General features: G+C 39.5%; 9 protein-coding genes across 13 annotated transcripts; 4 read left to right on the forward strand and 5 right to left on the reverse strand.

Moving 5' to 3' along the window:
* The first annotated feature begins 6548 nt into the window (after positions 1-6548).
* On the forward strand, positions 6549-8258 carry TMEM121B (transmembrane protein 121B). The gene has a single exon (XM_063308961.1). The coding sequence runs from the start codon at positions 6549-6551 to the stop codon at positions 8172-8174; it is 1626 nt and encodes a 541-aa protein (XP_063165031.1). The 3' UTR covers positions 8175-8258.
* Positions 8259-13864: 5606 nt separating this feature from the next.
* IL17RA (interleukin 17 receptor A) lies at positions 13865-38807 on the reverse strand. Its single transcript, XM_063308240.1, has 12 exons — positions 38639-38807; positions 29934-29958; positions 27534-27680; positions 26672-26799; positions 25118-25244; positions 21854-21901; positions 21617-21777; positions 20880-20957; positions 18904-18972; positions 18050-18200; positions 17286-17327; positions 13865-16762 (listed from the first exon to the last, which is right to left on the reverse strand). The coding sequence occupies exons 1-12, from the start codon at positions 38747-38749 to the stop codon at positions 15324-15326; spliced, it is 2526 nt and encodes an 841-aa protein (XP_063164310.1). The 5' UTR covers positions 38750-38807; the 3' UTR covers positions 13865-15323.
* A 23429-nt stretch (positions 38808-62236) lies between these two features.
* Positions 62237-569120, reverse strand: CACNA1C (calcium voltage-gated channel subunit alpha1 C). Its single transcript, XM_063309210.1, has 48 exons — positions 568453-569120; positions 518718-519054; positions 514577-514682; positions 278510-278649; positions 275482-275621; positions 252032-252190; positions 245839-246035; positions 229351-229454; positions 225230-225402; positions 205652-205742; positions 197417-197443; positions 194153-194313; positions 192243-192468; positions 183934-184141; positions 181573-181693; positions 176362-176476; positions 175500-175620; positions 175331-175400; positions 162400-162532; positions 159771-159900; positions 155341-155400; positions 150438-150544; positions 147838-147925; positions 146890-146997; positions 145003-145055; positions 144768-144914; positions 144186-144387; positions 142703-142861; positions 141191-141301; positions 120788-120871; positions 120139-120222; positions 97420-97548; positions 95206-95271; positions 89498-89589; positions 88635-88803; positions 88242-88369; positions 86424-86520; positions 84015-84117; positions 80807-80908; positions 80467-80594; positions 79097-79231; positions 75552-75904; positions 72709-72735; positions 70246-70377; positions 69325-69428; positions 68168-68271; positions 64796-65110; positions 62237-63543 (listed from the first exon to the last, which is right to left on the reverse strand). Exons 1-48 carry the CDS (start codon positions 568499-568501, stop codon positions 63247-63249), a joined length of 6492 nt encoding a protein of 2163 aa, XP_063165280.1. The 5' UTR covers positions 568502-569120; the 3' UTR covers positions 62237-63246.
* Positions 569121-614923: 45803 nt separating this feature from the next.
* DCP1B (decapping mRNA 1B) lies at positions 614924-661755 on the forward strand. 2 transcript variants are annotated; one of them, XR_010068351.1, is made up of 9 exons: positions 614924-615082; positions 618865-618905; positions 626576-626703; positions 640404-640470; positions 643997-644132; positions 649672-649782; positions 650374-651216; positions 654390-654496; positions 658498-658622. XR_010068351.1 is itself a non-coding variant. In XM_063309200.1 (9 exons), exons 1-9 carry the CDS (start codon positions 614930-614932, stop codon positions 659613-659615), a joined length of 1809 nt encoding a protein of 602 aa, XP_063165270.1. In that variant the 5' UTR covers positions 614924-614929; the 3' UTR covers positions 659616-661755. The 2 variants fall into 2 exon arrangements, 1 of the variants encoding a protein (XP_063165270.1); XM_063309200.1 differs by lacking the exon at positions 654390-654496 and adding an exon at positions 659535-661755 and having other exon boundaries at positions 658498-658746.
* A 21677-nt stretch (positions 661756-683432) lies between these two features.
* CACNA2D4 (calcium voltage-gated channel auxiliary subunit alpha2delta 4) lies at positions 683433-831687 on the forward strand. Its single transcript, XM_063308827.1, has 39 exons — positions 683433-683461; positions 685928-686009; positions 692837-692953; positions 694431-694490; positions 696686-696848; positions 698148-698279; positions 700422-700482; positions 702015-702165; positions 706888-706962; positions 707692-707781; positions 709057-709170; positions 710116-710194; positions 712202-712335; positions 713080-713097; positions 714700-714777; positions 716093-716173; positions 717146-717220; positions 718435-718521; positions 718986-719057; positions 723727-723788; positions 724552-724619; positions 726165-726210; positions 727514-727611; positions 730768-730861; positions 732945-733040; positions 748317-748444; positions 756034-756047; positions 758581-758641; positions 801281-801342; positions 809521-809565; positions 810733-810795; positions 812515-812585; positions 813536-813611; positions 815447-815499; positions 816505-816560; positions 824208-824325; positions 829063-829175; positions 831130-831212; positions 831386-831687. The coding sequence occupies exons 1-39, from the start codon at positions 683433-683435 to the stop codon at positions 831479-831481; spliced, it is 3201 nt and encodes a 1066-aa protein (XP_063164897.1). The 3' UTR covers positions 831482-831687.
* LRTM2 (leucine rich repeats and transmembrane domains 2) lies at positions 772385-782153 on the reverse strand. Its single transcript, XM_063308691.1, has 4 exons — positions 782079-782153; positions 780972-781125; positions 775795-776385; positions 772385-772839 (listed from the first exon to the last, which is right to left on the reverse strand). Exons 1-4 carry the CDS (start codon positions 782151-782153, stop codon positions 772385-772387), a joined length of 1275 nt encoding a protein of 424 aa, XP_063164761.1.
* Positions 831688-834998: 3311 nt separating the features above from the next.
* ADIPOR2 (adiponectin receptor 2) lies at positions 834999-868172 on the reverse strand. Of its 4 annotated transcripts, none has more exons than XM_063309135.1 (10): positions 868043-868148; positions 860248-860327; positions 857083-857185; positions 853107-853338; positions 842758-842874; positions 841158-841329; positions 839728-839914; positions 838954-839141; positions 838094-838287; positions 834999-837547 (listed from the first exon to the last, which is right to left on the reverse strand). In XM_063309135.1, exons 4-10 carry the CDS (start codon positions 853266-853268, stop codon positions 837419-837421), a joined length of 1149 nt encoding a protein of 382 aa, XP_063165205.1. In that variant the 5' UTR covers positions 853269-853338; positions 857083-857185; positions 860248-860327; positions 868043-868148; the 3' UTR covers positions 834999-837418. The 4 variants fall into 4 exon arrangements, with proteins under 4 accessions (XP_063165205.1, XP_063165206.1, XP_063165202.1 ...); XM_063309136.1 differs by lacking the exon at positions 857083-857185 and adding an exon at positions 858659-858731; XM_063309132.1 differs by lacking the exon at positions 857083-857185.
* A 9248-nt stretch (positions 868173-877420) lies between these two features.
* Positions 877421-896666, reverse strand: WNT5B (Wnt family member 5B). Its single transcript, XM_063308592.1, has 4 exons — positions 896533-896666; positions 895350-895597; positions 885679-885971; positions 877421-878942 (listed from the first exon to the last, which is right to left on the reverse strand). The coding sequence occupies exons 1-4, from the start codon at positions 896610-896612 to the stop codon at positions 878484-878486; spliced, it is 1080 nt and encodes a 359-aa protein (XP_063164662.1). The 5' UTR covers positions 896613-896666; the 3' UTR covers positions 877421-878483.
* A 33169-nt stretch (positions 896667-929835) lies between these two features.
* FBXL14 (F-box and leucine rich repeat protein 14) lies at positions 929836-933283 on the forward strand. The gene has a single exon (XM_063308243.1). The coding sequence runs from the start codon at positions 929836-929838 to the stop codon at positions 931036-931038; it is 1203 nt and encodes a 400-aa protein (XP_063164313.1). The 3' UTR covers positions 931039-933283.
* Positions 933284-1014163: the final 80880 nt, after the last annotated feature.

The raw sequence follows: 1014163 nt of genomic DNA on the forward strand, positions 1-1014163 counted from the left end.
CGCAAGACTCTACCTCAAAGCAAGTGAGGGACGGAAAGATCACGAAGTCTCTTTTAAAGAAAGTTGAAATGATGGGGGATAGAGGAAAACAGCTTAAGAGACAGATGCCTTTACCAAACATTAAGTGCTAGCCTATAATTTATGTGGGGTTAACTGTACCAAAATAGAACTTCCTTTTCTGAGCCAGTGGTATTTGTAGATAGTGCCAAGTAAATCAGGACTGTGCATGTACCTCAACCTTTCCATCTAGGCCTGTTTCCTGTTAGAAATCTTCCTTCTAGAGCAGGGTTTTTCAACCAGGGTTCCATGGGACCCTAGGGTTCCATGAGAGGTCACTAGGGGTTCCCTGGGAGATCACAATGTATTTAAAATATTATTTCAAGTTTGGGCAACTTCACATTAAAGAGGTAAGTTTCATTCTTTAGTTTACAAACACTTAATGCATGTAGACAGGCCTACCCATGAAACGAATATAATAATTTTGTAACTTCTGGCCTATATCTGAGCCTGAATGTGCAGGGGTTCCCTGAGGCCTGAAAAATATTTTAAAGGTTCCTCCAGGGTCAAAAGGTTGAGAAAGGCTGGTCTAGAGACATACCTAGGTGCCTTACAAAGAAGGGTGTACTCTCTTGTTTCAGAGTACAGAACCGGGAATTACGGGTTTAAATCACAGGACAGTAGATTCCAATTAAACGTTCCCAGATGCAGTCCACGGTGTTTCTGGACAAGGGGGCAAAGACCTCTCTGGCCCTGCAATTCTGGGGAGCTGCAGCAAGTCTTTTGAGCATGGACAGGAGCTCAGCAAAACATGTCTTCCTGTGTTCGGGGGCTGAACAAGAAGAAACCAGTGAAGAGGCAGAAGAGGGGAAATGAGATGCAAGCTAAACCAAATGGAAAATAGGAATTAGCCACTGGAGACCAGTGCCTGGAAGATCAGGATGAGAGCCATTGAGGCGCGAGAGAGTTTTCAGCGCCATCTTGGCATATTAATTCTGGCTTGTGGAGCCGCTTAATGTCTCAGGGGTGTCATCCATCCTCTCCCCCTCAAACAGCTATTTGCCCTTTTTAAAGAGCAATCCAATTGTCTTATTCTCTCTTTGTCTTTCCCTTCTGCAGCTGCTACCTCCTGACAGTTTTTGTAAGACATAATTATGGGCTTTGGCTTCTTTATTTAAAACACTCCCTCACATTCAGACTCTCTGTGGTCTAAAGAAAGATGGCTCTTGACGGTCTGGAGAATAAATCTTTCACCCCCTGCTCTTTCAAGCAATGTTCAGAGAGAGTGAGGTCAGTTTTTTCTAAATCTTTTTTTGTTTTTACAACATTTTGGCATAGGTTTTCTACTCTGTTCTCCCAACAGTCTCCGTTTATCTTTTAAGGTATGACTGGTATGTATTTATTTATTTAATTTTTATCCCACCTTTATTATTTGTATAAATAACTCAAAGCGGTGAACATTCCTAATACTCTTTCCTCCTCCTATTTTCCTCACAACAGCAACCCTGTGAGGTGAGTTGGGCTGAGAGAGAGGGACTGGCCCAAGGTCACCCAGCCAGCTTTAATACTAATTCTTCTAATTAATTGTACCAAATAATTTAGTCATAAGAGAAGTTACTGTCTTACATCATTTGACTCATTATCGATGGACCAAAAGGTAAGAATTTAGGCCAGTCACCTTCATTATGAACCATGCTTCATCCCTGAAGATTGCAATACTGTATGGTAAGCATGCATGATGTTCCTCCACACAACTGCAGAGGAATCCTTGTTTTCCTAAGAGAACAAGAGAACTGATGCACACTCATTTGCAAATAGTCTTCTAGAGAAGAGACAATATGTTTTCCTGGTAGATATGAGTACCGGCAAAAATATAATCTATTTTTGTATTTTTCATCTCCCTGTTTTATTTATTTACATAATTTTATTATACTGATAGATTTCATTACTGTTATAAATGGTAAGTGCCCTCAAGTTACAGGTAAGCTGTCATGACCTCGTTGCAAGGCACAAAGAGCCTCACAACGTGGATCATGATCATTAAGAAATAGAGGAAGGAGATAATCAAACTAGGGATTAACACAAGCACCCAAAAGCACCCACACCCATGGACCCATAGGCAGCTGAAAAGAAGGACGTCAGAGGAACGGAGATAAGCCGCACCTGGTACCCCGGAGGACACAACCGACGCTGGGAGACAAAGGAAGGCACCGGGAAAACGCCCAGGCGGCCATCAAGGGTCCCATCAAGAGGGATCGGGACAATGTGGGGTGGGGAGCCCGGGGCAATACAAGAGGGTATAAAAGGGGCACCTCCACACCACCAACCCCGTTCCCGTTTTTCGTTCTGTCAGCTATCATTCCAATAAACCAGAAATCCTTAATACCCATTAAGTGAGTCTGTGTCTTATTGCGAAGCGAGGCTGGCCCTGACATAAGCCTTGTGCTGAGCTTCTTTCTATGCTTGTGGACACATTCACAGATCTAACTCTTGCATGTTTAGCTGAGGACAGGGTACATTAGTGACTGATTTACTAAAAATCCACAGCCCAAAAATCCACCTTTGCTGAAGACCAGTCTATACTGAACCCTCTCTCACCCTCTGTTGTTGGCCAGGTTAACTAGGGCTACAGTAGTAGGACTTGGAGATCAATAATATCTAGAGATGCTTATGTTGCTCATGGCTGCATTTAAAAGAAATGGAATGATTGGAAGAACCAGCTGTCTTCATTGTGTTCTTATGGAATAGAAAAGCCAAAAGGCCAGTGGCACAGAAAGCCCTGTAGATAAGTTCCACTATACTTTAGTGATTGACCAAGCTTAGAAGTCTCCTCTCTAGGAAATTCCCTAATGAAGGGCTTGATAGATGGCTGAAAGCTGTATAGGTTCATGTTTATTGAACTGGACAACTGAGCACAGACTCTGGTTTAGAAGAGTTTTAGTAATCTAATGCCAAAGGTGTCTGAAGGGAAGGTAACAAGATGTGCATCGTGACATCTTGACACAGACCCTGTGACTTACAGATTTATATCTCACATCAAGATACCAGTACAGGGGACTTCCGGTGAAGAAATGGTAAACTGAAGGCGCCAACAACCATGTCAGAATGAAGAGCTGGCAAGTAGACTGGCTCTACATAATTCCTCTCCGGACAAGGAGAGGACTTGAAATTGCCCACAAGTGCTCCAGACAGTTGCTCCTCATGAGGAGACCTCAAGACAGTGGTTTCTGCTGGGTTTAGAGCCCAGGGAGATGAGGGAATAGCCATCTTGCTCAAACCACAGTTGGCGCCTTTAAAAGGACAATACGTTCAAATATTTCCTTTTCTAATCATTTCTGGAAATTGCTTGTTAACGCTTTTCAGTCACTAGGAACCTTTGGATTGACAGGTTTTACAGCATCGGGTGAGTTTCCTTTAATCCTTAATGAAATATTCAAGTTTAAGGACTTAATTTTTTTTCCTGGAATAAACAGCAAAAGGGTGATTAAACTTTGATTTTAGAAAGTTACAAATAGACTAAGAGTCCAGATAAATTTGAAATAAGATTTTGGAATTAATTACAAAAAATTATTCCCATGGGAAAATGCTTTTGTTTTGAATTCTTTAAAATAATAATAATATAAGACTTTAAAAATTGGACACTAAAGGGAACTAGAAGGAACTAAAGATTACAGTTAAAGGAGAACACTCAAACTCAACTTACATTACAGAATAAAGCAAAATATTTTAACATTGGACATATTGAAGGATATTTTTGAACAATGGACCCAGAAGTTAATTTTAAGAGTGTCTGTCTCTGTAGATAAACTGTATTTAAAAGATGGTGTGGAAGAGGTACAAGTATTACCTAACATGATTGAGACTGATTGAAAGTGGATTTAAAAATGACAGGCTACAAGAATGACATGTTACACTGGACACACAAAAGAAACTGGCTGATGTCTTAATAATTAAAAAGGATATACAAATAACAAACTGAGAGAGTGACCTGGATAATTTTCCTATATTGAATTTACAAAAGAGGCTTGTTAAAGCTTTGAAGAATTTTGTGAGAAGGGACAAAGAAAAAATGAAAAGAAATCCAGTTCTAGGACAGTAGTTGAAAGGACTAAAGATCAAGATTATTAAAAGTAAAAGGAAGGAATACAAAGTTGTTTATTTGATCAAGGTTAAAATAGGTATGTTGTTATATCTGGTAATCCTTAATGGACTTTTGCTGACATCAAAATGATGTGGTTTTATAGATTTGTTTACAGGTAAGAGATGGCATATGAGAAGAAGAGATAATTTGTTGTCTTTTAAGAGAAGATGGTAAGTTACTAAACTTGTTTATACTTGTGATGAAGGGGGGAGTCACTTCTTTATATATTTCTTTTCTTTTTCTTTACTATATTATTGTTTTTTCTTTTCTATTTTCTTTCTTTTCTTCTTTTTTTTCTTTTCTGCACCTTCTATTTTTTCCTTTTTTCCTTGTTTTTAGTTTGTATTAGTTTTGATTGTTGTAAATTGTAATCTTTAATAAAATTACTATTAAAAAAAACACTAGTATGAAAGCCCATGTATGGGCCATGACATTGTGATGTAGGTTTTGTTTTGTTTTTTCATCTTGGTTTGTGGCAGATGGCCCTGCCTGGTGTCACTTTGCAGCACATCCTTTTACTGTGGATGTTTTCCAGGTTTGCCTTTTGTACTGAGGCATTTGAACACATTCCATTTTGGGGTTTAAGCCTAGCAATGCAAGCTTCTAGAGAAGTGTTTCTCAACCTTAGCCATGTTAAGATGTGTGGACTTCAACTCCCAGAATTCATACTGGCTGGGGAATTCTGGGAGTTGAAGTCCACACTTCTTAAAATGGCCAAGGTTGAGAAACAGAGTTCTAGAGACTCCTGTAAGATCCAAATACATCCACGGTTGATCTGTAGACTTTTTCTTTCTGCTTCTATTAAGGTACGTTCATGGGGGTCATCTGGCCAAATCCCTGAACAAGAAAAACGCTCCTCCTTTAGAGGCTAAATAGTGAGGGAGGAGTTTGCTGGAAGTTCTTTTGGAGAGTATTGGCTGCTTGTGGGGAAGGAAAGAGGAGCCCCACCCCAGATTGTGGGATAAGATCTTCCAGGATGCCAGACTTCTAAGTACAGAGAGTAGCTAACTATATAGCCTGGTGCTAAGGTTTTATTCTGTCATGCTCAATATAAGTTCTCAGTTTCCTTTAAAGCTTGTCTCTGTTTGGAGGGAGCTATCTGTCGGTCCTTCATCCATACTTCAAAAGCCAAGTTCTTCTCTTTAATCCTAATACCCATCCATGTTTTTCTTTACCATTATATGTTCTTAACACCCTCTAATTCTATTTTAAACAGCTATTTTGGATGCCTGTTTGTATCTTGCAGAGTTGTACTCTGGTAACATACCATAGAAGGACTAGGTTTCTCCAGCCTGACTTCCAGATGCTGGGCTTAAGTTTTCTCAAGTAGCCAAAAGGAAAAGGAAGATGCTGGCAAGGAATACCGGCTCAGGACAATCAATACTGCATCACACCAGACTGTCCTGGTTGGGTGGGGATGGCAGGGTGATAAAGAGCCCTGCCCAAAGCCATGGACAGAAGTAAGTGTCCTTCACTGAGAAGGTGGAAGAAGCCCCTTTTGGGGCCTTGGGTTTAGAGGGTGCAAAGCAGAAGGCATCTAATGAAAAAGTCACCTTTCTCCACCTGGCAACCCCTAGACTTTCTCTGGAGACGACACAGGAACTCATGGAAAGCCAGCTTGGTGTCATGGTTAAGGCATTAGGCTAGAAACCGGGAGATCATGAGTTCTAGTCCTGCCTTAAGCAGGAAGCCAGCTGGGGGACCTTGGACTGGTCACTCTCTCTCAGCCCTAGGAAGGAGACAATGGCAAGCCATTTCTGAAAAACCTTGCCAAGAAAACTGCAGGGACTTGTCCAGGCAGCTGCCAGGAGTCAAAAACTGACTTGAAGGCACAAAAAAAAAGCTGGGGGGCAACTCATGGGGGAGGGGGGTCCATCTGGGACAAGGTCTCTTCCGACAAAACCTCTCCTCAGAGCCCCGGACTTCTCAGCCGCCTTCCTTTCCAGGCAACGGTTTCCTGCCCCCTCCAGCAAGTGACTCATTTGCTGCTGTCGCAGGCCGCCCACCCAGTTGCCAAGAAGACGCTGGAAGGGGGCGCTGCTCCCAGGTGTCCGCCTGCCTCGCGCGCGCCCCTGCCCGCTTCCCTCCGCGGCTCGGCAGCAGCTTCCTCAGAGCGGAGCAGCCCTCGCCGCGCGCGCTCAGGACCCCCGAAGGCCGCCGCCCGCCGCCGGCTCTCCCCTCCCGCCTCCGCCTCCTCTTCCGCCTCCGCTCGGATCCGCTCCGGGTTTCCCCGGATCCCGACGATCCAGGCCGGGTCTCTGCGTTCGCCCGGCCTCGCCCGCCCCGCGCTCGTGCTCCCCGCGGCTCGGCTGCGCCGGGCAGGCAGGATCGCCGGTTTTCTGGTCGCCCGGGGGGGAGGGCTGTGGCCCGCCGGCCCGCCCGTCGCCTTGGGCAGCGGGGCAGGCTGACCATGCACCGAGTGGTCTCCAACCAGCGCTCGGTCTCCTCCTCCTCCGGCTCCTTCCAGGCTCCCCCGCCGCCTCCCCCCGCCGCTGCCGGGGATCTGCAGCCCCTCTTTCTGGGCAGCGGCGGCGGCGGCGGCGGCGGCGTCAGCAGCACCAGCAGCTCCAGCGGCGGCACCCGGAGGGGCAGGCGGGGCTCGGTCTCCAACTCGGCCTCGACCCGGACCCGCAGCAGCGACCGCAGCAGCAGCGACCGCAGCAGCAGCAGCAGCGACCGCAGCAGCGAGGAGGACGAGGACGAGGAAGGCGAAGCGGAAGAAGTCAAGCCGCTGGTGCCGGCGCAGGAGCCCGCCTCGGCGGCGGCCGCCGTTGCCATTCCCGCCGAGGCCGCCTGTGCCTCGTCGGGCTTCAGCAGCTCCTCGTCATCGGGCTGCACCATGACCGCCGGCGAACTGTACGGGGCTCCGCTCGCCGGGCCGGGGGCGGCGCCGGGCCCGGCGGCCGGACTGCTGTGGGCAGGGGGCTCCGGCGGCGGCGGCGGCGCGGCGGGGCCGCGTTGGGGCTACCAGGCGCTGTCCCTGGTGCTGCTGCTGGGCCAGGGGGCGCTGCTGGACATCTACCTGATCGCCGTCACCGACCTGTACTGGTGCAGCTGGATCGCCACCGACCTGGTGCTGGCCGCCGGCTGGAGCATCTTCTTCTGCCGCAACAGCCGCGCGCGTCGGCGGGAGCGCCCGCTGGGGGCCGGAGGGGGCCACCCGGCGCCCCCGCCCTTGCACCCGCTGCTGGGTCACGGCCCCTACGGCGGCAGAGGCGGCGGCGGGGGGGCCTCGGGGGGCAAGGCGGGGGCCGCTCCTCGCGGCGGGGACTTCGCCTACGCCCACCTGGCCTGGCTGATCTACGCCATCGCCTTCACGCCCAAGGCGGCGCTCATCCTGGGCACGTCCATCCTGGAGCTGGTCGAGCTGCGCCTGCCGCTGGGCGCCACTGGCTTCCGCATCACGCTGGCGCTCTCGGCCCCGCTGCTCTACTGCTTGCTGCGCGCCATCAGCACGGAAGCAGGCGGCGGCCAGCTGCTCCTGCCGCCCCAGCCGCCACCCCAGCACCGCGCCTCCGCTGCCTTCCTGGCCACCTGCCTGGACCTGCTGGACAGCTTCACCCTCCTGGAGCTGCTGCTCCTGCAGCCGGGCCGGCCCGCCTTGCCCTTGCCGCCGCCCGTCCGGTACGTGCTCATCGCCGTCTATTTCCTGTGCCTGGCCTCGCCCGTGCTCTGGCTGTACGAGCTGAGCGCCCCGCGGGCCCCCGGCGCCGGCCGCCTGGCCCTGCACTGGCTGCTTCCCGCCGGACTCCTGGATGCGCCCCTGCTGGCCCTGCGCTGCCTCCTGCTGGTGCGCTACCAGCAGCCGCTCTCCATCTTCATGCTCAAGAACCTCTTCTTCCTGGCCTGCCGTGGCTTGGAGGCCATGGAGACCTGCTACCTTGTCCACTCTGCCAGCAGGCAGGGGGGCAAGGGCAAGAACGTGCCCGTCCTCTCCACAGGCGTCGGGGCCAGCCAGCTCAGCCACTGCATCTCAGAGAACGACATGGGGCCCCACGGCTATGTCAACACGCTGGCTGTCGCTGCCCAGAGCTGAGGACGAAAGGGAGGGGGCTCCAAAGTCAGGCTGGGCGCCCATCTACTCCTTGTAACTTTATTTCTTATCAATCCAGTGTAGCTGCCCAACCCGTTTATAGTTGTCCATTGTTTAGGCCTCTTTCAGTAGATAGCATTGATTCAGTTGTCCCACCTCCTTGACCCCTTCCCCATAACTCTGTTGGTCACTTATTGAATGCAACTGGAAAAGGGCAAGCTGGGGGTTCCAATCTGTATTTACTTTGTAGTTTTTATGCCTTTCTTCCAATACTTGTGAAGTCTCCTTTTGGTCAAGTCTTACTTAAACCAATTACAGGCTGTCCCATATTGTTGTCATTGTTCACAAATCCACTCCGAATCTCAGCCCAATTAAACCCACCTGATGCATTTTTTCTGAGGACCCTGCCACACCATGAGCACTTTCCTGTAGATACTCTCTTGGCTGATGATGTGGACACTGACTTGTCCTGATTCCACCATGCAAGGATGTCCATGCAGTAGTAGTTAAGATGGGTAGGGTCTTCATTGAAGTGGATCCCTGTGCAGAGATTTACCCATATAATTTGGATCCCTTGTTGCATTCTTCATGCTCTTCTTGCTTCAGTCTCTTTCCTACTCAGCAGTTTGTGAATCATGGATATCTCTATCTCTATCTCTATCTCTATCTCTATCTCTATCTCTATCTATCTATCTATCTATCTATCTATCTATCTATCTATCTATCTATCTATCTTTTGGAAAAGTATCCAGATATCTCCTCTCTAAGGGAGTAGGGACTTTCACCTCCCATCTATAATTTATCTCAGTAATACATCCACTGGACCTAACAAGGGCAGCAATAAGTCTTTTAAACAAAAACAAAAACGTTCCCCCATTGAGATTCCTGAATCTCTCCTCCCATAATTCTAAATATTTTCTTTCCACACAATTTCCTTAATCCTCAAACCAGTGTTTCTCAACCTTGGGAACTTTAAGATGTGTGGACTTCAACTTCCAGAGTTCCCCAGCCAGCCATGCATTCTGGACAGTGGCTGGGGAATTTTGGGAGTTGAAGTCCACACATCTTAAGGTTCCCAAGGTTGAGAAACACTGCCTCTGATTGATCCTATTTATTTTATAGATTATGTCATGGCTAAAGACTCCTTTTTGCTCATCACCTATGATTTTAGGAAAAAGGAAGCAGCTTCTTAGTCTTATCCCCCAAAGGGAGAGGAAATGTACATTCTTCCCATTTCTTCATCTTGGTCAGGTTTCCCACTCACCTGTCCTTGCTGAGGTGCCTCCTGCCATCAATGCCTACAACAAAGAGAACTGGGGACAGGCCAATCATCCCGTGGCATGCTGTGGGAATTTTATGAAGCTATGATTTGCCTGATACATTCTTCTAAACTGTTCAAATTGTTCATACTTACCTTAGGGTGTCACCCCTGCAGCAGAGGGTAAAAATCTATTTTGAGTTGAGCCAGACTCTTGGTAACATCATGAATATAAGTATGTAGTTCTCCTGGCAACAAAACAAATACAGCTTCTGCATTGCCTTCTTCCTGGATCTTTTTTTTAACTTCCCAATCTAGCCTACCTTTCTGGATTTCCCGATGGGCTCCCATCCAAGTACTAAGCAGGCCTGACTCTGCTCAGCTTTTTGAGATTGACCTAGGTCATCACTAATGGCAATGCAGACTAATGAGAGAAGAGCCTTTTTTACTGATGCTATGTTGGGAATAATTCTGTGGATAAGGATATGGAGGGGCTTTTCCACTTGCAAAATGGAAGATCAGATGGTCCTCTGATACAAACATTACTTCTATTTCAAAATGACATGTCAGACACATGAATTTTAGCCTTTTCCTTGATGTGCCAACTTTCTACACATGGATTCTTGTTTCCAGGGTTTGTCTATGGGGGCATCTATAGATGCAAGTTATCACCTGCAGGCTGAGGTGGAACAACTTGGGCACAAAATACCATCTCCTTGAGAGTTAAGCCATTAAAAAAAGTGTGCCTCTCCGTAGCACTGCTGCTCCAAGGTGCTACAGTTGTACCAGCCGCTTTGACCAAGGGCAAATCAAGGACACATTATTTTCTTAACAATTGTTTTATTTTCTACGTTCCTTCAGCTAACTGCTTGGAGGAAATTTCAGCATGAAAGATCCAAAACATCTGTAAGAACAGATAAATCAGCAAGACTCACCTCTCAGGAATCCACTTCAGGTTCCTTTTCTTTTCATGGTGTCAAAAGTGGACTTTTTTTTTTTTTTTGCACAATCAGTAGTGCCCTTTATTGGCTTCCTTTTGTCCTTACCTCTTGTATGCCAAGGCTACAAAGTGTTTCAGACTGTATGATACTCTCAATCGTTGTGACCTAGGAACTGGCTGTGCTGGACCTTGCCTCAGCATGCCTGTCTTTTGAACCCATGGCTCTCCCCCTCTTGTACCTTCTTTTTGAACAGTTTTAAAGATCACCCACACCTGCTGTTCTCCTTTCTCACAGAGATAGCTTCCTTTCGGGGGAGGTTTCTGGAATTAGGATGGTGCCTAGACTTTTGTAAGAAGGCAGGCACCACTCTTTTCTTTGCTGATGTCTACCTCTGTGCTTGAACCTTATTGCATCTGGAGAGCGGGCCTGAATGTCCCTCTCTGATTAACAGCTAACTCAATGGTGGTAACAGGGTCTCTTAACAACCTCTGCCTGCCAAGGCTTTCATTTCTCTTGGGATAAGCCTTGTATGATTTCAATAAATTGGTGCTCTGTTTTGAGGACAGTCTTCGTTCAGATAGATGAAGTTCTACATGCTAAAATGCCCACTAAGGCACGTGACAGAAGTTGGGATTAGCCTTTTTATACTTGATAATTCATTAGTGTGGCATATCTTGATCATATGTTAAAACCAATTTGATAAGGAATTAAATGTGGCAGGTCACACTAACGAAGATTACTGGTGAGAACTTGGATGTCTTGGCAAGACTCCCTAATGTTTCATAATGCAGCCATGCTTCAACATGGCTAGATAGGGCTCCAACTTTGCATGAAGCACCAATGTGGTTTTAGAGTAACCTGTCTTAGTGGACTTCAGCCACCCATGTTTTTTAAACTTTACAAGCAGACCAAAGGCTCATAAGTGGAGGTAGGTGCAGTGATTAGCAAGTAAGAAAATATTCACCTACTTTTTCTTAACACAAATTTTCAGAGGATCAAATTATTGGACATAATACAGAAGAAATGCAAAGTTATTTCTCTCCCCCCACCCTATAAGCTGGCTAGATAGAGAAGACTATCCCACAAAAATGTTAAAAATGTATGGTATGATTGAGTGTGGGGGAAGCACAGCTTTATTCTTGAATAAAGAATGGAAGAATAACAATCTTCTTTTCAATTAAGGTATTGCATTATTAGAGAACGATAAAGAACCTGATCCTCCAGTGCTGTTTTAAGACTACACATTACTTTGCTTTTCCTCTATATTTATGGAATTAAGATTTCCACGGGGTGCTTCACTATGTAATTCCATGCAACAACTCTTGAGATGTCTGCTAAGCCTGTTAATTGTTACAGGACTGAGGATGATGGTTTAACTTTCTCACTAGTGCTTTATTCTGGTCCCAAAGCAGAGCTTTTGAAGGATAATTGTGTAAAATTTTGGCCAGAGGCCATCCCTTTAGTAATTCCTTTCTATTTGTCTGGACAATCTTGGTGCTGTGATTGTGATTGTGAAACTTAAGTACTATGGACTCTCCCCCCTCCCCCCAGCTCTGAGATATTTTAAATGGGGATGCTAGTTGCCTAGAAATGCCATGCTTCATTCCCCCCCCCCCAAAAAAAAATAATGTCACAGTACATGCAACCATTGCCTTCTGAAACAGCTGGGCTAATATTCTGTAGCATCAGTATCTTCATTTTTCATACTGCTGGAAATAAGTATTAAACACTGAACCATATTGTACCTTTTAAAATCATGCTACACATCTATTAATAACAATGACTGCAATTAGTTACACAATTGAATTAGTTAATTGCATAATTAAGCATTATTGAAATGGTATCTGACTGCAAACTAGCATACAAATTTGAACTACAGCTACCTAAGCTATGTCCCACACCCCTTATTTTTAAGCAGGAAACCTCCAGTGTATGAAAAGAGCAGCTATACAAGCAACAATGCCATGGAAAATAAAACAGGCATATAGTCCAGGAAACGTAGCATCCCCATATATTTAACAGAGCTAATATTTAAAAAATAAATAAAGATTTTGTTCTTAAAATAAAAAAGAACAGATTTTTGGTTGATGTCTGATTAAATATTTGCAATTCAGGTATGATAAAAACGTGTCATCCCTCCCCTCAATTTTAAATTAGCAAAACTCAGAATTAAGGCAACCCCAACTCTCCTTGCATCAAAATACAATATGAAGACAAGACAACTTATAGTTGGCAATAGGCCGGCCATTTGTTGGCTCTACTGCTTTCCTTTTTGCTGGGGGATTTAAAAACATCTCTGTGCGCTGGATACTTATCAAAACATGCATTAGAAGTTTTCAGTTCTTCAAGATTTGATGAAGTAGCTGGTATGCAGTTATCCTGTTCCATATATATCCGTTTCTTTACTATCCACCTGCCATGACGACTTTGGGTTATAAGTAACCACATGCATTACTTCCACACTTTGACAAGGGGAAATCCTTCCTTTGTGGCATAAGATTACTTAGGTAATCCAAGCCACTTTATGTAGATCTAGCTATTTCCATTGCAATGGATGCATACCAGTTAAAGTCAATCATTTTTAAATGGTACAAATATTAATTAGAGCTCGTGCTAATCTTCACTTCAGTCAGTAGAGCTTAATGCTTTAGTTGAATCATGACTCTAGATGGAAGGCCACGAACATGCTTCAGGTTCTTAACTTTTTATTTAGCAATAGAAAAGGTAAAAATGTACCAGGGATGTATGCAGTTAGAAAACTCCAAGAAAGGTAATTTTAGCTGTTGCAAGAGTAGAAAATATACAAGATATTAGTACGACTTTCCACTGGATGTTTTAGATTTTAGCCACCCGTAATTGGTTTCTGGGAAATGCTCATAGAAGATTAGTTTAAATATATAACAAGATAAAAGATAAAGTTTGCATCTTTTAACAGCTATTTAAATCTGATATGAAAGTTACTAACAGCTACAACTGTATAAAAACTGGTTATGAAATTCTGCCATAACAAAGGTTTTAAAATGAAGAATGCTCATCTTCCATCATCGCAGGACCACTGTAGGAAAAAATGTTATGTAAAGTACTTAAGCATTTATTAGAATAACATTATGTTATTGTGAACTATCCATTTATACAGTATATCTCTGAAATGCAAAGTACTTGGGGTGTTAGGTAAAGGTAAAGGTTTCCCTCGACGTAAAGTCCAGTCGAGTCCGACTCTAGGGGGCGGTGCTCATCTCCGTTTCTAAGCCTTGGAGCCGGCGTTGTCATAGACACTTCCGGGTCATGTGGCCAGCATGACTCACGGAACGCCGTTACCTTCCCGCCGAAGCGGTACCAATTAATCTACTCACATTTGCATGTTTTCGAACTGCTTGGTGAGCAGGAGCTGGGACGAGCAACGGGAGCTCACCCCGCCGCGCGGTTTCGAACCGCCGACCTTCCGATCGGCAGCTCAGCGGTTTAACCCGCAGCGCCACCGCGTCCCTCTTGGGGTGTTAATCATCCCATTAATCCTTCCTATTTCTGACTAATATACAGATAATTCAGCCACAGTGCCAACAGGGGTCTTCTATTAACTCATATTTACTCGTTCTACATAAATAACTAGGTAAAACAATGAAACCGTTTTAGCACCTGTTCAGCATTCTCTAATCCACTCATTTCTAAGAACTCTCCTTGGCCAAAACTATTATATATACAAATGCAAAACAAAACAAAACAATTTGATTAATACATTACTAAAAATATGGTTTTCTTTCATCACATAATTTAAGAGTCAGCAAAGTTTACAAATTTGGTACACAGGACTTCGTATCAATAAAGTGTTTTACCTTATTAAATTTCCCTTTAAAAATGCTTAGAGAGCACTGCCTTACAAAATCTCTGAGTTGGACAACAAAACGACAAATGCACTTCAGACTAAGCAAGTGAAAAGGCAACTATGCTGAGACAAGATGTTCTAGTTTGGCAAACATTAACGGTGTCTGAACCGGTGGAAGCCATTGAGAAAAGATTCTGAAGCTGATCAATGTGTGTCACTGGCATCCCATGCCTATGAAACAGGGATAGTTCATACAAGGGAACAGTTAGCTATATGATGAAAGGAACTGACAATCAAGCAGCCCATATTTGTCTATGGTTGAATAGACTGGAATACTGTGTACAACTCCAGCCATGTTAGCTTAACATGGACATCCTAGCACAGGAAACTGCAGAAAAAAGTTATCCAAATGATCAAAGTAGCAGCTGTGATAAAGTGTTTTGGACATTATAGTTCAGAAAACAAGCAAACAGTGACAAAAGGAGGTATGTAAGAGAGAAAGGTGTAAGTCATAAGGTAAATAGAGAAGTTTTTCTTCCTTGCTAGTAATAACATAAATGCAGATACTACTACGGAATTAAATGGCAGAAGATCCAGGGTGTATGGCAGAAAGCACTTCTTTGTATAGGCCACCATTCTGGGTGAATTTATTGCTACAAACTATGAATATAGTTACAAAAGTGGATACTTGTAAAAGGAGACCAGACAAGCTCCTGCTGGTTAGCCTACAGAACTACTAAGTTCACAGACAATCTGCAACTGGCCACTATGAAGAAAATGATGCTGGAACAGACAAGACTTTCCATCTCACCTAGAATGTTTCTTCTACCTTAATACCATTGCATCTTGCTTATTGCAATCAGCTGTTTATGATAAATGTCAATATTTTGTGTCCTGGCACTTAATAATAATAATAGACAGCCTGTTACTTTCAGAGAAGCCTTCTGGAATATTAGGAGAATTCTCCTGATCTTCTGTGGCTATCCCTATGCTTTTAAGGGGCAGTTTATATCATCAATTAATCAGCAGACTGCTATTTAGTTCAGGTTGGATGCTGTACAACCCAACCAACAGTCACTAATTGTTTCATGAACATAGAGCAAATTCTCCCTTCCCTCTCCCAAGTGACCTCAGCTACAGTTTTTCTGAATATCTTGGAAAAGCAACTGCTGCTGAAGACGTTTTAGACTACTTAAGACATCTGTAGTGAGATGCCCACCAGACCAATATCCTTCCTGTTCTTGGTTCTCTTCCTCCTCCTGTTCAGCAGGGCTATCAGAAGGTGAAGAAGAACATCTGGAGATATAACCCTGATCTGATTGTACCGACTGTCTCTGAACTTTGCAAGACTCATCAAACACCAGCTGTTGCTGCTCATTAACACCTTCTTGGCATAGGGGCATATCAGAGGGGATGATACTTTGTTGATAGAGGGAATACATCAATCCCTCCAGTTGTTGCTTTACATCAGCTGGCAGGGGCTGGAGATCTGAGGATAAATCCTCTTGAAAAATGACATGATTTCTTCTTGGGATGCTAGCTTCTACCATGGGTCCTCTTTCTAGCCAATCTTCATTGGTCAACAGTTTATGACTGAGTATCTCTTTTTCTTCTGTAAGGGCATCTGGCTTAACCACCTGAACAGAAGGTGTCTCAGCAGGAGTGACCACAGTCTGGAATGCTACATCTGCTTGTGGTAGAAGCTGAGGTTTCAATTTATATGCTCCCAAGTCATCTTCATTAACCTGGAGATTGACCAAGCAACAGCTATTGGGGTCAGGTTCCTTTGGAAGCAGTTGTTTTTTGAGAATACATTCCCTCGGGAATATTAATTCTTCAGTGAGTTCCCCACTCAGAGACTGCAGATCATCTTCACCCTCATAGCAGGCACATTCACTTTTAAACCAATCTGGATGCTCAGCCTGCCATTTCTGGAATTTTTGTAATGCCTCCTTCAGCTGTTTGCCACAGGGGCTTTCAGTATACTTTTCAGGTGAGATTGCTGGGATCTGATGCATTCGCCCTGGCTCAAATTTTTCAAGATCCTGGATTAGGAAGTAAATTTCCTCAAACCTGTCCATCAGCTGGTATTTGGAGGTGACATGGAATGGGTCTGGAATGTCACTCTCACTGCTTATGCCCTCAAAATAGCAGATTAAGTACAGTCCAAAGCAAGCTGGCTGTTTAAAGTCTGGTAAAATCAGATTCAGTGCTGGAGTGAACATGTCCCCTGCTGGCAGCAGGTTTTCCTGCTTAAGACGTACAGCTGCTTCCTCATGCCCAAGCATAGCCTGCCACTTTGCTCGAGTACCCTGGGAGCACAAGATGATGATCTTTGAAGAGAGTGCTTCCATTTTCTGTTTCTGCCGAGTAAGCCAGCATACTGCCCCCATCTCGGATATCTGATGCTCATCCAGCAGGTCTAGGATAACCTCCGTACCACACACTGTGATCATGAATTGAGCAAATTTCAATACAATGTCTACATAGAGCTTATGATCAGCAGAATACACAATCCAAACTGTACGTGGCTTCAGGGGCGGAGGAGATGGTAACATAGGGATGACATCTGGAAAATCAAAAAGTGAAATATGTAAAAAGTATTATGGTTACTGCCCTCTGTACATGGAAAACAAAGGGTACAAGAAACAGCACTGTTACATGAATAATATACTGCACTTAATATTAAAACAGTGTTCAAGTTCATTATCTTCAGGTTAGTCATGCCTCTAACCAAACTTTGTCTCCAGTACCCAATGATACAGATTTTAAGAGGAAGGATTTTATTTCAGAAAATAACAATTCTTGATGCAGACACAGTTCTCTCCTGAAAGAAGGGTTTTGTGTCAGAAAGTAATAGTCCTTGATAATAATATAAAGATTGCCCCACTGGTGTTCAGCCACAGAAATGGATAAACAATTAATAACTCTAAAAGAATTGTATGTGTGTGTGTGTGAATGAGTGAAAGAGAACACACACATGACTTTTAAGGAAGCAAAAAGGCAATACTGTCCCCTCTAACAGCTGAACCTAATCCAGGTACCTAGATTACAAATCAGTGCTGAGCCATATGAAGCAAAAGTTCTCTTACCATGGTGTTCAGCATCACAAATTTTTGCCCCAGAATTTAATTCTAGGAGAGAAAGAAGAACATATATCTTAGAAAAAGTGGAAGAATATAACCTTGATTTAAATCTTCAAATACTTTTGGAAAAGAAGGGGTAAGTATTCAATGTCCTTCGCCTTGAGGCTCAAGGGCAAGCAAAGAGAAGCAGGATCTTGAATAGGAATTTAAGATTCCCCTCAACACAACTGGGGAATCTTAAATGAGATGCTGAAATAATGGTGTCAGACTGACCGTGAAATTAAGATGATGGGTTATAATTAACAATGGGTTGGATAAGCATTCCAGCTGAATCACTTTATATCTAAATTTCCCCAAAAAGGGCTGAAATTGAGCTTGGATTTAAGTTAACATATATGTAACAGAGCTGCTAATCTCCTCTCTCCCCTTCTTCCTTGGCAGTTCTCCCAGTCTCTATCCTGCTCCTCCAGGGTTAGATAGCCCTGGTGAATGGCATGGGAGACAATGAGCAAAGAAGAGTATGTCTGAAAATTAAGCAGAGGCAACTCTGACCTGATTTTTCAGAGATTAGTCTCTCTCCCAGCCTGCTGTGCTCTGCAACATTCAGCCTGTCTGACAGACCTTGGAGGAGTGTTTCTGGGAAGCTTCCGAGGTGAGAAGATTCATGTCTGCTACCCCCCTGCACAAATTTGGTCCAAATCTAGGGCATTCCAAGAAGGCACAACTGAAGACAAAACACCACCAAGCCCCATTTCTGGAACCTGACTTACCTTTTTGTCTTCGAGTAAGACAGATTGCCGAAGCAACAGCTGAACCAACTAACAAAATGCAGATGATAGTGTGGGTCCAAGGCAGCCCCGCTGAAAATAATAATAATAATAATAATAATGATGATGATGATGATGATGATGATGATAGCAGCTAGGGTCATCAAACCATATAACACTGCAGAATCTCTTGATATATAGGACAGGCCACATTTTTAACAGTAATGGACCAGGAAATAGTAGAACAACTTCATTGGCTCTGCACAGAAGCAATTATATTATTTTTTAAATTCCAATTTTCAGCTTAGTACACTCTCTAACACAGTGTGGTCATACAGAAGGCACATGTAAGTGTGGTCAGGCATCACACTACTGGTTACTGTATCCACGAAAACATTAATTTTCAACAGAAAGCTCCTTTTAACAGAGCTAAAGGAGGGCAAGCTCCTGCATAATTTTTTTCCTGATTCTGTTTGAGGGACTCAGACCCAAATTCCACTCTCTGTATACAAAAGCAATAGTAATGTTTACTCTTCCTGGGAGAAAAGATCTACCTCACTTCAGTTGTTACCCTGAAACTATGCTCATGCGGTTCCTAAACTGAAGCAAAAACTTTTAGGTGGAAAAAAAAGGGGGAGGGGAGATTTGCTTAATCATCTAGATATTATGCTTCTTTCACCCTCAGAAGCTTAATTTACATTTCTGTACATTAAAAGATGTGAATTAGTGGAGTGAATCTCCAGTTCTAAGCTTCTGGCCTGTACAAAAATTGACTGTTTTCTAACTATATCAAATCACTTTAAGAATATATATGCACCAGTGATTCCGGGAGGAACAGTAAAATCTAAGGGATCAGCAGGAGGACACGGGATTGAAAATGAGTGCCTCATACAGTCTATGGCACAGGCAGGAAACAGTGGTTGGATCTGGTGAAAAAAGAAGAGAGAGGGCATTATAGCAACTAGTTCAATGCTCCATCAGCCACCAAGTTTCAAAACTTAAAAAAAAAAAGCAGCTTACTTAGGACTACTTTTTTCTCTTGGATACATTATATAAATAAAATGTAATACATTATACTTTATTATACAATACAATTCAATGTAATGTAATATGTTAATATAAATAATCTATTTTTGTCCCTTTGAGCCAGTTTTGATTCTTGGTGATTGTCTGGACAAGTCCCTGAAGTTTTCTTGGCAAGATTTCAGAAGTGGTTTGCCATTGCCACCTTCTTAGGGCTGAGAGAGGGGGACTGGCCCAAAGTCACCCAGCTGGCTTTGTGCCTTAGGTGGGACTAGAACTCATAGTGTCCTGGTTTCTATCCTGGTGCCTTAACCACTACAGCAAACAGGTTCTCAATATGAATAATAATAATAATAATAATAATAATAATAATAATAATAATAATATAATGTATTATTATTATTAAAGATATTCAGACAGACAGCCAAAATCCATAGCAAGGTTGTTAGATATATTCAAGATGAAACTGTTAAGTTACCAGCATTCTTAAACTTACTATGTTCACACCTTATCTTCATAATAATCAGAGTTTTAAAAAAGGAAGGCAACATTTTTTGCCAATTGGCATGTTTGGAATTCTAAGAACATGAAGGTTATGCTATCCCAAAATAGCTGGAATGACATGCATGGATGATCATAAAACATATATTTATCAGAAGGCAAATAGATGAGATGGTTCCCCATATCTCCTCTGGCTGGCTAGGAGCCAGTCAATTATTCTGACTGACATCTGTCTTTTTACTGGGCAGGTGGGCAACTGTCAAATGAAGCACTGGAGTGCAAACAACCCCCCTTTTTATTTTCTAAATATGCTTATGGGACTATAAGGTCCTGGAGGTAAAGGTGAAGATGCCTTTAAGCTAAGCTGGCTTCCTAATGCCTATGTGGGCACATTCATACTGATTTCTTGGCAACAATACAGAAATGGCTTTAAAAAATCCTTTCAAAAATCATTCTTATTTTTTTAAAATTTCCCAGACTAGGCTACAGTACTCAAATTCCCTGATGGTCTCCCATCCAAGTACTACCTAGGTGTGACCCTGCTTAGCATCTGAATGCAGACAAAGTTAATGCTAGATTAGAGACTGCCTATTTGCTTTTAATTAAAAAAAAAACTAAAAAAAGTTAAAATTGAGTGGGACAGTGACCTGGCAGTTGCCAAGAGAAATATCCACAGGAATACTGATGCTCATGAGCTTTATATTGCTACTTCTGGCTAAGAGCGACGCATGTGTTGTCTGAAGCAGAGGGGAGCGTGGAACTGATTTCCTTTAATGAACTTCTGAGATTCAAGGATACTTTCTCCTTTTGATAGTTCTTAATCAGTTTCTAGCACTTTAAAGGAGCATTTCTTACTTTAAAAGGCTAGAGATGCCTAAAGAGCTAAAAGGGGAGAGATCTCTAAGGTAAGTGAATCAACACTGTCATCTTTGTTGCCACATGTTAATAGCTCAGGATTCTGTGGACTAATTTGTGGCTACCCAGGATTCTGAAGTTTCAGCAAGTGGTAGTGACCTAGCTTGGGTTCAAAAGCTAAGCAGGGCAGGCCCTAATCAGTATTTGGATGGGAGATTATCAGGGAATCCCAGGACTGTAGACTACAGTGGGAAGTCAAGAAGATCCCAGAAGAAAGCAAACCAGTTTTGTACTGTAGTTTCATGGATATGTCCATCTGGTCACCAGGAGCTGAGCGTGACTTCTGAGGAACATCCTTATTTCTAGTTTTCTCCTTCCCCCGGAAAAAAATCACTGAATGTGACTATTAACATGGAAGAAATTATTTTCTGTCAGAAGGCAATTGATGCCCTACCTGCACTTTGTATTTGCAACAAATCTTCAAGTTCTTTTCCAGCTTGACTGTCACATTCAGGCGCTGCTGCAGACCCTTCTGCAGAAACCAAGAGGCACATTTGAGAGAGGACGCGCAACAGCAGGCTGGTTCATCTCAAGTACATTGTCCCTTTGGGGCAACTAGGTGGGCTCACAAATAGAAATCAAGGGGCCATTACATTCTATCATAAAGCAGTGAATGGACTCAGAACAGCTCCTCCATGGATGGGTTGTGAGGGCTGTTGTAGCTGTGATGCATCTGTGCATTTTCAATAGCTATGCCAACATGAAATCAAGTAGTTTAGCATGATCTTGACTGGACGATCAAACTTCATGTACAAGCATGCAACTACTTGCTGCTTCTTTCACATATATTCCCTTAAACTTATTCCTGTAGCACAAAATTTCAGATTCTGCCATAGTGGAAATGCAAAAGCTGTATCAATCTTGTAAGTAAGTAGGCGTCAAACTCACATAACTTAATATTCATGTAGGATTCACATTTTGTAGTAAATGATGTTTTTTTTTTAAAAGACTCAAATTCTGGACATGCTAACTGTTGAGTTTTTGTTATCGGGAAGAGAAGGGTTCTGATGGACTGGCAAGTGTTAAAGGGTTAGGGTTAGGGTTAATCCTAAGAGGCACTGGCAATAAGGAATTGCTGAAGTAGAATTAAATTACTCAGGGAAAAAAATATAGTGGAGAAAAACTGATTACCTCTGTGATTCTTTCTGTGGCCTTCTTACACTCCTTTTCATCCTCCTGAAGACTGATTACATGGATAAAATAGCTGGCGGGCATCACTGCTGGGTCAAAGGTCACCAAGACAGAATGATCGCCTAGGGTTGTTCCATTAATTCTGGGTTCCCACAAACTCCCTAAATGCAGAAAACTCATCAGTAACTTCAAATTGCACTGCTTATGGATGCACCCAAATGCCCGAAAAAAGCATACCTATTTGCAGACATGGTTCTGTTTTTCTCATGGTAGGATTTGTGCAATCTGCAGTGAAAAGACCAGAAAGATTGCGTCTGTATTCAGAACGACAATACTGGCTAAAACTGACTACTTCAATTTGCAAGTAACCTAAAAAGAAGTATGCTGAAATATAAACCAATTGTGAAAAGATTACCAGGCAAAAACTATTGGTCTTACATCATTAGAAAAAAGAATATGCATAGGGTTACAGAAGACTTAATGTGATTTTTTTAGAAGCACATTTCAGATAGCTTCTAAAAAGTTCATGCCACAGGCTCACATTGCATCATCTAGCAACCCCCATAACATCCAATGTAGCAGAGAGGCATTTTTATTCCTGCTTGGCATCCCCACCGCCACTGTGGGATCCAGAAAAGTCAGTGCTTTAGCTTTGGAACAGCCTTGCTGCAGCTGGAGGAAGTTTAAGAGCTATGGATGTGCAGAGACAAAATGGCAACCTCTTTCACAGGCTTCCCAGCTGGGTGGCTTTAAAAGCCATGTGTTGGAGGTGCACTGAAAGAAGTGGCAGGTTTCTTGCATCTGGATCCACCTTGCTCAGAACTAGTTCATTTTCTACTCTGCTATTTTTATTTTCTGAGTAGCATCCTTTTCCTCAACGCATTTACTTTAAGCACTACAAACTAACGTGCAACTTTCACTCTCTGTAGCCTTTGTTTATTGGTAAACTCTTCTTCATATCCTGCTATCAACTTAACTTCATAGGTGTATGTCAATTGGCACATCTAAGGTTTCTTCATCTCTCTCTCTTTTGGTTCCATTTTTTTTTGGAATTTTCTCCTGGCATTTGGATGGTCCTCTGATTGCCTGCATTTGTTTTTCCCTAGCCTATTGGCTTCCAAGAGGCCACGATTCTTCTGAAACATTTTCTCTTTGCTAATTTGCTTTGGCTGGTGAGCTAATTACAGGTAGTCCTCAGTTAACAATGGTAATTGGGTCTGGAATTTCCATTGCAAAGCGATGCAAATGTAAAGCACATCATGTGACTGCATTAGTGTGGAAAATCCTGGCACTCCCCATTGCTGTTGTTAACCAAATCCCAGTGGTCCTGATCCAAGCCGTTCCTGGCTCGGTCCCTCCCGGCCCTGAGCCTCAGTAAGGTAAGGGACTGCCTCTTGAACTCCCCCCACCTGCCTCCCCTCTCCCCATCTCTGCCCTCCTTACCCTGCACGGCAGCACTGTCATGGCCCAGGCTCAGGACTCAGATTCTGAATCTGAATCTGAATCTGAGGAAGCTGCTCCAGCTGAGTCTGTGGAAGGTCAGCTCCAGGAAAGACCCAGTCAGGAATCACACGAGGCTGACCAAACGCAGGCAACACCTGAGCAACTGGAAGAGTCAGATGAGGATGAGGTAAGGCCTTCCAGCCCCTGCACCTGACAAGTAAAGAAGGGAGCAGAGCAGCAAAAGTCTGCTCAGCTCCTGGCCAAGCAAGGGAGTAAAGCTCCTGATTAGTTAGCTGCTGCAGCCTCCTGTAAAATGTAGCTCTGACCCATGCTCTCTTTGCTGGAAACAACGCCTGACCTCTGGCTCTTGTGTGACATCCCTGTTCTGAAGAAACCTTGAACCTCTGGCTTCTGGACTGGCTGACAACTCTGACCTGCCTTTCAGAATCCTGGACTGGCTTTGGACGATACTTCTGGGCACTCCTATTTCAAGGCAAACCCTGCAGGCAGGCCTCTGCTTTGTTTACCCTCCTTTGTCTGTGGCTAACTCTTCAGCCTTGAAGTAAAACTGATAATCTCCAGAGAAGCTGTGTTTACGTATGTGACTGAAACCTGAGGCAGGACAGGCACTCCTCAGGGGTGGTGCCAGCAGCGCTGAGACTGATGTAGAAGCCCGGGGCCCTCAGCAGTCTCAGCTGGCCACTGCCGCCCCGGGCCTCTGCTTCAGCCCCAGCGCTGCCACTGCCAAATGCCGCCTCAAGCCCACGCCACAGCCAGCCCCCCCAGTGCAAAGCCCCAGCTGACCCTGTCACCCTGTGCTCTGCAGGCCCTGCCACCCCCAGCTGGCAACACCTGAGCAACTGGAAGAGTCAGATGGCCTTTGCCATCTTCTTCCTTCTACTGCTGATGTGGCATAGCTGACCTGGCCCTGTGCGAGGCAGCTGCTGGCCATGCCAGGCCTTCTTCCCCAGGCAGCGTGCAGCCTTCTCACAAGGCTTTGGAGGGCTTCTGAGGCCTTCTGAAACATCGCAAGAAGGGTGTGTGCAACGTAGAGAAGGGCATGTGTGGCTTTGGGAAGAAGGCCTGGTGTGGCCAGCAGCTGCCTCACACAGGACCAGGCTGGGCGCACCTCGTCAGCAGGAGGAGGAAGAAGACGGCAAAGGTCAGCTGGGGGGATGAGGCGAGCAGAGGCAGTGGAGTGCAGGTTGGCCAAAAGGGCAGACCTGGGGGGGGATAGGCAGGTGTGGGGAGCTGAAGCACCCCTGCAGTCATAAGAGTAGGCGGGCTGCCAAGCACCCAAATTTTGATCATGTGGCCACAGGGGTGCTGCGACAGCTGTAACTTTGGGGACTGGGCATAAGTACCATTTGTTCAGTGCTGCTGTAACTTTGAATGGCTGCTGGACAAATGGTCATTAACTGAGGACTACCTGTATAGACATGAGGGCCATGTGATGGTTACCCATTGCTTTCCACCTCCAGGATCAAGTACTGCAACGTACTGTATTTATAGCTACCTTTAAAGATTGTACAGAAGATGCAGCTGCCACTGAATGCAGCAACCTGCTTCTTAGCGGGTTGGCCATATAATGCTGGCTCTGTGGGCTAGCTTCCATTAAGCTTCCTGGTACTATTCAAAGTGCTGTTTTTGACATATAAAACCCATTATGGCTTAAAACCCAGATATCTGCATGAGTGCCTCCTTCAGGTAGAATCAAGCTATCTGGTGCTTTCACCCTGAGTCAGGGTGTTGAGAGTTATCTCCCCATCTTACACTGGAGCAAGAGCATGATGTTTTTCAATTTATGCTCCATCCTTTTGGAATAGCTCATCCCTGGATATCTTGATGGCGTTCAGGAAAGCAGTCAAGCGTATGCTTTAATGAATTTTTGGTGTGGTCACTGCATTCTGGATACTGGGCTTCCTGCTGTTATTATGAGTTTACTGATCTTAAATGGGTTTATGGATTTCGTATTCAGATTTTTAAAGATCTAGGAATGTTGTGGATTTGTCAGTACAAAAATAATGTAAATAAATACATCATAAAAGTGTCCTTTACCTGGTACTGTGAATGACACTGATTTCCTGTTATGGTCCCCTGGAGTACTTAATTGGGGCAAATGACGGACAGTTACGTGGTACATTTGGCCTGGCTGTACCTCAAAACGGTTGAAAGAGAAATTCCACTGAAACAATACGATAAGGAGAAATCTTTTAACAAACATACAGTGAATCAGTGCAGTGACTTACAAGACTGATCTTGTATGAAATTCTGTACTAGGAGAAAGAAAAGAAAATTCACGAGCTAGATGCCGTATGGGCACTTAGGTAGAGCAATTCATTTCGTTCAGATCTAGTTATTCAGTCTTGAATGATCCCTGCTTCATCACAGGCATTTTATTTATTTATTTATTTATTCATTCATTCAACTTTCTATTACCGCCCATCTCTCCCAAAAGGGGGACTCTGGGCGGTTTACAATAAAATCAAAATTAAAAGCATATAAATTACAATACAACAAATAAAGATAAAATAGATAAAAAATCCAAGAGGTGAAGATCTTATTCGTTGGGGAGAGATCTATGGTACTAGCCACCCGCAAGAGGAACTGGTGCCCCTCCCTGAATTGGGGGAAATTTGGGGAGAAAAGAGTAAGGAGTTATTTCTCCATATCCTCATAGAAATGCATTCCTTTCACCAAATGTTGGAATATAACATAGGTGCTTTTTTCCTGCTTTCCTCTAATGAAAGAGAAAAGAGGATTCTCTCTACAATGTGAAATCTTGTGAGCATGGATCACTAATTTTATTTTATGTACAAGGTATCTAATACAGCTCTACCCTAAACAAACGCTAGCATTTTTAAAATAGCCTAGGAAGTAAATTCAGGTATCACTCTCTCTTTCCCATATTTCTGATAAAACACTATGGACAGTGAGAAAATTGTGGTGCTAAAAACAGGTGCTAAACAGTGAAATAGAAGACGCTATAGGCTGGAAACAGGAGTCAGAGGAGAGAAAAGCATTCCAGGGTAATCAAGCGTATTTGCTTCCTGTGAATGTGTCTCAGTCTGTGGCCCCTTGTTCCAGAACAGCCAGCAATATTCACAGCCAATGTTGTGACCCTGTTAAAACAGAAGTAGCAGCATTCTGTTCTAATACCTCCTTAAGCTGCGGGACACAACGTAGTTGGTACTTTTACAACAAACAGAACCGGAAGCAGCAATATCCATATGCAAATGTTTAGCTGTCTCCCCGCCTGTACCCTAGATTCTCCTCATCCCTTCTGCTGGGACAGGTCATGGTCATTTTAATGCACTGCAGCAATAAATCATGCAGCTCTTGTTCCAACACTAGCAATTCACACACAGTAGAGGCCATATCAAGTCATCTATACTTGCTGTAAACAACAGACCAGATTCTTAACGACAAGGCTTTTCTTAAGCACCAGGTTATTCTTTTGCTTGCAAATGTCACACTTTCTCCAGCCAATATACTGTTATTTATTTATTTATTTACTTTACTAAATGTACCAGGCTGCCCAACTCCATTACAATTCTGTTGGATTCTGGGAAGGCAAAGTATAAAATTTGTAAAACGTTCACGATGGCTTACCCGGCCCCCGCCGTCTGGACGGACTTGGAATGACAAGTTATTTTGAAAGTCAAATTGAGCGCAAATCTTCCGGTTACTGCTTACTTGGAGTACAGCCAATTCCACTCCTCTGAGGTATATGATGCTTGCTATTGTTGAAGGGAAGAGGAGAAGGAAACCATTTGTAAAGATATCTCTCTTGGTACCTCTGGCTATGCTGCAGTCTAAACCATGAGAAGATTTATAGTTCAGAAGCAGCATGAAGGAGGTCAGGACAAGGTTAAAAAAAAAAAAGTACTCCCTTCTTCCTCCCAACTGTGCAAAATGAAGTTACAGTGTTCACTCCAGGATACGGAGAATCCTGGGCTAGACACACCAATGATCACAGTCGGCATAAAGCAGTTCATACAAAGTCTTGTTCACACATTTTGATTTTATAGCATGAAAAGAAAATACATACTGAAATGATATCCTGTCATTTTAGTATTCATCCCCAAATTGCTCTAGATTGTTTACATTTTTATTTTGAACTGCTGTTATCTCAAAGGAAAACTAGTTTCCCCGCCAAATAATTTACCTTTAAAATTGGAGGGTGTCTTGGATTCATTACAAATATGGTAATAGAGGCAGATGAATTTTTTCTTCATTTTTTAAGGGAGTGTCTTAAAATCAGGGTTATTTGCCTTTTGAGTAACTATCATTTATTTAATAAAGTTTTAGAAGCATCACCAGTTCACATTATTACTAAATCCCCAGACCAGCCCCTAAGACACGTTGGAGTTAGCTCTGGCTACTATAACTGGTCTAATAGATAATGCTACATTTTCTACATCCAGCACTGTCATAAGTAGCGCAATTCTATATTAATTTCTTCCTCACTTACCATCGGTAGCCACTTTCCACTCTATCTTCAGCACAGGGACCAATTTCCCATTTTCACCAAAGAAGGTATCAATAAACACTTCGACAGAACTTGGGGCTGAAGGAGTCCATTTCGAAGAACGGAACCAGCTCTCATCCAGGCAGGTACCTACAAGTTTGATGGAAATTAATTCACTTCCATTTTTGACATAGCAACTGATTTTCCTTTGGACTATAACATTCTAGCTGTTGTTCCTCCTCCCAAATTTCAGTGCAGCATAAACTATCAAATACTATCTGCTGTATTACAATGCTCTTCAGAAAAGCTAAGAAAAATAGAATTAAAAGATGAGCCAAAGAGAACTTACTCATTATTAGTGTCCACACTGAATAGTCAACACTCCAGGTAAACTTCTATGTTTCTTAGCAAAATGTACCCTCTAATATTGACTAAACCTCTAACCTTCTACCAGGCTTCCCTAAATTAGCATCCTTCAGAAGTGCATTTCCTAGAATTTCTAGCCAGTTCTGATACCTCTGGAGAACAGCAGGTTGAGAAAGACTGTTCTAAAAGATACAGAAAAAAGGGTATATATGATGAGATGTGCATTAAAAGATGCAGCTGGACACATGCTATTCAGAGTAAGAGTTCCCTACTAGAGTATAGATATGGATCATTTACAATATCTTTAAATTTCAGTTCAGATCTTAGACACATACTAAGCAAGGACATATGCTTGCTGCCTCGCCGCCCTTGCTCGTCTCTACATATTTATTTCTCTTAAATATGAGTTTTCCATACTTCCACTTTCTCTGTAGCACTAATCCAGGGTTCAAATATACATAAGTTAGATCAGAGGTAGGCAATCTTTGGCACTCCAGATGTTGCTAAATTACAACTCCTACAATCCCTAGGAACCATGGCCAACAGGGAAGGATGTTGGGAGTGACAGTTTAGCAACATCTAAAGTGCTACAAGCTGTCTTCCCCTGAGCTACATCTATTTTACATATACAGCAAGGTGGAACTGAGATTGTCCTAACAGCCAGGAACCACGCTGAGACAAGGAACAGGTCTCTAGTACTTTATTACTGCTACATTAGACAGAAAATCCTAACAAACTGAAGAAGCGTGGGAAAAACCCAGACAGATAAACCCCAAAGGTTAAGGCGGGTCTGATCTGTGTCTCTTTGAATGGCTGCTTAACTCCTCAGTACTACACATGCGTTTTCCCCCCTGGATAGAGGCCCCCTCCTGCTCACCATCAGTACTCACGACAGAGATGGAGGCATCTGGAAATGAAGGAATGATGCACACCAATAAATTACAACTGCATGTCCAATATCACAATGATTTACCCATTCCCTTTCTATACAAATGCAATAGGTTCTAATAAGTCCAAAATTATTTTTGTTGAATAAGTTGTAGTCTTAAGATTTTTGACATTAAGACAGGCTCTCATTGTTTAGACAAAATAGGATCTCCAGTACCTCATTCCATTCACCCTTTAATATTTCCATATCAAATTGATGTATTGACCACAAATATTTACAGACTAATTGTTTTTTTTTAGTATCCTAAGATTTGGTGTTAATGCACATGCATAGAATTAGAAGAAAACAGTTTTTCCTTGCTTCATAGTGGAACACTCTCTAAGGGAAAAAAAATCACATAAATGACTAATAACAGCTGTGATCCTACACTTACACTATAAGAAGTATCATATATAAAATATCCACATAAATATTTTTCTTTTTTTCTTTCTGTCCAACAAAATCACTGAATTCAAATTTGTTACTTATTTGATATCTAAGCCATTCTTTCCTTCAAATGCAGGGCAGAAAAGAACATTTGAAAACTACTCCCATCACCTAACCTACAACTCTTAGGCTGAACTTTATCTGTTTCTCACTGTATTACTTTCAGAGTTATTAGGGAATTTATTTTTATTACTAAACTTACATCCCATTTTTCTGTTTACATAAACATTCAAGAATACTTGCTTTTGAGAATTTAAATAAATGGAGAAAAATGGAACTAAAAGCACAATCTTAGTAGACAAAAAAAGTGCACTTTGGCCTAATTTTAGGAAAAACAAGTTTATTGTATATTTCTTGATTTAGAGAAACCATATGATAAACTGGATTACACTGGAATGTTTTGTGTGAATAAGGAGTTGGGATTTTTATAGCTCAATGCAATAAATGTAATATACTGTATGAGAGAAGTAAAGCATGCATGAAAATAAGTAGAATGCTCAGTGAATGGTTTAACGTTAAGCAGGAGGACACAAATGTGAGATATTCCCTTCTTTGTTTAATATATTTGTAGATATATGTATAACAAATGCTTGTGGTGACATTAGAGGTGTGCTGGTTGGGGATTTGAATGTAAATCCAAAAACCAAAAAAAGTGCACTTACTGTTTAGTACACGACAACGTAAACCCTACAGGAGAGAACATAAATATATTACTTACAAAAAAAGGTTTTCTTCTCACATAAAGTATAAGTTAACACAGAGGGAGAAAGAAAGGTAAAGCCTGGGCAAGGACTTCACATTGTTGTAAGATAGAAAGTAAATATCTAATTAAAGTTTATTACTAAAGCATTTTATTGCTTAAGTAAAGCAGACCTACTACATTTTAGTTAGCTAGACAGATTTAGATAGATATAAATATTTATACTCACCTGCATTTTTAATTCAGATACAGACTCAGATCCATAAAATACAGTACTTAGAATGTCATCCTTAACTACATCCTAACAAAGATCTCCAGGATTTTAGATTAATCTATTTGGATAAAGGAATAATATCTTAACTGAAAAGCTACATTCCATAATTGTGTAGCATCTTTTTGCAAAGTAACACAGAACTATACTTTGAACATTGATTGCGGAATGCAATTCTTTGAATAGTAAGTAAAAATATATAGGATTAGGTACCAAATATCTTGTCTTTCTGCAAGGATTGTTAATGATGGGAGTGGAATAAAATTATAAACTGGAAAAGCAATGTCTTAAACTTATTTTTATTTTAAATATTTTAAATTTGCTTTTGTGTAAAAACTATCTAAGTTGTACACAACAAGGAAAAAACAATACAATATTAATCAACAATATAATCTAATAAAGGACCATAGTTGAAAGCCTATAATTTTTATCCCATATTAGCCAATAGGGTAGAAAACTAATTTCTTTAAAACCCAGTCTGGAAAAAAAACAGTTAGACAGTGTGCAAGTAATAAAATCTCATTTCTCACAAAGTGTTGAGTTTAAAAGATATATCAACGAACATAAGGCAAAGGTGTGATCTGTGCCTCAAAACACAAAACCCAGTTTGATCTGTGCCTCAAAACACAAAACCCAGTTTGATCTGTGCCTCAAAACACAAAACCTGGTTTGAACCCTCCTTAGGACCTCCCAAAACATTCACATTCATTCAAAATCCACTCACTTTAGTTACTATTTTTTTTTCTTCCAAAATATTCACCAAACTCCCTCTTTTCATACAACCAAAATGACACAGCAGGCACCCTTTTTTGCTTTGTCTCCACCCTCACCCCCATCTTAGGTTGACTTGAAGACTTCCTTAAAATTTATTTATAATCTCTATTTCAATGGAGTATTTTTCCCCAGGCAACTGAGAACTCTTCAAAAGCAACACTGCCTTTCAATTGTATATATTTTTGCTTCACAAAGATGTCCCTGTATCCTTATGGACACATAGGAGTTCAGGGGAATAAAGATGGAAAGCAATGAATGCCAATGCTTTGTTATGAAAAGTTCCTGACCACCTGATCTTTATTTACTCTGACTAAACACTATTTCATTCCACTTGTATAGTACAAGAAATTCTTGATGTAATAGACGTTAATTTAGCAGATTTCAAATTCACTGGAAAAAATCTGCTGGATCCCAGTTTTTCCAGAATTCAGGTAATAACTGACTAGTGAATCAGTCCAGCTAATGTTTGTTGCTTCCCCTCAAAACGGGTATTAAATTTTATCAGTAAAGTCATTTTTCTCATGTATGTTTTTCAACTCAAAAACTCCCATCCCTCATTTAACAGACACTAAGCTTTAACAGACATCCCTCCCCATATTAGTTGACTAAACTGAGTATTTATTAAATGAATGTTACTTTAGCAGATTTCTCACCTGCAAACCCTTTAATATGCTTAAAAAAGAGAGACTGCTTTTTTCTTCTGCCATACATGTGTAAGGCAATAAATATATTATAATCCAGTATTATTAGAAACAAATGTAATATGCTATGTTGCTGAATCATTTTATTCAAGGAAATATAGTATCTCTTCTATATGCAAATACGCCTACAAAAACAGGCCGAATACGTAACATAGACCACAAAGATAAAAATGGTTGATACAACACATTTATTTTTCTGTTAATTCTAATTCAAGCTATGTAATTTGACTGTATGTTGAAAGCCATTTTTTACAAACAACACATTTACTAGAGTGACTTTTTCCTCTTTTAAATGTTAAGGGTTCAACTATGCAGCAGAAAAGTAAGCAGAGTGTCTTATCATAGGAACAAGGAATGACAAATTCTTTGAAATTTGATTTTGATATTGTTGATCCCCCTCCCCTTTATGGATGCTGAAGCTCATAAGGTAATCTTATGTAAAACGCTCAAATCTTTAGCCTTTCTATCCTTAAGAAATATTGGCCCATCTGACAGAACGGCTGAAAGAATTATTTAGACGACCTATGCATAGCCCTCTAAACATTTCAAAAAACCAAGGTTACCGGGACACGTCACTGGCAAATCCTTTCAATACAGAAGTGCCTTGGTAGGTGCTTCTGACATGAAAAACAAAATGAAACAAAACAAAACTGGGACACCATATTTTAACAGTCAGCAATATCCTATTTTGATCCTATTACACGTGGACAATGTTTGCTTTGCTTGCCAAAATTTCCCACATCTAGGAAAACCCTATTCTGGTGCACAAACTTTCACAAATACATGGAGGGGGAACTTAAAATGCCATATAATGTATCCAATAACGTTCTGTCACTACTTCTACCACAGTGTGTATACTGAATTCAAAATAAACACCATTCAGTTACCATGAATGGTGATTTTGCAGAGGTTATAAAAGAGGTCCTGTTCAAATGTTACTGTTCCCTGTTGATACATACTTCCTGCATGTTGCCCCAACTCTTCAAAACTGCGGTTAAGGATGTTTTCATAGCTGGCTTTAGCCAGTCACATCATTGCTCTCTGGTTTGAGCAAGAGAAAGAAAGAAAGAAAGAAAGAAAGAAAGAAAGAAAGAAAGAAAGAAAGAAAGAAAGAAAGAAAGAAAGAAAGAAAGAAAGAAAGAAAGAAAGGAGGGAGGGATTCTGCAATTACTGTCATGATTGTATAAGCTTCTGTATGTGGTTGGGAAAAGTGTCTATTGTTTGTCTGCAGGCTTGGCAGACAAACAATAACAAAGCAACAGAAGTTACATTTATATGTATACCTTTTGGTTTTTGCTTAGGTGTTCGCTTTTATCTATATTTTGAAGTTCCCAGTGACTTATGCTTCTGTTAGATTCCTGCAAGAATTCTCACACTGTATAAAAAGCTCAAAGTGTAGAATCAAATTGTAGAACTTCAGAATCAAATATTTTAGGGCTATCATTTCAGGGCCGAAAAACTTGGATGGCAGTGAAGTCTATAGTTTGTACCTCTCTGCATTCGTGTAACCTGGATAAAGTAGCTCTGAAATAATACATTTTTATAAAAAAAGGAATGCAGAACAATTATACTTGTTACATGTAAGTTTTGCAAATCATTTACACTGAATGCAATTTATTTTGTGCAGCTTGATTTGTTCATTTGTAGGGAACAGCTTTGACAACAAATGTAATACTGACTCATGCATGTGAAGCTTATCTTTTGGCTTAGTGTTACAGTTCTTATTAAGCAATGCAAAAACACAGGGAGAAGCCACATGCTCACATGGCAGTTAAATCTGTTGCTTTTTGGAGGGGTCACTTCCCTCAGACCCTCTTATCGCCATCACCAGCAGCACAAGAACTCAGAGAACTATTATCACAGCGCATATCAGCTGTAGATGATCTTGTTAAATATTTAAAGATGGATTAAAAACATTTTTTAAAAGATCAAATAAAACATGATCAGTGCCAGCTCTGACTTATTCACATAACAACAAATGAATGTACTGTACTGCTTTAGATCGAGTCACATAAGACAAGCTTTAAATCTTCCTGAACTTTCTCAAACCTTTAAAAATTACTTAAAGAAATCAAAGATGTTATTCTAGGCAGGAGTCCCTTAAGGGGAAAAAAAACGCCACATGTTTTATGGCTTATCTTTATTTTTAAAGATGTGTAGATCATGCTATTATTTTAAAAGGAGAGTTATTTACTAGATTTATATCCTGTCAGATTTTAAGGCAGAATACTAAAAATAAATTAAAGACTTGCTATTCTAAAGACAGTCAATTCAGTCTGTACTGAATCAAGAATTCTTAAACGTAATATGGGAATAATGTAATTTAGCAAAGTAATTAACAATTTTCATCCAAAAATTGATGGAAGGGAGTCATCATTATTAAAACTATTATTTTTTTATTCTCCCTCCCAAATGGTTCATTGGTTATGATACTCTGAGGCTTAGTTTGGTTAAAAGGTGGTACAAGTAGGCCACTCACATGAGTAAGAATACTGTTGGGAGGAACTTGTAGTCTCACAGATGAACATTTACAACCTAGGATTCACACTGCTTCATGGGAACCCATGGAAGCAATGTAAATGTGAATGCTGAAGCCATATTCACTAAAATATTAAAGCAGTTCCATTTATTTTCTTCTATTTAAGATTAAACAAAATATATTTAAATTAATTAATTATATACATTAATTTAAATGAAACTAAGTGTAAATAGACATATGTGTCATGAAATAACTGTGGAGGAAACATGACATTCCACCATTAAACCATGAAGCAATGTTACTCTACCTAGTTCACTTATTCTATATACTGAGGCTACAAAAGAAATGTTCCCGCAACTACCAATTTATGCCTTTAAAGAGTAACTTTAAAAGTAAAGATGACCTGTTACATGCCATCCCTCCTTATGCAAATTCATCTTTTTGCTAATTCTGATTATAGACAAGCCATACAGTAGTTGCATTCACAAATCTATAGCAAGCTGATTTACTGATGCGACACCAAGCAGAAAAAAATCATGTTAACTCAAGAAAGCAGGATAATGTACCAATGCAATGTTGACAGTACTTGCATGACTAAATACCAAGGATGAAACTTAAAAATTTTGCAGGGTTAATGTAATTGTTTTGTGCAAGGCTTCACAATAATTAGATGGGGAAAGAGAAAGGCAAATTAAATAAGATGGGGAATGAATTAACACTGTTATTTACCCACACCAACAATAATAGGAAACTTTTGCCCTGGTATCATACACATGAGCAGGAGTCTCCAATTTTGATCAGACAAAAATTGTGCTTGCCAGACCCCTTCCACCCCATTTGGACAAACAATGCCATTAGCCTTTGCAGTTGGAATGGGTAGTGAAAGATGCATATAGTAAACACCTCTGCTTGAAGAAGTTTCAGATTTGATATCCTATCTCTACCTCACAGCCCCACATCTTTCTTATTCTTGAGCCAAATATGCCAATGGGACTTTTCTGAACTGACCTTCATGACCAAGGTTCCTAGTCTTTGCCCCAACTGTGAAGTTGGGAAGCTGGTAGGTAGAATTTATTGTGCCACTTATTGTGACTATCTCTACCTACGTCTACAGATTTAAAACTGGGAGGAAGTGAGCTACTTGTTACATTCACCAGAAGACAAGCCATCTTTGTTATATACAGCTTGAAAGGCATACGAATGCAATGATCACCAAATATTATTGTGGAATATTTTACATATAGCCATATGGGGTTTGATAAAAATAATTGGAAAGGAATTTTTTCATTTGAATTACCACTGTTAATGAAAGAACATGTCAGCCATCATTCAAAAGTCACTTGCAGAAAAAAATTAAATACTACTTCAGTTACTACATCAGGAAGAAAGCATTTTTATTAATAAAAATGTATTAGAAATTTCAGTATTGAATATTCTGATTAAAGTTTATAGATTCTTTTATTGTCCTAGAAACAAATATAGTTATTTTAAATTAATAACTTATGGCCCTCTCTAAACATGGATTTTCCCCCCATGGGGCACTATCCAGAGAATAAAGTACGTTAGTCTGTTGCAGCAAAAATTAAACTTTTGTGACACCATAAAATAGTGCCAAATGTATTATTTTACCAGCTTTGTGGATTATAGTCTGCTTCATTTGATGCATGAAATGTTATTCTTAGATCAAATTGGGGGGTTGAAACAGTGATGTTAAAGGAAAATAAAATGCAGAAAGCACAAAAACTGATGGGTGACTTTCTCTGAATTAAAGATGTTTAATATACTTTGTTAATTAATGTATTAATGCCAGGATAAACCTTCCAAAAATTGAGTTTTTGTGAAAGATCACGATTAATCACACAATCACTATCTCTTTCTATATTCATTTTCTCTTGACATCACTTCTCACCATGTATATTCAACACAGATAGCCATGCAAGAAAAACATGGACAAATTGCACTATCATCATTTGTTAAGAAATATGTTTTACTGTGTCCTCATCCGGAAGTCAGTATTCTTGGTTTCCTACTATTGTACAATGTATAACAGACATGTTTACTGCTGTTTTGCAGAATGCCTTTAACAGCTTGAATGAATTAGTCTTGTCTCATTTTAGAAATAAGACTTATTTTTTGTGCGTGCACTGCACTATCAATATTCTTGGTATCTTTTTATATTTCCTTCCTGTTATTAAGTCTACAGCTGGGGCTGCAAAAATCCAGGTCGCCATAGCACAAACATCTCTTTTTGCTACCAACCAATGGTAATCTGGATTTTTACAACCCAGACCTGATAGCTCAACTAAGCCAATTATTTTCTTCTTCTAACTATCTTTCCTTCTTTCAACCTGACCCAGGTTTTGCAAGGTCTCTCCCCCTGCCCCATAGCTCCCCACTTCTTCTTTAAAACTCTTTTAGACTGAGAACTTGTGGAAAACAGACTTTGTTTTTAAAAAATGTAATTGCCTGGCACCCATTAAAGAATTAAGTAATAGTCGACGGCAATGTTTTGTACACGCGAATGGGTGCAGATTTTTCTTTTAAATAAAAAAGAAGCAAACATGCTGAATGCTTTACTTGGGAGTATCGTCACATTTTCAACATTCAAAATATTCCAAGCATGCTGTAAAAATATGGTCTTATAACTAATGCGTTCTGTGAATTGGTAAAGAGCTGGCTTTTCCCTGGGGCATAGGGACAATAAAGTTGAAGCCCAGGGACTGAAGAGATGAAGGGGTATAGTTATGGACTGGGCACCTGTTTTTTCTTGATTTTTTTCCCTTTTCTTTTTGTATTAGTTCTATTATCTGTGTTTTTATCACTGTTGTTAGCAGCTCAGAGTTGTGTGGATAGGCGGTCATATAAATCATTTATATAAATAAGTAATGCAGTGTTGAGTGAAAACATGAGAATTATGCAAAGCAAGAAACTGAACACAACACATGAGGTACATTTCAGTTGAAACATTAGAGCTTATTCTGTTCAGGACATGGCTACGTGATGATCCCCCATCAAAACAAAAAGATACATGGTTTGTTTTTTGTGACTTTTACATAAGCTGTGTTTTATCTGACTGCTGATTAATTTTAATTGCATTTACTGAACACACACACACACACACATAGATGGATAGATAGAAAGACAGATGCTGGATGCTATTACTTATGTTTTTATACTAGAAGTTACTGTGAGATAAAAAAATTAGATATAAAATTTAGAAAAAATCCACTTTCAGTCAAACTGATTTGTTTTACATGAAAGCGATGGAGAATTAGGAGAATAAATAATTCTAATACATTTCTTCACTTAGGGAACACATAATATGTTGTGTTGTGATACAGCTGCTAAAAAGGCAAATGCTACTGTGGGGTGCAATTAAGAGCAGCACAAAGTCCAGGTAATGAGAAGTAATTGTTCTCTGATCAGACCTAATTTGGACTACAGGACACCAGTTCTGGACACCATAGTTAAAAAAAGACAGTGACAAATTGGAGCAAGTTCAGAGGATTGCAACTAAGGATGAGGAGGGTTCTGAAAACTGTGCACAATGAGGAACAATGAAAGAACCTGTGTATTTAGCTGGCAGAAGAGATGACTGAGGGGACATCAGATAGCAGTCTTCAAATATCTGAAAGGTTTCCTTATTCTCTATTGCTCCAGAACAGAACTAATGGGTTATCAAATCAAATCCTTATTACGGTCATAGACCAGCATAAAACTAATGGGTTAAAATTGCAAGGAAGCAGGTTCAGGCTAGACATTACGGAGTGCATAAGCTGGGAGCCAGTGCAACAGGCTACCACTGGTGGCGAGTTCTCCTTGTGGTGTGTTTCCTTCACTGGAGGTCTTCAGCACCTGGATGGTCATCTGTCACAGCCCTTCACTGAGCAAAGGGTTGGACTAGATGACCTGTACCATCTTTTCCAACTCTATGATTCAAACAATGTGTATGGAGAAACCAGAGGAATAATAGTAGCTTCTATGGTGTTATACTAGGGGAAAATAGACTGAAAAGCAAAATGCAAAGACCAAAATCGCAGGATCAGAACCTTTTGGGACGCCTGGAAAGATCAAAGGCACCCTGACCCATAAAAGCTTCAAAAAACAAAACAAAACCAAACTCGTAACTTGCGTATTAACCCAGGAGGCGGTGACGGGGACCGGGAGAGCCTTGCCTAAAGTTTCTCAAGGGAGTTCAAGGCAGAAGCGGGACCCGACTTCCGGAACCGCCGCTCCGCACGTTCAACGTCACCAACCGGGTGCCTTCCAGATGTCCGCATCTGGCAGGCACAAGGTGGGAAAAGCTGCTTAACACACGCGTCTCTCCCGAACACAGCGAGCTCCGCTCGGGAGAAAAGCCGCGCGACCTTCTGTCCTTTTTTCAGCGCGCCTCCGGCGGCCCGCGCACTACCAAGCTCTGCGCCCGCCCGGGCCCGACTTACCGGCTGCGAACAGTTGAAAAGCGGCGGGGCGCTGAGGAGAAGCTTCAGCCCCGACAGCGCCGGGAGCAGCCCCGCGAGGAGCACGAGGGACCACGAAGCGACTCCCCTCATCCTCGCCGCCGCCCTGCTCCCGAAGCGAGGCCACCAGCCGCATCGGCCTGGCTCCGCCCGCCTCTGGTTTCCGGGACACGGGGGCGGAGTCGGAGGCAGCTCACCTGAGGCGGGGCACAGGCGGGTGGGCGTGGCCGCCAGGGAAGGCGAGCGCGCGCCGCCCAGTCTTGGTGGAAGGCGAGGATGTGCGCGCGTTACCTTGAGGCGAGGCGGCGTGGGGGCGGGGCTTGGAGGAGAAGTCTCTCTCTCTACTGTACCGGCGGTGAGGAGACGAGCGGAGGAAAAGGGGGCGTGGCCGGGCGCGGGTGGCGGCCGTTACTTAGCCCCGAAGCTGGATTGCGGGCTATCCTTCCGGGTGTCGGTGCGAATGCCTATTCCGGGGGTCGGCAGGGATATTATTACCCACTGGTTTCTGAGGGTTGTTGTTTTGCTATTGATATTTTTGCTGTGGACGCTTACGCCTCCCCTTCTTCCCGCCCGGACCCCACCGTCTCCTTCGGGGGACTCCCCCGCTGTCACCACCTGCCTTCCAGGCAGCACCTCCTCTGGGCTCCTCTCGCGAACCCTGTTTCCTGGCAGAGAAAGGGCCCTCCCAAGCCCGGGGGCCTTTCTGGAGATCAAAAGCTAACTAGCTAGCTACATACATACATACGTACATACATACTGTCAGCGGGAAAAATGTCCCTGAAGAATTCCAATCACCCAGGTTCGATGATACAAAGAAAGGAGTTTATTTGGTAACGCGTTTGCAAAGGCGGGTCCCTCCGTGCAAGAAGGAACCCTGAATGAAGTTAACCCTATACCTTTATACCCTCCTTGCCTGTCATCCCCCTCCTTGGAGGGTTCAGCTCACATTCTTCCTGTTACCTTGAAGTACCCACTTTGATTTACAAATTCACAATGCCAGCAGGATGTCAGGATGTTCTTACAATCCTTATCGTTGTTTTTGACTCTGATGGCTCACCAGATCCTAGTTTAATTTACATAAGGTCAAGATAACCGTGATTGCCTTTTTGTCAGGAAGAGGAAGAACAGACATGTGATGAAAGTAATCAACACATCCTTGAGACACTTATGGATATCGATCACATCCTCAGGAATGTATTTAACTTCATCCTAATTCTAATGTTTGTATACATATATCAGGGCCTGCATTTCCCCCTTCACACAAAAGTTTACACAATCCTAATAATCCCTCCCCCTTGCGTGACCTTGCTGGCACCGGCTATTACCCACTATCTCAGCTACAAATTCTAAACCTAATGACTGTTTTAGCACCCATTTTCCTCCCCCCCTTGCCTCCTTTCAGGCAGTCCTTTTTTCTTCTAGATGAGTTTAAGGCACATCCAGGGGTTCTGTGAACCCCTCATTTTTCCCCGCTCACAATCCCCCCTTCTTCTACTGACTTATATTTCCTGCCTTAAACTCAAAATGTTTAAAATGTGTTTTTCTTCTATGTATTTTTTTTTTTTTGGATCAATTTCCTCTAATCTTTGGTACATAATCTTTTGGGGGGCCATACTTTCAATTGTGCTTTGAACAATATTTTTGATCAGTGGGATGAGACATGGGATACACAATAATCCTACCAGGATCAAAATTCCCATCATGAGAGCTTGCTTCCAGCTCGTGAACAGCCCACCAACAGCACATCCAATGCCATTTCACTCTTCCAGGCCACCCCACTAGTGGCATCCAACCATTCTGCAATTCCCTTCACAGCATCTCCGGTACAGTTCATGAACCCCTGTTGGCCACAATAGATGATCCAATCCATATCCCCGTCAACCGTCACCTACCAAAACAGAAAGGATTCAAATCCCACCAAGATTTGGCCTCTTGCCACTGTCCTCATCCGGCACTCCCCTAGGCACTTCCACCCCGTCTACACATACTTCACTGTCAAATGATCCTCCCGGTGCATCTCTTTTATTCCTTCTGGGTTTTAAAGCACCCCCTCTTTTGAAAGTTGTTTATCAGTCCACTCGTGACTCAGGCACCAGCCTATAAGGCTAACAGGTAGGCTGGATTTCAGAATTGTATTCTAATCCCTTTTCATATGGAAATATAAATTCCCTATTGTTCTAAATTGAGTGCATCTTCAAAGCTTCCCTTGAACCCTGTGACTCTCTTTTCCAGGTTCAGGGACCCGTATGGTCATCAAAACTGCAAGGTATTAGACAAAAAAAGTTCAGGCGCATTTTTTCTTTTTCTGCACAGTCCAGTGTCCAGCAGTATTTGGCAACACCAGTGTCTTCTTTGGGGTTTCTCCCAACTCAGTTGCCGACTCCCCTCCATCTGGTTTAACTTGATTTCCAGACTTAAAAGGATGCCTGCTTGTTCCAACAGTAGGGCTCTGTGTTCCTGTAGATAGGGAGACAAGGACAAGACTTGCGCAGATAACTTGTTTCAAATGCTGCAGACAAATTTCTTCCCCATGGCATGCATGTCTCCTACTTCTCCATTAAGAATTCCAAGATAGAGTCACCCATCTCAAATGAACTGACTCTAAGTCTTTTCTTAGGAGCAATCCAGAGACTTAGTATTGTCACTAAAAAGGCTGTGTCCATGTTAATCCTGCCTTTGGTCCTAGCCTCTCCAAGTGTCCTTTTAGCCTATAAAACAATCACCACAAAAAGAAAGCATTGACATAAGAGCCCATCTAGTGTTTGGACTGTTTCCATAACCAAAATTGTCAAAACAAAAACAAAAACAAAAATTCAGATAGATCATACCAGTCCATGGAGGCTCTACTATTGTCCAAATTTTTTTCCCCTCTCCTGTTTTTATCATCATGTGCTGTGTTGAGGAGTGATTACAATTTAATCCATATAAAATTTATAAAAACACACACTCACTTTCCTAAAACTGGAATGCCAGGGGCAGAGCAGAGTGGAGCTGTGAGAGCAAAGGGGTGCCCCCCCCTTTCTCTGAGTCATTGCCTCTCTGAAACTGCCCACCTCCCCCCTTTTCACAAGAGGAGTAATCATTTCCTTCTTGGAAATGAGAAGGAAAGAGACATCTCTGAAACTTAAAAGATTGCCCCCGGTGTGTGTAAAGGCACTGCAAAAGGAAGGATCCTAAAAAGATGGGGGAGTAAAGGATCCTCTGTAAAAGCATTGCCCCTCCCCTCTGTCACCCTTCTCTCCCCTCATCTGGATCCTCAAGCTTGTAACAAGCAGGCAAGAGGCAGACTGAAGGGAGGAGTTTGGGTGAGACTGGGCAAATAATGAAACACACATACACCTCAAACAATTAAAAAAGTGGGAAAGGATTGACAAAAACCTTTCAACTTTCCCATCATATGCATTCAAATTACACAAATCACAACACACACACAAAACCAGAATAAATGGTGGATGCAGGCATGGCCAGAACCTGCAGCCTCCTAAGGAATAGACTCACACAATCTCTCAACTCTCTTTTCACAACTCAAAACAGTTTCTCAACCTTACGTGTACACGCACATTCAGACAGACAAATGCTCTCAAAAAGAAAACCGCACACCAATGCCTCAACAGGCTGTTGCCACATGCAATCCATCACAGCCCTGCAGGAACACAGAAGCTCTTCCTCCCTGCCTCTCAGCCAGGAGAAAGGAATGCTTTATTAAAAGGGCGATAGCTCCCATCAAGATGAATCTAGCTGCTCCCAGGCCTATTGGAGACAATCCACACTCAACTGCCCTATTGTGATTTAACTCAACTCCCCTCCCCAGAGAGCCTGCGTCTCTCCAGGGCCTTTCCGCGCCTGTCTGTTTCCCGAGCTCTCCATTCCATGGAATACCTCCTCGACCCGATCTTCCGAGAACTCCCCCTGCCTCCCCCTCTTTGGGGCCGCAAACCTTGAGCTAAAAACGAGGCATTTCATCTTTCTTTTTCTTTCTTTCTTTCTTTTTCTCTCTCTTCCTGGGGTTGCCCTGCAAACACCCTGTTCATTTATGGGCTCTGCCAGCACCCCCCTTTTTCTGGCAGCTCAGTATAGTCTACCTGTGCCCTTTGAAACGGCCAAAAGGCTAACGGTCGCCCCCCTTTTTCTTTCTTGCTGCCTTCTTGTTGACTTTTAAGCAAATGAAGCGTTTCTAACACACACTATGGGCTATGGTCCACATAGTTAAGCACCAAAACTTTCCTTTCACTGCATCTACCAAAGCATCGGTCCCCCAATGCCCTCCTTCATGCACTTATTCCAGGATTCCCTTCATAACCTCGGGAGATACTACTTCTCCCCCTCCTTCCATTTGCCATCCTTTCTCCGTCTCTCTGCAACCCTCCTCTCCTAACTTTTTCTTTCCTTGCTCAGTGGGTTTCCAGATTGGGCTCTCTGGAGGGTCCAAAATTGGCACCGCCACCATCTGTAATTCCAATTGGCCAGCGGCCTCCTTTGCCCATTATCTGCCCACCGATTTCCCACCACCTCTGAGCTATGGCCTCTCTGATGAGCTGGTATATAAACTACGGCAATTTTATGGGGTCTCATCAGCATCTCCAAAGTTCTTCCACCTGCTGGACATGCTCCACCTGTTTCCCATCAGCTTTTATAAGACCCCTTTCTTGCCAGATTTTCCCAAAAGTGTGTACCACCCCATAGGCATTCTTTCTCTCAAGTCATCTCACCATCACAAGTTCATTCTTATTTCTTCTTCACTTTATTTAATTCACTTTTTCCCAATTCCCTTCCACACAAATTAAATTGGTCACCTACTCACAGTACTGAACACATGGCACAATCAAATCCCATGTCCCTCCATCCACAGCAAATAACAGAAGGGATGGCATAGCCAAAAATTTGGAAGACCCGCAGCCTGGCCAGGGCTATGGATTTCCAAAAACCTGAAGCGTTCCCCTTCTACTGTGGAGGAGTTCAGTTCCCTAAAGGGACAGGCTCACGTTTAACTCCTTAAGGGACAAGCTCACATAGCTTCTCTCTCCCTTCCTTCCCTCTTCAGACTTTCTCTCCTCAGCTCAGGACAGATGCCCATGCCACACACACACACATGAGCACACACACACTCTGCACCATTTCCCTCAACAAATATACATACCAATACACAGACAAAGACCTACAAACAGGAAACTTTTTTTTTTTTACATACTCATACAAATTCTGACAGTCCTGAAGGACTCCCAGGATTGATTTCTACCGGTTCTCTTCTTCCCCGCCATTTCCACACCTATCCTTTCCTCATCTCTGAGTGGCGGCGTCCTGCTGTGTTCCCTTTATTCCATAACCTCCCTTACTGTTGCTACCATGATCCTGCCCTCCTGCTTATGTTTTTCTGTTTCTTTTGAGAGATCCTCTATACTCTCCTCAGCCCATCTTGCTTACTGCCTTCTCTCACCCTGATCCTTGATCAGCACTAGCCCCTCTCGACCTTCTGATTGTTTTACACCCAAGGTAGAGTCCTCCAGCCCACGCTGGATCTGCTTTCCAGCAATTTTAAGCCTCTGACTGTTGGGGGCAAAACCGGGCCGGCCTCCCAGCAAGCGCTGGCTAGTTTTAAAGTCCGACCTCAACCTATGGCATCGAGACGAGTTTAAAAAGGCATTTCTCATTACTGCTGTCCTCTTTACTTACAAAAATGCCTGTGGGCGGGTCTGGCCCTTCCCAAGACACATGTTACCAAACTTCTACATAAGGGACCTGGTCCGTGAGACCATTTCCTTCAACTGAGTGATCCAATACCCATCGGACATCCCATTTGGATCCCAAAAGTAAGGGCGGTCGGGATCGACCAATGGGTATTTTGGCCACTGTTTTGTGCACAACCTAATCATTCTCACTTTCTCTAATTCTCTGGTATACCTTTTCAGCCATGGCATGCTCCACTGGTTTATAACCTGTCCTAAGGGCACATCCGGATCTGGCCCTCTGCTCGGGGCTCCAACCCCGGCCTCCAGTCTCCTAGGTGGTTTGCTCTGTGCCTTCCCCATGACTGACCGTTTTCTCACTGATCTCGCCCCGAGGACTCCAGCCCGCGCTGGATGCGAATTTTTAAGCCCTCTCTTTCACGGCAAAATCTTATCAGACTCCCAGCAGACGCTGGCTATTTTTAAAGTCTGACTCCTTCTACACCCGTCCTCGATGGAGCACTACAGCCGACCTGAGGCACCGGACTCTCACGGCTACCTGCAGGAACTGCGACTGTTTAACCACCCACACCAAAGAGTCCCTTGGTCAGTCACGTCCTCCCGCAAGCCTTACAACTCACCTATTCCAGCTCTCGTCAGAGCCCACGACTGGCTTCCCACCAACTGCTTACCTCGCAGCTGGACTTTCCACCAACTGCGCAGCTGGCCTTCCTTCCGCGGGCCGACTGATCACACAGCAGCCGGACTTCCTCTCCTTTCTTTGAACCGTCTCGTTTAATCGGGGCCCTGGGAGTCGCTCCAGGAGGATCGGGCAGAGTCACCTCAGCAATGGGAAGCGGTGGCCACTTACCCCTCCCTGATCCTTCCAGACCGACATCTCCTCAAGGGCTCCTGGCTGGCTAGCCAAATTGTCAGCGGGAAAAATGTCCCTGAAGAATTCCAATCACCCAGGTTCGATGATACAAAGAAAGGAGTTTATTTGGTAACGCGTTTGCAAAGGCGGGTCCCTCCGTGCAAGAAGGAACCCTGAATGAAGTTAACCCTATACCTTTATACCCTCCTTGCCTGTCATCCCCCTCCTTGGAGGGTTCAGCTCACATTCTTCCTGTTACCTTGAAGTACCCACTTTGATTTACAAATTCACAATGCCAGCAGGATGTCAGGATGTTCTTACAATCCTTATCGTTGTTTTTGACTCTGATGGCTCACCAGATCCTAGTTTAATTTACATAAGGTCAAGATAACCGTGATTGCCTTTTTGTCAGGAAGAGGAAGAACAGACATGTGATGAAAGTAATCAACACATCCTTGAGACACTTATGGATATCGATCACATCCTCAGGAATGTATTTAACTTCATCCTAATTCTAATGTTTGTATACATATATCAGGGCCTGCATTTCCCCCTTCACACAAAAGTTTACACAATCCTAATAATCCCTCCCCCTTGCGTGACCTTGCTGGCACCGGCTATTACCCACTATCTCAGCTACAAATTCTAAACCTAATGACTGTTTTAGCACCCATTTTCCTCCCCCCCTTGCCTCCTTTCAGGCAGTCCTTTTTTCTTCTAGATGAGTTTAAGGCACATCCAGGGGTTCTGTGAACCCCTCATTTTTCCCCGCTCACAATACGGAGAGTTAAAAACGGAAACAATTGCAATAATGCTGTCTCCTGGCTGCATGAAGCCCTTTTCCTGTCTTTGAGAGACAGACCAATCTCATCAGAAAGAAATAATACTTTAAGAAGAAAAAGAAATAATGGATAAAAGCCCCGAGAATTACAAAAGGAAATGCTGTATTCCAGACAGACCTTAAGGTTGGTGGGCTACAAAGGAATGCCTTGTCCTGTTAGAGGCGACGTTGTGATTTAATGTATAAGTTAGCAAAAACATTGTCCTGATCAGCCTGAAGAATGGCTGAAGTTGCACAACATACGCTATCTGGTACAGAGAGAGAATAAAATAGTAACAACAGAGGTGCCTTAGCACAGCAAGGTATAAAAAGAAAGAAAACAGTCTGAAGCAAATTCTGGCTAGAATATATACCCTTTTCTACAGAAATAGCGTTTTTTCTTGAAGCAGACACCCTGCTTTATTTGATTTGGACTTATCTTTTGGAAATTCCAATTCTGAGGCTGGGGGGAACAATGTTTCCCCCCCCCCCTTTTTTCAGGCTCAGTCCATTCTCCTTAAGTTCCCTCTTCCAGTTCTGCCTTAAGATCTTAACTTTTTCTGTAAAAAAATCAGAAGCAATCTGGTAACTATTTTATTAAAAGGCATAAGCTTTCATGAGCTGCAGCTCACATCATTAGCTGCATTTCATGGAGGATGTAGCTATTGGTGTCTAGCATTCAGGATTATGTGTTATCTTCAGCATCAGACATCTAGGTATGATGGTTACATGCCACTTCAGGTATCAAGATAAATTACACAGAACAAACATGGGGGTGCTGTTGCTCTGGTGTATTTGCAAAGCTTTTTATCGTCAGCTAATTGGCTACACAGTACTAGTGTCTCTTACATATTTATGTGTTCATAACACAAGGCTTTTTAAGTAAGAAAAATATTATTAAGACAAGGCATAATAGAAATATATAAAATTATGCATGGTACAAAGAAAATGGAAAGGAAGTTCCCCCCCCCCCCCCTTGTATAAAGGTACAGTCCAGGATTATCCAATGAAGCAGAATTCTAAGACCTTGGGCAAATAAGGAATTACTTTTTTTATAACACATAAACTATGGTTTTCATTTCCGTAAGTTGTATTGATCCTTGCCAACTTGGATGGCTTCAGAAAGGATTGCATATATTCATGGAACTTATGTTTATCAGTAACTACTGTATGTATCTTCAGTGTCAGGCAGTGTTTCTCAGTACAAATTGCTGGGCAATCTAAGAAGGAGGACCCTGTTGTACTTATATCCTAGTGCTTATGATCTTCATAGACATCTGATTGGTCAATATGGAAACAGAATGCTATCCTAGGTAGCCTTTGGTCTGATTGAGCTAGGTTCTTCTTATGTTCTTTGGTAGAATTGAAAGGATTCCCCTACTGATTTATACCTTACTTACCTCAGCAATCAACATAGAATATGCACATCAGTTATTTTAAATGATGATTAAATATATTTGGAAACAGAACCAAAGCAGATAGAACCTGGTTTCTTACAATGCTACAGATAAGAATGTGAAGTCCACACATTTAACTAATCTAGAGCAAGAGCTGATGTAGATTCACTATATAAGGTTTAAGTCTGCTTCTGCTGGGTTCTCAAATTATTAATAGAGCATTCAAAATACTTCATGCATTTCTGGAGTCTGAAGATATAGGAACACATAGGAGGGACTGTTTCTTATGGAGTGATTCAATCAGATGAATAGCAAATTTCATATTCTTTACAAATATAGAGCTAGAAGGGGGCATTTTCTGTATTATGCCCAACCCCCTGCCCAGTGCAGAAATCCAGATTAAAAAAAATTGAGAGTTGGCTCTCCTTTGCTCAAACATATGTTGTGAAGGAAGTCTCTCCTTAACTCTGCATAATTGGTTCCATTATTTGATTTTTCTTGCTCTTAGGATTTCTTTTTTTTTGAAATAATCAACTGGAGTCTGGCTTCTTGTAACTTAATTCATTACAGCTCTCTTCAAATTATGGGTATATGGTTCATCTACTTAAAGATAAATGCTACTGGATTTTTTTGTTTTTTTCCCCTGCCCCTTTCATTTTATATTCATATAGTATTATCTGTATCTTTCACATACTTTCCTCTTAATGCAGTGAATAGTATTTACAATTGTAGGCATCTTGATGAGCAAATGATACTGTCCATGTAGAAAATTCTCTTAAGTGTTTATATATACAGGCATGTGTAACTGAGCATATTTTCCTGCAGCATAGCTATTTCTAAAGTGTATATTCTGTACAACAGGGAAGGTTGTTGCTTAGTAGAGATTTTAGATTTAGTTTATAAATTTAGCCCTTAGCATTTTAATAGAAAAATATGGGAAATATTTTGTTAAATCTTGAAGAGTTCTCATAAATCAAGATCCTTGATATTGTCATACTGTACCAGATGGATTTCTGATTTATCTCAGTAGACTGTTCACTGTTTGTAATATATTTAAAACTGATTAGATAATGTAGTTTTATGATAGAAAGTATTATACAGCTGTTACTATTCTCCATTGTGAGTGTTGAACTGTCCTTTACCTGCAGTACCTACTTTTTTTTTGTGGTGGCAAATTAAGGCTCAGATTCTGTTTGCAGTTTGCATTCATGGGGCTATAATAGTTAGACACTGGGATGAGTACATTTATAAATATATGACAGTATCAGGCAAATTGGTCTGTTTGCAATAGATGCCAAGAGGAAGGGTTATATTTAGAAAGAGTTAGGATAAACCAATAATGACATAGTTAAAAAATTTATTAGTATTTTTTAAAATAACATAATTCCTCAGATAAAAATGCGATCTTACAGGTATATACATTTGTCTCACACCAAGGCAATTCTCTAGCTCACTTTTGAGCAATTACTTCTGTTTATTTAAAATATTTGAAAAGAGGGTGAGACTTTCTGTTTTTAATCTATGGCAGGATTACATTATGGTTACAAAGTATACAGCTTTACTTTACAAGGGCAGCACAGCCTTCTTGATTTCAGTTAAGTTCTTTAAAATTGTACCTAAAATTGTAGGTGTGGTAAACAGTTATACCTGGGCATACCTCTAAAACAGTATGAGTATTTCAGGTTAGAGAAAAGGGAAAGGTGGAGTAGAAATTTACCTCTTGATTGACTTACATTTTGAAAATCCATTTCATTCATAAATCCAGACAATTAGAAAGAAAATTACATGCAAAAGGTTGTATCATATAAATAAATATTTATAGCTGATGGTCAAAAAGGCAGACCTTCAAATTTATTCTCTGGTCCACCTTACAGTGAAATTAATCAGAAAGTGTGGCTAATATTTTTTTTCCAGAATCAACACTCTTGGTTTAATGGGATAAGGATAAATATGGCTCTTCCTGTACTGCGTTAAGCTGAAATCAGAGATAGTGGTCTATAGGTATCATACCCTACATTATGTAGCTTTTAAAGTAAAATTACAGTAATTGTTATTTCAAAAGTTCTTCTTGTCTTTCTAAATTACATTCATTTAGGAATAAATCTTCTCCCTCTTTATATATACATATTGAAGGAAGGCACAAGGTAGCCTCATCATGCAGACTCTTTGAGATAATCAAACCTATCTGCAATAGAGGCATCTTTGACATAGAGACAGTATTGTAAATATTAAAATATCTATTGGTAGAGACATGCAGCATGTTTATTTTATGGAAGAATGTTGATGTGGAAGCTCTGGGTACGTGAGGTTGTAATATGCTTTGTTTAGGTATGAATCTCAGAGAGATTCATAATCATAATATCTGGAAAATATTATGTGCAGGGCTGTAAGATACCTTTTATTCAGTAATGCTATAAGAACTAATTGGAAGAATCCAAATATTCTAATTCTAATGTATTTGTAGTGTAGAAGACTAATAAAACAATGTAGCAAATGTTATTTAATCAACTTGCCTCTATTAACAGAAATTTACAAAATGATAGCTTATTGATAATAACAATGGGCCAAGAACTTCAAATTGTCTTTAATATAAGACCATATTATTAGTCTAATTATTTAATGTGACATGAGGTTTTGCTTGGAACAGATCCATAATATATACACTGAAAAGAAAGCTGAGATCAATTTTGTATTGTGCTTGTTGTTTTTAAGCCTTTGACTTTGGCTAAGCCAGTGCAGAGATAGTAAGTCTTGAACATTTTAAACTGCCCCAGGTATTTATGTATGCAGGTATGTCCAGAGAGGAGACGGGGAATTGAGACAAATAAGGGAAATGAGAGCAACCTAATTACGTTTAAGGATAAGGGGCCAAATGATCATGCACAGCTTCTTGAGTTCCTTGGAGGAACATAGTTAAAATGTAATGAATAAAATAAATAAAGTCAGAAAATATTATATGTTAATTCGGTGTGCACAAGGGGAGCAGAAGCAGTTCATCATCAGGTTTGAGAGAACATGATCAAACTGCTGTTTGGGCTCCTCCTAATCATTCAGAGAAGTCCACCACTGTGCTGTTTTCTGCACTGTCCTCCAGAGCCTGCTTGCCCCCAGCCCACTGCCCCCTTTTAGGGATCTAGAAGACAACAAACAGATCCTTTTTCTGTCCTCTTCCAAAATCTTCTAAAATGGTTATTGTCTTTGACTGCCAAGTATGCCTAACAAAGTTATGGGAAGAGAAAGAGGACCTATTTGTGTATCTTGGTCAACCACACACATTCAGTGCCACATACACAGGAAACGAACAACCTTGTTCTTTGTCTTTCCACCTGCATCTTTTACGGAAGTTATTGCTAGCTGCAGTACAACACTAGTAGTTGTGGCCAACCAGTTTGTCTGGAAACAATTTATGTAAAAGTTCTTGGAAAAAGTAACGGGAGGATTTTTTCCCCTCTTCATTTTGGAATGAGTTGGTCTCCCCTCTGTCTACCAGTTAGCAATGATGTAAGGTGATGAATCTTCTCTGGTCATTAAAAAATAAAAATGTGAGATTTGCTCATCTGCAGCCTTGGTCCGTAGCACACATGACCCCACTATAATTATTAATAAATAGGTAAACAAACAAACAAACAAATATCCTAGACAGTTCTTCAATAGGTTTTCTAAGTTGCAGGGCTCTATATTTAGCCCCTGCAACTGTGAAATGCCTGACTGAAATAAATTGTCATGAGAAGTAGAGAAATAATAGGGTTGTGACCAGGAGGAAGTAGGTGGAAAAGGGAAAATCAGTACCAGAAAACACATGCCAGGGACTCAAGGGGACAGAGGTTGCTTTGCCTATAGTTCAGATATTTACAGGCTTATTTCTATTTTTGCCAGCTGTGTCTTTTTACTTTTATCTCATCATTAAGATCTGTGAGAATCTTAAAGCTCAATAGGTGTTTTGTTTAATCAGCTGGAATGGCTTGTCTGCACTGAAGGTATGGATTACTGATCAGTTTTCTGACAAGCATTCTTGTTAAGTAACTGGTGATACATGTAAAAAGCAGCTTCATTATTTATTTTACTACCCTCAAAAACATAATCATTCTCATTTTGAAATAGGGATGTAACTTTGTAAGCCATTTGGGAGGATTGTTTTTGAATAATTAAATTAAATGCATTTCGGGAATAATAAATAATTTGTTTTATCTAGATTTGCATGCTTCATTCAAAGTAGGAAGGGGGGTTGTATAAATGTACAATAAATTAGTACATTCATACCAATAGCATGTTTTGAATGGTATTCTTTCTTGAGTATTGGGTAGTACAAGATGCAACGAAGAATGTGCATGCCAATAGCCCAAGGTAGTGGAGCAGCCTGTTAAAATCTATGCTGTCAGAAGGTAAGGTGAAATAACATTTGATTTCATTTTCTAATACTATTAAATGGAGCAACCAGGATATCTATCTCACATATGTACAGTTACTGGGCTCTTTTTCTGTACTAATCTCCACATTCAATTTGATTTTGGCAGAAGATTATGATAGGGTGTGCCTGATGTCCTCAAAAGTCATCAGTCAGAGTTTTGGACAGAAAGTTTTCTGATAGATCTAGGCTGCAGAAATCTGGATGACTGCTAGATGTGAGCAAAGAGTTTGAAAATTCTTCATCTGCTGAATCTGGTGGTTGCCCTATTCTCTGAAAATAAAGCCATTCCAGAATGGCATTAGTGATTATTCCCCCTACCCCTTTCTAATAGCAAACGCTTTCTAATAGTTACTGCTCAGAGGGTTGATAACAATGCCACTGAGAAACAGGAGCATCAGCAACCATGAGAAACCTCAAGATACGTACTTTAAATATTAAGGGAGCAATTTCACTGCCCTCAAGAGCAGCCCATTGAGAAATGGCAGGTTTAGGAGCCATGGATTTTAGAATGACGGAACATTGACAGAATTCTGAAGAAAAACAACATTGGAAATGGAAACTTGAATGTTCGTCTTGGAGGAATTGCTTAGCTAGAATCCTGAATTAGAGCACCTTGGAAGGATGGAGCATACATAGCTATGCTTTATTTTAGTTCATAGTTGCTTATTTAAAAAGAAACTTAGTGTCCCCTTGCTCATAAACAGGGCATTGAAATGTTTAATTAGAAGTATTCCAGCTATGGAGAGAACTGCTATTTTTGTAAGAAGAAAAAGGGACCAAAACCTTCCCAACAACAGCTGATTAAATGCTAAGTATTTGTATGTGTATATATATATATATATATATATATATATATATATATATATATATATATATATATAAAAACAAATTTAGAAATAGTAAAAAAACAACAACAGACAATGATAAAAGTAGGGAGAGGGAGCAGCCTTAATAGTGAGCATAAGAAAATAATAGAGTTTGGGGTTTTTAAAGAAATTCTCCACTGCTCTGGTGTTCATGTTGGGGATGTGCTCTTGCAACTGTTCTCCACATCTTGTCAGTCTTACTGCACTCAGGATCAGGGCTGATTTTTCAGGATTGGTTATACATCAACCTGCACTATTTGATACAGGACAGAATAAGCTGCATGTAAAGACGTACTGTGTGCTGCAGTCCCTGTAGCGTATGCTGAACTCTGGATCCAGTTTCTCTGAAAAAATTCCTTCCTTTTTGGGCTACACTATTATTTTCCCTCCAACATTTCTCTGTCTGCAACAATCATTTCAGAGGAAGAAGGGAAGCTGACCCAGCCTCATACATTTCCATGAACTCTTGATTTTGTGGTATTTCCTACTTGTAATGCATATGAAATTGCACTGAATGTGTATCATTACATAAAATGTGTTTGGAATTCTTTTCCATTGCAAGATAAGGGTTACTATACCCAGTCAGTTTTGATCTAGGAAATTGTAAGATATTCAGCAACCTTACTTATTAGATTTTGAAACCCTAATTTAACCCAGGACATTGTTTCATTGTGTAGCCACAATAGTAGGGCCAATATACTTTTGATCCCATACCCCTCCGCACCATTTTCATTTCTTGATTTCTGTTGAACAGATAATATTAGAGATAACTTCCAGAAAGATAATTCTAATTATAATGTTATATCTCTTCATGTAATATCTATCTATCTATCATCTATATAAATAAATAAATAAATAAATAAATATTTATTAGTTTTGGTTACCTTGACTTGCCATGCCTGATATATCAATCGTTAATATTCTCTATATACATTTCTGTTAGCACCTCATCTTTTTCTGCAGAGGATTTTGAAGGCCTAGAAAAATATTAATTATAATAATCTAATTTCTAGACATTGTAAAATATGAAAATATATTTTAATTGTGAAATGTATATTCAATTAATGATTGTTTTAATTACTTAATTTGCAATCATCTGCTTAACCTTACTGTTCCACAATTTTTCTTTCATGACATATATTTATTAGTAATGTTTTGATACAAGTAGATGTAAAGCAATGTGGAACATGGTTCATATATAAGGGCTTTCTCTATAGGAATAGTTTTATGTTTTTTAAATAAGATTTTAAGAAAAAGCTTCAACTTATATCAGCAGCTCTGATCAGCTAATGGATTATGTATTGCCTAAAAGTTTCTCCTGGGTTGTCAAATTATATTTGTATATAAGTATGAATGTTTCACAGAAAGATCTCAAACTCTTAAGTCAGAAAAAGACACAGGAGGCTGGCTGAGACCCATACAACTGTTATATTGGCATCAGTTTAAAGAAAGCAATGATACATTGCTTTGAAAATTATCAAGAAATGTAAAAAAATGCATTTGCCCTTTTTTGTTGTTGTTGTCTTCATAGTCATCAGTGATATGGGGCCAGGGGTAGAAAACAAAGCAGAATAGATGCAATCCTGTACATAGTGCTCCTTTGGCTGCTTCCTCAGACAGTGGGAGTTTGGATAATAAAGCAGACTGGATCCCTTGCAGTAGCAGCAGTATCTGCATCATCATAATCATCAACTTCTTCATCATGTGTGTTCACCAGAAGAGGTAGACGATGCAGAGAAATTCTGGGGCTAAGGGAACTCCTGCTCTGGATCATTAATCCCTGTTCCCTCCCATCATTTAAATCATACAGCAGAAGGAAGGAAAAAAAAATACATCCAAAATAATTGATCTGGTGGAATTACCAAGCTGGTTGGGGAAGATGGAAATCTTGGTATTTGCAATCAATGTCTTTAGTGTAGTTAGTTGTTGAATTGCACAGTAGACAAACTTAAGAGCGATGGTTGATTTTTCCCTTCTAAGAAACAGCCCAGTCTTTAGCTTCTGTAAAGCTTCCAGCTGCAGTGCAGTGATTGTATCCAGCATATACGCTCAATACAAAGGGAAAAGAGAACATTTTATGAAGTCAAATATTTTCTCTGTTGTGCCCCAAACTCTTCCCCGCTTAAAGGAGGCAGTAGCTCTTTGCTCATACCTATTTGAAGTCTCTCTCTTTCTAGGCTACAGCCAGGTGAGCTGAAATAGCAACTACCCACCAGCAAAATGTGCTGGCACCAGCAAACTCTTCCCTTTTTCCTCCAATTTCTCATTTAGACCCTTACAGGATATATTTTGCTCTTACTGACCAATATCAGAAAGGGTGAAAATTGGGAATAATATGTTAGTGCTCATACATGATTGCTGATAATTTTCAGAAGTGAAGCAAGTGTTGCTACCAAGCTGAGTATTGAATTTTTCTTTTTTAATCAGAGATGTATCTAATATCCCAAATGCACAATCGTGGCAGAATAACTTACCCTAAACACATTATCCCTTTTCAGAGCTTTGAGCACTCATAGTTCTTTTAAACTATTTTCATAAGCACAAAATAAGCACCATACCTTGTGTAAAGCGTTTATTAATGCTCCTCCCTTGGCCTTTGGTATGTTACCACTTATTTTGACTGTAACTTGCATAAAAAGATAATTAGGCATATTCATATGAGGCATAGAGTTTGAATAGTTTGGACAGGAGCCTTTTAGAAACCTGCTCAATGTATATAGTCTCAAAATATGTCAGCAAATATGCAGAAATTGGCAATATAACTAGACTAGCTCATATACTACTTGATCAGTATGGAGACTTCCTTTTGATCAAGCCATAAATGACATATCCATCAATATCACCTGGAGAGCATGCTTCTTGCATGCTTCTTTTCCTATAGATCTGGCACTGTCCAATAGTCATTACTTATGCCATCACTTAGTGTAGGTATATTTTACCTGAATGTGCAATGTCACAATTTAATTCTTATACCAATTAAATAAATAACGAAGCAGTTTGGCATTTGCAAAGACTGGGCAAAAGGTGCTTACATACCACAGGAGACAAGGAAATAGCACCATATATGACCAGTTACACTGGTATTATGCTACCTGTGGATTTAGCTCTTGTAAATAAAAAATCCTGGCAGCACCTAGCTGACCTTGGCTGATCTAGGATGCTAAGGAGGGAGACCACCTTGGAAGTCCAAGGCTATAGGCTAAACTAGGAAGTAAAAAAAAAAATCTTGAAAGAAGGTATTGGCAAACCACTTCTGTATCATACCAAAAATATGTGTGTATCCATGTAAGCCACCAGGAGCTGAGCTTGACCTGAAAACAACTTGACTTTTATAGAAAGATAAAGTTATCACAAGTAATCAATTTGTAATTCCATATTATTTTAATCCTTCAAAATATTTTCACAATTGGTGTAAAATATTGTAACTAGCTGTTTTCAGTCTTATTCCCTGTTCACCAGAATTTGTAATATATATTTGTATAGGTACTGAGGGTTAGCATACACTTTAGGACTGGTGTGTATGTGTGTTTATGTATGTATGTGTATGTATATATTACGATTTCTTGCCAATTGAGTGCTTATACAACTGATTGTGTGAACTAATTCTGGTGAAAAACTTTGAGCCGATTCTGAGTTATTTGAGTAACATTAGACTTCTTTTTATATGCTATCAGTGCAATATTGGAAGCCCCAGAAAATTTGGGAAAAGTTTGTGATAATCTGAAATAAATTTGTACATGAACATCCATCTTCTTTGGACTTATGCTTGCATGGGAAGGAACCATATTGTAGCTTCATAGCATGTGGTCTTGAGGTTCACATTGTTCATATTCAGCACTATGTAAATGTATCTTTGAGCTTTAGGGAATGTGAAGTTTTAGGAACATTTTTACTTTCTGATATTTCAGCTTCTGTGGTTGAATGAATGAATGAATGAATGAATCATCTCAATTAGTGGGAGTGTGGGGAATTCTTTGTTATGGCCAAAAGTCAACAATTCACATTAGCCCACAAGAACATGTATACTATGGTTCATATGCGTTTGCAATTTCTTTACCTAATGTCAGAATCACAACCAGCACAATTGTACTTAGACAGAAGTACATCTCATCAAGTTTGAGTTTACTCCAAGGTACTGCAACCTAGTGATCAAGATGCTGATATGAACTAACCCCCTGTGATGATATCAAGGGGAAGACTGGTTCTAGATAAATACAATTGGTATAAAAACCCATGGTATAATATGCTTTTAATATATGTAGACATTCATAGAAAATGAAGTTAATGAAGGAAGGAAGGAAAGAAGGAAGTTAGTTCTCAGGTAGATTTTGGATCTTTGTCCTAAAGGCAGTAAATTATTGACTGACAGCCAATTTCTGATTACAGGGAAACTGTGGGGATTAATACGCATAAAGACCTTGTTGAGCAAGATTTGTTTATCAATAATTATAGATATTTTGGATATTTTAAAAAAATTTTGCAGGACATTTGAAACTTTCAGTAGGTGAATGACAGTAAAATCTGAAAAGTGATGGCTATAATCAAACAAATTTATTATATTCATTGTAAAAGTTTTTTTTGCTTTGAAGAATGAAATATAAGTACCTAAAGAAAAAGAATAGTTACATTGCAGAACAGAAAAAAGAATGTTCAAAACCTTTGATTTCAATGTGCTTTGTTCTGTGTCAGATACTGACCAATAAGGTAGTGCTTGTTTTAAAAAATAAAAGATCAGTGGGGACTTTATTTGCCGATAAACATACGGCTTTCATAACAGCAGAAGAAATTCAATTTTGTGCTGCTAAGATAAAAGCAGATGTGTAGTTTGACAAACAATGATGCTAAGCACCCAAATTATTTATTGTAGGATATTTATGAAAGACTGACATTTATAAGAAATCTCAGCTAAACTGATGTGCTTTCACACTTCTGAATATCTAGAGAGCTTCTAGAAACAAAAGGTAAAATAAATTTGTCATAGATTTTTATAGAAGCAGATTTGTGAAATCCATCAAAACGTACTCAACTATGGCATACGTGGATGACTAAGTGGAATGCAAAAAAAGGCAAACCAAACTAAAACACACTGGCAGGTTGCATTTAAAATATATATTAGTGATTATGTCAAAGTTAACTTTTATTGGGGAAATGTAATTTTTAAATTTGTACAGCACAGAATTTACATAAAAAAATTAAAAAGCATTAAAATATGACTGGGACATTTATATTTTTTTAAAATGGGAAAATGTTTATAAAAATTCTGAATGAATAATAAATGGATGAACATTCTTTTCAAGTGTCTTTTTAATAATAAAGCATCTGATGGTCTAGGAATACAGTCTTATTAACATAGGCAGCAAAATGGACTAGATTTATACTGATATGCACATCTCTACTTCCATAATGAGGCTTTCATTGTGTAGTCAACCTGTTTTGTTCATGGAATTACCACGAGGATCAGACAACAGCACCTTCCATTTGTAATCATCCTCTATTTTTCTATTTTTACTTTTTTAATAATTGAAAAATTGATAAGGATGAAAATCCAGAAAACTACGCCATGTTTTTTCATAGTCAGGAACTCCAAGAATGCTGAACTATTTGATTTAATTAATAACTAAAACCGAATGTAATCACCTAACTTAGACTCCCCCCCCCCAAAAAAAAAGATGTTAATAAACTCAGAGCAATAATTAGTAGGATCCCATGGCAGAAGAAATGGGAGAACAAGCTCAAGGCGTGTGGGAGTTCCTAAATAGAAGATGCTAAAAGCACAATTGCAAACCCAATTAGGAAAAGCATGGAGGAGAACAGAAACCAATGTAGCTACACTATATGTTTAGTGAAGATCAGAAAACAGAAATGGACACATACAGAATGGAAAGAGTATAGACAAATAGTCTTGGACTATAGAACTGATGTCAGGAAATCAAATGCTCAGGATTCTTTAGATATGTTAAAAATAAAAGGAAAAGCCGGTTTGACGGTTCATCATGGAGAATGCTATCTGTAACAAAGGAAAGGCAGAGCCACTATCTTCTATTTTAGTTTAGTGTTTTCCCACAAAAAACATACGTTTCACAAGGAAATCTTTAAGATCAGGATGAAAGTGCAGAATTCAGGGAATACATCTTAACTTTGAATGAGTTTAAATGAAAGAGAATATTTGTAGCTCAGGGTTGAACTGGGGAGTCCTCGGTGCTCTCTGAGCCTGGTGGTTTTCTTGCAGACATCTTCCAGACTAGGCAATGTCTTCAGTGCGAAGAGGGAGTGGGCCTTGCTCTCGATTTATATACCATGGTTTGTCCTGCCTGTGTTGGTGGGGGTGTTGTACCTAAAATACTGAGGAAAAGAGGTAATGGTCTGACTGAACCCTTATATAACATCTTTGGGAAATCCTACAGAACTGGTAAACTGCCAGATGGTTGGAGATGAGCAATTGACCCTATTTTCAAAAATCAGAAAAAGATCCAGCAAATTACAGACCAGTTGCCCTGATAGTGGTATCTGGGAAGATTTTAGAACACATAAGAAAAAGATCGATCTGTAAGCACTTCGAAAATAAAGAGGTCATCATGGTTTTGTCAAGAACAAATCTTGCCAAGTAATCTTATCGCATGTTTCTGATTGGTTTACTTACTTAATATATTGTGAGAATAATATATTTTGATTTCAGCAAACATTTGTCAAGAGTACCCCATGACATGCTGATTAGTGAGCTAATTAAGGATAGGCTGGATGGTACGACATGTAAATGGATACAGAGCTGCCTTGAAAATGATACTCTTCGGTGGTTCCTCTTCAGACTGGAGAAAAATATTGTACAGGGTGCCTCAAAAAAAGATTGGTGGAGGACTATGGGTAGCCTTAGGAAAAGACAGCTAAGTAGGGATATAATGGCACTCTTCAAATACCTGAAAAGACGTCACATAGAAAAAAGTCAGGATCTGTTCTCTCATTCCAGAGTGCAACAGATGATATAATAGATTTAAGCTACAGGAAGACAGATTCAAAATGGATTTTAGCAAAAGTTTCCTAACAGTTAAGAGCTGTTTGATGGTGAAACCAACTACCCAAAGAGATTGTTGTTTCTTCTTCTTTGGATGTGTTCCAGTGGACATTAGAAATAATTTTTCGGAAACAGTTTAATTTGGATTTCTACACTATAGAAATCCAAATTAAACTGTTATAACCCCACTATAACTAAGGGGTTATAAATAATGGTTTCAATGTTCAATTTTATAATTCTGAAGGGGGGTCTTTATGATATATAAACAGTACTCTAGAGCAGAATTTTCTTGATTCGGAAGAACTCTGAATAAGCGATTTCACTATTCAAAGAATCAAAGGTTATTAAAGGTGGGGTTCCTACATGTAGGATAGCTGCTGACCTTCATTTCTTGAAAGAAGATGTTAACACATCTCCAGAAACTACTAATCTATCTTCTGTGAAGAAAGTTGCTTCATTAGAAACTATCTGAAGTGCTTATATCAAATTCCCTTTGGCCTGTGATTTATATACATTTTCCCCATCATTGATAATACAACATGATACATGCATCCCCTCCTATTTTGAGACATGTGTATTATAAAGGATTATATTATTGTATTGAGCATGTGGGCCTGCACAACAGTTATGTGGGCCTGCACAACAGTTTCCAACTGTTGAATTGCAAACTATGTGTACAGTTCTAATCCTGAGCAGCATATTATTACAATATTAATCATCTACTGAAATTATTCCAATCACACTCAAACAAGTGGTTGGTGTTGAATTATGCCAAAATGCTTTCCTTAGGATCAGGAGATAGGTGGTAATAGGTATGTTCAAAGATTTCTGAATACTACATTGTTGCATGTATGTATCCCTGCACTGGGGCTACAGAAGCAATTGCCACCTGTTTTCAAAAATGTGAAAGTGGTCAACATTTTTTTCTGTTTTCTTTTTAGTATGCTACCCTTAACACATCCTTCCATATTCTTTATTTATAGTTTTATGAATGCTCCTAGTTCATTATGGTCTTGTAAAGTAGTTCTGCAAACTGATAACTATTTTCTATATGTTTTAATCAGTTAATACAATGTAAAAATGATTCTTGCCTTATTCATTATGAGATTTCTGACTTGTATCAGACTTTTAATCATAATCTCTAAATGCTTCTCAGCAATGCTACTGTTATTATGTTATTCTTCATCTTATAGATATGCATCTTATTCCTCTTTCCTGTGGGCCATGTGTTACATTCTTGTTTAATTTCTTTTATCAGACTTCCTTTCCCTTTTACTTTACTGGTGACAAATATTTTAACTAGTCTTCTGAAGTACTTGTAGCTTCTCTACATATACAAATTTGGTTAAAGGTACAACATACCCTATTGAATTTATAGAAATTATTAAACCAACTCCTGATGATCATTATTTGATGTCATAACAATAATCACGGCAATATTTGCGGTATATAATAAAAAGAAGATATTCCCCTTTCCCAGGTTGCTGATGCCAGCTCAGTTTACAGGAATGGATATACCTGATTACCCTAGCATATGGAATTATCCACCTTTTAGTGAGGAGAATCACTGAGAGAAACTACGCAAAAGAAGAAACCTGGATAAGAATCCATAGCTTCAAAATGCAAGATAGTCTTCCCAATTCATTATCATGCATGTTTAAGAAAGTGCAGAATAAGGAAAGTGAACACAAGATATGCAAAATCAGTTAATGTTCAACCTGTCAGTGGGTTGCAGGATAATTACTTAGCACTAGTACACTTTGTTCATTATACAAATTAAAAAATAAAAAAAAATAGTATACCCTTTCCCCCAACCACATGTAGAAAAGCACTTAAAGTTCAAAGGTAAAGCTTGGCACACTCCAAATACGAAATGATTTACTTTACATGCAGCAAAATATACAAGAATTGTTATCTTTTCCCTTAAACAAACTTAATTCATTATATTTGCTTGGCACAATTGCAATTCAGTTTAAAAAAATAGTTGAAAAATACTGAAACTGACCTGAATTCAAGTATTACGGTTTCTTCAACAGAAACATTATCAATGCAATAAAACATCACACGGAATATATTGAAATATAACTCCTTCTCACTTGGTTGTTTTTGTTTGTTTTTAATCCCCTTGTTTTGTTTTTCTATACAGTTTTAATGCCAGCACAATTCACACATTTTATTCAAAATTAATATTATTGCATTGTTTTTGCATATCTTGTGGAACAGAAAATGCAAAGAGTTACTGATTCCCCTTTCAAAAGCAGAGACAGTGATTTATTTTTGCACTCAAATCACCCCAGATAAAGCTCTCCTTCAGTTATAACCAGGAAGTGGAGAACTGTATCAAGTTGCACACTTTCAGGTGTGTATTCACTTGCTCACTCATTCACCCAGTCCTGCTCATTCGTTCACACATCTGCAAATATACCTAGTACTATAAAGAATCCAAATCAATCATTCATATGTGCAAGATTATATCAAGTGCATTGCCTACTATCTTTAAATTATAAAACAACAACAAAAAAGGAAATTCTCATTACTTCAAATAAAATTACAAAGTCTGGTGTACATTATGGTTGGCAAAACTCCTAATATCATTAGCTTCTACCAAATGTCAGTGGAGGAAAACAAAAACAAAAAAATAAATCAATGTTAAACATTTGTGAAGGTGAAAAACAAAAAGACATGTGATTACAAAACTTTTGTAAACACTCCATCCCTCTCCCTTAAAAAATAAAATACAATAAAATAAAGTATCCAAAAATAAAAATTGGAACATGCTTTCAAGAAAATATTAAATAGCAAGAACAAGGAGAGATCTACATAAGCCCATCGCCACCTCTCTTAGAAATGGGCGGGTTGCCTGAACTCCTTTTGACAGAACTGGCTTCGTGCTCTTTGAGCCATTGGCACAGCTAGCTGTCTTGAACTCTGTTTGGCAGAGAAGACTGCCTGAGCTCTGATTGGTTGGCAGAGAATACTGCCTGGGAGTCTCTGCATTTCCATCAAGAAACATCTGCAATATTGCCACCTGCATCTCCTATCTTGCAACTTCTGCTTCCTCCTCCTCAGCAGTGTGTGGGACCTGTTGCAGAAGTCTATTCCACTTGTAGATCAGAAGGGTCTTGGCTTTATGGAGACAGTGAGGCTCATACAGAACATGTGCAAAATGATTCCTTTTTGTACAAGCAGAATTGAAAGACACCTGCTTGATACAGTGTCCTTTTGGCTACGGCCATCCACAGGAAGCTGAGGTTTTCCTTCACATTCAGGAAGCAGCTGTTGTTCCTTGTGCAGGGACTGAAAAAAGAAGGGAGCTGACACACTGCCTTTTCCTTCTCCTGATTTTTCCTTCATGGACACATGCTGGGGTTGTATATTCACTCCTGAAAAGCTCTTTTACACCACCCAACTCTGCGATTCTTCCCGACAGAAATAAATGAAGAATGCTGTTCTGGTTACTCCAGGTCACGAGAACAGTGAGGCACTTCTGAAACAAACCCATTAGGAACATTGAAACAAATTAAAAAACCAGCATCACTTTCAGCCTCAGCAACTACAGGCTGCTGATATAAATCCTGGTATCCTTAGGCTCCTCTTGACTTTTCCTACAATCTGGGTTTTGGGCTGCTTCTGCTTCTTCGCCCATACAGTCCTGCCCTGGGTCCCTGCAGTTAACAAAAGGCAAGAGGTTGCCATTGGGGCTTGGTTTGCTGTTACCATTGAGAATGTTGTCTGCAGCATTCTCCATCTCTTCTATTGTCAAGTCACAGGCATCAGCTAGCTCTTGGGTGGTAACCTCAATGAACTTTGGATCTTGCGCAAACTGCATCAGTCCTTCCGAAATCAAGACCTTTGATAATCCAGGACATCAAAGACAAGGAACAAAAGTGGATATCAGTATTAATATCACTATTATAGCAAAGATCAAAATAATCAGTGAAAGACCTTGGCAGTAATACACCCTTTATTCTGAAGCCTACTCCTCTTCCCCAGATTCTGCTTTTAAGAGTGGGGATCCCTGGGAATGAGGTAGGAAATGGCTCATTGAGGGAAGAGATGGTAAAAACAAAGAAACCACTTGGGATCTTTATTCCACTTGCTAGATTAAAAAACCCCAACTCATTTTGGTTAGAAGTTACATGTTTTGTTTTTCTTCCAGTTTTTACAACAGGAACTGAGGAGAATCCATTTTCTTTCCCAGAGTCATCAGTGCAAGCTAACATAACACCTAGAAACCTTCTGGCTCCTGTAAAAGTGCAGTTGTTAATTGACTAGTTCTAAGTCATCAAACCAGACTGCTGTATATTGGGGATATAGTTGTTTTAACTGTCAAAGTTAAAGTATATTAATCAAATCTAATTATTTACCTTGGACTAACTTTCCCATTTCTATCAGACAAGCATCTTCTCTGTACTGAATTATTTCCTTCTATACATTTATTCTTAATTGTTATTAGGAAAAAATATATATCACATAAAAATTGGAGGTTTTATCTGAGGAATGAGACTAAGAATCTTGCCTTCCTGAAACAAATTTCCTCCAGATGCATTGGAAGTATGACTCCCAGCTATGGCTGTATCCTATCTGTCTGGCCACTTTGATCTTAACAGGGTTGGCACGCTGTGTTCCTTTGACTAAACAATTCCTGCCCTCTGGCCGTGTGCCTCCTCTGTAGCAGCACCGCTCTGCTGTTGTTCAGAACAGCAGTACAGACCTGGCTCTTCACCCAGGCCCTTGGTGAGGAAGAGTGAGACCTCTCGCTTCATTTCATCTGGTCTGTCAGGTTTGCCAACTTTTATCTTTTACTGATCTTACTGTAATTTCTTTGGTTGATTATTATGAGCTGCTCAGAGTCATTGGGAGTTGGGCAGCATGCAAGTATAATAATAATAATGTTAACAAGAACTATTATTAAACTGACCTACTTAAGCAATCATTAGTTGAGTACATCTTACCGTTTGTCTGTATTTGTGCCATATATACTGTATGTTTGTGTGTGTGTGTACACACATGCACAGAATATTATTAATCAGACGCTGATCTAGTGGTTCCCATGCAGGCGCTTACTCTCACTTTCACAGCTATAACTGACATCAACTTACCGCTTCAACAAGGCTGTTGGCACTACCGTGAAATTGCCTGCCACACTCTCTTGTCTGACTGGGAGCTGTAAGGGAGACTGGCCTGGCTTTTCGGGTGCTGCTAGAGCTGGTGCCATCACAATATGAGGAGCTGCAGTATATTGATGGGAAGCTATTATTGAGTTTCTTGTTGGACTCCTCTTCATCAGGCCACAAGCCTTTAACCTGTGGCCAGTCCTGTGTACAATGTCTTGCAGAGGATGCGCCACAGGATCGAGAAGATCTTACTGGTAAATGACCACTTCGAAGAGGACTCCGACCTGCAACTGCTAGTGCCTATAGACAGAACAAAGAAAACATGATACATTAGCATGTCAGCAACTTGATTCAGAACATGGGGGTAAATGAACAATATATATATATATATATATAAATATAAAAAGTTTGGCTTAACTTGAGGTTGGCTGTAGTTCAGTGATGAATGAACAATATATATATATATATATATATATATATATAAAGTTCGGCTTAACTTGAGGTTGGCTGTAGTTCAGTGATGAATGAACTATATATATATATATATATATATATAAATATAAAAAGTTTGGCTTAACTTGAGGTTGGCTGTAGTTCAGTGATGAATGAACAATATATATATATATATATATATATATATAAAGTTCGGCTTAACTTGAGGTTGGCTGTAGTTCAGTGATGAATGAACTATATATATATATATATATATATATATATATATATATATATATATATATATAAAGTTCGGCTTAACTTGAGGTTGGCTGTAGTTCAGTGATGATATTCCTTTAACCTGCTGTCTTGTATTTCATACTGACAGGGTCCTCAATCTTACAGAAAACTAGAACATGGATCAAAAAGTAACTTTAACTCAAACTGAACGAATGTCTGCTCTTCACCTACTTGTAACTTGAAACTTGCTATCTGAACAAGGATCGTGCATGGCTCTGATCAGTTCTTGTGTATATTTTAATGCCATTTAGAAATTGATGGATCAGGTTAATGGATTTCAAGATAACTAATGTATAGTTTATACATGGGGGCGATTCTATCATCGTTCGGGGAATAGAGAAGAGTGCTATACTGTGGCTGTACTGTGCTTGCTGAGAAGATGTGCTTGTGTAAACCAGCACCTCTACACAATATGTAGGTAGTCACCATGATTTTTGTGACAGATTATTATAACAGCGATTTCTCACTGTACTGTCTTAAGACTTTGTAACAGGATGCCCTGTCTCAGTTGTTCAGTTCCATGTTATTACATTCTTTGGCCAGTATAAAATTAAAGCATGTCAGAGTGAAAACACAATAAAGCAGAAATAATAGTGTCTTGACCAAATAAAACTCAACCCACTTAGTTCATTGTTATCTTGAAATTGGGCTAAAGGATAATTTGGCAGACTTTATAAGTTGCAGCACAAAATTTCCATATGTAAGATGACAGCTGAATTGTTATCTGCCAGGAGAAAAAAAAAATCTAAAATATATCAGTTCCACCTGATCTATTAGTCAAGAGCAGAGCAATGCTGATGGCATGAATGTCTGAATAAAATTAACAGTACAGGAAAACATGTATTGAAGTCTCAGTTTATCTTATGCCACAGAGACACACCTGGTCTTCCATAAGAATATTACATCTTACATCTTACCTTGTAAGACTGTGACGGTAAAACATTACTCTGACCTGAAATAATACCTACACTGCCTGAGACTGGTTGAATAGATTAGTTATTTGATTGGGTGGGAAAGATTCAAAAATCTACCAGGATACGTGATTTTTTTGGTGCCTTCAAGCCAGTGTTGACTCCTAGCAACTGCCTAGAGAAGTCCCTGCAGTTTTCTTGGCAAGATTTTCAGAAGTGGTTGCCATTGCCTTCTCCAAGGGGTGAGAGAGAGTAACTGACCCAGGGCCACCCAGCTGGCTTTGTGGCTAAGGTGAGAGTAGAACTCATGGTGTCCCAGTTTCTAGATTAGTGCCTTAACCAATACACCAAACTGGTTCAATATTTTTTAGTTCAGCTAAATTGTATTGCTGCACACAGTTGAATATTCTTTATCTAATACTTCCTTTAGTTTTTTTTTCAAATTCCCAGAGGTAATAAAGCATTGAGTGAAGATTAATATGCAGCCACATTAGATGTTGCATTTCTTTGTCAGTAATTATTATCTAGCAAGGCGAGAAATGCAAAACTCATTGGAAAACAGTTTAGTTTAAGCCAATAGTTGACTAATGAAAACCAACTTTGGCTTCCACTCTGATCAGACCTGCCTGGAATCATAGTGCTGTGTTACTGAGAGCTACAGCAGTTGGGCTGGAGCTTTAGCCTCAGAAAAACTTTGATGGCTGCTAGGATGCAATGTCTGTCTTTAGTTCAGAAAAAAATGAGAATAGCCAAAGTGCTTCCTTGGACACTGTCAATGACATCCCTTCTTATGCCACTCATGAGTCTGTTGCAGCGAAAGTCAGTCTGTAAAATCTGGGAAAGATTGTACTAAGGTGTTAAAATACTATGTCATCAGGTTTGATAGCTTGAAGAGAAAATTATCACTTCAACAGTGGGCATTTTCTTTTTTTCTCTTCACTGTGCAACCCCCCACCCTTGTGACATTTGACTTCCATGAGATAAACACCCTTCATATTTTTCTTCATGAGTTATAGTAAACTTTGTCCCCGAAAACCTCTTAGAATTCCAGGTGGGTAACATTTTTCAGAGAAGTGATTGAGTTAAGCTGTTGTTTTAAGAAACAAGAACAACACCCTTTAAGATTCTTGTAGTACTTTATCAAGGAACAAATATATTATGTCATGGGTGTTTGTGACTAAATTTATTTATCAAATTTTATTACCGCCCATCTCCCCCCTAAGTTGATGTACATGCAGTTGATACCATAATGATTTGTTAACCATAAAGTACCACAAGCCTTTTGTTTTCAATTTTTCATATCTGTTGTGCTGTTGGTCTCATGACCAGGGAATTTGCTTTAGGAGAGTCAATAAGTCATCAAATATAAAAGAAGTTCTTAACCTCTAAACAAAATCTTCAGTTACTCTTCCACTTCTTTAGAACAACCAAAATATTTTTTTTCTTTCTAAGCCCATCTGCACAGTACTGAGAGTGATATTTTCAGCAAATAGCTTATTATTTGTAATATTAATTTAGTTACTTTCACTAATAACATTCTTATTATATGTATACATTGGACATTAGATTCATATACTGTATCTTATTAAATATATACATTTGGGTCCAGAAAATTTACCATATCATTTATGATCAGAAGCATCCAGGTTGTGTACTTTATTGTTTTAAGTGTACATGATTCAATGGATAGCTGTTTCCAGATGCAGATACTCACCTGACGATGTACTAGATGCAAAGGTAATATTGTTTTCTGTGGGACACCTGCACTCTGATTTTTCTGTCTCTTTAGACACTCCAGATGAAAGGATGCTCTTCGACCTAGAAAGCCAATTACACAGAAGTATGATGATAGAGTAATCCATCTGCAAAATCCTGTTGAAAAGGGAACTATATGCTATGAAGCACACTCAAGAACCAAATACCACATTTCCCTTGTATCACAGATAGGACTCTGTTACTTGTAGTAGGAAGTTGTCTATTAGAAGACTATTTCCATATTCTGCAATTATGGCTCCTGCTTATATTTTTTTTAACTCAGATCTGTTAAATAAGTGTGACTGGAGGCAAAATGGTTCTATGTATATGTGTGGGTATGGGTGGAGATATGATATTTGTAGGAGAAAATTGCAGGCACAGAAAAGATTAAGAATCCCCCCTCAGCTAATGGGTTTTTATGGTAAACTGACAAACCCACAATTTGGAATTAAACAATTCTTAATTGAACACTGTGTATGTTTATATGGTCTATTTCTCATTGAGATAATAAATCTGGACTATAAATAGGAACTTACATTGCAGAATAGTTTGCAACCTCTTTTTAAAAATTGTCTATATATGCAAAAAAAAAAAAAAGCATTCCGTGACTGTCATGCTGGCCATGTGACCGTGGAAGTGTCTTCCGACAACGCTGGCTCTTCGGCCATGAAACGGAGATGGGCACCGCCCCCTAGTGTCAGACACGACTAAATGGGAACCTTTACCTTTTTTATATATGCAAAAGTTGCATGTCAACAATAATGCTAGACTGGAATTCTCTTCTTACAGGGTTTCTCCCTAACATACAATATATGCCTCCAGTTATAGTTTGAAGGCATATGGTGAAGACACAAGATTTGCTTATTTGTTATTTGTCAGAACAAGGCTTATCCTATTTTAATTACAAGTTTAAATTCAATAGCAATTCTCAAGTAGTTGAAAAATGTTCATGCTGCTTGTCAAATTGGCAGAATCTTAGTATATTCCAACATTCCTGCAGCTAAAAGCTAAAAGCCATGAAAATATGTATCAGCTGTACAGTTTTTATTTCATGTTTGTAACAAAAGATAAATTTCTTAATAGATTTCACCATTTTTTTAATGTCAACATTATTACTTAGTGATGAGGAATGCAGAAATCCAATCTTTGGAGACTGCTGGATGCCTTCTTTGTTTTCAGGGGGAGTTAGCTGTCTGTGTTCATCATCTTGGTATGATAACCTGTAATTGAAAATGTCACATTTTTCCAAAATATCTCAATTAGCCAATGTGTTATACAATTCTTTAAGAGACTACTTCCTCTAGCAGATTGAATTAGGTCAATGTCAAACCTATACAATGTACGGATAGTGGTCTAATCCCCAAATCTGCAGATTTTGCCCCCTCTCAATTCTGTCTCACATAGCAAGCTGTTTACTTGTTCCATAATGGGATGATGAAATATTTGAGAACTATGTTTTAGAATGAGTTTCTTTATGCCTTAATTTTCAACCATATTTCTTCCTTAAACAGCTTACCATACTAACTATACTCACAACAGTAAAATTTAATTAGGAATACTTTAGTATGTGGGAACAGGTTTTTATGGCCTTCAGCAATTGACAATGTAATCCAAGTACCAGATTCATCTCACTAGGGAGATCTATAGAAGAACTTGGGAGCTAGCTAGTGGTGAAACCCAGAAATAGTTCCTTTGTTGGGTATGATAAACATATACTGTACGTACACCTAGATTTAAAACCTACCTACTTATTTTCATACTACATCACTAACTTGTTGGGTTAGTTTGGATGCAATGCTAAATTATGATTTGGCTACAAATACTTTACTTGTTTGTTCCCTCCTCTTTTTTCTGTCCTTGTATATTCCATTATCTGAAAGAGCAAATTACCATTTAAACTATGGTATAAATGTATGGAAAAAGTTATTAGTGTAATATGTATTTCTAATCTGGAAGTATTGGGGAGGCAAGATTGAATTTTGTGAGTCAATTTCTAAAAACCCCAAAGCAACTCGTATGCCGCAATAAAATACTCACATTTCAGTGGATAACAGATTTGGTTCACTACAATATTCAGCTTCTTCATTTAGTTGCTCATTGTATGTTTCTTCCTCCTGAGAAGCTTCCTCTTCACTAACAATTGCCACCTGGCTGTCTCTGGAATAGGATCTAATGAGCAAGAAAATCAGAATGATTTATGGGTACTGAAGAAAATGTAAAGATGCTGCAATGGAAATACTGCATTATTTTTAAACAGCTCCTTGCAAAGAAATCTAGCCAGGCAGATGAGATATAGATCTTGAGTATGGAAATTAATTTGGAAATGGGGAGGCAGAATACAAAGCATCTGCCTTAGATTTCCTGTTCACCATGCATGTCCATACTTCTGAAATAGAATTTCATATCTTTTCCTGAAAATAAAAGTTGTTTGAACCCAAACTCCAAGGTATACTGTAGTACTGTGAGCTCAAAAAAACCCAATTTTTTTTGGCGAAACAAGTCTGAGACATACTGTATATTGATGATCAAACAGTCTGTTAGCATTGCTCAGGGCTGATGTGCTTACTGCATTTTATCTTGTTGGCAGTGGAGTAAGATGTAGCTCATCTTACAGCACTTATTTTACAGTTACTGTCCAGTCATCAGTATTTGGTGATTCACATACATTATTGCGAATTAACTAAAATAGAACCCCTGCTTTATTCTGAGCTTAGGAGTAAATCAGAGGACATCAGAGGGGTTTGTTGTTGTTTATTCATTTAGTTGCTTCCGACTCTTTGTGACTTCATGGACCAGCCCACACCAGAGCTTCCTGTCGGTCGTCAACACCCCCAGCTCTCCCAGGGACGAGTCCGTCACCTCTAGAATATCATCCATCCATCCTTGGTCGGCCCCTCTCCCTTTTGCCTTCTACTTTCCCTAGCATCAGCATCTTCTCCAGGGTGTCCTGTCTTCTCATTATGTGGCCAAAGTATTTCAGTTTTGCCTTTAATATCATTCCCTCAAGTGAGCAGTCTGGCTTTATTTCCTGGAGTACGGACTGGTTTGATCTTCTTGCAGTCCAAGGCACTCTCAGAATTTTCCTCCAACACCACAGTTCCAAAGCATCGATCTTCCTTCTCTCAGCCTTCCTTATGGTCCAGCTCTCGCAGCCATATGTTACTACGGGGAACACCATTGCTTTAACAATGCGGACCTTTGTTGTCAGTGTGATGTCTCTGCTCTTAACTATTTTATCGAGATTTGTCATTGCTCTTCTCCCAAGGATTAAGCATCTTCTGATTTCCTGACTGCAGTCAGCATCTGCAGTAATCTTCGCACCTAGAAATACAAAGTCTTTCACTGCTTCTACATTTTCTCCCTCTATTTGCCAGTTATCAATCAAGCTGGTTGCCATAATCTTGGTTTTTTTGAGGTTTAGCTGCAAGGTGCAGCTTTTGCACTTTCTTCTTTCACCTTCATCATAAGGCTCCTCAGTTCCTCTTCACTTTCAGCCATCAAAGTGGTATCATCTGCATATCTGAGATTGTTAATGTTTCTTCCAGCGATTTTAACTCCAGCCTTGGATTCCTCAAGCCCAGCATGTCACATGATGTGTTCTGCGTACAAGTTGAATAGGTAGGGTGAGAGTATACAGCCCTATCAGAGGGGTAGGTGACTATTTTAATGTTTTCCATGTACCTAATTTTGTTGTGCCAGATAAAAAAGAATAGAAGCTGGTTGTGCATGCAACTTTGATCTGGAAAACGGCACAGGGAGAAAAAATTGACCCTTGCCACTGCTCCAAACAGACTGCCAATTCACATAACAGCATTTCATTAACATTTATTTATTTAATTTTTATTAAATTTATCTAGCTGGTCAACTTGTGTAATCATGACTCTAGGTGGCAGCATATCAAATAAAAACCAAGCAAAAAACAATGAGTACAGGTAAGAGAGGATACAAAATAAGAAGTAATGCAATCCATAGGCAACATGTCAATAACAGACAGGGTCAATCAAACACCCATTTCGCCTCCCAGATCATCTATCATCCTGGCCCAGGGCCTAAGGGGAAAAGGGTTTTTTTTTAAAGCTTTCTGGAAGGTGAAGAGGACTGAGGCTATCTGAACCCTGAGTGGGAATTGTTCCAAAGGGCAGACATTGCCATAGAAAAGGCATGCTGCTTAGGAGGACATTGCCTCAGGGAGGACACCTGTGAGGACAAGTGGGATGGGCCAAAAGGCTACGGACAAGTGGTCCTGCAAATAAGTTGTTAAGATCTGATATAACATGTAGTTTGACCATAACATCAGCATTGATTCAAAGTAATTGAAATGCATCTTGGATAAGTAATCCACAAAATATTCTAAGTTTTATTAGAGTACAAATCTCTTATTTATCTGTGCTATAGCAGTATTATCCCCCTCCCTCACTAGACCTGAGAACTAAAATTTAACATGATTTGATAAATGAACATTTATATGAAATACAGAAGAACAGGAAGATTATTACCTACCTCCCTAGTGTTTCATAATAATGCGTCCTAATTCATCAGGAAAGCATGGGAAGAAAAAAAAGACAATCAGGAATATAGTTGGAAAGAAGAAAAGAAAGTGGTGATTTTGGATTTATTGTAGTTTTGCAGAGTAAGGTAAAAACCTGGGGCAGAGACCTATTTGCCTAGTTTTTAAAATTGTGTTTTAGAAAACGGTAAAGATTAGTCAAGTTGCCTTGCTATAAATTGATGCAATGTCATCAAAAATAAAATATTAACACCAATTAGCATTTATTTATCAATCACAGTAATCAAGTATTTCCTACTAAACCATATGATTTTAAAAAGAATTAAACCACAGAGGATCTGTGAAGTAATTCCAATTTCATCTCAATATGATAAGCATTAATCCCCTTTAATCTTCTTTTCAATGCCTATTCTCTCAGGATTGAAAGAGGGCAATCTTATCTATGAGATCTTTTCCAAGAATGGGGACTGTTCGGCTCTATTCACTCACAACTTGAATTCACTGTAACTAATAATTTTTGTTTTATCTATAACAAAGATACTGGTCTGCATCAACTCCCAGGATGCACTGTTTATTCATTACCAATTATTCTTTTGCTCTTACATGGCTTAAGCCTATACATTTTGAAGAAGCACAGGAATGAGGGTTGAAGAACACACAGAAAGAAAAATAAAACAAAGCTTTTGTGTAGATGCAAATGTACCTTGGTTGTATTTTTCAAACTTCATTATATCACACACATCCTCAGTATTTGCCTCTTTATATTGAATATTAAAAAAGGACTTATGGGCCGATGACCTCTCAATGGATGGTTAATAAATTTAGAACAGATAAAAGAAAGACTTTTTTTTGCCTATGTTTAATTAACTCACAGAATTAACTATTAGGAAATACTGGAATGACTAGGACCCCAGGGTACAATCTCTTCTCTCAGAAGCATTCTGGATCTTCATACCCTGGTCCTACCTTCTGCTTTGGGATGGTAGGTTGATAGCTCCTGCAGCCATCACCAAAATAATACCAAAATAGAAATAATTTCAGTGGTCTGAACTCATGGCTGTGTAGCGTAGAGATGAAGAAGTTTCACTCCTTCCTCCCCCAGGAAGTTTCACTCCTTCCTCCCCCAACTCTCCTGCCTGTAGGAGATAACCAATCTTCCGGAGAAAAACAAAATTAAACTTTCTCAGAAAAAGAAAAAAAAAACTGTAAAAAATTTTTTTTAGCATCCAAAATGTAATATGGCTTGAGTTTAAAAAGCAAAGGAAAGGCTAGCAGCTGATCACAAGATGATGCTTGTCTGCTGTAAACAGAAACAAAATTTTTCTTGCTAAATTTTGATGCTGCAGAGATTTCAAATTGAATTATAAATACAAACAATATCTTCATGCTTACCCTGATGAATAGATAATAGGACAGAATTCACTAGGTTGCACAAAGAAAATAATAAAAAAAGACTTTTAACATCACACAGAAAAAATAATCTGAGAGAATTCCTGGCTGGAACATCTAGTTATTTCTCAGATGCACCTTCTGTTTCAATCTTCCTGGATTTCCTATTTTCCTGGAAGTTCCCAACTTTAACCTGTTAGTCCCATGCTTTTCACAGCTTCAGTTTCGAGCTTCTTCCCCAGCAGTGGGAGGACCTGGGATAATCTAACTCTGCACATGGCACCTCATTTGTGGATGTGGATTCTATGTCTGCACCTGCCTGGTATGCGGACTTGTAGCCTGCCGTTCACAACAGGTATCTTAAAATAATTTTTAGGAAAATTTGTGGTAACTTTTATTCATAAATGTTTAATAGTCAGAGGCAATATATCTCTGAATAATCAATTCTGCTGATAAACAGTGAGTGAGAGCGAATGCATTCTTTCATATGCTTCTGAGGCTTTGGGGAGCCATCTGGTCAGACTTTATCGGAAACATAATGCTATATTTAAGTTTGACATCCATCAAAGCTCTTCATATATTAGTGAGCCATGATATTTGTTACATTACAGGCATTAACTTCCTGGCCCAATATGTAGCAGAACCAATATAAGTTTGAGCCTTGAAATTCCCCAGTGCAGACAGTGCACTCAGAGTAGTTTTTGCAATTGGACTAACTGGAACCCTAATAAGTGAGTAAGTAAATTAAGTAAGTAAGTAAGTAAGTAAATACTGAGAAACCATTAGGATAGTTTCCTTGAGTACCTCAACTTACATACTTGGGTTCTATTACAGGAACTCTTATCTGATGGTTTTGCTTAAGGTTTTCTCAAATAATGATGATAATAAATAAAAAAACACGTTTTGTAATGTATTTGGAGTACTCAGAGAACTTATAAAGCTCTCAGATAAGCCAACAGCCTTATTTACAAATGAGCAGATGGAAAGGAGATAGGGCTGAACCTTGATGGGTTAGGACTAAACACTATCTTAATTCAAGAAAGCCGGCTGGGTGACTTTGGGCCAGTTGCTCTCTCTCAGCCCAAATCACCTCACAGGGTTGTTGTTGTGGGGAAACTAGGAGGAGGAAGGAGCATTAGGTATGTTCCCTGCCTTGAGTTATTTATAAAAATAATAAAGGCGGGATAAAAAAATCTAAAAAATGAAAAAAATATTTATTTTAAAATATATAACCATTTTTAATATTAATATGACTGTAATATATTTTGAAATGTATGGAACAGCCACTGTCATCAACTTCTGGGGGGTTGTATGTATGTATACATAAAGGCTCAAATTTCTGATATTTATATTACTATATATTTCCTCTGTAAAGTTCCATGTACAATTACAATGATCTATTAAACTGGCAAATGATAGAAATACTGCTGCTGTCAATAATCTTTACCTTCTGCAGCTGAGCTTCCAAGGAACTTCCTGGATCCGTACAGTGGTGGATGAAGGGGTGCTGTGGCCATCCACGGTGCTGACGGTGTTGGGATAGCTTGGTGGACTGGAAAAGCGGCTCAAGGCAGTATTATTGGCATTATTGATGTTAGCATTGGAACCTGATGAGGAGTAACTACTTGGAGTGAAGGTGGAATCTACAAGCTTCTCATGGGATGGGGATTCAGTGTCTCCCTGGTTGTTGCTAGATTTGTTGATGTGCAAAGGGCGCTGAGTGGTGAATGTCTGAGGGAATGAGCTTCTGCCATCACTTTGGTAATAGCTGACATGATTTCCAAACAAGCCACCAGCTCTCTGGAAGCAAAACAGAAGCATATTAATGAATGAATAAAAACACCACTTCAGATGTAGTTATGTCCTGTAGGAAGTGCAGTACTGTTTGATGAGGTATAGACTTGTTATTTCCAATAATATTTTTATTGCCTTTGGTTTAAAGAAAAATATGGAATACGATATGACAACTCTTATCAGAAAGATGAAGAAAAAGTTGTAAGAAAAAGTGGGCATAAGAAAAAAAAAGATGAGAATTTAGAAATTAATTAAGATCAAATATCTACATGGACATCTCTGTGATCTTAGCTCTGCCACTTGTGCACTTGAACTTTAATTAATCCTCCTGATTAATTAAAGCAGGCAGGGAGGTGATCCAAGTTAGAATCTATACCTCTTTCTGGGAGGGGGAAGTGCCAGCTGTCTTGAAAGAGGTAATGGTTCACCCCTTAAGTGGTCTGCCTTGGATATATTATCACCAGGCAACTATCATCTCATATTCAATCTCTCCTTTGTGGAAAGTTTTGGAGAGATGATAATTATACCCTGGGGTAAGCAGATTATTTGGACTCTTGGCAGTCAGGCCTGGATAGGGGGTTGAAACCATACAGGTTAGCCTCAAAGGTGACTTGTGGCATGAACTGGAGAGAGGAAGGAGCATGACCATTTTCATCCTGCTGGACCTCTTCATAGCTTTTGATACTGTCATGTACTTCTCTCCCCCTATCCTGCTTAACATCTATATGTGGATGATACCCAGTTATTTGGGGGATGTAGTAGAAGTTCTGACCATGTGTCTGGAGGCTATGAGGGCCTGGTTGGAGAGAAATCAGCTCAGACTCAACCTGAGCAAGACTAAGTATCTATTCATTCTGAAGTCTTCTGATTCTGGAACTCTATTTTTGATCCCACTGTAGAGGCTTGCAGTTGGGGGGGGGAACTCACAGTTCCTGCTTGAAACCACATGGTAACTTTGAACAGGAGAGACTTTCCTAGTGTAGGCGGATGCTTGAACTGCAGTCATATCTAGAACAAAGGGCACTAAAGATACTCACGTCCTTTTCATTTCCCATTTGGATTATTGTAATTCATTTTACACCAGGTTGCCCTTGAAGACCACCTGAAAATTTCAAGTGATGCAAAATATAGTGGCCTGTATGCTTTGTAGTGGACAGTCTCATTACTGTCATGTAACACCTTTGTGGCAGAAGTGGGTTTGTTTCCAAGTGCAATTCAAGATACTTGTTATTACCTAAAAAGCCCTGTCTGGCTTGAGGGCTTAGTGTTTCTTAGACCAGCTATCTGGACAGCTTCTGCCTGCCTAGTCTGAGTGAACAGTGAGTGCCTGCTGAATGTCCCCACCTACTGAGAAGTACAATCAAAGAACCCTGATACCTGGTCATTCTATGAGGGTGGTCACTGTGGTGGAACAGCTTTCCCCCCAGGGCCAGGATAATTCTCACTCCAAGGTCTTCCAGAAACTAGTAAAAACATGTCTGTTTTGGAAGGCCTTGGGTCAGAAGAGCTGGTAGATAATTGTTAATATAAAACTTAATGTAATTTTATATTATTGCATTATTATACATTTATGCATTTATTACTACACTGGTTTGTTACTGTTGCTCTTTGTGCACCACCTAGAGTCTTTTAGGATTGAGGCAGTTTAAATTCTTTATAAAGAAATAAAATAATAAAATGAATGTCTACTATGGCGTCTACAGTATATCCAGGTAGGATAAGAAAAAGTAGTTATACTGAAAAGAAAGCCAATCCTCATGTAAGTATCCAGTGTTCCCATCCATGAACGCTAAGAGAAAAAGGCTCTCATTCCTTTGTTGCCCTTCTTTTCAAGCTAAGTAATCACATAAGCATTATACAAGCAATACAATACTCGCTTAGCAATGGTAATTGGGATCAGCAACTCTGTTGCTAAGTGACGCGGTTGTAAAGCAAAAAAAAAATCACATGACCATGCCAACTCATGATGGCAGTTGCGGCAGTTCCAGTTGCCGTCATTAGGTGAATCCCACACAGTCGTTAGGTGCAATGTGTTGTGATTGTCGTTTGAGACCTCCTGCCGGCTTCCCCATTTGCTTGTTGGAAGCTGGTAGTGAAGGCCACAAATGGCAATCACGTGACCGTGAGATGCTGCGACCATCGTAATTGCAAGCCAGTTGCCAAGCACCCAAATTGCAATCATGGGACTGCAGGGATTTGCAATGGCCACAACTATGAGGACCAATTGTAAGTCTCGTTCATTGCTGTCATAACTTTGAACGGTCACTGAACGAGTGGTTGCTGAATATGCTGTAATAGCATATGAATCCCTGTTGTGTGCAACCAGCAAGCCATTTAATTTAACAGGACTTCTTTTTGCAGAAGCAAATAAATATTTGGCTCTTAAAATTCCAGTGTACCTGGTACAATGTCCTAGTTTCCCTACTGCACAGCAATCTACTGGTCATGTAGTCTGGAATTCCCTCAGGACAGTCTGTCTATCAGGAATGGAATGGAAATCTTTCTCATCCTCCACCTTTGGCAGCCACACTCCTAAACTATTAGCAGTGGGTACTCTGCAACCCTGAGCTGAATTATGTGACAATCTGAGCTGAATCATTATACCTATGTCTGTGTATTCTTTAATGTATGTGTGCATCCATACTTGTAATGCCACAACACAGTAAACAATGTGGTCCTTGGGGCTGAAAAGATTGTCCATCTCTGCTCTAACATATTGGGAATGTAGAAACAGTTGCATGACATTAAGAGTAATGATGGAAAGAAATGTTAATTTTGTGCCATATTAATCACATTCAGCTGGGGGGGGCATAAGTCTGTTAAATTGGGGGTCTGCTGCATCACTTCTGTCAATCCTCTCCCTTGACTCTTCTATATTTGATTTCCCATGAGAAGTAGATACCGACCAAAAACCACAGGTGATCCTTGCTACTTATAAATAAGTTTGAAATGCCTTTTTAAGATTGGTAGATAATTTAAAGAGTAAACTATCTGGTTTTTATTATTCTTAGTTACTTATGGTTTTCTCTCTTCATCCTATGCTGTATCTACTTCAGTCCATGAATCTCTGTGAAGGTGCAGCCTGGTGCGCAGTACAATGATCCTTAAGTAGCCAAAAGTATTCAGTCAAATGTTTTTGGCTACTTAAGGATCATTGTACTGCACACCAGATCGCACCTTCACAGAGAAAGCACTTACCCTGAAAATGTCATCTTCAGAAGCAGCAGAAACAGCTTCTTTCATGGCCTTGTCTAATTCCTCTTCTGCTGTTAAGTCTCCAGATATTGCCCTTCGAATCTCTGGTCCAATGTCATGTAATGTGCGCAGACCAGCCTAGAAAATATTATGGTTTAGCATACTGGTAGATAAAATAAATAAAACTGACCTTAAAATACAGTATTTATTGACACTGGCTCGTAACAGCCACTAAATCTCAATGTAATTGGATGTGCTGGCTATTTTGGGCACAAGTAATCACTTTGCTCAGATATATATTGGTGCTGAATGCTATTCCCCAGTTAACTGATTCATTCTGAAATTCTGAATTGACAAAAGACCTTTTGCAGAGCTTTGCAGCAATAGTTTCCCTGTATCTGAAATATGAAAAAAGCAATTAAGAAAAAATAGCACCATTTTCAATCCATCACTGACAATGGGACTCAAAGGATATAACTTATAACTTATTCCCATGCAGTGAAGTTACTTGGTCCATTCTGAGTTTGTGTTCAAATATCCCAGTCATGATCCTAGGTTGTTTGGATACAGTACAAAAATATCCTTTATGTAATGTATTGTACAGCAAGGGTAATTTTATCTTCACTGAAGTTTAAGGAAAATTTTGTAGGATATTTATGATGGATCCTTGAGATGCTATATGATAATAGAATACAGTATGTCTTCATAACCTCATTTGCTTATAATTCTCCTGTACATATTTGGTCCAAATTCATTAATTTAGAAGTAAATATGTTTGTTATCAAGATATCTTATTTCCAACCAGTTGTTCTTACATATGAAAATACCATTTTAACCAAATAGCCCCGTTTATAATTAATTCTAGTAACTAAGAAAAATACTCAGTATTCCAATTAGTTATAAAACAAGGATGTCACTTTGTTTTATAGCTAATTGTCACAGCATGATAATTCTAAAATAAACAGCTAAACGGAAGAATGCATCAAGATTTCAGAAAAACACAAAAACTCATGAAAAATTAAATCTGCTGGATCTCTACGTAATAAAAAAGGTATGTTAATGACAGCTGGTATAGCCATACTCTGATTATTCTCAAGATGGTGATTTGATTTGATTAGATCAAATAAGAACACTTTTAAAACTGGGGCTGGGAATCATCACCTTAAGTTTGTAACATCAAAACTAACTAAATTCATATGTTATAAGGGAGGTTTCTCATGGTCAGAAAGTATCTGGTGTAGATCTTTGGTAGGAAGGATGATAAAATTGCTGGCCAGATAGTTTGTGTCAGTGTCATAATGCTAAGCAACATACAGAAGATCCACTTTTGGCTTTTGTTTCTGTAAACCTCATGCTGTGTATCCATTACTTACCTGTAGAGAAAGAGCATTACGTTGTGAAGGTTTGCCCACAAGACCCTGTTCTTTGCGTTTTTTGAATTTCCGGAAATACTCCTGAATCAGGAATGTGGCATAGAATTTTCCAACTGTGACTTCATCATCTAGAGGGCAGACATTTTGAAAAAACAAGTAAGAAGCTAAAAACAAGTGACAGTTATTTTGCTTTTATAATTTACTAACAAAATATTATTTAATGATGGTAGCGTCCACCCATTTTAAAATATTAGTCTCCCACCCTTTATTCAGGGATTGCAGGGTGTGTTACGGGTTGGAATTGGTATTAAATAGAGTATTGAAAGAAAGGTGGACTCACCACCTGCTGGGGGTACAACCTGATCCAACAGCTTCATGCTAGTGCGCTTCCAGATTTTCTTAATGATTGCACGCAGCTCTTCATTGGCTTGTTCCAAGTTACCTATAAGAAGAAATGTTAGTACAAAAAAATTATGCCAGTTCTTGTATGGAACAGTAATTTATCTAGTCCACAGAGCCATTTAAAAATATGAGGATATCTTAAAATAGTTTTCTCAGTAACTCTGATCCTATTAAAGCCAATTAAATGGAAAAAAAAGAGTCTGTCTTTTGGTCTGTTATGACCTGTGAAGCATAGTGATAGATGGGCTTTTGAGGATGAAGGATGAAGCCAGGCTTAACTTAATAATACTGCATAGGTAGAATGGTGTCCAAGGAAGTAAGAATGTAAAGATTCCATTGAACAGAAGGAAGTTTCATGAATAGCAAAAATGTTTTAGGAACTAGTTAAATGTGTTTTTTAAAAGGTTTCTCTATAGCTCTGGTTCATAACATAACTGTGTTATGAACAGAAATTGATTTGGATACAAACATACATCTGTTCCTTTTGAGAAGCAATTGTATGTTGTCTGCTGCTGATTGTATGGGTGATATATTTTGTTTATTGTTGTATAGTATTTTTTTTTAACTATTTTACTGTTCTGAAGTTGTAAATTGCTCAGAGTTGCTTTGGATTGGAGCAGCATATAACCCTCAGTAAATACATAAGATTTTGTGTGATTGACTCTAGGCTATTTTAGTTTTGTATGTTTTGTGTAGGTAACAATTAACATAGCAAACACAAATGCCAGTAAAACTAACTGTTTAAAATATAAATATTTTAAAATATTGGCAGCCCTTAGGCTTTTTTTATGCAGATCTTGAAGTTCCTCAGGATCACAAACCACCAAATAATGGTGGTGGAATTTTCTGCCATTTTGGTGAGAAATCAAGTTAAGCTTTCAACAGGTTTAAAATACCTAGAACAAATTGAAAAAAACCATAGGGGGAAAAGCCTATACTTATCCCTTTGGTCATTATATCACTCATATGCCATTTGCTCTTGGCTTCTCAAATGAATTGATGAAAGACAGGAAAGGAGCCAGCTACTGGTGGCAAACAGACTGTTTATCCATCTATTATAGACTGAAAAGTCTACATAGACTTTATTTATTCTATCACTAGATTATTAAACATAAAAGATATTCTGGATAGTATTCAGATCCAGGCTGTAAGTGATTTAGAGAAAAATAAGAATTGGATAGTGAGAATCCAAATTTACTTATTGTTATATATTAGAACAGAATTTAAGGTATGAATGGATTCAGTATTTCTGGCCTGAATACTAAAATATATTTAGGCTGAATATTAAAAAAAATATATAGAATCCTACATTTTAAATTTAAAATGCAAACTGAATTCTTTAAAATCAGACTTTTCAACTCTATGTTCCACCTTGATTTGATTTACCAAGTAAAGTTTTAAAATTTAGTTCTAGTTTGCAAATAATTTTAAAAAAATACATTTTATATCAAACTAAAAAAAGAAAAAATATGTAGAAAAGTATACCATTATATTAATCATTATAATTGAAAGAAAAATGGAATGAGAAATTATGTTGTAAGCAGAATAACTCCCTGAAAATTACCATATTATTTAAACATCTTTTTTCTTGCCTTTTCATTGAAAACCCTTACAGGTGGTCCTTGGTTAATGACCACTTGTTCAGTGACTGTTCGAACTTAACAACAGCACTGAACAAGTGGAACTTATGACTGGTCCTCAAAGTTCTGGCTGTTGCAGTGCCCTCACAGTCAAGTGATCGTGATCCAGGCACTCAGCAACCAGTCCGGATTTCCAACTGTCACAGCATCCCATGGTCATGTGATCACTATTTGCAACTTTCCCAGCTGGCTTCCACAAGCAAAGTCCATGGGGAAACTGGCAGGAAGTTGGAATTTGGAAGTCGCAGTCATATGAGATCCTTGCATAATGACCCACAGTGATTTGCTTAAGGACAGTAACCGGGAACTGTCAGAACTGCCATTGTTAAGCTGCGTGGTCATGTGACATCTTGACTTAAGAGACAAAAATAACTTGCACTGGATTTGGATGAAGAATATCTAGCTTGATCATGGTAGTTGTGGAAAAAAAATTGGAATACTATGTAGTTTATTGCAGACTGAATACAGCAGAATCTCCGTTAACTGGAACTCAAGCAACTGGCACTCTCAAGCAACTGGCAAAAAATGAAGAAATAATATGTTAAATAAAAATTTAGATAAAATCAATTTTTAGCGGAAGGGTAAGTTTAAACTTGGTGCGCTGTGCTGTGCAAATCCAATTCCCTTCCAGCAGAAAGGCAAGCCCAAACCTGGCATGCCACAGCGACCCCCCCCAGCAGAAAGGCAAGTCCAAATCCACCTTTTTAAAGGTAAGCCCAAACCCACACCTCCTCCAGAAAGGACTGGACTGGCACGGTGCACCAAGCCCAAACCCATCCCTCTGCCAGAAAGGGATAGGCCAATCCCTCTCTAGCAGAAAGGCAAGTCCAAACTCGGCATGCCTATTTTTAATAGTAACCCTCAAGCAACTGGAAACTACGTTTATCCAGCATCTACCAATCCCCATGGGTGCTGGTTAACCGAGATTCTACTGTATAAGCTGGCAGTGATGTGGCTGTAAAAAAAGGCAAATGAAGTTTTGGGCTGCAATTAACAGAGCTAAATCTAATATCTAAATCACTGGGAGTAATAATTCCACTTTATTCTGCTTTGGTCAGACTTCACTTGAAGTATGATGTTGAGTTTTGGGCACCCACGCTTTAAGAAGGATTTCGAGAAATTGGAAGAGGTTCATAGAGCAGCAGTGAGGATAATCAAGGGACTAGAAGTCTGATAAAGAGAATGGAAGAAGGTGAATATGTTTGGCCTTGAGAAAACTCAGCTGAATGGGAATATGATAACGTTCTTCAAATAACTGAAAGGAAGTCTGACAGAAGGGCATACAATAAGGGATATATGTTATAGGAAGGCAAATTCTGTTGGTTTTCCTAAGAATAAAAGCTATCCAAATTTTCAGGGATTCTTTAATTTGGATTTGTTGCTGAGCGGGTAGTTGGTCCCTCCCAAATCTATGCTTCTAGGATTTTATGGCGTGATAACACATATGCTCTAAGAAACTTATCAAGAATCCCATATGTTTCTGCTACATATTAAGTGTCTTCTTACCTTCTGTTTTGATTCTCAGTGCTGTTCTAACCAGTGCAAATAAGGTTGCATTAAACATAACAGTTCCATCGCTATTCAATGGCATATTCATAGAGACAAGGCGCTAAGGGGGAAGAAAAAGACAGAAACATAACATTGAATTATACGGCATGTACCACATCAATTTATATGCTGTTTTCTCAGTTTCATTTTTATAGTACTTTTATTAAGAATTATAATTACAATAGTAAAAACTAATACAAACTGAAAAAAACTAAAAGAATAAAAAGAAAAAGGTGCAGAAAAGAAAGAAAAAAAGAAAAAAAGGAAAAAAGAGAAAGAGAAAAGAAAGAAAAAATAAGAATATATTAAGAGAAAGAAAAGAAATATATAAAGAAGTGACTTCCCACCTTCATCAAATCAAGTATAAACAATTTTAGTAACTTACCACCTTCTCTTAAAATACAACAAATGATCTCTTCTTTCCATATCCTATCTCTTACCTATAAACAAATCCTTAAAGCCTCATCATTTCAGTCCTGATGTCAGCAAAAGTCCATTAAGGGTTATCAGAGATAACAACATATCTATTTTAGCCTTCATCAAATAAACCAACTTTATATTCCTTCCTTTTACTTCTAACGATCTTGATCTTTAGGCCATTCAAATAATGTTGTGGAACTTGATTTCTTTTCATTATTTTCTTTGTCCCTTCCAAGCTTCTTTTGTAAATTGAATATAGGAAAATTATCCAGGTCACTCTCTTGGTTTGTCGTTTGTATATCCCTTTTAATTATTTAGACATCAGCTGATTTCTTTTGTATGTCCAGCATAACATCTTTTTCCATGTCATTCTTGAAGCCTGTCATTTTTAAATTCACTGTCAACTCAGTCTCGATCTTGTCAGGTAGAATTTGTCCCTCTTCCATAACATGAAGACTTTTAGACACAGTCTATATATAGAGGCAGACACTATTAAAATTAGTGGGTCCATTGTTTAAAAATATCCTTCAATATGTCAGTGTTAAAATATTTTGCTTCATTCTGTATTTGTAAGTTGAGTTTAAGTGTTCTTCTCCTTTAATTGTAATCTTTAGTTCCTTCTAGTTCCTTCTAGTTCCATCTAGTGTCCAATTTTTAAAGTCTTATCTTATTTTTTTTAAATAATTCAAAACAAAAGCATTTTCCCATGGAGAGGATTCTTTATAATTAATTCCAAAATCTTATTTCAAATTTATCTGGATCCTTAGTCCATTTGTAACTTTCTAAAATCAAACTTCTAATCAACTTTTGGTGTTTATCCCACCCCCCCATTTTTTTTAAAGTTCTTAAACTTGTAGTTAAAACTTCTTTAGCTAAGGATTGAAGGGAACTCACCCAGTGCTGTAAAATCTGTTGATCCAAATCAGTATGCAATGTACTTCAAAATGTATGTTGTGTGAGATTAATTTGAATGGCAAATCATAAATAATATTTTAAATAAAATTTGAAATGCTAATAAAATAGAGTCAATGGGGCACAAGTTTGCTATCTAAGAAACCAGCACACATTTCATAATAGTAAAATCTATTAATTGCATAATAGAAAACCTAGAAATCACAAGCTAATCTTTCTCTGCACCAGGACAGCAACCAGACTGAATCCAAATGCTGGGCCAGATCAAGTTCTCATCTTTATTTTTCTGGAGTCACAGATCCTTGGAAGTCTCATTTTTGGTATAAACCTCTCAATTTGTCATCAATTATTGAGAACAATTTTCCAAGATGAGATGTGTGAACACTTTTTGACTCTTTATAAGGACTTTAAAACTGTTCTTTCTAGCTGTCTTATCTGTCTGTCTGTACTATAAGACTATGGTGGTTGACAGTTAAACATTACTACCACTACTGATGATGGTAATAATAATAATAATAATAATAATAATAATAATAATAATAATAATAATCCTACCCCAATGACACAGGTTTAGATTGCACAATTGGATTTGTTAAAAGTCTGTTATTATAGCCAATCTCAATAAAGATAGTTCTGTTTTTCCTATGGAGTGATTTCTTGGTCTGGTCTACCTAGTGGGGCTGACATCAAACTTGCAACTCTGATTGTGTTGTACTCCCCTAGGAAATGAATCAGGAAGGCATAAAATATTCCACATATTATCTTGTTTCTCAGGGCTTAAGTGATGTTTCAGCCCCCTTTCCTAGGATTTCCATCAAGGTCATCTTTCTTACTCTCTACACCTCTTCTAGGGAACAGCTCTGTTCAGGGCACAACATAAAGGAATGTGCTCTGAAGTTTCTATTATATTGGATGACTGTTCTTATTCCCAGTTGATATGGCCAATGGTCAGGGAGGATGTGGATTATCATCCATCAGTATATAAGGAAAAGTTATGCAAAACAGAAACAGGAAGGGAACAGAAACCTGTCATACCTTGCAAGCTACCCTGTGAGGACAAAGTTTTCCAAAACCCAGTGGAGGTTGTATCCGACGCAGGAGTGTTACAACATCTAGGTGTTTGATACGTCCCCTATAAGAAAAAGTTTTAAAAAAAGGGCTTGTCAGGCAACATTCAAGGGCATTGGTGGCTTCTTTGAAGTTAGGTGACTGATTATACCAGTGGTCTGGACAATCCCCAGCAGTTTCATGTCCATCAGGGGAGATAATAAGTAACCTCACAGGAACCATACAACATCTGCTTTGGTGTCAAACAATGTGTTTCAGCACCTCCTTTTGGACAGGGAAGACCAGAAGCACTGCTAAACAGCAGTCCCATGAGGGAATGAAGCTGGGGTTGCTGTCTGCATTTGGGAAAAGCAGCTGCAGCCAGGAAGAAATGCTTCCCACTCCTGCTTCCCCAAGGGTAGGCTCAGCTTATCCCTTCTCCCAAAGGGCAATAAAAGTTTACAGTCCTGGAAACTTGAGAGGAGATGGGCTCTCTCTTTCTCTTTCTCTCTCTCCCTTTCTCTTTCTTTCCCCCACTCACAGTTTACTCACAGGCATCCATGCTGGTGTTCCAGGAGTCTGGCTAATTGAGCCACACCCTGGTGTTTTCAGGAATCTGCTGAAGTACATAGGCAGCCTCACCCCACCTAGGCCCTTAGCCTATAAAAGTGTGGGTGTGTAGGAGAAAAGGAAAAGAAGACAACAAGCAGACGAGGAAGCAGGAAGCAATGTCTCGAATGTACGACTATTACAGGCAAGCAAGAGAGCTATCAGTCAACTGCCAGGACCACAAGCTATGGTAAACAGCCTGTTGTGGTGTGATTCCTGCCTGGAGCTTGGCTTAGAGCTTGGCCTGCTTCTTGGTAGCAACCAGAAACAACAACAAGTGCAGGAACAAGGGTTGGATACCACTTTACAAACTTTTAGGCTTTTACTTGTTATAAGGACTAATCATTGAAGACTTATTTATGTGGCTACATCAACTTGCAAAGCCTAGGAGGGCGGAGTTTACCCAAGGCAATAGGAAAGGTGTGTGTGTTACTATAAAGTATTTTGTTCAGTTATCTTCTAAGCTGTGGGGTGTCTAGTCTTTGGAAAACAAAGAACTCACACAAATCCCAAGGCCTGATTCCACCAGAAGGTCCATAGTTGGTGATACTGAAACCCACTGAAAATCTAAGACAAGTAGCAGGGCTGCATTTTCCTCATCCAGTTTCTGGCACAGGCAATTTACCAAGGAGACCAAAGGACCAGTAGCCCCTCCCAGCCAAAAGCTCAACTGAAATTAATCCACAAAATTAGTATAATTTAAATGCATGCAGAGCTGTGAGGCCACCACCTTTTCAATTGCCTAGGTGATCAACAAAGTGATTGACATAAGGGTGAGTGTGCTTAGGAAGCATAATATTAACGACCTTGACTATTTCTATATCCATATGTAATATTTCTGAAATATAAGGTTAGAAACTCCACAAGGGCACTCAGGTGCCTGGACTCAGTCATTTTAACTGGATCAGATATCCACCTTTGTAGTGGTTTGTACCAGCCATTAGCCTGAATCTAATCAGAAAATGATCTGTCCATGAAAAAAGTGACATAGAGGTCCTCCACTTTCAGATCATCAGTTCCACCTAAACAGAATCCAGAATCCAGCATATGCCTTGCTACATGTATAAGGTCAGATACCAGTTATCATGGCTGCCATAGAAGACATGAAATCCTGAATGGAAACCTGAGTAGATGCTAAACTTGGTAAATAGAGTTATACAGAGTTCTTCTCTTTAAAGTGTGTGACTGGGAACTTACTTGGCTTCAGGATCATATTCTGCCCAAATCCGTTTAAACTCATCCAGATGATGAGGACCCAGAATTGACCAATCACGTGTTAGGTAATCAAAATTATCCATGATAACAGCAACAAAAAGGTTAATGATCTGTAAACAAGCACAAAAACATTAATTCTACGAAGAAAGTATTTCATGCTAGAATTATTTATATTTCAAGTTCTTTTTCAAGCAAAGCAGTGCTTCTCTTGGAAAACACAAGTGAAGTGTAATATGTAGACTTAAGATCAAAGGCTGCTAAAAGGGGTTTCAGAATTTGCATATGGTTCAGGGATCACCCCAACATAAGAACACTTTTTTGTTAAAAAAATGCATATCACTATGCAACTTTCATAGATAGCCAACAGCTACTTACTAGGAAGGCACAAAGCATGTAGAAACTGATGAAATAAAATACAGCAAAGCTGCTCCCACAGGGATGTTCACCTTCAATAAAATTGTTTGGGTCCAAGGAATCAGGATCGCACTTCTTATCAGGCAGGCATGCCAGCATGATTTCCTGCCAAGCTTCACCAGTAGCACATCTGTTGAAAAGAGGGTGGGGTGAGGAAGAAGGTGGTTTATCATTATGGGTGGGTAGTTCAAAAGTTAAGCACTCAACACATAACTCACCAGCTAGTTGCATCTAGCCACATCACAGGTCTACAACATAGAACAAGTCATACTTCATAAGCAGCCACAGACTTCTGAGAAAACATCTACCTGATATTTTGGGGCAGCTAGTCTACACAAAGCATTTTGAGATTTGGGAAGTATCAGATCTTACATCTTGTAAAACAGGTATTAAATTCAGTTAAAAATCAATGGGCAAGTACAATTTGGCTTCTGTTAGAAAAGATTAAATCATTCTTCTAAGGTATGATTAAATCAAGTATGCATTGGGCTGAGCAACTTTTTGTGACTGGGGGATTTTTAGTTTTTAGTTTTTCAGTTTTCCAGTGGCTATGGCATAGCATTGTTGTCTTGCCATCATGAAAGTGGGCAGGGCCAATGTTTAGGCCTTACTGGAAGAAATAAAAAAAAAGGAGTTTTTAGGGTGAGTCTGCCGGTTTAGGCTTAGTAAGCCATTCTGAAGACTTAGTACACTTGATTTCTTGAGTTCCTATTGAAAGTTAGTAGGAAGCTGCAATACCATTTTTCAATGAGATGATGCCATCCAGGGGACTTTGGGGGTTATATGTGGATTGCCTGCCCTGGCATACCTTGTGGGAGACCTACCTGAAAAGCAGGAGCACAGCCTGAGGAAATGTTTGAAAGTTGTTGTTCCTGTTGATTTCTGTAGTATCATTTAGTGCAATTTTACCAAACACCTAATAAAAAAAAGTTGATTCAAGGTAATGTTTCATGCCACAAGATATTCTTATATCTGATAGTCTTAACATTCTTATTCTAATAACCTTAGAATATAGTATTAATATACTAATAAATATAGTAATATCCTACATATTTGCATGGTTCTGATATCAAAATTCAGTGTTTGTCATCTTCCCACCGCACTGGGTGTAGTGTATTAAATCTCCAGTACCTTATTTTTAAAATAATTCACTATTTTTATTAATATCTTTTGCACATATAAAGAAGAGCACCCATTGTATAGATGAAGCAAAATTTAATACAGGGCACAAGTTTGTTTATTTATCATATAAAATAATGGGGCTAATCTGTCTGTCTTCAGCAAAGGATCGTTACCTTGTCATGGTGCTGGAGCTTGAGCACCTCAGTGATGCCATGAGCTAAACTGTGAAGGGCCACCCAAGACGGGAAGGTCATGACAGAGAGGTCAGACTAAATGCTATCCCTGGGGAAGGTAATAGCAACCACCCCAGTATTCTTGCCGTGAAGACTAAATGGATCAGTACAACCAGAGATATGTCGGTATACCATGAGACCCCCAGGTCGGAAGATGGTCAAAATGGTACTGGGGAGGAACAGAGGATGAGTTCAACTAGCCCCAGATGTGATGCTGCAGCTAGCTCAAAGCCGAAAGGACGGCTAGCGGCCGACGGTGCTGGTGGTGAACGGCGAATCCGATGTTCTAAGGATCAACACACCATTGGAACCTGGAATGTAAGATCTATGAGCCAGGGCAAATTGGATGTGGTTATTGGTGAGATGTCAAGATTAAAGATAGACATTTTGGGTGTCAGTGAACTGAAATGGACTGGAATGGGCCACTTCACATCAAATGACCATCAGATCTACTACTGTGGACAAGAGGACCACAGAAGAAATGGAGTAGCCTTCATAATTAATAGTAAAGTGGCTAAGCAGTGCTTGGATACAATCCAAAAAACGATAGAATGATCTCAATTCGAATTCAGGGCAAGCCATCTAACATCACAGTGATCCAAATATACGCCCCAACCACAGATGCTGAAGAAGCTGAAGTAGAGCAGTTCTATGAGGATCTGCAGCACCTACTGGACAACACGCCTAAAAGAGATGTTATTTTCATCACGGGAGACTGGAATGCTAAGGTGGGCAGTCAAATGACACCTGGAATTACAGGTAAGCATGGCCTGGGAGAACAAAATGAAGCAGGACATAGGCTGATAGAATTTTGCCAAGACAACTCACTCTGCATAACAAACACTCTCTTCCAACAACCTAAGAGATGGCTTTATACATCACCAGATGGACAACACCGAAATCAGATTGACTGCATCCTTTGCAGCCAAAAGTGGTGGACATCTATACAGTCGGTAAAAACAAGACCTGGAGCTGACTGTAGTTCAGATCACGAACTTCTTCTTGCACAATTTAGGATCAGACTAAAGAGATTAGGGAAGACCCACAGATCAGCTAGATATGAGCTCACTAATATTCCTAAGGAATATGCAGTGGAGGTGAAGAATAGATTTAAGGGACTGGACTTAGTAGATAGGGTCCCGGAAGAAAATCTTGCAAGATGATGCTGTCAAGGTAATGCATGCTATATGTCAGCAAATTTGGAAAACACAAGAATGGCCATCAGACTGGAAAAAATCAACTTATATCCCCATACCAAAAAAGGGAAACACTAAAGAATGTTCAAACTATCGAACAGTGGCACTCATTTCACATGCCAGTAAGGTAATGCTCAAGATCCTGCAAGGTAGACTTCAGCAATTCATGGAGCGAGAATTGCCAGATGTACAAGCTGGGTTTAGAAAAGGCAGAGGACCAAATTGCCAATATCCGATGGATAATGGAAAAGGCCAGGGAGTTTCAGAAAAACATCTATTTCTGTTTTATTGACTATTCTAAAGCCTTTGACTGTGTGGACCATAACAAATTGTGGCAAGTTCTTAGTGGTATGGGGATACCAAGTCATCTTGTATGCCTCCTGAAGAATCTGTATAACGACCAAGTAGCAACAGTAAGAACAGACCACGGAACAACGGACTGGTTTAAGATTGGGAAAGGAGTACAGCAGGGCTGTGTACTCTCACCCTACCTATTCAACTTGTATGCAGAACACATCATGCAACATGCTGGGCTTGAGGAATCCAAGGCTGGAGTTAAAATCGCTGGAAGAAACATTAATCTCAGATATGCAGATGATACCACTTTGATGGCTGAAAGCGAAGAGGAACTGAGGAGCCTTATGATGGTGAAAGAAGAAAGTGCAAAAGCTGGCTTGCAGCTAAACCTCAAAAAAACCAAGATTAAGGCAACCAGCTTGATTGATAACTGGCAAATAGAGGGAGAAAATGTAGAAGCAGTGAAAGACTTTGTATTTCTAGGTGCGAAGATTACTGCAGATGCTGACTGCAGTCAGGAAATCAGAAGACGCTTAATCCTTGGGAGAAGAGCAATGACAAATCTCGATAAAATAGTTAAGAGCAGAGACATCACACTGACAACAAAGGTCCGCATAGTTAAAGCAATGGTGTTCCCCGTAGTAACATATGGCTGCGAGAGCTGGACCATAAGGAAGGCTGAGAGAAGGAAGATTGATGCTTTTGAACTGTGGTGTTGGAGGAAAATTCTGAGAGTGCCTTGGACTGCAAGAAGATCAAACCAGTCCATCCTCCAGGAAATAAAGCCAGACTGCTCACTTGAGGGAATGATATTAAAGGCAAAACTGAAATACGTTGGCCACATAATGAGAAGACAGGACACCCTGGAGAAGATGCTGATGCTAGGGAGAGTGGAGGGCAAAAGGAAGAGGGGCCGACCAAGGGCAAGGTGGATGGATGATATTCTAGAGGTGATGGACTCGTCCTTGGGGGAGCTGGGGGTGTCGACGACTGACAGGAAGCTCTAGCGTGGGCTGGTCCATGAAGTCACGAAGAGTTGGAAGCGACTAAATGAATAAACAACAAAATCTGTCTGTCACATCATAAACCATCCTTAACCTTTTTAGACAGGCTAAAAAGCTGTGCTAAGAAATCCTCTTTTTTCCCTTAAATTAGCTGTAAGTACCGCATTCTTTAAGACATTTGTAAGGAAGGTGTTATATGAAGATTAATTATCTCTATATTACCTTAAAGAAGTATTCTCAAGATTTTCAAAAACTAGTACCTCTGTAATTTTGTCATGAAATTCATGAAACTTAAAATTCTTATTTCTGTTCCAAATGAATTATTTCAATAAAATATTACAGTCACTCTTATTATACTTCTTTTGCTTTCCTTTACACCATCCTATTACAGAAATCCCTTCAGCCCCTTATTTAATCCTTTTTCAATCATCAAATCCATAAATCATCACTTCACTTTTTTATATTTTCAGCAAAAATTCCATAAAAAATTTCCAGTCTTTTTAAAAAGTACTTATTGTTTTGTCCCTGACCAGACGGGTCAGTTGTGCCATTTCTGACATCTTCACAATCTATTCTTCCATTGTGGGAATTTCAGTATTCCTCCATCATTGTGTATATGGTATTCTTGCTGCGGTTACCATATATAAAATAAATCTTCCATGAGTCTTTCCTACTTGGCTGTCTGTAAGTCCCAATAAAAAGAGTTCTGCCTTTTTTTCAATATTAATCTTTAAAATTCTTTGTATCACTGTATCTATTTGTATGCAAAATTTTCTGGCTTTTTCACAAGTGCACCAGGCATGGTAAGAAATATCAAAGATGTATAAAGTACTTCAAGCCAATGCTGGAAATGTGAAAAACATGAAGGGACATTTTAGCATCTTGGGGGACTTGCATTTGTATGAGAACTTGATATATTCATGTTGTTTTTGTGGACTGTTTTAAAACTGCAAGCTTACCCAACTCGGCCAAATAGCCTGACCCTCCACTAATAGTTGGCCTATTGTTGATTATCTTTCTTTAGTTTTCATCCTCTGCTTACTTCATTTGGGCAACAGTAAGTGCAGGAAATGTTGCGCCGAGGGTAAAATAGGAAATCGTTTTACAAATAACTAAAACAGCCTGGATCTGTTATGCTCTTCTCAGTATCTGAGAAAAAGTTGGATGGTTTGGAAAACACTGCACGTTTAGAACATCTGCACATCCTTCCATTTCCTGAAAGAGTTTTGTGTTCCTAATGATCTCAGGGATAAACTGTCTTAAAAGTCTCAAAAGGGTCTTAAAAGTGGAAGTATTTGGTTCTGGAGATTTATGTAACCTAATCCATTAAAAAAACTCTGGTCTGGTAAGTCTTTGTGAGAATTTTGGGCTCAACTGTCCAGAGCTATACTGGAATCAAAAATATTGGGAAAGGGACAAGTGAGTCATATGGAAATGCCTTGAACAGTACATCAGCACCTCCAATGTGCTGCTGCAAATCCTTGAGATCTCCATGTTTGCATACTGATAGACTATGCATCTAATACAGTCTATGCATCCATACTGCATAAACTATGAATATCTGCAGCCTTACAGGGCATGAGCAATAGAGCAAATTAGTGATGCTGGAGAAGAGCAGAAAACTAGTCACTCAATCTCTCATGCTGATCTTAAACAAACAAACAAAAGCAGATAACTTGCTTCCCTGTCCAAGATCAGTCACTGATTATCACTAATTGTGAGAATAGGAGACAATGCACAGAGAATAAACTAGAATCTCAGATCATGGGTGTCCATCTGGCAATCTGGTACCTCATGTAAATATTTCCTTTTGGGGTTCATGTGCAAAACCTTTGTGGAAACTGGCTGAGCTCTGCACATATGCAGATTGTTCTGGCAGTTTTAAGTGTTGACAGCAACCAGCTTTTTAAAAGTAGAGAAGTGCAAAACAGTTGTGCAAATTGAATTCCAAACAAGACATAGCTTTGAAAGGGAGGTTCTTCAGAGTCAGTTGCCTGAGGAGCCCTGGAACTATCTGGGCTCAGATTCTCCAACTCACTAGTTAGGAATGACAGTTGCAGCTGTTCTGAGGGGGCGCTGGGAGTTACCACTGCAAGAGGCAAATTAAATGCTCTGAGGCAGGCCATATTTTTCATTTCAGGAAACGAGACGGTGAGGCAGAGTTTCCACATGGAGAGATATCTTTTGTCTTTTAGACTCTGCACATAATCATGGGTAACACTTTGGCTAAAATCTGCTTTTTATTTTACTTATCTGCCATATGAAGAAATGGTTGCAGTGCTGGGAAAAAAAAAGCACAAAAGCAGATTCTTTTTCTGGGTGTGTTTATTGAGTCTTTAGATGAGGGTTGGGCTGAGAGGGAAGGACTGGCCCAAAGTCACCCAGCCAGGTTTCATGCCTGAGGGAGGACGAGAACTCAGTTCCTAGTTCTGCACCTTTAGCCATTACACCAAACTGGCATTACTATTTTTAATTTACATTTAAAATTAATTTAATTTAAAAATTTAATTTAGCTAGAATTAATTGGTATTTTAATTTTTTACCACCTGACTTCATTTTTAGGTAATGTGCCTCCATTTGAAGTCTTTGACTTGCCTTGAAGATTCTTTTCCTACTAGTTTCTATAATTCCCTCTCCATGTGCTTGCATTAGAAAATATTAACCTTGGAAAATCACCTACCTGCATCCCAATCACCGCATAGATGAAAAACAGCATCACTATTAACAGAGCCACATAGGGGAGAGCCTGAAGAAAAACCAAAAGTAGGTAACAATGAATCATTTATTAAGAAAGCTAGCTTTTTGGAACTTGGGATATTCCCAGAAAGTATTGAAAGCACCTGAGAGAAAAAGACCAGAGGCAAATATTGCTTTGACTGTACAATCTGCAGCAGAATACATATGGATGCATTTGCCTATGGCAATGTATCAGAAAGTAAAAACCTAGGTGATCGAGGGCACCTCCCTTTTCAAAAGTTTTGTGCATTATATTGTCATTAATGTAATGTATTTATTTCTCCACTAGAGGACTCTATTGATCCATTGTTGTTTTTGCCATAACTGTCCCTTCTAACAAAACCATTCTACCTCACTTAAGTCATTACTATTTCTTTTTGTATTCTTATTTTTCTTAGAAAAAACAGTGTGTGATACCTATAGTCTATCAGATCTGTAAAACTACTTTTCTTAACATTTATATACAGTATTTGTCTCTCTAGATAATGATTTCAGCATTTTCAGTTGTAGTAAGAACTTATGTCACAGCTTTAATCACCATCAACCACTCTTCCCTATTTAAAAACCGTATGTGCCAACTGTTACATTGACTAATAATTAAAAAAGCAAGCTAATTATTAAAGAAAGATATAGCCAATAATGTTAAAATGAGGGACACACAATAATTGCAAAAACTATCCTATATAGAAATATGGATCCAATATTTTGGAATGCATACATATGGGGAAAGTGATATTGTAATTCCCTCATTAAGAAATTATTTGAGCTCCACTAATTTTATTTCCATCAACGGGCATGGAGTTTTATAAAGAGAAACTGTGCTGACTGAAGTAGTCCAGTGGCTGTTGGACTCTGGTCATCATATTTTAGAGATAATGGAGAAATACTGCTTCCTGAAATTACAGTGAAAGTGAACTTACTATCATTTTGTTCCAGTTAGACAATCATATTTCATTTAGCTATGATTGTCTGAGTTACTTCTAAGAGGTAATAATCTTACTCAAGAGTTGAATCCCTCTTGCAGCCACCATACTTCTTCATTACATGGGCACATGTAAATGTTATAAAGAATTATGTAGGATGGAACTGGGAATCTAGAAACTTCAGGAAGAAGTGCATAGAGAATAAGTCTGGAAGAAACACCCTACATATGGAGACTTGGTATATTTCAGGAAGGGCTCAGTAGGTTTGATTTGCACTGGGGACTGCTAAATATGTCTTTGCATGGGACCTTTTCTGAAGACTGGTGTCTGTCTTCTGATCAGCTGTATTCTTTTTATTTCACATATATATGTTATTTTCTTTTAAAAATTTAAATTATAGGCCCCCTCCAGTGTTGCTGTGGAGTCAGGCAGCCTTGAAATTGAAATAATAAACAAACAAATAAATAAAAGTATGAAAATCTTAAAGCAGCAATGTTACTAAAAGAGAGTAGTTGAACCTCTGGGAATTTCTGCTCCAGCCACAATGAGATCTTGTTTAGTTTCATGGCCACCTGCATAGATTTCATGCTGGCGTCCATAATTTTATCATGTCAGCTGGAAAACAGGACCAAGGTATGCATAAGGGTTAGGGTCTGTTGCCATTTTTGGACTGAGTCCAGTTGCCAGTAATGGCCATAGATCAGCCTTCCCATACCTGGTGCTCTTAAGATGTGTTGGGACTACCACTCCCATCATCCCCAGCCAGCATGTGGTCCAACACATCTGGAGGGTGCTATATTGGGGAATGTTGCATAGGTGAATGATTCCCCAATGCATCAGCAAGCTGACCTGATGGACGGAAAGTGCATCACCTTTATTTTAATATAAAAACAATTTTACTATAAATTGTTGTATTCACTTTTTGTCTTAACATTTTTATTGACAGGAATCAACCTCTCTTAGTTTAGAGTCCAATTAATTGTGCATTTGGAGAAGTGCATGAATCTTACAAATTAATTCTATTTTTAAAGATAACTGTTTACTTGCTTATGTTTGAGTTTCAAAATCCTCTGCCCCACCATCCTAATCCTGAGATACCTGTATATGGAAACTAATTTTCCTGGGCAGAAGCCATTCAGAGATCGTTGCTGGATCCTATAATAAGTATGTAGGTAATGCAAGACCGAAATGTCACTGCTGTCCAGAGATAAAGCCACATAAAGCAGAAGGAATACCTGGAAAGACTTGATGAAGGTCCAGAGCAGCGTGCGGATGCCCTCCCCTCGACTCAAGAGCTTCACCAGACGCATCACACGGAAGAGTCGGAAAAAGGTGATTGAGATGCGAGAGTTGTCCTCTGTGTTCTGGAACCCATTGGCACAGAGGGCAGTAGTTACAACAGCAGATGAAGAAAACCCACCCTGGGCCACAGAAAATGCGACTTCACAGGAAGAGCTCACTGCACTGTTCCCCTTCCCCTGCCTTACAGTCCCCCCTCTTTTGCTACCCTAACCTGTTTTCTAGGTCCCTAAGGTTAGTCTACATTCCCCACATCCTTCTTCTCAATTCTCTGTGGTTCTTCAGGGGCATTTTAATAATTACTCTCCTAATTTTAACAAGAATAAGTTGCCAGGGGTCTCGCTAGTAGCATGAAGCCACGTTTCGCCTACCCCATTGGTTGAAGGGTCATAACAAATAGCGAGGCAGAGCATTTGGATGTGAAATTATTTAGTCTGCAAAAATGTAGGCATGCAGTTACGTTTTTCTCCACAATGTAATGAAATTATATTTCACAATATAATGAAATCATAGGAGCGTAGCTGCAGTTTATACTGTATCGGGGATTTAAGAAGGAATATCCCAGATACTTGGCTTGCTTTTTAAAAACAGTGCACAGACAAATATACTTTGTTGTTTGGTCAGGAGAAACAACAATGGCTACCTGTATCCAAGATACTGTAATCAGATGCTGTTAGGCTGGTGTAAAAATACTACATATGCCAAATAGGATTCTTCCTCCCTTGTACTGAAAAAAAGTGACAGCCCACATTTGGGGAGTTTGGAGGGAATGTACAGTTAAATGAAATCCTGATGCTGACGTGCAGCATCAGCAGTCTATAGAGAATGTGTTTCACTTTGTTGCCCCACTGAGTATGAATACTCCTGATCCAAAAGGAGGTATGGAGCAACAACACAGCAAGAAGCATGCAATCTAAACTTGGATAAGGGACCTAATGATGAATAATAGCCACATTTCTCTTCCCTGCAGAAACCCCACAAGAGTTGATGCATAAGTCGTACGTGGAAGCAATATAATGCCTCAAGCATGTTTTTATGGGGTTTCTTCCTGCAAGGGGAAGTTCTAACTTTAAAATATGTTCACTTTGTCTCTGGCATACTTAAGCTCAGCAACCTGAAGAACAATAGCTGTTTCAGAGTTTGCTTCCAAAAGAAATTCTTTCCAATGTGTACTGTGTTATAAAAAATAAATCCAGTTAGAAGGATCCAAGATGAGGTAGTACTAGTGCTTCTTGTATTTTTCTGTAGTTTCATACTACATCCTTGTTTTCCTTGTCCCCAGTTTTATTTCTCATGACCCCTGGGTATTTCCCATAGCTTGTCCACTGCCCTGATAATACAGTTATTTTGGCCTGCTGCTACTGTTTAATAGTTCCTGGAGTTTAAAATAGCCCTTTTTCCCTTCCCAAGTGGCTTCTGATATTCTCACAGCCTAGTCCCTTAGCACAGGACTCCGCCATCCTATTCCCTTTGGGGCCTGTGACTAATATAAACATTCCTTTCATTGCAGTAAGCCAGGATAAGCCTGAATCGAGTGGGGTCAGCTAGTTTCCTGTGGCTTTTGTGAGAAGGCTCCCTACCAAGCAAACTGCGGGTAGGGAATTGGGAAATGATATTCCCAAACCATACTAAGGTAGACTAGTGATGGATCCAGAGTTTTAGTACCCTAAAATATGACTAGTTTTCCTACATATGCTGTAGAACACTGACAGGTTTCAGAGGAAGTAATAGCACATTCTTCCTTCTTATTATGCTCTTCAGTCTTCCATGGCTGCAAAACCAACAGTTTGATGCTACATAATCTAACTACCATCTATCTATCTACAGTGTCTATCTAATCTAATCTAATCTATCTGGAAACAGTGCAGATCACCCACCACCCGACAAACACATCTCCCAATTTGAGCTACTCACCACTTGTAGCGACCATGAGAGAACAGGTCCTTTGATTTCCTGTTAAGGGTTTAACACTAGCTCTTCTACCTTGTATGTATATATGTGCTTGTGTGTACGTATACAGAATTCAAATCACCGAACAGTTTGTGATTTTCTGTTTTTTTCTGTATAGTTTATTTTATGTAAAATGCATCATTTCGCTTTTTTAAAATGAGGCATAATTAAGATGCTGTGATTCAAATCTGTTTTGACTTCATTTAAAACCCATCTAGGCCTTTATTTTTGTAGGGGTTTTTTTCCAGCAGGCTTGTAGAACTCAATGACTAGTTTTGATACTTAGAAATATTTTCTGAAATATGCATGAAAATAATCCTGTTCTAGAATGAATGAATGAATGCTTGCTGTTGAAGGTAGGCTATTCAGCTGAGAAAGAAAGGAAATGCTATGATATATGCAGTTCCCAAGTCTGACAGCCAACTTTGCTCAGGATATAGAATTTGCTGAATTAAGAAATGTAGTCAAGAAAAAGGACATTGACTTATTTTTAAAGTGAACCAACGTGGAACTGGGGCTGAGGGAGAAATACAATGTTCTTTAGACTCAATCCTTTGTCTCACAAACTATTCCATTACTTTCACTTCTACTGAGTAGGGGACTCTTTATGCCACTGTAACATCATTGAATTTGGTTAAGTGATTACCATCATTCCCTACCTTCATTTCAGAACTAAAGCCATAGAGTATTACAACATGTCCTATCCAGTCATGAGGAATACCCCAGGCGTCCAGTGGGAAATTATAGTAAGATGAAATAAAATAATGTTTGCATGTCCAGGTAATATTCATCTCAGCCCACCAATAATGGTATCATAGAATTGTTACATCCTAAAGCATAATACGTGCTTAATAGGCTCCCATCTGACTGTTAACAAATGAAACATATGCATTTTCCTGGATGGCAGGAATGGGTGCTTCAGGCATTTTGTCCACAATGGAAATGTGAACAAAGACAAGGGGAAATCAGTGGCCAGGCATACAGTAAGTCAACCCACAGTCAGAAGTACTTTTCTTTCTCTCTTCCCCAACCTCCAATTCTGGATGCTTCAACAGGGTGAATTAATCGGGGTGTGTGAATGAACACTGTCTTGGTCAGATTAGCTGGAAGTATCTGTCCAGCAAAGGAGCTTGGCTGAAGAGCCTGCTTACAGAACTAGGATTGCCTGAGCATTACCGTTTCTCATGTTCTATTTGTGCCTATGGGTCTTCATTGTCTGATTATATTTTTGTATGAAAATATGAATATTAGCTCTGTTCTCAGTTTGAATTTATTTTGCAAGCCAATCCAGTTGCCATTATTTAACAAACAAGAAATCTGAAAAGGGTCCCGGTTCTCTCTTGGTAATAATTCATTAGATGGTAGGACAACAGTTAACTTGATTGAAGAAAAACTCAAAGGTGCACAAGAAATACAAATCGTGTGCAGAATAATCAATGACTCATGTCAACATCAGACTCTACAAATGGATACACAACATGGAGGTTACATGCAGAGATAACTAGGCTATGTTTGGAGACAGAAACCTAAGTAGTCAGGGTGGCAAGAGAATAAGGAATGTATTAGGAGATTAAGGAGTGTCACAGAAGAAGATGGTTAGGTTTTTGTCTAGGATACACAGGGAAAACAAAACATCACAACAAGGGAGGAAGGGAATAGAGAAAAAAACAGGACCATACATAGTAAAGACACTACTGACTCTCTCGAATGTAATGGATCAAATTCAACCATGGTTAAAGAGCGTCCTGTTACTGAATTCAGCAGATTGCACACTCATTCACCAATTTGTATTCATAGTGGTTATGAATTTTAATCCATTGTCTTACAGATATATAGATAACTGAATCTACCAAAAAGAAATTGTATAGCCGCCAGATTGATTTTATATTTATTTTCACAAACATGCATTTCTTCAGACTGCAAACCGATAGTTATTTCCTTGGAATAATGAATCATTGACTCCAACTGTTTTAGGAGTACAACTGCACTAATTGAAGTGATAGAAATTTCCCTTGTCTAATCTATTTTCTTCCTCAGTATTTCAATATTAAGAGCACAACTGTTAAAATACAGTAAAACTTTAGTTCTCTGGACCTTCACTCAGCAGACTAAGGATGCAAGAGACAAAATTTTACTTCAGACTTAACCTCCACAACGAACACATTCCACTGTTTCCAAAGCAGTCCAGACAATTGATATCATCTATGTCATTTGTGTGATTACCTAATTGACATTTTTATGTCATTTGCATCAATTAACATTAGTTACATAATGATGCAACGGGCATAAATGTCACTATGTAAATTCAGATTTAATGGACATTCCCTTCAATGGTCCATTAAATTGAGGTTTTACTGTATTTTTTAAAAAATAACATCAGGGTCTCCATTTTCAATGCTGGGTTTTTCAATATTAAAATAAAGTTAAGATGCTGTTCTATATACAAGAAGTAAACAACTTCCACATGTTCTGGACTACAACTTCCACAATTCCTTGCCAGGGGCCATGCTAGCTGGGGATGATGGGCCTTGACATTTAAACTATGTGGAGGATGCTACTAATTCAGTGATTTGTGGAGTATTTGACAATAGTTAAGAGGACTTGATATAACAGTCCTTTTCTTATCTTTCCACCATGTAATGTTTCTGATGTCTTTAATATGCTTGATTTCTATTACTAATGTATAGCATTCAATTTTGGTTACAATCCTATAAACACTGGAGACAGTTCCTATTGAACTCAATGAAATTTATTCATGACTAGAAATATACAGGATTAAATGTTTATTGTTAAAAACTTTGGAGGCATATTGTATAGCCACATTTCAGATATTATTTCTAATATTAAAGCATACATTTATATAGCACTCTTCAGGTGTAGCATCTGTCTCTGCTACCAACACTTCACCGTAGTCATCTGCCATATACTTAAGTGGCTTAATTTCTGTTATACTTTATCATTCATGAATTTGGCTTATCCTTTTAAAAACCATACTTTTAAAAATATTGGCCATTTCCCCTTTCTGTGTAATTGTTTTTGGAGATAAACTGATAATCTTAGATGATATGAAGTATTTGAACTGAGTTTGAGTTCAAATTTGAGTTACTGAACATTAAAAAGAGAATAAACCTGCCCATTCATCACATTTTCATAAATGGAGAATTTTATGTATAGTCTGAAAAATGTATGTTCTGGATTTTTTATTATTGAGAATATAAACATGTGTTCTGTGTTGTTGTTTTTTTCACACAAGGTAATATTTCTTATAGTGAATGTATTAAACGTAGGTAGTCCTCATTTAGCAACTGCCTTGTTTAGTGGCCATTCATAGTTATGACGGTGAAGAAAAAGTAACTTTTCTACCAATCCTCGCATTTATGACCTTTGCAGGTCTGTAAAGCAAAGAGAAGTTGAAGTACGATCATAAGCACAATTGTAGTTTCACTTAGCAACTGCTTCGCTTAGCAACCCAGTTGCCGGTCCCAATTGTGGTTGCTAAACGAGGACTACCTGTACATTCTTAACTGTCTGCTAAATGTGACTGAGCTGTACTTTTCAGATGCAGGATTTGTAAATACTGTTAGATTATTTTTAACACTAATAAACAATAAAATGAAGTACTTCTTACGTTCGTGAAGTGTCTATGAGAGAAGTAGTTGCTAAAATGTTTGAGAGCCTTAGAATATCAATCATTGTCAAGGATTTCAGCTTTTATGAGGATCTGATCCATTTGTCAAGCACTGTAATCACCAGTGGATTAGTGTTACATTTTCTCCTGGTAAGCAGAAGCTACGTATAATCGCAAAATTCAATTTTTATAAAAATAAACACAATGCTTGGTTATGTTTCAGCATTCTAAACCACTACTGTGTCTGAAATCGCTGATGGAAATATATTACGGAGTGTGGAATCTGTGTGTGGAGATGAGTTCACATAATCCCTGTGCATTAGAAAGGGTAAGGTTCCCACGTTGTCCCAAATGGAGCAGAAAGTGAATATATCAACATGTTTGTACGAATGGAATGATATACTTTCTGTCTTCAAATGATATGCCTCGTACCTGCAGCCAAGCCTTACAGAATAGCAGTTGTATAATCTTGCTGGAGAAGCTTTAGCCTTGCTATCTTAGTAAAACTATCAGGGATACGGACAGTAAATTGATATTGTGTCAAAATCTAAAATATAAATTCCATACAAATGGGCTTTCCTTCAAAATAAAGTAAAATACGGATCTTATATAATGTCAGTACTTGGTAGCTCCAGTTAAAGTAGCAGATCTGCAAATTTAGCAAACTCTATTATCCATTTTTTGTTGGAATTTAATGCAAGTCAGGCTTCAGTTCAGAAATAAAGAATGTATCACTACATTCCAGGCACCAGCCTTAGGCAGGTATCCTGGTTGCTCTTAATTTAAGATTGTCTGGAACTTGGCTGCTGAAAATTGCTGTGTATCTTTCTATTGTATTAATTATTTCACAGCAGAAATCTTGCTAAGAGATGACAGTTTTCTTATATAATGTGCAACTGCTCTTAGATCTAGGTGCCCTTTTCCTTGCTTCTAAGAATTAGGTTACAAAGACAGAAATATAGAAAGTAGATTCTTGGAATCCTCCTTTGTGCAGATCTCCAGTATGTCTTGTCTTATAAAATCTGATCCTAAAACTCTATGAGAATCCATAGCTAACAGAAACTTTGAGTCCTTGTCAAACTAATATGCTATCTATGTATTGATCCTTTTCAATTTTCTTCGCTATATTTGGAGTTCTGGTTGTGAATTTAAACTGTCACTTGCTGTTTAACTGGACAGAGATTACTCATGAAAAGTCATGTTTTCCTATTATCAAAAAATGAGATTTTTCTAATTGCAGAAGAGGACACACATCCTTTTATGACTCTATTATTCTCATGGAAGGCAGCCCTTATCATGTATTAGTCTACCCATGTATTTCCTACATGGGTAGACTAATTATAGTAAGAATTAATTTATAACCTGAGTTCTAAGTACTAAGTCAGATTTTGTTTCATGTGTTTGTGTAGAGTTTGAAATTGTGATATTTTAACAACTACAATTTATCCTTTATTGCATAATGATTTCTCAAGCTGGGAATAGTCGTGAATACTTAAGTATCTAAAATGGTATTGCTATCACATAAGAGGCACAGGCAGGCTTGGAAAAATCCCAAGGATTGCTGAATAATTAGAGAAAGGAAATACTTTTAAGGGGGAGTGTACAACACACTGTGACCTTATATTATATTATATACAGTGGCCACAGAAAACTGACCAACTGTCCTGAGGAATGGGAAATAAACAGCAAATTATGTCAGAAGAATTGACTTGAATTGAATGGCATGGCTGATTTAATTAGAAAAATTAAGAATAGGGACAGCTTCCACACTTTATGCTTACACCAGAAGAAACCAATAAATACAAATCTGACAATCACAGGTATTGTGTAGTAGTGATTTTCAACATTAAGAGGAATGTACAGTATGTCACTAGCATAATAGTTTTCACCAAAGTGTTCTGTGTAAACAGTACATAAAATGAGATCTCTGGACTTATGGAGTAAATGGGTATTCATGAGAATGAAGCACAGGAATGCTGGAATTAAACCAAAGCCTCCCCAACTCCAAAAGCGCAAGCTCTAAGGTGAATGAAAACAAAATACCTTGGTGAGATTGCTCAGAGGATCTTAAGTGTGCATATGACTATATTATATAATCTGTTTTAAAGACTGTCCATGGGACACAATGATTCCATAATATCACCTATATCTACACTAATATAATCTTATTTTTGTCAAACAGCCTGCGTTGCCCCAAATATGCATATTTTAGGGTATTAAAGGGAGGGTTATAACCCACCTGGGCATATGGCTGTAGAATCATTACTAGTGATCAAAGTAATATATAGAAAAAATACTGAATCTGGTTTCTCACTTTTTCTTTCTATCCTGTGATTGATATTGATGATTTCAATTGATGGACAGTATTCCTCAGACGTCAGGAATGCTGAGCATCCATTTGCATATGCAACCTTTACTTGGGCACAATGCGTGCATTCCACATAGATTCCTGGACCAGGACATAGACCAATTCTCACAAGGGAAATTAAAATTTTAATATGTATACAATCCCATGCCATTTTAGGTAAGTTAATCATGTGTATAAAATATTTTAATATACTCCATTGTGCTTATTCCACCAATTCAATATTAATTTGTATTCATTTAAATTATAAATAATAATTTGTTCCCAAGTATGTAAAGAATGTTCTAGGATATGCTTTGCTATTTTTTTTTGATAGCATATATTTACAGACTATTTATCTTACAATTCCAAATTCTGAATACTTACAAAATAAAGTCATAGACTTTTCATTTGCTTATCCACATAACATCTCACTATTAATATTGATTATAGAATGATAGATTCACATTCATATATAGCTGAAAGCTCTATTTTTAACTGAATTTCAGATAGCTAAATATATGTTTCTTAATTTTTAGAATGTATTCCTAACTCTGCTCATTAGAGACAATAAAATGGAAATGTGATAGCACAGCTGAGTTCACAGTGATCTACAAAGGTTTGAAACATATTAATTGGCAATGCTTTCTGATACACTGTGCTCCTGCTTATAGCAAACTGATGGTGTGTTTGGGTTTTTGTTTTAACAGGTCTTTTCTAAAGAAGTGGCATTTGAAATCCTATAGCTGTGAAATAACTTGAGTGTCAAACTGACCTGTCATATTAAATTCAAAATCTGAATTTTGATGAGATGGAAATATTATTGGGGCCATTATGAAAAGCTCACTTAAAGAAAAATCAGTATTAGAAACAATTGGGAAAGGAATTGAAACAAAACAGTAAGTATGAAAATGCCATTACAGTATATAGTATAATCTGTATTATACTCAGAATACTGTCTGATTTTTTAAACTGCTGTGTTTAAATTAATGTATATAAGTGGAATTAGGCAGAAAAATATGATAGATATTTCCTAAACGCTGAACGATCTAAAGTAAATGATGAGAAATCATTTTTTCATGTTAAATTTTTATGTTATTCCAGTTATTCAACTGACTGGAATAGGTTAAAAATAGATAAAAGGTTTTATCTTATCAGACAGCACATATTTAAGCTATGGCTACTTTTTTAGCCATGAGATGGTAACTACTAGTTTATACTGCTTCAATAGAGGATTGGATGGATCCATGGAAGTAGATTTATCCATACCTGTTGTTATTACTTTTTAAATAGCATTATATGCATCTGAAAAGTCCCTAGCCCAAAGAGCTTGTTTTATAAAAACAAGACAAGACATAGAGAAATAACAGAAGAACAGGAGAGAAACACGAAAGCAAATGGGAAGAACATGCCATTATATCAATTACGCTTAGAACCCCAGAGGATATTGAGATGGGTGATGCCTCAAAAAACTTCAGGAAAAGTATGCTTGAGAAGTATATAGAGGAAGAAAGAGAAATGAACTTGGGGATGTATTCTGGGAGCCAATTTCAATTCAAGAGAGAATGAAGAGAGAAAGTTATTTTAGGGAACAAGGGTTTTTGATTGATGAAGGTAATATAGCTGAATGGATGATGGACACAGGTCAAAATAGGACTTAAGAGCAGAAAAATGGTGGGGGAGGAAGAGCCATAAGTGATTTGGAAGGTAAGATAAATATTGATTGGGTGGGTGGGTGAATCTGTAAGTGGATAGAAAAACAACATAGCGGTTTAAATGAGAGGTATCAAATGAACAGAACAAATATCAAGATAACATAATGCACAATTAGAGATATAATTGCAGTAATGAACATAAGAGAAGGCCCCAGAGATTTGTAGATGGCAATTAGGCATAAAAATGGATCAAACTATTGCTTGGAAAAATAGGCTCCCCACCCCAATAATGCCTTTCATATACACTGCATAAAAGTATGTAAATGACTATTGTTAGAGCATGCTGTTTGGGCATGGCAATTTACATGCTTAGAAAAAGATATTTTTATGTAGATAAATTGATTCATTGCATGATTGTTTTCCCTAAGTGTAACTAAACACTGTTTTTGAGAGCATATTACAATGCTTTTTCCATACAGTGAGGATCTGTGTCATGTACATCAAGTGCATACCTTAATACTGAACTAGGAACTTTGTAACATGATTTCCTAGTTTATGGAACTCTGTAATGTATGGTCGTGCATCAGCTCTTTATATGCAAATATCAAATTGTGGTGCTTCATAGGGCCATATTGCCATCCTCATTAAAAGATCCATTCAAGTAGTGAAGCAGGGTCCAAATTAGTATCACAGTTGGGATGCCACCAAATCTATTTCAACAGCAGCCATGCAAAGTCTATGTGAGGAAAATGAGTTTAAGAATCTATAGTGTACATATTGTATATGGATTGGAAACAGGTTCTATAAGTACAAGTGAATTATTTGTCTAAGAGAAAGTAGCACTGTATTACCTTTGGTCTTCCCTTATGTGTTTGTGTATGTCTCTGTGTGTGCATTCATGTATAAGTGCATGCTTATAAATTACCAGTATAATTGATATTGTGATGCATTTTCAAATAACTTTTTACCCACAGAGAATTGATTTCCTATGTTTTAGGATCAGGCAAGATTGGTCAACAAGCCAGTAATAAGTAGGACTTAATATGGTTGATAGCACAATCCGAAATACTCAAAAATAAATTCCATTGAATTTATTTATTTGTTTATCTAATTTGTCCCCACCCATCTCCTCCCATTGGGGGACTCTGGGCAGTTTACAACCCAGAGTCTGAGGCTGACTTCAATCATATGGAGGAAATACTGCATGGAAACTGCTAGAGGACCCAACCTAATGTTTGCATGGTGTCTCCTGCAATCCAGCAGTTATGCATTGTGAAAAGCAAACAAACTAATATTTGGGCAGTTATGAAGAATTAATGTCTATTTTTGATCCTCTGCCTTATAGCCAGAAGGAATAGGTCTGCTTCTGCATTGGGCTTTTTCTGTAGACTGTGCCTCATCTCCCCAAATGCTTCAAACATACCTTGGAACATATGCAGTGAGGACAATGCAAGTGAAAGACACAGTGGCATAAAGGGGCATTTGAGATGATTTGACCTCACAACAGTGTGCCAGAAATCATAGACAGATCATAGCCAAATATGAGACTGTAGCTTTAGATAGATTTTAGATTAATTGTTCCAATATTCTGAATACAAAAGGACATACTGTATTTACTGCTGACCAAAGCTAAAATGATATAGTGATGAAAATTCTGAATTTTGAGTTTAAAATAGAAATTACATTAAATCACAACTTAACCATATCAGAAATTGTAGTGTTTTACAGTAGGAAATCTGAAGGTAAGTTATGCATAACCATTACAATGGGTAGATTTATACTTCTGAAACATATTTTAGATCTTTTAAAAGTATTAAGTATGAAATTGTTTAATGATATCTAGTCCTTAGAAGTTTTCCTCATGTGTCATTCCTAAATAGCTACTGTATACCATAAATATTTTTCCACAGAAGTGAAATATCAGATTGTGAAATACATTGAAATGAAGGCTAGGTGTACTGCTGCCACCTCTCCAATGAAATAGTTTTTGAACTTGATCGTATACACCAGATGTAATGAACCTGCACTTATTTCTGAAAAACATAGTTCAACATCTTTGAATGTCTTAGGATCCTTGTAAATGTTTTAGAAATAAATGTGTAAACCTTGAATGACATGGAGTTTTGTTGACATACAGTGTCACTAATCTTCTATAACAGCTTAATAGATATGGCATATATGAACAACATTTGGCTCTGGAGAACAGGTATATAATCTGCTACACTTTCATCTTTTTACAACAAGGACCTAGATATAAAATGATAACGTATGTGAGCTAGTTTATCTGTCCCCCAAAGCTAAGTTAATTTATAGTTGTAATGCTACATTTCACTTTAGAACATGTACAATTTCCATTAATTTTAATGGGAAGAATATTTTTTAAAGGCTGCAAACAAAATGCACGCTCAACTAATAAAATGAAATTGCTTTGGACAGTCTTCCACGCCCTGACATCCTCCACAAGTGTTGGGATTACAACTTGTTGACCATACTGGCTGGTAATTCTGGAAGTAACAGACCTCAAATATCTGGAGAGTACCAGTTTGAAGAAGCCTGCTATAGAGATATGATATAGCCCAATTTTTGTTACGTGCTACAAGGAAAAGCTGAATAGATTCTCTTGTCAGGTTTTCCCCACTCTACTTATTAAAATATAAAAACTGAATTGTTAATATTTAAAACACGAATTAAATTCTCTCTCTCTCTCTCTCTCTCTCTCTGTGTGTCTGTGTATGTATAAAAATTCTTCACCCACAAAAAACTTAATTTTTATCATCAAATTAACTCCATATGAAAATTGTGATAAGACATTGTTTAACTATTCCCATAATGACCTTTTGAAAGAAAAGAATGCACCTATTTCTTAAGTTGAAAATCTGATTTCAAAAGTCTGAAATTCTCTAAGGTTCTATTTTATATTTTTTTTCAGAAAACGTAGTTGGATTCCTCAAACTGCTATCTGTTTCTTGTGATTCTTGAAAATGAAATGTTAGATGGCACTGCTGCAAAAACATTTCATATAGGGTTAAACTCTAGAAGCAACTATAAGTTGGCTCATGAAGAAAGATTAGTAAACTTATACTTCATTTTAATACATGCTTTACAATTTTAAGAGTTAAAGTTTTATTGTAATACATTCTGAGATTTTAAATCAGAAGCAGTGTGCAATTATTTTAAAAAAGTAAACGATTCTATTACTTTTTTAAACAAATATTTATATATTTATGGCTTCTGAAAAATAATCTTACATTATTAACACAACACACTCAGAATAAATGTTTCTTCCATACAGGAAACATGAACACCCAATCCTGAGACCAGCCTTTCTCAACCTAAGTGCCTTCCAGATGTGTGAATTGGTTTGGATCCAATCTTATCTTCCACAAATATTGCTAGAACTACATGCATTCTTTCTTGAAAAAAAATCAACTTTTGTTTTCCACACAAAAAATAAAAAATAAAATTGGTGATTTCCATAAATTATGCAAGAAGCAAGTTTACATTTAGTTGCTTCTTTTGCATATTTGAATCTGTTTCTAACAAGTATGGAAGGAGGCACACAGGACACTGCCTAAAGTCTCACTTCTAGTTCCCTCAGATATTGGCAGTGTTCATACATCTGTAAGCCCTTGTAGGTTAGAAACTTCCAATTCTGCACCTAATATAAATGCCTTTGCTTGAGTGTTCTTTGTAGAATAATCTATCTGATACAAAAACAAATACAAAACATAACTATTTCTCCAAATAAATAACTCATTAAAACTCCAAAACAATATCAAACTTGAACATGCACATAAACACAAAATATAGTTAGATATCAGAAGTAACAGAATTATTAAGATGACAACACAGTGGGAGGAATAATATAGAATGTCAAAAGAAGCTGTTGGGCTGCTCCTGTCCTTTGCTTGCTATATACTGGAGGACTTTGCTCTCCTTACGCCAGCTTTGCAAGAAGTATTTTTTAAAAAATAATGTTCTCATAGAACAATGTATTCACACATATGTAGAAAGCAAAGATTTGTTTCCAATATCAGCTGTTCAGCAAAGGACTGGAAAAGTTAGAGGATAAGACACAGAGCAACAGAGGGATGAACAGACAGACAGAGCAACAGAGATGAGTGCAGAATCTGAAAAAAAAGGCCAAGGGTTAGATGCATGCCGTCCTTCCACCAATCTTTGTTCCATTGCAAGAGTGGGGCTGTTTTAGGCCACAATCCTCAAGCTGCTTACTCAAGACTAGTAAGAGAAGCTCCAAGTCAGCTAATGAACCAACCAGCTGGCTCTAGTAATTACTGCCATATTTCAAACCAGCCTACATTATATAGAAATCTGTCATTTCAATCTTAAAAGCCATTTTTAGGGAAACGTGTCCCATTGATTTCTGTAGAATCTACAGACAAAACGGATTGTAGCCAGAATGCCACCCAGGTCTTCAGACTCACTGAGAAGATTTTGATACAAAGAGGTCTAACCTCTTGTCCCCAGCTGACATTTGACCTAAGCGTCGGTTTCAAGATTGAACCCATAGCTCTCTGCTTTCAGACACGTTTGACTGTTGCTGAAAATTGGTTGACAGACATTTGGCCTGACTTGAATGACAAAGGCAAGGAGGGCATAAAAGATAGTAATGGAGAAAGGGAGGAGGGAAAGGTGTACCACTGGGAATAAATGGAAAAACGAATTACCAAAGACATTTGTGTTGAGAATTCTGGATTTATAGTATATAGAGAGATAGATCTCTTATTTGCCCGGTTAGAGAATGGGGAACCTACAGTCCACAGATATTTTGGGTTCAACTTTCGTAACGGCCATCATTGACCAAGCTTGCTGGGACCAAGTGGAGTTGCAGTCTAATAATACCATATGGGCACCAGATTCCCCATTCCTAGCCTAGTCTGAAAGAAACCAGTACCAAGTGAGGAAAAAAAAATTGCAGTGGTTTGACAAAGGTTTTTAAAAATTGTGTTTGCTTCTGACTAGAATCTTTTCAGAAACCCCTCAAAAACTGTTGGTAATATACCTCAATCGTTTCTACGGACGTTTTTTGAAAGCTACTTGGAATGTTTATATAGCTGCTTCTTGGCGTGTTCAAGCTCATAGCAATAATCTGTTTTGCATTCTGCCATTACAGGAATCACAGGTAGAAATCTGCAGCTGTACCCGTGAATGGGCTAGGTAACATTATCTTCTCCATTGGAATGGGTTCTCAGGGATGAGACCAATCAGAACACAGGGCATGGAGAAGATTCTGATTTTCTGATGTGGCAGCAAATCACAGCCACCAAATTAATTTGCTGACGCTTTAAAATAATTCAGAAAGCAACTTTATTTTTTGGCAGTATATCAATTTGATTTCCCCAGGAACAGAAAATGAGCATTTAAAAAAAAAAAATGGCTTCAGTAAAGCATTAATAGGCTTGTTAGAAAGCAATGTGAGAATGCCTAAAAATCTAGGGACAGCTACATCCTCATCTCTTGCTGTCATTCCCTTATAATCATTTCAGTACAGTCATTCCATTCAAGCAAGGGATAAACTTCTTTTACACTACTAGTGGCTAGGATCAGGCCCTAAAAATAATCCATGAAACACTGAAATTTAGGATTAGGAATAACACATTGTATACCTTCTGTTACTCCTTTCAGCATACAAGCACACTTATTACATGCAAACACTTGAAGGTAAAACATGGCATGAGATTAGGACTGATACGCTCAAAGCTTGTATATCCTTCTTAAATGCAATCATATATGTGAAATATATTTTTCAAGCTAAGGAAAGCTACACAGATGCATTGACAAACATTGCTAGCCATGCAGGAGTAGAAAAACCTTACTCGCCTTTCACAGAACGTCCATACTTTTGCAAATATAAGGATATACAATCTCAGCACATATAAACAGCTCTTTTATATGTGCCTGATGGAGAACATCTGCTCTATTCAATTAAGATAAGGGCACCTGTTTTGCTATAGATATTCAAGCATGTAAGTATACAGTGCTCTAAAAATAACATAATGGAAAATAAGGAAGAAGAATAACAAAATATTAGAGTTCATTGAATAGGTTCTTAAATTTGAATTCTGGGGGTGTTATGTGTTTTTTTTTTTTTTCTATTCTCTTAGTTCTGTTTTCCTATTTCATAATGGTAGAAAAGATATATAAAAGATCCCCATATAGATTAACAAGCCTCTTCTATTACTCAGAGGGAGGAGTTATTAAGTTATGAACTAAGAATCCATAAATACTATCAATTATGTATCAATAGAGAAAGCTGTTCTCAGTACCTGCAATCAAACCCCTTTCAATATTCCAAGTTACATCTTTCAAATTTTACATTATTGTTACTTGGAGGTTGCATTTCAAAGAATAAAAATCTTTGTTCCTAAGTTCATGAAACATAATAGTCAGTTCTCCCAAATAAGGTAGCTTCCCAGAAAAAAATAGAGAAACTCCCATTCACCATCATTTCTCACAAAGTAGGAGACTGAAGTGAAATAAGTTAAAGATTTCAGTCAGTTTATTGTTTTGGATATATTATTCATTGTTACACTTAGCAAGTCCTTTTTATCAGTGATTGCATTTGGATGACACAGCATGGTCATGAATGCAGCATGAGAGCTTCTACTGAATAGAAGTAAGCCATCATACTGCCTTCAGATGACAGTTAAAAGCAAATTACTGGTCAGTGGTTTTCAACCACTCCTGTTGTGGGGAAGAAGCCCATTGGATAACTTCATGGCTAGGTCAGAGTTGGTTCTGCCCTCTCACTCAAATGCATGCTTCCATTCAATGGGTTGTACATTTGTGCAACTAAAGAAGCATCATTGTTAACAAGCAAAGAGCATAACACAATTTAGACAGCATGGAAGCTAGTCTTTTACTGCTCAATTCTCAGAAGAGGAGGACAACAACCTATAACAAAGCACATTCTGGGCATTATCCAGCAATGAATGCATAGCCAGGCAGCCAGGCAGACATATATCCCTCTAATTTTTCAAAAATGGCAATGCCTAGTTACATGTTTATTTTGTTTTGTATTTTCTCATACAAAGGTCCCACGTATCTGAGGACATTTTTTCTGTACTAGCTGTTCTTATGCATCCTGTCTTTCAGTCAGTGAAATCATAATTACAAGCATTCAGCAACAATGAATAGGAATGAAGAGATTTAGCTGATTCTGGATACAGTCAGGTGCAAGAAAATAAAATGAAACCAATAAATCAAAGACTAAAAAAAATCAAGGAGTATCTAAACATTAGGAATCTAAGCATGTGAATTTGTGCACCCTTTTTGAGAAGTAACATCAGCACTACCTACTTTCAAGCAAAGCTGCATAGGCTGTGATTTAAATCTTGTATTCAGGACCTTGGAAGGAAGGCAACAAGCCTGTAAACATCTCAACTTACTAGAAACTACCATGGCTTCTTATTTGGTAAAATTTGGTTTCTGTTACTGTTGAAACGTGTAACTGAGAAGATGCATCCTGTAGTGATTGCTACCCTACACAAAGACCTACACCTAAAAAATGGCAGATAACTAATACTGGATTTGTTCTTGTGACAATGCAGTGATTTCAGTGGAAGTTTGCAACAATACAGTCCATTCGAAATGAATGTAGCCTAAAGAGTAGTTTCATGTGTTCATAACTTAGATTCATGCTAGTAAACATGCACATGCAGAACATGCATGCCCACTCCAATGCAAGAGAATTACACATGCCAAGAACGTTAGGCACTTAGGCAATTACAATTGCATCCACATACAAGCTCACTTATGCTTTTAAGGCTTGTGCACACATTGTCTACCCAAAGTGGATGTCACCTGTCCTGTGGAAACTAGCTTCCCCAAGGAAGTCTCACTTACCTCTAGTGAATTAGCTCTTAGCTCAGCTTAGAGCTAGCATGCTGCTCTCTAAAGGTAAGCAAAGCAGTTTAACAAGGAGTAAATTTAATGTGTGCACAAGTCCTAAGGGATACACCTGCACTCAGATATACAGACAAATGTGTGACTGTTAAATGATTTGACTACGGAAATATCCTGAAAAGTAAAACAAATAAACAGGAACTAAACAGATAAAGAAATACAGACATTCTCATTTCACACACATACATACACTAAATTAAATTCTAACCCTATCGAATTGCGATAAAATATATTTGCAGAATCACTCACACATACAAGTACTGTACATAATCTGTTATATACTATAGACTGAAATCTTCTCAGTACATCACAAATACAGATTGTCAAGTTCTTTTAATAATTAGGAAATTCTGCGTTTCATGAAGAAAATTCTGGGGTTTCTCAAATCTCTTCTAAACTTTTTTTTTTTCAATGCTGTATTTTTAATGGCCTAATTTTTACCTAAACGAGCAGCAGTGCCACAGGCTGATTTCACATAAGATTCGGGTGGATTAATTTATATTTGTTCTTTTTCAGTTTTGCAAATTTATAAGTTTGTTTTGTCCTATATTCATTTTAATCTATATTCAAAGAAATCTGAATAAACATTCATACTGAAGTCCATACTGAAAAGTGTGATTTCACACAATATGAATTTAAAAGACTATTTATTTCAAATTATGCATTCTAAAGATATTTTAACCTAAAATACACAAATGAATTTTAGTCCTGTTTTGAGCCAAAATCTATGTTGCATAATTTAGGACACTGAAAATCTGAAATACAAGTATTGCAATCTGCATGTTAGTTTGGGAGATGCAGACTGGAGCATGTTATAGCAGAATTTGCAAAGAATACTAATTCAAACATTCCTAGCTATAAGTACCTTTTTTGCTAAGCATAGTCAATTAATAGGTTTTACTTGGGGGAAGATGTGCAATGCAGCTGTTGAAGGATAACAAAGAAAAGTGCACATTTTCCAAGAACACTCTGTTAGAAAGGTTTCCAAAAGGCATTGCTCCAGATGCAGGTCTGAATGGAGTATTAATGGCTTCATTAGCATGCCTTGCAGATCCAACAGTGGAACTATAGCACAGTCAAGGATATGTCTGTGTGTTGTGGTGGGGGTGGGGCAGATATACTTCCAATTATTAAAAATGGAGATTACAACACTGGGAAATTTTTCACAGTGGATGTATTTACAGGAGGAAAATGATCAAGACTGCATGCCATAACAGCTAGAAATTATAGTCCAACAGTTAGAGGGCAACAGGTTGGGGAAGGCTGGTATATGAAAAGGTATTTATGAATTATATAGAAAGTTTCCTTAAAAGTGAACTGAGTACTTTCAGGAATTGATCTATTATTTCTATGGAAAAATAGAGCACGTTAGTATTGTAAGCAACTTTCTAATGCTGGAAAATCCTTATCTGTTGCACGTGTCTCCCATTTTCCATCAGGGAGATCCTAGGCATTCTCACATCTGGATCTTAATTCAATCCAATCCATTTTTTGGAACATTGATGCTCTGGACAGCTGTTTCGTTCATTTGTCTGCTTATTCCCAGTCTCATCAAAATCTTTCTACTAGATCACTTGGTAGCAAACTGTCATTAGTGTACAATAATTCCTTGTCATCAGTTTTTATAATTTTCTGTGGTTTTGATCTGCAATGTTTCAAAGGTCCTACAACTGTCTTGATATATTCTAGTTTTAGATTTCATGTTGAAGGTTCTGAAAGATATAATTATTTTAGAACTATCTTTACATGTTTTGTTCATGTTTTTTTACTGGTGCCATTGGAAGTTAATTGGGAATCAATGGGAAATCAGAGAAACATATACAAACTGGAACCGTGAAGCAGATGGAAAGCTGCATTCCTTACCTGGCTTTGTTTTCGTATTTTTATATTCTATGAATCAAGTATAGTTCTGCACTTATATGGCAAAAATAAGAAAAGCTATGGCCAGATCTCCATATAAGATTCAGTGAATAACTCAGTTTGAGATGAGAGAAATAATCTAAGTTTTATGATGAATTGAAGGCTAACCGTGGGCTTATTCCTCTGTTTCTGGACATTCTTTCCACTATTTCAGGACCAGATATTCATAAATATTCCCTCTTTATACTCTTCCTGAAAGCACTGTTTTTAACTTTCTCAGATTTACTGTAGCTTTTCTGATCTTCATACAGCAATATTTCTTAAAATACATTAGATGGAACACCAGTGTATCCCGAATAACTTGAAGGTGTTCCATAACTAGTCCCCAAATCCAAGCGAAGTATTTTATGGCGTTTGGATCCATTCAGTTTCACTAGTCATAAAAGTTCTCTGTTCATGAATAAAGAAGAAAAGTTGACAGTTTTCTTCTCAGGCATCACACTGAAACTATTTGGAAAGAAATGACTAATGACTTAATAAGTTACCATAGAATATAAGATTTAAAAGACTCTGACAACCATTTTCCTTCAATATATATTTTTTGAAAGATAATTTTCAGTACTTTAAATATGTCCAAATATTGAAATAGGCTGAAGGTGACACTGATTTTACAATTCTTTAAAAAATGTCACTTTATCACTTGATATAATATGCTGTGAAATATAAGCTCATATATCCCATTAAGATTTGTAATTGCTGTAAAGGAATTTTTTAAAAATAGATTTTGAAGCATGTTTATTCATTCCCTCTTTTTTAAAGATAAAATGTCAAAGATGCAGCTTATTTAAAAATGTTTTTCTATGGTCCTGAAAACTTTAAGAAACACTATCTTCCGCTATAGTGAAATTTATGTTTGGCTGAAAAATGCTTTAATGCATGCACACGTGCACACACATGCACATACACACGTGTGCACACACACCGTCACATACATTCACTGATCACATAACTGACTCTTCTACCCTTGCCTTCCACTTCTCTGGTGATTAAATGCTTCCCAATCCAATTGGAGCTGCATGGCAAAGTCCCAGATGGACTTCACGTAGCGTTCCTATCTAATGCATCCATCACCTTTCATGACAAAGTAATTAATGCCAAGAAAGGCTCATTTTATAAAAATCTGTTACTCTTTGCAACAATTTTTGGAGATCTGTCACAGACTAATTTATTCTGTTAGTATAGGCTATATGCTATCATATGATATCTGACTTTGGAATCAAGTTAAAATCTAGTATTGTGTAGGCCATATAGAAATTTTCCTTTTCTTCTTCCCTCCACCCACCATTCCAGTTTGTGCAGAGCAAGCCAGCATACAGGCACACAAGACAGATTTGTTCAGGCTCACAAACCATGAGCAAAGCAAACTTTCATGGTAGGAAGAACAAAGGAATGATGCAATTGATATGTGAGGAGGGAAACTTTTCAATTTGATCTGCAAAAAACAGTGCCTATTTGTTGGGTGGCTGGGTGGGTTGCCACAGAGCAAGGTTATTTCTGAAGGTACAAATTGATATAAAGGACCATCCATTCTCTTATTCTATAGGATTATGTGCAATATGATTTCAAACATTTCAGAACAAACTCCATCTTTAATTGATGGCAAATTATCGGTGCATCAGATATTGTGCAAAAAAAAAATAAAAGAAATTCAAAATGAATTACTTAATAACAAATGTTAGAATTAAAGCAAAGATTAAAAGAGAAACTTCAAACATGCCAGGTAATAAAAAGACATATGCAAAATTCTTAGGGCCTGTATAGTAGAAGGGTATTCTTTAGAGGTAAAGTGGAACCAATATCAATGTCATCTGTAACACTTCAAAGATACTTGGTGAGGGGAAGAAGGATAGCCCTAGTCAGCTTTTCGGCTCTATAAATGACTGTTTAACTTGATCAATCTCTGCTGTCCTATATTTAACCAACATTAATTAAATATCAGTATTAGTGTACTGTACTAATATTTAGAAAACACACTCAATACTCCCAGAGATCCATAAACTCCTTCCCTCATTTTTTTTAGAAGTTCTTTAAAGACACTTTTATTTTACTGGGCCTTCAAACCTAGTTAGGATTACTGGAGTCTATCTTGGGGGAGGATCCATTTATTATTTGTTTCATTGTATATTGTATTGCTACTTTTTAAAAATAATTCAATTTATTCTTATGGTTGCTTTTTTATATATTAACATGTAACCTGCCCAGAGTCTGTTGATTTGGGTGGGCTGTCAATACCTGCACAACCAATCAATCTCCCATTTCACATATCTTCCCTGCTAAATAATGTGGCTGTCCTATGGGGAATGGAACATATGTGTGATGAATCTAATTTATTTGATCTTAGTTCCACATCAGAATTTTATGTAGAATGGAAATTGTAAATATTATTGGTGTGTTATAATAAAATAATGGATTCTGCCAAACATAATTCCTTCTGTTTATGATGATGAATTATATCCATTTCATCACTATAGCTGAAGTTTCTCAGGATCTCTATAGGTATCCATATTGAAGCAATGCCAAATAATGAACAAGTCACATGGATAACTTTTGCAAATATTACCTTAGCCAGAATTAAACTGGATCTAATGGTCTTTGTAAGATTTGGAGTAATTCCTCCTCCCATGAAATTTTTTTTTTCATATATAATTGGATGACAAATAATATGATTGTATTTAGTGCATAAAATGTATTATAGAAAGTTAGCTTAGTTGTGAGGTTTTGTGGATTTAAGATTGAAGAAAAGAACTTGAGAAAATAAAAGTCTTGGTAATTTTTTTTTCCATATCTGGTTCCCACTATTCCACCTCGAAAGAGTTGCCCTATAATTCTCTGTGAAGTGGCAAGTATTTCAGTGCCCTGGGAAATTTAACATAGTTTTGGAAAATCAGTGGTGACTATTTCTACAACTTCCTAGGACAGAAACTTGCTCATTGCGCATTCACTCCACAAACTTTTCATTGATTTTTCTACTATACAGTTTTTATTCATGCCAGGCTGATTATGGGGGAAAGAAAACAATGCAACAGTCAGAAAATCCTCAAAGTTGTTCTAAAACATAAAGAAACAAGCATAAAAAAAATAGAACAAAATAAGCAATCCTTAAAAAAAAACTTTAAATAAAAAGGGAGGGAGAAAGAAGGGAAGAGAATAAAAAAGAAGAGATTAAAAAACCCAGAAGAGACAAATGAATATTAAGAGCAGGCACATTCATGGACAGACGCCAGCTACTTACGGTCACCTCGGTGATTGCTATATCAACAATGCTACCCACAACAATCAAGGCGTCAAATGTATTCCATGCATCACAGAAATAGTGCTGCATGTGTCAGGGAAACCAAAAAGAAGAAGAAGAGAAAGAAAGAAAGAAAGAAAAAAAGAAAACAAAGAGGAGAGAGAAGGAAAAAGGGTATAAAAAACCCAAAGAAAAATCAAAATAAATAAAGCATGAAAGAGGGAGAGAAGAGAAAAAATAAGGAAAGAAAGAGGTTATGTGGGCATAGTAAAAACTCTCTTACCACTCTACAGTACTGGTTGCTCATACCTCTGTAACATGATGGAGGGTAGCAATAAAAAGCCTGGTTAGTTAGAAAGTTACACTCAAACATGTCTGGTTTTGTTTTGTTTCATCTTTTGGGGAGGGAAAAAAGCACAGACACCCCAATCTCTGTGCACTTTCACCGGTCACGGTTGTGACCGGTGAAAAGAGAGGAGGTCTTCAAACCTCCTCCTTTTTCCCCCCTGGGAGAAGGACGACGGCAAGGTCAATAAAAGCATGACTACAGGGAAGAAAACATAAACCAGAAAAAAAAGAGAAGGTAACAAGTAAAGAAGAAGAGGAGGAGGATTTGGTGGCATCCTAGGGAGGGTAGAGTTATACTCACATTAGTTTCACTGAGAATGACGTCTATAATGCTGCCAATTACGATGAGGAAGTCAAAAATATTCCAAGGATCACTAAAGTAACCCTACATAAGGGAGGGGCAGGCAGGATGGGGATTAAAAAGGAATGTTAGACAGACAGAAACAGTTCAGAATTGGCATTAGAATCACTGCCCTGATAACGCCAGGGGCTGTAGAAGAGCAGCTAGGACCAGGTGTTTCCCTATATGTACAAAAGTTGGCATTACTCAAACATGTAATCCCATTGGAACCAAAGGGATCAAGTGTTTATGTAAGCACGACCTGTGGGAATGCAAGTTGGGGTTAGACTGGTGTTTCTCAACCTTGGCAACTTTAAGATGTGTGGACTTCAACTCCCAGAATTCCCCAGCCAGCATATTGGGAGTTGAAGTCCACACATCTTAAAGTTGCCAAGGTTGAGAAACACTGGGTTAGGCTAATTCTGACTAATAAGAAGGAGTCCTTCCTTTAGTTTAGTTTTGTTTTTTGCTCTTTTTAAGTGTTACAAGATTGATTTGTGGGCAGTTCATTGGAGAGTAGCATTTGCAGGAAACAAATTGTTCCCACAGCTGTAAACTCTAAAACGATGTCTAGCTTTAAAGCAGAGCGTTCTTTATTCTGAGGATAGGAACCTCATAATGACTGCTGGTGGCACTATGCTTAGATTCAATTAAACTATAACTGACATAAATCAGTTGTCTCTGGAATATCCTGAAGACAGAGGAGGATTGAGTAGAAAAGGACCTATATGATTATGAAGAAGGGGATCTTCGTTGACAGCTTACATGGTTTAAAGGCCTACTGAACTCAGGTTTCCCCTTTTATACAGACAATAACAACTGCCGTCTTTCAACCAAATACTATAGTGTGTATTTAACTTATCCATTACTGTAGCATTAGGTCAGCTCTAATATTAAAAATAAATTGGTGTAAGGTAGGACTTAAATGAAAGATTGGAATCTTATGGGTCCTGGGGTGGGATTTGCTCTGTCTTTAAATTAAATACTTGGGTACATTTCTAAGTATTTCAGATATTTTTGCAAGATTTGCAAAAATTCTTTCTTACACATCCATATTCTAAAATCATCTTCCCATTTTTATCGCACTGATGAATGTATATGTCGGTTTCTGGTTGTTTACCATTTTGTGCTAATTTCCCTGTTTCTCCAGCTGTGATCAGTTTTCAAAGAAACCAAACTCAAGTGGCACTGGAGATGTTGTTCTTAGTACAGGAAACTACAGGTCATGGGTGAAATGTGAACCTGAATTCCCAGGATTTTTTAAAGAAAAAAGTTGGGGGGGGGGGAATGGGAAAAGTAATTAGTTCTACACTGGCAAAAGACCAGGTTTAGAAATGTTAGAGGAAAGCAGTTACAATTCACAACTAGGCTAGATCATGATCAAGATTCTGTTTTTGGATGTCCAATCTAACTAAATCTCTCTGGACTGAAAACCTTTCTAAATTTTACTTAACAACAGTTGAAGGAACTGTTAAGAGTCTTGTGGGGAGAAAGTAAAAGAGAGTGTGAAGTTAGAAGGAAGTAAAAAGCATTTCTGAAAAATACGCAAGGGAAATTTCCAGGCAAACCTTGAAACATAGGCTAGTTTGAACCCAACACTTAAAGTATGGAGGGCTAATTTTCCATTTGTTATCCCACAATCAGACAGTTGAGTGCATTGGGAAGGGAAGAAAGCATCAGTTGTGGAGGATATATCATTCAATATTCTGCCTATAAATTTAGAGTAAAATGTTAAAATTAGTGCCACAATGGTCTCCAGCATCTCTAGGAACTAGATCAACCTGGAATAAATGTGTAATTAAACATTTACATCAAGGGCAAGGAAAAAAATGGAGATTAAAAGGCACAGAGATTTTGATTAATAACATAGTACAAACATTGAATGCAAACAAGATATTCATGCCCTCTGAACAGATGAAAGTTTGGGAAACTCAACAGAACCTGTTTCAGTGAAATCCGAGTGGCTAGTCACATTACCAGACGCTAAACCATGAGTGTAATACATTCTTTTCAGTCTTTCTAGTATATTTCAAATGATTCTTAAGGGCTTAATTACATGTGATTTAAAACAAATGTCTTGTTTTATTTTAAAAACAAATATCCATTGGGTGTCAGGAATCCAGATTGAGATCAGGACAGTTACAGTAATTCTATGCCCCTATTCACACTATTCCAGTAAGTAAAAAGCTCCCATTGTGAAAAGCAGATTCAATGGACATGAAATTTCAGATGGGACTGCAACAAAAGATGAAAGTTTAACTACCACTTCCCTTGTGTCTTTGTCTCAGTCTGGATTCCCTGATCCTTCTCTCTCAATTCTAGCACTTTGTGATTAAATGCAGCAGCAATATGCATGACAGATGTATCTAGTTTGTCTCCCAAGCTATACATCAACTGCATTTTTTTACAGTCAGGAAAAAAATAAAGCACACCAGAATGGTCATTGTTTCTGGTACACATTCAGTTTGTGGCCCACCATGATCTCCTGTCAAAACAGTTTTGTAATATTTTACAACTTTATATGCTGTATCCAGTAAAATACGAAATAGTTTGCCATGGCTACAATCGTTATTGTGTACATTTTGGTGTGACTTATGAAAAACACAAATTTATTACATATATAATATAATTATATATATTCTTATTTCTGCCCCAAAACAAAACTTGAAATTAATATTGCCACACATGCACCAATGTGACCGATAAACCACAATGTTCCTCATAGGAATAAAATTTACTGGCCTTGGAACTGATTGTAATCCGGTCTAATTAATTTATTGATTTACTGGTTTTTAAGAAATTAGAAAATTAATCTGCTGCTAGGAAAAATATTTGTATACTTATCAAGCTATTGATGCTGGATCAGGGTTATCATACAGTGATGGCAAGAAAGAAGTCGGTGTTGTTGTACCAAATAAATAACTATTTATACTTAGATAAAGGAAGAAGGATTTCTAAAATAGCTTTAATATGGTGTTAGATGGTGCTTCTGTTCCCACTGAATGCTTTAAAATTCATGGCCATCCATATTATGCCTTTTAATCTTCTCAGTCCTTGGCAGTTGGCTAGGGAGAGATGCTTTGTTTGCCTCCAATCATTATTGGAATATTATTATTTTACAAAACAAAGCTTTATAATAAAAAAGTATAATTAAAAACTAACTAAATTTAGAATTTAGAATAGAGCAGATCTTGTGATTCAAAGGGGATTTGCTAGATTTTCTTTGCATTACCAACTAAGATTGCCAACAGTATTTTGGCTCAATCATTAACTGAAGTAAATGCATGAAGTTTTAAATGAATCCACTATAGTAAAATTCTGCTCCATTAAAATATAGGCTTAAAACTCAGGGCAGAACATGGTTTACATAGCAGAACTTAAGCTCTTTTCTCAAACCAGCATCTCCCATGCTAGTTACTTCACAGAGCTACAATATTCTATGCTTACACAGGAATAACCAAATAATAGTTCAGTGTTGTGAAGCTTTCTCTCTTTTAGCTTCAGCTTTACTATAGTACCATTGTATAGTCTGAGAGAAATCATTAAATATGAATAAACTGAAATAATTAAAAATATTCTAATTTACTTTTGACTGAAAATAGGAATATTTAGGAATAGGGGCAGGCAAACCTTTAATGACAGGGGTTGTATAATGTTTTTGGCTGGCTGGGTTAAGGGGAGTCAGGGTTTTCAACTGAATTTTCTTTGGGTTTGGGGAGGTTTTTTGTTTTGCTTTTTTAAGTTTACTAAGGTTATTTTAGGACTTACAGTACACTTTATTTTGTTTTAATGTTTTTTACTTCAAAGTGGCTAGAAACTATGTTAGTTTTAGCAACTATGTTGAATGGTAGTTCTGAAAACTCCCCAAATAGGATTTGAAGCCCAAATGGAGCCCTGGGACCTCAGGTTGCCAAACCCTGGTTTACTCAGTCCTGAACTCAGCTCTCCACCTAAATTTCCAGAATGTCTGGATTAAAAAAAATAAAAATAAAAATCTCTAAGCCTGTCTTGGGATGGTGTTTTTATAATCACTATAGGTCAAATAAATAACATAGCCCTCTAGATTTTGCAACACTCTACTATTCTATTTCTTTCTTTACTATCTTACCTGTAGAAAAATAAGTTCTTTAAAAGAAATTTCTTTTTAAGTATGTCTGGTTTGTTTTGTAGATGACAAATTGCCATCAACAGTCACCAAGACAGACTGAAAGGCAAGTGCCTGGAAACTGTTTCCTAAGCCATGTGATTTGTTGCTGCATGCGAGCTTTAGAAAGGGAAAAACTTATTGAAGGAAGGGTTCTTCAGTTTAGGAAGAAGGAGGCATTTTCCCATCAGAAAATTTGTTGCGAGTTCTTCTCCCAAGAGGAAAACTAGGGAGGGTTTAAACCAAAAGCAAATTGATGGCATTGTTTATTTTTGCAACTGAAATGGTTAGAGTGCAACAGTTAATCTCCTGCCCAATGGGAGTCCTCTTGCTTTCTTGTCAGAGGTACAGCTAGGTTATCGTTCTGTTTAAAAGTCCAGAAGAGTTCCCAGACCTCAAGTGGGAATTTCTTTATGTCACAGAATACCCTGAAATCTTTTAAGGGAGGAGGACAGGAGGCTAGATATTTTTTTCTCACAAATAATAGTTTTGCTTCACTGTTAAATATAGTACTTAGTACTGACTTTAATTGATTATGAAAAATCAATTCATAATCAGTTAATTAATGAAAGCAGCCATCATACATATGCAGTAGGTGGGTGGGATGGAATCTCACTTGTGCAAGGAAAAAAGCAGAGGGCATTCAGAGGGCACCCGTCAAACCAGCTCTTGGTTTCCTTGCCTACTGTCAGGTTATCTTTCATATACTAAACTTTTCCTTGGTCTTTCATGCCAGATAGAGAGAATGGAGTAGGGAGGAGGGCAAATTACCTCATTTTGTTCTAGTCCTATATGTTTTCATGAAGTATTTCATGAACCTGTCTGTATAGCCACAGGGTTATACAGCCATGTCTGTTTGTTGCTTATGTCAGCAGGCAACAAAACTTGTTAAACAAAGAAGCTCCCATCTAGCATCCTTCAGCATCCCTTTGTTGGCTCAGTACCAAGGAATTCTTTGTATACTCTACAGCACATTTTAGAATCAATAGTACCAACCACCTGTGACTTTTGGCTGCAGCTTGCAGTACCCCAATAAAGCCCTGATTACTCCTTCCTCACATCCAGTTCATCAGTGTCCACAGGGTGGGGTAGAATCAAAACAGCAGTTGACCTATGTAAAAATGGGGTGGTGCTTTGATCACGATGCCACAACATCTTTCCTGTTTTGATCCTCCTCTCACCAGTCCCACTGATCCAGGTGATCAGCAGTCAACTAATATGAACAAACTGCAGTGCAATTAGCAGTTGGAAATGACTATTGGCATTAGGACTATTTCAGTAGGAACTGAATTAAAGTTTTTCTTCTCAACCCCAGCAATCTTGATCAAGATGGTTTTTCTCTCCTACCATGAGTAAGAGAAAACTGCTGTCTTGTATGCATCAGGATGATGGGGAGAGTGAACAGGTTGTAGTATCTGGTTGGCCACTGTGACAAACAAAACACTGGACTAAGATGGGCCTTGATATGATCCAGCAAGGCTATTCTTCTAGTCTTAAAGCTGATCTTTCTCAATCAAACCTTGCTGCCTATTTTTATAGCCCCAGGCAGACTAAAGTTTGGTCTAGTGGTTAAGGCAATGAGCTAGAAACCAGGAGACGGTGAGTTCTAGTCCTGCCTTAGGCATGGGTGCCTAAGCCAGCTGGGTGACCTTGGGCCAGTCACTCTCTCTCAGCCCAGCTCACCTCATAGGGTTGTTGTTGTGGGGAAAATAGGAGGAGGAAAGAGTATTAGGTATGTTTGCTGCCTTGAGTTGTTTATAAAAATAATAAAGGCAGGATAGAAAATAAAATAAATAAATAAATAAATAAAATAATCAAAAGTCTGAGATGCCTGTCAGTCAATTTCCTTACTCTAGCCAAGCCACAGTTCTAAAAAATACACTATCTTTTTTGTTTATATTCTGTGGTGTTAACACTTAAATTTGTATTTTACTTCATTTGCATTTTATTTAACATTTTAATTTTGGAATGTAAAACACCCCAACTAAAAAATATTAGAATTTGGTACATTTTTGTTATTCCCCAAATAAGTTATCTGAATATCTTGATCCTATGCATTTTATGCTTATGTCAGAAAAAGTTTTAATTGGAAGCAATAGTTGTATGTGTGGCAACTAGATTTAATTCTAGCCACTGTGTATCTTGGGCCCCACTTATCAGTGAAAATGTAAAGGTGAAGCCTCCCTGTCATCTTTAATCTTCTTAAAGATTAATACAGGCTTAAATTAATGGGGAGAGTGCCAGTCACTTAATAAAAAAAATCTCTTTGTTCTTGTTCTGTAATATTTTGGAAACATCCATTTTTATTCCTGGGGTCAGAGAATTCTATCACTTTATAGAAATATATTTGATTATTGGTGCAAAAGTTTCATCATAATCCTTGGCATACTTGGTGTGCATTGTTTACACACCAGTTGGGCCTTATGGTGCTGGACATCCCCTTCTGTTTTGCATTGGCTTTGAAGACCCATCTGTTTTCTTTCCTGTGGGTGTCTTGACAAGTTTTCATGTGTTATTATTGTGAAGAGATTCAATTTCTTGTTCTGTAGCCTTTCCCTTTTTCTTTGACTCAGTGGCTGACATTTCCTTGATGTCTTTCAATGTGCAGGGCTCTGTTACATGCTTCTTCTGAGAAACATAGAAAAGCCTTTAGGGTGGAGTGCCTTTGTTGGATCTCTCTGTGCATCTGACCGTGGCACCTCATTTTCCCCTACCTGCTCTGCCATGAGCTTTTAAAGACTTTCTTTGAGGCCTGTAGTCTTGGCTCACTGCTTAACTAGATATGGGGAACAAGTTCTGACACCTCTAAATTATATTTTTCTCCTCATCAAAATCAATAACACTATACATCTTGACAGGTTGTATAGCAGATTCTAGGATTCTGTATACCTTGCAGTATTTTGAGTATCCAACCATGATTTCTCTCTTACATCTGCAATTCAGTTTGATCCTCTTGTCTTTTGACATACAAGCTTAAACCTTAAACTAACACTGTCTTGTGCCCTAGGCTGGGCTTCCTTCCATGTCATAGCACATAGGATCGGGGGTTGCATTTGTGACCCTACTTGGGAACCTCTTTTGCAATGGTGGAAGTGCTGATTGCTTCTCCCCAGTATGGCATACTGCAGCATGCATCTCATCTCAGTCAGAAAACATGTTTTTCTTCTTTGTCATATCATTCTATGTTGTCTGGTGTATAATCCCTTGTCACTGCTTTATATTCATCCCACATTATCTGTGCACAGTACCTGAGGCTTTCTCCTAAGCCACATTTCTTTGAATTTCTCTAATTCTTGGCTCCTCTCACTTGCTCAGTAAATCTTGAATAGTCATCTCTAGAAGTTGATATATATATATAAAATAAATAAAATAAAATAAAATAAATAAAATTTTCTACCTAGTATATTTGTACTGGTCCACAAGTATTGCTGTGAATAAACCCCAGTCTCTTTTTCTCTTCTTTTGGAGAAACATGGTCTTGTATCTTCTCATCAAACAGCAGGGTTGCTGTGATTGATTTACACATGGTCATATTATCAGGCATTTGGCTAAATTCTCCCATTTATGTTCCAAGCTTCTGTGCCAGAGATTTAAATAGTTGTTGTGCTTACTCTCTGTTGCTGCTCTAGGTTCATTGTCTTCAAAATCCATGTCAAAAAATTCATATTGTTAAAGAATATAGTTCAAAGTAATTCATCATATTGAATTATATAGCTATAGTTTCTTTTAAACTTTATTTGATATCCTTTCTGAGTCATATACTTCACTGACAAGAGGCTAGACTGGTCTAAGATGTAGTAGCATCTTCTATTGTTAAATTTATGTCCTTTTTGCTTCACATGCATGAGAATCTCATTGGGCTTCTTCCTGTTCAGAATGTCCTTTTTTCCATATATTATACAAGTCTAATCTCTCCTCCTGCATTTTATTAGTTTGCATCCTATCTCTTGCCTTCCTTTTGCTGTTCTGGAATGATTCCATTCTCTTTGGAATGTATGTGGGCTGGTCTTTTTGGTCTGTCTTTCTTGGGGCACTTGATATACAAATGAGCCAGACTATGCTCTCTCTGCACTCAGCCTTATGGACAGTCTTCAGAGATACCTAACTCTCTCTTTCAGAATTATAGAATTCAAAGTTAATTATTAATAAAGATCTGCCCCATATTTCTCATTTCTAGTAAACGAACTACCATTTCATAGGCTAAGAATTAGAAGTAAAGCAATTAGCATTTCACCTTGGATTCTCAGGCCTTGCCTCTCAAATTGCCTGGCCATTTCAAGCATTTCATTTACATGCAAATGCAGGTTTCCATCTCTTGGCCCCTTGTTACAGTACAAAACTTCCTCAAAAGATGCACCTTTGAAATGGTGAATTTTTCATCATATAGGTCTCAGAGAGATTCCCAGATAACTCTTGGCTATTTCTAAATTTCACTGATATATAAAAGTAGAATCACTCACTACCAAGCATATCATTTTTGATGCATCCTATGTTCTCTGATATTTTCCTCTATCCATGGGTCTTTCCTTTTCTAGCATATATACAAACCCTGGGTCATTTTGAAAGACCAGAGAAATCTGGTCCTTTCAGCTTTTCTACAGATTGAGATCTTCCTGTCTCCATAATGAAAATTGCTACTTTCCTTTCTAGTCTTTCTTTAATGCACAGGATGGTTCACAATTTTTCTGTCTTTTATGGGAATTTTTACTTTTTCTGTGCTGGCCCTATAATTCTGTCTGGAGGAAGTGCTTTGTGTTCCTGGAAAATGAGATCCACTAATGTCATGCGCTGCCTACCTCTGAATAATGCTCAGACACTGGTTCTGTGGAACAGGCTCTGATTTATTCACAGTGTAGGTACAGTATAGGAAAAAAGCTGAGAGTGACAGGAGCGCGCCGGTGCGGGGTTTAAATACCCCGCGCCGGTCAGCGCCCCCTCACTCGCGGTTACGTCACCCCCCCTTTGTCCAACACGTTGTCTTGCCGGTAGGTGAGGGGTTGCGAGGCCCCGCTGGCGTTCCGGGATCGCCCATCATCGGTTTCTCTATTCCTCCGGTGATTGCTGTCAGCTGGGCGATCTCCGTTGCGTTAGCGCTAACAGCTTGGGTGTGCCTCGCGATCCGTTTAGCCATTGTTTCTTGTCCTTCAGTCTTTGTGAGTTGATGGCTACTTATCTTGAGCCCCTTCCCCTGTTTCCTTGCTATTGTCATGTGTGCCATTGCGCTGATGTCTTCAGCTCAATGGCACTCATGACATACTGCCCCCTGTCCGAATAGTGCCCCCCCCGGTTTTCTGGTTTTTTTTTTTTTTTTTCCCTCAGGAGAACTGTCAAAAGAAACTTTTTGAAATTCCCGCCGGAGTATTTTTCGCCCCTCCCTTTGTTCCGCCCTCTACCACGTGCCTTCCTAGGGTGTGTCCTTAGTGCGCATGCCCAGGTCACGCCCTGGCGTGCGCATGCTCCGGCCACACCCTGTTTGTTTGGCTCAGTTCGACGAGGAGAGAGGCGTGGCTGGTCGGGTGCTTATCAGCTCCAGGTAGGGCCCTTCTTTTTTATTCAAGTGCGTCGCCTTTGTTATGTGTGCTCCTGGGCGTTGCCCCCAGGATGCCCTGTTGACTTGCTTGCCACTCCCCCGTGGGCCCGGGGCGGGGGGAGGGTGCTGGCGAACGCTTGTTACTGCCTCGTGGGCCCGGGGCGGGGGGAGTGAGTCCCGGGGGGGGAGGTCCACCCAAGTCGCGGGCTTGGGGGGGCCCTTTCCCTTGGGGCACGGTAGGCGGGGGGGGCCCGCGGGGGAGGGGTTTTGCAGGTGACGGCTTGCTAGCCTTGGTTTTGGCTTGTCGGGGTATGCCCGGTGAAAAGCCCGGGTCAGGTCAGGCGCGTTAACGTTGTGCGCCGCCACCCATTCTGGGTGGGGGAAGTGTTTCCACCTGACCAAATAGTGTAAAGTTCCCCGTTGCCTGTGAGAGTCGAGTATGTCCCTTACGTCAAAGTGATGTTGCCCGTCGATCATCACCGGTGAGGGCTGTGGCGTGCTTGGGTGCCATCGAGAGGTGGTTGCCGGTTTCAGGAGGCTGGTGTGGAACACCGGGTGGAGTCTCCGTAGGTTGTGTGGCAGGTCCAAGCGTATTGCCACCGGGTTCACTATTTGCGTGACTCGGAACGGCCCGATGTACTTAGGCCCCAGTTTTTTCGAGGGTTGGGGTGACTTTAGAAATTTGGTGGATAGGTAGACCATATCCCCCGCCTGGAACGTCGGTTGTTGGCGCCGGTGCTTGTTGGCCTGCTCTTTGTAGGCCGCCTGTGCATCCTTCAGCGCTGCCGTGATTATTGGCCACAATTCCGCAATCTTCCGTCCCCAGTCGCTAGCGTCCACCTGGGGTTCCGGGGGTTGTGGTAGCTCCGGTATGGGGACGAAGTCGCGTCCCGAGACTACTTCGAACGGAGTTTTCCCCGTGCTCGTGTGGACGGCGTTGTTGTATGCGACTTCGGCGAACGGGAGTAGTTCAGCCCAGTCGTCTTGATGATAGTTGGTATATGAGCGTATGAATTGCTCTAGGGTGGCATTGAGGACCTCTGTGGCTCCGTCCGTCTGGGGGTGCCAGGCAGTGGATAGGGCCTGTTGGGTCCCCGTCAGCTTTAGGAAGGCCCGCCAGAATTTAGAGGTGAACTGTGTGCCCCTGTCGGTCACCACACGTGCGGGACATCTGTGTAACCTGTACACGTGGATGAGGAAGAGTTTGGCTAGTTGTTGTGCGGACGGGACCGACGTGCAGGGGATGAAGTGGGCCTGTTTCGAGAAGTAATCCTTCACCACCCAAATGGCCGTTTTCTTCTGGCTGGGTGGGAGGTCCACTATAAAATCCATAGAGATTTCCTCCCATGGGCGGGAGGGTTCTGCCACCTGTTGTAATAGCCCCGCGGGTTTGCCTGGTGCCCGTTTGGCCCTAGCGCACGTTGGGCAGGACGCTACGTATGCTTTCACGTCTCGTCTGAGCGCGGGCCACCAGAATTGACGCCTTGTTAGGTGTAGGGTCTTGAGGAACCCAAAGTGTCCTGCTTGCTTGGCGTCGTGTGACCTATGCAAGATCGCTTGGCGTTGCGAGTCCGGGACATAGATTCTGCCTTCCCCCCATGCCAGGTCCTGTGCCATCGTTACCTTGTCGGGGTTTGCCAGGAACCAGGGGTCGGTTTTGAGGGCGGCGGCGAGGTCCGTGCGTATTCCCCCTGGTAGTTGCGGTTGGCTTCATCTGGTCGCAGGTTGTCCCGCCGTCGGCTGCGCCGTAGAGTCGAGCTGCCTCCGAGCGCCGCTTCGGGTGGTCACGGCCATCCCCAGTTGCGAGGCGGATAGGACCGTCCCAATGGTGTCTGGGGCGGGTTCTTCGTCCTGGGGCAGTCGAGAGAGGGCGTCGGCCAGGAAGTTCTTTTTTCCCGGCATGAACTTCAGCTGGAAATTAAAGCGGCTGAAGAATTGGGCCCATCGGACCTGTTTTGGGCTAAGGCGTCTGGGTGTTCGGAGGGCCTCGAGGTTCCGGTGGTCGGTCCAGACCTCGAATGGTTGGGTGGCTCCCTCGAGTAGGTGTCGCCATGTTTCTAGCGCCGATTTTACCGCGAAGGCTTCTTTCTCCCAGACGTGCCATCGCCTTTCTGTCTCGGAAAATTTCCTCGACAGGTAGGCGCATGGTTTCAGGAGTCCCGTGGGGTCCTTTTGGAGTAGGATGGCCCCCAGGGAGAAGTCTGAGGCATCGGCTTGGACCACGAACGGCCGTTCTGGGTCCGGGTGCGCGAGGATTGGCTCCGTGGTGAACAGCGCTTTCAGCTTGTTGAATGCGGTCTGGCACGCGGGAGTCCAATTCAATACTGTGCCCGGGTTCTTGGCGCGCCGGGTGTCCCCCACCCCTTTGGTTTTGAGGAGGTCCGTTAGGGGGAGGGCTATCTCTGCGAACCCCCGGGCGAATGACCTGTAAAAATTCGCGAAGCCGAGGAAGCTCTGGAGTTGGCGTCTGTTGCGGGGGCGTTCCCAGTTCAGCACCGCCTTGACTTTTGTGGGGTCCATTTCTATGCCGTCTCCGGAGATTCGGTACCCCAGGTAGTCTAGGCGCGCTTTATGAAATTCGCACTTTGTAGGTTTGGCATAGAGCTGTGCCCTTCTGAGCTTGTCGAGGACTTGCCTGACTAGGGTCACATGTTCCTTGTGCGTTTTAGTGTAGATAAGGACGTTGTCTATGTAGACAAGGACCCCTTTGAACAGGTGTTCATGCAGTACCTCATTGATGAGCTGCATAAACACCCCGGGGGCCCCCGCGAGTCCGAACGGCAGCACTTTGTACTGGAAGGCGCCTAGGGGGCAGTTGAACGCAGTCTTCCATTCGTCCCCCTCCCTGATTCGGATGCGGTAGTACGCCTCGCGAAGGTCCAATTTGGAAAAGACTTTGCCCGTGGACAGGTGGGCGAGCATGTCTTTCACCAGGGGTAAGGGGTATTTGTTGGACAGGGAAGCCGCGTTTAGGCCCCGGTAGTCGGTGCAGAGCCGTAGGGTGCCGTCTTTCTTCTCCCGGAATAAGACGGGGGCTCCGACTGGTGAGCATGCTGGCTCTATGAATCCCCTCTCTAGGTTTTTATCGATGAACTCCCGGAGGGTTGCCATCTCCTTCAGGGTCATCGAGTAGATCTTCGGTCTAGGTAAGGGGACGTCGGGCAGCAGGTCGATCCGGCAATCCGTCTTGCGGTGGGGGGGGTAGTTGGTCAGCTTCCGCCTCTCCGAAGACCTCGGAGAAGTCGGCGTATTGTTCTGGTAGGTCTGCTGTGGTAGCGGCGTTGTCCTGTGTAGTCGCTTCTGCTCGTCCCACAGTGGGGTTGGTTCTGCCCGCTGGAACTGGTGCCCGATACTTGCCGTCGCCAAATGTGAAGGTGCGGGTCTCCCAGTTGATGCGCGGGTTGTTTGTCGCGAGCCATGGCATTCCCAGGACTGCAATGGGCCGTCCGATGTGGGTGACGATGAACGATGTGCATTTGGTGTGAGTGCCCATTTGCAGGGTGACCGGCTCGGTTTGCATCGTAGCTGGTTTCCCTCCCGCTGTAGAGCCGTCCAGCTGGTGGAATGCCAGCGGCGTGGGGAGGGGGAAGCAGCGGAGGTCGAGTTTGGCGACTAAGTCGGGGTGGATGAGGTTTTTTGAGCACCCCGAGTCCACTAGTGCCGCGGCCGTGGTGGCTCCGTTGCCGGCAGAGAGTTTAATTGCCGCCATTATCATGGAGCTTTCGTCGTTCCGTCGAGGTGGTCCGCGCTGCTGTCCCACCGCCTGCCTCGCAACGCGTTTCAGGGCAGGCGGGGAGCTTTTCCCGCCGGCTGGTCTGGGTCTACGTTGTCCTCTTCCCCCCAGTAGGCGTCCCAGCCTTCCTCTGGTGTCGCTGTGGCTACGGTCATTCGGCGGTGAGGGGGCGGCACCAGGTTAGGTGGTTTGGGGCTAGCTTTCGGGGTGGGTTTAGGCGCACTGGTCGGCAGTCGGTTGGCGAAGCAATCCGCCGTCTTGTGCCCAAGTTTTCCACACCTCCCGCAGGGCTCCCGATTAAATTTCTTCTTTGGGTATGTGGGGCCGGCCGTCCCCACGTGTGGTGCGGATACCTTTTTGCAGGTGTAGTTCATGTCTTCCGTAGTTGTCATGAGGAAGGTGCGGTGCGCGTGTTCGGCTTTCCCCGCGAGGTGGATCCACCCGTGTAGAGTTTCTGGGTTGTCGCGGTAGAGGGCCCATTGCAGTACGTCGCAGTTGAGCCCCCTTTTGAACATTTCCAGCAGGGTGGTCTCGGACCAGTCGCTGACCTTCCCCGCGAGGGCTTTGAACTCGAGGGCGTAGTCTGGGACAGTGCGTGTGCCCTGTTTAAGTCTTTGGAGTGCGCTCTTCGCCCTCACTTTGGCTAGTGGGTCTTCGAAGTAGCTTCTCATCTCCTTGATGAAGGCGGGGAAGTTGGCGAGGGCGGGGGAGCTGGACTCGTACAGTTGGACGTACCAGTCCGCCGCCCGGTCTTGTAATTTGATCGCCACGGCAGCGATTTTGTCCGCTTCGGAGTCATAGGAGTGTCCGTGACTCCCCATGAACTCCCTGGCGTTCGTGATAAAGAACGACAGTTTCGCGGGGTTCCCATCAAAGAAGATGGGGAAGTCCTTTGGGGCCCGGGCGTTTTGTGCGGCCCTTCCTCTCGCTTCCCGGCCTGTGGTGTCGTCCGCCTGGGCCGTCTGTTGACCTTCATTTGGCCCGTGGGGGTTCGGCGCTTCGCTCGGGGTGCGGACCTGTGCAGGGACGTCGTTGGGCGGCGCGGGGGGCATGAGCGACTGAAGCATGGTCCGGAGTTCCTTCAGTTGGGTCTGCATGGCCGCGAGACCAGCTCGTGCTTCCTCGTCCACGATCCGCGCCGCCGCTGGGGCCGGTTCTGTCGGTGTGTCGGCGGGGGTGGGTTGCCGGTGGGGTTCAGTCTCTCTCGGCCGTTGGTCCGCTTCCTCCGCCGTCTGCTGGGTGTCTCCATCGTCCTCCTCCGTGCTTACCGCCGTTGGGCTGTCGCTCCACGGCCGTTGCTGGGGTGCGATGTGGGGCGCGGGGTTCTCCGCTGGTTTCGGAAGGTATGTTGCTCCCTCCCGTGGTCGGGTTGCCTCCGTCGCCATCTCCCCTTGGGGTTGGAGCCGAGGCTCGGGTTGGGTCGGGTGGGCGTCCATGGCTCCGGGAGTCCGCGGTGCCTCTGGCCTCGATCGGTCCTCCTCTGCTTCTTGCCGTGCGGCTCGCCCTCCTTGTCCGCGTCGCGCCGGCCTCATCTTCCTGGTCTTCTCGCTGTCTACTCCTCCCGCGGCTCTTTGTCGTCCGGTGGGGCTCGGCGAGGCTGAGTTTATGACTCTCAGCTTTATGTCATGCGCTGCCTACCTCTGAATAATGCTCAGACACTGGTTCTGTGGAACAGGCTCTGATTTATTCACAGTGTAGGTACAGTATAGGAAAAAAGCTGAGAGTGACAGGAGCGCGCCGGTGCGGGGTTTAAATACCCCGCGCCGGTCAGCGCCCCCTCACTCACGGTTACGTCACCCCCCCTTTGTCCAACACGTTGTCTTGCCGGTAGGTGAGGGGTTGCGAGGCCCCGCTGGCGTTCCGGGATCGCCCATCATCGGTTTCTCTATTCCTCCGGTGATTGCTGTCAGCTGGGCGATCTCCGTTGCGTTAGCGCTAACAGCTTGGGTGTGCCTCGCGATCCGTTTAGCCATTGTTTCTTGTCCTTCAGTCTTTGTGAGTTGATGGCTACTTATCTTGAGCCCCTTCCCCTGTTTCCTTGCTATTGTCATGTGTGCCATTGCGCTGATGTCTTCAGCTCAACGGCACTCATGACAACTAAGTTCAAAGACTATTGAAGCAGGTTGCATAGCTTCAACTAGAAGGAGATTTATTTGCATGAAATACACAACCAAAGCAGAACAGCCTAGCACCTGGCTAGCTACATCCTACCAGGAGGAGAATCAAGAGGAGAACACGCCATGTGTGAATAACTAGGGGACTAAGGTAGAAAAAACCCCCCTGAGATTAGCAACCTCATGAACAAAGAGCAAGTAGAATAAGAAACAAATGGGGACACCGAGAGAATTCCTAACTCTATGCATACTTCCCTGCCCCTTATGGTCAGCAGGTTATGAGGTGCTGAGAAACACTGCATTTGAAGTCACATTGTCAAGAGAATAAACACTATTACTAGATTTGAAGCAGATTTGAAACCTTTGGATCCTGGTTAAAAAACAGCATGTAATCATTTCTTTGCTGTCATTTCACACATTCTGACTCATAAGCCTAAATCATATACATGAGTTGTATGGAATATTACTAAGTATCAACAGATATCAAGCAGAGATAATGCATGCTTTATTAAAGTTACAACACAATTTAGCCATAGCAATAGACATGAAATTAACATTACCAAATGGAAGAAAGGAGGAAAAAAAAAACCTTGAAAGCTAAAGCTGCCTGGGGATCGTAGCCAATTGCTAGAAAAGCACAATCTCTATACACAATATTTATTAGTTTCCATCACTGATTTTTTTTAAAAAAGGCAACTACTGCAATCTGACTACCTTATGTTTTTCTGAGGGGATGACTCGGGAAATGAAATATGTTCTACAGTATCCCATCTTTGAAATTTGTCTCAAAGCACGTTTTCCCCTTCTCCCAAAGATGTTTCTTTTTACTTTTCCAGGAAGAAATCAGCCCCATTTTTTCACCATGATACAGAAGTACAATTCCATATAGAACAGTTTATTCATTCCTATCCAGTTCTTTAGTTCCGACAGTATTTTCTTGGGTCTCTTATTTTAAAATTATTATAATAAAAACAAGAGAATTGGTATGGCTGAGTATATTGAAGAAACCTCAGTCCAGATCCCTGCATAACTTTTCAACAATTTCTTGTAAAAATTATTTGGGAGAAAATATAGATTCAGTCCTAAGAGCATTAGTGCCAGGAGGACAGCAGATGATGGAGAAGGAGCCTTTATTCATCACCAAACAGAAGCATCCAGCGAGGTACCACAAGGTCTGGTACTCTTCAATAATAAAAAATAATTTTAAAAATGGCCAGGGGGACAAGGGGAGGGTTACTCTTAAACATTTTTATTAGTGACCTGGATGGTGAGACAGTGGGATGGTTACCACATGTGCCGATGTCACAAGATACATTGATTTAATTTATAATTTCAACCTCTATTGTCTCTTCTACTTTTAAGGTACAGTATTTATATATTATAGATGAAACAATTATTTCAAAATTATATTGATAGATTAGAAAAACTGGGTTCAAAAACAATATTATTTATCACATTTCTCCACTGCCTAACTCCCAGATGACTTTGGTGGCTTCACAGACTAAAAACAGAATAAAATATAAAACAATGTGGAATGAAGCATAAAACATAACTAGAGGGAAACCATTAAAAGACACAACCTAACTCCATTACATCTAATACTAAAAGAGGACCTGCCCAGCCATCTAGCCCCAGGTTTTCAAGGGTCACCTTAAGGCAGGCAAAGTGGAGGCCCTGCAGAACTCCAGGAGGATGCTGTTCCTAAGGGCAGGTGCTGTGACAGAGAAGGCCTCCTTTCTGGGTCCTCCCAGATGGCACTCTTTATCTGATGGGTCTCAGAGCAGGCTGACCCTACTGGAATGAATAGAATGGCCAGATACTACAGAAGGCAGTATCTGTAATATTGTAAGAATCTAAGAATAGATTTCTTGGATCGGGCCAAGGTACATCTTAGTCTGGCATTTTGTTTCACTATGGCCAACCAGATGTCTTTCTGAGCTTCTAAGCAGGAGATGGAGACAATATCCCATTCCTGCCATTCTTTCCTGCAAGTGATATTTGGAGGCATGCTAGCTCCAGTCTTGAGGAACTTGCCCTTGCAAAACTTGTTCTCCATGAATTTATCCAATCCACTTTTAAAGCCATCCAAGTTGGTAGCTGTCACAATGTCTTCCCATAATAATTCCATAGGTTACTTATGTGCTGTGTGAAAAAATGCCTTCCTTTATTCTAAATCTCTTTCCAGCTAGTTTCATGGACTTATGTGTGTCCTAGTGTTTTGACAAAGGAAGGCAAATTCCCCCCTGTCCTCTTTGTCCATGCCATCCACAGTTTTATACTGTATGTTTTAATCATGTCTCTCCTCAATTACCATTTTTCCAAGCTAGAGAATTCCAAATGTTCTGGATTTTGCTTGTAGGTTAGGTTTTCAAGCCTCGTGGTAATTCTGCTTGAAGCCTCCTGGTAATTCTCTTCTGCACTTTTTCCAGTTTTATGGTATTTTTTTAATGGTGATCAGAACTGTATATAGTATTCTGGATATGAACATACTATACCCTGGTATAAGGACATTACAGTGGCAGTTTTATTTTCAATAGCTTTCCAATTTAAACCTTTACCTTTTCCAAAACTGCTGCAAACTGAGTTTACTGCTTCACTGATCTGTCTTGAAGCCCTCAAGATCTTTTTTGGAGTTAGTTACAGAGAGCTCAGACACATACACATATTTATATGGTAATTTTCTTAGGTTCCATAATTTAAAAATACTATTTATGCAATGAATTATTTTCCAAAGACCATGTTATCTAAAAAGACCATTCCTGGCATAACAAAGCTAAAATAACTATTAGTACAAACTTAGTGGGACTCAAACTAGCTTCTACTTACAAGCACAAAGGATTTTATTTTATGCTGCAAATGTAAAATAGACTAAGAAATGATTCACAGAAATGTTTTGGAAGTGGAGAAATCACCATGGCATAGCACCTTCTTCTAACATTTCTGTGATAAAAAGCACTTAATATATAAATAACCTGAAGAGAATTCACTTTTTAGACTTTGCAATGTTTCATATTATAGGCAGTCCTCATTTAGTGACCGCCTAGTTTAGCAACTGTTTTTGGTTACAACAGTGATGAAGAAGAAACTTTGCAACCAATCCTCACATTTATGACCTTCACAGGTCTATAAAACAAAGGAAAGCTGAAGTAAGATCGTAAGCACAGTCGTGGTTTCACTTAGCGACTGCTTCACTTAACAACCTAGTTGCCGATCCTAATTGTGATCACTAAACGAGGACTACCTGTACTAGCATTCTTAGAAGACCATTTAAATCATGTGAGTTTGTACTCACCTTATACTAGCCACTGTCTCATGAATTAAGAACAGTGAAGGATATACAGGGTGTACCAACACTCAGGCCCCATAAGCCAATCACCATTTGCTTTATTAATTACTTTTTCCAGAGAAAATGTTATTATATTTAGGAGTGTTCAAAGGTCATGCGTCAAATGACTAAGGAAGTGTTTAGAAGACAATGGCAACCAATTCAAACAATTAACGTAATGTATACAATAAATTGCCTATAGGGCCTGATTCTTGGTACACCTTGTACATTAGGGGCTGCTTTCCAATCTTGGGGAATTATTGTGGCTGCAATTCACAAAATGGTTACCACAATGTTTTATTTATTTCTGCAATACACCTTAAAAAATTTTTTTTTAAGGCCTGGTGAATATGCCCTTCTAGGGGTGTGGGATGGAGAACCATGTCTCACCTACTCAGGTATGCTGCTTTGTCTGCTCTGTGTTTCTGGAGGAGGAGGAGGATACAGGGAGCAGACAAAGCAAGAATATTTTCCTCATTCTGTTGCAGCCCTCGAGCCAGGCATTTCCTGTGCAAGTTTAGAAATGGAGGAGTGTCCTGGGGGCACTTCAATTCTGCTGGACTTTTGGGAAATGCTCCTAACTCTGCCAACCCACTTCCCATCACTTCTTGTCGATTTCCCAGGATTGTACAGAACCAGAGCCGGCCTGGAGGCTGGGCATCACAGCCACCGAGCAAAGGGATCTTTCCCTCCGTTTCTCCAGGCAACCTTCTCAATGCCTTAATATTGAGGGGTAAGTGGCGAATGCTCTTGCATTCTGTTCATGCCTCCCATCTCCACTGTTGAGCAAGCAGGGTGGGTGAAATTCCTTCACCTGGAAGCCAGACATTGCTGAGCAAATGAGAAACATTTCCTCACTTTCCCTTCCCAACCTCATCAATGCTTGATGAGCACTCTCTCTTTTTTCCTGTCTCCTCTTTCTGGAGAAGTTGCCATTTTTCTTCCTCCCGTCCCAGCACTGCTGTTCTTCCTTTACCTTTTTCTTCCAATCCTCTTTTTTGAATCATACAAGCCTTCCTGATGGAACTTTCTACCACTATCTCTTTGGTAAAGTGCTCTGCTTACATCTGAGGGATCTGGGGATGTTCCTTCTTTAACTTTGCTTTTAAAAAGGAGAGGAAAAGGGTGTGTCAGAGAGCACTTTTCAGGCCCAGGAGCAAATATCTTGATTCTGGCTTCATGTTAGCCGTTACAACTGGCACTGAGAAAATCCTTATGTTCCCATGGGGGTCCATTGGGGTGCATGACACTCTACAGCTTCTGTTTTCTGAAGAATCACAGAACTGCTGTATGATTCATAAAGGCATGATTCTGTCCATATACACAATTTAAAAATGGAGAGGCTATTCCAAGCAGAGATTGAGATTCCAGCCTAGACAACAACTGCTCAAGGCCATTTCCTAGGTAGATTATGGAGGAGTATGGGAGATTAAAAAGGAGATACTACCTTTTTCATCTCCTCCAGTCTGCTTTTTGACCCCATACATGCACAGAGAGAAACTTTGATCGATAACATACCTTGGGTTTGAAGGCAATTAACTTCAGAACCATCTCAATGGTGAAAAGGCCAGTGAACAGCATGTTGAGGATGTTCATTGCTTCTTTGAAGATAGGACTTTGACCATAGTGCTGAAAATAAATCCCCAACAACTAATCATTCCATTTTGCATTGTGAAAAGTGGACTGTTTTCCCTTTTTACCAGTTCTCTCTCCCCACCCCCCTCCACTCCCATTTCCTTCTGATTTCTTCATAATTTCATGAATTAACTATTAAAAATTTATTTCACCTCAAAGCCAGGTATGGTACGGAGAACATGGCTTTCTGTCTAACACAATATGGTGCTATCCTGGGGATAACCAATTGCAATATGATAATAAAATGTACACTTGCACACACACAGATGGATTGTGATTTTAACCCATATCTGATTAACTAAAAAGAAAGGCCCTACTCTCAGTGTTATGAACTAGAAAATAACGGAAGGGACATTGAAGGAACAGGGAGAAAAGGGAGGGTAGATCTTCAAGATCAAAATGAAACAGTGAGCTATAAACCAGAAATTATACATAGTTTGGGCTGGGTTTATATTCTACTGCTGCTTTTGTCTGAATACCAATTAATGGAGCTTGGTCCCCTGGCTGAAGTATTAGTCAGAATGTACTACTTTATATGGGAGCTTCATGTAGCTCCTTACAAGTGTACAAAACACTTCACTACCTTAGTCAACTCTGAAACAGCCCTATATACTAAGGCAAAGTATTATTAACTAAATATTTTAGAGGCAGTGGGAAGATGGAAAGCAGTGGCAGAAGGAATATTAACTTGCTGAAGGCTACCTACTGAATTGGTGGCTTCAATAACATTCAGAGTAGGGGTTCCCTAGTTTCCAGTTTAAGCCATTAGACAACATTCATTTGGGTAATTCCACTATCACTATGGGTGTCTGAACACTTTTGAGGATATACATGTTTACAGAATTTAAATTAAAAAAGGCTTTTAAAAACCACTGTTTCTGCATATGAAAACATGTAGACTTGCACTTAGGAAATACACTTGCTTTAAAAAACGGTATGCAGTTGACACACCTTAATCTGCTTTCACAGAATGGGACAAATTAATACTTTCAGATAATTTTGGTTCTCTCACAGTAGAAAATTCTTCCTGGTTTTAATAACATACTTCTTTTTTTCCTGATAATTAAACAAACTACAGTACGTTAAAGAAACTATGTGGTTTCTAGCTCATGAATATTGTTGTGAATTCAATATTAGCTATGATATTGTAAGGCTTCCTAGGGCTGTATACTGCTTTGGGTTCTATTCCAAAAAAGTGTTTCAGAATGCATGGGGCAAGGACGCTGCATCTGTCCTCAACTGTTTAAAGCGAACAATACCATTTCCTGAGATAATGGGGAAGCTGCCTCAGGCAGTCATAGAATCCCAGGGGAAGATGCAGCTGCTTTGAAGTATCTTTTCCAAATTATTTCTGAAACTCTGCACAGCCCTGGTATTTTCTAACTTCCCACCTACCTGCATGGCCAGGCAGATGGTGTTCAGCAAGATGAGGACGAACATCAGGTATTCAAAATAGGTGGAGTTCACCACATACCATACTTTATATTGGTACTGGTTTTTGGGGATATACCTCCGCAGGGGCCGGGCCTTCAGGGCATATTCTACACATTGGCGCTGTTAAGAGAAAGTAGTGGGTTAGATGGTTCATCTATAACAATAAAAATAAATTCTACAAGTAAATGATTGTTTAGCTTGGTCAGAAATATTCAGCATAAAAGCCCTTCTTCCTTTAGGAGAAATTATTAGTTTCTAATAATGAGTCTTTGTGGTGCCTTAAAGACTAACACATTGTTTTGGGCCCAAACGTTTGTGTAGTACAGACCATTTTGTGAGAAACAACTGGTAGAGCGATCGTACCTCATGTAAGTTCATGTAGTTTTGAGAATTCCATCTAGTATGACCTTAAGGTAAAGGTAAAGGTTTCCCTTGACATTAAGTCCAGTTTGTGTCTGACTCTAGGGGACGGTGCTCATCTCCATTTCAAAGCCGAAGAGCCGGCGTTTGTCCGAAGACACTTCCGTGGTCATGTGGCCGGCATGACTACATGGAACGCCGTTACCTGCCCGCCGAAGCAGTACCTATTAATCTACTCACATTTGCATGTTTTCAAACTGCTAGGTTGGCAGGAGCTGGGACTAGCAACGGGAGCTCACCCCGTCACGCGGTTTCGAACTGCCGACCTTCCGATCGGCAAGCTCAGCAGCTCAGCGGTTTAACCCGCAGCACCTTAGATGACTGGAAATTCTAGGAGTTGCAGTCCTAAAACATCTGTATTAAATCTGAGATTCTTTCATATTGCAATCTTGTAACTATTTATTTTGGAATAAACCCCACTGATACATTCCTCTTACTTTTCAGTGGTTTGGGTTCTAAATGGCACTCACTCTCTGACTTTGGCACTCACTAGTGGCACTCACTCTCTGACTTTGGCACTCACTAGTGGCACTCGCTCTCTGACTTTGGCACTCACTAGTGGCACTCGCTCTCTGACTTTCCTAGAAGAAAGATATTTGCAAACGTTCTTGTCAGCCACATGAATCCTACTGTCTCCCAACAAGATATCAGTTGAAAGGAACCTTCAGAGCAAGAAGAAATATCTCATTTTTTTCTTATTCACCTAATATTCAGCTATAACGTCCACATGAAATGTTTTGCTGGCATCAATACTGTAGTATCATCAACTTGTTTTTGCAGATACATGGCAATAAAATTTAGGCTTCCATGTTAGCCTCAAAAAAAGAAATCATTTTATCCATTCAACAAATTATTCTAACAGCCATTATACCACTAGATATAATAGGTTTCTTCAACTGCATCATGGAGCTTGATGTTATCTCTGCCTCAAAAAATAAATTATTTTATCAGTTAAAAAATTAAGCTGTAATAGTTTCTGCACTGCTAGACGTAATTAATTTCTTCAGTCACATCATGGAATTACCTGGTTCTTGTCAAGCTCACAGTTCTTATATTCCTGTTCTCCTTGCTCTTGAAATGTGACGATGACAAAACCAACAAAGATGTTCATCATGAAGAAAGCAATGATGATGATATAAATAATGAAGAAAATTGAGATCTCCACCCTGTGGTTATAGATTGGCCCCACATCCTCCATATGGGAATCTATGGATTGATACAGCAGTCTGGAAGAAAAGCGGGGGGGAGGAAATAGACACTAAACACTTTCAGACAACCCTAATTGGCAGGCCTTTTTCTAAGATCCTTCCTGAGCTGCTAATTGCATACTCTAGGGCTCAGCTGAAAGGACAAGCAGCCTTCTGAATGTGCCATTTGGAAGTTTTCAGATTTCCAGACATTGGCTTAATCTTGTGACTGTACCAGTGGTTGTCAGAAATGAAATGGTATTTTCTAAAGAACTTTTGAAACAGGCATTGAATTAGCACATGATAACACCCTGAAGTATTGATTGACAAGCCTAGTTTGACATGTCAGTTTAAATGCTGAAAAAGGCAAGTTATTTGGGGCCCATGAAATGTAAAGAAACATTGCCTTATATACTCACTCTGGCCAGCCTTCAAAGGTTGAAACAGTGAAAAGGGCCATCATAGCTGTGAGGACATTGTCAAAATCAAATTTGCTATTCTCCCAGCTTCGGGCCTGAATCATCGGTTGAGACACCTCTCCATCCTTGTAAGTGATAAAATTGCCCCTGTGAGAAGAAGGAAATAGATGCAAAAGAAAGTTCCTTGACAGCAGTTGACAGGGAAGAGTGGTCAGGCAAACCATCATGAACTCACTTGCACTCTGCTTCTGTTTGCTTGGAGCTATCGGTGCAGCTGTACAGTTTGCCCTGGATGAGGATGAAAGAGAAGAATAATTTAATTACAGAGCAGAACACAGAGCTATGCTTTAATTACTGCCTCATGAAGAAAAAATGTGTGTTGTCCTTTCTTCATCTATTGCCATTTAAAGTTTTTAATAGCTTGAATTGTATTGCCGGTACTACAGCATTCTGTTTCGATCTTGGCCTGTGTTGCCAAAAATTGTACTTCTGAACTAAGTTATAAGGTTTGATTCAGGACAACACACATACAGCAGGGTTAAGAGTCAGATTGAGATAGGAATAATTATTTATCAGATATTTACTTTGTACTGTAACTCAGAATACCTTTTATTAAAACGGTTGTTTTTAATCTTTAAGTATATAATTTTAAAAGGAGTCTGAAGCAAAAGTCATCAATAAAACAGGTTTCCAGCCATTTTCCAAACTATTTCAAACGTGCAAATCCACCAAAATGTCCAACTTGATCTGGCAGGTGCATTACATAAATATACTGAGAATTTGCCCTTTATTTGAATGGGTATGAAGGAAGAGTGAATGGGCTGAGAGGGAAGGGAAAGCCTAAGAAAATTGTGATTTGAAGGAGTTGCAGCAACCTTCAAAAAGAACAGGATGAAAAGCTTACATAACAAAAGACAGTGTTTGCAATGATAAAAAAGTGAGAAAAGATGCAGATACATCAATGATTTTGATGTAAACTAAATTTAGCTGAATTTCCTTTGCTTTTTCTTATTTTATATGCTTAATTTCTTTGGCTTATAACTTCTAACTCCTTTCCTGTACTTTGCTTAACTTTCCTTAGCCCAAATGGGAATAGTGTATATGTACTTATGATTATAGTAAGGATAAAAATCATACAGTGATTTATTGGCATCCTAAGGGACAATTCTATCAACTTAGTATAAAATGATATATTTGTATTAGAACATTAAACAAAGGAGACTTTGGAAGAAACAGAGAAGACATGGAAATGTTTAAGATTATGTTAGGGAAAGTTTTTAGTTTACTCTGAAAACTGGACTGTAGTAAAATGATGAATTCTTAATCTATGGTCTTATGAAGCAAACTGAAATGTCCTGAGTTTTCACACTTCATATGTACCATCATTGCTGACATTGCAAAAGTACTTTTTAGATAAAAAATGCATTGTAGGCAGCTCATTGCTGGCAAAAACTCCCATATAATATGGCCTGTCATCCACTTTTTGCAAACCCATATTTGGAATTCAAACTACTTTCAATAATGGCCACAATATTAATATCAGCCCTACGTGTACATCTGATTAAATATGTAGGTTTATGTGATCCATATGGTGGACTTTCCAGCTTCTAGAATCATCCCTAGCTTTAGGGAGTGTTCATTCACGTGCTTACTAAATTCCTTGAGAGAACAGCTGGGCTGATTCTGTTGGATGCACCCTCACCCCCAATATTCAACAAAATTTAGAGAGGGTTCCCACATTCATCCACCTGCATACATAAAATCTTTCCTTGAATTATCATTAAATGTGGCACAAGGCCCCAAATCACATTCAAGTAATGTTTGGGGTTACTTTTGCAGAGCATTACAGTGACATTGAACACATTAGTACAAAAGTTGAATGCCATTAGTTAATCCCTGAGTATATATTATGAACTAAAGTGCCCAGTAGCTTTCTCAAGTTTAAACAAGTCAGTTACTTTAATATTTCTGTGTTAATTCTTATGATAATTCTAGAAAAATGTAGAGCCCAGGCAGTTTTTCTTTTCCTTTTCCCCCAAACTCTTCCAAACTTTTCTATTGGAGTGTCAATTTTTCACAATTGACAATCAGTGAAGTGAAGAACAGATCCCGTGGCATTTACCTTGAACAACTGAACTCCAATGCAGGCAAACATGAACTGCAGCAAGGTGGTCACGATCACGATATTCCCTATGGTCCGGATAGCTACAAATACGCATTGAACCACATGCTGCAAATAAAAATCAGAAATAAAAATGAGTTGAATGGTTCAAGTACTAATGTTCTTGTCACTTAACCATCTAATACATCTATGCAGTGCCTCTTAGAAGGGAAAAATCCACAGGCCATATAGACTGTGCTCTTGAAAAGAGAAAGGAGTAACAGCATCATTGGGACACAAATATTGCACAATAGATAAGACTGTCCACTTTTCTTAAATCTATCAGCTTTTTACTATTTGTATCCACAGTGAAAAGGCTAAACAAGGTATTGATTTTTTTGGGAAGAGGATCTATACCCTAAATGGGTATGCTGCCTTTGTTTAGGTGACAAATGGCCACCCATAAACTGCACTGGGCCCCATAATGATTTTGGAATGGGCTAGCATTAGAGAAAATACGTTTCTCCCATCTTGTAGCGTGGACAGGCCCACTCTATACTTTTCTCAGAATTGCCTTCCACATGGATATATAGATCACTGTAACAGAGAGAAATTTCCTGCCCTAGATCGTATTGTTGGGCACTTGCAAGTCAAACAATGTAATAGCCAATTCACAAGGCTCTGCGCAGTCCAGCATTATCACAGAAAAAAAAAATTGACCTTACTTTTTGCCATAAAAGGAATGGTAATCATTTATATATATGGAGAGAAGTAAAATAGTGCATTTGTGGAAAAAAATCACCCACCGTTAACCAGGAATCCTGCCTATCTGAGCAAAGCAGATGCATTGAATTACTGCCTTTACACTCCTTGCCCAGCATGGAAGAAGAACCCAAGCGGATTCATTCAGAGGAGTAGCATAAAGCAAGTCAGCAACTAATCTTTAATGGGCTGGTAACAGTTTACTACCTTTAGACCCTTTGCTCTGTTGATTGCCCGCAATGGTCTGAGGACTCTCAAAACTCGTAAAATCTTCACTACGTTGATTGCGCTAGACCTAGAGAAGGACAACAGTGGGAGATCAGGATTTAGTATCATTCTAGGTGTTAACCAGGAGCGGAAAATTATGTAGTTAAATAGACATTGTGACCAAGCACAGAAAGCCAGCATTATACTGTGAGTTTTCCAGTTCTTATGCTTTCAGTTAAAGTTTGCAAGGCCTGTGAAAGATTTGTAAGAGATCTATATATCTTTCCCTCGAACATTTCTACTGAGTTGTCTGAAACTGTAATATAAAGCTGGCAACATGTGTTGGCATCTTTAAATCAGTTAAACTGTATTTGATTTTTCATAGGAAAATTTTGCACTCATCTAGAATTTCTTCAACTTAATCATTTATATATAATTTTATTGTAATACCTTATTAGTAAAAAGTGTATTGGCCTGGCAGCAGAGACTTTATTCCTTTTACCACTGCATGCCCATGTTAGCCACTGAGTTTTTTTTTTAAAATATGTCTATTCTTTTAAATGTATATTTGAATTCTGTACATGGAGTCTTTCTACCACATTATATTACAGGTTAGATACCGCATACTAAGTCTATAAAGGGGAGGAAGCTGTTAGGGACAGCTGTATTAAGCTTTCTAAAAAATACCATACTGACCAAGAGGGAAGAATGACAAGTCAAGCTGCCAAACGCACAGCCGACACAATACAAAAACAGTGCCATGCAGCAGTCATCACAAGGCACTTTAAGATAAGGACTCTCAGAAGCATTTCACCAAATTGCTAATTTGGAGAAGGTCAATTCTCCAGTTATTATTCCCCGAAAGACATATTCAACCTACAAGGTGGCTCTGTCAAACACAAAATACTCTAAACTGCATTCTTGCTGCCCTGCTCCAAATAAGCTCAGAACAACCTGAAGAACTAGATTAATATGCTGAAGAAGCTTGCTTTGGGGGCCCTGCGTTCTCTGAAAAAGGTTGAGCTCCTCAGACCTTGCACAAGCAGGAGCACAGCCCCTTTCTGCCATTCACTACAGCAGCCTGACAGTTTTCAGGCTGTGTGAACTTGAAAAAAAGTGGTGCTAGCTTTATGAGTCACATTAGCTATGAGTCATTAACTGACATTTTTGGTTTCACTATAAGCCATACTACCTGCTCTTAATTAGGAATCCATGTTTCCCAAGCTGCTTATATTCTTTTCATCTTCCATGCTCATACTTCCATACCCTTTCTGCCTCCTTGGCAAAACACTCTAGTCCACACAATCTTCTCTGCGACATCCTCTTTTTTTCAGCTCCCTAATGTCTGCCTGGCACAATGCTGACCAACTAAGTCACTACTCTCAAAATTATGGTCATGTAATACCCTCTTTAAATTCCTACACTGACTTCCTACTCAAGACCACGCTCCTTGTTCTAGCCTTCCAAGTATTTCATAACTCAGTCTTGCATTTCTTACCTATCTACATCAATGTCCTGATATTGCCCTGCTTATAAATGATTCTCCTCAGCTTTATATCAATCTCAGCCATACAAAAATCTCCTATTTCACACTACTCAGTGATTTTGCATTGCTGCTCTGTGTGTTTGGAAATGTTTTACCGAATACCTGGGCAATACGTCTTTTGTTTCCTTCAAATCTATTCTTAAGCTCCATGATGCTTTAGGTCCAGCCTCCTAATCCTTACTGAGACCAAGTCTTCAATCTAAGCCAGATGCGTAATACTGAAACAAACAATAGTTTCTTTTTTTCTTTTTGCTTCTACTGCCATTCTCTCTCTCCTTTGTTTCTTCTATAATGTTATAAAGTAAATAATTCAGTGCACTTTGGCACTGAAGTTTTTCTTATGACAGCTTAGAATGACAATTTAAAATTTATGACAATTTAAAATCCAGTATCTGCACGTCTGAACTAAAAACAGCAGCTTGTGGCTTCTCAATTATCCTTCATACAAGTATGCAAAGACCCAACCATTTTCAAATGAGAATGAAAATCAGACATGTAAAAATAGTTATGTGGAAGATTCAGAAATTAAAAACCAGGCTTTAAAAACCCATCTGCTTACTTTAACTTCTTGCAGAAGTTTGTACCAAGAGAAAGGATCATCCAGGAAGAAGACAAATTGACTATAAATAAACAGTTCTTTGTTGAATGTAGCTCAGCATGAGCAAAGGATGATCTTATACAGAAAAAAAGGAAAGAAGAAAAAAAAAAGTAGATGCAATTTCAGTAGCATTTCTCAACCGTGGCAGCTTGAAGATAGGTGGACTTCAACTCCCAGAATTCCCCAGCTGGCAAAACTGCCAGTTCAGATGTGCAGATACTGGATTTTAAATTGTCATATTTTTTAAATTGTCATTCTAAGTTGTCATAAGAAGAATTTGTGTTTTGGAGGGAGATATACAATAGTCAAGTGGTTATGGCTCAACAGTCAAGGACAAAACCATGAGCCAAAGTACTGCAGTGTGTACTGCAGATGGGTCTGCCTTCCCTTGATCCATTGCTCTTCCTTACTCGCCATGTACATGGGATTCTTTCCAAGTGGAAATAGCTTACTCACTGGATCCCGAAGGAGATGAGAGAAACGCTAACCACCAGCAGGTCCAGGATGTTGAAGTAGTTCCTGCAGAAGGAGCCTTTGTGAAGAAAGGCTCCATAAGCAGTCATCTATAGGCAATCACATGAACATTTTACTGTTAGCAAATGCCAAGGATTTTCAGAGCAAGCAAAGGGAGGGTAGGGCAGAAAAGCTCTGCATATTTTAGCATAAAGTTTCACAGGAAGGAGGCAAAGAGGGGTAAATGTGTTTTTAGGAAAGGATATGCAAGAAAAACTTGCAAGCAGTGTCTGGTCCAGCTAAGGAATGGGTGTCATTTTACAGCGTACTATTTGGAATACATGTTTCTTTTTGGTAGCTTTCAGTGTGGCATTCGTTCTAGAATCTCATAAAATGTGCTTTATTTAAATGGAAACTTCTTTCATAAATCTCCTTTAATGAAAATTAGTCTGATGATCCCAATGTGAAGAAAGACCTTTTCATACTGCTACCAGATCCAGATTCTTTAAGTTTTTAGAAGGGTCATCATCATGTTTTTAAACCATTAATCTTTCAGACTGAATTGAGGATTATATTCCTGCTTTCTTACTAGCAGGCCTGGTTTTCATCAATACAATTTAGTCTACTGTTATAGTGGTTCTACAACAGGAGGGATCTAGTGTCTCCACAAGAAGAATCCCAAGTGTGATCTTTATTATCAGGGATAAGGTAGATTAGTCTGAATCAATATTTGCAATATCTTATAAAATCGGAGTTTAACATTAAGTAGATCATAGCAGTTTCTCCATCAATCTTTTACCAGCAATGTTTTCCTCCAGGAAGAAAAAAAGAAGCTTTTTGTATATGCGTGGACCCATTTGGAGGTCCAATTCAATTAAATCTTAAAATCTTGGGGGGCTGATTTTAAGTTTTTAATGGCTCTGAACCTCAAGGAATGCCTTCTCCCATATGAACTTTCATGGGTACTTCAATTGTTTTTGTGAAGAGAGGCTGTAAGTGCTTTGGGACTTGTGGAATGTGTTCCCCAGGGACACACACCTGGCACCTATGTTGCTGCTTTTTGGACATCAGGCTAAAACATTCCTTTTCCCAGGCATTTTATTATTTTTAGTCCCTTTGATCCTAAGTGCCCACATTACACAGGGACAGTGTTTTTCTGTTTTATATTTTTCCTGTGCCACGATAATAACTTACTTGACTTTTTTGTCTGTTTGCTTTGCATTTAGTTAACAGTCCAAGACAATCCAAATGTCTAGAAAATAAATTGCTGTGGCCAATCCGGTTAAGTTTCTTTTTGCTTATACACCTGGTTGCTACAAGGAAAGCATTACCTGCAAACAGAATTTTCGCATGACCCCTTATACGTTTCAGATCTAAAAATGTCTTAAAATAACAATACTTGTTGGAATATGAAGAACAACAACCATAGTTGCATGCTTCAGTTCTTGCAATCAATCCAGAATACATTGTGCATAAAACTTGTAATTTTCAGTCAGTCTTGATATGCTAAAGAGGATGGGATATTAAATATATGCATCATCCAAACCAAATTGTATTAGGAAACAGTAACTACTATTGGAAAGAAATCAGAAATGAAGTATAAACACTGCTCTTCAAGTAAAAATCAATACAAAATGATATAATTAATTGTAAAAGGAAGGGCATTTGCTGTAACAATTGGTCAAAGTGTCTGTCAGGACTTGTATTTTAAAGCAGGGTTTCTCAACCTTGGCGACTTTAAGATGTGTGGACTTCAACTTCCAGAATTCCCCAGTGGGCTTGCATTTTATGAAGTTATTCAGTGGCACAGTAAAACATTATGGTTACAGTTTTTGAATCAGAGCAATGACACCACTGGATAAAAAATCCACATAAACTTGGGCTATAGAAATTGACATGTAAGATAAATAAGTCAATCATAGCTGGGCAATGAAGGATCTTAAGGGCCTTGCAGTAGTTGTACAATAAATTCTGACATGAACATGCATTTGTGATGGACGAGAAGAGGATATTAAAAGAGTGCTGAATGCTAGGCATAAATTAGTAGAAAAACTAGAAGTATGATATTTTCTGCTATTTACAAATATGTTTAGAGATCATGGGAATTTACTTTCTAGATATAGTGCCTATATTTTTTACTGAGTCGAAAAAGTTATATAGTAAGCCCAGAAGTAATTGTGTAAAAACATACTAATTATATTTTCTCTAAGATTAGTTTTCAACCAGATGGTAGAAACAAATATCAAATTTATAAGAAAAAAGAGTCACTGCCTAAAACTTGGAGGATAGCCTGGTTCCTACACATCTGTTGAATGAGGGATCCCCCGAGTCAGAAGCAAACAAAACTTATTAAGCCTTAGTGTTGTACGTACCAGCCCATCTTCTAAAATAAATAAGGCAGAGCTGTTAGAGCCTGGATGCATTCTCAACTAGTATTACACATATCAACAAGTATTAATAGCTTCAAGTTATGTCCTATCTTTACAGGAGAAATCTGAAGCAAACTTTCGTTCCCAGGCAGGAAGATAGAGGTGGAAAGACAAGACCTATATTGCAAGGATTTTCTCTGTTTAGAGGGCATTTTAAAAAAGCATCAAACACAAATTATACTCAGCTCTGATTGAAGATTTCACTACCAGAGTAGCTTTTCTCAGGTAGAATATTGTCTAGTCAGGCCATTTCCTTTCTTGTATTTACCTGAAAGGAATATTAGACTTTCCACTCAAAACATTTACTTTTAAAATGGGAGAGTTTTCCTAGATGGCTCAGGAAGGTGGTAATGAAGGTAGATGATTTTTTTTTCTTGGCCAATCTTCCTTTTTTCTTTTTTGGCATGAAGGGAAGTTTGTCTTGAATTTTGGGTTGTCTTTTTAAAAAGTAAACACAGGTAATTGTACTTTTGACCTTAATCTAGATTTTCCATTACCTGTAAGGTGATGTCACTTGGACAATTTTATCAATTTTATAAAGGCTGGTGAAAAGCTTAACACTTCACTAAGTAGTGTTGGAAGGCATTCTTAGGTTCTCCAACATTAGGACTGACAACGAACGCTTTGGGGAATAATAAAATGCTGCTAATTACATTGATCTTGGCCAACAGTAACATTTTAGACCCAATCCCTAGGGCAGTGTTTCTCAACCTCAGCAGCTTTAAGATGTGTAGACTTCAACTCCCAGCAAGCTGGCTGGGGAATTCTGGGAGTTGAAGTCCACACGTCTTAAAGCTGCTGAGGTTGAGAAACACTGCCCTAGAGGATTCTCTCCAAGCATAATAATTTTGAAGAATGATTTAGGGAGAAAAACCCTTAGTGATATCCTAAACATAATGACAACCAATGGCTAGACAAATGATTGTAAAATGAGAGGGAGCTTATTTTTATTTTCTCTATTCTGCCTCTGAATGTTTTAATGCACTTCCACATAGTCTCCTGTACGTAAGTTTCTCTTGGGAAATCACACAGATACAATATTCACAGTTGGAAGTAGACCGACCAAGGGATACTATAGGCTTGGGCTAAGATGAGGTTGTCTCACCAATGGAGCGATCACCAGTTCTATTGTCTCTCAGGTTCAGTGTCCCAGGTCAGGACTAGTTTATTTCTAAGCTAAGGTTATTGGCAGAAATAAATACGGAACGAGGCAACATTGGAGACTTTTGTTTTGCAGCATTTGGGGCCCATTGTACTCCTATGAAAGCTAAAAGGGAATTACCCTTAGTGGATATACTATGTGGAATTCAGAGCTATACCACTTATTCTAGTGATCTGTGGTCTTCTATATACCAGGGCACAGTTACAAGATAGAAGGAAATATGACCCTTTAAACTCTGATGCTGCTAATATTATGGAAGAACAATACTGAAGGTGATGTCATCTTCAGTGGCTGTATTTACAGGATACCCACCTCAGTTTACCTAGCCACAGCTTATTTGATTAACCCAATTTTCTGGACATGCATGACCTGCTGGACTGTAAAAGACCCATCCAGGTTGGATTCAACAACATGCAAGGTTAAAATGTGATGGAGTAATTTTTGGTTCAGTATGCTAGAAGAAATCCAGTCAGGGGTTTCCTTTCTAGACTTTTTCCTAGTCCCTCTCCAACATCCTGAACAATCTGTAATTTACCAAGCTGACATAGCTTATCAAACCCCTTATCAGCTTGAGAGGGATTTAGTGATTTCCCCTGTCTTTTCATGTTTTACAGTTCCAGAGTAGCTAAAGTTTGCTCCTGTTTCAATAGTTCCGTGTAGTATAGGCTATTTCAGCAAGTGTAACTTATCATAGCAGGTTACATTTAATACAATTCCATTTTCTACATAAACATGGAATGAGTTTTGGCTTCATTTGTATTTGCCCACACTAGCAAACCCTCATGAAGCTTCACTTGATTGCTAGGAATTCCTGATCTGCTAGGTAGAAATTCTGCTTCCTAAAGGCAATTTAGCACTGCAAGACATACAAAACAGAAATTGCACTCTAGTCTGACTCATGTTGTGCTCATGTCAGACCTCATGTTGCCTGAGTTCATAATGACAGGTTATAATGTGCATTTTTGGTCTTAGGTTAAGAGTGATATAAGGATATTCGGAGAGCTTTTCACAAAGAGTCCCCTTCTGTGTGGTGTAGGGGTATTGCTGCCTGAAATGAACAAATGTTGTGTTCCAGGACATTTATTCTTCCCTGAGCTTACTGAACAATTTGGTTAATACATGCTAAGGACTAACAGATATACTAACAAACGAGACTGTAATATTTAAAATGGATCAGTTTCTAAAACATGCACAGTCACGACTGAGCTACTGTACAAAGGATGCCCTATCTACAGAGAAAACACTGGGGGTTTAAAGCAATACAAAATGACAAAGGAGAAAGCAAGAGGTAGCACATAATGCTCAGATTGGTTACCTTAAGAATAATTTCTAATGTAAAGATACTAGTGAAGACATAATCTGCATTGCCTAGGATCTGAAAAATAAGCACAGTTGGGTTAGTGATAACTGAGCATGGCCGAAACACAAACAGATGCGTGGGTTAGCAACAAAGAGCAGCAGATAATTAGTGGGCTTACAAGTGAGAAGATAATGGAAGAGGAGATGGGACTTTACCTTCAGAGCAATTTCAATGGTGAAAATGACAGTAAAAAATATATCAAAATAAAAGAGAACCTGTAAAACAAAAAAAGAATGGGTGCAGGGAGAAGGAAGGTATGTGAGTGAACACTGTAAAACTGAATCACAATATAAAATCAAAAAGAACAGCTATATTAAGGAGCTGTGATGGCGAGTGACTGCAACTTTTTAGTGGAGTTCAATGATCAAGCTATAAGCAGGACATTTAAATAACAATTTTCTTTGTTCACTATTTTGTCATGTGTGCTTTCATGACAAAGCAAAGTACTATTTCTGTCAAACAGCAGATATTTGAAATACTTCCTAAATTAAATTCCTGGCCAGAAAATTTTAATATACTTGATCTCTGGTGGAAAATGTATCCTACTTTCTTCCCTTCTTATGGAAGAAAAATGCTATTGTATGCATTTAAGTGTGTCTTATTATCAGTGTAAACAAAGCCATATTTTCAAAGCCAAGCTGCCTAAGATTTATTGAATGATCCATAAAGCCACACTCAAACTGAGATGGTTTAAAACAAGCTGTGGTCATAAGCATAGGTCCCATTCGAATCAGTGAGACTTACTTTGGGGTAAGCATAGTTAAGATTAGGCTGCAAAATGCAGTGTAGCTCTATCTGATCGTCAACTGGGGATAGATTCAATTATATGTAAACAAAATGTCAGAATAGCTCTTGGTTAGCTATTGAATGATCTGTTCCCCGAATGTTGTTAACTCCATTGTCAGATGTACAATTTGTGATCGTGTTCTTTTTAACTTTATAGTTAGTCTGATTAAACCTCACAGGTTTATTGTCTCTGAGGGAAGCACTGAAACTCATCACTTTACAAATAAAAAGTTGATTGGATGGAACATATGTAAAGATATGTGAAGGAATAATTGTTAAGCAAGGTAGGAAAAAAGGCTGTTTCACCCAACTGATCTTTCTTCCCAGCTTTTAAGCTTTATGGGCCAAATTCTATGCCAGCGCAATTAAACATGACCGGATTAAAACTCAGTTTAGCATAGCACAATGCAGTTTTGGAGCTATTTTGTTGAGTTCACAACAATAGTTCTTAATTACTCCATTTAAAAAAGATGGGAAGTGGCCCTATTTTTGTGCATTCACTAAATGTACAGAAAATAACAAATTAAATAGCTGGACAATATAAATAATTTACATCATTACAAAAGTTAAACAATGCAGGTCAATATACTGCAATTTGAATTACTCTTATGCAGTGCCTCTGAATTTAGAAATACTTCAAAACAATACCACAGTAAAAAAAACTAGGAAGCCTAGTATAATCCTCTGATCATACTGGATTTGCAGCTGCTTCTGTTCCCAGAGTGGCATGATATTGCTGCATAGGGTGGCAATCTTGAATTGAAAGCAATTTTTAGGATATGCCTAGTGCATAAAACAAAGTATATGCTGAATGGAACTTATTCTAAAACATCTGCAAACTGAATCTTGCTTACTTGCTTACTGGCTGACAACCAGATGTCATGTTTATTCTGTTTTAAATAGTATTTCGTGCAAAATAAAATCCCCGCTTGATTAAAAGAGAATGTTTGAAGAACTGCTACACTACTGAACAATTGTATATTGCATTGGAGTGTGGACTCAGGAAGAATATTAAAGTAATCTTATCCAAATTCTGTAATGCAGCCTACTTCATGTATATAGCAAGGCCATTGCAGTAAAGGCCTGCATAATTGAACACTCCTAAGCTTTCCCCTCATGTGCTCATTTTCCAGTATATCAATTTTAATTAATTAATTAATTTATTTATTAATTTTACATGTGTATATATGAACCACCACATAGACTTTTACCTGTTGATATCACCATTGTGACAACTACCCTGCAGAGACAGTATAATTCAATATTCTGGCAGTAGGTGAAAATATGAATGAAAAAAATATTATATATTGGAAAGTTAAGATATCTGATCCTCTCTCATTCCAAAGAGGATTTTTGAATAGAGCCAAATTCTGCATTTTGGTAATCTTTCTATGCTAATAATGAACACAGGTGTTCTGTTCTGAGCTCTGAATGCCTATTGATGTATGCACAAATCTTGCAAGTTTCCATTAATTTTAACATAGGGATCAGCTGCCTTACTAATACTTCTGGAAGCTTTTACATAGCATTAAAATATTGGTAGCCTTTTAATTTACAAACCTGGCTCAAATGACAAAGTAAATAGATAAATGTCATGTGCTACTTTTAAACTTCAAGACTCTGTAGAGCGGTGTTTCTCAATCTCAGCAACTTTAAGATGTGTGAACTTCAAGTCCCAGAATTCCCCAGACAGCATGAAGAAACACTGCTTTAGAGAGAGAGTATCTCTTCGCTGAAATAAATAGCAAATAATGCTTAAAAGTGGGAGAAATCTTGCACCTTGTTCTTATGCATATTTCTTCTGTAAATTCAGTCCCACTGAGTTCAATTATGTTTATTCTGAAGTAAATGGAAATAGAATTGCAGCCTTAAATGCTCATAATTATCAAGTTATTTTATGTACAATTACACCTGTAATTTCTGCTGTATAAATACTGGGACTTATTAGCCTATTGAATTATACTTTTGCTATGTGATTCAAAATACCTTACTAATGCAACATATGAAGTAACAGATACCAAAAGCTGTCATGTTTTGCTTTTTACAACCTACTCAGAAAACACTGAACACAGACTTCTTGTTACAGTGAATATAATTTTACAAACAGAATTAATCAACAGTAGGTTGCTTCTAATTTTCTTGGATTTTCCCTTCTGTAAACAATACAGACTGGATAAAGTTTGCCCTTTTCTCGATGGTGTGTTAAATTAGGTATTGGTTGTTTCTGAAAAGGGAACATTATAAAGATGATGGAGGGGGCTGGAAATATCTATGATTTCTTGTAATCTAAATAATACTATTGAAAATATTTCCACATATGTCTGTTCTTGCATTTTCAACACAGATCAGAATCTGAAACAGAGGTTTTGCTATAAACACCTCCCAGCAGAAACTGCCAGATATAGCAGATGTGAATCTTCTGCCAACTTGTGACTCTTTTATGGAATTTAATATCTAAAATAGAACATGATAATTAAGTAAAACCTCTCTTGAAGGGAGCTGGACTACTCTATAGTGGCTTGCCCTTGTCTTCTTCTGGGATGTATTTTTGACTAGTCTACAGCTCTGGGATTTCCTGGTTATCTCCCATCCAAGTCTGAACTTGGTCTAGCCGTACATAGATTTTGAGATCAGTCAAACTTGTTGCCATCTGCTGTGGCCCTAGAATGTTTTAGCTTCCTTTAAAAAACAAAACACGTTTTCGGGTTTCATGACTGCAGAGAATGGTTTAGATCAGTGTTTTTCAATCTTGGCAACTTTAAGATGTGTGGGCTTCAACTCCCAGAATTCCCCAGAAGACTGGGAGTTGAAGTCCACATTATCTTAAAGTTGCTAAGGTTGAGAAACACGATTTAGATTACACCTGGACCTACACTGTTCAAGGATATCTACATTAAATCACATCTGAATGCAGGATGACATGTTTAACATACAGGATGTCCCAGTTCAATCCTTGGCAATTCTAGATATGGCTGTAAAAACATCTGACTGAAAATCTACAAAGAGTGAAATATTGAGGTAAATGGACTGATGGCCTAACTCAGTACAAGGAAGCTTCCTATGTTCCTGTATGAGGACTCAAAAATAGTTTGCAGTGCAATCATATATAAGTCTACTTGAAGTAGATCTCACTGATTTCAGTGTGAGTCACTCCCGGTAGGTATGTTTAAGTGGCAGCTGTAATGGCCATTCTTCTTTCTAGGGATCCACTGCAAATACAATTCGGTCGGTAGGGTAAAGGATCTCTAGAAGCCTCTTGAGGTTGATTCCCTAGAATGCCCACCTTATTGCTGTCTCTTTGTCATTTCTTTTTTTACTTCTATACATTTGGCCAGGTAAACTTTGCTGAAGTAAAGTTCTGAGTTCCAGAAGCAAATAAAAATAGATCAGGCCAACTACTTAATTTAATATGAATTCTAGATTAATTTACACAAATTGCTTGTGTGGGGGGGCAGACTACCAACACTGACTGGTAGCTATTTCTGTTTCAGCAGGAATTGAGATCTGGCAGCATGGGGAACTTGGTAAGCATTGGTCGTCTGGCTTCTGAACCTCATTCTGAATAATCTGCAGAGGAGTGAGGAGGCTGGAAGGCATACTTGGTTTCTAACAGAGTAATGTTGAACTGGGTCCTCTGCTGCCAGAGAGATGCTGCTGAGCAAGATGAAAAAGAGGATCAGGTTGGTGAAAATGTTGTTATTAACGATGCGATGGCAGTGGACCCGAAACCTGAAAAGGAAGAGAGAGAGAAGGGAGGGAGGGAGACAGCCATACTTAATCAGATATGATAGAGAACAATGTTTTATCTCAACCCCTTGATTTCATAAGCTTATTTGTATGTCAGATGCCAACATCTGACCATGTGAATCTTTACCAGCAATCTGCAGTGAAATGGCCCAGTCACGGATCTGCCACCTCACTGAGAGAACCAGGACAAATAGATCATAAATGGATTCCTATTCATGACTTCCAACTTTCTATGGGGAATAAAAGATCAAATAATGACTGTGACTTATGACGTCTGTGATTTTAGACGTATTTTGGATGGGACTACCTTCCTTGCTAGATGAGATTTGTGAAGTCTCAAGGGTTGGGTGATAGGAGTAACATATTAACTATTTTTTCCTCCTAGGTATTCTTTCAGTTAGTAAGCTTACCCAGGACCGGACTTCATACACTGCTTTATTTATTTGATGCAAGCTATTATTGTGCGATATTTTAATTACTTATTGTTGTTTTATAGTAAGTCTTTTTTGTTTTCTCTTGTATTTATAAAATGTGGATTATAAAGTTATCCTTGCTACCAGTTATTGGTGAGCCATGTGTGGGACCCTTTTCAATATCAATCGGGCTTATTTGTCTATAATCAAACCACGGAGAAAAGATTTTGGGAAGGCCACAGATAAAGGCAATTATAGCTGATAACTTGAAATGTCTCTTTAGCAGCTAAACCGAGAACAGGAATAGAAAAGAACTCCCTTTCCCAGTAATGCCATATCACCCCACTCTGTATCTTCCTCTCCCGCTCCAGAGAAAGAATTCCAGGGGCGGAACCCAATAAATATAATAAGAATATTCAGTATTATTATTTTGTGAAGGAACTGATGCAGTTTTATCATTCTTATGTCATAACGATACACACATGGAAAGAGCTTTTAAGAACAGTTGTTTGATTTCAGGTTTTGTTGTTTTTGTTGTTCTGCCCTCTTTTCTCTCTCTTTCCTTTTGTGCTACATATCTTAGATTGTAAATCTGAGCAGAGGGACTTTGTTACTGAACTCACCTAAGCCATTTGGGAGCCTTTCTAACTGAAGATCCAAGTAAAATGCTTTAAATAAACTAATACAGTTCTTTTTTAAAAAAGAAAATAAAACTGTTACAGGGTTTTTTTTTGGGGGGGGTAGAATACTGTACTGCTTTTTCAATAGGATATGGAGTCTTGTAATTCACTAGGCTGAGTTAGCTGATTATGATAACGGCTGTAAGATTTTGTTGTGAATGGATGCAGAATGATAACTGGAAAAGCATTTAAATTTTGCTTCTGATTTTCCCAGTCTCTTATTTCTACTCAGTTACATTTCTCATATTTATGATCCTTTCGAAATGCCACTTTGGGGCAGAGGTAGACAATCTTTTGATGTCTAGGGAGCACATTTGTTTGTATGTGTATTTTTTTCTTAACTCTGTTGGTGGGTGATGCTGTCAGTTGTGCAACAATTTGTCAGGGTTATTAGCATTTCCCTCTTTTAATAGTGTTTAAAAGAATAGGAAATCTACTGCTTAAATTTAACATTTGCTATCAAATTTTCCAGCATAGTTGATGGTAGGGATATCTGGGGAGCAGAGAAAGGAGTTTGAGAGCTCAGCATGGCCTGTGTGGTCATGGAGTGCCCTTCTCTATTTTGGAGACTTTTATTTCTAGTTTTGGCTCCATCTTAAATAGCAATTAAACTATTGCATAGATTCTAACACAATGAATTGTATTTTTTAAAATAGTTAATGTCTCACCAAGAAAAGTCAAAAAGATTTTGCTGAGCCAAAATATTACTTCCTTTTCCCAAACCAGACAGGTACATGAAAACTGGGGAGAATCCATCCACTGGATCATCTACTGTTAGCCTGGCCTATCAGGTTTGTAGGGCAGCCTTCTCTTCCCTGACATAGACATTGCCCAAATGTGTCGACTCCATTCCCAAAATTCTCAGCAATATTCCTGTTAGTTGGGAATTATGGGAGTGGCTCCATGATACCTAAAGGACACACGAGTTGGGTAGACCTTAAGGCCTCTCCTTCATTACTATTAATCAAACCATTTCTGCTGAAGTAAAAGGAGGATTTTTAGGGATTGGAGCCAAGGCTTCCCTTCCTTAAAGCCCCAATCATTTATGTCATCAAGGTGTAAAGGTAGGGTTTTCATGGCAGCAAGCTGGCCCTTGGGCTAGATTGTGTTTCCCATCCATCCCTGATATAAACCAAGAATCTTTTTCTTCACAGAGTAACTCTATCTTGAGATAGTTTTTCTTTTCCATTTTCCAACTAGAAATTATTTGTCTGTTATAAAAGTGCTTGGAGATCAGTGATAATGGTATACACTTCCCTATATCATAGAGTTATCCATTGAGCAGACCTGCATGGAAGCAGACAGACATACACCTTCCCACACTTTCTTAGACGCATGTTATTGGAACTGTTTCATGGTTGCACAAGGTCATACAAGAAACAACACACCTGTTGCTGTGACCGAAGATGAAAAAAGCACTGGCTTCTGGCATTGGCACTGCTTTCTCCTTGAGGTGCAGTTCAGACATAGGGCGAGGACGAGGCCCAACAGGCATCTCTGGCTCTTCTTCTTCTTCCTCTCCTAAAAGGTAAGGTTCTTAGTTTTTAGAACTATTCATCATAAATAGTCTATTCATAAAGACATACGGTATCTGATTGTGTCTCAGGCTTAAAAGTAATGAAAAGTATTCCAACCTACCCCAAACTGGGGCCCACTAGTAACCCATCTACTTGTGTAACACAAGTACCATTCCCAGCATTCCAGCCAGTGTGATCCACGTTGGCTAAGAATACAGGAAGTTGAAGTCCCTACCCTTTTGCAGCATACAGTCTTCTACAGGGGAAGACTGATTTGTTCTCTGTATTAGGCTGATCTGAAATTCTCCTGCCAAAACTATTATGTATCTTTCCCTCATAACATGAGAGGTCAGCAAAGGCTGCGTTTCAGCCTTCACAGAATGAAAGATCCTATCTTCTATGTTCAAGACTGGAGTCTGAGGGAGTATGTACCTCTGTCTACGTATACTTGACCCTGCACAATTGTGTAACTCCTAGCAGAAGAGGAGACTTTTATGTATAGATCAAACAAACTGGAACTAAAAGCTTGGCAAATCTTTGTATCTGGAAATTAATGTCTTGGCAGGTCAGACCAAGAGAATAGTGACTGAGGCCAGTGCAGAGTGCTTATTTAAAAGGATGAGGACTTATGCTGGATGCTCCAAACAGCTGCAGGCCTAAGTAAATCATACTGGGCTATTTGGCTTACAGTCTCATATGCACCCACATAGCCCCAAATAAGGATACAAATATGTATATTAACCACAGAATTAAATACAACGTGTACACTGGTATTTATTTCTAAAATTCAATAAATCTACTCAACTGTTTCTCGTAACAGTGAACATATCTGTTACAGTAAACGGCAAACATTAAATAAAATCAATCACTAGTTGAAATATTTAATTCAGAATCAAACCTTTCTGATCAGCAGACTCATTTTTTTTTTATGTCAAACTTCATCAAGCGCAAGCAAAAGAACTTTTTAACATTCTGTGTAGTGGATGGGGAGAAAATACTCCAGAAGTTCAGAGACAAAGAATTAATAATTCAAAATTAAGGGGTTGGAGAAGTAGAAAGAATTAGGCCTCTAGGAAAATGCTAAGTAGATGTAAATTACAATCTTTTTTTAAAATTTATGCTATGGATTTGTTGGATACAGAAGTGTTCCTCTATATTCTTACTCCTATTTTGTCCTCCAAAAGATTTCCCTTTTTCTTTTTCTTTCTTTCGTTGTCTTCCTTTCTTAATTAGTTCCTTAAATTTAATTTGTATAACCAACCACCTGTATCTGCTTCTGAAATGTATAAACTTGTTCTCACAGGGAATTTAGCCCACCACTCTGTTAGCTACAGAAAGACAACAAGAAGAAAAATATTCTACTCTCCTTCTTTTGGACTTTCAGGCCCAGCCCAAGAACGACAAAAAAATGATCCAGCCAAACTCCAGTTCTTTATTTGCTCACACTGTACGGACAGAATCTTGCCAGACTAAAGCTACTCTACCTAACCTAAGGGGAAATAACCTGGGAGGCTCTAGGGTAAGGCTGCTCTGAACCTCTTAGTCTTCCCATGGTCCAGCTCCAGGCTGTGTCATCCCTTACCTTACTCCCCTCCTTGGAATGTGCTCCCTCCTTCCTGAGAACCAGCTGCATTACTGTAGTCCATCACATGGACAAATGTACAGAGAGGAAACTTCCCTGTCAAGAATGGTGTGGCAGAGACCAGATAGAACAACCCCTGCCCCCTGGGTTTTAGGAGGTTGCAAAAGTAGGGATTGTGAGGGAAGGACTTGGGAATGCCTGTTTGAATAAACCAGAGGGGCCAACCTGCAACACCGCTTTGTAAGTATCTGCAAGCATATGCTTCATTGCAACAAGTTTCTGGAATAATACTCTTGGCATCAGCTAACAGTTTCTCACTGAGAAAACCTTAGCCATGGTAATGTTTTCATATTACGAAGAACAAACAGCATTGGCTTCAAGGCATGAGGAGAAGAGACAGCACCTATGAAAAGACGTAGTGTTCGTGTGCTTAAAAGGTGCACATAAGGCACAGACACACCTACATTACACTACATGAATGAGAAGTAGATGTTCAAAAATTAACCTATACTGCAATGGGAAGTTCCAAATGCTGCATGGACTTTGTCTGCAAATGTGCAGGTGTCCCTGTAAATGGGCTTACTTTTTCTTCATCAATATTTTCAGTGCCCATCTGTATGCCTCTCCATCAGGATTCATTTCATCCCAGTCTCCCAAAAAGAAAAGGATGAGGTTAAGAGAAGTTACTTGTCTTTCTCCTTGCCTTTTTGCTTACAAATTTTGATCCCATAAAGCAATTCTGTTATGGGTCCTGGGAATTTTGTATTTTATACTTGTATAACTTAGTGCACGTACTCTCTGAGTACAGCATGTTGTGAATGGAGTTATCTAGAAACTTCTGGACACATTAGCCATGATTTCTCCCAACTCTTTAAAATCCATGCATACTAAATGGAGCAAACAACTGACCACTAAATACTGTACAGAATATCCTCATGGGAAGGATACTTTTTCCTACCAAAAAAACAAAAATCTTGGAATTATTGCTTGTTTTGAAGTCAGGCAAGAAAAATAAATTTGGATTAGAGCCCACCTGAACATGGGCAAAACATTTCATATAGAGGCAATGTAACTCAACAGCAAACCCAGAAATGGTTCATATATACCTTGGGTTAATTTCTGAAGTTCCCTGACAGTTTTACCTTTTGAGATTATAAAAAGTAAGCTTTTAGTAATGAAGCAACGTGGGAAAATACGCAAAAGATCTAAAGAACCAAAAATTAGGAGAGAGCTGCTTTGAGACAAAGGATATGACGAACTAAAGGAAACTGTAACGATGTCTATATTTGTTCCTATTAGTCCAGGTGGATTAATGTAGGTGGATTTCAAAATAATAGTTGCTATGAATTCCTGCTAATTTGTCCACTTTATCTTTTAAAAGTCATCCCTCTTTTTTAGATATAGCACAGATAGGCCCTTAGGGGCTACAGGCTTCTCCAATATAACTTTTGTGAGGCAACCCTTATAGCTGGTTTAGATCTGCATCCATACAAGATACTGCAGTTTTATCACTTTCTGATGCTTTTGATTATATTTCAACAGTTCTGCTGTCTTCTGTTTATTAATTAGTTCAAGGCATGGTTCTTAACTATAAACCACTACGTAGCTTATGGCTAGGTTGCCTGAAAACCATCATCTCCAATGTAAGTTTTCCCATTCCTCTCAATTTTTGTCTGAGGCCTTGGTGTCTGTCCCAACATCAAGAGATAGGCTTTTCTGTAGCAGCAACCCCATTACAGGATTCCTTCCTGAAGAAGGTCAAAATATCCCTTTTATTGTTTAGCTTCTAATGGGCAGTAGAAACATTTCTGCTTTGCTTCAGCAAATTGGTATGGGAATTATATTGGGATCAGGAATTTCCTAAGTCAGACATGTGGAATATTTTACCTCGTACTAACTGCAAGAAATGCAAATCAACGTGTCAATAAAGCCTTGGAAAAGGCAAGAGATAGAAGCTCTGGGTTTAAATTGCAAGGTATATAAGAAGGAACTGCATCCATATTTTGGCAGATGGCAATCAACTATAATTGTGGTTTCAGTCTACTTTGCAATGGAGAGTCTTAACTTTGGCATGCTCTGTTGAGTGTCTGGGACCAAGCCAGCTTTGAGCTAGCTAAAAGAGGGAGCCTGACAATTGTTTTAAGGACTGATAGCTGGTTATTTGGGAAAAGTTTACTGCTCTTGCTTTAATCTTTGCTATTTGATTTGTTTCAATGCTTGTTATATACTCACCCTTTCTTGTATGCTAACGAGCTGCAAATGTTATAACCCTTCCTCAGTTGAGAGTTATTCTAGTCTCTTAGTTAATTGATTGCAATTTTCTGAACCTTTTTCAATAACCAGATGTACACACTATTCCAACCTGGATTGCACAAAAGATCTGTATAAAACTTTCTTTTTTTCTTTCTTTCTTTCTTTCTTTCTTTCTTTTTCTTCCTTCCTTCCTTCCTTCCTTCCTTCCTTCCTTCCTTCCTTCCTTCCTTCCTTCCTTCCTTCCTTCCTTCCTTCCTTCCTTCCTTCCTTCAGCATTTATTATTTGCCTTTTCCATAATAGCTACACCCTGGATCAGCATTTTCATTAAACTATCTGTCAGAGTGCTAGAAAGCGTTTGGCCCAGAGAGATCAGAAAAATCACACACCAGGCATTTCTATAAAAATAAATTTATTTACAGAAAGCACAAAAACGTATTTTACAAGGCTTGTGCATTCACACATGCTCTCAGAGAGGACTGAGCTGAGAGGCTGCAAAACCAAAACTAAACAAGTAACAAGCAAGCTGCCCTCCCCCAGGCAATGCAGCTATCAACACCCAAACTGAGGACAATTAAATTCGACCTCTTCACCCTGCTGATACTTAAGGAAGTACTCAATTACCATGGTAACTAATGGCTTGTCCAGGCAAAAACAAAGAAATTCCAACACTCCCCTTTGTTTTGCTAAGGGCCAAGACACAAACCAATTTTGTCAACTCTGTATGTCTTGGTAGAGCAAGAGGTTTGGTTAAAATATCAGCCATCATATCTTTTGATTCACGATATTTTAACATTATTTCCCCTTTGGCTATCATGTCTTTGATATAGTGATATCTAATATCTATATGTTTTGTCCTATTCTTGCAGGCTGTAGATTTTGCCATTGCAATGCAAGCTTGATTATCCTCATAAACAGTTATAGGCTGGTTCACTTCCATGCCTATGTCTTTTAACAACTGTTTAAACCATACAACCTCATTACAGGTTTGTGCTAGAGAATAAAACTCTGCTTCTGCAGTGGAAAGAGCAACAAATGTTTGCTTTCTAGAATGCCAGCCTAAGCTTGACCCAGCAAATTGAATTAAAATCCCAGAAGTGGATTTCCTGTCACTGACATCTGCTCCCCAGTCAGAATCGGCAAAAGCCTGCAATTTCTCTGTTCCACAGGCATTTAGCTTCAGGCAATAATTCTTTGTTCCTTGCAAATCCCTCATTAACATCTTCAGTGCTGCTTTTCCACTAGATGTAGGCTTCTCTACCTGTCTACTTAAAATGGCCACAGAATTTGAGATATCTGGGTGAGAGTGATTTGTAATGTACAGTAAACTTCCAATTGCAGATCTATATTTCTCTGCCTCAGTTAATTGAGTTTCTCCTATGCCTTTCTGAAAATCTGCTATCATAGAAGTAGAGACTGGTTTACAGTCTTGCATGTTAAAATCCTCTAGGAGCTTTTGAATTTTACTACATTGGCTGAACAGAAAGCTACCATCTTTCTCCCTGTGTATTTCCAAGCCTAGGTAATTTGTTACTGTTACAAGGCTTTTTAATGTGAAGTGGCTTTTCATGCAGGCTTCAAAATCAAGCCTTTGTTTTTCCGTTGATGTGAACAGCAGCAAATCATCAACATAAATGCACAGATACATACAGTCTTGTCTTTCTTCATATATACACATGGATCTGTTTTTCCTTTTTCAAAACCAAAATTTTGCAGTTTTTCATCTAATTTTTGGTTCCAGGATCTAGCAGCCTGTTTTAATCCATAGATTGACTTTTGCAGTTCACAGACCAGATTCTCCTCTTTTCATAGACAGGGGTTGCTGCATGTATAATTTATGGTCTAAATCACCGTAGAGAAATGCAGTTTGAATGTCATAGTGATGAACTGACATTCCTTTGAGTGCAGCAATTTTTAACAGTAATCTAATTGATTCACCTTTAGTAACTGGTGCAAAAGTCTTATCAAAGTCTAAATCTTTCCTTTGAGTGAACCCTTTTGCAACCAACCTTGCTTTATATTTTTGGATTTTGCCATCAGCAACCCTTTTCAGTTTGAAAACCCACCTACAACCTAGACAGCGTTCATTGGGAGGTAGATTTACAAGTTTCATGTTTTATTTTCTTTCAAGGATGCTAACTCCTGTTGCATGGCAGAATGCCAATTTTGTGCAATCTCAGGTGGTAAAGCATTCACTTGTTCTAAGGACTCAGGTTCAGTAAAGATGTGAAAAGCCTTTACTGCTTCAGCCTGAAAACCTGATGGAGGAATGCCTTTATTACTCCTCTGAGATCTGCGAGGTAATACAGGGCTTAAATTTTGACTCCTATCACTTTCCTGAGAAGCATCTGTCTCATCAGACAGATCTTCAGTTTGCTTTTCTGGTTTAATGTCCTCATCAGGCAAAAGATCACCATCAGCAAGTCCTTGCTGTTCTCTTGCAGACAGATCAACTGGAGAGCTAGAATTTAATCTCCCCCAGTTTTGCTCAGCAAAAGAAGCGCTTTTGCTAATTATTAATTTCTCTCCCACTATGAACCTGTAGCTCCTCTGGCTTTGTTCATAGCCAACAAAGATGGCTTTCTTTGTTGTGGGGCCTCCTGTCCTTCTCTGCTGCTTTGGAATGTGAACCCATGCAGTGCTACCAAACAGTCTAAGATGGTTTACCTTTGGTTTCACACCATAAAACAAATGGAATAGAGTGTCCTGAATCACAGTTATACAATCTGTTTTGTACATAACAGGTAGTAGATATTGCCTCTCCCCAATACTTAAAATATAAATGTGAATCTTTAAGCATGCATTCCATCGCATTTTGCAAGGTTCTGCCCTTTCTTTCAGCAACACCATTTTGCTGAGGGGTGTAAGGGTTAGAGACAATTTGTTCTATCCCCTTTTCTGCTAGGAACCTTTTGAATTTGTGAGAAAGGTACTCTCTTCCTCTATCACATTGGAGTGTGCAGATACAGGCCTAGGGAATTTTCCATTTGCCCATGTCACAAAACTTTTAAATTTCTCAAATGCCTCATCTTTATGTTTTAAGATGTAGTTAAATGTGTATCTTGAGAAATCATCAATTATGGTCATTGCATACCTTGCTTGTCCAAGACTTGGAGCAAAAGGACCAATAATGTCTGAGTGTACAATTTCCAAAGGTCTAGTTGTAACTCTGTCACTGTGCTTACTCGCAGGAGCTTTTAGTGTTTTGCATTCTTTGCAAACTACAAAGTCTAAGTATTTATCACAGGGTTTTATCTTTAGGTCAGCACACAGCTGTGGCATTTGTGCTATATTCTTGAAATTAGCATGACCAAATCTTTTATGCATCAGGTGTGCACATTGGTCATGATATGGAGTGTTGCCAACTGCAGCCTTGTAGCTTGGCTTCCTTGCATTTTGCACAACGTACAAGGAGTCTTTTAACATACCAGTAGCACACAATTTCCCATTTTTACGTATCTCACAACCATTTTTCTTAAATGTTATGACATACCCTGTTGCAGCTAATTGTGCTACAGATAAAAGGTTTGACTGTAGATTTGGAACATACAAAACACCTTTTACAGTTTCTCCCAAGCAGGATAAATACAAGTCACCTTGTCCCATAATTGTGGTCACAGACCCATCAGCCAAAGACACACTTCGTCTGTTTGTTTTAGACAGTGACACAAAAGAGCTTTTACACTTACGTAAATGACAATTGGCCCCAGAATCTAACACCCATTCATCAGAATTACCCTTCTCAGCAACCTGTGCAATTTGGGTTGTCTGAAGAGCCTTCTTCTGTGTTGCCCTTGTGTTCTTCTTTTGTCTTTCTACTCTTGGGTCTCAAGGCACAGTCTTTCTGCAAATGTCCAGCTGAACCATAAGCGAAGCATCGCTGGCTGGCTAATGCTGTAGCCTCAGCTTCTTTTCCCTTGCTTTCTGATGCTGCAGCTTTCCAGAAGAGATGGGGGGGGGGGGAATCTTTCCTCTCTCTTCTCCCATTCAGCGAGTAAGCACTGTGTAACATACGATGGGGTGAGGTCTGCTTCAGGCATAGCCTCCAGGGTACAAATCAGCGTGTCCCACGTTTCATTCAGTGAGGGCAGGAGGATATAGGATTTTGTGAGAGGTGTAAATTCCATACCTCTCTCCTGCAACTCAACAAACAGCTGCTGAATATGATGCAGGTGCTCAGGAAGGCTATCTCCTTCTGCAAGGTAGGCTTTGTACAGCTTTTTTGTCAGGGTAACTTTACTTCCTGCTGTTGCCTTTACATACAAGTCTCTCAAAGCATCCCAAAGTTGCTTAGCAGACTAGCTGATTATCCTCAACTCCCAGGATAATGGTGGCTCTAGCCTGCTCATCCTGTCTAAGCCATTCAGCACTGGGATTTTGGGGGTTTTGCTCACCAATTGGCAGCCAAAGATTCTCTCTGCAAAGATACATTTCCATCTTCAGGGCCCAATTCAAATAATTGTTCTCTGATAGGCACTCCAGAGGCATTGCTGAGGGCTGGGAGGTAGACATGGCTTCTTCCTTCTTTTGCAAGTCATCTCAGCTGGCTTCTTTGTCCTGTAGACTGGCAGCAGCTGGAAAATCTCCAGGCGGCTCCAAAGAAAATCTTCACAGGTCTTTGCTACCTGCCTTTAAATTGTGCATGAGGTATGGAGCTCATCTCTCTGCTCTCTCTGGGGTTTCTCTGGGCTCCTTTACTGGGCCCATAACCTGTCAGAGTGCTAGAAAGCGTTTGGCCCAGAGAGATCAGAAAAATCACACACCAGGCATTTCTATAAAAATAAATTTATTTACAGAAAGCACAAAAACACATTTTACAAGGCTTGTGCATTCACACATGCTCTCAGAGAGGACTGAGCTGAGAGGCTGCAAAACCAAAACTAAACAAGTAACAAGCAAGCTGCAATGCAGCTATCAACACCCAAACTGAGGACAATTAAATTCGACCTCTTCACCCTGCTGATACTTAAGGAAGTACTCAATTATCATGGTAACTAATGGCTTCTCCGGGCAAAAACCAAGAAATTCCAACACTATTCACTACAACCCAAGATCCTTTTCTTGGCCATTAATTGCCTGTTCAAATCTCAGGAGCATCTATGCATACATGACCTATATCTGCCATCTCAGGGTCTGTCTCTTCAATTGAAGATTTATTATTAATTCATTAAATTTATTATAGCCATCCACTCTAACAGACTCAAGATAATTTAGGCAGATTATTTTGAAGATTTTTGCTGCCCTTTTTTGTTTGTTTGTTTTATTTTCACAATCCTAAACAATTTAGGATCATCAGTTAGATTGGTTAGATTCTCAGCCTTGGCAACTTTAAGATGTGTGGACTTCAACTCCCAGAAATCCTCAGCCCAGCCATCTGGTAAGAAAGCATTGGTCTCAGTTCTGGTCCTGGTTTGCCTTTCTATTTTTCTTCTTGTTTGTAAGATGATTTCTATCTTTCTCTCTCATCTGATCTGCTCAAACAGCAAACCTCTTTAAAGATCTAGATTGTAAATTCTAATTGTAGCCACTCTAACATCATCACAATGCTTCTCCTGACAAGAAGCTTACTTCCATGGCTGAGCTTTTTAGTGGCAGTTGCAAAAGGCAAAGGGGCAGCTTGAGGAGTTGCATCATAAGCACCCACAGGGCCTAACCAGCAGCAGAGCTTTAAGCAGCATTGCAGTTTACAGACAAGACAGCAAAAACAAAAACAAAAACAAGATTAGTAAGAAAAACCTGGGGGAATAGGCACCTATAAATGGCGCAGTGGAATGCAGTATGGGATTTAACTTCACAGACTTCATCACTATCTCTGAAGAAAAGAAATAGTAGATCTTACTAAGTTGCAAAAGGATATAGGTAAGCAGTAGTCCAGCAGCCACGGTGGAAAGGTGAGCTAAATACACTCAGAATTCCAACGTCCAAAAAAGAAAGCCTCTTCCTCTCTTTGGCTGTGATGACTGTGTCTAAAACACTTGCATTACATTCTCTATGGTGAAGCCAGATGCAGAGAGCTACAAACCTCTCTGTTAGAGTTAGCAGTCCAGATGTGACCAGGGTCTGATCAAAGAGAGAGATGAGCTTAAAAACAGGCAGGCAATAACTTATGTGGGTGTCAAAACAGATACAAGAATTTTCTGAGCATCAAAGAAGTGTTCAAACAGAGATAGAGTCCAAAACTTGATAAGACTAGATGGAAATCTTAAATATCCACGGAATTGCCAGATCTCTGGTAGATTACGATTCCACCGTCTAGTGGAATATTGGGCCTTTAACAATAAGCTTGCAGATACAAAAAGAGAAGCCATTATTATTCAGATAAAAACTAAAGTTACAAATGAATAGAGCTGAATAGTAAGATTTTTCAGGTTAAAAGTTTCCAGTTGTGGTTCTACTATGATGGTTCTACCAACACAACCTTCATCAAAGACAAGGCAGAGATCAAAGCCTCTGAAGCTTTAGTAAGATTTAGTTTTACATTATGAAAACAAGGCGCCCCACTGAATCATGGTGAGTGAACGGAGCAAGCACCTCTCTGCTGATGTTGAACTGAGAAGACAGTTGACCTTTTGGAATGACCAACACTTTCCTGAACCTAATTCATTTTTTCACTCCAAAAGTAGAGACTCTGTTTTCCTAAGTAGTTTCAGTGGGGAAAGGCTGCCAAAAAATCCAATGATTCTCTTTCCAGTTAGACTTAATGAACAAGATATTTGAAGAAAAGACCAAGAAGGAAACTGAGTCATAGATGAATAGATGTTCAACCCCTCCCCTCCAATGACTTTTAAGCTCAAAATTGTCCTTCCTCTAGATAAGCAGTTAAAGGAAGGGATGACCAGAGAAGAAAAGGTTAGGGTTAAATACTCTTGTGCATCAACAGCCTATGATATGTTAGTCAAATGAGGAATTGTCATTTTTGACATCCTCCCAGTTGTAGGAGAAAGGGATAGGAAGCTGTTGCTTCTTGTGGTTTTGAAAAATATATTGGGATTAAAAAAGAAGCGGATCAGAATCAGTGGTACTGCACTCAGAGGGAAGGGTCACCCATACCGATTCTTTTCTGCTCCTAATTTACTCTTCGGAAGGGCGCTGGAGAAATAAAAAATAAAACATGGAGTGCCTGGTGAAACCCTTTTCTGCGGAGCTGCACTAAGGCTTCACCTCTATTCTGGCAGACAGATAACAGGATTAACTCTCCATTCAACCTATTGTCCTTTTTCAGATAACATGGCTGACCAAAGGGTGGTTAGATCCAAATTTGCCACAGGGCTATTCGGAGTTCAAACTAATCCTTTCTAACCTCAGTGATTTAGCCATCTGCACAATACTTCCCCAACCTGGTTAAACACTTTGTATAAATATGGCCCTGTCACCACTGCCCAAAGCTTCAAAAGCAAATTGAACATGAGCCATGACCATTTCCACAGCTGCTGACCTGAACCAATAATTACTTTCTTGCAGTGATCCAATGGGAGGTTGAAGGACCAGCAGCTCAGTCAGTGCCTTGCCCCACCATCACATCATTTGTCTGTCTTCTATGCATTTGTCCAACGAGTTCCAAAAATTAAAAAACAGTTGTTATGAAAAGAGCTAGAAAGCCAACAAGGCACTATCCCTCAGTTGCAGCAAGCCCAGAGAAATTATAGTGAGTCAGGGTAATGCCCCAGCAACTGAACCTCTGGTGAGAAGAGAGTGACTTGAGCCCTGGAACCAGGATGAGGCAAATTCCCATCAACAGGAAAATGACCATAAGCTATGCAGAGCTTCAGCATCGCAAATGAGAAGAATGCACCACAGCTGAGAAGCAGTCCCTCATACCATCATCTGTGTTTGACTCAGCTACTTCTGAATTACTGTGAAGACCCTGTGTAGAAGTGCTCCAAGTCAATGATTGAGTAGGAATTAGCTTCCAAACTAAATCAGACTTTTTCACCCTTAACTTTTTGGGGGTCAAAATGTATCCATACATTAGATTACAATAAACTAATTAATCTGGGGATCAAATATACCTGTACATTAATTACACTACTAGATGTCCAACTCGAAAAAACACATCTTATGAGTTATACTAGAGACGTCTAGCCAGTTCGCAACAAACTGAAATTTTGAAACATGTTCAAATGTTTACCCTACAAATCAAATGTTAATATGAATACAAGCCCTCAATTGCCATTTGCCAAATTTCTTAAAATGGAATGAAAACTCTGGGCACAGTACAGCTCAAACAGGTAAGTATCAGTAGAGACAGTAATCTTGGTTCATGTCAGAGCTGTTGAAAAATAATAAATATCCTGTGACTCTTGATTTTATATGGAGGCAAAGAAGGAAACATTTTTATATCTTAAGCCTGCAAATATAATGACAATAGGGGCAACGCAGTAGGTTCCAATGCTCTCAGGAGCAACTTTATCCCTCTCCGTCTGGCTAGCAGAACAGAGAAATCTGTTCAGATCAGTTTAATTTCCACCTTATTCTGGTAGCAGAACCTGAGGCATCACTGTGATGCTTCCCACATGTGACGACCTGTAAAATACCACGCCGTGTGTATCTTGTGTAGGGGCGTGTACAAAACAAAAATACGTTTCCTTTTAAATATGAAACAAATATATTTCTGGCTGAACTGAAACCTGGCACAAATGGGCTATTCTGGGTTTCTGCCAAGAAGAAAATCTGTTGGCGTGGGTATAGTGAATGTGTGGGTGTCTTAGAGGGATAGAGGCAAGTGTGCCTTACCCCACTGTCCCTTCTAGAGCTTCCAGGGGTATTTGGGGGGGCGGGTTTGAAAAAGTTAAGAAGATGGCTACAACCTGCAATCGAAGCCCCATCACTGTTTTATCTGCCTGGCAATGTATGTAAAAAATGGCAGAGATTCAAGCACATAGTTGTGGCTGCCATCTTGTCTTTTTTGACCCCCTCCCTGAGGATGCCCCTGGGGCCTCCAGAAGTAAGTGGGCAAGGCAGTGAATTACCTGGTGTCTCTGCAGTAGGATAGGGATTTTTCTCTTCATTTTCATTAGGCTGATATTCATCTGTGTTGCTCTGGCAGAAAGAGAAAACAACCATTCTTTAGTTGTTCATACTCATTAATTTATAAAAGTAGTGATCTCAAAGCAAGCTAGATATTGGAAAACAGCAAACCTTATTAGAAGGTGGAGATTCTCCATCAGCTGTAATTGATTTCAGCTCAATTTTTTCCTCCTTTGCCTCTCCCTCCACAGCCGGCTTCTCAGGCTCCTGTTTTTTTTCAGGACTAGCAGTTCTACCAATTTAGCAGACCACAGAAAATCAAAGGGTTTATAAACGAATGAATTGGGTTTTCCAGCCCAACAGATAAGCCCAAGTGTCAAGTGTATTTTTCTATCTTCATTAACATTTGCTCTTCTCAGAAACAAATACTAATAATCATGGGCCTACTGAACTTTCATCAAATTTGCATCCTAAAGTAAACTAGCAAGTTAATGGAAGGAAAGTTTGTCATCCTCTTTCCAGCAATTGTCCTAATCAGTTCTACTTTGTTCAGGAGCTGCGTCTTTCCCAAATTATCTGCAGGGGATCTTCAGGCTGCAACGAAAATAACTCCCTGCCACACATTTTTCTTAATTTATTTTAGTTTCCAAGCCAATGCTCCAACCCCACTTCAAGCTGTGCAAAAGCTACCTGAACTTTCAAGAGGCACCCAGGGTATGTATATTTCCAGCTTTTCTGATCTTTATTGTTCAACCCCCAAAAAGCTCGCATTTTGATTGACATTGGTCTCTAGAGAGCCCAAGTGGTTGACTGTGAATTTTGCAATTTGTATGGCTGGCTTCCTAGAATAAATTGAAACCTGTTGGTGAAAGATACTTTTTCTGTAGAATACCTTCTATAAACTTAGCTAGGAAATAGAGTACCTAACAGGGTATAAGAAGCTCTTGTTCTGGACATATTTTTACCCTTATATTTTGCCCTTATATTTTAAAAAATACAAACATTTTTAATGCCAAAATAGACAAAAGTTTACCTCGCTAGTTTTTTCCTTTCTTTTTCCTCTTCCTCCTCCTTTTGAGCAGATGTCAAGCTTTCGGCATCAGCAAGATTGTCCACAGCAATGGCCAAAAAGACATTCAGCAAGATATCTATTTGTTTATTCTTTAAAGAAAATATCTTGGAATATCTGGGAAGCAGGAGCCAGTGACATGATACTCAACATGTACAAAATGTGCTATAAAGATACATATTCCAATTAATATTAATAATTAGGATGAGAGCATAAATTACCTCATATATTTCACCAAGAACAGCAGATGCAGCAATGTTGCTGAATTGATTGCGACCACATTAAAATGTTCATCAAGAGTCAATATTTAAGTAAAAGTATTCTTAAATCAAAACTATCACACATGATATCTACACAACTGGAGAGATAGCATTTGGCTAATTTTAGTTGGTCTGTACTTAGAATATACCTTTTCTATAGTTCTGAAATGCACTCTTTAAAAAAGTGCTCAAGACATGGTCCTTACATAATACTGTGAGCAGAATTAAGACACTTCCAGTCCTGTTTATAACTAGCTGTATTTGCTTTGATCCTGTAAGGCAGGACTGTCTGCCTCCCTTACTAAAAGCATAAAAGCCTCTCTCTGAGGAAGGGAAAGGCAGTTGTTAATGGTGGGAGCAGTTTTGCTAGGAATGGAGATTGGAGCTGGGAGTTTCAGGATCTCCAGCGGGAAAGTGAAGCAAGGTGCATTGTTAAAAAAGTAAATTCATCAAAGAACCTCATAGCCTTGTTCACAAAGCTTGCTTCACCTAGTCAGGCACTGACCTAGTCATAGCTCCTAGTATGGGGAAAATGGAATTATACCTCCATTCTAGTAGGAAGGAGCTATTAGCTGATAAGGTCAAATACATATGCACTTAAGATCCGTATTTTAGGATCATGTGTTTTTAAAAATGTATAGAACATCATATATACTTAGAGCCAGAGACTCCCAAGGTCCAGAAGTGGGGGCTAATGGATCAGGAGTCACTGGGGGCTGTAGGGTGGGGCACATCATTGAGGTGGTGACGGGTAGGGGATGTTATGGTGGGAGCCGGAGGGCGGGCCATCTTCGGGGAAGATGCCCCCGGTGTTTGCTACCGGTGGCATGTTCTGGCCCTCTGTGCTCAGACCCAGGCCCTGGTCAGCAGATCCATAGGGGCCCTGGTCCCTGGCTGCTGCTTTTTAATGCCAGGTCAGTTAATAACAAGGCCCCCCTCATATGTGACTTGATCACTGAGGAGGGGGCAGACCTAGCATGTATTGCCGAAACCTGGCTGGGCCCTGAATGGGGGGTACCCCTTTTGGAAATGTGCCCAGCTGGGTTTACGGTATGGCACCAGCCAAGATCCCAGGCAGGGGAGGAGGGGTGGCTGTTTTCATCTAGGAGTCTCCTGTGGCCTTCAGGGGCGCTGCTCCGTGAGTGGCCGGTTGTGAGTCCCTGTTTTTCAAGTTGGGTTCTCGAGAACAGTTGGGGGTGTTGCTGCTGTACCAGCCTCCCTGCTGCGTGGCAACCTCCCTGCCTGAGCTGCTCGAGGCCGTCTCGGGGCTGGCGGTGGAGTTCCCCAGGCTCATGGTTCTGGGGCACTTCAACCTGCCATCCCTGGGGCGTGCTGTGGAGGTGGCTCGGGAGTTCATGTGATATAAAGATATATATTCCAATTAATATTAATAATTAGAAGGACGAGAGCATAAATTACCTCATATATTTCACCAAGAACAGCAGATGCAGCAGTGTTGCTAAATGGTAGCCATGGGCCTGTCCCAGATAATTCAGGACCCGACTCGAGACAGTGGCCTCACCCTGGACTTGGTTTTCTTGTCAGAGCAGTGGCAATGTGATCTGAGGGGAGAGTTACAGCTATCCCCACTGTCATGGTCAGACCACGCCCTGGTGGCCCTGAGATTCTCTTATGCCACCCCCCTCCGCAGGGAGGCAGGACCTATTCGATTGGTCTGCCCTCGGTGACTGATGGATGTGGCAGGGTTTCAGAGGGAGCTGGGGGTTATACTCGGTGATCTGCTGCACGGTCCAGTGGAGGCCCTGGCTTCTGCTTGGAATAGAGAGGTGGCTGGGGCCTTGGACAGGATCGCGCCTGTGCGGCCTCTCTTGTCCCATCGAACCCGGCACTCCCCGTGGTTTATGGAGTTGCTCAGGGTTCTGAAGAGGATTAAGAGATGCCTAGAGTGCCACTGGAGGAAGACAAAGACTGAATTCGACCGAACACAGGTAAGAGCTGCTATTAAGGCCTACCTTGTGGCGATAAAAGCAGTGAAACATCAATACTTCTCTGCTCTTATTGCATCCGCAGAATGCCACCTGACGGCCCTGTTTAAGATCACTCGATCCCTTTTGGGGAAGGTGGGCTCAGTGACCCACCTACAGGGCTGTGCAGAGGAATTTGCTGAGCATCTGCAGGACAAAATTGCTCAGATCCACTCCAAGTTAGACTCTAGGTGTGAGGCTTGGTCTGGAAAGATACCAGGGGAATGGGCTTGCCCAGTTATCTGGGAGCAGTTTGATCCTGTTGGACCTGAGGAAGTGGACAGGATCCTATGGACAGTAAATGCTACCACATGCCAGCTAGACCCCTGCCCCTCCTGGCTAGTAAAAGCAGCCCAGGAGGTGACATGTGGTTGGGTCCATGAGATGGTTAATACATCCTTGGGAGAGGGTGTGTTCCCGGCTACCTTTAAAGAGGCGTTGGTGCACCCCCTCCTCAAGAAGCCATTGCTGGACCCTACTGTTCTGGACAATTTTCGTCCAGTCTCCCACCTTCCCTTTTTGGGGAAGGTGGTTGAGAAAGTAGTGGCTTTGCAGCTCCAGAGGGTCCTGGAGGAAACGGATTATCAGGCCTGGTTATGGGACAGAAACGGCATTGGTTGCACTTATGGATGATCTCTGGCGGGAGCGGGATGGTGGCAGTGCATCCATCCTTGCTCTCCTTGATCTCTCAGCGGCTTTCAATACCATCGACCATGGTATCCTTTTGGGGAGGCTCAGGGAGTTGGGGGTGGGTGGTGTAGTTTTACACTGGTTCACCTCCTTCCTCCAGGGCCGGTCCCAATCGGTATTGATAGGGGAGGAGAGATCGGCCTCACAGCTTCTTCTTTGTGGGGTGCCGCAGGGATCAGTACTCTCCCCTCTCCTATTCAACATCTATATGAAACCGCTGGGCAAGATCATCCGTCATCATGGGATGAGGTATCATCAGTACGCTTTTGTATATCTCCATCCCGGGTGAAGTAAGTGATGCCGTGACTACCCTCTCCAAGTGTCTGGGGGCTGTGGGGGCCTGGATGGGGAACAACAGGCTTCAACTGAACCCTGGTAAGACCGAGTGGCTGTGGGTTAATGGTTCTTCCATATCTGGGACATTAACATCTCTGGTTCTGGATGGGGTGGCACTGCCCCAGACAGACCTGGTGCATAACTTGGGGGTCCTCCTGGACTCATGGCTCCTGCTCAAAGAGCAAGTGGCAGCCATGGCCAGGAGAGCCTTTGTGCAGCTATGTGCTGTGCACCAGCTACGCCCCTTCCTGGATCGGGAGGCCCTTTGACTACTCATACCCTTGTTATCTCTCAAATAGATTATTGCAATGTGCTCTACATGGGGCTACCCTTGAAAAGTATCCGGAAGCTTCAGCTAGTCCAGAATGCAGCTGTGCGAGCTGTTTTTGGTGCCCCCAGAAGGCACATGTAACACCGCTGCTGTGCGAGCTGCATTGGGTACCAGTTTGCTTCTGGGTCCAATTCAAGGTGTTGGTTATTACCTTTAAAGCCCTACATGGCATGGGGCCAGGTTACCTGAGGGACCGCCTAGTCCCCATTACATCAGCCTGTCCCAACCGATCGTGCAGAGGGAGCATGCTGTGGACCCCGTCTCTAAGACAACTTCATTTGGCAGGGTCCAGGGCCTTCTCTGCAGTGGCGCCCACCCTGTGGAACATGCTGCCCCCAGAGGTGAGATTGGCCCCATCACTCCTGGCCTTTTGGAGGAGTCTGAAGACCTGGTTCTGCCACCTCACTTGGGGTGGAGAGGGGAATAGATCTACATGGAGATGGTTGCTATAGACCACTCCTCCCACACTTGGACTGTTTTAGATTCTTTCGCCACTTGGACTTTTTATCTTTACTTTTATTTATATTATTTATTATTGTATTTTGTATATTGTATACTGTATATTTTATGATTGTTGTTGTTAATCGATCGTTGTAAACTGCCCAGAGTCCCCCGATGGGAGGAGATGGGCGGGGACAAATTAGATAAATAAACAAATAAATATCCCAAAGCACATTTAAAAGCCATTAAAATATGGATTGTTCTGCATATTTTTTAAACTGCATATTCACAGGAACATGGGCTATCACAAACAAAACTGGCTCAAATCAGAATGAGGTTAATAAAGCATGTGCAAAAGGTCTCTGTTCCAGTTCCTACTGTCCCAAAGTAAGAATGGATATTCTCTTTCCTGAAATACTGGAGAAACAGTAAACTAGGATGGACCAATAGTCTGATTCAGTACAAGGTTCCTTCTTATGACCCTATGCATTTGATGGTGGGATGTGCCCCTTGAAAACCTATGTCCCAACTAATGTATGGGTCTGAGATTTTTCCAAGGGACTTTGTTCTCCTTGTGACTTTCTCTCTGTCCATTCTTCCTCTTGAAGAAGAGCAAACCAGCAAACCAACCCTCCCCACTCTGAGCTGGGGGATCAAGTTGAAAGCCAGCAGGTAGTGGCTGCTTTGCTTTCTTGCTTGTTAAGTGATGATGTTTTTAATTGATCCAGAAGGAGGAATGGCAGAGAGGAAGATGAATAGCAGGATTTATTTATTTTCTATCCTGCCTTTATTATTTTTATAAATAACTCAAGGCAGCAAACATACCTAATACTCCTTCCTCCTCCTTTTCTCCCCACAACAACAACCCTGTGAGGTGGGTTGGGCTGAGAGAATGACTAGCCCGAGGTCAACCAGCCGGCTTTCATGCCTAAGGTGGGACTAGAACTCTCAGTCTCCTGGTTTCTAGCCCAGCACCTTAACCACTAGACCAAACTGGCTCAGTTTGTAAGCTCAGTGAGTAAGGATCATTTTATCATATATGATCCCCAGCAGGCCCTTAACCATATCAATTGCTGATGCTGCCCTATAGTAATTGAAACGATCCTCACAACAGACAAACACCCAAGGATACAGTTTCCACAGATGAAGAGGATGATGAAGTAAATACAGACCAACATTCCTGGAAAAGAGGGGCCGCCATAAGCCATGATCCCATCATACATCACTGAATTCCAGTCTTCCCCAGTCAGGATCTAAATGACACATTCCCACCAATGGGGGGGGATACAGAGTTAGACAGCATGCAGAACACATGCATAAAAGCCCATTACAAGAAAAAATGCCATCCTGTTCTATCTTGAAGAAACCTACCTGATTAGGAAGCACCCAAGGCACTGACTCACATCTCCATTTGTACAATTCCAAGGTACAAATGGAAAGATGCCCTGCACAGGTGGCTAGGGATATCTATCCTTATCTGTAATCTGCTAGGACTACACAGTAGAATCATAGTGTGTACGCACTGGAAGGACCTTATAGGATATCTACTCCATCGCCCTTCTCGGTCCATAAATCTATTAAACTACTGATGATGGTCATCCAACCTCCACTGGAAAATCTCCAACAAGGCAGATCCAGCACAGTTCTAGACAGATTATTGTTTAGCATCTCTTATTGTCAGGAAATTATTTTAATTAATTAATTATTTATTTTACAAATTTATTCACTGCCCATCTCACCCCTACGGGGGGACTCTGGGTGGCTTACAATAAAACAGGATTAAAATATAAAACCATTACATTGCAAAATACCGTAAAAGTACAAATATAATAAAATCTACATGGCGAAAAGATCTTAATTACGTCTAATATTCAGCATGGATTTCCTTTCCTTTAATTTTAATCAGGGAAGAGTGCAATGGAACTATTTCCTCCCACGATTTAGATCCAATGCTTCTGTTATTTCAGCCCCCCAAAGCATTGACTTTTATGGGTTTTTTTTTTTTTGGCTGCTGCCTCATACCATGTGTTTATGTTCAGCTGGTGATCCGCTATAACTTCTAGATCTTTCTTATAAATAACTGCTGCCAGTCTAGGTCTCCCTAATCCTGTACTTATGCATTTGATGTTTCCTATTCAGAATTAGCACCTTACATCTGTCATGGTTAGTCATTTCATTTCAATTGGATTTCACCCAATGTTCAGGTTTGTTGAAGTAATTTTGAATTGTGTTTTTATCCTTTTAGGAATTAGCCAATCCCCTAGTCTTATGTCATCTGTACATTTAATATGCATCTCATCTGTTCCATCCTCTTGCAGGGCCAAAGATAGCTTTTGTTCATTCATATATTAAGCGGCATTAAAACTATTTTGTGATCTTTCTGGTGGCATTTTATAACATAGATATTGTAGTAGAAACTAATTTTAAATTTGATTTGGGACACAGCTGGAAAATAGCAGGAGAGAACACATTACTTTCTGGTTCATACCATTATTCCTTCTATTGGCTGCCAGGCATTCACAGCCATTTTCCAGCCAGCTACAGGAGGATATCTGCCCAGCAGAATCGTCTATTTTTCTTGGTAGGCTGCCAGTGTGTGTGTGTGTGTGTGTGTTTGTGAATATAATTTGGGTGGGCAAGGAGAAAACCTTTTCTCTAGGAAGAAATTTAAGGTTAATATGGAAAACAGTCTGATAGATGAGCCTTGGATGTGCATTGGAATCCAAGGACTCATCTTCAAAAATCAGTTCATTCTAGTTTACAGAAATATCCTATTGTCAGCCCTCTCAGGTAGGCCAGTCAGGAAACAGATTCCACAAGGACTTCTGGAACTCAGCATTATTGTTGCAAGATATAGTAACCAAATCTTGAAAGCCTGACAGAGTTTCTTTCTGCCCCACTTATTCTAAAGAGAATCAAGGTGGGACAATCTTGAGTTTCTTTCTTATTCTCTCCTCTCTTTCAGGGCTCAGCTTATGTTTACAGAACCACTCATGCATCCCTTCTTCAAAATTATCTCTGCACTCATCTACACCTATATACAGGCAAAAGAGGACTACCACCTCAAATTAAATACTTACACTCTAGGCCCTCTTCCTCGGGACGGTCTATTTGTCTTTAATACCATTTCCCTTGGTGAGAAGACTTCAACTCTTTAGTGGTGATTGGACAGCACACTGTCTACAAACATGACCTCCTCTTTGAATGTTAAATGCATAATTATTAAGAAAAGATCGGTCAGGGTCTAGAGCACTTACAAAATATGTTCCCTCCATTATGGGAATTTGCTCCTTAAGTGGGCCCACCTTGCCCTATTTTTTGCCTGCTTTAGGAAATGTTGCAAGGTTTTAAAAAATTGACATAGCTATTAATTAATTTTAATTATCTTTTTAAAAAGCAAGCTTTTAGCTTAGGATAGGTTGGATTCCGTTACAGTACACTGCTACTAAGTGTGCATTATTTTAAAAAATACTAAACTGCAATATAACTGTACCTGAAACACAGTGAGCAATGACTGAGGAAAGTTGTCAAAGGTGCTTCTCCTGGTCTGCATCTCATCAAAGTTAAACTTGCCCCCAAAGAGCTGCATCCCTAGGAGGGAGAAGATGATGATGAAGAGGAAGAGGAGCAGCAGCAGGGAGGCAATGGAGCGCACCGAGTTGAGCAAGGAAGCCACCAAATTACTCAAGGAATTCCAGTACCTGGGGAACCAAAGAAAAGAAAAGCAGGTGTTTCTTGTCTGTGCTAGGTATTGCTTTGGAGGAAGCTGCCTGACACCCATAAACATGTCTTTTCCAAAGAATGCATCAAGAAATGAAAAACTGAAATATTTATCTAAGAAAATGAGTCATACAGTAGAAAACAAGCATTTTTATGACCACAGAAATAAAACACAGAAGTTCTTCCCAATTTCTGCACCTTGAACACGTAGAAGATTACAGGACATATATCAATATGCAATAATCTGTAGGGACTTTCAGGGAAGAAATGGTGGACTGAATACAGTTCCGTGAAAAATGGAGACGATGACCACAGGAGAATGAAGAGCTGGCAAGTAGATTGGCTCTTTGATAATTCCTCTCCAGACAAGGAGAGGACTTGAGATTGCCCACAAGTGCTCCAGACAGCTGCTCCTTGTGAGGAGACCGCAAGATAGCAGTCTCTAGTGAGTTTAGAGCTCTGGGAGATGAGGGAATAGCCATCTTGCTCAAACTGTGGTTGGCGCCTTTGAAAGGACACTAAGTTCGCATTCTTCCTTTCTAATCATTTTGGAAATTGATTGTTAACTGTTTTTTTCAGCTACTAGAAACCTTTGGATTGACAGGTTTTAAAGCACCGGGTAAGTTTCCTTCCTTCAATCCTTAGCAAAAGAAGTTTTAACTACAAGTTTAAGAACTTAAAAAAAAAAGGAGGGGGGAATAAACAGCAAAAGGGTAATTAAAACTTTGATTTTAGAAAGTTATAAAATGGACTAAGGGTCCAGATAAATTTGAAATAAGATTTTGGAATTAATTATAAAGATTCCTTCCTGTATGAAAATGCTTTTGTTTTGAAAAATAATAAGATATGATTTTAAAAATTGGATGCTAGAGGGAACTAGAGGGAACTAAAGATTACAATTAAATGAGAAGAGCACTTAAACTCAATTTACAATTACAGAATGAAGCAAAATATCTTAACATTAGACATATTGAAGGATATTTTTGAACAGTGGACCCAGAAGTTAATTTTAATAGTGTCTGCTTCTATAGATAGACTGTATCTAAAGGATGTTATGGAAGAGGAACAAGCTCTGCTTGACAAGAGCAAGACTGAGTTGAAAGTGGATTTCTACAAGAATGACACTTCCGGTGGGGTCATGGGGGACTGAACAGCTGAGCCCACAGGCTCAGCAGGCAGAACTGACAATGTTGCAGTTTTTCGGGCTCAGGCAGGTTTTTCCTGAAGTCCAGGAGTGTTTTTCTGGAAAAAGGAAAACACCTGGAATCACCCCATCTGTTCTCTGGACAGCTGCTTGCAGCCAGAAGATCGCAAACAGCATTCACATTCGACTGGTAAGAGCTAGCCAGGAGGCTGGGATGTCACCATTTTCCAAGCTGTGCTGTAGCTGTAAAGGGACACAAAGACCGGCCACCCCATTTCTATATCACCGAATTATATTTCTTTTAAGTACGCATACCCTAAGAGAGGCATTTTACAGCAAGGAGAAGTGGGCTTTCTTGGTACTTATTGTTATTTTTGGGATCAATTTTTTTAAAAAAATCTTTTTAAGTTTTGGACGTTGTTTTCCCTCTAAATATTAAGGAGGATTGAGAGTAAATAATTGTCTCCCTGTTATTATTTTTATACTAAATTTAAAGATGTTAGCATTTTCCTACATGTTGAATTGGCGGTTTTGAACTTTTATTTATTAGCAACTATGTAGCTGAAGGGTGCAACTCAGGATGAGGAAGGGGAAAGTCTTCCCATCTGAGAGAAGCTTCCTGAAAAAATATTTATTTATTTATTTAATACAGCTGCAGATGTCAAACAAGTGACTCTGGGCAGCTAACAACAATAAAAAAATCCCAACCAAAACCCAAAAATAAATAGACAATTGGTAGCTGAGATTTAAAAAATCAACCATCAATACAAATACAATACAAAAATTCAATAAAATTAATTTGCAGGCTCCAACAGACAACTCAAGCCCAGAAACACAGCCATGTCTTCAGGGCCTTGCAAAAGCCAATGGTTCTCAGGGCCAATCTGAACTCCAAGAGGATGATGTTCCACAGGGGAGGTGCAGCAACAGAAAAGGCTTTCTTCCTGAGTCTCACCAGGTTGTACTCACTAATGGAGAGGAGCTACAGCATGCCTCTCCTGCCAGACCTGATTGGATGGGCAGACAAGATCAGGAGAATGGTCCTGCAAATAACTTTGTCCCATGCCATGGAGAGTTCTATAGGTAATCATCAGCAACTTGGATTGAATCTGGAAACCTACTGAGAAGGAATGCAGCATGCAGAGCAGAGGTGTAACATGCACAGATCAAGCAATGCCCATAGCGGCTCACGCTGCTGCACTTAGTACCAACTGGAGCTTCTAGTTGCTCTTCAAGGGCAGCCTCATACAGAGCACATTGCAATAGTCTATCTGACTAAAGTGTGAGTGACCATGGGCAAAGCCTTCCATTCCAGGAAAGGGTGCAATTGGCACACAATGCGAAGTTGTTCAAAGGCTCTCCTGGTCATGGATGCTATCTGTTTTTCGAACAGGAGTTGCAAGTCAAGGAGGAACCTCAAAGTGTGCACTGGTTTTGTTTGGGGCAGTGCAATCCCATCCAGAACAAGAGATGGAGAATCTCTAGACCCAGTGGCCCCTATATCCCAAAACGATTAAACCCCCATAACCTCCAGACATCAAGACAGAACCTTCATGGCATTATTTGATGGTCCAGGGTGAGATGTAAGGCTGGGTATTCAGCATACTGATGATACCTCACCTCGTGCTGTCGAATGACCTCAACCAGCAGCTTCATGTATATGTTAAGTAGGAGTGGGAAGAGTGTTGAACCCTGCATCACCCCACAAAGCAGGGACTGTGGGTAAGACCTCCCTCCCTCCCACCAACACTGCCTGGAACTGTCCCCAAAGGAAGGAAGAGAACCAGTGCAATAAAGAGCCACCCACTCCCAACCCCTGTAATGAGTCCAGACAGATACCATGATCAACACTGTTGAAAGCTGTCAGCTCTTCAAGGCAGATCAGACTAGGAAACCAAAGTCACACAGTCTAATACTACTTTTATTATAAGGTTATAGTAACAGAATCTGAAGTCCAAATGTGCTTCCCCCCTCCCTCCTTTTATCTTCATGAGAACTTGGTATGATCTTCTCTGAGATGCTTACTCAGGTTATAGTTCTGGCCTGGACTCAGATTTCCTTTATCTGACCCTTGTCTTGGTTGTGGCTCTTCCTCCTATTCTTCAAGGTTATTCCTTCTTCCCACTACAAAAGCTGCTGAAAGATCTAGGAGAGCAAGGATGGATATACCACCCCTATCCCACTCCTGTCAGAGGTCATATACAAGTGTGATCAATACTGTTTCAATCTCATGCCAAAATCTGAGGCCTGATTGGAAGGGGGTCCTGATAGTCTGCCTCATTTAGAGTTCTTTGGAGTTGCTGCACAACCACTTTCTCAACCACCTTCCCTAAAATCGAAAGAGCATGAGCTGGGAACTTTACTGTTAATCTGGCCAGACAATCAAGGAGATCAGGAAGGGAGGTTGACATTCAGTAGGGAGGCTGGTACAATAGCAACAGTCCCAACTGACTCCTAGAGCCCAAACTAACAAATAGGGTCTTGCAACCAGCTGTATGTGGAGCAATGCCTCTGGACGCCACCAGAGGAGCTTGGATGACCATAGCCATGCACACCCCACCTCTGACCTAGGTTCTTGGTTGATGCCACACCTGAAACCCAGGTGGGCACATCTCTGAGAGGGGAACACTCCCCTCCAGGCCCAATCAAGTCTTGGTGATACACACCAGGTCAGCCCTCTCATCTCTGATCAGATCACAGATGAGGGAAGCCTTATTACAGATTTTGCTTTGGGAGATTACCAAAACTATACACTTTTGCAAAGTGAATGCAATGAGGTAAAGTGGAATGTAAAAATTATGGTGTTCCCTTATATACACCCTATGCTGCCCATACTATAAAGCAAAACAGTGACTGAAAACACATATAACCTTTCTAATGCTAGAAACCAGATTTGCCCACCTAAATAGTTCCAAGTAGTCAGAGGGGGAATAATAATGAGAAGGAAAATTAATTGCATGTTTGATCGGAACCAAATCAAAAGAGCTTAGTCTATTATAGCTCTTTATAAAATCTCTAGTATTAAGACCTTTCTGCCCCTTTCCTTTTTATTGCGCTATTTGTTTTCTATAAGCCAAAAGCTCTCCTACTGAAATTATGTATCTGCCTTTTACCAGTTGTGATCATGAGCGAGAAATGTAGAAAATTACTTTATGATAACTAAGTCTGCACACTCTAAAACCATTTGTGATCATGTAATTCTCAATGGTTTTCTATTTTTACAGTCTGTGATTTACTGGGTTTTGGTTCTATTAGTATTATGATTTTATTTTCTGTTTTAATGTAGTTGTTTTGTGTGCCACCAGAGAACCAGTGTTATATGGCTGCAATATACACACAGTTAATAAATAACTAAGAATAACAACCTTCATTGTAGTTAAAGGCCTCTGGATGTGGAGGAGAGAGAATGAGCACTTGGAAGGAAGGAGAAACAGGAGACCAGACGATAAGGCTTCTTTTGATTTTTTTGTTTTTAGATGTATGATCTGAATTCAGCAACTCTCCGGGGCTATACAGGTAGTCCTTGACTTAACAACCATTCATTTAATGACCTTTCAAAGTTACGACAGCGCTGAAAAAAGTGACTTATGACTAGTCCTCGCACTTACAACCATTGCAACATCCCTGTGGTCACATAATCAAAATTCAGGCACTTGGCAAACAGCATGTATTTATGACTGTTGCAGCATCCCAGAGTCACGTGATCACCATTTGCGACCTTCCCAGCTGGCTTCCAACCAGCAAAATCAATAGGGAACCACGTGATTTGCTTAAGACAACCACAAAAAATGTTGTAAAATTGGGTGTGGTCATGTGATGCCTTGCTTAATGACTGTACTGCTTAACAGTGAATTTTCCAGTCCCTGTTGTGGTTGTGAGTCAAGGACTAGCTTTATCCAATCAAGTAGCTGTAGCAATGCCACTGAGTGACTACTTAGGTAGCTTGTTTGTTAGAGGTGACTCTGATGCTATGTCAGCCCATCATGGTCGACCAGATTAAGAAACCAATAGCATATAGGTCCAAAATTACTTTTATTGGGACAGCTATAGTAACAGAACCTTTGAAGTGTGAATGTGCTTCCAATTCCCTCATTTTATCTTCATGTGAAGTAGGGAAGGGCTTGTCTGAGGTACTTTCTTGGCCCAGGCTGAAGCCCCTGATTGTTGCCTTGGTGGATCTTCTGCCTGTCTTTCAAGGCCATGCCCTGTACCTTCTATATGCTAAGACGGCACGAATAACAAAAGGGTTACTGCTTATGTGACACATCAGAGTTATGTACATATCAATAAGACAACAGAGGATCATTTTTGGACTCCTCACTGGTTTTCAGTATCCTTGATTATGATTTACATCTGGGACTGTCAAAATATATTGCTTGGATGTTGTTTTCTAATGCTCCATTCATACTAAAAGGCTGAATTCAGGCAGAGCTGGGTTATTTCTCTTTGACTTATTTGTATTTATGCTTGAGATTTATGTAGAATTCCATTTTATCCCCATGGTTGAAATATCTAAATCGGTTAGGTGACATCATCTGGAGATTGGCATTAGATAATATCAATATGCAGATCATATCTAGCTCTACTTTTTTTTGTCTGATTCAATAAGTAAGTGGAAAGGTTAAGTGAACCTGAATATAGATGGTATTATTACGGTTGGTCTCAGTCAGCCAGATGTTTAGACTGGATTTGGCATTTTTTTCCATATATTGAGTCCTTCTCAAGGACCTGGGATAGGCAGAGGTTGTTGTTTAATAATATTAAAGGTATCGTCGCAGGATGTATTGTTGTTGTTGTTGTTGTTATTTTCATCGAGCAAATATCACCATCTTTAGACTGGGTGTTTTCTGATGATTTGGGTTCTTACCAACAGCCCAGGAGTCACGGAGGTACAGTACTGCTGTAATATGTAGAAAGTATTTATTTACTTAATTGATTTATATGGCTGCTCATCTTGCAGATGTGACTCCAGATGGTAACAACACATTAAAAACAATTTAAAAATATATTTTAAAAAGCATAAAAACCTGCAATGGTGGTTTTCCAAAGAAAGAAATCAACAAAAACCTCTCAACAGGCCATCTAACCTCTTGAGTCCCAGGCCCTGGAGCACATCCAGATCTTCAGCGCTTTACAAAAGGCCAGCAGGATCAATCTAATCTTGGTGTTCCAGAGGGCAGGCAGAAAAGGCATGCTTCCAAGGTCCCATTAGATGACATTCTTTAATCGAGGGGACCTGTAGCGTGCCCCTCCTGTTGGACTGAGTGGGACAGACAGAAACAACTGGCGACAGTAAGTTCCAAGTACCAAGCAAGGTGATTTTTTGCAAAGTCAGTGGTATCAAATCCAGAAAATTTAAAATTTTCAAAATATTTGACTAATCCCTTTTTGTATGCCTCTAGGAGTTCAGATTACTATAGGTATTATAGCTGAAATTTTCTTTCAAAGTCTTTTTAAAAATAAAAGGCATACAGCCAGCTTTACATAGGATAGAAGTCTTTTGAAGAGTAGGATTAGTTAGTTTAGAACAATAAATAGCATGTATATCTTAGAACTATTTATGTAGCTGAGCAGAAATGTCTTGCTTTACATGTCCTGAGAACTTTGTATTTGATCTATTACAACACATAGTAGATGAGATTGTTTTTGAAAATTATCTAGAAACTTCATTTTATTTTAGAAAAAGCTGTGGGTTGGCTAACTGGGAACGAACAAGTGAGATATACCATACCAGTGCCTGACCATCTTCACTAGATTCCAGGCTATTTCCAGGCCCAGATAATCTTTTAAGGGCTTTTCTAGCTTGGAACCAAAGTATCTGAACAGTTAGGGTTAGAGTTGGGACTGGCAACGCTGTCACTAAGAGATGTGGTTGTCAAGTGAGACATCATGTGATCACGACTTGTTATTTTACTGCTGGCTTCTCCATTGATTCTGCTTGTCTCAAGCTGGTTGGGAAGCACACAAATAATGATCATGTGACTGCGGGACGCTCTGACATTCGTAAATACCCACCAGTTGCAAAGTGCCCGAATCTCAATCATGTGACCACAGGAATGCTGCAGCAGTTGTAATGTGAGGATCGGTCATAAAGTTACTTTTTCAGTGCCATCGTAACTTCAAACAGTTGCTAAACAGGACAGTTGTTAAGTGAGAATTACCTGTACTCTTCAGAGGCCCTTGCACATGTGCCCTTACCAACTGAGGGGCTGAAACAAAGGGACTTTCAATCTGCTGCTCCCCTCCAAAGTCTCCTCCCAAAGAGGACTCCATTATTATTATTACTATTATTAATATAGCCACCCACCTCACAAATGTGACCCTGGGCGGTGTACAATAAAAGGGTTAAAAACAAGTCTAAACAACCTTAGAAACAATGAAACATAAATATAAATAAGACCATGGGAGAATGGATGAATGTCCTATACATGAAGTAACCGTCTCACAGGTTCCTTGTTTAGAAGGCTGGGATTTCCAGAAGGCTAATGGGGTCAGGACTAACCTCACCTTGGGCAGGGCGGGGACGATTATCCTTGCTTTGTCATGTCAATGCCTGGCAAAGTCTATTTTATTTTACCTTTTAATCTGTCTTAGTTTTATGAAGTTCTTACTGGTTTTATGCCACATTTATATTTTGACTGTGGTTTTATTTGTTAATGCATTTTAAATCCATTATTTCTTGTCTGCTGCCCTGAAAATTTATTTACACAGCACCCTACAAAATAGTGAAAAAATAATCAGCAAAAGAACATAAATAATAAAAAGCACCAGTCATAAAGCAAGAAATGAGTTTCAAGGAAAGAATGATTTATGGGAAGGAGTGGCAGATTTGTCATTTGCCTTATTTGTCTAGAAACATCCTGCACACAACATTTCCACATAGGAATGGGTGATCTTTCTCCCCGTCAATTCCACTGAACATTTAAAAAATCATATACCTTGTGATTTTAAAGATTCTCAGAAGTCGTACACATCTCAGCACGGAGATGCCAAGTGGGGACATGATCTTTGTTTCCACTAAGATGGTCTCCAGGATTCCACCGCACACGATGAAACAATCAAAGCGGTTGAAGAGGGACACAAAGTATGCCTGAAGACCCAGACTGTACATCTTTAGCAGCATCTCAGCCGTGAAAAGAGCCAGCAATACCTTATTCGCAGTGTCTCATAAAAAATAAACAAACAAATAATGATCATTATAGTGGTACTGAAAGACTAGTTCAACCAAAAGATGCTAAGAAAAAAAACATGGATCTTTACTTTAAAGGTTAAATGCCAAATTAGATTTTTATCATTTGGAATGGTTTCTTCAGCAATCTATAGGAAACTTTACCTGTGTTTTTACATTTTTGCAAGTCTTTAGGGAAGGAGGAATTTCCAGTATCAGGACAAATCTAGTGTCAAAACTGAATGTTCAACTTGGTATAAGTTCTCTGCTTTTATCTTGTTTCTATAATCCAGGGTGTAGCTAAATTCCATCTTGATCTAGATTCACTAAAGGCTGTTATAAATTAATTCAAAACTACACGTTCTTTGTCTCTTCCCCCCACCCCAATAAACTGTAAATATACATTAAGTCAACATTATAAGATATCTTGTTGGATTTCTCAAAAAAATAAAATAAATCAGTAATAATGGCTGCATTTCCCTGCAACAAACAGTTGCATCTGAATTTAATTGTCTGCGTACATGGATTTATATGGCCTTATAAATAAGGCAACCAAGAGACCCAAATGTTCTGGCTAAGCTGCACGTGAATAGCCTATATGCTCTAAAACATACCCCAAAGCCTGCTTTTTTTTTTTTTTTACAACTAGGGATTACATAGAAGAGATACTGCAATTATTTGGTATACTGGTCAATGTGAAAAGGCACAGGTCAAAACCAATAGGAATGGGAAATTAGTGGAACAAAGGCTCCATTTGGTTCCCTCTTTGAGCCCCCCTCTCTGGTAGATTAGAAGCATGTGGTGGATATTGCTTATCTTGAGGGACAACCCACAAGAGGTTCACTTCTAACTCTGAAAGGAAGGAAGATCTTTTAGGTATGAAGTTGAAGGACAATTCATACTTAGAGTAGCTAGCAATAAGCAGCAGCGGAAGAGGAAGGATTATACCCTGTTTTTGTCCTAGTTCCAAGAATTGTATCAGTTTAATTACAAACGTCTTTCCAAGATCAATTTCCTATATTTCAAACACCTCTGCTAATATCTTGAGCTAGGAGACAGGATGTTTTCTTCCTAGTCTATCTGCTGGGGAAAGAAACCAATGACATGATGGTGGGAAGGAAGATAGTTTCCTCAGTTCAAATGCAGCCCTCTCTGTTCTAGAACTTGGAGGCCCCAAGAAGCATATTAAATTCTGAAAGTTCCACAAGATTTCTTCGTTCTCAAATATTAATCAGCTGATCCTATTGCACTTAACTGCAAGAAGACTTTCCATTATTATGGTGTCTTAGCCTTATATATGTCCTTGTGGTTTATACTGTCATACAAGTAAGTCATAAGTTAAGCATTGCTTAAAGAAGCGGTTGTATGTACAGGACTTGGAATATGGGATTGAACCCATTGCTTTTTTATTACCTTAGTTTCTTCTTGATGCCCATTAAATAATTGCAAAAAAATAAAATAAAAAATAGAATGCCAAATGTTTTGAGAGGATATACGTTAATTTAATTAATTGTTGGAATGTTACAAAATACAGACCTATACTTTATGCACTTATAATTAGTTTTGACATTTTGTAATTAATTCTTTCTGGTGCTTAAGCAATCAAATGATTTTATGTCACGTAAACTTACTGCAGTTCAGTTTATGCTCGCACAGTGCTAACTCTCAGCCTCTTCTTACCTTGGACTTCAGTAAGCCAGTCTGGCTGGTTGTAATGCTCAGAGGCAATGGCAAGCGTGTTGAGGAACACAAGGAAGATCACAAGCCAGTAGAACACATTTGATTTGACAGCAGCTCGGCATTTTCGTCTGCAGAATCGATTCCATCTACGCCAGTAGCGGCTTGAAAAAGGGAAACAAAGGAGAAAGAATGCCCTGTAATCATGGTCAGATTGTCAGGAACCAGGCCAAGAACCAGGCTGAGCTGATATCTCCAACTCTAGTTCTTTATTGTTCTCACCATGTAGACTGTCATGAGTGCCGAGCGCATGACATAGACAGACTCTTGCCAGACTAAGGCTGCTCAACTAACCTAAGGGGAAATAACCCAGAAGGGCTCTAGGGCAGAGCTACCTTGAACCTCTTAACCTTCCCAGCAACAGTGTCCGGGCTGCAAAGCCTCTTATCTGTCTGGAATGCAGTCCCTCCCTGGGAACCAGCGGCAGCACCGGAATCCACCACGCATTCTGATATGGCTTATAACCTCAAAGACCTATTTTTCTCAGGAATGTCTGTTTTTCTAAATTTATAAGAAGAGGCAAAAAAGACACATTTGTAACATGATCTCTCTAGCTAAACAATCTTCACCTTCTTCTTTCCTGCAGCTTTTAATTTTAACTTCACTGTTTCTGAAGAGTAAAATGGTTGGGGGGACTACAAAAAAAATATGTTCAAATTGTCCTACACAATACTATCATTTATAGGCATGTATATTCATACAATATATTCATATTGAAGGAGAAATTATTGGTTTACTGAATAAGAATTTGGTAGAAACAGGTCTTTCAGCCTAGTAAAGATTGCCAAGCATAAATTTGCCTTTCTTAGCCACAGAGGCTTCAGCATCTTAGCATAAATAAGTTCAGGATTCAAGATGAACAGTTCATTAGATGACAAGCTGGATTCAGTTGGGAGCAGCTAGTAGGAAATGTGCATGAATTTGTCCTACAGGATGCACACTGTCTACTTTGTACCACTTTGCTGGTGAGATTTCTACAGAGTAGCTCCAACAAAAAACTGCTGCTGGAAATGGGAAGAAGAGACTGATTCTTGGTTTTCATTTTGTTTTCTTCTCATACAGAAGTCAAAAGTTACAAGGCTACTGATGTAAAAACACAGCTTCCACCTGTGTGGTTAATTAGAACTCAGTAGTTCTGTTTGTGTAAATCTGAGTACTTATCCTTAAAATGAGCATAATAGTTAGTAGGTTACATTCTAGTTATTGAATTCTTCTTGGCCTTTCCCACCCTGAAATAGTAATTTCTCAATTATTTAAAGTTTAGTTTTGATTGCAGAAGTTGACTCTTTCTTGTTCCTGTTAAATATAATTGTGACCATTTTGAATTTCATGATTAAGGTCTATAGTGACTCAGATCTCAACAACAATAACAAAAGAATTCTCTGGATCAAAATTGTTTTGAAGAATTCTATAGCAAGGTCACAATAATCTACTGTCTTGTACCCAGAGCATTAGCACTCATTGCTGGGATGGGCTATAAACACAATGCGATGTTACAGTTTGCTTTCCTGGAACACATATGCCTCACACGAGAGTCACAGTGACTTCAGACAGTAATTACTAATCACCCCCCCCCCAAAAAACCCACCTAATTATACATCTTCTATTCTTCAGAATTCAGCTTGCTTAGCAACCAGTTTCCAAGCAACTGGTGCCTAGTCTAGGCTGTTTATATGATGCACACATAAAGGATGCAGATCCTCTTTGCTCCTTTTTACCCTTCTGTCTCTGCCCAGTGATAAGCATAAGCAACATTCTAGATGAACTGTCAGTAAAATAACACTGTATGTGAATCTTCCAGCAATATTTTTTTCGGATGAACCGTCTTCTGTATTTCTGAGATAATACCCTACAGCATATGGTTCCTAAATTGGTGTCTGCCAGGTTTCTCACCTGTCTTTATATATTTTTTAAAAGTTTGTTTGTCTATTTATGGATGTTTCTATCTAAAAAGTAAAATGCTAGCCTGTAGTTATCATCTTGATTTATAGGGATGCTTCTGTCTCCGAAGGCATTCTTAGAAGATGCTTTGTTCTTAAGCACACCCAGCAGCCATGCTCTCTGAAAGAAAAGTAATATGGGGGTAGTGGTTGGCTGCTAGAGGTGCTTTTCTTCCATGTCCATTTTTGCCAGATTGTTTTTTTTTTAACGTTCCAGTCTAGCCCAAAGCTCTGGAAGTTCCTGGTGGTCTCTTATCCAAGTACTTATCAAGTCTGATCCTGCTTAGCTCTCTGAGGTGAGTCCAAGTTGGCTGGTGCTGCCACCTAGCTGGGTAATATCAGTAATTATAACAACTAATACCCATTCGTCAGGTTCAAAACTATCCAAATATTATAAATCTCTGTGTTTTAAAGGTACTGAATAACTATTACATAGAACAACTAAAGAAAATATAACAATATTCTTCAAAAATCCTCTTATCTGTTCCCCATTAAAAACAGATTCATTTAAATATTGATAAAGAGCACATGACAACAGTCCAGTGCTTCAGGTCATTTATAGATTTATCCTGTTAATGTTTACAATTGTTCTTTGGGCTATGCCCATGCATAAAGTAACCTTAACTTTTGGTAGCCTGAAAATATGGGTTTCAGAGGAGAAAATGTGGGCTTCAGCTGCTTTGTATGTAAGGTTCTTGGTCTATGATTTTTAAAAGTTTCTGGGAAACTTGTTTTTTGTGAATGAAGATGTTCCCACTGCTAAGACAGACTTTTGTAAGAGTGTTCATAACATATTTTCTAACTCATATAAAAGCAGTACAGCTTTCTTTATGAATATGCAGACAACATTATTTTTTGTTTAACAACAAGGGCTACCTATTCACGCAGAAATTGAGGTAACACAGAGACCAGTTCCTGACAACCCTCTTATTGTTGTGTTCTTGACTCTTCATCTATTCTAATAATTATTTTCCTTCTCACATTTACATGAAGTTTTAAATTACATTATGGTTAATAAGATCATATGGAGTTTGGTAATCAACAGCTTTATACCTTATTAGATTTTTCCTTCATTAGATTAATACAAAGAATAATTAATTGTTGATTAAATGGGAAGGTAGAGTAACCCTACTGGTCACAACTGTTAGTTAGCAGAATATTTATGATAAGCAATTACTATTTACAACAATAGGATAAATGAGAAGTATCTATTAATAAACTTCAGTAGAAGTGGAGAGCAAGCTTTTTGAAAAATTGAAATGCTTACCTAAACTTAGACTTAGAAATCCGGTGCCTGAAAGGGAAAACAAATTATTTTAATATATCATAAATATATGCTGTAACTTCTTAACTTCAACATAATTAAAAAAGAATGAGCTATAGAGCTATTAAAAATAAGCATTGCTAATATTTGGCCTAACCCTTAAATACTTCAGTGTAACTAGTTTCTGCTTATACATCATGTTTAAAAGGTTATCTGCTAGGGGAGGGGGAAGTGGTATTACATGTGTTATGTCATCATCACACAAATTACATTAATTCACATCATTAGGCATGTGACATCATCATGGTTTCTGTTGGACACCTATATATATTAACTACATTCAGCCATGTCAGACTGTTAGTATACATAATATGAAGCTCTTTTCTTGCAAGGCAAATGCCAACCCTCCAGATTTGGAAGCTACCTGTGACCAGCTGGTAGCAAAGAAAGAGGCAGAATGGGCAATTATGTAAGCCACTGCTATGGAACAAATATGATGAGCAATCAAGCTAAAGGTGGTCTTGAACATTCTTTAAAAATACTATAATACAAGCACTAGTGCAAATCTGACAAGCTCCTAGAAACTAGTTAACTGAATTCCAAGCCACTTACTGTCCCTATGTGGGTTAGAAAATGAATTAGCTGTTTCATAAGGAATTGATACTAAAGAAACATGAACATAACACCATCAGATGCAAAACTTTTAAAAATGACTACATCTCTCATGTGGTCTTACACACACTTGATAATACAAGGGCTAGTAAGTTTGCACCTTATTGTGAGGATTATGGAGGAATTCATCTGCTCTTTGGAGAAAACGTACAAATAAGTATACCAAATGATTCCAATGATGGGTCAAAGAGAGTAGTAGAAAGATAAACTCTTTAAAGAAAAATATCTATGTTTGCTAGGTTTTGAACATGATTTAATATACTGAAATTTTGGAGAATGAAATGTGATAATTTCAGAGTAGAGAGGGTAATTTCGGCATGTTATCTGATCAACAAATATTCAGATGGAGAAATATAAATCACAAATGGGGAGAAGAAATATGTCTTTAGTAGTTACAGTTTTTAAAAATATGTCAGATATCATGGGAAACAAAGTGTTTCTGTTCAAAAACAAACAAACAAGAAGCAAGTTCCCATTATTGCTTTGGCCTTTCAGTGTGAAATGTTCAAGATTCATTATAGTAGCTTTACAGACTGTTCACTGATTGATTATATGCCATCAAGTTGGTGTCAACTTTTAGAGACCACATAGATTTTCTCCAGGATGATCTGTCCCCGATCTGGTCCTTCAGGTCTTCCAGTGGTACAGCCCATTGCTGATATAATTGAGTCTATCCACCTTGCTGCTGGTTGTCCTCTTCCCTTTCCTTCCATCTTCCCAACACTATAGACCTCTAGAGACCTTGGTCTTTGCATAATGTTTCCAAAATATAGCCCATAATGTGTCCACAATATAGCCACCTGGACCGTGGCTTCCTCACATGAGGATAATTAGATGTCCCTGGATTTTCATTTTCCTAAGGACATTCCACAGCTTGACATGGTCAACACAATAAAAGATTTTTCTATAATCAATAAAACACACATGGACTTCTTTTTAATAATCTTTGGTTTTCTCAACTATGCAGTATGCATCCACAATAATGTTTCTTGTTCCTTGGCTTTTTCCAAAGCCATCTTGAACATCTGGCTTTTCTGAACATCTGGCATCTCCCTTTCCAGGTAGGCCTCTAATCTGCGCCAGATAATCCTAAACATTATTTTGCTACCATGGGAAATTAAGGATATTGTCCAATAGTTTGCACATACTGTTAAATCTCTTTTCTTTGGTATTCTTCCAGTCTGTTGGCCATTGTGTCATCCCCCTAATTTGCTGGTATAGTTTGGTTGGAACCATCACAGATTCTTTTCACATTTCTGTAGATATTCTATCAATTCCTGTAGCCTTCCAACTTGGTAATGACCAGAGTACTGTTCTAATTTCATTTTCTTGTAAGTTCTAGGGCTCTTTTAAGTAGGCAATATCTTCTAAGATATCTTGGGTGTTGACATCTTTACTGTACAGAATTTCAGTATACTCCTTTCATCTTTGATCTTCCTTGAATCAGTTACTACCTGTCCATTTGTGTTCTTTAGCATACCAAATTTGAGGATGGATTGGAATCTCCTGAGTTTGGAGATCTTTTGGAAGACTTTCCTTGCTTTTCCATGTCTGTTTCAGTATCTTTACAGATGTTGTGATATAGCTTCTTGTCTCTTCAGCTCTGTGAATTTCTTTGTTATGTCCCTTCCTGTGATATCTGTGTTTGTTGGCTTTGGCTTCTCTTCCCTTTCTGGCAATTTCCACCATAGCTTATGATATCCAGTTTGCTTTCTTCTGTTTCTTGGCCTTTGACAGTGTATTTCCACATTTATCCTTATCACTTTCTTTGATTTAATTCCATAGTTCCTCTGGTTTCTTATCAATGAGATTCACAACTTCAAATCAGTTCCTGATGTTCTCATTGAAAATAGTTGGTTGCTCAAGATCATGTGGAAACTGGAAGATTATCATAAGATTACTCTATTCACTGTATTCAGGAGTATATATAGGAGAATTCTGAAAAAGCATGGACAACAGGAGAATTTTACAGTCCCTATTCTGGAATGTCAATATAGTCCCTTTTTAAAAAAAAATTCAGGTTTATGAAAAAATCTCTACATAAGCATTAAACTATTGCTTTGTTAGAATGCAGTGAGAGAGGAAAGGAAGAGTAGATGGATCAAAGTTCAACAATATCCCACCATGATCTGCCAACTTGTGGAATGAATGTTGTGGGTGCTACATTGCTATCTTGGGGTATGAGGTAATAAAAAACAAGGGCCATATCCGCATACAGCAAAATCAAAGAAAGATGCAAGTAGGCAGTCAGGCAGAGATCTCAGGATTGTGATAATTATTAGATACTGTAAGTGGCAATAGAAGCGTTCAAAGAGAAAAAAAAGGGAGAAAATTGAGTAATCATCCATAAAAAAGATGGGGGGATACTGGGGGCATAAATAGAATTCGATTAACTGTTAAATTAATTTTCAGGGGCCTCTACTGACAGTTGTAAATAGCATTCTTTTAACCAAAAATAGCCTTAGAACTGTATTGTCATCTCTTTCTCCACCAGTTCAAGAAATAACTATATAATATATTTTGGAGCTCTTTGGTCATTAGTGATCCCTCTTCCAAACCTCTCGGCTTTAACCTGCTTCACTCTGTCTGGATGAAATCGACTAGAATCAGATGTGATACTGGAAGGAGTACCTCTGCTCTGTATCAATGGGGCTGGAAAGATTCTCCTTGTTGCGACTGTGGTGCCGATATGCAAACTATCAAACACATTGTGCAAGACTGCCCACGACGTGCATTCCCTGGCTCCTTAGATTTGCACGAAGCAACACCAGAAGCGATTGCCTGGATAGCTGAACTGGACATCCAGTTATGAGGCTACTACTGTATCCCCTCAGAAGTTTTGTATATAATTGTGTGGACTGTGTGTATATACTTGCCTTTCTCTCGTCATGTACTCATCATATGCTATATATAATTAATTCAGTTATACTCCAGCTAAAAAGAGAAGGTAGAATAGATATGATGATGACCCTGAAGAGGTGGAAAGAGGCTTTCACTATTGTACTTGTGCAGAAAATATATAAAAATAATCTGAAGCTGGCCTCCTTTAACAGGAGTAGGAATTCCTGTTTGTATTGTTGCATTGCAGGAAAGAATAGATCAGAGAACTCTAAAAAGATCCATCAAAATGATCAGGCCCTAGAGACACTATAAAATTTTAAACTGATCCTCATTAGAAAAATGAAATTAAAATCATTCACCGCCCCACTGGGTGAATGTAATGTGACTTTTTTTCTTTGTGTCAAAGCAGCTGAGTAGCACTTTGAAAATCTTTTTACCTAATTAAGCTAATAGATGTGACTGTTATTCCACTTTTCATGCATGTAATAATTTTATCTTGGGTGAATTAAAAGCTGCAGTTAACTCTCTCCACCATGCCAACAGGTTATTTAATAATCCCCCCTCCCCCCAGCTTTACATATGTAGCCCTGACAATTTCTGTTGGGTACAGCTAATTAACAGTCAATCAATCAAGTTTATCAATCAAATTTATTACAGACCTAAGGCCAAATACAATCAAGATATCTACTAATAACAGTATTAAAACAGAAAAACAATAACAATAATAGAGTCTAAAATTAATTAAGAATAAAAAATACTAAAATAAATCAAAATAAAATACTATTTTAAGAAATTCTAAACCTAAGTAATGGTGTGGCATATCATGCAGATGGTAGCACAAAACTGGGCAACATGGGACGATATTTTTGAGTCCTTATCTGAAAGAAGTAGCATTAAATAGAAATCACATTCCCTACCATTCAGTAAAACTGTAGCAGTCATATTTTTGGTTGGTTATCTAGTACCTTCAGGGACTGATGGTCCATCTCACACAATGTTTATGAATTATGGGAAGTAGGATGCTGGAGTAAATCAACTGTTAGTTCAATCAGAATGGTCTGTGCAGCCCTTCAGAAATAATTACTTTTGGAGTACTGTATGTGGTCACACCAGAAATATCTTTTTCTGGGACTGTGAGACTGCAGAATCCAAAGCTTTGTAGTTCCTAATCCTTTTTATCTGGTCATCTGTGGAGGGTCTTTATGTTTGATAAAAAGTAAGAAAACACTCACAGTATTGCTATGCTGTTTCCTAATAATTCTATACTTCTGAAAACAATCCATAATTTGTTTCCAACCACACATTTGTTTGGTGGCCCAACAGGGAAAATAGGTAGTGAAACGGGTGGGGGAGAGTGAGAGAGAATGATGTCTTGGGAAATCCAAAACAGTCCCAATACATTTCAAGGATTGTGGCATTCTTTAAAAATGTGCTTGTTCATTTGTGATGAGAGGACCATCTTTATACGGAACAGCAGGGTTCAGCAATCTTTTATGGCAATGGGCACCATTGCGCTATTTTGTTCAATGTCATCAATTAAAAAAAAACCTAGTTAAGAAAATAAATGCCTTTTTTAAGGCCAACATTTTGTAAAATCTCACACAAAACTGTAGAGATCTTGGTTATCTAGCAAGATGTTGGTCATTTTAATTACTTTTACTTAATTATTAAAATGATGTTGGGGGCTAATGAATACATCCTATGAATGTCGTGGATACCAGAGTTAAAATAGGCATCCTATTTCCAGGCCAAACCTATAGTGTAGTGAATATTTCATGTAAGCCATTTCTGTTGTCAATGAACCCAGGCCCACAACTAGGGTCTGTGTCACCCAGGGCAAACATGGATTCTGCGCCCATTTTGGCACCCCCCCAGTGCTCATTTTGGCACCCCCCAGTGCTCATTTTGGTGCCCCACCAGCACGGTGCCTGGGGCACATGCCCCGGTTGCCCCCCCTAGTTGCAGCCCTGAATGAACCTATAAGAGGATGAAATCTGAGAAAAAAATTCTCGTTAGTTTTCCTCCAAATCCAGCAAGTAGTACTTGGAGATTCATAAATTTAAATGCAATCAATCATGTTGAACAGCAATGTAGAATTAGTCAGGAGCACTTTTCACTCTAAAAAGTACATGCTTATCTATTTTAGAAGACCAGGATTTGCCCTCCATGAACATAATCTCTTTTAGTTTACAGTGATTATTTCTTGCTAAATAAAGGTATAATTCAGCCAATGTTAAGAACATTAATTTGAGAAAGTTAATTAAGTCCACCCCATATAAACAGATGTGACTTTCCTTAATTTTGGCTGCATTGTATTGGATCTTTTTACATACAAAATTGAGAAGGTTTATCTTAACATTGTCCGTATTTCCCCCAATTGGTTCAGTTTTCTAAAAGGAGTAGTGCTTTTAAATCCTTTTAGACTTTGTATCAAATAGTCTTAGAGAGATCTCCTTTCCAGAGCACAATGTGTATTGTTTTACTAATATCTAAGGGCAGTAAACATAGCCTTAGAGTTTTACTTCTCTAAACTGTGCTCTAACAGCATGACTTACAAATATAGAGTCCACTACTATCATTTTTCAGATCAGGTGCATGTGACAGAAGCAGGCTTTGATTTGGAAATCAAATGGGATCCAAAGGACCAGGGCCGCAACTAGGGGGGGCAACTGGGGCATGTGCCCTGGGCACCACGCTGGTGGGGTGCCAAAATGAGCACTGGGGGGGCGCCAAAATGGGCACGGTATCCATGTTTGCCCCGGGTGACACAGACCCTAGTTGCACCCCTGCAAAGGACCACAATATATTCTTTGAGCAAGGTGCTGTTAAGCTTGACAGTCCAAGCTGTCCTTTGAACAGTTATCCTTTTCCAGCTTCAGACTCTGGTATTCAAAGGGAGCCTCAGTAGGACTTCTTCCAACAGACAGAAAAACACCAAATAAACTGTCCAGGAAAATATGCTGAATGCTTGGTGATTGCTTCTGACAGAGGAGTTCCATTATTGATAAGATTTTCAAGACACAGCATTTATGTATTTTCCCCCAGATTTCCCAAACAGAAAGTCACTAGACTGTTCTCTTTGCAAACTAAGATTCCTGCCAAACCACTATTGCTGAAGAACTAGTCAAGCTGATCTTGCTAAGCTATTTTTAGTTCTGATACTGTGTTTACATATTACTCTTGAGCAAGATTTTGGCAAAAGATATTACTGAGCATCTATGTAAGAGAGTAGACTGCATATAATTTAAACTATGTAGAACAGTTGTATTAATTAGGTTGATTTTAATGTTATATCAACCTAATTCCAGGAATCTGAAAATAAACTTTCATGGTCCCCCACAACATAGCACTGCTCCAAAATTGTGGCCCAATTCATATATACTATAATAATCAAGCAATTGTATAAGGTTAATGCAGTTACCTCCCTAGACACTAGATCTGTGCATGGGAAAATCTTGCTTTCTTACTGACCTCTGGGCCACTGAAAAATCTGATTTTAAATCATGATGAAAAGCATTTCTGCAAACTAGTTTTTATCTTATTTGGAAAGAGATCACAGTCTTTTGGCTTGAAAATACAACTCTGTTCCCATGGTTCAAACTTTATATTTTTTGCATACAAATTCTTCCTTCCTAGTATTTCACAAAATGATGTTTGTCACCTTTTCCCCAATTATGATTTTTTTTTCCAAACAACTTTCTGCACTTATTCCAAGTTTCTAATTTGAAACCTGTTAAAAAGATGTATCCAAGGGAGTGTGGCAGATCTTTTTCAGGGTAACAAATTTTATTAAAAGATGTAAGCTTTTGTGAACTACATTCACTTCATCAGATGAAGCTATAGTTCATGAAAGGTTATGACTATTTGTCATTCTGAAAAGGTTGTCCCAGACTCCTCCTGGTTTTTGTCTGTCATAAACTACCATAGCTCCCCTCCTACAATGTTTTAAAAGATCTATGAAATTCTGGGGGGGAAAAAACCACAAAATAACAACTATGTTTGTTTTAAGGAGTTAATTCAATCCCTCATACTTTCCTCTTCTTAGCAACTAATTTTGATAGATGGGATTAAAAGTATAATAGGCCAAACAATGATACATATTTAATTAAAAAAATAATTTCAGATGGCCTTAAATGCTGATAGCCAGAAAAACCCAAGGTGTCCACACAGGGTATGTGTCACAAAGGTCAAGATGGCAGCCACACCCCTTTTTAATGTGTATCAAAACATTGAAAAAAGGAGCAGAGCTTTGATCATTTTTTAAAAATAATTCCCCAGGAGTCATCATTATTCTCAAGGGGGAAAAGTGGATTTAGTCTTCAGAGTCCCTTTAATTTGCTGCATGCAGTCTGAAATTTCTGAAGGGAGCCTTGTCCAGATGAAATGTCTGACTTGGCTAAGGAAACTGTCTGAGAAATTCTTCTTAGTATCCCTTTCTATAAATATGAATGTCAGTTTTTAAAAAATATTAAGGAATTGTGGACAGTGGATACTGGAATATTGCTTTCTGCAGAGTCACAGGAATAATTTTCTGATGCATTCATAATGTTATATGGAAAGGTCTGACACAAGATGAGAAACATGTTACTCCAAATGCACTTTCATTCTTTTCTGGAAGAAACACTTTCAGACAAAGATAGTTCTGATATATTTTTTCCCCCTTAATATCATCCAGGCTCCACCTTGGAATCAAGAGGACACCAGCATAAATATAGTCAAACTCACGCCAGCCGTGCACCACAGTTTTCTCCTTCAATATCACCTCCAGCCACATTGTCAGTGTTCACAGATTCTGTCTCACTTGTGGGCATGCTCACTGCAAGGGTCAGAAGAAAGAAAAAAGTAGATGGTTGGTAATTAGTCCATCCTGCATAAATGAGTTTTACTATAAGCAAAAGCACTGGCTTAGCAGAAAGGCACATATTAAGTATGAAAAGGAAGCATGACCGAGTTGATGGAGTTTTAAGACTTAGACCTACATGATCTAGATAAAAATCTCAGGTAAGGCATGTAACCTCAAGAAACCTAAGCAAATTTCAGTTGTCAGTTCATATGTATATATTGGCATAAATGCACCCACCCACCCACCCACCTGCACACACAGGTAGTCCTCACTTACTGACCACAATTGGGACAGCAACTTCATTGTTAAACAATGCAGCCATAAAGCGAAATGTCCCATGACTGCGCCCAACGTACAATATCAGTTCATCAGTTCTGGTTGCCGTCATTAAGAGAATCCAGAATGGTAGTTAGGCGTGATGTCACATGATTGCCATTTGCGACTTCCTGCTGGCTTCCCCATTGACTTTGCTTGTCGGAAGCCATCTGTGAAGTCACAAATGGTGATCACATGCCTATGGGATGCTGCAACTGTCATAAATGCGTGCCAGTTGTCAAGCGCCTGAATTGTGATCACATGATGGCCGAAACTTCGAGGACCAGTCACAGTCTCTTTTTTCAGTGCCATTGTAACTTCTAACGGTCACTGATGAGTGGTTGGTAAGCGAGGACTACCTATATATTCTGAGATCTGGATATGGAACAAACTCTGATTGTTCACTCTTCTGAGTTGTAAGGATAAAATCTTCCCAATGATAGATTTTTACTTCAACTATACCAGCACCTTATGACTATTCATTTGGCATCTTTTCTGCTGGATGTGATATAAAGGCCACCATCCATCCATCCATCCATCCATCCATCCAATCAATCACACATATAGTCATGCACAGCCTTGCTTTTAAGAATCTTATAAACTATCTTACAAATTACAGGCCAGATGTTATTAAATGAAAAATAGCTCACAAATCTGTGATAACAAGAAATAAGGTTCATGTTCTAATTCTGTGTTGTAAACCGCCCAGAGTCCCTCCGGAGGAGATGGGCGGTGACAAATTTGATAAATAAATAAATAAATTCTGTGCAATTAAAACAAGCCTCTTTCCAAATTTGTCTTATCAAATTATCTCTGCATTTGTTGCCTACTCCATGGTTTATGCCCGAATGTGCCTCATCTAGCTTGTACAGTCTAGACATAATCACGTGCCTCTGTGCTGTAGGTGAGTTATCTGACCAATAAAATCAGTGCTTCATGAAGCAGTCTTCATGCATTAATCTATTCTCATATTTTCCAGTGTATCCCTTGTTTTTTTTGCACTGTTCCCCCATAACAACCTTCCTCCCATGTTTGCCTGTTTTATTAAAACAATGTATCATAGATAAAGATGAACATCTGTGCACTTCATAAAACTTTCTGCTTGTGGCTGAAACAAATAGTGTATTGACCCTCAATATATTAGGGCATATATTTGCTTTTGTTCTACACTTGCTAATTCAGACAGGGCAGGCAATGCCCCAAGCATTTAATTCACACTGTAGGTATGAATCTTAACTGTGAAAAGAGAGATTAAAAGACAATTCATAAATCTTTATGAAGATGTGGGTATCCACAGCTACAACTGCAGATAAAACAAAGAATATGTTCATTATTCTGCGACCCTTAGCTTGTGATGAGCCTACGAGTTGAGCTTCTTTGCAGTTGAATTCCTCATGAGTAATCTATATGCCCACTAAAACAAAGTTGGCTATTTCCCATCAATATGGGAATCCCTACAAACCTTTCAGTAAGACCAAACCAACTCTGGTTTGGTCTTCTGAAAGGTTTGTAGGGATTTGTTCATTTAACAAAACAGTGTCTTTTCTTCTCTTAAACAAATAATGCCATTGTGTAGCTGATACTGTGTCAGAGAGCAACCTATTTCATGGGTCTTGACAAACAAGAGAAGTGCTCTATCTTTCCTAAATACTAGAGAGTTGAATAGGCCTGAAAAGTAACATCCTGTTAGCCACCAGCCATTTTTAATACTGCCAAAGATTTTAGTTAAGGAGCCAATCAGAAGCAATGGCTAGTTTCATCTATTCTTTGCCCAGCATATTATCACTCTGCAGCCTTATTTTATAAAGATTGGCAATATTTTAAAGAGAAAGTATTTATAAACATTATGAAAGGAAAAAAAAACCCCTCACATTCCCCAAATACATCTTGCATATAAGGCACTGTTTTTCTTCACAAAGTTTAGCATATGTTCCAATATCATGCATTTATCAAAAGTCTTAAACCCTAACATAAATTATGTGCCTATAGTAGTTCTCTTTTAAGTTGCACATTTAAATAATTTGGAAGCATGAAAACTTTAATATTATTTTCTCAGAATATACAACCACTAGCACCTTCTCAGGGGCTTTCATCTTTCTTTAACCCTCACTCTATGATGCACCTCAGCTACTTTTTTCCACAATAGTCACAGAATATTGGCAATGGGCTCTTTAACGAGAGAGAAATAATTTTTTTGCTAAGGTCTCAGCCTGAGTTTAATAAATGAAAGCAAATTTCATCAGCTCTTGCTCAGTTCAAACCCTTGTTAAAATTAATGGCTGACAGAGTTATATAGGAACTTCATGGTAGACATTAGATTGTGAACTGCTCAGTTTCTTATTATTGTTACTATGCATACTAGCTCGAAAATCCTAGGTGATTGCAGAGTTTTGCTGTGATAGTCAAAATGTTCACTAAAGGGTGGAGTGTATAGAGAAAGCAATACATTGTGCTTTTTCTTTTTAATCAGTTCAATTGTGTCTGATTCTCAGAGACTGCCTGCACAGGTCCCTGCAGTTTTCTTGGCAGGTTTTTTGGAAGTGGTTTGCCATTGCCTTCTTCCTAGGGCTGAGAGAGACTGAGTGGCTCAAGGTCCCCCAACTGTCTTTGTGCCTAAGGTGGGACTAGAACTCAAGGTCTCCCGGTTTCTAGCCTGATGCCTTAATCCCTACACCAAACTGGCTCTCTGCGTTGTGCTTGAAGGAGGCCAAAATCTAATCTCCAAAGAAAATCATGTGGTTTTAAATCAAGCCTGGACAGAGGCATAAAGAAAAGGAAAGAAAAAGAAAAAAACCCCTAAAACCTAAAAAGAAGGGGGCAGACAGGCAGGAAGGAAGCAAGGAAGGAAGCCCATGTCAATATAAATAAAACCCGTTGGCCAATCAGAGCTTTTCTGTTATGATCTGGTCAACACCAATGCTGAATTGGAGGAAGGAGACAAAAGGCCAAGCAAAAAGTAACAGTTGAAGGCTAAACTACCTGTAACTCCTAGCTGAAGAAGGGTTCTTAACCGTGTTATTTTTATTCTGAAGGATAAATGAAGAGAGGTGATTAATCAATAAACACACTCCCTTTCTTCCTCCTGCTTTGGAGCAGAAATGGAAAAGAGTAAGAGAATCTCTCATGAAGTTCTCATGCCTTCTCCTACATCTGCTCCAAAGTATTTTTCCCCTCCAAAACAGGGAAAAATACAAGGAACAAAAAGTAGAAGCTAATTCTACCTGCTCTTGCTTAGTCATTGTCTCCAAACAGTAAGGATTGGGTCCATAGTGTTGTACAGATGCAACACAGAGCAGTCACTTCTATTTGCCTCCTGTTTCTCTTCTGCACGGGCAGGCCACGTAGTCTGTCACTGAAGAGGCAATCAGCTCATCCCTCCATCCGTGCACACAGGATGGGTCCAACTATCCAATTTGCCATGGCACGCAGCAATAGAGGCCAAGTGAATAGGCAGAGGTGGAAGCTGCTGTTCTGAAGATCAGCCTTCTTGGCTGACTCACTTCTTGTTCACTCTCTTGTTCACCCCCACCAACCGAAAAAGGACAAGTAAGTGGAACCCTGCCTGCTTTTTCTTGGACCACAATAAAGTTATTTCTTCCCTTTTTCTCCCTCTCATCACTGAATGCAATTCTTCTTGCTACTTTTCCAAAGATGAGCAAGCAGAGACAGGGTGGCAAAGGACAGAGCAGTTGGCCTCTCAAAGGCCATCCTTACTGCTGTTTAATCCTCAGTGCTGAACAAATAGCCAACTGATCACTCTGTTGATGCTCCCTCTCTGGGTGGCAAAAGAGGAAAAGGCTGAGCAAAATCCCCACAATTGTGCTGTCCAGACAAAGAATTCAAAGAACAAATGGATGAGATAGTAACTGTTTTGATTACCTACCCTCTATGTGGTCGTACAGGCACAGGATATTATTTAAATTAGGCAACAACTGGTTCTGGCAATAATTTGTCACACTAGCCTTTCAAAATGAGAAATATCAGTGTGGTTACTCATCAGGATGTAGCAATGTAACTTAAGAAAAAGGTTGAATTATTTCAGCAACGATGGAAGAAACATGGTGAGAATAGCACCGATAAAACAGGGGTTCTCAAATTTTGCAGTGTCATGACCCTCTAAACTTTCAAATGGAATTGACCTTTCTCATCATGTCAATATCACAAACTCAGAAATCTGATTGAAATAATATACAATTTAACTAAAATGAAACCGATACCTGAGAATTGCAGTGATTTTGAAAAAAAAATCCACATAAGGAATTCCTTTTAAGCCAAGTGGTATTTTTTAATGATAAAAGGTTAGATAATTTGATGCTACTCAGAGAATTAAAGATATAAGGAGAAATAGCTTGAGATCCTTCTTGAGTGTACTGTAGATGGTGAAAGTCTGGTAACAGAGATAATAAAAAGAACGCTAACGTCTTTACTAGTTAAGGGACATCAGCAACAACTTTCAACAGTTTTGCTTTAAAGCTGATGTAATACAATTTTGTGCTGAGAGTTCTATTGCACTAAATTGGCCTATGTACATATAGACATTTAGGAGAAATTTTCATCCCTGAATGCACAATTATACACATTAAATTCTTTTAAGAAGGAATCAATAAAACTTATATTCTTCATTAAGTGCTTAAGTCCCAATATTTTCAATACAATTGGAGCTAGGCTATAGGCTCACATGTTTGCCACTCTGCCTGGATAAGTTCGTTGTCTGGAAAGCCTGGAGCATGGTCCTGTCATGACTTTGGCTTGCCCTGCATATGCAAAGTTCAAGCCCAGTCAGATGCCTTCTGAACATCCTTTTCTGTCCTAAGTGACCATTTAACAACTGGTTCTCAGGAATTGTATCAAACCAGCTAAAAACACCCCAGTTGTAGTACCCAGAGGAAGAAAGCAAATTAACTGCTAGAGGAGCCAGTTTTTGTTTCTCTCTAGCCAGCCTTCTTGTCTTCATTCTCTTTTTTGTGATAGATACATTCATAAACAAGAGAAAGGAGATGAGAGCACCACTACTTTCTCTTGCTTGCACATCTGAAGAAATGATAAAGCTTAGAGAAGGAGATGCTCATAAAGAAGAGAGAAGATTGCTTAAGGGAGAGAGAGAGAATATTATTCACTGAATGAACTGTTATTTCAAACACAAGTTTAACTTCACATTTAGTTTGCCCTTCTGTTGTAACACATTAAAACCCATATTTCTATGAGAGCAAGTACAACAGGATTTTCATGAGATACTGTTTTCAAATATGGATGGCTCATTATATTCAACTTATATAATAGGATAACTTACTTAGGTCTCATCAAGTTCTAGCTGATACCCATCCAGCCTCAACTTCATTGCTGGTAAGTGGTTAAGGCAATATGTTTCAGAAGGCTTCATGTTCAAAATTCATGAATCCTCACATTTGCTAACTATGAAATTTTCAGCATTAAACACTGTTCTGTTTCTTGAGCTGGGGCTAACAGGGTTGAACACGGTCACCTCGCTGCTTTAAACAGCAGTAGCTCCAGACTACAAAGGTCTTTAATAAACCATAATGAATCTAAATCTACAGTTCTGTGGCATTAAGTTCAGTGAATATTTTCCACATTTCTGCTCTCTGAATAAAGTATATAAAACAAGTCATAGCCAATGAACTGACTATGCAGAGGTGACACAATGAACATGCATATATGATCTAGCAGTTTTACAAAACCTTGAGAGTTCACAGCATTCACTGTGAAAAGATCTTAAACATGTCAGTAAACATGATTTGTTTTTATAAGTATTCACTCATTTAGGGTGGATTCATACAACTGTCCTTTTCCACAACAGAGATAAAAGTAGAACTAATGACTTTTTTTCCCTTGGACTTAGTTTTGGAACGCCTAATGCATATTCTGCTTCAAAATCTTCAACTTCTCATTCTTCAGCACAACCACACACATTTCTTGATTAGCTGGATTACAAATCTTCCCCAAATATGTTATGGGAGATGTCCTATGTACTATAGATGGAGGCTTCAAAGAGAGGAGGGCTGGATATACTAAAAAGCATTATTTTATACTTTGATCCAAAAAGCGTAGTAAAATGGCATAATACTGCCCTCCTCTCTTTCTCCATTTTGCTTGCTTGTTTCAGTGTTTAGAAGATGTCTACATACGCTATGCCATAGCTAGCAATGGCCTCTTCCTTGGGGTGGGTATACAATAGCTTCACATCTCCCCCCATTCGGTGTCCCATCCCTACAGCAGCGCTTTTCAACCTAGTGGTACACAGAAGTAGTCTAGTGGGACATGACCACGCTCCACCAATCAGGAAACAGCCCAAGAGACACAGTGAGAGAATGCAAGTATGTGTGAACTGAGTGTGCTGTCTCTAGTCAAGTGCGCAAAGGCAAAGGGAAATAAGCACTAAATGGTTTGTTTACAATGGTTTGTAGTCATTCAAGACTACACCAATCTCTGAAAGGTTTAAGCTAATAACATAATGTAACTAATGTAATGTAATATTATGCACTTATTAGCATTTCATTTTATTTTATTTCTAGGCAGCCCAACTCTAAACGACTCTGGGCAGCTTTACAAAGTTGAAAGAACAAGCATTTCATTAAAAAAAGAATAAAAAGCAACCATCCAAGAGAACAAAATCAAGCTTTCTTGTTATTACCTGGGTATGTATTTTGGTTTGAAGTTGGGGAAGACTGTCATCAGTGGCAAATAATGGTTTGGCCCTCACTGGTTCTTACTTACTATTTTACAGTTACAGCAGTAAAAATTATTGTCAACAATATTATGGAAAATGTTTGATGTCCTTAAAATTGATCATAACTGATATATGCAATAAAAAATTCCTGTAAACATATACATGTTCTTCTCAGAAAAAGCAGGTGTTTGCTTCTGTCTTAGTGAGAATGAGGTCTTTGGCAGAGTGATTAGTGAAAGAGGAGGAACCATATCCTAGAAGGCAAGTTACTCATATTGCTGCCTCTCCTTAGTCTCCCCCCTCTCCACAAACTTTGTTCTTATTCCTCTGGTAGTGGCTGGGCAGTTAATTAATGTGCATGTTTGTTCTCTTGTTCTTCGGTGTTTGTGCCCCAACTTCTCCATCCCCTAAGCAACAGTGGAGGCCATCTCGATGTCTTCAGTGTCTGTATTTTCAAGGCACAGGTGTCCAGGAGCATGGCTCTGTCAACTTTCCAGATGAGATCTTAATCAATTACCCAGAGCCAATCAGGACCCAGCTAATCAATACACAGAATGTCCATGGATGATGCCCACAACCTGCATTTGTACTGTACACACAAAATAAATAGGAATTCTAAGGACTATTTTTGCTTCCCAACTCTTACCTTTGCAATCATGGTATTGAAATGACTTGCCTCTTTAAATTTATTTGCTTATTTGAATGCCTAATTACATTGGCCATTGAAAGTACTGACTGTGATTCTGGCTGCTCCTATGATTTGCTCCAGCTGATGTTTATCCTGGTTCACATAAGTATGGATTTGTTTGTAGTTAGCTGCCCTGCCTTTTGCCCCACCAGCCTCAATAAGCACCAGCAATTACTGATCATAGCTGACTGTTACAATAATTATTGTTATATATTTGCACTCAGAAGCTATATAAAGTTAGTATAGCACATAATATACAAAATAGAATTATCTTGGGAAGTAATCGTCAGACAAAATGTCTTAGATGCTTAATTGACCTTGATAATCTTCAATACAATTCTGAAGACACCAACAAAATGTTGATCATAAATGAAAATTACCACTTCAAACACAAGAGCATGATGTTGCAAAAGCAATAGAAACAGACACATGCACCAAAAGACTTCACAGTTACTACACAGAGAAACATGCACATATACATAGAGGATGGACACAGAGAACATTGGAACGTTACCATGAGTTTCTGTGGAGTGACTAAACCAAGCAAACTTTCCTTTCTTCTTATCGGCTGGAGTGTTTCCTTTCACAGACAAGATGGTCAAGTACCAGGAACAAGACATCAACAGAGAACATGCAGCCAGGGACGGTCAAAAGAAAAAGAAATAAGGAACTCAGCTTACATGTAGGACAGCCACCTCTATCTTTCATTGTGGGAATTAAGAACGCAAAATGAAAAGAAAGGCATATGGAAAATAAAACATTATAACAGAGGGCACTGTCAGTATCCAACAATTTCTCCTTATAATTTTTCCTTATACCTGGACTGAGGAAACTCCAGAAATACCTGACTGTTAAGCTGGAATCACAGATAGTCACATGTTGAATTGCAGATTTCAACAGAGAAAGCTCTCCTCGTCTAATCCAACAACAGACTTTTTTTAGGCCAATTTAGGGCATTATCTATCAGAAACATAATTTATTTTCACAGCATTGATGATATAATGACTTCTCTAGGCCTACCATAATTGGGCTGCAAAAAGTCAGATGATGACTGGATGGCACCATTTTCACAAGGTAATCATTGATACAAGTTTCCTAAAGCAGTCTGACCTCAGTAAAGGCTTTCCCCATACATGCTTATTCCAGAAATTTAGACAGAAAACTAACTCTCCGTTGCCATCTACTCCAAGATCTGGTAGACTTAGACCTCCCCACATAGCCTTGTAACTGTAATTGTCTCTTAGAACTTCTTAGCCCTTGTCACAGAGCTATACTTCAATCTTCTTGTTACTACCACTACCACCATTATCTAAAAAGGCCAACGTATTTACTTTCTCCTCCATTTTATTCTTACAGCTTCTCCTCCATTTTATTCTGAAGACAAGATTGAGAAAGGATGTGACTTGTTGGCCCAAGGTCAGTTAGTAACTTCAATGGGGATTTGAAGCTGGATCGAACACTACACTGTATTGGCTTTCCAAGAATGTATTATCTCTAAACATTCATTGTCACAAGGTAATCATTGATAAAAGTTTCCTAAAGCAGCCTGACTTCAGTAAAGGCTTTCCCCATACATGCTTATTCCAGAAATTTAGACTAGCCAGTCTCCGTGGGTAAAGCTAGAACAAGGAACAGCATAGCGAAAAAAGAGACAAATGAAACAGGTTTACTTAGAAGCATTCAGAATCAAATAGATGAAATATTTGCTTGTGAATATATTGCTATTATTTTTATTACAGTTGTACAGTTCCTCATTTTTATGGTTTGATAAAAATATATGCATGGTTTTGAATAAAAAAAAAATTCCTGCTTTTATATTGTGAGATGCTGCAAACATTGGAAGAAACTGAATACAAGTAAATAAATAACCTTTCCTACTTGATAGCACTGTTTCATCATGAAAGGTACTTTTGAGAACAATGTGTTGGTGCTCCACTATGGCATCTACTTCCTTCCCAGAAAGTATAGTCAAAAGAAGAACACTGACTTTATTTATTTATTTATTTGTTAGATTTATATCCTACCTTTCATTCAGGAGCTCAAAGCAATGCATATAGCATAACTCGATTTTATCCAGTCAATAAAAGACATGCTTCTGCTCTAAAAATTTGTCCAGATTAAATGGATCTCTAGAACTTAGTTGAGGAATAGCTAGAGATATTTAAGGTCCTCTCCTATGTTCCCCCACCACAATTAACCAGTGAGGTACAGTAGGTTGGGCTGAGAGAGAATGAACTAAATAGTGAGTCGCAATAATTTCCTCCTTATTACAGAGAATCATGGAAAGCCTACAGCAGGCCATTGCATCCCCCTGGATACAACATTTACATTCATAGCGGTCCTAAACCCCGTTGCCTCTCTGCGAGAGCATTTAGTCTGCTGCTGTGTGTGGCTCTCTCACAATAGTACTGACAAATCAGAACCCCTTTCTTTCTTGTTGGCATACACGCTTTGTTGTTTCAGTCAGTGGTAGGGATCTTGTCAGGTCTCCAAAAATACACTTGCTCAGTGGGAAACAGTTATAAAAAGCTCAGGTACCTGAGAAAACATAGAGATAAGGAAAATGCTAGCCCTTTGCAAATGGATGAAACCACCTTTAAATGGGGATGAGAGTTGCACAGATAAGTACACCACTGTATTTCAGATAATATGCTATTACATATAAACATATTGCCCTGAATCCAAACCTTAATCTCTTTTTCTATAGCTCTTAAATTGGATGCAGAGTAAACCAAGTTATACTAAATCATTAAAGCTATTTATTACACCTATGAGCCAGTTTGGTGTAGTGGTTAAGGCCGTGAGTTCCAGTCCCGCCTTGGGCACAAAGCCAGGTGGGTGACCTTGGGCCAGTCATTTTCTCTCAGCCCTAGGAAGGAGGCAATGGCAAATCACTTCTGAAAAACCTTGCCAAGAAAACTACAGGCAGTAGTTGAGGCAGTCTCTGAGAACTGGACACAATTGATATGATTTAAAACAAAAATACACCTATATTTCACTCTTTCTTCAAAGGGCTCAAACCAGCTCCCATACAATTCTCAGAAAGTCTCCCAACCAAGAAATTTCATATGGTTGAGTCTATTTTAAATTTAATTGTAAGATTATATTAAATGGATCAGAGCATTCCCTAGAATCTGTAAAATTATCTGAAAGAATATGATCATTCCAGCCAATAGCATGCCAGACAATGGGTATCTCCTCAACTGCTGAATTTACATGCTATCCACTTATTTTTTTTACCCAGCGGAAAATTAAACTAAAACCTGCATAAAAGCTGCTGTCCCAATTGTTGATTCCTATCCTGTCCTTATAGCTTCTGTTCTGGGTTGTCACGATACTGATGTACAGGGCAGGTTAAACAAAATCATTGGTTAAATCCTCTAGATTTGCTGTCCTCCCATCTTCTGAATGTCACCAGCTGATGGTAAACCATCAAAAATCACAAGAATGCTCTGATTGGTGGATGCTTCTGACAGATGGCTAGATCTGAGAGTTTAAGTACATTTCAAAGCCCTGGAAAATTGATCAGTGGGGTGAAGTTGGGACCTGCTTGGTAAAGCAGGAGGAGCTTTAACCTTTGAAGCCCCAGACAATTCAGCTCCTAGATACCTTCAAGACTGCCATCACACAGAACTGACCCATCCTGTATGTTCATCCCAGTTGGATATGTTTTGTGTCTGCCGTACTTATGAGGTGAAGAAGGGTCAAGGTTCTGAAGTACCATTTCTTTGTTGCAGCCCACCTTGACAAATAGCTTCTCTTCAGAAGTCTGGTTGGCATTTTTATTTTACTTTTTATAATTCCTACAATTTATATGTTGCACAAATTTTTAAAAAGGCTCTAGTGACTTATACAGAAGCAAAATAAACAATTAATTAGCAGACTGCCCCAGTCTCCATGCTAAAACCAACAATTGCCTACTATGGCCAAGGGACCTGTTGTAGAATCTTCATGGAACAGCCAAGACTTGGTAATTTTCTGAATGCCAACAAGGTTGGTACTGACTTAACCTCAGGTGGAGTGCTATTCCAAAGAACAGGGCAGCTACAAAGGAGCTATATCCTTGGCATCATTTCACAAGGTAGCTAAGATGGAACTCTTCTGATTTTGGGAAATTATGACCGCTGGATTGTTCCTTTTTAAAATTTTACTTCTTATGCAGTCATTGTGATCCTGTTGACTATGTTACTCCACCATTTTTGTAAGTGATTTATTGTTGTGGATTTGCTATTTTATATTATTTTAATACCATGACTCATCCCTTGATTAAGGCAGTATGCAAACCTGATAAATAACTAAATTTACCAGGTAGAGAAATGGCTGTGCATGTCCGCGCATGAGATGACCACTTGCAGAAGGCTTTGAAGCAGCCAAAGCAAGCCTTCCAAAGGACTTGGCTGCCTCAGTGTTTTGCAAGAAGGGGCTTCCCTTGCACCAACATACTCTTTGAAGTGAAAGGCTCTTGGAATGCTCTGTACAGCCCTAGTGTTTTGTACCTTGGAATAAAGAGATTGAACAAGGATTTTTCTAATTAAATTGCTTTCCTCTTAAAGTAGGTTTTTCAAGAACATAATTCTGGCTTTTGTGCCTCTTTAGATAGATGGATAAACTGCATCAAATTAAATTTTATAATAGGCATGTTTAATGTTTTGGGAGTAATTGCTTTTTGAAATTTGGGAATATGTTTGGAAGCATTCATAGAGCTGGGGAACTGCTAATATTATCTTAGTTTAGGCCTTGTGTGGGCAAGTGTTATACAAGCTTCCCTCACACAGCTGTCAAACTTAAATATCTCTAGCTATTCGTCAACTAAGTTCTAGAGATCCATTTAATCTGGACAAATTCTTAGGGCAGAAGAAGCATGTCTTTTATTGACTGAATAAATTGAGTTATGCTATATGTCTGCGGCCCAAATTTTGCCTTGTTACTTAAAATCAAATACATAAACTTCTACTCTCTTCACACCTGCAGCTCCTGAACATGTCCACTCCTCCTTTCTGCTTATTTTGAATGTTCTTCTCCTCCCAGGCTTTTTCCCAAGTTCTTCTCTTCCCTTCTTTTCTCTAGAAGAAAAGAGAAATCTCTTTATGTAACCTTGCTTCCTACCCTCTGCTCTCTGTATCTTCTAATGCTATCTCCCAGACTTCTCTGTTTGATCAGAGGTGGTCATAGGTCTTTGTGGAGGCCTGCAGACAGGGAAAGAGTGTCCACCGCTCCACCACTTCTTTTTCTGCCATGCAGCCAAGAAATGGGTAGTATAAGGAAAAAAAACCTGAATGTATATATTCCAGCACTTCCTGTAAACTCATTGAAGCTAAATCTAGAATCCTGAAGCTGGACCCAAAGCTATTATTTAGAGACCTTTCTTTATTGTTAGTTTTGTATAGCAGTGTGATCACCAAGGTTTCTCAGGCTTTAACACCATAGAAATATAAACTATATAATGGTATGCTTAACAACCCATTAAAAATACTATAACCATAATTATAATCTCCTACAAACAACCTAACACATTCCTAAAAAGCTAGATTTTAACCAATTTCTAGAATGCTATTATTGTGGGTGCCACTCTGACTTCAGGAGGAGGCTATTCTGTAAGATAGAGGCCATCACCGTAACACTAGTATTTATTTATTGATTGATTATTCAAATTTCTATCACTGCCCATCTCCTCCCACAAAGGGGGACTAGTAGCTTCTCCTGGGAGGAACATACTGAACCATTACGAGGAGTCTGTCTGGCAATACTTGTCAACCAAACCATAAGGGGCCTCATCCCTTTTCCTAGCTGTTGAACTTCAGGTCCTGTAAGGGAAATGCTAGCTGGCTACTTTGATAGCTTTGCAGCTTCCCCTCCATAACCCAGAGAAAACAAGATCTTCAAGGAGGATCTGAAAAGTCTCTGCAAAGTTGCCAGGCTATTGTTTGATGTCTTTTTCTTGTTTTTTTTCAGACTCGTAAGGTTCTGTTACTGTAACCTTACAATAAAGGTAGTGTTAGTACTCATGGTTTTGGTTTCCTGTCTGGACTACCTTGAAGGGCTGACAGCCACAGGCTGAGATGATCCTTTAAGAGTTTTTAAAACTAAAAATACAATCAAATGATGGTTTATAAAGTAAAGATTGCTTCATTGCTTTTAAGGACGCATGTAGCAACAACTGTACTAGTTATTTTGGTTATAACAGCTACACTAGCTATTACAACTGTAAGAACAGCTATACTGGTTATTACAATTATTTTATTAGAGTAACATGAATTGTTTTAATCCATAATCTAGACAACAGAAGTAGGGGAGCAGTCATTATTGAGATGTTCTAGCGTTTGAGTATTCTGAGTAATTGGATTCCCTAGGGCAGTGTTTCTCAACCTTGGGAACTTTAAGATGTGTGGACTTCAACTTCCAGAATTCCCCAGCTAGTCATGCTTCTCCATGCTGGCTGGGGAATTCTGGGAGTTGAAGTCCACACATCTTAAGTTCCCAAGGCTGAGAAACACTGCCCTAGGCAGTAGCTCCTTCCTCTTTCTTGTTTTCTCTTCTGTGAAACTGCCATGACCATGTTTGGGAACTGTGAGGTTGGTTCTAGTTTCCATTTAGCTAAACACATTTAGCTTCCCTCAGTAGTAATCAACCAAGGGCTAGAAAGCAGCTTTAATTCTTCTTCTTTTTACAATGTTTTCCCTTTCATTTTATAACCAGACTGATAGGGAATCGGGAGGAAAGAAAAGTATGAAAAAATTAAGCAGAGTGATGACAGCCTGAGGGACATTCATTATACCACTAATTATACACAAATTTGTTGGTTCTTCCTTTCTGAAAGCTTGAGGAGTAAAAGTCACTCACATATTTTAGCAGCTACGAAACTATCCATTAAATGGTAACTCGAGGGATTGCTCTGATTTTAAGCCCAGTGACTTAAAATCTTCATCACTCATTGCTAATTCGTCTAAGGAAGTGGTAAGCCTTTGCTCTGAAAGACCAACTGTCGTATCCCCCCCCCCCCCCGTACAGAGCAATAACAGCTGTAGGATTTAGAGCTGAGGAAGCATTGATAGGACTGTGGCCTTCTTTTTTCTAAAAGCAAAACTACTTCTCTACAGACAATCTTAGGAACGTTGTGAATGTTACTAATGCAACCAGCTTGTTCATACACGAGATGAATTGCACCACTACTGTAACCATTGCTTCTGTTTTGCACAGTGAGGGCTCTGTTTCACAATGCCTGTTATTAGAATGTACAGATAATATTTTTATAATTATATACCGAATTTCCACAACACTGGGGGAAAAAGGAAAATAGACAATTTTGCATTCTAACCCTTCTTCCCTGGGTTTTTTGGTAGATAAGAAATCCTACAGGATGTAATAACATGGTTTATGTTCATGGAAAAATCATACATGTTGGTCCACATCCTAGTTCCTTTCCTTTGCTATTTTTTGTTTTCACAAGTGAATTCTGTGGCTGCTGAATATTATTGTTTATTTAATAAAACAGGGGAAAGATTTCCAAAATATTCTAACAATATTTGCCTTTTCATTAGTCTGGATGTGGGAGACTGAAATACAAGGGGTTTGCAAAAAAGATGGCTATATGACTGCCATCCCCCAAAGAAATAGATTATTCTAAGGATACTTGGCAGGTTCTTTTATATCTTCAATAAAGCTGGAAAACACAGTGACCTCACTATGTTATGGAACTGTGCTTCTTTTCCTTTTTTTTAATTGAAAAATTTGGATTTCTACTGAAGTCAAGATAATGCATTCTAGCAACTAAAATGAAATTTGAGATTGCACAAGGCTTTCCTCAGAAGTATGAACAATTTAGGGCACATCTACACCATGTCCTTCCCACTTCTTAAATACTCACAAATGAATTTGAGGTTTGCCAACAATGATAACTCTATGGAATAGGTCACAATTGAAAGCATGTTTATTTATTTAAGTAATTGAGCAGATCTTATTGATTTAGTGAAATTATTTATTTCTTAGATTTATATCCTGCTTTTTCTCCAGGAGCTCAAAGCAGCTTATATAAGGTTCTCCCTTTGTTTTATCCTTACAAAACACTGTGAGTAGGTTACTGTAAGAGAGGGACTGGTCCATAGTCACCCAGGTTGCCTCTGAGGTTGAGGGTGGACTAGAATACAATTTTTCAAACTGGGTTCTGCAGGACTAGGGAAAATAAAAACTCTTCACAAGGAACTAAAGAAAAAAAAACTCTGTTTGCAAGGGACTACACCTTAACCCCTATATAGCCTCGTGTGGCAAAGAGTGGTAGGCAGCAGTATTGCAGCTGAAACTCTCCCCATGGCCTAAGTTTGATCCCAGCGGAAGCTGGATTCTCAGGTAGCCGGCTCAGGTTGACTCAGCCTTCCATCCTTCTGAGGTCGGTAAAATGAGTAGCCAGCTTGCTGGGGAAGATGACAACTGGGGAAGACAATGGCAAACCACCCCACTATAGTCTGCCAAGAAAATGTCACGAAAGTGGCGTCCTCCCAAAGGGTCAGCCATGACTCAGTGCTTGCACAGGGGACCTTTCACCTTTCACCAAGCCTTAACCCTTTGTGGAAACCATTTTTCCCCTTAGTCCTTGACATGGCTCTTCAGGAGCATCCATAGCAATTTTTTGAAGTAAATAAGGAGAAAGAAAGGTACAGTGGAAAAGAAGTTCCTGTGGCCTGAAAAAATATGAAAACCCCAAGCCTAGAACTTGGGTCTTCTGATTCCCACTCCAAACCTTAATCACATCAGCACACTGCATATCAGTCTGTCTTAAAGTTTTATCTTCCACGTTCTTTGTTTTGTTTAATTCTGTACATACCATTTTGGAATCTGATATGATGAAAAGGATTTATAAATGTTGGGGAATAAATCAAATTATATTAACAATGATTAGTTCCTAAAGGTTATTGTCATATTATTGATATATTACACCAATGGTCCTATTACAAGGATTAATCTCACCCCCACCCCAAATTTATCCTCACGACAAATATCTTATTTAACTGTAAATTTAATGTAATAACAATTCTGTATTGTAGATTAAGCTGAGAGAGAATGATTGCCTTAAGGTTCTCCAGAGAACTTCATGGCTGTCAGAGATCTGAACCTGTGGCCCAATTTGCATAGAACCCTCTACCACTGGCTCCTTTAAATCGAGGCCTGATGCAGCTGAGAAAACTTGTGGAATAAAAATGAAACTTAAAAAAAAAAAGGTCACCTTTAGGTCAAGATGACTCAAACAGTCTATCAGACCACATAGTCTATTTAAGTCATTTTTGAATACATGTTCTGAATCCATAATATGACTATTTGAACTATTTTCTCTTGGCAGATGGCCATGCCAGTTTTCTAATTTCTCTCTCCCTGTTCTCAGATGGGTTTCTTGCATGATATTCATATTGTGACTTTTAAAGCAAGCCAGCATTCTTGTGCTTGCTACCAGCTCAGATAGTATTCTCGTTACTTTTTCAACACAGCTGTGATAAAAGCTACACAGATTTTGATTATTTTTTCCACTCCAGTGGAAGCATTGACTGATTTGGAGCATCCACTGCATTACAGTGTTTTTTGAAAAAGCTTTCTGAAAAATATATTTCTTCTGCATCCACACATATCCTAAAATATTGAAGTACACATATATTAGCAACTATCTGTGGTTGCTGGCCTCTACAGGCAAAGGTACCAACATACAAATGTATAACAGTGTGAAAGGTTCACATCCCAGTAATTCAAGTAAAAAATACTTTATACCTATACTAGCAAGTGTTAATAAAGAGGGGGAAGTCTTTCTGTCAATAAAAAAAGAATGCAAGGCAAGATCTCTGAAGTACTGTCAGATTCCAGAAGTCATTTCAAATCTCAGGACCAACAGAAACAGCTGTAGACAGATTTTCTATATTCCATTTGATACTTCCGTTTTCTATATTTCCATTTAATGCTATATAGATTTTTCTATATTGCGTTTGATTAGTGTCCCACACTTTAAAAGTGACAGAATTTCATCTGCTTGTCTTACGGTTGTGGATAAGGAAGCTATTGAGTCAGTTCTGAGGTTTGTGCATACAGTTCATTCTTGAAGAGCTTTTCATGTTTCCTATTCATCATACTCCTGTATCTTTTCAATTAAGCCATGTCTGGAGAGGATTCATTAAAGCATGATATTTTTAATATGAACCTTGATATTCCTGGACAGTTTTGATTTTATTGGGCCTCTCTCCTGGCTAACTTGTATGAGAACATCAAGTCCCCTATTTTAAGACCTTTCTAGTTCCCGAACTCTAGTTCCGTGTTCTAAGCCTTCTGCAAGCTGCTAGTGTTGTTAACCCCATTAACTGTTACCATTTCAGCAAATTATCCAAGTTCTCCCCCCATTTGGTAAAGCCTTTAAAAAGTCTTATAAAGACAAACCTATGCACATCCATACATAGCACTAGTTTGATAGCAAAAATGTATACATAAAACGAAACAACCCATGCTAATCTGTAAGAATTTCCAAAGCTCATGGCCAGACAACATCAGTGACCTCTGAACACTCTGGAAATACAAAAAAGGAGCCTGGGTGAAGGTAAAATCAGCCACTCTGGACTTGGACACGGTGAATCAGCACAGCAAACATTATTAATGGAGGAATTACAGCTCTAAAGATGCAAGACATTGATACCTAAGCAAGAAGGCAAGATTGCTAGAGGGTCTGAAGGGAATAATTATTTATTTAATAATTATATATTTAACTTGATCCTGGACTCATCTCAATGTGCAATATAGTGCCCTCTGAAAAAGTAGAGATCACCACACAGAGAAGGGCAAGGTAGCAAAGATCATTGCTGTTTGAATCAAGTTCTTCTAAGCACTGCAAGGGAAAAGAAGGACCATGTCTAATAGTTCCTTTCCCAATCACCATCAGCAGCATCATGGAGAAGAGCAGAAGAGTAGAAATTAAAATAGTGTTAGCTTCTGGCAACCAAACCATATCTTTCACTTAGATACAGAAAGAGGGCAGATAACCAATTAATCTCCCCAAAAAAGATAATCTGGCTAATTCTTGATATACTGTAGACAAAGTAAATTCAGAAGTACCTTGAGAAAATCTCCTACAGTTCAGCTCAGTTCTGACTGGAACAATAACATCATTCAAAGAAATATTACCTTTCCACCCTAGCAAAGCAAGGTTCATGATGTGGAGTTGATACTGCTCAAATAATGTGATGTCACAGATCACACAGATGATAATTTGATTCTGACCCTACAGAGGTACTATTGTCACAATGCAAACAGGATGTTAGATAATTAAAGTCCACAGGGCCTGTTTTGATATTGTATTTACTTTACAGATAGTATTGTTTTTATATTTTGCCTGAAACCTTTTGGCGAAAGGACATTTCAGAAATGTTACAAACACCAGCACAAGGCTGAGCCAGCTTGAAGTTTTCAAGATAATTATTTCAAGGTGAAAAGGATGAATTACAGTTCAGTAAACCAACAGAGCCTAAAGCACGTTTTAAAGCCCATCTGTCAGGAATCTTCTAATAAAAAGTATATGCCAGTTTTCATTTGTAATACAGATGCCAAGCAAATACATGACTTTTGTAATCAATAGTAATTCTACTGACTTACTTCTTCATCTTCCCCATTCTATTTTTTAAGAAAGCAATACTGATTCTAAAGGAAAGCAGCAAGTATCAGCTCATTACAGTATGTCTCTCAAATTGCTGAGCATCTTCAAAAGTCATCTCTGGCGAGGAGCAAAAAGGAAAACAGGAGAAAGTTTCTTACTGTTTCGGGGCTTCTCCTCATCCATGCCTTCATCCTCATTTTCTGGATCTATATCTTCTGCTTGGGTTATCCAGTCCAGATATCCCTTTAGGTCCTCCTCCAGTTGTTGTTTCTCTCTTAACTTCTGAAAGTCACCCCGAGCTTTTGCTTTCTCTCTCTCTTTAGAAAACTCCCTGGTGAGAAGGAGGGGATTAAAATTAAAAGGACAGGAGAAAGAGAAAGATAAGAGAATAACTTGAATTGCACTTGAAATATTAAATTTCTTGGTATGATAACTCAGCTGCTCATGTTAATTTAAGCCTTGTGGTTCCTCAGATACATTGCTAGGTCTTTAAACTGCTAATGCAGGCTCCCTGTGCTGCATCTCAAATCACTTTTGAAATTTGAGATATAGTAATTGTTGTTGCTGTTAAAATCTCCTACATCTGAAGCAAAATATTACATTCAATACACTACCTAGGAACATAAGGGCAGATCTGTTTCTCAAGTCAAGGCAAATACTCAGATCAATTTGCTGTCCCAAGGATTCTGTCCCATTGCTGGGTTTTTCCTTCATTGTCATGATTTTGATCAGGAAGATTTTAAAATAGAATATTACAAGATGCTCTAGTTAATTCTTAGGATAAAAAGCATCTCAGTGAATTAGTTAGATGAAAGAGCTTTGCTATAAAGTAGACCAGTTACAACCGTGGAAAAATCATAAGAGCTCTTCTACAAAAAGCCACCCTTTTGTGCCAAGAAACAGTAAACAAAAGGTGGACAATAGGAAAATCTAGTCAAGATTTGGTGCCTCTTTCCAGGCACCACTCCATATAAATGAGGTATAAACATAGAAACAGTATTAGAGATTTTTTTTTAATAAGTCAAGAAGATTAAATTTCATTTTTTACGTCCATGGAGTCCAATCTCTTGTAACATTATTTGAGGTTATTTGAAGGATCACCTCTCCCCGATTATATCTGCCAGTCCCATCAGATCTGGCAGAAGACGCATCTGTGGGTCCCATCTGTTAAGGAACTATACTTGGCGGGTCCCAGGAGGTGGGCCTTCTCTGCCATGGCACCTGCCTTATGGAACATCCTCCCCCCTGAAGTGAGGTTAGCACCATCCCTATTTATTTTCCAGAGGTCCCTCAAGAGCTGGCTATAACATTAGGCCTGGGGGGTCCCAGGGGACCGAAGAGATCTTGAGGTGGCTCCATTATTACTCTTAACTTCTCATCTCCTGTATGCCTTATGATTTTTAAAATCTTTTAACAAATGTTTTTTTAAACTTACATACATACATATATATATATATACACACATATATATATACACATACATACATACATATATATATTGTTTTATATTTTGTTGTAAGCTTCCCAGACTCACTTTTTGTGAGATGGGCAGTCACATAAATTTGATAAATAAATAAATATAAACATTGCCCTGTATTACCCACTAGAGAACACAATTACACTCTATCAGTCCTGCAATTTTAAACATTATTATCTAACAATCTCGTTTAATAATAATAGACTACCCAATAGAGGAAGATTTATACTCAGCATTAGAAAGAATATTGACATATAGCATTAGACTTCAGATTCCTTTATTACAGTATTATATATACTCCCTGGTAGTAATTTTCCTGGCCTTAAGGAATATATTTTCTCCATCTTGCAATCTTTTAAATTACAGATTCAAGGACTGAACCTGAGATTTTTTAAAATACAGATAATTTGGTTTACTTGGAGCTTCCACAAGAGTGATAGAAATTTATATCCAGCAAAGCAGACATTTGCCATTTACCATATAAGGGCTTGTGTATATTTCTCTGTGCATCAGAGCATTCTACATGGGAAAACCATTCTGTTTATAGTAGTACTGTTAATACTTGATATCAAATGGACATCTTTCTGGGATATCTAATTCAGTTTTAAAAAATGTTCTAATGATGGTAGTAAACAGGGGTATCAGTGTGTGAACAAGAAGCATCAGCACAGAATTCCCTTTTACTGTATTTGGCATTTTGTGAAGTAATTGCAATTTCCATTCCTTCCTACATCTTTGTGCATCACAGTAGGCCAAATTTTGTTTTACTTACTGCATATAGAACAGTTTAAAATAAAGCAATACAGCTTATTTGGTTAATTCTTGGTTTGTTTTATCTGCATCTCTTTTGCCAATATCCAAATCTCTAGCAGTGGTATAGAACAATTTTGCCAACCTGTTGGCAGGAGTGTTTCCTAGGAACTGAGGGAGATCTTTTTGCATGTTTTGATGTTTGTGCATTGCTGCTTTGTGCTTTGTGTTGCATCTGTTTTGTCTCTGTGTGAATGTCGCTTCTTATCATGGGGACTCTCATCAGGCACTCCGGGCAGGCATATGTATCCTACCTGGAACAAGCACTCCTGAAGACAGAGCGAGCCCAAGCCACAGAGGGCTTTATAGATCACAACTGGCTTCTTAAAGTATGCTTGGAAACAATCAGCAACCAGTACAGCTGCTACAGCAGTGGTGGTACATGGCACTAATGCATCTGTCCTGGAAGCCTATGTGCAGTTGCAGTATATTCCAGCTGAAGTTTCTGATAGTCTTTAAGGGCAGCCCCTATATGAAGTATATTACAATAATCCAATCAGGAGGTGATAAGGACATGAATGGAGATTATTTGGAGAGCTGTATTTCTATCTTGCCCCCAGTGAAGATTTGGCCACAGAAAGCAGAGTATTTCTAGGAAGACTGAGGATGAGTGAAGAGTTTGGAGAGAAAGCCGTTGGACCACAATTTAATCTAGGGATCAATCTATTATTATTTTCAACTACCATTACCTTGCAATTTCAGGATTGGTAAAAGAGAACAGAACACAAAAACAAACCAGAAATAATGTAGGATGCCAGGTTCAACTAGATTAATAAGGCAGGTTTCATAAACCAACTTTAAACCATGGCACCAAATTCATCTCTTGGCATCTATGTGTTCAAGTATTTCAACAAGCTACAGTTATACTAAACCCTAACTTAAGTGTTTGCATGGACCAAACTGATTTTACAATGATCATTAAGTATTTCTACTTGTTAGCTGTCATACTAAGAAAGCAAATTATAAATAGACTAATATATTCCAACTGGTAAAAGATAAACATGGAATACATAGAATTATAGTCTTAATTTGCAACATTGAGTCCAAATTCCTGCACAACGTAGGAATCTAAATTAAAGCAAAAGACGATGGTTGAGCCTTAGCTTTTGCTTGAACACATCTGACAAAGAGGAACATAACACCTCTCCTGTAACTAGTTCCACTATAATGAATGTTGTCATCTATTATCCCACAGCAGATTAGAGATTATAGAGAATAACTTGTCTTCCATGGTTAAAACAAGCTTCATCAGGAAAACTCTGAACTGAGGCTCTGAATCTAGTGTTTCACTAGATTGCAACTTCCTATATTTTTCCTTTCTTTATTTGTTACAGATTGTTCTATGTATGTATGTACTGTATGTAAGTAACATTCCTAAATAGAGTTGTATCTCTGTATGGCCAAAGCTTTGTTGAAAATCCCTATAGCCACTCCATTCATTTGCACAAACAAGGCAATTTTAAAAGAAATCTTTGGACTCTGGATAACACAATGTAATTTTATCTGAATGCTCAGTATGTATGGACCACAGATGCTCAGGTGCAAGGCTGTCAGTCTCTCTAGGGTATCAGAGAACCAGCCTCTGCCTTTCATTTGGAGTTCACATAAGCCACAAAGTTGAATAATACTTCTAAGTTTGTTAGCTGTGATCATACTAATTAGGATACCAGTTCTTTTCTTCTATGATAGCAGTTTATGTCAGGGTAAATTTCAATTTTTGGCAGTTCTAATACTGTTGATTTTTGAGGAGAACACTATACTACCCAATTTTCTGATGCCATTAGGCCAGAAAATGAATGAATTCAGTTTGTGTGTCTATTACTATGACTTTATAGGGTTTGGTCAAAGCCCATTGAAATTACTGAATGAAATGTAGATGCTGAATCAACACTTGTATCCACAACACCCCCCAAAAGAATAGAAATATCAATTTAGAAGCCAGGAAAATAAATAGCAAAAACAATTGAAACCTTTTTTCCTTGTATTGCTTACCCGCTAAGTACACCGAGAACCAAGTTAAGTACAAAAAATGAGCCTATGATGATTAGTGTAACAAAATAGATCCAGGGCCACTCCCTTCCTATGGCATCATTGACCTGGAAGAAGGGAATGATAAGTAGTGAGAAAAGTTAATTCCTGTGCATTGCAAGTCTCCAGTTGAAGGGAACTTCAGCCACCAGCACTGAACTGGAATGTTTAGTGAGTCAGTTATGAACACAAGGAGAGACAGGAGTCATCTGTTTAGGAATCCTCCTTTCTATGTCCTCCAGTCTGGATGGAGGTATTAGTCATGCTGTAATGTAACTGCCCTTAGGCATATTGTTGATATGCAAACTTTCATTAAACAGAATCTTTGCTTTTGTTTACAACAAGCTAACAATTTTGGTGACATGGAAGGATCCTGATCCTGGAGTCTTGCCCTGCAGCATGAGGAGAAGAAAGCACCAAAACCAACAGCTTACCCGCTCAACACACCAAGAACCAGATTAAGAACGAAAAAGGATCCAAAGATGACCAGACTCACAAAGTACACCCAGGGTAACTCATAGCCCATAGCGTCCTGCATCTGGAAAGATGGAGGATAGTTAGAAGACAGAGACAGGAAGCAGAAATGGTTAGGAAGAGAAGACAGAGTGTTTGCATCTCAGGCCTATCTATCTGACTAGGAGAGTTGGAAATGTTTCCGTTGTTCTTTAATTTTAGCTATTTAGGAAGATCCAGTGGCTCAAAACATTATGGGAAATCAGAAAGTGTTCATGAGTGCTCAGTCAAATTATAGAAGTGGAAGGGTTCTTATCTGTATATCCTTTATTTATTTAAACAGGAAAAACAGATGCCCCATACCAAATAAAAATTCATTTCTGGTAGTTTAAAAAATTAGACAGCAACTGATGAATAATGCACCACAAACCAATATTCAGTAGGTTAATCTACCTTAATGCAATAAATTAGAAAATAATAATAAGAAAGAAACAGGAGAAACCTTGACATTTGTTTTAAATTTTTAAAATTTATTTAAAAAAGAATCCATTTCCTGTAATGCCAAGTCAAATGGTGGTTCATTGGAGAGCTTTCTTTTATGCCATGATTGCTATTTTTACTGCAAATAATGTCCCTGAATAAGAGCCTCAGATTATGAAAATATGTTCAAAATAGCCACTCTCTTCATACTATAGCATATTCTGTAATTTTGTTATGTTTCCTTTTTCCAAAGGCTACATTTCCATACATTTTTAAGACGTTTCATTTTGGCCCTAGAGGGGCCAATCCAAAACATTCATTAACATTATCCAGGAATTCCTATAACATTTACTAGCTTATTACAGTATAAAGCACTGATCTTTTAATAATGCTTCACATCAGGTCCAGCATTACGAGGAAATTACAAGCAGCAATGGCTTCAGGCCACACATATCAAATAAAGTATATCTTTCCCCACTTTCAACCCCCATCTTGGTTATTAAAAGAAAAGCATAATTTGACTTTTTTTCTTGGGGTACAAATGTCTAATACTGGCTCTGTTTCATACAGTACAATGGAAACTAAGATCAATTTTTCCCTTCACTTTCCAATAATTTCATGGATTTAAAGACAAGAGTCTTAGGGGTAGCAGTTAAAACCATTATGAACCATGAACACTGATACCCTGTGAAAATGTTTATACCATTGGGAGTTCCTTGTGTAAAAGAAAGAAAAGGAATGAGAAAATCATAGTACTGTATGATTGATAAGTGAATACAGGGGTGTCTGCAGAATATGGTAAAAAAAGTCAAGATGGTGGCTGTGATAGTGCGATCGAATCTCCCCATTTTTTATGTGGGTCAACCAATCACAACCACCAACTTGACTTCCCTTGCACTGTCCCAGCCACAATCTTGACTTTTTTTTATCATACCCTGTGGATATCTCTGAGTGAACAAATGGGATCCTTTAGAGGATCCAGTAGATAAAGAAATCTACTGAATTAAACTAAGGACATTTGCATTCCTTTCCATTTTTAAAACATATACAGTATGTCCCATGAATCTCTAAGGGTCTGTAACTAGGATGTCCTGCTGGACAGTAGCCACATAAAACAACTTTTTCTTTGCCTAATGTTGCATTAATCGTAGCCCTAAGAGGCATTAACAAATCCTCATGCAACGTTACCCCCACTAGGTTGAGCAGACCAGAAAATCAACTGGAAAACTACAATTTATTGAGCTACAAATAACAGAATCTTGCAAGTCTTCTGTAGGAGAGCAGCACTATCAGAAAGAGGTTCTGCTATGGTGGGTGAGCCCAAAGTTCCCAGGTGAGAAAATAATGGTTGTTCTGGTTTAACCGAAAGGCCGCAAATAAATCGTTCCTAGGATGGAGCAGGGATGAGCAAATTTTATTTATTTATTTATCAAACTTTATCACCACCCAACTCCCCCACATGGGGGATGCTAGCTTTACATCCAAAATAGCTCTGATATGAACCCGTCACATAAGCCAGCCTTGAATCTCGTGCAGTGAACCCCCTGCCCTTAATTTCTGTTGTTAGGGAAAAATTATGGCTACAAATAATTACAGCATAAGCAGAAAAGTACAGAGAAAACAGTATCAGTATGCTTTTCATTCTTGCTAACATAATCCAGAAGTTTCAAAAGCAGAGGAAGACCTACCATTCTGCTACTTCCAGGCCTTGCTTGGGATTGCACTACTTGTGAATAAATGCTTGTTAATAATATAGAAAACCACTAGAGTATAATCAAGCAAAAGTGGTATAGTATTCCCTTCAAGGGTTTAATCTTTTTGTTTTCTGTCTTCAGTCACAGAACACATGAATTTAGTGCCTTCTGCTAATATATGCATAAATTCAGTATTTAAAAAATTGGCCAGGACACCAATATGAATGTTACATTAATTATTTTCCAACCAATAGAATCTTAAGGTGAGATATATAGTTGCAGACTTTACTTATTAGCAATGAATCTCAGTGGACTGTAGTATCTTTAATGGGATTGGTTGAAGCAAATTTTAAGTAATAGTAGTACTTTATTGTAGTCCAAACAAGAATGCAAACTGTGCAAGTGAATTTATTACTTTCACTTGCAGTTTGCATTCTTGTTTGGACTACAATAAAATACTACTATTACTTGAGAGATTTTGATTTGGCTTTTGTACTCGAGATTCATATGATCTACTGTAGTTTCTTTTTTAAAGTACGGGAAAAACCCACTTAAAGCATGTTAAAAAGAAGGAACATAACAATATCAAAAGAGACCAGAATGCAGCCACTTATTAAGTCACTTTTGGAACAACCTAGGGGGGAAAAAGAGATAGATGGATATCCTGGAGCAGAAAATCTCACATTCTGGGTGCTGCAATCAGGGTATTTACCCACATTTACAACAAATTCATGAGAAGATGGTTGTAGAGAGAAAAAGGCACCTCCTACTGACCTTATTGAACGGCCAGGATCATGCAAAAAACAGAGGCAAAAACCAAGTGGTCTATTAGGAGACTATGAAAAGCAACAAAAATGTTTTCTTCCAGCAGTAACACTCTTCTTTGCTCAGCATGTTTGTAGAGTTATCAGGATATTGAAGATGGATCAGAGCTACTGCCATAGTAGCAGAAATAGCAGGAAATCACTTTTGCTGTTCCACAAAAATAACTGTCCGTAAGAAGAGGTTGATCTCAAGCAGATACCTTTCAACTGGTCTTCTGTGTTTCACATATATGCTTCTATACCTACTAAGAGGAGAGCCAGTCTGATGTAGTGGTTAAGGCATCAGGCTAGAAACTGGGAGACTGCGAGTTCTAGTCCTGCCTGAGGCAAGAAGCCAGCTGGGTGACCTTGGGCCAGACACTCCCTCTCAGCTCTAGAAAAGAGGCAATGGCAAAACACTTCTGAAATCTTTCCAAGAAAACTGCAGGGACTTGTCCTGGTACTTGCCAGGAGTCAACACTGACTCAAAGGCACAAAACAAAACAAAACAAAATCTACTAAGAGCCTCCACTCCATTAAATACTTTTGTAGGAAAGTCAGACAGTTTGTGTGACTGCCCAGACAATCATTTGAAGAAAACCAATTGTAGGTCAAAATCTAAGTAGTAACCCATGAGCCTGATGAACCACAAACCATATCATCTCCCTGAAATTCCATGGAAAGGATGAATTTGTTCAAATCCCATTGTTCTTAAAATAGGACAAACCCACCATTTTCCTTTTCAATGCTGAAACAGCAGAAGTAGAATCAAGTGCCACAGACTCTTGTGGGAACTAAACCAATTGCCTTCTTTTGCAACCTGGTCTATGTTTAAGGTAGGAAGAGATCACCCGGATAAGGGTCCAGAAAGACCATGATAGACAATTGGAAAAATTCTATTACTTATCTGAAAATAATATTGAGGATTCCAGGGTCTCTTATAATCACCTCCAATATGTGTAAGTATTGAGCAAGACAACTGACAAAAGACAGGATCTTGATTGTCCAACTGGAGTAAAGAACACTACTCAGAGTTGCTGCCAGATTTCACTTGTAAAAAGATGAAAATCTAGCAAAGGAGCATTTAGTGGCCTGCTTGCCTATGCCTTTCAAAGGAAAACAGTGAGTCAGACAGTGGAAGCTAGAACATTGAAAACATAAATGGAAGTGAGAGGTAGAGCATGAAGGACTCTGTGACATTTCCTCTTTCTATGCTGTTGTCTTCATTTGTTGTATTTTGTTTGATTTTAGCATCATCAGATGGAAAGTTTTCCACTTCACTGAGGATCTCTTGCAATAGCCCAGCCACGTTATCAGACCCACTAAAAGCTGCTGCACATTTTGCAGTATTGATCTGCAGTTGAGGCAGGTGGTAACTTCAATCACACACATACATACATACATACATACATACTCACTCACACCTCCCTCTAGGAATTGAGAAAGAAACTTGTCTCCTCCCAGAAGAATGCTGGATTACCCCATATATGTCTAATGGTTGCAATTCTCAGGGATGACTATGCCCAGTATTGGGCCAGCTGCTTCTTGATGGAATTTGCTAAAGTGCATCTTATTCATTATACAGGATATTGAATGAACTGCATTCAACTGAGTTGCATTCATTTGATTTATGTGTAACTGCAATAGCTACTCAGGTACTGCAGGTCTTGTTAATATTCTATTTTCTTATATTTTTTATTATTTTAATCTCAAGGTGAAGCAGTTCCAAAAGCAGAAGCAGACTAATATAAAGAAAATATGATACTGTTTAAGCATCACAAATACACATTATTAGCTCTACCCAGATAAATTCCTTTTCACCTGTTTTTTTACAAACTGCCTGTTACAACCTAAAATATAACAAAATTTTGCATGGCAGCATGTCAAGTGTTGCAACAGATAATGAGGGGATGCCAGCAGGCTGGCCATTCATTTCTCTTTCCAGTTTTAGTATATAATTTCACTGTTATTATGATACTGTCTGTTTTATTAGGTATTGTATTGTTATCTGGACATTTTGTTCTTGGAAACTATTTTAAGCTGGTGGCCTTTGGCTGTAATAAAAATTCAGCCATTCATATAATGGGTGGATATTTTCTCCTACAATCTGCAATTGTATCTTGTGAAAGTCAAGATAGGGACAGCACCTTGCTCTTGATTTTGCCATTTGTAATCAAATTAGATATGTGGACTGTCTTTGTGGCTGAAATATTTTTATATTTCATATAGATATTTGATAGCTGAAATACGTTGCCTTTTCAATCTATTCAACAGTAGCATGAAGTGTTGAAAATCAGATGTCTGTTTCTTTAAGGGATGTTTTGAAAAGGGAAGAACTGTATATAGAAGTTGTGTGACCCCTCATTAAAATCTACAAAAATGCTACCATTTTTGTGAACCCCAATCTTTCTTCTTTGTTCCACTTTGCAGAAGGAGTTTGTACTTTTCCCAAGAAGGTTTGAACTCCATTAATAAAGAAGTCTGTTTCCTAAAGTCCAAAAGCAATAATTCATCTGAAGAAAATTTCAGTCCTTGTTGCAACATCATGTGAATTTGCCAAATGCATTGATGTTGGCTGTTTCCACTGTTACTGCAGCACAGCAAATACTGTGCTCCATCTTAAGTCCTTAGTGGTATAGCACATTGTAGCCCCAATTAATATCAATATCCTTACAATTCCAGACCTAAACATATTTACAAATGTGCAAGCCATAGTGAACATATTGGGACATTTCTAGAAATAGATAAAGAGAGAATTTTTGAAGTATAACTTTCCAAATAAATATGCTTGAGAGCCAGTTTAGTGTAGTGGTTAAGGCACTAGGCTAGAAACCGGGAGACTGAGTTCTAATCCTGCCTTAGGCACAAAGCCAGCTGGGTGACCTTGGGCCAGTCACTCTCTCTCAGCCCTAGGAAGAAGGCAATGGCAAACCACTTCCCAAAAACCTGCCAAGAAAACTGCTGGGACTAGTCCAGGCAGTTGCCAGGAGTTAACACTGACTCAAAGGCCCAAATTAAGAAATAAACATGCTTAGAATTAGAGTGACAGTGAAAACAAACCTAAAAAGAACCTGCTTTGCAGTTATAAATGCTGAAGACAGAAATGATTTACAGTTCAAGGTAAGAAAAAAATGAACCAGATTTTGCTTATAAAGTAGATAACAGCATCAGAGATTAAACTCCTATTTTTTGCAAGACTTGCTTTAATTGTTTAGGCCATTCCTTGGTTCCTTCATTATGTGGTAGTTTAACCTTTGCAGGATAACAGTCATTAGCAGGATAACAGTCATTACAAGAACAATGAGCAACTCAGTACAATTAAGTGCTATCCATTAAAGGGGAAGATGCTACTTTGCATAATATATTTCAAACCAATGATACCCACTGCTTGAATTCATAGGGAAAGAAATGGCATGTTTGTAAAAAAAATACTGGCACTGGGATGCTGTATATGTACAGTACTTACAATAATAATAATCAATGAACAGGATATCATCTTATGCAAGGGCAATTTATCTAGATAGATTAACCCAGGTAGAGATGGTCTGACACTCTTCTGTAAGGACAACAAATTAAAAGCAAAAAGTCAGCTTGTCAACAAGATAGTCTGGCACCATGCCATCTGCCAGCAATAGCTGCTGTAGAATTGGAGAGGAGCTATATTTTCAGCCACTACAACTACTTTCCAAAGTGCAACAAGGCAAGAGGGGGGAAACCCTGGTAAAATTGCAGAGAATTACCCAAAGAACATTCAACTGATCCATGGATTAACAATGATTCTTGATGGGCAGAAATAAAGCATTACCCCAGAGGTATCCAGCTATGTAGCCATCAGGCCTGAAAATATCTATGAAAAACACAGATTTACTGTCATCTTAGAACACAATATTCAGCAATTTGCCAAGCAGACAGGAACAGGTACTTGCATCAACATTTTCATCTCCAACAAGAGTGAATTTCCAACGTCAACATCTCAAAGCCATGCCTTTTCTATAAGATTACTAATGATTCTCTCCTTCCCCACCACCAAAACACACACCCATAGACAATTTTGTAAAAACAAAAGAAGACATAGCACTGATGTTTGAAGGAAGTTGGAGAATTTGAAAGTTTGAGGTTGGTTATACACTAAAATACAAGTTGGCTGATTTTTTTTTTCCCAAGAGACTGTCTCCTTCTTCCCAAACCTGAAAATGTCTCAAAGTATCAACAGGATATACATAAAGGTTTCCAGTCCATCCTACTGGCAGGATATTTTATACATTTTCTAGCAATAAATTCAAGACCAATTTTCATTTTTTCTGGGCAATTTCCTGTTGCAATTTTCTGTTCCAAGGGAACAAATTTTTGCTACTGAGTATTTTGTTTAGAGAAAGAGCTTTCCTTAATACGAAGCATATTAATAAGGAAACCATGGAAAATAGAAACTCTCCTTCCAGTTCTGCAACCCCCTTTCTCCAGAAGAACCTCAATGAAAGATTGTTAGTACCTACAAAAAGCATAGGCAACCTTGGGGGGCTTAAGAACCACATTTAATATTTCTTGGAGGTGAGGACCAGGGACATTTGTACATAAGACAAGGCCAGGTTCTTCTATCCTCTGAGTTTAAAAGGCATAGTTTTGTGGGTTCCCCTTTAACTATGTTATGTGGGTTCCTTTTTAACTATGTCCCTTAAGAATGTCCCAGTTGATAATGTATGTATTTTTGTATATTGTCTCTTTTTGTTTTCTTTTTCTGTCATTATTTTAAAAAGCAATAAAAATAAATAGAAATCTTAGATATATTGGACAACAGATCTACCCTTTGTAGTTTAAGCTCTTTTCTTCTGTGAGATTTTATACTTACATACATACATACATACCTCTGTGTGTGTGTGTGTGTGTGTCTATATTTGTATCCCTCTCTGTGTGTGTATATGACTAATCCAATGTCTATCATTATCTGTTGTTCCTCATTAAACATGATGAGTCATATATCCTTTAAATAATAACTATTTAAATGTAAAATGTTGTTTTTTATTGTTGCAAATATTAACAAAAATGCCCAGTATTCCATCATAAAATAAAGGCCATTTCTTTATCCCTTATTTCTCTGTGGAAGGACGTTCCTGTTTGTCATGGAGAAAGGAATGCCCTGCAATGTTTCCTTTTCCTTTCTTTTCAAATGACCCCACTACTGACTCTGGCAGTGCTGTCAAGATTAAAGGAGCAATCCCAGCTTGCAGCTTGGTAGGAAGCATGAAGCAAGGTTTTTCCCTTCATTTGGAGCTGTGGGGGCAAGACATTGTTCTTTTGTTTTGGAAGCCAGAGAGCATGGGAGTTTTCCCACTGAGCTGAAGAGCTGAAAGATGAGCAGCCAAAGAGCAAGGAAAACAGCAGCCCAGGTGATTTTACCTGCAGCTGCAGCAACTGAAACAACAGAGGAAAAGGGGGTAGCAAGGCCAGGAAGTAGCCCAACAACAGTGAAGCATTAAAACCTATGGTGGTCCAGCAGCAGGGCTCCCTGGAGGCCCATCATCAGATCTGATGGAAAGAACCAGAAGATGATCACTGAGAGAGCCCACCAAAGAGGGTTCCTGGTGGTTAGTTGTACAATGGCTGGGGTAGCCAAAGAGGCCCAGTGGCAAACCAGAATGGGGACTGTTTGTCCTATTGAAAAGACTTCAGTGGCAACAACCCAACAAACAGATCTGTCAGCAGAAAGTGAGAGCCTGTTGCAAGTTAGGCTAAGACTGGAAGTGGCAATGGCTTCTTAGGAGAGGATCATGTGAGGTGCTAGTTCACAGTGGGAAGAACTCCCATGGCAGAACTCTGGGTAGACCCAGAGAAGAGCTGGCTCAGAAAGCTCCAAAAGAGATGCCTGTATGTTCCATCATCCACAGCCAACTGACATAATTAAGTTGGCTGTGGATCTTCCAATCACTACTAGGAGGGAAAAAAGTTAGACTGGTTGAATCTAGATTCTAGGGAGACAGCTTGGAGAAGAAAACATACTACCTGTTCTATCCAACATTTTTCCAAATGCCCAGTTCTCAGGATTTGTCATCTGTGCTTGCTTTTATCCATAATGAACCAATTGGTGTTAGGGGTGGGATAGTGCCTTACTCGGAAAGATAATGATTGGACAAGACAGTGGAGAGTGAAGTCACCACCAAGAAGAGAAGGGAGTTTGGGCCCTGAGGGGCTCAAGCAATACAAGCCATTGCTAGTGTCTCTTCTCAGTTTCTTGCTCATGGACACAAGGGTACATTCAACAGTAGGACATAGACAAGGGTTGTGGACTGCAAAAAAATGCCACTTCCTCTCATTTCCCTGATAACTGAAGAAGGGCATCATCCAGGAGAAAAGGAAGCTATTCTCTTTAAAAAAGAGGACTACAGTTGCCTCAGTAGGGAGCTTATTCATTGGGGGAATGGGGCTGGATTTCAGAGTGTCAGAAGACAGAAGAAGAAAAGCTAAAGATTTGGTGAGAATGGAATTAAAAAAGCAGGATGAGTATGGCTGGAAGAAGAAAAGATAGAAAAAAGCAAGAAGTCCAAAGATACTGCTGGAGAAAGGAATCTGCAGCAGACAACGTAAGTGTGCTCTGCGTGCAATGCGCAAGGTGGCAGAAGAATTCCTCCATAGCGGAGGTGGGAAGGAAAGAAAGGCCTTGGCAGCCAGAAAGGAGATGCCAGAAGGACTTGGCAGTGCCAGGCCCTAACCCAAGGTAGGAGACAAAGAGCAGGGGTAACCCAGAGAGGTGCCTGTGAAGCAAGCCCCTGAAAGCTCAGTAGCAACTGGATGGGGTCCCTAGGCAGTAGTCCAAGCCAGGAGAAGCAAGAGAAGAGTAAAAGGTTAGGCTTTCCCCTCCCTACTTTTGGAATGCCAAGTACTCCAATTCCCCTCTGCCAGGTCAAACCCCATTTAGGATACTGTTTCCAGTTCTGGGCCACAGTTCAGAAAAACAGTGACAAATAGGAACAAATTCAGAGGAGGGATCCCAAGATTGTGAAGAGTCTGGAAATCAAGTCGTATGAGAAACAGTTAAATGATCGGGGTATATTTAGTCTACAGAAAAGATGACACTTTACATCATTATATGATTTGTCCTGTAGCCAGAGTCTATTACCCATAAATGAAGAAATATCCCATTCCAGGATGCCTCATTACTAGTGATGGTGTGAGATGGCAGTGTAGGCCAGAAACTGCAACCCTGTTCTAAATTATAAAATTCAGCCCAAGAGCAAGGGAATATCAAACACACGCACACACACACACACACACGGTATAAGCACTGTACCTGTGATTCCATGTATGACTCAAAATCAGAACCAGTTCTGGAGCAGGTGAATAATATCCTTTTCATAGGGCACCACCTTTGTGATGGCTATCATGAGACCACATAGCCTCTGTACAGTCACAGCCCTGACCCATATTTGAAGACTGATGTCATGGTCCATGATGGAAAGGACAAGAACTCGGGAAGAGGAAGGAATGCTGTTTCCTTGAATCCAGTTAGATTCCTCTGAACAAAAGGACTGTGAACATGTTGAAGAAGATTTTGTATTCTCTGCTTCTCAGGCTTTCTCTTGCTTCTATCCATTAGAAATATCCACTTGTATCTTACTTTTCATATGAGTGAACTCTCTTCTTGCCCTATTGTTTCCCATACCAAAGATGCTGCTCAGGATTAAAACTAGGATCAGGAGTTCAGGTCTCCAAAGGTGTCTGGATTAATAAAACAAGATTTTATTAATTAAGGCACATCTTTATCCCTGTGTAGTGTGAATCATTCTGGGGTATCAAGAAGTGCTGTTCCCAGTTACCTGAATTGTGATGAAGTTTTTAAACTTGTCTGTAAATGATCTAGAGTTTAGAGGCTAACCATGAGTTGACCAAGTTTCAGAATGATGGCAATGATTCAGTGTAATAAAACTAAAGAGATTTCAAATGGCATTTTTTCTCTTGAAAGAAATGTATGAAAGAGATGCCTGGTTGGTTTGTGGTTTTCTGGCTTACTGCTGGTTTATGTTTATGCTTTGCTCAGGTCTAATCCATTCACAAAGGTGCATGGTGAAGATAAGCTAACCAAAAAGGGAAACTAGGAATCGGCCAAACAAAATTACTTTGCTAGTCTGCAAGATAACTTTAGCTCATTCAGCAGAGTGATGTATAAATGCATGACTGCAGTACAGTATGTTTGAATGCTGTTGCCCTCATGTTGGTCTAGATTTTGATACTATGCTCAGATGGCAGAAATATGTAATTCCTTACATATAGCTTTGTTATACTATAAAATGTGATATTCTAAGATACTTATTGTTGTTTCAACTGAACTGTATTCTCAGTTTTCTTGTAAGCTGTGTTAACTTCCTGATCTAACGTTAATTCATGTGACCTGCCTGGAGTCTCAGAATAATCTTCAAAATGACTTTGATTATAGTATATTTGCTTAGTAGGTCACCTTGATTGGAAGAATAATAATTTTTTAATGCGAAAGGTTAGTTCCTTCTCTGCATCATCTTTTCAGAAGAGTGCTATCCATAAAGCTCAAAGGTTATTTACACAGAATATTTGATTATTCCTTCCTTACCTGTTCTACAAATTACTATGTTTATGTCTATGCTGCTTTCCAATCGTAGTTACTTAAAATCCTTTTCATTTTCCAAAGGCTTTTAGAATCCATTCCAAAAAATATAAAGTACAGCTACATGCTTGAAAATATTGTTTAGGATCCTGAATCTCCAAATAAGATTGATTAAAAATCCAAAAATATTTGCCTTCTACAAGGTTGATAATCGAGAAAGAGATTTGCTGGCTGTTCTATAACACTACTTCACCCCTCCAGTCCCAGTTTTCTGTTTCCCAAAACTGAAGGAGCTAAGATACCACTATGCATATATATACAATAGCACAAATATGCATATTCAGCAATGATTTACACAATCAATTAGAGCATTTGACAATAACAATAAGAAGAAGCAGTAATATAAGCTTTCAATTTTCCATCCTATTTAGTAATGATATTTTGACACTTCAAGCTATAACATAAAAGCTGCTGGGCCATCTATTAATTTCTCAAGCACTTTAGTGCATCCACTTCAAAACAGAACATACTAATCAAGACAGAAGTTAGGGGGAAGGTTCCAGGCTCCTCTTACTGTAGAGGAAATAAATGCACTTCTTTATACAAAGAGGCTCAAAATATAGCCTAATATCAATTCTGAACAGTAGAATGTAAAGTTTCCAAAGGATGTTGCTGTCCTAATCAGTAATGGAATAGTGTAATATTCCATCTTACCGTCTTGCACTCTTGCTGATAAAAAAGGAGATTCTGAACAGTAAATCTTATTTCAAGAATACTTTGGGGGGTATATATGATGGATAGTATATCTATTGTTGGCTACAGCTTGGGTTAACTTGGCTTGACTCCTAGTGACCGTACTGACATGTACATGTTGGTTCCTTGGCAATAATATAGTTGCAGTTTGTCATTTTTTCCCTGCAAGAGAATGTCTTTAAGTTTCAGAAACTTCCAAGTTTTTTTTCTCATTTTTCTTAGTAAAAGTTCATCAATCTATAGACTATCCTGCCTCATATAGATTGCCCCATACATTGTGGGGCAAGAGAAGAAAATTAAAACAGATGTGGATGTGCAAAATTCCCATCATGAATTCCATCATACATTTCCAATATTGGACCACAGATACTAGCAATTCCTCTTCTTATTCATAAGCTCTGAATTTTTTCCACAGATGTATTTGAATGAAATACACATATCACTAAAATATATTTGTCAAGTTTCTTCCTGTATAATCGAAATTAAGATGAAAATAGTAGGATTATAAAGTTATGTGCATACTTGGGGAGCATCATCAAGATATAGGAGAACTATGCTCTGCCTCTTTGTTTTCACCCATTCATCTTAAGGGTATGAGATATTTTTACTAGTACCTGGAAACGTGGAGTGGATAAAAAGTTTACAAACTAAAGCTTTATTCATATACATGGAGATGCTCTGAGAAATTGCCTGGTATAAGATGATGTGCAGCAGACTTGAATGAGGTTGTACCAATTTCATTTCTGAAATTAGTGATGTCTACCAAAGCAAATAAAAATGGACATGGACTTCAGCAAGGTTTTCTCCCTGCTTAAAAACTAAGACCCCTTCTGGAAAATGTGGATTGTCCATACACTATAACATCTATGATGGATTATGTACAGTAATTTACATGGGGGATGCCTTTGAAGATAGTGCAGAAAATTTAGCATAAATGTCTTTCCTATTTGTTTCATAGGAGCATAATATGTATGTCATCAGTGCAGTTTATATGAGCTATACTAATTACTGGTACATTTCCCAGCAGAAGATACTAGTAATAATCTGTACAGCTCTAAATGATCTGGGAGCAAGTTACTTGCATTCCTTCAACCAGCAGTCCCACACATTTTACAATGTGAGAATCATAATTTATTTTGTTTTTTTTATCAGCCATTCTTCTCATGTAATTGTCTTACTAAATCCTTCCTTTTAACATCTATTAATATCTCCATCTCACAGGAGAAGAGAAACTTTTCTTCCTTTACCCTGAGATTTTAAGGGATATCAAACCGAATTACTATAACAGTCTGGAGACATAACAGAACAAAATAGGTACCCTCCCAAAATGCATACACAAATATTCCCTGAACCGGGTAGGACTATTTGTCTCTATGTAATCCAGTGCTTAAAAGAGCTTCCCAAGATCTGGAACTAGGAATCCTTCCCATCACTTGCCAAATGATCCTCTTAGTGGAAGATACTGAAAATTAAATATGCATGCAACAAGCTATGATCTCAGGAGGATTCCCTAGGGCATGGTAAAAAAAAGTTAAGATGGAAGCCACAAAGGTGTGATTGAAACTCCACCCTTTTTATGTGTGTCTTCTTTGACCACTCCCTGCAGACACCTCCATATAATGTCTTAGCACCTTCACTGAATTATGACCTCACCATACACCATCGTTTGCTGTCTTTTGAAATAAATATCCACTATTGTTATCAACACTCAGTCTTTGACATTGGCACCAAAATTAATTTCAAGTAAGAGTGAAAGGATCAGTTAGGAAAAGAACTGGAAAGGAGTAAAATAATAAAGCATATAGTAAAGAGAAAGAGAAAAATATTGAAGACATCCTTCCCACACAGGACACTGGATAGGAATTTCCTGTTGTAGTTGTTGTCATTGTTAAACCAAGTCACAGAAATATCTTATTTTGTTACAACTGTGTTATGAAACCATGGTATAGATTAAGTAAACAAGCCTGGAATGAGCATGAAATACCATGCTCCTCATGAAGTTCACTGCAATCTTCCTTCTCATTTGGGGAAAACCAATTTCTTTTTATTTCATGCAGGAGCATCAAACCAGGGTTTATGATTCTGGTGTGCAGGGGAAGCATAAATAATGTTTTCTGAAATATTTCCCTTATGATACAGGTAGAATATTAACAGGTAAGGCTGTAAGAAGCCCATTCCTTTCCAATTAACTTCAAGAATACTTTTTTTCCAATATTCACCAATAAGTAATCCATTACATTTAGTTCCCTTTGAAGAAGATAAAAGATAATAAGCATTTCTGCTTATTATATCTTGTTGAAAATTATTCAACAAGAAAACCTCTTGTTGAATAATTTTGGCTGTTCTCAAAGAATTGTAGTCTCAATATGGCACTTGGAAATCTAAACACAATAAAATGCAATGGTATTTGCAAATGAGCAAGAGTTGGATTTTTTTTTATTGCCTCCCAGTATCAACATCAATTGTCTTAGCCTCATGACTTGTCACTAGCACAAAAGATGGGCACCAAGACCTTCATCTCTTTTTAACAGAGAGATGGTTGGAATTAATCAGAGTTGACTGCATGCAATTTTTCTTCTTTACTTGAATTATTTGATATATTTTACAATCCTGCCAAAATTTGCTGTGATTTATCTTTTCTTTTTTCTATTTAAACAAGCCAATCTCAAACAAAGAACCAGCTCTTTCTTTTCAAGAAAATGGAGAGGAAGCATGCAGAGAGGTGAGCTCTGCAAAGCAGACAGTTCCCTTGCGTGTGAAGACTGTGCTAATTCAAGCCTGTGTACTCTTAAGGGTGAGAAAACATAAACACAGCTGGCAAAAATTGTGGGGTGATGTTTCTGTGTGTAACTTTTTTCGGGGGAACTTTGTGACAATATCGCTGCATTCCTCGCTACATCTTGCTCAGTGGGTTTCAACAGGTTGCAGAGGGATGAGAGAAGCTCACAGTACACGTCAAGGCCATCAGGAAAGTAAATTATATCCATTGCCTGTTTTCTTCCCCAATTTGATTTCCTGACAGGAGTTTCCAGGGCAACTGTGGGCTTCAGCTTCAAGCTTTTCCAGTGAAACTCAAGAATGCAATTTCAAAGATGTTGGAGGATGGTGGAAATTTTACAGGTCAGCACGCCTAAACCTGCTGTATTGGATCTTCAAGCTTACTCCCTTACTTTTTAAGACTGTTATCTACTCAGCAACAGGGTGAGCAAAAATGTACATGCAACCAAGGCAGCTACTTAAGCAGCATCCCTTTTAGTGAAAGGACAATCTGAGCTGTACAGCCTGGGATCTTTTGCAATGTTACAAGGATATTGGGGCAAAACCTTTGTGTAAACTCTAAAGGAAAAATTCTCTATCCCTGGAGACTCATCAGGGATATGGCAGAACAGTGTTTTTCAATCTTGGCAACTTGACGATGTGTGGGCTTCAACTCCCAGAAGAATGCAGCAAAAATGCATAAAACAAACAAATAATATGTTAGTAGAAAATTAATATCAAAAGGAAAGTATGTAATAACAAAAGGCTATATAGTTCTACCTCTTTAATGCACTGTGTTAACTTGACTTAACAGTTTAGGAAGTGATTTGTGTGACACAGTCCAGTGAGCAGCACAACAGCATGGCAATGTCAGCCCCATGTCCTGAGCATGGCAGAAGAAGGGTGCATCCTTCTTGCCATAGACTTAATTTCACGTACATACCCAGTACAGCACATCTGTCCAGCCCTCCATGGTGATGCACTGAAACACAGTTAACATGGCAAAGGCAAAGTTGTCAAAGTTGGTAATGCCATGTTTGGGTCCCTCCCATATGGGCCTACAGTCAGTGCCATTCTGACACTGCCGTCCATGTTGAGATATAGGAGCACAGGGAGCAGGTTCCTCTTCTGCAAGTGTATCTTAAACAATGGAGAGAACAAGAGAAAGAGAAAAATCAAACAATTAAAATAGTGCAATGAAGTGGCAAGGGAAGAGTTATTGGCTTGCAAATGGAGACGAGCAATCTAAGTCACTGACAGTGTTGCATCATGTCTCCAAACAGAAGACATATTCAAAATCGAGGGCTGTCCCTTATGTGAATGCAAGGAAATTCTGCATTTGCAAACAGGGTTTTTTTTGTGTAGGAGGGCTCTTTAAAATTTTGGCACGATTAAAGAAAAATAATTCATCTTCCTTTTTTGTTTGATGGGGAATGCTGATGAAAACCACACAAAGCCGTAAAGGTACTCTCAGTAAGAATCCTGCCAAATCACAAAACAGGAACTGGAAATTCTTGTGTTCATTCTGGACAGAATTAAATGTCAATTGCTGAAAAGACTACATGTTAATAAAATACTTGCTTTGGGGATGATCCCAAAAGTCTCCTAATTATCTCTTCTGGCCACTTGGAATGAATTAATATTTTATAATGGGCATTTCGATACTCATCTTTTTTATTTTACTATGGCACCATCTGCTCTAGGTAAAGGACTTCTTCAAAACACTATGATTGGAAAGCCCTGAGGAGCCTTCTTCTATTATTAAAAGCTAAATGTATCAGTCACTTCAACTGTACTCTCCTTCTCCTTCTCCTTCCCCTTCTCCATCATCTCCATCTCCTTCTTCTCCCTCTCCTTCTTAAAATTTCTCCTGATATTGGTGTTTTACAGAGAAACAGCAGTATATTACCAGTGCCTGCTTTCATATTGCCCTTTGAAGCCACGTTCATGAAGCTCTCTGATTCAGTTTGAGTGGCTCAAAGTAATACTGCATTGTATCACACAGCCATGTGAATCCCACAAAGCCAACATGGTTTTCACTCCAACAATTAGGTCATTTGGGAATAGGGAAAGGTCAGAGTGGAAGGAAATAGAGATATATAAGTCTGTGTGTGGGGAAGGGGCTGTTAAAAAGAAGTAGAGCCAATTCATTTATTTTATATTTTTGTAATTCTAACACACACATATCGCTCAGTTGCAATCCTTTGCTTTGTGGAGAAAAAGGATCACAAAATACACAGAAGTTGGAGTTAAGCAAGGCAAGTGCATCTATGCCCCAAACCACAGAGTCAACCAAATTACAAACATCTCTTCCAGGCTACACACTTTATATATATCTTTGTTGTAAACCTCCCAGAGTCCCCCTTTGGGAGGAGATGGACAGTGGCTAAATTTGATAAATAAACAAACAAACAGGAAATGGTGACTGAAGGTGTCCCCACAGTATGATCAAAAAAGTTAAGAGGGCAGTCTGTGATGGTGGGATTGAGGTTCCACCTGTATTTTATGTGCTTTGCACATAAAAAAACAGGTGCAGCTTTAATCCCATCATCACAGCCATCATCTTGCCTTTTTTAAAACCACACCCTGTGGACACCCTTGGGTTATTCATGGTCCTACCACCACCCGCTTGGATTACTGCAATAAGGGGGGGCTTGGAAGACCACTTGGAAACTTCAATTGGTCCAAAATGCAGCAGCCCCCTTACTGCTGAAGGAGACTTGCCAAGTTGCATAACCCCTGTATTGGGGATGCTGCATTGGCTACTAGTAGGTTTCCTGGTGCAATTCAAAGTGCTGGTTTTAACCTATAAAGTTCTACATGGCTTGGATCCTGGGGACTGGCAGAACTGCCTTTTCCACATAGAAGCAAACCATCTGACCCACCAGTGGATGGACCCTGGCAAAATCTTTAGTGGTCCCCCAATTTCATGAAGTGAGGAAGGCAGGGCCCCACAGACAATGGTTTTGGCTAGCAGTCCTCTCTGCCTCAAGGCCAGATTAATGACCTCATCATAACAGAATGATTATGGAGGGTATTGGGGTACCAAGGAATAGTCATCATCTGTATTTTTATTTCTTGATAGTTATAGTGTTTTTGTGCTGCATTTTAATACTAGAATTATTTTACTGTTTGGTTTAAAGTGTTTCGTATGTCTGTATTTTATGGATGTAAACCATCAGGAGTCTGCAGAGTACTCCAGGGTATAAATATAAACAACAAACAAACAAACAAATATTGCTAACATTTTCAACAGTAACTGCAGTAATAGTAGAATATGACAGTTGTTGCTTTTAATGTTGCCAACTTGAATCCAGATCAATAAGCTAATGACAAAGTCAAAGACCTTTTGTTGTGGCCTATGATGAACTCCAGACCTTGACTGCCAATGGCAATAGTCCATCTCATGAAAAATACTTTTTTCCATGCAAAAGCTGAGAGTTTTGCCACTGTTTTGAACTATGTCTGAGCAGCCAAAGCAGACTCCTATGAGTATGAAAGTATCAGCCTTTCCAGGTAGACCAGAGAGGGAACATGACCAGATAAACTAATTCTACTTTATTGTAAGGCTACATTAACAGAATCTTGCAAGTCTGAAAGTACAGTTCTACCCCTGTCACCTTTACAGCCCAAGAACTTAGGGAGGGTCCCTTCTGAGCTTCTTGCTCCACCTACTATGCAGCTGTGGGCTATGCTGTCTCTTATCTGACCATTCCCTGGGCAGTATCTGTTCACCCCTTCTCCCAAGGTCATTCCCATATACCATTACAGAAAAACAGCAGATTCTGTTTTTGCTACTATTCTACTGTTTAAAAAGCACTAAAAAGGAAAACCTTTTCCTTCCTAAATGCTTAAAAATCAAGATTTCCCCATGCTTACATGATGTTAGGGTTTCTAACAGTAACAGCTTATGTGCTTCAAACTGTTATTATGAATCTGAGACATCTGTCTGTCTGCTTTAATCAAGAGACTGGCAAACATTCCCCCAATTTATCTTATATGCTTCCCTGACTCCTTATTGGCTGCTTCAAATAGGATGAAGGGTGGTATATTTTCGTGTTAAATAAACAAAGATATAAATATGCAATTTTCTCCAGACCATTAAGTCTTTTAATACTGTAAGAGTTACTCTGCATGGAAAAAAATACTTCTTAGCTGTATTATATGCTACCTGCGTACCTGTCTCATGTCAGACAGCATCTTTTATTCTGCTCTAATGGAATACGCCTGCTCCATCTTCCCCAGCCTCCAGATCAGTGTTTCTCAACCTTGACAACTTTAAGGTGTCTGAACTCCCAGAATTCTGGGAATGGAAGTCCAGACTTCTTAAAGTTGCCAAGGTTGAGAAACACTGCTCCAGATATTCATTCAGAGATTCTCTAAAAGGCACCTAAAACCTCCTGGAGAGCAATGTAAACCAGCTTATGTTCTGTATTATTACTTGGTTAATGTTACTCCTTGATTCATGACATTATGTTCCATTTAGCTGCTTTTCTTTCCTTTTATTCTACAAAAAGTGAAAGCTTAGAAAAGAAATTATGGCAGCCATAAAAAGGGCATGAATAAAGAAATGATTGTGTTGCAAACTAGAGAACAAAACACGCAAGTAAAATAAATATGGAACAGGCTACGGTGAAGAAGCTGTAAAGTGGCATCTTCAATGCCACTTATGTCATGCTCGGTCATTCTCCTTTAACTTTTCAATTTACACATTATGCTTATGATCTTGGACCAGGGCCGCAACTAGGGGGTGCAACCGGGGCATGTGCCCCGGGCGCTGCGCTGGTGGGGCACCAAAATGAGTGCTGGGGGGTGCCAAAATGAGTGCTGGGGGGTGCCAAAATAGGCGCAGAATCCATGTTTGCCCCAGGTGACAAAGACCCTAGTTGCGGCCCTGCCTTGGACCACCATCACATTGTTATACTGTAGGAGAGTACATGGAAGCATTTCAGCCTTCTGCAATACACTAGCCTCAACTATTGTTACACTGGCAAACAAAACCAAACACACATGGCCATTAGATACCTAAGACCCTTAAACTCAGTGGGACATGTATTCTTCTGGCAAAGCAAGTGTGAAAGCAGGCAACAGCCTATGAAACCAATACCTCAGAAGGAAATCCAGAAGGAAATAAATAATTGGCACTTTCTAAGATTCAGTAGTCTAAAATTGTATTTCTTTGGCCATTAGACTTATATCCTGCCTTCCCTTCAGGAACTCAAGATGGCATTCATAGCACTACCCCCTCCTGGTTTTCCCCACAACAACAACCTTGTGAGGAAGGTCAGGCTGCGGGATTGTGACTGGCCCAAAGCCACCCACTCAGTTTCCATGGCTGAGGGTGGACTAGAATTAGTCTGCTTGCAGCCATTCTTTTACTTGTGGCAAATGGGAAGTCTGAAACATTCCTCTCCCTCTTTCATGCTACTGTCAAGCTCACATTTAGTTTCTTCCTGTTAAAAGAATTTTAATTTTCCACATGGCAGATCGTTTACATGACAAGGTGAGCAGCTTCCATAAACAATGAGGACCTGACCTCACAACCCTCTGGAAACAAACTGGCCATTACTGCACATCTTGCATTTCTTTATTATACTAAATTATACTGTAGCTCAGGATTCATTTGTCTAGCAATGATCACCTTTATACAGCCAGGAATCTATGCTCCGGTAAAGCTTGCACACATTCCATTTTATTTAGAAACTTGTTTTTCTTGCCTTAACATTTATAACCAAAAGTCTTAAGGGGGTAACGATGGAATAGCTGAGCCTGTAGGGTGGAATGCTGGAGGTCTCAAACCTACTCTCTCAGAGTCTCTGGGTCTTCACTCCCTGGCCCTGACTTCTGCTTTTAGTCAATGGATTGATATTTCCTGCTGCCACTACCTATCTTCTAACAGGCATCTCACTTTGTGCCTTCTTCCTAAGTCCAGTGGGTCAAAAAATAATGTAACTAATTTCTATAATGCTACCTCCTGGCTATGCAGCATTGAGGCATGTGACCAGATGTTTCAATCGCTGTTTCCCTGCTTGGGAAATAGACTGCATCAGAGGTAAACAAAATCAAACTTCGTTTAAAAAAGAAAAGTTAAATTATAAAAACCCTCAAAATTACAAAAGAAAATGCATTGTTCCAGGTAGACCACAAGGTGATGGTGGTCAGCTATAAACTAATGCTTTTTCTATACAAGGAGATGATACAACCTAATATATAGACTATCAGAAGATCAAAAGTAAACTTAATATCTTCCTGCCCATGGAATGCAAAGGTAGAGACTACACATTCAACTTTCTAATTTGTATGAAGAAATAAGAACATGAGACTTCATAACACACAGAAAAATAAAAAAAATAAAAACTTGCCTCTATCCTCAAAAGAGGGTGGAGCTGGGATATTCTAATGGTGCATGTACTTGACAAAGAACATCTTTGTCTCTGGATATGCATTAGGGATGTCTGAATGTCTCTGAATTTCTAAGCCTGTCAGAAGGCAATATTCACAACAGTGGCTTACAAATAAACCTCCATTTAAAATATAAATAATAAGCTTTATAAATTAGGAAAGAACACCAGCAGAGAAACAGGAAGATAAACAAGGAAAACGTATTTGCTAAAAACTAGTGATATCCAGTCTGAACCTACAATCCGATCCAATTTCAATTTCCAATTTCAATTTCCAAATTGATTTGGGGGGTGGGTGGGGAAGCTTCTAAATGTGTTCGGAAGTAATCCAAATTCATTCAGAGGCCTCCAATTCATTAAAAATTTCAGCCTACTTGCCAATTCAGAAATCAGATTTGATTCAGAGATTCAATCAAATTCCCTTCAAACATCGACACACCCCTACTAAAAACCTTGTTTACTCTTTTAAAATATAACAGAAAAGGATAGTCCAACTTCGGTTTAAAAGGTGACTACAATACTATCTGGTAAATATTTGGGAGAAGGTTCCATAGCACTGCCACAGAAGATCCCTTCTTTCTAGGAAATTTCTCCCTGAGTTCAGAGAAGTCAAACTGCGGTAAGTAAAGTGTTAGCTGACCATCGTATTTGCAAGGAATTGTTTTACATTATACCTGTTTTCCACATATATTAAGTGCTACTACAAAATGCAGCCTAGTTCAGTACATTATTTACCTGTGGCAATCCCTGTTATGTAGCAGGTCTTGTGCATCTTTCCCATGAACAGCTCTAGCCCAATGATGGCATAGATAATTATGACAAACAGCACCAGCAGGGCAATGTGCAGCAATGGGACCATGGCCTTGATAATGGAATTTAACACCACCTGAAGGCCTGGAATGACAAAGATAGCACCGTAAGAACAAACCAGAATTGTTAATGGAAGAAAATACATGGAGGTCATTGCTTCCTCTGTGGATTTACAATCTGACTTGATATTTCCTTGACATTTGTTTATCTATTCTGTTTACAAAAGGGTGCATGCATGGTTTCAGCAGCAGAATCTGGCTTACAAATTAACCTGATTGTCAAACATTTATCATGTGCTTTGTTTTACCATCTAAAGGATTTTTTTTTTACTGAAATAAGGACAGAAGTATTACAAAGGATCCTGATTTATAGATGGACCAGGTAGGAATTTAATTTGTAAGCCACACGATTGCATTTCCTTAATTTACAAGGAAACTGTGGTGAAGTGATACTCCCTGATCCTGATAAAATTAAATGTAAGGTTTTCTTGCTTGCTGGTTTCAGAAATTAAGACTGGTTATCACTGTCTACTGCCTATATCTCCTTACCCCATATCTAAATTGAGAGAGCAAATCTGAATCAACAGATTGATACATTTCTGTAAGTTCAGTTTTGTTAGTTTAAAAATTACCTATGTAAGGATGCCACATCATTTGTTACTTGGAAACTTCAGAAGTACAACAAACAGAGATTCAGTTTTTGGTGGTTTTATAAATTAGCTCTAAAGCCCTTTGGGGAATAACTTTATGGGTTTTGTAATGGGACAGTAAATATGCTCATGTTTGCAACCTTTTAGAGAGTCACAGATAAAAAAGCTATTGTAATAAACATTACCATATTAGAGCATCATAGAACATTACCATTCTAAGAGAGCAACCTTCCTTAGATAGCTTTTGACCCACAGCTTGCCATTCCGTGATTCCCTATGAAACTGATCTCTTATCAGAAAACTCAAGATATAACATAAGCTCAGAAAGATGGCTTTCACAAAGCGGTGAGCATCAAAAGTCTGCACAGAGATTGGTTTTACAAAATTCATGAGATTTGTGTACAGGTAATGAACAGTGTGTGATCTTCCCCTTAGAACACTGATATTTCAATTTCCAGCCTAGCCTCTTTCTTGGAATTATTACCCTCTATTATGTGGTGCATTCTGACTAATATTCCAGTGAAGTTACAGTTGGATTTGTGGTGACTGATGGAAAAATGCAATGGGTGCAGAAAACTGTCCATGGTACACTGGCAACTTTCAGTACAACTGCAAACCACTATTGCCAAAAACAAACACACAAACAAAAAACAATCCATTTAATGTCTATGAAGTGAACAGGAGCAAAATTTGACTTATAGGAGACTTTACTTTTACGCACAAAGATGATTCATTTGTGGGTCACTTTTTATCATGTAGAAACTAGACAAGTCTAAAGAGAAGCTCTAATCCCTTAAGCCATCTAAAACACCAGTCTTTTTGTTCTAGGTTTTTTAAATTGGTGAACCCAGAACTGATGGTATGCAGATGCTTTGGTCATTAAAGTGACAGTTAGCTACTGCAACTTTGGAGTAATTTAAGCACATAAGAAGAGTCTTCTTTTTCTATTCAGGTATTCTTAACTTTTATCCAAACCTAATTTAGAGCTGATATAACTTCTGAGAGTGACAGTTGGTGTAGTAATTAAGACATCAGGCTAAAAATTGGGACACGGCAAGTACTAGTCCTGCTCTAGGCACGAAGCCAGCTGGGTGACCTTGCGTAAGTCATTCTCTCAGCTCTAGAAAGAAGGCAAGGGCAAACTACTTCTGAAGACCTTGCCAAGAAAACTGCATGGCTCTTGTCCAGGCAGTTAGCCAGGAGTCAAGAGTCACTTGAAGGTACCCCCCCCAAAACCCCCACAAAAAGCTCTTGATAGGTTTTGAACCTCTTGTCTCAAACCTTCCCTAATTTGTGCCCTAACACAGCCTCACCAGTCAATATTATTCAGTCCAAGATCTCCTGTTGCTGCTGGAAATGAAATTTAGCAATAGTTTTATCCCTCATCTTTTCTCTCTCACTTTCAAATCAATTTATCTACATCCATTAGTATATCTTCCTTTTACTATTTCACTTGTGATTTTAAACATTCTACTCCTGAACAGTTAAGTATGCAAAACTAACTCCTGCCTAAATACATTCATGGCATTTATGAGACTTTTCTCACTTTTTTTCTTGACTGTTTTTTTTTTAAAACAGTTATTAATAACTGGGCCATGGACCTCATACCCTAAGTATTATGAACAGCAATAACAATGAGCATGTATTGCTCAAAATATTGCCATATGGCATTTCAAGCTGATTGCTGTAATTTGGCCTGCTGTTAAATAAAAATCTAAATGAGATTGAGACACGCTTCATTCCTTACAGTATCAGCTTGTTTTGACATCACCTCTCCTTTTTAATGGCACTAGCATTATTATAGGCACAGGCCAACATTAGGTATCTAAATACTGGCATGTTAAAAATAGGAGTGATGTACTGCTGGTGTACTGACAAAAATATTAGTCTTTCTATATAATCACATAGATCTCAATGGCCCATTTGGAACAATCCACTTCCTTGACTTCCTTATTTCCTATCCAACTTTCACATTTATAGTTCATTGCTTACACAGACATGATGGACGATGTGTAAAGTCTTTAAAAACTCCAGAAATATTTCAGTGGCTTCATAATTTTGAGAGAAATTATACAAGTTCATGTAACTTAAGGTTATAAATAACTTTTAGTTATAATGGCAAATATACTGTCTGTACTGCTAGTTCGTGGGGAGCAAACATTTGATGGGGAATTACATGTTAAAGATCAGCATAATGCAGAAAGCAAGCATTCCAATCATTCCACGATTAATCAACATAGTCAAATCTTTTCACAGCATTTGAGACCATACAGAGAGGGGAAAAACACCTTTTGCCTTTCCAGATGCACAATTGACTTCATAATTAACTATTCTATTAAACTACTCAAGTGTATAGCAGAGGCAGAAGACAGACAATGGTTATGGTCCACTGCTTATATAACCACAATCCTGATTGCTTACAAACATATCACAGTACAAGACAAAGCTTTAATTGTCAACTGGAGATGTCACTGCAGACAACACAGCAAAGGACAACTGTACCAAGAGACTTATGGCTGCTTCTGATAGATTAATTAGAGAACCGTACATAACATAATGAACTAACTTTGAAGAGGAACATGGTTGCAAGATGGTACTATGCACTAAGGTGCATGCTTTACTAAAGTCCACCACCACAAATTGTTTTTTCTTTCAAATATCTGCATTAATTAGTGTTCTGATGTTCAATGTCTATCCAGACATTCAAAGACACATTTCAGCTTACAGATCTCTATAAATGCAACTCTGAAAGATTTGGGCTCATTCGACTTATGAAATAATTTGTTTCCCAGGAAGAGAAAACAGGTATCTTCTCACAATATTGCTTCTTGACTTCAGACAATCCACTGTGAAGTATTTATACTCAGGCAAGGCAGCTCTCTGTTTCTTGAAGGTATTGTCTATCTTACTTGGGTGGAAAAAATCAGAGAAAACAAGAAAGTGCAGACACTGAATAATAGAGAGAAGACAGAATAGGTAACTTGACCAGATATCTTTTAATCATAGAAACTAACAACATCCTTGGTAGCATTACCATCAATTATTGATATTACAGATATTCACTTTACCGATTTTGAATATGCATCAGTGAACAGTCAAAAACTCTACTTTTTACTTTTTATTACCTTTCCACCTTTCTTTAAAATATTCTTCTCTATATCTGTCTGGATATACTCCTGCCTTGCATTTACTGAATTTGTTTAAAAGACTTCAATCCCATCCTCTATAAAATCCCAGGCAGTTCAAAGCAACAAATATATTCCCAAACACAGGAAAATAAAAAAAAAAAAAGTAGCCAACACAACAGAACAATAAAATTTTGAAAGTAATGGAAGAGAAATTAATAAACATAGTTGAGAGTGACAGCTTACGTGTATGATAAAGTGGACTTTAGTCCATAAACACATGACACAAGATATTTGCTAGACTTCAAGGTGCCAGAAGACTCTTCTTTTGCTGCAAGTGATAAACATGCCTACTGCTCTTAACAGTGCCCAGCACTGCCATGTGAAATGCAGACACTCATCAAGTCCTCTAAAATTACTATCAAGGTCAGTCTGAAAGTCATATCTTAGTTCTTTGCATGATTTTGGACATTTTTAGCAACTCTCACAAGTCTGAAAGTTATTTGGATAAGCTGACTATACTACAGTATAGTATTTGATAAAGCAAACAGTAAAACATAAAGTCTATCTTTGATAGAGTATGGCAAAGTGAAGAAATAAGATGTTTGCCACTTGCACAGCGTATTTACCTAAAATAACCTTAAAAAAAACAAAACAAAAACAAATGGCTCCTAGTCCAATACCACAATTCAGCCTTTCTCAACTTTTTGACTCTGGAGGAACCCCGGAAATATTTTTCAGGCCTCAGGGAACTCCTGCACATCCCGGCTCAAATATAGGCTAGAAGTTACAAAGTTATTATATTCATAATCAATACACATATTTTGCCATTAATTATTAATATGTTGGGTGCTCTTTAACTAATTTCTCTGGCTAGTTTATGAAACTGAGCAGAAAAAAGTCATTTGACTTGAAGAACCATGTGAATTGAAATGAATTTCTCTTGCCCTTTCAGAGTAGAGTTCATATATTCAACTGCTCATCTGTTTCTTTTAGAACATACTATATGAAGGAACCTGAAATAAGGTAAAAAGAGATGCCAAAGATTTTGTTCTATAAATAACCTTGTGCCGTAATGTAGAAGGAATGTGCTTGGCTTGCAAACTGAAAGTAACATTTGAAAGTATTTTTCCAACATCTTGGGGATACAAGATGATCAACATACATTGTTGCTCAAATAAAAATGTCAAGAAGACTATCAGTAATATTAAAATCAGCATGCATCAGAGTAGCCTAAAGTTATTAGCCTCAAGTCCTTTTCAACAACCAGGTTATTCATTTTATTCTAATCTTTCCCCTGTTTAAACCATTCTCTTAGTTTTCATACTGTAGAAGTTTGCTTGAAGTACAGACCCCAAAATATGATGAGCTAAGGAACTTTCTTTCTAGTTTCCTAGAATATGCTTCCTTTGCATCATTAATTTTCAAACCACACAAAAAAGTATTATTGTAACATTGTAAAACGCAAGGCAGTGCTTCAAAACAGCAAGACATCTACTTTAAAACAAACTAATCCCTGCTGCATTCCAGTTCAGCACAACCTGCTTATCCTGACATCAGCCTACAATCAAGACTGTTTCCAGTCTGTGATTCAGAGGATCAAATAACAGTTTAAGTAAATTTATAAGATAAAGTTGTGTTACTTCTAGGTCTTCAGAATGAGGTTATCTATCTTTGTGATCACCACAGAGTTATCATTAATAAGCAGCTTAATGCCATATCATAAAGGCAAGGGCAATTCACCAGACACTTCCTGGAACAGAGAAAAGAAATCAAACAAGAAAACATGGTTTTGTAGCATATGGCAGAAATTAATGGAAAGTATTTCAGTTAACTTCCACTAACTTTAGTTATTTCAGCGAGTAAAAGAAAGTCTGAGATTTAGTTGTGTCGACAAAAATACTGTATATGGGATTATCCAGCATAAATCAGTTGTTTTTAGGAGTCACTGAAATCAAGGTGAAAAAATGATTACAGTGAAAACAGCAGAGGACACCCAAATCCTTAATTCAGACTGGCTGAGCTGGTTTAGTATGGGTTGGATCAGAGGAAATGGCACATTGTTTGCTTAAAGATTCTCCTAATCCATCTTAGTCTGTTAAAGAACTAACATCTGAATATAATACCGGTTTACTGAAAAAATATGATTCATTGAGTGATGATATATAATCCCACATTTCTACTTTTAAGTGTAAAAATGTTTGAAGGATTGTGAGTTTCTGTGTTCAAATTTCTGCATTCCAGATCTCTGCTTAACAATCAAGACCACATTCTTTCATTCCAAGCATAGATATATTGCACCTACCTTCAGCTGATGGATTTCAGAGTTAATATATAATAAATCTTGAAAAACACATCTGCCCTCTCCTGAGCTAAGCTATTACTCCAAATTCAACTACTGAGTACTATCCATATAAGGCCAGAATGTTTCTAGGAATGATAAAATGTGGCAATGTAGTTTTGTTCTCAGGAGCATTGTTTGGGGGGAAAAAAACACGGGGCAGCTATTTTGTAATATAATTCTTTGGAGAATCTAGCCCTATTTGCAAAATGCTTGGCAGCCAGATTTAGAGTGGTTAAAAGTTAAAGAAAATTGGAAAAGGGTACCTGCATCTGAACAGATCCCTCAAACAGAATGAATATATTCCCTGAACCTGAAGTTTTCTCATCTCACCTTCCACAATGCTATCAAAAAAACTATGACACAGACATTGTGAGTTACTCTGGACTATGTACATATAGATCTCTCATAAAGAAGAGAATTGAACATAAAGATTATACACAAAATCAGTCTCTTATGACTGGTGCACAGTAAACAGAACAACCTGAATTGTCCTTGAACAGAGGGAATCTAATCTGAACCAAGACTGGTGAAGGGCTTTGTAATTTTAACACAAAAAATTTTGATACAAAAATACTTGGTGGTGGGGGAGGATAGGTAAAGCCTAGCCCTTATCTAGTTCCAGATACAATTTCTTGGGAGTGGAAAAGTTGCAATCTACTTCCTCCTATGATCTGGAATATAATGAATAGAGAGTTTTATTTATTTCTGGTACAGGTAGTCCTCACTTACCAACCATTGGTTTAACGATGGCCCGAAGTTATGACGGCCTCAGGAAAAGTGCCTTATGACCTGTAGTCATGCTTAAGACCATCACAGACCTTTGCACTGCCTCTGCAGTCACGTGATCCCAATTTGGGCATTTGGCAGCCAGCTTGCCTTTATGACCAGTTGTAGCATCCTAGTCACATGATTGTGATTTGTGACCTTTTTTGCTGGTTGGAGAAGCTGGATTCTCTTAATGACCATTGTAAAAATGGTTGTAAAATTGGGTCTGGTCACATGGTGACTCACTTAATAACCATACTGCTTAACAACCAATTCTCCAGTCCCTATTGTGATCGCTAAGTGAGGACTACCTGTACTGCGTTTTCTATTACATTGTTATTTGTGGCTTAGACTCCATACATTTTAACCTTATTTATGTAAATAGGATATGTAAGCTGCTCACAGTTAGTTTCAATTAGAGCAGCATGTGAGCCTAGAAATAAATGTGTAATTTTTTATGCAGCTTTTCTTCATTCCTCAGATTCCTCATCTTTCTTTCTATGAGCAGGATTCTTCAGTCCATTCACTCTTAGCAATCTAAGACAGCTTTCAGTATGGAACCTCTTGCTGGGTCCTTGCCTGTCACGCCTCAGCTGCTGCTTCTGGCTCTGACTTGTTGTCAATTTCTGGGTGCATGACAGAGCACTCCTACAGATCTTGTGGATCTGACTCACCACTCATCTGGACAAGGGGACCAAGGCCTGATTCTTCAGTGTTATTCTCTTTTTCTTTCTCATGAAAAGAAGCAACACTTTGTGTTTTATTTGTATGGCAAAGTCCACATTTTGGTATCTCTTGCAGTACTGTGAGTATTCAAGCAGCATTCCTTCCCAGCATCTGCAACTGAGCCTGGCCCTTTATGGTTTTGGTACATAGGCACAGATTTCAGTATCCCAGCATTCACCTCCTTCTCTAATTCATATGATGCTCTATCCATGGCTTAGGTTGGTAGCGTGGTGAGTTTACTTGCCAGACCTGCATCTTAAAGCATGCACCTCCCCATTTTTTTTGTTAAAAAGTGATTTTCTTCTCTGTTATGACATTCTTTTCTGAGGTATAGAGCACTGTAATCTGATGCACAATCCTTGTTCTTTCAGGTACTTTCTCATGTTACCTGTCTTAAATTTACCCCCATTATCTGTGCTTAGAATTTCGCATGCCAAAGCCACATATTCCTTGAACTTCCCCAGTACCTGAATCTTTTCACTGAACAAATTGCGAACAGTAAATCTAGAGTAATCATTGATAAAAGTAGAAACATAGGCATCTGTTTCTACTTGCTGTAATTATTTGCAATTACTCTTGGGGCTGAAATATTTCTTTCTCAACTGGAAATGAGGGTTTGTTCCCTTTTGCACTAGGAGCACTTTGCAGTTAGGAGCACTTTGATTGAGTTCCACATGTCTGTATTCTCAATCCTTCTGCTAAAGTCTCGAATTTGCAAACATTATGTGAATTTCTATGTCCTATCCTTCTGTGCTTAACAAGCTTCAGTGGCTGTACTCTTCACTCCTATGCTGTGATTTTCTGCAGAATCCACTTCAAATAATCCATTCTCTTGAAGTAATTCTCTGTTTGGCTGGGGAATTCTGGGAGTTGAAGTCCACACATCTTAAAGTTGCCAAGGTTGAGAAACCCTCGTCTAGACCAGGGTTTCTAAACTAGGATTCTGTGGAACCCTAGGGTACCATGAAAGGTCACTAGGGGTTCCCCAGGAGATCACAATTTATTTAAAAAATTATTTCAAATTTGGGCAACTTCACATTAAAGAGGTAAGTTTCATTCTTTATTTTTAGTTTAAGAACGCTGTTAGTGCATATATACAGGCCTACACATGAAATGAACAGAATAATTTTGTAACTTCTGGCCTGTATTTGAGCCTGAACGTGCAGGGGTTCCCTGAGGCCTGGAAAATATTTCAAGGGTTCCTCCAGGGTCCAAAGTTTGAGAAACGCTGGTCTAGACCATACAATGCACCTTATATTCTGCTCAGGGCCTTTGCCTGCTGAAAGGAGTTTTTGCCCATCCAGTAAATAAATGGTTTAGAAGCATTTTCATTGACAGACCAAAGGGAAAATTCTGATCCTTCCAGTGTTTCCACAGGCTGAAATTTTCCTGGCTCCATTATGAATGTTGTCTGCTTTCTTCTTCCAGTCATTCCTTGAATTGCTCAAGATGACTCACCCTTTCTTTCTATGAGGGCTAATTCTGGCAGGACAGAAGCAAACAGCCTGAAACCAGACTAGTTCATTATTATAACAGGAGACACATAAAAACTGTTCCTCCCACCCCAAAGTGTGAGGTCTCGAGTCCATTGCAGCATGCAGATAAGACAGAATAATTGAATCAAAATTCTTTGTTGTTTATTCGTTTAGTCGCTTCCGACTCTTCGTGACTTCATGGACCAGCCCACGGCAGAGCTTCCTGTCGGTCGACAACACCCCCAGCTCCCCCAGGGACGAATCCGTCACCTCTAGAATATCATCCATCCACCTTGCCCTTGGTCGGCCCCTCTTCCTTTTGCCTTCCACTCTCCCTAGCATCAGCATCTTCTCCAGGGTGTCCTGCCTTCTCATTATGTGGCCAAAGTATTTCATTTTTGCCTTTAATACCATTCCCTCAAGTGAGCAGTCTGGCTTTATTTCCTGGAGGATGGACTGGTTTGATCTTCTGGCAGTCCAAGGCACTCTCAGAATTTTCCTCCAACACCACAGTTCCAAAGCATCGATCTTCCTTCGCTCAGCCTTCCTTATGGTCCAGCTCTCGCAGCCATATGTTACTACGGGGAAGACCATTCGCACCTAGAAATACAAAGTCTTTCACTGCTTCTACATTTTCTCCCTCTATTTGCCAGTTATCAATCAAGCTGGTTGCCATAATCTTGGTTTTTTTGAGGTTTAGCTGCAAGCCAGCTTTTGCACTTTCTTCTTTCATCTTCATCACAAGGGTCCTCAGTTCCTCTTTGCTTTCAGCCATCAAAGTGGTATCATCTGCATATCTGAGATTGTTAATGTTTCTTCCAGAGATTTTAACTCCAGCCTTGGATTCCTCAAGGCCAGCTTGTCGCATGATGTGTTCTGCATACAAGTTGAATGGGTAGGGTGAGAGTATACAGCCCTGCCGTACTCCTTTCCCAATCATAAACCAGTCCGTTGTTCCGTGGTCTGTTCTTACTGTTGCTACTTGGTCGTTATACAGATTCTTCAGGAGGCAGACAAGATGACTTGGTATCCCCATACCACTAAGAACTTGCCACAATTTGTTATGGTCCACACAGTCAAAGGCTTTAGAATAGTCAATAAAACAGAAATAGATGTTTTTCTGAAACTCCCTGGCTTTTTCCATTATCCAGTGGATATTGGCAATTTGGTCCCTAGTTCCTCTGCCTTTTCTAAACCCAGCTTGTACATCTGGCAATTCTCGCTCCATGAACTGCTGAAGTCTACCTTGCAGGATCTTGAGCATTACCTTACTGGCATGTGAAATGAGTGCCACTGTTCGATAGTTTGAACATTCTTTAGTGTTTCCCTTTTTTGGTATGGGGATATAAGTTGATTTTTTCCAATCTGATGGCCATTCTTGTGTTTTCCAAATTTGCTGGCATATAGCATGCATTACCTTGACAGCATCATCTTGCAAGATTTTGGACAGTTCAGCTGGGATGCCGTCGTCTCCTGCTGCCTTGTTATTAGCAATGCTTCTTAAGGCCCACTCAACCTCACTCTTCAGGATGTCTGGCTCTAGCTCACTGACCACACCGTCAAAGCTATCCCCGATATTGTTATCCTTCCTATACAGGTCTTCTGTATATTCTTGCCACATTTTCTTGATCTCTTCTTCTTTTAGGTCCTTGCCATGTTTGTTTTTGATCATACCCATTTTGGCCTGGAATTTACCTCCAATGTTTCTAATTTTCTGGAAGAGGTCTCTTGTCCTTCCTATTCTATTGTCTTCTTCCACTTCCATGCATTGCTTGTTTAAAAATAATTCCTTATCTCTTCTGGCTAACCTCTGGAATTTTGCATTTAATTGGGCATATCTCCCCCTATCACTGTTGCCTTTTGCTTTCCTTCTTCCTTGGGCTACTTCTAGTGTCTCGGCAGACAGCCATTTTGCCTTCTTGGTTTTCTCTTTCTTTGGGATGTATTTTGTTGCCACCTCCTGAACAATGTTGCAAACTTCTGTCCATAGTTCTTCTGGGACCCTATCTACTAAATCTAGTCCCTTAAATCTATTCTTCACCTCCACTGCATATTCCTTAGGAATATTAGTGAGCTCATATCTAGCTGATCTGTGGGTCTTCCCTAATCTCTTTAGTCTGATCCTAAATTGTGCAAGAAGAAGTTCATGATCTGAACTACAGTCAGCTCCAGGTCTTGTTTTTACCGACTGTATAGATGTCCGCCATCTTTGGCTGCAAAGGATGTAGTCAATCTGATTTCGGTGTTGTCCATCTGGGGAAGTCCATGTATAAAGCCGTCTCTTAGGTTGTTGGAAGAGAGTGTTTGTTATGCAGAGTGAGTTGTCTTGGCAAAATTCTATCAGCCTATGTCCTGCTTCGTTTTGTTCTCCCAGGCCATGCTTACCTGTAATTCCAGGTGTCATTTGACTGCCCACCTTAGCATTCCAGTCTCCTGTGATGAAAATAACATCTCTTTTAGGCGTGTTGTCCAGTAGGTGCTGCAGATCCTCGTAGAACTGCTCTACTTCAGCTTCTTCAGCATTTGTGGTTGGGGCGTATATTTGGATCACTGTGATGTTAGATGGCTTGCCCTGAATTCGAATTGAGATCATTCTGTTGTTTTTTGGATTGTATCCAAGCACTGCGTTAGCCACTTTACTATTAATTATGAAGGCTACTCCATTTCTTTTGTGGTCCTCTTGTCCACAGTAGTAGATCTGGTGGTCATTTGATGTGAAGTGGCCCATTCCAGTCCATTTCAGTTCACTGACGCCCAAAATGTCTATCTAATCTTGACATCTCACCAATAACCACATCCAATTTGCCCTGGCTCTTAGATCTTACATTCCAGGTTCCAATGGTGTGTTGATCCTTAGAACATCGGATTCGCCGTTCACCACCAGCACCGTCGGCTGCTAGCTGTCCTTTCGGCTTTGAGCTAGCTGCGTCATCACGTCTGGGGCTAGTTGAACTCATCCTCTGTTCCTCCCCAGTAGCATTTTGACCATCTTCCGACCTGGGGGTCTCATCTTCCGACGGTATACCGACATATCTCTGGTTGTACTGATCCATTTAGTTTTCACGGCAAGAATACTGGGGTGGGTTGCCATTACCTTCCCCAGGGATCGCATTTAGTCTGACCTCTCTGTCATGACCTTCCCATCTTGGGTGGCCCTTCACGGTTTAGCTCATGGCATCATTGAGGTGCTCAAGCTCCAGCACCATGACAAGGTAACGATATTATGAATAAAATTCTGCATTATAGACTTGATAGTTGCTGAAATTCTCTCTTAGCAGATTTCTTCATCCTGTAGTAAAATTATTTACCAGAGATCCATGCCTTTGAATTACTGGGAAACCTCCAGTTCTAGTATTTACCCAACAGAAGCCTGATTCTCTGTCTTGGAACTTTTCACTCACTATTCAGGGCCCATAGCTCTGCTGAAGGAAGCAATCTGAGTGTTTTGGGGGAGTGGGAATCCAGCCAGGACAAGGACTACTGAAGCAGCTACTTGTAACAACTTCTTGTAAGTACACAGAGTCGTGGGTAGGACAAGCATAGCTCATAGCTAGCTGCATCTTATGTTGCGTAATTATTGTTTTGGCTGCTAAAATTAAATATATAATACGTTCTTTATTTTTAAGCTTATGGTATGGTCCTGTAAATAAATGCAATAAGCCTAACTCAGGAGAGCAGTCAATTTTTTGTTTAGTGATAATACTTACCTCTCCAAAAAATTTTTTTGCCCAAAGGGTATAACTTTATCACATGATCACCACTAATGAAAAAAATGACCCATAGCTACATCCTATAAGATGCAGAGTCAGGAGGCAAGTAGGCTTGGGAAGACAATGGAAGATAGATAGATAGATAGATAGATAGATAGATAGATAGATAGATAGATAGATAATAGGTTATGAGGTGCTGAAGGGTTATACTTCCAATAGTAACTTCTGGATTGGGTAGGCCTAACCTGGAGACTGGTCCCCTGAATTTTCTACAACACAGTAATAGAGATACCTCCTGTACTTCATGCTCTACGTCCCAGCATAACTTCCCATTGCTGTAGCTCTGGCTGCTGATCTCAGAGACTGTACATTGGAGAGTCTACAAGTCCAAACTCTAGTAGAATTGCTTCTGGCTTCACTTCACTTCTGAAAGTTTTCTCCTTTTGATACAACATCAAGAATTAATTATGGCAGCATAATGGTGGCCAATTGGCAAGTCTTGTATGATTCTTTTGTGTGCTCTAAGTGATACTTCATATTATTATGAAGTATCAGATACTTAATGGTTCTTTAAAGGTGATATAGCTTCCAGACACCTATTACCAGAATGGCTTCTTCACCTTCTATCCATCAGGAACAAGGCTCTACCCCCACATACCATTGAAGCCCTTCAGTGTGTCACTTGTGAAGTTATTTATAACACATAAAAGTATATCAAATTCAGATAGGGATCTTGCAAATGTAAAATTGCATTGAGGGATCAGTATATTATGCCAATATTTATTTTTTGACAAAAGATTGTAAGATTTATTATTGACATGTTTTAGCAAAACACAGAAATATATCTCTCTAAGAGACTATTGAAATTATGGGTCTAAGATCAAAGGCAATGCCATCAGTTGCTGCTGTAGACTGCTTCCTTTCACAGATTTGTATAATGAAGTGCTGGCTATCTTCCAAAACATACAGTATAGTATTTGATAGGCAAGCAAGCCTTACAACATACCCAGAAAGCATGAATTCAAAGAAGATTATGCAATCCAAAAAGCAAAGTAAAAATGTGGTTTGCTACAAATGAGATAAAAAGAAAGAGATATGGCTCATTTTTTTCCCACAAATCTGTTTTCCTGTCCTTTTCATACATACGTCATATGCAAGATGGGTGGCAGAGAAATTTGATAGAAGAATAAATACATAAATATCTCATCTATGCTCATCAGTCAGTCAATCCTTTTCCTTAGCAACTAACGTAGAGCATAATCCAACCAAAGGTTACTGTAGTACCTTTAAATTCCATTGATCTCAATAACAGATATGCAGTGTAATTCTTTGGAAGTTTTTCCTTGGATGATCAATTATCCTCAGTGTAGAGGGCTAGAATCTCACATGCTGTACAAACTTAAGACTGCAATCCTAATTACATTTATCAGCCATAATGAACATACTGAGACCTGTGCCTGGGTAAATATGCCCAGTACTTTGCTGTAACTGTCTATTATTGAAAGAAGATGTCAGAGTGCTTATTAACCCATTTCCAAGTAACTGCTGGCATAATTTCTAATAAATGTCTGAACTATGTACTGTGGGAACAATCACATTTCTTAACTCTTGTTAAAAATATAACATATGAAGTGTGAATGCACTGCTGTATCTTTGGTTTGAACTGAATGCAGCATACTTTTAGTGCAGATCTGGAACTTCAAATCAATCTTGTATCAGTAATTCCAGATGTCAGAACAGACTCTAGGCCAGTGCTTCCTACTGGGGCAACTTCCAGATGCGCAGAATTCAACTCTTAGAATTTCAGGAATGGCCATGCTTGCTGAGGAATTCTGGGAGTTAAGTCTACACATTTGGAAATTCCCTGGCTGGGAAGCACAGCTCTACACCTAGACACTATGAACTTAGAGTAACTTTCTGACTGCTTTTTCATATACAAATCCACCTTTATTTTAACCTTACTCTAAGTTGCTACAGTGAGTTCTTCCATATAGAATTGGGTATTTTCTCCTAAATGAGAACTTCCATCTATACAAGAGCCCTCTATGCTCCCAGTTTAATGCTTCTACAAATATTAAAAATGCAGAGAATAAGTGGAATTATTTCCTTTCACAAAGAATCTGATACAAAAGGCAGAGGTTTGGATACCACAGCTGCAGAGTATTTGGGATAATAAACCCAGCATAGGCACGCTCCAATCTTAATTGGTTCTAATTGCAGTATCTCCCACTCATACAGCTACAGACTGGATTTGTTTAGGCTTATTCTCTAGAAACATCTACAATGGTCATATCATTGCCTTTCAGAAGCCAGTTTGTACTTCAATGCCATGTTTAATGCCCACTACATGTGATCAAACAGAACTGCTGATAACCTTCTGGAATGGCCAGCCATCTGGAATCCATACAGCTAGAAAGCAATATTTTAGAAATGCCCTTCTGGTGAACAAGCAAGGTGTTCTATTCTCTCAATCATCTTCCGGCACAAACTCTACTTATTATTCCCCAATAAACAATTGCCTATTTGTAAAGGGTGGCAGCCGTTCCTGCTATCCGTATACATTCCATGTAGTTTTATATCTACTTTGTGACCGAAAATGTTAACACGTACATTTTTATTTCCACTTCAGTTAGACTTTTTTTCTTCCTTGCTTATTATCCATGGAATGACAAGACAAAAAGATATTTCTACATATGAAATCTAGTGCCAAATTCCCCCAAATCACACTCATACTGTGCTATCTGGAACAGTTCCTGCCCAGTTCTATACTCGCAATCAAAGCTAATGAATCTTAGAATTACCGTACAAAAACATGCTGTGCTCAGCTGTTCAGAGTGAGGACAATGCAATAAAGTCTAGTCTTCCTCTGAATTAGTTTTATCTACCATTAGTTACTTTATATTATTTATCTGGCTACATGTCATCCGACATTAACTGTATTCACATGACCCCTGATTTGCTGGCATTACATGGGAAAGAAGAACATTGTTATCAGAGCAGCAAAAGATGGGCTGCAAACAGGTGCAAGATGAACATTGGGATAGGTGATGGTAGAACAATTCAGTCCATTCCAAAACACACTTGAACACTTGGCACAGCTCTCATGCTTATGTTCTTTATGAAGAAAAACAGGGGCTACCAGATGGAATGAAGAAAATAAGTAACATTAATATATATCCTTCCATCAGAACCAAGCTTTGAAAACTCTGTAGTCTTTTGAGCGATGAGTGAGGAAAAAATGAAAATGGCCTTTGTGGAAAATGTGGAAGAGTCTCTAATAGCTGTTAATGCAGGCAGTTGCATTAGAAAGTACAGAAGCAAAAATGTACCTATAATTTATTGGGAGAAGCACTGAGACAATATGGCAAGTGCCTGTTCAGTTTCTCTAGAAGATAAAAACCCTTTGGTTCTGCCAAAGCTATTTCATTCAGTCAAGAGAGACAGCAAGGATCTTTCAAATATTTAAGTAGTACAGAAATATCTCCAGCAGCCCATCCAGATTTGGGATGATTTCTCTCTGCTCTGCAATAATCTTCAGTTGCAAAGCTTCCATGGAAGCAGCTGTTCTATGGCTTCCCTCTCTACACTTACAGTTCTCTGGGTTTCTCTGGAACGTTCAGGAATGTGGGGAAAAGTACTTAGGATTCAGGGACATGTCCTTCTGATTGGCTAGGGAAGTTGGTTATCCAAACAGAGGGTTGGTGGATGAATTGCTGCTCCTGAGAGTCTGCAGTTATAGAAGTAGAAAGGAAGGAAGGAAAGGCTGGATAATGTTTTGAGTGGCCTTTAGCCAATCAAAGCCAATATAATCTTCCAAAACCAGCCCTGTAGCTGCCTTATCTCTAGTCCTGAGCCATTGACAGCAATTCCTCTACATAGGGACAAACATCCTGAGTAAGGGCAAAAGAGGGGTGATCTCTATGGGTGGTCCTCAAGATCAGCTGGATCAGTAGTCACTTGTATGATTTCAGGAGCTGAGGCAACAGAAGTGATCCAAAAATAATGAAAGCACTAAAGCGGAAGGAAGTGGATCTATGGCTATTACTGAAGGCAGCTGAGCTTTAGGCAAGCAGCTATTATTCTTTACGTCTTGAAGGATATGGACCTCTAATATCAAGCTCCACTTTTATGTTCTTGCAGTTTCTCAGTATCATCACTGGGGTGTTTACACAGAAGCTGAAATGCAGGGGACCCTCTCAGGACTCAGAATCCTGCCCATGGCATCCAAGGTTGCTGTCATACCTGTCCCCTCTACAGTACATGACAAGGCATCATCACATATCTGCTGAAGGGGTGCCATCTCTAAAGAGTAAGCTTTGCAGCATCTCCCTAGTGCCACATGGTGCTTGTGAGAAGAAAAGTAGTAGGTGTTGTCATCTGCAGAGAAGAATGATACCATGATACTAAAGTGGGTCAAAGAGTACTTTGACAGTGGGGAGACACTGCCCTCTCTGAGGGCTAGAAGACACAATGTGAATGACTGCCAAGTCTAATTTATTCACAAACCAGAATATCTGTGGAAGAAGAGTTGTGAGGATGTTTGTACCACATTGATGACTATGTAATCGCCCCCCCCCACTACTGAAAATGAAATGAACAAGAAATAGAAGTAAAAAGAAAAGAAAGAAGACAAACAATCTGCTTTTAAAAAAAAAATAGAAGACTTTCCTCACAGTGTTACTTCTACTGTGTTTGAAGTCAAACTGAGGAAATTATGGTTGAAAGCAGATACTTGTGTGTAGAGGTCCACCAAAAACGTCATGGAACGTTCCAGATGCAGATGCAACCCCAAATATATTATACACAGATCTTAGGAAATAACTAATTGAGGTAGAGAAACTGTTTTATATTTTACCCTTTTGAAATTACAACAGATTTACTCTCTGATTCAAACTGATTGAGAAAACATGGAATGGAAAGGTTTCAGAAAAAAAGAACCTATGAGATTTGGAATCAGTCCTAAGTGTTACAGACTCATGGAAAGTGCTGAATATCCACAGCTGTAATATGTCTGCCCACATGTTCATTTATATGTATTTCCATATGACAAATACTTTAATATGTGAAGTATAAAGTAACTTGCATGTAATAAATAAAAGCTAACCCTAATTTTTATTTTCTTATTTATGATATTTCTTTTGTTTCCCAAGAGCTAATTTCTTCCAGTGTTATCCTCATGTTAGTATTAGGTCTGGATGAGAAATGCATAGTTGACTCTCACCCAGAGAACTTTATGACTTACCTGGAGTTTCAATCAAAGTCCCTTCAACTTTCTAATCACTATACGTCACTGGCTTTGTCGTTTTGAAAAAGAAATCCATATTTAATGTTTTCCTTCCTATTCCCTTTTCAGAGTAACAGGTCTTAGAAAACAAACAAGTCCAGACCTGCCTATCAGCCCTTTTTAATTTTAATTTTCAATAATACCACCCATCCGAACATAATGACTCTGGATGGCTAACAACCATTAAAAACACAATTTCACCACCATAACACAATAAATATACTGTAAATCAGCAGCCAAGGTAAAAAAGACCACCACAACCATCAACACAACCATCCCATGGGCTCTGCTATGCGTCCTGACCCCCATGCCCAGTGACAGAACCAAGTCTTCAGTTTATCAGGGCTGGAGCTAATCTGATCTCTGGGAGGATGATGTTCCAAAGGGCGGGTGCCACAACCAAAAATACTCCCTGAGTCCTGCATGATGGCGCTTTTTAACAGAAGGTACCCATAGCATGTCTCTCCTACTGGATCTGATGGGATGGGTAGACACAGTCAGGGAGAGGCTGTTCCTCAGACAACCTGGCTCCATGCCACAAAGGACTTCACAGGTAGTCCTTGCTTAACGATGCTAATTGGGACTGGAAACTTTGTCATTAAGTGATAGAGTTGTAAGTTGAAAAACCACATGACTGCACTGCTTAGCAACAGCAGTTCTGACAGTGTTGGTTGCTGTCATTAAGTGAGGCCCTTACGTGACTGTGACTTGCAACTTTTTGCCAGCTTCCCTGTTGACTTTCCTTGTCGGAAGCTCACAGAGAAGGTCACAAATCGCAATCTTGTGACTGTGGGGACACTGTGACAGCCATAAGTTCGAGGACGGGTCATAACTATCATTTGTTCAGCAGCGTCATAGGTTCAAATGGTTGCTGAACAACTGGTTGTTAAATGAGGACCACCTGTATAGGTAACTGCCAGCACCTTGAATTGAACAGCAAAGATCACTGGCAGCCAATGCAACTTGTGGAGCAGAGGTGTAATATGTGCTGGTTGAGGAGTGCACATAACTGCCCATGCTACTGCATTTTGAACCAGCTGCAGCTTCTGGATGCTCTTCAAGGGCAGCCCCATGTAAAGTGCATTACAGTAGTCTATTTGGGAAGTGACTAAGGCATTAGAATCTCTCAGCCCAGAAATGGGTGCAACTTGTTAATATATTGTTTTCTACTACAGATTAAGGTTACTATGGTAACTAATCATTTTGGCCGGGTGAAGAGGTTGAATTTAATTGTCCCCTTTTCACGTGTTAATGGTTGCATTGCCTAAGGGAGGAACTTGCCTGAACTTGTTTTAGTTTCAGTTTCCCTTCTGTGTAGGCTTGCAGAGAATAAGCAGCTGAGAGAAATCTCTCCTCTCAGCAAACAGCCTTTAAATATGTTTTGCTTTCTGTAAATAAAATTATTTTTATAGAAATGCCTGGTGTGTGACTTTTCTGATCTCTCATGGGCCAAATGCTTTCTAGCACTCTGCCAACACAACTGATGCACAATATAAAGTTGTGTGAAAGCCCTCCCAGCCACAGTTGCCACCTGTTCCTTAAACAGGAGCCATGAGTCCAGGAGGACTCCAAAACCGCACACCAGTCTTCTCTGGGGTAGTGCAGCCCCATGCAGAACCAAATATGGAGAATCCCCAGAACCTGAAGGCCCTAGCACCAGAGGCACTCAGTCTTGCTAGAGTTGAGCTGAAGCCTGTTCTTCTTCATCCAAGCCCCCACAGCATCCAGACATTAAGACAGAACCTCCATGGCATCCCTTGGGTGGCCGTAGATGGAGATATAAAGCTGGGTATCCTCAGTCAGATGAGCTCAGCTAGTGGCTTCATATAGATGTTAAACAGGATGTTGAACACTGTAGCACCCCACAAAGCAGGACCTGTGGGCTTCATCTCTCTCCTCACTTCAGCACCTAAGGAAGGAAGACCAGCAAAGCACAGTGTTCCCCCTCCCAACTCTTGAAGCCAATCCAGAAGGATACTGTGATGGATGGAATCAAAGGCTCCTGAGAGGTCAAAAAGAACTGGGACGGACACCCCACCTCATCCCACTCCCACCAGAGGCCATCCACAAGTGCAATCAATGTCGCTTTGGTCCCATGTCCAGGCCTAAATCCTGACTGAAAAGGGTCCAGATAGTCTGCCTCCTTCAGCATCTTGAACAACCACTTTCTTTTTCAAGTTGAAAAAAACATGAGGAATGTGACAGAAGCTGCATGAAGAAAACAGACACGGCATGAAACTGGTCATGCACTTTTTCCATGTATTTTAGAAATCAAATGTATTCTGAGATAATGATTTCCACAAATCTTTCTGTAAAATAAACTGATTTTTTCCAACTTTCCTTTTAAATCAATTGATTTTCCATTTCCAAATCACATTTATTTATTTATTTATTAGAATTACATCCTGCTTTTCCTTCAGCAGCTCAAGATAGCATACACAGCATTCTGTCCTCCAATTTTTCCTCACAACAGCCCTATAAGGTAGGCTGGGCTGAGAAGTGGGTTTCAGGCCCAAAGCCACCAGTGACTTTCCACAACTGTGGGTTGACTTGAACCTGGGGGTCCCCCGTGGCATCCTCGATTTTAATCTTAACCACTACATCACAATATCTCTGTTTAAATAAAATATTTCCCTCCTGCAATCCACTTTTAAAACATGGATTTTCTCCAACCTTCCTTTAATAGCCATTATTTCCCCCTCCCCATCCACCTTTAAAAATCAACAGATTCCCCTTTAATTCACCTATTAAATAAACTGATTTTCCTGTACCCTTCTTTAAAATCTGTTGATTTCTCCCACCAATTGTTAAATCAGCTTCTAAGAATACCAATTTAAGTCTTTCAGTGACAAAAGATAACATGTAGTAGAGTAATGCGTATATTTGTTTGTTTTTTGATCCATTCAATCATGTCCGATTCTCAGAGACTGCTTGGACAAGTCCCTACAGTTTTCTTGGCAAGGTTTTTCTGAAGTGGTTTGTCATTGCCTTTTTCCTAGGGCTGAGAGAGAGGGACTGGCCCAAGGTCACCCAGCCGGCTTTCATGCCTAAGGCGGGACTAGAACTCTCAGTCTCCTGGTTTCTAGCCCAGCTCCTTAGGCATGAAAGCCGGCTGGGTTTCTAGCCCAGCTCCTACACCAAACTGGTGCGCTGTCTCTCTGTCTCTGTCTCTCACACTCTATCTATCTATCTATCTATCTATCTATCTATCTATCTATCTATCTATCTATCTATCTATTTGTCTGTGTGTATGTGTGTGTGTGTGTGTGTGTGTGTGTGTTTGTATGTGGAGAAAGAGATTGAGAGAGAGTGTAACTTTCTAGACTTCTGGTCTAATGGCTGCTTAAGCAGCTGCCTTCTTTTATCTCATTCCAACTCTGGAGGACATTACTTGCATTGGTAGCTTAATGGTGGGTGATTTATGTCTGGATTCTTACACTTTGCTTTGACAAGTGAGATAGAATGATATTTTAACAACTAAGGTGAGATATGCCTCATAGAATCAAGAAGATGGCTCTCTCATAGCCATCTTGAATGGAAAGCCCCACTTCCACTCAAAAGGGCATCTGGAGCTCAGAAATGCTGGAAAAATGTTTGGATTCCATCTTGATCTCCATCTCAGTCAATAACTCTACCTTACTTTATGCAGAGTCAACACTGACTGAAAGAAGCTAAGTCTTTCCTAAATACCAAAATGCAAACCAGAAGGGGGATAATGAAAGCTCTTTTAGGAAAGCATCACAGAGTTCAGCTGTCACAATACAGAAAAATCCTTTCTCTACTGTCCATTTGCCCCAGCTGAACAAAGGCAAGTGGGCAGCATACCTTATTGGTACCTTGTGGCGATATTACCCTTTGTTCGTTTCTGCACAATCTGAACCCAAAGGAAATCCTATCACAGGGCCATGTAACAGCCATATCAGTAGTAGCTCCCAGTACACATTGACAGCAACACAGTCAATGTCAGACAGCCCAGGTCATGGTGATACACAATCCACTGGAAGACCTTCAATACAAGAACCACCAAAATGAATGAGAGTTGAACAGCAGCATCATAATGGGTGGTGCACCCAGTAAATATTCATGAGTTGCCGGGGCTTCTTTCTGAAATAATTCCCAACATGACTTGGTTAAGGGGAAAGGAACCCCATAAATGCCATCCTGCTGCTCTACAAGATTTTTGTTAAGCTGAAAACCTTCATGGGTTTCCACATCTACTCTAAAGGGATTCTCTGGTAGTAAAAACTTTATCAATTGATGGATTTGCTCTTACCTTTGCCTCCATGGGTTTTAGGTGAGCCAAGTCTCTCTTCTAACATACAAATGACTATTTTGTCTACTTGTACCTAAGACTCAAGACTTCACTCCATATAACATTCTCTACACCAGTGTTTCTCATGTGGCTGGAGAATTCTGGGAGTTGAAGTCCAGCCATCCTAAAGTTGCCACAGTTGAGGAACACTGCTGTACACCATGCTACATTTCTCATGTTGCACAAGCTATAGCGGTTCTCCATTCCCAAGTACAAATTATTGTTTGTGTCCAAGATGCCAGGTCATTATTTCCCCACTGTATTATGGGCAACTCCAGCTCATGCTGTACCATCATCACATACTTTTTCTTAGAACCAGATGTGAGAGGTTAGCAATGCAGTATAACAAATAATGAATTTTTCAGCCAAGTAATAAATACAAAAATCCTAAACCATTTTAGTGGGGATGGAATAAATAAAAATAAAATAAAATTCCAGACAGGAAACAATGCTCCTATCACCCCACTGCATTAAAAATGATTGCTCACATGTCCAGACTTTTGAGAAAGAACAACGTAATGCATTAAAGAACAGGCATGCATCGCATGGGAAGATTTCTTCATCAGGCCAGCCATTTGTGAGACTATCAATAAACATCAAGTTCAGAGCCAGCATCTCACTTGTTGCCCTGATTTAATTTATGGTAGATTCATTATAATGATTATGTATTCATTTCATGTTGCTTTAAACTAATATTTCATATCATTTAGAAATAGCTCAGTCTCACATGATCCACATAGCAACTCTGCTCTTACAAAAATCTGTCTGTTTCTCTTACCTGACATTCAACCTTATTCCTTTTAATTATTTGATGGAAATTATAAGCTCAGCCATGAGCAACGTCTGCCTAGCCTGTTTTGTATTCCACCCTGAAATTAATTTTCACAGTATGAATAGAATATTTACCTAAATTATTTCTTTCTGGGTCTTTTCATGGTACAAGCTTTTGCGCCTAAAAGCAATAAAAAACCACTTCGTTACTTACTAGGAACTCCAGATACCAGCCGTAAAGGGCGCAGTACTCGGAAAGCCCGAAGTGCTTTAACATCAAATCCAGCCCCTTTGCCTCCTAGTGAATTTACCCCATCTGCTTTGGTTGCTTGTTCTAAAATTGCACTAAAAAGCCTGTGGTAAGGGAGAGGAATGAGAGAAAAAAAGGGAAAGAAATGATTAGTATACAGTATGGAGAAAGAAGCAGTCAAGCTGCTTTACATATTGTAGAAGATCCTACCCAAGGGAGATCAAATACAACAAATATTTGTATTTCGTTATGATAATGTAACTGATGGGTGCAACTAACTACAATGCCTATAACATGCTCTTCTTTACCTCTTTCCCATTTCAAACATGATTTGGCTTACAAAATGTAAAAATGATGATTGTAATCAAAATGCACATACTGTATGCCCTGTTAGAAACACTTTTTTTAATCTGTTCAATCGTGTCCAATTCTTGGAGACTGCCTGGAAAAGTCCCTGCAGTTTTCTTGGCAATGTTTTTTGGAAGTGGTTTGCCATTGCCTCCTTCTTAGGGCTCAGAGAGCGACTGGCCCAAGGCCACCCAGCTGGCTTTCATGCCTAAGGTGGGACTAGAACTCACGGTCTCCCGGTTTCTAGCCTGGTGCCTTAACTACTATACCAAACTGGCTCTCTAGCAAGATATTGGTTAATGGCAATAACATGATTTCCAGACATGTTTTGCAGTTTCTAAAAAGGCCTAGAGATTTGGAAGAATCAGTGCCAAATTTAACAGAATCTTCCTAATCTTACAAATGTATTAATAAATGCACATACTTTTGGCTGCAAACCTGCAGCCTCTCTATACTGTAAGGAATGTATGGGAAAAGAAGAAAAAAGTAACAGTTTTCAATGTTACAGCTATAAAGCCAGTGACATGCACTCCAGGAATGTACAGAGAGAAGAAAAAAATGGATTTACACATACAAGAGAAAGCCAGGTGTATCTGGGATACTACAGTCCCTGAAAATCATGGCCATGAAATAAAGGATTCAGAGATTCATCAGCTCTCAGAAAAATCAAGAGTACTTATATTTCTATATTTTCCTGATGAAGGAAAAATGTATGTCATTAAGCCCAGATTTTTGAACAGACTACTAATACCCTTTCTTCTGGAGAAGGTCTATCTATATGGTCACTAAGAGTTGACAGCAACTTGCTGGTATGTATGTATGTATGTATGTATGTATGTATGTATGTATGTATAAATAAATAAATAAATAAATAAATGAATGACTTGGATTTTCATAACTATAACCTTAAAGTGTGTAAGTTGAAGTAACTTCTCTGTGATTTGTCTCAGAAATTGATTTTGTGATGATGTCTGGTTTGCTCTGAAAATCAAAACTTGGTTGCACTTTTCATTCTAATGAAGTAAATTCACATATATAGAACTGTCACCAAATTTTTATTTTAGTCATTTAATATGAAATTATAAGTCAATTTGTGGGTTCCTTCTCATAGTGAGAACTGAAATTTATGGTGAAGAGGTTGTCAAAAATGCCATCTTCAATAAGACTAGTAAAATTCCTCAAGGGGGCTTTGGACCTTCTTTCTTACATGAAATATCTGCAGAAGTGGCCCAAGCCTGATGTTCCTATAGTGAACAGACAAAATGGAAATTCAGTCAAATTACATCTTCCAATATATAGATTAGGAGCTATTACTTTCTACTCTGATATCAACAGATTCACAAAGCTCCATTCTATATTACTGCTAGGTATCAAGAGTGATATTGGAAATCTCTTATATTTTGTCTAAAAGTAATTGGGAGGTGTTTAGCTAGGAAACAAATTTGAATTAGAGTGCCTGGGTTCAGAGAAGGGAGGTTAACTTTCATCCTGGCATTAGTCATTGTGGAGAGGCTGGAAACAGATCCACATTTTGGGGAGATTTCTTCCCTTAATGGTTATTGACATAGAAGGCATGGGAAATGGCCTTGAAGGACAGGAGGAAGAGCTGCTACAAAGTCAATGGTCGGGTAAGTGAGGCTTGAGCTAGGGCCAAGAAACTAATTTGAGAAAATGACTCAGACGAGCCCCTCCCTAGTTCTCCCAAAGATAAACGGGGGGGGGGGGGGAAGCACATACAGACTTGCACTATTCTGTTAATATAGTGGTTAGAATAAAAGTAGTCCTGACCTATATGGCATTGGTTTCTTAGTCTACTCTACTTTGTAACAATGGCTGACAATGACCTATTTCAAAGATGGCAATAAAAGGACAAAGTGTTGGACAAAACTTTCCCAGAACCAAAACAGAGATGTGATATTCTACTACTGGAGATGTTTTAAACAAAGAAAAATATATTATGGAAATCTATCTACTAATATCATATCTATCTATCTATCTATCTATCTATCTATCTATCTATCTATCTATTTATCTGCTAGCTAGATAGCTAGATAGCTAGATAGCTATCTGATTTATATAGCCACCCATCTTGGTGACTCTTGGTGGGTTACAATAAAAAAAATTATAAAATAGCAATATAAAAAGGCCATCAACAATTAAAACGATAATATATGATTTAAAAAGGCAAGGAGAAAACATAAGATCTTACAGACAATGGAGCCATCTCATTAACTCACCATTCCCCTGAGACGCCCAAGCCTGATGACACAACCAAGTCTTGAGGGACTTACAGGGATGAGGCCAACCTCACCTTGGGGGAGATGATGCTCCACAGATGTATCAACTCCAAATATGTTTACCTTTAATTATGATGATATGTGTGGGATTCTGATGCTGCATTCTGAATGCACCTCTGCATCTGAAATACTTCAAATACTAAATATCTATATGACAGATATATTTTAAAAGCATACAATCTCTTCCAAAAGGCAAGGGCCGGGCTGGGGGGCAGGAAGAAGCACTATCTTATCTATGTATTCTTCATAGTAATATAATATTTAATTTTCAAATATCTGTAGTATTTTCTTTAAAGAAAACACCACCCATGGTTCCCCAAAGATTTGAAATAGATATAGATACTTACCCTACTACCACAATTATAAAATCTAGTAAATTCCAGCCATTGCGGAGGTAAGCGTTAGGATGAAAGAGAAGTCCATATGCTATTACTTTTAAAAATGCTTCCACTGTAAAAATTATGAGAAAGAGATATTCCACTCGTTCCTGCAGAGAAAAGAGAAAGAAAACATGGAACATGGTGGTTAACTTTGGAAAATGACAGGCACATTATGTCATGAGGAGAAAAAAGGGACCATACTTCCAACTTAAAACAATTGTCTTCTTCACAGGATGGTCACATCATCTGGGGTTGTTTCCTAATGTTCCTTCCAAGCCCAAGTCAAATAATTTATACATAACCATGTATTCTGCAGGATTTTAGCTATCTGGAACATGGCAATATTTCCCAACCCAATGCCTTCCATACGTATTTGACTTCAACTCCTATAACCATGGAGATAGTTACATATAAGTCAATATACAGTTATTTTAATTTGGTTACTTTTGAAATTTAAATTTCCACAGTCAAGCAAAAGCATCATATACATATCAGGATCAAAATTCATGAAATAATATTCTGGAAATCTACTTTGAGGGAGAAATAAGGAGGGAGAAATAATTTACGAGCACACTGATAAACTGTTTCCTGGAATTCTTTACTTTCTATTTCCATACTTCCATTCCAAGTAGAACTGTATACTGTTGAATTATTTAGAGTTCTAAGTTTGTCATTGCAACTACTGACAAAAAAAAAAAAAAGGTTACTTTTTTTGGGGAGAAGGCAGTTGCTGATAGGAGTTATTGAGAAGTGTTGTGAAAAAGTGCAAAAGAAAACTTCATGATTAGAGTTATTCAAAAGGAAGGTAGGCATATCACTGCTATGGTCAGCTCCCAGCATTCTTTACTTCTGATCACACATTTTAGAAAAACTTCAGTTTCAGTTTATCGACATCTGGAATACTATAGTGCCCTTGGATTATAGTAATGGTGCAGTTTAATAGTTTGGAAAATACGTATTTAACCAGTTATTTGATCCTTGAAATTCACGGGTTTTTTTTTCCTTCCTAGCATCTTCCGGCAGGTGCAGGGTCATGCTGCTAAGATAAATTTTAGGTTTGAATTAGATCTTAATTATTTGTTTTTGAAGGCTAATTTGAGTATCTTGATAACCTTTAAACCTAATACAAATCACAATGTGAGAAATTGACATGAACACACATACATACACACACACACAACTGGGCTAGTGTGACATTGTGGTGAAGGGACTGGATGAGGAGCGGGGAGACCCAGGTTCAAGTCTTCCCATAGATACTGAAGCCTACTGGCTGACTTGGGCCAGTCACTCTCTCTCAGCTCTAGACTGGCAAGGCAAAAAACATCTATCTACCAACTCACACTGGGCTAGTGTGGTAGATTATGGTTCACAGCCTTCAGTGAAGAGGCCTTCATCATGCAGATGAAGATTCAGGATCATCATCATTGTTGTCATCATCATCCTACCACATTATCTTTCTCTCTCTATCACACACACAGACCCAGACACACACACTCATACAGACACAGAGAGAATGGCTCCTATTTCCTAATGCTGCTGCTTCTGCAATGTGCTTTCGCCTTGGGCGCAAAATGATTTCCAAGTGAAATCAGGTTAATGGGTGACTAAGATGCTATAAACTCCTTTATCAGTCAGGAAATGGAAAAAAACTCCCAGTTACCAGGAGATAGCCCCAAACTTGAATGAAAGCAAAGCCACGTACTAGCGAGACTGTTTGATTACATAATGCCATATCTATGACTTTTGCTTGCTGAGTCTACCTTAGTGCTCAAGTTAAGGCTAGAAAAATCTGGATGGCCATCAAATGGCTGTAACCTGTTAGAGATTTTGTATTGCTTTGCTGCCTTTAGCAGTCATTTGAGTTTTTGAAGCTACAATACAATTGCCCTATTCGAATATTCACATGGGACAATGACAAGTGATCAGTTGCTTCTGCTGACTGCCAGCCAGCAAGCCAGGACAGGATCCTGGAAACAGGGCAGCTTCCTCTTTGGGTGTGTGGGGACAGGAACATTCCCTCAAAATCAGCACTGCCATGGCAATTTTAGGATACCTGGTCATCTTATTTCAGAAAAAACAAAGAAGCCTTGGCAGAAATTTATAACATTAAGAATCAAACCTGGGTCTTTGCTGATAGCAGCAATGCAGATGTTTTCAAAGATCTCTGCTGTAGTCACTGAAGAAGGTGCCACTTAGATATGCTTTTAATTCTTTAGGCTTTAACTCCTTGGGGAGAAGTAGGACAGCTGCTTACAAGAGAACAGCTGGCTGCTTGCTGATCACGCTGTTGTCCATAACCCAAACCATCTGATATCAGCCTCAAAATATAGCAAAGTTTTGCTTGGATCAGATGTAGATCCAAGGACACGGCCCTAAATAAAAACTAAAAATTTAGCTCACAACTTTAGCTCATTACTGTCTGAGAGTTTTAGAGTTTGTAATAGCATTTTCAAATTATTTGGATTTTGTGATTGGCTATTAGTAACCAGCTATCCCCAGTTTACAGAAAGGTTAGGGAGAGTTGCATAAACTGTATGTTAGGCAATTGTGGTATAAAAGTCTGGGTATCGCAGATCAAAGCCTAAATTGAAATCCAGATCTTTAACTTATCTGTTTAAGGAATCACAATTATTTCAGGAAGCTCGGGATAGGTACATTGAGGTCCCAAGACCACAAGCAGTTCCCCAGACCCTTTTTCTTTTGTGTGTGTCTGTGTGCATGTGTGCGTCTTTCTCTGGAGCTTCCTCTGGCCACAAATGCAGAGATGCTACCTCACTATTTTGAGATGTGAGCTATACAAAAATTGCAGGGTAGGATCCAAAATAGGTTTCATCTAGTTAAAGCAAAGAACCATCCCTGCCAATGCCGAGGGGACAAAAAAGCCAAAGAGAAAATATTGGCTCTGTCAAATGCATGGACCAGGCTCAAATTATCCTACTTCAGACACATGATGTGAAGACCCAGCTCTCTGGAAAAGGCTGTAATGCTGGGAAAGGCAGAAAGAAAGAGGAGAAGAGGATGACCAGCAGCAAGGTGGATGGACTCAGTTACAGTGGTGATGAGGGCACAGTTGGGAGACCTGAAGGACCAGGTTAGGGACAGATTGTCCTGGAAAAAATCTATGTGGTAGCTAGGAATCAAAAATGACTTGATAACACATAATCAACCAACCAACCAATCAATCAAATGCATGACACTGCCATCCTGATGTGCATCACTGTTCCACCTCTGCAGCCCTTATCTTCCCCCCAAAATGTCATGGGGGCCACAGCCATCATAAAATGATCCATTCCTGCAGTAAATCTTGCAGTGCATCTTTCATCTCTTGGGGAGGCCACGAAAACTCACTGAAAAGTGTTAGAGATCAAAGCATCCTTTTCAGATTAGGAAGGTAATCTCTTGCCCGTGCCACACATTTTGCTTGACAAGGCTAAAAGTTGTGGTTTAGCATATTGTGTGAACTGGCCATTATGTTTGGCTTGCTTATTTGAGCACAGCAGCTTATATGAACAGAGCATTTGCATTTTGTTAATTTGGGTTTAATATTAGGCATGTTGTGTGAAGCCGGCCATTGTATTTGTTAATGTCAGAATATAAAGCTTCTTCTATGACCTACAAGATTACAGTGGAAAAACCTGAATGGCAGTTCCAATCTCAGGACTATGTTGTAATTAACACTATACAGGGTGTTTCAGGGAAAAGAGTTAAGACCTGTAAACACAGAGAAAATATGCTTATTCTCTGCACCAGCTCATTCGTACTTCATCTATCTTTGCAAGGAAGCAGGTGAAAACTGTTCTTCATCTCTTGCCCTGTCAAAGATGCACCCTGACCAGCAAACTACTTCCAGATGTTGTCACTGAAATATAATTGATTAAAGAAATGCTAACCATCCTGAGACATCCTTCAATTATGTTGGACAAATGCTTTACATTGCTTTTCATGTTAGGCTTTTTTCCTCCCACAAGCTTCTGTCATTCACTCCAGAATTATAGTTCTACTACTCCAAATATAGCAGAATATAAACGAAGTCTTCAAGATGACTTCCCTTCCATCTTTTCCATATTTGCAGGATTCCCCCATTCATCTTCAATATTTACCTTATTTTTCTCTTCCTGTTTTCAATAGCACTACATTATATATCCGAACACTCACTGCAGACAGTTTATTGGGTTCATTTGCTAACTTATTTCATGTGATAATTTTTCTTTGTTTTGTGGAGGACTCGAGAATGTGTTCTGTGCTAGGACACTGGCCAGGACTGGGGGCCTAGATGTCATTCTGCATGAACTGAAGACATGCACTGTAATACACACATTACATAATGCAGCATGTGAGTGTGCAGGAGAGAAAACAAGAACAGCCCAAATGGCAGATTAACTCATGAAATTAATTTTTAATATTCACACCTATCAATTTATCCTCTATAGTTAGAAACACACAATTAAATAGTAAATCTCTGGCTCTGTTAAATTCTCTGCTTGCCCAGTGGAGAAGCTGTCATATCACCATCTGTGTTCCAGGCTACAATTCTAAACTTATCTCTGATTGAGTATCCTTCTGTAGGCTTATAACAATAATTCCCTTAGCTGAAATAATAGGAGAACGAGGAGCATTGCCTCATCTACAGCTATACTTCTAAGATTAAGTTTCTTTCTTAGCAGCAAAATACAAACTAATGGAATGTCTTTAATATTTCAGAAAATAGGGCCCTGATCTGTCCAGATTGTTCACCCAATCATATTCATATTCTAAACTGTTAATGAAAAGTGGTTTTCACAATTTATATAAATGTTTGTACTTGAATCTCTGTAGTTACAATATACATGATGTATAATAGAACGTTTAAAGTATTTCTAGGGATGAGTACAAGATCAAGAGATAACCAATCACCTACACGTTAATGATTTCTAAAAGCTGGCAATCTAGCAGAGTAAGTTTGTTAGCATTTAAGATGCACTCATACTTCTGAGATATCATCTTAAAATAAACTGAAAATGTGCAGTTGCAGTGTATGGCTACTATATGCCTGTAAAGTCACGAAGAGTCGGAAGCGACTAAACGAATAAACAACATATGCCTGTAAAAGTTGGATGGTTAAGTTAATACACACAATTCAGCATTCTACTTTTCTAGCTCTAAGTAACATATGCTTCTTTTTGCCATGTTTCCAATGGTTATAAGATTTCTTTATACTTTATGTTCCAAGGTACATGGAACTTGCTAGGGCAGAGAATCCCAGATCCAGGATCAACCACTGGATGCTGGCTTCTGTGCTAAAGGACCTAGCTAATTATGCTCTTCTACCCAATCTTACCAAATCTGTGTTAGGATTTTTTCCCCTCTTTCTTGCTCCTTATTTTGTTACAACAGTCAGTCTAGGAGGAAGCAGACAGATAAACTCCAACAAATATAACGTAACAAAATACATGTGATATACCAAAATAAAATGCTGCAGCGTTTGGAATCCTACAGTTTGTCTTGGCAGATTTGGAAGCTAATCAGAGTCTGGTCCGGTTAATCCTTCTTGGAAAATCTTTAGGGAATATCAGGGCTGTGTGCTAGATTGAGATTTTTTTTAAAATCATAGAAGGGGATGATGACACACACGATACTATTGCCAAGAAAATTATCTGAGTGGGTCCATGACATCACCAAGTAGAAATCTGCAAAGCCAAACATTATGGGAAGGAACATTCTGGAGAATTCTTGAATGTTCTGTTCCTCCTTTGAACCATGTCGATCCAGCTGAATAGGGGTGGGTGGGTCCAGCAGTTTTCTGGCCCCATTCTCTTCTCAGAATGTAGGTCGAGGCAACTTGGCCTCAAAAAAGATTTTACATTTACCTTATTGCAAAGACCACTTCCAATTTTAGCAGAGACTGTACAATTCTTCCCCCTACACAGTAGGCATATGATCTTGTAATGCCATCTTTACTACTCCCACAGAAAAATAACAATTAGATGTGCATTCTTTTTCTCTCTCAGAACATAAACATCTTCTTGCCATCTATTCATGCTATATTTGAGTAACATGGAGCCTTGTACTATCCTAAATGTTTTAAAAAATGGCATAGACTTTTGTTCATAATTCCATTTCACCCCACACCAATGAGAAATTGTTATAGCTGCAGAAACTACTAGCATATCATAGAAACCTTGATGATCCTCCTATTCTTAAGATTCTTTTTCCTCTTCCTCCCTGTGAAGGAAAATTATTTGCTCAACTTATTTAATTTGGTTTTTTAAAAATATACTTGTCCAGCATACTCTGAGTAAATTAATGCACTGTGTATTTTATTATCATTGTCCTTCAACTGTATTTTTCCGTACTTCTTCAGTCTCAAGCATGCCACTGTATTGGTAAAATTAACTATTTACTATATTGACTGGTATGATTTCTCCACAGAACTAAATCTCAGAGTTAAATCAAAGAATGTATTAGAATATTGAAGAAATGTAACACATTCAGAGCCAGTAGTCTGGGGATAAAAACATCTACACAAGATAACATGGTGTACTTTACTACCTTCAACCTGGGGAAAGGGGGTGGTTAGGGGGAGGGAAAGCTGAGAAACGAACATCTACTGAGTTAGAAAATTCATTTAGAGGACAGAATGAATATGAAACAGCTTTCCTGATTGGTTATGCAATCTGTTCAACTCTTGTTGTTATGTCCCTCTTTCTTCTAGCTATATGGGATCAAGCCATCATTTCTCTGCCAATTTTGTAACAATTTACATCACTGGTGTTTTTCTCCAACAACCTTGCTGACTCACACATGTGAAAGACTGCAAGATTCCAATTTATTCAAATACCTGTGTTCTTTCTTCACCCGAATTTCCCAAAATGCTCCCACAGAATATTATAGCAACTTATATTAGCAGCTGTTCAATTGCATGAGATGTATTTTAAGAACTTTGTGGCAAGGTTGAGAGGAGCAATTTATAAGTGAAAGAAATTAAGAGGGTAGCCAAGAAAAGAACTTGAGTGTTAGCAGATACTGGATTTCTAGATTACATGTTATCAACAAACCTATTACAGGAGTATCTTTTTCTGGGTGATTATGTTAACTCATGGTCGCAGTTAGAATAAAACTGACCTTTAGTAACACAGAGCCAGAAGGGGATACTTATAGGATCAACTCGATAAAACAGATTCTGAGGCAGATTTGTTGATACTGGGTTCCTTCCAAAACACACTTTGTTGCTAAGGAGACATGAGGCATAGTTTAAAAAAAAAAATCCTACAAAGGATTCAGTACCTTTTTCTTTTTTTATCCAGGAAACATTGTCAATGTAGTAAATAAAGGCCTTTCCTTTTGTCACAAAAAAATTCAGAGTACTGCATATGGCCAGAATGAAATCAAAGTCTGACAAGAATCAAGAAGGAGGGATTTGGCATGAGAATAATAATTTGAAGTATTAATCAAAGCAAATATTTGTAGCTCAGGGTTGAACTGTGGAGTCCTTGGTGCTCTCTGAGCCTTGTTATTTTCTTGCAGACGTTTTGTTGCCAGACTAGGCAACATCTTCAGTGCAAAGAGGGAGTGGGCCTTGCTCTCACTTTATATACTGAGTATATACATATACTGGGGAAGGCAATGGCAAACCACCCCGCTATATTCTGCCAAGGAAACATCGCAAAAGTGGCATCCCTCCAAAGGGTCAGACATGACTCGGTGCTTGCACAGGGGACCTTTCACCTTTCACCTTCACATATACCTACCAAGCTTACATAAATAAAACATGTTTTTGTTGCACCATGGATCCTATTTTCTAGAATAAATGTTCTGGGCTTATGAAGAATGGGACCATCCTTATTATGATCTCCCTGATCCCAAGGTATGGTCTAGTTGTGAGTAAACCTGTCTCTAACCATTTCTATATTTGGGAGCAAATAATGGCTCACACACTGTACTGCTCTTTCATCAAAACAAAACCAAACAAAACTAATTTTTCCTCCTCACAAAGATTCCATTTTCAGTAGCGAATAGTCTTTATCTGTTTGTTTTTATGGTGGTAATAAGAACCATTTCAAGTAAGAATTGATGCCTATTGATTCATACACCATATATTTTGTACATAGAGATGGCTAAAGAACAGATTAGATTTTTTAACAACAAAGCTTGGAGTAACATTTCAACATCATTTATTTAATAACTGCCAAAGTCTGTTTTTTAAGTATGACAGCACAGATACTATGCTTGTACTGACTGCTGAGTATTATCTGTCATTGGCATAATATTGAGTATGTTACTTGAAACCAGATCTACAGGTGTGTGTGGAATGCTGAACTTCTGAGCAATTTAGTACTTTAAAATGAAATGTTGAGCAGAAATAAGAGGGGATATATTTATGACATCTATCTTAAAATGGGTTTTCTGTCTCCTCAACTTCTATATAGGATTCTCAAAGTGCAAAGTTGAAAGTACTTCACATCTACCATCTCTATAATATAATAAAAGATTGAGGTCAGCCTGCCCAGGTAAGGCTACATTAACAGAATCTTACAAATCTGGTAGTACAAATCCCCCATCTCTTTTACAGCCTGAGAAGCTAGGAGGGTCCCTTCGGAGTTTCTTTCTCTTCCCATTATGCAGCTGCAGGCTATGTCCTCTCTTATCTGATCATTCCCTGGGCAGCATAATTTCCCCTGTCTCTCAAGGTCATTCCCACATACCATTACACATCCCCAGCCTAGGAGTGAGCCAGATTTAAGTCATCCTTAGCTGTATCAGTGCTGAAGAAGTGTCTTCCCCCTTATTCTGACATGAGATCTCCTGTTCAAAAAACCGTTATGTAAATTAGGGTCTTCATTTGATCATCTTACCAAAGACCCATGCTTAGATGGTAATGTGCATTGCTTCTCTTATATCAGAATGTAGGAAGACATCTACATTGAACTAGGGTCCTCTTAGCTTATTTGACTAAGTGAGACTGTGGACATCTACTCCAAAATTTTGCACAAAGGGTACCACTGGGAGCAAACTACAAAATCAGACTTCATCCACTTTTTATTGTGGGCTCCTTCAACTGGAGCTGGGTGCAAAACAGTGGCTCACAGGGAAATATATAAAATTAAGATTTAACAAATTAAATATGTAGTTAGAAAATACATTAGTATTTTTTTTCATATGATGTGGGATGGGTCAGTTTGTCCCAAGTTAATTACAGCATTGTCAAGATCATAACTAGAAAGGAAATCACAAACATTACCCTTTCCACATGCCTTAGTTCAAATCATCCTTACAAACATCTCCTGCAAAGCTCTGCTATTAATTAAAACAAAACAAAAATCTTGCATATGTTGTGCCCAGTATAGTATTTAGAATTAAGGCCCAAAATGCCTTTGAGGACATGCTCGGGCTGAGAATTTGTTTTTCTCCAGCAAAACAGGACTTGTTACTTAAAAAAAAAGGATACAAACAATCACACGCAACTACATTTAACATGGAGTTTGTCAATTCTCCAGGGGACATTCATTATTTTTCTTAAAGAAGCTAAAGCATGAATCCACACTTCCATTCTGCTGCTAAATAAACCAAAGCAGTAAAATACCACATCCAGACATGCTTTAAGGACTCTTTATATTAATTGCTATTATGAAAAGCCCAGCAAAACCTTGGCAAGGTTAAAACAACTATGTCCAGTCCATTTAAGACCTGCCATGTCTTCTTTTGTTTATGAGTTAAAAATACCTGAAGAATTTGTTTAAATCAAATCTGCTTTTGTATCTGATAGATCACCATGGAGTGTATCACGATTCATTTGCCCTGTTTAATAAGTTGTTACTCCTCATGCTTAGATGCTTGGGTTCGCTGATGCAGTCAATTAAGATAAGTAGGAACATCATAAAACATTCTGGGTCATCATTTTTCTTAATTAAGCTTTAAAACAAAACAAAAAAACCCCACCCTCCTAGAGCTTAATATTTTTATATTGTTGAAACGTTCTGTCTATGGTGGATACTTAGAAAACTGATGGAATCTTAGCAGTTCATACTCAACTAGAGGCCACTGCACCCTTTATGAGTTTTAGATCTACAATGCTACCGTGTAACCATGTGAGGTGGGTTAGGATATCATGGAGCTCCAGCTGCTCAAACTGAAGAAAATCTGCAAATGATTTTGTTGTTCTGACATCACTGCCCCACCTGATGTAGCTGTAGGTCCCAGGGGTGTCTGCAGGGGGAGGGTCAAAAAAATTAAGATGGCAGCCATGATCACAGCTGTGCCCCTTATGTGGCAGACATAAAAAACAGGCATGACTTCGATTACACAGTTGTGATTGACATCTTGACTTTTTTGACCTTCCCCTTGCAGATACCACTGGGACCTACAGCAGCAGCAGCAGCAGCAGCAGCAACAACAAAACCTCTCACCCCTATTAATTACTTGGACTCACCTTCCAAGTCTTGTGTTTATATGTGTGTGTCTGCAATCCAGAGGTGACAGAGAAACTGAACAACTGTCAAGCCAACTTTCCATTTGAAAGACTGGCTATTGTGATGGCAGTCCAGGAACAGGGAATCAGGGTAAGGGAAGAGTTTCCACTAATTGAGAAACAGGCCATCAACAAGCTCTACAGAATCACATTGCTTAAAAAATGAGCAATCCAGCAATTTCACATTCATACAACTAAACTGAAGGCTTAGCTGCTGAACAAGAATAACACTGTGGGATCAGAGTGGCATGGAGTTCATCCTGGAATGCTCCAAACACCACATGTGAAGGTGCCGTTAAGGTACTACCAATGGAGTTTTTGCTGGCTGAGTTCAAGGCCCTTTCAGCCCATGAAATTCTTAATCTGTTTGCAATCAATAGGGGGACATAATCAGGGAATGAAACACCTCAGATCTACCGCTGTACTATCTCCTCAACCTTCCCACGGTTCCTTGGTAATAGGCTTTAATATATATATATACACACATATTATACAGGTATACCAGAGAACTACAACTAGCTGATAAACTTTCCTGTGTGAAAAATGATCCTTGTTAAGACAAGAAGCTTCTGCTATCTTTTACACTGTTGACTGCAGTGTTTCAGAAGAGCTGACATAAAGAAACAAGGAAATGTGTGAATAATGATACATAAGCACTCCATCAAAGCACACATTCTTTAATTTCCTCAGGTATACATTTTATGTTGGAGATTGCCTGAGCTATTGAATTATTTGTTTCCAAAATTTCAATAATATGTTCCTGAGAAACTCTGGGAAATGAAGTGAAGAAACGCCTAGGAGAACAGTGATGTCCCGACTCGCAACGCTGGGCAAGACTAAAGAAGCAAGAATTAGAAAGAGTTCAGAGAGGTTTAATGCTAGTCTTGGGGTAAATACAGAATCTTGGGAACTGTAAGAAGAATTTCCAACCCTCATATCATGAGTTCATTGAAGCAAAACTTCTGAATGATTTGAAAAGCTTCGTCCCAGGAATTAAGGAACCAACAGACATCCCTTCTCTTGATTGTTTATGTCTAATTTCCCTTCTATTACTCTCTCAGTCAGTCTACTATCTCTCACAAGTAGCAAAAGGCAGAATGGATATGACCATACTAGGACCTATGATGCGGCAGTGTTAACAATGAAACAGGCTTACTTCTCAGCTTGTATTGCATCTGTAGACAGTCATCCAGCAGTCCTCTTTATGATATTCATTCAACTCTCACTGACTGCAAGATTCTTTATGGGTAAAATCTAGTGTGATGACTAAGTAACATCCTGCAATGTTATCTGGAATTCTCTGGGTCTTGCAGAAGCTGATGGAATGGATAGGGTTCTCTGTAGGGTGAACTTTACCACCTGTGGAGTGGATCCTTGCCCCTCCTGGCTCCTTTGGGTGGCTGGGGAAGTACAAACAGCTAGATGTGAGAAGTGGTGATGGTTCTCTGAGAGAGGGAGAGGTTTCATCAGCCTTGAATAAGGCAGTGGTGTGTCTTCTCTTGAAGAAGCCATCTTCCCAGCCACCCATACTGGAGAACTATCCCCCTGTCTTCAACATTTCATTAAGACAGTATTATATGAATGACATTTGGTTAACTGGCTTTTGTATTTTTTTATGAATGGGCTGCCATGATTGCTGTACTGATATGTGACTATTTTGATATGGCACATTGTTTAGCTATGTTATGTTTTAATCATATTACTGTAAAGTACCTGAGTTGTGGGAACTTGGTGGTATATAGATACTCATAAATAAATAGATCAAGCTTCTCTGCTTTGGGTTCTTCTATCTCAGTAGTTGTTTTTTTTAAATACAGTGCTATAAAGGGGTTGTATGTGTGCAGAACAACTCCTCACATCAATGAAGAAGTGACTCATTCTGTTAGGAGCATATTTACCAGCATATTTGCAATTCTAACACAATAGGCTCATCCATGTCACATAACTAGAATCATCAGACAGAATGACAACTAAGAGGCAGTCAAGAGCTGTTGCATGAGAAATAATAAATGCACAAGTTGTACATGACAGTGATGTTCCAAAATGAGAGACAATCCTTTATGTTCATGGGTACCTAATAAATCTGATGTACCATAGATATGGAACAACAGAGGTAAATGCATTTCATAATCAGCTGACCTTGATTCATGAAGTTTAGTACCATTCCCTCAATCATTCTGTCATGGAATAAACAAGTTATGTAAAACAATGTGCTCAAGTATATATTTACGGCTAGACCACTCGTAAGGGTCCACAATGAAACAGTAGCACTACAGTTTTCATTCTCTTTTATTTTCTATGATATTATTTTCTCTTTTCTTCTTTTCCTCTTCCCAATTTCTCTCTGGCATCCCACTATTTCCTTTCCAGAAGAGCAATCTGTATTTGTCTATGCAAATGAGAGTATTCAGCAGAATTGCAGCTCTACATGTAATTATTTTATTTTATTTGTGAGATTTATCTGCCGCTTCAGTACAAGTAGACTCAAGGCAGCATACAGGTAGATTTATTTGTATACATTTTATGCATCAGTAACTTATACTTACCACTTGTGTTTTAGACAAAACACTAATATTATCAATATAATTTGAAACACTGATATTGACAAAAAGAATGACAACTGGGATAAAACTTAAAATAGCCTTAAAACAAGCAGAAATATGACCAACTATGTGATCATATCCAGTAGTTCCTTATCCTTATCAAATTGCATCCCAGACTAATAATTAGGGTTGCCTATGCAGTCTAGAAGTCTTTTCAGGTAAAGAACAGTTGGCAGCTTCCATAATACAGGGTCAAGAAGGAAGTAATCGTAATATTTTAAAACCAGTGCCCCTCTTCCTCAGTTTACTTAACAGTACTGTATTTCTGGTCTGCGTTTGTCCACTTTTAGCAGTTAACATTACATCTGAGATACCCAAGAAAATCAAACATATTTTAAGCTTGTACACATGAAAAAAAGTTTAACTTTTGCCACGAGTTAACTAGCTTATACTAAAAAGGTAAGCTGTTTCAAGAATGCTTATTGGTAAGGCACTATCTGGAATTAACCTCTGTGAAAACACGTACTACAACAAACTAAATACCTTGGAGCTATTTTCTCTCAACTCAAAGAGTGTGTTAACTTCATGTTTCTTTGGAGTACCCTTGGGCTGCATCCGTTTTAGAAATGCCAGAGGGAGAAATTGCACACTGCATTGCAAACATGGGTTTCCAACCCCCTTGTTTGTCTAATAATGTTGGCAAAGGGGACTTAGTGGATAATTTACCATTAAGAGAGAATGCTTAACCCTTCTTCTACCTGCCAGTTTTATGCAAATACGTCCCTCACCATATCCGGCTTGTTTTCTTCTTAATCAGGTTAAAACATTAGGGAGAAGCCAAACATCAGGGAAAGTCACCCGAGGAGAGCTTTAGCAAAGGATAGTTAGTAGGCATGTGAAAGAATGATCCCCAATATCTAGGTGAGAGTTGCAAATGCACTGTTTTAATAATTCGCTATAAAAGTAAAAATAATAATTTTCTATTATAAGCTTCCTTCAAATTCATCCACTTCTCTGTCATTTTTTGGAGAACAAATATAAGAAGGATTTGGGATGGGAGGAGATGCCTTCAAGTTAATCTTGACTCCTGATGACTACATGGAGACATCCCTGAAGAGCTTTTCTGCCAACAATTTTGGAAGTGGTTTGCCCTTGTGGTCTTCTTCCTGGGCCAAGTGTAAGTCACTGGCTCAAAGACACCCAGCTGGTTTCGTGCCTAAGGCAAGATCAGAACTCACAATCTCCTGGTTTCTTGCCTGATGCCTTTAACCACTACACCAAACTGGCTCTCATAAGAAGGATTTACCTAAAGTTATTTCTATCTTTGCAAATGCATAGGTCTAGGGGTTAAGGCAATGGGCTAGAAACCAGGAGACTTGAGAGTTCTAGTCCCGCCTTAGGCATGAAAGCCAGCTGGGTGACCTTGGGCCAGTCCCTCTCTCTCGGCCCAACTCACCTCAGAGGGTTGTTGTTGTGGGGAAAAGAGGAGGAGGAAGGAGTGTTAGGCATGTTCGTTGCCTTGAGTTATTTACAAAAATAATAAAGGCGGGATAGAAAATGAATGAATGAATGAATGAATGGGAAAACCAATTATCTCAGGTGACATGTAGCCCAGGGTGGGCAATGTTTTTCCCCACAAGCAATACATTCTCTCAGGGATGATATTTTTGGAGCCCTGCAGCAATGGCAGGGAGCAAGCTGTGTGTGAAACCACCCATCTTCTTTCTTCCTGTGTCCCCCATTTTCTCTGTTAGCCTCCTTTGCTTACTATCTTCCTGACACTCTTTTTCTCTTGCACAACAGGCAATAGGGGGAGGGAGGGAGGGAGGGAGAAACCATTCTTATTTGAAATCTGCTTGCAGAAGACATTTGAAAACAGACCAAGCACTGTGTGAAATAGCTGAACACCATGTCCAGCAGAAGGCTGAAGAAGAAAGTTGCCAGTTTCTTCTGTGGTCTCACCCTCCTCAATAACATTGAATCTTAACTGCAATAAAACTTCCAAAACAGCCTTACAGGATGGAGAAGGGGAGGAGAGGTACCTTCAACCTACACAGAGTGAAATTCTTAAGATAATTTTCCAGGATAGGTGAGGTTATTTAAAATAACAACAACAACCACCAACCTAAATACACTGTAAAATATTTTTATTTGGCTAAATCTAATTTCTAAAATCTGATGCTTATAATATGATCTTCATATTATAGAGAAGAGACCTGTATACAGGGGGAAAAACACTTACAGGGGGAAAAAAAGATGGAGGAGGGACCAATAATGTCTTTTCAATAAAAATGTTAATTTCAGGTAATACAAGCACCGCAGCAAGTTTTGATGCATTGTAAACCAATCTTCCTTGTAGCCTTCAACAGATATAAAAACCTGCTTCATACACATTTAAACTTCCTTTCACACATTTGGACCAATGGGAGGAGAGAATCTCCCATGATTGGCAAGTGCAAAATTGTCTTCCTGGTCTTCATTTTTCTTGCTCAAGCGCTTCCCTTCTTGGATATGGAGCTCAATCCATCCATTTCTTGATAACTTGGAGGCAGTTTCCTCTCTTGTGCTCTTGTGTATGTGATGATGTTTTAATTTATGTTTTTAATCTGTAGAGATTTTTCTCCCAACAGTGGTTTCTGTGCAGCAGAACAAATGTCTTGGCAAGAGCTTATTTATAAATGAAATTATATTTATGTTCCTTTTTGTAACCTCTCCCTTCTTGAAATCTCTAGCTTATCTTGAAACCCTAAAGCTTCATTCATTTACTTTGTATTGGGGTCATGGATCTTTTTTTCTTGCTCAAGTGACCTTTTCATTCCACGAGTAAATTTAAGGACATATTTAACATTCTATGCACGCGGCTCCTTGTGGCCAGAGAAAAACAGAACTAGACAGAATGAAAAATAATAAATCCTTGCAGGTTCACCATCACAGTCACAGTACCGGTCTCTCTTTCACTAACTAGATACCATTTGAGAGATTCTGCATTGTACTGTTTATAGCAACTCCACTTATCAAAGGAAGAGGCAACAGAACAGCATGAAAATGGGCTCAATAAAGGAAAAAGGAGAGTGGATCAGCCCTCCACTGACTTAAGAAACTTTAAGGATACCCAAGTTCTAGATGCTTAGAACAGGGTTTCTCAAGCAGGGTTCTGTGGCACCCTAGGGTTCCATGACAGGTCACTAGGGATTCCCTGGGAGATCATGATTTATTTAAAAAATTATTTCAAATTCAGGCAACTTCAGGTTAAAGAGGTAAATTTCATCCTTTATTTTTAATTTAAGAACACTGTTAATACATATATATATGCCTACACATGAAACGAATATAATAATTTTTTAACTTCTGGCCTATATTGGAGCATGACTGTGCAGGGGCTCTCTGAGGCCTGAAAAGTATTTCAAGGGTTCCTCCAGGGTAAAAAGGTTGAGAAAGGCTGGCTTAGATTATAGAGTTCACAAGTCAGTAGAGAATATGGGCTAGAAAACATAGGAAAAGGAACACATGGAGAGTGAAATAGTCAAGTTGATTAAGAGTGAATATTGTTTAAAAAAGAGATTGCTTTAATTTTTTTTCCATATAGACAGGGCATGCCAAACATCAGGCCCCATAGGCTAATCACAATATGTTTTATTAATTTTTCTTCGCCCAGAGAAAATATTATTGTACTTAGGACTGTTCAAAGGTCACGCGACAAACAAGTAAGGAAGTGTTTAGAAGAAAATGGCAGCCAATTTGAACATTTAATGTAATTTATATAATAAACTGACTATGGGGCTTGACTTGTAGTGCACCCTCTATATATGAGAAATACACACATATATCTTTCTATTATATAATATACATTTTTCTCCTACTCTTCACAGCAATGCTCTGATGTAAACGTGGCTGAGAAATAAATCACGTAGGATTTCATGGCTGAATTGGGATTAAATGCTATGACTCCTCAGTCTTAATCTGATATTCCAACAAAGCTGATTCTAACTTTGAATTTAAGAAGGATTATTTATTCTTTGTTTATTTTATGCATTCATCTCCAGCTTTTTTGGAACAGTTCTCAACAGTTTAAAAACACAGTCCGCTGGTTTATTAAGGCCATCCGTTAAAACAAAACAAAACGGCAACAACTACAGAGCCAAGAACTATAGAAGCACACTAGCAAGCAAACACTGGTCAGAATGGACCTATCTTTACCAACCAGCAAAAGATGTCCCCATTTAATGGGGAAAATATGCTGAAGCATCAGCTATTGAGCTCTTCTTGTCATCATCAACTTTGAAGGAGAAACTGTTTCCAGTAATTTTCAACATACCCCAGATCTCTAGAAATATGTCCAAGGTTCCATGTAGATGTTAAATAGTATGGAAGATGTTTCCAATCAGCAATCAACTTTGATAATGTCTTTTTCTGATCAAAGATGCCAATTTGGCCATCTCGGCAAGTTCCATCATCTTCACCATCCATTCCTCTATTGTGGGTAATGTCAAATCTTTCCAATTTGGGGCATATAATAATCTCACTGCAGTTATCATATATAAAAACAAAGTTCCATGACTTTTTTCCAACTGTTTATCTATCAGTCCCAAAAGGAAAACCTCTGGTTTCAATTGTATATTTGTCTTTAAAATCTTCTGAATTAGTATATGTATTTGAGTCCAAAATTTTCTACGGGTCAAGAATGTCATCCATTAAAACAGACTTTTAAGAAAGGACCAGAAAACTGATTCCCCAAGACTATTCTTGCCAAAGGTAATATCAGATGGTTTATAGAATTTATAGATAAGATTTTCCCTGCCCAGTACCAACTACTGAGTGCCTACCAGGCTGAAGGAAGCTTTATTAGCCCACAAACTAAACCTGAAGCCAGAATGAAATAAGTCTAAAAAATTACAGACCCAATATATAGTAAAATTGCTTTTGGATGTAAGACTTTCAAGATACTAAGAACTGCAGAAATGAAAAAAAGCGGGGATATGACTCTTATTATGTATAACAATATTGCCTGTGAATATGTAAAAATTGATCAATTTAACCTTTTTTTAAACAGATTCTTTTTCAGATAAATAGGAAGGCTAATAAGACTTCACTGACACAAAACTACATAATGAGACATTTAGTATTAATCCATGCCACATATACTTTGGGGTAATGGGAGAATTTAGTACCTCATTTTGCTAGCTTTCACAAGTCTTTTAGTTTTATATAACTGAAAAATTAAAACATAAAGCAAAGTACATAGCTTTAATAAAATAGTAATGATGCTGATCAGACAAACCACATTTCCTTAAGTGATTTTCAAATTATGAATCAAATCACATTATTATTTTCTGGAGGCTTTTGCAGAAAACTTCCTTTCCACCCACATATATCCTTAGTAATATCTTCTCTTGTATAAGCTATGTGTTATTAAAAATTAGTCTGAGAACTGATCTAAACAATTCGTGTTAATTGGCAAAGTTGCAAGCAAATCAGCAATTATGCCTGAGTGCACAGCGGTCATATCTGGCTGGGGAAACTTTCATTAAGAATGTTGGCAGATTTCCTTCATCACAAACTAAAACAACATTTTCTGACAAATGCTTTGGTAAAAGGATTGGAATTTCAAAGGCCTCTCATTCACTTGAAAATACAGGCTCTCTCTTTTTTAATGCAAAATATAAGCATACAAAACTAATGCAGTCTAGTGATTGGTCTACTTAGCCCAGAGCCAACAGCTCCAAAGTCATTGTTCTTCTCCATTCTGCATTTGTCAGGTGGCACCTAGAATCATGAGCACAGGGACCATACAATGCTTGTAAATTAATAAATACTGCATCCAGTTCTGGGCACCCTACTTTAGGGAGCACACTGACAAACTGAAACATGTGCCCAGGAGAGCAACCAAGGTGATAAGGGACTTGGAAGGACAACCTCTAAGAATGGTTGGAAGCACTGGATATGTTCAGTTTGGAGAGAAGACAGTTGCGATAGATAGATAGATAGATAGATAGATAGATAGATAGATAGATAGATAGATAGATAGATAGATAGATAATTTCAAATTTCTATCACCGCCCATCTCCCTCAAAAGGGGACTCTGGGTGGTTTACAATAAATTCAGAATTAAAATATATAAATTACAATATAATAAACCAATGAATAAAGATAAAATAAATATAAAATCCAAGTGGTGAGGTCTTATTCATTGGGGAGAGATCTATGGTACTAGCCACCCCCAAGAAGAACTGGTGCCCTACCCACCCCAAGCAAAGCGGCAGAACCAGGCCTTCAAACTCTTCCAGAAGACCAGAAGCGAAGGGGCCTCTCTCACTTCCGGGGGCAGAATATTCCGAAGGGCGTGCACCACTGCAGAGAAGGCCCATCTCCTGGACCCTGTCAAGTGGAATTCCCTTACCGAGGGGGTCTGTAGCATGCCCTCTCTGCATGAGCGGGTGGGACGGGTCGATGATATGGGGATGAGATGGTCCCTCAGGTAGCCCGGCCCCATGCCATGTGGGGCTTTAAAGGTCATAACCAACACCCTGAATTGGACCCGGAAGCATACCGGTACCCAGTGCAGCTCGCACAGCAGTGGTGTCACATGTGCCCATCTTGGGGCACCAATAACTGCTCACGCAGCTGCATTCTGGACCAGTTGAAGTTTCCGGATACTCTTCAGGGGTAGCCCCATGTAAAGCACATTACAATAGTCTATGTGGGAGATGTTCAGAGTTGTTCTGGAAGGCAGGACGAGAAACAGTGGGTTTAAGTTATAAGAAGCAGATTTCAGTTCAGAGTAAATTCGTTGTGTGCTGCCAAGAGTCACTTGTTTGTGAGATGGGCAGCCATATAAATTTGATGAATAAAATAAATAAATAAAAGTTTTCCTACTAGTAAAAGCTATTCAACAATGAAATAAATTGCATTGGGAGATGGTAGGCTCACCTTTGATGGAGGTGTTTTAAAGTGGCTAAATAGACATCTGTCATGATGTCTTGATATCATGATGTCTTGATGATGTAGTAGTGGATTTCTGCACTGGCCAGGGGTGGGACTAGAATCACCAAGGACACTTACAACTCTTTGAGTTTATCATTCTGTGCCTTTTCCAGCCATGCCTCAAATGAAACATTGGAGCTGTGGTCTTCTGGCTATAAATACAGCTCCTCCCCAAGTTGAGGGTAGAATCTGAAGGAATCTGGGAGACTGGATGCAGAGTCATAATAAGACTGACTGTCTGAACCTTAGTATGTCATTTCCAATGCAATATTCAATACAAAACAATTTTATGCAATATAAGATATCTTAAGATACGTTTCTATAAATAAATATATTTCTATAAATGTATTTACCTTTTTAAATGCAGGGGCAGGTTTTGACATGTAAATCTATCCCAGGTTAAGAAATTGACTTTTTTGTCCTATGCCTGTTATCTACTCAGGTTCTACTGTCTTGGCTTTAGCAGGGAAAAAAGAGTAACAGCTCCCTGCAGAAGAGACTGGCTGTGTTCACACAGGCTTAACTTGGTCAATTAAATACCATACTTAGGGGCTGTGTTCACACAACATGCTAAGCTTGGCTGGTCTTAATTTAGATTAATTTTCCTTTGTGGCAATGTTTTGTGTGAACCTAGCCCATAGTTCAATGGGTGGTGCAAATGCAGAAAATAGTGTGTGCAGAAAGTACAGGACAGGACTTAGCTGAAGGACTCATGCTAAGATCCTTCTCAATTCTTGAGCTAATCCTAGCAATTAGGGAAAAATTGTGCACCAGTTACGCCTGTTCCTGGATCAAGAAGCCCTCCAAACAGTCACTCATGCCCTGGTCATCTCCCACATAGACTATTGCAATGCGCTCTACATGGAGCTACACTTGAAGAGTATCCAGAAGCTTCAGCTGGTCCAGAATGCAGCCATGCGGGCAGTTATCGGTGCCCCAAGATTGGCACATGTGACACCACTGCTGTGCAAACTGCACTGGGTGCCAGTTGCTTCCAGGTTCAATTCAAGGTGTTGGTTATGACCTTTGAAGCCCTACATGGCATGGGACTGGGTTACCTGAGGGACCATCTCATCCCCATATCATTGACCCGTCCCACCTGCTCATGCAGAGAGGGCATGCTACAGACCCCCTCGGTAAGGGAATTCCACTTGACAGGGTCCAGGAGACGGGCCTTCTCTGCAGCGGCACCCACCCTGTGGAACATTCTGCCCCCGGAAGTGAGACAGGCCCCTTCACTTCTGGCCTTCCAGAAGAGTTTAAAGACCTGGTTCTGCCGCCTCGCCTGGGCTGGGAAGGGCAATAGCTCTTCCTGGGGGTGGCTGGTCCCGTAGTGCCTTCCCTACTGAATGAGATCTTGTCGTTGTTGAATTTTATATTTATTTACCTTCTACTAATATTTATTTGTATGATCATTTATGTCTTTTATAGTTTTAACTTCCAATTTTATTGTAAACCACCCAGAGTCCCCCTTGGGGGGAGATGGGCGGTGATAGAAATTTGAAAAATAAATAAACAAATAAACAAACAAACAAACAAATAAATAAATAAATAAGCAGCTCTGGCCAGAAATACCTGTCCCCTTCCAGGCCCACCCTAGGAATAGTTGACAATGCTCAGAGTGTTCCATTGCGCTTCATCCTGCAAATAATGATACGGAGGGTATAACTGAATCATGTGAAACACCAGCATAGATGCTTTGAAGGAAGTACTTCCGAACCCATGGGAGGAGGTTCAACACACTTTTTTTTAATGTTAAGCTCCTATACTTGCTTTAGAAGCAACTCCTGACTCTGCAGACACAGCCATTCTGCTTTGCAGGAGAAATGCAAAGCAAAGTGGCTGCGCAAGCACGCACTGTACTTTCGAGACATGAGCAGGCTCCAAAGTAGGCAGGTAGAACTTGACAATTCAAAAATAGGGGTTTCATATGTGATCCCACATACAGTACTTCTGAAGCATCTCTTTCAATGAATTTGCACAATCCTAATCGCCAGGACCTGCAAAGAACTGAAGACATTTTAGATATCCTTCTCTCTAGTGAAATGTAAGCACTTCTTCCTTGCTCACTTTTCATGAGACAAAGGAGAAGTAGATCAAGCGCCCATAATCTTCAATGGGACTTCCAATTCCTGCTAAACTTTTTACCACTATTTGAACAAATCGACAAATTGAAGTTTGAAACCAGTTCAAGTTGAACTGTTGAAACCTATTTTTCTGAGGTAACAGATCGTGATCTAAGTTTGGTATGGTTCGTTCTGTCCAAAAATGGCAAAATGTCAGGTGGAATAGGACATCTAACTTGCTATATGTTTTGGTCGTTGTATCTTTAATACCTTTGTGTCAAGATGTGTAATGCACCTGTTAGGAATTCCTATGCTCCACTGGCCAGGGTCATTGTTATGAGATTGGCAGCCATATAAACCAAATAAATAAATTTAAAAAAACAAATAAATGGTAGATAAATAAATAAATGGTAAAGAAGCCCCTGCTACATGCATCATTTTGAAATGATAATGTTTCCTACAAAATATTCTTTCTTTCTCTCTTTTTTTAATCTTATTTTTTATCCCACCTATATTATTTTTATAAATAACTCAAGGTGGCAAACATACCTAACACTCCTTCCTCCTCCTATTTTCCCCACAACAACAACCCTGTGAAATGAGTTGGGCTGAGAGAGCGCGACTGGCCCAAGGTCACCCAGCTAGCTTTCATGCCTAAGGCAGGACTAGAACTCACAGCCTCCTGGTTTCTAGCCCAGCACCTTAACCACTGGACCAAACTGGCTCTCAGTTATGTCAGCTCACAGTTATGGTTATGCAAAGCAATATATTCCATTGTTCAAGATGCAAATCACGTTGAGGAAGTCAGTGTAAAGGTACATTCAATATGCTTCACATGGAGAAATCTGTTCTATTCCCAACCCTCTCACCACCTCGTATGGATGTGTGATGGTGATGTTATGACATAAACCTATAAAATATTGAAGAATATCTAATTAGAAACTGAGGAATAGCAAAAGTAATGTTACTTGGTTTGTACTGTGGACTGTTCATGTTGCATATAGGGTTGACTACTATTGCCAAAAGAGAAACAGTCTTGGAAAACTTCAACAATATTTAGAAAAAGCTCTGCAGTCGGTAAAGATTTTGTAGCTATTGGTGAATCAGTGTTCTTAAAACTTCAGCCTTCTGCATGCTTTCCTCCCATACTCACTCTAATTCTGTAAGTAATGTTCAATAGTATTCCATCACACTATTTCTTTTTAATTTTCTCATCTTAGTTCATTCCTTTCAAATTAGCTGTCTTGCTAGTGCAAGACAAATGCTTTTTATTATATTGTTATTTCCTGCCAAATATATAATGCTTATTGTATTTCAAACATTGACTCCTTGCAATAGATTAGAATAATCAGACAAAAGTAATGCTTTTCTTTAATTCTATTGTTGTAGCAGCACTGTTCTATTAACTTGGCCCAAGGAACTCTTTGAAGATACTGTAGCCAAAGATCTTCATATTGCATGTGTTTGTTTTTAGTTTCTGGTAATTTCTTTTAGCTGCATTTCAGTCAGTTCCTAAAGATTTTAGGCCAATCAGACATAGGCTGCAAAAATTGGGATTATCATCTGGACGCGGTGGCGCTGCGGGTTAAACCGCTGAGCTGTCGATCGGAAGGTCGGCGGTTCGAAACCGTGCGGTGGGGTGAGCTCCCGTTGCTCGTCCCAGCTCCTGCTCACCTAGCAGTTCGAAAACATGCAAATGTGAGTAGATCAATAGGTACCGCTTCGGCGGGAAGGTAACGGCGTTCCGAGTCGTCATGCTGGCCACATGACCCGGAAGTGTCTATGACAACGCCGGCTCCAAGGCTTAGAAACGGAGATGAGCACCGCCCCCTAGAGTCGGATTCGACTGGACTTTACGTCAAGGGAAACCTTTACCTTTACCTAATTACCTGATAGCAAAAAGATATAGAAAACTCTATCTCTGTTTCCATCTTGGGGTTCTTTGGATTTCTGCAGTCCTGATTTGGTATATCAACTTTTCAAGCTGGATTCATTGAAAATAATACATAAGAAATAAATGGCTCATAATTTTGAAACTACTGGGCAAGTATCTGGTTTGGATGCCAGTTTGGCGGAATCTATTTGAGTGAACAAGGAATCACCTGGTGTTGCTATCTGGGATTTTTTAAAAAAAATCTTGTAGAGTCTGAGGAAGTGGATTGGATCCTCTGTAGTCTGAATTCTGTCACTTGTGGGCTAGATCCTAGCTTATTCAAATGGTTATAGAAGGTGGGAGTAACTGGGTCTGGGAGACAGTCAGTACCTTTCTGCTGAACGGGCCACCATGGACTGTTGGTTTTGATCTCTCCTTCCTTGTGAAGGTTGCTAAGAGGGTGTTAACAAATCAGCTAAAGTGGAAACTAGATGAAATGGAGGATCTGGGTCCTTTTCAATCAGGATGTAGACCTGGTTATGAGACAGAAGTAGCTTGGGTCACTCTGGTCAATGACCTCCATCAGAACCTTAATGTGTGGGATTAACCCCTCCAGATCCTATAGATCTGTCAACAGCCTCCTATATGGTTGACCGCGATTTCATTCCAGATCATTTACAGGGATTAAGCATTAGAGATACTTTTTAATAGTAGTTTCACTCCTATCTCAGGGGTATTTCTAGTTCTTGGTCTTGAGGGATAGTATTTGAGTCCTTAGGTACTCCACAATACCTCAGGGTTTGAGTTATTTAACATCTACATGAAACCACTGGGGTAGGTCATTGCTGATTTGGGGATAAAGCATCCTCAATATGCTGATGATACCCAGAGATGCTGTTGAAATCCTGAATTGGTGTCTAGAGGCTGTAAGGATGTGTATGGGACAAAACAAGTTCAAAACCAACTTTGCTAGTTGGCAATAGACATCCCAGTGATGTTGTAACATCTGCTCTGGTAGTTACTGTGGACTGGGCTACATCCCCTCCTGAAGAAGGGGAGTTTGAGATTTGGGGATTTTCCTGGACTTATGACTCCAGCTTAAACAGAAGTGCCCTGACAACAGTAGCTCATTCCCTAATCACTAGCTGATGAAATACTGCAATGTATTCCACATGGGGCTGCCTTTACAGACAACCTGGAAGCTACAGGTGGTACAAAATGAGGTGACTGGATTCCTGATGGGTCACCATCAAGTAGCACCTATTTTGAAGTTGCTGCATTGGTTGCCAATAAACTTCCCAGTCCAGTTGAAAGTGTTGTTTATCAGCTTTAAGGCTCTTTATGGTGCAGCATCAGGATAAATAGGCAAAGCCTTGCCAGAATCGAAGCTGCCCATCTAATCCAGGTGACAAGACTTCTTGGTGGTGGCCCCCACTTCAGGGCATGCTCTGCCAGAGAGTTACCAATGGCCCCTTTTCTACAGATATTTCAAAAACAGGCCAAAGCAGCACTGTTCCAGTGGGCTTTTGGTCCTTAGGTTAAGTGAATGATGCCTTTTATATACCAGATATGTTTTTATTGTTGTTGATTGTTATAAATAGATAAAACAAAATAGCTTAAAATTGTCACAATTGCCTGGCTGCTCACCATGAAATAAATAAAGTATGCTGGCTTTATATGTGGGTTACATCACATCTCTTTCCTGCCAACTAGCCACCATCTGGATTTTTGCAGCCTAGATATGAAGGCCCTATATCACGTATAAGGCACAGGTCTAAAAAAATAAAGTATAAGTACCAGCAAGGATGAATTTACAGATAGGAGAGAAATGTCTGTGCTTGCTAACAGATGGCATCATTATTACTAGGGGATGCGGTCTGCATTCAATCATGCAAAGATAGAAGTTGGTATTGAATACAGAATTTTGACATTATCAGCTTTCATTCTTCTAGCTGTTATTAATAAAGCCTGGACAATGTTTAGAGGTTGGAAGTAAGCTGAGCAAGACTTTTCTTGATGTCTGTTCTGGGCTGGACAAGGGACAGCAATTTGACAAAATCAAATTCTCTTCCTGGAAACAAAAGTTTTGGCTTGGAGGGATAAATCAATCAGGAAGATATTTTTCACCTGCTACTTCAAACCAGCACTGCTTCTTCTCAGGTGAACGTACCCACATTCATGTATTTTATCTGTACAGGATAAAGCAAGAATGATGTACTGCCTCCAGATTGAGAGCTTGAATGTCCAAGTATTAGTTTTCTTATTTTTAGGTAATAACAGGGGGACAAGACTGCAGCTTTCACAGCCTGTTGATTGGCTTTCTGGGACCATCTGGTGGCTGAGAATCCAGAGGTTCAATTTATTTGTTTATTTATATAAGACATTTATCAGGCCACCCAACTCACTCATGGTGACTCCAGGTGGCTTACAAAAATAAAACCCTAAATACAAAACCCACTACACCCCCACTCCACTGGCAGCAACAATACAGTTCAAACAAACCACTTGATGTGCTCCACATCAGCCTGGGATCCCCAGGTCCGCTGGCAAAACCATGTCTTCAGGGCCTTTTGGAAGAATATTAAGGTGGGAGCCAATCTTATCTCTGCAGGGATGATGATCCACAGGGAGGGAGCCAATGGTTGAGCTAGATGGTTGAGCTAGATGAGGTTGAGCTAGATGGGCCTAATGTTCTAATCCAGTGTACTGAATTAGGAGCAAGACATTGCCTAAACATAATGTGGTTGGTTTGTTTTGGTCTGAGCCTATTTGTGATCGCAACTGTTGTGGTTGGGATTTATCTTCCTTTTCCTCTGAAAGATGCTTTGATGCCTCTGTTGCCTTTTCTTTTCCCACACAGTGGATCTCCTGGCACTCCCCTGCTTTATTTCTGCCTTCCTGTTCAAGGATGAGATAGTGACGCAAATAAACGATTTAGATTGTCATTCAGTTGGCCTTCAACAACAAGACTATAAAACAGAGCAATCAGACAAATTTCTTTAATTCTAATTAGTTTTTCTTTCTGCAATCATTCCTTTAATAAAAAGTTCAATTACAAGTAATGGATGCCATTAGCTGTGTTGTATTAGAGACTCAGTTTAGCCAGAGCTGTCATATGGAAAACAGAAACAAAAGGAACAAACAGGTATTTGAACATTAATGATTAGAATGAGTCTAAATCTGTGACAGTTATAGATGAATATGTATAAATGCCATCTAAAATAGTCCAGGTTCTTACACTGATGCTCTTTTGATTATTGGTCTTCAAATAATATAAAATTAGAGAATTAATTTGCCTAACCTTTTTTAATGAGCTTGTATATTCCATTTAAGTCACTGCCTTGAATTCTAAAGGCCTTAAATGTGTTACTAATGCAAGCAGAAAACTGGTGGGAGTCACCTTCCACATTAGATGTAGTATGTGTATGCCAAGTCTACTGTGCTTAACTGAATTACTATAGAATACCAATATAAGGCTCAGAACCTTGGAATAACTTAAATGCAGTATCTTATTTTTATTCTGAGGAGAAAAAACATTAAAAAGATACAGTTGTAGCTAATGAAGAATCCTTTATTTTGTAATGTTGGTCTGTAACTATTATTCAAAAAGAGTAAGCATTTATCTTAAAGGATGGTTTCCTCTGTTTTTGTTTTGTTCTCTCTATTGAATCAGATTACCACCTAACCATATTGTCTGTGATAGCACCCCTAATTATGTCCAGCAACAATCTACACAAGCCAAGCTAGGTCCTATTTAGAACTAGACTTAGAGTAGCATTCCACCTACAACATAGGAGCCAGTCTGGTCTAGTGGTTAAGGCAACAGGCTAGGAACCAGGAGACTGTGAGTTCTAGTCCCGCCTTAGGCATGAAAGCCGGCTGGGTGACCTTGGGCCAGTCACTCTCAGCCCAACTCACCTCAGAGGGTTGTTGTTCTGGGGAAAATAGGAGAAGGAGGGAGTATTAGGTATGTTCGCCACCTTGAGTTATTTATTTAAAAAAATAAATAAAGTGAAAACAAATCTTTGAATGAACATAGGCTGGGGGTAAATACTTCAGTCTTCTTGATAATCACAGCAAGGACCTCAACGTCAACATTTCTGAATCATAATTGGAAGGAGGAGAATGGGAATTCGCTCATTGGCCTTGACGCCAAGCTCCACGTGTTCATTAAACTTTGCACAGAAAGAATTACAAAGGCACCAAATACTCAATCTGTAAGATTAAAAAAATGATGGGGAAATACCGCCCCATTTGTTTCATGTTTGAACTTTAATAAAAATTTGTTGATAAACAACAGCAGACATAAAGAACATGTAGCTCTCAACTATGAAAAGCAGTGAGAACATTAACAGCCACAAAACACTCAACGCAGAGTTTCCAACAACTCTTCTTTTGGTGTTAATTCATAGGAAATAACAGCCAGTAGCACTGGTATTTCATGGAGGAGATATTGCAAGACACATTTTATAGAAAATAGTGCAGGAGGAAGGGATGGTATTTTTCACACTGTCTCTTCTTAGCAGATGGGTTTATTCCCTAAATACCATGCTAACTATATAATTATAACTGCTCTTTGCAGTCTTAAATAACCCCCTTATATATTTCTATGCCTATATAATCAATATAAGCAGACCAATACTAAAAATCAGGATATAAATCAGATATATTTTGAGGTACTTTTAAAGTTTGGTGCAACTGGTGAGAAATTCTCAAGAGAAGTAAGGAAGTAGAAACCTGGGTGCCAAGAATCTGTATGCAAATGACTGTAACTGGCAGAAGTCAGAATCAAAAGGAAATAGGTTCCTTGGAGATGTCAAGGTAAACAGAGTTTGTGGTTAAAGGTGAAATAAAGAAGTTGCTGTTAGACACCTGGGAATCAGGAAGGAAATTAGAATTAGAGACCTCTAGACAAAGGAAAGAACAGTCAGAAAACAAAACTCAGGCATTAGGTATGAAAGTGATCTCCGTTGGTGCTTAACCAACATGGAGAGAGGATGGCAGTTTCACCAACAAGGAAACTGCCTAATGATTTGAGCATAGGAGAACCAAGACTTGAAGATTCAGAAGTGGACTGGATCAGAAAGGCCAGCACGGAAGAATCTGACTCAGAGGGAGGAATCAGGTAGCTAGGCAAAGGAGAGTGAGAAATGCTGCATAAGATTCCAGCTGCTGGATTTGGACAATTGCAAGAAAGGGGGATATCAGCCCTTCAATATAGGCAAGGTTAGGATACAGGAATCTTGGAATATACTTTAATGGAGTTAGGGTATTATTTATTTATCAAATTTTGTCACCGCCCATCTCCTTCAAAAGAGGGACTCTGGGCAGTTTACAGTAAAGCTAAAAAGAGATTAAGATACAATAAAAAAAGATACCTTAAGAATCTTGGATGCCTGTCAAAGTCCCTCCCTACTTCAACTTATACCTAACACAATTAAATGGGAGTTCTATTGAGTTTCTCTCACACATTTTCTATTTTCCCAGGTCTCAGACATCTTTTCTGTAATGGTTCAGTATTACCCTTCCCCTTCTTTGAGTCAAACCCACATTCCAGCACAGGGGGAGAATTGTTTTAAATATGCGCTGTACCTTTAAGGAGACTGCTCAGCCTGTTATGCACATGGGTGTGAGAGAGGAAGGACTGCTAGTTTCTCAGCAAGCATCTCTGCAGGACTCCCACTGAGTTCAATAACTTAGTTTTCTTTAAAGTTATTTGTGAGTCTGCATATTGTTCATACATCTGTATGGTTGTTGTTTCTCTACTGCATGCCATGTATTTGTTTTTTTTGTCAGTTCATAAATAAGGTTTGATATTTTTCCTCACTGGCTACCCCAGGAGGGAGGAGGGAGCTGCCTGTTGGAGCCCCCCATTCCAAAAGCAGACTTATTGAAGGGAATTGCAAAAGAAGCTAGAAAGATCACTGCCAAAGAATCTCAATGAGAGCCAGATCTTTGAACTCAGAATTGCTTATCTGCAAAAGTAGTTGCTACAATTTTAAAAAAATGATGCTATTCATTTAAAATGCTTTTTCAAAAATTCTAGTCACTTTGGTAAAATAATTGGGCCATTAGTAATTGTACCCTATTCAACATTCAGACACCAATAATGAATTGTTGGAGAAATCAGTCTCTCTGGCCATGGATCAAAGTAGATTAACAGAAAATACGAGAACAGATATAATAGAAATAACTGGCATGGCTGATAATAGTATTATTTAACATTTCTAATTTAGCAACACTGGAAGGTCTCAGGCTCCTCAGTTCTAAATCCATATCCTATTTGTACAAGTCAATGGAGGCAACTTGCAATATAATCTGCACAATACAAATGCAACATGCATCAGCTCTGACCTAGATCTAAAAAAGCTGTCACATCCAATATTGCAAGCCCTCCCAGTCCAGTTGAGAGTTAGGTTCCATAGGCTAGTTTACAGCCTCCTCACGTCTCTTACACCATCAAAGCAAAGCATATTCCAAGCTTTTCTCACAACTGCAAATTTTAAAATATAGGTCAGTTTCCCCAACAGCCTTAAAAGGCTTATAGATTGTTAGACAGAAAAAGAAGAAAGCTGGGTCCCTCCTGTTTGTTCTGTCAATGCGATACGAGTCCTGTGACTGTGTGCACTGCAGGACAAAAATGTGCTGATAGTGCAGCACCCTTTGCTGGTGTTTCATGGGTCTAAGAATTCAGGCTTGCTTACTTGGTTTGATATTCTTATTCTTTCACTGGCTTCCTTGACACAAGAAAAGGTCCAACAAACCAAAATACTTCCCTCCATCCCAAATCACTTTTTATATTGTGGGAAAAATCTTTTAGTGAAAAACATTCATGCTGTGTACCCATGCTATCTGTAAAATCTTGAGTCGTTTTTCAGTGAGGTTTGGGTTCTAGTAGGACTCTTAATACAGTCGGCAGTGAAATTTCTCCTAGATCAAGAGAAGAGAGGGAGAAGACAACTCTCAAATCTTAAGAGCTTCTAAGTAATCCACTGTGGCTCACTGTAAACCATGCTCCATAATCTGTTTATATCTCCAATATCTGCCAAAATATTCCCTGCCTACTAAGTAGTTTTTAAATTAAGGGCAATTCTCTCCTTTCCCCATTCTCAAACATTCAGAGTTACAGACTTCTTAGTGGTATGAGATAATTGCCCACAGCGACTAGAATACCACATTAAGAGCTGCATGCCATTTTCTCAGGCAGTGAAACCCAGAGGGCTTGCATATAACATGTGCTTTATCTGGTTACCATTCTTCTATGGCAGTGGTTCTCTAACATTTTGGTCTCAGGACCCCATTAAATTATTAAAAATGATGGAGCTCCCCCCCGAAAACTACTGTTCTCTAACATAGCTAGCCACAAAAAAGCAGTAATTCCAACATGAAAACACCTACCACTCTTTTAAAATAACATGCCTGATTAAGCACATGGGAAAGCTAAGTTCTGTCAAATTACAAACACAGATTGGATTTGGGAGGCAAGTTTAGAGTCTTCTGGAAAATCCCTTGCATCTGAACCTTGTGAGCCCTTTGATTTCTCTTTGCCCATGTCTGAATCCCTCCTAGTCAAGTTCTATCACTTGTACGCGGTTCTCCTCTTCATCCCAAATTAAACAAGGTTCAGTATTAGAAAGCTGAATGAGCTTACTTAAGGCTCCCAGTCACTTAGTCTTTGCCCACCATTGTAATGACAATACTTTCAAAGCAATCAAGAGAAGCATGGAGAATTCTTGGTTCTTTATGGAGCTGCTATATGCTGTGAGCTAAAGAAATGCAGCCTGGAGTTACGAATACTTAGCCTTGCAGGCAGGAAATACTATTTAAAGAGGTTTCAGGTTGAAATTAGGAGCCTGCCTAAGAAAGGGACTGCTGCAAAAACTGTAGGAGATTGATAAGGCAGCCAGTTTCCAAGATTTGAGCAAACTGAATAAGTGAACAGGGAGACCTAACAGAGATTTGGTATGGGAAGATATCCCTAACAAATCCTACCCCCAAGTCATCATTGAGCATTTGGGTAACATAAGCATGAAGAAGAAGAAATAATAAAAAATAAAACTATTTGGGCTGCTGATGCAGTAAGAAACCAGAAATTATTTATTTGACTTATATGGCCAGCCAATTTGCAAAGATGACTCTGGGCAGCTTACAGTTGGTTAGAAGTATAAAAGCAAACAAATTAAAAACACAATACAGCAAAGACCCAGAACAGAAAAACAGAATAACAGAGGCCAACCATTGCATATTCCATTGAAGTTCTTTCATTTCTGGATAGGCTCATCCCACACTTTGGCCCAATGCCTGGGGAACAACCCCAGGCATTTTATGGCTTTATGGAAAGCCAGCAGGGTTGGGGTTATCCAAATCTTGGGCAGAATGAAGGTGAAGATGGTAGGCATAACTCTGCCATTGTTACATGCAATGCTTGTAGCATGTTTGTATTCTGGCTTGAACTGCTGTTTGTAGCATGTTTGTATTCTTGTCTGAGAACGACTTGGAATGGAGTGGGCACATTTAGGCTTATAAGAGAAGATGAAGATTTGTCTGATCAAATAATTAAGGCAATACAGCAGGAATTGACAAACAAATAAGCAACAAAGCAGAAAAAGAGATGCAGAAGATAATCTGCACTCCTGAAATACACAAATAGCTTTCAGTCACATGCAAAAGAAAACAGTCTCAAAGGCTTCAGGAGAAGAAAAAGGCAGTACTGAAAAGGAGACAGGATGATGGATCCATGACGGACAGAGGGAAGGCAGCTACATCTTGCAAGAAAATGAAGAGCTGTGATGCTTAGTGCTTCACCACAAGGAACAGAAACAAATTTTACTGATCAGACCCACTGGCTCATGGTGTATGCTGTCTGTCAGGCAGACAGATATGATTTATCAGGTTTCCTGACAATTACCCTTTCCTGCTAATCCCCATGGGGAGAGTTACAGGTGTTTCATCATTGGCTTTGAAGATTTAGGAACAAAGCTCAAGGTCTTAAGGGTTCAGATGTTCATGGAAGATGACTGGGAAAGGAAAAGAACAGGTGAATGTCTGGCTACTGAAATAGTGTTGATGGGAGAGATTTAGGTCCTGTGGTCTGAACTAGCTACAGTAGATGACAGGCTGTTGCATGACTTGAGTTCTTAAGAACTGGTAAAAATGGATTTAGCCAAAACATGGAGATCTTGATTGGAAAGGTTTTAATCTGTGGATGACATTATTTCTTAAGTATTTTCCACTGGCAATGTTTTATTTAGTTTAATCAAGTAAATTAAGTAACACGATAATACACTATATACCTGCTATGTGCTCTATATTCTCTAATATAGTTAGTTCATATTAAAGAATTAGTTTAGCTTCTTTTAAAAAATGGTAAGGCCTAGATGTATTGTCATAGATCACATAACTAGACATGATTGCTGAGCATTCTGGGGCCTCATTCCTTGATCTGTGAGAACAGCTTGTTTCCTAGGAGACTAGACATCTCAAGGACGATTGAACAGATTGTACATCCTTATCACATATACTCTTAACAAAGTATAAACAATGCATACCAAAGCATCTCTTTACAGTGTTTTCACACTCAGGATTTAGTGGCTCATCAGAAAATTGTTATCTCACCTTTGTTACCAAGCAACAACCTATATTAGCCTAATGGCATTATTGTGCATATTATATACACTGTATGTATGACACCTACACACACAGACACATTAACAGAGCTCTTTGCCCCAAGGTATAGAGTCTGGTGACTCACCGTATTCAATAAAATGATTGTTCAAATTCTCTCCAGTTGTTTTGGTAAATTCTTTGGGTATTTTTCCACTACAAATATGAATCAGGTATTATTAAAATCTAAATTAAGAGGGCTTTGAAATCTTGCATGTGAAATCTACTTTTCATTTGTGAAATCTACTTTTTTAAATTTATTTACTTGCATTACACAAGATAGTCCATTTTCAAACAAATATACTGTACATAAAATAAAAACGAACAACTCGCCACTCAAAAACAGGGGGAAAAAACCAACAACAAAACAAATAAAAACAGAAAAAGGAAAAAGCCTGTACTTACAAATACGTTCCAAGTTCACCCAATTTTATAAATCTTTGAAAGAGGAAACTAAGCTTTCGATATTCACCAAGACGTCCAAGAATTTTTTTTTTTGAAAGGGAGAGTTAATGTGATATTTTCTGATTGACAATCTACTTTTATATAAATGCTTATTTTTGATTAAAATAACATAGATGTTTTATTTTGAATTCTTCATTGTTGATTAATTGTGACAGGCTCAAACTGAATGAATGAATGAATGAATTTAAATAGTACTATTGTATTTTGCTAAACCTTCTGTGCTCAAAGCTAAACATCCCTTGATCTTTTGATCTCTTTTCAGATGTACTTTCTAGTTCCCTGATGATCCTTTCTGCCCTTCTCCAAAACTGTTCTGATTTGTTTGAATCCTACCTGAAATGTTCTGCCCAGAACTGGAGACAATATTTAAGGTGTAGCCCAAGCCACACTGACAATTTGTCCCCTGATTTGGAAGCTGTACTTCAGTTAATGCAGCTTAAAATTGCATTTGATGTTTTTTTTTGCAGCCACATCACACTGCTGACTCATATTCAGTTTGCAGTCAACTACTATTCCATATTCTTTTTCACAAGTACAGATATTCCCACTCCTACATTTGTTTGTATGATTTCTATTACTTGAGTGAAAAACCTTGCATTTGTCTTCATTAAAATTTCATTCTGTTATTTTCAACCCATTTCTCTAACCTATCAAATTCACTTTGAAGTGTATGTCTATCTTCTAGGATATTTGGTATCCCATCCAGTTCGGTTTATCTGCAAATTTGATGAGCATTCTTTCTTCCTCCTCATCCAGGTCATTAATAGACATGTTGACGAATTAAAGGGCTCATCACCAAACCCTGTGGCACCCAACTCAATATCTCATTTGTTTGATGAGGAACTATTGAGCATTCCTTGAGTCTAGTCTTCAAGTTAAATGTGCTAATTCTGCAGAGACTACTATATTGAGTGACAGCCCAAATCTAAATGTATCCAGTATTAACTGTACTATGCCAGAGTCCAAAACCCTTTTTTAACCACTATATTGCAGGAGCTAATCCTTGTTCTACAACTTTCTCCAAACAGAAGAGCAAACTGTGAATAGGTACAATAGTATGTAAATACATTCTCCACAAATACCAGTCTTTTATCCCTTGGCATGTACTTACACTAAATGTACTATCTCTTCAGAATATTAAGACGTTAAGAACACTACATCTGTAGATGTGGAGTTGTTGTTGTAAATAATCTTAAAACTTTTCCAAGCCTGCAATCAACCCCTTGACTTAGCAGTCAACGGCAGTCTATATCAGAAAGATCAACTTAATCAAAGGAAAGAGAAAACAACTTCAGAAACACCAACAATAATCACAAACCCACTCAGATCTCATGTCTGTTTTTCTGGACCCTAGAAAATAAAAAGAGAACATTGTGATGATTTAACTGAAAAGATGCATACTTTGTGACAGTCTTAGATGATAGAAGGAAGTATAAAAATAATCCTTCCTCCACATTTCCTATTTCTGTATCTCTTTTCTTCCCTGTTCTTTTTCTTCTCCTTAGAAAAGCATGCTGGTTTCACAAATGTCAAAGTGAATGGACAATGCCAAGTAGTTGTGTTGATTTTCTAGAGTCTTGTACTGAAATAAGGGATATCTCTATCGGAATGAGATGCAGTATATAGGAATATGGGGCAACCATTCAGAAAAGATTGATAAATATACTAGAAAGAGTACAGTTCCAGTAAGTCTTCAAGCTGTCCCTTTTAACAATTTCCCCAAAATGAGGTATTTTGAATTACCAGGTGTGATACACTTGTTACTATCTCTTTCCTCTAATGCCCATCTTCCCAAAGTGGATTTTGCCTTTATTAAAACAATTACAACTCAGAACTAGGGTCTAACTGCTCGCATTTTGCATAAAAACTATAATTAGCCCTTCATGCGTGCTTGCCTTTTGAGTAAGAAAATAGGAACATACTTATAGCATTCTTAATTCTCATATCACTTCAGTATTCTAGGACTCTCCCTCCCACTTCTTAAAATCTGTCCATTGACTTCTATATTCTGTACTCCTGAGATCTTCAACATGGTGCCCCACATGACCATCTCTGCAGCACTCACCAGACCCCTAACCCAGACTACCTTTTGCATTGTCACATAATATTTTAATTTTAAAAAACATGAAAAAGGAAGCTGGCATGCTGCTAAGCAGAAACTATATTTTTTCATTACCAAGCAGGGGTGCCAGCAGGGTGCAATCAAACTCTGTTTTCTATGTGCGTCGCATGTGTGACCTTAGTCTGCAGATACCCCTCCTTCCAAGATACCCTTGGACTTCACACAGACCCCATAGATATTCTTAGAAAATAAAATAAAGTGTGTGAGGTTCAGTGCTTTTCAGTGCTATTATTTATTTTATTAAACATACCACTGTTTAATGAGTTCATCTGCCCAGAAAAGGGATAAAGGTAAGATTTAAGGGAGTTGAGAAAAGGATCTTGGAAGACTAGAGAGGATGTCACAGGACAATCTTATCAACTTGATTTCTGATCAGTGCGTGTTTGAGGATTGGCCTCAACCACTCTGGCAGTTATCTGGATAACAGGCATATGTCCTCAATCATTTTCTTTGATCACCCTCAAAATATGCTTTCAAGATATCAACCATATTGTCTAATAATGGTTGGAGATCCTGCTGATTCCTTTACTGGCAATATCCCATTCTGTACTGCTGAAAGTACAGGAGTGCTGATTTGTCCCTTTCTAGATCTACTAGAAAAATATTATTCTCCAGCACCATAATTCAATAGTAGCAGAGTGTAGAGCCACAGAGTTGACCTTGAAGGAGATATGCAGAAATACACAAGATGTCAGCCTTTTGAGGTATGCCAGACCCAGTAAACTGACCCCAGAAGTTGGTCTGGAAGTATATTTATTGATATAAGCTATAGTAACCCTTAATAGCTCCCTTTCCTCTACCTTATACCCCAGGGAGTGAAGATAGAGCCAGTCTGAGCTTCTTTCTCACACTTTCTCTGTTTTTCAGGGATAAAGCATGCTTTTGTTTTTGTAACCAGTTCTGCATATTTTCTCGCAGGTCATCTCTGTGGCTTTGTACACCAAGTGAGACAAAATGTATTATACCTTCCATAAGGCTTTTAAGTTCATGGTTATGCTGACAATCCTGGGCATGTGCTAGAAACAAGAAGCATTTCCAGTTTCAAAATTTCAATATATGCTACTCTGGAAAATCATCACTGAATTCTGCAGGACTTTCTTCATATTTGTTGTTGTTTATTCATTCAGTCTCACCCTACCTATTCAGCGTGTACGCAGAACACATCATGTGATGTGCTGGGCTGGATGAATCCAAGGCTGGGGTTAAGATCTCTGGAAGAAACATTAACAATCTCAGATATGAGGATGACACCACTTTGATGGCTGAAAGCGAAGAGGGACTGAGGAGCCTCATGACGAAGGTGAAAGAAGAAAGTGCAAAAGCTGGATTGCAGTTAAACCTCAAAAAAAAACAAAAACCCAAGATTATGGCAACCAGCTTGATTGATAACTGGCAAATAGAGGGAGAAAATGTAGAGGCAGTGACAGACTGTATTTCTAGGTGCAAAGATTACTGCAGATGCTGACTGCAGCCAGGAAATCAGAAGACGTTTAATTCTTGGGAGGAGAGCAATGACAAATCTCGATAAAACAGTTAAGAGCAGAGACATCACACTGACAACAAAGGCCCGCATAGTTAAAGCAATGGTGTTCCCTGTAGTAACATATGGCTGCGAGAGCTGGACCATAAGGAAGGCTGAGAGAAGGAAGATCGATGCTTTGGAACTGTGGTGTTGGAGGCAAGTTCTGACAATGCCTTGGACTGCAAGAAGATCCAACCAGTCCATCCTCCAGGAAATAAAGCCAGACTGCTCACTTGAGGGAATGATATCAAATAGGTGGACATATATACAATTGTTCTGTTATTTACTGAAAAGCAGAGACAGGTGCAGTATATGCCTCCTTTATATGCAAAGCAGAGAACAGACACATATCTGGTGATTCCAAGTCAAGGAACATTGCTTCAGCTATAAAAAAAACCCTTCCAAGACAATAATATTGGCTTGAAGAACAGCTGAATATTCTCCTTCACACGCAACAGCCTTCCGATAACCAGACAAAAGAGGTGGGTTTGGTGCCATAGACATTGTTGAGCTAATTGCTGTTCTTTTCCTTATAATTTTCCACAAGTTGTTTTTTTCATGGAACGACTCATTACCTAAAAAAGCGACGTCTGTGCATATAACAATTCACTTCTTTTGCTTCACTCCCATCCCCTCAATCTCTCTTTATTTTGAATAATCATTTATCTGGTAGCTTAATTAGCTAAGTATGAACGTTTTGGGTGCTTCAAGGAAAAAGAATTGTTATGTTTATCTGCTAGTAATTAAGTGGGTTGTATTTTACCTCACTTTAGAGAAATTTATGAATATATTACTTTTCTAAGCAGCATATTTGAAATGTTATAGACTAATCATTGGCCTTCTGAGGCACGCCAGATGAAAATGAAAATGAAAATTTCTCAATTGGCTTTAAGAGTACAGTTAGTTTACTCAAAACACCATAAGAAAAGTCATAATTAAATTTATTAAAAATAGGATCAGGAAGCTCCTGTCCAGTTTTCATCAGGACATTCCTACGAACTTTTTAAGACAATTTCCCCTTTTCCATGAAGCTGACACCATCCTGATAAGGTGTAACAAAATCCAAGATGTTCTTCTCCTCATGCATCATCATGTACTCCATAAACAAGTGCAGTTATCAGAGACACACAACTCTTCCCACTCAAAATGGGAAGAGTTTATAATGAGGGCATATCTGACAAGATCTGTGCAAAGCATCTTAGATTCACTTTGCAGAAGAGATTTGCTGTCATGGCCCTGCTGGATATGTCTTGAGGAGCAGCAGGGGGAGGAAATGGAGCCAGGGGCATCTAGGGACAACAGTCTTGGCATCAATAATGCCAACAGTGGTGGAACCAGTGCCCACTCAAGTTGAGGCAGATCCAGAAAGCCTGTAGTACATCTTGCCTACACCCACTGACAGCTTCTCTGACTTAGAAAATCAGCAACCCAGTCCTATGCAGAGGTAAGTGATAAAAATCCAATAGCAGAGAGCTGTGCTTCATAGGTTGGAAAGGCTTGCCCAAACCCTGATCTACAGAAGTATAGACTCTAAAGAGTACATGCCTCCACTGTGTATTGGGTGGAGGCTCAGCATGGCTGATTTATTAGTCCCACTCCATGGGAGAAAATGCTAAGAACAACTTTTCCTGCCTCAATTCTGTTGGGTTTACCTTGTGCTGTGCTCAGAACTCTGGATTCTGCCCCATCATGTCCCCTGTTTCTCCACTTGGATTTGTCACTTGATTCCTGGTCTTGACCTATATCAGGTCTGTTGACTATGTTTAGAGTTGCCATCTTAAGATACTAGTAAAAAGGAATCTTTTCCTCTGGAAGTTCTGCCTGAGCTTGGTCTGTCACTGGATTGTGGCAGGCATCCAGTTTGCTATCTTGTTGGCTGGCAGCCAGCAGTGACGGCACAGAAAATTTGCACTGTGGTGGTGACAGGATTCTCTTCACTGAAGTGAAAAGGCAGTGCAATTCCCTTTGATGAAGAAATTTATGGCCAATGCTATGGGAGAAGGCTTCTCTCAGCCTTTTCTCCCAGCACTGGACCAAATACTTCCAGGATAAGACATCTCAGCCTACAAGCTGTGGGATTTCAGTACACATGCCAAAGCCACCCTTCCTAGATCTTTGATTTGTTGATGGGCTCTAAAATGAGATTAACCACAGTGTGCACCAAAGGCAGCCAGCTTGGAAGAGTTTCAGCATATGCTACAGGGAGTCACCCACCATTTGCTGAAGATACCCAGCTTAGAAGCACTTTGGCAGTGTTGTGGATGAAGGCTCACCTAATCTCGTGCTAGATATGATGTCTTCTTCTTACCAAAGACAACCAGCTTAGAAAGATGAATCACCTAATTATTATTTTTATCCCATACTTTCTACAAGAAGCATCTAACTATGCCAACTGCCTTTTTAATCTCACATGTCAGTGATTAACCTTACACAATGAGCTTCATGATTTAAAAATAGTATTCCCTTGACCAAGTATGGTCAAGGACATCACACTGCTCATTTCTGTATCTATGTTATCCTGCCTGCTTGTAATCAAGAATCATGATGGAGTGGTCAGACAAAATGGAATCATTCTTTAGTTCCAGAGTAATGCCAGCAGGACAAAAGTCTAGGACGATGAAAGAAATCAGGATCATGTACAGATTACCGTGGTGGCTTGTTACAAAATTAACTTGACTGCAAGACCAGAAGCAGCAGCAGCAGCTTGAATTCATGAAGGAGTCTTCTAGCACATCTTTATGCAATTCATTGCTCTTCAGATATGCAACTGGCCATTTTGTCTTGGAATTCTTCGAATAAAGACTGTTTCATCGATAAAACTGAATCAGCTAGACATTCAAGAAAACTTGTAGCCAAATGGGTGCAGCTCATCAATTTTCCCAACCAAAGAAGTTGGGAGAAAGGGCCAATCTTCTGGGCCTGGGGAAGATGCTTTCTCTCTGAGCTCTGCTTGGAAGCTGCAAAGGGTATGGCTGGTGACTGTGGCATTACTGGAGTGGATGGGGCCAACATACATGAGTCAAACTCATTTTTTATTTTATAGGTTGGGTGAAAGTTATACTTCACCAATTTCCCCCTTAAAAGCTCCCCAAGTATGGAAAAGGCCCACTGCTGTGCTGTAGGAAGACTATTTGAACTTTTAAAGAGTTGCCTATTTTGTCCCTTAAACCTCCCAAACTCAGGCACTAAACAACAAAATTAGGGCCAGAAATGGAGTGCTGGGGCTGTAAGCAGCAATAGATCGTGCAATCCTAGCTTAAAAGAATGACAGCAAGAAAGACAGGAAGCTCTCTCAAGCTGCAGGTGATTCAGAGATCAGTGGTCAGTAGAAGAGAAATAGGACCATGTTATGTTTTCAGGCAGAGATTTGGAAGCACTGCTGGATCTGTAAGTTGGTATCCTGGGAATGGATTTCATCAAAACGTTCTTCCTGCACTGGGTGTTTGCAAGCATCAGCATCAGGAGATGTCTTTATCTTGAGAAATGACAGTCCTAGACGGTATGTTTCTCAAGAGCTATCATTTAGCTATACCGTATTTAGTCTATATGATATTGGCAGGTAATTCCCAGCTTCTTGGTCTCAGTTTTATTGCCTGAGCTTTGCATCCTCTTGCAGAGATCTCTACATGTATAAAGTTACTGGTCCTTATATTATTTAATATTATTGGAGAAGGCAGTGGCAGCACCCAATTACCTATTTTTTAATTATTCACTACTATGTTTTTTCTCTTGCAATTATAACTGGTTATTGCAAGTTAATGTTTACAATATAAAAATTGAGGCAAGCCAACACAATGGCATTCTGTTGTGAATAAGATGGGTAGATCTAAATACGGTTGCTGTATTTTATCCTGATAAACCTGTCATGAAATGAAAAGCATGCTATTGATTCATACTTGATTAAACTATTTTGAATCTTTACGCCTTAAGAAGCATTTGGATAATACAAGCATCTGGCAAGATGCTGGAATGGAAAGAAGAGAAGGAGGGAGGAAAGGAAATTTGGCAGCCTAAAAATCTAAATGAAAGCTTCAGTTTCATTAAAATGGCTTCTTCTGCTGTCTAATGAATGGGCTGATGATGGCCCTGGTGTTTCCTTCAATCTAGAATTGTACTTGAGATCTACAGATTTTTCTCAAGGCTTAATCTCTCACATATATTAACAATGGCAGCTGTGAGAAAGTGTGCTGGGAATGGGGAGGCAAGAGAGGGGAATTGGGAGAGACTACCCATGCACACAGACACACTCAGGGGGAAAAGAAATCCCTTGGCAATGCAGCCAGCAAGGGGCACCACATGGAGCCTTCTCTCAATCCTGATTCCAGTAAAGATTAAAAAGGCAAGCTAGAAACAGGAGTTCTAACATACATGGAGAATATAAAAAAGAAAAATGGGTCCTATCAGTTGCAGTCAGGTGACCTGCTTTTCATAATCTGAACAGCATCAACAAAATGACATCCCTTCAGCCCTAAATTGTACCACAGAAATGAAGAATGCTTGAGTTGATCAGAGTGGATTTTTGTAGGAAAGGATCCTGTACTCCATTCAGTTCTGGGGAGAAAAAAAATCTGGGGTCTGAAACTTGAAAATCCCAATGTTTAACTTATGTACAGGTAGTCCCCATTTAGCGACCACAATGGGGACCAGCAACTTGGTCATTAAGTGAAGCAGTCACCAAGTGAAACTGCAACTGTGCTTATGATCTTGCTTCAGCTTTCCTTTGCTTAACAAACCTGCAAAAGTTGTAAATGCGAGGGTTGGTCACAAAGTTACTTCTTCTTCACCGTTGTAACTGCAAATGGTCACTAAACAAGGCAGTTGCTAAATGAGGACTACCTGTATTAGGCTTTGTTTATCAAATATCAAAAGTTATCATAAAAAAAAGTGTTTGTAGATCTCACTAGCCTGGTGACTCCCCATCCTACATTAGATGTCTGGGGATAAAAAAAAAAATCTAAGAAATAAATCTATACTCAGTGTAGAATAAAGAATAAAATGATTGTCTAGAAAAATTATAGATCTCATTGGATACTCCTGGCTTTCTTTGGTTACATTTTTAAAAAGGTCCTTCTCCTAATCTCCGCCCCCCCCCATATCTGACCTATCAATCTTGTATTTTGAAGACACTTATTACTAAAAGCCTGTCCAAAGCTTATATGGTGCATTCTGCGATAGCTAGAATATGCTATGCTGTGTTTTAGAATGCTTTCCCATTCACATATTCCTTTACAAAAAAATATGAATAGTTGCTTGGCATGTAAATAGACACTTGTAATCAATAAGGACTTGTTCTGTTTTGTTTTAAGCTTTTGAGTGTTTTAAAATCTCCCTTCCAAAAGCTAATTTTAATGAATGTCATGTTGAAGAACAGTATCTGGTATATCTGGAGGATTTACTTTTCAAGTTCAGCAGAATTCTGTTAATCAGAAATTAAATTTCAAACCAGATAAAAATTCAGGGTTATCACCTTTCAATACAGAATTTATAGAAAATCTATCCTTACACTAAGTAAGGCAAAGTTAGCTTGATGATTGAAAGCACAACGGCACAAGCTTATATAAATTAATCTGAAAAACCGACTTATTCCCTATGGCCTCAGTTATAGGCATGCCTTTAAAGAATTGCATTACAGTGGAAACCAGAGAAAGGGTTGGACTGCAAAACCCTCAAGCTTTTGCTTGGGACTACCATACGGACAAATGTTGCTCATAACATAGTCCAAATCCAAAATATTTCCAAAGGTAATAGGCTATTTTCAGTTTTGTGTAATGTGTAATAGCACAGAAAATTATCGTAAAAATACAACATCCAAATGACACAAACCAGGCTTTTATATAAGATGAAATTTTAGCACGAACTATGTATACATTTGACTAAATAATCAAAATGTGTTTGGGAAAAATAATTAATTATAGCCCGAGCTCATGCAATAATCCATCAACACTGTAAAGGTGTGTGGCATTTATATATTGTATATTTTGTGCCATCCCCAATCAAGTGTTTCCATTCAAAACTAGCACTTTTTGGAAAACAAGAACCCCAACATAGCATATGGCATCACAGATTGTTTAAATCCAAAATGAAACAGTTGGATTATATCCCTTAGAGCACAGAAAGTATAAAAGAGAGTCAGAAATGGATTAGGCTCAGAATAAATTCACCTTGGCTGAACTGCACAGGGTAACTGCATCGGCTTAGTGACATCAATTCCTCTTAGCCCTTATCCTATCTTGAACTGTGTTTAGTACAAACTAAATAAAGTACAAATAAAGTAAACTTCACATAGGAATCAGTCCACTTGCAAGCCAGCATCTTGTCTGCAGTCAGATCATTCAAGAGAAAACCAGTAGACCAGTAATCAAATGAGGATTTAATATTTCTTGTTTACTGGTTTGTTTTCAGCATGACACAATACAACCTGAACTAATATTTCCCCCTAACACACATTCATGTTTTAGTCATCTATTCCTTTGATGATTCTAATGATGACTTTAATTTGAGAGCTCACATAAGGGACGGATGCACTACTCATAGTTGGTCCATAACCCCTTCCCACAAACCTCTGACATGGCTGCATGTACTTGATGAGTCCCAATAAGGACAAAACCAGTCCTATACTGCCTCCTGCTGGTCAGTAATGTGTAAAGTCCTAGACAAGGCAATAGAGTCTGCAGCTGTTCTCTCTTTATTCATCATGACAGCTTCCTAATGTTTTTTGTGGAGAAAAAAAGGAGATTACATAGAAGCTATGAATAGCAAAGTTCACTTAGCTGCAAATCTATCATTGAGATAGCAATAATTTTACTAAGGCAAAATATGATTGGTTTGTTTTGTATACAGGTAGTCCTTGGGTTACGTTGGCAATTGGGATTGGGATTGCTGTTCCTAAGCAATGTGGTCGTAAAATGTGACATCACGTGACCACATTGCTTAGCAACAGCAATCCAAGCAGTCCTGGTTGCCATTGTAACCCCAAGATGCGTGTGTCATTAAGCAGAAAGTGGTGGGAGTCCCAGGTAAGGAGTGTGGGGGTCCCACAGGGGGGTGGGGGAGACCCTGGTAGGTTGCTACAACAGCTAGAACTTCGAGGACTTGTTGTAAGTACCACTCGTTCAACGATGTCACAACTTTGAGCCGTCGCTGAATGAGTGGTTGGTAAGCGAGGACTACCTATATTGGATGAACCCAGCTACTGTAGCTAGAAAACCATGTTTACGGCTTAACATATTGTGAGTGCTTATCCCCCTGTGGTTTATTAAAAAAAAAGATTAAAGAAGCCATGGTTAATGTGATATAAAAATGCAAGCTGTGTAACTGCAGTTTGACATATTTTATTCCCTGTTACTCTGTTATTGCCATAAAGCTTGTGTTCATTTCGTAGGAGTTACTTCATGAAGTAATAAATGTGGTGAGACTTGTGCTTACATTTCAACACTGTTTCTGTACCTGAACTGAAAGAATTAGGGGCAGTTTGTGTACATGAAATGAAATAGGCAATTAAATCCTTATTTAGTTAGAATAACCTCTACACCTGCATGTGGTGTCTGTTGACAAGCAGGCCTTGTTTTGTTAATGTCCTTGGTGCTGACTATTCAGAGCCAGAGATTGCAGAGGCTAGGCTGGTGAATTAGTATGAGATCCAGACTTTGAACATCACTTTTAAAAGCCTAATTATTACTGTTATCTGCTCCCAGAATAAAGAACCTTCAAGGTCATGGCAGGCTGATGGAAAAAATGCCTATATTTCCTTGGAATAAATTAACAGAAAGGAAAGGGTGATACCAGCTACTGAAACATGCTTTGCAATGACTATTTGGCTTTCCAATAGTAACTCCATAGAGCAGCCTTTCTCAACCTTTTGACCCTGGAGGAGCCCTTGAAATAGTTTTCAGGCCTTGGGGAATCCCTGCATATTCAGGTTCAAATATAAGCCAGAAATTACAAAATTATTATATTCATTTCATGGGTAGGCCTGTCTATATGCATTAACAGTGTTCTTAAATTAAAAATAGAGAATGAAACTTACCTCTTTAATGTGAAGTTGCCGAATTTGAAATAATTTTTCAAATAAATTGCGATCTCTCAGGGAACCCCTAGTGACCTCTTGTGGAACCCCAGGGCACCATGGAACCCTGGTTGAGAAACCCTGGACTAGGGCATCAAAATGTGTTAGGTGGCCAGTTTATAGACTAAATTCATTCTGTATTGAAGCAAGAGAAAAAGACATATTCGGATTCTGAATCTATATCTTACTCTGCCTGAAAATCCTATATCTACATCCACCACAATCAATTTGATAAGTAGGACAAATGAAGTCCCAAGAATGGTATTAAATGGTACCACTACATTGATACCTACATACCACAGTTGTATATGCTCTTTATGTCCCTTGGTATGCTTTTCTGGAAGCAGCAAGGGAGGATAAGAATGGTGTAAACCTGCATTAAAAGACTTGGCAGGGATTTGTATTAACAAAACTCAATGCATAAACTCACTTGCCTGTAGCATGTGTGTGGATCCTGATATCTAGAATCAAAGGCCAGTGCCCAGATGCAAGGTAGTTATGAAAAAGGGATGAACAGTCTAGTACCTGTGAAGTGAAAACTGTAGGAAAACATGTAGTTCCTCTGTGATTCCTTTTATGTTCAAGTGAGATTTAACCCTTGTAAGAAACAACAATTTCTGTCTAACTGATAGTTGTTTCTGACCTTGGATTGCTTCAAACCATCTGTGAACTTTGCCTTTTCCTTTAGTCTTTGCACTCCATAGGGGAGCCTTCTTAAAAGAAATGTAAGTTCTGTTTATAACCCGCTGTGAAGAGTGAGGCTAATCTTCCAAGCCATTAACACAGTAGGACTCAGAGGCTGAAACTGTTGTGTCACAGACTGGTCAGATGGAATAATTTTCCTGTGATGCTACTTCCCAAGGCAAACATCATTTCATCAGGGAAACCAGCTACAATTGGGGGGGGGGGGTGAATTTATGAATGGGACAATAAACGCCACCATTTATTTGTTTAACAAATTTATACAGCAACACATCTACCCGGGGAATTCTGGGTGGCAAACAGAAAACCCTAACTATACAAACCAAACTTTTATTTTTTTAAAACAGTGGGTTGAGGATCCTACAAATCCCATTATCAACATGCCAGACAAAACCACACCCTTGCCAGAGCTCCATCAACATCCTGGCCCAAGTGCCTGGGGGAAGAGCCAGGTCTAACCAACTTATTAATTATGACCAACTTATTAAAGGAATCCAGTTCAACTTAAGAAGTTTAAATGTGGCTCTTCCTTTAAATTTGAAAGTTTAGAACATCAAAGCAGTTTATAATATTAATATTATTCAGTATAAAATCAGAAGATTTATAGAACATTAAAACAGAGCAGACCTAAACAAAACTACAGACGAGACTTTAAAAGACCTGATGGAACAGAATGTGTTGAGTTGGCTGATGTGAAAAAGATTTCTCTTGGGAAGGCGTTTCAGAGTTGGAGGTGCTATAAATGGAGAATGCCCTACATCCAGCTACCATCTCTCTTGCAAATGAAGCACAAAGAGCCATCGGCTTAAGTTCACTACACAGATCAAAAGACCAGTGCAAGTATAGGCAAAATGTAAGGCACGGTGCAATTTCTAGGTGAGAAAAACCAATGACCTTATTTCAGAGAATCATGTAACTGCAGCACTACCTCCAACCAAAAGTGGTAGATGCCCTTCTTGCTGTCTTTCATTCTTGTGATCTTCAGTCTTTTAAGAGCAAGAGAGCCAAGCACATAGCTGCTGTAGAGTTTCATGACTTGGGAAAACAGTGGATTTCTTTTTTAATTTATTCGATTTATAACCCAGCTTTTCCTTCTGTTGTACTTGTGATAGAAGAGAGTGAGAAAGAGGGATTTATCACAGCACTGTGTTTCTCTAGCCTCTTCCACATGGTCACTAGCTTCACCCCCACAACTATAAGCAGCACTGTAGAGTCCTTGGTGCTCTCTGAGCTTGGTTGTTTTCTTGCAGACATTTCATTGCTCTTCAGGGATGTTATCTAGACTTCCAGAGATCAACCCTGTGTTACAGATATTCTCTTCTACTGGTATAAGCAGCATTTTCATATACAGCATCTGGTGACCATCTTTGCCTTCTCTTCTCCTGGAAGCAGCCAGCTAGTCAATAGTGCTAAACATGGCAGCTAGCTAAGCTTTGCCCTTCTTGGTTCTTCCTTTGCTGCAATTTCTTTTCATGGCAAAAGAAAACTATAACAGATCCCTGGCATTCTGAGGAAGAGCAGCAAAGCCATACCTCAGGGCAACTGTGAAGGACAGGAGAATGGTGGTGAGGTATGAATAGTGCCCTGCCACCACATGAGAAGGGAAGAACCTCAGCTGCTAGGAGATGGGCCAAGGTAATGGACTACTTGCTGCACAACTCAAAAGGAAATGCTGAAAAATTGTCTTTTGCAGTTTTTTCTCCCGAGCAGAAGAGGCCAGCCAAATAGTTACTTAGCTAGACTTCCTGAGCCCCATATGGAAGGGGCCTCTCCAGTTTTCTTTTGAAAGAGAATAAAAGGGAATGCCATGACTGGAAACTGCCAAAGCAGTTAGCTGCATTTTCCAAGCCAGGTAGAGAAAATATTTTATTATGGAATGAGATTCTCAAGAAATGTCATATTAATGTGGAGGTACGTCCAAGAGGAATGACTCTCTATCCTAAAGTTGTATAGCTAGTTGTAGCCCTAGCTGTGATGAAAGGCTCCACATAAAGTTTGGCACAGCTCATACTTAACAAGAAGACATCCCTTATTTGTAACTATAATTGGAGTCAAGCCCCCCCCCACACACACACACATTTTGTCTCTCCATACTAACAAGGATTGTCTTGTGTTATTTAGAATACCAGGAAGGGAGCTATTGTTCTTTCACTACTGATTGCACTTGTGATTTATGCAGTTATGTGTTTTTCAAACAGCTATCGTGTTGCTCATCAGAAATGAAAATATATTAGAAATATGGGAGTCTACATGCAAATCTGCCTGTGCATATTACTTAGCTATGTGAGACATTTTTGTGTGGCTGTGGGGAGATCCACGCTGACGTTTTATAATCCAAGTGCAAGAAAGTAATGTGAGAAGCACATCTTTATTTTATAAATTCTATTGGTACTTCCAGTTTTTCTGAATGAATAGGACAAGGATAAAGCTTTCTACAGAGAATTCCTAACTGTTTCCACATCCTGCATATGGAAGAATCAAAGACTATTAAATAACATTTTAGTTTCCCTTTTATGTTCAGCAAAGTGTACCAACTGGAAACTTATTGGTTGGCATAAGCCATCTCATCCAATTTACGTTACTCAAATTATTCCAAGGTTCTTTGACTCAAGCCATTTTCTGTCTACGCAAGAAACTTTAAAATGAGCACAGTAAATAGTATTCTTTACTACTAGCTTACCCTTTCCATGTTTTAAGATATGTATTAAATGTTGTATCATACTGGCTACTTACCGACTTAGATGTTTAAGAATAGGAATTATTTATTGCTCTATAAAAAACAAACAAAATCCCTCTGAATATTGAGCACTTCATTACCCAGCACTATCCACTGATAAAATCCTGCAAAGCAAACAGACATGATACAATTGTACATTGTTTTTAAAGTTCTGTTAGTTGTCCAGAGTTGCTCTGGCAAGTGGGCGGCCCTATAAATCGATTAAATAAACACATCATTTATCCTTTTTTGGCAGGTTTTGTGCATCAATATTACAAAGGAGGAATAGATATTGATAAAGAAAAGGAACTGAATGCACCTTTACTATTTCATGCATTTCAGTTCCAAAATTAATTTTAGAACATCTCCCAGTTGAATGCAATTCAGGTGGAATAAGGCACAGGACAGACCGAACTAGAAACAATAAAGGAAGGGTCCTTACTCAGTAATGGAGCAGATGCTTGGTAAACAGAAGATCCTGGGTGTTCACATCTCCTGGCAAAACACTGGAGAGCTACAGCCGAACAGGATAGCTAAGGCAGTTCTGAGTTAGATGGGCCAGCCTAGTATAAAACCATTGTCTAGGTATTTGTCTAATAGCAGGAAAAATCGTATCACCCATAGAACAAGCAAATGGTTGCTTAACCTCTGAACTGTTATACAACAGAAAATTGTATTGTCGGGAATTGGTTTTCTTGGACAGTATCGTTACCTTGTCGTGGTGCTGGAGCTTGAGCACCTCAATGATGCCATGAGCTAAACCGTGAAGGGCCACCCAAGACGGGAAGGTCATGACAGAGAGGTCAGACTAAATGCGATCCCTGGGGAAGGTAATGGCAACCCACCCCAGTATTCTTGCCGTGAAAACTAAATGGATCAGTACAACCAGAGATATGTCGGTATACCATCGGAAGATGAGACCCCCAGGTCGGAAGATGGTCAAAATGCTACTGGGGAGGAACAGAGGATGAGCTCAACTAGCCCCAGATGTGATGACGCAGCTAGCTCAAAGCCGAAAGGATGGCTAGTGGCCGACGGTGCTGGTGGTGAATGGCGAATCCGATGTTCTAAGGATCAACACGCCATTGGAACCTGGAATGTAAGATCTATGAGCCAGGGCAAATTGGATGTGGTTATTGGTGAGATGTCAAGATTAAAGATAGACATTTTGGGTGTCAGTGAACTGAAATGGACTGGAATGGGCCACTTCACATCAAATGACCACCAGATCTACTACTGTGGACAAGAGGACCAGAGAAGAAATGGAGTAGCCTTCATAATTAATAGTAAAGTGGCTAAAGCAGTGCTTGGATACAACCCAAAAAACGACAGAATGATCTCAATTCGAATTCAGGGCAAGCCATCTAACATCACAGTGATCCAAATATACGCCCCAACCACAAATGCTGAAGAAGCTGAAGTAGAGCAGTTCTATGAGGATCTGCAGCACCTACTAGACAACACACCTAAAAGAGATGTTATTTGCATCACAGGAGACTGGAATGCTAAGGTGGGCAGTCAAATGACACCTCGAATTACAGGTAAGTATGGCCTGGGAGAACAAAATGAAGCAGGACATAGGCTGATAGAATTTTGCCAAGACAATTCACTCTGCATAACAAACACTCTCTTCCAACAACCTAAGAGACGGCTTTATACATGGACTTCCCCAGATGGACAACACCGAAATCAGATTGACTACATCCTTTGCAGCCAAAGGTGGCGGACATCTATACAGTCGGTAAAAACAAGGCCTGGAGCTGACTGTAGTTCAGATCACGAACTTCTTCTTGCACAATTTAGGATCAGACTAAAGAGATTAGGGAAGACCCACAGATCAGCTAGATATAAGCTCACTAATATTCCTAAGGAATATACAGTGGAGGTGAAGAATAGATTTAAGGGACTGGACTTAGTAGATAGGGTCCCGGAAGAACTATGGACAGACGTTGGCAGCATTGTTCAGGAGGCGGCAACAAAATACATCCCAAAGAAAGAGAAAACCAAGAAGGCAAAATGGCTGTCTGCTGAGACACTAGAAGTAGCCCAAGAAAGAAGGAAAGCAAAAGGCAACAGTGATAGGGGGAGATATGCCCAATTAAATGCAAAATTCCAGAGGTTAGCCAGAAGAAAATAAGGAATTATTTTTAAACAAGCAATGCACGGAAGTGGAAGAAGACAATAGAATAGGAAGGACAAGAGACCTCTTCCATAAAATTAGAAACATTGGAGGTAAATTCCAGGCCAAAATGGGTATGATCAAAAACAAAGATGGCAAGGACCTAACAGAAGAAGAAGAGATCAAGAAAAGGTGGCAAGAATATACAGAAGACCTGTATAGGAAGGATAACAATATCGGGGATAGCTTTGACGGTGTGGTCAGTGAGCTAGAGCCAGACATCCTGAAGAGTGAGGTTGAATGGGCCTTAAGAAGCATTGCTAATAACAAGGCAGCAGGAGACGACGGCATCCCAGCTGAACTGTTCAAAATCTTGCAAGATGATGCTGTCAAGGTAATGCATGCTATATGCCAGCAAATTTGGAAAACACAAGAATGGCCATCAGATTGGAAAAAATCAACTTATATCCCCATACCAAAAAAGGGAAACACTAAAGACTGTTCAAACTATCGAACAGTGGCACTCATTTCACATGCCAGTAAGGTAATGCTCAAGATCCTGCAAGGTAGACTTCAGCAGTTCATGGAGCGAGAATTGCCAGATGTACAAGCTAGGTTTAGAAAAGGCAGAGGAACTAGGGACCAAATTGCCAATATCCGCTGGATAATGGAAAAAGCCAGGGAGTTTCAAAAAAACATCTATTTCTGTTTTATTGACTATTCTAAAGCCTTTGACTGTGTGGACCATAACAAATTGTGGCAAGTTCTTAGTGGTATGGGGATACCAAGTCATCTTGTCTGCCTCCTGAAGAATCTGTATAACGACCAAGTAGCAACAGTAAGAACAGACCACGGAACAACGGACTGGTTTAAGATTGGGAAAGGAGTACGGCAGGGCTGTATACTCTCACCCTACCTATTCAACTTGTATGCAGAACACATCATGCGACAAGCTGGCCTTGAGGAATCCAAGGCTGGAGTTAAAATCGCTGGAAGAAACATTAACAATCTCAGATATGCAGATGATACCACTTTGATGGCTGAAAGCGAAGAGGAACTGAGGAGCCTTATGATGAAGGTGAAAGAAGAAAGTGCAAAAGCTGGCTTGCAGCTAAACCTCAAAAAAACCAAGATTATGGCAACCAGCTTGATTGATAACTGGCAAATAGAGGGAGAAAATGTAGAAGCAGTGAAAGACTTTGTATTCCTAGGTGCAAAGATTACTGCAGATGCTGACTGCAGTCAGGAAATCAGAAGACGCTTAATCCTTGGGAGAAGAGCAATGACAAATCTCGATAAAATAGTTAAGAGCAGAGACATCACACTGACAACAAAGGTCCGCATAGTTAAAGCAATGGTGTTCCCCGTAGTAACATATGGCTGCGAGAGCTGGACCATAAGGAAGGCTGAGAGAAGGAAGATCGATGCTTTGGAACTGTGGTGTTGGAGGAAAATTCTGAGAGTGCCTTGGACTGCAAGAAGATCCAACCAGTCCATCCTCCAGGAAATAAAGCCAGACTGCTCACTTGAGGGAATGATATTAAAGGCCAAACTGAAATACGTTGGCCACATAATGAGAAGACAGGACAGCCTGGAGAAGTTGCTGATGCTAGGGAGAGTGGAAGGCAAAAGGAAGAGGGGCCGACCAAGGGCAAGGTGGATGGATGATATTCTAGAGATGACGGACTCGTCCCTGGGGGAGCTGGGGATGTTGACGACCGACAGGAAGCTCTGGCGTGGGCTGGTCCATGAAGTCACGAAGAGTCGGAAGCGACTAAACGAATAAACAACAACATAAAAATATTTGTAATAAATAAAGAAGCTATAGTTCCTAGTTTTCTCAGAGAAAGAGAGAAAAGTTCTAGACACAGCCTATACGATGCTGTTTGATATTTTGGACTAAAATTCCCATGAAAAACTGAAAATATCTAGCTCTTCATCTGTTATTTATTGTGCCTGTTCCAGTTGTCTGGTGGTTAAGCATCTAGCTTATCACAGAATGTCTATCAAGAATGATCACAAGAGCTTACTTTTATTCAAAACTGATACCAGAACATTCTACCATGTTGGCAAAGATGGATATAAATGAGGCTAGAAATTTTCAAATCAAAATCTCAGGTTCTTTAATAACACAGGCTTAGATTACTTGAGAATCTTCGGCTAATATTATTACCCTAAACATTCATTTTCATTTTTAACTGGAATCTTTTTTTCGCCTCTCATTTCTTAATTTTAGTAACAACATTCTGTTTTGTTAAACAAGTTCTGCATTCTGCCACAGCACAGGCTTCATTTTTGAATGCTCCTGTAGGGGCATCCATGGGGCAGGAGGTACCAGTGAAGTGAAAATGGCGGGCTTGACTGGAACATCAAATCCCGCCTCTTTTTAACATACATTGCACACATTTCATGTACATAAAAACAGGCAGGGCTTCAATCACCCATTGTGCTTGCCATTTTGAAATCTTGCTATGCTTTTGTTCCAAAGTTCAGCAAAAATTTTGAGCACAGAAAATACAGTGAAAAGGACTAAAGCAAATAACTTTACTCTATAGAAATCATGTGTTCTATACAGCCTTACCATTTTATGAATTCAGTGTTGCATGTAGGAGACTATAATATACATGATTAATCCTCCAGAGGAGGTAGGGGTAAGCTTTTGTAGTTGAGAACTACATTTCCTTAGAAGTAAGTTGTAATGTCAGATGAGCCAAAGTAATTCCAAATTTTCTCTCTCATTCCTTCTTAAGCTCAAAAGCACCTCACACTTTTTCTTTCTTTCCATCATTCTCTCACTCCCAGACAAATCACCCATCTGTAAATATTTATTTATTTAATTAATTTTTGTCCTGCCTTTATTATTTTTATAAATAACTCAAGGTGGTGAACATACCTAATATTCCTTCCTCCTCCTATTTTCCCCACAACAACAACCCTGTGAGGTGAGTTGGGCTGAGAGAGAAGGACTGGCCCAAGGTCACCCAGCCGGCCTTCATGCCTAAGGAGGGACTAGAACTCACAGCCTCCTGGTTTCTAGCCCAGCACCTTAACCACTAGATCAAACTGGCTCTATATACACAAACAAATATACACAAACATGGTACACGTACACCAGGTCTTAAGCTTGCTTGCTTCCTTCCTCTTTTTTTTCTTTTCTGCCACTCACTTTTGTCTCTCTGTCTCAGGAATACTATCTCATCTGGTGAAATCAAGGCCACAGTTATCTTGTGAGGAGAAGCAAAGAGAAGGAGAAGCAGGCTGGTTCACAACAGAGCTCAGAGACCTGACCATCAGTTATGATGGTTAGAGCATTTTTCCAAGCCATTCTTACCACTAGTAGGGCTTCCAAGCTTGAATACCCATCTCTTTGAGTAGGAAATGCTGGAGATATAAAAAGTGTCTGAGTGTATCATGGACATTTACAGTATTCAGAATTATTATTTTTTGGCTCTGAACATAGAAATCAAACAATCCCTTTTTCTTTTACATTTTGTTCAGAATGTTCATCTAAACCATTCTCTGTTCAAGTTTGTCCCCATTCCATTTTCCTTGTTTTGTTTTAAAGAGAAACACAATGCTGAATTCTTTTTTTCTTTTCATTTTAATGTTGCCTCTTCATCTAATTCAGCTGCCTCAACCCATTTCTTCTAGTGAGTTGGGCTACAATTCCCATTGTGATCTTTAGGCAATATGACCAATACATATCAAGGTACCAGACTGGGAAAGATTTAATGCAACTACAAATACTTGGCTCAAGTATTTATAATATGTCTTTCCTACTCTTATCAGATAAGCATTTCTTGACATGGTTTTCCCTAAACAATGTTCCCTCTTTTCCTCTGTATGTGTCATAGCCACATCATCAGCAAATGCTCTACAAAGGGACTGTTTACTAGAGCCAAACAGCCCATGGAAAATCTGTTATCTGCTCCCTGCTTCCTGAGGTGTTACCAATAACAAACAACATGACATCTGCTACTTATCGGCAATGAAGGATAGACAGGCAAACTATGAAGTAATACAATAATTCCAAGACAATGCTCACCCAGACTAATTAGCTTTCCTCATCAACCTTGATCATGTTAGCTCCCCTGCTATTTACATCGCATGAATGCAGGAAGTAGATTTATGTCCAATGGGCTCTTGTTACCAGCCTTGCAACATTCTTTCTATATATTTGCGCAAGGGAAGCTTGCTGAATGTGCATGGCCTTACTTTGTGGACTGAACCCTGGTTGGTTACAAGCTATTTTTCTTAGGAAAATATTTTGCAAACAGGTCACAAACCTTGGATCTGTGGATCTCCAAGGGGTTCTATGTAATAAATCCCTATCTATTTGAAAAAGCTAACATGGCCAGCTCTATGCTTGATGCAGTGCTGGTAGGGCAGAAAGATTTATTTGCTACAGTCCTCATGCATTAGCCTGCTTTGAGATTCATTACTGTTAGATTCATCACGGGTTTTCCTTCATCATCTCCTAAGTCACACCTGTTGTGGTGTAATGGTTAAAATACTGGACTTGGACCAGTATTCCCTCAAATGAAGGGAAATAATCATGTTATAATATCTTTCTACTGCCTTGAACAGGGAAATTCAGGCTAGTAAGAATACACAGGAGTCCCCATAGAAGAAGTGAATCAGAGTAATAAATTAGCTTGGCACCCATTCTGTCTTACTCTGGCTGAATTGTGCCATTACCAAATTTATTTTATTTTCTTTTAAAGAAATGATAAGATACAAGACTTCTAGATAAATCTTAGGTTCTGCCCTTACCATGATATATCTTATCTCCTGGTCCTGACTATAAAGTGCCAAGTCTTCCCTACTGCATTATTCCCATTACAGGTAAATATTTGAAGAGCCTCTGTTAATAGAAACATGTGCTGCTCAACCCAATCAAAATATTTATTGAAATGAAACAACCAAAAAGAGATAGATATCTTCCTTAGCAACCAATTATTGTTAATCCCTGATGTACCTGTATTCCCAATGTGCTCCAAAGAAAGCAACATCACATCTGGATAAAATGCATACAGACTATCATTCAATTAATCAAAAAACAAACATATTTTTGTTTAATAAAGGTTGGCCGAAATCAGAGTTAACCAAAATATTTATGTTTAGTTGGATGAAAACACTGATCAGAGAACACTGTCAAAAGTCAACATTGTTCATTCAGTTCTAGTAGCAATACGGCACATATAAATGCATGAAGGGTTTCTTGCTATTATTGCTATGTATCAGATTTAAACCTAAAAGCAAAGGTGTTCTTCATAGCAATTAGAAACACAGGGTGCCACTCTATTACTAGTTGCAAAAAATGAAAAGGAAGAAATACACTCCTGGGACTTTCACAAAGCTATGAAAAAGCAATTCTCCTGAAACCAGAAGGCAAGATGAAATGGTAGAAGAGAGAATGCAACCAGTTCTGGACTCTTATTGTAATGGACTTTAGAATCTACAGGCACACAGAACAGGAGAATATAAAAGTCATGCATGGCTTCAGGCAATTCAGAAGGATGTACTGGAGGTGTGGTACCATAAGATACAGGTAGCATGAGGGTTGAAGATAAAATGAGTGGGAGGGGGGTCTGAAGGGGTTCTATTATGTTCAGAAAAAATATGATTACATAAATCTTGAGTTATGGTATCAATGAAGCTAGAGTCAAGCAGGAAAGGATCCAAACCAACAGAATCCATTGCTGATTTTTTTCTGAATTCCATTACTACATTCCAGATAACATGGTCAAATTCAATTTAATTTCTTAGTAAGCACAGCTGAGTTCTGACAAGGGAATGGTGGAACCACAATAGGCAACATAGAGATGTAACTATGGCAGTTGTAAATGTGGCTATATTGCACTCCAGAAAACCCATTAACTTGTTTGACATTTAGAAATTTATAAAGGACCCTTTGAGAGCCAGTTTGGTGTCGTGGTTAAGGCATCAGGCTAGAAACTGGGAGATCATGAGTTCTAGTCGTACCTTAGGCACAAAGCCAGCTGGGTGACCCCGGGCCAGTCACTTTCTCTCAGCCCTAGGAAGAAGGCAATGGCAAACCACTTCCGAAAACATACATTTGCCAAGTAAACTTCAGGGACTTATTCAGGCAGTCTCTAAGAATCAGAGATGATTGAATGGATTTTTTTTAAAAAAGGACCCTTAATCAAAATATATTAGGATAGGGACAGTTACATTAACAATAACCAGAACTGAAAGAAAAATAATAAAATACTATAAAAAGCTGCATTACAAAGCCATGAAAATAAAATAGGGCATACCAAACAACCTTAAAATCTTTGGCCTCAAAGTGATTGCCAGCATCAGTCAAACCACCATAGAGGAGAATTCTACAAAAAGGGCTTAATAACACAGAAAGTCTTTTCTTTAGTTTTAGAGTAGAATTACCTTTGAGAAGAGCCACTCCTAAAGATCTTAAAACATGGGAAAGCTGGCATAAGGGAGTGGCATTCCTACGTGATGGTACCAACTAATATTATAGCAGTCAAATCCACTTCTAGTGGAAGCTTATAGGTCATTGAATCTGACTTATGAGATGTTATAGTAAGTCAAGTCAAGCAGTTACTAGAGCACAAACCATCATGGCCTGACTATATTCAGAACCAATCAAGGTGATAAGCTCAAACTTTTGCTGATTAGTTTTACCAGTCTTGTGGAAAAGACTGGAGCAGAAGAGGTTTCAAAGCACTGAGAAAGTCACAGTGGTTTCATGGCAAGTTAAATTCAAGCTCAGACACAAAGCAAGGATTTTCTAAGAGCAAAAACAGGCGCTCCATTAAGTGATTACTGAAAAGTGCCAGGGAATGACTCAGCGTCTGTCTGAAAGGTTTGCATGGTTGACTTAAAATGATTGCATATTTTGTGTTACTTTGAATATTACTTTTAATAATACTGGGGAAAATTACCAGAGAGCTAGCTGTGTTGGTTTACTACAGCAAAAACAAGAGAAATATAAAAGGCAACTTAAAGATTAACAATTTATTGTTACTTAGTATGGCAAGCCAGTTTCCCCAACCAGATGCTGTCCAGATGAGACAGACTACAGTCCCATAATTCTCAGCATGCTAACTCAAATAAGGTAATATTCTAATTAAAAATTCCAACAGAAAGCCAAGGCATCTAAACAAATCAAAACCAAGTGAAAGAACTAAGGTGACTGGGTCTGACTGCAATCAGACTCAGAGTAAAGGAGTAAATATGGTTGTTACTTCTGGCTATGCAGCTTCAACCTTGTTGAACACACCGAGGTATAACAAATGATTTTCACACAGTTGAAATTCAATCTACAAGGTTTTGTTCATGTTACTCAAATGGTTATTCAAACCTCCTGGCATTTTTGCATTTGCTGATTTTTTAAACATTTGTTGACATGTTAAGTGCTTATGTAGCAACAGATAACCTGGAAAAATTGGAAAATAGTTGTTGTTTATTTTAATGAAAACACAAAGCAACATTTTAGGTATCTGTCGTGGAAGGGTTCCCGGTGTCTCATATCCTTGCTTAGCACTAAAATTATTCTCTGAGACAGCATGATGTAAAACAGGGAATTCTATGTATTCATTCCTTTGGGCTTGGCACATATACATTGCTCTCCATCCAACCTGACAATAGCTTTCATTTGCCCATGACATGATTCAGACAGACAGGGTGGTATGAGTTTCATAGCATATATGACTTACTACTGATTGCTGACTTCAGCTTCTACAAAATGATTTACATTAAAAAGTAGTGAGAGGAGCAAGATGCTGGGAGTGGTTGGAGAAGATAGAGACAAATATATAGATTCTTCACATTTTTTATTTTTAGGTATAGAACTAGTATTTTTTATATGTCAGTGTGACAAAAGAGCTTGCAAATATAAATATCAACAAACCAGAGCTGGCTGTTGTTTATTGTAGGATGGGTTCCCAGTGACAAAACCAGGGATTGTCCTCCATAATATAAGAATCAGCCCTTAAGAAAGAATGATTACTTCTGTCCCAGAGTCCTTGTGATATTCTTTTAATAAAACTATAATACAATGCTGGTTTGGTCAGAAGTAGGGATGGAGCAGAATCCTAAAAAGGGAAGGGTTGAATACCCATCTGTCCAGTCAGCCAGATCCAATTACAAATGGACCCAACCAGCCTCTAAATGTCGCTTGTATCATAATGGATCTATTTATATCCTATCTCTACCACCTGCTTTTTCTCCTCTTTTCTCAAATGCACTAAGGGAGGAGCAAGTAATATTTTCTTTGGGCTTTGGAACTTCCATGGAAACATGCAGATTTCATTAAATTCAGAGATGCCAGGAACCATGGGAAAAAATCGTTCTCATATTCTCCTCTGAATATGAGCTTGCCCCATTCTTTCCATTATATTAATATAATAGGGAAATGACAGCAGAAGGAGATCTCATGAACATCTCTCAGGACCATTCAGCAATGTAATCCAGGTTCCATGGATTATTTCTAAACAATACTGAGGGAATGAGCATTGCCTGCTCATAAACTGGAGATGAAACAGACCTCCACAGAAAGTGAATTTTGGATGCTTGAAGTAACTCTCACCACCAAGTACACCTACAGGTATTGACATGGCTGATCTCGTATTTCGATCACCACAAGTAACAATAGCAGAGTTGTTTTGAATATAAAAGATCAGCCAAGATTTTCTAGGAGAGTGCAGGAAGGATTAATAAAGTGCAAGAAGTATAGTAAAGTGAAGTGACTATTTACCTTTTGAAAACCCCTTGCAACTCTTCAGCCAATGCGTTCAGATCTCAGATTGTAGACCACATAAAATTTGTTTTGAGAAAAAAGGGAAACAGATGTTGCCACAACTGCATGCATTAATGATGAATCCTACTTGCTTTATTCTAGCAGGCATGCCTGTTGCTTAAAGAAAAAGGAATAATGTCTTCATCAGACACATTACAAACCTCTCAGTTCAAATATGACGCTTTGGCAGCACCCATTAATCCAAGCTATAGATGGAGCAACTTTAAGCAACGATGATAAATGTCGGGAATCATTTATGTCCAACAGTTTCCTGAACAAGCTATACTATCATTGCTGTTTCTTTCTGTTAATTACCTGTCATGCATACGCATCACAACCTTCCATTGAACAGTACACTAAATGAGTCTTGTAAAGACTTGGGAACACCTGGTAGAGATAATGTGAATATTACTAAGAGCCGCATAATGCTTCAAAAGCTGTGACAGCAGTTGTGGAGCAATTACAACTGTTTTTACACCTTTAAACCTTGGGGAAAGCACACAATGCATTAATACAATAATTAATTTGTATTAATTATTAATTAATCAATATGATAATTAATTATCTGGGATATCTGGCCTGAACTTAACTGGGGTGCATTGGTGATCTGGACACAGCAGCATGAAGATGCAAGAGTGCAGAAATAATGAGAAAGGGCAATCAGCAGTGGAATGCTTGTGCAGTGCAAGAGCATGGATGTTATCTGTCAGAGGACTGGTGAACTCACCCTGCTCTGACAATGGAATGAGGGAATAAGAAAACTTTCAACTGATCAGCCAAAGAAGCCACTCAGGCAGAAGCTAGAAGCTTGTTTTCTTTCCTTTTTCCCACTTCTCTCAGAATCTAGATTTTAAATTTCTTGCTTCAGTTCTCTTGGAAAATATCATACACATCATTACTAGTGATGATGATAACAATGTGGTTTGCTTTACTGGAAGAATTCAACCACTCTTGGAATTTACCTTGGCAAAATGAATTCTTACTTTCAAAACTTGTTCAATTTATTTCAGGATGTATCCAATCCTGTTCCAAAAGTTTCCCATTTCCTACCACCGATTAACTTGATCTGTTATATCAGAGATGATGGCAGAACAAAGGGAAGAAAGTGTCTCTTCCCTTTAGTGACTAGCATATGCTATATCTGCAAGTCAGTCAAGAGCAGTAGCAGAAAATATTGTTTTCCCAGATTTACGGAGTGACGTTACTTGCTTTGAGAAAATCAGATTTCCCAAAGCTGCCATGGCATCGTTTGTGGGAAGATGAATTAGTGGTGATCGTGGGTTGTTGACAAGAAGGGAAGAGGAAAGTGAGAAAAAAGGTCCTGCTTTCTTAGGTATTCAAGATATCAGGTCAAATCATGGTTGGTGGAAGCCTTAGTTGTGTGTTTATTTGTATGCCAGCTCAATGACCAAAATAACTAGGCAGCTTTCATAACAGGGTTAAAATAATCACGTAAAAGTAACAGCTAATTACGCATAGCCACATATGCAGGAGAATAATCAACTCAAAGGATTAAACCATCAGAATAAACTAACAGGGGGCAGCTCGCTACACCCTCTCCCAGGGCTTGGTGGAAGAGACAAGTTCTTGCAGCTTTATGAAAGCCCAACAGGGACAGGGACATACAAACATCATAGGGATGCTGATCCACAGGGCAGGCACACCTCCTGGTTTCATGAGATGACAATGCCTTACAATTGGGGCTGGAGAGCGCTAACTTTGCCAGATCTCACTGGTCAGGCAGAAACAACAGGAGAAAAATGGGACTGCTGGGCTTTCTTGGTAAGGCCTGAAAGCCGGCTGGGTGACCTTGGGCCAGTCACTCTCCCTCAGCCCAACTCACCTCACAGGGTTGTTGTTGTGGGGAAAATAGGAGGAGGAAGGAGTACTAGGTATGTTTACCGCCTTGAGTTATTTATATAAAGGCAGGATAGAAAATAAATAAAATAAAAATAAATTTTGGAGCCAGTGAGATTTGTACTTTTTCATCAGAGAATTCAAATTTTGGCCACATTGCTATGCTAACTAAAGCAGATCTGCACTGTTAACTGAATTCTTATCAGAAGGACAAAATCATGCCCTCTTATTATACAATCAGTATCCTCACCTTAAACCTAGAGGTTTTTGTGGACTGAATAAATATGTCATAGCCTCTTTCCTTTCCCCGTATGTATATGGCCTTTCTGTATTATCTTCTTTTGTGCACTAAGCCCCGGAAACGCTAAAATGTCAACCCAGTAAAACCAGCTAGAAAAAGCCAGAGTAATGGAGCACCATAGACAAAGAAATCCATTGAATGCTCCATAAATGCGCATTGAAATTTATTTATTTATTTATTAGATTTATATTACCGCCTCTCTCCCCCAATGGGGAACTCTGGGAGGTAATTAGCCAACTATGCTATGTTGACTAGGAATTCTGAAGGCAGCAATCAAAAAAAAAAATTCTAGAGGGGTCTAGGTTATGGAAGGCTATTCAAAGAGTAACTGTTTTGAAAGCACCACTCGCTTTAGAGGTGCAGCAGAAGATGATTTCTCAACATTAATACAATTCTAAAAGCTTTTAGAAATAGCAGGGGGAGTTAACTATATCCTGCTATGATAAAAGGGAACTGATCTTTTTTCTCTTTTTTCTCTCATCTTTTATCATTAACAGTTAAAATCTCCAGGTCAAAAGCTTGTTCCACTTACTAGAAAACATGGCACAAAATCTGATAGAAATAACTATTGTTCCTGAACATTTCCCTAACAAAGTGAAAAATCTATATAGAGGGTCTGAATATCAGCTCCAGAAAGCCTATCATCACTCTTATGCAGACAGATAATTTTGTATTTCAGAATACGCTGTAATGCAGTTATTATTTATCAGAATACAGGAAAGTTTACGGTGCAATTTTGGCTCCCTGGAGGTCTTCTATGACTTTATTCAGGGACAGTTTCATGCAGGAGGAAGAGGAGGAGGAGAGTAATGCAATGTCTAAGAGAGAGAGAAAGAGAGGAAGCATCTTAGTGTATCATATATTACAATGTTTTATATATATTGTGTGTATGTATATGTGTGTGTATGAATTTTGATTTTAAACTGCTTTTCAGGCAATTGCTTGATACGACTATGTGGTAGATTAAACCAAAGAGTTCCCAAAGAGTCCAACAGTATGCTTAACTAATTCAGGAGAGTTATTGATTATCTGCAGATCCCAATATTGCTTTTATTTTAGACAATGCTTCTGAATTACACAGGGATAGTCTGGAAGAATGAAGATGTAATAAAGAAACATATCTTGTAAGGGTTGAGTATATTTCAGTTTTGTAGAGATACAGATGTTGTTTTGTTTTTAAACACCAGGCTCAACTAATGATTGCCTTGTGCAAAAGATATATTACAAGCTTCCCTTGCTTTATGTGAATCTGCTACAGTATTATGCAATTGAGCATCTTCATCCAAGAATTCACATTATGCAAAAAAAAAAAAAGCTATTATGTGCCAGCATAATCAATTTGCACCAAATGTCTGGAATTATGCCAAGACTTCTTCCTGCCAAAACTGCTTGAACATTTTCCCACAACCCCCCCCCCCCTTGTGCCCTCAATCATGCATTTAACGTCGTGTAGTATAGTGTTTCCCAACCCTGGCAACCTCTGTATATGTGAACTTCAACTCCCAAAATTCCCCAGGCAGCACGGCTATTCCTGAGAATTCTGGGAATTGAAGTCCACATATCTGGAAATTGTGGGAAACCCTGGCGTAATGTGAGTATGCATCTTGTCTCCTACTTACTTCTGTACTTGCAATAGCTACTACTATTTCTTGGGTCAAAATGACCATCAGAATCTCACCCATCCCCCTTACCCAAAATAGAAAGGAAGAGGAGCTCTCTAACACTAGAAGTAACATTGGTTGTAAAAGATCCTCAATCCTAGGACACATTTTTCACCTAGACAAAACTACAGTGTGCAACATAATGAAGAATACTACAGGTAGTCCACACTTAACTATGGTAATTGGGACCAGAATTTCTGTTGCTATGCAATGTGGTCATAAAGGACGATGTCACATGACTGCGTTGTTTAGTGATGGCAATCCCCGTTGCCATTGTTAAGTGAGGATTTTGGGTCATTAAGTGAGGACCTCACCTGACCATGACTTGGGACTTCCTGCCAGCTTCCAACAAGCAAAGTGTAATGGAATGTCAGAATGACCTTGGAAGATGGTGGGGAAGAGACACTGTCTAGGGAATGATCAGATAAAAGCGGGAGGAGCCCACAACTGAGTAATGGACAGAGGAAGAAACTTAGAAAGGATCCACCCTAACTTGGCAGGTGGTAAACCTGTCTGGTTTAACAGGGAGGGCTGACCCAAAGTCAATGGGGAAGCCAGCAGGAAGTTGCAAGTCCAGGTCACAACAAGCCTTTCCTTAGGTGGCTTGCCAGCAGGCTGGCAGGCAGGTGAGGGCTACAGGGGTGGGCAGGGGGATGAGGATGGGTGCTACAGCATCAGTACTGATGGGTGGAGGGTGGCTGCTTCAGAGTGTGGGTGGAGGAGTGCTGCAGGCATGCGTGCGCTACGGAGTACAAAATCCCTGGGATCTCATACTCCATAGTGGGCCTCCTTGGGGAAAAAAAGCAATGGGAGTGGGAGTCACTTGAGACCTTCCCTGCTGGCTTGACTTTGCTAGTGGGAAGCCAGCAGGGAAGGTCACAAATGTGATCATGTGACCATGGGATGCTGCAACTGTCATAAGTGTGAGCAGGTTGCCAAGCGCCCAAATCACTATCATCTAACTGTGAGGGCACTGCAACAGCCAGAACTTCGAAGACCAGTCATAAGTACCGCTCGTTCAGCACTGTCGCAACTTCAAACAGTCGCTGAATGAGTGGTCATTAATTGAGGTCTACCTGTAATAAAATTTGTAGTCCCGTGATGTATTCGGCCTCTTTGTCTACCATGATCACCACATGTATTAGGAATCCCAGCTGTCACGGGGAAAATTCTTTCACTGTATATAGAACATGAGAAAGAGAAAATGTTTGAGTAACAAAGTGCTTAAGAATAAGGCTCTAAAAAATTATGAGTACTGTTGTCAATGCACTTGGATTACAAAATTTGACACCATACCTCACAACCCTTTTCCCCACTGGTTTGGTGTCTATGCAAATTCACTTCATGCAAGTTTTGTGGGGAATGCAACCCTAGCATAAAGCAAGGGAAGCCTGTGGTCTACTGTAATTTTAAAAGTTAAAAAAAAAGTGTTTAAAATCCCAGCTGTCCATGCTCACCTGTTTAGAATTATTTTGCCCATGACTATTTGGATCTATCTAATGACACCACTTCTTACCCCTCCTTCTGGTGAGCTTTATCTTCATAGCCTTTGCTATTACTGTACTTGGAAACAGTAACTGTTGGCTTTCAAGGCAGCACATTTAATTCTTTCTCTTGTTTGGCTTTGTTTCAGTCCCCCTCCCCCCTTTGCTGCACCCCCACACACACCCCTTTAACACCAAAACAGCTGTGAAGTTATGCCACCCCTAATTATTCTGAGCAGTGCCAAAATGGAGGCTCCTCTGTCAAGGGGGATGGCAGCTTAATGCAGAACATGACAGCAGCATCAGTAGGTGGGCACAGTGGAAAAGGCCACCATACTGTCTCTGTGATTACTGTCATCCATCTCAATTCAGGCAGAAAACCAAGCACGCTCCATCTTTGCTTGCTCCTTTTTTTCCTCTCCTCTCTTTTTTTTTTCTTTTGCTACTGCTTGCTGCTGCTGCTGCTGGATGCACTTCTCCACGCAGACGCTGTTCTGAGATGCATGCCCACATAAAGTCCTCTTTTAGCCACTTCAAGGCTGTCACCTCCTTTCCAAGGCCACAGCTGACCTTTTAAACTTCTGTTGTCAAACACCCATATGCTAACACTCTTAGAAAGCAAACCTTCACCAAGAGTATTTCTTTAACTGAAGGCTTTGAACTTTTACTAAGGAAATTCCCAAATACTGAGTTATAGAAGAAAAAGAGAGAGAGAGAGAGATGGCAGATTGGGAAATAGTTCATTTCAATAGAAGAGAATATATGTACCTCAGGGTTGAACCATGGCGTTGTTGGTGCTCTGATGATGTTACCTAGTTGGGTAATGAAACATTTGCAAGCAAACAACCAAGCTCAGAGAGCACCAAGGACAACACAATTCATTTAATCAGATAGTTGCAGAAGCTATCCTTGGCAAAAGAGCTGCCTCCTGTTGTCTCCAGGGAATTTCAGTAAGAAATGAACATGGATGTGGACTACACAAAAAGTCTTACACAAAGACTACACAATGGTTCCTGGTCCCATTCTCCCTTCAGTTAGCTTTGTGTCAGATTATAGCACACATGGAGATGATTAAATCCAATTATGACAAATAGATGATCCATCCTCCACTTTTTTCAGAAAAAGAGCAATGTTACTTTCTGGGATGACATCCTTGGGCAGCTGCAAGGGCCAACCACTGAAGCAGCCATTGCCCAGAGTACTCTTTTCCAACCAAGTGACCAACATTATAATTGCCCACATTGGCCATGTCTTTACTTGCAGTTGACAGAGATACTATCATGCCCTGACAATACCAATCTTTCCCCTTGATCATGAAACATGGATCTCATCTCATCCCCAAGACATGATTTCAGCAGTCTTCAATCATCACTTGGTGCACCAGAATAAAAAATGGATTTTTGTGCTAAATGTAGCATTTTACATACTTATGATGGGACAATCTGTAACACTTCATAGTCCATTATTGTGGTGCTAAGGTCAGATACCAGTTTTAGGTATGACTAGAGGTCTACTGGTGTTGTTCATGATGGTTTAAGCATGTCCCATCCCCTACCCTCAAGTTGTTCTGCTTCTGTGGCCATCATTTTCTCTCTACCCCTGCTATGTAAGCAGTGTTTCTCCCCAAAGTAGTATCCTATTATGTAAAATGATGTTCAGTACACCAGAACCAAAACAGGTTGTATTTTACTGAATAATGCAGTTTGGGTGTAGAACTAAAACCATACCACTTTTTCCATGGACATTTTCCTTGAAAACAACTTACCCTTACAGACTCAACCACAGTTTCAAAAATCCAAAAATGTTATGGAATTCCTGGAAGCTTGGCATTCTTACAAATCAGCCATCAACAGACACAAAGATAAATCACATTTACACACCATTCAAAAAAAACAATAAAAACCCAAGGAAGGAAACAAAAAGACTAGAACACATCCCCTGTAGCAGCTAACACTCAGATAAGCAGGGATCAACACCAGACAAACAATCAGGCAGAAAACAATACTCTTATCAAGGAACCACCAAGGAGGAAAGCACACCCACGCTAAAACTGGCAGGAGAAGCTACTATATATAAATAAGCAGCAAACCCAACACTCACGTGCACTGATGATGATACTTAGTTGGGTAATGAAACATCTGCAAGCAAACAACCAAATGCAGAGAGCTCACAGAACTCAGAATATTTTATTACACTCTCATCTTTCTCCTCCGTATGTGAGGAACTTCTGCTTCGACAATCAGTCTTCTAGCTCTGTTGGGTATAGTACCCTTGGGTGTCAGCGTTCAGATAGTGACCTAACTTAGTGGATTTATCTCAGTGGGAGAGTAGAAATGCAGAGAGTATCACCAAAAATCTGAGGGCTAGAGATAATTAGAAATCTGAGTCTCCTCTGTAAAGAGACAGTGCAAAAGGTCTTGGATCTGACCAGATATAAATTCTGAACTACCATTCCTTCTCTCTCAGAAACTGTCAGCTATCTCTTATGGCCATCATTTCCTAAAATACAATAGTTCTAAATGTAGCTCCTAGCAGTGTTTGTCGTAGTCTAAGTAAGAACCTTATATTAAATCAAGATTGGTAGCTTAATGAGTTCATAGAGCAAACGAGTGTGTTTGTATAGCGGTGTAAAAACGTATTGGGCCTTTGCTGACTATTTATCGGTTTCCTTATGTTTGCCAGTTTCGATAATGTTTCCATGAGGTAGGAAAGAGTTAGTCAGTTTGGGACTGATAAAAACAGCCGAGATAAGCCAAAGCAGAGGCCTGAAATTGTGGAATTGGACTCTAATGTCATATCCATGCATTTGTGCTGACTGTACTGCACTGATTTGCAGATGTTTTTCTACTCAGTAACAATGCGTCAAAGGGGGACAGCATCTAGGTCAGAAAAGAAAAGAATCAGTGGCCCTGTAACAATTGGGACACCTGCAAATCTGGAAAAAGATGACCTGGCACTGAGCCTCACAACTCAAAACAGAGGCAGGATAGGAACTGGCAATGGAATTTCTATGATGGCATTGTGCCAACTGAAGGATGGAGCTTTAACACTTGTAGGGAAAATGCCAGTGCCGTATCCCTCTGGTGAACCCTACTGAATACACCCTACCTGCCTGTTGTACCTGGCAGAAATAAACATCAAGAGAGGGGGAGACCTCCTGTTCTCATGGGGAAAGCGAGCTGGCAAAGGTTAGGTTTCCCATGCATCATTTCCTGTAACTATTCTAGATAACACTTTCACTGAATTTTGGCACCATCCACTTATTTTTACTGGTGTGTGTGTTCCGTTTCAGCAATTTATTAGTTTTATATGATGGCTTTAGAATGTTGTAGGTCATCTTAAGTGCTGGACTATTGCAAAGGCCCCCAAGAAGTGTTTGAATTGAATTAAATTACATTAATAAGCAGCAATAAACATATTTATCACTACTCTCCAGCATTTTATGATCTCTATAAGGATGAAATTAAGTAAAGAAATTACTAGTGCTAACTTAGGGTATAATGATTGGATGTAACTGATTCATATGGTTATTATAATATATACCTTTTATAGACACATACTTAGAAATAATTTAGAATGCACATGATTTCATGACATGGTACATTATATAATTAATAGCTCCTCCAGGTATTAAAATCTCTCAATGAAGCACTTTTCTAGTACTCTCAGTTTTAACTGCTTATCTTGAACAAGAAGCAAGTCATCTTTTGTGCTGGCACCAATTGTTAGAACTTCTTGATAGCCTCTTCTTTTTTTGCAGAGGGAGTGAAAGCTTAGCTTTTTAACTGGGCCTTTTATAATTAAATATTAAGCACATTAATTTTGCCTCTTTAAAAAAAAACCTAATGGTGTATTTTGACAATCACTGCTTTTTGGTTATCTAAAACGATTGGATTTATTTTAAATCTGAATTGTTTTAATATGATTTTATGATAAATCGGCTTAGTGGCTATTATGGATGAATAGTAATTCTGCAATGTAGAAAGGAGAGAGAGAAGGAAGACAAAGAATGTAAATCTGAAGACCCACTGTGCTTGTTAAGAAGTCAATCTCTGTACATCTGCATATGGGAAACAGGTTCAAATCTGTTCTCATCTCTTTCTGCACTGTGCATAATTATTGCATGAATAAATTAAGAAATGGAGGCTAGTCCGTCTTACTTGTGGAAGTGATGCAATCCAATGTGAAGGGACTGTACTGACTTATTTTAAAGGGGTGAAGGAAAGATAGCAATTAATAAAGACATTTCTGAATTTTTTGAATAGAGATTTGTCCATCAGGCTTCGAGATCTGTGAATATGATAAAATATATTGTGTAACAATGGGAAAACTTGATAATTCATGTGTGCAATATTTATCACATTTGAGGGAAGATAATAAAAAGAACATAAATACGTATGTGCCAAATAAATGAAACAGAGTTGCAATTAGTATTATTAGTTCCAGCTGGGTCCTACTACTAGCCCGCATGCTAGAAACATAATTACTAATAATTAGTCTAGAGTTTCCTTCTTCAGGGTGGTTAGAAACAAATGTATCTTTCAGCATTCACATTAGCCCAATGTTAAAAGAAGCTGCTACTTTCTGTCTACATAAGATTTAAGGTATGACAAGTTAGCCTAATGTTGCCATAGATACCAACATCTTTTTTTTCCTTTGCAATGCCATGGTAACTGACTCCAGTACGTGCTATGAAACGCCTCCTATACACCCTACAGTGGAGGGCTCTTGTGTTTTGCATGTGTATTTTAAACCAATTAACTCAGAATTATGTTAAATTAATTTCTGTTTAAATATAGGTACTGTCAGGACACTGCCAAATACATTGTCCCTTTCATTTTAGACCCCTGTGGTCTCAAAATCTCAGCAGATACAACCTAATCTCACACTGAAAAAAGTAACACAGCTTTTAAAGTGAGATAGAAAACTCTTAAGACTTCATGCCCTGGAGGATGGGAAAATAGTACAAGGAAGAAAGAAAGAACTTTGGGAAACAGAAAAATACAGAAGCACCATCTAGGGTGGGGCCAGATGAAGATGGGGTTGAGCAGAGAAAAGCAAAATTTCAGAAGCCACTGAACCTAGAACTGGGATCTACCATGACTGTGGAGTTTCAGTTTATTAAAAACATAAAGTCATAGACCAAACACTCAGGACTTTGGATCCAAATTCCTTTCTCTGGAGAATAAGACAATGGATGGCAGGAATTATTATATGAAAAGGAAAACTATGTTCAGATGAACTGACTTTCCCCAAAACCTTCTATAATGCAACAGTAACCCTTCCTCCTATTACATCCTCGACCTGAAATGGCTGAACTGCTGTTCCCTCAGGCTGAGGACTCCAATCTGGAAGCCTTAAGACAGCCACCATACACACCCAAAACTATTCAACCTGAACTCTGCACAGAGCTAATTAGGATGCCAGATAGAGTTTGGGCTTGTTTTACAAGAATCTGGACCTATTTTGCATGATGGACTTTGTTTGGCTTCGTTTACTCTTCTAAAACTTGAACCCTTGCAAGAAATACTGATGGGGACTGAAATCTCATCCAGCTGAGCTCATATATGTAACAGAAACAGGATGTCAAGCTCTGAATGGCTATCTTGTATGGTGAGCCATGAGATTGGCAGTTTGAATCTCTTCCTTGATAAGAAGAGATTGGAATTGATTGCATTCCTTCTGTAATGATTGCCTATTCAAAATCACTATCTGACTCACACAAGGCTTTCATGGATATCTAATTTAATAAAGAATAGTATGCAGGATCACAAGCAAAGCTGAGAATAGTGGAAGTGCAGGATTTCTCCCAGTAAAAACCCAAGCAGTGTCCAGTCCCTCTCCCCAGAGTCAGTACAATTCCATTCCCTGCAGGTGCCCCTAATGGTTTCTGCCAGTCTTCAGGAAATGTCCTTGACCAGTCAAGATAACCCAAACATGCATTCTTCACTCCTCACATCACAGCCTGGTACAAGGGAACAGGAGCATTCCCCTCCCATACAGCAACCCGTGTCAGCACCAGCATGGCATGGGAACAGGTTACAATGTTTTCCAGGAACATTGGAACAGGGACCATGACACCTTCTCACTTTCCCCTATCTCTCTCTGTGCTAGTGCAATGATAACCAAGACTTCTTATTTGAACTCAGATTTTGCCTGGCAACAATATTTTTCCATCTCTGGTGTGTTTTGGCTTGTTTTTTTGTTTTTTTGATAATGACACTTGGCTTTCTTCCTTAACACTTCTAGTTTGCCTTTGATTCCAGAATTATCCTTCTAGCTCTAAGCCTCCAACTGGACCATAACTAGCTTTAGCTTCAATCTGATGGCTTTCTATAGCTCAGCTTTGAGGAAAGATTTTCAAAGGCTGTAGGAACCAAGTCTATGAAACTGGTTTGGCTCCAATGAAATAAGAGTTCCAGAATGGATCTCCCTACAAGGTTGCTACACAGTCTAGTGAAAAAATATCAAATACCACAGTTGATATCAGTGTTATGGATGATGAAAACAAATTTTGCCCTCTATTTCTGACTGGGTATATGCCTTAGGATTTTACAACAAAAACTAAACTGTTCTCACATATAATGCCTTAACAGGTGGTAGCACATCAGAAACTTGGCTAATCTCAGAAGCTAAGCAAGGCCAGGCCTGGTCAGTGCTTACATGGGAGACCACCAGATAATCTCAGAAAGAGTGTCACCCCCATTCCATAACACTGGGAAAAATGCATGGATGGAATTGGCAGGACTCAAACTCAATCTGAGGGGGGCTGTTCTTTTTTAGAATCTCACACAGGAGCTCACTATCATAACCATTGTGGGAAAATGCATATCTTTAGACCATAAAAATATGAGGGACCTTACACAATTAAATGATTTGCTCTACAAAGCATCTTTGAAAGCTCTTATTTAACAGCTCTTTTTAAAAATACAGGTTTTAAAGTAAGGGGACATCCTTCAATGTTACTCTAGTGAAAGAATCTTGGAGATTGTAGGCTGCATCCTGAATTTGTCAGGCTTAGAGCAGACCATTGAAAGGTATGGCTTTTAAGAAAGTCTTGATGAACTTAAGCATCACTGATTTCTGTCGGTCTACTATAAGTCTAGATCCAACCCTATATTCTTAGAAAAATATAATTTTTATCAACTGAAATATCAGTTTTTATCATATTATAGCCTCTTTCTTTGATATAAGCAGTAGCTGTGATAATAGAACATTTCAAGTTAAATGTCAGAGATAATGTACTTGAAGCTTTCTCTATGGTGAGATATGGGCGGCAATATGTTGGATTGCAAGGCAGTCTCTTAATTAGGAATCTTAACTTTCATAGAATCATTTTCACTCTTATTGTATTTATTGTATTTATGATTGTTTGAATTTTAACTCCATTTTATTGTAAGCCACCCAGAGTCCCTCCCTTGAGGGGGAGATGGGCAGTGATAAAATTTGATAAGTAAATAAAATAAGTAAGTAAGTAAGTAAGTAAATAAATAAATAAATGCTAGGGGTAAAGCAGAACTTTGGCAGTGCTTATGGCATATTAGCCAAAATGTGCCACAAGTGACCAGTGCTTCCCTTAGTTACTATGAATGCTGCCTGTGGATGGAATAGATACAACAAAAGCTGTAATTTAGTCTACATCTTCTATATATTAAAAAGCATTATGTGAAAGCCTTGATTGACAAAACCCAATGATGGATGGTAGAAATCAATTATCTATAGGCCAATCCAGTGATGAGCATGACAACTGGAAGATTGCAACTTGGCATATAAGAGGAAGTGGTCAAGTGCATGAATTAAAGAATGGGTGATCTGTCTTTAAAAAAACCCTGATGCTGCCAGACAATTGCTTTATGTACAGAGAAGACAAATGCAGAGCCTTGGAAAGAAAAACCTGAGTTTTTATGGTAAAGGAAAGACTTTCTACACATAATTGTAATGTCACATTCCCTGCCACACCTGAAACCCTTCTTGTCATTAGGTCTGCTGTTCAGGATACATAGAAAATGTATGAATGACAAGAATTTTTTTTTTAATTGTAAACCCAAGGTCCCTCCTTGTGAGGGAGATGGGCAGTGATAAAAATGTGACAAATAAATAAGAATTGTTTTTTGTGGGTGGGCACCAACTCCTTTTGTTATCCATGCTGCTTCCCTTGAATTATTCTTGACCTCTTCCCAACTGTACTGATAGTGAACAAGAATGGCAGTTACATCTCCCTCCATAGGGGGACTCTGGGCGGTTTACAACGAAGATAAAAATATTAAAATACCATAAATAGATATAAATACAAATATAATACTGAGCATCCTGAAGCAAAAAGGTGCATGCCAGCTAGCTAGGCATCCTGTCTTGCTGCTCTCTTCAAGCTATTTCAACTTGGCAGATTGTGAGCTGTTTGCAAGTAACAAGTGATAAGTGTGAAGCAGCTGTACTTGATAAATTCCCAGGAGTACAGCCTTTTTTGTCCAGTGAATGCAAGATTTGTCAATGGGAAGTGAATTGGGACTTGATAAGCTTATCACACGGGAATTACCACTTCAAATGGTTACAGGGAATTGGCCCTATAAGCTGCTGCACATTACTGTGAAAAGCCAGACTTGCAATGTTCAAGGACAGGGTCAGGACAAAGGGTATGAAGGTGACTGATTAAAAAAAGATCCTCAGCCATGGCCTTAAAACGTTTATGAGGTCTATACTTGCAGTGGAAAGGTATCTACAGTATATCCCCCCTAGAGCCAATACTACAATCCCACCCGACCCTAATCAAGTCTTAATCCTGAGCTGACCACCAGACACCTTGTGGACAGCTACTCAACCATCTACTTCTCCAGTTCTGTTGAGGTCAGTACAGTCAACCCCTTCCTGAAAGAGAAAAAGGCAGCCAGATGTTCTCAGTGTTCTGAAAGTGGTTGGAAGGAACATGCACCCTCTACCTTGAAAACAAACACCTCTGAATGCAACTAATACATCCTTCATACGTTTTCACTGCATCTTACAATATATGAGTGTTCTCTTTTCAGCATGACCTGGCTTTTGTTAAATCTCCAATAATGGTAAAATGCCCTGCTTTTCCTTTTCTGGCATGATTGGTACCCAAAGCAATTACTTGTTTATTGAAAGAATTCCCCACCCATTTCCAGAAATGTCCACCTTCTGCTTATCTGCACAAAGCTCCACTTATGTTGCAGCTCCAGGGCCCCTGGATAGTTGGGATGTCCTCTCTAGACCTTCTGGCCCATTGCTGACAGATGCTTTCATTGTTTCCCCCACTGCTGCTCATCAGAGCCAGGGTAAAGCTATAGGTGAGCTAAGCAGGTCCGTGCAATCATAGAGCTTAATATTCAGAGTGAGAAATAATCTCATTCTGAGTGGGTACTACAAGCATTTTGTCTCTATTTTGTAGCTTTATCTGCCCATTCACAGAAACAGAGGTGCAGTTTGGGGGGAGAGGGGCTGACAATTTCTTCATGCCAAATTTCAGCTTAGCCCAGAAGCCTAGAATTTCACATATTTACAGAAAGGTCTCAGAGTCCGATACAAAATATATTTGAGACTTGCCTCCCATTAAATGGGAACTTATATAAATATTTAAAACTAATATGTTGGCCTAAATTGCAAAACCCTACATTATGTAAAAGTAAATGAAGACCTTAAATAAACCCTTTGGCTTTGTTTTGATTTCAAACAAGTATTGTTATTACCCCAAATTAAGGCCCTTTTGAGCATCTCTCAACAATGTTTTCATTTCAAACCCATAGCACATTCTTTCTTTATTGCTATTGATTTCCATTGTTGGTCACATAGAACTGCAGACATAGGTGAAGCAAGTATTGTTATTTAAAACAAAGTGTCATCATTGGTTAAACTAGATATAGTAAATATTGCTTACCCTAATAGAAGAAAATACATGTAGCTCAGGATTGAACTGTGGAGTTCTTGGTGCTCTCAGAGCTTGGTTGTTCACTTGCAGACACTTCATTACCCGACTAGGTAATATCATCAGTGCTAGTAAGTGTGGGGTTTGGTCCCTGTTTATATACAGTAGCTTGCCCTGCCGCTGTTGGTGGGGGTGTGGTTTTCTCCAAGGCAGCTCCTTGATTGGGGTATCGAACACAAGCTATGAAAAGGATAACACTACCATATATCAAAACCATCTCAGAAACAACCAACAGACTATTACAACCACATGGCATTAGAGATAAACAACATTTACACACGATTCAAAAGAGACAATAAAAAAGCTAAAAAGGAAACAAAAAGACCAGAATACCTCTTCGCCAGCAGTCAACACCCAAATAAGCAGGAATTAACACCAGAATTAACACCAGACAAACCATCAAGCAGTAAACAACAGCCTAATCAAGGAACTACCAAGGAGAAAACAACACCCCCTACAACATAACCAAAGAGCATAAGCAAAGAGCAAACCCCACTCCCTTCTAACACTGAAGATGTTATCTAGTCAGGCAACAAAATGTCTGGAGGAAAACAACCAAGCTCAGAACACCAAGGACTCCATAAACCCCACACTCACTAGTACTGATGATATTACCGAATTGGGTAATGAAACATCTGCAAGCAAACAACCAAGTTCAGAGAGCACCAAGGACTCCACATTGCTTACTCTGCTGCCTTGTTTCAAACTAAGATTCCAAATTTATATGTAATAATAAACCATGTATTGGGAATGTGAAACTGAATCATAGCTTATTCTTTCCATGATACTATAGGAGAAGGAATGAAGGGAAGATATGAGAACTTGAGGCTTGTCAAGCTTGTACATAACACTTTTGCTTTTCATGCAAACCAGTCTACTGTGTCCAAATAATATTATTACTTTCTTCTTCCTGATGGAATGACATCATGTATATAATGAAACCAATTGTCTGAATCTCATGTATGACATGAGCACAAGATGCTATGCATAGGAGTGTAAGTAGCAGCATTCAAAACTGCATCTTCTGCTTGTGAAGACTACTTTTGTCAAGATTCTTGATTTAAGAGCGTGGGTGTATGTAGCCAGCAAAAGAAGAAATCAGCCGTGAATGGTATGATCTGTTCTCGAGAAGGTATTGTGAAGAAGAGAGCTGGGCAGCAGATGGATTTTGTTGCTAAATTTTGAAGATTTCAAAATAATTAATTGAAGGCTGCAAACTTTAATTAGGTAGCAGAAAGATTAATAAAATTAAGTACTTAATTGACAGAGACCAATTGGTTAAAATACATTTTTGTAAGTAAGGTGAGAACGCATTTTTAGAGGTTTTCTGAGTTCTGATGTATTCCATAACATCTAGAATTCTAACCAGCATGGCTATCAGATTAGGTTAGTTAGTTTGATGTAGAGCACAGGGAAACACAGAGGGAAATGTTAATGCCAGGTTACGTTCTCAGGGACAGTGTGGCCAACCCATTGTCTCCCATTATACATTATAACATACGTTCTAACAGTTCACCCACTGTGACATAATGTTATTTTATTGGTTTTGACACAGTGTGGTCTGTGAACTCAGCCACTTTAGAATGAAAATTGTGGGTCATAGTTTAGCATTATGTATAAACCTAGTTAATTGCTGCTTGCTCAACACATTTTGGTTAAGCAAACAATCATATACAGTAGCACAATGTTGAAACCCAGTGCTTTCATTAAATGGGGCAGTTTCATGCTTTCAGCAGAAACACAAAACAGCATTAAGACTGAATTTGAATCATATGCAAACTTCCTGATGTTTTGAAAGACACTTAAGACCATTCTTTTTTGACAGAACTTTGGCCCAGGAAAAAGATTTGAGTGTCCATTTTTTATTGTAATATGATGTTGGGTTTGATTGTTGTTCTTTTTTCTTTTGTGTTGTTTTGTTGTTTAATGTTTTTAGCAATTTGTAAACCACCTAGAGTCACTGGAAGCCAGGCAGCATATAAATTTAATAGTAAATAAATAAATAAATATTCAACTAAGACATTTAATCAATTCCCCACCCCAGTTGGAAAGCTACAAATGGCTCTGAGACAAATATTAAAGGGGCTTCAGGTCATCTGAGGTTTCTTTCATAGGAATGTACCATCCCAGAGAAAATTTCAGAAGGATACAATAGGAGAATTATTTAAAATTTAAAGAATTCAGACCCAGCCTACCTTGGTGTCTTCCTAGCCTATTTACTCTAGAGAGAATGATTAAAGGAAGGCTAGAGAATACAATATTGGGCTGTAACCAGGTTCTCCCTGAAAACTGAGAAATCATCTTGTAAATGAAAGCTAAAATCCGGGTTTCTTGTAGGTGGCATTTATTGCATGAGAATAAGATGTACTGTGCTAGACATTTAAAAACTGCACACACTTCCTGCAACAGGTTCTTGTTTAAAAAGCTAGCTTTCTTGCACTCACATACCGTATATATCGTAATTGCTTGGCTCCTGAGGATTTTTATTTTGGCTTGCCCAAATACAAACATTTTGTTTTGTCAGAATTAGTTTAATGATACTGGAGGACAACAAAGGAACATGGTGACTTCTTATACGAAACTGAAGAGAGGGACCATGATAAACACATGTAGCTGTCACTATGACAACTCAGAGAAAGGTTTTGTTTTATTTTAAATGTCTGTTAACTGAGCCAAGGAAATTCTTTCTGAAGCCTGAATCTACTACTGAATCTAGAATTCATAGGTGCTACCCCAGAGAACAAGTAACTTTTGGGTTTTTTGATCCCAAGCTGGAATAGCATTGTAATCTCCGAAGACCAAACGTGAACCCCATTGGGCTTGGGGAGAGAGCAAAGAATGCCATTTGGATGCTGGCTCCTGGAAGATGAAATGCCAGATGATCAGGTGAAGGAATTCATTTCAGAGTTTTTCAAGAGAGGCTAAAAATATGCAGAGGATGAGATGCCAAGGCAGCGACTTAGTCATGAGGAATGGGGAACAAAAGAGGGGAAAATACTAACATGCCACTTAGAAAGGAGAAAGATAAAAGGAACCAGGCTGGGTGGGAAGATACCAGTGAAGAAACGGCCTTGGTGTGATTTATTTCGTATTGGGGTGGGTGCAGAATGATTGCAGATAAAGATCAAGGGGAAAAAATGATTATGAAAAATAGAGTGACGCTACAGGAATTCTCTAAAATCTTATGGTAACAAAAGCACTGAGGCTTTTGAAAGAAGGAAACAGCTATTGGGTGGGGGGGAGCCGATTTCCATCCAATCACCCATATCCACGATGACCTTATTTTATCTATTTTAGGCATAAATAATTTCCTGTCTTATAAACTAATCCAGGACATCTAAGAAGTGGAGCACTCCATGCAACTACATGAACCACCATGGCTATTATTTTCTCATCACGTACTATTCTGTTGCTCCACTTTTTTAAACAAGATGTATAACAAATCCCAGAGCAAAACAGTAAATGATCATCCCATTTTTCAGCAACCTACTTACATGCTTTTTATTCTACTTTTGGTGATAGTAATCAAAAGCCTTTATCCAAGGGTAAACAGGACTTGAGATGTACAGCTGATTATCAGCACAAGATAAAAGATAAAGCAGGTGCTTGCAGCTAACCACAACATTAATTAAAACTTTTATCTTTTCCATGCTTCCAAAGAACCGTCTTTAATCAAATTGTTAAACCAAAAGACTAATAAGAGATTAAAGCACATGTTGGAATAAAATGCTGTGAAATATTGGCCAGCAGACTAGATCTCTGCTTTACTAATAAATCTATGAAAATCAAGTTTCATTTTGTGCTGAGGATTATATTTCTCAAAATGCAAAATTACAGCCGCCAGCGGTGATAGATGAAATGGTCCTGTCTTTAGAAATAATTCTCCATTCTTCTTTATTTTATTAGGGAGCTCAGCATGCGCTTCTGAAAAATATTTCCTACATCTACAGCTAGGAGGATTAAGCAGTTATCTGCAATCCCTTTATTGGAAGAAAATAACTGTTTCAGAAATGGCAGTTTTCCAGATCTGTGCATTACAAACATCCAATAAGAAGATTTAGAAAATCCAAATACAATCAAATGTATTGCAATATTTTTTTTAATTATATAATGTTGCTACTTTGTTAGCTAGCTGGCAATCAGGAATAACTGAGGCGAAGGTAGCTTATCTTGAAGAATTAGAAAAATTCACTGAGCCATAACTGAATGACTAATAATTTGCTCTAAAATGGAGCCAGTTTACAGACTTCGCATTTTAAAAACAAGGGATCCTGGCTACCTCTGTTCTTATACTTTGCTCCTGCTTCTATTCCCAAGTCTAAATAGTTTAGAATTATGTACTGCTTAAATAATTTAAAATAAAGCTTTTTAATTGCTCCTCTGTAAGGAATAATGAGAACTGTACTTTAAGCAGGCACAACCATACCTGGATTTTGTTCCAATTTGAAGATGGCACTTGGACCTGGAGTCAAGCCAGAAACTTTTGAGTGAAATCCATGGAAGTTTCCACCATGTTCCTACTACAGATGTGCTAAGTCTACAACTCTCAGAATTTTCCAGCCAGATGCTGACTTTTGAGAGTTGCACTCCTAACGTATCTGGAGAATATTAACTTGTAGAAGAATTTATATCTCATCTGAAAAATCCAAAAGCCTAATATTACTTGCCGGTCACAGAGGTCAATGCTGCATATTACGATTTGCTCATATGGACAAATTCCAGATGTACATATTCATAGCTATAAGTTAACCCTCTGGACTAAGGCCAGCCTTAGCTTTAAATACTGATCAACCTCAGCTCAGTGATAAGTACAGATGCTTGAACTGCAGAAGGTCTTTTAGATCTCTGCCATCTCCTGTTAAAAAGGATCAACTAGTAAGTGAAATGGAGGAACTGTAAACCATATGCTATCAGACCATACCACCTTCAAAGCCTGCTCAAAAACACATCCAGAAACTTTAGGTGAATAAATGAATAAATAACATAATAGATTGGGTTCAAAGCCTCCGTTTAACTACTGTTTGTCAACTAAGCCACCACATATGAGTTCAGACAACCTGCTAGGTCAAAATCAACAAACTGTGTTGTGCTTAGTGTCATCGTGGGAACCCAGCTACGGTCCCAGGATTATTCAGATCCATGTATACATGAAGAAATGAAGAATGAATCTAGGCTGCTCAATAAAATGTGGTTTAAAAAACAGTTGTAACAATGTATTGGGGAATCATCTTAGCAAAATATCTGAGAACTTTTTGTACTAAGCAAGAGTATAAAAATTGTATGTTTCACATTCATGGCTGAAAACAAAACAAGTATCTACTTCACAGGAATTTCATTGCTTGTTGTTAGAATGACATCAGTTTTATTGTATGCCTGAGTTGCATGTAAACTGCATTCTTGCAAAACAGTGAATTTGCTGTATTTTGGCTTCTACCTGATAATAGCAGGAAAATCATATGGGTGGGTAAGGCATTCTATTTTAATTAAATGAGCATAAAAATACCTGGCTGTTTGTCAGCCTGGAAAAGATGATGATATTTTAGGCTAGAACCCCATATACTTACTCACATTCACAGCTACTGAAATTACTGTGATTATCATACATAGGGTTATGCAGCACAATTGCAGCCCACTTATATTCATTCACATACAGGTCTGTGAAGTTGATAGGGCTTCAAAAATAAAAAAGGAATTGAATGAGACACACTGCATGTTTAGCCTTAGCTTCCCATCTTCAAAAAGGAGAGATCAATACAACATAATAAGCAGAAAGGCTGCAAAAGGTATTTTATGTATTGAAATAAGATAAACAGGTGCAATAAAGAAAAACATCCAACATCCACCTTGAAAAATTTCCCTGTAGTGGGGAAAGCAGGCCTGATTGAACAGCAATGCATTATTGCAAAAGTTTTCACATTTTTTAGCATTAGTGAAAAAAAATCGGAAGTCTGGTAGTACTTTTTCACACTAATAACTTTTATCAAAAGGCATAAGCTTTTGTGAGCAAAACCAGACTCCTTCTGATTTTGGGCAACCATAGATTACAACAGCTCTTCTCCTATAATGTTTGCAGTATCAGACTGTCTCAATCTAAACTTTAAGATGTGTGGACTTCAACTCCCAGAATTCCCTAGCCAGCCAAGCTGGCTGAGGAATTCTGGGAGTTGAAGTCCACACATCTTAAAGTTGCCAAGGTTGAGAAACACTGCCCTAAATGGAAATATGAATTTGTATATGTCCTCTGCATATTAAAACTATTAATCCCATTGGGGTCAAGGCTGGACTGGGCAGGGAATTAATATACGACTTACTTTTAATAATTAAAGTTTAATTATTTCAAGAGCTTCTCCAAGTATGTTACAGCTGCCACACACTGAGCCTTGCATAAGTCAGGCAAAGTGAGAATGCTGTCCCAATTCACTCCTGCTTGCCAAGGTTTTGAGGATGTTCCCACTTTTTAAGTCACTTGTGACCCACTCAGGTGGGTTTCTGACAGACAGTCTGAGAACCCCTGCATTATTTCAATGACAGGATTCTGCAAAGATACTCAAACATGACCACATGGAACAGTAGATTAAAAAATATTCAGTAAATAACACATTACTTTTTCTGAGATAGAAGGCCTAGAATTTAAATTGCAAACTTATCAAAAGAATGAAAATCACACAGTCCCCAGTAACATTCAGTCAAGTTTTAAAAGACTGAGAATTTTACAGTGGTTTTTCCTTCCAGGATCAGGATCCATACCTTTGAATTAAATTTAAAATCTACAAGGCTCTTCATCTGATTGTATACAACATGGAAAGAGAAAAAAAAAGAAAAAAGAAAAATAAGACTATTTTAAACATGCACAAAAAGATATGCCATGGATGGGCATACCTTTGACTTGTTTAGAAAAATGCAACTGCAAAGTCACGAGGTCTAAAAATTTCTAGTCAATGGTTCAGTTAGAGAAATTGCTTTAGACAGAATATTGTTTTCCTTGGGAAACAAGGGTAGTAGAGAACATCACCCATGTCTTATTCTGCTGCAAATTTTATACTTTTATAAAATATATTTTATACATTTCCCCCTATTTTAGAAAAGCTCCTGAATAAAGGAAATAACATATATGTTTTTTATTTACTAACTCCTGTCTCAATGTAACGTTCAAGGTAGTTGAATTCTATTTGATATGATGCATATTCAGCACAGGTTGTTGCAGCTTTTGTAAGTGAGCACTACGGGTAATATTTTATGGACTTGCTTGTATTGTTATGTTCCGGAGTGACCGTGAATAAATTTTAAATTAAAGTGTTACATGACTTCCTCTTTAAATGACAATGTTGTAGTACTTCAGTTGTGAAGCACACAGCCTTTTCTCTCTTTTCTCCCTATCCTTGATACATTATTATTTTTTATCACTATTATCCTCCTAATACTGGAGCAAAAAAAAAAAAAAAGGAAAAAAGCATTTTTTTTATCCTTATTTTTTAAAAAATGCAAGTATTCTCCTGATTACACATTCTTCAGAGATACATGGATGGATGGATGGATGGATGGATGGATGGATGGATGATAATGCACACAAGGTTCAGGGTCCATCAGCTCAGAGAACACTCACTTGACACATGGACACATCAAAATGGCATACGTGCTTGCATATGTGTGTAATTTGGGTGCTCCCTGGGATAATGTCTTCTGGACCTTGACCTTAAAGCCCAGCTCTAGTTGCACCAACGTTTCAACTTCTCTCGGTATGAGGGATAAATAGTTAATGGTTTCCATGTAGTAGTGTTGGCAATTCAATTAATAAAAAGGAAAAGGAAAATCATGGATGCCTTTTACTGTTGCAACAGCATCTCTTTCTGTAATACTGTGAAAAAAGTAATTTGTCTGATAGATTTCTGCAAGGCTAGGTAGATAAGAGGTTAGGGATAAACACCTTGGAGTTCTCTGTCTCATCCCATCATTATCATTAGTTATCCTGACTGGGGCTGATGACAACTATAGTCCAAACAGCTGAAAGGCATCAGGATGCTTATTCTTCTTATTTGACAATCATATTGGTTAAAGATAGGCTTCATTTTTTAAAAACTTAGGACTATAAAAACCACATTGGATCTGGCCAAAGTCCTCTCTCTTCCTGTAGTCTATCCCAGAGATCTCCACTAGGGCTGTGCAATGATCAGATCTGAAGGGGGAAAGGTGATTCACAGCACGCAGAAGCAACTTTATCCCATCTGTTGGCACCTCCTGAAAGATGCTGCTTCTTTTTCTGAGCCTGGCTCCAAAATTCTAGAAAAAGATCTATTAATGAAAATGATGAGAAGTTGGACATGCAACTCAAGTGTACTCCAAAAGAACTTTTCCGCTTTGTATCTGGATCACTGGGCAGGCATAGTATCCACTCCATAGGAAAAACACTGCTGATCCATGCTACATATTGCAGTGTTGCCAATCTGGCGCCTTCAGGTGTGTTGGGTATGACAGCAAGTTTGGTCTAGTGGTTAAGGTTCTGGGCTAGAAACCAGGAGTCTGTGAGTTCTAGTCCCGCCTTAGGCATGAAAGCTGGCTGGGTGACCTTGGGCCAGTCACACTCTCTCAGCCCAGCTTGTTGCAATGTAGACTAGCCTCCTCATGGTGCACCCCGGGCAACGTGATTTGTCATGGCTAAATAGTCTACACATCTGGCTGCTGGAACTCACAAGGATTTCCCAGCAAGAAAAAGCAACATGAACACCAAACTGCTATGTCATATGATAAAAAAAAAACGTGTGTTGGGAATACAACTCCCGAAATTCCCAGCCAACAGGGCTGCTGACTGTTTTGCATGCATCTGGCTCCTAAACTTACATTCTAAGCTGTATTTTTTTCTTTTTGAATAAGAGATAACAGCTGGTTATCCTTTAGTCACTACACTGGAGCTAATGGGAGCTCTCTTTAAATAAACTCTGTTTTTGATCTTAAAAACAGCTTGAAACTCCTTATATAATATAATGGAAAACCGCAGTACAGTTTGCATTGCGTTGTTCTGTAATTCTCCTATTGCTTTTTTGCTCTGTTCTACTTTCCTGAAAAAGGGACTACAGAAATATAACATAAGGCAGTTGGGAAATGTAGAATTATGGAGCAATGGGAACTTGCAGGCTGTTGCTGGATCAGCATAACCTCCTATTAAACTTTTGCTAGCTTAAAGGTTCAGGGAAGGAGAGAAAGCAAAATTTAAAATACTTCGTTCATCACCTAATTTTCAGTTCTTCCTCATGCTGCATTTTTTTTTTAAAAAAAGTCTTATTTGGACTTTCTTCATAGAATTAATTACTTCTCAAGTGTGGTCTGCAACATGACCTATGGATCATGTTACAAATAATTCCTCATTCTCTAAACATATAAATAGGGCATTCAAATGACGGAAAAAGCGCTTCTGGTTATTTATAGAACCATCCACCTATGAAGCAAGGAATGTCATAAATTGTATTTAAATATTTGACATGAGAACAATTCACAATGAAACCAGGTGTGGTCCAATGGACACTATGACCACCTAACGTACATGGTGATGCCCAATGGAGCATTTGCCCAGCTGAAGTTGGCACACTAGTTGCAACCCCACCTGGACCAGGATGCCTTGCAACAGTAACTCATGCCTTGATCATCATGTGGTTGGAGTACTGCAAAACGCTCTATGTGGGGCAGCCGCTGGAGACAACTTGGAAACCACAAGTGGGCCAGAAAGCATGAGCCAGACTGCTGGAAGGTAAATCCCACTATTGCGGGATAGGCTGATTTTGAGGTCGCTGCACTGGTAACCAAAATGCTCCTGGGTCCAAATCAAAGTATCGGTGATTGCTTACAAAGCCCTATAAAATTACCTACAAAGCACTGAGATACATCAGATACCACCTTACAAAACTTGATTCTGCCCATCTGATCCGAGCATCCCAAGAGGGCCTGCTGAGAGTCCTCCCTCCACAGAAAGTACTTGGGGCCTGGGTTAAATGGTAGGCTTTCCTGAATATGCTTTTCAGAGCTCTGTGTTGCACCCTCCCTCCTTGCATTCTCCAAAGTGATTACAGATAGCCCTTGTTTAGCGACCACAATTGAGACCGGCAACTCAGTCGTTAAGCAAAGCAGTCGCTAAGTGAAACCAGATTGTGCTTATGATCTTACTTCTGCTTTCCTTTGCTTTACAGACCTGTGGTGGTTGTAAGTGTGAGAACTAGCCACAAAGTTACTTTTTCCATCACCATCATAATTGCCAACGGTCACTTAACAAGGCAGTTGCTAAATGAGGACTACCTGTAAAACATTTTTATTCTTTTTAATTTTTTTTACTAATTGGTTGACTGTGGGTGCTCTATGGTACACTGCTCAGAGTCTTACAATTGGGGTTGTCTACAAATATAGCAAAAAAATAAACGTTACCATCTCAGATTAGAAACTTTCGTTGAGACATATGCTTCCTGAGGCTTTAGCTTTAATTTGCAGTAGGTGAAAAGGATGCAGAAGTTGCTTCTAAGCAAGCATTGGAGTTAGGGTTAGAGGTGATTTTTCTTCTTAGAAATACTTCAAGGGTAAGATTAGAAAATAACAAATATACTCTTAACAAAGACAAATAGATATATACCAAAGATGTCATGAAACTAATACTTTTATCATACCGAGTCTTGTCAGAAGAAAGAGTTTTATTTTATACAAGATGTGGCTTTTTTTTTTAAAGCCATCTTTTAAACTTGGCCATGACTTATCTGCGTTTTCAAAATTGAATCTGGCTGACTCCACCCACCTCCACATGACATTAGAATTACAGGAGTCACACCACTGGGAGAGGAGGACGTTTCTCAGAGCTATGACAATGCTTTGGCCACTGCAGCAGGAAGAATGCAGAGAATCTAGTTGGTGGTGGTGGGGGAATGTTGAGAAATGTCAACCTACCTAGGTTTAGATTGGCTACACAAAAATGCAGGAAATGAAATAGAAAAGAACAGTCTGTATCAATATGTACAGAATTCTTCACTGTCAGACAGAGCCAATCTTTAACATTGCCGTGTTAAAGGCGTGTTTCCTTGAGAGGGTAGGAGCAGCTGTTCAATTCCTGAACTGCGGTGGGGAGTGACAATAGGCTACAATCCAATGGACACTTACTTGTGTGTAAGTCCCACTGAAAACAGGGAGATTTATTTCTGACCAAACAGAATGGTGCTAACTAATTTTTATAGCATTTTATCCTCTTTTACAACAGGGCTCTAAATTCAGAACTGCAGCAGGGTCTTTCAGTTCAAAAGCAAGAAATTTTGCTGCTGTACTTAGAGGACTGTTGGTTACTCATGTGCATCAGCAGAAAAGAGACCTAAGAAATGGGTCTTGTATTCCATAATATTTCACAGGTGAAACTGAATGGGATTATAGTTGTAACTTCCCAGTTTCCATACTGCAAATTACTGACAAATATTCTTCGGCACCCACTTCTACAGTATGTTGTGTTCTTTTACTCTGCAATAGAGTATCTTGATCTCGGTCATTATTTTAAAATTAAATTTTGTCTTTGTTTTTGATCTAAATACCCTCCAGGAGAAAAAGTATAATTGTCTTAGAATCAGTTAAGAAAAGTTCGATTTATGTATTTCAAATGGCACCTTAGGGTTGATTTGCACTTTTATCCCCTTTAACCACTTACAAAGTAAAAAAACATTTTCACATTTTTTTAAAATCCAAAAGCTACTGCCAATGCCTTCCCCTTCATATATTGTGGAAGACTCTACACATGCAACCTCATTCATAGAATTGGAAGGACTGTCTAATCCCCAATCCAAATTAAGCCATAACAGATAACTGTTTATGCCTGAAAACATCCAGTAATTGGTTTCATTGTATCTCAATCACTTTTATTGTTAGGAATGTTTTTCCCCCTAACATTCAACTGCTCTCTGAGTTCCTGCTGCTGATGAACTTTTGAGTTTCATAATTCACCTTTTCACCCACAATTCTCAGTATTCCCCAATCAGTTTTAATCAATATTTGCCAGATGAAGGTCAATTCTCCTTTATAATCCTGTGCTTTAAACTTAACAGGAAACTCCAAACTACCTTATAACAAGATAGCACTAAAAAACATGCCATAGATATGCAGTAGAACTACAAGTGAAAGATACAGATAGTCTAATTGTTTGGCTCCAATCTGGCATAGATTTAGGCTAATTAAATTCTGTAAAAATCAGTGGGATTTTATCAGTCTGTGCATAAAATGGAACATCTTTAGTGCTAGTAAATATCTTTATTAGATATCTCTTCTCCTTGTGAAATATTTTAGGCAGTGTTTATTTGTTCACATCTTCAAAATATATAGATGGATGACTTACTCAGAACTCTGCCCCTGATGGCCAGGAATACGAAGGCTGACTCAAAAGAAAAAGGTGTGATTGGGAGTAATTAATTGGGGAGCTGCTAAAAAGAAATTGCCACAAGAGACAGGAGGTGAAATGCTCCTATTCTGAATTCCAGCCACAAAAACACGACCTCTTCTAGGATACTCATATGCTTATGGACCACTCACACAATTACTTATTGCAAATAGAAATGGCAATAGGTTTAAAGTAAAATGGTCACAAAAAGTGCAGGCATAAGGGCATGATCTAAATTAGAAACGTGGCATAGAAGTAGGAAAGCTTTAATGTACTATCTGCATTGGGAAAACAAATTCCATATGTTCTACTAGGATCTTCTTATCCAATGCAAAAAGCAGAAGAGGGCCTCAAATCACAACTGCAATCACATTTGAGAACAAGGAACTAAACTCTTGCTCCGGGTTTCTAACTGAGGCTGGCCCTCAAACACCTGCAATTCAGTTTCAGTTATCAAATTTCATTTCCAGCAGTGGGTTCCATATCTAGTGTGGCCTTCAGCCTTCTGGGACCACCTGGTATGCCTGTGTCCTGACTGAAAGAACCCCTTGGATCTCTCCTTAGAGGCTTCTGCAAGGAAGTCTTGGAGATCGGCCACACAATTGATGCATTCTCACTTGTGCGTGGCTGATGCTGTCTTTGCCATACAGGTATCAACACTTAGAAAATGAGTTCACCATTAGATACATAGAATACACAGCACAGGCTTTTTGGCAGCCAATTTTTTGGGGAATTCTCAAGTTGCTTTTATCGAAAGTGTCCCAAGGGAAAGCAGTAACAGAGGATCTTGAGTCTGTCACAAGCAGAATTTGAAATGTTATACCTTAAAAGCACAAGATAATAGTTTCATATACAAAAGTAACAAGGACCAAAACTGGCAGAACAGCAGCCTCCCATGAAAGTTTAGCTAGATAAAAGTAAAGACTTTAAAAAAACAATAACAACCAGCAGTCTTAAACAACTGTCAAGCTAAGTTCTGACTTGACAGTACCAGGCTCCCAAAGATGAAGATGGGTACACTTCAGTGAGCAAAGAATTTCAAAACGTGGGCCCCATAATGAAGGAGGCATGGTTGTAAGCCTTCCCAGGTCTAACATCAGCAAAAGAGAAGATACAGAGCAAAGCCTGCTCTGCTTTAAAGGAAAAATGATGGAGACATCTGCCTTCAGACTATGCTCAAAGACCGTTGTAAGGTGGATCAATTAACACAGGGCCACCAGGATTTCATGGACCACATTTTCAGAACGTTTCACTTGGTTATTGTTAGTTTATTGTTAAAATGGGAGGCCTGTGACATAATAAAGATTTCCTGATGCTGGAAAAAATGACTCTATCTGCTGTTATCTTATACAATAACATTGTAGAAGAACCATGACAGTGAAGATGGAAGTTAACTTTTTTGACTCAACCACTTTCTTGATTAAAAGCTACTAAAACACTATAATCTGAGACCTTACCTTATAGATACACCTAATTTGCTGTTTGTGAGATCTGTGCCTCAGATATGCAGGTACCAGACTGTAATCTGTCATGACCACAAATTTGGCCCTGTTCATCATCCCCCAGTCTCTGAGATTCAGTTAGTTCAGGAGCTCAGCCAGTCCTTGAAGAGATAAAGCAGCTGCCTGGTCCAGCATGGTTTTACAAGTAGCCATCCTTATGTGCAGATCTTTCACTTAAAGAGAGATATGCAATCTGGTGTCTTCCTGCCTGCCTGCCTGCCAGTTCCTATAATCCCCAAACAATATGGCCAATGGTCAAGGAAAATGGGAGTTGCAGTCAGCAAGGCTCCAGGTTGCCCACTCCTAATTGACATCATCTGCAGGCAATAAGCCATGCCTGAGGGCTGTCTAATCTGTAATGTTGGATCTAACTACTCAGTTAAATTTGCATGATATTTATCTTTATATCCTGGAAATCAGATAAATGGTAAGCTGATTGGATCCCTTTGGTTTACTTCACAGTATGGGTAGTCAGTTTAAGCTATAGCTGCATACATGTGAAATTTTCAGTGATGTTATCTCATCTTTTAGGAATATGATGCATAAACCACAATTTTGCCTCTTTGATTTCCTTTCCCTAGGGACTGGATTTTATTAATATGAAGCCTTTTTTGACTGCCCAAGCCTTCACTCTGTTTTCCCCAGAGTGGAGAGTTGATAAATCTTAGTTATAAAATTTTTATTGTTAATAATAATATTCATAACTGCCAACACTGCCAAGCCACAAGCAAGAATTTAAACTCATTTTCACTATAACTGTAAATTTGGCTAGTGACAAGACAGATTTTAGTGACTACTATAAAGACCACATATAGGATGAAATATGTTAAGCTATTTCACAGAATAGGATATACCAGTAAACTGGAGCTGTGCCAATGGCAGTGCAATTATTTGAGAATAACTCTACCCTGTTCATAGAACCAGGACTAGTACATGACATTTTTCTGCCTGAAAATGATGCTTTCACCTTTAACGTACAACATTCAAATGGACTTCCTTTAGCACAGGACATGGACAGCTTCCTACCCTGTACTGGAGAACAACAGGCTTAATTCAGGGTACAAGAGAGGCTGTGTGGCACACAAAGCATGTTCTTTCAGCATCCCTCTGCTATTCCCTGCCTGCTGCCTTAAATGGCCATGCAGCCCTTAGTACAACTAGGTTTTTTGAAGGGATATTTGCAAATCTTTTTTCACCACAATATAAGGGTTTATTCAGCTAGTTTGCAACTGTAGAAAATTATAATACAGGCAGTCCACCTCTCATAAGAATGTTTGTATAGAGGGTGGTGGAACTGATTCATGTTTGAGTCTGTTCCCAGCCATGGAATCTCACTGGGTAACCTTGGATTAGTCACTATCTTTCAGACCAACCAGCAAAACTGGACCAGAGAGTGCTATGTACACTGCCTTTTGGTCCTGGAGGAAGTGTATGATATAAATATAAGGAACAAATGTTACTTATAGACCGCAGACACACTAGGTGGCCTCACTGTGTGGCACTTGATCTTCTGAGCTTTGGAGGGTAAAGCGGCAAGATGTGGCACTCTAATTCGTAGCATTCTTTGAAAGACCCAATTGATCATCTAATTGGAAACACTTAGGCAAGGGTTAGGAAATATTTTCATAATTGAGGATCACATGACAGCATAATGGGCCAGAAGCTGGATAGGCAGAGCAAGAGTTAGAAGCAGGTGGGCCAACTTTTGGTACTCCAAAGGTGCTCCAAGATGATTTCAGCACTACGTTTCTATTATATTAAGTCAAGCTAAGAAATTGTGACAAAGGAATAATTTAATACTAGTATTTTGAGGCTCTCAGAAGATCCAGAATTGATTATTTCCTGAGTTCAACTATCTATTCAAACCGTTTAAAGAAGTCCCAAATAGCACATTTAAGATATGCATGTGCATTTTTAAGAATCTGTAATCTAAGACTATGAGTTGCCATTATGGTTACGTTTAACTGTAAAATCAATTGCAGGGTTATAAATACAAAATGAATAAAACAATGATCTTACAGCCTGTCAGCTTGAGTGACTAAAGAGAAGAAATGTATTTAACACAAAGAACTGCTCTACTGATTCGGCTTTTGAAAGTCTTCTGATAGATGGGTTTTCTTTCAAGTTTGTTGCTTGGGCTCAATGCCAACATTCCTGCTCTGAAGTTTTGTTTATATGGATTTCAGTTGCGGGAAAAGTTTATCGTTGTTATATTGTCCAATACAGTAACAATGGCAATTTAAATTCATGCTTCCTGGAGTGTGAGATGAGTCTCTTCAGGGAGCTGGAGAAAGCTTTTGGATCCCTCCCTTTGTTAAAACTTTTGTGGAGCTAGGAAAATGATAAGAGAACAGATGAATTACACATTCCTAGTTGACCGAGTCAAGTCAACAGGGCCAATAATGAGTGGGGAGCAATGAAGCAGCAACATATAGGAGATGGAAAGAGAGATAAGGCATCAAGGAAGAATACATACAGGTACTCTGGACCTATAGAGAATGTGCCATGGAAGCCTAAGTCCAGAGTGAGGTGAGGTTGGTGAAGGATTTTATTATTTATTTATTAAGTAAACACATTTATAAGGCCACCCAACTCACACATGGTGACTCCAGGCAGCTTCTTAGGATACTAAAAAGGACAAAAAGGTCCTTAGATGTGTTTAAAATAAAAGGAAAAGAACCAATATACCACCTGCTCAATGAAAAGGCCAAGGAATGAAGAAAAGATAGATTTACCCAACACCTATTTTGTTTCATTCTTCTTCAACAAAAACAAGTGTTCCACCAGGAAACAGTGAAGAGCAGGACAGAGGGACAGGACTGAAGTCACAATAGATCTTCCCACTACAAGTAATGAAGTTGGATAATGAAACGTCTGCAAGCAAACAACCAAGAATTCCACAGTTCAACCCTGAGCTACATATATTCTCTTCTATCAGAATCAACAAATTGTTCAGATTATTTATTTATTGTTTACTTGTATGTCACTTAATTCCAAAAGGCCTTAAACAGCTTACAAGAGCCAGTGTGGTGTAATGATTAAGATGTTGGACTACGAGCAGGGAGATCCAAGTTCTAGTCCACCCTCAGTTAGAGAAGCTCACTGAGAAACTTTGGATCAGCTATTCCAAGGATGACTTCTGCCATCTTTAGATCATCGAATCACTTCTTGGATTTTTTCCATTGGTTTGTAGATAGTTTTTAAGTTGTGTTTCTCCAGCAATTTTCCAATTGAGTCTGTAATGTCTGTTCCCAGTAGGGAAGACATTTCCCCCTTATACTGGGAAGATTACCGACTGAACTGGAAAATAATTGGAAAAACACAACTTAAAAACTATCCACTAACCAACAAGAAAAATCCAAGAAATGATTCAATCATCTAAGGATGGAAGAAATCCACTTTTATCACCAGGAGTTTATCACATAACTTGCAGCTACAGCAGATATATATTGGAATTACAAAATGTAGCATTTACACTTGACTAAAAGATCACGAAAGATAGTGCTCACTAGGACAACTTGAAAAATCAGCGGTAGCTGAATATGTGCTGCTACATAATGGGCCTAAGTTTCTATTTAAAGACACATAAGTATTAGCAATCATGTCAAATCATCATGCACGACTGCATAGAGAAGCTATTGAGATTTATAAACATCCCAACAATTTTAACAAAAAGGGACAGAATCTGAAGGTTAACAAAGCCTGGCTTCCAGCTTTATATCACACCATCTACAGCAGTCTGACCTGAAAGAATAATAAGTAGGAGAGTGTTTCAAAGACAGACCAATAAAAAATTAGCTCCTTTGGAATGTCTTCTAAACAGACCAATTACAAATTCATCTAGAGAAAGAATCAGTCAGAAACTGGCTTTCCAGAATTCCAGTGATATGGTCCAATTAGAGGTTAGTTCTGTTACAAATACAAGAATTTCACCAGTTGCTGCTCAGTTGCCCATGAGCTGCCAAGAAATGTCCTACAGAGCAGATCACTTTATCTCTGAAGATGCCAATCACAGTTGCTGGTGAAATATCAGATACTAGATAATTAGACCATGGACTATTAGCCTGGCAGCTCATCACCGTTGGATTGATGCTGGCCATAAAAGTCTGCATCGATATATTTGGACCAGTCACTCTCAGCCCAATCTACATTATAGGTTGTTGGGAAGTGTGGGGATAGATCTTGTACAGCACTTAGTACAAGTGCATATCAAATAAAAATACTAAGGCATAAGCCACAATGATTAGATTCACTCAACTTACTAACTCAAATGAAATTGCCATTGCACTGGACTGAGCATAGGAACTACACAGTCACTCTTTAATAAACAGTCACTGGAAAGTATTTTCCAAAATTGGCCAAGGCCTTATTCAGCCAATTAGAGTTTTTCCTTCTGTTCACAACTGGCAAATAATATTGGCAGGAGAGAACAGATTTAGAGATACAAATCTGATAAGATCATTCTAGAGGGACAATCAGGTGAAAGAGATCATCTCTGACCAACAAAAAGAATCCTTAAGCCTTTCAAACTCTACTCTTTTAAATACTGACTAATGTAGATGGGGAGAGTAGCCAAGGGCTTCCTCAATTTGACATTTGATGACCGGGCTACCAGATTACAGATCAAATCAGTAATGGATCTGGTACTTGAAACCACATTGCTGTCATCATGTGAGAGAAAGTGGCTCCTTGCTGTCTCCTAAAAGTAAAGAAGGCTACATGGTTTTGTACTTGGTGCAGATTGCTTGATTTGCTACTTCACAAGCCTATCCTTTTGACTTCTTATCCGTTCTGATATCTTTATTTTAGGGTGTGGGGACAATTCCAGCACTTCAGCTGCTTTTTTTCTTAAACCCACATGGTATTTGATTCAAAAATAAAAGAAATGGAATCATCTCATTAGAAACACCATCATTCGGATAGTATACAAAATGTGCAATCTGTCACTGAGGTATTCTCACAGGAATTATGAAATTGAGAGAACATAGTAATTCCTAGAAAAGTCCACTTTGTTTTTCATACTCTCTCCTGGGATTCCTTGTACTGTATACTCATTGAGTCATATACATTCTGGCCATACTTATTACTGCATGAACAGGTGCCATCTTTCTATAAACAAAGTCACAATTAACAAATTGGTAACTTCATATCAATATTTCTATTCCAGTCTATTCACTGATATCTCCTTCTCATAATAGACTTTCTTCTGAAGTGACAGACAGTTCACAAAAGCCCCTGGCATATAGGTTCTAGGCATAATGGAATGCAAGAATGAGCCACTTCCTTACTTGCAGAATGCCATGCATGACAGGACATGTAGTATCTGCACAATCTGTTTCCACACATTTTTTGTTGTGGTGACCATACGGATTTGCAAATGAGTTTACATAAGGTATTTTCTGAATCAACACAGCTCAAAAATGCTTTTAGAGGGGCAACCTGTCTATGTACGGCATGTACTCAGAAAGGAAAGTTGTGTTTTAATGCTGTATGAATGGGAACAAATTGAACAGAAAGCTATCAAAGATATTTCCTGTCAACAGCTACAGTCCTTCAGTGCAGATTTCTGCTTATGGTAGAACAACTTGTAGCAGTTTTCTATACTAAGGAGAGGGAAGGATGGATGTGCTGTCTATTCATTACCTAAATTACCTTTTGTAGAAGATGTACACTTCCTATCTACCAATCAGTGATGTCTGCAGTGGGGGCTCACAGTAATACAACTGAAGCCACACCCTTTGCACTTCCAGCTTGACTCTTTGACCATCCCCTGGGAACATCACTGGTACTAATGACTGCTGCTACCCCAATTCTAGAACAAATTCCTGTGTTACTGTTCCTTACAAAGAGGTGGACAACCTTTTAATGATCAAGAACTACATTTTACACTGGGGGAGGGGAGCATGAAGGTCACAGTTGGTGAGATGATGATATAAAGTAGGCAAACCTAGAAGATCCCATTTCCCCTCCCATATTTTGAAAAACTGTGTTAAGCTACTTGAGGATTTACTCAAGAGGTCACATGTGTCCTGTCTAAACGTTACAGGAAACCATTCAACTATGTGATTCTGGGATGCCCATCCCTGCTTTACATCAAAATTAGAATCCAAGAATTCCGTTCCATGCTATTCAACTCTTGTGCAATCTTATGATTGAGGTCTCAGGAAACTATGAAAGAATAAATTAATGAATTCATGTATCAATGTTTCCATGTTTGGCAGGGACAGAGCTAGAATTATAATCTTTTATCAGATTTCAGAACCCTTTTAGCAATGTGTTGATGTTGTTTTGTTGGGAGCTGCCTCTTCAAAAAGTAGAAGGTACATTTTAAAAGAGTTATGCCATTTTCCTCTCCCAGTGAAGCTAAAATGAATACAAACCCTCTTTGGGGAAGAATAATTTAAGAAATGGCTAATTTGGAAGAACTATCCATTCAACCTTGCTATCTGGCTTATACTTGGTCTCTGGTGAATAGATTACATCACAATGAGGAAAGAAGGCAGCTTTTCATTACCTAAGGAACAGCTATGGAATAAAAGGATGACAAAGGATGGGTGCAATGTCAATTTTTGTCACAAATAAAAACAATTAATGTGCAATTACTTTTTGGGACGAGAGTTTCCAACAAGGGGAAAAATCAACTAGAGGAGTATTAACATTTGCATTGAGACAAGATGATCCCTTTTGTAAAAGTTGCTGTGAGTCCAGCCTTTTTATATCTCTGCATTCTTTGGTGTTCTGAAGGACAGACTATTCCTGCTCCTCTGACTCATGTGTCTCCAGGCCGTGAGACTTCTGACTCACTTACATAGTCAAAGATTCAGATTAAGGATGCAGCATGGCTGCTAAAAATAAAAAGAATACATCTTAGACTAAAAAAAGGACAGAAATAAATGATTCTCCTTAGATTCTGCATGTCCAGGAGAAAAAATTGGCTAAAAATGGAGACACAACGGTTTCCTAGTTTCACTTAAAAAGGTTTTTTTTTTAAAAAATCTTTCCCAGAATAGAGGTACAGTATGTGAAAATTTCTGAGACTCTTTAAATCCTGTTAAAATTTGGAAAAATGGCTTGCTGGGCTAAGGCTGGAGGAATTTGGTGATGATAAACACAAAAAATCCACAGTCTTGAGTAGCTTTTCCCAACAGTACACTCTCCACCCTCACCATCCAAAAAAGCACTAGCATGTTTGCCTGTTCTCAACCACCAATGTGTTCACTGAATCTGGACACATTTCACTCCCAGTAGATTTTATTCTATGTCTGTTAAATAAACATGTTTGTAAATATTTCACTATTGTCCCAACCTGATTGAGAAAAAAGGAAAGAAGACAGATTAACGCCATCCTTCTAATGTAGCCTTCACTTTCCTAGTGCACCTTAGAAGTTACAGCACCCAGAATTTCCAACCAGCATGATCAGTCTAAGTGGCAAACCAAGTTTTCTGCAAATAATTGTACCCAGGATCCCCACAGACACATCTGTGGAACAGATTATTGTTATCAAGTAGAGGACTAACAAGATATAAAAACTTGGGATACAGGGATGTCATATTCAGAAATTAGTGAATTTGGCTGCCCACAGAAAACACACATTTTCATTTGGCATTTTACTTACATTGTAAAAAGACTGTTAAGTCATTTTATAAATGGCCTTAAAATTCCCATAACATTAAGTGTACATTAAATGCACACTGAATTTACCACTACTAAGGCTGTTTAACCAATTTGCAGCCAGTGCCAACTGCATGCTATGTGCGAAATAATTATATACTCCAAAAGGTATTATTTGAAAGAAAATTATGTGTGATTTTGGAGAAAAGAGGTAACTCAATGAAATTTTACAATGAAATATTGCAAAAAATGTCATGAAATGGGTTTATCACGGTCACTGCAGCTAAAATTTGGGCTTGATCTATTAAAACTAATGCTGTCAATTGTACAGTACAGGCTTCAGCATTTTTATAGTGGTTTGTTGATATTTTTTATAAGCTGTCCAAGAGTGCAGATGCTTTTGATCGCCATGGCCTCTGATGAGGCAGTGAAGTTTTGATTTGTCACACGTTTGTGCGACATTACATTTCGGGGGTCTTTGGTGAAACTATGTACATATTTATGATAGCAAGATGGCAATACCAAACAATTTCTATACTGTCACGAAAGCTACATGCAAGAGTAGAGCTTGACTTGAAGGAGACGAAGCTATATTTAATTTTGATTAGCAGTTATTAATTCAATTAATGTATATGTATTGTTTTGTCCTGGCTATGCCTTTCTCTGAAATGTTTCTTCTGGCAGATAGAGTACACATGTATACATTTGTGTATGCATTGCCTGGTGTGTGTGCATGTGTCTATGTTTGCACATACACAAGCACAGACACCATTCTATTTGCATACACATATACAAATGTGTCCTATGCATACATATATTGGTATACTGGACATGGGGAGAATCTCTAGGACTGGCTTCAATCACGGTTAGACATCTTAGATTGAGGAGGTCTATTTCTTCCTTTTGGAAGGGGATCATCTTAAATTCAGGATTGTTTTCCTTTTGGGAATTGTTAATTGCTGGGCATACTGGATCAGCCAAAACACTGGGATTACCAGCCCCCAAATCCACAGTGGGAGAAGAAAGGTGCACCTCACTCCTACTCATGAGAAAGCCCCTGACAGTTCTTTTCCTTAATGGGGCTTGTTGGCCATTGTAGTTTTCAGTGAGAAAGGATGCTCTAGAAAGGGCTCAGAGCAGGGTTCTGTTTTCCCTTTCTTATGTCCCAAGTTTGTCTTCCAGGTGGCTCTGTGTGTGCTGACCTGGAAATTGCTCAAAGCTTTTGCCCCCCTCTGGAATTGCACCCAGAAACCTATATGGAGATATTGTTCAAATAGCCAGGAGTCAAGCTTAACGTGAAATAAGACTACCCCTTACCCTTGAACTTCTCACTAGCCATTAAAATTTAGAGACCTTTGGATTAAAATCTGAAAATAAACTTCCAAAGGAAGTCTTCCTTTCTCCAGACAGGAGAGAGTACACACACACACACACACACAGAGACACACAAACAAAAACACAGGTGTTTGTGTGTGTGTGTGTGTGTATTTTCCTCTCCCTAATAAATAATTTAAAACATGCATAAACACATTGTTTATGTAAGTTGCAGTGCTGTCTACAATGGGACATGCCTAGTTCAGATGGAAGAGTGAAATGTGAAATGCTGCTCTTTCTGCTGCTTAGTCCATTATGGTTTCTTCTGGAGATCTGAGGCTCTACAGGGTTTCTTAAGCCCCCTCATGAAGGGAGGTGTTCTGGTTACAGTAGCAATGAGTGATCATCCTGAAAATCAGGCAACCTGCAGCATAAGGTAGCTGGGGTAAAAGACTTTAGAAATAGAACAAGATTTTGGAGAGCTCAGAATATAATTACAGAACCCTTGGACGAGGTGGGTAAGACATTATGAATCCCTGCACTGGGTATCAATACCTGCAAAGAATTTATAAGTTACCTTCAAATATAAATGAACAAATGAGGCAAAAGATTAGCAAAGCAAAACAGGGATATAGTCATTTAATTATCAGTAGTTCTGAAAGGAGGACAAAGCTTCACTTCCTCATAGTTCTGACAGCTGCCCAAATTACATATTTCCATTTTTCATTTGAGTGCTGCTCCTGAATCTTATAATGTGAAAAGGAGTATGAAGGATTTAAAGGCTCCAGCTGGTATACATTTAAAGTCTTGAAAAGACAGGATTTTACAGCCTCTAATCACAGATTTATAGTGCTTCATTGCTCCAAATTAAAGGTGTGATAACCAATGCAGCAACCATGTTCCACTGAAGTCAAGAGAAGTCTGCCCATCTGGGTTTCACAACTGGTGCGCATATGCAAGTATGGGTGTTAAAAATTTGTTTTAAAAACTGCAGATCTTTGTTTTGTTCTGCTTTGCATGCTGACAGAAAGCAAAAAAAGGGAACAATTGTGAAAAACAGGGAGAAAACACAAAAGTGATCATTGAACTTCTGTTCTAACTTTTTTCTTTTTTTGTAATCAAGCAATAACTATGATTATGATTACAGAAATTAACATGGGAACTTCTGCTGGTTCTGTTTTCTACCATATTCAGTTGCTTTACCATACTGGAGATAAATTTAAACTGAAGTGTAATAAATCAGTAGAAGCAGTTCCTCTAAACAAGAGATATAATACCCACTCCCTGTCAACTATACATCTGCACATTCTTTCTATTTATGCAGAATCGCAAGGCAGCAAGCCAAGAAAAAATATCCTTTGAACTAACAAGATATCTCATACAGATCTAGAGTGAACAAATACATTGTGAATTGTCATTGTTATGCTGAGAACATGTAAGGCATTGACATTCCCCTGAGCCTACAACCTCATAAACAGCAAGGATAGTGTCAACTAAGGGGGAGCGTCAACTTTAGGAGAATGCTCCCCTGTAATGTAGGGCAACACCAACATGTGTGGGTGGTCTAATCTCATGTCAACAGCCCACTTCCTATCTATGCACAACTCTACATATTCCAGTTGAATATATGCCAACAAATGGTACCACTGCAAGGAAGCCTCTTATCATTGAACAAAACTACTTTTCAAGCTTTTCTGTAAAATTATCCATACATTTTTTTTAATCCATTCAGTCATGTCCAGTTCTTGGAGAGTGCCTGGACAAGTCCCTACAGTTTTCTTGGCAAGGTTTTTCAGAAGTGGTTGGCCGCTGCCTCCTTCCTAGGGCTGAGAGTGTGACTGGCCCAAGGTCACCCACCTTGCTTTGTGCCCAAGGCGGGACTAAAACTCATGGTCTCATGGTTTCTAGTCCAGTGCCTTAACCACTAGACCAAACTGGCTCTCTGTATGTTAAATATTTTATGTTAGATCAGTACAGAATCCAAGTATTTTGCAGTCATTTTTCCCCATTCAGAGTAATTTAAGCATAATTTAATTTATGCATAAATGGCTCTTCCAGTTTTTCATAGCATGTCAGATAAACTGTTATGTTACAGATTTAAAGAAACTAGTTTAGGATATGTGTGGGTAACCATCAGTTCGGTCCCTAAGTATTAAAGGAATAGGGGTTCAGTGGCCATGTCAATTTTATCCAATAAGGCTGGTCAACAACTGAAATAAAGTTATTTCATTTCATTACCAAATGAAGAATTAAAGCCAGTCAATAGTCTACCAGTAAAAACTATTCTATGGCTTTGTGAAGGAAGAAGGAATCTACAGGCCTACAGCTTGCATACCTAGTTAGTTATAATCTGCTTTTTCTCCAGGAACTAAATATGGTACACACAGCTCCCTCCAATTTTTCTCCACAACTCTATGAGGTTGATTGGCCCAAAGAGAATGATTGGCCCAAAGTCACCCAGATAGTTGATGCCACCAAGTCAGGCTCAACCTTAGAGACACATGCTTACAGCTCTTCCAAGGACATTCCTGTAATGTCCTTCTACAGATGTAGTTCAACAACACTGCAATTATCATAGGTTCTAAATTTTACATTTTTAAAACAGAACTGAGATCACATATTGCAGTATGCGATGGTTCATTGAACTGTGGCTTGTTGAACAAGCCACCATGGATAGCTTTACATTTTGTGCAAAGATGGAAGTAAATAAAATATTTTAATATTATGTGCAAACCCAACAGGGTATGTTCAGAATGCCTGTGAGCTTTAATTAGAAATTATTATCAGTGACATGGTTCTTGATATGCAGTGCAGTCTGCACTGGGGAAAAAACAAAAAAGAGTCTGAATCCAACCACAAAGTATATAAGAATTCATAAAACTAAGAATATATTAGGAGAGAATCTGTCAATTTTGCTATAGATTAAATTTCAGGGCTTGGAACTGCAGAATTTCAAACAGCTTTTTATTGGTCAGAGGATACCACTTTAACATCACTTTATCTAGTCAATTTCTCAAGAGAAACATTTGGCTTGCAGATATTATGGCAGCTGTCACTTTCTCATCAGCTTTATTGCAGCCTTAGGGAATTATAACCATTTTTCAAACTTTGTTAGAATGGTGTAATTTAGAAGAGACTATTAGAAAAGATCATGAAATGTTTTGTTTAGAACATTTTGATCTTCTAGCTTGAGGTTTCAGAACCTAAATGTATTTGAATTTATTCCTTTGATTATCTCTCAGGTAGAAAATATAAACTGAAATTAAAATCAATAGAAAGGTTTCCTATAAAAATAACTGGAAACATAATAATTCTAATTAAGATACAAATATATCTCATTTAAAAAATTTCTTTATTTTTATGTGATTTGATTCTTTGCCTGCCATAACTGAGAGACTCTTGGTGAGTTATAGTCACAGCATCTCCTGTATGGAGTGACTTGATATGTTACAAATACAGATCCTTTCTATCTAACTTCTTTATGATTCTTTCCTTCTTTCATTGGAATGTGTGCCCTGAAATAAATGCCATCAGTTCACAAAGAATATGAAAATGATAAAACTGGACTGATGCCCATTCTTTTCAATGTTAAAAAACAGGGCTTAAAGCTGGAGTGGGCTAAATTTCTGGGTAGGGCACTGCTTTGTCCTAGTCCAGCTCCCTTGGATATGAGTGGAAGCAGCAGTCATTCACCTAGACTTATCATAACAAACAAATATATACATACCCATTCACATGCACACCCAGTCAACAAATTTGAAAGATTTCTGATCATCCCCTTCTCCAATCATGCTGCTCTAAATCACAGTTCCTATTAACAGCAAGGAAGTAACATTCTATTCCCAGAAGCCAGCTGATCACAGATCAAATACGTAGAGTATTGTGGACCGGTTTCCTGGGGCTCACAGATGGGATAGGGAACGGCCTTGAAGGACAGGAGGAAGAGCCACTACCAAGGCAGTGGTCAGATAAGGGAAGCTTGAGCCTGGGCTCAGAAAATAACTTGAGAAAACATCTCAGACAAGCCCCTCCCTAGTTCACAGGAAAAATAAAGTGGTGGGGGAGCACATTCAGACTTGCAAGCAGGGCCACAACTAGGGTCTGTGTCACCTGGGGCAAACATGGATTCTGCGCTCATTTTGGCACCCCACCAACGAGGCGCCCCAGGCCCATGCCCCGGTTGCCTCCCCCTAGTTGCAGCCCTGCTTGCAAGTTTCTGTTACTATAGTTGTTACAATAATAGTCCTGACCTATATGGCATTGGTTCCTTAGTCTGGTCTACCTTGTAAGGCTGACAGGCTCCCACTGTTTACGTGCAAGCAAGGGATGAGATCCCAGGTTGCTGAGATGAAGGTTTGAGGAGAAAGGAACAATTTAGGAGTTTCATTTCACAAAGCAGAAACAATATTTTGTTACCGCTTTTTGAATGATTCGGTTTTGTAATTCCTTTGTATTCCTACCCTGTAACAAAAATAATGTCCATGGCCTTGATATTTCAGCTTCTGTTTGGAGTTTAATCATGCACAAAAAATGTTGATTGTTTCATATAGTCTTCAGACAGGGCCATTATCCTTTAAGTATATTTTAAAAATGGCTTATGAAGGCAAAAATGGCCAATCTCATTCACTGTAAACTGTGGGTGCTTCCAGATGGAAGATGCCTACTGCTACTAATCAAAAGATGTATAAAGATATTCTGCCTTTTCTTCCTTGATTTTTCAGGGGGGAGGTGTAGGTGGGAGTTTAAGAAAATTGATAGAAAAATGGTGCAAAAACACAGGTTGCAAATGGATTTCAGTTTAAATAAACATATATTCCTTTGATTCTTTTTGAGAAATCTACATTCACATGTCACAAAAACCAGACCAAACTACAAAACCAGAAACCAGAATATTTCATATTGCTGTGGGAAAAATTTATAGCCATATTAACTATCTTTAAAAAAATAATTAAGACAAAATCACTATTAAGATATGTCAATCTAACAAGACTTTTCCCACAATTGCCTTGCCTTTTCTTCCTGATACACAGGAGGAGGGCAACAGCTTTCAGCTAAGGAAATATGATACATATTCTCTCCATCTCCTCATCCAAGTCATTAATAAAAAAGTTAAAAAGTAGTGTGCCCAGGACTGAACATTGCAGCACCCTGCTTAATACTTCTTAGTTTCATGAAAAATCCTAATGAGCATGCTGAGTACAAGTGCTGAATCAGCTAAGTAGCCAATTAATTCATGTGATATCTAGCCCAAATTTAACTAGGTTCCTAAAGTTCAGCAAATATTTACTGAAATCAAGATATATCATGTCTACAGCGTTCCAATAATCTATTTAGAAACTTATCCAATTAAAAAATGAGATGAAGTTTAATCTCCAATAGAAGAGAAGATACATAGCTCAGGCTTGAACTGTGGAGTCCTTGGTGCTCTCTGAGCTTGGTTGTCTGCTTGCAAACATTTCATTACCCGACTAGGTAACATCATCAGTGCTAATGACGTTACCTAGTCGGGTAATGAAATGTCTGCAAGCAGACAACCAAGCTCTGAGAGCACCAAGGACTCTGAAGATTAATCTGTCAAGATTTGTTCTTGACAAATTTATCCTGACTGCTAAAGTAATCCTTGCACTGTTTTCCAGGTGCTTACAGTTCAATCATTTTAAGGAATGCTCTAAATTTTTCCATGTATCAATATGAGCCTAGTTAGACTATAGTTCTCTAGACCAGAGGTTCCCACACTTTCTTGGTTCATGGTGCCATGCCTCAATAATTTTTTCACAGCACCCTTAGGCCAAAACTGTGAACTACCTTGAGCTAGTAGCTTGCAATCCTGCGGCACCCTACTGAGTTCGTTGTGGCACACCATTTGTGAAACATGGCCCTTTCTTTGCTTTTTGAAGATAGGAAAAATTAAGTAATTCTGCTGTTTTTCTTTCAGGCTACCTGTTAGAATTTTACCATCTTTATTGAGCAGAAAACATAGGGATTCTTTTTTCTTTGAACATATCTGGAGAAGCTCTTAGCATGCTTCACCAATTTCTGCTTATTCTATACGTTAGCCTTTCTGACATTTACTCCACAATTCCAGGCTACCTCTGTGGGATCTTCCTTAGATACCATACCATGGTCTACTTCCCAAATTCATCCACTTGGATTTCTGAATAGATATAAAAATTATATTAAGAAATAAAAAATAAAAATTATATTTTAAAAAAAGGATTTCTGAACAGGTATGGACACTTTTATTATCTGTCCTCTTTTTCTACTGCTTCTGTTTCTGTTGAACGTATTTCTTTGATTGCTATTCCAATCACAGGAATTACCTTACCAGGTCTCAGCTATAATTACTATCTCATATTTGCCTTTTTGTCCTAAGAATTCAAGCTCATCTTATATATTTCCCACACTCCGGGCATTAGTATAGAGACAGGTACAGCCATGAACTTTATAAGCCAAGAGTTTTACTCTGCCTGTGTGTGGTTTTTTTTCTGAGGGTTTAGTTGGCCCCATTAAAGCAGGTCATTTTCTCCCTTTTACAGGACACAGATCTTTATCTGAAATCCTTTCTTTAGGATTTCATTTTTAACCTCCACAAGATGTTTAAAGCCCTTCTGATCAAGTTGCCATGCTTTAGCCAAACAAATTTTTACCAGACCTTATGAACTACAACTCATCTTGTGCCAACTACCTACCACCCAAATAACCCAGTCCAGAAACCAAATGTCCAGCTATGTCTCACCAGCAGCATTTCCCAAGCCTGCAGAATTCTCTCCCTTCCCAGTCCTTTTCCATTGCCTTGAAAGATGGATGAATAGAAGCAGCCTATGTGGTTAATTCATCCAGGGTGGGGAGGCTTAGAGTTTCTTCCATAAGTGAGTTGGCGGAGGGGGAGCCAGGAAGCAGACATTTTCTATTGCCACTGCACTCCTAAGGAACTGCCTCTTGTCAGATATCCAGATGGTATATAGGAAGGCTGTCAAAATGGAACTATTCTACAAATCCTTTGATCTTTAAGTGCTGTTGCCATTGATTATGGACTCCAGATTGGTGATATTTGGCTATGTATTACTTCTGTATTATTTTTGCAAACCATTGGGAATCCCTTTGAAATGTTGCAGTATATAAAAGCCTCTTAATAAGTAACTAATGAAAAAGACTGCCAGATCACTCAGGATTTTAACTTCCTTCCTAAATCTTCATAGTTCCTGGTGATGTAGTAGTATTTACTCTAGGCAATATTTGTCCCCATATGTATTAGCAAGAAGGGATAATTTTCTGTGGATTCAATAAGTCTTGGAAATTGCTCTGCCACACATCCCTTATCCATGGTCCTGGAAGCAGCTTGCTTCAAAAGTAAATGGCTCCAGTCATTTTTGTTCCTGGTTGCAATAAATTGTCAACTATCATGACTTTGTCCTCTGCTCTTTGGGGATCACCCTCCTGTCTCCTCTTATGCAATGTCTCTTTTGATTCCCTTAGATTTTTAGAGTTGGTTTCTTCTAAGAGGGTCCCAAAGCTGTCTCTAAGTTCCAGAGATATAGAAAATATTAACTGCCTCTTGTTCCTAATTATTATTCTTGCCCACTGGGCCTTTTCCTTTGACTGTCTTTCATAAGAAGAGTTCCTTCCTCTGCAGCTGCTCATTTGGTCTAATAAATCTTCATCCCTTCTTTTGAGCCGAAGTGTGGTCACTCATTGATCCAATCATTATATATTCTCTTCAACCAAAGCTTGCACTTGCTGCAAATTTATGCCAAGTCTGTTTTTAAGCAGGAACAGAAACAATCCAAAAGCACTACATTTCTTGACTCCAGAGTCATGTCAGCTCATCTTCAGGCATCATGGATAGAATAGCTTCTACTTCTTGTTTAATGACTTAACATTTGAAAGACGCTGCCAAACCCTGCTGCTATTTTCTTGCTAGCTCTCCTTATTAGGTTACTCACTTCTAATATGAGAGATTCTGTGCAGCTAATGTTATCAAATAATTTAATATATTACATTTCTCAAGTTATAAAACTACACATACTTCCTAGTACAGCATTGGAGAAAGGAATCTGGGTGATTGTGTGCTGGAATGAGGCTTGTAATATTCTTATTTTTCATTTTATGTATTGGATAGGAAAATAGAAGAGTGTTACAAAACCAGAACCAAATATGTGCATATTTTTCCTTTTATTTAGAGGGTTCCACATTTTTCTGCCTTTGCAGGGATTTTTTAAACCAAAGCATGGCAAGAATAATTCACCAATAGTTACCTCATTCATGTACCCAACCATAAAAATCCAAATATGCTTTCATGCCCTATTTTAAAATGTGAAAGACAGAAAACAAATTGAACCTTAAAAATATCATTCCTTCATATGTGGAACTATTTACCCAATAGTTTATATATAGTGAGTGAAACTTATGTAACAACCAACATGATCAAATGGTTAAAAATAGTCTAAGCACATTTTGTTAAGCTTGTTTTGAGACCAGTTACTTCATTCTTTATATAATACAAACATATAAGGTGTGTGCACTTGATGAGCTAGTTTGTTTTGTTCTGTTCTTCCATTAAATCCTTTTTTGGTGGTCGGAGATGGCCATTCTGTCTGGGAAGATCAGGTTGCAGAGGGCTGTTATAGGACAATGGAATCGTTTAGATCAGGGTTCCTCAACCTTGGCAACTCTAAGCTGTGCAGACTTCAACTCCCAGAATTCCCCAGCCAGCAAAGCTTTGCTGGCTGGGGAATTCTGGGAGTTGAAATCCGCACAGCTTAGAGTTGTCAAGGTTGAGGAACCCTGGCTTAGATTTACCTTTGTAGGCTTCAGACAGCATATGGTGATCATGATAATGAGAATTCTGTGAAAAAATCAAAAGGAAGATTGCCTGGTTCTGACTACAAAATAGCAGTTCCTAAAATTCCAAATCTGAATCTGAATAAGAATCTCATGTTTAGTAAATGACAAGTGCACCTTCCTAGGTCTTATGCCATTATAGCTCAGGCATTACTATCGTACAAATTCAGGACCTGAAACTGCAAAGCTTGGCTATAAGGCAATAACAGCCAGAACCCTGTTACCTTTGGGAAAACTGTAACTGCTAAGACCTAAGACAGAAGGGGCTCATGACTCTTCATTACAGTGTCTATTGTTCTACAGCTCCTTGGTTAGGTTGACTCTGCACACCAGGAGCTCTGGGTGTTTGCCATGACTAAAACTCAGAGGAGGTTGGCATACTGTCCTGCAGTCATCTAGGTTGCATTAAAATAATAAATTCAGATGATTATTATTATGCTTTATTCTAGAAAAGAGCCATGGACTGAGGAAACTTCCAGATGGAGCCTTCTGCATATGCCCAGCACTGTATACCTGGAAGCCACCACCAGGCATTCGTGGTGTGCTTAGCACAGGCACCAGTGACCATAATATGCTAGTAGGTACTTCTTCCCAGGGGTACTACTCTCCAGTCAATTTCCATTTGCCATTACAGTCACTATCCTGGTTGCCAGGGGAAGCTCAGATTCAAAGTACTCTTCAGCAATCAAGCACTGTGCACAGACGGAACCATTTATTTATATTAGCCCACCTAGTGTGTTAAGCAATATGAATGTGCAATCTTTCACTTGCTTCCTCTCTGTGATGCATTAAAGACACATTTCATCCTGCCTAGTGTTTTCTACTCCATTTGGCAAATATTGATTGACCCCCCACATCCCTGATGACGCACAAACCAACATGGCTCTGCCTTGTCTTGCCTCCTGTACTCTTATCCACAGCATCAATAATTCCATGCCTCAACTCATTTCAATTTCAAGAGTGTGTCTGCTTTGCTGCTTAATTTGAGTGCTGTTTGTTGAACAAGCAGCTGCTGCACTACAAAGCTACAACACTCATGAAGAGTGAGCAATTTCAGGTGACAAGAGAGAGTTTTACTCTTTAGCAAAACATTTCTTCTGCACACATGGGAGAGATACATAAATGTATGTAGATAGATTTATAATAATCCTTGAAAATATGGGGAAGGAATGTAGAGAGCTGAAAAACTCCCCAAATAGCTGCATTATGTTCTGGAGACCCAACTGAGCAGACAGGAAATTCTGCAGCCTGCTTTTGTGTTGTTGCTTTACCCTCGTGTTAAATTGTTAAAAAAAAGAGGGGGAGGTTGGCCTTATTGGTAGCACAGAGCTGCAGCTGTGGCAAGCAAGATGGATGCATAAACAGAACCTAAACATGCTACCTGAATTTTCCAACTTTTACTTAAAAGACCACAAAAGTATGTAATACAGCATTTCCCCAAGTTCTCAATGCATTTCCTGTATATTACACTATAATAAACAATCACATTTGTGAAATGTCTTTCAACATTTCAGAAATGAAAATAGGGACACACCTATAATTGTAATGCCTTAATTTTTATGCCGAGAATCATGCCTGTAATTCACTACTGTATATTGCTGAAAGCTGTCTGCCACATAAGGTTGCATTCATTTACTCCACAACAGCCCTCTAGCATTTAGTTTTGTTGAACACTACATATTCTGGGGCATGAACTGTTCTAAAATATGTTACCAGCATTTTGTAATCTGTTTGAAAACTACAGTGTGTAAAATAAATTGTACCTTCATAAAGAGCTCACATGCAGCTCTCACATTGAAATCTTACTACAAGGCACCCTGAAAAGGGAGTTGAACCTTGAGGAATGACCACTTCTACAAAATCACACCAGAACAAGTACTGAGAAAAACAGAGACCAACAGGGATAGCAAGAGGCCTGAGATGAGTAGAGTGGCCGTAAGTCCTACTTTACAAATAGCTGTGCTCTTTTTGGCTGGCTTTCAGATGACACAACCCACCTTAAAAGGCTGACCTACCCTAACTCAATTTAAAGGTAAAGAACTATAAGAATAGAATGTAGGAGTCATGGAGCAGATTCAGCAAAATGTGGATTACTTGGTCACAGTGTTTTGAGATGTAATGTAACGTAACAAATTTCTATTTGAATCATATAATGCAAACCCCTTTTCCAGATTCTGCCACAGATAGACCTAAGATGGTAAATGCTTTTTCTGTGAATCTTCATTACGGAATAATCTGCCAAGCCAATTCTTTATTATATTTTTTAACAGGCCTTTAAAGATATTTATGCTGGTGGTTTTTAAATGCTTATATAAGAGAGAGGGTAGGTATCCACCATGAGCCATTTGGGAGCAAGCAGCATATATGTTTGTAAATTAAACACATTTGAATGTAAACATAGGAATATTCAAATTTTGTATGAATCAGGGGTCTGTATTGTCCTTTCAAAATTGTGCATAAAAGATCAGTGTAGATTTAAATATTGGAAAATATGGACTTGATAATAAGAATAGTTGGATGATATGGAACCATTATTCATCTACAGATAAGGATGGGCCCAAGATCAAGTTAAGCTGGAGTAGTATTGTCTTGTTTATAATTGCCTAATATATTCCCAGGTCTATTTCAAAAATGTATCCCCAATTCCATGAAAAATGTAAATGTTGTCCCTTGAAGGTATTGAAATATATCCTTCCTGACATGGTTAATAGCAGTATCATTATGGAAGAATGTTTTTTTGAGAGCACTTTAAAGATGGCAAATGTTTAATCTTACTTCATGCAAACTGTTCAAATGAATTTCTTTTGTCTAATGGTTTCATACAGTTCTATGTAGGTTAGAAATCTTGTGTTCCACACACTATATAACGTGGTACATTTCCTCAGCACTAAAAAGGACAAAAATGCTCTAGTTGGCATTTCCCCACAACCTAGGAGTACTTTTCTAGGTGCAAATACCCAATATCACAAAATATATTTTCTAAAACAGATTAGGAAAATTATTTCCCTGCTAAGTTCCTAAAACAAGAGAGAAATAGTACACTATGCAACTAAAAATATTGCACAACAGATTACCTATATCAGTTGTGATAACAATTATAAAATGCTAAAAGTTCACCAAGTTCTATCTAATATTTTTATTGTAAACCTCCCAGAGTCCTCCTTTCCTCGGGGAGATGGGCAGTAATAGAAGTTTGAAAAATAGATAAATAAATATTATGCTTCTGTATTACACTTCAGAAGTTGATTGGTACACAGACAGGCTCTACATATTATGGAAATTCATGAAATGGTTCAGTGTGTTGTTTCAATTCAGCCAACTGTTGTGTGTTCAAGAAACCATGATTAAAACAAATCGTGTGTAAATCAGGTCATATTATGTATTCAGATCCCAAATATAACAGGTAACTGAGGATAGTTTAGGAAAGAGGTGATAGGGTAGGTCAACATCCAGTTAACACAAGAGGTTAAGCAATAGATAAGGATAACTTGATTATCTCCTGAAGTTTGGATGTTCTCAGAGGGAGCAAGGATCTACTAACCAACTTACCTTAGAGTGACCAACACATTGCACCCTGAAATGGCTACAGAAAATAAGAAAATTGCTTACATTTGTCTGTCTGTCTCTCTATCTCCTAGTATTCTTTCCTCCAAATAGTAATGATGCTCTGAGCCTCAGGCAGAGATTTTAACCATCATATGCTAATTCTTTTTTAACTGGAGATGCCAAGTAATGGGGAATTTCTGCAAGCAAAACATATTCTCTATTACTTGGTTATGGTCTTTTCCCAAATGATGACATTTGGTAAATGTCTAGATTTTTAATTGCTTTAACATCCTTAAATTTCTTTTTAGGATGGTTTCAATAACTTCATACTTGTCCTGGATGAAGTTTCTCCACTTTTTCAAAATATTTAAGGACTTTCCCACACACTGTCTGTACTACTTCGGGATCAGTTATGGATCTGATCTGATCCAAATCATAACATTTGGAGCTGGATCTATTTATTTTTAACTGTGTTATTTTTCTTTAAACTACAATGGCTGTGCATCTCTTATGCTGGGCTGTTTTCCTATTGGTAGGAATTCTCATCTCACCCCAATCTTGGGCTCAAGTCAACCATTACTTTCCTTCCCAACAGAAAGGCAACTTCTGGTCAACTCCTCTTAAATGCACCATTCAGAATTTATCTTTCCCCTTCACAATCTAGTTATTGTTGCAAATGCCACCACGATAACACCTATTGGTAGAAGGCCCTGTTGCAAAATTGTCATCTTAACAATTTTCTATCTTTGCAAGTCACAGGAGTTTTTTTGATGCAGCATAGAAATGGTAGCATAATAACCTTGGATTTTTAAAAGTGATCAACTTTCTTTTTCACAGTTTCTCCTCAAAGTATGAGATGATTTTTTACAAATCATCAAATTCATACGAATACATGCAATGGAAAACGTGAATGGGAGCGTGACAGCAATTCATTTTATGATTTCAAGATGGATTAGAGATAAGAGTTTGGGGGTGGGTCACTCCATGATTGGGGGTAGTTCAGGAGGCAGGACACTAATTGGATTCGATTCTTTGCACTCTTGCTCAGCTGGAGGGAAGATAGGTGAGCAATGACCGTCTCATGATTGCCAGAAACAAAGTCAATTGCAGGTTGGTTTCATCCTTCAGACTGATTGGGGTATGAAAATGCTGGTAGTGTGGAAATACCCTAAGACTTCTGGAATCTTTACCATATTGTTCCCTTGCCAAACTTTATGTTAATGACTTTGGGATAATATGTCCCTAACTAACACACACACACATCTCAGTTTACCATCAGGAATTAATGGTGTGTTGCTACTTTACCTCGGTTCTTTCAGAGAAATCCCTTGAGTGAAGGTCCAGTTCTGCTTTCCTCTTGCTTAGCCTCAATCTACACATTGTTCCCTACTGGATTAAAATAATCTTTAAAAAGGCCAAACCTGTTGCCTGTGCTACAGTAATTAACATAGTTACTCAAGGCACAAATTTGATGCAATAGCAATTTCTGATTCGTTCTAAAATCACAGAGGTAACCATGAAAAATATGAAGATTCTCCCAAAGTATAACAATTCAGTGTGACATACCTGAGAAAAGACTTCCAAAGTTCCCATATTCTACCTGGGAAAACTGGAAGAGGCTTAACATAGCTGCTTTGTGTGTTATCTTTGGGAGCATAAACTGAATACAAAAAAAAAAAAAAAATTGTACCATACTGAATTTTGTACATAACAGTACTAAAAACCTTTTTCATAAATTAATATGATGGTAGTTTCCTACTCTGACTTTCCTAAAAAAGCTAGCTATCTGAGGTAGGATCTTCAATTCCTCATCTGTTCTGTATGTGATTTTTCTTTTACATGGAAGGTTTTAAGTCTCTGTTTCAACAGCTCAGCCCAACCAACCAGGAAGACTGGAGTGTGGCTGCAGCTACTGCCTTCAGCTGGTACTTAATGCCACCACCTTCACTTCTTCATCACATTATAGGAGCAAGGCCAAAAGAAGGAAAATCTCTTCTACTTTCTGCCAATTTACAACTATACAGCACTATAAGCCAGTATCTGGTAGCCAACCTGAAAAAAACCTAAGCCTTTGTAGGAGTACAACCAAACTACAACCCACTAAATACAACTGGGTGCCAAAAATGTCGGTTTATAATAGTTTCTTAAGAACACACAACAGCAAAGAAAGCATAGACAGGTGTTAAGCTTAGAGAAAAGAACTGGGCTTCAAGAGAGTAAGGATAAATAAAGGGACAATAGATAGGCTAATCTAAAGTGAAGATTAGACCTCACAGAAAATACTTTTCTTCATTTTGAAGGAAACCAGATGTTTGTCTTGAGCACAAGGGAAATAAAATCAAACCCTTACTCTATTAATAAAATCAAACACTATCTATTCACAGCATCTAGACATCTGCACTAGATTATATTCATTGCTAGTTCCTGGAAGATTTCACTCCAAAACTGGGTGGTGGGGTAGGGTTAGATTTTTTCCTTCCCCAGAGCCAATGGCCATTCCTGGGGGAGATTTAAAAAACAAAGGGCTCAAGCAAACTCATCCCTTGCTATTTAACCTCAAGAGATATTTGCCTGTTATAATAGTAGATCCCTGCATTGATCTCTATGGTCCTTCCAACCGTTCCATTGATCTTACTAGAAGTTAGTCTACAGGTCAGTTGTTGGATATGCTGATCTTGCAAGGATTCTTAGAACTTGAACTACTACAGGCATCCATTATAATGTTTAATATGATTCTATGTGCTAATAGATCTGATAACTGCCATCACCACCTAAAATGACAATAAAATGTTTGTTGTTGTTTATTCATTCAGTCGCTTCCGACTCTTCGTGACTTCATGGACCAGCCCACGCCAGAGCTTCCTGTCGGTCGTCAACACCCCCAGCTCCCCCAGGGATGAGTCTGTCACCTCTAGAATATCATCCATCCACCTTGCCCTTGGTCGGCCCCTCTTCCTTTTGCCCTCCACTCTTCCTAGCATCAGCATCTTCTCCAGGGTGTCCTGTCTTCTCATTGTGTGGCCAAAGTATTTCAGTTTTGCCTTGAATATCATTCCCTCAAGTGAGCAGTCTGGCTTTATTTCCTGGAGGATGGACTGGTTTGATCTTCTTGCAGTCCAAGGCACTCTCAGAATTTTCCTCCAACACCACAGTTCAAAAGCATCTATCTTCCTTCTCTCATCCTTCCTTATGGTCCAGCTCTCGCAGCCATATGTTACTACGGGGAACACCATTGCTTTAACAATGTGGACCTTTGTTGTCAGTGTGATGTCTCTGCTCTTAACTATTTTATCGAGATTTGTCATTGCTCTCCTCCCAAGGATTAAGCGTCTTCTGATTTCCTGACTGCAGTCAGCATCTGCAGTAATCTTCGCACCTAGAAATACAAAGTCTTTCACTGATTCTACATTTTCTCCCTCTATGTAGGGACCACAATTAAACTTTGAAAACAACAGACCTGACTGGGTTATTGGCACATTCCCTGTTTTAAAAATTCCTCATTCTTTTGCTGCTTCTCATTTTAGATGTGTGAATTATTTTTTAAGTTTGCCATGTCAAGTCTTATCGATGTGTTTTCTCTTCAGGCACATCTCACTGTCTTTTCATGCTTGCTTTAAGATACATAGTACAATTTATCTGTTCCTTTTATGACATTTAATAGTGACTCATTTTTCCATGCCCACTGACCACTGCAATCCTTTCTCCATTTCTCCTAACCATATGCCTAACCTCAGAAATGATAAGAGAGTCCCAGGATGCATAAACAAACAATCCTGCTTTTTGTAGTATCCCCACCCTGAAAAGCATCTGCTGCATGAGTAGGAAAGATGAATCACAAGTGAACTGGTAGAGACAATATAAGCAGACTCGGTGTCCTAACAGCCAGGAACCACGCTGAGACAAGGAACTGGTCTCTAATGTTTTATTGCTTGTACATAACAGGAATCCTAACAAACTGAAGAAAACCCAGCCATATAAACCCCAAAGGTTAAGGCGGTCCCGACCTGTGTCTCTTGGAATGGCTGCTCAATTCCTCAGTGCTACGCATGTGCTTAACAGTCTGGATGGGAGCCCCCTGCTGGCCATCCTTACTCATGACACTCGGAAACTGAAAGTTCTATTATGTTAATATTGTCATTCTATGATGATTCCTGTTAGAAGTTTAACATTTTTTATTTGAATGAAAGGTTTCTTTCTAACTATGAACATATACATGTAAATTAAATAAGAAAATTTTGTACAACTCTTGTTAGCTTTTTTGCTTTTTTGGGGTGATGCCACTCACTGCCTTCAATACTACTGCAACTCATCCTCACTATGTAGCACTGAGTGTTCAAACACAGGAAGCAAAGCGTTGTGATAAACCTAAATTAGTGTTATCTTGTAAATACTGGAAGAGTTCTTTATCTTTACTCCTACAAAAAATACCTTAAACATACTAAATGTACTAAATTATCCATGCCTGTTAATCTAAGAACATATATTTTTCCATCATTCCCCCCAACCAAAATTTATAGACTCTAGGTTCTCTAACATCACTTGCTCAAAGGAATTTTCTGAAGAAAAGTAAGTCTGAAACAAATATAGGCCCATATAATGATGGGATGTAGCTTGGGGGTATTTCTCAGTGGAAGTAAAATGCATTCTTATTGATTTACTCAAAAGGAGTGATGGCTACTCCAAAGATTGTTCAACTTACTAGTAAGATTGGTATGTGTAAGCTCTATTCTGCTTGTAAACATAATATTAAAAACAATCAAAAGAGCACAATAGTTGAATATTCGAGAACACTTAAAAAGTCAACATCCTTCTGCTCCCATTCCATCCAATATCTGCCTCCATCTCATGAAAAAATAAACATGTCCATGCAAAAGCCATTACCTTGGGAAAGGAGAAGGAATGTGTGTGTTCTAACATTCTTCCTCTTCCAGGCAAAGATACTTTATAAGAACTCTCTCTGGATGCTGGCTGGGGAATTCTGGGAATTGAGTCCACACATCTTCAAGTCTCCAAGGTTGAAAAACACTGCTGCAGATGGACAGATTTTCATTTTCTATGGGCAGCATGATGCTTATGGTTCTTTATGAAGTCCATTTAAGATCAGAGGAAGCTTTCTGTTTGCAGTGGCCCTCTCCTCCCTCCCCAGTTTGGGGCAAGAGGGAAGTATGCAGGGGGCAAATTGTCAAGGAGAGCATGGAAAAGGCAGATGGGTAGAGGATGTCCTATTTTGGGTCACAACTTGTTGAACTGGTCAGAATATTAAGGCAAGTATGAATGCCTATTGGGGCTCCTGTTGATCAAGGGACCACCAAGGAGGAAACCACACCCCCACCAAACCTGGCAGGACAAGCTACTATGTATAAACAGGCAGCAAACCCCACACTCGCTTGCACTGATGAGGTTACCTACTTGGGTAATGAAATGTCTGCAACAGAACAACCAAGCTTAGAGAGCACCAAGGACTGCACAAATAAAATATTATATCCATTCATTCTTGCTGTATTTTTTCAAAAACTTGCCATTCAAAACCTTCCTGGTTTTTGACCTGTGGTCCTACCTGGAACCTGATGCACTGAGGTAATCACTCATGCCCTTATCACCTTTCCTTTGCTGTACATGAGTCTGCTCTTGAAAGTCACCCAGAAACTCCAGCTAATCGATGACGCAGCAGCCCACATGCTGATCAGAAGATCCCAGTACTGCCACAATACACCCCTGCTACGAGAGCTGCATTGGTTACCAATGTCACATTCTCTCAGCCCAACCTGGCTCACAGGGGTTGTTGAGAGGAAAGACTGGATGCATTTTATTTATTTGTTTGTTTGTTTGATTTCTATAGCCGCCCATCTCAGCAAGTGACTCTGGGGGGCATTGCTATGGGTGCCACCTTGAACTTCCATATAAAAGGTGGGATAGAAATCTAATAAATAAAATTCAAGGCAAGGGTGGCTCCTACTCTTAAGCTCTTCAGAAGGCTAGTAAAAACGTGGCCATTTTAGAAAACCTTTGGGAATTAAGTGGACGGTGGCAATCAGTAAATTTTATAAATAAATATGTCACTGATATATTACATGTGCAGCAAAGACAAAAAGTTTGAAAAAAGGGAAGCAAGCTTGTCCCATGATATACGGTGTACCTAAATTAGATTTCTGAGTGAAATTATAATTGTGTTGATGATACTGATAGCTGCCGTATTTCTTAATTCATAAATGCTTATTATCTACTATACATAGTTTTATACCACAGATTTGGCACAGGAACGAAGGAAGGAGGAGGTAGTAATGTTATTTCTCTTCTGCTTGTAACTAAGACCATTATGAGACACACACTATAATTCTTAGTTTCCAGTAGTCAAATAGATTGGGACATGACAGATCTTATGACTCTCACATCAAAAACATTTTCATGTGGCATCCATTACTATAAAAATGAGAGATTTCTTCAGCAGTAACTTACTTCAGAGAGTTAGCAATCTGACAATAGACTATTTTTTCTCATTTTCATCAGTGTAGAGAAAGATGCCTAATTTGCATAGTAATCTCCCCTGCACATGCATTGTTCATCCTATCATGGCAGGTACTGCATAATGGCCAATTCATTCCTGCTAATATCAAGTGATGAACATACTTGATTGAAACCAGTTGTAAGCAGTATTTCCTGAATTAGGCTGAATGTGTTTTGCTATAGTTATGTTCTGGTTACTCCAAGCCTCTTTCAACTCTAGGACTCAATAAAGGACCTGACAAATAAGGAGGTATAAAAATGGACTTGATTATCTCAAGGATCCATTTATCTATCTTGTACTGTAAAGAAGTGCTAAATATATAAAAAACAAATACTTTTCACCAAATGCACACAATACACACAGATGTACCTTACAATTATTTTTTCTTATCCATTATACTTTAGAATAATAATTCAATTCCCCATAGAAGTTTAATTCCAATTTTATTTAAAATCATTGAAAAAAAGTAATATAATACACTCAAGCTTGTTTAGTGAAATATTTCACTAGAAAAACTATAAAACGATAAAGAATACTATGAATAATTAAGTTGCCATAATTTGATAGTATTCAATAATATTTGATGTACAGTAAAGCTTTCATTATAATATACTGTACAAATGAATTAGCAACATTTCTCCCTTAGGTTGCATCTTGCCAGTCTCTCAGTTCATAAATTGTAATTTGTTGTCCAAAAATAAGCAACGGGTTACATTTATTTCATGGCACTGGCTGCTCTAGCCACCAGTTTTATTGGTATTGTGGTGAAGAAGTATAAACAGCAAGTCTTTTTAGTTTGCAGGCAGTGGTTATAAAGTTTATTATCTAGGGATAGAAGAAGGATTATACTCATAAAGCGATTCCTTTTGGGTATGCAATTCTCCTTTTGTGAATGAAGGTCCCTCGACTGGAAAATCTGACTTCATTCAATTGCTTTTGTTTGAAAAATTCTAGAACTCATAAACTTGTGTGTCAGCATATAATTCAGACCTCAGCTATGTATAAAATACTTACACTGTGAGTCATGACACCTAGTGGTTAAAGTGTCAGATTAGTAATGGTGGGCCCAGTTCTAATCTCTTCTCAGCTACGGAAACTCATTGGGTGACTTTTCACCAGTCATTCTCTCAGCCCAACTACTTCACAGGGTGGTTGTTGTGGCATTAAAATAGGTCATGTAGGTGCTTAGTTATAAGTGCATACCAAATAAAAATACTATACATAGTAATTTTTTATGTAATTTACATGAATAAAACACTAGTTTTAATTCTAAGTCTTTATAATCTCTGCAATCTAATTTAAAGTTACCTGTACACTCTGGGACACCAGAACACCTAAGTCAATAGATGCAAGAAATGGCATGATTATTCTCTGATATCCTCTTCCTATAATAAAAGAATGGATGATCTGACATTCATTGGCTCTGAGTTCAAATATATTTATTTAATAGCAGAATATAGAAGAAATGGTGGAAAAGATTATATCTGGTTTAGAATGGACCATTAGATATATGATCAGATCCTAATTTTAGGTGCTACAATGCATACAGTATATTCCATCACAGAAGATGTGTTCTTACCTATAAAATTAATATATATGATATAATCCAGTAGGTGGTGCTAGAATTTTTACAGTCCTTGGCATATTCTTGAAGTAAAAGAAATGTCAGATTTCATGTTTTGTAAATACAGGAGATCTACTCAGTCACCTCAATTTAGATTATCTGAACCAGGTATTCATAGCTATTGTGCATCTTCTGGATAGATCTATTAAAGTAGCACTGTTGTTTAACTAAGTTTCTGGTTACAGAAAGTGGAAGAACTGTCCTCGGAACATATTTCACATCCCCCCAAAATTGAGTTTATCACATTTTTTCCCCCTTGCACTTCTTGAGGCACCTTTCCCAACCTAGTATGATCCAGATTTGTTGGATTACAAATGCCATTAGCACAACAGATACTAGGTAGAGATGATGGAAGCTGTGATTCATCTTAGACTGAAGCCAAAGGCTGTATTCATATTTCTTTAATCACTCTGTTTGTAGAATTAACATGATAGCACAGGCTTTTAATTCTTGAAGTACAACTGCATTGGTATTTTTCAAGTACAATTGTTGCCCTATAATTAAATTAATTCTGCAAAATCCACTGTGTTATAAGGCCACACACCAATGCACAGTCCTGTCATTTGGGGAAAAGCTAGAAATTATGTAGACTATTTCAAATTCCTTTTTTTAAAGCAAAGTTCAATTGTGCATTTTTGCATCAGTATAGTAGTAAAAGCACATTTTAAATTGAAAAATCTGAATGGTTATCTGAATGGTTATTCACTATGCTGTGCTGTGTTGGTACAAATTAAAAAAAACATCTCTGAAAAAAGTCAGTTGACCAACTTCTTCTATCAACAATGAAAGAAAAAAAAGTGGATAATCACAAATAAATGTTCTGTCTGCAAAACTCTAATCCAATCTCCAACATTCCATGTCAAACGTGATGGTCAAGGTAAATATTGAATAATTTTGAAGCAGCTCATTGTTGATATGAAATATAATCCAGCACATTTATGGGACATCATCAAAATATTGATGAAAATGCCAAAACAGAGAGGCAAAAACAACATTAAGTAATTGAACATGAGAAGCTGCCTTTTCTAACAGAGACTAATTGTAACAGAGACTGTCAACAGAAACAATTTTTCATAGACTTTCCAGATACTGAAAATGGAAACTCTACTACTTTTCTATGCACTAGATCCTGGAACTACAGCAATGGATTGTACATCATACATTGTATATTGCAAGGATGGTGGGGAGGGACTCATGCCATTTCTTTAGGCTTACAGATTTGATCTGGATATATTTTTTTAAAATACGCATGTATTTCTGATAAGGAAAAAAACCTTCAGAAGTTTAAAATAAACAAAGAATAACATATAAGGATGCCAACAGCTTGTGACTCTGTGTACTTATGTCATTTAAAATGTTATATTCCCACATCAGCATGATTATATTTCAAGCAAAAGAGGAAAGTTCAGGGGAATCGATTTTTAAAACAACCTTCTGGTTTGTTTATGCACATGCTATTCTCCCTATATCCACAGCTACGCTATGCTTCAATCTACAGCTTTAATATCATTTTTTGAGAGGCAGCCTTTAAAAAAAAATCAGAGAAAAGGCAGGCAATATGTTGATGTGTTGCCAAAATCAAGAGGTCAGATGAGAGTTATGGGAGGAAGCATTATCCATCCGCCAGGCTGACTTCCTGACATTAGTGGGAAACAAACAACCAGATTTGATTATAGGTTCTGATAATGTATCTGAAATGGGGTGTTGTATTTCATAGAGATTTTTTTTTAATTTTGTTTTTGATAAATGTAATCCATCCCTCTCATCATTTCCACATTACTCTTCTTAAAAACAGCATTTAAAAAAATACTCAGAATATGAACCTTCTGAGAATCTGAATTCTCAGTTTAAGTTCTTACAATTTTCAGTTTGTAGAATTTAGTTAAAAGTCATCTCCATGCATTAGTTAGGATGTGCAACCCAGCCATTCTTGTATGAAGAAACAGCACAGGGTACCAATAAGACAGAAGTAGCTCATTGATTGTAACACATTCATAAACTTAATTGGGACATTTTCTTCAATCCTGCTTCCTCCCCTATTCACCTTCATAATATCTGTGAATTGTTCTTATTGTGCTTATACTAGTAAGTTCTTCCATTTTACCTAATTTAATCAAGTGTACACATTTTATGTATTTTATAATATGCATATTACTTTGTAGATATGGACCATAAATAAATAGAATTCTGACAGACCAGATAAAGCTATCAGAAAAAACATGTGAACCATCAGCAGATTTGCTTTTCGCTTGCAAATTTCCCAGTTTGACACTTCATTTTAATTTTGTAAGCATAACTTATGAGATTTTCTAAAGGTACAGTATATCTAGGGACGCGGTGGCGCTGTGGGTTAAACCGCTGAGCTGTCGATTGGAAGGTCGGCGGTTCGAAACCGCGTGATGGGGTGAGCTCCCGTTGCTCGTCCCAGCTCCTGCTCACCTAGCAGTTCGAAAACATGCAAATGTGAGTAGATCAATAGGTACCGCTTCGGCGGGAAGGTAACGGTGTTCCGAGTCGTCATGCTGGCCACATGACCCGGAAGTGTCTATGACAACGCCAGCTCCAAGGCTTAGAAACGGAGATGAGCACCGCCCCCTAGAGTCGGACACGACTGGACTTTACGTCAAGGGAAACCTTTACCTTTACCTTTTTACAGTATATCTTAGCGGATAAGCATCAAGTTGAAGCTGAAGCAAAGGCAATGTTTAACCAAGTATTCTTACACTGACACTTGAAAATGCAGATTTCTGCATTTGTGCCACTATAAGTCATAATACAATGATAAAAGATTCTGGGTACCTTTTGGAAACGTAACGAAATCATTGTGATATGACAGTGTACTGCAGTGTGCTGCTACTCAATTACTAAGAAATGAAAGATGGGTGAAATTGAGATTCCACTTGCCATTAAAAATAGCAAAGTAAGCGATCCACAGTAAGAATTATTTTATCCTTTAATAATATTTTAACATTCTAATCAAAATTCAAGAGCACTCCCATCTCTAAAGACTGTAGGTTTGGGAAATGCAGCTGGAAGTCCAGCCTTATCACAAATGAAACCATATCTGATCTGGGACACAATGCACACATTTGTGGTATCAGAAATGATAATTACTGTATCCAGAGATAATGCACTTCAGCTGCCACCCAGAAACTATTTTAAACAGTTCCCTCTGTTAGGGCTTTCTATGGATGTTCCCAGATGTGGACTTTATTGGGCAAGACTAGTGCCCCGCATTTTCCCATTGCATCTAATGTCAAAAGACAAAACCAGTTAAGGAGGAAAAGATAGAAGGACCGCCTGATACGAGGGTGAAAAAGCCTCCCAGGAAAGACCCTATGTTTCCATGTAAGTAGTATCCATGGAATTGGCCATCTGTTATTGGTAGGATTTGTGCACAGAATACGTACACAGTGATGTTCATATGGCAGACTTATACTCTATGCAATTAACTGAAGACTTTGCATCCATGGTGTATGTCAGTATATTGCAGACAGCCGTTGGTGGGATGCAGGCAACAGCATCTGGGCTTGCAAGGTAGGTTCTACAGTGGAGATCCTAGCTAGCAGAGAACAGAGCAAGCACCCTTGGGCTAAGGAGTACTCAGAATAGCATGGGGGAAAATATTTCTGAGAGCTAGGCATTGGACTGAATACAAAAATGAATGGTCAGTACAGAAGAAGTATGTTGAGATAACTTGGTGATACAGAAAAAATGAATGAGGACTGAACTGCAAACTAATATGTGAAGACAGAATTAATTGGCTGAAAGGAAGAGAAAGAATGATAAAGTCAATGTGGAATTGATGAGATCCTGAAAAGGAGAGAGGTGGCAAGTTTAAAGAACAGAAAGCCATGTCTAAGGTGGTATACAAAACACTTAGGTAAAAGTAAAGGTTTCCCTTGACATTAAGTCCAGTCGTATCTGACCCTAGGGGCGGTGCTCATCTCTGTTTCAAAGCCGAAGAGCCAGAGTTTGTCCATAGACACTTCTGTGGTCGTGTGGCCGGCATGACTACACAGAATGCTGTTACCTGCCTGCCGAAGCGGTACCTATTAATCTACTCACATTTGCAAGTTTTCAAACTGCTAGGTTGGCAGGAGCTGGGACTAGCAACGGGAGCTCACCCCGTCACGCGGATTCGAACCGCCGACCTTCCGATTGGCAAGCTCAGCAGCTCAGCGGTTTAACCCACAGTGCCACTGCGTCCCTTTCATACAAAACACTTACATGGATGTAAAATTAGTCAAATTAGTGGACAGAAAGGAATGGAAAGATATAGTGAATGGTGTTAGTAAATTAGTTTTAGCTATGTTTCCTTTCTTTATCTCACCCCCTTAATTTCTTTGGTTTACTATTTCTGTGCTCTGCATAATGTTGCTTTTCTTGAAAAGGAATAGTGTGATTATAGATACGTATGTGTATATAAACACACACACACACACACACAATGTACTTTGCATTTCAAGAGACCAAGTATTCCTTTTCCAGCCTGGTCACTCTCACAACTCAGATACTTTAGTTGAGTTCATGGGCAAATTATCAACTTGCCAGATTTTATTTTATAAACATCTTTTTACTACTTGTGCCACTCTGCAGCATTGGGCCACTTTGAAGCTGTCATCCAGAGTTCTCCTGGTAAAGTATACAAAACAATACTTTTACTTACTTGGCAAGATCCGCTAATTTGACTAATATGTATGGCATCTCCCAAGTGCTATTGCATATACAAACGATCAATTATTAGCATTCACTGTGCAACCTATAAGAATCGAAGCCAGTGAACAGAATTAAAGGGGCAAAAAGATTTCTGAGAGCTAGATATTAAGAACAAAAGACTTTTAAGAACAAATGTATCAGAAATCCTTTGGAACTGTGCAGGTTTTTATATATTTTGACTGCTTAGGACAAAATTCTCAAGTTTATATTAGAACGCCTCTACATATACAGACATACATTGTATGTTTTTGTCCTGAAGAGCAGAAAATAGAAGCTATAACTAGAAATGAGAAACTGTTCACATTTTTAAAAAGTAATTAGTAAGATTATTGTCCATGCCTGGTGAGAAACTGCAGAAATGTTCTTGTTGAGTGAGACTCAGTTATGCTCAGACAACCTAGCTTTCGAGTGGCACAAGAAATTTGTCTCAATTATTCATATATTTGGTGTTTTATTTAGTTTTTTTTAATTAGTATTGGTTCCCCTTCAACTGAATAGAGCGGCTGTGGTATTTTGATACATATTTCACCAAGACTAGGTGAAAGCTTAAAAAATAAAGATGGGAAAGAAAACTAGTTTAATTATTAAGATGAAACTCTCTTAATGTTAATTGGTTTTCATCTTTAACTTCTTAGTTACCTGCTGCAAAGTTGGGAAATACATCTCAAAAACAGAGTTCCAGGATCCCTGCTGTCTTAGGGATAAGCAAGCCTTTATATTTATCCTTCTCTACCTTTCCCTTGCATCTTGTTCTAGGCAAAAACATCTATACCTTTTGGTTTTATTATTTCAGTTTACCTCTGCAGGGCTGAGCACTAATGACGGAGCAAATGTAACTTGAACCCTATTGGGTCATATTGTAGTTCCATCTAATACAATTTTTCATTTTGAAAAATGGTCAGCCTGAGGTCTCTGGAATGCTGAAAGAAGACAACCTCTGAATATAAAGGACAGATTACAGTATCATGGATCATGATAAAGCAGGATTGAGGAGCCTTTAGTTTTGACTATCGACAGCTACAAAAATTATGTTCTCTTGAGTATAACCTGTTGAGGCTGCATGTTAGAAGTGATCAGGACCATAACTGGTGGCAAAGACAGAACAAAACATGACTGGAGTTTGCTAATTAAATCTCCCTTTTAAAACTGTCTGATCCATGGCTTTCACCATCTCTTATAGTAGAATCTACTATAGGTTTGTGTGAAGATGTATTTTGTTACTAATCTACTACCAATCAATGTATTTGTGCAAACCTATATGTCCAGTCAGGTGATTTAAAACAAACTAGAATATAAACAAAGTAAGCCATGTTGATCCTTAGGGCAATATATTTACTAGATTAACCCTTGAAAATATGCAACTTTTCTTTTTGAAAAATGTATATTAATCACTATATGGACACATTAATAACTATTCTTGGTAGTTTACTTACAGCCTATAGCACCCACACTGTAAGCTTAAGTAATTCTGAAATATTTATGAATAAAGGATACAAATCATGTCTACAAGCATTAGGGGAAAAAGAGAATTCCCCAAAGTTGCCAGCTATTACAGCTGACCACAAAATCAATACACAAATGGAGATCTTCAGAAACTGAAACAGTACCAGGAGAATTTCACCTCAGTCAAGAGTGTGTTGCTATCTGAAGATACTTAGTACAAAGGAACTGGAACTGTATCAGAATGGGAGCATGAAAGTGATACAGTACAGATAAAATTTGGATGCACACTAGATTTACAATCACTACACCTCACCTGGTAGGTGGTACAAATATGAAAATTTTCTTGAGCAGATTTCCTTTGCTGGACTGGAATAGAATCAGTTTGTTTCTTATTATAGATGCAGCTATATTTCACATGAGTTTATTTTTCTTTGTAACCAATTATGACGCAGATCTCAATTAAAGTTCCTAAGTTTTTCCCTCAACAAAAGTTCTGTGCTTCTATTTGTTACAATAAAAACAGGTAGCGAACGACTTAGATAGTGTTATGCTTCCAAACACTGATGTGCAACAATGGGGAAAGCTAGTCATTATCTCAACTTAACTTTCTGCTGTGCTTTTATGGTATTCAAGAAATCTAATTGCTCAGATATTTAAATACACAAGCAATGTCAAAGTAATAGTGGCAAAATCTTGGAGGGGAAAATTAATATAAAAATGCAGAGTTTGCACAAGTGAGTTTGCAAGAGGTCTGACGACTATCCAGTTTGCCTTCATAATGTTAACCGAGATTTAAAAACATTAGAAAAAAATGTTCAGAAGCAAAGAAACATAGGATAGACATAGGAGTGGAACAGCAAAAACCCTCTCTCCAGCCACTGAAACATCTTCAAGATGTCCTCTAGATTTTCAGGACTTCCTCCTATTCTACATTTTACATGGAGGCTGGTGTACAAGCCACAAATCCATACAAACAGTAGCTCTTTTCACATGGTCTTCTATCTAAATTGGCTGAGGTAAAGGTAAAGGTTTCCCTTGACATTAAGTCCAGTTGTGTGTGACTCTAGGGGGCACTGCTCATCTCTGTTTCAAAGCCGAAGAGCCGGCGTTTGTCCATAGACACTTCCATGGTCATGTGGCCGGCATGACTACACGGAACGCTGTTACCTGCCCGCTGAAGCAGTACCTATTAATCTACTCACATTTGCAAGTTTTCGAACTGCTAGGTTGGCAGGAGCTGGGCCTAGCAACGGGAGCTCACCCCGTCACACGGATTCGAACCGCCAACCTTCCGATAAGCAAGCTCAGCAGCTCAGCGGTTTAACCCGCAGCGCCACCGTGTCCCTTATAAATTGGCCGAAGGCAAGTGGAATTTTACGGTTGTCTGTCCCCTGGCTGACTGTTCCTGCATGCAAAGAACTTGGACACAGGCAACTAGTGCACATGTAGCCACTATATCGGAGATCTTGGTTTTAGCGAAGTCTTTATTTTGTGAAATCCAGATATATACAAATTGTATACATGTACACCCTTTGCACATAGTCGGTGTGTGTGTGTGTCAACAGTAGATTGATGGTATGATAATGTTCTCTTTTTTCAAAAAATATTTTTATTCGAATTTTACAGTACAATAAAAGTATAAAAATGAAAAGAAAGAAGATAGGAAATAAGAAAAAAGAAGTGAAAAAGAAAGAAAGCACAGAATTCCAACTTCCGCCCTTCTTTGTACTGAGTAATTGCCATCTTACTCTTCCCCCCCCTTTCTAATCCCCACATCCATAAATCATCAATTCAGTCTTTTCTTCTTTCCGCAAAAAATCCATACAAGGCTTCCAGTCTTTTAAAAAAGTCTTCATTGTCTTTTCCTTGACCAGACAGATCAGCTTTGCCATTTCCATGAGCTCTGTCAATTTTATAATCCAGTCCTCTACTATGGGTATTTCATTATTTGTACATCTTTGTGCATGCAATAATCTTGCCGCAGTTACCATATACAATATTAGTTTTCCATATTTCTTTCCTAGTTCAGCATCCATAAAACTCAATAAAAATTAAGTATCTTTTGCATCATTGTATGAATTTGCACCCAAAATTCCTTAGCTTTTTCACCAGTCCAATAATGTTCTTTTTCCTTAAATCAAGCCAACCACTGGCATACCATGCGAGAAGGATTATCATCAGACACAAAGGGCAGACACGTGTGTAAGATATACACAAACTGTGTGTAAGATATACACAAGCAGCCTGATTCTTCTGCTAAGAATCAGGCTATTTTTTGCAAGGCATTTGTTGTCAGTTGAAATATATTTACATGTGCTTCATTCATAAACAGTACAGTTTGTATATACTTGGTATATGAAAGTGGCCAAATTAAAAGGCAAAACACAATCAAGCAGCAAGGCGGATGGACTCAGTTACAATGGCTATGAGTGCACCATTGGAAGACTTGAAAGGACATGTTAGAGATAGAGTGTCCTAGAGAAAATCTATCTATGTGGTCACTAGGAGTCAAGAACGACTTGATGGCACATAATCAATCAATAGAAAACAATCACAAATACAGGTAGTCCTCATTTAGCGACTGCCTTTTTTAGCGACTGTGATGAAGAAGTAACTTTGCAACCAGTCCTTGCATTTACAACCTTCGCAGGTCTGTAAAGCAAGGGAAGCTGAAGTAAGATCATAACTGCACAGTCGCAGTTTCACTTAGTGACCACTTTGCCTAACAACCTAGTTGCCAGTCCCAATTGTGGTTGCTCAAAGAGTATTACCTGTATTTAACAAAATGTACCCCAAGGGATTTTCATTTTCTTCTATATCTACAAAGATAAATATTCTCAACCTTACAGATTAATGTCCCAACCCTATGCATTGTACCCACATAACCTTGCAGATTTCCTCCTTATATTAATCATCAAGATTTTTAATTGCTGTGAAACATTGAAAACTGGTTGGAATAGCTTGTGATAAGTTTTTCTCGTGTGTGTGTGTGTGTGTGCGTGCACGCGTATGTGTGTGTATCAATTAAAACTAATGGTGTGTTTGTTTCAGGTTGATATTTTCAGAACTTTCTCCTGCTCTTGGTTTGTATAATATGTCATCTGTCAGTTGCTCCACTTAGCCTTCTTGATGGGGATAAACATCTACTGGCTAAAAACAAAGTTCCTATTTAAAGCAGCTCGTTGAAGTCATGAGAAATTTTCTGGATGATTAAAACTCTGCTTGCAAAATTGTTTTCCTTGGGCTAAATTCAACTTAGTGTCTATTTCTATTCCCTTTTTTGTAGAAACACCAAACATATTAGGCCTCAAGGCTTTATCATAGAAAGTTCTCTAAATAAAGCTTTCTCTTTCTCTCTGTTTCACTCCTTCTTACACACACACAAAATCCAGTCATGCCAACTGCTCTGAGTACATACAATTCAAGACAGATCAGATCAAAGATGATAATACACACTGTGATAAAGATTTAAGTAATAGCGTTACCAGCCAATTAAAAGCTGATGAAGCATTCAGCAGCATGTGTATTTTAGACTTGCCTTCTCTGTTTCAGTGCTGAGCTAATATGGTAATTTTGATAATTAAAATGTTAATATGCCACAGAAAGGAGCTAACAAAACAAATTCATTTGGGGACTTCATGCAATGTGGAAGGAATCTAAAGCTGGTTTTAGTGCAATGACAACAATAATTTTAGAAAAAGAAAATGGGAGAGGGGTTTCAGCCTTGGAACCAATAGATTTCTTACTTCAGTTTGTTCAGGTTCAGCCGCATCTAATGTTCTTTCCAATTTGGTTTAATATTCTTTCAACCAACTGAATAGTTACAGTATAAACAATCACACTCAAGACAAATGTCTACACAAATGTGGATGACTGACAGAAAGCTGATTCCAACTGCTGTCTTGGAGGCCAATCAAACTGGTAGCCTATTCTATCTGGCCACACATTCTATGAACTGTTTCCTTGTCCCACATGGAGGAAAGTTTAAAGAGATGCAAATATTCTACTGAGTTTGAGAAATATGTCATGTTGGAGAGGCATTCATTTCCACTAGAACCAAGTTCTCTATGAGAAGAAATGGCAGCTGTGCCATTGACAGTGACCAGGCCAACAGAATTTCTTTCCAATTTGACTGCTAACATATTGGGGATGATTATGACCTCAGCAACACTCTTATTCTGAACTAGATGAGATTCCTCTTCTGCCAAGTGACCCATTCACATGGCTGTTGGCACTTCCCCCAGATTCCTAACCTGTGCATAGGTAAAGGTAAAGGTTTCCCTTGACGTAAAGTCCAGTCGAATCCGACTCTAGGGGGTGGTGCTCATCTCCGTTTCTAAGCCTTGGAGCTGGCGTTGTCATAGACACTTCCGGGTCATGTGGCCAGCATGACGACTCGGAACGCCGTTACCTTCCCGCCGAAGCGGTACCTATTGATCTACTCACATTTGCATGTTTTCGAACTGCTAGGTGAGCAGGAGCTGGGATTAACAACGGGAGCTCACCCCGCTGCGCGGTTTCGAACCGCCGACCTTCCGATCGACAGCTCAGCGGTTTAACCCGCAGTGCCACCGCGTCCCTAACCTGTGCATAATAATATATAAAAAGCAGCATCAACATGAAATCTACATAGACAATTAAATCAGGCCCTGTGGTGGGAGGGGTAAGGTATAAACATCTTAAGCTTGCCCAAGAGAGCAGCAGAGTGCACTACTTGGGAAAGGAAATTCCCAGGTGTTGGGACTACCACCAGAAAGGCCCTATTTCTAATAAATGTAAATTCCTCTCACTCCATCTTAAAACTTCTTATTCCTTATTCCTAGTTATTGGCCCAATCTGAGCAAAATGTGTATTTATTCCATATAGCTAAAGGGTTCTGATGCTGAAACTCTGCCTTCAGAATTGAGTCTGAAGGAAAATTTCAGAGATCTTATGCTCATTTGAAGAGAAATAATAATTTATTTATTTAGTAATAATATGAATGTGAGCGTTGTAAAATTGCACGTTCTCTCAACTTGAGAGAATACAGCTTTACTGCAAAGGCAAGCATTTTATAATATATTTTACTAGAAGCTTTTAAAAAATGGTTTAAGAGTTTGGGGAATAATAATACTCTTCCCAGGATGGTGCCAGCACTCAAATTTTCCCTTACTTAAAAATATGCTTTTAGCAAGATGAATGTACCAGAATGCAATCAGAAATTATGACTCTGTTTTTCTAAAGAAAATTAGCAACACCAAAGTAGCATTGCCACCTTTTTTTTCTGGCTAGGCTCCTATTCTGCATATTGAAGTACCTGAAAATCTTCCTGTTGAAATACTACAGATAGAGCTGAACCTTTTCTATTTATTGTGTCTCTATGATAGGACAGATTATCCTGATATCCTGAATGGGCAGAAGTCCTGTCAGAAAAAAAGGATGGGGAGAGGCATAGGGTATGTGTTAGAACATAATTAAATTCAGTGTTTTTCAGGTGTACCATAAGGCAAAGCATTTTTCTCCTCCTTTTTATTCTCAGAGAAACTTTGCAGTAGAGCATATATTCATATCTCAGGGACTCACAAGCTGTTCCACATCTCCACTGTACTCAGAAACCACCTATTCATGGCCAAAAATGTTTGGACAATGTTTCAGGGAAAGCTGAGGTAAGCAGGAAATAGGGCAATCAGAAAAAATGGGCAAAATTGGTCCTTCATATGAATGGAGATATTTGTTTCTTAAGCTGTGCTTAGCTTGTTTTAGGGCACCCATGACATAATCCCTACCTGTTTTTGAGAAAATCATGTTCTCAGAGTTGGGCATTCAGACAACTCTTGCCAAGGTCTACACCAAGCATGTGGGAAACTTTGAAACCTTCAGGAGTAGACACCTGGGGTCTATAGAAGGTTTGCTTACAAGCCCAGCCTTATCTAGGCTCCTGATCATTCTGAAATCTGTAGAAGAAATCATATTATAATCCTTGGAATGAATAAGCACTGCAAGGAAACCACTCCAGGTCTGAGCAATCATGAGTCTTTAAATAGGTTGTGTTACTTGGAGCTGTTTCTCTTTCCCTGCTGCCTTTGGCTCTTGTGACATAAAGACCCAGACTATCAAGATGGTCACCTTTTATGCTTTTTATATCTAAATAACAACAGGGGCTTTTGAACTTGGCAGAAGCTACCTAGATGTTGGACATGGCATAGCTAGATATGAATCTCTATTACATTTTAGTTTGCAAGAGTAATTTAAATCTGGAACTTCTTTTGGCTGCCTTTCCATGGTTTAACTAACATCTTGCTTTGAGTTTCTCAGGCTTGGTGCTAGGTAGAAATCGATGACATAACTGGCATTCCTACTCCGGAAAACTCTTGCTCTCAAAATAACTTCCACAGCAGCCTGCCCTCCATATCCTGTTCTTAGGGTGAGGTTGGACCTGGCTGGCACACAATCTATAACTATGTGAGCTAACCAATCTTAAGGTAACAAAATCCTTTGATTAGACAGCTGAATGTGTACTTGATTCTTTTGACATGAAATCAAATAAGAGCATGCATATATATATATATATTTAATTCCACTGATTCCAGCTGAAAAAAATCAAAGCATAACAATCTCAGTCCTCTAATAAAAATGAAAGGGACTTCAACGCACTTCACTTTGGCTTGATCTTGCTTTATCTGACATTCTGAAAATGTAATAAAGGAAAGCTGTTCTCTTTTACTTAGAAAGCTATTGCAAAACTCCATGTGTTTCATCTCAATGAAGCATCATCACATTTTCCACCCAAGGTTGGGGGGGGGAGAATCTATTTTCAGATATATTGATTATGCACAGCCAAAAGTGAATATGCCAGCTATGGTCGTTAGCATGCTTTCTATTCCATCTCATTTCACGTCATGGTATGTCAGCCCTCCTAGGTAAACCAGACAGGAAACAAAACCAGATGAGCTACTTCTACTTTATTGTTAGGCTACATTAACAAAATCTTGCAAGTCTGAAAGTATAAATCTCCCGCTGTCCCTTTTTACTGCCTGATCAGTTAGGGTGGATCCTTTCTAAGTTTCCTTCTCTGCCTGTTACTTAGTTGTGGGCTCCTCTCCCTTTTAATCTGATCATTCCCTAGGCAGCACCTCTTCCCCTGTCTTCCAAGGTCATTCTCACATTCCATTATATGGTATCACCAAGATTTCTTCCTGGCATACCGCAACAGTCATACCTCTCAAAAGATTTTGTGAACTCACATAGAAAGGGCAGGGGGACGGTAGGACTAAGCAGAAGACATTTAATTGATTTTACTGTACTGCATTGATTTTGTACTACATCTTGCTTTGATAAGATGAGAAGCTTTCCTCTTTTTTTCTCTACAGCAGTTAGAAGGAGATGTTCAAAAGTTTCTCCTTTTTGGATTATTGGAATTCATTTTGCTTAATTCTGACTATGGTTTGTTTGAAACAAGCTAATGTTGATCCATGGGTTATGAAAATGGCTTGCTTCAAGGAAACCTTCCTTAAGATTAGTGGCTGACTAGGATTCGCTTGCAGCTAAAGAGGAGAAAATGAAGGCAGAACCCAAATGAATAACAAATCATAGTTTAGCATTATATGTGAATACTCCCAGAGATATATGATTTAGCAGTAATAGTTTTTTATGATATATGGAATTATTTATATAAACTGGTAGTTCTGTAGCATAGGAGAATAATGGCAGATAATTTAGCTACATCTCATTAATAATTTAATCCACAACACCACTGACAATGTTATTTTATATCTGAATGGTTCATCAGCTCATCACTACTAACATTAGCAAAAAATGATTCAGCCTCCTTCACAGTGAGTGCATAGAGGTGGCAGAACAATGCAAGTAGCTTTCGTAGTTCCTTGAAGCTAGCCATACCATAAATCATGCACTAATCCTTATTACTTTGCCTTTCTATTAGCATTCCCGTAGGGGTCTGAATTCCTTATACATGTTGAAGTAATTTTGCCCGCTACTCACTCTCCAGTGAGTTCTGTGCTGAAATATTTTGTAACTGTCACTCTCATGACAGCATATGAACATTTAATTATAGACCATCTTTCCTTCTTACACTAAATGCCTTTATCAGCCAGCAGTGCTAAAGCTTAAATTTCTGCAAGACAGTGGAGAAAAAAAGCTTCTTAATGGATTTTCATATGTGTTATTTCAACATGTAGGAAGATGCACAAACAAGTGGAGTGGGTGGGGGAGAGAAGAAAAGCTTTATTCTCTTTTCAATTTAAAAATCAATTCCATGGTTATAAAAAATGGGTTAAGATTAACAGGCTTGTAGTCTGGTGGTTTTTATTTATGTCCTCATTGTTATGAGCAATGCTAATGTAAAAATTTTCTTTTGTGCATTCCCTCTGGTCCAGCCCAATTCTTTGGAAACAGGTACTTTGAGAGTAGATGTTTTGAAGAATGTTGCATGAAACCTATTTCTCGCACCTGAAATTTGCCACTTGGTTTTGCATAGAGTGAAAATCAGAATAAATTTGAAAGTATTTATTTAGCAAACCGTCCAAGAAACATCCACATGAAACTGAAAGAATTTGATAAGATTTGCAACATGGATGTTATACATATCTACTGTATATAGAGAAAGTCACAGCATATTGATCAAGCACATTCATTGCATGCAAAATGTTCCAGGTTCAGTTCTTGGATCTGAAACACTGCTGCCAGCCACTTTCAAGTTAAATTAAACAGTTATCTGATGTAAGCATGCCAAGTGCATCTGCAGTTGAACACTATTACTATTGTGATATATTTTATTGATAAGCATGTTTTTATAACAAAATGTACTAACATTGTGCAACAGGTTGGTAATTTATCAGTTTGTTCAGTTAAGTGGAGTAAGTTTCAGTTACTTCCTAGTATCCAGGGTTGTCAGCAGGGGTGTGGTCAAAAAAAAAATCAAGATGGCAGTTATGATGGTATAATCAAAGATCTGCCTGTTTTTATGTGCATCATGTACACTGTTGTTCCAGCACTAATAACTCTGCAATGTTGGAAAGGCAGTGCAACCCCAGATTTACAGTATTGGATTGGTAGTATAGGCTCCCTTTCTCTTTATGAAATGGCTCTCTGTCAAAACAATGAAAAGACTGATCAATATTCTTCCATGTGATCAAGGTTTAATGATGTGGTTAAAAAGTAGACTGAATAATTTCCTATATACTGTGTGGTATGGTTCTGTTGCTTCCCTTTTTCTTTTCCAGTTTTTCTTTGTGTTTTTGTTTCCTCCTCCCTCCCTCACAATTAAGCACGAGGCTGCAAAAATCCCAAAAACTACTTAGTGGCACCAAAGAGATATAGAAAACTCTAGCACCTTGTTCTAGCCACAATGCCTAGTTTTATCTTTCCCAAACTAATATAAAAATGTATTTCTTTCAGTTTTAGTATGACTTCAAATTATTCCATGTGATTTTATTTCTTTGTAGAGCTTTGGTATTTTGTAGAAGCTCATATAAATAGTTGAAGGCAAAGAACACTAGGGACACCAGAATAACTCTCTGAGGATCCCACAGAAGACATGCTCAAAAGGTATTCTCATTTTAATAGTGATTTTACTACCTAAATCAGTATCCACTCAATATTCAAAAGAAATTTATGATTTTATCCTTAAACGTCATCTGATAGCATGACTTCCAAATTAAAAAAAACCTCTGGAAAGAAAAGATTTTGTTTAGTGGCTTCTCTCCATTAGAACAAGATGTTGAGAATAAGCTGTGTCCAGTAGATTCCTATAAAAACATGCTTTGTTGTTTATTTGTTCAGTCGCTTCCAACTCTTTGTGACTTCATGGACCAGCCCACGCCAGAGCTTCCTGTTGGTCGTCAATACCCCCAGCTTTCCCAGGGACAAATCCGTCACCTCTAGAATATCATCCATCCATCTTGCCCGTTGTCGGCCCCTCTTCCTTTTGCCTTCCACTCTCCCTAGCATCAGCATCTTCTCCAGGGTGTCCTGTCTTCTCATTATGTGGCCAAAGTATTTCAGTTTTGCCTTTAATATCATTCCCTCAGGTGAGCAGTCTGGCTTTATTTCCTGGAGGATGGACTGGTTTGATCTTCTTGCAGTCCAAGGCATTCTCAGAATTTTCCTCCAACACCACAGTTCCAAAGCATCTATCTTCCTTCTCTCAGCCTTATCCATTAGAAAAAAGTATGAATTGTACAGCACACAAAAATGAAGCCACATAGGCATGGCACTCTAAACAAGCAGTCATCAACAGACATATAGATATATCAATGAACCTATAGGATAAATTTCTCTCTCTTTTAAAAATATTTTTATTAGAATTTTCTAATACAATAAATATATTAAAAATTAAAAGAAAAGAAAGAAAAAATAAGATAAAAAAGTGAAAGGAAGAAAACATAGAATTATGACTTCAGCCATCCTTTCTATTGAGTAATTGACATCTTACTCTTTCCCATCCCTCTTTAACCCTTTCTAATCCCCAAAGGGAGAAATTTCTCCATAGGGTTCTTTAATAATGGGGATTAGAGCACAACTCATCCAAGGGAAAGGCCACAAAGTTAAATTAAAAATAATCATGGGCTGCACAGGAATAGCTGGCACATTGATCAGCTGTTTGGTAGCTAGCGGTGCAATGGCAGTGATGGAGCGGGCGATGTAGGTGAGGCCTTGGAGGCACTCAGCAGCGTGTCTTTCAGGACAGTGGATTTATTGAGTTTGTTGTGCAGGCCTGGATTAGAGGTGCACTTTTACTGAAACCCAAATTAGGAGGCAGAAGAAGCTAACCTAAAAGAAGCAGGGCTGCAACTCTGTTATCTAGATTTACACTATTTCAATTTACATGTGATCAGAATGGCAGGACAACTGATTGGGTAGAGCAGTATAACTTGATTGGATATGCATGTATAATGGTGAGGTTGTGAGGGTGCCACTACAAAGAAAACAGCCCATCATGATAGACAAAGGCCATGTTCTTTGAACATTAAGTTACTATTGATATGTTACTCTCTAGGTGTTATCTCCTGTTCTAGCCTCTTCGTGCCCTGATCAACCTTCTTTGTGTCTGAAAGTTTTATAGCAGAGTTGACAGCTTATTTTCCCTGGGAAAGTGACTTTTGGAGCAGTGGTAATTTACTTGCCTTTCTTAACACCATTTCCTTTCTACTTCAAGAGCCAAAACCAAAAATCCAGCATTAGATGTCAGCTCAACCTACAACATTCCTCCCATCACACAGCAATCAACTAATAGACTAGAGCCATCTCCTGGCTAACCTAATAACCCAAATCCAACCACAATTCAACAAACATAAGGAAAGAACATCATTCCAGTGACCTATCACATAACTATAAACACCACCAATCACACAGGAAGCAACCAACACATATGTAGATAATACAGAACCACCATCTTATCAGCCAAATAAATCACCCACCAACAAGAGGACATCAATCAGTTGCAAAACAACATCTGCCCATGGACAGTTCCATCCCAGCAAATGGGAAGCAGGCAAGACAGAAAGAGACATAACTGTTGTTGTGGGAGAACTATTGTTCTCCAAGAATCCAGCATGGATGATATTATCTAGCAGAGTAATAAAATGTCTGTAACCCTCAAAAGAAGCCCAGAAAGCTCCAAAAATGCAATATGTGTATGGTTTTGTATTCAGAAACAAAAATACCATACACATAAGGATGTTCTAGATTAAGCAATGTACTCATTTAACTCGGTAAAGCTATAGTGAGGGTGTATCAGTTCAATCTACAGCATTCCGTCTAGTACTATTCTGTTTATGTCACATGTTCATCATTGTTCCCCTCCAACAGTTCTTGTCCTTGCTTACATCTGTCCAAAGAATGAATATTTTTGGTCCCAATGAAACTTGAGAGGAAACTACAGGAGAAAACATAGTATCTCCCACAACGTGATGATGCCTGCTCTGAACCATATGTTCCAGCCATAGCAGTTGTAGTGATTTTGTTTTGTACCCACTTATAACTAAGCAGGGTACATAGAATAAAAGAAAAATTGAAAAATAACATATACAATCTATTATCATAATATAAAGTAAGGAGCCTGTATACTAAAATCTACATGAAACGTAATATTAACCTCTATACATCCACCGTAATAGATAATAATTTATTTTAAAGCAACCATGAACGTCCTTCTACTAATAAAACGAGTTAATTCTTGTTTTATAAAAGGCTTTTCCATCTTTGGTCCTGGATGGGTTGCACTGCCCCAGACGGACCCAGTGCACAATCTGGGGGTCCTCGTAGACTCAAGGCTCTTGCTGGAAAAGCAGGTGGCAGCCGTGGCTAGGAGGGCCTTTGCACACCTTCAGGTTGTGCACCAGCTGCGCCCATTCCTGAACCAAGAGGCTTTGCTCACAGTCACTCATGCCCTCGTGACCTCCCGTCTGGACTACTGTAATGCGCTCTACATGGGGCTGCCCTTGAAGAGCATTCGGAAGCTTCAGCTGGTGCAGAATGAAGCCGCACGGATAGAAAATGATGTCGGATACTCGACACATGTAACACCACTGCTACACGAGCTGCATTGGTTGCTGGTGTTCTTCTGGGTGCAGTTCAAGGTGTGGTTGTCACCTTTAAAGCCCTTCACTGCTTGGGACCAGGTTACCTGAGGGACCGTCTTCTCCCAGTTGTTTCTACCCATCCAATTCTATCTAGCAGGTTGGGTATGCTAGGGGTCCCGTCAGCCAGGGAGTGTTGGTTGGCGGGAACTAGAAGACGTGCTTTCTCTTCCGTAGCACCTGCCCTCTGGAACATCTTCCATCCAGAAATTAGGATGTCCCCAACCCTGTTGGCCTTTCATAAGGCCGTGAAGACCTGGCTTTGTGCCCAGGCCTGGGGCCTCAAGCGTGTGGATGGTCCCACCTCTTGGCTGTATTAACATCCATCCATTGCTTATTTGGCAGCCATGTATGTTTATTTTGTATTTATTTTATATTTTAACTGTTTTAATTGTAATTGTTTTAACTGTTTTATAGTTTTAGTGTTGTCAGCCACCCAGAGTCACTTGCTGAGATGGATGGCTATAGAAATCAAATAAATAAATAAAGTTAATGAAAGCTAAAGAAGCAAATTATTTAGGGGAATATAACACAGGCTACAGTTAAGCATTTTTGAGAGAAAACAAAAGATTTGGATTACTGTTGGGGGATTAATATAAATAAGTTTAATATGCATACATAATATAAATGTAGTAATGCAATCTGCAGTGATTTCACTATCAGAGATGTGTTATTCTCCGTTAGAGTAAATTTGTGTAGAGCAAGGCATAGGTCAGACTTGGAACAGTGCTGGAACAGACCTGGAAATTGTTCCCAGGCACTCCAACTCTCCCAGAAGTAGTTCAGAATAGGACAAATAGTCCCCTACTGCAGGGGGAGCAATAGTCATATTAGTCTTATTCCTGAATACATACTCAAGGCTTCTTTCAATCAACACATTTTATGGAATTGGTGAGACTGAGAGTTCAGGTTGGTCCTTCTTTAGGAGTGCTTCTCCATAGCAGTGGGATGTAGGGATGTGAAGAATTTGGCATATGAATCAGAAACAGGAGAACCCAAGAATGAACTTGCTAACTTTTTTGTCTGCCAAGGCTCCTACACTTTTAGAGACTGCATCTCAAGAAGAAAACAGACATCTGCTTCTGTATGCATTTTAAGCGAAAGAAATTATATTCAGAAGTTGCAACTTGCTGCCAAAAGCTCTCTGTTGATGTTGCATTCTTGCAGTGATTCCAATTTGGATCCTACAATGCTCTGCCATGCTCCTTCTTATCAGTACATACATTTGTTTGACTCCACAGGTTCCAGATGTTCAAGTTCACTAAAAAGGGTTCAGACCTGCCCATCTTTCCCTTTTGTTCCAGCGAAGTGGTTCTGCTTTCCTCCAGCGCTTCAGCCTTTGTGCTAAACCTACAGAAAGACTTTTTTTTTCTCCAATGGCTTTCTAAGCCCATTTTCTGTGCCAAGAGTTACTCAAAACCATAATGATTATACAGAAATTTTCATAGAACAATTGTAGAAAGAGAGAGAAGGCAGCAAACAAATCTGTGAGTTTGCTACCTTGGTTCAATTTACTTTAAAGCATCTAGAATATCAATTAAACAGAGAAGAGCAGTGAAAGAGAAGGTGGATTTAACTATTTCAGAACTAGGCGAAAAAAATGGAGAAAAAAAATCCTGAATTCATAGCAGCTATCAGACTTCACATCATGATTATACTCTTCAGGGAAACATGTGCATTGTGGTAAAAATAAACTTTGAAAATAGGGAAGATTTCTGTTGGAATGCTTGGGCTAAACAAGAAATCAATACAGGTCGTCCTTGCTTAATGACCCTAATTGGGACTGGCAACTCCACCACCAAGTGAAGTGGTTGCTAAGTGGGAAATCACGTGACTGCGACTGTGCTTTCCGGCTGGCAAGAGACATGACTAGTCAGCTTCACATCTTTGGCTTGAATGGCAGACTAAATTATGGGAGTATGAGTCAATGTTAAAATTAACTTCATATTTTAAAAACAAATGTGACATAGAATTTAGCTCAATGTGGAAACCATTTTTGGATTATAATCTTACAAATGGATTTGTACCACATCCAAGTTTAGATTTTCCCTAAATTAAGCTTATAATATTCAATTTTAATGATTTGTTAAATTTGCCAAATTTCCTAGATTAGGTAGAAATTAATGTAATTTTTAAAATCTCAGTCTAAATTTATAATTTGAGTTAAACTGGTTATTATTGTTAATTATTGCATAACAACCCAATTTGAATATCATTGTCTTATTTTAGTATTGACATAAAATTTCACATCGATATAATGTATTCCAATATGCAGATTTATATTAATGTCATTTTGAAATTGTTCTGGCTAATTTTATAATGCTCATAAATCTTTTTATCTCCTTTTTTTTCCTTTTTTTTTCTTTGATTGTATTTGTAAAATTAATACATTAATATGTTTTTAAAAACCCCAATAACAATATAGGATGAGTTTCAATCAAATAACCAATATTATTAATCTCTTCCATGCCATAGTACCGCCAACAGAGTTTGTGTATGTAAGATTCTGCATGTTTGGTACTCTTTCACTTAAAGCTAAACTTCACTTTATGTCTAAAACTGGTCATGGAGTCACTGTAAATTTTAAAGACATTATATTCAATCATATAAAACATGATTGTCACTAAAAAATGCAATAGCATATCTGACAGTTACCAAGATGAAGCACAGATAAAACCAGATCAGCCTGCCCAAAAGAAGGGGCCAAGTACTCCATGTTGTAAGGTGGGAAGAAAAAGTCATCCCAATATGGTTTGAACATCATTTCTGTATACACTATAGAATGGGTTCTTGAATGGCAGCAGTTGTTGAATTCTTTAGTTTGGGTTTCCTACTTCCTTCAGTGAATATGACTTATCTATAGTTCTTGGGTGTCTCATGAGCTTGCCTAGGTGCCTCGTTTCTGCCTGTCAAGTAAAACCTGACATCTTTTGAGCTTCTGACAATTTTACCAAGAGCTCGAAGTGTAGTTCTCTTGCCCATCTCACAGCTGAAAAACATGGTGTCAGAAAGATATGAGCACTTGAGACCTAACAGACCTACTGGGGTTAAGGAAAACAGTTTATTGAAGGAAGATGATGTAAGAGATCAAGTCAGAAAAAGGTAATTTTTTGACAAGTCAATGGCAAAACAGATTGTTTTTAATGCTATCATAATTGTAGCATGTTTATAATTGACAATATCTGCTTGTCCAAGAAAAACCCGCCCATAATGCTAAAATATGAACAAGATCTCCTTTAAAACGAAGACCAAATTTTGGCCTGCATACTTGGTGCTTCAGGGGAAGAAACTAAAGCCTTTCATAGTTTTATTAGCTGCACAATTCTAAAGGCTTACCTTGCACAATCCATCTAGTATAATATTGACTGAGAAGACAGTGGATTTGCTGCAACAACCCTTGGACATGCCAAAGATTTTTGTAATCAGAAAGTTATTTTCTGCAGAGTTTGTTCCCGGATAATTAAACTGTATTTATGCTGATAAATTGGGCATTATGTTATCTACTGCTGCTTGCTGGGTAAGCTCTCAATTTAGAATTTAATAGAATGTGATCTTGGAACTTGCTCCCCATATTTTCAATTATTCAACACTTCTCTGTACCGGAAGATCGTTTGCAATCTCTGATTTCAACTGCCAGGCAAACTATGTAAGAAGTACTGCCCTCACTCTAAATGGTCTCTGTGGCATGATACAATAAATCGTATTGGTTCACTGATTGGTTGCCCACTAAAGCACATCAGGGTAGAACATGGTTGAACAGTAACAAATAGCCATAGACTAAGATAGGATAAGGAGGGTTTTCAGAGGAATGTTTTAGCCAGGTCCAACCAAAATGCATACTGGAAACACTGATATCAACCTTCATCAACACATCATTACTGGGTTTCCACTCTATCCAAAAATGAAGACTGGGGCACCATTATTTAAGAAAAATGGAAACAAAGGTCACAATACCAGGACTATTTCCTATGGAGACACAGGGGAAATGAGGGAAAACACTCTCCAAGTATCTGAAGGGCTGCTATCTTCCATGGTTTTCTGTCATCTTAGAATTTAGACCATTAAATAATAGTCTTAAGCTACAGGCAGGCAGATTCCTGCTAAATGTTAAGAAATCCTAACAATAAGAGCAGTGGAACCATTCATCTAGCTGGTTTCATGTGTTCAACCAAAGCTGGACAACTATCTATAGGTAGTCCTCGCTTAATGATCACAATTGGGACTGGAATTTCGGTTGCTAAGCCATACGGTCATTAAGCAAATATGACCCAATTTTACAACCTTTTTTGCAGCGGTCATTAAGTGAATCACTGCAGGCGTTAAGCGAACCACATGGTCATTAAGCAAATCATGTGATTCCCCATTGATTTTGCTTGCCAGAAGCCAACCGGGAAGGTCGAATATGGTGATCATGTGACTACATGATGCTGCAACGGTCATAAACATTAACCAATTGCCAAGTGCCCAAATCATGATCACATGACCATGGGGATGCTGCAATGGTTGTAAGTGTGAGGACCAGTTGTAAATCAGTTTTTCAGCACCATTGTAAGTCTGAACCATCAGTAAACAAATGGTCATTAAGCAAGGACTATCTATATTGGGGCTGTTGAGCAGAGGATTTAAAACTGTACAATTCTAGAAATACCCCACACCAAATCAGAGCAATACTCTCTCCAGCCCAGTAACATCTCCCCTTAATTAACAGCAATTCTCAGACAGATGTCTTTACCCAGTCCTGGGGATTGAGCTTGGAGCCACTTGCATGCCAGTCACATGCTCTACCACTGAACTATGGACATATGAACACTACAGGCATATAAAGGACTATGCTGCGAAAGGAAAAGCACCAAAGTTTGCAGAGGGGCTCACATGCTAACCAGCAGGCTTTCTAACCAGTCACATTCCTTCGCCATTGGCTGAAGTTCAGAACTCAAGAGATGGATTAAAATAAAAAGAAGTAAAGGGGTCTGGATATTGCCACTCTAAGCACAAAAGTGAAACAGTATTTGTGCTTAACGTTTACTTTATAGTCAGCTATTTATTCAGTGAAAACAAGTATTTTAACTACTACCCATGATCCAGGAGCACATTAGTATAAATAGCACTCTTTAACCATAAACTCTAATTATCTACAGCAAAAGTTATAACTATAACAGTCACAGTAGCTGTGCTGACTCAATTCATGCAAGGGGGCTTGAACTCTGACTGGAAAAAAAAATGCTTGAACTGACAGGAGGCAAATTGCTTGATTTCATTTACAGCAAAGCAGTAATAAGGACTACCTATTGCTTGGCAAAAAGCTAGCAGTCAACTGACTGTTATAGACATCCTCTGTCGTTTTGCCAAGACAGTGGATAAACGAGTAAACCAAAAGATGGGTTCAGGCTAGTTGGAAATCCAATCTCATTATCTTAAAAGGCAGGGTAGGTTTGAGTAACTGAGACAAGGAAAAGAGAAAGATTGTGAGATCACATTTATTATTTTATGCTTTCTAAAATATATGCTCCAGGGCAGAGGTTGGCTAAAATTAAACTGTGTGCAAAATTTCTATTTTATTTTCCTTTAAGTGTGAGGACCACTTGTAAATCAGTTTTTCAGCACTGTTGTAAGTCTGAACCATCAGTAAATGAATGGTCATTAAGTGAGGACTATCTGTATTGGGGCTGTTGAGCAGAGGATTGGTTCCATGGCCTTTTTAAAACTCTACAATTCTAGAAATTCCTAGAAAATCTAGAAAAATAAATATCAATACTAATGACATAAATCTGGTTTGGTTCTAAAGCTGTACATGACTGCTGTCTGCATCTCCATTCCACTATAATCAGTGCTGTAGTGTGATTCATTGAAACTGCTAGGACAGGGCTTATTAAATAATAATTTGTGGAATTTGTGGTCTGATTCACGCATAAAGCTACATATTTGGGTTCATACATTACACTAATTAAAAATCAAAGCAACCATCTTATGGCTGACTGAGATGTGTGAAGTAGGCTGTTATCATCTTTTCTACAACAAATACCAATGTTATCAGGACCATGATGCAGAAATAAAGGGATAAAAATTAGGTCTGTGAGACTACCTGGGTTCAAAAGGAAAAGGTGAAATTGTGGCAGAGTGTGCTGGGAAGCATTTGGTCCAAGAGATCAGAAAAATCACACACCAGGCATTTCTATAAAAATAAATGTATTTACAGAAAGCACAAAAACATATTTTACAAGCTGTGCATTCACACACACACTCAGAGAGGACGGGAAGAGGCTGTGTAGAGAGAAGGAAACTGAAACTAAAACAAGTCCAGGCAAGGTTCCTCCCCCAGGCAATGCAGCTTTTAACACCCAGGCTGAGGACAATTAAGTTCGACCTCTTCACCCTGCCGATACTTAAGGAAGTACTCAATTACCATGGTAACATTAATTTCTGTAGCAGAAAACAATATACCAAACAGAAATGAAGCATGAGTGGGTATGCATGTTGTACCTACTGACAACTCTTTAAAGACATTTGGTTTAAGATGACGACGTATGACAAGTATGCCCAATCACGCTCCAAATCGCCTTTCTCCCTTCAAATCAGGATTACTGCACAGCTGTAATAAAAACACTATCTAGGTTCTACAGCCCCAATTTTCATTCCCTCCCTAGTATTTTTTTTCAATTATTTTAAAACAGTTACAGCATTAAATACAATTATGCATTTCATGAAGGTAAAATACTGTGTTAAAAGAAGGAAAGAAAGTACTTGAGGTCATAACTAAGCACCACATAGGACTTTTTGCTGTTTACTGCATTCAGAATAAACCCTTGGTTTGCAGAAGGTTTTGAGTATTTACTGACTGTCTGGCCCACCTTCAGGCCACATATACTCACAGCTTCTGGTGTGTGTGTGTGTGTGTGTGTGAGAGAGAGAGAGAGAGAGAGAGAGAGAGAGAAGCAATTCTGAAATTTTTTAAAAAACTTTGTAGTATAATTTAACTTCCTTACATCATAATTCCTGAAAAGGTGCCATTAGAATTTTTTTTAAGAATTCCCATCAATTTTTAATAATGTGTCATGTTCTTAGCTTCCTTTTGGTGCTCTTGTGTCATCAATACTTATAAAGGTGCTGTTGAAAAATGCTATGTGAACCACTCACTTTATTTTAAGAATTGTTCAAACTGTGGATTATGATGATTAATAATAATACAGGTTTTCATAGATGGCACTACACCTCCTTAAAATTTCATTATATTAATTGTAGTCTTCCTACATCATGCTGGAGAGATTGTAATTGAACTGGTACATATTGCTATCTCTGTTTGTTTAACTCATTTTAAATGAATATTTTTGTGGAAATTGGAAACATTACACAATTTTTAGTTGTTAATTCTAATGTGACCTTACTGACCATATTTCACAAAACTTATACAATGGGGAAACATATCAATTTACTATAGCACAACATTGGAAAACTAAAGTAAAATCAGTGGTATTTTTAAAAAGTGTGGGAAATAGCATTGGATGCTAAAAAACGAACACAAAAGCAAAAAGTCTTTCAATTAAGAATTGTTTATTCACACTTGGTCTTCATATCATATGAGAGCCAGTTTGGTCTAGTGGTTAAGGTGCTGGGCTAGAAACCAGGAGTCTGTGAGTTCTAGTCCCACTTTAGGCATGAAAGCCGGCTGGGTGACCTTGGGCCAGTCCCCCCCTCTCAGCCCAATTCACCTCACAGGGTTGTTGTTGTGGGGAAAATAGGAGGAGGAAGGAGTATTAGCTATGTTCGCTGCCTTGAGTTATTTATAAAAATAATAAAGGCGGGATAAAAATTAAATAAATAAAATAAATAACTCATTGATCACCCCCACATACACAAATGCTATTGTGGATGTCCAATATGGAACTTTTAAATTTAGCATCTCTTCTTTGCATTATATATTCTCAAATTACATTTTTAAAAAATATTTGCTTCTGTGCCATTCCATTATTGTTGTTTGTTGATGGGGATTATCATGCTACAATCTGGGTCTCAAGGTGACATCTATGATTTGGAAGAAGGGTATACATTCTCATTCCAGTTTTACACAAACTCAAACATAACTATTAACTTCAAGGGCACTCTTACTTTTTTTCAGTTCTGCTTTGCCCTGATTTATCAAAAGGTATACACACATCTGAAATTATTATATTAAATACAGTGGGAGAAAATTATTCCTGTGACTCGTCCTTGTGAGAGATGTTTCCTGGAAATGCATCAGAAGGATTCCAAGCATTCCTCCCCCCACATCAAAACCAGGCTTGGTCTTTTTCCTGCGTAGGATTGACTAATAGTAGAGGTGAGGGCCAGAAGCTTAATTTATCATTTGTAATGAAGAAACATGCTATGTGGCTTTCATGGAAGGGGAAATATCTTTAGCATAAAAGGGAATATACAGTGTTACAGGCACTGAAACAATAAGATATAAATCTTCCAAGGGCTGAAAATAAAATATCAAGCTGGAATTTAAAAGGAAGATAAACAGGGGATCAGCCTAGTTTATTGTTATAGAACATGCTTTGCATACAAAAGTCCCTGGATTCAATCTGGCATGTCCCATACGAAACAGTAGATAGTAGATGCAAGAAATATATATCCATTGAGATTTCCAGTGATGTCCATTGAAAATCAATATCAAAGTATTAGCAGAGGGTACTGGAGCCAGATTTTGCAGGGTAAATAACATTTAAAGTGACTAAATCACAGGTTTGTGTGTTCAACCATCAATTCAAAAGGAATGACTGTAGTCAACAGCATTGTATTTCTGCCAAATGATGAGAAATGACCATAGAAAGCAATGAAGCAATAGATAATTGGCCCCTAAAAGCGAGATCTACCATTGAAAGTCTCCATAGACATGAGAATGGTAAAGGATTCCACATGGGTTTCATGTTGACAATTTAGAACTTTGTATTAATGAAGTTACTTAGTACCAGACTAAGACTGAAATTTGAGGAAGGGTCAGAACAGAGTAGTAATCAGAATAGTCCAGGTAAAATATGGTATGTTTCCTGCATGAGAAGAGGCTTCCACTTTTCAGAACAGATGGTGGTAAGGCATCCTGCCAAGCAACAGCATAAGATCTGTCTTCTTTGCTGGATTATCTGACACAGTACTGGCAATAGAGCGGCACAGGAGCAGCAGGAGGCTGTAACTGCAACATGTAGCTGAGCTCTCAGGGCTTGGTGATCTTGCAATAATTCTTCTATCATCATCATCATCATCATGTTTATTATAGCCCTAAGGCCAGACACAATAAAACTATACAATAGCAACAATCTTACATTAATACATATATATAAAAACAAAAGCAATTAATATACTACAATCCCACATTAATTAAGAATGAAAATACTAAAATGAATTGAAATAAAATGCTATGTTAAGAAATTCAAAATCTAAGTAATGGTGCAGCGTATTGTGGAGAAGGTAGCATAAAACTGGGCAACCTGGGAGGATATTTTGGGGTCCTTGTCCGAAAGAAGTAGCATTAGATAGAAATCACTCTCCCTGCCTGGAAATTTCTTCAATAATGGATATATAAGGATCTGTCTAGAATCCTTATGTAGGGAACCATATAACAACATATGGCTTAGGGTTTCTATTGAGCCATCACCGCATGGACATAGCCGAAGGTGCATAGGAGTACCCTTAAAACGTCCAAAAAGGACTGCTGAGGGCAGCGCGTCCAGCCTGGCTAAAGTGAAAGCTTTACAAAATTTCAAAATTGTGATAGATGATAGATAAGAAGCTGGAACGAACCCTTCTGGAAGAAAATGACAGATATTGGGGTGTAGCACCTTACTTAAATTTGTTTGGAGATCTATATCCCAGATTCTGTCCTAACAGTCAGAAATCACGCTGAGACGAGGAGTAGGTCTCTAGTGTTTATTACTGCTACATAAAACAGAATCCTAACAAACTGAAGAAGCGTGGGAAAAACCCAGACAGATAAATCCCAAAAGTTAAGGTGGGTCTGATCTGTGTCTCTTTGAATGGCTGCTTAATTCCTCAGTACTACGCATGCGTTTTCCCCCCTGGATAGAGGCCCCTTCCAGCTCGCCATCAGTACTCATGACAGATTCGTTGTTTCAGGGCAGTTCTAGCATTATCAAATCCAATGAGCACAGACTTCCCATACAGAAGCCCAGTTAAGAGCAGAGACATCACACTGACAACAAAGGTCCGCATAGTTAAAGCAATGGTGTTCCCTGTAGTAACATATGGCTGCGAGAGCTGGACCATAAGGAAGGCTGAGCGAAGGAAGATCGATGCTTTTGAACTGTGGTGTTGGAGGAAAATTCTGAGAGTGCCTGAGAGAAGATCCAACCAGTCCATCCTCCAGGAAATAAAGCCAGACTGCTCACTTGAGGGAATGATAGTAAAGGCAAAACTGAAATACTTTGGCCACATAATGAGAAGACAGGACACCCTGGAGAAGATGCTGATGCTAGGGAGAGTGGAAGGCAAAAGGAAGAGGGGCCGACCAAGGGCAAGATGGATGGATGATATTCTAGAGGTGACGGACTCGTCCCTGGGGGAGCTGGGGGTGTTGACGACCGACAGGAAGCTCTGGCGTGGGCTGGTCCATGAAGTCACGAAGAGTCGGAAGCGACTAAACGAATAAACAACAACAAACCTATAGGCAACATAATTAACTTTAGCCAGAAGGTAAGAAGAAGGAACCATGCTCTGGCATCCAATGAAACTATACCTATTTCTACCCATAGGATGGCATTTCTGATACTTTTTGGTACCAACAATATGGCTTTAATAAACTTATTCTGAATGGTTTCAATAGAACTGAGCTTAGCAAGGGAGCAGATTTGAGAGCCATAGAGAAGCTGGGGGACTACCTTAGCTTGAAAGACCTTGCAAGCTGCAGGAATATAATGGGCTCCTTTGGAATGGTAGAATCTTATAATAGCTGATGCGGTACGCTGTGCAACACTTGCCTGGTACAGAAAATGACCATTCCAGGATAAGGAAGCATGGAACTATCTGAATTAGTGAATGGAACAGGTATCCTGTCCCAAAGGTTTGTGGGTTAAGTTGAGTTAAACAGCTTAGGATCAGAATACAGACACTCATGGTAGAATCAGTCCAGGTTCCAAGACCAGGTTCCCTACCAGCAGCAAGGATTCAGATGATAGTGAGCAAAACATCATCAGCTCAACATCAGAGTCAGAATGTTCATGAAACCAAGCATAGCTTCAGATCAAGGCTAGGAGGGTATAAAGTCAGGCTGTTATCAGAAGTTGTTCTAGTGCCTTACTGTTCTCATGTACAGCTTTTTCTGTTTGTTTGTTTATCCAATCTGTACACTGCCATAATCTCCAAGAACTCTCAGTGGTTTACGATGACAACATATAAAAACAGTATATAATAATTCCAGAAATTTAAACATCCACAATAATATCATATCACATGTTCAGTAATGGGATGCCTACTCCTGTCATCCTTTCAACAACAGATAAAGAATATTTTTTATGTTTTTATTTTGAGCCATCAAAAGACAATGTTTACTAAATACAGGAAAACCTCAGTTCTCCAGACATCCATTCAGTGGACTTTGAATATAATGGTCAAAATGTTTCTCTGGGTTTCACCCTCAAACAGTTGACAAAGCCTAAAGCAAATTGGAAACTGTCGTAATTTATGCTATTTGCATCAGTTTATGTCATTTGTGTAACTGTATAATTTACTTGTTTACATCATTTGCATCAATTTATGTCATTCCAGTAGAAAAATGTAAATTGATGAAATGACATAAATTTGGAATTAACTTCTTCCCCCCGAATCATCCATTAAATGCATGAAGCCATATTAAACTTCAGAAGCAAAACCACTGTACTATTCAGTATGAGAAGATACATTTTGAGCAGATTATACTTCCTACCTGTGAATATCCTAGCAGCAATGAACATGCAGTCAAATTAAACCTAACTGGAAAATAACATCACCTCTGTATTTATTTTAGGGGAAAATTGGAGTCATTTGCACTTGTAATAGCATTCCTCTGATTATATCAAGATCTCTCTGTATGCATCAAGCTTTAGATATTTCCAAATACATTTGTTTGCACTGCTAGCAAAAACTCTGAATGGGAAAAATGATTCACAGCAACACCCCAACTATTTGTTGAATAAATATTTATGTCAGAAATCATATGAGAAAAGGTTTTATCACTGATCTCATCACAATACCAGTAAGTCTTAATATGTTGGTCTTACTCTGGGGCATCAGTTAGAAGTTGTAGAAATTATAGTAATTCTTCATCACATTGTATGTTCATTGACAAATTCAACAGTTCTAGCTAGAATAATGCTTTTAATTCTATGTTCCAGGAAAAGATTAGATCTGACAGCTCTTTCATCCTCTGGTTTCTGTTTTTAAGAACTTGTTAAACTCTCCAATCATCCAATAAAGAGAAAGATTTTAATAAGTAATGTATTTTATTTAATCATTCCCCTATTTCCTACTGTAGTTATTGAAGAGCTGGCTTCTCAAATGAAAATCCTTTGACTTCAATGATGTTTTACAATTTAATTTGTTGATCAATTCTAAAACCTCTTTGCTGCTATCAATAACTGACAGAGTTCTCCCAATGTACACCCAGGTGAGAGGAATTTCAGTTGAAGTATCTCTTGCTGATTTTTTTTAAAATCATACCAGATGTTTACAATTAAAATAACTTTTAGCAGTTTTGATATTAAGTTATTTTTACCTATGTGGAGTGTCAAGCATACAGTGGCATTGAGAAACCGATATAAAATTTGAATAGCGATGACAGCAGGGCTTTTTTTTAATCTTACGGTTAAAAAAAAAGTCAAGTTGCCAGTCATGATGGTGCAATTGAAGCTCTGCCCTTTTTTATATGTGTCACAATTGCCAACTTTGCTTCTTTGGTCACATCATGTGGACACCCCTGGATCACAGATACTTTTTCTGAAATTGCCTAATCACTGAATATATCTTTCCCCTTGTTTTTTCTACCAATCCTGCTAAATACAGTATTGTGGCTACAATCCTAAAACAGAAGTTAATGCAACTTACTTAGTACTGTGAGGTTGTGCTCCTATCCACATTTTTTTAAGTTTCCCTGTATGTTACTGTCTTATAATAGCGTATCTTTACCATTGTAGGGAAGCTGGTTGGTCAATTATTACTGCTTCCCTATCAATAGTCATTTGTCGAGATTGGCAGTGAAGAAATGTGATAGATAGATAGATAGATAGATAGATAGATAGATAGATAGATAGATAGATAGATAGATAGATAGATCTATCTCCTTCTTCAAGGATGATGTTTGCTTTCTGTAATTCCAAACCACTTTGCCAAGGAAAATTAGTTTGGTTCACTGTAAAGTATTATCATTCCATATTTTCTACTTGTTTAATTTCATCAAAATCCTGAAATTAATGCATTCATTTTCCATTTCACATATCACAGTTTTTATATCATACTTACACTTTTCTCTGCTTTCTGAAAAGTTAATCCTGTAGTCCATTTGTGAATGTAACAAGACAACCTCTAATTATTAGCTACTGAATATTTTCTACTAAGTAAGGCTAAGAGGGTAAGAAAACAGAATTTTCCTTGTTAATATGCTAAGAACCGTTGCAAAATTTGACATTTAACATCAGCAGTCTGTTTCTGGTTTATCTACCGCTGGGGTACAATTTACTATTTCTGCATTTGCTTCAATCTGAAACTGGTTAGCACTGAATTTGAGGAGGAAGTAGGAAGGAAGTTGCAAGATAGGATGCAGTAGGAAGCTTCAAGATGGCAATCTGTTGATATCTTGTGCACTTAATTCTTTAGGTCCTGGTGCTACATGATTTCTCTTTGTCTTTGTTCCCAGCAGATGGCATCTTTCTTATGTACATCATTTTGATGAGCATCTGCAGTGCCATACAACTTTTGGCGAATTTTCTTTTCGTGCACTGCTGTGTGGTAGAAATATTAGAAGGGCAGGAAAAGAAAGATGCACAATTTCCCTGCTGATGTACCAGCCATGCAGACAAACAGCCCAGAAAGACTGGGCTAGGACTGGCAGTGTGAATACGAAACAGTACAGTGAAAGAAAAGAGAGGAAAGTAGTGGTATCGCTGCATTGTTCTGATCATGAAATTACATTAATGCTCCAGCCTCAGAAGGTCCTCTCCAGTGTCTTGCTGCCTCCTATCCCTTTCATCTATTAATCTCCTTAATGCACTGAGCAAACAAACGTTAGAATTATAAAACAGGCAGTGGGCCCTGTCATTCCTCCGACCTATGGTTTAGGCTTCATACAATTCACCAATTGCATATATGCATACACACAAACACAGACACACGCACACACTTGGACAATTACTTGTGCAGGAAAAAAGGTCATCTTGACAGGAAGGTGATCTCATGGCATATAACAAACTTCCATTAAAATAAAAAAGATATGGGAGTTGGATAAGGAAAAAAAATTAAACCTGTTAACACTTTAGCTGTACCTTTGTCTGCTCTATAAAAGAAAGTGAAAGAAAGTGAAATATTTTTCTACTTGAGATAACAAATCAGGAATCATTTTGTAATACTCCCTGCCCCAAACCTAGAGCTGGGCAATATTTTATAAGGGCTAATCAAACAACATTGTTAGGTGCCTTTTTGGTTAGCCCTAATGAAGGTATTATGACCCAACAATTGATGCTGCCTGGCAGGCTTCTGAAATTGGAAAACAATATCAATTACTTCATTCTGGGCTTACCCATCTTCTATGACATCTGTGATTATCTTAAAACACTTGCTTTCTTTAGTATATGATGTTATGTGCTCCAATAGTTGTATAGTGTCACTATAGTGGAAAGCATGCCTACACAGAGAAACAATGAGTTGTGATAAGTTCACCCCCTCAAATGGGGATCCCTATCTCTACCACGATCCCTACCATGGCAATTTCCCGCATTATGTGGGGTTGGGGATCTCAGTCTAGTCACAGGTGTGTGTGTGTGTGTGTGTTCACAGCTCACCTTTCAGGCATGATTATACACCCAGACACACACCTGTATAGGTAGAACAAAATAGGCCTAAAAATGTACAGAAACAGCTTGGATCAAGCCATCATGTAAATTTTGAAAAAGGACCCTGTTCTGCGTCTGGCTCTACATTTCCCTAGATAGCTTATATAGGGGAAAAAAATAGTTTTTTTCTTCTGCTTTTCCAACACTTTTCCAGGTTCAGGTAATCTCTTACCTGGCAGGGAAGGACATCCTCTGAGCCTGGGAACAAAGATGTATGTTTCCAAAATATTGCAAAGCAAGAATAGATGGTTATTCTTGTGGTTTCATCCTCTCCATGAAAACAAGACTCAATTAGAAAGTTTAAGGGCAATAGGGAGACCCCATCTTAATGTACGCAGTGATAAATAATAGCCAAGAAACATGTATTCAGTTTCCAAGATTTCCAAAAGCCTGCATACTCTGAATCTCTGAGAATCTTGCTTTGTTGTGAGTTGCTCTAAGGGGCTTGACAGTGTAAAAATATCAGGCTATCTTACAGATCATTGTAAAGATGATTGAGATATTTATAGGGTTCACATACAGTATCACATTGAGCAATAATTTCCAACATGGTTTGAGTAATTCACAATAGCTGGATTCATACAGCATGCTAAAGCAAAACCAGCCTAATTTGATCTGTGAACTCAGCCAGCATATAGGAAGCCATTCCAACATTTGATATGTACTTTACAGATTTTAAGCATTACCATTTTTCTCCTCTATGGGATTTCAGTATAACTGATATTAAATATTTGGTGGAAAGAAATAACAGATTTTTTACTTATGCTGTGACATGACCTTTTGTGAGCTAAATCCCTCCTTACTAAATTGGTTAAATCATCCTTTCCAACTTGCCATCTCCAGATATGGCAAACTATTAGACATAGTAAATGAAGGTAACTGGCATTGTAGCCACAAATATTTGGAAGGCATCAACGTGTATCTGAAATTAGCAGAAATAGACAGGGTTGATTTGCAACCAGTCAAAGCAACTAGCTATTAAACTGAAGTTGAGAATTGTAGGTATGTTACATTTGTACGCAGACCTCAAATCTGAACATAATTCAGAATAAAAAGGAGATTTCTTGGTCAGGTTGATTTCATGCTACACCATAGTTTGTTTTAATCATGTGTGACTGAACAAGTCATTGTGGCCTAGTTCACACACAAGCTAAAAGCAAATTAAAAATGTATGGCCTAACATTATGTATAAATCAAGTTTTTCTCAGTCAGCAATTACTGATGAGACTAGTTCTGAACAGCAGTTGAATATCAATACGAATGGTAAGCAGTATCTAATGAGAAACTGAAACACACAGTTGAACAAATTTAGGATCCTCAATTCAAAAATACACTCTCAGTCCATCATGGATGTAAGTGTATAGTAAGATTTCAGCTCAAACTTCTCTGCTGCCTTTGCTAGATTACAATGAATGCTGTAAAAGTCAAATGCTGAGGAGACATTGCATCTATCCAACTGGAATCTCTCTCTGTGCAAAAACTAGCTAAAATACTATACCCATCAACACCAATAAAAATACGGCTCTTAATAGATTCAAATATGCAGTATTGGGGGAAATAAACAGTTTCCTCACTTTTCATCTGGGGAACTCCTTGTTTGTAATCACCTCATATGAAAAGTGAGAAGGGTAATTGCAAAAAATATTTACTCTGGTGGCTAAATAGTGCTGAAACCAGATGTCTGGACTACATCAGAATTACCAATTAGCGTGGTCAATGTGGTAGGAAATTCTGAACAAGATGGAGAAAGACTTAACATTCGGGTCCAGGTGAACATGCTCCAACCATCTATTCCACAATACGCATGGGCTGAAACGCAAGAGCCATAAGAAATATTTTGATCTAATTCTCTATGGAAAAAAAAATCAAGAACAGAAGATATCTAGATGATGTTTAAGGATTGTTGGAATGATTTACATTTCAAAATGTTCACTGCAGTGTGTGTGTTTGTGTGTGTGTTTGTGTGACAGCATATGGATGGATATACCCTTTCTCTCTGCAGCTATTATGTGATCTCAGAAAAGGATGAGTTGCTCCCGAGTCCCAGGAAAGGAGTTGCAGACAGGCCAATGTTCACAGTCCCACACATTACACAAAATCTTTTTGCCATCAAATCTGAAGAGCTGCATAGATCTATACCTATATAGCTATACTGTACATATTTATACTGCATTTTTATATGCTGCACGTATTATATTTATATTTATATTTACATGACATTTTAAATATTAAAAAGTAGTATATAAATGCTAAATATTGGGGGGGGGGCTTTAAGTATCAGAAATTATGTTTTCCTAAGTGACAAAACTGGGAAGTATAAGTTACTTCTTTCGCTTATTCATCCCTATTTCCACTGCCATATGAAATCGTAGCAAAATGAAAGGATGTATGTCAGCCATCTTCTATTCCTGTACACATTATACAGAGAGAAGCCTTAGCGCACACTGAACAGGGACCTGTGGAAACAGCCTGTCACAGTCATCCGATTAGTATAATATTTTCAAAGGCATAGCAGCCATATTCACATTGCACAGTTAGACACTGTAAGCTCTGACTTTAAAATACCTTAACTTTACACTACATATATGCAGTGGTCTTTTATAAACATTTATTCTTAGGTTTTTCCATCACATTTTCTGTCCAACAGCCCTTCCCGTCACAACCATGTTTTAAGCTTTACAGAGATAAATACAGATATCCTGTCGAACTCTTGAAGATTAAACAGGCCTGAAAACACTAACCCAAAGCAAAGTAGTATAAACATCAATGCCACAGGCACACACATAGCTCATTTTAACTTGGCTTCCAGGCACCAGCCTCTATCAGCTGTTCCAGCCCTGTGAGCACTACACAGTGCCATACATGACACAAACCCCACATTTATATCTCATGGTTCCCTTGGCAGCAGTGAAGCAGTGGCAAGGTGTAATGGAGTACTCCAAATTAGCTTGCCTAGGTAATCAGGTCCCTTTTAGCAACAATTGCCTCACAGCTGGGAACCACATGTCTGTTGCTTGTATGTTACTCCTGACTTTTGCCAGAAGGGTGATTTCCAGCTGGCTGGCTGTCATGTCCCAGTGAGCTCCACAGTGCAGTTTAAAGATGGCTCTTGATGAGATCATCCTAGAGCAGGGTTTCTCAACCTTAGCAACTTTAAGGTCTGTGGACTTCAACTTTCAGAATTTGCCAGCCAGTACTAGCTGACTGGGGAATTCTGGGAGTTGAAGTCCACACATCTTAAAGTTGCTAAGGTTGAGAAACCCTGTCCTAGAGGGTCCCTGTCCAAGAGGGTAAGCTGGTTTTGCTCTCCATTTGGGATAACCCGTGTTCCCCAATATGGCAGGGTTCTCAACTCCTACTATATTCCATCTGCATTTGAAGGCTATGATCACAAAGCAAAGCCAAACTTAGCACCAGAAAGCATCTTTCTTCTAAAATCACCTATTGCGTCCATCAGCCTTACGATTACAGCTCTCTGCTCCAGATGTCTGACTGTTCTCTGCTGGTCTTTCTAGCAAGTTGATGATTGCCACTTACATCAACAGCAATTGAGGGTGCTACATTCTCACAGGCTGCAGGCCTGCAGATTAGAAATAAATCGAAATCATTACCTGAAGTGTCCTTTCCCGGCTATTAAAAAGTGATGCTTTCAAAAATATGAATATTCTATTAACTAACTTGGACTGGTAGATGGAAACATTCTGTTATGTCAGCCCCACCAGGCAGACCAGGCCAGGAAATCAACTCCATAGGAAAACTAAAAATACCTTTACTGAGATTGGCTATAGGAACAGAATCTTACCAGTCTAATTGTGCTGTACCTTCCCCTACATGCAGCCTCTTCTAATACCCCAGTTAATCAGGGCAGCGTTTGCCTGAGTCACTTCCAAATATTATCTTGTTTCTTGGTGCTTAAAAAAGGCTTCAGCCCTCTTTGTCTAGGCAAAAGTTCTTGCATATTTTCATCAAGGTCATCTTCCTTACTCTTTGTTGGAGGTCCCAGCAAATCAGCATGCCTCATTAGCATGTGGATGAGTTCACACTAGGATGCAAATTCTCTATGTGCTTCTGGAGGAAGCTGTTTGTTGCCCCTCCCACATTCCTTTGTCTCTCTTCCTCCTCCTTCTCCATCTGGGAATGAAGCAACATGCAGCTGCTCTTTCCATCTCTGGGCCACATGTTTGGGCCTAAAATCAGGAGGTTCCCCCCTTTCTCCATGCAGCCTTCAGCAGCAATAAAGGCTGAGGGTCAATTCAGTTTAGGGAAAAGTGTTGTAAACCACCCAGAGTCCCCCTTGGGGGAGATGGGCGGTGACAGAAATTTGAAATATGAAAGAAAGAAAGAAAGAAAGAAAGAAAGAAAGAAAGAAAGAAAGAAAGAATCATTTTTCTTCTGATTGGATATAACTGGACCAAATAAATCAGTAAGACTCTTTTTACTTACTTTTGAACCTACTTTGTCTAAGTGCATTATTCTTTATGCTTGGGTGGGCTAAGCGTGCAAGATCAATAACCTATATTTCTCTAACGTGCTCATTAAAGCTATTTTAGATAATATTCTTTTTCTGTGCGCATCTTTCTCTGTGTTAAGCTCTGCTCCATTCAGTGGTCCTAGCTGTCCACTAATGGCTTCACTGTTCACATGTTAATACCATTAGGCTGCTGTTCACCAAAGAGGAAATGCAGGATGATGGTCTTGTCATGTATACGTCTGTGGACAACAAGTGTCTATTTTTAAGAATGCCTTAATCCACCATTGACAGAAATTGATATAGCTAGGATCAGTTGAAACAACTTTATTACAGCCTAAGAGCAGCATAGCTTTTCTTTTTCTTTTTCTTTTAAACATAGCTTTAAAAAAAAAAAAGGAAAAGAGAAAATGTGTACCGTCTTAAAATGTCTCGGGGTGCTGTATGTGGGATTGGTAGAACTACTACATTTTTAAAAACCTTCTCATGTTTTTATTCTTTTCCATTCAAGAAAATAAGCTCTATTGAATCAATGTTTTACTTAGGTTTGTTGTTCTGTAGGGTAAAATACCCATTCACTCTACAGAGTTGATTGCAGTGATGTTATAGTTTCTACCAACAAATAACTGAAATATTAAAATAAATTAAAACACTCCTTTATAAATTAAGTTCACCATTGCCATAAATGGGAAAGATAGAGTTAGGGCTTAGGATGGGGGGGGGGGGGCGTGGATTCCATGCCCATGCAATGGGGCAGCCTGTGGACAGAAAAAACTGGTTGGCACACAAACACCTGACTAGATGAGACCCATAATACCCCAAATATAAAAGGCATATGAAACCCTGTTACAAAAAAGGGAAAAGCTGCAAATTAAGAACTGGAAATCAGGAGTGGATTTCTCTGCCACCTAGTGATTGGCACAGGCAGATCAGCACTACAACAGCAACAATTATGGGTCTGCTCCAGCTTTAGAGTTCAGGATCCAAAGAGCTACCTGTGGGGTTGTGTTCCCCTTCCTCTTCAACGTACAGATTTCAATGTAGTATCATAAAATGCTGCAGCTCCCTTAAGCCCCTGTGTTACAACAGCTGGAGTAGCAGCAGCATTTGGGGGAAAAAAATACAAATTAAAAGCCCCAGACACCTACTGGAATTGTTGACTTAGTTCTATTGATCTTGGATAATTTAATCAAGTGTGGAGAGACAAGAGCTCAGAAAGAAAGCATGAATGTTTCATCCAAAAGAATCAAAATTCAAGCCCCAGCATCTTCAGTTTAAAAGATCAGCAGGTGTTTAGGAAGACCTATAACCTAACAGGCCAGTGACAATTACAGTAGACAGTACTATGCCAGTAAAGTGCAGCATCCTATATACACACTCATCAGTACCTAGAGCCTGATTTTCACTAGGTATAGCATTTCAAACTTCAAATGAGGGTTCACATGATTAAAATATAGAAACTTACACTGATACGTAGACTGGGTTTACACTTTAAGCTAAGCCATTATTTCTTTCATCATAGTTTGCTGAATATGCCACTACTGTGTCTACCATTTCTAAGTCAAAATGAAACAAATCACATTACTACATGCTACTGTATAATGGGTGAACTCTACATAGGAAACTAGCATGTTACAGATAGGAGTATACTATAAACTAGCCTTCCCCAACCTGGGCACCCTTCAGATGTATTGATCTCAACTCCCAGAATTTTAAGCAATGGTTGTGCTAGCTGGGAAATTCAGAGTTGAAGTTCATGCTTCTTAAAATTAGGGAAGACTGCTAGACATTTTCTCTTCAATATCACATTTTCTCTGTAGGCAGAATTTTGTTTGAAAAGATACACTAAATCACATGAGATTAGTAGTACAGTATGACATAGTTCAGCCCTGACATTTGGCCTCATAATGCAATCTACTTTATTCTCAGTGCTATGTCATCATGAAGCTGACTGTTAGCCAATGTTCTTCCCCCATCATTTTTCAACAGAGCCAGTGCCTGTGTGGCTTACAGACATCAGCAAATGTGACAGACATATTGATGTTTCAATCACAATCCCATAAGATCTATGCTTAATAAATGAATACATCTCTCAAGCTGATTTTTATCCAAAACTATTAAGAAATGATTCATTTGAGATTCCTTTGTTAGATCAACTGCTGATTTTGCATCATGTTGCCTTCTTAAGAGTATCAGTAACTTAAACAACTATAGCTGACTAGCCTTATATTTGTAGGACACTAAAAAAAAATCTTACAGCTGCTATTAGCATCACAGTATTGCCTACATCACATATACATTGTAATTATACTTCTTTATTTGTATTCCCTTACAGTTCTCAGCCTCTTACTTCCCATTCCTGGTTTAGCCACACTGTCAAGTTTTCAGAAGAAACTAATGAAAGATTTTACCACAAATGTGACCAAAGTTTGAGTATTAATATTTCTACTGAATTTCTTATTTTCCAAAAATCCCATCCAGAATATATTGATTTAATACAGCTATATTTTAGGTATTATTTCCAACCAATCCCAATTCTCAGACTTAGTAGAATGGTTAAAAAGTAAATGACTTCTCCATATCACAAGGCCAATATCTGATACACCCATCACTGATGGTGAAGGGTGTAATAGTGTTCACTGAATCAGAGGAAAGCAATCTGATCACAGATCTCTCCATTAGCAAAACAAGAGACAGATGGAAACCTGGTGGCCTGTGATTGACTTGCATTTTTCATTAACACCTGAAAGAGAAGCTACTTAGACAAGCTACCGTAGCTCTGCCTATTTATTCTCACAAGCTACGAGATAACAAACTTCCTCCTCTAACACCAGTTAAATAATTATTTCCCACTTTTGTCTTAATTAGGTGCCCAATATCTGGTAGACACTTTAAAATGTAGCTAAACCTCATTAATATGTAACCTTCCCTTGCTGATGCCTAAACTAGGCAGCTCTGGGAGGAAGAGAGAAGTTGAAGGGCCAGAAAACTTGCCCACTGATAGCAACCCCTTTGTGAGTCAATTCCATGGAATTCCTTCCTCACTGCTACCTGGGCTTACCGTGGCCAACTGGGGTAGGATCTCTCCAATATAAGTATTGAGACTATATTAATAAACTTTTGTTAATTGTAATCATCCTGGTGTCTTCATTTTAGTTGGTATCCAACCCAAAAATCTTAAAGCTGACAACAGCTGGTTGCTCTCCAGAAGAGGAGCCATCCTGTTGCTTACCTCTGGTGGAAGAAAGAGGCACAAGAATCTGAACATCAGCTTTTCTTAATTCCACATCCATAATGACATGCTCTGATCCAGTCACTGATCATATCATGAATATCACATTAATAAAGTCAGCAAGGATGGCATTTGCAGTAAAGTATTGTTAATAACATCAATTTTTGTTCCTTCTCTTGAATACAAACCGTCCCATGATGTGTCACAGAAGTCAGCACATTAAACATATTCCAAAACAAGTGGGGAATGTTTTGTATGCTTGTATCATTATAGTATTATTTTTCTCCAATCCAGGAAAAAAAACAATGTAAATAAAACACAAAGTACAACAAACATTTTAGCAAGAAATAATGGAAGAAAGTGAAAGACTGTTGCATTTCAACACTCCAGTTGCAAAATTGAGGTCTTAGTTTCAGTCCTGACATTTACTTTTTTAGTTCCTGCATCTAAAAAACATGCACGTGTAAAGTATTTACATTCACTGACAGCAGTATAATAGACCTCACTGCTGCTTTTTAGCATAATGACAACCCAAGCATATTAAAAATAATTGCTTCATACAACCACCAGAATATATAAGCTGCTTCACACAATGTCCTAAGTCATAATGTACCAAACTCACTGACTCAATCAATCTGTTCTAACCCCAACAGAAGAAAGTTACTGTTTCACAAACATGTGCAAACACTGTCTAATACTTCATAAAGAACATGGCCATGCAGAAAGTAAAAATGTATTTATCACAGTTTTTGACAACAGAAATTCTAATCAGAAGCTTCAGGTTAAATCCAGATAGATTTAAAGAATTAAGAGTGAGCTTTACTTTTTCATCTTGTATTAGCCAGGGTTTTTTCAGAATAAATTGAAAGCACAAACCGGCTTAACCACTAAAGTGACAGAACATGTAGATATGCTGTAAAAATAAATAAGTGCAAAACTAGCTTAAAAATTAAGCATGCAAATAACTTTGCTAACAATTAAAGTCAGATGGAACACTCTAGACAGTGTTTTTCAACCTCGGCAGCTTTATGTTGTGTGGAGTTCAACTACCAGAATTCCCCAGCCAGCGTGGGGAAACATTGCTCTAAGTTCTCCTCCATACACTGAATACACTTTGCTGCAAACACCTTTGCTGCAAACAGTGGTTGAAATGATTTTAAATTCATTTGCATCTCTCTCTTTCCTCCTGGTGACTTCTATAATTTCTCCTGTTGTCTTTTAGGCAACCAGACTGGAAAAGGTGTAACACAGGGTCAGTTCCAGATAAGCTCACTCATTCCATTTATCTGGTCAATTCCAGATACACTCACTCACCCTTGAAGAGTATCCGGAAGCTTCAGCTGGTCAAAAATGCAGCTGCGCAGGCTATTTGTGGTGCCCCTAGAAGGGCGCATATAACACCTTTGCTTCACAAGCTGCACTGGGTACCAGTTTGCTTCTGGGTCCAATTCAACGTGTTGATTATCACCTTTAAAGCCCTACATGGCATGGGGCCAGGTTACCTGAGGGACCGCCTCTTCCCCGTTACATCTACCTGCCCCACCCGATCTTGCAGAGAGGGCATGCTGAGGACCCCGTCAGTAAGAGAATTCCATCTGGCGGGGTCCAGGAGGCGGGCCTTCTCTGCAGTAGTGCCCGCCCTTTGGAACATCTTGCCCCCAGAGGTGAGGCTAGCCCCATCACTCCTGGCTTTTTGGAGAAACTTGAAGACCTGGCTCTGCCAGCTGGCCTGGGGCGGGGAGGAGAGGAGAGGAGAGGAGTCATGCCTGGGGTTGGCTAGTGCCTTGAAGTACCCCTTCCACGAGAAGATTAAATGAGATATAGCCATCTGGACTTTATTTTTATCTATATTATTAATAATATGTAATTTTATAATATATTTTATATATTTATTGTTTTATTGAGGATTTTGTTCTAAACTGCCCAGAGTCCCTCTGGTGGGAGGAGATGGGCAGTGACAAATTTGATAAATAAAATAAATAAAAAAGAAATTTAGAGCATTCACATTCATGTATCATGTTTTAAAAAGACATAAAAAGACAAGCATCAGTGAAGCACTGCAGCTGCTCAAAAGCAACAAAAATCCTCTGAGCATGTGCTGACTCTAGTTATAGGGTTCAAAATCTTGGCTTGTATACTGTGTGAATGGTGGTGGTGGTAGGGAGGCTGCTTCAGCAGATTCTGCATATATGATGGTACACATCCTTGGATGAGACAGGGTCCTACCTGTAAGGATCTCTACTTCTCACCTGATGTCAGCATCACTTGACTGATGTAAGCATACTAGACAGCCATGTGACCTGTTGGGTCATCTTTTGAAAGAAAGGTAGTGCAGTCTGATGTGGCCAGAATGAACATTAAATTTAGGCTGACCATAATTTTTTACCCCAATGCTGGATGGTCCCAGGATCATCTAAGAAGAGTATATCATAAACAGAAAAATAATTGTAGTGGCAAACGAACTTCAATAATAAGTCAATATTTACAGATAAACAGATAAACAGAATGACCACGGGCAGGCAAAAAAGCAGTGGGAACAGGAGCAACTTCCATCTTCCTGCCAGCTTCCCCATTGACTTTGCTTGTGGGAAGCTGGCAGGGAGCATCGGAAAGCACAATCACGGGACTGTGGGGACACTGCATCCGCCACAACTTTGCGAATAAAACTGGTCCGAGCATCATGGAAATTTCAATTCCACAGAAGTAATGGGTCCTGGATTTTGTATGCATGCTTTAAGTTAGTAGATGTTAGGTACCCTGATTCAAAAATTGCTGTGGTATAATGCACTGTTTGGGCTAACTTGAGGGTACAGACAGACAAACAGATAAACACAATGAGAGTTTTAGTACTATATAGATTATGCTGATTTCTACTCAATACACCAAAACAATTAACTATTTTATTGAGGTTTAAACATCAAGACCAGAATGCCCACAACTACCTTTCCTCTGGCAAGCAACATGGAGTGCATGCAACCTAGACTGTAGCCATCTATCCCCTTCTTGGCAGGAGGACACACATGACACAGATGGATTATACAGAGAAGAACAAGCATAAGCATGCATGCATATGGATTTTTCATTCATGCTCTTTGCTGCCAAGCCAGAACAGTGAGACTTAGCATTGATTTAAAGGGATGCCACATATGGCTGTTTAGCAGACACTAATTACAAATCTGGCTGAGTCTGGCAGTATACCAGGTGTCCACAGTCATGCGCAGAATGACTGTTTCATGAATTGGTGTGCTTTTTTTGCCTTGATTTTAAATATCTGCTTAAACCTGCAGGTGTGCAGGACAACCTCACTGATGTATCCACCTGCTTCTTGGGTCCCATCATTTTTACTCTTCATTATTCTGTTAAGTGTTTGACAAAGGTCTGTTGAGAATTAAATGCCAAACTCCTGTTTGCTACAGCTTACTTTCTTCAGCTATAATCCTCCGATGAAGAATCCAGGTACCAAATAGCTGATGATGCAACTATTACAAATGAGATCAATGATTTTCTTCTATTGCAGAGAAGCAATTGTACCTGCCTGCTTGCCTGTAAATGCTGCTGGAAATCTCAAGCCAAAACATGTTCTTTAGAATAAATATCAGCAGGTTAGAGGGTGAACAGAGAAGTTCTGAGGACTGTTTCTCTGAAACAAGGTAGGGAAAGATGCAGATGTGAATTCTTTCCGACCTCTTTACTAGCCAGAGAAGGAATCTGTATTTTGGTCTGTGCAATGAAGTTGAGTGTAAGTTGTCTTTATGTGTGTGTATCACGGTGCACTTTCAAGTCAATCTCAAGGGCTTGGTGGGCAGTTCAGTTAAGGGCCTAGGTGACTTTTGGAAAACAAAAACTGTGGCAGCTCTTGCCAGTATTGTCCCTGGGCAGCCTGTCCATACAAACCAATCCAGGGAGACGGCTTGGTGTATTGAAAAGCTGCATTTCAATGTTGAGCTCCACTGAGCTGCAAACAATTATCCTATTTTACATAGAAATATCATTTCAAGTAGTGCAAATTCGAATAATGCGACCATTTCATGGGATTCATTAACCATGCTAATTGAGACTTACCTGTATTTTAAAAATCAAATCAAACACATTCTTGGGTCAAACACAACTGTTATGTAAACAGTGATCAGTGTTCCCCACTCTCAAGGCCAGGAAGAGAATGGGCACATTTATTTTGTTGCAAGGTGCAAGGAAGAGATCTAGAATTTAAACCCAATTATGGCAAGTTAAATATTAGGGATATTGAAGTAAGGAAGACATTTATTTCTCACTGTGCTACTCAGTCTCACAAAGCCATCAGATTTCAGCTTTAAACTACTTTACAATGTTTTGTCCACCAACTGTCTTGTATACGCTTTATAATAAGCAAATACAAATATCCTAAGTCCTACAGCCTATAACAACTTCATCCACTTTTGTCAGAAAACTCATCTTTTTTCCTGGGAGGATTTATGGTGAAACATTTTGTTAGTTTCATCTTTGGAGATGTATATAATAGTTACACTTGGCAATATATCAAAGAGACTTGCAGCAGCCATCTTCATTGATGACAAGAGGGCATTTCTTTTACATTTCCCATTGAATGAAAAAAACCTTCTAAGCCAGATGCTACCAATTTACTAAAAATAAACTAATCTTTATGTAAGATCAGGTTGTTCTGCAATTTCAGTGTATGGCTACGATAGCTTATCTAACTACAAACAAAATAATTTGTCTTACAATGCCTCTGTGTGTGTGTGTGTGTGTGTGTGTGTGTTTGTGTGAACAGATTATAACAGCCTTACCCAATAGATTTGGAAGAAGAAAACAGACTGGGGAAGGGTGACATGGTTTATCTGTATGATTTAAATATCTTACTCTGAGAATTTCTTTCCAATATATAATTTCTAAACTGTACAGAATTTAAAAATTAAATCAGACCAATAATACATTTGGTGCCCTAATCAGTGGTCCATGGTAGGTTCCAACAGCATTAATCTAATTGTAAAGTATTTCTGTATTGGTGACCAGACTTTGCTTCTAAATAAAGAACCAACTGTATGGGAACTGAATGTGAAAACAGTCCTATAGTTGCTGTTGTCATGTGGCCACACTGCACTATGGCAGTCCAATCTGCCTATCTTAACTCAATGGAGGAAATGCAGGTGTGCACACTCACACTTACACCACTCCACTATGCTTTACAGAAGGCTCAAACATTTGGGCGTGCAAATGTTCATATTTTGTATTTGTAAATCATTCATTTCAGAGACTGATTTCTAAGTGGGAAGCAGACGACTAAATTAATCTATAGTAAATTACTTTATGAGAGTTTCCAATTCCAAAAGTATTATTTTGCAGCAAATATACGTTTTGTGGCATCTTAAAGACTAGCGCATTATTGCCTATGTTTTTATGGATCATAGTCCATGTCATCATTTGAAAACTTTTGTGATAATACATGTGTTAGTCTTTAAGGCACCACAAGACTATTTGTTCTGCTTCATTACAGGGTTTTGTATTATATCACATTGCATTGGATTCATACTTTGAAACACCTGAAACCAGGTGTTTCTTGTAGGAGGTACATAAATAAATAGTACATGGGAATGCACACATACAGAGAGATACACTTCTACAAGAAGAGAATCAGATCAAAATCCCACCTAGTGGAATATTCCTTTCCTATGTGACCAACTGGTGAAGGGTTGAAGCTGGTGAGGCAGGATCTCACACCAAAGAAAACTGTTTTGTAAACAAGCAACAAATAGCAGAAAACTTCAAGGTCAGGAAATGAACAGCCACACAGGGTTCAAACCTATGGAGTGACATAGATACAGGACAGGATTCAGGGTGCTATTAGAGAACTTTGAACGTATGGCTTCTTAATTCTCTGCAGCAAATCTACTTATCCAACCTTCTTGTGCCTGCTAGGGAATATGGAGCAGCAAGAGAACTGAACTGCTTTGTCTGGTAGAAAGCACTGACAGCTAGAAACTCATATAGGGTTTGAAAGCAAGAATATTATTTCATTAATTGTTACTGTTGTTTAGTCATTCAGTTGCTTCTGACTTCATCAGGACTACCTGTCAGTAACTGATCCTCTGAGTTCTTGTAAGTTCATGCTAGTGTTATCAGTGATAGCATCTACCCACCTTCACTTCTGGTCACCTCTTTTTCAGTTACTTTTTATTTTTCCAAGCACCAAAGTCTTTTCCAATGACTTTGCCACGATGTGTCCAAAATATTTATGATTTAGATTCATGATCAGTGCAATACTAAAAGCCTGCTGCCTCTAATAAGTAAAGGTAAAGGTTTCCCTTGACATTAAGTCCAGTAGTGTCCGACTCTAGGGGGCGGTGCTCATCTCCGTTTCAAAGCCGAAGAGCCGGCGTTTGTCTGTAGACACTTCCGTGGTCATGTGGCCGGCATGACTACACGGAACGCCGTTACCTGCCCGCCGAAGTGGTACCTATTAATCTACTCACATTTGCATATTTTCGAACTGCTAGGTTGGCAGGAGCTGGGACTAGCAACGGGAGCTCACCCTGTCACGCGGATCTGAACCGCCGACCTTCCGATCAGCAAGCTCAGCAGCTCAGCAGTTTAACCCGCAGCGCCACCGTGTCCCTTGCTGCCTCTAATACTGGGAGCAATAAATAGTAATTATGACTAGAAGCCTTTGACAGCCTGATCCTCCTTGTCCAATTCAAAATAATACTGTAGTCACAAAGCAAATTGTTTTGCTTCAGGTTAAGTACAATTCATAGGCATATGTGCAAATCCAAGAGAAAGCTTATCATATATGGTAGCATGTGAACCTGTTAGTTGGGGCTAAGACAACAGCCAGATTCCTTTCTGCACATTCAAGTTCAAGCACTAATGTGCATTAAATCTCCTTCTAAGCTCTGTTGCCTCAAATCTCCTTCTCTATTTTAATTTAGAGCTTTCAGAAAATTAAACCTACATCATCAAGAAAGTTGCATAAAACCTTTGAGTTGCAAAAATGTTTCTAAGGATATATCTATACTACATTTTATGGAGGTCTAGATTGTCAAGGATGCATTAGATCCTGTATCAGGAATTCCTTGTATTAAATTACAGTTGCAAAATTTTTCGGGGAAGAACAATAGATATGAACCAGCATTCTCAGTTGTGTTAGAAAAAACAAACCAGAAGGCAACATCAAAAGCATGACAAAATCTGAGAACAAGCCAGCAGAGAAGACTAAAGAATAACCAATCGACAGGTACTGTATCAGTGATGCAGATTTTGTTGCTCCAAAGACGTACCTGAAATAAGAAATCTTTTTACAATCCGTCATACCAACGGCCAATCTGGCTGAGCAAGGCAATCCAGCAACTGAAACAGATATATCTGTTGACTATCAGATGTACAAAACTGGTCAGACAGAAGACCATCTACACCAGATCAGTTACATCTAAATAGTATGGTGCACCATTCTGTGCCAAAGTTTGCGGTACAAATTCACAGATACATATTACTTTAATATATTCCCTTTTAGGAGACTAAAATCATTTCTTCACTTGTTCCAAATGTCTTATTTAGTCTGGTTATTTGTAAGAATGAGAATAGTCTCTAAAGGAAAGCATAGAGCATAATTGACATACCTGCAGCTTTGGAACTGGATTAGGAAAGGAATTATCTACAGGGGAAAGTGCCTGAACTATCACCAAAGAGGCAAAATAAAATCCATTTGTGTCTTTTTAGTCCACACATCGTCTAGGTTAGCACCACTTTACACAGCACTTGTTGGCAACAGTTTAAACCAGGCATGTTCACTTGAAGGCATTCCTGACCAGTGCCACAAGTGCAACTATGCATGCTCTGAGTCTCATTTTGCCCTTTGAGTTCAGATTTCTGCACAGCCCTACTAATTTCATTAAAAGGTAAAGGTTTCCCTTGACGTAAAGTCTAGTCGAATCCGACTCTAGGGGGCGGTGCTCATCTCCGTTTCTAAGCCTTGGAGCCGGCGTTGTCATAGACACTTCCGGGTCATGTGGCCAGCATGACGACTCGGAACGCCGTTACCTTCCCGCCGAAGCGGTACCTATTGATCTACTCACATTTGCATGTTTTCGAACTGCTAGGTGAGCAGGAGCTGGGATTAACAACGGGAGCTCACCCCGCCGCGCGGTTTCGAACCGCCGACCTTCCGATCGACAGCTCAGCGGTTTAACCCGCAGCGCCACCGCGTCCCATACTAATTTCATTATTCAGACTTATAAACATATACCAGCATTTAAGATGAGTATGGTGAGCAATCACAACTAGCTCTTATCAAAGTCAGAGTGGAAGAAATCTCCCCGGAAAAAAGGCTTCTGTACAGGTAGTCCTTGACTTATGACCACAGCTGGGACTAGAATTTCCATTGTAAGTCACTGCGGTCATAAGTCGAGGACTACCTGAACCTTTTATCCCAATATATCTAAATGGCTTCATATTAGGATTTCAGAGTTGATTTGGGAGTCCTGCCACTGATCTACTGTATCTATGCTAGCAGTGATATTCCTGCTTGTTTGCATTGGGGTGCGGACTGTTTCTCTATCAAAGAGATCACTGGATCTTTTTAGCTATTAATGACGTTGCAAAGTCTCATCATTACCTGATGTGAATCTGGCATACCAATAATGCATACAGATAATCCACACATAAATCTAATCTACTTCAAATTAGCAGTCTAAGATGGAAAAGAAAATTGATTGTTCATTGCTCCTCACTCCATTTGCTTACCTGGTTCTGGCTGCTGCTGAAGTTATATCAAATGGGGGGGGGGGGGAAATCTCTCTCTCCCTTTTCTCTACATTTCCAAGATTGATAGCGAGAGAAAGATGTTCTGGGAAAATTACATTCCCCCTCTCCCTGCTAATGTCATTGCTAATGCCAGAGCCCAGCAGCATTCAAAGCCTCCATGTTCCTGAGTGAAAGATTCATAGAGGAGAAAAAGAGGCAACATACTTATAGAACCCTTGGGGAAAAAAAAAGATGCTTTGCCCAGCAGATTAAATGCACTTGTGGGGAAGAGGTTATAAAATACTCAGTTTCAGAAAGTGGAACAATAATGGCAGCTATATTAGCTGCTCCCAGACTAGTACTTGACCCCGCCTTTATTATTTTTTATAAATAACTCAAGGCGGCGAACTTGCCTAACACTCCTTCCTCCTCCTGTTTTCCCCACAATAACAACAACCCTGTGAGGTGAGTTGGGCTGAGAGAGGGGGACTGGCCCAAGGTCACCCAGCTGGCTTTCATGCCTAAGGTGGGACTAGAACTCTCAGTCTCCTGGTTTCTAGCCTGGCGCCTTAACCTCTAGACCAAACTGGCTCTCAAACTAGAAGATCCAAAGCCAGAGATTCAAGGACACAACTCTGATACAGTATTTTTATTGTGGATACTAGAAAAGCCATCAATATGAAGAAAATCGGCTTCTGCAAACTCTAGGATAATAGCAGTCCTCACATTCAAATCCTTTTCACCAAACCCTTTTCATCTGGCTTGCAGATGAGAAAAAAAATGTTTTCCAGCAGGATAAGTTGTTGGACCTGTGCACTGTTATTGTAATGGACCAGTCTAGCCTCAGGCCCTTTGCTTTGGACCTTTCCACCTCTTGCCCTCACATGGGTTCTGTCAGCCTTACAAGGTAGACCAAACAGGAAACACGACTAGCTGTGCTAATTCTACTTTACTGTAAGGTTACTGTCCTGTCTCAGGCCAGGCACACACAAATACACAAGAGGTAGTTGCAGACTTTTCCTTATAGCAAGCAGCACAAAAAGTTATGTGCAAACACACGCACACAAAAGCAACCACGTTCTCACAAGTCCAGCAGACTTGCCTAAATAAAGAGTTCAAAGCCCAGGGGGCAGGCACAGGAATGGTCAGGCAAATCCAGGGGTCCAAAGCATTAGCGAGGTTGTCAGATGGTCCGGGTTCAGAGTCAAAAGGCAAGGCACAGAGGGACTGAGTTAGCGAATGGTTGTTTCCAACAACAGTCTCAAGCTCATAGCTCTTCTTAAATAAGAGCAGCCCTGGTGGGGCTCATTTTGGAGGGCAAGACTGCTTCCTTGCAAGTAAGATCGCTGACTTCCTCTGTTCTGCTCTTCTTTCTGCTCTCCATGCTCTTGCATTGGGAGGGGGTGGCAATTCCGAGTCCTCATCTTCCCTGAGCAGTGGCAGCTGTCCCCACTGATCGCTGGCCAGCCCTGCCTCCTCTGCCTGCTCAGGCGGCTGTTCGTCCAGTGACCCCAGAGCTGACTGCTCATTGTCCAAGGCCATTTCAGGAGCTGGCTGCCCTTCTTTGTCTTCTGACTCTGAATCTGAGCCCCCCCCCCCCCCCCCGACAGTTACATTAACAGAATCTTGCAAGTCTGAAGGTACTTCTCCCCCCAGGTCCTCTTTACAGCCCCAAAACTAGGGAGGGTCTCTTCTGAGCCTCTTGCCTCACCCATATTTCTGCTGTGGGATAAGCTGCCTTTTATCGGACTGTCCCCTTGGTTGTGTCTCATTGCCCTGTCTCCCAGGGTCATTCCCACATATCATTACAGGTTCAGAACTTTCTAAACTATACAGCCAACCCCTGTGATTTCTGAGACTAATGCAGCAGACCTTAAGAAACACTGGAGACACCTAAGACCAGGCAGGTGGGAGGGTAGGTTGTGTCAGTTCACAGACAACCTCTCAAATTCCTGCAGCTACAGGTAATTATACTAATTTAGATGAATAGCAAGCTTCTCACTTACAAGAGGCCTTGGCTGTCATAAGCTGCCTGAAGAGAGAGATAAATCCCAAAGGTTGCATCTCTTGAGAATAGAGGTTCAATCTATAGTACTGGACCAAAGTGGAGGGCTGAATCCATGTGGCCATCTGTTTATACCAGCAATAGGTATAAATTCCTCTGGCAGAGATGCAGTTAGTGGAGTTGAGAAGAACCAATAAAGCAACAGGTAGAGAATAGGAGAAGGGAAGCAGCTTACTAGACGCACAGTCAGTGCCCATAGGGAGATTGCATTAGGATTCTCAGGGCAGCAATCTGGTCCATGGGGCAGGCAAGAAGAGGTGGCTGTAATACTTGAGGCACATGGTTCTAAAGTCACTTGATGAAGATTCAAGATACACTCAGCAAGATTATCAAGATGCACTCAGCAAACAATGAGAGTGGATAGCAAGCTTGTTTAAAATCTGCCAAGCAAGGTGTCGCCCTCCACCCGCACTGAGTGCTGCTTGAATTAATCACCCAGGGCACTCATGCTTCTGCCAGTTCTTAATCTTAGCTGCTCACTGCATCACTGCTTTTGCAGCCTGAGTTATCTCCACTCTACACTATAAGTGGAAGTAGTGTGAGTTCTAGCTTTCAACATCTCCAGCTGTTTCTATTTCTTAAGAAGAGTTCACCCTTAGCTCCTTCCTTAGTGGGGACTATAATTTCCCTGTCTTCCATGAATTATGGTCCTGAAGAGGCACCGATTTCTTTTCCTCAGAGGACAATCTCGAGGCTCTCCTGACACCACCTGGCATAACTCTGGGAGGGGAAGTCCCAGATGAAGACTGCTGCTACTTCTCTTGTGAAATGAGTGTGAATCAATAGGTGGTATGATATTTGGTCAGTTCATAACAAAGCCTCACAGCTGTCAGCCCCACTAGCTAGACCAGACCAGGAAATCAGCTCTACTGGAAGGCTAAAACTACTTTTATTGGGATTGGCTACAACAACAGAATCTTGCAAGTTCAGTGCATTAGGGAGGCATCTGCCTGAGCCACTTCTGGATGTTATCTCATCGTTCTGAACTTTAAAAATGCCTCAACCTCTTTTGCCCAAGTAGGAGTTCCTGTGTATCTCCACCAAGGTCATCTTCCTTACTCTCTACAATAGTTGCCTCTATAGATGCTGGGGGGAAAGACCATGCCTTTTAAAGGCTCCTTGAAAGTCACAATGGTGCCATGCAACAGTCCACATAAAGGCATGTTGCATGAATGTGAGCCAACCACAAACTTTCAGTTCAATCTACCTCATGGGTGGTTTTTGAGGAGAAAAATTGAAAGACGGAGTCCTGCTTTGAGCCCCTTGAGGAAAAGTGAGATACACATCTAAGAAATAAATAACACTGTACCCATAAAATAAAAGAGAGGATCTCTTCATATAGCACCTAGTTCCTCAGCTTAAAAAGCGATGTCCATTGACCAGAGAGGAGAATCAGGATGTCTGTCCTATGCTGAAATGGTTTTGCCATTCACATAGATAGGACCAGGGAGAGGCTCCAAGTTGGAAACAGCAGAGATGCCAGTGGACAGAGATGTGCTTAGCCTTTCAGGAAATACTTCATTAGCAGGTAAGGAAAATAAAGAGAGAGATTTCCTAAAAAGTTAAAGGAGGAGGAGACCAAAGGCACATTTTCACTGGGGACGGAGTCGTAAGAGGAACATCTCTGGTGAGATCATCTGAAATCAGCCACTAGAGGGATTTCTTACACAGGGCAGAACCAAAAGGAGGAGATGCCTGGAGGTATGTCCATGCCCGAAGATGCAGAAGGGAGATGCTGTGCTTGAAGGGGGCACATGTGAAAACAAGTGAAGCAAACCACTGAAGTCAGAGCTACCAGGTGGTTCAGCAGTTGAGAAAATGACATAGACTGTGACTCTTTTGGGGGAAGCTATCTGGAGAAAAAGTTCTGGAAGTCTACAGAGTTGCAGCTATGGTAGGAATGTGATCTCTGATGTATCTCTCATTGTCCTTATCAACTGGATAAGCTGCAAGAGGAGAAGAGAAAAAGTATTCTTAGTTGATCTAGAGACTGAGACTCTGTAAGACCAGAAGCACTTTGGTATCTGTTGTGATAGCTTGGTACAGGAATAGACAAGGAACAGCCCATCACCTAGATAAGAAAACAAAATGATACCTTAGAAGCAGAGTAAAGAACCAACAGGGGGAAAAAAGCTTAAATGGATCCATCTACCAAAAAGTGAAGTAGCAATATAGATTTGTGAAAAAATGCATCCTGCAAATCTTTAGATGCAAGACTCACCCTTCTGCAAGAGGGGAAAGACAGAAACAGTGGATATCTTCCCAAAAAGATAATGTTCTCAAAAAAAGTTGTGATGGGTCTAAAATAGGTCTAAGTTCATCATCCTTCTTAGGAACAGTAAAGCACCTTCTCCAGTATACAGAAGACTGGAGTGCAGTTCTCTAAAGGAATACTGTCAATTGCCCCCTTTTTCTAGAAGAAGGGAACATGTAAGCTGTAACTCTGAACCCTTAGAAACAAGAATTAGCCAAGAATATAACCCTGCAAAATATTCAGTAGAACCCAAGATTATTATTTATGGAAGCCCATGTTCCTTAAAAGTGAGCAGGCAGTCCCTGAATAACTGATATGGGGGACATCAGGATCAAAGATGCCACTTGAAGCTTTGAGTCTAGTGTCTATGACTGTGCTATGCATGTAGACACAGCCAACATCAAAAGGTTCTTGGACATGGAAGGTAGATGTTTCCCATTGGAAAGACTGGTGATCTTTGTTCAGAAAGTGAGTAGAACCATGGACAGTAGGATGAAGGGATGGAGTAGGCTTTCTACAGGCTCCATTTGATTTTGAACCTGGTTCATAATGTTGTAAGGGATGATACTAGTGAGGTGGAAATCGGCAGTTTCCAGCTAAAAAAACCTGTTATGCCATCAAGAACCAGCCAAGTATCAGTTAAATCAGGAGGATGGAAAGAAAAACTTTAAAGTTTAAGCTCTGGAGCATAGATATCAATGGAGCTAGGGTTATGTTCAGCTCAGCTGCTGGGAAAAAAGTCTGTGTATTCATGTTGTAGCTACACATATAATCAGAATTCAAACAACTGACGTTGGTAAATAAATTCTATCATGGAACACCAGGCTGCTTCATATACTGAACTTCATCATGATGTTTATCAGCCTAATGTGTGAACAGGCTGTACTGAAAAGTACTCTGTTTGAGGTCTGTAAGTGAGTGAATGAATGAATGGCTTTTTGCTTGGGCTGACATATGGAAGCTCTAACTATGGTAATGAATTTGTGATGGCTAATTCACAAATGCAAGTCATCATGACTCCATATGAGTTAGGCAGAGATTTTTGGACATTCCTTTTACTGAAGAATATCAAAGATCCAGCAACCTCAGAGATCTTTAGCATGATTAAGAAGCACTATAAAAATATTCTATCAGACCAGCCTTTGGGCACTGGGATTAAGGCTGAATGCAGGAATGGGCAATAGGTTGTTAAATTCCATGCCCTAGTCAGCATTGAAGTACTAAGAGGTAGTGCGAGTTTCAGTCCAAAAGGGTCACACACATATGGGTGCATTGACGCTATCAGAAGTTCCAATGAATACAAAACAATGTCTATTACATATGTAAATTCATTCTATTATATTGATCTTTTTAGATGTTCTAGGACATAAAGTTGAGTAATTGCATAAATTACATAAGGCTGAATAATGATACAGTATGTGTTCACAATATGTGTGAACAGAACATAAGACAGTAGTATTTGTATTAAATTTGAATTAAGTTAGATGTTAAACCAAGGAACATAAGACTAAGTTGCACAGCAGAATTGGAGGTATAACACTTCTGGCTACTGAAGGGGGACTCGTATGTGATTCTTTTCTCACATTAAAAGTAAAAATAAATCAATATTGCATGCCACATCATTTAAGTCATAGAATTATCTGCATCCATTCTGAAATGTTGCTAACCCAGAACTACTATTGGTCACAACTGCAATGTATTCCAATACATACAATACATATTACTGCCTTGCCTTCTCAACTTAAAGTTTTGGTCTTGTCCAGCAATGCTATTTTCTCTCTCTCTCTCTCTCTCTCTCTATGTATGTATGTATGTATGTATGTATGTATGTAGGCTCTTCTACCTATATAGCTTAAACTTTAATTCATTATTACAATACTAAGAGTTTTGAGAATTACATATCAGAGAGACAGCTCCAGGCCAGCAAGAACTGAGGTCAATTCTCCTCCTCCTCCTTTTCGTCGTTGTCATCATCATCATCATCATCATCATCATCATCATCATCATCTGTTTATAAAGAGACTACATACTACAATTATTAGACTTGTCACATGGGCCTTGTATCTTTATCTCAAAGAGAATGACTCTCATTCCCAAGGACAGATATCAAAATGTTATAATGAGACTGATCCTAATGGGTCATCACTGGAAAGAATTCCCTTTTCAGGCCAAAAAAAGCTATTTTGTACATGCATAGCTAAAGAGTAAATTTTTAACTTCTCTCTTTTCTCCCATATAGCTTACATATTGTGGTTTAGCTTCATTCATATGAACAGTTCCATGGGCATAAACTCAGCATCCTCATTCTCAAAATATATACCGATGTCTATGAACACACAGGCACCAGCCAGGACCCTGCATATTTCCTAAAAACCCAACTGCCTTATAAATCCATTTTCAATACTGATTTCCAAATAGGGTTGCCAAATTTTATTTATTTTCATTTATTTACTTGAACTGTACCATGCCTTGTTACTTAATTCAGTATTCAAAGTTAAAACAAATGAATGTTATTACTGAAATTTATTAACAACAAAAAGGATGGTGGAAGAAGTGTACCTCTAAATACGAGAGATTGAGGACCAAACGTAATCTCCAGGACGATGGATTTCAAAGCCTGGGAGTTACACAGGACAAGGTCATCACCGGTATGACTAATAAGCAAACTTTGGAAAGCAGCTGCATCTTCAAGCAAGCTTCTCCTAAATGCCCATTAGGTTCATAAGATGGTCAACTGCTCAGCAATTCTGGTCAAAATCAAGCCCTTACATGTTGCTTAGAGACAACTTCTTGACAATTTTCAAGGGTAGGTCCTGCACAGAGCCTGCTGCAAACTTTAAGACTTTCAACTTTCAATTAAGTATTTAATAAAGGTTCAGTAAGAAAGCCAATTTGGTGTAGCGATTAAGGCATCAGGCTAGAAACTGGGAGACCATGAGTTCTATTCCTGCCTTAGGCACAAAGCCAGCTGGGTGACCTTGGGCCAGTCACTTTCTCTCAGCCCTAGGAAGGAGGCAATGGCAAACCACTTCTGAAAAGGCTTGCCAAGAAAACTGCAGGGATTTGTCCAGGCAGTCTCCGAGAATCAGACACGATTAACAGATTTTTTTTTTTTAAAAAAAGGTTGAATATGGAGAGCTAAAGTTTTTTTTATAGCACAAGCCACTGTGCGTAGCTGCAGAACCCAGTTTAAAACCAACAATGCTATTGTCAAGTACAAATGCTGTTTTAAAAAACAAATTAATTATATTCAAATACATGTCCTCCATGCAAACACTTAGCTTTAAAACAAATTCTGAAGTTCCCTCCTCCCACTTTTAATCTCTTGTTTCACCACCATTCACTGCCTTTTACTTAATTGAAAGTTTAAAATCCCCCAAAAACCAACATATGCTTTGTTGTTCCATAGAGTGGCATAAACAGCAACATCCTACTCTATAGACAAATGAAAGAATGACGAAGAGCGCTAATGCCTCCTGTTTCAGGAGACTTTATCACTTTAATTTCCTAATTTCCTGAATTCAGCAGTGAAGAAGATTATTGCAGACAATGAAATCTCTATCTTGGATGTTGTTTGAGAGAAAATGAAGAAGTGACAAAAATCACTGCAAAACAATTCAGTTGGGTCTTCCATTAGCGCTGGCTCACTTGGTTGCAATGTCTTCGGAGTCTGAATGATGGGGAGAGCTCTCTCTCTCTCTATTGCTGAAGAGAAAGGAGAAAGAGGAAAGGAACCTGGGCACTGAAAAATCTTCATGGAACCGATTAATTTCAATAACACTATAAACATCCAATTGCTAGAATTGGATAAAATCAAGCTAATATAGCTGAGAGAGAAGAGAGAGAGAGAGATGTGTGTGCGTGTGAGTGCACATGTGTGTATCTGTACAGTTTGGGATTTGTTTTGAAGAATGAAAAATGTGTAAAAATTATAAAATGAATGAATATATAGACATCTTGGCTCACTGAGATACCTGAGAAAGGGTTAAACCGCCCAAGAACCTATGGTTTTCTCTTTATCAACACACTTCCTGCAACTGTAGCATTGTATTCTGTCACAATCCACACAGATGGTACTTGTTTTTAGGAAAGAAAAAGTGTACTTAGGCGTACCTCCAAGGTGTGATCTAAATCTGCTCTCTGCTGCTTATTATCGCATACTTTCAGGATGATGTTGACTGCTATTTGCATAACCGGTGTTTGGTTTTTCTTCTATATCATACTAGCATGCCAAAATATGAAAACAGAGGTTATAACCAAGCTTTGGGTGAAGTTCAGTTTGCTCTCTCAGAGACCCAGTTTGATCTAGTGGTTAAGGTGCTGGGCTAGAAACCAGGAGACTGTGAGTTCTAGTCCCACCTCAGGCACAAAAGTCATCTGGGTGATCTTGGGCCAGTCACTCTCTCTCAGCCAAAGAGCCAATCAGGTGTGGTATGAGAGTTCTAGTCCTGCCTTAGACATGAAACTCAGCTGGGTGACCTTGGGCCAGTCCCTCTCTCTCAGCCGAAGAGCCAATCATTATCATGGTATGAGAGTTCTAGTCCCGCCTTAGGCACGAAAGCCGTCTGGGTGACCTTGGGCCAGTCCCTCTCTCTTAGCCAAAGAGCCAATCAGGTGTGGTATGAGAGTTCCAGTCCCGCCTTGGGCATGAAAGCCGGCTGGGTGACCTTGGGCCAGTCCCCCTCTCTCAGCCCAACCCACCTCACAGGGTTGTTGTTGTGGGGAAAAGTGGAGGAGGAAGGAGTATTAGGTATGTTCGCCAGCGTCAGTTATTTATAAAAATAATAAAGGTGGGATAAAAATAAATAATTTAAAAATACTTTATTTGTGACAGGACTTACGTCTTTTTTATTTCTGTTCCAGCCTATTTGGAGCATCTCTGCTCTTAACTGCTTCCACATTATATCTGTGTCCTTATTGTTTCTTGCTCCTTTGTAGATCAGACCCATGGGACATACCAATCAGGAATGGTCTGATTTTTGTACATGATAACATCATACCATGACATAGCCAGTCAGTTCTGCCTATTTCATGACATCTTTGCAGCATAAATAAATAAATAAATAAATAAGAGGGCAATCAAAAGAAGTTAAAGTATATGCAATATTATTTAAAATAATATTAATTAAATATTATTTTTATTATTTTTATTATAATTACTATATATCTCTGTTTCTTCATCTATCTATCTATATAGGATTTGCTTAAAAAGGATGAGAGATGCTTCTGGACATTAGAATTTTTACTTAATCCTATTAAATAAATAATCTGATGTCTGTGGAAGTTTTGGGGAAGGAATGGGAAGTGTTCTGGAAGATAGTTTTTCCTCTTTTTTTTTTATCTGAAAAATATAACTGTGGACCTTAAATGTTTCTGGCCTTCAGCTTATTCACTGGCACATCGTCTCATGCAGATCTTAGGTTTTTTTTTTAATATACTTGATAGAAATGTTTTGATAATTTGAAAATATTGCTGTGGAGGGGGGTGTATATATAATATGCATGCTTTCATGTTTTAGAACTAATCTACTGGACCAGTGAAAATTTCAGTTGTAACTTTGTGAACAATTGCACAAAGAATAATAACTGAACAGTACTCAGTATTTACTCAAGCACACACTATTTGGGGGAAAAAAACCCAGAATATACATAAAAGCTAAGTTTCCTACACATATTATTGAGCCCCTATTTTCAGCTGTAGTGGTCATACAAAATCAAGTGCTGCATATTCAGACAGACAGAACTATTATATGCCATTCTTATAATTTCATACAACATTGCACAAACACTGAACAAATGAGACAGAAATAATAAAATTGAGCAATCTGTGAATTTTAATCCTGCTATTTTGCCTTCTAATAGTAGATTTTATCTCACCTGGCACATTTCTTGAACCTCTGTTGCTATTAAAGCTTCCTTTTATCTCAAAAGCAAGGCTTGGAGCAAATTAATAGCATGTCAGGCACAACCCTCTAAGCCAAACCAATTCTCCGACAGCAATTCACAAGCTTTCTGAGCTGGAGTGCTGGGAATGAAGTTGATGTTAAAGCCTAGCTGGGGGCTACTGCATTCATCAGATCAAAAGTAATCAAAGTATGTCAAGCTCTGAAGAACCCCTAGAAACACAGAGGCAGGCAAACATGAAAAGCTCGGTGGTTCATAGAAGGGGACTGAACAGGAAGCAGAAACCAAGGGGTGCAAAAAGCTTTCTCTGTCCCTTATTAACCTCTACATGTCTTATCTCCTAGCTAATTTCCTCCAGTGATTGAGAAGTAGAGACAATTGGCTCTGAAAGGATAAGATAAGCAGAGATAAATAATAAGGCAGCCAAGGATTCCTACTTTCTAGTGTATTCATTTGTCTATGATCACTTAGCTTTCTCTGCTTGTCTAGGAGGAGGAAGTGTTTCAAAACCATCAAGTCGGATCTGAATTTCACTTGACTGCTTTTGATATGAGATACTCTTAGAGGTAGTCAGCAGGGGATCATATGGTAAATATGTTCCTGGACTGTACTATTTCAGACTGCAAGAAAGAGAAGACGAAGTGTGTGCTGCATATTGAAAAAAAAAGGCGGGGCGGGGGGGAGAATACTGTAGATGCGTTAGAAAAGGGCCTGTTCCCTTTGACTCTTAGTTTTCTGGATACAAGGATTGTTTTTCCCAGTACAAAGTATTCAGTCTGTCAGTCCCACTGTGTAGCTACCGTAAAGGTACGAAGTACGATTTGCTAATCACACAGGCTGACTTTCAAAGCTTCTCTGATGTAAGTAGCTTATGAAGTAGGCTGCAAACATAGAGATACTTAATGGCATTTACATCTGGTCTATAAATCTGTCCTCAAGACTTTAAGTTGGAAGAAAAGCACTAGTTGTGTGTATTCAATTGATCATTTTTCTTTTATTGTTTATTTGAGAAAAACTACAATGAATCGAATCACATTTTTTAAGTCCCAATATATCAGCTGAATTTTTCATGCTATATCCCAGTTGGAATACCCCTATTGGAGCATTTCCACCAATGATAGCTGATTGGAGGGAGAGTGTATTATCCAAAGGGGAAACATCACCGGTTTAAAGTCGCATGTGGATCTTTTCCTAAAGTAGAGTAATGTAGTATGTCTCAAGTGAGCTCACTTATAAGCAGGAACAACAATAGTAGTCATACATTTAGTACAATGGCAGTTAACAAGTATTCAGACCCATTGTTACTGAGAAGCTCTGCAGTAATGTCTTGTATATGCATGGTTTGTATTTTTTAGTTTTGTGGGTGTCATCTTATTACCTTTTCTAATGTGTATAGGATTCCTTTTGTTCTGGGACAGGCTGCATGCAACGGACTCCGGTAAGGAGCTAAAGGATTTTCTGTGATAGGTCTACCCACCAGTATTATAATTTCCTCTATTTTAATTGAATGGAAAAATTGGTCTTCTAGAGTATGCAAAGTATGAGACTCCAAGCTACCAGCTTGGTTAAGCACTAAACCAAAAGTAATTTAAACTGGCCATTCTAAAGCCTTGGCAGGAAATGAAGTCTAATCCTTATCACAAGAAAGGTCAGTAAGCTAGGATACGTCTGACTCCTCCTCAGTCCCCTGAGTTTGACTTGACTGCTTTTGGATAGAGACTAGGAACCTCTAGAAGGCTATGGGGAACCTCTTTGTCCCCCATAGCCTACATATGGATTGAATCCACCCCAAGTAAATCCATCCAATGTGTCCCAGTTGTACTTTTTGCCTAAACTCTGTACCTATTCCTACTGTGATGGGCTTCTTCCTTTTGCCAATGCTCTAAATCAGGTAACTGGGTAACATGAAGGTCCAGTACATCCTTTTTTCAACTTCTGAACCCCTCTCCAATCACAATTGTCAACCATCAGTAGCATGTTTCCCAACATTAAGAGGAAGACCATACATAGAATGAAAGGTGTATATCCTAAAATAGGATCCCTAAATCCCAACAGCAGCTTTCAGATCCAAGAAGGATGAAAATGAGTAAAATGGCAATAGTCATATTATACAACAAATCTTGTCTCCAAGTCCTACTTCATAGATGCCACCAAATGTGAATCACATTCGCATTTCCTTCCTCGGTTAGCAATACCCTACCTCAAAGTTTCTCTGTATTTTTCCACTGAAAAGGAAGAATGAACTTGGTAGCCTATGATGGCCCCAAAGCTACCCAACAACTTTGTATCTATATCACAAAGAAGCAGATAAAACAGGCACACCGAGCATTACACTCATTAACATTTGTGTTGCCATGACAGTAAGCTGTTGCCAGGTAGCTAGGAACTAGGAGAAGAGTGAGAATTAGCAAAGCCTAAAAATAAAATCACCAGCTTAAAAAAAAAAACCAACCGTCCTATAAATGTCCTTGAATATAACAAGAACAATAATTAGTTTCTCCCTCTACTTCGTTTTTCAAAGGCAAGATTGGGTATTTCTGTTCCCAATATCTATGAAAGGAAGGCAAATATCACAATGGGGCTTATACACAACTAACAGGAGGAATGAGAGCAATCAACGTTTTTTTTTCATTATCCTCGATTTGACTTACAGTCAAGGGAACTCAGTGGAGATCTACTGTCCCTGGTGCTAAACATAAGACCTTTTAAGTATTTCATGGTATTACCCAGGTACAGTAGAGCTAAGTTTTATTTCTTCTGTGGAACCACAGAGGATCTTTTCTTGGGGCAGAAATGAATGCTCCAAGCCACATTCAGAAAGGGTGAGTATGTGAGAGAGAAGGAGAAAACTCAATTCCCCCCTTCCCCACCGTCCTATGTTCCCAGAGACTTTGATTGGTTGGAAGTAAAAATTTCTGACAGCGATTCAAACTACAGAACTGAATGGCAATTAAGTCCAGGCTACCAAAGTAAATAGCCACTTGAAGAACTGGGAAATTTGCTAAGTCAGGCAAAGCCAAATTCTAGTGTTTATTAACTGCTATAGTAGACAGAAAATCCTACCAAACTGAAGGAGTGTGGGAAACCCAGACAGATAACCCCCAAAACTCAAAGCAGGTCTGCTCTGAGTTTCTTTGAAGGACAGTTCAAAGCCTCTATACTACGCATGTGATTTCCCCCCTGGATAGGGGCCCCCTCCTGCTCACCACCCATACTCATAACACAAACGGCATTCTCCAATTACCATCCACATATATTCTGAGCAACTTGGTATAATAATTATAATAAGTGAATACTTGACAGGTCTAACAAGGAAGAGAAATGAGTAAAAATAAGCATGAAAATAGATGGAGGTTTATCAAACAAGTTTGTTTGTTTGTTTGTTTGTTTGTTTGATTTCTTTAGCCACCCATCTCAACAAGTGACTCTGGGCAGCTTACAATCAACATCATTGGATGTTGTCTTCCAATGAGACAGTAAATTAGGTTATGAGAGCCAGTTTGGCATAGTGACTAAGGTACCAGGCTAGAATCTGGAAGACAGTGAGTTCTAGTCCAGCTGGGTGACTTTGGGTCAGTCATTCTCTCTCTTAGCCCTAGGAAGAAGGCAATGGCTAACTACTTCCAAAAATCTCATAAAAAAAAACTACAGGGCCTAGTCCAGGCAGTCACCAGGAATCAAACATGGCTCAAAGACAGAAAAAAAAAAATCTAGGTTATACAGTAATGTTGGAGTAATTTTTCTGGTTAAATTTTGACCACTGATATAGAAAATCTCCAAGGGCTATTACAGAATGGATATTGCAGGTTGAAGTTAAAGTTATACCAATAGATTGATTCTATGCTACTTAAACAGCCATGGATTCCCCCAAGGAATTCTGCGAACCATAGTTTGGGAAATATGCTACTGTTGAGTGTTCTGTTAAATGAGTACTGGCAGTTGACTTCCAATATCTCCATTCAGCACCATGAAAAACTGAGAGATTATATGAGCTGACATTCAAATCACATATAGGGTACCAGGCTAGGGAAAGCTATATTAAATCACTAAGAACAGAAAATGATTACCGGATCAGTTTAACTGTACTGCAGAAATTCATTCTAGTTTTCTAAAGTAAATCTGAGATTCTTTATTTTGGATTTCTGAAGCTTCAGTCAAATATTTTGCATACTAAATTGTAAAATCATCTCACTGATAGCGACACTTAAACTGAGCATGCCAGATTAAGACCCCTGTGTATGAAATTTAGCATTTATTTGAAAAGCGTGCTAAACTATGATACGATGAACTTGTGGTGAAGACTCCCATCTAAGATATGGTTGGAAGAAATTGCCATTAGTCAAATGATAAGGGCTATGGCAAACATTTATTATTCTTTTAAATTCCCATCAACTGTACATTTGCTTCCCGTAGCATGGATTTTTCTTCCTATATTTAATTCATTTCATTCTTTCTTCACAAGGATCCAGTTTAAAGAGGTGAAAAGGCAGACTCAAAAGAAAATGTATGAATAGGATTATCCATTATACAAAGTTTGAATTATGTTTGGAAATAAGCAACCAGTATGTCCCAATTTAATGGAACTTGTTCACAGGATAAAAAATAATGTGAAATGAAAGAGAAGCATTTAAGTCCTGGGCTGGATAAACCTTCAAGTAGCCTAGTATTCCTAGTGATTCCAGTGGATCAAAACTGGCTTAAAAGTAATTTTATATTAATTGCAGCACATATCCAGCTCTACAAGCATATTTCTGATTTAGTAGTATAGGAAGAATTATAGTTTCTCTATCTACTAATGGTCCTTTCCTCCTTGTCATCCCCTCTCTCAATGTTTATACAACAAATAGCCATTTAATCTTTTATCTTGCTTCCTTTCCTATCCATCTCAGGCTGAGGTATCCTATGTATTTTGTTTCATTGAAGGAGGAAGAAATGCAATTTCAGTAAAGCCGAACAATATTGTGACTTGAATATATTTGCATACTGCTCAAGAGAATATTTATGTTCTAAGAGAAAGCAACATTCATAGGACTCAATCCTTCTGACCAAGGACTGAGGATTCATGGAGCTTTAACATCCATTTATTTAATCTCTTTGAGGATCCTTATGGCTGAAAAACAGTCTATACACAGAAAAAAATAGTAACAAGTCATATCTGCTACAGTAAATGCTATGTAGGTCACAAACACAAAACTAAAGTCTACAAAATAATTGAATATTGCAAGTTTTACCAAGATATGAAATGGCAGTTGCTACATTTTTAAATCTGTTTCATGCTCCCCAGAACTGTTTCCTACATGCAACTAAAAATGGAAAATGCTGGTTTGCAGTGTCAGTTACTATCAGCATCCTGCTTCTCAGCCAGTTTCTTTGAGAAGAAACTAACAACTTCCACCTATCAATACTGTTGAAAATTCTTACAAACAACTCAGCTTTCAAAGGGCTGGTGTGGCGGCCAGCAGAGCTCTCAAATTCTTTGCTTCCATCCAATTTCAGGAGACACATAGGGTCGCCATGAGTTGTAAATGACTCGACATCAACTAACAACAACAACAACAACAACAACATGGCTGATGGACTTCAGTGAACTGTTTCTCTTTAACTGTCATGGACTCAGCTAAGTATACAAAAATATCCATAGGCAAAAAGGGTCCCCTAGCATTAACTTTGGTGTGTGTGTGTGTGTTCAGATTCTACATTGCAGCATTGCTTAAATGCAAACAACCTCTTTCCTTGTGGATATTTCAAAAAGAGTATTTCTGCCAATCAGCCCCATTCTCTGTCATTTCATATACACAAAAGTTCACCTTTCGTCCGGGGCATTTTATGTGGACCCATGGAAGGTAATACTTTAGAAAGACAAATATGATGATAAAAGCTTAACACATGCTCTGATGAAACACTGAGAATGTCGTTCCTGGGCCAAAGGATGTATATATACCTAAATTAACAACAGACAAAGAAGATTTCTGTGCATAGAATCTTTCTGCAAAAATGGACTGTGGCAAGGACTGTAAACAAGGAGCTAGTGAGCGTCAATGCATATACATCCAGGATATTATTCCCTTTCAGCTTAAGCAACATTATTCATGGTGCAGAAAAAGGAGTAAGAAATAGTAAACCAAAGAAATTTAAGTCAAGAGGTAAGAAAAGGAAACTTAGCTATATCTAGTTTACACAAACACCATGCACCTCTCCATATCTTTCTGACTTTGCCAATCACCCTTGCTGCCAACACATGTGCTTTCACCATATCCATACATCATTCTTGTATTGCCTTTTGTTCTTTACATTCCCTCTCTCTCTTTTTTTTAAGGTTCCCATCAACTCCATCCAACCACAATTTCTTCAGTATTGCCTTTCCTTTTGAGCTATTTGCTCTTTCTTCATACATTTGTTCTGCAATTCAGTCCACATTAGTACTCTGTGTGTAAGCAAACTACTCAGTTTACTTCTTTCTTACTGGTCACTCACTTTTCTATTAAATCCACATTCATTTGGCATCCATTCATTTCTGACTTCACTTATTTATTCAATCAAGTTTCCTTTTTTATGCTCCCAATTAACATAACTCTACTTTGGTAAGGTAATTCCATTCACTCTGTTCCAAGCAGCTTCCACATCTTCTTTCCTTATGTCGATTTTCCATTCATTCTATCAGGAGAGTAATCTATCTTCAAATAGAAAACTCATACTTTCTCTTCCTGCAGTCATTCTGTCCCAGTTTCTTTCACTTCTTTCATGTACATCTTTTTCAAAGATCCATCCTTGACACTAGCAAAAAAACGGTCTATCCCACCTTTAGAACTGTTCAACATCTTTGTGTCTTTCATTAATTCTCTCAATTTTACACAGTAAACAATCAAATCAGTAATGCTTTTAGATTTAGATTTATTCCTTTGCCAATAAGTAGGTATGAATAGATTCATGCTCATGTGCAACGATCTAAATTACCACAATTGATATTTTCTGATCTTCATTTGAGCCTTTTTATCCAGAATTAAATCTACACTTTCACTTGTGATTATTAACCAACTTCATTTCATAAGCTCAGAGCACCCATGATTCAGATTTATTGATCCTTGTCCTTTCTCTTATTTTCACAGGCACACAGACTATATAATTTTAATCATTAATTCATGTTTGTTACTATTTGCTCTTCTTACATTCGAGATCACAATCTTCCATGTGTGTGTTTTTCACCAGATTGCCCATAGACCTTCACCAAAATTATGGCTTTGGTCACTCAAGGTTTCATATCACAAGGGAGCAAATTAAACTGAAAATTGCTACTTTTTGTAGCTGCACACCACTACGACCATAAAACTCTGCCTCTCCTTGATTACTTGAGGAGCACCTTAAAATCAAAGTAGAGCCTTTTCTTCTAAAATCACTTTGTCATTAATCTGTCATATTGCAATCAAAGGTTCTGCAAGTTGTCTTATAAGCAACAGAAAGAATACCAAAAGCTGCACTTTTTTCAGGCAGGCCATTGCTCCATCTAGTCTTCTGTGGTGAACTCTGAATGGCAGCAGCCGTTCAGGCTTCCGGGAGGAGGTTTTGCTCCCTAGAGATGCCGGGAATGGAACCGGTGACCTTCTGCAACCAAGCACCATGTTCTACCAGTAAACTACAACTGGAAAAAAACAAAAACAAAAACAAAATCCTGCACATATGTTACCCAACTCATGAGACCAGAATATGTTTCTCTTCAGTTGTTCAATACCAGAGTTAGCAGTGAAGGTATTCTTTCTATCAGGGAAAGAAAAATGAAGCTTCTTACAGCTGTCCACTCTGTATGATGGATGAGCCGGGGTATTCTTCCCTTTTCAATGATATTCTTCTTGGAAACCAGAGATGCAGCTTCTCCATGGTCCCCTCACTGATGGCAGAGGTGGAATGTGGCTCTCAGGTATCACATTAGAATCCTTTAAGCAACCATAATGGGGCATACACAGTGAAACAAATACCCCTTAAAATAACTGTGATTTCTGATTTCAGCCTGTTCTGGGGAAAGGAGGAAGAAGGCATTTAGAAATAACAACCTTAAGAGAAGCCAAAGTCTCAGACACTAAAAAGACCTGATGTTCCTTTTCTCCTTGCTGGATCCTCTTGGGAAATCGAAATATCCATCTAGTGGATGGTTTCCAGAGACACAATGTTTGCTGAAGTTTAAAGAGCATTATTTTAGTCTGCACTTTCCAATTTCTATTTCTAAAACATAATTAGGGCCTCTTTTGCTTTATCCAAATAACTGCATATATGGTGGTGTTGGTTAGCAAGTCTTATAAAGATGCGCAAAATGTGAAATGAAATGCCTATATAAAGACATTCTGTTCTTTGTGCCAAGCTCAAGACTCCATTTGTCTTCATAAAATATGACTAGTTAGAAGGAAATTATTTCTCCAAATGAGTATCTTGTTGAAATTGTCTTCTGAGCTATGCAAAGATTTACTCATGTATTTACTGATAGTAGAAAAATCTACAATGTAAACATGTAATTTACAGGACCTGTACGCATGCTTATTACTGTCACTGATTTCCTGCTTAAGATTTCCCTGCATTTCCAATCCTTCTGACTGCTTTGCCCACTAGATATAAGGCACAGAATTTCATATAAAGGGCAGAAGAAAGAGACAGGAGAAGTCCACATTCTCAATTCAGTGTAAGCATACAGAAGGAATTTAGAGGTTTCATACTAGTGACAACTTCCTAGATAAAAGCTCAGATTAACTGGGAAACAATGAATAAATATGGCAATTATTTGCACAACTCTAGCAATGATTTTAGACCAAATTTTCTACAGTCCACCCAACAATGCAGAAACCTGTTAACCAAGCTGTAAGTATGATGACATCTGTTGCTTAAAAAGGATTGTACTAGATGAGACCAACAATCCAACTAATCCAGTTTGACTACCTGCTTTATAGAAATTCCTAAGCTGGTGACAAATGCAGCAACTTTTTCTCTGGCATTCAAGGGTAGACTGCTTCTTAATATGTTTTGAGTCTTGAGACTAAGAGAAAACTTCATAGAAGATTTCAAAGTTTGGACATGACCTAGGACTGAAATTGCCACCCCATTTTATGGAAAACACATTTTCAAGACAAAAAGGTAATTTTTACTCTATTCAAGAGATAAATGAAAGTTTCTACACTTCTCTACCTGCGAAGTCTTTTATTGTAAGCCTCTCAAAGTCACTTATAAAGTGAGATGGGTGGTGTATAAATTCGATTATAAAGTGTGTCCATATCTTGCAGTGTATCATCTATATACTATCACAACTATAAAGGCTACATAGAGAAAAAACTGGCCAGAAATGACAACATGAGGGAGCCCATTGACTTTCTATCTTTATTTTGTTGCCTGCATATCCCACTTTTCCTCCAGAATCTCAAAGCAGCTTATATCGGAATTTCCCTTTGATTTAATCCCACAAGAACAATCCTGTTAGATAGTCTAAGCTGAGTGTATGTGACTGGCTTAAGTCACCCAGTGAGTTTTCATAGCTGAGATGGTCTTCAGCCCAACATCTTAACCTGTACACATGTGACATCATCACAACAAAAGGGGCTTCCAGACAAAATACCTTCAACAAATGAAAGATCTCAACAGAACATCCTTTATGTTTAGCTGACGCCTGCCATGAATGTATTCACAATAATCTTGTTTACCAGCCTGTCAAGCAGACGGTACATCAGTGCACTATAATATTAGTATTATAAACCATTTTATGAGTAAGTGATAGATAAGAATAGGCAATCTGGTCCCATGCAAATGTTTTGGACTTAATTCCCACCAGCCTCTATTGGCATGGACAGTGGAAAGGAACTGGGCAAGTGGTAACCAAAACATCTTCAGGGAATCAGATTATTGATCTCTGGTAATAGATAACAGTTTGGAAACAATATCTCATATAGACTTAATGTGTTTCTCTAAGTTTAACTGAGCTCTGGCTTCAGTTACCCTCTATTTCTTTGAATTTAATAGTGTAACTCTGACAGACATTAGAAGACACATTTCTAACACTGGCTGCCATCTTGGAGTAGCAGAGATAGCCAATTTAATGCCCTCCAAACAGTTTGAACTTCCACTCTCATCAGCTCCAGTTTACACAACCAATACAAGGAAATGAGGGAGTTGTAGTCCAAAACATCTGGAGGGCACCTAGTTGCCTAACACAAGGTTAGAAAGTTGCACTAAGATTGGATAGCTCTTCCCAGCCCATAAAAGAAAGCAGAGTTTCTTTTAACAAGATTTATTGAAATAAAATAGAATGCAATTACAGAAATCTCAGTCACTGGAACTGCTTTCATGTTTGAACTTAATTTAGCTAGTTAAGACAGAGAACTTTTCATTCTTCTCCAAAGTGTCTCTGTAGGAACTTGCAGGGAGGCTATTCTCTTAACTGATAAATAAAGAGTGGATGTGAAAATCTCTCAGGTTCTGAAGATATCATTAAATACAGGTTCAAATATTTCACTCCCAAGTGGGACCAAAGAGGTAAAAAGAAGAAAACCTAAATATGCAAATATACCCCTTGCATGGATATAACAGTCTCCTCTAACTGGCAAAAAAAAAGGGGAGGGGAGCAAAAATGGATATAGTATCCATTACTTACTCATAAGTAAGAATTAAATACACATTGATTCAGTAGTCCAAATATAAGTAAGATTTAAATACACATTAATTCAGTAGTCCAAATATACAGTAAGCAAGGGCCCCAATGCAGATGTTTAACACAGTTAAAAGGGAAAACTAGAGTCACTTAAAACTGGAGAGGAAACCGGAATAATTCATTCTTCAGGAAGGAGAACCTCCTATCTGCCCTATCCAGATTCCAAGTGAAGTGGGACATCTCTCCATTCCAGATGGAACTCTTTCACCTAGGAAAATACATCCAGACAACCTAGAACTCAAATGGAGGAGGTAGAAGATAGAAATCCCAAGGAGGGATTTAGCAGGGTTGTGTTGACATTTTTTTACAGACTGATCCAACCCCTCCTGCTACAATCTGTATGATAGACATGACCTAAGCTGCATATGGCATGGTCATTTCATGGGATTTTAAGTCCCAGAATACTTTAGAAGGAAGCTATTAATACTTAAACAAGTCTGAAATTGGTTAATAAAATCTGCAATGTTATTTCACAGATGACAGACAGGATTGCCCAAGGCCACCCAATGAGTTCTAGACTGAGCAGGTGTTTGAACCCACATGCAAACTTTGTAAACTGGATCATGTTAATTCTCAGTGAAGGCCAAGCACATTCAGTAAAAAGCATATGATCTTTAAATCATCTTTAAAGTGAAATCACTTTATTTTGTGCTGCCCTCTGTTCGCTAGGTGCATTTCTTTGCTGTGGAAAGAAAATTTCCAGGACCCTCCACATATTTCCATGACAGAGTTCTGCAGCCAGTGTATTAAATCCTACATGGCCTGTGGCTAATACAAACTATTAAAAGCTTTAAGCTGGGATCTTGTTTACTATCAATAGAGGAAACATTTCTAGGCTATTTCCCTTGTAATAAAAGCATTTTTGGATAGAAAATCAGTAATGGGTTATACATTTCACATAAAGACAAGAATGCACTTAAAGACAGGAATAAAGAATGTCTAATTCTGAAAACACCTTACATAAAAAGAGTTGTGAGCACAAAGAGTATGTTTTAAGAGTGAAGTTGATTTCAGTAAGACAAGAAGAGTGTCACAAACCAGTCACACTGTAAGGGGGTGCCAAATGAAACTGCATCTTGAGAACTGATTTGAAGGAGAGATAATTTAAAAAAAAGGAGAGAAATAATTCAGAATTCCAGATCTCAAATGGAAAACATAGCTCTACATTTCTTATTCTAATTTAAGAACATAAGGGAAGCCCTGCTGGATCAAAGGAAAGACCTAAGTCTAGTATCTTGTTGGCCAGGATTGCCGACCAGATGCTTCTGAGAAGCCTACAAGCAAAGTATGAGGGCACTGGGCCTCTCCTGCCAAGGTTCCGCAGCAATTAGTATTCCAAGGTGGGCTCAGGGCTGCAACTAGGGTCTGTGTCACCCAGGGCAAACATGGATTCCACGCCCACTTTGGCGCCCCCCCCAGCGCTCATTTTGGCACCCCACCAGCATGGCGCCCGGGGCACGTGCCCCAGTTGCCCCCCCTAGTAGTGGCCCTGGGTGGGCTAACTCTAATCCCAGTATAAAAATTGCCTAGCAACTCTTCATTAAATCCATGAATCCATCGAAGCCTCTTTATAACGCGAACTAAATCTATCACCCAAAGATGTGATGTTAAAATCTGTATAAGTGTTTGTATCCAAATAGTATCTGAACCACTGTGTATTTGTCCACACCAATGCAAAAGCTAAAAATAAATATTCATCTGTGAAATAAATAATATCCAAATTGTATGTGGAATTTCCTTTGTTGTAAGATAGTAGTTAATAAGACATTAAGAAACAAATACAATAAATACATTTGTGAACCCCAAAGCTGCAACTATCAGCAAGCCTCCCACACAAAATGCTTGAACACAGATACACAGAGACCCTGAACTAATTGTGGTTAGTCACTGGCTGAAAACTATGGCACATCCTATCATCTGGCATCTTGAAAGTCAAGCAGTTTTCACCTTCTGCAATAATTCAGATTTTTTGAAAAAACAGCCAAATGCATACTGAAAGCACGGGGGTGGGGGGTGGGGAGTAAGCAATTTGTTTTTTTCCCTTTCTTTGTGAATGAATTTTTGTTACACCTAGTTCTGGGGGCAGGGCACTGATGGAATGCCAAATTTGTATTCCTCTATTGATCCTCTATTGATTCATAGCATTCCCTGCACATTCTCAGCATTCAGAAGATGGCAGGAGTGCAAATGTTTAGAAGGTCTGGGAGACTGGAGGGGAGTGTTTGGGAATAGCTAGGATACAAAACAGAAATTGCTGGACAGAGGGTGCCAGAAAGCACAGTGGTACGGGGAGTCTTCATTAGCAAAAGAACCTTTGGGATGAGGATGACTGCCAACAAGTTTCTTTAATTACCCTTCTTTAACTTCAAATGAAATATTGAGGGGAGTAAAGTGAAGAGCCGTGCTTGTCAAAAAGAATACTTTATTTTGAAGACTTGCTTCAGAGCTAAAAGTGATTTCCTATCCAGAACAGTATTTATTTTCCAAACCAGTTTAAGTGCTCTAGTTAAGGGTCTTTCTTATCCAAATCAGTGGTTTATTATTAGAAACTGCTTAAGTGATCAAGTCCTTGCTTATCCTAAACAACATTTTATTTTCAAAATCTGCTTAAGTACTCAATTCAGGGCCCTTGCTTAAGCAGGCTTTTACTTTCAAATTTTTATTGTTCTATTGTGCCCAAGCCAAAATCCAAGCAAAAGCAACTGCATTCAATTCTTCATATTCTGCAGAAGGCAGGAAACTCTAAAACCAACCAGAAAAACAAACACAGGTGTCATTTGTGAAATATGTGTTTGTGATTTTTCAGTGTTCCACGGTGGAACTTCATGATGTAAAGAGACAAATACATATAATCAAGCATAAGCAAAATGCCGAAAGTCAAAAGAGTTTAACATCCTCTGGAGAATTCATGAGTTGTTGGTCCAATCCACAGAATCCTGTGATAAACATGTAAGTACCTCAGCTACTTTGCCTTTTGCTGCAAATAACAGCTTTCAGTAAACTGAGAGTGAGAATGTTTCTTGTCACTGAAGTAACTAAGAAATATACATATGGATGCACAAAAGTGATCATGCATAATAAATACATACATACCCATCACATTATTCCCTTTCGGGGTAAGCAACATTATGCAAAGCACAGGAGAAAAACAAAGGAAGAAATAGCAAGCAAAAGAAATGACATACAGAAGAAGTGGGGCGACAGGGTGGGTGGCGGGGAGAGACAATATAGCTTCATATAGCTTATACCCAGAGAGCCAGTTTGGTGTAGTGGTTAAGGGTGACCTTGAGCCAATCACTCCCTCTCAGCCCTAGGAAGGAGGCAATGGCAAACCACTTCCGAAAAACCTTGCCAAGAAGACTGCAGGGACTTGTCCATGCAGTCTCCGAGAATCAGACACAACTGAACTTATCTATCTATTTTTTGTTGTTTATTCATTCAGTCACTTCTGACTCTTTGTGACTTCATGGACCAGCCTACTCCAGAGCTTCCTGTCAGTCGTCAACACCCCCAGCTCCCCCAGGGATGAGTCCGTCACCTCTAGAATATCATCCATCCACCTTGCCCTTGGTCGGCCCCTCTTCCTTTTGCCCTCCACTCTCCCTAGCATCAGCATCTTCTCCAGGGTGTCCTGTCTTCTCATTACTGAAATACTGAAAAAGTATTTCAGTTTTGCCTTTAATATCATTCCCTCAAGTGAGCAGTCTGGCTTTATTTCCTGGAGGATGGACTGGTTTGATCTTCTTGCAGTCCAAGGCACTCTCAGAATTTTCCTCCAACACCACAGTTCAAAAGCATCGATCTTCCTTCTCTCAGCCTTCCTCATGGTCCAGCTCTTGCAGCCATATGTTACTACGGGGAACACCATTGCTTTAACTATGCGGACCTTTGTTGTCAGTGTGATGTCTCTGCTCTTAACTATTTTATCGAGATTTGTCATTGCTCTTCTCCCAAGGATTAACGTCTTCTGATTTCCTGACTGCAGTCAGCATCCAAAGTAATCTTCGCACCTAGAAATACAAAGTCTGTCACTGCCTCTACGTTTTCTCCCTCTATTTGCCAGTTATCAATCAAGCTGGTTGCCATAATCTTGGGGGTTTTTTTGAGGTTTAGCTGCAAGCCAGCTTTTGCACTTTCTTCTTTCACCTTCATCATAAGGCTCCTCAGTTCCTCTTCGCTTTCAGCCATCAAAGTGGTATCATCTGCATATCTGAGATTGTTAAGGTTTCTTCCAGCGATTTTAACTCCAGCCTTGGATTCCTCAAGCCCAGCATGTCGCATGATGTGTTCTGCATACAAGTTGAATAGGTAGAGTGGGAGTATACAGCCCTGCCGCACTCCTTTCCCAATCTTAAACCAGTCCGTTGTTCTGTGGTCTGTTCTTACCGTTGCTACTTGGTCGTTATACAGATTCTTCAGGAGGCATACAAGATGACTTGGTATCCCCATACCGCTAAGAATTTGCCACAATTTGTTATGGTCCACACAGTCAAAGGCTTTAGAATAGTCAATAAAACAGAAATAGATGTTTTTCTGAAACTCCCTGGCTTTTTCCATTATCCAGCGGATATTGGCAATTTGGTCCCCAGTTCCTCTGCCTTTTCTAAACCCAGCTTGTACATCTGGCAATTCTCGCTCCATGAATTGCTGAAGTCTACCTTGCAGGATCTTGAGCATTACCTTACTGGCATGTGAAATGAGTGCCACTGTTCGATAGTTTGAACATTCTTTAGTGTTTCCCTTTTTTGGTATGGGGATATAAGTTGATTTTTTCCAATCTGATGGCCATTCTTGTGTTTTCCAAATTTGCTGGCATATAGCATGCATTACCTTTACAGCATCATCTTGCAAGATTTTGAACAGTTCAGCCGGGATACTGTCGTCTCCTGCTGCCCTGTTATTAACAATGCTTCTTAAGGCCCATTCAACCTCACTCTTCAGGATGTCTGGCTCTAACTCACTGACCACATTGTCACAGCTATCCCCGATATTGTTATCCTTCTTATACAGGTCTTCCGTATATTCTTGCCACATTTTCTTGATCTCTTCTTCTTCTGTTAGGTTCTTGCCATCTTTGTTTTTGATCATACCCATTTTTGCCTGGAATTTACCTCTAATGTTTCTAATTTTCTGGAAGAGGTCTCTTGTCCTTCCTATTCTATTGTCTTCTTCTACTTCTGTGCATTGCTTGTTTAAAAATAATTACTTATCTCTTCTGGCTAACCTCTAGAATTTTGCATTTAATTGGGCATATCTCCCCCTATCACTGTTGCCTTTTGCTTTCCTTCTTCCTTGGGCTACTTCTAGTGTCTCAGCAGACAGCCATTTTGCCTTCTTGGTTTTCTCTTTCTTTGGGATGTATTTTGTTGCCGCCTCCTGAACAATGTTGCGAACTTCTGTCCATAGTTCTTCCGGGACCCTATCTACTAAGTCCAGTCCCTTAAATCTATTCTTCATCTCCACTGCATATTCCTTAGGAGTATTAGTGAGCTCATATCTAGCTGATCTGTGGGTCTTCCCTAATCTCTTTAGTCTGATCCTAAATTGTGCAAGAAGTTCGTGATCTGAACTACAGTCAGCTCCAGGTCTTGTTTTTACCGACTGTATAGATGTCCGCCATCTTTGGCTGCAAAGGATGTAGTCAATCTGATTTCGGTGTTGTCCATCTGGTGAAGTCCATGTATAAAGCCGTCTCTTAGGTTGTTGGAAGAGAGTGTTTGTTATGCAGAGTGAGTTGTCTTGGCAAAATTCTATCAGCCTATGTCCTGCTTCGTTTTGTTCTCCCAGGCCATGCTTACCTGTAATTCCAGGTGTCATTTGACTGCCCACCTTAGCATTCCAGTCTCCTGTGATGAAAACATCTGTTTTAGGTGTATTGTCCAGTAGGTGCTGCAAATCCTCATAGAACTGATCTACTTCAGCTTCTTCAGCATCTGTGGTTGGGGCGTATATTTGGATCACTGTGATGTTAGATGGCTTGCCCTGAATTCAAATTGAGATCATTCTGTCGTTTTTTGGATTGTATCCAAGCACTGCTTTAGCCACTTTGCTATTATGAAGGCTACTCCATTTCTTCTGTGGTCCTCTTGTCCACAGTAGTAGATCTGGTGGTCATTTGATGTGAAGTGGCCCATTCCAGTCCATTTCAGTTCACTGATGCCCAAAATGTCTATCTTTAATCTTAACATCTCACCAATAACCACATCCAATTTGCCTGGCTCATAGATCTTACATTCCAGGTTCCATTGGGGTGTTGATCCTTAGAACATCGGATTCGCCGTCCACCACCAGCACCGTCGGCCGCTAGCCGTCCTTTCGGCTTTGAGCTAGCTGCAGCATCACGTCTGGGACTAGTTGAACGCATCCTCTGTTCCTCCCCAGTAGCATTTTGACCATCTTCCAACCTGGGGGTCTCATCTTCGGATGGTATACTGACATATCTCTGGTTGTACTGATCCATTTAGTTTTCACGGCAAGAATACTGGGGTGGGTTGCCATTACCTTCCCCAGGGATCGCATTTAGTCTGACCTCTCTGTCATGACCTTCCTGTCTTGGGTGGCCCTTCACGGTTTAGCTCATGGCATCACTGAGGTGCTCAAGCTCCAGCACCACAACAAGGTAATGATCCTTTGCTGAAGTATCTATCTGTATCTGTATCTATATCATCTATATCATCTACATCATCTATATCTATATCTATCTACTCTATATCTATATATCTATGTATACCTATATCATCTATATCTATATCTATATCTATATCTATATCTATATCTACATCTACATCTACATCTACATCTATATCTATCTATATCTTATACCCAAACCTCTCACTATATGTCTCTATACCTTTCTATCCTTGCAAACCATCCTTGCTTTCTCCATGGCTATACACCAAAAGGCTGTCAATCACTTCATTGGGTTCACCTTAGAGAAGACTGTCCCCATCATGGCAGAGTGCTTTAGCCCCGGCTCTGAACATCTTTTTTATTGTTCCTAACCTTTTGGCCGGGAGAGACAGAATGCCCGCTGAGAGGAGCAGCTCCTTAGGAGATGGATCATGAGAACCTCTTCCGCTTTTTAGGTCTTGATATTTTGGCAAGAATGGCCTAAATGGGTTCGACTCTAGGTCTTGACAGGTAGACAAGCTGAGAAAGGAAGAAGGGGCCTCTCAGATCATCAGGCCCTAAGCTACTGTGATGTTGCATGTCCCTTCTCCCTTTATTGTCTCTCTGGGTTTGTTTTAAATAGTTAACCTGTTTGGAAAGAGACCTGCTCTTTGAGAGTCCCTGATATGTACAAAGATGGCGCTACATATATAAATAAATAATTGCCCGTAGTATAGGAAGCACAATAATTATCATTAAATTAATGGGTGCAATTTCCTCTTGTGTGCTGTAAACCCAGTCAGCTGTCGATCAGTCTGGCTACACAGTACAAAATCAGAGAACCAAGGAGGGAGGGAGTGGAGAGTGAAACATGCCCCTAAGCCAATTAGAACAAGTTGGAAGGTTTTTCAGCTACATATATTCTCCATCTTTCACTCTCAGATGGATGTAATACACAACAAATTTTGCATGCACTGGAAATCAGAATGCACCATTTTCTATGTCAGGTTTTTCAGGTTGAATACACAAACACCTTATGAGTCTCTTGAGACAAAGCTGATTTGCGACGGCAGCTCCCCTCTCTGCCAAGTAGGTGTTTCAAGGAGTGCTAAACACCATCATCTCTTAATGTGGTTGATCTTCTAAGCACAGCAGAATTCACTGGCTTCACTTTTTAGTCACTGATCAGTAACACCTGGGACTCTGCTATATAAAGGATGAGTGGGATTTATCCTTATGTAAACAGTTAGGATTTTTATTGAAAACATCAGTAACTTCAACAATACAATGGTATGCATATTTACTCTGAGAAAATTCTTACTGCATTCAATGGAGCTTACACCTAGGTTAAGCATGCATAGAATTTCAGCCTGAGACAGGCTATGGATGTGGGGACAAAAAGTTCCCTGTTTTTAACTAACCAGGAGGCAAAGAAAAAAGATTTAAGGCATGTAAGACTCTGTGCTTGAAATTATACTTCCATATTTACTTACTGCAGTGTTCTCTAACTTGGTGTCCAAAAAGTTAAGAAGGAATAGTGGTCATATTGATCCATCAGAGAAAAAAAGTCAATTTGGTCTAGTGGTTAAGGCATCGGGCTAGAAACCAGTTCTAGTCCCACCTTAGGCACAAAGCCAGCTGGGTGACCTTGGGCCAGTCACTCTCTCTCAGCCCTAGCAAGGAGGCAATGGCAAACCACTTCTGAAGTCTTGCCAAGAAAACTGCAGGGACTAGTCCAGTCAGTCACCAAGGATCAGACACGACTGAACAGCAGGAAAAAAAAATTATTTACTGCAGTGTTCTCTAATGTGGTGTCCAAAAAGTTAAGAAGCAATAGTGGTCATATTGATCCATCAGTGAAAAAAACCCTGTAACTGCTAGAAAAGTGACCAAAGACACACAAAAAAGATGTGCAAGCTTCTGGCTTCTGCAAAATCTTTCATTAGGCAGGATGTTTCTAATGCCAGGGGACTGAGGGAAAGCCAAAACATATAAATAAATAAAGAATGAGGTTTTATGTCAACAGCCATGGATTCTGTTCCTAGGGTTCTATCTTAAGATGGATTTTGCTGACTAAATGCAATGGTCAGCATCAGGGGCAACAGATTCAAGTCAAAGTTCAAGTTGTAATCCTGGATTAGGCAAAAGGTTGCTTCCCCCAGCTCTGAAGAAACAAAAGCCATTAGCTCCCAATCTGCTTTTTACCATGAGCAAAACTCAAATTCCTGGCTTGGCAGAGAACAGGAAAGAAAGAAAGAAATATAGCAGTCTTCCATCCACAAATTTCTAGACTATTTTATGTGTTCACTAAGTAGAGAAGTGGGACAAATTATGTAGTCATACCTAGTAGTTGGAGAAGACCAAACCTTCTACCTCCCCCAGGCAGGTTTCATCCTGCACCGTTGTTTGAAGAATTTCAAGGCTGAAGAAAGCAAAAAAGCCATCTACACTAAATTCCCTGAATACTCTCCCATCCTTCCCAACTGACATCCTACACACCCATGCAGCACCAAGCTCAGTCTGGCCGATCTATGACTGTATGGCAAATCAATGAAAGTAAATTTGGTCAAAAATACTGAACAAGCATTATTCTGAACCATTTTTAATATCTCATCTAAAGAGACTAATCTAAAAGAGAGTAAATTCAGTTGCTTTGGTGGGGTGCACACACAACAGGCTAAAAAAAACGGTACAGGGCTCACTTGATTCAGTTCATCCCTGTTATATGTTAGCTTGCTAGCTGTCAGTGTTCCTTTTATGTGCAGATACCATTAAAGTGTTTTCTGGCCACTTGGTAACGTATGAAAACCTAACAGCTGTTACATTTTGGCACAGCAGTTTCAAATGTCCAGTGGTTCACATATATTATCTAACTATAAAGCTTGCCTGAGGCCATAGAGTGACTTTATAACAGAGGTCAGAACTGGACAGGTGGCTATTAGCCTGCAGAAACTGGTCCATCTCTTACTGACTTCCCTTGTTTCTCCCATTTCTTCCAGAGAAGAGACTATTTTTCATGTGGTGAGTCCATGGCTGAGACTTTCTGCATGTTCTACCACAGAGCTACAGTTGTCTCTCCATCCCCACATCTTTTGTAGATGTTATGAAGATAAATCTGGCCTGGCTTCAGAAAAGCATCTTCTGAACATCCAGAAGCAAAAAATCCAGATACATTATCTCCTAATCACGAAAAGCCTCTTCATAAAAAGATTTGTCACCTCATTCATTAAGAGCTTTGTTTTAGTGTGCTCAGTCACCTTGATGGAATCACTTCTCACAAGGTAACAGTCTCATCACATAGAAAAGGCTGCATTTCCCCTCCTCCAGCAACTTAATAACAGTTATAAAATAGCACGAGAGTGGAAAATCTTCACAACTCCATCCAGTCCTTTTGCAGTGACTCATCTCTCTGATCTGTCCTCCCTTGTGACCTGCTCTTTCGAAATGCAGTCTTTTGCTAAAATAAAGAGATTATACAAAATCTGGTGTAAACACCGGAGATGGCTGGATTGTCAGGTTCTGTTTGCTGTACATGGATCTCCAGTTGCCAGTGCAACTTAATTAGCGCTCACCATCACTTGCACAAAAAATGAAAATTAGAAAAATCAAATCCAAATAGAACACTTTGTTTCCTTTGACAATGCACATGCACAGAATTGCAGCAACGTCATAATAAAAAGGAACCATTAACTGCCTTATGCCCCTGCAAGCATGTTATGTCCTGCAATATATCTATTGTTTTGGCAGAACTAAAAAATCTGGTTTTTGTTACTTTGGGAATACCAGGAACAAGTTTTGGAAATGTTAGGTTTAGGAGGTGGGAGTTGACAGCTCTTTGGATTAAATTAGACCTTCTCAGAGTTCAGACCTTGGGAGAAGAGCAATGACAAATCTTGATAAAATAGTTAAGAGCAGAGACATCACACTGACAACAAAGGTCCGCATAGTTAAAGCAATGGTGTTCCCCATAGTAACATATGGCTGCGAGAGCTGGACCATAAGGAAGGCTGAGAGAAGGAAGATCGATGCTTTGGAACTGTGGTGTTGGAGGAAAATTCTGAGAGTGCCTTGGACTGCCAGAAGATCAAACCAGTCCATCCTCCAGGAAATAAAGCCAGACTGCTCACCTGAGGGAATGATATTCAAGGCAAAACTGAAATACTTTGGCCACACAATGAGAAGACAGGACACCCTGGAGAAGATGCTGATGCTAGGGAGAGTGGAAGGCAAAAGGAAGAGGGGCCGACCAAGGGCAAGGTGGATGGATGATATTCTAGAGGTGACGGACTCGTCCCTGGGGGAGCTGGGGGTGTTGACGACCGACAGGAAGCTCTGGCGTGGGCTGGTCCATGAAGTCACGAAGAGTCGGAAGCGACTGAATGAATAAACAACAACAGAGTTCAGAATGGGATCTATAGTCAGAAAACTCATTCAGGGAGAATGGAGTACGTAGAAGAAGGCTGGCCTGTACTATCAGTTAGAGCAGTGTTTCTCAACATTTGCAGCTTTAAGATGTGTGGACTTCAACTAGTACTGGCTGGCAAATTCTGGGAGTTGAAGTCCACACATCTTAAAGTTGTAAAGGTTGAGAAACACCGAGAGCAAGGCAGCTTAATTAATTAATTAATTTTTATGCCACCTTTATAAATAACTCAAGGCAGCGAATATACCAAATACTCCTTTCTCTGGGGTCTGGGGAGTGACACTGAAGAGCAAGAATTGTGTGTGCCATTCATTCTGCTCTCTATAATGAGATACTACCCAAAGCTGAAGCAATTTTCAGTTGTGTTTAAAAGGGCTCCTGCCATCTTGTTCAGTCCAAGAAGCCAAGTGGCTTGGGCTGAAAGGATGAATTGGGTAACTGAAGAACCAGGTGTATCCATGGGAAATTTTCCAAGTCCTAAGACAGGCACTGACCGCATGGCTCTATGAACCATTTTTAACTGAACATTCAGGTGGGGTGATGTGTCAGAAACAGAGCTTGCTCAGTATGATTCTTTTGTTACTGAATTCTCTCCCCAGACAGAGCTGACAGTTTCCTTCTCTCCTTTTCTTTAGCTAGGTGTTTGAACTGCTTTTATCTTGAAAACTGCTCTTTGTTTGATTCTTGCATTAGGATGCAAATGCTTTGAAATAAACAAATTAAAAATTACAAGCAATATCTGTAAGTATTTTGGAGTCAGCACTGAAAAGCAAAAGCAGGACTGGGCACAATCTGAATAGAACTGCTCTCAAAGAGTTCTGAAAGCAGAGGCAGCTTGCTGAAAGGTCAGGCATCATGCCATAATGAAAGCCCAAAACAAGATCTTCACTTCTGGGGATCAAACAAACCAAACTAAGCCCAGGCTCAAATTCAAAGCAACAAGAAGAGAAAAACCAGATCACTCTTCTAACTGTTGCCCAGGAAAGGCTCAGCTATAAATTTACAAACCAGGCTAGGTCAGGTTGTAAAGATCAATGTTTGATTTGTGAAGAGGAGAATAATATCTCCTCTCTTGGTCCTGCAACTACCAAAGCTTTCATTATATATATATATATGAGAAGCTTCAAATTCTGCTTACACTGTCATTGCTATGTTGCTAAGGTAAAACTGACTACCAACCATTTATAGGAACCAATCACAGCCCTCAAAGGTGGAGTTAGCCGGGCTGCTTCTTCAGAGAATAATATCTTCTGCAATCCATAGCTTGCTGTTTATGAGTGGTAAGGAAGGGAGGAATTCCTGGCCATAGTTGAATAATATGCATTTGTCTTGCCTCATTTCCTTTTATCCCTATCAGAATCAGTGATACTTTCTGAACTTGGATGTCAGCTCCTATTTAGCTTAAACAGGAGGCCTATAGATGGCCTATACTGGGTCAGAAAACTGGTCTGGACAGTTCAACATTGTCTATACTGATTGGAGACAGCTCCCAAGGTTCCAGACATAGGTCTTACAGGTCTCCATAGAGGTGCCATGGATCAAACCTTCAACCTTTTTAGTGTAAAACATGTTCTTGACTACCAAGTCTTTTGTTTTTCTCTGTGTCAGAGGAAAGTATAGCTCAGGAAGGAAAGGTCTTAACACGCATTCTCCCTGGTTCTTATAAAACCTTCTAGCTCAGGCTGGATCTACAGTAAGTAATAGAGAGACTCTGATTCTTCATTCCTTGTAATTTTAATTGCTTTACATTTACAACTGGATCATCTGATGCTTATTCCCCTGGAACTAATCTTTGCAAATTTCCTACGCATATATACATTGCCCTGCTTGAACTGCTTTTTTGAGTTCTGTTACACAACTCAAAAAAGAATCTGCTTTTTGGGGTTTTGTTACCCAACTACTGTACTTATAGCTACCTAAATAAATGTACAGCTGTGTGCCCAAAAAAGAAAGGTAGGCATTGTAAAGAATCACAAAGATGACCCTGTGGAAGGAATGTGATAGTTAGCAAAATGTGATTTAAACCCGGGACAGGAAGAGAACATTAGAAAGAAACTTAAACTTAACTCCCTTTAACGCTCTTTGGTATAAGAAGGAGGGAAGGAAGATGTCACCAGGCTTCCAAGATCAATGCCAGCCCTTTGAGGTGGGCAAAATCAGCAAACAGACCCCACAAGTAATCCTGGGACTTGACTCTATTGATATAGGCTATCATAACAAAATCTTGAAAGCCTGACAGCATCTTCCCTCCTTTCCTCCCTCTTATACCTTTAAGCTTCTAATGTCCTCTTTCCTGTCCTGGGCTTAAATCACGTTTAGTTAGCTGTTGTTGCAAACCTTCTCCAAGGTCACCTCTATGATTCTTTACAAGTACATTTTGACAGAGGATAGTTCCATTTTTTAGAACTGGGTCTGGGATAATGAATTAGCAATTTGATTTAAGGTTCTGTTAATATAAGAACTCCTGATCATACTTTGAAATTACCAAACATAAAACAAAACAACAACAATGAAACCAAGGAAGTATCTGTATCAGTGGATGCAGGGGCAGATACAAAGTGAGGCATCTGCTCCCCACCCTGCAAATATACACACCCATTAACCTGCACTAAAGAGAAGGCTAGTGAGATACTGGCAGAGCTCACTTGAGACTCAATGACACCTTAAGGAAAGAGAAGCTTTGGCAAACACTACATTTGTTCTGTTTCGGAAAATCCTTTTTTTAAATTGCACATAGCTAATCCTTTCATTATTTTTATTTGCAAGCACCATAAATTAACTACATGTGTGTAAATGTATGTCTATATCGTACGTTTCTTCCAGGAATCTGAGAAACAAAAAAAACCCAAAACCCAAATGCTTAATGCAATGCAAGCTATACAGATAAATGTTACCAGCTGTACAATGAAAATTGACTCTTTATACCATTTTAGTTTCATCTGCCCTAATCACTTGCCCCTAAATCTAGTCTTTGTTAGGAAGAAAAACAACAGAAGAAACCAAAAGTGGCATTCCTTTAATGGATGTGCAGTGCTTGTACAGGTAGACCTTGCTTAGCTACTGCCTTGTTTAGCAACCGTTCACAGTTATGATGGTGATGAAAAGTAACTTTATGACCAATCCTCACTTTTAGGACCTTCGCAGGTCTGTAAAGCAAAGGAAAGCTGAAGTAAGACCATAAGCACAGTTGTGGTTTCACTTAGTGACCACTTTGCATAATGACCCAACTGTGGTCACTAAACAAGGACTGCTTGTAGGACAAAAATGAAGCAAAGAACAGTGGCAAATCCAATCTGACTGTCCTCCAGATGTGCAGACTTCACTTCCCAGAATTCTCCAGAGAGCATGGCATTGCTGAGAATGTTGGGAGTGGAGAGCCACATAGCTGGAGAGCATCTCAGTTGGGAAAAGCTGCTGTGAACTATATCTCCTCCTTGTGTGACTATCAGGAGCAGATCATATGGTAACTGTCACTGTATGACATACCATTCTCTTAAGCCCTTAAGGTAAGTGCATGCTAATATTTATCAGAATGCATGCACTGTAGCATGCTTCTGGGTATGTGTCACTGAATTACTTTTAATTCTGAATATGAATATGGATCTCATATGATTTGAGAGGAGATATGCAAAGCCAGACAATTAGGCAAAACCTCCCTTGGTCAGCAGCATACTGTTATTTTATTATGGAACGGTAGTGTTTCTATTTCACCAGCAGCAATCAGAGTTCTTAACATTTCCACACATCCACTTCCATTTTTCTTTTCTTGGCTCTTCTTTGCTTGCAGGAAGGCAAAGGCCATAGAAGAAGGAGCAATGATAGGAGTCCTCCTACCCAGTCTACTTTTTCCCTCTTCTCTAGGGCTGAGAACTCTTTATCCTCGGGAACTGGAAAGTCTTTTTGTCTTCAAGCAAACAACACTATGGGCTTTTTTCATTTTAAGTGAAATTACACAGGGGAGAACACAAGTGGGGGGGGGGACATACAGAGCTGCTCCATTAATATCAAGGACATCAATACCAGTAAATTACATTATCATTGGCTTTCAATATGCACTTTGTAATACAGTAAGTGCCAAGAATACTTGATAGGCACAAATGGAGGTGGGGAAAACCGAAATAAAAGAAACAAACATCTCATTTGCCCATTTAGAGTAATGAGCATAAATTTAATGCTTTTGTGCATTCTCATGGGTAAGCCTGCAAAGACAATGAGCACAATAGACATAAATAAGCAGTGCCACATGCATGAAGATGGCTGTTTAGAGTTCTGCATAAAACGTTCACTGGGAAGACGCACAAGTTCCGTATGCAATCTTGACTCAACGAAAAGCATTTGGAAAGTTTAAACATCTCCCTTCAAAGCCATTCCACTTTAAGACATGTCATCTTTTCTTATACACAAAACTGTTAAAAAAGTCATCCTACTCTTTGGAGTAGGAGTTTGGAGAAAATATATAAACAAGTAAAAAGCAGAAGCCTTGAAGAGTAGAAGAGGGAAGAGACAAGAGAAACGTTGTGTTGTCCCGTCATTCAGTTGCTTCTGACTCTTCATGGTCCAATGGACCTCATTTTGCTTGGACTGTCTGTCTAGCTGCTTCTTTGAGTTCTTGTAAGCTCATGTTTATGTTACCTGTGATAGCATCTAGCCATCTTCTGTCAACCTATTTTTCAACTGTCTCGTTTTTTGAAGCATCAGGGTCTTCTCTTGCCTTTCCATTGAGGTGAAAGTTCCCCTGTGCAAGCACTGAGTCATGTCTGACCCTTTGGGGGGATGCCGCTTTCACAACGTTTCCTTGGCAGACCATAGAGTGGGGTGGTTTGCCATTGCCTTCCCCAGTTGTCACCTTCCCCAGCAAGCTGGTACCCATTTTACCGACCTCGGAAGGACGGAAGGCTGAGTCGACCTGAGCCGGCTACCCGAGAATCCAGCTTCCGCTGGGATCGAACTCAGGTCATGGGGACTGTTTCAGTTGCAATGCTGCCACCTACCACTCTGAACCACACGAGGCATATGTGTCTTTCCATTACACATTCAAAATAATTATGTTTTAGCTTCATGGCTTCCAATGAGCAGACTGGTTTTATTTTAGCTAATACTGAATGATTTTGTTCTTCTTGCAGTCCAAGGTATTCCCAACAATTTTCTCCAGTGTTACAATTCTTCGCTCAGCCTTCCTGATGGTCTAGCTTTCACAGCCTTATGTTACAACTGAGAAAATTACAGCCCTGAAAAATACATATCACCATTATCAGTGTGATGTCTCTAAAGTTTAATCATTTGCCTAGATTTCCCAAGTAGCAGACAACTTTTTATTTCATAGCTATACCTGTACATTTTTGAGCTTAGAAAAGTTAATTTGTTGCTACTGTTCTCTACTTATCTGCATTCAGTTGACAAGTCTAGTTTTTGCTACTTCTAATTTCCCATCCCTAACAGTATTTGGGGGGGCTGGGAGAGAGCACTGGTTTTTTCCTTATACAATTTTTAAAACTGGTAGAATCTATTAACTATAACACAAAAATATCATAGCAGAGAAGAATGGCTTCTCCTCACATTATCACTTGGTGTATGATCCCAGTTGGACTTGGAAGCTACTGCTATACATGAAATCCTTAATCCTATCTACTCTTTCAAAGTATAATTATTGGGATTGTTAGTAATAAACACAGGAGAGAATGCACCATAAATGCAGACAGGCTTCACATGTTAGGCAAAGCCTATTTGATTCTGGCATATTATACAGTGTGAATCAAACCATCTGTGTCTTACTAAATAAAAAACATACGATTAAGACCTGAAGGACAAACTAAGCTTCAGAACCAAATATCTAACACCAGAAACAAAAGAAGAAACAGATATTGTTTACTCTGTGTAAACAAGACTAATTTGTTTATTTTTTAAAAGCTCTTGTACAGGTACAGATATATATAGACACATAAAGATATATATTCTGTCATTCAGTTGTGTCCAGTTCTTGGCAACTAGTCCCTGCAGTTCTCCTGGCAACATTTCAGAAGTGATTTGCCCTAGCTTCCTTCTTCTTCCTAGGGCTGAGAAAGAGGGACTGTCCCAAGGTCACCCAGCCGGCTTTCGTGCCTAAGGCGGGACTAGAACTCTCATACCATGATAATGATTGGCTCTTCGGCTGAGAGAGAGGGACTGGCCCAAGGTCACCCAGACGGCTTTCGTGCCTAAGGCGGGACTAGAACTCTCATACCATGATAATGATTGGCTCTTCGGCTGAGAGAGAGGGACTGGCCCAAGGTCACCCAGACGGCTTTCGTGCCTGAGGTGGGACTAGAACTCACAGTCTTCTGGTTTCTAGCCTGGTGCCTTAATCACTACACCAAACTGGCTCTCAGACAGACAGACAGACAGACAGAACATAGAACATAGAACATATACAGTATATTCTCTCTCTCCCTCCCTCCCTCCCTCCCTCCCTCCCTCCCTCAGAAGAGAATATATAGCTCAGGGCTAAACCATTGGGTTTTTGGTGCTCTCTGACCTGGGTTGTTTTCCTGCAGATGTTCTATTACCAGGATAGGTAACATCATCAGTGCGAGGGAGTGATGATGTTACTTAGCCTGGTACTGAAACATCTGCAAGAAAAGAACCCAACACAGAAACCACCAAGAACCATATACATGCACACATACATACACATTTAACAACTGTCTCTAGAATTTGGACAAAAAAGAAAAATAGAAGTGCACTTTGCACATACTGTATATAGAAACTGGTCTATGATTTCTGTGCATATTGAGTTACAGAACAGAAATTTCATCAGGAGCATCATGAAAATTCCTGAGGATATTCAATTATATGGTTTGGAAATCATAATAAAATAATGAATTATACTATTGAGCATCTCACAACTATCTTATACAGAGATTTGTAGGTCTCCAGTTCTTCCTGTTCCAAAAACTAGTGAAAACAAGCTTTTAATCAACCAACTAAACTGATAGAAAATAGAAATACTGGATTCTGATCTCTGTTGCTAGGCACCAAATGATGTGTAGATACTACAATGAGACAAGCTTGAAGGCAGATGCAGATATTTGTCCTAATGAACACAAAAATCTCATTAAAATCAAGAGATGGGCAAACTATTAAAACAGTCTTGTCCAAGTTGCTCAAAATGCAATGCAAGTTGTGGATTTTACCCTGCTCAGGTCACTGACATTCAATTTTTTCTGAGCTTCATTATCTATGGGTGTCCTTTTTCAAGATAACATACTGCCATTTTGGAACACAAAAGGATCTATCATCACCTTCATGAAGGTGATGCCCCTAATCCAGTAGGAGATTAGTCCTGTCCTGAATGCTGGGAGGGCAAAACATGGGGTTTTGATTCCCTGAAACTATTCCCTGAATTCTCTGCAAAAGCATATCACCTGAATCCTTGCTGAATCCAGAGCTTTTACTTTAGGGACCACATCAAAGAATTATTAAGGACACAGGAACAGAAGATGGCAGCTCTCTTAACAACAATGACTACAGCACATATAAATTATGTCTCTTGACAGGGGCATCTGTGGGAGGGTGGGGGGGAGGGAAAACAACAAAATGTGTGTCATGATGACATATACACTTGTGTCAGATTTGGAATATAAGTACATATGGGCACGATTTGCATCATGATGTCACAACACAGTCATTTTGATGCAGTCTTAGCAGACATCTATGGCCTTAAATTCTATCAACTTAAGAACATTTTGCCATATTTAAATGGTAATTGCACCTAAACAGAGCTTGTATCAGTGTGATGCACAAATCCACTGCATGCTATACTACTATACTATCCTTCTGACCGATCCTCACTGCATGTTGTCTTGTCCTACTGTCCTCCCTGGCTGATTAAGTTGGCTAGCATGGGACTGGCTGCTTTGTTAAGAGAGGTGATCAGTGGCTGCTTGTAGAAGGGATGTGTTCTTCTGTGCCTGAAGGAGGCAGCAGTAAGATTAGGTTTACCTGCAAAAATCCAGACGACCGCTAGATAGGAACAAAAAGGTAGTGTTTCTGAATCTCTTTCAGGCTACTGGTTGCCTGAAATTTTGCAGCACAGATCTGGTATCCCCAAAATCAGCCCTCTATTGAATAAAAAATATCCTTCACCCAGAGAATTGTAAAATTATATGCCAGTATCAAATATTCTATTTCTGGAAATAATTATTAAGATGGTGCCCTTACAAGTTCAAATGCATTTGAATAATACTAATTACCTCAATCCATTTAGACTGAGCTTTGGGCAAGACATAGCACTGAAACTTTTCTGGTTGCCTAGGTGGATGATATATCTGGAAACTAGCAGGAGGGAATATTGCTCTGTTAGTTCTCCTGCACCTTGTGGTGGCTTTTGATACCATTAACTATGCTATGATTCTGGACCATTTTGTGGGATTTGGCCTTGGGGCATTATTTTATTGTATTTTAATCTTTCCCATCAGGTTGTGTCCAGAAGATGGTAATGGGGAACTATGACATCTAGGCCATCCTGAAAGGTACCCTCATGGCCCCTAAGCTGTTCAATATCTATCTCAAACCACTAGGAGAGTTTATTCAGAGCTGTATTACTCCTTATCAGTGAACCCAAATATACTACACCCTACCATCTACCTTCCAAGAAAGCAGTTGGTGTAGAGGACATAAAGAATGGCCTTGAAGGACAGTGGGAAGATCCATTACCAAGGCAATGATCAGACAACTGGATTAAGTCCATTCCAAGAAACTAACTTGAGAAAACATTTCAAACTGACCTCTCCCTAATTCACATGAAGATAAAGTGAGGGAGGAGCGAAGCACATTCAGATTTGCAAGATTCTGTTACTGTAGCTGTTCTAATAAAAGTAGTTTTAGACCTATATGGCACTGGTTTCTTTGCCTGGTCTACCCTATAGGGCTGACAGTTGGTAACCTTAAATAGTGCTTAAGTTTGAGAATAGACTGGATGAGGGAGAACAAGCTGCAATTAAATCCAGGTGCAGTTAGTAAACAGAAAACTGGACTCATGGACTGAAGTTCAGTCTGGTTTGGATTTACTGCACTTCTCCTGTAAGAGAAAGTTTGCTTCTTGACCCTCATTTGTTACTGGATTCACACGAGGCAACTGTAGCAAGGAGTGTCTTTGCACATATATGCCTGGTATATAGGCTAAATTGAATAAACAAACAAACAAGCTGCAATCCTCCTGAACCAACTAAATTTGATGACAGTTACACGCCATCTTGATTCTTGCAATATGCTCTATGTGGGGCTACCTTTAATGAATCTCTAGAAGTTACCATTGTGAAGCAAAATGCAGCAACTGGCTATTACCTGGTACAGTGTACATAGATCTTTTAACATTCTAAATAGATTAGGCCTGACTATCTAAAGAAATGTATCTTCTGTTATGAACCAATCCAATTGTTACATAAGTAGGAGAATGTCCTTTAAAATGCACTGCCTATCAGAGATCCAACTTTTTGGCATGGGGGAAAAGACTTTCTCTTCATTGCTTCTGTGCTATAGAATGCATCCCTTGGGAGCTGCATTTGGCCCCCTTCTCTCATCTCTTATAAAATCTATAAAATTGCATCTTGTTAAATGATTTAGTATCAAATGTAGTGTTAATTTTAAGTTATGTTTTTAACTTTTTATATTCTGTTTTTGTTTTCTAAATTTGCTAGCTGCCTTGCATACCCATCAGTATAGATTAGATAGGCAAGGTGTAAATTAAATAAAATCAATCAATACTCCTTTTTTGAAATGTTTGGATATTTATTTCTTTGATTTATAGGCTGCCTGGCTCCATCATGACTCTGGGCAGCATACAATATAAAACAATAACATAAAATAACCCCTCAAAAGAAATATGTTTGACTGATCTCTAAAAAACATTAACAAATAATATTTTGCAAGTCACACACAGAGCTTGGGTTAAAGCAGAGTTCAGAAAAGTATCTTGCTATTAAAAGGGTTATATCCCACTGGACAATCACTATGCAGTTTATTTTAAATAGTCTTTTGTATAGGTGCATGAGCCTGTTTTTCAAATTGTTTTGCCTAGAGATAAGTATGTAAATCCTTCTGGTTGGAGAAGCCAGAACTTTCCACCATGAAGAGTATTTGGAAACACTCGTCTCTTGTCTGCAGAAGGAAGAGTTGAAGAGCAAACATTGACTCATTCCTATTGTTGCTGACAATTAAGAACACATTATCATGCTGCATTTCTGAACTTGAGGAAAGCTAAATCTGTTTCTCCATGTGTAGCAGAATCTTAGAATGAGCCAACAGGCACTGGTGGTGAGGATGAACCTGATGGCTCTTTTGAACTATCTTTATTTCAGTTATATCTAGCACTCTACTGGATCAAAAAGAATAAGTTATACCGTTAACAATTCTATTTCATCTTTATCGCAGTTAAATGCTTTCACTATTGATCTCAGCAATTGCGGCACATAGAATATTTAGCTGCTAAATCATGCAAAAGGTGTTCCCTTTTACTTTGGCATCAATTACAAGCTGTCTGCATTCAGCCAATTAATTTTACCTAGTGTTGCCGGAAGTGTGCCAGATCTTCCAAGGAGAGAGATGTACACTCATGTCTCTTCTCTGCCAGCCATACAGCATTTCCAGATGGTTTCTTGTGCATGAAGAAGAGATGGAGGAGTCTCTTTGCCCTGATCCATTGCTCTAATGGAACAGAAAGTCTTTGGGACGGTGACTCACCATAATGTCGGGAGAAGACGCCTCTGGTTGTTAACTCCCAAGTATTCGGCACAAAAAGTCTTGATGGATGGTAAAGGTCAATATTCATGGATATATCTGATGATAACCATTGCATGTGGAAGACTGTGACTTGGAAAGGAGTAAATGGTGAAAAGCATGCTTTAATGAATGGAAGAATAAACTACAAAAGTTACGTCTCTGTGAAACTAGATCTGAATGAAGGCAATCTGATCTGGAGTTTGTTTGTTCATTTATAATATCTTTTATACACCACTCCATTCCAATTGTCTCTAGGTAGTTCACAATGATAAAACATACTCTATAAGCCAAGTAAAACTATAAAGAATCTCAAAAGCAATACTGAAAAAGCAAATCAAAATAAGACTGAAGTCTCAAATAAAAACCAATCACCAGAATTCACCCTTAAGGGTGATACAAACAATGCCAAAAGACCTCTGAAATAAAACAGTAGGGTCAGGTAATGAATCCAGGCAGGGAAGTTGAAGTGTGGGTTTCACTGTAAACTCCCATGAGCCTGTAGTAGATTAGGCAGTAAATAAGTGGGATAAATAAGAAATAAACAACCGAAGGACTAAAATATATATTACAAAGTATGGTGTCATCTAGGTTGTTGTGGGTCGTTACGAAAGTAGGAATCCACAGGTTGATGATAGTTGCATATCATGCTTTTATTATTACCATTAGTGTTAATTTTAAAAAAGGCAGAGATGAATTCTAGGAAAATATGTGCAGGATTCAGAATGAACATGATCGGGAGGGGGGTGGAATTATTCCTTTAGGTGAGAAGAATGGATGGATGGAAACAGAATTTGGCAACCCTCCTAGGCACATCTGTGGAATAATCCGCTAGCAATTCTTCAAGCTGGCCTAACAGGTTAATAAACAAGAGTGTTATTAATTCAAAGTGCCAGACATGATACAAAGCAAAGCACAGCAATGTACGTTATACCATTTCAATTGTCCCATCCAAAAAAGTTCACAAACAATCTTCTGGAATGGACTGTTATTAATTCTAGATCCATGGAGAACAAAACATTAAGTCTAACCAATAAGAACATTCTTTTAATGTGGTACAGAAAGAAGTTGTCAATGAATGGAATTGAATAACATACTATAAATGGTAATCCCCAAGAAAACAAAAATGATGAATAAAAAGGCGTAAGTGCTGAATGTTGAAGATGGTAAGACTGCATCAATATATGGTATAATGGGAGCAAATATGGATTTCATTTGCTTATGGAGTGGCTGTGCATTTTGTTTAATGTGTGTGTGAAGTCTACACCTGTGCCTATCAACTGGAGGCATGCCATTATTGTTCTCTATGCAAAAGGAAAGGTAGCTACAGTGTAAAAACTACAGGAAGATTAATTTAGCAAGTGGGCCTGCCAAGGTCTTTGCCAGAATTCTGACTGAATATGAGAGATGACAACAAGCAAATTTGGGAATTGTTTGGCTTTATGTTGGACAGGAGATATGTAGGTCAGAGTTTTGCTCTTCAATAAGTCACTGAGAAAAGGATGAAGGCAAGAAAAAAGTTATAATACATTTGTTGATTTAGAGACAGCATACAAAAAAGTGAATCAAAGTGAAGTAAGGGAATTTTAGCATGAATCTCGAATTGATAGTTGGTTGCAAAATGTAGTATGTGATGCATATAAAATATGCATGAGAACAGATGAATGCAGAGAAATAGTTCAACCCTGAGTATAGAGTAAGAAAAGATTAAACCCTAGGTTGTTTAATGTATATATGGATAAATGTATAAGATTGTAGTGCTGTAAGAGATTTGTTGTGGAAGTATGAATGTACTGTATGCAGCTTTGTTTTGTTTTGTATATAGATGACGCCATGTTGTGTAATAATTTTTGGTTTGGTTTGCCACAAGGTAAAACAGATAAATTATAAGACAACTTCTATTTGCAAGAGTCTTCACCTTGTAAATATGTAAGCTTTTGCCATAAGTAAATTCATAAATTCTTCCCTCCTGGGTCATTTTAAAAGCATGGAAATAAGCTCTCTGATCATCCAGCATTTTTCTGTCTTATTTCTGTTGATTACTGTTTGTTGTTGTTTTAATTCCATGAGCATGAAGGAATTGGCACAAGTCACTGACGATTTTACAAGTCATGGGAAATCAAAAGATTGTTTACATTACTTGTAACTCCCTGTGCCTTGTTTCAACATCATATTTCTTTATTCTAAAGCACCTTGAGTATCTCAAGACATACTTTTTCCTAATTATATTGGGAAGAAATCAGTAAATGCAGTAACTATAAAATTTGAATATTAATTATTGGACTATGTTAATTACTATCAAGAATTAACATCTGTATGAACCATCCATAACTTTGGCCATGAAAGTAACTGGTCTAGAAACCAGAAATGCCTAGATATTACAGCAAATCCTAACGTGATGTTTATGTAATCCATTTTTTCCCCAGTTGTACTTTTCTACCTGCTTCTGGGTCTTTTTAAATAAGAATCAGTTCCACCCAATTTATACTTCACATATTTAACTCAGGGTTTCTCAATCAGGGTTCCATGGAACCCTCAGGTTCAGCGAGAGGTCCCTAGGACCTCTGGGAGATCACGATTTATTTAAAAAATTATTTCAAGTTTGGACAACTTCACATTAAAGAGGTACGTTTAATTCTCTATTTTTAGTTTAAGAACACTGTTAATGCATATAGACAGGCCTACCCATGAAACGAATAGAATAATTTTGTAACTTTTGGCCTATATTTGAGCCTGAATGTGCAGGGGTTCCCCGAAGCCTGAAAAATATTTCAAGGATTCCTCCAGGGTCAAAAGGTTGAGAAAGGCTGATTTAACTATTCGCTCATTTCCGTTACAACTGAAAGGGCTTGTTCATACAGCTTCCTTGCCCACGTTCTGAGACAGCAATCCTACTGTTTGCGTCTTGTATTCACAAAGGAGCCTCCATCTTGGGGCCAGCCAGCCACTGAACCAGGTTTTTTCCACTGGAAAATAGAACAAGATCTCCTATGCAAGCTCTCTATATTGCACACAGGAGTGTTCAGGGGCTCAGCCACGTGTTGGATTTCTATTAGCCTGGCATTGGACTGCCTCTTCCTTGAGGTCAGTTGCAGAACGCTTGGCCTCCTTGGCTATTTCTGCACTGGCTGCTAGAGAGAGTAAGACCTCACCTGACAACCAGTTTTGTTTGTTTAGGTTTTGGTTTAGGAACATCACCGTCATGAAAGGTCTTCCATGAGGTCAAAATTCCCTCAGGCATTGGGACCAGGATGTTAATCGAGCCTGGCGTATAGTTTTACCATGTGGTGAGTTTTGTTTGAAGCCTCAGTTGCATTGCATTGCACTGTTTTTGTTTATGTTGCTCTATTTTAAGTTTGTATGTATTTTTAGCCAGCTGGAGTCACTAGGGCTGATTTGGACAGCCTTATATATTCTATAAATAAATAAGTATTCATTGGCAAGCACCAGCTGGGGGAACTTCTCCATAATCAGTTTTGTCATTTTCCCACCCAAAATTCAGTCTGGCTCTTCTCCTCAAAAGTGGAGGGCACAATCAGGCTCCCATCTCCAGCTGGATTTTAACGACTGGCAGCCCCCAGAACAAACTGAGCAATGGTGCCTACACAGAGCAGTGATTGCAGGATCATCTGGACTTGAAAGCAAAACTTGAGAGCATAAGAAATGGTAGTGTTCACCCAGAAGCATGTCTGGACAGAACCTGGTCCTCAAACGTAGCCAAGAAACTGTATAAGCGGAGTGAGAAACCCAGAATCAAGATTACTTCTTTGCGCAGGTTGGAGTGTGCTGATTTGGTCCATGGAGGCAGTTTATCAACTGGCCTTTGTCTGGCTGCTGTTCTAAGTAAGAGGAATAGTGCGGGGCCACCATTTTGTATAACATATTTTCCTCCCATCTTGAGGACAGGAGGGAAGCATATTGACAGGTGAGCCCAGGGTATGACCAACATTCAAACACTTAGCAATGGAAGATTCCAATCACTCAAAGGGTGACCAGAGATCTGCAACCATTCAGCTGGTTTCCAAATTGTTATATCCACATTTTCTTACTGTATCTCCTGCACATCCAGCAGTTTCCTTCTGCTGCACTTCATAGCTTCCTTGCTACCTAGCCTCCCAAATGTTGTTACCTTTCAACTCCACTATTTCTCTTTCCTCCTCCTGGCGATCTAGATTACGCCTTTGTTCCTCCAGCTGCTAAAGACAGGCACCTGTTGTTGCACAGACTGAATACTTCACAGTTGCCATTCTTTCCTCAGCAGTTAGAACTTCAGGAAATGCCAGCAGCCAGGAAGCTACCAAGCAATCAGTGTTCATTTAAGATGTATTCTCTTACAAATATTCATTGTTTGGAAGATTTTTTTTAGTGTTTATTTTTAAATGTTGGTATAAACAGAAAAGAGGGGTATAAATTGAATATCAAATAACATCGTAATAATTAATCCTCAAACCTGCTACGAAGTATTAGAGGGCTGTTCAAGGCATTTTTAGAGCACATGTCGGGGGAATAGGAAGGGAGGTTTCATGCATGAGCAGAAATAAATTGCTATGATAAAAGAGGTACTCCTATGTCACAAGAAGCTTACAAATTAAATGCAAATGTCAACATCTAGAACTTCTTTTCTGCTTTAAAGACACAGAGACTAGACACAACAGGAATGAACAAAAGGACATGAAAAGGCCCAGGTATTCAAGAAACCGAAAAGCTAGAACAAAAGTTGCTGGGTTTTGTTTTTTTTTACAAAAAATAATATATACTTTAATAATATCATAAGAATTGGGTATCCCACTTGCAGCACGGTAGCAAGGAGTAGAATTTTTTTGGAAGATCTGAAGGGTAAACAAAAACTGGGCGCTCCAAACCGTCTTCAGGTCGCATCTACTCCAATCAAAAATGAAAAAATTGTAGGATAGCAGAAAGAATGAATAGAGAAAAATACTAAAGTATAACTCTGTAAAAACTATTACTGAAGCTGGTCCTTCATACAAATCTAAGACCTCTCTCTCCCTCTCTCTCATTGTTCTAGTTATAGTTGTGACAGTTATAGTTATATAGTTAGTTATATAGTTTTGCAATGGACTCCCAGATAGGTCAGCTTTGAAAACTGTTTCTTTATTAGGACAAAATGATAGCTAATGCTTAACCCTTCACTCCCCTCACCTAAGCTGCTTTATTCACATTATTTGGTTAAATGGCATAGTTTGCCCATGATTTATTTGTTCCAGCAGTAGAACAGACAGGTCTATCACATCGTACTCAGGCACCATACAATGGTACCATCTAGGCCGTTCCAGGGAAGGGAGAGTGACATACAAATCTGGAAGGAACCATATTTATAAGAGCCAGTGCAACAACAGAGAAGCATGGCTGCCAGAGCCCCCAACCCCTTCTACTCCTGAAACAAGGGAACCCACTGCATTCCTTCTTGAGCAGAATGGATAGATGAGCCATGGTAAGCTTGGATGAGATGACTAGGCCCTTACACTACAGGGCTTGATAAGTTAAAACCAGCACCATGAATGGTACTCAGTCCTTGGAAACTATACATTAATGCTTTATTATCTGGGAAACTAAAAAAAAAAACCCAAGGTGTACATGTCTTTTGTTTCTGCTTTCCCACTACTAACTGAATGTTCATTTATCCTGATGGTCATAGCCTCCCCTTGTGCAAATGTGACTGCAAAACTAGAGTTGGCAAGCTTAATCCAATTGGCCTATTCCAACAACAGAAGAGGAAGCAGGCAGTGTAAAACAATTAGCATTTTCTTCATTTATCTCACTCTGATTTATGGCTGCCCAATTATTTTTCTTGCTTTTCTTTGATTAAAACCAACATAGGTTGATTTTTCTTTCCTCCGTGAGACGCAACTGGCTGCTCATTATTTAGATAAATAGCAAAATAAAATGTGAATTATTATTCTAGTTGTGATAGGTTGTCCTAAAATTAGGGCTAACCTTAAGAATAATGTTTTCAATATCAGCTGGAATCTTAGTCCCCCTAAAGTTTTTGCTGCTATTTCGGGGGCCATGTTTCATATTCTTTGCCTGCAGCTGCCAGCAGAGGAAATAGAATTGTATACTTTAAAATCAGGCTCAGCTTAATTTGCTTGACTTTCAGAGCAGAACTGGTTCTTTCTCACACCCTCTCTCTCCTACACAGAAGTGCCTTGCAGCCTACTTTCCCCTCAAGGTCTTTATTTATTTATTTAATCATACTTGTTAGGTATTAACTCCTTTCCCCATGGGCACCCAAATGACATACAGTCATTTAAAAAATAATAAAACCCTACATTACATTATCATACCGTTCTTCTCTGCCATTTATTGCATTGGAATTACCTTTCCCACTATGGCTTTTGTGGCTGTCCTGAGAACATAGGAAGAGCTGTACTGCATCAGATGAAAGGTTTATCTCAAATGTTCTGTGCCAAGATGGCCACAGAAGGATGTAAATGTATTAGTATCTTGATGCTTTCACAACTTACCTTGGCTACTGATATTTGGAGGGTCACTGCCTTTGATGTTGGAAGTAATATACTGCTAACGTGACTATTAGCTATTGATATTGATTTTACCTCCTATAGATCCATAGAATCCGCTTTTTTATCCCCTATAGATCTGTAGAACCCACTTTTAAAAGCCATTCAAATGGGCTTTAAAAAGTGATGTGGGGCCATCACTTCATCTCGTTGAAGTTTTTTTTTATTATTATTGTATGGCATAGAAGTTTGGTGGTCATGCTGCTTTTTCTTGCTGGGAAATCCTTCTGAGGTCCAGCAGCCAGATGTGTAGACTATTTAGCCATGACAAGTCATGTTGCCCAGGGTGCACCATGAGGCGGCTAGTCTACATTGTACCGAGTTGGGCTGAGAGGGAGGGACTGGCCCAAGGTCACCCAGCCGGCTTTCATGCCTAAGGCGGGACTAGAACTCACAGACTCCTGGTTTCTAGCCCAGAACCTTAATCACTTAATCACTAAACTGGCTCATCTTGTTGAAGTGAATTCAATAATGTAATTAGGTAATCTCTGAAGAAGTACTTCCTTTCATCTATCCTATATCTTTCAACAGACAATCCTCTTAGTGGCAAGGTTAAGAAAGGAGGCGATCAGGAGAAAAATTAAATACATTGTAATGCACAAAGTATTTTTCTATGATGGTGAGGTTCACTTTCCTTTTGAAGATATTCTCATCCATGGAATGAGATTGCAATTTTCATATGGTAATGGGAAAAGCCACATGACGTATCTCCAACTGTAATAGGTAAACAGCCATTGGATGCTGATGCTGCTACCTCTTCGCATCAGCACTTTAGAATCTTTTAGTTTCAGTGAATTAATCTATTTTCAGTACTTTGGCAACTAAATGCTCCTTTGTGGGATTTTCTCAGATAGAACCATTCATCTAGTCTTACAAAAAAGATTCAGTGGTTTGCATGTCTGTACATAAAACTCACAAGATGGCGCTGGGCAAGTTTCTACATCTCAGCCTACCTGACAGAATTATTATTAGGATTACTTTTTCTTTGGAAAAAAACAGACAGACAACCAGAATACAAATAAATGCACACCCCAAATTAAAATTACTTAGCCTTCTTTTCTGCATACAGGAACACAGTCTCTCAGATAGGAATGGAATTCCATATTTATTTACCAAGGAGAATGATATATGCATGGTGGTGCACAAATTTGAGTACATTTTTACTCAGATGTCCCTATAAGGCTATTTTACTTCATTTTTATTTTCAGTTTTTATTTCTTGGCACTCATTAGGATGAAAGCAAAGACAACCATAACTCTTCAAGCAGCCATCCATGCAATGGTGTCCCTGAGTGTCTGGCACCCAGCCCAGCTTCTAGACTTGCTTTGTGACAAGTGGTGCTATCTCAAGCAAGAATTTATCCACCCACCTCAAATCTATGTGATGAAAGTAAGATTACTTTGCCCCAAAATATTTCTCTACACAGTACAGAGAAGAGGGAGAGAGCTGTGAACATCCTATGAATTTGGAGCAATGGACTTACAGCCAAGAGTTTATGATCAGTGCATGTATATTCCACACTCCTTGCCAGACACTTATCCTTTATGCACTTATTTTCTCCACTCACAGTGATTCTTTTGCAATTTCCATAAACCCCATGGGTCGGCAAAGAAAAAAATTAGAAGTGATTTACACCATACATAATTGCATTTATGAGTTTGCTATAAAAGAGATGCTGATGAGCACTGCTTACGGAGAGGAATTGAGCCCTTGGTTGCTCTAATATGGAGCGCCACAGGGCTTGGTCCTTTTGACTGTGTTATTTAATATCAGTGTAAAAGTAATGGAATAGGCCACCAGTTGGTTAGAGTCAGACATCATCAGTACGCTAGTGATACTCAGCTATACATCACCATCCCAGGCTGGGCTGGAGATGCTGAGGAAGTCTTGAATCAGGGCTTGGAGGCTGTAAAGGAATGGATAGGGATAAACAAGCTCTCTATGAACCAAAGAAAGACAGACTTGCTATTTGTCCATAAAGATCTTGGCTATGTGAAAACATCTGCTCCTATGGCTGCATATGATGTTATGTCCCACTAAAAGAGCTGGTCCACAATTTGGGAGTCTTCTTGGATGTATGGCTCCTGCTCAAGCAGCAACCCGTCATACCTGGGCGGTCTTTGCTTAGCTTAACTGGCGCACTAATTATGGCCTTACCTGGATCAGGAAGCTTTGGTGATGAATTCACACTATAATCACCATACCATGGGACTACATTAACATTCTCTAGGTAGGGCTACCTTTTAAGATGACAGGGAAATTGCAACTGGTACAGAATGCAGTGGCCAGGCTATTAGCAGAGGAAAACTGCTATTCCAGAGTTGCACTGATCTTGAGGTTGCTGCATCAAATCCAACAGCCTTTTCTTGTTCAGATTTACGCATCTCGACTTTAGGAGTGTCAAGCCAGCAAGGCCAAGGAAGCAAGAACAACATGAATTTCAGGAAGAATACTAACACTAGTCTGAGAAAAATAAAGAATCTTGAAAACTGTAAGAGGAATTTCCCTACGTCATTACAGTGGGTTAATTAAAGTGGGAGAGCCATTTTGGTGTACAGTAGTAGTTAAGGCATCAGGCTAGAAACTGGGAGACCGTGAGTTCTAGTCCCGCCTTAGGCACAAAGCCAGCTGGGTGACCTTGGGCCAGTCACTTTCTCTCAGCCCTAGGAAGGAGGCAAGGGCAACCCACTTCTGAAATCTTGTAAAGAAAACTGCAGGGACTTGTCCACGCAGCCTCCAAGAATTGGACATGATTGAAGAGATTAAAAAAAAATTAAAGTAAAATCTCTTTGAAATGCTTTTTCCTCACACCTGTCAGCAGCTAGACTAAGATGCCTCTTCTGAGATAAACATTCAAACACCTCAGCCCCTACTTTCCAACAATTTCTCATAAGGAGAAACTAGATTTGAGAAAAATAAACATCGTGCTACATGATGTCACTTCACACATTCACTTGAAATGAATATATAGGTGGGAGTGGGAAATTGCAGTGAAGCACACAATATGACATCATGTAGTATGCTTTGCTATTATGGAGAAGGAAGTGGAAACTTGATGGGATATAATATTACTTCTAGTTTTGTCCTTTCAAATTGAAACATGTGTGTGCATCTGTGAGTGTGTGCGTGTGTGAGTTCATTTCCTGGAAATCAGAAATGATGTTTCATCTCTCTCATAATGTATTCATGAGGTTTAATTTGGAGTTGGAAAAGTCCCAGTTTTTTTTTTTAGTTTATTCTTGTCATTTTGGACTTTGAAGAAGCAGGATAGCAAAATAGTGGCACTGTTGAATTTTGGAGAAGACTCCTGAGAATACCATGGACACTCAAGAAAGAAATATATGGATCCTTGAGCAAATCAACCCATCACACGAGGCCTGAATGACCACGCTCAAATTATCCTACTTTGGGCACATTACACAAAGACCTAGTTCTCTGGAGAAAGCTCTAATGTTGGAAAGGACAGAAGGAAAGAGAAAGAGAGGATGACCAGCAGCAAAGTGGGTGGACTCAGTTACAGTGGTAGTGGATGCACAGCTGGAAGATCTGAAAGACCAGGTTAGGGATAGATCATCAGGGAGATAATCCATGTAGTCACTAAGAGTCGACAATGACTTGATGGCACATAATCAATCTTGCCATTAAGGGTATTAAGCATACAGTACTTCCCATTTCTATAGCACCGCTATGTATTTCAATGCTGGTTAATAACATCCTGAAATACTAATTCATTCAACTGTACTGGCAATTCAGCTGGTGCCGGTGGCCATCAAGTCCTTCTAACTTTTCAATTATTTTTAGGTATCCTACATTATAATTAATAATGATGATGATGTTCATTTTTCAGCAATAATATCTCTTTATCTACCCAAATAAAATAAAATCTTCTAAACAGGATGTCATGTGGTCAAGGTAGCTTATGTAGTTGTTTATCTTTCTCCATGCCTGGAATTATAAATTATTATATTTTTAAAATAGAGAGGTACAGGCAAATGACCTTATTTTGCACAATTTGCAAAACTTTTTATTACACATACAATTCTGCTTACTTTGGACCAGAATTCTTGAAATTTCTTTATTACAACTGTTGCTACTAATATCACTGGTAGTGGCTGACTTACTATAATGTGCAGTCCTGGCTATAAATGGCCACTACTTACATCATCTAGACTCACCTGCTTGGCTCACATTGTGAAGAAATCCCAGACAACTAGATCAAATAAGCATTACTGAGAGACTCACCAGGAAAACCTGAACAACTGCATAACTGTGGCCTCACCTGATCATGCTGAGAGGTGAAAGATGGGACCTTCCAAATTTCAGGGGTATAACATTCCAAAACACAAGCACCACCCAACAGAAGCCTGTGAACAACCTCCAGATGGCATTCAGTGACCATCACTCTACAGTATGTAGCAGGACATCCCATAATAATCTCAACAAATGTGATCTGCCAGCTATCCTAGCCCCAAGTTATTTAGGGTCATTTATATATAACCAAAACCTTGAACCTGATTTGACAGCCAACGCAGTCCTTTGAACAAAAGTGTAACATGTGCGTGGCTAACTGCCCCACTCAGTAACCTGGCTGCCACATTTTTCTTATGCAAACAATACCAACATATTTAATTAAATTAATAATTTTAAAAATAGTAGTAATCCAAATACTGAGAAACATCAATGGGCATTTTGAATTTGCACACTGTAGATGGTTTGGGCTACAGCTTAAATCACCCATCATCCCATCATTCTTAGTTGTTCCTGGAATGATTATCCACTGAAGAATGGGTTTTATGATACTACAGAGATTTATTTCTACACACAATAATGGTCACAGATGGAATCCCTGTTACTCCAGTTTGGATGCAGGCTGGGGATCATATATAATAAATCCCACCCAGTGACTGAAACATATTCTTCTAAATTCAAAGTGAGACCTAACAATGTCATTTCCATTTGTTCCAAGAAGGGTTCAGGCAATAGATGAACCAAGTGGAGAAAGGTACCTAGGTTGCTTTTCAGTGATGACAGCCTGAATATCAATAGAGAACACTCCTTCCATGCAAGTAGATTCAATATCTCTGTGGTGTTCCTTTTCAAGGCAACCTTTTCATGTGAAAGCAAAAGATAAACACTTTCAAAAGGAATTGCTGTCAGTGAATGGTGAACTGACCATGAAGATTTTATGCTATATTCCCAGGACTGTCAAAGGCTAACCTACCACAAGCAACTGCATTTCTTAAAAGATTCAATTTTTCCACCACTTACCATGACTGGTGTTTTATATCTTGCAAAACAATTGTTTGAATTAAGATAGGGTTGTAGTAGCTCATGCAAAAGGTCCAGATTCAGTTCTAACTAGCTTTACTCCATCTAGGCTGAAACTTTTATTTTATTTATTTTCATTTATCATATTTTTATCACCGCCCATCTCCCTCATATGGGGGACTCTGGGCGGTTCACAATAAAACAGTTTAAAATTCAATAAAATCATAAATAATATCATTAATCCATAAATACCAGTATCAGTAAATATATATAAAATGTAATGAGATCCAAGTAATGGCAGATCTAATACCACCCAAAGGGGAACAAGACCAGCCTCGGCAGGACTAGGGAGCCAACCAACCCCAAGAGTGGCTGTTCCTTTCCCTACTCCAGGCATGATGACAAAACCAGGTCTTCAAGTGTTTCCTGAAGTCCAAAAGAGAGGAGGCTAGCCTCACTTCCAGGGGAAGGGTGTTCCAAAGGGCGGAAGCTGCTGCAGAGAAGGCCTGCCTCCTGGACCCCGCCAGGTGGAATTCTCTTGCTGACGGGGTCTGTAGCATGCCCTCTCTGCATGACCAGGTGGGACGGGTTGATGTCACGGGGATGAAACGCTCCCCACTACAGTACCTTTAAATACTGTATGGACAGCCAACTCTGCTCTGAGTAAACAGTGCTCAGTTAGATGGAATGAAGGTCTAATTCAGCAGAAGGCAATTTCTTATGTTCTCAAGACAGCACTACTTTATTGGGCCATCAAATTTGTTGAATTTGGTAAGTTCTTTCTGAAACATATATAAGAATACAGATTGCAGCTACTTTTGCCTGGCAGTTTCACAATTCCTGAATTCAAGAAATCTCCCCTAGGAATCTCCAAACTAAAAATCACAGATGCAAATTTAGTGTTAAAAGCAATTATTTTAAAAGATGCAGGAATTCAAACTTTGGAAAGCACATTTTTGAGGGTTTAAAGGCATTATGTAAAAGTATTATTTATGTTTGAAAATTTTTCCAACTGCACTGCACTGAAGATGTAGGCAACCCCCACGTGTTTCATATGTGGTAGAGAAAATGTTGTACTACAGGGTGAGTGCTGCTGGACAGATTTTCAGCTGTCCCTTTCCAACTCTGAGCCTTAAATTGCTATCTGGATTACTGCAGATCATCAGTTCCTCAGAATGAAATTTCTTTTCTGAACATGGAGATCAGTTCACATACTCCCAAATTGTCCCAATCCATGTACCAAGTTTAATACGAACTGCATCTAATCATGCAACCAAGCAATGTGTGGTTTTATACACCACACATCCAAATTGATTTTCCATCCATGAATAGCACACTTCACTGTATGCTGAAAATCAATCTGGCAATGTGATGGAAAAATCAGATGACTGCTTGGTCATGTAGCGGCGCTAATATATTTTCAACTTGCCATGCAGATAGGACCAATTTTGGGTAGCTGATTCAAATCTTGAAACTGCGAGTACAGAAAACACAATTAATCTACTTCATTCTCTCCCAAATAATATATTTTCTAAAATCTTCTGCACAACTCCATTATGGTGGTTATCAGTCAGAAATATGCTGTCAAGCATGATGACAATACTCATAATACTCATAATACTTAATGCACTATAACAAAGATATGGAAAAGGATAATATAATGCTGTGTTATCACATTATATAGCTAACAGCCTTTCACAACGTATGCCTTTAGGAGAGCAGCTGTGGTACAGGACCCTCAACTATGGAAGCTCACTGGTTGATTTGGGGTCAGTCAGTGTCTCTTAGCCCAACCTATCTCAAAGGATTGTGTGGGGAAAAATGGATGGAAGGAGTGCTGTATACACTACCCTGAGCTCCTGAATGAAAGGCAGAATATAAACATAACAAACTGATTTATCTCTAAACTTTCATAACAGATTCTGTCTTCAGATATTTCTACTGATATCAGCAGACATGGAATCAATGAGTACTTGCACAGGGATGTCTAAAAATTATGACTAGTAATAATTTATACAATTTCTTAGCACAGTGCTGTGATGGACAGTGTTTTGGAGTTGGACAGCAAAGGGTGGGGTTCCAATTGCCACGCTTTTTGACTGGCACTTGACAAGTGATGATTTCAGTCAATCTGCTACAATTATTGTTAGGCTCATTAAATGGAATAAACTCCCACGGACTCTGCCCTGATTAACTGGAGAATCCAAAGTCCAAATCAAGAATTTTCTGTCCATACAAAGCATGTAATTCACTAATGACAGACAGCCCAACTCCTCAATAAATTATTGAGGACATTAGCTCTTTGACTACATTCTAGGACATGGAATGTTGCCCCATTTCATTCTTCCTGCATCAATTGATCTTGCAGACAGAACTTCATATTGGTACAATGTGGGTCACATAAAGAATCATTCTATGCTATCCATATCGTGCAAAAGCACCAGTACTAATCAAGATGTTTGCAGAACTACAGAAACAATCACCATAGAAACAATCACTGGGACAAAATAGCAACCATCTAATAACATCTCAAAAGAATTATGTAAAAGGAAATGGACTTTTTGCAAATAGTTTTAGGTAAGATGATTGATTTCAAATATTAAGATAATTAATTTCAAATAAACAGCAATGACTTATTGCTTATTGCTATAATAACGTGAAATCCCAACATGCAACAGTTATAGTCCATTTTCTTATGGACTAGGTTTTTAATAAACCTAGTCCATAAGAAAACGGCATAATGTGACTATAAAATCTAAGTTAGCATGCATGTCCCACTACTTGTAGTCTAAAAGAACTTTAATTGCATAAACCTGTTATGCTTTGGTTAGAGAGATTAATGGTTAAAAAATGGGTTGCTATTTTGGCAAGCCAGATAATGACTATCACACACAGATGGTCCCCACTTCAGTTCCCTCCACCCTCCCCCACTGCAGACCTCCCAGCCACCACGCTACTGGCAGACAGGCAGAAAGCCTTCCAAAATCCCAGCATTTTCTATCACTGAAAGTTTAACAAGGCAGACCAAAAAGCAGTTATATGGATGCCAACATGACTAACTGTTGGGGAATTGCAGAAATGCTGTGGTTGGAAAATGCTGTAGGAATCAGGCATTTGGACCTTGCTAGTGCTGAATGGGGTTTATACAGCAAAAGGTGTTGACATCACAGTTAGATGTCAGAAGACTGAAGTTCAACAAGCACAAAAAGCGACCCAGATACAGCAGTCAAATTATATGAAGGACCACAGCATAATGTCTTCACATCCAAAATGGGATACTGCAGTTCAGTATATTTATTTAAATTCCATTTTGAAAACAGAGAAATGAGACAAATACAAATGATGTAGAACTTCACAAGAGTAACCAATTGCCAGAAGCCCCATTGTAACTTTCTCTTACATTTTCATATTATTGTGTCTGCTCAATAGTTAGTAATGGAAGAAATGGAAGCTAGCCATTTTTAATTACCAGAGCACTCTCTCATTTTGGAAAAGAGGCAAATGTATTACCTATACCACACTGAACACACAATAGCTATGAGACCATAATATTTTCTATCTCCTTGTTTCTACTTATTCCTACTCATTCGTGGTTCTGTCTATTCCTGATCAAGCAGCGCTAGGCATTCATCTATCAAAATGTTCTATTCCACAGAAAAGAGTAACCAATTTGCACCCCTATTATCTTATCATCTAAATATGCTTTTCATGCACACCTTGCTAAGATATAAATATATATAAGAAATAATTGTTTTTAAAATTATTTTCATTATGGAATCTTGTTATCATGAGGATAGAAGAACATGAGGGGGTAAAATGAGAATAATAAAAAATTGAGCCCAGAATCATGCACAAGTACTGCATCTTGGTTTAATGAAGAACTCTGGTCAATATTCAGAAGCTGGCAAGATAAAGTAGAAATATCTGTACATCTAACATGTTACCAGGAACTATTCACTGTAAATCAAAATCTCTTTATCGACCTTTCTTAGCCCCAATCAGGGTATGGCCATTCAGATACTGAATTTGCAGGCAAAGCTGCTATTTTCAAATGGCCAAGGGCAAACAACAAAATTACTATTACTTATATTTATCAGTTGGCTGAGCTTACCCTATAATTGTTGCTAATGAGTTGTGGGCTACTTTACATAGAGTATATGTGGCATAATTACTGGAAGTACTAATAGCTAAAGCTCACTAATTTAGCTTCTTTTAATTTTTTTAAAAGCCTATTATATCATTTAAGGAAGATAATAATAATAAACCACTTCCATAACATTGCCAGAAAACATGGATGCAATCACCAGGAACAGAAACTGGCTCAAAAGTTTATTTATTATTGCACAATAAAAAATTACTTCCAGCACTGTTAATGTAAATGTAGCCATGTAGTCTAGTTTTTTTGTATTATTGTCAATTCACTACTAAGAAACCTGTGCATTTCACCTAAGGCTAGAGCTCTTAATAGTCAGCCATATTTTATATTTTCAAAAATGAAGAATCAACTTCATCCACCAGCTGTTAGGTAGCTTAATTGCAACTTGAGACCATTTCATCACTTGAGAGAATCTAGCTGAAATATATGAAGTCTGCCTCCATATTTCATCTTAAGTGTGCATCTCCATGTCTTGATTATCCATCCTTTCTGATTTTTTATTTGGTTTACCATCTTCCCCAGTGAGAGGTTCTAGAAAAAACAAAAACGTGCATGGTCTTTACTAATCTTGAATTGATCTAAAGGGATATTGTCCCAACATGGATTTTAAAAGTATTCAGGTTATGTTAAAACTACATAAACCCCCCAAAAACCTACAGTCTCCTGAATCACTCTATCACCACCACATTCTGTTTGGACTGCTCTAAACACATTTATGAAAGACAGTTTATTCTTTAAAAATGAGTAGATAAAGTGATGGAAAGCTTAACATACTAATAGAACTATTTTGTTATAACTCTTAAATTAAATGCATCCACAGCACTAACATCAAAGACTCCACCCAAAACTTTTAACATAGATCAAATATCTCAGCTGGCCCCAAAATAACATCTCAAAACAGCCACTTATCAAGGCAGACAGGGTTAGATGTGCAATCTCAAGGGCACCCTGAGATGGCAAGAAAGTAAGACACAGCAATTTCATCTATTTGCTTTAGAAAGTACAGTGCAATCTTCAGAAAAATAATTAAAAGAAGTAACTTTCATCCACTCATATAAATATGCAAATGTAAATGCAGAAGATTCTTAATTTACACAACTGAAAACTCTGCTTTTATTACAGGGCAAGGAATGAAAGGCTGAAATAGGAATCAGAATCTCTTCCTCTTCTAGAAGCCATAAACAATCAGCCTAGCAAGATGCACCACAAACCATAGTCCAAACCTCATTAAGTTATCACCATGGTGTGACATCAACCAGACTTGGCAGTCCCACTCCAACAATACAGAAATATTTGACTCTTGACTTCCTACGTTAGACAGCTATAGTTTTGTTATTTTGGAGGCCCGTTATCTTCCTTTTAGCACACAATTGCTTGAAAAACAAGCAGAAAGATTCTATATTAATTACTGTACAGTCCTATCATGCAGGCTAGTTTCAATTTTCCCAAACTGCCTCCAAACCTTCGGGCTGCAAGGGGGATGAGTGCTGCTACTCTTTGCATAAGGACATGAAAGGTGAAAGGTCCCCTGTGCAAGCACCGAGTCATGGCTGACCCTTTGGGGGGACGCCGCTTTCGCGACATTTTCTTGGCAGACTATAGAGCGGGGTGGTTTGCCATTGCCCTTCCCCGGTTGTCACCTTCCCTAGCAAGCTGGATGCTCATTTCACCGACCTCGGCAGGATGGAAGGCTGAGTCGACCTGAGCTGGCTACCCGAGAGAGAATCCAGCTTCCGCTGGGATCGAACTTGGGTCGCTGGGAGAGTTTCAGATGCAGTGCTGCCACCTACCACTCTGTGCCACATGAGTCTTTGCATAAGGACATACATGTGTGGAATCTTCCTTCTGAGAAATTTTAGCAAAGCCTCAGTGGAATTTATTCATTTCAAAGTGGTTCAGTAGTTAGCAAAGTTCTCTTCTACGTGTGTGCATATTAAGTTTTTAGGGAGGCAAAACAGACCTAAGATTAAAAAATGTACGCTTTCATAGTTTACAGCACCAGCAACGAACTAGACTGTCCTTGCCCTATTGATGTTAGTAGATAACCTTTTCAGAGAGCACAATGTTCACCAAAAAGCCGGACCCCTCTAATTATATATTTAAGAAACAATGCTTGCCAATTGGGGAGACTTTTGTGTTTAATATAAAGACTACTTTTTAACAGCCTACAGTTAAAAATATTTTTAGAATATTGAGTGTTCATCAGCTTGGAATTAAACAAAGCATTCTCATGCACTCAATTGTAGGACAAACCATAACTAATGTTAATAAACATACGTACCATAAGCAGGTTTCAGAAAAGAAAAAAAGAGCAGAACTTCTGCAAAGTTGGTGCTTAGTTTTAGGGTGACCACATCTTGGTTGCAAAAATCTGGTGACTGCTAGATGGCCTATTTTTTCATCTCTTTGCTGCCATCTAGCGATCCCCTGGATTTCTGCAGATCTGGTATGATCATCCTAGTTTAGATATCCACAATTTTCTTTTTCTTTAAAGTTGTAAGTGCCAAAAATGTGCACATGCAAAGGCTGCTCTCTAACAGCTAAGAAAAGTGGAACCACCAATTTAAGTTTACGGAAGAATGCAAAGAACAGAATGGATCTGAACCATACAAGTCCAAATCTTTGCTCCACAATGAATCTTAATGGCCTTGGTTAAGACCTACTGAGATGTGCAAATACTCAGCTGGTAATTGGATATTACAGGGACCCTTGGAACCTTCTGCTTTTCTCTAGTTTTGCTCCAAAACCAGGGTCAGACCACATCCAACACACTGCAATCCCCTTCTGGAAAACATATCCCCAGAATGGGTGGATCTGCATGTATGAGGCCAGATCACACAATCCAACTTTTTTCTGGATTTACATCTAATGCTAAAAGATAATATGGTTTGGTTTGGTATTAGCATGATGTGTGAAGCCAGCTAGTTATTCAACAAACCATGGTTAAAAAAGAAGGGCTTAGCACATAGTCTGGTGCCAGCTTTAGCTTCCTATGGCATTTAAAATAAAAATTGATTTTTTAAAAACCAAGGTATCTACTTCTACTTACACATTCTAAGTGAAAATTATAGTGCATGAAGAAACTAAGTTGAGAGCAGAGGAATGATGGCTATAATGACTGTCTTCTATTCCTCCTGAAGTCCTTCGTCATTGGTCTGTCTTCTGTAAAATGGATGCTGGAGCAAAAATTGCAACATAATTCTAACTGAGTTTGAAGGCTGAATACGTTTAGGGAACAACTGTTATATCAGCATATGTCCTAGTTCCATACAAAATCAGACTATAAAGATTATATACCAAAATAATGATTTCTTTAGGGTGCATTAAATGGTGTGATCATGAGAAAAAGAAAGGTTCTTATCACTTCATAATTACATTACTGGTTTTCTCCAAAAGGTCAGCTTTTTCCAACATGGTGGCCCTCAACTCACAAAATCCCAGACTCACACTGCTGAACTGCTGGCTTGGAAGTACAATCCCATGGCTACTAATTAGGGGTAGATGGGTGGAGGAGAAATAACAGAATCACTACTTTCTGGTCAAATATCTTGGTTCCCCACACCTTCAAAGTGTAGCAACTGCACATAATTTGTAGTAAAATTATTATCTAGAGAGGCCCTCGGATTACAGTAACGATTTGGAATACATTTCCTTGTTGTTGTAATAACAAAGGGCCTCCATATTAAGCAATTTGAAGTGGGGTTACATGCAGACAAAGCATTCCACTGAGCACATTTCCTTTTAGAGCAAAGCTTCCTTGACTTTTCCTAGCTTTAACTACTCCTGTTCTCCCACTCAATAGCTAATCTCCTTCCTCGTCTGTAGTACAAGTATGGCCAATTCTCTCTCTAACGCAAAAGCCATCTACAAATGAATTTCTGTCTCCTTCCAGATTTCAGCCAAGGCAACGTGTCCAACGATCATCACAGCACTCTTGATCTTTCTAAACTGGGTTCCTCCTTTTCTCTACAGCTCAGGGACAAAAATGACATAGGGTAGTTTTTCAGTTTACTTCAAAAATTTGTAGAACATTTATCAGTAATACTGACTGCAGAACTGGTTTAGGTGAATAACTTTACCAGGTCCAAATTAATTTTGAAACGTCCCATCAGAGCACAAACCAGAAATATTTCTTAAATTTCAGAATATAAGTAAAATATATAAGAATAGAGAGAACTTGAAGAAAGAAGAACAAAAAAAGAACTTAAAAGTGCAGAAATAAAAAGAGAGAAAAAGAGTGACTTCCAACTCTCTTCAGTACAGATACAAGCATAAAAATACATTAACCTCTTACTCTATTTTATCTATAAAACACATTATTTCTATATTCCTATATAATCCTAATCATCAAATACCAAGATTAAAACTTCACCTTTTTCACTTTCAAGCAAAAAGTCCAAAAGTGGTTTCCAAGTAGAAACAAAATTAGACAAATCATTTTCTTTAATCAATGTAGTCAGTTTCACCATCTCTGCCAGCTCCATTAATTTCGCTAAACCAGAAATATTTCTTGAAGGCCTTTCATTAAGGACAGGTTAAGGATAGATCATGTTTTTTTAATGTATCTACAACTTCACAATCCAATATTATACCGATTATACTCACATTCACTCACTCCTGGTTTAGGGAGGGACCCATAAACATAACTCATGCAAATCATACGTAACTGAACGTATGATTTGCATGCACAAGATTCAATCTCTGAATTTCTAAGTACAGCAGGAAAAATTCTTGGATGAAGCTTTAGGTGGACCCATTGTGTGAGAGAGCTTCCTATGTATTAACAGCGCACATAAAGTATTTTGCTCAGTATGGAATCATATTACAGGTAGACCTCGCTTACCGACTGCCTCATTTAGCAACCATTCAAAGGTACAATGGCGCTGAAAAAGTAACTTTATGACCACTCCTCACATTTATGACCTGCGTGTCATCCCTGTGGTCATATGATTGACATTTGGGCACTTCATAACCGGCCGGCATTTATGACCATCGCAGAGGTCACATGATGTCTCGCTTAACAACTGAGGTGAGTCACTTAATGACTGCACTGAAAGTGATGTCATAAGTCTATTGCAATCACATGTTTTGCTTAGCAACCATGGTGCTTAGCGATGGTGTTGCTGGTCCCAATTGTGGTCGCTAAGCAAGGACTACCTATATTCTGTCAAGAGCATTAGCTATACTTAAGATTACCATCCAACATACACTAAGTAAGTAGTTAAGAATTACTGAAGAAAAATCAATTGCTATCATACTATATATCCCTTGGACCCAGTTGTGATGAACCCTGAACAGAATGTGCCAATAAATAGGCTATTATCTAAGGAGCTGTACTCGTGTGCATATAAATTTACCTACAGTATGTGTCAAGAGGCAAAACCTTGGGTTTTTTGTTCCTGTCTAACTAAGCATTTCACAGCAGGGAAATCCTCTTTTTTTTCTATTGGATTGCAAGTTAATCTTTAGAAACTACTTGATTCAACATAGGGTTGCTGCTGCTCAGAAGAGAGAGGAAAACCTCTCCCTGCATGCATAAATCTGCACTCTGGAGTGGAGCCACAATATTTCACCCTGTGGTTGTTGTAGTAGTGCCATACTTAGTACTGTCTGAAGGTAATTTTCTCCAGTAAAATGGCTCTTCTTCCCAAGTGCATTTGATTTCCATCTCTGCAGGATACAGCCTTTCTAAAGCAGCTTTCTCTGTCTTAACCAAACCTACCGTCTCGCCCAGTGCTTTAGAAAGGTGAATAAAATACTTGACACGCAGCTAATGGGAACTTTTAGTAGAAAGTAACTGCAGCTTCCCTTCTCTCCAGCAGGGGAATGGATGATAGCTGTCTGAGCGCAACTCTAATATACAACAAGGTGAATGCCACAGAATTTGACGAGTAGGCAGATCAAAAGAATAATCTATGGAGACTTTACACACACACACAGTCAGAATTGGAAAATAATATTTCAGCCTCTGAAAAAATATAAGGTGCCCACATCAAATACTTTCCTACCCCTGAAATGCATACCTGTTCTTGATACATGTAACTGAGTATTTTCTTCCCTGCCTTTCTGTGCCGTTTATCCCATGAAGTTGAACTAGCAGCCACAGACTTTGGGAAGAGACTGGGATCTCTCCTGCACCACCTTATGCTGTTTTGTTTTATTTTACCTCTTCATTTAAAACAGCATTTCTGATTTGTCAGAATTCTCTGGCAGCCAGCAAAGCTTCTCAAGGCGACGGTTTAATTTAAAGCAATTTCAAAAATTAAAAAATTCATATACAGCAGCATTAAGAAAAAGGAAGCATGATTTTAAAAACAGAGAGAACAATGAACACATTTGGTATCAAAACGTCCAGAGGAAACCAGAATATTTTAACATCTGCTAAAAAGTAAACGAAAAAAAAAAGTCAATCTAACTTGCCCAGGGATGTAAGTTCCATGGTTGGGGTGGTGGGGTTGTGGAGGTGGCACCAGAGGAAAAACGCATCCCATGTTTCTATTAACCAAGTTTATGTGTCTCATCACCAAGAGAAACTTGGTTAATAGAAACCAAGAACGTCAGCTAAAGGCAGCTACCAAAAGGAGGAAGGAGCCTTTCAAATATTCTGCCCCAGACCATTAGGACTTTATCAGTAACAAACGGGCAACCACTGCCACTGATACAAGGTTGTTTACAGCGACAACCCACCCCACCGGGTTGTTGTTGTGGGGAAAATAGAAGGCAGGATTATTAGGTATGTTTGCCATCTTGCGTTATATATAAACAGGTGGGATAAAATAATAATAATAATAATAATAATAATAATAATAATAATAATAATAATAATAATACAAAGGGATATCAGGGAGCATTCAAGCTATCTTTGTACACTTCCCAACACTTTTAAAAGTGTTAGAATACTTTCACTGGCAACTTCTAGACTGTTGCAGTTTAGAGCTACTATATCTAGGCTGATAAGTTCCAGGGAACCATTAGATGGCAACAAAGAGTTAGTTTTACTACATCTCTGCTGCCATCTACTTCTCATCTGGAATTTTACAGCATAGACACAATAGCCCTAAATAAATAAAACATCTCTTAAACACATAATAAAATTTTTCACATGATTGTAATAATCACATTAATAATGCAGTCTTCTGCAATTTCCCACAATCAGTGCAACAAAAGTTGCCCAGGATAAGCCCACAATCATTGTCACATGTTTTCAGTATATCCAAAAACAAATTTATTAACTTATTTTCCTTTCTATTTTTTTAGAGTTTACAATATACATTAGTAAGTTATTATTTTTGTTTAGCAGATGCTATTTCCATATCACACCGGTCTGTATTTGTACATGAATGTTTAACATTTGCCTTACTGACAGAATTAAATCTGAACAGACATTATTATTCGTCTTTTATCTTGCCTTTCTAATAGTCATCACAAAGACAATTGGATATTACTGGGGTCAAATCACAAATATATTTGCTTCCTGTGATGAGAAAATCCTTAAGAAATATTTTAAAGGCTTACAAGTCTTTCATTCTTCCTCCAACTTTTCTCTCCAAGAAATTGCTTTGAATACAGCCACAACTTTAAACTTGTTATCTAAGATTTATTTTCAAACTAGCTTTTGGAACCTTTGTTTTTCCTTTTGCTCAGAAGGAATTACTTTATGAAGGTACTTTATCATAGCAGCCAGTGCCTGAAAAATGGATATCGATGCCCAACAGTCTCAGTTTTAGAAAGGCAATTATTATTTTGAAGTACTATCCCTCTAGAAATTTTCAATTCACTGCCAATCAGTCCCATCCCAGCATATTTCCTTTGGGTGAGTGAAGCAATGACATGGCTTCTCCAGCCTCAGAAAAATCTTCACTATAACATTTAAATACTGGAAATAATACAAAGTCAGTTTTTCACATGTTCTCGTTCTAGCATTAGCAAGTTCAAATCCATGCAATTGCTTTTAGGAGACGATAAAGCCAATGTTTTATCCTGGTATAATGCCCTGCATTCCAGTTGTCTAACTCTTGTATTCTTGCATTCAAGTTGTCTAACTCTCTTACAATACATACTTGAAAATTGAAATGCAAATATGTTTTCCTTCTTTTTTTGGCTTTTATAATAAGCATAGCCCATACTGAAACAATAGCATTAACACTGCATTTAGAGAAAACATATCAAGCAAAAGAAGAAGAAAAAATTACCATACATCAAATAGACCACAAGTCTCATTGTCAAGCCAGAACTTAGCCCTGAGACTGTTTATTGCCTAAAAAAATAAAATAAACATCCATTGTTTGAAGAAATATACAGAATATAGGCAATGTTTCAACAACACATACACAAAACACAAAAGTGAGGTTTAATCCAAATTACGAACAATCCAATACTCTACTGCCTGAAACCCATGCATCTTGGGTTACAATATGAGCATGTGGCATTTCGACCTTTCAACCGCCTTTTTCTTGAGTTCTGAGTTAAGTTCTTTTTTTGACAAAGTAGTAAGCATAAACAAGGACTTACCAGATTGGAATTGGTGGCATTGGAATCATCTTCTGGAAAGGGGATATAGATAGCTAAGGCCACACAATTGGCAAAAATAGTCAGTAAAATAATAATTTCAAATGGTCTGAGGAATGGAGTTAAGGAAGAGAGTTAGTTTCTTTAATCGTATAAGCCAATTACACTGGAAGAAAAAAAAGGTGAAAAGAATTCTGTTTAAAGAAGACTTTTGTAATCCTTTGTATTTTGAAAAGAAACACATGCCTTTAAAGTGCTTTTTCACCTTCCCAGCCAAGTTTCTTCCTAATATGTCAAAAGCACAGTAGGCCAGTCGTGTGCCAGAGTACAATAGATTTCTTAAGCATTTTTTTGTCTTTATTTAGGCTGAAATTTATTTATTTCCATCTTTGCTGGGCTGTTTTGAGCAGACAGACTGCTTCCAACTCTTACTTTCTAACTTCATTTGCAATACTGTTTCAACATCATCTATCAATTAAGAAAAATTGTTCCTTCAAAATAAAGCAACATTTAAAATTCTCTTTCTACCTTCTTTTGTCTTATGTGAGTCTCTGTGTCTTCTTTCTGTCATGTTTGGGAAATACATTTAAAGGATGAATATTCAAAGAAGCTCTAGGGAGCTTAAAGGATATAAGGATTTATTTAAAAAGAAAACCTTCATCTCAGAAGTTTTTACATATCTACACATGCAAGGTTACTTTAAAGGGCACATCTAACCTGTAAAAATATGGCTTGGCTCACTGGTTGCACTGCATGTCCTGTATTCAGGAACTAACTTCTAGTTTGTGACCAGGTTCAATGTCGTAGGCCTGCTTTATCCTGTTTTTCCCTTTTGGTTTAATTTGTTTGCATAATGGTAGAGAAGATGCATCCAATGAAAAGCAAGATATAGCAGTATGACCCTGAAATATTTTACTTTGCCCCATTTGCTTTTCTAGTTGTTGATAACAGAATGTATTTAATAGGAAAACCCTAGCTCCATTAAAATTTGATTTTGGTTTCCCATCTCCAAACTTGCATTGTTTTTTTCTGTACAGTAGTTGCTCCTGTATAGTAGAGATGGGTGGAACCAAAGTATCTGGTACTGCAGAAGTTCAAATATAATCTTCTTCCCTATAGTATTGTGTTTTACTCTTTAAGGTCAAATGCACAAATATAAATCATAGTATGGCAGCTTCTGGAAATAGAACTGTATGAAGACAACATCACGTGGAAATCAATATATCAAAGCAGCAACCTACACATACAGTATCTGGAAACGACAACAATTAGGTTGATGCAAATATTTGATGCAGAGATTCAAAACAAGCCTGATTTGATCAAATCTCCAAACTGAATTGATTTCTGAATATAATTATGTGGTTCTGCATCAATTCAAACAAGTTGAATGCTTCTGTGAATATGCACAAAGGTTTTTCCTTAATTGCTTAGGAAATCCATGTAGAACAGAGCTGATTCAACAATTCAGTTTTAAATCTGAATGGACTTGAATCATTTTCCAAATTAATATGAACAAAACTGAATCAATTTTCTGAATCAGACTGATGATTCAAATAGGAATTTTATTGATTTGTATACCATATCAGTGAACTTTGCAAATAAACAGTATTTCATTCATATGGTAAAAAGAAAAAGGACTACATGGAGAATAAGTGTTATAGTACTTCATATACAGGTTTACTATGCTGAGCTGTCCCCATATCCTTGTTTTTTTATGAAATATATTTATATTAACAAAATATATGTATATTTATATCTAATTTTGAGATTGGATTAGTTCCCACCTGGTTAAGTTTTAGGAAAGCCATTAAAATTGGTAGCCAAATCCTTAGGAACTGTGACACCTCATCCACCTCCAAAATTATGGGTTTTTGTTTGATGCTCGATTGTTTTGTAAGTGCTGAAGTTTTTGTAACTATAACTGCAGTTGGTTATTTTGATTTTTTTTTACCTTCTTCATGGAAGTGGGGAATGTAAATCACCCAGAGTCCTTTTAGAATAGAGGAGCATATAAGCCCAATCAATCAATCAATCAATCAATCAATCAAATGCTTTATGTACTACAGAGTACACAAAATAAAATAGGCTTCTTGCATATAGTTGTACCAATTTTGCTTTCTCCAGAATAGTTAATGATCAGATTGAAATATGGAATATGGAAAAGCAAGACATTCTGAACTAGAGAAAGTAAGCAATTAACATTTGGTTCCAGAGATGCATTTTGCCCCAGTTCTTTTAGATAGCTAATGCCCTGTTCATAATTTTATGCTGACCTGCATAATGACTTAAGCATTCAAAATCTCTGTTCAACTATTTCCTTTTCTATTAAAATAGATTATAATATTTTTTTTATTTTCTCATAGGAACACATTTGAGAAGACTTAAATAGGTTTCTTTTTAGCAAAAGGAAAGATAAGTTAATGAATGTCCAAGAAATAATTACTATACTGAGAAATTTCACTATGTCTTGATTTGAGAGAGAGAGAGAGAGCACATTTTTATATAAAGTTTGTTTTTATCATTTCATAATAGTTTTTCATCTGTGACGCTATACCTGCATATGTCTCAAGAAGTTGGAGAAAGTTATACAGGATTCTTGATGCATCTGGTTGGTCAATGCAGGCAGAAGGGATTAGATCAGGGTTTCTCAACTTTGGCAACTTGAAGATGTATGTTCAACTCCCAGAATTGCCTGGGACATGGCTGGGGAATTCTGGAAATTGAAGTCCACACATCTTCAAGCTGCCAAGATGGAGAAACGCTGGTTTAGATCAAAGATTGATGAGTTCCAGCACTTTATATCCCAAATCAAGTAGCCTAATACTCTTTGGAAACTCACAAGCAGGGCATGATGGTACAGGCACACTATGTTTCTTCCTCCAAGACCTGGTAAGAATCTGGGAGAATGCTCCATTCCTAAGACAATGGCCATCTGCACGATGTGCCTGGTGCCTTCCAGATGAATTGGGATTACAATAACGTGGTTAAGACCGCTGGAAGTTTTTTGTCCTAACAAATCTGGAAGGCAGCAAGTTGGGAAAAGCTGTATAATGCTGTTACATAGATTGCAATATAATCACCAGATGGATTTTATTTGTCAACAGCAAGTCCATAATGACTCCAAATATGTGATTCGGCATAGGATCCCATTCCTGAGATGCTGGGAGGATTTCAATTGTTTCTTTGTTGTGTGTTTTCCAAAAGAATATCTATCTCCAGAGACTGACTTAACTGCATTGTTCAACCATTTCCAGATCTCATCCCTGTCCCCTCTTATTTTACAACACATCATTCGGTTCAGCCAGCGCAAATCTCTTCCATTTATCAGACTTTTACTTGTGTGAATTGCCTAGAGATGCATAGTTACTCAGATGCCAGGCAAATAAACAAATACGAGCTTGGCCCCCTTAAGTTGACCATCCATCATGGGATGCCAAATTCAGAGCTCCTTTGTCAAGGAAAGTAACAAATAAAACTAATCCAGCAGATCAAACGGTAGCAGAATGGAAAAAAAGAAAAAGGAGATGCTGGAGGACATCTATGAACTTTGCAGTGACAAGTCAATTTTTAAACTCCCCTAATATTGAAGGAAAATTGTTTTAAATACTTGAGTAAGATGGTGAGACTTTCTATTTATCCCTCTTACTTTCCTTAGGAACATACCACTCACTAGAAATTCAATTTCAAAGCCAAAAGGGCACGTACCTTCTTGTGTTTAAATCAGAATCTGGTTAAAAAAAACAATTAGATAAAGATCTGGATCAAGATGATATTTGATCAACTGGGTACTTGTAACGGGGTTTGTTGTTCAGTTACAGATAAAAGTTTGGAAGAGCAGATTGCGGAAGGATCACAGAAAATGTCTTTTGATATCCAGCATCTGGTCATCTCCTGTTTCCTTACCCAATCAAGACAGAAACAATATTTGAGTGTAAGATGGTCAATGAAACACTCCTGTATCCTGCCACAGTTTTCATTCTTCTGTAAGCAGGCATGCCTTGCCCTCCATAAACCTGATAGAAACCAATCCCAGCCTACGGCTTAAAATTATTCCATTTTATCTGCATCCCCTCAAACTAATCTGCATGCTTATTTACATTTCCAACCAACCCGATGCAACCCTTGTTGGTTCCCACATTGCTACATCAGAAAAGGATATTTCCATTCAACAATACTGATACATGCCCTCCGGATGGGGTTTTTCAGCGTTAAACACAGCAGTGCCCGGGGAGGACGCGTAGCTGTCGTGGTACCCTGTTTTTTCTGTTTCCCATACTGTTGCCGTTTCCTCTGTGTGGAGCTAGCGGTGGATATGGTTGCATTGCCAGCAGCACCCATCAACTTGGCCTGCCTGGCAGCATCGATAGCAGCCTGCCAGGAGAGGGCTGCACCCGGAGTAGGGATATGCTCAGGTGCCAGCCCTGTTGCTGCATTGGCATTCATGTTGGCATGAGCCGGACGGGGACTCACATAGTTGGAACCTAGGAGAAGTGAGAAAAAGAAGAGGTTGAAGATACAGCTGAGAAAGGCAGCACAGCCTATAGCCCAATGTCATTCCACACTTACTCCACCAGGACACAACAGTTGTGTTCTTTTACAAGAACAAAAACAAGGATATGCAAGCTAGAATATGTTTATCCATATACAGAAAACTCATTCCAGTATCGAATCGCACTGTATGGCCAGGAAACAATGCAGCTCAGGACATCTACCTTCGATATTGAAACAAGAGCACAACCACTTAAAAAGAAACACATACCAAATTCTTAGATTTTTAATGTACTGTTATTGTATTCTTAGCAACCAGAATTGCAGGGAGAGCACTTGTGATTTTCTGCCTCAAATGACAAAATCACTTGCCTGAGTTGGGTAAAGTACGTAAATCTTAACTTGGGACAGATGTTCACCGTTTTCTGGTCCTCATGAGGCAAACAACGTGCCTTTGTTCAGCCCTGAGTCAACCACTATTCTATGCATCCTCTAAAAGTTTTTATTCAGTCTGAAGCAGTAGCTTTGAAGATTTGTGGCTCCAGAACCTAATATGTCACCATAAGTCTTTTGTAATAAAAATGCTAGTGCTCAAAATGTCTACTTGACAGGCAAGTAAAAAGAGCACAGATGTTGTAACAATCTGTCTGAATACTCCAGTTTCTATGTTACATATTAAAAAGAAAATTTGTGGCTGGAATGATGTAACATTTTTCCTACTGAAATGGCAATGGAAAGAAAAAAAGTTAAGCAGCAAGAAAAAAAAAACTTGTGAAAGTGGACATGCCCTGAAAGTCATCAGGGCCTTTACTGCACTTTAGTCACATAACTTGGCATAAGTCATTTTGGAGGGTTTTTTCCCATAGAAAGTTGCCTTTCATAAAGATGCTGTTATCAGGATTACTCAAAGGAAGTAAAAAGTAATCCAAAGTGTTTTATCATTGCCTTCTACTGGAATGTATTTTTCACCCCGTTTCCCAATTTAATTTGCAACCCTGGTATTTTCTGGTGATCTCCCATCCAAGTATTAACCCAGTTATGTTAGCCATGCAGAGTTGTGACACAAAAGATGGGTGTCCATACAAGTCTTTTAAATAAATAAATATACAAAACTTTTCCCTGCACAAAAGTTTAGGACATGCAAAATCTAGGACATTTTGGACATTTCAGTTTTAATTACTTATCATGAGCATGAACATGACTTTATGGAAATCAACTACATAGACAATTTTTCGTCTGTACATTTGAAGGTGGAAATGTACCGATATATTGATCAAAGAATCTTTGCTATTAAAGACATGTTGTTAGCATTAATTGTCAAACATGCAAGACACTTTATTCTTCACATACACAGTTCTAGCTTCTCCTTGATACCTTGCCCCTGTTTTATCTTATATTTTGCTTTGGTCAAATCTGGTAATATTTCAGACTAGTATGAAAAATCTCACACATCCACTTTGAAGTCATTTGCAACACTATTGAACAGTTCTTATAACAGAGAAACTGCACACTTAATTTTTAAAGAGAAAAATGTCTAGTTCAAGCTTACACAGGAACAACAAATTCAGCTATGGAAACCTTGTTCTATAATAAGCAGAACAAGCAGAATTTTCAGTATTTTCGAAGACTCTTTTCCCCCTCTTTCACATGAGGGTATAGCTCTTTCTCTTTTTCATTTGGGGGGTGTTGCTATAGAGTACTTTCGGGGGATGTCTTCAAGTCAGTCTTGATTCCTGGCAATTGCCTGGATCAGTCCCTGCAGTTTTCTTGGCAGCATTTTTGGACATGGTTTGCCACTGTCATCTTCTTCTTCCTAGGGCTGAGAGAAAGTGACTGGCCCAGAGTCACCCAGCTGGCTTCATGCCTAAGGCAGGACTAGAACTCAGGGTCTTCCTCTTTCTAGCCTAGTGCTTTTAACCACCAGACCAAACTGACTCTCATAGAGTACTAAACTCTAGTATATTTGTGCTGTAAATGTGCTGTACTTCAAACTTTGAAATACATTGATTTGTGGTCTAAATAATCTTGTGGTTATTTTCAAGTAGCATTACAAGTCCTATCTGTCCTGTTCAGACTATGAGGCGGCTAATCAGAATTACTCTTAAAATTCTTTATTGATAATAATTATTTTCAATAACAAAAGTCCTTGTAATAAGTTAGGCAATGCAATTCAAATCAAGTCCACCCAGGCTGTAAAGGACAACCAGGCAATGCTGCAGTTTCGGACTGTGGCAAGGCAGTGAGGCAGAACTCAGCTGGTTTTCTTGTTGAGGCTGCAAGACTTGAAGGAGCTAGAGTGTGTGGCAAAGAGGAGGCTTGAGACACAAGTCTGCGAATGGGCACGCAGGCTGGACCAGGCTGGAACACAGAGGCTAGACAAAGCTGGACTGGAGCATCTAGGCAAGGCTTGGGGCTGGAGGCAAGGCTGGACTGGGCTGGAGTGTCTAGGCAAGGCTTGGATCTGGAGACAAGGCTGGACTGGACTGGAACATCTAGGCAAGGCTGAGATCTGGAGGCACACCCGGATCGTGCTGGAATGACACGGTGAGGCTTGGAGCTCGACGCGAGGCTGTGCTCAGCAGGGACGGCAAGGAGAGGCTTGACTGGAGCAACTTGTACAGGAAGCAGGTCCGCGAAGGCAGAAGGCACTGGCTCTGGTTTCACGCTAGCTACAGGCAAGGCTTCTAATGCTGGTAAGGACTCTTCCACAGGTGCTGTGAGCTCGAAGGATCAGTTGTCTCTGGCCACTTGCTCTTGGCACGCCTGCCTTTTAAAGCAATCCTTCCCGCACCATTTCTCCTGTGCAGCCAATCGGACTGCCTTTTGATTGGCGCTTTTCTCCGCTCTTCTTGCTCATGTGCTGACTGGAGGATTCAATCCTCCCTCCGAAGATTGTCCAATCAATGCCTCCAATTTCTCCCACTCTGCTGAGTCATTTCCTGGTTTCTGTTTTTTCAATTTCTTCCTGTTAAGTTTCATTTTCCCCTTGAAAACCCTGGTAAGTTTCATTTTCGGAGTCAGATTCAGACTCAAACCTCACACTATCATAGAGTGCAGAAGACAGGAAGTGGGGAAGGAAACAACATGGAGGACCAAGAATGCAATGTCTCAAAGTGTTATGTAATAAACAATTAATTCATTTTTAAGTTATGGTATACTCTGGAATCTGCGTTAAGAACTCTCTAAGAAAGAACACAATGGTTATCTTAACAAACAATACTGAATGGAAATCAGACATCCTTCACAGTTTGGACATTTCCGTTCTAAAAACTTAAACCCTCCTTCAGGTCTTATCCTGCACATGATAATAATACTACAGAGGAAAATAACTGGCTGCTCCAAAATCTCCTCTCTTGCATAACTTCTACCTGCCCTCATCATTCATGGATTGGGCAGAATGTTAAATCGGGAAGGAACTGTGCACCAGCAGAGCAAGCCTCCTTAAAATGTCTCCTTCCTCTTGCCATTCCTTTTTTCCAACACACAGGGGTGGCATGGAAAAATAACACCGTTTATAAGAAAAAAGTTCATGTTTTCTGGGTTTTTTTTTTAATGTATAGGTATTTGTACAACACGGTAAATTAAACTTTTCATACTAAAAAATAAACAATTCTGGTAGTGGCCCTCCTGAACTTTGATTTTCTATTCAATAGAAATCCACACTCAGACTTCACAATATTAGAGAGGAGAGAAGGACATTATAGAGATTATATGGAATGACCTCAACTATGCCAGGAAACAATTTTCACAGCAGGGAACAGACCATGCACTTGAAAAACACATTTTGTAAATTATGAGGTCTACCTCTAGTTAAACCAATCAGCCACTAGCTAAGAAAACAATCTGCCAACAACTTTACTCTGGAGTTTTCTATCACACAATTTGAAATTCTTTTAGAAGTTTTTGTTCAATGTTGAACCAGATTATGGCTCCTGTTGAGGTATATTTCTAATATTTTTTATTATGAAGATAGATTGCCTATAGTTATGTAGATATGAGCCTACTTAATTATTCCTTCATGCCATGTGGGAAACATATTCCATTTGTCTAAGCACTGGTTATTCTTGAAAGATTTTCATCTCAGAGAAGGTATTGTTGCAGGTTGTGTGTTCAAAACATAGATAAAATGGTGAGAAAACTCCTATGAATGAGGTAGAGGAGTTGGGTCATCCTGTATGGAAAAGTGAACCTGCAGTTTGCACAGATTGTCCCATGATTTTAAAAATAATTATTAGCCAAACAAATAGTAATTTTTGCAGGCAGATTAATTACAGGCCTGTGAGTCAATATACAGTGGAAAAAGACCAAGGACAGGAAAGTAAATTCTGAGGAGTTTAATATGTATTGAATGAAAATGAACAGAACATCTATTTCTTCCCAGATGACTGTTGATTTCATATTGTTTATCTAGAGCTGGTAGTAAAACAAAGAACATAAATCTAAAGGGGGAATATCTATTCTGTGAAATGATCTGTTAAAACTGAATACAGGGTAAAAAATTCTCTCTCTGGTAGAAAATGCCCACATATTGTGCAGAGGCAAGCTATAGACACCTTACATCTAGTCTAACATAACAGACAATACACAACACACAACACAACCTAGGTTCACACAAACATACTGTACAACTAACAGAGAACTTATTTCCCTCGCACCAGGAATATGTGGTTTGTAAAATTAGTTTCCTTCAATTACTTTGTAGAAACACCACCACTATGTCCTTTTGGACATGTTCTTTCCTAACTGTCAGCCCATTTGAAAGTCTGTGCCAAAGATGTGTGGCTTTCACACCTGTCTTCACAACCTCTCTGTGGACCACAATGCAGAAAATGGGCTGATTCCACATGGATTTTCTAGGGAAAAGCTTTCTATAAAACACTATATAGTTTTTGAATGGATTTGTCCTGCCATTTTATTTATTCATTGTTCATTGAGATCATATACCAACATAAAACTAATAATATAACAATTACGCTAAATAGAATAAAATATCATATTGATAGAATAAAATAAAGTAAGAATTATTAGCATAGAATTATCAAGCATAGGGATTAAACCTCCTAGGGTCCCTCCTTGTGGGGGAGAGGGGCGGTGAAAAAAATATGATAAAATATGATAAATAAATAAATAATAAAACCAGGGAGAGACCAATAAAATTACTATCTATAGTCTAAATGCTATAAGTAATTAAGGTAGATAACTGTAGATAGATACATAAGAAGTACTAGGATTTATAAGACAGTAGGAGAGTGTAAAGCTATGCTAACTTATATTGAGCCTAATACTTACTGAAGCCCTACTAGGGTTTGTTGGGATTATGACAGTAATGATCCAACCAACTGCAACAAGGAAATAGCAAGATAAAACATGGAATGGTATGTGTATATTTGAAGCGGGGAGGAAAGGAGGACAGACGAAAAGGAGGGAAAGATTATAGCATACATTGAGTTTTGGCAATTTATGCCATTTTATGTTTGGTTCTTGGATACAAAATGTTTCCCAGAAAGTCCAGAAAGACAAAACGGGAAACTGAAAGAGGAAAAAAAAACCTACAGAACACGCACCAATCTTTACTGCTCCCTGTTCTGCACAGTGCTCTGATTTGTCCTCCACCAATTTTGGTGGAGTGGAATTTAGTTGCATCATACCGCCTGGAAGACTTGGATTCACAATGCTGCTACAACCTGAGCAAAGATGCTCTATTTAGTCTCTGCTTGGGCAATTTTCCCCTGAGAATTTGACTGCTCTAAGTATTACTTGAAAAAAATAAAACTTTTAAATGATGTTGTATTATTTATTCATGTGTACCAATTTGCCACATATTAGGATGGGCTGAAATTACTTTAATGGTAGGTCTTAGTTTACATTAGGAAATCAGACTAGGTTTAGAATGTCTTCTTCAATATTATTTTTGTGTTAATCACTTCTAAGTTAATTGACAAAATTGTTCCATTTTTCCCCTCTCTATAGATCATCCCTTAATGGCTACTTTTTGAAATCTTTAAAAAATATTCATGATTGATTAATTAACCTTGGTTTGATTTTCACCCATGCTTTATTGTCTCACTACATTATCCAGTACAGAAAATTGCTTGATTGGGGTTTAATTGTCTTGTTTGCCTGTATTCTCCTCCTCTTTGACTTTATTTTGCTTTTTGTGTCTCTCCATGTGTGTGTGACTATATTCATATTTTAGTACCAGAGTATTTTTTTCCTCTCTGTTTAGCATAATCCAAGAAGAATATGATATAATAGGGGCTTTTGGTTGGGATATACTTCTGAATTGCCTGTTGTAGCTTGTGCCCAGGCAACCTGTAGTTTCAGATCCTAAATGAATCATATTTAATCAGGATAGCTATTGCATCCTTGTTTAGGAAGAATTGTAAAAGTGTTTCCTATTCCAATTAGCCTTGCTTAAGCTTCCCAAACTCAGGTTATATTCCTTTGGTTGTCCTTGAAGCCTAATTTCTGATTTGCTCTTTGGTTCTCACCTGGGCAGAAGATACTGACCTCTGACTTGTCCCTCACTGTTCACCACTGGCTCTAACTTACAGCTCTTGATACCTAGTTCATGGGTCACTTCAGACTGTTGCTCATGATCTAGCACTGATACAGCAGGGTCCAGCATTATCCATGCTGTGCTTGTAAGAATTCAAGGTTATATTTTGATCCTGCCATAAATTCTATTCCAATATGGAAATCATTCGATTTGGGGGAAATTAGGAAGAAACGTGAGTGTGAATCATGATCTTAATGCATTTTAGCCACTATTGGACAACACTGCAAATACTTACTCGAATGCAAATTTTGGTGTACAATTCACATGTAATTAATGTATGTACACTACATTTCCCACAGTGTTCAGTAAGGGAAATACTGTGAACCCCTCACCATTTTGTGTCCAAACAAAACATCCCACTCTCCTGTCAACCCCACGAGGTAGACCAAAATTGAAAATAAACTCCACAGGAAGCCAGAATTATACTTTATTGGTAGGCTATAATAACAGAATTTGCAAGTTTGATAGTGCTTTTTCTCCTCTCCCTCTTATACTCCAGTGAGTCAGGAAACCCAAGTCTCTTCTTAATAAATCTCTTTTCCCAGGACTTAAGGAATGCTTCTGCCCTTTTTACTTCCATAACAGTTCCTGAATATTTGCTTCAAGGCCACCTTGCTGACTATCTGTCTTCCCAAAGGAAAGGGATAAGAAAGTAATGCAATTATTCCCAGCAATGAGATTCTACTGAGGAAATCACTTATTTTTAAATAGAAGCACTTCCTTAAGAGAAGGTGTCTGGATCACACACCAAACTCAATTATCAATCAGAAGACTTCCTGGCTCAAAAGAGCAGCTAAAAGATCCCAATGTTATGAGCAGGTTGTCCTAACCACATGGTCTATCTTAAACAGTGTTTTAACCATCACTGCATACTATGTGCTATCACAACCTGGACTATTTTGAAAATTCCTTGCATGCTGGGCTTCAAAACTGGATTGGGGCGCCAGTGATACTGCCAAGTTTGAGGAACCCAGGGTACAACTGCTTCTCCTTCTCCTCCCACACTACTCTAGTTGCTCCCATTACTTAAAAATAAATAAAAGGGGAGTTTTTCTGCCTTTCCCATATACTTAAAAGAATAAAGGGCATCCTCTTCGTTCTTAAGCTCCCCATTTATTCACCCACCCCTTCTTGTCAGGAGGACAGACAACAGTTCCTGCAACACTTTTCTTGTTTGCTTCTCATAAGATTCTAGTACTAGATTCCAGTAACCGGTGCAATGAAGGTGACACGTGCAGCTATCTGGAATTTGACTGTAGCCTGTGAGAACTTTAAATAAAGAAAATATATTGCAGCAACTATCCTAGTCATTTTCTGGGGGGTGGGGTGCTGAGCAATGGCAGCCTTGGACTCATCAACTGATCCAGCCTGAAGTGTGTCTTGGTTGACTATTATACAAATAAAGATTTGACGTTTTCAATTTTTTATGGTCTATAGTTTTGACAATGTATCTCTGAATTACTCATTTATCAGTGACAAAGCACTAGGACTTTTGCCTTTGCAGATAGATGTTGTACATTACCAAGGGGCTTGTTAATCTAGCACCCCCATATCACTTAAGCTACTTAGACCGTCCATAAGAGCACGGCTCTTAAATCAAGTCATTTCTCTATCAGGAGAAACTCTATTACATCCCAACTGCTAACCTCCTAGCTCATTTTTCTTAATGGTGTGGAAGTTGGACCAGTCATCCTATTAGCCAACGATGACTCCCAACCAAAAATTCTGAGGTGGCCCCAATATCCCCAGCATGGCCCTTCAGATAGAAGTCAGTTTACTACTGATGAGATATTAATTCATACCTTGGGGAAAGACTTTCTTTCGATAGAGTTCAAATCCCTTAATAGATGCTGTGTTTTATATCCCTCTGGAAATGTGAGAGAAAATGCTTTAATATGGCCAGAGTTGTTAAGGGAACTGGGCTATGAGCTAGTAAAACAGAAACTGGAAGATATTAACAAACAGACACTTTGATATCTGCCAGACAAATATTGTAGCAAGTAACCATGACTCTAATTCTAACCAGAAAAGTACCTTGAACAGTTCATTCTCCCTAGATCCCATGAGACATTTGTTCGATAATATTCTTTTTTCAGCAATACTGAAAGGAAGATGCAGAAACATATATATCTTCAGTGATCAGAGCTTCCTTATGACTCAGACGCCACTGAAATACTCATGCACATCCTGCTTCCTTATGCCCTTTATTAGGAAAATCTTAATACAATATTTCTTCTGATAAAGAGTATTTCTGGATGCCCTGGTGAATTCTGTATTAGATATCTTCTGATCCACTTAGATCCAAACACCATAATCCAAATTGCTAAGTTTTGCTACTCCTCCTGTATGTTCAGGCACCAGGAATATGGCTTATGGTTAGACTTATGCCAGATACCAAAGTCTTTTGTTCAAAACATTTTTACTGGACATTTTGTTGCAAATTACATGTGCCATTCAGTTCTATATTCATTTGGGTCTGTCATAAGTTTCTATCCATCTTACCTATCTACACTTATCAGTACTTAAACAGAATGGCCTTAGTAAGTAGTTCTGTCTTAGAGGAAATGCCGGTGCCTTGCACAACCCACTCTGCCGAGCAGTGATCCTCACATATATTTTGCTGCAGTAAGATTGTGCTAGCACTATGATACAGACTAGATATGGCTATAACCATCACTACAAATCATGGGCTGTCTTAATCAGCACTATTTTAAAGGCAGCTAACTTGTTTTATTTATTTCTTTATTTATGTATAATCAGAGAGCTTCACAGCCTCACTAGCAATCCATTACTCTCTTCTACCCAATGCCTGACTGACTCTGAAACACCTTGTCTTACCATTTCTATATGGGAGTTATAGGCAATTTGTATTTCCAGCTAAAGGGAGAAATGTTTCCAGCAAGTCAAAGGTCCTTTTTATTTTGCTGGAAGACAGATACCACCTGTGGTGGCTACTACAGAAAAACGTTAAAATGATAATGGACAGCAATATCTATTTAGAAAAGTGTCCTAATTACCTTGCCCTGCTTGATATTTTAAAACGGCATATTGTTGGGGCAGCTTCATTTAGGGCTTCTTAGTTTCCAAATTAAAAGCATGTGTGATGATAGAGTCTTTTGGCTTGAATTAATTTCAAACGATCTGTCACGATGGCAGATTTATAGGAACAAATATTGCAAATACGAATTACCAATAAGGACCCCAGATCTTAGACATATTAAATAATTACAGGCAGTAACAAATGGCTTGCTCTTTGGGCAGGCTAGAGAAAACAATTCAGTTAGAAACACTAACCTACTACAGAAACTGGAAGGAACCTGGAGAATTTCCTAAAGAAGTAGTATTTTCAAGAACTTTGTTAGAGACAGTAGAGGCTGAGGTTTATTTAGGAAGGGTTTAAGAAACCACAGAAAACTTAAATAATAAACAGATACAGCTAAACAAAGACTAAAGAACATCGACAATGTTTTTTAAAGAAAAACCCATCTGCAGGCTGTCAAACAAGGCAGGAGTGCCAGCAATAAATAAATAAATAAAGGGACATCTTTTGCCAAGCGACTACTTATTTAACATATAATCTATCTTTTCAATTGCATTATGGCTTCATCTCATGGCAGAAGCAAAAATAAGGAATAAGAATGCCTTGCTTCCCAGCCCAGCAAAGATCTGGGTACACATACCTGGACACACACATTTCAGTTTAGAAGTAGGTGATCACTGCTCTAAACCATAAAACCTTAAACTGGCATGTCCACTAACTTTCATCTTTAAAAAAAATCTGTGTGCATTTCATTTGTCTACTTTCCTTTTACCTTCTGCTGCCAAATAAAAGCTAAGAACAGTATTTTGGGTTGTAAGTAATGTTGGGTTTTTTTAAGTTATAGTGTAATAAGGAAAGAAATGAAGAGCATAGATTCAAAGCAATAGAGCAGTGCTTCTCAACCTTGGCCATTTTCAGCTGGGTGGACTTCAGCTCCCAGAATTCCCTTGCTGATTGGGTGATTCTGGTTGTTGAAGTCCACTCAGCTGAAAGTGGCCCAGGTTGAGAAACACTGCAATAGAGGGACAGCTGCGAAACACAGAAAATTCACTGAATCTACTCTTTCTGTGTGAGAAGGGTATTCCGGCCTTCAGTCCATAACAACTATTAACTAACTTGCTTTGAGCAGTCAGATTAGATTTGAATCAAGTAGTTTAATCTGGGATAGAGGTGATCTGGGCGTGAATGTGGGCAGTAGAGCTAGATAGCAAGGGAGTAAGTTGGACCCATAGCAAGCTGGATCAGTGGGAAAAGGAAGAGAAAAAGCTGAGAAAGGAAATTAAATCTGATTCTCTTCTACCCTCTTTCTATAGTCCATGTTTACTTTTTTATCTTTTTTTAACATTTTAAATTTATTTTAAAACATTTGAGGTACAAAATAAATAATTTTCATTCACTATGTACTTTTCCATTTTTTTCTTTTTTCTTTTACCTACAGTCCATTTCCATGTATGTGGTCCCTAGGAGTTGAAAATGATTTGATGGCACGTAATCAGTCAATCAATCAATCAATCAATCAATCAAAAGAGTCCATTTTTATTGCCATTCCTTGATACTATTCCCAAGCATTTCTGTGGTGCCCACCCTTTGGAATATCATTCTCCCAGATCTTAGACTGGCCCCAACCCTGTTGACCTTTAGAAGAAGGCCAACAGCTGAAGACATGGCTCTGCCACCACACTTGGGGGTCTGGTAGTAGTGGACAGCTTCTACAACGGCTCTGATGAATGTGACATAGTGATGGACTTTGCAGCTGAGTATGGCTAATTTTGTTTTAATGTGGTTTTACTGATGTTTTTTGTATGTTTGTCTATCTGTTTTAACCTGTTTCTATTTGTTATTTTTTAACTGTTGTAAGCCACCCAGAGTCACTTAGGTGAGATTGGCTGCTATACAATAAATAAATAAATAAATAAATGTAAGGTCTTCTTTAAAAAGACTAATATAACACCTTGAAAATAAACCCAGAGTGTTCCCCAGATAAGACTTTTCTTATGCCATTATACCAAAAACAACAGCACTTTATAGAAGTACATCATCCTCTTTGATTGTACACTTTCTGCACTTCCCCTATTACTTCTTCCATCTTTTTCCTTATCATAAGTTATTTGAAGGGGAAAAAAGCGGGGGGAGCTGCACTGTGTCTTTTCATTGGCTGCTCTATTAGCCATCCATCTGGAGGCATCCCAAGTCTGCCAACCATTTAATCTAAAGGATATTGATTTTGGCCACTGTCTTTAGGTAAATTCATAGTCTGCTTCCAAAACTTAGTGCTGTGCTATTAAGAATTCTTGGGAAGTATATCAACTGTGACACGGATACAATACCACAAAGCATACTGGTCTGCAGAAAAGTAACTACAGTGTATTGTTGCAGCTTGGCTGGCTGGTGGAGAACTATAGGGGCCAGCTGGCTTAAATTCAAGTGGTGGCCTTCAGTTTAACTATAGGATGAATTCAGATATTAAATTCACCGTAATAAATGTATATGTATATGTGTATGTATGTGTGTGTGTGTGTGTGTGTATATATATATATATACATACATACACATACATACATACACATACATACACACACATAGAAACACACACACACACACATTTATGTTTGCATTTGTACCCTGCTGCACACCCAGAGGTTTCCCAATAACAAAAAGGGTAAAACATCCATAATCCAATAAAGTTTAAAAATGTAAAACTCACAAACCAAAAATAAAAAAAAAGCGATCTAGCTGGACAATCTAAAGGAAGTATGCCAGGCCCCAACACACTATGGAAGAGTTTCATCTTCAATTGCTTCTGGAAAACAACTAAAGTCGGAGTTCAGGTAACTTTCAATGAGAGCCCATTCCAAAGGGATGATGCTACTACAAAATGGCAGCATTTCCTTCGAGATAGACTAGACTAGGGAACCAAAGTTATGAATGCTAATACTTTTATTACAGTAACAGAATCCTGCAAGTCTGAATGTGCCTTTCACCTCCCTGCCTTTATCTACAAGAGAATTAGGGAGGATCAAGTCTGAGACATTTTCTCCAATTACATTTCTACTTTGGACTCAGATTTCATTTATCTGACCATTGTCTTAGCTCAGGCTCTTCCTTCTGTTCCTCTGGGTTATTCTCAAAGCCCGTTACAATGCTTCAGCCCCTCACACCTCCCAAAAGGGGGGAACTACCAGCTGCTTCTCCCAACAAGATTGAATAAATTGGGATGTTCCAACCAGGTGAACATGGTTTTGCAAGTAGCTGCTGCTAAGCCCTACAAGGCTCTAGAGCAGTATTTCTCAACCTTAGCCAATTTAAGATGAGTGGACTTCAACTCCCAGAATTCCCCAGCCAGCTTGGGGCCTGCAGCACAGGTATAATGTGCTCTGACTGATAAATACTGGATAATACATGGACCATGCATTTTAGATCAGTGGAACCTCATGAGTGATCTTCAAAAGCAGCCCCATGGAAAGAATGTGTTGCAGTAGTATCTGTCACCCACATTATTGTTGCAAATTGCAAGATGTCAGAAAATGTAAAAACTCAGCTACTTAATTCTAACAGGAATTAAGCCACACAGCAGAAATTCTTTATTATGTTCCACATTTCACAGCCAAGTCATCCAAAATGCTGCATATACTGGCTATAAAATCTTTACAATGGTATTATGCAAATAATTAATGAGTCTATGTCATATTCTACATTAATTATATTAATTCCATTATACCAATTAAAACAGTGAGGGCAACCCCTGCAAACGAATACAATCACAAGAATTGCAATTTTTATATTTCATGATTTTCTTTCATTATTTGCAACATAAAATATTTTCTAGCATCTCACTAGCAATCTGCATTCAGTTAACTTTTAATCGGGAAGAACAAAAACTAGTGGCAGTATAGAAGAATATAAGGTTTGGTTTTGTTGTTTGATAAAATACTTAGCAACATAATCTTATATGTGCTTTTCAGAAGTGAATTTGATTGTGTTCAGTGGAATTTACCAGGAAGGCCTGGCATGCTATGGTCCATGGGGTCACAAAGAATCAGACACGACTTAATGACTGAACAACAACGAAGTGTGCATAAAAATGAAGCCTTGCCTAAAAGACCTGTTAGCTATAATCTTGGCTTTTAAATGTATTGTTATAAAATAATTCTCTACAGAAATGACTATTATCCAAGTAGCACCCAGTCTACAATTCCATGTCTGAAGACAACAGGAAAGAAAACAAAGCTTGAGAATGCTCCACAATTTAAATAAGGTTTACTAAAATGCAATCCAGAAATGTTGTAAAAGTTGAGTTTTATGCCAAAACTAATTATCATCAAGGTGCAATATAACAGGATAGGCATTCATTACTGAAAAATAATTTCAGCCAGAGAATGAAAATATATATTGTCTATCTTATAAGTTTAATTTAAAGGACTGCATTTGTATGTACGGATTAAAAATTCTCAGAAGAAACATAACAATTATACTAGAGCCCAGTGGCCAAATAATTTGCTGAATTATATGAAATTAAAAAGGGAGAATTAATTAAAGAAACTACTGTAATTCTTCAAGCATTACCTCAGCAATGGGCCGGATCTACAGCAAAGGAAGTTCTACAGTCCACAACATTTAATTATTGTTGTTAAAGTTCCTATTATTTAATCAGGTATTTAAAGTTGGGATTGTAATTCCATATGGGTTGTCTTAGTGTTTACATCTTAGTGTTTACATTACTTGTGAACCACCCAGAGTCACAGGGAGTCAGACGGCATATAGCAACTACTTATTATTACTGTTATAGATTATTTTGAGATACTTTTAACCTGTCACAAGCTGCAATGATTGTTTTCAAGGCATCAGAAGGAGAGAAGAGAAGCCTTAAAACTAACACACAAATAAATAAAATACCTAGATAATTCTGTGACTGCTATTAATTTTAATGCCATGCCATTATGCCTCTATGATGAGTGCCTGGAATGGCTGAATTCTGCCAGCTGAAGAAAGAAGTACCTTAGAAACTGGAATTTGATTTTAAAGTATTTCTTATTCCATTCTCTAAGAATGAAATTTTGACAAACTGAAGGAAGATGAGATAAACATGAACAGTACAGATGTATAAATTAAAATGTGGACCAATTCCTTACATTGTATGAACAAAGAATTGCAGAGTATCACCTAACGAGAGCCAGTTTGGTGTAGTGGTTAAGGCCTCAGGCTAGACCATGAGTTCTAGTCCTGCCTTAGGCACAAAGCCAGCTGGGTGACCTTGGGACAGTCCCTCTCTCTCAGCCCTAGGAAGCAGGCAATGGCAAACCACTTCTGAAAAACCATGCCAAGAAAACCGCAGGGACTTGTCCAGGCAGTCTCCGAGAATCAGACACAATTGAACAGATTTTAAAAAAAGATCACCTAATAGCTACTGAAATAAGATTTGTGTCATTTATCTAGTTTTCATCTGCACAGCAGAGGAATTGAAGATGTACAGTATGTGCCGGGGGTTTTATTAACACAAACCAACATTTAAGAGTAGCTAAGGAACAAAGAAGGTTGCATTAGACACAGAGCTAAGTCTGGCTGAAGACATTTTGTTGCCTGATGCCAAGAACAAGATGGCAGTCTTTACATTCTGTGTACAAATGTTGAACAACAGGCTAAACTGGTTATGGGACAATGTCCTCCATCACACCAAAGAAGCAAGAAGCTGGTTGAGAGGTCACTGGGCAGCCAATATGGCACACGTTCTTTCCTTCTACTAGGTTAGAATTACGTCCAGGTGCTTGCCTTACTTGCTTAATGATAGGGACACCTTCGTATTTTTCTCCATTAGGCCTCCTCTCCTATATCTGGCATATGCAGGGCAAGACATGTGCTCATCAGCTCCAGTCCAGTGTGAAAGAGGAGGAGAAGGGGGAAATGGGTGGGAGCAAAAATAATAGATTGGTTGGAGGTTGCCTCTCCTCTTTTAAATTAAAAATTAAAAAAAAGAACCCTACAGAAGTCATTCAGAGTCCAAAACGCAGTTTATAACAGCAGCCAGCAAATGTCTCTCACAAATCTACCAGAAGCATACTAGGAAAGCAATTGCCCACTCCTGCTTCCTTTTCCTCCTTTTGACATTCAATAATATGCTGCTCTGGATTTGGAGCGTCCATTCGGTTATCTTGGCTAATAGCCATTAATAGACCTTTTATGAATTTATATAACCCCTTTCAAAAGCCATCTGAGAGTAAAGCCGCACGTTACATACATGAATGTGTGTAACAAAACACCAATTATCACTTCTGCTGGTGAAAAGAAGCTTCCTCGAGGATTATTTTCAGCAGGGAATTAGCTGGGACGATGGAGGAGTTTTCTACTGCAGCTCCCTCCGTCCTGCCCTGCAACTGCTTTTCCTTACAAGAGACCTTCTTTATACAGACACCTGGGGAAAACTGGACCCCAAAGTGTCACTTTTCAAAAACCCATTTACTATATCCAGAGAGAATGCCTAGCTTCTTTGAGAACATTAAAAATCAAATATGTAATCTTGTTCTATTTGATATAAACATATACTTATTGCATTTATCTGTACTGTTTCCAGTTTTAAAAAAATGGACCACCATCAAGCTGCGAAGGCAAAAGAAGGGCAATTTTGAGTCCACCCATATCTGCTGGGAGGGATGGTTTACAGGGTACCATTCTCTGGAAAGATCCTTTGTATGAGTCTCATTGAAACAAACAGAGGATGCACAATATTGTGACTTGTGCCTAGAAAGATATAAAGAATATAAAAGCATGCAGAGTGCCCTTTTAATGATGAAACAGGGACACGCAGAACAGCATATACAGTCTTAAAACATTGCACAGACCATCTAATCCCTTGTAACAAAAGAAGGTGTTCCCTTTTCTTGAATTTTCTTCAAATTCTCCAAAAGCCACCATTCCAGGCTTCCTGTTAGTGTTGAAGTATTTAGCATAAAAAACATATAAAGACAGAGATTAGCATCATCAACATGTTGTTGCATCCCTGGAACTGTTACCCTAATCATGGTTTTCCAACACTGTGTTCAATTATTGCTTCTGCCTTAATCAAGAGAATCCCTGTTATCTCAAAAAACAAAATAAAATCTGTTCTTACAAACAAAATAAAATCAGCAACCAGTCAGGCAGTCACAGACCGGGTATTTCTTTCCTGTTGTCTCTTTCCAGTGAGATGGCTCTGGAACGTGGCTTTTCAGTTTAAAAGAAATGCATTTTTCTCTGATGTACCACATCATCTAGATTTAATTATTTACCAGGCAAGGTGTCTGAATGCTGTGCTATCAGTAAAGGCAAATGACATTCTCACTTACCGGCTAATTTAGCTTTCTGCAGCTCCGGCTGCAACACCGCAGGTGCTGTGATGCCCCCTCCTCACTGCCTTTGATAGGCAGATCAGTGGCCAATCACTATCTCAGATTTCTCCTCACTCCAGGGCTGTTCCCCCTGTTTTCATCTCCATTATTTTAATATGGTCCTTTCCAGCCTGTAATTAACCTGTTAGCCGGTTGTAGTCAACTTAAAACACAGGCAATATCTTGTCTGAAACAATTCTCCCACTGGTAGAAAACAGCAGGACTTTCCCAGCATACCCTGGAAACCAAACTAGTTCAAACAGGGGACTTTTCAGGAGTGGCAGGCTTGATGAATCAATATTGTGTGCCAGATATTTGAATTCTGCATAGAAACTGTGCCAGCTTTAAATCATCACAGGAAGGAAGGAAGGAAGGAGCATGCTAATGGAATAATGCTATAATGCTATAATTATGTAATTATTAATATATTTATATTTATATTATATATATATTAATATTATATAATATTGCTGATAGAATGCTATTAAAAACAGCAATGATGGCACGAGATAGTTCTGCTCGCTGGCATTTCAACTGAGAAGTACTTTTAATGCATTTCGTGTGCAGGCCTACTTTCACTGACGAAAGCTGCTGGGAAGCAGTCTAATAAAGACATGCTGCCTTTGGTACAATTAATTGATTCACTATGAGAAAATACATAGAGTACACACAAGAAGAAGATAGACATTTGCAGAGCCATTTGGATATACTGTAGCAAACAGTCTCACAGATCAATATATTTCCATCTCCAAATGCAAATTGGAAAAAATGCCTAAACCACAGTTTTGCCTTTCATTATATTTCCTTCCCCCTGTAACTATAATTCAGAATAGCATTTCATGAGATTGATACTCCCTCCTTGTGGAGGAGATGGGCGGTGATAAATCTGATTGATTGATTGATTGATTGATAAATAGTCAAGTAGATTTCAATCCATGAAAGCAGATGCTATGGTAAATTGTGTCACAAGGTTCTTGTGTCTAGCACAAACAAGCACGGCATCTCTGCCAGAAACTGCCTACTATACAGTGTCCATAGAAGTGGTCAACATTTCCAATGGAGTCCCAGGCGCTACTCAAGATTTTCATTATGAGCTACTGTATAATGCTATGAATCACATAGGTCCTGCCTGCCTTAATTAAGAATTCCTTCTTTCTCCTTGGAATGCCATATTATGTTCAGATGTGCTCCACTGTTATATGCAGAATATCTTGTAGATATGTATGTACATACAAGCACATTTTAGACCCTGTGCCCAAAACACTGATTGCACAAAAAGTGAATGGGGTGCCTTAGCTCTTACACAGTGTTATACATGTGGCCTGTAGAACTTCTTCCTTAGTGGAGAAGGAGTTCAAACCACTGGGCTCCCCACTTCAAAAAAATTAAAGACATATCAGCTTAATTGCTCTGTCTGGGGCCAAACCTGTATTTTCCCCAAATCTGAAAGAGATAGGGAGACCAGGAAGTAGAAAATGGGAATTCAAAAATTGCACTATATATGCAAAAACCATCTGAGAGCTTTCTAGATGGGAAGGGTGGCAAGGAAGAACACCTGGCAAAAGAAATGGCTATGTCCCTCCTTTCCTGTTTATTTTGCAGTGGCCCTGCTTCAAGACTGGATGAGCTGACCCTTTCAAAAGAGTTCATCTGTGGCAATAGAGAGAGAAAAAAAGAAAACAGAAGGAAGACAGAGCTGAGATGTCCATGCAAAGAACACTGGCATCAGTGGAGTCTCCCCAAAGAATTGACCAAGACCTCATAGGTTGGCTCAGAGCATTGGCAAGTTGAAATGGTTCTGGCACACAAATGTGAAGGCATCTCAAGGCACTGGCAATTCCTACATGGCTTACAGTGCAGGCACTACTGAACAGATCAGGCACTGGAATCCTGAAGAAAGATCCAGGGTGCTGGCATTCAGCTACCCCACCCTCTCATCCCTTAAAGGCCCAGGGAGCTGGCAACTCCAGCAGATAAACTTGCAGAAAAGGCCATGTCAGTGTGTCTATCCTGGATACAGCTGGATGGGTGCAATTATTTGCCATCAAGTCATTTTCGATTCCTAGTGACCACATAGATTTTCTCCATGATGATCTATCCCTAACCTGTTCTTTCAAGTCTCCCAATGGTGCATTCATCGCCACTGTAACTGAGCCCATCCACCTTGCTGCTGATTGTCCTCTTCTTCTCTTTCCTTCCACCTTTCCCAGTATTACAGACTTCTCCAGAGAGCTGGGTCTTCCATAATGTGTCCAAAGTAGGATAATTTGAGCCTGGTCATTTGTGCCTTGAGTGAGAACCTCTGGGTTGATTTGTTCAATGAGCCATCAGTTTGTTTTCTTGGCTGTCCACAGTATTCTCAGGAGTCTTTTCCAACACCAAAGTTCAAAGGCATCAATACTCTTCGTATCCTGCTACAACCCACCAATTGCAATCACAGTTACAAATATATCAAATAATTATATAAGCCTACAAGGTTTTTGTACTTCCAGTTAAGAGGCAAATCCACAACCTCCTCATAGCCATGATCTTAAAAAAGCAGCAGCAGAAAGAAAACTGCCTGAACCTCAATCCATCCATGCAACTGCAGACCTGTTCAGACTACACAAGTGATTTTGGGGTAGGATGGGGAAGGGTCAGGGGGAACTCAGGATAGCAATAACAACTGTAGGTATATGATGGAATATAGAATAATACTATAGGCTATTCTATATTATAGAACTATAGGATAGCAAACACTGTTGGACAACGGAAAAAGGAGCAAGACAGTACTTAAAACCATGGAAATTACAGCATAATCATAAAGGTTATGATGTGAATTAATTAGAACACCAGTGTGGGTTAACAATCTCTAGAATAATAAGGTTGGAATCTCAGATTTTAATGTAGAATCTTTATTTTGTAAATATTTTGTAATAAAAAGAGTCAGGTTACAGGAATTGTATTTTATCTCCTTCCTGGCTCTATCTCTATTCCCCAACAAACCAACTACACAGGTTTCTCTGATCTGTACTAAAAAGTACCCAGCTTTGAAATTCAGTAGTTTTAAAAAAAACTGTAATAAGCCTGTTGAATATTTTGTGGAGCCACAAAATTGACTCCACATATCTTGAAGAATATTTTCTGGCCACTGTTAAACCACTCCCTTACAAATATTTGGGGCACAGAATTCCCACGGACCTTAGAAATGTTCATAAGCTTTTGTTTCCCAAAGCTTAGTTATTAGTTGTTGATTAACAGTATTGTTCAAAGGATTTATAGGCATAATAATTCTGTTCACAGAGCACATTTAAACACCAGGTAAAGACCTGGGAGATGTATCCACACATTTTTATTTTATTTCTTATTATTAAAGTTATACCCTGCCCAGCAGGGTTTATATATGTTAGTTTTAAAGCAAGATTTACTTTGTTTTTCATCTAACTCCAAGATATAAAACATGACAGTAAAATCAATACAATTAAACTGAAAATTAAAAGCAAAGCGATTAAAATCAGTTAATTGGTAAACACTTGATAAAAGGGGTGGTTTTCCCATTTTCTCTTGGAGAGTACAGTGCGGAGCCTGGGAGCTATACAGGAGATGTTCCTCTCCTGCATACAAGCTGTCCAATGTTTGGCAGAAGAGACATCTTCAAATGGACTCTTGCTGATCAAAGAAACCTGCCAAGTTTACAGTGGGAGAGACAAAACCACAGAGAGGTGGGATCTTAGCTATTTATCACCTTAAAGGTGAAAACCAACCTGTTAGCCACAACTGCAATTAGCGGAAACTTTCAAGAGGAGTCCCAGGTACAGCATCTTGCTAAGCTTGGTTAATTTTTAACCTTGGTTGGTTTTTATTTTTGTTTTTTGTTTTTGGTTGGGGTAGTTTTTTTTTAATATTTTTGGGTAGCTTACTGTATTATACCAACACAGCTTATAATTCAAAATATTGGATTCAAAACCAGAAAATGGATTAACTCAGAAACTAAGTTAACATTTAATCTGAGCTTGGTTAGGCCCTCAGAGTTTCCAGGCATTGGATGGGGTCTTCCATATCATCCCCAGTCAAGCCTGGGGTGGCACTATGCAACTGCCTACATGCCAAGAATTTGTTTTCAGACCCGGAACTAGAGTCAGTTCCAGATCCTTTCATACACAAATCTACTCTTTTCCCTCCAAAGTAATTAAGAAGTGTCTTCTTAATTAGGGTCAGCCTTTTTTTTTTTCTTTTCTTTTTCTTTTTTTGCTATTGTAAACAACTGGGACTTGAAAATTCTTGCTGACATAAGCCACTGAGAGATCTACCAGTATTTTTCAAGTCTACCTTCTGCCCATTTCTGCTTTGGTCTGTCAGGCAGGCTCTACATTCTCAACTTTCAGGCTTATTTTATTTACACATAGGCTTATATACTTCCCTGGGGCCACAGAGAGGCTTATATACCTCTCTTCCAGATGGGGCCGTGGATCTGATGAGGGACTGAGATGAGATACCCACTGATCAGATGACTGAAAACCTCCCATTATGCCTGGAGCAGTTGCAATCTATCTTCCAACAAGGAAATCCCATCTTCTGTTGCAAATGCTGCTGCAGAAAAGGTAGGATTTTGCTCCTTTAAGTTCCAATGGGCGGTCTCTTGTATAAATGGAAGGAACATCTAGTGCACCCCACTTCCCAGCATTCAGCTCTTATGATTCCAACATCCCCACCCAATGAAGAGCCATCATACCTGGTTAAGGAGTTTTGAAGGAAAAGACTTTTACCACCATGCCAAGCAATTCACTACACACACACACACACGTGTGTGTGTGTGTTTATACATATTGTTTTAAGGCAGAAAGACATGTGTGTAGGCATTCAGCTGGGGAGGTGAATAGTAACAGATAGTGAAGAATGATCAGTCAAAAACTATCAGCTACTGGCCAGGAAGTCTAAGTACTGAACAGGTTCTCAATTGACTGCAAACTTTGACTTCCAAGGTAGCTTTGATAAATAAATCCTTACAAGTGGAATCAGAAGAACTGGGTGAAAATGTTTGCCTCCTCAGAGTGCCCTATGTGACCTCTCTTTCCTCAAGCCAAAAGTTCTTGGGATCTCTTTCCTCAAGCCAAAAGTAACAAAACTCATATTGTTTTGTTACATTTAGTAAAGCCCTGTATTTCATTTCTAGCTTTTACTTATGTAGATATCTGATTAATATTCTTCCAGGTCCTTGCACTGTTACTGTCCTCTGCTATATTGCTGTATCTCAGTATTATTCTGTGGCAATTTTAATTTGATTTAACCCATGGAGATTCAAATACATGGGACTGTAGTGATGTGGTTAACGAATAATTTTAAAAATAAAGAAAAATAGGAGGCAGGAACATTATGCAAACAACCTTGAGTTGTATGAATAAAAGTGGGATGTAAACATGGCCACATTTACTTCCAGAGAACTGACTACAGAAGTAAGGCAAGTATATTGTGCTACCTCAGCTTAAATACCTCAGCTGTATAAATTCCTTAGGTAATAAATAGAGCTCTTAAATCCAGCCTTGCTCCTATATTTACTATTAATCTTGCACTATGGAGTTGTCTACTATCCAGCCCCCAACATATTATCTATTCTAAGAAGGAAATATCTTTTTATTTTCCCTGGAAGTCTGGAATTTCTACTGCTCTCCACATTAAAGTCACAAACAAATTAAAATGGCTTCCCCAAACAAAACAAAAATCCCACAATCTTTTTTGAGTGATTCTATCTATCTATCTATCTATCTATCTATCTATCTATCTATCTATCTATCTGTCTATCTGTCTATCTGTCTATCTATCTATCTCAGCTTAGCACTGTCAACTTCAATTATCTACAGTTATTCTTGCTAGAAGGTCTAGTGGTTAAGACAATAGGCTAGAAACCAAGAGGCTGTGAGTTCTGGTCCCGCCTTAGGCATGAAAGCCAGCTGGGTCACCTTGGGCCAGTCCCTCTCTCTCAGCCCAACCCACCTTACGGGGTGGTTGTTATGGGGAAAAGAGGAGGAGGAAGGAGTATTTGGTATATTTGCCGCCTTGAGTTATTTATAAAAATAATAAAGGCAGTATAGAAAATAACTAACTTTAAATAAATAACTTTAATCACAGATGTTTCACTCCAAAATTTAAGATTAAGTTCTTAGAAGCAACTAAACATTTAAGTCAACACTAAATGCTAGATAACGAATAAAATATTGTTTTACGTTTTCCCTCCATCAAATTTGGCATAGGAAGGATGGAAAGCCTGATTAATAAAGACCAGTTTTAGGCTCAATTTAGGGAGAGGAATTATTTTAATATGGACATAAAGCTTCTGATCTGATGGAATTTTGTTCAAAATTCAGAATTCTTATTCTAAGTATAAATGTGGAAAGATTTACATTACAGTTCAATCCTATTTGTAAATTACTTCCCAATAGCATTTATACAGAAGTCTGCTTTTCCCAGTACAATTCAATCCTCACATGAAGATCAGCTGGGGAGCTCCTGCTTGTGATATCATGGATAGATTGGCTTACAGTATGATGACAAGTACAGGTAGTCCTCACTTAACAACCATTCATTTCATGACGGTTTGGATTTGTGACAGTGCTGGAAAAACTGACTTACAACTGGTCCTCACACTTACAACCATCACAGCATCCCCATGGTTACATGATCATGATTTGGCACTTGGCAACCAGTTCGCATTTATGACCTTTGCAGAATCCCATGGTCACGTAATCCCCATTTTCGACCTTCCTGGCCAGCTTCTGGCAAGCAAAATCAATGGGGAACTGCACGATTTGTTTAACGACCATATGGTTCACTTAACATCTACAGTGATTTGCTTAACGACTGCCACAAAAAAGAATAAAATTGGGTCGGATTTGCTTAATGACCGCTTAGCAACTGAAATTCTGGTCCTAATTGTGGTTGTTAAGCGAGGACTATCTGTACTGTTTTCTCAATGATGCTGGCCCAATTATGCAACACTCTCCCACTGGCCCTATGCTGTCCAGTTTCAAATGACATGACATGCATCCTCACCAAGGTATTTGCAGGGTAACAATTGTTCCAGCACTTTTCAAATAAATTTTGTTTTGGTTTACAGCTGAATGCTGAACTTTTTTTTTTATGTTTTGTTTCATGGTATAGAGTTTTATTTTATTTTATTGAGTAAACTGCGAGTGAGGAGAAAGTCTGAGAAGTGTAGTTTCAGCAACATCTTGAGGGCCAAAGCAGTAGTTCCATCACAGTGTTACGCAGCTTCCTAATCTTGGCACCTGCAGGCCTTCCTATCCTTGGATCTTCTTCCTTTGTAAGTTGCCTAGACATTCTAGCTTCCTTATCTGCTTGTTTTGGCTTCTATCCTGTTTCCTGGTTGTACTATTCCACCTCTCTCTTTCCCCTGCATCTTTGGATGGGTTTCTCAGTTCAGATCCTTTCTGTGGAGCTGGCTGAGTTCTTACCGAAGCTCTTTTGATTTCTTGTCAACTACAGTGTTACATTGCTGACTGTTCCATAGGACTGTAATGGAAATCACAGTAGACTGATTCACATAGCACTTTTCCTTCTTTGCATACATGGCCATCCTCAAGTGAAAAAAGTAATATATCAATTTATTAGAAGGAACTAATGCCTAAACACAATTTCCATGGTGGAACAGGTGGTTTGTCATTGCCTTCTTCTGACATTAATGCATTTATTTATAGTCAAAGACCAAAATTATTACACAGTGCAAATAAATATAGCACGAGATACTGTTAGATAAATCTCAGATCATCACACCCAAAGGAGATAAGGCAATACATTTTGTACTTCTGCTTCCTCCTCCTTCCATCTTTTCCCCTTGAGGCCAATGCAGAGAGAGAAACTGTTGGACAGCCAGCCAAGCCATGTTTCATCTTGACCAACCGATCCTAAAGAATCGACTAGCTTTATTGGCTTATTGGAGCAATAAAAGGGGGGACTGTTCTTATTCATCTGTCTGCAGAGAAAACAGCAAAGTTATGCTCTCCAACAATACTGAGAGACAATTTGCTTTGTAACTTCTGTGCTTTCCCCCTTCCTTGGCCTTTCGGTTATGGTTTAAGATTGTCAATGATGGTACTGATTTCCTGTTATTCTATAGGTAATGCTGACCTTGGTAAAACAAGAACAGCAATATACTGGAAATAAAGTCAGCTGCTTCTGCTGTGGAAGCGGGGGTTATTTTTGTGTCTTGCTAAGCATACCGAGCAAGATCTTGGATAATGAAAGGGGACGTGGCAAGATGGCAGCTGTGGCAACATGACTGAAGCCCTGCCCCATTTGTACATGCATCAACATGGCATGAACAAAGGGCTTTGACCCTGCTGCCCTGGCCACCCTCTTGAATTTTTGCCACTTCCCCCTATTTACCCTATGAATGCCACTGAACAGTGAAGAAGGATGAAGGGAGACATACAAGTCCGGATACAGGATACTTGCAGTGTGTTACTACATGCTTCCTTATGAGCCATCCCATATTTAGCCATAGGGAAAAGGGAATTGAGAGTAAGTCAAATTAATAAGTAGGTTTCATAGGACTAGCTAAATTTGACAAAACATTACATGATTTTGTTAATGGAAACCTGAAAAAGCATTTTCTTACTAATCTGATCTGACTGTTTCTTTAATTTATCTCTGCGTTTCAAAGATGCATATTCTCTTTTTCCCTTGATGTACATTTGCAAAGTGCCTTATCTGTCCATCTGCAGATCATTTGATGAGCTGAGGGATTGCTGGACTCCAATTAATTTCAAGAAAGAGCACCAAAATTTAGAGGTGAATTGTACCCCGTAATCCAAAATTTCATGGTCAGGGCATTTGTGCAGCCAGTAAACATGCTGCACAAACAGTTTGGATAGCTGTTGAGCTGTTGGAATTTTGGTGGAAGGAATGAAGTGTGCCTGCTTAGACAATAGGTCATTTACTGTCCAAATCTAATGCCTTATTAGAGCTCTGCTCATTTTGAGCTGAATGACATAATTAAAGCAACATGTCTTTAATTCAGCCTTTGAAAGCAGCGGCATCATGCTCACAGAGAGCTGAAAAAGATACGGAGGCTTTAAAGAAAGCGGAAGTGCCATATCCATATCCATATGAAGTCTGAAACACTTCTTCCCAATAATTTTCAAAATGTGCCCAGCCCTAAAAATTACCCTTTAAAAAATCACAATCGAACAGTTGAAAAATCACAACAGGAGCATTCAATAAGTAAAATCAAGGCATGTTAATAACTAAGTATCTACTATTTCGCTAAAACTAGAAAGTTTTTCCCAAATCCTCATAACTCCATTATGTTGTACAAGCAAATGCTGTAACCACACTGATTGTTGGAATTATGGTGATAAGTATCAGTGTAGCAGAAATCAAAAGAAAATACTAATAATTACTTAAACCAGAGTTTATGCAATTTTTAAGCCAAGGATTACACTTGGCCCTTGAGTAACATACTCTTAAAAAGTGACAGTATTTGGTTTAAGATTAACTTTGACTAAAATCAAATGAATAATTAAAATTCAGTCAATACCACTTCAAAAGCATATAATTAGGCAGCAACCTTTGGAAGAGCTGGGGGGGGGGGTGCACCTATCACTGGGAAGAGCATATTTGGACCTAGAACCACAGGACAATGCACCTCTGACATACAGTAAATCATGAACCTATATAAAGTATAGGAATAAAGCATTTGAGCAGATTATAGTCTTTCCACATAGATAGGCTCTATACATACAAATTATTCAGCTATGTTCAGATATATCCTACCACATAAAGACAGATTTATTTATTTATCTATTTATCTATTTATCTATCTATCATATTTTTATCACCGCCCATCTCCCCCACAGATTTACATTGCATCCCATCTTGGCAAGCTAGAATTATTATGCAACTGTGATTCTCAGCAGCAAAGCAGCTACATTCAATTCCAGGGATGCTATTTTATTTTATTGGATAAGGATGCTTTGTTCTTTCCTCTGTGCATAGTAAGAATCTCTCGTCAACTTCTGCAGATCAGTTTGCTTCTGAAACAGGGGAAACTGCAGTTCAGTGTGAAAAACTGTTTAGAAATGCAAACTGAATACTGAAAGTTAGGAAGCACCAGCAGGTATCATCCCCCAAATCTAACAAGCTGTCTTTTCATAGCAGAGATTCCCTCTCCATTTGGGGAGTGGGGGAGGACGGAATCTTTACCTTTTCCGTCTGGGAAGGGCTGCAAGAAAGTATGCATAGTCAGGAAGTGTGTGTGTAATATTTCCTTGCTGCAGCTGAAAGTCTCAGCTACGGGGACATTCAATAAAGGGAAATTTTTGAAAGAGAGCAAGCTGTTCGCATGCGAAACTTCCCTTCAAATAGCAATGAACAGTTGCAAGGGCTGCTTCTGCTGCACCGAGAACTCAGAAAGTCAAGCAGTTGACTGCAAACTCACACCCCAAAGCTGCCCTTGTATGAACTTCCTAAATCACTTGACAGTACCCTATATGGATAGAGTTTTCTTCTATTAAAGGCATTTACTAACTGCCAGTGACATTAAACAGACGGGACTTTTTTTTCAAAGGATACACGAAGTCAGTGCCAGCAATAAGTTGCATTGCTACACGTTCCTGAAAGAAATAATTAAAGCACTATCTAATTAGCTCCACCACATTGCAATGTGCAAACCCATGGGGAGATTTTCTCCAAGAATTACCCAGGGAATGCACCCTGGCAAATGAAATTAGGAAACAAAAATTAGGAAACAAATCAAAGAAGAAAGTGAAACAACTAAAAACTTTATGGTTCACTAGCTCATCAGAAAAAAAGCCTTTTGGGGGACAGAGAGGGATAATTCCACAAAAAGCTAGGTTGTTCGAAGAGTCAACTGCTACATCATTCTATATAAAAGGAAGCACATGTGTAAAAAGCTGATTCACATAAGCAAAATATTTATTCATTTATTTAAATTCACCTCAAATGTATGACTCCGGGTGACTCTGGTTGGAGCAGACGACCTCCAAGGTCCCTTCCAATCCTATGATTCTAAGATTCACAGTAATACCATATGAATAGAGAATATAAGTGAAATCCTTCTTCTTCTTCCATTATTAGAAAAATTGCAGAAACTGTCATGCAAATTCTCTACATTTGCATCAGAGGGAGGCAACGTGGTGTCCTCCAGATATGTTTGGGCTACAGCTATTTTGACCACATGATGTGAGCTTGATGGATGTGAAATAAAAGATTGGAGAGTACCAGTCTATCTATACTATAGCACATGTAAAAGATGACTTGCATATATACAGTGATTTGTACATATTCTAGATTGTGTAGAAGGTCCTTGTCTCCTAGTGTGAGAAATCTCAACTTTCAATATATGATTAAATTAGGAGTAATGATGTTCATAAGGATAAACAGATAGCATCTTCTTTGAGTTAATCTTGACTTCTGTGACAACATGAACATGTCTGCATTATTTTCTTGGTAGCAGGATATAAACTATTTTTCACTGGCTTCTTCTAGGATGTTTTTGACTTCCCAGTCTCATCTACAGCTTGATTTAGTATTTCCCATCAAAGTACTAACCAGGCCTGAACCTGTTTTGCTTTTGGGCCCAGACAAGATCAGCTACGTACTATACAGCTCTGCTTGCCAATATAGTAAAAATTGAGATTTGTGTACTCTTGAGAGTGATTTATTGTAACATAAGCTCTTAGGGACTAAACTTGGAGGCCAGGGAGGCCAACCTTTTCAAGCTGAGGAACCCATCTGGTGTTTAAGTAGTATGTGGACAGACCCAGTTGCTGAGAGAGATATCAGTTGTTATCTCATTTATACCAGTCGAAGCTAAAATTTGTAGCTCAGGATTGAACTGTGGAGTCCTTGGTGCTCTCTGAGCCTTGTTTTCTTGCAGACGTTTCATTGCCAGACTAGGCAACATCTTCAGTGCGAACCCCTTCAGTGCAAACCCCCTCAGTGTTCGCACTGAAGATGTTGCCTAGCCTGGCAATGAAATATCTGCAAGAAAACAACAAGGCTCAGAGAGCACCAAGGACTCCACATATCTCATTCATATTTAGCAGAAACTCAGAATGATACATTTTGACTCATTGCAAAGGAAGAAAGCAAAATAAAAACAAAAATCAAGAATTTGGAGCCATATAAAACAGATGAGATGCTTTAGAATAAAACGTTGTTCACTATAACTGATGAAAGATGGAAAGAGCAATTGCTCAGGATATTGAGGACATGTTTACAAAAGAAAATAAGATATCTGCAGCGCCTCTGAAGCCACCCAGGCACAAACTAAACTTAAGGATCAATCACATGCTCTGTTTTTGCAGGCTGTGACACTGAAATGCTCTGCAGGGTCCAGGAGCAATGCCAGATCTCAAGAGGGGAGAACTTCATTACTACACAAAAAGGCAAATGCAAGATGCATTAATCATCTGAACTTGTCCTCCCTTCAAAACACTACAGAGAATATTGAGCTATTTTTCCTCTATGCAGATAGGAAAGTCTTCCCAATTTGACACCAACTTAATGTATTATGCTTCAGCTTTCAGACTGCTCCGTTGATGGGTTCAAACTTTTAGATAAGACAACCAACCCATGAAGTAGTTAGCAAAATTCCTTGCCCAGAGTTCCTTACCACTAGCCAACTAAAATCCTAATCTTATTTTTTCATATGGACCCATTGAGGACACTATTATAAAGCTCACTTGCTAGCTAGAGCTGAGGACAGTGTTTTGCCTTCATAAAATCTGGACCAAATACCTGGTTGTATAAAGATGAAAGGAGAAAGCACTGCAACAACAAGGAAGGATAGGCAGTAAATGGGGGGTGGGGGGGTGGCAGGGGGGAATAGTATGAAATTACCCACTACACTCTTACTGGCCTGTACTTAGTTCAAATTGGTTTAGTTTAAATATGTTAAAAGAAGCTATATTAAACAAGAATGGACTGCACTATATTCTGGATTTTACAGGGGATTTGAAATATTTTGCAAGATGCATCACTTATTCACACCCCCAGCTGTGTTTAATTCTTTGTCCTGCTTTCTGATTGTGTAATTAAGATGGTTTATGAATCTGTGGGTCTTTTGTACTGCTGTATGCCAGGGGACTTGTCAGATAAATCTTTTTTTTTTTTGCCAGGAGTTAAAGACTCAGCAAAAGCCCCATAATCTAGACACTGTCAATGCTGCCACTATTCTAACTTTGCACAGGGTGCTCAACAAAATTAGAGGGAGTATGAATCTTAATTTGCACATCTAATAAGGGCTTCCTAGTCCTTCAAATCTTGCAAAAATGTATAACCTTGGGAAGAAATGTAAATTCCAGACCCATCCAGAACAATTAAGGAAATCTTTGTAGAAACCAAGTGAAAAAAAAAAAGATGGTTCCCTGACAACACTTTAAACGTTCAGTTCCAATCACATCTGTATTTCATACCCAACATCCTGCTTTTGACATTAAAATACCTTCAGTAAGTTGGAACTCTTCATCAGTCTTAGCTGAGATGAACATGAATGAAAGACTGATTGATTTTGCATTTTCCCAGAGGTGACTAATGTGCTCATCAGCATGAGGGAGACTTATTTTTAAAGCTTAGTGCTGCCTGAAAATCAGGTCAGTTTATGGTACCCTATTAAGAAGTGAGCCAGAAATAGGCGTTGATGCACGATATACTGGACTACAAACATAAGGGGCAATGAAAGAGTACAGATAATGGGGGACACCAGTTCTTACTTCCCTTCATTGTGAAATCTCTTGATCCATTTTCTCTATTTTCTTGTCCAACTTGCTACTAATCTGAAGGTTAATGAGAACTTCCCACAGTGAAAGGAAAGATCTGTACTAGGACTAGTGCTACTTAACTTGTTCTGAAATAATCTGGAGTTAGGAAAGAAACCAGGATTAAAGGTTGCAGGTTACATCAAATTATTCAGGATAATGAAAAAGGGTGCCTGACAGAACCAATTAACATCGGATAAATAGGACTAAATAAATAAATAGGATAAATAGGACTTCAGTAAAGGATTGTTACCTTGTCATGGTGCTGGAGCTTGAGCACCTCAGTGATGCCATGAGCTAAACCGTGAAGGGCCACCCAAGATGGGAAGGTCATGACAGAGAGATTGGACTAAAAACGATCCCTGGGGAAGGTAATGGCAACCCACCCCAGTATTCTTGCCATGAAAACTAAATGGATCAGTACAACCAGAGATATGTCAGTGCACCATCAGAAGATGAGACTCCCAGGTTGGAAGATGGTCAAAATGCTACTGGGGAGGAACAGAGGATACATTCAACTAGCCCCAGATGTGATGACGCAGCTAGCTCAAAGCCAAAAGGAAGGCTAGCGGCTGATGGTGCTGGTGGTGAATGGCAAATCCAATGTTCTATGGATCCACACACCATTGGAACCTGGAATGTAAGATCTATGAGCCAGGGCAAATTGGATGTGGTTATTGGTGAGATGTCAAGATTAAAGATGGATATTTTGGGTGTCAGTGAACTGAAATGGACTGGAATGGGCCACTTCACATTAGATGACCACCAGATCTACTACTGTGGACAAGAGGACCACAGAAGAAATGGAGTAGCCTTCATAATTAATAGCAAAGTGGCTAAAGCAGTGCTTGGATACAATCCAAAAAACGATAGAATGATCTCAATTCAAATTCAGGGTAAGCCATTTAGCATCACAGTGATCCAAATATACGCCCCAACCAGAGATGCTGAAGAAGCTGAAGTAGAGCGGTTCTATGAGGATCTGCAGCACCTACTGGACAACACGCCTAAAAGAGATGCTATTTTCATCACGGGAGACTGGAATGCTAAGGTGGGCAGATGACACCTGGAATTACAGGTAAGCATGGCCTGGGAGAACAAAACAAAGCAGGACATAGGCTGATAGAATTTTGCCAAGACAACTCACTCTGCATAATACACACTCTCTTCCAACAATCTAAGAGACGGCTTTATACATGGACTTCACCAGATGGACAACACCGAAATCAGATTGACTACATCCTTTGCAGCCAAAGGTGGTGGACATCTATACAGTCAGTAAAAATAAGACCTGGAGCTGACGGTAGTTCAGATCACGAACTTCTTATTGCACAATTTAGGATCAGACTAAAGAGATTAGGGAAGACCCACAGATCAGCTAGATATGAGCTCACTAATATTCCTAAGAAATATGTAGTGGAGATGAAGAATAGATTTAAGGGACTGGACTTAGTAGATAGGGTCCCGGAAGAACTATGGACAGAAATTCGCAACATTGTTCAGGAAGCGGCAACAAAATACATCCCAAAGAAAGAGAAAACCAAGAAGGCAAAATGGCTGTCTGCTGAGATACTAGAAGTAGCCCAAGAAAGAAGGAAAGCAAAAGGCAACAGTGATAGGGAGAGATATGCCCAATTAAATGCAAAATTCCAGAGGTTAGCCAGAAGAGATAAGGAATTATTTTTAAACAAGCAATGCGCGGAAGTGGAAGAAGACAATAGAATAGGAAGGACAAGAGACCTCTTCCAGAAAATTAGAAACATTAGAGGTAAATTCCAGGCAAAAGTGGGTATGATCAAAAACAAAGAGGGCAAGGACCTAGCAGAAGAAGATCAAGAAATTGTGGCAAGAATATACAGAAGACCTGTATAGGAAGGATAACAATATCGGGGATAGCTTTGACGGTGTGGTCAGTGAGCTAGAGCCAGACATCCTGAAGAGTGAGGTTGAGTGGGCCTTAAGAAGCATTGCTAATAACAAGGCAGCAGAAGATGATGGTATCCCAGCTGAATTGTTCAAAATCTTGCAAGATGATGCTGTCAAGGTAATGCATGCTATATGCCAGCAAATTTGGAAAACACAAGAATGGCCATCAGACTGGAAAAAATCAACTTATATCCCCATACCAAAAAAGGGAAACACTAAAGACTGTTCAAACTATCGAACAGTGGCACTCATTTCACATGCCAGTAAGGTAATGCTCAAGATCCTGCAAGGTAGACTTCAGCAATTCATGGAGCGAGAATTGCCAGATGTACAAGCTGGGTTTAGAAAAGGCAGAGGAACTGGGGACCAAATTGCCAATATCCGCTGGATAATGGAAAAAGCCAGAGAGTTTCAGAAAAACATCTATTTCTGTTTTATTGACTATTCTAAAGCCTTTGACTGTGTGGACCATAACAAAATGCGGCAAATTCTTAGCGGTATGGGGATACCAAGTCATCTTGTCTGCCTCCTGAGGAATCTGTATAATGACCAAGTAGCAACAGTAAGAACAGACCACGGAACAACTGACTGGTTTAAGATTGGGAAAGGAGTATGGCAGGGCTGTATATTCTCACCCTACCTATTCAACTTGTACGCAGAACAAATCATGCGATGAGCTGGGCTTGAGGAATCCAAGGAAGAAACATTAACAATCTCAGATATGCAGATGATACCACTTTGATGGCTGAAAGCGAGGAGGAACTGAGGAGCCTTATGATGAAGGTGAAAGAAGAAAATGCAAAAGCTGGCTTGCAGCTAAACCTCAAAAAAACCAAGATTATGGCAACCAGCTTTATTGATAACTGACAAATAGAGGGAGAAAACAAAGGCAGTGACAGACTTTGTATTTCTAGGTGCAAAGGTGACTGCAGATGCTGACTGCAGCCAGGAAATCAGAAGACGCTTAATCCTTGGGAGGAGAGCAATGACAAATATTGATAAAATAGTTAAGAGCAGACACATCACACTGACAACAAAGGTCCGCATAGTTAAAGCAATGGTGTTCCCCGTAGTAACATATGGCTGGGAGAGCTGGACCATAAGGAAGGCTGAGAGAAGGAAGATAGATGCTTTTGAACTGTGGTGTTGGAGAAAAATTCTGAGAGTGCTTGGACTGCCAGAAGATCAAACCAGTCCATACTCCAGGAAATAAAGCCAGACTGCTCACTTGAGGGAATGATATTAAAGGCAAAACTGAAATACTTTGGCCACCTAATGAGAAGACAGGACACCCTGGAGAAGATGCTGATGCTAGGGAGAGTGGAAGGCAAAAGGAAGAGGGGCCGACCAAAAGACAGAGCCTTTTCTATAGTGGCCCCATTCTTATGGAAGGCATTACTATAGGAGCTGTATATGTTTTTAAACGTATTAGAATGAACCTGAAGGGTTAACAAAACCATTAGACTTGGGATTTGAGCAATATAAATACATGAAATAAACAGTTCTCTCCCTAATGCTTCTTCAGAGGGCCTCATATACCTAGATATTCCAACCTTTAAATGAATGGATGCCAATCACTGTTGCACAAGTCAAGACGTTTACTGCTGCTGTGGTTTGACCTGTTTACTGCTGCCAGTTCAGATAATCATGCTTTCTATATTAATGTTTTATAATTGTATGTGTGTGTCTGTGTGTGTGTATTTGGTGTTATTTGGAAAAAGGGGGAAGAGAAGGAAAAGCTTTATATTTGTATTTTGTATTTATATTTATATTTTATGTGTTTTATGTGGTTTTATTGTATTTTAATTCTTTAGCTTTATTGGAAATCGCCCAGAGTCCCTCTCTTGAAGGGAGATGGACTGTGGTGAAATTTGATTCATAGATAGATAGACAGACAAATAATAAAAATGGAAACCCACTAAATCATATCTCATACAGTAACAAAGCTAGACTTACACATATATTCCTATAATGTTAAGTAATTAAATTACCAATATTAAATATGCATGTGAAATTATACGTAAGAAATATTGCAGTCCAAATTTCTAAATCACCCTCTGAACAGGACTCCCAGTTCAAATGTAGAAAGAGATGTTGGGCTATTATATAATTGGCAGAAAATGGGTGGTGTTCCAGACTTCTTGTATTTTTTTTGCTGTTGTCTTAAATGTATTTAATCTATTTCCAGTGTCCTCTTGTTAGTTTCTAACATATAAAGCAAGAGAATGTACAATAGTAAAATCTCCTGTAGTCCAGGTCAGCTCCTGGTGACTTCATGGACGTGACCATGTACTTTAGACTATATGTAATATAGAAGCCTTTTGCCATTCATGGATGTTTTCCACTGTCTCCATCTAGCCTATATCTGGGTATTCCCTGTCAGTCTCCCATCCAAACCCAATCTTGCTTAGTTTGCAATCCCTGAAAAGATCAGTCTGGTACTACCACCTTCAAAAAACAATGTTTACCAGAATGAAATTAATAAAAAGCAAACAATTAATGCATGACTAGCATTGTGCTAACCCTTCATTGGGCCACCCCATCAAACCTGCCACTTGAAGCACTGAGGTACTATGTGGCCATTTCATGAGCCTCTTTATGTCATCTGCATTTCCATGCACCAAAAAAAAATCTCTGCCAATATCACTGCCAGAGCAAAGTGGTTTGCCCAGCTCTATATACACAACCATATCACAAGAACCAGTGGGGCATTTTCAGCCCAGCATTTTCAACAATTAGCTGTATTCACCATTTCTTCTTAAAGGGACACATAGATGTCCAACAGGTATGAAATAATTTCTGTTGAATTAATTGAAATTTTAATCTATTGAAATGAGACATAGTTATTAAAATAGTCTTTCACTGATAGTCAAGTTCCAGATATTCCAATTCCTTGTCCATGTCTTGTCCATGTCTCTATACCAATGTTTCTCAACCTTGGGAACTTGAAGATGTGTGGACTTCAACTCCCAGAATTCCCCAGCCAGCCATTCCAAGGTTCCCAAGGTTGAGAAACAGTGTTCTCTACCCCTAAACATTTATAAACCACCTCTTACAAAACTGGTGCTATAAGCTTACTAGTTTGTAAAGAATTGGTTAAATACTCTAGAGGTAAAGAGAGTGTTGATATGGGCAGCTGGCCCACATCAAAAGTTCTTTGACCAAGTATACCCACATTCTGGATTTCTGACAAAAAATATCTGCCTTTCAACTTCTTAAACAAACAAACAAAAAACTAATCCAATTGATTGGTCAAAGATCTATACTCCCAAGTCTCCAGCAAAAGGTTGTCATAAAATGCAGCATGAAAACATTTAAAATATTAATCTACTATTGAATTTTTTTTAAAAAAGGAAAGGATAATAAAATGCAGGTACATAATAGTAAGAGAGGAGGGATGTAGGCACAATGTTATGAGTAAATTAGTCTAGGCCTGTCTTGCATTTTAACTTGGAAGCTATAACATACTGTCTTGAAATAGTAGACAGCCATACAAATGTATCCTTTAGTACATTTTTTAGTGATCTCTCCTGCTCAGTGTGAACACACACCACACACAAAGCAAGCTTTATAGATCCTACCTAAAAATATAAATTCCTGTTTACACAAAAGCAGGTTCATTGATCATTACTGAACATAGCAGTGTAGCATTATAATGCAAAGCATTATAGAATATAGATCTATGGGCAATCAAAAGCATGCTGCAAGTTAACATACATTAAGAAATTGCAATATAAGATGCTCAATACCCAGCAAAGCCAGACAGAAGCACTTTTGAGACTAGGTGCTGAGGGAGAGTCTGCAATTTCAAAATAAATCTTAGGAAGCTTCCTTGTATCAGCTAAGTGTTCTACGGAGCTAGATCACTCTGCAATTGCAAATGTAAATAAATAATGGCAATTACATTCATTTTAAACAAATATTAATAAATATCCTAAAGCTTTTCTTCCTGAATGAATAAGCGTGTTCTTGTAACAATTATCATGAAAATTCAGTGTGATGTACTAGATATAATAGCAGGATCACACTGATTAGTAGCTCAGTAGAAGACTGCCAGGAGATGTCATGGCTGTAGACTACACTGCGAATTCTAAAACCATCCTGGAAGTCTCAACAGCAAACCATTTCCATATCCTTGCCTCCCAAAAATAGCACAGGCATGTCCACATAGTCATCAGGATGTGACCTGAACTGAAGAGAGTTACATACAGGGGAAAAAAAAGTATTTGATTCAGTAAAGAAAGAGCACTCGATTCATGGCTACGAATAATAGAAGACTGGATGAGGGGCAATAACCTGAAGCTTAATCCTGACAAAAGAAAGGTGCTATGAAGAAGTGATTAATCTGGTCGTGAAACAGTATTCAACCTGTTCCAGGTAAGAGTGCAGTAAGAATCACACATCCAATCAGGAAGAGAAAACTGCCTATTATAGCCATTTGTGTCACTAGAGACAAAGCATAGCAGTGGAGAAACACATTTTCCCCCCTGCGAAGACTCACGTAACATCCAAACCCTCCAGGTTGGAGTTAGCTTGGGTATTCTCACGGAAGAGACTATCAATCAGATCGAAAGATCCTTTAGGGAAGCTTTATTCCCATTTCCCCTGGGGCTACATAACAGGAAAAGTAGGGGTGAAGACCAGATCACTAGATCGTGCTATCCACTCTTGAAGATACCGTCTGTCTGCCTGAGAGAATACTGTTGTTCTAGGTTTTACAACGACACTGATTTTAATATCTTAACACTGTAAACCATGTTGGGTGCCTTGGCAGAAAGGTAATACACATGTGTTAAATACACATTACCATTCTCATCCAGAATAAGATAAAATCGGATATGTTAATTCGGCTGTGAACTTCAAATTATTTACTGCAATGCGCTATGGTATATCTGCCTTCTCTAACCTGTTGATTTTAGCTGGTTGAGGCTACTGCTGCCACTATTCTTGTAGCCACTGGCCATGCTGTTTGAGAATTTGTGGAACGGTAATCTCAACACTACTGGACGGCGCCAGAGTTCTGGAAAATTGTGTCCGTGTGTGTGAGTGAGAAGGGGGGGGGGGAAGTAGGTAGGTAGGTAGGTAGATAAGTAGATAGACAGACAGACAAGAGAGGAAATTTTTGTTAATCCAGAACACAGATACTAAGCTACTGAGATCAGCCAGAAAGGTTATGCGCTGACAATTTTGAAATAAATGCATTTCCACCAGTTCATTTCCCAAATGATTTGAGACTGGCTCCCTCCCAAGCCTATCTTTAGAAATCCTCTCCCTACTGGGGAAAGTGAATGGACAGAAAGCTTCTTCATTTGTAACAAACCTTCTTGGAATATTTCCGTCAAGGATTATCATCAGATACCAGGTACCCTGCTTTAATTCTCCCAGACTGGCTGCTATGTTTTGACCCTGAGGTAGGCAGATGGTCACCATTCAGATGGCTTGAGCTTCAACTCTGGTTAGCCCAACCAGGGAGGTCAAAAGCAAGGGATGATAGGGATTATAGTCCAAAACCTCAGGACTAGCTTGGCTATCCCTGTTTCACTGCCACCACTAATTGAATGTTTTTTACTTAACGGTTTGGATAGGTGGGCACTGTTTTTGTTTTCAATGTTTTTGACTATTTGTGAAATCCCTAGGAGTAGATACACCAAAACATCAAATCCTGATTTTCAGTAAATAAGCTAGAATAATGTAGAACCAATTACTGTATTTGTCAGGTATTCTTTAAATCATCCATACCATCTGGTAAATATTAGTGAAGGCATCACTGTAAAATCTGTACTGTATTCTAGGTATACTTCCACATAGGATCTTAGAGCCAGCCCCAAATCAATTCATTTTTATAATTCTATGGTTTCATCTCTGACCACACTGAGTAAAATGATGGCAGCTTGGCAGCTTCCCCAGCATAGCAACTGCTCAGATTCTTGATGAATTACCAGGCATGAACTAAGCATGTGGAACACACTATGTTTTGTCATGTCCCATTGACCAGCTGGAGGAAACACTGATTGTTCTGACGTGATGCTTTCAGTTTTTCTATGCCATCCCAGTGAAGACAACCACTGTTGACACAAAGCTGCTTCTAAGTGTTTCGGAAGCAAAAACAGTGGCAATGTGTAGGACTAACAAAACAGCAAAGAGCCATAAAGAATCTTTACTCCACCTTTTAGCTGTAAAATGGAATACGCACAAACACACCTGCAAATACACACACACATTCTCTCTCATTCTCCCTCTCTCTCTCTCTCTCTCTCTCAAAAATCCATTATGATTATCAGAATCACCCCATAAAATCTTCTGAAATACCCTTTTTAAAACATAGTGCTACATGGAAAGTCTCTCAGCTTTTCCTTTCAACCTGTGGTTCCAGCTTATCCAAATGTGCCATAATTAAATTATTTGCTTAATTAGTTGCTGTTGAATATCTGAACTACTTAACAATATAACTAATTATTGTCACAATGGCTCTGGAACCCCATTGTTCAGATAAAGTTCATGTTGTCCATGAACTCATTGCATGCTCTTGATTTAGCCATAACATCTCAGCTGTCTGTTGTGTTACAGCATGATAGCAATTCCAGCCTACCTTAAAGAATTAATAAAATAATATGATTTGGTCAAAAGGTTATAATGGGGCATGATTAGTCTTCAGAGTAAAAAAGAGTAAAGTTAATAAACTGCTGTGTGTAAGGGGTCATATTTCACACATTGCAACATCACGGGTATTAACCATTCTAGTGCAAGGCGACTAGAAAAGTATGTGTTATACAAATGGAGGAAAATAATTTTCTCCTAGTTTAAATGGATTTTCATGCAGCAGAAAGCTTAGACTTCTCTAAATAGAAAATGTTTAGACATCTAGCAACAACTAAGCAAACAGAGGCTTAACAGAAGTCATACTTAGATTAGAATTTCTGAGTTAAAGTGTGGGAGATCTGTTGTTACGTAAACTGAATAATTCTACTTCCTTTTCTGCAGTATACAGATAACATAGTACACTGAGATAGCAGGGACACATTTTGGGGGACTTAAGGTTCGTCGTAATTCTAGCCTTCCCAACCTTCAAAGAGACATTTATATGCTCTCACACATCCCAACTTCCTTTATTCAAGGAATACTGGCAGTCCTCAAACATTCAAGTCAATCCAAAGCTCACCCTGCAGCTTAACATGGTGGCATTTCAGGTGTTTAAATCTGGATCAAACCTCAGTCTAGGAACAAATGCAAGAAGTTAACTGAATCAATGTATAGTATTTTATATATTGAATATAGACAATCAAAAAGAAATAAAGCCCAGGCTAAAAACAGGAAATGGAGGGAAGAAACAGGGGAAATGGGATGTAAAAGGTGAGAAAATGTATAAATAATAAATGGAGAAAAGATGGAGGGTAGGGATGAAGAAAAACAAGAGGGACTGAGAAGGGAAGAACTGACAAGGGGTATGACTCAGGAGCAGAGAAATGTTGTGAAAGGTTTTATAGATTACATGTGAGACAGAATTAGAAAGAGGTGAAATTGCAAGATTTCGACTTTCAGTAATCACTTTCCACCTCAGCCGCTTATTTCCAACACAAGCCCTTTGCCTTGTTGCGGTTCCTTTTCAATACAATCTTTCCCCATCTCTACCTCTGAAAAATCAGCTTTCACTTCCCCTTATTCCTCCTGTCTGCGGCAGAGAAATCTTTCACGTTCTAGTTCACATTTATGACCATCACATTGCGCCCATATATGGATCTGGAATTTGAATGCAGGAACAACAGTCACCAAAGTGTAAATGGGTTCCACAGTGGAAATCACATCTTCTGCATTTAAACCTTGTACCAGAGAGACTCCTGTGGTCTGGAATAAAATGTATGGGAAAGCACATGAGCAACAGACTGGAAATCATGACAGGTTAGATTTCAAAATCAGCAGAGTAGTAACAGAAATGCACAAAGGACAGAGAACACTGCATATGATCTACCCAGATTGCCTCGCAGAGAAAAACTCTCCGATAGTTATTTCATGCTGCATAAAGCAACTATTCTAAGATGAATCACGCATTGGAAAAGCTTATTTTGTCTGACAAAATTGGAAATGAAATTTACAGTAAGGAGCATCACTTATGTACCAATAGAGTATTGCATGTTTAAAAGGCAGGCTTTATAAATACCCTTTTATATCCATCTGAGAAATACAAACTTTTTTTTTCTTTTCCCCTTCATCTTCTGCTGAATAAACAATTGCAGTTTGATAAGCAACGTAAGGGTAGCTTGGTCCCTATAATATACATACGAAGATTTGTTGACTTAATAACTTCATCAAACCACATTTATTTTATAATTATGTGCCATATTCAGGCTTTCGAATGGTTTTATTTTCTAAAATACTCAAAGGTACATTTTATATATTAGAATCTAAAGAATTTGCACTATTTCTGGGCATAAGCTATACCACAAGAGGCTTATTATGGAAATAAACCCCTGTGAATACATTTTTACTGCATGAGTAAAGATGCAGTAAACATGTTGGAGCCTCAGTCAAGAATTTGGTAGGAGATGTTGTAAAAGATTATGGGTGTTATGGGGAAGTCCTCATCTTTTAAAAATGGTTGATGCCAACTTCTTTTACAATCAGCAGCTTTCTCTCACACTGTTCTTTCAATTTTAGATTTGTACTTTGGAATCAAACATTACACCTCAACAGTCTAATCCAGTTCAGGAGCTTGGGTTTCTGAGTCCTGTTTAAAAAAGACTTTAAAAAAAATTGCCAATGCATCACAGCCAGCGTAATAAATATACTGGATAGAATCTTGGACTTTAATTAAAAAATTAAATCTCTCAAAGAGTCTCATATTCATATACTGTTCTCTGTCATATATTTGGAACCCTACCTATATAAGCTTTTTACTCAGCATTATTGTCATTTTTCCAGTTAATAATGTTTATCATGAGCAATATATAGCCGCAATTTTGAGGACACGGGAAAATTGGAGCATTCAAACTACTACTAATGTGCCACAGATTTTACTTTAGCATAATGAGAACAGTCTAATCCTAGACCTCACATCTGTATCCAAATAATAATACAGATTTTCAGGTTTAGAATAATTATTTTGGATAATGATTTCACCAAAGGCTTCACCAACTGCTTCACCAAATGCCATGCTTTGCTGAAAAAGCCAGTTAGCCAGACTCAGAGATGATACACCATAAGCTATAATGCACAAATCACATTTTCCAGATCCACACAACATGGTAGATCAAAACCTACCCATCCACAATCCCAATCCCTACACATTATAACTTCATGCAGTAATGAAGATGGGCACTTCCACCCTAGACCTATGTAATCATCATTTGTCTATTTAACAATTTCTACCTTAACCTAAAGTTTATCTGGAACCTCCTAAAGACAATCTTCTATTAGAATGGTGCAGCTATGCAGAATTGGTAGGCAGGTCATTTTTTCAGTGAGGGGAAGTTTTGACTCATACCATTTTGTAGATTTAGGGTTCAAACTCTTTCCTTTTCTATACCAGTTCAGCAGCTGTAATATCATCCCAAGTTGCTATTAGTTCACAGTCCTTTAAATGCAACAGAAGGCCCACATTTTGGCAGTTTTGCAGCTCCATGGGGTTTTTCCCCCTCAAATCACCAGACAAATGCTAACATTGTAAATTAAAGATGATTGGGGGGTGGGGGGGAGAGAGATCAATGACTCAATGATGTTCTCAGCTGGAGGAAGCAGTAAGCATTTTAAGGCTGGTTACAACAAAGGTGGTTGCAGGTAGATTTCAAACTGTTTTAGAGAGGAAATGGTCAAGATATGGAGGTGCCTGTCATCTAAATGGACTTCTCTGTGAATCCTATCCATACTCTAACCTCGCCCAAAAATCCCAATCCTAAATGGAAAAAGAAAAAAAGCAACAGTTCACCTGTCTAGTATCCCAGACATATACATCTTCAGAATTTGGCGCTGACTGACTACTTGCTTACGTCAATAACTACCTGAACATGAAAGCTAAGCTGTTGGATTGAAGTCTTAAAATAAACATCTCCTAGAAATAGTTCCTGCCAGGGTGGTTCAGATAATGAAATAAGTACACAACAGAATTACGGTCAATAAAATGAGAGCATTAAACAATCTCAGCAATTGTTAGATTGCATCAGAGGCTAAAACCCTACCAAGAATGTTCTTTTAAAAAAAATCCACAGAGATATGCCATTCTTTTCTTACATCCTGAGACGTTATAGCCTGGGGAGAACTGAGCTCTGCATTTTTCCATCTGAATATTTAAATTCCAATAATCTTGAAGAGGAATAAAATGAGGAAGGGATAAAAACTATGGAACTATGAACTGCTTGCGAAAATATTTCAGTTAGCCCATCTTTAATTAGCAAAGATTTTTTTTTTTCAGTTTGGAAATTAAAGTAAAGAGATCACCTTCAACAAGGAAATCAGTACATTTTTCTTTCTTTTTTAACCTATCACAGAGTTCTTCACAAAGGCCTTGAGGGATTTAAATATAGTGGCCACTAGAGGAGAAATTTTAGGAGAACCAATTAGAAGAATCCTTGGATAGTTGCCTCATCTAAATAAAGCCTCTGATGTGTAAGCTAGCTATTCCTTTTAAGGTTAGCTGAAAGCAAACTCTGGATAGCCCCTTCAAGTGTTTGCTGCAATCAGCTGAGATGGATATTATACATCTGTGATTTTAAAAGAATTTTAAAAAATAGCAGCAGTTCACTTTTAACTACAGCCTAATTTTAAAACTTCTATATAGGACATTTTCAGTTTGGTTCAGGTTTGTTACTTCCTTCTTTCCTCTTCAGTTATTTTTATATTTAACTTCTTCCAATATGTTCTGAGGGAAAAAGAGGAAGATAATAATACTAGCTGTTGTAGCCACGTTCTGAGCAAAAGTCTGATCCTGTTGTCATTGAAGACATAGATACAAGGGAAGAAATCCACTTTCTCTACTTTTGTTCCCTAGCACCCAAAGACTGATGCCAAATATATCTCATCTCTTTTCAACATCTCTGTTTTTCAGTTCTCATATTCATCATCACCACCAGCTGGTTGGGAATCTCAGACATATTGTCAATTTTTAAACTCTTGAATGTTATTATTAATGAATGGGGACTGGATACCAAACAACAGCCAGCTATAATATTACAGAAACAATTAGCAAGTAAGATTCAAAAGCCTACTTGGGGGTATATTTATAATTAATGACATCAGAAAAATGTATTTCAAATGCATTTATTGACATGTTTAGTACCTCATAACTCAAGAGATAGGCTCCTTCTGTGGAACAAAATAAGTACAGGAAAAAAAGCATCTTGCCTTCTTTAAACAGTTGTATCTGATTATGCTAGGACATGCAACGAAGTCCAACTCAAAGTCTAATCCAAAGTTGGTGCCAAATTCAGTTGGGGTTACTTCCAGGTGAACATATATCATAAAAAAAAGTAGTTGTATCTTCATTATAGATACAAAATAGTATTTCAAGGGTATGACTCCAATATTAGAGGAACAAGAAATGTCTACCCTGAAAATAATGCCACCAGCTTCACAGCAGGAAATGTTTATTGCTAAAGACCCCTGGGATTTCTTCTCTCCATCTCTTTCTCTCTCACGCAGTTACTATTAAAACAGCAATACAAGTTGAGAGATTCGCAACACAACAGCTTATTCCAAAATGCTAAATCCAATGCATGGGTACATTAGATTGCAACATTATCCTAATATTGTTTACAATATTGGCATAGCACAACATCATGACAATAATGCAAGGGACAGAGTCCCTGAGCATTACGCTGATGCAGCACATTTGAACACTGGGTTAGGGTTAGTAGAAAAATGCAGCAGTCATTTATTAGATAGATTCATTTCTAGTGAGGATATTTTGTGATACAAGGGGGAAAAGGAGGGGAGGGGAGCCAAAAAAAATACTTACGTTGAAATACTAGTAGTTTTAATGTATAAACCTAAGATTATTCACTCTTCAACTGCTAGATTGTCAGTCAGGAACCCGTTTTGCTTGATTCTGTAAAACTCATTAAAAAGGTGGGAATACAAATCAGGTTATACCTGGAGTGTAGGGGCCTTGAAAAATTATCTTTCCTAAGTTAAAGAGAATATTAAAATGGTAATAATTTCCAGAAGAAAGAAGACAAAACGCCATAATTACAGCAGCCTTAGGGATGAGTATGAATCTGCTGCAACAGGGCAAGATAAACAATGTCCAGTGGTGAATTGAAACCCATTTGGATGTCTTAGCATTAATCAACAGGCCCCTTAAAAGATCCTGTCTAGGTGGAATTGATGACCAGCTGCAAGTGCCCATTTGTGTTAATTATTATTAACTTGTCTTGAATTATATGCTGAGAAATAGATGTTCTCGCTGGGAAGGAGAGGGCAGTAGTAAACCTTGAGGTCATTTCCTGCCAATAATGACATGTCCACACCATAAACATGTACCAGCTTTATACTCCTTGGACAATCTTGGCTCTCTGTTATAACCAAGATTCCTGAGAATAGTAGATGAATGAAGCTATCCTGTATTTTATTAACAATCCCTGGTATCTGTTACAAAAATAGAATCCCAAGAGATCACTTAGGTAGAAAGAATGGTTTTAAATCAATTTAAGTCTATGATTTAGATGTGCTTTTAGCTTTGCTACACCAAGAACTTCTTAGCTCTATAAACACTGAGCACCACCTTATGGCAAAGGCAGAACCCACACAGCACCTTCTTCATAATCCTTTAATCCAGCATGTAAATAAGGTTTGTTGTTTCTTTCTTGGCTACCATGTTTCCACAGAGACCTATCCATGTCACTACCAACACCATATAGCCAAAGTCTGTAATGCCTCCATACCTCACATAATTTGAAATTACAATTTGCCATCTAAATGGACTGGCTGATTTGAAGATAATCCTTTTCAGATCTAGACGACTTCAAATCAAACTTCCACCCCTGAATGTTTTTCCATGGAATGTTACCTTACTGTGTTTCTGATAAAAGTACCATAAAGTACCATATACAGTACTTCTAATAAAGTATTATACCAATTTGTATTATACCAATTTGTATCTAAGAGGGCAGTTTATCTCATTAATTTGCATTAAATATGCTCAGTTTGTGTGTGTTCCTTTTTAAAAAATAATTTTTATTGAAGAAGTTGTTCAACAGAATTAAAAACAGTACCAATCTTGATTTAAAGAGGAATGAAGAAAAGTAATAAGTGAAAAAGAAAAGAAAAAAAGGAAAAGAAAAATAGAAACAGCTTCTGATCTGCTTGACAGCGTTTATAGATAGAGTTATATTTTACCTTCTCTAAGGTTACTTCATAATTTCCTGCTTTCCATAAACTACCCTTTCTAATCCAAACCCAAAAATCACAAGTTCCATTTTCTCTTTTTTCAGCAAAAAATCCATAAGGGCTTTCCAGTCACAAATGTAGTTATTGATCTTTCTCTAATCAAACAAGTTAATTTTGCCATCTCCGCTAGTTCTGTCATCTTCACCAACCCATCCTAATTTGTGTGAGAGTTTTATGGGCCATTCCCAGAAAACATTCACATAAACTATCATACCCAACAGTAAAAATGAATTATTGGCACTTGGAGAAATATGATGTGAGATGATTAAACAAAGAGCCTAACTTTTTTAAAACAAGCAGCAGCTTCTACTACTCCTTTTTGTATTATTTAATAGAACAAGGCATTAGCTTCATCTTATTTATTGACAATATTTTCAGGAGTAATATACATATCAAGTACAGCAGGAGAACACCATAAATAGAGAGCAGATATATTGTTAATTAAGAAAAATAAGCATGATATATAGCTCAGATCAGAACACTTCAGTTTGCAGACATAGAGTTACTCTGGCTGAGAAAGTCAAATGAACGAGGCCTCCTCTGCATATAACTCCGAGCTACTGCACAAGTTTTTGTGGCAATCTAAGGAATAATTTCTCTGCTAAAGAGTGACGGCAAATGTAACGTAAGACATTCTAGCTGTCTCAAAATACAATTTTCTAAAACAAAAAAGCTTTGGTGGATTTTCCCTCTACTTGAATCCTTCCAATCCCTTCTTTTCAACTCAGTTGCTCTAATTACACTAATTTATCCCCAAACAGGTTTTGGATTCTGTTTTTCACTATCACCACTCTATGTCTTGGCTTTGGCCCCAAAATCAAGGGCTCCAAGACACCTGGAGAAAAAAGGGTGCAGAAGTTTAGTCAAAGGACAATATTGCTTAAGACAGGGCAAAGTATGACATGTGAGGATTAAGAGTCCCCAGAGGATGAATTATTTTACAGATGGTCCCTTATTCATTATCTTTCTCTTTTTTTGGCTTCGGCCTGTGCTTCTTCACCAAGAAAAAAAAAATCAAATAAATACAAGTAATGATAGGTTTTCCTCCCATATTTTCCACTTTAGAAATATTGCCTTTTTGCCTTGGAACAACAAAAAATTAATCTGCAGAGAGAGATTGAGAGGGAAAGAGAGAGAGAGAGAGAGAGAGGTCAGACCTATTCCATACATATTATATAATCATTGCAGCTGGTAAGTACTGTAGGGAGTTCAATTCAGTTGCCATAGTATTTGGCATATTGCTATGGAGCTGAGTTTTGATCCACTTATCAGCAGCATTGGCAGCAGCAAAGGAGACACATATATTCTTGCCTGGCAGATACATATGGGTTTAAGAAGACAAATGCAAAAATAGAACCCTGCACCAAATGAAACATGATTCTGGTTTCCACCCTTCCCTAAGATGGTCATTAGGATGAAATTCTTAGGATTTCTTTTCAGTTCTGCATGGAACAGGAAGGTGTTCGCCACTGGCATCAATCATACATATCCTTGTTACTCAGATTTCCTCCTCCACTAAATTTCTTTAGGGACAAGGAGGAGAGGAGAGGTCATGCAAACATGCTTTCTGTTCTGATAGAAGGAACGCAGGAAGCCGCCTTAGAGGAGAAACTGGTTCATCTGTCTAATTCAGCGCAACCAATTCTGTCTGCCTGCTCCCCCAACTCGGTGCCTTCCGAATGTGCTGTACTACAACTACCATCTGGCAAGGGATGATAGGAGCTAAATAGCACTGGGTTGGGCCGCACTAGGATCTCAAGCAAACCCCTTTCCCAGCTCAGCTACCCAGGAGGCATGAGTTTTGAACCAAAACAGAACAGGGAATGTTGTCAAGGCATTATCATCTCATCCAAAGGTTGTTTGCCTGTGACTCCCACACAGTGAGCACCAGGGGTCTCTCTGCTCCAGTGGGGGTGAGATGAGGAGGCAGAAATCAAAGGCTGAAGCAACTGCGGGGGGGGGGGGCAGTCTTCCCAGGGAGACCAATCAACTACCCTTTGATGCCCCCCATCCCCGCATAAGGCTCTGTGACCTAGCTGTGATGAAGAGACTAGAGATGCTGAAAGAAAACCTGGATGTCAAGGAACAAGAAACACAAGCACGTACAGGTACACTTCAGTTTCTAAACCAACAGTTTCTTAGCACTTCCATCCAAGAAAGAGGGGCACCCAAAGGGCAGCTTCCTTAGGAGGTGCTGTGGAGTGGAGGTAGGAAAAGTTTTGATTCTTGCCCCCTTTAAAAATATATACATAGCTGTTGTTCCACCACCAGACTCAGAATAATGACTTCTGGGTTGGGCACTGATAAATAAGTGCTTGTGGATTTTCTTTTAAAGTATCCTCCTCTCCCAAGAAACAGCATTCCAAAACCTGAGTCTCTTTTAATCTATGCTTTGCCCAACATTTCAGGGTTTCACTGTTGCCTATAAATTGGGCTTCACAGTCCTCTCTCTTGCAACTGGAAGACCTCAGCAAAGGGAGGAGGCACTCAAGAACGTGCTATTACTATTACTAGGCATTGCTAGAGCAGGTTAGGGTCCCATTAAGTTCAGGGGGGGCTTCTTCCCATGTATATAGGAGAGGAATCAAAGGTCTATCTATCTCGAACAAGGTATTTGGAAGGTTCTGCCTTTTTAACAGGATGGTGGGATTCTGCCAATGGATGGAGCAAAGCCTTGCTCCAAAGTAAAGGAGCTATCACTCCAAACACGCCCCCCCCCCGTTTTCCTTCCCACGCGCATTTACGGAAAATCAGCCCGGCGCCTTAGCCCAGGAGAGCACCGCTAGGCGCCCCTTCAGGGACGCTGGGCTTCCGCGCCCTTCCTCAGCCAAGTCCATCCTCAGCCGGTCCCTTCTCAGGAGTTGAAGTTGGAGGGGCTGAAACAAGTACCAGCTCGGCTTGACTTGCAAATACTGGAAAGGGACGCGGGTGGGCGAGAAGCGGGTTCACCTGGCCGGGAATGCTCCTAGGCCATTCAGAATAAGCCTTCGCGGGATAAGAAGCGGGCATGGGAACACCAAAGCGGTCCAGCTCTTGGATCCACCCCACCGCCGCCCCGCGGCTGTGTCCCCGCTTGCCCCAGAATCTCGCGAGCCAAACCCGGCTAAGGCGCAAGAGCGGGTGGGATGAAGGGCGGGGAATCTGAGGTGCTTTCATTTGTTCCCGGCGCCCCTCCGCTCTAAGGTTACTACGTGAAATGTCTCTGCTGCTCAAGCCCACGCTCGCAGGAACATCCTCCCCCCTCCCGCTCTCGCTCCACTCCGCACACCGGCTGCTCTTAGCAGGTGAACCGGCGAAGAGAGGGAGGAAGGGAGGGTTGGGAGGCGGTGCGCTCCACGCGAGGACCCCCCTCGCCTTACCTTGGTGGTTTTCTTCTGGAATGTACATCCTCTTGTTTTCATTGACCATTTAAGTAGAGGAACGAGGGACCGGTAGCAACAACAATAATCACCCAAGTCGGAGTTCTAGTGTTAATTCCTCCAAATCCCAAACAGCCGAGGTCGCTGGAAGGGGGAGCAGTTCGAGGAAGAAACCGAAGCTGCTGCGGCGATTAAATTCCCCCGGTCGGTTATTACCTGATTCCCATGATTGCATCAAAGCCCAAACCCTGATTCGCTCCAGTATTGCCTCCTCTAGTACAATTGCAAAGCATCCTCAGAGAACATCCGGGCTCCTGCCCAAGAATTCAGCGCACCGGCGGCGGCGGCGGCCGACTCGGAGAAGTGCTGGGCTCTCCCCGGTCTCCCGCTCGCTTTCTCCGCCTGGTTCTTGTCTCTGGAAAGCCGAGGGGTCCGGGGGGAGAAACTCAAAGCCACCGCGCAGGGAAGTGGAGGAGAGGGGCGAAAGCGCATCCCCCGAGAAGGGCGGGAGGACGAAAAATGTCCGGGGCGCTCAAATGTCTCTCTCCCGAGTCAAGATCCAGGAACGGGAGAAGGCGGGCGTGGGGGAAATACCGGGGGACAGCGAGGCTGAAAGGCGGCGGCGAGCGGCGGCTTCTCCTCTTCCGAGCCAGCGCCGTGCGCTCTGCTGGCAGGGAGCTTTTTCTGCAGAGAGGAGAGCGCGCTAGTCCCAGCCCCTCAGTCCCTCAGCAGAACGCTCGCGCCTCCCCTCCCTCCTTCCTCCCTCGCGCAGCAGGCAGACGGGCGGGCGGGCAGACGGACGGCCTGCCCGAACTGTTCCAGATGTTGCCAGCGGCCGGGCAGGAGCGCGTCTCCCGCCGTCCCTTCGCCGGGTTTTTAGGGACCGGCGGACTTGAGCGGAAACTTTAACCTGCCTCCGCGGCCGTCCGCCCTTCCTTCGTTGCCCGCGCCGGGGGCTGCATGTGCTGCTGATCCCTTTCCTACAGACATGACGTCAAGAAGGCGAGCGGGATCTGGCTTGCCTGGAAAAGTGGGGAGGGGGTGCGGTAGAGGGAATATGGTGGGGATCGGGGTGGGGAGCCAGCGGTAGGAGAGTTCCCCAAAGAGGCCGCTTCGCCTCACTCGGCGGAGGCACACAGACCGCCAGCCCCCCGCCTTTCATTTTTCAAGCTTGGTCTCTCTCTCTCTCGGTTTCGCCTCCCTCCCTCCCTCCCTCCCTCCCTTGTTCAAAGCAACCCGCAGCTTTTCGCCCCCGAGATTCGTCTGCGATCTGCATGTTAGAGCGCAAGAATTACGTTAAATGGGTCGGAGGGGGCAGGTACGGTGTAAACCTCTTGGGTAAAACTGAGTGCGCGAAAGAGCCAGAAAGGCTTGGAGAGATGCATTGAATGGGATCCGTGGCGAGCGAGAGGCTGGGTGTACCCGTCTGTGTACTCGGCACCCCCGCACACCACGACCAGAGGCGGCACAGCTGTTGAAACGGATTAGTCGAGCGGATTAGGCGCGCAGCAGACCCCCGGCATCGGAGTGGGGACGGGGGAAAGGTTTCTCCCCACCCATCACCGAGCCACTTAACATTTCGCAGCCGCTCGCGGGGAACGCTCTTTCGGGCGTCCCCACCTTCCCCGCCACAGGCGAGACCGCGATGGTGAACCGAAGCAGGCGGCCTGCGCGTGTGGCCGCCTTATCTGGGGCTCTCGCAAGGCTGCCATGTTAAACAAGCCAGGCCAAGCGGGTCGCGTCCTTCGGGCGAGCAACGCCGCGTTCCCCCGGGCGACCGTCGCTCCACCGCGTCGATTTCAAAAGCCAATCTGGTCGGGTTGGGGGCACCTGGCCCGGCAGCGTCCGCCGCCCGGGAGTCAGTAGAGCACATTTAGCCCCATTCTCTACGGGATTACTCGAGAGAAAGTCCGGCCAACCATTTGCGTGTTGTTTCCTACTGAAAGCGCGCGGCAATGCACGCGTGGAGTGCGGGATAAGCCCCTTGGAAACCGGAGGGATGGTCTTCAGCGCGAGATGTGAAATGTTTTGTATGCTGGGCGGGGGGGGGCATTTTTATGTTATTTATAACGTGGGGGAACATGCAGGAGCGTGGCATGGTTTATTCTGTGCCAGAATCTCGCCCGCTCGCCCATTTTTACGAACGCATCAGCTCCCGCACTGGGAAGACCGGCGCTAAAGGGGCGCAACAAGTAAAGGAGGGGTGTGAGTTGTAAGGGGGGGGGTCCCCAACGTGCTGGTGGGTCAGGAAAGCAACCGCCGCCAGGAGCGACGGGGAGAGGAGCTCCGCCTTTCGGGGCGATGAACTTTGCCGGTGAAGTTTGCCACCTGATGTCTCCTCGCCACGAGGAATTTACGACAACAGTTGGGAGGGGCTGAAAAACCATAAACTGTCGACTAAAACCTCCTGGAAGATGAGAAAGAAGAAATCAAAAGACATGTGACGGGCGCGGCCGGTCAGTTAAATGCCTGGCGATTGACCGTCGCTAGCCCGTCCCTCTCCGCGAAGATCTCACCTGCCCGATCGGTCTGTAATCCGTTTCTCGCTATTATGTCGGTAAACGCTTTTGAAACGTTCGCATTTAGCCAGAAAGTCACTCTCTCACACTATGCTTGGTGGGGTCAGAGCAGGCAGAGGGGAAAAAGTAGGAAATCGCGAGTTAATTGATCGTTATGGGCCTAATGGTCTGCAGCCGTGGGTTGCTGTAACTGTAATCAGTGGAGCAAACCACGGTGGCCTTGCTTTCTGCAGACTCGAAGAGAAGAGGATGGGAGTTCAGCCCAGCATTGGGGAAAGGCCACAAATGTAGGATTTTCCCCGTTTTTCAGATATGCTCTCCAAGGGCAACCTCATCCAGAGAGCTGGTTGAATGTGCTTTTCATAGTTGTATTGGCATACAATACAACCAAAAGACATGTGACGGGTGCAGCCAGTCAGTTAAATGCCTGGCGATTGACTGTCGTCCCTCCCCATGAAGATCTCACCTGTTCTAACCCCATAGGGGATCTCCAGGTTCAAAGATCTCACATACATCTGCTCTAACCCCATAGGGGATCTCCAGGTTCAAAGTTAAGGTGGATTTCCTGGCACGCACATACATGCAACCCAGAGAGAGAGAAATACCTGAGCGGCAGACAATGCCTGGGGCAATGCAGGAACCAGCTGAAAGCAGCTAATAGGAGGTGGACAGATCCCCGAACTGCCACATGCCACATCGTAGCCATAATACCCACTGAAGCACCACACTTCATACTATGGGAACCCTATTCCTGTGATCCATGGATCTTTTCTCTGCTGGGATGTCTGTAAAGCCAGAAGGAGAAACCAACCAGTTTGCCTATAGGAGAAACTAGTAATGTTGGCCTTTAGTTTCCTGGCTGGTCACCTATTATATGAGCAAAGTATCAAACACTTTTTCAAAAATCACATCTCTTCTTTCACTTTTCTATCAAATCAAATCAAATCTTTATTACAAAGACCAGCATATGCTTTTCTATCTTTTTTTTTTCTTACATGACCTCTTCCCCATCACGGCTTCCTTGTCTAGCATAGCATTCTTCCTCCTCCTATGCTCCCTTTCCTGCATCATGGAATTTTGTTTGCCCTCAGTGATGGCAACAAAACCCTCAGGATCATGTTCTCATGACAATTCCAGAGGAGACCATTTTTTGCTCCTAAGAGTTGCTTTACAAGATGGTTGGCATCATGATGATGATGATGATGATGCACACACACACTTTAATACATAAAGTGTTGGAGGTGCAAATCCAGTGGCAATGACTCTTCAGCACATCATGACCTTCTGACTACAAGGGAGCAGTAGTGATTGGTAAAGAGTTAAAGATTTACCCTGGGTGGTCCCCTTTTCATCTGTCACTCAGCCTGTTTGCCCAAGAGATGGTTAATCTGAGGTCACTTCCTTCTGCCTTTCTTCCCAAGCATGCATGCATGCATGGAGTACATGTTCCTCGACTCTCCTCCTGGTAGGATGTAGTTAGCTAGGTGCCAGGCTTTAGCTATCTCCCTATAATGCATTCCCTGGAAATAAATCTCTTTTCTGTTACAGTTATAAAACCTGCTCCTCCAATCCTTGGTTAGATTCCCATTCTCAGGAATGCTCACTCTCACACACAGAATGCTTCAACCTTCAACAAATGAGATATAACCCCAACAGCTCCAGCCAGCAACATTAAAGGTAAAAGGTATGGCAATTATACTTCAGCAACATTTAAAGGACCATAGGGCTGCTTTCTGGATCTTGGTCTCTGGGCAAAAACAGTTTCATCCCCACTTCTTTCTGTTCAAGAAAAGAGTAATTCAGAGATAATATTTATTTATTTATTTGACATAATTTTTTACCGCCCGTCTAATAACGACAACTCTGGGTGGTTTACAACAGTTAAAAATAGAGAGTAACATATTATTAAAATAAAACAATATAAATGTACATATAAATACATATAAATATATAAGTGCAAAAATATAAAATAAAATTCAAGATGGTGAGTGAGAATGTTTTTATTGGCCCCCTCACAGTGCCAACCGCCCCCAAGATCGGCTATCCCCCCCTCCTGCCCCAAGCAAGTTGGCACAACCAGATCTTAACCCCCTTCCAGAAGGCTGGGAGAGTGGGGGCCTGCCTTACCTCCCAGAGTAGCTTGTTCCAAAGAGCGGGTGCTACGGCAGAGAAGGCCCTCCTCCTGGATCCTGCCAATCAACAATTTCTCGTGGGCAGGGTCCATAACATGCCCTCCCTGCCTGACCGAGTGGGACGGGTCGATTATTATCAATAGTACAGGTAATCCTCGCTTAACAACCACAACTGGGGCCAGAATTTCAGTTGCTAAGTGAAGCGATCATTAAGTGAATTCAACCTGATTTTATGACATTTTTGCAGTGGTCATTAAGTAAATTGTGGTTCCCCATTGATTTTGCCTGCCAGAAGCTGGCCAGGAAGGTAAAATATGGCAATCACATGACCATGGAACACTGTGACAGTCATAAATGCAAACCAGTTGCCAAGCACCCAAATCATGATCATGTGACCGCAGGGATGCTGTGGTGGTCATAAGTGTGAGGGCTGCTCATAAGTCATTTTTTTAGCACCGTCCTAAGTCTGAACTGTCACTAAATGAATGTTTGTTAAGCGAGGACTACCTGTAAGTCCTTCACCTCGTTCTCCATGACCAGGAAAAAACCAATAGCTGTAAGGAAACAATGAGATCAAAGGTATATTTACCTGGAAGTAAGAACCATTTAGTTTAATGAGGCTTACTTCCAGGCCAGTGTGCATAGGAAAGCTTTTTAAGTGGTCACCACACTTGGCTTCAAGGTGATCAAACTGGCCTTGAGAAAACAGCACCCCTTGAGTTTTTAAAAGATAACTGAATAATCAAAACAATGGGTGATAACACTGAACTCTGTTGTACCTCAACCCTTATTTTCACGTCATTGTGATATTTTCCTATTTAAAAAATTCCTTCTCCCCCCTCCTCTCCTCTTTCTCTGTGAGACTCCAGTAATATTCTCTTTTGGATTTAGTTTTCTTTTCTAGGTCTGGTATAATTCCATTGCCCTTAAAGGATGGGTCAACAGAGAATTCCAAGTATGATTCACTAAGAAAACTGTCTACTGTGTCACTGTGTTCACTCAGGAAATATTTAAGAGCATAGTGACCCATCTGTACAGGAGTACGGCACCTTTTGATCTCTTTTGCTGATAGAATTTGACAACCATCAGCTACCAACCAGATTAGCACTTCTATCTGCCAAATAATATACATGCACAGTGACATATGTAAGCTGTCCTAACTTACAAATCTTTCCCTTGTGATTCTCTACCTGCCAGATTCCCACCATGGGACTCAGTTCCATTTTTGTCCAAAATAATCACTGTCTCTGAAATCGGTAAGGCTAGGGAAAAATCCCAAACAGCCTGATTTTTTACGTGTTTATTTGTCCTCTGATAAAGAAAAGAGGACATTGACAGCCTAGGAAATGCCTATCAGTTACAAAGCAAAAGGACAAACCACTGAACAGTATCTCAACAGCCTGATGAGGACCAGAGAGGAACCTGGAGCCCAACTCATTCCCTATCACGAGAGGCAGTTGCTTTCTCTAACCAACTCTAGCCAGTCTATTACTGATTAACTCTAGACAGTTTCACACAGTTGCAAAGAAGACCAGGTTAATCTTGGGTGCATTTTGCACTGGTATCAGAAGAATCAGAAAACTGAAAGACTGATAATCCGGAAGTGTATTTAGAATAGGTCTACGTAGTAGAGCACAGACCAGATTTTTGCTCTTCAGCGCAACATTGAGAAATGCATGAATGCAAAAAAGAGACATTATTGTACATTTGTTGATTTGGAGAAAGCATATGATAAAGCGAATAGGCTTGAATTACAGACAGTTTTGCTTAAATATGGAATGGGTTATTTGCTAAAAGCAATAAGAGCGCTATGCGATAGAAGTAAAGCATGCATGAAAATAAATGATTATCAATTGGTTCAGTTTTGACCAGGGAATAAGACAAAAATGTGTGATGCTGTCTTGGTTGTTTAATGTATTTATGGATAAATATATCCTTATGGCACTATTAGAAGTTGTTAGTATCATGGATACTATACTTTTGTTTGCAGATGATATTGTGTTATTGGTCGAGAACCCAAATTATTTGCATAGAATGGTGGATAGACTATATGATGCAACCAGGGATATTGACTGAAAATTAATATATCAAAGACCAAGGTAGCTGTGTTGGGCATTTTCCTTCCACCTTGCAAACTCTTCAAATTACTTTGACATTGATCAACTGCTTCTGATGTCATCTGTAGTAAGCAGACATGTGCACTGGTCAGGGTGCCTTCTGCTGCCAGGCCACTCTGCTAACGCAGTTCAAAAGCCTGACTAGTGCAACATTTCTGTTCCCACAGTAGCCAACTGTATTGAAATATTTCAATCAATATTTCTGACTCTGGCCTCCTCTGAAAGTCATCCCTTGTTCTTTACTGGAAGTAATATAAAGCTATCACAACCACACTGCTTCTGATGGCTTTATCCTTTAACAATTTATGTAATCCTTCTTTTTTTTAAATGGTTCAGATTGGCAGCCACCACCATTAACTCAAGAATAGAATTAGTGAGTTCAGTAGTGACTAGGCACTTATGAAGAAGTCCTTCTTTTTGAATGTTCTACTTCATTTTTTTATTACCCCAGATTCAACTATTTTAAAAGGAGACAGATTACCTCCTTTCTATTTTTCTGGTTAGATGCATAATTTTCCATACATTTATCACTTAACAGTCCAACCATTTCTCTTGAAGGTTTCTTGATTTTGATAAATGGTATTGGAATAATGTTTTATTACTGACCTTAATATTATTGGTGACATGCTTTTGGAAATCCAATTTGTAAGCCCTTATGGTTTGCTTATATTTATTCTGTGCAAGAAACTTTCTTTATTCATTCATTCATTCGTTCATTCATTCATTCATTTTATATTTCAAATTTTGTCACCACCCATCTCCCTCAAAAGATGAGGCAGGCAGGCAGGCAGGCAAGCCTTTTATAAGAACTTAGGAAAAGTTACTGTACATGAATCACCTAAACCAGCATTGTCTGTACTCTCTGGTGCATTTAAAATGCATTAGTAAAAGGATATATTCTAGAAGAGTTTCAGTTATTGTGCTCTTGCACAACAAAAAAGAAATAAGCCAGAGAAAGCTCTGTGATGAAGATACTATGAAGGGTTTTTTAAATGAAACACAATACCACCTTTTCCCTTCCTTAAATAGTTTTTCCTCCATGGCATTTTTTTTTTCATGTGGCTACTGCATATTTCATCTCCTAATTCTATTTTTAGTAGATTATCTTCACACACTATTTGAAAATTATACTTTATATTGTAATGCCAGAAGGACAGTTGTTTCAGAGAAAGAGAAAGGATGTTATGGATCTGGAAGAGAAAAATACAGTTTTTCTTACTGATAGAAATTTCTTCCAGTTTACAATATCAATATCAATATCTATCTTATCTATATCTATATATGGGTGGTGGCTATCAGTCAGGTTGCACTTCTCACTTCTTATACGACCAGTTGTAAAGCTCGAATATTAGGAAAATCTCTCTTCCCCCTGCCCTACCTTCTTTCACTTTTATCTTCTGAGACAGAATTATAGAATTGTGACCTACTGTATGTAAGATAAGTGAAAACCTTATTTTGGGAGGAACCCAGATGTTGTTTTATGTAACCATACTAAATTCACAATTTCAATTTCTAAGGTCTAAGCAGAAATCAGGAAACCAGTTTGTGAATGAACCTACTTACACTCAAATGGTAGAGGAATTGACCAGTTTTAACTGAATAAACTGTTGTGCAAAACAGCTTGAGTTTTCTATGATTCTTGGAGAAGAAAAGGTCAGCTATAATCTATTCAGGCTTCCCAGCATGAAGCCAATGTACCAGATGTTCTATGGTACTGTTGAGCCATATTACTATACACACACATATACATACATTTTTACATTTATATCCAACTTTTTTTTAAGGATTTAAGGTATATAAATAAGAGTTTTCTCCATTTTTCCCCATATCAATAATAAGAGTGACTGGCCAGTGAGCTGAGCTCCATGGCCAAGTGGGACCTGAAACCTGAGTGTCCTCAGTCCCAATTGAAGACCTTATCCACTTCATCTTGCTGTAGAGGGTCAGATCAGCCTTGCCAGAATTTAAACTGCTTGCAGAAGATTTGCAGATAGCCTACATCTATCCTAGATCATAATTAGGCAACCTGCAATATGGGTGTTAGTACAAAGAATGAAAGGTTTCATCTGGACAAGAACAGGAAGATCTGTAGGACTAATAGGAATGTAATCAGACATTTGTAATACACCTGCATTGCACTGGTTTCTGTTTCTCCATTCAGCCTAGTGGTAAAATCACAAGAAAGAGAAGGTTGGTTACATATATAGTATTTTGTCTTGCTTTGACTTGTTGGAAAAGTAGATCACTATCACTTCTTAAATATGTTTATTCTGATGCTGATCATCTTTCATTTGAATATGCATAATTCAGGGATGCAGGAATTTCATCTCACTATTTTACTTAAGTACTGTTGAATACAGGACATTCCCTATGTGCACCATTTCCATTGGCTAACTTATGGTTCCTTTAAAAAAGTTCAGTGTCACATTTGGTTCCCCTTTCTGACAAAACAACACTATTAATTCAAACTTAGTATATAATTTACTCTACCCCTTGCGCTTTTCTCTGTGGTACTGTTACCTAATCAGTATTCTTCTCTCTATGTTGATGCCTGTGATTACTTTTCTCTGTCTGACCACTTCGTATTTTTTTCAGATGACTCATATTTTGTTGACTTCAGATGAACCTAATATTTCTAAAGCAGCCTTCTTCAACCTAGTGTCCTGCTGAAGTGTTGGACTTCCAGCTCTAATAATTGGCACAATATATATTAAGTTTTGTAGATATTTAAAGAAGACAGTCATTATATGCAGGCTCACAATTGAATAGACACAATCCAAAAGGGAAAAAAGAATTGGGAAAGAAGAGGAATGATAGGCCTGAATTTCTAGGCCAGCAAAAGAACATACTCCCCTTCAGTTGTGCAGCTTTAGGAAAAATAGACAGACTACTTTCTCAGTAAAACAGAAAGAATGTGTCCATACTGTTTTAAGTAATAGAAAACTACTATTCACATTCTGAATGTTAACTACATGGAAGAGTTCAGGAAATTTGGGAAGCATAAAATAAGAGGATGATTTATATATGATCCAGGTGATATGCAACCTGGTGTTTCCTAGATATTAGCATCTTTAATGACTTACTAAACTCTGCATCCAATAGGAAGGCAACAGTAATAATTATAAATTACAAACATTACATAAATTACATTATAATCTAATTTATAATGTTTAACCATAAAAATCAGATTTCCCACTACCCCTAAGTAATCTGGTTCTTTCTTACTAGACTGTTTTTCTATCTACCTATCTGCCATGCTTCAGATTTTAACATATTTGCAATAAACTGAGTTCTTATTTGTGACACTTCTCGAATTTTAAAAGAAAAATGTCATATCCTGTTGTGTAGGCTTTCATATTGCTCTGTAACTATGTAGGTTATGGTTATAAGCTACATGGGTGAGCTGTTTTAGAAAAGTTTTTAAAATTTAAAAGTTTTAGTAAAAAATACAAAATAAGTCTTCAGACATACAAATGGATGTATTGATCAGAAGATGTCAGTTTCAGCATCAGGCTGACTTCTGAAGATTTTTTTCTGCAAGGTACAGTATAAGGTATAAGGCAGTATATCAACTGTTAAAATACAATAGTTCAGCCTTACATTGAAAGACTATAGAAAATACCAAATATCATTGTTCATGTCTTGAGCAATCATGTCCTTCATTCTGTATTAATGCAGAGTTGCTTAATGGGGGTCACAGAAATCAGCCTTATACCGGTTCAGACAATTTAACCATCAGCCCAATATTAGCCACTGTCAGTTTCCAAAGACTTCTCTTACTCCAAAATTTCAGCTAGAGATGGCAGGGATCTCATTTGGGATCTTCTGCATGGAAAATAGATGCAGTTTGACTGAGCTGTTCCACTTTCTTGACTGATGTAACTGCTTGAAGCATGCTATTGGAGCTGTGAGACAATCAGCTACTTAGTGCTCAAAGCCCTGTGCCAGGATAAGGTCAATGCCAGATGTGTAATTTATGTCAGGATTTATGCCACTAGACTAGCAACCATGTTTTATTTTTTACAAAAGATGTACAGGACATCATACATTTCACCATGGCAACATTTCTAATTTATGCCCAGATAATGCAGGTTCATCTGGGATTGAAGATTACTCAGGGCATATCTGCAATTGCCACAGAAGCTGCTCTTCTCCTATACTCATGCCAGCTTGAAGCTAAAATGGTTTAAGATACTGTAATCCTGTCTGGACTGGACAGCTTGCAAGATACTGAGTCAAGTCTGCAACTATAATGTTCTCCTATTAGATAGGAGCTCCTGCACCTTCCCACTTTTCATTTCCAGGAAAGTAATTGTGATTTGCAAATTATGCACACATACACAAAAGTTACGTTTATACATACAAGATTTATACATAAAAATGCAGAGGCACAAAAAGCAGCTTTTTATATATATATATATATATATTTCTAGCACGCACTCTAATATTTCTATACCTCCTCATATCTGTGCTTCAGAAATAACATAGTGGTTAAGATCCTTGCTTAGTATAGAGAAGGTTTCGGTTTGAAACCAGTACAACCTTTTAGAAAAAAAGAAACTATACATTTTCTTTCTTGAGTAGTTTTCCTCCTGGGTTTTTTTTTTTTTCTTTTTTATATAAGGCTAGGAGTTTTTTTTATATAAGGGTAGCATTTTACCTTTTTTCCAGTCACTTGATATAGAAGTGTTTCACCCCCAGCTTTAAATAGCCAAAATAAAAGCTGGGGATGAAATCATCATACTTAAATAATTGGAAAAATGTTGAAATGGTAAATCCATAGACCTACTAAAAGTAACAAAAAAATCCCAAGGGGAGAAACTAGTTACTCAAGAAAAGAAAAAATCATAATCATAATTTTAAAAAAGTATTGGCAGGCTTTGAAATAGTGACCTTCTGTATGCTAAGTGAAGATCTTAACTACAGTGCTATTTCTGCAGTGCTGTAAAAGGGGTGCATAGAAATATTAGAGTTCATGGTGAGTATTGGCTCAGTTGAAGGGATAGTCCTTCCTCTGCAACCTAGCCAATGAACTGCTCAGGTCAGCCTGAAAAAAAATTAGGTGCTCTGTCCCAAACAGATAGGAGCATTTAGGCAACATCATAGGGAAAACTGTACTTCAGAAGTAAAAAAGGAGAAATATAATACAAGGTCACTTTGAAGGTGAGTGGGAGATTAATAGAGGATGATGTTCTCTGCCCTGCAGAAATAGTTACCTGTCTATTCTGGTGATGGGACAGTGGGGATAAGCACTCAATTATAAGGAAAGCACTGGTTTCAGATCCCTTATTTATTAGCGACAGTCCATAATTTTGGTTGTCTATTTTTGGAAACTAGCAAACTGATTTCAAATGTTTGCTTTCTGTGTGATTCTTGAGCTAGAATCCTAAGAAATAGGATTCATTTTCACTCAAATAAATGTCTGCCTTCTAAAATGGTTTACTTCAGAAATCTGCACAGTTATATCCCAACCTATGTATACCCTTTCTCCTATGTATACCCTTCCGCAGGTCTATGTATAGCAATTGCCTTCTTGGCTTTTGAGACTAACAATTACATTTATGAGTGGTGAGGGTTGTTTTTTTTTAATTCTATTAATTGTAGCATGAGAGCCACTTTGGTGTAGTGGTTTAAGGCATCAGGCTAGAAACCAGGAGACCATGAGTTCTAGTCCCACCTTAGGCACAAAGCCAGCTGGGTGACCTTGGGCCAGTCACTCACTCTCAGCCCTAGGAAGGAGGCAATGGAAAACCACTTCTGAAAAACCTTGCCAAGAAAACTGTAGGGACTTGTCCAGGCAGCCTCTGAGAATCAGACATGATTGAACAGATTAAAAAAAATTGTAGCATAGATTTTCCATTTCAACCATTACCTAATCTGAATCCTGATTTCTAGATCACATGCATGTGCATTTCACTAGTACTGTTCTGGAGTATTTATCTAAAGCCATTCTTTCTAAATAGTTCACTAAAATAAAGTTGTGATAAGACTGCTCCAAATAACTCTTTTTAGTACTGTTACAGAAACATTATCAAAACAGCGAAAGCAACTGCTGCACCACATCTATTTGGACTTGTTAAAATATTAATTGTAAATCTGTGTGCTTTATTATGCTTCTGTTCCAAGGACATTCAAAGCTCCATTTATAGAGACTTTAAAAAAAGCATTACACACAAATTGACAGCATGCAGTTAAAAGAAGTTTTGTTCAAAAGATATAGTGAGGCAATGAAAAACATTATTATGTGTTAAATACATTTAAATGGTCTTCAAACAAGGCATATAAACATTTATGCAATATGTTGATTTTTAAGGCAATCTCTTTAGCATGGGGTTGGTGAAAAATATCATTGGCCTATCTGGTCCTCTAGATCACAAGTCCAAGAGAAAGGGCAGGAAATAGAGAGAAGAAAAATAGAGAAAAAGAAACCAAGGAAAAAGAAGATGAACAATCAAGAAAAAGAGCCAGGAAAGGAAGACGGAGGACCAGGAGCAGAGCACCCAGGAGTATATATTTAGGGCCTGAGAAGGTATCTTGCCCTCAATGCCATCAACACCACTGTTCAGTAGTTAAGAGTTCACCAGCACAATGTGAACATTGATTAGTTTTTCAGTGGTTATTGTTCTCCTTAACGGTACAGACAAGGCCTGTCTGATTGCACTGTAAAACTTTTTATTAACTCTAGTCCAAGATTTAAGTCTCCACACCTCATGATTTGTAAACCATGATTTATAGCTTTGTGTGTTGTGTAAATCCAGCCATCTGTGGCTTTTTCAGCAGACAGAAGTTAGGCCAACCATGTAGCCTAGCACAATGGTGAAGCCAATCAATGTGTCCTCTCCCTCACACATATACATTTGCAGACAGTTTAATCAAAAGGGAAATAATTTTCATGAAAATTAAATGTTGTAATGAAGGCAGGCACATTAAATCTGTGTACTATGAATAAATCAGCTGTGTAGTATGTTTTGCAGCTGAAAGGGAAAGATTAAGTATCTTCTCCTCCAAAATGCTAGTGATTCACAATGTTCTAAGCACAGATTTTAAGCATAATTAAGCCTGATAATTTGTTAGTACAAAGTAGTAAATATAACATGGTTTATCATGCTTCTAATTTTCTACCTTTATATGCCCTTGCAAAACTGCCTGATTTCTCTTCTCTTTCCTATTAAGACTCAGATCTGACCCTGTCATATGCCAAGGTGAAATGCTCTGCTTCATTTAGCACCATATGTACAGATGGAGCTGGGAATACCTGAATGGAATAAACTTGGATTCTGCTTCATGCAATAAAACATCTTAGGCTCGCACAATCCAGATAATAGCTCAGTGACCTGCCTCTTACATTTGGGAATAGTTGATGCCTCTGATACCTGCTGATAATACATAGAATATTCCTTTTCCTTTCTGATCAGTTGAAATATCATGTAGCCAGCATGTTTAAACTTGCATTGGTCAGCTACTAGACCACACATTTAAAAGGAGCAAATACAGGACAAATATGGGCATTTTCCCAAGAATATACGACTCCCATTGTCAGAAGAACACATATATCCAAGGATTTAATTCTTCTGAAACCTACCAATTTACTGGATTTAAGTTTCTTGGCTGCTGAATTCGATGTCATGAGGCACATCAAAAACGCTGAGGGTTTGATGCATGGTTGTGGCCATGATCTTGACTTTTTTGACCCCCAGCCTGTGGACAACCTTGCGCTGTGATAATGGCAACTTAAACTCCATGAGTGTCAAACATACATTTTCAGTTCTTTCCATTGTTTCAGCTTTTCTTGGTGAAATCCTGTTCAGGCATGATGACACTAAAGCTGGTTAGTGCTTCAGTTTCTATGTGTTTTTGATCTAATCTGTGGGTTACTAGTAGCTTCGCCATCTTCAAAGCTTTATTTCCATCCTCAGCTTTGGCCTCTAGGTCCCTTTTCGGCAAGGTCCATCTAAAAACGGAAAGGTCTTTTTCTACTTTTAATTCCACTCCTTCAAGTACAAACCTATGTTGCTTTGAGAAGATTGTTCATGGTGAAAAGGAAGATCAAAACATAATAAATAAACAAAACCCACTGACAGCCTCCATATGTCAAACTGATCCCTTCTTGTTGTGAAATCCTAGCCAGAATCTAGTCTGGCTAATCATGTTCTTCCAGGGTTAGACTCTCTAACTTACAAACCCAATGTGTCAACCCCTTTGACAATCCAAATTATATTTCACTATCTCCCAGTCATTTTTAAAGTGTCAGCTTGAAGTCTTCTTCCATAGCAACCGTAACCAAGGCAGATGCACTGGTTCATGGGCAATAAAGAATAGCAGAACTAGATCTTCCCTGGACTATTTGGATGCAGTTTATCGTAGCTTAAAGATCATACTCAGAAAGCAAAAGTTCACATTGCGAAAATACACAAATAGGCAACACTTCTTCACAGCTTTAGAAGACTGTCCTCTTTATAACAGAACGTATGTGCATGTTAAACTGGGACCAGGTTTCAAGTCCCCAGCCTGAGACAGTTGTCAGCTTAGGAATGTGTTATGTGGATAAAGGCTAGACTAACATACTGTATCATCCGGAACCCATCCTTTAGTAAACTAAGCGGACAGGACACCCCATCCTTTAAAAAGGACATGCCCTCCCGTGAAAGACAATTGCTTACTTAACATAAGGTTGCTCTGTCTATTGCTGAAACATATAAATAAAGCAATGTATGTTTACTCTGTGGTTCAGAGTGACTTGGAATCAGGAATTTGCTTTTTCCTCAGATATTTTTCCTTATTGATACAGGAAAAATATGCCAGTGTTTGTACATTGGATAAGACACAGAAGGGCCCTTTCACTGAAATGTCTAGTTCGGATATATTTTTTGATTTATGCTTAATTATATTAAGTATCAAATTTCACAAGTTTTCTTCAAATCCACTGAAATGTTTCTTTAAAAAGGAAGACTGAAATAATGCCTTAGATCCTTTCAGGGATAAATGCTATTTTTGATTTTGATTTTTTTTTAAAAAGCCTTGTTCTAAAAATGCCTAAGTTTCAGCCACCCATAATTCTTTCTCTCTCTCTCCCTCTGTCCAAATTTATGACTGCACCGGAGCCCAGAAGATGTTTACCATTATCCCACCTGCCAAAAAAGAGAGAAGAACAAAACAAAAAAATAAACCACCAAGTCACGGATGTTGCTAGTGTTTTCCCATGATCAAAGCTGACGGACCATAATTCACAGGGAGAGGAGAAGGTCACTAATAAATAGCAGGGCATAACACTTGCTTTTGCAAGTTCTGCATAAAACAGGAACAGCAAACCAGTATAAACAACGGGCTTAATTCCCCCACTGAACGCAACAAGAAGGGGGCAAGCCTGTCAGCGTCAAAGCCTTTTCCAGCCTGGCTCTCTCCAGATGCATTGGGAGAGGCAGCTGCAGAATTCCCCTGATGAGGAAGGACAGGTTGGTTGGGAATCCCCTGAGTCGTGGCTCCAACACATTTGAAAGGCCCCAATTGGAAAAAGTTGGTTTAAACCTAGTTCTGCCCCCATCATAAATAGGGCAACTTCATACATTGCAAACTCTAATGTGGTTTGCCTGTCTGTAGCTTCAAGTGTTGCATGAACCCAGCTGGTTTGGTTTGTCTGTGATTTATGGTTTATTCAGCCAATTGGGGTTTATCTGGTTAACTTCAGTTAAGGAAACTAAAGCCTAGCATGTTGTGTGAACACAATTAAAGTGAGGCACATACATGAACAGGTATGTATAAAATGCAGAGCAGTTTTTCACACCTATGACTTAATTTTCCAAAGTATTCTCTCCGCTCCAAATTCTTTTTCCTTTGACATCAGCTCCCTGACAAGAACTCAACTGAAAATAAAAATGCCTGGAGGAATTGGCTGTGTTTAAAAAAAAAAAAAGCAGAAACACGGTAAAATTTTAATATCCTTATGCCACTATTGCTTTTTAAAAACTAAACTTTTCACCCAATACACTTTATACCCAATGTTGTCTCCAGTGTAGTGTACATCTACAAATAAGCTAAGCATACTTTTCATTGAAAAAGGTTCTGACTCAGTGGTTATTTTACTGTGGTAACAACAGCAGCAAGTCAGAAGCAATCTAGCCAAATGCTTAGTAATTTAACCAGTAGGGATTAGATGATTATCACTTACATTGCATGCTCTGATAGCCATAAGGCCATGCTGAGCAATGGGGATCTGGGCACAATTCCACTTAAATCAATGGAGATGCATTTGATTAGCCTCAATGCTGCATTTAAGTCTATCGCATCCTGTTTCTCTGGTTAAACTATAAGATAATTGAACTGGATAGCTGGGGATATAAAACACATGCCATAGGTAATCATCAAGCCAAATTCTGTCTTGTACTTCAAGAAAACTGACAGAATATTATAACCTGGCGCCACTTGTTTACCCTAAACCAGGGGTTTTTAACCTGAGGCCTATGGATACATTTCAGGGGGTCTGTGAATTACAATTTTAATTGTGTGTGTGTGTATTACTCTATTGCATGTTTAATATTTATAATATTATGGTAATTACATTTGAGTATAATTGGTTTCCTTTACAATATAATCTGTATTATATTTTATTTATTTATCAAATTTGTCATTGCCCATCTCCTCCCACCAGAGGGACTCTGGACGGTTTACAACAAAATACTCAGTAAAACAATAAATATATAAAATACATTATAAAATTACATATTACCAATAATATAAATAAAATGTATGCCTTTAAATACATTTTTAATTTCCTGAGAAGAGTTTTGTAAGTTTCACCAGAGTCTCAAAGGGATCCATGGCACAAAAAGGTTAAGAACCCCTGCCCTAAACTGTGCCCCACAGAGCAAGAACATCAAAGGCTGAATACCTGTTCCCCACCACCATCAAAGCAGAAGGTGGCTTAAGCTAGCCAAGAAGCAGTTTATGATATGGGCTTGAATCTCACTGCCTAGATGTCTAAACAGGCTTTGCAGAGTTGCTGATAGATTTGAAAATCTGTAGAAACTGCTTAGATAAATGAGATAAATAAGAGAAAATAAATGAAAAATGAATAAATATCAAAGTGATGCTTCGATTGCATCACTTTCAGTTTCTGAAACTGTGGCACACTGTTTCAATCTTTCTTAAAGATTAGAAAACATTAAAGATTAAAAAAGATTTGTAAAGTTTATTTATCAATCCATTGAGCTTTACTGCAGACTTTAACAAGTGCTAAGTATTTGTTTTATTTTTTACAGAAGCATTCTCATGGCCAGTTTGGCAAATTTTGTACTTTGTATAGAAAATGCAGTGTTAGTTCCAAACCATAGACTGCGCTGAAATAGAATGTGGCTGCTGATTCCATGGAGATCACAGAAATAAGAAAATCACTTTTACCATCACCCAGTTAACAGATATTACAGTCTTTCACTGGATTTATTCAGTTGCTACAGCCATCATGCAAAACTTAACTGATAACCGGTTATCAGTAACAGTAACAGGTTATTGTCATAATCAATTGTTATTATTGTCATTCCACTGGAGCATACAAAAGACAACAAGAAAGTTTTTTTTATATATGGAGGGAGAAGCAGGTTAAAATAGCATGTCTAACTGATTATACCAATTTTAATGTCCATAAAAGCATGTAGCTCCACATAGGATTGCATTGTATGTGTTATTTTACATTTCCATCATGGGCACTTGTCCTTGTCTTTCCAAGTCAGTAGCAAGATTGTTCCTTTGATGAGAAATGTGTTTTTAATATATGTAAATTACTGTGAAGACAATTGCAATTATGCAGTGCAGTCCTAGGTATATATAGATGGAAGTACAGCATACTAAGTTGACTCACTATTTAGAAGTAAAAATTTACTTGAGTTCACTAAATAAATCCAGTGAGTAAAATGGAGTGTATATGATTGCAATCTAAGGCTGCAATGAGTCCCATTTAACGCATAGGATTATTTCCAAATAAACCAGCATAGGATGACATGCAGCATAATGAAAGTGCATGCTCATAAAAAGCAAAAGATCAGTCCCTTTCTTTATATTTATACCCAATGTCATACAATCTGTTTTTTATACCAGCTTTGGCTTTGAAGCCAACAGGCAAAGTAAATAAGGAATTTTGTGCTCAAATCTCTCTACATCTTTCCCATTCCATCTGTGAGATGCTGAGCAAGCTGATATGTTCACAGCTGGGGGGAAATGAGGTTCATAGAGTGCAGGGTGATTTATTATTGAAACATGCAGAAATTAGCACATGAAACAATGCCTGATGTCTCAAACAGAATTTTATAAGCACTCCATTACTCTCACTGGTTTATGTTCTTTTAGCAGACCTATCATTGATAACACATTTTCTGAAAAATAATGTTCACTGCATTTAGGGAAAGGTGGGGGATATTCTGGCCCTCCAGATGTTTTTGGGTTACAAGTCACACAATTTCTAACTCTTGGGAATGCTGGCTGAAGCTATAGAAGTTGTTGTCCCCCAACACTTGGAAGCCCCCAATACTGTATAGTTATTTTCATTTTTATTCATATGCTTTTAACTAGACTAGCTAGACAATAAAAACTAAGCACCCGAAACTTTTCCAATTGCATTATTTCTATAGCAGTAAACAATTTACTTGCTAAATTTTTGTGTATCAGGCAATAATACCTGTTACAAAGGAGGAGGAAAAAATGGCTTGCCTGTTAGTTTAATAGCTGCTTAATATCCCAAAACTGAACAAGTGAAATTTTAGCATCTCCTAAAGGATTGGATACAGTAGGTGATTGAGAGGTTGGCCATCTCATTTTTCTGTTGAGGTTCCACCAATTCTGGGTGCCTGATGTTGGTCAAGAGTTCGAAGATAAGACTACTAGTTACTACATGGACATATCCATGTAGTTTTCTTGTCAACAATATGGAAGTGGTTTGTCATTGCCTTCTTTGGGTGTCAATAGTTTAAATCTTAGGGCACTCACTATAGGAATGTATACAAATCACAGAAAACATACGTATGTAAGAGTTTGCCAGCAAAGATAAGTTTTGTGAGTATTTGTTTTGTAAGTGGAAAACACTGCAAGAAATCACATGCATAAGTTCAAGAACTAGAACAAATATTTATAGGTTAAAATAGTTAGGAAGGAATAATTACAAAACTAATAGTAAATTCAAACATTGAGACAAAAATCCAATTTTTCTCTGGACAAATTTTCTGCACAAAACCAGAAGAAAAAAAAAAGCCAATTCAGCTCTCTAATAGCTTCACTTTGTATAGTTGGGCAAGTCTGGAGTTGGCTTTAACTGGCATAAAAACATTCTGTAGAAAGGCCCTTAAGATGGGATATAACCAGGATGGTACTACAGTATATTGGAGAAGGCTAGATCAACACATTTGAAGATGTAATAGCAGCAGTGTCAGTTAAAATTATATTATGGATCCATTTAGGATGGGATTACCACTGGAAAACATCAGTTTCTAGTGCACCTAACACAATATTTTGTAAGGTTATTCTTCATCTAGTTCCTCTGAGACCAAGCATAAGGGCCAAACACATATAGATGAATATATTTAGTGGCTTAATGTTCACTATTTTATAAATTCAGTGATCTTTAACATCTCCCTGCAAGTTGCGCTCACAGTCTGAACTGATAGCATGTATGGCTGCTTTTTGTAAATTGAAAGAGATGGAGAAGTTCAAATATCTCATTAGAGTAATAAACTGATAGCTGTGAAGTTCTATTCAAAGTCACATGGGAGTGGCTTACATGAATATTTATGCACTGGTGATTTAAGAATACTATAGGCAATTCATCAGGACTGCTTTGAGAGTTTTTCCTAAGTGACAGGTTCCCTGCTAAGGGAAGGGGCCAAGTGGTTGGAGAAGGCCTACAATAAACTCTGGCCATACTGTATATTCTGTATACTGTAAACTGTAAGCTTGCCCCATATTGAATATTCACATACATCTGTGTCTTGCTTTTATTATCAGAGCAAAATTATGCCCATGCAGCTCGGTATGCATGCAAAGGGAACCTATGAATGTGTCATCCAACACCTGAATGATACAATAAATACAAATGACTTGCATTTCAAAATCACAGTGATATGCAGAATTCATATGATTTGTGCACCTGTTTAAAGTAGAAATTGAAAAAGCTGACTTTGTCTGTTACAGAAATTTATAATAATTTTTGCCTTTACAGAAGGCATTTTTATTTCTTTTCTCACCTCTTTTGTAACTTATTTTATCTATGGAACTGTTTCATAGCAAGTCAGACTATAAGCCCATATAGCCAATTGTTATCTATTAATCAGTTCACAATACATCAGACAGACTCAGATGTTTCTCAGCACAATCTAGTTTCTCATAATGGCCACCCAGATGCTCCAAGAAGAGCAGGAGAGAAAATGAAGGTAACAGAATCTCTTGTTATTGCTCCTAAATAAATGATGTTATTCAGAAATCTTCTGGAGATACCAAGGACTGACCTCAGGATTTTATCCATAAAAAATGTGTTCTTTACAACTAGCCCAGCCTTGTCAATAATGCTCAGGCCCTACCTATTACTATTATGAAGTAGGAAGTCATTGACCAATTCTTCCAAACAGCTAATTCTTAGTTGTTCAACACTCCTTTTTGAGAATCAGCCTGCTGAACTCCCATTCTACCTGTACTTAACCACTTTTTATAGACCACTTATTTTACACTGTGCTATGTTTAGCATCTTTTTCCTTTTTGGTATTAATACCCAAGTTAAAATTGCTCAGAATTATGGTAAAACAGGGTTGGCTCTAACATTAAGTAGAGTAAAGCAACCTTCTCAGAGAGCAAATGCTAAGAGGAACCCATAAAGTGTTGGAGGACAGAATAGTTCTAGCTCTGTATCTTCTGAGCTGGATTTCAGCTTGCAAATGCATTGGATAGGGTTGTCCCAGCATTACTGCTGAAGAAGGTTTCAACTGCTAGTCCACTCTTTATGAACTGAATGAGAAGAGACAGCATCTTGTTCTTTGCTTTCAGTAGCAAAATGCTTTGGCTCAACTCTGATACAGAAAAGATTTTATTAGAGTGATCTACTAAAAGTGGATTCTCCTATTAACATGAGCCAATTTAATCAGTGTAATCAATTTTTTAATTGGACATAGGTTATGGAAATGAATTGAGGGCAAACCATTTTTAGGTCAACTCCAGCCTAGCTGGAGGCAATTTCACATCGCACAGTTCTATATGAGCTTTTCCTTGCTAATGCATAGGACATGTGTTCAACATGCTGATTTATTTAGTGCAATCAGCAATCCAGGATCCCCAACTTTTTAAGCCAATGGGCACATTTGGTTGGTTGGTTGGTTGGTTGGTTTATGAGATTTAGAGGCTTCCCAACACCAGGCGATTCTGGGAGGCTTACACTAAAAAATAGAAAACAATAAAAAGAGAATCTTATACATCTGGACAAACACACTCCCTGTAACAGAGAATGCAACTGACAGGGGCTCTACAAGTACCCTACCAGCAAGCCTGGGATAACAGCCAAATTTTTTAAGATTCCAGAACATCATCAAGCTGGGAACCAACAGATCTCTGGGGGGATATTATTCCAGAGGGCAGGCACCATGACAGAAAAGGCACACTTCCTGGGGCCCAATCGATAACATATTTAGACCAAGAGCATCTTACAGGCACACTGGCGAAATGGTTGCCAAGGTGGGTGCAGAAAGAAAGCCTGTGGATCTTTGAGGAGTCCTGAGGTATTGTTAGAAATAAAGGTCACATCTGAGGCTGGTACTTTGCCTTGTAGCGTGCTAGCTTTCCACCCATTTTTTAAAATGAAAAGTATTTAAAATAATAAAAATAGGCAGGGCAGGAACTCTTGGAGTACCAAAGAAACATTGATGGGCACATTATCAACTCCCAGTGGCCATTTTGGGGACCCATTTCCTAATCATTTATTCCATAATAAATGATGTCATAGTTGAATATCGAAAACGGAAGCTACACTGGGCAGGACATGTCGCATGCATGTCGGATGGCCATTGGACAACAGCAGTTGCTAATGGTATCCAAAAGAAGTAAAAAGACCTATTGGCCGACCTCCAAAGAGATGGGAAGATCCAATAGTCAAGGACTTTGGCCAAACCTGGAGAAGAAAAGCTTGGATTTGAGACAAATTGAAAGCAAGGTGCAACCAGCAGGACTCTGTCCAGTGACAGTGTGGTCAGTCAAGGTGATCAAGGTGATTTCCTAATCAGTCACCCTTGACCCAACATTTTCCTTTTCCAATTTGCACTTCATTCTCTCATTCTCTTTCTTTGATTCCTGCACTCTTTGATATCTGATTTTCTCTATCCTGGAGCAACTAACTCTTCCATCCCTGTTTTGAACCCTTCTCTTTGACTAACAGTTTTCCAGACCACCCATTGCTTTGATTCAGCTACATACAAGTTCCCTGCACTGCAGCCCTTCGTAGGCTCTCTTCTTTTGAGATGCGTATGTTGTCCTTGCTGCTTGTCTTGACTCTAATCATCCCTTCAGCTACAGGAAGCTCTTTAATTCTTGTGTGTGACTGTTATATAAGGAATGAAATAAAAATGCTAAAAATGACCTTGCCTTCTAATGGAGAGTGACAGCATTTGTTTATTAAATGGCAAGCTTTTTTTTTTACCCCCAAAATCTGAGGAAGGCAATGTAATCATATACTAGTAATAAGATTTATTTAAATTTATTTGATTGAAGGCTGAATATCACCTATACAGTAGATCAGTAGATGGTCACATATGTGTAATCACACACACACAAAGAGTACTTCATATGGACAAGATAGATAAATGTGAGCTGGTAGATCCGTAACAAGCTGAAGAACCTCACCTAAAGAGTGCTCATAAATGTTTCAGAATTGACCTGGAGGGAACTATCAAGTGAGGTTCCCCAGGGCTCTGTCTTTGGTCCAGTGTTATTCATAACTTTTCATCCTCTTCATCATTTATAAAGGAAAGGAGGTTTATTAAATGTTCAGGGAACACCATGCTAGGGGATTTGGCTAATACATAGAGGATGAAGTCATGATTCCTTGTAATACGCTACAAGGCAAATTACCAAAGCTTGACTTTGACAAGTTTGAATACTGGGTTAGAGCTAACAGGACAGGGTTCAACTATGGCAAGTAGTCATTCATCTGGGTAGGAAAATCAATTAATATAGGATTGGATAGACCTGTCTTGGCATAGGTTCATGTGAGAAGGATCTAGAGCAGTGGTTCTTAAACAGTTTGACCCAATTACCCCTTTTCCTGTCTCAAATAATGCCATTAACCCCACAAAAAAAAATCTATACTCTATTTTTTTACACAAGTGATTCAGCAGTGGCAGTCCTAAAATAGACCCTCAACTCACGAACAAGCAATTACAAATTGCTTCATCACCCACAGGATATGCCCAAATTACTCCCTTAATCTAGTTACCCCTAGATTAAGAATCTCTGATCTAGAGGTTCTAGTGGACCACTAGTTGTACATGAACAAGCAGTGTGATATAGCATCAAAACAGTCCAATGTCCTATTGGGTTGCACTGCATGCAAATTACAAGAAGTAATTTCATTAGAAATAGGTCCATTGTACTCCACTGTGCTGGTTAAACTTGGAGTACTATGTCAAGTTCTAGACATCACACTTTAAATAGGAAGAAGAGAGCTAGAGGATAAAAGATCTGGAAACAAAGCCTTATGCAGAAAGGTTATAAAGGCTGAGCATCTTTAGCTTGCAAAACAGAACACTGACAGCAGATATGATAGTAGTCTTTGAATATCTAAAGGTCTGTAATGTGTAAGAGGGGGTTGAAATGGAGGGCAGGACAAAGACCAAAAGGTTTAACTTTAAACAAAGGACATTCAGGATTTAGGGGGAATTTCCTGACAGTATGAACTGTTAAGCAGTGGAATTATATGCCTACAATAGTGGTGAAGTCCCCCATACATTTGGCAATCTACATTCCACATTCCTAATAGTATAGGTTCATCTGGTGTGCCAGTTACACCCATCCTTGGACTGAGAAGCCCTTCAGTCACTCATGCCTTGGTCACCTCACAGTTGGATTCCTGTAATATGCTCTAATATGTAATATGTTCTGTCTCAGTGCCTCGAGGCTGTGTTGGCCTGGATGGGGCACAACAGGCTTCAGCTCAGCCCAAGCAAGACCAAGTGACAGTGGGTGTTTGGACCTCCTGGTTCGGAGACCTTCCATCTTTGGTTCTGGATGGGGTTGCACTACCCCAGACAGAACTGGTTTGCAATCTGGGGGTCCTCCTGGACTCACAGCTCCTGCTTGAAGAGCAGGTGGCAGCCGTGGCCAGGAGGGCCTTTGTACAGCTTGGTTGCATCAGTGCATCAGTTACGCCTGTTCCTAGACCGGGGGGCCCTGCTCACAGTCACTCATTCTGTGTTTTTATTTGTTTTATTGCTAAGCCACCTAGAGTCACATAAAAGTGAGATGGGCGGCTATATAAGTTGAGTAAATAAATAGTGCTGCCCTCGAAGCACCCAGAAGCTACATCCAGTCTAATATGCCATAGCACAGGGAGTGATGGACAAGTTGCAGTATGTTCATGTGTCCTCATTGTTTCATTAACTGCACTGGTTACCAGTTGGCTTCCAGGTATAATACAAGGTGCGGTTATCACCTATAAAGCCCTTCATGCATAGAGCCTGACTACTTGAGGGATCACTTCTCTCCAGATGTTTCTGTCCATCCAGTGGGGTCAAGCAGAGTGGGCATGCTTCAAGTCTCATCAATCTAATAATGTCATCTTGCAGGACCCAGGAAGTGTGCCTTCTCAGTGGCAGTGCCTGCCCTTTGGAATGACATCCCCCCCAGAGATCTGTACTGCTCCCATTTTAATGACTTTCCATACATGTTAACAACCTGATTGTTCTTCCAGGTTTATGATAGCTGGTTGTCAAGGCCCTATGGTTTGGGGAGGTTTTTTTTTTTTTTTTATACAGAGGTGGTCTTCCAGTTGGCTACATTCTGTTTTTTATATATATGTTGTTTCCTTTTAATTGTAAGCTACCCAGAGGCATTGAGGAGTTGGGTCACACTGAAACTGAAATAAATGAATGAATGAATGAATGAATAGGGGAAAAACCTTGATAAAACAAGAAATATCCTAACCGTGTGCAGTTTTACATTTTACCATAGTTACATCATGTCATCACTACAGGGATGAAGTAATTTGCTGTTGTTTCTCAACTTCTAAAGGCTTTTACTTGGCAATAAATGCAATTTTATAATAGATTTTTTTTTCATTCCCCATGTAAATGACCTGGCCATTTGTTAATTAGACATGCTTTTCAAAATAAGAAAGGATGCTGTGATAAACAGCAACAGTTGCAGTGGCTCTTGTGTTACCCGTTCTGTGTGGGGCAGGGATATGTGTACATAACAACAGGATCTTGTTTGCTGTTGCTTCTCCCTGGTGAATTTGGGGCTGTAGGATGCTGGGCTTCAGTCTTGAACTCCTTTCTTAGCTGTACCTGATGCAACTGATGACTTAAATGCTTGTCCAAGAAAACACTGTGTTGAAATGTGTTGTTTTTAAGTGTTGCAAGACTCTTAGTTCTGCTCCGTAGACTAAACAACTCTAAGCTCCCCAAATCCATTGGTGTTTTTTATGACCAGCCCAAATCCCGCCTGACTTCCTCTAAGTCTAGAAAAGCTGTTTTGTGGGCCATGTTTAAGGTTAACTTTCAAAAGCTCATATATCATTTATGAACAGGGTATTAATATTTCATTGGCATAACTGGGATTCATCTGGTACCAACAACTATCACTGGCATTCTCTGAATTCTTGTCTTCATGTGGAGCTCCTAGAAGTATTTATGTAAAACATCTGAGATTGATTTCAGTTGTTAAGTAGAGGGAGAAACACTGAAGAAGCAGAAACTTTGAAGATCTTCCTTTAAAAAAAGAAATCTGAAAATATAAACGATTATCTGCAGAGGATCAGATGCTTAGCATGCGCACCAGGTACCTGCAGGCATCTGACCTCCTCCCAGGGCGACCCAATTAGCTGAATGGTTATTTTTCAGGAAGCTGCTGTTTTCCTCCGGTCTTTTGGATGAACAAATGTCCTAATTTGTGAGGGTGGCCTTCCTTTTGAAACAACATACTCTCTGTCCATTAGGAGCGCAGGAAATGTTCAGCAGCAGACATCTGTGCAATAGAGGAGGGTACATGGGGTGGGGGTGGGGTGGGGGAATATCAACAATCTTGTCTTCAACCCTTTACAGAATTTTCACTGTTTTTTATAATTCACACAGTCAATTTGGTCTTCTTCACATGATGCTCTCCAAGTGCCCCCAGGAATGGATTTGTATGCAGGAAGTATATTTTATGAATTGGAATCTCCTCTGATTCAGACACAGTGACTTGGCAGACATGGCCACAGTTCCTGCAGTCCATTTTTCAAGTGTGAGAAGCTGTGAGTGGAAGACATCCCCTGCATGAAAGTATTGTAAGAAGAGCATAAGAGCTGCCTTGCTGGGCCATACCAATGACTCCATTACCCTATATTCTGTATCCACATGGCTAGAGCCACAAACCAAGCAAGGTCTGAATGTCAAGCTGCAGAAAGAGTCAGGGGCAAGGATGTCAAAATAGGAAGCAGGAAAATGAGGTTTTACTTCTTTTGCCCATTATTCATGCACTAGATGAAACAGTAGGGTAGAAAATATTAGCGGATGAGGTGTCACACTCTGTCTCTATTCATACCAGGATAAACTGAACTGATGGACTACTGAGCTTATCAGACAGTAAGATAGTGATGGCTTGATTTCTAACAATTTATCATTTTTACATACGACACATACCTCTGTCTAAAAGAAAGAGAAGGGTGGATACAAATAAATGTTACAAGCTTAAAAAATTATAAGCTGGTTAAATTTGAGTCCTTTGTTAAAAAATTATTTTGATGAAATTTAACACTGGGACCATGAAGGCTGGCAAGACAATACTGAGAGAAGTACCAAGGATGCATCTGCTCACAGTGGCTTGGTGGCACCTGCAGGGGCAAAGAAGCTAAGGTAGGCACCACAAAGGTTGCAGCATAATCCCACATAAGGGATGCCAGGTGGAAGAGCACTGGAGGAAGAACCAAGAGAAGGCTGGCTCACACCCCTGCTACCTATTGGCATTAATCACTCTCGTCTCTCTCAGTTCCATGGGAACAGCAGGAAAGAAAACAGGATGTCATTCTTCCAGACCACAAAAACTGAAGTACCCCTTGTAAACAGATTAGCAGTCCACCCCTGGGTACAAATGCCAGTTTGAAATCCTCACTGGCTTTCTACAGCAGTGTTTCTCAACCTTAGCAACTTTAAGATGGGTGGACTTCAAGTCCCAGAATTCCCCAGCCAACATGGCTGGCTGGGGAATTCTGGGAGTTGAAATCCACCCATCATAAAGTTGCCAAGGTTGAGAAACACTGTTCTACAGTAACCTGGATAGCCCAGGACACTCCAGAAATGTTGGACTTCAATTGCTATCATCCCCTAGCCTTTTTACTAGAGAATCATTCTGCACTGGTTACATTAAGCATGGGAGACTCTCTAAAGATTTGCCTTGGATCATAATTTGTAAGATTGATTTTTTTTTTAATTGAAAAGCCTTTTTGTCTGAGATTTGAAGTAGGAAATCCTGTGCCACTGACAGGGCTCTACAAAAGCTATATATTTCTACATTAGATAGGTGCATGTGTTTGCAATATGGAAATAGAGATTGTTGAGATTCCTGAAATATAAAGACATTTATAAGATATAAGATATAGGCCCCCTTTAGATCCACATGAATGATATTCCAACTGCTACCGTCATTTGGATTTTATATTGTATTTATGTTTATGTCATATTTGTATTTATATTTATTAGAGTATTTTAATGTTTTTATCTTTGTTGTAAACTGGCCAGAGTCCCCTCTTTGGAGGGAGATGGGCAGTGGCTAAATTTAATAAATAAATAAATTGATTTTGCTATTCTGCATACACTGCTGGTGTTTTGTATTTCCTAAAAATCTAGATAAAAGTTTGCATTTAAATAAACACTTTCTGCACCTCTCCTTATTGTATAATGACACTAGGCCTCTTAGAATGGACAAAAGAGTGATAAAATACAAAGTTGGCAAGCTCCAAAAGCTCTTCCTTCAAAGCAAAATAGATTTACTAAATGAAGGCCAGACTAAGTCATTTCATTCATTTTAAATGGCCATAATAGCAGAATGCACTTAACAAAATGCCAAAGTATATCAGGCTACAAGAAAGTATTACCTTTTTGGTTCCTAACACAATGCCTTTCCCTCCTTCCTTCCTCCCTTCCTTCTCCTCCCTTCCTCCCTTCTCCCTCTTTCTCCCTCCCTCTCTCCCTCCCTCCCTTCTCCTCTAAGGCAGGAAGAACGTATCAATTTAGAAAAAATATGTTTTGACAGTTTAAGCGTGTTGCTTCTCCAGTATTTAAAGGACAAAAATGGGAACACACGTCTTGATAATCTTCATTCTTCTGCTCTGCTTGTGTACATTTATATATTTCATTTCATTTCTGTGCTATCTTTTCTGAAACTTGACCTTTTTCTTTCATGCACCCTGTATTTTATGCTTGATTTGAACCTCAGTTTCCCTACTCATTATCGAAGATCACTGCACTACGCTCAGTGGCTTGTTAAGAATGTTCTCTGCCTGTGAATTGTCTTCTCTTGCTGGTCTCGTCATGCACAAGGCTGATGTATGGCAGTATATTCCAATCCTATGTTTTCTTTTATTAACTGAATGTGTAGAACACAGTTCTAACAACATCTACTGTCTGGTTAAGCATGGATCATAGAGGCCAGAAGTACACTGGCTTGTTCTATCAATATTTGGGTATGTTCCAAAAAAGAGGCAGTGTCCTGATCAATAAGGATATTTAGTGTATCTTATAAGAGAATATTCAGTGAAAATTTCAGTACGTTTATATATTATAAAGACATCAGTATGAAGTACTTTTACAAGATATTGAAGCAAGGATTTAACTTTCTGTAAGTCTAGAAAAGACATGCAATTTAATAATCAACATTTTAATCTATTATTTAATGTAAATAGATTACAGGTAGTCCTCACTTAATGACCACTCGTTTAGTGACAGTTCAAACTTACAACAGTGCTGAAAAAAATGACTTACAACCGGTGGTCACACTTAAGACCACTGCAGCATCCCCGCGGTCACATGATCACAATTTGGGCACTTGGCAACTGGTTCACATTTATGACCATTGCAGCATCCCATGGACACATGATCTCCATTCTCTTTTATATACATACATATATACATGAAGTATAGAAGTATAGAAGTCACTTTCTGTTTCTGTTTTCTCTCTATTGATACTTCTATAGTTTTTTTATTTTTTCTTTAGTTGTTTTCTACCTATTGTATACATGATCACCATTTTCGACCTTTCTGGCCGGCTTCCAGCAAGCAAAATCAATGGGGAACCATGGGATTCACTTAATGACCATGTAATTTGCTTAACGACTGCAGTGATTTACTTAATGACCACCACAAAATAGGTTGTAAAATTGGGTCAGATTCACTTAATGACTGCTTTGCTTAGCAACCAAAATTCTGGTCTCAATTGTGGTTGTTAAGTGAGGACTACCTCTACTGATGTTTGGGGTGTTGATTTTTGCAAATATATCCAGTAGCCAACCTTGGCAAATATTGAAAAATCCTAAGATGAGTTAATTCGGGGAGAAAGTCCACCAGGAAACTGAAAGATTATAGGGCAGATTGGGAAATTGACACAGCATCACATCAGAAGGCGATGGAAAACCATTTCCATGTTGTTACCAAGAAAACTACATGTATAAGTCCACATAGTCACCAAGAGATGGGCTTAAATCAAGGAAGTCTTTACCTTTATATCCATCTTGCAAAAATTGTAATCAGTTGCTGTCACAATATTTTTGATAAGGCTGCACACCATAAACAAGATACATTTCCCAGGATTTGTTCTGAATTGAATCTAGCTTTATATTTCTCTGTTTGATTATTTCGGAATAAATGGTATGAGAAGTTTCTGACTGTGCTGCAGATTGTTGTTTGCTGAACAGCAACTGCAGGGAAGAACAGTTGATCTTTGGGGTGGGTGAAGGGAATATATAATCTTGTGCTCTAAATAATGTATGTTTTGATGCTTACAGTATATTAATCTGTTATTTTCTGTCTTCTGCCAAGGAAACTTTTAGTTCTAGGCTTTCTAAACCTAGTCTTTTGAGTCTTTTTTCTTAGCCAGGAGTAGCTTTATGAGTTTGAAGAGTTGGCTGAGATTTGGATCTTGACCTAAAATGTGGACTCAGACATTTCTGTAATTTGAAATTTCAGTGTGGGTATCCTGAGGTAAACATGCTGCTTAAACATGACAAAGGGACAGTAGATAGCTATGATTATGCTTCAAAATTGCATAAGAATTATAGTCAGCAACCCCTAATATGTATTTTCATTGTTCTGTACCACCACCATCCCAAGAGGAGCAAGGCAAAGAGAATCTGAGCAGGCACTGAAGAAGCAGGGCAAGTTTACCGTCTGCAAGAATTCCCAAAATGCTGTGAATTTCCCTAAAGATCAGGGTTTCACAAAGTAACTCAAATGAAGAGTACATGGGCATAACAAAATATTTTACCACCAATGTAGGTTGCTTTTTAGTTGTTCTGTAGGGGACATCAACCTGTGTCAGCCTTGTGAGGTAGTCCAGACAAGAAGCACATCCAGGAGTACTACCTCTGGTTTACTGTAAGGTTATATTAACAGACATTTGCACATCTGAAAGTACATCTCTCCCTCCACTCCCCCTGCCAGCCTTTACAGTCCAAGAAACTAGGCAGGGTCCCTTCTGACATGTTTGCCACACCCAGATTCCTTCTGCAGGCTCAGCTGCCTCTTATCTAACCATTGCCTAATGTGCAACTCTTCCTCCTGCCTCCCAAGGTCATTCCCACATACTATTATAACCTGACACGTCTGTGACTCATCTTGCCCTGCTAAAGAGAAAGAGAGATTGAGAGAGAGGGAAAAGCATTGTAGGTTTAAATCTGGGAGCTCTTATTGCTGAACCATGACTAAAAGCATGGAGCTCTTCAGAGGAATAACATTTCCTATATAGTTCAAGAATTAGACCAGATTTCAAGGTACACTATGAATCTAGGAAAGATTTGGATGAAGCTACAATTGAAATTAGATGCACCATACAAAGTTAAATATGAGCAGTTGGTCATCTTTCTCAGAGAAATGGGGATTTTATACTCAAGAGCAGAATTATACTGCATGAGAAAATTGCCTAGCCTTTCCCTACCTTTTTATATTCATATGAAAATTATATGCTTTTGAGGCACTATTTGGTAGGATACATAAAGGCCAAGGTATTGATTCAGTTTCCTTATTTTGTTTTTTTAAAATTGAGTTACTGATGCCTAGCTTTGGTAAAAATTACTTAGGGATAAACCATGACATTTGATGCTCATTATATGCTGCTAGTTCCTTTAATATGAATAATGCATTTAAAAATAATTAAAGGAGTTATTCTGGTACAGAAAGCAGATACTATATCTAATGTTTTTTCTCTTCCTAAAGTCTCCTGATCCTCACAGACTATGAGATTCTGGAGAGCAGTCCCCAAGGGGATCCTTGATTTTAATAATGACTTCAACCAATGATGTTCTTGAAGAACCTAGTCAGGACAGATTCCTAGTTCACATGTAGCAGAAAATTCCCTATCTGAACCACAGAAGAGACATCTGAACCCTACAAAGTACAGATTCCAATGCATGCAGGCTCAGGAGGTCCCCGCAGGAAAAGATGCCTACCAAAATCCACAGAAGCATCAAAGTTCTTAGATGTAAGGTTTTCCCTATGAGGAAAGAATTCCTCAACTGCCCTATACTACTCACAGTTGAGCTTTGAGAAGTGCTGTAGCAAATCAGCCATGGTTTTAAAACAACCGTTCAATTAAAACTAGTGTCTACTGAAACAAATGGCAAAATTCAGCTCCTTGACTTCTAGCCTTGAATTACTGAATTGATTTAGCCCTTTACTGAACGTTTGTTTTTAATGGCTGTGGTCTCCTTAGAATTGGCATGGAATTCACCTCTGCCAAAGGACTTCTGTTATATTGAGTCCCTGTAGAACACTGACCCCACTGATGAAACCTGATTCGCTCAGTTCTGCATCCTGGCTAGCTGGAGGCCAGATTGTATCTTGTGCTGGCTAAAGTAGAACAATGTCTAACCATACCTTGAATTTCAAGAGGCCCGTGTTCTATCCAATATATTAGATATGCACTTCTTGTTTGTTATGTTCAGTATTCTTCTAAGACAGTTCTCAGTTGCTGCTTTACCAGAACCATTTCCATGGCAACCAAGTTCATCAGGATAACATGCCACAGTATTTGTAGAATCTGGTATTAACATTTCCATTTTAAAAAAGTAAAAGAAAAAAAAAAGAAATTAAGGCCAAATTCCCCCTGATTGGAAAGAGAATTGTTTGTCACATTATATGATCTGAAAACCCAGTTATGGACAGAGGTATTATCTTTGTCATAGAAAAATTGTTAGGTTAAAAAAAATTAATGCTTTATGGATGCTCTCTACTCTTCAAAAGTCTTACTAGACACAGCAAATAGGGACATATGCAGCCTTTTTTTCTCTACACAATATTTCTTAAAAGCATTAATTGAAAAACTGTTATTGGTAATAATACATTGTCAGTTCAGTTTTGATGAAGTCCTTTCCCATCATAGTGCCTCTGGTGTTTCAGAGGCCGTGAGGGTAATACAGCCAAACAATGATGCATAACAAATTTTTAACTGGTTTATTGCCATTCAGCCTTTCCTTTTGTAAAATCTCGAAGTTATAAAAGTGTCATTCCTTGATAGTTGATTAAAGGTAATGATTCCATTATGAGCTCATGTTTTCTACAAAGAAATGTATTATCAGCCATTTTTAAATAAGAATTGCTCCCAAGGTTCAATGTCTCATGAGAAATTCAATTACAATAGGATTAGAAGCTTGGGAAGACCTGCATCTAGATGAGACATGAAAGGCTGTCTCAATAGATTCACCATAGTCAGTCGGAAACAGGACCAGAAGACATTTTGGATAGCTTCTGTTAAAATCTCTTTTTGCTATAAATAAGAGAATCCAAGGAAACATTTACTTGTGATCCAAAGAATCTTAACAAGACACTAGCTCTTTAAATTATTGTTATATCTCAAGCAGATAATGCTACAATTAATTTCTTATTTGTTTTAATCTTAGCTCACTGTTCTTTTAACTGCCTTTTGATCTAACTGTATCTCCACTTGATCTTATCAACCTTATTACTAAAATCTGAGAATTGCTGATTTAGAGAATTTAACATGACAGGAATTTCAAATATGGGGGGAGGGGTTTCTCATGAGGGAAAATATTGGATGGAATTTGTGGTGTAAACATCTCTCTCTCTCTCTCTCTCTCTGTCTTCCCCCTACCTGAACTGGAGCACCAGGCAGAGTTCCCTCCTGAAAAAGGTGGGCAAATAATGTCTCACTTGAAGCCTCACTTCCAAACTCTATGACTGTTTCTCCAAAAGCCAAGGCTGGGGTGGGGTGGCTGTGCAAAAGATGTCTGTGCCATGGGAGAAGAACAGGAGGAAGGTGTGTGTGTGTATGTGACTGTTTCCTAGTTTCACAAGGCATTACTGTCTCTCCAAATATCAGAAGTGGCAGAAGCAATTTGATTAAATGTCCAGCTTCTCCACTTTCTTCAAACACAGTCCATAAATTTTATTTTTGAAGAGAAGACTAAATTTCATCTTAGCACATCACCAACTTTTCTGGAATCCCACAACTAATGATGACTTATGGTGGTCCCACTTACTGTATGTGCTCAGAAGAAGATGAGGACAATGTTGTGGAACCAAGGAGAAGATTTGGTGTAGTTGAGACATGACTGGGGACAGGATGCATGAAGAAGCTGGAGAAAAACTAATAAGCTTTATTGTAGGTAGAACAGTGCACCAGAAAGTAGCTAAATTGGGTCTTCTGGGTCCACTGGTTGTCCATCCAGACATCAGAAGAACTGATGGAATGATTCCTGAAAACTGACAGTTTCTCAAATTGATTGTTTCAGCTTAAGTCACAGAGAACCTACCCTCAAATTTGATGTGAGCAGAGCTTTTCTAAAAATTAGCCATCTGAAAACTGTAAGGGCTGACATGTATGTCTGAGCTCTTCTCCCACTCAGGTTGCCTAAGAACTGCATCAGTTTCCATGTAATGAAGAATGCAGAGGCTTCCTGAATTTTCAGTTAAAGTTGTTGTTGTTTTTGTTGTTCTCTTGTAAGATTAGATTGAGGTGACAATTAAAGTAATACAGCTGAGATGGTGCCTGGGAGCAGCAAAGTGAAGATTAGGACCCTGATGCCTTTGGGGTGGACATTTCTCCTTAGGAAATCCTTGAGATTTGCAGTAGCCATCAGGCAAGGCACTGTGCTGGTAAATTCCATCTGACATCAAAGATATCATACCACCAGCCTCAGTTGAAAATGAAATCATCATCATCATCATCATCATCATCAGACAGTGGAGGACTGACTGCAAACAATCCACTAGGTTTCAAAGATCATCAGAGAGAACAAATGCACATAGCTAGATTAAGTCTAGACCTTTTTGTCATGTGCCCACTGACATTTGGACACTATTAATATCCTTACTTTTTCATTTATTCCTTTGTCCCTAATCTGTTCCTCATGAATCAGAATTCACATTTGATATCTTGTTACAAAAAGATGGCATGGAAATGCTACCTATTTCTTATTCATACTCAAAAACTCTCAGAGTAGAGTTTTTCCCCACCACAATTTGGAGAGGTCAGAGATTAAGACTGGGACATTTTGTATGTAAAGCAAACACTCTACTGATTCTTCTTTCTGGGTATTTTGATGAGCATTTTGTAGAGAGGAACAGTGAATTCCATGTGAATGTCTTTTGCAGTGAGGATGTGGTGAAATGCATATGTGGCCCACGATTTGGAGATCACTTAATTTTTTTATAGATGATCAGCCACTTTGTTCATTGACTAATACAGTTTTTGGAATGTATTCTGCACAGATGCTTTGAGTGTGGATTTGCATGCTTGGTGCTAAACAGTTTTGAGGTTGGCTCTCTACCCTGTGATATAAATCCATAAGGATTTAAAGACAAGAAAGCAGTTCCAATCTCAAAGTGTTTGACATCAATGTCAGAGGGTGGGAAGAGGGACAGAAACTCTCCAGACACAACACACTCCACACATACATGGAGACACTGTTCATCTCCAAATTGTCTCCATGTAGCTGTGCATATACAGGCAACACAACCACTGGGATTTGGCAAAGCAAAGCATCCAGATATGCACATGTCATTCTGCAGGATATGGTTGCCCCAATGCTTCATGATAGATAGTTTGTTTGTGAGAAAATGCCTTGCAAAAGGCTGCTTTGAATGCTTTGCACAGCCCTAATATCTTCACAATAGAGTTCTTTATAATACATGAAAATTAGTGATTTCTGAGAAATGACATGCTATACTGCCTTAGCAACAAGGCCAGCTCTAAGAGAGAGGGAGATGCCCACTCAAGAGGAAACAAGAAAGAAAATCAGCAGCTTTATTTAATAGTGTGCATAAAATATCTCACAGACTTCTCCATCCCCTTTTAAACTTACTGCTATTACGATCAAATCCAAATCCTCTTCCCATTGCATTTTCCCTAAGAAAGAATACTGTACTGTATTCCCAACATACCAGGAGACTGGATAATAACACTGGATTACTCTGCAGTATTATTACACACTGTATCACTCCCCACCCCAACCTCTTGGCTGGTATGGTGTTGTTACTCGAGTTCACTCACTCACTCATGCTCAGGCACTCTCCTGCTTTATGCACTATTAATAAAGCAGTACTGTACAGCATGTGCATGTGCACACATTGGCAGGATGGCCTTTCAATATGTCACACATTTTTAAAAATCACCAGTTTGCAACAAATAAGGTGTAAGTTATCAATAATACAAACACACGTATTACTTTATGAAGCAGAAGAAAATACAGACACCTCTTATAGCCCCTGCTGGAAAAGGGGGTGGAAAGAATTCCATAAGCCATGGAATTCTTTGGGTTTTCCTTACCTTATTTGTATAACAAAAGGGGCAGAAATACATCTTTTGCCTTAAATTTTGGATAAGCCAGGTTATGTTTAAAATGAGAGCTGGATATCTGGCATTTTGGCTCATCCATTTTGGCCTTATGAAAATATATACCAGTACTTTTTTATATGGACCATTGTGTCATGGTTGTAGGACCATCACTTAAGCCAAGAATCATCACTCCAATGCTTACCTCCCCAACCCAAACTTGTTTGTTTGTTTGTTTGTTTAAAATATTTATATGGTTGCCCATCTCACAGCAGTAACTCTAGGTGGCAAACAGAAGATTAAAACTGAAAAACAGCCCAAAAGAATTGGTTTAAAAAACCTAAAACTGTCAATATAACACATCCAAAGTCTAAAACACATTCACATTCAAACCATAATCCAACATATTAGCTGGCAGGACTCTCTTAACAGCCAGGGCCAAATGCCCAAGGGAACAACCAGGCCTCTAATGTCTTGAAAAGGGCATCCTTGGGGTCCTAATATTAAAATAAATAGAAGAAATTGTGTAAGGCCACCAACTCCCACAAGATGAGTTGGTGAGGGATAAAAACAGGAATCAGAACTGGGGAATACATAGGCTGGGTTCCTTTCTTCTCTTCTATCTTTTCTCTTAATTATGATTTGTTGACTAAAATATAGTTGGCTATGTTCATACAACATGCTAAGCCTCAAACGTTTTTGTTTAGCTTGGTGTGTTATAGTTATAAAAAGCACCCTACAGCAAAGAATGTAGATATGCAAGGCAGGCCCCAGTTGAAATCAGACGTCTTCCTGTCTAGCAGAGAACCAGCCTGAATAACTGTGCTAATATTTTATTGCTAGATTATTCCCAAATGTAATTCTAAATGATTGTCACATGGGAAAAGATTATGCAAAAATGGAGTCTTAATTCAAGAATGTCCTGATGCTTTATGCACTATTAAGTGTAGGAAGACTTGATTGCCACCTATAACTCTGGGGCACATTTATATATTACAAAACACACATTTGATATTACAGTCTGTGTTTATATTCAAAGCATATATATGCATGTGTGTTTGTATGCATGCACGCACATATGAGTGTGCACTAAAACATTTAAAGCAAAACCTGAATGGACTTTAGGATGTGTTCCACATTTTTACTCCTTGAGAAATTAAAGAATTACCAGAACTGCAGTAAGAAAAGTACACATTCTGTGTAATGGATCACTGAGATTTGATTGATCACTTTCATTAATGTTTTGGGAAGATACCTGCTGTTGTAATATCTTGTGTTTAGATTTTATGCTGGGGTATATGTGTGTGCATGTGTATGAGTAGAATATTGAAAGAGAACAGGGCTTAATACATGTCATAACCTATGCTGAAAAGAAGTTTTCAAAGTTGGAAGTGCCGAGTTCTTACTTTTAAAAAAATGTATATCAGTTGAGGCTTATTATTTTCTACTTAGATTCTGGGCAAGGACATAATTCAAAACCATTTCCTCCTGTAAAAACAATCTTTTTCAATATTCAGAGTGCACAGCTAATACATACTTATGAATCACAGCTGCAGTGCTCACAGAAATGTAACGAAGTGTGCACTGCCCACTTGGAAGAAAAAAAAGAAGTCAGGCTAAGGAAAGTGCAGTGATCCACAGGGAATGCCGTAGTGGCATTGATGAGAGTGTTTCAGTGTAAAACAAAAAGAAGAAACAAACAACCCCAGCCCACCCCAGTCCCCAGCCAGCACATCTAGGGGATGATTCTGAGATATGCTGCACCTTTTTCAATTCCTTTGCAAATCGCTCCCAACTTATTTTAATTCCCATCAGCAAATCTCATGTTTCACCTTACTACCCAAGGGTATGAAACATTAGAATGTAATAATAGTCATGTCCTCCTGTATCAAACCAAGGCCCATCTCAGTCCAGCATTTTGTTTCTCACAGTGGCCAACCAGGTACTTCTGGGCTGCTCACAAGCACAAAATGAAGACAATCCCTCTTCCACTGTTGTTCCCCTACAATTGGTATTTGAAGTCATGTTCTCTCATACCTGAAGGTAACCCTGAATTTTCAAGACTAATAGTCCTTGATCTTCAGCAAAGGATCGTTACCTTGTCGTGGTGCTGGAGCTTGAGCACCTCAATGATGCCATGAGCTAAACCGTGAAGGGCCACCCAAGACGGGAAGGTCATGACAGAGAGGTCAGACTAAATGCGATCCCTGGAGAAGGTAATGGCAACCCACCCCAGTATTCTTGCCGTGAAAACTAAATGGATCAGTACAACCACAGATATGTCGGTATACCATTGGAAGATGAGACCCCCAGGTCGGAAGATGGTCAAAATGCTACTGGGGAGGAACAGAGGATGAGTTCAACTAGCCCCAGATGTGATGACGCAGCTAGCTCAAAGCCGAAAGGACGGCTAGCGGCCGACGGTGCTGGTGGTGAACAGCGAATCCGATGTTCTAAGGATCAACACACCATTGGAACCTGGAATGTAAGATCTATGAGCCAGGGCAAATTGGATGTGGTTATTGGTGAGATGTCAAGATTAAAGATAGACATTCTGGGCGTCAGTGAACTGAAATGGACTGGAATGGGCCACTTCACATCAAATGACCACCAGATCTACTACTGTGGACAAGAGGACCACAGAAGAAATGGAGTAGCCTTCATAATTAATAGTAAAGTGGCTAAAGCAGAGCTTGGATACAATCCAAAAAATGACAGAATGATCTCAGTTCGAATTCAGGGCAAGCCATCTAACATCACAGTGATCCAAATATACGCCCCAACCACAGATGCTGAAGAAGCTGAAGTAGAGCAGTTCTATGAGGATCTGCAGCACCTACTGGACAACACGCCTAAAAGAGATGTTATTTTCATCACGGGAGACTGGAATGCTAAGGTGGGCAGTCAAATGACACCTGGAATTACAGGTAAGCATGGCCTGGGTGAACAAAATGAAGCAGGACATAGGCTGATAGAATTTTGCCAAGACAACTCACTCTGCATAACAAACATTCTCTTCCATCAACCTAAGAGACGGCTTTATACATGGACTTCACCAGATGGACAACACCAAAACCAGATTGACTACATCCTTTGCAGCCAAAGGTGGCGGACATCTATACAGTCGGTAAAAACAAGACCTGGAGCTGACTGTAGTTCAGATCACGAACTTCTTCTTGCACAATTTAGGATCAGACTAAAGAGACTAGGGAAGACCCACAGATCAGCTAGATATGAGCTCACTAATATTCCTAAGGAATATGCAGTGGAGGTGAAGAACAGATTTAAGGGACTGGACTTAGTAGATAGGGTCCCAGAAGAACTATGGACAGAGGTCCGCAACATTGTTCAGGAGGCGGCAACAAAATACATCCCAAAGAAAGAAAAAACCAAGAAGGCAAAATGGCTGTCTGCTGAGACACTAGAAGTAGCCCAAGAAAGAAGGAAAGCAAAAGGCAACAGTGATAGGGGGAGATATGCCCAATTAAATGCAAAATTCCAGAGGTTAGCCAGAAGAGATAAGGAATTTTTTTAAACAAGCAATGCATGGAAGTGGAAGAAGACAATAGAATAGGAAGGACAAGAGACCTCTTCCAGAAAATTAGAAATATTGGAGGTAAATTCCAGGCAAAAATGGGTATGATCAAAAACAAAGATGGCAAGGACCTAACAGAAGAAGAAGAGATCAAGAAAAGGTGGCAAGAATATACGGAAGACCTGTATAGGAAGGATAACAATATCGGGGATAGCTCTGACGGTGTGGTCAGTGAGCTAGAGCCAGACATCCTGAAGAGTGAGGTTGAATGGGCCTTAAGAAGCATTGCTAATAACAAGGCAGCAGGAGACGATGGCATCCCAGCTGAACTGTTCAAAATTTTGCAAGATGATGCTGTCAAGGTAATGCATGCTATATGCCAGCAAATTTGGAAAACACAAGAATGGCCATCAGACTGGAAAAAATCAACTTATATCCCCATACCAAAAAAGGGAAACACTAAAGAATGTTCAAACTATCGAACAGTGGCACTCATTTCACATGCCAGTAAGGTAATGCTCAAGATCCTGCAAGGTAGACTTCAGCAGTTCATGGAGCAAGAATTGCCAGATGTACAAGCTGGGTTTAGAAAAGGCAGAGGAACTAGGGACCAAATTGCCAATATCCGCTGGATAATGGAAAAAGCCAGAGAGTTTCAGAAAAACATCTATTTCTGTTTTATTGACTATTCTAAAGCCTTTGACTGTGTGGACCATAACAAATTGTGGCAAGTTCTTAGTGGTATGGGGATACCAAGTCATCTTGTCTGCCTCCTGAAGGATCTGTATAACGACCAAGTAGCAACAGTAAGAACAGACCACGGAACAATGGACTGGTTTAAGATTGGGAAAGGAGTATGGCAGGGCTGTATACTCTCACCCTACCTATTCAACTTGTACACAGAACACATGATGCAACGTGCTGGGCTTGAGGAATCCAAGGCTGGAGTTAAAATCGCTGGAAGAAACATTAACAATCTCAGATATGCAGATGATACCACTTTGATGGCTGAAAGCGAAGAGGAACTGAGGAGCCTTATGATGAAGGTGAAAGAAGAAAGTGCAAAAGCTGGCTTGCAGCTAAACCTCAAAAAAACCAAGATTATGGCAACCAGCTTGATTGATAACTGGCAAATAGAGGGAGAAAATGTAGAAGCAGTGAAAGACTTTGTATTTCTAGGTGCGAATGGTCTTCCCCGTAGTAACATATGGCTGCGAGAGCTGGACCATAAGGAAGGCTGAGAGAAGGAAGATCGATGCTTTTGAACTGGGGTGTTGGAGGAAAATTCTGAGAGTGCCTTGGACTGCAAGAAGATCAAACCAGTCCATCCTCCAGGAAATAAAGCCAGACTGCTCACTTGAGGGAACGATATTAAAGGCAAAACTGAAATACTTTGGCCACATAATGAGAAGACAGGACACCCTGGAGAAGATGCTGATGCTAGGGAGAGTGGAGGGCAAAAGGAAGAGGGGCCAACCAAGGGCAAGGTGGATGGATGATATTCTAGAGGTGACGGATTTGTCCCTGGGGGAGCTGGGGGTGTTGACGACCGACAGGAAGCTCTGGCGTGGGCTGGTCCATGAAGTCACAAAGAGTCGGAAGCGACTAAACGAATAAACAACAACAATAGCCCTTGATAGACCTGTGGAATTCCCAGTGAGCATCATCAGCCAATCATTCCTCAATCAAGACTAGCAATCGTTGAACTTGGAGAATGGCAGGCAATCAGAATTCACTCACTCTGCTTCAAGCTTGATAGTCACTGATTTTATTTCTACCCAATCCTAAGAACTTCCAGAATTCTGTGAATTAACAAACACAAACAGAAGCAAAAAATTTGATTCAACGGGACACCATTTCAGCAAAGCTTGTAAATTGTGTTATTCCAATAAATCCTGATAGTAACAAGGCAGTAAAGCCTCACTGGTGTATTTTCCCCTGAACTGGGCTGAGTGAAATGGAAGTAGGGGACAGGAATCATAGCTGGCAGTCTAATGAGAAATAAATGAGTTCACCGGCACTGAAGTTTCTTCTATAGCTGAAGCAAGTGAGGTTGAATGAGGGGAGCCCTGGTTTGCAGAGAAAGGTGAGAAAGTGGAGTTTTTAGGAATTATTTCTGGTTTGCTGTTGACTTCCTGCAGTAGAAGAAGTGGGGGGGAAAATAATAGTGTCCTAGGGCTTCTTGACTAATTATCCAGCATTACTTTATGGTACCTGTCATTGAGAACCACAGCAATCCTTTGCTCTAAAGCCCATGACAAATAAACAGGAAAGAAAGGTATCAAGGATGTTGAATGGATGAGAACTGCATGATGTACTGGCTGCTAGCAGCCAAAAAAGGTGCACCTCTAATGAGTTCTGCCAACCTCAATAGCTCCAGCATGCAGAATCCCATCTTAGAGAAACAAAGGAAGTGGGAATATGCAGTCAGAGCCTACAAAATGTGTATGCACCCTTTTCCGTTTTTACTCAGTTCATTCATGAAATTGTCATGCCAAAAAGACCTGAGCTTCAAAGAGTTCAGTGAAGGAGAGAGCATTTACCTATGTGGAAAGACCTAGAGCAACTGTGTTGGTACAGAAGACACAGTTAAAAGAACAACATCTGAGCCTATGAAAGTAGGAGAGCCTGTCAAGCTGGGCCCATTCCACAAGAAAGCTGACCCACTAAGCAGGTGCAGAAGGTTTGGGAAGAAATCTCTGGAGAAGTGCAAAGTTCTGCTGAAAAAACAGTGAATTTGCTTTTGATGCTGCTCATCTTCAACTTCCAAAAACCAAAAGAATCAACTGTCAGATTCCCTGATCAAAGGTTTTGTGTGTGAATGCTTGAATGAGCAGGTGCTGACATCAACAGGCTTGCAATCCCACAATCCAGTCCTCAGTACAAGCCATCTAGGCAACCTAAGCAGTTTTGTCCAAGAACCTGATTAGAATATGGAATGGAATGGAATCCCAATCCTCATTTTGAGAACTTAGATCAGTTCCAGGACCCTGGTTATTTTACCAGAAAACGACTCTAGTAAGGCTAGGAATGACAACCCAAGTCTTTTCACCAGAATGGCCAGTTGTCAAGTTCTGTTACCACATATGTTCTTTCACCTCTGAATTTGGAAGTTAGAGTAGGGCAGGTACGGATCATATCTGGTTCAGCATTTACCAAGATTTGGACAAACTATTTTAATATATTTGGTCAGATTATTTTAGTAAATTTTAACATATTTTAACATATTTTTCTAGTACAGGAACATCAGCTACGCTAAGAAGCAACATAATTTTCTGGAAAAATCACTATCAAGCATTCTCTATTTGAATGTCATAATTAATTCGTCAATAAAAAAACAAATTAGCAAAATATTAAGAGCTTCTTTGGTTGAGGGTAGATTAGAATCTGGTTCTCTCCACTTCAAATCCAAGACCTTAACCACTGAACCACCCTGGATCTTATTTAGAAAAAGTTTTTTCAAAATGGTTCAGGATTCTGAAAATACATTGTATTATTTAACTATGTGGTTAATGGTATAAAATTAGTTAAACTACAGCTGGCAAACCTGGGCTGCTGATCTGTTAGAAATCTTCAATTCTGGGCTATATTTTGGTGATTGCTGAATGTTTGCAGCCCAGATCTAGCAATTCTGACATAAACATTTCCATGTTAGGTTAAGGCCTTAAGGAAGTTTTCAACAATAATTATTATTTTATAGGTAGCAGTTAAGAACAAGTCACTAGAGGGCAGTATTATCCATCTGTGCATAAATATGTGCATTTTATCTGAACCTTTTTTTTTTCCTAGTCTGCATAAGCAGTTTTTCCAGTATCTTCAGCTGGTTTGGCCAGAAAAAATTAATATATTATCAGAGGAAAGAAAGAGAAGGGCCTTGAATTCAAAATGGACTATCAGATTAAACAAAGGAGCCAATTCACCCTACATGTGTTCCATGCCACCATTTCAGTTGAATCAATCTTTATTAAAATATATTGCATGATTGATTAAGCTGTCATCTAATTGCCTTGTCAGTCATACTATATCTGTTGAGTGAATAGGAAAGCAGACAAATGGGGGGCCATTATGCATTGGACAATTGCGTTTTAGAATATGTGCCTTCTCCACAGAGATTTGTGATTGTTTCCTGCTCCCTACCATGACCTTGGCTGATCTTTTAAAAGCTAATCAGGAACAATCTGATTAGTATTTGGATGGGGGACTGTAAAGGTTGGAGATGGGATAAAAAGATCCAGGAAGAAGCCAATGACAAATTTTCTGTGGTCAAGAAAATTACATGGGAGTGTTTATGTAATTACCAGGAGTCAAGCTCAATTCAGAAGAGATTTTACCCTTACTGTTTTAAGAGAAAAAGCCTTAATAACTTGTGGTTGGGCAATTAGAGAATGCTCCATTTGGCTGTTAATGAAGGAAAGCTATATATGTCATAATTAAAAATAGTATGTCAAGCATTAAAAACAGAGCTATCATACCTCGGCTATGGAAAAAATGAACAACCTTAAAATGGCAGCAAAAATAATTTATTACAGAAAATAATTATTTTCTGCCACCTAGTGGGTATCCAGATTTCTGCAGCCAGATACAGTTAACTCTACCTTATTAGACATGGTAGGAGGGGAACTATGTCTATGATGGCAAAAAATCAGAAGGCATCTGAGAGCACTTTTTCCAGCTAACAATAGTTTATTAAAAGGCATATGCTTTAAGCTTAAAGTGTACTGTATGCCTCTTAATCTATTTTATTTAAAAAGTCAGAAATGATGCTCCCAGACTCCTTCTCATCTCTAGCTTATTATTAAAAGATAGTATTCCCCAATATTATCAAAACATTTGGGAAATTCTATGGTAAGGATCCCAGAAACTTAGGAAGTTGTCAGAGAATGAGGGAGCAGCAAAAATGTCTAACATTTGCAAAAAAATCAACCTTAACGTTTCATGAAAAATAAGTTTAAAGGAATCAAATTATGTTTGTGCCCTCTCCCTTTCATTTGTTTGCCTTGGCATAGAAGCAAAGTTTTGTAGTTAAACTTTGAAAAACAAAAGTTTGAAAAACCATCCCCTGACCCAGCCACCTTAGTATTTGATTTAACTCAAAATGCATGTGTTTAAAACAAGGGGAGAGTTATTAATATGAACTGAAGGCTTGGGATTGGTGAGTCTATAGGTCAGTCCTTCCAACAGCTTCAGGACAGGCCTATTGACCCATCTAGCAGAGAAAAGTTTTTTCTAGATGTGTAAAAGTGCCTAATCTCAGTGGCGGGGAGGCTGTGCTTCCTTTCAGTGCTACAGGCAACACTTTAAAACAGTGTTTTTTTAACTCCAGCAACTTTAAGAAGTGTGGACTTCAATTCCCAGAATTCCCCAGCCAACAAACTGGCTGGGGAATTCTGGGAGTTGAAGTCCACACTTCTTAAAGTTGTTGAGGTTCAGAAACACTGCTTTAAACCATCAAGCGTAAGCATTTGCACCCAGACTGAAGCCTTCCAGACAAGGACTGTACCCTGGCAACAAGATATCAAGATTATGGGGAACTACCGGGTTCCTCCACCTTAACGTACATGTAACAATGTTGAGTCTTCTCTATTCTTTGGGTCATGAGTTCTCCCTATATTGATTATCTCATTTGGCAATGTCTTTGGGAGTTGCAAAGAATATGCATTTTATTTCCTAGAGTAAGATTAGTGTTGCAGGGAGTTAGGTTTTTTAATTAGTTGGAAGAGTACTTTTAAAAAAAAATGACTAGAGGGAGGAATCAAAAACCAAGGTTAGAGGAAAGCCGGAGCGGTTGCTACTGGCAACAATCCTGCGCTAACAGCAATCGGTGCTCGATTGTCGGGTCTCCTTATCGCCCGGTTTTGCGATCCCTTGCGGTCGGTGGAAAAGTCGTCGTGTTCCATCGATTTTTTGGGTTTTGATTAGTCGTGCCTGCTCCGAACTCGGAGAGTTGTTTTTCTCGGAGGCAAGATGGCTGCGTTAGTGGCTGGGGCTGCCCCACTGGGCAAGGGGCTGGACATCAGCTTGGCGGCTCTCCAGCGGCACGACCCCTACATCAGCAGCATCTTGGACGTGGCCAGCCAGGTGGCGCTCTACACTTTCGGGCATCGCGCCAATGAGTGGGTGCGTGAGTGAGTGTAATCCCGGGACAGTGGTGGGGGAGAGGAAGTGGAAGGAAGACGGAATAAAGTAGCTGTTGCTTTAAGTCAGCAGCCTCGTTCCCGTACCGTAAATTCCATAGTACAGGAGCGAGAAGAGGGGTCGTCTTTCAAGCCTTTACGTGGCATCCACTCAAGCGGGAGCTCCCGTAAACTCTCTAAACGATTCTCCCGTCCCTTTTAACCCGAAGTCGTCTTTCTTATTCGAATTTGCTTTGCATACGTTTGGGCAAAGACCATTATGATCCCTGCCCTTTTACCGAAACGGTTAAAAAGAGGAGCGCCTTCTTCCAATTTAATTCCGTTTTGTTCTTTGTAGGAGGCATTTGGCTGTTCTCTGCTGCCTAAGCTTATTTTAAACGGAACAAAGAGGCGTTATCTGCACAAGGTGTAAATGAAGCACATGTCAATTTTGCTTGCAGAAACCCTTTTCTTGCATCAGGGAGCACTTTCTGCTGATGAACCCCAGAGATCTGCCAGCAGAACTGCCCTGGCTGCCAAGATAAGCCGGAGAGAAACTGGAATAAGGAGTGGAGTGGGGCAGCCTGCCAATGGAGGAGCAGCCAAATTACATACCACATCCAACCTCCCATTCAAAACAGAGACGTATCCACAATCTAGCACCAAGTTAGAAGAGTATGAGAATATATTAAAACAGTTTAAAAAATAATTGATAATATGGATGGTCCAAAAAGCAAGGCCCAAATCCCCCCATCCCCATTCCCGCAATGATAATAAGGTTATGGTGCAGAACATTAGCCAGCCTGCTGTTAGTGCACATGGCTTTGGTCGCCTAGAATGGGGCTGCCCAAGTACATTGAGGTTAGTGACCTATGACTGGGATAGGTGATTTTTAGCCGGCAAAGAGGGGAGTGCCAATAAGGGAGCTCCTTATGGCAAAATTCTTCACCGCGCATCCTCAGTAATCAAGTTTGGGCTAGAAGAGAGCCCCAGGAAATGCCAGAGTTGAAGGCTGGCCTGGGAAGTAAAAAAAATCCCCATTGTGGAAGGTTTCTTTAAAAATTGATTATGTGCCATCAAGTCATTGTTGACTCTTAGTGACCACGTGGATAGATTTTCTCCATGACGAATCCTGGAAGAACCACTTCCATAACGCTGCCAAGAAAACTGTGCGGTGTGTCCGCATACTCACTGGGAGCTGAACTTGAGCTGAGTTGCTACCAGTAGCAGCAAGCAGCAAGCTTTCGCTTCAGGTTGCTTCCTATTTCCATGTGATTGGAGGAGAGATCATAAACGCTTTATGTAAGGATTGCCTATCCTAAAACACCATCAGACTCATAAGCAGGATCACAAAGATATCTGATTTATTAAAGAATAGTATGCAGGATCACAAAGAAAGCTGAGAATGGAAAAAGCGTGCCAAATGCAAACTAAAAACCCTCGGTACAAACGAGATCCCTCCCCCCGTAGAATCTTCCCAGGCTCACAATCCCAGGTGCTCCTAACGGCTTCTGATGGTCCACAGGAAAAGTCCTTGAGCAGAGCACATAACCCAAACACATTCCATTGAAATGAACACAGATACAGAGCTTGGCACAAGGTTTCACAGCAGCAGCTCCCTCCCAACAGAAACGTGCGTCAGCACCATGGCATGTGAAACGTTACGATGTACAGTGCACATTGAAACAGTGAACATGACACATGTATCTGCTAGGTAGAATACGCAGCCGTTCCTCCCCGTCCAGAGGCATTGGCAGGATATAATGAAATTATATTTTGTCAAAATAATGAAAGCAACATCATGCTGTTGCACCACCCCTTTTGTCTATCTGTGCTACATCATGAAGCACATACAAAACGGGCAGAGCTTGTGGGTGATGGAGCAACACAGCTTTTGTCATCTGTGTCTCTTTTTCTCTCCCTTCTATCAAAGTGAACTGACTGGATGAAGGGATAACCTTGTTTCCGGCCAATCTGCTCGGAAGGGTTCGATTCTAATTTGGAATTAGTTGCTTTTCCTAGCCTTGCCTTTTCAAAAGAATTACTTGCAGCAACCCTGCCTAACCAGGAAAAACTAATTCCAAATTAGCAATAAATAAACCATAACACGCCTATATATTAACACTGTTCACTTGTTTTGGTGAAGCTGTTTTCAAACTGATCTGAAGTTTATAGGTCATTGCATATATCTGGCTCTCCTTTCAGTGTCTGTTTATCATTAGCAGTTTTATACCACCTTTTCATGTAAAATGATTCAGGTGGTATTTGTGTTGATTGGTGTTGCTGTCTCTTCTGTTTAGTGATCTTTTCCTTTTTTATTTTCTTTAAGTGATCCTTTCCTGATACATTCCTTGATTCACCACTGCACCAAACTTGTGTTTCCTTATTCCTCTTCCCTTTCTGGAATACATAGAAGATACTGCATGCTGAATCCCAAAATATGACTATTGAGTGTGATTACATTACAATCTAATTATTTGTGCTTTTTTGGACCCAGCATATAGGATCACTTGTGCATACTTATTCCAGAATCCAGAATTAGACAATATGTTTGTTAGGACTGACCAAAATGTCACAAAATAGGGAGTCATCTGTTGAAAGTTACATTCCTGGCATAATGTTTGAAATCATATCCAGGATAGGAAAAAAGCAGATATTAATAATATATCTATTATTATACCATATATGAGCTGTAAAGCTCTGGGTGTTCTGTAGATGGCAGCAAAGATACATAGTTTTCTGTATATTCTTGCTGACATCCAGAGATACCTATTTTTGCAGCCCTGATGCAATATCCCTACTCTATATGTATTGCTATATAGATTTTTTTTTTTTACATAGCTATTTTCAGGATAGTGGTAATACTAAACTAAGACTAAGCACTCTTTGTACAGGGTATATAAAGATGCTGGTATCCATACTAATGCTTTTAACCTGCTAATGCTTTCTACTTTGCTCTGCGTAGTCTTTTTACTTGCTTATATTGATAGTTATTAGGTGAGGCTTTATTAAAACCTTTTTAAATCACTGCACAGACTTATTTATACCCAGGAAAATAGATTTCTGTCTCTTTGTTAATATATTTTAGTGGTCAGATACCCTTCATATTTTCAGAGCTATAGTTCGTGGTTTGTCAATAGAAGTATAATTACATTGCGTATAAATTTATTTTAAATTTAAAATATGGGGTAGGGACCAGTTGCATATTTTATGACCAGTTTTGTTAGTTTCAAATTCATGGCACTTTTTCTGATGCATTTTAAAATCATATAGGTAACAGATGTCTTGTCATGATTTATATAACAACAATAAAGCATGCCATATAGGAACTCCTTTAGGGTACTGTGAGTTTAAAATGGTAATGAAAGTGTTCTTAGGAAGTTTAGTGTTTCCTGTTGCTTGCTTGAGTATAGATGGTCTAAATATAGGACACCAGCCACAAATATTATTATTCAGTAAAGGAGACACATTTTTTTCCTCAAAATTTGAAAAAATGGCTGTTATCACAAAATAATTAAAACCTGTCCCTAATTCTTCCTAGTAAAGAGAACATTTCATTTTAGAACATATACTCAGCACAAAGGTTTTAAGATGGTGTACTGCTGGGGGCAAAAATATATGTTTTGAAAAATGAGAATTAATATAGAATACATTAACGTGCCAAAAAGGCAGCTATCACCTACTGGTGTAAAAACACAAGTTACCTGTCTATATACTTTGAAATAGCTTGATTGCATGTTTGTATGATATCACTAAAACAACTCTGCATTTTGTATTTAATTTTAGGAGAAGACTGATGTGGAAGGAACACTATTTGTTTATACAAGGTGAGACCATTAAAATGTTTTTCCAATTAGAGTTGTTAAGTCTTTCCATGCTCAAAACAGAAGAGAAAGAGCGAGGGAATTAATTGATTGAATCAGCAGTTACAAATTTTGGAATATTATTTTCCTCTGGTGTAGCTATCAAAACACCCAAATAAAACACGCTCACATGGGTGTTAATATGATAAATCAGGAGTTTAAAATAACCTGCTCAGCAAATTTATTAAACCTTGGAAGGGAGCCCTTCACTCTCTCTCCTTTTAGAAAAATAATAAAGTTGAAAGGATAGGTTTCTTCCTGGCATTACATTACAGATAGTGGAGGATTACATTTTTGTTGCCTGTTTATTTGGTTGAACTTCTGCTTGTTTGAAGGCCATGCCAGTTAGTAGAGGGCCCCTACTAACAACCCAGCTCTCCTCAGCAATCTTTTGATGCTGTCATGTCATGAGAACAATCTCTTTCTTTGTTTGAAGTCAGAACTCTGCCTCCAGTCAGGGAAGGGGAAAGTTAAGGCTATGAAATCTGGCCAGCAAAAATGAGGACAGCAAGGAATTAATTTTCTGTGTTCCTTTGCTGACATCTAGTGGTCATCCAGAGAGTTACCGCCCATATGTTGTACTCTAGGGCAGTGTTTCTGAACCTTGGTAACACTAAGACGTGTGGACTTCAACTCTGAACTGAGCTGAAGTCCACACATCTTAAGAGTTGCTAAGGTTGAGAAACACTGCTCTAGGGAAACTGCTTCTAAGATCATGCTAATACCCTTAACTTCTGTGGGTATTTTGCGGCTTCTTAAGCAGATAACTCCCCTCCCCTCTGTAAAGCTCCTGCTACTATGATCCAATTCATTTATTTCATTATGTTTGCAATGAACATCTAGTGTGAGTGGTATGGTGATAAAAGGTACCCCCACACACACACATGTAAGCAGTAAGATGTTGCCCCCCCCATGCATGTGAACGGCTTAAAGTGCCCTTGTAAGAAAACGTTCACTGCAAGCTGAATTGACCCTGAGTGGCGACAGGGAGGAATCAGACAGGGACCAGTGGCCCAGTAAACCAAATTGTTTCTATTCACTGACCATATCTCAAAGATAGTATGGCTAGCAAGCTGACCTAGTAGGAAGGAACAAGTAATAATCAGGAAATAATAAGGAAATCTGTATCTGCATACTTACACATAGCTACACCTTCTCCACAACAAATAGGAATTTTGTAATAAATATAAATTAACAATTTATTCTAGTGGTGTTTTGATTTAATTCCAGTTCCGCCAACCACATGTTCTCTTGGCATCTCCTTTTGGCCCACCTACTCACTCCTTTTAAACTGAATATCTGCATATATATATATATATATATATATATGTGGAAGTGGTATTATTAAAATAAATAAATGGCAAATGTGGTATTTTGTTTTTATCAGAACATAGATTATATTTCCAAGAACTGAGAATATACTGCAAGCCACTAGGAGTTTTGGGATTGCAATGATTAATAATCAAAGGAATGACACCGAATGTTTAAGAGTATCTGAATTTGGCTTCTCATGAACATCAGCCTCGAACTTATTTAGCCTGGAGTGAGCAGCTATATTAAATCTAATAAATAAAATAAAATAATCCCCATCCTGTTTGCTTTGCATATGGAGTGTTCACAAATGAACATTTGTAAAATTCACACATTTTATTCTTGAAAGATAACTGGTTCAGTGTGTTAAAAATAAAAGGAACGGCGATGACAGATTGTATCTTGCAGCTGTGGCTATTTGGATAATTAAACTGGTTTAGAGATTGCTGCTGCTAAAATTGAGGGGGAAAGAAATGTGCTTTAAAATGTTAAAAGTTATCCTATTGGAGGTGACAGTTAAACAGACTGAACAATCTGCAGACACGGCAATGCCTTGATTGTTATTGTGTTTGGTTTCTTTCACTTCCATTTTTGTTTCATTTTTTGTTGCCTCGTTTCATGTATTGTACATTCAATCTCCTGGCTCAGAATGTCCTCTGGGACTACCAACTTGAAACACTTCCCAGATATTTATCCTGATTCTTTTCAGAGATATTAAATTTAGGTTCAGATTAGAACGTACCACTAGGTTCGATTGCTATGTGCTGAAAATGTAACAGAAAAAAAGGAGAAATGATGACAAAGCATCTAGAGAATGAATTTATTTTGTATCAGCTCTTGTATTAACATAATAGGGCAGTTGGCCTGCAATCCTATAAGCCTTGGGTAAGATACAAGGCTTGTTCTAAGTAAAAGCCATAGCTTTATGCTTTGTATGTAGAGAATCAATAAACTGGAAGGAGACTTCAGATTATGAAGAATAAATCTGGGGACAATGCAACATTCAACTAAGTTTATAGAACTAGTTATTACTCTGCAAAGCCTTTGCTAGTAATATGCACACTCTGCTCTTTCAGGGTATGCCACTAATATTTATATAATTCCAAAACAATATTTAGGTCAATTTTCAAAAAATACATTATACTGAAGAAGCTACCTTCTGAAAGATGATTCAATTATGATATAAAACCTGAAGTAGTTGGGAAAGATCTTAATTATAATTGGGAGCATCAGTTGGGTGGGCCAAAAAAGTCAAGATGGTGCTTGTGACTATATGACAAATGTAAAAAAAAAGGGTGGAACTTTAATCATAAGGTCATGGTCACCATCTTTTTTTTTTTAATCCCCTGTGACAGAATGCCTCGCAGACCTCAGGAACAGAGAGAAGGCAGTAATACCGTTATAGTCTCCATTAGTGTTTGCACCCCCACAGACTCAGAAGTCCAATCTTCAGCACTTTTGAATTCTGGGGTGACTGGTAATTTCATAAGTGGGGCTATTATTCAGCAATTGGGCTTGCAGGTACAACCACTAGAAGGCTATGCAGGTGGAGATGATCAGTGGCAGGACCCATCCTGCACATACAACTCCTTTGTAGTTGAGAATAAATGACCACAAATAATTCTTTCATCTCTATTTGTCTGCTTCCTTGCACATCCCAGCTGTTTTGAGCTGCAGACTGGCCACAGACACATACTCCTGATATTCACTGGGAGCAAGGGATTGTTTATTTTCCTCACAACAATGTCAGCACCATGTGTTGCAGGCATTGTACCCTTCCCACACTGCTGCCTGAACTCCCTTCAATACCAAAAAAGTGTGCAGATTTTGCCTAATATTTTGGGGGAAAAGGAAGCTGTACATTGGGCATATGATTAGCAGTCTGCTACCTGGAGCCAGATCCCAGCTAAACAACGATATCCCATGTCTACTTAAGAGTTGGTCGCTATAAAGGAGTTTCTGGATAACAATCTGAAGAAAGGATTTATTTGCCTCCTTGCACTTCCTGAATCTACATCATTTTTTTTAATTAAAAAGAAGATAATTTTTCCTTGAGACCAGTTCATGACTTCTCAATTTTCTGACCATTAGAGATTATTGCCCACTGCCTCTTTAGCTTGGGTCTGCTGGACCACCTTCAGAAAGCACATGTTTTCACTAAGTTGGACTTGAGAGCATGAAGGAGGACCATGAATATTTAACAGTCTTTGACACTTGTTATGGCAAGTTTGAGTACAGAGTAAGGCTTTTTGATCTAGTTAATTGCCCCATTGTCTTTTCCAAATTCATGAATGAGATATTCTGGACAAATAAGTGGTAGTTTACCTGGATGACATATTGATTTATTCAGAGGATCCTTGTTGCATCTGCTCATGTTAGGAATGTGTTAAAGCACCTATGCAAATACAGGCTCTGTGCAGCTGATCTTCCTGCATAGGACTGTATGAAGAAGGACTGCAGATGGATCCCGCAAAAGTGCAATCCATTCTCACATGGCAGACACCTAGAAATGTTAAGGATGTCCAACTCTGAGAGTTTTGCCAGCTTTTATGGGTGCTTCATTCCTGATTTTGCTGAACATATACAAGACTACTAATTCAACTTTTGCAAAACAATGGCAGTTTTAAAGGTCTATCTACTCAAGAACAAGCAGCTTTTCAGGGTTTGAGGCTTGGCTTTTCCTCCCACCCTCTGCTCCACCATTCGGATCTCAGCTGCCTCTTCATTGTGCAAAGTGATGCCTTGAATTATTTGAGCTTTGGCTACATTTTAGTCAAGACTCCTCCTCCTGACTGAGTGGCACTGTGATATCTTCTATAAAAAAATTATTGGCAATAAAAGCATTTTAACAGTGGAGGTATTTACTAAAGGAATTGGCCCATCTTGTGCATAGCTGGATAGATCACAAGAATTTGGAATGTTTCCAAAGGCTCAGACCCTCACCTGGTATTAGATCAGGTGGGTGGAATTTTTCTCCCACTTTAACTTCATGTAGAGAGCCACAAAAAAATCCTTGGAGAAACTATGCAGAGATGGCTTCAACAACATCTACAGAAACAGTTTATAGAGCCAGTTTGGTCTAGTGGTTAAGGTGCTGGGCTAGAAACCAGGAGACTGAGAGTTCTAGTCCCACCTTAGGCATGAAAGCTGCCTGGGTGACCTTGGGCCAGTCACTCTCTTTCAACCAACTCACCTCACAGGGTTGTTGTGGGGAAACTAGGAGGAGGAAGGAGGATTAGTTATGTTCCCTGCATTGAGTTATTTATAAAACTAATAAAGGCAGGATAAAATATAAATAAATAAATAAATAAATAAATAGATAAAATAAACATGCCTTAAGCCTGGAAACCAAATGTTAGGAAGTATTGAGACTGGCTCTGCCCTAAGTCTCTTGTATATAAGAGGGAGAACGCAGTCAGTCTTTTGAAGTTCTGTTACTATAGTCTATCAATAAATATAATTCCAGTCAAATTTATGGAGTCAATTTCCTGGTCTGGTCTACGTTGGACGGCTGAAACTTTTACGTTACTGCTGTTCCTAGCTCACAAGATAAACGTCCAGACTGCTCTGTTGTGCAAGCCTCAATTTGATGTTCTTTGTCTGTCCCTTCCTACCACAATCCTGAAGCCTAGCAGTTTTGGCCCTCTTTCCTGGGAAGGGATATCGTTGAGGCATTGGGGGCGGGGAATGAGGCAGGCAGTGAATTCGTTAGATAAGATTTACTTATAACAACAGGACCCCTATGTCAGGGTTCAGACAGATCACTTCCAGGGAACCACATAGATTGATTCTTCTCCTTTTTTCTGTGGCTGAAGAATTTATTCACAACGGTCATTTATATGTTCCTCTTCCCCTGTGGGAAGAGGCGTTGCAATTTAGCCATGATAATATGTACAGAAATAACCTTGAAGAAGGAATGCAAGAGCAGTAAAGCCCTCAGAAGCCCTAAATTCAGTCCTGAGGAAGAAGGGGTGAGAAAGAAACTCAGGTGGGATAATCTTGAGTTTCTTCCTTACCCCGTCCTCTTTCTCAGGGTTGAGCTGATGTACTTAACTGCTCTTGCATTCCTTCGAGCTTACCTCCATACTCTGTACAATTAAACTGCAGGGCATGAGGTAGTTTTTGAGACATTGCATCTTCTGGTTAGAGATTTCTGGTAGTCAAGGGCAAGAGAAGATGTCAAATACTACTTTTCTTCATGTCATGTCTGTTAAGGGCCAAGGCTGTCTCTGCTAAGCCTACCAGTTTGCTCCAACCATTACTTTCCACCATTGGACTATGGGACACAGTTTCTCCGGATCTCCCAGATGTGCAGAGTTTTATGACCATTCCACTGGTAGTGGATCTGTTTACAGAGATGGCTCGTTTTATTACGTGTAAAGGGCTACCATCTGCTCCGGAAACTGCATAGCTGTTTCTAGACCATGTTTTCCAATACAGGGGCTTAGTTAATCATGTGATCTCATCTCATGGCTCTCAGTTTACATCTCGGTTCTGCAAAGAACCTTTTCAATTACTGGACATTAATATTCATCTGTCATTGGCACATCACGAAGAATTGAATGGGAAGATGGTGCGGAATAATGCAATATTAAAACAATATTTGCATTGCTAAATATCCTATCAACAGAACAGTTGGAGTGACTTGTTGCCATTTGCAAAATTTGCATATAGCAACTTTGCATTCCTCTATTGGCATGTCTCCTTCCAAGCAAATTATGGCTTTCACCCACACTGTTTACCCTCCAGACTCCTGCCTCTGTTCTTTGAACTTCTGATTTTCCCCAAGAGAGGCCGGCAGCACAGCTCACCTTAAGGAAGCAGCTAGATTTGGCTACAGCTGTGTATAGAAGGACAGCCAAGGCTTATAGGACAGAGAACACGAGGACTGCTGGGTGGGGGGGATTTGGTATGGTTTTTCAATCTGCTTCTATGTTCCTCCCATCAGTCCAAGAAACTCAGCTCAAAGTTTATTGGCCCCCTTCCCTGTGAGGGCTCAAATCAGCCTGGTGGGCTTTCATTTGCAGTTGCCCACTATTGTGAAAATACACACAATGTATCGCTGCTTTCTCCTACAGGAAGAGCTCCCTGTCTCTTACATTCTGCAGCTTCCCTTCTTCCTCTGGTTCTGGCTCAGGAGGAGGAGGAATATAAATTATAGTATATTCTGGATTTTAGACACAGGAGGAGGATACTGGAATATTTAAATCACTGGAAGGGTTATCCTGACATAGAAAGATAGTGGAAAGTGGCAATGGATGTACAGGTAGTCCTTGCTTAGCGACAATTCACTCAGCAACCCAAGTTATGGTAGCACTGAACGAACGGTACTTACGCCCGGTCCCCAAAGTTACAGCCTTTGCAGCCCCCTGTGGTCCCATGATCAAAATTTAGGTGCTTGGCAGCCTTCCTGCACTTAAACCACAGGGGCATTTCAGCTCCACCCACCCATCCCCCCTCATCTTTGCTCTTTTGGCTGCCCTGCACAGTGGCACTCCATCCGAAATTTCCACCCTGGCCTCAACCCCCTTGAACTGCCTCCGGCCATGTTGGACTTTGATTGCCAGGAAGAAGGGGGCTCCCTGCTATGCCTACCTCACAAACCACAGTTTCAGATCAAACATGAACGAGGGGGGAGGGGCACCTGTATTTACTTGCTATTTAATCCATTTATAAGGCCGCCCATCGCATTAATACGACTTTGGCCACCTAACAATGCATCAGCCTCTTTTTCCATTCCAGACTTCTCGGCTGACCTTGAGAAGTCTGGCTCATCATCGCAGACTGAGGGGTGCTGTTGCTCTTGTTACTTTCCATGTTAGAAGACAGCATGAATTTGAAGAGTGAGGTAGTGTGATAGAAGACCTAACAGGCCATGGGAATGGAGAGGAGGCAGCAAGATCGTGAAGGGAGGAAACAGGGACAGTTATAGAGGAGATTCTTGAGTCCAAGGAAGGGGGGACCCATGAGAAACACTTAGGGTAACTCTACCTTAGTTACATTAGGAGTAAGTTGTGCAGGAAAATTACTTTGGTAGGCTTTCAAGTACATTACCACCCTACTAGCAATAAAGACCTTTCCAGAGATACAAATGGTTTTCTGAGTTCACCAACCTCTCAGGGCTTGACAGCCTTCCACAGATGCCTCTGATTGTAACAATTACAAGCTGCTGTTCAAAGAAATAGAGGCCGAGGCTCTTTGTTGAAGTTAAGATTTTTGAGAAAATAATCATTTTCTTGAACCCTCTCTTGAAACATTTAATCATACTGTAATATAATTATTTTTGATTGATTGTTGATGGTTTCAACTTTGGTCATTTTTAGGTCAGCTTCCCCCAAGTACGGATTTACCATTATGAATAGGCTGAGCATGGAAAATCGGACAGAACCCATAACAAAGGATCTGGATTTCCAGTTGCAGGATCCTTTTCTACTCTACAGAAATGCTAGATGTGAGTAACTTACTAACACATGAACAAAATGAACTTATGGTAAAGTGTGTTTCTTACACACTGCTTCTAAATGATCACATCTATTTAAAAAAGCATGTTTCAATTTTTTTTTAATCTCACCTGTATTATTTTTATAAATGACTCAAGGCGGTGAGCATACTTCTTCTTCTTGTTTTCCTCACAACACCAACCCAGTGAGGTGAGTTGGACTGAGAGAGAATGACTGGCCCACAGTCACGAAGCCGGCTTTCATGCCTAAGGCGGGACTAGAACTCACAGTCTCCTGGTTTCTAGCCCAGCACCTTAACCACTAGACCAAACTGGCTGCTTATCTGGGTGTCAGCTGCTAGAGAGGATGTGTTCTGGTCTTTTTGTTTCCTTCTTAGCTTTTTCCTTGTCTCTTTTAAAAGATACAAGAAAAAAACTAAGAGAAAAAAAAGCTAAAAAAAAACAGGGATTAACACCAGGCAAACAATCAAGAACAATACCCTGATTAAGGAACTACCAAGGAGAAAACCAGACCCCCACCAACACTGGCAGGGCAAGCTACTATATATAAACAGGGAGCAAACCCCACACTCACCAGCACTGATGATGTTACCTGGTTGGGTAATGAAATGTCTGCAAGCGAACAGCCAAGCTCAGAGAGCACCAAGGACTTTACAAATGTTTGTTCACAGAGTGGCTTCCCCTAGATATATATTAAACAAAATATATTTAGGACTGGTGGTCCCTCATCCAAGTAATAACACTGCTGGATTTTCAAGATCAGCCAAGGTCAACTAGGTGCTGCTATCCTAGCTAGGCTCAGATGAAACAAAAAGCGATGGTAATTAAGGACTTTTTGTTTTCTTTGCTCATGCTATGAAAGAGCTGTATATGTAGACAGAAGGCTTGATAAATATCTCAGTTTAATAAGCTAAGATATGATCTTCTGAAAGCAGTCTTGTTTACCTTTATTGTTAATTACTTAGAATATATTGTTTGCTGTTTTCCTTCAGTGAACACTTTCCCTATTCCAGTTCAAATGTTTATTCAAAAATAGCTCCACTTCATCTGTAAGTACAAGTAAACTCAATAATAGCTATTTGCTTGGTCTAGCTAACTGAATCTGGGAAGCAAAATTAGTGCTTACTGTAAGAAAATTACCTTTTATGCACTGTTATTTAATTGACTACTACTTAAATTCTATAAACTATATTTCTGTTATGTATAATTTTGACTAACACATTTCTGTCTGCATTTTAATGCTGGTTAACTAGATCTTTATATTATAAAATGAGAATCTGATATTTTAAACAGAATTTTAGAAATAATGTTATCTTTAAAAGTGGGTGGACTATTAATTGGAAATATGTGGTGTAAATTAAGAGTGGGCATTGCATAGACCTCAAGATTTTGGATTAAAACTCATCAGTCACTATTGGCTGTGCTGGCTAAGACTGATGAGGGATGGAGTTTCTTAACATTTAGATGGCATGTGCGTATCATCATCATCATCATCATCATCATCATCATCATCATCATCCTGCCTTTTTTATATATAACTCAAGGCGACGAACATGCCTAATACTCCTTCCTCTGCCTATTTTTCACACAACAACAACCCTGTGACGTGGGTTGGGTTGAGAGAGAGTGACTAGCTGAAAATCACTCATCACCCATGCCTACAACTCCCAGCCTCCTGCTTTCTAGGCCAGCCCCTTCACCATTACACCAGACTGGCTCTGTGTATGTATGTGTATGTATATACACATATACAGATGGCGTGCCAAAAGTCAGGCCCCATCGATAATTTCTTATATAAATTACATTAAATGTTCAAATTGGTTGCCGTTTTCTTCTAAGCACTTCCTTACTGGTTTGACGCATGATCTTTGAGCATTCCTAAGTACAGTAACATTTTCTCTGGGAAAAAAAAGACATACTGTGATTAGCCTATGGGATCTGACTTTTGGTATACTATACATATATACATACATACATACATACATACATACATACATACATACATGAGAGAAGATGTGGAAAGTGAAGGCCAAAGTGGTCCCAGTGGTGGTAGGTGCTGTGACTCCTAAGCTGGGAGAGTGGGATCCAACAGATCCCAGGAACAACATCAGAGCTCTCTGTCCAGAAGAGGGCAGTGCTGGGAACAGCTAAGATACTGTGCAGAACCCTCAAATGCCCAGGCCTCTGGTAGAAGGCCCAAGATTGTGGAAAACACATACCCACCCATAGGGGTGAGAAGGGAATTTTTTTTATATTCTGGACCAGAAATCTTTAGCCATATTATTCAAATACCCTGTATCAAAAAATGTCAAACTTAAATACACCAAAAATTATTAACCCAGAACTGTCAAACTTAGACACCTTAGGGAAGCAATTTCTGTATTCCATATGGCATAGAGCCTGGTTACTTGGGGGAATCGCCTGTCTCCCGTAACATTTGCCTGACCAATTCAATCCTGCAGGGTTGGAGCACTCCAGGTTCCTTCATTTAAACAATGTCATCTCAGGAACCTGGAAATGTACCTCCTCTGTAGCAGCACCTGCCGTCTGAAACGAGGTTCCCCCCAAGATCTGGATGGCCCCCACTCTGCTCTTCACTCAGGCCTTTGGTGAGGGAGAGTGCCATCTTTAACTTTATTTTTCACGTTTAATCAATTTTATTGTAATTCTTTGATTGTGGTGAGCTGCTCAGAGTTGTTGAGAGTTGAGCAGCATACAAGTTAAATTATTTGTTTGTTTGTTTACTCAATTTATATAGCCACCCATCTCACTTTTACGTGACTTTAAGCGGCTTATAATAAAACAAATAAAAACACAAAATATATAATATAAAACAAAAATATGTGCTTATTATACTATTATTATTATATTAATATTAATATTATTGTATTAATATTTACAATTATAGGTTAATAATATTGTACAAAAAACAAAATATTTGTTTATTAAATATTATTATAGCAGTGCCATGCAAAGACATGTAGTATGTTAGATGGCATAAATGTAGATATGATTGATGAGAATGCAGTTTAAAGCTTATTCAAAACTTTCTTAAAACAATACACTGTAGAAAAATTTTGGTCATGGTTAGCAAGCAGTATTTCAGAAAAGCTTGTCACTGTTATTAATCTTATTTATTAATAATATCTGTGAACTGTCCTAGGACAACATTCCAGGGCAGTTTATATCTTGAAGAACTTCCTGAAAATCTTCTGAAGAGCCCATGGTTTCCTAAAACAAATTTTGGAAACTAATGATATATATTCTCCTGCTGTAAGGTAGGAGGAGTGCATGCAAATCAGCCATCACAAATCTTTCCAAATGTACAACCTGTAGATTTCTTGCTCCTTTGACTATGCTATTCAGCAGTGTTCCCCAACCTGGTACCCTCCAGATATGCTGCAGTTCAGCTCCTATCATTCTAAGCCTGGATAATCAAAGATCATTACAAATTGGTCACTGTACCAAAAATATTCACTCATATCAAGTTTATATGACTCCAGAAAATGTTGCAACTATTCCCATGTTCAAGCAATAATGACATTTCGTTACAAACAGTGATACGAAATGCTGAAAGTTATAAGTTGGACACCTGTACACCAGACATAGGTGTAGGATTGTTTTCTGTTATTTTTAATCTACTTTTGTGACTACAGAGCAGTTGAAAATGAAAGCAATGTAAATAAATTGATTTATCATCAGAATTAAGACCTCAAGGCAAGTGGATAATAAAAACTCAGCAGAATCAGAGACAGAAGTGGTATCATCAGACAAGGACAAATAAGGCGGCCAGACGTATAATCAATTATCTGCCATGCCAAAAGTATGTTGGAATAGCAATGTCATAATCAGGCATATAGTGCAGATATGGTGGGAGAACATCTGGTATCTGCAGATTGAGTACCCCTGCTCCCCTTAGTTAGCACTGCTGAAGGTCTATATGTACACCCTTCATAAACCTCTTGAGATTTTAAACTGCTTAGGGCAGGGTTTCTCAACCAGGGTTCCACGGCATGCTAGGGTTCTGCAAGAGGTCACTAGGGGTTCCCTGGGAGATCACGATTTATTTAAAAAATTATTTCAAATTTGGGCAGCTTCACATTAAAGAGGTAAGTTTCATTCTTTATTTTTAGTTTAGGAACACTGTTCATGCATACACACACACACACACACACACACACCCAGTCCGTGGCCTGTTAGGAACCGGGCCACACAGCAGGAGGTGAGCGGTGGGTGAACGAATTTACAGCCTGGGTGTTTACAGCCACTCCCCATCGCTCACATTACCACCTGAGCTCCGCCTCCTGTCAGAGAAAGCAAGCCCATTGGCTGCTATCTCCAAACAGCGCGAAGAAAAAAGAATAAAAGGTCGGGAAAAAGAGGAAGCGCTTGAATCATCCCAAAACCTGTACTATGAACCTGGATTTTAAGGAGAGGCGGATGTAGCTCTTTTCAGAACATACACTGTAGTTAACAGCATTCGGCAAGGGGAACACCATAAAATTAGCTCACCAGCAATAGTATTTTAGCTCTAAAGTACATTTGCAATAGAGTTATTTCAATAGTTGATCCAGCTGCTGCAATTCCAAATTAGTAGAAATGATTGATGGGTGCTTAAACAGCTGTCCTGCATATGCTCTTTCTTCTTGCTCAGTTTTCTTTCTTCATAGAAAGATTGTTAACCCCACATTTCTCTCAGAATGTTATTTCAAGTTGTGAAGTATCACATAGTAATAAAGTTCTCTGGTTGCCATCCGTCCAAGTCTTTTGAATAGCAAAAGGGTAGCCTTAACAAATAGGTGACTTCCATAATAGGATGGTTTGGCAAGCCGTTCTAATGCATTTCATTTGGATTTTAGATTAGTTTAACAAGTAAAGTTGATTTTAGCTGGGTATTTTAAGAAGTGAAATAAGTGGAACATACAAGAGTTCGGGCAGTCTTCCTTATATAAGTCTATATAGCGTTATGGTGAAAATGTTAGTTTGGAATATCTTCCAAGCAAAAGCTCTAAAGCTAAAAGATAGAGAACTGCATATGTCTTTCAACTGATCTTTCAAGGCAGATACTACTTTTCAGCTGCAGCAGTTGTAGGTGTTGCTGCTCAATACTAAAACTCAAGCCTTTCACCCCAAATATCCCAAGGTCATGACACCATCTCAGCTTAAAGAATTCTAGGTAATTGGAAAGCTATTTACTTTACACCTTAAAGAACTGTTGTGTGTCTGTGCAAACAGCACCGGGCTAGATTAACTAACCTCAGCAATTTGTGTATAGTGATAAAAATAATCTCTAACCAACTGATGTACTGTTTCCTTTATTTCTCTTGCAAATGTATATGTAAACTCACTTTGACAACATATGAATTCATACGTAATTCAGATGTAGGGGTTTCAATCTACAACTTGATGCTTAATACTCTGTCAGAGTAAAACTATGCCATGTGAGAAGAAATGGATTCAAGGGTCTAAGATAACAAAGCTATGTAGACTGTCAACAGTTAGTACCAATTTTGCACTGGGTATTTTTCCAGTTTGACTGGAGCATTTCTAATCCATGTGGAAGGAGTTGTGATGGCCTTTTTTTTTTAAGCTTTTTAAAGATGTGAGAGAGATTCATACAAGCAATTAATGCATTTAAGCTCATTTTCCCTTCATGAAGTTCAGCACATAGGTAACATTCCAATTTGTCTGAACATTTGTGGGGTGTGTGTGTTGGACTACACTACCAAGTGAGAGAATTCTGAACATTTCTTGAAGATAAGATAGACCACATCAAGCAGACAGTGGTGAAAGCTGGAATACTGCTGTATTTTTAAGAAGGACATTTCAAATGTCTTTATATTTCTCTTCTATTCTGCCATTGAATCCTTAACAAACAGAACGCCTGATTTTGTGCAAATAGATAAAATCAAAGTTTGGTGTGACTGTGTACTTACTAAGTACTATTGAAAGATGAAATCTTTAAAAAGTCCACTGTAATACTTGGAAATCAGTCTTTTATTGCAACTTTAAAAGACAGGACTGCCATTCCTTAGGTCAGGGTTTCTCAACCAGGGTTCTGTGGAACCTTAGGGTTCCACGAGAAGTCACTAGGGGTTCCCTGGGAGATCACAATTTATTTAAAAAGTTATTTCAGATTTGGGCAACTTTGCATTAAAATGTGTGTTTCTTTATTTTTAGTTTAAGAACACTGTTAATGCATATATGGAGGCTTACACATGAAATGAATATAATAATTTTGCAACTTCTGGCCTATATTTGAGTTTGAATGTGCAGCAGATCCCCAAGGCCTGAAAAATATTGTGAGGGTTCCTCGAGGGTCAAAAGCCTTAGGCTGTTGTTACGTTTAAGTCACAAAAAATTAAATGTGCAACATATATAAATTGTGATTTTAAATTTAAAAAAGAGTAAATGAGGAGCGCTTGGAGAATGACGAGCTTCAAAAGAATAGGTGATTTTTTTTTTCTACAGTGAAAATAACAAAATTGTATATGGAATTGATACACTTTGGTTGAAATCTTTAATCTTAAAATGTATAAATCTCTTTTGAATTAGATTAAAGCCTCTAAGATCTAGTCCCCAATATATCAGACTACCTTTTGAAGGCAGTGCAAAACAATTCTTTTTTGATATACTTGATATAAACAGTATTCTGTTTTACTACAATATTTCTTGATCCCAACCTTGCCTGTAAAGTCTACATTTTAGTTTCACATTCCCTTTGCCCCTCGAAATTCACTGTGGTATCTTCTCGAGATTTGATTTGCTGAGCTTGAATTGCTCTGAAAACAGCTATTAGAAAATATATAACCTGAACTTTAAACATGGTTCTTCCCCCTTCCAAAACAGAAGTTGGGCAAAATATACCACCATCAAATAAGGATTTTCTTTTTGTAGAGTTCTACAGAACACAGTACTGTGCATCCTTACCTCCAGGTGGAATATAGAAGCAGCTGAGTTGAGTTTCATGGACTACCTTGCCGGTGTACTTCAGCCCAGGTTCCCCTGCCTGATGTGTAGGTAGTGGACGATATGCTGAAGTTGCTTTTCGAACGATGGTCTGAAACATCTTGTTCTTTTGAATTCACAACCAGATAGATCAACGGAGAAAGAGCAGAAGTGGTGCTCTAACGTAATGCTGTGCAAAAATTGCTCTCTGTTCAAAGCAGTCAGGTTGCCGCAAAATATGTGACAATAGCCAAGTTATGTTAATGCCCCCTCCTCCCCCAATACTGACTTTTAGGAAGGCACTTTAAAATGTAAGCAGAGTTCTGTGCATTGTTCTTTTTCTTTTTAGTTTTTCCTTCCAGACTGTTTTTTAAAGTCTGTGCCTTATGATTGCTTGCAGCCCCTTTCCTCTTCTGCTAGTTTTACAGGAAAACTTATACTGAGAAGTGAAGTTAATGGACTCCATCTGCCTGTCAGTTCATCACCTCCCTGAGTCATGGCGGTCTCTGGTTGTCATACATCATCACCACCACTGCTGTTTCTGATAAGACAGCCTTGTTTTTGAAGAGGATAACTTTTTGAGAGAGTTACTGGGTCTTCTGGGCCTCACCTAGTAAGAGACCATATTTTTCCCAAGCTATGGGACATATACAGAGATATCAGAAGCAGAGCAATTGAGTCATCACATAAGCCCAGGGGACTTAGCTAGTCAATATGCAACGCAGATCATGCAGGGGCACTTCCTAATCCTTCCATCTACGTGCAATATGCTCTGATATAAAGGGTTTGTTCCAGGCCAAGTGCTGAAGTCTAGTCTTCACATATTTTCCAGTAATTAAAAAAATAAGGGCAAGACAGCATCACCTTAAAAGGAAAGGCATGCAGTCTGTTTTGTAATGATGCAACCTTTCTAGGGAAATTATCTTGAGGTTGCAAATGGCTTCATAGTCTGGGTTCAGAAGATGGGTAAAGAGGCTCAGTTTTTTGTTTCTTGAGAGCATAAATCATGCAATGACAGCATGGCCTTTGCCTTATTTTAAGACGTCACAGAATGATGAGTACAATTTTAAGCTGCCCAGAGTCACTTTCTGTGAGATGGGCAGCGATATAAATTTGAGTAATTAATAAATAAAATCTAGTCCCCTCCAGACCGGAGAGAGCCCTATTCTAAAAGTAGATTCCTTCGTATTCCTTAACGGCTCTAGATAGTGTTTGAAATTCCCCTTGCTTCTGTCTTTAGTGTGCTAATTTAAAGGGCCACTTTGCTTTTCTGAAACCGTGATCTTGTGACATTTGGACCAATGGTCTTTTGACTGAGGAAAAAAAGCCACAGCACAGCATTGTTAAGACAATGAATACTGTTATAGCTGTATACTTTCTTCTGTTTGCAGCCATGCATCCGCCACAGATTTTCTGACTGTATGGGGAGATTTCTGTTCTGCCAAGTGTCCAGGCAGTGATCAGGTGCCCAGAGAGATGGTTCTTTTAGATCCAGAGACAATAAGCACACCAGTGAATAAAGAGATTTTAAGCTTTATTATAAACATAAGCAAACAAATTTAAACAGAAAGACAGTTTAGGCAGATTAAACAGAAGGATAAAAAACATCGCATAAAGAAAAATCATTATATACCAAGCAAGTTGATACTCGGTCTCCCATAGGCTGTCAGGAGCCCCTTAATAAAGACAGCAGAGATACCCCAGGGCAGCTCAATTTCCACAGCACCCAGCGCTCAGGTCTGTGCAGAAGCTCCCAAACTCACAAGGCAATCCTAAGGTTTTGATCAAAGTCTGGCCCTAAAACCTCATAACCCTGTTTCCATGGTACAGAGGCTGCAGGATCTGACCATGACTGGATAGTTCCCAAAGTCTGGAGCACCTGTTTAACCTTAGAACCTGGGAAACTATACAAATAAGCTAGTGCTTAACAAAAACAATCTTAGGGTTTTCTCTTCCCTCCCCCCCCATTTCAAACAGAAATAAAAAACAAGCCAGCTAAACATTAGTATAACTCGAAATAAACTCCACGCTTCTTCATGTGAAGGAGAAAAGTCAAAATATGTCACTTAAACTCCTCGAAATACAATGGTCTTCTGCATTGCCACTGCAATTTCTAATCTGTATCTGGTTATATTTGGGCAGAGGGGGGCTTGATATGTTTTGTGGCATCTGTTTTAAGCCTTCCTTTTTGGATCCAGAGTGTTAAGTATGTTAAGTGGTATTTGGCACACATTAGAAGACATGCAGCTACACCTAGGCGTGGGTAAGTGCATTGCAAAATCATAAGGATGAGATGTGCCCCATTTTCATTATGAAAAACAGGATGAGATGTGCCCCGTTGATATACTTGATGCTTCTTGAGCGAAAAAAAAAATGAGTACTTTCTAAGTAGTCCAAAATGTATGCTTTAGTTATCCATTTAAATAAGATATATTAGTAATGAATTCCACCTAGGAGATGGAAGATGGGGATTTTGTCTGTACACTGGTACCCTGTTCTAGACAAAGCGAAAATAGCAGGGAAACCAGCCACATTTGAGAAAGAAGTGTCAGGCTCTCTCTCCAATCATGTAAATGGCTTCTGGGTTATGATTTCTTGCTTGTCTGAACATTGAATAGACTGTTCTCACTCCTGGCAAACTGTTTCTGCTTTCTCTGTCTGCCTCAACAGGAGCTGGGGTCACTCCTGTGAATGGTCTATGTTACTTCCTCCCTTTACACCTATGTTGATGGGTAGCGTACTGTTTGTTCCAGATACGACGCACATTAATAGCATCCTTTAGATACAGTTCTATTTTAAGAGAGTCTTTTTATTTCAGTATTTTAGGTCTGTAGCCCCAAGCTATATTGTTTTGATTTATGTTACGAAAAATAGAAAGGGATGGATTCATACCTTGTGTGGTTTTAACATTTATTGGAAAAAGTTATAGGGAAGTATGTTATAACAATATTTCTTATTGGAAACATGTATTATAGAAATAATGCTTACCCTTGTATTTCCCAAGTACCTTATAAATAACAGTGGATGCTTTTTTCTAGTTACCCCATCTTTATGTTCAGAAAGGAACACAACTAACAGATGTCTCTGTTAGCATAGACTTGATCAAACTCATGCAGATACATCATGTCTGCTTTTCCATATGGTGACTGGGCTCATATGTTGGACAGAACCAAGGTTTATTTATCCATGATTTCTGGAATAAACTATAATTAACTTATAGTTTGCAGAATAAGCTAAACAATAAATCATAAGTTATAAACCACAGTGATTGGATTCACACAACATACTAGGCCGAAAGCAAACTACATCATGGCTCAATGCAACATTTGTATCCAGCCATTGGGAAAAAGCAGTGATATGCTCCCCTGCTTGTTGTGTTCACAGATTTGTCCTCCTCTAATCTGTGTTTTGGTGTATACTTAGAAGTACACTTGATTTTCTTCAAATTATATTTCTGCCTCACATGGATAAGAAGGAGGCTTGATGCCAATTGTCTCACTGTCAGGGCAAAATTCCAATTAGTATCTTTTTTAAAAATCAGATCACTTTTTGACTATCTGTTCTATGGTGAAGTATTTTTGATAATGTTATGTCAGCAACAGAAGAGGTCTCTTAAAAGGTGTAGTTTATGATCTAGAAACTAGACTAGGATGGGATGTGTAATTTCCAGTGGCTTGTGAAAGCATACAGCCCCAGAGTGGGCAGAGCCACTTTTTATTTCCTTTGTTATTTAATTTATATATTTTATTTTATTTTCTCATTATTTTATTTTCTTGTACTTTTTAAATTATATTATTTGGAAGAGGTTATAATAGGAAAACCTATTATAAAACCCTTCCTCCCAAAAAGAAGTAGCTGAAGCTTTTTTCTTCAGCAGGAAAGGTTGCTTCATATTTCCTTCTCCTGATTACAAAGAACTCTATATTTTTAAAAGCATAGTGGTTTTTTTCAGCAGGTAGTAGCACCTGGGCCAACTTTGGACTCAAAAACTAAGCAAGATTGGGTGTAGTAGATACTTGGAAGAGAGATCACTGGGGATTCCCAGGACTGTAGATGGGACTAAACAAGAAAAACCAGAAGAAGACAGTGGCAAACCACTTCCGTAGTGTTGTCAAGAAAATTGCATGGATGCATCGTTGAAGTCACCACATATTCAGTTCAGCTCAGGGGCACTTTTGCTTTTTGTCTTATCACTTTAAAATGGTCTCAGTATCAGAGCATCCTCTACCAAAGGCAAAGTGCCTTTTTTTTCCTCAAGCAAAACACCCCCCCCCCATCTTTTAGTCTAACTAGGTGGGTGAGCAGACAGGATTGTGGGAGGTAGTATGGGAGAGATGGAGAAGAGTATACAGTCTGGGAAATGTCAAGTGGGGTTGGGAAAGGCAGAGAGGATGGAAGAGGGTAGAGAAGCTAGGGAGACGCAGGGAAATACTGAGGGGGCAAATTCAGCAGAGGAAGATAGTGAGCAGATAAAGAAGATTGGAGACAGCAGGAGGAGTCAGGTAGAGAGTGGTAGATAGGTGAAGTACAAGATTGCTTTGAAAGTTGTAGGCTGCATTGGACACTCTGCTGGACCACATACTCTGCATGCTGCTTATTTTCCATTCTTCTAGAAGAATAGCTTAAGAGTTACAATAAATTAGATGGCTGAGACAGAATTATGTCTCAGAGTATGTCAATAATTCAGAGAACTGCAAAATTGAGAAAGTTTTAGGTGGATGAGTGGAAATTGTCAAGAGATGCCATATATTTATCCTCAAATGCTTCTACCTCTTTGTAAGGTCCACTGGAGATGGTGAAGTAGCTTGCTGCTGTACAGTAGACAAGAAAGCTCTATTGAACTCAGTGCCACTTTACTTTCTGGTAAACAACACTATATAGTTGGAAGTAAATTCCATGGGCATCAGTGGATCTAACATACATATTACTGGGCTTGAACTCTGATACTTAAAAAACCAACTTATTGTACAACACTGGAGGTGCTTTTCAAATTCTGTGATCAAGGCCTGAAGGATAAACTATATTTTCATATTTGGTTTGAAAGCAAGTGATATATTTAAACATAAAAGCTGCTATTGTCACCTTTAATAGAATTTATACTAATTTCTGAGAACAAAGTGTTGGCTTGTGTTATACATACAGGACTTGTTATATGTACAGGTTTCATTTGAGGTTTCATTTTGAAATATGGACTTATTTATGCAGTCTCTAAAATTAATAGTATTTCCTAAATTATTATATAGGAATCCCAGAGCTATTCCAACTTACTGAGTTAAATGCTATAGGAGGTAGTTAAAATTTTTCATGAAAATAGGGGCAAAATTGAAAACATTGCTGTCAACTTTTCATCAGATTTCATAATTAAATTTCTTTATAACCTGTATCACTACTTCTCTATTATCGTTCTTCCCATCCCCACCCCATGTAGGAAAAAAAATAATTCTCCAGATTTCTCAGAAAATTCTACATGTCTTAATGGTATCTTCAATGTTATTCCATATGGAAGTGGTAGAAGTTATTAATTTATATGAATTCTGGAGGTTCATTCCCAACACATCTGAAGGTACCAGGTTGAGGAAATGTACTTTAAATTATAGAAAATTCCAGATTACTGGCTGGGGAATTCTGGGAGTTGAAGTCCACACATCTTAAAGTTGCCAAGTTTGAAGAACTTCCACACATCTTAAAGTTGCTAAGTTTGAAAAACACTGGTGTAGAGGTTGTAAAACTCAGTCAACAAGCATCCCAAGACTTGAAATTGTAGGCACAATGCCTTAGATGGCAGCCATTGGAGAACAGCAGTTGAAGAGGGCTATCACTTTCCTGTCTGTGTTTTTGAGATTCCTGAATGCAGCTAGTTTGTACTACAGTATATGGGACATAAAGTATTTTGGCCTGATCTTGCTGGGTTCCTCTAATTGTTGATTTAAATATATTGGACTCTTAAATGAGACTCTACTACAAAGCTAAGACTTGTAGAGCTTGAGTAATATAACTGTTAATAATGGAGTGAAGATGGAGTTTGAAAGGTAGAAGATAAAACTATAACAATGGTGGTCATTTATCAGGAGGCACATAGAAACTTCAGGGTTTTTTTTTTCTCTTCTATGCAGGTGGACATATTTTTAAACATAACCCTGGGCCCCTTTATTTCTCTTTTGTAAGAATGCCTTTAGGGTCTCCATGGAGCCCAGGACATTTTATGTGAATAAAGATTATGCTTGAGGGTGGCACTTTGCTTTGCAGAATGCTAGCTTCCCCTTTTTAATTGAAAAATAAAATAATGGGACATAGAGCATGGTGAGCACCATGTTGGAATTCCAGGGACTAGTATACATAGCCAAGACAAAGTATGATGGATGGACAAAGTCCATGGATGAAGTCTAGTCATTTCCTAACAGAGCAGTTTTTCTAAGCAGGTTAGTTGATAGTGTTCTGGAGCTATGAAATACATTACTGAAGATAACTCTTCATCGTGAGCAGCAAAGTGGGGAACTTTCACCCAATCAGCTAGGTCTGGTTGCTGTAAATTTTTTGATTGCACATCTGCATCATGTGATAAATGGTAAATAGAGAAGTAGAATAGAAGCTAAAATCCAACTGTTTGAATTTTATAGACTATTTTTAAAGCTTTAGCACCTCTTTTGCAAGCAATATTTAGTGATTCTTCCTAATGCCAAGGAGGGCAGCTGGTATACATGAGGCTTTGTTGTTCATCATTTGTGTTTGATGTGCATTTACAGTGTCCATTTATGGAATTTGGTTTTATGATAAGGAAGAATGCCAAAGAATTGCAGAGCTGATGAAAAAGTAAGTGCCAGTCGGCAAAGACAGACTGGGGGAGGGGGGTGTTAACTGTATTTTGCATGTTATGTCTCTGTTACTATAATACACTTTTTAAAATTAACCTCTATTATACTGAGATTACTGACATAGAGACATAGAACGTATTAAAGCAGAACATCAACTAAAGCTATGGTCTTATGAATGGTTCTACATGGGAGTAGGTCCCTTTGTAAACATGACATTTACTCATGAATAAATCTTCATAAGATTGCATTATGAAAAGGATTATTTAATTTTTTTGCTTTGGAGAAGGAAAAATATTCCTGGCACAATGATTTTTGTATTTTATTTTTGATGGTTTGAGTGGCTGTTGATCTTTGCCCTGATAAATGCAAAAGTATCTATAATATTATATATTTATAGTTGGGTAGATAGATTTCTGAGTAAGTCTGAGGGGAACACAATAAATATATTGCACAGAGATACTCCCTCTTTCTGATCAGTTCAGATTCCTTGTGTTAATTTTCCTGATATGGACTCACTTTTTTCTGATAAAGCTACACATATGGATACACTTTTTTAAATGCATTGCCTCTACCCAAGTGATTGATAAGAGTACGATATAAAAACAGTCATGAACAGCCCTGCAGGCTCTAACCAAAGATGCACCATCCTTTTCCTTACAGAGAAGAATCAGATCCTTCCAGAAAACCCACTAATAGTGTTGAAGGAAACAGGTTCTGTCATCTCCCACCCCCTAGGGACATGATATCCAGCAAGAGAGGATGTCTGAACACTGGTTTCAGATAGCTATAATAAGCCAAGTCTCCACAAATGTCTCTTAAGGCCCTGCCCCCTGCCTCCCCCAAGTCATAACAGCCAAACGATCATCACCTGCAGCCTTGTGGTAAATAAGTTAAATACGTCTGATGTCAAACAGTAGTTTCTCTGGCCTGCTGCTGAACCGGCTCCTAATCAGTTTGACTGGATGGCCTCATGTTCTCATACGGGAGCAGGCCTTCTCCGTTCAATCTGACAAGCTGCCACTTCCTGCTCGTCCTCTTCTTCTGCCATCTGTCATCCCCACCATGTATTTGTCATCTTTCTGTTTTAATTCATAAAATCCATAAACTTCCCTCTGAAGTTGTTTCCGATACCGCATTTCAAACCGTTTTTATCGCTATGGTATTCTTTTCGTGAATATATTGTATTCCAGATTAAGCCATATGATAAATTTACGTGAAGTCACTGTAATATCAGTAGGGTACCAGTAGTTTTTTTCCCCCAAAAGTATTTTCCTGATTTCTAATCCCGAGTTGCTGTTTTCAGCACTTCAGCACGCTTGATTAATCACGCTCAGTTCAAATCTCGCATGCCTTGTTTTTTTGCCAATATACGCATTTCTTTTGGATTAAGGACCATGTTCCATTTTCTTGTCTATTTGCTCACTTTGGAGAAATCCTTTCTGGAGCTCTTCTGCTTCAGATTTCATATCCTCAGTAATTTCGTGTCATTTGTAATTTTGGCCTTCACTGCACAGACTTCCACTCCTGAATGAATAAATCAGTGCAGTCCCAGTAGAACTCTTTGGGGGAGTCCCCTGCTTATTTGTCTCTGTTATTAAAACTGTCATTCTTGCCTTTTGATTTCTGATCTTAAATGGTTGTCAATCCATAACAGGTTGCCCTGGCAACATTCATCTGAAACAGATATTCGCATAGCTGGCAAAGTATGTAGCTGAAAAAATATCTGTCTTGAGCCATAACTAATAGATGTTCCAAGGAATGGTTGTGTTGGTTCTGTTCAGGCACCAACAGTGAGCAGGTTTGCACAAACTTTTTTCAATTTGTGAAAACTTAGAATGGCATGCTTGGGTAGCACAGAGATAAAATTAAACTTGATTAAATTTAAATTAACATAATAGAATTATTAGTCCTTCCCCCCCCCCCTCTCTCTATATATATTTATATAAAATAGCGTTTCCTTCCATCGTATTAAAAAATTCAATTCATCAGCAAAGTTTAGAGAGCTCTAGGGACTGTATTCAGTACCTTGGGAATTGCAATATATCCCTCCCTTAACGACTGACAAGCTTAATACAAAATTATTGATGTTTCTTGCATTTGGGCCCCATTTATTACAGGTTTTCTCCCCCCTCGGTACCTGTAATATCCTAAAATAAAGTATTTCTTCATGTCTGAACATCCTCCCCCCTCCCCATTTCCCCATTTATCAATGGCAGGAGCCAGCATCTTCTGAGCTCCTGGACCATCATTCCCATTATAGAAAAGGAGGAATTAGGTGACAGTGAATTACATTCTCTGTTCTGCCTTCTGCCTCTTACAGACCAAGAGAACCCCCTTCACCATTACATGAAGCCATGAGACAGAAAGAAACTTTCTAACTTCTCTGGAATGCACACATGCAGAATAGATCTTGGCTTGTTTAATTCCCATTTAGGTCCCCTTGCAGAGATAGAACTTCGTATATACATCTTATGACAATCTAACTCAGTGTTTCTCAACCCTGGCAACTTTAAGATGTGTGGACTTCAGCACCCCATGGCTGGCTGGGGAATTCTGGGAGTTGAAGTCCACACATCTTAAAGTTGCCAAGGTTGAGAAACACTGGTCTAACTTTACCCCTCAGCTGATTCCAGTTCCCTGCTGTGACAATCCCACTTTTGTACTCAGCAGTATTTCTGGTGTGTGTGAAGACTTCAAATCATGAGAGGTTTGTTTGGTGTCTGACCTGTGATGTTGCCACACCCACTTAGAAAGCCTTGTGGGCTCAGCCACAAATAGGATATGTCAAAATGGCTTGTAACCCATGGAAATTTATTCCACGGCTTGTTGGTTTTGAAGGTATTGCAGACATAATATTTTCATAGGAAGAATTGTGGTTGAAGGTGATACTCATAACTTCCTGTTCCATCTACAACCCTGTATGATAATAAGCAATAAGTAACAAGTCAGTTAAGAACAATAACAAAATAATTTTAAGGAGAAAGATCATCCCAAGGAACCATACATTCTTAATAAATTATGTTTTGAACCAATCATCCTGGCATTGTTGGTGGTTAAAAGTAGCTCAGTAAAAGACTAGCTGGGGAGTATTTATATGATTGTAAATACATTTAGTGCATTGGAACAGCAATGTTTCATCTAGTTAAGCTATACTATGGTTCAGCCAACTTACTATGTGTTAAAATTTTCACCTCTTTGAAGTAATTATAAAACAACTGGGGCAGGAAATTGGTCATTTACTAGTAGTTAAATATTTATTTGCATCTATTCACCAGCATACAATCTCCAACCATCGTAAAATGAGCTGTGATTGAGTTGGGGATATTGAAGTCTTTTAAAGTCCAATTGTGTAAAATTGGAGAAATCACATTATCAGCCTTAGCCAAACCTTAGCTTTTCATTTAAGATAGTTTTTTTTACAAAAAAACCCCCTAAAGACTGTTCTTAATGTTTTCTAATTATTTGAAGTAATTGAAAATTAACTCATTTTCTCATTCATTTTTGATTTTACACTTCATTTCCAGTTTAACTCAGCAAGAACAACTGAAAGCACAACAGGGATCTGGCATAGGAATTTCACCAGTAAACCTAAGTTCAGGTGACAGCAAAGAAATGGATATCTTACAGATGCTCACCAGAGCCAAAGATGAATATACAAAGGTGGGGCTTCTGCTGTTTAAAGTAATATATTCTCTCTCTCTCTCTCTCTCTCTCTCTTTCTTTATTTTCATTCATTCATTCATTCATTCATTCATTTATTGTATTTTTATACTGCCCATCTCAAAATGACTCTGGGTGGTTTACAAAAGATTTGAAACAATAGCAATTGAATCAATTAAAAAGATACATTATAAAAATATAAATCTACAAATATAATACAAAATCTAAGATATTAATTATAATATATAAACCCAAGATGGCGAATTTGCAGTCTTGTTAAAATTTCCTGAATCCGTGTCAGGGTGCCAGCCACCCCCATGATGAACTGTCTCCCCTTCCACCCCAAGCGAGGTGGCACAGCCACATCTTGAGGCCCTTACGGAAGGTCAGGAGAGTTGGGGCTTGCCTTATCTTTGGGGGTAGCTTATTCCAAAGGGCGGGAGCTATGGCAGAAAAGGCCCTCCTCCTGGACCCTGCCAATCGACAATCCCTCATGGATAGGGTCCATAACATGCCCTCTCTGCCTGACCAGGTGGGACGGGTCGATGTGATCGGGGTGAGGCGGTCCCTCAGGTAACCTGGACCCATGCCGTGTAGGGCTTTAAAGGTTATAACCAACACCTTAAATTGAGCACGGAAGCCATGTTTGATCTAGCAAGTATTTTTAAATAGTCCTCTTGAGATACATTAGTTTGCAGCTACTGTATATCAAATGACAGTTTCTTGTTTTCTATAATATTAATTAAGCTAGTAATTTAAGATATGCATGTAAGTCAGGTATTAGCAGGGGCCCACTAGATATGTTGAACTACAACTCCCAAAAATTCCCAAGGGCCCTGGGAATTGTACCCCAACACCTCTGCAGAGTATTTCAGGTTGGGATGGGCTGCTCTAAAACAATTAAGCTTTGGGGAATTATTTGGAATTATTATGGGGAGCAACTGATGCTGAACAGAAATGAATCTCTCCTGCCACCAATCTTTCTCCTTTGATAAATCCATCATAAAAATTGGGAAAGCCAATTATGGATCACTTTTTGTGCCTGACCACCACGCTGGTGTTTGTCAGTGCTGCTGAAAGCCACATTGGGCAAAGTAATGATGTCATGGGTACGTAGCTATATTGTCAAAATGGGAGTGGCTATCACAGACATTATAAAAATCAAAATAATAGCAATGACTAAATTCTCAGGCCTTTTGCATTTCATTATATACTTGAAAGACATGTATAAAGCTTTCCATGTAAATAATACATCCATTTATATATTTTGTTCCCATATTATTTTAAAATTAATTTTACAGGTAGTGCTCATTTAGCGACCACAATTGGAACCAGCAACTTGGTCGTTGAGCAAAGTGGTTGCTAAGTGAAACATCACGATTTTACAATTTTACTTCAGCTTTCCTTTGCTCTACAGATGTACAAATGTCATAAATGTGAGGATTGGTCACAAAGTTACTTTTTCATCACTGTCGTAACTGTGAATGGTTGTTAAACAAGACAGTCACTAAACAGGATTACCTGTAATTTTTTGATGCCTTTTGCCTCTGTCAAATTTAACTGTATTCACTTCCTTTCTCTTTATTTAGAAAAAAAACCACACATCTATACTTAGAGTTCAGTCCAATCAACTTTTAGCACTCCTCTGTCTCAGCAACGGTTGTGTCTTTGTGAAAGCTACAACTCCTTACAGCTGTGGCCACTGGAGAAGTCAATCTTTGTGATTCAGGCCATTTTCAGTAAAGGCATGGTGGGATGAGCTGGGGTAGATGGAAGTGGAAAGCAAGATGGGAAGAGAAAGGAGACTGGGCATAGACAAGGGGGACAGAGAGCTTTGACAAGTGACAGAGAGCAAATTAAGGTGGAAACAAGTGAAGCTGTCAAGGCCTTTGATTTGTGCTTGGTAATTTGCCCTGAAGTTCCAGTGGCAAACTGTCACCTCTCATGAAAGAACTATAGAAATGACAATAGAAGGTAATCTGTAGGTGATTAAGGAAGTCACATGGGCAATGAGAACCACAGGGTATTTCTTTGCTTTTGATATCCCCCCATTTACAGTCAATTCCTAATTATCAGCAGCATTTGGACTTGTTGTCAACATTTGGCAGAGTTTTGATACACCATCTATAAGTTAAGCTTTGGATTCATTGAATTCATTAATTCATTCAAAGAAAATTCATTAATTCATTCAAAGAAAATAGTTTTTTGTTGTTTTATTTAATGCGAAATGATTCATTGGAATCAAACTGCTTTTGAAACTGGTATTTTTAGCGATGGCTTGCTTAATGCCACAATTTTTTTGGCTGGTTTTACTTGGAAATAAATTCTAATGATATCGATAGTTACTTCATTCTGAATACATATTGTAAGGGATTGCCAACAGAGAGCCAGAAATAATGACTTAGAGAATTAGATGTTGGTTTTCATATTAAAATGTACACCATATTATCAGTCTGAGCAGGCATTATTGAAAAAGCTATTTAAAAATCTAGAAAGATAGTGATGTCTGCTCAGATAATATGCAACAGCAGTTACAGTATAAGTTACACTTATTTGTCTCCTTACACAGAAGAGTGTATAGAAAAAATATACATATACTAAAGTCTTTTCCCTTCCTTTGTCTATATAATTTAAGACACTTGTTTGGAAACAATTTATCTGAAGAATGAGTCAATCTATTTCTGCTGCTTAGTTTCTCCACCTAAATTTCTTTAATGTAACTGGTTGCCAAGGAAATATTATGCCACAGAGAATTTTATCTTTGGAAATGCAGTGAGATGCAGAAACAGCTGTCCTCTCAAAACTGAAGATCATCTGCATTAGGGTGAGAAGAGGTGACACATTTTACAGTTTTCTCCGCATCAAATGCCATCATGCTTCAAGCCGTGCTTCTCAAAATAGTTGTTTTTCATTTCATCATTTTGTGAGCAAAGATTCCATGTGCTGCAGTCAGCCTGTCCATTCTTTTTCCACTACTGTGATTTGGAATGAGAGGGAGGGAGGGGTAGAACTGTGGGACAGGAGTAAGAAAATGACTGTGAGTTTTCATAGGGGAATGCAGTGTATTAATTTTCATGATGACAGTTATACTGGTTATAGTGGCTGATGGATGGTATTTCTATTACACTGTTAAGCAGATAGTGCCTTTAATGATTTTATGTTCTCCAGTGACTTCCAGTGAAAGAATAGAAAAGTTTACAGTGTACTTCCATAAATAAATAACATCTATCAAACAACTTCAGACTAGCTCCATTTCTTTCCTTGATTTTAGCCAATAAAATGAAGTTTATTTATTTATTTGTTAGGTATTTACCCCACCTTTCCTCCAAGAGCTAAAGGTGGCATACACAGCACTCTCTCCTCCATTTCCTCACAACAAACCTGTGAGGTAAGCTGGGCTGAGAGTTAGCGACTGACCTTAAGTCACACCATGAGCTTCTGTGGCTGAAGGTGGACCTGCAGCTAGGTCTCCTGGTCCTAGTCCACTACATCACCCTGGCTCTGGAATATGGTAGGTTCTTAAGATGAGCTGGTTAAACAATGAACAAATTCATTCCTATATAGTCTGGTATCTTTATGTGCAGCCTTAATGAACAGTTAAGTTCATAAAGTGTGTTCATTTCAGTTCCTACTTGGTGTATGGCCATTCTACCTCAGAAAGCAACCCTAAATAAAGGTGGGATAAAAATAAATAAAAGTAAAAAGTAAATGCCAAGCAATGACTTAAGGCAGTCTTGCCCATCCTGGTGCTCTCCAAATATGTTGGATCACAATTCCATAATCTATAACAAACCGTGTTGTCGGTAGTTTTCTTCTATGAAAACCATGTGGCGGTAGTTTCCAGCCTCCCATGAGGTCACCAGGTTGAGGAAGGCTGAGCTTAGGAGTCTCTTCTTCAGGATGAGGATTAGCATAAAGCAATTATCTCTCTTATGCCTGTGGCCATTTCTACATAGAAAAATGTCTTATGATTGGAATTAGCTATCAGAAGGTGCCTTTGAGAGTTGTTATTCTTCCCTGCCATTCTGTTCATTTTAAAGTCCAGGTCCCTTCCTTTTCAGGAATAGATAAGGCAGAATAAGCCATTATTATTGAAAAGTGATTTGGTTTTTGTCAAGACAGATAATGAGGGAATTTGGGAATACTCGTTCTAAAAAAACTTGCAGGGCCTGAAAATAGGGATACCTTAGCATGGAGACCAGTAATAAATTTGCCTTTCTGTTCCTCTGCTGTAGGCATCTCTAGAAATTAGAGATTTGTTTAGGCCATTTGTTGATATATCTATGCCTCCTTTACTCCCATGACTGTGAGATGGGCCTCCCTCAGAATCTACAGTACATCCTTTAAACTGTTTTTTTTTTTCAGTTTTTCATTATCAGATGCCACTCACAGGAATGATTTTATATTCAGCTTCTCAATCTCAGCATTTTAGTCTCCTGGATGCAGAATGGATTGTGGCAGTAATGGGAGTTCATTTTGACTTTTGGATATCTGAATGCAAATTTATACTATAGAATGTTGAGTCCTGAGTATTTGAAGAGCTATTTTTCTACATGTGAGGTTGCCCAAATCTTCTGAACCCTCCTCTGTGTTTTTCTAACATCTGATGTTCCATGCTTATCATATAGGATAGGACCATTTCATTTGTGATGCCCCATATATGGAATATCCTCTCAAGAGAAACCGAGAGTGCCAACATCAGTTATTTTTTCCTTAGGCCTTCTTTGATTTGCCTGGATTTGAATAGATAGCTTTTTAATGTTGAGGTATTTGTCTGTGAGATTTTTCTGATTTGCACAATTTTGCTTTCCCCCCCTCTTTTTTAAGATCAGATCTGTATATAATTTAAGTCAATCCCTTTAAATATCCTAACAGTACAGAATTTTTGCTAGAGGTATGCATGGTGCTATAAAAACCTTGGGTTGACGGGCATATACTTCTATACCTTCAAAAGCTGTTCAAATCGAGTGCTGACATCTGGAACCTGAAGCCACTATTGTTCAATCATTATTATTGCTTTAAATGGGTCCCTAGCCTTTAGTTTATTTTACATGTAGGTTACATGCAAACTGAAGAGATAATCAGGAACAGAAAATTACATTTAAAAAGCCTTTCATAGAAATCAGCATTGTACTTACGTTTTGGACTGCATGTACTGCATATTCCTATCAAACGAAATTACGTTCCTTCAAGTAAACTTGATTCTCATGGTCATTTTTCGGCCTGGCCGTTGAATTTCCTCTTCTGAATTGAACTATGTTTCTTTCCAGTGATGGTGCTCATCATTATGGGTACAAGTTGCAACTACCTAAATTTTGTTTCAGTGTACAGTAAGGAAAACGTTCTGACAGTAAGATCTGTAGAACGATGAAACAGCCTACCTAGGGAGTTTGTTAAAAATCGCCGTCCCTGGAGATTTTAAGCGAGTTGGACGTGATGATCCCTGCAGTCCCATCTAGCCCCCCAATCTATGATTCTGTTGATCTTGAGATGAAACATTGCTTTTTGAGCAAAGCGATACTCTTTTTGTGTGTTGCAGTGTAAGACGTGCTCAGAACCAAAACAAATGACCGGCTCTTCTGTGATACACCACAATCCCAACTTGATCAAACCAATTCCTCTGAAGCCCAGGGAAAGTCAGCAAGTCCAGGTATGTGGGAACATTTGTACTTGGGATTGACTTTCATTAACTAGCCTGTTCATCAGCTGATGAACTCCTTAGGTTCAGTGGGGTTTGTTTCAATATAAGCATGCCTAGGATCACCTGTGGGAGACTTGGACACATCTTCAGCTGCACTCGGAGTGGTAAAATAAAACCAGTGGCAGGTTCTGAGGCTGATTCAGTGGGGATTTTAAAAGGCTTCTGCTGCTTAGCAGTTGTCAGGGGACTGATGGATCTTACATCCTTGCTGGAAAGGATTGTGATGTGATGACAGGAAAAATATAGGCTGCTAGCTGTCACCGTATGTGTGCGTGCCCAGGGATCAGGCCTACTGACACTAGAAAAATATGTGACCTAGCTGCCTTGTATAATGAAAATCTTGCCATGGCTAGATCAAAGCAGATCAATATAAGTAAGGGATACCTCCAATCCCCTACATGCCATTTCCCCCCGTAACTGTCTTTTCCAACCATTTCTCCCTATCCAGGGTTCCGGTGAGGGTTTTGTTTCCAGCTTTTATTGTCGATGAAGCTAGCCAAGTCAGATTTAGTCTTAATTATTCTTCCTTCCTTCTTGCAGAACATAGATTCTGAGCCCCAGCACCTATCCCTAATGACCCTCTTTGGAAAGCAGGAAAAATTGAGCTTATACCCAAATACCTCAGAGCCATCTCAGAAACTCCACCAAGACAATTTTCCTCCGAGGCAGGGAGTTGTGCGCTCTTTGTCTTACGAGGAACCTGGAAGACACTCGCCCACAGCAGAAAAGCAGCTCTGCCCAGCCATTCAAAAACTGATGGTGCGTGGGGCAGAGCTTCACCCAGTCTCTGAACTCCCGGAGAACCGCCTCTGTGAGAACGGCAGTCTCCCTTCTGCAGAAGCTTTCACTGGGCTCTTCCAGCCCGTGGCTTCACCGCGCATTAGGACCTCTCATCCAGCCCAGAATGCAGCCAGCACACGGAGCCTACTCCAGCAGTTGCAGGGCCAGTCCGAACAGATGGCTAAAGTGGAAGGCAACAGCACAGGACTAGCCCATTCAGCTGCACCAGTCTTCAGCAGGACTCCAGCCATTTCCTCAGTGGCCCAGGTGAAGGGCGTAATACAGCCACCCATGATGTACTTCAACGGCTCCCTCCCAGGCCAAACGTTGGGGGCTCAAGCTCTTGGTAAAGAACAATCCAAGCTTCCCAGGCAGTCACTTCCTCTCTCTGGGAACCAGTCTGGAAATTCTGGCATAATTTCACCTCAGGAGCTGTTGAAGAAACTGCAGATAGTGCAACAGGAACAACAGCTGCACGTAGCCAGTCGGCCAACCTTGGCAGCTAAGTTTCCTGTAGTTACTCAGGCCACCCCCATTCTGAAACCTTTGGATTCGTGGATGGAGAAGGCTTCAGCTACAGAAAAGCAGCCCCCTCTTCTTCAGGTAAATCAGTGATAAATGTGATAGCAGCTAAGATCTGAGACTCTTCATCAACAGGTGGTTGGTTCTCTTTTTAGCATTCAAAACAATATACGCAGACCTTTTCCAGCATCAGGGACAATGCACTAACCCTCTAACCACATTAGTGCTTTGCAAATCCTCCTGCTCAGCTCATCTGAGCAAGCACTTAGGGTAAGCCTTAGAGCCTTTCCAAGTACTCAAAAGAAGGATTTGAAAATCCCAGGTGTGCGGCTGGGAGGTATTTTTTTTCCCCCCACAGATGAGATTTCTTTAGGGAAAAAAATATAATGTTGTGTTCTCTTTGAATAATGGCATCGGAAGACTTAATTGGTTTATAAACAGTCATTTCAGGTGCTCTAAAGCATACATTGCTGTTGCCAAACTGTATTTGCATGACTCTTACAACTGAAGGAATATAGAGTTGGAAGGGACCTTACGGGTTCTTCTAGTCCACTGTTTCCCAACTATGGCAATTTCCATGTGTGTGGACTTCAAATCACAGAATTCCACTGCCAAGGGTGGGGAACAGTGGTCCAGTCGAATTCTCTGCTCACTGCAGGGTCCAGTGCCCATCCAGCCTCTGTTTGAAGACCTCTAGGGAAGAACTCACCATCTTATATGGCAACCTGTTCCATTGGCCATCAGTCAGAAGGTTCCTCCTGGTGTCTAGCCTGATCCTCTTTCCTTGCAATTTTCACCCTTGGTTCTGGTTGTGCTTTCTGGGGCAATAGAAAACAAGTCCGCTCCTTCTGTGCGACAGTTCTGTGTGACAGAATACTGTCTGTGTAACAGAATACAGTTCTGTGTGACAAATACTGTGTGACAGCATTTGAAGGCTGGCATCATGTCTCCCCTTACATGTCTTTTCTGTAAGCTAATGGTATCCAGATCTTTAACCATTTCTGCAATGGCTTGGTTTCGAGACCCTTCACCATCTTGGTAGCCCTCCTCTCAACTTGCTCTAGTTTATCACTATTCTTGTTGAACTTCTCAAAAGGCATTTTTGAAATGATAGTAAGATTCCCTTCCAACCTTCCTGCTTCCATCAATACCAAACAGTTTAAAACTCCGCGGAAAGTTCACATCTGAATAATGGGCTTTGTGTTCCCAGGAGGAATTGGCCTTTGATTTCTTCTTTTTCTTATGACCTGCCATTTGTCAGCCCCACCCCGGCAGGTAACAGCCAAGCATATCTTTAAAAGTAAAATTGGGGAAAGAGCTTATTCTTAAGCTCTGCAGCTTGAAGTAATATAAAGTGTGAAAGCACAAGTGATGTGAAAAACAACAATTGAACAGATGACTCATTTTCTGTTTAAGAATTATTTTTTGAAGGATGCTTATGACATTTTCATTAGAATTAAATTGGGAAAACAACTGTTCAAGGCAGAATGTATAATCACTCAGTGCCATGGAATTTTTAACAAGCTTTCTGATGTTATGTATTTCATAGATAATAAAAAATACACCTAGATAGAAATAGTGGAGTGTTTTATTCCATAACCAGGATTATGCTGGTCAGGAGGAGGTCTTTCTGCTTCAGGGATCCCTTGCAGGAGGCATTTGCCGTGATGCAGCATTCCCAATCTGTGGAAGTTGAGCTGATGCCCAGGAGCAGGGGACAGACTATTCTTAGCGCAACAGGGTCTCCAATTGCAGTGCTTAACTTTTTTCTATAGGTGATAGCAGGGGCGATTTATTTACACAGGAGAAAGTAGAGGGATATTCTATGGCAGTGTTCCTCAACTTTGGCAACTGTAAGATGGGTGGACGTCGATTCCCAGAATTCCCCAGCCAGCTATGAGAAACCCTGTTCTAGGGACATTGGGTTAGGCTAAGTCTGCTCCTGATTATATCATTCTCCGTCAGAACCAGGTTTTGCTACTTGTGAGCAGTTTATTGTGCCCCACAGAGCAAAATTGTCTTTTCTTCTGCTGTTGCCACAGCGTGCCCTCCAGACTCTTTTCATGTGCAAAAGGCAACTTTTGCTGAAAGCCTGTCTTCCAGTCAACCAGCTGGGTGCTTCCTGGTGCTTCAACAGGCATTGCTGAACACACTGATGAAATTATTCTCTTGCTACTAAGATTCCCAGGACTTGATTTCCCAGGTCTTCAGGTCATCGTAAAATTAGCTCCCTATTTTATCTTTCTGTCACATTCTACATTTATCAACTATAGAGCCCAGAAGTCATGTCAGGGCAGAAGAAAACTATATTTTCCAGAGAACTTAATACCGTAATTCTGCTGCCTTGAGAAATCTAATGCTACTGCATAAAGAAAGGCCAGTGCAGAGTCCCAAGTTTATTATAAAGTAACTTTTTGGCTTGGCTCATAATTAACAAAAAGTTCCATAGAAGGATGTTTATATGTCAGATTCCTAATTTCAAATATCTTATGCCCATTACATAGCAAGGTATACATTTGTGAAGACAACAGGTTGAATATTACTGTTATCTTGTGTCATAGTGCTCTGCCTTGCAGATAGCCTTTTTTGTCACCCTAGCTAAGGACAAACATTTCCATTAAATAATGTTGGCAGTCTCACGTTTACAGATGTTCAGACAAATCAGAGCAGACCTTGCATAATAAACACACCCCAAAATCTGTTCCCTAGAATTGTTTATCTTCTGGAATTGCATCTGTTCCCACTGTCTTCAAAGGACGGCGGACCAAATTTTACGAAGTCTGTCTAGGTTGCCTGTTGCCTAGACAACATCTTGAATATTGAACTGAAAAAAACATGTATTTAAAGAACTCATCATGATTTCCTTCAGTAACTAGAGTCTGTTGTTTGTACTTCCTTACCAGTAGGCATCTCGTAAGTCTCATTTCAAATTGGCTTGAACTGCATCTCCATATGGCTTAAAAACTGTAATCTGTAGAACGAGGCTCAGCGGAGTGGAAATACATGTTACTGAACCAATTAGCAAAACCAGAACATAATTGGATTTGAATTTATCCAGAAAACAGACATATCTGATCAAATTTAAACCAGATACATAGAGACTGTAGGGCGAAAAAAAATGTAATGTCTAAGAATAAATTCTACTTAAATTTGTTTAAGTGGAGTCATTTGGGTCTTTGGTCAATAGAGGCATTAAAGGTGTATTCAACTCACATCAAGAAACTCAATTTTTTGCTTATGTTTCTATAATGAAGGATGGATACCATGTGCCTGAATTGGCTCTTTGCAGTGAGAAAGCCTGAAAAAATGAAGCAGATGGTGATGAGGAGCTGAAGTTATGGGGATTATTGACAAATTAGAAGTAACCAACTCGCTGGATCCAGATGGCATCCACCTAAACATTCTTAAAGAATTCATATGGGAAATTGTTTATGCTGTTTTAGCTGTTTCAGATGTGAAATTGCTAAAAACACACAAATTGACATAGGGTCTGGGAGACTGGAAAGTGGTCAATTTTTAAAAAGGGATTGACAGGAGATTCAAAAATTACAGGCCAATTAGCTGACCGTGCGCTATGGGTAGATTTATGGAAAGTAAAGAAAATTACCATGAAGCAGGTAGAAAACTAACAACTATAATATGGAATTTTGTGTTTATTTTGTAAGATTAGAAAGAAGGCAAGCAAGCAGGTTCAGAACCAGAGTACATAAAATCATCCACTGACAATATAGAGAGTCAGTTGGTGTAGTGGTTAAGGTACCAGGCTAGAAACCAGGAGACTGTGAGTTCTAGTCCCGCCTTAGGCACAAAGCCAGCTGGGTGACCTTGGGTCAGTCCCTCTCTCTCAGTCCTAGGAAGGAGGCAACGGCAAACTACTTCCAAAAATCTTGCCAAGAAAACTGCAGGGACCTGTCCAGGCAGTTTCTAGGAGTCAACACTGATTTGAAGGTACCCCCCCAACCCTCCCCACCAAAAAAACACACAAATTGACAATATGGACAGAGAGAAGGTTTCCTCTCAGAGCATTGGATCTTAGGAGTCATCCACTGAATCAAATTCTGGCAGGTTCAGAACTGATGAAGGGAAGGACATAGTAATACAACACATGTTTAAGCTATCAAATTGGCTGCTTTCATATGTGGTGGTGTTCACCCATTAGGATGATTTTAATAAGTTGCCTCTTAGACCATCCATGGAGGTTAGGGCTTCCAGTGACTATGCATCTTGGTGGCAGTAAAGTCCCTCTTGGATCACAGGCAGGATTGCCTTGGATATCAGTTTCTGGAAGCAACTAGGGAAGAGCCTCCTGTCCTGCTAGTGCGGTTCTTGAATGCATCGCTTTGGCGTTGAGGTGATCCAGGTTGCTGGACTAAATAGCCTATTGGTCAGAACCAGTTGGGGTTTTCCGATGTTGAATTCTAGCAGTCTGTTCCAGAACACCCCCCAGAGGGGACTTGGCAGGAAGGAAAGCTTCCTCCACAGGTGCATGTGGACAACAGCAATTGGGGGAGGGGGCACAAATGGAGTCAAAAATATTGGAAAGGAACTTCCCAAGTAATTGCATGTAATTTCCGCAGACAATGAACTCTTGTTTCGATTCCCTTCAATGAAAATTTTAATTTCTTAATTTCAGCAATACTGTTTTATGGTCAAACTTGGAATATGTGATGAGAGGTAAAAGAACTGTCACCTGAAATTAGAGGACTGTGAGCAGAGATCTGGCTCTACATTGGAGCATTCCTTCTCTTTTCCTGAAAATCCATGCCATGACATTCCACACACACATATACGTACATACATACACATACACAGTTTTTATTGAGAGTTTTAACAATGATAGTAAGAATTAATACAAACTAAAGGAGAAGGAGAAAGAAGAGAAAGAAAGGGAGAAATAATAGAAAAAGCTAAAAGTGCAAAAAAAAGAAAAAGTAGAGGAAAAGTAGAAAACAGAAGATACAAAAAAAGATAAAAAGAAGTCGCTTCCAATCTTCTTCAACACGGTTATAAGTACATTTATATTTTAACCTCTCTCTCTAAGATTATATCATGACTCTCTTCTTTCTATAGTCTATCCCGTCTAATCATCAAAACTATAGATCACAAGTTTATGTTTTTAATGCAAAAAGTCCATAAAGGGTTTCCTGAAAATGCATTCCTGAGTGTCCCCCTGAATTCCCCCATCCTTTCCTAAGTTAAAATAGTCTCCTTCACAAATGATTACTCTTCTTCTCCCTGGATCCATTCCTATGCCTGGGTTCTGGTGAAATATTCCTAAACCTTGATAACTTTTTAAACTTTCTCAGGGCAGAAGGAAATGCTTTTCCAGCTAAAACTGCATATCAAGTTTTCTTCTTTAATTACAAAACTTGTCCATCATCAGTGGAGGTCGGCAAGATGAGCTGGCCATCTGTTTGACATTTCATTGCAGTCCCCCAGCTTTCTGACCATGATAATGTGGTGTGATACACAGCCTGCTTTCCAAAAGAGGCTGCAGTTGATAACATGCAGGTGCTGCCAAAGGTCATAACTGGAGGCCACACGCAGTCCACCCTGGCTTCGGACAAAATGAATTAATGCTGTCTAATGAATTGAAATGCATATCAAAGACTAGATTCAGCAACCAGCGCACTTTCTCATTTAATTTAACATGATGAATCTTGGACTCCGTGACCGAGTGCATTAGTACAGCAGCATTTAATATATCTGAATTTTAAACCCTGCATCAATCCCTGGTTTGATATATTTGAGGAAATACTGGCTTTTGTTAGACAAACGGAAAATCCCATGATATCTCTAAGGAAACAGCTGGTTTTGGAGAAAAGATCTCTGAAATTAATTTGGATTTTGCAGTCTCCCATCCAGCCTTTGCTGGATCCCAGTCTGTTGAACTTCAAAGAGGAGATTGCATCATGACCCTCATACTTAGATATCAGTGTTTGAAATAAAAAAAATATTTATTTACTGCTTGGTTAAGGTTTTGGCCTGGCAGTGGAGACACAGACCTGAGTTCTAGTCTACCCTCTGCCACAGAAGCTCAGTGGGTGACTTTGGGTCAGTCTTTCTCTCTCTCAGCCCAACCTACCTTACAGCATTGTTGCTGCAGGGAAAAATAGGAGAAAGTGGTAAGTATAGCACCTTAAGTTCTTGAACAAAAAGGCAGGGTATAAATCTAATAAATATATAAATACATAAAATATGAAACATGAAGATGTAAACAAGAGGAAAAAACTGCATTTATATACATTAGAAGGTTGAAGAGTTTTGAAGTAGAGAGTACTACATTATGAAACTCAAACTTTTTTCAGTTGGGGTGGGGTTATTCCTACGGTTATTAAGCACTGTTTCCAAGAGAACAATGACTTTTGACGAGGTCAAAAGCCAGAACAGTACTGTAATGGTGAGGCCTATAGTGCTCTCCATAGCTCATCATGCCCCATGGCTGCCAGGTTTCCTTATATTGCACAGAATTGTGCAAGTTAGCTTTACTTATACGGGTTTTATTGATAACATGGATTTTGTACCACCCAAGGCACGGAATTTAAATGTCATAGAATGAAGTCCATATTTAATCCTTAAAAGGGGATTAGAATGGCACCCTGGAGATAATGGAAATTATAAATCAGGCTCTTAGTTCCTTCAAGGTTTTTGCCAGCTGTTGATTTTTTTCACTACTCCTGAGCATAGACATTATTGGCTGGATAGCTTGTGTTAGTATGAGAATTTTGGCACCCTACACAGCTATCCCAGCTATCCAAAGCCTAGTGCAGCTATTTGGCCTTTGCTGACATGTTAAGAATATTCAGATAACAAAACTGCTATGGCAGTAGAATCCACAACTGAGTGAATGGCTTATATTTGTAGCCTAATGTTGACACATAGGTCAGCCATCTTCGTATCTAATATGCCCTCTTAGCCAATAAATGCTTCAGTCACCTATGTGGTCTAGCTGCTCATCATCTTGTATGAATATATCCAGTCTATTTTCAGAGGATCACAACAAAAAGTAACCTTCCTCCAGTTGGATCGGTCATTTGGCTCTAGTCTATTCTTAGCCCTGTCTACTATCTTCAGTGTGGTTCTTCTTGATCCTCTGCTCTGCTCCTCTTCTGGTTATACCTCAAACCAGAAATGACTCTGTAAGCCCAGTTTTAGATTCTTGCTGCCTCCAAGATATGTTACTGCCTTCTCAGAGTCATTTCAGTCCAGAGGATCGACTGCCTTTTATTAAAGTAAAACTGCTTGCCTCATCCTACCTGTTTTTAATGCTGAGATGAGTGTTATTCAACCTCAGGTTTGTATGTATATGAGGGATTAATTTGAATTCATGTAGTAATTCAATTCCTTGTATGTTGGGAGTAGGTCATCTCACCGCAGCGGATTCCGGCTACTGTAGTTCCATCACTACTGATGTCCCCAATGGTATTTAGTCAGAGTGCCCCACTGCTGCCAAAACCAAGTGAAAGTGGATGGCTGCCAGCTGTGAATCAAGAAGGTACTTCTGGATCAGCAAACCGTCTTCTGCCTCTGCAGAACTCAGAAGCAACCATCCCAAATAGCAACCCATTGACAAAGTTACAGCTACAGGAAACGCTTCTGCATCTGATCCAGGTGGGTCATCCACATTTCTTAGTCACCTATACCTTTTGTTGATTATTCTGTTTGTACATATGAGATAAAAGATTTGGAGTGAATTTTCACCAGAAAGCAAATTTTATTTTTGTGCAGAAGGTTCACAGTGTAGTTTTTTTATTGCTATTGTTAGATGCTACAGTGGAATTACAGTGCAATTATAACATTGCAATTACACAGTGGAATTATAACACTGTTGTTGTTGATTCAGAAATTCTTCATATTCTGAAATTGACCCATGCTTTTGAAAAGCCACATTGTAATCACGCTACTGGAAATGTTTTAGCTGATATTAGACCATCTTAGAAAATAAAAATGGTAAGAAAGCTTTGCCCTGGGGCTATTATATCTGGGCTGCAAAATTTTTGATGACCACTACACGGCGACAGCAGAGAGATACATTCTAACTTAAATCTGGATTTTTGCAGCCTAGATATGATAGCCACACTACTACCTATTATTTTATTTGAGAGCATGTCCACATATTTTGTGACATCTAACTTGGGAAGAAAATGGGCTATTTGCTTGATCTCTCTCTCTCTGTATGCTGTGTGTGTGTCCTTTTTTGCCAGTTTTTTTTTTAGCATTTGTGAATATGTGTGTGTATTTTAGGTAGTTTGTTTTTCATGGGGTGCCTATTTGACCTGTTTTCTGTGTGTATGTGTGAGTGTGTGTTAGGGCTGCAAAAATCCTAATCCCCCAAAGTTTAAAAAATGTGGCATTTTGATTTCCTTGGGATTCTTTTCAACTTATGTGTTTGTTTTCAGAATGACGATAACTTCCTAAACATCGTGTATGATGCTTATCTGGGCAGCGTGAGAAAAGCAGCACTGAAAAAGCCCATCTGAAGTGTAACATTTTAATTCGAAGTAGCCTGGCTTTCATGTTTGGAACAGTAGCACAAAGGAAGGAGTTTTAACCTCCTGCAAGACTTTAAATGATGTTCATTGGAAGCCTGTATTGTACTAACAAATAAGTACATGGGATTGATAGTGCCTTCCTGAGGGTTTGATTACTGTGTGCAGATAAGATCAAAATACCTGGTATTGTGATTCCTTTTTTTTAAAAAAAGGTGTAGATGTCCACAGGAGCCACCACTTTCATCAAAATGGCAAAAGCAGCAGCATGATGTCATGATGCAGGCTTCTCCACTTTCATGCATGCATACCTCATGATGCGTGTACCCAAGGCATGGAGCTTGGGTTGCGTCAGTGCAGCTCTGCTTTTTTCCTTTGCCCCTCACCTGGATGCCACTGCATTGGCCGCATGCTGGCTTGTATAAAGACCGATACGATTGCTTTGGTTTTTTCCAGTCTTTGATGACTTCATCTCTTTTTAAATACATAATGGATATTAATTATGTGGGCCCGGCACACTTCAAAAACTATTTCAGAGAAGTGCTTCTGACTTCATGTGAGCATAGCACCTCCTTGCTATTTGTTAAAGCCATTTCATTTTTTTTTTCCCTCTGGCTTCTGCGAGAGCATGAAGAAGGGATGATGCTTTAAGGAAATGACTCATCAGCTCTTAAAGCAGCAGCACCTTTTTTCTGGCTGAAAAAGTGGGGATGCTCAGTGGATAGGAGAGAGTTGCTGGGTTGCACAGAATTGTTTTTGGAATGTGCACAGCCCTGGTATTTTGCTGGGATTCTGTTGCTAAGTTCTTCTACTTTGAGCTATTTAGAAAGAATAATACTCTTGATTGGCCACCAGGTGGCAGAATAGGTCTGTTTTGAAATATGTAGCCCTATGAAATCCGCTTTAAACAGATGGTTTCTACAGTGGTATGAGAGATCTGCTGTGATTTTTCTCTGTCATCTCAGCTGCCAGGAAGTTGTTCAGAAAACAGCAACACTTACTTGATCCTAGATGATTTCATGAAGGTAGGGCTACCATATCTGGGCTGCACAAATCTAGATGATCACAAGAGGGCAACAAACAGTTTCATAAAACTTTAACTCTTTGATGCTGTCTAGTGGTTATTTGGATTTTTGTGCCCCAAATCTGTTAGCTCTAGTAAAGGAAATGAGTGCATATAGCACAGCAGCCTTCTTAACACATCTGGAGAAATCTAGGCTAGACTCTAGGCAATTCTTTCTGTCATATCACTTCGGTGTTTCATAAACAGACACCATCTGGCCCCATCCTCTAGAACTTGGTAACTTAACTGTAGGATGATTTTCATGTTTTTAGAATGGTGTTCGTATCATGAGTTAGAAAAGGCAATGGGGAGAAGGTTTGGGGCTATCAGATACAGGCATCGGGAAAAAGATACAGAAAACTTAACAGGATTTTTCAGCCCAGAATTGATAGCCATAAGAAGATTAGGGTAAGGGTTATTGCTGTAGTAAATGTATATGCCCTGAGTCCAAGAGGCCATAGATATCTATGTCAGTTATTCTATGTTTTATGGGAGCTCACCGGCTGTTGAAGTATCTGAAAGAGGGAGTCAGTTAAGAAAAATAAAAAATTCCCATCTGAACTATGGGGTTTTGTTAAGACACTGTGTGGATTATGTCACCTGCAATGAAGCCCAGATTTATCCACTGTCTACAAACTATGAAAGATGTAAGATTGTCCCCTTTTTTAAAAGAGAAATTGTAAATAAGTCTTTTCTATTTTGTGATGACATTATAAAATTATACCTGTTTGAAGATAATATTTTGTTTCCAACTGTTCTTACCTTGTGATGACCTTCCCCAAGCTGATGCCTTCCATTTGTGTTAAATTATAACTCCCAAACTTCCCAGCCTGTACGGGGATGTAAAGGTTGTAGTCAAATATATCTGGAAGAACTGTGAGGAAGACTGATGTAGAAATAGGCCAACACCTGTTTGAGATGCTTTTAAGGGATGGTTGTATTGTTTTAAATTATTCTATTAAAATCAAGACAAAGAATGAATAGTTTCATTTTCACTGTATTGTTCCATGAACAGATGGGCAGTGGTTTCAGTGATCTATTTGTAAAGAAAATAAAATGAGGAACACACACTTTTGATTCATCTTATTTCTGCATTGTGCTTTTTGAGATTTGTCATTTTAAGTATTGGATTTAGTTTTCTTTAAATATGCTAAGATGTAAGTTCAACACACAAAGGATAAGGTGTTACCCAATTTTAATACATAGTTTACTTTTTTTTTTTCTTTTTTGGTGCCTTGAAGTCAGTCTTGAATCCTGGTGACTGCCTGGACAAGTCCTTGCAGTTTTCTTGGCAAGATTTCAGAAGTGGTTTGCCATTGCCTTCTTCCTAGGGCTGAGAGAAAATGACTGGCCCAAGGTCACCCAGCTGGCTTTGTGCCTAGAACTCACGGTCACCTGGTTTCTAGCCTGGTGCCTTAACCACTACACCAGACTGGCTCTATAGTTTACTTTGGACATATATAACACCTGAAATCAATTATTCATCTGCTTGTTAGTTGTAAATTATTTATTTACTGAGTTGAATGGAAGTTCACTATTAGAAAAAGAAGAGTATTCTTTATTAATTGAGTCACTATTAAGGACAGATTTTATTAGTTCCTAGATGTCAGAAATTGTAGATAGGTAAGAATGGAAAAAAATGACAGAGAAGATGTCAGGTGTGCTGTTCTGTAGGGGAACAACCACAACAGAGAAGTCCTGGGCACTGCATTTTAGGAAGGTTGTTGACAAACAGATGAGAACAAACAAGATGATAAGGGGCCTTGAAGGAAAAATTTAGGAGGAAAGGTGGGAAGTAATGGATAGATTTAGCCAGAGAAGAAAAAACTGCAGGGAGACATGATAGCATTATGTAGAAGACAGAGCAGAATTATTCAGAGTCATTCCAGAAGACCGATCGTGAAACAATGGGTTTAAATTGCAAGGAAGCAGATTTGGGTTGGAGAGCAGAAAAAAACCCTTGAAGGTAAAAGGGTCACAATACTGAGCTATGTAATACTTAAGCAAACATAATATATGATCTATTTCCAATCTATTTCAACACCAGCAATGGAATAGACTGCCTAGGGAAATGGTAGATTCTCTGCTGGAGGTTTTTAAATAAGAGGTTGGATGGCCATCTGTGGAGGATGCTGGATTCCTGCACTGGGTAGTGGTTTGAATTAAATAACCCAAAACACCTTCCAACATATACATCCATGAGATAAATATTGTCAGTAACTCTGAATTCACTGATTTCTATCAATTTCCCAAGTAACTGTTGGATGAAATTGTTAAGAATGGAAAATTCCTACAGAACCACAGGTTGCCTACAATTGCTAAACTGTCTTTATCTTGGGCACTGTGCATATCAACAAGGAATTTTAAAGTTTACCATAGACTAAATTATCAATCAGATGATTCTTGCAATTGATAGCTGGAACATTCTGTCAGCAAGCACCAATTTTAGAGAATGGTTAGAAGGCAAGGGAAAGACCTAAGAGTGGTTCTTTAAATTATGATTTCATGAATAAACCTGACTGCCCTTCAGAGTTGTCTGCAAAGAGATACATCTCTTTTACTGTGAAGTAGATTGAAGTTTTCATCTCACATTTTTCACTCACTTTGACATTATGTCTAAATATTCATAAAATGTAAATGGACTTAACTCTGGTTTACTGAAACAGGACTATTTCAAACCTTGTTTTCTTGATCTGCTTGTTTCAATAAACCATAGTTATGATTAACCACAAGACAGGTTAGGTGTAATGCTAGCTTATGCTTAAAATACTCCAATCTGTTGGCCATATCAGGAGACATCCTGATTTAACAACAAGTATTTTTATTATATCTAAACTTGGTCTGTGAACCTGCTTAGGCTTGTAGGTGCAAGGGGAGAGTCAAGTCTTGCCTCCACAAAATTTCTCTGCTCCCCTTAAATGTTATGTTGGCTTAACCCCCCTCCCTGCAAGGCCTCTCCCTGTGTTTCTGGTTTCTTCTTTGAAATTACGAGTGCTCCCTGGTGGGCCTTGTAGCAAGAGCTCCCATTGCTAGTCCCAGCTCCTGCCAACCTAGCAGTTTGAAAACATGCAAATGTGAGTAGATTAATAGGTATCGCTTCGGCGGGCAGGTAACTGCGTTCCGCTTAGTCATGGCCACGGAAGTGTCTATGGACAAACTCCGGCTCTTCGGCTTTGAAACGGAGATGAACACCGCCCCCTAGAGTCGGACACGACTGGACTTAATGTCAAGGGAAACCTTTACCTATGCTGAAAACGTACGCTGTATGTTCTCTTGTTTCTATCCATGCTTATTCCTTTCTAGAGCAGTGCCAGTGATCATCGTTTTTTTAAAATAGAATAAAGGTGCATCCATTAGCAATCTCCAGCTTTTTGGTGGTTTTATTTGGGATATTTCCCCAATAGTTTGAACCTACTAGGGAGTTCTCCTTGTATGGTTCCTATGCTTTAAGGCAATAAGAAACCATGAGCAGAAATATTTACAGAAAAATTATTTGTGTATGTCATTTTAGCCAATTTTCCATCAAAAGTATTCCTAAAGGTCTATCCAACTGCTCCTGTGCAGCTCTAAATAGAGGTGAATCACATCAGGAGAAGCTAATGATACAAGTTTGACCCTCCCAACTGGTGAGGCAAACTTCTTGACTTAACTTGTTGCCAAATTTGGATGGTGTTCTTGGTGACCAGCCCATAAATCTCTATATGCCATCCGTATCTAAGGCGGAATATACTTTCCAGAAGAATAATTAAATTGTCCATGGTAGACTGGCATTGGAAAATGTAGACTGGCATTAAGCAAATGAGGGAGGGGCATAGTATTCAGTCAAATATTTGTTATATTTATTGCCTTTACTCCTTTTAATTTATTTATGACTAATCCAAAATAAATAAATGTAATGTTTTCTACAACAGCCTGTAAAAGGTAATTTTTTCTATAGCCTCTTAACTCAACTTAACTCAAAGGTTGTTTGGTCTTAACATGTGCCCATGCAGAAAATTCACTTTTACAGAATCCTGGAGAGTGGCCATGTGCCTCTGCCTAATATCTATAAAGAAAGAATATTCTAAGCATTCTGAAACAGTCCTTTCCAATGCCATCAGCAGTTCTTCTTTTTCTTTCGTTATTTAGGAAAGATTGCTCCATCATATGTTCTCAAAGACAGAACTTGTAAGAATCAACTTTGTTGCCTGCCTCTGAACATGTTCCAGGCTTTTTTATGTGTCTGGGCAATTTCCAAAGTTAAAATCCCTTCATTTTCACAATCTCAGTGCATAGAACACAGAACATCCTTTGTGTAAAAGGAAATATGTTTAGCTGCCTTTGAAAGGAGAGTATTATATTTAAAACAAATATTGTATTATATATTCCCAAGGATTAGAAATGATAGTCTTTCATCAAATAAAAAATGAGTCCTGAGGTACTTTGAGGCTTAAACATTACCAGATTTACTGTGCTGTAAATTTTCATGAACCAAAGCTCTGCCTCACTAGGTCCATGAATTGTTATATTCCATAGAAAGTTTTACAAATTCTTACACTCTGTAGGGAAGACTCTCCATATAGTGATGTCAACACCAGACTCAAATGCACATAATATAAATAGAGGGACTGCTAACAATTGTTGGCAACGCATCTTCACTGTGACTTTTTCTTCTTTTATGTCAAGCTGTTCAGTTTGACTCAGTTTCAGCTCAGTTCCTGAGCATCAACATCTCCATAAAATATACAGTAAAATATTTTAGATGCAGACAAGAGGATTGACAGCTTGACAGAAAAGACAGCCATGCAGATAAAGGAGAAATTATCAGTTTCTAAAGTATGACTAAAATAGCATGGACACAGAAATTGATAAAAGTGTATTTTTCTTAGACCAGCTTTCTCCAACTTGTTATCCTTCACATGTGTTTGACTTTAACTCTCAGCTTTTTAGCATTTCCACTGGCTGGAATAATAAAAGCTGGGATTCAGCACACCTCAAAGGCACCCAATTTAACTCAGATAAAATCAAATAAATCTTTATTGTGTTCTTCAACCAGCATAGATTTGTCTCAGATGTAAGTTCCGTTCTCTGATAGATTTTCACATATTTATATCTATAGGGTCAAAATATTTCCTCATGTGACATTCCCATCATGTTCCAGTAAAATATGGTTTAATATGATACATTGTTCAGCACAAAAGACAACCCTCGCTATCCTAAATATATGCTGGAAGCTATTCTATTCCAGAAGTGAGAGAGACAGAAAGAAAATAATCATAACGTGTTTAATATGGAGAATTGTTGTTTATTCATTCAGTCACTTCCGACTCTTCATGACTTCGTGGACCAGCCCACGCCAGAGCTTCCTGTCAGTCGTCAACACCCCCAGCTCCCCCAGGGACAAGTCCGTCACCTCTAGAATATCATCCATCCACCTTGCCCTTGGTCGGCCCCTCTTTCTTTTGCCTTCCACTCTCCCTAGCATCAGCATCTTCTCCAGGCTGTCCTGTCTTCTCATTATGTGGCCAACGTATTTCAGTTTGGCCTTTAATATCATTCCTCAAGTGAGCAGTCTGGCTTTATTTCCTGGAGTACGGACTGGTTTGATCTTCTTGCAGTCCAAGGCACTCTCAGAATTTTCCTCCAACACCACAGTTCCAAAGCATCGATCTTCCTTCTCTCAGCCTTCCTTATGGTCCAGCTCTCGCAGCCATATGTTACTACGGGGAATACCATTGCTTTAACTATGCGGACCTTTGTTGTCAGTGTGATGTCTCTGCTCTTAACTATTTTATCAAGATTTGTCATTGCTCTTCTCCCAAGGATTAAGTGTCTTCTGATTTCCTGACTGCAGTCAGCATCTGTAGTAATCTGTCATGAGTACTGATGGTGAGTAGGAGGGGGCCTCTATCCAGGGGGGAAAACGCATGCGTAGTACTGAGGAGTTAAGCAGCCATTCAAAGAGACACAGATCAGACCCGCCTTAACCTTTGTCTCAGCGTGGTTCCTGGTTGTTAGGACATCAATCCTAACAAACTCACTACTCCCATTGAAAGAGGGAGGAACAAAAAAAAAAATGATGTCCTAACAGCCAGGAACCACGCTGAGACAAGGAATAGGTCTCTAGTACTTTATTACTGCTACATTAGACAGAAAATCCTAACAAACTGAAGAAGCGTGGGAAAAACCCAGACAGATAAACCCCAAAGGTTAAGGTGGGTCTGATCTGTGTCTCTTTGAATGGCTGCTTAACTCCTCAGTACTACGCATGCGTTTTCCCCTCTGGATAGAGGCCCCCTCCTGCTCACCATCGGTATTCATGACATAATCTTTGCACCTAGAAATACAAAGTCTTTCACTGCTTCTACATTTTCTCCCTCTATTTGCCAGTTATCAATCAGGCTGGTTGCCATAATCTTGGTTTTTTTGAGGTTTAGCTGCAAGCCAGCTTTTGCACTTTCTTCTTTCACCTTCATCATAAGGCTCCTCAGTTCCTCTTCACTTTCAGCCATCAAAGTGGTATCATCTGCATATCAGAGATTGTTAATGTTTCTTCCAGCGATTTTAACTCCAGCCTTGGATTCCTCAAGCCCAGCATGTCGCATGATGTGTTCTGCGTACAAGTTGAATAGGTAGGGTGAGAGGATACAGCCCTGCCGTACTCCTTTCCCAATCAGTCCGTTGTTCCGTGGTCTAATATGGAGAATATATCAACATATTTATTCAATATCTGTTATATGCATGAAAATCAGCATCAAATTATTTAAGACTCTGTGAACACTGGTGGTAACAAGCAATTTTGGTAGAAATTTCTGATCTTTGTCTATCTTTGAATAGAATCTACTTTTGCAGAGAGAGGGGAGGGAGGTAATGAAAGTCACTACTGACTGCATTCCTCAAAAATCTTTGTCAGCTTCTGGCAGCTTCCTGCCTATGGTTGATCAGTTGCTTTTAGGCATTTTAGTCAGAAATAGAACTAATTGATAATGCTAATGTACTGACTCCAGGATATTACTCAGACTTGAGGTGAATAGTAACAATCTCTAATCTGGACTTCCTTAAAACAATATTGTAAAACAGACACTTGAATCAAACATCAGAACGGTTTTATGCTGTTATAGTGAAGTGCATAACAAATAAAGGAGGAAAAGTAATGGTTACTATAATAGTAACTATCTCATGATTTTATTTTCCTTTTGAGGAAGTGAGTTCCGAGGCGTGTGAGGTCCTATAGAAGAAGGCTGCCATCTTGCTAACGCCTTGTATAGTTCTTGTGGAAAGGAACATCTCAGTAGGCCTTCTTGAGATGTTCATATCCAAGTCAAGATAGGTTTTAGGTAAGTTTTCCACATCTCTTTCTAAATCTTCTTAACCAAAGTCATCTGAACTTCAAGTTATTTTTGTGAAGTTCTGTTTCAGCTATTTCCAGTCTAACTTCCACCTTGCTTAGATTTCCCCAGTCCAAATGTCTTAAAAGTTTCATTTCAAAGTGGAAAAACTTGAATAGACGTTCCTTATATTAGAGCTCCCTCTCGTGTTTACAAAAAAATTCTCAGGAAGTCCATCAGAAAGAGAAAAGTTGAACAGATAATATGCAGACTAAACCATGAACTGAAATAATGCAAATAGGATAATAATTAAAAAGAATTATTTCCACATTGGTAAGATCCTTATTTATAATTACTATACTAAAAAAAATTTCTATCCACGGTTTTTTTCTATCCTAGTTTCTCTTTGGGTTTTTCAGGAAAAAGGAAAAATAGCAAAAGTAAAATTAAATCAAAGAAATACTGTCTACTCAAACATCCTTGCGGTGTTGACCAGATACAATTTGGAACTGTCCTTACCCCTCTTATATGCACATTTGTAGTTCTGAAACTGTTAAAAAAATGATTGAACTATTGATCAGTAAAAAAGGAAAAAGTAAACAAACAGGATCAGTTTGAGAAGTTAATTAGGCTTCTGGGATTATTAAAGCCTAAAGTGGTAAATTCCACCGGTAAATTCCTAAGTTTAGGAGAAAAGTTCAGGAATTCAAAGGAAAGTAAGTAGACTGTTGGGTGAAGTAAGCTTTAATTAAAACCTGGAAGTTCAGCTTGGCTGGTTCTTGCTGGTCACTTCATATTGTAAAACCACGGATGGCTTTCAGAGAAAAGTGCAATCTCCTTGAAGATTTTGTAGTCCTCTGGGTTCACCCTCTTTAGAACAATCCTCTGAAGAAAATGACTCTTCTGCCAAGTTTCTGACAGTTAGTAATAATCAAGAATGATTTTTTTTCTACTCAGGAAAGGGAAAACCTGGAGCAATGTCTCCCCCAAAGAATTTCTGCTGCCTCCCTAACCAGTTTCTCTCTTGAGTCTCCCATGCCATAGATTTCTTAACATGCATTACATTCAGACCAACCAGCTTAGATAAGTGACTTCCTTTGGCTTCACATCAATCTGTCATGCAAGCCTTTAAAAAAGGAAATGGTAAGCTAATATCAAGGTGGCTGCTGTACATGGAAAAAGGTTGTTTCTCTTTTCTACCCAAAGAAAGGTGAGGGACCAGGTATATTAATGGCCAGGTATAGGCTTTGTATCCATGAATTCTCATATTAAATGGCACAGTGTGTTTGTATACATATGGCTATCTCACAGCATGCATTGATCATATATAGCTCTGGGAAAGAATTTCATTTACCACACAGAAGCTAAAATGTAAGAAGCATACTTCTTCAGTCAGGTGGGAAAGTTCTGAAACAATGACCTGTGCTCTGAAGAGACAGGTGGTAAACATACATAGACATACAAACATACAAAATTAACATGCCAGGGAGAAGCTTAAGCCAGTGGTGTTTATGGGCAGGAGTTCAGCCAGAAGTCCAAGACTCCCTCAACTAGAGTGATCCCCCAAATGCAGGAAGCCTGGATTTTCACATTATACCCCAGAAATAACCTTCTGTGTTATGGAAGGTTAAGAGATAAGTTTGTGTCTTGTGAATCCAGGACTAAGGTAAGCAGTACCAACACCCTTTGGGAGGATTTCTGCCCTTGTCAATCCATAGCACCCAAATGCACATCTAAAAGAAAATACAATATTTCATTCCTTAACCACATCGTCATAGGATTCAAAAGAAGAGGTGAGGAAGTCTGAGTGAGCATTTTCCTCCAAAACAGACATTGTCAAGTGCAGAAGAAAACATTTCTCCTATATGAACGCTGGCAGGTGCCTTAAATAATGAAAATTGGTGGAAACTGGAAGTATATCAGAAAGTCAAGAAAGGACTGATTGTAATGGTTGCCCAGCCCAAATACTCAGACTCACAAGAGGTTGCTAAATGAAATCTGATTTATTGGGTAACTTAGGACAAATACAGAGAAAGCTGAGAATGACAGAAAGCACGCCAAATACAAACTTAAACCCTTCATTGCACACGTAACCCCGCCTCCCTACCAGCGGAGCCGCCCGTCCCAGGTGCTGGCAACTGCCAGATCTTCTAGCCTGGGAAAGTAACCTTGAACACAGGAGATAACCCAAATACATTCCAAAAGCACAGCCAAGAGATAAATCCCTTCCAACAGAACCCATCCTCCCGTGAAAGATGAAATACGCATCCAGCTAATGACATGCGAGATGTTACGATGTATCAAACACATTGGAACGGCGAACATGACACTGATGCACCTTCTTAATTATTTTTTGCCCATGAGCTGCAGTAATTAACAAAAAGCCAGTCTCACATCCAATAATTAACAATGAACAGTAATACACAGATGGCCTCTTGAGATGGTTTTATCCTATTTGTGGCACAGAAATAATGGGCATTATTCCACAAAATTTATCTAAAGGAAATTAGACATATTTCTCAATAGTAAGACACCTTCTCTCATCCCCTAATAGGTTTGTTTGCATTTTTCTCTTTGCCAATACAAATAACTGTCTGAATCTTCCACAACACCATCTACTTCTTGTTCTGACTGCCCAATCACAGCAGTAGTACAATGCTATAGAGGAGTTGATGGACCTGGACTGAAGAGGATTTGAGGCTTCATATTCCAACACAATCAAAACACTTCACTTGGGGCAGATATTGAACTTAATCTTTTTAGTATGATTGTTTTGAAGACAATCTCATCTAAGCCACCCAGAGGTCCTTGGATGTAAGTAAGTGTATAGAATTTGGAATAACAGGCACAGAACAATACAGAGAAGCTACATCTAATACACCATTTATGATCCCTCCTGCAGTAGAAGACTTCATTCACCTCTCAGTTGGATTATTGCAATGTGCTCTTAGGAAGCTATAGAATGAAGTGGCTGGGCAGTTTTGGGCATTCCCCAGTATGCCTATGTAATTTCTCTGATTTGAGAGCTACGTTGGTTACCAGTTGACTTCTGAGTGCAATTCAAGGTGCTGGTTGTCACCTATAGAGCCCTTCAAGGTTCAGTGCCTGAATATGCGCAAGCTGCATTAGGTACCAGTCTGCTTCCAGGTCCAATTCAAGGTGTTGGTTCTTACCTTTAAAGCCCTATGTGGCATGGGTCCAGGTTACCTGAGGGACAGCCTCATCCCCGTTACATCAACCCATCCCACCTGATCACACAGAGAGGGCATGTTGCGGACCCCGTCTGTAAGAGAATTTCATTTGGTGGGGTCCTGGAAGTGGGCTTCTCTGCAGTAGCTCCTGCCCTTCGGAACATTCTGCCCCCAGAGGTGAGGCAAGCCCCATCGCTTCCGGCCTTCTGGAGGAACCTGAAGACCTGGGCCTGCCACCTTGTTTGGGGCAGGGAGGTGAGTAGTTGCTCACAGGAATGGCTGGTGCCTTAGAGTGCTCCTCACACACATGGACTGAGTTAAATCTTTTTGCCAGTTGGATGTTATTCTTATTTTTATATTTATTTGATAATTGTATTTATATTTTAGGTATTTGTATTTATATTTTATGGTTATTGTTTTAACTGATTGTTTTTTATTGTAAGCCACCCAGAGTCCCTCTTGTGGGGGGAAGATGGGCAGTGGTAAAATTTGAAAAATAAATAAAATAAATCAATATCTGTGAGGCTGCCTTCCCCCGGTAGCACCTGCCTCCCTGATAAGATCGATTTGCTGGTCATGGACCAAATAAATATTATTGTTAGATTAACTGACTGACAGATAAAATCAAGTGGGGCAAACTACCTCTGGGCCCCTGCTCTCAGGGAAGAGTGTGTTTTGAGTTGCAACTCCCTTCTGTGGAATACCTTGCCCTTGGCTATATGAATGGCTTCTTCGCTCCTGACTTTAGAAACTCTTTAAACACAGCTGTCTCATCAGACCAAAGCATGTTATGATTGCTCCCTCTGGGGAGGAAAAGCATTTTGATTTGGGGCCATAGATTACCGGATTTCTTCTTTTTACATCTTTACATCTTTTTTTATCCCCCCTCCTCAATATGCAGGATTTTTATTGTTTATATTGTTAATTGCTTGCTTTCAATTTGAATTACAAAAATGAGAATTGTACGCCATTCAGAGTTGGACTGGATTGGATTGGAGTTTATAATCCTTGCGAACAACCAATTAACCAAACATACAAACAGAGTGGTTCATTATTCTCTTGATTCTTATTCCAGCCTTCCTTAGTCTGGTGCGCTTATGATGCGTTGGGAGTACAGTTTCCAGAATGTGCAGGTAGCAAGGCTAACTGAAGGATATAAGGCTGGCTGATGGTACCTGCCTCGTTTTAGGGTGAAAATGGCAACCTCCATTGTGTTTTATCCCCTGTGTGTGCTATGGACATAATTTGCTTTTCTCTAGTATTAGTGAGCAGCACAGGAATCGAGTTGCTTCACAAAATCTTTGGGTGCATAGCATTATTATTATTGTTGTTATTGTTATCTATAACTATCCAATTCTTTTTTTGATTTTCTTGACATGAAGAAATTAGATTTGGCACTTTGTATACAAATGATATGGCAGAGAGGAAAGGGGTGGATCCTCCTTACAGTAATTTTTTTTCTTTAATCTGCCCTTATCCAAATGGAAAAAAAAAGAATCATATGCTCTGTTTTAATTTAGTTTTAATTTAGTTACTGATGGGAGATGCTTCCACGCTCCTCCTGCTCTAAACTCCCTTAGTGTCATTCCTCTCACGCTTTTGTCCCTGGGCTCCTGGGGCTGTTGAGCATAACCATGAAGGTCCTATGTTGAAAATGTTTTTGGCAAGAAAACACCCACTTTACCCTGGACTACTTGAACAAATCTAAATTTAGTAGGGAGAAACATCTGCCTGTAGAAATTAATTGGTATGAGGCTTGTTTCTTGAAGCTTGTTTCACAAACTGAAAAAAAAAATCAAGCTTTTAACTGGAAATCAATAAAAATGAAAAATAGACATAGTTTAAGAATACTAAAATCTTAGGATAAGTTTATCCCATTTTGTTCACTGTGCTCTAGTCTATCTCCCATTTATCTGAACTTGCTGATATTGAATATTGAGTTAAAACTACTCATCTATCCTACCAAATTCGCAAATAATTTTAAGTCTGGGATTACAATTGGCTAAGTGTGAAACTCTGGTTTTGGCTTACTGAAGTTGGAATATGTCATCAAGCAGCGAGAGCAGCAGAAGGAAACCTGCAGAGCAGTGTTTCTCAACCTCAGCAACTTTAAGATGCGTGGGCTTCAACTCCCAGAATTCCCCAGCCAGTGATGTCCACACAAATTAAAGTTGCTGAGGTTGAGAAACACTGCTGTAGAGAATGCTTGTGGGTGATGATGCCATGGGAATGTACGGGGGAGGCTTCTCATCTTGAGGGATCTGCACTTCTGTCTGAAAGAGTGAAGGAGAATTCTGGGAATAAGTCCTTCACCCAGATATATCTTCCCAGGGAAAACAACCCACTGGTTTAGCTTGGCACTAGGAACACTCAGATGCAAGTAAGTTGCAAGCAATACAAGGTTGTGAAAGTGTTAACTATAAGAATGCTAACAAGGCCAATAGAAGTTTAATACCTAGCTCCAGATTTTAGATAGCAGCTAGAAATATGTAGCAATTTCAGACATGGCTTCTCTGATCTTTGTTTTAACTCAAGGATACTGTTCTGTTTGAACCCCATTACCTCACCCGTATCTCAATATTACCACACACATTAACACATATATCCTGTAACCCCAATCAATGAATCAAAGTCAAATCAATTGTATATTCTAATTTGGATGAGTCTATAGAGAGATGCTGTAACCCATCTCCTCTTTAGGCTGCCCTGTGCCTCCAGCACTGATCAATAAACTAGTTTATGCTTCAGTCAATGTGTGCCAGTCTCTGGTTTAAAGAGTTTTGCAGTGAAGGTTATCTTAAAAAGTATGGACAAGGGTTACAGTAAGAAGCAAGCCAATTATACTAACATTGTTCTCCAGACTTGAGGCACAGTTAGGAGCAGAATCATTCCTATCTGTAAATGGATTAAAAATAAAATAAAATCAATGGGGATTTAAAAAAAAGGATTCTGGTAGTAATTCAGAAATGTGTCAGCTGGTGAACACCTTGATGTAGGGAGGAAGAATACAATAGAGCTGTTGATAAAATGACTTTGACTGAGTTGAAACTAGGGAAAGCCAAAAAATTCCACAGTTTTAAATTTATGGGTGTTTTTTTAACTTGACTTGGCAGTAGTGATTGTGAGAAGGACCTGGGTGTGTTGGTAGATCACAGATTAAGCGTGAACCCATAGTGTGCTGCAGCTGTAAAAGGAGCCAATGCAATCCTGGGCTGCATCAACAGAGGTGTGATGTTGAGATCACAAAAAGTGATAGTTCTGCTGTGGGTTGCATTCTACAAAAAACAGGAACCTTCAGCTGTACTGATTTCAGGGAGAAGTCTATTCCACAGGGACAGAGCAGCTCCTGGAAAGGACTGCTTGGTCTGCAAAGGTGGTGGTGGTGGGACCCAGAGCATCCCTTCATTAGTTGATTGAATGAAGTAGGTAGCTTCTTTCTGGAGTAAGACAACAAGCACAGAAAATTTACAGATGTAGGTTTTCTACCACTGCATGTAATTTCCTTAGTAAATGTCACTCATCCTTTTAGATTTTAAATATCTGTTTCTAGATTATCTTAATAGCTTGGTTCTATTCAAACTGTATCTCTACTAAATATAGATCCCACAGTGTGGCATGGCATGGAATGAAATGAAATGAAATTCTATCCAGTGTTAACACAATATTTTCCCCACATATTTCAGTTCATCTCTGTTAAGCAACTTGTTATATCTTTACATACAATGCAGCATTAAGTACAGGATTAAACCTGGCGCTGTTACAGTTGCTGACAGGGGTTAGTTTCATCTACTTGACCCATGATATTGGCAAGGTTCACACAACACAATAAGCCATAAAGTGGTTTGTTTAGCTCTGTGTTTAGGAATCTAGCCATTCTAATTTGTGTACTGTGATTGTGGCTTAATAGGTTGTACAAATCCAGGCAGTTGTAGCTTATCTGACCGCATAATAGATTAATAGCTATTGCCATGTTGTGTATTTCTCTGTACATACACCATAAAATTGGCTGCTCTTCCATAGCATCCACGGCAGAAATGGCAGAAAATGGTGGCCTTTCCCAGCCATTTTAGGCAACAATTCCATGACTTTTATGATGCATCTTGTGGATCAGACAGCTATAGCCAAAGTTGCTTTCCTGATCTGTATATGTATATGACTGACCTTAAGGTTACATTTCCAATGGTTTTTTTAACAAAAAGAATAACAACATACTTGGCAATTACTCGGGGAAATAGTTTTGGGCAAAAATACGCTTCCCAATCTGTTCCTTTTGGAGTCCCTTTTGGAGGAGACTTTAAAGTGACTTCAAGCAGGAGGAACGCATTTAGAAATACATCTGCTGTTGTTCAGGCAGTATTTCATTGGTATTCAGTCTGATAATTCATAGATATTTGGAAAGACTCACTCTAAATCCCTTTGTATTTCCTCCATTGTGCATGGGCTTTCAATTTCTTTCCTACTCACATCTCATTAACATGCCTTTTCTTTCTCCCTTGCAAAAGACTGATGAGGGCATGAAATGAGAAGGCTTTCAAGCTGATGACTGTCTGACTCCCTGGATGCTTCCCACTAACTCAGCCTCCTGCTGGGGACCCTTTCTTCTCCATTCAGCCCTTCAGACACTTTTCAAAGTACAAAGCAGGGCAATGGTGCACACCATTTTTTAAAATTAATGTTCCTTTTCACTGTAAACGAGCTTGCATGAACAGGGAAGGAAGCAAAATGGATTGGGTCTTTTGTTCCACTGCGAAGAGACAGCACAGAATAACAATTTTCACCATCATTGAAGAGCACACACATTAATTTATTGTATCCCTACACAAAGGATGTTCAAGCATCATGCTAAACACAGATGAGCAACCTAGTGTTCACAGACTGCATATATCCCCCACCCCACCCCACCCCACCCCATTTTTGCAACCACCAAAGCACTCCCAGATTGCATTACTGAATTTTTAAATTATTTTTTGGCAAAGTAAGAGGTAAAATATAAAATCGGTAAAATGTGCTTCATTGATGATAGAAAAGGTTTTGATTGTGTCAAACAAGTCAAGCTGTGGAATGTTCTTAGGGAAATGGGAATCCCAAAACATCTCACTGTCTTCATGAGAAACCTGTACATTGGACAGGAAGTCACAGTCCAGATGGAACATAGCAAAACAGACTGGCTTCTGGTTGGCAAAGGAATGAGACAACACTGTATACTCTCTCCTTATTTATTCAACCTTTATGCTGAGCATGTTTTGTGGGAGGCTGGATTGGAAGATGGTGTGGTTTAAAAACATCAAGAACCTGTGCTATGCTGATGACAGTAGTCTGATAGCTGAAAATGCAAATGATTCACAAGCTGTAATAATGAAAGTCAAGAAGGATAGTGAAAAAATGAGTCCATAATGCTGAGAAAGGTGGAAGGGGAAAAAAAGGATAACCAGCAGGAAGATGGATGGATTCGTTACAGTGGCAGTGGGTGCATGGTTGGAAGACCTGAAGGGCCAAGTTGGAGGCAAATTATCCAAGAGAACATCTATATATGTGGTCACTAAGAGTTGATAATCAAACAATTAATTAATGAAGAGGTAAAATAAATCCATTAAAATTCTGCACCTATGTCCCCCTAAAAACTCCCAATCTGTGTCCCTCCCTCTTCATAAAAGAACTAAAAATTTAAACTATGCCTGTTATGGGGACATGATTGCCTTCTGTTCACATCCCTGCACCCCTCACAGGCTGAACCCTTCAAAACATATTTATTTTAATCAAGTTTGTTAAACAAACCATATTGGGCTGAGGAGGAGAATTACACAAAGGGGGGGCTGTTTTGTGCATGTGGATTAGCATAGGATTTTCTGTTCCCTTTAAGGGGGATTGTTTATTTATTTCACTTATTCATTAGATGTTTAAATCTCTGCAGTCAAGTGACTCTTGGCATTCCAATGTGTTTCTGTTAGCCCTACAAGGTAGTCCAGACAAGAAGCACACCCAGGAGGACTAGCTCTGTCTTTATTGTAAGGTGACATTAACAGAAGCTTGCAAGTCTAAAAGTACCCCTCCTATCCCTCACTTTTGCTCTCCCAAACGCTAGGGAGGGTTCCTTCTGAGATGCTTTCACCATCCCTCCTCCTTTGGACTCAAATTTTGTTTACCAGACTGTTGTCTAGGCTGCAGCTTTTCCTCCTGTCCCCCAAGGTCATTCCCACATACCATTTCAGTTTCCCACCTCAGAATGGTGGAAAACAGATACTCCGTAATGCAGTCACACACAATTCCAGGAACTGAAAATAAAAAAGGGATCTGGGAGCACTTGTGGCCCCACTACTCTCTCTGGTAAGTGAAATCCAAACCAATGTTATTCTTGCTAAGGCTGTTCCCTATGCCTCCTTCTTTAGATTCTGCCCTCCTATTTTTAGGATCAGAGACACTCAGCCATTGATCTGCAGGGAAAAGTCTTCATCCAGCCTTTTGTACTGTAACGTGTAAGCAGATGAGTTGGTCGCTTCCACACACTTCTTGACTACCCTCTGAATGCTCTCACAGCTACAGTGAACAATAAATCTTACAGAAATCTTACTGAATGTCAATGTCATTGCAGAGATAGCGACCATGATGTGGGCTGCACCAATCTGGATGACCACTGGATGGCAAGGGAGTGCAACAGTTTGCCATATCTCTTTGCTGTCTTTGAGTTTTGTAGCCCAGAGTTGGTAGCTCTGAGAATAGTGACTTGCCCCCAGTTCCACTCTGTGTGACAGATCAGTTGTTTTCTCATATCCCCAGAATGTCCAATGATCCTGCAAGTCTGGGGGCAGAGCACATTATTGCATGTGCTAATGCCCTCCTGCTTCTAAAGTAGTTACACTTATGATATCAGCCTAATGCTCATGCCTTTTGCACTCATTTGCCTGTTTCCAAAAGTCCACCAGCTTTTTTTTCCTTGAGGGGAACCCCAAAGCAGCATACAACACAGCTGAAAAAAATATATAATATAAAATGTCAGGATAATGATCAATACCACTGTGTGCCTGACCTAAATTCTCTCTTTTAATCAGACAGTCCTGGGTAATAGGATTTTGGGTTCAATATATTTCATATTTTCATGGTGATGGGAAAACACTAGAAGCTAAGAAGTAAATTGGATTCAAAGAGCAAAGCAGGTAATATGGTAGATAACACAAGACAAAGCCCTCCATGAAATTGGGAGCAAAGGATTCTTTGGAGGGATCAAAAGTTAGGAGGGGTGTTTAAAGTTGTGAAATTGTGATGCCATGCTGCTTTAAAAAAGACTTAGAGTTTGCTGGTTATGGGCTCTGAAAGGACAGATTGATGCATTGTGTCTCCAGAAATTAGAGTAATCCTGGCTGATTTTATCCCAGCCCGGTTCCTTAAATCTGCGGCGGCTTCTAGCATAAGAGAGGATTAAAGGGCTGGCAGTGGATTATGTATATCCTGTAGCTTTGGCTGTTTGCAGAGTTCCCCTTCTAGTCTGCCATTCCTACAGGGCATCGATACTAGCCTCCCTTTGAGACTCTTCACAGCTGTGGAGCAGGGTATTCCTTGAGATTTTCCATCTAACCAAATCCAGCAGATTCTAGTGGTCCTCTCAGGAAGCTGTTGCCCATCCGAAAAGAAGAAGGAGAAGAGACACCATAACATAATGATAATAGGATGAAGGTTTAGATGCTTCCAGATCTATCTTGATTCAAACGTCACCCAAATCAAACCGTGATGTTGGGGTCTCACTTTCTGGTGCTGGGGGCATCTTAAAGGAAGGAAATGGGGTAAACATTCTCTCTATCTATGCAACTGATTTTGCTGCTGATAATTTGGACACAGAGGATGCTGCCAGGTGACCTCCTGTGGCTTTTGTTCTCACTCAGCTGCCTCCTGCCCTTCTCAAGGCCCCAGATGAAGATACCATTTGAAACGTAAGTGGCCTACATTTTTCTGTGTTTCTGTCACTCATGCTATTTAGCTCTTTGCCTTTTAAGAACTCTCTGTGCTGCTATTTTATACCCCAACTCCTAAGCAGCCCTTCTGCTCAGCACCCACATTTCACATTTTATAATATAACAGCCATCTTTTTTACTAGGACTTCTTCCATGCACATACACTTGCTTCTTGAACATGTGTGGGACTTCTCAATCCCCTTTCAACTTGTTTTCTGCACCCATCTTGAAATGTCCATTATGAGTTGATGCAAACATTTTACTCAATTATCCATACCTTATTAAAACTATCATTCTAGTACAAGAACAGCAGGACAAGCTTCTCTGATAGCTTGCATTTTGAGGCTGGCAATCTTGCAGGCTTGACCAGCCCAGGAAGAAACTACGCATTTGTCTGGCTTGTGTAGAACTGCTGAACAATGTTGCACTAAAATAACATAAGAAGAGGATTAAGATTGGTGGGTGAGGAGAATTAAGGGAAGCACGTATAGAGCCCCACATTCAGCCTACAGTCACAAGATGAGCTAAAATGCTAAGTATATAGGGATGAACCAGGGGGAGAAGTTATACATACTCTGGGCAAATCATGATATAAGCAAATTTAGGCAAAGCTGTGTCCCTGCTTATAACTAACCACAGCACAAACCAATTGTCGGGGCTCCTCTTTTTGAAGCACCAATAACCAGGCTGACACAGGCTCAATGGGCACAAAGCACTGGAAATTGATTGGGGTTTTGTGTCTTTTTTAGTGTCTGCTCTCTATTTCTGTTCTGTCAAAGTCTTTACTTTTTCTTCATCTTTTTTCCTTGTTTGTTCCTGGCTGGGCTTCTTGATTCTTCTCTTCCTCCAACTCTTTACTGCATCAAAGAGAAATGGCTTGAAGAACTTTTCCCTCACACCAGTCTGAGGGAAGGAAATAAACGCCTCTCTCTCCCCAATTTTCTCAGTTGTTGCCTCTTCTCATCAGGGATGTCTAACTTTTAGTTTGCTTCTTTATTTGTCTCCTGGGCTTTGGCTCTGTTTATTCGGCCTCTTCTTCATGAGGCCTGTAGTGGCAGAGCTCCCAGGCAGCCATCTTGTCTTCCTTCCTTTCTGCCAAGTTACCATGATGTTCTCTTCATCTCATCACCAACCATGAGTGAAACAGGCTTATGCTGTCCATGTGTTAAACTGTTCCAGCACTGTCAAAAGGAAGCTTCAAGCTGTGTAAAATTGTGTTGGAGTTTGTCACCCTTCGCCTTGGAGGGAAGTTGAATGAATGGCAGTGACTGGAAACAGAGGCAAGAGAGGCAGGATGGGGACTGCACATGGTATGCCAGGATAGTTTTTGGCAGACTCAAATATGGATGGATATCACTATAAGGGTGTAGGGAAGAAAGGCCTTCACAGTTAGCTCATTGGATCGATAGCAATAAAAGTAATATTCCTCGGAACAAAAAATCTTGATTTTTTTTAAAAAAATCCTGAAAACGTGGAATTGCAACAGTGATTGTAGCATAATCAATGTGGAATGATATCATGATGAAATCAGCATTGCCCAATTGTGATGCAAACTCTGCTCGTTTCGTCCTTGTGTGCCACATGCATACAAATGCAAAAGGCATAGCGTTTGCCTCACAGCAGTGCAATGATGTCATTCCGCATGGGTCATCCTTTCTCTCTCTTCCCACCCACCCCACCCCCTGTAGTTGTCCATGCAGCTGGGCCCTGACATCAAACAGCCTGATGACACTTTAATAACTAGTTCGGTGTTTCTCAACCTTGGCAACTTTAAGATGTGTGGACTTCAACTCCCAGAATTCCCCAGCCAGCATGGGGTTGGCTGGGGAATTCTGGGAGTTGAAGTCCACACATCTTAAAGTTGCCAAGGCTGAGAAACACCGAACTAGATGATCGTTCACAAAAATTAATGGCATAGTAAGAAGAAAAAGGACCACTTATTATTTTCCCCCATACCTATATCCTTCCAGCTCACATTCTGTTGCTCTCTACTCTGCACTAAGAGTAGGCAATTTTTTTCTCCTTTTTTCTAGGAGCTGCACTTTCCCTCTGTGCTCTTCCTGGGGGCTTTCTGCTTCCAGGGTGTTTTCTGAAATTCTTGTGTTGTTCTAAATTCAAATTTAGAATTTGCAGGACAGATACAAAAGCAGGAGGACACTAAAGGAGATGCTGAGACCAAAACGAACAGCACCGTGTTTACTTAAATTGTCCCCATTAATTACTTACAGCACCAGGGGTCTCTCCTCCATTGGCCACACTGAGGGTTAGGGACTCCTGGCGAGGACAGTCTCCAGAATTCAACTCGCAAAGGGGTTGCTTTCGTTGGGTATGTTTCATAGCCCTGCAACCTCTCTTTCCCCACTCCACCCCCAGAGTTACTCAGTTCTCAGTTTAGAGCCTGGGTGCCTGCTATGACAAAAGAGGAAAATAAATATCGGATTGGGTTATTGATGGAAGTTTCTTATCACATAGCCTATGAGGATAATAGGAAGAGCTAGCTTGTCTAAGCAGCCTCTCTTCCAGGTGTTAATTGAAAACTGCAGGTCAATCACAGGAGAAAGGGGCATCATGGAGTTGATGGATGGAGGCATTGGAAGAGAAGTTAAGGATTGAAAAGGGTGAGAAATAATAAATACAACCAAGTATTCCTTATCTCATGATAATTAGATCAGGAACCTGCAGCACATGTCAAATTGGTCTTGTAAGAAAAATAATGTTTTCTTTTTATATTATATAATATACATGTGCTAGAAGATGTTTCAGGAGGACAGAAACAATTAAGAATGAAGTATTATGAGACTGATTAAAATTAAAGGGTAGCTTCCAAGAATAAAACCTTAGCAGGAACAAAAGAGCTTCAAAAACTATGAAGCCTGGAAGATTTTAGCCAGCATCCTACATGCCATTAGGACACTTAAATCTCAATCAAGTCAAAGGATTCAAGTAACCTGATTATATCAAGGATTACAGATTTGCAACACAAACCATGTGCTGTAGATTTCTCCTATTGAAACTACACATCTCCACCCTTTTGCCTGAACAATGTGAAAGCACGGACAAGCAAATGGAACTGCACGGCCTTCCCATTGCCTCCTAAATCTTCTATTCCTGCTTATGCATGTGCTGTAAGTGTCTCCATCAAGACCAGAGTTTTAATTGGTAGAAATCACATGAGTTCTACAGGTAACAACAGAAAGACAATGGAAAAAGTAACAGTGCTTTTCTTACTATTGAATTTAAGTGTTTTTCATCTATTTTTGAGGCAGCATGAAATCAGCTGTCCCCATTCTCAGCTCCTATTCTATTACTATGAATATTACTATTCTATTACTCCTATTAATGCACCTTCTCCAGGACATTGCTCAAAAGTGCATCCTGATTAGTGGATGTGACACTCATTATAGGCAAGGTTTTCACATCCACCAATCAGGGATGTGAATGGAGTGGGTCTCACTTCAGACTGTGCTTGATTTCTCTAGGATGGCTTCTCTGTCCCTCCTCCCACACCTCTTTGGCATCTCCTGGGTTAAAATCAGGTGAAATAAAGAAAATGCAGGAAGATATTGGAGTAGAAATATGTCAGCCCCACTAGATAGACTAGACCAGGAAATCAACTCCACAGGGCTAAAACTACTTCGTTGAGATTGGTATAACAACAGAATTGTGCAGGTCTGCCAGTGTTGTACCTCCTCTTCCTTCACCTCTTCCTCATACTCCAGTGAATCAGAGAGGTAATTGTCTGAGCCACTTCTGAATGTTACCTGGATGTTCTGGACTTTTAAGATGCCTTAGCTTCTTTTGCCTGGGCAACAGCTTCTTCTTATCTTGGTCAAGGTCATCTTCCTTACTGTCTACAAAAGAGTTCCAAAGAGGTGGAAGGTAGACCATGCCCTACCTATGTAATTAGGTAAGTCCTGAAGAGTAGATGACTTGAAAGTAACTAGCTGTTGGGCAACCAGTTTCTAACTTCAGGATGATTGAAGCTGACTAATATAGGAAAACTGGCAAACAAGCAATAAAAGTTCAGTTCAACATCTCTCACCTTCAGGACACTGTAGTGAGGGGAAGTGAGGTGATGCACCTGGAACAGTGTCCACCAGAATTCATTGTAGCCTCTGCCCTGATGATGTTTAAAAAGTCTTTGAAAACCTGGCTGATTTCCCAGGCCTTGGGTAGGGGTGGGTGGTGCCCCCTTAGGAGATTTTATATGCTAGTCTGAATGTTTTCTCTTCTGGACATACATAGTTCTTTTCTTGTTTTATTGATCTTTCTGTTTTTAATGTTGCACATTGCCCATAGTCTTTATGGAGTTGAGTGGCCTTCCACAAAAAAGGTAAAGACACACACTGATGCCATTTCAGTTCACTGTACTTTTAAAGCAGAAGAATGCTAAATTGCCCTTTTTTTCTTCCCAAATAAAATCGTGGAGGGGTGGTCACTTCTGGATGCAGTTAAGGAGGAATTGTGCATGCATGTGCCCTCTTCTTCCTCAGATAAAATAAAGGTTTGTTTTCCTTTCCTCTGTGTTATTGTCACCCTGAAGAGGAGCTGCTTTCAAAAATAGGAGTGGGGAAGTGTGATAGGTATGAATGAACAAATAATGGTGAGGAAAACACAGGGGGAGAATGGCTTCCATGGAGGCTGATTACAGACCACAGGGAGCCGGGCATGCATGCATCACTCGACACTCTTAAAACACACTCTAATCACACCCATAGCAGCTGACTTTGCCTCCAAGATAAAGGGTGCAAACTTTTACAGATTATGCATATCTTGGATATAGTCAGCTTAAGTGGAGAAATACTATTTTTATATTGGTATGCTTGGTGACAACTTAAGATTGTTTCATTCATAAGCTGGGGATGAGAGGATATGTATGAACCAGGAGTATTATCTATATTAGCCCACAACTGGTTCTGACAGTAATTTGTCACATTAGCTCAGTGTTTCTCAACCTTGGCAAGTTTAAGATGCGTGGACTTCAATTCCCAGGATTGGCTGGCTGGGGAATTCTCAGAGTTGAAGTCCACACATTTAAACTTGCCAAGGTTGAGAAACACTGCGTTAGCTCTTCAAAATGCAGAATACTGAAGTAGTTAATAATCAGTATGGTCCAACATGTCTTTTAAAAAGTTATTATTTTTCACAAAGATTAGTAAAAACACAGTGAATCACAACAAAACCAATACAATGGGGATTATGAACTACTAAACCACTAAGATATCAGTTAGGATTGATTTTTCTCATCTGCTTGATAACACAAATGCAGGAACATGCTCTAAATAATGTAATTTAACTAAAACTAGATTGAAACTCTTGAGGAATTCATTGGTTTTTGGTTTCAAGACTGAAGAATTCTCTTTGAGCTGGATGACATTTCTTAATTTAAAAAAAAGTTAGAAAATTTGTCACCAGAGAGAACTGAAGACATAAGGAAAATCTAGCTTGATGTTCATCTTAAGTCTAGATGGTGAAAACATGAATGTTTAGAGGGAATGTTTGTCCTTATATTGCTAATCTGGTACACAGTTAGATAATTAAAACAGTGTTAAAGGCTTTACTATTTATGAGGCATCAGCTGCAATTCTAAATTCAGTGCATCCACCCCTGCCTAGAGCTGAGTTGAGGTGATACAGTTTTCTGTCCAGCCTCCTATTGAACTAAATAGGCACATGTGCACATAAAATGTAGAAGAACTCGTCCCTCCATAAAACTACAATTAGGCACACCAAGTTCTATTAAGATGGATCAATAGAAGACATATTCTTCATTAGGTGTTCGGGTCTCAGGATACCCATACAATTAGAGCTAAGATATTAATTCTGATCCCCACCCCCCACACCCCATGGAAAACCTGGCTGTTCAGAAAACCCTGTACACACAAAATTTAATCTGGACTTCCATTTCTGCTCTGCCTGAGGAAGCTAAAGCATGTGCAACAGTTTTGTTGGAATGTGTACAACATTTCAACTTTACCCAGTTCTCACAAACCATATTGAACCCGCTAGCTATTATCCCTGGTGTGAAGAACACATGCATAACAGCAAGCATGCTAAATTAATTGATTAGATGGACCATTTTACGCCTCTATATAAATGTTTGCAACTATACTGTAGCAAGGCTTAGTTGATGGAAGGTGATTGATGTACTCAAACACCTTCTTGTCCTCCTCGGTTGCTATCTTGCAGAGACTAAGTTCAATGCAATGTGGTTCAGTCCTTTTGAGGCCTACCCCTGCCCTGCTGTGGAACAGCAGAACACCTGATGGTCCTACTTCTCTCCCTTTTATCATATGTCCCTTCTCAATAAGGATAAGAGAGAAGAGAAGGAACAGCAGGCTTCATTTGGCTTCTCTTTTCCTTGTGCCCAAAGCCAGTCTGCAGATTGGGTTCAGAGGCAAGCAACTAGACAGGAGAGGCAATGAGACAAGATCCAATCAGGATGCTTTCCCAAACTGCACTTTTTGCTAGAATGATTTCTCAACATCTGGAGCTGACATGTTGCAACATTGGAATGCGCAGATGGGTCATTCCTATTTGATTGGCTAAGAGACATGCAGGGGTATCTGCAGGGGAATCAAAAAAGTCAAGATGGCAGCTGCAACCATGCAATAGAAGCCCCACCCCCTTTTTATACATGGGCAGAGCTTTGATTGCATGGTTGTAGCCACCTTCTTAACTTTTTTAATGCACGTAAAAAAGGATGGGGCTTTGATCGCAAGGTTGTGGCTTCCATCTTGACCCCATGAACACCCTTATGTTCATGTTTGACTATGTTCTGTTTCTTCCCCTTTGCATAGAGTGAAGTCCTGGGCTGATGCCTTTGGTGAGGACATATATTATATTGTCACAAAATATTCTGGCTCTCTCCTATTACAGAAGGTAAGTAACATACACAGCATATTTTTGGAAATACTCCCACCAAATCATAGAATATAATCTAAGTATTTTCTTTCTCCCTTAAGAAAACCCATTATAGAAAGATCAGGATGCTTATCCATTGTTCAGAGTCCTTTGGGTTCTTTCTGAAATTCATATCCATCAACAGACTCCGAATATTGGCATCTGATGTGGAAGGTGTTCATTATTTCTGTACTTCCAATAAATACATCTTGTCCTTTGCATGGGAAATAGTGGACAGTTAAAAAAAATGTATTTGTTTAGCAAAGGAATTTCTTTTAAGATTAAAACCAAAGGTATGAAATATGCTGGTTGTGGTTGAATATATAAAAGATTAATTTTATCAGAAGATGTAGAGGTGCTCTGCTGGTTTTTATAACCTGCTAAGGTATATAAAAGGGACGCGGTGGCGCTGTGGGTTAAACTGCTGAGCTGTCGATTGGAAGGTCGGCGGTTCGAAACTGCGCGGCGGGGTGAGCACCCGTTGCTAGTCCCAGCTCCTGCACACCAAGCAGTTCGAAAACATGCAAATGTGAGTAGATTAATTGGTACCGCTTCGGCGGGAAGGTAACGGCGTTCCGTGAGTCATGCTGGCCACATGACCCGGAAGTGTCTGCGGACAACGCCGGCTCTAAAGGCTTAGAAACGGAGATGAGCACCGCCCCCTAGAGTCGGACACGACTGGACTTTACGTCAAGGGAAACCTTTACCTTTACTAAGGTATATAAAAATGGATAGAATAAGAAAATCATGATCCACAACATTTAACTGAATTAATAAAATATGGCCATTTAACTGCCTATATAAATTAATCTGTTAAAAGGTACATTTTGTTCACCAACTATTGAGATAACAATGATTGGTATAATATAAGATTTTCTCTGCTTTCACTTCAGTGTTTTTGCATGAGATATTTTTTTCCTTTTTGCTATTTCACACTGTTGTTATGAAAATCTTAGTTTAAGTTTGTAAATATTATTGGAAGGGATTATGATTGGGTGTTATATATGTGTGTGTTTTTGAATAAATAATCTATATTTCAAACACTGTCAAAACAGTTATGGAAAGATTTGTGTTTCATCTAGTCTTAGAGGTTTTCAGAGCTCAGTATTTTATAAATAAAATGGAAATTAAATTTCCCAAATTCTGAAACAAGCTTCACCTGAGTCTTCTTGGCTCCCAGGCCAACACAAGCAAGCTTTTACAAGTAGTTATCAGCTTTTGTTGCCCTTTCATCTCAGGAATTCAAGAAAGATCAGGGGTCATTGGCCTGAATTTTAGTTCATGGATGACCCAGGCAACTCAGAGTACATGAAATTAATTTGAAAAAGAATCTTCCATCAAGCATAGACAACATCTGTTGACTTGAGGGCTATATAGACTTAGTATAGCATGGCAAAAGTCACACTCCAAAATTTAACAGGCCAGAAAATGGAGGAAATGTTAAAAAGGTCCTGGTAGGTCTTTTATGCCTGTGTTGCATGTAGGGCCAACTCAAGATATTTTGTGGCATGAAGCAAAGAAAGCATGGCAACTGATTAGACCAGTGTTTCTCAACCTTGGCCCCTCTAAGCTGTGTGGACTTCAACTCCCAGAATTCCCCAGCCAGCATGACTGACTGGAGAATTCTGGGAGTTGAAGTCCACACAGCGTAAAAGGGCCAAGGTTGAGAAACCCTGGATTAGACACTCAGATAGTTTTTTGGTATTGATTATGGGACAATGTTTCCTAATTTACTTGATCCAGAAAGGAAGAGGAAAGAGGAAGTGGCACAGAAGTCACTTCTCCTGCCCCTTGCTGTTGTTTTGCAACTCAAAAAGAATGGCGTCTATGGGGAATCTCAGAAAGACAAGATGGCAACTGCAGCAGTGTGATCAAAGCTTGGCTATTTTCAAATGTGCATTGATGTTGCATGCATGTGCAAAAGGGTGGAGCTTTTAGTAGGCTATACTGCTGTCATTTTGCTTTCTTTGACCCTCCCATTCATCCCCTCGGGAGCAGACACCAGTGATAGGAACCCATTGCTGATTAGCTCTCCTTAATTTCTTATCTTTTAACCATATGACACACTGCAGCCAATTAAAATTTATTTAAGCATCTATTATTCCAATAAAAAATTGGTTTTTTCCTTCCATTTGGAACCAATTCAAGGCAAAATTATATAAATTTCAGTCCTAGTTTTTTATTGTTTATAAATATTTATAAACACATTAACAAAGACTAGAACACAAAAGATAATACATAATCTGTGCGATGGATGTTCTAGAAACCTTCTTTGCACTTCTCAACATTTATAACTTTGTTTTATATTTATTATTTTACTTCGTTAATAATAGATTTATTGGTAGCGTAACCTTATTAACAAAACTCATGGTACAAAACAAAGAGTTTTGAGGACCTAATTTTTTTCTAAAAGATCATACAAACATGTATATGCAGACAGAGTGTGTGTGTGTGTCTCACATTCCATCTATATTTCTTCTATTGTTTCACTCTTGCGTCCTCTTAAAACCTGCCATGGGGCCATTTTGTTTAAAAAGGAAACAGCTTCTTGCCTGTTTTATAATCCAGCCAGATAGAGTATTATATGGTTAATTAGATGGCACTACTGTAACACTATATAACCAGCCAGAAAGGGGGCAATGCTTACTCTTCTCACTTGGAATGTGTGAAAATCTTTTGCCCCATTCCAAAGCATGCCTACTTCCAATACTGGATGGATGCATTCCAAAGCATTCTTCTTCAAATATAACCACTCATTTTAGCTTAGCCCTACCCTTTGTAGACGGCATGTTTTGGGCACTAAGATCTATTTCCTCAAACTTCTTCAAACATGCCCCTTCTTACTGTGAAGGAAGAACATTTATTTATTTATTTATTTATCAGTCATATTTCATCACCACCCATCTCACTAAGAGTGACTCTGGGTGGTTTCCAATAAAATTAAAATAACTACAGATTAAAATACAATACAAGCAAAATAAAAACATGCATTTTCTTTGGGTTTTCTTGACAAGGGAAGGGTTTCAGACAACGGAATTTGACAAGTGACCCTTGGCACTTCATTATTAATACAAAGCATTAGCCTTTTCCATACCTATTGTAACATGAGTGGACATGCTGTAATATTTATCCAGTCCCTGCCTTACCCAATGAATTCTGGCACAATGAAAGAATCAGGCTGTCTTTTATGATGCTGTTGTTCTTGCTGCTGCTGCCGCTGCGGGGTTATAGATGCTTGATCTTTGATTCTTGCTACTTTTGTCCATAGCATCCTAAAAACATCCCATTTAAACTGTTTAATAAGTACTGAAGTCCCTCAAAGCACGTTAACCTTTTGACACGATCTATTCAAGGGGCAAAAGTAGAAAACTTTATTGAATTTGATAGTCTATAGGGATCAGTGCTGCCAAGAGCGAGAATCCTATTCATTTCTTGTCTCCTTCACCCTGAAATGGGGTTCCCATAAAACTTCCTTTCCTAAGCTAATCACTCACTTTCTCTGCCACTAAATTTCATAATGAGTTTGAAGCACCCCACTTAGGTAGCCTAGGGGAAGTAATATTTAACAGTACATCATCTCTGCACATTTCTCACTTCTCTGTGGCCATCACATCACAGCAACAAATCAGATTTTATAAAAACCAACCCATTTATTGTCCCAACAAAACCAGTAAGACATTTGCCACAGTACCAGCATATATGTTTCCCCAGAGAGCCCAGCATATTTTTTCCATTTCAAAGCCATTGACTTTTACCCATTTCTTATATCAAACTTGATGGTTATTAAGACGTGTCTTGGGCCCAAAATAGTATGGTGGTAAACCAATTTCTTTGATTTATTTACGTTTTCTCTATTCCATTCATATATGAAATGGTACAGACGGATGCTTGTAACATGATTAATGGAACTGAAGTTAATAAAAAACTTAACTGCACAAACTTAACCTCTTCCAACCAAACACTTCCAGGTAAAGTTCATTCAGTTTTAATCTTTCATTGAAGAGTAGCTTTAGTTACATTTTTCAACTAGTAATTAACAGTTTTTAGAGTAAATTTTTTGGAATTGCTGATCTTTTATGTAACATATCCTCAAGTTGGGATTCTGTACCAGAGGCGTAGAAAAATCAGCAAGGATCCTAACTTCACGTATTTTGTACTCTAATGGAGTCTGAGCTGGTAGTGCCATCTCAATGAATACATCAGCCCAGCTGTGGCTGGAATGAAGCAGGAACATTTTATTTCGGATTCATTAGGAAAGGGGGGAAAATAAAATAAGAAGTATAACCACATTTGCAACTTTATGCATAGTTCTGACCGCCATAGTGAAAAAACATAGCATGAAAGATGTGGAAAGGAGCAACCATAGAGATCAAAGGTGCAGAAATGATTACATTTCTATATGGGGAAAGATTGCATGTAATACTTGAAGCTTTTCAGCTTAGGAAAAAAGTAAACAAGAGGGAGGTTGATAGCTGGCAGGGCTAGAAGGACCAAGGTTAGAGGCAAAGAACCTGAGACCAGGCTGATCTGTAACAATAACACTGCAGAGTTGTCAACAGCCCCCACCCCCAAACATGAGCTGCTCTCTGTCCATTGGGGTGCACAAGCAAGAAAAAGAGAACTAAGAGTTGAACTGGGGACATATTTTATTTTGCTTGGAGTTATTGGTTTTCTGTTCTAAGTATCTATAATAAAACTAGACTATCAAAGAGCTGTGTCCATAAATCTCTGCCTACCAGCCTTCAAATTTGAGTAATGGCCTAGGTGATGCCTGACATTACCAATCTATAAAACGATGCACAGAAAAGAAAATGACTAGGGAAAATCTCCTGCCCTCTGACACATAGACATCTTCATAACAGTAGAATCCAACAAGGTTGTCCACTGAGGTCGAATGGTGGGAGATTGGGGATGGGGGGAATCCAGATGTTTCCTTCCCTATATGTAGCTCTTCTCTGTTTTCCATCAATTGTATCATTTTTAAGGAGGAAAGGACAGTCTAGTTTAATTGTACAGTGCCTTCGGGCCAAGGCATTGGGAACTCTTTTTCTGGAAAAACTCTTAAGTTTCCAATCTTTGTTAATCCAGCTAACTTTTGTAGTATTGTGCTGGGAGATTCCTGTTTTTGGAATCCAGTTCATATTGGTTCTCTGCCTTACGCATAGACACACGGAAGTTTTTTCAAGGTTGAAAAAGCCACTTTGATTAAGGGAGGGGTAAGTGCCTTTAGGAGATTACATAGCATCAACTAATTAGAAGTGTGCACAAATGTATTTCTCTGCAAACAAGATGAACCAATTTCCTCTCATCCTGATCCAGAACAGAATGTATTAAGAACACTTCATATTATGCTTGTCAAATTATACAAGTCTTATTCATCCTTTTTGTAGTTAAAACCAACTGTACTGTTCATGAGGAACAAAATGCTAACTGACATTCATCAATATACCTGTTATGAAACATTCTGCCCTCAGTTATCACTGTTTTATCATTGCTAATAGCACCATTTTTGCTCAGAGTCTGAGATGTACATATTTATATGCACTTTCTGTGCAGAAGATACAAAAAAAGAATGCCAGGCAAGTAGCATGCATTTTGTGGTGGGATCATCTCATTCTGCTTATTAAACTCCTTGGAATACTAGCCAAGCTGAGCTGCTCTGCAGGTACATGTGCCACAGAGTTTAAGAGGAGAAAGAACAGGAGGGCTGGGATATGAACTGTAAACTTGTTACTTTGCTCAGCATTCTGCCTACCACTCACAGACTTTGCTCCTTGGGCATGTCAGTCAGCTAATCTTTGTCATCAGCCTCACCGCTTATTTCTCTTTATTAGCATCAGCATGGCTGCAGAGACTGATTGTCTTTAATCCTGCAAAACCCACATGTTGCTAATCACACCAGGTGAAGCTACCAGCTTCTATCCAGCCTATTGGAATGGAGGCTTGTTTCTATTTTTGTCTGACCTCCTCTTGCCTTCCCTGTCCTCAAGGAGTTTGCTACTCATCATATCCTTCACTGCTTTCTCTAAAGAAATACAAAACAGGCTTTGGACATGCAGAATCCTTGACTATTCATCTCACTTTCTTTTTTCCCTTTAATTATGGCTTCTTCCACACATCAGCATTACAGCTATCTGAGGTTATAAATGTGCCCCTCTATCCCAGGATGTCATGGTGCTTGTGGAGATCTTAGCAAGCTGAGCTGATGATTATCTTGCACATCAGCTGCTGCTCTAAATGAAATGCTGTGAAGACAGCTTTGCAACATTTCCTCAGATGCAAGCGTGGGTGGTTTGCACTTCTGGGAACTCCCTATTCTCCCACCTCCTAGGCTTCCCTTCTAAAGTCAAGGCACTTTGCGTCTTACCACCATCCTTCACAGTAGATCTGAGGGACAGCTTTGCTGACCCCCTGCACAGGGACTCCCCTCCTCACCATGAAAATAAGGACGGTGAGGAAAAGTTGAAGACAAAGGGACAGGGGATGAGGGTGGGTGAAACACTAGCTGGAGTGCCATCCTTTGCTCTCTTACAATCATTGACAATAACAGATGATCTCAGACAAATCCATGGTCATTCTGACACCCATGGATTCCTGAGCTCTCTCAGAACACAGAGGGATGAAGTTGAGATTTTAGAGTCTAAGAAGGCTTTGGTGGTGGTTTTAGGACATCTTTGCATCTCAGGTGTATGAATACTTTTTATTTGATGCATGATTAATTTTTTAATCAGAATTCATTTGAATCAATCCAGATTGTGGTTACTGAAAATCTCAGCCATACGTTTGTTCTTCTGTTTGGTTAATAGAAGTATAAAGATGTGGAACCAACTCTAATGATCAAAGAAGTGGATGGTTTGGAGCTGGTAAAGATGTTCTCTAAAGAAATGGAAAGTATGCTACATAGAAAAGTAGAAGCTGCTGAGGTAAGGATTATTTGGCTCCCAAATTTTATTTACTCAGGAGTAAGAAAAGGAAAGAAACATGAAAAGAGAATATTCTACACAGTGCACTGTAGTTTCTAAACAGACCATAGTATATTACCACATAAAGTGTGGGGTTTGATTTGGTGAGAAATAATTCAGCCATAGAGCTTATGCTCTATGTATTTGTGCGTGTGTGTGTATATATATATACAAAAACACCCTCCTTCCTCTGAGGAACTAGTGCCAGTCAGAAAAAATAATGTTGTGTTAGATGAAGTAGTCATTTGACTGAGTATAAGGCAGCTTTCTATATCACTATATAGTGATTCATAGACTCCTTTTTTCACCAAAACCATGTAATGCATTATATTCTATGCCTTTCATTATTGTCTTGAAGGTAATATTTCAATAGGCACAAATGCCTTCATCACAAGACAGGAATGTTAGCATGCTTTGCATCTGGTTATTCCTAATTAGAAAAAAAATAGCCATATTTCAGAAAATCAAGACCAAGTCACAGATCAAGCTTGCTTTTCAATATAAACATGAGAATATGTTCAGCAACCAGTTTTTATAGACTTTCTTGGGGCAGTCAGTATTGCTTCCATGGCTAATTCCTCATGATGTAACTGTAGTAGGTAGCTGCCTTCCCAAGCTAACAATGGATGTATCCAGTTTCCAACCTAGACTCATTATCATCTAAGAACTTCTAATCATCTTAGAAGCTGCTTTATAGCAGATCAGGGTATCTCCCAATGTAGGTTTATTTTGTCCTCCTCAGCTGAAAGCAGTTCACTTAGATCTTTGGCAAGGCTCTTGCATCACCTACTATATGTCCTGAGCTTTTCAATTGGAGATGCCACTGATTTTACTTGGGACCAGGAACAGGCAACCTGAGCCTCTCCTGAAGTTATTGCACTACAGCTTCCAAGGGATCTCATTGCTGGCTAGGCATTTGAGGAATGCTGGGAGTTGTATTTCAGCAATATATGGAGCAGCTTCAGCTACCTGCCTCTGCTTAGCATGTATGTACTTAGTTATGGTCTCCTTTACTGCAGTCCAATATTAGACTCAGAGCAGGAAACGAATGGGTTTGGAAAAAAGTGATTGCTAGGGTTTACTCATTTTTACTATGTACACATTCTCCTCCTCACCCCACCCCACCCTTATAGGTGCCTGCAAGATGATGGCTACTTCCCCTGAGGAGGCAACTAGTAGCTTTATGGGATGGGGCTGGGATCATCTGTAGGGAAAGAACAAAAAAGTCAAGGTGGAAACCATTACTGCACAACTGAAGCCATGCCCCCTTTTAGTGTGCATAATGCATGTAAAAGGGATTTGGGGCTTGGACAGCATGGTCGCAGTTGCCATCTTGACTTTTTTTGACAGGCCCACACACATGAAGACGCCCCAGCTTTTACAGTTACTTCCATTTAAAGTCCCTCAGGTTTCCTTTTTCTGTCTGTCTTTCTTATAGCGGTTAGTTGAAGCTGCAGAAGAAGCAGATGTTTATCATGAATTCAACTCATCATTGCAGGTAAATCATATTCATTCAAGTTGATATAATCCATTGTAAAGTCAAATTATGTCTCATGTAGAACTCAGCAGGACAACTGTGGCAACCTGTCTCCAAAGCATCCAACAAGATATGGCAAGATGGGGAAACTACAGTCCCCTGAATGTTACTGGATGACAAGTTTCGTTAGCTCCAGCCACTAAGGCCAGTGGTTCAGGAGGATACTAATTGAACTATAGCCTCTGAATATCTGGAGGGTGCCAGGTCCACCACTCTTGGCCACTGGCTTTCCAAAGACATCTATGCTCTATGCCATGTTAAGTCTACATCCTTGGTGGATCCAGCTTTTCCTTTATCCTGCATTCTTTGGCTGATGTTGATTTATCCTTGGGAACAAAGTTGAGTGCTTGTCTGTGATGCTTGATGTATAACAGCCCATTTAAACAGATCAGTCATTGCCCAACTTTAGAGTCACTGAGGGACTGAATAAGTATGTGCAAACTAGTTTCTTTTCCCCATATAATCTGTCTTTGGCTATGAATCTGCCTAAAGCCGTAGCTGCAGCCTGCAATGATAACCATTTTTCCATTACAGGGTACTGATGTTTTAAAAATGGTTGCTACATATTATAGGTTTCTGCAAGTGATCCAAAAGATGGAATGCATGGGAGGAAAAAAGTCAACAAACTGAATGCCTGCCACAGCTGTGAACCTTTGGGTTAGGCCAGTGTTTCTCAACATTCGCAACTGTAAGATGTGTGGACTTCAACTCCCTGAATTAACCTAGAATAGGTGTAGAATAACACCATGTGTTTGAAGGCAACCCATTTGGTACTATGCAGTACGTTAAAAATGCATTAATCCAGTAACTAAGTTAAGGATCTTATGCCATCTGAGCCTCTTCTTCTTTTTTTTTCTTCAACTTAAAGAGGCCAGACTCAACATAGGGGACAGAGAAAATCAGTCCCTCTGCATTACCCCTGCAATTTACTTGTTGTTTGTTGTTTATTCATTCAGTCACTTCCGACTCTTCGTGACTTCATGGACCAGCCCATGCCAGAGCTTCCTGTCAGTCGTCAACACCCCCAGCTCCCCCAGGGACAAGTCCGTCACCTCTAGAATATCATCTATCCATCTTGCCCTTGGTCAGCCCCTCTTCCTTTTGCCTTCCACTCTCCCTAGCATCAGCATCTTCTCCAGGCTGTCCTGTCTTCTCATTATGTGGTCAAAGTACTTCAGTTTTGCCTTTAATATCATTCCCTCAAGTGAGCAGTCTGGCTTTATTTCCTGGAGTATGGACTGGTTTGATCTTCTTGCAGTCCAAGGCACTCAGAATTTTCCTCCAGCAATTTACTTACTTTTTATTTATTTATTTGAATTTATTAGCAGCCAAACTCCAATGGACTCTTTGTAATTACTGTTCAAGAGAGGGCATCTATACCACAGTACTTCCTCCTGACCTTTCTGGCTGTAAGCTGCCAAAACATCTCTCACCCATCTGCCAACCTGTTGACTTAATAAATGCTATGGGAAGAATGCCAAAGGGGTCTTCCTTCCTATTCCTTCATCCCAGTTCATCTCTAGCATCTCTATTTTACATCTGGACATCTAGGGTGGAGAAGCAGATGGCATGGGTTCTTCAGTCATTATCTCCTGACTCCTGGCTTAATTTAGTTGCAAGATTATAGTGAGAGTAAGCTGGAGAGAACCATGTATGTCACCCTGAGTGCCTTGGAAGAAGGACTGTTGAAAATAGCCATGGCAGTAATCACAGTAACGCAGTCTTCCAATGGTTTCAGGACCAGTAGAAAAGCCTCACATAACCTTCTGCATATTTTCCATTGTTTCCAAAAGAAAAAAACCAGGAAAAGACCTCTGTATATTAGAATGGCTAATATTGCTTTATTTCCATTGTCTGAGAAAGTAATCTGAATAATCTAACCAAGTCTGAGCACCCTCTGAAATCTCATACTTGCCTTTTATTATTGCTATTGAAGCAATCCTTTACTGAGTCTTTCACAAGTCTTTGTGGTCTGATTTATCAGGGATCCCTATGCATAAAAATGCTTGTATTTGGAGATGAAATTATTTTCACCAAATATTTTTGGTTTTAATAGAATCCAAGAACTCGTTTCAAATAAAAATTTAAAGTTCAGCATGAATTTTAGCTGCTGAAAATTATGTGTTCATTCTTTTTTGTATTTTCTTCACTTCTAGTTTGATTATTACAATGCAGTTTTGATTAATGAAAAGGATGAGAATGGTAATTATGTGGCACTTGGGGATGAATTCATTCTGGAACCAAATGAGCATTTCAATAATTTGCCGGTGAACACAACATTCAGTGATATACAACTTCCAACCAATGTCTACAACAAAGGTTCATCTTCCTTTCTTTAGTTTTATTGTAAAATTGGCATGAAAGTCACAGCCAAGGCTCAAAGCACATATTACAAACACAGATAAAGAAGTGGGCTACAACCGTACGTTTGTATGTTGTGTGCATGCATTTATGTACTCTGTAGTATTGCTAGTTGCTAGAACTGGACTTTTAAAAATGCAACTTCAGGGAAAGAATGCATGCTTTGCAGGTTAAAAATGGGACATTAACAGACCTCTTGGTTTTGTTATTAATTAAGCACAGAAATGGAGAGTCAGCCATTTACCCTTTTCCTCACTCCAGTATGTATGTCTGTACTGTGTGTATTTGTTCATTCATTCATTCATTCAGTTTATATGGCTGCCATCTTGCAGATGTGACTCTGGGTGATTAGTATCACCACCACCACCACCCCACAACTGCAAAAGCATAAAAACCTACAATGGTTGCCAAGAAGAAACCTTATAAGCAGTAACAATAACATCTCAGGAGCCATGTAACCTTCTGAATCACATGCCCTGAAGAACAACCAGGCCTTCAGCACTTTATGGAAGGCTGGCAGATCAGGGCTAATCTAATCTCAGGGAGCCTGGTGTTCCAGTGTCCCAATTTAAATCCACTTTCTATTTGTTTGGGATGTAAAATTAGATGTGGAACAAATAAAAGGACTATGCAAAGCATTCAGAAGAAGTGCTTTGGGAAACATATTAGTACAAATAAGCCATGTCTTTTTGAATTATTAAAATAGCCACATTCTAAAAGCTAGTGTGGCAGCTTTACAGAGGATGTGGCTATTTTAATAGTTGTCAAAGAACATGAGTGTTTTAATATTTTGAACAGAGGTGCTTCATTTGCACAACTCTAGCAAACTTTATCTTGAGCGGTGATGATTTAGATCAGGAAGACCACTATAATTCTGCTTTCTTGTTCAGATTTCTGAACTTGGTCTTAGACCTGCCAGCCTGATGTAGTATATTACACATACAACACAGCCTTTCAATTCCACTTTCAAACATCTCCAATAGCAGGCCTGCAGAATAACCAGGTTTGAGCGTACAGCTCACTATTCCAAGTCAGCTAAAAATCTTGGTTAGATGGATCAATCTGAGTAAATATGAGGCAGCTTCATACATTTCCATATGCTACACATTAAGCTACTGGGACTTAGGGAGAAGCTTGGCTAAATGTTACTCAGTTTGTGACAGCTTGGTATCATTCACAACTGTCTGCTCTGTGCTTACCATTCTTCAAAAGGTAACTCTTTTACTGAATAAAATTGATTCTCTCTTTTTGCCTCAGACCCCAATATTGTGAATGGAGTTTACATGTCCGAAGCCTTGGATCCTGTTTTTGTGGACAACTTTGAAAGAGACCCAACTCTCACTTGGCAATATTTTGGCAGCACAACAGGATTCTTCAGGCTTTACCCAGGTAACAGGTCTTGGTCCTCCCTCCATTTTTCCAAATGTAGGGTTTACCCAAGAAAAGGAGTAAATCAGAAGTCATTTTGCAGTCCTAGAATTGGCACAGAGAGTGGATGAACTAGTTGATCTTAAGCATAACGTAGATCACCAGTGTGACAGTGTGCCTGCTGCCAGGTTCCTAGTGCCTGCCAAGCTCCTTTCTCTATCTAAATTCATTTCTTAGTGTTGGAATCTAAAGTGTTGTAAAGTAAAGCACCATCCTCAAGTGTAAGTACCATACAAATCCCAGACATTGTAGGGGGAGAGCCATGTTAGTCTATGCTAGCCAAAAATCAGGAGGTGTCTGGTAGACCTTTTCAGCTTCAGGTAGTCCTCGCTTAGTGACCACAATTAGGACCAGAAACTCTGTTGCTAATCACCATGGTCACTAAGCAGAAAATCACATGACCGTGACAGACTTGTGACATCACTTCCCATTAGGTTATTAAGCAAGACATCTCTTCCTACAATAAATAGGACCCAGGCATTCCTTGGCTTTTTGGGGTTATTCTCTGTAGCTCAAGCATGGAGGGTGAATGCAATAATTATTAATTTAATTTGAAGATGAGCCAACCTATATTGCTGAGGACCTTTTAATATACATAACTCAGTCACTCAGACAAAGTCCTGATCAATGCTAATTTTGCATATGGGATGACAGCTGTTCCATGGAGAGTTGTAAAGAGAGGTTTTATAGCACATCAGTATTACTTGTACTTATTAATCCAGAGAGTCAGGACATGTAAAAACAAATGCAAGTTTACAATTTTTACTGTTCACTTTCTGAACTAAGAGTTTATCTCTCTCTCTCTCTCTGTGTCTCTCTAATGCACACACAACTTACAGTCTATCTATTCAAGCTATGTCAGATCCCTCCGATCAAAAGGTTCACAGAACCCCTTATCGGAGCATCTTCCACTAGTCTCTTATCAGTGGTAGCAGACGCCGTGTTGCCAGATGGGAGGGGGTGCCGGGTTGGTGTGTGAACTGCATTATTATGGCTAGGGATTTATGGCGTTAACACCTCAAGGCCAGGGAAAGGAGATACATCAGAGACGCCACCTGGATTGGGAAGGGGGGTGACATACTCTAGTGGGAAGAGGGGTACAGGGTAATTAAGTGAATGCAGGTTTAAACGTAGGTTTGAGCAGGAATTCTCCATTTGCAGTTTTTTCCTTGTGCTGGTCATTTGCTTGATTAAAACAGTAAAAGAGCTTGGCCTCTTGACTGTCATTGTATGAATGCCTGAATGTGCCAGTGCTTACAAGCTAGTTATAAGCCCAGAAGAATCAATATGGAATTCTTTGTTTTATATGATGGCCAAAATACTGTAGTTCCAATCTACTTTTAGAACTTCTGACAAGATTTAGTTGGTCTTGGTACTCCTCTACTTCCCAGTATTTTTCCACCAGGGCCAATACTTTCATCTAGTTCCCATGGAAACCATCTTTTCTTGTATTGTCTAAGAATTTTTATTTTGGCATTTTTAAAACATAGTGCCTAAACTGATAGCCACCAACATATGTCTTTTTGGCTTCCTTTGATGAGTCTCATATACTGTATTTTTCATGAATATCCATTCATACTTCATGAAACAAGGCCTATGGCACGATCAAGCAGCTGAATATGAATATGAATATACCACCATTACATTAGAGTAACACAAATACCTTAAAATTGACAAATGCTCATACTTTTTAAAAATGCCCTTGTTCTCTAGACTATTCAGGAATGACTTCCTTGTTTTCTGAGTCTGTTTTGCTCTACTGAATAAAGGAAGCTCAGGATCAGTACAGTTCTGCTGAGCTTGACTGATTTATTTCCTTAATACAGTCCTACCCTACATTTCAATAAAAATTCTGATAATACATTATGAAGAAATTAAGGACACAAATGTCAACATTTGTAAAATCACAATTAAAATTGGCTTATATGGTTTTATCTTTAATTGCAAGGTTAAAAATCATATTGGCAGTAGAAATTGTTCATTAACCAAATTCTATCTCTCAAAAGTAGCCCACTTAAATACAGAAAACAGACAAATCCTGATATTTACATTGTAAAGCTTGTGCCCTAGATCTTTAGCAAACGTCTTGTGATGTCTCTTCAGGAATAAAATGGATACCAGATGAAAATGGAGTCCTTTCCTTTGACTGCAGAAATCGAGGCTGGTGAGAGATTTAAAAGGAAGAAATCTATATTCATGTATTTGCTTTATTTGACCTTCTTTATGCTATACAATTGTCTTGTACACTTCAGATGATTTCTAACTTACCTTTTGGCTTTTCTTCATCCTTTAAAGCAGCCTTCCCCAACCTACCACCAGATGCCACATTGGGAAAGGCTGTTTTACTGAGATTTAAAGAATTGTGCATGGTGAGTATGCATGCTTTGCCATGCAACTCTTCAAGGGTCATCATGATTAATTCTGCTGTATTTAGCTTTGTTAGTGCTTAGGTAGTTAAAGTAGCTTTCTTTAAAAAATGCATTGAAACAATTCCCCCTTCCGTTTTTTTCACTTCCATCTGAGTTATATCCTGGATACTGCACTCTGGTTATCACCACCTCCATGTTACTAAAGACCCATTGTGGTTGACTACTAGATATTTTTGGGAACCTACAAGCAGAGTTGAAGCCAATACCAGAGTTGAAGTCAAGTGTTAAATAATTTCAAAATAATTTCAAAATACTATTTTGGCAAAAACGTTTGGCTATCTGGGAGTCATACCCAAAGTTCTTGGAGGCCAGCTCAGTGCATTTCCATAAAACAATTTATATTATTGTTTTTCAGCCACTGTTTGGCTTTTTTATATAGCTAAATAAAGCCTCCTGTCCATTCCACTCTCTCTAATTTTTATGGAAATGTCAAGAGGGGTTTCATATTCAGTAGGACTGATGGTGGTATTAGAAAGGGCCATTGTTTGTGCTCCATCACTGTGATCCAGAAGAATCACATATGTTGTAAAAGGCATCTCTAGATTTTGTCCTCATCTTGACATGACAAGAACAGTTAGAAGAGAATCTCATATTTCAGTTACTAAGTGTATAATTTTTCTTCGTTTTTCTCACATGAGCTAAATCCTAAAACATTCCAAAGTAATTTTACCTCTGAGAAGCAGAAAAATTCTAATGTCTGTGCAGATCCATGCATTTCTATTCAGAAGAAAGCCCTATGGCTTTCCAAGGAGCTTCAGGTTCAATAGCCCAAATTTCTGCCTGGTTACATCCCAGGATTCTACATACTGTATATATTTAGCCAGCTGTTTTTTGCAATAATAGGTGAAGCTAGGCAATCAAGGAAAACACTTCTATAAAATGTAAAAGTATCCCAGCAAATAATGGACAAGTTCACTGCATATTCCAGCAAAGCACTTAAACTCATGTTAATTTTGTGTCACTTGCCACAGTTTATGTCATTTATATACTGACACTATAATGCAAATAAGGTAAATTGCTTTGAATGTCTTAATTTGGAATTTAATGGACATTCCCTCCGGCCCAATCAGTCTGTTAACTCAAGGTTTCACTGTATCTACACTAGTAGGAAAGAAGAATGGGAAGACCTTCCATTGCTACTGAGTATTCATCACTTTTCAGCCTAGGATCATGAGTGCTGTGATTTGGTCAGGATTCTCCATCATGTCTCAGTTACATGTTTGCTTTCTATTTCTGGCTTCCTTTTCCTATCCTAACCTATTCTAAGGTATATCCAGGCAGCTACATCACCCAAAGATATTGTGATTGTGGTGGACATCAGTGGAAGCATGAAGGGTCTGGGACTCACCATCGCTAAGCACACCATTGTCACCATATTGGACACACTGGGAGAAAATGATTTTGTCAATATTATCGCTGTGAGTGCCTCCTTCCTTGAAGCTCTCTTTTCCGTTAGAATCGCTTGAGAAAGGTCGGTGTGGGGTGGTGTTTGCTTAAAGCGATGACCTGGGAAAACCAAGGTTCAAATCTATCCTCAGTTATGGAAATTCACTGGATGACTTGGGGCCAGTCCCTCATTCTCACTCCAACATACCTCACCAGGTGGTTGTTGGGGGTTCCTGGAAAAAAGATGGGACAAATCAACATCATCTTCATTAGATGCTCAGTTGATTTATTCAGGAGCTTTGGCCTGGCAATCTCAACTCCCCTCCGAACAATTACAGCTGCTTCTCATAAAGCCTGTATGCATTGAATGGTTACTAATGATTGGATAATCAGCCCTTTGACTACCCTATGTGATATGTTCAAAGCATAAGCTACTCATTCCACCCAGTTTGAAAGGCTGTAGTTCAGGAGTGTCTGCAGGGTATAGTAAAAAGAAAAAAAAAGGATGGTGGCCACAATGGTATGGTTGAAGCTCCACCTGTTGTTGTTTTTTAATGTGTGCTGCAACACATCCGACACATAAAAATGGGGAGGAGGGGGCTTTGTTCATACCACTGTGGTCACCACCTTGACATTTTTTACTACATCCTGTGGATATGGATGGATGCTTCCACTTTATTTAAAAAATGAAAGCACTCATCATTTTAGGATACTTTTACATTTTATAGAAGTGATTTCCCTGATTGCCTAGCTTCACCTATTATTGCCAAAAACACCTGGCTAAATATATACAGTATGTAGAATCCTGGGATGTAACCAAATTCTCTCCTTTGCTTGTAGTATTTGTTTCAGATAGAAATTATTTTATTTGAGTTTGGTCACCCAGCAGTTGTTAAAAATAGCTTTTGCTATGAGATTAAGACTCTGAACAGGCTTGGGGAGGATATTTACTCTTAAGAGTAATTTTCATCAGATTAAAAGGCAAGAGAGGGGGACGCGGTGGCGCTGCGGGTTAAACCGCTGAGCTGCCGATCGGAAGGTCGGCGGTTCGAAACTGCGCGGCGGGGTGAGCTCCCGTTGTTAATCCCAGCTCCTGCTCACCTAGCAGTTCGAAAACATGCAAATGTGAGTAGATCAATAGGTACCGCTTCGGCGGGAAGGTAACGGCGTTCCGAGTCGTCATGCTGGCCACATGACCCGGAAGTGTCTATGACAACGCCGGCTCCAAGGCTTAGAAACGGAAATGAGCACCGCCCCCTAGAGTCGGATTCGACTGGACTTTACGTCAAGGGAAACCTTTACCTTTACCTAAAAGGCAAGAGAACCTTTAAATCACTCACTGGCTCCCCCCCAAAAAAGGGGGGAACCTGGCATATTACCCTTGAAGGATGGAGTCATGGGGACATGAAAGAGAGATCTTGAGTGGAGGAAATGTTTCTAGGTAGCCTCACTGTGCTATCTCAGCGCTTGGCTCCCTGACCAATGCTTTGTTCCTCCACTCTGCCTGGCTTGGAGCCCTGCAGCAATTTCTGGTCTCTCTCGATAATTTAGCCTGCCACTAAGCTGAAGCATGTGCAGCTGAAACAAATACATAACCATTCTTGGTGTGACCCTGTCTCTGCTTGCCTCCTCTCCTGTTTGATTTTAAGCCACTCAAGGTAGAGAAATGTCTTGTACTCTAAAGACTGTGCACAGTGATATCATTTATATCAATAGATAAAAAGAATCCCAGCAGGTAGGTTGTAACCTGTTTGTCATCTCTATGTTTCTCTTGTTTTTTTCTGGGCCTCTCTATTCATTTCTTTGTTGATCTGCAGCCTTTCCATCTTTGACTAACTGTTCCTTGCATCAGGGCTTTCTTCATGCTCTTGTTTACAGGAGTTTTGGGCAGCAGGAACCAATCCTTCGGGGCGGTGGCACACTGCCTTGAGCTGCTGCACTAAACACAGGATTTTCTCAACAGTTTCCTTCAATATGGTCTCCAGTATGGTGCCCATGCTCGATAATATGGTGCCAAGAGACGTCCTGGATTACAACTGCCATCACCCTTGGCCACCATAGCCATTGCCTAAGCTGTCTTGAAATGATGGAAGTGATCATTCCAGGTAATCCAGTCCATTCAGAAGGGCACCATGTTCTTGAGCATTTAGACCAGCCTGCTTTGAACATAGTCCTGCAGATAATTGAGATTCCTGGACTCTTAAAGATTGCAAGCATAAGTCTGAATCATTTCTTTGCCCAGAAGTTAAATACAGCCACTTCACCAGATTCCATGGCAAAATAATTTTGCTCTTGGGGTAGTTGATCAGAGTTAAGGGTAAGTTGCTAGAACTTCCCCACACCTGCTACTGTTTAGTTTTCTTTCTTAAACCAGCTGCTTAGGATGATTTAATTCTTTCATTAATCCATTTCTGCCAATGTGCAAGACTGATTCAAACTTTGCTTCCCCCATTTCCCTGCTTAATTTGGGAAATGCATGTCTGAACCTCTATCTTCAACTAAGCCATTTCACAGAACTATCTTTATTTGCTACATAAGTAATTTTCTTTGGAATGTCTGCAACGTGTCTACATCCAAACCAGATTATTGGTTTATTTTCTCTTAAATCTAAGGTTGCTACTGATTCTTATAGATGATTTTGAGAGAACTATCCATTATGACTCTTCTTTGTTTTCAGAGTCAATAATAACATTATTAATGGCAGGGTATATTCTTTAATAATAAACAACAGGGCACTTATCCATACTTTGGTTAATTGTTTTATTTCTATGAATTTGTCATTGTTAGCTTGTGAGCCACCCAGAGTCACATAAGTGAGATGGGCAGCTATATAAATGAAATAAATGCTCTCATATTTTTCTTTGAGCCACTTCTGTTAGGAACAAGAATCCCACTACTTAGCACTAAATTCAATGCAAATAGCAGTTTGAGATGCTTTTCCAGGAATCCTTACTTCTTGTCTCAGTTTTTAAAAATGAGAAGTAGGCAGTGCCAACCATTCCTGCTTTTATATGGAAGAGCAGTAACTGGGTTGTAGCAGGGAAGAGGCAGGGCAGGTATCTGTCCCCAACACTCACACCAGTCCCCCAGACCTCTCTCTCAGATCTCCACCATAACCCCATCTCTACCAGGATGTGTGGAAGTGGCTGTTCACTCTGTGAAAGAGATCTACCTAGGCAGGTAGTTGCATTGCCATCCCGTTCTTGAACGAGCAGATGTCCCACCTCACCTTGAATCTGTATGGAGCAGAACATGAAATCCTCCTTCTCCTAGAATAAGATTTTGAATAAATAACCATAGTTTTCCTCTTCTGCCAGGATTATGATGCTCAGACACTTTTGGAGTGTGTTGTGTTAGATTATGCACTAGAGTAATTTAGAAAATAAGGATTTTTTATTTTAATGAGCTAAGGATTTGAGAAAAGAGCTTAATTGGCTCAAAGTAAATGAGGCTGAGATCTGCAGACTAGAACTGGCACTCATTGATCACAAACAGTCTGGGGACAGAGACCAGAAGATGGAGAGACCAAAAATTGGAGAAGGTATTAACCAAAGTTGTGTGAACAGTTTCTCTAAAATTCCTCAGCCTGAGTGCATGAAATCTTTTTTCTTAAGGTCTCTTCTTTCATAGGGGCTCCAGTCAAGACCTCCAACAACAAAGTAACTCCAAACATCCTCCTCCTCAAATCTCATCCCTCATCATATTTTGGAGAGACAGGCCTTGTATTTAGGGCATCCATAAGAGACCTGAGAAAACCAGCAGAATTAAGAGTATTCTTATTCTACTATAGAGGGGCCAAATTATTCTGACCATAACCATAAATCTAGAGTGGTCATTAACTATTATCAGTTTGGTTTCCATTTCTATACCCAATCATATTTATTGATTTTTACAGTATGGAAACAGAACAGCAATATGCTGCTGTGATAAAAGCAGAATAAGACCATGGAATATGTTTCCAAAAGAAGAGAAATGGCATGGTGACAGACTGATTCAGGCAGCATCCCCTGCCTTCCTCCTCCTTGATCTTCACCAGCGTTCCTCAGCAGCAATTCCCACTGGAGCTCTTTGAGACAAGGAGGTGGGACTGAACATTCAGAGAGCTGGAAGGAGACATTTAGAACATTGAGTGCAGGACCTCAAGGCAAAGCACTCCAGACAGGTGGTCATGAAGCCTTTGCTTCAGCTCTTCCAGTGAAAGGAAGGCCACCACCCCTCTGGGTAATGAGTTTCCTTGTCAAAGAGCTGTTATGGTAAATAAGTCTCCTTGATCTCCTGATGGGTTTTACTCCTCTCATGTGGACCCTCACCAATTAAGGGAAGAAGGTGCACCCAGAACATTCTCAGAAGCAAGCAAAGCTCCCTGATTCAATCTTAAGAGGGGTGCAAGGCTAATAAAGAGATAAATACTGGAAAATGTAATTCAGCTGAAAAACAGATTAAGGAAAGAAAAACAGGCAGTGATAGTCAAGGCTATTTGCTTTTTAATTTACATTTTCTTACCTCTATGTACTATTGAAACTTCAATGAAAATTGCTAAATTATGTCCTACACATCCATATTTAGATTTGCTTCCCAAAATTGTTTTGTAGCACCTTGCATTTTAAAATGTATTCCTTGCTCTCAAAGCCAAGATGACATTTTGTCGCTGTAAGGGCTCTTCTTTATTCAGAACGAGATCTGCTCATGCTTTCAGTGTTCTTTAAAAACATTTCCTTTTACAGCATGTAATTTTCCCCCTTTTGTCTTTACAGTACAATGACTATGTTCATTACATTGAATCCTGTTTCAAGGGAATCCTGGTTCAGGCTGACAGAGATAACAGGGAGGTAAGTATTAAACTTGAAAAGAAAGTCCTCTGCTGAATATGGTATGTAAACACTGGTGACTTAAAGGCCCATAAACTGTTAGAAAACATATTTAACCAATGCTTTCTCTGCCCCTGTGAATTCTCTGGCTATTTTTATACATTCAAATGCTAGCTAAGTAGTTCAGTCATTTAAGCCCATTTAGGAAATAATAACTCTAAAGATGATACTGGATTCTAATTCACATGAGCTGAAGCAAGAAAACCCGAAGTGACCAAAATGTCTCAGGTTTCATTTCTACTGAACTATGGCCACCCCCAGTGGTTCAGCATGATATGTTGGGGTTTGAAACAAAACCAATTTTCCATTTTTGTGTACATACCTGGTGGCTTCTTTTAAGAGTTCTAGGTTACATGCAGCTTCGGATTGCTGTTGCCTTCACTGGAAAGTATTACTTAGGGCAGTGTTTTTCAAGCTTGGCAACTTTAAGATGTCTGGACTTCAACTCCTGGCTGGGGAATTCTGGGAGTTGAAGTCCAGACATCTTAAAGTTGCCAAGCTTGAGAAACACTGACTTAGGGCAACTCTAACTGTGGAGCTGTCCCAGTGCTGAAATCTGTAGGAAAGCTGTTGGGCCAGAACTCTGTATTCTTTGAGTAGTTCTCCAAAGCTTTGCCGTTCCTGTATTATCCTTTGTCTAATGTTTCTAATCATTGCTATGAAAGTGCTTTTAATGTCACATTTGCTCAGCATTTCAAGCAGCTGGTGCATGAGTTACAAGCAAAAGGAGTGGGGAAGGTGAACAAAGCCTTGACTGAATCCTTCAAAATCCTAAGGGAGGTAAGACCACTTTACATTCCTTTTTTTTTTAAGGGCACACTGGCTTCTGTGTCCTGCAGCATTGTACTGATTATTGCAATTCAGTGGAGGAAAAGGAAAGAAAGATAATGGTGACAGATACCCTTTGTGACATTGCCAAAAGCTGCTGATGAACATGTTTCAAACTGCAACCAGGAGGGTAATGTTGACATGTTGGACATTGTTATTTTAGGACTTTTGATTTACTTGTTCACATTTATTATGCTTTTGACTCAGGATAGCAATAGAATGGTACAGTACTGTCACTGTGACAAAAATAGATTGTAGGTGTGGTTTCTGGAGTAAAAACAACCCATGTTGCAAAGATCCCATGAGACTGGTGACCCTAATAGACCAGGTCCTGACTAACCTTGAACTCTGTTTCTTCAGTAGTGAGATCACTAAGTTGGATTTTGCATTTAATCATAACTATATTGTTACAATTTCATATCTGTTCAAGAGGATAAAATAATTGGTTGGGCCTGCTTTCCTAGTGATAGGAGGGGTAGAAAGGGTTAGAAGGAAGGTATTAGAGAAGATGAGAGCAAGAACTTTGGGATGCTAAGGCCTAAGAACGTATAATTAAGCCTAGTATATTCCCTCGCTCAGGTTCATTCCCACAGTTGAAAACCTGTAGCCATCATAAAATATTCCACCCACACCCTCAGATGATTTGTAACAAAGAGTGCTTCAGCAAAGAATAGACAAGCTAGGAGGCACTACATTTAATTAGCACTAATTCACCAGAGTTACCCTACTTGGAGGCTATGAGGAGGAATGTTATACTTATAATGATAATGATACTAGCAACCTTAAGTCTACCCAGAAACATTTAGATTAGATAAAAGTCCTGTTTTCATTTTTGGAAAGTCTAAGTAACATTCTGATCTTTTGGATCACAATTTAATTCAAGTTGGGTTTATTGGGTCTCAGTTCCTGGATCTTTTTTCTGTTTCAGAGCTTATCTCCTTTGAATCATTATGAAACATGCCACTGGCATGTACAAAGGTTCTTCATTGCACCATAAATAATCACAGAACTATCTAGCACAGAAAGTAGAGAGATCTTTAATAACACATTCTGAATCTTGATATTGTTACCAATATTATGTTTGAGCACACCTATCAACATAATAGATAGGAGTTTTGCTGAGGCTTAATTAAAGACTTAATTAATCTGCTACAATCTTTATTTGTGCTAGTGAGATAAATGTTGATCTCTACACATAATTTTCATTGGGGTTCATTATGTTTGTAGTTCAGAGATGCAGGAAATGGAGGCCTTTGTAACCAGGCAATCATGCTGCTCACCGATGGAGCTATGGAAGATTATGAATATGTCTTTGAAAAATTCAACTGGCCTGATCGTAAGGTTAGCTTCCAAAGTGAAAAACAGAGAAGAGCATAGAAATTCAACTGGTCTAGTATGAATCATGAGCAAGGAACAAAACATTGAATAGCATGGAGATGCTTAGGCTCCTAGCTAAAATTTTGCTTGAGATAATAGTGGATGGATCTTGCTAATTAATGAGATTGGTTTGATATTGATCCTAGAGGGTTTTCAAACTATGTCACTAGATTTATTTTTTATGTAGCAGAAGAACAAAAAAGTTCACCCTTAAATACTTAGATGTGTTTTAGGCAAAAACAGTGGAATGGAAGGTTCACATGTTATTTTAAGTAACTGGGTAACAATTGGCTGAGTTCACAAACATGCTAAGTCAAAACTCATAACAAATCACAGTAACAAACTCTATAAAATGACAGCTGTTAGTTTGAAATTGCTGTTTAAAAAGGTTGTGACAGATTGAATTTGACTCCTTCCTTTGGTCCACTTATGTTATTTTCCACAAACTCAAGTAAAACATCATAAAGTAAAGACCTCTTCAAGTTGAGCTACATTCTTAGTGGCTACATGGACACATCCATGTAGTTTTCTTGGCAGCACAGAAGTCATTTGCCACTGTCCCTTTTCAGGATTTTTTTTAAAATTCCAGTTAGCCTATCCCCCTGTGATTTCCTGCTGCCTTCTCATCTCCCATCCAAGTCCTAACTAGATATTAGCTATTCTATGAATTCATGCTAAATTATTACCACATACCCTTATACCTATAGATACATAAAGACCATCCTACTTTCAGGGGCTCTTCAGCTCAGTGATACAATGGAACATGGCAGGATCTGTGTATTGCAGATGGGAGCTGGAATAAGAGAAATGAAGACTCTTGTCCAGGATTCTCTAAAATGGGAGATTAATAATGTAGAGCACTGGTTGTTTTTAATATTACATTTTAATGCTTGCAATCACATTTCACAGGTCCGTGTTTTTACATACCTTATTGGGAGGGAAGTCAGCTTTGCACAGAATGTGAAATGGATAGCCTGTAACAACAAAGGTAAAAATAGTCCATTTTAATCATCCTTTCTGCAAGGCATAAGTACATGTCAATCATATATTCTTATATTATAGCAATTGTGATATGCAAACCAAATTTGAATTGGAAAAGTTCCAGAAACAAGCAGCAGTAAATAGTAATGCCTACTCCTGCAGAGAGCCATATGCCACAGATTTTGGAGAATACACAATTAGGAAACTGAACCAGGAGCATTTTGTGGTTGGAAGATATAAAAGAAACAAAAATCAGCAGTAACAATTTTAATTGGGTCTTTCCCAAATTTCCAAATGGTGTATATAGGATCTGAGAAATAACATACAGTATGGGATAAATTGTGATGGAGGGAAATAGAAACATGTAAAGTATGTTTAGAAAAGTTTCAGAAGGTTGGGGGGTGGGGGTGGTTTTGATGAATTTGGTTTGGGGTTTGGTTTTTTGTTTTTGTTTTGTTTTTTGCAAATGAAGGATAAATCTTTAATTTTCCCCTAAAAATCAGTCAGTGGCCAATGGGCAATCTCAGGGTGATTTAGGAAAGTTTTAAAAACACTGATACTGCAAAGCAAATGGATGCAACTATTGTAATATTATCACAAAATACCTGTCTGTGGAGTCTCATGAATTCTGTATTTCTCTAGATGAGAGACAAAGTCTTTGGCTTTTCTAGATCTTTTCTGAGTATAATCTAATGAAAAGTAATTGTCCTTCAATCCATTGAAAGCAATGGTTCTTACATGTACAGCCAAAATGTTAATTCCAGTTAGGTATTCCTAACTTTGATGGCTGAAAGTGAAGAGGAACTGAGGAGCCTTATGATGAAGGTGAAAGAAGAAAGTGCAAAAGCTGGCTTGCAGCTAAACCTCAAAAAAACCAAGATTATGGCAACCAGCTTGATTGATAACTGGCAAATAGAGGGAGAAAATGTAGAAGCAGTGAAAGACTTTGTATTCCTAGGTGCAAAGATTACTGCAGATGCTGACTGCAGTCAGGAAATCAGAAGACGCTTAATCCTTGGGAGAAGAGCAATGACCAATCTCGATAAAATAGTTAAGAGCAGAGACATCACACTGACAACAAAGGCCCGCATAGTTAAAGCAATGGTGTTCCCTGTAGTAACATATGGCTGCGAGAGCTGGACCATAAGGAAGGCTGAGCGAAGGAAGATCGATGCTTTTGAACTGTGGTGTTGGAGGAAAATTCTGAGAGTGCCTTGGACTGCAAGAAGATCCAACCAGTCCATCCTCCAGGAAATCAAGCCAGACTGCTCACTTGAGGGAATGATATTAAAGGCAAAACTGAAATACTTTGGCCACATAATGAGAAGACAGGACACCCTGGAGAAGATGCTGATGCTAGGGAGAGTGGAAGGCAAAAGGAAGAGGGGCCGACCAAGGGCAAGATGGATGGATGATATTCTAGAGGTGACGGACTCGTCCCTGGGGGAGCTGGGGGTGTTGACGACCGACAGGAAGCTCTGGCGTGGGCTGGTCCATGAAGTCACGAAGAGTCGGAAGCGACTAAACGAATAAACAACAAATTCCTAACTTTGTTTCACATTCCATTCCCATTATCTTTTAAATGTAGCATTGCCATTATTTCTTTACTGATCAATTTCTTATCAAAAGCAGCCCTTTTTAGTACCTCCAGTGTCTAAGAACCTCTTAGTTCTCTATCCAGGTTGAAGCCTTGCACATGTTAGGCAAGCATGTGATGAAAACTGAATAACACCAAAATCTGGTGGTGACTTGGAGCTTCATCCTAATGGATTTCTAAGTGAACTGAAACTTGGCCTTCTAGAATCTATTGGGAAATCTAGAACTTTTAAGAAATGTCCAAAAACTAGGTTTCAGTAGATACATACACAGATTATTTTCCCACATTGTTATATCGTGGAGCCTTTCTTGAGCCTGGGACACCTGGTTAGGATTCAACACACGCTGGAATAAATGAGATCCACACCTCAACCTAAACAAAATTAACTGTGGATGGTGATCTTTTTTTTCATGTCAGGCTACTACACACAGATATCTACTTTGGCTGATGTGCAAGAGAATGTCATGGAATATTTGCATGTACTTAGTCGGCCAATGGTTATCAACCACGACCATGACATCATATGGACTGAAGCCTATATGGATAGCGCTGTAAGTATTTTGTGAAAAGTTGCTTGTTGTCCAACTTCCAAGGTGGTGAGAGATAAGGGTCTTTTCAGAGTATTTGCCGCAATGTGCATATCATCTGGAAGTGGATCACAGCAGCCGGATAGTGTTGAAATGTGCCTTTTAAAAGAGACTTCACTTATCACCCTTTCCTTACGTGCAATGTTGTATCTGAAGTTCCACCACAGTCCAGGAACTCAAAACATGTCACAAAGGCATAGCATGACTGAATTAGAATCTCTGTCTCTGTAAACTCTGCAGAGGCACTTTGTTAAGGATTAGTCACAAGGAAAAAAAATAGTTTGAGCTCAAGAAATGGGTCACTGGGCTTGCAGCAGCAGTCTAGTTTGTTTGCCACAGGAAGCACTGACATACATTATGGTGTCAACTATGTCTTCATGACTAAGGCTAGGACCCAAAAGAAGAATTTGTTTGAGGAGGAAGAAAGAACCATGCCAGCCAAATCTTTGAGTTTTCTTTCACTTGTAGCTATTTCTGTTGCTAAAAAAGAACACTGCTTTTCATAATGAGCAAGGTCCTTTCTCTTTAGCAGTGGGACTGCTGTGAAAAAATGTTGACTGTTGCTAGCTAAAAACTACTTTGTGGTGGTTTTACTTGCTCTTACACCTTTCTCACTTGCATTGTCTATGTTAGTTGCTGCATGTTTCTTTGGCTTATTCACCTGTTCTGTCCTGTCCATTCATTAATGCCATCCACATTTCTCACTAGCTGCCACAGTCCGAGGAGGTAACAACCTAGCTGTATTTTGTGAACATTGACTCTTTCTTACGTGGCTTGCTGTGTCGTATATTAGATTACTTTGTAGCTAAACCATACATCCAGATGATAATATAGCAGTGACTGAGCAATGCAGCATGGGGAAGACACAGATAGCATAATTCTGGATGTATTTGAGTTGTGTTGTGTTGTTGTGTCATGGAATAGTATTTCAGAGCATGACTCATGGGTTGAAGATCCCCTGCTTGAATCATGGCTTAATTACAGATTCCTTGGATGGGCATGGTTGCAATCTTGCTCTTATCTAGGAGAAAGTCCCACTGAACTTTATGGCACTAATTTCTGCCTAGACATGTAGATAATTATGCAGCTGTAGTGCTTCACGTTGAAGTAATTGTTAAGGTTATACACCCAATGTCCATGATGGGATTTTAGCATTAGGAAAAGTTCCCTTTGAATACTGAAATAGCAGTAACATAATTTGTTTCTGACAGTACAGAGGAAGTCTTCTCAGTATTCCACAATTATTAATATGTATGTATACCATGTACAGCTTCATGATGGCCACGTATATTTTAAGTTATTGAATGTCCATGGTACAACCTATTAATAATGCCCACTGAGCTAATGTTTAGAATGGTTAATGTAAGATTAATCTGTGGAACTGGATACCGTAAAATGTTGTAATAGATACAACAGTGAAATTAGACAGTCATGGAGGATAGTGCTATCTACAGCCATTAAGGATAATAGCAATATATTATTCTCAACAGAGGCAGTATTCCTCTCAGTACTGGTTGCTCTCTTATGTGACTGGGATGATGTAGTTGCTCTCATGCCATTCAGGGCTTTCCATAGGTATCTATTTGGCTCTTATGCTAGACTTGGATGATCTTTGGATTCATCAAATAAGGCTTTTAAGCCCCATATGGTGAAATGGGTGAAGCTTTTCTTGAATTTACTAAAAGAGAGCTGTAGCCCTAGACAAATGGGTTTCTCCTCTTTTGAGAATGTATAGCCATCTCTATCTATCATCTATCAATCATCTATCATCTATCAGTACATGTATCTCTTGTTTGTGATGCCTTTGTCCATATCATACAACTCACCTTTATTTCTTCCAACCTGTGGATTACCCAAATACATCGTCTTCCATGTAAACCCATGTCCCTTGTTGAATATATCCCTTGTATTCAGCTCCAACCCCAGCCCTTTTTGCACATGATCCCAGAGTGTTCCTTGTATACATTTAAATTCTTATGTACTGTATGTAAGCACATTTACAATTTATTATATCTGGGTAGGTGGGTCACATGTTTTAGGTATATCTCTAGCTATGCCATGTTAACTTGGATATGAAGAGGTGCAATCACATTTTAAACTTTCTCTATGATCGTATCTGCCTTGAATATGTGTAGACATTATTGGCAAAGCACATCTCAGCTTCATCTCTTTCCCTATATATCATATTTCTCTTGTTCTCTTGTCTAAATGTTATTTTCAGTGCACATTTTTCAGTGTGCTTTCTGGCTATTTAATTCAAAGGATTTGTGTTTCTCCTGCCAACTACACTTCCACCAGCTAATCTGCTGCTCTTTTTCTATCTGGTAGCTCTTTGCCTCTCAAGCCCAAAGTCTCTTGCTTATGACAACAGTGGCTATGCCTGTCTTCAGCAAAAAGAATGAAACGGTAAGCATCAGTGTCAGCACCAGTTCATTCAAGCATTCACACAACAACAGTCAGGAGACCAAGATCCTTTAACTGTTTAATGAAGCGAAATGAATAGGACAAAAGTAAAAGCTGCAAATGGAGAGTTCCTGCTCAAACCTACATTTAAAACTACATTCTCTTAACTTGTTCCCTTTCCCACGAAAGTATGTCACCCCCCCTTCCCATCCAGGTGGTGTTTCTGGTGTATCTCCACCAATTGTCCTTGATGTCTGCCATCATAAATGTGTAGCCAGAATAATACAATTCACACTCCAACTTCACACCCCCTCCTACCTGGTGACAGAGAGTCTACACCATTGGTAAGGAAATGATGGAAGATGCTCCGATAAGGGGTTCTGTGAACCCTTTGATCGGAGGGATCTGACAGTCAGGTTCTTGGGCAACCTCCACTTGGATCAAGTAACAGGATGGCTTGCAAAATTTAAACTTTGTTTGTCTGAGCCTGTAGAGAGTAAGGAAGATGCAAGTTCTGTTTGGGGTGATGAGGGGTAAAACATGTTTTACCCCTCAACAGTCAGATACCTTTCAGAAGTTTTAGCTTTCCTGTGGAGTTGATTTCTTGGTCTGGTCTTCCTAGTGGGGCTGACAGAGCTTTAACAGATCTCCTGGCATTATTGTATTTCTTAAATGGATGGGTGTTATTACTTCTTAAAAGCCTATAAATTCACTGACATGGTAGTTGGGTGGCCATATAAATAGTTAGTTAAATAAATAAATAAAAATGTTTTAAAGAGTATATAAAAAATAAGTCAGGATGGACAAGCTATAGCCTGCATTCTCTGTGTGGCCCCAACTACCTTCTTTTATGTTCCCTGGAGCTTCTGAAATCTTGCCAACAAAACTTGGTAGCAAAATTACTGAACAATGGTGTGCAGTTACCTACCAATGTATGTGTGCGATATCGTTGTTGTTGTTGTTGTTTTGGTTAAAAAACAATTTTAAAAAATTAAGAAACTAACATTTCAGAACTAGTGAAGGAACTATTTTCTTTATTGGGCAAATTAAGAAAAGGAATCCCATCCCCTTCTCTGTGCTCTTTCAAAATTATTAGTCTTATAGCTTTATTATCTCTTTTTATTAGTATCTACGTTGTAGCTTAGTGAATGGAATAGTTAACCCATTTCTGTTCCTTTTTTATCACCCCATCTGAATATTTTGTCATGCTAAATCAATAAAAATGATGAAAGCCTACCTAGAGACAAAATGATGATATTGATTTCAATACATGGAGAAAGTGATAATATGTACCCAGTTTTCATTTTCTATTTTTCAGAGATCACATGGCATCCTTCTGGGTGTAGTAGGCTGTGACGTTCCACTGAGAGAGCTCCTTAAGTTGGCTCCACGCTACAAAGTAAGAACTAAGATAATGAGATTCATCTGCTCTTAGAAAGTACAAAGTCCCAAAGGAAATCTTCATTCCACTGTAATGGCAGAGAATTTATTCAGTCACAGCAGTGCAGCAAGTAGAGATGATCAGTAGTTTGGAAAGATTAAGCTCACATTCCCAAGGTACCTAGGGGGTACATTAATGCCTGTGAAACTCTGTTAATACTGCTCCTTCTCAAAGGGAATTCCCACTACCTTGTGAGCACAACTAAGAAAACATGTTCCTCATGCCTAACTATAAAGGTTTGGTGTTCCTCTGAGGAATCTTCAAAACATGACATCAGGACCAGCATTGTGTTCAGACTGGTCCCACTCTCTGATGTCTTGATCTGAGGACCCCCCAGAGCAAGGCATTGTGGAGGAGAGCTGCTCCAGGCAAGAAATTAGGATGGTAGTAGCAAGGGTCTGGACCTAAAAATGAGTCTTTCTGAATATGCTGCTTGAGGTATAGGATTCACTCTTTCATGAGTGAGCTGGCTCTGTTCAGTCCAAGGGGAAAAATACTCCTGTAGCAAATGTGGAAGAAACCCTTGCAGAGTGCCACTGCTAATTAGACACAACAGTGCTGGCTAGATTAACAAATATTCTGATTTGTTGGCAGCTTCTTATGTTGCTTAACTCTCTTGGTTCAGATTTTACTCTATGTCAAGATAGAAGAGCATCTGAGAGCCCTGTACACGCTGTGGTGTATTTCTTAAAGGAAGAGCAAGAGAATTAAAAAAAATATTTTCAAGATAGGTTAATATATTACCAGAATGCAGTAGATTTTATTTTAAAAATGTTCAAACCACTATGTCTTAAACAGAAATGACGATATGGGTACTAGTCAATCAGTGCAGCTTTGTGGGATGGGTTCTGTAACTTTATTTGTCTTGCAAAAAAAATAACGAAATAAATACATAAATAAATCTAATTGTTTTAATACATTTATTTAAAGCTGGGTGTCCATGGATATGCCTTTCTAATTACTAACAACGGCTACATTCTGTCTCATCCTGATCTCCGGCCATTGGTAAGTACCTAAAGCAGCTCTAGATTTTCTGGGATCTCTGTTTAGTTTGTATCATTTTAGAACCTCCAGCTCATTGATGTGCAGGGTCATCAGCTATCTAGATTAGTGTTATCTCACAGTGACATCAAGTGGGTGGCACTGGATGGATGGTCTTTTTCTCATGGCAGTTCTTGACTCTCAGTTTTCTTTTCCAATGAACCCAATGAAAGTGACAATATCTATTCAAACTCCTAAAATGGCACCGTTGAGGAACCAGATCAAAGGCCTATCAGGAACCTTTACATCCAGTGGATCCCATAGCACCAGCAAAAATATCACTGGTAATCCTATGCCCATGTAATTGTCCTGGTCTCTAGGGACTTTCTGCCTCATTGTAACTTCCTTCACTGCATGATTAAAATTTTATTGTATGTCACTTTGACTTAAAGAAAATGTTCCAGTACAAGGCTGCAAATGCAACCATCTAATTATGTTGGCTGGCTGAATATTCCATATTCTCCAAGGTTCCTTTTATTTACATACTTATGCTGCTTGAAATATAACTAGCGTGTGAGATTTAAATTTCTCCTCCAGAACTTTCTTCAGTTTTTTCTCTTGATTTATATTTTCTTTGCTTTTATTACAAGCATACAGTAAACATCCCCATAAAAAAAGAAAAAAAAATCATATAATAAATGCCAAGCTGGTAAGATTACTTGTATACTTACAACGTTGAAATTTTTATCTGATTTAAAGCAGTAAAGTGCATCATCTGTAATTTCTGTATTATTGCTCTGCTTCTTGTTACTGTTCATGGTTTCGGATTTGAGCTATTGGAAACATAATCTGTTCGGATAAAATATACTAGGCCTGTATTTGTCAGGAAAAGTCTTACCTCCCATCCCTAGTGATGCTATGAGGGCCAGCATTATTCTACTTTCTGTAACAGCGAAGTCTGGAAGATGTTGAAGACAACTTCATATTTAGGATTGGGTGACCGAAGGTGATTCAGCTTGAATGGGGAACATATGAGATTTTTCCTCAGGGGGTGAACTGGATGGAAGAGCACAACAACAGGCTGATCAGTGCACTTTCCTTGTTCAACAATAATAATGCTTAGAACTTCTTTCAACAACAGACATAAAAACTGTATAATCAGCTAGAAAAAAGATAAGTGTTTCCTTGAGAGAAAAATATATCTTCCTGGTTTGTGTGCCCTTTTTTCAATATTCCAGTACAAAGAAGGGAGAAAGCTGAAGCCCAAACCCAACTACAACAGTGTTGACCTTTCTGAAGTAGAATGGGAAGATGTAAATGAAACTGTAAGTGCCTCAACTAGGGGACGGGAGGGGTTGTGCATATTCCCCCTCCCTGGCCAATTTATCTAGAGAGTTCCTAGCAAATCACAAGAGTTATCGCCAGATAGTGTGTGTCTGTCTGTCTATTTACAATGGGCAATATACTATAAAGTAAGAACAAGCCAAAGATGATGCAAGAAATCAATAATATATACATGTAGAAGAATACCTTTGGGCCAATCAGTTGCAGCCACTTGTTCATACTGAGACGTCTCCCCAGTTCTAGTCCAACACAGCCACCGCAGTCGCCTCCCTGAATGAATATGTTCAATTACATTCTTGTAGCCCAGCTTGTATATTATTTAGCTAAACACAAAAGGATGAAATAATAATAAATAATAAATATCAATAAATATCAAAATTGTCACTGCATGCCAGTGGTCCTAAGCCAGCTAGGGATTCTAATGAAGGCCTGTTCCTTTCTGCAGTTACGAACAGCAATGATCAATGGAGAAACGGGTTATTTTTCCATAGATGTGAAGGTGCCTATGGATGAAGGAGTGAGTATTCATACATTTGCATAAAAATGTAGATAAAAACCATAAAAGCAGCACAAAACCATGCAATTCAGAAAAGTAAACATTTCAAAATGTTGAAAGTGCTAAACTATTCTAAAATCTCTAAATCTGTGGAAGGCAAAAACCTCAGCATTTTACCCCTTCTTCACCAACCAGAATTTGAGCACAAAGAATTAGGAATCTCTGGGTATCAAAATACTTTGCTATATGGGCATAATTAGATTAGCTTCACTGGATACATGATAATAGCAGGACAGTTAGGAGACTGAAACCACAAAGGCCGTTTGGAAATATAAAGCTTGGTCATGTCTTTGTTCTGTCTCCGTCTCTGACAGGAACACATTAAGAGGCAGAGAAAAGTTGTAAAGACAGCATAGCCATGATAGTCACAGCTTCCATCAACAGGGGCTTAATTTATCAATAGCTGCTGCAGAAATACATAACCAACTGAAATGCAAGGGCATCTGAAGAGCATACATTCAAGAATGAAAACTTTCCTAAAATTCTGGAGACATAGTTTCTAACACATCTTGTCTGGATGTGCATGTCAAGAGTTCAGGGCAGGGGTGTTCCCCTCAATATTCAGACAAAAACAATACCAAAAAAAGGAGAAACAGCAGAATGAGGAAATTCTCCCCCATACAAAATGTATTTGTGTGCATGTGTAAAATAGGCACCTAAGCACTGCCTGTGGATATGCTTAAAATAAAAATAAAAATGGAGGGTCAAAAAAGTCAATATCGATGGTGCAGTTGTGCAATCAAATCCCCACCCCTTTTTAGTGCACATTAAAAGGAGGGGCTTCAACATCCCCCTTTCTGTTCTCTGTACAATTGATATGTTTTGCAGCTTTCTGTTACAGTAGCTGGTCGTCATGAAGTTCCCTAAATCAAATGTTCCATCTCTAAATGCCCTATGACATTTATTGGCACCTCATTAGCTCTCCCTTACCTACTTTCAAGTCTGTGACTCTTTTGCCATTATCGCTCCTCAGGGCTTTCTATCTCATTATGAACTGTGTTTTCAATTATTTTTTTTTCACCTGCATCTCTTAAACTGGAGACACACAATCTTTCTTCAAGAGAGTTGGAAAGTTTTCCATGGAGTGTGTAACACACACACAGTTAGATGATTTCTTTGGTCAGCAGCCACCTTCACTTAAATAAATATATAGGGTTTTTGAAATGATAGAAAATCTTCCAAAGTCTGTGTAACCAGAAATAAAAGTTGAAGAAATATATACCCCAGCATGCCTTACAATATATCAGTTCTCTTAAAAGTAGCATTGGCCTCTCTGTTGTCCCACTTGCCTTCCTTAACCTTTCCACACTCTGCTTCTTTGATTCATCTAAATTCTGCATCCTCCATGGAATTGATTAGTTAAGTTTATACTTTTCCCCCCTTTCCGATCATGCTGAAAATTAGTTTAAAGGTTAGCAAAGCAGGGTTCCATGAGAGACATCTTATTCACTCCTGTGAATATTACCTCCACCTCCTGCCCCCCAATACCTCAAACTATTTGCCATTTCTCTAATCATGCAAACTTTCAGGCTATACAAAGACAAATGTACCTCTTTGGCCGCATTAACTAACGTTAAGACTGGGTTTAAAAAAAAAATCATATCCTCAGGGTGAAGCTAAATGCATGACATGGTTCACCAGTTCCCTTCAATATTCAGGCAAAAATGATACCAAAAAAAAAGGGGGAGAAACAGCAGAATGAGGAAATTCTGTCCCATACAAAGTTTCCAGGTGTAAAATAGGCACCTTAGCACTGCCTGTGGATATGCTTAAAATAAAAATAAATCCATTGTGGCTTTCTTGGTGTTCTTTGGATCCAAAATGTTGGCTCCATGGGTAAGTTTGTGTAGTTTTCCTAGCCACACTGCCATTGCTTTGGCCCATGATTTTTTTTCCATTTTCCCTTCAGTTTTCCACTCTATCCTAGAGACCCTTGATTTCCTAGTGGTCTCCAATCCATGTCCCAGTTGGGCCTGATCCTGCGTAGCATTTTTCCAGATCAACCAAGTTGGCTAGATGCTGACATCTGCTGTGACATCTGCTGTAGCTAGAGATCATAAAAAATAAAATGTTAAAGTAATAGAAGAGCAAGACATCTTGGGACCCCTGGAGGGAATATTATGGGGGTTATTTAGGGCAAGCTATTTCCTATCTAGCAGCATAAAAATGGGGAAGCTACCCAACATTATATGGCAACCCACACAGATTTCTTTTTCATTGGAGACCATTAGGCTGGCCATGCTTGGCTAATTAAATAAGCTAGCTGAGATATTTTTGAAATGCTCAGCTGGCAGCCAGTTCACATAACTGCCTCCAGCATCGATCAGTCCTTCCGAAGCATGAACAATTTAGCCTCAAATCCTTTGATGTCTGCTGTCATTGTACTAGATGGGATTTCCAGGGCATCAAGGATTGGTGTTTAACTAGCAAAAGGGAAGGGTGATATTTAAGTGGAGGGGGAAAGAAAGGGGTCCCAAGTTACTGCAGCCACAAGGACTGAGATTGTTATCCTACCACTTGTCACCTTCTCGGTCACACTTCCATCTCAAGCCTATCTGTCGTTTCATGTAGCCCAGCTGCTGAGCATCGATTTGTGTGCCATGTTTCAAGGACATTAAAGCAGAGGCAGAGCAGCCTCCCATGAAGATCATAGGCAGTCTCTTCTTTCTCATTCCATCTGGTTCTCTGATAAGAAATCCATTGCTTACTGAGTCATGTATCAAGGTGCATAATGAAACAATGTTGAGACCATACAACATACCCCAGATATTCCTACTTAACAAGATTCCCTTGGTACCATGGGTGTGAATTCACAAAGTGGCCAGTGTGCTATGCAAAGATGTTTGACTATCAGCTGATGCAAACAGAATTAAGACCCCATCTGTATTCCACTTGCATACTTTCCACTCCCACCCACTGCCCCCAATAGTTTAAAAAAAAAACTCACCTTGGGACAGAGATGGAGTAGCCCACAGCAGAGGCAATGCCATCATGACCTCTTGGTAGGCAAGATGTATTTTCTTACAAGGAAAGATTAAGCTAGTCTACCAGACCCATTATCCTAGTAGAAATTGACATTCGATAAAATTTACAAAGAAGAAGACTTTTACTGGTGAAGTCCTCTGTCTCCTCTTTCCTGCTTCTTATTCTTCAAGGGAGATATTTCTTTTTTGAAAGGAATCGTGAGCATAGGTCATAACAGCTAAAGAAAACTTGGTACTGCACCATTTCAGCATGAAAGTCAAATGATTCAAGAGTTTCTGAATGATTTAATACCAGAAGTATTCTCAGAATTCCTTATCCATCCCAACTATGAATATTTGTAGCCTATATTTTCCTCCTCAGATTCTCATTCTCACTGTGTCCTTCTGAACCTCCGGTGATTGATATTTATTTATTTATTTATTTATTTATTCATTCATTCATTCATTCATTCATTCATTCATTCATTCAATTTCTATAGCCACCCATCTCAACAAGTGACTCTGGGCAGCTTACAACAATAAAAACAATAAAACAATTACAATTAAAACAATTAGAATAAAAAATAAATATACATGGCTGCCAAGTAAACAATGTAAGATGTTAATACAACCAAGAAACGGGACCATTATCATTTTGCTTGCCTTCCTGTCTTGATGCTATTTGTCTGGTTTGATATCATAGTAATCTTGGACCAACATATCTGGGACATCAACATATTTCTACCAGTGGAAGAAACAGGAGCATTGTGAGCAGTTGTTGGGGTTATTCATGTTCTAAGGCCCATAAGCAATTAGGTACCACACAAGTTGTTATTGTTGACTTTTGGACAATACCTTACTAATGTAGATGAGTTGAGCAACCTCTACAGATGGTAGGCAGATGAAACATGCAGATTATTACACACTGCTATATTATGAAAAAGGTTATAGCAGACAATTAAAGAGATCTTGTACTATTAATACTCATTACAAAAGACATGACTCTCAAGCAGGAGTACAACATAAAGTCAGTTTATTGCACAGCTTGCTTTTTATATCCATTGTATTACAAGATCTTATAAAAACAGATACTATCTTAGCAGAAACTTCTCCAATTTTTCCTCTCCATCACACACAAACACGAGAAGGTTTTTTAAACACTGCAGCCCCTTCTGCTAAGTTTATGCATCACTTAAAACACAACCATACTTTTTTCTTCTTCAGCCTATTCAGGTTTGTCTACTTAATTAAAATTCATGCAATTAATAGATAAAATCTGAACATTTACTTAGAACAGGACCTACCAAACTCAGTATGTCTTAATTCCCAGTAGATATGTTATAATGTTACAATGTAAGATTTTTTTTAACTGGGAGACTGCCCTAATCCTGAGGTTCTTAATATATCATGACCTAGTTTCAGCACCCATCTGGTGATGTACAATAAAATAAAGCCTTTTTTTTACATGCCAGCTTTGTAAGAAGAAGGAACAGGGCTCTCTTTAAGCGAGTAAGCAGATGTGAAGGACACACTACACTTCTGCTCCAGTTGCATTGTTCTCTCTCTTGCTCTCTGTGTTTGTGTGTGTGTGTGTGTGTGTAAGATGTAGGCTTTCTCTACAGTTAACAGTATAGCATTCTTGATATTTATTTTTTTTCTTTTCCCAGAAAAGGATTCTGTTCCTCACTAATGATTATTTCTTCACTGTTATCAGCGGCACTCCATTTAGGTGAGTGAGCAGATTATACAGAGGGAGATCAAATTAAGTTATCTTGCATTAGTACTTGGACGGCCTTAGGTAACAATAAGATTATTCCACCCAGGATCCCGCAGAGCCAATTCAACTCAGTTGGTCAACCTTCATCAACCTTATGCCCTCCAAACATGATGGGATTACTTATAAAGGCTGGGTTATCTGATAGACTAGCTTTCTCCTGTGATTTCTGCCCATCCAGTAAGATCAGGTAAAGTTGGTGCACTTCAGGTCCCTTCAATCAAACAATGCCAGCTATAAGGACCTAGGAAGCATGCCTTGTCTGTTGCAGCATTTGCCCTCTGGAATGACATTTCCCCCAGAAATTTGTCTAACTCCCTCTGTAATGTCATTCCAGAGATCTTTAAAAAGACAGTTGTTCTCCCAGGGCTTCAGGTAAGGTGGTTATGGAGCCCTATTAGTGTTTTATTATACAGAGTATTGTCTGGATGCTCTAGTTCTTTTTTATTGTTTTTCAGTTTTAAATTGTAAGCTGCCCAGAGTAATTCTGGATTCAGTCGGCCTCCAAATTGAACAAACAAATCTGTGTCCTTGAATCTCTGCCTCCCAAACATGATGCGTGCTACAGCTCCCAAAATTACAAAGGCTGTGCTGACTGGGAATTCTGTGGTTTCAGTGTTAATGCATCTGGATAATGCCACACCAGTGAAGATCGACCTTTAAAATATTCTGTTTTATTTTCTTGTCATCCCCCTTTTCCCCATCCCCCAACTCATAGCTTGGGAATTGTTCTATCACGAGGATATGGCGAATATATCCTACTTGGGGACACCTCAGTGGAAGAAGGTTGGTTGTATGATACAGTTTTGTGAAACTCTTGTATGGAAAATGTTTGAGAAAACTTCCCCTACCCTAGCTAGTCTCTAATTGTGTCTTTTCCTTTTTTTTGGCCACCCTCTCCATCTCTTTTTAAGTATTTATTTGCTAATTTGGTAAACTCAAAGTAGAAATCTATTATTAAAATATCTGAACTCAGCTTCCTATATACTTGAAGAGGGAGAACAAAAGTATTAATAAAATTTAAAAAATGAAAATATGGGAGCATACAAATTTATCACCACCAAAACCCAGGTATTTCTTGGAAAGGCCCCTGTTGGCATTTGGTTGTTCTGCAAGGACCACGCCACTAAGTTACTATGGTAACAAATCACTCTGGCAGGGTGAACAGGTCAGACTTTAGCATCCTCAGGTTGGGTGTGAAAAGAATGACCATATAAGGAAATTGCCTGGAGGGGAGCTTGCCTGGGCTTGTTTAGTTTCCTTTTACACAGCCTTCCTTCCAGTCCTACTCAGAGCATGTGTGCGTGTGTCTGAGCTTGTAAATATGAGCTTGTAAAGCTTTTGTGCCTATCCAGGATATCTGGATATGAAACTGTTTATGTTTTTATGCTTTCTGTAAATACATTTATTTTTATAGAAATGCCTGGTGTGTGTTTTTTCTGATCTCTCAGGCCAAATGCTTTCCAGCGCTCTAGCAGCCCCCGTTATCCTGAGGATCTGTCAGAACAGTGTTCAGGAAGCTTTTTGAGTTCCTTTTTCTGAATGTTGTGTATCATATCATCCAGTCCTAACGTCAGTAATCTTTTCTGCAAGATGGGCATGCCAAGGTCTGTGGAATCAAATAGTCAGATTCATTTGCCACTTTAATTTGTTTTGCCTATGAAAAAAAGGCTCAGGTCGACTCAGCCTTCCATCCTTCTGAGGTGGGTAAAATGAGCACCCAGCTTGCTGGGGAAGGTGACAACCGGGGAAGGCAATGGCAAACCACCCCGCTATAGTCTGCCAAGGAAACATCGTGAAAGCGGCGTCCCCACAAAGGGTCAGACATGACTCGTTGCTTGCACAGGGGACCTTTCACCTTTCACCAAGTCATGAGAAAAAGCACAAGATGCCTCTAATCCCTTTCTAGAATAACCTTTTTATCAAAACAAAGCAGCCTTTGCTGTTCCACAGTAGACTCAAGTAACAGGACAGTCCTTCCCTTTTTACTGAACTTCAGTCCCACTATCGGAATATTGGCTCATAGAATTTAGGATATTGGAATTTAGTACTTGAGAATCCCCAAGTCCATGTTGCATCTAAATCAAAGCCATGTAAGGTATTGTTTGTGTGTGTGTGTAGAACATAAGCTATTTGATGAAAGAATTCCTCCCCACCGCCCAACTAAATTCTTGGTATATATTCCCATTACAAAATGTCTTAACCATCACCCTCATTTCTGTTATCCTACAGAGGTTAAATTCAATACAAGCTCCTATGGCAAACATTATTAAGCATGTTGTCACAAAGAAGGAATCACTGCCATTACAGTGCCTAACCTTTTCATTTCAGGTTTGCATGATCTCCTACAGCCAGATCTGACTTTAGCCAATGAGTGGTAAGATTTTTTTTCCCCCAATCATTCATTCATGTCTTGGAAAGATGAACGCTTGCAGCTGCTTGGCATTGGATCCTTGCCACTCCTGAGAAAATGTGACTGGAGAAACTAAAGAGCTATAGCTCAGCTTAGCTAAAGTTTCTCCAGTTAAAGGACATTAAACACACTGGAGAAAGGATTTTCACCCAAGGATGTGGGAAACTACTGCCCACGGGAACAGCTGATGCTGCCTTAAATCTGTGCTTGAATTTGGTGCAAGGCAGGTTCACATCTTCATGCATGTTCATTCAGGCTGTGTCACCTTTTGGATTCCAAAGGGAAAAGCTGCTCCAAAGTGCAAGCGGGTGTGCACATAACACCTATTGCCACTGTTTAAAACAAATGTGTCTTTTCCCTGGATTATGCTGCAAATGGCAGCCACAGAATCCTAGAAAAAGACACAGCTGGTTTGAAGAGTTGCTTTAAAGAGGTGTTACATGATTGACTCTGCGCCTTTTGAAGCACCATTCCCCCTTCAAATCCAAAGCACTGCACAGCCCAAGTGTTCATATCCCTGGGTAATATTAATCAGATGTGATCAGTGACTCTACCATTTTTTACTTATACACCAAAACCAGGTAATCCTAGGGGCTACATAATTCAACTGCCCAACGTTTTTCTTTGTAGTTAGGACAGTGGGTCGTCCATTGGGAGAATCAAAAAAGACAAGATGGTGTCTACAGCCATGAGATTGAATCCTTAGCCTGTTGATGTGTACTGCGCATGTGCACCACACATGAGGCATGGGGCTTTGATCATGCCTGCCATCTTCACTTTTTTGACACGCACACATACACATACACACTGTGGATGCCCCTGTGGGACAGCCTTCTGGATTAGATCATTCTGTTTTCTTAATGCATGTAAATTATTACTGGGATACGAGAGCAATTCAAACAATTGTCCACACTGAAAGAAGATATGGTGGGTGAACATGGGGTTTCATAGGCTAGTTGCCCTAAGCTGTTTCCTATTTATTTATTTATTTAATTTCTCCCTTGCTTTTCACTGACAGTGAAGAGGTGGGATATTTTATGTGTAGTCTTGTGCAGTGTTACTCAACCTTGGCAACTTTAAGATATGTGGACTTCAGCTCCAAGAATTCCCCAGCCAGCATGCTGGCTGGGGATTTCTGGGAGTTGAAGTCCACATATCTTAAAGTTGCCAAGGTTGAGTAACACTAGTCTTATGTGTGTCAGGTTAGGCCCCTGAAAGGAGAAAAAGAGCCAACGCGTGTTTGTTCTTCCTTTCTCCCCTCCCCCAGGATTTATTGTGTTACAGATATTGATCCAGATCATAGGAAGCTAAGCCAGTTGGAGGCTGTAATTCGCTTTCTGACAGAGGAAGAAGCTGACCTTAAATGTGAGTGCAGAAACATATAGATAGTAACCAGTGTTCTTCTGAACTCCTTTACCTAAACTGTAAGGAACAGTCTTGTGAAGATACCAAATTGGTTCATCCAAGTGTAACACCATGAATTCAGAAATGGCCATATTCCAGGGTTACAATAGGGCTTAATGGACTTCTCTGCTTAAAAGCACTAACTTAGGATTCTCCACCATCTTTTGAGGCACTTTGTCCCAATGTGCCACAATCCAAATTGCCAAGAAGTTCTAAATCCTGTTTCCTGAATCTTATTGGTCTGTCCTATTCTCTGTGTTGGAAATCCTGGCAAATCCAGCATGCCTCATTAGCATGTGAATTAGCATGTAAATTGAGTTGTCCCACAATGCAACGCTGAGGAAGCTGTTTGTTGTCACTCCCACTTCCTCTTCCTCTCTTTCTTGCTTCTTCCACCCAGGGAGAAGTAAGCATGCTGCTCTTCTCTCCATTCATCAGGGCCATGTGCTCAGGCCTTGATGAAGGATTCTGCCCCTTTCTTTCACACAGCCCTTGGCAGCAAATAGGACTGAGGGTTTAGGGCAAACTAAGTATTTAGAAAGAAAAGAAGAACGAAGGAACTTCATCTTTTCCACCAAGATGGATGTAACAGAAGCAACAATAAAGTCAGTAAAACTCTTTTTTACTTATCTTAACCTAATCTGTCTAAGTGTGTGATTCTTTATGCTTGGGAGGGCTGAGTGTGTAAGATCAATAACCTGTATTTCTCTGGCATGCTCCTTGAAGCTATTTTAAGACAATATTCTTTTTCTGTACCAGCTTCTCAGCTGTGTTATAAGCTCTGCTCCATTTCAGTGGTTCTAGTAGGCCACTAAATTGGCTTCACTCTGAAACAGCAAAACATCAAATTTGCTCTATCAACTATGTGATAGCCTTTCAAATAATTGGTGGTGACGATCAGATCAGTTTTTAATTATCTTTTTTACAGGGTGAACATATACAGTACATAATCAGCATGCTGCCTAATCATCTTTCATTCTGGCTCTTCCTTGATTTGATTTTCAAATTACTTGCTCAAATTAGAATTAGCAATTTCAACTCAATTCAATTCAAGTTTGACCTAATAGATGACAAAATATACCTTTTGTCGTTCAACTCCTTATGTGGGTTGGTCCATCAAACCATACTGCTGTCCCTTTAATTAAAAAATGAGCTTTTGATTATCATTGCTCAGTAGCCAGAAACTTCAGGTGTGATATATCTCTCATTTGAATATTAATGTCACCATTTCTAAACTCATATTTCCCATAGTCACTGCTTTTTTGATCTCCCTGATCCAGTTTGCCCACAAATATACTTTTTCATGCTTTGCTCCAGTCAGCATATTTGCTTTCAGCCTGACCTAGAGAAATATGTGGTGTGCCATTCCCAATCCATCAAAGCTATTTGCTGGAATGAAGATTCAGGGAGAATTATATTAATACATTGTTTAAGGCTTCACCCATTTTTCAGTATGAAAGTTCAACTTCTGGTAATTCCATGGAGCAAATAGTGTACATTGGAGAGAGGTGGGGAAAAGAATAGATGAATGAAGTTAAAACAAGATCTTAAGGAGCTGCCTTTGGAATAAGATTCCAAACTGAGATTCCAGGAACTGACACATTGTTATTGCAGTTCAAGATTCTCTCTGCTGGCTTCAGCCCAGGAATATGCTTTAGATAGACAGGGATGTTCAGAGAGTTTCAGTTTCCAAGTTCTCCAAACAAAAGTATCCATTGGTGGGGGTGTCAATGACATCACAATCGCAGCTACATCTGGGTGATTGAAGCCCCACTCCATTTTAATATATGTTGCATGCTTTGCACACATGTAAAAAGGAGCAGGGCTTCTACCACCTGGTTACATTTTGATGTCACTGATCCCCTTGTACATGACCCTGTCTCCAAAAATACATACATCAGGTCCCCACCCTTGTGTCCTCCGTATGCTTTGGATTTCACTTCCAATGATCTGTGACCCAGGGTGATCATAATGTAGTCCTGCACATCTGGAGGGACCTGAATGGGAGAGACTGATACAAGGAAGTTGCAGAGTCAGCTGGTAGAGGATGGCTAAATCAGTTAAGGCTGATTCTGTTTTTATTCTTAGTTTTCCAGCTTCTGTCTGCAACTTTTTTTAAAAAAATAGCAGAAATACATTTTCCTGTGCATTTCTAATAATACTTTTTGTGCATGCTTTTCTTTACTATACTCTTTGTTGCTGTTGTGTTTTACTTCATTGCAAAAATGTGAGGATAGTGGCATACGGTTGAATTTCTCCCCCATACTAGGAACGCTACCTTCCTGTTTGCTGTAAACCCTTCAAGTAACCATAGGGATCGAGCAACCTCAGTTTTCTGAATGTAGACAAAAATGCACCATTCTCTGCCTAAGAGAGAGGTAGCATCAGGCAGCCCAAGATTTGTAAAAATTAGAAAACAAAAGGAGAAAACAGTGGAACATAAAGGACTGTTTGCATTCAAGCAAAACAACACCTGTAGATTTTTGTGGCTGAAAAGTAGACTGAAATAGAAATGTAGGTTAAGAGAATACAATAGTTTCATAGAGTTGTTCAGCCTGGAAAATCCTTTCTTATGTAAGGACAAACATTTATTCATCAATGTAAAACATTAATTCATCATCCTGAACTGCTCTGACTATTGATACTGGGATATTGGTGTGCTTTAAATCAAATATTACATTGCTGAAGCTTACAGCATACATGATTCATACTTATTGCTGAGTTTTAAGTACTCAGTTTTATGTACAGTACATTATTATTTCACCCATGTTTTCATAATTTCCCAATTATTACAAAACATAATAGCTAACAACTTTTCAAGCATTCTGTTATTCTACAGATTCCCTTCCCTTCCCTTCTGTTATTCTACAAATTCCCTTCCCTTCCCTTCTGTTATTCTACAAATTCCCTTCCCTTCCCAACAGTCCTTATTAGTTTTAACATATATGACAAATATATCAGTGAAGAAAGATCTTTTTGTTTCCCCTTATGGCTGACGCCTTTTCTGCTAGATGTTTGCAAGCTCAAGAACTGCCTGAATCTTAATTTGCTACCTGTTCAAACCTCTAAAGTATTTGTATAGTGGTTGACTTTCTTTCTTACCATTCTTATGCCCAGGTGATGAAGATTTAGTTCAACAGGTTCTCTTTGATGCTGTACTTACAGCACCTATGGAAGCTTATTGGACCACCTTGGCCCTCAGCTTGTCCAAGTAAGTACGCGCTTCTTGAGCTAGGAGAGGTTTTGAAACAATCCAGGTTTAGACTGCTGCGATGTTCAGAAAGTTCATTTGATGTAAAAAGCAATAATCAACAGCAGCTTGGTTTTTATCTGTATTGTACAAACAATCACCTTTGGCCATAAGGATCTTCCCACAGTCTTTATTAGGGCCATGTCCTGGGTCCCACTTCCATTTGGGTACAGATCTCCTTGTGCATGGAATAGTTTTTCGGGGGGAGGGCTTGCCTGGCACCTATTATTTTGCTACTATGTAAGTCTTTTTCATTGTTTTACTCTACTTTTTACTGAAGCTGGTCTTATTGTACTCTGTTATTTTATGATAATAAAATGACAAAACTTGTGCCAGAAAAGTGATGTATGTATGTGTGTGTGTATCACATGAATAAATTAATAAGAACGTACAGTACATTTTTGACTGGCAGGCATGAAGGTCATGGTCTTCATGGAAATAGCCCTTAGAATGTAAATCCCTTTGCTGTGATTCAGATCCTCTGAAGACCCTGGAGTATCCCTTCTCAGTCTATAATACCATTTCCACCTCCTTGAAAAATCTGTTTCCATTATCTGTGAGAGTCTTCTAACTTCACAGGCAACCCAGCTCATCCCTGCAAACCAAGGGAGTTCTGTGATAAGAAAGCAGTATGTGATCAGAGAGTGAATACAAGAATCTGAGAAGGAGCTATTGGATCAGATCAAAGATCCAATATATCATATCTCAGAAAGGCCTATTGAATTCATTCATTCATTCATTCATTCATTCATTCGATTTCTATAGCCGCCCATCTCAGCAAGTGACTCTGAGCAGCTTATAGCAATTGAATGCTTTCAGAAAGCTGAGAAGCAGGGATTGCAGACAATAGCATTTCTCCTCTAGGTTTTCCAAGGTCTGACTTTTGGTGACATGCAGCCTCTAAACGGAAGACTCCAGCTAGCCTTTTTTAATGCCCACACCTTTATCTAAACCATCCTCAAACCCATTGGCAATTGGATTTTAGTGTGGGCATGCATCCCTTGCAAACATGGGTAATGTACATTTTCAGGTTAAGCACAGCTTTGTGTGATCTGAAAATTGTATCCCGATACCCTCTGCGTGTGTCTTTGTCATGTTCACTGATTCAATGTAGTTTATACATCATAACGTTTCACATGCCATGGCGCTGATGCACGTTTCTGTTTGGGAGGGAACTGCTGTGAAACCTTGTACCAAGCTCTGTAGGTGAAAACAGTACAATGGAATGCGTTTGGGTTATTTTCTCTGTTCAAAGACTTTTCCCGCAGCCCATCAGAAACCATTAGGAGCACCTGGAATTGTGAACCTGAGAAGATTCTACGGGGGGAGGGATTTCATTTGCACCGAGGGTTTTTAGTTTGAATTTGGTGCGCTTTCATCGTTCTCAGCTTTCTCTGTGATCCTGCATACGATTCTTTAATAAATCAGATATCTTTGAATTCCTACTCATGAGTCTGATGGTGTTTTAGAATAGACAACCATTACAGTCTTCAAGTCAAGTCAGTTTTTGGACTAGTCCCTGCAGTTTTCTTGGCAAGATTTTTGGAAATGGTTTGCCACTGCCTCCTTCATAGGGCTGATTGAGAGGGACTAGCCCAAGGTCACCCAGCTAGCTTTGTGCCTAAGGTGGGACTAGAACTCACCGTCTTTGGGTTTCTAGCCTGGTGCCTTAACCATGACACCAAACTGGCTCTCAATACCCTCTACAATGTTGAAAAGATTCCTTGGCAGAGGGAGCTTATGTGATAGAGACGTAGGAAAGTGCGTTATACTAGTTAAGACTGTTAATCTACCTAGCTCGCTTACTGCCATCAGAATGTGACTAGCTAGCACTGTCTATGGTTTCAGGCAGGAATCTTTTCTGTCCTTATCCAGAGATGCTAAGAATTGGACTTTTGAACTTGCCTAGAAAACATGTTCACTACTGTAAAATACACTCTGTTCCCTAACCACGGATCCTATGGCATAAAGAAAGTTGAACCAACCTTTCTATGATTTCTGTCTCTCACTTGCTTACTGGGCTCTCATTTTCATTCTGCAACAGTGAGACTGAAGATGGTGTGGAGATGGCCTTCATGGGAACTCGGGCTGGTCTCATGAGGAATACCCTTTATGTAGGAACTGAGAAACTGTCTAACAAGTGAGTCTTTTGGATATGTATTTTTGAGATATGCCCCTTTTATTGCCTTTCTGATATAACCATGAAACAATATATCTCACTTATAATTTCTCAGTTTTCCTTCTGCCATCCACTGAGGCACATGTAACCAGCTCTTCCCACTTGGTTTGTGAACAGCTGGCATCTTGAGATTGCTAGAGACATAGCCTTGGTCAGTGGTCAGGAGTTTATGTCAGGAACACGCACAACTTTTCACAAGATACTAACCTCTAAGGGATAGAAGAAGAGTGGGGGATCCACACTGAATGACAAGACAGCACACAAAGAACCCTTTGTTAACCCCTAGCTTTATTGAGTATAATACAGGTAGTCCTCGTTTAGCAACCACAATCAGGAACGGTAGCTCTGTCGTTAAGCAAAGTGGTTGCCAACTGGGAAATCACGTGACCACAACTGGGCTTCCTTTTCCTCACTTCCCCGGCCTTTGGAATGCTCACCCCTGTGCTGGGATTTTATTTTTTATTTTATTTTATTTTTATCCCACCTTTATTATTTTTATAAATAACTCAAGGCGGCGAACATACCTAATACTCCTTCCTCCTCCTATTTTCCCCACAACAGCAACCCTGCGAGGTGAGTTGGGCTGAGAGAGTGACTGGCCCAAGGTCACCCAGCCGGCTTTCATGGCTAAGGCGGGACTAGAACTCACAACCTCCTGGTTTCTAGCCCAGCACCTTAACCACTAGACCAAACTGGCTAATTAACTGGATAATTAACAAGAAGGGAATTAATGTTTCTATTTACAGTACATTTATTGGAGAGGAGAGGAAGGGATTACAAGAGGGGGAACAGGTCAGGCACAGGAGAGATTGCCTACAGAAATCGCTTGGGTTTTTCATTCCCTCCCCCCCACTCCTCAGAGTGGAGAGATTGGACAGGAAGGGATTGCACATCGAAAGCAATGCGCTGGTGCTGGCAGCCATGAGTGTGCCACACAAACAGCCCAGTGCATTCCCCGTTGTGTGCCTGCTTGCTCTCTTGTAATCTCTTCCTCTCCAATCTCTCTGCTGTACGAGAGGGGCAGGGGAACGGGAACGGATCAGGCACAGGAGAGATTGCCTACAGAAATGGCTTTTTTCTTTCTTCTCCCACCTAGTGGCCAGCTTTTGGACTGGTGTAGATTGCTTCACTCTTGGTTTGCTTTCATGCTGTTTGCTGATTTCTCCCTCCCTCCCCTTCTATTCCCTCTGGCCCTTGCCGGACTACTGACTTCAAATGGGAAAGTCCATAATATTCATAACAAATTCCTTTTCTTAATACTTTTGGGGCAAGTACAAGGTGATCTATATGCATCACATTCACACATTCATTCACTCAATTCATAGTGACCTTCCAAAAAGACCTCAGAGACAAACAACAGCCCTGGGTATCCTAAATCTAACACTGAATTCAACAATGATAGGAGGATGCTGAGGAAAATATTTCCTGGGCTGGAAATAGAATGGGCTGATTCTTGTTCGTTCTTCTTTTGGATCCAGATCAAACCTTAAGCTGCCAATATGACACCACCACCTTGGATTTGTCACTGGCCAAAAACAAGTCAATTTCAGTGCATACTATTGGTAATAATCAGCAGGTCAGCAGGTGGGCTGAATTCTGTATCTCTCCATGTTCACACAGCGTGTTGTTATCCATCAGCAATCCCCACTTGAGCATATTCGTCTTACACTGAGGCACTCCAACCCTCAGCCTGTTCAGAGTCCTCCAAATGACATAAGGGAGGTCAAATTCGGTTCTCTTCCATCTTCCAATTCAGTTCTGCTCTTGCCTGCCCTCAAGAGTGTGTGTTCTTGTCATGTTCCCCATTTCAATGTTCTGTTAACATCGTAACGTTTCACATGTCAAACCGTTTTCCGTGTATGCCCGTCTTGCACATGGCTGGGTTTTTCCATTCCTCCGCTCTGTTTTGTTTTGGAACTTTGGAATGTATGTTTGGGTTTGTGCTTCTGTTCAAGGTTACTTTCCCAGGCGTGTGTAACGGTTCCTAGCACCTGGGAGGGGGTGTGTGCTGACGGGTGCTTGGGGCAGGACGGGATTGAAGGCAAGGCTTTTAAGTTTGTATTTGGCACGCTTTTGCTCATTCTCAGCTTTCTCTGTATTTGCATACTATTCCTTTAATAAATCAGTTATCTTTAAGCCCGAGCTTGTGAGACTGAGTATTTGGGATTAGGCAACCATTACACTCTTCCTAGATTTTAGTTGACGAGTTTGAGGCCCGTGCCCATCCAGAGGGTGCCGGTGATCCTTCTCTTGTTTTGTTCCCTCAACATCTGCTGCTACTTCTCTCCTTTGTCTTGATTAAAGGGTCAGGCTTCTGTAGTGATCTGCATAGGAACTATATATATGCATAAGAAACACATAGGAATGGTTGACACATTAGGAAGTGTACACACAAATGTATTCACTCACCTGACTTCCCTTCAATGTAAAGAATAACGAAGCCTAACTTTTTTTTTAACAAGGCTACTTTGTATGATTTATAATAAAAAGGGAAATGCTACTTCAACACTAGTATAACTACTGTAAAGGTGACTTCTTTCCACCCCCTTCTCTCCCCCGCCCCTCAATCTCTCTCAAACTCTTCCTCCCTCCCTCCAAATATTGTCTGGATAAAACAATAGGAATAATGTAGAATGGTGAGTCAAATCACCAGCTTCACTCCTATAGTACAAAGTGACATCCAACCTGCACAATGAAATCAGTGTGTTCCATTGCATCCATTGTTTTGCATATCTTCTTCAACTGACAGAACATGTGTTACTCTGATGCTATTTTCATTATCAGGTATCTTACAACTGCTTGTGACGTCTGTTAATACCTTCATGGTACAGATGTTAACAACAGAATCCCACAGATAACAGATATTGCTATAGCTGTTCTTACGTACAATAACCAGACCCCACCATCTAGACAAGGTAGTCCTGTGTATCAATTTGTTGGATTGGAAACAGATCCTCAATGCCAAATATATTGTACTTGAGCACATTTAAAAGGCCATGTGCATTTCTCTAATGCATGTACAGGGGTGAATGCATGGAAGAATGCAAATACAAGCATATATCCAACAGCATGATCTGCTACCCATTCAGTTGTAGTATGAAGGTGCATCTATTCTGCCAAATAGTCCCTGTTTATGTGTCATTCAGATTCAAGCCATTTTCATGGTGCCATTATATAATGGAATAGTGGGGAATCTACAGTACATACCGAAGTTGTGGGCATTCATAAACCAATCTTTGCCCAGCTGAATTTCATCCTGCCTTTAAGCAACTGTTCCACTTGTGGGCATTCAGCTAATTCCAACTGAAACCAGCAAAACTGAAAAATAATCTGCTTTGTTTGATGTGGGCAACAGCCCCATCTGGCGGAGAAAGATACATCTGGCTTTCTCATTTGGAGGGCTTTGAATTCTATTATTTCCAATTTTCAAAATGTTGATGTAATTTTGATGTTTTGTAATTTTGTAATTTGTTGATGTTAATGTATGGAGTTTAGAGTTTTCTGAAGACAGGTTTTATTTGTTTGATCAGCTTGGTTGAGATTTTGTTCATTAGACAAAATCTGTAAGCAAAAACAGAAATTGCTGTTATACAAGAACACATATAACAATGTAGAAATTTGTGTGTTTCTGTTACTCTGTTTCCTACTTAATCTGCACTTGAAATCCACCTGCCACTTTGCTTCCCAAAAACATGCTAGGGACAAAAAACCATGGAACTGAATGGTAGCAAATGTTGCTTAATTACATATTTGTCACCAGATAGTTCGGTTATGAGTAAATGAAATGTTTATTAAAACGAATGCGCAGAGTCAGAATGCTGGGGTTGAAGTCATACCTGTGATTTCTAATGTATTTCTGCACGACAGCCTTAAACACAGCAAATTGTCATTATAAGCTGAAATATAAGAAGAGTAGCATATATTTGGGGAAGACGGTTGTGCTTTGTTTTAATGGTTGTTTAATGTGGGCTGTCTTGTTTCATTTTTATGTTTTTAATGGTTTTTATTTAGTATTATATTTTGTAATCCACCCAGAATCCACTGGCATGGGCAGCTATATTAAATCTAAACAACAACAACAATAACAACAACATTAGAAGGTGTACTTGCACTGAAGGAAGAATAGCACTGAGCTTCCAAGGGAGATTTGACAAACAGACCCAATCAAATTTAGCCATGCTGATGTTCTCCCATTGATATCAATGGGACTCGAGCAAGATTGACTGGATCAGGACTCACATAGAACACTCTTAAATTAAAATGAGTTCTTGAATTTGCACATTGTTCTCACTAATTTGTTACCAGTAATACCTGATTTTTCTTTGGTCGATACAAAGCATCCTTACATTGTATTATTATTTTTAGCATTGAAAGTCATTTGGAATCTAATGCTCTGATAATTATCCTTTGCAGCACCTAAGAACTGTTAAAAGTAGCTCAAACAATAGTGAATCTCTGATACTCAGAAAGTAGGTTGCAGTAACATTATTTTTATTTATTTATTTATTTTAATCCTCATCAGAAAGGTCAGGTGTAGATAGATGATCTGCATATTACTGAATAGCAGTAGCTCCCTATTACAAAGCCACAAATACTGTGGGGGATTGGGGGGGGGGGAGGCAGGCAAATGATGAAATGCCTGTTGTGATATCCCAACGCCTCTGTCGTATTTTGCATCGTGATACTGCACACAAGTACATAAGGGGTAGAATTTGTATTCTGTGATCACAATGCACATTTCATCATTTTGACAAAGTCTTGGCTTGTTGCAGAAACCCCTGCTGGATATTGCTAGTTCACTCATCTATCTCTATTAGGCAGGTTTTGGGTTTTCCTAAGAATGTACTCAAGTGAACAAAATGTCATGATCACTGATATTTGTTAGTTAAATGCTGCCCATAATCTCTTTAATCCCACCCAGCCATCTTCCATTTCTAGTTACATCAACCTTGCCAAGTTTTATCATTTTTCTGGTCCAACACCTGCTTGCATCACACAACCAAAATATGTGAGTTTCTACTTGCCTCTTATACTAGGAGTCAACCTGACTGAATGATGGGTTGTTCTTACATTTATGATACTCAAATCCATAATCCAAAGGGGTATATCATTTTTTTCTTGATCTTCTCAGCAACCCGTTTCATAGCTCTGTATTACCACTGGAACAGCGTTGTTTCAACTGTTCTGATCTTTGTTCTCATGAAAGGTCCTTATCCTTTATGATCTTGCCAAAGTTTGTTATGGCTTTTCTCTCAGGATCTTTTTATTTCTCCAAAGTAGTATGCATATTTATATATTTTTGAGTCCCCAGAAAGCAAAACTGTCTACCAGCTTCAGAGCTTCACCATCAGTGTGGGTTCACTAAATATGTTGATTAGCATTGCTTTTGTCTTCTTAACATTTAACATTAATCCAGGTGCTTCACTTTTTTTTTTCATAATAAGCAATTCTTAATTTTCCTTACTTTCAACTAACAACATGGTGCTGTCTGCATGGTTCAACCTGGTAATGTTCACCTTCCAATTTTTATTTCAGCTGTTATCTCTTCCAAGATTGCCCTTCTTATGGGTTAAAATGATAAAAGGATTGTATGCATCCTTGTCTCACTCCTTTTCCTATTATGGATTGCTCTGTTTCTCAGAATTCAGTTCTTATAAAAATATCTTGTTCTTCATAAAGATTCCTAAGGAGAGAATAATCATATGTTCCAGCAAACCCATTAGCCTTAATATACTCTATATTCTCACATGATCCCCACAGTCAAAGCCCTTGCTGCAGTCAATGAAGCAAACATAATCTTAGTAGTTCTTTGTTTTCTCGGTTACCCATTTTAATATTAGCTATCTGGCTGCATCAGCAGTGTCCTCAGCAAACCACAATGAAGCCAAAATGACAACACTTTCACAGTGAATCATCATACAAATGCTGCCACTGTGTATTTGTATCTTGATATCTGATGCAAGTACATAAGTTGTGCCATTTGCATGAAGATGTTATCACAGACTGCCATTTTCACCCTCATGAACACCCATGGATTTCATATTCCTCTAGCTTTTCTGAAACTTACCCATTTCGCTTAGCATTTTTCCTTTCATGGATTGCTCTAATCTTCTCTGTAAGATCGTAAACAAAACTTTGTATGAGGAATTCATGCAAGGGTTCGGTGCATTTTCTTGCATCTTCCTTCTAGAATCCTATTTGTCAAGTGTCTCAGTATAGTCTTGTCAGCTTCTTTTAACATCATTAACCACTATCAGACTTGTTCCCTGATTCCTTTTGAATGTTCTTACCTTAGCTACCCAAGTTTGACCTACAGTATTTCTCTGATCTTCTTTAAAAGATCTTTAATTTTCCTTTTTTAAAATTCTTCAGTTTGATGACATTCTTGACTGAAGTATCTTTCCTTGTCCTTTCGTACCTGATGCTGGAAAACAGCACTCAAGTCATTGTACACCCATCTTGTTTTCCTCATATAACTTTCCCTGACTATCATGAAAGCTTATCTGAAAGGCATTTGGATCTTTTCCTCTGAAACATTCAGAGTATGTTTTTTCTGCTTTGGCTTTCATATTGTTTCTTATCCCTTCCCAAAGCTCTGCAGATTCTATTTCACATAAATCAAGCAGCTTGAATCAATTCCTTACACTGAATTTATGTTCTATGTCCTTTGGGTCATGTCTTTTGGCACACATTCTCTTAAATCTAAGCCATGTATCTTAAATCTAACCCATATAACCCAGGGAAGTGTCTTGACCGACTGGTTTGTACATCTCCATCTTCTGTTTCTTATTATAGTCTGTCCATATATAGATCGTACATTCAAGTTGCTTGGAGGAGATATTGACAATAAGCAAAGAATTCTGTTTCCAAAAATCTGTTAGCCTATCTCCTACACTATTCTATTTAGCCAGTTCAAATATCTATTTCTCCAACTTTTGCCATCAACAGCACTACATCCTTTTATAAGTTTGTACCTGGCACATCTTGCAGTTCATCATAGAATTCTTCAAGTATTTCCAAGAATTCCTCTTCTTCAACACTAGCTGTAGTAAATGCATTAGTATTTACTAGATATCCACTAATTCTCCCAAGAGGCTATGTTTTATTGAGTTATAGCTATACGCACACTTTAAAATGCCCTTTTTGTATATCATTGCCATTCCAGTCCTTCATATAGACTCAAGTCCTGATTGTATATTATGTAATAATTTGGCCTGGAGTTAATGTATTATTGTATTTGGGGGGCCCTTATTTTGTCTGATTTGTGTTGCTTTTAATATCATTTATCATTTTGGTCTGAGATGTCTGTGTGGTTTTATGTTACGTTTTATCTGTTTTTAGGGATTTTTTGGTTTGTACACTGCTCAGAGTCCATTGAAGTTGAGTGGCTATAACAAATCTGAATAAATAAGTAAATAAAATAACTAAATTTGGAAAGGCCCATTCCAGCCCACCTAAGTTCCTTTATTCTTAAGATGTCCAATTTGGTAACCTTCATTTCTGCTCTGAAAAGCTTGTTGCAGGTTCTTATTCTGAACCACTAATAACCAGACTGCCCCAGACTCAATAGACACGAAGCACTGGAAATTTGGACAATTGATTGGTTTTTGTATCTCCAGCAGTGGTTGTGAGGGGAGGGATACTTTTATTTTAAAAAAAGGAAAGCTTGCAAATAAAAGAAAAAGGAATTGTAAGTTATAAATGCCTGCAACTATTGTAGAAATGAATCTTGATAAAACTATTTTCTATATTAGCCATTTTCTATAAACACTTTATCTATGCTACTGTTACTCTCTGTAGAGCTATACTCCTTTTTCTACAGAGTTCAATCTGTCTATTATCTTTTTTAGTGTCCACTTTCTATTTCTGTTCTGTCAAAGACTTTGCTTTTGCTTCATCTTTTCTCCTTGTTTGTTCCTGGCTGGGCTTCTTGATTCTTCTCTTCTTCTTCTGATCCTGTACTCCATCAGAGGAAAATAACTTGAAGAACATTTCCCTCAGGCCAATCTGAGGAATGAAAATAAACACCTCTCTCTACCCAGCTGCTGCCTCCTTTCTGGTTGCCTGTAAGAACTGATACCTTGATACCCAATAATGACCTGACTCATGCACAATTGGAATATGCAGATTTCAGATTTATTGAGAGTAGTGTACAGATCAAGAGAAAAGCTGCAATTGAAGATTCCTACCTAAACTACCTAATTAAAAGTGAGCAACCACCCCGCTCCCCCCTTACAACTCTTCCCACCTAATTCCAATGGTCAGGCATGCCAGGCACAGATGTCTCTGCTGGTATGACCTTGATTTTCCCCCTTTAGCCCAAACAGAATAGTTTCACACTCCTTGGTGTTCCCCCTCCCTTCTAGGCTTGACACTCATTGACTCATCATAGCAGATGAACACAATCAGATGATTCATCAATCTGCTGATTGTGGAGCCTGACATTGCCTCTCTTCATAAGGGCAGTCTATCTTTTCATTTACCTCTTTACTTTGTCTCCTGGGCTTTGACTTTGTTTACTCAGCCTCTTCCTCATGAGGCCTGTGGTGGCAGAGCTCCCAGGCAGTCATCTTGTCTTCTCTCCTTCTTGTTTCCTGCTCAACACTTCTGTTTGATTGACAGCTGCTGTTTGATTGGCAGCTGGGTCATCCTGATGACAGGGAGGGCCAAGAAGAGAGGGGGAGGAAGGCGCAAAGGGCTTATCATCTGCTCAGGCAGTCCACAAAGCTTTTTTAGGTTCATATGTCTCATATTCCATGTTCTAATTATACGCACCCTTGTAAAATGAGGAGCTCCCCTTTCAATATTGACATTGTCAGTGGTCAAACTTCCTTGTAGTTTGGTCTGCCTGTGTCATCACAATCAGTTCTACTCATGAAAGTTCAGCATTCTTCCCAGGAACTAGAGGAGTTTCCTTGGTAACATTTACAAAAGTTATTTCCCATTACCTTCTTGGTTTGATTTTGGACCTTCTTCTCCTAAATGCTTTCAGACTCAAGCTGCCCTCATCCCCACTCTTGATTATTCTTAGTTTCACCCTTACCCTTTCCGTCTTCAGCAAGGATGATCCTACCAGGAGCTTGTACTCATACCATTGCTACTATTACTATCTGTGGAGTTTCCTGCTACATCCATATGGTAACCCCCTGAAATGAGTCACTAACCTAATTGCTGTGATGAAGACATTTGAATAGAATAATAGGAGAGAGCCCATCTAGATGACTTGGCTGATCTCAAAAAAAGCTAAGATTGTTTGGGCTTTGATAGTACTTCGACTGAAGACCACCAGAACATCCCAGTGCTGTAGGCTAGATTGCAAGTCAGAGAAGCATCCTGAGAAGAGGCAACAGCAGATTACTTCCACATTGTTGCCAAGACCATGTAGTCACCAGGAGTTGGGTTTGACTTGAGGGAGTTTTTACTTTTTAAGGAAAATAAACAATATATCCTTCTTTGATATATTTCTAATCAGTTGTATCAGACATTAAATGCCAAATAAAACCTGAACAAGGATAAGAGTGTTGTGTGAGACAGTTTTTTTCTAAACTTGCCTGTCGTTACTGGCATAATGATGTTTAAGAAGGATCCATCAAAGAAATTCAATCCTTCATGTGGCTGCAATAAGTATTATAGAATCATTTATGTAAGAAGTTGTATTGGTTAGTTGATATAGTGAGTTGCAAGAATATCAGTTCTGGCTTTCTAATCATATGCTTCTATATCACCCATTTTTAAAGGCTCCCAGATGGTGCGAAAAATCAGCATACTTGTCAAGCCTGAATAAATTGTCCTGCGACTGGGAGAAAATTCAATAGTTGTTGAGAAATTACAAGATGCCAACTTTATAAGACAGATATAATTTCAGAAAATGAAAACGGAATTAGATGATTCTCTACGAAGACCATCCTGCACTGGCTTACTGCTTTTTTTTTTTAATCGTATGGCATAGTAGTTCAGTGTTCATGCTGCTTTTTCTTGCTGGGAAATACTTGTGAAGTCCAGCAGCCAGATGTGTAGAGTCTTTAGCCGTGGCAAGTCACATTGCCCAGAGTGCACCACCAGAAGGCTGGTCTACATTGCACCAAGTTGGGCTGAGAGAGAGTGACTGGCCCAAGGTCACCCAGCTGGCTTTCATGCCAAAGGCGGGACTAGAACTCACAGACTCCTGGTTTCTAGCCCAGCACCTTAACCGCTAGACCAAACTGGTTCTCATTGCATATTAACAATACTGTGATCAGAAGGGCATCATAGCTCAGTATTAGAGTACTGCATACAGCAGGTCCTAGATTTATTCTGGCATTTCTCTCTCAAACATCAGAGAACTGGTGACACAGAAAAGCTTATACCTTGAGAACTTCTCTGAAATCATCCATAGAGGTCCTGCTCTAGGCACCTCCATCTTCAAGACTTAGACAGGATGGCTATCTAAGGGCCTTTTCAATTGCCACGATCAACTAGATTTTGATTTGACATACAGGCTGCATATTGGATTTAGAAAAGTTTGGTGTAATTTTTAGTCTCGTTATTATTTTGTTCTTCTTTGATTACTATAGTGACTTTGAATTCCAATATAAGCTCCTCTGCAGGCCTAATGAAGTGGAATATAAATCTTTTACAACTAGATTTACCACATCTCAAATTCCTAATTTTTGTTCACAGCTGAAAATTGACAGCTGAACATATGAACTAGCCCCACTGAAAATCATTGTGCTTGTGAAAGTGCAAGGCCACTGAAAATGTTTATTTATAATTATACATTCATCCATGCAAGCAAACATTAGATGTTATCATGCAATAATCCTTCATGAATGGGTTTTTCCTAGAGTTTGCTGAATCTGCTCTTGTTTGCACTGATATTTTCAAAATAGAGCAAAAAATGCCCTTAGCTTGGGAGGGACATGTGAGATAGATAGGTCTTCCTTTTTTCCTACTGCCCAAGTGTAATGCTGCAAAAACAGAGAGCTTTTCTACTATCTTTTCCTCAAGTTCTTCCACTGTTGTACACCTTTCCATTCTTGTGAGTTGGCAAGTTCTGCAATGTGCAGCAGTCTGTCCCTAGCAAAAGACAAAGTAGGAGATGTGTAATCTGCAAACTCCAGTTGCCCTCATCCCCACTGTACCACTTCAGGGGATTTTTTAAAATTATTATTATTATTATTATTATTTAGGTGGGTTGGGGTGATAATCTACCTGTGGGCAGTGGAGCTTGGTCAATATTTCTCAGCCTTACCATTTCTTTGGCTCTGAAATGCTCAAAAGAGACTTCCAGGGAGTATAATGATGTCATTCCCTCTTACTAACTGGAGGTCCTTTCTCTTCTCTCCTCTCCTCTCCTCTCGCTTCTTTTTACTTTGCTTCACTTCACTCTGTTTTATTCAATTTGATATGGTTACCCACTCTAGAAGGCTCTGGGCAGCTTACAAAATGCACAAACACACACAGAGTATAACAGCTAAAACAGTTTGTTCTCAGGGTTGCTTTTTTAAAAAGGAAAAAAAATGCTATTCTTTGATACCATTTCACTCTGTTCCAGGGTACTCCAACCACAGAGGTGAACTGGCTGGTCACCTTAGGTGTCAAACACTGAGGGCAATAATCAATTTTAAAAAATAAATAAATACTATTTGTTGGTACCAATTGCATGGCTCACCTAGGCTACCAGTTGTTGTTAGCTAGTCTAGGGCCACCACTGATATTGATTCTCATTCTACTGACCTGGGTGTGAATGCGATTTAGAATCTTCCAAATGAGCTTTCTTTCCCTGCTCCAACAAGGAGCTGTTCCTTCACAGGAATGTCCCTGTGAGTTTCTTAGTTTTGTCTGCCATAATTCACGGTGCTAGATATCACCTACAAAGCCATACTTGGTCTGGGACCTGGGTATCTGTGAGACCACCTGCCCACCCAATCCAGGTGAAGACAGAATACCTGCTGAGGGTATCCAACGGTGGCTCTTCCCTGGGGGACTTTCCTCCTCTGGAAGAGCAGTTCTGTGTATTTAGCTGCATATAAACATGGGAGTCTTTGAAGTTCACAACTTTAATAACTCAGGCTTAGATATTAAAGTATGTCCTGTATAGTCCATATCAGTCTTGGGTTTAAAAATGCTTTGATCATTTTGTTCTGATCTGTTATACGGATTGCTTTGTATGTTTTAAAATAGGGAATATAGGGTTTTATATAGTCAAAGATTGTCTTGAGAACTTAATATATCTGTCTAAATCTGTCCTGAAAGGCACAGTTCATTTAGTATACTAAAATGTTTATAAAATGGAGCTATAAGCTGTAAAATACAACACCTGTTCCTCTTTCTAGGGGTTCTGTAATGGATAATAAAATCACACCCATACTTGTGCACAGCATATTGTTTGTTAAAAAAAAAATTAGGGATTCCCTCTGGGAATCAAGGTAGCATGGTGAAAATAGTAGGAAACTAAGAGGAGCGAATGCAGTTTGCATGTTTACGAACAAGTAAAACACACTTTCTTCAAATAGGATTTATCAGCAGGTCCAAGTGATAGATGTCTGCACAGGGTTTGTGCAATAGAACATTACATATAAACCAGTAAATCCTTTCTTTTAATTTCATTTCTGTAAAGCCATCATCATTTGCAGCCACTCCGTATATTAGTCAAGATGGAGTAATTGTGCTGGACATAGAAACATTTGGAAGTGGGCGGCGGGTAGGGGGAGAAGAGATGTAAGAAGACATCCCTGAGAAGAAAGGAAAATCACCTTGCTGAGTAAAATAAGCTTTCCACTTAACTGTTTGCATGGATTCTAGTCTTATATACGCAAGAACAATCATGGATCATATTTTATAAATAGCTGGAATACTTTAAAAAGGGAGAGCAAGGAGAACAAAAGAAACAGCTATATATAAAATCTGTATTTTGGAACATGCATAGAGATGAATGAAAGTCAAGTACTGGAAACCAGAGTAGGACATATAAAAATATCCACACAACACAACACAATATCAGGGAATTTGGGTCAATATTGGGATATTGGGATAATATTTTGCAGGGAATGTGTATCCTCTTCTTGTTAACATAGGAACAGATAAGCTGTCACTATGGGACAGCTATCCAGTCTGGGAAATAAAAACCAAGATTCAGAATATTATTGCTAAAAGAAGGAGAATGTCTGCAAGATAAACAGTACAGGAATTTGGGTGCAACAGGTCTGTCAGAAGGTGGGTCAGAAGAGGATCTGGTACACACAGCCAGTAGTTAAACAAATGAGAGATTTTATTCTGGACACTGTGATATCTATACTGATGAATCTAGTGTGATCTAGTAATATATATAAGTGAAAGTATTATTTACAAAACCAGTATGTGTTCTATGTATGTTCAGAATAGTATAAGAAATATACTGTAAGAAACCAAGTCTTAACCTACTTAATTTTCTTCCCTTTCAAGTCTCTTTCCCTCTCTTTCCTCTTGTATTGGAATATCTGGGAGTTTTCTCCTGGCTGTCACTCACATGCTGGGCAGTGGAACTTTCTGAGTTAAAGGTTTTATAACTCACAAAGTTCCACTGCCCAGCATCTGAATCTCCAAACACGCAACACAACCCATCCTCCTGTTCTTTCCACACTCAGAAATTGCTCCAGGCTTTTTCTCCTGGACTTCCTCCTTGTTCCAGGGGTGGAAACTCTGGATTTGACAGGCTGGGTTGTTCCTGCCCTGCCCTGCCCTGCCCTGCCCTGCCCTGCCCTGCCCTCCCCTCCCCTCCCCTCCACTCCACTCCACTCCAACCAGGTGATGTCCTCTCCAGCATCAGGTCCTGCAGCATCTGAAATACAATCCCTGTTTCCCTTTCTCTTTTCTCTTCTACATCTAACACATGGACATCCCACTTTGGTGCACTCTAACTTTCTCCCTTTTCTGCCTAATTCTTCTTGTCCTGAGTCTTCTGCCTTCTGTCAAAAACATCCATGATCTTGGCACACATCCAACCATTTTCCTCCAGCCTCCCCTTCAGGCTGTATCAAAAGGATCCATATTTAGCAAATAAACAACAAGATGTGGATGGTTTTCTGCTCATGTATTTCCCATGTCAAATCAAACACTGCCCTTTCTTCTCTGTCTTTCATTTCTTTCAATTTTAAAGAAGCCATTCATTCTCTCAGGCATTCTTGCTCTCTCGCTCACACACACACACACACACACTCAAACACTTCTCCACTTATCAAAACTCCAATTTTCCATTTTGTACTTCTGGGTTGTTCCTTCAATGTCTCTCCTTGGCATCTTCTCTTGTTTGCTTTGTACTGCACAGCACAGGCAGCATATTATACTCCTTCTCATTGTGTGCCTATTCAGCTCCCTTCCTGGGATTTGCCATGTCCCAGAACTTGAGCTGGATAATGACCCCTCAAAAGAAGAAGCACACAGCAAACCACAAGTACTTGGTACTGTACATCTCCAGCGCTCTGCATCTGTTCTTCCTCTGTGCCACATACACCTGGTATGATTAATTCCAGGAGCAAAAGAGCATGAATGGAGATCAACCCCAAATATAGAATAGAGTATTTTGCAGGGAACATCAGGTCTTACTCCACCAAGTTGACAGTACTTCCAGGATGAATAGGAGTGCCACTGCATGCCAGAATGAGGCCTACTTTGGAAAGCTTCAGTGTCTTCCTGGCTTGTACTGGCAAAAGACCTTATGGCAGGGTAAAATGCATGGCTGGAGGAAAGCAGTTGGATGTGTGCCATGATCAAGGAATTTTTGATGGATGGCAGAAGACTCAGGACAAGACAATATAGGCAGAAAAGAGGGAAATACTAGAATGCACCTGTGAAGCGGCAGATCCATGCCTTAGACGTGGAATATAAAAAGAGAAAGAGAAAGCAGAGAAGGAGGTTATATTTCAGATGTTGCAGGACCTGATGCTGGAGAGGACATCCCCTGATTCATGTGGAGTGGAGCAGAGGAACAACAAAGCCTCTCAAATCCAGAGTTCCCAGACCAGAACAAGGAGGAGGTCCAGCAGGAAAAGCCTGGAGCGGCTTGTGAGAGTGTGGAAAGACCAGGAGGATGGACTGTGTTGTGTGTCTGGAGATTCAGATGCTTCAGGGAAGAAAGAGATGGATATGTATTATGGTTTGTGTTTTGCTTCATTGGATCAAAAGAAAAATGTTTTGCTTTGGTTTTAAAGTGTAATGTGCTTTAAAGATAATGCGGTATGATAGTAATGCTTTTCTTCCTTTCTTTGTTTCCAACTCTAGGAAGTTCTTGACCAGTGATGATAAGGAAAGCATTTTCACCATGGACCACTTCCCCCTTTGGTATCGCCGAGCAGCTGAACATCCTCCAGGGAGCTTCATTTATAGCCTTTCTTTTGAAGAAGCTTCAGGTAACTGTGCTGATTTTTTTTCCCCCATTCGGTCGTGTCCAATTCTCAGAGACTGCCTGGACAAGTCCCTGCAGTTTTATTGGCAAGGTTTTTCAGAAGTGGTTTGCCCTTTCTAGGGCTGAGAGAAAGTGACTGCCCCAAGGTTACCCAGCTGGCTTTGTGCCTAAAGTGGGACTAGAACTCACAGTCTCCTGGTGCCTTGACCACTACACCAGACGGGCTTTGCATTGAATTAATGTGCCTTAAGACAGTTGATGCTCAGTTAGTCAGCTTTTCAGTTGAAGGGAAATATGAGAAACTTAGAATATGTTCTGTCCTTGCTCCACCCAACAAATCAATGGCAGGACTTGCCACCATCTCTAATTTTCCTTGAGTATAGCTCACAGCTGATTTGTGCTGATCTTTTTATATCCAAAAAGAGTGTTACCCATGTTCAATAAGCAGATTTCTGCATGTTCAAGGATATCCCAAGGTTGTAGAGATATAAAAGTATTTAGGGAAAAATATAATTGGTAGAAGAGGCCAAAATCAACACACCCTGAAGACTGAGCAGGCACAATGGTCATAGAATGCCAAGTACTTCTTGGAGGGGACTTGGGAAGAGGATAAGAGAGAAAATGAGATAGTATTGCTGGCCGGTACCCTGAACTTGACCAGTCCTTATTGCAATATTTTGTTTCTGCATAGCCTTGTAATAACAAAAATAGATTGGTGAAATAGTGGCAGTGTTCTTTCACATCAAATGTGTTCAGTGGTGGGGCCATTTTAAACCTTTATTTTAGGGAATTCATGATGGCAATCTCTGTTCCTAAGTGCTATCTGCACATTCGAAAGTCTGCATGAAGCCTACACAGGTAGAGTTGTACAAATTTAGGATTTAATTTACATGGTCAGGTATCTTTAAAAAGCATTTTATCTACAGGCAGGCATTCAAAGAAGCATCCACTGTCAAAGGCAGAAACGTTCCTGACTTTAATAAACCTGGGTAGTGTAGGAAGACAAAGGCAGCAGGATCAAACTGAGTGGGCATCCTAGATCAGGAAGCTGTCCAGCATAATCCAAGCTGTAGGAGTAAGCATGGAACGTGGAGGACTAGAACAACTGAGGAACTGAGTTTGTAGAACGCAGCTGAAGAAATGTTTCCACACAAGTGTTGTGCCTCAAGCTCTTGGAAGAGGCTGAGCAGTTACAGCTTGAATCTTAACAGCCCTTTTCCTCCCTGGAGTTCTGAAGCATGCATGCTCTTGTGTGCCCATTCTGCCCAAATTGGATTCATTTAGTTAGTTAGTTGTTTATTTATTTATTTGATTTCTACAGCCACCCATTTCAACAGTTGCAAGACAGATACCAAAATTCCAGTGAAAGTCTTTACTTTGACCTCATTATTGCTTCTGCTTCCCTGCAGTCTTTGTAGTATTAGTGGAAGTTCAGATCTGGGACAGAGATGTTTTAGTATGCACTTGGTCCCTCAGTATCACATCTCCCTAAAGTTAGATGCTTTAGGCTGTTCCTCGGGGTATGTTTACGTCTCATCCTAGACATGAGAAGGTCTTCTCTGGAAGAGTCTTCTTGTATAAGGTACAGGTCCTTCCTGATAGAACAGAATATACAGTCCTGCTCTCCTGAGCAAGTTTTATGAATGTTTAAAAGATGCTACTGCTTTCTACTCTCCTTTTCAACCTGCTTGCAATCAAGCACTGTGATGATGGTGCATAATGCGCTGTGAATCTTTTTTTGGCATTGTGGTGGGAAGAAGAGTGGGTGGAGAAAACAACAACAAGGAAGGCAAGTTTGGGGAGCAAAGAAGGTGGACTGGAAGATTAAAGTGCATGCAAGATTGAGTGAAAATACCTGAACGTTCTCTCGCTCTTTCGTTACCTTTTCATTTAACTTCAGCAGCTATCAGCTTATTGTTACTTGAACTGGCCAGACCAATAAAACTGTGTTCTAGGACTCCTGAGACTGACAGCTGAAAAACCCTAGGCCTTGAATCAAGATTTCATGAAGTCCCTCTTCGGGATGGCTTCACAAAGAGACACCATTTTGCAGATGCCTAGTAAACTGAAGTGGCCAAACCAAAATGGCTGACCTTGCTTCACACCTGAACTGTCATATTCTGCTAGTCTGGAGTTCTACCTCTCAGATCTGATACTGGCCAGTTAATTCTGCTAAGTTATATCCCTTCATTGTTCTCATTTGACTCTATTCCTGGCTTTGAAATTAAAAGTTGCCAATTCCATCAATCTTTGTGGCCCTATCCCTCAGGAATAGGAGGAAATCATTTTCTTCTTCCTCCACCTCCCTCATGTCCATAACATGGCAGTTTGTGGTTGTCCATAAATTGTATAACCTGTTGGCTGGTTATTCTGAGCACCAACCCACTTCCTGTAGCACTTTGTGATAATGATACAAACACCTCTAAAATTAATCTGCCAACACCCTAATGTATTATTTTGGACAGGTCTTTCAGAAAGAAGCAGTGCTTAGTAATACCAGGATGCTAGTGGGAAATGCCCCCATTTGACCTCCTCATATAGGTCACTATCCATCCCTTTTCTTCCCATCTCCCTTGCTTCTGTCCACTGCTTTAGCTTATTCCTTCCTTTGAGACCTTGCCAATTTCATCTTCCTCTGATTCTAATAATATACAGAATTGCTCCATTGTTGTAACAAGAAAGACATATGTGATCATGGATCATACCAAGGGTCTATTGAGTCTTACAGAATATCCCACAACATCTGCTAGGATCCAGAGTGATATGCCACAGGAGTCATAGCATGGGAGTTGGGAGGCACATAGGTAAAGGTAAAGGTTTCCCTTGACGTAAAGTCCAGTCGTGTCCGACTCTAGGGGGCGGTGCTCATCTCCGTTTCTAAGCCTTAGAGCCGGCGTTGTCCGTAGACACTTCCGGGTCATGTGGCCAGCATGACGACACGGAACGCCGTTACCTTCCCGCCAAAGCAATACCTATTGATCTACTCACATTTGCATGTTTTCGAACTGCTAGGTGAGCAGGAGCTGGGACGAGCAACGGGAGCTCACCCCGCCGCGCGGTTTCAAACCGCCAACCTTCCGATCGACAGCTCAGCGGTTTAACCCACAGCGCCACCGCGTCCCATACATTATTACTATTGCTATTGCTACTGCTATTGCTATTTTTATCTTGCTGCATGGTTTTAAAGTTGTTTGCCCATCCTCAAAATTGCATGTAGAAGTGAATGAGCTCTAGACAGGATGTTTAACTACCACAAGGATCATAGTTAAGGCATATGAATGCTATCCCAAAGGAAAGTCCTTCAAACAAGGGCCTATGCAATGTATAAAGATCTAATGCACTTAGACCTCTCACAAATCTATTTATTTCCAGGGACTTTTTAAGAAAAAAGGCAAAAAAGCTGAGGCTAAAACTGAATGAAGCTGCAAAATCATGTTCAGGACATGTTGGGCACTAGAGAAACCAAGAATGTGACAAGTGACAAGTGTTGGAACTGTGAAGGAAGAGAAAGAAAATCCCTTCTGTTGGATGGAACGTTAAGTAAGCAATATCCTGGAAAGAAATAAAAGTCAGAAAAAAATATAATCAGAAATTCTGATCTTCAGACTTCTGGGGAAGAAATGGTGAACTGAAGATGGCTCTGCTAAAAGCTGCATGGCTTTCTGATGACCGCGGTGGAATGAAGAGCCAGCGAGTAGACCGGCTCTTTGTAATTCCCCTCCAGACAAGGAGAGGACTTGAGATCATCCACAAGTGCTCCAGACAGTTGTTCCTCACGAGGAGACTGCAAGACAGCAGTCTCCAGTGGGTTTAGAGCTCTAGGAGACAAGGGAAAGCCATCTCTTTGCTCAAACCATGGTTGGCGCATTTTCAAAGGACGCTGGGTTTGCATACTTCCTGTTTTAATCACTTTCAGAAATTGCTTGTTACCTGCTTTTCAGCTATTAGGAACTTTTGGATTGGCAAGTCTGAAAACACTAGGTGAGTTTCCTTTAATCCTTAGGAAAAGAAGTTTTAAATACAAGTTTAAGGACTTAAAAAAATTATTTTGGAATAAACAGCAAAGGGGTGATTAGAACTTTGATTTTGAAAAGTTATGAACAAACTAAGGGTCCAGATGGATTTGAAATAAGATTTTGGAATTAATTATACTTCAGCAAAGGATCGTTACCTTGTTGTGGTGCTGGGGCTTGAGCACCTCAATGATGCCATGAGCTAAACCGTGAAGGGCCACCCAAGACAGGAAGGTCATGACAGAGAGGTCAGACTAAATGCGATCTCTGGGGAAGGTAAGGGCAACCCACCCCAGTATTCTTGCCGTGAAAACTAAATGGATCAGTACAACCAGAGATATGTCGGTATACCATCCGAAGATGAGACCCCCCAGATCGGAAGATGGTCAAAATGCTACTGGGGAGGAACAGAGGATGAGTTCAACTAGCCCCAGATGTGATGACGCAGCTAGCTCAAAGCCGAAAGGATGGCTAGCGGCCGATGGTGCTGGTGGCGAACAGCGAATCCGATGTTCTAAGGATCAACACACCATTGGAACCTGGAATGTAAGATCTATGAGCCAGGGCAAATTGGATGTGGTTATTGGTGAGATGTCAAGATTAAAGATAGACACTTTGGGCGTCAGTGAACTGAAATGGACTGGAATGGGCCACTTCACATCAAATGACCACCAGATCTACTACTGTGGACAAGAGGACCACAGAGGAAATGGAGTAGCCTTCATAATTAATAGTAAAGTGGCTAAAGCAGTGCTTGGATACAATCCAAAAAAACGACAGAATGATCTTAATTCGAATTCAGGGCAAGCCATCTAACATCACAGTGATCCAAATATATGCCCCAACCACAGATGCTAAAGAAGCTGAAGTGGAGCAGTTCTATGAGGATCTGCAGCACCTACTGGACAACACGCCTAAAAGAGATGTTATTTTCATCACGGGAGACTGGAATGCTAAAGTGGGCAGTCAAATGACACCTGGAATTACAGGTAAGCATGGCCTGGGAGAACAAAACGAAGCAGGTCATAGGCTGATAGAATTTTGCCAAGACAACTCACTCTGCATAACAAACACTCTCTTCCAACAACCTAAGAGACGGCTTTATACATGGACTTCCCCAGATGGACAACACCGAAATCAGATTGACTACATCCTTTGCAGGCAAAGGTGGCGGACATCTGTACAGTCGGTAAAAACAAGACCTGGAGCTGACTGTAGTTCAGATCACGAACTTCTTCTTGCACAATTTAGGATCAGACTAAAGAGATTAGGGAAGACCCACAGATCAGCTAGATATGAGCTCACTAATATTCCTAAGGAATATGCTGTGGAAGTGAAGAATAGATTTAAGGGACTGGACTTAGTAGATAGGGTCCCGGAAGAACTATGGACAGAAGTTCACAACATTGTTCAGGAGGCGGCAACAAAATACATCCTAAAGAAAGAGAAAACCAAAAAGGCAAAATGGCTGTCTGACGAGACACTAGAAGTAGCCCAAGGAAGAAGGAAAGCAAAAGGCAACAGTGATAGGGGGAGATATGCCCAGTTAAATGCAAAATTCCAGAGGTTAGCCAGAAGAGATAAGGAATTATTTTTAAACAAGCAATGCGTGGAAGTGGAAGAAGACAATAGAATAGGAAGGACAAGAGACCTCTTCCAGAAAATTAGAAACATCGGAGGTAAATTCCAGGCCAAAATGGGTATGATCAAAAACAAAGATGGCAAGGACCTAATGGAAGAAGAAGAGATCAAGAAAAGGTGGCAAGAATATACAGAAGACCTGTATAGGAAGGATAACAATATCGGGGATAGCTTTGACGGTGTGGTCAGTGAGCTAGAGCCAGACATCCTGAAGAGTGAGGTTGAATGGGCCTTAAGAAGCATTGCTAATAACAAGGCAGCAGGAGACGATGGCATCCCAGCTGAACTGTTCAAAATCTTGCAAGATGATGCTGTCAAGGTAATGCATGCTATATGCCAGCAAATTTGGAAAACACAAGAATGGCCATCAGACTGGAAAAAATCAACTTATATCCCCATACCAAAAAAGGGAAATACTAAAGAATGTCCCAACTATCGAACAGTGGCACTCATTTCACATGCCAGTAAGGTAATGCTCAAGATCCTGCAAGGTAGACTTCAGCAATTCATGGAGCAAGAATTGCCAGATGTACAAGCTGGGTTTAGAAAAGGCAGAGGACCTGGGGACCAAATTGCCAATATCCGCTGGATAATGGAAAAGGCCAGGGAGTTTCAGAAACACATCTATTTCTGTTTTATTGACTATTCTAAAGCCTTTGACTGTGTGGACCATAACAAATTGTGGCAAGTTCTTAGTGGTATGGGGATACCAAGTCATCTTGTATGCCTCCTGAAGAATCTGTATAACGACCAAGTAGCAACAGTAAGAATAGACCACGGAACAACGGACTGGTTTAAGATTGGGAAAGGAGTACGGCAGGGCTGTATATTCTCACCCTACCTATTCAACTTGTACGTAGAACACATCATGCGACATGCTGGGCTTGAGGAATCCAAGGCTGGAGTTAAAATCGCTGGAAGAAACATTAACAATCTCAGCTATGCAGATGATACCACTTTGATGGCTGAATGCGAAGAGGAACTGAGGAGCCTAATGATGAAGGTGAAAGAAGAAAGTGCAAAAGCTGGCTTTGCAGCTAAACCTCAAAAAAAACCAAGATTATGGCAACCAGCTTGATTGATAACTGGCAAATAGAGGGAGAAAATGTAGAAGCAGTGAAAGACTTTGTATTTCTAGGTGCGAAGATTACTGCAGATGCTGACTGCAGTCAGGAAATCAGAAGACACTTAATCCTTGGGAGAAGAGCAATGACAAATCTCAGTAAAATAGTTAAGAGCAGAGACATCACACTGACAACAAAGGTCCGCATAGTTAAAGCAATGGTGTTTCCCGTAGTAACATATGGCTGCGAGAGCTGGACCATAAGGAAGGCTGAGAGAAGGAAGATCGATGCTTTGGAACTGTGGAGTTGGAGGAAATTCCTGAGAGTGCCTTGGACTGCAAGAAGATCAAACCAGTCCGTACTCCAGGAAATAAAGCCAGACTGCTCACTTGAGGGAATGATATTAAAGGCAAAACTGAAATACTTTGGCCACCTAATGAGAAGACAGGACACCCTGGAGAAGATGCTGATGCTAGGGAGAGTGGAAGGCAAAAGGAAGAGGGGCCGACCAAGGGCAAGATGGATGGATGATATTCTAGAGGTGACGGACTCATCCCTGGGGGAGGTGGGGGTGTTGACAACCGACAGGAAGCTCTGGCGTGGGCTGGTCCATGAAGTCACGAAGAGTCGGAAGCGACTAAACGAATAAACAATTAATTATAAGACTCCTTTTTTTGGGAAAATGCTTTTGCTTTGAATTCTTTAAAAAAAATTGACAGTATGGGACTTTGAAAGTTGGACACTATAGGGAACCAGAAGGAATTAAAGACTGTAATTAAAGGAGAACACTTAAATTTGACTTACTTATACAGAATGGGGTAAAAAGCTTAACTCTGGACATGCTGAAGGATATTTTTGAGCAAAGGACTTCAAAGTTAATTTTAAGAGTGTCTATCTCTATAGGTACACTGTGTTTAAAAGAAGTTATGGAAGAGGAACAAGTTTTACCAGACAAGACTGAGACTGATCTGAAAGGGGATTTAAAAATGACAGACTACAAGAATGATATGAAAAAAGATGCTACACTGGACATACAAATGAAACTGGCTGATGTCTTACTGTAATAATTAAAAGGGATATGCAAATATCAAACCAAAAGAGTGACTTGGATAACTTTCCTATACTGAATTTACAAAAGAGACTTGTTAACGCTTTGAAGAATTTTGTGAGAAGGGACAAAGAAAAAATTAAAAGAAATCCAGTTCTAGAATATTATTTGAAGGGCTTAATGATCAAGATTGTTAAAAGTAAAAAAGAAGGAATATAAATGTGGTTTATTTGATCAAGGTTAAAATAGATACATTGTTATCTCTGGTAACCCTTAATGGGCTTTTGCTGATCAGGATTGAATGACGAGGCTTTAAGGGTTTGTTTATAGATAAGAGATGAGATATGGGAAGAGAGATCACTTGTTGTATTTTAAGAGAAGGTGATAGGTTACTAAAATAGTTTATACTTATTTGATGAAGGAGAAAGTCATTTCTTTATATATTCCTTTTCTTTTTCTTTACTATATTCTTATTTTTTCTTTCTCTTCTATTTTTCTTTTTTCTTTTCTGCACTATTTTTTATTCTTTTTGTTAGTTTGTATTAGTTTGTATCTTTTTAATTGTAATTTTTAATAAAATTACTATTAAAAATAAAAGAAATCCTGATCTTCAGAATATCCCCAAAAAGGAACAGTTGTGCAACACAAGGAAATATAAACGAGTTACCCTACATTTGATTCCAAACCTATATTCTCCCAGACAGCCGATGAGGAGGTGGAGCTATTTTTCAACTATGCTACTCCAGAGTACAAGTGGGTTTTAATGTGACTCAATGCACCTTTGTACAATAACCACGAAATATTGCAGAAAGAAAGCTAGACATGATAAAGAAGAGTTTTCTCTAATACTTTGTGTAGAAGACATTTTATTATATGTTAGTCACCGAATGCTCACCTGTTGTGAAAAATGAGCTACTGGAGTTACAGCAGGGAATACCTAGCCTTTAACGAATTGTAGTTAATCTGATGAATCAGTACTTGCTAGATAAAGTATCCCTTTTAGATTATAACAGTGACTGACATAACACCTGTCCTAGTGGGAATTCATTTAAAATCTCAAACAATAATTTCATAAGTTAACCAATAATTATTTGACTCCTCCCTGGAGAATTCAGGCATAACCCCTCCCCTCCCAGAACCAGTTAATTCATCCATACCTTTGGGAAATCAAATGCATTGCAAACTCAAAGCAATTATGGTGCTTTTTGATAAATTGAATATTGGTGGTGGAAGAAATATCCAGAGTGTCCAAAATCCAGCTTCTGAAGATATGCAAGAATATCCTGACCATTCCTTAGCTCCATGTGTAAAATCTCAGGGTTTCTTACACTTCCTTATCAAAAGGAGTGGTTGGATGTCAAACACATGATGATTCATGCCACGGTTGTACCAGTTTACCTTCACTGGTAAAAGGACAAGAACAAGCTGGAAGACATGCATTTTGAGAATTTTAGTGCCACTTGCCTTAGCAATGATGAACAGAGGTTTGCTATGCACATGCAGATAGAGAAGTACAGTTTAGAAGTTGCAGCCAGTTGGATGAACATTCTGTAATTGTCCATTTCCACCCCTTGGGCTCCTAAACACCTCTCTGCTAAAGCCTAAAGTTCTTTTGACCAGGAAATAATAGTAATAATACCAGTTCACACCACAGTAATTTCCTACTAAGGGTATTTACAGTCCTATACTAGAGAACTAAAAAAATCTGAAGACATAGTTTAACTGGCAAATTGACAGTTCATGATACATCAATGTAGAGAGTTTTTTGCTAAGAGGATCTTCTCTTTTTTCAATGTTATGTCCCTATGATAAAACATTCCCAACTCCAGACATCTGTATTTTTCTAGCAAAACACTGAAGTTAGGTCTGCTTTATGAATAAGCAAGTAGGACTCTTTACTTTGATTTGGGAAATGCAGACATAATTCTTGAACATTAGGGAGCTCTGTTATATAACTGTAAGTCAGGGTGATCAAGGCACCTTTTTTTGTGATCAGTAACCCAAAGTGACTTCTTAATTATTTTTTTTTAATCTCACACTGGCAGCAGAACACACAATCAGGTACAGGAACAGACAAAAGAATGTTTCCCTATCAAAAACACTTGTACACATCGCTATCAAACAGAAGAGGTTTCCTACTCCATACTTCCCCACACAGTACAGTCTGATTAATTTTCTCTTGTATTCTGAAGAGTTACCATCTAAGTGTGGAGATCCTATTTCTACTGGTCTTTATGCCCTGTTGTCATATTTTGTACTTGACGCGCAAACAGAGTGAACAGCCTGCCAATGCTGAGAACCTCTTCCCTTGAGATACAGAATCAGGTTTTGAATTTGCTACATTTTTGTCCTGACAGAGGGAAGTTTGCCAGAGGCAGTGACAGTAAGCACATCTGTGGCTGTGACTATTGGTGGGAAGACAGGAATTGCTGCAGGTAGGACTTATTTCAATGCACTTGAAGTTGGGGATAACATTGGGGAGACCCTCTACTTGTTTTTATTTCTTTATTTATCTGAATATGAATAGCCTCTTCTGGAATTTGGCAGAAGGTCCATCACTCCGCTCTGCAAAGCATGGAATTATCATATCAGACAACCACTAGATGGCAGCAAAGAGATACAAAGAATGCTTTCCTGACATCTAGTGGTCACCTGGTTTTCTGCAGCCTGCTGTGGAAGACCTAACAAAAAGTCCCAACATTTATAGTGCAAATCCTTGCTGTTAAAACTAGGCTTGAGTTTTATGTCACATGTATCATTTCAGTGTCCTTTTTGTGGTCAGCAAATATCACTTCTGATAGCAGAATTGAACCCCTTCACTTAATTTTCATCCAAGATCAGAGTTCCCCAGGGGCTCAAATGACAAAATGGAATAACCCTGACAGAAATGCTGGGATGCTGCTCTGCATAATGAACGCATCAAAGATAATGTTTAGTTTTGCTGTGACAATTTCCATTCATCCATGTAAAAACTGCAATCTACAAATGTTCAGCTTACCCTTGTATACACCGTTTGATCTTGATGAATCAGTGACCTGGCATGGATATTGTTGAAAGAAAAGAGATAAAGTATGAGTTTTGAGGGCCTCTTTCATGCCCTTTAAAGTGGTTTTATTATAGTCAGGGTTTTGGGGGAAGTTAGCCTAATAATTAGGACTTTCAAGTCAAACTAAGCCATGCCACAGCTCAGAAGACAACAATAGTAGAAAAGCAGATGGTGTGAAAAGACTGAAGGATGAGGATTAAAAAGAAACTAAGTGGAAAAATCATGAAACTTCAGAAGTGTCTCAAAAAAAAAAAAACCTAGAAGATACATGCTCAGTCACGTGCATGGTGACATGTACCAGAAACATTCATGGAATACAGGTCAAGTTTGTTATCAGTACAGCCTTAGATGAATTTCTTTGTAAGATCTGAAACTGCTTTGAGAAGCAGGGGGTTGAGAGAAGAAAGAAGACAAGGAGTGAAGACAAGTTTTTGTAGAATCTTGCACCTTTGTTTGGAGTTGGAATAGGCAAAAGTTGAAGGATCTCCATGATCAAGAACCTAGACAGGTGGGAATACCCAAAGATTTGTTTCTAGTTCTGAGTAGATTTTATTTATTTTATTTTATTTAGTTGGATTGTATGGCTATCCAACTTGCCACAGTGACTCTGAGCTGCTGACAATTTATTAAAAAAACCAAACATAGACAACAATATATGCAACCTCAGATCCATCACGTATATATCCTGAGAGTATCTACCCATCCCACCAAGTCAGATAGAGTTGGCGTGCTCCAGGTCCCTTCCTTTAAATGTTGTCATCTAGTGGGACTAGGAAACATGCCTTCTCCATATCTGCTCCTACCCTGTGGAACACCCTTCCCCCAGAGATCTGGCAGGCTCCTACCCTCCTGGCCTTCAGGAAAGCCTTGAAAGCTGGCTCTTCCCGTAAGCATTGGGTCGAACACTGTTTTTCACAGCTTTAAGGTGTGTGGACTTCAGCTCCCAGAATTCCCCAGCCAGCATGCAGGAATTCTGGGAGCTGGAGTCCACACATCTTAAAATTGCCAAGTTTGAAAAACACTGGAGCAGAACAAGGCTGGAGGCCAGCAAGATAGTATGTGGATATGTGGGAAAGTGTTGTCCCAGGATGCCAGGAGTCTTTACTGAGCTTTTCTTGAGTTTTTCTTGAGTTCTTATTCCATTCTGCTTGAGAGTTTTTGCTGTTTTTACTTTTTTGTGAGCCACCCAGGATTGTGATTACAATATAAGTGGCTATATAAGTCTTTTTAAATAAATAAATACCTTAATGTCCACCAATGGCAATATCCACAACAACAAAAACCACAACATCTCATGGACAAAAACTAACCTACCAATCCCCACAGCCAGGAACACAACTAAGTCTTTTAGTTTCCTCTGTTGCTATTCTGGATCCCTCTCAATAATGCGATTCCTTTTTTTTTTTATTCTATCAATCATGTCCAATTCTCAGAGACTGCCTGGACGAGTCCCTGCAGTTTTCTTGGCAAGGTTTTTCAGAAGTGGATTGCCATTGCCTTTTTCTAGGGCTAAGAAAGAGAGATTGGCCCAAGGTCACCCAGCTGGCTTCATGCCTAAGATGGGACTAGAATTCACAGTCTCCTGGTTTCTAGCCCGGTGCCTTAACCACTACACCAAACTGGCTCACCTATAATGTTAGCTTTGAGTAAATTATAGCCTTTTCCAGCTGAAATCACCTTGGAGGAACACTCTCTTTATAATAGCCTATACTGTACCTTTTCAAATGAATTAGAAAGCCCATTCAATATTGTAATCTTCCCAACAGCTTTTGATCCCTGAGTGAACATTAACTAAAACATAATTATTACTTAAAGCTTAATTAAAGCTTTATCTCCAGAGGCATTCATATACCTAGAGCCTTTTGCTAGCAACAGCATTCTCTGGAAATGACAGACATGACGTATTTAATATCAGAAATGCCTCACTTTGCTCCTGATACTGTGACTGAATGTTCTGTCATGTGCATCAATAACCTGGGGCTTCTGTACTGGGGAGAAGAGGTTGAACTGACATTGCAGCTGCTCAGAGTGCTAAGGTCCCAGCGAAACCATTAGCACTGCATCTCCTTGGTCTGTGTATATAACGGGTACATGATGTCATTTTGAGTAGTATGGTTTGCAGGGAAATCATTTGTTTGCTATATGATGATAATTTCAAACATGAACAGACCAGTGTGTGTACATGTTCATGCATGTTTACATGTTGCATGTTGTATGTGGGTGTATACTTATTTTAAAGAATGCTATAGGCTCCTGATGCATGTGGAATCTGGATCCAAACCTCTCTGCCCAGCCCAAAGGATTGCTAGAGTTCAAGACATTGTTTTGCTGATCCCCCATCACCAAGGGATCTTGTCTGGATGGCTCGGTAAATTTAAAACAAAGGTGGTATGAGCAACTGCATATGTAAGGTCTTCTCAGTTCCTTCTTCTGAAATGAAACCTAGACGCACTTGCAAGCTGTTGTTGTTGCTATTGTTGTTGTTTTAGGTCAACTGGATTTCAAAATTCAGTGGGACAAACCTTACTGAAGTGTCAGTGTATTCTTTCCAATTTGCAATCTTTTTCAAAAATAATGGCTGTGAATTGCCTTGGGGGTTTTGCAGTGACAAGTGGTCTACTTTTTTTTTTTTTAATTGGTCAGGAAGAAATGCAAGAATCATTGCATATGCTCACTGGAATTTCCACAGATGGGCATAAGAGCAGAGGAATTCCTGTTCCTGGCTGTAACAGCCTGTGACAACCATTCCTTGCTCTGCCTTCTGCATTGGACTATGGGGAGCCATTAGCAGTGATACAGCAGTGTGGGGTAAAACTGTTATCTGACTGTTGATGTGTGATGATACAGTTGAACTTCAGAAGGGCACAGATGTCAGACAGACTTTGGCTTGTACCATTCCTGCCTTGGGGAGGGGGGGAGGAGTTGTTTGGATGTAGGTTAACTATTGGGAATGAGATGGGTATTTGCAGTTCCTACAGTCTTATCTGGGCAGATAAAATGATACAGAAATAACTAGAATTCTTGCAGCCTTCCTTCCCATCATCAAACAATATTTTGTTTATTAGTCTTTATATCTTTTGTATCTATATTTTGACCAGAAAGGAGATAGAAAGAAGGTCATTGAGCACCCATAGATTTTTGCCCTATCTCTTCGTTCCCAAATTATTTGATATCATTTTAATTCTAAGCTGAATCAGAGTAGAAAAGGAGGTTGCTATGGCAACTGTTTCCTTAAGCCTTTGGTCTGACTCATTTCAGACAATTACTCTCATGCTCCAGGATGCATAGATGTGATAGAGGAGAATCATGCTGGACTTTATTTCCTTTTCTTCTTATCCCAGGTATTAACTTCCCAATAGTCATTATAACGTCCCTCTAGGTTCATAGCTTGGGGGGCTGCTGGTATATTGAGAGCATCGATCTGGTCATGAGCAATACTCAGGTGAAGCTGTGGACTATGTCCTGGTGATATACATAGTGCATTTCCTGTGTTTCCATTATACACACATACACACAAATGTGAAAATGTGTGTAGATTCTGTGAACAGTAAAACTTCTTAGGCTGACATGATTGAATGCTTAAGAATATATGTCAAGGATGTAAAGGAATTTATACTTAAATGCATATGGTAGATTATAAGAACATAAGAAGAAGCCAGTGGGGTGTAGTCATTAAAGTGTAAGGCTAGGAATGGGGAGACTCAGGTTCAAAGTCACCATCAGCCATGGAAACTCTCTGGATGTCAGTCTTACCAGATAGACCAGACAGGGAACACGACCAGATAAGCTAATTCTACTTTATTGTAAGGCTACATTGACAGAATCTTGCAAGTCTGAAAGTACAGATCTCCCTCTGTCTCCTTTGCAGCCTGGGAAAATAGGGAGGGTCCCTTCTGAGCCTCTTGCCCCACCCACTATGCAGCTGTGTGCCCTCTCTTAACTGACTGTTCCCTAGGCAGCATCTCTTCACCCCTTCTCCCAAAGTCTTTCCCACATACCACTACACTGGGTGACTTTTGGCTGGTCACTAACAGTCTGGTTTCTCTCACAGAGATGTTTTGGTGGGGGTAAGATAAAAATGGATGCTCATGTAAGATGCCTTGGGCTTGGTGAAAAGGTGGGATGTACATCTAATAAAGTAAAATCACACCTTTTGGTTCAGACAAGAGATCCACCTGTCCACCTGGTGAGTAGATTCAAGTCTAAGAGCCAATGTTGCATAGTGGTCAAGCAGATCTCTCTGAAAAGTTTACCACCAAGGCATTAGGCCAGTCTTCCCCAAACTAGCAACCTTCAGTTGTGATTGGTCTCCCCAAATTGGCTGGGTATTCTGGGAGCTGTGGTCCCAACCCATCTGTAGAGTGTTAAGTTGCTAAAGTCATTCCCATTGTTCCTCTTCAGCAACTAATGTTAAGTGATACATTGTTTCTGAACATTGAAATTTAACAGAACCATGAATAACTATTAGAGCTATTTGTCACAATTTTTCTTATATTTTAACATTATTTCCAAATACTGTACCTCCAGATATCATTTGAGGGACAATATTACTCACCTTTGGTCATCTTAACCGTGATCACTGGGAGTTGCAGTTCAGCAACATCTAGAGAGCCACAGAGTCCTCATCTTTGATCTCAGACAGTGGCTGTCATCACATATTGTGGCAATGAATTCCTTATTGGTGATGAAAATACTTTGTTATTGAAATTGAACCTAACAGCCATTCTATTATTGCTAAATGGTTGAATTGCAATGTGAGTTTAGAGAAGATTTTGTTGAGGCAAGTAGAAGGTCATTGGAGTTTTTGGTAGTCCAGAATGTGAGCATCAGAAAGCAGCTCCTATTTTCCACACCGGTCCGTTTCCAAAGCCTGCTGTAATGGATGAACTATATTATTCCTCCTCTAGCAAATGTCACTGGAGAGAACATTTGCTTGCTGGGAAATGCTGTGCCTGGACACAAATTAGAAGATAAAATGTGGTTTGGGGAAAACAGACAATGTGTTCTGAAATATTTTAGATGTTGCCTATTTTACTCATGCATTTGAATGTAAGGCGACTTGGTATCAACAAAGTGATATGTGAAAGGAGAGACAGTTCAAAGCATGTTGCTGCTTGAGGCAGAAGAGTCAAGGGCAGCTGCCTCATCCTCGTAAAATTTATAATGCCAAATACTCACCAAATTACAGTGGCATTTAAGGTAGGAAACCTTACAAGCATTTTTTTTCCTCTTTCCCAACAGCACAAATAGAGAAAAGGTAGATTGGATGATTTGCTGCCATTCTATGACACATACAATTATCTCCTAATCAAAACTGTTCCAAGCAGAGGTGTTAGAGATTTACTTGGAACGTGGCCCCTTCTCACCAGATGATGCTAGTAGTAACACCAGTAGCAAGCAGGACACTGCAAAAAGAGCAAACAGCTCCAGTTTTGGATATTTGGCTGGAAGATGCTAAACTGGCCATTCTATCTGCTTGTTTCGTTCATGGTGGGAAATGATTGAGTAGTCTAAGCTCTGACTGTTCTCACCTAATGTCCAATGAAATTGAATCTGAGAGTCAGGTGAAATGTTGCCAAGCCAGGCTTCCCTCACCGAATTCTTCCTGTGGTGCTGGGAATTTGTCAAGCCTGACAGTATGTGGTACCAATCGAAGAGAATGTCAATATGTTTGGGGATCCTATTTTCAGTCCCTAATCAAACGTATCTATGTTTTCTTCATATGCTTCATAGCCTTACTTTACAAAACTTCAAGGCTATCTACTGGAGATCCAACCATGCATCTCAATTCAGATTCTGCCAAAAGCCCCACTATATCTCTCTGCATCAAGCAGCAGCCAGGATTTATGAAGCAAAGGAGGGGTGGGGTGGGGTGGGGGTGGAGTAGAGCTTTCCCTTTGGAAAACAGATGGAATGGGGGGTTGGAATCTTTTGTGATAGCTGAAAAAATGAGAATTGAGCAGATCAGAGAAAAGAATATCTGAAGAGCAGCTGCTTGTGGTAAAGCAAGAGAGGCGTCTAATGATAAAAGAAAGAGAGAGAGAAGAGGAGAAGGACAAATCCATATGCCAAAAGAGAAATTTGAAAGTATGATTAACACCATATTCTGTGGCCACTAGAAGCAGAGAGAGAGACACAGTCAATCTTATTGTTGGTTTATTTGACGGGTGCTTCTTTTAGCCCTCTTCAAAGGAAGGCTCAGTGCTTTTGGTCTTAAAGCATAACATTAAGAAATAGACAATTGGGTGTGCAGAATAAAGTAACTCTTTTAACACTTGAAAACTATGGATCTATTTATGGTATCTGAAAGTGCCTTCACTTTCTTTACAGCCAACTGATGCTGCTGAGAAATATTCAGTTTATCATTGATCACAATCCTAACGTTCTTTTAATACGTTCCAGGGCTGTAGTTGTCACAAGCTGAGGTTGCATGAACAGAACCATGGTATTCAAGTCCTTATTTTAAAGTATTCAGACCTTGTCTGGAGGAACAGTTCTGAGTGTTAAACTTTAAGGATATAAATGAATGGAAGAAGTTCAGAGGAGAGGCAGAGAAAATTAATTGGGTGTATAGAAAGCAAAGCTTTGAGGAAAGGCTGAAGGAACTTTCATAAGTTTAGACTGGGGAAAGAGTCTGAGGAGGATCTGACAGCACTCCTCAAATACCACGGAAGAGGGCAAAATATTGAATGTTTTTCAGCAGTGTGAAAAATATAGCTCTATCTTGGCCAATGTGTGCCTTCCCCAGAGGAGGAAGACACCAGTGGGCTAAGCTTGGGCAAAGCTGCAGTGACAGATGTTCTAGATGGAGCACCTGAAAGAGCAGCTGTGCTTTTACTTTTCGGGAAAGAGTCCTCTTCAGAGATCTACGCAGATATCTGAATGAGTAATTGGTTGGCCAGGTAGTCTGTCGAAGAAATGTGCTGCCTTCCTGGGGCATATGTATATCCAGAGTGTGATGGAAAGGCTCCCAAGACTATACCCATTGACAATTACCCCTTTCTACTGATCCATGTGGAAAGAAATAATTCGGCCAGGCACAGCTTTGAAGACACTGCAAGGGACTATGAAACACTGGGTAGAAGATGGGAGCAAGGTCATATTTTCTTCCTTTCTTCCTATCAAAGGATTTGTCCCAGAAAGAGAAAAGAATACTGGAAGATAACAACTGGCTACCTAGATGATGCTAACAGAAATGGCTTGAATTTTTCTATAATGTTTCCAGGATGAAGGACATGAAGCAAGAAATGAGATGCCCCTCATGAGAACTGGGTAGGATGTATTTGAAAAGCACCTTGCAAACTTAATCCAAAGGGCTTTAAATTGAATCCTGAGGAGGATGGAGAAAAAAACAAAACAACAAATGTGATGCTAAGAGCTTGGACTGGGACTAGGAGGGGCACGCAGGATGTGGAGTCATCCAATAATGGACATATAAATACAGGATGAAACAGATCATGTTATGTTCTCTGGGGTTCCAGAGTTTCTGTACAACTTATAGAATGGGGGAGCAAACAGGAAAAATTAGAAGTCTTAATGCAGGAAGGCAAATATAATTTATCAGTCAGTACTGAAATCTGGTGGCATAAACTCATGAGTGGACTGCAAGGATTGAAAGTGCATATTATATTTAAAGGAATTAAGTCAGACAAGAGGGGAGGAGGAGTGGCATTATGTGTGAAGGAAGTGTGCGTGTTATTGAGATCCAGGAATTTGAGCATAAGGAAGTAATGGAGCAGCTGCCTACAGGACCATGAAATAATTTATATCTCCAGGATGAGACCAATTACATTCAAGACTCTTGAAGGGACTTGCAGATGTCATCTGAGACCCTTTAGTGAGGAATCGTGAAGGACAGGCATAGTGCCAGTGGATTGGAGAAGGGCAAATGTTGCTCCTATTTTCCAAAAGTGGGGAAAGAGGACCTAAGTAATTACTAGCTGGTTAGTTTGACATCAATACTGAACAAAATTCTTAAACAGTTTATTAAGCAATCAATTTCTGAGCTGTAGAAAAGAATGCATTGCTTGGCAGAAATAGGTTTATCAATAACAAGTTTATCAACATTCAGGAGGACTGTGACAAGTTGGAACAATAGGCAGAAATCAGCAAGATGAATTTCAATGCAAAATCCCACATTTGAGTAGGAAATATCTAAGACGTGTATAGAATGAGTGGGACCTTATTGGGCAGCAGCACAAGTGAAAATGATTGAGCTGAATGTTAACCAACAACGTGAGACAGCTGCAATAAAAAAGAAAATGCAGTCCTAAACTGCATCAACAGAAGTGTCAAAATCAAGAACTCATGGTTCCTCTTTATTCTGCATTGGTCAGATCACACAATAGCGCATCCAGGCCTGAAACCACATTTAGGAACGACATCGACAAACTGAAGTGTCTCCAAAGAAGAACAGCCAAGATGATAAGAGTCTTGGAAGGGAAACAGTAGCAGAAACAGAGTCATTGGGTATGTTTAGCCTGGGGAAGAGCAGACTCTGGGGAGACATGAGAGCTGTTTTCAAGTAATGGAAAAGCTATCATACAGAGGATAGGACAGAATTGCTCAGAGTTGTTCCAGAAGATAGGACAAGGAACAATGAAATCAAATTACAATGAAGAGATTATGGCTGGACTCAAAAAAAGAAAAAAGAAAGAAAGAAATTCTGATGGTAAGAGTTGTTTGACAACAGAACAGACTACCTGTGAAGGTAATGGATTCTCCTTTGCCCGAAGTATTTTAAGAGAGCCTAGATGGCTACCTGTCAAAACTGCCGTTGTAGTGGATCCCTGCACTGGATGGGAGGTAATCTAGATTATCTTTAAGGTATCTTCCAATCCTTACATTCTATGATTTTTTGACGTCTGAGAATTTTAAGCAACATGCCATGATGGCCTAATTAGGCAGATATGAATCTGTCTCCAGAAAAATGCCTGGATCCCCTCTGCTGGTGTTTGCTTCCAATACCTGTATATGTAGGACAATCATACATTTCAGGCACCATGCTCCATGAAAGCATAAGTCTGTAATCTTAGATTTTTTTTTTTTTGCAAAAACAGGTTCACTTGGCTACCCCTCTTGGTTGTGGCAGCCTAGTCTAGCCCCTAATAAATGATTGCTTAACCTCGGCTATGGTCTCTTCAATTTATTGTGTATTTAGGGACCTATTCATGTGGACACTGAAGAAATCTTTTCCTCTTGTGGCATTTCTGCAGGAAATTTTCGGAGTTCTTAGTTCCTTCAGCATGCAGTATTGAATTTAAAACAAGAGGCATGTTCTGTAGGAAAATACATTCTTTATTTATCTTCTAAAACAACAAGCCAGAAATATAATATACGTTCAGCTGGTTTTTTTTTCCTTTAAAAATTTATTTTCTTTAAACTTTTAACAGAAAGGAGAAGGATTATATGTGCCATCTGTCTAGTCCCCCTGCCCCTTTCTCCAGGATGTGTGCCATCCTAGATTATTCTCTCTTTCTCAAAAGGATCCTTTTTTGCCCCTTGAATTTTCTACTGACATTTCATCCCCAGAAAGCACAATGCATGGTTATGCCACCATTACTAATATAATTTGATTGTCCTTCAGTATGGCTTCTTGCCAATACCAAGAACCATTTTTTGTTAGGGTACCTCTCTGGAAAATACTGGCTGCACCTGATAGCCTAGAGCATATGCAAGGAGTCTTCACAAGTGATAAAGAAATTTAAATTGGATGCATGCAATTTTTTTCCATGTGTGATACATGCACATGTATTATGAATTTCACGCTTTTTTACATTTCTAATCATCCAGTTTTGATCAGGATTCCTTTATTTTCACTGATACCACTTAGGCATCTTTTTGTTAATTCTACTCATACTAACAAAGAAGCTTCTGTGACACTACTAGAATTAATAGCTGAATAATTAAGTTCCATTAAAATTATTAGGGCTATTTATCATATTAGAACCTGCAGCAGATTCTACAGGTGCATCCTTTATATCATTTGGGAAATACTCTATGGACTTGTATATTACAAATTCTAACTATGGTATTATATCACTGAATGGAACAATTTCCCTAATGTACATTGCACTTCCATGTATATCTTGTATTATTTTGATCTTATGCATAGGTACTCTGGTAACATGCATACAAAGAAGGGTATATAGGCTCTGCAGTGTCCTCCCAGTTCCACTTCACCAGCAGATCTGAAACTGTTTACATGTGAATTTGGTACAAACTTTCTCTGAATTCTCTGTACTGCATATAGTCACACTTCATATTAATAGCAGCAGTACAAAAACAAAGATGTTATAAATCCCTATATTCACAGTCTAGGCTGTGGATACATAGAATACAGGCTGTACAATGGGAAGATGATGAGATGCAAGACACTGTGTATATCGTGGAGGTTCATAGAAGTTCCTGGACATCAGTACAATAATGCTAAATATTTTAGTCTATGGACCTTCCAATCATAGCTGAAGGCACGGTTTTCCAATAATTTAATGAGGACCCTTCCCAAATAGGATTATTGCATTCTCCATTCCCTAAATAAAGTCTTTAGTAGCTTCTTGTACTTCCAAAAAGCTCCAGTGTCTTTGGGACTAACTTAATATCCACCCATCGTTTTTTCATCCCTTCACTTACTTCACCTTTTCAAATACAAGTTTCTAAATATAAATTGAAATAAATAAATAAATCTGGAAAAATCAGGGCCAACAGACTCCATATTAGTAAGAAATCAAAACATAGCATCAGGTTGGAATTGAACTCACAACATAAAAAGAGAATGTTATTGGCAATAAAGGATAATGTCAAAGGCAGGAATAAGGGTCAGAAAGAAAAGGGGTGCTTTTCTCACTCTTCCTCTTATAATTTTTATTGCCCAGTTTTTCTCATTTCCTAAACACAAATGCACACCGTTTGTTTTGTGCAATTGTGTCATCATTTCTTACAAATAAGATAGAGGTTTTTAAAGATACAGCTCTGGTGTGTTCCATTTCAAGTATATTGTGCTGTATAGTAAATTGCAGAGGTTATGTTCCTTTGGGGAAATTATAGAGACTGTAAGGTTGAAGTTGTGTAGCTAGCAGATACGTTGCTAGTTCTGAAATGCTGGGCATAAATGTGGTAGAAGCAGAACAGATAAAGTCCTTGCCTGGTGTCTTCGATAGATTGGTTTTGTTCATCAGACTGAAATAAAGCAGAAGGGAAGCTTGTTCCTTGGGAGAACTATAGTACTTAAATAGTTCATAGTGTGAGAAAAGGTTTTCCATTCTTAACTTTTGCCTTTGGCCTTGAGGTTGGCTCTTTGGCCCATTAGGTCAGATGCCACAGCCAAACCCTCCAGCCAACGTTCCATATGATTTTCTACCACCCGTGTCATCCCGATATGAACATTATTCTCTCTCTTCAGATCCAGTACCTCTTTGCTAATAGAACAGAAAAGGGTTTTCTTCTCCCACGTTGGAATCTTAAGTTCATCCCAATGTTTCTGATGCTGACTGAAGACTTGGGGTGATTTTTTTTTTAAGTGAGCGTTCTTCCATTCACAAATAGAAGCTGCTGCCAAAGGGATTGTGTAACAAAACAAGGAAGAACAGAGGTGGCCTGGTCCGTGCCCAGCTAGGGGGATTGCTAGGTTCTGCTTCTCTGTTGCTGGAGACAAACCTCAGAATCTGGGCCTGCTGCTAAGCTGCTTCATGACAGCAAGAATCCAATATCCACAAAAACTGTGGCTGCACCGACCTCTCCGTGTCATCTTCTTATCCCAGGAATACCCGCTGTGATGGGCTAGAGCAGGTTACCATGGCAATGTGTGCTTTCCTCTGGAGACAGCACTTTATCCCACTTTCAGTAATATAAAATGAGTCCTTAGGTTGGTTTTCTCTCCTGCTGTCACCAGGTTAAAGAAAGATAAGGCTAATGTGATGCAATGTGCTTGAGAAAAATAGCTAAGGTGAGAATTCATATGTTCAGCATGTGTAGGTGCACCTGAGGGTGTACATGTATGCTTCGGTATGTTGTCTGAGTGCCCAAATATATTTTATGCATCAATCTGATTGGAACGTTATTTATACCATCCATATATTTTCAGAAGAAATCCTACATGGGTTCTTAGTATACACATGTATGCAAGTGAGATATATTTACAGAGTGTTAGCATGAAGAGGCAACACATTTTCAGAATTGCATCCTTTCTACCACATTTTAAACTTGATGTGTCATTAATGATTTTAAGTCATGATTGTGAATCTTTTCCCTCTGATTCTTTCTATATTATTATTATTATTATTATTATTATTATGTGTGTGTGTGTGTATAATTTCAATCAGATGATACTCAGAGTCTTTCCTGAAATGATTGATCTTTTAATAGGAATAAAGTGATCCATTCTTCTTCTCTTTCTGCAAATGCTTTATATTGCTCTTCACTGTAGCTCTCATAAAAAATCTGAACCAGGAGGAGGTAAGAGGCATAATTTTTAGCACTCCATGAATAATTATATACTGATGATATGCAAAGAAAGGTGTCTATAGAAGTGTGAATATGTATATAGGTAACAAGCATATGTTTATATACATATTTGCTTCCTTTTTATGTCAGTTATAGTACATCTAAATATTCATTATTTCTAGTGTTAAAAGAGGAGGGTTAACCTTCCAGTGCCTATAGTGGATTCAGTTACAGGCATGAGGGCCTGGAGTGTCTGTGAACAAGATTTCTTTAGCACAGCTAAAAGGAATAAATAGTTGCACAATAACACGAGTGATGCCACTGGGGGAGTTTAGACACTTTAACAAGGGTTGTCACAATGTTTTTGAGTGCCAGAGACTCTGTGAGGCAATGGGTATTTGCAAAAAAAAAAAAAGTTGGGAAATCAAACAAAGATGCTTGTTTGGCTGACCTTCCCAAGATGTGATCATTAGTGGGAAGTCTTGTGCAAAGAGGAGACATCTTTTATTCACCTGGATTTCCATGAGAACAAAAGAAAGTGAACATGAACCCAGAGCCAGGTGTCCTGAACCCATAAACACATTTTACCAATTGGATCAATGGAACAACTGCACAGTCCATCTGCTCATCTGGGATGAAGTGTTCTTAAGTCTTGGCTGTATCCTATTCTGCTTCTAATTTCCAAGAAGGTTCAGGCCACAGACGAGATCTGTTTTTGTTCCTCGTGTTCTCCCTCCGTATCACCCATTAATGGCTGCCTCTTCTTCAGCTCTCGATGGTACTTAGCCATGAGAGATGCATAGATACAGCCATAGGCTGCTGCCACCACCATCATGATACACACAATGCCACAAACTACCCCAGCAATGATGACTGTGCCAATGGCCCGGCGCACACTGATGGGTCGTGGTTTTTGCTTCTGGGGACAACCCATGCTGGGCTCCTCTTCTGTTTCTGGACTTGTTTTGGGTTTAGGAGCAGTTTGGCTTCCCTTACTGCAAGGAGGACCAATATTGTCCAGCACAGTAGAGCTGTTCTCATCCTCCAGCTGGGAACAGTAGTTAAACATCTCCATGGGTACCAAACGCATATCCTTCCCCCGCAGCTCCTTAGGCAAAGTACATGCCAGCTGGTCTATCTTTCCTCCTATCCCATAAGAGAAAAGAAAAATGCTTAGTTCCCATCCTCATGTGAGACCATACTGGGTTCAGTGTAATAATGCATTTTAGTGGAGCTGTTGTAGCTGAACACTTCAATAAGTTGGGGTGGTCTACCGTTGCCTAGCTAAACATTAGCTGTATTAGCATATCAAGAAAGGCAGGATTGTGGAACAAACATTATTAAAGCAAAAAGCTTTTTGTAAACCTCAGTATATTTAGCTGGATTTCCCCTTATGTTTGAAGTGCATAACAATAAATTGAAATAACAAAAACTTCTAAAAGTGATTAAAAGGTAAATTAAAGGCAATAAATATAATGCTTCAGCAGCAGCAGGCATCCTAGAGCAACGAAGAGAAGCTTCAGAAAGAGAGTGGCCAGTTACCTAGGCACATTAGGAGCTTCACTGGATAAGTTCAAGCAGGTGCTGGGTAAACATTTATTAAGGATGCTTTAATTCTGATGGTAGAGTGACGAGCTAGATGGCTGAAGTGACTCTCTTCAACTTATGATTCTAAAAGTCAAGAAGTGAGCTGTGATTATGCTAATTGGGTTTTATTAGACAGGGCTACCCACCACAACATTATCACAACTAAAATGGCGGTGTCTCTTGCCCACTCAAGAACTCCAGAGCTAGAGTAAAGTGTATGTATAGGTAGAAATGGACTTTGGGCACCTGTAAAAGTTAAGGCCAGTCTATAAATAAATTGGCAACCAATGAACAATAATTGAGTTATAGGGTATATCTTACCAAATTCAGTTGATCAGTGCCGTTTAAGCTTCTAGGCACTTTTTAACACTAGCTCTATGAAGAATGCATCATCTAATCTTGAAATTATTAAAGCATGAATAACCATGGGTGAGTTAGTTTTCTCCAGAATTAGATACAGTCAGGATACCTGCTTAAACTGTAAAATTTTATAACTTCCACCTGCTAGTATTTCTCTCAAATTATACAGTTTTATTATACTTTTATATAGTTGCTGTAACTATTTATTATATAGGTCCGTATATAATTAATTCCCTTCTCACCCCTATGGGTGGGTATGTGTTTTCCACAACCTCGGTTCCTCTACCAGAGGCCTGGGAGTTTGAGGATTCTGCGCAGTATCTTAGCTGTTCCTAGCACTGCACTCTTCTGGACAGAGAGCTCTGATGTTGCTCCTGGGATTTGTTGAAGCCATTCTCCCAGCTTAGGAGTCACAGCCCCAAGTGCCCTACTACCACTGGGACCGCTTTGGCCTTCACTTTCTACATCCTCTCTAGTTCCTCCTTCAGGCCCTGGTACTTCTCCAGCTTCTCATACTCCTTCTTCCTGATGTTGCTGTCACTTGGCACTGCTACCTCCATCACCACCACTGTTCTGCTCCTTGTCTACTACCACGATATCCGGTTGATTGGCCAGTATCTGCCTGTCTGGATCTGAAATTCCCACAGGATCTTAGCCCTGTTATTTTCCATGACCTTCTGTGGAATCTCCCATCTGGACTTGGGAGGATCTAGCCCATACACTGTGCAGATGTTCCTGTACATGATGCCAGCTACTTGGTTGTGCCCTTCAGTGTATGCTGTTCCTGCCTGCATCTTACAGCCTGCCACTATGTGTTGGACTGTCTCTGAGGCCTCTCTGCACAGCCTGCACCTTGGGTCCTGTCTGGTGTGGTAGACCCCTGCTTCTATGGATCCGGTGTGTGTGTGTGTGTGTTCTTGAGCTTGAATGGCAGGAACTCAGCAGTGGTGCATAGATTAATGGGAGACAAGTGGGAGATTATAAAGAATGTTATATCTAGGCTGAGTAATGGTTCTCTCACTTTAACCTTCCAGTTATAATATTATCAATGTATTTATAAGCCAGAGGACATTTAGGTTATAAGAATGGCCAACTTTAGGGAATATACCCCCAAATATGGACAATGGCAATTTCGCTACTCAGTCTGCCTCCTCCCAAGATCTCTACCCCTAGTGCTATCTTGAATAGAATTCTGGAAGCACAAAGATTCTTCTCTAGATGAGTGGGAATTCATCCAGAGGCATCATGGAAACAATACTATGTTTGCTTCTCCCAGAAGCAACTATCTAACTTTCTACTGGCTCCTATTACTGCACAATGTGAGGAGTATAAGGAGCTCCATAAATTAGTGTTGATGATGATTCTGGTAAAACAGACTTCCAAGGTGACTCAGAAGATTTTGACTACTAATTATTACTGTCACTTTTTAAAAAGGAAACTGCTAAATAGCATGTGTCAGAAAGAATACTTGGCAGTACCATTAGCAAATGCTTAACATTTCCCGCCCAAAGTATTAATGATATTGTCAACTAATCTAGTCAAATCGTATTATCAATTAAAACATTATCAGTGACCACTGAGTTATACACTGTTGATCCATTTTACAAATTTAAACGCTTAAGGGTGGCCAGTGCCAGGTAGGTCCTACTGAAGCAGTGACTCTCTATTAAGAGATCAAACGTTTGTTACAAGCGTCTTGTATATAAGTGGTAAAACTAAATTGTTGTCTTAGAAGCTCAAAGTTCGAGCTTTATCCCTGCTTTGAATGATGTCCGGTGCCTCTCCATTTGCCTTTTCATGTAAAATATCTGAACATGCTCCAGCAGTCACTTTCCCAGTATGTTGATTTGCAACAGTATGTTTAGAAACTCCAAAATGATTAAATGGATTGCATACCCTCCCTCATATTGATTCATTCAAAATAAATTCACCTCCAGGAAGCTGAATGACTTTGGCTAAGCAGATATCTCTGGCTCACCCAACTGCAATACACGACTGTGGCATAACACAGCCAAATTATGCACTGTGACTAATCTCCTAATCCAAAATCTGGACTTCAGTTCAACCAAATCTAGCCAACTTTTCTTTCTAGTAATCCATAGCAAACTAGCAATAAATAAACCTCAGTTTGGATCAATCTTTAATGGTACCTACCTCGATAAGAGAACCACTCCATCCAATATTTAAAATCTCTCAGATTACAGTCACATTCCCAGGGATTATCTCCCACTTGTAACTGTTGCAGGCTGATTAATGGCTCAAAAGTTACCCTGTCCAAATTCTGCAGACGGTTTGATCGGAGAGAAAGCCAGCGGAGAGAAGGCAAGTCATCAAAGATGCCCGAGGGGATTTGAGCAAGTCCATTAATGGAGAGATCCAACTGATGCAAAAGAACAGTGTTCTGCAGAAGATCTTTGTCCAAACTTCTGATGCTGTTATTCCTCAGATGTAGTTCAGTAAGATTAACTAGGTCTCTGAAAACATTCTCAGGAAGTTGATCTAAGAAATTATTGGAAAGATCCAGTCTCTGAAGGGCAGAGAGGTTGGAAAAGGCATGTCCTGACAAGGTGCTGAGTTGATTGTTAAGGAAAAGGAAGGTCCTGGTACTAGCAGGAATGTCCAAGGGAATGGATGAAAGGCCTAAACCACTACAGTCCACTTCCAGGGTACCACTGTTGCACTTACAAGAGGAGGGACATGTGATGAAGGTCTCTGCTACACAAAATGAAAGCCAACAGGCAAACACTGCACAAGAGAAGAGGAAAACCAAGTACAGTATATTGAAGCATCTTCCATGATTGCATGTAACCAGTTTCACCTAATAAAGCTACCTTACCTTGCAACCAGATGTACAAATGTCTCCATCACAGTAGAATTCCATCTACTAACTTAGAGGATGGTTTTTAATACTCTTGGTTCTAAGAGTTCTAGAACCAGTTGCATTGCTTTGTTAGGGTGGTTTCTGGTTGGCCTCAAAGCCTCTTTCTTTCTCTCTCTTTTAAAGGAGTATTATGAGCTGAATGGTCGCCAAATGAGCTTTTTCACAGATTAATCCCTGTGCAGCCAGATGGATTCTCACAGTGTGAGCTTCCTTTTAGCTTTTGATGAGCTACTGGGGCTCAAGAATAAACATCCTCACAGGGTTGTGGAAAAGAAAGGTCATAGTTCCCCCGAGATCTTTCTGTTTGATGCCACAGTGTCCAGCATCCTAGGCACAATGGAATCAAGCATGCCTGGAGAATAATCCAGAGCTGTAAAAAAGAACTTGCTAGACCATTAGTGTTTATAAAGAATATATTTGTTAATATTTAATTAGATATTCTTAAGATGCACTTTAGAGCACAAATTACTAGGGTATATAGTGAATAACTAGCTCTAAGCAAAGGTTAAAATGTTACACAAGGCAGCCCAACAATTTGCTGCAGGTATTCTAAAACTATAATCCACCAACTAACAAATGCCCTGCATCAGCTTCCCACAATGGAGTGGCAAAAGTTCAAGAAAAAACATTCTATCTGGTCTTAATTACAAGAAACGTGAATAAATGCTCCTGAAGCTAGTACTTTTGTTTTATAGGTACCATCAATTTTGACTTGGATTAAGTCCAGACTCAATTAATATGTGACTGAATATTGATACATAGTTCACTGCCATGCTTTTTCTATAGGGAGTTCAATCCAAAACTTGGTTTTATATACATTGTCCACATCTATAGCTGATCCCAAGGCAGTCATCAGTATTAATTCAGTGAAAGAACAGGGTAGTCGTTAACATTCACAGAATCTGAAATCTATAGGATTCATCCATTTCTTAATAGTTAACTGAATTCACATCTTCATAAATCTACTTGATGCTCTTACACCAATCTCCTAAAAAAATTATGGTTTAAGCCATAGGGTCAAAATTAGAGAAGTCTACATAGCAGTTTTCATAGCTGTCTTCCTGCTTATTGTTGAGGTCAAGAGCAGCAGCAGAGATGTTTCAATGGATTCTGCGTATCTTAGAGGCACCAGAGTTGATACTATTTGATTAGAGAATTTAATTCTTCTTAGAACATCTCACTCTAATGTAGGATTATGCCTGACAGACTAAGAAGGAAGGGAAAGTGGCATGTGTCATTAAAATCACCTTGCCTTTGGACGCCTGACAGAAGTACCATATTAATAATACAGTGATATCTCCGATGATGGGAGAACATTTAACAGCTCTGTGTACAGAGAAAGGTGAGAATATATCACAGAAGTGCATTACTCTTCTATGCACATTTAATCAAATGCCTTGCTTTCTGTTAGCCCAGCCTTTCTCAACCTTTTGACCCTGGTGAAACCCTTGAAATATTTTTCAGGCCTTGGGGAACCCCTGAACATTCAGGCTCAAATATAGGCCAGAAGTTACAAAATTATGATATTTGTTTCATATGTAGGCCTGCATAGTTGCATTAACAGTGTTCTTAAACTAAAAATAATGAAACTTACTTCTTTAATGTGAAGTTGCCTGAATTTGAAATACTTTTTTAAATAAATTGTGATTTCCCAGGGAACCCCTGGTGACCTCTCATAGAACCCTAAGGTTCCACAGAACCCTGGTTGAGAAACCCTGTGTTAGCCTGTGACAGGACTCTTTTGGAATACCATTATTCAAAAATGGTGCAGTGGTGGTACTTCTAAACAATTGAAAACAGATTAATCTTAAGAATTCAATGTACGCCAAAACTGTACTGGTGAAAGAGATGGCCAAGGGGAAGGAAGGACCTCAGTTACTGTGATAGAATGCGTCCCTAAAGGTGGGAGGTAATGTGGTGGATTTCAGCACTGCTGCTAGCTCTCAGGAAGGAGGGAGCGCATTCCATCACAGTTACTTATGTTACTGAGGAAACAGAAGTGCCAAGAAAAACATGACTAAGGCATGTGGTGGTTTGCAGAGGACAGAAGGTACATGTATCAAGATCTCAAATCTCAAAAGGCATTTTTTATGGATTGTCAGCAGAGCAGCTAGATAGTTTTTCATCCCATGAAAACCAGCAATAGTTATGGAACAATAGTTTAAGTGAAACATTCAGCATAGTGTATGCTCTTATGTCAAGAAAAGATAATGTTACTTTGTAGGATGTTCAGGACTCTAGTAAGCTGATCCAGAAATATAAGAGTAGGCTAGGGCTCAGTAGCATTTAGAGTAAATAATTTATAATAGCAATCTAGGAAGCAAGGGTGTTTAACAAAGGCAAGGCTCTTCAGTGAAAAGAAACCATTTCCTCAGCAACTTTTATTGACATATTGTACTTGACCCCTAGTCGTAGGTTTGGGTGAGTGTCACTACCCCCTGGTTAGCTTAACTGCATGTATCCTCATTAATGAACCCTTTTCATAATATGCTACAGAGATCATTTGGTGGTTCACTGAAGTACATTTAGTTTCTTTTTCACTTCTATTTCTGTACTGGGCTCACAATATTTTCAGATTTGGACTCCTCAACCTGTTAAATGCAGCACAGAGATGGCCATTTTTAAAGGACACTTTGGCCTCATCCCCAGCTTGCCAGAGAGACAGCTTAAATTCATATTGAGCTGTTCCAGTTCTAAAGTGGGGTTTTCCTTGTTCTCCCAACACAATTTTGAGTGGGAACACCATCGTCAACTCTTCATTGACAATGTAGTTGATGATGTGATCTGCCTAGCTCCCAACGGATACTTGAAGCTTCGGTAGATATAGGCCCTTCCCTCCAGTCACTGGGCACTACCCTGCATGGCTATTTTAGTTTAGAGTATAGGACCCTGGACAACTGGTTTTCATAGAGGCATTACATGGGCTTCTTAAGCATTCCTTTGAAAGAATGCTAGGTGTGTTTTCTTAAATATGGGTTTTGAGTTTAGAGCACTAGGCCTGGCATGAAGCTCTCTCAGTGCGCTACCTCCCTCCCACTTCAGATTATGCCCCTCAGCAAGCAACTGATCTATCAGCTAGGCTATTTTTTGGACACAGGTTTGGCCTTCTTCCAGAAGATTGCTAGACTGTTGTTTAAATGAACAGCCTTAGTGCTCTTTCAGAAGAGTACAAGATCCACATTCATAAATAATCCAACTGACAGGCCAGTTGTGCTGAGTAGAGTACCTTCTTGTCAGTCATCTATTACTCAGGTTAAACCCTCTGTCCCAGGCACCCACCTAACTCACCACACCACATGTTAAGTAGAACAACACCTAGTGGTTATTTTTGCCACTGACAGGTGATGGGGAAATTTACCAATTGCTGCCCTGAAACTACCCATTAAATTTGTCAGGACAGCACCATTTATCAGCCTCATTGCTAAGGCACATAAAGCTAGGCCATTGGGGCAATGCAATTTATGTCAACATACTTTTCTGCTGACACAAGGAGTAGAAGAATGCATGTTAACATCACTCTGAGGAAGAGCCCTTAGAGCTGATGTTCTAGCTGGAACTCATCACAAGTCAGTGAATAATATAAATTAATCTGGAGGCTATTTTGTTGCAAAAGGAAATGTAGAATGCTTGGAAGTATTTGATGGGACCCACCAGTGCTATTACTGGGGACTTAATTTTCTTTAGCCCACAATGCGTAAATCATTTCTTTGACCTCACACTGCCAGAATTACCACAAATGCTAGCTTTATGAAATTTCATAACTGATACTAAGTGCCTTTTTGCTCTTTTGCATTTTTGAAAATTGCAAGCCAAAAAGCTTTTTATATTAAAAACATGCATGCAGTCCTTAGAACTGTACCTATTTAATTTGAATGGTTTATGAGCAAAGAGGTACTGCTCTTGTGATCACACAGAATGTATGAGATTTGCATTACTGGATACCCATCACTGTCATAAAAAATGATGCATTTAGCCTTTTCCTGAAACTAGGCATTCTTATAGTAAAATTGTATGGGGGTAACACTTTTTTATTATTAATGGAGCAAAACATTGACTACTGGTGAAATATGTGATATATTATCAAAATCAAGACCCAGTAAATGTTTTAAAAATAAACAGCATTATGAAAAGTGATAGAACATGCCTATTGCACAAGTTCTGGGTATTAGGAACAAGATGGTAACTTTCTCCCTCTCTATAGTTCAGTGTTGGCTGGGGAATTCTGGGAGTTGAAGTCCACACATCTTAAAGTTGCCAAGGTTGAGAACACTGCTCTAGCTCACTCAAGTAAAATTCTGCAGCTTCTTTCTCCGACATTACATTTTATCTATGCAATGAGTTCCAAAGAGTCTAAGGTCTGGATACCGTTCACTATTACTATAAAACCAAGCTATTTCCCTTTCTCATTTAAAAAGTAGGAACTGGCCTCTGCATTTTCAACAATACTTACAGCTAGTTTTTCTCCATCTCAAAGAAAGTCTGTTGCTCCACCAGTAGCCTCCACTCAGAGACAACACAATATTTGCTGTTTTCCCCATGGTGTTTGGTGCTTGCCAGAGAAACTGGCACATATACTTGAAGGTCTTAAGAGAAATTTGGCTAATCTGGAAGACAAAAGCAGAGCAAAAATCATATGAGTGTCAGGTGTCTGGAAGAGAACCAGCTGAAGTGAGGCCTTTTTTATAGGTACCCACAGAAAATTGGCAGATGAGGGGATATCAGCAGAGATCTCTGGACCCCAAGCCAAAGCTCTCAGATGGGTCCTCAGTGGTGAGAATGCTCAGGCATTAAGCCCCTCCCCAGACGATGGCAACTGAGAACACAAGGGAGAAAGGGAAAAGAATCCGGAAGCTTCAGTTGCTTCAAAATGCGGTGGCCCATACAGTTTTGCACAAACCTAAATCTGCACATGTGACACCTATTTTGCGGGAGCTGCACTGGCTGCCGATTTGCTTCTGGGTCCAATTCAAGATTTGTGAATGAAAATGGTCAGGAAGGTTTTGAGCTCCGTTCTTGGTCATCAAGTATCTAGCAAACATTCATTGAACCACAACTGTCATGAGCACTGATGGTGAGCAGGAGGGGGCCCCTATCCAGGGGGGAAAATGCATGTGTAGTAGCGAGAATTTGAGCTGTCATTCAAAGAGACACAGAACAGACCCGCCTGGACTTTTGGGGTTTATCTGTCTGGGTTTTCCCACACTTCTTCAGTTTGGTAGGATTTTCTGTCTACTGTAGCAGTAATAAAACACTAGAGACTTATTCCTCGCCTCAGCGTGGTTCCTGCTTGTTAGGACAACAACCATACTTTATACTAAAATTGCAACTGCAGTAAATGTGAAGAAAGGGCTCTTACATTTGTCAAATAACCATTCTGAACACTGAGAAACACTGTCCTTGCAACAAACATGCAGTCCTGAGGGAAGATATGTAGGTTACATGCAACAAAAAGGAACAAAAATGACTTTATTGACAGGGGAGAAATTGATGACACAGAAAGAACTGAAGTAGCTTTTGTCCATTCTTCTGGCATTAACTGAAGAAGGTTGGCAATTACCTGTTTGCTTCGTGGGAAGCAGTGAGAAAATCTTGGGAGACTTTTAGGGAACGTAAGAATCTGCTTGCCGTGCATTATGTCCAGGCGAGGTTGATCCTTTGCATGCTTATGTTGCTGTGTTCCAGTAAGCTATTCAACCAGTCTGAAAGCAAAACCTTCTACCCTGAACTTTGAGGCTTCTGAAATCTGCAGCTATTGATTGGATAGAGGAAGCCATTCTACTGCTTATGGCCTTAGATGCATCTCCAGGGTTAGTTCACACTGACTATCACAGCACATGCTGTGTGTGCAGAAGGTCTCACATTCAAAGCCATTCAAAGCCATTTCTTGGTAGGGTTGAGAAAGGCTCATCTTAAGTACATAGACTGTATTGAGTTTGATGGCCCCATGACCAGCTCCTTCAGTATGTCATGGCAAAAATTATTGAGTGATGGGTTATTGCAGAATTCTCAAGTCACTCCAAATGCTGTTCAAACTATTTAGTTGCCATCAGCATACAGCCATCAAGCAGAAAGGGGAAAAGCCAAGGATGTATCCTATGTGCAAACCAATACAAGGTTTATGAAGATAACTCTTCATAAATTTCCAGCATTCATAAGAAGTTCAAAGGCTAAACCCCTAATGAGCTCCCAATCTGTCATCTAACACAGGAAATCCCCTAGGCTCAGCTTGCGGGGTTGCTGTATATACAGTTGGACTTGCTGAAATCACTGCTCTGCAGTCCCGAGGGGGGAGGGGGGAGTAAGTAAATAGAATTAGTGTGGCTATGGGCGCTTTTGCACTGACAAATTTCCCTTCCCCCTCTCCCTCCATAAGAAGGAGATGTAATCCCTGCATGAGAGATACCCACCTCCCAGGGGTGGGGAGGAGGGGGGGGGGAGAGGGAAGGAGTTTGTATAGAAATCCTAATAATGCAGCAGCTGAAGAGCAAAAGAATGAAAGAAGGTTGAGGGGGTGGTGGATTTAATTACATTTTGATCTAAAGAAGATGTGTGGGGAGAAGATGTCTCATGCGTCCTAATTAGAAGCCTCTGATGGTCATCCGTTTTGTCCTCTGATGCTTATATGAGGCACCATGACAACAGGTCCTTCCCTGCCCTTCAGGTACCCAAAGGAAGGAATGTGGGGAGGAAGGACCGCCTGTCTACAGCTCCTGCCGCTCTCCCAGGTTCACTCAGGGGGCAGTTTTGCAGCTCAGGGCTGGCTCTAATGGGCAAGAATTTCTCAATCAAATCGGACTCCCCACCCCACCCCTTCTCCTTTCTCTCCTCTCCTGACGGATCCCGGAAAATTCTCCTTTGGGGCTTTCTTTTCCGATTTGTGGAATACGCCTACAGCTGGATCCACATCGCTCACTCCCCTTCTCCCTCCCTCCGTTCATTTGTTTTTTTTGATGGGCAATCAAATCCTCCCAAATTCCCACCGCCTGGAGAGCAAGAGGGTTTGGTGCGGTCTGTGAAAACTGTTGAGAAAAGATATCTGAGTCAAGGATGCTGAGGGGAAAGCTTTTAAGAACATTTACAAAGGAGGAGGGTTTTTTCCTCCTCGCCTGCCCCCCGCCCCTCACCGACACCCATCTACGCCACCTTCTGAAAAATAGAATAAAATTGAGTTGGCATCTGTCCTTGGACTTCTTTCCAAAGGCAAAGCCTGAACTTCTGCCGTTTCTCGGGCATCTGAGCCCAAAGCGCTTAACTGCCCCTCCAAAACCCCCTTCGGACCTCCTCCTTCCATTTTCATCAAGCCCAAGCAGAAGTGCTTACCTGGGCTCTGGCCAATTTCCACCTTCTTTCCCTCCTCCTGTGCCGCCTCCTTTCCCGGCAAGCAGACTCCAAGTCTCTGAGTCTGTGTCCTAGTTAACTCTCCCACCCCACAGGAACCAGAAGAGGAGTTAAGCTGCCAGCCACAGAGACTTAGCCAGCTGCTCTGGATGGCTGGGCTAGATTGTTCAGAGTTGTGGAATGATCCTGTCTGTTTTTCCCTGAGGTATTAGGAAATGCCTGCCACTGGCTTTGCCTCTTTTACTGCCCCCCCCCCCCCCCCATCACTCAGCCAGGCTTTGACTAGGCTATAAATATTACAACTGGCTTTGAAGCCACTGACATGGCTGGGCTGAAGCATGTTGGCTTTCAGAAGGGATACTCTGGGTTCCCTCCTCTTGAGATCCATTTTGAAGGTAAAACAGGTCTGTTTCCAGGCACAGATGCCTTACTAGAAACCCTGCCTCTACTGGGATGATCCTCACATTTATGTTGCTCACTTGATTATTACACCATCATACGGATTTCCCTGTGTCACGATGCAACTGCTACTTTACAATTCCCTCACCTCCCACTGAACGCTAATATTTTTCAATAGAGTCAGTTCACACATTCAGCTGCTATTCGTCACTGAAGTACAAACTATCTAGATGACCTGCAAGAATGGAAGGAAAGACATCGTGCACATTTTCTAAAGCACTACCTTCCTTATTACTTCATAAGCTTCTGGTCTGGTTGTTGACAGGAAAGACAGAATTCAAGGCTAAATTCTGGTTGATCCTTCCTCACATTAAGCTCTAACATAACATCACACAGCACATCCTCCACATTCAACCCCATAATTTGTTTCCAGTGTGAAGAAATCATAAACAGGCTTCTTCTGAGCAGATGAGCAGTTTATGTTCTGCATTTTTGTATTATCACCACACATTCACACACACATATACTTCGATATATTCCTGGCCAGATGGCAGGGTTGCTAGCGTAGTGGTCATTTAGCCTACTGAGTCCAACCTTCTGCTCATCACCTGCATTGCCCTATCAGAGAACTTACATCAACAGCAGAGGTCCTTCTCTGTATTCCCCACCATCTGAGACAGAGCAAGGGGTTAAGTGGCATTTCAGTCACCACCCTAGCCATGCAAGGCTGTTTTGAGAAATGTCTATCTGGCCTCCTTCTAGGTGACCTCCTGCTATGTGGTTAAGATGTGGTTTTCATAAAGCATTTGACAGGACCTTGATAGGATGATGAATTGTTTCTCCCAATCGATTTCATTACTGATACTTTTTGTACCAGATACCCTATTTCGTTGTGATATTTTCTTGATTGTGTTAGCTCCCGTGGCATATTTTACAGTTGGAAAGTGGGATATTAACGTAGTAGGAGAAGCTGCAGGACTAACAACCCAACAAACCTCTCTCCAAAATGTTCTCTGTGTCCTTAAGCTTTCAACCTGATTCTGTCCTATTAATGTATAAAAGCAAGATGGATGTCCAGGTTTTATAACCAAAGGCTCCGTAGCTGAATTCTCCCTGCACCTGCCACTTAACTTGGCTACAGCTTCCTCTGACTGCTTTTCTTAAATTTGCACTATCAAAGCTTGATTGAGAAGGAAAGCACTCACAGGGGATGAGTGCATAATGGAATATCCTGGGCATGGAAAGAGTTTGGTTACTAAGCTGAAATACATCCTATCTATTCACAACACTTTTGTTCCACACAGATACTTCTGTAGGTTCCATACAATAGATTTAGCTTGGCTACTGAATCAACCCATTTTCTGGATCTGTACAAAATAAATGTATTATGAACTAACCAAACAAGCTGGGTTTTCACAGCACATAAGCTATACACACACACACACACACACACACAAATAAAATATAAAAGCAAAAGCTAACCAAGGTTAAAATTAACCCAGGCTTGATATGTTTTGAAAATGCAGCCATTAGGTCTTTATCTGACCTGGCAAGCTGGTTGTGTGAACACAGCTACTTTGTATGTGCTAGGGTGCTAGGGTACTCTGAAGTCAGAGCTCAGCAGACACGATGGGTATTTTGAGCTTAGGTAACCAGGAAGGCTGCAGAAGTCAAAAAGGTCAAGATGGCAGCTGTAACAATGCAATCAAAATCCCACCCTTTGTCATGTGTGATGCATATAAAAAGGGGCAGGCTTCAATCGCACAGTCATTACCATCATCTTGATTTTTTAAACTTCCCTGTGGATGCCCCTGTTATGTAAGTTTGTGAAGATTTATTTTAAAAGTAGCTTTATTCGATTATTTTTATAAGATACACTTCAAATATATCCATGCATGTCTGCTAATAAATATATCCATTACAATACACGTTGCTTGTTTCCCAGCAGAAGCAAGGCTAATTTTACATGTTAAGATTATCAAGTCACTAATCAAGTGCAAATGCATAATGAAAACACTAAAGCTTACACAAAACATCCTGTCCCCAATCAAATTCCCTTGGACAAATGGGTCAGAAATTAATTCATTTACGCTGCACTCAGAGGCCTGTCCAGACACATACTGCCCAAAATAAATCATTTTGTTTATTCTTATTGAATAATTGACCACTAATGGAAATATCTCTGGAAATACAGTATATGGATGTATTTATTTATTTTTATTTTTTAAAATGGATTCCTTCCTTCTTATACCCAGCATTATCAACTTGCCTGTTTCCTTAGCCACAGAAGCAACTCTAGGTAGCTTATTCTAGGCAGCTTACAAAGTGAAATAGCTGCCTGCCTTTTATTTAATTAAATTATTGGACGATGAGTGTTCTAACCAGCCAGTATCAAAGAGGGAAATTAGACTGAGTGAACTCATATTCCTTTGTACGGAGTATAGTCTTCTACAACCGACTACTAAACCTTACCATTATGATATAATTTCTAAAATTATTTGAAATGTTTATCTGCAACTCCCTTGCTCTGGAGGATAAACTATCTTGATTATTATCCTTTCCAAGGATTTCTGTTATACTGTATTATTGGGGGGGGGGGGCAGCAAGGGGACTATTCTGAGGCCACTCTTATAGCTAGAAACTGTGGAATTGGTTAGACTTTCTTGTTTTATTAATATAAACATTTTCTCCTTCCTTTTTGGAAAGCCCAAGATAGCTCACAAACACAGGTAAAAAGATGCAACAAAATCTAGCAATAAAAAGGTAAGGACCACTCAAGTCAAGCTTGGTGACTTCCTGCCCATGACCATGGTCCTGTTGTTTCCTTGGCTCCTTACATAAGAGGTCTGAGATTGACTTCTTCTGGGATGTTTTTTCATCAGTCCAGTGTAGCTGAGAACTCAGGGTTTTCCTGGGGACCTGCCATCCAAAAACTGATGCAGGTCAACTCTGCTTAGCTTTTCAAGATCAGCTAGGTCACTTAGATAGACAGGAGAAAAGACAACACGGAGTTTAAAACTGAGCCAATTACTACATAGAGCAGCAGAACACAAAAACTGAAATCAAACATCCAGTGAAAACACCAAACAAAAAGTCATCCAGGCACAACCCCTTTATTGTGACCCCCAAGTCTCAATTAAGGAGCCTAAAATAGTGGCATCTTTTTTTTCCTAGGTTGGGCATCTTTAATCGACAGCAGGGAGGTGCTGGGCTCCCATAAGATCTCAAGCACTCAGTGCACCTGCTGAGATAGTCAAAAAAGTCAGGATGGCAACTGCAACCATGCAGTCAAGGACCCACAACTTTTATATGTGTTCTGGGTAAAAAAAGGGTGGAGTTTCAATTACCTAGTCACAACTCCCATCTTGACTTTTACGACCCCCTTCTGGACATACCCAGAAGCACATTTCCCAAATTACTTTCCAAGTCTGCACAGCCCTAGTGTCCAGGACAAAATAGATCTTTTGATGCTAGAATTTGTTTCCGGAGACAGTGTCTTGTGAGAAAATGAGTTTTGATAAAAACATGAAAACTCTTTCAAAAAATGCTCTGAAATATTTTTACCATTAGGTTCTATTAATCTATTATACTGTAATAACCTGCCCCATGATGCTGTTTAACATTTATACATCATGGAGAAACAATAATATTTGAGGGTAAGATATTTAAGAACTTCCATAATCTGCTTGAATTATGACAGACTGAAGAGAAGACAAGATATTTTCAGAAAGGAACTCAGTGTGATCTGTGAGCCAGGAAGTCATCAGTTAAAATCTCTTTTTTGCTACAAATTTTCTAAGTGGCGTTTAGGCAGACTAATAATAGTAGGGTTTATACACTGCAGTAATCCATAATGAGATTTATTTGGTTGAGGTTTACCATATTGGGTGAAGCCAGCCATTGTGGTTACTAAATTATGATTTATGGCTTAGCATTATATGTTAACTCAGTTACTTGTGGTTTGAGTAACCACCAATTTAGTCAAGAAACTGGGGTTAAACAAACCATAGCTTAGCATGATGCACAAATCCAGCCATGATAATAGACCCATTTTCCTATTAATAATGTGAAGATATATTTTACTGGCAATTGTAAGAATTGCTGAAATAAGATGTTTGGAGAATCCAGAATACTTGCTGTGCACAGGCACAATATGACCTAAGTATTATGAATGAAAGCAATGAGCAGGCCTGGCAGTAGACTTAATACATTTAGGGATCTGCCAGAAATCATACATCCTAGACTGGCAGGGGCATCTACAGGAAGGGGTTAAAATCTGCCAGGTGGTGGGCAGGTGTCTCAATGCAAACCCCACCCTGCTGCACATGTGGGCAGTGTTGATGCATGGGCAAAAACAGAGGGCCTTGGATCATAATACTATATCCAGCATCTTGAAAATTCTGATGCATCCTGCGGGCAATGCTGCCCAGGTGCTTCACCGCTGCCACTGTCTTCTAATGCTCCTTGGGCTTCTGGTTACTGTACATGGATGTCTCTGTCTCTCATTTGGTTGTGTGGTACAGTCGATAGCACAGGGAAGGCACTGGGTGCCAGACATTCCATAATGGAAGTTATGATAATCAGCTGATTAGAGTAAAGCAGCCACTTAGCTACCATCTCTTCCCAGGGCAGTACATCCATGGGCAGAAAATGAGTTACAATGGGAATCCAAGAGGCAGTGACCACTAGCAGCAATCTGAGGGAAGGAGGGGAATGGCAGTGGGGTCTCAATGTTGCCAGGGAGGTGGACAATGCCGGGGGCATTGATAGCACTAAATTTGAACCCAAAATAAAAAACGTCCTTTTCAAGCATCTCTCTTTAAACAGAAATAACTGAGGTCACTCAGGCTTTCTTTATTATCATAACATTTGAAAACGTAATATTTCTGAAGCCAGAAAATATGGTAATGCCACCACAGTGTTCACCCAGAAATAAGGAAAGTGAATCAAAAACCCCTTATAATGCTCTCAAGCTTTTAAACATAAAACATACTCAGGTATTTTTGCATACTAATGGAGATGCAAAATCTGTTATGAATTGTAATGTCAGCAAAGGCCCCAAGGGAATGCTTGAAGTTAGAAAGTTTCTGATCCTTCCTATCTTTGACTGAACAGCCCATATGCTCATGTGAAGCATGAAAATTGTTATTAGCTGTGTAAAGCATTGCTTTCAGGCATGTAATTAGAAATGATAATCCTCACTATCCCAGCCATTTCTATAGATTTTGAAAGATTACATCTGTGCTTGCTGCCATAATTTCAGCCTGAGCAAAATTCCAGAATCTGTTTAAGTCCCAGCTCTCAGTCCTGGAACACAGAATTAGACAATGCCTCTGAGCCTATGATGAGTATGATTCCATCACTGATTTATATTTGGATCCTATGCTGCAGATTTTATTGGGGTAATACAGCAAGGGATTCAAAGCCAGAAACTCAGTCAAACACAGAGGCTTTCTACCTGCACCTCTCCTTTTAGAAATTAACAAAAATAATATTCAATACAGGCATTTACTTAACATTTTTTCAAAAAGGTAATACCATCACAGCAAGTCTCTTGTCAAAGCAACTGTAAATCTAGTTATTACATGGATTGCTGGTTTGTTGATTTGGATAAATGTGTATCTTGTTTTTTGACAAAAAATTTCAAATTGATACACAATATTAATGAACTTCATTACATTAAAAGTTGTACCTTTAAAAACAAGTTATCCCACCAAACCAGGAACTGGCAACTGATGTTTTCTTTGCTTCCTCATCCTTTCAGAAATCTTTCTCAAAGGGTTTCTGTTAGGCTGAGCACCTCAAAGTTTATTTTAAAAAGGTGATTTAAGAAATGGATAATGTTCAGATCTACTAATTAGTAGATGTGGCACTCTGCATTAACTCAGCCCCCATACAGAGCAGTGGTGAGAAAATGTGGAAGATGGTAATAATCGGGAGGACCATCAAGTAATGCAATGTGTCATAAAATGTAGAGACAGAGATTTCAGTTTTAGAGGTTCTTGGGCTCTTTTATCAAGCTTCTTCAAAGATCTGCTTGCTGGAGAGGACCATTATTTCCTGCCTGTTATGAGCTTCCCGGACAGTCCTGATGGGCTATTATGGAATACAGAACATTGGACCAGCTGGACTAATCTAGAGGGATATTTAGGTATTTTGGAGAAGGGCAGGCAAGGAAAACAGCATAAGCTTCTGCTCTAGCTATGTCATACTAAATAGCTTATAGGGCAAAAGGGACTCATTTATTGTTTTTGGATGAATGGATCAGTTTGGAGATATCTGACTCTTGAGCAGTGTTTCTCAACCTTGGCAGCTTTAAGACGTGTGGACTTCAACTCCCAGAATTCTGCAGCCACCCATGCTGGCTGGGGAATTCTGGGAGTTGAAGTCCACACGTCTTAAAGCTGCCAAGGTTGAGAAACACTGCTCAAGAGAGTGGATCTATAAAGGTTCCCAAGGAGGAGCTTTTACTCCTGAACTGCACCGTTTACACATCTATATCATGTACAGTCGGACAGAGGCATCTGAGTCTGCCTCTGTTTTACCGCTGCCTTTCCTCTTGAATCGGTTCATTGTGCTCTGTCCCTGTACTGGAGAAGAAAAATGCTACAGCTCTGAAGTAGGAACAGGGTTGTATGTGAAGTTGGAGAGACACTTTTCAAAGCCACCCAGGAACAGTTGTTGTATGTGGGTGGCAATTTATCACCCGCCTTGTCAATTCTAATCCAAATCCCAATTTTTGCCTCTCTCAGTGGCAGAGGAAAAGGCCTTCTCCACCGGCAGAACTTTTAATTTTCTGCAAAAATTAATCTCATGATCAGCACCAGCTCAGGATGCTAATCCCCCCCCCTCCCACAGAGGGTTTCTGAGCTCCGCAAAAATAGCAGAGGGATTGGCATGCGGGGAGAGGGTGGTACTGCACAAACTCCACTTTTGTACATGGATCTGCCAGGAAGGTGAGCATGGACACCATTCTCACCCAATTTGATTGCTCTGAGGATGAGGTGCTTGTTAAATCCCCATTAGGGTGGCTCAATTCTCAATTTTGCAACTGCTAAGCAATGTTCATTTAGCATTATCTAAGGCAAAGGGGAAGGAAAACAGGAGGGATGAAAGAAATTCTAATTGTGCTTTTGGTTTATTAAACCAGCTAAGAGCCCTCAAGGCTTCTGACAGTACACTAATAAATTTCCACTTACAAATACTGCCACTGCTGAAAGAACATTTCTCTCCAATGGTCCAGATGGCTAGAAAAGGAAGAAATTGTTGAAGATGCATGAGATTCAGAGTCGAATATTTCAGGTGCATCTATATGTTTGTGTGGCGTGTGTGTGTGTGTGTAGAAGGAGGGAAGGAGAGAAATAGAAATATCTGTGCTAGATGTAGTTAACAAGGTGGACCCAAGATATTTTACTCCTGTCACCACCTTCCCAGACATACCCACTCAAGAAGCAGAGAATACAAAGTTATTTTAATGCATGAGGTAGGAAACTCCACAAACACCTTGTCTCTTTGTCTGGTAGAGAAAAGGAATCACTGTCATCCTTTTCGAACTAGAAAAGAAGCATTGATCAAAGACCCATCAATTCCTTCTTCCCCACTACTTTGCCCTGGTAAGACCACACCTGAGTACTGTGTATGATTCTGGGCACCACATTTCCAGAAAGATATTGATAGGTTAGGAGAGGTTCAGAGAAGGGTGACTTCAGGACATGCCCTGTGAGGACAAGCTGAAGAAACTGGGGATGTTCAACTGGGGAAAAGAAGTCTGAGAGGAGACACAGTAGCTGCATTCAGGTGCTTATCTACTCCACCTATTCAACAGACTCTGGATTTTAAGAAGAAGCTGGATAGTTGCCTCTCGAGGATGGTTTTCCTGCACATTGCAGAGGATAGACTTAGATCATGTTAAGGACTGAGCTTCACTTATGTTGCTTCCATCTGATGTTTAATTAGGATCCAACTCTAACTGTGCAGATTATAATAGTATGACCAGGATTATCAGCTATGGTACAAGAGTCCCCTGTCTCCACTGCAAGCTATATGTCCAGACTGCAGAATATGTTCTCTTATTTAGGGATGATGTCTCTTATAACAGTACATACATGGCTGCAGTCATATGTGGCTGCAGTGCAGGTCATGAAGCAAGGAAAAAACATACTCCAATACCCACAAGAAGTGCCCTAAGGGCTGATTTGTGAAAAATGCCCCATATAGGCAAAAATGAAAGGAAAGGATGAACTGGAAAAAGAGTAATGTGGATAAAAGGAAAGGCGATCCTGCAATCTTGAACTGGATTATAATGCTTTTATCTTAGTTTCTCCCCTCCCCACCCCCTTTTTTTCTGAATACAGCCTACTAGACCACACCTTAACCCTGTAGCACATTTGTTGTTTAAAATTTCTCACTGTGATTTTTGGCACTATGCCTGTGCTGGAGGCAAATTAGTAGATTTCCATGACAACACCTGTCTGTTCTTATTAAATCGTACAGAGGACCAAACAATGCTAGGGTTGGAAAACCCTCTATAGCCAGCATCAGTAATGAAAGCAACTGCTCAAAACATTATTTCTCAAGTGTACCATGCAGCAGGGAGAGGATTCTAACTGTACTAGAGAATAGGAAGATATAGATGGCAAGATAGGATGGCATTCATGAGAACGGCAATAGTAAGTAGCTGTCTCTAGATGACTCCTTGGGATCCTTGGTAGAGAAGGAAGTGTAGTTTGGAAATGCTTCAATATGAACATGAAATAATCACAGCAAACAAAGGAATATGAACTGATGATGATGATGCCCCACTCTTGACCTAGGAATAATCATGGAAAACTACCTTTGCCTCTGAAATTCATCTCCTACCCTACTGCTATTCAGTTCAAAGGCTTTAGATCTATCACTTTTGAATTCAGATCTCAAGCAGAAGCCCTAGAAACCCCTCAATTCAGTGGGGAGGACTTCCAAGAAGTCATTCTGACATATGCTGTTTATGGAAAATCCACTTAAAAACCATGCTTACATGAATGGTATTATGAATTCTCGTATTTATTCAGATTGGTTATATGAGCTCATACAGAGTGTTACCCTTTTTTCTTTTTTTGCATCATCAGAACATTTGCAGTTTCATACTCAACCAATTTTAATCTCCAATATGAAGCACGTTACATTTTAATTCTGCAAAACATATCACCAAGTGCAATCACAAAAAAACTGCTGATATGCACAAACAACTGTTTTTGCAGGCTTAAAACAACACAAAACGTGACGCAGTGTGATCACAAAGGCGTAAGGTCTTTTTTTTTTTTAGATCCCATTTGGGCCAGTTACATAAGAGTCCATTCCCACATCGTAGATAACAAACAGGAAGCATGCTTTAGACGAGAGCACACATCTTCTGAAGAAACAAATGTTAACTTTTTCTTTGAAAAAAAGTGAATTTGCACAAACTGTTAGAATGTTGTGGGAGCTGTTATTCACTCTTTTAGGGAAAGAAGTAAGTACTCCCACAGTTTACTGATGTCATGCAGGAACAATCAGTTTCTCAAGCATTATGCTTTAAGGTGCAAATAAAAAATATTTATTTCCAATTACAGAATATTTTAATATGAATATCTGTGCAAACAGAAATGCAAAAGACACTTGATTCTGCACATCTGAGTTACAACTGGAATTGTAACTTTCCCCTCCCCCTCTCCTCCCCCCCACCTCAAAAGAAGTTATGTAGAAGAGCTCCAAATGCTTTCCACTTATGGAAAAGAATTTATTATGAAATGCCCCTGCCACTTCCCAAGCTTTTAGATTGATCCTAACATAATTCTCATGCAGACCTGTTGGCTGTGCAGCTCCTGGTTTTCCTTTGGCCAGAATCAGAACATGAGAAGACTGACTGGTACTGAGCTACTTTTGCTAGACTAAAAAGATTTGAGAACGTTGGGAAGGGAAAATGAACCACCACATTCAGAAACATCAGGAACTAGATGGTTGTCTTTCTGTTTTGCTGGAGAAATGAGTAACCAAAGATGTCAACAGCTATGTGCAGCCCCTTCCCATTCCTTTTTAAATCTGCATTTACAGCTGTTAGCTAAAGATCCCAAAAGTAGGTTCACTCTTCTCCTTAAACTGAACTGTATTTATAGTGAACTCTGAAATGGCCTTTCACGTTATTTCTGTTTCTACCTCAATTAGCTTCATGAATTTGCTTCACTTGATTAACTTCTGGGGTATAAATGCTCAGCATCCCATAAATCAGAGGAAAGCTTTAAGAGATCCAGCAGATCTTGCAGAGGCTATTCTAGGCCCTCAGTGCAGAACCTATGCAATATAACAAAACCAGTTTGCCTCCAGAAGAGGCTGAAGAGGCATCAGGAAAATGGAGAGTGTTGTCAAATGTTGCCACGTTGCCTGTCGAAACAGATTTCCTTTCATCCAGCCCACAGCTTGAAAAAGGTTTGCTAAAACTAGCAGGCTTTCTATTTTGAGAATCCATAGGACTGGAAACTTAGGAATGTTCATGCTTTTGCCACTCCTGGTTTTTATTTTTATTTATTTATATTTCAAATTTCATCGCCACCCATCTCACTCAAGAGTGATTAATATATCTGCTTTTTATTGATGGAGAGAGTGTCAGTAGCAAAAACATAAAGCTTTACATCCATGCCACTGAGTTTATGGTCAACATTATTGATGGCAGTATGTAAATCCAGCTATAGTCACTGCCTGAAGTGGAGAAATTGTGGCCAAGAGAAGATTCACGTTCTTAGAAAGCCTGGAATCTCTATCACAAAATAAGCCAAAGAAGGTTTCACTCACACTAGTGTCAAGGAAGAAAGGGACTTGTGGATCCAACTGAAGTCGACACATACAATAACTTATTTCTTCTGTTCTTCCAGTACTATCCTAATAAACTATATGTTTTCATCTAGCCATCACGCATCCTTCCATGTTAAGTCTGTCTTCTTTATACCTCCTACCACATTGCCTGGATGCTGCATAGTGCTTAAGCCATAGTCCAGTAGAGCAGCTTGAAGATGTGTGGCTGACTGGGGAATTCTGGGAGTTGAAGTCCACACGTCTTCAAGCTGCCAAGGTTGAGAAACATTGCAGTAGAGGCTGAAAATGATGAATGGAAAAAGCATCTTTATACCAAAGAATCAGAAATGCTAATTTGGCACACTTGCAGGCAACACTTTTACATAAGGCCTTTCCCTATTTGCCCCCAACTATGCCATGAACATCCCTGGCCACTTCTTATCTCTGCCATGTCCTGATGAGGTTGCCTGGGTCTCATTTGCTGTGATGGCAGGGATAAAATTAGGCAGAGGGAGCCAGCTCTCTCTCTCTGCTGCTTCACACTGCCACCCTCTCTGTGCCCATCAGCTGTGATTCACACTGCTTTTGAACATGAGTTTTAGTGCTTTTTCTAGGACCCCTGAGCAAGTTTTGACATACAGCTAGATTCACTGGTCTAGCCATCTGCTGGAATGCATCTCATCCCCACCCTAAGTTAAGGAGAGTGTCTGGTGGGTGTTTTCCTAGTCGCTGGGGACCTTACGGGAGGTGGGGGGGACCCACAACTGAAGACATCTCCCAAACCCTGTCCTTAACATGCCCAGAACACAGTAAGGACAGCACTGTATGCCAGTATCATGCCTGTGACATGAGAGGGACTACCAGTGAAGCAACAAATGTATTGCTGGTAACATTTTCAGCCAGCCTAAGGATTGGCGAGCAGCACTTTAGCTGGGCCACAAGGAAGAGCCTTAAAAGGAGCAGCGTGCCTTAAGAAAGACAAAATCTTTGGGCTTTTTTGCGACCTGCATCATCAGACTTTGCACAAATAGTTCTGTCATCAGCTAAGCTGCACATTTTCAAATCCTGGAGGAGGAGGGAGATGCTTAGCCCAGTATTGTGCCACCGATTGTAACTTTTTGTTGGTTTTATTTAACATGTCGTCATCCTGAAGAAAAGCAGTCAAGCAAATTACTGTGGTGTGCCTGGTTCTTGTTAGAAAGGTGTGTGTTCGCGTGTGCACCCTGCCGAAATACATTCAGTGCTGTGTTTAACAGACAGATAGGCACCCTCGCACAAGCTTGAATACACAGAAGCAGGCAGATATAATACAAATCAGTAGAAAGTGTGGAGTCCCTTTCAGCCTCCCCCTTTTGCCATCTTCTGGGCAAATCTTTCCTAAGTAACAAAAACGAGAAAAGCAACCCGCGCCCTTTTCTCTCCCTGCTTCTTTCACCAGATGCCTCCTTCACAAAGACTCACTAACGGCCAGCCTCTGGGGAGCAGGAGAGACTGGTGTGTGTGTGTGTGTGTGTCTCACACGCACACCTTTTTAGACAACTACTTTGGCTCCTTTTGCGGCACAGCCTCTCTGGGCTCATGTTTGCCTGCGATGCAATAGTGGAACAGAAGCACGAAAAAGCAGATGGGCGAGAAAGCGCCTTCTCGCCTTAAAAATCTCCTTTCTGGGATCAAAACTTTCAAAGGACAAGCCTTTAGCCCACAAACACGCTTCTTTTTTCCCCATCTTCATCCTTGTCATCATCACTGCTGTCCCTTTCACTCAAATACCCCTTCGTCTTCTCTCTCCCTCTCCCTCTCCCTCTCTCTCTCTCTGTAGCACCTCAGCTAGATGCCAGGCTACCAAACGGCCACCAGCCAACCCGCTGCTGCTCCCTCTTCCCAGCCTCCATGTCTGGCAGTTTCCCAGGTGAAGTGGCTCTCGCTGGGCACGGAGGACCCAGCGCTCTTGAGACAGGGGCAGGCGGGGAAGCAGCGAAGGGAGGGGGCAGGGAGGAAGCCTGCCGGGGTCAGACCGAGCCCAGGACTGCAGAAACAAGGAGCGCATCCTCCGCCCGCCTCCTCGGACTGGCTCGACCCAATGCCCGCACTAAAGTGGCCCGCCCGGGCTGGCAGGCGCCCAGCCCAAGCTTCCTGTCGCCCTCCCGCCCCCGGCCGGGCCGACGCCTCCCTCCGGACGCACGGCGGAGGGCAGCCGCCGGGGAAGCCCCTCTCCCCGCGCCCCGCGGGACCCCCGAGGCGAGCGCCGCTACTCACCGGTCTCCTCCTCCGCCGGGGACGGGCGCTCCTCGGGGTCGCCCACAGCGCCCCTGCCCGGCCAGCCCGCGGTTCCAGGGCAAGGGAGCGCGAGGCGGGCGGGCAGAGACCCGCGGGGCGCCGCTCGGCATCAGCCCCTCTCGCCCCGCGAGGCTCCGGGAGCGGCGGAAGCGCGGCCGGGGAGCCCGCGCGGGAGCGGGCTGGGCGGGAAGGGGACGGCGCGCGGTCCTCTGAGCGAGTGCGAAAGCACCAAGTGGGGAGGAGAGCGGGGAGGCGAGGAGAGACCGAGCGGGTGGAATGACAGCTGGGGGGTACATCTGTGATGACAGCGATGCACACGCAGTACACACGCGCGCACACCCCGTGCGAAGGACTGACTCAGAGGTGCGGGCAGCCTCCACTTTCCCGCCGTCCCCATTCTCAAAGGCCAGCCGGGGTTCGGGTGCTCCGAATGACTCTCATTCCCCCCGCCGCCCCCCCCCCCCCGCTTCAGCAGGTGCTTTCCTGTGGCTGGAATTCCTTCCTTCCTTCCTTCCTTCCTTCCCGCCGCCCCCGCCTTTCGGAGCAGAGCAGACCCTGTGCGCTCAGGCGGCGGCCGGCAGCAAATCCGCCCGGGGAACCGGGAGCGCTGCCTGCTTTGCTCTTCTCCCCGCTTGACTTGAAAGCAAGCCGAGAGGGTCTGGGGCGGGAAAGGGAGAGAAAGCCGCTGATCCATGCACGCCGGCTAACCAGCCCCAACGCCACTCCCGGGAAAACGTGAGGGCGCGCGCCTGTTTGCCGGCTAGTTTGGGGTCACCGGGACCCGGCCTCCCCAGCTCAGGGGTCAGCACGAGGAACCCACTCCGGAGCCTGGCTAAAGAGGCCAGATCTCCTGGGCCAATAGAAAAGAGCAAGTGAAGGTTGTGTGGAAAGATGCCCGCCTTCCAGCAGGGCAGCTCCTGAATGGAAGCCATGAGCAGGAGGCCAGCCAAGGTGGCACTGCATTTAAGGGTTGTTTAACACAACCCCCAGCTGGTAAGCTTTAAGCTAAATTTCACATTCATACTACTAGGTGTGACCCTAAATGGATCCAGGTTTTTTATTTTTAACAGTATGGCAACAGAGAGTTGACCCTGTACATTATAGGAAATTAGAATGCCTTTTTTGAACACCACTTTTGCAGTTATTCTACCACCTTAATCTCCAAAACTGTCTCTGGATTCTTATATGGTGGGGTCTACCTTTTCTTACAGATTTCCTGTTCTAAGCAAACCTCCCTTCTTTCTCCCTGGCCCTTCCATGACTACTTCCCAAAGCAAAATCCTGCAACTATTATTTTTGACCATGGATTTAGCATCCCTCTCTGATTCCCTCTGCCCTCCCTCCTGTTGTGGTGGTGATTGTGGTGGTTGTTTTGGCAACTTGCATGTCTCAACTTCTTTATTATTGTTTTAAGCTGCCCTGAAAAGTGGTTCTTAAATATTCAAAGCCAATCCCTGGGGAGGGAAATGATGGACAGGTATCTTTCACTTACGAACAGCATACAAGAGGCCAAGGATGTCTTTCTGCAATTTGGGAACACCTTTTTATGAAGGGGGGTTTTAAGAGAAAATTGGCAAACTAGCTGTCATGCCAGGCCAGTAAGGACACTTGAATCTGCAGCAGGGGCAAACTGCTGGCAAAGGTATAACCAAGTGTGGTGTAGTGATTAAGGTGCTGGACTGGCACCAGAGAGACCTGATTCAAGTCCATCCTCAGCCATGGAAGATCACTGGGTGACTCTGGAACAGTAACATGTCCTTAGTCAAACCTACCTCACAGGTTACCAGGAGGAGTTAGAGCTGTGTATGCAACCTTGAGTTCCTCAACAAAAGCCGGGAATATAAATTTAACAATAAATAAACCCCCGGCCTGCCAGAGTTTATAATGGAAAAACAATATGCTGAAGGAAGTATTTTATTTATTTCATTCAGTTTCTATCCAGCCCTATTCCAAGGGGGGAGCTAGGTAGCCAAATAAATATGTAATGGAAAACAAAATATTGGTTAAATTCACACCCTTTCAGTTATTTGCCTTGCAAGTGAACCAATGGACATTTTTTTAAACGCTTTAACGTAAATTTAAGTGCATAGTATTAAAGTGCATAGTATCACTCACAATGTGTCTCTTTCAATGATGCAGAAATGCAGCTCCAACAGAAGGGTGGACCCTTTTCATTTTATATTGTTTCAAGGCTGACCGGAAATTATACAAGTCTGTCCTCATCCCAAACACACTTGCTGACACGTTTTTAGTCAAACAATGGCAGATGCGGATCTGATAGCTGAGTAAAAACTGTAATGTGAGAATATGGCAGGCCCTAACTTAGGTCTATAGTAGGGTGCCACGTCTCTCCCTCTTTCCTTCTTCTGTATCTACCTATTCCATTTGTTCATAGAGACACATTAACTATATCACAATCTTAATTTTTGCAGTAACTGTTCTGTCTTGATCGTAGGTGTCTATGGGATGGGGAAGTGACAAAAAGTATGGTGTAATGCAAGCTTTTCCTCTTATGTACTTGTGTATGTGACATCATATCTCGGGTGCAAAAGGGTGGGGCTTATATGGTGGCATCATGGCAACTCTGTGGTTAGGAACTAACACCCGTCCTAGTTGGATATACCTAAGCGTTCTGCAGGATGTAAAGAAAAAACATGGAGATTTCTGTTTTATTTATTTAAGACATTTCAACCATGCATTTCAAATTAACCCCTTCCCTGGAAAACATTATAAAACATGAAGACATAACAATGCATTTATACCAGACACCATAAACTGATGCAGCAAAGCCACTCCAGGGCCTTCTTCCCTCCATTGTCACTTTGAGAATAGCATGGCTTGAAAATGGTTGAATTATAAAACTATTCCCTTAAAACCTAAAGTCTACCTGGCAACAAGGATGTAATACAGCAATTCCATCTGTCCTGCTGACATAAATATTTATTTATTTACTTACTTTTATTTTATATCCCACCTTTATTATTTTTATAAATAACTGAAGGCAGCGAACATACCAAATACACCTTCCTCCTCTTATTTTCCCCACAACAACAACCCTGTGAGGTGAGTTGGGCTGAGAGAGAGTGACTGGCCCACGGTCACCCAGCCCGCTTTCATGCCTAAGGTGGGACTAGAACTCACAGCCTCCTAGTTTCTAGCCCGTTGCCTTAACCACTAGACCAAACTGGCTAGCTTCCCCTCTCCTTAGATTGTTTCCATTCCTGCCAATCATTACCAGAATTATTGCTTAACTTCATCCCTTTTTCTTTTTGTCATGTCCAAAAAAGTCAAGGTGGCCATCACAATCACACAGGCAGAACCCCACCCATTTCTTATGTGCCATGGCTTCAACCATGCAGGTTTTTTACCCCCTTGGACACCCCGGTCATGCCTCAGAGCAGTGTTTCTCAACCTCGGCAACTTTAAGACGGGTGGACTTCAGCTCCCAGAATTCCCCAGCCAGCATCAGTCAACTAAATTGGCTAGTTAATTAATTTTAAAAAAAGAGAAATCTGGCAGACTGGATGAAACAGTAGGACAAAAAATGTACCATTTTCAGCTAAGAACTATCCTCCATCTTTAGGGTAAGATGGCTCCCATGTTCCATTTATGAATGTAACTGCATGAGATGGCTTATATAATTATCTATACAGCAATTAAAAGGGAAAGTGTTTTGGCAGGCTGTTGTCTCTTGATAGTGTTTCGTGGGAGTTAGGTGTCAGAATTTCAGCACAGCAGCTGACAGATCCGCTTCCATCCCCTCGTTAAACCCCTGACGCTCACTTTCTGATCTGATTCAGCATTTACCTGTCATTTACACTTACAAATGGTGTGACTTCTTCCAGAAGCTCTATGGAAAATTTCAGTTTCTGCCCCTATAATGCATCTTTTCTCTTCAATCCTTCCGTCCTTGTTTTGTTTTGTTTTGTTCTCCCATAGCGGTGGGTGTGCAAATTAAATTGGAATGGCTCCAGCAGACATTATGGGAGGCTACCCAGCAGGTAAGCATATCAGTATTTAGTGGCAATAAAGGGCAAAAACAGAGGGGTCACTTCCCCATTTCTAGAACCATATTGAATAGGGCTGGGCCAAGTGGCATTTCCCATATCAAATTTGCACACAGCTCTTTGAGAAATCTGTATTAAACAGATTTGAGCAAGAGATTAGTTTTTAAATTACACATTTTGCTAATCCCTTGACAACTTTAATGCTGTATTTGCTGCCAATCTGTTCCGAGGACATTAACAGTCTGAGGCCTGGCCTGGCATTAAATCCACTGCAGCTGAAACACTGAAACGGGGAATTATATTTCTACCAGTTCAGCCATCCAAAAGCCACTTTGGTTTCAGCCAGAATGGTTGTATGTTCCCCTTTCATATCCTATATCCTAATGGCATTGCATTCCATTACACTTCCTCTTCTTAATCAAGATGGTCATTCTTCCTCCCCTTGCAAGTGGTGCAAACAATTCAATTGAGAGAATCTGCTGCTTTGTGCATTCAGTTTATATCTATCTATCTATCTATCTATCTATCTATCTATCTATCTATCTATCTATCTATCTATCTATCTATCTATCTAATGTATAGCACCATGCAATGCAGGGGACTCTGGGTGGCTTACAATAAAAACAACCAATTAAAAATCTCCGATAAAATAACGTGACCTGATACAACTAATCAAATCCAAAAAAGAACCAGGCCTGATCATGCAAGACCCCTCCTAATCCCAGGCCTGGAGAAAGAGCCAGGTCTTCTAGGTTCCCCTAAAGGACAGCTGGGTTGGGGCAAAGCAAAGCTCTGGGGGTAGGGGAATACCGATCCAGAAGGTGGGTGCCACAATAGAGAAGGCACACTCCCTGGGACCCATTAGATGATGTTATTTCAAGGATGGGACCCAGAGCATACCAACTTTGCCAGATCTTACAGGGTGGACACAGCTATGGGAGAAAAACAGTTCCTCAGATAACCAGACCTTATGCCAGTTTACGTACTGCTTGTAGCATTTGTCTTAACTGTGTTTGCATAAAAATACTGAAGCTGTTCAGCTTCACATAATCCAAAAGCCATTCAACTATGTGGAAACAGCAAGCAAGGATTCTAAGATGTTCATGTTAAGCAAGTTCTTAATCATAATCTTTATATACCATTTTTGAAAAAATATTCAAAAATTTTGGCAGAGCTTCCTTCTCTCACCTGCCTTGAGACTAGCTGTCCCCAGTTTCTGCACAAAGATTTCTTAATGGAGCCTGACTACTTAGTCACATCACGGTGTGGATATGGAGGGAGAATCCTGAAGCATTCATCATCAATCATCTCATTTATCTTTGATGGTTGAGATTTTCATGAACAGAAGGATGTACTGGTTACATTGTCCTCTTGATAGCTACAATCAACAGCATCTGTGGAGGAAGGTTTAAAAAGTCAAGCTGGTGGTCCCGACCCTATGATTGAAGATCTGCCCTCTTTTTACATGCATCATGGCAGATGATTCCAAAAGGTGTGTCAGCCCAGAGCAGATCTGTCTATCTGATTTGATTTAGTTTCAATGTAATTAAAACTAAATTAAATCACTAATATGGCAATCCCTGTACATTTAATAATTCCCACTTTTCTCACATTAAAAATTTACAACTTAGAAGGCCATTCCTAAGGCAGAGAATGGGACAAAGGCTACCTTGATACTGTACACCCTGGGAAATGGTGTATTTTGAGACAAAGTAAAGTTTAAAGGCATTGAAAATCAACTTTTGCTCATATTTTTGAGTCTGTTCTCAAAATCCCGGTTGTGTAGGAAGCCTTCTTCTGGCTCAGTGGTACTCAACAGTGGATCAGTAAGGAGTCACTAATGGCCATTTTGTCTCTTCTCTCTGTTTTCCTTTCTGTTGCTGCTTTTTACCATCCTGCAGCCCAATGACACGGATGTAAGTAAGAAGATCTAAAGACCAAACTATTCCAGAGAACCCATGGACTATGTGCATCACAAAGCTTTGATAGTTGTTTTGTCATTTGTGCGTGAGATGTGGAGTTGAATGTTCTTCTATGTATACCCAATTATTTTTTTCTTCCTAGCATTTTCCCTTGGGAAATGCAGGGTCTGATTTTTGGATCAACCAAATCTTGATCCATTGGTTGCAACAGGAATTGACCGACTGGCTTGTCACCCAAGCCTGATGTCGTGGGCTGAGAGAGAGTGCCTGGCCCAAAATCACCCAGCCGGCTTTCACGTCTAAGGCCAGACTAGAACTCATGGTCTCTTGGTTTCTAGCCTGGAGCCTTAAGCACTAGACCAAACTGGCTCTCCTATGTATATCCAAATATTGCAGACAAATCAGACCACATTGCTGAGGTCTGGGAACTGGCACAATGGAAACAGATTTAAAACTGATTAAATCTCATATGTGTGTAAATAATCTGCCCAAACACTCTACAAATTCTATGAAGAAAAAAAATTCTTAAACTATCAACCCCAGCAGGAATCTGGCTGCAATGATTACAGCAAAATCCTTAACAGATCCCAGACTGATGCAGCTGAATTCAGCTTTGTACAACTGCCTTTGCAAATGCATTGATAAAAGTTATTACCCCTACCAAGTGTGTGATAGTTACGCATTGCACAGCTTAAATGTGAAAGGAAAAGTATTTTTAAGCATTTTTTAAAGTATTAGACCAGTGAAAATGCCACCAAAGTGTGTACCAGCCACTGAGTTTTTCAGAATTGCATAAACGGTAATTTATATTATCTAGTTGCTGATTTTTTTTAAAAAAATTATTTTCTCCTTGACCACCAAAGATAAAAACTTTCAGGGTTGTGGGGGAGGCAGGGGAGTCTTGTCTGCCTTGCCTCCTAAAAGTAATCCTGCTCTTCCCAGACAGCTCTTTTAGTGGTTTTTACAAGCAGTTAACACACCAGAAAGGAAAGTGCTAAGCACCCCTAACACTATTTTAACACATATTTAGAATAGAATAAAGTCACTGTTTAATACAAACAACAGCGCCTGAAATTAAAGTGAAGCCTATATTAACTTATTTTCAAAAAATAGTAATAAAGCCATCTTAACTCTTGATTGATTGATTGTGCACCAACAAGTCAGTGCCGAGTCTTAATTACTACACACACACACACACAAACACACACTGTATACGTTTTCTCCATGAAGATCTGTCACTGACCTGGTCCTTCAGGTCTTCCAATGGTGCAGTCACTGCCACTGAAACTGAGTCCATCCAGCTTGCGGCTGATGAACATCTTCTCTTTCCTTCCATCTTTTCCAGCACTGGAGCCTTCTCCAGAGAGCTAGGTCTTTGCATAATGTATGCAGATAGGATCATCTAAGCCTGGTCAGTTGTGCCTCAAGTGAGAACTCTAGGTTTGTTCAGTGATCCATTGGTTTGGTCTCTTAGCTGTCCATGGTATTCTCAGGAGTCTTCTTCAACACCAACATTCAAAAGCATCAATAGTCTTCCTACCCTGCTTCTTCAAAGTCCAACTTTTGCTTCCATAGAGTGTCACAGGGAATACCATGGCTTGCCCTATTCTATTCTGATCTTTGTAGGTACTGTATAGACACATCACAGCATCTGACTGTCTTTGCCAAGACATTCATGGCTGCTCTACCAAGTGCTAGTCTGGGTGTATTTCTTGACTGCTCGTTCCTTTACTGTTGAAGGTTGATCCTAAATAACAGAAGCTATCTGCCACTTCCTTGTCAATTCTAAGGCTGGTTGTTTTAACTCTTAGCCCTTAACATCTAGGCCTCCTAAAACACACCAAAAATCTTTTTCTTAATATAATTTTATTAAAAGTTTTAAAAAAGAAGATTAAAAACTAATACAAACTAATATAAAGAAAGAAAGAAAAAAGAAAAAGAAGAAAGCAAAGAGAAAGCTACAAGCTCAAAAGAAAAAAGAGAAAGCTAAAGAAACCTAAAAGAACAGAAAGAAAAAAGATACAAAGAAGTGGCTTCTGATCTTTTTTACAGCAGTTATAAGTACAATTATAAATTTACCTTTCTCTAAAGTTACATCATGACTCTCTTCTTTCTATAATCTCTCCTATCTAATCATCATAACCATATATCATAAGTTCATTTTTTTCTGTTTTATGTAAAAAGTCCATAGGGGTTTCCAGTCAGCAATAAATGTAGATATTGTCTTTTCTCTAATCAAGGAAGTCAATTTGGCCATTTCAGCAAATTCTATCATTTTCACTAACCATTCCTCCATTGTAGGTACAGTATTGCCAAATCTTTCCATCTTTGTGCATACAATAATCTCACTGCAGTTATCATATACAAAAACGAAGTTCCATGAATGTTTTCCAACTGCTTGTCCATCAGTCCCAAAACAACAGGTCTCAATTGTATATTAATTGTATGTATTTGAATCCAAAATTTTCTAGCTTTTTTACATGTCCACCAAGCATGATAAAATGTTCCTTTATTTTTGTTCACATTTCCAACATGAATTTGAAGTGCCTTTATGCAATCCAGACAATTTTGCTAGTGACATATACCAAAGGTACATCATTTTATAAAAATTCTCTTTAAGATTATAACATCATGTAAATTTCAATCCAAACCAGATATTTTCCCATTGTTTCAGCTGTACACAGGTAGTCCTTGACTTACGACCATTCATTTAACAACCATTCGAAGTTATGATAGTACTGAAAAAAAGTGACTTACAACCAGTCCCTGTACTTATGACCATTGTAGCATCCCCATGGTCACGTGATCAAAATTTGGGCACTTGGCAACCAGCATGTATTTACAATGGTTGCAGCATCCCAGGATCTCATGATCACCATTTGCAACCTTCCCAGGGGGCTTCTGACAAGCAAAGTCAATGGAGGAAGCCAAATTTGCTTAATGACCAGGGTGATTTGCTTAGTGATCATGGCAAAAAGTTCATAAAATTAGGCATGACTCGCTTAACGACTGCATTGTTCAACAATGGAAGTTCCCATCCAAATTGCGGTTGTAAGTTGAGGACTACCTGTATTATAACCAAAATATTTACCCCACTTTATCATACATTCTTTCACTTGTTCTTCTTTTCTTTGAATTTTCAATAGAAGCTTATACATTTTAGTAATTACATGCTCATCATTTGTATATAATTCCATTTCAAACCCAGTCTCACAATGTTCAAAACCATAAACTCTTTTGCCTTCTTTAAATCTTTCTAATAACTGTAAATAAGAAAACCATTGGCAACTATGTCCCTCTGCCATCGGTTCTTCTTTTGATTTTATTTTGTATTCCCCTGACAAAATTCTAATATCCCACAGTAAGTTAGCCAATTGTATTTGCCTATTATTTCTTGTCTATAAAATGCTTCTTGTGCTGAGAGCCACAAAAGTGTTTTCGGGCACAGCCTGGGTTTGTATCTATTCCATATTCTCAATATGGCACGTCCAACACTCGACCCATAGGCAAACTGCAAAACGACAATTCCTGCAGTTTACTCACGAGGAGAGGCTGTGCAGAGTCACATGGGGAATCTCAAAGAACTCTCCTTAATCCGGATGGCATTTCGGCATCCAGGAACCTTCATCCCATGCCGATCTTCATAGTAACACCATCCCACTGCAAAAAGGGAACATTCAGCTCGCCATGGCTCTCAACTGGAAGTCTAAAAATCTTAAGACCAGTAGTGAGGCAGAATACTTGAGTACCACTAATACACAGCACCTGAAAGCAAAATGCTTGTTTGCTTTCCAGGATTTACTTCTCCTGGCATGCTTCCATATGCCAATGTAAATGTAGGCACAAGTAATCACAAATATGTTAAGGGGAACTCAACTTTATATGGAAGACAGGCTAATTTGTTGATGTGGTAGATTGCCTTTACACAACATTGGGTGTCCAGTCAGAAATGTTTAGTGAGTTTTCTGCAGCCAACCAGACATTTTAATTAATATGCAGATAAATACTGGAATGGTAAACAGACTAGGGGGATCTGATTATCACAATCAGTTCTTGTCTTTCGGAAATATTTGCATTCCTGTTTGGCAAGATAGTGCACGTTAATCAGAGGGATGGGATACTGACTCTAAAAGCTTATTTGCATCTACATCTCATTTCTGGTCCACATAACTTCTTGATGCATTTCATAATATAGAAGCAATTAGCAGGTTTATGGCTTGGTTTATCCATACAATCAAGCAAATGCTTGCATCAAACAAAAGCATTTTGCATTATCTCTTCCAGACACAGCACTAAATTGAATGGAGGAACCTCCCTTTTTTTAAAGCATCCCCATTATAAAAATATAAATGGGATTGTTACTTCTCCCCACACCTCCCTGAAGCCTCTGAAAATCTTGTAGTGTCCCTGATTTAGAAATATGGCCAAATACTTGTATTAGCTTTTATAAAAATAATTTTTCATGTCCTTCTTTGGTATTATTTGCTTTCTGTGAATCAATCAATCATCATTATCATCATCATCTATCACCTATGGAGGTTGTAGGCTTTCCATCTTTGGAGGTTTTTAAGAAGAGGCTGGATAGTCACCTCTCATGGATGGTTTAATTGGCTTTCCTACACATTGCAGGGGTTTGGATTAAACAGTGCTTACTGCCCCTTCCAATTCTACAATTCTGTGATAATGTTATTGTTAATGTTATAAAACACAAAGTTAAGTAAAGTCTCCTTGAAGTCAAACTCTGCTCTTAGTGACTACCTGGATATGACCATGCAACAATATGCAAGGAGTTGTCTCGTTCGTTGATTAGTCAAATGACCAGTTCAAATCATAACACACCATCAGCATAGAAAAACAGAGTAAAATTAACACAACATATTGGGATATATAAAAAGCATTCACTAAAATATTCTACTAAGTTCATCCCCTTGGCCATTGACCCCAATCTGATCTAGGTAGGAAGCTCTTGGTTGAATGGGTTTAGCTATAAACTTGGCAATCTTTCTGACTCTCCATGTATTTATACCTTGAAGGAAGGAAGACAGCCTGCCGAAGGGGTCCCTATAAGCTGTCCTGCCAATTAGTGGCTCTAGATGCTGCACCCTGGCTGAGGCATATAGCTGCCAATCAAAGAGAGCATGCGCAATGTCTTCTATATGTGGAGCACCACATAGACATTTCCTCTCTGCATATGGTACTTCCATTTTATCACAGAATCCAGGAGCAAAGCTGTTGCTTTTGGTTAAGGCTGCTCTTTGGCCCTGTGTTAGGCCCACTGTTAGGTATTTTTCTAGGTGGAAAGTCTTTTTATTCTGGGCCAACCATCTTAAGGATCTGATCTTTGCAAGTGTTGCTACATCAGTTTGAGCACTAATATCCAGGGCACCCTGTTTGAACAGCTAAACACAGACACAGAAGCAGGATAAAAATAGGGTGAGATGAATCTGTAGCTTCCGTGGAAGGAAAGAGAAAGTGGGGGAACAAAACCGGATGGAGATGTAGAAAGAGGGAAAGTTAATTGAGGAGAGAAAGAAAGAAGGAAAGGAGAGAAATTACAAAAAAGATTAAAGTTTCCAGGTAAGAAACCCCTCTTAAGTACTGTAATCCCTCGTTTTCAGTCTTTTCAGCAGACATGTGTACAGAATTTGCACTGTATCCATTTGCTTGTTTTCAACAATGTTTTTAGCCTTTTTATCAAAGCTAGGATGACCCCCTTCTGATTCACAGATTAAATTTTTGGGAAGAAACCTTATTTTCTTATCAAGTAAATACAGTAGTATGAAAAGCCCAGGTTTGCTCAAAGTTGAAACTCAAAAATAGTTTACCAACTATTTTTATTACCAAATTATCCCATAATGGAAGTTTTTCATAAGTAAAAGTGTCAACTTTGGAATTGCAATCCAGTCTTTTCCATAAATAACTTGCATATTACTTGTATTCCCAAATAAACAAGTATTTAAATTGGTAAGAATTTAAATACTTGTTTATTTGGGAATACAAGTAATATATTTCTTACATTCAACTCATAGTCAATATTGCTGATAATCATTGTTATTGCTGGTGGTCAAAATTTCTGGATGGACCCAATCAGAGGAATACTACAGTAGGAAATTCTTTTTAATCTGCCTGAATAATGTGAGTACTCCTAGAATTAGACAGGAATATTCCATAAATCCAGTGGAAGTACCTACGGTCAGGAAAATGCAGCTTAAGGTGGGAGAGTATTTAAACTCTTTCTCTTCTTTTACAGTGTAGCAATGTGGATGGCTTGTGTCCAATTAACTGTTACGATGATGTAAGTTGCTAAGACTTTGATTTTGCTCAAATCTATAATCCAGTGGTTCAGATTTACCTTCATGCTATATGGGCAGCCTGAATCCAGCATAAGAGAAGATCCAGGATCACCACTTGCCTTGTATTTGTTTGTCTTTTTAATTATGTTTTTACAAAGGAGACTGTGGCAATTATAGATGGTTATTTATAGAGCATTCTATGACTGCTTCACCTGAAGGTCAAATCGATACGGTGGACAGCAGGCTGAAAGTCCCAAACAATTGTGAGGTGAGACAGGAGAAATCAGGGAAGTGAGCATTTTCTGGGGGAGCTCCTCTCCTTTGTCCCCAGAGCAAAGTCATCCCTGAATCTAATCACCTTCTGCAGGCTCCAGAAGTCCTGGTATCTTGGAAGGCCTTTGGAGGCTGCTGTTAGTGCCAACCATGGTTGATGTTATGCAAAATGGTTGTATTTAAAGTATTGTATTCATTGGTGTGTATATGCTATTACTTTAATGCAGATGGCTTAGAGTCATTCCAGGTGAAGGGGTATATAAATCTTATGAATAAGTAAAAATAAATAGTTGTTCATAGGTCCACCCCATTGACATAAAAAGCTAGAGGCTGGGGAACTTTTTTTTTCCAGCAAAAGTTGCATTCCCCCTAGGATAACTTATGATGGGTCCAAGGAGTAAATCGGCTAAAAGCAGAATGGGCAGAGGTAAGACCCAAAGTGGACAGAACACTTCCCATCTCTCCTTCCTTCCTTCCTTCCTTCCTTCCTTCCTTCCTTCCTTCCTTCTCTTCCTCCATTGGCCTATAGATTGCTGACCAAAGGAAAGACTGTTCTTGCCAGAGATCTGAACTGAGCCTTAGATGATTTCCAAGGTCTGTTCTCATCCTTTGATTCTATAAAATTGATGAGGCTGTTAACCCTTAATCTAATTTCATGCAGTCTTCTGGGAGAGACAAAGGAAAAAGAGGTACCAGAAAAAGAGAGTGCTTGATCCCATCTATTTTGATTCTGGTCTCCACATTGCTTGCTTCAGCCCTGCCTGGTGTTGTCCTATAGGGATACCTCCAACAGATTATTCCTGCTGGAATGCAGCTTTTGAGGTCTATTCTTTGGCCTAAAAGTTCTTCCCAAATGTTAACCTTCTTCTGAAGATTCTGCCTTTTTCTTTCTGCAGAATCTGAATTGTTTCCTTATTGATAATAATGGATTCATACTTGTCTCCAAAATCTCCCAACAGGTAAGAAGGAATGAATGAGTGGCTCTTTGACTTTAGTTATCAAACAGAGAATGGAAGAAGGACTAAATAAAATGGCCAAACTAGGAAATCATAACCTGTAGTTCCAAGGTCCCTCACATCTCCCCTCCTGCAAAGCTTGATATGCAGCTCTGAATCCCTTCAAAAGATGCCAGCTATTTTTCATATTGCAGAAAAAGAGAAAATATTCATTACCATGGCTGAGATACCACTAGCTCACCTGAAAAGTGTAGGCTTTCATTGTTAGAAAGAATGGTATGAGGGTAAGTGCAGAATTCCTTCTGTAGGGCCTTAAAAGTAAGTACCTGCCCTTTAAACTGTGTTCAGAAGTGTATGAGTAAGTTCTGAAGATTTTTAAGGAACCTGTCAAACCTGCTTCTACTTTGACAAAGCCAAGTCAGACTAAATACTGTGTATTTTGAGGAAACAGTGTTTTGGATAGATTTCTGAGATACTCTCCACATACAAATGCATTATAATAAAAGTGCAATGGCTGAAACATGATTCAAGCAAAATATTCCCATAGCAAAGTAAAGATCTGGGTAAAGAAAAAGGGAAGAAAGTTGCAATGGCTTTCCAGTGTCAGACAAGAAAACTAAGAAGGAAGCATGCCTCCTATCCCATCAGGAACTTCCTTGGACAAAGTGACCTTAAACTACAAGGAGAGTTGAACAAAACAACTTAATTGCCTTAATACCTTCCATCTCAGCAGTAGCAGCACGATTTGAATAATACATCAAGTGTTCAAAATCTTTGCATTCGTTCTCTCCATCATCCTTACAAAGTAGGCCACTGTTTTTATCTTGCACACTGAAGGCAACACATTATGGTTTGTCTAAAGCAGTGTTTCTCAACCTTGGCAACTTTAAGATGTCTGGACTTCACCTCCCATGCTGGCTGGGGAATTCTGGGAGTTGAAGTCCACACATCTTAAAGTTGCCAACATTGAGAAACACTGCTTTAGACAAACATTATGTGTTGCCTTCAATGTGCAAGATAACTGCAAGATAACTGTGTTCATGCAGCATGCTCAATCAGCAGACTGTCCTGAATTACCCATTTTCTGGGTTCACATGGTATACTAAGTCCTACATTAACCAATGAACTGGATTTGCTTAACAAGCCCAGTCAGCCACAAAAAGAAAAAAAAAGTTTAATCTAACAAGCTTAACATATTTGGGAATGCCTCTGCTATGTAATCAGGCTAACAAACTCAGCCTGATTACAAGAACATAGTTAGTTCAAAGCTAAGCTGAGGCTTGGACTTCAGTTTTTTAATTTATTGTGGCTTGCTGTGCTTTCACATTTTCCACAAACAACTTGAGCATATAGTAGAACATTACATGCTTAAAGGGTCTGCTGTATAATAATGATAATCAGTAAGTACTTCAGCCTTGTAGCCTGTGGCAACAATCACACACCTATAAACCTGGTTGCTGAATTAACTCTTTTTCAGGTTCACAAAATATAGTGAATTATAAACAAACCAACAGACTGAGTTTGCAACATGCTAAACCACTAAAAGAAAAAGCCCTGTTCAAACTGAGGATAACATTAATCAATCTTAGCATACTGTATTACTACATCTGGTGGATATTTAACAGACCTGCTTAAGAAAGCTCTGTGAACAAAACCCATTAATTTAAAAACTCTCCAGAAACTCCATTTTTATTTTGCTTTTATACCTACCTGTGGTTGCAGATTGGAAAATTTTTGGGAGAAGTGGATGGCTCTGTTATAACCCAGCTCGTAAATATGGGAATGTTCAAAGAGTAAGTGTAATCATTCTCTTCCTTATTTACCTCCTTTCGAAGAAGACCCTGTTTGAAGCAAAATGCTTCACAGCATAAATATAGTCAAGGCAAGGGTAGAGCTGCCTTAAGGCTCATAGACACCAGAGAGCTAGCTGGACTCAAAATCTTTTTTAAAAATGCTAATCATGTAGGATCAGCACATGCCCATAGAGCAGTGTTTCTCAACCTTTGCAACTTTAAGATGTCTGGACTTCAACTCCCAGAATTCCCTAGCCAGCATGCTGGCTGGGGAATTCTGGGAGTTGAAATCCAGACACTTTAAAATTGCCATGGTTGAGAAACACTGCCATAAAGGAACCTAGGTATTTGCTTGGAATGGCATGATGGGTGGGATAAAGTTGTCAGAAGACAGTTGCAAGCAGAAACCCTGCGCTGCCATTTGGTGATTGTATGGAAATTTGCACCCCAGATCTGGTAGCCCTAATATTGTATGAGCAACCTGCCAGGATTCTTTCACCACTGCTGCTGGTGCTCCCTGAGAGTGCCTTATCTTGTGCAAACCCTAGTTTCCTTCAGTGTAGCCACTAGGTTTCTAAATGATGATTAATGTTGGGATGGGGATCCCCATCTAAGAGGTTTGACTTGGGGCCTAAATTGCTCTTCCTATGCCCTGAAAATGCCTTATTCCCAATAATACTTACTACAGATTAAAATAAAAAGAGACGGGATGAAGACAGTGGAATTCAACATGCTAGTTTTGTGGTTAGCACTACTCCCCATAAGAGATGTTTGCTCTAAAGAGCTACAGGTTCTCTCTCACTCACCTTGGCAAATATGATATGTAAAGTACATGCTTATGGGTATAATGTATCAGTAAATTATAATTATGGGGGGTGGGTAACTGATGGCTCTCAGAACAAGGTGGAAGTTCTGGACACAAGCCTATGGTCACTTCTGTGTTTCTGCAGGGTGAAGATGTTTGATTACCAAGCCATGTGCAAATCGCCCCATCACCATCCTAATGGTGCCCGTCCTCTTCTCAGTGTAAGTATCTCCATATCATAAACCAGCACCATGAAGTCACAACCAGGCTTGGAGCATGGAACAAAATGACGCAAGTAAGGTCAGAAGTGCTCTTCTTTCTGATGAGACCAGTGGCTTTTGTTCTCCAGAACAAAAAAGGGTAGACAAGGAAGCCAAGGCATGTCCACCTCTAGGTGTTCTTTCCCTCTTATACTTGGCAGAGCATTCTGAAAGTAAAAGGCTATACAGGCCACTACATACATCTGAGCATCCAAGCCTGAAGACTAGTAAGGAGTTATAGTTTGTTAGAAAAGGATGGGATTTCTACTCTGTAATTATTGTTGTGTTGGTGTGACAAATTGGTCAGTGCCAAAGATAAATATTAAAACCTTTCAGCAGCAAAGTTCAAAAGCCTTGAGTTCTGTGAGAAGGGATTCCTGATTCCTGATTCTCACAAAATTGCTGGATTTCATGGGGTAACATTAGATTTCCACTGCCATTTTCTATTCCTGTTTTGCTTGCAGTCCATGCACTTTGCTGGAGCAGAATTATAAACTATGAACACTTGAAGGAAGCTTTATGGATACCACCTTAAGTTCCTGAATGGAAGGGGCATATAAATCTAATTTCATTCATTCAGTCAGTCATTCATTCATTTTCTGAGTCCTGCTTTTGCAAAGCAGGTAGTTTCCACACAACCTTACTCTAGCAGCTAAATAGAGTTTAAAAACTAAGCGAACTAGATCCAGTGCAATCCAACTTCATGCAAAAGGAGCAAGCCAGGGTTTGGCAGGGGAGGGAGGAAGCAAAGAGAACACTTTCAAATAAATTGGCTGAGTACTCCAGCCTTCATTTTGTGATCTCTCCCCTGAGTTATTTGTACTAGACAAGTGACAGCACGTGCAGGAAATCCTCACTTAACGACCATTCATTTAGCAATGGTTCATACTTATGATGGTGCTAAAACCCAACTTAAGGCCAGTCCTCATACTTATGACCATCACAGCATCCCGCAGTCACATGATCACCATGTTCAACCTTCCCAGCTGGCTTCCAGCAAGCAAAATCAGTGGGGAACCACACAATTCACTTAACAACCCTGTGGTTTGCTTAACAACCATGTGATTTGTTTAATGACCATGGTGATTTGCTTAACAACTGCCACAAAAACGGTTGTAAAATTGGGTCGTATTCATTTAACGATCACATCACTTAGCGACCAAAATTACTGTCCCAATTGTAGTTGTTAAGTAAGGACCACCCATATATATTAATTTAGAGAAGATGGATGTTGCAGAGAAAATTCATTCTAGGGTGGGAAAGTGAAGGGTGAACTTTTCATTCTTTTGATTCTTGCATTATCTTTGCATATGCCTGCTGCTTCTTTGGCAAATATATAATACCTTGGGTTTTATTAAAATGAATAGCAATATTTTCAGTATTACATGATCCAGAACAGCTGTTTGGGAGGGATGTTGGGTTTTGTTTGCTTGCTTTCAATTTATGGTAATAATCAGTAACATTTTGTCTGATAATAAAACTTCCTTTCTATTATAAGAACTGTTTTTTTAAAAACATTCACCACCACAAATAACCTGATCTTTTTTTCTCTTATGTACTTAATCTGTTAGAGCTTTTCCAATTGGAGAAACTATATTTTCAAAATATTTCCTACATTTTTCTTAAATGTCCTGATTTGTCATTATTAGAAAAGACAGCTGACTGATGCATTTTGTATAACTCCTGCTGATTCTTAAAGAAAGCCATTTAAGTTATGAAGGGGAACAAAGTTGGAATTGTGTCCTACCTAAAATGCTTCTTTTTCTTTTAAGACTTAATCATTCTTTTTTCAACAGCCAATTCATATCTTATTGGCAGCAGCAAAGTGGCTGATAACCGATTTCTTCATGTGAGTATGAATGTTTGGGAGCTGCAGGGGAAAATTACATCTGAAGAAATTATGCTTGCAAAATTTAATTGGTATATTAAGCATTGAATGTTTGAGTCCATAGTTGGGAGGTCTTCAGATTAAACATATTCTTCTCTTTTTATAGTATTATTGCTGTTTTTCCGGTATTTTATTGTAATAGGAAATGAACAAGAAAATATTAAAGCAATTTCAAAGTGGTTGACAGTGCTAAGAGAAATGCAAGTTATGAAATGTACAATTTCCCCTACTGGGTGTTGTCCAGGTAGGTGAGGACTGCAGTTCCCAGTATGAAGATGCTGCTTTACTCTGATGTAAGCCAAGAAGTATCTCTGAATCATCAGAAATGCTCTTCCAGTCTCAAATTTGACCAACTTAATGTGTTCTAAAAATGATCTGCGTGAATGGAAGCACAACTGAAAAAAGGCCATTCTGTTCCTGAGCAAGTCTATTACTGCCGTATACCTCACCTGCCACTTTATCAATGGGAGAGCAGGAATTTTTAGTAAGAAAGGTGTACTGATGATGAAGACATCTGGGGCAGCATCATTCAATGGTGATATGGGTCTCTGATGGAAGTGTTGGATCCAAATGCCTCTGAGCATGGAACCAGACTCCAAGACATTAGTAGAGATTAATTTGTCAGGCATATTCAGCAGCTGTTGCTATATATCACATAGCAGTGATATCCACCATGGTCAAACAGATGGCTTTCAAGGTGACTGAGAATATTTCCCTCCCAGCTCCTAAAAGCACAGTGTTAATGACAGCCTTGCCATGGGAATTGCTCTAATTTATATGAAAATCAAGACACAATTACCAAATCAAAAAGTAAGGAAGAAGGATTTTAAGTGCCTGGATCAGACAAGAAGGAAATTTAGCTTCAAGGTAAATTCTAAGCAGCAAATCACAATTACCTGCCTGTTTTATAACACCTCTGCCCTTCTGGGCTGACATAAACTACATGATATTTTTCTTCTTTGACAGATTCCTTTTGGAATTTAACATTTTTAGATTCTGGCACATGGACAGCTCAGCTGATGGTGAGTATGCAGGATTACAGAAAGTCCATAACAGCCACAATGTTTGGATGAAAAAGTTATGTCATAATGCAATTTAGCACAGCCCAAAAGGATTGTCACTTGTTAGTGTTAAGAATATTACCTTTGGATTCCATTCATCTTGTTTTGACCCACAGCATTAATCTGACAAGGCTTAATGGCATCGACTACTGCGGCGCCTTGGATACATAGTTTGTAGTAGGCTGTCATAAAAGATGGGTGGAAGACTATTGAAAATTGTTAGTGAAGCAGTTCATTCATTCCAATTACCCACCATCTAGGTATTTTAGTTGGAATACATGAGAGGATATCAGTAGTAGGCCCCAAAAAACCTAAATCAGGAGAACACTATCATATGATCTCTGGATTATATTAACTGGAGCAAGTTCTCATGGTTCATAGGTTATTAAAATTATGAAAACGGCAACTTTCTTTTTTCTTTTTAAAGAATACAATTCTAGTCATGGACTGTAGATTGTGCATAATGACAAAGTGAATCAGAGGGCTTTTAAAAGAGAGAGAGAGAGAGATTTCTTAAAATATATATTGAATTTCCAAAGTGTCATTAATATTAAGTACACTATACCATACCACATGTTGTGCCACAAATATATTTTCCAAATCCTGACTATCAGCAGATTAACCACATAATTGTGCTTAATATACATATATACATACATATATATACATATACATACATACATACATACATACATATATATATATACACACACACACACACACACACACTATAGAGAGAGAGAGCCTCGTGTGGTGCAGAGCGGTAGGCGGCAGCATTGCAGCCAAAACTCTCCCCATGACCCGAGTTCGATCCCAGTGGAAGCTGGATTCGGGTAGCCGGCTCAGGCCGACTCAGCCTTCCATCCTTCTGAGGTCGGTAAAATGAGCACCCAGCTTGCTGGGGAAGGTGACGACTGGGGAAGGCAATGGCAAACCACCCCACTCTATAGTCTGCTAAGAAAATGTTGCGAAAGCTGTCCCCCCAAAGGGTCAGCCATGACTCGGTGCTTGCACAGGGGACCTTTCACCTTTCACATACATACATACATACACACACACACACACACACACACACATATACACACTATATATATATATAGAGAGAGAAAAAAAACGTGTATAATTTATATATTTATTTTCCCATAAATAAATAAATTTGCACCAATTCAAAAGCAAAAGTTAAAACATAGAAATTAAAAACAGTATAATGGTGTCAATGTTTGTGATAACTATAATAGGCCATGGCAAAAGTGTTGGAAGAATACTCATTTTAACCATTTTCTAAAAAATTAGCAATGTTGAGGCTGTGTGAATCTCCAGGAGAACAATTTCCCACAGAATGGGGATTACCAGGATAAAGACCTGTTGTCTGGTCCATACCCTAGGAATGACTTGAGGAGAGGAGGCCCTCAACAGACCCTTTCTACATGATCAGACTGAGTGAACAGTTTCAATTTTGGCAAGGTGTTGCCTGATATATCCAGGTGTTCCATACAGGGCTTCAAAGGTGATGACACTTACTTTGAATTGGGCCCAGAAGCCTACTTCAAAGTGCTGGTCATCACCTTTGCAACCTTTTATAGCACAGCATCAGGATACATCAAATAGAATAGTTGTGACCTTATATGGCTTTAATCTCCATACCATCATATCATTTCTTTCTTTCTTTCTTCATTTTCCATCCCCATTCATGTATCTTCACAATAATGTTGTGCCACCATCTTGTGGACATGTCATGACGGACCCATTTTCATCATATCTTACATCATGCGAACAATACAGCCAAAGCTGTTTTTCATCATGGTAAGTAGTGTTGTCATACAAAGAGTTTTGTCTTCTGAAACAGGAGAAGACCTGCAGAAGATTTAACCAGAAAATTCACAGCATCGTATTTTAGGCAGATTCTAGTTATGACTTCCCAGATGGAACAGGAATTTAAGTTTCTACTTGATTATCATGCCACAATTCATTGCAAGATGAATATATTTTATAAAATGTTTTCATGTTTTCTGGTCTAGCCTGATAGCTGCATAACTATGCATGGCATATATAGTTGCAGCTAGTGCAAAATATCTAAATTTTCCTTCACATCTTCATAAAATTAATGAATATTGCATGGAACAGATGATTAATGTCTGGAAAATCAAAGCAATGGAAGAATAGATAAGAAAATTGGAGAGCAAGGATTCTTTTATATATTGCTACGATGAATCTTATGCTGATTCTCCTACATCTTCCATCTTTTAACATTTATCCTTTTTTTCAAAATTGAAAAAAAAGGAAGAATTTTCTTCATGGCTTTCCCAATGTTCTGTCCATTCAGTTTTTCCATTTATTTAAAATATGTCTATATGTTATATGACTATATGGCACTGCTGTCAGCCCTTCAGGATAGACCAGACCAGTAAACAGACTAGAACTAAACTTTATTGCGATAGGCTATAATAGCAGAATCTTGCAAGCCTGATTATGCTTTACCTCCCCTTCCTCTTATATCCCAATGAATCAGGAAGGAGCCTGCCTGAATCTCTTCTGAATACTATCTTGTTTCTCAAGGACTTAAGGAATGTTTCAGCCCTCTTTCCTTATGTAATGGTTCTTGCCTATTTCCCCTCAGGGTCATCTCCCTAATTCTCTACACCTGCCTAGGTAGCTTCTGCCTGTAATCTCATCTTTGAATCCTTCATGCCAATGAATTTGATCATTGGATAGATGGATTATCAAAGTGCCACATCTGAAGTTGGTACTTACCAGATAACATCAGAAACAGTAAGGACTGCAAGTATCTATGGAGGATTTTATTTTCTCCCACAATTACAGAATATTCTTTCTTGATGATGATGATGATGAGGATGATGATGATGATGATGATTCCCCTGGAGGTGTCACTCAGAGAGAAAACAATGTCACTGCTACATCTTGCAGGAAAAATGGCCCTTTTAGATGAGCAGAAACTCACATAGTTTGGGCATGTGATGCAAGTAGACGATGGACTAGAAAAGGGAATTAATCTTGACAAAATTAAGAGGAATGAAAGAAGGGAAGACAAAGGATAAGATCATTCTATAGGGTCAGAAAGATTACTGGAGTCTTTGGGAGAACTACAAATTGATGCCAAGGACAACTTGGTGGAAGATATTTGCTCATTGTATGACCAGGAGTCAAATCCAACTCAGTTGCATCTAATTAATTACCATTGTACCAAGACACAACTTATGTTTGTTTAGGTATCTCCATGATTGTTTCCTAATCTAGGGATAATTCACTAAAGATGATCAAGAAGTTCTAGCTGATAAATCTTCATCAGGAAGCATGATGGTGCCTTTAATTGATTAATAATTAATACTTGCATGTTTTTTACAGTTTATCATTATAATGAACTCACCACATGATGTTAGATAGTAAAAAACCTAACATAAAAGGATTGCAGAATGGTGTGGTATGTCCAAAGTTACCCGGGTTGCTAGAATAAATTAAGCATTTCCTGACAAGTCCACCCCAGTCATTCTATATACAGTAACTGTAGTTGCAATAACTCCTTTAGTTGCATTTATCTTGAGGCGACACTGTTCTTTCTGGTCCATGGATCCGCAGCATAGCAAGTTATTTGGGAGGGAGCAGGGGGAGATGCTATAAAAAGAGGATACAAAGTTTTATGAACTCTTAACACCTTTGCAATTTTACAAAATACAGGTAGTCCTCAGTTAATGACTGCCCTGTTTAGCAACCATTCAAACTCACAATGGCACTAAAAAACTAGTTTTATGACCCATCCTCAAACTTATGACCATCACAGCATCACAATCATGTGATTGCAATTCAGGTGCTTGGCAACTGGCATGCATTTATGACAGTCACAGCATCCCGCAGTCACATGATCGCCATTTGTAAGCTTCACAGCCGGCTTCTGACAAGCAAAGTCAATGAAGAAGCCAGCAGTGACAAGTTGTGGTCATCTGACATTGCGCTTAACAACCGCAGGTCATTCACTTAACAACCACAATGAAACTGATGTAAGTCAGATGCAGTCACATGATGTTTCACTTAATAACTTTTAAAAAAAACTTTATTCAGTAATAGACCAGCAAATAAAAAAAATCACAATTAATTAGGATAAGAGAGAAATACATAAAATTCTAAAATATCTAAGAAAAATTAGAGGAGATGCTACGACACTACTACTGTTGTTCTTTTATTCTCTGTCGTATAGTCTGTGGCTTTATTAGTAAATTACTTTATTGCAAATTCTTCTCTGTGCACCGCTTTGGGGTTCCTTAGGAAAATATGTAAAATGAGCTAAATATTTTTAAAGGGATTTTTGCTCCCTAGGTAGACCTCCTATTAGCCCTTGAGATGATTTCTAGTGAATGGGAAAAGTCCAAGACTCTTTTTAATGAGTGGAGTCTCTGCCTTGAGCCAAGTTTATTGCAACAGCAGAAGGGGAGAATACAAAGTTCTGCCCACTGAAAGGGGGCAAGGTAAAGGCTTATACAGTGGTCTTGTTCACCCTTAGCAACTAAATCCCCCTCCCTGGTTTATTATTTTTATTATTACCCTCAATTCCATTTGTTCGGCAAGCCACAGCATACATCAAGGGCCTCCTTTCTTCTTCTAGCAGCCCCTCCTTAAAGTTTCACTTCTCTTTTCTACAAGCTGCCTTAGCTGACCTTTACATGGTGCTTATGAGTACTAAGTTCCTGCTTTGTCCTGGCTGAGTCCAACTGGTTAGGCCAAGTATTTCTTTGGTTAAATTTTCTCTTTCTCTAGGCAATACATCAATCTCATCTGAACAGGCCAGATCTGACACACCATAACCAAAATATACACAACTTGGCTGCCTCATCATCATTGTTGCCCGTGTTTACAAAGCTAGTGATCTAAGATGTTCTAAGTTCAGATTCCTGTTTAACCATGAACTCAGTGTGTATGTGCCTTCAAGTCAGTGTTGACTCCTGGAAACTGCCTGGACAACTCCCTGCAGTTTTCTTGGTAACATTTTTGGAAGTGATTTTGCCATTTCTTTTTTTCTAGGGCTGTGAGGGTGTGACTGGCCCAAGGTCACCCTGCTGGCCTAAGGCAGGACTAGAACTCACAGTCTCCTGGTTTCTAGACAGGTGCCTTAACCACCACACCAGACTGGCTCTTGAACTCGGTTGGTGGTCTTTGGCAAACAAACCAAAGGTAGCAAGTGTATGGAAGATGCTGTGGAGGATTTGCAGGTCTGAACAAATTCTTCCCTTGTAGGGAAGGGAAGGGCAGTAGGCAACCTGATGCTCTCCAGATGTTTTTGCCCACCTATCTTATTGTCTCCTGCCATTGGCTATGGTAGCTGAATTTGTCCAAAAGATCACATTGTGTTCCTTGCCTTGTGACATGGAAGAGTTAAATGGGACCAAAGAAGGAAGGAGCTATTTACAATGTTTATTGAGCTGTCTAGCAGAAATTTATTTCTGCTTTAATCCCAATCTGGAGAGGTTGCTTCTCTCAAATTAGGAAAATTAGAGCAGGACATCACCTACAGACCTGCATTTCGGTGAAACAGAAAGGAATAGCATATGCAGAAGAATAAGCTGTTGGGTAATGTTTGCACTAAAAAGGACGTAAGTCATCTTCAAATCACACAGGCCACACTGATATCATATAAGAAAAAGAGTAGGTTGCCTTTAACACACCCTTCCTGCAAGAGGAAACAATGCATGAAACCAATCCCTTCTTCTTTAGCAGATGGCAGACTGGCTTCATAACATTTGTTTTCTGAATGGTAAATTTGTGAGCTGGCAGGACGATTGCAACCCAGCAGTTTTTGTTAGAGTCACATATTTTAGATTTGTTTAGAGCCAGTGACTTTGAACGTGGCTTTAGAACTGTGAAGACCCAATGAGTGACATGCATTCTCACTGTTTGCACTAAACAGGATATAAGTCATCTGCAAATCACACAGGACACACCAATTTCATATCAGAAATTATTCTGATAATTAATTCTAATAATTCTCATTATTACCTGGCATTATTGTGCAATATTGCACCCCCACCCTCTGGAACAGCATCCCCCCCACCCTGAGATAAGGATGGCGCCCTCTCCGGGGTTCCAGAAAGCCTTGAAAACCTGACTCTGGTCCCAGGCCTGGGGTTGATGCTTGCCATTGTTTAATGGGCCCTGTTCTGTTTTGTGGGTTTTCTTAGCAGAGTATTTTAGTCTGGGCTGCCTGTTGATTTAATGTTTCTTGTGGATGTTTTTTAGTTTTTTACACTGCCCAGAGTCCACTGGAGTTGGGCGGCCAATAAATTTAAATGCATAACAACAACAACAACAACAACATTTCTGCTGATTTGAAGGGTCATTAGTGATACAGGTAAAATGCTAGCAGCCTTTTCCTCCAGCAGGCTTGTGTGATGCTGCAGTGGTCAAGCAATCTTATTTGTGTAGAGATCATTTGCAAATAGTAGTCCTGCAGTTGCTATTCTTAAATGAACCTTGTGCTTCAATTGAGACTGACCATCCCCTGTTGAATCAGTGATTTTTCCCTCCTGGCAACCAAGTCATGTATTAACAGGACCTTCTCCTTATCTGATCAGCTTACCTTCCCCTTCAAGAGATCCCACTGACATCAGTTGGTTGACATGCCACACAGCTAAGGGGTTATTGTCTTCTACTTGGTTAGATTAGTCTGTAATAAAACATTGCATTTGGGTTGAAAGGAATTCCTTTTCAAAAGAAAAACAAAAATTGCTTATCCTTCTCTCCCCAGTACGAACGGGGAGTTTTCATTACAAATGGGCATATTTCTAAAAATGTTTGCATATGTTGTGTATTAAAGCAAATGTTACATTTCTGATAATCCTAGAAATTGAGGTTCTTTGGGGGTTGCTTTGTAAGTTTATTAGTGAAAATTTATTTTTAGTAAGCGTGTAGACAAGGACTTGGCATTATAGCTTTATTGACTTGCCTTGATATTATGGCTATTTGAAGTAAGGTAAAAGTTCTCATTGTCATGCTGGTCCCAGAGAACCTACAGCAGGGAATAAGCTTAACTCTTACACTCTTACATTTGGCATTTCTCTCTTGCAGTCTCCATTGTATTAAAGGGAATTGTCCAAACCATCTTCCACATCTCAAACTTTCATTTATTTCAGTAAGTTTTATGCCAAAGAACGGCCGATGCACTGACCCTTGCATGATTGATTGCACCAATTTGCCTGTTTAAATCTGTCTGAGTCATTTTTAGAGATGGATTTGTCTCTTTAAGCCAAGAACGGACAGATGTGGAGAATTATAAAGATCTTTCCCTGCCCCTTTCCTCCTCCTCCTCCTCCTCCTCCCTTTCAGCAGAGCTGGACAGTAGCACCCAGAATTTCTAGCTGGCCTGACCAATTGTCGCAGGTGGGAGCAGTCTCCCTTTCTCAAGATTTTGGTACATGATTCAATTGTACCTGTACCTGAAGTGAAGGGAGATTAGGATCACGTGTTCAGCACATCCTCAAACTTTGGTTCATCTGCAGCACCTAGTGGCCATTGGTGTCCGTGCATTTTGTTTCTCCTCCACACTTTTCATTTCTTCTTGTGCCCGATTTTCTCAGTCTGACTCTTTTATTTTTCCCTTTCTAGCTCACAGACATAAGAAGCACGATTCACTGCAACCCTGTGACACTGAATATCCTGTGTTTGTGCACGAGCCTGCCATCAGAGAGGCCAATGGGCTAACTGAATGTGGAGACTGTCAGAAGTAAGAGAATGGGCTTTATCTGGGCTTCTCAAGGGCAGCAATGAATTTTGTCCCCTTTCCCCTCACCCACCCCAAAGTAATAAATCCTGTTACGATCCAGACTGTTGCCTTCTAGATACAGCTGGGTTGGCACTTAAGGTCAGCCATAGAAGTCACCACCCTGTCCTACCCACATTAGATCAGTAGTACCTGGAAATAGTCCTTCTTTCTGGTGCCTGGCACTGTGTAGAGGGCAGAGGGAACGACCTTGAAGGACAGGAGGGAGGGCCACTACCAAGGCCTCATGGAACATTCTCCCTCTGGAGATCAGGATGACCTGCTGGCTTTTCGTAGGTCCTTAAAGATCTGGCTGTGTGCCCGGGCCAGTGGCCCCGAGCGTGTGCAGGGACCCGTTTCATGGTTAGTGTAGTCATTAGGATGGGTGCTTTATTCTTGGCTGCTATGTATTTCAGTACTTGTATTATTTTAATTTTTTATATAGATATTTTACATTTTGTTCGCCGCCCAGCATCACTTGGTGAGATGGGTGGCCATACAGATTAAATAAATAGATGAATAAATAAAGGCAATGGTCAGATAAGAGGGGCCTGAGCCTGGGCCAAGAAAGCAACTTGAGAAAATGTCTCAGATGAGCCCCTCCCTAGTTCACGTAGAGATGGAGGGAGGGAGGAGGAAGCACATTCGGACTTGCACGTTTCTGTTCCTGTAGCTGCTCCAGTAGCTGGTAATTATCGGTAGCTGGGTTATTGCTGGTAAACTCTCAATAAGTCTGTTCTTGTACAACCAACACAGTCATTCCAATCCTCGTAAGAAAAGCTGTAACTCTTGTCCGGTAGGTTAGAGCCAGGCAGTTGTTATATTTTGTGAGATCGTTTATTCTCAGGGTTGAGTACATAGCACTCAGCACCACTGTAGGATAGGGGACACAAAAGTAAACAAGGCTGCTTAAACAGAGGTATTTATAACTTTAAAACGGCACCTAGAAAGACATGATAATATTTTCTCACTGATAGCTTTATTACAGGTAGTCCTCACTTAACAACGCTAATTGGGATTGGAAACTCTATCATTAAGCAATGTGGTCCTAAGTCAAAAAATGATGTGACTATGCTGCTTAACGATGACAGTTCTGGCAGTCCCAGTTGCTGTCGTTAAGCGAGGACCTCATATGACCATGACTTGCAACTTCCTGCTGGCTTCTCCACTGACTTCGCTTGTCAGAAGCCAGCAGGGAAGGTTGCAGATCATGATCAGGTAATCACAGGGATGCTGTGACAGCTGTTAGTACAAGGGCCGGTCAAAACTACCACTCATTCAGCACCATCATAAGTTCAAACGGCCACTGAACGAGTGGTCATTAAACAAGGACCCCCTGTATAGGCACTACCCAAGTTATAGGAGCCCATCAAAAACATTAGATGAAAAATTACTGAAAATTGCAGGAGGTTTAACCATATTTTTCCTGCAATTATAGGTATCGGGTGCAAACCACAATGATGAAAACAAAGAACAAAATGTGCATTATGACATTGCAACACACACCCTGGCTTTTTGTCCACCATCACGTACCACTACGTACATTATGAAGTTTGAGTCGCAACATCATAACACAACTTTCTTCCTCCCCACTATCCCAGACACTTATGCTTGCCTCCGCCTATGTTTCCCAGAGGTATTTGGAAAAGTCTCGTCCACTTTCTAAACAATAAACTAAATCTGGATACCTGGAAAATGAACAAAAGCAATTCTTCCAAATGAAACACTGTTGACATAACTATTCACCATCTTCGTTCTTCAAGAATATCTTGGGACACTGCTTGCTTTCCTGTGAAGCATGCTATCTTCCCACTTAAATTTGTTTTAGGAAAGGTTTTTATAATCTGAAAAATACTTGAAAGTGAGTAGCTGATTACATAGATGGTGCTGTTATGAAAGGGTGGGAGGCCACTAGAGCTACCAGAATGAAGAACTACTGGCAGAAGATGGGATGTTTCTTGGAAATATTTGGAAGAACATATTGGGAGAACTTTCACAAGCTAAATCAAGATTGCTTTGAACCAGCGACTTCTGTTCCTGGGACAGAAAAGTGAAGAGCAACAAGTTAGGGACAAAAACATGTGAGAAATGATGAATCAAGGTGATGGAGAAGATCCCTGGTTTGTTGTTGTTTATTCGTTTAGTCGCTTCCGACTCTTCGTGACTTCATGGACCAGCCCACGCCAGAGCTTCCTGTCGGTCGTCAACACCCCCAGCTCCCCCAGGGACGAGTCCGTCACCTCTAGAATATCATCCATCCATCTTGCCCTTGGTCGGCCCCTCTTCCTTTTGCCTTCCACACTCCCTAGCATCAGCATCTTCTCCAGGGTGTCCTGTCTTCTCATTGTGTGGCCAAAGTATTTCAGTTTTGCCTTTAATATCATTCCCTCAAGTGAGCAGTCTGGCTTAATTTCCTGGAGGATGGACTGGTTTGATCTTCTGGCAGTCCAAGGCACTCTCAGAATTCTCCTCCAGCACCACAGTTCAAAAGCATCGATCTTCCTTCTCTCAGCCTTCCTTATGGTCCAGCTCTCGCAGCCATATGTTACTAAGATCCCTGGTAATGTGTGGGTATCTATTTTAGCAAAATGTATGAGAGCCAGTTTGGTGTAGTGGTTAAGGCATCAGGCTAGAAACTGGGAGACCGTGAGTTCTAGTCCCGCCTTAGGCACAAAGCCAGCTGGGTGACCTTGGGCCAGTCAGTCTCTCTCAGCCCTGGGAAGAAGGCAATGGCAAACCACTTAAGAAAAACCTTGCCAAGAAAACTGCAGGGACTTGTCCAGGCAGTCTCCAAGAATCGGACGCAATTGAAGAGATTAAAAAAAATAGCAAAAACAAAAGCATGAACCCAGTATGATGCAGCTGCCAAAAAAGCTAACGCATAGGCTCACATACAGACACACACAAATGCCTAGTGGTAAGAGCTACTTAATAATGGAAGTGACTGCCAGTGACTGCCTTGGTACTATAGTTTTTGGAGTCTTTTTCACTGGAGTGTTTTAAGAAGCGGCTTGATGACCATCTATCAGGCTTGCTGTAGTTGCATCCTATGTTGCAGACTGGTGTTCTATCAAAGAACCTCTATGATCCACGCAGCTCTATAATCTTTGATGGCACTGATGTATGGAAGGGAATGTTTGAAACACAGTAGCCCTGAGTTTATGACTAGTTTTAGAAACTGCAGTGAACTCACACCAAGTTACCAGCTCAGTACAGTTTGCAGAATGGTCTTCAAAAAACCTGTGCAGATGAAAATTTAAATGAAATTTCCACCAATATGAACAGAACCTTTGGTGTTAGTTAATATTAAGATGGAATCTCCCTTTCTCTAGCCTTTGGCACATAATTCAATTGTACCTTTAAATTGCCAGTAGGGGGCAGCAGAGCACTGTAGCTCTCTGGAGGTGACTTACATATTCCTCTGAACTTTATGTCAATCAAACTACTATGCCACATTACTGTTACATGAGAACGTAATTTATAAGTACACAAATAAAGACATTTAGCTGTAATAAGACACTTAAGCACCCTAGGTAGAAGAAGAATCAGTAAGCCTTGGTAAGTAAGACACTGAGTTCACAAACCTCACTCTCTAATCACTTTCGGAAATTGCCTATTAACTATTCTAAAGCTATTAGAAACCTTTGGAATGACAGATTTGAAAAGTCTTCATTGGGTGAGTTTATCTTTAACTCTGAACAAAAGAAAAATTAATTTCAAGCTTAGGAATTTAACAAATTTGAAATAAACAGCAAAAAGCTAAGTAAGATTTTGATCTAGGAAAGTTATAAACAGATTAAGGGTCCAGATAAATTTGGAACATTGACTTTTACTGTAAGATTTTTGGAATTAACTATAAAAAATAAACAACTTCTTGTGAGAAGCAGACTGTCAGTAATGATGTCTGCTTCTATGGATAGACTATGTCTAAAATATGTTAATGAAGGAATGGTAGATGTGGAACAAATTTTAACTGATAAGATACAGTGCAGAATGTGAAACTACAAATGACAGGCCAAGAGAATGATTTGGAAAAGGATGCTTTACTGGATATACAAAAGAAACTAGCTGAGTTTTAAAAATTAAAGGGAAAATACAAATGACAAACCAAGAGAATGACCTGCAAAATGTTTTCTTATTGGATCTACAAAAGAGGCTTGTTAAAAAGAAATCTGTGCAATGGGATAAAGAAGAATTGGAGAGAAATCAAATCCTACGACAATATTTGATTAAATTAAAGATTAAGCCTGTTAGAAGTAAAAGGAAGGAATATAAAGTTGCTTTATTTGATCAAGGTTAAAATAAGATTTTTTTTTTCAATGTTCTGGCAGCCCTTTAAGGACTTTTGCTGACACCAGGATTGAAAAGTTGATGTTTTATGGATTTGCTTATAGATAAGGGATGGGATACGGGATGAAGAGATACCTGTCTAACCTTACAGGGGGTGAAGAGTTATTAAATTTGATTCTACTTGTTGTGATGAAGGTTGGAAGTCACTTCTTTATATATTTTTTCTTTTTATTATATTCTCTTTTCTTTTTATGTTTTCTTGCACTTTTTATTCTTCCTTTCCATTCTCTTCTCTTTCTCTAAGTTTAGTTTGTATTAGTTTTTACTACTGTAATTAAAATTCTTAATAGAAATTATATTTTTAAAAAATAACACTGTCTTTGGGGATTGGGGTCCTTCTTAACCTTGCAGGATGTTTTTGGTGCAGCAAGTTACCAACAGCAACCTTCTGCTCCTGGTCACTGATGCCACATGTGATTGCAGCATCTTCCCATCTGTTGTATTGCAAGCTAAAGAAGTCAAATATATCTTTTCCCTTGCAATGGTTGTACTGGACTGTAAGCCTTTTGCAGTTGATTAGCACAAGTAAAGTACAAATCTAAAGGGTCTGCTTCATAACTCTAGAAGGGAATAATAGAACATGCTTCTATTAAAAAGTGAAGTCAACACAGTACTGTATTGATTGCTGCTATTTACAGTTATTTACTGTTGGTTGTTACATCTTATGCAAAGTAAAATGTGTGTGCTTTTCTAGATTCCATAAATCCTTTCTAAAAAAAAAGGTAAATGGAAGAAATAAGTTGTGTTGTTTTCTAAATTCTTTTTTAAAATTTAATTCTAAAGTCTGTGCCTCTAATTTTCTGTGGAGATATAGGACAGATAGATTTATTAGACACTGCAACAATGAAAGTAAGATGCTTTTAATTTTATCTCTAGTGCTGTGTACAAACTAGATATTGGCTGTGTTTGCACTACAGACTTACTCAAGAGTTTACTCTAAATCATGATTTATTCAATTAACCCAAATTTCTGGGTCCACACAACATAATATAGGCTGACTACTTGGTTGGATTGGCACAGTATGTTAAGCCAGTGGTTCCCAACCTTTGGTCCAGGAATTCATAGTGATCTTCAAGGGTACTGTAGATGGCCCCACTGCAACTCAAAATAAAAATTTTGCCCATTTTACCTAGAAGCTGTATGGAACTTAACAGAACTAACATGCTAGTGATAAAAAAGACTCCTTTGAGTTAGATTCATCGCCACCCAACTACTTCATGCACACATCCATGCAGTTTTCTTGACAACAGTATAGAATTAGCTTGCCACTGCTTTATTCTAGGAATCCCCAGTAGTCCCCCATCCAAGTTCTAAACGGATTCAACCATGCTTAGCTTCCAAGGCCAGATAAGTTCAACTATCACCTGCTGAGACTAACTCTGTAGAATAGCTTTGAAATGTTCAGCTTGAACCAAGAATGTTGGTGAGAAAAGAGATAAAACTCATGTAGGGATAGGAAAATGTATCTAATGAAACATTACATCTGGTCTTTGGCTGAGACACTTTAGTTCAGCACAGAGCTGAAAGCAACTTATAGACTGTGTCCCAAGGCTAGGTGAAAGCCATTGCTTTCAACAGATTCAGCTTGCTGCCAGGCTAGGAAAGCTCCCAGGGTGTGCAGCAGCTCAAGGTGGCCTCAATCCAGTTAAAAGCCATAACAAAAAAGTAGGCCAGATTAGCTGTGATTAAGTCCCATCAGTTCCAATAAGATTTGAGGATATTTTGTGTTAATCCATGCCCACAAATTCCAGTTCATCTCAACTGGAACTCCTAACAGGGGTGACAGAAATATTTAGGAAACCTACTGCATATGATATGTGGGATGCGGTGGTGCTGCGGGTTAAACCGCTGAGCTGCTGAGCTTGCCGATCGGAAGGTCAGCAGTTCGAATCCGCGTGACGGGGTGAACTCCTGTTGTTAGTCCCAGCTCCTGCTAACCTAGCAGTTCGAAAATATGCCAATGTGAGTAGATTAATAGGTCCCGCTTTGGCAGGCAGGTAATGGCGTTCCATTTAGTCATGCCAGCCACATGACCACGGAAGTGTCTTTGGACAAACGCCGGCTCTTCGGCTTTGAAACGGAGATGAGCACCGCCCCCTAGAGTCGGACACAACTGGACTTCATGTCAAGGGAAACCTTTACCTTTACCTAATGCATATGATAAGACACTCTGGTTTTCTGCTGGAGTGTGTACGCTAGTCCCGTTGTTCTCCTTCTGTGGGCAGAAGTCTTCAGTATCAGGAAATGCTCTGTGTATGCAATGGAAATACATTTCTGTAGGCCGGTTGGTATTTTTAGTTGCAAATTGAAATTATTGGCCAGCACTCCATCCGCCTGGTGCTACAAATAGATATTTGAAGTAAGATGTCCTTATTTCTCCATTTCCAAACACTGCTATTAGCCTTAACAGCTGCGTACATAACACTTCGGTGAAATGCGACAGGATGCGCTCCCAGAAACTAAGACGCCGACCAGACACCTGCCATGCATTCCATCCAGAGGTAGGAAAGGATCTGTTGTCTGTAGCTTTCAGTTACAGAATAATTTGCAGAAATTATAGAATATGTATAGCAATAGCCTTATAACCATAATTAGAGTCTGCTTCATTTTCCACCCAGCCAACCCTACTTTATTGCCAGGGTTACTTACCCCATGCTGGCCTTCTCTTTTTCAGGAAAATGCCCAGGACTGTGGTGGAGCTGCAGCAATTTCAGCCTCATCAACTTTGCTCCTCTGTCTGCTGGGAACCACAGCTCTTCTTCTCCGGTGACAAAGTCCACTGCAGTCCTTACATTGAACACGGACGGCTATTTTCACATGGACTCAAAACAGAGACCCAGTCACAACTTGACTTCATCACTCCTGAAGGACTTCCTAGCTCTGCTTTGTATTTACAAGTGAGACAGAAGGGGGATAGTAACTGTGAGACAAAGCTAACAGATGACCCTTCCAGTCTCTACAGTACACACATGTTCATATAGGGGAAGTAATGGTGAATGTTTAGTAGATTTTGTCCTACCATATAGACCAGTGTTTCTCAAGCTTGGCAACTTTACGATACATGAACTTCAACTCCCAGAATTCCCCAGCCAGCACTAGACTGTAATGAATTAGCTTTCTCCATCTTGGAATCTGATGATTCCATCCGTGCTATCTACTGGATTTAAGCCTCTAATAACCACCTTTTGCTTCTAACACTTGAACATTTTGTAGAACACTTAGGATTCCCTGTGTAAATTACAGAACAAAGTTTTAATCATGATCAGATTGAAACTTACAAATTAGGACACTCACTTTGGCAATGATGTTTTCAAAAGGGGATGCACCCACAAGATGTAGAAATTCTACTTTTGGAAGATATTTTGCTTTGTGAAAGGAACTATGGGCAAAATTTTCATTCTTGTTCAGGATTTTATACATTTCATCCATAGGAATTTAAGTGCCAGATTAACAGCAAAAAGTTGATAGTCTTACTGAATGAGACTCAAAACCGAAGTCAGATTAATTCAATATGACCAATTAGAAAGAAGTCATAATCCTACAAAGCAGTATCAGGAGGACTAGTATTTCATAAAGTTGGAAGAGGCTATTTACACTATCAAGTCCAACCCCCTGCTCGGTGCAGGAATCCAGTTTTATTGAATAATCAGTTCTCCAAAAGAAATTTGTGACAGGGTCCTTCCTTTTGATTCCTACTGTATATTGCTTCCACATACATGCTGCCCCCAGCCCCAGCATTTGCCCTACATATTGCATAGTCATTTTGTTAACATGCACAAAGGATCACTTTTAACTTGATGCTGAAACCACCATAAATCGGACTATTTATGAATACACATTACTTCACTTATACACAGATGTGTAAAATGAAATTGTTACACAGTGAAAGTTACACAAATCCACCCTTTGATTGGGACTATGAGGTAACTGGGTCTAAATGAATCTAGTGTGAATTCCTTGCTTCCTCACTCACTGATGCAATAAACATTTTCAATACTTAACAGAAGGCAGTGAAAATTAGAGGGTGACAATGAGGTTGTGTCTTAAAATATATTAAAATAGTACACACAACTGAACTATTACGTCTGACTGGCAAATTTTGGCATCTTTTTTCTTCATGTCAGCCTAAATTTTACCCTTCAAGTGTTAGAGCATTTTGATGTAACTGGACACCTTGCAAGGCCACCTTGCAAGCCAAGACTTTCATGTTAATCAGTTCTAGAACTAGTATTAGGGATGATCAATCAGTAGGTAACAGTGCTTTACAAGCAACCTACAAGGGCCAGGTGCAGAGAGGAAAAGCATACAGGGGGATAGAGTTAATCATGCCATGGCTATGGACTTTAGATCACCATCTTAAAACCTTCTTTCAGAGAGCCTAACTATAAGCAATCTGCCCTCTATTGCCATAGACAAATAGACTTTGGAAATGTTCTCTTCACAAAGATGCAATTCCTTGTTTTAGAATATTTAAACAGAAGGAAAAAGCCCTCTATATCACATCAATTGACCTTGGCATATGCACGCAGTGTTAATTTGTCATTCTTCCAAAGGAAGCCATACTCTTTTAAGGCAATCTGTACTAATGCATCTGTTCTTCCAATTCCAAGCCAAATACAGTTTTGGCACTCTTTCTTTTTTAATCTCTGAGCAAACCACATCACAGAGGCAAGCTTGTGAAGCCAACTCTTCTATGTACAGGCCATTCATATTTTTAAAATGTTACTATAACACCATTTTTTGCTCAAGTGTCTCAAGAGGCAGCCCAATAAACTTCTGACAGGATGGATAAAAATAGTTCTACAAACGAGGTTTTAAAATCTTCAGAAAAAAAAGTGGCAAGGTCTCTTCACTTCATAAGCGGTCATAATATGCAGACGGTAATTATTTTACCTAGTGCTCTAGAAGGAAGGGAAGTGTACAAGATGCACAAGGCTTTGTTGAAAGAATTAAATGACAGACAATACTTTAGTTTCAAATTAACATGGTTTAATGTTTCTACATAATCTTCAATAAATATATCTGCGGGATTTAAAACAATAGTAATCAGCCTTTCATGCCAATCTGTAACAATCCACTTACATCTGATTTTTCCCCCCAAAAGCAGTATTAACAATGAAAAGATTTCCTGATAACTTTATTATACTTACATTCTCTGATCAAGTCTGATAGGTGTGGAAATATTGGACTTGGCACTACTTTAAATGCATAGTTAGCAAATTATATCACGCTCAGCATCAGCATGTTCAACCTAGCCAAGCTTATCATGTAGTTGAGCAGAAAAAGGGGGAAAGAATCCTGCTAATATCACAGTTTAGTTAGAAGACCATTATTTTGTCAGAAGATTCAGAGCAATTTATGTCCTTGAACTTCTGTCTTGCCCTAGATCAGATGTATAACCACTTCACTATATTACAGTTTTGGATTGTCATTGCTTTTTGGGGGGGGTATGAAATTTTATGACAGAATAATGCTAGAAAGACTCCCCCCCCCCTTCAGTGCACATTGAGTTAGGTTGCATTTTAGCTTCACAGTATTGCCCTAAATCAACTCTGGATGGGTAGTTCTTTTGATACTGAACTGCAAACTCCCACAATCCCACAGTACTCACTATACTACCTGGGGCTGATGGAAATGGTTGTTTAATACAGGGAAAGCCAAAGATGGCAATCCCTAAATAGTTGTAAAGATATTTAAAAGGCAAAACAGATTCAGGTGTTTGTTTCCATTATCACATAGACTACCTCTTGGAATGTGGTAACTTAAGATGCATCTGGGCATCTGACAGCACTTAACCAATCTTATCTAGGCTCAGGACTAAGCAGGGTCGTGTCTTGCTAGTACTGGTATGAAAGTCCACTAGGGAATCCTGGGGTTGTAGGCTAGCCTGGGAAGTTGAAAAAACATCTGTACTGGTAGTGGATGTTCTGTATCATGTCAGGGAAACTTTGTGGACATGAAGTCATCAGGAATCAAACTTGACTTTAAGAAGACTTCATCTTCTGACCAAACAGGCATATATTTAAAAGTCTGCGGATGGTATGGCTAATAGATAAACTGCTATGATGTGATCAAGCATTCAAAGTTCCTCAGCTCAGGTTGCTCTGTCATGTTAAAACAAAACCTATCCTAGAACTCTCAGTATTCAGCCTTGATATTAAACCAATCACTTAACAGACCTCAAATTAAATTACCTGATATATAGGCGAGTCGTATTTTTGCAAATACAGCTACCTCTTATAATTTATAGACATGGAAAGACAAAAACAAAAGCAAAAATCCAAACCTGCTTTACATTTGTTATTTTTATTAGAAGTTAAGAATACAACAAGTAATGGGATCCCATTAGCTGGAGACCCCCAATCTTCAAAATCCAAGATGTGCTTTGTTGCCTCCGACAGTGAGCAATTAGAAATGAAAATACTGAACAAGGCCACTAGTTAATGGGTAGGGGGGGAAGAGAGCTGTATATCTCAACTACGCTACGCTGAACCCTGCACACACATCAAAAGAAAGCAAGCAAACCTCCAGTTGCTGAGAGTAAGGCATTCAGGTGCCAACCTGGGAGGAAGTCTCAGCAAGAACCACCAAAAAAGTGCACAGCTATGCAGTTTCATATCGGGACACAAAATATCTTCAACAGGAAGATTGGGAGTAAGAACAGCAAAATGGTGTATCGTATTCTGTACAGGTTCTGTGCTGTTAGACTGGATTGCAGGTGCCACATTCAGAGTTGAGCATGGGATGATCCAGAGTAAGGAGACGTATTCTCTGCTGGTAGATACAGAGATACACCTCTAAAAGTGCTTCTCAAACAGGTAAGTCTGGGTGTGATATGTATTACCACTTCCCCACCTTAGGTAAACTATCATTTTGCCAGCTGGCTCCATAAGCATAAAACTCCAAAGTTATCATAACTGGTCTCCCAGTTTTGTTGAAGGGGTTAATACTGTTCCGTTTTCAGTTTGGGATCAACCCACTGAAATACATTAGGCTGCCATTTTCACCCATATGTATTTAGTATCATGATCCTATCCAGAACACAAATATTTGAATTTGCCTACAAGAACCAGTTAAGCACCTCTTGCAGGTTTAAATACTTAGAGGAATCCATTTCAGAAGAGGAGCTGAGGGGAAAGAGGGTATCTGGAGAACAAGGACTTCTTCATAAAAATCTAACATTTTTAAAATGTGACCAATGACATTGCACACAATAAATCCCTGATAACTCGCTATGGCCAAATTAATTGTCCTTATAATGAGATAAATGGCTAATGTATTAATTCTGCATTTTGCTCAGATGTTTCTTTCTAGATTCAACATAGCACACCAGCAGTAACTATACTTCTTCTCATTTGCCATTCTGAGTGTTTTGCTGTGTCATTACAATCCCTTCTTCAAATGCTCCAGCCTCATACAATTAAAACTGAAAACATTTGAAAGCACTCACAACTTTCCCTCGGCACAAAGCACTATCTTAACAAGCAGAGGAAAACCACTGCACGCAGTCTATCCTGTGGTTTGTTTGCTTTTTACTGATTAAAAATAGTGCACAGTATTGTCCTATTCCCCAGGAGAAAGAGAAAAAGAATGGCAGTGTTACTATTGCAGCCAGTAGAGTTCAGTCAATTTAATACAGACAACTGTGGTGTTACTGTAACACAGCAACACACAAAATAATCCAGAACGGGTTAATGTTTAGACAGCCAGTCCCCTTCTTAGAAAAACAAAAACAGAATTGTTTTCTTTTGTGTACTTCCCATCCCCTTGAGAGCATTTCCCCCCCAGGCCAAATCACCTAGAAGGTTGGTACCCAACATTAACAACTGCACTTGGATAAACAAGACAGCACACCCAACTGAATGGTGAAACACTGATGAGAGACCCCAAAAGGTCAGGATATATGCCACATTGTGCCTCAAGCCATCAAATCCCAATGTAGCAAAAGGCTAACGAAGGAATCTAAAAACCCACCCCAGGAGAGCTCAGAAGGCATGACCCAGCAAGAGGGCAGACCTTGGCCCCCTCTTCCCTTTGCCTTATGAACAGGCTGATCAGTAAGCGCTTCTCTGCTCTCAATTCTTGTGAGCAGCAGACTGCGTCCTTTGGATCGAGCCAACCGGTATACACCAGAATTAGGAAGAATCTGCAGGATCCAGATGCCTGACTGCAGGAGTTTCACCTAGCTTTCTTGCACTTAAAGAATTTGTGCAAAATAGAAACAGTGTGTGGTACTTGCATGTTGCAACCAATACAAAATCCATCTCCCTCCCCCCTTTTAAAACATTTATAGAAACTTTTTAATTAAACAGAAAGTTAGAAATCTTATTTACATTTTCCCCCCAAAAGGGCATCTAAAAATCAACTTACCTGAACAAGATACAAATCTTAATTAAGCTAGATTTTAAAAAAGAAAAGAAAACATCACCAAGCCACTTCCCCAAGATAACCTCTTTCTACAAATAAATATGGCATTGAACATAAGCTGATTAAGAAAGGGTTTTCTGTAGCTTCAGTTGTAGATCCCAGGAATAAGTTAAGGTTTAAGAATGTCCACGTCTTCAGAACCAATTCACTCCAATGTTTGAGGTATGAATTTTTCTCCCACTTAAGATTCCCTGCAAAGCTTCCACGCCATTGTAGGCAAAGTGTGGACTGACTGCTCCCACGGTTCGGTTTTGGTTATGATCCTCAACATGGGCCACTTTCACTGCACCTCGTTCTCTGAGCAGCCTCCCCCAAGGGTGAAACGGAACTCTTGAAGGTTTGAAACGCCATGGAAGTGCACAAAAGCACCAGCCACTACGAAAACATGAAAGAGCTGATGGGAGTGGAACTACAGGAGAGGGGAAAAAAACACACACAAAAAATATTATTAGAAAATGAAATATTTTTCAGAACAAGCACCAAATAATAACAGCAGTCTTATAGGCTCTTAGAACGAGGACTAGCTTGCTAAGGGACAAACAACTCCTTTGCTAGGAAACTATCTCTTGTCCCACATTTTCAGGTCTGGTAAGTAGCAAGTGGCAATCTGCACCTATTCAAGGCATAAGATGACAATGACATATGGAGTCAGAACAGCTATTTCAAAAACCTGTATTTCTACAGCTACATGCCACTCTATCTCTGATAATGAACACTGTGGTAGTTCAAGTGTCCCCGCTCCTCCCAATTTCTGGAAAGCCAACAAATTTGCTAGGTGCTGTGGGTTTTAACTGCCCAATCAGCCTCTTTTCTACACCAGAGCTAAAGAGGCATTTCTAGAACAGCATTATAGCTTCAATTAAAAAAAAAATTACCACCGCAGATACATAGTATGTGTGGCATTTGTGCCTCTCACCCTCTCTAGCATATGCCTGACAGCTTGTAACATACTTACCCAGATGTCACACTTGCCAGGGAAAAACCTCTCTGGGATACGAGCAGCATACAAGCCAGCACCAGTGATATACAAACAGGCCATTAGGGCCAGCCATCCTATCTGCCCCATTGTGGCAGCCTTGAGGAGTCCTTCCGAGATGACAAAGTGCAGGGTGGGAATCACACCACTAAGGCCCAGGGCCAGAAACACTCCTAGAAGACAAAGGAAAGACAACAGATTCAGCCTTGGATACAAGTGAATGGTGGCAAAATGAGATCAAATGGTCAAAATTCAGGATCCCAGAGAAAAACACTAAAACACACAATGCAGGGGAAAAGACTTTGCGGCATTTCAGAGATTAATAGATTTATTATGGCCTAAATGTTTGTACGGAGTTGTCAATTTGACAGGAGCATCTTATTTTATCCACAGCTGGCAGATTTCGTTTACATAAACAGTTCAGGTTTGGGGGTTCTTTTTTTTTTGTATCTATATGCTCACAAAATATATGACTAGTAAATAGTAACACTATATTTATGTATGAAGTGGTATTCATAGCTGTAACAGATTTGTCTTTAAGATGTCAGAAGACCTTCTGCTACAAAAACAGACATGTCTGAAATGTAATGTTCGATAAATCTAAGTGGCAATTGCATTATGTAATGTCAAAGGGGAGAACATCATGTATGGAGCCCTTGGTGCTCTCTGAGCCTTGTTGTTTTCTTGCAGACTTTTCATTGCCAGACTAGGCAACATCTTCAGTGCAAAGACATCATGTATGTCTTTGCTTCAGTGCAAAGCATCATGTATGCTAAGCTCAGTTCTTCATTCCAGCTGTGATATACTGTATGTTGCAAAGACCATTCTAGAAATCTCACCTGCTCGTACTCCTCGGTATTCAGGGGTTGCAAACCTATCCCATTGTGAAACTATAATAGCTGCAATGCCCAGGACACAGATCACGATCAAGTAGATGAAGCAGGGCTGAGGGTTGCAGTAAAAAGAGTAGTAAAGCCATGGGACAAAGCTGCCCATAATGAGAAGGGCAATCCCAGAATAGTCCAGCCTAAGACAAGGGAGGAAAAAAGTCATCTGTAGAGCGGTTCACATATTCTAGCATCCTTGTCTGCTCTTTGATTACACAGCTTTCATAATGCTGATGCACCTAACTTTATAAGCAATAAGAATCATGCCTGCTCTCATCTGTAACACAATTACATTCTGAAAATAAATTCTGGATACTAGTGAAAACTCTTAAGTATAAGAAAGAACTCTGGAGTTCTGTGTTCAAACTGGCTTGCAAACTTTAAACATAAAGACAGATACAGAGTCCACTGATCTCTGAAACAAAGCTTTTTGCAAGTCTTCCCAAACAGAAGACCTTTAGATATGCTAACTAGGACTGCTATTACCCACTGTCCAGTCTTGTGAAGGCTTTCTTAGCTATGTCCCATCTAGCCCTAAGAAGCTCAGTATATATACAGTGCACTACCATTTTTCAAAATGTTTTATATACATTGCCTCAACAATCCATATTATCACCTGCCAAATGAGCAAATTTAGCCAGTTTCTTCAGTCTTTCCCCTTGACCATGGCCAAAAAGAAGCAAACGTTGGATTTTTAAGCTCATACTCAATCATGATAATGCTTACTTGGAGAAGAGCCTAGAAACACCTTCTGAATGGCAGTAAACTGTGTGAAAAAGCCATGAGAAGGAAAGGCAAAGGATGGCTCCCAAGAAGAACAATCCAACCACCACCTTCTCCTGTACAGGCGCTACAAAGGACATATTCGGCCGGAACATGTAGAAGATCCCCAAGCACAGAAAGAACACACATCCTAGACACAGAAAGACATGGTTATTAGCCTTGATAAACCGCAAGATGGGCAAAAGGGGAACAACCACAAAATATTGCCTCTAAATCATCTACCATATGACTGTGTATTTTCCAGCTAATGTTTGTTTTTAGCAGAATGATCTATGTTCCTTTGGCTTGTTTTCTGACAAGAGCCAAAGATTTGCCAAAGTTATCCAATAAATCCATAGCAATGCTAACTGCTCTTTCCAGCTTTTCAAGTCTAGCCTACCAGGGTTTCTTGTTCTTCCAACTAATACCTGTTTACAGTCCTCATCTCCTATTTCAGGGTTACTCCTGGTGCACGAAACATTTTAGCAGCATTAAGGAAGTCCAGCAAAACAAGTGACCTGATACAAAGCTGGAATGAGGTTCAGCTTGCTGTAATTATGCATCAGAAGTTCTACTGACATGCATACGATCGGAGCCACTAAGGCTTGGGGCAGGTGTACTTTGACCCAAACATCCTGCCAAGTAAAACAGTTGTAATTTACATACTTTAAAAATGTCAGCAAATCAAGTTTTATTCCAGGTCAGTACGATACACTGACTGCAACAGCAATTCAAGCTAATTGGTAGCTTCTCATAACATTAGTCCCAACAGCCAGGAAGCACAGGTAATTAAACTACTTTCAAAGGCAACACTGCTATGAAGCCGCCACAGAGAGTTGCAATGGATAATGTTGGTCTGCATCACTGCAAGTCAGACAGCCCATGTCAAAACCCTGGGCCAGAAATCTTGATTCAGAAGTTTGATGAACACAAGTTATCTTGATGGGAAAGCAAAATTATCTGCTGCAATGAATGGTACTAATAGTTGAAAAGAAAAACCACTGGCTTGGCATTGTAACTCAAGCTTGCTAAAGGCACCATATAATGCACAGGTTGGATGGCTATCAATAGAGAAAGGTAGGGTGATCTTAATTAAAATGATCCTTTGTGAGAACAGGAAGTAGAGTGCAACCATTCACATGGCTCTAGTAGACCAACAGCAACCATCTGGCAGGTCAACAGAAATCTTCAAATTGTTACCAGCCACAGGTGGGCAGGAGAGTATATTACAACTTGCTGGCTGAACTGTGCATATCAGAGTAATGGGTTCAAGTCAACAAAAATTAAGGCTGGACCAAAATAATTTATTTTAATGTAATTACAATAATGAAATATTCCATTCCTTTCATCCATATGAACTACAAAAAAAGTTTTAACATTTTCATCAAGTGTACCTAGTAGATGCGTCCAGATGTTGCCTGTCTCTGTGTGTATCCTGAAAATGCTTTTAAAGCAAGCCCGGAAAGAAGGCATGGGTGGTCGGTGACCATGCAACAGGTAGTCGTTGTCCTTTAACCAATCAGGCAAGACATCAAAGGGAATGACACGCCATCGGCCCTCCCATACCTGAAGAAAGTAATATGAAGTTACATTCTGGTCCATGGTGTGATGAAACAGATCTGCTGAAAAATCCCTGCCACTACAGGAAATCTTCATATATGCTGTATCTATATATGTTCATTTGATCTTCCACATGCAGCTAGAAAACAGGATAATTATGATTCCTCTCTAGTTAAGCTATATCAAAAGGAAGTGCTGTACAAGAACAAGAATATAATTACCTTCAAAACTTAGGCCTATTACTCCACATGTTTCCATTGCTCAAGGGCACAATGGTAGATATTATGCAAATTTTGAAAATATTTATTTCAACTAATTTCTTGAGCCTATGCGTAAGTAATGTGCAATAACAAAACCCGCTTTTACAAGTGGCTATAATGTTGCTTAGTCTGAAATACTTTCCCACAGGGAAGTGTCCTTTCAGAATATCCATTTTGTAGGTGATAACAGTTGGAATGAAAAAAGAAGCATGTATATATCATGCAGATAACTCACTGGGCTGCAATCCTCCATAACAAATCACCTTAGGGGGGTGTTTGTGTGTGTGTGTGTATGTGTGTAATGCATGAAGCCAATGGCAACCTAATACATACAATTTATTAAACAAACACAAGAGTGGTTCATCCCAAACAGGAATCATCCCAACAAAAATTATATAATTTTTTTAATAGTTTCAATACTGGATAAAAGTAAGAAGCAGTTTCCTCTGCCACATTTCTACACTGGGATTATAGTTCAATAGAATTTGTATTGGATAACCAGGTTGCTAGTCTCTCATTCTAGTGATGCAGATAATGCAATACAATGATGAAAATCTTCTGTTAAGTTTTGCTTCTGAAGTTAGCCATAGTTGCCTAGTATTTAGGCTACTATGTGGTATGAACTATTTCCCTTTAAATCACTGAAGAAAAATCAAGACAAATAATGCTCTCAGAATTATACATTTGCCCAAGATAGCAATTCAACAGAATTTGGATTTTATTTTTTCCTTAGATTGTGGAGACAATGAGGTTCCAATACAAAAGATGCATATGGTAATCTGAATACAAAGATTTGCAAGAACTAAAAGAAAGAGTGTGGGGGGGGTGACCTTGTAAATTGAAGTCCTTTGACCCAGAAACACGTAAAGCACAGAGTGTTATTCTGCTTGGACTTCCACAGATACTTCTAAAAGGAGATTCAACAGTTGTACCATCATGTTTAATCCCACATTTCAACTTGTAATCCACACCTTATTAAACTTTCTAATTTATCCAATTATGGAAGGCTTGAGATCTGAACATACACCCACCAAAACAGAAGTAACCACCAAGATGACAGCAGTTCTTGATGGCCACCCACTGTGACTTGCCTCTTTGTTACCAGAAGTGTATGCCCTGCTAGCCACGGGACCTATCAACTATGTAAAGCTCACTAGTGCATGATGCCCCTTACCTTGCATACAAATTCTTCCATTCTCTCCATTGCATGGTGGGCTTGGAGGAGAGGCAGCATTCCCATAAAGCCCTCATCTTCCTGAGTTGAATTGTCATCCCCATCTTTGCCAGAATCCTGAAACAGAAAAATAATGCAGGATAAGAAGCAAAAGCTTTATTTTCTACATGACAAAACACAAAACCTAAATGTAAAATATGGAGCCAGAAATACAAGTTCACATACAAATGCAAGAAGACTACCCATTAAGACAGTTTTTCTGGGTGCCTATTCCAAAGATTTTCTCTGGTTAGCTGTAACTGACAGCAACGGGCCTCAGCAAACTGCTTTTGGCACAGGTGGGGAAGAGTAAAGGAGAGAGAATGGCAGAATATAGCTGAAAGTTACTTGTTTCCCAAAAGTTTAAATAAGAGCCTAGCATATAGCATGAATATAGACTGCTACTTGTTGCACTTGTACAAAATCCAATCACTGTTAACTGATTCATAAGCACTTCTTATCAAGGAGTAAAGAAGGTACAGGTGCTTCTTGCTTATAGGAATCCAGTATTTGGCTACAACATTCTGGAAACATTTTTAAACATCTTAAATTTTTAGACAGTTTGTTCTTGTCTAGTTTCAAGATACAGTAAAGCTGCCTGATGCTGAATTGGTCCATTTCGCTGTATCCTAACAGGCAAGGATCCTTTAAGTTTTAGAAGTCTTTCCTAATCAAAGACACTTCAGATAGAAATACTGGACATTGAGCCTTGATTCTTTTGCTTGCAAAGCATAAGGTAATGTGCTTCTCCACATTTAAATATTTCTTTTCAATGTACAAAGTTACTTTAAATCACCCCCCTTCCCTACTAGCTAATGTCAGTAATTTATAACTGAATAAATTAGCTCACGTTTCAGGCTGATCCACAGAATATGCATATTCTGAAAGTCAGTTATCCACCACCTATAAATGGACTTTACAATGAATACTCTTGAATAGAATCAAACTCTTAACTGCGAAGCAGATGGCACTACATATTTTCAAGGACAATCAAGGGCAGACTTGCCTATAAACCCTCATTCAGCGGAGCAAATAATTAAACTGAGATAAATTATCACAGAACAATAAAAGGTCCAGCTCTTTTCCCAAGATTTCTTAATGTCATTTAATTGACATTTAATCAGTTGCACAAAGTATTTAGAATGTCCTGCTGTTGTAAGGAATTGAAAGAACATTGTTTTGCTAACTATAATAAATCAGAAACAAAAACACAAGTTAATGTGCTAAAATTTCAAAATTGCAAATATAAACCCCATATTCTGTCAAAATACACCTAATGTTAGATCAGGAAGAATTGTTTTAACAGATTCCTGTGTTACAGCATCACTGTACCACAGTTAGTTGCCAGATTAAAAATTTGTAAGATGGGGAAAAGGGCACACATGAAGAGAAAGTATAGAAAGAGAGACGTTAAAATACGTATCTCCCCTTCTGCATCTGTTGATATATAATTTTACTAAAGGTCTGAGAAAAAGAAGCACATTTAAATATAATTAGGTATAGTTCCCTGCTTTTGTTTCTTCATATCCTGTAAGAGTGAACAGTGTATGAAAGGAAAAGCAAGAATGTAAGAAAAACAGTAAAATAAGACAAGTAGGTTTTAAATTGCCATGGGATTAGGGTCATTGGTCTGTATTAGTCAAAGCCTTAAAGAGCACCACCTGTACTTTCAATAGAGCCAGGTGTTAGAACACCCATCACTTCCATGTAATTAGTACAAGTCCTTAGACAACTCTCTTCTTAGAATCATTAATGACCCAGCATAATATATGTATCTAACTTCAGAGAGTTTAATATACACTTTTATTTCAGGAAATAAATACTTAACAACAAATCCAAAAATATGACTGGAGACTATTATGTGTTCTACAATTACAAACTGGAACTTCCACAACACTGGATGTGATTCTTTGACTGTAGCAACTGATTTAAAATCTAAGATAGGAGCGAGAGCAGTGTTTCTCAACCTTAGCAACCAAATCCCCATGGCTGGCTGGGGGTTTCTGGGAGTTGAAGTCCACACATCTTAAAGTTCAATAAAAATTGAAACAGAAGTTCTAATTTCTTACCTTCATATGTGGGAGATCTACTAGTCTGAGAGAGAGCGAGAGAGAGAGATCATCCATGAAGAAACTTAAACTTTATGGCATTAGCTAAAATGCTGCTCTCTCTTTTCACCCACTATAATTAACTTGGTTTAACAGCCTTACTGCGATAACATCAGGGATAAACCACTCAGTTTCTCCTGTCCTCTCAGCCAACCACTGCCACTGCGATCCTGGGCAGCCTACTTCACGGAAGTAGGGGGAAAAGAAGCTTAAGTGAAATGTTTCAAAACAGCAACCACATTATTTTGTAGTAACCTGACTCTGGAAGGAAGCTGTTCATCTAACAGCTCCATAGGAGTGTTTTTGCTCTAAGGGCTCTGCAGCCAGACTGCAATACAGGCAAGTTGGGTAATGTGCCCCTCCGTAAGCATGCCATCTGGATGCAGTTGATTATTATTCTAACTCACACACACTAGAACAAGACTTTTTGTCTTCTGAATTAAGTGTTCAAGCCTGCAATGATCTCTATATGTGAACTGCTGGTGTTCTAGATTTTGCCAATTTAAAATTTCAGCAAACATTTTAGGAGGTTTGGTGCAAGACAAGCAAACTACAACAGTTAACATGTTTACAGTTTGCAGAAATGAAATGTGAGGGAAGTGTCATTCAGTTACTTAATGATATTGATGGCGGCCATCAAAATAGATAATCCCAGGGCTAAAGCCTAGCATGAGTACCACAGGAGTAAGCAACCTGTGACACTCCAGATATTGCCGAACTACATCTTCAACATCTACCATCTTTGGCTATACCTCCTAGAGATGTTAGGAGCTGCACTCTAGCAACAGCTGGATTAGCACAGGTAGGCTATCCTCTGTTCTGTATAATAGTTACTTCTCTTGTCCTGAAAACTCCAGAATATATGCAAGATGAAAAGATGTAGAAGGGAGGAAGGGAGGGAGGAAATAAGGCTTAACAAAGCAGGAGAGGAGTGAAATGAGAGTGAAAACGTTAGCCAAGAACAAAACCAGTAATAAGGCTATGATGGTCCAGAAAACCTTGGAAGAGAAAGGGCTGGCTTGAAAGGGTTGTATGTGCAGGTGCGGCAGAGTACAGTAGAAATCATAGGCAGAAGCAAGAGACACACACGGAGGGGAATGGATGATAAGCTTATATGGAAACATTAAGGGGTGGCAAGATGTTCCAGAAGAACTACATATTCATTGTTCATGTTAGATGTATATAAGGCTGCTTCCCTGTTACATAAGTCAGCACAACCTATCCCGATATTCTCCATGTATTATACTGGACCTCTATTCCCATTATCTCAGCATCCCCTTGGGGAAGGGGGCTGTGGCCCAGTGCAACTGAAGGGCACCCGGTCAAGAAAAGTTATAAATCAAACTGAAGTCATAACGGTCATTATCATGCACACACACAAAAAGTGCTAGTCTGCAGGGTGCTAATAATAAATCTGGTGATCAAAGTATGCAAAGTGTCTCCAAGATGCAGTCTTACAGTCTTTAAGTGTAACAGATTGCATTTTATCAAAAGCTTTTGTACTACTTGCATTTGGTTTCATATGCCAGCTCAGCTAATCCCCTGAAATTTGTCTCTACAGTATCACTTTTTTAAAAACATGGGTAAAATTATTATACATTCGAGGTTTTTCACTATACCTTGCTGTCGAAAAACCATCTATTTCATTTAGGCTCAAATATGAATTGAACCTCTGTCTTAAAAGCTGTTTCACTATAATGATTTTTCTATTTTTCTTTGTCTGTGGCTAGACATATAACCAACCTTAGCATATCTGTTTGCTGGGTTCAGCAGCAACACAAGCAGCGGCTGTATAGTCAACTTATTTGGAGAATGACCAGGCATTCTGACGCTAGACAGAACTAAGAACTGCAGCTGCCATAGAGGCCCTCAAAACATCTCCCCCCATCTCTTTTGTCCATATGCTAATTCCCAGAGCAACTGTGCATTAGTGTGTCAAGCTCCCTGGCGTAAATTGGCTTTATGAAGCACAAGAGGAAAAAAAAATACAAGGTACACCAGCTGTTGAAAAACTTCTGCTCTTCTTCCAGGACAGGAAATGACCTATCTGCTTGCGGCAATCCTTTTAAAAAAGCAACAACAAGCAGGAGCCAACAAATTTATTTATTTATTTCCCACCTTTATTATTTTTATAACTAACTCAAGGTGGTGAACATACCTAATACTCCTTCCTCCTCCTATTTTCCCCACAACAACAACAACCTGTGAGGTAAGTTGGGCTGAGAGAGAGCGACCGGCCCAAAGTCACCCAGCCCTCTTTCATGCCTAAGTCTGGACTAGAACTCACAGTCTCCTGGTTTCTAGCCCAGCACTTTAACTACTAGACCAAACTGGCTCTCAAATGGAATCTTTTCTTGTCTTTTTCCCCAAATCACACATGTCATCAAATGAATGTTAGAACAACCTAATATGGATACAGAGAACAGATTCTGCAATATAGCACCAAAGCAATTTCAAGCAAGTAGTGTCATGGTGGTGTTTGATCAAACTACATTACACGGTAAGATTTCTCAGTTAATTTGAGATGTCTAAAACTGAACACAGTAAATGCTATAGAAGAACAAGGAATATCTGTAGCATGTATTTCTGCTTGCTGAGCAGGCTATCTATATCTTAAGATAGGGAGCTCCAATTTGGGGGGGCATTGGCACATTTGAAATTGAGAACACATTACAGTTACTTGTACAAATTAGCTGCAAGAGAGATATAAAGCACTAGGGATATGCAAAATGTGTCAATCCGGGAACACAGCGTTCTAAAGAATTCTGAAATTTCCCTCTGGACCACACTGTTTTGGGGGGAAGGACAGTCTGACAGTTTCTGGAAATAAAAGTTCTGAACCAGAAGCATTTTGTCTGGTCCCAAAACAGGCCTGTTTCATTCAGAAAGCTATGCCAGATACTTTGAAAGCTTTCTGTACAAAGGATTTACTTCCAGAAACTGCTGAGCCATGCCCTGGAACAGCATGGTCTGGAACGTAATGGAAAGCACCCATTTCCATGCAAGCAAACTATGGAAAGAAATGTGCCCCTAAGTGCCTAAAGATAAGGCAGAGCTGAAAACTCAGTTCTAAAACACACACATACTTTTTTCCCCCAAACATCACAGACATCCTTGGAAATAAAGTTGGCATTAAGACTAGCACTTCCCATTGTACCATATTACTCTTAAAAAATGTTTTAATTAAAAAAAACTTTTAAAAAATCAGGAAGGGTAGGGTATCTGGCAGGTGCCACAAGACCTTTGTACAAACCTACTTGTGCCATGGATACTGTAGACCAGTGTTTCTCAACCTTGGCAGCTTGAAGATGTGTGGACTTCTACTCTCAGAATTCCCCAGCCAGCCATCTTAAAGTTCCCGAGGTTGAGAAATACTGATTAAGACTGCTAGAAGTAAAAGGGAGGATACAAAGTTGGTTTATTTGATCAAGGTTAAAATAAGACTTTTTTTTTTCTACAATGTTCTGGCAACCCTTTAAGTCAAGAGCAAAAATAATGGGGGCAAAATGCATAAATATGCCCTAAGCATCCTTGCTATAATGTGTACTAGTTTCCAAGAAACTAGACATTTCTTGTATAAAATGGAGTCTTTTGTCTGCCACTAGAATACACCTCACTGACAGAATGAATTCTCCTCCTCAGCACTCCTCAGCTGAAGACATTGTAGGAGGAGAGCTGTGTTAGTTTATGGTGGCAAAAAATCAGAAGGGATCTGATAGCACCTTTCCCATCTAACAAATTTTGTTAAAAGGCATAAGCTTTTGTGAGCTGCAGCTCCTCCTGTTTTTTTGCAACATTTCCCAAAGCAACTCTACTGAGTTAGGGATTTTCCAATGTACATTTGTGAGGGGCACAAACAAAGAGAAGGAAAATCTTGCGAAGTTTGAGGGTTTTGTCTTGAATGTTTGTCAAAAAAAAATCAGAAATTAAATCATAACATGATGGGGAAGAATTGGTATGTGAAGCTTAAAGGCACAGGAAAGGAAAATAACTCCATAAACATGTACAAAATGTTAAGAAGGTGCAGAAGTGAAAAATGGTTGTCTAAACTTTAACATACAGTTGTAGAGCTGCCTTTTCCTCACAAGAACTAAAAAAGTAACTGTTTCTGTGCATTTAAGAAAAAAATCTAAATATTTTATCTTTTAATATTGGAGCTTAGTTTTCCTTTGTTACTGTTGTTTGTTTCTCCTCTTTCTCCCTTCCTATTTTTACTCTGCTGTAACTAAAAAGCACATTTTTTTTTTACTTTCAAAGCAGGCTTACTGACAGACCCTTTCCAAAAGGTCAAACAGCTGAATTCAGAAGTCACCAAGGCCTGGGTTGTCTAACAAATGTTCCAGCTGGGCTTTTGCCATGAAGAAGAGTCAAGTGCTATGGTTCGTTATTCTCCGTGCAATACCAAAGGCCTCGGCGCAACGGATCCAAATTTTCACAGTTACGCTTCTAGGCCACACACTAGAAATGCACAGAACACCACAGATGCAGGCCTTTTGGACAAAACCCACCATCAATCAAGAGCAAAAGACCAGGGTAGCTGGAAAAAAAATGAGAAGAAAACAGCCTTTTGTTCCTTTTTGCCACTGGAGGATTATAAGAAAAAAGGAAAGAGTCAAGTGCGGGTTTTCAGAGCTGTACATAAAAAGCCCATTCATCAGGTGATAAAAGTCACATGCATTTGATTGTGCCAGTTTAACAAAATCACAGCAAGAGGCATTTGTTTAGGAGATATCAGTAACTGAAGAACAGCAGGGGAAACAAAGACACTCCAACCATTCAAAGAGCAAAGGGCAGAGGGAGATAAAGGCAGTAAGGAAGGACAGACAGTTCTAACACAGAGGAGAAAGCAGCAATATGGATGGGTGAAAACTTGAACGCCTATTTATTAATTTTAAAATGTCTATAGCCCAACCTAATCCATATGGGTTCTGGGCAGCGAGCAACATAATTTCAAATGTGTCACAAAATATTCCCCCCCAAAATGCAAGCTAAAAAAAATGAAAGCATAAATCTGTATAAGAAGGAATCCAGCCAAAACTGACAGGCCTAAACATACTGCTTTCCAACACAACAGCCAGTAGTACTGCTGTTTACATGTGGTAGATCTTTAAACATCCACTGTGCATGCTGGCTGGGGAATTCTGGGAGTTGAGGTCTACACACCTTAAAGTTGCCAAGTTTGGAAAACACTGTTATACGCAATTCTCCCCTTCCCCCTTCTTGGATACCTACTACCTAATAAGTCTTACTTATTAAAAAAAATTAAGCACACACAGAAATTACTACAAACTTCAAAACAGTGGTTTTGAACAGTTAAAAAGGAAAACCAAACATGTAAGTTGTACCTAATGGAACTTCATGTTTTGAGATGCCATGAATATATAGTGTTTCCTTTTTAAAAGCATTTGCTAAAGTATCTAAATGTTACAAGAAAAATCCCTCGTAGGTCTGCAGAAATAGTCCAATAAAACAGCTTCATCATCATGTCTGAAGGAACAAGTGTGCCAATGCATCAAAATCACTAATAGGTTCAGCACAATGGAAGGTTTTAGAAAATGGATCTGATGTCTTCTTTATGAACATATATCTTCTATAAACACATTCTGTGCTAGTTTCTTGTACTTTTATTTGTTAGCCCCTGTTCATAGCCAAACAAAGGTTCTTGATACCAGTGGGGATGGGAAAATATCTGCACTATATATTTTCCAAATAAGCAGCTTATTTTTATATGGCAGGACTGACCTGGGCCAAATTCCATTTATAGCAGCTGAGTAACACTGCACTGTAGTTCCATTAGTAGTAGCCATTTTGAGATGCATAATTCATCTAGCAGTGCACTTTGGGCATAGAGCCTGTATGCAGAACTATGAATTTGAACTGTCTGAAGCCAGAAACATTTCCTTCTCTCCATGAGTACCCAAAGGAGCTTTTTTTTTTCCTAAGTGACTTTTAAAATAGATAACCTGCCATATCTTGAAAAACACAGAAGCTTGTGGCACTAACACAACCAGCCCCTTGGTCCCACAATTTCCTTCAATGATGTGGGCGGAATTGGGATTCTCCATCAGCTATAACTTTGCTTTGACCTATGCTCTGCTAGTCTCCAGCCAATTGCATTTTGTCCTTTCCTGACTTATGATACCCATCTGAAACCATATTGAAAACATACATTTTGTTTGCAGGTGCAAAAGGAAAAGCTCCAGAGCAGCAATACATGGACTTTGGAGAAGAGGGCATAATCTAACTTGTATGGCATGACTCACAGTAGTTTCTGAGCCTGAGATAGCTTTCCCACTCACTCCTTGTTTCCCTCCCATGTGAACTCATTGGCTCTCTTCTGCAAGATCAAAATGGGTGTTCTTTCTTCTGTTTTTTTTTAACCTTGGCCTTGTTTGGTTTTCTTGTTTGATTAAGGGAATCAAATACTGTAATTTACCCTTTCCACCTTGTAACTGTGTGCAAATTCAGATGATAAGCACACATTAAACAGAATGCATGGACTGTCCCACTGAGAGCAGAAAAATAAGAGAAAGGGACCTCTGTGAATTTTTAATTTGACAGAATCTCTTGCTTGACGCTTTTCCTGTAGGGCTTCAAAACCTCAAGTGTGACAGCAACCTGTATAAACACTTGAGGTGAGCCAGCATAATCTAGTGAGGTTGTTCAGTGTTTGCTATGCTGTGGCAGGGAAAAGAATACATGGATGGCATAGGCGGCTGAAAGTAGAGTCATGTTCTTACAGTTATACCTATATAGGACACTGGCTCAACCTCTGTAGGTTATGTACAGGTGCATGTTCTCCCCCTCCTCCAGATGCCCATACTGGGAATTGCTGCATTCCTTAGCCTCAACTCCCTCTTCATCACATTGCCAACAACAGTATTCACACAAGCTACAGCTAAAAGAGGGATGTGAATACTGAATGAGCTCTGATCAGAGGACAGTGTCACTAATGGCACTAATGTTTAGGACAATTGTACCATCCCACCATGTTTCAGATAAGCTCATGCAACAGAGAGGCAGAGAGGAGAGCTGTTTAAAGAAGGAATATTTAGTAACTCTCCTTATTAAATAACAAGGATTGCCTTTAGCACTGTAGAGTTAGAAGGCATCTGTATTAACACACTGAAACTCTAGCTTGGCAGCTACAATTTTCTTTCTTCCACTGCACAGTCCCAAAGTCATCCAGTGAACTTCTGAGGATAGACTTGAACGTGGGTCTCCTCAGTGCCAGTCCAAAACTACACTCTCTCTCAATTTACTAGAGATTAGCCTGCAGTGAACTTAAACAGATTTAGTCCCAAACAGAAATGTACAGGATTGTATTCCAAAACCTGATCAGTATCAATATTGCAGAAGCTTTGTTGCTTTGAATGTTCTTACAGTGTCTGGGGGGGGAAGAGTATTCTAAATGGTACCACATTTATCAGCCATTCTGCATATGCCTACAACTCTTGGCAAAAATCCCGTATCTTCCCATGGGCCCAAAAACTCTGCCGACTATTGAACACTATGATGTTAACTGTCAAAAAGAAGCCTAGTCAAGGATCTAAATAATAATTTAAACATTTCTGCCCAACAGTCAAAAGACCATCTTCCACGTCACTTGGGTGCAAATTATAGAGACAATGAGAATTGGAAGAATGGACTGCTATAGATATTTTTCATATATAAAACAGATGTTAAGGTTTAAAAATAAGTTAATTAGAATAGTTATTGATTGCTCTGTTGTTTCTTTCCAATGCTATAAAAAGGTGATTGCGGGTATATCCTCGGTGCGTATTTGGAGATGCAATCCAGTAGTCTTGGATCTAATATTTATCCTGGATTATCAAACAGCAGCCTATAGCAATGGGCTTTATATCAAGCGTAGGTGATTTTTCCTCAGATTTCATCCCTTACTGCCTGCCCTGATCAACGTATTAACAGAAATGAAACTGATTACATAGGACTGGCCTTCAAAACAGCTGGGAAACTTCAGCCATTCTAGAAGGCAGTGACATGACTATTGTCTATAGCTCCTGCATCAAGTCTATTACAATGAGACTGTAACTGTTCCTAATATAGTCCAGATCATCTCTTACCAGAAAGCCACTTTTCACACGAATTCATACCATTATAATCATTAACTCAAGTAAATGCATGATTCAAGGAAGTCTGTCTCTGAGTCCAACTTTCAGGATAACAATTATTTACTGTTACCTTTTCAGAAGATGCTGATGGCTCCACTAAGAGGGGTTCCTGCTCATTGGACTGGTCACTACGATCGTATTCTTGCACAGCAGAGTTGGGCATGTGTCCCTTTCTGAGCCGTATAACTGGCTCCAGAGTGGTCGCATTCCCAAGATCGGTTGATTCGTTCATGAGATCAAGGGTCTTCCTGAAAAGAACTCCTTATTTTCTCCAGCAAGAGGCAATGACCAATTGGCTAATTCTGAAAAAGCAAATGAAGTTGAAACTGATAAACATGCTATCCAAAAGTTGTATGAACTTATCTAGTATCTTTTTTTTCACAAGTACCAAAAGCCATAGCCATCAAGAATATACATTTGGGTGGAAATAAGTCTCTTTCCTGGAATGTCTATAGCATTAACGAAGCATCAGCAAACATCCAGCTGACCACTTAATAGAAAAGTTTGAGTCTGCTGTCTTTCTTTGCTACCATGAGTGGGTCAGTTCACTGCATGTACCTCCTACTGGGTGGAATACAGGCAATTAGACACTACAGAATTATTTTCCCACAAATTACAAATTAGATATCGTAACTTGTATAGAATTGTATGGAACATGCTTTGGATAAATGTGAGCTGATTGCTCTTATGGCATACTGGCCCAATTATGTCAAAACTGACTAGTACTGTCCTTACTGTTAACTAAGGCTGGTAACAGAGTTGACAGCTTCTCCATCTAACATAAAAGCATTATTTGAAAACCTTGGTCAACTAAAGATGAGCAGTGAATGTCATTATCTGCTGGACCACCTGGTGGTGACCACAGCACGTGGAAGTTCGTGACTTGGAATTTAAGAAGAGTAAATGAATTTGATGATGAACATGAATTAATGAAGAGAAATAAATATGTGAAATTTTTTGGAACTATGGATATAAAAGATCTGAACAAAGGTGGGTTGGTTTTCTGGAGTGGAAATGATAAATACTATAGGGAACAGATTTAATTATGAACAAAAAGTTTGTCAGTAAGTAGGAACTGCTGTCATCTAGGTTATTACGAGTGTCTATGAAAGCAGGAATCCGTTGAAACAAGCAAAACAAGGAAAGTGCATGGAATTAAAAATAAAACTGATGAAGTGATTTGGGATGAAACTGAAGTGAGAGAATGCTACAAGTAAAATTTTAGAGACCTGAATGGGAATGACTGTGCTATGTTGGAGAGCGGAACTGAAATGAATGCTGTGTTATTGTCCAAGAAAAAGAAGTCATTAGTGCTATAAGCATGTTGAAAGATGGTAAGGCTGGAGATAGAGACAGTTTAACTGAAGAAAAGTTAAAATAGGAATGTACTTTCCTTATGGAGTATCTGTGCAACTAGTGGAACATGTATGAGAAGAGGGTATCTGTCCCAGATTATTGGAAGAGTATGGTTATTGTATTCTTTCCCTATTCAAAGGGAAATGTAACAAGAATGGAAAAAAAAACTATAGGAGGGTTAATTTGTTAACTGTACCTCTAAAAGTACTTGGCAGAATTTAAGTTTTTAATAGATTTTTATAAAGTTAAAGATATAAACCACAGTATAAGAAAAAACAACTACTGATAAAACACGAGTAAGATACATTTTAGAAAGGCTTTTCAGTGCTGTTTTCTCCCCTTTCCTTCTCTTTGTTTCCCTGATTGCTAACCTAAATATTTGTACTTTACACTGAAGGTTAAACACTGAGGGTTACTGCTAGTATCTGTTTAAGTCATTTCATCTGCTATTTTTGACTGGTCTCGTACCTCTTTTCCTAGAAACCACATTCTAAACTATGTGATGTGTAGTATATAAGTGAGTCATTCCTGCTTAAAGGTACTTGGTAGAATTTTGATTGAACAGGTAGAGGAACTGACAGTGAGCAGAATTTGGGAAGTGCAACGTAGCAGGGGATAAACAGATTTTTACTCTTCAGCAAGTCACTGAAAAACGTGAGAAAGTTTCTTGCACATCTGTTGATTTAGAAAAAGGCTTTGATAAAGTAAATAGGTTTGAATTATGGAGTGTTTCGTGATAATGTGGAGTTGAAGTTTGATTGCTGAATATGGTAAGGAAGTATGTTGGAAGTAAAGCATACATGAGAAGAAATGGAATGCTGAATGGCTCAACGGCGAGTAAAACAAGAATGTGTGATGGTCCCTTGGTTGTTTAATGTATTTATGAATAAACATATAAGGAATACTTGTGGTGATATTAGAGGTATGCTGTTCGGGGATGTGAATATATATGCACTTCATTTTATGTACTGGTGACGCTGTGTTATTGGCTGAGAATTTGAATTATTCACAACAAATGTTAGATCTACTATATGATGAATCAAGGAGTATGGATCTGAAATTAATGTATCAAAAACTAAAATAAGTATTCTGATAGGGAAAATGTATTGAACAATTCCAAGTTAAACAAAAATGCAAAAAGCTAGAGGTGGAGAAATGTTAATATGTACAAATGAGAGTAAAAAGTTAGAGTGTAGTATGTAGATTACTTTGAGGAATATTTGTTAAAAGAAGTGAAAATAGTTTTGTGTATGAGGATACTGCAGAAGACCAGAGATCAGATGATCACTGTAGTCCCTTATATACAATCCTGCATTGTATATAAAGGTGACAAACCTATTATCTGAAGACTAATGTTCTCCATAAAGTGAACATTTTTTTAGCTAATCTGCAAGGATGTATTATTGAAAAATTAGCTCTTGCAATGACAAGCATTTTTGTAAGCTTACGTTTCTTCTATTATCATAAAAAGGGACATATGAGGTTTGGTTATTTTGTTAATCAAATGCTTAAAAGATGAACTAAATGGCTAACCCAATTTATAACAATATCTCCACCTTTAAATCTACCTTGGACGCTACGACTTATCAAGAAATAAGTCGCATGCAAGCTTTTCAGTGGGGCAAAGCCCCTTCGCTAAACATCACCTAAAATTGACCCATTATTCAAAAACACTCTAGATTTGCATATGATATAGACAAGGCCACTTAAGTTGTAGCACTGATTTTATCACAGAATTGTGAAAGAAGAACAAATATTTTACTTGGCCTACTGAATTCCAGACAACTCCCACAAGGCCCAGCCAATTTTATAAGAATTGTTACAAGACTGTTTTAACATTAGCCCTGCTGCACAGACATAGAATATTTTTATTTATACTCTGCAATAAAATAAATACCATACAGAGCAAGACAGGAGAGAATGAGTTTATGAATAGTTTCTATGGAAAAAAACACTTTCTCCTTTAAAAAAAATCAATAATGGGAGGAAGCGTAGCCAAATTCAGTTCTAAGAGCAGCTGACAATTTTTGTAGGCTGTAACTACTTTGCCTTAACTTTCTTTCAGAAACTCCAGGAGTACGGAATAAAATTTTGCAACAATTGACTAGACATGTCTCCTGCAGTTCAATGAAAGCAGCAATTATTAAACATTTCTATTTTTATACCTGTCTTAACTAGATGACCACATTCTGACATCTCTTCTCAACAGCAGACAATAAGAAACAGGATTGAGGATATTCATATATCCTTAAAGCTAAAATCCAATCATGTCTGAATACCCCAATGATAGATTTACTACAAATGCTGACTCTTCTTGTAAAAGGTAACCAGAAGGAACCATAACTTCAGATTTTTGTAACCTAATTAAACACATATTTCTAGGCATGCTCATTTGGAATGCTATTCATTGACTAATCAAATGAATCATAAAGTAAAAATGCCGTAGGTAGACTCATAATAAAAATTTAATGTGAGAATAAAAACTTCCAAAGTGTTTTTGCTTTCATTCTACATTTATTTATTTATATTTAGGCACCACCCAATTTCAACTGACTTTGGGTGGTTCATAATATAGTACACCATAGAAAAAACCCAATACAAAACCGAATGAGATGGATTCTGATTATTTTATATAACCATGAACAAAGATCAAGAAAGGCACATCCAACAAGAAGCCCCATCCATCTCACCTCAAGGCCTGGGAGAACAATCAGGTCTTCGAGGCTTTATGGAACACCATCAGGTTGGGGACCACATAGATTTCAGGAGAGATCTCATTCCAGAAGGCAGGCACTGTGATAGAGAAGGCATACTTTTGGGGTCCCAATAGATGGCATTAATTGAAGGGACCCAGAATGCACCAACTCTATCAACACATACAGGCCAAGCAGAAACCATAGGTGATAAGTGGTCTCTCAAATAACCTGGCCCTATGCCATGTAGGGCTTTATAGGTAACAACCAGCACCTTGAATCACATCCAGAAGCATACTTGCAACCAGTGCAGCTCATGGAACAGAGATGTCACATTGGCATACCAAGGGATGGCCATGCTGTTTCATTCTAAGCCAGCTGAAGCTTCTCAGTGGTTTTCAGGGGCAGGCCATATAGTGCATACTGCAGTAGTCAAGCCTTCAGGAGACTAGGGCATGTGTGACTGTCTGAAGGGCCTCCCAATCCAGGCGGGGGTGTAACTGCCATACCAGAGGGAGCTGAGTATCTAAGAAGACCCGCAGATGGCATACCATTCTTGAGTGGGGAGTGCTACTCCATCCAAAAATATAGATGTAACATCCTTGGATCCAGGGAGCCCTAATATCTATAGCCAACTGGTATTGGTAAGATTGAGTCAGAGTCATATTCTCCCCATCCAGGTCTTCATAGCCTCCAGGTACTGGAACAGGACCTCAACAGCCTCATTTGGCTTGCCTGGGGTCAAAAGATATAATTGGGTATCATCAGCATATTAATGATACCAAAACCCAAACTGGTAGATGACCTCACCCAATGGTTTCCTGTAGATATTAAACAGGAAGGGAGGGAGCATGGAATCCTGCAAGAGCCCACATAAGAGGGGCCTGGGGGACAATCTCTCCCCCCTTTGACAACACCAATTGGAACTGATCATGAAGGAAGGACAAGAACCACCATAAAACAGTGGTTCCAATTGCCAACACAGCCCCAGTCCCCAACTCCCACAGCCAATCCAGAAGGATACTGTGATCAATAGTATTGAAGGCTACTGAGAGATCAAGGATTACAAGTACGGATGTGCCAGCTCCATCCCAGCTCCACCACAGGTCATCAACATGTGCCACCAAGGCTGCCTCAGTACTGAATCATAGCCTGAAACCCAACTGAAACAGTCTAAATAATTGCATTGTACTAACAAAATGTAGCCGAGATTGTACAAATGCAACATCCTATACTGTATACTCTAAAAGCTGAAACTAAATCTTTAGAGAGATCCTACCTGTCAGGGAATTGTTCACAATTCAAACAATAGGTCAAAACTAAAGTGCTCTCCTGAAATCTTCACATCCCAAACATACTGAAATGAATACTTCCTATAGCTGGTTTATAAGGAGAACAACACACATTTAATCTGCCAGGGGTCACTTTCAATGACATGTATCAATAAGAAAGTATATACATTTTATTTCATCAAAAGGAAAGAAGAAAATTTAATTTTTGTTAACCAGAACACCAGCAACAGCTAAGTCTCCAGCAGGAAGAATCAATGTCCTTAATCACTGCTTTTTCATACCTGAAAGTTGTGTTAAACACAGTAGCCAAGCTTTCTAACAGGAGGTTGCCTAGGCAGACAATGAAACATTCCACTGTAATACAAACGAAGTCAGGGAGTAGTTACATTCCATAATTGTCTCCTGCACAGAAAATTCACTTATATCATGGTTCACAAGTCCATATTAAATGCAATGGCCATATAGGCAAGTAATGGAGTTGCAAGTGATTTTGCTATCTTAAGAATTGAAAAGCCGTCAAATGAGGAATTCTATGTAAGGAAAGGGACAGAGAGGGCACTTGGGTATGCATCTGTTTAAAATGTTTGGCTTAAGCTGTAATTTTTGCAGCAACAGCATGAACAGCTCAATTTTGAAACATGTGGTTCTTAAAACCTCAATATGTATTCAGAGTCATGTATACTGCCATTATGGAACAAAAAGAGAGCCAATTTGCTGTAGTCATTAAGGTGCTGGGCTAGAAACCAGGAGACTGTAAGTTCTAGGTTCCCTTAGGCATGAAAGCCAGCTGAGTGACTTTGAGCATCTCTCAGCCCAACCCAACTCACAGGGTGGTTGTTGTGGGGAAAATAGGAGACAGGAGTATTACTTATCTTTGCCGCCTTGAGTTGTGTACACACACACATGGGATAAAATCTAATAATAATATGACAAAATGCAGCTGTTCTATAAGCAACCCAGGGAAATATAGGCAACAGTCTACTTTGGATTACCAAAATCCATATGAAATCTTGTCAAAAATCCAACTTTCTCTGGCAGACAAGAGAAGCTGAATGCCATTTTAGAGAAAAGGTGAGATACACTTTTAATAATTTCATTATCTTATTGCTTGTCTTTATCTAAACAAGTTTTAGTAAACTTGGCATTTTAAGAAATGGAAGATTTCTACCTGATAATGTTACTTTCAACACTAGCTAACCGTGAATAAATTGGGTTCTCAAGCAACATAAAGTGTTAATTAATTTTTAATCACAAGAAATTTCTTTGACCTTGAATACATGACTGAAAATCAGTTAGGGAATTCTGTTGATAGCTTTAATAAAGTAAGTGTCATCCCCCAATACCAATAATGCTTTTTAAACTGCCAGCAGTATACAACAAGCCATATTCAAATACTGATTGGTACAGCTGACATTATTAGAAGTACCCATAATACCAATCCTCTAACTCCAGAGGTATATTGTGCTTTTCAATCACGGAAGCACTTTCTTTATACTAAACTTATTTTAAGTTATAGAAATCATAAATTTATAAAATTTATAAATAAAAGGATTATACCATTTTAAGTGAAACAGAGCCTAGAAAATATTCCTTCTCCATTTCACAAATTTGATATTAGAAAGTGTTCCATAAATGTGTACTTACTTCCCATTTTAGTAATAGTTACAAGAATGGGAAATAAGCATCCTAGCTAAATATCCTAATATAGTATTAAGAAGAATATTTAATTAAGAATTAAAACAACTTTGTTGTCTCAGATTTCTAATAGATGTAGACATTGAAACAGAAGTAATTGCTCAATAGTGTGCGGTCACTGTTAATCAGCTACACGTCATGTGGATTCAGATGGAATACTATTAATTCTACTTACATTTAAATGACCTTCCACCAATTGCAGGTGTATTTGGCAGCTCTCTCAGACCTTCAAAATCCAGTGTTGCAAATTATATACTGCATAAAAGAACACAATGGTCAAAAGTCAAAAAGGGAATGGAGGCATACAATATGCAATAGATCTCTCGGATCATGTTAAAGGCTGTATATAAAATGGATGTATTACCAAGACAAAGTGCAAATTGGCCACGTTGGTAAAACTGATGCTGCAATTCACAAAGTTCATCTCTGAATCCTACCTGAACTTTTGTCCCAAAGTCATTTTCCTTGTCAAGACAAGCAACACTATATGCAGTAAAAACAATGCACTTTAATCGACACAAATGATAATTATGGCTATGAGGAGACTGATCTGTGGGAAGATTCAGACATGCTGTAGCAACAGTCAGTCATTTTAGGCTCTTAATTCTGTACACTTATGTCATTCACACTGTAAAACATGAACACACTGAAACTACTTCAGCTGCTATTTCTAAGTTTAGTTACATATCTTGCTGGCTGCTCCCATTTCCCCCAAATCCTATGGCCTCAATTATCCAAACTCCTGATTCAGTATATTGAACATCTGTGCCAATACCTAAAGACAGATGTTATAGCATTTGCATTACTTCATCTCTATCCATGATCAATTACATGCCAACATATAGAATGAAAGCCTTATAATACAGTTAGGTAACAATTCTAGTATTGCCTGACTACATGTTACATACAGCCTATTACGTATGAATAAAGAAAAGTAAGGACATTTGATTTAGATCAGGGCACCACAAAATCATGGCAATGATTGCTAATGAACATTGAAGCAGCAAAGAAGGGCCATAAGATTTACAAATAAAACAAAGATTACATAGATACCCTTGACAAATTCAAAACTTAGATCTCAAGATAAATAAATCTTAAAGATCAATAGATGAGCAAATAAAACTGCACGCTGAAAAAAAATCCAAACAATGTCAAAAGACACAAATACAAAGTAGTTAATATCAATTTAAAGCTTTTAAAGCTGCATAAAGAGAGATCTAAAAGTAAGCAAGCTTTGTAAAACCTATCTTCTCACTTTTATGGTGTGGCAGATAAAATCACACTAACAATCCAAACTTACCTACTTTTACTGGGAAATAAGCAGCACTGATTTCAACTAACTTTACTTAATAATAAGGGGGAACTACAAATAGTCTAACTTCCAAGCAAAGAAGTCCAGATGGGTTACGGCTCCAAACTGTTAATATACTGTATGTTAGAACTGTCATGGTAAGTACTGTAGACTTCTCAGAATTCAACTGTCCTAACAAAGAGAACTTCAGGACCACAAGCAGTGTTTGTTTTTTGCATGCTTAGGCAAATAAGTTGGATAAGAATTCAAGGGGGGAAAAGAGTTGGCAGTTACTTTGGAAGAGAATACAACACATATTCTGACTGTGCATCAAATATCTACCAAAACATGCACACATAAAATTTCACTGATGGCCCAGCTGCCTTTTCCTATAAAATACTGTACCACAGTTATGAAAAAGATAAAACATCACCATAAAAAGATAACCAAACAAAAATACTTCATCTGCCTGCATTACTATATTCTGCACAAGACAGAATAATAATAATATTATTATCTCATTTTAAGCTAATTTATTAGGGAAAGGAATTTCAGTCTTCCCTTCAGGTAAATACAGTAATTGTTATACTGGTACGACTAAATGCCCTATCACCAAAACAGGGCTCTCTAAATCAAGCTTCCTAATCCATGCCCCATAATTCTGTGTTTTCATTACATTTGTGTAATTACTAAATAAAAGTACTGTTACTCACTTCACAGCAGTATTATTACTAATAACATGTGGGTTGAGTCAGTCCAAAAGTGCCACTCATTCTAAGCTGTAAACTTAACTAAGCACGCAGAAAACCACTTCCTGTACAATTATGCAGATGTTTTTGTGGCCATCTTGTTGGTTCTCTGTTCCAAGACCTCAGATACAACTTGCTCAACAGGATTGATTTCAGTGAAATACATAGAATTACCACAACTTACAGTACATGTCAAATATATTTTTCATAAGTAAAGCCAGTTAAAGCAACCCAGAAAAAAATCTCCACTATATGAAAAGAAGCAGGGCTGGAGTTTTGATGGTTTTACCTACAGTGTTTTATCTACTGAAATGAGCTCCTAGTTTTTTGAATACAGCACTGAAAGAGCTAGATACTTTTGTGTGAGAATTCTGAGATGGATGACTTTAAAGATGGTAAGTTCATACTCTATTTCAGAATAGGAAAAGGAATAAGGTCAGGACCACAGGCGTGGTTCATCACTTTTCATTTCATTCCTAATTCAACTATGTACAATCTAGGAATTAAAAAGTACTGGTAAACTTTTTTGAGGAGTAGCGATTTGCACACAGGTTTCTCAGCCTGGCAGAATAACCACTATAACACACTGGCTCGGTCTGCGGAACATGGTACATTGGGTAATACTGAATTATTCCATTTTTTGGGTTTGCAAAATACACTGAAACATAAGATAACCAAACAGGCTGGAACTGCACACTATATCATGCCACAAAAAGACAAGGTTGAAATTAATCAAATTTAGTACTTTGTGCAAATATACAGGAGAGCTTTAATTGACCGCATTAAATAAGTGAACCAGCCAGTGCCTTAACTGCAATGAATGTCCTACCCCAAGAACCCCCTATATTATTAAGGTAAAACAGAAAAAGTACAGTCACATGGTGTGCGTGCATGTATACATATGTGTATTTCAAGAAAATACTGCATATTACTTCTCACCAGTTTTTAACATGGGGTAGAACTAGATTCTCAATTTTGGGGGCCTGGGCACATGGAAACTTGATTAAGTGTTGTACCTTGGAAAGTGCCTTAATTGCAATGAATGGATGGCAAACTAAAGAGGCTAAATGGCATGTAAATTTCCAAAGGAAATGATATAAATAAAAGATGGCATCTGAGCCCCAAAATTCGCACCTATTCCTTCAGAATACATCATTGTCCTATTCCAAAATCATTCCTACAGTATTTCACAGAAGAGAAACTGATTCTCCTGTTTTGTACAAATTAACCACTCCTCTCAGAATATACAAGGAACATGTTGGAAACCCCAGTGGGAATAAAACTGCACAAATCTGATCTACAGCCTTAATATTACAAACTGATTGTAGCCTGCCCCAAGCCTTTGGAATGACAAAATCGAAATATATGATACTAAGTTAAAATAAATTACAGAGCAATGTTTCATTCAAACTTTAAGGTAGCCAAGTGAAATAAAGCAAAAGATATGGAGGCTTGGCATCTTCAAAGAAATGAACTGAAGACATTGCAGAAAGCAAAGAAACAGCTGTAATCTAGATTGGAAAAAAAAACAGAAGTATAAACATGTAAGGAAGGATGGCTGAGTCATATTTATTTGATAGGACACTTGATAGTCAGCCAATATGGAGTATTTAACAAATATCAATTTTCATCCCAATAACATTATGGCCCTTAATTTTAAAGACTGTAGCTGTACTCATTGAAATAGAAATGCCTCCTTAAAAATGAAGACAGGCACACAAAGATGCACACTATTGAGCAAATGTTCTTTAATCAACCATTCAGCAATCTAATTTGTAATGTCTATGCAATCAAAAAGTCAACAAGCTTTTTTGCGAACTTTGCCCCAATGAGGCTTCAGTATTGCTGCTGACAAGGTGTTCTGTAATATTGCTCCCTAATGATATTTTTCCATGGCTATGTATACTCATGCTATTGCTAAGTAAGATGAACAAGCAAAAGTTGTACTTTATGCAGCACTTTGTGAAAACAAGCCACAACAATCTCCAGCAAGGGAGATTTTCTTCCTTTTCCAAGTCAACTGAATGTAGGTTATTTAATAACTCTGTTAACAAAAGACACTTAAAGGAATATGTACATTTCAACTATATGATTGGATAATTGTATCAGCAGTAGAAAAAATCCTATGCCTTATCCCCAAATTATACAACCATGGAGACTGAACTGGCTTAGATCATTTAGTATTTTGCTATTTAAATATCAAGAGGTGCCATTATATCAAACAGTTCCTCATCATATTTGAATTTCTACTTCTTTTCTGGCCACCATCATTCTATAACTTGTGAGCAATCATGGCCAAGAGTGATCAGTAGCATAGGTAGAAAAGCACTGTGCTTCTAAATTAGAAGTCCAATATATGTGCACTAAAATAAAATTACTGGTAAATCCAATGACCTGGTCAGAAAATTGCCTTTTAAAACAACACTTAGTAACCAAGGAACATTATTAGTTTATTTCAGATGCTTGTATTGAACAAAGCAAAAAATAATAGGTGCAGTTGAAGCTTTTCCTATGCAGTAAAAATAAAGTGGAGGAAAAGTAGTTTTGCATTTGTCAATAAGCAATTTACTATCAGGGAAGAATTTTTTAAGGAGAAGGGAAAATCTTGTTCAACTTGTTAACACCACAGGTAGCAAGGTGTTTATTCTATGGCTCCTTTTACAGGAAAAAAGTACAGAGGTATCAATATGGCCACAGATAATTAAGACAGCCAAAAGAAATTCCCCGACATATCCTAAACTAAACAACTAATTGGATCACAAGTAGTACAAAAAGAACTTGTCATAAATTTGCAATGAAAACAGTTCACTTACTGCTTGGTACACATGTGTATTTTGGTCTAGCTTATTCATCATTAATCCTTTCTGGTATCTCATTAATTCAGTTAAAATTTTAGATTTCACATGCTGTGAGTTTCATTAAAATAATTTCTAGAAAACAATCATTTTTAACGTTTTTCATAGAGCAGGTGGTCATCCACAATATTCTACCCAAACCAATGATGCATAATTATGTGGGTTTTCCAGAAAATGTTCCAACAAAAAATAGTCTAACTGGAAAGTTTTTTGAAGAAGATACATATTCACTGCTTAGTCTGGCATTTTTCAGCTGCTGAATATATGAAATATATGGAACAGAGTATTAAACAAATGTGAAAAAAGAAGGGATACCAGTCAGTTTTACAGTGTAATATGCAAAGTGTGCCAGTGTACATCTGTCTCCCTAGAAGCTGTCTACAGTTCTTTGGGTATACATAATACCCTGGGCTAATACCCATTGTTTATAAACCAGTCTGAAGTGTTTTAGCTCAAACAAAGTAGGTAGAAATTGTTGTGATAAATACTTCACTATACAAACACAATTGCAAGGAGAAAAGATCAAAAGAGAACCAGGCTAGATCCTCTCTTTAGGTATTTCATTTTCTATGAGGATAGTTGTTTGGTCTTCTTTAAACAGAGGAATACTCAGTCATGTCCATTCTTACCTACAGTTAGACACAGTGCAATGATATATATCAGTGAGAATTATGTTTCAGAGAAGCAATAATTACTCAGCTTAATATCATAGGTAAGTGCATGACAAAACAGTCTACTACCAGCAGCAAGAAGTTGTTTCTCACCTCCTTGAAAAAAGACAGGGTGTAATTTAATGAACTGTGTAACACCTGGACATTGCTTATGATTAAAAACTTCCACAAATTAACACACACCACCTCAGATCTAGCACTATAATTGTCTTCCAGATCTTATGCATTAAAAGCCATGGGCAGAGCTGGAGAGCTCCAAATTACACCAAAGTACTGTTGGTTACAAGCTAGCAGGTTGAACATTTCTACTTTCTTTTTTATATTGGAAATGTGGGTGCATATCTAAAAACACCCATTTCTATTAAGAGCTAGTTTGGTGTGGTGGTTAAAGAACCAGGCTAGCAACCGGGAGACCCGCCTTAGGCATGAAGCCAGCTGGGTGACATTGGGCCAATCACTCTCTCTCAGCCCTCGGAAGATACCAATGGTCAACCACTTCAGAAAATGTTGCCAAAAAAGCAGCAGGGATTTGTCCAAGCAGTCACGAGTCAAGACTGACACTCCTATTATATGCTTCTGTATCCTCAGTTCCTGTCTGCCCCTTGCTCAACCTTTACCACTTTCCTTTTAGCTTTCCCAGCCTCAGAAAAAGGGGGTTACAGAGCTGATGGAGTGTATATATTAAATTTCAAATCCCATTTCCAAGAATTCCATCAGTTTCAGTGGAAATTAACATGCATCGGATTATGCTATAACTGAAGAGTTATGGAGCTGACAGACTTCCCAGCTCTGACTTACTTCCACTGAAACTCTGGTATACATAGTGATGTTGTTTGATTACAATTCCCATCTTCTTTCAGTTTTGAGTGGGTATGATGGAAATTAAATCTCACATAGTTCAGTGGGGCTTAGTGCTCCAAATGTGCAAAATTAATTGTATTGAAGGATCACCCAAGTTGAGGGTCATTATGTATGTTATCCCTCTGAAAAAAGTTGCATTTTAAATTTGGGAATAAAGATACACGATTATGGGGCCATCAAGTCATTTTTGACTCCTAGCAACCACATAGATTTTTCTCCATGATAAAGATACATAACTAATATTTATAAACATTGCACATATTGATAAGACATTTGCCTTCTTTCAGCCACAGGCAAATGACTGAATTAGCCAACTACTGATACCAAACCTAGTCCAAAACTCAGTTCACTATTACAGCAAGTAAAAACATTTAATGTTAATACTTACCAGTATTTGCTCAAGATATTTCAGTTTATTAGCCAAATCACCCCATATTGCTCTGTCTTTTGCCACTAAAGTTACCTGAAGTGTACCAAAATACCATGACAGCCCTTTACTGCAAATACAGGAACGCTTTAACCCCAAAATGTTTACAAGCTACAAATCACTAATTAAGTGGGTGCATGCAATATTGCTCCTGCTAATGTGTTGAAGCCTGCCATTTTCCCAGACAGTACTTCATCCAAGACCGTAAAGTACTTTACAAATATAACTAGTTGCTTTCCCTTCAAGGGCTGACACTTTCCCAAAAGCAGAATGAATGGTAAGGTATTTTGTCTACAGCATCACCTGCAGGAATTCATGATACATTTTATGTTTAGTATCCAATCCTTAGTGCTGTAAACCTACTAAAGGCTGTAGCCTTTATTACTCTAAAGGGAAAGTTGGAGGGCAAAGCAAACTGTTGGCTTTCAGGTTTTTATTGTTACAGCTTCAGAAGGCCAGACCTGAGCACCTACACAAACTTGCATCCCATAACGAACCTGACAGCCCCCAAGATGCTGCAGAAGTTCGCTTTTGGAAGGAAGGCAAGTTATCATCTACCGCACTTGACAATCAGCTCACACGAAATAAAAATCCCAACTACTAATCTGAAAGGGGCATCGTCAGTCTTTGTTTACTTATTACTTTGTTAAATCGCCGTTTCTCGGGTCCCCGCTCGAGTTAGAAACGCTAAGGCTAGGCAGGTGCCTGAACACCTGGATATAAGGCTCAGAGGGCAACAAGAAGTGAAACCCCAAACCGCTTCGAGCTTGTTTAAAATGTGGAACAGGATAGAAATAATAATAATAATAATAATAATAATAATAATAATAATAATAATAATAATAGCTAAAATTAAAGACACATAAAACTCTCTTATCGCAGTAGCTGCAGAGAGGGAAGGGAGAAGCTCCTCGCCAAGGACAGCAGCCGCCCAGAAGGCGAGGCACCGGCGGGGAGAGCGCAGGCAGCGCACGGACGCCAGCACCCGGCGCCGGCTGACGGCGGCGCCTCGCGGAGAGGACGCAGGGACCCTTAGAGACCCAGGCCTAATGGCCAGGGCCCGCCACCCGCCCTCGGGACCGAGCCCACAGCCCTCGCCTCCCACTGCTGTCTTACCAGCCGCTTCCTCGCTCCGCTGTCCCGGTGTCCCGACGCTGAGGGGGTCGGAGGGAGGGAGGCCCCACGGTGCCGCCGGCGCCTCCGGGAATCCCGCCCCCTCCGCCGTGGTGGCCGCCTCCACTCCGCCTCTCTGCTTTCCGTTCCCCTTTGCCCCATAGCGTCATCATCGCAAGAGGCGCTGCAAGCCAATCAGGGGCCGCCCTGGCCGCGAAGGTCGCACGCATCGGCCACGCCAGAAGAGGGAAAGGAAAAGGACGGGTCTCGCTCGTCCCAAGGCACTTTGGGCAATGTAGTAATTGGGGGCATGTGATTAGGAACAGAGGCGTGAGCCGAAGCGCTCCAAGAGAAGTGGGACGGGGATGGCTGTGGGGGTCTTAAAATATAAGTCAGAAATAGCAGCTATTCAGGTGGGTTATCTACGCCGCTGTCCCATTCAGGTAGGTAGGATTTGCTTTCTCCTGAGTAAATAAGCCTATGGTACCAACAGAAAAGAATATCTGAGGCTCAGGGTTGAACTGTGGAGTCTTTGGTGCGCTTTGAGCTTGGTTGTTTGCTTGGAGACGTTTTATTACTTGGCTAGGTCACATCATCAGTGCCAATCAGTGCCAATCAGTGATTATGTTACCTAATCAAGTAATGAAATATCTCCAAGCTCAAAGAGCACCAAACACTCCGAAAGCCTAAGGTATTTGGAATGGTAATTAAACTTAAATTGCTTCCTGATGTGTGAGTAACCCTGCCTGAAAGGGTACTCACAGGTACAGAAGTCATTATCCTCACTTTTCCTACATTAAGCTAACTCCAAGAGTTAATAAATGGGGTGCACCAAACTTCACAGAGTTGCCTGGCATGCGATTTATACCACATCCTGTTTAAAACAACAGGGAAGCTCCTTATCCAGGAGGCTTATAACTACAGTGACCATATTTTTTTTGGAAAAAATAAAGGACAAACCTGAAAAAGGGCAAATCTGAAAAAGCTTCATAAGGATAAAAAAAATGTATAATTGTTTATATCTTTACAAAGGAAAATTCAAGAGCAAAACCAAGAAAAACTTTACAAAAATGCATATTCTAATAAAAATATCTAAAAAGCCTAAAAAACTATGAAGCAGGTATTAAAAAGTATTAAGTATTAAATACTTAAAGTATTGAAAAGTATTAAGAAGCAAGTATTAAAAAGGATTGCCGCAATCAGATTGTGCATTAAGTGGTACCATTTGTGCAGTAAAAGTTAAAACGACCAAAATAAAGGACAAAGTGAGTTTTAGAAAAATAAATTTAAAGGACAGCTTTCTGAAATAAAGCACATATGATCACTGTAGTTATACCCCTCGTCTTCAGTGACAAGCAACAGAGGGACAGCTCTTAAGAACCAGCCAAGATCTGCAGGGAAAAAAAAATTCTATGACCTATTAATCAGAAACTTCAAGCCTGCCTTATGACTGTATGTGTAATTATGGGTTAAGCAAGAAGGTAGTGCTGATATGAATGACAACACAAGGCCTTTACTGTCAGTTGATTCACCCTGTTGAATACCATTGCATTATTGATGGAGAGAGAACCTGTGGATGGCCAGATGTTGAATTACAACCACAACGTCCCTCATCATTGGCCATGCTGAGCAACACTGCTGGGAGCTGTAGATCAGCCATAGCTGAAGACCACCCTCTTCTCATCCCACCTAAATGCATAGGCTTTGATTTTATTAAGTTTGTTAAGTATATAAGAACAGCTTTGGTGGCTCATAATAACACCTTTCTTGGTACAACATTTTGTTTCTCATAGTAGCTAACCTCTTGCTTCTGGGGTGCTTGAAGCAGAGATGGAGACATACACCACTCCCAGTATCGTTCATTCATTTTGTAATGATCTCTAATACGACATTTCCATTTTTTCGCAGAGTTGACATTATCCTCAATATGATCCTAAAATCTTTTTCTTGGTCCCAAGACAGTTCAATTAAATAACCAGTAGGATTAGCATTCTTTTATTACATGAGAAGTTCCGAAAATAAACCTCCCTGCTCAAGAGCTTTCACTGCAGAAGTGGGGGAAAAAAGAGGTAAAAGCAGATTCCTGTTGCTGTATAACATCCAAAATAAAAACGAAGTAAAAATGCATTCAGGGCTGATGCTGTTGCTCAAACAATTCAAGTCATTAGTAGAGCAGCAATAACTGTAATAGTGTAGCAGCATAAGATCCAAGGATTTCATCTTATTGTCTAGAACATTTCAAATCCTCAGGAAAGCCAGTTGCTTGGAACATCAGCATGTTATGAGCCAATTCTGAGCACAGTTAGTATAGAGGTTAACACAGCCTTCCCAATCTGGGTGTCTTCCAGATGTGTGAATTTCAGTTCCCAGAATTCTCAGTAATCACCATGGTGGCTGGAAAGACTAAGATAGGATTGCTACTTCAGGATTAAAACATGTCACAGCAATGGATTCCATAGAATAAAACAGAAAGGCAAGCGTCCTTATTCTCAAAGCAGTATATAGAATGGCACAGAGAATAAAGTTAAGATGTTCATCCAAAGTGACAGAGCAGGTTCATGAAAGAGGTAAGAGCTGAATATATTGATTTGCAATGAAGAGTAATTATACTCACCGAGCTGTACTTGAAAGTGCATTTTAAAATTCACAACTATATCTCTCTAGCCCAAATTTTGGACATTGCCACTCCTTTAAGCTAAGGGTTTCCTGTGGCTTAAGGCACTTTTCCCCTCCATTATATTCCAATACAAATGCACTAATTCATTGTAAATAAACAAAGAGCCAGACAATGGTTATAAGAATCAAAATCAGATACTTGGAATCATTTCTTAATATGTAAGTAGAAAGAAACACATGAGTTCACAATAGCCTTTCATCTTTATGACATCTGTTCAGTTTCTTCTATGGTCTGTTTTTATTGTGCGCCACCCAGAATCATGTTTGTGAGATGGATGAATAAATAAATAAATTTATTTTCTGTGACCACCTTTAGATCAATCACACCTCTCCATAACCACCTTTTTATCTGCAAAATATTTCTTATCTACCAGTATCATCCATACTCTGCTGCCTGGTAAACTTTCAATACACAGGCCTGCCCACCTGCTTTTTACCATTATCACATCCATATTTATTTTAATTATAGGTCTGCACATAAATTGTGATGAAATCCTGTATGGGTCTACTCAAAAGGAAATATCAATCAGTTCAATGCAGCAACTCTCAGGAAAGTATCAACAGAATTACAACCTTGTAAATTCAGTATCTAGAATATGGGGGTGGATGTGGAAAATCTGGATTCCAGTCCTTGTTCAATTCTGAATCACTGGACAATTTGGTAGCCTACCATACTGAGTTGCTTTAAAACTTTAATGTTGCTCATTTCTTATGGGGCAGGATAGGGAATAGGAGTATACTTCAAAGGAAAATAACACTTTTGAAGGATTGCTAAAAACTCATTTATAATGTTCATGGAATGTTTCCCGTGTTTTCTGTTAAGAATGGCAATAAATGACTATATATAAATCCCTCCCTCCCTTTTTATTGGCTACAATAAGACTTCCTTTCCTAGGGATGTTTGTTGTTGTTTATTCGTTTAGTCGCTTCCGACTCTTCGTGACTTCATGGACCAGCCCACGCCAGAGCTTCCTGTCGGTCGTCAACACCCCCAGCTCCCCCAGGGACGAGTCCGTCACCTCTAGAATATCATCCATCCACCTTGCCCTTGGTCGGCCCCTCTTCCTTTTGCCCTCCACTCTCCCCAGCATCAGCATCTTCTCCAGGGTGCCCTGTCTTCTCATTATGTGGCCAAAGTATTTCAGTTTTGCCTTTAATATCATTCCCTCAAGTGAGCAGTCTGGCTTAATTTCCTGGAGGATGGACTGGTTTGATCTTCTTGCAGTCCAAGGCACTCTCAGAATTTTCCTCCAACACCACAGTTCCAAAGCATCGATCTTCCTTCTCTCAGCCTTCCTTATGGTCCAGCTCTCACAGCCATATGTTACTACGGGGAACACCATTGCTTTAACTATGCGGGCCTTTGTTGTCAGTGTGATGTCTCTGCTCTTAACTATTTTATCGAGATTTGTCATTGCTCTTCTCCCAAGGATTATACAATTATTCCTAAGGATAATTGTCCTCTAATCCAGGGAATAACCTCTTCAGTAAGCATTTCAAAACCTTATGTTTTTTTTTACTCTAAAACTTGTTTTTAATAAAACAAATGCTGCATGTGAGAGAGAGATGGGAGAATAAATTGTGAGAAAAATGTGATCATTCAATTAAAAGATATAAATAAAAATGATTTTTTACTGTTTATGAAGTAGTATATTCCAGGCATGTGTAGCTCATATGCTTAATAGGATTTGGGATTATTCAAATTCCTGTTGAGTTTTTCAGGGAGCTGGATCTTGTCCTTTTCTCATTTTTTCCATGGGTGGAAAACAGTTTTCATTGCTCTGAATTACAGTATCATTGGCTTGGGATTTTATCTAAAGGATAATAAATCTTGTTCCTGTGGTGCATTCCAATAAGTTTTTTTCTGAAGTGCCAAGAAATGCACTAATTTATTTAAAATATTGGGGGGGAAACTAAACTATAAAGCAAATTCCCATTTGTTCTTTCTCTCATATATTCTGCACCCTACAAACCTTCCAGGAAGCATTATTGACATTTTTGATAGCAGAAATTCTAAGAAATTATAAAAAGCAGTTGGACACAAAAATACCTTGTAAAAATCCAGTGTTGAAATGAGATCTTATTTCCTTATTAATGCCAATTTTAAATTCATATGGAGGTGATTATTTTTTAAGTGTTCCAAATAATAAGAATATGGTCAGTAAATATTTATAATTGTCTGGCTTAGTCTTATTCTTGCCCAATTAGAAATTATTACTGGAAAAAAAAACCCTTATCCATAATTCACTAGAAAGAAAGCAATACAATTGTCCTTATTCATGAACTTGCATTCAGTAAAAGGTGACTTTCAGAAAAAGTGTGTGTGTGTGTTTGTATATCTCTGTATCTTTTATCTATATTTGTAGACATATTTGTGCATTACACAACAATGCTGACATGAAATGTTAGATCATTCCAGTGCCTTGCAGGTCAACAAGATAACATTTGGGGGGGCAGGGGGTGTTGGTGCGCCTCCTGCTTCTGCTTTGGTGAAGGATTTCCTAATTCACCTTCTGTCCAGTTCAGCCACATCTCCTTTGACCCTTTCTTGACAGTGGAGATTATGGCGCTGAGAAGGCCGTTCTGAGATTTCAGGACAACTTCATGTATAATACCATCACCTACATGGACCATAGAAAGCTATCTTATAGAGGAGACTATTTGTCCATCACTTCAGCAAAGGATCGTGCTGGAGCTGGAGCACTTCAATGATGCCATGAGCTAAACCGTGAAGGGCCACCCAAGACAGGAAGGTCATGACAGAGAGGTCAGACTAAATGCGATCCCTGGGGAAGGTAAGGGCAACCCCAGTATTCTTGCCGTGAAAAGTAAATGGATCAGTACAACCAGAGATATGTCGGTATACCATCAGAAGATGAGACCCCCAGGTCAGAAGATGGTCAAAATGCTACTGGGGAGGAACAGAGGATGAGTTCAACTAGCCCCAGACGTGATGCTGCAGCTAGCTCAAAGCCGAAAGGACAGCTAGCGGCCGACGGTGCTGGTGGTGAACAGCGAATCCGATGTTCTAAGGATCAACACACAATTGGAACCTGGAATGTAAGATCTATGGGCCAGGGCAAATTGGATGTGGTTATTGGTGAGATGTCAAGATTAAAGATAGACATTTTGGGCGTCAGTGAACTGAAATGGACTGGAATGGGCCACTTCACATCAAATGACCACCAGATCTACTACTGTGGACAAGAGGACCACAAAAGAAATGGAGTAGCCTTCATAATTAATAGTAAAGTGGCTAAAGCAGTGCTTGGATACAATCCAAAAAACGACAGAATGATCTCAATTCGAATTCAGGGCAAGCCATCTAACATCACAGTGATCCAAATATACGCTCCAACCACAGATGCTGAAGAAGCTGAAGTGGAGCAGTTCTATGAGGATCTGCAGCACCTACTGGACAACACGCCTAAAAGAGATGTTATTTTCATCACAGGAGACTGGAATGCTAAGGTGGGCAGTCAAATGACACCTGGAATTACAGGTAAGCATGGCCTGGGAGAACAAAATGAAGCAGGACATAGGCTGATAGAATTTTGCCAAGACAACTCACTCTGCATAACAAACACTCTCTTCCAACAACCTAAGAGACGGCTTTATACATGGACTTCACCAGATGGACAACACCGAAATCAGATTGACTACATCCTTTGCAGCCAAAGGTGGCGGACATCTATACAGTCGGTAAAAACAAGACCTGGAGCTGATTGTAGTTCAGATCATGAACTTCTTCTTGCACAATTTAGGATCAGACTAAAGAGATTAGGGAAGACCCACAGATCAGCTAGATATGAGCTCACTAATATTCCTAAGGAATATGCTGTGGAAGTGAAGAATAGATTTAAGGGACTGGACTTCGTAGATAGGGTCCTGGAAGAACTCTGGACAGAAGTTCGCAACATTGTTCAGGAGGCGGCAACAAAATACATCCCAAAGAAAGAGAAAACCAAGAAGGCAAAATGACTGTCTGCCGAGACACTAGAAGTAGCCCAAGAAAGAAGGAAAGCAAAAGGCAACAGTGATAGCGGGAGATATGCCGAATTACATGCAAAATTCCAGAGGTTAGCCAGAAGAGATAAGGAATTATTTTTAAACAAGCAATGCGTGGAAGTGGAAGAAGACAATAGAATAGGAAGGACAAGAGACCTCTTCCAGAAAATTAAAAAAATAGGAGGTAAATTCCAGGCCAAAATGGGTATGATCAAAAACAAAGATGGCAAGGACCTAACAGAAGAAGAAGAGATCAAGAAAAGATGGCAAGAATATACAGAAGACCTGTATAGGAAGGATAACAATATCGGGGATAGCTTTGACAGTGTGGTCAGTGAGCTAGAGCCAGACATCCTGAAGAGTGAGGTTGAATGGGCCTTAAGAAGCATTGCTAATAAGGCAACAGGAGACGACGGCATCCCAGCTGAACTGTTCAGAATCTTGCAAGATGATGCTGTCAAGGTAATGCATGCTATATGCCAGCAAATTTGGAAAACACAAGAATGGCCATCAGACTGGAAAAAATCAACTTATATCCCCATACCAAAAAAGGGAAACACTAAAGAATGTTCAAACTTTCGAACAGTGGCACTCATTTCACATGCCAGTAAGGTAATGCTCAAGATCCTGCAAGGTAGACTTCAGCAATTCATGGAGCGAGAATTGCCAGATGTAAAAGCTGGGTTTAGAAAAGGCAGAGGAACTAGGGACCAAATTGCCAATATCCAACGGATAATGGAAAAAGCCAGGGAGTTTCAGAAAAACATCTATTTCTGTTTTATTGACTATTCTAAAGCCTTTGACTGTGTGGACCATAACAAATTGTGGCAAGTTCTTAGTGGTATGGGGATACCAAGTCATCTTGTCTGCCTCCTGAGGAATCTGTATAACGACCAAAAGCAACAGTAAGAACAGACCACGGAACAACGGACTGGTTTAAGATTGGGAAAGGAGTACGGCAGGGCTGTATCCTCTCACCCTACCTATTCAACTTGTACGCAGAACACATCATGCGACATGCTGGGCTTGAGGAATCCAAGGCTGGAGTTAAAATCGCTGGAAGAAACATTAACAATCTCTGATATGCAGATGATACCACTTTGATGGCTAAAAGCGAAGAGGAAGTGAGGAGCCTTATGATGAAGGTGAAAGAAGAAAGTGCAAAAGCTGGCTTGCAGCTAAACCTCAAAAAAACCAAGATTATGGCAACCAGCTTGATTGATAACTGGCAAATAGAGGGAGAAAATGTAGAAGCAGTGAAAGACTTTGTATTCCTAGGTGCGAAGATTACTGCAGATGCTGACTGCAGTCAGGAAATCAGAAGACGCTTAATCCTTGGGAGAAGAGCAATGACAAATCTCGATAAAACAGTTAAGAGCAGAGACATCACACTGACAACAAAGGTCCGCATAGTTAAAGCAATGGTGTTCCCCGTAGTAACATATGGCTGCGAGAGCTGGACCATAAGGAAGGCTGAGAGAAGGAAGATCGATGCTTTGGAACTGTGGTGTTGGAGGAAAATTCTGAGAGTGCCTTGGACTGCAAGAAGATCAAACCAGTCCATACTCCAGGAAATTAAGCCAGACTGCTCACTTGAGGGAATATTAAAGGCAAAACTGAAATACTTTGGCCACATAATGAGAAGACAGGACACCCTGGAGAAGATGCTTATGCTAGGGAGAGTGGAGGGCAAAAGGAAGAGGGGCCGACCAAGGGCAAGGTGGATGGATGATATTCTAGAGGTGACGGACTCGTCCCTGGGGGAGCTGGGGGTGTTGACGACCGACAGGAAGCTCTGGCGTGGGCTGGTCCATGAAGTCACGAAGAGTCAGAAGCGACTAAACGAATAAACCAATTTGTCCATCAAGCCTTCTATTGTTTACTCTGACTGGCAGTGTTTTCTGCATCAATTGATCCTTTCACCTGACTTTCTAGCCAATTTGTGGGCCTGAGAAAATGGGAGTAATCTTCAGACTTTTCTCTGAAATTCCTATTTCTGTGTCACAGCACGAGTAACAATTTTATTTATTTATTTATTCATTTATCATTTAATATCATTTAAAAGGTCAAGGTAGAGTATATTTCTCCCTCTTATTTTTCCTCACAACAGTGCTGTGGTGAGGTAGGATTTTTTTTTGCTGCCAGATTATTTCTACAGGCATGAATATTTCAAATGAAACGAATTCCACTCTGTATCAATGGATAAGTCACGGCCTTGTGCCATGAGCCGACACACATGATTTGCATTGTGAAAATGATTTGCATAGTTTCATACTAACAGGTTTGGCAAATGGGGGGTGACTGCAATACTAGTTACTGCAATATTGCACCCAGGGGACCAGGAACCACAGAATAGCTTAATGGCATTGTCGTCATTAATAGGAACTATCAAAGTTGGTGTTACTGAAAAAATAAGGGATTCCCCTTTCTGGCATTAGTTGGAAAGCTGTGTGAGAGATTGTATTGGCACCTCTCCCCATTTTGAATGTATTTCAGGATGTGGAACCCATTCTTGCCATGTAAGGAAATATTAACTTAAAAAAAAATTCTGGTGACTTACCATCTCAAAACAGAACACAAGAATCAGGTTGGAAATTAGAAAGTTTTAAACCAGGAAGGAGTTCAGGTTGGCTGAAAGTCCTCCACTATGAAATGCATTAGCAGCAACAGATAATAAATGTATTCACAAAGACAAGGGAGAGGGCGAGAACAAGGGATATTTAATATTAAAAAGTACTGTACATCTTGGATAGTGGCAAGTGGACGAAAAAAGAACTGCCCCTATGGCTATTCAAATTCAAGTCCATGTAGAGACTGGCAAGTTTGTAGAATCTCACATACATCTGTCTTTTTTAAGTTCAAAGGCACTTATGCTGAACAGTCTCTTCCCCAACCAGTTCATATAGGCCCAAGAGGCACCCTACCAGTTCTTTTTCCACAAGCAAAAGCCAGATCAACCAACTGAAGAAAATCATCCCACTTTGACAAATTGGCTTTTACAGAGCTTTAGAGAATTCTATCCTCAACCCCCTACCCCACCCACCCGATTCCGCACAAGGTAGAAGGACCAGATGCAGGGTTTCTTTCACAAGACAAGGACACAGTGGCACTTTTAAGGTCAAAGGTAAATATTTCCTTCAATCCCTTGATGCAGGGGAATCGTGGCCCTTGTGCAGTAGTCTCGCATGGATTCTGTCTTGGAAATCAGACTTCAATATTAAAATGGACAATTTTTCTTTCTTTCTTGCAGTCTGGCATCCCATAGTGTTTTGTTAAGAAGAGAGGATTGCTTCAAGTCCTTTTGGAAATCCATCTGAGCTTCTCAAGCGCTTTCTTTGGCTGTGTCTCCAAAACACATGTAACTTCTTCTTTGAATTTCAGCTATCAAGTAGCAGAAGGAACACCACCACCACCACCACCACTCCTACCGCTTCTGTGGCAAAGCATCTGGAGCCAGCAAAGTACCTCAAGTTTCCCATTTATTCTGGCTGAGTTGCTTCAAGGGTTGCAGGGAACAAGTACAGAAATCCCATCCCTGGTCTTTTTTTCCTTGCTCCATGACTAAATAATTTAAGAAGGAGCAGCCCAACCCATCAGTCGTTCTAATGGAAGCATTTTAGTCTCTTAAATAAGCTTCTTTAATTATTATTATTATTCTTACATCATCATCATCAACATCTTCATCTATTTATTTATACAAATATATAAAATAGATTTATATAGATTTATATCATATAGATTTGTAGCTCTCACTGGCCTTTCATTTACAGACATACTGGTCAACAATCTCTGTGCACTTTTTACACTTGACGTAACAGCACCAGTGAAACTTGCAGTGGCAACGCTCTACTTGCACGCTCTTGAACTGGTCGTAGCCCCGGCCACAACACATCAGCTCGCATCCATCCATGCCCTCTGAAGTCTTATTACACAACCGCCCCTGGGTGCCCAGGGAGCCAGTGGTCTCATTACGCAGGCAATAGTCCGGACTGGGGTCAATGTAGACCAGGTCCTCAGGGGTGGGTGAATTGAAGCGGTTGTTCACTAGCTCAAGCTTGCCTTTGCGGCCAATTCTCATGGCGGCAGCGCTGTCGTATTTCTCTTTTAAGAGGTCCCCCACTTTGCGGAAGTCAGCCAGCTGCAGCCAGCATGTCTTGAGGCTGCAGGACCCTGAGACTCCATGACACTTGCAAGCCACGTCAGCCAGCTTGTACACCGCCTGCAGAAGAGAAAACCCATTTTGTCAACACAACAACAAAAAGTGGGATGACCTAACCAGGTAGTACGCTTGCTGATGCAGGAGTCAATTCCACTGTGCTGAGTTGGTAAGCATGGAAAATACTGCAGCCTTTCCAAAATATTTTTAAAATTATATTTAGAGCTTATCCTTTGTTTTCCTATGAGCTGCTCAGAGCAGTATATGCAGTTTCTCCTCTTTCTTTTATGCATTTCTCTACTTCATTTTATAGGACCATATTTTAACAGAGTGTAGGTTGGGGCACTCTCCTTTTCTCATTCTCCTCCCTCACCTCTTCTTTCTCTTCCTTCTTCTTCCCCATGCAGTAAACTGCTAGGGAAGGGGCAGACCATTTTCACCAGTTGCGTGGTTATAGAAGATTTTTGAAATTTGGCCAGTGAAAGCCACAGAGCAAGCCAAAGGCCACATGTGTCCCTAGAGCTGCAGATTGCTTGCTTTGATATACAGTATATTCCCTGGATAGTAGTGTGGAGAGGGAGTATCTGGTCCAGGATCGCCCTTTGAAAATGTCTAGGCAGCTGAAGATCTGAACCTGCATTTTTCATTTCTGGTCTAAGTATTCCCAGTATGCTGAATCTCTACCCAACCTCAGTATTCTGGTAGATTTCATCTTGGAAATCAATTTTATCTTCATAAATTCCCCTGTGACATTCAGACCCCTTGATAATTATGGAAACCTTTGTATCCATTGTACAGACTCAACCCTTTATGGCAACGCCCCTGGCATGGTATTTCAGTATCCATGTTTCAGTGAAGAGGGTGCTGAGAATCTGTTTTTTGGCAGTCCTTCTGCTCAGACTAATTTGGAGGTAATCACTTCTGGAATAGAATTGTTCTAGAAACAGGACAGATATGGCTTCTTCTTTCCAAGGAAGAGGTCCTTTCTGCCCTCTTGTTCTTAAGAACTCAGTGTTCCTCTAGAAAGAAATGTCAGATAGAGTCTTGGTAGAGGAGCACTGAGATGACCTTGAAGAAGGTATGGTGAGACTGTTAGTAAAACATGAGCTCAACTCTGGAAAACAAACAAGCATGAGAAAGGAACTTTTAAGATTGCCCCACCTTGACTTTTTTTGATATAAGAGGGAGGAAATGGGAAATGCTACATCAATCAAGTAGAGTTCTAATGCTTCTGTAGTGGAATGTGGGAATGACTTTGGGAGACAGGAGGAAGAGCCACAGCCTAGACAACCATCATGCAAAAAGTATCTCCACCTACAAAAAGAAAGGGGGTGTGGGAAGCATCTCAGAAGGGAACCTCCCTAGTTTTCTGGGAAGTAAAAGTAAAGGAGGAGAGAGATGCTTTCACACTTGCAAGATTGTGTTACTGTAAACTTACAATAAAAGTAGTGCTAGTACTCATGGTTTGTGCTTCTTGTCTGGACTACCTCGAAGGGCTGACAGTTTCTTGTGTCTGTTCCTTACCTGGTCTACCTCAGAGAGTTGACAGTTTTTGAGACTCTTGATCAAGGTGTCTACAGTGCAACCCATTCATGAAGGACCCTTCCCATTGTTTTGACAATCTGTTTCCATGCTATTTGACTCTAGGCCTAAACCTCACCACTGTCCAAACTGATCAACAATGGAACATGAAACTCTGTGAGGAGTTTCAACACTGGTCTTGCACTTCATGTTCACTCTTCCGCATGCATTTTACAGGAAATAGGCAAAATTCAGGTTGAATCATCCTGCTTTCATGTCAAGTTCTGCTTCTGAGCTTAAAATGTACAATTGTAATCAACATTATTGTAGAGAAGGCAATTTGCATCTTCTTCGCCACCTGGTGGCCAATCAATTCCCTTTCCCATTATTACTTTATTACATAATAAGAAATATTTCTAAGAAAACTTGCATCCAAAAATCTTATGTGTGAATCAGATAAATACCTATTTGGAAATATATACATTGCACAGGCATGGTCATCAATGAGCTAAAGTTGCCTACAGCTTATCATCAAATACTAGGTTTGCTACTATAACATTTATTTCTTTTATTTATTGCTGCAATCATGTCAGTGCTTGGGCTTATAAAATGTGTGGGATGGTTGTGATTTATATGTATATAGAAAGTTAACCTAATAAGCAATTCATCATCTGGAAAAAATAACTCAGACTGATCAAGTTAGAAAGTTTTCTTTACATTTCGTATGTAAATATGAATGCACAATAACCCTAATTATACACACAGTTTTGAAATGTCCTGTTCCTTTACTGTGCATGGCAAATTTAAAATTATGCTAAGACTGGAAGTATTTTGGTAATGGCATATTTACAGATGATGTAAATGTGCCACAAATTATTAAAATGAAATAAGCTCTTTAGCATAGAAGATGAGATGATGAATGCATAGGCAAGTTAGTAGTCTGAAGAACGTGGTATAGAAATCTTACTGGAGCAAAGCAGGAATGGATCTGATTAAGGCAGCCTTTCTCAACCTTTTGACCCTGGAGGAACCCTTGAAATATTTTTCAGGCCTCAGGGAACCCCTGCACATTCAGGCTCAAATATAGGCCAGAAGTCACAAAATTATTTATTATTTATTTATTATTCAAAGTTTATTACCACCCATCTCCCCCAAAAGAGGGACTCTTATTCTATTCGTTTCATGTGTAGGCCTGTAGATATGCATTAACAGGGTTCTTAAACTAAAAATAAAGAATTAAACTTACCTCTTTAATGTGATGTTGCCTGAATTTGAAATAATATTTTAAATAAATTGTGATCTCCCAGGGAACCCCTAGTGACCTCTTGCAGAACCCTGGTTGAGAAACCCTAGATTAAGGTCTGTGCAGAAAATTCCCTGGAAATCTTACAAACTGTATACACTGTCCTAAGTCTATCAGGAAAGATAGGACATAAATCATTACACTGGTAATGACTTTATATTTATTTACTAAGCTGATATATGCTGCAGCACCTCCAAAAAATACAACACATTAATTACAAGTTTCCTACCCAGGCCACACCATTTGAATACAAAAACATTACACAAATTAGTTCCCAACTTCCGTTAGATAATATTCAAATCTGAAAGGAGTGGTTCTTGTGAATTGTTGGCTGTCTCAGAAAGTTGGATGCTTAAGAGAATCTATAAGCCTCTGTGAGGCATGCACTTAAAAAAATATATCTGTGCTTCAACTTTTAGTCCTTATGTTTAATTTTTATATCAAGAAGCTGACATCAGTCCAAATCTGAGCAAATGCAGCGATATCTTTTTAAATCCACAAGAGAGAAAACTGACTTGGCTGTAGTCACGGACATACTGAACCAATCTTGCTTTCTTTGCCTGGCAAAATTATGGTTTGCTCTGTTAAGCTGCAGTGGGAGGTGTGGCTTAGGTCCATCACAAACAGAATGGTAATAACCAAAACTGTCTTCAAAGCAATTTGTAATGATAACTGAATGATGCAAATAAAACTCTTGGGCCCAATCCAAGATAAGAAATGGGCTGGAACCAAGAATCCACACAAAAAGAGGCATACTATCAAGGCTGCAGAACATGGAGGCTATTCTGACTTTTTAAAGTCTGCAACACTGTTAATTAATTCTCTACATAAAGAAATATAGGTGTGCCTTTTTCAGATTTTCAGAAACACTGGAATGTCTGTCTTTTCTTTTGCTATCTAGAATCTGCTGCATTTGTATTTTTCTTCTTTTGATGTCAGACCAGCAGCTGTATCAGGAAAAGGAATTGTATTTTCTCTGTGTATCTTTTGAATAAAATTTCCATCAGGCCTTTGCTGGGGGTCCCCATAGAAGAGTAGCAGAAAAATGCCAGAAAAGATTTATAATATTACAAACAGGATTAATTCAAGAACCTTGTTCTCGCTTTCAAACCCTCAATCGCTAGGAATCAGGTTACTGATACAAAAAGCAGTCTTTTCTGACTTGGTGCTTTTCCAGATGTATTAGACCCGCATCAGCCAAAATTCCCAGCCAGTGGAGAAGTCCCATTACACCGTGGGTACCTGCCACCCCCAGGTTTAGCAGGTGTAGGTAAAAACCAGGCATTTTCAGCTGCAGCTGTTTAACTCTTTAAACAGGGAATATTATTTTCTGATCTTTGAACTGCAGCATTTTCTTCTTGTATTTATGTATTGATTTTAATACAGCATTGTCTGCAGCCTTGGTCTTTTAACTTTGCTTGCTTGCTTTCAGGCCTTTAAGCATGTGCAAAACATCATTCCCTTGCCATTTTACAATCAACAACTCTTGTACATATGATAATATTAGAATAGAGCAGTGTTTTTCAAACTTGGCAACTTTTAAGATGTGTGGACCTCAACTCCCAGAATGTCCCAGCCAGCATGCTCTTCCTGTTAAGGTCCAGCAAATTATTAATTCTTTATTACACTGAGATGAACAAAAGATACTGCACATAAAGCTTTCAGGCAGAAAAAGCAACTTTACATATCCCAACCACTGTGCCCTGGGAGTGTCCAAAGAACACATGAGTAACATAGCATCAAACAGAAACTACAAGTAAGCTGCATGGAGATTTACTCTAGCTTCCACTGAATCATCCGACAATTGAAGGTGGAGGCCAAACTAGATGTTATGGTGGCAGATCATCTCTTTAAATTCCCCAGCCTTGTAAAAAGGAGAGCCAAGAGGTCCCATGTTAAGACTAAGGAGTATTGTAATGGGAAGAAGGAATAACCTTCAGGAACAGGAGGAAGAGCTGCAACCAAGACAAGGGTCAGATAAAAGAAACCAGAGTCTGGGGTAGAACTGTACCCTGAGAAAGCAGTCTCAGACAAGACCCTCCCTAATTCTCATGAAAATAAAGGGAGGGAGAAGTGCATTCAGGCTTGCAAGATTCTGTTACTATAACTTTATAATAAAAGTAGTATTAGCCTGCATTACTTTGGTTTCCTAGTCTGGTCTACCTTGAAGGCTAACATGAATCCTACCCCTTTTCTAAGTGGGGGTTGGGGAAAAATCGATACACTAGCAGTTCAAAGAGCTGCAAACTGAATTCACTGTCCATGGATGAGGCCACTTAAGCCACCAAGATCAACACCTTGATCCGTGCAGGAACCTAAATTAAAGCATCTCTGATAGATGGCTGTCTAACCTTTACTTGAACGCATACAGTGGGAACCCAACACCTCTGTGGGTAATTGGTTCCACAATTAAACTTACTCTTACTCTTACAAAAAGCTTGACATCCAACTGAAATCTGCCTTCCCCCTCAATCTTTTCTTCTCAAAGCTAAAAAAGTCCAGTTCCTTCAAATTCTCTCATTGGACTTTGTTTCTAGTCCTCCAATTGTCCTTATAGCCTTTTTCTAAACCTGTTCCAATTTATCTGGATCCTTTTTAAAGTGTCCAGATTTAGACACAAGACTCAAGGTGGGGGTCTGACCAATGCAGACTAAAGTGCAACCAGTACCTCCCACGATTTGGAAATTATGCATCAATTGATGCTGTTTACAACTGCATGTATTTTTTTGCAGCCCTAAGAAGTGCAGGTTAGTATATGCAATGGAAACATTGGTTAAGACCTGGATTTGCTATGGAAGCCACTGGAATTTCAAATCCTTCCAGAAACACCATTGTTATTTGCAAAAATAAAGGGATTACACCACAATCCTAAATGCATTTTGGATCGCAATCTGAATGAAATCAATAGGGCTTACTTCAAAATAGTATGTTTATTAGATGCTCAACTCTGTGTGTCTATCTTAAAAGAGATGTCAGTGAATTAATAGTTAAATGGCTTCCGCCTTTATAACATTTTCCTTCCAAAAATGGGAGTAGAGATATTTGAGCTATAGATCAAGAACTGAGGCGCCAGAGGAAGCTAAGACATTTGCACTTGAAAAGCCAACCCATTGTATCAAGTTGCAAGGATCTGGCAGAGGGATTTGCTTATGTCAGCCCTTCTGTTACTCTCCACCTCAAATTCCTTTTTGGTTCTTCTCTCATAAGAGATATAATCTCAAGCAAATTTGTAGAGAATTACTATGCAGTTTATCAAGCAAGCTTCTTCTCAGCTTCACTGGTATTGGATGGAGTGACTGATGCTGGAGGCCTGTTACATGTTGTGTAGATAAATAGTGCGGCACGTCTGCCAAAGCCTAAGAGCTCCTTGGAACAATAAGGTACAGGCTAATGGGAAAGAAGGCAAAAACGGAAATCAAGTGGAGAAAGACAGATGGGAGGAAAGGGCAAGCTGAGATAACCATCAAAGATAAACAAACAGGGCAATAAAGCTAAAAGTTGAAGCTCTGAGTGCAGTGGAGCAGGGATGAGGTCAGGACTGTGTCTATAACTGAAACAAACTTCATTCTTTTCCGACCCCTGATGGATGACCTTCCTAGAAAACCAGAGTGGAACAATATGTCTTGTTGTCCATCATTCCAGACTGTAATTTCTACAGCATGGAGACACCAAGTAGGGAGATCACGTTGGGGATCAAAATGCTGCTAAAGGGATAAAGATGCCAGTGTTAGCAAATCCTAGCCTAGCATTCTCAAATAAGATGAACGTAGAACTTCTTCTCCTTGGGGCTGGGATGAGGGGAACTGGAACAAACAGCTTTCTAAATCTTTTTCCTTTCTCATGTAAAATAATAAATTAAAGATAACCGTGGAATAAGTGATAGCATTCAGTGGCCATACCAGCTGGGGCAAAGGGAATTCTAGTCAGACACATCTAGGAGCACAGGGAAATAGAAAAGAATTAAAATCATCTTACCCTGCGCCCTGCCTCGTTGTTCTGTAGGTTCATGAGTATTCGGGCCTGCTCTTCTGATCCCTTAGCATAGTTCCTCTCCCTCTCTCTGGCATCAACAAACTCTTTGGCAAACCGGTAGCCATATTCCACGTTGTCCCCGCACCCACCCCATAGCCAGTCCCGGGGCAGGTCCTTGGGTCGGGCTGTCCGGCTGCAACCACAAGTGGAAAGCTCTCCTTCACGGCAGGCGCGGCTGATAGCGTTCACAACTCCTGCAGCACTGACAGCATAAGTGAAGGCAGTCTCTCGGCTACCTGAGAGAAAGTGAAGAGATCATCAAAGTCACAACAGTTAGTTGACAGGGACCCAGAAGTTCTTTTGGTCTTCACTCAAACACAGCCTTGCCCAATGTGGGGCCCTCCAGGACTGTAGAAATTACAAATCACCTGAGAGTTCCAGATTCAAAACCACTGGAAGGTGCCGGATTGGGGAAGGCTGCTCTACTCAACTCCACAGCTCTGTTATGGCTCAAACATATTTCATCACTCCTCCCATAATTTCTTCAGTTTCTTCCAATACAAGAAAATCCTTCAACTCTCCTTGGTTTGTATTCCTCTCTGGGTAAACAAGCAGCTAACAACAGATTTAGCAGTATTCTAGAAAGAAAGGCACCATCTGTTACATCCACAGATCAACCCTTGGGAGTATCATCATGGCACCATTCCTCTCTGAAGAGACAACCTTATTCAGACTTTTTGGTGTTGTGACCATTAAAGTGATAAATGAACTTGGCTGACCTCTCCCATGAATAAAACAAATGATTGAATTGAGGTTAAATATACCACTTTTAATACATTTTAATCCATATATCTAATAAAATAATGATAAAACCATACATCTGTATAAGAGAAAAACCTTTTCATTGGAATTGCAAAAACTACCTTTAAGGAGATTAGAAAGGAAGATATATGAGTGGGAAACAAGACTGATGAGGGACAAGTCCCAGCCAAAGCAATGCAATTTTGCAACACTAGAATGGGACCGGCCACCATCCTGTTCACACTAACATAGGAACAGGCCCAGTACTTTCAATGGAATTTCCTCCCAAACAATACTGTGTACGATTGCTCTAATGAAATCAGTATGATGCAATAGTGAGAAGGTTGCACTTCATTGGGAAGCACTAGATAAAAAACCCTGCTAAGCAGCAACGTTGATGGATAATCATGGGCAAATCATTCACAATTTAACCTGCTTTGCAGGAATGCTGTATGGATAAAAAAAATATTTTTGAAACGTGTGTGTGTATGTGAAAATAATAAATGGATGTTAGAAGATACAGACACATGTTTATATTTTTATGGGTGTGAGTGCATAACTAATAAAAATCCACAAAATATCTACTATTTAATGTTAATAGCTGAACTATTTAAAGCTTATTTTCTATTTTAAGTTTTTTTCAGGTATATAGGGTTGGGGTGGATAAATACAAGGGAAAGTCTGGAATGAATTAGAAGGGAAAGCAGGTGTCCTGTTCTATGAGAAAGTAGGTCCTTTGTTTCTAAATGCCTGTTGTTGGGAAGTCAGAGCTAAACCAACTATGGACATGAAGGAGTTATCAATAGGTCTGAGTGAAGCACAAGGTTTCCAAGATGGCAAAAGGGAATAGTGAAACACCCTCCCTGGCATCCAAGAAAGCTCTGAGAGATTGCTCTCAGGAATCCCGGGTTACTACAAGGGGGTTCCTCATGCCATTTGATTTTGCTTATAGATTGTACAATGTGGGAGAAGGATGTTAGAACAGGGACAGAATTTTATGTTTGGGGTTCTGTTACATGATACAGATGAAATAGGCAGGAATTGGAAACTGCCAGTAGCTAGAGCAAATGCCTTGACTAATCCAGGTCGGAAGCTCCAAGCAATGAATGATATTTTTTGTTTAAAATGGAAAAGATGCCCTCAAGTTGTGTTTGACTCTTAGTGACTGCAACAATTCAGTCTTCTTAGCAGTATTACAGATACAGATATTGCCAAGATTTTTTTTTTAACTTCCTGGTCTGATGTACAGCTCTGGGATTCCTGTGCAGTCCCCCATTCAAGTAATATATCATGGTAGGCCTGCTTAATTTCTGAGATCACCCAAGGCTGACTAGCACTGTAACCTGCTAAAGCCATACAGAAGAAAGATCTCAACATCTGCCTATCCCTTGTAGGTAATTGTGGAGAGTTACTCCACTTGGTTTACACATCATTCTAATTTGTTTGGCTTTGGTTTACTATTATGTGTGAACTCAGCCAACTCTAGTTTATAATACATCCAGCCAATTGTGGTTTATTCAATAAACTGGGATTAGGCAAACCATTCATAATATATGAATTCCAGTCACTGCGTTTATATTGCATTAGGATCAGGTTGTAACAGCGTGAACAAAATAACTGATAAATAATTATTTTTAATGGAAGTATAATAAATTGACATTGAACAACAGTCTCAGCTAAGTTCCGGATGCACTGCAACAGCGTGCCTTTTTTGGAAGTACTGCTGGAAATCCTATCAAACTTCACATTAGCCATGCTGGTTAGGATGGATAGGAGTCAGAAAACCATACATTGCCTGTGCAAACATAGATAGGGTTCAGTTATTAAAGCAAGACTAACAGAGTCCGAACTTGCCCCATGAAGACAAAAAAAAAAAAAGCTATAGTAGAAGAAAGGAAAGCTCTATTCACTTGACAGATTGCCCAGAAGGTGACTAAAAGAACGTGGAAAGCCTTTATTAGGAGCCTTTTCTTGGCCTTTCTGGATAACTTTACAAAGACAATCCTTTACACAATATATTCTTACCCTCCTGATATTTGGTGATTGCTCAGATTCCCTTGACACTAAGCTAGATGGGCCAGCCACAACTAAATCTACTTAAAGTCATATTTGTCATAATCACAAAAAAGCAACAGAAGGAGGGGGAATCCAGCTTAGGACTAATATTTTTTATATTTAGTACATTTGTAATGATATATTTTATTCAATATTACAGTATGTGCAATGTTCTCTCCTTCATATGAGAGAACCTGAGAGATTGACTGTTTACTGGCCCAGAGAAACCCTGTTAAGTTTCAGGCCTGGGGAACTGGACCTGGCTCTGTCTGTCTCTGTTAATTGACAGTGGTACTTGGTTGGAAACAAAATCAATGTATTCAATTCACCATGGCTCATCTCTCCCCAGCTTTTCTCCCCAGCCTACAGAGATACGTTTCTTAAATCACATATCTCACTTCGGTTTTCTACATGATTTGTAACCTATCTGATATCAGCATGTTCAATCTGATACTAAACCCTAGCTTTTCCCATCCTGCACCAGATCATATTTCACTCCCAATAATTGCAGTTAACAAGCATCTGACAAGCATTTTGAATCAGCACGTGCAGCTGATCAGGAGCTATTCTAAATACATCTCAGAACATGTTCCTTCCATGCATGGAGGCACCTCCACAACAGTGTAACAAAAAAGCCATAATTAGTGAAGATTTCCATTTTATTTTTCAAATTTTGCCACCATCCCCCAGAAGGGGGGCTCTGGACTTTCAGGTTGCCCACTATAGGACCCTACCTCTCTCCCCATCCCTACAGTGTAATCCAAATCTAGCCTTTTTTTAAAAACTTACTAATTTACAGAACCATAACAAGAGAGCCTCTCAAATTTTCCTCCTAACAAGTCAAGATTGGGTGGAATTGGCAGTAAGAAGACTGGTGGCATATTGATTCCATTAGTCCAGTGATGGCGAACCTATGACACGGGTGTCAAAGTGACACGCCACAATGTTTTGGGTGACATACCAGTGTTCACCAACACCCGACAACAACTATTCTCCCTATTCAAGTTACCAAAGAAAGTGAATGAACAAAAGGCACTGCAACTTCCCCCATCCATCTTCCCCCCATCTTGCCCTTTTAGCTCCCCAAAATTGGATTGTATTTTTTAAAATAAATATGTAAAGAATTGTTTCTCTTTTGTTCATGTTTGTGTATGTGCGTTGGAGAGAGAGAGAGAGAGAGACGCCAGCAAAGTCAAATTAGGCGTTTTCCGAATTTTTGACACACCAAGCCCAAAAGGTTCGCCATCACTGCATTAGTCCATCAGCCACTCCCTTATCCTCTCATCTTTTGTTCCTTTGAGCTGACTTCTTGCAGGAATTCTTACTGACTTTATGCTTTACAAAGAATGGGATGGGCACTATGGAAGCCAATGTGTGTGTAGATCTCTCCAGCTATTGACATCATTGTACAAGTCTCATCAAACGGGAACTCCTATGACAGCTAAAACACGTGAAACTACGTGCCTCCATCTTGTAATTTTATTGTGACTACTGTTACTTCACTTCACCTCATTCTTAGCAGTGTCAAGTAAAAAAGAAAAGGTATCTATTCCAAAGGACATTCAGGAGTAGCGTGATCCCTGAAACGTCTGTCTATTCAGAAATTCCTATTGAGCTATTGCTCATGAAGTGGCAGAAAGCCTCCAAATAGCTGATTCTGAGGGATCATCAACAGGGAAGGGGAAGTACTGTCAGTTTCCCAAAAGGCCACTGGTAAGAAGAGAATGCAGACAAAAGCAATCAGACCAACGGTATGATGCAGTAAATTTCTTCTGAAGATTTATGTTCTTATAGCAATTAAGCAGGTAGAACAGCCAAACAGAGCAAGAGTGGGCAACCAGTCTAATTTCATCCTCAAACTAATTTCAAAAGCCCTCTGCAAACAATTAGTACAGATCTCTGGCAAGAGCAATCTGTCTCTTCTCCAGCAGCGTGCTGGGTGGGAAGGAAGTAAAAAAGAACAATAGAGAGAAGGGGAGGGCGGGAATGGGATGTCCAAAAGAAAAAGACTGAGTTCACACATCACACCAGGGCACGGATTGCTTCAACGTAGTTTATAAACTGTAACAGCTGGGTTTGCACAATGCTCTACACCAAAACGAAGCCAACCACAATAAAGTTTGGTGGGATGTATGTACTGGTTCAGAGAGAGAGAGAGAATGGCAGAGAGTGTAAAGAAGAAAGAGGGAAAATGGGTGCCCCTGCCAACTTTGGTCACACCCTCCAGTGGCATGAAGCTCCCAACAGATCTCCCCCAAAGAAATGTGCTACTTAGCAGAATGAAAACTTGCAAACGTTACAGTGGAGAATATATAATTCTGGGAAAGCTCATGAAGAAAACTGTTAATGACAGAGACGAACTGTACCTTATTTCATGCATGCAACACTTCTAGAGTAAATCTGTGGTCCTTTATGAAAGGGGGAACACGTACAGGATTTGAAGCAAGCTTTGCTTGGATGGACTCTATACATCCTCCCCTCAAGAGATGTTACTTCTGAATTGATCCTTGGGGACACACATTGGTTTAAAAAAAAAAACGGGGGTGAAAATCATGGCCGTGACAAACTTTTTCCCCACAAACTCTGACTAACTAATTAGGCTGTAGACACAGGGCCAGTTTGAAGCATTTGTACTATAAGGGGCAGATTTGGGCCCTAAAGTACAATGCAAAATGCTCCCCTCAAAAAGCCATCAGGGACAGGATTAAATAAGGGAGCGGAAACAGCCTTAGCATGGGATATGCACACTTACACCTATTGTAACAAAAGGGGGGGGAATGCACATTTTAACAGAAAAGCAGTATACAAATAAAATTGTAAAATCATGTTTTTCCCATTATTTGAAAATGTTCATTAAAGGAAAATACACTATTATTGCATAACAGCTGTCTCCTTCAAGTCAGCCTCAATTTTTGGTAACTTTATGAGAATCTCTGTATAATTTTCCTAGAAATAATATGGAAAAGGTTTGCCATTTTCTGGATTTTTTTAAAACTTCCCAGTATATTCTGCTTCAGTATATTCTGCTAACTTTGTCTGGGCTCAGAAGCTAAGCAGGGTGGGCTGAAGGGAAATGTGGCGAATATAAGCCAACATAAGCACCAGGAATTGGAGGAGATTTTACTTTTAACAGTAGTTGTCAGTATATGTAACTTCTGATTTCCATTTTGACCTAAGATAGGAGACACTTGAAGTTGTGTCCACCTGTTTTAGTCAAACACATGCACTCTACAGCTCAGCCTAATTTTCTGTGGCCTTCAGCCCAAGCTCTAAAACAGGGTTCTCCAAAGTGGTCAGTATTGACCCCCAAGGGTCAATGGGACTATCCATTATTGTTGATGATGATGTTACTCGTACTATTAGTTAAAGTAGTTTTATTAAATTATATTCACATAATAAGTGTTTGGAGGTCGATGAACAATCTGAAACTCCATGAAGGGCTTGAAGAGTTTGGGGACCCCTGCTAAACCCTGAGGTACACTTGAGTTCAGCCCTGCACAAGGAACAACCCTACTTGGCAGCAAGCATATGGTGAGCTCATCTTCTTTTGCCTCTGGTTCCACCTGCTACTGGTGTTAACTCTGCCCGCCATCAGCCTACAGCCCCTAATAAACCCTAAGGAAATGCAGCCCTTTTACCACTCCATCTTTTAGGTTGCACTTACTAAGCAGAATGGAATTTACTTCCGAATAAAACATACATAACAGTCACTTGTGAATGTTTTTATGGCAGGATAGGCCATGGAAAAGGGTCATTTTTCAGTGTTATCTACATTCTACACATAGGAGGTTTTGAATTCAAATTACCCATATGGGAGGGAGACATTGTTAAGTCCTAAACTTGCCTAATCAAATGTGAATCCCACTGCGTTTACTTAAGTTTACTTCTTAGTAGCTATACTTAGTATTGTAACTTAATCCCTTATACAACAGCTCTAATCATTTACAACTCACAATATAAACAACATTGCAATTGTCTTAAGATATCTCCCCTACAAACACACATACACAAACACATATACACACAAACAAGAAGTCAAAGTGCATATTGAATATCCAAAGTTGTATTCCTTCTCCTTGGGATAATAATGCAAAAATAATAAATGTAAAAGTGTATCTATCTGCTGATCTCTCATCATGCTCCACATCAGCTGCTTTGGGTAGCTACCTTTTTCTTCTTCGCATTAGGGCCAGCTATGGATCGAGTGACGAGTTACAATTAATCAAACTGAGGTACAATATCCCTGAATAATGAAATGAATTTCTGAGGGAATCCATTAAGGGGCTTCTTCTACTTTGAGAAGCTGGGGAGGGGAGAGAGCTGCATTTTAACACCTTGTTTTTATTATCCTTACACATCAAACCTCAGCCTGGATTTCTCCATTTCTTACCAGTGGAGGGTTGCATTTCAAAAGGACTGGGAACAATATATCCAGCTCACACCTCAATTCAAATACTGCAATGACCTGTCAATGAGTGTCTTTTGCCACTTAGCAGATGGCACCCCAGGGAAGTCTCAAGGTGGTAGATAGGCCTAGGCTTCCTGCTGCCTTTCCTGGAGGTGCACCAACATGGAGAACGCAAATAGTTATCGGGGCTCCCCTCCTTCCTGCCAAGTGCAGCAAACCAGGATATGTTCCATTTTGGAAAGGGAACAGAAGGTGGGTTAAGCAGAAAGCTTTCTAAAATGGTGTTTCTCAACAAGGCAGGTTCCCAGTTGGGATTGTGAATGCCTTCTCGGTTAGATTAACCATCCCAGCAGTAGACGGGAAGAAAATTAAATAAGGGAGTCCAGAAAAAGTTTAGGGGTACCAATGTCATTCCTAGGCATTGCACTTTGTCATCCTTTTTTTCTAGCTCCAAATTTGCCAGAGCAGGACTTTTCGGAGCTGAGCCTTCTCCTCCTGATGCATGGACAATTCCCAGGATGCTCAGCAATGGCCCTGCTGGCTGGAAATTCTGCTAGTTGAGGTCGACGCATCTGAAGGGGTTACAGCTTGGAGAAAGTGACTTAACCACTCAAAATACACTCTTCCATGACACTCTGATGTCAATCTTTCTTTCAAAGTCTGATGACCCCATGCTTCACTTTACCTGAGACACACCAGAGATAATGCTGGGAACAAGGAGATTCCTTGGTGCCAGTTTTTGTTATGGAAAAATGGAGTGGTATGCCTATATATGTAAGCTTAATGCTTTCTCCCCACATGCTGCTTTCCACTGCAACTTCCTTCTTTTTCCTTCTTTCAACCTGTTGTCCCCAGGTGTTTATCCTTGAGACAGAATCACAGAATAAGAAACACAAGAAATTTCTGAAGCTCCCTTTCCAGGAGCTTTTTAAATTCATGCTGAATGAAGATGGCTTAGAAAGTCAGATTCTAACTGTGGAAATGAATTTTAATACCATGGCTAAGCCTTTGAATACTCAGGCAACAGTGTGCATCTGAACAAGAGCAAAGTGCATTTTTGCTACAAATCTAGAAATCAGAAAGAATCAGTATGCCTTCATCAGAATGCTCTTAAACACATCTCATTTTAAAAGGCAGTAATAAACTTCCAATTACTCAGTGATTAGTACATTCTAAGAGCTCTTCAAGATAGAAGCAAGATAGGGATGTCTGATAAGGACATTTCTCAGATTGGGAAGATTGCAGTCATGAAAAGTGACTTAGGTACTGTATAAGCAAATACATGCATCATGCTGATAAAAATTAAAAGGTGCCCTCAAGTTGCTCTCAAGATACAACCAGGCATTTTTCTCAGCAATATGTATACTGTCATTAGAAGTCCCAGGGTAGCAGACTTCATTCTTACTAGAGCTTTTCCTACCATCCTCTGAGTTTCACAAGACTCTTTATTTGACAGAAAGCAGAGGTAGCTCTTCTACACAACTGAAAGAGTCAAGAATGCAGGTTTTTAAAATAATTTCAAACAAAATAGTTCCCTATCAAAAAAAAAAAAACACCTTCACAACACTCATAGTACATGCTGGCCAGCAGGAGATCAACAAATGGTTCATTCATTTGTGCATCTAACAAGGTGGTTGAGCAGTCATTTTTAATTATGTATCTTTTACACATATTTTACAGCTGTGTTGACTACAGAGGCAACATAGGCACACATACTCCCTGCTTAGGGGTTGCAATCCAACACATCTGGAGAACAGCAAGCGAAGTCTGAGACTCTGATGAAACAACAGTTCAAGTTGGCACTGCAGAATTTAATTAGGGATTAATTTATCTATCCCCAGGATTGCTCTCTTCAACATGTCTCATGCATTCAAGCTCTGCATGAAAATCTAGTCCCTTCCTCCTGTGCAGGTTTTCTGTCTCTGCCACGATTTATGCCACCTCTCCCTTGACAGCTGTTCTTTTTTCAAACCAGTGCCACCCAAATTACCCCACCTCATCCTGCGCTGTGTCTATGTCCCTGGTCGCTGCTCCAGAAGCCTCTTTCATCCAAACCGGCTTTCCCTTGACTTTTGAATCTTCATGCTGTTATGCAACGTCCGTACCACTTGCATTCCACTTCTCATCTGTGTACAATTTATTCTCCTGACTCTCTTTCTTCATCATGGTCAAATATCCCCAAACTGGCACTGATCTTGGTGCCCTCCATCTATCTTTGCTGCTTCCCTCTAAAATGTTTCCCAACTGGGACTTCTTCTGACCCTTTTTTGTCCTAACAGTTCTATGTCCTTCTGGCATTGTTCTCTATGCCTCCAGAGCCATCCCATCCCCTCTGCCTTCAGGCAAACCTTCCATGATCCTCTGAATGACCATCACTGCCCTTCGCCTCCCCACTTTTCCCTTCACTTACCAATGCTCATGACCCTGCCAAAGACAGATGTGTTGTCCACTGTGCTGCAGTTCCATCGCCTCTGCCTGAACTGGAACTGGCACTCTTTGATGGCGTTCTTAGCCCCCTCACCAATGTACATCATGTGTTCCTGGTACAGTTGGCACAACTTTCTCTGGCCAGGGGACAGCCCTGGCAGTTGGCTACACACTGGTTGGGCTCCAATGATGTACATCTCAGGTCTCTGGATTGGATTCATAGCCAATGACCTGGAATGAGGAAAACATTGTAAAGAAATGCCTTTGGCAATCATTTTTGGTGGTAAGGCTTTGTCTCTCAGCAGGACCGGGACATAAAGACATAACTCCTGTCCAAACACAAAGAGAATGGTTGGGAGTGAAGAAGCTAAAGCTTCCTTATTTAAGGGCAACCACCTAAGTGACTAATTGGCTCACCTTTATTGAAAGGCATCAGCTTCACCATGAGATGGGTAACTAAATAGAGCTGTTGTCCTGGAATTAAGTAACCAAATTCACTACCAGCAAGGGATCTTTCCCACAAGTTAGGGGGTCCATCAGCCTATTCAGGCAAAGCCTGCTTTGACTCTGAGCTTCAGGAAACCAGTTTCCATGTGGATGGCTTTGGGACAAGCGCTCCCCAGAAGGAGAGGACCTTCTTCCCAGGCTTCAGTCCAGCAGCCACCAAATCTGCTCCAGAGCAAGTGACCTGTGAATGCGTTGCCTTTTATACCAGAGGAGAGTTAAGAGATTCCCTTGATCGGTACAAAATAGGCATCCAGGGGAGGAAGCACGCGAGATAGAGGGGGTGATGGCAGGGCTAGGATGGACAGAAAGTGCCTGCCGAAGAGGAGAAGTGGGGGGGGGGGACTCATTCTCCAGAGGGGAAGAAACTCCAACCCGGTTTCTCTTATTTCCTTTTATAAACGGCAATACTTCAAAAGGACAAGGCACTGATTGGACCCCCAGAGCGCCGCTTGGTCTTCTTTCAACTGAGAAAAGTAGAGAAAGGCACTTTTTAGGAAGCCCTTCAAAGAGAGCCGCCTCTTCTTCTCTCTCTCCCGGGGATGTCGGCATCCCTTTTCGGGGCTTCGCTCTTCCCTCCGCTGCCGCCAACACTACCACCACCACCCCCGCGCCGAGAGAGAGAGGGAGAGGGAGAGAGGGAGAGGTCCGACCCTACTCACCACCAAGAGCTGGCCTCGGCCAGGAGCTGCGTATAGCCGCAGAGGAGAGCCAGGCGGAGGAGCAGCCGCGTCCCTGGCATGGTGCGCTTCCCGCGGCTCCCGCGCCTTTGCCCGGTTAGACTGAGACTCAGCTGGGATCCCTGCAGGACAAGGAAGAGAGGAGGGAGGGGGGAGAGTCAGCCGAAGAGAAGAGCGGGGGGGGGGTGGCTTGAGTCCGGCCAGGGGGGAGGTATCTCAGCGAGGAAGCTCGTGGCGCGCGCCCCCTCCTCCCTCGCCTCCGCCCCCGGCCCGCTCTCATCTCCCCCGCACCCAAGCCCGGCTAGGTTGGGCGGAAAATCCGTAGCTTTCCCGCACGGCGCGGACGCTTTGGGAGGGAAGGGGGAGAGGCCGGGGCCACAAGTGGCGCTTCGCGGTGGGAAGCTTTCTGGACAAGCCCTCGGCAGCACACTGCACATGCCCAGAGGCAGTGGCTCCCCTGCCACGAGGGCTAGAGAAGACGCAGAGTCAGTGAGGGAGCTCCCTGCATCTGGACCCAGGGCTCGTGAGATCGTTCATAAAGTAGGATCAAAGGGGATGGCGGTGTTGGTGGGGGGGCAGGCGCTGTCAGTGGAGAGAGAGATCTGGTCTGAGTTAAAGCCAGTAGAAAGAAAGGTAAAGGGGGGCTTTCCAGTATGATAGATGTTCTGATGATTTTGGAACTCGTTTTCAAGGTGCACGACCCTCTTTCAGGGAAGCCAAATGCTAGCTTTTGAGTCAGTGTTTCTCAACCTTAGCAACTTGCCTCCCAGAATTCCCCAACCTGTTGGGCTGGCTGGGGAATTCTGGGAGAAGTCCACACTTCTTAAAGTTGCTAAGGTCGAGAAACACTGTTTTGAGTTAACCCACCAATGTATACTGCATTAAACAACAGATTCTTTTTAAAAGCTTATGCCCCCTATTCCCATTTTCAGGCTCTTTACTGGCATACCAACACCCATATATAATAGCATGCAAATGAATAAACTGTTAAAATAGAATAACATTAAAACATGAAGAGATTGGAAATATCTAGTGAGCCAGGCTTTTAAAAAAAAACCCTGTAGCAAACCAAGTTCTAGCTTTCTCTGCACTTTGGTCTGCATTTTCCTTCTCTGAAGCTCAAGACACTTCTGGCTCCTCTTCGCCCACACAATTATCCCCAAGAAGAAAGAGGGGAAAGTTTGGGGAAGTCCTTGTTTTGACCCACGAGGTGCTGTGCAACCAGCACGGATCTAAATCAACGTACTGGCTGCAACTTCCAGAAACTGGGGAGAAGGAAGGTCAGGCAGGGATACTGGCAGATGACAATTCAAAATCCTCTCTCTACCCGGGCATGTTAGTAATTGTTATTATTACAGTGCATATCCCTAAGTAGAGCACAATAATGAAAGCAACAAACATCCTGCTAGCACATTTATTAAGGTTTGTGGATTAGGGTGCACTTGCATGAGAATCAGCTGGATACCTGGGGCTAGTCCCGACTTAAATCAAATTCTACAAAAGATGCTGGCTTGATTGTACAAACAGTTGCCTGGCATGGAAATATATTTATGGTAGCAATCTAGAAATTGTTCTTCAGCCTTCCTTTGGAGATGCTGAATTATCATACTGCCTGTGTGTGTAGCCAAATATTCTAAAGACCAGCATCTCTTTAGATCAGCCCTGACCTCAGAGGTGAAGGAGGATGAAGAGACCGACTTTTGCAGGGGAGGGGGCAGGAAAACTTCTCTTGTTCCTTTTTTAAGCTAATCATCAACTCCATCCCCAAAACACTTACTGAGCGGGAAGCTGGAAAGAGATAATCTTTCCACACCACATTTCTACAGTACTCACTTCCATTCATGCTGCCGGGACTTAATTTGCATTCCAACCCAGGAAGCTATGTTAATGTCAGGTTCCCTGAATCCTAAACATGTGGATTCATAATACAGACTAGTGGGTATCTTATCGGAATAACCAGCAGCAGTGTTTTGCCCTGTGCCGCTATATACCGCCAGATCAGCTGAAAGTAGGGGGAGGAATTCTCAATTCAAAGGCAAGATTTCCAGGAAAGCGTGAACCCTTGCCCTGTTTAAAAATTAACCAGGAAGCGGGAACAACGTGGCTTTCACGATTTTCGTTTGGTTCCATACCAAAGAATATCCCTTTGTCAAGAAGAATGCTAAAGAACAATTTGCTTATGAAGCTGTTATCCCTGATTTTCTGTGTTGAGGACAATACCATGTAATGCTAAAAACAGGTTATCTGACCATCTTGACAAAGGATCTACTTTGAAAGTTTAGAAAACTAGGATCCTTTGACTAGTGGAAGAGTTTAATGGCATCTGAAAAACAGATTTCTTGCAACTTAAGCTTGGATTTATGCTTTCATGTTTGCCATTAATCAGATTTATATAATAACTATATGATTCTTAAAGATGCTACAAGCTTACATGTTGCTTTGCTGTGGCTGGTTCCATACTCTAACTATGGCTTACTGAATAAGCCTCAGTGTCCAACTTTTCACAGAATGCTAAACCATAAACAGTAGTTTACAAATCACAATGATAGATCAGTCCTTCCATCACGAAAAGCAATTGTTCTGGGCCCTTTGTGATGGTATGCAATCACCATCAGAAAAACAGTGAAAAAGACAGATAAACACTTTCCTGTTAGGAATCAATAATTCTAGTCTCTAGTCTGTCTTGTTATAGACCCTAACAAGCCTCAATCTGTAGAGGCTGCAGAGTTAAGGTACTTCCTGAGTTAAGGCTTTTATTAGGCAGTTGTCCTGCCTTATTCATACAACTAGGAATGGGGGCAAGATTGTTGATTTCTATTTGCAACCCTTTATTTTCCACATTTTTTTTCTTTTCCAAAAAAGAAAAGGATGGCACACTAGCCTCACAATGCCTTTTGACTGGCTGGGCTGGAAGCTGTCTACTAGTATTCGGAAGTATCCTTAATCCCAAGAGATGTAAAATGTAAAACCCTCAAGTGAAACAGTTAATTAGCCAAATTTTGATTGAAACAAAAGCAAGCTTTTAAAGGTTGAACTGAACAATGGCATCTATCTCTGTCTAACCCTCATTCTTATGTATTCTCTACATTCCACTTAGGTGACATCATGAGACTTCTATGTAATTTTTACTCTTATTTGTTTGATTTTTAGCCTGCCTTTATTTTTGGTCAATCAAGCCAGCGTAAATGGGCTTGTATTTGGCCTATATACCTGTGTATTTGGCAGGTATATAGGTATATACATACCTATATACCTGCCAAAGGATATTTACCTGGCCTTTTGCTCTATTTTTCTTCCCAGATTCAAAGTGCAATTCACACAGGCCTATTCCACATGTCATGGGCAACAGCCCCCAGTGGAGATTTGTGTGTGCAAACACTGCTGATTGGGCTTTCATATCACCAAAGCCTGATAACCAGTTCATATATTTGGCATGCAAGTCATCCATCATGAAGTCCATGAAAGATGAATTTCTGGCACTCAAGTCATAATCCCTGCTGTTTTTGACACTTGGGTTCATATCCTGTTTTTATGGGAGGGACATGATTCCTCCTCCCCCACCCCTGCCCTGTCTCCATTGTATCCTCTCAATCACTCTGTGAAGTAAGAAATAGGGACTGTGTTTTTTCATACGGTGTGCTAATCCAAGATAAACAAAACATGGCTTAAGGCATAATGTAGTTTATTTGGTTTATGAACCATGGTTTATAGTTTAGCATGTTGTGCAAGCATTGACATAAATTGCTTTCAAATCATCCATTGGGCTTCATGGCTGAATAAGGATTTGAACTTGAATCTTCTCTGTCTGACACTTTATCCCAGTGTTTTTCAACTTTAGCAACTTTAGCATGGCTGGCTGGGGATTTCTGGGAGTTGAAGTCCACACATCTTAAAGTTGCCAAGGTTGAAAAAAACTGCTTTAACCCATATATCATGCTGGCTTCACAAAGACAAGGTATCTATTCTACATCTCTTATGCCTTCTTTAATATGACCACTTAAAAAAAATCACTCAGGCAAATCCTAGGTAAGAGCTTGGGTAGGGAAATAATTGAATGCTGGCATAGAGTTTCCGCATCTTCAGTCAGAAGCATCTCTAGCAATGAGACTTGTGAAAATCACTGCCAGGGAAAGACCAATGAAACTGAAGAGTAGGGAGCAAGGGCCAAACTCCAGATGGGATCTCATGCACTTATTATCAGTGGTTAAAGAAGTTTATGGACTATTTAATCCATGCCAAAGTGATTTTTAGCCTTTTGGGGGGAGGGGGGTTGAAAAAAGAGAACCTTACCTCAAACTCAGCCCAAATAAAGATTCCTAACCATGGCATTGCCCATCAGGGGGCAACCCTGGGATGCTTGTCCCTCTTCCTGTTCGGGTTGGTGTTATACTGCTGTAAATGTGCAGCATAGGATACAGGGAAGGCAGATCAAACAGAGAAACCTTTGTCATGCAGGGCCTTCCTGGAAGTGACCTGGTCTCTATGGCATGGGAATAAAAGCTCTCCTGCAACTCCTCCCCAGAATAAACCTTCTCTTCAAAAGGACTCCTTACAATACACCCTCACACACTCCGTTCCACCCCCCACATACACCCCCCCCCCAACCCTTTAGGGCAGGAGGTCCACAAATGTCAGCCTTGGTAGAGAAAAGCAACCAAGATGGAACAGATAGGACTGGCACCAGCAGAGCCAGGTTTAATGGCTTTATGGGAGGGTTGGCTGGCTGGGAAAGAGGAAAACTTCAAAGGCTTCTCCAGTCCAAACAGCAGATCAAGCAAGCTTGGCTAGAGATTGTTGCACACCACTTCCTAACCTCATCTCTACTCTCTAAGCTGGCAGAGAACTTTCCCTGCACTTCTCAAACAGCCTTCCCCAACCGCAAAAGTACTTGGGGCAATTTTCCTCTCCTTCCCCCAGGCTACCATTCACCTTGCTGATTAAAACATATAAACTGGGTTTGTGCTAAATCAGAAATAACAACTAGTGGCCATGATTTCAGGATATTGCTGAGTTAGAATTCCCAGCTTTCCTAGGAAACATGGCCAATAAGGAAGGAGAACTATGATTCCCTCATAATACTGGGAGGTGTAGTTTAGCGACATCTGGAGTACCACAAGTTGCCAGTCCCTGTGCTAAATCATGCCTTGTTTAAACAAAGTTAAAGAAACCATATCATAGCTTAAGATGACATGTTTAGTACAGTCACAGATACTGTGAAGCAGGGTGAGTGTCAACTGAAAATTAACATGACCCTTTGCTCAACATTGAAATCAATCTCTCTTTAACACACACACACACACACACACCAGAGGCTGCTACTTAAACTTGTTTAAAACTGCCAATCATATTCAGGGACTATTCACATCAAATTTATCTTTTATCTATAAAGCTCACTGTTCTCCAACCTGATGCCTTCTAGGTATGTTGCAGCGCCAACCCCATAATTCCCAAGAAAGCTGGTGGGAAGGAATATAGACCTGGCCTTGGGAATGGGGGAAAGGTATGAGCAAACCACTGGGGGGGGGTGGGGTGTCTCAGAAAAGATTAGCCAGTTCTGAGAAAGAAGAAAGTGTGAGAAAAACACTCAAAAAATCCCACCTTGATTTTGTTTGGTGTTAAGATGGGGCCGGGAGAAACTCTGACAGGCTTTCAAGATTCTGATATCCTACTCTGCAACAATAAAGGGCATTCCTGGAATCCCTGTTGTCCTGTTTCTTGACCTGGCCTGCCTCAAAAGGCTGATACTCAGGACATAAGTCAATTTGGGCTAAAAGTGTCTGTGCTCCTACACAACAGCAGCATACAGTTGGACACTCAGAAGATCCAGTGGCCAATCCTCATCTCCCTCTGTGCCCTCCCTGCTCCCCTTGAAGCAAACGGAGGCCTAGCCACCATAGAAACATGCACACACGGACCAGGATGCCCAGCCTCCTAACTTGGCCCTGCATCTAACCCTTCTTCTTTCCTCAGCACCAGTTTTTTTCCAGTCTCACATATTCCCAGACCAGCCCTCTGGCCAAGGGTCTGTGGAAGCAACCTGAGCCTTAGCCAGCAGGTTCAAACCTGTTGCCTTCCCCCTTCACCCCCCCTGCCCCCACTTTCCCCTTCAGTGATTCTTGGTCTGCAACCCGCATGTTTATGCCCAAGGTATGCAACCTCCTAAACAGCAGCAGCAGCAATCATCAATCACCGAGCTCAGCAGTTCAGAGGCTGCTGAAGTGATCCCTTTTTCAACCTACTGCCTTCTGCTACAGTAAAGCTGTTGTTTGTTTGCACCCGGGCTTTGCTTCCTGGTAGCCTCAGATGGGCTGTACCTGCTGCTCCCGGTGGCCTGCTCCACCTGGCAAGCAGATGTGAAATTTTCCAGCCCCAGAAGCAGCCTTGGGACAAAAAATGCCTTGTATGGCCCAGCTCCCCAAAGGAAGGCAAAGCCAGGCAAGGCAGACTACTCAGACCCAGCAGGATCCCCATGTGAAATAAGAAAACAGGGGCATATTATTCACATTTTCTATATACTGTAGCACTTCAGGCTATTCTCTCATTGTTAGGTGGGTGTGCTGGAGGAGTGGGGAGGAGAACCATGTTTGGGTTTTGTTTTTTTTTGGCTGATGCTTTTTTTCTTTTAAAAAATGTCATGGGTAGAATGGAAAAATCTGTCTGCCTGTCGCAGGACGAAAGAAGCTGTGCACGGATGGATGGTTTTTCCATGGTAAATGCTGAGCTTGCACAGAGATGGTATAATGTCACTGAAAAAGGTTGCTAGCTGTTCCAGGTATAAGTATTTACACCAGGATTTCTCAACCAGAGTTCCAAGGCACCCTCGGGTTCTGCAACAGATCACTAGGGGTTCCCTGGGAGATCACAATTTATTTAAAAAATTATTTCAAATTTGGGCAACTTCACATTAAAGGGGTAAGTTTAATTCTCTATTTTTAGTTTAAGAACACTGTTAATGCATATCTACAGGCCTACCCATGAAACAAATATAATAATTTTATCATTTCTGGCCTATATTTGAGTCTGAATATGCAGGGGTCCCCAAAGCCTGAAAAATATTTCAAGGGTCCCTCCAGGGTCAAAAGGTTGAGAAAGGCTGCCTTACTTGCTTTAATCTCTTCACAGACGTAGCAGCTGAGGCTGGCTATAATTCAAAGTCTTGAATCACACAAGGGAGGCTGGAAAATCCTTTAGCTCTCAAGCCACTGAAGTTCATAGAACTGCTCAACACTATCTTGGCACACCAAACTCCAGTTCATAAGTTGAAAGACAACTTCCCCAATTGGGTGTCCTCTAGATGTATAGAGACTACAGTTCCCAGAATTCTCAGCTGTCCTGAACCATTACTTTGGCTATGTTGGAGGCATCCCACTGAGGAAGACTGAATGTGGGGGGAATATTTATTTATTTACTGTATTTCTTAACTGCTCAAATCTTGTGACTTTGGGCAATATACAACAGGGTAAAAACAAATCAAAGATGTAGAAACAGTAAAATAATTAATGTATTAATGATACAACAAAAATATTCAGGTATAGAGGACCCCCATGTTACCTATCAACTGGAGTCAAAAGCTCATTGGAAAAGGAAGGTTTTCACAATTTTCCTGAAGACAAGAAGAGAAGGTGCCTTCCAAGCCTCCATGGCAGTGTTCCTCAACTGTGGCAACTTTAAGAGGGGTGGACTTCAATTCCCAGAATTCCCTAGCCAGCATGGCTGGCTAGGGAATTCTGGGAGTTGAAGTCCACCCCTCTTAAAGTTGCCACAGTTGAGGAACACTGCTCCAGGGTAACACATTCCATATTATGGGGGCCACCCCAAAGATCTGCCACCCCATCCAAGTCTCAGAAACCTTGCAAGGAGAAGGGACTCTTAACAGGCCTCCTCGAGATATCTAGTAGAGTTAGAGTTAATTATGGCAAGGCTACACCTGATACAGTATGTAGAACTGAATACAACATCCATCCTGGTTTAAAGGCAGCAAATCCTTTGTTTTTCTTTCTTCAGCACCAGTTTTTTTTCCAGTCTCACATATTCCCAGACTAGCCCTCTGGCCAAGGGTCTGTGGAAGCGACCAGAGCCTTAGCCAGCAAGTTCAAACCTGTTGCCTGGACTGGTAGAGTTAATTATGGCAAGGCTATGCCTGATACAGTATGTAGAACTGAATACAACATCCATCCTGTTTAAAGGCAGCAAATCCTTTGTTCTTCCCATCTGCTTCTCCCCATCATCCATAGCCACTTTTGTTTTTCTTTTCTTCTTCTCCAGTCCAAAGTGGACCTTGATCGGAACTGGAATATGACATGAAGGAAGTTTTCACCATACACCGCACCCCATGCTGTTTTCTTGCATAGATTGTAGGTGCAAAGAAATTTCCCTGGAAGCTGTTACTTGAATCCTTGTTTTTAACAGGACTTTCTTCCCTACCTGTTTGTCTTCAAAGTCTCATTATTGTTCCTCAAACTTCTACCAAACAAGATAGATCACATAGCAGTATCCTATTTTGGCATCACTGAAGATTTTAGAAGTGATACCGATGACAACATGAAGCGATAAATGAATTGCACAATAGGTCTGCAGGGGGAATGTGTTGCTCATTTCTGCCTCTAGCAGAATGTTTCTAGATCCAAATGAGCTCTGTTTGAGACCCAGTATTTTTTTTCCTTTCAAGCACTGCAGTAACCAGCGTGTGAGAATGGAGTCTTTCATTCAATCTTCTATCCCTTAGATATAGATGCAGTAGTTATTGGCAGAAGTTTCCTGGAGCAAAAGTTTAATCTGGTATCATCTTGTTCCTTATTCTGTATCTCTTATTCTGATTGTTAGCCAAATGATTTTTCACATGCATTACTCATGTAAATGATTGCTGTGTCCTGCCTCCCAGGACACTTACCGTTGTTACTGCATTTTAATCGGCATAATTAATCTCCTGGTTTTTAAAATAATGTATATTATAGTATGGTACTATAGTTTTTCAACAATTAGCATTAAAGTAATGAATGGAAGATATTGATGCAAACTTCACATATGGTAATGAATATTTTGTTCCCAATCAATCTTAAATGCAGTTATTTAAATCATGACCCAGCAGAGAAATTATTCTAAGCAAGAGCCCTAAGGTGTAGACCAGTGTTTTACATGCTGGCTAGGGAATTCTGGGAGTTGAAGTCCACACATCTTAAAGTTGCTAAGTTTGAAAAACGCTGATGTAGAATATACAACATCATCTATATATGCCATTTACATATGGTAAAACAGAGATAACTGGGCATCTGCCCTGAAGTAGCTTATAGTCTAAAGCACTTTTTCAAAGTGGCACCTTCTAGATATTTTGGGATGGCAACACTCAGTTCCTAGCCAGCTTAAGAGTAAGCAGAAATGTTAGGAGGAGAGAGAAAAAACAATGAAGAATATTAATTAATAAACGCTAGCAAATGCTATTATAAACATTTCACTGTAATTGATGATGAAGCCAAAGGATTTAAGCAAAGGTTCGTAGATCAAGAAAAAGAGCAACAGACTTGTGTTTTACTAATAGGATGTTTAACGACAACAACAACAAAAAAACAGAACAAAACTATTTTTTATATTAGATAGCATAAAAGAATTCCTGGAAGATATGTCAATGCAATTGTTTAGGATTAGATGCCACAAGTTTAGGAACACAGAAATTACTATAGCAGTTGGAGCAGTTATACCCCATTCCACATTTTTTTTTCTATCAAAGGCTAATAGTAGGTGACTCAGAAGATGCATAAAACTGTTAGTAAGATACTAGCAGAATTTTGCTTGCTACAGACAGCTGTTTGTACTGAAGCAACCCAGTTAAAGTCAGGAAAGTATTTTCCTGATTGTAGTTATAATGTTAGATAAGGGATATGTGGAGTTTTATTGAGAAATCCAGGAAAATAAAAAAGTACAACCCATCCCAAACTTGTAAACTGGGGAGCACTTGATGATGGTCAGGAAACAGCTGCTGATGTCCCTTCCTGATCTTAGAAACCTTGGCTAGATGACCCAATTTATGATTCACTTTCTGATGGGCAAAACTATGTTTGCTTGTCTGGTGAATTTTAGCCTCTCCTGATGAATCTATACTAATCTAGTCTCCTGCTGCAAGTCAGATTGATAAAGCTCTGTGACCTTGCCTTGTATTTGGCTCCTATTTCTAGCTTAATGTCCTGCCATTAAGTGCCTCTACACATGCGTTTTTCTTTTCCTTCACCATCATCACTTCGTTGCTCTCTGCCTTTCCGCTCCTGTTGAAGGTTGTGGCCTTTTGTTCATTGTGGTATTACTCTAACTGCTTTCTCTGTTCCTTTGGGGATTTTGATTTAGATCTAGCGATCTAATACTCCTTGACTATTGGATCTTCCCATCTCCTTGGAGGTTGGCCGATAGGTCTTTTTACCTCTTAAATTAAAAATACCATAAAAATACTTACCGCTTATATAAGGCCTTGCATACATGAATGAGCAATATTTATAAAGGATGAGCAAAGAGTGCTTTAAAAAAAATGAAACATAAAAGTTAAGAATTCAGGGCAAGTTGTTTAAAATGTCTGAAAGACCACCATGGATGGTGGGAGAAAACTTTGTATCAGTTATATAATAGGACTGAATACGATCAGAAATATACAACAGCTTTCCCCAACTTAGTGCCTTCCAGATGTGTTGAAATTACAACTCCCAGATTTCCCAGGCTACCCTCACTGGAAATTCTGGATGTTGTGATACTAAGCAGACCTGGAAGACACTGAATTGGGGAAGACTAGTGTCAGGACAATTGGGCAAAACTTCATGAAGCTTAGGGTTGGGGTTGTAAATTTTCCTGCACAGATCAAATAGCAATGAGTGTGATCTGATTTTCATATCTCTCTAAATCATAAATTAAGGATTATAAAACATAATGACTGGATTTGGACAGGACAGTAACCCCACAACAAAATACCACTTACTGTAATTCATTAACTTAACCACTGGGTTCACACATATTAACACTGAGCCATGTTTTATCTGTTGAATTGCAGTTGGCTGCATTCATGTAACAGCTTACACTATAACCCATGGCTATCAAACCACAATGGCTGGATTCACACAGTGGACTGAGTTATAATGTGGTTTGATTCACCTTGGCTTAGTGTGTTCTTTGAATTTAGGCAATTGTAACTTAGTCAACAAACCATTGTTAAATAAAAACAAGCAATCGTGGCTTAGCCAGCACACCATAGTTGAACCATAACTTATGGTGGGTTCACTAATGGCTTTTTAAACATTATTTGTTTAACAGAATATATCTGGCTAGGATTACCTATTACCCTTAAGCCAGAAACCGTAATTTATAAATCTTAACAGATGGGAGTCACAGAGCACACTGTCCCGAAAACAGCCAAATCACAGAAAGACTTTGCATGTTCTTTGATCCAGGCCATTGAGGCATAGAAACATTCCTCCTTGCATAAACATCAGCTACTCCACCGTGTCTGCCACATTCACTAAATAAATGCTTACAGACAATGTGGCATTTTTGACACTCTCTTGGCATCCATCTGCTCAACTTTTCCCACACCTGAAGGACACAGAGCCAGGTTTTCTCATCAAAATATTTTCATAGATGGCAGAAACATTTTTTAAAAGAGCTTTTGTATTCCTACAAAAACCTGCTTCCCCTGTGCAATATCTCTAGCTTATCAACAATTCCATTTTTCTCTGTGTGTGTGTGTGTGTGTGTATAATTTTGATTACAATAGTAAAATCTAAAACTAAACTTAAAACAGAATAAACTTAAAACAGAATAGAAAGGAGTAAAAAGTGCAAGAAAAAAGTAAAAGAGAAAAGAAAAAGTAGGACTATAATAAGGAAAGAGAAAAGAAATATATAAAGAAGTGACTTCCAACCTTCATCACACAAGTATAAACACATTTAGTGACTTTTGACCCCCTCCAAGGTTATAAATATTCATCTTTTCATCCCATATCCCATCTCTTTTCTATAAACAAATCCCTAAAACATCCACTTTTCAGTCCTGGTGTCAGCAGAAAGCCCATAAAGGGTTGCCAGAAGTGACATATCTTGCTTTAACCTTGATCAAATAAACCAACTTTATATTCCTTCTTTTTACTTCTAACAGTCTTAATCTTTAGTTCATTCAAATATTGTTGTAGGATTTGATTTCTCTTCATTTCTTCATTGTCCCGTTGCACAGAGTTCTTCAAGGCTTTTAACAAGCCTCTTTTGTAAATCCAGTAGGAAAAAATTATCCAGGTTACTCTTGGTTTGTCATTTGTATTTCCCTTTTAAATTTTAAAGCCTCAGCCAATTTCTTTTGAAGATCCCATGAAAAATCCTTTTCTAAGTCATTCTCTTGGTCTGTCAGTTGTAAATCCACTTTCAATACCATCTCTATCTTGTCAGATAAAATTGGTTCCACATCTGTCATTTCCTCAATAACATCTTTTGAACATGGTCTATCCATAGAAGCAGATGTCATTACTGTCATTGTTGATATTGTGGCTACTATTTTCTGATTCCATTCTTCAAAAGTCTCCTCCAATATTTTCACTGTTAGAACATTTTGCAACAGTTTGCAAATTTATAAATCTTTCCTCTCTCTAAAATCTTTGAATGTGTCCAGTTTTTGAAATATGAAATTGCTTCTTTGTTTTGTCTTGTAAAAAAACCAAAACAGAATCTATTTCCCATGAAAAGCTGTTTGTTCTTTATAATTAATTCCAAAATCTTATTGTAAAAGTTTCAGTATTCCAATTTCATTTACCCTTAGTTTGTTTATAACGTTCTAAGATCAAACTTACTTAGCTTTTTGCTGTTTATTTCAGATGCTTAAAATTCTTAAGCTTATGATTAAATTTTTTCTTTCATTCAGGATTGACAGCAGTCTCACCCAGTGTTTTCAGACTTGACAGTCCAAAGGTCTCTAATAGCTTAGAAGTAGTTAACACACAATTTCCAAAAATGATTAGAAAGTGAGGTTTGTGAACTTAGTGTCATTTAAAAGTTTTACTGCAGTTGCAAGCAAGATCGCTAATCTCATAGTCTCCCAGGTGCTCAGACCCATGGAAAACCACTGTCCTGTGGTCAACTGATGAGGAACAGCCACATCCAGATCACATATGGGCAATCTCCTGTCCTCTCCTCATCCGGAGAGGTTCCAAGGAACCAATCTACCACTGGTTCCTTAGTCATTGCTGCAGCCGTCAGCTCCACTTTTGCAGAGCCATCTTCAGTTCGCCATACCTCCCCTGGAAGTCCATCAACAAGTCTATTTCTCTGAAACATTCACAAGTTCTTCTTTCACTTGTGGCTGAAGCTGGGATTCTTGTCTGCATAGCTGAAATTCTACTGATGACTCTGTCCATCAAAAGAAAATTCCAGCTGCATATGCTACAAAAACATAGATCTACATCTATAGATACATAAGATACTGAGTAGCAAGCTGATAAATAGCCTGCTATTTCCTTTGGGTGGGGCTTTTTACAGGGGGAGCAATGAGGGCAATTGTCCCAGGCTCTCCACAAAGGAAGGAGTGCTATTCAAAGTCAGAGTTTATCTTAAAGTTTGAAATGATCCAACAGATCCATATCTTTTATGCCAGGTAACAAAACAAATCAATTAAAACACAATGCCAGGAGTTATTTCAGTATTTCAGGTCTCCACATGAGCTCCCAATTACTGGGCTATTGACATCAGTGAACCAAAAAGCTTTCCTCTTAACATTTTCTATTGATGTAAGATGCAGCAAGAAGAAAGGTGGAGAAATATTCTGCTGAACATCCTGCCCCCCAGGCCCAGTTCGGTTATGGGAGAGGCATGCTATCTTTGTGTATTGCCTACTGTTATTTCATACCATCGAAGCCGGTGATGCATGTTCCTGGATAGAAAATTGCATTACTGCTGAATAACACACTCATTTAGAATTAGCCTCAAAAATAAATTTCAGTATGACCTTTATTGTTCTTGCCATCTTGGAGAACTCTATAGTCCAAACAGAGGTGGCAGCAATGTAAACCGGCCTTCCCCACCCTGGCACCCTCCAGCTGCATTGGATTACAATTACCATCAGTCACAACCAACACGGCCAATTTTAATTTTTCCTTGTGATGCAGTGTTTATGGTAAAAACAGAGTAATGCCTGTGTCAGATCCAATGAATCTCATTGGGAGTGACTGGACACAATAACTGAAGGTATGCTAAAGCAACTTCCTTTTCTTTAGCAAGACACATGTGTAATTTGTTCCATATACATATTTTTATTTATTATTGAATTTTTACTCTGCCTTGCTGCCCATTGAATAATCCAGGAGACTTGCAATTGTTTTTAAAAAATCAAAATGTAAACAAAATAGAATTAAAACAACACATCAAAATCAACTGAGTAACAAAAACTTGACAGGAGAGGCTTCTGATTACCAACTTCCTATTTAATGGGAAAGGGGCAGTCAAGCATCTCTGCCCAGGGAGCGTATTCCTCAGCCAGAGAGCCAAAAGGCGAAGACCCTTTCCCTTGTGCTCAATAGCTGAACCTCTGGCAGGGAAGAAGGGCCTTTCTGGGTGATTCAGTAGCCAGCCAGGCTCATAGTGAGAGAGGCTGTCCTGCAGACAGTCCAGCCTTAAGTTGTTTAGGGTTTTATAAGTCAACACCATCACCTTTAATTGTTCCCAGTAGGAATTTGCAGCCCGGGCAGATCTTTCTATACACAAATTGTGTGATTCTGTACCCTCTACTGGTCAGTAGCCTAGCCACATGTTTGTCTCCAATTGCAATTTCCTGACACTTTTAAAGAATAGCCCTGCATAACAATGCATTAGAGTAGTCAAGACAGGTTACCACAAAGGCATGGATAACTATTAATAAACTTAGCCAGCTCAGAACAAATTCATGTACTAGCTGAAATTTTGCAAAAATGCTCTTTGCCACAGACACTTCTTGCAAATCCAGTGACGGTTGGGGATCCAGAAGCATTCTCAAACTGGAAACCTGCTCCTTCTGGAAATATAACCCCATCCAGAACAAGCTTCACCTCAGTCCCAGAGTCCAGCCTTTTAACAATGCCTTCATATTGTCTAGACTTAATTTCAGTTTATTATTTTTCATTCAGCCCATTATTGAGGTTGGGCAGCCCTTAAGAGTACCAATTGCTTCCTTTGAGTTAGAGGGTAAGGAGAATCTGGGTGTTATCAATGTATTGATGGCCACCAACTCCACAGCTCTGCTTGGACTACCCCCAGTGCTTTCATATGGTCATTAAAAGCAAATGAGACAAGATAGAACCTACAGTAGAAGAACAACACAGGTCAATTATCTGAGTGTGTCAGTAGTTCCCTAGGACCACCCCTTGCGTATGACATGACTGGAATCACTGTAAAACAAGACCAACAAGTTGCCCAGGTGGTCCAGAAGTATACTGTGGTTGACACTGAAAGCTAAGATGACAAGGAAAACTAGTAGGATTGCACTCCCAACTAGTTTCTGGTCCCCCACAGTAGTATCAGTACCATATCCCTGATGATAGCATCATGTGTCTTAGCATGATAGTACTATTTAATGGTATACTACATCACACTTAGCCATACTGTAGTTGTTTAATCATGTTTTATTAAACAGACAATTGGCTGGGTCTGCACAATATTAAATCCTAAACATGACTTAGAAAGAATGGTGGCTGGATTTGCATAACATGTCAAGTCAAAATCCGACAAATCATATGATGTCTTAATGAATCCATGCTATATGTAAGTAATTTATCTAACTAAACTTTCTTAAAGAAAAACACACATTCTAGGACATGAATTTTCCCACACTGGAGCAAACTTTCAAATGAATTATTCCAAAACAGAACTCCGTTACCTTCACAAGTACAATATATCAGCAAGAAACTCTGGTTGATGAGATATGAACTGTATGGGAGTCATGACTTGGTATGTTAGGATGACCAAAAGTACAACAGATGTAGTAGGTCTTAGATGCAGATCACAGAAGTAGTAATTCCTAAAATGTTAACTTTACAGAAGGAATGTTAACCATTTTCTTATGCTCCTGGCAGCCTTCTGTAATCCTTGAGGTCACAAGATTTAAAGGGCAACCTGAACAATGTGTGAAAGTGGCAAAGATTAGCCCAGTTCCTTGAATAAGAAATCAGTAGAAGCAGTGAGTAAGAATAGCATTTAAAAATGCCTAATCAGCCAGATCAAGCTGTAAAACTTATTTTTGTATTGTACCATTTGAAGCCAGCGGTAGGTTGATGTATGACTGAACGGTCTCCCACAAGCACCTCTCTGCATGTAGAAAAGTAGCACTTCAGCATTAAAGGTGTATTACAGCTTTCTCCAAGAGGTGCTGTTTTCTTTATGAAGAATACATGGAAAGGCAAAGTTCAAATAATACACTAAGTTCTTTAGTTAAAACTTAATATATAGCCAACAAACAAAACAATTTTGCAGTATGAATAGATGATTATGTAAACTGATCCCAAACCAAATGGCGGGAGATAGATAAATAAATAAATAAATAAGCATTTCTCTATATAAGGCTACCAGTCCATACTGCATTATTTAATAATTTCCTTGATTTTCTTAAAAACCACAAATAATAATAATAATTTGAAAATACAATTTAAACAGTTCAAACAAGATTATGTATGAAAAAGACCAAATGATAATGAGATATGTGCGAAAAAAAATCAGTAAAAATCATGGTGGGCAAAAGAAACGACAATGGCATTCAACAGACTTATCCTGCTATTTTATGAAACAAGAATAGTAGTTAAATTTTTGTGCAAATTACTAGAACAAACTGAATGTAGGCCACACAAAACCATACTGTCTGATCAGTGATAAAGTGATAAATCATATTGTTTGATCAGTGATAAAGGGCTAATTCAAAGGCTGAGAGTTGACAAATTTCATTAACATTAGAATCTGATTCAGCCACTAGATGGCAGCAAAAGGTTTTTCTCTCTTTGCTGCCACCTTGTGGTTAATCAAATTCTTGCAGCTCTATGTGGATCATTTGAAGAAGTCACGAAGAGTCGGAAGCAACTGAACGAATAAACAACAACAAAAACAGTCAGCATAGTCCAGGCACAATGAACTGGTCCTGAGAGTGTAACAAAAACAGTCAGCATAGTCCAGGCACAATGAACTGGTCCTGAGAGTGTAACAAAAACAGTCAGCATAGTCCAGGCACAATGAACTGGTCCTGAGAGTGTAAGGGTGAGGGAGCATGGTTTTGTTTGTGTGTTTAGGAGACTGTTTCTTCTTTCCTTAAAGTTGAAAACTCATATCTGCAAGAAATCATGCCTCTCCAATTTGGCACTTTGCCATCCACTGAAGACGTAAGGACCTGGGAGTCCATCAAAAAGAGGTTCAGTCCTGTAAGTCATAAGTTGCTAACCCCTTATTTAGAGGAAGGGCAGAGAAAGTGTTTCAGAACAACAGAAATGAAGAGGTCAGCACTACCATTGCCTGAAATCAAGAGCTTACAGCTTTCCTGCCATAGATTAACAGTTGCTGGAAAATTTATGTTTGGTAACTTCCCTTTCTCCCCACACCCCACTCAAAATGTTTGAAAGAGAAAGAGGAAGAAGATGACTCTCACATAAGTAATCCTACGCCCCAGTGATTTTAATAGTTCCAAAGTTCTGCATGTTAATCAGAATATCCATAGAATATTGTGGGACTTAGTTCTGAGAAAACAATAGGTTGCTCAGCATCACCTATACTTGACTCTCCCACTGAGAGAATGGCATATAAAAACTTGCGCCATCTGTTCCCGGGGATGCTACAGTGCGTTTTAAGCATCTCTCTTGGTATTGAATAGATGAGAGAAGAAATGAGAAAAAGCAAAACATATAATGTCCATTTTTTAAAAAAAATCTATTTTGATAAAGAAACTAAGGCATTTTTATTCAGAATGATATGGTACCTTTTTCTAGAACCAGATTTGGTCCTGGTTTTAATACATTCAAATACCTAGAGCAGGGTTTCTAACCCAATGCCTAGATTGACGATAGATAATTCCAAGTACGTACACACGCGTACACACACACACACACCCCTTACATGTGAAGAAGTTAACTTTTAATTTACAGTAATAAGAAAAAGGAGAGAGATTAAAGGCAATAATGGATTGGTTCCTTAAAAATATATTTTACCTAAGATTGCATAATATGAGATTAATGAAATGAACAAAATGTGTTTTGAAAGTTGAATATAATGGGCATGTTGCCATTTCTTTCGTATTGTATTTTGTAACATGGAGACACGGATCGCACACCACACCAAGCCATAACTTGTCTAACCATGAAAAAGACACAGTGGCTGGATTCACACAAAATACTAAACCATAAGTCAGTCTACAAGTCTGAATGACTGGGATCATCCATCAGTTGCTCAATTTAATCTTAAACCATTTATTTATTTAGCAAATGTATATGGTTGCCCATCTTAGTGAAATAACTCTTGGCAGCTAACAAAGCGTTACAAAAATACAGATATAAAAATAGTAAAAAGGACAATCAAAGTTCCACATAAAAATAATCCTCAACCAACCAGCATAGAACAAAATATACAAACCAGGCTTCACTAACATCCTGTCCCAAAAACCTAATGGGGTTGGGACCATCTGAACTTCAGCGGGGAGGCTGTTCCATAAATTCAGGACTTCATCTGCTCAAACTTTGGTCTTTAACACACTCTCTCCCTTTTCTAGTACAGTTGCAAGGAGATCACAGGTACCTGTTTCCTGGCTTAACCAGTTTGTCAGTACAGCTGAACCAGAAGAAATGGTAATGTGCAGAAACCTTAACTGATTTTTAATAAACAGTTTGGTCAAGCATCATTAAGCCAGCATCTAATACATATAGAAGCTAGAATGCGAGTAAGTAAAGCATCCATTTTGCCTATTTTCATCTTTATTTTCTCCCTCCCACATAATCATAAAGACTCCTGCCAAATTTAGTTTCACTTTACATGAGAACTGATTTCCATTACACTTGAATCAGGGATTTTGATTAAAAATAATCTCTGGTCAGTTTTAAAAGAAGATTTCAAGTCTGAGTTGTTTTGCTGGTTTAACCAACCAAATACTGCTTTAAACCACAATGACTATTTTCACCCATTGGGCCAAGGCATAATGGATTCATTCGATTTTAACTTAGTGCAATAAGTGAATGAGGCCATTATGAATAGTTTAGCAAACTAAGGGATCCTTAGTATGTTATATTTAAGTCTATAAATTTAACAGGAAATCTCCTCCTAGTTGTGTGGGAGGAGACAGGCTGGGCTTACGTTAACTGAAGCTTTTGCATCATGCACTATATCATGATTTAGCACAGCAGTGACAAAGTGGTTAATTTAAACCAGGAAAGTAATGCTTCTTAATTACAGCTGCATTGCAGAAGGAAACAGGTGAGGGGATACTTAATTCAGAAGCTCAAGCAGTATCTTTCCCATAAACTGATTTACTATCATGTCTGAACAAGGCCTGTGTGTGACAGTCACTCTTGTCAAGTTACATACTGCAGAACCCAGTCAAGGAAGCAAGAATCACAGACTTCAAGAAGGAGTTTCAGTGCAAGAATTAGCATTAAGGTACACCTTCCAGGACACTATTATTAGAACCTCCAGCCCTCTACTATTAATGAGTTCATTAAGGTGGAATCTGAATGTTTTGAATCTCTTCTTCCTAGACTTTTTGAAGCCTGGACTGAGCTGTTGTTTATGAGATAAGCAACTAATGAACTCTTCTCCCATTGTTGATTGCTTATATTTAGAGTTCCTCCCATTACTTCCTCAGCTTTGTCGCAACTCTTATGTGTAGGTTCATTGAATAGGAAGATACCAGGATGCTTGGAAACAGCTGCATCAGGAAAAAGCAGGCCAAGTGTTCTTGGATTGCTCTCAGGGGTTTGGTGATGGACTATAATAGTATGCAGATACAGTGAGTTGCCGCAGAACAATTTAAACCAGTGTTTTTCAAACTTGGCTGGGTTTGCTGGGAAATTCTGGGAGTTGAAGTCCACACATCTTAAAAGTCGCCAAGTTTGAAAAACACTGATTTAAATTATATTGACAAAAGGCAAGGTTAATAACATTTTAAGGTGAGTGAATCAACTTCAGCTGGAAAAGGATGACTACAATTGATTGGTGTTCGGTAATGTGGATATTTCCACTTCCTCTCCAAGACAAAATGGGGCATCCTTTTCTTTCTCCTTACTGTAATTTTCCTTCCTTAGGTAGGGCCATAGAGAGTACCTTGAGAGCACTATAGAGAGTAAGTAGATGTAAAAGCTGTATTTTCAAACAACCTATTCAAAAGTGTTCCCACTAATACCAATAGTTTATTTCTAACAGTGAACCTAAATGAAATATATATCTTGTTACCTCATTATGGCCACACAAGTATAATGTAGAGTAGGAGTGAAAGCACTGTTTAGTTAATTTGAATTACATGTAAAATAATCTATTCCCTCAAGTAACTGCTAATAAATAAAATCCAGCTCCCTTTGAAGGTTAGTGTAGTTTGGATTGGGGTTAAAATGTAAAGTATAAACCTTCTTTAATAACAACTTTATCTTTTGGAAAGTATTCAAAGTAGTTAGACTGGAATGCGTGTGGTCATATTTGGAAGCTTGGCTCTTGAAAGGTGAAAACAGTGTATTTGTGATAAATGCAATTTGACATTTAAGATCTTCAGATTGCACATGGCTGTTGCTACCCAGACTTATTTGTCATAAATATTATTATTAAATGAAGTCATGCTCTAAGAAGGGGGCCAAGGATAAAACATTTGTATGCAAGATTCAATATTAAAAAGGACTATGCCTCTCATGGGCTGAAGTTTGGAAGAATTCCCCAAATTACAAGATTTGAATATTCACATATTTTCAGGTAATTTCAGTGAAGCTGTTTCTAGTAAGCCTCTGTTCAGACAAGGAGGAATCTTAAAAGTTGTGTTCATGCAGTGTGGTAATCCATACATCATGTCTACGAGCCGCAGTGATTAATGCCACAACACCCAAAGGGGTGGGAAGTATCATAAATATGGGCAGGACCAATTTGGAATAAAGTTTTGTCTTTTAAAATTTTCACTGAAGGAAACCGTGTTGTCTGTCTTTAGCAATCATGATCAAAGGGAGGTCCAAAGGCTATAGAAAGGGGATTTGGAGTTAACATACAGCCCTGGAGCCACTGTAGTTGCCTGTGTGCCTAAAACATTTTTTTGGCTTATTTGATTCTGGCTTAGCTAATATGGCTTGTTAGGTGTTTTAGAACCCAGCCAACTAAAACCCAGAGCTAATATTAGAACAAAACCAGCCTTTGAAAGAAATTTACAAGTACAGTATTTGATGACTAGAAATATAATTAGGGTAACCTGCAGCAAAAACTTAAATTATATTCATCCTACAAATAACAAACTGAAAGCCATCAATAACAGACAACTTTTCAAAAACATAGTGCCATACTGTGTTTTGTACAGTAATGTGCAAGATATAGCAAGGAGAGAAAGGGAAGTTATCAACTCATATAAGCTGAATTCATGCATTGTGGTAGGCCATGGTTTGTTAAATAACCCATCATCCCAGGATCACACAATATACCATGCCATAAACTATGATTCACAAACCACAAAGGCTTATTTCATACAACCTGATAAGCCAATATGAAGCCAACCACACTGATTTGCCAGGGAGTGAGCAAACTGAGGATGGACACAAGAAAAATTAACAGGAATTTGGTAGCTAAGTTCATCAGGGGAAGTGGAAAATAAGAGGGCCATGAACACAGAAACTTGTTTTTGAGGACCTGTGTGGTTAGCTGTGTGGAATGAAATCATCTCCTGAATTGCAAGGGATATATCCTAAGAACTGTTGATTGCTCATTATGGGTTGTTGAGTTATTGCTTTCTGCTGAGTAAGCAAAGGCTAATGCAGAGACCAAAGGAATATAAGGCAGCTAGTTTCCAGGGCATGAACTAGCAAGAGTTTGACATGGAAGCTCAAGCAGAGCAAAACAAAAGTACTTGACTAAGCTTAGAGGCAAAGAATGGAACAAGAAACCAAAGTTTTGATAGCACTGGGGTCATATGGGAAGATGAAAGAACAGGATGCTGCAGTGCTTGTAGCATGTTCTTGCCTGAAAAAAAAATTAATGCCTATTTGTAGCAACTGAAAATCTGAAGTGATGCTCAGGGAAAAAGGGGGAGGGTTGGAGCAGCAAGCAGCCATGCTTCAGCTTGTAAGATACATTAAAAATTTATCAGATAAAACAAAGCAAGTGCTACTGCAGAAATTGACAGAGGAGCTCATTATGAGGAAAAAGAAACAAAGGAGCAAGCCCAGTGAACAACACTGACATCCAAAAGAAACACAGAATATATTCTGCCCCTCTCGAACTTAGAAATAGCTTTGAGGACCTTGCAAAACCAACAAGCTATCAGTTTTCTGCAAAAGAAAAAGAGACACTATTGAACAGGAGACATGATGATGGATCCCTGAAGGTCAAAAGGCAAGGAAAAGTCAGGATAGTTAGTAACTCACTATCAGAATGACTCTAAAGAAATGTATGCTGAAGAGGTCTATCAGCCAGTGAAGGGTACTGTTTGCTGAGGGCATATATCAAAGATGTGAATGAACAATTTCCTAGACTTATCAATTATTCCTTCCTGCTAATCAATAGGTCAGGGTTTCTCAACCAGGGTTCTGTGGAAACCTAGAGTTCTGTGAGAGGTCACTAGGGGTTCCCTGGGAGATCACAATTTATTTTTAAAAATTATTTCAAATTTGGGCAACTTCACATTAAAGAGGTAAGTTTCATTCTTTATTTTTAGTTTAAGAACACTGTTAATGCATATATAGAGGCCTACCCATGAAAAAATGTAGTAATTTTGTAACTTCTGGACTATATTTGAGCCTGAATGTGCAGGGGTTCACCAAGGCCTGAAAAATATTTCAAGGGTTTCTCCACAGTCAAAAAGTTGAGAAAGGCTGCAATAGGGGGACTATTTATTTATTTATATTTAATTTCTATCCCACCTTTATTATTTGTATAAATAACTCAAAGCGGTGAACATTCCTAATACTCTTTCCTCCTCCTATTTTCCCCACAACCACCACCCTGTGAGGTGAGCTGGGCTGAGAGAGGGACTGGCCCAAGGTCACCCAGCCGGCTTTCATGCCTAAGGCGGGACTAGAACTCTCCTACCACGCCTGATTGGCTCTTGGGCTGAGAGAGAGGGACTGGCCCAAGGTCACCCAGCCGGCTTTCATGCCTAAGGCGGGACTAGAACTCTCAGTCTTCTGGTTTCTAGCCTGTTGCCTTAACTACTAGACCGAACTGGACTTCTATGAACTGGGGTCACTGAAAATCTAGAAAGGAACCTGAGGGTTCAGTTGGTATTCTCATCTGTCTTTTGAGTTCATGGAAGAGGATGGGAAAGATAAAGAATACTGCAGGTGAATGGCTATACATATGGTGTCCACAAGAGAGATTAGGTTACCTGGACCATGGTCTACATTATCTGGATAATGGACAGCTGGCATAGTGTGGGTTGCACTTCATAATGTCTAACAAAAAATGCTTGGCTAAAGAATGATGACCTTAACCAGGACAGCTTTAAACAGAATCTTGTGGAATGTGGAGCCAAATTGTAAAGACCTCAGTTAAAGTCTTGGCACTGTAAAAAGAAATAGGAGAATTAGTGTAATGGGACTTATTAAACTACTTAATAAACAAGCAGGAAGAACATTGATTCATAAAATTCATGGACTTCATTGTCTATAAAGTAATGCTCACAGTATAGGAAATAAGATGAGCTTGAACTCTTAGTGCAGGAAGGCAAATGTGATTTTAACTGACATAACATAAACCTAATGTGATGAAGCAATGTTAAAAATATCCCTATCTGCTCAGAAATTCATGTAAACGAATTTGGCAGTACTGTAGAGAACATCTAAATGGACGAATAAGTAAAAGCTGCACATTGTTGACATTGGTTATCACTTTCCAAACAAAAGGAAGACCTTTATGTTGCTTTTCAAAATCAAACAGCAGGCATGAATAGTGATGGGGACTTTAATTACCCCAACACCTATTGGAAGACCAGCTCTGCCAAGCATGGTTTTTCCAGAAATTTGTTTGCTATCTTGCTGAAAACTTTCTTTTTGGAGGATAGAGAAAGACTCAAGATAATAAGCTACTCTTGACTTGATATTAAATAGGGGCCTTACCTGGGACCTAGAAGTAGAAGTGACACAAAAAGTGACATTGTAAGACTAGAATTCTTTGTATCATGTAAAAATAAAGCTGAGTGTAGTCTGGTGCATAACTTGGATTTTTTAAAAAACTAGATTTTAATAAATGCACATCAATGGTAAATAGAATTCCATAGGAGAAGTTAATGGGAAAAGAAGACTAATATTGCTGCAAATTCCTAAAACAGACAAAAGCACAATTCCAGACAGTTCCAAAGAAAAAATGGACGACAGCCAAAGAAACCAATATGACAGCTTTGTGAAAATCCAAAAATAAAAAAAGCATGTATTGAAGGTAACAAGAGAGAAAAGTCACAAAGGAAGAATACAAGCAGGTGTCCCAATACTACAGAGCTGATGTCAGGAAAATGAGCTAAAGCTAGCAAAGGATGCTGAGAACAACAAAAACTGGCTTCTGCCACATGCTCAAAGTTAGTTAAAGAAAAAGAAAAGAATGAGTGTATCAGCAGCTCAGTGAAAAAGCAAAATACTAACAGGTAACAAAGAAAAGATTCAGACTTCAACAAGGAAGTATGTGTTCCACCAGGAAAATGGACTGAAGTTTGAGGTAGAGAGAAACATACTCACGTGTTACATATTTATTATTTATTTATCAAATTTGTCACCACGCATCTCCTCCCGCCAGAGGGACTCTGAGCGGTTTACAACAATAATCAATAAAACAATAAATATACAATAAAATTACAATATCTAAAAATACAATATCTAGAAATACAGTTACAAGTGAACAGTAATTATAGATAAAAATAGAATCCAAATGGCAGATAGTAACTCAGTCCTTGTATGAGATGATTATGTATTTTGAATGAGTTTTATACTTCAGAGTCATATGTATTGCATTCTAGGCTACTGAAGGAACTAACTGATGGTGTGGCTAAAACTTGAGAACCCTGGTATTGTGCCAGGTAAGTGGACGAAGGAAAATATTGCCCCTATCTTTCAAAAAAGTAAACAGGAAGATCTAGAGAACTATGGACCGGTCATTCTGACATTGGTAAGTGGGAAGATTTTAGAGCAAGTCATAAAGGAACACATTATCTTTAAAACAATTTGGTAATTACTGGGTCAGTGTAGGTTTGTCAAGATTACTCTGGAAAGAGTTGTTCTTGTTAGCAAGGTAGCTAAGGAAAGCTGATGGCCTGGCTTAAAAACTGGACTCAAAGAAAACTCCTAATTAGTTTCTCATCATATTGGAGAGAGTTAGTGAATGAGTGCCATAAGGTTCAATCCTGGTCCTTTATATTAATATCTTATTTTATTGATTTTAATAAAGTATTGGAGGGAATGCATATAAAATTTGTAGATAACACAGTTAATAATCCAGAAGATAAAAATACATTTCAAAACTGCCTTGAAGTAAATTGAAACAACAGAATCAACTGCAATAGAGGCAAACACAGTGTTCTTAAATTAGAAAACAAAAATCAAATGCAAAACTATCAAATTGGGATACAGTCTGTGGCTTGATAATGGTTATTTGTGAAAAAAAAATCTTGGAATAATAATTGTCTTCATACAGAGTATGAATTAGTAGTGTGATTTGACTGTAAAAATGGTAAATGCAATTTTAGGTTGCATCAACAGAAATAAATCCTGGGAAATAATCACTGCACTTTATTCTGCTTTGGTTATACTCCAGCTTCAGTATTGTGTCTAGTTCTGGCCACCATCCTTTGAGGAGGATTCAGAAAAACTGGAACTGGTTCAGAGAATGTTAGCGAGGATGATTAAGTGACTAGATAACAAGTTCTATTTAGACTTGAGAAGAGAAGGCTGAGATAGGGTATGACAGCATTCTTCAAGTGCCTGAAAAAACGTTACAAGGAACAAGGCCAGGCTATGGAATAGTGGATTTAACCAAAGGACAGCAGATTCTGTCTAAATGTCAGAAAAAATAGTAACAGAAATGTGATAGTGACACTTACCCACAGAGGAGATGGGTACTTCTGTATTGGAAGCCTTCACACAGAGGTTAGATAGCCATAGGTCAAAGATACTGAACAGGGGTTAGGGTTTGATAGCCCTTTTACTTCTATGATTTCGTGACTTATGCTGCTATGTCAACCCAAGCAATGATTGGCTAATGCCAAGAGGAACACATGGATATCTACAAGGACGTTTGATGTCCAAGATCTCAGAGAGCAAGCTATAACATAGGGGTGTCTATCTGAGCCTATCAAAAATTGTATCATGTCAGAACTAAAGAGATGGGGGCATTTGCAAAGGTCATGGTGAACAAGGCAGTCAAAATAAACATCTCCCTGATAAATTGCACTGATAATGTATGTTTTAATTGCCCCATCTGTCTTAATGACTTTCTGGAAGCTCAGAAAAATTGCAAACAGCTGCTATTTGGATCAAACAAAGTTCTATTGCAGATAATTTTTTCGTTATTCTTATCAAACATATGGCAAGCAGAAGACAAAAATATATTATCTATATACTAGAATTGGACTTCTAAGTCATAAAAGTTGTTATACATAAATGTATCCTTTCCCCCATCTTATTTATGGATTTGTTGTTAATTAATAGCCTTTATGGAGGCCAAATTTTAATGAAGAAGGGGCAAATGGGGATGATTTCCAAGCTTTTTTCTACAAGCCTGTTTTCTGATAAAAACTCTCCAACGCAAAAGAGATTTTGAGCAGGAAAATACTCAAAGAGCAAAAACTTAAGTGTGCAGGTGAATTCATACAGTGTGCTAGTTCCTGGCTTGCTTAAACATGTTTTATTCAGGAACCACAATGTGTGAAACCTGCACAATGCATTTAGACATAAATCAGTTTACAAAGCACAAATACATATATTTTGCTGAAAACTGTCACATTTTTAAAATACCATACGTTTTCGTCAAAAAATAAACACTGGTAGAAAAAAAATACATGAATCCACAAAGAACATACAATCTGTCTGCTGGTCAAGCAGTATGTGCTTAGTGCCCTTGGCTCCTAGAAAACAAAATTCGTTTACTTGGAGCTAATGTTGCTGACTTGGGGAAGTGGAATTGACTGGGTTCACATAACATGCTAAACGATAAACCATGCTTCACAAACCAGAATGGCTGCATTAAAAAAAACACATGAAGCCTAAACCAAATAAGCCACATTATGGCTAAACATGTCATGTAAAACAGTCATTCACACAGTGGTCAACTTTCATAAACAGTTCCTTCGTATTACAAAAGTTATGTCTACAATTCATGGGTCAACCTAAGCCACAGGAAATGTGGTAAAATCCTGTCCCCTGGCCTCATAGTGCTGTTAAGTAGCTTGCCAAGTGCTTACATTTGCACCAAGTAATCACTTGGCAGATGGTTGTCTCTTGAAAGACCCTTGCTCCCACTAAGTTTTCACTAGGTTAAGGATTCTGGGGATCTATGGAGAAAATATTCTTATAAACTCACTTCACGTTGAAAAGATACCAACAAAGCATTTTTTCTAAATGCTACTTTAAAACACTTTAAAGATTCTTAATATCAGTCCAATTACTCTCAGCAAGCAAGCTTATCAGTTAGACATGAAAAATCTAGAGTATGGCAGGAAATGCATACACATCATTTGTAAGGAAGCAATGCATGCTATAAAGATTTTTGGTTGGCCCTTGTTCAGCCTCACTTGTTTAATTTCCTTGATCTTTTGCCAGTTATGAGTAATGTTAATGCAATGTCAATCCTAGCATAAAGCTAGGCCATCACTACCTTTTTCGTACTAAACTCTGGAATTAGAGTGCAAATCAAATTGATCAGATCTCTCATAAGCTTTATTCTATAAATCCTCATTCTGTAAACCATCTACACAAATTGTCTACCCTCCTAATATCAACAGCACTACTCCAAACCCAAGTGGTAAAATCACAGCCGGAGGCAATCCAGCTTTATAACAGTGTGCTAGTGTTTAAATCAGCTTAATCCTACTGATCTGATATCAAAACCACTAACATGCAATTGGCATAGTTTACAAAGATCACCTTAAAAAAACAACTTCTATTTAGTGCAGTAGTTTAACCCCAATGAAAATCAATGTGATTAGCTATAATGGCAGCCCAATCCCTCTGGCTGCAGATATAGGTAATGGGGATATTGATCTTACAAACAAAGATGACTGGCTGCCTGAGGCAGCAGCAGACATGGAAGGAAGATCAAGCCATGGCAAGACAAGACCCTGCATGGGATGTACCATGGACAGATAGCTGAGGTGGCTGACCTTGGGAAATCCTACCAATGGCTGGAAAGGGCTGGACTAAAAGACAGCACTGAGGCACTGATCATAGCAGCACAAGGACAGGCACTAAGCACCAGATCCATAGAAGCAGGGGTCTACCACACTAGACAGGACCCAAGGTGCAGACTCAGAGACAGTCCAACACATAGCGGCAGGGTGTAAGATGCAGGCAGGAACAGCATACACTGAACGGCACAACCAAGTAGCTGGCATTGTGTACAGGAACATCTGCACAGTGTATGGGCTAGACCCTCCCAAGTCCAGATGGGAGATTCTACAGAAGGTCATGGAGAATGACAGGGCTAAGATCCTGTGGGACTTCCAGATCCAGACAGACAGGCAGGTACTGGCCAATCAACCGGATATCGTGGTAGTAGACAAGGAGCAGAACAGTGGTGGTGATGGAGGTAGCAGTGCCAAGTGACAGCAATATCAGGAAGAAGGAGTATGAGAAGCTGGAGAAGTACCAGGGCCTGAAGGAGGAACTAGAGACGATGTGGAAAGTGAAGGCCAACGTGGTCCCAGGAGTGGAAGGGGCACTTGGGGCTGTGACTCCCAAGCTGGGAGAGTGGCTCCAACAGATCCCAGGAGCAACATCAGAGCTCTCTGTCCAGAAGAGGGCAGTGCTAGGAACAGCTAAGATACTGTGCGGAACCCTCAAACTCCCAGGCCTCTGGCAGAGGACCCAAGGTGGAGGAAGACACATACCAGCCACAGGGGTGAGAAGGGAATTTATTTTTATATATATATATATATATATATATATATATATATATATATATATATATATATATATATATAATATTATATAATATTATATAATATTATATAATATTATATTATATATAATATATGCAGATATTGATACCATGAGATTAAGGATGAACCATATGCATTATTTTTTCCTTGTATTGTTATAAGTCTTGATATAGGGACGCGGTGGCGCTGTGGGTTAAACTGCTGAGCTGCTGAGCTTGCCTATTGGAAGGTCGGCGGTTCGAATCCGCATGATGGGGTGAGCTCCTGTTGCTAGTCCCAGCTCCTGCCAACCTAGCAGTTCGAAAACATGCAAATGTGAGTAGATTAATAGATACCGCTTTGGCGGGCAGGTAACGGCGTTCCATGTAGTCATGCCGGCCACATGACCACAGAAGTGTCTATGGACAAACGCCGGCTCTTCGGCTTTGAAACGGAGATGAGCACCGCCCCCTAGAGTCGGACACAACTGGACTTAATGTCAAGGGAAACCTTTACCTTTACTATAAGTCTTGATACATTACATTGTTTCATTGCAGTGATATTTATATAAAATGAATGTCATGACCTCGTTGCAAGGCACAAAGAGCCTCACAACGTGGATCATGATCATTAAGGAAAAGGGGAAGAAGATAATCAAACCAGGGATTAACACAAGCACCCAAAGGCACCCACACCCATGGACCCATAAACAACTGAAAGGAGAGACGTCAGAGGAGTGAAGATAAGAAGCACATGGTGCCCCGGAGGACACAACCGTCGCAGGGAGACAAAGAGGACACCGGGGAAAATGCCCAAGCAGCCATCAAGGGTCCCATCAAGAGGGATAGGGGCATTGAGGGGTGGGGAAGCCCGGGGCAATACAGGAGGGTATAAAAGGGGCACCCCCACACTACCTATCCCGTTCCCGTTTTTCGTTCTGTCAGCTATCATTCCAATAAACCAGAAATCCTTAATACCCATTAAGTGAGTCTGTGTCTTATTGCGAAGCGAGGCTGGCCTTGACAATGAATAAAAGTCATTAACATACAATTGTTTAAAAAGCTTACGATATTGAAAATAAAGAAAGGTAAAAATTATGTCAATATTAATTACGATTTAAGATGTCAATATTTCAAGCATAAAATTATTTAATTGCCCATCCAAAGTAAAGTATAACTTTAGACAAAGAAAAAACCACTGCAGCTCACATGTATTAGTTACATGATAGTAGTTTCAATCTTAAGCTAATTACTTAGCGAATTACTATTAAAATATCCATTGTACACTGTAGTTATTTTATATATATAAAAAGTGTGTGTGTGTTGACAGAAAAGAAAGAGGATAGCTGAAGCACATTTAACAAGAATTAAAATACCTGAAAATAAAAAAGGGAAAAAAAGGTGGTAGCTGTATGTATTATTTGTGAAGACAAGTCACCAGGTAGAAAAAGCATAATGCATGCCATACTCTGATCCCAATTCATTAGGAAGTTCTGCTGTGCAAGTTGTATTGAAACTAATCAACCAAAGAAACTGTGCAAAAGTACTAGGACTTCTGAAGTTGTTCGTGGTGTTTGGATTCATACACCTGATTTAACCATAATATGTATTGTTTTGGTTTAAGTCTGTGGCATGAACAAAGCCATTGTAGTTTATGAATCATTGTTTACAGCTTAGTGCTTATTCAGTAAACTATGGTTTAGAAAAAACTCTGTTAAAAGAAACACTATCCCATAGCTTAATGAGGTTTGGGTGCACAGTACTCCATAGCTGCAAAACATAATGGCATTGTAGTCTGCATGTGGCTGGCTTGTTTGAGGTTGTGAGTTGTGTGACTCTAGATAGTATGGTTTATGTTGTGTGATGTTGTGTTTAATAAAGGATGGTTCAGTTAACCGTGGGAAACATGCAGTGTGAACAGTTTGTGGACCAGAACAATAGAATGGATATTCTGGAGATGGAAATGGCAAACTGTCTGGTTGGACTCTTGAACAGGACTATTCCTTTGAGAAGATGAAAAGAAATTCCCATGCCCCCATTTTTTTCTTGAAATGGTACAATTAATACTTTGCCTTCAGTATCACTTCCTGGAAGCGTGTATGTGAAACAATTTTCAAAACAGATCTTCATCCAATTTCAGCGACCAAGGGGTGTAACTATTTAGACAGTAGTTGGAAAGTGAGGAGCAGCCAATGAAGCATTCATGTATAGGGCAATAACATCCTCATGCACCACCACGCCCCAAACAAATGGATTCGACCACCAATTTGAATTTGGCCCATTCATCTGCTCCTAAGACTTCTCAGGCTGACCACAATGCTTTGGTTCTGGAGCAGCGTTTCTCAACCTTGGCAACTTTAAGATGTCTGGACTTCAACTCCCAGAATTCCCCAGAAACACTGCCTTGTGTAGAAAGTAATAATTACAGCAACCCTTCCCAACAGAGTGCCCTGTAAATGTGTTGGACTCCCCCTGTGGCCAGTTGGTGTGGCCACTGGCAGCACATTTACATGTTACCAGTTTGGGGAAAGCTACAGCCCCCAAAGCCACTTAATTTTCAAGAAGAACCTGTACCCAACAGCCATCCACACTGCACTTGCTTGCACCCACCCTGTAGTTATGTTAAGGCTGAGTATTTTATTCAAACTGGTCCCTAGCAAACCATTCTCTGTACCACCTCCATTTTCAATATCCCACGTTCTGCTTTATTTAATTAAAAGACAGTCCATGCTCCCTGTTTCTATTCAGCTGCTTTTGCAAAGTTTTGTCTGTTTCAAGTGAACAGTGACCATCCTTTCACTCCAGTGTTTTTTCAGACTTGGCAACTTCAAGCTGTGTGAACTTCAACTCCCAGAATTCCCCAGCCAGCATGCTGGGTGGGGAATTCTGGGAGTTGAAGTCCACACAGCTTGAAGTTGCCAAGTCTGAAAAACACCGGTTTACTCTATGGCAAATGCCCTCACCTCAAATGCAACTGGCCAATGTCCTTTATTTAATCAAGAAGCATCCTCCCCCCCCCCCTCCTCCTCCTCCTCCTCCTCCTCCTCCTCCTCGACCAATTGTCGACAGATCCTTTTTAGCCCGACTAAAAATAACTTTTCTCTTCCAGGCAAGTCCACTGACGATTATTGCCGGAGGGGGGGAAGAATGGGGGCTCAGATCCCCCTCCTTCCCGGTGTGCTTTTGGCACCTTCCTTCCTTGAAAGTCTCCTTAGCAACGCCGATGCTCCTCGTCCTAACCTGACACGTCACAGTGCGGTGGGGACGGTTAAAACGCGTCTCGAGATCGGGCGGGACAACCCCTGACCAACCGCGGAGATGGGGGAATCGGCGCCTTCCTGCCATGCGTCCCGCGCGGGATTCCGCCCCCTCCAGTCGCAAGGGTTAAACCTTCAAGGCAGCCGAAAGGGAGAAGAGGAGGAGGAGGGGGGGCGCTGTTGTCAAGGCGACGGCTCGGAGTGTTCCGGATCGTACCATTGCGCAGGCGGCGCAGGGAGGTGTGGCGCAGCCCAACCAGGCGCAGCCCAGCCGCCTCCTCCTTCCCCTCCCCCGCCTGGCTGGAGCGCGGCGCCGGGGCCCGGCAGGCAGTGAGCGAGTCGGAACCTGCCGACCGGAGGAGGAGTGGGGGGGAGGCAGGTCTCGGGAGCGGCGGAGGAGGCGGCGGCGAGAGTCCCAACTCCGGTTGGGAGACAAAGGCGGGAAGAGGTGGCAGCGGAGCTCCGAGGACGGACTCGCCCGCCGGGCTGAGCACGATGCGGCGCAGGGCCGCCCGAGGCCGGGATCGAGGCGGCTGCGCGGCCTGGCTGGCGTGGCGCGGCTAGAGGAGGCGGCGCGAGGGCGGCGGCGGCGGCGGCGCGGCCGAGGCCCGACGGACGTCCCTTCGGCCGAGCCCGCCCTGGCGGCGGCGATGTGAGGCCCGGGCCGGAAGAGGGCCGGAGGGCGAGCGCGGGGCCGGCGCGGCGAGGCTCGTAGGCTGGGTCGAGCGGCGCCGGGGACGCCGGGCCCGAGGAGCCGCGCGGCGGAGGCGATCCGGGCCCGGGCGATGGAGACGCACGTCTCGTGCCTGTTCCCCGAGCTGCTGGCCATGATCTTTGGCTACCTGGAGGTGCGCGACAAGGGCCGGGTGGCGCAGGTGTGCACGGCCTGGCGGGACGCCGCGTACCACCGCTCGGTGTGGCGGGGCGTGGAGGCGAAGCTGCACCTGCGCCGCGCCAACCCGTCCCTCTTCCCCAGCCTGGCCGCGCGGGGCATCCGCCGGGTGCAGATCTTGTCGCTGCGGCGCAGCCTGAGCTACGTGATCCAGGGCATGGCGGAGATCGAGAGCCTCAATCTGAGCGGCTGCTACAACCTCACCGACAACGGGCTGGGCCACGCCTTCGTGGCGGAGATCAGCTCCCTGCGCGCGCTGAACCTCAGCCTCTGCAAGCAGATCACCGACAGCAGCCTGGGCCGCATCGCCCAGTACCTCAAGGGCCTGGAGGTGCTGGAGCTGGGGGGCTGCAGCAACATCACCAACACCGGCCTCCTGCTCATCGCCTGGGGCCTCCAGCGCCTCAAGAGCCTCAACCTGCGATCTTGCCGCCACCTGTCCGATGTGGGCATTGGGCATTTGGCGGGCATGACCCGCAGCGCAGCAGAGGGCTGTCTGGGGCTGGAGCAGCTGACGCTGCAGGACTGCCAGAAGCTTAGTGATCTCTCCCTCAAGCATCTGGCCCGGGGTCTCACTCGCCTGCGCCAGCTCAACCTCAGCTTTTGTGGGGGGATCTCAGATGCAGGGCTGCTGCACCTGTCACACATGAGCAGCTTGCGCACGCTGAACCTACGCTCCTGTGACAACATTAGCGACACAGGTATCATGCACCTGGCCATGGGCAGCTTGCGCCTTTCAGGCTTGGACGTCTCCTTCTGTGACAAAGTTGGAGACCAAAGCCTGGCCTACATTGCACAGGGCCTTGATGGGTTGCGTTCTCTCTCCCTTTGCTCTTGCCACATCAGCGACGAGGGCATCAACCGCATGGTGCGCCAGATGCACGGACTGCGCACCCTCAACATTGGCCAGTGCGTCCGCATCACTGACAAAGGCCTGGAGCTTATCGCTGAGCACCTTAGTCAGCTCACAGGCATTGACCTCTATGGCTGTACCCGCATCACTAAAAGAGGCCTGGAGCGCATCACTCAACTGCCCTGCCTCAAGGTGCTCAATCTGGGACTCTGGCAAATGACTGAGAGTGAAAAAGTAAGGTGAGAGGAGGGGACACCCAGAGAACCCCATCCCTCAGGAGGGATTTACCAACTGACTGCTGCAGTAGAGAAAAGTGGAGGGGGGGAATAGTCCCCCAAGAGTGATGGGGGAGGGAAGGGAAAGTATCTTTGCTACTTGTCTGCCTGCCCTACCTCTGTGCTCCAGCAATGGAGGTGAGCGAAAGGGGGACCATACTATTTTCATAATTCCTTCCTCTGAATTGTGGGGAGACAACTGCACTCTACAGCAGCCGTCCCTGTGGGTGGATACAGTATCACTTTTTATTGGGAATACAGCTTCTCAATCGTTTATGCACTGGGGATGGATGCAGCCCCTTTCTCCAAATCTGATTCACTTACTTCTGCACTAGGGATAAAAGAAGAATCCTACCCTATTCCCTTGTTTATTTTCATGAAGACCTGCCCTTTATTGGGCAATCAAGTCTCTTCCTTTTCTAGTCCCTTTCTCCCATGCTCATCCATCAACTCCCACAATGCTTTTTGTAGTTGGCCATCCTTTTCGTGATGTAGGCAACCTGTAGATATCAGATTGACTTGGACATTGCCTTATACCAAGTCAGGCCATTTGTCTTTCTAGCTCATACTGACTGGCAGAAATTCTCCAGTCTCAAAAGGACAGTCTTTCCTGGCCCTATTCTACCTCTCCTAAACCTTAGAACGCTTGGTTTCCTGCCCCCCCCCGCCCCTTTTCTGCTTTTCCCCAGTTTGAGATTAGAAACATCAAGCCTTTTACTGAGAAGTGAGGCTTTTTTGAAAGCCACTGTAATTGGAGTTTCAACTAGAGAGAGTGTTCACTTTGCTCAGTGTTGCTTAGAGGGCCACCACATTTTCCCCACAAGCTCATTTTACGCTGTATCCAACCCACATCGTCACCATCTTTCCTTTGCTGCTGGAACCATTACAAAGTTGAATCATCTTTTTATGTTTCTGTGGCTTTTCCCCTCCTCCTCATTTCATCTTTTGGGGAGACAGGGATTTTTTATAAAAAAAAAAAATACATAGCCACGATTTCACTTTTTGGAGGATTGGAGGCAGAGTGATGGAATTAATCATCACTAGAAATGCAACAAAATGCCTTCTACAACACTCCCTTCCCTGGCCTTTTATATCTTAGCTGTTTTATTTGTTCTCTTGTCCTCTTCATACATGGTATAAGTTTGAAAGACAGCTGAAGTGGCTATTCTTGTGGGTTTTAAGTACTTTTTTCCTTGCTCGGTATATTATCACTATATAAACATTTGGCTACCTCGGGTTTCTTTTTTTTTTTTTCTCCTTCCTCAACCTTGGAATTTTTAAGAGAAGTTGAGACTAAAATACGTTGTGCCTAGACTGGAAAGATTTCCCCTGGGGTTTATGATTTGGAGGGGGGAATAGGAAGAGAAGGAAAAGTGATTGGGGATTTTTGCCCCCTGCCTGTCACCTATAATCTTGATGCCTCTTCCTTTTTGACTAAAGTTTTGGGGACCCACCAGTGCTTTTGTGTTCTCACTCTTCCAGCACAAACATGGTAACATGGGATGTCCAAATTAGTGATTGGGCAATGATTAAAGAAATGTGAAAGTAGGAACTCTTGTTTCTTTAAATATATGCAAACTCCTACCTTCCCTTCTCAAATTACTTAGATCAAGTGGGTAACTTCCTGTAAGGAAGTGTGCAGAGAGGAGCAAGCAGAACAGACTGACTTGCAGTTGCAACATGAATGGGAAAAAGTCAACTTCAAGTCAACTTTTATTCTGTCTTTAAAATAAAGCCACTTCTTGACGCTTGTCTTTAAAGGAGGATCAAGACAACTTTGAAGAAAGCAAAATCGATGGGGGAGGAAGGGCCAATTATGTAGATTCTTCCAATCCTCCACAGTTCTAGGTCACAAAATTTGGACAAGCCCAGACACACAGCCCCCCATCATGGAATAAATGTACTGTTTGTGAATTTGTATAAAATTAAAGATCCTCTTAAAACATTTTATATTCTTACAGTAAAAGGCTAAACTGATATTTATATAATAAAAGAGGAAATATGAAGTATGTTTTTAAAAAAAAAGTTGCATGTGTGTCTTTGTCTTTTAAAAGGTAGGTATATCCTAAAATTGTGAGGAGTTGTCCTGTCTTTCCTTGGTTAATGAGCAATTTGGTCTAGTGAATCAAAGGAACTGGAATGCTTTGTCCTTGGAGCATAAAAGGTTAAGTAACTTTCCAAATTAGAAGTTTACGTACAGCAAATGGTTCCATTTGGAAGGATCTTTAGAACCTCTAGGTTATCCTCCCTGTACATACAGTTTGTACCTGGGCCTGCCGACTAAGGGCTTTTAGGGCGCTGTTGGGCAAATGCCTCCTGGCATAACAATGAAACACCCTTTTTCATATGCTAAGAACAATATGTAGTTTTTCCTTTTAGTTTGCTGCGCAGTAAATTGAGTGAATCTGGAGAAATGGGGGGGGGGGAGAAGGTTGAAATATTTGTAATCCAGGCTTTCAAATAAAAATAAATGCCAAATTTGGATGTTAAAATAGCCTAAATTGGACTGGGGAGGTCCTTTTGTACTCATCTCTGATTTTTCCTCTGATAGCGATCTTTTTCTAAACTTCTCTATTGAGGGTTTTAAAAAAAATTGGGAGGGAGGTTAAGCAGTACTTCTAGAGTACAATGCAAAATGCAAACTTTTCTCCCCCCTCGCAACACGTTTTTTCTCTCCCCCTTATTAATAATGTAGGGATGGGGGGGAGAATGTGAAATGGTAGAAAGAGGCAATTCCATTGTTCAGTAAAGTTAAAGGAACTGTGCTTGCTTGCTTGCTTGTTCAGTCATGCAGACTGAATCTTGCTGTGCAAGGGTCCCTATGGAAGGGAGGGGGGTGGCGATTTCCCTTTTTTTAACATTCCTCTCCAGGCCTGTCTGTCTTTAAGCGGCTTTTCCTCTGGGGGAGGGGGAGGGCCTGGAGTTCCTGTATATTTGCATTTCAAGCACTTCCAGGGCTCTCACAGGCTATTCTCTAGCAGTTCTCTAAAGCAGTTCTCTAAAGTTGGCATCTTCCCTAACTCACTCCAGGTAAGTCAACTGTCTGTGTCACAGGTGGGGTGGGGGGGAACCTAACACTATATCAGCTATAACATAACCATCAATGGCAGTGTCTCCTTAATACTGTGTTTCTCAACCTTGGCAACTTTAAAATGTGTGGACTTCAACTCCCAGAATTCCCCAGCCAGCCCAGCAATTTTAAGATGTGTGGAGTTCAACTCCCAGAGTTCTCCAGCCAGCATAGCTGGCTGGGGAATTCTGGGAGTTGAACTCCACACATCTTAAAAGTTGCCAAGGTTGAGAAACACAAAATTAATACCTCAATTAATGATAACTTCTTGTGTTTCAATACTGGAAAAAGAATAAGACAATTTTTCTGCTTTGAAAGAAGACAAGGGGGTGGGGAGGGAGGAACTATTTGTCCAGAATGCAGTTTTCTTGGACTCCTGCTATTGCCTTAGGAGAAAGTGAGAACTGAGGCAGCCTTTTTCAGTCTTCTCCTCCAACCTAGTTCTTCCCAAATGTGGAAGTTGTACTTCAACTTAAAAAGGATGCCAGGGGTGGTGCTGGGTAGGGATTATGGGAGTTGAAGTCCAACACATAGAGGGTGCCAGGTTGAGGAAGGCTGGCCTAGACTGCTGCTTTTATTTAAAAGCTCCCATGCTTTCTGTTGGGAGCTGGTCACAAAAGCTGCATTGTTCTCGTTGGCAAAAGCCAGCACAATTGGATCTAATTGAGCCTGACACTACATCCATCTTCTTTTACTTGGAGGGAAGTGCAAGGCCTGCTTCTATCCCTCCCCCTCCCCCTTGGCCTCTGGGTGGGAGTTTTTAAATTTATAATACATTTGCGGCTGAAGAAAATATGAAGCCTGTTAAAATAAGAAGGCTTGACCTTAGCCGCAGTCTGTCAATGGTAGACAATGGAGGACTAAGTTTCTTTAAAACAGTCAACAGAAACAGTTCAGGCTTTTGTATACAGTATGTTTAGCTTGGCAGATTGGTTATATTTTAAAATAAATTGTGCTGAATCTTAGTTATTTGGACTCAGTAAGCTCGGAAGTTGTAGGAAGGTAATTATACATACAGCACTTTTCATGAAGCAGTTCAATCCCCCATTCATTCTGTGAAACAATCACTATTTGCATCAGCAGTTCTAACTTGAACAATGGTTTTTCTCAGTAGCAAACGTTTGTAAGTGACTGGTTCAGACATTGCACTTAGTCATAATGTGGTTAGTTGGTTTTGCAGCTCTGTGTTGTGTGTACCAGCCATTGTATGTAAACTATCATTTATGAATTAGCACATGCAAACTCACCCAACTGTAGTTTAGTTATGAGACCAATGTTAAATTAACTACAGTTTATTAATCACATTTATAGACCACTGCAATCCCAAACTTCTCTTGACAGTTCACCAAGATCAAAATACACAAAGCATCCACAATCCAATTAAAACACAATGCAATATATATAACAAAACTGATCTATAAACCCAACCAAGGTTGTATCACAGCCCAACTGCCCTTCCAAAGAGGGCTCTACACAAGGCTGCCTTTAAAGACCACTTAGAAGCTGCAGCAGCCTGTACGTTTAACATTCGCCGATGGGAATACATAACCAGTGCTGTGGATCCTGCACTGGTTGCCAGGAGGCTTCCAGATGCAATTCAAAGTGCTGGTGCTGACTATAAGGCACTGCGTGACTTGACACCAAGTTATTTGCGGAACCACATCCTCACACCAATGTTTGCAAAGAAGCGGTGGGAACTGTATAAAACTCCTTATGAATAACTATTTTGCTTCTCTTGTCTTAATTTGCAAACTTTTTTTCTTTAATTTTTCTTTAATTGTTCATACAGATACAGAATGAAAGTAAGAAAAGAGGCATTATCAAATCAGGAGATGAGATTAAGGCAAGTGTGCCAGATGAAGGTCCCCTTTTTCTCAAGAGCAACTCCTGGGAATATCTGTGCAGTTTTCTTGTCACAATTTGGATGTGATTTGCCACTGCTGCTTTCTAGGATATATTTCTCCCTCTTTTTAGTTTCAGTTGCTTCTACAGCCGTGATCTGCTAAGGTGGTCTAATTACTTTCCAGAGCCAACCCTAGTTAGTTTTCTAGATCAGCTATGCATAGCCAAATGCTGCCACATATTTTATTACTTAGGTTTAAGATTTTCTCCAGATCATTGATAATTTTAATTTAAAATCAGAATCTAAAGAAATCTGATTAGCTGTTTAAGGACCTGAAACATAATATTACCTCACAGGGTTGTTGTGGGGAAAATAGGTGGAGGAAGGATTATTAGGTATGTTCACCACCTTGAGTTATTTATAAAAATAATAAAGGTGGGATAAAAATAACTAACTAACTAACTGTAGTTCAACATTAGGAATCTGAGCTCTCACAGAAAAGGTGGGAAGTAAATGCCATAAATAGTGTGGGCCCAAGGCTTATGCCAACCATTCTGAAAAACTGAAGTGAAAAAGATTTGGAGTTAAATGTTCCAATTTTCACATGCAGGAGCTACTAATTCTTCCTGATTTCATACAAAGCTGGCTGGGCACAGTACTGACCAACAAAAAGATTCAGCTACTCATGAATATCATTACTATATGCAATTTATTCTTTAAAAGTGCAGAAGAAATGTTAGATAAAGCAAGTATGCTAGCTAAATGGTTTCGTGGGCAAGGTGGGAGAAGTGAAATTCGCAACAGTAAACCAATATACTATCTATGTATCCTCTATATTTGATTTCAGCTTTACTCAACCTGTGTTCTTCACATTTGACCACTGCTGAAAGAATGATGGGAATTGGACCCAACTTTAACCAGAGAGCATTTGATTTGGGGAAAGTTTCTCTAATTTGTTGTTTTTAAGAAACTAAAAGTAAGACTATTAGAGCTAGAACTACATTCCCTGAACTTCCTTCTAACAGAAAAAGAAAATTAGCTTAAAGAGCTTATTTTTATTACAAAATACTTCAAGTAGATGGTTTACCCTTTCTTTCAAAAAATGAATTTAACAGGTCAGCACAATGTTTAAATTGTTGTCTTATATATATTTACTTGGAAATTAGTTCTAATTTCAGACTTTGAATAAACACACATAATATAATTAGGATAGTTGTTTACTATGAATGTAATCCTAGATAAATCTATTCAGAAGTAAGCTTTGTTAGCTGGAACTTATTTCTAGCTAAATGTACACAGTATTGCTGCCTGAAATATTAATTCTGCAATCCTATAGACACATTCTTGGTGTTAAGACAAAGTGAAAATCAAATATCTGGATGAATATGCACAGAGTCCTAAAATGTGCGTTAAAGTACAATCATAAACATAGTTCTTATCCTTTATGTACCATTTCTGTACTATCTAGCCAAAAAAGGGAAACGTATTATTACACATAAATCATGCAGAGACATAAGCGTTTACATGCATGCACTGCAAATTGACACATGATACGTGGTTATTTGTATTCACCCAGGAAACAAATGATACTAAGTTGCCTTAGCAACTACAATAAAGTTTCCTCCTCAGGATCATATTCATATGATAAAATCATATTCATATTCCTCAGAAGTGGAAGCTCAGGAAAAAAAGAATAAGGGCACAGGACACCATGGGGAAGTGATCAATGCATCCTGAAGAAAAGGCAGTTTCTAATAAACAGTAAATTTGACATAGAAAATCATGGATTTCTCTTGTTAGAAGCAAATCAAGGACCTTTGGAATCAATCTTACTAATTGTTCTTAAGTGCAATGGATCATTGAACAAATCAACCCAGAGTTCTCACTCAAGGCACAAATGACCAGGCTCAAATTATCCTACTTTGGACACATTATGGAAGACCCAGCTCTCTGGAGAAGGCTCTAATGCTGGGAAAAGTGGAAGGAAAGAGAAGAAAAGGACAACCAGCAGCAAGGTGGATGGGCTCAGTTACAGTGGCGATGAATGCACCATTGGGAGACTTGAAAGAACAGGTTAGGGATAGATCATCATGGAGAAAATCAATGTGGTCACTAAGAATCAACAATGACTTGATGGCACATAATCAAGGGCAAAGTTAGACTATAAGTTTTTTAAAAATGTTAAAATTGAACATTGTTTTTCATGGTTGTTGATTGGCACAGGAAACTTGATATGCTGTCATGCAGGTTAATAAATAGCACTGAGAGTTCCATAAATTAAAGGCAATCCCTGTCAGAGAACTGTAAAAAATAATGCAAACTGTAGAGGAATTTTTGGAGTATTTTGCAACGAAACAACTTGCAACTTTACAGAATCAATAATTATTATCATATGCAAGATAAGATTATATTATGATTGCAGCTTTAATTCACGATTTTAGTCATTCCTGCAATGAACCCAGTGGACAAATGGCTTTGAAGAATTCTGCCAGATTTTGCTTTTAGGCAAAACCACTGTGCAAATCTTATACACTAATTCTTGAACAACCCCCAGGTTGTTCTTGAATTTTAGATATTAGTACATAGCAAATACTTCTGTAAGAATACTTTGAAACATTATTTATATGGTAGTTGCAATGCATCTATATGAACCCATCCTCTTAAAAGGTATCAAAAGAGTGATTATGATCTTAATATCTGATTTGATAAATACTGTATTTTGCTTTGGCCCTTTCCAGCCAGAATGACATCAAGCTCTTTCAGTATTTTCTCCTAACCGAATAAGGAAATGAACGTACCCCGCAACAGCTTCTATGAAAACAGACACTTGCAACAAGACAGAGTCCTTGAGCATTTGGCACTACAAGCTCTGATATACAAGCTCTGATACACACACACACACATACACAGTTCTTTTGTTGACATATTCCATGCAAAAATGCCCCAACTATTGTTTGCTGCATGCATATGTACACTCTCGCACACAGTTACAAAACAAAATACTGCGAAGTAGAGCTAAGAAATGGGAGAACAGGCAAGGTTGCTGCATGGAATCTCAATTTGTTTGGGATTGAAATATCACCCTGAAAAGGCAAGATATAACAGTGAAATAAACCAAGGCATAGCCGTAGGGTTTGATGGCCTGAGAACCAGAATGTGTGATGTTACTGAATCTGGTAGGAGGCAGTGCGATGTAGCTGCTGAGAAATCCTCAGTTGAATTCTTTTGGCAGCCAACAGTACCCTCTCTCTGCTGCATAACTGAGAAGAAGTCCATCAACTTTACATGCTACCTTCTTAAGAGAATTTAGTTAATTTCAGCAATGCTTAAATGTTATATGATTAAGGTAGGATGTTACTCTTCCCTTTTCTCAGACTGTTGACAGCAAAACTTGGTCAGACATCAGGAAGAACTGTGAAATTAAGAGGCCCATCAGTGATTCAAATGTTACTTCTCTGTGATTCTACAGGCAGCGTGATCCTAACATGCCCTTTCACCTCATTTCAGAATGAATCGGACTGGCAGTGAGGAGTTAAAGTGGCATGTGTTTGCCTCAACTTGAAGGCGGTTGGCAGAGGAAGTATACAGAGAATTGAAAATAGAAACCTTTGCACCTCAGCGCTAGCATTTCAAAGAAGTACGTTCTGCAAAATCTGCTGGGCTAGAGGACAGGGGCGGTCTAGTTCCAACGAAGTAAAGTCTTTGTGTTCCTCCTCCCTCCTGCAAAGCATAGGCAGCTGCTCTTTCATACCGCTGTCTGCTAAGAAAAGATAATCAATAAACTCTACTGGAAGAGCTGATGCTATGTTTGAAGACCCCTAAGGATGTCTTGCCGGCAGTGTGCCAAGCCTGCTGGCGTGATTGCATAATACTTTTCTGCAGTATCCAGAGTCTTTCTGTCAAAATCTCTTGCCTTAAAGCTGCATGGAGAATTGGATGGGGTGGGGGGGCAGGAAGGGGAGAGAGGAAAAAAAGGAGGCACGAGGGGAGCTCTGGCTTTTCTGGCAGAAGTTAGACTCCTCTGCCATTTCTCTTGCAATGCAGCTAACGCATTTCCTCCCCCATTTCCCCTCCTCAACAAAATCGAATCTAACTGGCGAAAACAGAGTGTAATGCAAACCGAGCTAAAGTTAGCTTTCAGCTTTCACACAAATTTAGAGCAAATTCTATCTCTTCCTCCCCCCCCCACCACCCCAGAGAAGAGTAAGGAAAGGAAAGCATGTTTTAATCATGGTTGCCGTAAAACCAGCATTTATTAGCATGAATCTCTGCTCTCAGTGGCTGGCCTGAAAGGACAGGCCCTAGCTCAGCGGGGAAACATGCCTCACATACAAACGATTTGAGGTTCAGTGCCTGGCCAAAAAAAAAAAAAGAATTCCTGGCCGAAACCCTGAAGTGCTATTTATGGAGTGCAGACAATATTGATCTAGAGGAATATTAGTCTGACTTGGTAGAAACCCTAGTTTCCTATAAGAGATGAACTGAAGATGCATTGTTACCGTTTTCCAATACAAGCATTTAATGCCTTTTCAAGATCTTAGTCATGACTGCTGGGTCTCTCCTAAAAGCAGAATAAACCTCATTAGGGATGTAGTCTACATATCATGGATTTGAGGATTCTGGAAGTTAGTCTAATTCAGTGTTTTTCAATCTTGGCCACTTGAAGATGTGTGGACTTCAATTCCCAGAATTCCCCAGCCAGCCATACTCCCAGAATTCCCCAGACAGAATGGCTGGCTGGGGAATTCTGGGAGTTGAAGTCCACACATCTTCAAGTGGCCAAAGTTGAGAAACACTGGTCTAATTAAAGAAGCTCCCACTTTTAGTTTCCATTTTCCTAAGCCAAATATTTTGATGTAGTCCTGATCCAAGAATTAATCTACTACGGAGTGGTGCTCCTGGGCCAAGGTTCAATAACATCCCTCCCAGGATACTAAAAAAATAATCCCAAACTCAGTAACTGACCCTATATGTTCTTTAATCATTCCCAGGTGATACTTTGCTAACCGCAGAGCAGGCCCCATTCTGCAATTAATATTTCAGATCTCATTCTCTGGGCAGCAGCAGGGAAGAAAAACAACATCTATTATTATCCAAGTATTATAATTCCAAATATGAAAACAGAAAATAAAATAAAATAAAAACAAGAACACATAAAGGCACCTCTGTGGGAGAAGAGAAGCACGCTTGAAAGCATACAAACCCTGAAAGAAACCTAGGGTGTTCCTAGCAGCTAAAAGGCTGGCCAGCCTAGGAAGTCAGGCTAACAACAGAAGGCAACACACAAGAACGATAGCAGGTGGCACTCACTAGTAATGGATACTGACAAGGAGGACGCAGCTGAGAAACGGGCTGAGTGATTTATGGCTATAGTCCCTAAGCCACTCATTCAAAAGCTGGAGCCTAATTGTGGTGGTGGTCTTATAATTGCACATGCGCACCGTGTATCAGCTGGCCTCCCGTGATAAATGGAAAGAAAGTGTTTCCAGGCTCTGCAGCCCAGACTCGGGGATGACATCTCTCCATTCTCTATTATTTCTACAATTAGCAGCACATGAGGTCAGCCTGCCGGCAAAGCAGATGGGAACCTCCGTCCCAATCATTCTCCTCCGGCAGAAAGACAGAAACATTCCACTTTTTGACCCAAAAGAGATTGACCTTTTGACCAGCTGAGCATTTCCAAAGGGGCCAAAGATTCTAGAACAATGACTCTGGGGGAGCAAGGGGGTGGAAAAGGATATTACTAGAAAAAGCTAGGGTTTTGTTACGCATTAAATACTTATTCGTGCAATTAATGTTGTTGATTTACTTTATTCACGGAGCTGACTATGCCAGTTGTTTTGGGAATTAAATCTGCCCATAACTTCCTTCAGATGAGCAGGCCCTGACAATTATTTTCTGTGATAATCCTTGTTGGATGAAAGAACCTGGCAGTCATTTGTGTAGGACTGCTTTTACATTTTTACTCAAGTTCCAATCAGATAAAAGGGAGAAGGTGAAGCATTTTGGGGCACCTGTCTCCCCTCCCTCCATCTTTTAAAATTAAAGAAGGCTGTGGAGAATACTCCACAAGGTGTCTCTTTCTCCCACTACAGGTGAGCAGTTCCAGAATCTCTTCTGGAAATGACATACAACTTTTCTGCTTGAGAGTGGTGGGACACACACAGGCACATGGCGATGCCAGGTAGCTGTATCCCCTGCCTCCACGTTCCCCTTCCCTAAAGATAAATCCTTAGGGTTGGAGGACAGAGAAGCACAAGATCCAGGCAAGCAGAGGCCTCCTTGTGGCACCCCTTGTCTCTGTTAACACTGATGGATATGCAGAGTTGTTGCTAGGATTGGTCCCAAAGAATAAGAAATACAAAATGTGCATGGAGCCTACAATAAAAAGTAAAGTGAAATATTCTTAAACAATACATCAATCAGCCAGCCATGCCTCTTCTAGAATACTCTACAGGTTTACAATCCTTGTTTAGCGACTGCCTTGTTTAGCAATTGTTCAGTGATGACAGTGATGAAAAAAGAACTTTACAACCAGTCCTCACATTGATGACATTTGCAGGTCTGTAAAGAAAAGGAAAGCTGAAGGAAGATCATAAGCACAGTTGTGGTTTCACTTAGCAACCGCTTTGCTTAAAGACCAAGTTGCTGGTCTCAGCTGTGGTCACTAGACAAGGACTACTTATATTTCCTCCACTATCTAGTGTCCTATTTTCTCCCTCCCTTACTCATACACATGGCCTGATGTTAAGCCATGGTTTGTTGTATAAACCAACACTGACAGGATTCCCACATCAAACTAAACCACAAACTATGCTTTACTAATGTCTGGATTCACACGTGTTAAGCATAAAAAGCAGACATGTCTTAGTGTGAACCAGCTGAATCAGTCAATATCCCATGGCCATTAAGAACACATAATCCTCGTTAATGATGCACTCAAGGGAGGATTCTGGGGTAGATGGCAAGGGCCCCAGTCAGCAAAATATGAGGTGTAATGGTGAAGGTGTTGGACTAGGAGCAGGTGACTCGTGTTCTAGTCATGCTGTGTAATGATTGCCCTAGCCCCAGATACTCAGACTCACAAGAGGATGCTAAATGAAATCTGATTTATTAGAGTACTAAAGACAAATACAGAGAAAGCTGAGAATGAGCAAAAGCGCGCCAAATACAAACTTAAACCCTTGCTTCAAACGTATCCCGCCTCCCTCGTAACAGCCCCGCCCGGCACAGGTGCCAGCAATCGTCAGAGTTGCTAGCCTGGGAAAGTAACCTTGAGCGCAGTAGATAACACAAATACATTCCAAAGCAAAGCCAAAATATAATCGTTCCCATCCTCCCTAGACAAATGAAACACGCATCCAATTAATGACATGCGAAACGTTACGATGCATCAAATACATTGAAACGGCGCACATGACATGCTGGCTGGGAATTCTGGAAGTTGAAGTCCACACATCTTAAAGTTGCCAAGTTTGAAAAACACTGTTCTAGTCCAGCTTCAGCCACTGAAGTTCCCTGGGTAACTTTGGGCCAGTCACTCTCTCTCAGCCCAACCTACCTCACAGGGCTGCTGTTGTGGGGAAACATAGGAAGTGGGAGCACTACGGATGCTAGAGCTCCTGTTACAAAAGGTAGGATATAAATACAATAAATGAATACATGAGCAAAAAAGCTAAGGAGGGAAGTCTCTATCAGACTGTTACATCCAAGGTTTTTTTTTTAATTTGTTCACTTGTGTCCGATTCTCAGAGACTGCCTGGACAAGTCCCTGCAGTTTTCTTGGCAAGGTTTTTACCAAGTGGTTTGCCATTGCCTCCTTCCTAGGGCTGAGAGAAAGTGACTGGCCCAAGGTCACCCAGCTGGCTTTGTGCCTAAGGCGGGACTAGAACTCATGGTCTCCCACTTTCTAGCCTGATGTTAACCAGCTCTCACATCCCAGGCTTAAAATTACCCTAATCTTCTTTCATGTTTTCTGTGGAAAAATTTTGGGGTTCCCCTCTTCTGGGCCTTTTAAACCCCCCCGCCCTTCTACAAGCCTAGAGGTTTTCCCCAAGCCTGATACTTCTTATGCTTGGGTGCCGCTGTTTTGATAACATATACTGGATCACTTACAATAGTGTGAGAGCATTTACTGAATAACTTGTATTTGTGAAAGTCCAGAAGGTTTGATACTCTACTCCAAAAGGCTCCTGGACAAAACGGCTATCCGCATAATTAGGCAGGAGAAGACAGTGTAAACCCAATTAATGTAGCCCATTTACTGTGGACCGCAGAACAGAAGGAAAGCAATCCATGTCCCTACCTGCCAAACCTGCCCACATGAGCCTGGCATAGCTCACAATATGGAATTTATATGTATGACTAGCTAAAGGACCATCAAGTTTAATGGATAAGGGACAACTCTTAGCCCTAATTATGATGGAGAAAGGGCCTAACAGATACGCCTTTAACTTGGTTACTGAGTTAACCCATGAAGGTTGGTTTCACTCAGAATCATAAATTACATAAATAAATAAATGGAGGGGGGAACGGTCCATCATGCATAAATGGAAAAGGTATGTAAAAAAGAAGTTCTAAATTTTTAACGGTACTTATTAATTTAATTCAAAGAGGAGGTTCAGGGTATCTCTGTAGGGTTAGGTACCACAACTCCCATTACCCCAATCACACCATTTCCAGAAGAAATGAAATGTTGCAGGTGTTTTTCTTCACTATAGCCAAAACCCAGCTTTGTTACCTTAGCCTGTCCCCAGAAAACTAAATGAAATATATTTCAAGAATTGATTTATACACAATCCTTTATCTGTTCTTTTATCTGCAAAGGTCTGTTTCTTATTCATCATATTAGTTGGCGATGCTAAACTGTCAGAAAGGGAAGTGGCTTTTCTACCTATAAATACGGTAGATATATTACATAGCAATTGAACAAATTTACATATTGCCTAATACTGTTTCAATATATAACAAAAGTCAAGGACTTCCTTTTTATTTTTTTATCCCTTATTTTAAAAGATTACAAAGTATAAACAAAATACCAGAATACACAATAACAAAATCCAAGTTTTTTTTTAAAAAAGGATCCCCCCCATCCTTAAAGATCCTAGCAATAATTAACAAATTATGATACTAAAGAGTTAGGGCTGAAACTAAAGATCTAGCATTTATGTATGTATGTATGTATGTATGTATGTATTCAATTTATATAGCTGCCCATCTCAGACAAGTGACTTAAACTTAGTCACTTGTTTACAAAAAATACCGTATAACACTGTATTGTAATCAAATACTAAAAAAAAATTATCTAATGATACCACTGTATTATTGTAAAATTTCATAAAAACTATGCCAAAGAAGAATATGTTGCTTCATTCTTTGATTTGTTGATAATATCACCTTCTACAGAACAGATAAGTTACACATTTCCAAAAGCCAATCCTTAATGCCTAGAATTATTTATTTTCTATCCCGCCTTTATTATTTTTATAAATAACTCAAGGCAGCAAACATACCTAATACTCCTTCCTCCTCCTATTTTCCCCACAACCACCCCCTTGTAAGGTGCATTGGGCTGAGAAAGAGTGACTGGCCCAAGGTTACCCAGCCGGCTTTCACGCCTAAGGCAGGACTAGAACTCTCCGTCTCCTGGTTTCTAGCCCAGCACCTTAACCACTAGGCCAAACTGGCTTTAAATTATATCACTTTTCTAATTACTCAGTATAATTCTTTTGGCCACCCCTCCTCCCATGCCTGGTACAATATAATTCCTCATAGATGGTCAGATTCTAGAGTTTTGGCATGTAATTCAACATTACATTAATACCTTTAACGTTTAAGGATTTCCCCATGAATCTAGTTATGCACATTAAAATAATATTGCATAAAAGCATCAAAAGTTCACAAGTCTGTATCATATGGGTCAATGAATGAGAGTTCATTCACTTCTTGCATCTCCAACAGAGATACTATAATCTGACGTCCATCCTTTGAGTCCATTCTTTGGGGAGTCCAATACACTCTAAATACAGGGTTTTTTAAAATTAATCTTTAATTTCAAGTCTGTTGATACCATTTTAATGTTTTTATGGACATGCAGCCATTGATAGGTCACTATCAGAGATAAAAGTCAAGTACTTTTATTTCTATAGTGTAGGAGTCCCCATCTCTTCTTTTGAGTATTTTTGAAAAACAAGAAAAAGCGGTGTCTTTCTTCTGCCTTTTATCTCTCTCTTCCATTTGTATACCCTGGGTAGTTTGTATGACTTAGTTGCCTCTATGGCGTAAGCTTCAAATTATTTCTATAGCAAAGATGTTCTTTCCAAGCATCACACAGTATATATGTCACAGCCCCAAATATCTGTCGTACTTACTCCGTCTCAGCAGTCTACTTTTAACTTGCTTGCAGTATCACAACTTTCCCTACGTGCCAGAAGTCTGTACTTCCAGAAGGGTCTTCTAAAATCCCCTGTGGCAATGCCATGCCTCTCCGATGGTGTAATGTTTCAGATAGGCCTCCAAAAATATTGTTAGTGCAAATAAACTCTCATTTTTGGGTACAGCAGTACCAAAGCTATCTGCTCACACTGGACATGGACTCTTGGAGGTAAAGCATCAAAAGTTCCATCAGCTTCTAATGACCTTGATTTATTCTGTCACATTTGCTAAAATTGAAAAGTCTGAAGGCATCTTTCCATGCTTCCTTAAGAGGAAGCAAGAACATGTATTTGTCCACTAAGTAGATTAAGCAACAAAAGCTACAGTATTGTAATTTAATCAGTTATTGCCAATATTTATTAATACTCTTTTTATTATAGTGATTAGATGCTGTTTCTTGCAGTCCCCTTCTTATACATTCCTCATATAGTGTAAGAAATGACAGGCCAAAGGCACTGCGTTGGTTTTATTTTTGATTTATTCACTCCCTCAAACATCGTTTAACTTCTTTTGTAAATTTTATCTGGCCAAAAGAAGTGAAACATGCCTGTTTTTTCATGTCCTGGTGAGAGCAAGCAAAGAAGGGAACGCCTTTCCCAAGACATGGTGCCTTCCAAGCTGGTTGAGAAATCTTGGAATTGTAAACCCAACAGTCTAGGAAACCCCAGATTAGAGAAGATGGGAATGTAAATTTAATTGCCTCTGGGACAATTATTTCTAGGCGGCTCCTTTCCCTCCCAGCAAAGGCAAAAACAACACAATGAACGTCTTTGCCTGCTTGCCCAAAGGGAGAAATGGCATTTCGCAGCCGGATCCCCGCACCGGGCATCCCGGTGCGGCTACAGAGCTCACTCCGAATTAAACACAAAAGAGATTACACAGAGAAGCGCGCAGACGCGGAAGGCTTCGATGCGGTCATTCCCCCCGGCGCCTCGTCCCGCACAGGCGGGGACCGTTTCGCGACAGCCTTCGCGCATCCCAGGCAGGGGGACGGACTGCGTCGCTTTCTGCCCGAGCCTCGCGGCTGGAAGCGAAAAGCGCCCGGAGGAGCCGCCTTTAACCGGCCTCTCTCGCGCTTTCCGGGCTGACCTCGCCAATGCAGGGGTCCGGCTCAGACGGCAGGCGGCAGCATTGCCTTCCAGTTTGAGGGGCGGGGGCGTTCGTAGCGGTGGCGGGCGAGGTTTGCGCAAGGGACGCTGCGATACGGATTCCCCTCTTCAGATGTGGAGCTCGCGGGCGCCAAGGTACACAAGCAGGCGTGCTTCGTTTTCTCTCTGCGATTTCTCTCATTTTTTAGGTCGCAGCGACAATCGCTGGAAAGAATGAAGTCCAGGCGAAAGCGCGCAGGGAGCGCTGTTTGTAAAAACAACCCAGAAGTCCAAGCAATCCAGGTTCTTGAGGATTTATATCCTACAGCCGTAGGATAGCTGCCATGTTTTTTGTTTTAAAGAAACTAGGCAAAAAGACTGTTCTGGTTGCAAAGCAGATAAGCCATCATCACATTCCAGGTGATGGCAGCTTGAAGTAATCAGCACCAGCCTCGTGGAAGGCAGCCTTCTTCAGGCTGTGTCTTCCAGATTGTTGGAGTTCAACTCATAAGGTGCAGCCGTTTGCAGGGCCTACTGGACAGCGATATTTCCCACCATCGGCACAGATAGGTTGGGCTTCTATATGGTCTCCATAAGAAACCACAGGGATGTGAAAATGACAGTGGGTCAAGACACCAGCAGGCAAAGGATGCAATTTACCACTGGCATCAGAACAGCTGATACAAGTATGCAAGTCTGTATTGTTTGCATTATGACTCATAGGTTACCATTTGCTCCCCTTTGTCCCCTGCAGATGCATGGAGATTCATATGCTAAACTATGTTTTGCCAAATAAGCCACAGTTCACTGGATTCGCACAACATCCTCAGCTATCAACCAATGCTTGCAGATCACAATGACTGATTTCATATACTGCACTGACTCCTAGCTTATTTTAAGCATGATTAATTGAATAAGCCACAATAACTGGAATCATACAATATGCTAAATCTTAAATCAATTTGCAAGCCAAAATCAACTGAGCATCACACTAAGCCATTCTTAGTTGAACAAGCCATAATACTGCAGTCACAAAATGTACTAAGTCAGGGTTTCCTAAACAAGGGGGGAGGGAACAAAATTTTCACAGGGGCCACAAGGATTTCAATTGTTTACACAAATTATCAGTGTAAAAAACACAGTAACTTCGAGATGGTGTATCTGACTGGGGAGATCAGGAGGGTGGGTGGGTTGATGGGAGGGAGGGAAGCTATTGGTGGGTGTACAGCAGGAAGATGGGGGCTGGGTTACGGTTACCAGATATCTGAATAGGCTAAGGAGGACACACTGTTACTTGGTGTTCCTCAACCTTGGCAACTTTAAGATGTGTGGACTTCAACTCCCAGAATTCCACAGGTTTCATGGCTGGCTGCGGAATTCTGAGAGTTGAAGTCCACACATCTTAAAGTTGCCAAGGTTGAGAAACACTGGTTTAACTTTCTTGGTTCTGTGATAACAATTACAGCGAAAAACTGCAAAAAAAAAGTGTACGTAGGCCTACATGTATATGAAATTCCTTTTGCCAGCATCAAAAAGACTGCTTTCTCAATTGCAATATTTTTCAAACCTTTATTTTCAAGAACATATGCTAGCAATAATACAGAATTGACAATGACATACTTTCCAAATTTCACCATAGAAACATATGATGAGTCATGTTATCTACAGACTACAGTCATCATAGATTTGAAGGGGCTGGATTGAAGCCAATTGCTGGAATCAGAAAATAAATTACATAACATAAATCTAGGCTGTTGAGTCCTTCGATGGACGAGGGAAAGAAAGAAGCTGACAATTTACAAGGTCAGAATACACAAAAGTTTGAATGACTACTGTTGTGAAAACAGTCCCCCCCCTTACAAAAGTCCCCAAGACACTCAAAAAGCTAGATAATATTTGATTTTAAGGCTATGCCTGCTGGACAAAGGACATGAGGACAAAGGGAAGACATGTCCTCCTTTTGTCAGATGTCTGGTAACCCTAGGTTGAGAAGAAGGGTGGAGAAAGCTAGATGCATACATTTATACATGCACCAAATGATAGACAGATTTGACAGACTTTTTGGTGGGGAGGCATGGTATTTCTGAAAACCCAGAGAGGTAGATGCTGAAAAGTTTGAGAATTCCTCTACTAAGTTGTTAGTTTACCCATCATAACATTGGAACTTTAAATACAGCATTAAGCCCAAACCGTATCACACACCTCCCTTTACATTCTAATTTTAAATGTTATTACCTGCCCTAATTGCCCTCCAATAACCTTTATAAGGTGCTCCAGGTTCTAGTATAACAATAATTATTACATCTTTTGTAACCTCCTTTGAGATGCTTTTGCATAACATAAAATACACTATTACAACATAAAAGCAATAACAATTATATACAGTAAAAAGGAAAGAAAAACAAAAGCAAAAATTAAATTATCCAAGAATCAGACAAGAAGATCTGGGCAAAGAGATATTAACAGAATTTCAGGAAAGGGAACATGCTAAGCAGCGTTTCTCAACCTTGGCAATTTTAAGAGGTGTGGACTTCAACTCCCAGAAGTCCCCAGCCAGCTCCCAGAATTCTGGGAGTTGAAGTTCACACCTCTTAAAGTTGCCAAGGTTGAGAAACACTGTGCTAAAATACAGGCACTGTTGTGATAAGTATCTGCAACTATAATCTGGCACTCTGTAATTCTAGGCATTAGCAGGGCCCATCCCAGAGCTTCAGCGACTGAGGAGCTCTTGAGGTGGTCTGTTGTGTATTCTGTTTCCTGGCCTTTTAGAGCAGTGTTTTTTCAAACATGGCAACTCATGGCCAGCTAGGGAATTCTGGGAGTTGAAGTCCACGCATCTTAAAGTTGCCAAGTTTGAAACACACTGCTTTTGAGCCTTGGGTATTGGAAGCAGAGTCTTGACCTAGTTAAAAGTTACGGCACTTGCTTCGCCTACTGCACCAGCTGCACTTCTGAATCAAGGGCATGGTTAGCCCAATGGAAAACACAAATCACCTAAGAATGACCCTACCAGTGTAACGCTAGATTGTTCCCAGCCAGGAAAGGACATAACCGAAGCTGGTGATAAGTGCTTTCAACTGCAGAGGTCACTTAGGCTTCTCAGATCTTTGAGGGCTCTGTGTTGTTTTATGTTCTCAACTGTATTTATTGTTTTTGGATTTTGTAAGTCACCCAGAGTCTGCCAGAGTGGGTGGCCATAGCAAATAATCAATAAATCCATCCATCAATCTAAGGTCCCAACTGCAGAAGAGTCTAGCAACATCAAGAGGGTCCCCCTTCTGTCTTAAAAAAGACAGAAAATTCTGTCTTCTAAAACTGGAATTCAGACCAGAAAGGGTCAAGGTAAACTCTCCTTCAAGAATCTCTAGCTGCCCACCTCATTTCCAGTTTTGCTATGTCTCCAATATTTTCTCATAATGGTGATCTTTGATGTTTTTTTGCTGCACCTTTTTCTCTCTACAATATCACCCCACAATCAAGATGACTTCCCTGGTCAGTCATCATCAGTTCAAACCCTATTAATGTACACGGTAAGTTTGGGGATTTGGAACCTCATGGGCAAAACTTATATTCTTTACTCAAACCATACATGCTCTTTTTAAATTTGGGTAGGCTCTTCTGAAAACGCTTGCAATTCATTTTTGTTTTTGCTCTTCTGAATAACGTAGTCATATCTGGCTGCTTTACAGCCCACTATTAAGTGATCTGATTATGTGTCATCAAGTTGGTGCTGACCCTTAATGACCACATAGATCAGGGATCCCCAAACTCTTCAGCCCCTTTATGAAGTTTCAGATTGTTCATTGACACCCCCAAACATATATTATATGAAACTAATTTAATAAATACTAATAATAATACAACAACATCATCAACCTCTTGGGTAGTCCCATCAACTCTTTGGGGTTAATATTGACCACCTTGAAGAACCCTGACAGAGATAGATTTTCTCCATGAACAGCCCACTGTACCTCAAGATTTATCAATAGGTTTAAAAGAATCTGTTCCAATAAAATTCAGGGTAGTTTGGGGTTATTAAATTCCCTCACTTATGGGACCCCCTCTATTTATTCTATGCTGCTTCTGTTTCCCTTAACCGTAAAGATCTGCCTTCATATTCTATGACTGATAAATTTATTCAAGAGCCTTGAGATGGTTGTTACCTCACGCTGTGGCACACTGTATTAAGCCAAATGTGGTTAGTTTCTGGTTTGCTGCATTGTGTGAACCCCATCATTATCACCGGTAAACTAAGGATAATGTCAGGGTATTATGATTTCCTTAAAAACCATTGTTAAGCATACCCAGGCTTAATGTGATATCTGAATGCATTCACATATCATGTACATTGTGTAATTAATAAATCCCGATCGGGTAAACAATGGTTTCATGCAATATGTGAACCGTAGGACTATGCATTGCTTTTGATTCAAAGGCCAAAGGTGCTTAAGAGCAGCTGTCTTCAGTTCTGCAATAGAGCTGCATCTTTTCTCAGGATCGTGCGGCTGCCCTCTGCTGTTCCTGCATTATCCCATAAAAAGCCATGCTTGGTTTAAGGCAGTGTTTCTCAACCTCAACAACTTGAAGATGTGTGGACTTCAACTCCCAGAATTCCCCAGCCAGCATGCTGGCTGGGGAATTCTGGGTGTTGAAGTCCACACATCTTCAAGTTGCTGAGGTTTGAAAACACTGGTTTAAGGAGTCACAGACTGTGGCTGCACGCACTACACATTCAGATCCAAAGTGCTGCATAGCCCTATGAACCAGATTGATCCTGAGGTGTCTCTGGCTTATTCCACTGATCTGTTTGAACAAAACAGCCTTTAGCAATGCAATATAATTATCCACCTACTCCTTTCCTGCTAGTTTTTTAAGAGCATTAGCAGAAGGACAGCAACATCCCAAACTGTGGGGCATGCTTATGATCACCACGGAGGTTTCCAGCAGTGCCTGTAACAGAATCCATGACAGGAGTGTTTTCCTGCTCTAAAATCACCTTTGTAACCCCAAAGATTGCATGCTATCCTTCCATATTGTCTGTAAACCACACCTGCAAGAGATTAAGTGCTAAAGAGGAAAACCTCTGGGTCTTTCAGCCTCTGCCTCTAGTCATTATAATCAGGGACAAAGGCATTGAAAACTGCTTTTCCCAAAAACAGGAATGTAGATTCTTGGGCATTCATAGACAGAATACTTTTTATTTCATGCAGCAGATGAAAACTATGCTATCTGCACCCTCAGTCCATCTGATAAGTTTTTCATAATTTAAAAGAACAAAGCTATAAAAGGATTTCAGGCATTAAATCTACTTCAAACAAGTTAGTCTTCATTGCAGCAACAATACTACAGAGTATGACACATTCACGTTGAATATGCTCAGCAGAACCCATGTGTTTATGGGCCTACATGACCAAGTGCACACTCTGGGGCTGAACATCTGGCAGTTTAATCTTTTGTTCCTCTAGTATAAAATATGTTCAAGCCGTATTTTTAAAGCAACACTGGATTCTCAACAACGCTCCACTGCTGGAACTAACTGTGGTGTTGATATTTTCCTGGTAGTAGATTAATTTTAAATCTAACTTAGTTTCTTCCACCAACAACCCTAGTAATAGATCTATACCTCAGAAGCATCAGAATGAAAAGAAACCTCCAGAGAGTTTCTGAGTTCTTCTGAACATCTACAGCTGTTTAGAATATCCATGGCAAAAATGCATCTTTCCTACTCCATCATTCACAAGGCAACACAGCATATAGTTTAAGAAGGGAGCCACTGGATGCAACTACTATGCTGTTGCTATGGGTATATAAAATCACAGATAAAAACAAATCGCCATACAATCTAAAGTTACTTAAGGAATAGAAAGAAAAAGTCATTTCCAAATGCAAACAAAGAGTGTACTATTCGTTTCCATATACTGCGCTACTTAAATGAAACTGGACGAGCTGGCATGTCCAAGTACGCATCAGTAATAGTTTAAACTATTCTAACCAACAGTCCAGTCCCTTGTCTGCTATACATATCAAAGGCACAGTTAAACAGTTTAACTCTGACTTCTGTAAGTAAAAATCTTAGTATTGTGGGCAAATTAGCTGTGAAACAAGCTTAACAAACTTATAATCTACTCACGCAGGGAGTCCTCCCTGCTTCATTTTTCCTGCTAGAGCACATTCTGATTATCTTCCTTTTATTTAGTGTGCAGAGAAATAGGACTCTTACTGCAGTCTTCGCCAACTTGGCACACCCGGATGTGTTGGATCTCCAACTTCCAGAGGATTATGTTGGCTGAGAAATATGGAAGTTGCATTCTCAACACATCTGAAGAGCGCTAAGTTGGGAAAGGCTGTTAGGAAAAACTGCGGTAAATATGGACATTGGAATCCCATGCAAACATATGATAATAATGATATTTAAAAAGCCACACAATGCAAAGAAATTCCTCGAAGTGTGATCTTTGCAGCATGCGCTACACTCGAGTCTCAGAAGTTTCTGGCAGCTTCCTGTGAAGGTGCTGCACTTGAGTAGCTCCCATGCTGTGAAGGTAACTTGAGAAAGGGCATTGGGTGTTTCCAGTGAAAACCGAGTGTTACCAAGGATGGTTTAAACTGAACTATCAATTAACTTTTCTCTCCATGATTTGGGTAAGTGCTCAAACTGCCAGCAAAGTATACTTATGAGTGCTTTTGAGATATCCCATTCTTTTTATTTAGGACAGTAAACGAATGTCCAGAAAGTGATGACTTCAATTTAATGACTGAGTAGTAATATATTAGAAATTGCCAGATGCCTCTTGAAGCCTAACAGCCCTTTGTGGGAGGATCTGCATGTTAATACATCATAATACTTCTTGTCACTCGTCTGCAGGAAGGCAAATTACAACCATCATGGCAAGCAAGTTCATATGTGCAACTGTTCTTCTTGTCTGTAATGCCAAAAATTGAAGCAAGTAGATGAATTTGCGTACCTTGGTAGAATGTTTACTAAAAATGGGGACCACGGTAGTTTTTGAAAGGAATATGGAGTAAACAATTGTAAATTAAGCATCAATGGGAAAAACCTAGAGCAAATAAATGAATGTGTGTTCCTTGGTAGAATGTTTACTAAAAATGGGAAAATAGATGGCTATATAAGATATGTAAATTCTGGTTAAAAAGGTAGTACTCTGTGTGGTCTGTTGTGAGGAATTAATGTTTGTTGAAAGAAACAAAACCAGCTCCTGCCCGGTTTGTCATACAGAACAGAACAGAACAGAATACTTTATTGGCCAAGTATGATTAGACATACAAGGAATTTGACTTCCATGCAAGAGCTCTCAATATATTTACATAACATCAGAAAATAAACAATAATAAAGTAGTAATGTTATTTACTAAAACTATACAATCAAGAAAAGAAAAGAACTGAAGGAAAATAAAACTATGGCTATATGGAAGTGAAATCTGGATACGTCAAGTAAGTAAACATAAAAGTAAGTTAATTCAGTGGGAATGGGGGACTCAAGAAGTGTCTGTAGTTGAAAAAGAGATAAGGTCAATAATTAATGGATGCTTAATGAATGTGGGTTGAATATAAAAGTTAAGTGACTGGTACAGCATATGAATGATGGAAACAAGGATGACTGGCAACAGTGTAATAGGTAGAGATATATGCCAAAAAATAAGGTTGCTGATGCTAATCTAACCCTGTCTCACAGCTGAGATGCTTTTCTGTGGCTAAGCCCATTATAATGGTTTTACTAAAATCCTGTTTTGAAGGGAAAGAATCCCAGCTGGAAATTTCAGGGAACACCACAATGTGAAAGTCTGTGGGTGTCTTTTGCCAGTCCCACAAAAGCCTCTAATCAAGTGGAAAATTTGCTAGAGACCAGAAGTTTGGGACTGCAATTATTTTAAGGGATTAGTTGGAGAGAATTGGAGGCGCTTAGCATTTATCCCTTCATTTTCTGTCTCCCTTTATGTTTTGTTCAATGCTGCTTTAGACAGATTCAGCAAGAACCTTCCACAGCTGCAGCTGAAGAACCAAGTGTCCTAGTAATTATTTCATTTCTCTTTCACGGAAGAACAGAAATCATAAACTCCAGTTTGAATAGGGCGCTAGCTGAAAAGACAGCTGCCAAATTTGTAAGTGATCTGTTCCTGGGCTTTAGCAGCATTCTAGCGTATCAATACTTCACACGTAGAACTGTTTTGGGCATGGAGATAAAGTAATCAGACACAGAAAGTTGGTTTGGAACTCATCTGGTTCAAGGCTGAGATTGCGAGTGAGACAAACAATGTTAATCAAATCGGTATTAAGTTCATTGCCTTTTCAAACCCTGATACTGCTTACTTATCCAATTACCCTTGTACTGGTCTGTCGAATGAAGTAATGGCCCTTTATCATCTGAAAGGAAGAAGCAATTAAATGTACACTGATGTAAAGAATATGCATGTATAGAAATACATAAAGAAGTCTTTGGGGACAAAGCAATTTTTTGGGATAAGCAATATTATGAAATATACAGAAAAGGGCTGATAAGTTGTGGGAAAAAGACATTAAAAGCAGAAAAGAAAAGGACATCTAACTAAATTTAGTTTACAACAACAGTGTCCAGTAGATCTATCAATACTTTTCTGTCCTTGCAAGCCATCCTTGCTTCCACTATGCTGATAGACTAATTCACACATTACTTGTTCTTTAAACTTCTTGGATCTTTCTTTCGGGAATCTCATCCCTTCTGTCCAACCACTATCTTCTCAGTAATTTCCTCCCTCTTAATCCATTCATTCTTTCTTCATGTATTTTGCATTCTGTCATTCATTCTTTCCTTATTACCAAACCACTTCAAAATACTATTTTCTGTCCTAGTCACTCACTTTTGTAATCAATCCATGCTCATGCATCATCTATTCGTTCTTGATCCTATGCCATGTTTTAAGTAATCCATTCTTACTATGTCCCATTTACTTTGATATTTCTCCTGACATACTGAAATTCCACCTAATGAAGTAGGGAGAAACACCCTGTTATTACACAGCCATTTTTGAGAATAATTCATTCTTCAGAACAGACTTACCACCAGTTACCTTTCTACCATCATTTATACATCTTAAAATTTCTCCATTTCCCTTCTTTACTAAACGTTTTATCAAGGTACACAAATTCATCTACCTAAAATACTACGTTCTAGTATTTTACATTCATGCATAATTGACATTCACTCCATTTTCTTGCCAAATACAAGTACTATGATTTTCGATACATTCATTTTCAGATACATACTCCATGTTACATTCTACAGCCTATCTAAGATTTGCTGCAAATCACTAAGATTCTCAGCTAATGGCATAGCATCGTCTGCATAGAAAAGTATATGCACCTTCCTTATATCCACAAATACATTAAACAACCAAGGGGACATCACAAATTCTTGCTCAGGGTTGAACTGTTAGCTGAACATGCCAATTATTCTCAACCATGCTTCATTCCATTATATATCATTGTTATCTCATTCAAAAACTTCAACTCAACAGTCACACAAAACATTGCACAATTCAAACCTAATCACTTTATCATATGCTTTTTTCATCAACAAACATGCAGTAAATTTTGCTCATCTTTGTAAATTTCTCAGTGGCCTGCTGATGTGGTAAGGACATCCACTGCCCAGCATTTCCTAAATCTTACCTACTGAAGCCTTTACCTTCATTCAATCATAATTGTACCAATTTGTTCTGCAGACATGCCTAATAAATTAGTCAGCTGCATTTAGTATTCACTATTGTAAACTTCCTTTTTGTATAAAGGAACAACAGCAGCATTGTTTCAGTCATCACACATGGATGCAATCATCACACACAAGTTAAACAAGCACAGGCACTCCATAAACAAACTACATCCAACTGCCCCTGCAATCTTGCATTTTTCAATGTTCTCCCAGCATGTATGACTTCCTTTTCATCGTTATTTTTCTTTCATCATTTCAATTCTGCCTTCAACATATCACAATAATTCAAAAACAAAAGTCTAAAATACTTTTTCCAGCATTCGCTCACTTCAGTTTTGTCCTAAATTATTTTCATCAGTTTCATATTTAATTCACTCTGTGGCAAGTTCTTTTTCACCCACCTGCAAAACATTTTTATTTTCCATCAAAATCTCTGCATTTTCTCCGCCTTTTTTCATCTTAAGCATTCCTTGCTCTCTAACTACATTTGTAGCAATTATCTTTCCCCACTAGAGAATAATGCCATGTTTTTCTTGTCTTCCTTTTTTGCTTCAATCATTTTCTTATACGTATTTTTTCATCATCCGTTCTTTACTAACAGAAGGAAAAAGTAAGCTAAGTTATGGCTTTAGTTGTACTCCTGTCACATGCAGCATTTCTTGCAATTGGGAAGGATAGCATTGGTCAATTTTGGTACATTTGAGCCAGTATGCTACAAGTGCAACCAAACCCCAATTTTACCCCCAAAATGCTAATGCTGTTGAGTACAAGCTAGGATCTTGTAGTGAATATAGAGAATGGCCTTGAAGGACAGAGGGAAAATCCATTAAGAAGGCAACACTCAGATAAATGAGACTTGAGCCAAGTCCAACAAATTGGTTCATGAATACACCTCAGACAGGCCCCTTCCCCAAATTTTCACATAGATAAACAAGGGAGGAAGGGAAGCACATTCAGACTTGTAACATTCTGTTACTATAGCTGTTCTAATAAAAGTAGCCTTAGGTCTACACAGTGTCTGTTTCTTAGTCTGGGCTACCTAATATGGCTGATAGATCTCTAATCTAGAGATTATTTTGAAAGCCAATGTACTTTTGCTTGTATCCCACCAACTAGGATGTATACTCACTGACACACTCAGGAAATACAACAGGCATTAACAATTACATTTTGTACAGTAATTTTAGTTGCTCGAAATGTTTACCTGAATGATGTACTTCTGATCCTTACAACAATATTATAAATTAATTATTATCCCAATATTGAAGATGAACGGTTTCAAGATATGAGAGAGCAAGTAAGGATTGCCTGAGGTTGCCTAAAGAATACAAGGTTGAGGTGATTTGAATCAGCACCTTTTTGATTCACAGCTTGGCATCTTTGGTCCTAGGGCTACTCCAGAAAGTGATACATGGAAATATTTGCAGCAAATCAAAACTGGAGAGGGAAGGGGGCAGCAACATGGGTAGAGAGGTAACTTTAGGCATGAAAACAAGTTGGTGACAAATACCCTTCCCTAAAAACAAATAGGGAGAGGAAGGAAAAAAGAAAAGGAATTGCTAATTGCAAATCAGGCCTAGTCTTAGATGTAGTTTGGATCAGATTTATCAAAGCAACAGATAATCCTCAGGCCTGGGTGAATCAGTTAGAAATGAAACATTACCCTCCTAGATGGTTTTGAAAGACTTGATAAACGCTTGGATATGAAAAAAGAAAAATGTGGAATTAAAATTGCTTTTGGTCCCAAGTTTTGGATCTAGGAGGTGGGGACTCAGGAGCTGTCATCAAAATCCAATCAGTTGCATATTAATTCAAAATACTGTCAAAATATTTTCTTTGTTAAGTGTGCCTCAAATTGTTGGAACAGTTTTTGTAGGGCCCCTTCCCAACTCTACCACTTTGGACATTTTTACCAGGGTTTCTCAACCAGGGTTCCATGAGAGTTCACTAGGGGTTCCCAGGGGGATCACAATTTATTTAAAAAATTATTTCAAATTCAGGCAACTTCACATTAAAGAGGTAAGTTTCATTCTTTATTTTCAGTTTACGAACACTGTTAATGCATACAGACAAGCCTACCTATGAAACAAATATAATACTTTTGTAACTTCTGGCCTATATTTGAGCCTGAATGTGCAGGGGTTCCCCGGGGCCTAAAAAATATTTCAAGGGTCCCTCCAGTGTCAAAAGGTTGAGAAAGGCTGTTTTACACTGATCAGCTCACTGAAATCCTGTAGTTCCTACTGCATATCAAACACAATTTCAGCCATACTTGAGCCTTGTCTTTAAGAAAACTCTCTCTAACCTGATGTGCTTCAAGTCTACAAGCACAGCAACTCCCCAAACTCTCAGCTGCTGTCCAGGAATTCTAGAAGTTTGTTTATTTGTCAAATTTCTAGGCTGCCCATCTTGAAAAAGACTCCGGGTGGCTTCACAAGATTAAAAAGCAAAGAAACTACATTATATACGAAAAGAACAGAGTCACTCTGAGCAAACAAATGCAAAATACTCTCCCATATCACTCCCAACCTAAAGGGACACACCAAACCCCGTAACCCAAGGCTTGGGAAAAGAGCTAAGTTTTCATGGCTCACTTGAAGCGGGAAGGGTGGGAAACATATGAATCTCTGGAGGAATGCTGTTTCAGAGGGCAGGTCCTGCAATTTGTAGACCGACACCATCTGGAACACTCCCAGTTAAGAAAAACTGTAGATATGATACATTCCTATTTCACTTTCATCGGGGGCAACCAGCCCAAGATTGCAGCTGCTGTACTCTCATTCTATCAGGCTGGATTTTGTACATATGTGTGTTTAACCTTTGCCTATAATGATAGAAAGACAGGATATAAATGTTTTAAGTAAACAGACCCAGAAGTTGTATTGCAGATAATATGCAACTTCGCTCAGGTCCTAAGCTCCCTAAGGCAGCATTCCTGAAATTGGAGAAACACAAGGAGCTGCAGACATGTTAAAAATAACATACATTTCTTTTCCCTGGAAATCCAAAGTCTCCACCAACAAATACAGAATTTTAAACACTCTATAAAGGATTTATGAAATTTTGCATATTTTCCCCCCGATTTTCCATGTATTTGGGGTTTACTAGTCATGAGACTGACTTTGCAACACAATGTACATCTGCCTCTTCAAAATCTGATTCAGACACTTGTCTGAATTTTCAGATTCAGCAGACATTACTCAATCACATCTATAAAGCCTGCAGAAAGCTTCTTTTCTATATTTTGACATCCTCAGACAAAACTAAAACATGAAAAGGAAAGGGGAATTAATATATGGTGGAGTCAACACAAACCTTTTGATTTATCAGCAAGGATCACTAGAAATATTGCTAAAAGTGAATTTAGCTGTAGTCAACACTGCTGTTGAGGTGGGAAAAAAGAGCAATGCAAGTCAGCAAAAATCTTAAGGCAAATACTCAAGATGCTCATGTTAATTGATCACTCTGATGAATACTAAATGTAGAAATAAGTTAAAATAATTTCAGTTACCCAAGTCATTGTCATTTGTCCATGGCTTTTGTCACCAACTCTGCAGGTTAACAGGTTTATTCCTTACTGAGAACTGAGTACAAAATGTTCCTAGATCTCTATTAACAGCAAAAACACATATAGGTTTTGGCTCTACAAGAAGGGAGAAGAAGGCTTCATTATCCTAACCTGGGTGGATTTCTCTTGTCCTGACTTTATGCCAGTTTTTATAACCCATGGCCATAACAGACATTCCTGAGGGAAGCACCGTAATAGCACAGGGAAGAAAAGAATCCAAGTTCCACCCCCATCTGTGGGAAATCTCACAGCCCAGGCACAATCCCAGGTGTTGCTCCTTAAGGCACACAACCTAGGCTTGTATTTAGAGTACCACTCCCAAAATACAGGAACTGCCTATGGGCCAACCTGCTATTCTCAGTGCTAGAATGGGGTGTTATGCTTTACACCTCCTTCAAGCTCCCAGACACATGAAACAAAAGGCTCCTTTGCTGACTCTTGGTAGGCTGTTCACAAGGTCTTGAAAGAGTTAGGCAACTATTGCACAAAAGATAGATATGATGCATTCAGGGTATACATGGCATCTGCAAGGGCAACAGAGGTCTGGAACTGGCTCCAGGTAAAGATTCAGGCTAATTCCAGTCTCCAAGAGTTATCCAGAGATCTAAACTTTTGGTGGGACAAGACCCAACCAAATTACCGTGAACCACTTGCCTCTCTCCTTACTGTAGTATAGAATTCTACCTATACTTTTGGAAAACTATTAAGCATTCCAAAAACAGCAGATTTCTAACAGAACTCAGTTTTCATTATAAAATGTAAGGTATTAACAAGATTGGGGTTTGCTTTGTTTTAGTTATTTTTTTCATGCAAACCTCAGTTAATACAATCCAAGTAAATTATGTGTGCCATTTACTTGATTAGGTACTTGATTCCATAGCTCCTATCTGATTTTCATTACAGGTATTTTGTATCACAAACATATTTTCTCATTCTGTTTCATCAAACATCACACCCACTTCACATGAAAGCATGCATGGTGGAGGATACAGAACTGAGACTTGCAAGGAGCTGATCCTGGCTAACATCTAGGCTTCATAAATTAAATTTGATATTTTTCCCATTTAATATATGATTATAGCACACTACTTTGTTGGTCATTCGAGAAGTGGAGTCTGTGCATACACCCTTGTAGACAATCATAGTTAGCCATAGTTTGAGTTTTCCAAAGGACATTGCCACTTTAACACTTTGAGAGATGCTTTGCTTGTACTAACATACTTCGCAGAACCCCCATTTTGAATGCTTTAGAATTTAGCAAATTATGATATTCAACCACCCATTTAAGTAAATCATGCCTTAGCAAGATGCGTGGACCAAGTTATTGTTAAATCATGTACAGCTTGTGACCAACTGCAATTTTACATCTAATGGGATATGCTCTATTGCCACAATTTGAGTTGTTTTGCCTAAATCCATAATTTTGCATTTGTCTCTATTGACGTTTAATTCATCTGAAATCTGAAGGGGCATGCCTTTTTACTGCTATATTCCCAGGATGTTTTGAAGTTAATACATGTTATGTTTAACCGAACACTTTTTATACTGTTGCGAGGAAAATACTTTTCTTTTGTACATCTTAAGACAAGATTGCCACTGCTAATGTTGGGTGTCAGAGAGAGGTGAAGTGAGATTCAGCAGATCCAGACCAAAGGGTTTCTTTCTGTAGATAAGCAGGACTGCAGGGAGAAAATCTATGTCAACATGAGCCCTATGGAAAATATTGCTGTTGTAGCCAGGAGAGAGACTGGGTATGTTTGTGTATTCAGGCACTGTATATATGAAGATATTTTAGAAGCCTCTATACTTAGCCATTGTGGTTTAGATCTTTTTCCAGACCAGGGATAATTGTGTAAGCATGTAGTCAACTCAGGCCAACAAGGTCTTTTAAACTGTGCCATCACTGCCAATTTTGTGGTGATGATGATGGTGATGAAGATGATTTTATATCTGATAGATGTGCAACCTGAGACCGAATCACTAAAAAAATAATAATTAAATAACAAGGAAACTTGACCAACTTCACCACAGTTGTACGCTGTTCTTTGATACCAGGTTTTATTTAAGTGGTTGTCTCAAGTCAAGATCTTGTTTGTGGGCCAAGGTAAACTTAGGGGGGCAACAGGAAGTGATGACGTAGGTGACTGAACTAGGGCCTCTGCTTCCTTTCTGAGTCAGACCTGAATCAGTGCCATAGCGTGACTCTAGGAAGTGGTCTTTCTTTTCTATAAGAGAAATGAGGATATTTGACCACTTGCGGTCATAAGAACTAGAGTCAGTTTTCATAGCTGGGAAGAGTAGAGAGCAGTTATCATTAATGAAGCCAAATGCCTACAGCAATAATTATATTTTCCTTGCAAAAATTTTCCTAACCCTGCATTGTGGAGAGAATTATACTTCACTTACTTTCCAGAACACTGGTATTTGCTATGGTTTAGTAACAAGTTGAGGCAGCTTCAATTATGTTTGCCTGGGACCATCAATACCAGAGAGATCTGTTATCAAATCATCATCATCTGCATGAATAAATTTACTGCAATTTGACCATAATGAAGTATGGGGGGGGGGTAACATGAAAAATCCAAATGGTGGCTCCATTCTGGAGTTGGGATCATTTTGAGATAACAGTTCTATGAAAAATTACTCAAACTGGAATCTGGATTATGGCCACAGATGGTAATATGTTTCCAACTTATTGGAAAGTGGGACTGATGCAGTTTAAGACAATTTTCTACCAGAAAAGTGATAAAAATAAGATTACAATTATTATTATTATAATTTCAAACATCTGAGAAGTTTAATAGCTTCTACTGAGTATATGTTGTTAAAACATTATAGAATCCCCTAGGCAAAGTGCCATTAAATCAAAGGATATGCACTCTATATGATAATACTTTTCTATATCATTTCATCATTCAATTGCCCACAAGAACATTAGAAACATGAAGACTAGTGATGTAATTTGAGGGGAATTTGAGGGTTAAACAGATCAAAACTGGCAAGGACAATTCAGAAATGCTTATTTTTTATCACTATGCCAGAAATGTAATAGTGCAACAGTAGTAACGTTTCTTATGTACATTTTCTCCTGTGCAGGCAAAGTTTCTTCTTTTCTAAGATATAATTCGTGAGGGAAGGATAAATCTGATTGAAACTCTGGTACGAGAAAAACAGATTTCTAGCTGTATGGTTCCTTTCAGAAGCTTACATCAGCATCGACCTTCTGTTCAAAATGGGAATAAGGTACTTAAAATCCTTTCCTTCATGTCACATTCCCAATATTTTCAGATTTTTAAAATTCAATTAATTCCATTTTTTAAAAAACTTAACTAAGCAAGAACAAATTATATGAAATCCTAGTTTCTTGTTTGGCTCTAAGCTGAATTAGGAGTCATATTTAATTCTTAAGGGATTTCAAAACACTTGAGAAGTTATCTTAATTCAACTGTTCAACATTTTGAACTCCTACTTTTTCACTAAATTATTTTCAGTTAAATTACTGCACCTTCATTTGCTAGTTTTGTTTTTTTTTACCATATTTACAAATCACCTATTATGTCCAGGAAATGTACAAAAGCCAGGGATGTGATCCCAAATAGTTCTGCAGAGATTTCATCACTATGGGAGAATACTTCACAAATGATATAATTAGCCAGAAGGACTGACAATTGTGGGTCTAAGTAGCAAGGTGAATGTTCACCTATGATTGGGGTGTGTGTGTGTGTGTGTGTGTGTGTGTCTGTACAGGATGTTTAGGACAGCAGCCTTCTAGCAATGCACAAAATCATGAAAACGGAAAACAACATTCAATTTTAATCACGTTTTCCAGTATCTCCCTACATTTACCTTTTTTTCAAAGAAGACAAAATAACAGGAGCCTGAAAATTGCTCAAAAGACCTTGAGAGCCATATGCAGTCTTAGAAACAAGGGATTTTTCTTACTCTTCTCTCTGCCTTCCAATAGGCAGATAATGGAGAAGAGCAGGACCCACTGGATAGGCATCTGTAAGGGAAGTAGCTAAGTGTCTGAACAAAAAAATGAGGGTCTCCTCCCACCATGGTTTAGAATCATGTAAAATTCTGCTCCAAAAACCAGAATAGGGAGGGGATAAATGCTTGTTGCTCCTCCTTGCCTTGCAAGGACAACCAGGGCCTGGTCAAAACGTAAGCCCTTTGTCTGGATCCTCAGCAACCACGTCTGGACATCCCTAGGTCAGTTCACCCCTCCCTTATCTTTTCCTTAGGTTGCACCCCCCTCCCCACCACATCAACACCTCCCAGTTCTCCTGCTGTCATCCTGTTGGAGGAAGAGAGAGAAATCTGGCAAGTTTGCTCTCATTGTGGCCATGCTGTTCCTCCTGACCTCTATGCTGGAGCTGGCTGCTGGAGGATTTGCTACTGGTGGGCTTTGTCCAATGCCTCATCCACTGCAAGGAAGAGAGGTTCTAGTCTTCAGCCCTGTTATCTCCTCCTGCCATTGTGCCCGTCTACTCTGGCAGCAATTGCCACGCAACTGGCTGAGTGAGCTCTCTTTCAGGGCACTTTCTTTCCAGCTGAGTGGGTAGGTCTTTCAGGATGTCAGACAGTCACTGCAGATGATGATGTCTGGTGCTTATTCTGCTGAAGTGTGGGAAAAGGGTTCTGAGCAGCCTTCAGAACGGCCACGTTGCAAGTTGGCTTGAAAGCAGTGCATCTCACCTCCCCCATGCTCTGGTGCCTCAGAGGCCCAATCACGCTCTTCTTCTCAGCCTGGCTATGTGGCCCTCTCAGCTATGGCCCCTTCTGGTGCATCAGTCAGTCGGTGTGTGGCTATTGAGAGGCGCTTTGGTGCAAGGGGGGGAGTGCTGCTCTCCATTTTCTTCTTGGATCCCAAGGTGGAGCTGACAGAAGGCAGCGCATAAGACTAAAGGGAACGATCTTCTTCCCCAGAACAGGAAGAAGGCCTTGCCTTCTACCTAGAAGAGGTCAACTCATCTCCAGTGCCCAAGAACCTCATGGAGGTCCTACCACTGATACATTTGGCATCAATATGCAATTCAGCTTTTCCTTGGCAGAGCCCAAACTGCCACTGAAATTGAAGCAAGACCCCTCATTAAAGTTCAGAATATTTATTTGCCCAGGCCTTCTAACGTGTGCTAGTTTCACGTTTTATATTTGATATACTTTTTATGTTTATCTTCACTTTGTCAGCATTGCAGAACTGTTAATTGTGGGCAGTTCAGACAGATCAAGCCCTTTTAATGGACAACATAAAAATGGCAGTTTGAAATTTATTCTAAATTTCCCTTGTTGCCTGATTGCCCATCCATTAAACATTTTACAATATTGTTTTAAAGACACAGCTTCATTTGAAGTTACAGTTTAAAGTTTTCTATATGGACACCAAGAGTAGGGGAGAGACAAAAGTGCTTTAAGTAGCATTTCTGAATTTGGCCATGGTTCTGAGATAAATCCTGACTGTAAGCAATTAACAGTCCAAGCACAGATATATTATCCCCATACAATGCAAACTAATTACAATTACTTTAAAAAGTGTTTACTAACGAGTTCTAAGCTGCACTCTGTTTTGTAGAATATCCTCCTGAAATATACAAAGTAGAGGATTTCTTCATTATTCATTGCTTTAATAAAGCACTTCATTGATTATAAACTCATTTGTCCAAGCCTTTCCAGAGAGTTAATAAAAAAAGACATTAATCTGTGACCTAGATCAATTACACCATGTATTCTGATGGCTAGAGTGAAACTTAAGAATACTAAAAACCAAAGCATAAATATACCTTGATCTCGTGCTAGTATATTCCATGTTGAAGCCTGCAATCAACCAAGGTCAGATTGCTTTCATAGCACAGAGAACACTTTTATTCATGGTTCCTTTTCTACAGCGTCAAAAAGCAGCGGTGCTGCAACGCAACGCAGTAAAATTCCTACCCCTGAACAATCCTCTCGTTAAAAGCTTTAACATGCATTTAGAGCTATAATTCATCCTGAAATCTAGCAAGGTCACAAAACACCCTTGGAATTTTTATTACACAGGTTTCTGTTTTATTTACTGTTGGAAAGAGAAGGGTGTTCCAACAGTAAAGGACTATATATTTCTGCAAAAGGAGGCTGAGTCAGTATTACATTGAGGGAGAGGGAATAAAAAGCACCCATCCAAGCCAGTTCCTACAACTTTGCATGAGCACACCTTGGAAATGTCTTTCACAGCCTGAGCAACCTTACTCTGATGTAACTACAGAAATATGATGACTCAAATTTGGAGAGGGGGAGAGAAAGAACTTTTGAGAAAGATCAGTACCAACTATGATTCTCAACCTTTACAATTAGCTGCACGCACGCACGCACGCGCACACACACACACAGACAGCCATATGAGGGCAGAAGGCATCTTCTAATAACCCATGAATAACAGAAAAGTATTGTTTTAAGAAGATAAATATTTGTGCTAGCCGTTCTGAAGAAGCAAAGGCAAATAAGGTCTCTTAGAGACTTATTTCTGATACTCTGTCAAGTTAATTGGTGAGTAACTCATTGGTTACAACTACACATTTTAAAATACCACATGATGAAATTACTGCAACTACTGCTGAGCAAATCCCACCAATTACAAGACATTGTTAGCAAGCAAGCCGGCTGCAGTGCATCACAAGCACAGGAAACTGAGGTCTACCACAGACAGGGAATACCCTGCTTCTGCAGCTTCATTCCTACCCTTTGCAAATGAGATGTTTCTGCCCTTCTGCTTCAGGAGGAACACAGGCTTCCATATGTCTTTCCCACCCTTTAGTATTTAACTGGGGAGACTGGATCACGGCTATGCACCCTGCCTCCCAGGCTACCGATTGTGACAGGTGAGAGCCTCACGTAAGAACAACAGGCTGGGTTTACCTTTCACTGGGAAAGGCTGTGTCCTTCTGCTGTGCTGTGACACAGCATTTAAGTCTATTGGCTATGTCCCTACCTCCTGGCTCATATTTCTTAACCTGGCCTGGGGACAAGTGTCAGAATGACAAGTTAGACTGCTACCTTACAGCAGATGGCACCAGGGTATGCACATCTGTCTTGCAGCAAGGCGGAAGGTAAGTTTTAGTGGTTGGCCTGCAACCTCCCCCATAGATACTTCCAGTCCCAACTGCCAAACAACCCATTCAGTTCACAATTGGTGAGACAATGTGGAGGAAAGATGGATCACGTACACGGTGTATTGGGAATAGTTTGCAGGCAAATAGGTTACGATGTGGCAAACCTCATGATGGAAGACTCATGTTTTTCACACATGTTGGGAGATAAAGTCTAACACATCTGAATGACGACAGGTTGTGGAGGAAGATCTGATGTAAGATCTGCTTCACTGGATGAGATTACAGTTCTGCCTAATATAGCCACTGGAAGCTAAGCCTGAAAGGAATTGCTATTCCATATGGATTCCCCCCAGGAACTAATGTTCAGAGATATACTGCTTTTGTGGGTAATAGAACACAGACAAATTCATCCTCTGAGAACCTGTCTTCATGAAAATAAGAATGTAAAAAAAAAAAAAAACCATAGGAAATTGGACATGTGGAAATGATAGAAATTCCCCTTTGCTTGCAAATCCCCTAAAAGGCCACAAGTGGCAGAAAGGCCCTTCTCTTGCATTGCTCCCAGGCTACACAATGCATTATCTTGAAAGTAGTGTTTAGTCCTTATTTTCTCAGCATTTAGAAAAATCTGAAACTACTCATCTGTTTCACCAGGCTTTCTAACTGTTTAAACGTTTTGTTTTTTAAAGTATGGATAGCCACTTGGAATGCTCATCTGAGCAGAAAGATGGGATAAAAATGAATAAATAGAAGTGCAATCTTCTGAGTCTTGAAGCACTAATGACCAGGCTCCAGCTATCGTATTCTGGATAGATCATGCAGAGATCCAGTTCCCGTGAGAAGTCCATAATTCTTGGAAAAGAGGAAGAGGACAGCCAGCAACAAGGTGGATAGATTCAATTATTGACAACAACAAATACAACACAGAGAGACCTAAAAGGCCAAGCTGAAGGCAGATCGTTCTGGAGGGAATCTATCCACATGGTCCCTAAGAGTCAACACTGACTTGATGGAACTTAATCAAATCAAATTAAATCTATCAACTGAGACTCCTAACACAAACACACAAACTTGCCAACATGTCTTGGGAGCTCAAAGTCACAAGGTGATAGCTCTCCTCCCCTACTGATGCTCAGCAAGGTATACTGCCTATGATGGAGGCGGCAATGGACAGTCATAAACACTAGTAGTCACTGAGAGCCCTGGTTTCTTCAGTCCTGCTAGTGCTGCTACTGCAATACAGAGATATATAATCAACCTACCCTTCTGAATCTGGTGGTGAACGATCAGTTGAAACTGAAATAATCCACTACAGGTAGTCCTTGACTTATGACCACAATTGGGACCAGAACTTCCATTCATAAGTGAGGTGGTCATTAAGTGAGTTATGCCTGATTTTATGACCTTTTTTGCTATGATCGTGAAGTGAATCACTTGGTCATTAAGTGAATTTGGCTTCCCCCATCGACTTCGCTTCTCAGAAGCCAGCTGGGAAAATTGCAAATGGCAATCACATGACCCCAGGATGCCTCAACTGTCCTAAATACATGCTGGTTGCCAAGCACTTGAATTTTGATCACGTGACTGCAGGGATGCTGCAATGGTTGTAAGTGCGAGGACCGGCAGGAAGTCACTTTTCCAGTGAGGTCATAACTTTGAACAGTTGCTAAACGAATGGTCTTAAGTCAAGGACTACCTGTATTTCAGACCAGCCAATCAATCCACCCTTCAGAAAAGGGAAACAGATTCTGCTCTTCTTGCTTGTACAACTTTGGAATGTAGAAGGAATTTATATTTATTTATAAATCATATTTATCAGGCTGCTCAACTCCAGATGACTTTGGATGGCAAACAAGAATAAAGCCAAGTATAAAACCATTATTCAGGTAAAACACAGTGTTCACCTTAGCCCAAAGTCTGGGGGAAGAGCCAGATCTGCAAGATCTGCTGGAAGGAGAGAAGGGGAGGGCTCATTCCAGTCTCTGGGGAGATGCTGTTCCAAAGGGCACGCACTGCAACAGAGAAGGTACACTTCCACGATCCCATCAGATAACACTGCTTAATGGATGGGACCTGGAGCATGTCCCCTCCCATTAGTTCTGGTGGGACAAGCAGAGATAAAATAAAATTGTAATATCAGATAAAATAAAAATAAAAGTAGTATCAGAACCAAGTATCAAAGCATTGTAACCTCTCTTCACTGGAACAATGAAGCTACACCAGGGTGGGAGACTGTACCACTCACATACATCGGAAGGTCTTAATAAAGACAATGAGTTTTAGAAAAAAAAAAATTCTTTTTTTACACTTTTTATCCTTTCTCTCTTTTTCTTCTTCCAAGTTTAATTTGTATTTGCTTTTACTATTGTATTTAAAATCTTTAATAACAAAATTAAAATTCAAAAAAATAAACAGGAGTTTTTAATCCAGTACAATTGCTAATTGATAAGGACAGTGTCATCTGTCCCTCAAATAACCTGCTTCTGCAAAGCCACCCTTTCCCCCCCACCCCACCTCATCCCAATTTAAACCCTACATCAGTATAACCACTCCATGCATCTAATGAAGTGAGTTACCGTTCACAAAAGCTTACGCCTTTGAATAAAATTTGAAAAGGAGGTAATAGACTTCAGATTTTGGGGAACAGATGGATGTACTTAATCAGCAAAGGTTATTTAGCAGATCTAGGTCTCAATTTATCCTCAGCATAGGCATCCATTCCACATCACAGTGATACCCAAATGACAAAATGCTGCGATGTCATGACACATGCTCCACCCTTTCATACTTCCATCACAACATCACAGTGCAAATCCATAGGGGGGTCAAGTTTTTGTTGCAACGCATTTGTCCTTTTTGTTCCACCTCCTGCCACAAACATTTATGATCCCCAGCCACAGAAACTCATTCAGTGACACTGAGCCAGTTGCTCTTAGTCCAACTCAATTTAATGCAGGATGCTCAACTTTTTTAATGTGGACTCTTTTAAGTGACAAACCAAGGACTTCACTCCAAAAGACTGTGATAACGAGCTGGAAAAAAAACCCTGAATATTATTTTAGTTCATTTACTTACCCTACTTTGAAAGGGTCTCTAAAAGCCATTTCTGTTGTAAAAGGAGGAACAATGCATCTTTAATTGCAATTAAGAAGTTGACATGCTTACTCTCCAGCAATGTACTGAATAATTATCCTTTTGTGTCACACTGAAAAAATACAACTTAGCTATTTTTGAAAGTCTCTTAGGAGTTGCGCTCAAGGCTCTCAGAGGCCACATATGATCCTGAAGATGTATGGCTTAGTTTGATGTCTCTTCCAAGCCACTATGACTTAATCTGGCAATCCCTCTTTAAAACAAGGGTTGGCTTAGTGTGAGTTGCGACCCATGCATAATATAGCTGTTTAAGGTAGAGAGCCAACTTCTGCTACCTGACCTCAAAGCCTGCCCCTTGTTTTTATAGATCAATGTCACAGCAAAATAAAATAAAAATTCCTGGTAACTCCATGGACACATCCATGTTTTGTTTGCAATAAAATTGAAATAGTTTGCCATTTTTTCAACCTTCTAGTCTAGCCTATAGCCCAGGATTTTCTGGTGATTTCCCATCCTGATCCTACCTTGCCTAGTTTTTCAAAATTAATCAACATTGGCTAGATGCTACCACCTAGCTGGGCAAATGACACAAGGCCAAATTTTATCCATGTCATATTCTGTTTGGTTTCCAAACATTAATGACAAAAAGAAAAAAAAAGTCCCAACTTTATATTTTTGAAGTCAGCAATAGTAAATATTGTGTGTGTGTATTGTTCGAGAATTTAAAGATGACATTAATTAGGCTAACTCTAGATAGAAGACTATTAAGTAAGATAAAAGTAAGTTCATGACAGGAGCCTTGAAATCTAAAGGTCAGTAGTAAAATCTGTTACTTCTGGTTATAGCCTGATTTCACCTTAGAAACCATGACACAATTGTATTTGCATATTCTTTGGCATGAAAGTTTAAGTTCCTTTGTATTTAGGGTCCTTGACTCAGCCTGTTTGCTGGTGAGGTACCACATTTCATCCAATGTTCATGGTTTGCAACTGCAAAAAAAAAATACCGGTTGTTTTCCTACCGTCATCTGCTAATTGGGACAGCTGCTGGGCAATGAACAAATATTTGGAAATTATTATTTCCGTGACAATATACATACAGGACTCGGATGTTCCCCCTTAAAGGCAAACCTACTGATTTAAATTTGACATTTTGAAAGATCGGGCTCAGTGGCACAGGCTGAAAATAAGAGCTGATCCGTTGGCCAATTCTGCAAGCTATATAATACTGTAGTATATTTAGCTCTGTGAGTAGCCATGCCAGAGTACAACAAATGGCAACGCAGACAGCCTAATTCAATTGGCTAATATAGATGCTGACTGAATTATAACATTGTGTTCAACTGCCTTTGTCTTTTTATTGCATTTTAAAACGTCAATTCATCTTTTTACTTTGCACTGTAGTTTCTAACTTGCTCTGAATTGTTCTAAACAGCGCACAGGCATTAGAAGGATGGGATACCATGCTGTAAAGGAAGATTGTTCAACTTTTTTCAGCCTAAGGGCCACTCATGGCCTTGACTGATATGCTGAGCACCTCACTTCAAAAAGAAGGCAGGATCAGAACAAAGAAGCTGGTGGGTCTCATATAAAAACTCAGTTTGATTTCATATCACGTAAAATTACATTGTATCAAAATTAAATTAATAAATATAGTAAGATTGTTAAATAATGGAGTGGTCAAACATTACAATTCAGCAGCAACTTTGAAAGCGTCTCTAAAAGCCATTTCTGTTGTAAAAGGAGGAACAATGCAATTTGCAATGATCTGAACAGGCCAGGTGAAGGAGAAAGTGCATTAAGGACTCCTGCTTGAACAACAGCACCAAATTGCATCTTTTTAGAGAGGCCCCAATACTATATTTGGGGATATAACCAATACACACCATCCTAAGCTGTTGTTTGCAAGCAAAGTGAGTTTTATATGCAGATTCAAAGCGAGACTTTCAAACTCACAAAATCAAGTGCCTTAATTGCACATGGCACAGTTCATTAGAGGGGCAAGTAAAACCTTTACTGTAAATATTTATTAAACAGCATTTATTTATATCTTTATTTATTTATTTGTACCTATTGGCTGCCCAACTCCTGTGGACTTCTTCTAGGTGATGATCACTCCTCTGCAACATTCTCCAGTTTTATTTATTTATATTTCAAATTTTGTCACCGCCCATCTCACTCAAGAGTGACTCTGGGAGGTTTACAATAAGACTAAAATAAATACAGGTTAAAATACAGTAAAGCAGTATTCTTAACTAACAATATAAACATAAAATCCAAGATGGGGATGTTAAAAAGTTCTTAATTAAATTCATGTAATTCACGGGGGCATCTTCAAGGCACTAACTACCCCCACAGTTATTTCATGTTCTATTATGCATCCATTCTTTCTGTTTTGGTCAAATAATTCCTGATCCATATTTGCAAGCCTCATTTTGCAAGTATTTGCCCAGTTTGCTTTGCTCTGATTGAACACACAGAAGTCACACTTTTCTGGTCCCTGAATTGGTTTCCAGCAACTCAAGTTACTGTCAAACTTTTTTGCAGATGAGCCTTGAAAAATTTGCTCTGCATTAATAGAGATTCTTGCCATTGCTGATCAATACTTTAGCTACCACATTTCAGCAGGAGCAGCAAAACTCCAAAAAACCGCGGTACCCAGAAAACCTCAGAAGCTAGGCTACTTAAGAAATGCAGTCAGCCAAATGTCTAATGCCTTCTGAAAGGGCAGTCAGCATTGACAGAAACTCTTTAAGAAAAACTTCTGGAGGAGAAAGAACCACATACACCATCTTCATCTCCTTGAAGAAAAAGTTGATTAAATCTATTTGTGTACACTAATCAAATATCTATAGAATTCATAATAAAATATAGAATTAAATACCTATAGAATAAAATACCTATGCATTTCAGGAGTCCCCAAAACAGTAATGTTTCCTAAATTTTAAAAGCAGGGCTTTTTAAATGCACTTAAAGAGAAGACAGAAGGTGTATGGAGAGGATTTTACACTAAGTTCAGAAGCAAGGTTTGCATGCTGGGTGGGGAATTCTGGGAGTGGAAGTCCACACATCTTAAAGTTGCCACAGTTGAGAAACACTGCTCCAGGACGTTGTGATACTCATGTTCATAAGGTTATCCATACAGACCAAGCCTGCATAAGGTCCCCTTTGCAAGCTGGCCTCCAAAATATTACTGCAAACAGTCATCCTACAGATTTCAATAAAGACACCAAATATTGGCAGTTTTATTTTTAATTCCAGATTAATGCATCCACTGGCTACAGCCATGTAATTATTAGCTTTGCTATTCCATGGAGATTGCTCTCGTTCTCTTGGTTGTCTAGATTAATTTAGCTGTTCTTTTAATAGCCTATTTGGTTGAAATGTTTTGGAAAAGCAGTCCCACATATAAATAAACTGATTCTAAACACTTATTTTCATGGAGCTTATTTTCAAATAATGTGTTTGCAATTTTAAGCAATGTTCTGGCTACAAAAGAACAGTTAAACCAGGCTATTGATATGTCAATTCAATATGAGACACAGAATGTGGACTATACAGGCCAATCTTCCCAAACCAGTTGCCTAGACCTCATTGGGAGTTGAGATCTAACGCTTTTGTAGGATAGTGGTATGGAAAAGCTGCAACAGGCTTTTGGCTTGATCCAGGAAGACTATCCTGTTCTTAACCTGGAATTGCCAGAATGTCCTCAAAGGGAGTTCCTTTTAATTTAATTTTCTTTTTTAAATTATGAATATTCACCTTCAGAAATTTAGCATAAATACAAGTACTTTTCAAAACTGAACACTGGTTTCATTGCATTGAATTGACAGCGTTCACCACAATATCAAAACAGAATCATGGAGCACCAGAGGCCTCAAACGAATTATCCCGTATGGAAGACCACAGCATTAACCCTGAAGCTGATGGTTTTCCTTGATGGCACTGTAAATATTTCTCCATGCAACTCCAAAGCTACAATTGCCACATAAAAAGAGAATATCAAGTTATAAAATAATAAGCATGAAATCTAGCAGTTGCAAATCTCATCCGTTAAGTTCTGGCTGTGGATCATGACAAAGGATATTACCGCCACTGTGGAATCATTAGACTTGGGTCACAAGCTGCTATAGACCTCATATGGTATGTGTGAGGATTCCAGGTCCCACTGTGAGACATTTATTCAGCGGGAGTTAAAAAACTGAAGGCAGCGAACAGTCCAGAGGGACTGTTTTGCTTAGCTTATTTTTCTTCAAAGGAAAATCAGACTCAACAAAAAATGGGAGAACCCGAATCCCAAAGCCCACAGTGGAACCCAAACCTAAGATCTCCTCTAGAAAAGTTAGTAGCAACAGCCAACATGATCAGCCCAAAACAGACCAGAAAATGCTTCAGTAGCAGCCAGAACCACAATTTAAACCTCATCATATGTCAACCAGGGATGCAGAAAACTGCCCGGATAGTTTAAATTTAGGTAAGTAAACATGCAAGTAGGGAGAACTGGCACTTATTCAAGTTTACTCAGGTAAGCTGTTAAGCAGAAACAATTAGGCTATTTACAGGAAAAACACATCCAGCCTCCCACCTCAGGTTTCAAAGGGGAAGAACATTAAGATCAAGGACCTAACTTCCTTCTGAGTGCGCAGACACACAGAAATGTGGATGTGACAACTATTCATTCTGGGTTTCCCCATCTACGGCAAGCAGCATCCAAAACCTGGAGACAGGACATCTTAATGTCACATCACACAACTCTGTAAATTTAAAAAAAAATGTTTGTTTATATTTAAATCCCAACTTAACTGCAAGATAAGATACAAAATTATACTGAAGATATAAAACCCAACCAACCTGATGCCATCTCTGGAAGCTACTGCTTTTTTCGCTAACCACATATTCAGAACAGATTTAGGAGAACTAGATTGACATAGCTGGAATTTGCCCAGTTTGGGGTTCAGTAAATAGCAGCTACACCGTGAAGCAAAAGATCACATCTTTACTTATGACCACCATGGTCTCAGCTGGAATTGTTTAGTTAGGAAATCCTTGGAGCTGAAATTTGGATGGGGTGGGGGTATGAATATTCCATAAGATTCTCAATGTATGGATGGAAATATCTATGAAAATTAGCAATTGAGACCTGACCTCTGAATCTTTTTGCCTGATTGTGGGAAATGTACAATAGCCCTGCCATCAAAACAATGCACTGAAAGACAGCATGCTAGCAAGACACGCGCTAAATGTGAAACAGAAATGCATGCAAATGCAACAGAAAAATGTCCACAGAGAAAGGACTTGATTTGGCTAATGTGAGGTGAGAAGTACTTCTATACGGTATGTTTAAAGAAAAAGGATTAAAATGCAAAGAATATGAAAAATGAGAATGAGAAGCATTACACAAAGCTTTTACGACTGTATACACTGCAGTTAAGAGTTAATATAAAAATAAAATATTTGAGTTGAGCAAGTATAAAGACAGCCAAAGGAATGTGCTATATAGTATTACATGAACTAGATGAACTGGGAGGTACCCCTTTCTAACAGAAGGGGGGTCTCTTTTTGACCCCCTTGGGCACAGAAACATGAGATATGAAGCCTGGAAATGCAGGAAATCTAGGGCTGGCATAAAGCCAGTCTGCCTGTCCAATTCTGCCTCCTCTTCTGAATTGGCACTTGAATCGCTTCAGATGGTATTTTTTCATTTTTGCTATAGAATGACACATTTATTGCCATGTTTCATGTATGAAATATGAATTGCCTACATTGGTTCTTTCGGTACTAAAAGCTTAAATTTCGGCATGCACATCTTTGCTTCCCATCTTTACTTCCATAAGTACCTCTATAACATCTCACTTGGATTGACTCACATCAACTATTAGATATATTAGTCTTCCCCATCGGGTGCTTCCATAAGGCTGTTTAGATAAGAATTCTGGACCTAACAGACCAGAAGGGCACCGACATATACTAGAGTTACTTAGCAGTTACTGCACTACTGTATAGAGGCTACGAGTAACATATACAAAAAGATCAAAAGCGAATATGAAATCTGGGTAGTTTATGTGATATTAAAAAGGAGGATGGCAACTGACACCCTGTGAACTTGATCTGGCTTGTGCTGAAGGATGAGTTAGTCCCCCAAAATTGTAATAGAGCAGCCTTCTTCAAGTGTCCTCATTATCAGTGCAAGAGGAAGAACATGGTACTTTAGGAAGACCAGTTCCTCCAAACCATTTTCTTCCCTCCATCCGCATCCCTCTGTGAGTTATTAACAAGAGTACATTTCTAAAGTGGGTCAAAACATACCATTTTGAACCAGCAGGGCTCTAGGTCACTCAAGGATTCTATTCTTCACATGGATCTCCTGCTCCTAAGTTTGTTCCCCTTCGCTGTCCATGATGGTGATGAAACAAATGAGCTGTTTAGAATAGAGCAAAGGGACTGGATTGGGTTCCCCCTGTGGCCACTGAATGGCTGATTATAATTATCTCAGTATTTTTTTTCCATTTTAGCTCAGTATTTTTTTTCCATTTTAGCACTCCACCAAGAAGCAATGGCTAGATCAGGCCCTTGTATCCAAAACAAAAATGGGAACAAATATCAAAGTATTTCAAACAACCTGATTTAATACATCTAACTGGTTGAATATGATCAAAATATTTTTCCTCAGTGGTTGCACTAAACTGTCATGAGTAAGGATGGCGAGCAGGGGGCTCCCATCCAGACCGTTAAGCGCATGCGTAGCACTGAGGAATTAGGTAGCCATTCAAAGAGACACAGATCGGGACCGCCTTAACCTTTGGGGTTTATATGGCTGGGGTTTTCCCACGCTTCTTCAGTTTGTTAGGATTCCTGTTATGTACAAGCAATAAAACATTAGAGACCAGTTCCTTGTCTCAGCGTGTTTCCTGGCAGTTAGGACATAAACCTTCTTCTTCATTGTCCATTCCAAATGAGATTATTACATGGAATACAACTGTGCAAGCATCATATTGACTTGCAGACTATACCGTGATACCATTTATGCTAGTCTGTTCTGAATATTTTGTGTTTTTCTTTATTTTAAAAGACTGCCAGGCACTGTGAGATCCTCAGGTGTATTACTGTAGCCCCAGAATATTTATCTAATACTAGCTTATTTAATCCTTTGAATAGAAGTAATCTAACTTCCCTTTCCTGCCTGATTTTGAAGAACGATATAGTACACAATTAGACATGCAGCCAGGAATAGTATTTAATCAATAACATCCTTGCAACAGAAAATGGAAAACAGTAAAGTTCTTCAACCTCTCCAGAGCCAGGGCAATGGAAGAAATCCACATTATCACATTTTTATTTTAAGAGTTGTTCTGAGTATCATAGAACACATGTGCATAAAAATGATAGGATAGCAAATTACATTTTACTCCATAACAAAGCTCAAGTTGTCTTAGGTCAGTTTTGGCAAGTGTAAATATATATTATCATTGGTGAAAAAAATATTTAGAAGAGTTGAGGTTTCTCTACAGCACATAAGCCAAAGCAAACGGAAGATAATCAAGACTATGTTAACCAAAGAGATGACAATTCTACGCAAATTGTGTCCAGCCTATGTATTTGTTGAAAAGGTTTGTCTTGCCCAGTAGAGAAAATTGAGCTATATGACCTCATCAAAAACACATTCTCAGCACACCAGAAATTATCACTGCAATGTATGCAGTGCTCAGAAATGAAATCCACTGTGTAAGTATGTAACTGGTTTCTCAAAACCTGGGGTGTAGATAAGGATGCTCACATTACTAAGGGTGAGCTTGTTTTTATATTTTGTTGGATCACTTTTAGCCTGAACCAATCAAATTAATTCACTGTGATTTTTAACTGTATTTCTTTATAAAGAACTTTCAATAAATTTCAATATAAATTTCAATAACTTTCAATATATATTTATTGAAAGTTTTAACCACAATAGTAAGAACCAATACAAAGTAAAACAGAACAAAAAAGAAAGAAAAAGGGAGAGATAAAAGAAAAAAAATCATGTTTTTCTTTTTTATGCAGAAAGTCCATAAGGGGTTTCCAGTCACCAATAAATGTAGATACTGTCTTTTCTCTAACCAAACAAGTCAATTTAGCCATTTCAGCAAGTTCTGTCATCTTCACAACTGTAATTCTTTTATTGTACATTATTGTTACTGCTGCATTGGCTGTGGCGGTTGCTTTCATGGCGGTTGCTTTCATGCCCGGCTTAGAGTCGCCTTGCTCAAAATATTCCTACAGAGAAGGGAGTTTCAGGTCCTTCACTGACTGCAATATCTCAATGTACAGAGTTTGGGGTGTGACTTGGAGGGTGTTGGTAATACAGTACCATTACATAAAGATCCCCGCAAGCAATATCTGTCTTCTCTTGATGCAACCATCTCAGGTTTTCCCTCAAAGAAGTCATATTATGAGTTTGATTTCCAACCTACTCCTCTTTCCTACCTTCTGGACATCTAGCCTCATTTAATTCAAGAGGCACTGAACATTCTCTCAAAACCAGACACTCAAATCAGCAATAGTGTGGCAGTTTTAAAAAGTTGCATGCCAAGAACCCTGAAGACACAACACTGAGTGGAAACAAAGACTTCTACAAATCAGCCCAAATAATCCTACAGCTCTGTAAAAAAATTTGGTTCTCTCCAAAGGCCTGAGCTGTTCCACTTCAGATTGCAGGTCTGGGCTGATAAAGAAAAATGCTCCTCCATATAAAAACATCTCTTAATAAAGAAAACAAGAGATCAGGACAAAGAGATCAACTGTAAACCTTCTTACATTCTGGATTTTCCTGTGCAGGCAGTGTTGTTTGCATAGAGAAGCCTCCCAGACTGACATTATAACCCACACACAGTTTTGCTGCCCTGAATGAGTACATCTAACTCATTGAGACACCAGTAAGAGGCCATGTGCAGCTTCAAAGACCACAGCAGTCTAAACCACCATACTCCAATAACTTCATCTGAAACAAGGCAAATACTCCACTTCAATGCAAAGGGAAAGTTGGGTAGGCCTGCAACACACCACAAATGCCATCTGTTGAGACACTATCACAAGCAGCATCAATCATACTGTTTACAACTGGGTCAACAAAGCGGGGAACGCAAATACAGCTGCTTATTGCATATATATGAGAAGAAGTACTATCTGTATAAGTGCAGATAAGCTGAAGTTGTACTTAAGTCTAGTAGCCAAATGCCTGTCATAATGTGTATACACACTGCTGTACATACAGGGCAATAATATGGCACATATCAAGCCCAGCTCTGCTGTGTATTTAAAATCCACCCCAATTCATTTGACCAAATATGGCTGAGTACTGGGGCCTATTTTATGTTTGACCAGCAGCACTACACACAGCTACTTTTGAGCATTTCAGCACAATGGCCATCAGCCATTGATGCCTTTCAGAAGTACAGCTCACACAATTGCTATCCGTATTGTGTGGAAATTATAGAAATGGAAGGGCAATCCTTTTCAAAGTTTAAGATTGCTGGTCTCTGCTGTATATGATTTAAGAAAAGTGGGATATAAATCTGAAAAAATCTAAATATGTGCATACATAACCCTAACCATGGCTGAATTTCTATTCATAAATTTTTAAAGCAGCCACAAGAGGTAGATTGGGGGATACCACCACTGGGGGACTGGCCTGTTGACTTGCTTCAGCCCAACCCATTATCAAGGACAATCAGATCTGAGCTCTCATATACCATGGTTGGGGTTCTGGGAATAATTCTCAAGTTTAAGGGGTACTTAATCCTTTTCCCCAAATACCATTTCAACGCTTACACACGCTCTACTAGCAGAGAAATAAAGGCCACTGACCGCCACAATGGACATTAAAAAAATGGAGGAAAACAGTAAACCATTTACAACTACAAGAAGTTGGGATCCAAGTGGCCAAAAAATCAGGTCAGGTGACTCTGTTTTTGTCATGCAAGTTAAAGAATTATGTGATTAAAGTCCAAGGCAGCACCAGATCTGGCTTGATTTATGTTATCTGAATAGTGTTCAAACATCTCCCCATGCCTGCAGGCAGGGTGTTCCCTAGTCCTGACCCTGAGATCTTATTTGCATAACAGAGATTCCTCCCTTCCATTGTTTTTACACAGGGCTCTTCCAATTATTAAACTAACCAGAGGTCTCCACCCTGCTAACCTTGTTCTCACTGGTAAAAGGAGAAAGGACTAATCCCAATAAATTGCTCTGCTCAGTCCAAGCACCAGTTCATTCTAGGCTAGCATCCTTCCTTTGCCAAAGGCCAGGTGGGATGTTTGGAAACTCCCAAACTTGTTGCATGGGCCTCTCTGATTCTATCGGACGCCTGGAGTTGGAGGCATAGCCCCAGAGACTGAACAGCAATCTCCTTTGCCGTACCTTGATATGATCAGAGCCAGAAGCATCCTTCCAGCATCTTTGGAAAGCAGCTGCACTATATCGAAGGTTGCGTACTGCTTTTATTCTTCTGACAAGTTGCTACCCTGTTAAAAGTTCTGGACATCACCCAAAATGGGATAGGAAGGGACCACCCAAAATGAAAACAGGCCACGCTGGAGACTGCTTCCATCACCCAGACAGAAGGGAAGCCCCAGGCAGCAGAGGGGGGCTCAGCCCAGCCTCACCAGCTGTCTCAGGCACCTTGTTTGGACATTATGACGCAGCAGCTTACTCACTCCCAGCCCTTGATGTGCACTGAAGTTTGAAACAGAGCTCAGTCCGGAAACCAAACAAGGACCTATAGTTTATTATAATCCTGCACCTAAAATTGAGCACAGAACCACCTGATATTCTACTACGCCATACTCAGAATACTGTCCCATTTCTGTATGTTGTGTGAATAAGGAACTAGTTGCTTTAAGTCTAAAAATAAACCTGGCTTGGCTGCAGATACTACTGCCTGGTTGGGGGGGGGGGGGCTGGGGGTGGTAAATGACAGTACTATATTTGCTTATTTGCTCTGCCTCTGTTTTGGACCAATCCTGCACCTGTTCTCCCAAGGATACTTGTCAGGATCCCCTTCAAACACGAAACCGTAAGAACTTAAAGCTGATACGTTAAATGGCTTTCCGTGGGTGCTGAGGCTGTTTTGTCCGGTGGTTGTCCGGTGGTTACAAGGGGAGTCCACTCCCCCCATTCCGTAAACTCCATCCAGTTTACACCTCGCATCCTGAAAGCCCAACTTCCCAACCACTTTCGCTGTGCTCAACTCACCGCCCCAGCCTCAGCTCCTAAAACCGCCCACTGTACTAAAACCGGGACTTGCAAGGGGTTTCCATGTATACAGTATGCTTATTTCTCCCATTCAACTCAGCGGATCTTAACTACGCTGGAAGAAAGGTGCGGAGGAGATTGTAGCCTTGCCCGTGAAAGTGAGAACAACTGCGGGATCTGCAAACGCCCCGAAGTTTTCTGCTCCGGGAGCGAGTTCCACCGACGCAACAGTTACTCACGGCAACTCTCCGCAACGGAAAGACGCTCCCACTCCGCGCACCTTCCAGGGCTCCCTCCTCGCGCATTCCGACAGAGATGCGCGCCGAAGAAAACAGAGCGAGATCCAGGGGTAAACCCTGGCCCAGGGAGGAGGCCCCCCACCCACCCCCAGCGCCAATCTACGAGAGGCGACTTCCAGGGCCGGCAACCCCGCGCCCACGCCTGCCCTGCCTCCTCCACGGCGCCCGAGGGGACGCCAGCACGTGTGCATTCCCGGGAGAGAGAGCCACGCGTGAACGCGGGGAGGGGAAAAGAGCTTCTTCTCGGCCAAGTTTACCCGTAGAAACCGCGGCGCAAACCCCCGCCGCCGCGCGCCGAAGGGCCCCGGCCGCGGAAGCCAGGCGCGCGCTTGGTGCTGCGGCTGCTCGGCAGGGGCGCCCCTACCTGCATCTCCGCGACGCCCGGCCTCTCGAATGAGTCCCGGCGGAGCGCGCGGGCGGCAGGTGAGTCGCGGCGGGGAGGGCGCCCGGCCAGACGAGGCAAGGTCAAGGGGGAGGCCGCGGAGCCGGCTCGCTGGGCCGCCGCTGGCTGATCGCTGCTCTGCGCGGGCTGCCGCCTGTCTGTCCTCTCGCCTCGGCGCCTGGCTGGCTTCTCCCGGGCTGCCGGAGGGATCCCGCTCCACCCGGCAGCTCGGGCGGGCGGCTGAACTTTCGTCTGCTGCCGCTGTGCCGCCGCGACGGAGCGCGCCGAGTTGTGGCTCGCGTCGGAGGCCGGCAGGCAGGCAGGCGCGGCGATCCCGGGGGCTCCGAAAGCAGCGCGCTGCTGCCCCGCCTCCCCCACGCCCCGCGCCCGCCTCTCCGCCCTTCCTCAGGCAACCCCCCTCGCGCCCCCACCCAGCGGCTGCCCGCCTCGCGGCAGCGCCGGCGCTGGGCACCGCCCGGGCAGTCCTTCCACCGGCACCGTCGCCCTCCTCTCCCCCGCCCGATCGCGCGGTTCCCCAGCGCCACCTGAAATCAGGCGCCCTCCCCGCCAGGTCCTGTAGGGGTACGGCTGTCCTGGGAGTAAGCTACAGCCCGCCGCCCCCCGGAGGGCCCCCTCCCTCCTTGCTACTCATTCACGTCTAGCAATGGACACGATTTCTCTCCAACCCTTGGAAAGCTGCCTGCCTTTCTCTCCCAGCTTTCCTCCCCAATCCCACACTTCCCTCTCCTCCTCTGCACCACCAGGAGGAAAACTCTCTCTGTCCAGGACCACCTCTGCTCTTCCTGCCTCATTCCCCCTGTTCCAATACCTTCTTAAACGAGCACAGGTACCCTATTTTCATGCAGACACTGCCCTCAGTTTATAGGCAGTCCTTGCTTAACAACCACAATTGGGACCAGACTTTCTGTTGCTAACCAAAGTGGTCATTAAGCAAATCTGACCTGATTTTAGAACCTTTTTGTGGTGGTTGTTAAGCAAATCACCGTGGTCATTAAGCAAACCATGTGGTTGTTAAGCAAATTGCACAGTTCCCCATTGATTTTGCTTGCCAGAAGCTGGCTCGAAAATGGTGATCACTTGACCACAGGATGCTGCAAGGGTCGTAAAAGCAAACCAGCTGCTGAGTGCCCAAATCACGATCATGTGACCTTGGGGACGCTGTGATGGTCGTGCATGCAAGGACCACTCATAAGTCGGTTTTTCAGCACTGTCGTAAGTCCGAACTGTCGCTAAACGAATGGTCATTAAGAGAGGACTACTTGTATTTTATTAACCTATTTCCAACTCCTCTGACTTTCCAAAGCCATGCTGGGTCACAACTGGTCCCTGTCCTGAGTGGGACCCTTGATGCAGAGACAACACCCATGGTCTCCCCCTCCATTCTTTGCCTCTGACACCACCCTGCTCTCTGCTCAGCTGCTTCTGAGAGCACAAGGTGGTGGAACCACAGTTTTTCTCAATCTCAGCTTAATCATGAGAGCTGCACATACTGCAGCTGCGAAGACGGTCCTCCTCCTCCTCCTCCTCCGAATTTGGCTACTTCCCTGGTCATAGAAACCTATGATCTGCACTGGGGAAGATAACATGCTTAAATGTTGGGTGGTGACAGTGATTTTTAAGTACAGGGGCACACAATCATGTGGCACTTTAAAAGAAACAATACCAGAGTGGGATAGAGGCAGAGCGATGGGTCAGCATTCTCGTGCCAGTAACAGTAGAAATAAAAGCTGATGATTTGTAAAATACTGGTCCCTAGGAAATAAAGAGTTTATTTTGGAAATCAGAATTGTACTGCTACTGCTTGCAGTTAGAACAAGTGACAAGGCCAAATGTAACTCCCAGGGTCCCAGCTGTCCTAAAACACAAACTGAAGGCTATCCTGGCAGTACTGTACAACATTCAACATTGGAGCTGTCCTAAGTAAGCATCTCTAACTTTAATTGGAGATGCTTTTCAATAAACATGTTAGCATGCTTGACAGTGAGTGTCTAAATCTGTTTTGATTTCACTTGCCAATGTTAAGTAACTTTTTTGTCCAGAATCCATTACTGTTATAAAACAAGCATATAAGGTATAAGCGGAGCACATCTTGTTATCACGTGTACTTAAAGCAAATGTCTTCTTGCATTCATGCCCATGTGTTCCCCACTATATTGATGTGCTTTGCAGCTTACATTCCTGAAGCAACTTCGGTAGCACTGTACACCCAGGCACTTCGGCTTAGCTTGGTAACAGATGAGACGATTCTGTTTACCTCTTGCAAAAGTAAGCATTACAGATTTTGCAGGATGCTGGCAGTTTCCAAGCAGCTTACTGGGAAGGGAGAGTCCTCTTGTGCCTACATTTCTCCCAGTGATTTGCTCAGAACAGCATGGAGGAATGAATATGTTTGCAAGAGAGCTGGGTATAATAATGTGGTTTGTTATTTTGAAATATGCTCATTGCCATATACATATACAGGTAGTCCTCAACTTACGACCATTCGTTTAGCAACAGTTCAAAGTTACGATGGTGCTGAAAAAAGTGACTTACAACCAGTCCTTGCACTTGCAACTGTCACAGTGTCCCCATGATCACATGATCAAAATTCAGGCGCTTGGCAACCGGCATGGATTTGCACCGGTTGCACCATCCTGGGGTCACACGATCACCATTTGTAATCTTCCCAGCCAGCTTCTGACAAGCAAAACCGTTGGGGAAGCCAGATTCACTTAACAACCATGTGATTTGCTTAAAGACCACAGCAAAAAAGGTCACGTGATGCCTTACTTAACTGTATTGCTTAGTGACCGAGATTCCGGTCCCAATTGTGGTTGTAAGTTGAGGACTACCTGTAAACACATTCAAACATATGCAGCAAAAATTATCCTGTTCTGAATGGAATGGAAGTATATTCTCCACCATGACAGCATGACTATCAACTGGTATTTTTACAGTGTAGAACTGATGTGCTGTGCTAGTAACTACTTGTACATAGCAACTTATAACATCAGCCTTTCATTTTTTTTCAGTTGAATTTTCAGATTTTTTTTTTAGTTGAATTTTGTACATTGAGTCTGTTTTACTTTTTGTACTATTTTGGGGAGGAATAATAATAGATGAAGATAGTATTTTATGTAATTTTATAGAAGCACAAGCAACAGCAGAGTATGTATGGTTGTATCTCATCCTCACAGTGATGGACAGTTTATCTTTCAATAAACTTATCTTTATATCCTTAGAAAATGATTCTAATGCAAAGTTGTAATTCTGATTCTACACACAATTCCAGAACTTCCAAAATTATGTGGTATTGTTTTTAAATAGCCAAGCACTGTGATGCTTAGATTCTAAACATGAGCACAGGTTGCCATATCTAATTTTCTCCAGAATTATTTCTAAATTGAATATGCCTCTCATATATACGTGTGTGTGTGTGTGTATTCACACAAACACACACACAGAGAGATTTTGAAATTTGACAACCACTTCCTATCTTCTGCTAAACGTACTGAACGTTTTTGAGAGAGCCAAGTACTTCTGTGAGTTCTGGAGTGGAGTAATGATGCAAAGTGGGTAAAGACAGGTCCTACACAGGACCAGTAATTTTAAGATTTTTCCTAGTTTGGGGGAGAGAGTATTTTTGTTTTTATCCTACAGCAGTTGTGTGTTTCCTAACTCAAAGGGATGAAAAGCTGTCATTCGTTTTCAACCACTGTGGCCAGAGAAGACAGTGGGGGCTGCATGTGAATCTGGACCATGCACTACCCACTCCTGAAATAGGGAAAGAGCAGGCCACCTGCTAAAACCACTGCAGGGTTGGACCTTGTGGCTGGGAATGATGGGAGTTGTAGTGTATCACATCTCCAGAGCACTCAAGGAAAGCTGCTTCAGTGTCTGATACAAGTTAACTTGCACAGTATCAGTATGTAATATGTATGTCAAGAATATGGGTATGTCTGCCTTCAGATTTCTGTCCTTATTAAATTTGTGCAAGCTAGAAACAGACTCTCTGACTTCACGCCAATCCATTCCACCATGGAAACTATTCTAAGTAATCTCAGATTCCCTCTCAGAGATTTTCTAACTTACTGGCAAATTTTTATGCCATTGCTGTTACTACCTTTAGCTGTGCCAATTTTAAACAACTGGCTTATTTTATAGCTTCTAATTAGAGATAGATTTAATTAGTTTTTAAAGATAAAATTAGTAAGCATGCCCTATAGATCAAACACAGTTTGGTTTTCATTGTGTTGAAACTGGAAGCATTAGACTTGCCTGTGGGCACTGACGTTTACCTTTTTGTATTTATAGTTAGAGTTATATCCCACCTTTATTTTTTACAACTCAAGGTGGTGTACATAATGTTCCCACCTCCTGTTTCCCCACAACAACAGCCTTGTAAGTTGGTCTGGGCTGAGAGAGAGGGGCTGGCCCAGTGGGCGGAATGAAATTCATGGTCTCCTGGTTCAGCCCCCGAACCACTACAGGACCACCAACTGGCTCATATTTATATCCATGAAGCGTCTGAGGATATCATGTAGTATATTGTGTCCTTTTTACTGATGTGTGATGCAAAACAGTCTGAGACATGGCAGCGTTTTCCTCAAGGTTTTTACCATGCTGGTTCTATGTCCTGAAGTTCTGAATCAGGAGAATGGAATGGAAGGGATGTGTTGTAGTTAGTCTCCAGGAGCCAAAAACCTGAAGGAGTCTTTTTTGACTCCTTTTCCAGCTAACTCGTTTTATTAAAAGGCATAAGTGTTCATAACCACAGCTCACTTCATCAGGGCAATAGAGTAGCACCTTCATCACGGCTTCTGATGAAGCAAGCTTAGCTCACCAAAGCTAGTGCCTTTCAATGAAAGGTATCGGTCAGAAAAGGTGCTACCAGATCCCTCTCGATTTTTGGAGAGGAGGTACCATCTCATGGGTGGCACTATTGTCTCTATGGCTAAGGAAAGTGCCATTATGTTCCTCTCCTGGCTGGTGTGGGAAGACAATTCTGGAAGAGAGATCCACCCACCCCTTTGGTTCAATCCAGGGTTGCATTTCTTGTGACTCTTTTAAAGGTTGGGGAGGGTGGATTTTGTTTTAATTACCTATGTGTTTTGCAGACATGATACAAATTTATGTAACACAATTTATTGGCATATGTGCTGTTTTATTGTAGTGTTTGAGGGGAGTTGGCAACATCTTGTAAGAGGCGAGATGATGCTTCAAGGAAGAGGGATGGGTGGACAATAGGAATGTATATTTATTTTGTATTGTTTTAATTGTTTTATGTTTTTATGATTGTATGGCACCCAGAGTCACTTGTTGAGATGGGCAGCTATGGAAATCAAATAAATAAATAAGGTGGGGAGATTGCTACCTAGTTCCACTGACTACCTAGTTTCTACCTGAGTATCTGGGAAACAGGAGTCCAAAATTTTAACGCATTGTTTGTACATCCACAAGAGCTAGACGCTTGCTTCTATTGAGGTTTTGATTATGAGAAAGACAATTTTGCTAGATCTAGATCTTGCCTTGCAGCAGACCTCTCTGTCCCTCACTTTCTGCTGTTCATGCATGGGTGCGAATGCTAATGTAGCAAAAACGAGTACCATCCATGCACGAGATAAAGGTCTGAGAAGAGAGGGACAAAATAGTAATTGAGGAGCAAGTGTGCAGACTTTCTGAATACTGAAGTGGGGAATTGAAAACTGGGTAGGACAGATTCCATATTGGGGAGGGGGTATGGTTGCTTCAGAGTAGCAAGGTGTAGGAGCACCTCACACAGTGATTTTTTTTTTTTTTTTTTGCATCTTGGAGCCACTGACTGATTTTCCTCCAGTTTCATGCTCAAATGGCAAAGCTCCCATTTTACAATTTGCAGCACTGGGGCTCCCAGGAGCTTCAGGATGGGTGTGTTTTCCTATTGGCAGGAACTCTTGCCAGCCTCCCCTCCCCCCCAAGTTACCACCTTATAGTAGATTTTGTAGGAACTTTAACAAGGAACTTAATCTCAAACCTTCTAGAAAAAGCATGCTGGCTGGGGAATTCTGGAAGCTGAAGTCCATACATCTTCAAGTTGCCAAGGTTGAGAAACACTGATCTATATGAAAAACATTTTTCATATATTTTCATTTTATTTGCTTAAATAAACTCTGGGCATTACATTTTTCTCTCACCCTGCCTGGCAGCCTCTGAGTTCTAGGGAGCCATTATCCCATCTGGCCCCACAAGCTACAACCCATACCCATGATACAACTTGGAGGAAAATAGCTGCAAATGTATGGTATCTTGCCATCATGTTGAAAAAGGACAGTTATGTACAGGAAGAAGGGCTGCCCTTGAAGACCATCTGGAAGCTTTAGCTGGGGCAAAATGGTGGTGTGGACAGTTATGCACACATTTAGATCAGTGCCCATTAAAACTCTGCTCCTTGCACTGGCTACCAGTTTGCTTCTAAGCTGAATTCAAGGTGCTGGTATAACCTTTAAAGCCCTACACGGCACGGAGCCAGGGCATTTGAGGGACCTCTTCTCCCCATTCACATCTATCTGTCCCATCAGGTTCAGCAGGAGGGGCAAGTTGGGCAGATCTATGAAGAAATGTCATCTTATGGGAACCAGGAAGAGAGTCTTTTCTGCTGCAGAGCCCCCCTGAATTGAGATTGGCCTTGTTGGCCTTCTGGAAGAGCCTGAAGACATGGCTTTACCATCTGGCCTGGGGATCTGGTGATGTTGGTAGAGAGCCTGCCAAGTGGTTATACCTTTAGGAAAATGAATGGTGCTCTCTCACAGATTATGCTTTTTACGGTTTTAATAGTTTTTATTGTTTTAATGACTTCTGTTATGTTTTTGGGTTGCTTTTTGTATGGAGCGGAAGTGCTGCAAAATGGCTAAAGCAGGAACTGGATCAATCAACTTGCTGGGTTAATTGACTCTGGTTGGCATGAGGTATGGAAGTCCCATGGTGTTGTGTGACACACAACTTCCTGTGTGTAGAAAAGGCCGATGGTTTGGGATATACATTGTCCCAGTTTAATCCTCCAGATTTCCACATTGTCTCGATCCCGAGTTTCCCTTTTTGCTTGACCCAGAAATATTGATCATGACATTTTGTACTAAATAGGTGAATCTTCATACTAACTGGATGATCAGAATAAAAATAATTGCAACCTTTTCCCAAGTTGTTAGAGCTACATAACTCTCTACTTTTTGCCCTCTTCAGCTGGACCTCCTACCTGTACAGTGAAGGAAAGAAGGGACTGTACCTGGGAGGGAAAATTAGTATTTTACTTCATCACGCTTGAGTAAGAAAGAAGGAACCATTGTCTTTGGGACTTTATAACAACAGCGTAACAGCTTTAGAGCAAATATCAGCTAATTAGAGGGGAAGGGTTGCTTCAGCTTTGCCCTGGCTGGACCAAGTGCTGGGTGCCAGGATTTCTCACCTCAGGGTAGATGTGTTTATGAGATGGGATGTTGGACTCCATGCACATCTGCAAAAACTTAACACTCCAGCTCCCAGAGATCTGGGAGAATGAGAGTATGGTTCCCTGTTATATGCAGCTTGGCTACCAATCACCTAAGTTTCGTATGGACCAGGCCTCTGTGTTTAGGAGGCTTCAAGCAGAAGCATTTGCAAAGCAAAAATACTCCTTCCTGCTGGAATTCTTCTTTTTCTAGACAGGTAGTCCAATCATGTGGTAGCTTAATATGTAAATATTACTACAGGTAGTCCTCCCTTAGCGACCACAATTGGGACCAGCATTTTGGTTGCTAAGCAGTCCTTAAGTGAATCCAACCCAATTTTACGATCTTTTTTGCAGCGGCTATTAAGCGAATCACTATGGGCATTAAGCAAATCACGCGGTTCCCCATTGATTTTGCTTGCCAGAAGCCAGCTGGGAAATCATGTGACCATGGGACATTGCAATGGCCATAAGTGTGAGAATCGGTTGTAAGTTGTTTTTTTCCCGACACCATTGTAAATCCGAACCATCATTCAATGAATGGTTGTTAAGTGAGGACTACTTGTATCTTGGGGCAACTACAGGTTATTTCACTAAGTGGAGGAAGAGCAAATGGAATAATTTGCATCTGTTTCATCCGTAGACCATTTTGATGAGAAAAGGAGATTTCAAAGCTCCACCTTACTCAGTTTCAAAATGGTGTCCTCTCATTCTACTGCACGTCTGTGCTTTCTAAGTTGCGTATGTAATGTTAGGCACATGTGATTATTACTAAGGCTTCCTGCATTGCTCCAAAGGGAAATTTGCACCAGCATTTATCCTCTGCCAAGTAATTCCTGAGCAACCCATATCTTTTGTGTGGAAAGGAGTTAGTGAGATAGAGCAGTTCTTCTCATTTCCCATCCTGGGTTAGAGACCGGGCACTAGCTCAGAAAGCCACATTTAGCACTGTGCAGATGAAGTAGAGGGATGGGAGCATGTGTGTGTGGGAGAGAACAAGATGACTTATGCATTCCCTCCATTTACAGCAACAGCAAAGTGGGTGGGTTTTTCATGAACTGAGGAAGCTTCTTCCTAAAATCAAGGAATGCCTAAAAGACCATAGAATAGGTGTGAAATATCTACCTTGGAGAAGAATTCCAAAATTGGGGGCAACCGTTGACAAGGGTTGTCCTCAAGTGGCACATACCACATCTCTGTAGGGAAGGGTCTTGAAGAAGGTCTTCTAAAGTCTTCCCATACAAAGAGAGATTCCTTCAAGTACCATGGAAAGTATTTAAGAATACTTTTTACTCTGTGACATCCTCCTCATTCTTGCTTTTAAAAATGGCAATAGCAGGCTGGGAAAAAGATAAGGAATCGCTCTTTATTTTTCTCCTTTTTGCAGAATTGGAAGACTTCCAACAGGGTAGAAACTAGGGAACAGAGGAAGCCCTTCCATTCTCTATCAGGCAGACAAAAAAAAAAAAAAAGGAAGGACCCTTTTTAATTACTACCCTGGTGTTGATTTTTTTCTCTTTCTTTTTTTTTTAAGAAAGCCTTCAGCAATTAGCATCCGCTCTTATCTGGCCTTGCAAACAACCCATTTCCAACTCTTTCTGTGTGGGAATCAGCCACCGTCTCTACTTTGGGGAAAGCCCATGTGACCTGGGAATGATTGGCAGACCCCCAAAGGGTAATTCTGAGTGTCACTTCCTAACTCAAATGCTTTTAAAGTGCCAAAGTGGTTTGTCTACCAGGGTGGTAAAACCGACTGGATCTTTTGCTTTTGGGATCAGGACCAGACTTGTATACAGTCTACAGTTTTTCCACACTGACCTGTGGAGTCATAGAAAAAGATGTTCTGGTTTAACCAACTCTGATAGTTTGGCATGATGTGGCTCGTGGGAATTTCCAGAACACAGACACGGTAGAAGTTTCTCATCTGCCGTCAGTTAAAAAACATTTCTTAGATTACATTGGATCATGAAAGACAAACTGTCTGGTCTGATTTCTGGGAAACACCGATGATGAGACGCTCAGGTTTCTTGGGAACATTCCTTTTTAATCAATGGCAAAGCGCAACACACTTCCTGATGACTATACATGGAATCAACTAGCCTTCTTCAACATCATGTCCCCTAAGTCTTTGTAACTACAGTTCCCATCCCTCTTAGACAACAGAGCTAGGGCCTGAAATTATAAAGTAGAGTCAAATATATTGGAGGGCACCAGATCATTTAAACGGGAAGTAGCAAGGATTGAGATTGGTGCTTTCAGCGATCAAAGATAGGATCTACCAATGAACTACAGCTTCTCTTCAGTTGGGCAAATTCTTGTTTCCTTTTCCTCACTTTTGTAAGTTCTCAATTTTATCCTTTAAGATATGCATTTGGAAAACTAGCCAGAGAAATACCCAAATCCATCTGTACTAAATTATACTCCAATGTTATTTGAGTAGACTATTGCTCTTCCCATTTTCCAATGGAAACATTATCATTTCTCCAACTGCATCTTAGTCCTCTGTATCCTAAACACATGCCATTCTTTCCATTGGCCATGCTATCCTTTTGTTGGGGAATTGGAATGTAAGCCTCAAAATATTGTCTTTGATGAAGTTCTTTAAACTGCTAGTGTTGTCATTAGGGCAGGCCTTTAAGAGAAACACAACAGAATGAGGAGAACCATCCAGGCCAGGCACATCAGAATTTGCCTGACATATTCTGGAGTGTAGAAATAAGCTGCTGGCCTCTAAAAAAAGAGTTTGCCTTAAAGACGGTCTACAATTACCTAAATGCATCACTGTTAGGTACACAGATTTCATATAGCAGTCTAATTTTTTTTTAACTTTTTAAATAACCTTTTCCTAGATGAGGGGAAAAACATAGGAATTATGATGGGAAATTAATTCTAGAGATTCAGCATCTTGGAAACAAGATGTATTTTCTGTTTTGATCTATTGTATAGTGTATTACATAGCCAACTTATTAAAATGATTACTTGCCAGGAAACAGCTGAAGCCAAAATAGTATAGCAAATATATATACACATATATTCACAGCTATTTATCCCACAGTTGCTATCCTGCATGTTCTTACCTTACTGTTCATGAACGTACAATGCACAAATGATATGGCAGAACAGACTCAGATAATCTGGATTTTGGAAAACAAGTCAAGAGCATATAATTTTACAATCACTTGATTTTTAAATTATCTCCAAAAATTTGAGATGTACCAACTCAGTACCAACTCAAATATTCCAAGATGTGGAAATCAACATGTTTCTTTCACTAGTAAAATCAAAGTGATGGATTTCTAGTATGTTTCCTTCATCCTGGCAATGAAACATACTGTTGCTTTTGTTCTGATAGCCTAAGATACAATCTTACCTTTACCCGATGCTCTCCAGATCTGTCAGTTCAGACATCTGGAGGGCACCAGGTTGGGGAAGACTGCTGTGGCTCTTTCAGCACTTGGAGAAAATACTTCATCAAGCTGACATCGACTGTCCTAAAGGCTCAGCTTACAGTGGTTGCCTGTGAGTACAAAGGGCATTATAAATATTAGTTTACATAAAATTATTGTGTACTTTACTGCTGTCAGCAAAACTTGTAATTACCTCTTTCAGATTAAAAAGTTGTCCAGTTGAGAATGATTGGCAGTATGACAACTGGAGTCTTATTTTTCTCAAAAAAAAATATCTTTAAGTATAGATAAGATGCTAAGCCTGGCATCAAAAGGCAGCTGCTATTGTGGAAGTATCTGCCCAGAAGTTAACCACTTCCTCTTGATGAAATGCTTGTGGCTGGAGGGTATATGACCAGACCACATCAAACAGTCTGGTCTTTGGGTCTATTTTTTTTCCAATCCCAACATTTTGTTTGGTGCTTGCTATCTCACAACAAATTTAAATCTTTCATGTGTGTGCCTATGTAGCTGGATTCACACATTGTGGTAAGCCATACTGTGGTTTCGTGGTTTGGGCTTAGCATGTTGTGTGAACTCAGTGATTGTGGTTAATGGCACGGATGGGCAGTTTGAGATTTGTAGGGCAGCGTGTTCAGAGAGCCTCTTTTTTTTAGACCTGTGGACCTTCCTTCAACATCGATTGCTGAAAATAAGTGATAGAATTTCACAGCATTCTGACATGATTTGGACAAGACAAAAACTTGTCCATTTACTGTAACTTAAAAGTAGCAAAGTAATCTCCCCAAACATTTCACTGTAAAATAGGAGCAAACCTGAATAATCCCGTCCTTGACATGTAACAGGACAAGATACACACTTATACCAGGGCTACAAAAACCTGGATGATCACTAGAGGGTGGCAAACAGAGTGTCCTGTATCTCTTTGCTACCATTTAGTAGTTGTCTGAATTTTTGCAGCCTAGATATTGTATGCTTTTTATTTATCTGATTTATATCCCATCTTTTCTTCAGAAGCTGAAGGAGCAGTACACAATACTCCCTCTAATTTGTCACCACCACCACTACAATCCTTTGAAGTAGGTTGAGTTGAGAGTATAATGGTATGTGGGAATGATCTAGGGAGACAGGGGGAACCATAGCCAGGGGAAGGGTCAGATAAGAGGTAGCTTAGCTCGCAGAAGGAATGTGGGTATGTCAAATGTCTCTGAAGGGACCCTCCCTAGTTTCTTGGGCTGTAAAGGCGACTGGGGTGGGGTGTGGGGTAAAATGTACTTTTCAGACTTGGAAGATTCTGTTAATGTAACTTTACAATAAAGTATAATTAGTTTGGGCGTGTTTCCTGCCTGGACTACCTTGAAAGGCTGACAGAGAGTAACCAGCCCAGAGTCACCCAGTGAGCTCCCATGGCTGAGGCTGGACTAGAAACTGGGCTCCCCCATGCTAGGCCAACACCTAACCCCTATACCACACTGGCTCTGAAACATGTGTATCTTAAATGCACACACCAGCCTCCAAAATATTGGTCATCTCTGATCTACAGCTGAATGTGTTGTGTGAATCCAGCAAACCATGGTTTTTTCCAGCAAAAATTGCTGTAGTGCCATGTGCAAATCTATAGTTAATTCATCACTTACCGGGAAGTATAAAATACTCTGTGTCTGTGTATATGTATTCACATACATTGCACTTGCAGGACTATTTTGTGGAACTAATGAAGTGGCGTGTAGTCCAAAAAAGTTTGTGTGGTAATAAATGTGTTAGACTATAAGATGTCACAAGATGGTTTGGGGCGCTGTTCCCAAAAAACATGCTCAGTTTTTTCAAGGGATTGTGTGTTGTGGGAATACTAAAAAAATGGAGTCCAAAAGGAGTCAGTTGACCCAGTCAATTAACACACTGAGTCAGATTTAACCCCAAACAGATGCTGTAAAGCACAAGTTAAGCTAACTTCATCCAGTCAAATGTATTATGAGAAAACCATAATACCAAACCTCCATCATCCTCCAGGTTGCACACCTACTCTGCAGGAAAAAACAGCTGGAGAGAAAGAATGGCTGAGAAAGCCCACATGATCCTTCCATTTTGAGGTCTGGGAGCAACAGAGCATCACTGACATGTGGAAGACACCTTTCATGATTCAGGAGTGACTGAGTCATTATTCAAAGTGCACTTCAAAGCAAAGGCAGATAAAATTCATAATATTTACCTTCTCTCATTTTCCCCAGGAGACAAATTGTTGTTTACATTCACTCCCCAGGTGTATAAGCTGTAGTCCAATTGCCTCACACAATCACACCCAAAGAGCATGTAGTCTGCTCTGCTTGGTGGTGGCTGGCTGAAGCCCCAAACTGGAGCCCTTGAAGGACTGGAGAACTGATGTGAACAAAAGACATGACTGTCCACTGAGCTACCCAAAAGGGTAACTTTTCCTTTGGCCACTCTTTTCTACAGATCACTACAATTATAGGATATGGCCTTAAGGTGGGGCCTTTCCCCATCTATCCCAAATATATCATGAGACAAAACTGCCAAGAATGCAAGGCTTTTGTAGAATCCATAGATCTCCCAAGAGCTGGGTTTCTGTTTTCATTGGGTTTAATCTTAATTGTGCAATCGCAAAGACAGCAAGACAGTATCATTCATCCAAATCGCACTTGGGAATGTTGCAAATATTTAGAGAACAAATGTTTGAGTAAAGTGGAACTTTGTTCATTTAACTGTACAATTAACATGATGCTAAGCAGGGAACACACACATTTTTCTGGAAGCAGTTTTTTACAAGACAGCAGAATCTGTTAGCCGTAGGAAAGGACGTTGAAACATTTTCTACTCTTGCTTCGCTTGTTAGATGTCTGTCTGTATGGTATGTTAGATTTTTGTTGTCTTCTTTAAGTTCAGTATTCAACTCACAGGCTTTCTTGAGACAGTTTAGGGTGAACTAAGGTGGCTTCCCACAATCATCCAGTGAGCATCAGAGCTGAGCACACTTGACAACCAGGTCTAACAGCCTAGTATAGTGGTTAGAACAGCCTTTCCCAAACTAGGTGCTTTCCAGATGTCCGGATTTCAACTCCCAGAATTCTCTGACCAACATGGCCATGGCTGAGAATTTTGAAAACTGAAATCCAAACTTCTGGACACTGGGTTAGAGCACTGTATTGGGATTGGAAAATTCTTCTCAGTCAAACTAGTTAGTGACTTTTGGGTAATGGTTTTCAGCTTGACTTACCTGATTTTTAATGCTACACCCAACCCAAATTGCCTCTGATTCCACTACACGTATGTCAGTAAGACCTGCCTGTGATGATGTGGCATTTCCTCTTGTAATCAATCTAACCTTTGGAGAAAATATTGTTGGGTCATCTCAGATATTAATTCATCATCATTTTTCTAGCTGAGGCTTAACCCAGTTCCTATAGGAGCAGGTTTGTGTTCTGAAATCTCCTTTGTCTTCAAGTAGCTTCCAAAGAGTTAAGACCTTGTTATGATGTAAGGCCCCTGAGGTTTTCCTGAAGGCTTGCTTTGGTGAGTTCTAGTTCGTATAGCTTGTTTTTTTTTAATTGTCTTTTTCTGAACTTCTCTGTACTGGATTCTTCAACAGAAGCATGTATTGATTTAATCATTTTTTCCTGTAATTGGCCCAACCTGTTAAACTGGTCTTTCCTGCTACCTTGTTAGCATATAATCATCGTAACTAATAGCAGTTGACAGTAATTGTATTAGGCTAATCCCCCTTTACAGCCATGTGAGCTAAACACATAACTGGTGTGTGGGTATTAACAGAATACTTCAGTGGCTGAAAGTATGAGTCAGGATATACAAGCTGTAGACCCTACGCAAGTCTCGGTAAAGACTGATGAGTAACCAGGATGCACTGAGTGACCAATGTGTTTGTGAATTCAGTGGTCAGATGAATACAGTGTCTTGCGGCACCTTAAAGTCTGATTTAAAATTGCATAAATGGTGGACTGTGATCCGCAAAAACATAGGAGATAATAAACGTGTTAGCCTTTAAGGCAGTGTTTTTCAACCTTTACAACTTTAAGATACGTGGACTTCAACCCAGAATTCCCCAGCCAGCATGGCTGGCTAGGGAATTCTGGGAGCTGAAGTCCACATATCTTAAAGTTGTGAAGGTTGAAAAACACTGCTTTAAGGCATCACAAGACTATTTTTTGTTGTTTGTTTCATTCCAGTAGACTCATATAGCTGTCCTTTGAACACTGCACTTGAAATAAGTGACCAAAGCTTCAGTTTTCAACTTCCTATTGCATTCTGAATTTAGTTTATTGTGTTGGTGATGATCTTTAAACTCTTCAGTGGCTTTAATCCACCATATTTAAGAGACTGCCTTTATCTTAACATTCTGCTACAATATATAACACTAATGATATCCTCTTAAATGGTATGTCAGATAAAAACTAAAAGTAGCGATAGAGAAGCCATGTTTAGCAGCAGTACAGGACACTGAAAAAATCTTTATACAGGTTTTTTTTTTCAGGACTAGGGTAAAATATATGTAACTTTGGTCATTCAAGTATTGGTACCACTTTAAGCAGGTGAGTGTCAGTAACAGAATATGGACATTGTGTGCAGAGTGTCCAAGGTACAACTCCTAGTATTTAAAAAGAATTGATGTAATGGAGTTGATATAGACTTCCATTGGAGGCCCGCTGCCACTGAGAGAACCAGTCCAGTTACATCAAAGATCCAGCTGAACAGAAGGAGCTTAATACGGTCATCTGAGGCCTTATGACAGACACTAAAACGAGAGTATCTGCTTTCTGTTTGTTTAGTTGAGGGGGTTCGGTGCACAAATAGTTTTAAAATCCTTGTTTTAGGCTTTTATCAGCTTTAACCAACATAACATGGCTGGAGGGCCATAATACAGTCTTAGTGGGCGCCATCCTCAGTCCTTATTTTTATTGCTGTCATTAAGGCGGGAGGTCCCATAAAGTTAAACAGTATGCAGAAGTGATCTGTGCCCTCGCTTCCTCCTCTGATTCATATCCTTTTCCTTTCTGTCCTATTCCTTTGGTTCAGTTCTCAGAAATAGTTGGCAATAAATCAATTTTCAAACTGACCTTTGACTCTTTCTGAGCTTGAGGGCCTGCTGGCCAGACTATGGCTGCGCCTGCCTGTGTTCTTATGCCTGTGATGGATTCCCAATGCTCTTCTAGACAAAGATCATTGTTCCAAGACTCAACTGTAACCTGTATGTAAGGCAAGTAAGCCAAAATAGAGGATGGAGGAAGAGGTATGACAGCAAATGTATCTATTGCCTAGCTCTCCAATACAGAAAAGGAATACAGTATGTTTTGAATATTCAGAAATAACAACTGGCATTGTGCAAGCATAGGGTTCTGGCTGCCAATACAAATTCCTCCACCCTCTCAATCCAAGGATAGTTAAAAGCTGGGAATGATGACCTCCCCCCCACCCCCAAAAAGGAGAGATTTATCTAAGATCTGCTTAGATACCGCTCTTAGTAGGACAGGCTGTTCCTCATGTAAGGACAGCTGTGATGGATGATGAAAAGGAAGAAGTGGGTGAGCAGTCCCAGCTGTGTCTAGGAGAGAGTAAATTCACAGAAATCATTTATTTCTGCATGCCTCAACCTAATGCCCTCCAGGGCTGTTGGACTTCAAATGCCAGAATTCCTAGTTGCATAGCCAAATGCCATGCTGATTGCGGAACTACAAGAGTGGAGGTCCAACACATCTGGAGGCCATCAAGCTTGGGAAAAGCTATTTTATCCACTGGAAGGATATGTATGACATACCCTTTGGCCATACAATACAAGGCCCTATTCTTGTAATGACCTCTTCATTATGTTAAGAGCAGCCTTTTGGTAAGATGCCATAGCATCTTACATAATCTGCTACATTTGCCCATGGTATATGAACAAGTACTTTTATAAGCAGTTGCTTAGGCTGGTTTATATCAGTATTTTTCAAACTTGGCAATTTTAGGATGAGTGGAGTTCAACTCCCAGAATTCCCCAGCCAGAAGTCCACACACCTGAAAGTTGGCAAGTTTGAAAAACCCTGGTCTACACATCTCATGCGTAATTTAGTAAAGCATCACATATGTCTATAAATGGTATACATATACATTTTTTTAGAATAAAATAAATGCTCCAGAGTTTAGAACTTGAACCAAATGGAAAGTGCAGTAATTATATCCTACAGACATACTGGTTTCTAAGAAACTTGCTGGTAATGTATAGATGTGCAAACAAATTAATAGCTGCATTGAGACACAGTTTACAGGAAAATCCTGAGTTTGCAAAAATGATATTCAGAATAAGCAAAAATGTAGCTGTTAACGACCAAACGAGGCAAGGAAAGAAGGGGCTGTGGAGTAAGGGAAGTCTTAGCTCCAAGTTAGGGTTACCTCAGCTTGAGTTAGAAACATGGTATGGCTGTGCACTCATGCCATGAGTTGCACATATTGCAGATGTATTTCAGGCTCATGCACATCGAGATGTTGCAAAACATTATGGTATTGCATTCAGGTTCCTTGGAAAAGAGTATTTTTCCCAATTGCTCATGGTATTTTATGAATATGGTTACTTTAAATGTTACTTTTAAAACCATATAGAGCTAGTACAATCTAGTGCAGCGATGGGTAACCTCAGGTTTATGAATGATAAAATCCAGTTAAGTAGTTTTAGGCTCTGGGTCTAATGGGTTTGTACAGACCTTCTTTAGACAGTAACTATTACTTCTTTCCAGATGCAGTAAGCCAGGGCTGCTGCAGCTGGGATTCAGCTGTGGGGAACCTGAATATCTGCTTCTAAAATTGTGTCTGGACATTCAGCATCATTATTCCAAGCCCAGGATTTTGTTCTGTGTTTCAGAACTGAAGAGAGTTCACACTCCTGCCTTGCATTAATCCACCTGAAGATTTTTTTCATACTGAAGCACCCTTTGTCCCATGAGCTTCTAGCAGGCTAATTAGTCCCCTTTGTGAATGTCCTGCCAGGATTAAATTGGAAACCAGAACGTTTTTAAAGCAATAAATCAAAAGGAAAACAAAAACCCTTGGCCTAAGCCAGCCTCCCCTCAACTTGACACTCTCTATGTATGCTGGTATGTCAGCTTCCAACATTCCCCAGCTGACAAGTGTTTTACATCCCAAGCGTTACAAAACTGCTATATTGTTCCAAGAGTAGGGCCATTGGATCCGGGCTGCAAAAATCCAGATGACCATGAGATGTCAGTACGGCTGCATACTGACCGGACCTAGGTCTGCTTAGCATCAACAAGATAATTGTACTGTGACTCTTCAATATGATCTGTCCAAACTACCTATATTTTGGAGATCTGAAATTTGTGGAGTCTTTTGTGCTCTCTGAGCTTGGTTGTTTGCTCGCAGACATTTCACTACCTGACTAGGTAACATCATCAGTATTAGTTAGTGTGGGGCTTGCTCACTAGCACTGATGACGTTACCTTGTTGGGTAATGAAACACCTGCAAGCAAACAACCAAGCTCAGAGTGCACCAAGGACTCCAGAGTTCAACCCTGAGCTACAGATACTCTCTTCTCTTGGAATCTGAAATTTGGCTGACATTTAGAAGTTCCTTTCAGTATACTTTTGAGAGCACTTACTTCTAACCCTGTAAAAGGACTCATTAAGTTATTTTTAAATGCATTTTTTTACTATTCCAGTTTAACAAGTCAAAAAAATAAGTTTGAGATCAACTGCTTAATAGGTCATGTATTACACCTGTGTTTTTCAAACTCGGCAATTTTAAGATGCTGGCTGGGGAATTCTGGGAGTTTAAGTCCGTACATCTTAAAAGTTGCCAAATTTGAAAAACACTGTATTAATGATACTGTTTTTCTTACCGTTGAAGTGGATATTGTAAATTTGCAGGTGTCTGCAAATGTGGTAGAACAATGCTTGCATTCACATGATTTGAGAACTTAAGCCCTGGCATCTTCAGGTGGCATTGGAAAAAAAAAGCTTTTGTTCACATCTAAGCAACTCAATTCAGACAATACTGAAGTAGCTGGACAACAATCTACATCAATAGAAGGCACTTTTTAAATGTTACAGCTACTGAAGTGTAAAGCACACTTAGAAGGATCCATCATGCCTATGTAGAATACAGTCTTCCAATGGTGTATTAAAGCTGAAATGCAATTGCAAATTAATGTTCTCCAAAGGAGGAGAAAAAGAAGGTGGTGGTGGTGAAAGGGTTTTTATTTCCTTTTTTCAACCTGCTCTTCCAATTGTTGCTTCAAACTTCATTTTTTTATAATGTATGAATCTTGATAGTTTGGGAAACAAAACTATTTAAGGCTGCATATATTCCAACACATATTTGTTAGATGAAGATGTGAGTGACATGAGCTAGGTATTGCACATAGAGTATTGAAAAATGCCCTGTGTTTCATTCATGGTTTATTTAAGGCTGATCCTAGAATGATCTGTATAAAATTGTGGAAATTGTATTCCCAATAAAACTGGAGAGCAACAGTTTTGAGAAGCTGTGTGTGAGACAGAGGGAGAGCAAGGCCATTTTCATTATGAAAAACCAACAAATGCTACAATTATTTACATAGCATTACATAATAGTTTTCATGCAAGTGCTTCATTTAAGGTTTTATAGTTAGAATGTAGAAGATGCATTACTTACTGTAATGAAACTTTAGTTCAATGACAGGAACAAATGTTTTTGAAACCTGTTTCTTTATTGTACCTTCCACCTTCTTTCTACCAATCTGGTCCCATTTCCCATCTAACAGGGCCAGATGTTTACTGCCAGATGCCTCAGCCAACATTGTAGTTTCCTTGTAAATCCTTATCGCAAACCTATACAAAACGAAACCATGCCCAAAACAAAAAGTACATTCTCTTTCATGGCATGGCTTGAATCAGATTGAAAGTTGGCTTTGGGATTAAATGCAAGTTTGGGTTTTTAGCTGTATTTGTTGCAGATCTTGTTATTTAGTACTTATCTGAAAGTCTTCCAAAGCAAACAAAAACAAACAGTGTTGTTTATACTTTCCGGCATTAAGTGGGAAACCATCCATCTCCAAGAGACATGCAAACAGAGCACTGTCTCTCTCCATTTTGTTTTAAAATAGCTACTTGGGTGTCTCCATTTACAGACTGGCCTTGCTCTTAGCATTCATCCCATCTTTCAACCCTTGCAATGAATTATGGTTTGCTGCACCAGGGCTATAAGCTGTTCTGTGGAAGTCAGCTTCAAGGCGCTGTTTTTAAAGTAGGTTCTTCGATGCATGGGCAGGTCACTCAGGACCTCACAAGACCAAGCATAAAAAATTATGTTTGGACTTCATTCAGGTCTGGAAGAATGTTTCGCTGCAATCAATTATTTTAGACTAAAGCTACATTTCATAACCCATTAAATGCATGTCACATATCATTGCTTTTTCAGTGTTTTTAAAATTAGGAATGAGTAGTAATAATTCATCATTATCAAGCCACTTTAGATTCAGAATCTTGAACCTGATTGATACCATCACTCATAGTTAAGGATGCAGAAAGGCTTTCTCATGGATACTTGATTTCCAAATCTGCCCTCCTCCTACTTTTAAAAGGAAACAAAAATCTTAATTGATCCTTATTGAGGATTTTCTGTTTTGCCTTCTTTTTAAAAAAAATTTGCACCCTGGGAAAATTTTGCAAATCAGGTAACTAGGGAGGATATTTAAGTAGTCCTCATAAGTTTGGGCCTCTATACACTTAACAGAGGCCTAAAGAAAAAACTCCTTAACTGCTTGCTATGTGTTTCTTGTACCATTTTGTTTACTTCTTATTTTAAATAAATATATAAATTTTATTAAAAGTTTTAAAGAGAACATAAAAACTAACACAAACTAATACAGAATAAAGAGAACAAAGACAGAAAAAAGTGCAGAAAGAATAAAAAGAAGCTTCCGATTTCCTTTGCAGCCAACATAAGTATGATTACAGAATTATCTCTTAACTCTATGATTACAGAAAAAAAGCTCACTTTTTTCTATTATCAAAACCACTAATCATCAAAATCACAAGTCATAAGTGCATTTTTTTCTGTTTTGTGCAAAAAGTCTATAAGGGGTTTCCAGTCAGCCATAAATATGATCAAGGATGTTAATTTAGCCATCTCTGCAAGCTCCATCAACTTCAGCAGCCATTCCTCCATTGTGGGTAGTGTTGAGTCTTTCCACTTTTGAGCATATAATATCTTGCTGCAGTTGTCATATATAAAAACAAAGTTCCATGATTTTTCTCTAGTTGCCTGTCTATTAGTCCCAAAAGAGAAGTCTCTGGTTTCAGTTGTACTTTAACCTTTAGAATCTTCTGAATTAAGGTATGTATTTGTATCCAAAATGTTTTGGCTTTTTTACATGTCCACCAAACATGATAAAATGTCCATTTTGTTTACTTCTGAGTATGCTGACAGAAATCCCAATTTTTGCAGAATCAGTAACTACCCACTTGAAGTAAAGTCCTAGATTCTTGGTGGGCAGTAATACTGTCAGAACTTGGCTGCTGCAAATGATTGCTGATGTTTAGTTGCTCCATGACAAGGCTTCCTAGCACCTGACCTAACATCTCTACCTGCTTGCCTCCTCCTCTGGCATGGATTCATCCAATGGTAGCTGTGACTAGGAAGCGACCTGATCTTTTAACTTGCCTAGAGTACCTGATGTATCTTCAGCCTATGTTCACAAATCATGCTATTAGTCAGAAGACTAATCAGAACCACTATTAATCAGAAGACTAATCAGAAGGGTCGGGGCCAATCTCACCTTGGGGAGGGGGGATGATGTTCCACAGGGTGGGTGCCATGGCAGAGAATGCTCACCTCCTGGGCCCCGTCTGTTATTGCAACTTGTATCCTGTCTTCCTGGCCACATGAATCTCTTTAGCCTGTTGTGGTCCTCCTCAGATGAACATATATAGTAGATAAGAACTCGGCCCAGATAAAGGCTTAAATATTAAAGCTCCCTGACCCTACCCCCTCACTTTCAGAGTGCACATGATTTCTCAGGACCATGTAAAAGTTGCTCTGTCATCTTTTTGATAGTTCAGTTCTGGCTCAAGTAGACTCCATTCCCTTTGCATCTATTTCTGGGCTAAGACAAGCTAGGCTAGTTAGCTGATCTAAACTCTTCTCCATATCACTGCATCTGAGTCTTGCATTGTCTTGTTTGCATGTTGCTCTAGTTACGGCTGACTTCAAAAGGCAGCAAAGTTAGGGCTGCTAACTTTGCATAGGGAAAAAAAAGCTAGATCCAGCCTCCAAGACAAAAGCACTTTGTGATCTCTCCTTTCTTTAGACATGGGAAAAGGTCACTCATAGAGAAATTAGGTTGTATATGACATTGGTGTGTGGGTTGTCTTGCTTGCATGAGTTAGGAAGTCCTGCTCCTCAGTGTTCAAGGCCCTCTCCACCTTGAAGTCATTAAAGAGAGTATGAGAGAAATCTCCCAACCCTAGTCATAAAACCTTGATAATAGGACTGAGTTGAAAATGAGGTCATTTCTTGCCTTTTTGAAGGGTGAAGCAATGCTAACATGCGAAATAACCACAGCATTCCTCCTTTTGCCACATAGGCAGAGCTGTGCACGAAATAAATTAATAAACGAAACAATGCAAAATGGAGCAACAGAGCAATTACATGGCTTCCATTAAGTCAGGAACCCTCAGGAGACTCCTGTTAAACTATAAGGACTTTGCTTTTCAGTAAATGTGTTTGAAATCTTAAGTCCTGTTGAGTTGTCAAGGCGAAAAAGGAATTTAACTTGGGTAAAGACTGTTTTAATGGACACAGCTTCCTCCACTGTAGGCCCTTTGAGTTTTTCTCAAATTGCCAGCCTTCCCAAGATTCGAGAACCACCAGAGATAGTTCCCCTTTATCTCATCTGTTTAATTTTTGTTTTAATACAGCCATTCCTCCTGGACTGCTGTCCACTGGCAATTTAGAAACACAGTTTGCTAAAGCACCCATTTTCTTTCACAAAAACTTGGGGAACTCCAGCATTCATCTCAGCTGGATTACCCAGAAAGAGTAACACTTTGGTTGCCCTGCTATTTGTATTATGATTCTCAGACTCAGCTGAACACTCCTTTGGTGATCCTTAGGCCTCTCTGTAATTAGTTTGTCTTGATTATCTCAACAGTTACAGTAAGACAAAGACAAAGACAAAATACACCATGGAACAATAATAAGTTGTATCAGTATGCAAAGGGTATCCCTAATTTCCAGAGTGGCAGAAGTTCAATACCGCTTAGAGTGATCTTTAAGGTAAAGGTAAAGGTTTCCCTTGACGTAAAGTCCAGTCGTGTCCGACTCTAGGGGGCAGTGCTCATCTCCATTTCAAAGCCTTGGAGCCGGCGTTGTCCATAGGACACTTCCGGGTCATGTGGCCAGCATGACTCACGGAACGCCGTTACCTTCCCGCCGAAGCGGTACCAATTAATCTACTCACATTTGCATGTTTTCGAACTGCTTGGTGTGCAGAAGCTGGGACGAGCAACGGGAGCTCACCCCGCCGCGCGGTTTCGAACCGCCGACCTTCCGATCGACAGCTCAGCGGTTTAACCCGCAGCGCCACCGCGTCCCTTAGAGTGATGGTTAGTTTGACAATAATTATTATTACTTCAGTCCTGAAATAGGCAGACAACAGGCAAGTTGCAAGGAGGATAGTAGCTGGTAATTATCTTTATTCTGTATCAAATATGAGTTATCAGACTCTTGCCATCTCACACTGAGATCATTCTTAGTTCCCCTGCTGGATTATTATAAAGTCAAAGAACAGTTAGTTGCATTTGCAGCAGTGTCCATGATTTAGGCCAGCGTTTTTCAAACTTGGCAACTTTAAAAGATATGTGGACTTCAACTCCCAGAATTCCCCAGCCAGCATGCTGGTTGAGGAATTCTGGGAGTTGAAATCCACCCATCTTAAATTTGTCAAGTTTGAAAAACACTGACTTAGGCTAATGAAAGGAGTTTGCAGCTTCATCATAGCAAGCCAATCCAAAAGACAGATTGTGAGACTTGGCAGTAGTTTGATTCAAAACACTCTGATGTTAAGAAAAGGAGCATAACATGGAATCTCAGCAAATGTGTTTTCGCTTGTAAGTTTCATAATCCACTTGGGAGCTGTGCGCTCTGTATCACTGGTGAAGGTAAGAAGGTATGGAAGGAGGGCCTTCTAAGTGCAGGGTGTTCTGAATTTCCATTCTTAAAAAAGAGCAGGGTATTAAAATATATTTTATGAAAATGATTTAAACTTTACATATTTTCAATATCATCCTACTTCATACTGACAGATAATCCATTCTTCTTAGCAATCAAAGAATCTGGCTACAAGCCTGTTCTTCAAGCGATAATCCAAGTATTAACCAGAGTTTTTACATCTAATGGGCAAGGATGGTAATATTCTGTTAGTGAAATAGTTTTAAGCGTCTGCTAAATTTTTCCACACTGACAGTCCTAGGCAAGTACCTTAGGATGGAAAATTATAGCCTGAACAAGTCTATCCACAGGGAGTGACTGAAAAATAGGTCATGATGGCAATGATCAGCATCCTTATCTTTCAGCCTAAGTGTGCTGCTACTAGCTCAGGCTCCGATTGAAGTAGCAAGCATTTACATTTACTGTATACATTCCATGGTAACCAAGAGTTGGTACATAGGGAGAGGGTTTTGTACATGGAGATAATCTCTGTAAAGGAGAAAAAAATATGGATATTGTTGAGTTTTAAAGGAGTTTTCAAATATGAAATGTAAATTAAAAAAAACATGCTTACAATTTTCATATAGGTATAGTCAATGGATAGTGGTAATGCCTACAATTAATTGGAGAATTCTCTTCCTCAATATCTGCTAAAATTAAGATGTAAATGTTATTTTGAAGGCCATAGTTCATTTAAGAACTGATAAATGTCCATCTGCCACTTGATACTGTTTCTTTAGTTTACTTGTATTCTCATGACCTAATGAGATGTTCATCTATGTCAATGGTGCTATTTAGAACCACGTATCATAGACAACAGGTAAAATCTTCAGGAATGTCTAGAATTCTATCATGCTCCCACACATACTTCCCTTGACTTAAATAGAGCTGATTTCATTATTTATGCAGTAATGTAATTGCCCACTGTGACCACAGTCTAATATTCAAATCCTCATTTAGCCTTGAAGCTAAGCAGGGGCTGTTATAGATGGTACCCTTATTTCCCCAGAGGAAGCGTATTAGATTAAGGTCAATCTGTTTGTCCATCTTACCCCAGCACAAGTGCGGGCTATTGATAATTTCTTAAGGGCAAGAAGGTACAACTTTCTAGCTTACCAGGAAGGCAATCTCTACCCATCTTTTTCTGCTGCATGTCAAAAATAGCATTTTCTGACTTGTGCTGTGTTCAAGTGCTGTGGTCAGCTTGTGCTTCATTTCACTGTAAGCAAAACCTCAACTCCAAATACCTGTTGTGTATTGTGTTGGGACCCCCTTCCCTGCTCATGGGTTCTGCCCTCCATAGCCAGTTTTTTTTTTAAAAAACAAATTCACTTATGGAATGGTGAAATGGACCTAGTTTTTTTCTTTTTTGTTTAAAGCAAGTTCACTGATGAAAGAGGGACCTTCCTTTTTTAAGGAAGGCCAAAGTGGAGGAATTGAAATCTGGAAATATCCAGTTTACACTTGGGAGACAAGGTGCTTAATGCCGCAGTACAGAAAAAAAAAGTACCCAATTTTTAACAGGAAATTTACAACCTTTTCGAAGTGAGGAAAGACTCTAGATTAAAGGCTGAGCATAAATGCTCTATTGAATATTGTGAAGAAAGCATTGGCTAAAATTAGTGCGTTCTACATACAGCATATGAATGTTTAAAGGGTCCATTTATGCAATAAGAACTTTAATTTCAGTCATCCTGATTTTAAGGATAGGAAGTTTCAACAAAGGACACCTTGCAGTCTTTTCATTGCCATAGATAGAAATGGGAACCAGATGATTCTTAAAAAGGTGGCACTTTTGCTTTGGATACATGAATGACTTGGGCACAACTGCTCTAGGGACAGAATCAGGGTTGGCTTGTTCCTTGGCATTTGTGAATATGTGCTCTGACCACTTCCTGACTTTGCAATTCCTGATTCTCAGCAAGTCAGATGTTTAGGAAAAGCATGCTCTTAAAAACGTAGTTCCCATGCCTTGTGAATGACATCACATCACATGAGAAATGTAAAGTTGCATTTAATTCATCCACAACTGTGCTACCAAAAAAGGTATCAATTGTGAGGAGGCAAGTCCTAGCCTGATGGGAATCCAGACATCTTTTACTTAGTGACAAAATTAAGTCTAAGGTAGTAATGTGAGGAGGGGGTTATTTTTATTCTAGTACACAAAGTGGGGACATAAGTGACATTGTCAGTATATTAGGGTGACACTGTCAATGGCAAGTGGGGGCAAGCCAAAATGTTAGGCCCCATGAATTTTCTCTGGTTAGAATTGTGTAGAAAGACTGGCTGAATCTCAGAAAGCAGGCACACAAAATTTCTTTTGGGCAATGATCACAAAGTAATAAACGTGTGATGGGCACCAAAGGTGAAGAGGTATCAGCAGCCACTGCTTTGAGTAGTGAAGGAGAGTTGAATTTGAGAACCAGATGTAAAAGGGACTATGTGTTGTAAAAACGGTGTTGTACTAAAAAAGAAAAAAAAGCCAAGCCAATTTCAACAACAACAAAAATTAAAGAAATAAAAAGAGGAATGTGCGGTTATGGTTTAACCAGTGGAATAATCAACATGCATTAAGTACCAAATGTAAAAATGTAAGAATCCTGCTTCCCAACTCCCTCCCAAGATGAACCCACCAAATCTACACATCCTTTGGGGATGTAATACCCACATGAGGGAGATTGTATGAAGTGTGACAATCAGAAGACCCATCACTTTGAGCACTTTGCATCTTAGAATAGGACACTTTAAAATTTACTGTATGAAGTTATTTTTTTTTTAAAAAAAGAACATAACATACAATTTTTAAACAAGTTTATAATTTCCTCATGAACTTTGTTAATAAAAAAGAAACAACTGAACAAAAATGTTTATATTATCAAGGCAAAGTTGAATATATAACACAATTTCTTTGCAATGCATTATCTTGTCAGTAACGTGACTCCATCAATTAAACACATATATGTTGAAGGCAGCATATGCACTTGCATTACAGACATCTATTATCTCCCACTGCTAGTCCTTCCAAAAGGAACTCAAAGTATGTCAGACTATATATGCAAAGCTTGTCTCCTCCTCTATTAAAGTGCAACACATCACTTTCCAAGTAGAAAAAAACCCCCTCATCTGCGGTATGTAAAAATGGGGGAGCCATCCCACAGTTTTTCACCCCTATGACAGCCTACTATGCTGCCTTTATGACTAATTTGGTAAAACAGAACTTAGTGACTAAGTTCATCATGAATTGAATCTGATGAAAATAACCATACTGTTTTGGCAAGGTTGAATTAAATAGCATGCATTTCAGGTTATAGGAGGACCTTTTGTATGTAAGCCAATTTACTTGAACCAATGTGATCATATCCTTAAAATGGCATGTACAAGCCATCAATGATGGGTGGATGCTGATACAGGTAAGCCAAGCTTATGGCCTGTTTGTATTTAAGGAGATGCCCACTGAAAACAGTAATGAGACAAATTATCGTTTACTTGGAGAACACCTGAAAGATGCATTAGTTCACATAAGCCAAAAACAAATGGGAAAAAAAGGCAATTATGAATTAAATTTGGCTCAAATCTTTAAGATGCAGCATTAATAAGAATGTCCCAAGGATGAAATTACAAAGCATCTACAATAAATTCAGTGTTCTTATTCTGGCAGGAACGGTTGATAGTAAATCAGATACATCTCTGCTGAAACACTGGTCATTTCAAATGGAAAAGGTGATAGGTATTCCCAAAATTAACCAGGTTTACTTTCAAAAGTACATTCATGTTTGATATGATTAGCAGCAACAATAAATCTAATTATGCTATGCATATTTATGTTAGCCAAACCCTGGAGCAGCAGTAGAAATCTTCTACCACAATGGTGTGGAAAAGAATGACAAGCCCTTTTAGATTGTGTTTTCAAAGAAACAATGGAAATATTGGCAGAGGTGTTGGAAATATTACTTAAATTATGCGTAAAAAAAAGTTCAGAGTATGCAAGTAAGCTTCAGTGCATCCCTTCAATTTAAATTTGCACTACTAAATCATACGTTCAGAGAAAACAATTTCAAGACTAATTCATTTTTCTCTTTTAAAGGTACTCTGTACGTTACCATAGTGATACAGTGAGAAAGTCAAGGGTTAGTGATGTTCCTATGAAGGCCACACTGGTCTGGTCTTCCTTAGTCTGACAAAGGCAACTGAAAGGTATCTTGACCTTAAATATCTGTTTCCTTATACAACTGTAAGGAGGAGTTCACAACTTTGCCTATTCATATTTGAATTCCTTTGGACAATACATTTAGTGTTTATGTCTTAAAATACGTTTCCATTTCTACTCTACCTTTTTTTATTTAAAACCAGACAATAGACACACACTGTCAGTAACTGCCCCAGCCTGAGGACCACACAGACAATAAATTGACAAGCAGAGAACAAAACAGAAAAATAAAATTAAAAAACCCTGAAAGATTCAAAAATACCAATGATGACAGGGTTACAGCACTCACCACACACACTGGAAAAATCAGTATTCTTATGTTTACGATTTGACACTAAAAAGTTCGGAAATGCTTTTATCCTCTCACTTAAAAAAATGTCAACAGACAGCCATTTTGTTCAGAAGGTAACAGCTTCCTTTATAAATGGAAAAAGTAAAAAATGCTTTTTTTATTACAAAAACAGCACCGGTTGCACTGATAAGACTGAGTGTTTGGCAAGAGAAGAGTTTGTCTTTGTTTGGCAGCCCCCAACCATCCACTGCCTGATTGCTCTGCTCTGTCATCTTTATGCAGCAATCTATTGCTACGGCAGTACCCATCAGATTCCAACAACAGTGACAAAAATGTGTCCTATTTCCATTTGACTAAGGTCACTCCAGGATTCTACACTATGGTGACATACTCATATGAGATAAAGAGAATGTTTATTTTCAGATACAGAAATTTTCCTAACAAAATTATTAGAATAAAGGAAACAAATATTTATGTTTAAAACTGCTGATGAACATGGGTGTGTATATATTCCCAGTGATTTAAAAAAAAAAAAAACCAACAAACACCACATAAACTTTTTCTTCTTCTAAAATGGTATTTGATGGCACATCTATGTTACTGTATTCTTTATTCCTTTAGTTATTGCAAGTCTTTGGGATTTTTAGATAGTCCTTGGCATTTCTAAGTAAAAACAAGGGCCAAAGGGAGTGATTGTAATAGAATCATTACAAAAGAAAGGTGTTTCACATTGATGTGTCTCTTGTTTTCCTTATAATGGTATAATTCTGAAGCTGAAGTTCTATTTCTTTTAAATATGTTTGAAATCTATCTTTGATGAAATTTGAATGAGAATCTGGATCATTAAACAATCCAGTGAGGCTGACAAGAAATTACCTTAATCTTTCCGGAAGCTCTAATTTGTACCAATTTAATAAAAAATGTTCAAATTGTCTCTCTGCAGCATTTTTGGAGATTTTGAACACATTGTATTACCTGAAAATTAGCTTTTTAGAGCTTGAAAAAAAAAATCTTAAAATAGGCAAGCCTTTTCCCAACCAAAAAAAATCTATTAATGTGGCTAATCTAAACAAAAGTTATGTAAAACTGAAGTGAGCAACAAGGCACATAAAAAAAAGAGTGCTTTTCCAGAAAAATTTCCAGGGGTATATTTTCTGGACACAAAAGCTGGATCTTATTTGTAGCAGGCAATGAAGATTATCAAAACTGATGAGAGTTGTGACTGTTCAATGAAAAATCAGATTACCAGGTATTACCTGTTAACTCTAGATCTGTGCAATTCATTCATTCTTTCTTATAACGGAGGCAATGTTATTTAAGTCTACAAGATTGTCAACCGTCTTCTACTTTATGATTAAGAGGGAATAAGCTCTTCCAGAGTTACCCCTAACTGTACAACCTCCGGAGAGATTGGGATTGGAGCTCCCAGAATTCCCAGATGACATGGCCAACCAGGATAAGATGACTGTTCTACAAACTCATGGCCAACACTTTGTATTTAAGGCCCACAATTCCTAGAGAAATGAAGAAAGACAGGCTCTCTTTCCAAATGGCATCAAGATTACCTGCAATGGTTTGCTGCTGATAGATGACTGTTTGCAGATAAGAATTTGTTTGTGCATTCTCTCTCTGAAGTATTTATTGAGGGCTTAGAGCCACCCTTAAAATGCAAGAAAACTCATGGTGGAGGATAAAAAAGTTGTGTATAAGGAGGGAAAGCTACATGGGAGACCCATTTCAGATCTGTGGTTAGAATGGTATGGGTTCAAACAGCTATACCAATAAAGACTAATTTGACAAATCTCTCCACCGCCCCAGGAGAATGTGGTGAACGAATGGATAAACAATGCTTATCACTATTTCACTGCAGTGGGGCCTTTGCATAGTTCTGGGAATATCATGCCTTTTGTTAACACAGATCCAGTTTTGCATTAGCGTAGCCACATTGTGGGGAATGAGTTAAAAGCTCAAGAAGCATTAGCATAGAAAACTACGGTGTCCTCTAAACAGTGCAATAAGCACGTGAGAATGAAGTCACCACCACAAACTATCTTCCCCATCTTTCAGAAAAACTTCCCCGTCAAAGCAAAAAGCAAAAAGCAAAAAAAAAAAAAAAAAAGCTATCAAGGAGAATCTCAATCACTTTACAAGCAGAAGTAATTTCAACCAGAGATAAGGAAATTCCAGAGCTTTTCCTACAGAGAGTGGATTATTTTACAGCAGGGAACAAGGGCAGCTGGAGATCCGACCATATAACTCAATAGGATAACCAGTAAGTGTTGGTGGCAAATGTTAGGCCTGAAGGCTGAGATGGTTTTACAGGCAGCATTAAATTCCTACAGTGAGTAATTAGGGATGAAGGAGAAAAACCTGAGAGGAAGATTTCAAAGCAGCAGGTTCTACCAAAATGTGCTACTCAAACAATAGGGCCAAAGGCGTGGCTCTGGTATGAGGTGAATTGTATGTATACTTGCTGTCTGTAAGTCTTCCGGTAAAGGCAATTGCCAACTTAAGATCATTCACATCTCTCTTATGTCAAAAAGAATAAACTAGAGGCTCTTATTGCCATTGCTTTAAAGATCTCCAAAACCATGGAGGTGCTAACTAAGAGCAATATGAACCTTTCATTAGGAAATCCATAGGAAGAAACACTGTTTATAATTCAAAACCAAGCTTATTTATGCTCAGTCCTCTTTCTGAAGCATCCCCAATGGTCCATGA

This window comes from Candoia aspera, chromosome 7 (assembly GCF_035149785.1).
Source record: "Candoia aspera isolate rCanAsp1 chromosome 7, rCanAsp1.hap2, whole genome shotgun sequence".
Taxonomy (NCBI): domain Eukaryota; kingdom Metazoa; phylum Chordata; class Lepidosauria; order Squamata; family Boidae; genus Candoia; species Candoia aspera.

What these genes read in the sequence shown, in the direction of transcription:
- IL17RA (XM_063308240.1), bottom strand. Translation starts at nt 38,749, where the DNA reads ATGAGGGGAGTCGCTTCGTGGTCCCTCGTGCTCCTCGCGGGGCTGCTC. An exon ending in GTTGCAAATACAAAGTGCAG is followed by an intron (nt 18,973 to 20,879) that starts GTAGGGCATCAA and finishes TTTTTTCACCAG; the next exon opens with ATCCAACCACTGTTTCCTGC. An exon ending in TTGTGATGCTGAACACCATG is followed by an intron (nt 16,763 to 17,285) that starts GTAAGAGAACTT and finishes TTGATTTTCCAG; the next exon opens with ATGTCATCCCTATGTTACCA.
- FBXL14 (XM_063308243.1), top strand. Translation starts at nt 929,836, where the DNA reads ATGGAGACGCACGTCTCGTGCCTGTTCCCCGAGCTGCTGGCCATGATC.
- WNT5B (XM_063308592.1), bottom strand. Translation starts at nt 896,612, where the DNA reads ATGCCAGGGACGCGGCTGCTCCTCCGCCTGGCTCTCCTCTGCGGCTAT. An exon ending in TGGCAGGGTCATGAGCATTG is followed by an intron (nt 885,972 to 895,349) that starts GTAAGTGAAGGG and finishes ACTTTCTCTCAG; the next exon opens with GTAGCCGAGAGACTGCCTTC. An exon ending in ACAACGAGGCAGGGCGCAGG is followed by an intron (nt 878,943 to 885,678) that starts GTAAGATGATTT and finishes TCTCTTCTGCAG; the next exon opens with GCGGTGTACAAGCTGGCTGA.
- ADIPOR2 (XM_063309133.1), bottom strand. Translation starts at nt 853,268, where the DNA reads ATGAACGAATCAACCGATCTTGGGAATGCGACCACTCTGGAGCCAGTT. An exon ending in CATCAGCATCTTCTGAAAAG is followed by an intron (nt 842,875 to 853,106) that starts GTAACAGTAAAT and finishes TTTCTGTTTCAG; the next exon opens with GATTCTGGCAAAGATGGGGA. An exon ending in CTGGCAAGTGTGACATCTGG is followed by an intron (nt 837,548 to 838,093) that starts GTAAGTATGTTA and finishes CCTCTCCTGTAG; the next exon opens with TTCCACTCCCATCAGCTCTT.
- CACNA1C (XM_063309210.1), bottom strand. Translation starts at nt 568,501, where the DNA reads ATGGTCAATGAAAACAAGAGGATGTACATTCCAGAAGAAAACCACCAA. An exon ending in AGAATCTTTAAAATCACAAG is followed by an intron (nt 184,142 to 192,242) that starts GTATATGATTTT and finishes TTGGTTCCCCAG; the next exon opens with GTACTGGAATTCCTTGAGTA. An exon ending in AATCTCCACCTTCTAATAAG is followed by an intron (nt 175,401 to 175,499) that starts GTTTGCTGTTTT and finishes TCTTTCTGCCAG; the next exon opens with AGCAACACAGATGAATATCA.
- CACNA2D4 (XM_063308827.1), top strand. Translation starts at nt 683,433, where the DNA reads ATGGAGTTGAGTGGCCTTCCACAAAAAAG. An exon ending in ATCCTGATCTCCGGCCATTG is followed by an intron (nt 717,221 to 718,434) that starts GTAAGTACCTAA and finishes TCAATATTCCAG; the next exon opens with TACAAAGAAGGGAGAAAGCT. An exon ending in GAAGACAGGAATTGCTGCAG is followed by an intron (nt 758,642 to 801,280) that starts GTAGGACTTATT and finishes GTTCTCCCATAG; the next exon opens with CGGTGGGTGTGCAAATTAAA.
- DCP1B (XM_063309200.1), top strand. Translation starts at nt 614,930, where the DNA reads ATGGCTGCGTTAGTGGCTGGGGCTGCCCCACTGGGCAAGGGGCTGGAC. An exon ending in ATTGCAGAGCTGATGAAAAA is followed by an intron (nt 640,471 to 643,996) that starts GTAAGTGCCAGT and finishes CTTCATTTCCAG; the next exon opens with TTTAACTCAGCAAGAACAAC. An exon ending in AGCAGCCCCCTCTTCTTCAG is followed by an intron (nt 651,217 to 658,497) that starts GTAAATCAGTGA and finishes TGTTGGGAGTAG; the next exon opens with GTCATCTCACCGCAGCGGAT.
- LRTM2 (XM_063308691.1), bottom strand. Translation starts at nt 782,153, where the DNA reads ATGCACGGCAAGCAGATTCTTACGTTCCCTAAAAGTCTCCCAAGATTT. An exon ending in GCTTCCCACGAAGCAAACAG is followed by an intron (nt 781,126 to 782,078) that starts GTAATTGCCAAC and finishes TTTGTCTTCCAG; the next exon opens with ATTAGCCAAATTTCTCTTAA. An exon ending in GGAGTGGTTCTCTTATCGAG is followed by an intron (nt 772,840 to 775,794) that starts GTAGGTACCATT and finishes CTTATGGGATAG; the next exon opens with GAGGAAAGATAGACCAGCTG.
- TMEM121B (XM_063308961.1), top strand. Translation starts at nt 6,549, where the DNA reads ATGCACCGAGTGGTCTCCAACCAGCGCTCGGTCTCCTCCTCCTCCGGC.